The sequence below is a fragment of the Polypterus senegalus genome, chromosome 1, assembly GCF_016835505.1.
Source record: "Polypterus senegalus isolate Bchr_013 chromosome 1, ASM1683550v1, whole genome shotgun sequence".
NCBI lineage: Eukaryota > Metazoa > Chordata > Cladistia > Polypteriformes > Polypteridae > Polypterus > Polypterus senegalus.
Window position 1 is genome coordinate 68030398 of NC_053154.1, and position 1057500 is coordinate 69087897.

At 39.1% G+C, this 1057500-nt stretch overlaps 2 protein-coding genes and 1 pseudogene across 7 annotated transcripts in view; all 3 read left to right on the plus strand.

Annotated features, from left to right (window-relative positions):
- The first annotated feature begins 139194 nt into the window (after nucleotides 1-139194).
- LOC120527103 lies at nucleotides 139195-141346 on the plus strand (annotated as a pseudogene).
- A 13782-nt stretch (nucleotides 141347-155128) lies between these two features.
- Nucleotides 155129-931160, plus strand: LOC120527094 (polypeptide N-acetylgalactosaminyltransferase 18). Its single transcript, XM_039750177.1, has 11 exons — nucleotides 155129-155777; nucleotides 551550-551742; nucleotides 635196-635362; nucleotides 719186-719369; nucleotides 750760-750957; nucleotides 751503-751617; nucleotides 788875-789060; nucleotides 802181-802318; nucleotides 828608-828703; nucleotides 888302-888466; nucleotides 930423-931160. The coding sequence occupies exons 1-11, from the start codon at nucleotides 155543-155545 to the stop codon at nucleotides 930567-930569; spliced, it is 1824 nt and encodes a 607-aa protein (XP_039606111.1). The 5' UTR covers nucleotides 155129-155542; the 3' UTR covers nucleotides 930570-931160.
- Nucleotides 931161-1037922: 106762 nt separating this feature from the next.
- pogzb (pogo transposable element derived with ZNF domain b) overlaps nucleotides 1037923-1057500 on the plus strand; it is a 187406-nt gene continuing 167828 nt past the window's right edge. For all 6 annotated transcript variants that reach the window (XM_039750228.1, XM_039750237.1, XM_039750266.1 and 3 more), the window contains exon 1: nucleotides 1037923-1038016. The gene's annotated coding sequence lies outside the window, so the exon portion shown is untranslated. The remainder of the gene's footprint in view (nucleotides 1038017-1057500) is intronic.

Below are 1057500 nucleotides of genomic sequence, written 5' to 3' on the forward strand. Positions count from 1 at the left end.
ATGGCCAGGGAGGACAGAATATATATATGACATTTATAAACTTACTAACTCTCCCCTGTTCTGTTGCTCTTCCCGGTGGTCTCATATGGCACTTGGTGCCACTAATCTACTGCCGAGTTGTTTACTTGCCATGAAAAAGCCATCCAGGTAAAAGGTCCTTTCACCAGATTGGCTGGCCAAGCACCGACTCAGCTGTAGAATGGCCAGTATTGGCTTGTTGGACTCTCACTGTCTCTGGCAGGTCTGACTCTTTCTCTATAATCTAGTAGAGATTCTACAATTAGCTGATGGACAGATTAGAACATTAGCTCGCCAGTCCTATCCACTTAATTTTTTAAATAACATTAATTGTAAGACACTTAAGTCATGTTATCTATCACGCTGCTTGGTAGCTTACTCCAAGTGTCTGTGGTTGTCTGTGTAAAAAGAAAATTCCTAATGTTTGTGCTAAATTTACCCTTCACAAGTTTCCAACTGTGCTCTTGATGAACTCATTTTAAAGTTACAATCTCAATCCACTGTACTAATTCCCTTCATAATTTTCAACACTTCAGTCACATCTCCTCTAAATCTTATTTTGCTTAAGATTATTGTTTTTCATTTATGTTAGTTAGTTTCTACTTTGTTTTTGATTTATTTGAACAAATCAGGATCCTTATATGTGATAGTTCTGTATTTATTGAGTGCTGTAATCTCACCTTGAGAGATGTCATGGTGTTCTGCTTGCTGCGTTTGGTAAAGAGTGCTATGTAACTTCAAATTATATTGCACAGTACGATTATATTGTTTATCTGAGGTGGCAATGATAGATTGGCCATCTAGGTCTGTGAAGAGGATCAATTGTGTTCTGTTTTGTGTGTTGTGTTTGCCCCATTTTTTGATACTCATTGCACAACCAACTCACTCTGAATTGCTTTTCCGAAGATTTCTTCCATTTTTGTTTTTTCGTACTAGTTTTTTTGGCAGTTTTTTCTTCTCTTCTCAGGGAGTCAAGGCTGGAGGGCTGCCATAAAACAGGGCCTGTTTGCGGCACTCTATTGTGTGGGGAAACAAGAAACAAATTGTTGTTGTTGTTGTTGCAGAGCTACTCAAGCTCCCCAATTGTTAGGTTCAACTGTTACATCTGGCAGGAGATGAATCCAACTTCCAGGTGGGGTGAGATCAGATGTCAGACCCTTGCCTTTGTCAGGAGCATGCACATGAGAAGCATCTTAAAGGCTTAGGTGATGGTAATTAAACCCAAAAGAAGCGTTGCTATTTTTCCCCCACAGGATCTGCTGTATGTCATATCATTTTAAGTTCAATGCATGGGAGATGGTGGCCAAGGAGTAAGATCTGGTAAAATAATAATTCCTTTAAAAAAATGTCCCTTTTTTCCTGTCACTGCAGTTGTGACCTGCTGGGCTGGCTACTTTGAGCAGTTGTTCAAAGCTGATCCTCCGGCTAGGATGTTGCATATCTCAGGGTCCACGGTTCTTGAGGCTAATCCTCCAATTAGCTGTGAACCACCCAATCTCACTGAGATTGCACAGGTGGTGAACCAGTTGAGGGGAGGAAAAGCTGCAGGGATCTGTGGTATCTAGGGAGAACTTCTCCAGGCTGGTGGTAAGGCTGTCCTCCTGGCATTGCAAGCAATCCTTGCTTCCATTTGGGAGACTGTCATCATCCCAACTGACTGGAAAACGGGACTTGTCGTCCCTATCTGGAAAGGGAAGGGTGATCGCCAGGATTGCAGCAACTACAGGAGGATAACACTGCTCTCAGTGCCAGGTAAGGTCCTTGCTAGGGTCGTCCTCAATACGATCCGTTATCACTTGCTCACCTACCAGCGACCGGAACAGTCTGGTTTTATGCCTAAGAAGTCTACCATCAACCACATCCTGGCACTGAGGGTTCTCATGGAGCACAAACACAAATATCATCAGAGTTTCTTTGCAGCCTTTGTTGATTTTCGTAAACCATTGATTGAGCTGCCCTGTGGGACATCCTGAGGGTACACGGGATCCCCTCGAGGTTGCTGGATATCATGGCCAGCCTATACATTGGTACTGTGAGTGCTGTGCAGAGTGGAGGTAGGACCTCTGAGTTTTTTCCTGTTAATTCTGGGGTTTGTCAGGGGTGTGTTCTTGCTCCTACTCTGTTCAATGATTTCATGAACTGGGTGTAGGGCAAAGATGTGGGGTCTAGCAGCTGTGGGGCATCTGTTCACGAATCTTGACTTTGCTGACGATCTTCGCGGAGTCAATGGAGGCTCTGATCGGGGCACTCGAGAGACTAAACGAGGAGTCTGAGTGTCTGGGCTTGTGAGTGTCCTGGATAAAAACCAAGATCCAGGCCTTTAGTGACCTCATGGGCACAGCCATCAGCAGTGTGTCTGTTTGCAGAGAGTGTCAACCTTGTCGAGAAGTTTACTTACCTTGGCAGGGACATTCATGTCTCTGGTGACTCTTCTTATAAAGTCAGTAGATGGATTGGGAGAGCAAGGGGGGTCATGAGGTCACTGGAAAGGTGTGTGTTACACTCCAGATATCTATGCAAAAGAATGAAGGTCCAAGTCTTTAGAGTCCTGGGGCTTCCTGTCTTACTATATGGTTGTGAGACATGGACACTTTCCAGTGACCTGAGATGAAGACCGGACTCCTTCTGTACTGTGTTTCTCCAGAAAATCCTTGGGTACTGTTGGTTTGACTTTGTGTCGAATGAGTGGTTGCTCATGGAGTCCCGAATGAGGCACATTACCTTCATTGTAAGGGAGCTTCAGTTACAGCACTACGGCCATGTTGTGTGTTTCCCTTAGGGTGATCCGGCTCATAAGATCCTCATTGTTGGGGACCAGAGTGGCTGGACCAGGCCAAGGGGTCACCCACGCAACACCTGGCTGTGGCAGATACAGGGTCATTTCTGGAGTGTGGGACTGGACCGTGCATCTGCCTGGGGGGTTGCCAACCAGGATCCCGAGTTATTTTGTCGTGTAGTGGGTGTGGCAACACACTATACCAGTGCATGCTCCCCAACTTGACTTGACTTGACTTGTATGAATCTGAATACAATGTTTTGAAGCTCTGACTCACTGTACAGTACATAGACAGCAGGACAAACTCCGGTCACACTGGGTGGTAAACCTAGACTAGTGTGAAACGGGCTGGTGAGAGTGTTGGCTGTCTTGAAAAGGCTCTTTAAGCACATTAAAACCACATCTTTTATTTGGCACTTATTTTTCATTGTCATTAATAAGTAAGGAGACAAGCTGCTGTTTCCAAACTGAGAGGGATATTTGGAAGGTTTAGTGCACAACAATCATAACTCAAGCACTTCATGCTGTCAAACTCCAAACTAGATCCTCTTTCACAAGAAACGCCAAAGTGACCATAGAAAAAGCGTGAATTGTATTTATCAGGATTTCAGGCCATATGACACAGACTCTGGCAAAACAGTTTTGAAGTTTCAGCCATCTCAGCCTGTCCCATCGGTTCTCACTTTAGTGTTACGCCAATGATACACATCTGTGTCTGAGGACAACACAATCTTAGCTAGAATCTCAGCATGTCTCGCTGATATCTCAACCTGGACTTCCTCTGCAACAGTGAGACTCCACTCGGTCCTGGTGCTGCTGCCCCATATAAGGCCTATTGTCCCTTGTTATTTATGCGGATGTGGAAGATCCTGAGAGTGACCAATGGAATAAGAGTCTAAGAGGATTGATCATTTTAGGATTATCTTCTTGCTGAGTGTGGAAGGAAAGATTTTTTTTGGTATAGTAGCAAGATGGCTGGCTGACATCCTCTGCAGCAATAGAAATATATAGACAGCTCAGTGTAGAACGGAAGCATTACGGAGCTGATGAAACTGAGCTCATCAGAGAAACCAAGGGACACTTGGCAGTTCTCTGGTTCAATCTGGCACAAGCCTATGGCTCCAACCCCGACAAGGTTATTGAGACAACTATGGTAAGGTATTATGTCTCAGACTAGGTGATGCATCTCATAATAGACGGGTACAAATGGTTCCATATGGGAATCTCAGCAGGATTAGTAAATTTGGAATAGCATAGACTGGAAGTCTATGGCATTACAGTTTGTACCATCTCTGTGATCCTCTTCACCTTGGTTATGAACATGATTCATAGACCGGGAGTGTTAGGGCCCTCATTACTTTTTTTTTTCTTTGATTTTCCAAGAAACATCATGCATCAGAGGAGCAGATGGGAATGTTTCAGCAACATTGTAGCAATGGGAGTCCTTAGGGACATGTTGGTGCGCAATTCTAAGTCTAAAGGCCATTTTCTGTGTTCAACTATTGGAGCTGAAATGGTCACAGCCAATGTGCCTATTACAATGGGATGGTGACCTTCTTCTAACCCCAAGGAAGAGGGGAAGTGTGACATTTGTATTTTACTACATGGGAAAAAAAAAAGTTAACTTGAGAGTCACATAGTTTACACTCAGATGTATAGAATGACTTACTAAATATGTTAGTTATGTCTTTAGGTCTGAAAATTCCAGCTGAAACTCGCTTTGAGCAATACCACATATTCATTTTACAGTAAACCTTCAGGAGGATTTTTTTCTTCAATTTTCATGCACGTTGGCCCAGGGTTTCCTGTGGATTCAGAGACCTGTGGGATTGTGTGTCTTTTTCAGCAATAACTGGAGTGAAGAAAACTCACAACTACAATACAGATAAAGGAGACCTGCATTTCTGAATGCATTTCTAAGAGCATTTTCATCATTTCAAACTTGTTTTTGAGGCTATCATTTGTGCTGCTTATCATTATTATTATTATTACCAGTAACGGCGCACTGCACGATAACGTGCAGTGAATACACTTGACTTGAGCATTCTTAGTTTTCCTACTCTTTCTCTGTACATTTAGCATTTGTTTGCTCAGAGGTTGATGCGCTTGCTGCTTCCTGAGCAGCTCTTCTTTTCTCCACCCTAGCGGCCCGCTTCCTCTCTTCTTTTGTCGGCATCTTTATGTGTTAAAACTGATTAAGTCAGTGTTTGTGCTGCAATTACTTAGTACGTTTCCTTAATTTTTCACTTAAGCTGGCACTTAAGCCTTCAATCTGCCTCAAGAGTGATTTAAGATATAAATAGTTAGGGGAAATGACGGCGAAGGTGGTAGGGATGAGAACGGTGCCCGTTCACATGCATCGCATGGTCGCCTTGCTGGCTGCTGCCGAGAGTTGATTCTACAATAAAATAAAATAAAAATAAAAAGAGGAATAACCTTGGAGGTCAATTATCACCCAGAAAGTGGATAGTAGACGTCAAATAGTATATTTGTGCCAAATTTCAGGTCAATCGGTCAAATGGTTTGTGAGCTACAGGCGAATTAAAATCCTGGACAGACAAATGAAAAGCCATAGTAGCATATTATATATAAAGGATTATTATTATTATTCACCCCCTGCTCGCTTCGCTCTTCAACCCCGACCTACACTACATGCCAGCTACTTAATGTCTCTGCCACTCGTGTTGTGAAGAGGGGGGCTAAATTCACCCCAAGAAGATGTGGTTGCTCCTCTGAAACCCCCTCTTAAATGGTGATACGATGGGAAACAAATATAGTGTTTTTTACCTCCTCTTTGCTCGATGAGCTGCTGGCTTGCTGCCGCTGCCATGCCACGTGATCTGCATCTTGTGTGGAGCTTCAAACGTTTAAAAGCCTGTACAGCAGCTGTCTTTCTCATCTACTCTTTGTCTTTTATTTCTGGCCCCGGGCATGGTTAAATCTTTTGGCACAAAGTCTTCTCTCATGGGAATTAAGTTCTTGATATTTTTTAGTTTATAATTTAAAAACAATATAAGAATCTGAAAATCTAACAACATCACATTAAAGTTCGATAAATTCTGAAAAGAATGATACCAAACATATATATGTAGGTTTTAAAATAAGCCCGATTTAAAGCGTTACAAAAAACTTAACGTAAAAACATCACATAAAATCGTTGCACTTTTAGGCTTAGGATTTTATATATAGAGAGTAGATTTTGAAGATGACGTCACCTGCTTTCAGTTCCCACTCCATTCACAGTCTGTGTGGTGTGTGCATTCCCTCTCTCTGTCTCTTCTGTTTCCTTGCACATCACAAACACATGCAGATTAGGTCAATCGAGACCTCCACACTGGGATTGTCCGCCAGCATTCCCATTGTCCAGTGCTGGTTTCTGCATTTCATTAAATCCTGTGGAATTAGGCTGTGGCTATCAAAAAAAACTGGTGAAAACCAGGCTAAAGCAAGCCGCTGGTTTGTAGTGCAGTTACATTGTGTTTATGGCCCAAGTTTGTAATGAATAACACTAAAGTTTAAATCCTGCTACACAGCAATCAACAGTGTTGAGAATGATTAGCAGCTTAGACAAGGTGGGCAAAAACAAAAACACAAGTGTGAGTATCGGTAGTACTACCAAAAGCCAACATTACTTCAGTGTCACTTGTGGAGGTTAACTGCATCTTACATTGTGGAGCGCTGGGTCCCCGGAATGTTGTATGTAATGATACAAATTGAGGGATTGAGGTTAATATTTCTGTTGAAAGCTGTAAAAATCGCTGCAGACTAAAATACAAAATGCTCGTCGCCATGGAAACTAAAGAGCACACTAAAGTAGTGCAAAATAATTCTTTATATGGTATGTGAAATTGCCTCAGACTTAAACAGAAAAATAAAACAAATTTGATTTAGTGTATCACAAATGCTTTGAAGTGTTTTTATTTTTTGGTTTCTTACCATATGTGAAATATTTATAATAAAATGATGGATGTACTTACTGACTGTGGGACTATCTGCTGCAGTGCCTCACAGCACCTCTTGGTGGAGCTGTTTCCATGTCGATTCACTCCACTCCATTTACCTGCAGTGCTGCCAAGGAAGGCAGTTCAAATATAAATTCTTTACAATTAGCAAAATGATAAATGCATGGAGTTTTCCATTAATGGGGGTACAGCACTTGCTAATTTTGGATGCTTATTAGGATTTTATAGGCCGGATTATGCTGGGATGTTCTGTTCTGATTGTTTTATCACTCTACTATTGCAGAACAATTTGTGTTTATTGATTTTGCAGTCATTCAGAAATTTTGTAAGCAATGTTTATGTTAAATTTTGGTTAGTCAAATAACATCTTTGTTGGACATGAACCATAATTAAATGGCACAATATGTCAGCCTGGCAAAGCATGGCATGTGGACTGGGCTTCCTTTTTCAATATAGCAGAGAAATGCCAGTGGAGAGTCGGAAGGGAAACCCACAGGAGCAGAAGTTAAAGGTGTGTCCTGGGGTCACCGAGAAGGAATGTCAACGAGTAGGTGCCAATACAAATAAAATTCAAGTGACAAATAATGGCACGGAGGGTTAAACACATTCACAAAAATACCCAGGAAGATTAGTCAAGTTATACTATTTTCACCTAAGGATTGTGTAGATTTGAACTGTAGCTGAAAAATATTTGAATAAACAATGTGTGACTTGGAGATTTGCATCACTGGACATGGCTGTCTTTTCTAGTTCAGTCCTATAAGGGAAAATCTTTATAGAGATTGGCCAGGCAGGAGAGAGTAAAAAAGAAAATATTATCGTTGCCCAAATCAGCGCTGATCACTTGAAGCACAAGACATTTTCTTTTTTTTTTTTTTTGACATTTCTCTAACTTTTTTTTACTCAGTCCTGCAAAATTGTTACAGTTTTTCAAAATTCTATCTATCTTAACAGAGTAACATTTCACTTTGATGTGACATATTGTGCCAGCAGTTGGCAGCTCTGGTGAATTGCTGCCTATCCCACGCGCTCAGCTGTCTAGAGCTGGATTGATCAGGGGGATTTGTTCATTGTCTACAGGCTAAAAAATGCAATTGTCATGCGTGGCTGTGATAGAGGAAACACGCCATTGTTAATATGACATTTCACAATACGATACACAATTATTAATAAAAAAATGAGGAGCGTGATGATTTTGTTATACAGTTAGCCTTGGGTCTCGCTGTGTGGGAAATCAGAACGGCTAAGGCACCAGTGGGTGTGCAGCCTTCCTATCTATCTATCTATCTATCTATCTATCTATCTATCTATCTATCTATCTATCTATCTATCTATCTATCTATCTATCTATCTATCTATCGTGCCCTCCATAATGTTTGGGACAAAGACACATGTTATATCCCTCTGCTCCACTGTTTAAAATTACAAATTAAACAATTCGGATGTAATTAAGAAGCACATTGCAGATTTTTTTTAAGGGCATTTGCACACATTTCAGCCACACCAAGTAGAAATCCATCCATCCTTTATCCAACCTGCTATATCCCAACTAAAGGGTAACGGGGGTCTGCTGGAGCCAATCCCAGCCAACACAGGGTGCAAGGCAGGAAACAAACCCCGGGCAGGGTGCCAGCCCACCGCAGCCAAGTAGAAATGATAACACTTTTTATACACTGTCCTCCCATTTCAGGACAACATAATGTTTGGAGCAATTACTCAGGTTGGTTTCATTGCCTTATTAGTGCAGCAATAAGATATGAAGGCTTCTACTTTTGGAGTCTGTAGTTGCCATTGCTCAACAAGAGCAGTGCCAATGAAAGTCAAAGAAGCCATTATGAGGCTGAGATTTAAACCATTAGAGACATCTGTAAAATCTTAGGATTACCTAAATCAACTGTCTGGAATAACATTAAAAAGAAAGAAACACTTGTGACGTTAGTAATTACAAAAGGACTGGTAGGCCAAGAGAGACACTGCTAATGACAAGGCCAAGGAAGACCTCCACTGCTGATGTCAGAAGAATCCTCACTATGGTAGAGAAAAAGCCTCAAACGCTTGTCCAACAGATCAGAAACAGTCTTCAGGAAGCAGATGTGGATGTTTTAGAGATGATCATCCACAGATGATTTCATGAACAGAAACACAGAGGCCACTCTTCAAGATGTAAAACACCAGTTACCCACAAACACAGGATGGTCAAATTAATTTGTGAAAAAATACTTGAAAGTGCCTGCAGTACTAAGGACAGACGAGGCAAAGATGAACCTGTATCAGAGTGATGGAAAGAGCAACGTGTGGAGAGATGAAAAGGAACTGCACAAGACCCAAAACATACCACCTCATCTGTTGAATGGTGGGGTGTGTGTTATGACATGCGCATGTATGGCTGCCACAGGTACTGGCACACTTACCTTCATTGATGATGTCACTAGAGACGGCAGTCACGCAATGAATTCTGAGGTGTAAAGAAACATCTTAGCTGATCTATATCTAGTGAATCTAGTTGGAAAATTCTTGAATGGCCAATCCAGTCACCTGATTTAAGTCTAATTGAGCATGCCTTCAATATGCCGAAGAGAAAACTTAAGAGTACAAGCCCCCCACCCTGTGTAACAAGCAGGAGCTAAAAATGGCTGCATTGGCAGAGCGTCACCAGAGAAAACACTCGGCACTTGGTGATGTCTATGAATCGCTGACTTCAAGCAGTCATTGCATGCAGGGATATGCAACAAATTAGTAAATATGGCTGCTTTAATGTACTTGCCATTGATATATCCCTAAACATAATGGTGCCCTGAATGACCAGGGCCATCTTAACACATGGGCACACTGGACAGTTTACCGGGGGGCCCCAAAAGCATAGGGGCCGCATGGTAATCTATATATGTTGTGACTTGCTGAGTGGTTGTGCAGGTAGGGGCCCCAGTGCACTTCTTTGCCTGGGGGCCTATAATGCTGTTAAGATGGCCCTTGGGGGAGACTGTGTAAAAAAAAGTGTCATTTCTACCTGTTATGACCAAAATATATGCAAATACCCTTAAATGAAAGTCTGTAATGTGCTCTTTAATCATGTCTGAATTGCTTAATTTGTAATTTTAAACTGTGGAGCAGATCTAGATCAGGGGTGCCCAATGCGTCGATCGCGATTGACCGGTAGATCGCAAAGGTAGTGCTGGTAGATTGCATTGCATTAAAAAAAAATCATATCATACATTATCCCTATGACATTTGCCACTTGATTGACATACTGGGCGGCCGGTCTGAGATCTCTTTTCTTCTATAACACAGGTCATCCCGCATGCACGATGAAACGCACGAACTACTGCAAAACTCCGGCTGTGATCTAGTTAGCCTTCCAATTTATATCGACTAAAGAAGGAATTTAAAAAAAATGTTTGAGGAGGGTATGGGCTGGATGTGGAATTGGAAGAGGATTTTTTTCTCACAATGTCACAATGCGTTTGCCTGATCTGTCAATCTATCATTGCTATTCGAAAGACGGAAAATGTGGAAAGGCACATTCGAACATAAAAACTACGAAACTGACGTCCTTCCAAAAATCGATCTGAGAAAGAGAAAGGAGAGGGAACTAAAATCACAGTTTAATCAGACAGCTGTCATTTTTCACTCGGCTGAATTCAAAAGCTCCTTGACTGCATTATTCGGCTCTACTTATTTATGCGAGTCAGACTATTATATAATAGTATAATATTATTTATATATATAATTTTTAATGTAGGTAGATCATTTTGACCTGGTCATTTTAAAAGTAGCTCGCAAGCCAAAAAAGTATGGTCACCCCTGATCTAGATGGTCAGCCCCAGTGGTTTGTCCAGGATGCCAGCAGGATGAAAGGACATTACGTCCCCTGGGATACTGGAAGACAGCTCTCCTGGACAGCGGTGTCACCACATGCTCCTCCAGTGCAGATTGGGAGTAAGGCTTCCATGCAGCCCTATTGGTTTCCCTGGCAGCCACCATGGGGAGCTGAGGAGTCTGGCAGTATATTTCCATCACACCTGGGTGTAATTCCAGATGATGCTGATGAGTCACCTGTGACACCCCCAGGACCTGGTAAAGGGTCGCTAGACACTACTGATGGAGTACGAGAGTAGGGAGGCAGACGATACAGCTTACCTGAAAGGGAGCGTAGGCGAAAGTCAGAAGGATAAGTGGACCTTGTGGTGTTTTGAACTGTAAGAACAGAACTGTACTGTCATGCTGGGAATGGAGTTGTTCCAATGGGGAAAAAGTAATGAAACTAGTGTTATGTGATTAAAGCGTCTGCCTTTGCATGTCTGTGTTGGGTTAGGATGACTGTTTACCCCCCTATACTTCACACTATCTATCTATCTATCTATCTATCTATCTATCTATCTATCTATCTATCTATCTATCTATCTATCTATCTATCTATCTATCTGGCTGGCTGTCAGTCTGTCTGTCTGTCTGTCTGTTACTAAGAGTAACAATATTTTTTCATTAAACTAAGGCAGCCAGCAGATTTAGTAGATCAATGCTGTTGTTCTGTTCAGTAATTTTTCTGTCAGAATGTTGTAGGAGTTTATTCCAGCCATGGAGTTCTTCTGCTCTGCCAATGAAGAGTGAGTTACAAACACTGCATGTGTACAACAGAAGGACAATGGGCAATCTCACTTGAGCGCATCTTACAGCACCTTCCTTAAACATGAAATTCATTAAACAAACAGGAAAATGGAAATCTGCACTGCCGTCCCCTGGAAGCTGGCTAATGTTAAATGGCCCCTCATCTGTTCAGATCTGTGTGACCTAACATATCAATAAAGACTTACACGCCTGTTCATTCGGTCTTTACATGAAACTCTCTTCTACCTTTCCACTGTTTAAATGGAATTAAGTGCTCTTACAGGAAATGTGATTAGCTGGAGAGTAACAGCAGTGTGGCAAACTGACAAACAGAATTGCTTCCCATTTTAATGATAACTGCAACATTTGAAGCAAATGATGGGGACCTCACTGACAAGCTACTATGATACATGGAGGTTCTGGACATTACTGTCCACTGCTAATCCATAGGAAGGAAAAATCACAAAAGGAGATTTCCTTAATATCTCTTTGGTTTCTCCTAGACAATAATGAGATTAGAGAGAAATAAAATGGAGACATATTATTTTGTCTCAGGCTTCTCAGATTTTTCCCCTGAGAAAAAAATACCCTGGTGTCCTCAAAAGTGTCTCCTCTTGAGTTTCAGTGGAGGTCTCAGCAAAGTCACACAATGGTCTGAATTTCCAAGTAGAGTCTTGACATTTTTTTTTGCAGTTTGACACTATTTGCATTGTATGCTCAGGAATATATGGTGAAAGGTATGGACAGTTGTTTGTGGTAATACAACACTTTACTCTGATTACCGAACTGTACTCCTTGCTTCTGAATAATACTATTAGTTGCTCTAATTTATATTGCTGCGCTCCAATTAGGTCATTCTCATTCTGTAAGAAAAGGCAGGAAGTGTGTTGTAGTAGTTAAGACTTTGGACTTCAAATCCTACAGCTGTCTGTTCCAATCCCACTACTGACACCAGTGTATGAACACAAGAAAGTCCCTTCATCTGCCTGTGCTCCAATTGATAAAACAAAAGAAATGTAAATCAACTGTATATCAAATAAGTATTTCACCTTAGATAAAGACATCAGTTTAATACCAAATATAAAGTCATCAAAATGCGTAAAAACCTCTCCAGAAAGAGATCATAATGTGCTTTTCAAACCAAATCCTCAATTTTGACTACCAAAGTTGCATCTCTTGTTTTCTTTTTGTCTAAAACTACGTCTCCTGAGGTATTTTAGGAGAAACATCTGTGACATAGTTGATTCTTAAATGAAATATAAACACAAATCTCTTTTAAGTCTCATGAGCCATCAAAGATCAACCTTTGAGTGGTAAAAATTTCCTATGGGTCAGCATCAGTTTTTATCGTTCCCACTGTTCCACTTTGATTTGTTGATCATCGCTGTGGGTATTTTGAAAACATGAGTATGAATGTAAAAAATCCATTAATAATGTAAAAATAAATTCAAGTACTCTTTTGGAACACTGCCTAGTTTATTGTTACTAATAATAGTTGAAAGTAAAAACAAAATCTTTTAGGGCACAAATAATTCATGATCTCTTCAGTTCTGGCTTGCAGTGTTTTCTACAACAAAGATTGCTCCATTTTCTCTTTAATATTACCTGGGAAAGGAAAGATAAAAGAAAAAAAGCTGGGATTTTCAAAAGGGACCCCTCGTGATTATTTCTACTCATTTGTAAAACCTTGATTTCTCATTCAGAAATGTCTGACAGGCTTGTTTTAACATTTTATTGAGATATTTCAATAAAAAATCCAAACATACCTGAGTTGCACCAACAAATTCTTGGGAGACATGAATATAAGGTTCCTACCTGAATAACAAATGGCCATTTTTCACTTACATTTTTCAATAAGTCTTTAAATACTATAGCAATTATTGCATTTTTTAATTATTTTGTATTTTGACTGCATTTACCACCCAGTTTACTGTTTAGTAAATCCCAGAATTCTGTATGTTTAGTATGTATTTATATATAAATATATTTATGTATTATATATATTTTAGCATGTACTGGCCTAGACCCTCTAAAAGAATATTGTGAATAATTAGGGGCACACTCAAACATCTCCAATCCTAGAATAAATGCCAAGAATACCAAAAAAGAATGTCTTTACTATAAATTAAAGAAAACATAGGTGAGAATTAATAGAAGAAGTAACAATAAAAAAAATATCTCAAGTGCTGCTTTCTTCACCTTTGACTCCTGCTTTCCACTGGTCAGTGTAGCTCTTGACCACTGATACTCACCCAGTTGTAATTTCTGTACCTAAATCTGTAAATGATGTTTTGTAAAGTGGAGTGGTAGCTCTGAGGCTAAGGATCTGTGGAGGTTTCTGGAAGGTTGCTGGCTCAAATTCTGTTACTGCCAGAAGAAATCCTACTCTGTTGGGCCTGTGAGCAAGGCTCTTAACCTAAAAGTTGGTACAGGGGTACTGTATAATGGCTGACGCTGCACTCTGTTCCCCAAAGATCATGTGAAAAGACAAAATCCCCAGAGCAGTTAATACAGTTTACTAAAAATATTATTAAAGTCATTATTTTAAAATTTTTTGTGAGGTATTCCTGATGCCATTTTGTTTCCATAGAACCATTTTGGTGCTGCTGTGAAATGACTGCAGACAGCTTGTTGATAGAAACAACCCCAGGTTGCTATTCACACAACTTGATGCTGATGTAGTCGTGACATCAGCACATCACCATTAATTTAAGATGGCAGCAGGAATCTCTAGTCGTCTTCTCTTTGGATCACTATGCCAATCACTGCAACTCTCAATTTTCCTCTCATTAATGTTAAAGAAAGCTAAAAGGCTCTTCCAACGAGATTCTAGTGTTAGAACCAAACTGTTTGTTTCCTTCTGACTATGTTGGGTTCTGTCATTAGATACTTCTGTTGTACTCTCTGTGTTTTGACATTTTCCCCTGGCCCTCGACTAAGGTTTGACTAACCACACCACATTCAGTGCTACTATCTTCCAGTCTATTTCTCTTCTCTTTCCTTAGGGTATTCTCTGTTTCATAATGTCCATGACAATCCCAACTCCAGGTTCAGCTGTCCTCTGATCCTGGCTCAATCCCAACGGCCTCAGTGTCCCTGCATCCTTTAGCCACTGGTAGGCCTGAAAGGGTTAGGGTTAGGGTTAGGGTTCTTTTTTAGATGTATTTGCATAACATACAGAAGCACCTACTGTCACTGCCTGTCTGTCTCTCTGCCTGTCCATATGAAACAACTGATTTCAGTGAAATTTGATACACTCATTTTTCAGGAAAGTTTAATCTATGCAGCACTGTAAGCCAAGACAACAGCTAACCAATGAATTGCCCCATAAATCATCAGGTGTCACCCTAAAAATTTTATTTGTCTGAGAAAGGAAACGAGGGCAGATGAAGCTTCACACAATGACCAAGATAGTACAGCTGGAAACTGACAGGAATTTGGAGATGTTGGCTGATATAGGCCAGTGTGATAGAGTTCCATCAGAAGTAGCTTCTACCTTATTGAGACCAGACTTTGTACTATGGTCCAACTCTCTGCATACATTTTATGTTGTAGAGCTGACAGTGTACTTGGAGGATGCTGTTGACGAAGCAAATGAGCGAAAAAAGCTGTGGTATGCTGAGCTGGCAGCTGAGGCAGAACAGCAAGGCTGGAGAGCAATGGTCTGACCAGTGGAGGCTGGCTCTCGGGGTTTTAGGACAACATCCACTACTAGGATGCTGAAGGACCAGAGAATCTATGGCCAATCCATACATTGGACTTTCAAGGAAATATCAGGGCCTCAGTAGAGAGTGTATTGTGAGAGTGTATTTTATTGTGATTAAAACACTTGATAACCACTGAGGTACACAACTGAAGATGTGTCTTAAGTAAGATCTTCTAATTGGTAAGAAGCTGGTGATGGACGTTGTCTATGACAGACTGGCTCAGTCTCTGTCATGGTGGTGGTAAACAACAGCAGGTTTGTTCAATTGAGAGGGCATTCTTTAGTCTCAAGGGATTATAACGTTACTTCCTGTTGTGGCGAGTCGCTGGGGCTACAACCCGGCCGGTACGCCTGGAGGGACTGGAAAGTGGCACATATGTCCTCGGGGCCACGAGGGGGCAACCGCCCTGGAACATAGGAGGACCACAGGAGAGGAACAAGGAGGCTTACGCCTATTTTAACCTGTGGCCACTGCCAGGGGGCGCCCCGAGTCTTAGGAGGCCCGGGATGGATTTACTTCCACCTCACCCGGGAAGATGGAGGGTCGCCCGGAGTGCTTCCGAGTGATCTTCCGCCACACCAGGAAGTGACGTCAGAGGGAGCACCTGGAGCATATCCGGGTGAAGATAAAAGGGCCCGCCTTCCTACAATTGGAGAGCTAGAGTCGGGAGTGGGAGCAGGACAAGGCTCCCATAGAGAGAGGAAAGGCGGTCCAAGGGACAGAGTGAGAAGGGCCCAGAGTGAGAAAGGCCAAGTATTCAGGTGATTGGGGCAAGAAGGCCCAGGGAACTGAGTTGTGTGAATTATGGAGGAAAAAATAAAAGACCTTTTCATAAAGATGCGGTGTCTGTCTGATGGTGTCTGGGCATGTCTCACACTGTGTATTCAAATCATTTTGATTTCAACCTCCGCCAACGGCAACAATGTTTTGTTCAGCTCTTGGTTTGTTCCCTTGCACCTTCATCTCGGTACACCTCTTCATCCAATCATTCTGTGCCTTTCACTCCCCATGCTGAAACTACCTTAATCTGTTTCTCCTCAGCACAACTATTGCCTCCACACAAAATTTTTCTCTTAACTCTTCATTCATTTTCCACTCACCAAGTGACGCTCTACTCAACCACGTGATCATTCTTATCCCTTTTCTCCACATTCTGTCTTCATCAGTCATATTTCACTCTCTCACAGAATACTACTCGTCAAACAGCTTTGATAATCTTTACTCTTCAATGCCAGGAAGGCTCCACTCAAAGTAAGAATGTGGGACAGCTCCCGGAATTTCCTTCATGCACCTATCACTCTTACTATCACTACTGTACTCACAACCCGTCTGTACTAAATATGTTACCTGAATAGCAGAACTTTCCTACATTCTCCAAAACAATTCTGTTATGTAAAATTACATGTACTGTATCGGAATTCGTCTCCCCTCTCTCTCTCACTGTCTCTGTCTCTCACAGACACACATACACACACACTTTCCACAAACAAGGGCCACACTACCCTTCACCACTGTATTTTTTACACACCCTCTTCTAAGAAACAGTACCATAGACTGAGTATCTCCCAGCAATTTTACCACACATACCTCATGGCTGTGCAACAACATCTTCTAAACCTCCTGCCCCTTTGCTTCCAATCATCACATTAATCTTTTCTGGATTTACCTTCAGTCCATTCTCTTCCACGATAGCTTTCCATTTCAGTATATTCTCATTCAATTCTGGTTCCCTTTTTGCCTTCAAAATGATAATCAGCATACAAGGGCTCTCAATTTTCTGGTCACCACTATCATCACTATCACAAAAAGCAACAAGTTCAAAATGGATCCCTGGAATAACACCTAATCCACCTGACCACCGTCATCCACCCATCCATCTATTATCCAACCCGCTATATCCTAACTAAAGGGTCACAAGGGTCTGCTGAAGCCAATCCCAGCCAACACAGGGTGCAAGGCAGGAAACAAACTCCAGGCAGGGTGCCAGCCCACCGCAGGGCACGCACACACACTATGGACAATTTAGAATCGCCAATGCACCTAACCTGGCTGTCTTTGTACTGTGGGAGGAAACCAGAGTACCCACAGGAAAGCCACGCAGACATGGAGAGAACATGCAGACTCCATGCAGACTCCACACAAGGAAGCGAACCTGGGTTTCCTAACTGTGAGGCAGCAGCACTACCCACTGCGCCACAGTGCCTGCCCATACTTCCATAGATACTAAATAATGGGTCCACTAGACCTCAGTGTTCACCTCACCATGTCTCACGTCACCCTGTTAAATACCTTCTCCAGATCTACAACTACATAATGCATCTTCTTTTCCCTTACCAAATGCATTTTCTCTACAACATAAATTAAACAAAGTCTTGTAAGAATGGGTATGTTCAGCCATAGATTCAAATGCAGGTATTCAACTGCCAGCCTTGTCACTGTTGGCACATTCTCCGGATACACCAGTGTTCTTCCCATATCCCAAAGACATGCATGCTATGTTAACTGATTACTCTAAATCAGTCTGGTGTGTGATGATGATCATGTGTGATGATCTGGCATCCCCATCAAGGATTTAGTGCTGCTGAGATAGGTTTGGGCCACTGTGGCTTGTGTTTGACAGTGGGTGGATGTGTAATATTTTCCTAATTCTACTAAATAGCCTGTAAATTATAAATATTTCTCTAAACTACACACACCCACATAAAAATTACAGCTGTCTATTTGCACTTCTATATCACTGCATACACATTTGAATATCCTTTCCTTTGACTTATCTACATGTTTGATCTACAATGGTCCAGTCATTTCCCCCAGGCATATACTAGCATTGCTTTTTTAAACATCTTGTCCATTTAATCTCCCATTTTCTTCGCACAGCATTAAGACCAATGCATGTTCATGCACTTTAAAACCAACTGCTCCTTGTATGTGTTTGACTAAGATGTATAGCGACTATTAACGTCCATTATATTCATGCTCTAGATCATAAACCACAGCCCAGACTAGAAGAAAGACAAGGACTACTACAGGCCTGTACTGTACGTTATAATGTCATTTACGTGCGTCTCTCTTGACATCAACAAAAATGCAGGACTTCTTAACTTCAAAGAAAAAAATATTTTGTGGCCCTTTGTTGACCTTAAAGTTTAAGCAGTTTCTATCTTTGGACTTCTATCACCTCCCTCGCTTGCCCTCCAGTCCTTTTCATTTTTTTAGTTTATCACCAACAAGAAATGACTCACAATACTGTCATACTCACTGATATTAAAATGGTTTCTTGGCCTTACTCTTGAGTATTTTAGCTGCTTTTAAAATGGATAAATACTCAACACATTCCATCTGGTTTCTTAGTCTTTCTGTATCATTGTTTTTCACTCTCTTCTCTTCATGACATTTGTAAAATTAAAGACCATAAAACAGGCCAAGGTCCTCACTAGCCTGCCCAGAAGAGGCTCAATCCAAGTCAGCCAGAACGCAGCTGCAACTGCAGACCGTGGCCAATACAGGCTCCTAAATGGGAAAAGGCTTTTAAAGTTCAAAATCACACCAAAAGTCTCAAAACATATCACGAAATGCCCTCTATTTTCTTTTCTAGCTGAGCATTCTTTCTGCAGCTCTTTTTTGTAAAATCAATTTGTGAAAGATAGCTTTTTGGAATCTACCAGAATACAGGAATATTATTGTTAAGTGTGAGGTGAAGTTGGGAGAACAATGGTTTCACAGAAAAAATATTTACGGTCACTTACTCTAGACAGTGCTAGCTACAGTCCATGAACAGCTAACATTACCTGAGTTATTTTAGTAAAGACATGATGGAGTTTGCATGTTCTGCCCGTGTCTGCGTGGGTTTCCTCAGGGTGCTCCGGTTACCTCCCACAGTCCAAAGACATGCAGGTTAGGTGCATTGGCGATCCTAAATTGTCCCTAGTGTGGGTGTGTGTGTGCCTGTGGTGGGCTGGCACCCTGCCCGGTGTTTATTTCCTGCCTTGCGCCCTGTGTTGGCTGGAATTGGCTCCAGTAGACCCTCATGACCCGGTAGGTAGGATATAGCGGGTTGGATAATGGTTAGATGGATAATGCAAGGTGCTGGTCAAACCTCCAGAGAGGGTCAATGGAGGTTCTGATCGGGGCTCCTGAGAGACCGAGTGAGGAGTCTGAGTGTCTGGGCTTGAGAGTGTCCTGGATAAAAACCTTTAATGACCTCTTAGGCACATCCATCAGCAGTGAGTCTGTTTGCGGAGAGAGTGTTGACCTTGTTGAGAGGTTTACATACCTCAGCAGTGACATTCATGTCTCTGGTGACTCCTCCTGTGAGATCAGTAGATGGATTGGGAGAGCATGGGGGGTCATGAGGTCGCTGGAAAGGGGTATGTGGTGCTCCTGATATCTGCAAAAGGATGCAAAAGGATGAAGGGCCAAGTCTTTAGGGTCTTGGTGCTTCCTGTCTTGCTATATGGTGGAGAGACATGGATGCTATCCAGTGGCCTGAGACAAGGACTGGATTCCTCCAGAACTGTGTCTCTTCAGAGAATCTTTGGGTACCACTGATTTGACTTTGTGTTGAATGAACGGTTGCTCATGGAGTCCTGACTGAGGCACATTACCTGCATTGTGAGGGAGCGTCAGTTACGGCACTACAGCCATGTGGTGTGATTCTCCGAGGGTGATCCGGCTCGCAGGATCCTCATTGTTGAGGACCTGAGTGGCTGGACCAGGCTAAGGGGACACCCACGTAACACCTGGCTGTGGCAGGTAGAAGGTAATTTCCGAAGGGTGGGATTGGACTGTGTGTCTGCCTGGGGGGTTGCCAACTGGGATCCCAAGCTGTTTCATCATGTGGTGGGTGCGGCAATGAACTATACCAGTACATGCTCCTGGCCTGGTCCAGCCACTCGGATCCTCAACAATAAGGATCCTGTGAGCTGGATTACCCTTGGGGAATCGGGCCACATGGCCGTAGTGCTGTAAGTGACACAAAGTCAAACCAGCGGTACCCAAGGATTCTCTGAAGAGACACAGTACAGAAGGAGTCCAGTCTTCGTCTCAGGTCACTGGATAGCATCCCTGTCTCACAACCATATAGCAAGACAGGAAGCACCAGGACTCTAAACACTTTCCAAAGATATCGGTAGCGCCACACCCCCATTTTCAGCAACCTCATGACAACCCATGCTCTCTCAATCCGTCTACTGACTTCATAGGAAGAGTCACCAGAGACATGAATGTTGCTGCCGAGGTAAGTAAACCTCTTGACTAGGTCGACACTTTCTCCACAAACAGACACACTGCTGATAACTGTGCCTAAGAAGTCATTAAAGGCCTGGATCTCAATTTTTATTTAGGAAACTCACAAGCCCAGACATTCAGGGCTGGCAGGATATTTTTTAAACATTTATGGAAATCGCTGGAACTTTGGAACAAAATTCAACTTGGCAAATAGATATGTACCATGTCTGTGAAGAAGACTTGAAAAATACCCAACTTACCCTTTATGAGCTCTCCATCATCTTTCTCCTGCACCTGTTACACGGAAGGAGGAACTGTTGTGGATCTTGTTAAAAATATAGAAACTACTACTCCATTGTGTTATCTTGTCTTCTGCTCCAGCACAATGATGAGCATCAGGCTGTGGGAACCAAATCCATTTCTTACTGTCAGGACCTTGGAAAGGTTCTTCCTGAGTCTGGTGCCTTTTTCTTTGCCATGTAATCTCAATTCTGACTACTTCAGAGGTAAGAGGACTTGGGGGCTTGATGGTATTCTATGTTTTACGTAGTCTTCACTGCTAGTCTTGCTCACCTCTATGATCCAGTCTATGTAGTGTGACAGACCCATTCATTTATGGTTGGGTATAATGACACTTCATATTCACTCATTACTTAAGAGCCCCCAGCAGCCAGCATTTGATTTCCATTCCCTCTGTGCTCTTCTTCTCTTTCTCTTTGACCCACAGCTCTCCCTGTTACTATGGAAAACAGTCCATGTGCCCCAGCTAATGAAGCCAAGTGCCCGTATGCCTCCAGCACCTATTTAAAAACATTAATCAAACTCCACCAGGTTTGGCTGACTCGGCGAGCTCCTAAACAATATTCACAGCAGGCTCCCTTCAGCTATTATTTTTGAACAGGTGCATGCAGTTTGTGGGCTTGCTGCCACCCACCGAGGAAGTGGTCGGAGCTTTATTGTAGTATCAATTGCCCATGTTTTTTCTATTTCCATTTGCGAATGCTTTTTTTCCCCCCAACCATTTTAGTCAGATATTAGGTTCAAGACCTCATGTAGACTTATTTCCCATGGATTCGAAGTAGCTTAGGCATGCCAGTAGACAAATTGCATTTAAATTGTCCCCTCTATAAATAAATGTTCTGTATTTCATTTGCATGTATCATACTCATTTCAGACTGCTTGTAAATGGCATTTTAGACTTTTCACAATTCAGATGAAATGCTATTATCCAACAGCATAATCTTCTTTCTCCCTGTAAAATAATTCAGTGTCAGGGTTTCTAGAATACTTCTGCTTTATTCGACTCCAAATTTATGTCTTAGAAAATGTTATTTATGCTATTAGTGTGTGCCAGCTTAATGTGGCATTCGGATGTGTTTAATATTTGTAAAAATATAAATGCTCTGAACACCATGAATGTGTACCTCCACGCATTTTTCTTTGAAGTGAGAATGTTTGCACAGGCCACATTAATGCAATTGACTATTATACTTTTCTATAAATGTTGCAGACATATTCTCTCCATTTCCCAAATCTGCTTAATCCTTTGCAGAATTATGGCACATAAATATTAACAAAGCTATTTACTTTGTTGCTCCCCTTTTACTAGTGCGGCAAAATCACATTTTTGACCTACTTTCTGTGAAGAGGATTTTCAGACATCAGTTGAAGGAAACATTATCCTTCATAATTCAAAAGATGATGAATTTCAATGAGAACGACTTTACATAATTTTTATCAGCTCATCGGGTTGTGGGTCTCACAGCTCTGGGAGTTAGGGATCAGATTTGTTTCTGGGGAGAGTTTGCACATACTCTGACATCTTAAACCTATTCGGATTAGACTAATCAATGACTACCTGTGTGAATGAGTGTACCCTGCAATAAACTGGCACCCAATTAGATTTTTTTTTACTGCTTTATGTCCAATTACAGACATCAATGGTGACACTGAATTGGTTGTAGAAGATGAATGCATAGTTTCTGCAGAGGAAATCATTCAGGGTGTCTCAGTGGCATTCTCAGTGGCTCTCCTGGCCAGGACGCACACTTAAGTGACTCTGTTAAAAAACAGTGTGTTCTACTGCTGAGATTGACGCTCATTGTTAAGAAGCAAACACCATCACAAGCTACAGTAAAAGAAATGTTGGCCTTGGGTAAAAGGAGTTTTTTTATTTAGCTCAGTATTAGAATTTGCTGCTCGTAATCCCAACATCCTGAGATCACCTCACATCCACGTCACCACACAGTGGGCAGCTGCTGGCAGCGAGAATAACAACCTGAGTGACTCCTCCGCAGAGCTAGATGGATAGAGAATGAGATTATTTTGAGAAACTCTAACAGTCATGTAGACAATAAGTCTTAACCTGCATCTGCTGCAAAATGAGGGACAATATAGCAAAAAAATATCTACAGTGTTTCTAATATTGAAACAGTCTTGGAAATAACTGCCAGCATAGATCTGGAAAGGCTAGCACCTGCCACACTTTCTTTAAACAGACAAAGATAAAAGCCAACAGAGATGGACCTACCATCAGGGCATCGTGTGAGTGTAACTTGACAGCAAGGGGCCTTTTAACCAAGATCCCCTCCCAGCTTGATGAAATGATGGAGTATGCACACGCCAGAATGATCAAGGGGGAGTGGAGGTGATGAAGTGATACAAAATGCCACCCTGAATTAAACAATCTAGCGTCCACACGCTGTTAAGGAGCTAAGACACTCATTGGCCTGTGGGGGTCCTAATCCAGCCTTGAAAGCAAAGCATAGGATGCACTCAACTTAGACTGCTGTAATGGATGGCATGTAAGGGCTGGCTTCCCTGCCGGGATTGCTGGGAGTTCTTTAACTGACCAGGAGGCCAAAATAATGGAGAGATCAGGGGAGGCTCAGTTTCAAGCCTGTATGCTCCCCTGATCCATTGTATGGCAGAATCCCTGGGTTTCGGTACCCATTCTGACACCTGCAGGGAATACTGGGATTTGTGGTCCTTTTGGGGTCCATGGGTGCCTTTGGAGGAGGGTGCACTCTCCACTGTTTGGGACTTCCATATGGCCTGGAAGTGCTTCAAACAGGCGAAGCCCTGGCGCAGGAAGTACTCCTGGTTCTTCAATAAAAGAAACCTCACTGCCTCATCCAAGCAAGTCAGAGCCGGGAGGGGAGACACAAAATACTAGCAAATGGAGAGGAGTAAAGAATTGTGCATTTAATTACTGTTTGCTAGGTATTTGTTTAAAAAATAAAACCCTTTGTTTTATATTCATTTGTCTGAGCGTTCATGTTTGGTATTTGGGGGTCTCTGGTGCCCCTTGTTGACCACATTGTCTAATGCCTGCTAGGTATTTGTTTTAAAAATAAAACCCTTTGTTTTATATTCATTTGTCTGAGCGTTCATGTTTGGTATTTGGGGGTCTCTGGTGCCTCTTGTTGACCATATTTTCTAACGCCTTTTTTGGCTTTCTGCCAATACAACGAAGCCTGACAATAAAAGTAATTGGCGTCAGCAGTAACTTAACAAAGTGGATAACAAGGAGTTTAATGAGCAAAAGCATCTACAGTACATAAGAAAAGAACAGACTGCAAAGGAGTGCTAGCCAACCATCTTCCTATCCTGCTTATCCAGGGAAGCTGGAGCCTATGCCATCAATCACAGGGTACAAGGGAGGAACAATCCATGGACAGGGCATCTGTCCATAACAGGGGCAAACACACACATGCCAGTTTAGCAAAGCGAGCTCACCTAACCAGCATATGTTTGAACTTTAGGGGGAAACCAGAGCACCTGGAGGAGAGCCATGTGAAGAACATGCCATCTCCACACCAGGACCACCTGGGATGCAAACCCCTTACTGTAAGGCAGCAGTGCTAGCAGTGCCACACCATCCCGCCTCTAGGTGTGTGATGATTCTGTTTTTTCTTTAACAGTTGATGAAGTTTCATACATTTACTTCATATTCCTTGTTCTTGTTGGGTCTTTTAGAATATGGATAATTCATATTTAAGGCTTATTTTATGCTAAAGGTAATTTTTAAAATTGTTAATTGCTGTTTTGTTTGTTGTGTGACGGTCATTTTGGACTTAGTTTGGGTTCGATTACTAGCCATGCTGCTGTGAGCCACAACCAAAGATCATGACCTGCGATGCCAGTAAATAGAAGATATAAAGGTCAGGACTCATGTAGTTCCTGATTATCTGAGACTCAAGTCTCTCTTGTTGTCCCAAGAGTGAAATTTGGCTTGACAGCAGGTTTTACAGAAAGACGATGACATAATATTAAAAACACATAACAAACTACATAGACATCAAACATAACCTCAGGACAACCATTTGTTCTGCAGAGAAAGGATGAGAGAAGGTATTAGCACACCGCACTAACGTCCTGTTCGGTGGGTAAGAGTTTGATTATCAGAAATGTAATATTTAATGGGGTAATAGCTGGTGCTGACTCCTTCTAGCTCTACAGTTTTGGGTTCAGATCTTGATCCAGGGTCTGTCTGTGGAGTTTGTATGTTCCTCTTGTGAGTACTCGAATTTGTCTCTTGGTAGTTCAGTTTTTCTCTAACATCTCAAAGTTTTGTTTGTTTGGTTAATTGGCATAGTCTGAGAGTGCATGAGTTGTGGTATAGCAGCTCAGAAAGAATGGTTGTTTTATTAAATAATCTATTGCTGTGTCAGTCTCTATGGGTGCACTCGTATATCTGTCCTGGAACCCATGCAGATTTTTTTTTTTCTCCAGCCGTCTGGAGTTTTTTTTTGTTTTTTCTGTCCACCCTGGCCATCGGACCTTACTCCTTTTCTATGTTAACTAATATTGTCTTATTTTAATTTCTTATTTTGTCTTTTATTTTTCTTTTCTTCATTATGTAAAGCACTTTGAGCTACTTTTTGTATGAAAATGTGCTATATAAATAAATGTTGTTGTTGTTAGGGGTTCCACAGCAGATCATCTTCTTCCATATTACTCTCACTGCACCACTCAGAGTATTTATATCACTGTATCTGAGTAGGGAATCACAGCTCTACAGCAGCTGATCGGAAAGAGAATTATCGGTATACAGCATTAAGCACACGCTGCCTCAGCCATGCTGTCTATTGAGCTGCATTTTTAAGATGAAATGCAGCAAAACATGTTTATAATATTATACAGATAAAACTTTAACTTCATTTAAATAATCTATATTGTTAATAATTCAACATGTGAGGACACCGTGCCGCAGCGCTAGCGAGGAGCTGGCGATCCATTCACAGATTGTTCCCGCCTTGCGCTGTATTCTTGTTGGTGCTGGCGCAACACTGGACGGATAGATGGATAGAATAATTAAATATGTACTACGAAGATATTTCAATGTACCTTAAAAGTTTTGAAGAATTGGCATTCTCAGTTTACAGATGGCTTATCGTCTATTACAGAGCTGATTGTGTGGCGATTGGGTATTTGGAGAAAGAAAAGGAAGGACAGGAATTAGGGGTTAGTACGTTTGAAAGAGTCAGTACTGCTGCAATAAATTATTTCATTGAAGGTCATGCACGGCACAGCAGGCATCTTGCAGGGGGCACGAACAATCTCTGGACCAGGCGCCAGCTCATCACTATCACTGCGCCACCGTGTTCCCATGTTTAATACATGCTTTAATTCCTATCATCATGAAAATGACATCAAGTATACATTTACATTTTTCAGAGAGCTGTAATATCATGAATGTAATGGATTCTCTGTCCTGTCGAAGGAAGAGAAAGCCTGTTTATGAAGCACGTAGTGATTCGCACACACAGAGCAGATAGAAGATGAAATACAAAACAAAGCATTTAACGTGCTACTTTAGTTACGATGGGTTTTTTAGAAGTTAGTAAATGACAAAATAAACTACGTGATTAAAGTGGGAATTTTGAGATTAAAGTTGACATTTCAAACTTTTTTCCCACTGTGTGCCTATTCTTTTTCTTTTCTCTGTACCCTAATAAGCCTTTATGTGACACTCAGACGGTGGGCTACGACTCGCCTTTTCAAAGCGACTTTGATATTTGACAACTTCTTTTTTATTTCGGGCACTGTGCGACTTGTGAATTTGAGCTTTTGAGTTTCTCCGACACTCTGTGACTCTATCAACCTTATTTTGTTGTTTATACCACTGTTTAAACCAACAAATATTATATTTTTCCTTGCCTCCACTTGGTATTCGCTCAAATTCTTCTATTTTTCCAGTGCTTTTGTTATTGCCTTTTCACAGAACACTAAGCTTAAGGGCTATTTATATTAATTTGCATATTCAAAGAGGCGGGAGGAGTTTGGGGAGTAGCAGTAGGCGCGTGCACGTGCATTACTTTTCACGCCGACTGGGATTTATGTAGCGTAAGAACATGGAAGTTGGTGACCACGCAGATTTATGCATCTGGATTTTTTGGGCATATGAACATTTCTGCTTTTATCCGTACGCCATGTTTTAGTGTGAATTCCATGCACGGCGTTATGCATGAGGCCCCTGGAGATTTTAAGTGTGAGTCAGTCTCAGTGCACATACGCGTAACGTAAATACATTAATCTTGGTATAATCTGTCTACTATATTATAAAACACTGCAGTCTGTGTGTGTCTCTAGTCCCTCTGAGCAATCTGATTGGTCAGTTTGTCTTTGGTGGAGCCATTGAAAGAGAAAGTGCCAGGGAATAGAGGTTAAGACACATGAGGAGAAGAAAAGGTGTAGAAGGCATGCTGAGTGTCGCCTTCAAAGGTGTGAAGTATAAAAGTGGAGAGGATACGAGCAAAACACTTTGAAATGACAGAGTCTGAAATGTGGGCTTTACAGAATGTGGTCGAGAGAGAGAGCGCCACGCAAGAGAGGTTCTGGCACATGAGGAAAGGCACTGAAGGGATGCATAGGACAACGGATATCAAATATTTTAAACTTATTTTTTTAGCTTTCTTCGACAGAGCCATGTAACAATATTAATATTATTAGCCATCATTTCTTCACTTACGTAAAGGTCATCTAACAATCCTAGCATTCTTTAACAAGTGACATTTTTTTTGATTGTTTCTTTTGGAAAATGCAGTTTACTAATATGCTCAAAGAAGCAAAAGCATTTGACTAGTGCGGGTCACATGACATTATTTATCATAAAGCTTTTGATAAACTTTTGAGAGACTAAGGATCAAATTCCAAGAAGTAGGAATTGCAGGTGCAATGCATAGGGGGAAGCTATTGCATTAAATGCAGGAAGCAATGGATTATGGTGAGGGGAACTGTTTCTGAATTAGGTGATGATCTTTTTAATATATACTGTATATAAATGTTCATGATCAGACTATAAATAAGCAGCTGTGGAGACAAGGATCATATCTTTATTATTATCTGAACAAAAGTCTCTGGTACATCAGGCATGATGACATGTTTCTTGGCTGTTATTGACTTTTTGGCTCTTCAGCTGTGCATAGGTGGTCAGGGTATGGAGAAAAGAAACAGTAGACGTTCTTTTCACTTTTCTTCACTTTCATTTTTTCACTCTTTGTAATAATTTACTGTATTGAATTGTTTTCCAAGGATACTGTTATGAAAAGATTTTTATTTTTTGAAGAGACAGCACCTGTGCTGAGAATTATGAAGTAAGCATCTGGCTATCTTTTGTGATATAAGATCTGTGAGAAAAATGATTGAAGAGGAATGGTCATAGGAAAATAAAGTATGTAATATCGTAATTTCCTATTATACCTGGGACATAAAAAGCCATTATACTTGGGACATAAAAGGAAAACAAATTTTATCTATCTATCTATCTATCTATCTATCTATCTATCTATCTATCTATCTATCTATCTATCTATCAACACCACAGAAATACAATACAATAGTACAAAGTACTTTGTCTTTGCACAGTATTCCTCATCAGTGCGCCACAAAAATGCAAGAATAGATGCTAGCACTCCCTAAATACATATTATCACATACAGTGGAACCTCGTTTCACGAACATCTCGGAACACGTACAAATTGGGTTACGACTAGAAAGTTTGCCAAACTTTTGCATCTGTTCACAGCCACACACTCGGTATACGAACTAGCCAGTTTCCATTTCGGTTTGTGCGCACCGATGATTTCCGCACGTGTTCAGTCTCTCCCCTGTACTGTACATTGTTCTCGGTGCATCACGCAGAGGTACTCTCACTCAAAACTGTAACCTCCTCTCAACCCCGCTTCCTCCTGTGGTATAGCAGGTCCACAGCTCTTGTCAAAAAGGCCAGTTTTAATAAATAACTAAATAAATAAAGCTGGTGCAGGAGAGAGAGCACATGCTAGCGTGCAGCTGAGAGAGACAGAGAGAGAGAGAGAGAGAGCAGGCTCCCGTGCAGCTGAGCAGGGAGCCTGGGTGTTTGTCTCAGTGTTATTCAATGTTTTTACATTAGTTTACTATTACACTATGCATTCTGTGGTATAATTAACCATTTTTGTGCTTAAAAATCTTTAAAGAAAATATATTTACATACAGTTCGTATGGTCTGGAATGGATTAATTGTATTTACATACAATCCTATGGGGGGAATTACTTCGGGTCACGACCAAATTGTGTTACGACCAGAGTTTTGGAACGAATTATGGTCGTGAACCGAGGTTCCACTGTATAAGGATACTGATTTATTCAAATACATCAAAAACAAAGTAGAAACTAATTAACATACAGTAAATGAAAAACAATAATATCTGTCCATCAGTTAGCTGTAAAAACCCTCTCAGGTTATAATTAAGGAGTCAGACAAACCAGCAACAGTCAGAGTCCTGGAGACCATGGTTTTCCCCTATGTTGATCATGCTACAGATGAGTCATTTGTGGGCCAGCCAATATTCTACCCAATGGTTCGAGCGTTCCTTTATCTGAGATGACTTTTCCGTGGCAGGCAAACAATGTGGCAGTAGGGCAGTGGCACCAAGTGGCACATGAAGATACTGAGAAGAGAAACAGAACAGAGGAGGGTTAGTGCAGTTTATAAATATTATATTACTTATGTTTTAGTGCTAGAGATTCAGTCTGTACAGTTAATCAGCAGCTCTAGTCAGGGTATTCTAAACTGAAGTAGTGAGACTTCAGACAGGATTTAAAAGCTGAGACTGAAGGGGCATCTCTTATAGTAGCAGGCTGACCATTCCACAGCTTTGGGGCCCTGTAACCAAAAGCTTAATCTGCCACAGTTATTTTATTAATCCTTGGAATCATAAGTACACTGGCATCTTAAAATCTTAATATGTACTCAGGTTTGCAAGTAATCGTAAGTAAGCCAGACTTGGCTATTTAAGGCTTTATATGTTAAAAGGAGGATTTTGAAATCAGCCCTAAATTTAAACAGGAACCAGTGTAAGGACTTAAGAAGTAAAGTTATGTGTTTGTACTTTCTAATTCTTGTAATAATTCTTACAGCAGCATAAAACTTCTTGGCTGCAAGAGGGCATTAAGTCACAGAAGGGAAATTATTATCCTAGTAATAGAAAAGGAGACATGCAACTGTTTGGTGCAACTGGTGGATCAGGGCACACAGACAACAGGAGCTGATAAAGAGAGTTCGAATCTGCTCTTCCTGGTGTAAATGAAGCAACTTGTGTAGAAACAGGAAGGTAAAAATTTGGACAACTTACAATAACTATCGGCTTAGCAAACAGGCTTGATGGAGGGAATGATTTATCTTGGTAACATTTATTATGGTCCTACGGTATATCTATCAATGACATTATATTCCAAAATATTCAGTTTAAATCATTTGTTTTATATCTGTGTACACACAGACAACCTATGCCCAACAACCTGGGCAGGTATGAAAAATATTCAGATTTATTTGCTCTGTACCAATTAGATGTGACTTTCCTCCTCTAACTCCCAGCTCAGTGGCCCAGAGCACAGGATAGCTTTTGCACACCCTCAAACATTGACTGCAGGCTGCCTCAGCCATCATGTAACTTCAGTTCCATAACAGGACTAGCATTACCCTTTTTTTTTGGTCCTGTGGAGGACTATCTCTACCCCATACAGCATGTAGTAGACAGAAGGGATATGAACTTGACAGTGGCATACTTATTAATGCAGAAGCCATACTAAATATGTATTATACTTGATGTGGTTATGCCTGTCTGTACCTTCCACTTGGGATGTGGCACCTGCATAAACCTAAGTTTAGTAAGGTGTTTGGTGCCCTGGGCGAGTGCTCCTCTTGTTAAGGCTGGTTCAGTGGATTGCAGCTAAACAGAAGCTTTCAACAAAGAATCTTGAACTTAATAAATCCAGTCCAGGCTGTGAGGCCTGGAACTTATAAACAGCAAAACAACCCTATACATTGGTTTCCTCACTCTGCTACTGACATAGTTGCTCCTGATACCATGGAAGACTCAAAGAGTATCTGATTTAAAGAAAACATGACAGAGAGCTGAGCATAAATGGAGAAAAACTAAGTTGAAATATTGAAAGCTAAAATAACAGAATACAACAACATAATCTGTCTTGAAAGGCAGTGCTACTTCTCTAAAATTATAAATAAAAATGCTGGTAATCCAATAGTTTTATTCTCTACTATTGGTTATTTACTAAACCAGGGTCACTCAATGGAATGCCTCCAAAATACTTCCAGTGAAACATCTCAGGCTTTTACTATATTTTATAATCACAAAATTAATGACATTAAAAATAATATAGTACATCCCCCAATACCAATCCTATTAAATCCTGGTATTCCATTTTAAGCAAATTAAATTCTTTCATCCAATCTATATAGAATAATTTCTCAACTGAAACCCTCTACCTGCGTCCTTGACCGAATACCAACAAGCTTTTTCAAATAAGAATCCAATGTGCTAATTGATAGCGTGCTTGACATAGTAAACTCTTCATTAAATACGGGGGTCTTTCAACACTATCATAAGACAGCTATTGTTAAACCCCTTCTGAAGAAAAATAATCTCGAATCTTCTGTTTCTGACAATTATAGACCTATTTCTAACCTGTAAAATTCAAGAAAAGGCAGTCATTACACAGCTAAATGATCACTTGAATAAACATGCTATTCTTGAAAAGTTTCAGTCTGGTTTTAGAACAAATCACAGTACAGAAACTGCACTCATTAAAGTAGTAAATGACTTGTGGGTTAATGTGGACAGAGGTCGTTTATCTGTTCTCATCCTCCTAGATCTGAGTGCTGCATTTGATACCATTGATCACAATATTTTTAGAAATCGCCTTAGTCAGTGGTTGGGCCTCTTTGGTAATGTATTAAATTGGTACTTAACATGTAGAAAATTCTTTGTTAGCTGTGGTAATCATACTTTGAAGACACATGATATTCTATATGGTGTTCCATAAGGATCTATCTTGGGTCCACTGCTCTTTTCAATGTACATGCCTCCATTAGGTCAGATTATCTCAAGGCATAACATGAGCTACCACAACTATACTGACAACACACAACTGTATTCCCCAATAGCACCTGATGACACTGACTCTCTTGGTTCACTGAAACAATGTCTTACTTGTGTTTCTGAATGGATGAGTAGTAATTTTCTCAAACTAAATAAGGAGAAAACAGAAATCCAAAAATGGATATAGTGAGAGTATCTATACTAATAAAAGGCAAAGCCCTCACTAACTCACTCACTCACTCACTCACTCACTCATCACTAATTCTCCAACTTCCCATGTAGGTAGAGGCTGAAATTTGGCAGGCTTATTCCATACAGCTTACTTACAAAAGTTAAGCAGGTTTCATTTCGAAATTCTACACGTAACGGTGATAATGGTCAACAACGTCCGCCATGCTGAACTTTCTTATTCATGGCTCCATCTTCACGAAATTTGGTAGGCTGCTTCCCTGCGCTAAACGAAACCAATGTACGTACTTATTTCGGTGGTATGACGCCACTGTCAGCTGCCATATTGAACTTTCTAACGTTACTAATTCTCCAACTTCCTGTGTAGGTAAAAGGCTGAAATTTGGCAGGCTCATTCCTTACAGCTTACTTACAAAGTTAAGCAGGTTTCATTTCGAAATTCTACTCGTAACGGTCATAACGGTTGACAACATCCGCCATGTTGAACTTTCTTATTTATGGCCCCATCTTCACGAAATTTGGTAGGCGGCTTCCCTGCACTAACCGAAACCGATGTACATACTTATTTCAGTGGTATGATGCCACTGTCGGCCGCCATATTGAAGTTTCCAATGTCACTAATTCTCCAACTTCCCGTGTAGGTAGAAGACTGAAATTTGGTAGGCTCAATCCTTACAGTTTACTTACAAAGGTTAAGCAGGATTCATTTTGAAATTCTACACGTAACGGTCATAACGGTCAACAATGTCCACCATGTTGAACTTTCTTATTTATGGCCCCATCTTCACTAAATTTGGTAGGCGGCTTCCCTGCGCTAACCGAAACCAATGTACATACTTATTTCGGTGGTATGACGCCACTGTCAGCCGCCATATTGAACTTTCCAACATCACTAATTCTCCAACTTCCCGTGTAGGTAGAAGGCTGAAATTTGGTACTTATTTCTGTGGTATGATGCCACTGTCAGCCGCCATATTGAACTTTTCAACGGTCTTTGTTACTTATGGGCCCATCTTCAAGAAATTTGGTACGCGGGTTCCCAACGCTAACTGAATCCTACTTACGTACATATATTTGTCCATAGCCTGCAGCTTGGTCACCATGTGAGGCGGCGTTGGGTCCCTCATCCCAATGCCTCCCACGTTGTTGGCTGCCTGCCTATATAAGGCCGTCTGTCGCTCCAGTCTCTAAATTCCCTTCCTTGCTTCACCACAGGATTGACGTCTCCCTGTTGCTAACTACAACATTTTTATTTAATCCATGGCTACTCCGCTGTTTTATTGTTCAATTATTACGATTACAGTTATTGTTTAGGTATTTTAGACTTACTTTACATTGTTCAGGTACCAACCTGTATCATTCCAACCGTACCCCCATTAACATGTCTATCGAGGTGATCACCATCGATCAAAGAACTGTCACTTACCGAGTGGTTTCCATGCCCGGAGATGGCACCTACCTTTTCAATTCTCTTTGTTACATATTGCACGGCCATATCAGGCTCACTCTTGATATCTGGAGCAACATTGTGTCTTATGTATTGAATGACTGGGACAGGTTCAAGGTGTGGACTGATGGTACAGGAAATAATTATACTACACAGGAGCACTAGAAGAGTGAAATGCTTAAGCCCTTCACCTATGGTTCTGCATGTGAGTTGATGGCTGGCGCTGAATTGTTCGGTTGTCACTTTCAAGTGTACCGAAATGGCCAAATATTTTACACCTTTCGACAACCGCCAATGCCACTTAAACATCTTAGATTGACAGGTGATGATTTCAGTATTGGACACTTTGATGTTTATGAATGTTTAAACTCTCAAAAGCTGGATGTGAAGTTATCAATGAAACTGGTTGTATACTTACAACGCTTGACAGATGCCGAATGTCTCTTCAACACAAGTCCTACAAATACTGTCGTAATTGAAACAAACCATGACACTCAAACCGATTATGATAGCAGCAATCCAAGCTGTGAGATTTGAAACAAGATTACTGTTCACATGTTCAACTGTACGTTACATGCTCAAGAGTAAGCTCAGCGCACAGCTTGGTCATATTACAACCGGAGGTCCGAACTGACAACGTGGCATACAAAGAGATCCTTAACAAATAATTATTGGTATATTTTCCCTCAGTTTAAAAAGGTTTAATTTTCTTCTTAATAAAAATTTTAAGGCAGTACTTCGCCGCTGCAAAGCGAGGGTATTTTGCTAGTCAGAAATAAACTTGATCCATTAGGCCTAAAATTCAAGACAGAAGTAAAAAAATTTTAAATCACATATTATTCAAATTACCAGGACAAGATTTTTTCACTTAAGAAATATAGCAAAAGTTAGATTCCCTATAATTTTGCAAGATGCTGAAAAATTAGTTCACGCAAAAAAGACATCGATTGGTTGCAACTAGTGAAGAAGGCAGCTGCTAAAATCATAACTAGGAAAAGAAAATCTGAGCACATCTATCCAGTTTTGATGTCATTACATTGGTTACCTGCGCCATTTATAATTGAATTTAAAATACTGCTTATGGTTTACACAGCCTTAAATTATCTCGCTCCATCCTGTATTTCGGGTTGTCTTACACCTTACATTCCAAATTGTAATCTTAGATCTTCAAATGAGTGTCTGCTTAGAATTCCAAGAGCTAAACTTAAAAGAAGTTGTCAGGTGGCCTTCTGCTGTTATGTACCTAAAATCTGGAATAGTTTACCAATAGGAATTCGCCAGGCTAATACGGTGGAGCATTTTAAAAAACTGCTAAAAACACATTATTTTAACATGGCTTTCTCATAGTGTACAAAAGTCTAAGCACGCTGTTTGTTGCATCATTACGCTCACAGGTTATGCATGAGTGTGCGCACGAGTTGTTTCTGTATCTGATACGCAGAAAATGCTGTACTTTCAGGAGTCTGTATGTACCCGCATTTATTCAATTGTTTGTTGACTTTGTGTGTGTCTGTTTGATGTAAGTTACGCTTTGCTGTTTATTTTATTAGAAATCATTTTCTGCAAGTAATGATTAAGCTTGCATATTGTAATCTTTTTAGTTAGCCAAAAAAAGGTGTCATTTTGCTTGACTTCTCACTTTATTCTAAGTACAAATGTCACTACCAAGCACAAGTGGGTTGAATGGCAAGATGTTACTGGTGCTGTAAAAGCGAAGAAGAAATAGGAAAAATCCAGCTGTGAACATCAGTAGGTTTTGTGCCCAAGGACCCAAGATATTCTATAACATTTCAGTAATTATTTACCACTCTGATGGTGAACTTTCTGATAATAAAATAGGCCATTACTATAGCAATTTATGAGAAGAATTCATAATTAATTGCCGAATCACTGTATTTGAGGGTTCCTCTAGAGCAGGGGCCCCCAACTCCGATCCAGGAGGGCACCAGTGGCTGCAGGTTTTCATTCTAACCCTTTCCTTAATTAGTGGCCTGTTTTGCTGCTAATTAACTTCTACTGAATTAATTTTATTTGACTTGCTCTTGAAGACTCAGACCCCTTAATTGTTTTTTTGTTTCCTTAATTAGCAGTCAAACAATAGTGAGATACAAAATGAGCCAAAACATAACCAGCAAACTGTGTCCATCACACAATATCTGAAAATAAAGAAAGGTGAAGATCTCAGGAATGTTGATCTGCTCAGGTCCACGAAACATTTTAACAGAGCTGTTAGAAAAGAGAAAAACAACAATTTCTTAAATGTCTGCTATTGCACAATGAGAGCAGCAACAAGCTATGGAATTAAAGAACGGGTTTAATTAACAACAAGACGCGGCGCCTAATTAAGCAACTGGTTGAAGTGAAATTTGTTGGAGTTTCAGGCCCTGACTATTTTGTCTTCTTTTGGCTCCCTCACTTCACATCTCATTTCTTTTTGGGTGCCATTTAAGGAAAGAAATTAGGCAATTCAGAGGAACAATAAAGAAATTCAGGGGAACAAATCTTAAAAAACAAGTCAATTAAAGTTAATTCCAAAGAAGTTAATTAGCAGCAAAAACAAGTCACTAATTAAGAAAAGGGTTGAATGAAAACCTGCAGCCATTGGGGCCCTCCAGAAGTTGGGGGCCCCTGTTCCAGAGCACTTCTTCCTCTTTCACGATTTGGCTCAAAAACCAATCAGCACATCATCATCTTATAACAGGCTTAAGTTTCGAGTGTGGTATTTTTCTGTCCTTCCGTTTTAGCTCTAGACTGTCCTCAAAAAACTGTGACACACAGACACAGACCCATCATCAAGATATTGATGTGTTCAGAATCAGGGGACCCTAAAATGTTGAGATCCATCAAAAACTGAAGATCAAAAGTTTTGATGAATCTAAAGCTTTTACTCCTCCCCCCATAGAGAATAGGTCATGGTGGGCAAGGATGCAAAGCAAAAATGGAACAATCTCAAGGTAGTGGTGAAGAAGCGAATCACAGGAAGTGTATGAGTGCAACAAGAGTGGGTAAAAGCACATCTACACTCTCTGATTTCAATCTGCAAATGACATCTGCAATTGGAGATGCCTTATTCTGTGGCATGCCAGAGCAGTCCAATGATACAGAGCTGGCAGCTGCAGAGGAAAAACTCTTTAACATATGCCTTAGCATGAAATCACCCACACAATACAGAAATTGAATGTAGTGCCTCATTTGGTTTATGGCTTCCAGCACTAAGGGCATGATGGAGCTGGAGCTTGACTGAAATATTTACAACCTGCTGGTCAGTTCCCCGCCAGTTCCCTCTGGTAGGTGCCTATTGCCAGATAGCTAACTGTTGTTAAAACCTGGATGTGAACAGCAAGAACCCAATTGCAGGCAGTCTTTCTAACACAGAAGCCAACTCAGCACATAGCTCCAAGAGAATTGCTCTTGGGAGACCAAATCGGCTCATAAGCCAGTCATCATCATGGTTAAAAAAATCCAGATGGTCTCTAAAAGCTCATTTCCTTCATGTATGATTGTTTGCATAGTCTTCAAGGATCACCATGCAAGCCATGTTTTGTCAAACATTCAGCTATGAGATTTAGTGAGAGAGTGGATCACACCTCTGTCATTACTTCATGCAGTTATTGACAACAAGTCAAGGTTTCTAATCCTGTGAAGTGACAACAGGAAGCTGATATCAACTAAAAAAAGCCCAAGTACTATACGTTCTTCAGTGCAGATATGCAGCATTAGCCCTCCAAAAAGACAAAAACAATAGATAGTATATGTCATATTCATCACTCTTTATGTTTAATGTTTGTCAAGTCAATGCACATTATAATAATGGCTTGGTGATAAGAATTATTATATGCACGAGTCGACTTTTAGCTGCTTTGGCTACATTTCTCCACTTTATCAAGGGAGTCACATTTCTCACTTTCTTGAATGGGTCACAGTGGCCACAAATATATGTGCATTCTCCTGTCAAGCATTCTTTTATAAATCATGTTTTTTCCTTGGAAAGTTGTATACATTTCAGGCCTCTTTTTATGCATGTGTAAGTTTTTTCTGACCCCTGGACAGGAACACAAGCCAACAAGGGCCAATTTACAATAGCATATGACCCTAAAATATACATCTTTGTTATGTGTGAGATAAACTGGAGTAGCTGCAGAAAAACCCACATGTAAAAGGAAAGAATGTACAGACTTGATGGACTGGAGCTATAAAGCAGCAGTGTTAGCCACTGCACCAGCCAGCCTTGTCCATCCATCCATCCATCCATCCATTATCCAACCCGCTATATCCTAACTACAGGGTCACGGGGGTCTGCTGGAACCAATCCCAGCCAACATAGGGCGCAAGGCAGGAAACAAACCCCGGGCAGGGCGCCAGCCCGCCACAGCCAGACTTGTCCAGTGGATAAATTGTTAGGGTTTCCATTTGGGCTGACCTTGTTCCCTTTTCTAAAGGTCTTTCATTAAAAAAAGAATTTGGTGTATCTGTGTGAAAAAATGTAGAGAAGTATGGCGTACCCTGTAACAACAGAGACTAGTTATTAAGTTGCCACACTTTTACTTTTCTTACATTTTTATGTTCTTTTTCCCTCCTTGCAACATTGATGGGACATTAAAGAACCCATGGGTACAGTTTCAGTGCTAACCAGACAGCATGAGTGTCTAGTAATAAGATCTCTGATCTAGCTGCAATTATTTTGATATGCTTTGAAACAGCAGTCCTCTAGACTGTTATTAGCAGAGATGAGTTACTCTCTGTATTTCAAGGATGGCAATATAGCTTACATCAAAGTGATGCACTTTTACCTCTGACGCTAAACTAGCAATGCAATTTATACACTGTCATTGATATAATGAGCCACTAGAATGGGCTAAATCTGTTTTAGTTTCTCAAAACAAGATTTACTAACATTTTACAAATGTCAGAAAGACCATTCAGCTTATCTAGCAGCTTAAAATTATACCAAAGTGTCAGATCCACACAATTTTGTGGACCACTTAAATATTTAAGATTGCAGATATCCTGGTGAGGCTCCCATACCAAACCCTTACTCACTAAAGCTATGTCTGCATGTTCTTGTTTTGGTAATTTTTATACTGATGGTTTTTGAGCTGTTATTTGATTTAATGATAATGATTTTTAATTCATTATTTCTGCTTGCCTGACTATTTTGATGAACAAGTATTCTCTGATCTGATTCTCATCTCCAGTGTAAAATATGGTGCAGTTGGCAGTTTAAGCAGGGTGGTCAAAACAAAAGACAGAATTATTACACTTCTTTCTGAAGGAATTCTTCTTCTTCTTCTTCATCTTATAGCTGCTCTCATTAGGGATTGCTACAGTAGACTATCAGTTTCCATATCTTCTTGTCTGCATCTTGTTCTGTTACACCCACCACCTTCATGTCCTCTTTCACCACATCCATAAACCTCCTCTTAGGTCTTCCTCTTTTCCTCTTCCCTTGCAGCTTTATCCTTAACATCCTTCTTCCAATATACCCAGCATCTCTCCTCTGCACATGTCCAAACCAAAACAATCTCACCTCTCTGACTTTGTGTCCAACTTGAGGTGACCCTCTAATGTACTCATTTCTAATCCAATCCATCCTCATCATACCCAATGCAAATCTTAGCATCTTTAACTCTGCCACCTCCAGCTCTGTCTCCTGCTTTCTGGTCAGTGCCACCGTCTCCAACCCATATAACATAGCTGGTCTCACTACCATCCTGTAGACCTTCCCTTTCACTCTTGCTGATACCCGTCTGTCACAAATAACTCCTGACACTCTACTCCACCCATTCCACCCTGCCTGCACTCTCTTTTTACCTCTCTTCCACAATCCTCATTACTCTGTACTGTTGATCCCAAGTATTTAAACTCATCCACCTTCGCCAACTCTAGTTCCTGCATCCCCACCATTCCACTGACCTCCCTCTCATTTACACACATGTATTCTGTCTTGTTCCTACTGACCTTCATTCCTCTCCTCTTCATAGCATATCTCCACCTCTCCAGGGTCTCCTCAACTTGCTGCCTGCTATTGCTACAGATCACAATGCCATCAGCAAACATCATAGTCCACGGGGACTCCTGATTAATCTCGTATGTCAGCCTGTCCATCACCATTGCAAATAAGAAAGGGCTCAGAGTCGATCCCTGATATAATCCCACCTCAAGCTTAAATGCATCCGTCGCTCCTACCACAGACTTTACCACAGTCACACTTCCCTCGTACATATCCTGTGCAACTCTTACATACTTCTCTGCCACTCCCGACTTCCTCATACAATACCACCGCTCCTCTCGAGGCACCCTGTCATATGCTTTCTCCAGGTCCACAAAGACGCAATGCAACTCCGTCTGGCCTTCTCTAAACTTCTCCATCAACACCCTCAGAGCAAACATCACATCCGCAGTGCTCCTTCTTGGCATGAAACCATCCTGCTGCTCACTAATCATCACCTCACTTCTTAACCTAGCTTCCACTACTCTCCCATAACTTCATGCGATGGCTCATCAATTTTATTCCCCTGTAGTTACTGCAGTCCTGCACATCCCCCTTATTCTTAATTATTGGCACCAGTACACTTCTTTTCCACTCCTCAGGCATCCTCTCACTTTCCACGATTCCATTAAACAATCTGGTTTAAAAACTCCACTGCTATCTCTCCTAAACACCTCTATGCTTCCACAGGTATGTTATCTGGACCAACGGCCATTCCATTCTTTATCCTTTTCATAGCTGTTCTTACTTCCTCCTTGCTAATCCGTTTCACTTCCTCATTCACTATCTCCACATCATCCAACCTCCTCTCTCTCTCATTCTCTTCATTCATCAGCCTCTCAAATTACTCCTTCCATCTGCTCAACACACTCTCCTTGCTTGTGAGTATGTTTCCATCTTTATACTTTATCACCCTAACCTGCTGCTCATCTTTCCCAGCTCAGGCCCTCTGTCTAGCCAATCGATACAGGTCCTTTTCTCCCTCCTTAATGTGCCATTGTTAAGCCAGGCCTCAACCAATCCGGCATGGAAATCTGTTTTGTTGTCCATATAATGATTTGCCAATATTTTACTGCAGATGCCCTTCCTGATGTAACCTTCCCCATTTATCTGGGCTTGGGACTGGCACCAAGAAACACACTGGTTTGTGCAACCCCTGTGGGTTGGTTGTCTTTCTGAAGGAATACAGATGTTCAAATGAGAGAAACTCAAAACAAATTGATCCTGCTGCTTCTGATTAAGTAATTTAGTCCTTCTGGACCTTAATGGAAAACATTCAGATATACATGACAGTAATGGTCTCTGTGTTCCTGTTGACCCTTAAAGCTTTGTTTGGATTTGTGCTAAGTACATAACTCCTGACTGTTTTACCCATTTAACTGTACATCACAAGTGGCAGGAGCCAATCAGTTTGCTTTTTTTTAAGTAAAATTTGAAAAATCTATATACATATTTGAAGAAAATTTAGTGCTTACCATGATTTATAGTGTAATATTTTTTTTGAACCTCTGCTTTAATCCTTTTTGATCCAGACGGTTAAGTAATTTTTTACTTTGTCGGCCAAATTAGTGATGTTATTCTTTATTTTAATGTCTTGTCGCCTCCTAATTCAATGAATGGCCCCATCATTGCTTTAACTGTAGCTCACCTGCCAAAGGCTCAGGTCTTCAAGCCAAAGTGTCAGGCTAAACAAAAAGAGGCCCTTAGAGGAGCCATAGGCAGAGACAATGTCCAGCCATGACACCATTATCTGGATAGGTGACTGACCATAAAAAAGGACTGTGGTCGCTGTCTAATTAAGTGAGAGGCACGTTATACAGTGTAATAAATGGAAGGACTGCTGGAGTCCCAAAGAAAAGTTGTGGTGTCACCCAGGTTGCCCCGTTTAATGCGATTGCCCAAAAATACTAAATAGAAACAAGTGCTTGGCGGCACAACAGAAAACAGGCTTCTAATGAGCTGTCTTAGTGATTTAAGCTCTGTAGAAAAAGGAGTTGTCTAAGCTGGTAAATCATGTGGAGTTCCATGAAGTTCTGTCATGAGGAGGCTTCTTCCTCCTCTGAGAATGTCTCGGTTGGACTGGGGCTCTGGGTGTGGAGTAGCGCTGCCCTCCAGAGACAGTTTCTCAGCACTGCAGAGATAAAAAGAGATGACGCAGTTAGCAACTATGCCCCCTCTCATCCTGGGGTGGTATTACACAGCTTACTAGAGTCTGGAAGGTGATCCTCAGATGCCTATGTGTGACAGCAAAAATATGGAAGTTATTTCCCATGTTAAATTGGTCAACACAGACAGTAAAGATGCAAGGCAGATGCCATCTGATTTTGAATTAACTGTCTATACAGATAAGTAAAACTCTGACAGCTGCCATTCAGGTGATAAATTGGGCAAATGTACAGATACTGTAAATCAGAAACAAGATCATTGCTCTTGAATGAAACCAATTTAGTTCTTTGGTAAAGAGATCTTGCTCCTGATATGCCTTCTTAATTTTCTGTCCTTAGCCTAATTCATATTGCTATACTTAGGACTTGTTAGTCTGTGTAAAGCCCACGTTTCCTCTTAACTCTTTGTAAACAGAGAACATGTTGTTTTTCCAAAAGTAATGCTTTAATGATTTTTCTGATCCAAGACGTACTATTTACATACCCCTTGGCAGGTCTCTACTCAATAATCATTGACTCACAGTAAGTTATGTACTTGATGGCAGAGTAAGTAGCTTCATACAGTAGGTCTGAGAATGTCAACTATTGACTGGTTTGGCGAAATTTCTTTAGAATTCCTCCCTTCCTCTTTTCACTCTTCCCCATTAATACACTTATTTGTGCTCACACTACCATGTTCCCCGATCTTGTAAGTGTCAAAATCCTACAGATTGCCTTTATTATTTGAGAATCAATTCCTTTTTACTAGATCTACAGACTGGCCTTTTTTTAAAAGACCATGCTTGCAAATGTTATTTATTTCTATTTTCCACATCCTTTAAAATGACAAAAAAAAAATGACTCAATGCCTGCAGAAGAGAGAATAGGGTTGTAATTGGGAATTTTCTTTATTATGCCAAACAGGCAAGAAAATGAAAACCTGAAGTAAAAAGTCAACAGTAGTAATGTAGTTCTACTGCTGATTGTTAAAGAACTATTCTCAAGCTAGTTTAGTGTCAATTAACCTAACCTGCATATTTTTTCGGGATAAAAGAAGAAAGAGGAAAATCTAGTTGAACACAGGAAGAAGGTGCAAACTCTATACAGTCAGTTCCTGGATTCAAACACAGGAAGCTGAATATATGAGGCAATCACATATAAAACGTAAAAACTTTGGTAAATTAAATGATGTAGTAAGAGAGTGCTGAATGATAATAAAGCCATCAGAGTGTGTGTAATTATCTGTCTGATCTTCCACAAATGCATTGTTTTCATAAGACTTAGACTTCACCCAACCAAGAAAGGCGAGTATTTAATTTTTATACATTTGTTAATGATTGTGATATTCAATCTAACTTTCACCATAAACGAAGTCCTTCTTAGTCCACAGCCTTTATATCTGTGCTATTGGACACCTTGGTGTTTTATGTATTTGCTTTGAAAACCTAAGCAGTACTTTAAGCTTCAAGTTACTACTCCAGGTAAATGTCTATAAGTTTTTGAATCTTTGAAGAAAATAGTTTTTTTTTAATTATTAACCATGAAAGTAAAAGTTCATAACTTTTATGTATAGAATTTTTAGCCACAGCCCAGGGGTCTCATACATAACGGCTGCTTAGAATTCACACTATAACATGGCGTAATCACAAAAGCGGAAATGCACGCGTACACACAAAAAAATCCAGATGCATAAATCTGTACGAAAGCCAACTTCCACGTTCTTCCACTACATGAATCCCGGTCAGCGTGAAAAGTAGCGCATGTGCACCGCCTGCTGTCCCACCCCGTCTCCTCCCAGAATTACGCCTCTTTGAATATGCAAATATACATAAATAGCCCTTAAGCTCAGTATTCTGTGAAAAGGCAATGGCAAAAGCACGGGGGAAATAAAAGAAGTTCAGTGAATACCAAGTGGAGGCAATGAAAAACGTACTATTTGTTTGTTTAAACAGTGGTAAAAACAACAAAAGGAAGTTGATCGAGTGACAGAGTGTCGGAGAAACTCGAAAGCTCAAGTTCACAAGTCACACAGAAGCTGTCAGATATCAAAGTTGCTGTGAAAAAGCGAGTCGTAGCCCACCGTCTGAGTGTCATATGAAAGTTTATTAGGGTACAGAGAAAAGAAAAAGGCACACAGTGGGAAAAAAGTGCGAAATGTCAACTTTAATCTCGAAATTTCCACTTTAATCACGTAGTTTATTTTGTCATTAAAGCATAACATCATAAACTTCATCTTAAAATCATTTAATTTAATAGTTTCTCAAACCCCTTTGTAACTAAAGTAACACGTTAAATGCTTTGTTTTGTATTTGATCTTCTATGTGCTCTATGTGTGTGAATCATTACGTGCTTCTGGGCTTTCTCTTCCTCCGACAGGACATAAAATCCATTACATTCGTGATATTACAGCTCACTGAATAATTAAAACACTGAGATGTATACTTGATATAATTTTCATGATGATAGGAGTTAAAGCATGTTATTAAACATGGAAACACGGTGGCACAGTGATTATGCGTGACCTTTGATGAAATAATTTATTGCAGCAGTACTGTCTCTCTCAAATGTACTAGCCCCCAATTCCTGTCCTTACTTTTCTTTCTCCAAATACCCAATTGCCACATAATCAGCTCTGTAATAGACGTTAAGCCATCTGTAAGCTTAGAACGCTAATTCTTCAAAACTTTTAAGGAACATTGAAATATCTTTGTAGTACATGTTTAATAAGTCTATCTTTCCAGTGTCACGCCAGTCCCAGCAAGCATACAGTGAGAGACAGGAACAACTAACATGTTTAATTATTAACAATACAGATTCTTTAAATGAAGTTAAAGTTTTATTTGTATAATATAATAAACATATTTTGCTGCATTTCATCTTAAAAATGATATCATTATTATATTTAAATACGTGCTTTATAAAGTGGCTCAGGTTGCGCAATTTTATAACTGTAGTTCAAGTTTACAGTGAGGTGATTGTACTAATAAGTACTAACAGTTCTACAAGGAGCAATTGATGGACTGACTAAGTGCGTTTAGAGTTCTTGGGATGAAACTGTTTCTGAACCGCGAGGTCCGTACAGGAAAGGTTTTGAAGCGTTTGCCATGTGAGAACAGTTCAATAGACAGCATGGTTGAGGCAGCGTGTGCTAGATGCTGTATACCGATTATTCTCTTTCCGATCAGCTGCTCCGAGTGGTGCAGTGAGAGTAATATGGAAAAAGATGACCCGCTATGGCAACCCCTAATGGGAGCAGCTGAAAGAAGAAGAAGAAGCTGCAGTGAGAGTAACAACGCTAAAGCAGCTATGGTATTTGGAATAGTTTGGCCATTCTGTGGACCATTATATTGTTACAGGTTAATTACAATCAGATGCATTAAACTAATAAACATCCATCCATCCATTAACCAACCCACTATATCCTAACTACAGGGTCACGGGGGTCTGTTGGAGCCAATCCCAGCCAACACAGGGCGTAAGGCAGGAAACAAAGCCTGGGCAGGGCGCTAGCCCACCACTGGGCACGCGCACACACATACCAAGCACACACTAGGGACAATTTAGAATCGGCAATGCACCTAACCTGTATGTCTTTGGACTGTGGGAGGAAACCGGAGTACCGCATATGATACTCTGTATTCAAATTACATTTTGACAGTTGTATCTAGGCCAGCACTTCCTGGAACATTAGCATATTCTTGATCCTCCAACTTCTGCCCTTTCACATTATCATGTAGATGTGGAAGTTCAAGCATGGTTTACATGTCATACTACAATGGAAATATTTGTAGTCTCACCAATGATACCCCAAAGTAAATACAGAAGATATACTCTTAATCAGTTTGAGCAAAGCAATTCAGTTACAAGTTGTACATTGCTCCCACCTATCTTGACTAAGATTATACAAAATATATCCAGGATAGACCTCGACTGTCAATAATATCATCTAATGCCAGCCTTCCTTGGACATTTGTTTTGAGAATGTCATAAACTTGAATGATATTATAAAAAAAATATTTCTTGTTTGTCAGAGTTTGGATTTACAATTTCTTCTTCTTCTTCTTCCATACCTTTTTCCATTTTTATATGTGGTTACTATTTTTTTTGGAGTAGACTTCTGCAATAGAAGGTGAACCGTGATTCTAATATAATTATTTAGATGCCACATGAGATAACACTGTATCACATAAAATCTGTTGTGATATTTTCAACTACACAGTGCTCACTTAACGTCTTATGTTACTCAGCTAAAATAATCCTTATCCACACTCCATAATATAATGGGAGAAAAAATGGTTCTCAAAATTAGAAAAAAAAAAACATTTTCTGTCCAACGCTTTTTCAGAATTTGATAAGAAGGATATCAATGCTGTGCTGAAATGAAGCTGGACCTCAGGTAAACTTTTTGTTGCCTCAGTATTTGATGGACTACTTTATATTGGTTAGTGGTTCACATACAGTACAGTGGCTATTTGAATTGAATGGGAGTGATGTTGAGAATTGTCTGATATGAATATAAATGTATGGCGAGTAGGGCTGACCATATCTGTGATTTACATGTTTCTTATTAATTTAGAAAAAGCTAAGAGGTGAGCCCAAGAAGCCTGTAGCATTTAGATCCCATGAAGGTTTCTTTGAGTATGTGTTTGTTTTGCATCTCTTATTTTCTTTACTCTGTCCTGTCTTTTCTCCATATTTTCACACCGTTTTTTTTGTTGGCCATTTCTTTTTATTATAGTTGATTTTACCTTCTGACTGCTTCCACTGGTATGATCTCCCAGCACTCCCAAACTTAGTGTGTTGACCCTCAGTAACTGAAAATAAGATAATTTCACCCACATAAACCACATTAAGAAACTTTTTTATTTCCATCTTTATAACTTATCCTGTGTTTGCTCTTTTCTCTCCTTTTCTAGTATTGAAAGACTTGTCTATGCTTTTATCACATCCTGCATCGATTAGTGTAACTTCCTACTGCAGGTGCTGCTTCTAACCTTATATCACAGTTCGTTCCAGTTGATTCAAAGCTTTGCTGCAAAAGTCCTTACATGGACCCACAACAGCAAGCACATAACAGCCATCCTGCCTCGTCTTCACTGGCTCCCTGCGTCTTTCATGATGAAAATAAAATTCTGTTAATAGCCTACAAAGCTTTAAATGGCCTCACACCGGACTACATCAGTTACCTGTTCCATTGCTATGCTCCTCTTGGCCCCCTAAAGTCGTCTATTTCTGGCAATCTTGTTGTGCCCCACACTAACTTGCACTCTATGGGTCACAGGACCTTCAGCTGTATAGCACCCAGACTTTGGAATGACTTCCTGAAATTAATTACATCAGCTGACTCAATGCATTATTTTAAAAAACAGCTGTGACAATGATAGAGGACATACTGTAGCCCGACACAGGCTTTTTATTTTCAGTTCTTTCCTTTACAGCACCTCACAGTGCACCATTTAGATACAACAACTCAGTCTCACTTTTCTGCTCTGTCCTCTGCCTCCCAACTCCGGCTCCCTGAGTGGAGTGAGGTAGCCCCTTTTATAATGCACCCTGATATGCTCCAGGTGCTTCCTGATGACCTTCCATGGCTTCTGAACCATCCACTCACCCCCTGGCGGTGGCCACTGGTCCCCACAAGGTTGAGCTTACCAGCTCTGTGGTTCCCATGCAATCCTGGAGGGCTGAACTCTTGAGTCCCGGGGTAGGAATTGCCCCTGTCCCGGTCCCCTGCTTCTCCAGGCCTTCCTTTGGGGCAAGGTCCCTGGCCGTCTATAACACAGCTTAAAATTCAACTGTTCAGAACGGCTTTTAACTTAACCTAACCTAACATTCTACTCCTTTCAGTTTTCCTCTCTGTCCACATGCTCAGGATAATTTTTGTGTGTGTGTTATATAACAAATGATGTTATTTGTCCAGGTTTTTCTTCTAGCATTGTGTTTTATACTATTTATTGCTTTGTATACCCTGTATGTATCTGTTCCTAGTGTTCTATGCGGATGTTATTTGCTTCCAATGTTTCATATATATGTACCCTGCTGTTCTTTCTGAGACTCTATGAAGCGTCTTGAGCATGGGAAAGGCACTAAATAAATAAAATGTATTATTATGCTTTTTCTTTTAAAGAAATAACTCTCTTAAACTTTGTTATTAAATATAAAAACTCAATCCATCCTAATGTTCAGGGCAGTTTGAATGCATGTGACGAACTGGCAGCTCACCAGGGATAAGTCCATGCTTGTACTCATTACTGCCACGATAGACCCAGAACTGGATGAAAGACATCCCAACACCTGACGGAGTGATCAATGGGTGGATGGACTGAACTAGGTAAGATTGTGGGCTTAGGATATATTTTACTTATACTGCAGTTCTATTACTTTTCTTTATTATATGTGTTTAATATGCTGAAATTGTTTAGAAGCTGCTCATAGAACTTAAAAAATAACAGTTGAACCTGCTTATTAAAACACATGTTTCTTGACATTCTTTGAAATTTAGAAACAGTTATTTATTTGTAAAACTACATGCTTGTCAAGCTGCTAGGATGTTTACTCCTTTCCAATAATCAATTGCTGAATAGTGCGGCCTTCTGGCCAAATAAATACGACAAATACACTTCAAGGAACTAGCGTAAATGATTATTTATATTTTCTACATTTTTTTATGGTTTATCTGCCGCTCTGTTCAACTTCTGAGTTTTGTTTACTGTGTTTATTTCTCCAATTGTTGAGACAGATATTTATACTACCATTGTATAAGGCATCCTAATTTTTGCTCTAAAAGATTTAATGAAACTGTCGTACATAGCGATAAGTGAAGTAAGTATGTACATATGTTTCATCTGTAGGCAGCTTTGCAAAGCTGACATTATAAATTAACTTTTCATTTGCAAAACTCCCTAAAGAGAGTTTCTTGGGGATTTTAAAGGAAAGATATTGCCCCCTAAAGCCTCTTTCACACTTCTGTGTTCACCTGTGTTCTTTTCTGCAAGTGTGTTATGCACACCATTATAATTAATATGATTTTTTAAGATTTCAATCTCCCAGATTGTCATCATAGCAAAGTGGGGATTGTGCTGTCTGAACAACCACAACACATAACTGACATCTCAACAAAATGCTTACACAAGACAGAAAATGAGCTTTGTGATTTTTATTTATTTATTTAAACACACAAATATTTATAAAAGAATTGCCCCCCTTTGACTGTCAAACCTCGACTAGATGCAAGAAAGGGCCAAGGAAAATCTTTATTAAAAAATGGTTTATTTTTACAAAAGGCTATGCAATAGATGAAGCTCAGAAAAGCACAAAGTAATTGCCAGAAAAGGCAAGGAAATCACAGCAAACAAAGTTCCAAAACAGAATCCAAAAAACAAAGCACAGGTTCAAAAATCCAAAAACATATTTCCAATACACAATCCAAAGTTTTGAAAAATCCAGAAAAACATACAAGCAATAGCATATGGCGCAGTAAACACACGAAACACTCCACTCCCTAGTGCATTCACAATGAACCAGGAACTATGGAAGGCCCTCACATAAATAGGGTGATTTATTCCTCATTTATTCCATCATTCCTCTTGGTGACTGACAGGTGGCCCCGCCCCTTGGGGAGCCACCGACAAAAAACATAATCTAGGTCTTTACCTCTTACGAATAAACACAATGAAAAATGTACATAATAAATAAAAGAAACATAAATACAAATAAATGGTATAAAATTAGAGAATATAACAAGAAATACCACTTTGAACCCTAGCACAGGGAATAATGCTGGCTGAAACATGACAGCCACCTTCTAGGCTTCGAGACAGTCAGCAGTACCACTGTGGGACATGAGGGGGCTAATCACTTTTTCTCTGTCACCTCAGTTGCAACAAGGTGTTTAAGCATGATGGCTAGCCCTGCCCACAAGACCCAAAAAGAGGCCCCCACCAAAAACAGTTGATCCCCGGGAGGAGGTGTTCAGTTTGGATGAAGACATCAATGGAGACAGAGCACCTGCTGACGTGCTACATTACAGGCAAAGAGAGCCTCTCTAAATCGAGTGCCAAAGACATGAATCTTTTTATTTTTTCTCATTTCATCAAATAGATTGCCCAGTTGACACCACTAACTATTGTTTTGCCATCCTCGGTCTGTTCGACTGGTCACAACATGTAAATGCTTCCAGAAAGGAACTAAAAACCTTTCAGAATGTGTCAAGAGCACACATTTTGCTTGAAGTGAAACACTGTTTCACAGTTTGTTTTGTTTTTTTACAAAGCAAAACAATGAATTCTGCTGAAAATTTAATTTTGCGTGAATCATTTCACTCATCACTTGTCCAAATGAATGGAGGTTTCATCTCAAAACATATTGTCTACAATAGCGAGAAGCTGTTCACCTGCACCCACAGGACTTGTTTCATGGCTCATTTCCCACCACTGTAAAACTCCAAAGACAGTGTAGGCAGTTTAGTTAGAGTGACATCATAAATTGTAAGAAGTGGATCTGTAGCTCATGAAGTTTGTGGCCATTTTCAATGTACTTTTTAAAATGTGTGTACATGAGCATTTAATAGCAACACATAAAGTGTTTCTGTTTGTGTAAGGGTTTTATTATTAACTTTTAAATTGCACTAATTGATAATATGAATGGGTTAAGGACAATAAGGTCTAAATGTTTTTGTGAGCAAGAGAAACCAACAGATTATTAGTGGTGTGATAAATTAAAGTTACAAAACAAAGTTGAAGTGTTGGGGAATAAGTGCCGTGTATTGCTGAAGCAATTGCGTTGGTCAAATATGTCGAAAAGATCAAACATTCGACCATCATTATTCATTTGTGATGGCTTTTTATAACACATGAAAATGGCGGTCGGAAATGAGTCTTAAAGGAAATTACGTCATCGGGAGGGGACCGGAAGTGACGTCTTACGCTGCACCGGAATTGACGTCATCAGGAGGGAACCGGAAGTGACATCATCATGCGGAGCCGGAAGTGATGTCATCTGAAGAGAGCCGGAAGTGACGTTGTAGAGGAAGTGGTTGAGTCGCCATTTTAATATATCTATATTGGTGCAGGCATTGTACTATTTGTCATCTTTGTTTCTGTAATGTCAGAGAGAGAGGCATCATTACCACAGTACAACCCCCAATCTGTTACTTCTTCACTCACCTGAGGATATGTTGACTGCTTCCTAAGCGCACGTGTGTGACAGTGGCAAATAGTTGTGGTTAAGACAAGCAAAGGTCTGAATACTGGCAGAGTAAAGCGAGAAACCGGAATCCAATAAGACAAGACAAAGCAGAAATCAAATATTGAAAAGGGTTGTAAGCAAAAAAACTAAATCCTATTGCTAAGGCCTGATTGGTTTGAAGGCTATCTACACTAATAAGTACAAATATACTTGTATCCAACCAAGGTCTGATCACCACCATATTTACATCTTCACTTCCTGTGATAATATGACTAGAAGGCATTGGATTAATCAAGGAAAACATAACGGTAGTAAAACTTAACTTGGTCAATTCAATTCCAAACGTGAAGCAAATTGCCAGAATATAAATATTTGGAATACAAATATAAAAGCCGAACATAGACCAGATGACAAAATGTATAGAGCTTTAGATACTGTTTGTATAAATGGCAAATTAAATATTCAGTAATTACGCTTATCCATTTTAAACTTGGACTGAAAATCCAAAACATTTAAACTGTGTGTTGTATAATAGTGGCAGTAATATAACCAGGAATACTACTCTATGTACAGTTTTTGTCTCCATATTAGAAGAAAGACACCAGAAAAAATAATTATGTTGAGGTCATGAAAAACTGATTTTAATATAAGCAATTCAAGTGAGATTGAATGTAATAATAATAATAATAATTCTTTAAATTTATATAGAGCTTTCTCACTTCTCAAACCACCTGAGATGGTGGTTGAATCTGGTGGTTTAAGTGGACCATCAAAGAACCTCACTAGCTGAGCGAAATAAGGTCATTGGTGATGTAGATGGCTAAGCTGTCTGTCATCTGCACATAGATAGATAGATAGATAGATAGATAGATAGATAGATAGATAGATAGATAGATAGATAGATACTTTATTAATCCCAAGGGGAAATTCACAAAAAGTAGTACAAGTAGTAAAAAGTGTCCAGGGAATGAGTCCACATAAAAGAAAGTGGTAGAAATGATCAGTGAAATAGAGAAAAATAGAGAAAAAAGGTAGAAAGATAAAGTCATACATGGAGGTGCTGGAATGGCTGCCACTCACGGCAGTGCCAGATGTAAGAATTTTTATTAATTTATTATTGTAATTAATAATAAAACATATAAATAATAATAGCTAATAAACTTATACAGTTCCGTTATTATAATAACAACAAAGCAGGCCCAAAGGGAAGCAGGTTAAGAGAAGACTTCATGACAATTGTAGAAAACATTTCTTCACATGGATACTTGATAATCCTTCACATTAAAGCAGTTGCCCAGCAGGAAGGTTGAATGCAGTGTGCCGAAGACCTTCAAACCTCAACTTGAAATTCTTGTTCTGAGATAATTTAATTATGTTTGGAAGTAATTTGCATTTGTTAATTATAATTGGCACTTTTTCAGTTGCAATTTGGAATGTTTCTAAGAAGCCAATCATCTGTTATATTGAATCTGAGAACAAAAACATGATATAGAAATATTGAAATTAGAGTGTTTTAATTATTCTTAAATGAATTTGATTTCAAATGGTGAAGGTCACTGCAGACAGAATGATGCACTCCTTAAACTGAAGAGTTTATGAGTCAAATCCCTTCTGTACAGTGTCACATCTCACATTACTGCCTTAGGCCTTCATAACCAAGCTGGGGTGTCATGTGCGGTGTCCGAATGATTTCCCTGAAGACTTCAATGTTTTTTCAAATGTTTGCATCAACTGCCTTGATATGAGCTTTTAAATGTAGCTCCAACATTCCTGGGTCCTACTTTGAGCTGTTTATTTCTTCTGACCACTATTAAAAGGTTACCTTCTGACTCTTTATAAATTTCATCTGAGCAAGTAAGTTAAGAGAATACTTGGATGGATGCTTCCCATTCAATACATAACTGCATTGTTAAGTTAACGCCTGGATTTAATAAACTTATTGGGGTTTAAACTCATGGCAGTCAGGCAGGGAAAGCTTTTAAAATGAGAATTGGTGCATGATCTACCTCATGAATCCCTGTGACTGTGTGACACTCCATGTACTCTGGGTGTTTGTAACATACCTGAACGGACCATTGGTGGAAATTGGAAGCACAGAATCAGAACCAAGCACAGTTAACACTCCCAAATGGAAAATCCTCCATGTTTAGTTTTGAATGATGAGAGGGAAGCTAAAGCCCTGAGACAAGACTCATGCAGCTTTCAGTGCAGGATTCTCACCAAGACCTGGCCAGAATTTTGTCAGGCTGCTGATTCAAAGTCAGTGAGTGTTAAATAGAGCAGTCAGTATGGTTAGGGGCTTAGTCATAGTCATGGACTTTTTTTCTCACTGACTAGTTCCTGACTTCAGAAGAGAAACAGCTCTTCCTACAAACTGCCTCAAACAAAAGACCACCTACAATTATACAATCAATTAAAATTAAGAAATAGCAAAGTCATATAAAATGAAAATGAAGCCACTTGGAATGGAATTCATTGTGCTTGAATTATATACTTTGTGGGCTTGTGCCTCCTCCAGATCGCGAGGGGGCGTCCGTCCTGGTTATGTTGGGGGCCTCGGGTACAGGGCTTGGAAGCCCAGCCCTGTAGGAACCCGTGGCCACCGGCAGGTGGCGCCCCGGTGCCTGAGGAACCCTGGAGCCCAGCACTTCCACCACACCAGGAAGTGCTGGGGGGGAAGAAGACAGGAGACACCCGGACGGCTTCCGGGTGCACAGCCGGCACTTCCGCCACACAGGGGTGTGTCCAAAGGGGAGTGCCGGGAAGCAGCTGGAGCCCATCCGGGTTCCTACTTAAGGGGCCGCCTCCCTCCAGTCATCGGCAGAAGTCGGGTGGAAGAGGACGGAGCTGGAGGGAGGACTAGAGGCAGCCAGGAGAAAGGCAGAGAAACTGTGAGGCCTGGACATTGGGGGAATCGGTGCTTGAGGCACTGGGGTTTGAGACTGCACGTAATTATTGTAAATATATTGAAAATAAACAGTGTGTTGGGTGTAACATGTTGTCCGTCTGCCTGTGTCCGGGTCCCAGTCCACAACTTATATTATTTATTTACAATAACATGAATGTCGGGTAGTTGTATATTTCTAATATGACTGAAAAAATAAATTAACCTTGCTGTTTCTTAATTTTGATTGCAGAGAAGTAACTTGTGACTTTCTGGGCAATTTTAAACATTACCCATGCCCATATAAATCAGTCCTCGTAAAAGCAGTAAAGAGTTAAAATAGTGGATATTAATGAAAGTGACACTCATACTATTAAGCACTCTTTGAAGCAGAGTGTTGTGACAGAGCAGGTTGGGCCCACGCTATTGCAGATAATGTACCCGAGGGGTAAGCCTGGCAGATGAGGACACAACACACAATGCAAGGGGTAGGTACATATATGTGCCAAGTGCTTCTATTAAAACCATCAAAAACCTAAATAGTGTTCAAGCGTGCAGTGAAAAAATGTTCCATAATAAATAAATTATCCAATAAAACAAAGTGATGGTGGAGATTAAACAATCCTTTAAATAATCCAGTAAAAATGAGGTTAAAACTACTGTCCATAAAAACATGAGCCCTGGTGCAACCCTTTAGAAGCTGACATCTCCTTGGCTTAACTATAAGTGGGATCTTGCAGCCAAGGAGGCGACTAACTGGTAGTTCAACTCACCTTCCACACTGCTCCTAAGCTCAAGCCCCTGTAGCCATCTCTAGCTCCTGGACAGATACTCCCACTGCCAGGCTCACATCCCTGCAGTCCATGGCTCCACCAACAAGACGCCTCACTGAGCCTTCCATTCCACGCCACGCTACCTCTCTCCAGCCTTTTGTGCCAAGTTGCTCCTAATAAGACTTTCCTCCATGTTGTCTGCCTACTCTCTCTCTCTCATTCACTTGCACTGGCTCACTCTGCCTTCTTTAACCTCCCCTTTCAATCATCCCTTTTCTTTCCCTTTCTCCAATTCTGTTTTTCTTTTGCTTCTCTCAATCTGTTTATTCTTTTCCCATGCCCATTTTTTGTATGCCTCTTTGGGCGCAGCATGTCAGTAATGCATTGCTGGAAACTAATGAAGTAATTGAGACAGATGTGTAGGTGTGTCTCACCACCCAACCCAGATGCATGAGTATACACACCCACAGAGATCGAGCCAGCCAATGAATTATTTATTTATTAAAATGGCCACCTTTTCCTGAGCCACAGACCTACAGGTGTTCCATGAGAAATAATAAAGACTGGGACTATAAAGCACAATGAGCTTGGTAAAAAGGTCAAAACACAGGAAGAGGAAACCAAGAAGAAGTGACTTAATCAAAACACCAAATGTGAATCAAGTAAGACAAGTAATAGCACTGAAGTCTTCTTGGAAGTGCCTTTTAGTAACATTAGAGAGAGAATGAAAAAGATTTGTAGTTGACAGTTCTTCAGTCCAAAGTAAGGATGCCTGGATGTTGTTACGGCCAACTCTGAATTCCAGCTCTTTCAGGCTACTGTGTACTCTGCTTTATTTAAGCACTTCACTTGTCTGAGAGCTCTGTTCTATTTGCCAGCCTGCTGAATTGCCCTATAATGATTGGACCACAAGTGTTTGTGGGAGGAGTTTCAGACAAGGAAACAAACTATTATCGACTTGGGAAATAAGAGAGAAGAGAGGGCAGGAGAATTTGTGCTTGCTTTGTTTTTAAGTTATACATCCAGGATGTACATGTATCTTTATGTACTGTGTCCTTTATTGCTTTTTAGGTCAATAAAAGAAGTAGGCCTAATGTTTGCCAAACTCAGTATTTGTTTAACTTTATAAATCAATGCTTTTCACCAAACTTGTTTTGTTTCTTGTAACTACTCTTGTTGTCTTGCAATCTTTTAAATATAAAAAATGAAAATGATCTTGTTTGAGATGGTCTAATGTAGTTTTTGTGGTTATCTTTATGTCTCTCATTTGTGCTCATAGGCCTATAGTAGACCTACAGTAGACTGTAAGAAAAACGGCGTTAAGTTTTGACAACATTCTAGTTCAGGGGTGTCAAACTCCAGTCCTGGAGGGCCGCAGTGACTGCAGGTTTTCATTCTAACTATTTTCCTAATCAGTGACCAGTTTTCACTGCTAATTAAATTCTTTCTCCCTTCATTTTACTAGCCCTGCTTTTAAAGATTCAGGGCTCAGTTTTCTTCATTAAATGGTAGCCAAACAGACATGAGAAACAAGACAACAGATGACCAGCTAAATTGAGGCTTCAAACTCCAACCAATTTCACTCCAACTAGATTTTTAATGAGAATCCCATTCATTCTGTAAATTAAGCTTGTTTTTGAGCACCATCAAGATGTTTTGGTGACCTGAGAGATCAACCATACTGAGACCTTCACCTTTATTTTCAGATATTGTGTGATGGGCACAGGTGGTCATGTGGCAGCTCATTTTTTATCTCATTATTGTTTGGCTGCTAATTAAGGAAAAAGAAAGAACTAAAGGGGCCTGAGTCAAGTTAATTAAAATTAAGATGAAAGAAGTTAATTAGCAGCAAAAACTGGTCACTAATTAAGAAGATGGTTAGAATGAAAGCCTGCAGCCACTGCGACTCTCCAGGACTGGAGTTCAACACCCATGTTCTAGTTGGATTGAATAGTCACTGTATTTAAGAAGATGGGACTATGTTATTTTTATTTAAAGGTTGTAGATTGCATGATGGACTGAGTTAATACAGACAAGGTTTTGCACCTCATAGGAAGACCAGGGATAGTAGTGAGAGGTGGCGGAATGTGAGGATCAGGAGATGAGTCAAGAGGCAATTCAGGGTGAAACAGCAACTATCAGCATGGTCATCAGTTAGTACAGACGAGCGCAGAGTGGCAATGCCAAACAAAGCCCAGAGTGAAACGTTTTGTAGAGAAGCTGTAGATATTGAATATCTCTTGTATATTTCTGCATTGAAGTGGTTTCTTGTATGGTTTAGGCAATAACATCTGTATCTCATGAGATATTCTGTTTACTATAATGTTGACTCACCATTTTCTATAGTGAGTCTACTCATTAATGAGTTTATCAAAGTAAATTGTGTAACTATATTGGCCCAAGGATCTATAAACTTTAAATGTTTAGGGCTGGGCTTGTATCAAGCTAAAACTGTAACAAGTGTACAGTATGTGTTTCCATCTTAAATAGAAAGGATGTGATGACATAATATTCAGTATCATGTGACTTCTATATCATGTGACTAGCAATGGCCATAGCAGTTGTAAATAAAGTGACTGTGGCAATAAAAAAAAAACAACAAAAAAGTGGCTCCAGTAAAAGAATCAAGAAACAAAATAATGTTGAGGTTGCCCTGTCAAGAAAGAACCAGGAATCAGGCAGGAATATATGAGACCAGAATTGGAAATGTGGTCTAAAAATCCAAGCCAAACTTCTAAACATGATTCACCCTATCTTTCACCTTAGCTCAAACAAAAAAGTAATTTCAATTCCAACAGTCCCAAGGCCCAAGATTAGTATGCTGAACGTTGAACAATAAAATGCATGTGCTAACTCTCGGGTTTTATCTGTAATCTTATATGGCCAGGAAGGGTACTCTGCACACCATTATTCCATTGCACGTGTGAGTAACAGGTCATTATTTTCAACACACACCCCTCAACAACTGGCCACCACATCATGGCAATGAAGCCAGAAAAAGATAGCAATTATGAAGAATTTAATAATCTTAAAACTAACTTGGAACAAAAACAAATATTGGATTTGATGTCCTTGGGTGTCAAAACTGTCAAATTAATGTAAGATTCTGATGTATAATCCCAAGGAAACACAGAATTAAATAAAAATATCATAACAAAGGTGAGGTTATAAATTAAAAATAAATAATTCTTTATTTTTTAAGTTAGTAACTTAATGACCAAAATTCCACTATGAGGTAAACAAGATTGTCTTTCGACAAGATGCATTGACGGGCGACTAGAGCAACAGGAAAAAGAACATGAGAAGATATTGAAATCTTAGAGATTTGTGTCATTCCCAGAAAGTGTCTAATGAATGAAAAATTATGCACAAAGACAATAATGACAAAATGAGCACCCACAAAAACATACAAATATATACAAATTAGATGTAAATTACTAATCAGTTTCTTCAGTAGTATATCTATACTAATAAAAGGCAAAGCCCTCACTGACTGACTGACTGACTGACTGACTGACTCGCTCACTCACTGACTGACTGACTGACTCACTGACTCATCACTAATTCTCCAACTTCCCGTGTAGGTAGAAGGCTGAAATTTGGCAGGCTCATTCCTTACAGCTTACTTACAAAAGTTAGGTAGGTTTCATTTTGAAATTCTATGCATAACAGTCATAACTGGAACCTACTTATGTACATATATACCGGCCATAGCCTGCGGCTCCGTCATTATGTGAGGCGGAGTTGCGTCTCTCATCGTCACGCCTCCCACGTAATTGAGTGCCTGCCCATATAAGGCCTTCCGTCAGCGGCAATCCAATAGGAACACTCTACCGCTAAATATTCGCGGGTTTAGGGCTGTGCTTATGGAAACGAAGATGAGATGGTCAAAGTGGTGTTTGGCACAAACTCATCAAAACTGCGAGAGAAACTTTTAAGAGCCGGGTGATGCATACAAGCATATTCATAAGTGCAACTACTGCGGTAACAAAGCACACGGTGGAAAAAGTCAATGTCCAGCTAAAGGAAGACAGTGTAAAAAAAAAAACCCGTGCATGCAGTGTGTGATGTCTCCAATAAAGAGGAACACGAGCTGTTTATTGATGCAGTAAGAAAGGAATCGATGAATGAAACCTGATATCTTTACAACGGCTGACAAACATGGAATGTGACTTGAACACAACACATCCTCCAAATACGAACCTGATTAAAAGAAATAATGATAATATATATATACCACGATCTACATATTGTCAAATAAATGAACCACACGCCGTGGTGCAACGCGAGAGGCTTTGCCTTTAGCACTGATGTCCAAGGTTCGATTCCCGAGAGGAGGTGCAGTGAGTGTGTACGCCTGAAGAGCCCAGAATTAGGGCGAAACACGTGTCAAGTACTCTTTGCATTATTTAACAGTAAAACTATTTCAACATATATATATATATATATATATATATATATATATATATATACATATATCATACACACATACATATACAGTATATCAGTGCTTCCCGATTCATTTTACCCTCGCACCCCCTGTGACGGACGATGCAGATTTCGCATCCCCTTGGTTTGAGAAGAAGTATGAAAAAATATGAGGTTAATGCAGAAAAACAGATCACCAATTGAAGCTTTATGAATAATGGATACTTTATTCGCCATCAATAATTGTTTTGGTAAAGCCATACTCAGTGTAATCCCCCTCCCATTTTCTAATTTTTTCGTGACTAGCCATGATTAAATGAACGGTAAAAAAGTAAGCGAAGCAACAGTGACTTATTGAGATAGGCAGGCGAGAGCACAATAGCACGCAGACTCGATGTGGTGTGCGTCAAGTTGATCTAAAAAGTGCAATCAGATTCGAAAAACTATATTTTTTCAAGTTATATTTGGATATAAGTAGGTTCTATTTAGTCGACAGAAATATCTTCGGTAGGAATGTTAGTTGAATTTAGTCTTCACTTTTCTATGGTGAAGAAAAATTTATGCAATGATGACTAAATTTAACTTACATTCCTACCAAAGATATTTCTGTCGACTAAATAAAAAATACTTATATTTAAAATCTAAATAGAACTTGAACAGATACGATAGTTCATAATACCCACGCAGCACTAAGTGCACGTAAGAGTGGAAGTCATCCGTTTTAACAAGCAGCGTTTTGCACTGATACGAAATAGACTGCCCATTTAATTATTTAGGAATGGATAGATAAATGAAGATTTTGTACAAATAATGTTTTTCATTTTTCTTCCTCGATGGATTCTGGCACCCTCAGCAACAGCTGCTCGCTAAAGGGTATATATATATATATATATATATATATATATATATATATATATATATATATATATATATATATATATATATATATATATATATATATATATATATATATATATATATATGTGTGTATATGTATGTGTGTATATATGTAGATATGTTGATATATATATATATATATGTATATATGTGGATGTATGTGTATATATATACAGTATATGTGTATATGTTGTCAGGGATGCCAGGGGCCATGACCCGGCCGGGACGCCAGGAGGGACCGGAAGAGGGTCAGAGCCCTGCCTGGATCACGTGGGGTTTGCCTTCCGGGTTGCTTTGGGGGCCACGGGTCAAGGGCATGGAAGCCCTTACCTGTAGGGGCCTGTGGTCACCGCCAGGAGGTGCCCCGATGTCTTGGAGACTTGTTGCCCCAGCACTTCCGCCACACCAGGAAGTGCTGGGGGGAAGACCTTTGGTGTTACCCAAAGGGCTGTCAGGAGGACAGCTGGCACTTCCGCCACGCTGGGGCGTGGCCAACGGAGGAATGCCGGGAACACCTGCTGCTCATCCGGGCACTCTATAAAAGGTGCCGTCCTTCATACATTCGAGGCTGGAGTCGGGTGGAAGTAGGACAAGGCAGGAGCAGAGAGGATGAAGGCGGCCCGAAGCAAGGCATCGTGAGGCCAGGACTTTGGGAAGGGCAAGCAGAGCGACAACGCCAGCGGGAGAACCTTGTGTGCAATGGCTGACGCTCGGGAGGAGTCACAGAGCGGCCTTACAAGTCAGGAGAAACCTCCAGGAACCAGCGATCGCTCTGAGGTACGTGCTGGGAACGTTATTGACAATCCGTTTGTAGTAACTCACTTTGTCCCGTGCATGTACCTCGGAGATGATCCCCTGGAGGCTCCGCGGGAAAAAGGAAACTGCCCCGACGAGGATGGCACGCTCTTGTCAAAGCCAAAGCACCTGGGAGACGACTTCCGCATGACGGCAGCCGACGAGGGACACGCCAGCAAACCCGGTGCTTTCTGGGAACGAGGTGGTCCGCGTCCCGCTGTTTGCACCTTCAAGCCCGAAGTAACGAACTTGGACATTCCGAAGGGGAAGGGAGAGGCGACTGAGGCACCGCTCCCCCCACGGAAAGGTAAGGAGGGTCGGGAAATGGCTGATCGGAATGTCACAAAAATAATAAAGACAGACCGCAGTTTGCCGAAGGAGGCAACCCGACCCTCAGAGAACTCCAAATCTCAGAATCCTCCGCGAGACACTCCTGAGCACGTGCCAGAAGAGGACGTGCTCATTGGCTCTCGGTCGGCAGGTAAGACAAACAGGGAAGTGAGCCGGCCGAAGTAAATAATAGTATTGACTTGTGGGAACTCGAACTCTTAATCAAGCCCGTAAGTAGTTTCCTACAGGTCCTGATGACCATTGAGAAGATTATTGAGGAGTTGAGAGCAGCAGCCAGAGAGCCGTTGGAGAAGGTGAGGGCCTATGTGCGGCAATTTGGTGCGGAGTCTCTTGCGATGACGAATGCGGCGTTACAGATGAGCCAAGCCGGTACCGTAAAGCAAGTAATAGGGACGCAGTGTAATCCGGGCCCGCTTTTAATGAATAGTGGGTGCCAATACACGACGTACCCTACAAGTGAGGTCGGTACGATGACAGAGCGGTCGGAGGAAGGATCGATCGAGCCGGGGCAACTGGATAGTGCTGGCTCCCGGAGCGAGGCGGTCCTAAAGACGGCGCCACCGGTCATTTGTAAAAATAAAGAGGTGCAGACAGTAAAAGGGCTTTCTTTGTTTAATAGAGAGACCCAGATTGTGAACAAGCCCCAGATGAAACAGGATACCTTTAAATTAAAACCAGGGTCTCCTGACAAGTCGGAAAAGGGCCATATGGGCACAAAGGCGGCGGGGGAATTCTCCTCAGCGGAGAAGGGGGTGGCGCCAGAAGTACCCAGGTGCTTCAAGTCCCACAGAGAGAGACTACCAAGGGGACCACGGCTGTGCTATGAATGCTGCAGACCGGGACACGAGTGGAGAGGTTGTCCTAGGAGGACAGAAAAACATAACATTTATTTATATAATGTTCCTCCTAGGTTCACATGGGAGTGGCAACTACATCGCCAGGGACCAGGTCTTTGGATCTCCTTGGGGGAAGATGTCCCTCGGGGGACAAAGCGCGCAAAACCATGGTTTTCCGCTGGGGGAGGAGTACTGTGAGATGTGGCTGGCTTGTCATCCCGGCCAATACCCCCAGGCCGCCAGATGGAGCCCTCCCTGCAGTATGGAGTTGCCCCAAAGACATAGTATAGTGGAGGAGAGGGTTCTTTGTGCACTGTGGACGATTAATAAAGTCAACGTTTGGACTTTTACCTGGTGTCTGGAGTCGTGGACAGGGGTTCAAGGGAGCGATAGCGCCCCCTATCTGTCACAATATATATATATGACAGCAACACTCATAACAGTGACAAAACAGTTACATTGACAATCATGTTACGTTATTTTCAAAATGTTTCCTTTTCTTTTTCATTATTTCTTTAACACACTACTTCTCCGCTGCGAAGCGCAGGTATTTAGCTAGTAATATATAAAACTTAAGTACTTTTTTCTCTGCTCCACCAAGCCAGAAGTAAAGAAGTGTCTACAAGCCCGAAGTCCAGTCAAAAGATGACCCTTGGCTGCCAATTTTATACTGCTGGTCCTTTTGCCTAGCCAATTATTACTCAAGGTTTACCGGATTTCCTAAGAGCAAGTGATATCAACTTACACATCCTACGTCCTTCTCTGAACAGATGCAGAGTGCCTATTTTAAGCCTTCACATTTTACCACATGAACACGTAAGTGTTTGCAACTAGGTTTGCGGTGAACGTTCATCTACTTTTGCTCAGTTTTTTTCTTTCTGTTCTCACTCACGCACGAGTAGGGGACCGCGGACGGACCTTAATTCGATCGCGAAGCTATACGCCAGGAGGGAGTGGCGGGGTACTAACCTTTCTCTCTTCTCTTACAGAAAAAAAGACGCACCCGCCGCCATGAGCCTACCTCCTTCCCGCAGTACGCTACTTTCGCCCTTCCTCTGTCCGCCACCAATGACGTCAGCAATCCCATCATCCACCACGGCTTCTTCTCAGCATTCCTCCACTTCCGGCCCCACCTCCATAAAAACTCCTTCGACACCATCTTTGTTGTCAGCAATATACTGTTACATGTATTGTTTTGACCGTGACTTTCTTTTGTGATTACTGTGGATAATTTTACAGTATACGGGGCCGGAAACCCCAAATCTTTATGTGTCTATCTTATATCTCTTTTACACTGTACTTACTTATGCTTTCTGCTGGCAACCTCTTCATTTTGGTCGTCTGATCTTTCTTTCCCACAACAGCTGTGGGTATGTGTTTTGTGTAGTGTGTAGTGCAGAGGTAGCCAACATGGTGCCCACGGGCACCGGGTCGCCCACAGGGACCGTGTGAGTTGCCCATAAGGGCATGTTCTAAAAATAGCACTAGACACCATGGAGCTCTAAAAATTGCATTAAATTGTGTTGCTGTTTTTTTTATCAATAACACTTGCATTGATGGAGATTGGGGAGGTAGTCTGAAGTCAAAGTTCAATATTGTGTGCAAGACAAACCTCCATCTCACTCTTCGCTAAGACAAGCAAATGGGAGCAGCTATGATGTAGAGCTAGATGCAGTTATTACCCCCTAAAATAAAGAAAAACATGGCAGAAAAGCTAAGGAAAATTTCCAGTATATTAATAATTAGGGGGCTTTGCCCCCTGCTCGTTTCACTCGCCAACACCTTCCCCCCAGAGTAGCGCTATGCACCGTTGTGAAAAGGGGGCTGAACACACCCCAAGGAGATGCGGTCGCTCCTTCGAAACCCCCTCTTAAAAGGTGATATAATGGGAAACAAATACAGTTTTTTTGACCTCCTCTTTGCTCGATCAGCTGCTGGCTTGCTGCTGCTGCCATGCCGCGTGATCTGCATCTTGCACGACACTTCAAACATTTAAAAGTCTGTACAGCAGTTGTCTTTTTGTCTCACTGCCTTGTCCCTCTTCTCCCCCAAACATCCTTAAACACTATTCAAACTCTTTTCGCTGTTCCATTATTTCACTGAGTAATAATTTCCATTTGTTTGCGCTAATGCGATCTTTTTTTGAGACTTTTGAATTTTCCTACTTCCATTATCTCTAATTTGCTCTGCATGTGTATCGCGCCAACGTTTTTGAATTCTTTACGACGTTCTACTTAGTCTTTTTCCTGCTATATCTTTTTGTTAAATCTCATGGCCCAAAGTCTAGTCTCGTGGGACAGGCTGATTATTACTTTCCTTATTTTCAGAATTTGCACATACAGTGATCCCTCACTATATCACGCTTCGACTTTCGCGGCTTCACTCTATCGCGATTTTTTTCTCATACACGCTTACGTCACTACGAATGCGCTTTCTGAGAACTTTTATCTAAGCCTTACGATGGCTCCTAAATGTGCTGCTTTTTCTAAGCCTTCTGACAATAAAACTAAGCGCCGGAGGAAGATGCTTACTATCCAGGAGAAGGTGAAACTCTTGGATATGATTAAAGATAGCAATACCCTACAAAAGCCTCCTCACGCATATGAAAAGACAGCGCCAGCAACTACCTATCAAGATGTTCTTCAGCCGCGCAACCAGACACCCACTGCCTACTCCTAGTACTCCTTCAGCGTAAGAAGACAACAACGCACCTGCTGAAGATACTGCACCACCTGAAGACTCTCCTACTGAGGTCGTGCCTTCATAGGTTAGTGGTTGTGTGTAACAACTGTGTGTGTTTGTGTGCAATTAAATGTACAGTACAATAATCTACTATATAAAAGAGGTCGTGATTGTCCTTCCGTCCCGTGAGTGCAAAGCGTAGCGGTATTCCGCTTATTACAGACTTACTACTTGCGGCTTGAGGTACGAAGCAACGCGATGTGAGCGGAGTTCTGGTGCTCTCATCGTTCCCTTGCTTTTGTGCGCGATGCGCTGGAAAAATACACAAAATTATGTCTCTGGAAATAATTAATGTTGATGGAGTACAAATGCCTCACCGCGTAGTAAATATCAGGGGAGATGGTGCTTGCTTATTCTCATCTATAGCTTATTTAGTGCATGAAACTCCATCTTTAGCGGTACAGATTCGGGCTGACATTGTACGACTTTGGACAGACACTTGAGGGGATAAAAAAAAAAAAAGGTAGGTTCTCGGGAGATGTTATGAATGGGCACTTTGATGTTCTCATTCTCTACACTTACATGCCTAATGTACACATGGAGCGCACAAAAATTGAGGATAAAAGTCGGTCACCTTAAAAGGCGAGTGCGCCTAGTAATATGATATTTGTAACGTCTAATATGTCTTATTTTCTCTTATTTTGTCTAATATATTGGGTAATACAAGTGTAATGGTGACTAAAGGGTGTTATTTCATGTCTAGAGGGCTCTAATAATGTTAAAAAACTTATTTAGAAGGTCGTAAACAGGTTTTCTATACTCTAACTGCGAAAATATTCGATTTATAAATAAAGAATCCTACTTCCCGAAAATTCATTTATCACGGTAGAGTCTGGAACGGATTAACCGTGATAAACGAGGGTTCACTGTAAATTAGTTTTATTCTTTTTTGCTTTCTTTTTTACATTCTTTTCTCTCCAATGCTTTTGGGTCTCTTTTCGACACACTGCTCTTTCTTCTTCGCTTAGTCGTTGACGTGTCATCTAGAGTGTATAAAATTTTTAAGAGCTGAGAGCACAGGAAGTGCGTCTGCCAAAAGCATTCCAACAGCTGAGAGGTTAGATGACCGTGGTCTTGTTTGAAAATGGTTGTAAGTAGGTTGTGACTTGCAAAAGTCACCATCTCACGGGACTTGCTTCCAAAGGTTGTAAGTATGATGTGACTTGACTGTCTTGAGGGATGTGAAAGTGTCTCTCTGTCTCGCTTTATAAGATCACGTCTCGTTGCAGGAAAAAAAGTCTTGTCTCATCCCAAGATTTTTTTTATAGTAGAGAGATATTATTAAAGGTGAACCGTGCAACTTTATGTTATTTAGAGGTATGTATCAAACAAATAGCCTTTCGTATTACTCAGTACCCTTGAAGTAGCTCTCAGTTTCAAAAAGGTTGGTGACCCCTGGTGTAGTGTGTGTAGTGCCAGTTCAAGCCCTCTGACTTGCAGGCCATCAAATCAGTGAGGAGACATTGCCCCACCATCACATTCTGTTTTGTTAAAATAACAGATAAATAACGATTTATTTATTTGTAATAAGCTATACATAGCTACTGTATACTAATTGCAACTTTGAAACTGTCTGAAGAATCAACTTATCATAAGCACATGCCAAAGTTTTTTTCTTTTTTTTTTTTTTTTAGTTTTGAAATCCATACACTTGGATGGTAAATAAAGTGTGACACGGGGATAAGTACCGATGGGGCAACTTCCAAAACAGGATGTCAAAGCAAGGGTGTCACAAAATGGAACTGTAGATAATTTGAATGTCTAATGCTAAATTAATTGAACAGCACTCAAATCAAAACATACAAGGCAGGCAGGATTACCACGAGAAAATTTCACTTAGAGGTCTGTAAAAAGAACAATGCATTTCAAACGAGATCAATTAACAGAAATGCAAACAAATCATGGCAAAATATCAAATTATAACATGCACAGTCCTAGATTTCCTCAAAATCCTAAAGAAAAGGCATTCCAATTTGTCGAAGGTAGGTTCCCTGATTTTATATTGCACTCTTATTGATAATCTGAAGAACGACTGCTTTAAGTGTATTCATTTGTATACTGAGCTCTGACAAGCGACTGACGTTCCTTACCTGCACTGCTCTTCTGTAAAATCATTAACATTATGCACATTTAACCATTGTGTCCTGTGTAAAATGTGCTGCTGTAGAAATACAAGAATTGTCAAGATGGTTTTTAATAAAGATGTAAATTAATACCCATATGCGACTATTTACCCCTGTTAGTAGAATATATGTTTTTTAAAATGTGTACTTATATTAAACCTAGGAAACTTTGACCATAGTGACAGGCAGCCTCTGGTGTGTTTGTGTGTGGCATAGGCGCAGCGTGGGGAGCTGGGCTCCAAAGAACAATAGCTCCGGGGGCTTTTAATGATCTTAATATGACCTTAGATAAGAGAGGAATCCTATAGAGAAAAATAAGCAGCTTCTGTGTAACAAATAATAATACAAGTTGGCAAGTACAAGCAGATTGCTTAATAAAGTGGCCAATTATCTGAATACCAACTTCTGTTTTAATTACCCAACACAATTTTAAGTAAGCAATGTTCTAAATGGACTAATTAATTCAGTTTTATCTTGTGCTTCTTTTGCTTGCCTGGTATGTTTCATCTTAGTGTTCTGCATAAGCGATGCTCTATAAATAATACAGCTGCAAGTCAGAAGTCAGTTAAAGCCAGTGTATTTTTAATTCTGAAGTAGCATCCAGTAATAACAGACTCAGCAGGAATGTAAACCTGGGGATTCTAGTGCTCTACGGGAATAACTTGGCTACCTCTGCTCATGTGCCATTTACTCAAATCTGCAATCCTTGTGTTTAGGTAATGCAAGAGATTGAGTCAAGATGCAGGATAGTCCCAGAGATGATCCAGGGGTTTTCATTTAGAGCAAAGGTACTACAGAGCAGCAAAAGCTGCATTTTCCTGCCTATTACACCACAGGAAATCTTTGTGTGTATCTCATTATTTCCTTTAGGTCACACCCAGGGGTTTATTGGGAAAATGGTTTAAGTGAATAAGGTGAGGTTCTTGGTAAACATCAGGTGTGTTTGTGCTCTTGCAGAACGTATTCTTTGGATTTTGAACTCAAAGTTTGGTCAGATCCTTTTCATTTAATTGAAGAAAATTATGTAACACGTTACCCACATAGAGGAATATAAAAGCAGTGCACGTCCTTTGAATGTTAACTCCTCTTGACACAGTTTTATCAGGGCTTGTAAATGGAGTGCAAAGGATTATGCATATGACTGCTCAACCATGTCCTGGTTTACTGGCGATGCCGGGTAAATATGATAAACGCACCTTGAAAGCACAGCAGACCCTGTTCTCAGTGATAAGCATGGTCCTGATTACTTGCTGTATTCTTTTTGCGGAGAACCTTTTTATGTGACGACATGTTGTTATCAATTTTGCTTATTTCTTTTTTTGGTATCTCTCTCATCTTTAAATTATATTTGCCTGTTTTGTATAGCACCTTCTGATAGTGTGCTCTTTGAAGCATGCTGTGTAGCCCAATGATGTCAAATATTGACTGATTCAGTGTAAAATCTAAATTTCCTCTTTTGATTAATACAGTTTATCTAATATAATCTAATAAAGAAGATTAATTAAGGAACAAAGATTAATTAAATAGAAATTAAATGTTCCAGATATACTTAGTACTTCTGGCTCAGAGCAGGAGGAGTTCATTCCCGATCATTTTTGGTTATGTCGAGGTTCGTTGTGCTGCACCTTGAGATTCCCCACCTTTTAAGCAGAAGCGAGTCAAAGTTATCTTAAGTCTTGTGCCTGTTTGTTGCCTTATAAAGGACCTGGAAAGAGAATGTCCTGAAGAATACTTCACCTGTGACGTTCTACAATGGTTTTACTTGAAGAAGAACTGCATCAGTGCTATGAGCGACGGACTCTCTAAAACGCATACATGAAAGAGTTACTCGGACCTTAGAAACTATTAATATTTATTAGTTGAGCTAACAGTTTTCATCAAAACAACTTCAGAAATCAGACAGGACTAAGGACAATATTTCCATATACAGTACTAGGGGGCTTCACCCCCTGCTCGCTTCGCTCACCAACCCCTGTATTTGTTTAATCAGATATACAATTTAAATTTTTTTGTTCTTTGGAATTGTTTCAATTTCATTATTTGCACTTTTACTTTAAAGCTTCATTAAAACAATATTTTTTGGAGACACATTGTGACAACGCAACATATAACTGTGCGTGAGTGAATATTGTTTCTGTTTCTCTAATAAATAATCCGACTTTTTCTAATGCTTGTCCCTGTGATTTATTGATTGTCATAGCAGAAGCTATTCTCACGGTAAACTGTAAACATTTTAATACGAATGGCATATCACATCTCCTTTGGTGTGTAATGTTATTCTCAGAATATGTACATTACCTTTCTTTTTGCCTGTTAAAATTTGCATCGCTTCCCTGTGATAATAAATATACACCTGACCGAATTGTGTATTCTTTGAAATTCAACTTGTCGTTGCTTTAACTGTTGCGGGACCACAGATTCTCATAGCGTATGGTTTATTATTGTGTAAATCCATGTTTTGTGCATAAGGATGATGCGAATGTGAAAAGACTTTGTTGTGTACTCCTTGCCTTTTATTTCTGACCTCGATTTGTCCTGCTCTGTTTTCAATTATACCTGGTTCTGAGGATTAATCACCTTTTGTTCTGCGGTAATGAGATCTTTTCTATCTTTTCTTTGATACTGTAACAACTGACATGATAAAGTGTCACAAATGTTTTACTTGAACAATCGCTGACTTCATAACCCCAAACACAACTTTCTAGCACCCTCTCCAATCCCTCATTCCCTGTGTCTCGCCCCTCCTTACCGCATCAATCAATACCCCGCTATCAGTCTTCAGTGTTTTCTCTGCCCTCCCTCAATCGGACTGAAAAGTCACTTAAAACCAAAAAGGCTGCAACCTGGCTGGGACGCTGCAATACTTTCGAATTTTACTGGTTTCATAATCTGTTATCTGCCTTTTTTTCTCTCTAACTCCTTTGGGTCTCTATTCTCAGTTTTGTCCTTATACGCTTTATATGTGTTGAGAGTCTTTTAAATATCTTTCCAGAACTTCCGAGAAGATCACGTATTGTCGCCTTGCTTTTGCTTTCCAGGATTTCTTTTTATAATAGAGAGTGTGGCGGATGGCTGGGGGTGGTACCTAGCCGGGATGCCCAGGAGGACCAGAGGAGGGCTTGCGCCTCCTCCAGACCACGAGGGGGCAACCACCCTGGTTGTGTTGGGGGCCATGGGTAGAGGGCTTGGAAGCCCAACCCTGTAGGAGCCCGTGGTCATTGCCAGGGGTCACCCCAATGCCTTGGGAGCCCTGGACCTCAGCACTTCCGCCACACCATTAAGTGCTGGAGGAAAGATTAGCAAGGACACCCGGGAAGACTTCTGGCTACACAGCTGGTGCTTCCGCCACACGGGGGTGTGTCGGCGGAGGTTCCTCAGGAAGCAACTGGAGCCCATCCGGGGGTGCATAAAAGGGGCAGCCTCCCTTCATTTGATGGCGAGAGTCAGGTGGAAGTGGAGAGGAGTGGAGGCGGTCTGAAGACTAGAAGGCATTGTTGTGCGGCCAGGACTTGACGGGGTGATTGGTGCTGCGGCATTGGGTTGTGCACTGTAAATATTTGGTATAATAAACGTGTGTGGTGAACCAACATGTCTGCCTGTCTGTGTCCGGGCTGTACCCCACAAGAGATATATCAATAAATAGCTGTCTCCTGGTTTTGTGCAGGAAATTTCGTAAGAGTAGGCTTTAGTTATAGTGCTATCGATTAATTGGGTGCATCAGAAGTACTAGATAACTATCTAAGTGCTTTTTTGTAAACAATATTTGGATTTTTTTTTTGTCAAGGGCTTGTATTATTGTCAGATAGTGCAGTGATCTGTTTAACACACCCGGAGGTTGTGGGTTCAAAACTCACTACTGACTTAAGCAAGTCACTTCACCTGCCAGTGCTGCAGTTGGAAAAGCAAAAGATATGCAACCAATTGTATCTCAGATGTTAACCTGGATAAAGGTGTCAACCAAATAATAAGTGATAATAATAGTAACAGGTCACAGGAGCTGCTTACTGTTGAACAGGTTTTACACAATTGTCAGTGAGGAAAACATTCCTGCATTAGATCAAATTTTGCCTTTCCTTGTGACTTGGCTTTTGTTAATAGTCATTGCAAAACACAATTTTACAGGAACGTGCACACTTTTGAATTATCACATCATTTTCTAACCTGCTTAATCCAGAACAGCATCATGAGGGTGGCACAAAGGGCACAAAGCAGGAACAAACCCTAAGCAGGGTGCCAATCCACAAGCACACACACACACACACATACACATTAGGACTAATTTAGTATCACTATTTCACCTAACAGATAGATAGATACTTTATTAATCCCAAGTATATGAATTTCGACTTGGGATTAATAAAGTATCTATCTATCTATCTATCTATCTATCTATCTATCTATCTATCTATCTATCTATCTATCTATCTATCTAATGTTTTTGGGAGGAAACTCACACAGACACGGGCAGAACATCCAAACTCGACTCAGGGAGGACCCAGGATGCAAGCCCTGGTCTCCTTACTCTGAGTATATATTATTGTCATTATTAGATCTTTATGATTTTCAATTGTGTATTTCTTTCTGTGTTTTTCAACAGTTGTATGTTCAAGTTTGTATTTTTTTTCCATAGCCATAGGCAGACAAAAAAATTGTAACTCATCACATTTTACTTTAACTTATTACAAGCAGCAATGACATTTACCGGCAGCCCATGTAATAAATTGAATGTTTTTACTTTTGGGGTTGTTTTCTCTAGTGCTTGAAGTGGAAAAAAGTAACTGTGGGTGAGGCTCCTTAAACAATTTGGGGTCCCTCTTTAAAGACCGCAGATGCAAATCTGTATTTAGAGAATTTTGGAGAGTTCTGTGGTGGGGGGCATTAGAACATTAGAACATTAGAACAGTCTAGACTATAACAGGCCATTCAGCCCAATAAAGGTTGCCAGTCCTGTCCACTTATTTCTTCCAAAAAAACATCGTCTAGTTCTGAAAGTCCCTAAAGTCTTACTGTCTACCACACTACTTGGTAGCTTATTCCAAGTGTCTATCGTTCTTTGTGTAAAGAAAAACTTCCTAATGTTTGTGCGACATTTACCCTTAAATTTACCCTGCTCAAAGCCGGGAAATTACAATGGAGTAGATCATCGGGAACCCGTGGAGTTTAAACTGTCTGCATTCGTCCAGGCTTGTCTTGGACCAGAGGACACCACTTCCTTCTCTACTTATCTCTCTTGCAGTTTTTGCTACTAGCTAACCAACACCAATGGGCACAGCCATAGCATCAGGCACCCTCACTGGAGCTTTATAGTATGCTTGCTAATCATTAAGCTTTGCATTTTGTTTGAACATTGCTGAACTTTCTCCTTCCATTTCATGCCTGACTTTACACACTAAACATGATCATGTCTCTTTTTTCTGTCCAGTCACCCGTCCACCCTTTGGCTAGTGCTGTTGCTCACTTGGCCGTCAGTCGTTTCTGCTGCATCCTTCATTTGCATAAGGCCACGTCTAATTGCAGCACATATGTTAGCATAATAGTAATAACACAAGTTGTCTAATTTTATTTTTTTCTATAACGTCACTGAATTTTAATCATATTTGTCAAAGAATTTTTTTAGATTTTAGGGAACTCCTGTTCCGAAGAAGAAAGGCACCTCTTCACCTAATGACTACAGTCGAGTTTTAGGTGTCACATCATGGACCTTTATGAAGCTGGCCCTGGAGTTTATGAGTCCACTTGTGGTAGACCACCTGGACCCACTGCTGTTTGCCTAATGGACAAAAACTGGAGTGGAGGATGCAATTATTTATCTGCTCCACGAGGATTATTCTCACCTGGATAAAGCTGACAGCACTGTGAGGATTAGTTTGATTTTGCAGTCTGTGAGACTCAAGGACTGTGTTTCTGACATGGATGTGAGCAACACTGGAACACCACAAGGAACAGTCCTGACTCCTTTACTCTGTATACCTCAGACTATAAATATAACACCAGGTCATGTCACTTGCTGAAATTTTCAGATGATTCTGCACTTATGGGGTGCATTGATGAAGGGGATGAGATAGAGGAGATGAGTCAAGTAGAGAAGTTTGTTTCTTGGTGCAAAGAGAATTATCTGAAACTAAACTTCAGCAAAATCAAGAAACTGGTTATCGACTTTTGCTGCACCAAAGAGTGTCTATGTCAGGTCATTATTCAATGAGTGAATGTAGAGGTGGTCCGCTTCTACAAGTACTTGGTGGTCCACATTAATGACAGGTTGGACTGGTGTCAGAGCACAGAGGAACTATATAAGAAAGGGCAGAGAAGACACTTAGGATACTGCTTTCCTGTAATATGGGAAGTGACATCCTTCACATCTTCTATAACTCGGTGATGGCCAGTGCAATTTTCTACACTGTGGTGTGCTGGGCTGGTAACATCACTTCAAAAGAAGCCCACCGAATCAACAAGCTAATTAAACGGGCAAGCTCAGTTATAGGAAGCACACTGGGCCTCTTGAAGATTGTAGCACAAGAGAGAATTAAAACAAAACTGAGTGCCATTATGAACAATGCTGCACATCCTCTCTCTGATGCACCAACACAGAGAACTTTCAAGCAACAAATTATTCAGCAGAAGTGTGTCAGGAAACGCAATGGGGCTCCTTTATACCAACAGCAATACGTCTGCATAATGTCTCACTGTGACTGTGACAGTCAAGTCAGAAGTTTTCTTTTTAAAATTTTCTTCCCTTTTAGTCATTCTGGTGTGTGTGTTCAGACCAGAGTGTGTGTGTGTATATATTTATTTATCTATCTATTTATAAATGTATTTATTTAAAGAGCTTCTGTAAAATGCCAGATTTCCCCTTGGGGGCAAATAGAAGTTTTATCTATCGGTTTAGTGTTTCTGTTATATTACCCCTAGATATTGATATATTTCAAAATGTCCTTTCAATATATCAATATCTAGGTGTGGAATTCTGCCAGATTTCAGCTTTTTAACTAAATGGGAAATAGTGTATTTGTTGATGAGTGAGTGAGTAAGCCATTCAACTCTGGGACCCCACTGAGCCCCAAACCCTGGAAACAACTAACACACAGCTAGTCATGGGTTAAAAACAGAGGTGTTTATTACAAAATACCTTACAACTGGTTTCTTTCAGATCACACAAGCACCACTAAACACAATAGTCTTCTTCTTTTTCCTTCTGGCTTGCCTCTGACCATCCACCTCCCTCCAGAGAGTGTTGCCTTCCTTCCTCCCAGCTCTGACTCACTGGAGGAGGCCAGGTGGCTTCCTTTTATGTCAGACCCGAGAGTACTTCTAGTGCCAGGGCATTGCCCAAAGGAAGCACTTCCAGGTCAGGAGGAAGGTCCTGAAAAGTAGTCCCTAGTGACTCACATGGGACCCAGCAGGGCTGACTCTCAGCACTACAATTCCCATCATGCCCTGCCTGATTCCACATGGCTACCATGGTCATGGGATACTGCCATCTAGCGAATGGGGGGTGAAAATATCCAATTTTAGGAGCTTTCCTCCACTGTTCCCATATTTTGTCCTACTGTCCTGGTAAGGGTCTCCTACTCATCCTGGCTGGGATGGCAGCTAATTCTGGTTAGCAGTTACAGTTCATAAATTTAAATGACTTGCTCAGGATATACACATCTGGTAATTGGTGAACAGTGAACTGGCAATGCCCTAGCTAGAACACTAAACAATTGAATAAAGAATATATACTTTATAGTACAGTATACACTCCAGGATTTGATAAACAGGCCACATTACCTCCCATAAATGCGCTGTAATTTGCAACGTTATTATCATCCGAACAGGAGCTGGCCCTTACGATATGACGTTAATCTGCATCCATCCCTGCACGTACGCCCTCCAACTTGTAGGGAAACACTTGGGGGTTGGTGGCAGAATTGGCACTCCAGCCATCATAAAAAACCTCACACTGTTCCACTCCATCTGAACGAGTGTGGTGCTGATGTATCACTCGTTGCATGGCTGCACTCAGGTCCTAATCTGGATCCTGAGTTGGTTTGTTGTGTGGTGGGTGCAGCAATGCACTGTATCAGTGCGTGCTCCTGACCTCAACTTGCATTGCATTATGGCCAAATTCCTGGGGATATCACTGCATGTCACTGTCCATGACTTGATAAGTTTATATAAATAAAGGCTACAACTGTACTGTGATAGGAGATTGATCAGGAAAGCAAGAGAGCAGTCAGAGAAATAGGTTACAATGGCAAAAAGGTAGATGCAGGAAGAGCTTTAATATTTTTTCTATCATTTCTATTATTCATATGTTTTATTATGTGGCTTTCAACAGTTCCCTTTCATTTATAAAAAAAAGCTTTTTTATTTTGAGTAAGATGGCTTCTGGCCCCATTTCAGAAACAGCTTCTCTCCTGAGATTTTCACTCACAACAGCCTCCAGAGTTTACAGAGAATGGTGTGATAAAAAACATTCAGTGAGAGCTCTGAGGGTGAAAACACCTTATTAATGAGAGACGTCAGAGGAGAGGAGCATTTCAAGACTCCTTCAGCTCTCTACAACAGAGGTATGTAGAATGATATCTCTGAATGCACAACATGTCAGATCTTGAAGCAGATGAGCTACAACAGCAGAAGACTGCAGTCAGATTCCACTCCTTATTTGACAAAACTCAGTTTCTGCTGTGGCATGCAGAGCCAGAGATTGTCATTAAGAGAATGAATTCATGGATACACAAAACATGTCAGTGTAATAATGTCTTAAAGGTAATGTCTTTGTGTATTGCGATCTGCGTGCAATAACAGCCTTTGCACAAGCAAAAAAACGGTAAATATGGTTTGTCTGCGGTGGGTTGGCGCCCTGCCCAGGATTGGTTCCTGCCTTACGTCCAGTGTTGGCTGGGATTGGCTTCAGCAGACCCCCGTGACCCTGTGTTCGGATTCAACGGGTTGGAAAATGGATGGATGGATATGGTTTGTTATTGCACCTGTATTATCACCTGTAGTACTAGGGTGTTGTACCATGTTAGCCGTTATGAATGTAGTGAGAAGTCAAGCAAAATGACACCTTTTACTGGCTAACTAAAAAGATTACAATATTCAAGCTTTTGAGGCAACTCAGGACCCTTCTTCAGGCAAAGCTTGCATTATTGTAATCTTTTCAGTTAGCCAATAAAAGGTTTCATGTTGCTTGACTTCTCACTGCACTATCACTTTAAAAGTAATTTTTTTTTTGTGTATGTGAACTGCATGTAATAGATGGACCTGTGCTTTTAAGGATATTGCCCTGAGTACTGTGTGGTTCGCCCTGTTTGATAAGTTGATGCTTTCTCTGGACAGCTCCGCTCTGCGTTGGATTAAATGTGTTTGACAATGTATGCATGTTTAAAGCCAGCAACTTGAACCAGAAAGAGAGATCAGGGAAAGCATCTGCCATTGAATCCATTTGAGTAGCAGAGTGTTAACAATGTTTTTGAAGTATACCTGTTTATACAATTAATCATTAATATACTGTATGTGTTATTTGTTCAAAAAATATACCTCAGTCTGAAAAGCTTATACAAATTCATTATGCCAGTATTTATCAAAACCGTTACAATTTCTAATTATAACATGACAATTATTTTTTCGCCAAACTGCCCACTCCTACATTCAAATCAAGATATGTCCGAGTTAATCGCCACCTGCTGCAGTTAATACTAACATGTGCACGGGTGCTACTTTTGAGAAGAATTGCACATAATATGGTTCATTAAACTGCACAGAACAGTTGTAATTTTATTTGCATGGTTTTGTGAACCCTCTTCATTTGTATAATGTGAACAGAGTTTTGTTATGTTACAATCACATTTTATTTATATTATTTTATAAAAAATAATATTTGTGCAGTGCATAAAACTAACCCAAAGGATGGTTTACTGTCTACATGTATTTGTCACTGCGTGCATTTTTCTTGCATGCATTGGCCAAACCATGCTTTTGATAGCGTGTTTTTGTCCACACACATTTTGTTCAGCGCACTTTTGTCATGCCACCTGACAAAAGAGCACCCATCACATCCTTTTTTAATTAATACTTCCAGCTTGATACCATATCATGTTACAGAATGTACAGTGCTTCCGGAAAGTATTCACAGCGCATCACTTTTTCCACATTTTGTTATGTTACAGAATATTCCAAAATGGATTAAATTCATTTTTTCCTCAGAATTCTACACACAACACCCCATAATGACAACGTGAAAAAAGTTTACTTCAGGTTTTTGCAAATTTATTAACAATAAAAATACTGAGAAATCACATGTACATAAATATTCACAGCCTTTGCTCAATACTTTGTCGATGCACCTTTGGCAGCAATTATAGTCTCACGTCTTTTTGAATATGATGCCACAAGCTTGACACACCTATCCTTGGCCAGTTTCGCCCATTCCTCTTTGCAGCACCTCTCAAGCTCCATCAGGTTGGATGGGAAGTGTCGGTGCACAGCCATTTTAAGATCTCTCCAGAGATGTTCAATCGGATTCAAGTCTGGGCTCTGGCTGGGCCACTCAAGGACATTCACAGAGTTGTCCTGAAGCCACTCCTTTGATATCTTGGCTATGTGATTAGGGTCGTTGTCCTGCTGAAAGATGAACCATCGCCCCAGTCTGAGGTCAAGAGCCCTCTGGAGCAGGTTTTCATCCAGCATGTCTCTGTACATTGCAGCAGTCATCTTTCCCTTTATCCTGACTAGTCTCCCAGTTCCTGCCGCTGAAAAACATCCCCACAGCATGATGCTGCCACCACCATGATTCACTGTAGGGTTGGTAATGGCCTGGGGCCTCATATATAACGCCGTGCGTAGAACTCGCACTATAACATGGCGTAAGCACAAAAGCCGAAATGTGCTTACACACAGAAAAATCCAGATGCAGGAATCTGTGCGTATCTAACTTCCACGTTTTCCGCTACATAAATCCCGATCAGCGTGAAAACTAACGCTCATGCACGCGCATTATGTAACGCCCCAAATCCTCCCAGAATTACGCCTATTTGAATATGCAAATCAATATAAATCGCCCTTAAGCGCAGCCTTCTGTGAAAAGACAATGGGAAAAGCACGGGGGAAAATATAAGAATTTCAGCGAATACCAAGTGGAGGCAAAGGAAAAACATACTATTTGTTCAAATAAACCGTGGTATAATCAACAAAATGAAGTTGATCGAGTGACATAGCGTGTTGGAGAAACTTGAAAGCTCACATTCACAAAATCGCACAGTGCCGGAAATAAAAAAGAAGTCACATATCAAAGTTGCCGTGAAAAGAAGAGTTGTAAGCCCACTGTCTGAGTGTCATATGAAAGTTTATTAGGGTACAGAGAAAAAAGGCACACGGTGGGGAAAAAGCACGAAATGTCAACTTTAATCTCGAATTTTCCACTTTAATCACGTAGTTTATTTTGTCATTTAGTAGAACATTATAAACTTCATCTTAAAATCGTTTAATTAACCAGTTTCTCAAAATTACATCGTAATTAAAGTAGCACGTTAAATGCTTTGTTTTGTATTTGATCTTCTACTGTATGTGATCTATGTGTGTGAATCACTACTTGCTTCTTAAACTGGCTCTCTTCCTCCAACTGGACACAGAGTCCATTACATTTGTGATATTACAGCTCTCTGAATAACTAAAATACTGAGATGTATACGTGATGTCATTTTCATGATGATAGGAGCTAAAGCACATTATTAAACATGTGTTTCATGAGCCTCGTGCTCATGACAAGCATTTATCTTTTGTCAAATTTGTCGCTGCTTTTAGCTGTGTTGTTATTTTCTTTCTGTTTTATATTCAATATATATTGGCGTAGCGCCCAAGAGTCCTTGCTTTTCTTTCCCAAGTAACCGATCGCCATACAATCAGCTCTGTAATAGAGTTAAGCCATCTGTAAGCTTAGCCGATTCTTCAAAACGCTTAAAGAACATTGAAATATCTTCGTAGTACATGTTTAATTATTCTATCCTTCACGACACTCCCAGTGAAGAATATAGATTATTTAAATGAAGTTAAAGTTTTATGTGTATAATTTAACAAACATATTTTGCTGCATTTCACCTTAAAATGATATCGCATCATATGTAAATACGCTTTATAAAGTGGCCCAGGTTGTGAGATATTATAACTGTAGTGCAAGTTTACAGTGGGGTGATTGTACTTATAAGTACAAACCGTTCTACAAGGAGCAATTGATTGAGTGCATTTAAAGTTCTTGGGATTAAACTGTTTCTGAACCGCGAGGTCCGTACAGGAAAGGCTTTAAAACATTTTGCAGTGGCTGAGACAGCGTGTCCTTAAAGCTGTATACCGATAATTCTCTTTCCGATCAGCTGCTGCTGTGATTCACACTCAGATACAGTGATATAAATACTCCGAGTCGTGCAGTGAGAGTAATATGGAAAAAGATGATCCGCTGTGGCAACTCCTAACGGGAGGAGCTGAAAGAAGAAGAAGAAGAAGAAGGAGAAGTGGGAGTAACAACGCTAAAGCAGTTATGGTATTTGGAATACTATGGCTGTTCCCTGGACCATTATATTGTAACAAGTTAATTACAATCAGATGCATTACACTAATAAACAATATGCGGTTAGTTTCTGTGTATTTATAAAGCCGCGTCATGAAAATAATGAGTAATCACACAAGAACAGTACCATTGCTTTGACGCTGGGTGCCGCCAGTTTGCAAAACCGACCGGAGAACTTGCGTACGACAAGACATGAGGTACCGTGGAAAAGTGCGTGGCTATACGCCAAGTGTAGGTTTTATACATCGCGATTTGAACGTGGAAAAGTTCTTACGCAACATTTCTGTGCGTACGCACCGTTTATACATGAGGCTCCTGGTGATGAGCGGTGCCTGGTTTCCTCCAAACGTGACGCCTGGCATTCACACCAAAGAGTTCAATCTTTGTCTCATCAGACCAGAAAATTTTGTTTCTCATGGTCTGTAGAGTCCTTCAGGTGCCTTTTGGCAAACTCCAGGCGGGCTGCCATGTGCCTTTTGCTAAAGAGTGGCTTCCGTCTGGCCACTCTACCATACAGGCCTGATTGGTGGATTGCTGCAGAGATGGTTGTCCTTCTGGAAGGTTCTCCTCTCTCCAAAGAGGACCTCTGGAGCTCAGACAGAGTGACCATCGGGTTCTTGGTCACCTCCTGACTAAGGCCCTTCTCCTCCGATCGCTCAGTTCAGATGGCCAGCCAGCTCTAGGAAGAGTCCTGGTGGTTTCGAACTTCTTCCACTTACGGATGATGGAGGCCACTGTGCTCATTGGGACCTTCAAAGCAGCAGAAATTTTTCTGTAACCTTCCCCAGATTTGTGCCTCGAGACAATCCTGTCTCAGAGGTCTACAGACAATTCCTTTGACTTCATGCTTGGTTTGTGCTCTGACATGAACTGTCAACTGTGGGACCTTATATAGACAGGTGTGTGCCTTTCCAAATCATGTCCAATCAACTGAATTTACCACAGGTGGACTCCAATTAAGCTGCAGAAACATCTCAAGGATGATCAGGGCAAACATGTTGCACCTGAGCTCAATTTGGAGCTTCATGGCAAAGACTGTGAATACTTATGTACATGTGCTTTCTCAATTTTTTTATTTTTAATAAATTTGCTAAAATCTCAAGTAACCTTTTTTCACGTTGTCATTATGGGATGTTGTGTGTAGAATTCTGAGGAAAAAAATGAATTTAATCCATTTTGGAATAAGGCTGTAACATAACAAAATGTGGAAAAAGTGATGCGCTGTGAATATTTTCCGGATGCACTGTATATCAACACAAGATGGCTCAACGAACATGACAGTGACTTCAGTTTACTCCAGTGGTTTGGCACCAGCTAGAGGTTTTTGTTTCAGCCCTATAATTATTGTTCAAGCAACATGTATGTGTGTTCTGTCATGGACATAAGGGCTAGCCAGGGTCAAAACCAGGAGTAAAATAATTACATTTAAAGCCTGTCACACATATGTTAAAGGGGGCATTCTCATGGCTTGGGCACTGATTGTTAACACCGCTCCTTGATGTAAGAAAGTGCTTTCTTTAACTACTTTTTCTCTTTTATCTTCAAACCAGAGGATCTGAGAGTCAATGACCCATGAAGGCACACCCGGTTCTTCAAGAAGCCTCTCCCCTTCCGGGACAAAACCTTCATAATGGCCCCTACCACAAGTGGAGCTCGGTCTCATTAATGGACTCGCATCTGAAAAGACATCTTTTTTTCCACTACTGATTTTTCAAGTGCATGTTTACTTCATAATATATGGGGATCACCATCCAGTGCCCCTACTCTTTAGGCGTGTTGTGCCTCATCTTTTTACAAGCTCAATATGCAAACCAAAGTCAAAGTCTTAGAGAAGCTAGTCAAAAAATTGTTATTACTAGAAAGAATTAAAAAGAAGCACTTCTGAAAGGTTTTGGATTGTTTTCGCAAACTTGGGCAAAGAGAGACATGTCACCGCTTTAAATCTTGTCACTTTACAGTAATGACTGCTGAAAATGGTGGCACTTAAGATGTTACGGTATTTCCAAAATATGACTCTAAAATAACTAATCCTGCATTATACCAAAAGCAGTATATGTATATGTAAATAGAAAAACAGCACAAATTTCAGATTTTTGAGGTGGTCAACCCCATATAATTCTCAACAATAAATGCCAAGTGAATGGGTGTTATAATGCCAAATCGAGTTGTCCTGACTTCTGTCTAGGGTAGCCTATATAGGATAGCGACACTTCCATATTTAAGATGTTTCGAGATTAAGAGATGGGTCTCTATACACGAACTCCGGAGGTGACATCAGAGTGAATGGTGCCAATCATCCTTTCTGCTGAAGGGGAAGAAGTGAGGTCATTTGTTCACAGTACCACCTCCTGTCTTGGCAGAGAATTACCATCACCCAAGCCTTCAAACTGTTTCTGAGGTGCATGCGGGTGATAATAGAATAACTGAGTTCTACAACATTTCAAACTAACAAGTCTCAGAGAAAAATTTATAAAGTCAAAAGCACTGTAACAATGTGATTCATTTTTGTTAACTTGCTAGTTAAGATTCTCAATCCTCAGTTGCTTCTTTTACCTTTAAACAGCTGAAGTACTTGATTTTAATTGCTTGTTGTTTTCTTAACCAACTGCCAATTACCAATGAGATTCAAATCACAAATAAGCCAGCAGCTCACCACCTAATACGGTCCCATTAACACTTTGGATTTCAATGTTCTTATTATATAGTGAAAGGTGGAGAAACTTTTAGGGCCTTATCTAAGCCTACTGTGAACGCTGCTGCAGGGGGGGGGACAAGGCTGCCCTTCAGAAACCTCCTTTTAAACAGTTTTTCAAAGGGAAACAAACACACTTATACAGCTCCTCTTTACAGGATCAGCTGGAGGCTTGCTGGCTTGCCGCGTGACGTACTCTTTGCGCAGTTCTTCAAACATTTAAAAGACCAAGCTGCGGCCATCTTGAGGTCTCACTCTCCTGACTCATCCCCCAGACTCCCTCTGCTCTGTTCGCTGCTTCCGAGCTGCTGTACCCCCATGAAGAGGAAATCTTTGTGTTCTTTTGATCAGGAGTCAGGACCAAGGTATCAAGTTTAACAACAACAACAACAACATTTATTTCTATAGCACATTTTCATACAAAAGAGTGCTTTACAAAATGAAGAATAGAAAAATAGAAGACACAATAAAAAATAAAAATAAGTCAACATTAATTAACATAGAATAAGTAAGGTCCGATGGCCAGGGTGGACAGAAAAAACAAAAAAAAAAACTCCAGAGGCTGGATAAAAAAAATAAAACAGCTGTTCCTTGTGTGGCTTCTGAAAGAGACTTGTGTTTGTATCTGCCTGAATAGCAAAAAAGTTTCTACTCCTTGGAAATCCTCCTGTACTTTCCTGTGCAACTTTGTGACCAATGCTTGACACTACATTCCCTTACCCCCATATTTCACAGTCCATTCTTACTAATAGGGCCCAATTCCAATTTTTTCCCAGTCTAAGATCAGTGCATTAACACCAAGCTTGACAATATTTTTGATAAATCTGGGCTCTGATTGTTCCTGTCTATCAAATTTGAGTCCTCAGTTATTCTGCTTCCAACTTAGTTTTGTTCTTACATATCTTGTTCTTTCTCTGTCCTTTCCTTTTCCTTTCAATCTTTTGCTGTCATTTATTCAGTCTTCATTATCTACAACAACACCTGTTTCTGCATTGAATGCAACCGTGTTTAAAGCCATTTAAAGCCACTGCCAATTCAGCTGGTTTGTGAGTGTGATCTTCCTTTCTTCCTTCCTTCCTTCCTTCACTCTTCTTGTCCGGAATGTCACATTTAAGAATATTATTTTAGCATCAAAGAAACCAAGCAAATGCCCAATTTAAATGTATGCATCACTTGTACTTAACTTCATGTAGGTGTTTGGCCAGATCTTTCTGGTAAATACTCAAGTTTTTTAGGCTCTTCCAAATCTCTAGTCAGATTCTTTCACATGTTTTTGAAAGGCAATGTGGTTTTGGTTTTATGATTAACTGTAAGTTTCTTTTATGTGTTCTTTTTCTCTTCAGCTTTTTCTTTTTTTAGGATTTTCCTGCTCTGATTAATCTCTTCCCTGTTTCCAGCAGAGGCTACTCTTTTTTAGGTACAGTTGCTACTAAATTAGCATTTGCCTCTTACTGGAAATTCCCCACTGCGGTATCTCTGAATTTCTGGAAAGCCTTTTCTTAATCTTATGTTATTAGAACTATATGCTGTATAGGTCAATGATGTATCCAGCTGATGTATTTTAAGTTGTCAAAGCTTTACACGATTTGTCTGAAGTTTTATTGAGGGAGGCTGTGATCTGCAGTAAGTTTCTCTTCCTCTCAGAATTTTGTTCAGGCAAAGTTAGAGGAATGTGATTTATTTATGTTACATTTCATTTTCTTTATAAAGTTAAGAAGGATTATAGACAATATTTTATGATATTTAAAACTGTAAGTTTTAACTGTAAGTGTACTTTTCTTGCTTGAAGTTTTGATCTCAGTAAAGTAGCTTGTCTAACCACAGGAAAAAAGGAAGCGCTAGCAGGGAAACCTGACCGAAGGCTAAACTAGTAAAAATGAAACTCGCCAGTGTAAAAAGGGTAGTGTAGTAGAATGTTAAACTGTTAACTTTCTTGACTTTCTACAAGCATAAAAGTGAAGCTCTCAACCCATTCATTATCCTTGTGAACATGTACTGATATGGACTATAACAATGTCATTGGGCAGAAAGGAGCCATACATGCTGCTCTTGGCTCTAACAATCTTTAAAAAGTCTTCACTTAAAGTGAAAGTATAACTGAATTGAAGAAGGAGGAGAAGAAGGAGAAGAAGGAAGAACCATGAAGACCCATAAAGAAGACACAGCATTGTGACTCTAAGAGGCTCAAAGCCACTAAACACATTGGGCGTGTCGGCCAGAATTGTGTTTGACGGCTCCTGAAATATTCCAGGTTTAATTAATTTATTTGCCACACCCATTTGATGTTAATGCCTTTTGCTTTTTTGGAATAGTAAGCATATTTAAGAATGTTAAAATCTACAATGACTGAATGAAGCTGATTGCCTTAGACAGCAGATGGGCCTCTCTGGCAGTGTCTTAAATTGGTTTGAGTCTTACTTGACAGGTAGAAAATTCTTTGTTACTTGTGGTAATTATGCTTCAAAGACATGATATTCTATATGGTGCTCCACAAGGATCTATCCTGGGTCCACTGCTCTTTTCGATCTACATGCTTCCATTAGGTCAGATTATCACAAAGCATAATGTGAGCTACCACAGCTGTGCTGACAGCACTCAACTGTATTTTTCAATAACTCCTGATGACCCAGACTATCAAAATGTCTTACTTGTGTTCCTGAATGGATGAATAGTAATTTTCTCAAACTAAATAAGGAGAAACCTTAGTGATTGGCAAAAATGGATATAGTGAAAGTATTAGAAATAAACTTGATCCATTTGGCTTAAAAGTTAAGAAAGAGGTGAAGAATTTAGGGGTAATTATTGAATGACCTGAATTTTAAATCATATTAATCAGATTACCAGGACAGCATTTTTTCACTTAAGAAATATAGCAAAAATTAGACTCCTTATAACTTTGCAAGATGCTGAAAAATTAGTTCACACTATTGTTTTCAGTCGACTAGATTCCTACAAGGCACTCCTCTCAGGACTAGCCAAAAAAGTGCAACTAGTGTAAAATGCAGCTGACAGAATCTTAACTTCTTCTTCTTCTTTCGGCTGCTTACGTTAGGGGTTGCCACAGCAGATCATCTTCTTCCATTTCTTTTTGTCCTCTGCATCTTGTTCTGTTACACCCATCACCTGAATGCCCTCTCTCACCACATTCTTCACTTAGGCCTACCTATTTTCCTCTTCCCTGGCAGCTCTATCCTTAGCAACCTTCTCCCAATATACCCAGCATCTCTCTTCTGCACATGTCCAAACCAACGCAATCTCGCCACTCTGACTTTGTCTCCCAACCGTCCAAGTCTAATGTACTCATTTCTAATCCTATCCATCCTCGTCACAATCAGTGCAAATCTTAGCATCTTTAAATCTGCCACCTCCAGCTCGGACTCCTGCTTTCTGGTCAGTGCCACCGTCTACAACCCATATAACATAGCTGGTCTCACTACCATCTTGTAGACCTTCCCTTTCACTCTTGCTGATATCCGTCTGTCACAAATTTCTCTTGACACTCTTCTCCACCCGTTCCACCCTGCCTGCACTCTCTTTTTGACCTCTTTTCCACAATCCCCATTACTCTGTACTGTTGATCCCAAGTATTTAAACTCATCCACCTTCGCCAACTCTACTCCCTGCATCCTCACCATTCCACTGACCTCCCTCTCATTTACATACATGTATTCTGTCTTGTTCCTACTGACCTTCATTCATCTCCTCTCTAGAGCATATCTCCACCTCTCCAGGGTCTCCTCAACCTGCTCCCTACTATCGTTACAGATCACAATGTCATCAGCAAACATCATAGTCCATGGGGACTCCTGTCTAATCTCGTCTGTCAGCCTATCCATCACCATTGCAAATAAGAAAGGGCTCAGAGCCGATCCCTGATGTAATCCCACCTCCAACTTTAATGCATCCGTCACTACTACCGCAGACCTCACCACTGTCACGCTTTCCTCGTACAAATCCCGTACAACGCTTACGTACTTCTCTGCCACTCCCGGCTTCCTCATACAATACCACAGCTCCTCTCATGGCACCCTGTCATATGCTTTCTCCAGGTCCACAAAGATGCAATGCAACTTCTTTTGGCCTTCTCTATGCTTCTCCATCAACACCCTCAGATCAAACATTACATCTGTGGTGCTCTTTCTTGGCATGAAACCATACTGCTGCTCACTAATCATCACCTCACTTCTTAACCTAGCTTCCACTACTCTTTTCCATAACTTCATGCTGTGGCTCATCAATTTTATCCCCCTGTAGTTACTGCAGTCCTGCACATCCACCTTATTCTTAAATATCGGCACCAGTACACTTCTTCTCCACTCTTCAGGCATCCTCTCACTTTCCAAGATTCCATTAAACAATCTAGATAAAAACTCCACTGTCATCTCTCTTAAACACCTCCATGCTTCCATAGGTATGTCATCTGGACCAACAGCCTTTCCATTTTTCATCCTCTTCATAGCTGTCCTTACCTCATCCTTGTTAATCCTTTGCACTTCCTGATTCACTATCTCCACATCATCCAACCTCTTCTCTCTCTCGTTCTCTTCATTCTTCAGCCTCTCAAAGTACTATTTCCATCTGCTCAACACACTCTCCTCACTGGTGAGTACGTTTCCATCTTTATTCTTTATCACCCTTACCTGCTGCACATCTTTCCCAGCTCGGTCCCTCTGTCTAGCCAATCAACACAGGTCCTTTTCACCCTCCTTAGAATCTTAACTAGGAAAAGAAAATCCAAGCACATCTCCCTAGTTTTGATGTTGTTACATTGGTTACCCTTTCCATTTAGAATTGACTTTAAAATACTGCTTATGGTTTACAAAGACTTAAATAATCTCGTTCCATCCTGTATTTTGGAATATCTTTCACCTTACACTCCAAGTCATGACCTTATATCTTCAGATGAATGTCTTGTCTACTTATAATTCCAAGAGCTAAACATAAAAGTAGGGGTGAGTCAGCCTTTTGCTGTTATACACCTAAAATCTGGAGTTTAGTTTACCGATAGAAATTCGCCAGGCTAATACAGTGGAGAACTTTAAAAAAAACTGCTAAAAACCCATTATTTTAACATGTCTTTCTCATAGCTTCATTTTAGTGTATCCCTGATATTCTGTATATGCATTTACTTATCGTTTTTATCATGGCTAGGCAATCTGCACTAACCCCTACTTTCTCTGCTGTTCTTTTACCAGTTTTCTATGGTGGTGATCTTCGCCAATCAATGCACCATGTAATCCCTACATTCTTGGATTGAATGCCAGATATCCACATGGTCATCATCATCAAGTTCTTCCACGTGAAGCCTGAAAACCATGAGGACTGATTGAGATCATTTATGTTAGGTAGAATGCCTAGAGGGGGCTGGGCGGTCTCATTGCCTTGCAAATTTTTTTTTTCTTTTTTCTGGCCATCGGACTTTACTTTATTCTTTGTTATTTAGTATTGCCTTATTTTTATATTTTTTCTTTTTTTCTTTCTTCACCTTGTAAAGCACTTTGAGCTACATCATTTGTATGAGAACGTACTATATATATATAAATAAATGTTGTTGTTGTTGTTGTTGCTCCTCTTGCTTTCCTTGTTGCTCTGTCTTGCCATTTAGGGTAAAGAGAAAAGAGGAGACATCCTCTAATAGGAGAAGAACTCAGTTCTGGGTGAAGATGTTCCATAATCTTAGTCTCAAGTGGACTGCATCTGTATCACCTTCCACGCCAGGTATAGTAAGTGTAAGAATATGAGAAGTAGCACTAAGGTGGAGGACACATCTGTGAGCCTATACAACAAAGAATCTGGGCATGGAAATAAAAATATCGAATATTTTAGGATAGGATCACCCTAAAAACCCTTATACAATAATACAAAGGGGTCTGGTGTTTTATTCCTCTAAAAATAGCGTATTTTACAATTGCTTGTAATTATACAGTAATTTGTGTTTTTCACTTATCAAATGCAATCTTGATCACAAAAGAAATTGTCTCTCAATTATATCCATCAGTGCTCAGCTTTCAAAGTTGGTTATGCTTTCACTCTAGACTAGTTTCAGGATAACCACTAAATTTCTATTCAGTTATTCCCTTGAGGTGTACTGGTTGACACTGCTGCCTCACAACTACAGGAAGCCAGCCTCAATTCTCAAGCCAGTCACCAGGGGCCTCATACTGTATATAAACGGTGTGTACGCACAGAAATGTTGCGTAAGAACTTTTCCACGTTCAAATCCATCCATCCATTATCCAATCCGCTGAATCCGAACACAGGGTCACGGGGGTCTGCTGGAGCCAATCCCAGCCAACACAGGGCACAAGGCAGGAACCAATCCCGGGCAGGGTGCCAACCCACCGCAGGACACACACAAACATTTTAGAATCGCCAATCCACCTAACCTGTTCAAATCACGATGTGTAAAACCTACACTTGGCGGAAAGCCACGCACTTTCCCACGGTACCTCATACCTTGTCGTATGCAAGTTCTCCGCTTGGTTTTGCAGACTGGAGTCACCCAGCGTCAAAGCAATGCTACTGTTCCTGTGTGATTACTGCTTATTTTCCTGACACGGCTTTATAAATACACCGAAACTAACCACATATTGTACTATTGTACTATTGTTACTTGTAACAATATAATGGTCCAGGGAACAGCCATAGTATTCCAAATACTATAACTGCTTTAGCATTGTTACTCTCACTGCACCTTCTTCTTCTTCTTCTTCTTCTTCTTCTTCTTCTTCTTCTTCTTCTTCTTCTTCTTTCAGCTCCTCCCATTAGGAGTTGCCACAGCATATCATCTTTTTCCATATTACTCTCACTGCACCACTCGGAGTATTTATATCACTGTATCTGAGTGTGAATCACATCAGCAGCTGACCGGAAACTTCATTTAAATAATCTATATTCTTCACTGGGACTGGCGTGAAGGATAGAACAATTAAACATGTACTACGAAGATATTTCAATGTTCCTTAAACGTTTTGAAGAATCGGCGCTCTAAGCTTACAAATGGCTTAATGTCTATTACAGAGCTGATTGTGTGGCAATCGGTTACTTGGAGAAAGAAAAGCAAGGACTGCAGGGGCAGCCACGAAAATATATATTGAATATAAAACAGAAAGAGAAAATAACGACACAGCTAAAAACGCAGCGGCAAATTTCGACAAAAGTTAAACGCTTGTGTCCATCCACCATGCATAAGATACCATATTGACATTGGCGGGCAGAGGGCCCACCGATTCTTTCTCTGCCCAGGGCCGCCACAAGCCTAGAGCTGCCCATGAGTATTGCTGCCAATAAATAATTTCATCGAAGGTCGCGTACAATCACTGTGCCGCGAAACCCATGTTTAATAACATGCTTTAACTCCTATCATCATGAAAATGATATTACGTATACATCTCAGTATTTTAGTTATTCAGAGAGCTGTAATATCATGAATGTAATGGATTCTGTGTCCTGTCGGAGGAAGAAGGCCAGTTTAAGAAGCAAGTAGTGATTCACACACATAGAGCACATAGAAAATCAAATACAAAACAAAGCATTTAACGTGCTATACTTTAATTACGATGTGATTTGAGAAACTGGTTAATTAAACGATTTTAAGATGACGTTTATGATGTTCTACTTTAATGACAAAATAAACTACGTGATTAAAGTGGAAATTTCGAGATTGAAGTTGACATTTTGTGCTTTTTCCCCACCGTGTGCCTTTTTTTTCTCTGTACCCTAATAAGCTTTCATATGACACTCAGACAGTGGGTTACAATGTGCCTTTTCATGGCGACTTTGATATGTGATTTCTTTTTTATTTCTGGCACTGTGCGACTTTGTGAACGTGAGCTTTCAAGTTTCTCCAAAACGTTATGTCACTCGTTCAACTTCCTTTTGTTGATTATACCACGGCTTATTTGAACAAATAGTATGTTTTTCCTTTGCCTCCACTTGGTATTCGCTGAAATTCTTATATTTTCCCCCGTGCTTTTCCCATTGTCTTTTCACAGAAGGCTGAGCTTAAGGGCGATTTATATTGATTTGCATATTCAAAGAGGCATAATTCTGGGAGGATTTGGGGCGTTACATGAAGTGCGTGCATGAGCGTAACTTTTCATGCTGACCGGGATTTATGTAGCGGAAGAACGTGGAAGATGGAGATTCCTGCATCTGGATTTTTGTGTGCATAAGCACATTTCGGCTTTTTGGGACTCCAGCCCATCACAGAACAAATGCACACTTAAGTGCCAACTCACACCGAGCCAATCTAGAGTTCTCCATTAATCTAATTATGTGCCAGAATATTTGAAAAAGTCTCCCCTGGATCCACATAATGCTCATCCAGGAGGGTTAATCTCTGCTGCCCAGTTTATTTTCTTTTACATTACATTCTTTATACCTAATTATCATTTTCTTTTCTTAACACCTGTAACTCATACGCCAGCTCTATAGGAGGCCCAAACAGGATCCTGCCAGCCTTAGAAATACCACTTGAGGAGAAATAATTGTTGAAGAATATGTCATTTTTCTCATGTCTTTGGACGATAAATTGGTTCATGCTGTCTTTTTGCTATTGATGCATCTGCTTTCTTTGGATAAAGGTTTTGCTTTTAATGAACAGGCAGCTTTGACATACGTGGATATTTTCTCAATAGGTAGAAATAGTCGCCTATTTAATGGGGATTCATTGATCTTCCAAAAAACGAAAAACAGTCTTCTTGGCATGATGGATGGCTGCTTTTGAAATTCAGGTTGTTTTCCATCAGCATATGAATAATTTTGTTCCCCACAGTTACTTGAATGGCTGCAGAATTTTTGAACCACTTTGGTTTGATTTCTTTTCCAGAGTAACACTAAGGAGCATATCAAAACCCCAAATCTCAAATTTTTATCTGATTTTAAATTACATTTCCTGCCGTGTAGAATTAGTAATCCTAGTTATTTATCAGGCCATCCATTTTGTAAAGCGTCTATTCAGTTCAGTTTAAAGATGTATACAGCTGACTCCCACTCCCTTGAGCCTTTTGCATTAAAGGTGCCGGCCCTGTCTGAGGTGTGTAGTATTGTGCTGCTGCCCACGTTCTCTCACCTCAGACTTACTTAAATTTGGTTTTTAGAAAATGCTAAATCGTGGTTCTGTCTTGAAAATGCCTTGAAATTCCAAGAGAATCAAATGGTATCTTTTCTATTGTAAAGCTTTACGCTTGACATTTAGCTCTGTTATTAGAGAGCTCAAACTTCATAAATTCAGCGATGACGTGTCAGTGGTAGGATGTTAGAGCCAACAACCCTGCATGATTTTAACTGCTGTAATTTTCTCATATACAGTATGTGTAAGACTCTTTTTAAGAGCATAACCCAAAGTAGCTTGTATGAAACAAGGACATTAAAATCACTATAAAAAAGAAAAAAAAAGAATTCCTCTCCTTAAGTATTATATGTATGTATTCATTTTGTCAGCTGTGTATTGTCACACAGCAGGATGCTGGAGGCTTTCTAGGCCACACTGGGTACAAGGCAGGGCGCACTCCTTGTAAGGCAGTCAAAAACTAGAACATGTAAAGATTTACTTTGTTAATTAAGGAAATAATGATATTTAAAAGATTTACTTTGTTAATTAAAGAAGTAATCATATTTAAAAAGTGGCAATAATAAAAACAAGTAAGAACAAAAATAAGAGCAAGCAGAAATAGAAAATATAAACAATCACACACATATATGTTTCTATCTATTACTTGATAAAAGCAAATCATTTTAAAAGAGCCTTAAAGAAAAGTCATTTCTGAGAATTCTAGAGTATACAAGCTCAATCTTTACTGGATGAGAGTCAAAAATGAAAGATGAGATCTCCAAGGTAAATGGAATACATTTTTTGTTTGTATTCTCTTTTAAAGCTATTATACAATGACAGTTTTCATGATAAAAACCTAAAGTATAACAAGAGGAATTAAAGAAAAATATTTTGGAAGTGATTCTTGATTCAGGGCCTAAAATAAAGAAAGTGCAGAATTGATTACTTGTAGTGTTACTTCACGCACGCTTGTGCAGACCACTGACGTTCTGATTGCTTAATCAACTTTAAAACTATTTTTTGGTCAGGTGTCTTACCAGATGAGGTCTCCATTACTCCACTCACACTCTGCCTTTGTGATATTGGAAGTAAATTACAAAACCCTCCAAAAAAACAGCGATGAGAATTCTGTAAAAACAGTTCAGTCCACAAAAATAGTGAGGGGGGAAGGAATCAAACCACTGCTCTGTCTGAAAGTGTACTGTAAGTCTCTAAACTTAAGGTTTAGTTAATTCTGCATTAATGGGGCCCTCCAGTCCCCTATAACTCTGCTGTCGTTGCTGCCATGCCACCGTATTTTAACACCGCTGTCCAGTCAGCTCCATGTTTGAACAGTAATCATAGTGACAGTGAGTGGCAACGTGTTGCATGTGTGGAGAAAACAAGCCATCCTGGTCCATTGCAGAGGCCTGGTCTCAGAACCAATTGGGGTAAGAACTGGACGTGTGATACCCAAGGCCTAAAAAGCAAAAGTTAACATTTAAAACTTTTAGAGTTAAGTTAAAAGTGTAGAAATTAAGGAATGAGCCAGACAGCTGCCTGAACAAAGTATGTAAAAAAAAACAAAGATACTGCTTCTCTTTTATAGTTTTTAGTTTATTAAGTAACCTTTCTGTGTTCTGGAATCTCACAAAATGCTCCATTATTTAATTGTACTATAATAAATAGGTATGCCTTTCTAAACTAGTAACATTTTGCTAATTGTTACCAAAAATCAAATAAGCAAGAAAATGCAATTAAAATGTAATCACATAATGAAGTGAATTCATTATAAATATTATTGTGCTGTGCATATATATTAGCAAATTAAGGATAAGAACGCAGAAGTACTAGACATGGATAGCAAAAAATGAATTTAGGTACAAAGTCCTTCTAAGGCTTGAGGCTGTTAAAAACAGAAAAAAGATGAACATGTCTGTTCACAAGTGGCTCATGAAAAGTCTGTATGATTGTTAAACAAACAGATTCCTCCTCCTTACAAGACTGACAGAATCTTTGTATCAGGATTGTAAGACATATTTTCATTATGATTTTTATGTTGTACAGGCTACACGTACAGTATATTAGACTGGAAAGAAGATAACTTAATTTATTTTCTGTATTTTGTAGAAATCAAAGAATTAGATAGATAGATAGATAGATAGATAGATAGATAGATAGATAGATAGATAGATAGATAGATAGATAGATAGATAGATAGATAGATAGATAGATAGATAGATAGATAGATAGTGTGAGACTTGCCCGGACACCACCAGTCAGAAACCACATCTTTATAAAAGTCACATTTTTATTACACACCTCCAAATACATGAATAAAATCCCAAATACGACACACAATGCTCACAGCAATAATCACCCCTCTTTGGGCTTCTTTCTTTCTCTCTCTCTCTCAGTCCTTGGCCGCCAGTCTTCTCCAGGGGAGCTTCGTCCTGCTCCATCTCCCAACTCTAGCTCCCAGATTGCTGGGAGGTGGCGCCTTTTATTCCCGCCTGGATGTGCTCCAGGTGCCTGGTGACGATCTTCCGGCAGCACTTCCTGGTGTGGCGGAAGTGCTGCCCTTTGCCCCGGAAGCACTCCGGACGTCCCTGGCAGGTACATCCGCCATGTTGCCTGGTGTGGCGGAAGTGACAATTCTCCCAGTCTGATGAGGGTTAAGATGCCCCCTGGCGGTGGCCACAGGTCCCAACGGGTTAAAATCTTTTTGTCCCTTTACCGTGGTCCTCTTTTTGTCCAGGGCGGTTGCACCCTCTTGACCCAGAAGCTTTTTATGCCACCCTCTGTTCTCTTTGGGTGTCCCGGCCAGGTAAGAACCCTTTTGTGACAATAGATAGATAGATAGATAGATAGATAGATAGATAGATAGATAGATAGATAGATAGATAGAGAGAGAGAGAGAGAGATAGAACTTTATTTGTTCCCTGGGGAAATGTGTCTTTTCACAGAAGCTTTTTAAATAAATAAATACATAAATAGGTAGACAAGTAAGTAAATAACAAAATACACACACATTTTTGTCTGAACACACACCAGAATGACTATAAAGCAAGAAAATTAAAAAGAAATAAACCTTCTTACTTGACTGTCTCAGTCCCAGTGAGATATTTTACAGACATATTACTGTTAGTATAAAGAAGCGCCAGTAGCATTTCTGCTGAATGAGAAATGTCTGACAGTTTCCCTAACTTTCTTATACTTTGCCGTGTTCCTACTGTAAATAAATAGGATTAGGATCAAATATGTTTTTAACAGAAATTTGACTGAGACCCTTAAATTGTACTGGTCTCAGAGATTCAGATGAGGAGAGAATCAACCTAAGGATTTTATTGATAGGTAAGGCAGGGTTATAAACTGCAGGATGACAAGGGTGTCTGGGCTAAAACAGGTAGCCAAACCAGTTGAAGTCCCATCACCAGGTGCTGGGCCCAGAGGTCTGGAATTGTGGGGGGAGCTTTAAAGGCTCTAACATCACTATTGCCTCCACATCTTTCACCCACCGTGCTGCCCAGCATTTGAAATGATAAATGATTTTGGGAACGTATTTGCTTTTTGAAAGACCCCATGCCATTTCAGTGCTGCTGTAGCATGATGTTAGGTGTCAGGGAGGATTGGGTTCACTGCCGGTCTCCGTATTATTACAGAAGACAGCACCAGTTTCAAAATTTGATAATGTTTAAAACATGACTCAAAATGTATTCATTTAACTTAAATTTGCCACAAATCACAGCACTGTACTGGCATCAGACCCTAAAATTATGCAGTCACTACCTCATCATAACATGGACTTGAATAAATGTTCAACATTATACAACAGTAAATGCTACAAAAGCCATTCTCAGTTGTTCTGTTTATACCATATCCAGAACAGCTACTCGGAAAGTAGTAAAAATCACGTTTCATCCTGGCTTATCTCTATCACACATAATACTGATATGTGCAGTAAGTATATAATGGTGTTGGCTTTTTCAAAAATGTAAGGTTTTGCTATAGATAATAAATGTAGTGTCATCAGTTCATTTCATTTCAGTTATTGTCACCTGTACACAATGCAATGAAATTTATATCAGCACATTTAACCAAGGATATGTTATCTTTGTCAGGAAACCCAACTCTCGCTCCATTAATTATGTATAACACCAGAAACTAATAATAAGTAATAAGTATTGAAAAGTGAAACAGCTAACTTTCCTTCTGTATACAATTTCAAAAAGTGTAAGTGTTACAAATTGAATTTAGTCACAGTGAAAATCACTAAAAAGGGTGTTTTGAAGTTCGAAAAGTTTTTCTGGTTTTCTAACATTGTTCCTTAAGGAATTTGGCAACACTGTACACCCCTTTGGAACCTGTACATTTCTCAGAAAAGGTTCTATGTGAAAATAAACAGAGAAAGATTTTCATTACTAATAGGAGTTTGTCGATTTTCCAGATCTAGCAGTTATTTGGGACATTTTGTGAATCTGTTTGCTTAGGAACCCCTAGCGTCCCAAAAATACTCAAAGTGCCCAATAAAGGTAGGAGCCACCAAACCTTGACTAGTAGCAAAATGGGCAAACGCAGAATCTTTATAAATAAAAATTATTTTTACAAAAATGCTCTGTTGCGCAAAGGCAAAGGAGTTGCCTGAAATAGGCAATCCTGTAACAAACAAAGTCCCAATAAAAAAAATCAAAAGAAGAGCAAAAACAGTTCAAAAGATCAAAAACCAATAATACATCACAAGGCAAGACAATAAACTCTACAGAACTCACCAACACCATGAGTGCACTCAATGAACTGCAAGGGACTGCATGTTTTCTTGAGCGTTTATACAGTTGAGGGCAGTACCTTGATGGTGGTGGGCAGGTTACCTTGCCTCTTGGGAGACCACCTACAAAATGTATGTCAAATGGTAAAACTCAACAACAACAACAACATTTATTTATATAGCACATTTTCATACAAACAGTAGCTCAAAGTGCTTTACATAATAAAGAATAGAAAAATAAAAGACACAATAAGAAAATAAAATAAGTCAACATTAATTAAAATAGAATAAGAGTAAGGTCCAATGGCCAGGGTGGACAGAAAAAACAAAAAAATAACTCCAGACGGCTGGAGAAAAAAATAAAATCTGTAGGGATTCCAGACAATTAGACTGCCCAGTCCCCTCGGCTGCCTTAACATATGGGCATAATAAGCACTGGCCGGGGTCCCCAGGAGCATAGGCGCCCACGGTTTCTGTTTTGCTATCAAATCAGGTGCCCCAGCGCACTTATTTGCCTGGGGGCCTATGATGCTGGTAAGGCAGCCCTGGGTAAAAAATGCATAGACATAAAGAAACTAAATAACCAACAAACTTAAAATTAAAAATGAAGAAAAAAAATTCAAGCATGAACGTCAGTATGCTTTGCGCCCTCGGAACCAAGTTACCCAAACTATTCTATAACATTTCAGTAATTATTCACTGCACTGATGCTGATCTTTCTGATCATAAAATAGGCCATTATGATAGGAAATTGATGATAAAAATTTCACAATTGCAGAATTACGGTATTTGAGGGTTCCTCTAGAGTGCCTCTTTGTCTTGCATGATTTTGCTCAAAAACTAATCAGCACATCAGCATCGGGCAGCGTTCCGTCCAAAGGCTGCAGGTTTTCATTCCAACCCAATTCCTTAATTATAAACCAATCCTTACCAATCTCAGACCTTATTTAATTTTATGGCTTGTTAGTCTGCAATGTAAGGTTCTTATATCATAGATTTTTTTCCTTTCCAAGGATATCATCATATAAAATGCATAATTTTCAGTCTGTCACATTTTCTGTTAAGTAATTTAATGAATCAAATAGTGCATGATGAACACACACAAATGCAAATGGAAACAAGCTAGATGGTGAACTGCTGACTGCTTTGTCATTTACATTTTACTGCTAATAAGGAGCCATTAATACAGTGAGTGCAGCTGTGAGACCACTAAAATGAAGCATTAAAATGTCAATTAAGCAATAAGTGTTTCATCAACAGTAATTGATTTCTCATTAAGGAACGGGGCTGGAACAAAAACCTGCAGCCATTGCGTCTCTCCGGGACCTGGTGCAACCGCTCTCCCATATACATCATGTGTAGCCTATACTGTATTATTATAAGTTGGCAAAGCACATTCAAAACTTTGTGAAAATCTTTTTAGCTATTTTTACGTGATTGGTAAACACATAAACAGATAGACAGCTTATGATTTTATTTATATAGATTAAATAAGGGAGTCAGACCTGGATAGCGTCCATATGGAGTCTGGATCTGTGGGTTCTCAAAAATCGGCGCATATGGTTGCTTGTCATCTCTTAATTGGCCTGTCATGAGTGCATGTGACTGTATGTGGTTCAGTGTTCATGTTGTTGATAAAAACTGAGATGAAAAATATTTTCTGTGACAAAAGCAGAACAAATACTAAATAAAACTATGCCTTTAATGATAAAAACTTTTAAAATCATTGTTGACAAACTGGACAATGAGCGATATGAAGGTCTTTGCACATCTCTATTACACATGACAAATAGCATGCATGAATCCAGTAGTTCCATCCATTATCCAACCCACTATATCCTAACCACAGGGTCACAGGGGTCTGCTGGAGCCAATCCCAGCCAACACAGGGCACAAGGCAGGAAACAAACTCTGGGCAGGGCACCAGCGCACTTCAGGGCACACACACACCCCAAGCACACACAAGGGACAATTTAGGATCACCAATTCACCCAACCTGCATGTTTTTGGATTGCGGGAGGAAACTGGAGCAACCGGAGGAAACCTATGCAGGCATGGGGAGACCATGCAAACTCCATGCAGGGAGGACCCAGAAAACGAAGCCAGGTCTCCTAACTGTAAGGCAGCAGCGCTACCACTGCACCACCATGCCGCCCAATGCAGTAGTTCAACTTTAAAAAGTTGTATGGAAGCTTGTAATTGGATAACACTAGTTTGGCCGCCATCAGAAAATCATCACATCAGCCAGAATCCCAATCCACTCTGCTCTACTTTGTGTGGGCGAAAAAAGTGGTTAGAAATTTGGACCAACTTTAATTATATTGATAAAATAAAACCTAGTGTAAGCCATGTGGAATGGAGCTCACAGGAAAGAACGCCACAAACCTGAAGAGGCATCTAGAGGCTCGCCATCCTGAGATTCATGCCAAGGTATGTAACGTTATCTAGACGGTGACTTGCGCTCAGATGTGAGTTGTAACTGTTCAGCTTGTAATATCACATATTTGTTACAGCAGATGAAATGACAGCGGCATTAATCTAGTGTCCTACACAGTCCCGATAAAGGAACAGAATCTTCTCATTCATTCTTTGATTGCAACAAGCACATCCACACGTTTGTTTGCACATTCATCCATTTTGTGACTGGTGGACAGAGCTCAGAGTTTCTGGTGAAGCCACCTCGGACGCATCCACTTATGGGCACGGTGGCCGTGATGACAACAATCGTAGCAATTAAAAATCAAGGAAAATTTCAGACGAAGTGGCAATTTGGTTTGTCCATATCATCGATGAAATGAGCTTCTCCATTTGTTAATACTAACATAAAATGTATTTAGGATTTCAGTGCTTTAAACCCATTCCCCAATTAATACGATACGAACATGTACAGTACGACAAAAATTACAATTAATTGACTACAGGTAACTGAAACTGAGTTCTGAAACATTGGGTTAATCTAAAAAATTGGACTCATCCATTACATGTTTACTCTTTAGTGAGTTTTTTTAACAAGCTAATGATGTAAATGTAAATCGTACGATAGCAAATGTTGCAAACCTAACAGAGGGATTCTCTGACAAACCAGATTTTAAAAGTAGTTTGTTACAAAAAGTGCTTTTAAGGGTTTGTTTAAATTTAAGAATCCTAAATTATTTTGGAATTCTCTATTCAAAGGTATAGATGTACTGATGTTTACATTTTTATTTTTAGTATTTTAAGTTACTTGAGAAAAAACACCAGTTAATACATTTAAAATGAGCACATGGTCAGATAAATTAGATAGTCCATGATGAGGTCATTCTTTATAAACTCTATGCTGAAATGCCCCCCAAGATTCTAACATTACCCTATTTATTGTTATACTGGGGTGATCTCTATCAATGTCCTGCATTGTATTTTGATATTTATGAATGGCAATACTACTTTACTTAAATGACAGTTTTAAATCTGCTGTTATCTTTAGTGTTTTAAACTGCTGTTGTGCTCTCACTCTCATAGTTTTTGAAAGAGAAGAAGCATTTACTGCCATAGCTTTGTGCTGTTTGAAAGATACATTTTCTACATTAAAATGGTTAAATCATATTTGCTGAAAGGTTCTTTTTTGTTGAAAGACCTTGTATTTTTCTGTGAAAAAGATTAAATGTGTGCCTCTTGGTATAGCCTTTTTTGGTAAAATCTAATAGCAGCATAACTAAGGCATGCTGAAGGCCAGAAAACTGTAATGACAGAGCAGAACTGCCGTTATCTGACCAAGATCTTTTGGAGTAAATACTTTCTACAACTATTCTTCATTTTACGTTCAATAATCACTACATGTGGTTTGGCTCATTAGGGTACTTATTAATACTGTATAATAGTTTAGAGGTACAGTATATTTTGTGCATATTCATATGCTAACAAGATATCCATCTGATATTGACTGTTTGACTAATTTACTTTTCGTCGACTAAAACCAATTTACTTTTTCACAACTAAAATTAATTTACTTTTCGTCGACTAAAACCAATTTACTTTTTCACAACTAAAATTAATTTACTTTTCGTCGACTAAAACCAATTTACTTTTTCACAACTAAAATTAATTTACTTTTTGTCGACTAAAACTAACAATAATTAAATGACTAAAATGTGACTAAAACTAAAATGCAATTTAGTCACAAGGCTAAGACTTAAATTAAATCAAAATGCCTTGTCAGAATTAATATTAATGTGTCTGAGTGTGTCCTGGAGTGTAGAACACTGTAAAAAATGTCAGTAAATTTAACAGTAAAAATACTGTAAAGGATGAAATTTAAATACTTTTTCTGGAAAGTTACATCAAGTTCTACTGAAAATTACTTGTATTTCTTAAACAATACATTTCATTATTCTTTACATCCAAGTTCTTTAAAATTAATATTTTTCTACCTTCAAAATATGCTACATACCATTAACTGATACATTACAGTTACACTGAAAATATCGTTGTTAATTTTACAGCTTAAAACTGTTACGTAGCGAAGGTAAAATGTAAAGCCCTGTTTCAGTAACACCAAAGTTTCGATATTTACATAAGGACACGCCCCCTTTTACCATATTGTTTGTGGTGAACTGCATACCTTTGAGCAGCAGGGAAAAAACTTAAACAAAGTTAGCAGACTTATTTTTTCCCTGCGTGCTGAAGGTTTTTTTGTTTTGGTTATGGAAGCTGATTTATGGTTGGTTGTATTCGATAAGCTGGCACACCTGTAGGACACCATACACCACAAAAGCAAACTTTACATCTCCAGCAGACAATGCGCCATAAGCTCCTTAAACAGTGAATATTTTTCAACAGACATAATAATAAATTATACATGTTTGCTGGCAGAGGAGATACCATTCTCTCCTGTTTTGGTCTAGGGAACACCTCACGGCCCTTGGATGGAACCAGAATATAAAAAAAAAGTAATTTGTTTTAATTGAATAAAGTAATTAGCACATAAAAAAATCATGTTTGCTATTGGTTGTTGTTACTTCACTGATGCAAACTGTGTACTGGTGTTTGATCCTGAAAATATTTTATAATGGTTTATTTATTGCTATATTTATTACAGTGCCTGGAGTTCAGGTTATGGTTAAACATTCACTTCTATTGGAATGTGTTGTAAAGAAAAAATAGTTATTTACTATAAAGTTATGCCATAGACCTAAAAATATTGTCACCTTCTTTTTTATGGTAAAATTCTGGCAACCACAGCGGCCAGTACTTTACCGCAAATGGAACCATTGGATAATGGATGGATGGAACATTCTTTTTTTAAACAGTGTAAAGTCTTGTCCAATATTGTGCCACATGCTACCAGACTAGGCAGCCTCATATTATGAATGGATGGAATAGAATCTGATGTATTCATATTCACACAGTGAATAAAAAAATCATCATTAATTTAGTGAACCTTTCTATTGTCTCTTTATTATTTAGGGGAACTATATTATCAAATTTTTCATAACATAAATGAATCAAATAAAAGCTTCTATTGTTAGGTCCTACCTTGTCAGGATAAGCTCAAGCCACTGTACTAGAGACTCAGAAAGCGAATGACTGAATTAAAAAAAAAAACTAAAAACCCAAAGGCAGAATCCTTTAACAGAATTATTTGTCAGGCCTTTTTCCCACAGTCCCTCAGTCTAGCAGATGACATCCATGACAACACATTTTTCTTCTTAACCCTTTATGAAAATATCTTATTTCTGCTGTTCCATTGTGAAAAGGAGATGTTCTGCAAATTCTGGCTGTGATCTGAGTTCATGTGAAAGGTTTGGGAAAATAGCATTACAACCCCATTCAGTGGGCATGCAGCTAAAGTGCCAACCTTCCTGAGATTCACTTGTCCCATTTTTATTCTACACAAATGTACTTTTTCTTTATGTAATATACCGTGACATATCTCTGCATTTCTGAGTCTTGCTGCCTTTTCTCTTTATATCTACATGCCTTTCCTTTGAGTATTTTTGCATCCTCTAAATTGCATTTCAGCAGCAGGTTTGCCGTAGGGCAAAATTTATTTTGAGGTAATTAGTTTTTCAACAAAGAGATTCAGTGTCTGAGGGTACAATTCAGATTGTACTAATGAGCAATTAAAGACACCTTAGCACTGATTATGAATGAAAATATGTGATCTTTCAAAAGCAAGCCAGATTAATAGATGTCACTGGCATATAATTGGCATTAGTAAAGAAATGATCAGTTATTGATAATTGGAGGCAATAATACTGAATGTAATGAATATGAAGAGTAGAATCTAATATTCTTTTACTTACATACAAGGTTTGTATTATATGTGGCTCATTTGTATATACAGTAAATGAATACAGGAATTTACACATGAGCTAAAATGTGATGTACAATATAAGAAACCTACCATAACATATGTATTACTATTAAAGCGTCTGCCACTGGTGGTGTGGTATTTAGCACTGTGTCCTCATGTGTTCAGCATCCTGGGTTAGAAATGTGTACAGTTTGTACATTCACCTCATGCCTGTGTGGCTCTCCCTCAGGGTACTTCAGGTTTAAAGACTTGTGTGTTACATTAACTGAAGATTCTAAACCGGTCCAGTGTGAGTGTGAAAATGTGTGTGTGCGCATTAGTGAGCCCTGCGACAGACTGACTTCCCATCCACAATTGATTAATGTCTTGTGCCTGATGCTATTGGGATAAGCTATGGGTGAAGTGGGTATGTTAGATTGTTATGCGTTATGCATAATCAGTTAAAGGGGCTCCTAGAGAACTGCTGATGGGGCATATCAAAGGCATGGTGTCCAGGATAGTTAATTTTAAATAGAAAACACTGATTAAAATCAATGTACTTTAAGTGGTCCCTGAGGGAACAAACGACTTGGAGAGGAACTCGGTGCAATACTGTGTCTCATATTTGCATTGTTAGAGGGTACTGTCTTGATCTTTGACTTTTCAAGACTACATCATAAGTTGATAAAATAAATGATCTTATTTTAAATCAAACAACTATTCACAAAATATACAATTAAATAACTTCCAAGTAGGCGGCACGGTGATACAGTGGTAGCGCTGCTGCCTCACAGTAAGGAGACCTGGGTTTGCTTCCTGGGTCTTCCCTGCGTGGAGTTTGCTTGTTCTCCCCGTGTCTGCGTGGGTTTCCTCCCACAGTCCAAAGACATGCAGGTTCGGTGCATTGGCCATCCTAAATTGTCCCTAGTGTGTGCTTGTTGTGTGGGTGTGTGCCCAGCGGTGGGCTGGCGCCCTGCCTGGGGTTTGTTCCTGCCTTGCGCCTTATGTTGGCTGGGATTGGCTTCAGCAGACCACCGTGACCCTGTAGTTAGGATATAGCGGGTTGGAAAATGACTGACTGACTGAATTTTCAAGTAAGGACAAGGAACAGGCAAAGCAATGCAACTGAAAAATTTAGATTGGGCCCACTGAAATTGCATTCCTTTGTAAATTCATGGATTATACACATCAGCTCAGAGGAAAACCTCAATTACATAAAGTATATGAGGAAGTATAGCTGTGTGTTGTGAGTGGGCATAGTCTCTAAATGTGAGTCCAATGATAAGGCCAGTTGGCCAGGGGGGACTGGAAAATAAAAAAAATAAAAAAAACAAAGAAAAAATCCACTGAAGCTACCGAACAAAATAAAATCTGTAAGGGTTGCAGGCCAAAAGACACCAACACACGACCAAGAACTGTAGGCTGCTCAAGTGAACTAATCATATTAGTGTCTGGTTTAAAAAAATATATCGTACACAGAAAAGTACTTTGTTACATCACACTTCTGATATCGCTTCTGATACATCCCATTAACCAATGGCTGCACTCTAACCGAGGCCCGGGTTTTACAGTTAGTTACTAATGAGCACACTGAAACAGCCGCCCGTTAGACAACAGTGTCAACTGCCCTGGTGTTCACTATGCTTGCCATTAATTGTCAACATCTGGATACAATTAAGAGGGCAAACTCCTCTTAATTAAAAAGTGAATTGAAATGAAAGTGACGGTTAAGAAATTTAAAGCTACAGCAAAACAATACAAATATTTCTTCATTTCTTATCATTTTTTTTTCAGAATGCAAAATAGGAACATAAATAAAAAGAACATACTGTATAAATAAACAATGAGATCAATGAAAGTTACAATGGGTTGGAACAAAAAACTTCAGTCACAGGGAACCCACAGCCTTGAACTTGAGAACCACTGATGTTGAGGCTGCCAAAATGACACTTATGTTGAAACAAAACACTTGATAGATAGATAGATAGATAGATAGATAGATAGATAGATAGATAGATAGATAGATAGATAGATAGATAGATAGATAGATAGATAGATAGATAGATAGATAGATAGAAGCTTTATTTGTCCCAGAGGGAAATTAGGCTTTTTACAGAAGCTCTTTAAATGCGGTAAATAAATACATAAACAGCTGGATAGATAAATATATATATATATATATATACACATATATGCTTGGTCTGAACACTCACCAGAATTTAAAAGAAAGAAAAGCAAAGGAAAGTTCTGGTTTGGCACATTAAGTCATAATGTTTCAAAAATGCAGAAACTAACCCGAAAACTAAACTCCCAACAGAATGTTAATCAATGTCAATTCTAAACTGGCATCTGTGGGCCCTGAACTCGACTGGCACCCAGTCCGGCGTTTACTCCTGCCTTGTGTTAAAAACTGCCATTTCAGGCTCTGGGTCCCCTCATAACACTGAATTGGATTATGCAGGATTTGAAAATGTCATGTTGTATAAGGTTATCGAAACAGCTGCAGCCACTGCTTCTTTAGTTACTTTTTTTTGGATGTTGGAATTAATATGTAGTTGTAAAATAAAAGTTGCCCTAAATGCAGGCTAAGTCAGTAATTGTCCAACCCGCTATATCCTGACACAGGGTGACGGGGGTCTGCTGGTGCCAATCCTAGCTAACACAGGAACAAACCCTGGGCAGGGCACGCACACAAAACCACACTAGGTACAATGAAAAATCGGCAATGCACCTAACCAGCATGTCTTTGGACTGTGGGAGGAAACGCAGACACGGGGAGAAAATGAAAACTCCACGCAATGAGGACCTGGGAAGCAAACCCGGGTCTCCTTACTGCGAGGCAGCATTGCTACCATTGCGCCACCGTGTCATCCATGCTTGCTAAGTGATACTTAAAAATAACTGGAGTGTTTCAAACCTGCCATCTGAAAACATACATTAACATAAAATTTTTGTCAAAATTAAACAGTGAAATAATCCATCCATCCATCCATTTTCCAACCCGCTGAATCCGAACACAGGGTCACGGGGGTCTGCTGGAGCCAATCCCAGCCAACACAGGGCACAAGGCAGGAATCAATGGCAGGGTGCCAACCCACCGCAGAATGAAATAATCCTTTTTTCATTTTTGCATAATCCACATACCCAGCCATTTTCTTAACCATCCTACCCAATTCAGGAGTACAGGGATATTTTCATTATAACTTCATTAAAGTTTAGAACAGCAGTGTGTTACAATGCATTGCATAATGCATTAGCTACTTAAGTGATATTCTTCACATATTTAAAATTTTTATACATTGGAAAAGCAGCTCCCTATTTCTCATTAAAAAAGAAAAACATTTGCAAAAGTCCAAAGGAAATTAAAAATAAAAAACTGTTATATGCTGCTAGCCTAAGGGTAATAAAATAGCCACAAAGCTTACAACTAAGAATGTGATTAACAGTTTGTGTAGGGAGTGCAGGCCGATGTTCAGAAAGATACTGAAGGTTTCTGGGCTGTCCTACATAGAATCTACATAGTAGTAGTAGTAGAATATATTTTGTTCTCGGAGTTGAATTGTTTAATTTAAGTAAAATATAACAGAAAGCGAGCAGTCAGACAAAGGCTATCATGATCATTTTTTCTGTTCATTATTACTCTGACCAGAGCTGTTAGAAGTTGTGAATTTATTGCTAACTTCTGATAAAATGTGATATTTACAGAAAGCTGAACGCTGAGGATTTGCATGGTAATCTGCCGTTTTCTCTCACCCACTAAATTATATTGAACTTGTATTCTCGCTCAGCATGTTGTGCTTTGACTTTGTTTTTTGCACATTTTCTGGTACTGATCCTCTGCTCCTCCTTGTACAGCAACATAAATACAAGATATCTACATAACATATTTACAAAGATTTTTAAATCTTTACATGGGATTGCTCCTACCTATTTATCCGAATTGTGTGTTTTACACCAGCCATCCAGAGTGGTTAGATCTTCTTTTCAGTTGTCTCTGGTTGTCCCTTGTACCAAGTGTAAAACTAAGGGGGACAGGGCTTTTGCAGCTGCTGCTCCTCGCCTGTGGAACTCTTTACCTCGTTACATAAAGGAGTCGTCTACAATTGAACTGTTTAAAATGAGATTAAAGACTCATTTCTGTTCACTTGCATTCTGTGACCTTCAGTAATACTGATGGTTTCCTCATTGTGATTATATAACATTACTTTCTATTTATTATTTATTTTATTTATGTTCATTTATTTTATTTCTATTTATGTTATTTGTTTGTTTTCTTTAATTCTACTATTGTAAAGCACTTTGGCCACAGTATTCCTATGTTGTTTTAAATGTGCTATATGAATAAATTGTCATTGACATTGAAATATCTAGAATTTAAATAAGTGATAGCATTTCTTGTCTGACTTTTTTGGATAAAACTGGTCTGCATTGGGAATTTGATTAGATATATGGAGGCGTGGAAGAGGTAGATCATAATAATAATAATAATAATAATAATAATAATAATAATAATAATAATAATAATAATAATACATTTTATTTATATAGTGCCTTTCCCATGATACCAGGTTTGCTTCAGACACCATTTGACTATCTTACGTTTGAATGTTTACAGGGTGTCTCTCCTCTTTGACACATTACAGAAGTGTAAATCCTAGAAATACAAATTAGAAGAGATAGTATAACATTAGATTTACATCTTTCTTCATCATATTAATCATTTAATGCCCTCTTAGGTATGCCATGGAGTGCCTGTTTCCAGATCAGAGTTAAATGTGTAAACAGAAAAGCATAGAGCAGAGCTTTCCAGTACCTTTTATTCCAAAAAAAGCCTATGTTATTTTATTATAACAGTTGTCAACTCTTAATGCAGATTTGTCATTAGCCTGTCACTTTCTCAGCAACTTATTAGTTTATTTTCAGGAACAAATATGGCGTCCTTCATGACCCAGCACGTCAATTGGAAATGAGTTTTCAAAACTGAACACAGACAGAGATCTGTTTTTATGATATTTGGTCGACTGGATGACACGCACCATCTAACTTATCAGTTGAAAGTTCAATTCATATAACTGAACTTTTTTAGTCCCTTCGCGTCATATATACCTGGGGTCATAGGGTGTTTCAGGTCTTTCAACAATCACATACCATCACCCAGGCAAAACTCTAGGGTTAGTCAGGACCTGACATGTGATCAAGCAGCACATGTTGTCCATGGATCCCCCCTGTTGATCCAAAACCATTTTGAGGCTTCTTCTGCATGATGATAATTTTCCTGTTTGCTTCCCTGGGATGCCAAGGAGTGTCAAAGGATAAAAGAGCAGAGGAGCCTACAGAAAACAAATAAACAAATAAATAATTTTACCATCAAGTCAATATGCCACACTGCACAGAGATAAATAGCCGATCTACTGATGTTTTATAAGTGTTATTGCCTCTCTTAAGGTCTTGTTGCATTAGAGTAATGGATGCATTTTTGCAGTACCTAACCTAAAGGGTTACCTTTTTTACGAATTTTAAAGCTAACTACTTCTTCATAGTTGACTGTATCGTGATTTAACATTTCTTTACATTTTCAGATAAATCAGAGTCATGCGAGGCTGAGTGTTAGTGTGTGTGTGGGTATGAGTGTATAAGTAAGTGTGCCCTGTGATGAAGTGGTGCTCAATTCAGGCTTGTTTGCTGCTACCAAGATAGACTTGACTGCACTGTGCCCTTATAATCTGAAAACAGATGCATATATGTATGAATCAGGAACAATATTTGGTTGATTTTCATTCAAAGGCAAAAAGTAATTCTCATTTACATTGGTTGTGGATAACATTCAGAGTAAAATGATAAAAGAGATCATATACAAGTTGCAATTTAAAGTCTTGAAACTATGGTCTGGATGGTGCTCGAAGCAGTGAAGGAGATGATTTTGTTGCCATATGTTGAGTTCAAACAATTGACTGCTTGCTGTTAGAGTAGTGACAGTCCTTCTTAAAATGTTCAGGCTATTCTATATAGAGCACAGTGACTCTGTGATTGAATTTGTGCCGTTGTTGGTTTGGCCACACACTGATGACAGTGGGAAGCTGAGGGCCTGAAGCTAAATCAAAAATGGCTGAATGATCTAAACAGACTAAGGCAGTTCAATTTTTTCTCTGTGATAAAGCTGTCCAGGACATAAAGCAGACTTCTAATTCAGATGACCTTTTCCAGCTCTAATTTCAGGTACCCCAATTGATCCCAGGGTGGTGAATCTGTAAATATTTTGTGATGACAATTCTGCAGATTGCAGTGGGTAGCGCTGCTGCCTCACAGTAAGGAGACCAGGGTTCACTTCCTGGGTCCTCCCTGCATGGAGTTTGCATGTCTGCGTGGGTTTCCTCCGGGTGCTCCGCTTTCCTCCCACAGTCCAAAGACATGCAGGTTAAATTTTCCCTGGTGTGTGCTTGGTGTTAGTGTGTGTGTGTGTGTCCAGTGGTGGGCTGGCGCCCTGCCCGGTGTTTGTTTCCTGCTTTGCGCCCTGTGTTGGCTGGGATTGCCTCCAGCAGACTCTCGTGACCCTGTAGTTAGGATATAACAGGTTGGATAATGGATGGATGGATGGATTCTGCAGATTTAGTTCTTGCTTCAAGAACCATAAGTCTCTGGCTTGAAAGCATCATACACTGACAATCACAAAGTGAAAATTTCATTTTTTCCTTGCAGATTCTGAATTTAACAATTCTGATCTGATGAACCTGACTCAAATTCCAAGATACTACAAAGTACTGTAAATTTACAGTATCTCACTGAACCTTACAATGAATAACCATAATTCTCAGCCTTGGAGTGACGCACCCCATACAAACCTGGCCTGGACATGTAAGTTGGATACAAACGGCTAAACCTGAAAACCACTCGGGCAGTCGATTGAAAACCAGCCCCACTGGCACCTTGATCATTGGACTAGAAAATGCCAAAGGTTTGCTGGTCTCCTGCTCTGCCACAGCTAATACTAATTCAGACATCAAGGATTGCAAAGTTTGGAAAGCTATGAAAACATAAGTACATCAGCATCGATGTAAACAAATTTGTTGACTAAAGGAAGTTCACTTATGTCTGGATTTTTCTCAGCCTTGCACCCTGTGTATCAGGAGTTTGCATGAATCCTCCAAAGTCAGTTCTCTCTCAGCAGATGCCTCAACAATACAATGAACAGATATGAGTGGGTTGTGGCATGCAGTGGATAATGATTAGTGAAACAGGCAGGTTTTGCAAAAATACAACACAATTGGTGTCATAGCTGTTTTGGCAACTGTGAAATACAGAACTCACTAAAAATAGTTTTTTGAATTCCTTCAATGATTTTTGAGGTCAAAAGCACTTCTATGTTGATCTGTGCACTTTTCTGCAGCTGCGTAATTCATATTGTCTGTCACATATCAGTTAGCCTTGCAGGGCCAGACTTGATTCTCAAATAAGAATACACATTTGAGGAGAAAAAAGTTAAAAAGTCTGTAGTGAATGGCGGCAAAATCCTGTGCTGTAAAGGCTACACCCACAGGGCTTCTTCCTAAAACACTAGCCCCAATTTTTCCTGCCAGGGTTTCAGGGAGAAAGCAAAAGATACTGAACAAAATATGTGACGTTGAGAGAAAATAAAAAGCTGAAATTCTGCTTTCCATTCAGGAGCTCAGTAGCACAAGTAACTGAAGCCTAATGTGTGCCGCAACAGTGGAGACAGACAGACATACAGACATGTAGACCACTGCAGCTACTGGCCTCTACACGCTCGATAAGTGTGTCTATCTGCTACGATATCTTTCTGTCATTTTAACTATTGCAGCACTGTATGACATAACAACAGCAAAGAGAGTTTAAATAGGCATTGTGGTCTATGGATATACAACATGTTAAAACGATCTGGCTATTTTGTCATGACATGTTTGCAGCTAGACAGTGTTAAATTTCTTTAATTATTTATTTAGACATGCAGTCAGAAGGTGGATGTTGTGCAGCCTCATCTGTGTATCTACTAATGTTGGAAGGCAATTATTTTCATTTGGGTATTGCGAGTACTGAAATCTGCATCTTCTGTTGCTCTCTATTATCATCTCTCTTATTGGCAGTCCTTTTGACAGAGTGTGACACATCATTTACATCAAGTGAATATTTTGTACTTTATATCTTCATGATTCTAGCTGCCAATCGTTTTAAACTCACTTCAACTCCTACACTGTCGCTGTAATACTGAATGCCAGAGAGCACACACAGCACCTGCGACAACATGTCATTTACGTTTACCATTCATCCATCTTAAAAATGTTGGGAACTTAAGGTGTTTTCTAAATGCTGAGAAATGAATTTATGCATTTATTTCTATTAGGACTGACTACTGCAATTCAGTTCTCACTGGATGTTCACGTTTTTCTGTATACAGCTTTCAGTTAATTCAAAATGCTGTTGCAAGAATTATTACAAGAAAAACATGCACATAACTCCAGTTCACTGGCTCCTAGTTAAGTTTAGGGCAGATTTGAAAATCTTCCTTTTAACATGTAAAGCCTTAAATGGCCAATCTGATCTTAACATTACTTACAAACCTGAGCACACGTTAAGATCTTAAGATTCCAGTATCTGCTTATAATTCCAAGGATTAATAAAATAGCAGTGGGAAGTTGAGTTTTTAGTTACAGGGCCTCTAAACTGTGGAATGGTCTGCCTGCTACTATAAGAGATGCCCCTTCGGTCTCAGCCTTTAAATCCTGGCTGAAGACTCAGTATTTCAATTTAGCATACCCTGACTAGAGCTGCTGATTAGCTGTTCATAACGCATTTATGTTGTTAGTCATTAGTATTAAAACATACCGTAAGTAATATGATACAGTATTAATAATTTATTACTAACCCTCTACTATTCTATTTCTCTTCTCAAATGCAAATACCTGTGGGAGGCGGAAAGGAGGGCTCTCTCTCTATGTGAAAAGAAGGTGGTGCAATCCTGGACATGTAAACGTCAAAATCTCCAATTGCTGCAGGGACATCAAACTGTTGCCCGTAAATCTGAGTCCCTACTACTTGCCTACACACACAGCACCCCAAGGCGCTTGTGCTAATCTCTGGAGATTTTAGCCATGTGATTCTGGACAAAACCTTACCTGACTTCTCCCAGTACGTGGGCTGTAACACCCCGGAAAATAGAATTATTGACCTATTGTATGCAAACATTAAGGACACATACGGCGCCACCCCGCTGCCTGCGCTTCAGAAAGCAGATCATAACCTGGTTCTGCTTTAGCCTCACTACAAACCAAGAGTGAGGGAGCTACCTACAACCACACGCTCATTCAGGAAGTGGTCCCCTGAGGCAGAGCAGGCTCTGAGAAACTGCTTTGGAACTACAGACTGGGATATCCTGCAGGGGTCACATAGTGAGAACATTGAGGAGGCTGTTGACTGCGCTACTGACTACATCAACTTCTGTATGGACATTGTAGTTCCAGTAAGAACAGTATGCTGCTATGCTAACAACAAGCCATGGATTACAAGTGACATCAAGGGCCTTTTGAACCAGAAGAAAAGGGCTTTAAAAGGAGGTGATCAGCATGGGTTCAAGCATGTGCAGAAGTAACTCTGAGTCCAGCTCAGGGTGGCGAAGGAGCAGTACAGGAGGAAACTGGAGCAAAAGTTACAGAATAACAGCATGAAGGAAGTATGGGATGGGATGAAGATCATCACTGGCTGCAGCTCAAAGTAGGGTGCCTCCATCGAGAGAGATGTGGAGAAAGCAAACCTGATGAACAACTTCTTTAACAGGTTTGACCACCCTAACCCACTCTCACTCTCACCTCAGAGTACTGCTTCCTACACCCATCCTTCTGCTAATACCAGCATAGGAGAGAGTTTCCCCCTACCCACAATTACAGCAGCCCAGGTAAGCAGAGAGCTGAGGAGACTTTGTGCCAGCAAAGCAGTAGGTCCAAATAGAGTATCACCACGACTGCTGAAGGCCTGTGCGTTGGAGCTGGGGAGTCCTCTACAGCACATCTTCAACCTGAGCCTGGAACAGGGAAGAGTCCTGAGGCTTTGGAAAACATCTTGCATCACCCCAGTCCAAAAGGTATCACGTCCTGGTGAGCTGAATGACTTCAGGCCTGTCTCCCTGACGTCACATGTGCTTAAGACCATGGAGCGGCTGATGCCTCACCACCTGAGGCCACAGGTCCACCACACCCTCGACCCGCTGCAGCTTGCATACCAGGAGAAGGTGGGAGCGGAGGATGCCATCATCTACATGCTACACTCTCCTACTTGGACAGAGGCAGTGGTGCAGTAAGAATTATGTTTCTGGACTTCTCTAGTGCCTTCAACACCATCCAACCTATGCTCCTTAGGGACAGGCTGACAGAGATGGGAGTAGATTCATACCTGGTGGCATGGATTGTGAACTATCTTACAGACAGACCTCAGTATGTGCATCTCGGGAACTGCAGGTCTGACATTGTGGTCAGCAGCACAGGAGTGGCGCAGGGGACTGTGCTTTCTCCAGTCCTGTTCAGCCTATATACGAGTACATCGGACTTCAAATACAACTCGGAGTCCTACCATGTGCAAAAGTTCACTGACGACAGTACTATTGTGGGCTGCATCAGGAGTGGGCAGGAGGAGGAGTATAGGAACATAATCAAGGATTTAACACCAGCAAAACCAAGGAGCTGGTAGTGGATTTTAGGAGGCCCAGGCCTCTCATGGACCCCGTGATCATCAGAGGTGACTGTGTGCAGAGAGTGCAGACCTATACTGTAAATACCTGGGAGTACAGCTGGATGATAAATTGAACTGGACTGCCAATACTGATGCTCTGTGCAAGAGAGGACAGAGACGACTATAGTTCCTTAGAAGGATGATGTCCTTCAACATCTGCAATAAGATGCTGCAGATGTTCTATCAGACGATTGTGGCGAGCGCACTCTTCTACGCGGTGGTGTGCTGGGGAGAGGGCGCAAAGAAGAGGGATTGTTCCTCCCTCACACTATGCGACTCTTCAATTCCACCTGGGGGGGTAAACGTTAACATTATATAAAGTTATTGTCTGTTATACCTGCATTTTTATCACTCTTTAGTTTAATATTTTTTTTTTATCAGTATGCTGCAGCTGGAGTATGTGAATTTCCCCTTGGGGATTAATAAAGTATCTATCTATCTATCTATCTATCTATCTATCTATCTATCTATCTATCTATCTATCTATCTATCTATCTAAGTAAACCGGAATGCCGGGAACAGTTCATTCATCCAAACAATAGGTGGCAGTGTTCCTCAGGGATAATACCAATCTGGAAACACACAGGGTGTCATGGGAGTAACAGTCCCAAAACACACCGATTCCGGGTCTTAGGAAACCTTAGGGCACTCCCAGGGAAGGGCTGCCCTGGTTTCCACATGACCTGGAAGTGTGTCTATATGACTTGAGCAGGAGACTGAAAACAATTCCCAGAGTCTAGTTTAAAAGAGGGCCCACCACCTCACCTAAATCAAGTCAGAGTTGGGAGGCAGTGAGCAGTGCTCTCTTGGAGGAGAAACTGAGAATTGTGAGTGGAATGTTTGTGCTGGTGTTCTTGGGGAGAAGATGTTTTGTCAATTAAGATTCCTTTATTTTAACCTGGAATTGTGTTAGGTATTGCTGTGTCTGTGGTTAAGGGCTCAGTGGTGCATCCTTGTAGCTACAGTGGTAAAAAATGACCACTGTCTTAGGTAACTAATATCAGGTCACCTGTTCATTAGATATGTTAGAGGGGGATTACAAGGGGTGAATTCTCTGTAGCACAACTACTAGAAGTAAAAAACCTTTATGAAAATGCCAATGAGTATGGCTAGTGTTAACATTGATAGAGACACAGCACATGCTATCAGCAATGGTACAAAACACTATCAGATTGAAGCTCTAGCATGGTAAAAAGCCTAATGAGCAAGGAAAGAAAAACATGATGGTACAGTATAATAGAACATATTCAAAAGGGCTAAAAGAGACAATAAAAATGTGACAAAATACAAGAATAAAATTAATGGGAAGTGGCATTGCTTGAGCTGCATATGACTCTCGGAGGTTAGATAGTTGGCAAATTCTTTCATATTTTAAGTCAATTTTAAAGGAAATAATGTGTTCATTTGTAGAAAAACAAGGCACACTTATTTTTTCATTGTTTCCTAAACCATGCAGGTACTGAGATGGCAAAGGTTTTAGTGTGAAGTATAGCACAAGCAATTCCACAGTGCAAGTGAATTTCATGAAAATTCAAAAAAAAAAAACATCATGCAAAAGAAGAAAAAATTTTATGACACACAGAAAATCTTATCGTCCTTTGTGTTTGTTAACATACAGTATGTGACTATTAAGCACACTTTTCTTGCTGTACTGCTGCATGTTTGTTTTGTATCAGCCTGGTTTTCCTGTTTTTCTTTTATTGCTCATTGAATGTTTTGTTTTCTCTTTAGAAGATAGTCTATTCAGTTAGGCACTCAGACTAACCATTATTGTTAGAAACTGATTCACATTTAACACCTCATGCTGAGCTTTTATTTATTCTCACTGTTGCCTCTAGAACATTAGTTGACTCTGCATCATTTACCATCCCATTCTGCATATATTTTATGTTTTATTCTTTTGTACAGCTTAACTTTTAAAGGTCACATGCCCCCTCCCGCACATATGCCATATCAAAGCTTTGTGCCTATTTGCATGTACCATTAGAAAATAAGAATGTGGATTACTGCTATGATGTTTTGTCAGCCCAGATAATCTGAAAAACAACAGAAGAGCGTCAGGCAGAAAGCCGAAAATAAATTAAAAAAACGAATAAATAAGTAAGTGTTACAACTGCACTTAGTCTCTGTTGTGAATACGACATATAAAAAAAATTGTTTATGGGAAATGAGGCACAAAGGGGTCTAAAAAATGCTTGTCATAGAAACAGATAGATGTCAAACCAGGACAGCAAAAAAGAAAAAAATGTATATATACATTATCACAAGATAAAATATAACCCAAAAATAAATGTCCAAAATCATCAGTTTTAAAAGTTCACCTTTGTCTAATATTCCTTTCTCCTTAATAGCTAGCAAGATTTTTCAACATTTTTTGATGTTTAATCCAGAATCTTGGATTCTGGTCCCTATAAATCGCCATCTTAAATAGTCACAGCATAACTGACATCACAAGCCACCACACTCCAACACAATTCCTTTCTTGAAACCAGAATCTTACAGGAATAAGGTGTTTACGTTCACATTTATGTTTACTCACTTAGCAGATACTTCTATCCAAAGCAACTTACAAAAGAGATCAACATTTCAAGTAAACATCAGTCTGGGACACTGATTTGAAACAGGTTTTACAGAATAAGGTGTCAAATATGAGTTCTTGGAGTGTTAATCGGGGGTCGTCATCTTATATTACAGGGAAGGATGTGGATGTAGCCCTGCCTCCATCTCAATGTCCGTTTTGCCTAACCCTAATCTGAGGAATGGTAATGCCATTTCTGCTACCATCTCTGTATGTGAAATTACCTGACCACCAGACCTCCATCTAACCAGATGAAGGGAGGCTCCTCTCTACATTACTAAGACCAAACCTACGTCATTTTGATGTTACTTCAGGAATCTTGCTTTTTGACGTATTTTTTTTTTTCTTTGGAAACAATCCTATACATTACATGGTGCCCCAATTCTTCCTCTGTTTATCTTGTCTCTTTATACAAAGGTTCCAATATTGATCATTACAAATGAAACTCTAAACATAACAGAATGACACATGACTACTTAATCTCTCCTTAGTTACATGAACCTGTTGGAAAAATCATGCTCAATTAGACAGATATTCTCAGAACAATAGAGTCTTTAAACCTTTCTTAAATGCAATGTGAAATTTAGCAGTTTGGATAGAAGTGGGCAGCTTGATCCACCAGCTAAGAGCTACACATGAAGAGGGTCTGGATTAAGATTTGATGCCATGCAAAGGGGGTATCATCAGACGCTGTTCATTAGATGAGATCTCAGTGGGCAGAAAGAAGCATAGGAACTAATGAGTGCCTCCATATACATAGGTCCAGCATCAAGGATTTGAACTTAACATGTGGTGCTACAGGGAGTCATTGGAGTGAAGAAAAGAAGATCAACATGTAGCTGTCTTGTCTGGTTGAGTCATCTGCAGTGGCTTGGTAGCACATCCAGGTACCCCTTCTAGTTAGAGGTTGCAGCAAACCAGCCTGGCTGCCTGGACCAGAGTTTTACTGCATACTCTACCAGATATGGTCTTATCTTGCAGATGTTATACAGAGTGAATCTGCATTGTGGCAAACACAAAATTATAAATTGATGACTTATAATTGAGCCCAAGACACATTTAAAGGACAACAGGGGGAGAAATGTGGGCAGGATGTCAGTTAAACAGATGACTGACTGGAGATTAGCTATAATACTGTTCCAGGCTTTCAACTTGTTTTGTGGCAGTACCAATATGCCATAGCTGTTACAGCTACAGTATCTTACAATATACTGCTATTGTAGTTTAACCTTCTGCAAGGGTTACTGGGCTTCGTACCACAAGGAGGACAACTATGCTGTCAGGGGGCTGATAGGTGACACTGTTGGTGTGTGGTCTGATTATTTATTTGGGATTAAGAAGTTCTTCCCAGTGAAACAGGAGTCAAACTGAAATTGCCCTTGTGTCCATGCTTAAAAGGACCTTGTCGCCTCCAGTTTGGGGGCGGGAGTGGAAACGAGAGGATATTAAAGGGTAGCCGAATGAGATTAGTCAAGTTTTTATGCTTAACTGAGTGACCTGCCAATGCCCATGAGATCCAGGCTGGACTGCTTGCTATATTAACCTTTGACCTGTTGCTTTTTCCCTTATACTCTCCAGTGTACCTTTATTATTTAACAGATTTTTCATTGCACCTCTTGACTTAAGTGCAGTTATCATGGGATTGGGTTTTTTAGGAGCAGCCTATAGGTTTAATACTATAGACAGCAACATTTTTTACATACATGCTAATTCCCTCGGATATCTGAAAAGTTAGATTTCATAAGGCATGCTGAAAAGTCAATACATTTTTATAAAGAGTGTGGTCCCCGGCCGGGACGCCAAGGAGGACCAGAGGAGGACTTGTGCCTCCTCCAGACCGAGAAGGGGCGTCCGTCCTGGTTATACTGGAGGCCTCGGGTAGAGGGCGTGGAAGCCCAGCCCTGTAGGGACCCGTGGCCACCGCCAGGCGGCGCCCCAGTGCCTGATTATCCCAGGAGCCCGGCACTTCCGCCACACCCAGACAGCTTCCAGGTGCGCAGCTGGCACTTCCGCCACACGGGGGTGTGTCCGCGGGAGATCGCCGGGAAGCAGCTGGAGCCCATCCAGGTTCCTATAAAAGGGGCCGCCTCCCTCCAGTCATTGACAAGAGTCGGGTGGAAGAGTGGCAACATCTGGAGGAGGAAGGAGGCAGTCAGAAGAAAGGTGTAGAGGTCATTGAACCACTAGGGTCAAGTGACCATAATAGCCTCAGTGAACTACTTTGCCTGGGAACATAAGATGCTGTTAAGTCTGCCTAGTTATAACACCCTGGTGAGACCTGTATTGTGTACAGTTTTGGTTTTCAGGCCACGAGAAGGACATAGCAGCGCTGGAGTCCAGCACTTCCGCCACACCAGGAAGTGCTGGGGGGAAAACGACAGGGGACACCCGGACGGCTTCTGGGTGCGCAGCTGGCACTTCCGCCACACAAGGGCGTGTCTGCGGAGGAGTGCCGGGAAGCAGCTGGAGCCCATCCGGGTTCCCATAAAAGGGGCCGCCTCCCTCCAGTCATTGACAAGAGTCGGGTGGAAGAGTGGCAACATCTGGAGGAGGAAGGAGGCAGTCAGAAGAAAGGTGTAGAGGTCATTGAACCACTAGGGTCAAGTGACCATAATAGCCTCAGTGAACTACTTTGCCTGGGAACATAAGATGCTGTTAAGTCTGCCTAGTTATAACACCCTGGTGAGACCTGTATTGTGTACAGTTTTGGTTTTCAGGCCACGAGAAGGACATAGCAGCGCTGGAGTCCAGCACTTCCGCCACACCAGGAAGTGCTGGGGGGAAAACGACAGGGGACACCCGGACGGCTTCTGGGTGCGCAGCTGGCACTTCCGCCACACAAGGGCGTGTCTGCGGAGGAGTGCCGGGAAGCAGCTGGAGCCCATCCGGTTCCCATAAAAGGCCGCCTCCCAGCAGTCGTGGCGAGAGTCGGGAGGAAGGAAGACGGAGCTAGAGCGAGGACGGGAGGCAGCCAGGAGAAAGGCACAAAGACTGGAAGAGTGTGGCCTGGACATTGAGGAATCGGTGCTGGAGGCACTGGGGTGTGTGAGTGCACATAATTGAAAACTGTAAATATTGTAAATAAACGGTGTGTGGTGAAACTATGATGTCCGTCTGTCTGTGTCCGGGCCAGCGTTCACAAGGGTTTGATTTGAAATGATTAGTTAGTTTTTTGTGTTTATTCATCTCTCACTATCCACTTGGCTATTTTTCTCACTTTAGTACAATAATCTGCTTGTTTCTATGGTATGTACTCAGTTCTGCAAAAAGGGAAGGTGGATGAAAGGTTCAAATATGTTTTTAGGAACTGTAACTGTTGTGTGCATTTAGCTGACAAGGCAAAGCAATGTGCATTTAAACAACCTTGTCTGCCACATACTTTGCATGTATTTAGGCAAATGGAGTATAAATCCTGTTCAAATGGGACATCTAATACATGATACGCAGTATAAAAGAGATACTTAAAAGAGAAAGACCTTGATGAAGAGCAGCTCTGACTAAACTGATCTGGATTATGCAAGCTCCCTTATAGTCTCAAGTGAAAGAGGTTAAAAAGAGAATTAGTCAGTTTTACAGTTCATCAAAGGTATTTGCAGAATCGAAGACAAGAAGTCAAAGTAGATTCTTCTGCATGAAAGAGAAGAACGACTGACTTAAGTTTTTCTACACTGAACTGTGATTAGCTTGAATAAGCAAGTGTTTCCTTAGAGTTCAAAATGCTGAGCCTGGATAAATTCCTAAAGACACGTACTAATACACACAGAGCTGATGTGAACTCTAATTATGTTACAGTTTAGTTTTTTACTTTTAGTCAAGTAAATATAGAAAAAGTAAGAATGTTGCTTTTGGTGTTAAACTATTCTGTATTTCTGAATTGTGCCTGTTAGATTGCTTCAGGAATTGGGCGACTTTATTTTATTAGTTTGGATAATGCAAACGCTCCAGGAACAAAGAAGGCTTTGGGACTTTAGCACACGTCACATGGAGATGAGCTGCAGTCAGGCTAAGGGAGGATTGGAAGGTTTGATGCATTGTGCACTTTTATTATGAGTTTGCATGTGATCAGTCCATTACCTTCAGAAAACACATATTCTCTTGCACCACAAATGTCCGGTCAGACCTATTGGAAGTATCTACAGTATATTGCTACTTTCTCACTACAACCTAGAAATTAGATTAGATAAAGTGCATTCGTCCCAAGGAGAAATTTCAATGTATACAGAAGCAGAAACATAAAAAACAAGGATACAGACTCACAGGACCAATAATACAGCTAATCGATCAACCGGTCGATCAATCAGTCAATACATCCATCCATCCATCAATCAATCGATAAATAATTAAATGTATATTGTGCAAACATTTCAAAATGAACTTGAAGAGTTTGTTAGTAGGAAGCATTCAAATGCCTGATTTTAGTGGGCAGAAAAGCACACCATGGTGGAATGAGCCTGTGACTAAAAGTATTCCAAGAGAGCACCTCCTAGGGGGGATGTATCTCCAGGTTATTGTAGTTCTGCACTGCTTCCACATCCTCCCCCTGAATGGTGACTGGTCTCCAAGGCTTCATGGCATGACAGGCTCTGTGGAGCATGTAGATCAGAGCATCTTCTACACCTGTGTATGTCTGATAGGCAAACTGCAGAGAATCCAGATGTTCTGAAACCAGGGGTCTTAGCTGTTTTAGGACCAGCCTCTCAAAAGTCTTCATGATGTATGACATAAGGATTTGTTCAAAGCGGCTTAAAAAAAGATGTCAATATATTCGAGTACCTGTTTGTGGCTTTTGAGTGAAGACATCAGGATATAAATAAAAGTTAGATACAATTCCTAGTGTAGAAGATTAGCCCAGCTACAGACAGACACACTGACCAACAATGTCCAGAACACACACGCTTATTTTGTTCTTGCACAACACACAGTGCACCAATCACCAGTAAAGACTCAGAGTTCTCTCTTTCTCTTTCTCTCCTTCTGCTGCCTCTACTCCTCCCTTGCAAGCTCCATCCTCTTCCACACAACTCTGGCTCACTTGCTGGAGTAAGGCGGCCTCTTTTATACTGCACCCAGAAGTGCTCCAGGTGCTCCTTGATCAAATTCCGGCAGCACTTCCGGGCATGGGTGGAAGTGCTGCATGGGAATCTGGCTCCTCTTCTGGCAGCACTTCCAGGGGGACTGCCCTCTCATGTCCCGGGGGGAAGTACTACTGGCGATATGTCCACTCCCCCGGTCCTCTCCTCAAAGGATAATAACACCTAACAGCTAATATCAGTTAGACATAAATTTACTGAACAAGAGAGTTTTCAAGCACCTCTTAAACACATTGTTGGAGTCAGAATTCTGAATGGAGGTGGGAAGTTTGTTCCCCTAGCTAGGATGTACAAACGAACTGGACCACTCTGGTGGTTTAATTTCCACCAGAGGTGGCATCAACAGACATCGTTCAGAAGAACTGAGTGGTCAATAAGGTGAGTTAGACCTCACAAGTGTCTCCATGTTTATAGACACTGATCCATTGACTACTCTCAGTGATGGCAAAGCGTGCAGGGTAATGTCAATGAAGATGGAAGAAACTGGTGAATAGTACAGTATATAGTGTATATAGTTGTGAGAAAAATGGAAAATGTTGGGGAATTGAGAGAGTCAATATGATGGGGTCAAATGTTGAAAGAGAACCTGAAAGAAAACACTGTTGAAGCCAAAACAAAAAGCAACAATATTTTTCAAGTACATATCTAGTAAAAGATCAAAAAATAAAATAGGAATGAGGAATCATGGGGGATACACAAACAGAATGGAACTGAGTAGCAAATTTCAAATTAATTAAATAAATACTAAAGCCATGTCCTGGGTATGATGTTAAACTGCATCTGGCCCTGCAAGTGGTCCTTCAACTTGCAGGAAAATCATGGTGGTTGGTGGCAGGATTGGCAGTCCATCCACCATAAAAAAACTTCATAAAGCTGTGAGATGACGGAAAGGACTCATTTTTGCTCTCCGTGGAAGTAGCTCTGCTGCAGCCGTCCATAGGGATGATGATTGCATCATGAAGGGGATGGGGGAAAGCCCTTGGGAACTCCATCCCTGGAAGAGTTGAAACTATCAGAGAGCCAATGGGGTCGGGCCTGTTGGGAACCAGAACTGGTGTGGTGCTGAGGCGTTGCCTGCTGCACGGCAGCACTCAGGTCCCAATTTGAGCTGGCCCATCCGGGTAAGTGCGTGAAAAGTCTTCTTTATCTAACATGATGATTATCTTCCTCTACTGTCAGAGGAGCTACGTAAACTCCACATTTCAGTGGCGGCACTCTTTGAGGTGCGCAGACCTGGGACTGGCCAGATCTCTGTAGGTGGATACACCTTTTATTGGTCTGGTCGCTCTGATGACTATCATACTCGTCGAGTAGCTGTTGCTGTAGCGGATTGGCTTCTTCCGATGGTGTCTGATGTCACTCTTTTCAATGAGTGTATTATGAGACTTAGATTACAGCACTCCCTGGGTGCCTTGTCTGTTTTCTTGGTGTATACGTCAACTGCAGTGAGTGATGTCTCAGTGAGGGAGATATTTCATTCACAACTTCGCTCAGTAGTTGATGGGTGCTCGTGACACTCCTTTGGTCATGGGTGATTTCAATGCAACCCTGACAGGACTGGCTATGAGGATTGTCTCGGTCCCCATGGGTCTGGTGACCATGGTGAAAGTGGCTCCACCTTCCTTGACTTTGAAAAAGGTGAGGTGCTGCGAATTGCTGGATCCTGGTTTTAGTACCCTGAGCCACATCATTGGACTTGGTACTCCAATACTGGTGGTGCGATGAAGGAGATCGATCACATCCTCGTGGGTAGATGCTGGACATTCGTGCAAAACTAAAGGGTCTACAGAAGTGCCCAGTTTGTGAATTATGACCACAGACTTGTTGTTGCTACTCTGAAGATCTAACTTAGGTCCAATAGGCTACCACCTACTAGGAAAATGAGGCTGGACTTGGCCAGACTCCAAGATCAAGCTGCTTCTAACATGTCTTCACAAAGTTTGTGTGAGGAACTAATTTGGGTACGACTGTTGATCCTAATGTAATGTGGGAGATCTTCCATGACAAGACCCTGAAGGTTGCTCATGGTTGTCTTGATGCTACCAGTGTTCCCAGAAGGAGGTGTTTCATCTCACAGGGTACCCTGGAATTCATCAAGAGGAGTTGCAGCACATGGCTTAATGGCAACTGGTCTGTATTGGGAACTGAGAAGGATTGCTGTGAGGGCTCTGAAGGAAGATAAGGAGGCATTTGTTAGAGAAATCTGTGAGCAAGTGACACACCATCTGTGGTCTAGTGACCCACGTCCTGCTTGCAGAGGAATCTAAGAATTAAGCATAACTGAATCTGTTCTTCGGAGAGTCACAATCAGGGAGGCTGTTGTTCAAAGCTGATCCTCCGAGTAGGACGTTGGATATCTCTGCGTCCACGGTTCTTGAGGTTGATCCTCCAATTAGCTGTGAACCACCAAATCTCACTGAGATTGCATAGGTGGTGAATTTGCTGAGGGGAGGGAAGGCTGCAGGGATCTGTGGTATCTGGGGTGAACTTCTCCAGGCTAATGGAAAGGCTGTTCTCCTAGCATTGCAAGCAATCTTTGTTTGTCGTCCCTTTCTGGAAAGGGAAGGGTGATTGCCTGGATTGCGACAACTACAGGGGGATATGACTGCTCTCGGTGCCAGGTAAAGTCCTTACTAGGGTCATCCTCAAAAGGATCCGTGATCACTTGCTCGCCTACTGGTGACCGAAGCAGTTTGGTTTTACACCTAAGAAGCCTATCATCGACCACATCCTGGCAATGAGGGTTCTCATGGAGTGCAAACGCGAATATCGGCAGAGATTCTTTGCAGGCTTTGTCAATTTTCGTAAAGTGTTAAACTCAGTTGATCAAGCTGCCCTGTGGAACATCCTGAGGTTTTTCAGGATCTCCTCAAGGTTGCTGGATATTATGGTCAGCCTGTACACTAGTTTTGTGAGTGCTGTGCAGAGTGGAGGCAGAACCTCTGTGTTTTTCCAGGTTGATTCTGGAGTTAGACAGGAGTGTGTTCTCGCTCCTACTCTCTTCAATGCTTGCATGGACTGGGTGTTGGGCAAGGTTGTGGGGTCCAGCAGCTGTTGGGAACCTGTTGGTGAAGAAAGATTCATTGATCTTGACTTTGCTGGTGATGTCATGAATGGAGGCTCTGATTGGGGCTCTCAAGAGACTGAGTGTCTGAGCTTGCAAGTTTCCTGAATAAAAAAACAAGATCCAGGCCTTTAATGACTTCTTGGGCACAGGCATCAGAAGTGTGTCTGTTTGAGGAGAGAACGTTGACCTTATCGAGTGGTTTACTTACCTTGGCAGTGACATTCATTTGTCTGGTAGTTCTTCTTATGAAGTCAATAGACAGATTGGGAGATCATGGGGGTTCATAAGGTCGCTGGAAAGGGGTGTGTGGCACTCCCGATATCTATGCAAAAGGATGAAGGCCAAAGTCTTCAGAGTCCTGGTGCTTCCTGTCTTGCTATATGGTTGCGAGATATGAATGTTTTCCAGTGACCTGAGATGAAGACTAGACTCCTTTGGTATTGTGTCTCTTCAGAGAATCCTTGGGTACTGATGGTTTGACTGTGCGTAGAATAAGTGGTTGCTCATGGAGCCCTGAATGAGACACATTACCTGCATTGTGAGGGAGCATCAGTTATGGCATTACGGCCATGAAGTGAGATTCCCTGAGGGTGATCCGGCTTGTAGGATCCTCATTGTTGAGAACCCAAGTGGCTGAGCCAGGCCAAGGGGACACCCACGTAGCACCTGGGTGTGGCAGATAGAGGGTCAATTCCAGAGGGTGGGACTGGACTGCACGTCTGCCTGGGGGGTTGCCAACTAGGATTCCAAGCTGTTTCATCAACGCGCTGTACCAGTACATCCTCCCCAACCTGAGCTGAGCCATGTATTTTTACAGTGAAGAAATTAATGTAACAGCTCAAGTGGAAGTAAAAATGAGATAAGGGTTACAGATTAAAAGTAGTGAAGAAAAATATGACATGTTGAAGACTAATAAAACTTGTCCCAATAGTGTCAAAAGAAATGTACAACATTACAGTATTTGTAAAGCTTTATAAAGGATAATCTAGGAGTGACTTTAGTTGGGAGAAGTGCCTGATGATGGAGGTCTGAATCTGAAGTCACCAGTTCAACATTGAATGTTCTAAAATGGCACTCATCCCAACAAGTCTTGTTATCTGGGTGATGAAACGGGCAGGAAGCAATCATTGATGTTGACATCACTACTTCCTTGTTGAATGCATATTCCTCAACACAGGTTTATATACAGTATATACAGAAGGAATGGAGAGAGCCATGACACTTAATGGGGAGACAGAGGTTGGAAGAATTGATTCTGGGCACCATTGTGAAAGAATCTGAAATCTATTACAATCTAAAATGCTTCTGGCTAATTAAATACCCAACTAAACCCTGTGTAGGTGTATGATAAGTTGTATGAGAGGCTGGACACTACGGAGTGAGAAAAGGACCTGCACCGATTGGCTAGACAGAGGGACCGAGCTGGAAAAGATGTGCAGCAGGTTAGGGTGATAAAGGATAAAGATGGAAACATACTCCACAAGTGAGGAGTGTGTTTTGAGCAGATGGAAAGAGTACTTTCAGAGGTTGATGAATGAAGAGAATGAGAGAGAGATGTGGAGATAGTAAGGGGGATGTAAGGACAGCTATAAAATGGATGAAGAATGGAAAAGCCGTTGGTCCAGATGATATACCTGTGGAAGCTTGGAGTTTGTAAGTGGAGGTTTTAACCAGATTGTTTAATGGAATCTTGGAAAGTGACAGGATGCCTGAGGAGTGGAGAAGAAGTGTACTGGTGCGATATTTAAGAATAAGGGGGATGTGCAGAGCTGTAGTAACTACAGAAGGATAAAATTGATGAGCCACAGCATGAAGTTATGGGAAAGAGTAGTGGAAGCTAGGTTAAGAAGTGAGGTGATAATTATTGAGTAGCAGTATGGTTTCATGCCAGGAAAGAGCACCACAGATGCAATGTTTGATCTGAGGGTGTTGATGGAGAAGTATACAGAAGCCCAGAAGAAGTTGCATTGCATCTTTGTTGATCTTGGGAAAGCATATGACAGGGTGCCTCGAGAGGAGCTGTGGTATTGTGTGAAGAAGTCGAGAGTGGCAGAGAAGTATGTAAGAGTTGTACAGGATATGTACGAGGGAAGTGTGACAGTGGTGAGGTCTGCGGTAGGAGCGACGGATACATTCAGGTTGGAGGTGGGATTACATCAGGGATCGGCTCTGAGCCCTTTCTTATTTGCAGTTGTAATGGACAGGTTGACAGATGAGATTAGACAGGAGTCCCCGTGGACTATGATGTTTGTTGATGATATTGTGATCTGTAGCGATAGTATGGAGCAGGTTGAGGAGACCCTGGAGAGGTAGAGATATGCTCTGGAGAGGAGAAGAATGACGATCAGTAGGAACAAGACAGAATACATGTATGTAAATGAGAGGGAGGTCACTGGAATGGTGAGGATGCAAGGAGTAGAGTTGGCGAAGGTGGATGAGTTTAAATACTTGGGATCAGCAATTCAGAGTAATGAGGATTGTGGAAGAGAGGTGAAAAAGAGAGTGCAGGCAGGCTGGAATGGGTAGAGAAGAGTGTCAGGAGTGATTTGTGACAGACGGGTGAAGAGTGAAAGTAGTAGTAGTAGTAATAGTTTATTTATATATCGCCCTTCACAGACAAAAGGTCACAGAGCACTGAACAGCAAATACAGTACAAATACAACAGTTAAAACAAAACATAAACAAAACCAATAAAAACAATAAAAACAATATATAAACAAACTGGAACTATTCAGCACTGATTAACAGCTTGTTTAAAAAGAAATGTTTTTAGTTGTTTTTTGTACTAGGATGTTGTACCGTGTTAGCCATTATGAACGTAGAGAAAAGCCAAGAAAAATGACAGCTTTTATTGTATAACTAAAAAGATTACAATATGCAAGCTTTTGAGGCAACTCAGGCCCCTTCTTTGGGCAAGATGTAATGTTGTAATGTAATGTTGTTTTTTAAAAGAATCAACAGACCACAAGGCAGGCTATTCCATAGTCTTGGTGCCACAGGCTGAAAGGCAAAATCCCCATGGGTTTTTAGCCCAGTGCATGGGACAACAAACTAGAAGGCCCTGTTGCCCAGATCTGAGAGCCTGACAAGCTGTATGGTGTTCGAACAGGCTGGTTAGGTACTCTACTGGACAGGACAGTGAGACCAGCTATGTTATATGGGTTGGAGATGGTGGCACTGACCAGAAAGCAGGGCACAGAGCTGGAAGTGGCAGAGTTAAAGATACATTGGGTGTGACAAGGATGGGCAGGATTAGAAATGAGTACATTAGATGTTCAGCACAGGTTGGATGGTTTGGAGACAAAGTCAGAGTAGCTAGATTGCATTGGTTTGGACATATGCAGAGGAGAGATGCTGGGTATATTGGGAAAAGGATGTTAATGATAGGGCTGCAAGCAAGTGGAAAAGAGGAAGGCCTAAGAGAAGGTGAGAGAGGACATGCAGGTGGTGGGTGTAACAGAACAAGATGTAGAAGACAAGACGATATAGAAGAAAATGATCCACTGTGGCAACCCCTAACAGGAGCAGCCGATAGAAGAAGAAGAAGATCAGATTATTACATTATTTCATTGATCTGTTATCAAAAATATCAAAAGTGGCTATTGTTAGAGGTGGCTGAGAAAATATTTTAATCTCATGCTTTAGTGGACTAAGGATATAAGAAGTTTAAGATTGAATGGGGTCAAACAGTGACCAATTCTGGACAGCAGCAAAGAATATGAAAAACATGCTTGAAAAAAGACAAAAGATTCATAATATGCAATCAACACATCCATTATTCAGTTGTAGGGTCAAAACATGTAAAATGTGTACATTTTTTGCAAAAATATTAACACTATTAACACTAGAAAACTCAGTGTTGACAATCAGCGGGAAAGGCATCATGAAAGGCCCACAATACTGTTGTTTTAAATTGAAGACAGGATTCTTGACCAATAAATTAGTGGAAGAGGCAGATCTTCAGTTCAGATGCAGAGTATTGTGGGAATGACGTCTTTCCTGTTGACCTAGTTAGTAAACGTGCTGAAGTCAGCTAGAAAATCAATACTGTTTTCTTCATTTAAACCAAAATCATAATAAAACAGTTGTTAAATCATTTGTTGTATTATCAATGACAAAAACTCACAAGGCTTTTAGAGTGTGTATCCACTATCGTGAACAATGGGAGCTCCATGCTGCCAGCTTATATATAAGTTGTTGTGCCAGTGACATCACTCGGTGCGGACTCCAGGAGATGCTACCTACCAACCTGCGAATGTACCCATAACCACAGGTGTCTATAACAAAAACATAATGGAGCTGTTGTAATTTCAAAATCGACAAGAATAATTTCTATAATGTCACCTCTACACATATAAAATCCATTGTCTGTCTGTCTGTCCACTTTTCACAAGAGAACTACTTAACGGATTTAGATCTGTTTCACTATTATGCAGGCAGAGCCGCGGGGGGCGACTAGTAAAAAATAATAAAAATAATAAAAACAAATACAAAACCAAATATTTGAAATCCACATGCTTCAAGGCATATAGAGCATATAACACTAGATAAAATTATTAACAGATGCGCAATCATAACAACCCTATAGCAGCTGCCAATGCACATCACAGTGACTGTGGAGAGTCTTTCTTTTCAGAGAAGCTGCCCCTTATAGCCCACCCATTAAAGTGTTCTGCTCTTGGTCCATCTCTTGTTGAATCTCTGCCTCTTTCTTCTTTTAACTTAGGCACTGCATTGCCAGACTAACTCCCTGTGGCACTACAATTAACAAATTCACTGTGCCTACATTTTCCTCGAAGGCTGAATATTTACTTTCTGTTTGGTGATATTTTGTGCCACTCCTCTTGTTTTTACTACCTGCTGCTGAAGCTAGTGAGCTTGAACATGTTTATGTTACACACTGGTGAAGTGCCAGCTTTTGTTTCTGTCGCTGCAGATCTCCACCCTCATCCTGCTCAAGGGGCAGAGACCAGTAGGTTTCCTTGCACTCCCCATCCTGGTCAGTCTCCTTGTGTGCCAGCATATCTGGAAGCCACACTGAGACAAAAGGCAACTGTCAGGGTTTGCTCTTAGCTCTCCCCCTCATTCCTACATTCCAATGCCACCTGCCCTTTTTCTCAGCCCCCAATCATCAAGATGTCACTGATAACCCCAGCCTAGTTAAGCAGGACAGGTTCTGCTGTAATGGTTGTAAAAATGTACATATAAATCATGTGTTTCTGCTCTGCTTACATCTGCATGCAAGTGTTAGAATTCTGACTTCTTACTTTATACCTTTGCCTGTGATTTACTGTCTATTTGTTTCTGGCCATATTCTCCTTTTCTTCTGCTGCTCAGATTACACAGTCAGATCCATTTGGCCTCCTTACAAGACAGCTCTGCAACTGAGATTCTGCAATCTTATTGTTTTCTTCAGCCTTTGCAACATCAGATGTAACACTTGGTGCCATGCTTGTCTGATCCCCTTTTTCATCAGTCCATTCTTTTTCCAAACCCACTTATATAGATGACTGTCTTAGCAGCACTGCTTATGCCATATGTATCAGGACCCTGTGTGTTCTGAATCGATTTAAACAGACTGCCTCCTAAAGGACTCTCCAGCACAGAATGCAGGACTCAGATATACAAACAAGTAATGGAGTAGGGGGAAATTGCAGGGAAATTAAATCCCGAAGAAGCAGTATATGGCTTAGCCAGTTGTCCTAACTGAATATAAGGCTCCCTCTAGCTGTTATTTAGGCTTACTGACTTACTTTGAAATCTCTCTACAGCAGGGGTCCTCAATCACGGTCCTGGAGGGCCACAGTGGCTGCAGGTTTTTGTTCCAACCCAATTGCTTAATAAGAAGCACTTATTGCTTAAGTAACACTTCTGCTCCACTTTAGTTGTCTCACTCGTTAAGATATTGAACCCTTATTGCTTATTTTAGTCTTAAACAGCTGTAGTCTTGGTTTTTAATTACCTGTTATTAGCAATAAGATGCAAATGACAAAAGAGACCAGCAGTTCTCCATTTAGCTTGTTACATTTACACCTGTGTGTATTTATCATGCACTATTGGGTTTAATTAAATACTTGGAAGGAAAGTGAAGAGAAAAAAGTGAAGGACTGAGAAAAACTCCTCCATTTTAGCCTTCAAATCATTTGGATGATATCCTTAGAAAGGGAAAGAAAATTTAAGATATGAAAATTACCTGACATAGCAGAGTTAAAGCACTAACAAGCCATGAAATTAAATTATTGGCAAGAGTTGCTTTCTAATTAAGTTACCGGGTTAGAACAAAAACCTGCAGCCACTATGGCCCTCCAGTACTGTGATTGAGGTCCCCTGCTCTACAGTATCAAAAACCATCTCTCTCCATTGACTCCAGAAGACACTCTGAGAGAGAATGTCCATCAATACCTCAGGATGGAACTTACCTAAGGTTGGAGGATGTCCTATTAAATACTACAACCATTGCATGGCTCCTCATTATCATCGCAGGTATAGTGCGCTAAATAAATTCAAAATATTACAGTACACCATAATTCCAGCAAGGCTGATGCCACTGTTAGGCATTAGGATCACACACAAGGCATAAAACAGATGTAGAAAAACAAACCTGGATGGGTAAAATTTAAGTGAAGACATAAATAAAGTTAGCACTAAGACTTTTTAGAAGTTAAGTTTTTGCCTAACTAAACAAATAAAAAAGACTAAAATAAAGCTCAAAGCCAGGATTGATTAAAATTGTGTTCACGAACAGGAAATACTACAAGACTTAAAATCAAGAAGATGGAAAAGAAGAAAAAAAAACAATTGTCAAAAACCCAACACACAAAAAGCAGTATTGTTGAAATTCTTAATGCCAACTTGCATTAATTTCTCCAGATTTTCACTAAGAATAGCTTTGTTACCTTTAAACAGAATCTAAAAATTCGATTGCACCGCCATTCTAAACAGCGACTGAAAACTGCAACATCAGTGATTGTGAGAACAAACAAGGCAAAACCCCACAAAAAGTTGGCACGTACACGAACGACAGCTCTAATATGGGGAAGAGATGCAGTCAATGTCATAATGAGCAAAATAAATCAGGATGAAAACAAACCTGAATTTCAAAATAAAAATGAAAGAAACAAATTCACTGATATTAGTAAGCTTGGGGTTATAACAATGAAGGATGTTGCATATTTGATTTATTGTAAGTCGGTGTCACCTATTTGATTGAAGATGGCCTGTCATTCTGTTCAGGTGCTGTTCCTGCCTTGCACTCAATGCACCTGCCCCGGATAAGCAGGTTATGAAGATAAATGGATGGATGGATAAAATCTCTTTACTGATTTTACAAATTAGCTTTAAGAATAGAGTGTTAGTCAGGCTCAAATAATAACAGCATACAGAAACTTAGACCATATCAGTTTCTTGAAATATAATAATCAGACAATGATTGTACGATTACTTCAGGCTTTTCATTTTAACTGACATACATTAAGTTACAATTCATGTAATTCAAGTTATTGCTTATTACTATATTTAATACTTAGACAATATTATGATTCCAGTGTATTTTGATCAACAACATTTGTGCTTTTGCCATCAGACATATTTCTTGATGAGGCCTCTACAAAGCAAGCGACTTATACAGCAGTTGTTCGTGTGAGAAGAATGGACTTTCAAACTTAATTGCAGGTACTTCAAATGACTGTCCTTGAGCTTTCTTTACGCTGCCACAAACACAACAAACAGCCATTAAGCTGATGTTCAAACACAAGCACCATTGAACAAGAATAGAAGTGCAAGGAAAAACAATCAGATGCACGACAACAAGCAAGCATCCATCCTTTACCATTTAAACCACTTCTGGACGCCAGCGGTAAGGAAGGAGTGCATCAGGTAAGCAGATTTGTGTTTTCTATTAATGAAAGGAAATTATGTATTTTAATACATTCTTATTTATCTTGGTGATTAAGGGTGGCAGCGTGCTGTACATGGGTCAGACATGCAAGCAGGAATTTAAATGTTCTCAGTAGACATGAAAATAATAACACTACTACTACTATTCAGTTCAATGCAGTTTATCTTTGAATTGCAGTCTTCAATGAGCACAGGTGCAGAGAGCTGTGACAAGTTCTCAGGTAAAATGCAATACAAACTTTATTAATGACGTACTGAGCACATAAATACACAAAGTAGTTTGAAGCGGATTAGCATAAATGGAGCCCAGCCAAGGCTGTCTTAACGTATCGGCACAATGGGCACTCACTGGGTGCCGAGGAGCATAGGGACTCAAGATGTTTCTGATGCCTATGTATGTTTCTGTTTTGCTATCAAAACAGGGGCCCTACCACACTACTTTGCCTGGGGGCCTATGACTCTACGGGCAATGGCCCAGCCCAGCATTGCTGTTTCTACTACTACTTTAGGTCCACATCACTAATGCTAGAAATAGAAAGGGCACAACCGAGCCCAAATTAAGACCCTAAAAGGCCTCTGGTGACCTAGCTCCTTAACAGAGAGCCAATCATATTTTTAACAATGCGGCACACAGACACATGTCAAGTCAAGTCAAGGTGGGGAGCATGCACCGGTACAGTGCGTTGCCGCACCCACTACATGAACGAAACAACTCAGGATCCCGGTTGGCAACCCCCCCAAACAGACACCTCGAAGATCACAGAATCGTCAGCAAAGTCAAGTTCCATGAATCTTTCTTCACCAACAGATGCCCCACAGCCACTGGACCCCACGACCTTGCCCAACACCCAGTCCATACAAGCATTGCACAGAGTAGGAGCGAGAACACACCCCTGATGAACCACAGGATCAACTGGGAAAAACACAGAGGTTCTGCCTCCACTCTGCACAACACTCACAGTACCAGTGTACAGGCCGGCCATGATATCCAGAAACCTCGAGGTGATCCCGTGAACCCTCAGGATGTTCCAGATTGCAGCTTAATCAAAAGAGTGGAACGCTTTATGGAAATCGACAAAGGCTGCAAAGAAACTCTGCCGATATTCGCGCTTGCGCTCCATGAGAACCCTCAGTGCCAGGATGCGGTTGATGGTAGACTTTTTAGGCGTAAAACCAGACTGTTCTGGTCTCTGGTAGGTGAGCAAGTAATCATGGATCTTATGGAGGATGACCCTAGCAAGGACCTTACATGGCACTGGGAGCAATGTTATCCTCCTGTAGTTGCTGCAATCCAGGCGATCACCCTTCCCTTTCCAGATAGGGACGACAAGTCAGTTGGGATGATACCAGTCTCCCAAATGGAAGCAAAGATTGTTTGCAATGCCAGGAGGACAGCCTTACCACCAGCCTGGAGAAGTTCACCCCGGATACCACAGATCCCTGCAGCCTTTCCTTCCCTTAGCTGGTTCACCAACTGTGCAATCTCAGTGAGATTGGGTGGTTCACAGCCAATCGGAGGATCAGCCTCAAGAACTGTGGACCCAGAGATATCCAACATCCTAGCCAGAGGATCAGCTTTGAACAACTGCTCAAAGTAGCCAGCCCAGCAGGTCACAACTACAGTGTCATCTGTAAGCAGAGGTGGGTAGAGTAGCCAAAAATTGTAGTCAAGTAAGAGTAGCGTTACTTCAAAATAATATTACTCATGTAGAAGTAAAAAGTAGTCCACCAAAAACTTACTCAAGTAAGAGTAAAAAAAGTATTTGGTGAAAAGACTACTCAAGTACCGAGTAACTGTTTGAACATAATAAATTATTTATTTTTTAAAAATGTTGTAATAAGACAGACAAAAATATAAAATAATGTGCAAATTCTGCTATTTCCAAACAGTAAATTAAAAAATTAGTAAAAATAAATCATATCTTTACAAAATGAAGATGCACAAATAACACAAAGTTCCAAATCTCAGTTTTTCACAACAAAGCTTTTGAAGCCAATACCTACAGTACATAACATGTATGTTTGAACAGTGCAAACTGCTTACTGTGACGAGATATCCTGTACACTGACAGTATAATACTGCAAATGCACTTTGTGGTGTAGCGGGTCCGCAGCTTCAAAAAAAAAAAAAAAATCCATAAAGCCGGATCACTCTTCTTGAGTACAATTGCACGACTGCAGGGAGTTAATGAGGTAGTTGGAGCGAGTTGCAGGTCCAATCATTCTCAGTTGATTTATTGGCTTCCTGCAGCGTGGGATTAAGGCCCACAGAGACGGGAGTGTATATATACGGGTCAGCACTAAAAAGAAGGGGGAATCAAAGAAAAGGAGAAAAGACATGAGGTTAAAAGAGATGAAAGGCAGGCTTGGGAATGACAATCTGGTTCTTGCAGTAAAGCTGTGACTGTTTAGCAGTAAACAGGTGCACCACATGACTAAAAAGTCTCTCACAGGCTGCAAGACGCAGGACGTTTGTGTGTGGTCATGTGACTGCATGGCTACGTCTGATTGGTGAAACAGTCGTGCAGTAGATCCACTGGCAACTTCTCTCTTGCAAAAATATAGTTTAATATATAAATGGAAAAAAGTAATGAGTCGAGTGTTGCCCAATGTAGCAGAGTAAGAGTAGCGTTTCTTCTTCACAAATATACTCAAGTAAAAAGTATGGTGCAGTAAAACTACTCTTAGAAGTACAATTGTTTTTAAAAGTTACTGAAATAAATGTAACAGAGTAAATGTAATTTGTTACTACCCACCTCTGTCCGTAAGGACTGTTCCATCAGCCGCCCTGACTGCGACTCTCCGAGGAACAGATTCAGATGTGCTTAATTCTTAGATTCCTCTGCAAGCAGGACGTGGGTCACTAGACCACAGATAGTGTGTCATTTGCTCACAGATTTCTCTAACAAATGCCTCCTTATCTGCCTTCAGAGCCCTCGTAGCCGTCCTTCTCAGTTCCCGGTACAGACCAGAGTTGCCATTGAGCCGTGCGCTGCGACTCCTCTTGATGATATCTAGGGTGCCCTGCGAGATGAAACACCTCCTTCTGGGAACACTGGTAACACCAACACAACCCTCAGCAACCTTCAGGGTCTTGCCATGGAAGGTCTCCCACATTACATTAGGATCGGCAGTCGCACCCAAATTTGCAAGTTCCTCACACAAACTGCGTGCAAACTTATTAGAAACAGCCTGGTCTTGGAGTCTGGCCAAGTCCAGGCTCATTTTCCTAGTAGGTGGTAACCTACTGGACCTAAGTTGGATCCTAAGAGTAGCAACAACATGTCTGTGGTCAGAATTCACAAAGTGAGCCCTTCTGTAGACCCTGCAGTTTTGCAAGAGCCTCCAGCATCTACCAACAAGGATGTGATCGATCTCCTTCACAGCACCACCAGTATTGGAGTACCAAGTCCAACGATGTGGTTCTGGGTGCTGGGAGTGCCGTAATCTGAGTCTCATAATACGCTCGTTGAAAGGAGCGACATTGGACACCATTGGAAGAAGCCAATCTGCTACAGCAACAGCTACTTCCTGAGTATTACAGCCATCAGAGCGAACAGACCAATAAAAGGTGTATCCACATACAGAGATCTGGCCAGTACCAGATCTGCGCACCACTGAAATGCAGAGTTTACGCAGCTCCTCCGACAGCAGAGGAAGATGATCATCTTGCCGGAAAGACAAGAAATTCCATGTGCCCACCCGTATGGGCCGGCTCAAATTGGGACCCGAGTGCTTCCATGCAGTGGGTGACGCCTCAGCACCACACCACTTCAGATCCCCAACAGTCCTGACCCCTTTGGCTCTCCAAAGGTTTTAACTCTTCTGGGGATGGGGCTCCCAAGGGCTTTCCCCCATCCCCTTTATAATGCGAGCAGCTTTCCTATGGGCGGCTGCAGCAGAGCTACTCCCGTTGAGAGCAAAAAGGAGTTCTTTCTGTCATCTCTGAGCTGTGTGAGGTTTTTTTACGGTGGCTGGAGTGCCAATCCTCCACCAACCCACATGGTTTCCCTACAAGTTGGAGGACTGCTTGCAGGGCTGGATGCAGTTTAATATCATACACAGACACCCGTGAGATTAATGCTGCACACTATTTGCCACTCTTGCGTTTGGCATGTGAAGACTCAGTCATTTTATCAAGTGGAGATTGGTGGATTGTCCTGCTTTTGAGACGAAAACACTCGATAATTTCATAGTACCGGGTTTTCATTACAGGCCCCTTGCTATCATGGACCTCTGGACACACACCCAGAAAACCCTGATGATATATCTGCCCCTGGGCACAACACAATCAACATATTAGTGATCCCCATATATTGTGTATTAAATACACATCTTTAAATTTGACAAAACAAAATGATTGTATCTTTTTAAGACACAAGTCCATTAACTAGAGTGATCTTTAGTGGTAGTTTATAAGGCTTCATTCCCAGAAGGAGAGGGACTTCATACAGAAATGGGTGTGGCTTCACTGATCTTTGACTCTTGGATCCTCTGGTCTGCAGATAAAAGAGGAGAAAATGTGAATGACAGCGCCTTCTCGTGCCCCAGATGGGTATTACAAATGGTGCATAAGCCTTGAGAATGCCCCCTACTCACATAGCTCTTGAAAATGTCTGAGACACGCCACACAATACCAAAGGCAATCTCTTAAAAGCATGTCCATTTTAGACAGTGGATTTCAAATTCTTGAGCCTCCGCCACCCTAACTAGAATTCACAGGTCAACAATTGCTTGAGGAGACAATGACACAGTTATTATTCAAAGTTTTTGATGGGCTGGTGAAATACGAACAAGGACTTTATTCTTAATAACACACTGGGCGGCCAGAATTGATAAATAAATAAAAAGAGCACAATGTTTGATTTATTTCAGTGTTTCATTTCTCAACTTTTAATAAGCTTTACATTTTTGACAGTGGCAAAAAACAGTGGCTTACTGGGATTAATGAACACTGAAGGATGGACGAAGAAGTTGAAAATTGATAATCTTTACAATTTACTTTGAAGGGTATTAATCCAAAGTAGCTGGAACTCCATCTGGTAGCCTTAATTAAGTGAACCAAGCCGTAATATGTTTTTAATTGCTAGCATATTTTTCATATCTAACATAACAAGAAGACAGATGCTACTAAGAGTTATGTTTCACAAGCAATTCAGCCCTAGTCTTTATTCCTTTTTCCTTTTAACACCATTGCCTTAAAAGAGAGGCTTGAGTAAGCATGCATAATTGAACATGAGTCCCATGCCTATATTTCCACTAGTGGCCATTTATACTTTCAGTCACACCATTATTTGCTGCTGGGCTGCTGTGATGGTTATGCAGTTAGCATACACTTCCAAGTTCTTGTACTTTCCTTTCGGTTATTATTATTTGGAGGTTTCTGTTCAAGCAGATTGGTAGACAGCAAATTTGGCCTTGCGTATGTTAGTGTGACAACAACATTTATTTCCGTAGCACATTTTCATACAAAGAATGGAGCTCAACATGCTTTACAACATGTCAAAGAAGTAGAGATAAACATATTAAAATAAGAGAAGAAGCTTTAGGCCTCCATCTGTCAAGTTTGACCATGTGTGATACAACCTCACTCATTCATGTTGATAACATTGTTATTATTACATTAATTATTATTTGCCCTGGCTGGGAATTTGGCTGGGGCTCCGTCGCTTGTGGCTGAAGAGGCCAATATGAGAGTGACAGACCCTGCCTCAAAAATCACACACGTGTGCAGTCTCTGGTCTATTGGAGTTCTTATGCTCCTTTCTGCATGCCCGCTGTTCTGCTGCTGCATTCATCAGCTACTCTTCCCCAGTCTTGATGTATTGGTTTAGGGTGTTTCTCCCCTCATGTGTTCAGCTGCAAGGCCCACCCAGTACTCAGTATCTATGTCAAGTCTTTGTATCACAGCTGTTAGTGGTCAGTGGTTCTCCTTCCAGATTCCAGCTCTCCATAAAGGATGCCTTTTCTGTACCAGTGCAGTCTGTGCTGTCTGAGCAGGGTATACATGCCTGGTAGGCCCCCACAGGACAGGATCTCTTCAATGGACTCTTTGCTTTGCCAGGATATACCCAGAATATGGTGGATACTTCTCAGGTGAAAGGTGTGAGCCTTCTCTCCGTGTTGATGACACAAGCATTGTACACTGCCATCTTTGTCTTTAAAGATCAGCTTGGGGTTTTACCCCACTCGAATTGTGAGGCGTGCAAGTGTTGTAGCAATCCTCTTGTCATTCTCAGTATCTAAGAACAGGTTGTCAGTGGTGGTGGAGCTGAGATATGTGAATTGATAGACAAGCTTGAGTTCATAGTCATCAACTGTGATGACTGGTGGTACCGCTGTATGAAGTCCCAAAGTGAGGTGTGCAAGTATTTTCGTCTTCTTCAGACTGATGGTCAATGCAGACTTCTTGCAAGGCTTGGAGAAGCAGTACATCAGTGACTGCAGTTCCTGTTGGGCATGGGTCGCAATGGCTACATCATCAGCAAACAGCATGTTTCTGATTCGTGTCTTTGTTTTGGCTTTGAGCCAGTCAAGGTTGAAAAGCCTGCAATCTGATCTAGTCCACAGGTATATCAGGCCTGTTTCAGGAGCAGAGTGACGAAAATCTTAAAGACTGTTAAAGCTAGAAGGCAGCTTTTTTTGACACCACTGAAAATGTCAAAGAGTTCGGAGAAGCTGCCATTGAACTGTACTGTCCCTTTCATGTTGGTATGGAAGGATTCGATCACACTGCAATTCTGGTAGGCAACCAATCTTTGAGAGTTCCTTCTCTGCTGACCACGTCCAATACTTTGGTGAGGTTAATGAAAGCACTATACAGGGGCATCTGCTGTTCTCTAAACTTCTCCTGAAGTTGCCCAAGGGAAAAGATTATGTCTACTGTTGACCTCTCAGCTTGGACTCTGGGTAGACACGTTCTGCCAGGTTCTGTAGGCAGATCAAAATGACCTGAGGAAAGACTTTGCCAGTGATGCTGAGGAGGGAGATGTCTCTGTAGTTGTTGCAGTCTAATGTCTTGCACTTATTCTTGTAGAAGGTAATGATCTTAGAGTCCCTCATGTCCTGTGGTATAGCAATATCTTGCCAGCTCTGGCACAGAACTTCATGCATTGGAAGCAGTATGGTAGTCTTACAGTGCTTGATCATGGCTGGAGGGATCCCATTGCCATCTGGGGCCTTGTCTGAGAACAAGCTCTCAATGGCTTTGCTGAGCTCATCTTCAGTTGGCTCTGTGTATAACACATCCATAGTTAGCACACACTTTATAGCATCAAGAACTGAGGAGAACACAGTGTTCTCACTGGTGTAGAAGCTGGTATAGTATTCTACCCATCTTTCCATCTGCTGGCCTTTGTCTGTGATTACTTTCCCAGTGGAAGATCTGAGGGGGTATATCTTGCTCTGGGCTGGTCCTAGTGCCTTCTTAATGCCATTATACATTCCCCCTGATATTTCCTGTTATGGCAACCATCTGGATGTTATCACAGAGTTCTGTCCAGTAGTCATTGACACAACGTTTGGCAATCTGCCGGACATTGCTCCAGGAAGCCCTGATAAACTGCAGATTTTTTTCACCAGGTGACCACTTATACTTTGCAAGGGCGGCACACTTCACTTCAATGATGGGAGTCATCACAGCTGAGTTGGCCTCAAATCAGTCATGGCTCTTTGAAATCATTTTCCAAAAGGTAAGAAAGACTGTGTGCTGCATGGTATCCAGCAGAATTTCACACTTCTGTGTGGCAGAATCTCAGGGCTGCAAGGTGCCAAATTCTTTCTCAAAAGCTTGTGCAAACTGCTTCATGAATTCAGGCTGAGACATCTTACTGATGTCAATGCAAGGGTTCCCTGTTTTCTAGTACTGTGGAACTTCTGCTGCAGCCTGATCTTGTTACACACCAAAGAATGGTCTATGTCACAGTTTTCACTGTGGTAACAGCATGTGTGGAGAATGTTCTTGATGGCGGTATACCTGACCAAGATAAGATACAGTTGATGCCAGTGCTTTGAGTGTGGGTGTCTTTAGGAGACCTTGTGTTGAGGCATGGTCTGAAAGTAAGAGATGATAATGCACAGGTTATGGTATTTGCACAACTCGAGCAGTCACGGTCCATCCTCATTCATTATATAAATGCAAAGAATTATTATTATTTTCCCACACCAAACTGGCCTAGAGAGGAAGGCAATGAATTGTGGTTTGCATCCACTATTGCTTTGAAGTCACCCAGTTGTTATTTGCTGGGGATATTCCGGATGCAAGGTTCTCATAGAACTTGTTTTTCTGCCTTCGGAAGACAGTGTTGCAGCACATGTGCTAACAAAGGTGATGGTTCCTTTGGTGGTGTTGAGGTGGAGAGTTAGAAGTTAGAAGTAGCCATTTCTACCTAGCTCCACTATTATCAGTGCTCTCTGGGCTTATCCGAGTTTTTCCCCTGCCTGTAGAATGTGTAGTCTTTCCCTTGTGTCGCTGTGCTTCCTAAAGGGCTGTGATGTCCATGTTCAGTCTACTGAGCTCGTTGTTTAAAGAGGAGAATGAACGATATAGAGCCCCCTCTACAGTCACTACAATATGAGACCTACTACATGGACCTCATGATTGAATTAAGCCCAAGGAGAGTTTTTGTCAATGCTCACACATACCACATTAACTTTGTTTTAGTCAAGAGTGATTTTGAAACCTTCCTGTCTGCTGACAATTTGTGCATAAATTTGTGTGGCACCTTGATCACAGAATGCAGCTTTAATATTGTTGAAATCAAGCCTGCCAATATGGAGGACCTAACAGAGTTGTTAACAGCTGCAGAGTTTCATCCTGACTATTGTAACACATCTGTGTACAGTAGCAGCAAAGGTATAATCTGATTGTGTGATATGTGAGCTGCTACACTGTGTGATAAACACTCTAAATTGTTTGAATAGCCAGAGGATCCCAGTAATAGATCATTTTTCTCTGATCATCTCATCTATTTCTGATGTCAAATTTAGTCATAATGGTCACTATATGATGACAAGGAAATATCCATCTGTGAAAATTTTGGACCTGAATATGGAGACGAGACCAGTGGAGACTTACCAGGTGCATGAATACCTCAGGCATAACCTATGTATGTTAGCTCTATGAAAATTACAGCATTTTTGACAAATTTGAATGCTGCTAAAATGGAAATGACAAGGCATACAAGCAAAGCTATTATCCACCTCTGCTCATAACTGGATGACTTCTGTTTATGATGCAGGCTTCCCTTTTCTGTGCTTATTTAAGAAGTATTCTGTACTCTATACACAGGTGAACTAAGGGCAGTGGCAAGTGCAAATGATGACTCCACCCTATACGAGTTTCAGGCAGATGGGGCTCATTAGCCCAGAAAGGCAGCCCATCTAGGAGAAGAAAAACTCTTATTCAAAACCTCCACTGTCTTGCAGCTGTATCTAGACATGGACAAGGGTTTAGGAATAAACTTCGAGAAGAAATCCAGAGCCGGAGTACCTAAGGCATTTTGTTGCTTCTATAACCTGTGATGGATGGCCAGGGCCATTTCCTGGCCGGTATGGCGACTGGGTGGAAGGACCGAGGGAGAGACATTAGAGGGCAGCCCCCCCACCTGGGTTGCTACAGCACCACAGAACCCTGCAGGTCATGCTGGGAGTTTTAGTTTGGAGTAGCTCTGATGGGCTCTGTGGGTGCTATCACGGGGTGCTGCAGGTGCAGTTGGATCCGTGGAAGACTCACTTCCGCCACACCTGGAAGTGCAGCAGAAGAAGGTTGAGAAACACCTGGAGCACTTTCATTCAGAAATCACAGGTGGCTGCAGAGAACTTTAATCAGTTGTTGATGGCATAAAACAGAGAGTATTCAAGATTAATAATAGATTGCAGATTCGCTGAAGAGAATGATAAAACTACGCCTGATCCTATGCCTAGTGCCCTTAACCTGAATTGCTCTGGCGTGCTGAACAATGGCTACCTCTGACCTCCAACAGTCATGTTAAAAAACAATCTACCTCAGAGATTAATAAAGCAAATCAACAATCTCATCTGCTATTCAGGAAACATATCACATTTTTACCAAACTGTCGTTTTTATTCAATTTGATTTTAATATGTATTTTTTAATATGTAAAACACGTGCATCAACAAATTTCTAAACAATCACTTTAAGAATGAACGGGACGGTGTGGATGGGGTGGGCCTCTGCAATGTAGTGCCAACTCTGCAACTAAGGTGGTGTCCTGCTTTGTGTCCAGTACTACTGGGATAGGTGTCAGCTCACCATGTCCATCAAGTAGACATAGCAGGCAGTCCCGAACTGGAATGGATGGCTGGATGTGATTCAGAAATGCATGAAGACAGGAACACAAAACAGAGACACAATCTCAAAAAAAAAAACATAAACGCATACAGACTCTTTTTGCCATTCTTCAGTCTTCTTAACATGAGTATCCTTGGCTCCCTAAGCAGAATGACGTCTGATTTGTTTGCCTTCTCATTTTTCAGCCATATGCTTCACTAATCTTTAACCTTCCGTACACCTGCTTGCAAGCCACTGCACTTTCCTTTTTCTTTCCAAGCGCTCTCAGGATGAGGGTGTGGTCCTTTTATTCTTATCACCCAGCAGACAGGATGGAGTCTGGTTGTTACTTAAAGAAAAGGAAATCCTTTTATCCTGCGGTTTCAGAACCCAGACCTGTGATAAACACTCTGCATATTCAAACGCAAATGAACTCATGAATACAAATACTTCTTTGCAATTAATTTCATATTTTTTGAACAATGCTTTTCATTGATAAGGTCACAGAGTTCTGACATAAGTTTATAGTTTTAGTATAATAACAGCATATATTTAAGCCATTTGGTTAACAGTGCAAAATAGCAATTTCTATTTGAATAACATTAACAAATTATGAGTGTCATTTTTACTGTTAGGTGCTATCATTGTCTCTTATGACTTTTCTGATTATTGTTTTTGCTCATTATTTCCTGTAAAACTCCAATAAACTCTTGATCCCACCCAAAAAACCTTTTGTGGCGCTTGCATTTTTGTCAAATGACTAACAGACTGTGGCATGTAGTTTCTCACTATAACACAAATACGGTGTACAGAGCAATCTCTAACCTTTAAAGTCCTGAGAGATGCTGGAAATGTATACAAATGATAGATCACAAGACAGGAAAAGGAATAAATAACACATAAATGGATGAGGAAGAAGTCACAAGACCAGCACACTTGTATTTATACACAAATGAACTGACCTGAATTAACAGAGGACCAAAGACAGCCAAACAAACAGAGGAAGATAACAGTCAATTCACTTTTTTGAGGAGGCTAAAAGATAATCTGTCTCCTTGGACTCATTAACTTCTCGAGAGCAGACTGGCTGGTTGTATTACAGTGGATTCAGAAAATGTTCAGACCCCTTCACTTTCTGAGCACTTTATTGTGTTCCCATGGATGAATTTTCCATTTTTGCCCATCAGTCCACACTCAGTAACTCAATGTGAAAGCGTGAAAGGTTTGCAAATGCAGTAAAAATCAAAACCTACAATCTCTCATTTCTACACTGTAAGTGATTTGGCACTCCAGATTGCGGTTAGGTGCATCCTGTTTGGTTTAATTATCCTTGGAGTGTTTACAGAACTTGATTGGAGTTCACCTGTGGAAAACTGAATAAATTGGACATAACTTAGAAAGGCACAAGACTTCGTATATAAGGTCAAACAATTCATACTGGACAAAGAACAAGCCATGAAGTCCAAAGAACTCTCCCCTGAGATCAAATTGTGGTGAGGCATAGATCAGGGCCAGGGTATTAAAGTATGTTTAAAGCTCTAAGATTGTTCTTCTTGGTTTGTTCTTCTCTTCTGTTTCTCTTATGGTCCTGGGGCCTCATGCATAACACAGTGTTTATAATTCACATTAAAACATTGCGTACGGACAAAAGTGTAAATGTGCTTACACACAAAAAAATCCAGATGCATAAATCATTCTCCAACTTCTACATTCTTCCTCTACATAAATCCCGGTCATTGTGAAAGGTAACGCACGTGCACGTGCCTGCTGTCCTGCCCCGTCTACTCCCAGAATTACGCCTCTTTGAATAAGCAAATCAACATAAATAGCTCTTAAGCTCAGCGCTCTGTGAAAAGCCAATGGCAAAAGCATAGGGGTAAATAGAAGAATTTCAATGAATACCAAGTGGAGGAAAGGGAAAACATACTATTTGTTGGTTTAAACAGTGGTATAAACAACAAAAGGATGTTGATCGAGTGACAGAGTGTCAGAGAAACTCAAAAGCTCAAGTTCACAAAGTCGCACAGTGCCCGAAATAAAAAAGAAGCTGTCAGATATCAAAGTCGGCATGAAAAGGCAAGTCGTAGCCCACGGTCTGAGTGTCATATGAAAGCTTATTAGGGTAGAGAGAAAAATAATAGGCACACAGTGGGAAAAAAGCACGAAATCCATTACATTTGTGATATTACAGCTCTCTGAATAATTAAAATACTGAGATGTATACTTGATATCATTTTTATGATGATAGGAGTTAAAGCATTTTACTAAACATGGGAACATGGTGGCGCAATGATTGTTTATGCCTCACGCAAAATGCTTGCTGTGCTGTGCGCGACCTTCGATGAAATAATTTATTGTAGCAGTACTGTCTCTTTCAAACGTACTAACTCCCAATTCCTGTCCTTACTTTTCTTTCTCCAAATACCCAATCGCCACACAATCAGCTCTGTAATAGACATTAAGCAATCTGTATGTTTAGAATGCTGATTCTTCAAAACTTTTAAGGAACATTGAAATTTCTTCATAGTACATGTTTAATTATTCTATCCATCTATCCTTCCAGTGTCGCGCCAGCCCCAGCAAGAATACAGCGCGAGGCAGGAACAATTCGTGAACGGAGCGCCAGCTCCTTGCTAGCGCTGTGACACCGTGTCCTCACATGTTTAATTATTAATAATATAGATTATTTAAATGAAATTATAGTTTTATCTGTATAATGTAATAAAATACAGTATTTTGCTGCATTTCATCTTAAAAATGATATCGTTGTTATATGTAAATACGCGCTTATAAAGTGGCTCAGGTTTTGCAATATTATAACTGTATCGCAAGCTTACAGTGACACAATTGTACTTATAAGTACAAAGCGTTCTGCAAGGAGCACTTGATGGACTGATTGAGTGTGTTTATAGTTCTTGGGATGAAACTGTTTCTGAACCGCGAGGAAAGGCTCTGAAGTGTTTGCCCTATGAGAGCAGTTCAATAGACAGCATGGCTGAGGCAGCGTATACTTGATGCTGTATACTGATAATTCTCTTTCTAGTCAGCTGCTGTAGAGCTGTGATTCCACACTCATATACAGTGATATAAATACTCCGAGTGGTGCAGTGGAAGCAATATGGAAAAAGATGATCTGCTGTGGCAACCCCTAATGGGAGCAGCTGAAAGAAGAAGAAGGTGTAGTGAGTGTAACAATGTTAAAGCAGCTATGGGAGTTGGAATAGTTTGACCATTCTGTGGACCAATATATTGTTAAAGGTTAATTACAATCAGATGCATTAAACCATAAACAATATGCAGTTAATTTCAGTGCATTCATAAAGCCGCGTCAGGAATGTGGATCTAAAAAAGAAAGGGAAACCACAATGGAACAGTAGCACTGCTTTGACGCTGGGTGCCCCCAGTTTGCAAAACCGAGCGGAGAACTTGTGTACGCCAGTGTTAAAGCTACCTTGAAAATGTGCATGGCTTTACGGCAAGTTTAGGTTTTATACATTGCGATTTGAGCATGGAAATGTTCATACGCAATATTTTTGTGCATACGCACTGTTTATACATGAGGCCCCTGGTCCTTTAGGAAAAGGGTGAACGATACTAACACTGAAGATTCAATGTTATTTTGCTATTTTTTACCATAATTTTTGATCTTTTAGATACCATTTTGATGAGATCATCCCCTTGAGCATTTTCATTAGCACAGGGGCCTCATTGATTGTATAACAGGAAAGGTTTGGAAAAACTGGGACTCTTTCTAAAAAGCGAAACTGAGTAACCAGGCAAAAAGGGCCTTGATCAGGGAGATGAGAAAAAAAAACCCAAAAGTCAATCTGGGAGTGCTCTACTGAGATGGGAGAAACTGTTGGAAGGATGATCAGTTTAGCAGTACTCCGTTATTTAGGCACATATGACAAGACAACACACACCACAGCAGCAAAATGTCTGCCACCTTGCCAATTAGAGGATTCAAAGCTGTACCAGCAGACTCTCAAACAGTTCCTACCCTGACATATTAAATTATTAACCTGTTGACCTGTGCCCAGCACTCCAATGTAGAACACCCACACTTTCAATTAATCTCCACAAACAATTCAGTTTTACTAAATTATTTTTGCTTGCTCTGCCTGGTACACACTGTGTTTCAAAATCTGGTACTTATGTATTTTATTTTTTATTTGACACAGTTTCAGATTTATTGAGTTATTATAATTGTCCTCCCCCTGTCTTAGTAATTAGCGTCTACCATACTATTCTATCATGTACCATACAGATGCTGAATGTTTCTGCACCAGTGGCACTGGCATCAAATGTGTTTCAATGTGTGGTATGAGACAAAGACAACACATTGAACTAAAATGAAGTGAAAAGAAACCCTAGCAGGAAACTCTCATGCTGCATGCATCTCCAGTGCAAAAGGTTCTGCCACAAGAATGGGGAAGAAATGAATTCCTTAGATAGGGCCAACCAAGTCCAACACTCAGGACTGTGAAAATCCTGTTGACCAAAGAAAGGATAAGCAAACTATTTAATATGTGAGATTAGATTTAATCTTCTCGTCTTGTATTATTCTTTTTGTACATGTACTACATGAGACAAATAAAAACTCAGACATCTGGTGAAAACTAAGCTTGTCTGTCTATTGCAGTGGCTTCCTGCCACTGTGAAATGGATAAGTAGGTTAGAACATGGAGAGATGGGTTTTGGGGTAGAGTAGAGCATTCACTATGAGATACTTCACTAACCATCCAAGTCTCCCAGTAAGCTCCTATTGAAATAAACCACATGCAGCGAATAAGGTTGGAGCCTCCTGTCCACTCTGTCTCTCATTACCTCTCTTCTCCTCTCTAGTGCAGGTCAAGTGTTACATTTTCCTTCTGGCGTATTTGCAGTGGTGGTAACATTTAAATGGGCCTCCACTTCTGAGGCATGCATGTGGCAGGGCACAAGTTCCACAATATGGTGCTCACTAATAAGAGAACAGCTGCCAAAAGTTTAAACGAATCAACTTTTAACATATGATACATATGATCAACTAATGCCTCACGCAAGATTATGCATCAATGCAGAAAGACAAAGGCTAATTAGATACTTCTTATTTCTCTTCACGTTCAGATTATAGAAATCCAAACCTGAGGTACTTAGAAATGGAATTGCATTCAGTTATGCAAAATGTAACTGCAGAAGGATAGTTATTACCTTATATTTACCCTTTTTTAAACATTTTAGGAGTGTGAGTCTGATGGTTTCCACATTTTGGCCACTACTGGGTCAGACAGCAGCACTCAAACTGTTTTCTAGATCCACTATTTTCAAACTTGCTCTGGTTAAAGTGCTCACCTATTTAGTAACTAGAGAAGACTCTTGGGTTTGTTCTTCTCTTCTGCCCCTTTTATGGTCCTGGTCCTTTAGGAAAAGGGTGGATGATACTAACAGTGAAGATTCAATGCCATTTTGCTATTTTTTTACCATAATGTTTGCTCTTTTAGATACCATTTTGATGAGATCACCACCTTAAGGGCTGGCACTCAGAAAGCACTCTCTGGACATGGCTAAGCTCCCTATACTTCCAGTCATTCCTGTAGGGTGTATCCTGAATTTCCATTTTCCCAGTTCATCCATGAGAAGAGATTTTGTGGTATCACAAATTCTTCATTGATTCTCCAGTGGGTTTCCCAGTGACTTAGACATCTAAGAGGAGCAGCTGGAATGGGCTATGACAACATAATAAAGATTTAGAAAGAAATGCCTTAATTCGCAATAGAGTTTCGCTTGCATACTTGCACACATGCGAGTCTGAGGTTTGATTTCCAGGCTCATTACCACTCAGGGGCACCAGGGGGTGCTGCCACTGACAGCATCATTTGTTTTTTTCTCCCACAGGCCTATGAAAAGGTCCAAGGAGGGAAATTGATTCCTCCCCTTCCAGTCCCTCTGCTATAAAACCAAGATGCTCCCAGTATGGCTTGTCTCATTCTGGAGAAAGCAGACCGATGGTGCCATCAAGCACCAGTTTCAGTTTATACATATTGAAAGGGATGACCCGGTTGCTGCACCAACATCTCCTCTGTGATCAGTGTGTTCCCTCAGTCGACAACTATACTTACAGTATTTCTTGTTCACAGCTCTGTATGCAGGCACAAATCAAGATGTGTACATTTTTATCATTAAACACTGCTTTACGTTAAAAACAGTTGGTTTGTGAATACCTGTCCTTTCATTTTTCTGCTTACTCAGTCTAATTCAAGTTTACAAGTGTCTTCAGCTATGGAGGTAGGCTACTGTCAAATGCCCGTGAGCAAGCACCACACATTTTGTAATATTGCATTATGTTTTGAGTGCATAAAATATCAGATACAAAGCAGGAACCAACCCTGGATGAGGTCCCAGCTATTTTTTTATATCTCCTGAAAAATAAGGGATTAATGAACACTGATAATTCCCTGATGACTTTGAGTCTATAATTTTAAAAAGTGTCTAGATAAGATATTGGGATAACTTAGCTATTAGTTAACCAAACAAGCTGAATGGTCTTCACTTATCTGTCAAACATTTATGTTTTTATAATAAGAATAGAAAATGTCACAATGGATGAGCGACTCAGCAGAATACCAGGTAATGCTGAGATATACTATCCCTCTGCTAGTCGCTGAGCAGAGGTAGGTGACCAGCAAAATGACTGCACATCTCTTTCAAATAAATAGAGTATAACTCTGTGCCTGATGAAAATCAGCACAAAAAATTTCCTCATATGATGTACAAGTTACAGACTTATTCCTGAGGAATCACTATGGCTGCTAGTTTTTATGACATCCAGTTTCTAGACCTAGATTATCAGACTTGAACTCATGCATCTGCTTAGTTAGCTTCATTGTCAGCATTTATTCTTTCACTTCTAAGCATGCTTGGGTTTGTGGTAGCTTGTAGGACATTGAGCTCTACTGTCCCACTGCTCTGGCTGAGAGAAGGGGGGGTATAGAAGAGTGATGGGTGAAGAGCAGGTGAAGGAACACCAGGGGCTGATACAGAGAAATACAGAGATAAGGCCTGGTGTCCTTGGAGCCACTCTACTGTAATGGCATTACATTGTCTTTAAGAATTTGTTTTAAAATTCTTGTTCTTACATATAATGCATGGCCAAGCACCCAAATATGTAGTGGAACTTCTCCAGCCTTATTCTCAGAGTTGTTCCCCTAGGTAACCTGGTTAGGTTACATGAACTATTCCCAGGACTCAATTAAAGTGGTACTCAGGCTTTTAAGGTGGTAGCTCCAAGACTCTGGAATTCTGCCCTGCTTTAAGTGTGTAGGAAACTGGACAAGACACCTCACAGATAGATAGGGAAACTTACCATGAAGTGGCATATGACATCTTTAATGTAATATTATTTTAAACTTTGAGTCATTCTTTGTTAACACCTTCATGTTATTGTTTTCCTAATAAATCTCCTCATTGTATGGTCTCCTTGGTATTGTCTGGGTTTGAGGATGGTTGAAGTGTGCCACCTATCTTCCACAGAAGTCTTTTATTAAATGACATCTGCTGAAGAAAAAACAAAAGACCAGAATCAAATCAAGTAAGGTCACATAAATTATGCAGTCTGGTCAACTAAATATTCAAATCCTTGTTAAATTCCTTAAAACAGGACTGTGATTGGATGTTCATAAATGGAAACATTTCCCATAAGACTGGTGGGAAATAAACAACATTCATTTACCCAAGGAGGCAGGTATTGGCTCCCAATTAAAATGAGATGAATCATAAAACAACAATTATGCATTCTCTTGTATGTGAAAAATCTTTAACTAGACAATGCTAATTCTTCAACTTCTGGACTTATGGATTAGTCTTTGACTTAACAGATGGTCAAAACTCTGTGGAAATTAAGCCTGATGTTCTAAAGATCCTTGTGTGTACCTGGGACTGATCCTCAGTCACCACCTCTGTTATTTTAAGCAAGCTGCTGGGGAGTTCAGTATCTGTGGGCGAAACATGCAAATCGACATAACGCACACAATGAAAACAGTGCTGCAGTTGCTAAGGGGTTGGCATTCTGCATAACAGTATGAAACAGGAATCATTCAGAATGGTTTAATAAGAAATTCATTTGTTCTAAACCCTCTAAGAATTAAGAAGGGCTTAAAATTTGGCAACTCAATTCTCTTAAAATTATTTTAGGTTATATTAGGGATGGCATTGTGATGCAAAGTGGTTAATTCTGTTTTCACAAGATTTGAACCCTGTTTGGATTTTCTACTTTGGTAAACTATGTTTTTTTTTCCTGATTTAGGGGGATGTGTTATGGGCATTCTCATTAAATAAAATCATAGTGAATATCACCCATGTATCCAACCATTTTAAATTCAGAGTCACAGATGGGAGCATCCAAAGACAGCAGTGTTGGGAAGTAGACTGCAGGAAACAGCCCTGGATGAAGTGCTTGTCCAGCATGGCAAAATCATCCACTTCTAGTTTAGTGCCCTTAATCAAACTGGCACACATGTCATTGGGATATAGTGAGGCAGTGTGGTGTAGTGGTTAAGGTTTAGGATTAAAACCCGCTGCTGACACTTTGTGACCATGAGCAAGTCACTTGACCTGCCTGTGCTCCACTTGGAAAACCAATTGTATCATCAATGTAAGTTGCCTTGGATTGCGGTGTCAACCAAATATATAAATGTAAATTAGACATAAAGCAAACATGTAAACTCCACACTGATAGTGTCAAGACTGGTATTTGAATCCAGACCCCTAGATCTGGGAGGCAGCAGTGCTAACCATTGTGCCAACATGCTACTCCTACAGTCAGTTGCAGTTCTAAAATGGTCTTTGTATGCTGGCATCCTATCCAGGACTGGTTCTTCTTTTTCCGCTTCCTACAATCATACATTTATTTTATACAGCACATTACCAGGGTTAGGTTAGGGTTTGTAGAGTTTCATGTCTCCAGAAGGGGACTATGCATGGGGTAGGGTTAGGCTTAGCTAACAATGTGCACAACACATTGAAACTGGAAGGCATAGTATTAAATGTAATTATTGTCATTTTTGCATTTAAAACATTGAACATATTGTAGTGCTTGGTTGTGCATGCTAGTCCTAACACAATTAATTACTGCTCATTTTATTGCTGCTTTTATGATAGATCACTATCCTTAAAAGGGCTGCTTGCTTGTGACACCCTAGCTAGAGAGCGCGTAATTGTATACCAACTCGCAACAGACAGTAGAACGGAAGTGAAAATGACCGCAAGTATCAAAAGTCAAAAGAAGAGGCTAAAAGTCAAACCCAGCAGTCCACAAGATCTTTCATCAAAGCTGAAATGCGATTGGAAAAGTCAGAGTCAAAAACAATAACAGGGATTTGAAAAAAGCAGACAGACTAAATGAAGATCTTTTAATGCAGTGAAACAAGGTTTATCTGTCAAGCTCAGATACCTTAGAAACACTGGGATAACCTTTGTATCATCGCCAATTTGACATCACAAATGAGCTCACCCCGGGGAATGTTGGGCTAAATCTCCATGGAGATGGCAGGAACAGAAACTTAGCACAGGAGTGCCTGAGCAGCAGGAAACAAAAATGGCACACAAATGGAGACAAATAAGGATTGATTAATAAACTTTCTCAAAACATGTTCTGGACAAAATAAACCCCCATTTGAATGTCTTGGGTCTCAAAACCCCTATTCAGATTAATATAAATTACACAGAAATTTATACAAAAAATTAATTGTTGGACATTATAACAAGTTGGACCTCATAACAGACTGTGACCAGCTTACTCTGTTTATGGGCTGTCCTGCAGTTGGCTCTAAAGTTTCTCATTTAAATATGGAATGTCAGCTCATTCTGTTGGTGACTCATCTCTGATGCCATCCCTAGTCAGATGGAAAATGTCTGTGTCGTTACAATAATGAGTCTGAAGTCGGCTATTATGCAGTTGGCTACTTACTCACTTTGAGCTACTTGTTTATTGGCTCTCAGCTTTATTCACACAGCGTATACAAACCAGTTACTTATTCTATGTGAACATCAAATCAGAATATTCTACAATGTATGCTGTAATCTACACCATTAAAAGAGATCAGTTATTTGAAAAACAAATATTACAGATTTTGGCTTTGCATGTGTACAAATCAGTTCCATCATCTGCAGCCACTTTCATTTTTACAGTATAATGACAAAATTGATTACTTAGGTAAATTGCATTTGCATTTTGGCAGGTCCAATGCAGGTACATTAGTCAAATTAATTGGAAAATAAATTAAATAAATTCTTTGCATTTATATAGCGCTTTTCTCACTACTCAAACGCTCAGCAATTGCAGGTTAAGGGCCTTGCTCAAGAGCCCAACAGAGCAGAGTCCCTATTGGCATTTACAGGATTTGAACCGGCAACCTTCTGATTGCCAGTGCAGATCCCTAAACTCATCCCACTCCTATGTCCTTAAGTGGAGCTGACTGAGATTTTAAATGGGCTTTGTAAAGGGTTAAATTGCATTAAGCCACCTTAATTTTGACAGTTTTGCGACAAGACAAATTCCTTTGCTAAATTTAACTTGAGTGTTTCCTTTGTACAACACATCTACAGCAATCAAATTCACTCTAATGTTTAAGGAATGGGAGTAAGTACAGGGTATTGATGTTTAATGGGAAATGGAAAGGATTGTATTGCATGTGGCCATCTTAATTTTTACACTTTTGAAGGAAGGCAGATTCAGTTGTTAAACTGGAGTTAAGGTTTTGCATGACCCAATACTGGATCAAATTACCAGGCAAACTTGGCACACTCCCATAGGTATTTCAAATAATTATGATATTTAATTGTCAATGTAAACAGTTAAACAGCATTGGGCCAGCCACCTTAATTTTCACACTTTTCAGGCAAGACAGATTGCTTTGTTAAATTGCAGTTGAGTTTTACCTCTTCCGATGATGTTAACTCGGCCAGTTTTCCTGGCAAACTTGGCCCACTCCCATAATACATAGGATTAACTATGGTGTTTAACGTGCCCTGTAAAGGGTTAAATTGTTTTGGGTCACCTTAATTTTCACAGTTTTCAGACAAAACAATTCCTTTTCGAAATTCCATTGAGTTTTGCTCAGCCCAAAATGGCCACAGTAAAATTCATTGGCAGACTTGGCACATTCTGGTATTTAATGTATTGGATTGGGAGAAACAGACACTGCCATTGAAAGTGACCCATGTACCCGCGCTGAGGAGGGCAAAACTCAAATGCGCTTTAATTATGCCATCAATCTTGTTACAAAACTGTAAAACTTAAGTGGGATGGAGTGCCATTAATGGAAGCCTGCCAGGTTTACCAGTGGATCTGACTGGTATAGAAAACCTGAAGTGCAGTTTAACAAAAGGTACCTGTCTCATCTCAAAAACTGTGAAAATTAAAGTGGCCCAACGTGATTTACCTCATTTGTACCCATACAGGGTATTTGTCTTTTCAAACGATTCATTTTAATGACCCAAATTAATGTAAGCATTGTAGAATATTGTTTACTGTTAATGTAAATTAGACAAACAGATCAATGCTGAGGTAAAAAGTATAGCTTTTACTACCTAGGCGATTAACAATGTCAAGCCGTTTTTGTCATTTGATGACCTACAAAAGCTCATTCATACTTTTAGCACGTCTCGTTTGATTTATTGTAATACCCTGCATGTCGCAGAATGGAGCTGCTAGAGTTCTAACCAGCAGCAAAAAAAGGGATCACATCGTACCAGAACTGCCCTCACTTCATTGGCTCCCTAAAGTTACAGGGTGAATTCTAAGATTTTAGTGTTTGTGGTGAAAGCCTTACATGGAGCTCCAGCGTACTCCAGCAGATCTTCTTCATCCATGCTCATCGGCCAGGCAGCTGACTTCTTCAAATCAGCTATTGCTTACTGCCCCACATGCACAGCTGAAGCTGAGGGGAGATCGTGTCTTTGCGGTGCCTGGTCTTAAACTGTAGAACGGTTTGCCTGTCGCAATAAGGTCAGCTCACGCGATATATAGTTTTAAGTTCTTACTAAAAAGTCACTTTTATTCACTTGCTTTTTAACTTATGAGTTTCATTGTTTAAACCTTTCTACTCATATCTTTTATACTGTATTTTATTCTTGCGTATAAAAGTTATTTATATTTGTATGTTTAGTGTACGTGTTTCTTTATCTGACTTTTATTTCTAACTGTTAGCTTTTACTCTGTGTACAGCTTTTTGGTCAACTTTTAGTTGTTTTAAATGTTCTATATGAATACTGCAAATAAAATATATAATCTAATGTATTTGTTTGCATAGGCTGTGTGAAAAAGCACACAGTTAACAAATAAGCAGTCAACCGAATAAGCAGCTCATTGTAGCCTCGTGGTTCAATATTTATTTTCAAGCTTATATTTTATCATTAAGTTGTACAATTTTAATTGAGAAGTGCACAGTATTAAAAGAGAGAGGGTTGTTAACTTTACTGCTGAATCCACCTTAACAAGCCTGCCTCCTTGTATTAAAACGTATGGATTAAAGACTAACTAAAAGTGCAAATGTCTTATATTTTGATCGAGTTTACTGAATTATGGACTAATCCTGGTGATCCTAATGCAAAATTTATTTTAAATAAATAGATTTATTAATTTCTATTAGCAGTGTACATCTCTTACTTTTTTGCTAAAATTATTATATTACTTATTCAGTTACATTTTATGTAATCAGTTCCACAGGGAAATTATTCGATGAAGGATAGTTAACGAAGGAGCATCAAACTTTGCACTTTATATTACTCCTGAAAATATTTTTCCATCCTCAAATACAAGTTCCATAGACCTTGAAGAAAATGGCCAGTAATATGAGAAAACCTGCTTAAATGGTATCATAATCCTAACTGTAGATAATCTTCATTAAATTATGCTTATGTCTTTCTCGATATACTATATCTCAAAAGGGAAATTGATGGCACTAAATACAACAAATTGTCTTCAGTTGGTAATCAAGCTGGATCAATTAGGAAAATACCAATAACTTATTTCATAACAAACCAATAAAAAGATAAGATTTTGATAGCATAATCTTTTAGTAAAACCTATTTTCGTGTCTTGAACATGGGGAGAGATATTTTATAATAATAATAATAATAATAATAATAATAATAATAATAGATAGATAGATAGATAGATAGATAGATAGATAGATAGATAGATAGATAGATAGATAGATAGATAGATCTTAAAATGTATGCCTTGGATTGCTCCCGTCCAGGACTGGTTCCTTTCTTTTTTCGACTCCTCACGACATTAAAGTTTCAGATTAAGCGTTTTTTTTACTGTTCTGAAAAAGTTCGTGTGCCAAAAATATAAAGCTATTGAATTTTAAAAATCGGATTGTGACGATGCTGCACTGCGCTGACCAAACACAATGATTATTCAACTTTGTGTTGCTAGAAAGCAAGTGGAAGATTCCAGCTGTTTTTTAATTGTGGACAAGAGCTTAAGAAGGTGCCGGACAGGCAGTGCTACACCAGGCGCAGCCCGGCTCCACATTCCATTGCTAACTCCTGTCAATGCCGGCTCTGTCTGCGTCTCTTTCAGCTCCTCTTCAGCTATTTCAGGAGCGGGAGTGCTTATATCGATCTCCGATTGGATCGTTTTACGCTAGTGCACGCCCTCCCCTGTTCTAATTGGACAATGTAAGCTGCTGAATCTAAATTTTACAACTCGGTGCCCCTCTTATTGGACGTCGGAGCCGTGTTGCTTTGGTCCCCCTTGAGCGCCGTAAAAGCTTGTCTACATCTCTTTTAGACCTGTCTATAGATGAATGGAATGGAAGAAACAAATCCGAAAGCAAAGAACAGGCGAAAGTTTCCGCGAGTTTAGAGGCGCTGAAACCCTTGCGTGGTGCTGTTTTTCTTTCTTTTCCAAGGATTGCGTAAAGCCGCTCCGTGTAACCTGCTAACCTGCGGCGGCCAACGAGTGAGCGACCAAGAGGTCGCTGCACCGGAGTGCTCATCTTGTCCTCGTTGGCACTCAACCTGCATGAATGGAAATTTACTGACCCTCCTGTTATAAATACGGAATTGTAGTGCACTTCCAGCATTTTGGTTTCGGGCTGTGGAGGCTATATGGAGGAAGATAAGGATGGCTTGCACCAGGAAGACCAAAACTTTGGTGTCTACTTGTGTCATTCTAAGTGGCATGACCAATATCCTTTGCTTGTTGTATGTGGGATGGGTTACTAACTACATAGCGAACGTGTATATTAAAGTCCAGGAACCACTTCCAGAGAAGAAGTTGGAAGAGGACAAGGGGGAAACTTTAAGGATAATTGAACGACTAGATCGTCTGGAGAACGTTGTTAATCAGCACATTCAAGGTACTGATCTATCTATCAATATATGTAGGTGACTGTCAAGATTGCGGCAGTGAAAAATAATGTAAAGGTCCCACTTTCAATGCAGACACGAAACCGGAGACTCTGAGCACCAGTTAATAGCTTCAGCCAGTGAAGCTATTTAAATCGTGCCGAAACATGCATCAGCAGTGTGAGCGCACACAAAAGCACTGCTCTTCTGCAGACATGGTTTACTTTATGATAAACATTTTATTGCGAGCTCTCCAATCAGCTTTAACTGACCGCGATTTCTCGTTTATAAGATGAGGAGACGCAATCAATGAAGCACGTGGTGTCTACAAAGCTACGCGACGTATGCCCGTTTTCTGGGGTTATTTGCATAGTGTTTGATCACTTTTATTTTTTTTTTCTGTTTTCGACATTAACGTTTAAGTATGGTTTCCGTAAATGAAATGCAGAAATTGTGATAATCCGTGACTGAAAGGCAAATCATGTGTTAAAAAGAACAAGTGGGAGTGAGTGAAAGGCGCAGATCTCCAAATGCCAACAGTATCTCCAAAATAATTAAATATATCGCCATTTAACGACTGTACAGAAATTCTTAGGCGTGTATTATCAGGAGTTATTAAACAGATTCACAAATTTCATTTATCAAAATATAGGTTTCAGTGGGTTAACCGTTGTTTCTGCTACAGTCTTCATACGCCCCCGGCGACAGAAAGATCTTGATAATTAACGTCAACACAGAAGCAAAACGTATAAATGCTGAGACAGGTATAATTTTGGAAATATTAAAACAGAAAAATGATCAAAAGATTTCCTTCTGTTTATGGATTGTCACAAACCTGTGAGTGTGCACGTGGGTGGCTTTTTAAAGTCTTTATAGCGGGCCACACAGAATAAGTTTAAAAAGTTAAATCGATGTTTGGGTAAACGGAATGTTTATATTTAAATGGGTTCATTTTAAAATGTGTTATTTACATATGAGACAATTTGTACTGCTTACTTTTGCAAATGTAAAACATTCCACGACGTAGCTAAAATGTCGGGTTCGATTTCTTTGAGTTTTCTTGGATTGATTTTGAGTGGCTGTTCATGGTATCTCTTTTACCGCTGCAGCGTTCTACACATCCGCTTAGACAGACGCGACACGCCTTCTCATTTTTGGGCACACTTATTTAATACCCTGTCAATTCAAAAGAACGACACTCTGTGTAATGCATCAGCTGCACTGTAGTTTACCTGTCTAGCCCGTTACCTGAAGCCTGGTCTACGCAAGAGATTAGTGTACGGACAAATATATTATACCATTTTTTAATCAGTTCATTTCAAATCAATTACCTTGCAAGGTTCAGTTTCCATCCAGTTTGAGAGATGGTTAAAATGTGGACCAGAAGTAACTGGAGGCGATTTTACAGCGTCTTTTAGTCGCGATGTTAAGATATGTTACTGAAAACAAGATAGCTAATGGAAAATATTCATGAAGGTGAAATCATAAACAATTGTATAAGTAGTACAAGTGTGACATTACTCACAACCATAACAAAGTGCATGTTTACACTTTTATTTAATAAGGGCTTTAAGTTGTCATAATTTGCTTCTCTTAATCGAACTGAAATTGCTAATTTTTGCTTGTGTCTAACCTATATGGAGTATTCATACATGTTAAGTTTAAATGTACGCAAACGATTTGAATCCTGTGCCCAGTGAAGGACGTTACAAATAATACATTTAACGAAATACAGTTGCAGCCGTAAATGTAAACGAAGAACGCATGTAGTTTCCTATATTGATATTTTAAGTTTCAGCATGGGTAGAAAACAGAGAAATACTCCCTTTTCATTATAGTTTACTTACCAGGTGAGTGGCGTGCTGAACTATGCCGCGATTCCATGGGTTGGAGGCAGAAAGGCTGAGCCGCCTTCATTTTCGCGCACTTGTTGCGATAAGGCGGTCGATTTCCGTTTATAAGGCAAACGGGGATAGCGCTGCATGTGTGACATTCCTAAATCTGGGCAGCAGGGAAACACCTCAATGTAGGCTACATTTGAAGGGCGCCTGTATTTCAGATGTTTTTAGAGCTAGTGCTGTATTCATGATTGTAAGTGGATTCAAGCTTTGTGTCAAATGTAATTTCCTTTTTTATCAAGACGGCCCACGGTTGTTACTGCCGAAAGACGGGGAATGAAGTCTCGAGTGCCTTTGCCTCCTTTAGTGAATTTCTAACAGAACGACAGAAACGCGGCACCAAACTGTCAGTTTTTAGAGAATGTTGTATTCCGAAACTTTGCAATTTAATATCAGCGTGGGGAGGGAGGGACACGCGACAGTGTGCTGCATTTGTGCGATCTGAGATGAACTGCGCTCAGTAGCTCAGCAGTTGGCATCAGCCACGCAGTGGTGGGCTCCGGCAGTGGGGCACAGAAGCTGGGGTTGCTCTTGAATTAAACATCATGCCTGAGTGCGAAGCTGATGGCTTTGGAATACATTGGACATGCTCCTGATATGCTTCTTACAAACTGTTAAGAGTATGCTGATTTATGATTCACAAGTTACAGTATTTGGCACAAAAGCAAAACGGAGGCAAATTCTGTGTCCTCAGGCTTTGCTCCCCACCACCTAGTCGGCCAATCCAGGCTAGTGCTTAACAAGAAGCTGATGTTTATTAGTCAAATTGAATTTCTTTGCTGTTTCCCCTGCTAAACTGCACTGCATGTTTCATATTCGATTTTGAAAATTTGTGTTAGTGCTTTTCAGAATGCTAAATATTTTAGTACACTCTGAGGAGGCATGCACTACATGTTAGAAGTAGACTCTCCAATCAGAATCCAGTACCTAAGCCAACTGTACTGGTGGGGCATGCCTCTATCACTTAACTGCCCACTCTTGTCTAGCAGAGTAGATGTGCCTTTGATTCAGGATGTCCTCTAAGTGTGGTTTCTGAGTGTGTCTTTAATTATATCTTGTAGCTGACCACAAGTGTGTGGCAAACATAGTGACGGTGTATTTAAGCATTGTGGCACCTTTTTACCCGTAAATATATATAACAATAGCAATGCATCTACATCACAATGTGCATAATAAGAAAATAGATATAGCAGGTAGCCTAACATTTTAAGCAAACATTTATTTAAAGTACAACAGCTTACAACATAAGAAAAACTGCAATATGATAAAAAATAAATAGCTATAGTTTTATGATTAAATAAATGCAAGTAAGTTGTAAGTCAAGAGTAAAACTTTCTGTTCTTTATATCTGTTTTATGGAGACATGTTTAAAAACTTTATTTTAAAAGTGATGAATTCCTTTCTAAGAGTTTTACATAAAGAACTATTTTGCCCTTTTCTGGTTAAGGGTTTAATATCATGCACAAGAGTAAGACATTTTATTACTTACAAGCATAACAAAGTGGATGTTTACACTTTTGCTTAATAAGGACTTTAAGTCGTCATAATTAGCTTCTGTTAATTGAACTGAAATTGCTTATTTTTGCTTGTGTCTAACTTATATGGATTATTCATATATGTTAATGAAGAACGTTATTAAAATACATTTAATGACTTACAGTTGCAGCCATAAATGTAAACGAAGAACAGATGTAATTTTCTATATTGATATTTTAAGTTTCAGCATAGGTAGGAAACTCAGAAATACTCCCTTTTCGAATTGAATTTGCTCAGTTTTGCTTGTCTTTAACCTTCACTGGGATGGCCGTGTGAGGCAGTGATTTAAATACCGATTGAAAGGGGAGCTTTACACACGTTAACACATCACCCTCAGATAACAAGTCATTAATGCAATTAACAAAACCAAATAGAGCACACACAGTCAAACCCCATAAGTACCCCATAATTAAAGGTAAATAATAACAACTGTTTTGTACAAATGACATGGTGTAAACCATGGGTGGCCAACTCCAGTCCTGGTGGGCCGCAGTCGCTGCAAGTTTTCATTCTATCCCTTTCCCTAATTAGTGAGCAGTTTTCACTGCTAATTAACTCCTTTTCCCTTCATTTTGATATCCCTATTTTTAAGGTTTCAGTCTTCTAAATTGATTCGTTTCTTCATTAAATGGCAGCCAAACAAAAAGAGATGTGAAACGAGACAACAGATGAGCAGCTAAATTGGAACGTTAACCTCCAGCCAATTTCACTCCAACCAGTTTCTTAATGAGAAGCCAATTCTTGCTGTTAATTTAAGTCATTATTGCATATCATGACTTGTTGCTGCTCTCATTCTGCCACAGCAGACTGTTGATTTTTTTTTTCTAAGATCACCGTCAAGATGTTTTGGTGACCTGAGCAGACCAACATGACCCAGACACTTCAGTGTTCTTTGTTTTCTGGTTAGATGGTCATGTGGCAGTTTGTTAAGTGTCTCATTATTGTTTAGCTTCTCATTAAGGAAAAACAAACAACTATGGGGTCTGAGTCACGTCAATTAAAACAAAGGCATAACAAGTTAGTCAGCAGCAAAAACAGCTCACTAATTGAGAAGATGGTTGGAATGAAAACCTGCAGCCACTGCGGCCCACCAGGACCGGAGTTGGACACCCATGGTTTAAACAGTGACACATAATCATTAGGAGAATTTATGTTAACCACCTCTGAAAAGTGAGATTTCGTCTTTTCAGCATGGCTTTCATTCAGGGGCATCAATGAATTCTCCCAAGCTATGGGTGGCATGGTGGCACAGTGCGTATTGCTACTTGCTCACATCTCCTGAATTCTGGGCTGACATTGCAGTTTGTCTGCTGTCTCTGTGGGTCTTGCATGCTCTCCCAATATCTGAAAGAGTTTTCTCCAAATACTTCTGTTTTTACATCCAAATGCCCACTGGTTTTATTGATTGACGGTGAATTCAAAATTGTCCAAATGTGAGTGAGTACGTGTTCTCTGTGTTGGATTGGCCAACTTTATAAATTCTCTACTGCCTACGGCTCTGCACTGATAAATGATTGGATGACTAGTCAGGTCAGGTTGGGGAACACACACTGATACAGCGCATTGCTGCACCCACCACACAACAAATCAACTCAGGATCCTGGTTGGCAACCCCCCAGGCAGACACGTGGTCCAGTTCCACCCTCAGGAAATGATCCTCTATCAGCTGCAGCCAGGTGTTACTTGGGCGTCCCCTTGGCCTGGTCCACCACTTGGGTCCTCAACAATGGGGATCCTGCGAGCCGGATCACCCTCGGGGAATCGCGCCAAATGGCCATTGTGCCGACTCCTGACTGACGCTCCCTCACAATGGTGCTCCCGATATCAATGCAAAAGGATGACTATGAAGTTACCTAAATATTTAGCATTTATTTTGTCATTTGGTTAGTCACATTTACTCATCAGAGCTTTTGGTAAAGTGGCAGGACCAGGTCAGTATGATTAGGCTTTTCGCATCTGTTTATCTTGCATCCTGTTGCACACACCAGAGCAGTGCCTCTATTATATGTGATACAACGGACAGATTGTCATGTTTTCATTAAAGATATGGCATTTTGTGTTTGGTGGTCAGCTTTAATTTGTTCAATTTGATTGTAATCTGGTATAATTAGATGTAGTACCCACAGGCCTTTTTTGAAAGGAGCATGCATGTCCCCGCTTTTGTTTCACGTCCATTACACTCAATCAAGCTTTCAATCAATTTCTCTTTACTTGTAAAGATGTCATAGAGCAGTATAGAAGACGTGCCTCTTCAAGAATAACCTAGGCTGCTTTTGCTCAGAGGCATTGTGCTTTGCTCTCTATTTGTTTCTGCTTTAGTGCATCTAGCCATCCTTAATATTTGTGTATTAATTGGCTGGAGAGCAGTTCAAAGTAGTCTCCAGTTCCCAAGTGACCTGCAGATATCTGTTACGAGAAGACTTTGTCTAAATATACAGATAATTGTTGCTATTATGAAGTGCGACTCAGTCAAGTGAAAAAGTTACAGTCTCTTGTTCCTTACAGTTTGTAGCAAGTCTGTAAATTCATCCTTAAATTATAAGCTAATATTGGGGCACCTCTTACATCGTAGAAGAGTATATTTTGAATAATCAAATGGACAGTAGACATTTCTTTTATAATTCATATGCAGATATGCTGTGTATATATTCATATATATATGTAAATCAGATCTGGTTGTTATCTAGCCATCTTTATGTGTAAGGCTTTTAATTAGAACAATATGAACCTGCTTCTGATAAGAGTGAAAGTTTTGCACTTTAGTGTTTGAATTTTGTTTAACAATGCCCATGTTGTTTTTCTGTTTTGTACACTTACATCGATTAGAAATTGTCGTGATATGAATTAATCATAATATCCAAATAACTAACTGTTTTTGTTGATTAATCTGAGGAAAGCACCTTGAGTTGCATGTGAATGTTTGATAAGGTGCTATATAAATTAAGTTATTATTATTATTCATCCATCCATCCATCCATCCGCTTATCCGAGATCGGGTCGCGGGGGCAGCAGCTTGAGCAGAGATGCCCAGACTTCCCTCTTCTTGGCCATTTCTTCTAGCTCTTCCGGGGAAATCCCGAGGCGTTCCCAGACCAGCCGGGAGACATAGTCCCTCCACCGTGTCCTGGGTCTTCCCCGGGGCCTCCTCCCGGTTGGACGTGCCCAGAACACCTCGCCAGGGAGGCGTCCAGGAGGCATCCTGATCAGATGCCCGAGCCACCTCATCTGACTCCTCTCGATGCGGAGGAGCAGCGGCTCTACTCTGAGCCCCTCCCGGATGACTGAGCTTCTCACCTTATCTTTAAGGGAAAGCCCAGACACCCTGCGAAAGGAAACTCATTTCAGCCGCTTGTATTCACAATCTCATTCTTTCGGTCACTACCCATAGCTCATGACCATAGGTGAGGGTAGAAACGTAGATCGACTGGTAAATTGAGAGCTTTGCCTTACAGCTCAGCTCCTTTTTCACCACGACAGACCAATGCAGAGCCCGCATCACTGCGGACACCTCACCGATCTGCCTGTTGATCTCACGCTGCATTCTTCCCTCACTCGTGAACAAGACCCCAAGATACTTGAACTCCTCCACTTGGGGCAGGATCTTGCCACCAACCCGGAGAGGGCACTCCACCCTTTTTCGGCTAAGGACCATGGTCTCGAATTTGAAGGTGCTGATTCCCATCCCAGCCGCTTCACACTCAGCTGCGAACCAATCCGGAGAGAGCTGAAGATCACGGCCTGATGAAACAAACAGGACAACATCATCTGCAAAAAGCAGTGACCCAATCCTGAGTCCACCAAACCGGACCCCCTCAATGCCCTGGCTGCGCCTAGAAATTCTGTCCATAAAAGTTCTGAACAGAATCGGTGACAAAGGACAGCCTTGGCGGAGTCCATCTCTCACTGGAAACGGGTTTGACTTACTGCCGGCAATGAGGACCAAGCTCTGACACCGGTTGTAAAGGGACCGAACAACCCTTATCAGGGGGTCCGGTACCCCATACTCCTGGAGTACCCCCCACAGGATTCCCCGAGGGACATGGTCGAATGCCTTTTCCAAGTCAACAAAACACATGTAGACTGGTTGGGCAAACTCCCATGCACCCTCCAGGACCCTGTTAAGGGTGTAGAGCTGGTCCACTGTTCCGCAACCAGGACAAAAACCACACTGTTCCTCCTGAATCTGAGGTTCAACTATCCGATGGACCCTCCTCTCCAGGACCCCCGAATAGACTTTTCCAGGGAGGCTGAGGAGTGTTATCCCTTCTTAAAGAGGGGGACCACCACCCCGGTCTGCCAATCCAGAGGCACTTTCCCCGATGTCCATGCGATCTTGCAGAGGCATGTCAACCAAGACAGTCCTACAACATCCAGAGCCGTGAGGAACTCCAGGCATATCTTATCCACCCCCGTGACCTCAGTCCCAGAGATGGCGGAGCCGACCTCCGAGTCCCCAGCCTCTGCTTCCTCATTGGAAGGTATGTTAGTGGGATTGAGTAGGTCTTCGAAGTACTCCCCCCACCGACCCACAATGTCCTGAGTCAAAGTCAGCAGCGCACCATCCCCACCATATACAGTGTTGACACTGCACTGCTTCCCCCTCCTGAGATGGCGGATGGTGGACCAGAATCACCTCGAAGCCATCCGAAAGTCGTTCTCCATGGCCTTCCCAAACTCCTCCCACGAGTTTTTGAATCAGCAATCACCGAAGTATTATTATTATTATTATTATTATAAAAGCACATATTTTGATAAAATTTGAACTAAGTTAATCAATCTGCTGTCTGACACTAGGATGCTGGCAAATCTAGAATAAAGAGGCAAAAATAGAAACCAGACATGTCATTTGGTCTTGGCATAGAATTTCTTAGCTGTTTGTGTTGTTAACAACAGATTCTACAGCTGGTTGATTTCATTTTCATGCACTTGTCTGTGTATTCTTTCAATTATGTGCTTTATTGTGTTATTTATTTATTTATTTTTGATTTCCCTAATTTTTAGCCATGGCGTTGCAACCTTCTGTTTCAGGGCTGGTTTTCTGTGTAGTAGGGATGGCCACAGATTCCAGCATGTGACATCATGACAACTAATTTGTTTGGATAAAGTCATTCAGGTTTTTTTTTTCTCTGTCATTTTGACATTCAAGACCATTACTATTTTGGTGGCAGCTTTCCTTTTTGTTTGTGTTTTTGCAGTTTGGTTTTTGGTTTTGTGTTTATGCATTCTTTCTGCGAGCGCTTTGTGGTATTCTCCTACTACTCTGTGTAGGCAGGTACTTTCATCATCCTAGTAAAGGCAGATGAGTGAAGTATGACAAGGCTAACCAAATGATCTTGATAGACTAAGTGGGCTCCTATTCTTTGTCTAGCTTTGTATGTTTCTTAAAGTGTTGGAGGTCTACGCTAAGTCCTTTGTATTGCCTTTTTGTGTTTTAGTGCTACTGTTGTTTACAGAGTCTCCCTGCTTTTTCACACTTACTATGGAATTGCTAATTTTTTGTTTCTTACAAGCTTTGTTGTATACATTCATATGAAATATAGCCTAATTGTACTGAACTGCATGACATGGCAGTTAAATTAAGGAATTTAAACTAGGGGAAAGAATGAGGTCAGAAAAAACAAGTCAAGGTTGTAATAGGGATTCAAAAAATCTAGAAAACAAGGCACAGGGCATGAATAAGTAATCATGGTCAAGAAATTGAGCTGGAAGATCAGTAACCAAAGTTTACATATCCTGAGCCAAAACGTAAAACGAAAATTCTAGTGGGAACAAAAAAAGAATTCAAACCAGAGAGCCTTTTAGCAAACAGTTTTGCTAGTGTTTTAGGTTGAATCCAAAATCTTAGACAACCAAGATGTCCAGGAAGCTGTCCTTGAAGTATGGTGTAACACTGTCTGTGACCCCTAATGTCAGCTCTAATAATCATACAAGCAATCGTTAGCTCTAAGGTCCCAAAATGGCATTGCACATAGAAGGAACAACATAGTGCCATAGGATATGACAAAAAAAAGTAACATAAGAAAATATGTGTAATAAGAACAATGTCCAATGGAATAATTTTGAGTAATAAAGCCAAAGTGTAACCCAACTGTATTATTTTCCCCGATTTTCACCACTAACTATTAGGTGCAAGTCTGTTACTTTTACTGTGAATTAGCCACTAATTTGGGTGGACATATTTAACCAAGAGGTAATTGGCTTGAGAATCCTGACTAACAGGAAGTCACAGTACCCTGAAATGCCACTGAAACCAATAGAATGAAAATGATCTTTCAGTGTGATGGCATGTAAAATTTGGAATGCTCTTTGTCCCAGTCATCAAAAGGAGGAATCTATTATTCATTTCAAACTCCTGTTAAAAACACATCTTTTCAATGAGTATTATTCATTTTCTTGTATGTAACTTCTACTGTCTTGTTAATGTGTTTTTGTTGATTTGTAAAGTGTCCTTGAGTGTATGAAAGGCACTACATAAATAAAACTTATTATTATTATTATTATCTTGTGGACATTTTGTGGTCATATAACAGATACCATGATGAGAAGGAAACTAAAACCAGAAAATACAACAATGCATTGAAACAAAAAATAATAAAATAATAACAAATTATTTTTTGAGCTGCAGGAACTGCATAGAAGAGTAAAAACTGAGAATCAAATTATGGTACTAATATTGGTATCAGGGGACATTTTCATTTCTATAAACCAATAAGATCTCAGTGTCGCTTAAGGGTCAGGTCGATGAATTCTAAAATTAGAATTAGAAGAAAATAAAGTAAGAACATTATATTGTAAATGTATCTATTTTAAGCCAACAGGCAATATGAGAGAACATATCATGTAGCAGACAAACAAGAGGAAAAATTGAAGGGCAAAGCAAAAATGATAAGAGGCATAAAAGAGGAATAAGAATAAAATGGAAGGACAAAGTAAAAATGCTAATAGAGTAAAGAAACCAAATAAATATACAACATGCTCTTTTGGATTACTCATAAGATGTGCCAGGACGTCTCAAGAGCCCTCTTTAGTACCCTTACTAATGATTCAACCTGCCTATGCCAGAATTCTCATTGTCTAGAAACATTCTGCCCAATTTTACAGAAAGAGATTTGAGAAAAGGTGTGGATGGGTGTGATTCATGGTACATTGCAAGTTGCATTTTTGCCTGATTTGTTCACTTTTATATTTTTTATAGACTGATTTTTTTTAACACTTGCCCCGAAGCAAATTATTTGTCTGCTTTATTCATGTACATTATAGTACAGACACTCAAGAATTTTTTTCTCTTAATTCTTTTGAACTGAATATTACTTATTCTTTTGTATGCTCTCTTTCCTGCTTTAACCGCCATATCTATGTCGCTCCAACCAGTCCACTTGTTCCATCTTGCAGTTAACATGTTGAAACAGAAGACATATTTGGGGCTTTAGGTGACTCTTCATGCTTCGTTTACTGCAGGTCAAAAGAGTGTTAAGAGGTGAGTTTAATGTTCCTTAACAGGATGAGGTCATTAAAAAAAACAAAGAATTAAATAAACAGAGTAAATTCATAAAAAGAAACTTTTATTCAAGTGGTGTTAGCTTTGAGTGATGCAGATATTTTTGATATTTTATGAAAAGATTGTCCTTCCCATGCTTCATCTAATCCCCCATTTCTACTTTATTTTATTAAAAGTAGCACACTGCTTGGTAGTTAGATGTTTTTTTACTCTGCTTAAGTTGTGTTGAAATATAAAGCACAAATGAAAATGCATTGATATCCTATTGATGTTCGACTTGTTCTTTAGGCACAAAATAAAATTTCAGTAAAGTATATCACTGTGGCGCTAGAGGAAAAAAATGTCCCATTATAAACCGTTTAACTTTTGCAAATTATTGAGCTCTAAATCTAACACTGCTGTCACTTTGTGGCTGTTATCTGACAAGTATGTGCCTTTACTAAATGTAATACCTTTTTTAACACTATTAATCTTTATAGGCCAGCATGCGCATGATGTCTATTGTAAAATAATTACAGCAATAACAGTATATCATTACCATTTTTATATGGCAACATGCAGTGGCTCTCTAATTCGTATGCAGAAGGCTGCCTCCAACTGATTTCTTTCTTAAAAAGATAACCTGGCATGTGGCTCTTTCTGCAAGTGCTTAAAATCTGTTAGCTTTAGGAAAGAAACTTTGTTCTTTTAAATCCCTGTCTAAGATTAATCAGTTTTTGTCTTTGACTCTGCATGACAATACAATGCCTTATGCATATATAAAGTATTTCAGAAGCACATTTCTTTTAAATGAAGATGTGGGTTCAAGAAGATAAATTTCAAAGACGGCATTGAAATATAAAGTAAATCTTATAACTTTCGGGCCTTGCCTTTTATTTAGAAAGCTTGCAAAGATGTATTATTTCAAATGCAGTTGCCCTTTCGAGTATTGTGTTGTTTTTTAAAATTATTTCATTAATATTGTGGTGACTTAGTGTGATATATTTGCTTTTCCACATTGGTATATGATGCAGCATACTGGTTAATGCTGCTGCTTCACAGCTCCAGGAATGCTGGTTCATATCCTAGCATGACAGCTACCTGTGTGGATTTTGCTTATTCTCTCCGTGTTCATCAGGGTGTTCTCTTTTCTTCCCAGATTCTACATGCAGGTTAATCCTCATATATAACATGTCCTGCTAAGAATGTTTATGTGTGTGTGTGTGTGTGTGTGTCAGTCTACCCTGTGAAGTACTGGGATTCCAATCCAGTTTGGTTTCTGTATTGCACCCCTGCTGCTGGGATAGACTCGGGTTCTGGGAATACTATAAGTGAGTCTGGTAAATGGATCAATGGATACTGGACTGTAGCCTTTAGCCTGAGTAAAGTAAATAATAATCTGCATTTACCTTGAATTATTGATCTGTTCATCTTCCCAGTTATAAGATTTTAAAACTGTAATAGCCTGGTTCTTGAAGGAAAGTTTTTTAAAAACTCCATTTAATTTGTCTGTTTATTTTTTTTATAACTGAAACTTTATAATGGCCTACTGTACAGTTAAGAATCCAAGCAGCATTTTTCTCCTATCACTTTTCCTGTTCACCCTGTACTTGCCATATTACAATACAAAATCTGAGACTTGCCTCCTCCTTTTCATGCATCAGTAGAGTCATGAGATGTTCAGTGTAAGTGGTGGAGTGGAGGATTAATATAGAGGAGGCCTGGTAGGTAACTTCTTTCAGAAGTGAAGGTTGAAGCAGCTGCAGCTTAACGTTAGTGGAACCAAGGAAATGGTGGTGCTTCAGGAAAGGCAAGTTTTCCTCCTCGTCTGTGGAATCCATCCAGGGAGATGAGTAGATATGGTCGAGATATGTAGGTGGGTTCACAGCACTGAAATATGCATTATGCTGCAGATAATTATGCTGTATGCAAAACACACTACTGTGTTTCTGTCCTTTAGCATAAGTAGAAGATTTCTGCATATGTCTTGTCAGTCTGTGTTTACAAGTGTGCTCTTTCATGCAGTGTTTTATGGAGGCAGGCATCAAAGGTTAATTTGAAAGGCTAGACCTGATCTGGGCATTAGCCTGGAATTTTTGAAGGTAGTGCCAGGCATAAGAATGTCAGCTGAGGTGCTGGCTGTCAAGGATAATGTGTCATACCCTTCTGCATGATACGCAGCTCAACATGAGAAACACCTTCAGCACAAGAACTTTACTATTATTATATAGTGCATAAAGTGAAACCATATTACTGGTGGTACTTGGTTTATGGTGATACACTGGGGCTGAGGTTCCCCCATAAAACTTAGAATTAAGCAAGTCACGCACTGGTATGCTAAGAAATAGTGGCGCTACTTTAGATAGAATTTGGAAGAGGTGAGTATCTGCCCACTTAAAAAACTGATTATATTACATTATACCTAGGAATGTTGTCATGCTACAAATGTCTTTTTTTGCTCATGCTAATACATCAATTTAAATAGACTATAAACATATTAGGGGTATAAAGGTGGTACAAAGGTTAATACTGTTTCCTCATGGATCCTGATAGGATTCAAATTTGGTGTTACGAATCCAATGCCTGGTAGTTGTCATTCAGTCCATGTATGAGTGGGTTTTTCTTCAGGTATCCCAGTTTTCATCTCCCATTCCCAAATAAGTGCATGTTTTGTTGAGTGACGATTCTAAACTGGCCCTTTGTGAATGTGTTTGGGTCTGTGTGTTGGTGGCCCCTGAACTGGGGAGGCAGCCTGTCCAGGGCTGGATCCTGCTTTGTGACCCGTTTGTTGTAATGAGCTCTGGCCTACATCATCTATGAATTACTTATGGCAGCTTGAGAATATTAAGAATGCATTTATTTATGTATTTCTTTATTTTCCTGTTTATACCTGAGTGTATATAAAAGTGCTGTAATACTATTATCTATCTATCTATCTATCTATCTATCTATCTATCTATCTATCTATCTATCTATCTATCTATCTATCTATTAAGGACAACTTGCAGTCAACTGAGTCTAAAGTATTTATATCGGATGAAATCTGCTCACAGTTGCTTGCATGTCTTGAACAGCCTGGTCCCCATCTGTGTAGGAGGAACATTTCCTTGTTGACAGTGTAGAGGCCCAGTGACCTCATCTTTCCCCCATCTGTTATGTCTGGCCATGCTTCTCGTCTGCAGTGTTGTTCCACCATTATGCTAACCAATTTTCTGCACTTTGCAGTTTTTGGTCCCTCCATTGTATCCACTTAATAAAGTTCAGGGCTACAAGAAGCAGAGGCTTTGAGTACATGGCAGGGGCTGACCTGGACAGGGTGACAGCCCATTATAGTATCCTACATGTGGCTCTGCTTATATGTCAGCTTTGGCACAATATATAGTAGTAGTATACACAGCTCTAACTTTAAAAGTTTAGAAAGTTTTTTTTTTATTCATAGATGTGTTTGAATGATTTTACATTTAATATTGTTTCCATTAGGAGGGTACTCTTGACAATAGTGACAAGATCATTTTGATGTATTTTGTGCAAAAGAAGACTGAAGTGAATTCAGACAAATTATATTTATATTCAGCTCCTTTCACACCTGTATGCGATCAGGAGGAAAGTCGATCATTTCTTATTTTTAATCCTTATACTACCCTTTTTAGGGTGGCATGGTGTCATAGTGGTCAGTGCTGCCACCCTACAAGTTCAGTGGCCTGACAGTTGATGGTCTAAAATGAACATAGACTTCCTGTTCTGATGGCTTTTTATTATGAAGAACTGTGAGGTGAGAAGTCAAAGGTGGACCAGAGGCTTGGCTATTGCTCCTCTTCCTGGTGTTTGTCTTTGGTTTTTGGGGTGGATGAGGAAGATATGTAAGAGGCTGAGTCTTATCTAAAATCTCCCCCAGTTTATCCTCTATATAGTCCCGGTATATTTGTATAGGGCGGAAGATCACATATAGCAGAGAAGGCGGGATTTCCACCTAGAGAACAACAAATGTGGGAATTATATTGACTTGGACAGGATTTTACGGGCTCTGGGGGGATTTCAGTGGAGGTTTTATAAAGAGTGGTTTAATTATTGTGGACTACCTGATTTATCTTGCCATGCACAAATACTAAATGTTTTAACTTTTGTTTCTGTCCATTAACTAAAGAATAAATACTACTTAGAACAAATGCTAAACGATTTGAACATTTTTATATTATAGACAGAAAATGATAAAATATGTTGTATTTCAGCCAGGGTTCCTCACCTGGTTGTGGTTCAAATGACTTTTTAAGTCTTTCTTGTTCATTTTTAACTCCCTTGTTTATGTTAAAAGTGTTGGTCATTTAATTTATATGAACCTATGTATCTTCTTTTATGTTCCATGTGTTTTGCCCCGAACAGGTGGGGCCATCTGCCCATTACTATAAAGGCTGAGGAGAACCCACAGTCCTTTGCGGTTCATTGTGAATGCATTCATGGTATGGTGAGGTCTTCTTGCCTTTTTCTGGGCTTTGTGGTCTACTGGATATTTGCTCTGTGTTTTGATTTCAGATTGGATTGAATTGCCTTTGGTGCCTTTGTGCTCCTCTGAGTTTAATCTTGTTAACAGAGCTTTTGTAAAAAAATTTTTTTTCTTTTATAAAGATTCTTTGTTGCTCTTGTGTGACTAGCTGGGTTTTGGCAGTTTTACCAATTCTAGTGGGCATTGTGAGTATTTTTTGGGACTTGGGGCTTTCTAATACATAACACAGTGGACCATATAGGTCATTCACAACGTTTTAAAGTTCATTTCTGGTGCACCAATGTCACACTCAGACGTATGTTGCACTACAGAACACTGCAGCCTTCTTTCGCTGTGAGCCTTCTTTAAATTGGGTCCAGGCAGGAAGAGACATGACTTCTGGTGAATGACTGAAGGAAGTGATATAAGTGCTCCAGGGAAGGTTCAGTTCTAGAAGTAAATGAGGAGAAGTTATCAACAGCACCCTCTTCTTTTAGGAGGTGTTATTTCTCATTTCTCAGGCATCTGACACATATAAATACAATCTACAGTATAATCAACTGCAACCATTTCAGACCAGATGTGTTTTCTGTCTGTTTTTAAGACCCTGCAATCTTAGATTGCTTAAAACCACTGGCAGTAAAACAGCCAGGGTCACGTTTACACTGTTGAAATAAAAAAACTCTTCAAAAAATCATTATGTCCCAAACTAATAAACTTAGATCAGGAGTTCATCCCCTTGTAGATTTGAAGTCCTTTATTGCAGCCTACTTGTTCTTTCTAAATGGTCACACTGGAATTAGACACGTACACTTATTATGTATAAATTTACTCCTTCCCGGCCCTTCCATTAGTCTAGTGTGTATTGAGTCCCTATAAGGCGATAGTAATTTCATTGTGACTTTGACCTTTTTCTATAGAATGGTTCTTATCACTTACTTTTCAGGCTGCTCTTTGGTTTCTAGCTTCCACCTTCTGAAAAGTTCATTGACACCCTTAACCTGCATTCGCTAAAACTATAGAAGATATGTATACGCTATGGATAAGTGGAACATTAAAAGCTCTCCAGCATGTGGCTGTGACTTTCCAAAACAGAGCACAAAATATGAAAGAAATAAATGCTTGATTTACAGCTATGAAGGAGTTATCACAAATATACATTCCACTACCCTGCTGTGAATTTCTGTCTTAACCACCTATAGTTCCATTCTCGGCCAAATGAAAAAAGAAGACAAAACACTTAATTTTTGGCTGATGCCTTGTTAATTATTTGATTTTCTGACCCACATACGTAGCTCATGATAAAGGCAGTGATGACCCTTAAACTCTTACTTTTGATATAATTTTAGTTGTTTCATTATCATTAACATCTGATCAATTTTTGTGTGAATATAAAGTTACTAACAACACTATGCTACTGGCATCTCTAAATAATTCCGAAAATGTACCTTCCTCTTTTGCACTAGTGCCATTAGTCACTTTTGGCAGGTCAGATTTCACAACATGATTTTTATTATCTTTAATAATCTTTGCATTATTATTAACCAGATTGTATTTATGAATTCTTGACAGTCACTTCCAGAAGCAGATATGTTCAGAAAGCCAACAACCTGTTTTTCTTTTAAGCATTTTTTGCAAAGCTACTAGCAGTTGCAGTAAGAAAAGCTGACTTAATGGTGCATATGGTATGAGGAACCATTAAAGAGAATCACTTGTTCAGATTTAGCTGCCTAAACTACTCTGTCATTTTCTCACTTGGGATCTTGCTTGTGTCCGATCTGAACAGAAGTCAAGAATTAACACGACTGTGCTTCCGCTGTCCTTTTTTGATCGAAGTAATGCTGCCCCTTCTTACCGATCTATACGTGTAAGAATTCCATTGTCCTGTTGTCCTTGTGACAAATGGCAACTAAAGCAACTCACTTAATTAAAAGAATGGAGTCATTGTTAGATATAAAGGACACAGACATTAGAAAGGTAATAGATGCAAGTAACATTTTATTTTTCTAGCTATTCTTCAATCTTCTTATTCACAGTGGTTCAGATGATGTCCAAGGTGCTCTTTCGTGTGCCGTAAGGCAGGGATGTGGATATGTTACATTTATCATTGTGCTTATTAGAATAATGCCCAAAGAAGCACTTCTGCTCTGTCTCTTATTCAAATGTAGGGCTCTATATAAGAGAAAACGTAAGTTTTAGCTAGGAGCAAAATGCCAGATCAGTTAGCAAACTGTGTAGATGTACTGTAAATCACTGCTGATGTATAATGTCTATGAATGTTCTTGTCAGGAATGGAGAGAGTTTACCATTCTTGGATTCAGGTGCCAGGGTGGCACTGGTCCACCCATGCAGTCAGCTAGCCCAACTAATCATAGCTCATAAAAATAAATAAAGCAGTATTCTTAAAAGCAAATAAAACATAGATTGTATATATTGTGACAGATAGGGGCCCCTTGAACCCTCAGACCAGATGCCAGACATCAGATAAAAGTCCAAATATAAAATTTATTCCAACAATAATGTGCACAAAGCACCCTCCACTCCACTATATTCATAAACAATAACCAATACAATACATCAGTACAATAATCAATCCTCCTCTCCCAGACGCATTGTCACCCTGCCACCCGACTCAGCTCCTCCACCTGGGATTTCCCAGAGTCCTTTATAGTCCTTGACCTGGAAGTGCTTCTGAGCCCTCAGTCCATGTGATTATCCAGCACTTTCAGGTCAGGTAAAAACTCCTCTTCTTCAACCCGGAAGCACATCATTTCCTCTGTCCATGTGACTGTGACGTACTTCCGGGCTGTATGGAAAATACTCCTTGTTCTTCCCTGCAGCGTCCTCTAGCGGCCCCCATGGTAACCAGCAGGGCTGTGGATAAAAACTCCATTGTCCAGGATTCCCTGCTTGCCTTCGGGGCACCTCCATGCTGCAGAGAGGGCTCCATCTGGCGGCCTGGGGGTATTGGCCGGGATGAACGACCGGCCATATGCCACAATATTTATTGCATCTTTTCTTCTGTTCAGGTACTGAATAAGCAGAAAAGATAGCTATAACTAGGACCAGGAAACAAACCAGGGTCAAGTTTACAAGAGTACTGTCACAGAGAAGACAAAGAGATTAAAATCACTAAAACCTGAATTGCAAAACAAACAGGGGAGGAAAGCAAAAATTTTGAGAATCAGAAAAGGCAAAAAAAAGCAGACTTCCTGAAGTAACAGCACAACGACAGTAAAATAATAATAAACATTTTTTCTTAACTAAAAACTCCAGCCAGACATATTCTAAAGCAACTTAAAACTACGCTTCTCACATAGGGATTCTTTATGGAGCTTGGAATAGCAAGAAATTAATTTTATAAGGAGACAGTTCAAAGTTCTTTCAGAAAATGTTTTTCATTTAATTTAATTAGAAATACTTTGATATGAATGTTTGGATATTCACACAGCTATGGTTCCTAAATATATAGTTCTCTTTCCTGTTATGATTCTCAGTCAGTCAGTCATTGTTCAATCCGCTATATCCTAACTAACTAAAATTTTTTGATTCATTTTGCGTTCTTTCATGTTCTTTGTGTCTTGTAGGTGATTTTGGACAATTGAGAATTTATTAAGGTTTATTTTTATTCATCCATCCATTATCCAACCCGCTATATCCTAACTACAGGGTCACAGGGGTCTGCTCCCAGTCAACACAGGGCGCAAGGCAGGAAACAAACCCTGGGCAGGGCACACCAGCCCACCGCAGGGTTTATTTTTATTTTTATACTAAACCCAATAGTTAAAACTGTTAATTTTGTAATTTTGTTTTTTGTGGGTGTCATCATTTTAGACTTTGCTTGTGCGTGGTTGCTAGTGACTGAAAGAGGGTATAAAGTTCAGGAGTCAAACACTATTTGATTATCCGTGATTGGATAGAATCCTAAGAACTTCGAGTGTGTCTGTAATAGCTTCAGTCTTTTTAGTTTCAGATTTCTGCAAAGGTATTTTGACTTTGTCTTTGTTAAGTGATTTGGCTCTGAGAACAGATAGGAATATTTAATGATTTTGACCGTATGTTTTGATGACGCCAATATCTATTTAAAAAAAAAAATCTCTGCCTTTTTTCGTCTTTACACACTTCATACCTTCTTCCCATCTTTTTCTTTCGATCCAAATAACATTAACTAGCTAAACAGACCTACGCCTGAACAGGTTTCTGGCCAAGTGGAATTTATTATCTATCGTGAAAAGATCAGACTCAACACACTTACATGGGTTTGGGGCAGCCACCCGTATATTATCCCTGGCTGCAATGGGTTTGTTGATAAGACAGAAGTGTCCTGTAAGGAGTCCAAACGTGAACTAAAATCAGGTTATAAAAATGGGGGCTTTAAATGCCAAGACCGGAACTTGAAATATGGGGACCGGAAGTGACCTTCTGACGTCACAATCAGAAGTGCCGTCGTCCTAGGCACCAGGACTGGAAAAGTGATGTCGTCCTAGACGCCAGAACTGGCAAGTGACATTCTTCTAGGCACCAGAACCGACAGTGATGTCTGCAGCGATGAGTCAGACAGCTTGTCCTCTGTCTGGTCTGTAGAGACAACAGAAGAAGGTTTAGTGCACCCCGTCACCCCCTGGCCTGGTGTGGAATTACCTTCACTTGTTCCATACAACGTCTTCCTACTCACACGTGCATGACACTATCTATTTTAACAAAATAAAAATAAAACTGGGAGAAACTCCTGCTTCATGGCTCCTTCATGCACAAGAAGCAGCAATCAAAATCAACAAAAGGTGCACACACCTACCTTGGGGTGCCTTTTGGTGAAAATGTTGTACCACAAAAAATTGGAAGTTCTGATAGTTTTCTGCCAGATAGCACAAAACAGTTTACTGTCTTAGAATACTATCTTTGGAAGTAAGTAGTGTGCTGCAAGAAACTGGATGCACCTGAGGCAGGCTTGTGAGAGGTACCAAGGATGTAAGAAACACTTGATCAACCTCAATATACAGGAGGGCTCTTGGGCCTGTCATTGAATGTAAAGCACTTCTTAAGCAAATGAGCCACGATGCCATGATGAACTTTTCATTTCTTTGGAGAAATCAGGAACATCTGAAAGTAGTTCTGGACATTAGATTGTTTTATTACTAACAGTATGTACCATTTTTTGTGTCCCTAGGAAAGGAGATGATGATAATACAGTACTTTAAACAAGAGCAGCTTTTTACAAATAATGCAATTACAGTAATTGCAATTCATTGGAAAGTGTGATCCCAAATAGGAGCATCGTGTACTAAGATCTCAAGAAATGCAACTTTACTGATATGCAGAAAGATTTGCATGAGTGTGCTGGTACATTACTATTATGAAAAATAAAACCAAAACTAAATAAAACTTATCTTGCTCATATATGTAACGAGTACAAGTCCAAACAGGAATTAATTGCAGTGCGTGTATCAGGTACGTTCCCCAGGGTATAATAAAGGAAAAGTCTGTTGGATTTGTGTCCCCCAATGATACAAATGCATACATAATATCAAATAAGACACTAGAAGGGATCCGTGCACTGCAGCTTGATGCTTCTGTCTATATTGGCTACCCTTTTGAACATATTATTTACAATGAGGTTTGAGAACAGGTTCAAAATAGTGGTTCAACTCATTTAATCAAAGTCCACCCAATGTCAGCTTTCTGGCCTCGGTACTTTGTAGATCTGATTACATCCAAGTGGGTTTTGTTACACTTGCAACCTATTCATTATTGCAAGGGACTGTATGTGACGTTGTCACCTTTAGGGTAAATTCCAACATCATTTTTACGAAAAATCATATTACATGAGGTTGAAAACCTCAAAGGTATTTTGAATGACTATACTGATTTCATGACATGGAGCACAGCTCAAAGTAGTGAACTGCACAGGGATTTAAACAGTCTGCCTGAAGCTTTATTCAGAATATATTTTATAAAAAGAACAGGAATATGTTCTTCTTTTCTGAGATGGAAAGATAAATAGCTTTCTTCAAGCTTCCAACAAGTTAGGCCTGGGAGATGCGGGAGATAAACAGCTTCTTTAGACATGACATTCAAGACTTCTCCACATCCTCACAATCCTAATTGTTATGTCACAGTTATGAATGACATCTTAGCCTGTACTGGAAATTTGACATGCTTTCTGCAGTATGTGGAATTATAGATAAGACATAAAATAAACAACAATTTTAAACTTCCGCCCTTAAAATCATTTTTAAAAGAGAATTTGGGCACCAAATTTCAAATTCCTTGGTGTGTATCTGGCAGCTGTCCTTACTCAGTCAATTAACACCACATTCATAGTCAAGAAGGTGTGGCAGCTCTCCATTTCATTCAGTGGCTGAAGAAGGCAAGCCTACCCACCCCAGTTCTTACAACATTCTACAAGGCTAGTCCAGCTGCATCACTGTCTGGTTTGGAAACTACAGTGTCTCTAACTGTAAAATCCTACAATGAGTTGTGCATTTGGTAGATAAGAGGTAATTGGGACTTCTCTGTCCTCCATTAAAGACATCTTAAAAAAGTGATGCATCCACAAAGCCTATAGCATTGTGAAGGGCCGCTGCCATCCCTTTCACGGTCTCTTTGTCTCACTTCCATCTGGCAGAAAGTACTGTGTCATCTGAACCAGTTGTGCCAGGTTCTGCAAAACCTTCTACCCCTTGGCTGTCCGGACTCTGAACTTCTTGCAGATCTGCCCCTAGAACCTTATGTATATGCAGTGTTGGTTACACTTGTTATTTTTGATTATTAATTTTTATTCATTATTTTAGTCATTGTTATTTATTACTATTTGTTTCAAATTATTACTATCTATTCACTTGCCTAATATATATTCATTCATAGTATAGAATACGTCTTGCATTTATGTGTATGTTGCACTGCGGTCCTGGGCAACGTTTTTTCATACCCATATATACTGCAGTATAGTATATGGATGCCATGACGATAAAGCCACTTGACTTAACTTGAAAATAAACACCACTGCAGATTAATCTTTCTTAAAGATAATTCTTTCTATCAACTGGAATATTGCTGAACTAAGGTTGGTTTTAGTTCAGAGAATTAACACTATGGTAGTGTAGGTTTAAACTGATATATTAATTATGAAATAATGCAATGTTTGGGTGCTGTGTATAATCTGACAAACGTGCCCTATGGTTTCTCACTGCAAACAGCATTGCACCTCTTTTCTGCTGGTATCTGGTGTGTTTAGACTCTAAGACTGATTGACTGGTTGCCTGTAGAGTTCACAAATGAGAATTTGTTTACCAAAGTGGAAATTCATTTTGTTCCAGTTGACAGCACTGCACAATGTAAACACAATCAGGCGTACGGTGCAGTCAAGACCAGCTGGCAGTCACGGTTCGGCAGCAGTGTGACATTATTAAATATCTTTTGCTTAATGTACAATTCAAAACAATATAACCATAAAAAGAAAAAGCATTGAAAAAAAGAATAATGTGTGAGGTTCCAGCAGGTCTATAATGTAGATGTTTCCATGATTCCCCTGAGTGAGGGAGCTAATGTTTAAGGTGGACTTCTTTATCATGTTCTTTATACTGCAGCAGGGCAACCAGCCGCAACTGCACAATATGATCAGACTGGACTGATGCCCACAAAGAGGCTTCTAAAGATGTGAGGATTTACATAATCTTCTTCTTTTTCTGTTTATTTGTTACAGTCTTGATGTCTTTCACCATTGACATTGTCACCAGCACCATTGCAGATTTGTTTACCATTCCTTTTCTTGTAGTGCATTTTATGACAGCATGGTGGCAGGTTATTTGAACCTGAGACACGTTTAGGTTATCGTAAGCACTTTGTTTCATATAAAGTAAAGCTTAATCTGTGAGAAGAGGCTAGCTCATTCAGCAATTCATATTCCTCTGTTTGGTTTGTGCTTCAGAGCTTCTGCAATATATGAGTCATTTTGCTCTTCAATTTTGGTTGTCTGTTTCTGCCTATTAGTGTTTTGACTCCTGCTTTTCCATATCACCAGGTACACTGTTATTCTCTCCTTGCCACTAATGACAATGTTTGTATTACTCTGTACAGATCACTTTTAGCACAATTGTCTAAGCGAGTTACAGGTTGTGCAGGAGCAATTAAGGAAAACAAATACATTTTAGTTTAGTTTGCAAATGTTGTTGCATATAAATCAAGGGACATTATGCTTAGACTGTTTAATGTGAGAGACCTCACCTGGAGTGCTGTGTGCATTCCTGGTTACGAGTGTTGCTATGGCTGTACAAAAGAGACAAAGCAACACTAGACGATGTGCAGAAGAGATTGACCAAGTGCATCCTGGGACTGAAGGGCATGTCATAATCTAACTCTCTTTAGTGAAGAGCTGCTCCGGCATGTAGCTGCTAAAGGAAAATTAAAAATTAAGCTTATTCCAATACCTGAAGTAAAAGAAAATTACAGACACAATGTTCTGGCTTCTCTTCAGTGAGGTAATGACCTTTCTTCCCAAATATCACACAGTGTCCCCAGAAATGCGGCTGATTGCACACACTTTTACAGTGCCACTGTTATCAGCATACTTACTGCAAAATGAACTATATCAATCTAACATCTCATTTATATTAGAGATAATGTTTGTTAAAACTGTAGATTGCTTGTCATTAGACAAGGATGGCAAGTTTCTTAACACAAGACACTTACCATGCAAATGTGTTTGTTAATAAATGTAAGTTAAAAAAATAATCACTTTCGTTAACAGTGCAACAAAATTACAAGAGGGCAACTATCATGGCCTTTGTAGGAGGGCAGTCACATATTCTCTTGGTACACAGGGGGGACCTTGAATGAACAAAGGTTGAGGACCATTGACTTATGGGACCTTGGAAATGCATGAAGATCAGAGACTGGTCTCTATTTGGCCACCTAAAGAATCCTGGAGTACCTGCAGCTGTAGACCCAATATGTGCCTTAAAGGGCCGGAACACCATGGAGGCCTCTTAGCTTCATCCCCTTGAGGGAAATTATTCTACAAAAGAGATATTGATTGATGTGAAAGGAACTACATGAAGTAAATAAATAGAAAGATCTAAGATCATTTATATTGGGAATGTATTTTAATTAAGTTAGTGGCTAGTGAGATTTTCAGATGCTGTTTGGTAATAAGTCAATATTCTGCATATTTTAACATTTTAAAAATACAACTTTATAAAGACATTTCCGTTTAACCCATCTGCAGCAAGAATACCTATCTATATTGTTTTGTATTATTTATAAAGATAACTGATATGCCTCACCTGAAAAATGGTAGCATTATTTAAACTTTCCATTTTATTGAATTTTAGTTCTGTGACAATTAAAATGATTTTGGTCTGACACATTAAACAGTTGATAAAAAGCCCAAAGTTATGCATTCCCTTTAGATTGATTCTTATGTTACGTTTGTTTTCTAGTGACTGTTCAGGTTATTCCCACCTCTGGAATGCTGTAAATGGAAGAAGCGTTGACCTTTAAGTGGAAGGAGTTCTTCATTTAGTCCTAGATTGATTTTTGACAGAGCAAATAAGAAGTTATGAGCTGTTTGTATGATGTGCAGATGTAAAGGTTCCCTGCCACAGGAGTTGTCAGGAGGTATGAAGCTACTGGGTTCACTGAAGAAGTCACTGAAGAATTTAACACAAGAGTTGAAACAAATAGTACTTCAAAGGGTATCTCTGTAATGCCTGGCTTGGTAAATAGAAAGGAATTTCATTTTATTGTGTACGTTGGAGGAGGCAGAATTTAGTAGGATATGGTGGGCAACATGTTCTTTAAAAAGCCAACGTATGACATGATTAGTAAGTATAAAGTAGTGTGATGGAATAAGAGGCAATGTTATTGTGTCAGTGGCTAAATATTCATATGACTAAAAAAAATTTATCCTGTCAGTCATACCACACCATTTTTTAAGCTCCTCAATGCTGAGCAGGGTTACAGCGGAGCTGGAAACTAACCCAGCAAGCACAGGGTGAAATATGGTACATGATAAAAACTAGCAGCTATATGCAATAAAACAAGTAACCAACCCTAATGAAGAACATCACTGTCAGAATGCAAGGAGATCTTCATCCGGTGTGTGAATAACCAGTCTAAAGAAATGTCATAGAGAGAAGTGCTGCTGCAAAACTTTATTCTATATAGAAAGAAGGCTTCAGAGGATGTGAATGTTAAAAATTTAGTGTGACTATGGAATGCACCCAACCCCATCCCACCAACTCCACGCCAATAGCAAGCACAAAATATTAGTGTATCCAAAAAATAAAAATATATTACTGTACTCAGCATTTTTCAAACATGTTATTAATTCTCCATATCATGTCCAAATTCCTCACTCTTCCATCCTTCCATTGTTGAAACAGCTTTAGGGCTGTGTGAGCCAGAGCTCATCTTGGCAGTGCCAAATGCAAAGCAGGAGCCAACGGCAGATGTGGTGCCAGTCCATCACAAGGTAGACTCACACACCATAAGATTTGTTCGATTCAATTTGTTCTTTTTGGATCACAATGGCTACACATACTCACAACTATAATATCCATCCATCCATTTTCCAACCCGCTGGGTCACGGGGGTCTGCTGGAGCCAATCCCAGCCAACACAGGACACAAGGCAGGAACCAATACTGGGCAGGGTGCCAATCCACACAGGACACACACAAACCAAGCACACACTAGGGCCAACTTAGAATCACCAATCCACCTAACTGGCATGTCTTTGGACTGTGGGAGGAAACCGGAGCGCCTGGAGGAAACACACACAGACACGGGGAGAACATGCAAGCTCCACGCAGGGAGGACCCGGGAAGCGAACCCAGGTCTCCTAACTGCGAGGCAGCAGCGCTACCACTGTGCCTCCCCAACTATAATATGGTAATAGTAAATTACTAAAACCATGCAACATTTACCAAACTATAAATCACAAGTTAAATATAATGAGTGTTCATGGGCCACTCTTTGAAACAGAAGGGGGCATTTGGAATTTAAGCAGTGCGTACTGGCAGTAAATGGCTGTGTTCTGCCAAATTGAAACTTCAAGAGTCCCACCACATCTAATGTACTGTATGTATCTTATTGCAATCGGAACTTCTCGGGGGTCCTCTAGTCCCAGCTCGATTAGTCAATCAGGTAAAATTAGCAGCACAATGGGCAGAGAATCAAAAAGGCGACAAAATCAGAGAGAGCCAGCACTTTATCACTTCAGGCATTGGTTACAATAGCTTTTTTAAGACAATAGTTCTGAAATGGAGTATTACAATGTGATATTCAAAACCTTCATCATCTAATTCAGTGTTGTAGAGAAATGAAAATGCTAAAACTTAGAGTCAAGCTAAAGGGCACTTGTATAAGTGTATTTTAGGCAGCAAAGATATATGTGAGGGCCAATAAGTAAGAATGAGTAAGAAGTAAATTTACTCATTAGAGTAAAGTTCAACCCAAGACATTTTTATAGACACTTCAGCATGGTTAAACACAGACCTTCACTTTATGAGTTTTAAGTTTTGCAAAGATTATAGCTTTTGAAGCCTTTCTGCAAAATTATATCGAGTGCTGGAGACCTAAGTCTGAAATTTTGTCAGTTGAAGCCAAGCATTGCATCTTCAGGTTATGAATTATTTTCTTACATTGTTCCGGATAAATAAAGTGATTGAGTACAGATCAGCATGTGTGTGCTCTTGAGCTCTTTGGTGCTGTCAGGGCAGTCAGCTGTGAATGCTTTTTCAGACTCCTTTTCCAATCTGGAGCGGGCCCCTCTTTATGAGAGCACACAGTAATCTGTCTTCACATCAGCAATTAGCTGTTCATTGTTACGGTGAAGTGCATCTTCTGTGATTACTGGCTAGCCTGATGTTCAGGGTGGAAGGATTCAAACTAATTAGGAAAAAAACAATTCGGCTTACGAAATGCAAATGAGACTTTTTAAGTATTCATGAATATTCTGATTACTGCAATTACATGTTTACCAAAAATCAACACACACGCAATCTTTGTTTCCCAAGTATTGTATATGTGTTCAGATTACTGCATTGCTTACTGGAGACAAGCATGGAGAATGGAAAGGGAAGAAAAGGAAACTGCATCCCCTTGGTGACTTGTGGCTCAAGGGTAAAGAAGTTTACACGGCTGCCATAAAATCACTTGGCTGCTGGATTCAGATCCTAGGTATGGCTTGTGTTAATTCACTGCAGTGCTGAATGAATTATAAACTGGCCCTGAGAGATAATTTGTTGTAAATTTTGAGTCATAGCAGCAGCCTTATAACCTCTAATTGGAGAGGAGCAGTTAAGAATAATGGATTAGTGTTTATACTACAAACTATTTATTTATGAACCAGCTAATCCACTTGGCTCTGAGGCTAGGGATCTGCGCCAGCAATCAGAAGGTTGCGGTTCAAATCCTGTAAATGCCAGAAGTGATCCTACTCTATTGGGCCCTTGAGCAAGGCCCTTAACCTGTAATTGCTTTGTCCTGGGTATGACAATAATCTGCATCAAGCCCTGCAAGCAGGTCCTCCAACTTACAGTTAAAACTTGGGGGCTGGTGGCAGGATTGGAACTCCAGCCACCATAAAAAACCTCACACTGTTCCAGTGTGGGGCTGAGGTGTCACCCGCTGCACTTGGGTCCCAATCCAGGTGGTGTGGTGGATGTGGCAACATGCTATCAGCGCATGGTCCCAATCTCTCTCTCTCTCTCTCTTATCTACTTGAGGGATGTAGAGAGCCAAATTGTAACTTGGGTGTACTGGGCACAAAATGTGAGCTTTACCTAGGCACAGGGCACCCTGTCACATTTACTCATAATGGGTGTATGACTTAACAGGCATATCTTCGAAATTTGGAGAAAATCCCTCAAAGACATGAGGAGAATAAGAAAAGTCCACACAAATAGTGACCGGTCTAGTATCTGAAATTGGGCCCTTGGCCAACCAGTGTGCCACTATGCTTTGATAAACATGCATGTTTGTATTCTTTATTTCAGTTAATTTCAGCATAGTGACACAGAGGCCTCATTGCACTTGGGCACTTGTTTGATCTTTGGCTGAGTTGCTCTCAAAATTGTCTGAGTGGATGATCATATCCCACAGTGGACCACTGTTTCAGGCAGGTTAGTCTTTGTTTTGAGTTTGTTGCTGCTAGGATTACTTCAACACTTTTTGCTTTGACTTTACTCTGTATCAGCCCCATAGTAAAGAAAATTCATTCTGCGCTTTCCTTAGAAGTCTGTGATTGGATTATGTTTTTAAAAATTGTGTTCCACTTAATCTAACTTTTATGTCTTGTCGAGCTGCAGTCCATCCTGTCAGCTTTGGAGACAAGGACAACCAGTCCAAGACAGTGGTTCAGTTTATCATAGAGCACACTCATGCTCCTTACATTGGGGCAACTTAAAGTTGACATTTACACACTTCTACACACTTTTGCAAACATGGGGTAAAATGTTCAAACTGAAAATATCTGGGATTTAAACTCAGCCTTCTAGAGCTGTGAGCAATCTGCCCTGCACCACTATACCTTATGTGTACATTTACATTTAATGTTCCTTTAATGTTTTTCAATTGAATGTACTGGCATTTATGTTTGTGTCCCAATTTTGTACACTAGATAGAGTCTTGTCACATGCATCAGACACCCACACTGCATGTGCAGATTGTAATAAGTTTGACAACACTGCTCACCTCCTCCTGACTTATGAGATGCCTGCATCCACATAAATCTACTGACTGAACTAAACTATTTGAGGAAAAAATGTAGTCAAGGAAGCTGGAGTGTGCAGCCTGTTGTGACCGGGTGCAAGAATAACAGCTTCATGAATTGGAAAACTTTGGGGGTGTCATCCAGGCCATTCTGTTTATTGTTCAACACAACAGCTAAAATCAACGGTATTTGGCGTGCGTGTCCCACTAAGCAGGACTTCAATGCAAAACAAAGTAGTTTTGCTGGTTAACCAGCGGGTTGTTCTGGCCAAAAATGGCACCTCCTTGCAGGAAGCTCGGCCTTTTATGAAGGCTGAACTGAAAGGGGTGGAGTCAGTTAGACATATACAGTAGATAGCTTGTTCGCATCCTGTGTCCTCCCAGCGTGGGGTTTGCACACCACATTGAGTAGTGAGAAAAGTGCTATATGAATGTAAAGAATTATCATTATTAAGTATTATTATTATTAATATTATAGGCAGAGCTTTATTTGTTCCCAGGTGGAAATTTGGCTTTTTACAAAGGCTCTATAAATAAATAAATATATAAGTAAATAAATAAATATATAAGCACACACACTGGAATGACTATAAAACAAGAAAATTTAAAAGAAAAAAACTTTTGAGTTGGCAGTCCTAGTCACAGTGAGGCATTATGCAGACATATTGCTGTTGGAATAAAGGAGCCTCCATAGCATTCTTGAAGCACTTCTGTTAAATAAATCGTTGGCTGATAATACTCCGTGTTAGTGTGTCAGAGAGAGGATGTGCAGCGTTGCTCATAATGGCACTCAGTTTCATTTTAATTCTCTCCTTTGCTATGACCTTCAGTGGGTCCAGAGTGCATCCCGTAACTGGGCTTGTGCTTTGATGTAGCTTGTTGATTCGGTGGGCCTCTCGTGAAGAGATGTTTTCAACCCAGCACACCACAGCGTAGAGAATCTCACTGATCATCACAGTGTAATAGAAGATTAAAGGATGTGACTTCCCATTTTAAAGGAATGCAGTCGCCTAAGGAAAAAAGTTCCCACTGGGAGGTTTCTCAAAACTATGGGGAGAGTGACAGAGATGACACTGTTAGCGATAGTGCCCCCTCTCATCCCAGAGGGTTATTGCATACCTCAACAGAACATGTAAGGAAGTCCTCTGACGCACATGTGTTACTCTGTCCACCAACGCTGTATGCAGTTACAGTATGTCAGCAAATCTAACAACTTGTGTATAAGAACCTGACTAAGGTTTACATATGAGAATATCTGATTTTGTAAATTTCCAATCCTCAAGATTTCCAGTCCGTAGAGCGGAGAGGCTACTACTTTCTGCCAACATAAACAGCACCTAGCTAATGAAAATCATCTTCTTTTCTTCTGTGAATTTTAAAAGATGATCTTTTACAATACATCGTTCTGTCTTCCTTAGATGAAGAACAAGCCAGCATATAACACTTTGACTTTTATATGCTGAATAGGCTGTGGCTTGGTTCAACTTCATTATATTTGTTAATATTTTATAATGGCAGATATGAACTCCCAAGTCTGACCTTACTGCCTTACTTCACCTTTGTTAACACTGTGGTGTTGTATCTTTGTCTGACAGTGAAAAACTGACACATTGTAAATTGTGCTCATCATGCTCCCATGCATGCTCAGACATTTGTCAGTCTTTTGTGTTAAATATTGATGAACAGATGGTGTTTTATTTACTTAGATATCCATTATGAGCATGGAAGTGGAGCAATCTGCTGAATCACCAACATACTCTCTTTTACTCTGTTGTTTTTTTGTTGCCTGCATTTTCTGGAATTGGTGTATACTTTTACATTGGGGTGGGCTGTCATATCTGCAGATATCTGTCCCAGCCACTTTCTAAGTTAATATCCCGTTCCTGCTACAAACGGAGCAAAATGTTTTGCCTTAATCATATTATACTTGTGTTTTAAGAATCAAAGCCCTTGCCTGTTTCTTAATGTGTGATACAATGTGAGCCAACAGATGAGTGGCTAATTTAGACTTCATTTTCTTAGATTAGATTAAAGTAGATTAGATTAGATAAATTTGATTAATCCAATGGGAAATTCAGAATACAGCAGCAGAAACACAAAAATCAAGGATACAGACTCACAGGACAGATAATACAGCCAATCAATCAATTGCAAAATAAATAAATAAATGAACTTGCCAAGTACATCAGGTGGAAGCATTGAGTTGCCTGATACTAGTGGGCAGAGAATACCCGCAGAGGCACTTCTTAGCACACATTTGTGGAACCAGCCTGTGGCTAATAGTGCTCCAAGAGAGCGCCTCCTAGAGGGGATGGTGGGGCATCCAATGTTGCCACCATCCTCTTTTCCACAACAGCTTCCAGTGTGTCCAGGGTTAGGCCTGTGATGGAGCTGGCAGTCCTGATAAATTTGTTCAGACATTGTGCTTCTTTTGAGCTCAGGTTGCTTCCCCAGGAGACCAGTGTGGAACGGCACACTGACCATTATGGACTGTGTCACACACGAGCAATTAGGGAGCATCTTACGGACCCAACTATGCCACTGTAAGAAATAACACAAGAAAACCAAGATTAATGGTTGGGGACTCCATCCCCGTATACTGTAGATTTGTGCGGTTCAGTAGTATGGTCAGTTTTGCAATAGGTAGAAGCAGAAAAAACATTGGTGGTAAGACAGACAATTTATGCAGTGGGAACGGAAATGGGGAAAACAGTATGCTGAGGGTTGTGGGGTGGTGACGTCATCACTGTCAGACCGAAGGAAGTGGAGAAACCTGGAAGCGACCTGGACATCTGGGGAAGAATTCAAAGGACTGTTTTCTCGTCTTTTCTGCCAAAATAAAGAGAGATCGGTTAGTACATTGTTGCAGTCCCTTGCTTTGCAGTTTCGGGGTGCTCCTCAGGTCCGTAAACTGCTCTCTAATCGCTCATGTGTGACAACTGGTAGAATATTTCCAGTAGTTTGATGCATACATCCAGAGATCTGGGTCTCCTTAGCCATTACGGTCCTGATCAGCCAATTCCTTAATCTAGAAGACCATTCTTACTGTTAATAAAACATGTGATGTAATACTATGGCTATACTATAGCTGCAATAATTGGCTACTAATTAAGAAAGAAACCCCAGTTTGAGATGAATGTTCCTTTTGAGCCATTCAGCTTACCTCCTGGCTGCTTTGTGGGCTGCCTGGTTATTCTGATTACTTGATAAAAATTCGGAAGTGGTTTCTCCTAGACTTTCTCTTATATTCAGATATGGGGATGGATATTTGAGGAGTAAACCGTAAGACAATGATTATATTTTTATATTACGTACATTAAAGAACCATCAAGAACAAATCAAATTAATAATAAATTGAAAAATTATAATAAAAGGAAAGTTGAATAAATTGGACTCTGCAGCTGCATGACTAAAAAAAGTACCACTTCTGGTTTAGTGGAAATAGCTCAAAGGTTGATAGAAATCTGTGTTTTGTACCTAATACTTGTACTGTATGCAAAATTTGGTTGACCTAAGTGAAAGCATACTTAGGTTATCATGTTTACATAGACACTCACACACACAGAGACATAATTATAAAAATGGTATTTTCAGACTCGGCGGTCTAAAACGTTGAGATTCATCAAAATCTCAAGGTCACATTTTTGGATGATTACAAACGATCAAGTGATAGTTTGAAAAGGCGGTATTTGATTTTTCATTTGCTGCTGAGTTTTTCACACCCTTTTGTGTGTACTGTTCAGTAAACTTCAAGGCATGTACAAATGGAATTAAAAAGTTGAATTAAATTTTATTTTTTTGTGATCAAATTTTTATGGAAATACAAAACAAATGCTTTAAAGAAGAAATTAGGCCTTTCTTCCAGGAATTGCAATAAACTAAAACCCTGTGTTCTGTGCCCACCACCCCCCATACCACCTTATACCACTAGTACAACACTGCTACATTAAAATTAATTGCAGCAACATAGGAATAAAGGAGCCCACCATTTTAAGTTTTGGTGTAAAAGTGGTTGAGTAGAAATCAAGGATGCCTTATGCTCAGATTGTATAATCTACCAGTGAGATGGCATCTTGAGTGCTGTGGGGAGTTTTGGTCACCACACAGAAAAATGCAGAGAAGAACAACCAAGTACATCCTGGAATGAACTCTTACTCTGATGCTAACGCCTTTAATCTTGTGTGCAGAAGGCTTAATGCGTGTCTTCTAAGTTATCAGAATATATCCAAAATAATTCTTTCAGTTACACAGTGAATGAAATACTTGAGGACTACAGTTGAAGTTAAATGAAATGAAGGCAGGTCTTCTAAATTATGTTGATATGAAATAATTCTTTCAAATACTTAGTGAATCAAATACTTGAGGGCTACAATGGAAATTAAAGAAAAGTAAGTCTTATATTTAAGAGTGAACCCGAAAAGCATGACATGGGGAATGGGAGTCTGGAACAAATTACTAAGTCAAGTAGTTGAAGTGGAAACCTTGGCAACTGTAAAAAGTATCTGAATGTAATACTGAGACAACTTAGTTAAAAGATAATGTGACGAATTTAAAGATCTGGTGAGTCTCCTCTCACTTATGAAATACAGTATCTGCAGTCATCTCTTGAGTGAGTTCAGCACTGATGTGCTCTGCAATTTATTAGAAAGCCTTTTCCTTTTCTGTGCTGTTGTTGTTCTTTATTTTTTAAACTTGTCCTTGTCCTTTGCTCTTAACTCCTCGTTGTGTTTATGTGTCTGCACAGGAATGTGAAGAAAATGAAAAATGTTTATATTATTCAGTGAATGTATGCTAAGCAAATGTAGTTAAGAAAGGAGTGGGTGAGAGTGACAGAAAAGGACAGAAAGCCCCGACGGGTACCTGCTGTACATAAAGACTGTTTGTGTCATGGAAATCCATACATATAAATGTATTTGTAATAGCTTTCTGCAGTCTCTGGACAGATTGGAGGTTTTTTTGAAATTCTGATTGGTCAACGCCTGAGGACACAGTGATATTGTTTTTTTCTGTTCAGTCTGCAGTGCTGTGAATTTGCATTGAATCGCTAAAAACATTGTAAATTATATAACAACACCTATAAGAGAATAGTAATAGTAGTAGTATTAATATTGATAATGAAATAGATTGATAATGGAAGTTATTTTTAATGATAGCAAAAATAATATTAATAACAATACACATCAAAATTGTATGTTATTGTTTGCACTCTTTATCTGAAAACTGCAGTTTTGGATTCACTCTCCTAATAACCGCAAACACTTCTGCTCTAAATTGAGTATAATTATTTAGACAGAAAAAAACATAAAAGCCTTTTTCTGAGGTAATGTCCAATGTAAAAGCCATGTAGTGGCTCAATTACTATCCTTTTCTCCTGAGGATTCCTTCCACGGTCAGGCACCACGCTGTGATGGTTGCACATTTCCTTAAGGCCCAATGAATGGCTGAAAAAGGTTTAAAAATTGAAATCCTGGCAAGCATCAGCAAACCGTTATTCTCCTTCCCAAGGTATTTTAAAGGTTCTGCTACATGGGCTGCTGGATGGTGCTGTACATGACAGATGCTAGCTGCATAGTGCACTTGCTTGCGTTTTGAGTCTCTTGAAAGGTGTAGTAGAAAGGCAGTGAGTGCTTGAAAATTAGCTTGAGGCAAGTTTTATTCTCTAAGGTGTCATTGTGTCAAACACAATGGGAAGGCACTTTGCATGCCCTTATCCTGCACCATGGCAGGATATGCCCCTTTAGCAATTCCAAATTTATTTTAAGGGATATCTGAGACATTTTAGCAAACTAGCCCATGCCACACCAAAGGATTCTTAATGCACATGCAAGGATAGTTTTCATTACTGATAAGGTAACTTCTCATATCTAAATAAAGCTCATATAGGTGGAATAACAACCAGAAGACTGTCACTCAAATGCACAATTTACTCAGACCCCTACAATTTTTTCATTTGCATTTTTACATTTATTTGTTTAGTCTACACTTTTATCCAAAGCGATTTACAGTACAAACCAGGTCAATATAATTGAGTAACATCAGCCTGGGGACTTGTTTGGGAACAAGTGTTACAAGACAAGGGTGCAAAATAGGTTTCCACAAGTGAAAAGCTCAAATCAAAATTAAAACAAGTTACGATTCCCAGACTTACAAAAGCTGAAGACAGAAATTCACCAAACGAGAGAATTTTCAAATGCTTCTTGAAAACATTAAGGGAGTGAGAATTTCGAATGGAGATCAGCAGATCATTCCACCAGCCAGTAGCTACACATAAAAACAGTCCGGACTGAGATTTGATATAATGCAGAAGTGACATCACCAGACACCATTGGTCAGCAGACCTGAAAGGTCAAGAAGGAGCACAGAACCTCACAAGTGTCTCCACACATATGCTGTAGGTGCAGTCCCACTGACTACTCTATAGGCAAGCATCTAGGATTTGAACTTAATGCATGCAGCTATAGGAAGCCAGAGTAGCGATCTGAAGAGAGTAGTGACATGTGTCTGTCTTGGCTGGTTGAATACTAGATGCGCCACTGCATTTTGAATCATTGCAGCGGCTTAATGACACATATCAGCAGAAAGTTGAAGTAGTCTAGCTGCGACAAGACCAGAGCCTGGACCTGAAGTTGTGCTGCATACTCTGTCAGTTATGGTGTGATCTTGAAAATATTGCATAGACTGAATCTCCAAGACTGAGAATAATTGTAGTAACACGATCCTTGAAGGACCACCCATTATTTGCATGCCGACTTAGCAGGTGTCAGTGATAATGAACCAATCTGAAGAGAGATGGCATGCTGAATTTTGACAATTTTAATAAACAAAGGAAGTATAACATGAGTCTCTTCTTCAGGCTGTACATTGTACGAACGTGACACATAATAACCTTGTGCTTTCATATTAATCCGGTTATAGTAAATGGAATCAAAGACAAAGTAAGTGTTAGGTGCACAGTCTTTTTCAGGTTAGTTCAGCATACACAGAACTCAACATCTACTGTGATTTATGATGCTTTTCTGATAAACTCGGTGGGATGGTGGTGCAGTAAAGAGTGCTTCTGCCTCACAGATTTAGCATTCTGGATTTGAATCCAATGCTCAGTCATTGTCCATATGTAGTCTGCACATTCTGTTTGCGTCTGTTAGAGTTTTCTCTGATACTTAGTTTTCCTCCCCCATCTCCAAAAAACCTTCAGATTTGTGATTCAAACTTGGCCCTGTTTGAGTTAATGGAGCATTAGTGGACCACTTGTCCATATTGTTTTCCTGCCTTGTTCCCGTTGTTGCCAAGATAAACTCTGGTTCATTGTGATTTTGAATTAGATTAAGTAGGTTTAAAAATTTAATGTCATGTATTTTATTTGATTACACTATGACTGAAAAAAAGCACCCCCATGATCGATGCGATGGTTCTTATTCTCCTGAACCTTCATTGGAGTTGATGTTCCAGGATTGTCATTTACCTTTAACTAATCAGCTTTAAATTGAGCCCCCGACAGCTAAAAGGAGAGACTTAGTGTTCCAACCAATTAAAAAAAGGTTTCCTTTGAATTTCAAACGACAAGGGCTTTTCTCCTTTACATTCAGAAGAATTTGCATAAGATTTTGTAAATGAGAAGCAGGGCCTTTTTTATTCAAATGGGGGATTTTGAGTTCTTTTTCATGCAACTCCTGATTTATGATGTCTGAGGCTTAAGTTGATAGGCTGAAGGTAAAGTCCAAGAACAGCAGTCTCTCCCCTTGGGTGATGTTTCCTTCATAGTTTGCTTCACTGGACTCCTGAGACGTAAAGGTGAGTCTGCATCCCTCACAAAGTGACTAATCAAGTTTCTAACTGTGAGGGCAGCTCCTGGCAGCTGGCTTCTTTCACTTGAACCCTGGTACATTAGGCTGTCCGGGCAAAGGCACAGTTCTTATGCGTCTTTATGGTATTAATTCAATATGTGAAACTTAAATGATCGGTATAAAATGAAGTTGAAATGACTGCATAATATAATGAAAAACAGCAATGAAATATAAAGTAAGGTTGATTAAATTTTCATAGCATGGCTATTATGTGTTGTAGTATTTATGAATTTACATTAAAATATGATTGCTTCAAAAGGGTGCAGAAAGTTCATAAGAAGACTCACGGGTAACAGAAATGTATGCATGTTAATTATTTATATTACCTTGCTGAAATAACATAAGAACACAAATCTTTTTATTAATATAATCATCTATAAACAAGTGAAATAATATAATAAACATGATAAGAAAATTATATAAAAAGGAAGTAGTAACAGACTTTTTAACAACATTTTTGTGGAGAGTAGCTGTCATTACTGTCACTCCATAAATAGTATACGTGTTTAGCTCAGGTGTTAATTTGGGCGATTTCTTTAATCCATGTTAATAAACATGAACGTTATTTAAACTTTTAATTTGAGGAAAGTAAGAAAAAAACGTAGACGAACCAAAATAGTACATTTTTTAAACAAACATGATCCAATAAGGGTGGCACAGTGGTAGCACAGCTGCCTCGCAGTAAGGAGATCTGGGTTCGCTTCCCAGGTCCTCCCTGCCTGGTTTGCATGTTCTACTCGTGTCTGCGTGGGATTCCTCTCACAGTCCAAAGACATGCAGGTTAGGTGCATTGGTGGTCCTAAATTTTCCCTGGTGTGTGTGCCCTGCCCGGGGTTTGTTTCTGTCTTTCGCCCTGCGCTGGCTGGGATTGGCTCCAGCAAACCCCTGTGATCCTGTAGTTAGGATATAGCGGGCTGGAGAATGACTAACTGACTGACTGATCCAATAAGCACTATAGGTGTGACTTTGCTGCTGCCTCACAGATCTAGGACACTTCAGTGATGGTCACAACAGAAATCTAATCATTTCACATCAACCACTTTCCCTACAGGATCTAAAAATACCTTTAGCTTTGCATTCAGTAAGCTTTTAACATTTCCAATCCTTTCATCATATATTTCTCCAATGCTTGATCTGATGAAATTTGTATGAGGGTGCTCCTCAATTTTTATCTTTGTCCAAATAATGCATCCTGAGTGGTGGCATCAATAACAACATAGAAGTGAATGATAATTCAGAAGAATGTAACATGTTTAAAAAAAAATTTAAGTTAGGTTTGTCTTGCCATCAAGGCTAAGGCCCACGAATACCCTGTGCTGCCAAATTACGTGCTTAACTTTTGATGTAATAAAGAATTTCAAGTACTTTGAACATAAGCCATTAAGGCAGCATCAAAGCCTGTGCTTTTAATTACACAGTACCAAGTATTCAGAGCTTATTCTGGAAGTTCCAGGTGTAAGGCATGAAAAATCCCAAAACAGGACTCCAGTCCTTTAGAGAGCTCCCTTTAACACACTCACTCACACAACTACTGGCCTTTCTGTAGGCAGAAGTGGGGAACCCAGAGGAAATGTAAACTTCCTAGCAAGAACTTTTTACCCAGATTCAAAGAGACCTGAGCCTGCAGCATTACACCACAGCGCCAATATGTTTTACAAGGCCCAACCAACAAGTTCAAAAACAGAACATACCCCCAAGCAGTATGATAACACCAGGCCTATCAAATATGTGCATTACATAACTTACATATTTGCACATTGCTATATATTATTTTGCGTTTCTGTTCTGTATTAGCTGGTACCATGTACAGTATGGCTTTCCTTTTATATATTTCCTTGTTACTGAGAAAACAAGTCTTCATGACAATTTTATTATATTAAGTAGTTAGCTGCAATAAAAAAAATATTACTTGCTGATTTTTTTCTTTTCTTTTCCTCTTGCTGATGTGGTCTGTTGTCAATACACCATGTATGTTATGGCCAGTGTTACCTCTTCATTTTTATTAAAGAAAAGAGAATCCGTGTTGTACTGGCTCTTAATAAATTTCTGCACATAGTTACTGCTTGACTAACAGCCTTCACCATCCCTAATAGCAACATGAGATTAGGGAGATCAGTCTTGTGGGGTGAACCACATGATGAGCTCAGTTGTCATATTTTTCACATTTAAACAACATTTTTTGCAGCCTTTGTCTGCTTTTCCTTGATGGAGTCTTTTGTGCTCATATAAACCTCAATGGCGAAATGTGTATGGCTGAGTATCCAATCAGTGACTATCAGCCGAATTTGAGAAGAGTAGGTGACGTCTAAAATCCAGAATTCTGCAACACAATACCTCAATCATCTACCATTAGCAACAGGGCAAAGCAGCACAAGCCTCCTGTGGTCCTCTGATTATTACCTCTTAATACCATATGACACATTTAAAAGAGTTTAACCACAAAAAACTCAAAGGTAATTTGGGGCAGTTTGTCAGTGTTATTTTAGGAGCCTTTCAGAAGGAGAGCTACTACTGAGCAAGAAAATGTACAGGCCTTGTTTGATGCAATGACAAAAGATCTGTGCAGATTTAAGTTTCACTGTTAGTATTATAAATAGTGATGTCTTATAGTTAGTGTTGTAAATATTCATGTCTTGTGCAATTTTTACATTTTTTATGATTTATCATTCTTCTGTTTATGCGCGTGATTATTAGTGTTTGCTCTAAATATGCCCTTTTATTTTATGTTGGCTCGTGTTTCTGGTCTACCTTTGCACCATACTGGAAATATTATTAGGACTGAGTTGTACCTTCTTCCATTTACTTAAGAAGTCATTTGGTGATAATAAGGTGTGGTGGAGACCACATTTACAAACTAAAAAAAAAACAGATTTCCCCTTTACTGTTAAATTGTTTCTTGCCTGTTTTCAGGTTGTCTACATTTTGCTCAGCAATATCTTTCTATCCCCAATCCCTTAGCCCAACTGTTATCAGTTAGGACACTGAAATGCTGCACCACTTCAATCTGCACTTAACTGAGCGTCCTATTCTAGACTCCTGCTGCTTGTTATTATCTGGTGTGTTCATGTTTCCTGTTGCTTTCTCTTGGAATTTTTGTACGCACTCTGCTCATTTGTTGTTTTCTGCATGAGAACTCATGATTGTCGTTTGTTTTTAGTGTAGTTTTTATTTTCGAGTCATGGAAATTATTTTATAATCTCTAGCAAAACCATTTTGTTTAAAAATATAGTGATGCCATTTTGCAAGTTATTTTGTTTGCTGTTTCTGCTGTGTTTCTATAAGGGTTGGACAGGAGTGTGCAACATTTGATGTCACCGTAGTGATGGTATAGAGGCTAGCACGATGCACTTTGTCGTTGTCAGTGATTGTGGATATGACTGAACTTTACAGCTATGCCTATTTTGTTCTTTAGTATTCCTGGCTTACAGTAGTTCACTTTTTTAAATCCTGATTTGAACATTGTTTAGCATTTTGGCTCCTGGATGAAAGATTTCCAAATTATGGATTTTTAACGCTTCATTGACCACCTTTCTTCTCCCACCTTCTTATTTTTCTATACTTACAGGTTTCTTTTTCCTGACAGAATACTTCTTCAGCCATTTTGCTGAACCTAGCATTTACTTAAGTTTACATGGAAATTTGGTGATGGGGATCAAAAAATCACTATCGAGTTAAGTTCAGATTCTAATTCTGTGATGTCTAAAATATCAAGAAAAGTTGATTTTGATATGGTGTGTGTTTGTGTGTATATCTATCAAAAAGCAAAACTGATTTAAAATTATAATTTTTGTTGCAAACTTATGCATTTTTTACATTGTGTTGAGCTCCTGGACGACTTCATCCTAGAAAAGATAAAATATTTTAGAAAATATCTGTCCTGAATGGGAAGATTATGTACATTTTTCTAAAAAATGACCTTTCTTCAAATAAACTGCATCGTGTTTGTCTTAGTACAGATGAGAGGCATATTGCTTTTGCTCCAGTTTAGTTCAGAATGTAACTGCATATCCTTTAAAACATTTTGAGCTATCTCCAATGACAAATTCCATAATTTGACTGAGAATTTTGCAATCTGCAACATTTAGTTAGTCATGAAACCAGGCCTATTGATTTGGAATTTTTTTTTGCATGAGTAGTTTTTGAGATACAGAATTTATTTAAATATACATGTACCACACACGTGGAGGCACACATGTAAAGAAATGTATAAGTGAAGATAACTGATGACTTGTTTTCTCTACCAGAGCAGATCTTGGGTGATGAAGAGAAAGAAATGAACACAAACAAACTCCCACACACACCCCACAGTAGATCTGTGAAGTCGCTGTGGACAGAGACATTAAGCCACCCCTGTGCCAATCGGTCTATTTGTGCAGCTTCTTTATTTCATTTAACCCAATGTGTCTAGTTTCAGATTGAATATTATTAAAGTTGTTCATCTAATTCAATTTCCTGTTCATTTTACTCCACATGTATTGGTGTACATAATAAATATCAAATAAGTCAATTTTATTGTACAGTACAATTTGTTGTATTGTATTGTGAAATCTTCACAACAAGTGATTTCCTCTTGCATTACAAAATTATAATTTACAGTACATGAAACAGTGTATGGATCTTTGTGCTTCCCATTTATGTAAGGTTTTTAGCCTTTTTGATCCCTTAGACTTACTTAGGTTTTTTTTGTCATTTAGTTTTGTCATTTAGGGTTTTGACTTCTGGACTTGATCACTTTAGTTTGGAAGTTTATTTTGGTTACTTTGGTTAAATTATTTCTTCTCTCTTATTCTTTTTTCAACTTCTGAGTTAAGATTTTGTATTGTGAGTTTCATATTTTGAATTCTTTACTTAGTAAACATCATTAATTTAAATGTTTGTGCTAGGCAAGGTTTGTTGATGGTTTTGAGCTTCCAGTTTTAGAATAGATCACAACATTAATAATACAAACTAGCTAATTATGACAATTGGTAATATTCAGATGTAAAATGTATTACTGAGTCAATTCTGAGCTACAGTGGCATTTGAAAAAATAAAACACTTATAGAGAGTGCATTAAATAAGAATGCTTAAGACTACTGGGATGATGGAGGTTGGCTCCACTCTCTAGTTGCACCCAGGAACATCTTGAACCCACCACCATATAACATTACTGAGATGAGCCTGGCAAATGAGGGCACACATAGCAAGGGGTAAATGTGCTTTTATTTAAAACAAAGTCAGAGGACCGGGACTTTGTGAAGTGGGGTCCAGCCTCACATGGGAAGGTAAAATGGGTGGGGGATGGGTGGATAAGGGGGAGTGAGAAAGAGAGGAAGCCATATCTAGTCTATTATTTTAATCCTTTAATGATAACTACCAATGTAACAATAAGCTGCATGACAATAACTAATAATGCACGGGATTTGGCGGGCGCAGCTCTCTGTCTTGCTTGCCCTTAGTTAGAGTTGGCGGGTGGCTCTCTGTCTTGAGTGCGGCGTAAAGTCTACATGGCTCAGAGGTGCATATGGACTTTTGCACAGACAAAGCGACTGAGGCTGTGTTTGGTGAGTTGTTGCGTGCCTCGAGAGCAATGCTGGACTTGGGAGAACAGTTACAGTTGGCGTACGTGGCTCTGTTCTGCGTATCCCATGACGTGGTAGGAGGGTTCGAATTGGTGGGTGGGGATCAGTTGAACGTATCCTATGGTCTTAGAGTTGGCGGGCGGGGCTCTGTCTTGCTTGCGCTTACTGTCTTGCGTGCCCTCAGTGTCTTGCTTGCACTCAGTGTCTTGCGTGCCCTTAGTGAATTATATGTATAGATTCTCCGCTCGGCTAGCTCCCCTCTTATTAGCAACATTTACAGAAGCTAGAGACAATCAAATTCTACCTCAAACTTTTCGCCAAGCATTAATCACCGTCTTTCCTAAACAAAATAAGGACTTATTACAATGAGCATCATACAGACCAATTTCACTTCTGAATAATGATGTTAAGATACTCTCCAAAGTCTTAGCTGGAAGGATGGAGAAAGTGCTGCCTTTTTTAATATCACAAGATCAAACTGGATTTATTAAAGGCTGACACTTTGCTTCCAATCTTCGATGCCTGTTTAATGTAATATATTCACCAGCAAAGTCAAACACCCCAGAGATATTATTATCGTTGGATGCAGAAAAAGCATTCAACATGATTGAATGGAACTACCATTTTACTACAAATTTGGGTATGGCCTGAATATTTGTGCATGGATCAAATTACTGTATACCAATCCAGAAGCTTCAGTTTGTATTAACAACACTTGTTCAGACTACTTTAAAGTAGAACATGGTACCAGACAAGGATGTCCATTGTCACCACTGCTTTTTGCAATCGCCATTGAACCACTGGCAGTTCACTGACGAAATGTTTATCAGATAAAGGGGATTATCAGAGAAGGACTTGAACAGAAAATATCTCTATATGCAGATGATATGGTACTGTATATATCAGACCCACAAAATACTGTGCCTGCAGTCTTAACAGCACTTACAGAATTTCAAAAGATCAGAATTAATTAAATAAAATGAATAAAAGTGTACTCTTTCCAGTGACTTCTCAAGCATACAATATTAGATTGGACACCTTCCCTTTTATCATTGCAGATAATTTTAAATACAAAAATACAAAAGTTTGCCGTCTGTATGGAAAAAATTAAGCAAGACTTGCATAGATGGTCAACCCTTCATTTCACTCTAGCTGGAAGAATTAACATTGTTAAGATGAATATCCTTCCTAAGCTTTTTATTTCAAAACATTCCAATATACATCAGTAAATCATTTTTTAAGCAATTAGATTCAATCATAACCTCATTTATTTGGAACTCAAAACATCCACATATCCAAAGAGCAACTTTATAAAGACCTAAGGCAGAAGGTGGCATGGCTCTACCCAACTTTTAGTTTTATTACTGGGCAGCAAACATACAAGCTATAAAAACCTGGACACAAATAGATAAACATACACAGGCTTGGTCAGCAATAGAAATGAAATCCTGCAGTACTTCTTTATATTCCCTGCTTTGTACCCCAATAAATGCAAGTTGTCGCCAATACACAACCCAATTGTGCTTCACTCACTCAGAATATGGAACGAATGTAGAAAGATGGAGAATCTTTTATCTGTGGCACCTCTGCATGAGAACCACCTTTTTCAGCCCTCACAAACATATGCAGTTTTTAATATCTGGAAAACATTTGGGATTAAATTGCTTGGAGATCTTTATATAGACAACATCTTTGCATCCTATGAACAATTACATTCCAAATTTAACTTTCCAGCAATGCATTTCTTTCACTATCTTCAAATTAGAAACTTTGTCAAACAGAACCTGCCCGATTTCCCTCATCTCGCACCTTCCTCTATGCTAGAAAAAATATTGCTCAGTTTGGAGGACTCAGACAGCATTTCTGCAATATATAAAATTATTTTACAGTCCCTCCCTTTCAAAGATCCAAGAGGACAATAGGAAAAAGATCTGTCTCTCAACATATCAGAAAAGGAGGTGAAGGTAGCAATGCAGAGAATTCATTTAAGCTCCATATGCGCAAAGTATACAATTATTCAACTTAAAATTATATATCGAGCACATCTGTCTCACTTAAAATTGTCCAAAATGTTTCCAGGGCAAGATCCAACCTGCAAACGCTGCAATCAAGTCCCAGCCCCACTGGGTCACATGTTTTGTGCCTGCACCAAATTAACACCATTCTGGACAAAAAGTTTTAAATGCCTTTCAGACAGCCTTGGTGGCACAAACCCTCCTTACCCATTAACAGCTGTGTTTGGTTTTCTTCCAGATGGGCTTAAAGTGGAGAAGGACAAACAAACTGTGATTGCTTTTACTATACTATTGACATGAGACTTATTTTGCTAAACTGGAAGAATCCTAACTCTCCTCTTCTAAATCAGTGGGTAACTGATGTTTTATACTATTTGAAATTGGAAAAAATTAAATTCTCAGTTAGAGGATCTGTGCAGAACTTTTTCAAAACCTGGCAGGATCTAATCAATAATATTTTAGAATAAGCTCTTAAAGCACTGAGCAAATAATTCTCATCACATTTCTTTTTTTATCCGCCTATTAAACTCATCAATTTATGTATTTTGACCAGCTTTAAGTTTTACTCTGTTGGCCATGCTGTCTTTCCCAGGGGTGGGTTGATTTGTTTTCAATCCTGTTTTTTGTAAATATTGATCTATCTTTATGGAATGATTGCAATAAAATCAATAAAATTAAAAAAAACAAAACAAAACAAAGTCAAAGAAACGCAAATCAAAGTGTTCAAATAATGCAATGATCAAAAAGATTTCTTAAATAAATAAATAATTAATTAAAACGGTGACAATCCGTGAGTTTAAAATCCAGAGTTTAAAATAAAACCATCACAGTCATTGGGGCACTGTTCCATTTGATGAGCCCAGCACAACTCCCACTTTATCTCTCTGGCTCAACCATTGCTTGCTCAGCCAGTGGAATTATCAACCTGACTCCCATCTTGGCTGCCTCGAGCATCATCGGCCAAACCATTCGGGGTCTGTTGTCCTCTTCTCATCCTTCTTGCTTCCCTGGCATGCCTCTGATCCTTGGAGAGGACACCAGCTTGATCGCACTCGCTCACACCTGCACCCAATTGGAGCCTACAGTTCTTGGGGTGAAGTTATTTATTTAAAATTTGCACAATGCCATGGACCACTTATCACAACTACAACCTGGTGAAAGAGTCTTCATGGAGGATTACCATGCATTGAACTTGTCTCAAGCGGGCCAAAAGAAGAAGATCAGCAAGTGTATCTAGCATGCAGGGCTGAGGTCATGGAGCAGTTAGTTTACTGCAGTTGACATTTAGAATCCACATTTAGGAAAATAACAACAGACTTTGTGACTTTGTCCTTGCTTGGTGTCCTCTTGGAGGAGCCACACACTTAAACAAGATGAATTTAGCAAATAGTAAAATTTAGCTTTTGGTAAGTCTATGAATTTTCTAAGTGCTCATTGATCTCTTCCGTGCCTCTGTATTAATCTGAACTGTCACTTTACTTCTGTGGTGTCTGTACTGGATTTTACAGTAAGGTGGCTATTGATCATAGTCTGTCATATTAGCTGGAAACAAGAATGCTTTGCTGTTCCTTTCATGGTGATAAATGGTGGTGTTTAAGCATTATTGGGAGATGGCTGCCTGTTGTAGGGGGATTCAGACACCAAATGTGAAAAGTGCTTTTTGGATAAGTCCCATTTTTTGAATTGTTCATAACGTAAAGGTCATCAATACATCTATTTTTCTTCAAAGTACTGTTGTCAATGTTGAACACGGACAGCAGGACAAATAATGGAGTTGTGATTTGAGCAATTCAGTGTAATGATAAAATATCAAATGATGTGGAAATCGCACGTGTCATTAATGGCAGCCCAGTGCCTCGAGCATTATCACTAGACAATACATGTCCATAGGCTGAGCTTCCTACTCATTCTGCAATAATATAGTAAGTTCCAACGCTGCAGAATTAGGAGGTACTTTCCCCATTAGGCTCTACATAAAAAGGACATGAAATAAAGAACACAAAAATAGTAAATATAAAAGCAATATGTTGTAATAAAACACAATAAATAAACAAAACAGAAAAAATGATAATATACAAATAGAAAGAAAAAGCAAACAGAAGTTATTAAATGATATTTAAAAGACAAGACAATGAATAAATAAAAATGAAGAGACAAACGCTTTTAGGGGTGAGATCCTGGCCATTTTCCAACATCAAGCTTTTTAATCCAATTACTTCATCAAACATTATTCTTTTCTTTGTGTTTTGTTTTGTTACATAAGCATGAAATCGTTTACAAAGGTCTTCCCCTGGTCTGGATGCAGATCACATTTTTCAAAATGCACATAACTATTTTTTATAGTGCAGTCATGGTGATGTCAAAGTCCACACGTCTGTGTCTGTTCTCTCCAGTGCAAAACATCTTTGACCACAAATTGGAGGTGCCCAGGATTTTAATCCTGCAAAAGTCTATAGCTTCAAAGAAAATCAGGACACAAAATGGAGAAATCATGATGTTACTGGAAAACAGTAAAAAGCAGGCTTAGCAGAAGTAAAATAATTAATATCAAAACAAAATGAAAATGTGAAAAACGAATTCTTATTGCATTTTGGACAGAATCTTGGATGGTCATTTGAGATGGCAAAATGTCTTTGTAGGACATCTTCTGAAGTTACAATACAATACAATACAGTTTATTTTTGTATAGCCCAAAATCACACAGGAAGTGCCGCAATGGGCTTTAACAGGCCCTGCCTTTTGACAGACCCCCAGCCTTGACTCTCTGAGAAGACAAGGAAAAACTCCCCAAAAAAAATCTTGTAGGGAAAAATGGAAGAAACCTCGGGAAAGGCAGTTCAAAGAGAGACCCTTTCCAGGTAGGTTGGGCGTGCAGTGGGTGTCAAAAGTAGGGGGTCAATACAATACAATACACAGAACAGAACAATTCCTTAATACAGCATAATAATAAAAAAGTTAGTGGTGGTTCGTACCAGAGAATACTGAGTATGAAGCTGGGGCAGAGGCTCCCTAGCAGCATGAAAAAGAGATCAACCAGGGAAAGGAAGGACTGTGATTGTGTTTTGCTGCACAGACATATGAACAGGAGACCCCTCAAGGTTAGTAAAGGACTGAACAGCTCTCTTGCCTGGTCTTTGTTGTGCTAGGCAAAACATACATTAGCTGATACATTTATTACATTCATAGACAAAAAAATATTTGCAATTTTAAGCTATTATTTTCTGTTTGTTGAATTAATACGTATGTTAGTATTTTTCCTTATAATCATCCCTTCCTTTTGCTTTTGCAATTAAGCAATTATTTTTCAGTTCACTTGGCCCTTTGTTCTGAATTGGGGTGGAAGACATATATACACTCGCCTCCACACACACACCCCATTCTGTTACAAAATGTATTTTAAATCAAGCAGAAAACAACATTAGCAGACAACACCACAGCTAGAGGAGCCAGTAAAGTTCAAACAGTTCCAGGCAGTGAAAGTCTATTAATCCTTTGAAGGTTTTATAGCTGTCTAGCTGCAGGTAGTGCCTGCTGTTATTAGACTTTTTTCTTTCTTTCTTTAAAGTAATCTTTGAATTGCTGAGTTTGAAATCCTTCCCTTACTCTTAAGCTGTACACAGTGAGATTTCCCCTTTCACCTTTCCTTGAAATATGGCAGACAGAAATATCATGAGGAGTGTGTATAGCATGTTCTTTAAGCAGACGTAAACAGTACACAAAAACAGGTCAACATGCAGCCTAACAATAATCCGTCTGTCTGGCTCCAGAAGAGCTAAAGCACTTCCCCCAGAATTTGAAATATTGTTACTTGTTCTTTCAGTAATTTTGAGGATTGGGTTGAGGTTTCCATATCCCTCATGGTGCTGTCCTTTTTTAAACTTTCTGCTGATGCAAAGTCACACCATGACTCTCTGAACTTCCACTGCTTATTCTGTTGTGGGCATAAAGTGGATTAATGAAGTATTCAGACCCTTTCAATTTCTGAACATTGTGGTATTACAGCGCTGTATGACTCCCCAAACCCAGACACAGACAGGCACAGAGACACAAGTGCAAAACAACACGCAGTTTATTTCCTTATGGGGCAGCTCTATTTCTCGCTCCCCACTTCAGAGCACATTACACAGTTTCCCTCAGCAATTCTGCTCAGTCCCTTCGCTCTCTCTCTCTCTCTTTTCTTCTTCTTTCTTTTTTCTCTTTCTTTTTCTCTGCTGCCTCCACTCCTTTCCCAGCAATCTTTGTCTTCCTCCTCCCGACTCTGGCTCCCCAAACGGAGTGAGGTGGCCTCTTTTATATTGTGCCCGAAAATGCTTCAGGTGCTCTCCGATCACCTTCCAGCAGTACTTCTGGGTGTGGTGGAAGTGCTGCTAGGGCACCTGGAAGTGCTTGAGGTGCATCCGGATCTTCTTCTGACAGCACTTCTGGGTGTGGCGGAAGTACTGCAGTCCAGGGCTCTGGAACTGTCCAGGCACCCCCTGGAAGTGGCCATGGACCACAACAGGGTTGAGCTTCTACGCTCCAAACCAGTGGCCCTGGTGTAAGCCAGAGGGTTTGCCCTCTTGTGTTCCAGGGGAGGTATTGCCCAGAATATGTCCTCTCCCCTGGTCCTTCCATCACAGAGGTATCTGGTCGGGCAAGGGCCCCAGCCATCCGCAAACACCACTTTACTGTGTTATGGATTTAATTTCAAATGAATAGTTTTAACATTTTTGCTCATCAATCTACACTCAATAACCCATATTGTCAAAGTAAAAATTATGATTTCAGAAAGGATTGCAAATTTATTAAGAATCTAAAATTGAAATTTCTTATTCATAAAAGTATTCAGACCCATTGCTGTGGCAACCCAAATTGTGGTCAGGTGCATCCTGTGTGCTTTAATTATCCTTGAGCTGTGTCTGGATTGGAGTCCAGCTCTGGCAAACTGAGTTGACTGGACTTCATTTTGGAGGGCACACCAAGTCATGCAGTCCAAGAAGCTTTCTGTAGACCTCCACAATAAAACTGTAGTGAAGCATAGATAAGGGCAAGGGTATAAAACTATTTCTAATTCTTTGAATCTTCCTAGGAATACAATGACCTCAATAATTGTGTAATGGAAGAAGTTTGGAACCACCAGGCTTTTAACAGAGTTGGTCATCTGGCCAAACTGATTAACTTGGCAAGAAGAATCTTGCTTGGGGGGTTAACCAAGAACCCAATGGTCACTCTAATAGAGCTTCAGTAGCCCTCCCATCTCAGCAGTACTCCCTCAATTAGTCATTTATGGTAGAGTGGCTAAGTTCTGATTGGAATTTTCCAAGCGGCAATTTAAAGACTCGGAGAGGAGAGGTTAGGAGCACACTCACCCACCACATGAAAAACCAACTCAGGATCGCAGATTAGAAGCCGAGTGCAGCTATGCAATGGGTGACACCTCAGCACCACACTAGTTCAGATGGAATGGAACAGTGTGAGGTTTTTTTATAGTGGCTGAAGTGCCAATTCTGCAACCAACCTCCAGGTTTTTCCCTGCAGTTTGGAGGGCCTAAATGCAGGGCTGGATGCAGAGCACAAGGATACAGATTCTCAACTGTGATGAGACAGAAATTGAACTTTTTGGGTGTTCCTCCAAGCACTATGTCTGGCAAAAACCAGGCACTGCTCATCACCTGCCTAATACCATCTCTACGTTAAAGCATAGCGGTGGCAGCAATGGTGGTGTTTCTCAATTGCTCGGACAGGGAGACTGGACAGAACTGATGGAAGGATGGATGCAGCCAAATACAGAGTGGTCAGTGAAGACAACCTGCTCCAGAGTGCACCTGGCCTCAGACTGGGATGATGCTTCAGTGCTCAGTACGACAATGACACAAAGCATAAAGTCAAGACAATGCTGGAGTGGCTTCAAGACAAGTCTCTGACAGAACTTGAGTGTCACAGTCAAAACCCAGACTTAAACCCCACTGAACATCTGATAAGAGACCTGAGGATGGCCATTTGCAGATGATTATTGTCTGGTCTAACAGAGCTTGGGAGGACCTGCCAAGAAGAATGGGATAAACTGGCCAAATCCAGGTGTGCTAAAGAGTCAAATCTGTAATTGCTGCCAAATGGAGATTCTACTGTCCTGAATTAAGGATCTGAATACTTATGTAAATGAGAGATGTAAGTTTTTGATTTATTAAAATTGCATACTTTTCTGTAAACATATTTTCACGTTGTCATTATGAGTTATTGAGTGTAGATTGATAGGCATAAATGGTACATTTATATGCTTGAAATTAAAGTGTGCAGAAAGTGAAGGGCTCAGTATATTTTCTGATGCCACAGTAGATTCTCTCTGTCATGCTGCCCCCATTCAGCTCCCATTTACTGGCAGTTATTAAAACCATTTCTGAGCAATTATTAAACCTTGGACTAATTAGAGGATGTGTGGATATCTTTGCTACTTTCCTTTTAACAACAATAGCACATTTCTTATATAGTGTCCTGCGTACTAGAGCATGAAACCTAAAGCTTTCAACAGTACATTAACTTGCACATTACCAAATGTTGACAAGGACAGTAAGGCAAGAGGGATGCATGAGGAGAACCTAATAACTCCTGAAAGACTACAAAGTGTGCAGGAGAGCAAGACAATGGGGAGACTCAATGGTCTGTTTATAGTGGCATTATTGTCACGAGTACAGGGTTATTCTTCAATTTTTTATATACGAAAAGGGAAGCATCACTATCAAAGAAGAGAGAGAAAAGCAAATCACATGAGAATAAGACTAGTAAGCTGGAAGATTTTGTGAATGCCGCAAACATACACTACAAATTAGTTTTTCCAATGCCATGTATGTGTGTTGAAGTTCATGCTGTGCAGGCTCCATGACACAGCCAAGGCATTGAGTCAGGAAATGCTTTTTTTTTCAAAGAATACTTATTTCCTGCATTTTGTTGCTTTATAGTAGTTATAGTCTCATGTTGCCAGTATTGCATGTCCAAGCCATCTTCTGTTCATTTCGTGGGCATCTCCTTTTGCCTTTTATTTAAAATTGGCAGATTTTTTTTTAAACTTCCCAGAGGCACCAAGTCTTTTTAAAAGGAAATGTAAACGTTTTATAGAACAGTTGGTGGAACTCGTCATTGGTCGACAGCAAAGCAAATGGCAAATCTGTTATTGGGAGACTGAGAGGTTCCGGTGGGTAGTGGGATACCCAACGGAATAATTTGCATTTTCATTTGAGCTGGTGCGTAGATTACTTCACACAGTGCCAAATAAGTGGTCTCTACTGCTCTACACTTTTTAACGTTTTACGCTGAGTCTTTCAAATAGTGCTATTCTCATTTGACTAAAAAAGTCATTTTGTTACATTGTAATGAACGGGGGGCACTCTTGTAATGGCTATAGGCTTGAAGTTGCTTTAAGCTGCATCAATGGGCAGTTCACGTTTGTAACAGAAACTCAAAACTGGAGTTCTTGCTACCAGCTCATGGCGTCCCTGTACCCAGAGGCCATCAAATCCCCTAAAAAAGAATGTTGCATCTCCAGGGCAGCCTTCTTATTGCCTTACCTCTTAAAAGGACACCTTGGTCTTTACTCTTCCCATCACAGACTTTGTGTTACCCACCATAGAGGTTAATGAGGAGCTACAGACTTAAATTACTATTTTAGTAGGTTTAGAATATATTTCAGTGTTTAAATTACTGGTAATTAAACTGGCAGGATGACATACATTGCCCACACTTGTCAGGGAATGTTGACCATTTTTTCTTAGGGCATAACTGAGCCCTGCCCGCATTCTCTTTGTGCCTACCAGTTAAGTATAGTAAGCACATTTTTGTATTTTTACAGCCAAGACTGTAAAGTTGTGTAATATTCTGTGTTTTGAAGTTAAATAATCAGTTCCTTTAGCATGTCTTTGTGTTGCTGTTCTCAATGGAAACATATGTGGTGATGCTGTGTTCCTTTTGGGGCAATCACCTCACCTCTCAAGCCATGGGCATTTAGAAGACTGAGGTTGCAATCTCCATCAATATAAATTTATCATGGATGAGATATTAATGGCTTTCTGGGATTAAGCCTCTCACATACGGAGCTGTTATACATGGTTCTCTAAATGAACCCTCTCCATTAGCTATTTTTAACGTAAAGGTTGTCCAGCATTGTTTTTTTCATTCTACTGATTCCACACATGGTGTTGCCTTTGTGGTGTAAAAAGTGCATTTTGTGAGGTCCAACCTGCTTGGTAGCTCAGTAGACAAAAAGATGATGGGCCAAAATGGAGTTTATCCAACAAGATGCGTTGAACTGCAATTGCATGTATTTAGTTTTAGAGTCCTTTATCCATTTATTGACAAAGGCATTTGCCTTGCCAACTGCTTGAATATTGTGCAGCGTATTGCAGCTACTTAGTCAAGTCAGGCTGCATTTCTGAAATGTCTCATCTTATTACTTAGGGTAGGTTAGTCATGACATCAAAGTTGCTATCTTTGATACTATACTAAGAAAAGTATTGAAATTTGATACCATCTTCAATAAATTAGCTTATGTTATATAGTAAATGTGATGAAATGTAATTTTAAAATCGCACATAGCAAAATAAATTAAGGTAATTTGCCCCGGGAGCAAATTTCACAGCAATGGTTTACAAATCGAAAGAGTGACGGAGCCGCTAAACAGCACATAATGAACAGCACAGAATAAAACAGGCCCACAGGTAAATAATAATTGCAGATCTGTGTCTTAATGTGTTAAATACTTAACTAACTACAAAACATGTTTTAAACCTGTAGAAAAACAAATATCACATCCATACTTAATTACGCAACAGTTTGCAGGCTTGTACTCATTAATATTTCCAGATGCCACTCCGATTTGATGGATCAGACACTGCCAAGCTTCCACATTAACACGTGTGAGTGGGTACAAACAGGACTGCAACTTGAGCCATGTCCACTGGTAACCAATGAGACTCAAATGTCCAAAGCCAGAGCGGAACGGAATTGCTTTGACAATGTAGGCCGTACAGACGATAACAACAAAATGAGTGTTGAAATAAATTTATAATGTTGCAATCGATACTTATCGATGTTTTCATACATTTGACAACCATAATTTGGTATGTGAAAAAGAGAGTTACAAGTCAGTAAACAGCATGAGTGTGTGAGTAACGTTGTATGATATTTCAGTTTTGGTCACTGTAAAGACTGTGATGGCGGCACAGTAGTGTTAGTTAAAATAAAAACTTATTAAGTATTACTTTTTGTAATGAGTGGTCGTCACTTCAAGGGTTGATTAAGTGACTTTAAAATGGATTCATAATTATTATAATTACACCTATTATATATAATTATAAAATACTTTTGATTATAATTATTATACTTAAGCTGTTGTGCTTTATTTTTAGATAATTTTAATAAAAAAATAATAATTTCTGTTGACCTGTCATGGTAACCAAGGAATCAATGAATACTCCCTGGATAGAAACAGTGGTTCTGTTTTACTTTTGAAAATATTATTTTAAATTTGAGGAGGTAATTTCACTGCGGTGGGTTGGCACCCTGCCCAGGATTGGTTCCTGCCTTGTGCCCTGTGTTGGCTGGGATTGGCTCCAGCAGACCCCCGTGTCCCTGTATTCGGATTCAGCGGGTTTGAAAATGGATGGATGGATGGATGGAGGTAATTTCAGCTAAGAGACCGTGGTCTGTTTCTTGCTTTGAAGCTACAGTGTAGAACTTGAGCCCATTTGAAGACAATGACGCACCGAGACCTGCTTCTATCAAGTCAGCTAGTTACTTTTTTTACAAATCAGGGATGTTATGTTGTTAATTGGATGTTTCTATTGTACATACAGGGGAAAGAAGAAGAAATGAATATGCTGAATTATTTACAATGCATCTTCTACATAAATGCAGGCTATAGTGATTTTGTGGGGGTTTCATAAATGCCCATTTCAGATTGCTGCTCCATGGCTTGTTGCCCAGAACTCTTAGCTTGTTACCTGCACTTCTGGAAGCATATTTCCTGACTGAAAGCTCTTGTATTTGCCCCAATTTGTGTTTTCCTGTTTCGGTACAGATCAATTCAAAATGCTAATACTACTAATTAATAATAATATGAAAGGTACCATTGTGCCAACTGTGTAATGAAGTTCACATCAGGATTTACTGGTCACTTTCAGATTCTCTTCACAAAGCTGAAGCTGCAAATACAGGGAGCTGGGGAAGAAGACAAGTGTAGTACATTATGGTTCTGCTCTGTTTCTAAGTGTAGTGTATGTTATTTTTTTTTAATTCACTTATCTGAAAATTCATACATTCAATGAAAGATAACAACTGTTTGTTCACCCCAATTAATATCTTGTGAATTAAGAATTGCTTGGAGAGGGAGGAAGCATTAATCCATCAATCATTTTGCTTAACTCATTTATTCTATTTTAGGACTGTGAAAGACTCAGCAGAAATTAAGGCAGAAGAAAAATGTAAATGTGATGCCAATCAAGATCACCTTCACATGCATAGCTCCTTTCTCATATATCAATACAATCTTTGCATGATAAGAAGAGACCAAAGTCTTCTGAGAAGATCTACAAAGACACGTGGAGATCATGCACGGTCTGCTCAGGTTTTGAGCAACTCATCTTTTTGGTGTAAATGCTCCAGTGTCCTGGGTCTGATCTATTTTTGAATACTCCAAGTTCAAAGATGTGGTAGGCTAGCTGGCAACTATAAATGAATCTGATATGAGTGAGTGGGAGCATGTACACAAATGTGCCCATTGGTAGGGTGCATGCCATCCAGGATTGGTTCCTGCCTTGTGCCTAATGTAGATCTGGAGTAGGTTAGTTTGAAAATGGTGTCACACACATGTGCATGGGAAACAGCTAAGGGGCCTATTAAATGGTAATTATACGCCAGACCAGGGGGAGGAGAAAGCGTGATAACTGTCTCTGGCAAACCATTCTTGGGAAATCCTACTTAGTTCCAGCACCAACGATGACATCACTTCCGGTCAAGAAAATGCCACGGCCAGTTCCTCCACCAATGGCGTAATTTCCCGTTTTATCAGTTTAAACCGCCATCTTGTCTCCATGCAATCAGTTCTGTTCTAGACTCTGTTCTACGCACATCGTGCTACTTTAAATCAACTTTTGCAGCCGGGAAAGCAACATATGGGTGGCTGCCCCAAATCTTTATGATGTCTTTGACTCTTTCTTATCACAATGGATAGCGAGCACAAACGTTTGTACACTAGGGAGCCATGCTATTCTGGACCAAAACAGTTACTGTTGTTTTTATGTGACACCTTTCACAGAGCCATTTCTCAGCATATAAATATAAGTGGATAGGAGTCTCTATCTCTGTCTTCAGTCACTTGAAATGAGAATTAAATCCATCCAGGTTATATGTGTGTCCCTAGATAACTGAGCAGTCCAATCCTGGACCACAGATCTTAGGACAGTTGGAGCAGCAATAACTGGTTAGACATAGCAAGAGAATAATCTTTTTTAGCACTTTCCTCAATAAAGAATAAAGATTTGTTTCAGGTGGATTCTGAATGGTCTCGTCCTGCAATCTGAGGCCAAGTTTAGGGCTATGCCTCCAGCTGGATTGTAGTTCAAGAAAAAAGAGCTAGAAAATGGACAGTAGAAGTGGCAAAGACAGGCTGCCTCATGGACTTTCTTTTAGTCTAGTGTGCTGGGGTCCATCAGAAGTAAGAGGCAAGCACTCATTCATATTTGACTACATTCTTCTTTGACATTACCAAAGACTTCATTTTTACCATACCAATTTTTTTTCTTTCATTCTTAATATCTTTGAATATTCATTCATTCCTACATCAGTTTTGTAATACTATATCCAGTTCAAGGTCATGGGGATCTGGAGCCTGTAAAATCAGTACAGGAGATTAATAAACACGCATGAGTTGTGGCAAGTAGTACTCTTTTCATGACTTCTTTCATTTTTTAAGAACAAAAATGCCAACCTTGTCAAGCTTTTGTTTTTCTAAGAAAAAAAAAAATCTCCTAATATTACCAACTTCTTTTAGAGCCCTTGGCATCTTCCCCTCATTTTCTGTCTTACACAGGGTCACCGCTTATCTCCATTTCTGCGATTGCTTGTTGCATTTTAAGGGAGTTTCTCATTCCTGATAAATTTCAGATCAATAGTATCTCCTACATCATCTGCATGCGGTTTACAGGAAATTAGTTTTTTTTACTATCTCGGTCAGCAAAGCTAAATAACTTGTCAGCATGGAAGCACCAAGGGAGCCTGACAGCTCAATAAGCAAACATATTATTAGGCACCTATGACTGCTTTCATGATCTTTACACCCAAAATACCAGAGCGCTTTAAATAACCACCTGTTTTGAGGAGCAGCCCTGCAGGGCTACGGGAAACAGCTGAATGTAAAGATCACTGGTTTAAATGTGCACTGCCGTTGCTTTGTCAAAGCATACAATTTAAGGTGGCACTTTACTGCCAATTGGGATATATTTTTTCTGGTATAGCAAAGGCAAACCTCTTCGTTATGAAAGTGTTGTTAACTTTAAAAAGTCCGTTTTTGTTGAAACTAGTAATTATTTTTTAAATTGCTATGTTTTACAAGGAAACTGTGTACCTGGGTTTGATTGTGTAACCTTTACATGTTCTCCCTGTGTTAGTGTGAATGCTACCCTTTGCTCTCATCCTGAAAGCGTGCAGATTATTTGGCAGATTGTGTGCTGTTTCTGATTATGGTGTGTGTGGGTGCGTCTTGTCATGGTTTGTTGCAGACTACTGGGACAGGCACTAGCAAAAGAAAAAAAAAACAAGTTGAAGAAATGAGTGGGGGGGTGGTGAGCACAATTAATTAATTCATTTTTTATATTTATATAGCACTTTTATCACTATTAAAAGCACTTCAAGTGAGTGGAGAGCCACTTCAACCATCACTAGCATCCACCTGGATGATGCGACGGCAGACATTTTTGCATCAATATACTGTACTCACCACATATTAGTGGTTAGGTGGTGAAGGGTTGAGAGAGATAGCCAATTAGAAACAGGGGATGATTAGGGGGCAGAATGACTAGGCCATGGAGGGCAATTTAGCCTGGACATTGGGATACACCCTGCTGTTTACAAACGATGCCCAGGGATCTTTTATGACCACAGAGATTCAGAACCTCGATTTTGGGACTCATCTGAAGGGTGGCACCATTTCTACAGTTTGCCAGTCACTGCACTGGGGCATTGGGGATCCACATTCAGACCACAGGGTAGGTGCCTCCTGCTAGATTCACAAACATGTCTTCCAGCAGCAACCCAAGCTTTTCCTGGTTGGTCTCCTATCCAAGTACTGGCCGGGGTAAACATGCTTAGGTTTAGGTGGATTACCTATTCTGAAGGTGGTATGGTGGACCTCGTAAAGGGAGGGATCATTGTGGGCAGGGCAATGGCTTATCTTGATTGCTGTATTTCCTTTCTGAACCAATTTGTTACATTTTGATATAAGAATAACAATCAACTGATGAAAGTAATGGAGGGATGGATAAATGTACTGTATGAGAAATTACAGTTTTGATGTAATTTGAATTTGGATGTTTATACAATGAAAAATTGTCAGACTTTATGTATGGATTTAGCAGGTTTGAAAGTTAATAAAACTAAAAAATCCCCTACATGACCTCCAGGAGGCGTTTTCTTGGAGCACTTTGAGCCATTGGCTCATTCCACCATGGTATGCTAAGAAGCGCCTCTGGGGGTCTTTTCTGCCTACTGCTGTCAGGCAATTCAATGTACCCGATGTACTCATAATGTTTATTTATTTGTTTGTTTATTTATTTATTGATTGATTGATCAATTGGATGTTTTATCTGTCCTTCATCTTTGTTTTTTATGTTTCTGTTGCTGTATCGTCTGAATTTCGCCATGGGATTAATAAAACTGAATCTAATCTAATCAAATAAATAGAAGATTAATATATAGTAGGAACCCTGGGCTTTCAAAATCTGCTTGTTCTTGCAAGGCAAAAGAACAACTCCTGAATTGACTAAAAACATTGTCACTTTAACAAAATAAAAATGTAAACCATTTTTAAATTATATCTGAAGTAGGCATTTTTTAATTGGCTACTAATGCTCATTGGATTACTCATTTTTTGGTTTGGGGTTAGCATTCAGAAATTTACTTTAAAACTTTGACTTCAATGTGTTTCATTAAAATTGTATGAGTGTTTGTTGATTGTAAAACTTTAAATATGGAGTCAAGGGCATCAAGCAGGCATGTCTTTAGAGAAACGTGGTCAATTACTTCTTAATGAAGCATGCACCACAACATATTCTCTTTGAATGTCCTCCATATCAGCTGTTTAAGTTACACTGGAGGTGAAAGTGTTCTTTCAAAAGTTTCCATTCCTGTTTTCTTTGTTGGGATTCAGTAACCCATTTCCCATATGGAGATAAATCAACATTAACAAAAGGACAAGTGTCTGTGCATCTTTGTGCCTGTCCTGTTACTTTGTTTCTGTCTTTCTAACAGACATTAACACTGCTTTTACAAATCCCACACCAAATGGAATATAACAGAGTTAAATGCATTGTATTTGTCATTCATGATATTACTACAAATGTTTGTGATATGCCATCTGTAGGAATGGCAAATATAAAGCATTTTATTACACATTCATTGCAAATAAACATTCCAATAGATAATGCACTGCAAGCATTAATGCCAAGGTCTATTATGATTACTTAGATTTCAGCCTGTTCTGGATGGGTAGCACAGCTAAAAGAAAGGACCCACGATCTGTGATTTACACACATATAAGTTTGACCAGACACACATTTCAATGCAAGTGCAAGTAAAATTCAAGGTTAATACTAAGAGTGCCACAGAACTGGCTGAACTGTGGCTGTCCAATGAAAACGCCATTAGCAGATGTTTGGACATAAACCCAGCATATACAGGCTTGAAAAGAAAAACAGGTATGTAATAAATAAGACTTTATGACCAACACCTTCCGAATCCCACCTCATCAGTCACCCTGCTACTCATCCACCTACCCTCCCCTTATTTGCTAAGGAGGTTAATGACAAAAAACTGTCTTAAAATACATGATTCATTTCCTCCCTACAAATATCCAAACCGTTTCATAAACCTTCGCGTCCATATATATATATATATATATATATATATATATATATATATAGTTAAATCCAGGGTGCACTTGCTGCTGTCTCTTCTTCCCAGATTATTGCAGCCTTCTTCTCCACACCTCAAAAGTGAGATTCATCCCTCTTCCTCCTAACATTTGCTTCCAAATGAGATGAGGCTGCCCCTTATATTCTGCATCCCAGGAGTATTTCCATTGTTGCATCCCCGATACACAGAAATACTTACAGGTAAGGCGGGAGCCCTGTACACAAGAGCTGAACAATCCCTGCAACACCCCCTGGCAGTCCCCACGAAACCCAGCATGGCTGTAGCGAACGGTAACTCCCAGCATGACCTGTGGAAATCTGTGGAGCCGTGGCATTCATGAGCTACCTCCCACTGTCCTTCCATTCAGGATTAACTTTTCGTCAATATCGCATTGAATTTTGATTCTGTGTTTGGACTTACATTGTGACAACATAACATGTAACTGTTCGTGAGTGAATATTGTTTCTTTCTCGCTAATAAACCAACTTTTTCGAATGTTTGTCACTGTGATTTGTTAATTGTAATAGCAAAAGCTGTAAATGTTTTAAAACATGGCATATCAAGCTCTCCTTTGGTGTCTAATGTTATCTGCAGAAGATGTATTACATTACCTTTCTTGTCGCCTGTTAAAATTTTACATGTCAGAATTGTTTGACCAATTTTGAAAACAACTAATCTTGTCCTATTGTATAGCCCATCACTCATACATTAAATTACACAATAACATTACGGTACATCCTTCTTTCAACAGTGGAAGACCGGACAGTGTTAACGGTTGTAGATATTCTATGGGATATTGTAAGTTGATGCTTTCATCTTCTACACCATCACCACCAACTGTTTCAGCATAGTCTGTTGATATGCATTTAACCAAGTTGCCGTGTAACTGATCGACAATTTTCACGTTAATTCGTTTGACTTCATTGTTTCTCAGTGCTAGGATTGCCTGTGTACTCATTTCTTCTAATGATAACCCTTCGGGATGAAATTCTTCAATTAGATTTGTACATAGTAAGTCTTCTTTTATTGGGAACTTAAAGTGAGGAAAATGTAAAAATTTACAAGAGATGAGAGCGCAGGAACTGTGTCTGACAAAAGAGTTCACACGAATGAGAGGCGAGAGGACCGTAGGCGTGGGCTGTTAAGTGGAAATGGTTGAGAGGAGGGTGGGACTTAAAAAAATCTCTTGGCCATAGTCTTGTCTAAAGATTTTCTTTTATGATAAAGAGATGTGTAGAAGTAGAATGTCTGTTTCTACAGATCAAGAGGAGCCAGTTGAGTTGGTTTGGGTAAGTACTTAGGATGTTCCCCAGCTACTTCGACAGTGGCTGTATTTGGCACAGCTCACTGGGGCAAGAAATAAGGGCAGAAACGGTGCATGGTGGATACATTTTATCTCACAACTGATGTTGGAACATCTTATATTTCCTCAAGAGAACCTAGTAACAGGTGCTGAGAATAGGATTGTCTGGTCTTCCCAGCTGGCTGTGTTTCCACCATGACCCTCACCAAGATAAGCAGAGTGAACATGAAGTGAAGGCTATTTCCCCAAGTTAAGTACATGTTTGAACAAAGGTAGGACAAGAATCTCAGCAAAACTGACCTGGGAATTTCCCAGGTGGAGACATACATGAGTTTCAAGAATTTACCAACAGCCAAAATCATGACAGGCAAAGTGGGAAATTTGCACAAAGAATCACAGCATTGTGAGTGAACCAGTCATAAGAGGCTTAGGGAATTAGAAATAAAAGCCTTGGCCAAAGGTTTAGGAGAACTTTGCATTCCCACCAGACACTCTGCCACAGACAAAGGGATCAGCAGATTTAGGTTGCCATGAAGCATTGGTGAAGCTAGAGGAAGCATTGCATTCTGTGACAACTTAACCTTGTGCAGCCTTTTGGGATATTTAAAACCTACAACATATGCCTTTGTATTACTGTTACATCCAATATGATTCTTGTGTTTTTCATTCTCTTGTATTATGTGTCAAATGCATCTTACTTGGGATAAGAAGATTATGTGTGAATTTAATCAACCCAACAAATTTCAAAATTACCAGTCACCCTTTTATGGATGACTATGTTCCAGCAAATTCCTGGGACGCTTAACTCTGGAATTTCCCTGGGCAAATTTTTGAAACAGATTAATGTGTGCTGAAAGTGAAGATGTGCCCGTGTGTCACAAGTTGCCTATTCTCTCTGGAGGTGCATGTGGCTCATCGATTTTCCTGAGGGCTTTGTCATTACTGCATGTGGAGGGAGTGCAGCTTGAAGAGGCAAGCTGTGTATACGAATGCAAAAATACCAATGCAAGATTTACATTTTATTTCTTAGACTTTGATTCAAAGCTCAGCAAGCATGTGGCACATGGGAATTTTTAAATAATGTGCCCAAGGCAAATAAAAAGGCAAAGGAAACGCCTGAATATAAATGAGATTGTGTTATTAGTATGTTGACTTTGTCCAAAACAAGTCATTAGAATGAGGAGGCTGCCGTGTTTGATGTCCTCTGGGATAGCGTGCACTATTAACTGATGCCTTATTAATTATATATGGATCTCCACCTTCCTTGCTCCAGATCTGTAGGGTGTTTCAATATTAAAACTGTGTCATTGTTCTTCACATTGTTTTTTTTTTGCTTGGAAGTCCCAATCGTGCAGAACAAGTAATAAATGAAGACTTGTGTGCTCTGTGTTTTCTTGATCATTAAATGACTTGGATTAGCCTTTCATGTTTCTTTAAAGGAAAGGGGATTAAAGCTGCTTTTGCATCATAATGTTCAAAGTCATTCCTTTTTTCTTTTTTCATAGTATTTGCTGAGACATTTCATAACAGTTTGCATCAGGCCCAGTTGCTGGGAAACTAATTCTAGATTAATTGCAGCCTATTTCTTATATAATTTCACTCAGTTTAAACTGAATATTGATCTTGCCAAAGTTTCATAATTTGTTATGTGGTCCTGTTCATGCTCAACTTGGTTCCAAAGCTTCCAATGTTGTAATGGTGTAGACAGTCTGCTATTTTTAAAAGGGGGACTGAAAGTGAAAAGCAAACCATCTGGCGTGTGTGGAGCAGGCTGTATGACATCAGGAGGTCTCCCCATCCACTGGTCACCCTTCTTTTAGGACCTCAAAGGGGTTTCATGGTTTTTGTTATTTGAGTTTTTTTTATTTGCAGATTGTCTTTCCTTGCAAAGCCACCTTATCAATGTCATTAACAAAAAATACTCAGCAATGAATTCCTTATCTGTCTACAAGATGTTAAGTAACATGTGGTCCTGTAGTTTATAAAGCATTAGTTAATAGCAGGTGGTCACGAAATCAATGACAATTCACTATGATAGTAGTAGGGTGAAAACTTTAATACCATTGTGTTTGAGCAGGAACTGAAGTGACCTGATCTTGCAACAAAGTTTCCACTTCCTTGGGATGGCACTTTATAGAGTAATATTCTCAGAGCTGCTTAATCCATGGTTATGGTGAAGCTAAAACCTATCCCAGCAGCACTCGGCACAAGGCAGAAAACAGACACAGACTTTTCCGTTGCAGGGCTTTCTCATCCACAATTGTCCCTCCTGAAATCACCAGTTCACTTAACATTCACGGCTGTGGGGATGTGGGAGGAAAACTGGAGAAAAGCCAATGCAGACTTAGAGAGAATGTGCATACTCCACATAGACAGCATCTTAGCATAGGATTCAAGCCGAGGCTGATCTATCCCTTAGGTGGCAGCACTATCAGCTGAGCCACCTGCTAAATAAAATTGAAGATGTTTATTTCTGGGGAGACAGCATTCTATTCACGGCTGTTTGCTTCCTTATTCTCATTGCTGCCATATTAGGCTACATTTCCTCTGGACCAAGAGCAATGGTTTAGAAAATATTTGGATATGTGGGCCCCATGCGAATGTTTGGTTTACTGGAAATTCTAAGCTGGCTCAGTTGGTGTGGGTATGTGAGGGAAATACTAGCGTCCTTTTAATTAATTTGTCATGGTTGTTTTAGCTGCTTCTGAAACATGTGATGTAAAATCATTTGTTTTGCAATGGACTTAAGCCTCATTTAGGCTTAAGTTCTGCCTTGCCCCTGATACTGCAAGGGAAGGTTTTAACTTCTGTAATCCTTGAACTGGAATGAATGGACTTTCAAACAATTGTACTATAGTTCTAAACCTGTGAAGCACCTAGGGATAGAATTGAGTACAAAATATAAAGCTACAGTATACTTGCTGTTGGTTGAATAGTGTCCAGTTCAGGACTGATCATTTGCTGGTACTGTGATCTTAAAAATGGAAGCCCGGATGGTGGACCTTAACCATTCTGTACTCTATTTGGTTCTTTGATGCTGCAGTTGTGATGGAAAATGTGGATATCGAAAATTAATGCATAAAGGGTAAAGTATTGCTGTGTGTTGTGTCTTTGATTGGACAAGGAAGGCCTACTAATAGGACCAGGCTGTCGTAGAAGCCCTGTGACAGTGGTAACGTCTCAAAAGAGAGGGATTTAGAACAGAGACAGACTTCAGAATTCAATATGGTGTCAATAATTTTGGAAGTGGACACACCAAAGGTTGGGGGAATGATTTTTGAGGAGAGTAGTCAACAACAACTGATACTTGGTCTTTCTTTCTGAAAAATAACAAAAGACAAGTGAGTAATGGATTCAGGTCAATTTATATTATGGCAGCGGGAAGTAGGTTGAGGACATCGGAATGGGATGGAAGTGAGGGCATCTGTAAGGGATGGAAGCGATGAGACTTTACTTATTCTTCCGTGGTTCTGTAGGGAGAGAGAGAAGAGGCATTAGTACTTACACCAACCCTTTTTCTGGTGTTTTAATGCCCCATGTTGGACCCCTTGGCTGTCCCCTAAGTTATGTCTACAAGTTATTTGTCTGGGCACAGAGCACCGGAGGGACTAGCTGTTAACTAGTCCCAGATATTTGATTTAGAAAATTAAAGAAAGATAAGTTGCTAGACTAATGAGGCAGATTATAAAAGTTTACACAAGAGCACACCACAGACAGACTGCCAAAGAACTAGATTACTCTTTTTGGGGTTTTCCAGCATCACATCCTGAGTAATTTTATGTTACTCATTAGTCCTGACTGTGACTACAAGTTTTCGTTCTAACTCTTTTCTTAATTTGTTAATCTGCTAATTAAGTTCTCTTCCCTTCATTTTAATTGACTTGTTCTCTAAGATTTAGTCCTCTGAATTGGTTCATTTTTTAACTAAACGTCCCACAAACAGCACTAAGATGTGAGGTGAGCCAGCAAAATCAGCACCTCAAACTTCAACCAGTTTGTTAACTAGAAGCTGGTTCTTGTGGTTATTTAATTCCATGGCATGTTTGGGGATCTCATTCTGCTACAGCAGACATTTCCACAACTGTTGATTTTCCATCCATCCCTCCATTGTCTAACCCGCTGAATCCGAACACAGGGTCACGGGGGTCCGCTGGAGCCAATCCCAGCCAACACAGGGCAGGAACCAATCCCGGGCAGGGTGCCAACCCACCACAGGACATACACAAACACACCCACACACCAAGCACACACTAGGGCCAATTTAGAATCGCCAATCCACCTAACCAGCATGTCTTTGGATTGTGGGAGCAAACCGGAGCGCCCGGAGGAAACCCACGCAGACACAGGGAGAACAAGCAAACTCCACGCAGGGAGGACCCGGGTATCCTAACTGCGAGGCAGCAGCGCTACCACTGCGCCACCGTGCCACCCACTGTTGATTTTCCTTTTTCTTAATGTTTTGTGGACCTGAGCAGATCAACACTACTGAGGCTACTGAGGCCTTTTCCTTTCTTTATTTTCAGCTATTGCATGATGGATACAGTGTTCTGGTCATGTGTTGGCTCATTTTGTACCTCATTATTGTTTACCTGCTAATTAAGGCAAAAAGAAACAATTGAAGGGTCTGAGTCTTAAAGTAAATTAAAATGAAGACAGAAAAGTTAACTAGCAGCAAAAACTGATCACTGACTAAGAAAACAGTTAGGATGAAAACACACAGCCACAGTAGCGCTCTAGGACTGGAGTTGGAGATCCCTGTTCTAGATGCTATAGGTATGACTTTATGAACTTTGCACAAACAGAGCCAGCAAGATCCCTCAAGACGAGCAGAGCTACTTCTTTTGTGTGCTTTTAACTGCGAGGCTTAAAACCAATCAGTGACTTGACATATAGGTTAGACAGAAAGGCCCACATTGATTTTTTAATAACTGTAATATAGTTCCAGAGCCTGAAATTCTAGAGAAGTTCAAAGCCACAGGAATGCTTTTGCAGCATCATCAACTGCCTGAAAGCTGGCAGAAACGCACCCGAAAGGTAATCGATGCAATCATTTATCTGCACTAGGCATCCTCTATATGCTATGGAAAGCAAAGTTGGCAAAAGCTTTTCAGTATTGAACTGTATTTCTTCTTTAGAAGTTGAAAGTTTGTTAAGCAAGCAGAATATCTGATCTTTGATCTTTGGTGAAAATGAAAGTAATGTAAAAGCCCAAAGTCCTAAAGCGTTTCTGTTTATAAGCACTGGTTTTGAAGTTTTTGTGTCTGCCAGCACTGAGATGAGGAGTGCAAGGCCTGTGGTTTCCAGGGTGGGCAAGCTAACAGTTTAGAGTGGCAGTGCTGTGTTTAGTGTTTTGGTGTGGCTGCCATGTACAGTATATGCAGTACCTCTGAGCTTTGGCTTGTAAACTGCCAGGCCTTTGAGGTACCAAGAGTGATACTGATGAACCTTACCATTTTGAAATGAGAGGTTAGAAACCAACTTTTCGTGCTGTACATTCACCATTTAGTTGAATGTTTCGACATACTGTAAATCAGTGAACAATCGGACAGTGATGTGTTTCATTTGTATGGAACACTGCAACATTTTTCCATCCATCCATGTTCTGACCTCCTTATTCATTTTAGAGTTATAAGAAGCCAAGGCATATACCATTAGCACTGGGCCTAGTCTGAAAATCAGCCCTGGACTTGGCACTGACCCAGTAAAGCAATGTGTTTATTTGTTTTATCACAGACCTTTACAAATTAATTCTTTGGGGAAAATTCTGAAGAGTACATTTAGTGAACAATTGTGACTTTCACAAGTCCACAGTGTGGCTTGCAGCTTTTTGGTCACTCTGTCTTTATTTTTCTGTGACTTCTTATGTTGGTTTTAGGCTTTTTTGGTGACACTGCATTGTATGTGTTTTTTAGGTGATTTTAGTATTTTCCTGTAAAGTGTTAAGAAGGATTATAGACAGTTTTTATATTATTATTGCTGTATGCTGAAATTGTAAGTGAACTTGTTTTTTAATTTACGTGATCTTTTAACACTAGAATTACCAGAGCCTACGAAAAAACTCGTAATTCCGTCCCACCTTAAACTGCTTCTTAAATCCCTTCACACCTCTCCGCCAGCGTCCTTTGTCTTCTAAATGTGCTGATAAAGAGAAGCTAAGAGCAGCCGGCTATTCCATCCCCCCACCAATTTAGAACGTGCAAGAACTTCATCTTGATTGAGTATCTGGGAGTGAAGTGGAGTTTTAGAGTGGAAATAATAGATCGTTATTTGGAACACACGCATTTCATGTCTGTTCAGTTTCTACAGTAATCAGCACATTTAGAAGACAAAGGGCGCTGGCGGAGAGGTGTGAAGGGATTTAAGAAGCAGTTTAAGGTGGGACGGAATTACGAGTTTTTTCGTAGGCTCTGGTAATTCTAGTGTTAATCTCTGTAGAGAAGGACTGCCCCACCTCAGAAACAGGAAGTTTTAGTAGAAGGCTAAACGAGCAAAAATGAAATGAACACATACTGTATGTGTGGGTTTGTGTAAAAAAGAATTTGTTCATGGGGGTAAAAATATCTAATAATTTAGGATAGGACCACCCCAAAACCTTTCCAGTGATCTCTAATAAAATGGCCTCTCAATGTAAGCAGATAATGAGCAATATTTTTTTTATACAAGAAACAAGAACTACAAGAAGCTCCAAGCAGGCCACATACTATAAGAACGGGAGGAGAAACACAACACATCAACAAACACCAGACAGTGGTTCAGCAGAATCTATTTCTAATAAGATGTTGGCACATTTTTATTTCTGATACAAAGATTATATAGGCACCCATATATACATGCAATCTGTGTAGTGAAACAGAAGACCCGAGGGGCCCTTTAATATACCCAACATCATTTTCTGCAAATGTGGGAATAGACCAGAACGAGGGGTTTAATTGTGGTGGGCAGACATCTGAATGCACCACTAGGCCTGGAGATTAAAAGGAAATTGTGATGCATCCCTAGGTGACCCAAGACCTGCAGCTTGTCACTTAGTGAATAATAATGAATGATGAAATTGATAGAATAAATATTACAAAAAGATCCAGTAAATTCTATAGTCTCCCAAGGACATTGAATTAAACTTTAAATCCTTGCAGACTGATAGGAGAATAATAAAACTTGGGAATAAAAAGATCAGCTATTGTGCTACAAAATTTTAATAACTGCTGGAGTGGAATAGAAAGACAATTACTTAAGAAAACCTATTCATGTAAATTAAAAGGTGATCGTATCTTATTATTCTAGTAATAAATGAAGAGACAGAGATAATATTATTTAATAAAAATATTTTATTCTTTCCATTTTTTGCAATTGCTTAAACAAAGTTTTAGGTTGTGGGAGATTTCACCAGTACTACTTGTGTGGCATTCGTGGCACAGAAGACATCTACTTTGTACCACTCTTTGGGATTCTTTAGGAAGGCATAAAGGAGAAAACATGTGCCAGCTACACACAGGCAGTTACCAGATCCCAAGATATGTGGCAAGTCTTTGCAGGAAATACATTTTTTAAAACAAAGATTCCTTATCCTAAGTGGTATTTCCTGCCATGGAGAAAATAAACGGATGAGTGATTGTCATATCGAAAACCAAAGTCATCAAATGTTGGAAATTGCTCTAAAGTCCTAAAGCTGGCATCGCTATAGTGTGTGTAAAGACGCTCCTACCTTAGTTACTGTGCTGATTCTAATCTCAAGATGTGTGCTTCTTTTTTTGAATCCACCAACATTGTGGATATCACAACTGCAGACATTTGCACTAGATTTACATCTAATCATTTTCTTGTAAATATTATGTTATTTTAAGTAATTGTTGATTTGTATTAACTATTTTCATATGATACGCAGATAATTATGGAATGCTGTGGATATCATAACCGCATACATTTGCACCTTTCAATCTCAATTTACATCTAATATTTTCTTGTAAATATTATGTTATTTGTATTAACTACTTTCATACGATAGGCAGATGATTATGAAATGCTGTTAAAGGTAATTTGAACAGTTTCTTGAACTGATTTTTTTTTTAGTAAAGGGTGTTTTTTGTTTGCTTTCCAGGCATCATGGAAACTTTAGGACCCTAAATAAAGGCTGAGAAAAAAGGCACTGCTGAGAGTGTCCACTCTTTGTGATTTCTAGTGTGCTTGTTTGTCACAAATGATTATATTAGGGCCAAACAGACAAGTGTCTGTTGCCAGTGAAGGCTCTCCTAATCCATGACTCGTGTAAAACACAAACTGTTTTCATTTTGAACAATTCAGCAAAGTGCAATGAAGCAGAATTCTACCGCCTGACAAAAATTGCCTTTTCTGAGGCTTGTCTGTTGATTGGCAGGCTTTTCTGTCATTCAGATTTAAATCTCTGGCACATCACATTCTTTGATAGTGTGCAAATAAATTAATCAAGGAAGGCATTGTTCTGAAAAATAATTTGCTTGACAACAGTCAACCTTTGCTTGTAACATTGCGACGCACATTATAGTCAGTGATTTCAGCTGGCTGAATGGTAAATTTACCAAACAAAAAAAATGATTTGTGCTTTACCTGACCTTTGGTTTTTAATCTCCTTATCTTGTTACACAAGAGAGTTCATCTAATGCTGAGTTTTAAAATTGAGCATTTAAGAAAATGATTGCTTTAGTCAGTGATAGATTCGTTTTTTAGAATGTGTGCTTACAGAATTGGAACCTAAAGTGGCTCACTGGGAGTAGAATAGACTTTAATTATATGAGTTTTACTGACTTGTGGTGTGTTAAAGTCATTCGATGTGGCATATCTCATTGGAGCTCAGTCTCGTCTTTCACACTGCTGGCTGCTTATGTGACTTGCTCTTCCACGCTCCGTCCGCTTGAGGCGCTTTGAAAGATTCGCCTAGTTAATCACAAGCCAGCGTCTTGCTAATACTGTTGGGCTCAAGAAGATCTCCAGCATTATCAGGTGGGATTAGGAAGACCTAATTCAGTCAGTTTTAAAGGGTTGCATCCCAGAACAGTCCCGCCAAGAGTTATCACATAAAATGTGATTGTCTGTCTTTTCAAATGCATTTGAAGTCATTTGGATAATTGGCAGTGTGAAGCTGCATGAGATGGCAAAAATTACATTTATGAAAATAAGAGCTTTACTGATAATCCGGTCTGGCTCATTGGATGCATTTCTAAATTAGAAAACCTCATTAGATATGAGAAAGTACAAATTGAACTTGGAAATCACATTTCTGAATACAATTACTTATAAAGGCAAGACCCATTAACTGAAGGCATGTGAAACCCATCTAACTTTAAAGAGGCCTTCATGATTGCATTTCAGAATTAAATTGATCAAAAACTTAATGTTGGGTGTAGTTATTATTCTGACTTCCACGCAGCTTCAGGGACCTTACTCGATGACTGAATCACATCTGTGGTTAGGAGGATTCAGTCAATAGTGTTCCTATTCAAGGTTTTGGTAAACAGCCGTCTGATTTATGAGTAACTTTTAATTAGGAGTACAGTGTTGGACACTGCAGTGGTGACATGACTATCGAGAAGCCTGAATCCCAAACTAATCCCCGTTTTTGTTAATGATTACAACAATAATAAGTTTTATTTGTAACATGCCTTTCACAGCCCAAGGATGTGGTACAGAGGGAAGTTCTTCCTGTATTTGTGGGAGTTTTTAACCAGGCATTCTTGTTTCCTCCCACATTACCAAAACATGTTGGTTAGGCTGACCTGTGATTGTAAGATAGATAGATAGATAGATAGATAGATAGATAGATAGATAGATAGATAGATAGATAGATAGATAGATAGATAGATAGATAGATAGATAGATAGATAGATAGATAGATAGATAGATAGATAGGATAGATAGATAGATAGAGCTTTATTTGTCCCCAGGGTTACAAAACCAAGAAAATGTAAAAGAAACTTGCTGGTCCCAGTCACAGTCACACATTATTTAGGCGTATTGCTGTTGGTATAAAGGAGCCCCAGTAGCTTTTCTTGACGCATTTCTGTGGAATGATTCATTGGCTGAAAGTCCTCATTGTTAATGTGTTAAGTATAGGATGTGCAGCATTGCTGATAATGGAATTCAGTTTTGTTTTAATTCTCTCCTTCGCTATGACCTCCAGGGGTTCCAGAGTGCATATCATAACTGAGCCTGCCCCTTTACTTGTTGATTCGGTGGGCCTCTCTTGAAGTGATGTTACCAGTCCAGCACACCACAATGTAGAAAATCTCACTGGAGTTGTAGAGGATGTGAAGGATGTCACGTCCCATTATAAAGGATTGCAGTCTCTTAAGGTAAAAGAGCTTGCTCTGCCCTTTCTTATATAGTTCCTGTGTTCTGAGACCAATCCAACCTGTCATTGATGTGGACCCCCAAGTACTTATAGAAGTAGACTACCTCTACATCCTCTCCATGAATAGTGACCGGACATAAAGGCTGTTTGGTGCATCAAAAGTCAATAACCAGTTTCTTTGTTTTGCTGATGTTAAGTTGTAGACAATTCTTTCTGCACCAAGAAATGAAGTTCTCTTGACTCCTATGCTCTGTTTCTTTATCAATACACCCTGTAAGTGTAGAATCATCTTGGAATTTCTGCAAGTGACATGACCTGGTGTTATATTTACAGTCTTAGGAGTAAAGAGAAAACTAGACAGGACTATTCTTATGGTGCTCCAGAGTTGTTCACTTCAACAAGAGACACAGTCCTCGAGTCTCACCAACTCTGATCTACCTGACAGATAGTCCATTATCCTGGACACCATAGGCTCGTCCACCTGCATATCTCTGAGCTTACCTCTTAACAGAGATGGCTGGTTAGCACTGAAGGCACTGGAGAAATCAAAAAACATAATTCACACAGTGTTGCCAGCTTTGTCCAGGTGAGAATAAACCGTGTGGAGCAGATTAATAATTGTATCCCTCACTCCAGTCTTTGTCCAATAATCAAACCACAGTGGGTCCAGGTGGTCTACCACAAGAGGACTCCTTTAGTCCAGGACCAGTCTCTCAAAGGTCTTCAGGATGCCTTGTCTAGAGTGCTTCTGTTATAGACTCCAAATCCCCATGACCCAAAACTCAGTCAAGTAGGGTATATTAGTATGCTTTTCTTGCTTTTGAGTTTTATTTTCAGCAATATTTTAAATGTACATCTGGAATGTCTATTGCACTGTGAGTTTACACCGTATTTTGCTAGGATATGCTGCAACTATCTGAACTAGAACAAAAAAGCAAGTTGAATAAATGGATGAAACTTTATAATATATAGCACCTTTCATAGTAAGTCATATTTCAAAGGGTTTTACAAAACAAAATGAGTGTCAATTTGATGTGCCAAAATTTTACAGAGATGAAAAGCAATTATATAAGCTATTGTAGTGTGGGTGGCATATAGAAGCCATAAAAAGCAGCGAATCAAAAGAGCAAAGGCAGTGGAAATCCTAATAAAAATAAAAGTAGAACTTGAACTGTCAGATTGATTATGAGAATTAAACAAATATTTTAGATCTGTTTGGATTAAAATTGCACAAAGGAAAAAAACACACAAACAGATAACTGGGAGGAAATTCTAGTGCTGAATGAGTCACCATGAAAATCTTTTGTTTAGATGCATTCAATGGGGCACCATGTCAGTTTGACAGTATGCGGCATGCTGTTCAAACCAAATAAAGCAGGAGCAGCTTCATTTTCCGTCATAATTGCTCCATCATGTAAGCACATTTGAACATACAGAGTGACCTTGGAGGCAGAGTTGAAGTTAATTGCTGCAGTGCTAGTGCAGATACTGTATGCAGTGTCTATGTCAATGATTTGCTTTGGAGATCTGTGAACATCCAATTCTTGAAATGAATAACAATTAAATCTTGTATGGTGTCACAATTCTGGAATCACAGAAACCCCACATTACTTGTTTTATTGTATTAAATTCTTTACAGCACTTTTATTTCTGATTTGTGTATGGTTATCTAAAAATGGGATTTCTGCATACACTTTGGGTCTGCCAGTTAGACTTTTTACCTTTTGACCATACAGGATGCCTGACTGGGTAAAAGTGACTCCATAATCAGTAACAGGACAGGGAAGTGCCAATCTAAAGATACTATAAATATTTAGACAGTTACTATAAGTGACCTTGTATGATGACTATTTTTAAGTCCTCTCAGAATGAATCATGCCAGGCAGTGGTGCAGGAAAGGTTATCCTCAAAGTGTAAAAGCATTTACCATTATGCAGTTGTGAAGCTGTATATTTTACTTTATTAGTATATGGAGTGATTACCAGTCTGTAGTAATCCAAAGTAAAAAATGGTACAGAAGGATGCCAGTGTAGAAATTGTATATTTGCTAAACATAAAACAAAACCTAAGGAGAACATAAAAAATAAAGTTAATAAAAGTCAAACAAAACCTTCCTGCCACTCTGGGCAGGTGTTGAACACCACATAAATCCCACCTATAGCACTTGGTTGTTCTCCTTCTGTCTCTGTCTATGTCCCTCTCCCAGCTCTGGCATCAATCACTTGACACCTTCGCTCAGATCACCCACCTTCCACTGCCTGATTCACTTTTATTCATTCTCCGGAGTCATTTTTCAGGTCAGGTTCCCTAAAACCTCCATATTAATTCCTGGTGTCCAGTCACCTTTGAACCTTTATTATTTCTTAAAAGGAAAGGCCTCTCAGGTAACTTGCTAGAAATTCACATGTCAAAAGGCACTTTGATGCTGCTCTTTCTATTTGGGACCACATATTGTGGGAACATTAGATCTAACATATGAGACTAATGGTATTGTGGATCATCTTGCAAATAACTAGATCTTTTATGGGATACAGACTGCAGGTAGAGGATCTTCTTTCAATATAAGCACAAATATTGTGGAGACAGAGTCACCATTATCTAATAATACCACACTGTGTCTTAAGTAAAAATGGCAAAAATTTTCTTATATAATATGCTACCATGGCTATCTGTTTGTCTGTCTAGGATTTTAAATCACCTGTAGCTTGTAAACCGTTTGAGCTATTGGCCTGAAATTTGGTACACATATACTACATGACCTCTACTGTCTGCTTTCAGGCTAATGATTTTTATTTATTTATTTTTTTTAATTTTATTCTATTGTAGAATCAACTCTCGGCAGGGTGGCTATGTAGCGTATGCGTATGGGCGCCGTTCAAATCCCTACCACCTTCACCATCACTTCTCCTACTCCTCCATATCTTAAATCATTCTTGAGGCAGATTGAAGACTTCAGTGCCAGCTTAAGTGAAAAATTAAGGAAAACGTACTAAGTAAATGCAGCACAAACACTGAGTTAATCAGTTTTAATGTGAAAAGATAAAGAGATGAAGAGAAGAAGCAGGCCGCTAGAGTGGAGAAAAGAAAAGCTGCTCAGGAAGCAGCAAGCGCATCAACCTCTGAGCAAACGAATGCTAAACGTACAGAGAAAGAGGATGAAAACTGTGAATGCTCAAGTCAAGTTTATTCACTGCACGTTATCGTGCACCATTACTGGTTAGAGAATAAATGGAGAACAGCAAAGTTGGAGATTTGTAAGTGTCTGAGAGTATTAAACATTAGAAGAAGTTTAACAGAATGACCCACTCTGAGTATTACAATAGAGACAAAGACAGAATTATTAAAATCCTACCATTCCATTTTCTAAGTCAACAATCCTCGGCAGGGCTGTCGGTGGCTGGAGCCTATCCTATCAAGCATAGGGCACAAAGCAGGAACAATTCCCCTTTCAAGGGAAGCACACTCACATACATCACACACATTACACACCCCCTAGGGTTAATTTAGTGTTGCCAAACCTCCCACCCAGTCTTTGGACTATTTGAGGAAAACCACGCCAACCCAGGGAGAACAGGCAAACTCTGTGCAGCGAGGACGCGTGATGTGAACACTAGTGCCCTTACTGTGAGGCAGCAGCACTATATTAAAGCACACAATACTTATTTATTATATTAAATTCTGTATAGCTCCTTTATTTATGATTTGTATATGGTTACCTAAAATAGGATTCTAGCATATACTATGGATTTGCCAGTTACACTTTTTATATGTGACTGGACAAAAGTGACTCCATAGTCAGTAAACAGGACAGGAAGTGCTAATGTAATGCAGCTTCAACATGTAGCCACAAATCTTTAGACAGATACTATGACTGACCTTACATGACAACTATTTTTAAGTCCTCTTAGAATGAACTATGTTTTTTGCAGTCAAAGTCATGCTGGTGGTGTAGGGTGTATGGAGTGATTATCAATCTGGAGTACTCCATTAACAAGGTAAAAAATGGTACAGAATGATGCCATGGTGGCCTGTGTAGAAGTGGTATATTTGCTAAATCTCCTGGACAGGGTGCTTGTCTGTCACAAGAGGAAACACACTCACAACTCATCACACACTCACTAGGCATCATCAGTTCACATAATCTTTATGTCTTTGGACTGTGAGAGGAAAACTATGCAGACACGGGGAGAACATGCAAACATCATGCAGTGTGGTCTCAAGATGTGAACTCTAACCTCCTTAATATGAGGAAGCGGGACTATATTAAAAGCTACAATTTTAATTAGAATAATAGCAAACTTGTCACATAAGAACTGGGCCACCTAAGTCCAGTAAGGACTTCATGAATTTGTTATAAATATAAATTAGATAGAATAAAGAGGCAGTGTGGTGGTGCAGTTGTTAATGCTACTGCCTCACAGATCCAGAGTCCCAGACTTGAATTCCAGTCTGAGCACTGGCATTGTGGAGTTAATCCCAAAGGTCTTAATGATAGGTTATGGAACTGACCTCAGGCATATAACCCTGATTTAGATGAGTTGTTTAGAAAGGGAAGGATGGACTGACAGCATTGGACTACAGACTGAGTAGTCCATAACCTACTTTACTCTGACGCAACATCTCTTCTTTTGTTAAAATACATTAAGAGTGATGATGGAATATAACATTTTGTAATTCATTTCCATTGGGTATTCTGTATGTCTGTCAGGTAAATTGGCAACTCTGAATTGGCCCCATGGGTGTCTGGTTGAGTAGATCCTGAAATTGACTGCCATCCCATCCCCATCCAGCACTGGTTTCTGCCTCTATAATAGGCTGTAAGCCTTCATGACCCAGAATTGGATCAGGCAAGTTTGAGATTGTTGTATTATACTGTACTTCAGAATGCTGTTATTGTTATTGTATTGTAATTTAGGTGTTTTATCTATATATATAATTCACTAAGGGCACGCAAGACACTAAGCGCAAGCAAGAGACTGAGGGCACGCAAGACAGTGAACGCAAGCAAGACAGAGCCCCGCCCACCAACTCTAAGACCATGGGATATGCTTGACAGAGCCACGCCCACCAACTCTAACCCTCCTAACGCATCATGGGATACGCACGACAGAGCCACGCATGCCAACTGTAACTGTCCTCCCAAGTCCAGCGTCGCTCTCGAGCCACGCAAAAACTCACCGAATCCAGCCTCAGTCGCTTTCGTCTGTGCAAAAGTCCACACACACCTCTGAGCCACGTTGACTTTACACCGCACGCAAGACAGAGAGCCATGATTGCCAACTCACAGAGCCCTGCCTGCCAACTCTAACTAAGAGCAAGCAAGATAGGGAGCGCATGCAAGACAGAGAGCAACGCCCGCCAACACCCAGTCCCGCCCACCAACTCTAAGACCATGGGATACGCATGCATTTAGTGTATAAATGGATATAAATAATTTCATGTAAACGATTCAATAAAATCTGTTGTATGTAAATAATACTGTTTAAAACTTTATTGTTTTTTCAACAGAAAACCCAGTTTTACATGTCTACCTGTATTAGTTTAAATGGCACTTTTACCACTCACAATAGGGCGGACGTGCTGACTTATCGTATCGACTGGGCAACACAGTGAATGTGGCGTCTATATATATATGTCTGTTTTCCATAGCCTGCTACAGAAAGGTACTCTCTCGACCATTGCCATTGGTTTCGCTCCTTGCTATTTTCATTGTTTCCTAAGCCTTTGTTATACTGAATTCCTTTCTCACCGTTTTCCATTCCTATTCTTACACCGCCGTATGGAACGGTGAGCTTCGGCTAGTCTTTTTATTTTTGTATCATATTTGAATGTGTACAGCACTGTGAATTTATCAAAAGCAAGTATGCAATGTAAGGAAATTGAATTTATCACATACCCTTTATGATCGGATTTTTAATATACATCAGTCATTAAATAGATGAAAGCGAATTCAGACTTAAGTCAATTACAGGTTCATTTTGCACAAAGCCTTCCATCATCGTTTTCCAAAGTCCTTGTTCAAGTGCCATTTGCTTTTCCAAGTGAAATGAAATTCACCTGCTGTGCCAACATATAAAGCCACTGAGATGTAGATAGATAGATAGATAGATAGATAGATAGATAGATAGATAGATAGATAGATAGATACTTTATTAATCCCAAGGGGAAATTCACATAATCCAGCAGCAGTATACTGATACAAAGAAACAATATTAAATTAAATAGTAATAAAAATGAAAAGAATTAAAATAAAATTAATGTTCGCATTTACTCCCCCGGGTGGAATTGAAGAGTCGCATAGTGTGGGGGAGGAACGATCTCCTCAGTCTGTCAGTGGAGCAGGACAGTGACAAAAGTCTGTCACTGAAGCTACTCCTCTGTCTGGAGATGACACTGTTAAGTGGATGCAGTGGATGTACTTTGTTTGGGTCACATCCAGCCATCACTTTTTATTTGAAATGCACTATTAAGTGTTGAATCACTGATGTTATTTGTGTTTCAAACTCAAATGCATGGTCTTTTGTTGCCAGAACTTAACAGATTCACTGAACAGCATAGAAAATCTATGACTCTTTCATTTTTTATTTGTACTTCTCCAGCATTCTAATTAACCAGATATGAAGGTGTCTTAAAAGGTGAAAATTAGTTTATTTATAGTTTCAAAAAAACTTTTCAGTAAACTTTCAGGATTTTTTAGAATCCAGCATGGACTTGATACATTGTGAACCTAACAGGTTGTTTCTGGTTTCCTCTAGACCTGAAGGCCAAATGAGAAAATCAGTAGAGGTGAGATGACTGGCCGAATGGCTCCTTATCCTGAGCAGGACATCTACAGTTGTGTTATGTAGGTGTCAGAGAATTGAGGAAGGAGGCAGATGGCACTGATTGTGGCCTCTTCTGTTGAGTTTAGGCATAAGAGTCAGAAAGGCTACTGTGTGATTTCAAAAGGAAGAACAAAGAGTTAAAAAAGGTTAAAAGATATTTCCTCACTGACAAGGTAAAGAAGGTTAAAGGCACAACAGTTTTGCTATATAGCCTTTATCAAGTGTGCAACTGAAAAGGAAAGAACAAGTGACATATATATGACAGAACAAAGCCAGGGGAGATGAAAGGAGAAAAGATGAGAGTATAGGTGATAAAAAGCTGCCATTAGAGAAGATGAAGGGAGAAGTTAAAAGTTAGTGATCATTAAGATCTGGAGATGTATGTGATCTCAGGCTGAGAAACAGCTTAGCCTCTTCTGTTTTTCTTAGAAAAGTGTCTTTAAATCCCTGTGAAAGAACACAAACACGGAGAACAGGGTGGCTATGATCGAGGGTTGTGAAGTGTTCTGCAGCAAGTTTTATAAAGTTGTTGATTTTAATGGATCAGGCGTACTTCCTCAAACTAGCTCTCTGCTAGTTATCTCTGTTTTTACCCGTGTAGATGCCTGGGAACTTCCTACAAGAAACGCAGCAGATGGGATTTTTAAACTGGCAGAAAACCAATGTATTTAATATTAGATGTACTAGAGGAGTCAAACGCAAAGAAATTGTTGGTGACATTCTGGCAAGTGGCACTTCTCTTTGGTGTGAGCAGTGAATGGTAAGTTTGCGCAGGTTAGCTACTCGATAGGATATCAAGGAGGGGTTTGAAAAAAAGGCTCCTGTGAAAGGATCAGTCTGGAAAACAGAGACATTTTACTTTATGACCTGTGGGATGCAAGAAGTGTTAGGGTGGAATGGGTGGGCCAGCAGGATGTGGGTTTCTTTGTTGGTTTCTTCTTACAGTGGTTGTTATGAGGCCCTGTCCACAATATGAGAAGGGGATCTCTGTAAATGAAGAAACTTCTCATTTTGAGTACTTCATTACAGAAGTCAGCCTTATCACTGCTAAGGTGGTGGAGACTAAGGAAATGTGAAAGGAGAGAGTTTTCACTATGCTAGGGATGGAAGGAGCTGTAGAGAAGGTTTGAGACTATTAGACTGAGGTTTTACATCCAAAGCTGGTAGGAAGACTAATACGTATCTAAATATGGTAGAGTTGTGGTGGAAATGTTGACTGTAAACCTGAGAGATGGATGAAAACTAGTAAAATCATTAATTAATTCCTATAATAATAATAGAAATAATAATAATAATAATAATACATTTTATTTATATAGCAATTTTCCAAGCTATTACTGGCTTTTGGAGCAAGAGGCGGTACTAACATAATCACTGAAATATTTTTTGTGCAGGCCTGGTACAAACCATAGTTAGGAAGAAAAGAAACACTTTTCCACTCAGCCGACAAAGGTGTTGGCAATGCTAGGTCCCATTTTAGTACCCAATGCAACACCACTGACCTGGTGAAAAAGTTGTTATCAAAAGAAAAAGCATTGAAGTTAAGATTCAGTTCTGCCAGTCTAACGAGGGTGTTTGGGGAAAACAGAAGGAAAAATAGAAACTAAGCTCATGCTCAGCCTAGGATCACATAGTTCTCCAGGTCTTAAAGACCAACTAAAGGCTATGTCACATTAGACGACTTTTCCAGTAATTTTTATTCATATCCTTTATTTACATAATCTTAGCCAGTTGGAGTAAGTCGGCGGAGCACTCCCATGAAGCCAATTAACTAATATGACACACCTATTGACTGAGATCAGTTAGTCTGCGACTGGCTGGGATAAAATCAAAGAGTTGACAGCTAATGACCATTCAGCCAGAAGTACAATGCATGTACTATGATAGACCAGACTATGTACTATGGTAGTCATGAGGAATAAGGTACATGTATGTTTTGAACCTCACAAATAGAATAGAAGCTTGTCTGTCTAATGTCTTGTGTTTTATGTACTAAAACAGAATGGAAAAAAGATAAAAAGGGTCGAGACTCCAGCTGAACGCACCACAGCTATTGACCAATCATTGACCTATGGACAAGCAGACGAGAAGCTTGTCTATCTGATGTCTCATATTTTACATACCATAACAGAATGGAAAAAATAAATAAGTGGCAGAAATTGCTGCTGAACCTGCTGCAGGTATTAAATTGTTGTACATCACTGGCTCCATCAGGCAGCGCACTTTTGGCTGTCAGAAAAAGGGACAAGCACAATTGCGCTGGAAGAACAGCATTTAGTTGGTAAATGTGACATCAGTTGCTTCATTTTTTAATGTGCAGCATGAGATCAGCAATCAGGATTGGTAAAACTGACGTACCCTATGACAAAACTTTGAGTAATGTGACGTTGGTTTACTTTTTAACCTCTTAATGTTCTCTAATAGCAGCTTTTAACACCTTTTTCCACCTACTCTCACCTTTTCTCCTTTCATCTGGACTTGTTCCCCCCAACATATGTTACCCTCTCTTGTTTTTCAGTTCCACACCTGATGAAGGCTATACAGCTGAAACGTTCTGTCTTTAACCTTCTTTCTTTTTCAGCCGTTTCAGCCATTTTTTGCTTTGCAGATGCACACTGACCCAGCTGCACATTAACTTAGTTGAACTGAAAGTAAGCTGTATGTCTTCCATAGTTAGTCTGGTATTGTAGAAAGTGTGTGTAAAGATCTCAGCTCCCTTTATGAACTTAATTATATTGCACCTTTCTATAGTAAACACCATCCCAAGGCATGTTATAATTACAGAGTTATAGTAAAATTGTATACATGAATTTTTTACAGTTGAAGAACAGGTAGGTTAAAGGACTTGACCAGTCACATAGGGATGCAGAAATAAGAACTGAGCAGGTAACCATGTCTTTATCCACTTTACCATTCTTTAAACATACAGAAATTTGAAAAAAATTCTTTCTTTCTTTCTTTCTTTCTTTCTTTTGGTAGTCTCTCTTATAAAAACATATGTAATGGCCTAACTAGTTTACCTCCTTTAATTTATTTATATTTAGGATATAACAAGCACTAAACAAGCAGCAGCATTTCCTGATTAATAATCTAAAATGATGCACAATTCGCTGTCACCACACAGGCTAAGTGGTAAATAAGGACATCCATCCTATTTTACTTATTAGAAAGCTGGAAAATGCTGTGCTCTCCTGAGCTTTAGTAACTGTCTGTGACAGAACGAGGAACACAGTATGGTTCACCTGAGTCTGTTTGATCTTGCTACGTATACCTTTGTGCCATCTGGCACTTATTAAACGTACAAAGATAAGGCACATGTAAAAAATAAAAAAAATCCATGCTCTCATTAGTCTCCTTCCCCTTAAAGTGATTGTGACCAGCTGCTTCCATTAACACAATGTTAACATCAATTTGTATTGCAACTTCTGTCAAATATCACTGTGAGTGTATTACCTCAGAATTAAGGAAGGAAATGTTTTATTTTTGATGGGACATTGGGTGAACATGAAAGACATTTCTTGTCAAAATATATGTGTTATCTGTCAAGGGCAATTTATAGTACAGCTAAGTCCTTGCCAAGTCACTATAACAGGTTTTCTCAGTGTGCTCCAGATTTTTACACATCATTACAGATCACGTTGACTGGCAACTCTAAAACGGTTCTGAATGAGTGAATGTGGATGTTTGAATGATGACTTGGTCCCTGTCTTGTACTGCTGTCTCTGGTTCCCTTTGACCCTGAAAAATAGACCTAATGGGTTTAGCAGATAGATAGCTAAGTGGAAACTGACATATCAATAACACAAACACACAGAAAATAAGTTGGTGAGAAAATCTGAACTGCACAAGGGCTGTTGGAATGAATGAATTTCTAAATTGGCTACTTTTGATTTGATCTGAAGAATTCACTATTTGAATCTTGGTGAAAATCTGGTTGAGAAACTGTCCTTGATAATGTTTTGGCAGACATGCACTCTCACAAATGAACCTAGTTTGTCTTGTTGTCTGTAAAACAGAGCAGATGATCTGCGTAACAAACATCTAAAGAACTACAAGGGTCATTTTCTTTAATGGATTCTTTTTGCCAGGTTTGTCTGATTTCATTCATACTTTAATTAAGATCTCAGAATTGCCTCCATGTAAGGACAATGTGCTGCTTTGTGACTGGCTCACATTTCTTCTGTGATGACTTGTATTTGCTAGGACATGATTCATGTTGTCTTAAACTTGCTGAGGATAAAGTGCATTCCATGTGGTAAGAAAAGCATATTATACCTATTGGGATCCATTTTAGAACATAAGAACATGGCAAACAAAAGCCATGAAAGAAGACCATTCACTCCATTTATTCAGTTAGTAAGTAGGCTGTCCTCAATATTTCATCCAGATATGCCTTAAAGGATGTCAAGGTCTCTGGTTCAATAGCATGTTGTGGTAGTTTGTTCCAGATTCCATCAACTCTTTGCATAAAGAAGTGTTTTGCGACTTCAATCCTAAAAGCACCACCCCTCAATTTCCACTGACATCCTCAAGCTTGTGATTCACCAATAAGCTGAAATAATGCTTCTTTATATGTATGCACTTCCTTCTTTCCTGGAAGGTGAGAGGTATTTTAAAACCAGCAAACAACAAAACAGTGTTCAAATTAAATAAAGTGCAGTGTATCAAAAGTTGTCTTTAAATAAATAATCCATTAAAACAAGTGAATTAGTGGAGGTTAAAATCCATTAGTAAAAAAACAAGTCCTTTAAAAACAAGGCAAACGAAGTTAAAACAATGGCTGGAAGCAGTCTCTTAAAATCCAAAGCACGATGCCTTCTTTCTACCTGGCGGTCCCCCTGCTTTTCCCATTGGGCCTCGCAACAGGGGAGTTGCCCTCCCTGCACGTGCAGCTTCCTTCCACACTGGTCCTGTAGCCCTTCTATCCCTGGCTACGTCGGGCTCCATCCGGACCGAGACCGAGTTCTTTCCCCAAAGACCAGGGCGCTTACGCTGGGGCTAAACCAGCCCAAAGCCTCCATGACTGCCGCTGCCTTTCGACAGCCAGTCGTCTTCAATACCGGTCACTCCAGCTCTGTGATCGGTGAACCGATCGGCCACACATACCACACCCCCTCGATAAGCCGCGAGTGTGCCGATTATTTATTTAAAAAGTGTCCTTTTTGACTTGAGCTGTGGACCCGCTACACCACACTGTCCAGTCATTATACGAGAAAAAAACCCATGTGTGAAATTGTGGATGAAGCCTTGTGGATATGGTTTCTTCAGGAATGTTGAAGAGGTACAGTACATACCTTAGAAATATTTTTCTACATGAAAATAGGTATGTGTTGGATTAACCGGCCAAAACGGCAACCGGCCATGGGTCCAGTCCTGAGGTGGCCGGTAAAGAGGGATTGTACTGTGTGTATATATACAGTATATATATATATATATATATATATACTATATCTATATATATATACAGACATATATATATATATATATATATACACACATATATACATATATATATATATAAATATATATATGATACAGTATCCGCCAAACAATACAAAGAATATGTGACACGTGTTTCGTAAGGTTTACGCACTTTTGCATCCCCTTACAGGGATCGAACTTTGGGCGTCAATGCCCGAGGCGATGCCTTGGACGCCTCTTACAAAATTGGGAAAAAAGAATGCAATACTCCAATCTTTACCCTGTAAAATAAGTGAACCAGCCACCGTGGCGCAGCATCCAAGGCATCACCTCCGGTGCTGATGTATGAGGTTCGATCCCGTAAGGGGAAGCAAAAGTGCGTGCACCTGATGAGCCCCAATCAGGGGGAAACACATGTCGTGTACTCTTTGTATTGTTTGGCAGATACTGTATCACATATCTATGAGCTGCCTCTCACAACTGGGGGGATGTGGTGGGTGTTTGCCGACTGGCTGATCAATTAGAATTGTTACCTGGTAGGTAACTAACTAATAATAATCAGACTGTGACTCAGACTTAAAAAAGAATTAATATAACAATTTACATACAAGATATATATATACACAGTAAAACCTTGATTATCACTCACTCGATTAACTGCCAGCCTCTGTTAACAGTCAGGGCCAAAAAAAAAAAGAGCACGCAATAGCCTACACCAGGGGTGCCCAATGCGTCGATTGCAATCGACCGGTAGATCACAAAGGTAGTGTAGGTAGATCGCGTTGCATTCAAAAAAATTTTTTTTAAACGTTAGCCTATCATATATCCTCCCTATGGCATTTCCCACTTGATTGACATACAGGGCGGCCAGTCTGAGATCTCTTCTTTAATAACACACTGGTCATCCCGCACAAATTATTAAACGCACAAGCTACTGCAAAACTCCGGCTGTGATCTAGTTAGCTTTCCTATTTATATCAACTAAAGAAGGGATTAAAAAAAAAAATTGTTTTAAGAGGGTATGGGCTGGATGTGGAATTGGAAGAGGATTTTTTCTCACAATGTCACAAAAGTGCGTTTGTCTGATCTGTCAATCTATCATTGCTATTCCAAAGAAGGAAAATGTGGAATGGCACTTTCGAACTGTTCATAAAAACTATGAAACTGTCGTCCTTCCAAAAAGCGATCTGAGAAAGAGAAAGGAGAGGGAACTAAAATCACAGTTTAATCAGACAGCCGTCATTTTTCACTCGGTTGAATTCAAAAGCTCCTTGACTGAATTATTCGGCTCTACTTATTTATGCGAGTCAGCCTTTGCCCACATGACGATTATTAAATCCAAATACTGTAGTGACCATGAATGTATTGAATTGTTATTGTGCCATAAAGGTTATTCAGTTATGCACATTACAACAACATACATTTTATGTATAAAGTATACTCAGTGTGTGTGTGTATATACAGTATATCCTCTTTAATAAAACCCCTGTGTGTGTCCAGGTGTCCGTGTGTGTGTGTCTTCTGGTGAAGTGCGCATGTGCGGGCCACGCAGCGCATTGCACCGTGCCCTGCCCATGTGCATGGCTCCATGGACGCACACACACTGGAAGCCGGGCACACAGTGAATGGCCTAGCCGCGCAAGATAAGCAAATAAAGTGCACACACTGGAAGCTGGGCACACAGTGAATGGCCTTGCCACGGCTGCGCATGATAAGAAATAAAGGACACCATTGCTGGGGTGAGTCCTGATTGGGTAGTCGCGGCCGCTCATATAAAATCCGTTGCTGGGGAGACGCCACACATACAATAATCAGCTGCACGCCAGCACAGATTAAAATACTTGCAGGGGAACTAAATAGTACTTGCTGGGGAGATGCCACGGGCACGATTATCAGCTACACGACACACATTACATCAGTTGCTGGGGACACTCTACTGATTGCCCCCTGTTGTGACAGAAAATTTGTCATATTACGGACATCAAAGCCAGTATTACCGTCAGAGAAAATTACAGGAATTTTATGGAAATACAAACTAGTATTACTGCAAGAGAAAATGAATGACACACAATACAGTGATGCATATTACAGCCACGTACAAGCCAGTATTACTGTAAGAGAAAATATCACGGACGTATCTACTAATAACATGGCACCCAAAGAAAAAGGACACGTCAAGTAGGACAAAAGACACAAACAATCAAATCCTATATAAACAACATCACCTGGAAGAACAGTCAGCTCAACAAGTAAACATCAACAAAAGAAAGGCTGAAAGACAAAGAAAAACACGTACAAATAGATCAATTGAAGAAAAAGAAAATGAGCGTCAGAATAACACTAAAAGAGAGAGACTCAGAACAGCAAACCTTACAAAAAGTTGGCATTTACTTGCCAGAACCAGTATTCAGCCATGGTCAGTTATATGTTGCATTATCAACAGTTAGAAGTTTTCCAGATGTTGTTGTCAAGGTTGTAGATGGCCCTGAACAAGGCAAACTCTTGCCAAACTCAGACAGAATATTTACTAGAAATGTTGTCTATAATGAAATTGTATAGAAAAATTTCATGAGGTAAAAAAATAGAAAATTTTACCTAAATTACAAAGTTACAAAGTTTTACACTAAGACAATAATAATTATACTTACTGTATTGTCATTTACGTTTCTATTATATTTTTATTATTATTTTACTTTAGGCTTCTTGCAAAAATATTTTTGACAAAAAAAAAATTAAGACAAGAAACAGAATGAGGTCATGGTCCCATGCCATTTAATATAGACTGTTCCTACTAATGTTCATGCACTACTGTTCTAGCGCCCGTTATTGTCTTGTATATATATATATATATATATATATATATATACTGTACATCATTTTTAATGTAGGAAGATCATTTCGACCTGGTTATTTTAAAGTAGCTTGCAAGCCGAAAAAGTGTGGGCACCCCTGGCCTACACATTGGAACACTCTCACTTCTGTTATCGCAGTGTTCTTCCCTAGCACCTTATGTAAGGCCGCATTCTGAAATCACAGTGTCAGTTATGTACCTTCAGTTTTAATGGCAATTAGTGGCTTTTCTCTTTTGTTATAATTAATCTACTATATATTGTTATAGCTGATAAACGTGGTGTTGGAATTGTCACAAAAAAACTGAAATTATTAAACATTGACAAAACGGCAAAAGTGCTTCTAGTATGACTTCAATTTACGGAGTAGGAAGAACAATAGTGAACAATATAAAGCACGATGCCGACAAAATTGAAAAACTTGCTGAAAATGGAATCCCCCAAGAGTAATCTTAATGTAATAATGTTAATGTTCTCCTGTACTGTAATTTTCGTTTTAAATTCTGTTATATTATGTTTTGTTAATATTGTGATGTGCAGGCCATTGGAACAGTACAATCATTGTTCAGATATTTAGTGGAGGTCATTGATGACTGAAGTTCCATTTTGGCGCGGTGCAGGAGGCATTCTTCTTGACACATAGTTGACATCTCATCTGATCTGTGGGCTTCTGGGTAAAAGTTCTCTGACAAGCCCTAAATACCCACACATTTACCAAATTTAGTGAGGCATGCCAGGTATAGGTAAATACCAACGGAGGTATTTGAATATGCTGTATAAGGGCCGTGCTCTTCTAAGAGTCAAAAACAGCACATTCTTTTGACTTTCTGTGAACAGTGCATCTGCCTTAATCTTTTAAGTCTGCCTGAAATAACTATCCTTACTGCATCTGCTTGTATGCTAACATAATTAGGCTGACAAATCCCAATTAGCAAATAGTCATTTTTCAGTTTTAGTTACAATGCCTTGGATTTTTAGTTGTATAAATTGATGTGATCTGGCTACGAGATCACCAACTTAAGTCAGCAAGCCTGATATACTCAATGACAAGAAGTTGCGTTAATGTAACATGGGCTTTAACGAGAATACTTGTATATGTAAAGACATCACCCCAGGTTCATTTAGAGATACATGGTAATCTGACCTGTTCATCTTTGAGATATAGAGAAATACTGAAGAACCCAGAGGAAAAATAAAAATGTGGATATAGAAAGAACACACAAACTCCACACAGTCAGTGACCAGGTAGACCAGTGGGACTGTTTAACTCAGACTTTTGGAGCTGGGAAGCAACAGTGTTGACTTCCTTTTTGTTTTTTGTTTTCTAGTAGGTGGATTTAGTTTAGCATTTAGGGTTGAGCAATAAGAGTAAAAAAGGCAAGCAATATTTTTTCAAAGCAAGCAGTAATGGTCACAAACTGTCTGTTTCACTGATTCAGTGCTCCAGAAATATTCAGTTAGAATTAAATTAGCATTTAGCTTTGTGAAGGCTTCTGAATAAATGCTTAACGGCCCATTAATCTCTCTGTCAATGCACGCTTCATTTGACAGACTCTTTAAATGTACTTTCCTGAAGATGTGGAGTGGTTTCTCAACAATTAGTGCTAGTGATGTATCTGAAATTATGTTTAAAGCCGTGTCTCCAAGAAAAGTGTGAATGTGCCAGGCTATTTAACTCTTCAATAAGGAAGAGACTTTCATGAAATCTGTGTGCATGCATCCTGGTGGCAGTGAGGTTTGCAAAACTTTGTTGAACTAGTTTTATAATCTACGAGGGGATCAAGTGGCACTATCTTCATTATCTTTGTCCTACAGGTGCTGTGCTGGAATCATCCATTCATCTGTTTATAATCATCTTAATCCAGTTTATAGGAACAAAAGGGTCCGGCGTTGAGTGCAGTTCTGATCGGGATGGTAGTCCACAGCAGGGCATATTCACTCCCATCAGGTCAGTTAGTTGCTCTGTTGCTCACAGCTTGGACAAGAGCCATTTCAGTGCTTTGGTAAGGTCAGAATCCAGACTGGAAAGATTCAAGCACACCATCATTAGGTAGATGGTGAATATTCGGAGAAGAAACCAGGCATTCAGAAATTTAAAACAAGAAAAGGAAATTGGAGATTGTATGAAACTTAGAGAGTTTAGGGTTGATCTTTTAGTAGCCTCACAGGCTTAGGGGCATCATTCTTGCTAAACATCCCTGTGTGTAAGGGGTTGCATGGCTTTCCTAATTCACCTAATTTAGTGTCATCTACAAACGAACTTGCATGTTTATGTAAATGAATTATATGAATTAAAAAGGGCAGCAGCTCCAGCACTGATCCCAGTGGGCTCCTACTTTAACATTTCCTAATTTGGACAAGGTCCATGGCATCATATGGCATTGTTTTCTTCATTTAATGTGGCCCTGTATCCATCTGTACTCCTTTCCCTGTTTCAAATTTGATAATCGGCCTCCTGATAGCATTTTGAGAGCCATTTTAGAGCTATTCCTTGTCCCCATTGCTATCATAGATTTTTTTTTCTCTTAAAATTCTGCTGTTTCATCATCATCGTCAACTGTTTGGCAAGTTGTCCAAAATCTTTTTCCGCCACTCTCCATGGTCCGAGGCTTCTATTCTTCTCGTGGCATTTAAAAAACTGTCATGTCTATTCAATGCCATATGCATTTAAATTCTACTGTTTCAATGGGATGCAGTTTGTCATTTACACCAGTCAGTTCTCTTGAGAATATGGCATACGGGATAGAATCCAAATTGTTGAGGTTGTGTTTTGGATGCCTTTGCACATCCCAACCAAATGCAAGTCAGTTCAATTGTGATGAAAAGCAGTTGTCAGCAGTAGTGTATCCTGGCATTCTGTCCAGCTCTGGCTGTCCATGAGTGGAGCTGAGAAAAAGGAGGAATGGATCAGCCACCCTGTGACAGCATGCATTGGCCCTGACTCATAATGAGTCAATGAGGTGAGAATTCAAGCAAACACAGTAGGACCTCATGCCAGCCTTCAGTGTAAACTGGACCCCCACTTTAATGTAATGGGCTCCTCACATTCACGGCTGAATCTGTGCTGCTCCAGAAGCCTGATTTGGATTCCATATCCTATTCCTTTTATGACAAAGAGACACTTAGAGGTCAAGATGTTATAAATTCACATTTTGCTCTGTCTCAACTATTCACTAGGGTTTCCTCTGGAGGTTATGAAAAGCAATCTGAGCTGATGGAGTGGGCTGATGGAATAACTTTCATGTAGATCCCGCTGCAGTGGCTTTTCATGTTTGCGTGGGAAAAGTTAAAATGAATTCTCCCCAAATTTGAAAAACCTTGCTGTTCTCACCTGGAGATTTCAGCACTGTCTATTCTGCCTGAATGGTGTTTGCAGAGCAGCATAGTGAGGCAGTGAGAAGAAATATAATGGGAGTTACTGCAAAATGTCATGTGCGATTACTGGTTAAGAAAGTGTGGATTGCCGGCTGTGGGCATTTCCTCTTTGATTAGCTGGGAACTGAGTGAGCTGTGAGCTGCCTCGGCTTGCATTTGAGTGCTGACTGGAATTCCAGGTTTCAGTTACTGACTTTGTTGTTATACTCGATGGCACGGCGAGTGATTTGTTTGCAGACACTACCGTGCCCAATTCCTTTGCTCTAGGCATTTCTTTTTTGTTTAGTACAAATGTAAAAACTGCACTGAATCTAAGCAGATGACAGCACAATAATATGAGCCTTCAGCAACACCACACTAAGTAGACCAAAAGGGAGTAAAGCTTTTGTGGCGAGTGAAAGGTGTTTTTCAGGCTATTTAATACGAGATGGATGAGGAGTGCTGCACGTTATGATGACCCTAGTAATTTGGGTGGAATGTAAGCTTGTGAGCACTCCAAGGATTAAAAACACTATGGATGATGCTTTGAATGTCTTAACCCATGAAGCTGATTATCCATCAATGATGTACAGCAAGACAGTGAGGTAGGGCTCACTGTGTATGTAGGAGGTTTGTTAAAGTTACCGAATTTCTCCCTTGTTTTGTTACATTGTAAGTTTGTAGTTAAGGAAAGCTGGATTTTCTGTTTCGAGTTTTGATTGACGACAGCATTTTCCGTCACAATTTTTACCTATCACTAATGAGTATAACTACTGTGTCTCACAGTGGGGCTGATTACTAAAGCTTATGGGAGGCATGTTGTTTACATCAAGAACAAGCAAACACACATTATTGTGTATACTGTAGCGAACAAGAAAGTATGGTAACTTTCGGTAATGAAGAAACTTATATGTAATGTCTTTTATGAAGCTCCATTATGTAGAGATGTTGCATGGAGTCTGCTTGTTCTAACTATGCCTGTGTGGATTTTGCACTGGGTACTCTAATTTTCATCTCACATCCCTGCTGACATGTGTTGACTGGCATTATGTGAATATGGGTGTGGCAAGAGTGGACCCAGTGATGGTATGATGTAGATGTATTATGTGATATCATCCACTGTTGAATTCTGTTCTGTAATTGTAATATTTCTATTGTACGATTGTATAGTATTGAGGATTACTTGTTGTATTCTGTCATATTGTATTGTATTTACCCCCCTGTTGTGGCACTTCTTGCGTGATTTTGGGCTCTGCAAAAAATATTGTATTGTATTGTATGATGTCCTGTCTGCATGTTCTCACTGTGTCTGTGTGGGATTGTTTTAGAGTTAGCACAGTGATGATATGGTGTCCTGTCTACATGTTCTCACAGTCTCTGTGAAGGGTGTGTATGAGAGTGAGCCCAGTGATGGCATGGTGTTCCGTCTGCATAGTATCACTGTATGTGTGTGGGTATGTATGAGACTGGATGTAGTGATGTTGTTGTGTCCTGTTTGCACATTCCCACTATGTCTGTGTGCATGTGTGTGGTATTCAGCCCATTAATGGCATGGTGTCCCATTTGTACATTCTCACTGTGTCTGTGTGGGGGAGTTTTAGTGGGAGCTCAGTGATGGTGTGGTGTCCTGTCTACATGTTCTCACTGTGTCTGTGTGGATGTGCTGTGGTAGTGGACCCAGTGGTGGTGTGGTGCCCTGTCTGAATGTTCTCACTGTGTCTGTGTAGATGTATGTGAGAATGAGCTCAGTGATGGTGTGGTGTCCTGTCCAGGACAGTTTCATGTCTTGGCTCTGATGCTTCTAGAAAAGGCTCAGCTAACCCACCTCCATGAAATGGATTAAGTCGGTCTGAGAATGTTAAAATGTATATTATGACTTTTTCAAGTGAGAGAGAGAGAGAGAGAGAGGTTAGGAGCATGTGCTGATACAGCGCATTGCCACATCCACCACATGGTTTTCAAGTGAAAAAACAATTTTATAGTTTCATTTAGACAACACCTTTAAATAGCACTTTAACATGATATGATTTCTTATTAAATAATGTATAAGTGGCAGAACTCAAAATGTAACAAAACAAAACCACCAGCTATCAAATAAACCCCACTAAGGGCTTTGGAGTAAATTTTCAAGGGAGGTAACTCTTCCCCTTTGTCACAGTCCAAATTCATAAGAAGGCAGAGCAGCCCAAAACACTCTGCCAACTTAACCCACTTAATTCCAAAACTCTCCTGGCTATTCTCTAAACCACCCTGCCAGATTGCACCCATGCCACTGACTTACCTTCGGAGTCCAAACTCAAATGGCCTTTGAGCAAGGAGTGGCTTCTTGTCCCCAGTTAGCACTATTTTCTGAGAAATCCAGGATCCATGTCCAGAATTGGGAGTCCCTTCCAGGAACCTCCTGTGTCCTTATCTCTTTTTCTTTCTCAGATGTCTCGCTTCATTCCTGAACCCTAACAAAAATAATTTTAGTTTGCTAGACAGTGGTCTGGGGAAAGTTTGCCTGCCCCCTACAAGCTTCAAAACCAAATAGCACCCTTGTAGTTAGTACTTCAGAGACACTTAAGAAACTTAGGAAAAATGACTTCCTCTAAAGAAGAACTGTGTATTGCCCTTGGCTCCTTTTTATACTCGCAGGCAGTCTTCTAATTGGTGCCTAAGGCAACTCAGGATTAGGCCCCGTGTTTTACCGTCACTGATCCTCAATTGGTTCCTACAAATTCATCCTTCTTTTGTTCCTTTTAACCCATGTCACGCATACCATGTTAATGTGTCTGTTACAGGGCCAGATGTGTAGGGTACATGGGCTTCTACCTCCTGGCATTTTGGAGAACCTGCTTACTGTGGTCCTCATGTTATATGTTTGTGTTTATATGTTATTGTCTCAGCTTCACCTAATCAAATTCCGTGCTACGACAATAAAGTAAAGTAAGGTAACAGTTTTATTGACTAGACATGTATAAAAATACTCAGCTAAAGTAGAGGGCCTGGTGAGGACTGTGACTGACAAGGGGTGATAGAAAAACCATGAAATGGACTCTTGAATAACTTTTTGACATCTTAGGTCATCTATTTATCATAAAAATGACTGGGTTTGTGACTCCTCTTGATCCCTGTCCACTGGACTGTCCTGTTCCACACTGAGGCGCCTGGAGCAGCCGCAGGCACAATGATAAGCTTGAGTGCACTATTGTCATAGCTTGTCACCCTCATATTCCCTCAAAGTGGCATACCTAGAGGAGGGCCTTCCCCACTTTCCCTTGGGACTCTCCTGGTTCAGCCTTAATTCTCCAGATTTCTGGCTTCCCATCCTGAGCATGTCCAGAACTACACATATCTAGTACCTTCTTCCCAGTGCAGTATCAAGGCCTCTGTGCTTATGACAACACCCCAGAGTATGTTCTGATGTTCTGGTTATAGTGGTTGGCAGTGTTGCTATTGGGGTGATCAGCACAAGGAAATGGAGCAAACTGTTATACTAGACTGTTTTAAATTCCAAGCCCAGTGTGGCAATGGCAGGGAGGTCATCACAAAGTCTACCTCAGGACCATATCCTACAATAATTGTATTCACTCTGGGAACTCTAAGAAGGTTTTCACCTTGTGATTGCAGTTTGCTCTTTGAAGTGTAGGCATTAATGAGTTCTGTGAGGTAAAGAGCAGACAAAGTCATTCATGACTTTATATGTTTGCATTACTTAAAAAGATCGCTCCGTAATTCTCATATTTTTATTTCAGTAAATTGCTCATTTTAGTTTAATTTGAACTGTGCCGGTTATATGCAACAGTTTGAAAGCAAATTCAATATTTATACAAAGTCAAGTTACTCATTAAAAAATTATAGCAATGACTATAATTAGCTTTACTATGCTTCACAGATGCATAATGTACACTTTGCTTCAGGCTACTTTGGAGAGTTAAGTGGCTAAGAAATTAAATCTGAAGTGACAGAGTGACAGGGGCATATCCCACCTGCATTTCACTGTGAAAACTCCAAAACTCTGAGGGAGAACCAACGTTTTTTTTGAAAGTTTGTAACATCCAAACTGCTCAGTGCTGACTTTGAAAGATGCTCTATACATCATATTCAAACTGGAACAATGACAATTTATTTTATTATCATGTGATCTGAAACCTGAGTTTACCTTTTTAATGGTTTTCTTGGGTTTTCCCAAGCTGTTGCACAAAAATGGACATAACGGAGCAAGCAAGTGGTGCAATAAGCGGACAAATTTCAACTTGAAAAAGACGACTGCAGTGTTTTAAGCCAAATTGAAGAACTTCATCTTTCTCTGAAAGTTATTTTTTTTTATTATGCAAGGTGGCACAGAGGTCAGCACTGCTGCCACACACCTTCATGGGTTTAGTTTCCAACCCAGTATGGAGTTGGTATGTTTTCCCATTTCCTGGGTGCCCAAAGACAAGCAAATGTAAATCACCCTTATATGGGCATGTGTGTGTCCCCTGTTCTGTGCCCAGCGCCAGTGTGACAGGCTTCACTTTCTTCCAGTTTTTTTAATGGGGGAAATACATTTGAAGACGTGATGGATGGTTATTATTTACATTGCATTTTAAAAGGAAATTTAGGAAAAGCTCAAGTCTCTGGATGTGCCAATGGTATGTTGTCTGTCATTTTCTTAGTGTTTAATGACATCTTCTTCACTGAGCCCAATCACTACCCTTATAAGACCTCAATGGGGGTTTAATAACTTTTTATGTACCACTCTCTCCTACGATCAGAGCATCAATCAACATATAAGCAAAGTCCTCATTCTTATGTGAGGCTGATTGAAAGTGGTCTCCCAGTTCTTTCTAGCCACAAAGTTTGTTTCTGTGTGGACTTTGCATGTGCTTTTTGACTTTAATTGTAGAGGAATAGGTTCTATGTTATAAAAGAATATGTTATGTAAGAATATCAGTCAGTCATTATCCAACACACTTTATCCTAACTCAGGGTTACAGGGATCTGCTGGAGCCAATCCCTGCCAGCACAGGGCGCAAGGCAGGAACAAACCCGGGCAGGGCGCCAGCCCACCGCAGGGCACACAAACACACTGACGCACATCAAGCACACACTAGGGCCAGTTTAGGATCACCAATACACCTAACCTGCATGTCTTTGGACTGTGGGAGGAAACCGGAGCACCCGGAGGAAACTCATGCAGAGAACATGCAGACTCCACGCAGGGAGGACCCGGGAAGCGAACCCAGGTCTCCTTACTGCAAGGCAGCAGCGCTACCACTGCGCCAACGTGCCGCCCTATGTAAAAATATGTTATACTTTATATTTTCTTTTGATTCATTATTTGTCTGAACCCACTTATGCCAGTTCAGTGTTGTGAGAAGCTGAAATTTACCCTAGCAGCATCACCTGCTTGTTAGGAGCCAACCCCAGATGGGACTCCATGCCATTTCATATCAGTTTAGAGCCACCAATCAACCCAATATCTCATACTTCAGATATTGGAGAAAGCTGGATGAGCACTCAGTGGTGGTGTTTGTACCCAGAACCATGGAATTCACAAGCAATTGTACCTCCCTTGTTTTGTGATCTAGTTTAATTACACTGAGCTATAAAGTGCAAGTGAATAATATTCCATTCCCAACATTCCTTCGAGTGATGTTCATGGCCTTAAGAGACACTTTCAATTTGCTGTATTTCTATTAAACATTTTACTCATGTTGAGTAGTAGAGAAGTGTCCAAATTCATCACGCTGTCTCTCAGCTAATATTTGCTTTAAATGTGCAATGAAGCCCATTCTGTGTGTTTAAGCAAGGGAGCTGTTTTTCAATTGTACTTTTCCTAGAATGTAGTAAATCTCATCACAGCAGAAAATGATTCCATACTTCTTCTATTACTGAGAGCAAAACACATTCACGAACAGTGACATCTACCCCATCATTTAGTTCCATCAATGGTTTCATCACAGCTACAGCTTTAATCAGCACATGCACAGTGACCAAAAGACCTCCCTTGAAGTGATGCTAAGACGGCACTGGCCATCACAGAGTTATAGAAGATGTGAAGGATGTCACTTCTCACATTAAGGGATTACAGTCGCCTAAAGAAAAAGAGCCTTCTCTGCCCTTTCTTATATAGTTCCTCTGTGTTCCAAGACTAATCCTTAATGTGAACCCTGAAATACTTGTAGGAGTGGACCACCTCTACATCCACTCTTTGAATAGTGACCAGCCAAAATGGATCTTTAGTGCGGTGAAAGTCAATAGCCAGTTCCTTGGTTTTGCTGATGTTAAGCATTTGATTCCTGATTTCCACAAAATGGAATTGGCTCCCTGTAGGTCTTATTTAGATTAAGTGAATTTGAAAATGGATGAAAAATTTATGAAACGGAATGGTTTAAAAAGAGCCCATTGTGTCAACAAAAGTGTATTCTGCCATTTCATTAGCATTTCAAACTGTCCCCCTGTTACAGGCTGTGGTCTTTATTAAAGACTGTGGTGTTAGGAGCTTATAAACCAAGTAAAAGCACTTTTCAATTTCACAATAATAATGTTTTAGAGTGTATCCATTCAGTTTAAAAATGAACAAAAAGTGAAAACGTCTTTGAAAGTTTCATCATGTCAGTACTGAAATGTCTTTCAAAAGTCACACCACAGTGCCACCGACACCGTTCAGCTACAAGCCATATTTTTACTTTATTAGTTAAGGTTGTACTTTTAAAACTCACTGGGTATTTAGGCACAGGAACTGTGCTTGACATTTCTATTTGGGGGTTTTGAATGTTAAACAACTCATTAACTGCACATCAGATGATTGTTCGGTGCCATGCAGATCTAAAAAAATCTGATAGGAATTCCGATAGCAGAAGAAAACACAAACTGAAACTCTCCAGTGTGCTGCCTAAAATTCTAAGCTGCTGAAATAAAGCCCTTCATTGTGTGTATTTTCAGCCGCCAGCTTATTTACAATATTCTTGCTCTTATTTCATTTAGGAGTTAAATATCAAGTTTGGAGGTCTTTTAAGTTCACTAAGGCTCCTGACACTTTTATAGGTTCATTGTGTGATATTCACTTTTCTTTTGTTACAATACGGTAATGCCAGTAAAAAAGCTGCTGTGTTGTTGAGAAAATCTGCAAATTAAAAATCCCACTTTGCAAGGACTAAGTGCTATGCTTAAGGAGCTTTGTTGATGTTAAAAAAGATCAACGTGTGTGATATGGAAGTGGTGAAGATACTTCTGTAAATTACAGTAACATAAAATGTATTCATCCATGCATTTTCAGATCTGTTCCTAAACCAGTTCAGGGTCCTGGGAAATTAAATATAATAATAATGACCTTATCTATTAACTATTGTTGATTTGTCTGTACTTGTAATTGCTAAATAATTTGGATGGATGGAGGGATAGTTACTGTGGTGTCAAATATTTATGCAGAGCCAGTCCCTAGAAATATTTTGTGATGCATTTATTTTTACACATCAACATCAACAGACTTGCCAGTGTTTTTATTTGATAAACTATGTCATTCTGCACTTCTGCATGTCATAAAAATGGTATTCCAGCTCAGACTCAGCACTGCGTGTAACACGTACCCATCCAGCCAGCAACAGAATTGCATGGGGAATCTCAAGGGAATGAGCACAAGCCAATATGTCAGACATTTATAGGGTGTGCTCACACATACTGGGCCAATTTAGAGATGCCATTTACGCAGACTACATGCCCACAGAGGAATGCTTTGCAATCTCCAGGCAGTAGGCACCCACGCCTGGAAGCAAACTGGAGACCAATTGTCGAGAGATCAGAAAAATGTCTTCTACTCACCATGGTGTCCATAACATAACCTTTCAGTCAAATGTGCAAAAAAGTGCATACCATTCAAAGAAATGAAGTCTTTTAAGCATTATAAGAAAACACATAAAAAATTTGGTTACATTACCAGGGCTGAGGAGTCGGAGTTGAGGAGTCAGAGTCGGAGACAATTTTGGGTACCTGGTGTCGGGATCGGATTCGGTAAAAATATACCGTGTCCTAATAAATTTAAATTGCAATGAAAAAAAATATACAGCAAGTTTCAATGTCCTATTTCATAAACAATAGTCATAATTAAGTACTTCTCTGATGTAAGAATAAAGCCCAGTGCATAGTTGTGTTACTACGAGTGTGAAGTTCAGCTGATCTATGATACAATCTGACATTCACATATTGTAATCTGGATTATGGTACATTACAAAAAGCGTTTTCATTTTATTTCAGATATAATGTGATTAACAAGTTCATTTGAGTGTAAACAAGTGTAATGATGTAGGTGTAGGTGTGTGCTATGGCCTGATGTGTGTTCAGGGGTTCTTGTCTTTTGTTTAAACTGGCCAATATGGTAGAGAGTCATCTTCCTAGCCAGTAGTGGAAAATACAGAGGAGTCGGAATCAGGGAGTTGTAGTTGGAGTCAGAAGTACCAGAAACAAAGGAGTCAGAGTCGAAAGATTTATCTAGCAACTCCACAGCCCTGTACATTACTAAGTAAGTGAAACCTATTCTGATGTGTCCGGGCTACAATTATAGACTGTCACAATAAGACACAGGAAACATCAAAGGGTTTTTCATGAGTAGTGAATGGTACAACGTCCAAAACAGAACTGATTTGATAGTGAGAAAATGGCGGCTTTAAAGGTCAGTATAGGAAGTGACGTCCTCGATAACACCGGTCCCAGAAGTGATGTCTTTAATGACAATAGTACCGGAAGTGATGTCATCAATGGGGGCTGTACCGGAAATTACATCATCAATGGCGCTGGTACGTAGCAATATCTCCTGTGGATGATGTGCAGAGGATTGGGAGAGAGAGTTAGGGCAGCTCGCCATCCCCTGGTCTGGTGTGGTACTACAATTATTCAGGCCCTGTAGCTGCCTCCCAATCGCACATGTGTGACAAGACATAGAGTTTGAATTTAACAGGACAGTATATGAAAATGAGGACATTAAATGGAACTTCTTCAACTGTTTTATTTTCAGGGTGTAAATAAAATAAAGGTTTCTACAATAATGCAGAAATATGTTTTAAATTAGAGACAAAGAACAATGGTTAGTAACGCCAGCCTGTGATCTTCCATGTCTTCATGTGTAACCATTCAAGCGACTAACTTCATTTTTGAAATGAACAGTAAATATCTAGTTGTATATTATAGTAAAAATCTGCCTGCACACCATTGGAGTCTGTTTTTCATGTGGCATGTAGACCCAAGGGTGGCATAACAAGCTGTAATGCTGTACTACAGACTTTAAATGAAACTTGATTCTGGGCTGGAGTGCCTTCCACTTTGAGACTGTGTATTTTCTTTAATCAGTCAATCATGTTTATTTAAAGTGCAAAATCACCACGCAGCATGATCCCAATACACCATACAAATAAGAAAAAAATGGTACAAAATATACAGTAAGCGATTGAAAAATAGAAATTAAAATAAACAAAGGCACTGATGTTGAAGGAATAAACATAATAAAATTTGACATTAAAAACACCATGTAATAGGATGTCAACAAATGATAAAAAAAATAATTTAAGCTTTTAAGAGAGTTTTTCAAGATGATATACCTGACTGAATTCTAAGGTAGGTTGTAATGAACAAGGTAAGTTTTTAGTCTTGATCTGAAAATAATAACTGATTGTGCTTCTCTAACACGTAACAGAAGGCCATTCCAAACTTAAAGTGCACGGTAGGAAAATGCTGTGTGACTAACTGATTTTTCTCTTAACTAGAGAAATGACTAGGAGACTGGCATTAAGAGAGTAAGACAATGTACCGAAGTGTACGGTGTAATTAACACAGCTAAGTAAGGTGGTGCAAGTCCAAACAAGGCCTTATAATTTAAAAGAAGATCTTTAAAATCAGCTCTAGCTTGCACTGGTAACGAGTGAAGAGATGCTAGAATGGGTGTTAAATGATACTTTTTTGTTTTTGTTAGGTTTCTAGCTGCAGCATTCTGTACAAGCTAAAGACTTGGAAAAAGGGCATTACATTTTCTTATTTTTGTGTGAGGTCTCGCTCACAAGTCTGAATTCTTTTTTAGCAAATCTTTACTGTCCAGTTATAGATTTCTTTAAACAGGACTATATTTGTATTTCATGCCTTCAGTTGCTGCCAACATGTGACCTATGAAAATGAATGGGTAAATGGTAACCTTGAAGGGTTTCAAGAAATGGATCGCACCAAGTCACCATTGTTTTAGACAGAACCTACCTGAAAGTGAGTTGACTTCCCCCCCTTACACTCAGAACTTCCTAAATTCGGTAGGTCTCAAGAAGATGTCAAAAGTGCAGCACAATAATTTTAGCTTGTATCATCTCTAAAATACCCTTTAGTTTTTGTAGATTGGCACGGACAGACTAGGTATTGTGTTGTGGTAGCAAAGGCACTGCACTTCAAACCCAATGGCTACTAGTTCATTGTTTGCCTCTATCTCACTATTTAATCCTATGCAAGTCACTTAACTTGCCTGTGCTCTGTCTGCAAAATAAACATGTAAGCAGCTGCAACATGTTCTGATCCTACAGAAATAAATTAGCTGGCCCTACGTCACTATTCGAAGTAGGTCTCCATATCTCATACCACATGAATTGACATGTGGTTACTGGAAGGGCACAGCATTAGAACATTAGCCCTGTTTGTTGGTTTTTCTGGGAAGACCAATCAGAAGTTACAGTATATCTAAGACAGAACTGCACTGGTTTTAACCAAAACTGGTAAATCAGTGCACTATTTATTAAAGAGAGGTTCCATCTTAAGGTCTTTCTCTTAGTTTACAAATATATTGCTGGTAATGCCCCGTCTATCTTCAAGATTTACTTATTTTGTATATACCCTTCAGTTCTTTGTGTTCTGCGTCCTGTACCATCCTGACAGTTCCAAGGATGAGACTGTGCACAATGGGCAACAGAGACTTTTGTTCTGCCGGGCCTCGCCTATGAAACAAACTCCCATAGTCTCTCCGAAAGCTTTGAGGCAGGGACTATTTTTAAAAAGAATTTAAAATCATATCTCCTTCAATATGCTTTTAATAACCAATGGCAAGTAATATTTACTTCTGTTTTAGTCTGGTATATTTTTACATTTTATTTTTTATATAGAGTTTTAAACAGAAAGTGTAATTAGCTGTGCTGTACTATATTGCTTGGCTAGGCGTCTTCTTGTGGATAACTGCTACCATAATGCATATTAGAGTTATACAAGCAGGCTGTGCTGTTGGCTCCCGTTTATGATGTCAGAAGCGTAAGCTGAAGCAGATGATTTTAGAAACATAATTTATCTTTATGAACTTTAGTTGAGCATAAAAGTGCTTTCTACAATTCCTGTTCCTAGTTACATAAGCACGCCACACTATAGCTTCCTGACTATAAGTGCAAATGCGTATGACCTCTAAATCTCTTGTGTGGTAAATTTCTGTCTATCTGATATTAGCTGTTAGGAATTGTAACTCGCTTGTTTTTGGTTCCAAACTCTTCAATAGTGATGATCAATTCTGTAACCTTGTCCTGTAACACTTGTTCCCATATAGTCCCCCAGACTGATGTTTACTTAATTATGTTGACGTCTTCTGCAAGTTGCTTTAAATAAATCCATCTGCTATGCAAATAAATGTAAATGTGAATGAACTCTGTATGCTCCACGAATCTGATTTTATGCCCATGCATAAACTGCAGTTCCCACTCACCACCCATGCTATCTTTATATCACTTAGAGGAGAGAGCTGCACCTTCATGTGTAATTAATTAGTTCAAGTTGATAATGTCTGTTGTTTACAATAATAATGTGCAGCCATGATGTAGTTTGTACTCTAAATACAGTTAGTTTAGTGAATCCTCATTGAGCGGCATTTACATAATTTCTTTCTTCTTCCATTCACCTCTAGATAGGGGTGTGTGTGTGTGTTGCTCTATGAGCAGCTTGCATGCGTGCATCCCCCTGTGTTTTCACTAGCTTATACTCGGGATTCTAGTTACTGTCAGATGAGTAAAACAGCAAAATATTCAAAATATATAAAATATCTAATCCATAGTTGAAATTGCACAGAAGGTTTCTCTGTTTTAAGACAGACAAGTTTACAAATTTGCCAATGCTTTTCAATGGGAGAATCTGAGAATTCAAATCTTTGTACCCAAAGATAATTGAACGGTCTTGACAGTTGAAGAATTAAAGTGGCACATTTCAACAAAATCGGTCCACAGGGGTTTGAGTTGCTTCTTGCAGGCAGGAAGGCAGACAGACGGACAAACATGGCTACTGCAATAGGTGCTTCACACATTAAATGTCAAAGCACCTAAAAACGAGTTCTCCTTATTTCACAACTAATTAAAACAATTCCCACAAATTGGAGAAAAAATCTTATAAGCCCAAAATAAATTTTAAAACAAAAGGCAACATAACACAAAATTGTGGGTATTCTTAATGTCCTTTTCTTGTCATTTTTATAATGTTTGATAGTTCTTTTTTTTAGTTATTTTTATTTTATCACAACAGATTTGCATGTTAAAAATGTCATTTCGTGATTGTTGAGGGCACCAGTATTGTTTCCAGCTGGCATGTTACAGATAATGAGTCGTGATACCCATTTTTATTTAAGGATAAGCTCATCTGAACTTGGTTAAAATCAAAGGCAATTTTGTGAGAAAAATAATTGTTTAGCATCTGATTTAATTAAGAACTACAGTATTTTGACTTTGGTTTGTGTTATGACGTGGTATCTCTTATTTATTGACTTTGATTTTGCTTAATGTCTTTGAATAATTTCTGCCACTTAAAAAATGAACATACATCATTTGATGGACTAATCAAAATCTTTTTGACACATTTCCCCAGATGAATGGAATAGTGGTTGAGGGAGGTGTTCACTTTTGTAGCCCAAGATGGTTCATATTTCTTCCAAAGTGCAGATTCTAGCAGCACCGTATGAATGTGTTGTGTTTTTTTTTCTCCCAGACTGCAGGCCATACAAGATGGCTGTGCCTACTCTTGAATGTACCGAGTTGTATTAAGCCTGTTAAAGGGTAAGGAGGAGCAAAACGCTGTGGGATTGCTCTGTCAGCAGAGGCTTACAGTCATATATCCCAGAGTTTAGAGCTTCTTATGTTTTTGGCTAGCTGTTTTTTAATGTAGATCTCCAAAACAATTACAAAGAGCTTCAAATTAATGATCGGCAATTTGGTGAATTTGTAAGCTGTTTACTTTCTATAACTGTAACATGGCATAAACCTCTTTTGATTCATCTTGTGCCAAAGATTTTGCCAACTTATGAAGTGCAGTAAATCATATAAGAATACAAGTGCACACTTTGTGTACAGAACACCACAGAGGCACAACTAATTGTCTGAGTCTGAGGAGCCAGATCTAAATGTTTGATGTAAGCTCCAGTGGCGCATGGCCAAGTTGGGAAGGCTGTGCACAGACAAGTTTTAGAAATGCGATGCTGTTCCAGACAGGCCTTTTTTGGCCTTTTTGGTTTTGTTGAGGCAGAATGTGGAGCTTGTGAATTGGCTTTCTGCTCTCTTAGTGTCAAAAGAAGGTAGGGATGCCTGCTCATGAGATAGCATATGGACTGTGTAGCCTATTGACGAAGCAGTGCTGATTCATGCCCTTTTGTTAGTGAAGCACAGCTACTGCATGCAGCAAGTGAAGTTCCACCAGAAAGCATGTATGGTTTGGACTTTATTAAACATAGTTTCATAATGAGAGTCTATATTTAAAATAAACAAAATGCAAATCAGCAATGCTCTTTCAAACTTTTGCTCTTCATTTTATCAAAAGTGTTCTCCATCATAATTCTTAATAGTAAACTCTAAAATTAAGTTACTAATAGATTGTAAAACAGAGTAAGTATAAGAACATATCCTCCTTTACTGTAAGGAAATAACAATGTTTAATGTATATATCCAATTAATTTTATAACGTATAGAGTCTGTGTATGGCTGTAGAGCTGCACAGGTCTGGTTCAGACACAGACGTGAAGATGTGCCCTAGCAAACACTATAAAGTGACAGAAGTTGGGAGGCTTTGTCACTGTAGCCCATAAAAACTCTGACTCTGAAAAGAAGGCATGTAGTGCTGGAAGAAGACCCAATATAACCTCCAAGGGCTAACAGGTGCAAAGAGCATAAAGTGCATAAATCCTGGAATCTTCTTTTTAAGATCAATTCCGAGTGTAGGGATATAGTTGACCCAAGTAATGTTAAGACCATTAAGTTATTTAGAACTGTTGTGAGACAGTGTCTTCTGGGGTTATTTTGAAAGAATACAACTGGGAGATGAGAACACAAAATGGCAATTGTAGTCAGTCAAGGCAGGATCAACATCGGAAGATCAAAAAGATACATGAGCAAAAAAGTACTGGGGCAAAACAGAAATCAATGTAAAAAGTTGAACCAGAGATCAAAAATCTGCAACACAAAGCACTTGGCTTTATTACCTGTATTTAATAAACCATTTGAGATTTATTCAACCAATTGCCATATTATAAGCAGATCTTCCACAAATATCACAGATGTACTGATCGTGGTAACGTGTCACGACTCCATGTTGCATAAACAAACAGCATGAATATAAAATAAATAATAAAAATAAATCCTAAAAAAGCCTTAAGATCAACTGATAATACTACAAGAATGAAATACAGGAAGGGGTTGAAAGTTCATGCAGTAAGAACAGAAGGAGAAGATAATCCCTTGTCATGGAGAACTCTGAAGGTCTCCAAGTACTGCAATGCCTTGTGAATTATTCCGTGTAACTATGAATTTTGAATGCACTGCAAAAAAAAAATCCTTTCCCCAACTCAAATAAATTTGAAAAGATTTAGTTTGTTATTTTTTTAATCCAAATGTTTAGCTGTCAGTTAATGTGTGCCACCATCTTATATAGTGTGCCATATGCTTTCAAACATACATAGGTTTCAGAAAACAATGGAAGTTCCAAAATGGTACTGCAATAATGGCATTAATGTAAGCATAAATAAGAATAGTAAGAAAGAAAAGCATAAGGATAACATAATAAATAGTATAAAATGAACTAAAACTTTCCCAAAAGCACATTCAGGGGACTCTTTGTGAGGAATTAGGTCCTAACCTTAGCTTCAAAGAGTGTTGCTTTATTCTTATTGGAGAAGGTATTCTAAAGTAACAGCCACCCTCAAACTTAGTAAGTACCCTCATAATTCTGAACACTTCTGTCATGTCTCCTGTTAATTTATGTTAATTGGGAAACATTCCATTTCTTTCATCTTTCCTCAAAGTTAATATATAGATAGCAGTTACAACAACAACAACAACAACAACATTTATTTATATAGCACATTTTCATACAAACAGTAGCTCAAAGTGCTTTACATATTAAAGAATAGAAAAATGAAAGACATAATTATAAAAAATAAATCAACATTAACATCGAATAAGAGTAAGGTTCAATGGCCAGGGGACAGAAAAACAAAAACTCCAGACGGCTGGAGAAAAAATAAAATCTGTAGGGATTCCAGACCATGATACTGCCCAGTCCCCTCTGGGCATTCTACCTAACATAAATGAAACAGTGCTCTTTGGATTTAGGGTTCTCACGGAAGGGCTTGAATGATGATGATGGTCACGTAGACTTCTTCCTTTTAATCCGTCCATCATTGTTGGAGCATCATGAAGCTTTGAGTAGGTGGAGGTGGCGCAGGCCACCACCACAAAGAAACCGGAAAAAGAAACAGAAAAGAGAGTAGGGGTCAGTACCGATTTTAGAGCCACCATGAATAGTTGTTATGATGAATTGAACATACAGAGTATCAGGATTAAGTTAAATTACGATTAAAATGAAGTTATAAAAAGGCCATGTTAAATTAATGTGTTTTCAGCAGTGTTTTAAACTGCTCTACTGTATCAGCCTGGCGAATTCCTATTGGCAGGCTATTCCAGATTTTAGGTGCATAACAGCAGAAGGCCGCCTCACCACTTCTTTTAAGTTTTGTTCTTGGAATTCTAAGGAGACACTCATTTGAGGATCTGAGGTTACGATTTGGAATATAAGGTGTCAGGCATTCCGATATATAAGATGGGGCGAGATTATTTAAGGCTTTATAAACCATAAGCAGAATTTTAAAGTCAATTCTGAATGACACAGGTAACCAGTGTAGTGACATCAAAACTGGAGTAATGTGTTCTGATTTTCTTATGAAATAAGTTTGTTGTGACTTTGTTAAAATTTTCCTTGGCTTTGAAACATTTTCATATATTCTTCTTAAATCATTCCTACAGGCTGTTATTTTGTTTTCCTTTTTGTTTTGTTTCTCAATTTTAAGACTTGCTACTTTATTTCACCATTATTTTTTTAAACCATTTTTTTTACATCATAGATGCCACTATTTTGCAGCCTTGTTGATTTTCCGCTGTTCTCCGTTTCCATGCCCCGTCCCCCTGAAGTCATGTCATTTGACTGTTTAAATTTGTGGTGCAGAACTTCCCATTGTTCAAATTTGTGAATATTTCTCAAATACTCTACAGTTTTATTCTTCTTAGATTTCAGGTTAATGAGGTTCTGACGTGGTAATTCTTATTTTGAGTTTTGTTATCATGCATTTGGTTTGACAAACGATCCTCTGCCATTCTAGGTTTTGACCTACTAAGATTTCCTTTCCTGGTCCTGCATCTGTTGTCTTTGTGGCGTAATTGGATTTATCTGGACTTTCATTAGCACCATTTTGTAATATGGAAACAAACACTGCACATAATATTCCAGATAAAGCCTCACAACTGGCTTTACTCATTTTAAGAGTTCGCTCCCTTGACTCGAACTCAGAATGCCATGCTGTGTAACCCAACGTCCTATTATCCCACTTAAAGACTTATGCCCACCATTTGTATGTGGACATTTGACTTGCTTACTATAATCCTCTAAGTCTTTTTCATGTAGTGTAATTTCAGACCACCACATTGTGTAATCACAGGTACTATTTTTACTTCTTGCATGTTACACTTGCATTTATTTACATTAGACTCTATGCATCCACTTGAGTTATTGAGTTTATTTTTGATTTTGCTAAATTTGAGTTATTATGTTCCATGACTTTTTGTGATTACTTTTGGTTTTGTTAATTTTTCTGCATTAGGGTACTATGTCTGTAAATCAGGGCAATGGAGTTGGGTTTGGAGTCAGAAGTAATTGTCATATAAATGTACAAACATCGACTCTGATGTAATTTTTTTAACATGATGTGTTAAAGTTTCCAATTTCAGCATACAGTATACTAATTTGATTGGACCATTTTTTCTTCTAGCCTTTTAGAAATATATACAGTAGTTTCTTTTTAATTTTGTAAGCTTGTTAAGCTTTGTCTTATATTTATTTCTGCTCAGTGTTTGTAACTTCCTTAATAAAGAATACTGAAAAGCTATAATGGCATCAATACACCCTTTAAACCCAAACTTTAACAGGTTAGGGTGCTAAAAATGGCCATATGATTCACACTGGTGGTGATGAAGAGCCTTGTATCTTGTATGTTGTATATTTTTACTGAAGATAGTAAATAAATAAGTTTAATAACAAACAGAGGAGTAGGGAGTCCGAGTCAAAGTCGGTGGCACCATAAATGGAGGAGTTGCAATCAGAGTCAAAGGTTTTGTGTACTCCCTCCATAGCCCGGCTTAAATGTGAGTTTACTCCTTATGTTCTGTGAGTATTACCCCAAGAGTTAATATTTAATGCCCAGAGATGAGGAGCTCAGGCAGTGGTGCATCAAAGTGAGTATTTCTTTTTCCTGTGAATTGGTTTTATGATTATTTTCTGCTCTGGTTTCTGATTACGAATTTTGTTTTGGGACTTGTTGCTTATGGATTGCCTTTTAGATAATTCATTTTTCACTTTTTCCTTCTTGCATTACTGGTATTTTGAGACTTAAATTATATCTTGAAATATAACCAGTGCCTCTATTTTGGTGCCTTCTTAAGCTGACGCCTGCAGGTAGTATTTGGGGAATGGCTGATTTGGGTTGAAGCTATTTTAGACAGGCTAATGAAGATCCTGGCCTGATTTTTGGAGGCCTCTGCTCCTTTTTCTTATGATTCTGACTCCTATTTGCAACACCATATATCTGCTGTAATGAGAAACACAGAGCCAGAAAAAGGTTTGGAGATCCACCTTGTATACATGTACATGAAAAATAAGGATTAAGTTGCAAACAAGTATTATACAAAGCAAGTAGTGTCTCCAGACTGAGTACAGTGGGACTAAATGGGATACAGAAGGTATGGGGTTTACAGAGGACAGAGAGAAAGAGACGTGTCGTTTGGGCTGCACCTGGAAGTGAGGCCAGGCATGGGATTGGCTGGAAGGTCTATATAGGAACTGGAATTGCGTTGGGGAAAGGTAATCTTTTCTTCTGTGGCTTTGTAGAGGAAGGATAAAATGGGTTAGAGTGCACTGCCAAACCTTGGTCCAGTGTAACCACACATTTAGAGAAGCCCATCTACTGTCTCCAATGTGTGCATGTGTGACACTGCTCAAGTCTGAATTTTCCTCAGTTCCATCTGTAATGATTTTACAGACTGTAGGGTTTCTGAAATCTTACCTTCTAAAGAGTAATCTGTAGGCTTAACCAGCTTAATGAGATCATCAGTGGAGTCCCTCGTGTGCCTGTTCAGGTTTACTGTTTCTGATTCATATTATTGACATAGATTTCAGTATAGTTAGTAAGTTTGTGAAATTTGCAGATCATGCTGAATTTGGAGGAATGGCAGACAAAGAACAGGCAGCTTAAACAATTTAAGAAGACCTGGACAAGCTTTAGACCCGAGTCAACACTTGAAAAATACAGCTTAACTTAGAAAAGTGCAAAGTGCTACATGTTGGCAAAAGGAACATAAATATAAATACAAGATAGGAGACACTATCCTAACTCTTTGAAAAAGATGTAGAGGTTCGTGTTGAGACGACATTTTCATTGACTAAGCACTGTGCAGAAGCAGTTAAAAAGGCAAATAAAATGTTAGTTTATATTGTAGAAGCTGCTGAGTATAAATCAAGGGAGGTTATGCTCAGACTATATAATGCAGTAGTGAGACAGAGTAGTGTGTGCAGTTCTGGTCACTATGCTACAAAAAAGATATGGTAGCACTTCGAAACCGTGCAGATGAGAACAACCAAGTGCATCCCAGGACAGATTTAGAGAATTTAAGCTACTTGGTCTCGAGCAGAGTAGACTGCATGGGGGCCTGATCCAGGTCTTCAAATTTCTGAAAGACACTGATAAAGTAGTCCATTCCAATTCTTTCAAGTTAACAGTGAATCATGTACTCAAGGACAACAGTGGAAATAAAGGCAAAGTGCATTTAGGACTGAAGCCGGGAAGCAAAGAGTTGTTGGAATCTGGAATAAACTACCAGGTCATACAGTTAAAGCAGAATCCTTGACAACCTTTAAGAGGAATCTGGATGAGATATTGAGACAGCTTAGCTATTACGTGTAGCTAGGCTTGATGGACTGAAAGGTCTCCTCTCGTTTGTCAAATTTATTATGTTTTTGTGGTCTTATGTTCATTATCACAGGACAGACAGAGTTAAGTCCCAAATGTGTAGTTGATCCAAACCCTTCTAATCCTTGCATTTCTTCCTCTGTAATCTGTAGAATCTCTGTAATCTCTGTAAAATAATTTAGCTATTTCATTTATATTTCTTGTAGGTACTGGTATATGTTTGACTTCTCCATAGGTGAAAATAACAGAAAAATATGAATTTACAGCACTTTCCTATTTTATTTTTTATTTTATTTTCTTCTTTTCTGTTGCTAATTCACTTCATCTCCTTCTTGCTTGTTTTTTTATTTATTACTAACTGCAGTTCTGTCACAGCTTCAGGAGGCTGCGTCTGTGTGGAGTGTGGATGTTCTCCATATGTCTGTGTGGGTTTTTTGCCAATATGCCAGTTTTCCTCTTACAGTGATTCTAAGTTGGCCCAATAAGTGTGAGAGTGTGTGTGGGTGAGTGTGTCCTGTAATGAGCTGGTGCCCTGTGAAATGCAGTGTTTGATTTTGTCAAGATTAACTCTGGCCCACCATCATTGGACAGTATTGGACTCCCAAAAGAGACAGATAGGTTGGATATTGGCACACTAACTTACTGTTCATTTATGGAATAAATACACACATTTTAGTATCATACTACATTGATTCTGGTCAAATCACATAATGCAGAAAATATGGATTGCACACTTAAATGTTTTTCACATTCATGCAGTCTTACATTAACTTCTAGAGCTTGGTTTATGAGAATACAACTAGTGCTTTAACAACAGTAAAGAAGTCAATTACTTGTAGCTCATAAATTAAACAAGGCACTGCTTCTTTGAAAAGGAGCTGTTTTTAATGAGTTTTAAATATAGTACATTTCCAAACTTACTGCACATTGTTGGACAATATGTGGAAATGAGGCTTCTTAAGGAAACACATCTATTATTTGCAGAGATGTCATTTGTGCCATATAAATGCGCTAACCCGCTCTTAATGGTGATGTGGAAACAGCAGGTTAAGCTATCATGCATTCAGCCTCCGTAGCTCATTAGAACAAATTAGGACAATATTACAAATATGGAAAGAAGTCCATAAAGCATTCCATTATGGAGCGTGGGTGAGCCGACGTGATCTTGTCAACCATTTATGTCTGCCATGTACTGATGTGGTAGGAGGATTCTTATAACAACTCCTAGAGGTGAGTGAAAAGGAGTACATTTAATGGCATTGTCTTACTTAGGAACTTACCCAGATAACAGTCTTAACTGGGATACAAATACAAAAAAATTATTCTCTAAATGCAACCAGCGCTTATTTCTCCTCCATAAACTCAAACTATTTAAAGTAGACAACGACCTTAATGTTGTCCTTCTATCGCAGTATGATCCAGTCTGTTGTCAATTTCAGTTTCATTGCCTGGTTTAATAGTCTGACAAACCAAAACTCAAAAAAGCTCCAGCAGATTACGAAGTATGCAGCTAAAGTTATTGGGGCTGATGTAGATGATTTGACTAGTGTGTGTCAGAGGGCAATGTTAAAGAAACTGATGACAGTCATCCATTACATGTAGAAATGTTCAGTATTATCAGGAAGGATAATCACTTTGAAAACCCTCAGAAGTCGCTCCAGAAACTCCTTTCTTCCTAGTGGCATACAATTTTTCAATAAGAAATATTGGAGATAATGATTAAGGTTTTGATATATATCCTGCAACCTTTTTTTTTTTTGTAAATATGTATTATCAAACTGCCTTACCTTAACCTCTCGTTTCTGTTTGTCTGTTTTATTTCCTTCTGTCTGTTATTAGATGCAACTGAGAAGGCAAATTTAATATTTTCTTGTGTAAACATGACTAAATAAAGAAACCTTAAACCTTAAACTGTGGTGCCCTGTATCTATCAAATCCCGGTACAACCTAAAACCTCGGCCATCTAGTAGTTTGAGATCAAGATCAGTACTGTAAAGGAATAAGACATGGACCAAACAATATAACAGTGCACAAACAGTGAAGAGAAACTATATCAGTGATGTGTCATCAAAAAATAATACAATGAGAAAAAGCATAAAGTCTCAATGATACTCTTTAGACAATCAACAAAAAGAAAGCAAACAAAAACATTTACAACACAAATCATTTCTTCCTTTTACTTACCATCAAAATCAAATCAAAGAAAAAGGGTTTATGCCATTTACAGATTCCCAGTACAGAGTAACCCTCCTCTTAAGATCTCACTCACATGCTGTCTGCTCTGAGGCTTAGACCCCCTGCTAGCTCCTATCAACCCCAACTGACATGGCTGTGGGACTACCGCAGCACATCCCCACTATCACCACTCACCTGTCCTCCAGTGAGGACCCTCGCTGTAGCGCTGGCCACTTGTCATGTTCCTTCCTCACCCCAGGTGGACATACATCTCTTTCTGTCTTGCACCCTCCAGAAAATGTGCTCTTTATACCCGTTTCTGTTACCCTAAACTCTTACAGCTTTCCATCATATACTTTCTTTGATTGCAGCCCTCAGCTCTGCTCAGACTACCAGCCTCATCCGCACCGAGGAGCCTCTTGATTTGTAGTTGCACCTCCTCTGCCCAAAAAGGTCAATTTATACAAAAATCAAATGAGTTATGAATACCTATCTGTTAATTCCTATGATGTGACTTATCACAGGCATCAATCTGTATGAGGTCTGGTCATTATGATTCAAATCTATGAAAATATGCTGCAAACTGTTCTCAACTAAATCAACAGAAAACAAAATTTACTAAAATATCGTTTTATGTGGCATTGTCCTGTGTGCTCAAGTGTTATCGTCACAGAATTAGTCCTTGTATAGCACCACCTGGTGGTCTCTCTGAGTGATGCGGTGTGAAGAAAGCAAGCCATAAAAAGTAACTGCTTGTAACTATGTAGTCGTCCTTGGGAGGTTTTAAAATGACTCATACATACAATTTCTAACTTCTTTTATTTTTAGCTTGCATATTAATAATAATAATAATAATAATAATAATAATACACTTTTTTGTATTAGTTTTTCCAAAATGTGACCTCTGGCTTTGTGATTTCTCTCTGTTTGCTTTTGAGCATGCTATGCCTTTGCCATGTTCCTTTATTAGTAAAACTCCACAAATCTTTAAGCTTTGAAAAAATGCCCATCAGGAGCAGTTAGTTGCAGTTGAGAAAAAAAGAAAAAAGCAGCAGACGGATATGTGAAATGCCTGCTGGCAGTTTAAGGCTAATAGATCGCAAGTCCTTTGTGTGGCAGGTCAGTTTTCATTTAGAGCGAGACAGGGAGGGTTATTTTTTTTTAAATTCTCAATGTGAAGCAGCATAGAGTGAGGCTTTCTGTCTGCTCTTACTGTTTGCCTTATCAGAGCAATACTTGGTGCTCTTAACCTGCTTATTCTGCTTTATTAAAGTCGTGATCCCAGTGCTTTATCCGGTGAGGATATTGGTCGAAATTTTAGACCAGGCGTTGTGTAACGTTTAGCAATATTTTTGAGGAGTTGAAGGTGGATGCTGCAAAGCTGCAGCTTCATATTTCACCCACATTCATAAAGCAGACTGCCTGCTGTGAAATAAACGTGCATTATTTAAATAAACTGTTCTCCTTTAAAGACTATGCAAAACATTTAGATGATTACAGTAGAAATATGAAAGCTCAGGTAACAATTTCTACCCATGTTCAGCAACTTGTAACACCCCTTATATCTCTTTTGAGGTTAAAGTACTTTTTTTTGCTAATTTTCTCTTCCTTTGCGTGCCTCCTTGTTCAGCTTCATCACTTACTGTAAGTGAATCTTTCAGTCTCCTCTGTTAATTTTTGCTTGATGTGTCTACAATGGCACGAGGCTATGCAAAGTCCTAATGAGGTCATGTGGAAAATGTATATTTATGCAAGTATTCAGCAACGCCAAATTTTTAAGGCTGAACGCAACAATTATTTATTTCATTTTTAGATGATATGTTTATCAGTTTATGATATGTTTAACACTGTAAATATGAACTCCTCTGGCTTCATCCTCTTTATTTGGCTGAATGCAAGGTGTGTTAGTATTGTAGGCTGCAGGCTTTCTCTTAAGGCAAAATGCAATTCAGCCTTGGCACAAATCAGTGTGACTGTGCAGTATGTAGCCAGACAAGGGCTGTCAATTCAGTCTGCATTTCTTGGAGGTCACACTCTCAGATGGCTTTTCAAAGTCCTCTGTCAGGAATGGGATTATTTGGCTGGGTTCGGGGGGCATTTTAACTAGGGACACAAGAAGGAATTGTGGCTAGACATGAAATAGTGGCTTGTCTCTCTGATTCCCTCTCAGCCCAGAAGTCATTGACCCGGAAGACGACATTTACCTCAACCTGACTTTGCCCATTGACGCAACTAATATTAAGGCTGGCCAGCAGGACACTTGTTCATTGAAGAGATAAAAGCCACTGTGCCATCCGCATCTAAATAATCTTAGTTCAATCTTTAATCATCAAGTACTGTATCAGTTTTTATTGGAGTAAAGGAACACATTTGGCACAGCATTTAATTAGTTAGCACAAATGCTTTCTTGTCATCAGTGTATTTGACAGGTGTCTCACCTGTAATACCCAAAAAGTATTTTTTAGCATTATTACCATCAATGTATTCATTTTTGTGTTCATATTTAACAAATAATTCACTACATAAGAGGCTTTTTACATTAACCATCTTGTCTTCAGTTGTATTATACCTTGTACATACAACACTTGCAGACTATAGTTGTTACAATTGAAGAAAAACTAATATAATGGAAATAAAATGTCCTTAGCTTTGTGAAAAGCTTTTATAAATTTTAAAATTATATATGTACACATAATAAACAATGTATTTTTTTCAGATTCCTTTGTATTTCATATCTTTTAGATTTGTGAACTGAAATGTAGTAGTCATTGAGGGAGCTGATTGTGGTTATTTAACCAAGGATTTAAACCCAGGACAGGCCCCTGGACCCACGAGGCAGTACTGTACTGCACAAGTTTAAATGTTGAAACTAAACAAGTAAAGACAAATGTACATTTAAAACTCTGAATAACACTTGGAAGAGTTAATTATGGTTAGCTTTGAGAAGATATTTATAGCTAGCCTCATTATCTGTCGAAGACAGGTAATAGAATAAACTAAAACCATCCATCCATTTTCCAACCCGCTGAATCTGAACACAGGGTCACGGGGGTCTGCTGGAGCCAATCTCAGCCAACACAGGAACCAATCCTGGGCAGGGTGCCAACCCACCACAGGACACACACAAACACACACTAGGGCCAATTTAGAATCGCCAATCCACCTAACCTGCATGTCTTTGGACTGTGGGAGGAAACCAGAGTGCCCGGAGGAAACCCACGCAGACACAGGGAGAACATGCAAACTCCACACAGGGAGGACCTGGGAAGCGAACCCAGGTCTCCTTACTGCGAGGCAGCAGCACTACTACTGCGCCACCGTGCCACCCCCTAAAAGCATCTATATATATATAATTCACTAAGACACTGAGCGCAAGCAAGACACTGACACTGAGGGCACGCAAGACCGTGAGCGCAAGCAAGACAGAGCCCCGCCCGCCAAACTCTAAGACCATGGGATACGCTCGACCGAGCCCCACCCGCCAACTCTAACCCTCCTACCGCGTCATGGGATACGCACAACAGAGCCATGCACGGCAACTGTAACCGTCCTCCCGAGTCCAGCGTCGCTCTCGAGGCACGCAACAACTCGCCAAACACAGCCTCAGTCACTTTCGTCTGTGCAAAAGTCCACATGCACTTCTGAGCCACGTTGACTTTACACCGCACTCAAGACAGAGAGCCACGATCGCCAACTCACAGAGCTTCGCCTGTCAACTCTAACTAAGGGCAAGCAAGACAGAGAGCGCACGCAAGACAGAGAGCCACACCTGCCAACTCACAGAGCCCTGCCCACCAACTCTAAGACCATGGGATACGCACGACAGAGCCCTGCCAGCCATCTCTAATCCTACAGTCACTCTTGATCAAACCTCTTTTCCCCCGAACTCAATTTCTCCACTGTGTCCCCTTAAAGCCTGCTTCTCAGGTTCTGTCATTTCAAGGCGAGTTGCCTGCCTCTTGTCTGCTTTTTCCCTGCTACTAATGGTAGATGGGCCCAAATTACCTACTGTAAAAACATCATTCATATTCTTGAGAATACTTTACATCTTTGAAGCTGACTCTCAGCGATCCACCTACTCCTGCACTCCTCCTCATGGGTCTCAACCTGACTTGCCCAGCACGTCCTCTGTCTGTCTCATCACCAAAGCCAAACTGACCATTCAGACTACCCTTGTACACCAGTAACTTACTGCTTTAAAGAGAATGATTGATTTTTTTTTGACAAATAATAAAGCAATATTTAAAGTATTTCAATAGGCATTGACTTTATTTCCACCAAATCAATGAACTATATCACCATAATTCTTAAATCGTTCCAATGGTTTCCAGATATGTTTAAAACCAGTTTTAAGGACCTCCTTTTGGCCAAAAAAATCAGAAATGGATTAGCCATCACCTATTAAAGTTCTATGTGGTATACTTCAATGATCACTCACTCAGGTATTAAAATTAGTACAAAATAGTTAAGAATGAAGACATGTGCTTTTGTAACTTAGATTAAGATAAACCTTATTATTTTGTGACAAGAATTTATCTGCTCATATGCAGGACAAATAAATTAAGAAAATATCAGACATATCACTTCTCTTACAATATACAGAATACTGTACAAGATGCACAGATATTTAACTCATTTATTTTGATCTAGTTAATATGTTTCGGTTTTTGTTGCACTACTCTTTACCATTAAACAGCCTTAATTGATTCCTCCATTTACAAAGGTGCTTCTGTAAAACATTATGTGTTCAGAGATGAATGGCTATGTGGAGGTGAGACATCATGTTCACTTCAATAGTAATGTATCATGATTCACATTTGCCTTAAATTTAATACATTTAACAAAAAGGCTGCTAATTGTTGTTTCTTCTGCAGATATTCTTTCTTTAAGCAATTTTAGAATGTCAGCAGACATTTCCTGTTTTATTTCCAAAACAATGAATTTAAACTGCTTTCCTGTGGGTGCTCTTGTGTCCTCCCACAGTCTAAAAATATGCAAGTTAGGCGGACTGGCATTGCTAAATTTGCTGTAGTGAGTGCATGGGTGTGTTCATCCCATGATGAACCTTTGCCCTGTCCAAGGATTGTTTCTGCCTTGCCTAAGACAACTGCTGGGTTAGACTCCTGCTGCCCCATCAACCCTGCTCTGGATAATAAGGCTAGGGTAATGGATAGATGGATGGAAGATGAGTTGATGGATAAAATAAAACTTGTTGTACATTGCTTACCTTTAAAATGAGCATACCAGTTATTGGCATTATTAGCTGCAGTATGTTGCGTGGAGAACAATGTGGAAAAGTCATTTCAACATCAAAAATCTGATTTTTTTACCCAGGTTGCAGTCACAAAATCCCAGTTGTATTGGAACTGAGATCTATATTCATATGTGGATCTGAATTCTGCTTCAAGGAGTTTTCCTGTTGTTTACTAAGTAAGCAATAAAATGAAATCTTGGTTGGATATGTCAAAAAATGGGACTGGGGAGGATGAACGTGGCAGTATAAACGAAGCCTGCGCTCAACAGAAACAATAATATTATGCTGAAAACGTGGATATATTAAGATATGTCAATTAATTGTTTCAATTTATGGTTTCCTCAGTAATGATACTGTTTTGTGCTTTTACATTGACTAAACACCAAAATAAAATATTTATACAAAATATATAAAGGAGTTTTTTATATCTTAATATTCCACATGCTGCATTTCCTCTATTATGATTGATGCTCTGAAAAATGTAGGATGTGAATAGATGCCTTCAAAAAGGTCTCAATAAAGCCCTGAAGATGACAGAAATGACAGAACTAAATCAGTGCATGCTTTAGGTCTTTCTTCTGTTCAATGATAAACGCAATCAAAATGCTTATTGAATGCCAGTGCATACCTGCATAAAATGTATTAGGCGGTGGCTCTGAGGTGAAGGATCTGCGCTGGTATCTGAAAAGTTGCTGATTCAAATCCTGTTACTGCCAGAAGGGTTCCTACTCTGTTCCACTCTTGAGCAGTGACTTTAACATGAATATTGCACCAGGGGCACTGTGTAGTGGTTGACCCTGTGCTCTGACCCCCAAAGGTCATGCAAAAACACAGTTTCCCATCAGGGATCAACAAAGTATATATATAAAAATATCTATCTATCTATCTATCTATCTATCTATCTATCTATCTATCTATCTATCTATCTATCTATCTATTCTGCACAAGGGTATGATGAAGCAAATGTATTTTCTGTAGTTTTTGAGGTCAACCTAAATTCATGCATGTCTACCCAATCTGGACAAAGCTTTAAAGCTCCTAGTACATATTTCATTTTATGAAGAATTAAAATCCTGAAAAGGATTTAGGCTGGCAGCTTTCCTTAGGGCTGTTTAATCAGGCCTGCTACTGCTTCAGTAACTCATGTAATATAAATGATGTTAATCATCTAAAACCAGAATTCATTTAAATCTGGGATCTTCACAGAAGCCTGCTTCTAAACACAGCCTGGATTGTTGTCAGTGCTTATTAGTGGGCTTACATTGCATTGCCGTTGAGTTTCATGAGCTCTAGATGGACGCAGAAAGCTGCACTTTGCCAAAGAAAGTCAGTTGTATTACCCACTGGCAATGGCTGTAAAGAAGAAAATGAGTATCTTTTGATCCTTACGTTGGTGTTTATTTGCGGTTTAAAATGTACATCTTTATATGTGTACTTGGCAGAGGTATTATTTATTAGTGCAGACATAAGAATGTGCGTATTTATCTTCATTTTGAAGAACTAGCTTAAACCTGAAACTTTCTTTGTCAGGCTCTGACTGTCTTGCCCACTACTAGCCTTTACGGAATACATTTAATAATTTCTATTTGTAGGGTTGTTGAAACTGTACTTAAAATTGTCTACACTGCTTCGGTGTTGAGATTTTGAATTTAAACACAGAGAATCACATTAACAGACTAGTGGCTTGAGAGATGTTGAGATCAGCTTGTAACAGAATATCATAATTACCCATTATAATAATTAAAACATTCCCTCAGCAGACTCTGGTACAAGTACTTTATCAGTCAAAAGAAGTACCCTTGGCAATAGATTCTTTATTGTAAGCATTTCATTACATCATTCAGAAAATGAAGGAAACTGTCAAACTGAACATATCGATTAATAAATTCCTTACCATTGTTTGTTTTTGAATGATGTAAAATTTCTTGCGAAATATTGTCAATAGAAAAGCACAGATGAAGATCTGGCTGGGACTTATGCATAAGACTGGTTAGGAAGGAAAGAACAGCCACTTACAAAAAAGAACTTGTGACATTACAGGGCTGCTTTTGTACGCCTATGATAATGACCCTGGGTCAGCAGCATTTAGCAGTCCTGTGCTGGAGCTGAGGACTAGGAATTTAGCATGTTACGAAAAACACCCAAGGCTACTGACATCCTAAGACTTCTCAGTTTGTTTATGAAGGGAATCCAATCCATTTTATTTTAGACAATCTCAAAATTTGCTTTATGATTTCTTCCTGCTCTGAAATAAATAGTTGCTTTTTTTTATTTCAGATTTTTTATCTTCCCTATATTTTTGAATAGCTAGGTTTGGAAAAAATAACCCTGTGCTTGTTTGTGGAAGCACCAGAAAAGAGGATATAGGAAGGAAGGTGGAAGAATGGAAAAGGGCTGAAAATAAATAGTAAAAAGAAGACAGAATATTTGAGGTCTAATGATGATCAGGATTCTGAAGAAAGCTTGCAGAGAGAGCTATTGATAAAAGTTAATACATTTAAATATCTGGGGTCAGTGGTAGCCTGATAAGGAAGAGTAGATGCAGAAATAACCCATAGAGTGCGGTGTTGATGGAACAATTGGAAGAAGGTGTCAGGAGTGTTGTGTGATCGTAGAATTAAGGCGAAGGTAAAAGGTACGTTTTTTAAGACAGTCGTAAGACCAGAAATGACACATAGAGCTGAGACATGGGCAGTAAAGGGAGTGCAGGTGAAGATGTTAGATGTGACAGAAATGAGAATGTTGAGATGGGCATGTGGAGTTACAATAAAGGACAGAATAAGAAATATTGGCAACAAAGAGGTGCAACAAAAGTTGGAGAGATATCTGAGAAAGTACAGGAAAGTAGGTTGAAGTGGTATGGACATGTGAACAGGAGAGACAATCAATATGTGGGCGAAAGAGTTATAGGAACAGATGTACAGGTGAAGAGAAAGTAAGGGAGGCCAAAGTAAAAGAATATCTGAAGAAAAAAGGTCTGACTAGTGAGGAGATGCAAAACTGAGCAATTCGGAAAAGGCTGATCAAGCACACCGACCCCATACACAAGAAGGAAAAGATGAATATGAAGAAGTTTGTGGACACTCTTGAAGAATTTGTAGTCTTATATACATAGGTAAATGGAGTTCTCTATTTTAATACATCCTCGTTTATCAAAATCTTGGAGGGTTGTGTTGTGTTCCTTGAACATTTCAGTAATCTACTATCCACTACCTATCAGTCTTTGCTGGACTCTACAATAATAGTCTCCCTTACAATGATGTCACTATGTGTGCAGTACTTGCCAGGATTTGCTCCAGCGTACCTGTAGCCCTGACCTAGATAAGGACGTTTAGAAGATGGATGGGTGGATGGATGTTATGTAAGGCTACAGTGATGTTTCTTCATGCATTACATTTTGGGCAGTTTTGGACAGAGGATTTGGTCTATAAAACTGGTTAAAATTCTTCAAATGTCAAATTCGGATTTTGTTCACATCTGACCTTGACTTAGACTCTTAAAATAGCCAGTATATGTAAAAGTAGTTAATCAGTAATCCAGGAAATGTGTCTCGTGTACCATTTCATCTTAATGAAGTATTCAAGATAGAAGAGAAAAAATCTAAAGTCCCCAAGTGAGGTTATTCAGTTATTCCGTTTTCATCATGTACTGCACGTACAGCATCAGCAGTACCTTTAATAAAAAGGAATTAGCCTGTAAATCTGCACTGCTGTAGATTTATACCATCCTCTTGCTTCTTTTTATAGCTCATGTTTTTAAATAAATAAACAAAACTCTGTAAATCAGGTGTCATTACTTGAATCAAAGTCGGGTCATTCATTTATGTAATTAACTATGCCTGGTAAATAAATTCTTCTTTATACTTAAAGTGAGCCTGCAGGGAATGCATTTGAGTTGCAGGTTCCCACTCCTACGTAGATTCGGCTTTATAACAGCTGCTTCCTTGTTATGTCTAATTACACAACCAAGGGTTAAGTAAGCTGATCACTTCTGCTTTGAATCCCACTTCATTTTTTATGATCCTTTAAAGCAATAGTAGTGTTTGTTTTCCATTTTATTGTCCTTTAATGCAGTTTCCTTTTTGCACCTACACTAAAAGAAGCACCCAGAGATTTGAGCAGTGTGTTGTTGTTGCATAATGACCCACTCTGTGATTTAAATCTGATTTTTGCCTTTTTATTCTTTTTAACTACCATTCAGGGTGTTCCAACTACCAAATGTAGAGTCCTGAAGGGTTATAATTCAGACTTTTTAAGATGGAAAAATGCTTACAGAGAGAGCTGGCCTCAGCATCTCTTTATTTTTGCTATCAAGCAGTGCACTAATAAGCTGAGCTGTCTCTGGACTCATTAGGTGAAGTTAAAAAATATCAAGTTTAGAGGGCGTAATGAGGGAATGCAGGTGGCATCAAATTGTTTAGGGTCCTAGTGGGAGGTTTTATACTGAGGCACATATAGGTTCACAAAAAATCTGAATCTTTTTTAATTATGTTGTAAACAAATTTGGAGCTGATCATGGAGAAGATGTTTAGAAAAACAACCTTTTAGTCTCCACACTTGACGGGCTGGCATGGGATGAAGGGCAGCTACCTAATCTGATGCACTGCTTGATGGCTAATGGCAATGAACTTTTCATTTGTGCTGAGGTTTTCATTACTGGCAAATGCTTCTGTGTACTGTATATTCAATAAATTATTAACTTGGAAATAAACACAGGAAGCAAATGCAATGTGCAGTTTTACGTATACTCTTTATTTCTTCTTATAGTAGAATTTTTGGTATGAAGCACCAAAAAAATTACTTGAGGTTATGTATTATGAGCACAACTCACGATACCCATAAGTTGCAGGTCTCCTTTGCTTAACTGAAAGAGAAGTAAACAGTTGTTTCACAGACATAAAAATTTTAATCAATAGCAGATATTATTAAATTCTTCTGGTCTGTGCCCTTCTCTTTTTGCACACCATCATACAAGGCATAGAGAACCTATCATACATATCGTGGCAGAAATAGTCTAGAATGAGATGCCAGAACACATATGGTACTGTAGGCTAATTCAATATTTTCAGTTAATCTAATATCGTATATACTCCTGTACATTTCGAGTTTTTAAACTCGAAATATCAATCATAAAATCAGACCCTGACTTATACGCCCGTTCAAAAATACAAAACTTATTTTGTTTTACATCTTCTTGCTTCCTCCATTTTCACATCAGTTTCTCAGACACATCGAATTTTGTTGCAGCAGCACAATTACCAATTTCTTTCGCCACTTCAATGGCTTTTCATTTAAAACCAGCTTCATATTTTTTTTCTGATCAAACTCTCCATTGTAGATAAGGGATGCTCTTACGATAAAGGTGTATGAGGATGTGAGATACAAAAAACACAAAACAGAGCAAAAGTCCCTTCGGAATAGTTTGGGTATTACACAACGCATAGAAAAAGAAGTGAGTGTGCTCTGTGGTTACTCTATCAGGTGGGCGCTAGCAATATTGTGGACCAATATTGTGAGTTTTCTGCATTCGAGTTATATGACTGACATTATAAAATACCGCAAATTATACTGTAAAATCAAGCCCTGACTTATTCACGGGAGAACTTAAACGCTAGTATATATGGTACTTGGACAAAACTAACCCAGGCATGAGAGTGATGTCCAAAACTCACAGTCATCAATATGGTCGTCAGTTCACTCTTGTAGGAGAGATGTACACATTAGGAGACAAATGAAAGAGTGGAATCTCATCCTAGAAATTGGAAACCTGACTTTGCTACTCTGCTTGATCCATCATTCTCCCTGTGCTAACAGTCTGATGACAGAGGAGCAGGAAAACACTTCTTCCCCTGTGAAGAGTAGAAAGAGAGCGTTGGAAAAATTGATCAAGTGCATCCATCTGATTTGTTTCACTTATTAAGTCTCATGTACTTGAGGAATCCATTGGAAGTTAAGGGGAAGTGCATTTAAGACTGAAGCCGGGGGGCATTTCTTCACTCAAAGGGGTGTGGGAATCCAGAACAAAACGTCATGTCACAGAGCTGAAGCAGACATTGTGACAACATATATAAAGTATCTTGACAAGATATCGGGACAAATTAGCTGTTAGCTAAACAAAATAAGCTTCATGGAAGGAATGGGCATACATTTAAAATGTCTTATGTTCTTATGTGTAAGCATCTTAACAAATTGTACTCAGGCGACCCAAATGCTGGCACCACTACTGTTCTACTGTCAGTGTCCCATCATTTATCCCCTTGTCCCTTTAGTCTACCTCATTGGCACCCAAACCCTTTTTTTCGTTCGCGTTGCACAGGAAGCTATCATGCTGGGAACTGAACTGATCTCCCTGCACCTGCGACCTAGCAGGGATAATCTATGAAAGCTGAATTGTGAGAATAAAAATTGAGGATTAGTTTATCTAGGGTCTGCTTCTCATGAGGTTGGTGAAGCTGGGAACATTAACTAGGAATCTATGAGTGGAGTTAGCGACTCAGGCTGTGTTACCTTTGAGTATGAGTATAAGGTGAAAGTAATATACTCTGATGACTGAAAATGCAGATTGTCTGTGATGTCAACTGGGTTCATTGGGTGTTTTAGGACTACCAAGGTCATCCACGCTCGCCCAAGCAATCCGTTTGGGGTTGATTGTGCCCTGACTTGTGTCTAAGTAGCATTCACCTACAGATGATTTATTTGGTTCATAGCCACCTTAAGGCCTTCTCTGCTTCCTCTCTGTTGTAGAGAGACTGATCAGCAAATCTCTTGGCAGCCCACCTTAATGGGCAGGCACTATGCACACCACTCCTGTCCATGGCAATCTTCAACCAAATCGGCTTGTTCTTTCTAAATGTTGCACCAATAATAAAAGATTCACTTTTTGTGTATAATATAGTCTATATAGATTGGCTTATTGTAGAATTCCATATGTTGTTGTGGAGACTACTAATCTGAGTCCCTCCTGGACTTTATTCCTCCTTGCGTTACCCCCTTTTCAGGTGTCAGTGAGTGCTTATTTCTCTGTGTGGCCCAATATCTCTGGAAATATCCTAGACTTTGTCTCTATGACTCTGCTGATTGCTTCTTTCAGATCATAAATACAAAGCCATCTTTTCCCTTTAATTATGTATGTCCTTCCTATTTTTAAGTCTTTTAAAAAAGACCTTCTGAACCAAGAGGTAATTTACACATGCTGGTTCCTGTGTTGTGTTTGTTGAGTTCCTTGTTTTATGTGCTGAAGTGGCACCTGAACATTTGCAGGCTCTTCTCATTGTCTCATTTTTTTGCTGTGACTTGTTTTGATTTTAGATTTTCTTTTAAGCTACAATGTTATGTTTTGTTTGCTTTATAAGGCCCCTTATGATGTGAACGGAGCTCTAAAAACAATGTCTGATAGATAGATTGAGGGACAGCATGGCTGTACCATGGTTAGCGCTGACTCCTACATTAAGGGCTTCAATGTTGGAGTGAGTGTGAGTGTGTTGTGTCCTCCCTTATACCCATTACTGTCATAATTGACTCCAGCATTTGGTGACCTAAACGTTAGTCTGAACAATTCTGGACACTCTGTGTGTGAGTGTGGATGTGTTTGTGAATGAGCTCTGTGATGGAGTAATGACAATTCATGGTTGGTTACTACTTAGGTTTCAACACTGTGACTTTCAACTTGAAAAAGAAGAGTCAAGAAATAGATTTGATTGACTGAAAGTCGGTAGTTAATCTTAAAGCTGGCTTGGCAGTTGGTCTTTGGTTTCCTGTTTGGTAGCTAGTCATGGAGCCTTTCTGCTGGGTTTTCACATAGAGTTCTTAGTTTCCTCCATACACTTGAAATAAAGTGGGAAGGAATGTACCTTGGGTGGTCCTTCCCTTATGCCTGTTGATTCTGGGAAAAGTCTCAGGGTCTCCATGATAATCTGATGGATGATCAGGTTAAGGATACATCTCTGGAGCATACATTAATTTTCTTGGATTAGCATTTTGCCTAACTTATTTCCATTTTAAATTGTATTTCTTGTTTTGAGCTTTGAATTGAAATGGTTATACATCTTTCTTATTTTTTTCAATAGCAAACTGTTTCTCATATAAAAATGATTGATTTTCACATATTTGTCAAATGGATCTTTTAAGACCCAGCTCAATACTTTAGAGGGGAAATCTGATTTCAAATGCTTTTCACATTTTTCAGTATTGAACTTTAGTTTATTACCTAATATTGGGATGAAATTGAGACTTTGTTGTACTACAGAAGTATTGCAGGCTCTACAAGGCGTACATCGACCAAAGGGCATTAAAATTATACCCTTGTCTCTCTGATACATAATCTCATAGAGCAGGGGTGTCAAACTCCAGTCCTGGAGGGCCACAGTGGCTGCAGGTTTTCATTCTGACCATCTTCTTAATTAGTGACCCGTTTTTGCTGCTAATTATTTCTTAATTAGCTTGACTCAGGCTCCTTAGTTGTTTCTTTTTCCTTAATTAGCAGCCAAACAATAATGAGACACAAAACAAGCCACCACATGACCAGCTCATTTGTGCCCATCACACAATATCTGAAAATAAATAAAGGTGAACGTCTCAGTAAGGTTGATCTCTCAGGTCACCAAAACATTTTGACAATGTTCTCAGAAAAAATAGAAACAACTTTGAAAACAGTTTTAAAAAAGTGTGCTGTGGCAGAATGAGAGCAGCAACAAGCCATGGAATTAAATTATAGGCTTAATTAACAGCAAGAATTGGATTCTTATTAAGAATTTGGTTGGTGTTTGAAGCCCCAGTTTAGCTGGTCATCTGTTAGCTCGTTTCACATCTCATTTTTGTTTGGCTGTTATTTAATGAAGAAAAGAATCAATTCAGAAGGTTGAATCCCTCTAACAGGGCTATTAAAATAATGGGGAAAAAGTTCATTAGCAGTAAAAATTGGTCACTGATTAGGAAAAGGAATAGAATGAAAACCTTTAGCTGCTGTGGCCTTCCAGGCCCGGAGTTCGACACCCCTGTCATAGAGCATCTGTAAAATGTAGTCACATTTAGAAACACTGCTTTTTCGTTTTATTTTATTTTATTTTAACAGTTTCAGGTCTTTACAGCAAATGTAAGTTTAGGTCACTCTGAGCCATTATCCAGTGAAGCAGCAACGTATATTTGTGGCTATGTTCAGTTTCAAGCATGAGTCGGTCATCAAAAATGTTATCCTTGTCATCTTAAAGTATTCTGTTGAGTAAGTCGTGTAAAATCAGAGCTGACGGAGCTACTGGCCTAACCTTGAGCTGTGACAGGCTAATCTTTCATGTTGCAGATCAGTGACCAAGGAGGGAATAAAGTTACGGCTTGCATTTCAGGTGTGACAGAAGGAACGCTTATCTTTTCTGATTTTCAGTCTTATTACTTTCCCTGTTGTCTAAATGCATTTCATGGATTAAGTAAAGCTTTATTTGTGTTCATTTTAAGAGAATTAAAGAGAGAATCTCCACTGTTTACACAAAATAAAAATACATTAGATTTTAGCATTTTGTTTGTTGCCATTGCATGATATCTTGTCTACCTAATTTGCACTTCAAACATCCATCCATCCATTTATGAACATGCTTATTCAAATTTAGGGCACTAAGACATTTCCTAATAGGTCAGAATCCATGTCAGTACCCAACGGTTCGTGGGAAACACACACACTAAGAGCCATTTAAGAGTCACCAGTGAGTCTAAGCGCTGTGTGTTTGGGATATGAGTGGAGCACCTGAGTAGCCTGATTAAAACCTCAGCAGGTACAAGTAAAATGTGCAAACTCTACACAGATGGTGCCCTTAACCAGCATTCAGATGCGGCCTCCTGGTAGCCATGCTAGGCTCTGCATTGCTATACCAATCTCACTGAAAGCAACTGATTATGACAATGAATCCATACTCATCTCTTCTGAAATAAGAAAATTACACACAGTATTTCTAGCCAATGCTGGCTGAAAAAGAGAAATGAATAAGTGTGGACCAGAAATTGCTGATGTTTTTCATGCAAAGCAGGTTAGAATCCAGAAAAGTGAAACAACATAACATTCTTTGCAAATAAGGAAGCATAAAAAATCAAGTAAATATAACTTTTTTTTTTAAGACTGACTCTACTGATTGTGGTCTAGATGTTGAGGAAGACACTTCTAGTAACATCCAATGGCCAGCAGCTATGGGTCCATGAAAATACCACATACCAACAAATAAGGGTGTGATTTTATCAAAATGCCAACATCTGTGGGTGTGACTGAAATAAGTACATAAGTTTAATATGTCACTGTGCTTTGTACGAAAAATATTTTATAAATCCACTCACATGTACAGCTAACACAAGGCCAGATTTAGCACACAGGGGCTCATCATTTAGAACTGCGAGGTAAGCATTAGGAGACAAGAAAGGGACAACTGCAAAAATGGACATTATACTATTTCTGTGTGACAGAGTCAGCATGACATTGGATTTTCTTTTCCTTGTTTGGAACGGCATGATTTACCTAAGTGGGGCCTGCACATGGATAAAGGGTATAAAACCTTGGAACATTGCCCGGCACACTTTTGAAGCCGACGGACAGATGGGAGATAACGTCATCCGATCCTGAAAATCTTTCCAGTGCAGTGACGAAAATGGTAGACTGTATACATCGAGCTCCCACTTCAGTGAAAAGTCTTGTGATTGGCTTCCTCGTCTGTTTTGCTGTATAAATGGTCATTAAAGAAAGCTAAGTTACTTTCTCTTATGTGATTTCTTACCGCTGTGTCACTATGGGAGGGATATATTGTGAATTTCCCCTTGGGATTAATAAAGTATCTATCTATCTATCTATCTATCTATCTATCTATCTATCTATCTATCTATCTATCTATCTATCTATCTATCTATCTATCTATCTATCTATCTATCTATCTATCTATCTATCTATCTATCTATCTATCTATCTATCTATCTATCTATCTATGTTCCGGTTACGTAAGATGCCACAACTGCAAAATGAACGCATTTCCAGGGAGTTAGCTTCTTCTAGAGGGAAACAGTGATACAATAGTATATTCTGATAGAGTGAGAAAATAACAGTGAACAATAACTTGAGTTATAGGAAAGCTGTACACACAGCGCAATTAAGTGAAACAGAATGACACCAGTGACTGGAGATGCATGGCAGCTAACAGCCTCTCTCTCTCTAGCCTGCAGACTGGAGGACGATGCCACTTATGGCTTTGCCCCAGACATTCCGCATGGTGGCTTTCATTTTTGGACTAGAGACAGAAGAGAATGAAGCTCTGCAGTAGAGAGCCAAATCAAATCTTTAGCTTGAGAGAGAGGCACTGAACGATGCCCAACATCCATGGTAATCTTTCATTTCAATTTTTCTTTTCATTTTCTTGTGGTTTAAACAGGGTCCCCAACTCTTAGCCATCTTCCTGTTGACATTTTCTTTACAAAGCTTATAAATTAATATGATTCCTCAGATCAATAGGAAGAAGCAATAGCTAATAATTTTTCTAAAAATTGATGATTAATATAATCTAACAGCAGTCCAAATCCCGCTCCTTCCAACTTCACCCTTGCAACAATGGAAGCAAGTCAGGAGCCAGTCTTTTATGGTGTGAAAGTCCATCACAGGAGTCAGCAATGTATACACCCACAATTCCACTGGGCCACTTTAGACATGTCAGAGGAAAACCTGGGAACCTTGGAGAAAAACCCATGTGGACACTGAAACTCCACAGACAAATGTTAACATAACTTAGAGAGTGGCTGAGCTCAATTGCCTGGTTATGACCAGTTGTGAGGAGGACAATCCAATAATTAAACATATCATCTGTGTTACAAGATATAATGGTTATTTTTTGCCTTATTGTTATTGTTAACATTTTAGTTTTACACATTGCTTTGTGCTTCTAATGGAGAGAACAATTTTCTTCTGTTCTGGAGTTTTATGCACTGATTTTCTTGTTGGTAATGTCGCACATCATTGGCCGGTCTCATGTCATCATGTCCCCATAATAAAACAAGTTAGGTTCAGAAATTTATTTTGTTTCTTTCAATACAATTTTTTGCCATAAGCTGTCAATAGCAGGGAAGCCAACAATAGAGCAGATAATTTGATGTCACCCATTTAACCTCCATAAAATACTTTTCTGAAAACTTAAAAAAAAATATGAAATAAAGAAGGATTGTAGGGTACTAATCTGATAAGTCCACTAAACAATTTCTGTGATTTTCTCAGGGAATTAAAATGAACACTGGCAGGATTTCTGACATGGCAGAATGAGGGGCAGGCGTGAGTCACCGAATTAAGTGACATGTTCATTAGCTGAAAGATAATGGCTTCTGAGTAAAACAATGGTTTGAAAGTTAAAAACACACCATTTGTTAAACTTCAATAATGTAAGTCTTTTATTTTGTTGTTAATGGATTCAGCAAAATGGTGTATTTACCAAAATATGCATCATTGTTACGCATTTTAGTATGAACAAGTACAGTCCTGAATTATATGAATTATAGTATGCTTGCGTTTTTTTGTTTTTTTTCAATAGTTTCTAAAATATTAGACAGTTCCAGTGTGCTTGAACAGATAAAACTGACAATAAATTAATTGTTCTTCCACACAGCACTTTACACTTTTGTTTGTGCTGCAGAAGCTGTTCTCATTTCAGAATCCATTTACACTGAGAAAGAGCTTCAAGAAATCCCATCAGGGAGAATAAATAAAGTTTTATTAACAAAGCATCTTAAACATGGCCCTTGTCACTTATATTTCTGGGAAAAACAAAACAGACATGGATGGCACTTTTGAAATTCCCCCTGAGAGTGTATAAAGTGGCAAACGAGAAGTGAATTAAGTCAGCAGTCCAATAAAAATCAGCAATCAATGTCTAATGAAGTGATTGATTCCAGTGAAAATCTACAACGGGCAGGAGCAGCAACCACTGTATCTTCAACGCATTGGCTGGAACCAAAATTAATTTTGAAATTAACTTGAGTGCAGCACAGTGGCATTGGGATTAGCTGATGCCTTACGGGTTCAGTCGTTCAGTCTCATTTCTCAAGATATTGGAGTTATCACACGTATGCCAAAGGCCTGCATGTGTGGGCAATTGAAGTCTGAATGAACACCTTGTCCATGGATGGTTTCTGTCTCGCATCTGCGTCTGCCATTGTGTCCTCTAGGAAAGGCTTTGGCTTCCTTATCAGTGCATTGGAAATAAGAGATAAGTATGGCAGCTATAGCCTGGTATAACCAGGACTGGACTTTGCTGTTCTTCAAACAGACTCTTACAACAGCAGTATGTGCAGTCTTCTTCTTTTCCAACTTCATTGTGGGGTTGATGTGCTTGATCAACCTTCTCCAAACAACTCGGTCCTGCACCACCTTGCCAGTCAAGTCCTTTTCCTTCATATCTTCTTATGATTTATCCACCCACCTCTGCTTTGGCCTCCCTTCCTTTCTCTTTCCCTGGACTTCCATTCCCATCACTCTTTTGCCCACATATTCATTGTCTCTCCTCATCACATGTCCATACCACATCAAATTACTTTCCTGTACTTTCTTAGAGACATCTCTCACTTTCATTGCAACTCTAATTGTCTCATTTCTTATTCTGTCCCTTTTTTGTAACTCCATACATCCATTTTAACATTTTTATTTCTGCTACATCTGATGTCTTCTCCTCTGCTCCCTTTACTGCCCAACAACAGCAGTCTGTGAAGTGCATGGCTTTTTTGGCTTAGTGCAGGAAAACGAGCTCTGTGTCTGTGACGTGCTTTTGAATGCTAATGATGGACTTCAAACTAATAACATTATGAAATAAAAGCAGAAAAGCAGTAGCCTCTTACCTTATCCCTACGGTCAATCATTATTTCACACAGCTGTGCTATCCTAGTGATTACCCACCTCCTGCTTTGTTAATACCAATCACCAGTGAATCAGTTTGGCCTGGAATTAATAATATGGCTGGTGGAGATGCATCTGCAAAGGGTGTTAAGAGCTCCGTACCTTTGGTTAACATTATAATTATTTAACAAAAACAAAAAAAAATCTGCCTTGCAAAATGACCTGTGTTGTAGTATTCTTTTAATTATTATTTGAACTCTTTATTTGGCACCATTATCCAAGGTGATACACATAGCCGAGGTTTATTAAATAGTTTACATGTAGATTTTTAAACACTGCATCACAGGAAGGCCAAATGAGGATTACTGTAAACCAAAAACCATATGGTTTAAAGTTCAGCACCCTAGTCACTACAACACACCATTTTATTTAACGTTAACAATTTTTCTTTTTGTGATAATGGGATTCAGCCTGCTGCCTGGCATGAAGATTCATTTTTTCAAAAAGCAAGTGAATCACAACTCTGGGGCAGTAAATGAAGAAACTATTTTTTCAGTTTTTTCCTTTTAATAATTTCCTTCTGTATGCTGTTTCCCTAGCTGAACTGGTCTAACTATACAACATATTTTAGGGCAAACTGTTTCACGGAGAAATTATTATTGTCTATGCTCTGCTCGTAATGCACATACACTTTGTCTTAAAGTTCAATTTACTCCCAGTTTAATAAAAAGAAGTGCTTAACAGGGTTGAGTGATAGTGGGAATTTCATCATCATGATGCTGCTGTGTAGATGGTTTTGTCAATGACCAAGCAGGGAGTTCTGATTGCAATGGTTGTCTTCTCCTCTACCAAGTTTTTCTGTCGACTCTGACAGTGCATCAATGACGTAATCACTGTGATAGCACAAATCAAGAAATGCTGAGTCTCGTATCAAATCCTGAGTTGATTCAGTGCTGTATTTTGCCTCAAGCTGCTCCAAGATGCAACACATCAATCTTGTTTCAGCAATTTATCCTTTCAGAAATTTTACAAGATAATATTTTGAGAGAAACAAAGACCCTGTAGAAGAATTCTCCCCAGAATAAAAAAAGAAAATCTGTTAGGCTGGCGATCATCTTCAGGGTGCGGTTAGGCACATTGTATGATCTCAGGTTAGAGTGCATGCCAAGACTTAATGATTACAGTTTCTGGGTCTTGTTGCAGGGGGATGATATATTATATGACTTCTCAGCCCAGTTTCAAAACTTACAAATGATAGCAAGCTGGCTGAATTCTAAAGTGTTTACCAATCAGTGTGCGGTCTGACAGGTCTGGTAGCTGTACGAATGTTTTTCCTTCGACCATCTTTTTTCTTTTTCCATCTTGCTGTTTTATAGTCTTGCAGGGGCCAGGCATGATCCTCAAACGAGAATACACATATGGAGACAACTTGTTGAAAATGTGTAATGCGTGCCCACAGGGCTTCTTCCTCAAAACCCGCCTCTAATTCCGCCAGTCTGTGCACTTTAAACTGCTGGGGTTTCAGGGAGAGAGCAAATGAAACTGAAGAGAGGACTTGGTGCTGAGAGAAAATACAAAGTTAACAGTGCTGTTATCAATTTAGGAGCTCAGTAGCACAAGGTCCTTGAAGCATAATGATTCATTTGTATGCTGTAATGAGCACAACAACAGAAGTCACAGACTCCACACACACACACACACCATGTAGACCACTGCAGCTTCATGGCTCCAAACACTTGAGATGTACTTCTGTCTGTTATGATATTGTTCTGTCATTTTGACTATTTTAATACTGTATGGCACCACAACAGCAAATAGAGTTTAGATCAGTGGTCTAGGTATGTATTACATGTTAAAGCGCTGCGGGTATATTCTGGCAGGGCATGTTTGCATTTCCAGTTAGACAGTAATGTTAACTTACTTTTGTTAGATGTGCAGTTAGATGGTGATGCTGTGCAGCCTTGTCTGTGCATCGACTGGTGTCATTAGGCAAATTTGTTGATTCGGGTATTTTGAGCAGTGAAATCTACATCTGCTGTAGCTCTTCATTATCAGCTTTCTTAACTGCAGACCTTTTGACAGAGTGTGATCCATTGCTTACTTCAAACACATATTTTGTAATTCATATTTTCGCAGTCATATCTGCCAGTTCTTTCAGCCTTACATTAACTCTGACACTTTCATCATAAATGAACAACAGAGAGCACACACAGCTCCTGTGACAATGTATCATTCACTTTTACCTCTAGTGTATTGATGTTTTTGAATGACAATATACAGGGTGACACAGAAAAATGGGAACTTTTGAAAAACCCAATAAAAACAGAAGAAATCCAACAAAAAAAGTTTATTGACAGCAATTGAACCACTACAACTTGCCTTTTAAGAGACAGTAATCCAAATTATCAATGTCTGAAAATTACGTCCTGTAGATGGCGTCCTACTGTACGTATGCATTCTTCAAATCTGCTGTTGAGGTTCCCCATTGATCGCTGCAACATCTCAGCTGGGATACCACGAATTTCGTCTTGAATTCTTTGTTTCAATTCATTCAGTGTCCTTGGCCGAGTCGTGTAGACCCAACGCTTAAGGTTCCGTAAGACTGAAACATGTACAGCTTCGATATTCTGTGGAGTACGAGCACTTCTCGGTCGTCCTGTCGGTTTCTTTTTTAGAGCAGATCCAGTCTCTTCAAAGTTTTTAACCCAAGTTTTTATCACGTGTTTCGAGGGAACCCGACCATGACGCCCTAAATTGAAAAAACGTTGGAACTCCCTCTGCGCACCTTCCAAACTATCATTGTTTTTGTAAAACATTTATATGGTAAAAACACGCTGTTGACCGTTCCACTGATCCATGATTACTAAATGGCGAGATTGTTTACAGCTCAAGGTCCCTGTTCGGCAGTGCAGCCAACTGTACATGGCTGCCACTAGGCATTACAACAGTTCCCATTTTTCTGTGTCACCCTTTTATATTCTGATGTTACAGAAAGGTCTTTCCCTTGCAAAAGGTTATGTTTATTTTTAACAAATGCAGGGTGCTCTCCGCACATGCGACACACATTTATATGTTTAATAGGAGTCTTTTTTAGAAGATTTTTTGGCTGTAATCAGAAATGTTCTGTTTGTCGGACCAGGTTACTAAGAGCACCTCTACTACTAGCAGTTCAAAATCAACACCCCTAATTTGAGCACCACCTTCATGAGGCGTTGGATTGGTTTATAAAGGTGATACTCAGTAAGTCATCTACTTGTCCCCCCCAGTTTTAAGCAAAATTCACTCATGGTTGTCTCCAGTATATATTATAAACTTGGGTCTGCAAGACTAATCGTTGCATTAAAAATACAAGACAGATGAGCATTTTTTTCTTTTGGCCTAGTCTAAAACACCTATTTGTCTTTTTTCCTTGCTGCTGCATTGTATGCATTGTACTTCATTGGTTATCAGTTCCCACACACACAGAGCAGCCCGTCCCTATGGCTGTTTGATTTTGTCATGGCTAGTTGCTATAACCGAGTCACTGCACAAGTGACTCGTCTCATAAGACTGTGATTATGTAAATGAAGGAAGGCTATGGCTGAAAATTATTGAAAAAGCCTTGTAGTGCGTGACTGCTACCATTATGTGCTTATCTTGCTATGTAAGGGATGGATGGGAATTTTTTACAGAATATGCTTGACCACTTTTTTTTTTAATTTGACCAGCAAGGAGTACCATAATTTTATTAAACTACTAGCAAAATACCCGCGGAGAAGTAGTGTGTTAAAGAAGTTATGAAAAAGAAAAGGAAACATTTTAAAAATAACGTAACATGATTGTCAATGTAATTGTTTGGTTACTGTTATGAGTGTTGCTGTCATATATATATATATATATATACACACACACACACACAGACACTGACACATATAAACATATATACATATACATATATACATATACACATCTACATATATACATATATATATACACATATCAACATATATATATACATACATATACATACATACAGTACATACACACACACATATACAAAGTACAGTAATCCCTCCTCGATCGGGGGTTGCGTTCCAGACCCCCCCGCGATAGGTGAAAATCATGAAGTAGAAACCATATGTTTCTATGGTTATTTTATATATTTTAAGCCCTTATAAACTCTCCCACACAGTTTATAAATATTCCCCGCAGAGTTATACAGCATAATCCCTTTGTATTCTCTTAGATATTAGGTAAGATTAATTGAAATTATGTATATAAACACACTGTTTATATACAGTAAAACCTAAATATTATTTTAAAGATATTGAGTGTCTCCAATATCGCATATGTTACAGCCATTACGATAGACATGCCACCAGCAATAAATACGTACAATGCAACAAAAATAGTATACAGTAAATGTGTGTGTACAGTGACACTAAACGTACGTACATGTACTAAGTACTGTAAGTAGAAAATTAATTATGGTTACTCACCAACAATGACACGATGACTTGTCCGATAACAATGAGTTTAATTTTACTGCACAACAAAGGAGAGCGTTACAGCCCTTAAAGGAGCCACTTCAGGCGATTGTGTAGCACTGCCGTTGTTCTTCTTCTGGCAGTCTTCAATCCAAATCCCTAAAGCAGATTCCATCCAGACTACTGCCTTATTACATCCACTTACAACTTGTTTTGCACCCTGGTTAAAAGGACACTGCGGCCGTAGATCTTATATTCCTTTCCTACTTTTTAAATAAAAGAATCGTAGCCTTCAACAAATCCAAAGCGCTTACCTTTTCGCAATCGTTAACATCTTCCGTTTGCTTGGGCACGGCCCCTGAAGCAGTAGCAGATCGTTTTGGAGCCATAATGAAGGGCTTGACTATGCACAAAGATAAACACAAAAGAGCACAACTCTTTACACAGCGAAACACGTTGATGCTGAATGAGCGAGACGAGACTTCCTGGTTAACACTGCATTCAGTAGGCATGAACGTAACTGCGTGCTCTGAATGGTTTGCTTCTCAGTCAGGAGAACTTAACTGCGTGCTCTGATTGGTTAGCTTCTCAGTCAGCCGCCAATAGCGTCCCTTGTATGAAATCAACTGGGCAAACCAACTGAGGAAGCATGTACAGGAAGTAAAAAGACACATTGTCCGCAGAACCCGCGAAGCAGCGAAAAGTCCAGCGTTATATATTTAGTTATGCTTTCATATAAAGTCCGCGATAGAGCGAAACCGCGAAAGTCAAAGCGCGATATAGCGAGGGATTACTGTACATATATACATACATACAGCTAAATATACATATATACATACATATACACACATATATATATATATATATATATATATACACACAGACACATATATACATATATATACAGATCTACATATATATACATATCCACATATATATATATATATATACATATATATACATATAGCAGAATACCCACGCTTCCCAGTGGAGAAGTAAAAAGAAAAGGAAACATTTTAAAAATAACATAACATGATTGAGAATGTAATTGTTGTCATGAGTGTTGCTGGCATATATATATATACTAGCAAAATACCCGCCAAGCGAGAAGTAGTGTGTTAAAGAAGCAATGAAAAAGAAAAGGAAACATTTTGAAAATAACGTAACATGATTGTCAATGTAATTGTTTTGTCACTGTTGTGAGTGATGAGTGTTGTTGTCATATATATATATATATATTTACACACACACATAAACATATATATATACATATCTATACATATACACATATATATATACATATATATATCTACATATATACACATACATATACACACACACATAAATACATACACACACAAATACATATATATACATACATACACACACACATATATAAACATATATATACATATACATACATATCTACATATATACACACACAGCTATTTCGTATCAGTGCAATACGCTGCTTGTTAAAACGGATAACTCCCGCTCTTACGTGCAAGTCTGCGTGGATATTATGAACTATCGATTTGTTCAAGTTCTATTTAAATTTTAAATAGAAGGAATTTTTATTTAGTCGACAGAAATATCTTTGGTAGGAATGGTAAAAACAGACAGGAATATTATTCGTGAATAAATCAACTCAAACCTTAAACAACTTATAATATTTTGCTCTCCATAAAAATTTATCCTGTCTAAATTATACAAGTTAGAAATAAAGTAAACGTTAAAAGAACAAACATTCACATTTCTTTACTCTTATGTAATTTTATATAAAAAATAAACTTAGATTTTAAATATCCCAAAAGATTTTGCTCTCCATAAAAATATATCCTGTCAAAATGATACAAATTCAAATATGAACATGCTGCATAACAAAACCTAGAAATATAAATGAAATGTGTTCTTTTCAGCAATAACAAATCAAATCATTCAGTTGTCTTTGCTCATATGTCATTTTAGAGCTGGACGCCTGGCATCTTTTTTGGCCACAGGTTCGTTTCTGTTTGGTGTGAGGTTCTGTGTTGTGGAGATTCTCAGGATGGATTGCAGGTGCTCATCAGTGAGGCGACTCCTGTGTGCTGTTTTGTTAGTCTTTATCACTGAGAAGAGCTTCTCACACAGATATGTGCTACCAAACATGCACAAGGTTCGAGCCGCATGTAGACGGACTTTTTGTTCTTCAAAGTCACCAAAGCGCCGTGCAAACTCAGTGCGCTCAGTTTATCAGCAAAGTGCGATTTGGGAACACCGTAGTGACGACTTGGTTTAACATTACTTGGCAACAGGGAAAGTGGGCAAGGTGCACTGGTGCATTTGTGTCTCCCATAAAAGCAGCTTCACTTGAAATCACTTTGTGATTGTGCACGGGTTAAAACGTCCGCTGAAGTGTCAGATTCTTATTTAATTATGCTGCTTTCTGTATCTTCTGCATTGCATTCAGGTTAACCTGATGTTTTGTCTCATAGTGCCGTCTTAGATTAAATTCTGTAATTACAGCCACATTAGCTCCACAAATGAGACACACGGGTTCAGTAAACATATACTCAGCCTCCCATCGGTTTTTAAAGGCTCTATTTTCAGAATCAACTTTTCTCTTCAGCATCGTGTGAGCTAGCTTCGCAATAACTTGATTAATTCGGTAAGTGTTTGGCAAGGCAGCTGAAGCGCTGCATTATGGGATCTGTAGTTTATTGTGTTACCAGCGCTTCATATACCCGGCTTTAATAACAATAATACAGTATATAAAATGATCTCGGGCGGATATAATTACACGCCGGGCGGATGTGGCCCGCGCCCTTGAGTTTGACACATATGGACTAAATAGAACTTGAAAAGATATATTTTTCAAATGTGATCGCGCAATTCAGATAGAGTTGACGCAAGACTACAGCCTGCATGCCTCAATAAGTCATCCTTCCCTCGCTCTTACTTTTTACCGCTCATCTAATGAATACACTGAGTATGGCTTTACCAAAACAATCATTGATGGCGAATAAAGTATCCATTATTCGAGTATGTAGATCGGGTTATATATATATACATATATATATATATATATACCCGCGATCGCAGCGAGAAGTAGTGTGTTAAAAAGCTAGAAAAGAAAAGGGAACATTTTAAAAATAACGTAACATGACTGTCAATATACAGTATTTGTTTTGTGAGTGTTACTGAGTGTTGCTGTCATCAAGGATTTGATTATCATTATTTCTTTCAATCAGGTTCGTATTTGTAGGATGTGTTGTGTTCAAGTTACATTCCGTGTTTGTCAATCGCTGTAAAGATGACAGGTTTCATTCATCGATTCGCTTCTTACTGCATCAATAAACAGCTCGTCTTCTTCTTTATCTGAGACCTGACACACTGCATGCACGGTTTTTTACACTGTCTTCCTTTAGCGGACATTGACTTTTTCCAACGTGTGCTTTGTTTTGGATTTATGAATATGCTTGTATGTATCAACGCTTCATATTTTTGCTGCCTTTTCAATTGTGTAATTCGGTTTTGTTCAGCCTTTTGGAACTGTTGCTTTTATCTGTGCACTGCGCCAGTTCACGTGAGCCGCTCGTGTACATGCATCGAAGTTTCCCAGCTGTGCTGGTGCCATCTGTGCTATGTCCATGGCTGTATTTAATGTTACCTTAGTCCTGGCACTTAAAACTTTCTCTCGCAGTTTCGCTGAGTTTGTACCAAACACCACCCTGACCATCTCATCTTCCTCTGCATAAGCACAGTCCTTAACCCGTGAATATTTAGTGGGAGTTTGCTATTGGATTGCCGCTGACGGACGGCCTTATATGGGCAGGCACTAAATTACAAACGCCAGCGCAGCCTGTCTATGAACTTAATTTAAAGTGTAGGTTTACATCGTGCTTTGTTTCAGTAGCAGAACTCATGAATATGGTTGTATATGTCACTCGCTTCGCTTCTTATTGTTTCGCTGCCTTCTCAATTATATAATGCATGTTTTCTTCAGCGCTTTTTTTAGGTCTTCCTGGTTTTCTATGTACTGCGTGATTACGTGGGAGGCGTGATGATGTCACACGAAACTCCCCCCACGGCGTTGAAGCTCATCTCCATTACAGTAAATGGAGAAAACTGCTTCCAGTTATGACCATTACACGTAGAATTTCGATATAAAACCTGCCCAACTTTTGTAAGGAAGCTGTAAGGAATGAACCTGCCAAATTTCAGCCTTCCACCCACACGGGAAGTTGGAGAATTAGTGATGAGTCAGTGAGTGAGTGAGTGAGTGAGTGAGTGAGGGCTTTGCCTTTTATTAGTATAGATATAGCAAAATACCGCGCTTGAGCGGAGAAGTAGTGTGTTAAAGAAGCAATGAAAAAGAAAAGGAAACATTTTGAAAATAACGTAACATGATTGTCAATGTAATTGTTTTGTCACTGTTATGAGTGTTGCTGTCATATATATATACACACACACATATAAGCATATATATATACATATCCATATATATCTACATATACACACATACATATACATACACACACATATATACACACAAATACATATATATATATACATACACACACATATATATAAACATATATATACATACATATCTACATATATACGTATACACACACACACACACATATATATATATATATATATATACTGTATATACATATATATATATATATATATATATATATATATACATATATACAGTCTTTGGGGTGCGAGCAACTGTTGCTGGGGGTGCCAGAATCTATGAAGGAAGAAAAATGAAAAACATTATTTGTACAAAATGTTAATTTATTTATCCATTTCTGAATAATTAAATGGGCAGGCTATTTCGTATCAGTGCAATACGCTGCTTGTTAAAACGGATGACTCCCGCTCTTACGTGCAAGTCTGCCTGGATATTATGAACTATCGTATCTGTTCAAGTTCTATTTAAATTTTAAATAGAAGGAATTTTTATTTAGTCGACAGAAATATTATTCTGGAATAAATCAACTCAAACCTTAAATAACTTATAATATTTTGCTCTCCATAAAAATATATCCTGTCTAAATTATACAAGTTAGAAATAAAGTAAACGTTAATAGAACAAACATTTAAATTTTTTTACTCTTATGTAATTTTATATAAAAAATAAACTTAAATTTTAAATATTCCAAAAGATTTTGCTCTCCATAAAAATATATCCTGTCAAAATTATACAAATTCAAATATGAACATGGTGCATAACAAAACCTGGAAATATAAGTAAAATTTGTTCTTTTTAGCAATAACAAATCAAATCATTCAGTTGTCTTTCCTCATATGTCATTTTATCAGAGCTGGAAGCCTGGCATCTTTTTTTTGGCAATAAGTTTGTTTATGTTTGGTGTGAGATTCTGTGTTGTGGAGATTCTCAGGATGGACTGCAGGTGCTCATCAGTGAGGCGACTCCTGTGTGCTGTTTTGTTAGTCTTCATGACTGAGAAGAGCTTCTCACACAGATATGTGGTACCAAACATACACAAGGTTCGAGCCGCATGTAGACGGAGCTGGGGCATTTCTGCGGGAATGGAGTGAATAAACTGTGCGGGCCGTGCAGTATCGTACTTTGCCTTCAGTGTGCCATTACACTGCAGCTCAATCACCTCCATCTGAATCTGCACAGGTGCAGTTTCCACATCGACAGCAAATGGGTTGCGAAACAACTCAAAATTCTTTTTTTGTTCTTCAAAGTCACCAAAGTGCCGTGCGAACTTAGTGTGCAGTGCGCTCAGTTTATCAGCAAAGTGCGTATTTGGGAACACCGTTGTGCCGACTTGGTTCAACATTACTTGGCAACAGGGAAAGTGGGGCAAGTTGCACTGGTGCATTTGTGTTTCCCATAAAAGTAGCTTCACTTGAAATCACTTTGTCATTTTGCATGGGTAAAAACGTCTGCTGAAGTGTCTTCTTTAACTCTTCTGCTTTCTGTATTTTGTGCATTGCATTCAGGTCTTTCAGGTTATCCTGATGTTTTGTCTCATGGTGCAGTCTTAAATTCTGTAATTACAGCCACATTAGCTCCACAAATGAGACACACGGGTTTACCGGCAATGTCAGTAAACATATACTCAGCCTCCCATCGGTTTTTAAAGGCTCTATGTTCAGAATCACCTTTTCTCTTCGGCATCGTGTGGGCTAGCTTCGCAATAACTTGCAGCATCATAAGCTAGACTTGATTAACGCGGTAAGTGTTCGGCAAGGCAGCTGAAGCGCTGCGTTATGGGATCTGTAGTCTATTGTGTTACCAGTGTTACCCCGGGCCATTAATAACAATAATATATAAAATGATCTCGGGCCGGATATAATTACACGCGGGCGGATGTGGCCTGGGCCTTGAGTTTGATACATATGGACTAAATAGAACTTGAAAAGATATATTTTTTCAAATGTGATCGTGCAATTCAGATCGAGTTGACGCGCACTACAGTACATCGAGCCCGTGTGCTATTGTGGTTTTGCCTGTGTGCCTCAATAAGTAACCCTCCCCTCGCTCTTACTTTTTTACCGTTCATCTAATGAATACACTGAGTATGGCTTTACCAAAACAATCATTGATCGCGAATAAAGTATCCATTATTCATAAAGCTTCAATTGGTGATCTGTCTTTCTGCACTAACCACATATTTTTTCATACGGCTCAAACCAAGGGGATGCGAGGCTAAAATGAATCGGGAAGCACACGTACATACTCAGTGCATCCCCTCTCGGGAATTGAACCTTGGGCGCGCCGGCGCTAGAGGCGAAGCCTCTACTATTGCGCCATGGCGTGTGGTTTGTCTATTTGAGCGTAGCAGTGTAATTCAGTTTTTGTTCAGCACTCTTTGGAACTGTTGCTTTTTGTCTGCGCACTGCGTCAGTTCACGTGAGCCGCTGAATATGGTTTTATATGTCACTCGCTCGCTTCTAATTGTTTCGCTGCCTTCTTAATTATATAATGTATGTTTTCTTCAGCGGTTTTGGAGCTCTTACTGGTTTTCTACGCATGTGATTACGTGGGAGGCGTGATGATGTCACACGAAACTCCGCCCCCACGACTTTCGAGCTCAACTCCATTACAGTAAATGGAGAAAAATAGCTTCTAGTTATGACCATTACGCGTAGAATTTCGAAATGAAACCTGCCCAACTTTTGTAAGTAAGCTGTAAGGAATAAGCCTGCCAAATTTCAGCCTTCTACCTACACGGGAAGTTGGAGAATTAGTGATGAGTCAGTGAGTGAGTGAGTGAGGGCTTTGCCTTTTATTTGTATAGATACTAATTTATAAATGACACGTTATAGAAATCACTGTAATCTCTAAGCTAAACATCACAAAATATGTTTTGGAGATTTTAAAAATTAACTTATCTACTGCAGTAATTGAATGCTTTGAAAGACAGAGTTCAGCCCTGGTTTATGGAGGACAACTGCGACAGAATAAAATCCCTGTGAAAAAGGAGAATAAAAGCCCAGTGTTCTCTCTGTGCAGTCTTTCTTTGGGTGCTGTTTTTCACTAAATAATTTGAATTACGACAGAGATATATCAGCCGAGGATAAAACCAAAAGTCTGACAGCAGGTTTTTTTTTTCTGATCAGATTTGTATTGACGTTTTTGACAAATACAAGAGATGAAGTAGTTACAAGTAGTTTAAAAAAGGGAAGTCTGATAGAAGCTGTAATATTTGCTGAAAGAGGTTGTTATGTAATACAGTTGACAGTTTTCTAGTGCCAGATTTTCTATTGTTTGATGCTCTTGGAACAAGCTAGTTTGAGCACACTTGTGTTTCCATCTCTCACTTTTCAGTGATGAAATTCAGGATCAGTGCAGTAGGGCATCATGGTAACACTAGACTGAATACATTTTAAAAAGACAAATATCATCCACCTCAATTCACACCTTATTGTAGAGCTCAAGAAAGGCAATTTAAAAAAAAATATATTCTAGCTGGCATATTATATTATTGACCAAGTATACTAAAACACACCATCTCTTTTGCTAGGTACTACATGACTGCATTTGTACAATCTTAGCTATCAAGTGTATGCTTGACTAACTTGGAAAACGACCACACAAAAGAATGCTAGCTAAATCCATTGATCGTTATCTTGTTCTCAGTCTTTTCTGTAGCGTTAGACTTTGCTATTGGAAAATATGGCATTGAAGCAATAAATATTTGAAACTCAAGTGTGATAAAAGATTAGTTCAATTTGCATCACTGCAAGCAAATTCTTTTCAACTGAAGCAGCATGTGGTACAGTTGAAATCAATAGCTGTCTTCATTTTTTGCATGGCTTAAATCCAAAAATCTGGCAAATAGGAGCAGTTGTGCTTTTCTGTGGGAGAAAGTTGTCAATTTATCATGACCACCTCAGCCTCCACCCTTTTGATGCCCAAGCTCTGCCTAGGTTTTAATTATTACATTACACTTTTTCAATTAAACTCACCACATTGAGCAGATTCTATCCCTTACTTTCTGTTTGCTTTTACCAAAAACAACCAATACGGTGAAAGAGAAAACAACAGTTGTTTGGGTAAGGCCTACTTTTGTTTTCTGGTTGGGTTGTTTGTGGGGTCAGAGGTGAAGGTAGGTGATGTGTTTACTAGGATTGTGAATTGATTCTCATTTATGAGTATTTCTTATCAACAATTACGTAAAGCAACCATATTTTTCTTAACTGCATTGTTCCAATGTTGCGATAAACATGCCAAATGTTACACTCTTAAAGCTGGTAACACATTAGATGATTTCTAATCAAAGGAAATGTCATTTTTGATCACTGCAATTGTTGATCTCATCATCTGAGGATGTCAAATTACACGACCGAAATCACAAAGCATGATAAACAACACAACTTCAGGATGACTTTCCAGTACAGTTTCCCATTTCCAAAGTATGGTTGTGTTTCATAAAACACACAACATCAGACAGATGACTCCTGTTAGTGAGGTCCAAAACACATGCATACTATGTTTCCTTGAGGCTGATTACATTCTACTTCTCGGTAAGCACTTATTGGTTGTCAACTCTCACATACTCTTGCAACTAAGGAAAAAAATGCTGGTTTGACTGTTTGGAGTCTCTGGGGATGTCAGACTGCTTGACCGGTACACTGAATGAAGTCTGTGACTGAAAATTGCTGGATAAAATCATGTAGTGTGGCAGGGTCTTAATGTTTCCTATTCAAGTATGATGCAAGAGAGAGATAATAATCATTTTATGATCTTTACTGAATTACATTGACAATTGAATCATCAAAATGGTTTTGGGTTAGATTACATCATGATATGTAGCGCACAATTTGTAATTTCTGTCAGTCTTGATCTAGAGACTTTGGTTTAAATCCTAGACTGGTCTGTTTTTAGGTACAATTTGATGGTTCTCTCTACTGTAGGGTCTTGTGGATTTTCTCTGAGTTGTCCACTTTTATTCCAAATTCCACATGCAGATTAAGATCCTTGGCAGCTCTTAATTGTCATGTTGTGAATGAGTGTGTGTGAGTGAGTCAGCCCTGAAATGGATAGTTCCTCATATGTCCCTGCCAGCTTTGGAGGATGGCCCGTATCCTTACCCGGTTGGGACGCCCTTGTGATGGAAGGAGGGGGAGAGAGACAGTGTGCATTGGGCATTATCCCCACCAGAGCACTCAGATTCCCACAGGGCAGCATGGGTCATGGAGTTCTTCGACTCAGCGCTGTTAGGTTCTGTCGGTGCCACCAGGGAGTACTGCAGGGACTGGGGAGCCCTACTTTATGAGGTTTAGAGCACATCTGGAAGTGCTTTCGGACCACATCTGGTGGTCTACAGATCACCAGAAGTAGTCCTGGGTGGAAGATAAAAGGAGCTGCCTGCCTCACATGGACGAGCCAGAGTCAGGAGGAAGGTGGAAAATGCTAGCGAATAGCAGCGGATGAGGCAGTGACCATTGGCAGAAGGAACAAAAGAGTTGCCCTCCATTGTGCTTGTGCATACTTATACTTGTAGGTGTGATGGGAAACGCTTGGGGAAGAGTTTCCCACAATAAGAGACACTTTGCTTTTTATACTTGTGTCTTAGCCTGCTGATTTTGGGAGTTTGGGGAGCTGGAGCACCCCTGGGTGTTCATACAGTAGAAGCAGAAGCATGTGGACAATATTGGTTGTTTCTTTGACTGATTTTGTTGTTTCTAAATGTCATTGTTTGTGTTCTGGAAATTGACAATTTTGACTGTCTTATGGTGCCAATTTCACATCCATAGGAGCCCTTGGTTAAAATCTTCACTTGTCGCTCAGGGAAACTGCACAATAAAGCAAGCAGTAAACCAAACAAAGCACAGAAAGGAATCCACAGGGAAATCTAGCACAGAAGTTCTATTAGAAGTATGAATTATTTCTATTGCCAGAGGAGCCCTTGTACACAGAGGTTCTGGTAATGAGGCTCTTGAATGAAGCTACAATAAATACAGTTTGAAGGTCCAGGAAATGTTGGTGGTTTTACAATTAATTCATGAATAATCGTTAACTACCTATTGTTTTCTATGATTTATTTATGGTGGCACAGTGGCGTAGTGGGTAGCGCTGCTGTCTCACAGTTAGGGGACCCGGATTTGCTTCCCGGGTCCTCCCTGCATGGAGTTCTTCCCGTGTCTGCGTGGGTTTCCTCCAGGTACTCCGGTTTCCTCCCACAGTCCAAAGACATGCAGGTTAGGTGCATTGGCGATTCTAAATTGTCCCTAGTGTGTGCTTGATGTGTGGGTGTGTGTGTGTCTGTGCGTGCCCTGCGGTGGGCTGGCGCCCTGCCTGTGTTGGCTGGGATTGGCTCCAGCAGACCCCCGTGTCTCTGTAGTTAGGATATAGCGGGTTGGATAATGTGTGGATGGATGATTTATTTAGTCTCCACTTTAGATGAAAATTCTGCATGTTAATCTTTAAGGACAAAGAGATTATTCTCTTCCATTAGTTTGATCAATCTGTGTAACAGTTTTCAGAAAGGCTCTAATACTTTTTTTTTTTTTTGTAGGGAGCCTGAGTTAAACTTGCAGATTGACTCAAAGGCAAAATTATTCTCAGACCTGAAAGATTCAGTGACATATTGAATGAAGTCATATCGAAAGATACACTAAAAATAATAAAATAAAATTTTAAAAAATCCAAAAAGCACAAAGAGACAAGTTCAAGTCAAAGAAATGCTCCTTACCAGTTCTCTTGTTTATGACTACGTGAAAGCAGATGTTGTGCACTGATGGCCGTCACTTAGCACCTTGGCTGTCTTTTGCCTTCATGGTGTATTGTTTTTTGTGCCTCAATGCACACATTTTTTCTGTGTGATTGAAATGATTATTTATATTTATTTGCTGCAAAGCATACATTTTTTTTAAGTTAAAAAATTGGTACCACGTCTGTGTTGTCAGCTCTTGACATCTTCTCTGACAATCAGAGGGTTTCACACTTGATTAGTACAATCCATTTAAACTGCAAACATGAGTCGTGTTATTTGAGTTGATTTATTTTACATTTGTCAGACCTGTAAATCTATACTCCGCACCAATCTGCAGCATCTCCTAATGTAATTACTTTGTGCATTAAAGGTTTGTCTTTGGAGATCTAAGCAAGTTCTGTTTTCGTACTTCAGTGGAGTGCAATTTGCACATCAAAGCTATAGGAGATGCTCAGGGTTTGGGAGCTTTTTTATTCATTAAAAGAAAATTCTCAAAAAATATTTCTCTTTAGGCAACAACTATCAAATATTATACAGTACATAATATATGTAATAAAGAAAGAGCTCCAGTATTTTATACATGAGTTGAAGCAGACCTTTACTCCTCTTTTGGCATGTGGAGTCGGCCTCTTATCATCATGTTTCACAAAAGTTCTACAACAAAATTCCTCACTTGCAGGAATCAATAAAACTGCGGTTCAGAGTTTTAATTACTTTCTTTTTTTCTTTACGATAAGCATTTGCCTTTGAAATAACACAAATGTTTCACTCATTTTGATCTTGGAATATAAAGGATGTGACTCTTCCTAACAAATCTAAGGTAATCTCAAAATGACTGTTCTGAGTTAGATTTTTAATAAATGAGGAAATATTTAACATTTTATGGTGCAACTTATATTGCACTCTTCTTTGTACTTGTATATAGGATATTTTAAACATTTAATTCTATTCATTTGTTTCAGTCTGAATATTTGTCTGCATTGTATACCATCTTGTAATGTTAATTGCTCTTAATGGCACAATTTACTGTAAAATAACAATTGATGAATGTGTTCTGGATTCAACTGGCGCCTTGTTCATAATGGTGTCCTGCCTTGCTGGCACGCTGTGATCCAGCACTTCGCCAAATCAGAGAGTGGTTGAAAATCACTTTTTCACACCAATTACTTAAAGTTTTAAAAGACATCACTAACACGGTGAAGATTATGTGTATGACATTGTAGCAACCACTTCATCAAAGTATTCCTCATGGCTGTTGCTATTGTACATAGGGAAGCCATAATGTCTTCTGTTCTTAAAATGTTGAAAAACCTAAAAGGATACAAACACTCAGAGGGTGTGCCACCGTTTATTTGTGGTGATTTACAGTAGATTTGAGCAAACAATTTGAACCAATCAGTTCCCCTTTTCCTTTCATAGAGAGTCGTAGCTAATGTTTAAACTACTGCTTCAGGACTTGCGAATGTGGCCCTCTGCATGGGCACATTGAATTGGCGTAACGGTTTCAGTGAAAATGTAACCAGAAAGCAGATTTGGATGCTGGATTGGGAAATTTATGTATTCAAATGCTGAAATGTTACGAATAGTCGAGGTTGGGGGCAAAATCTAATAGCAGAAGGATGAGAAATACCCAACAACTAGTTTAAATGTAAAAACATTAGAACATTAGAACACTCTAGATGAGAACAGGCCATTCAGCCCAACAAAGCTCGCCAGTCCACTTATTTGTTCCAAGAAAACATCAAGTCGAGTTTTGAAAGTCCCTAATGTCTTACTGTTTGTCACACTGCTTGGTAGCTTATTCCAAGTGTCTATAGTTGTTTGTGTAAAGAAAAACTTCCTAATGTTTGTGTCAAATTTACCCTTAACAAGTTTCCAACTGTGCTCCTATGTTCTTGATGAATTAATTTTAAAATAACAGTCTTGATCCACTGTACTAATTCCCTTCATAATTTTAAACACTTCACTCATGTCACCTCTTAATCTTCTTTTGCTTAAAGTGTAAAGGCTCAGCTCTTTTAATCTATCCTCATAATTCAACCTCTGTTGCCCTGGAATCAGCCTAGTCGCTCTTCTCTGGACCTTTTCTAGCGCTGCTATGTCCTTTTTGTAGCCTGGAGACCAAAACTGCACACAGTACTCAAGATGAGGCCTCACCAGTGCATTATAAAGGTTGAGCATAACCTCCTTGGACTTGTACTCCACAGATCGTGCTATATAACCTAACATTCTGTTAGCCTTCTTAATGGCTTCTGAACAATGTCAGAAAGTCGATAGCTTAGAGTCCACTTTGACTCCTAAATCCTTCTCATAAGGTGTACTCTCGATTTTCCGACTGCCCATTGTGTATCCAAACCTAACATTTTTACTTCCTATGTGTAATACTTTACATTTACTGACAGTATATTTCATCTGCCACAAATCTGCCTAAGCCTGTATGCTGTCCAGTCCTTCTGTAATGATATAACGGATTCCAAATTATCTGCTTATCCACCTATCTTGGTATCATCTGCAAACCTAACCAGCTTGTTACTTATATTCCTAACTAAATCATTTATATATACCGTATTTACTCGTGTACCGCACACCGTCGTGTAAGATGCGCACCCTAATTTCTACAAAGAAAATCGCGAAAATCATTTTTCCCCGTGTACGACGCATGTTGTGGATGTATAGGAAGCGTTTAGAGAGAGAGAGAGCGCAATTGCACAAGCGAGAGAGAGGGCGAGTGCGCAAGCAAGCGAGAGAGCAAGCCCAAGCAGTTTCCTGATGTATGACGCGCAGTTTCCTTGTGCATAACGTGCACCTGATTTTCTAATGCAAAAAAAAAAATCAGTAATTCACGTAAATACAGTATTAAAAATAGCAGCGGCCCTAGCACTTACCCCTGTGGAACACCACTCTTAACATTGGCCAGTTCTGATGAGGTTCCTCGCACCATCACCCTCTGCTTCCTGTGTCTGTGCCAATTCTGCACCCATCTAAAAACATCACCTTGAACTCCCACTTCTTTTAATTTGATGCCCAACCTCTCATGTGGCACCTTATCAAATACTTTCTGAAAGTCCAGATAAATAATATCATAAGCTCCACTTTGATCGTATCCTTTTGTTGCCTCCTCATAGAATTTCTGCATGTTAATAAAACACGACCTCCCTCTTCTGAACCCATGCTGACTGTTCAGAATAACTCCTGTCCTTGCCATGTGTTGCTCAATCTTATCCTTAATAATTCCTTCCATTAATTTTCCTGCGATGCATGTTAATCTTACTGGCCTATAGTTGCTTTGATCTGCCCTGTCACCCTTTTTATATAATGGGATGATATTTGCCATTTTCCAGTCCTTCAGAATCTCTCCAGTGTGCAGTGACTTCCTAAATATATGTGTCAAGGGTTTAGATATGTACTCACTAGCCTCCTTAAGAGCTCGAGGGTAAATATTATCTGGTCCTGGTGATTTGTTTCATTTCAGCGTATTTAATCTGAGCAGCACTTCTCCCTCTACAATTTCCAAATCTCTCAGTACCTCCTTAGTAGTTGTGTTTACCTCTGGCAGGTTATCCACTTGTTCACTTGTAAACACCTCAGAAAAATGTAAGTTTAGGGCATCCGCTATTTCATTGTCTGTATCTTTTAAGTCCCCTTTACTATTCCTGATGCACTTGACCTCCTCAACTGTTCTTTTACTACTAAAATACTGAAAGAATCTCTTGGGGTCTTCTTTCGCCTTATCTGCTATATTCCTCTCCAACTTTCTTTTAGCCTCCCTGATATCCTTCTTAACGGTTGAGCTCATATTCTCATACGCTCAACGATTCACTTTGCAGTCATTAGTCTTATATGCCTTTATAAAGCAGTTTTTTCCTTTGCAACTTCTTTTTAAATCTTTATTAATCCACCGTGGAGTTTTTTTAGTTTCCTATTAATTCCAAATTTAGGTATGTATCTGTCCTGCATTACATGTAAAACATTTTTAAACCTGTTCCACTGCTCCACGACTGTCTCCACACTTAACTGCTTATTCCAGAGTATCCTACTTAGACTTTGTCGCATCTGCTCAAACTTAGCCCTACCAAAGTTCAACTTAAAAATTTCAGTCGTTGCATCTGTACTCTTACAAAATACTGAGAATTGTATTACATTATGGCCACTTGACCCTAGTGGTTCAATCACCTCTACACCCTCAATTCTATCCTTATTATTACAGAATACTAAATCCAGACAGGCTTCACCCCGCGTTGGTGCTTTAACATGCTGTGTTAAAAAACAGTCACTGATTACTTCTAAAAACTCCTCCTCTTGTGCTCCTCCACCTGCAAGGTAATCCCAGTTAATATTTGAATAATTAAAGTCCCCCATGACTATAATATCTGCCTGTAACAAAAAGATGTGTGTTGAAATTACTGTCTGAATTGGGTGGTCTATAACACACTCCTAAAATAAGACCACTTTCCCTAATATTTTCCAGGCGAAGCCACATGTCCTCACTAAGATGGGGCTCATCATCCAACTGAAGATGACTTACATTTAAACCCTATTTGACAGAAACAGCAACCCCACCTCCTTTTCTGTTCTGTCTATCCTTCCTAAAAAAATGTGTATCCCTCTATGTTACACTCATCCCCATTTTTGTTATTTAGCCATGTTTCCATTATTGCTATAATATCATAATTATGCTCTGCTACATACAACTCCAACTCACACCTTATTTTTGAGATGAAGAAGTGGTGAAGTATAGGAAATCAAGGACTTCTGGCTACCTGCAGTAATTGCCAACATTATTAAATAACTTGCAAAATGAAAGTTTTGTATTTCTATCCAGAACCTGGCTGTTGGTAATGCTCCCATTCTTAAATATCTTAATATAAATAAAGTCAAATGTCAAGGTACTAACTAGAGAGACTTCATTGATATAAAAAGAGTGTGGGAACTGCTATTAAAACAACTCAGAACAGCAGCGCCCACAAAGAAAAACCAAAGCAAAATGCTGCTGTGAATATCTTTCAAACAAAACAGTAAAATATAATAGTTATAAAAAATAAGCAGTACAACTGAACAGATTTGAGCAAAATCAGATCCAGGGAGCCAGGAATTAAGATTCATAACAATATGTTACCTGCCTACAGGAAAAGAAATTAATTGAATATCTTGCTGCTTAATTTGGAAAAAAAAAAGCAAACAAACCTTTTCATTCATTTTTTTTTATATTTTTAAGTAGAAACTCCATGCTATATTTGAGATAGCAGATGTGAAACAGCAGGGTCATAGACACTACAGTATGAAGGGGGTGATAAGTAGAGGGATGTCCTACACAAAATCTAGACTAGACCGGGAGAGATTAAGCGATACATTGACAGAAGGGAAAACAGCTCAACCAGTGAGGGTGGGAAACCGGGGGCTGCTTCCTGTCATGTGTGGTACCCCAGATATGAATGAGCCGAGGTACCCATATTCAAGACAGAGAGTGAGAGAGATTGAGAAGAAGAGCCAGTAGCACTGAGGGTTGAGTCAGAGGAGATTCCTTCAGAACGTTAGATGGCAGGCAGACCATACTCTCAGTGAACTTGTGTTGGAGTTTAAATCCATGCCGTGGGGGGACCCATCTGAATCCAAGAGAAGACCAGGACAGGGTCGTAAGAGACAGGGAGTGAATTGGTGAAAGCAAAGAGTTTGGTGAGGGTCTTGGACAGTCTCTTAAGTTTAAGAAGTTCAAATCTCTGTCTGTCTGGTGGTAAATGATTAAGCTAGCCCACCAGACAAGCAAAGGTTTAAGATGGCTTAAGTTGTAGGCTTTTTGAAACTGTGGAAGAAACCCCCAAGGAAGACAGGAATAGTTCAATCAATTTGATTTTTATTCAGTCACAGATGAGTACATGAATTCTACGTTGCAAGGCAGAAGAGCAAAGTTCCATTTTTCGATTGGCTTTTTATGATTTCTTCTTGTTCCCTTCCCCTTACTTAATCAAAAAGCATATTATTGTTTACTTAAGCATTTTATTTTATTACGCTAATGGGCCATCTGTTCTTATTTTTTTTACATGTCAGATAGACCCTATAGAAGGAAAAAGGTCATCTTTCCTGTGTCAAATAGTGCATTCCTAAAGAAACTGGAAATTGTCCTAGATCAGCTTACTGCACCCTGTCTTATGAGAGACGCCTGTATGAATAACCTGCCATTATAGCAAAATGGCTTTGTCAGCTATTAACCCTAAATAGCTTGATTTAATTTTTTAGTTAATTTTTCTTTTCCAACATATGACTAGTAAAGCTAGTCGGGGTAGTTATACCCTTATTGATTAATGAGGCTGCTGCCATCAAACCAGTGGGACACTCAAGACCCTATTTCCAAATACGAGAAATTCTGTTAGTGTGTTTAAGGATCCCCAGGCTGCTAGAAGGCAAAATGTAGTAGCTTCAGAAATGCATTGGGAAGGACAGCTAGTCTACTGTCTTCCAGTATATCTTTATGGTTCAGAGAACCTGCAGGATCACCTGGTTCTTCTAGAGGACATTCTTTCCATATGATACCAGATATTAATCTTTCTGCTTATGATGGGGTACCTAGAATTAGTAGGGGCCACAACTGAAAAGACCTTCCTCTCCTTTCTTCAGAGAGCTTAGATTTGGGACATATCCATTAGATGCAAGGTGAAGGAGGAACGGAGTGGTTAAGTGGTCCAGCCATTCCAAGGGAAAGGCAGGGGATTTCTTTGTTCAGTTAGGTCCTTATGGTTTATGTTGTTTGAGTACTTTTTGCCCTTCCTGTAGGTGCTCCTTACTTTTCATTAATAAAGTCCTTTTTTATTGTTACTTTGAGGTTCTCTGGTGGTTACTTGGGTCAGGAAGAGCTCTTGAGTGTCACCCAATTCTCCATACTATTATATCGCCATTATTCTTGATATGGTGGGACAAACAATGGTGCCCACTCCTGTTGCACAAGTTTTCTTGCATGGTTTCCTCACAACTTAATCTGTTAAGAAAGGTAGACGTTAAAATGAAATGTAAGAGTATGTTTTTACATATCAGGTTTCTTGTTGGTGTTTTCTTTTTTGCCCAAAACCAAAGTAAAGATCTGGTGAGGAATGCCTCAGTTCATACATGCTTTATTTTCAGATTGCCTTTTGTGACGTTACTGCCTGTGGCATTTCCCAATGATGGTTTGGGTGGTGATGTGTGTGTAATATGTGTAACCTGACTAGTAGTAGACAGAGAATATGTAGCTGGAGATGAACTACTCTATTCTAGGGACTGTTAGACGTATAGCCAGTGCTTTGTGCATCTTCGGTTTTATGGCAGCTTTGCATTAACTGCAGGAATATAATAAATAAATGTATAAACAACCAACAAACATCTTGGTATTACTTATTTTATTTCAGGTGTCAAGTATACGCAATGGCTCCTCACATACTCATTTAAAAGCCCACTCTGTAATTGTGTGCAACAAAAACAAATCAGGTGGCCCTGCTATCTGAAACACCACATCGAAATTCACCTTTTAACTTCCACAAATTGAAAAGCTCTTCCTTCCTTTTCATATTTTCCAATCTGGGAAAGCTAATATGCAAGTAAATATAGAGGAATATATCCAGTGTCTCTTAACCCAATTAACCTATGAGTGCATTTCAGTCTCTGAATGAACTGAATCCTGCAACCTCTTTATTATTTCAAGCCCTTTTGCATTTTTTTTCTGCTTTCATTTCATCTCCTATCTTGATGGATTGCTTTACAAAGCATCTGGGACATTGTTCAGTACCTTTGCTGAGTTGCATACATATAGTGAATGGGATCATAAATGTATTTTTTTAAAAGCAGCTTGCTTCAAGCAAGCAGTTGGTCACAGTGACATAAAATCCTGCGCCTGATCTACACATTCTGACCAGAGGCTAAGCCGAAAGAAGATTAATGCAGTCAGATGAAGCAGATCCTGTAGGTCTGAATGGGGAAAATACAACAATCCCAGATCGGCTCTCTGGGATATTAATTACTTTTAATTTGAAGGCACTGAAGACTCGCTTCTGTGTGGCTCAGAGACTCTGATCTGTGCTCAAACTCCTTTCAATGGATGGCTGTGCCGCTCATATGGGATGACATCCAAACACTTTTGATGGCCAGTAACATGATGCTCGGGCCTTGTTTCAGCATTCAAGGGCAGGGGTTCTCATCATTGCAGGTCACATGAGGCTCTTGCAGTGTTTTATTCTGCATGAATAAAGGCTTCTTTTATTTTTGCTGACTTAGATGTTCTTACATCTGTTTTTAAAAATTACATCACAAACCCCTTCACTGTTGCAGGAAAATTAAAGAAGTTGAAATGTTCTGGTTGGACTAATTGCTGCTTTAATGAAGAGTTTTTACAGTTCACTCAGTAAGAGCAGAGCTTTAACATACTTCTGTCAAAGACAAGCATTGCAGATCTCTGCATTCTCACTTGTTACTCAGCAAACATCCAAAGTCATCTTTCCCAGCCTATCTACAATACAATACAATTTATTTTTGTATAGCCCAAAATCACACAAGGAGTGCTGCAATGGGCTTCAACAGGCCCTGCCTCTTGATAGTCCCCCAGCCTTGACTCTCTAAGAAGACCAGGAAAAACTCCCCAAAAAAACCCTGTAGGGATAAAAAAATGGAAGAAACCTTAGGAAAGGTTTTCAAGGAAAGACCCCTTTCCAGGTAGGCAGGGTCGTGCAGTGGGTGTCAAAAAAAGGGGGTCAATACAATACAATACAATACACAGAACAGAACACAAGTAATAATCAATACAGTATAAGAGTAAAATAAAAATATTACAAGTACAAAACAGAATTTAACGGTAGATGATATCACATGTGATATAGATTTTATATAAAATGGCAATGTAAATTCACGCTTTTGGTTAAATTAAAACTTTGTTGCATTACACTTTGAAGATATATTTTAGTTACGGAAAGTGCTGTGTGGTTAGCCAGATTTTACTTTTAATGTTTTGACTTTGATTTTTTTTTTTCAGCGAAATTTGCCAAGTGTTTCTTTTTTTAGGTTCACTGCTCACCTTGTTTATGAATTTTTTTCATGAAAATTTGGTATGCAGCTGTCTTATACAAACTTTTTTTCCCAGTGTGCCCTGATGCTTTGTGAGACCAGCATGACATCACAGAGCTGCAGCAGCCATGTTGGATAGGGTTGTCATTTTCCATGATCTGTGTTGCCTGCCTGATTTACATTATGCACATGAACAACTTTTCATACAGGCATTCTGTAAGTGTACTCCACTTCAAATTTAAGGTGCTACCTGATCTGCTTCATGCATGCATGAATAATTTTCGAGATTAGACAGAAGTCCCCATGGACTATGATGTTTGCTGATGACATTGTGATCTGTAGCAATAGTAGGGAGCAGGTTGAGGAGACCTGGAGAGGTGGAGATATGCTCTAGAGAGGAGAGGAATGAAGGTCAGTAGGAACAAGACAGAATACATGTGTGTAAAGGAGAGGGAGGTCAGTGGAATGGTGAGGATGCAGGGAGTAGAGTTGGCGAAGGTGGATGAGTTTAAATACTTGGGATCAACAGTACAGAGTAATGAGGATTGTGGAAGAGAGGTGAAAAAGAGAGTGCAGGCAGGTGGAGAAGAGTGTCAGGAGTAATTTATGACAGGCGGGTATCAGCAAGAATGAAAGGGAAGGTCTACAGGATGGTAGTGAGACCAGCTATGTTATATGGGTTGGAGACGGTGGCACTGACCAGAAAGCAGGAGACAGAGCTGGAGGTGGCAGAGTTAAAGATGCTAAGATTGCATTGGGTGTGACGAGGATGGATAGGATTAGAAATGAGTACATTAGAGGGTCAGCTCAAATTGGACGGTTGGTCAGAGAGGCAAGATTGAGTTAGTTTGGACATGTGCAGAGGAGAGATGCTGAGTATATTGGGAAAAGGATTCTAAGTATAGAGCTGCCAGGCAAGAGAAAAGGAAAGCCTAAGAGGAGGTTTATGGATGTAGTGAGAGATGACATGTAGGTGATGGGTGTAACAGAACAAGATGCAGAGGACAGAAAGTTATGGAAGAAGATAGAATCCGCTGTGGCGACCTCTAACGGGAGCAGCCAAAAAAGAAGAAGACATGCATGTGTATGTCTGTACATCTAGAATACCTGAGTATGTGGTTGGTACCCCACATGCTTTAAAAAAAATTGAGGGGTATATTAGCTAACCATAATGAGAATATACTTTGTTTTTCTGCATAGATTCGTTGTGCCTTATAGTTTCACTCCTGGATTAAGCATGTTATGTAGCACAGCTCCCCAAGTATACAAAACTGATCCTTTTCGTCACAGGCTCAGTGAGTATCGTTGTGATAGGAGCCCTCAAAATTTCATTGGATTGTTTAAAAAGTTTCATTCATTAAACTTCAATTTGTTTGTACCTAATACTACAGGATAGGCTCCAAGTTCCCAACGAGCTCACAATTCTTACATTTGATTACCTTTACTTCATTCTTACTTTTTCTGTTTATTTGATTTAGACATGTCATGCTGATTATTTTATGCAGTTTGAGGTAATCTGACTCTAGATCATTCCATTACAGTGTAATCTTTACAAACTGTAAAATGTAATGTAAGAAAATGTAACTAATGGTGGTGTGTAACACTGGGGCACCTCAGGAAACTGTCCTGTCTCCCTTTCTGTTTACCTTCTGCAACGCAGACTTTCAGGACAATACCAGTGCTCGTCACTTACAGAAATTCTCCAATGATTCCTCAATCACAGGCTGCATTAACAAGTCAGGGAACAGGAAGGCTGTGGAGGATTTTGTCTTGTGGTGCAGGAAGAACCACCTGCAACTCAAAATGATCAAGGCAAAAAAGCTGGTGGTGGACCTCTGGCATGCCGAGACGCCTCTGAATCAACATTCAGCAGGTGGACATGGAAGTGATGCAGAGATACAAGTACCTGAGGGTTCACACAGTGGCAGTGTACCGGGAGGGCCAGAGCATACTGTACTTCCTAAGGAGACTCAGGTCTTTTGATGTGTGCAACAAGCTGCTGGAAATGTTCTATCAGTCCATAGTAGCTAGTGTGGTGTTCTATGTTGCTGTCTACTGAGGAAGCAACTTGACCTCCAAAGATGCAAAATGCAGGAACAAACCTGTTAGGAAGGTCTGCTCTATACCTGGATGCACTAGAAGTGGTTGTGGAAAAAGAATGGGAGCAAAATTGGATGCCATCTTTAAAAATCCCCTCCTGGAGGCACTCACCTGGAGTATTTTTAGTCATAGCCACATTCCACTATGGTGTGCTAAGAAGCACCTCTAGTGATCTACCAACTGTAATCCAGAAATTCAATGCTTCCCCCAGATGCTCCAGACTGAATACTTACGCTTTTTAATTTGCTATTTCTCCACAACATTAATTTATTTACATAATTATTGATTTATTGATAATATTATTTGTACTGTGAGTCTGTATCTTTCTGTTTTATGTTTCTGCTGCTCTAAATTTCCCTTTGGGATTAATTAACTTTATTTTATCTAATCTAATCTTTGGGGGATTAGTTGCTTCTCTTCATTCATTTCATTTAATGTGTCATTTTGTTCTGAATGCCAGAGCATTGTGTTTGTTCTGCATGGTTGTCTCGGCCAGGACATCAACGAGGCATAGGACAGGAGAGCTGTACTCAAGGGGCTTCATAGACCACAGACCACTGTCACCTGGCAGGTCTGACTGCTTGTCTAAACAGTAGGAACTTTCTTATCAGCTTTGTCTTTTAGCTGCACACTTTATACAGCCAGTGTCATTGACGGCACTTTAAAGTCGGGCATAGGCTGTATTGTACTGGTGTGTATTTATCAGGTAGTACTCTTTTGTATTTGTATCTCAAATTTATGAATGTTATGTACATTTGTTCTTGTTAGGGTGCAAATGTGTGGGCATGTGTGAGTTGGCTCTACAATAGAATGACAAGAATAGCACTTCATTGAGGGTTAATACCTTCCTTTTTCCTAATGCTCCCTGAATAGACTTACCATCTCTGTGGCCCTGAACTGCATTAGATTATGGTATGTTATCAGAATCATATTTATTGGCGAAATTTGTAAGCATTCAAGAAATTTGAAATTTGAGGGTTTTTTTTTATTTTGTTTTTGACTCACCCATCTAGGTACATGACAAATATGCATAACTGATAAGAACATACCTGAAGAAAATACAAAAGCAAGGAGATTAAACATATGGCCACATAGTACAAGGCAGTTTAAGATCTACTGAATGAGCACTGAATTAAGCACTAGCTATACTGTATTTACATTTACCTTTATTTGCTTGGCAGACATTTTTATTCAAAGCGACTTACAAAAGAAGTAAACATAATGAAGTAATATTAGGTTATGGTCTGTAACAGGTAACTTTTATATTGTAAGATGTTGGGACAGGGCATGGGCAGCTGAATGAACTATTCATGAGGTTGATGGTCTTTGGAAAGAAACTATTCTTTTACCTGTTTGTTCTGGCGTAGTTTTGTGTATAACACCTGGTAGATGGGAGACGTTCCAAGAGATAATGGCCTGTGTGTGAGGGGTTGGTGATGATTTGACTGCAATAGATAAGGTTTAAGATAAGTGCTGTAAGGTGGGAAGGCTAATGCCAATGATCTTTTCAGCAGACGTGACTATTCTTTGTAGCCTGTTCTTCTCATAAGTACTTGCTGATCCAAACCACACTGTGATGGATGAGCTGAATAGAGATTGCTGTGTGGAACTGAATCAGAAGCCACTGTGGTAGACTGAACTCCTTCAGCTATCAGAGGACATACATTCGCTGCTGTTAGTCTTTTTATGATGGAATTTATTTTAGTCTTCCATTTCAAGTCCAATGAGAGTATGGCTCCCAGAAATGTTAAGATTCCCACAGCTAACATATTATCATTAAGTATGGTAAGAGGAGATAATATTGGAGGGCTCCTCCTAAAGTCCACTATTACCTCTACAAGTCCTGAGCCTGTTTAGGTCCAGATTGTTCTCACCATACCAAAGGGACTGCAGACTCATCACCATCCCTGCTGAGTCCAAAAATAGTTGTGCTGTCCATATATTTAATGAGTTTGACAGAGTGGTGTTTAGAAGTGCAGTTGTCAGTACAGAGGTTATGATTTCCAACTATAGTTATCCCCTATGACCATCTCTACTGATTTGGGAGATTTCCTCTATGTTCTAATTCCATGTAAGTCTTGAGTGTTGCTTGCAGGATATAGAGAAACTTTCAGTTTGAGACAAAACAATGTGGTGCAGGGTTAGCTGGCTGTGGTAAACACTAGTTTTGACAATTGTTTTGCCAGAATGCATATCTTGGAGATAATGAACAGTGTAGCTTGCAGTGAAGTGGCATTTTCCTGATGGCAGAACCTAGAGAAGTTTAAAGTGATCTCCAGTATCTGCACATCTGTTGGCCAAAATGGAAAAGAAACCCAGTAGTTCAATTGCTAGCCCAATAAGGACTGCTCTAAAGAATTGGTTCCTGGGGAGTTCTTTGCTGTTATAGCCTGAGGACCACTTCTATGAATTGCATAACCTCTTCAGAAGGAAATTGATTCTGCACACATTTATACAAGTGTCATTTAATGTATAATCAGAATCTGTGTCCTTCATTAGAATGTGTGAGTACTGGAAAGAGTGACGAGTTGTTTTGCCAGGGCATCATGGAGGCGCAGGACAGGAGAAGAATCAACCAGGGGGGAACTGCCATATGCATGTATGGGCAAACTGAGGCTACTTGGGAATTTATGCTTTTTTCATGCATTTGGAGTTCTTATGTTCACAGCCATATCGGTCGGGATTTCTTCAGGTACTTCATTTTATAGTTGTACAGTGTACGTAAATGAGTGGGGGTGTGCATAAGTGTTCACTTGGTGGGCTGACCTCCTGTTCAGGATAATGTCCTACCCAGTGTCTAATGCTGTCTAGATTGGCCGTAGCTCCCAAAACCTTGTACAATTAACCAAATTGGAAGATTACTACTGTGTTCAGATAACCAATGGTCAATTTTACTTCGATGTTGTTTTTGCAGTCCATATTTCTGTGGTAAAGCTATGGACTACACTTAATTTGAAACCTATGGATTTAACTATTTCTTCATTTTTTGTTTGTTTTTCAAGGATAACGGAAGATTAACTTAATCTGTCATTCAAAACCACATACAGCAGTACAAAGAAAAGGGAAATTGCGCCCAGCCCAATTATGTTCAAAAACAGGCAACAAAAATAAACAAGAATATCAATTACAATAACAAGATTAAACAACAGAGTATCACTAGCATACTGCACAGACACATTATATAATGCACTGTATTAAGAGACTAGATTTCTATCATCAGACTAATCATTGTCTAAGAGCCTAACGGCTTGTGGGATGAAACCTTTATGAAGTCGGGCTGTTCTTCACCGTTTACTTCAGTACAGCTAACCAGAGGGCGAAGACTAAACAGTCCATTGTGGGGGGAAATATGGTCTTTAATAATGTTGGTGGCCCTGTTATTGCAGCGTTAGCTCTACAATTTTTCAATATTCAATGATATTCTCATCTTCTGTCACCACTTTCTTCCAGAAAATTCAATCCAAGGCATTACATTCCCCACACCAGATAGAGAGGCAGGTGGTCGATGCACTCTTTATACTGCTTCAGTTGAAAGTGATGTGGGTGTGAGGGAGGAGAGGCAAGCTCTTCTCATGCACCACAGGAAGTAGAATCACTTTTGTCTTCTCTACTGTAGGGTAGAGGTGTTTAGAGTCCAGGAGTGATCATTTGTTTTCTCCACTCCCAGGAACTTTGTGCTCCTGACAGATTCCACAGGAGAGCCATTGATGAGGAAGGGAAAGTGAGTGGAAGTCAACAGTGATTTCCTTTGTTTTATCAGCATTCAGTGTCAGTTTATTATCTTATGCATTGTTTGACCTCCTCTCTGTAAACCATCTCATCATCACAACAGTGATGCCATTCACTGTTGTTTTGTCCACAAAAGAAATAATGTGGTACATGCTGTAACTGGCAAAACAGTTATGGGTCATCAGGGTGAAGAACTTGGACACAACTTTTGGGGACATCCGTGCTCAGAAGGATGGTATTCAGTGTATTGCTTTCAACTGACTGACTGACTGGGGACTATCTGTCAGGATGTCTAGTACTCAGTTGTTGATGGGGGTTTCCAGGTTCAGAAGAGAAAGCTTCTGTGTGGTAATGTGGCAATGGGATATTATAGTTATATCAAACCAGAGCTGAAGTCTAAGAATAGTTTCTGAACGTACGTGTCTCATCCCTCCAGGTGCGCTTTGCTGTGTTTATGCTGGCAGCATTCATTATTAGACACTTTGTAAAACATCACATTAAAAGGTTTAATCAGTGTTGATTTACAAGTCATCATGTTCATACAACACATAATACATGATTTTTAACAGATTGTCAGTCAGATGCCATTAAAATTGGAATTTCCACCTCAATAGACTGTATTTTAATCTATCTATCTATCTATCTATCTATCTATCTATCTATCTATGTATCTATCTATCTATCTATCTATCTATCTATCTATCTATCTATCTATCTATCTATCTATCCTTCCTTTCACAAGTTTCTTCTTTCTCTATGAAAAAGAAAGTTGCATCTCCATTTTCATTTGAACCCGTAAACATTACAGCCATGTACTCTGTGTTTCTAAAAACCACAAGTGGATGCCCACCATCCTCCCTCTACAAGTGAAATATTCCATTGTCCATCAAAGTATAGTACTGTATATACTTGTGTAGCGACTGTTGGTTTTTTTTTTCAGACAAATTCTCACTGTCAATTACATTCCTTTGATGGCCTAATTTTCGTTAATCTGAACAGGCAGTGTTTTACGATTTTTTTCATTACTGTTAGCAAACTTTTTTGCTTTTAGTGGACAGAGATATTCTTTGAAAGCTGTAAAGTTTTATTATATTATAGTTTAGGTTTGAGTCACTTATCAATTTAGCAGAACCTGGAAAGCAATGATTCAAAGACAATCAGGAAAACTGAAAAGGGGAGACTTTAGATATGAACACAGGGATGCCTACAATAAATTAGAAAATGGAAAGGCAGTGCACTGTAAAAGTTTGAATATCTTATGTGCTTTCTTGTGTTTTAGTGTGTCCCACAGAAAATATTACTCATCTCTACTTAATAATGCATTAGGAGTTACTGCAGTCTGAGCAAATGCACACAAATAAAAGGTTCTATTTACGAGTTGTTCAAGAGAGTTTTGTTATTCAATGCACCACTCAGCAAAGCGGTTTGATGTTCTTTGATGTTTAGCCTACCAGAGCAGAATCATAAACAAATACAAACATATTAATCAGTGTCAAGTACTATAAAATTAAGCACTGTGACGCACAATCACTGCAGCCTCACAACACCAGAAAACTGCTTAAATTCTTGGCTTGTGAATGTCTTTGCGGAGTTTTCATGCTTCTCTTTGGGTGATCAGGGCCCTTTCTGTGTCCCAAATAGTTTCAAGTTAGGTTGATTGATGGTAGCTTGTTACCTGTGTGACATTGACATGGTTGTACATTTGCAGTGTCCTTTTGGGGTTTTCTCAAAGTTCTCTAGTTTCCTGTCATCTCCTACAGACATGTATGCCAGGGGGTCCAACAACTCCAAAGTAATCCTATATGAGTAAGTTTGGTTGTGTGCATAGCCAAAACAGGATTGTTTCTAATGCAGGAGACATTTTAAAGTCACTTACACAACAGTGAATCAATGGGCAGATATTGTTGGTCTTCATTTATGTTAATCAGTTCAAACCACATGTTTTCTGTCTGTTTCAACAAATCTGTGTTTTTATGGGAAACCATTATGTGTTTAGTGATTTGTAAAATTTACGTTTCTATCTTCCTTTGAATTTGACACATACTCTGCACATGGTGAAGAGCACTCTACAAAAATAAACTGTTTCACAAACTTTCTAGTGTCACAGCCTTCTTTTTTCTATGTGCTTCACATCCCAACAGTAGAGGGGTGTCACTGGAGCAGCAACACAGTCCTCACAACCCACTTCAAAACTCACCATGACCCACTAGCATTATAAACAACAGCAACTCGCGACCCACCAGTTGTAGCTCATAGCCTACCCAGTGTTTCATAATTAGATCAAGGAGGAGAACTGGGATCAAGGATCCATGGTGGTAGGAAGACACAAAGGTCATGAGACAACGAGATGCAGAGGCTGAATGTTTTATGATAAGGATTTCTCTCATTCATCATTCATGCATTTTCCACCAGTTATCCGACCTTTGGTTGTAGGGGCAACAGTCTTAGCAGTAAGGCCCATGCGTCACTTTCCCCTGCCACACTTGCCAACTCATACTGAGGTATCCCAAAGCATTCCCAGGCCATCTGAGAGCCCTGGGACTTCCCCGGGTCTCATCCGAGCTGGTTGTACCTGAAAACCTCCACAGGGAGGCGTCTAGTAGGCCTCTGTGCCATATGCCCAAACCACCTCAGTTGGCTCCTCTCGATATGGAGGGTCAGCGGCTCTACCCTGACAGGGCCTCTCCCATATGTTCCCAGTCCACACTCAACCCTCTCTTGGGATTTCCAGGTCTGTCCAGGCACCTCACCCACCATCTGACCCAATTCACCACCAGGAGGTGATCAGTTGACAGTTTTTTTAATGTGAACATGGGTTCTCCATAAGTGGTTATAAACAAACCACAAAGAGGTTGACAAATGTGATGGAGGAGGCAAGCAGATTTTTTTTCCATGATGGCCAGGTGAGCTGTACTGAGTAACGTCTGTTCATGGTTTATTCACTGGTGGGAAAGGGGGGGTACACTACTTGTGTTAGGCAAATGTACTGTTGAAGCCCTCTCGGTGATGTAGGCCTTAATTTTGATAAAATATATAATGTATTTAAGAGAGAGGCCCTCATGATGACCCCTAAGTACCACTAGCTTGTAGATCCTTAATGGTGAATGTATTTCTTGTTGTAGATTTTGTAGAATTTGTAATGGCAAGGATGTATGAGTGATTTAAATATGGTCGATTTTGGTGTTTGTTTTTCTTTAAATGTTACATTTGTGGCATGTGTGGTATCAGCCAGCGCTATATAATACTCCTTAAGGCATTGGTGCTGAACTCCGAGCCTGGAGGGCCACAGCAGCTAAAGGTTTTCATTCTATTCCTTTTCCTAATCAGTGACCAATTTTTACGGGTAATTAACTTTTTTTCACCATCATTTTAATATCCCCTCTTCGAAGGATTCAACCCTCTGAATTGATTCTTTTCTTCATTAAATGACAGGCAAACAAAAATGAGATGTGAAACGAGCTAACAGATGACCAGCTAAACTGGGGCTTCAAACTCCAACCAGTTTCTTAATGAGAATCCAGTTCTTGCTGTTAATTAAACCTATTATTTAATTCCATGGCTTGATGCTGCTCTCATTCTGCCACAGCAAACATTTTTAAAACTGTTTTCAAAACTGTTTTCTATTTTTTTCTGAGAACATTGTCAAAATGTTTTGGTGACCTGAGAGATCAACTTACTGAGACCTTCATCTTTCTTTATTTTCAGATATTGTGTGATGGGCACAAATGAGCTGGTCATGTGGTGGCTTGTTTTGTGTCTCATTATTGTTTGGCTGCTAATTAAGGAAAAAGAAACAACTAAGGGGCCAGGGTCAAGTTAATTATAAGAAATAATTAGCAGCAAAAACTTTAACTAATTAAGAAGATGGTCAGAATGAAAACCTGCAGCCACTACGGCCGTCCAGGACTGGAGTTTGACACCCCTGAGCCTAAGGTTTGTTTTTTTTAATGTTATGGGGCAAAAAGAAGGGGGTTGTTGGTGTAGTGGCTGTTGTCAGTGTTACATTTAGCTTCTGTGGTACCATATCTGTTGTTGAGAGCACAGTTGATAAGTTACATCGTATTCATGTGTAGCGTATAATGTAACCTTTCCAACCCCTCCAGGTCCTCCAACTTACAGGGAAAACTTAGGCGTTGGTGGCAGGATTGGCACTCCAGCCACCATAAAAAACCTCAGACTGTTCCAGTGTGGTGCTGAGGTGTCACCCGCTGCAAGTGCATTTTCATGTGATGGGTGTGCCAACACACTATCAGCGTATGCTCCCAACCTCCCTCCTCTCTCTCTTTAAGGAATTGTATGTTTAGATTTCTTTGCCATTGGATTGCCTATTTTTGAAAGGTAACTACTGCAGTTTTCATGCTCCTTGGAACTGTTTTTGCTACATGTGTTTTTATGCAATTAAACTTTCTTTTTATAAAAATTCTTTGTTTGTCCTTTTTGTTACACAAGCCAAAGGCTGAAGGACCATTCCACTTTATGGGGCTTTTTGACGCGTTTTTTGGGACTTTGTGCTTAGAAACTCCTAATTGGTAAAAATGTGTTTCTTTGTGGGCACCACCATTTTGTGCTAGCTTTGCTATGAGGAGACGACCCATCTCTAGGATTGACATCATCAGAGCGACTGCAGAAAGGACTCCTTCAAAACGCTGGTTGGTTGTAAGATTTAGTTAAAGAAACACATTTTGGTTACTGATCTTAGGATCAGTGTTTTTCACTTTGATTTTGACTGTTTTATCACCAGGTCACTTTTCCTTTTTCTCTAAATCTCTCTGCCTTCTCTACTGTGGCAGAATGGAGAGAAAGACAGAGGGAGAGAGAGGTTTGGTGCTACTGTTCTATGATGTCTATATGTGATAACCCGGTTTTAATTTCTAATTCAAGTTCAGTTCTTTTTTGATAATAGTATACTTGGATCTGTTCTATCATTGCCTGTCAACCAACTGGCATTTCACCTTTACCTCATCCTGATGGTTTGGGGCTCATGTGGTCTCTCCTCACAGCTTTTTTGGTCAGAACCTGACCAGGGTCAGTAAATGCCTCCCCCAGTCCTGACTTCAAACTTCATAATGAAACATCAGGTTGTTTTGTTTTTCTTAATTTTCTGGTCTTTCCCATTAGACAAACTGGCATTTATTAGCCCTTTCATTAATCCGTTCTGCATCTTCAGACAACATAGCTCTAAGGACATTTGAGGCACACAAGCAGCTATCCCAAGTTGACAATCCTGAAAAGACAGCTTAAATCTTTATCCTCAACTGTTAGGAATCAAAAGATTTTTTGGCATAAATGACATATTTTTACTAGGTAGTTTTTGTTTTGCCTTATGATTTTTATTTTTATCATGTTGACTGCAACATCATGGATTTGTATGTTTGTTTTGGTCTTGGGCTTTGCATCAACTCAGTTTGGGCATTTAAAATGAAATAGCCACCGTGTCCTAATTTTATGATCATTTTCTAAGAAAACAACCTCAGTTTGCACTGATTTCTTAAATATAGGTTTTTCTTGTGATTTATGAACATTTGGTGTCCTGTCGATTGGTGTTTTTCAGCTTTTGATAGTCGTTTTTTCTGACTTTCTACCATATAATGTCCTTTGCCTGCTTACTGACTCGATTTTACTCTTTATCTTTCAATTCAATTTCACCTCCTGGGTCCTAAAAATGACAGCTGTCAAAAAAACATTTAAAGAGAGGTGGGGCACCTTGGATGGCTAAAAGGAAAAAAAAGAAGCAATGCCAAAGCAACAAGCGAAGAGCGTCTTTTCAGACCGCAGTCTGAGCTTGACAGACTCAAACGTGGTGGCATTGCCCCTTAAGAGAGAGCCAGACCGGAAGCGGCGAGGTCGGGAGATGAGAGCGGGAAGTGATGTCAGGTAGACTTGGGGTCTTCTGATCTGTAGGAGAATAACTAGGCAACAGTGCCAACCTATGGTTTGGGGTGGAATTACAACTAGATGAGATGAGCCCTCAGGTTGATCCCATGTGCATGTGTATGACACTAGTTTCTGCCGTTGACAATCATTTCTTATCAAACTTAATCTTTACTTCACTTGTGGTTTTGCGCACTGAATAGAGACTGAAAAAAATATATTTTGAGTATGCATACCAAAATGAAATTTCTGTGCAGGTTTCCTGGGATGATGCTGTGTTCAATCTATCTGCAGCTTTCAGTTGTGAATTTTCACCTATCCATTTCAGTGCATTCACGCAGATTTCTGGTCAGACTATTCTGAGAAACGCAAGGTTGATTTCCTACTTGGTCTGCAAAAAAAGAAAATAAATAAAAATAAACTGTATTTTTAATGGAAAAAGGGAGCATAATAATAGTATTAAATGTGTATCTCTTCACTTCCAATTCAACTAAACAATGTTATTTCTGACAGACCAGGTTGTTTTATTTTATACTATTGACAGGTGAAAGGTCAGCATTACATCAAAACATCAAAGAATACAGGTAACTTTGTTTTTTCTGAATTGTCCGACTTCGATTTTGTTGTGCACTCACGTAAAATTTCTGATATGGAACTCGTATTTATCATGTGTCCACTCGTGCATTAAAGCAACATTACTGTCTGTGATTGAATGAGGAGTTTTAGCCAAACAGAAGGAACTTTAAATTAGAACATCCAAATCAAGAGGTGCAAGTTGTAAGTGTTTAGGGCGTGTAGCTATAATGCCTCCCACAGGTGCCTTCCATGGAAGGAGGATTTTCCAGTCATATTCCACTGGAACAATACCACTAGTCGGAGGGATTATATCTCTTAACTGGCCAAGGTCCATCTTAGAATTCCCCAGGACGAGCTGAAAATAATTGCTGCAAATAAGATGGATTGGTCTTTCCAGTTTGGCATATTGTTGCTACTGTTCATTTTGTCACAAAATCCAATAGAAAGTACATTTAAGAAAATGCAGAGGACACTTCCCTGTTGTTATTGATGCTACTCCCTTATTATCATTCTGTTCTGCTGGGTTGATGACCTCTCCTCTCAGAAATAATTGAAATTCCCACCCTAAGCCTGCCAATCAACCTTGAGAGGGTGCATGCAAAAGTGTGAACAACAAGCTGCTATGGTGGAATCACTAAGCACTTTGGGTCATGCTGCACTAATTAAATAAAGAGTGAGAAGGTTAATAGATGCATAGCGAAATTGGGGGATTGTTTTCCTCTTTCTACTCTATGTTGTGCCAGAAACAAAAAGGCTCTGATGTCTGGTATTGACTTCTGTTGAGCAAATTCACTCACTGTGACATACTGCTGTGCAATCACAGCATAAACAAAGCCTCAGATGCTTTAAATAAATGTGAAGCTGAGCAAACACCGCAATTTCACTTCAAATTTGTAGACTGTGTCTTTGCACTGTGACTGCAGATATAGTACAGTCGTATAACCTCTGGAATATTTGCTCTGGGAACGGACTTCCTGTATCTGATGCTGTGAGACATACTGTACGTAGAATTGTTCTCCATATGTGTCTTCTTGCTGTGACCTAGTTTTCCATATGTGTGGGTTTTAGGCTGCAGTACCCAATATTGCAGAACGGCTTCATTCAAACTAAAAAGGAGCTTTAACAGATTGAGACAGTAAGCACCTATTCCCATGCAACAAGTAAATTAGCAAATTATAAATGAAACCTTGTAACCCAGGGAGGGTAGAGTGTGCCAGCTCTCATGTGGACTAAAACAAGAAATTGATTCAGAAAGCAATTAAACGAAAGATAATATGTGATGATGCGCTCGTGTTATTTATTAGTGCACTTGCTTTATTAACCTTTATGATACACGTAATTGTATATATCTTATCATATTCAATCATTGCCATATAGGATAGTGACAATGTCAGCTCCAATGAAATAACTGTGACCAGGAGGACAGTGTGGCAGCCCTGGTGTAGATCCAAAGGGCACATGGACAGTGTACAAGTTGCTTTTGAGTCTGAAGGAGCTCTGCCAGTGCCAGGAAGCCGAAACCCTTACTGGTGTGGAGGTCAGATGAAGTAGGACCACGATGTTCTTTTAAGTGATGGCCAATCAGTGTAGAAAGTGACTAGTCATCGCCCATCATTCTGTTAAGTGATAGGACACAATTCTTGACTGGATGGTGTGACATTATGTTGCCCTTTCTAGCCAACAATCTGAGCAACCTGGCCATTTAAGTGTTACTACATGCTTAAGGGGGCAGTGAAATGGGGGACTGTTAACAAGAGCTCCAGGGCAACGTTCTAGTCAATGAAGGGCTGTGTTTTTTTATGAATCTGAACCATGAGGGTGGTCACCTCATGACAGAGAGCTGAGTATTAAGTCAAAAAAGAACTGAGATCAAAGCTAACTGTTGGGGTAAGAGAGTAGATTTATGAGAGAGACTGAAACAGAGAGAGAGAGTTAGAACGTAAGCAATGAAGTGATTTGTGTTTTAGTGGCCACTGTGGCTACAGTCGTTGTCACAGATCTGCAAGGTTCAAAGGATGATTTTATTTTAAAGAAAGTACTTTTCAACTGGCTTCTTCTTTTTACAATGAGTACAACCACAATTCCTGCTCTCTTCTCCACTCTCTGGATGATATGGAGAATTCTCTTTTGAATCCAACCTGGGAGTACTTCAGATGTCAAACCATTGTCTCCAGGAAGCACATGCAGGTCAGGTGGAAGCATCTTGAAAACCTCTCAAAAGTTCCCTCTGGCGGCCCCCACAGTATGCAACAGGGCAGCCATATGGAACCGTAACTTCCATGCTGCCTCGTGGGTGGTTAGGTGGAAGCACCCCAGAAGTGGTGCTGTCACCCAGTGCACTGGGGAATGATATGAGCTTGGAAAGCAGCTTCCCACTGTCACTCATTCATAATGGAAACAGAACACTTAACATCCTGGTCGGGATGCTCCTATATTGTCCACCTGATACACTGGCCTCCCAGCTGGCTAAGGGGTATCCCATCCATCCTTACCGAGATGCCAGTCCTGACACATTTTCTGTCACACTGACTCTTAACCCCAGCCTCTCAGCCAGGCAAGGAACCAGGAGTCAGTTCATCTATGATGCCAGTAAGTAGGTAATTCATCTGACTTGATGGACAGGGTTCAAGTCTGTTTAGCTGTGCTAGGATTTGATTGGTTTATCTTCTGTCATCCTTTGTGTACTTAATAATAGTCGAGACATAGAAAGCTGTACCATCTGCAGTTTGTGTGTATTAAACTGATGCTTTGTTTATTTCATCTTAATTTTATGTTGTTTTTCTGCCCCATTCGCATGTGGCCTGCTCTCTAAGAGAGACCCTACCAGAAGTAAAGGAAAAGATGGCAGGTCACATCAACTCTGAGTAAAGCTAACTTTTCTGATGGCCATGCAACATTGTGTCAATTTATGTATTAAAGTATTTGTTTTTTTTTGCTTATGTTTTGCTAAACATTTCCACAAGGAAAACAAAAATCTAAACTGTCACCAAGTAAATAGAAAATATTGTAACTCTGGCCCTGGGATAGAAGCAGCTCATCACCTATGTCTAGATGATTTTTGCAGCAGTGCTAAAAACAAAACCATGTATTATATGAGGATTCAGCTATACGTATCAATACCAATGAAAAAAAAAAGGATTCCTTCTGAGATGATATTTAGTAATTATTGTTGCCCGGTGTACGGCATGCTCGAGGCCTTCCCCGTCCTGAATGAGAGGGATGCGCTTTGAGGAGCAGACGTGACTCATCTTCGCCTCAGTTCAATTAGTCCAGTTCAATTACAGATTATGCTGTAACACATCCTGTCTTGTGAGAAGTCTGCTACATTCTCATTGTTTATGAACCTGAAACTCAAAGTAAATTAATGGAACATGGAAGCACTTGCAGAAATCTCAGCTTACTGCTTTTATTTTCACAGACAAAGCATGACAGTAGCTTGGTTTTCTCTGTGAAAATTCCAGCTGTGAACTTTAAAAGCTCATGAACTTAAATACACAGCATATGTGCAGGAGCATCCTTTATAGAAGGTAACTTCAAAACCTGTGGCTTACCTTGACAAACTGTTTGCTTGAAATTCACAGGGTTGATAATATAGTGAAGAAGTTGGAGTGTTAGAAAGAGCAGATGGTGGGTGGCTAAAGAGCCCACAGAGAGGCTTCGTCTTATGGTTTTATTTCCAGATCCATTTGTAATTACAGACTGGCGAGTTGACCAGAGCACCATTCAAAAGGGTAAACATTACTTTTAGTGTGTGTGTGTGTGTGTGTGTGTGGTGTGTGTGAATTTCTAAGTCTGTTTACCATTTCATGCCTCATGTTTTGATACCTCTTGGTTCAGTCATGAACAGGAGGCATGAGACGGGACTGTGCTCTAGGCCGGGTGCCAGTGTATCTCAGGTTTCCCATTTCAGTGAAATCAGTGGAGCACCTAAAGCACACAAGTATGACTTTTTGAGATTATTTTCTTCAGGGGTAATAGCTATAGACTTGACTTCTAATGATCACTAGAGGTCAAGGCCTTAAGAGTGACTTAAAAGCTGATTAGGCTCAATGCTTTCAGGCTTCTGCTATCAATTACATGGCTAGCTCACCAATGAATAAACCATTTTTGAAACGAGTATAAATTATGGTCTTGAAAGCTACAGGCTACACAGCCAACTCCTCCCATTGTGTGGCTTTGGGGAAATAAAGTATCTTTCTTATAAAATCAAATGAAAACCTTGCTGTGAGCTTTCCAAAAAAATGGCCAGTTTAAATGTTTGCTCAGTTATAAAAAAGCTCAGTTGAGTTTTAATAGCCCTGATGGCACTTGCTTTCCTGACGAAGTGATTTCTGATAATGGCTGGATGGTGTGATAGGCATTTAAGCAGCACAGAGTGTCAATGTTTGCTAAAATTAATTTGCTGCAGAGTGCTAAACAGAAACTTTACAGCATCCAATCATTAAATGTCAGCCAAAGGTAAAATCTTATCAAATGGTAGTTTTCCTTAAATGTTTTCTAAAATGGATGCTGGACTTGGTTAACACCGTGGCACAGTACTTACACATTTCATCTTTTGACTTTTTTGGTCATGTCTGCTATATGACAAAACACTAAGGTCTGTGTGTTATCTCTCTGAGCAATCTGATTGGTCAGGTTGACTTTTGTGTGATTGGTCAGTTTGGCTTTGGTGATGGGACAAAGAAGGAAGTGCCAGTGAGAGATGCACCAGGAGCAGTAAAGATGTAGGAGACACACTGAGGGAGGTGCCCTCAAAGATGGCAATTATACAGCTAGAGAAGAAGTGAGAAAGGTGCCTTGAAAATAATGGAAGAGTATGAGATGCAGGCATTACATGAACATGCTAAAGGGAGAGAGTGTCAATTAAAAGATATTCAGATACACATCAATAGAGAGGAAAGGTGCTGGAGGTACACATAGGGCAAGAAGTAGCAAACCTTTTTTAATTGGTCTGTTAACCGTATGTGATAGGTACCGTCCTTAGTTTGTAATTAAAGGCTTCTAACATGGCATTTTATTGCCTTTTATTGCTTAAAAGATTGTGGCAACATTTACCCAAGTAAAGTTTCCATGAATTCCTCTTTGAGCTTGTAGTTAATTTCTTTTCATTTAAGTCTGTCACATAGATGTGATCTAGAAAACCTGATATATTCTTCATATGCTCTGTGACAGGCTTGTGTCACATCCTGGGTTACCACCCTTGCTCTCTTATACCTGCTAGGGTAGACTGAGCTCCCAACATTCTTGCAATGGGTAAGTCTACCCAAATGGAGAAGGAATAGCTGGAATTTAATGTATATAACACACTTTTCACTGTAGCTTAAAGTACTATAGATATTTATAGAATCCACTTTTTGAATGCACTTTTGTAAAATAAACACCAAATATTCATTCACACACAAAACATATTCAAGGACGCCTTTGGAAGCTAAGTGCCAAGAAACATTCAGTCTCTACTCTTTTCCCACTGAGAACCATGACCTCATTCTTGGAGGTGCTGATCCTAAACCTAGCATTTTCACACTCAGCTGCAGACCAACAGTCTCTGCAAAAAGCAGAGACGCGATCCTGAAGTCACCAAACTGGACCTCTTCCACTATTTGGCAGCTCCTAGAAATTCTGTCCATAAAAATTATGAACAGAATCAGTGACAAAGGGCGGGGTCCCACACTTATCAGGAGTGAGTCCGACTTACTGTAAGCAAAGCAAACCAAGCTTTCACTCTGGTTGTAGAAGGACTGAATAGCCTGCAAAAAGCAGGTCTGGTACCCCATACTGTTGAACCTCCACGGAGACTCCAAGTGGCATGGTTGTATACCTTTACCATGTCCACAAAACACATGTAGATTCGTTGGGCATACTCCAGTGAACCCAAGGAGGATTCCTCATTGGGAGGATGAATAGGTGGTCCAGTGTTCCGCGAACAGGATGAAATTCGCATTGTTCGTCCTGGATGCAAAGTTTGATCAACAGATGAACCCTCCTTGTATGATCCCTTTTCCCCAGATGGGAGTGTGCTTCTCCAGGTTGGGGATGAGGTGGTTCCTCGAGAGGAGGAGTTTAAGTATCGCGGAGTCTTGTTCACGATTGAGGGACGAAGGGAGTGGAAGAATGAGAAGTGGATCAGAGCGGCATCCCTGTTTTTACCTATAGTCATTAGCTTTGGGTAGTGATTGAATGAATTGGACTATGAATATGAATACAAGTGATAGAAATGAGCTCCTTTTGCAGGATGTCTGGGCTCAGCCTTAGAAACAGGGTGAGGAGCACAGGCATTTGAGAGGATCTCACACTAGAGCCACTGCTCCTCCATATCGAAAGGTAGTTCAGGCATCTGATTAGGATGCCTTTTGGATACCCCTTTGGGGAGAAGTTTGTGGCATTTCCAACTGGAAGCAGGCCTTGAGGCAGACCCAGGACATGCTAGAAAGATTACTGCGAGGCAGCAGTGCTACCACTGCGCCACCATGCCACGCTTAAACAGTCATATTTACAAAAATTAAAAATGAACAAAACAGGCTAAAAAAGTAATTTAAGCTGGTGGTTCACACTGGCTTAAATATAACGGCTACCACAGCAGTAAGTGCTGACTAGCAGATTCTGACTTCTCAGCTCGCTCACATCCTGGCCTGGTAACCTTGTGATCAGAGTTTCTGAGCGTCTCCCACATTCATGTGTTTTTGCTTTGGGTGCTCCCATATCCCAGAGTCGCAAAGGTCAAAGAGCGCCTGGTGTATTTAAAATGGATCTATGTGAATGAGTGAGTGTGTGTATTAATGGGCTTGTCAGGATTGATAGTAACTGTCCAAAGGAAAACAGTAACTTAGGTAGGATGCTTCAATATTGTATACTTGAACACAGGTCAAAGGTACCTCAAAGGTATATCTGATGGCACCATCCCCACATATAACAACAATGGCTGGTTTCCAGGGTTAGGCAAGTTCTTTTATTACCTCATTTCTGTGTCCAATCCACCATAAAGCCATGAACATTGGGACAGTGGAGAGCTAATGCCATGATGAGTGCTAATGGAGGAACAGGTTTGGTCTATAACAGTATATATAATGAGGGTAGCCTGTCAATAGGGATGAGTGAAATGATTTGAGTGAAATTGAACTTGCAATGAAACTCAGTGTTTATAAAATATAAATTGTGTTTCACTTTCAGTGAAATTTGTATCATTCACAGAAGAAAAATGACATTTAGTTCCTTTGTCTGAGAGTGATTTTTTTGCATTAATTCCACGTGTATTTGTCATTTAGTATTTAAATAATCATCTCTAGTGGTATAAAAAAATCACCGGAAGTGTGCATATCCTCAACTAGGATACAATGGGTAATGGCGACGGTGGTGGTTTGAGGAGGTGATTAATTGGGTTTTGCTTTGGTTTTGAACTCTTTTTTCCAGTGGAAAAAATATAGTAACGTGCGTTTTATGGTGTCTTCATATACAAAATATGTAGCATGTCACAATTTTTAAAAACAGCGATGTGAAAGAAAGTCATAAATTGAGCTGAGTTTACAGATATGGTACTAATTTACACAGCTGCGGAAAAGAAAACAAAAGTATGAACAAGATTTCAGGAAGCAATATTATTTGCTTCCCACCCAGAAGAAACTTTAAAACCCCCAAAAAATGTGTACTACCTTTTGAGTTTTGCAATTGTGATATCACCTGCGAAATAAACGTTAGTGCCAGTTTCGTAAAACATGATGCAAATCAAAACATTTCTGTTTTGCATAACTTTACCTGTCAATATAAAGCAGTCTCTAGGGCAAATAATTCAGTTTGAAGACCAGTAGCTGTAGATAACAAGCCTATTTGCTGAATCTGCCTAGTTCAATACAGGGTAGCAAGGAGGTAGGGGCTAAACCTGGAAAACACACTTGTCCATCGTGGGCCCAAGTTACAGCAGGTCACCTGTAAGTTACACATCTTAGGGATTTGGCATGAGATCAGAATATCTGCAGAAAAAGGTTGTATAAATTACGCAGGGGAACTGCCCTGGCCAGGAGCTGGTTCATCACATACTGTAATTCCATTATTCTTGGTACTGCCCAGTGCCCTCCAGTAATCTACAGTATACAACCAAACAAGCAGCCAGTTGCCTGTTAGAGAAAAGAAATTCCATGGCTGTAGTAAGGGGTATTTTTCCAGCCTCATTTTCTAATCTATGTTGTATCTACATATAGACTATTGCATTCTGATCTTCATTTCTCTTGAAACAGATAATCACTGCCTTATTCTATCCTTAATGCCTAGGGTTCCTATTCTCCTGAGACATAACTGGTCATCTTCTGGAATCCTATCATTTCATAATAATGTAGAACAGGCACAGTCATGGACAAACAACATACAAGTATGCTGCTGTCTCTCAAGCTGCTAGCTGGCGCCCAAAAATTCCCACTAAATCTGCAGGGACAGCTCAGGCCACAGCAGCTGTCAGTTCAATTCACTTGTACCACCTGTCACAGCTCGAGAGCAGCTGAGTTCTCGGCAGCCGCTTTATCTGCGACCTCTAAATCTCTCAGGTTTGGACCGTTTGGCTTGGGATGACGTTTCATCATTCTGTCAGCAATAGCAGCAAATCCTGAATTGGTTCAGTTCACAGCTTCAGTTCCAAGTTCATTCTGGTGGAAAGCTGTAGCAGCTCTGTTCTGCTAACTCTAAACAGCTCTGCAAAACTGGCCAACAAGTTCCCAAAAGGGAAAGCAACAACCTCACTGCTTCTCATTTATTTTATGAGCTTTTTTTCCCCTTCTTCGTTATAGTTTTGTTTGCCATGTTTTTTGATGCTATGATGAGCTTAGGCCATAATAATGAGTAACTGACTTACTAAAAACTGTGAATAGAAACTGACATAAAGAAAGATTGCCTCACAGCCTTCAACACAAAGTGATTTTTTTATATATATAGAGTCTACATCTGAGAAATGGAATCCAGAAAAAATAAGTTGTTTCTTACAGCATTAGAGTGTAATCCTAACTCACTTTGCTGTTTTATAACCTCTACACTAAATGGTCCCTGAGGTGAACGAGTCATTAGAAGTGATTGGTATTCTGCAGAAATAAACAGAAGCCTACAGAACATGACTAGAATAGATATATTTAGTACACCAATGATATCTGTTTGTATTTCTTGGATGATGCTTGAATGTCGTTTATTTAAAGACATCATCTACAACAATAAAGGTACAAATGCAATGCATGTATGACAGCATGGGCAACCAGGGATCCACCAAAGTTCTGATTGCAACCTACTATTCAGTCCACCTTGTAAGGCAGATACTGTACATGCTTGTTCTGACTTCTTCAAGAAGGAATGAGAGGTACAATAAACACTTTGGTTCGTAAAAAGACAGCCTTGTAACCTAAGTGCTTCAGCTGTGACTTCTTCAAGTATTATGTTATTGCCATCAGACTGGCCTCAAAGGTGATGCCTCACTCATTAGTCAGCTCCTGTACTGGTGGGATATTCTGATCATGGGAATCTGGGTTGTGATTGATATATTAACCTGTGCTCCATGCAGTGTTGTTGAGTGAGGTTCTAAACTTAATGCCAGGTTCTCCTCATTGTACAATATGAAAAGGTTGATTCACTAACTGTGTCTCGAGCTCATACATGGCAGGGTAATGTAACACATAAGATGAGATCCTGCACTGTAAAGCACAAGGCTTGATGTTCAATTCCACTACTCATACACTATGTAGCCCTACAGAAACCATTTTACTTGTTGGCCCTCCATTTGTTGAAATATGGAAGCACTTGTGCTCTGCCTGTCCAACCTTGCAACGGAGCTCACTTTACAGATTTGCATTATGAATAATTTGTGATCCCTAGCAACCTAGATATCAGTCTCCACACTAATAGACTTCTTGAGCTATGGTCACCATATTATCCTGGGTTTCAGAATTGTGGGACCATGACAAGACTGAATTAAAATAGCAAGGACATCCAATAGTGTAGATTCTTGTCATCTCCTCACCTTCTCAGCACTTCAGACCAAAAGCATCATTCGACATCTCTTTCAGTGGCTCTACTCTGACAAAATCCTCTTCTTGATTTCGTTTTAGCCGTATTTCCTTCAGCACTGTTGTTTCGTCTGCAATGATGTAGTACTTAGGTAGTACAATTTATAGAGTAATCCACTATATGATCTCATGTTCAAGTCTAATATTAGACAGAAGTTACTTCCACAATGAAATACATCCTGTGGTGACACAGTGATTATCAGCTCTACCTCCTTTCAGGAATCTGGGTACAGTTCCTCCCCTACTAGAATATCTGGATGGGTTTTCACTGGGTATTCCAGTTTTTATCTCACAGTTCACACTAACAGCAATACATTAGCTCTTTGTGAGGGAGTGTAGGTATTTTTGGGAGTGTGATTGCCATCCAGTCCAGTGATGGTTCACATCTTGTGCCAGAGATTGCCAAATTAGGCTTTGCCCCCCGTGACTCTAATCTGAAGGTGCAAAATAATTAAAAGACTGGATGGATTTTGTTGTGGCCAGTAATGGAGAATAAAGTCTCAAAACCCTAAAAAAGGAAGAAAAAAATGTTTTCTGGAAACGTGACATCAAACCATATTTACTTTATCAAACACACTAATTCAGTTCAGTCTCAGCAGCTTCAGGTGCATAGCAGGAACCCAAGGTGGCAGGCTATGTAGGGCACATTCCCATCCACACTCAGTTATGTGGGCCCATTTTGGAGTTTCCAGCAATGTAGTTACAGGGAAAACAGGGATAAGGTCTTGATTTAAACTCAGGACTCTGGTAGCTTTACCTATAAAAACAAAAAGGTGGCGGTATGCATACGTTGTCTTTGGATCAAGGTTGAGGTACTGTGAAGATATACAGAGGCTGAGAGTCCTACTGCTGCAGGTTTTGTTTATTTGGTGAAACATAATGTTTAAAATTTGAAATTGACAGATCATCACGTGCACTGTACTGTACACTTATACACTATAGTGTGTTTGACATTTTAAAATTACAAATGCAGAATTTCTGAAATCGAAGAATTAAGGTTAATAATGAGCTCCACATTCTACAAAAAAGTTATTATGTAGTCCTGCATAGCAATCAATGTTTAATTTGATTGAGTTATAAAAAAAATGTCAACTTTTTGGCATGTTTTCATCAAATGCAGTCTTCCTAATTCTTTCTTTACTTTGAGTGTCAATGGCTGATTGTCATCCGTGTAACAGCCATGAATTAATGTATCTCACATTAAATGTGTGAGTGGAGGGCCAAGCAATCATATGAAGAGAAGTGCAGAGACAGTGCTTGTCAGTAACAAGGCTCTCATTGGAGTATCAGAGATTTTTAGAATACTAAATGGGTAAAAATACACAAATTTGGGCAGCACATAATTGATAATAGCATTATTTAACATGTAGTTCTGTTGTTGCCACTGAGATACTGGTACATTATATCAGTGTTTAATGTCACAACAGGACGCCTGGAAGGACCGGGAGGTGGATTATACTTCCCCCAATCCGCGAGGGGGAACCACCCAGGACAGTGTGGGGACCATGGGGATGGAGCATGGAGGCTCAAACCCATTGGGGCCCGTGGCCACCGGCAGGGGGCACATCAAGCCTCATAGAGCCTGGGATATCTGCACTTCTGCCACACCTGGGAGGGTTGGCGGAGGACCTTCCAGGGATGCCTGGAGTGCTTCCACGTGCTCATGCGGCACTTCTGCCCTACCAGGAAGTGCTGTCGGAAGAACATCAGAGATCACCTGGAGCACATCCAGGTGATTATTAATGGGGCCGGCTCCTTGAGTGGAGTGAGGCGGCCCCTTTTATGTTGCACCCACATGTGCTCCAGGTGCACCCTGATGAATTTCCTGCAGCACTTCCTGGTATGGTGGAAGTGCTGCATGGGCACCCATAAGCACTCCGGGTGAATTTGGTTTCTCTTCCAGCAGCACTTCCTGTCCTGGTGGAACTGCTGCAGTCCATGGCTCTGGAATGATCTGGGCGCCCCCTGGCGGTGGCCACAAGCCCTATTCCCGTGGCCCCGATGCAATCCAGGGGGAGTGCCCTCTTGCTTCCCGGGGAAGATAACGCCTCTGTCCCAGTCCTTCCGTTCTCCATGCGTCCCAGCCGGGCAAGGGTCCCAGCCATCCGCCACAAAATATTTGCAGTGGGGTCCTCGGGTTACAACGTCTCGACATACAACGTTTCGAGTTTACAACGCTCACTCCCATAAAAACTTAAAAAAAAGAGAGATGTGAGAAAGAATAAAGGTAAGGATTTTTTTTAACACTCATTTTTATGTCACTACAGTGCAGTGTACAGAACAGTATATTTATGTCCTTTTTCTTTTTCTGTGGCTTAGTTGTGTTTTTATGTTCTAGATTATGATTTTGCAAGTGTGTTAGGATAGGTAAGTGACTTAGGCGTCATAACCTGAGGACCCCCTGTGTGTGTATATATATATATCACACATGTACATCACACATGCACATCAGAGGGTCACCTTCCAGGCTTCTTGTCAGAGGTAAGCACTACTATGTTGGAGCACATGATAGTGCTATCACCAATGATATTGTCTGTTTTTTGACTGTAAGATCAAGACCCTCCCAGAAGGTGGTGTCACATTTGGGAAAAGAGCAGACCGCCAGACTGAGGTCCTATCTAACCTGACCGCTCTACAGAGGCTCCTTACCTTTGTTTCTAGGGCACTATAGACTACCTTTGTGCCATCGTGCACCTATTTAGTTTTACTTGCTGGCTCCAGTATTAAAAGGGGTGACCTGGTTGGCAGTGATAACCGCTATGCTACCTTTGCATGAAATTCATTGTAATTTATTCTGGATTAGCATGCTTTAAGTTATAACCACAGTTCTCTATATGCTACTTCAAATATAGTATAATTAAATGGTGACTCAAAACTCAATGCAGCAAAAACACAAAGATTATACTGAAGCACAGAACAACAGGCTCAGCCTGTATGTATTTTTTATCAGCTATGGCCTCAGCACTGTAAAGTGCACATTAGCCGTCCAAAGTCAAGAGTTCTAATTTTTTTTTTTTTCATTTAATTTAATACGGCAATATGATTGCTCATCGAAAATTGTTCAAATTCAGTTCAGCATGCTTAAAATGCATTTTGAAGAAATCCTTGATAATGCAAAAGCTGAATAAATTAGGAGTAATAAGCCTCAGCAGGACTTGTCATATTAAAGCCGTTTATTGTCAAATAGACATTTTAATAAAAACGGAAGATAAAGCCGAAGAGCCAAACAATTGCCAGCTCTGTCCTGCATCTCTCTCACCGAGTTGGACAGTAATAAACGCAAATGAGGTGTATATCCTATCATCAAGTCATCCTCCCCTCGTGCTTAAGCAGCGATACCTGGAATCAGGTAATTAATATCTTTCACATATAATAGGGTTATTGTGTGGCCTTGCCATCTTGAAAAGTGGATAACATAAAGAATTAATGTTTTAAAATATTGGGATGTTGATGATTTAGTAATGGGACTTTAAACTGAGGTACTTGTTATTAAGTTAACAGAGATTTCTTTGCCGAGTTTGCTGTTACTCTTAAAATAAATTAATTTGTGTTTGATGTGCATCATTTAAAAAAAAACCCTTGGCTATTATCATTTTACAAAAAAGAAAATCTTAGAGGTAAGTGCTAAGTACAAAGTAAATATTTTTGTCTACTGAAGTTTGATTTGTAGATAATGGACTGGAAAACTATTGAAATTTTTAAGAATTTTTTATGAAAATGCACTTAAGCTGGTGCTCTTTTGGTCCAGGACTCTTACACGTATTAAGACAGATGGTCTTTGCTGTCCTCTGAGAAGAAATCAGAAACCTTTAAGAACTTGATGAGAAAATTTTGTGATATCCATCATTCACCAAATCTGCTCCATCTACTTCAGGGCTGCTGGAGGTCGGAGCCTATCCTGAAATGACTGCAACTAACACTGGACAGCGTGCCAGGACGATCAGCTCCCCACACACTCACACACACCCCCTCACGGACTTCAATGGGCCAGCTTAATGTCACCACTCAACCTAACACATATGCTTTTGGGATGTTAGTAGGTGTTTTTGATATGTTCTTTAGTGATAATAATAATTTTGGTAATAACAATAATAACAAACATTCTAATCCACTTATTTGAGTCAAGTCATAGTGAGCTGGTAGCTAACCTTCTATCATCAAGCACAAAATGGGAACCAATCCCAGATGTGACAGATGCATTTTATTTCTATAATATATTATTAATATTAGTAAAAATAATAATAATAATAATGCACTTCCTAACTCTTTCTTATCCAAGAGTTAGGATTAAATAACGTAAGGTCACATGTGTAAAGCCAGACAACAGCCTCTAGGAGTAGCTTGAGTTGCTTCTGGAAGAGGTGCTATTGAGGCCATACGGAGGTCTGAGTCTGAATCCAAAAGCCTTGGTACAGTGATGGCGACACTGTGCAGTCAAAATGGATGACAGATGAGACATAAAACTGAAGTCCCGACTCTCTGGAGTTATAAAAGATTCTCTGAGCATCTTTTGAAAGGAGTACAGCTCACCCTGATGTCGTGGCTAAATTGCCCACCTCAGCTTGGTCATTCTGGCTCCCTAATCCTCCCATGTGTCTAATTTGCTAACTATCTCTATTAGCTCTTAATCATCTAATAGCTAATGTGTGGTGAGCGAACTGGCGCAAAAATGGCTGCTGTTGTATCATCCAGGTGGATGCTGCATGTTGATGGTGGTCCCGACTGTGCTTTAAATATGTTAGAAAAATACTATATACATTTAATGAATTATTATTATTAAATATAAACACCCACCTGGCAGGGCCAGGTCTCTGAAACCCAGTGGAAGAAACATTAACCACTCCACTGCTGTGCCAGCCAAACCTCTGGATGTTAGGAGTTATTTTCCTTTCTGCATTCATAGCAGAAGCTCATTTTTCATTCTCAGTGGGAGTATGTCTTATATTTTAATTTTGTGCTCTGTATAACATGTAACTGGTTACACTCATTTTTCAAAGTCTCTTGTTCTCTGGGTTAATTATCTGGCTCATTGGAAACCTGTAACACTTAGGTAGACCCCCACAATCCCTAATAGACAGGATACATTTTAAATATTGAGCTGCAACTTTTCATAATGTCACACTGTACAGATAATTTATCGGCTGAGGTACAGCCAGACAAGAGGCATGGCAGTGCCTGGTCCTTGGGCCTCAACAGGAAACACATGCAGTCTGCAGGACATGGCCGTCAGTTACAGCTTGAGCCAGACTGAAGGGAGGGTTGTCTCAGCATGCGATGAAGAGCTTCTTTCAGCAAGCTGTTTATTTGGGTTCGGGCTTTATTATGTCTAGGTGCAGGGGATTTAATTTTGACAATAGTCATGTCAGACAAAAAGTTAGTTCAGGTGTAATAATACAGCCAACCCCACCATCAACATAAACTGGTCACAAGGTTTGTGTAGTTTCATACATAGCATATTGTAGTGCGGTGAAAAAGAAGCAAACATGAGGGATACAAGAAGATATGTAATCATGCCAGACTCCTTCAGCCGTATATACAGTGAGTAAGAAACCGACGGGCAATCTTAGGTTTACCGTATGAGAGTGCAGAAGTTCATTCAATATTAATTGTCCTAGTTCTTATTATTACACGTAATATTCTGAAACTCACTTTGGGATGCAAAGCATATCCTGGCAGCATTTGGTTCAAGGCAGAAACCAGCCTGGGATGAGGTGCCAGAAAGACATATTAGGCTTAATTGGAATTAACTGAACATGTACGTACATTTGTGAAGGTTTGGAAGGAAAACCCATACAGACATGTAGAAAATATGCAAACTCCACAAAGACAGCAAACAGGCCAGGAGTCTGGATCTGCAAGGAAGCACTGCCTAGTGTCAACATGCTGCCATCATTATCATCATCTCCTATCCATTCTTCTCAACATTACCTAGCACATTTATCCCAGTTCATGGTGATGGACACTGGAACCTAAGCCGGTGATGGACTGGTACCTTCTCTGTCATGTGTGAAATGCTTTCAAGATAGGCACCAGCTTCTGTGCCCATGAACTGAATTAACTGAACCTGATAATGGATAGAATGAATGAATTCTGGGAACTGATAAACTATTAAATACAGTCCAGTGCCTAATGCATAATAACTCTAAAGTATGTGTTAGTAATGTAATAAAACTGGCCAAGGTATGGCTTAAGAAGCTTTTATTTAATCTATAAGTTCCACATTTCACATACAAAGTCTGGTGGGCTCCTTTACTGTTACTGTCTATGATGTTAATACAAACCTTCCATCCATCCATCCCCTCTTATTCTGAGCCTTTTGGGCACATCAGGTTGCCAGTCCATCTCAGAATGAACACAGACACAAACAAACACTCACACTGTACTTGTAATATTTTTATTTTTATTTTACTATTAAACTGTATTGAGGATTACTTGTGATTTGTTCTGTTTATTCTATTGTATTGACGCCTTTTCCTTTGACACCCATTGCACGCCCAACCCACCTGGAAAGGGGTCTCTCTTTGAACTGCCTTTCCCAAGATTTCTTCCATTTGTTTTCATTACTAGAGTTTTTTTTTGTGGAGTTTTTCCTTGTCTTCTTAGAAAGTCAAGGCTGGGGGGCTGTCAAAGCCCATTGCGGCATTTCTTGTATGATTTTGGGATATACAAAGATAAATTGTATTGTATTGTACTAGGCTCAATTTGTCAAGGTTAACAAATAGCATTAGTGCACACTTGACACCCCGAACAGGAGCAGTGACTTGCGAAAGTTCTTTCTTTGGTTGTTGCGGTTGGCCAAGTGCCTTAACATGGAAAAGAACCATTAAGTCATTAATCTGAATTTCTAACGCATGGAGTAGTTCATTGCAGTTTGTCCGTCTCCAAGATTTAATACACTTAATGTCTAAAGCATTTACTTTTCTGAAATGGATGAGCAAGATGGATGGATGGATTGGCATTTTTCTTTTGCAGACAAGTGGAAATTTCAAATTGAATGCAAACTATAAATGTAGTTATTGTTTATAAGCAAAAAAAAATGCAAATGTAAGGTAGGAGAAGGAGCTTCATTGGGTTGTAATTTTAATCGTGTTTAATCATCTTTAGAATACTGTTTGTACGCTTTCCTAATTGTGTTGATTTAAGTTACTATTATCACCCATAATGTCAAGATTGTACCCATTTCTGTGTTCTGCAGTGAGAAGTTAAAAACATGTGCTGTTTAAAAAGCGTCGCCGAGCGCATTTATATTTCTTAAAGTAACTTGTTCCCGGGTGAATTCATCCTGCATATATGCAGCATTTCTGCTTTGAGGGAGTAATTTCAAATGAATGAATGCTTTGCCGTTGTGAGGGGGCGGGGATGTCGACTCCACTTCTTGCATCCAAGAAACCTGAATACAAGCCATATAGATTTTTTTTAATTCATAAAAGCTGTTTGCTATGGGGTTTTTATTTTGTTTTTTTTTTAAATCTAAGAACAAGTAAAAAAAAAAAAAAAGTAAAATTTAACAATAAGTGCATGAAGCTTGAATAAAATATGCAATGTCACCAGAAGCAATTCACACTTGTGATTATTAAAATCTATTTAGTTTAAGCAAAATGCCCTTTATAAGACTTTAGAGTTCTTTTCCTCCTGTGAGGACCTCATTTAAAATGTAAAGAATGTCAGGAGGCATTTTCATGATAAAGCAAGCATTCATTTTGATGTTCAGTAATGCACTGCTATACACCCTCGTCCCAAATATACTGAGTGCACGCAACATAAATGTGTGATCTATACATTTTGACTTGGGGCTTGAGGGGCAAGGGATTGTAAGGAGCAAGACCACCACCAAGATGTTACAGTGCAGTTTAAGACCTTATAGAAAGCCTCCAGGAAAGTGGGAGAGCCGTAGCAGTTACAGACCATGTCATGTTCAAATTCACGTTTACAATTATTGTCATCTGTACACAGAAACTCTTACTTGCAATTCTTCCACAGACTGGAACACGTATAACAGACAATGAAGGCACCACCATACAAATCCATACATTTGCTCAAGCTCAACATGGAAACCTGAGGCCATTAGGTGTCAAGGGAGCTGGGTAGTTCACAGGAGCACCACCACAAGCGATGGAGAGATATATCCCGAGGAAGCAGCTGTGATCCTCTGGGACTTTAAAGTGAAGAGAGCCAAGCAGGTGACAGGTCATAAGAGAGAATGAGGCCTGGGTGGGTAAGCAAGGCGTTAGAGGACCTTCTGACTAAAAGATGGCAGAATATTTTCCAGGACTGGGATGTGTTGTCTGGAGAGAGATTACTGAGGACCTGTAGTAGGCCGGCACCTCAGCGAGGTCTTATACCTCAGGTTGCTTCAGGTCTCACCTTTGGCTCAAGCATGTTTTTTTTTTATTTTAAAGATTTTGTTGCTTTTCAAATATTACTGCTCATGTCATGTTAGTTATATTTTCTGATTGCTGTTGTCTTTTTGAATTTATATAATTTTATACTTTTTTTTAATATTGTTTTGTTTAGTATTCCACGTTCATGGATTGTGCATGTGTGTTTCATTGTTTGGTGATTCCCCAACAGGCGGGTTCTTTTATGACATCACTGCTGAAGGACCACTCTGGGCCTGTTCACTCTGGCTGAAGGCTGAGGTCCCTCAGAGGGCCATGAAGTGTTGTAAAATGTGGATCATTACTCTAAATATTGTTAAGATTTCTGTTTTTTTTTTATGGATTTGTACTTCTGTTTTGTGGATTTTGTCTTTGGATTTCAAACTGGCTGTGTTTGCTTTCGGTTGCCTTTGTAGACAAACCATTTTCCTTGTTTTTTGACCTTTTTTCCTTGCACAGCCATTTTGTGCTATTTTTTCCATTTTTTTAATAAATTCTTTAGTTACAAAGGAACTTTGTTTCCTTTTCTTCTGTAAGCCAGAGTAATACAGTCATCCTATCTCCTGAAGAACGTGTTTGAGTATTTTGAATTTTAAAAGTCTGAGACCTATTTTGAGCCTGTGCTGGCTGGAAAATCTACAATTTGAATTTGAGGGTAGGCTGCTTGGGGTGAGGCCTGCTCCTGAGGCCCAGACATGATGGAGTCCTGGTCTGGTTTTTAATTATTTCGAGGTCTGTTCCCTCTTTTTGGTATTTGGTGTTGCTGAAACTTTCCCATTAGTCCATTTAGTGTAGCATAGTGTTGCTCCTTGTGTAAACATGACTAAGTAAAGAAACCTTAAACCTTAATATATTGAGCCATTTAACAGCAATGTATGGCTCAGTGGTATAGATATTTTGTAAAAGGCCATTTTAACCAGTATCCCCTTGCCCTTCTGAGTGATTCTGAGTGAATTTCCCCTTGGGATTAATAAAGTATCTATCTATCTATCTATCTATCTATCTATCTATCTATCTATCTATCTATCTATCTATCTATCTATCTATCTATCTATCTATCTATCTATCTATCTATCTATCTATCTATCTATCTATCTATCTATCTATCTATCTTGGCCCAAAGTGACCTCAGAACAACTTATGGTCTGTGCACCATTGGGTCTAAAGCTGTGAGGTGAGTTGGAACAAATGCCTACCTGGCAGAGGGAAGAAAAGTTGGGGTTTAGAGAAAAGAGTTGCCTGGGACTACTTTGGAGGGCACATGGATGGCATACACAGGATGAAAGTCATATCATTTAGGTTGTTGTTTGGTCTTTTATATCTGTTATCTTTATTCAGAAATTTGGAGGGCTGCCACAAGAATCTTCTTGCTTTACAGCATTTTCCATATTCAGACATGGAGTAAACACAACTGCTCAATCATGTATTTTTAGTTTAGCTAATGCAAATATAGAAAGACACGCATTAAGTATTCTATTGAAAAGTCTTCATGATTCACTTGAGTTAAAGCAAGGACTTTAAACTGGTTGCATAACTATATCAAAACCTCAGAGGAATTTCAGATCCTAGACTAGAAACAATTAACATAAATTATATAAATATGCTTTTTTATATCCCTGCTACTAGTTTTAACAGCAGGACAGAATAGTTCAGCGACCACAGTGCTGGTAAGCTGTACACACATTATAACTGGCAAGGCTTCCATTTGAGGAATGTTACAAACACAAGGACTGCAGCCGACCCAGTGGTATGTATAGTGCGGCTCCTCCATCTGTTGTCAACCGCTGTGTTAATTAGGAATTGAGTGATTCCATTAGTGAACATGTTTACAGAAATAGTCAGAGAAGTGGCGCAATTTTAAAGAAGCATGGACCTCATGTGAATAGAAGGATGCAATTTTGGAAACCAGAAGGAATATTATTAATGGTTTTGAAAATCGAGCAGTGAAATTGAAAGCACCGATTTATTAATTTTTCAAGAAGGGCCATTGAAAGTGATGCTTGAGTAAGTTTTCATCATCTAGGAGCAAGAAATCTGAAGAAATAGTAAAGACTCTTAAATGAGAGACAGCTTTAAATATCCCATTTCAATTATTTGTAACTGGATTCATTTGAGAGCTTAAGAAGGACGTGTTGTTTTGTGATTAATTCCATCCGTTCATTTTCTAACCCAATTATCCAGTTTAGGATTGCGCAGAGCTCATGCCTGTCCTGCCACCCAAAAAAAAATGGCATAAACATCAGATCCCTTCAAATTTGATTAGATTCACGCTGTTTCCATTTAATTCTTTTCACATTTATTTTTTCAGAACAAGTTAATATTATTTTTAAAAACAAAATCATTGCCAAAATGATTGTCTGTAATAATGTAGCAGGCTTTCTCTGTCATTTCAAATGACAATTTGCGACCAATAATATATAGTCCGTGGGCCTACAAATGTCAGTATGGTGTAGTGGTTAAGGCTTTTGACTTCAAACTCTAAGGTTGTGGGTTCAAATCCCACTAGTGATACTGTATGACTGTGGGCAAGTCATTTCATCTGCTATGCTCCATTTGGAAAAGCAAATGAAATGTAACCAATTGTATCTAACACCTTGGATAAAGGCATTAGCCCAATAAGATAATAATAAAGTGCCTACAAACTGAAGTCATCTTCCTTGTGCTGTGTTTCAGTCAGGGTTCTTCCCCTGGTTGGGTTTCAAATGTCTCTTTTATTTCTGTTGTGTTTTTTGTTTATGTTAACAGTGTTGATTAGTTCATTTCTTGACATCCATGTATGTTCTGTAGTTCTCTGTGTGTTTTGTAGGTGGTCCCCCAATCACTGCAGGTGACTGCCCCAAGCCATGTAAAGGCCAGGCTAGCTACATTTCCTTGCATTCAGTTTGAACACACTTGGAAGTGGTGAGTGTGAGAGTTTTCTGTGCTTATCGTGAATTTACCAGATTTTTAAACTCAGTGTTCTGTATTTTTTGTGGTGGGTTGGCACCCTGCCCGGGATTGGTTCCTACCTTGTGCCCTGTGTTGGCTGGGATTGGCTCCAGCAGACCCCCGTGACCCTGTGTTCGGATTCAGCGGGTTGGAAAATGGATGGATGGATGGGTGTTCTGTATTTTGACCATTTATTTGTATCTGTAATTTGGAATTGTTTGCCTTTGTCCTTTCAAGCAATTTTGTTCACCCCTTTAACTCCACAGAGCTTGCTTTGTTTAGAGTATTTTTTGTAAGAATAAATCTTTTATTTTATAAAGATCCTGTACTCTCCATTATTACTAGCCATGATTAATGTTAAATCCGCAGATAGTGGCCATTTCTGGATGTTTTTGGGACTTGTATGCTTTGGGACACTCGAGTTCACCTTGTTCCCCTTCCCCGAAGTGTATTGAGTGTTTTGTATTAAACTTTGACTGCTCTGTCCGTTTGTTTGGGTCAAATCTTGCAACTGATTTTAAACCAACTTTTGCTGAAGCAAATTTCTTCCAATTTTGCATATGTGTTCAGTATCAATGACAATACAATCCATCCATTATCCAACTTGCTAAATCCTAACAATGGGGTCACAGAGGTCTGCCAGAGCCAATCCAAGGCACAAGGCAGGAAACAAAGCCTGGGTAGGGCACCAGCCTACCACAGGATACATGCACACACACACACAGAACAATTTAGAATCACCAATGCACCTAACCTGCATGTCTTTGGACTGTGGGAGGAAACCCACACAGACACAGGGAGAACATGTAAACTCCTCGCAGGGAGGACCCGGGAAGCGAACCCGGGTGTCCTAACTGCAAGGCAGCAGCGCTACCCACTGCGCCACTGTGCTGCCCCTGACAATACAATAATCCATTAAAACTGATGCAATTACTTAACAAATTTTGCTGTAATCAATGGTTATGCAATTCCAATTAACGCACATACAACAATGACAGAGAGAGAATATAGCGCGATGTAGGAGCATACAAGTGAGAGACACATGGGATTGCCCCCACTTGCCTCTTCCAATTAGTGGAGTGGGTAAATATGCATCCCGATTTACTTGTTTGCAAAGGAGTAGCCTTGAATACAGTGAGGAAGTATTGGCATAAGTTGCCATTCTGTCGTCGATATTTTTTTTCGCAGTGACCAAGCACTAATCAATAAGTACTGACTTACCAGTAAGGGCACAATCTCCTCTCAAGTCTTTGTTTCATTGCTACAGAAACAACATGTGAAAGGTCCATAAAGAGCAGCCATGCTAAGTTTCAGCTGGATTGCTGTGGGAGAAGTGATGTTAATCCAATTACTCTGTCCCTCATTTACGTAGGCAGAAGTACTTACAGCCTTGCTTAGCGGGATCATCCTAGATATTAAACAAAAACACCAAACTGCAAGTTTTCCCAGCAAGATTTTTTTTTTTTTTTGCCTTGAGAAATATCTTTATTTCTTAAGTGGAGCAGCCAGCCCAGTCATCTGTGAAAATTGCATACAGAGAGGAGGCAATAACCTTATGTTATTCGTTTTATGTTTCAAAGATTAGCTGCAGAGCCATGTAATCTGTTGGATTGCATTTTTATAATACGCCTATTCAGAATAGACAAAAGTCAGACAAAAATGATATGATGTCCTGTTATGAAACTGGAACAATGAGTAGGTTACTTGCATGTCGTGGCCTCTGTATTTGTCATTTTGGATAGCAGAATGACATAACAGCCCTTTTTTACCTTGAGAATCTAAGCCCAAAAATCTTTACCCTGGATCTTAGGTTCAGGTCTGGACGTTCTGGTAACAAGCACCTGTTACACAATCCACTGTGAGCTGTGTGGCCGGGTGCAGGAATGACAGGTCTCGGAAGGATTCTAACCAGGCCATCATGTTTAATTGATCAAAAACCCAACAAAACAAAAGCAAAAAAGTATTAGCAGTCAAACTGGCTCACTGAAGATGCTACTTCCCTGTCACATCTACAACAACATTTATTTATATCGCATTTTTATACAAACAATGTTGCTCAAAGTGCTTTACAAGATGTCAAAGAGGAACTTATAAGAAAAGAAAAACAAATATGATAAGGCAATAATGTTAAAGAAGAAAGAAAAAAATATCAACAGTCTTAAAAACAGATACGTATCGAGTAGAGGAGTAGTGTGCGCTGTCACACACGTGCGCATGGGAGGCAGCTAAAGGGCTTGAGTGACGGCAGTTCTGAGACAGGCCGGGCTGTGGCAGAGTGCACTGACTCTTTTTCTCACTTCCCTGTAGACCATCCCTGGGAGACTCCACCTGGCTCTCGTGACATCACTTCCGGGACCGAACCAATGGAGACAGAACTAACCGGCGCCGGCCCCCCTGATGTCACGTCCGGGCCTGATCCAATGAGTGACGAACACGTGCCCGATTCCCATGACCTCACTTCCTGTCTTCCCCTTTAAAAGCCTGCCTTTTTTCCCCTTTCCCTCAGTCTTGTTTTGGACTCATTTGTATGCACATCAGTGCTGTTTATTGTGATAAAAAACGACTTTGCAGCCAGGATACCAGAATATACGGGTGGCTGCCCCAAACCTTTCTTGAGTATGTCTCAGCTTTGTGACAGCGCATATACTCATACTGTATACATGAGTTTGGTGATAAGGTCAGATGGCCAGGACAGAATAAAAAAAAAATAAAGTCCAGTTAAGCTAGAGAAAAAAACAAAATCTGCAGGGGGTTCCAAGGCCAAAAGACCACCCAGCCCCAACTGGGCATTCTACCTAAAAGAAATGTTCTTAATTCATTCCTCTTTGTTTTCAGGCTTCGTGAGACAGGATTTGATAAAGCTTTGACGTCTGATAAAGTGCTGTCTCACCCTTAATGTCATCAAGACTTCAGGAGGCAAGTCTTACTCAAATCTGCTTTAGGTGGAATGTTCTTGAGAGGCTTCATAAGCTTTCAATTTCTTTTAGTCATAGTTACTGATGACCTAAAGGTCTGAGGAGAGTGTGAATGCTTCCGTCTCTACTCACCTGCTGCACCAGATATACAGTAGAGCCCATCCTTACTGGATGCATAACATCCTGGCATGGGACCATAAGGCATTGCAGAGGGTGGTGAGGTCGACACAGAATGTTACCAGCATTGAGTGGCCGTCTGTCCAGGACAAACTGTATATAATAGAAAAGGAAACTATTTTTGAAGATCTGTCATCCTGCATATTCACAATTCTCCCTTCGCACTCATACCACTAGATATGTGAACAGTTGACGTACTCGGGTCATTCACTTAAGCCAATGTCACATTACATGACTTTTAGTCATGAGGCATATTGGACTTGCCGTCTGCAGTTGTTCATCTTATCATTGGTCATGTCAAATTACAAAAACTGAAAATCGCTGGCCATGTCAACTTTACAGGCTGCCTGCCTACCTACCAGCACAATTGTGCCGGCCGTTTTTGTGACAGTCAGTCACGTGCTGCCTGATGAAGCATGTGCTGTATAAAGGGTTAACACATATGGAGATTGCAGCCATCAGTTCTGCCTTTTGTTTTTTGTTTTTTCAATTCTGTTATGACACCAGACAGATTCCTTATTCCTCATGGCTGCATTTTATGAACTGCACTTCCAGATGATCATTCATTGGATGTCAGCACTCACTGCACACAGAGGCTGCTCCTATGACTAAAGACAAAACCCAACCTGTTTGATTTTGTCGAAGTGAGTCAGGGACTTGTTGGAGTGAGTCGCTGGGTATGTCAGACCACACGCCTGGACTCATGGGACTGGGCCGCTAACTGCCTTCCCCTCAGTAAGTCAATATAAATGAAGGCTATGACTGAAAATTGCTGTAAGATTTACGACAATGCCTTTAGTGAGCAGACACTCATACTGACGACTGCACAAGTGTTTCTAGTTTAAATTTCATATTTTCATTTTCTGTCTTGTGTTAATCACTCTTGGTGTTGTACTACTGTCATTAGTCTATGGGAGAGTTTCATTGTGCTGTGTACAGAACACTAAATGTGAATTTAACTGGACAGCAGCCCTCCTGTATCCAACAGGGGCACTTGCTTCCTGGGATTGTGTTCTTTCTTCAATGCAGGACATACACGAGCCTTCTATCCATCTCTTTCATAACCATGGCAGAAATAATCAGATGAGAGCAATATTGTACGAAATATACAGAATGTATTTAACTTAGCTTTAAATTGTAGCTCCCCCCCCAAATTACAATCTATCATAATTATTTATACATACATATCCAGACTGGAGAGAAGCCAAAAGGAACCTAGAGTCGCCATCCAGTTCTTCATTGTGGAATGCTTCAACAACTATACATGTCCGGTCCGGCATGGTGAGGGCAGCATTGGAAGATTTCTGGCTTTGCGATTGATTTGTTGATATTATAAATACTCACATATTTACATATTCATATTCATGGGCAACTGCCATCTGAGCTGTCTGTGCCCAAAACAACACCTTCCCCTGTTCTAATCACTTAAGGCCTCTGTAGACTGTGGCCCTTGGTCACTTTGGCCATATATTGATTCTGGAAACATCAGCACTTTTAAATAGCCAGAGTGTGTCATCTGCTGTTTGTGTCATGTATCTCCCTGTTAGATTCACCCTGTCAGCTTATTAATAGCTTTGAAATAAACGTACGTCACAGATTATAGTGGCACACTTCAAAACAAATTACTACAACACCACTACCCCCCAGAATTCAAACCCAAGGCTCTGCAGCTATGATGCAGAAGTTCTAAGTGCTGCACCACTTCACCACTCAGAAGTGAACCAATAAACCAGAAACTGGAAAGGAAGTATATTGTAAGTCTAAAAAAGGAAAACTGACAAAAACAATACAGAAAAGTAAAGTGAGAGGCACTGGGTTGTGTCATCTTCATTGATTTTTTTTTATTGTTAGTTTTATGCAAGATGTAAGAGCCACTTTTTTAATCATTAGAAATTGTGATCCTTTAAAAAGTGACTACAGTGCCGTTTTTAATCTCAATAAAGCTTTTTTCAAAATAATGAAAAAGATACAAAAACGTAATCAATTGGAAGTCTCATTTGCTCAAAAAGCACATTAGAAGGATAATAAACACACAATTGACTTTCCTTACAGAAGCACTTATGGAGCTGCTGTTTTATATTTTTAGAACTTTTCAAATGAATTGTGGGTGGTATGGTGGTTAGCACTGCTGCTTCACAGCTGTAAGAACCAGGGTTCAGTTCTTGACTTGAAGAGAATTTGTGTGGATTTGCACGTTGTCCCCCTGTTTGTGTGGGGTTTCAAATGTCCTTCACACCCCAAAGACACTGGGCTTTTCATCTGTGTATGTGCATGCATAAGTGTGTCCACTTTGTCATTGCTTCTGAATCTCTGCAACCTTGTATTGAAATAAATTAATTCACAAAATGGATAGATGGGTGAACAGAGACATTAATTTGGACAGAAAGAAGGAAAATCTGCAGGGTTCCACAATATGGGGGCTTTAGGGCAGTCAAAAGAAGGGGCTCAGTCCAATTTTATCAAACACACCGTTGCATTTCACAGACAAATGGATCCACTTTCATACAGATGAGTGTGCCCATACAAAAAGTGACAAATAGATGCTGCACATGTGTTTACAATAGGCATGAAATGAAGGTTTTGACGAGACTCTCATTCTGTTACTGTTGAAAATAAAAATGAATGCTTGAATTTACAAATACATAAATATATATATTAGAGTTGGTGGGCGGGGCTCTGTGAGTTGGCGGGCCTGGCCCTGTCGTGCGTATCCCATAGTATCCCATGGTCTTACAGTTGATGGGCGGGGCTCTGTTAGAGTTGGTGGGCGGGGCTCTGTGAGTTGGCAGGCGGGGCTCTGTGAGTTGGCGGACGGGGCTCTCTGTCTTACGTGCGTCTTGCGTGCCCTTAGTGGATTATATATATAGATTATTTGCTTCAAACATGTTTATGGATAAGTAGATGCTGTTTTTGTTTGGCCTGTTTCACTGTATTTTATTTAGACATTCTAACACAAGTAAATAAAATCCGTATGCTGAAAGTTCTTCAACAATGTAAACCCATGTAAAACTGCTTTGAAAATGGTTATAATATACATTAGTATGGTAGTTACGTATTTCTGTTTATTTTCATAATTTATTAAAAATAACATTTCAGTTGAATTCTTTTTGAAAGTCTGAATATGTTGGGATTTATTTGGGTGGTCTGGTGGTGCAGTGTTTAGCACTGTTCCAGTTTCGGGAGACTATGTTCAGATCCTTGCCTGGTCACTGTTTAAAGAGAAGTTTTTATATTTTACTTGTGTCTTTGTGTCAAGACACTTTGATTTTCATTTCACATCCCAAAAGTCGTGTGTAGGACTAGGATAAGTGTATGTTTAAGTGAGTCTGACTTGTGATGTGCTGGCACCACATCCAGGCCTGCTGAAAGATAGATAGATAGATAGATAGATAGATAGATAGATAGATAGATAGATAGATAGATAGATAGATAGATAGATAGATAGATAGATAGATAGATAGATAGATAGATAGATAGATAGATAGATAGATATGCTCACTCATTATATTTTCTGAACATGCACCAGTATGACTAAAATGAAAGAACATTTAAAAAGAATGAAAACTTCTGACTTGCCTTACCCAGTCCCAGTGAGGTATTATGCAGGCGTATTGCTGTTGACATAAAGATAAGGTATGATCTGTTGGCTGAAAGTCCTCAATGATAGTGTTTATAGAGAGGATGTGCAGCGTTGTTCATAATGGCACTCAGTTTTGTTTTCTTTCTATCCTTCACTACTATCTCGAGGTGGTCCAAATTGCATCCTATAACTGAGCCCACCTTTTTAATTAGCTTGTTGATTTGGTGGTCCCCTCTTGAAGTGAGGTTACCAACCCAGCACACCACATCGTAGAAAATCACACTGACCATCACAGAGTTGTAGAAGAATGTCATGACCCACATTACAGGAACACAGTCTCCTAAGGGTGCTGCCTGCCTTTGGCTCCCCATGGCCCTAATAAGTGGATACAGAAAATGGCTGGTAAAGTTTGACAAATGACATCACCCTCCAAATGTGTTCCTTAGCACACAAGAGAATTACTGAACTGCTGAGGTAGCCATTTTACCATTGCGCAATGTCTAATTATTAGGAGTGGAATTATATTAATTTAAGGCAGAATTATCTAATGAAAAGCTTGGCAGCTGAATGCCAATAACATCCCTCCAGACTCCCCTGCCATCATAATTAACTTTCCACATAATACAATGTAGGGCAAAATAAAGAGTCAACAAATGAACTCCTTATCAGTGAGGTGCAGGCCACAGGAAGCACATTTTATTAAGCAGAGGAAAGTGACAATGGAGAACTGGCCCCCTGGTATTGCTTCTGATTGCAGATAATTTATAAATGCTCTTAATCAAGTTCCAAATTAAGACATTAATGTAAAGTAGTGTAATGTTCTTTGTAGGAATTCAGAGGCTCTCTCTACTGCTGCTCACGCAAGAATTAAACAAATTAAGAACACAACCCAGAAGTATACCAATGATTCACTATGCTATATAACACCTTCCATAGGATGAGCACAATTATTTAATTGTGCAGTTCATCACACCATCTCTTACACTAAACTTTTAGCTTCCGGAGCTGTTTGTCAGTTTACAGTCACATACACTAGAGCAGCGCCATTAATCATGTCTCTGCATTTATAAGGCTATGCAGTCTGTTAAGGCCTGCAGGAAAGTTTCACACAGGGGCCATTCGTCACCTCCTCTGAGTCTTGATAAATGATGGATCCCCTATATTCCGATTCTCATCCTCCCCATCAGCTTTAAATTACCTCCCATCTTAAAGGCACACATTCAGCATTTTCTGCCAACATGTAAAACACAAAAATCTTAATACATAAATTAAATGGAGTACGCTACCTCACCCTTCAGCACAATGTGCTTTAAATAAATGTGCACGCCACAGAAGGGGATTTTCCTGACTTTTACAAATCTGAAGGCTGCAGGAATAACTAAGGAGCTAATCAGTTTTTTCAATGAAATGGCTCAACAACATTTCAAATGAAGAACATCCATTTCTGTTTGCTAGTATTCTGCATTCTTTGAGAAGCTGATTGGATTGCTTATCTGTCTTTTGTCTCAGTGATGAAGTGGTCAGATCACAAGTTCTGATCTTGATGTGAGTTGCCTGACAGAGCATGGACACAATTAATGTAATTAGCAAATGAAACTCGGCACTTGACAATAAACACATTTTACTGTAGTGTTTGAAAATAAAAAGTGAAACATCAGTCATCCATCCATTTATCTTCTACCTCACTTGATGTGGTTAAAGAATTACGGAGGTTCAAGCCTGTCTAAGCAGCATTGGGCACAAGGCCCAAATCTACAATGGACATGGTGCCAGTCTGTCACAGGGCACACTGACACTATGAGACTGGAAATGTGGGCCTTGCAGTGGACTGCCATCCCATCAGGGGTTGGTTCCTGTAATGCACCTTACGCTACAACAGGCACTGGCCTTCCATCACCCTGAGGTAAGCAGGTTTGGGAAGGATATACTCGTACGGATGTTGACTATACGAGTGAGGCACAGCAAATGAGACCGACCAAGGGAGACAATTACCCACAATCCCGCAGCGAGAGAGACAGAAGAACCATCTGCTCAGTTGTGATCATGTGACATTAGTCAGACACAGCGTATGCTTTCTACTCGTATTGCAAGACCTCGCTCGTTTATCAAGTTAACATTTATTAAAAATTTTTGCTCGTTTTGCAAAACACTTGCAGACCAAGTTACTCGCCATCCAAGGTTTTACTGTCATTTATTTATTATTGACTAATTTTACTCCCACAAGAGAGCACTAATTTTATTATGGATTACTTATTGGCTTGTAAACTGTATTGTGATTTTTCTTCCGACATTGGTTAATAAACACAAAGAACATTTTGCACCAACCTTGTTGTGTTTGTGTCCCCATTGCAGTAGGGAAATGGGTGATGCCAAGGCTGTGGGTACCCTGGGGCATCACACATCCACATACATACATGATTCGACCTAACCTATTGAGAAATACCCAAAGGGTGAACATGGACACTTAACACAGATGGCAGCCAGCTTGGAGTCTCCTGGAGCTGGGAGGCCATGGCCACTACCACTCTGCCATTCCACAAAAGTTAAAAAACCTTCTAACCACAGTGAAATGATGTGCTATTCTGAAAAAAAAATGAAATTCATTTGAACTGTTTCTTTAAACGGGCGGCATGGTGGCGCAGTGGTAGAGCTGCTGCCTCGCAGTAAGGAGACCCGCGTTCGCTTCCCAGTTCCTCCTTGCGTGGAGTTTTCATGTTCTCCCCATGTCTGCGTGGGTTTCCTCCCACAGTCCAAAGACATGCAGGTTAGGTGCATTGGCGATCCTAAGTTGTCCCTAGGGTGTGTGTGTGTGTGTGCCCTGCAGTGGGCTGGTGCCCTGCCTGGGATTTGTTCCTGCCTTGCACCCTTACTGGCTGGGGTTGGCTCCAGCAGATCCCTGTGTCCCTGTGTTGGGATATAGCGGGTTGAACGATGACTGACTGTTTCTTTAAACATTTTCTTTACTTTTGAGCCATGTGAAACTTGGGAATATTTCCTTAAGTTATGTCTCTCTTTTCACAACTCAATATGTGGTTTTCCATTTTGAATTAATATGTTAAATTATATCATGACGACTTTTTCTGTAATAAAATACTTTAATTCAAAAGAGAACAAGACTTGCAGCTCTTGATACACAGCAATTGCTGCCCCTCGGCTGAATTGCAGACATTTAGCTGCCATGTTTAATTCATCAATCACCTGTGTGGAGGGCCATTCAATTCATTTACACTTGATGCCAGGGATCTCGGTGGATGTTTGTCTTATTACCTTCTCTATTTTCAAAAGTCTAGGCAGTAGTCAGAATTCCATGACATCAGTTCAGCTTGTAATCACAAGTCTCTAGAAAAGTTAAAGAGGAGAGAAAAAGGGTAAACAGAAAACAGTAGGCAGCAAAATTAAATGAAATGTCTTGGGTGATGGAGGAGCTTTTTTGTCCTGCTAAGACCTGCCTCTAATTGCTCTTGACAGGAAAAGAAACAGGGTTATGTTAGAAGTGATGGAGTGCATTTTTAGACAAAGATGTTACTGAAATTTAACACTTTCAGATCCACTGTCACTGCTTAACACATTCAGAACAAAATCTCCCTCACATGGTGATCTTTATGAAGACTTGAAAATGTTAGCAGTCTGAGGACGCTTGTATTGTTTATTGGCATATGAAGCATAAGGTATAGTTTGGTGGTCACTTAAGATGCAAGAGGAGGAATGGACAGTTTGATGAACATCAGGGCCTGATCAACCCAAAATCTTCTTTTTGATGGTGAAGTGACAAGACTAATTTGGCCAGAGCAAAATCAATTTCATTTGTGTGTGAGATCAACCAGCCGTTAATTAATTAATTTTCAAATCCGCTTTATTCAGTTCAAGGCAGGAACCAAACCTGGAAATGGAACTACAGTGCATCGCAGGACTCAGTCACTCACACAAACTTATGGACTCACGCCAGACACATTTAGAACCAAAGAAATGAGCATAACCTGGATAGCTTTGGGATATGAGAGGAAGACCGACACATGCAAGGCCTGGGCTCTGATTTGGAGGATTTGCATTACTGAGATAATCCTCGTTTGCAGTCATATCACTTCCTTTGCTTATCATTATTATGCCTTAGCCAGAATTATTCACCAGCTACAATAAGGATGAGATTGTTATAATTTAAATTGTTGCTGAAAGAAACTGTGATTTCTTTTCAAAATTGCAGACTCCAATTAATCTATTAGTTTAAAACATAAATTCTATCAAGATAAACAAAACAGCAATTAACTGAAAGCTGAACAACTAAAATACTAATTAAATCAAAATACTGTAATAATAAAATCAACTGCGTTTCTGTGTGAAGGGCAGGTGGGGCACTGCCTCCTCATTCATCCCCTAGATGGCACTGTTGTGCAAAATTTAAGTAAGTAGTGACCTCGCATCAATAACATTGTTAAAATGTTTAGAACAAACTTAACTTAGACATCATAATCACATTTTTCAAGTTTGATTGATATGTCTAATACAATGTATTATTTGGAAAAGTATTTCTTTTTAGAGTTTGTTAAATTCTCTTTGTGCCTGTTTCCAGGTTGCTGGGACCCTGAAATGTTCTAACACTCCTTTGCTTAAATGTGTGTGTGTGTGCAGCCTGAACGTTTCTGTTCTGCCTTGGCGCTTGAAGCAACTCATTTTTGATTTATTTTTGTAATGTAATTTATGGTGTAGGGTGGGACGGTGGCGCAGTGGGTAGTGCTGCTGCCTCGCAGTAAGGAGACCTGGGTTCCCTTCTTGGGTCCTCCCTCCGTGGAGTTTGCATGTTCTCCTCGTGTCTGCGTGGGTTTCCTCCCATAGTCCAAAGACATGCAGGTTAGGTGCATTGGCGATCCTAAATTGTGCTTGGTGTGTGTGCGCCCTACGGTCGGCTGGCACTTTGCCCGGGGTTTGTTTCCTGCCTTGTGCCCTGTGTTGGCTGTGATTGGCTCCGGCAGACCCCTGTGACACTGTAGTTAGGATATAGCGGGTTGGGTAATGGATGGATGGAATTTATGGTGTGTGAAGTTGTACTTGTCTCTGTTTTGGAATAGACATCATTATTATGAATCACAATAATTACTTATGTAAAACTTTGCCTAGATAGATAGATAGATAGATAGATAGATAGATAGATAGATAGATAGATAGATAGATAGATAGATAGATAGATAGATAGATAGATAGATAGATAGATAGATAGATAGATAGATAGATAGATAGATAGATAGATAGATAGATAGATAGATAGATAGATAGATACTTTATTAATCCCTACTTAACAGGACTGGAAATTCATGAAAATCCATTTCCATGTCAGCTGTCAGCTTTGCGTATCTGATGTTGACGTTCATGTATCTTTTAATGCTGTCCTGTGGCAAAATAAATATGTTGGTAGGACTTTATTTTGAGAGCTTTTAACTTTGAGAACTCTCTTAGTCCTGAGTCTCAATTTTATTGCAACTAATAGTCATGTCAACAGTAGGCAGTACATTTTGTCGAGGACAGGAAATTGTGGGAAATTCACATTTGAAGCAATGGAAATTGAAACTGTACAGCTTTCATTTCATGTGCTGCTGGCTAATTTTTATTGATATGCATTTAAATAAGCATGTTTGGCACTTAAAATTGTAAAGTAAAAGCTGTACGTATTTGACATCGACAAAATTGCACATTGAGTACATTTAGAGAATAGTTTAAATAAAGTTCAGGACAAAAATAAAATATTAAGCTAGGTTTCAAACTTTTTTCTTGTTAAGTAGTTTACTAAAGACACTTTAAGATTGTGGAGCAGTAATCAGGACAAGTGACTCTCATAATGGATAATTAACTGGTAAATGAAGAGCACAGGCCTTTATGGTTAGTTAAGAGGACAAAGGACAGTGGCAGGTATTTGATTATGATATTTGGATCACTTATGTGTTTTTGGTTAACTTTATTGCCCCAAAATTGAGCTGAATGTTGTAAAGAATTACCTGGCTAACACTGCATCACCAAATGAAGGAAATTTGTCTAGAGGTTTGGCTGATTGAGAAGGACTTGTCACAAGTGAACACAATGCAGGCAAAGGGCCTGCCAATGCATGCAGTTCAAGGCAGGAACCAAACCTGGATAGGGACAACAGTGCATCGCAGGACTCAGTCACTCACACAAACGTATAGACTCATGCCAGGCACATTGTGTCCAGTGCATGCAGTGGGTGACAGTATACTACTGTGAACAAACGGCAAACAGCAGGTTGTAGTTAAAGCAGCTGCTTTAAGCGGACCCACCAGTAAGAAGAAGAGCAGCCCTGATAGATTCACTGGACATCGATGAAGCACGGCCAGGCCACTAGGAGACAGACACTGAAAGGGATGTTTAGGTCCATGGTGCTGGTTTAATGAAATCATGAAATTGTAGGAACAAAACCTAACATACTTTAAGACAGTGCAGGTCTTCAGTGCCATCAACAGGCATTTAGTGTGACACTTCATAGACCCTCACCACCAACCACACTGGTGATTCCAGATTACGAGGTTTGGTTAGAAATTTTGGGATACTCTGTTCAGTTCTCCATCCAGTTAACCCTTAATCAATGATGTTTTTGGTATCTTGTGACACCATTTCACAATTTTCCTCCTCCATATACGTGCAGGCTTCTCTCACATAAACATTCAGTTACCTAACTAATAATATCTGTCCCTCTTTTGCTAACGAATAGTGAAACATTGAAAATAACACACCATTCATGTAACCAACAAATCAATCAAGCAGTTGGATGATGGTGTCAGGTCAGAGCGACTGGCATCAGGGTGTTGTGATACCCTATGTCATCATCACCATCTGACAAAAGGCAAGCCAAGTAAAGTCAGAGCCTTGCAGCCACCTGCTGCTCAGGAACATCCATTGGCTGACTAAACTGAAATGGCAACACCTCAAGTGTAGAATCGAACAGCGTTGAGATGACAAAGGGCAAGCGACAATGACAAGGAAAGAATATGCAGACTACCTGGTCAGGTGCCTCAGCTGCAAACAGGCTTGCCGAACCCTGTACAAAGACAATTCAACCTACTACAAGAGACAATGATCTTCTTAGATATGTCATTACATTGATCATATGATAGAAAATGCAAAGACTAATTACTTACAAAGACAAAACTGAGGATTGCTATACAGATTTTAATAATCAGCTAGATTGCAGAAGGAAGCTTATCACTTGTTTTGCAGAATATCTGCTGGGGTTGTACCCCACTGGCCCTTAATGTAGAAATGCCACTACCTCTTACTTTAATGTTTCCTCTTCTATTCAGTATTTTTTTTACTGTCTCATTGTTGCTTTTCTGTTGTTGTTCCAGGAGAACATCTGCTGTATGTTTACAATAGAATTAACACATTCATTTTAAATAGTTACTCGGCGATTCAGAGTAGATAGCAGCGATACCACCTGCACTTCAGGTAATCCACTTGAAGCAAAGCACGTTCAAGCCCAGTCAGTACTTGGATGGGAGACCAACCAGGAAAATCTTGGGTTTGCTGCTGGAAAAGGTGTTGTCAAGGCCAGCAGGGGGCGCTTACCCTGTGGTCTGAATGTGAATCCCAATGCACCGGTGCAGTGACGGGGATCCTGTGCTGTAAAAATGATGGCGTCCTTCGGATGAAACGTAAAACTGAGGTCATAAAGGATTCCCTGGTGTCCTTTATAAAGAGTAGGGTGCATCCTGATGTCCTGGCTAAATTTCCCATCATATTCTCATCCATTGTGGCCCCTAATCATCCCGTCTCTCTCACTCTCATCTCTTCACCATCTAAAATCTAATGTGTGGTGGCCGCCGTCACTGCATCCAGGTGGTTGCTACACATTAGGGGTGGTTGAAGTGGCTCCCCACTCTCTTTTTTAAAGTGCTTTGAGTAGTGAGAAAAGTGCTATATAAATGTAAAGAATTATGACTATTATTATTAGGGAGCAAGGCTACAATGAGTAGTGAATAAAAAATGAATGGGTAAACAGCAGCTTAGGAGTAAATGGGAAGTGACTTGGACTTTGAATTGTTATATCTAAGGAAATGTTTAATTAGAAATAATTAATAAGGCACCTAAAAGCACCAATCTCTGTATTAGTGCAGAGAAAATTGTTTTTCTTTAGTCTTTATCACTCAATATTTTATTTGGTTGATGTGTTTGTGTGCAGAATGATTAAGGCATATTAGTGAGCATTGAGATTCATGGTTCAGAAAGCACAGTAAATAATGACCATTTAGTCCAAAATCTATAATTCATGTTTGGCTGAGGTTCACTTTAATCTCAGATTCTGGCTGTCAGTTCTCAAAATCAAATGCTAGCTGAGCTTTTTATTTATAACCGATTTACACAGAGATTAGTTTTGTTAAAAGTATGTTTTTCAGGTTGTATCGTGTTGCTTATTTTCATTTTTTAAAAGCTGATTATTAGTCCACCCATTCATTATCCAACCCGCTATATCTGAACTACAGGGTCACGGGGGAATTCTGGAGCCAATCCCAGCCAACACAGGGCAGAAAACAAACCCCAGGCAGGGCGCCAGCCCCCTGCAGGGCACACACACACCAAGCACAATTTAGGATCGCCAATGCACCAAACCTGCATGTCTCTAGACTGTGGGAGGAAAGCCACGCAGATACGGGGAGAATATGCAAACTCCACACAGGGAGGACCCGGGAAGCGAACCTGGGTCTCCTAACTGTGAGGCAGCAGTGCTACCCACTGTGCCGCCCATAGTTGATTATTAGTATTTTTTGTAATTATTTGCATTTATTATTAAGGTAATGATGTCATTATGGTTTTAGATATTTGTCTTCATGGGCCCACCTTATTGTTATTAGTTGCAATGTCTCTTGCCAGTCATTTGATCTGATGTGGACGCTAAGTGTGATGTCATCACATAGCCATTATATAAAATGGAGGTGTGTATAGTAACCTTACCTAAGCTTTTAATTGAAGACACTAAAACAATAATACTTTGGCTACTGTTCCAGATGAAAGCACTTGAAACAACTCAGCCAGATTGCAGCCCAGATGGTCTCTACCTGCTTTTTCATTTCCATTTTTCAAATTGCCTGCTCACAACTGCTAGATGTTATTAGCAACAGACTAGGAGAAGTGTTTGCTTTTTGAGAAGGAAGCTAGAACTAACAGGTTACTAAAAGACTTGAGCTTTTCTATAAAAAACAGAGGGCCTAATCATTATCTAGTCAGACAAGAACCTCATGAGGCATTAATAAAAGCACAACAATTCAACCCGAGCCAAAATGATAACAATGAGAATCATATTAAGACGTGGAAAGCTATGAGTCATTGCCAGAAAATCAAAACCTAAAGTTAAATTAATAATTGTTCACAGTTGAAATCGGTAAATTCAGACCAAGGACTAATGGTATTGCCTGCTCATTTAAGCAAGTCTTCCTGATTCAAATCGTAGGGGTCCCTAGCAGCCATGCAGTGCTTCCTAGCGACCCATTAACTGCCCGCTGAAATTCTAAAATGGTGGAGTGACACACTTAAGAATAGGTGAAAAAAATATCTAAATCTTTCTCAAAGATTTTAAATGAAAACACACACATGAATAGAAAAGCAGAATTTTATTTATCTCCAGAGAGAAATTTGGCTTTTTACAGACACCCTTCAAATAAATCCATCATTTAAAAAGGAGAAGTGTCTGGGTGTCTGTCTGTCTGTCCATCCAGTTGCTGTCTCTCTGTCATTCCTAAACATGATGCAATGCAAACATTTTTAGTAATAAAATGCATTGTATTTGCCATTTCAAAAGATGGTACATCGAAACCATTCAAATCAAGTCAAGTCAGACATTAGTTATAAAGCACATTTAAAACCGTAAGAGATAAGCTGAAAGAAACGGTTAAAACATACATACTGTAGTATTTGGCTGGGGGTTGTGCCCAGTCGCCATGCCTGGACAGATCAGGAGAGGGACTGTGCCTTCCCAGGTCCATGAGAGGGTAGCAGCGTCACCTGGTATAGGGGCCAGGGGGCGTCCGGACAATTGTGTGACAATTGTGCAGCCTCGGACATCAGCACTTCTGCCACACTCGCAGGCACTGGCGGAAGGAATATCAGGGACACCCAGAGGGCTTCCGGGTGCTCATGTGGCACTTCCGCACAACCAGGAAGTGCCGCAGGAAGTCAATCAGGGAGCACCTGGAGCATGTCCGAGTGAGAATAAAAGGGGCCGCCTCCCTGTAGTTGACAGCTGCAGTTGGGAGAAAGAGGACAGAGCTGGGTGGAGAGGAATGGAGGCGGTGCAGGACCGTTGGAGGGCCCTTGAAGAGGGTGTGTGGTGCAGGGGCACCATGTGCTGTGTGGACATTGTAAAATAAACGTGTGCTTTTTGTAGACATTCAGGTGTCTGTCTGTCTGTGTCCGGGGCTGGTTTCTATAATACACACATAACAAAACCACAATCATGATAAGCTATACAGGTATACTCACAGAATACCCACATACACACTCGTAATCTTGAATGTATGCGAACCAACATATACAAACATAATATTTAACCTCTAATGGATTCAAAAGTCAGTTCAAAGAAATAAGTCTTTTATGATGGCCTAAAAGTAAGTAAGGTCGGGGCGGACCTAATATAATTGGATAAGTTATTCCAGAGAGAAGGGACAGCCACCACAAGAGCCGATGCCCCTTTTGCATCAACCTTGACCTTAGCACCACTAAGAGCATCTGGCTAGTAGACTGCAGTGCTCTCATTGGCGTGCAAAGGAGTTCTGAATGGTAAGAGGGCGCCATTTCCTTTCAAACATTACAGACATTAACACGGCTTTTACGAATTCCATATCAAAGAGCATATAACAGAGACATGCTATGGTTGAGTGATTTCTGGTACATAAGTTTGATACATATTTTGTATGTTTTTATTTATAAGCTAGACAACGCAAATGTAATAATAGTGTTTCAGGATGCTTGTTTTACTTCATTGATTGAAAACAGCAGTACTTTGATTTTACTTAACCAACCCCCTCAGTCTTTAGGACTATGGCAAGGGGGATGGAGCATCAGACCAGCTTAGCAAGGGGGACTGTGTTTGGACTTAGAGCCTATAAGGCATCCAACAAAGGAAAGTCATAAACTGACGAAATAAAGCAACAGGAGGATGAGTTGCATCTGAGCGCTTATATTGTGAACTGGTCAGGGGGAGACCGGAAAATGTATTCTACTGGTATGTTTATGAATGGTTTTGAATTGGAGGCCATTTTGTATTACTATGCCCCATTGCTTTAAGAATGGTATAAAGTTGGTCACCTTACATTACCCATCTGTCTCGCATCATCTGGCCATGAAGATAAGACTAGGATGAACACAACTCTAACTTGGCAGCCATATTGAGACAGGCATGTTGTCTGTTTCGATACTCCATTCAATGGCCATGTGGTAGTAAAGCAAGCGAGACTGAAGATAAGATGAGAGCCGCCTATGGACACAAGTGACCTGCTACTTAGGCTGTAATGGTATGGTTTGCCAATATTCACATAGTATTCTGCTTCCTTAATATTTTTGGGCTTTTTTTTATCAATAATACATAATTAAATGTATAACTTAACTCCTGCCTGTTCCTTCACTCTGTCTAATTGCCTGAGGTTACAGATGTAGAAGGGAAGGAGGAATGAAGTGCTAAAGCACCTGATCACAGAGTAGTAAGTGTAAGGGATTTAAGACATTTTATTAAGGTCTACACAATAAAGATGCCTCGCAGTAAGGAGATGTGGATTCGCTTCCCAGGTCCTCCCTGTGTGGAGTTTGCATGTTCTCCCCGTGTCTGTGTGGGTTTCCTCCCACAGTCCAAAGACATGCAGGTTAGGTGCATTGACAAATCTAAATTGTCCCAAGTGTGTGTGTGTGTGCCCTGCGATGGGCTGGCGCCCTGCCTGGGGATTTATTCCAGCAAACCCCTGTGACTCTGTGTTAGGATATAGCGGGTTGAATAATGACTGGCTGACTGATAATAGAGAACATTAAAGGGGAAAATAGGCTCACCAAACATACGCATTGCAAACGTTAACTCTGAGGTGTGCTTTGATTACTTAGATTTCAACCCATCTCAGATGTGTAGCACAGCTAGAATATACATAAAAACAGAAATAAATTCAGCTGTCACAGTCCCATGAACAGAAAAATAAAATATTTAAGGCAAACAAAAATTACCAGTGCACACAGGTTTTCCAATTCTTAACGCTACGAAACATTGTTAAGGACTTTTAACTTCTGCTTTGTTTGACTTTGAGTTTTATTTTTCATTTTTGATTTTTTGTTATATTATGCTTAATGTTATCAGGAATCTGCAAAGCAAACAATTATTCTTGTTTCAGTTCTCCCTCAGAAAATGTAATTTCCTGTTTTTTCATTCCATTTCATGTCCTCAAGGACATTGCTAGCTGTCATAATTCTTTTACAGCAAGTTCTCTCTTAACAAGCATCAGCAGCAAAATAAGAAATCAAGTGACCCTGTGGAATTATACTTAGAAACACTTGCTCTTGGTTTGATACGATGGTACTGAATGGCCATAATCATGTTTATCAGTCACAGGAAGGAGTGGAAATTATGACAGTTTTATAATCTGTGATTTAATGAATAATGACGACAACTGGGCAAATGTTAAGTGCTGTTTATTGAATGTGCAATTGCAAATGATTGTCAAGAATAAAACACATAAAATACACATGTATTTTAAAATACTTTGTAACATAAAATTCTTATGCCCAATTAATCCATTTCAGGGTTATGAAGAAACACTGACTTTTCTCGCAGCATTGAATGCAAGGCAGAAAGCAAACATGGGCAGGGTGCACATTTGTACTTATTTGAAGCCGAGGAAAATAAATAACCTTTATTTTATATAGTGTGTTTAAATATTTCAATCGTATGACAGAAACGTCAGATGCAAGGCATGGCAACACTAAACAGAAAGATGGTCCAGAACAAGGCGCGTTAATGTCTACAGTACGTCCACTGAGATGAGATCAATAGCATTTCAAACCGACTTCATCCAGTTAAGGATCAAAGTGCAGGGGCCTATTATTGTAGCCCCAACACCAAAGCAGGATCTAACCCAGTAGTCCATTGCAGAACCCACACAACTGCATGTGTAAAGGGCAATATAGGGTCATCGGTTCACCCAGTGTGCACCTCTTTGGAATCTGGGAGTAAAACTGGAGTACTCATAATAAAATCCCATTCGGACATAGGGAGAATATGCCAAGTCCACACAGACAAGGCAACAACCAGGCATGGGATTTGAATCCAGGTGGCTAGATGTGTAAAACAGCATCACTGACCAACACTGCTGCTTTAATGACATTAATTCATGTAAAATGTGCAAATTTGAGATGTGGATGGAAAGACTATGACCATCCTGGGAGTCAAAACCAAATCTCCGAAGAATGTTAATGTTAATCCAATGTCCTGATTGGTTAAGTTTCTGTTGTAATAACCCACTTACAGCATTTCAACACAATTTTTCCATTTTAACCTACAGGACCCATCCTTACTCTGCAAGATTGGAGACACATAAGTAACTGCCAAAGTAGAGTGTGAGGCCTTGAATCAGACCGTACTTTTTAACAATAATGTGCACACTGAAAGATTAGAAGCTGACCTTCTGAACTTCGGCCATCAGACAAGGCTGATTTTGAAAAAGTGATAGGGCAAAACATAAAATGAACCCAAACTAAAAGCAAAAGCCTGACAGCTTTCTAAATTAGCTGTGAGTCGTGTATAAAAGCTCTGGAAGAGCACTGACCTCTCATCGCTTTGTTAATAAGTTGAAGAGCCTCCTCTGGGAATTTTAGTGGCTCCATAAGGATTATGGTGGGGGTGCATAATTACTTCACAATGGGTGATCATTTCATTTTTTAACGAAATACTCAGCAGCAGAGTGTTGATTTTAATGAAGCGTGCAACATTTCATAATAATAATTGTCATAAAGTTAGAAGAAAAGCTTGAAATGATTGCTTAGTAAGAAGAGTGCTGCTACTTTTTCCTATGGGAAATGCTACTATGGAGAAAACATCCTGCAATCTTGGATTGCACCCTATTTGTATTTTAAAACAATCATAACTGTAACAATGCAGTTTCACAAAGGCAAAAAAGAGGGGAATGCAGCTTGAAGATATATTATTCTTGTGCTTAACTGTCCCTTTTATATATGATCCCCACCACTGCTACGTACAGTTTAACAATTAGGAAGGGGTGTCCAGTGGCACCAAAGTGATACTAAATAAGGCATCCTCGAAAAGAGAGGGTGACAAAAACAAGCAGGTAAAGAGAAATTTGACATGTTAGGGTAGAGAGATAGACGGCTAGAGAGAAGTGCCAGGGGAAGAATGCTGAAGAAGATTGGAGCAGACTCCACAAGGACATTAATGGGCCGTGGGTGGGGGGCATACTGCGTGTAAGATTATGAGCTTGGTAATGACAGCTTTTCTTGTGAAGGAAGTGGTCAAGTTGCCTCCTTAGTCGATAGATAACCATGACTAGGACAATGGGCAGGAGGCAAGAGACTCCTCCAGGCAGCTAGGTGGTTTCAGGTGGAAACAAATGGCACCACTATTTTCTTTCATGGGAATGAGAAACAGCCCAGCTCTGTAGAGTCAGACTCTTTCAGGACTCCTAAAAGTATAGAGGTGGAGGGACTGCTAGTCCAATGTAGGGAGCTCAAGTCTAGTGTCTGAGTAACCCAAGAAATGAAGCTATAATATGATAATAGTGGCTCATCGTACAGCCAATAATTAAGCATATAACTTTCTTTCTCTCTTAAGTACCTGTCTCGTTCCCTTGCCATACTAAAACTCTCATTGCATTTCATGTTTTTCCCAGATTATCTCAAAGCATTTCCACTTATGGTGTTTCTCTGCGTTCCTCTTGCTCTCTTCCTATTGATTTTATTCAGCAATGCCACATTTTTAATGCCTTCAACTATGATGATGTGTTCCAGATATTTTAATTGTCTATTCTTTATCTTGGTTCATAATTGTCTTTCCACTTGTGCTCTCTAATACTCCATTTGCTACTTGATCTGTCATCGAAGTTTGTAACATTTTTCTAAAAACCACATCTCACTCTTTTGTTTACATTCCATCGTTTTGCTCACAGTCCATATTTTAAAACCATGCTTTAATAGAGACAACGTAACACCTTAGAATGTTCCCCTTTGTTTTCAGTATTATGATTTGTTTTATAAGTACATGTATTAACTGCATAAAACACATTTTTCCATAGCAGTCCTTCTCTTCATTTCCTACTCACTTCTTCGACTTTGTGTTAACCTGCCCCCTAGGTGACAAAAGTGACCCACTTATGTGACATTTTCTAGTGGCATTCTGGCAGTACTTTGTCTTCTGTAAAATGTTTTCTTGCAATTCAGTGTTAGTCCCTTCTCTTCATTGTCTTCTATTAGCACATTTAATATTCCTTGGAGATCTTCTTCACCATACATTGGTAAACATTGACACCTTAAACGCCTCTTAGAATCATTTCACTGTACAATGAGAAAACATTTGTGGAAAAAACACAGCCTTGTCATACACATCTTCTTATAGACTTCCATTCTCCAAATTCACTGTTCATTCTTATAGCAACTGCTTGACCCAGGGTAGATTCGTCACCAATCAAATGTCTTTTCCATGAAGTGGTAGACTTTTTAAAATGTTTAACATTTCTTCATGATTCACTTTATCAAACATCTATCTGTATAAGCCTGCAGCTTTAGCTTACAGCTACAATCGCACGTTTTAAATGAACTTTTAAAGTGACCCTTAAAAGTGCATACATGTTACAAGTGTCAAAGTTAACATTTCTGGCTTTATCTATAATATTTTCAGTCAGACATTTCAGAGCGGTGGTTTACTTTCTCAAAGCACCCAAACTGACAAACACCTAAAGGTGCAACGCTTGGCACAAAGAACTCAGAGATCCACAGAGATCACTTCCTGTTGAGTGTTCTCAACATATCACTTGGCCTTGGTTTCCCAAAAACTCAGGTGCTTCCCCTTCATTCCTTAAATAATTTTCCTGCTATGAACAGCATTCTTCAGCAACTGTTTGTACGCTTGTTTCCATTTAGTAGATGCCAGACACAGTGGTGCATGTTTTCCTGTTCTAGCCTTGTGTGTTTATTTTAGAGGGAATTCTTTTGAAATATATGCAAATGAAACAATAATAGCTTGTAAATGGTTATTAAAGCTGTCATGCATTACACAGTTTTGGAAAATCCATCTTGGATGTGACATGAACATTAAGTGGGCCCTGCCGTAATTAAATGCCGCAGCACAAGCATTGGTTTTGATCAATTTAGCGCTTAATGTTCAGTTGAATGAAGTGTCGTCATGACCCCCTTCCTTCAGACTCCTCGAGCTATTTCCAGAGCATGCCCATTTCTCCTTCAGGTAAATCATCATTCTGCTGCTGGAGGGAAGTGAAATATCTGCACTTTTTATTCAAGTGAAACATTAATCTGGTGCTCTTTAATGTAGCCTGTCAAATTGGCAAGAACAATAAGCCTTTACAAGGAGACATTGGGGATTTTTAGCGTGAGCAGTCGAGCAAGTCCCTGAGCAGCTGTATGTGGCGTTTACAGAGAGGAAGAGAACAAGAAAATAATTTACTCCTAATTTAAATCATTATAGCCGGGCACCCTCCCTCCCAGATAGTTTGAGCCCCCAGGCCTGGCACTCATTTTTTAACAGTACTGCTGCGAGGGGCAGCGAATTGTCAGGTACAATCAATAGACTGGCGTGAAAGCAGTACCAAATAATAATAATAATAATAATGCATTTTATTTATATAGCACCTTTCCATGCTCAAGGCAAGTCTTTAATACAGTTAATACTAAAATGCAAATTTTCCATAAAGATGCTCTTTTCTTATTAATAAAATCAAAAATTGATTTTGTAATTTCAGTTACAGTCAATTGTGTGATTTTTAAAAGTGCTGCCCACTTGTTTTATAAAATGTCGTCTTTGCTACCTGTGAACTGGGCAGGCTGCTGATGTTCTTAGAGGTCCCAGCACAGCTAGCACACTAGCCGACCCTTAAAATGTAATGTTCCATTCAACAGCTCAAATCACGACACCCTCTAAACACTTGCTAAAATTAGCTTGGTTTTACACTGCCATCTTTTCAAACATAAATGATCACTTACTGCTGCACCCTGGGAAGTGTAGGTGGTTAACAGTTATTGCCCTCTCACAATTTTATTGTCAAAATGAAATCCCTTACTGGATCGATTGAGTTACAGGTGATACAATGCAGCACAAAATGGCACAACAATGTGAACAGGCCTCAAAATGATTTCACTGGTCTGCCTTAAAACAGGCCTCATCCAAGGCAACCTGGTCCCAAACTCAATGGGCTGGGTATAATCAGCTCATGCTTTAACAGTTCAAAAATACTTTAAGTAATCAAAAATACCTTTCATGTCAGAGGGTAGCCAAAATCATTTGGCTTGAAAAGACAAAAACAAAGCAATGTTCTTAAAATTCAAAGATAAGAATGACAAAAAGATTTTGCCTAAGAAGGCAGCCCCTGCCTAATAAAATAAAGTAAACCTCCACAAAGAACCAGGCAATCCAAGAGAAGTACTTATAATAATCCTTAATCCTTAACACTCAATGACACTTTGAGGGGCCTAACTCCTCAACCTGAACATAAAGGCTGAACGGGGTCCATCAACAGTGACATCATCGTGGCCTTGTGGGATTCTGCCCACAAAACACAAGGAATGTGCTCAGCAGACACATATACACAATCAAAGCAGTAACTATTGAGTAATATTTTAATAACAAAAAACAAAAAATAATAATTCAATATTAACAGAAAGGGCAATTAAAGAGACAATTTGCCTAAACCATGGAGCAAAGCTTGCCCAAAACATATGAAAAGGATGGTTCTGAAGTTGAGGGCAGAATAGAAGTGATGTCATTGGAGTCGACCAGTAGTGACATCATCAAGGTTGGACTAGAAGTGACTTCATCCTGACCTGAAGTGACATCATCAAGGTTGGACTGGAAGTGACGTCATTCTGGCCTGAAGTTACATCATCAGAGGTGGACCGGAAGTGACGACATCAGAGGTGGGTTGGAAGTGGCATCTTTATGAAGAGCCAGAAGAGATGATATTAGATGGGTCTAGTAGGAAAAGAATGTTTAATCTTCTTTTGGTCTGTTAAAAGAAGGAGAAAGGCATTACTGCTCGGTTCCAATCCCTTATCTTTTATTATTTCACGCTCACTTGGACCCTTTGGTTGCCCCCTAAGCGCACATGTGTGACAATGGTTATTGTGTTTTATCAGCACAGTCAGTCATACTTGTCTTTAGAGGTATTCTAGCAGATGAGCAGATTGTGTACTCTGTCAGCTACTCTTCATAGCTTAAATTTTGCTTTAAACTAAAACATAGTTCTATGGTGGACAGAGCAAACCGCATTCTGTGGTCTGTGTGATTATTCCTGCACAGCAGGTGCCTGAGACACAGCCAGCGCTGCAACTGCTTGGAGAGAGAAATACAGTAAAGAAAAACAAAATAGCCAAGGATCAGTAGAATTTAATTTTCACATAGGCATCCTAAAGCATTGTGTAATGGCTGAAATCCAAACAGTTCGAGTTAAACATTTTCATTCAAACTACATATCTCAACACAATAAGACAGAAGGAAAAACAGGAGACAGGGATGGTCTATGTAGAGTACAACAGTAGTCAAAGAGAGGGCTGTGCGCCATTTCGGGCACAATATCGTCAGAGTGACTTCAAAACCCAACCACTTTTATCCTATGTGAAATGAGCAGGACTGAAAATAAAAAAATGGAAGTTCCTTTCCTCTCACTGTCTCCTTTTCATTTGCTTTTCCATATCTCTAAAGGTCCTTTTTTCATCCTACACTATTTTTAAAAATGCAGAGTAGTACATTTTAAAAAAAGAAATCAATATCCGCTCAAAGACTAACTGTTTTACGTGGACAGCTAATGCGTTGCTGCGTAGCCTAACAGATCTGAATCCGACACATGATACTTTAAGCGTTAAAGGACATTACCATCACTGTCAAAGATTTTCTGAGCATTTGTGTAAATGGAACGATTACGGGAGACGACTGCAGCATTTCAAAGATTTCTGGATGGTGGGAGAAAAGGCATGAAAGAAAAATGTGAAGTTAAGATCTGGGCACCACTTCTGAGTTTTTACTTTATTATGTCTATTGCCACTGTTGTGTAATTATGTGCCGTGTGTTTGGCACAGCAAGGCTGTTCTGAGCTCACAATAGTGTAGCAGTGCAGTCGCCAAGCTCTCTAAAGGGCTGAATTCTCCAGTGTGATCTTCCATCTGTGGTGAGTGAGGTGAGCATACCCGGTGTGCAGGCTTTCTTTGGCGTATGTATGAAAGAACTGCTCATTCAAGCTATCATACCTGCTATCAAGACCTGCTGTAATTATACCCACATCACAATACAGAACAGCAGTGTCAGTTTATAAAATTTAAAATGTCTTAATATTGAGAAGGAACAACCACCCAACCTCCATATTATTACAAATGTAAAACAGTCATTAAATCAAAGACAAGGCCTTGCAACAATTTTATGTCTAAGCACACAGGCCTTATTTTGAACAATAAGTGGCTCAGGTAGTTTTTGACAATTGCATTACAATGCTGTATCTCTAAGTGTCAAACCGGTGTAAAGCCACAATGTTAACATAAATCTGTTAAAATGTCACACCATCTCCTCCCAAAGTCTAACTTTTGAACTGCCTCCTCTTCATTCATGTCAAATATTAAAGGACTGGAAATTCTCTGGGTCAGTAAATCTTATGCCTTCTAAAACTTTTAAGTCTCTCATATGCTCTAAATGAACTACTCATATGATATTAAACAGATCTCACAATCCTCAAAACTTGTTTTGTCCCAATACTGATACATTTAGAATTTATTAAATTGACACTTTTATATGATATGCGTTAAAAAAACAAACAAACAAACCCATCTCTATTTTGGCTCGAAAGTATTGAAAGATACCACCATCCAGAAACTCCTTTTGTCCTTATGTGGCATGATGGAAATGTTCAAAACCAAGCTATTTTTAGTCAGAAATCTTAAACTAACCATTGGGCACAAGCCATCTTTGTTTACTTAAAATGCAAAAGTTATTGAAATGCAGGAAATTGCACTATAGAACATACAATACATCCACCATCCAAACCTGCTCATCCAGAGTGGGCTTTTGGGGATGCTGGAGTCCATCTCAGCAAGCATCAGGCGCACGGCAGGAACAGTCCTTAAAAATCCGAATCCAAAGTATCCTCACCGAGCAGCTTGCTGTTTTGGCTCCTTTAGCCTGTGCATTGGCTCTGTTTTTTTGGCCCAGCCTGGCCCTGACATTTATGGGGGTTGTTCTGCCACACGCACACCTACTGTCAAAGCGTGCTGTAATATGGCCATTCCTTACACTTTACTTGAGTCTGAATGTGGGACAGCAAAGGGGGGCAGTCAAGAATTCTTGCTTGTAATTTAGTACCAGGCTACTCAGGAAGACTTACGTGTGCTTTGCTCTTTAAATGGGATTAAATAGGATTTGAGATTTGATGAAAGCATAGCGGTCTGGACACATGAAAGGCAGCAGGTGGAGAGATGCCCTCAGACCACAGAAAACTGAGTGGTAAAGTGGTGCAGGCTGATGCTGAGTAGTGATGAGCAAACCCTGCTCAGTTCACTTCGCTTAGTGTTTGGCAAAATCTTGAAATATCTGGGAACTAAATGTTGAAATCAGTTGGGAAGAAGAAACTGAACTTGTTTTGAGTGGATTATAATGGCACAATGGTCTTTTAAGTGCGAACCACTGTACCATTGTGCCTCCTTGAGATAAAATTAGATAGACTGATAGATAAGAACTTTATTTGTCCCTAGAGGGTGTAAAGATACACAAAAGGGCAGAAAAAGGTTTGAGGAACTGTCCCCTATATTGTACAGCATACAATGCAAGATAACAGAAATTTGCTACAAATGGCTCCAGAGCAACGTATGGTTCCGTGTCTAAAACAGGGACAACTAAAGACAAAAGGTGCTGGGCTTTTATAATAGCCAGGAAGGAAGAGGTGAAGTCCAGTAATTGAGGCCGGAAGTGACCTTTGGTAGGAGGTGTGGTTAGAAAAGGGAAGTAGAAAGTAGGATTCAATGCTGGTTTCCCTTCGGGGGATCTCTAGAAGGAGAGGAAAGGTTAGTGCAAAAACCTGCTCTTGTTTTCCACCTTCGGTTAAGCCCTTAGCCTGCCTTTCAAGCACACACGTGTGACAGGGGATATTTGGCTTCTTGCAGAAGCTGTTTAAATAAATACATACATAAATAGATACACATATACTAATTCGCTAGGGGTCACTGTCGCCCCTTAAACCCATCAGACAGACATACTGAACACAGGTATTTAATTATTCTTGTTCTTTTAGTAGTGCCCTGAAGCACCTCCACCACCATACACAGAGAAAGCAATAATAACAACACAATAAATACACACAAATCTCTCCTCCACTCCTCCCAGTAAGCTCTGTCCACCTACCTCCCAACTCCAGCTTGCTTGCTGGGTCTCCAGAAGTCCTTTATATAGTCCTTGACCCAGAAGTGCTTTTCCTCTTCCACTCATGTGACTTGACAGCACTTCCAGGTCAGATGGAGATCTTGCTATTTCTTCAGCCCAGAAGTACTTCTGTGTAAACAGCAGGGAATCCCCAGTCTCCCTGCAGCGTCTTCTGGCGGCGCTCACGGTACCCAGCAGGGCTGTGTTGCCAAACTGCAGTATAATAAAATGAATTATCAGAATGGTAAAGTTTCTTGCAAATAGGAGGCATGAATTCACTGAGGCTTGCCCCACCAGATTTGACAGTAGATACTGTGACAGATAGGGGGCGCTTTTGTCCCCTTGAACCCTCAGGCCAGATGCCAAGCACCAGATAAAAGTCCAAATAATTAATTTATTATAATAATAAAGTGCACAAAGCACCTCCTCCTCCACTATTCTTCAATAATACAATAATCAATCACAGTAATCACACAATCAATAATCCTCCAATTCCCAGACACGTTGTCACCTGTCCTCCCAACTCAGCTCAACTCGCTGGGGTTTGCCATAGTCCTTTTAAAGTCCTCGACCCGGAAGTGCTTCTGATTCCCCAGCACTTCCAGGTCAGTTGAAAACTCCTCTTTTTCTTCAGCCTGGAAGTACTTTATTTCTTCCGTCCTCGTGACTGTGAAGAACATACGAGTCCTTGAGCCTCCCTGCAGCATCCTCTGGTGGCCAGCAGGGCTGTAAAGGAAAACTCCAAGGTCCATGATGCCCTGCTGGAATTCGGTGCATCTCTACGTTGCAGGGACGGCTCCATCTGGCGGCTTGGGGGTATTGGCCGGGATAAGCTGCCAGCCATAGTCCACAATACACGCCTCTCTTGAACTGAACAGTACACTTTGTTGGTTTTTTTTTTGCCCTTATGCTTTTGCCCGTTCACTGCCACTGGTGCCAAATAAGCACAACACTAAAGCATGTGCATTCCTCACTCCTTCCTGTTTATATCAACTGCTAGGCAATCTGAGTAATAATGTTATTAAAGGGGTTCGCTGATAAATACATATAAGTCACATATAAGTCCAAATAAAAAGACATTACCTTTAAGGCACAAATATACCGACACAGTTCCAGTTTTCTTCTGCATGCTCGTTTTGTGTTTAAGTGTATTCCCAAGTTTCTGCTATTTTTTAGTCCCTTACTATGATCAACATTTGTGGTCAGTAGAGGGTGTCCCCACTCTCCAAACACCCAACACAACAGGCACAGACATAAGTTAAAAAGGCAAAGTGTCTTTATTATGGGAAAATTTTCCCCCAAAGCATTTCTCACCACAGACACAAGTATGCACAAGCACAATTTAATAACACAGTTAGGCAATACTTTGTCTTCCCTTCATCTTCTCTTGGGTCACTGTCTCCTCCTCCACACAAGCTTTTTCTATCTCCTCCCAACTCTGGCTCTCTGATCTAAGGTAGATCATTTCATTTTAGCGATCTTCAGCACACGTGGTCTGTAAGGACTTTCAGGTGAGGCAGAAATCCCATGACGTAGGGACTCCCCAGTCCTGTAGCCCCCACGGACCCAAAAGAGCTGTCCTCTGGGACTACAATAACCGGCGTGCCCTGCGGGCTCCCATGTTGGAATCTGAACCTGGGCTCTCTGCCACCTTGCAACCGGGGGGAGCTCAGTATAAGTTGTCTCCCCTTGTTCTTCCATCCTGTGGACATCCCGGCCGTTCTTTTCAGCATTATATACTTGGGGGTGGCTCTCCCATCCATCATTTGCTACTACAATGATGTCACACTGGTCTTGCGAATCCACACAGGTTACTAGGAAAAAAAGTGTGTGTAAGTTGACCACACAGTGATTTTCCAGAAAAATATTCAGCAAACAGAGTCACCAGCAAACAGCTTGGCATTTTTTTTGTAATTGTCCTCATTATTACTTCCAAAAAAAACCTCAAAGCACTGTCACATGGTTTTCAAAAGTGTGGCAGGTGCTTTGTGAGCCTCGCACTACATGTCAGTGTGATTATCACCACAGAATCATACATGACAGGTCTCATCTGGAAGGCCAGGGGGAAATGTCCCATTTATCAGTTTAGTTATAAAGTGGACATCAGTTTAAAGTAAATAAATATGAATTGCAGTTTTCTGCCAAATTCTACCTTCAGTGTTTCAGTGACTGCCTGTAGTAGTAGGGAGTTGTACCGTGTTAGCCATTATGGATGCAATGAGAAGTCAAATAAAATGACACCTTTTATTGGCTAACTAAAAAGATTACAATATGCAAGCTTTCTTGCCTGAAGAAAGGGGCCTGAAGTGACTACCTGCTAATTTGAAACTAGATGAAGCTTTCTAACTTCTTTTATATTGCAATTGCTTTGATAATGGGCCGAGACTGTAAATGGGATTGCAGTAGTGATTTGCATGTCATGCCCAGCACAGATGTTTTTAAATCATTCCGATGTTAGAAAATATGAGAGACCCCACACATAATGACATTCATCCATCTGGCTATATCCTAACTACAGGGGTCTGCTGGAGCCAATCTCAGCCAACACAGGGCACAAGGCAGGAAACAAACCCCAGGCGGGGTGTCAGCCCACCGCAGGGCACACACATCCACACCCACACACCAAGCACACAATAGGGACAATTTAGAATTGCCAATGCACCTAACCTGCATGTTTTTGGACTGTGGGAGGAAACCCATGCAGACACGGGGAGAACATGAAAACTCCACGCAGGGACCTAACTGCGAGGCAGCAGCGCTGCCCACTGTGCCACTGTGCTGCCCCACATAATGACAAACTTCACTAATTTTTTCATCCAGTAGTTCATCTTCAGTGAATTCAGCACACACACTAGACAATTATATCCTCATTGCACATTAATAGATTTACACTCAAGATTCAGAGAATGGCAACAATCCAAGCTGGGAATCTTGCAGAATTTATGTAACGTTCCAGACAAATATTTAGCATGATACATGGGATGATGGTCATGGGAAGGTGAGGTCAGCATGGCGAGTACTTCTTGAAGCACAAGCTCTTCCATTGATCTCTTATTGGCTATCAGTCTTTTAGATGTGACATCAAGATTAATTGCATATAAAAAAACCAATTGGTTTCTCCGCCATACGGCAGCATTCAAAAATAGGATGCTGAGCAAGTTTTAATATTTACAATTTGAAGTCAGACTGGCTCTAAATGGCTTATGAGTACATTAGGAATTTAAGATTAATCACTGTGTACCTCACATTACAGGATGATGGGGCTTTGGAGCTGCTGATATGAAAACACAACATCACATACAAATAACAAAGTTAAACAACATTATAAAGATTATAAACAGTTGCAGAATAGTGCATTTATAGAGGAGATGTGCAGATGAAAGCATTTGTGTACAGTGTGTATGCACACACACACCCACCTGGACATCATTCAGTACATGTACATATGCTGTGTATACACATACAGTACACACTCAGTACATGAAAGAACATATGAATAGCCAAGGACAACAGGCTAAATTACACCTTTCTGAGGTCTTTGCCTCTCAGAAAGAAACTGTTCTGTTGTCCATTAGTTTTAGTTTTAATTGATCTAAAGCGCTTACCAGAGGGGAGTTTTTGGTGCAAGTGATGGCCTGGTGAGATGAGTCCATGATGATCCTTTTGACATGGTTATGACACTAGATCAATACAGACCCACAACAGATGGAATAGCATAGCCAATCATTTTCTTAGCAGACCTCGCAGCACACTGTAAATTATTTCTGGGCCGTTGTTAAACCAGACAACAATGGAGAATGTGAGTACAATTACAATTGCAGCTTTGTACAATTGGACTAGAAAGGGCTGGGAAATATTACATTTAGTTGGCGTAAAAAAAATGCATCTGCTGTTGAGCCTTCTTAGTAATAGATGTGGTGTTAAGGTCTCAGCTGAGAGTCACAAGGTTGTCTCACCAGCATCATAAGCCCCCCGGGCAAAGAACTGCGCTGGGGCCCCTGTTTTGATAGCAAAACAGAAACATACATTGGCATCAGAAACATTGTGAGCCCCTATGCTGCTGGGGCACCCGGCCAGTGCCCATTATGGCCATATGTTAAGACAGCTCTGTGAGAGGGTTTCTGATATTTACACCCCAAAATTTTAAAGATTCTCCATATGGATTGTAGAATCATTAGTTTCTAGAAGAAGAGGACAAAACCTATGACCATTGCCCCTGTTTTGGCGGTATCGAGTAGCAGGTTATTTGTAGTACACCCTAAGGCACAAGATGAGACGGCGCCTTTCTGTAAGCTGTTTTATTTTCATTAGTAGTTAGCCCAATGATGGTGGTGTCATCAGCGAACACAATGATTTATGACTTAATGGAGAGTGGACCTGCAGTCCAATTGGTGTACAAGGAATAGATTCAGAGGGGCTCCTATGCTGATACAGAGGCAGTCTGGGAGGTGGGAGCCCAATCATTTAAGACCTGCTTGAAACTGGGCGAATTTCCATGATTGTCAGAAGAGGTGAATCTGCACCAAAATCTGAGCTATCATGTAATGGGTGCCTAGCATTAGTGATTACATGATTAAGTGCACTTCATGCTTTGCAGATATGTAATTTACTGTAAAAAGTTACACCCCTGACTCAAACTCAATCAAACTCTTTTAAGAGATCAGCATATTTAGAGATCATAATGTAGCCTCTAAAATCACACAGCTTTGATGTGGCAAACCCAGCCTCTAGCCATCAATTTAAAGCTGAATGGGTCTGAATTTATTTCAGGCTTTGTAATACAAACGTGGACCAATTTGGTTAGCCACTAGAACACCAGCCATTTCTATGCTTCTGACACAGATGTCATTATTCATGTAAAGATTCAGATGTGACCTGTGTAAGGCAGATAACACTTTTATTTCCTGTGGTACCCAGTTCCTGATATTTGAGCTTTGATGTTTCTGCTTAAACATAAAAACAGTTACCTTACAATCAATCACAGTGTCTCAGAATTCACTGAAGCCTTTGAAATTAAATATCACTCTCTCAGTAAATCATTATCTCATGCTTTCAGGCTTTTCAGGGCACTGCCTTAGAATAAGCAAAATACTTTAGGTTATTAGCACTCGTGTTTTTAAAGACACCAACATGATTTACTGGATTATGTCTTCAGCCACACAGTGAAAGGTAAAAAAAAAAAAAACTCAGTGCATTGTTGTGGGCCTTTTATAATTTTACACGGAGGAGCTTCCAGCCAGTCTGGAGAGAGACCTGCTGCTCAGGAAAAGCCACTTCTCAGCTAAGAGAGCCAGACCTGGCTTTTGGAGATCTTCATTAGCCAAGCAGCAGACCTGGTGGCTCAGATTCAGTTGACTCACGTTTGCATCCTACTTCTGCTGTCTGAGGAAGGACAACTTGAGAGAGTGAGAATGAGAGTGAGAGTGGCAGCTTCACCCTGAGTGATATCTTGCTGGTGACAAGTGGTCCATTTGCACTGGCTCTGACAGGTCAAAGTCCTCTGTGGTTCAGTTGTCTCCCACATTATTTTTCTCTTGATCCTTTTATTCTCTCTTCATTTAGTGCCAAATCTAAAGCCACTTATTGGCATTAAATGGTGCATTTTACCACAGCTACCAAATTCAAAATCTGATAGCCCACTGGACTCTGTTAAACATAGTCCTTGTGAATACTTTTGACAGTTACTTTATGTGAAGGTAATGAGCAAGATCATAAATATATGTAAATACTGTATATATTTGTATATAATTGTATATACATCATATATATATATATATATGTTGTGGACATGTTGGACCCGGACACCGACAGGCTGACACAGAAAGTCTTAAATCACACACGTTTATTTACAACCCTTTCCCCAAGACAACACACAATGTACAAATCACCATAAACACAGTCTCTCTTGATTCCTCACTGCTTCTTTGACCGCCTCCAACTCCTCACTGGCAAGCTCCATCCACTTCCACCCAACTCCGGCTCCCTGATTGGAGTGAGGCGGCCCTTTTTATCCTGTCCCCGGATGTCTTGCAAGTGCTCCGTGATTAACATTGAACAAGGCCCTTAACCTGCAATTGCTTCATCCTGGGTATGACGTTAATCTGCAAGCAGGTCCTCCAATTTACAAATGACACTCCAGCCACCGTAAAAAAAAAGGATGGTGGTGAGGTGTCACCCGCTGCACTCGAGTCCTAATCCAGGTGGTTCATTGTGTGGTGGGTGCAGCAATGTGCATGCTCCCTTTACTTTTTGATTTGCCCTCATATATGTTTATAATTTGTTTTTCCTTCTAGACTGTAGCTACATACAATAAGGCTAACATGATATATATAATTCCCAGATCAAAGTAAGAGGATTTTCAACTTTACTGAACCACCATAAGAAATTTGATGAACGAGAGGGGATCATTTAGTCCATCAGTCTTGTTTGTTTTGCAAATAGTTAAGCTGTCCCAGTATCACATCCACATACTTCTTAAAGGTTGTCAAGGCTTCTGCTTCGGTTAATGTCGTCTCTGATGCACTGCTTTTTATAGTGTATCATTGATTTTTGGTAAATATGGTATTTCTAAAGATGTGCTTAATAGTGGTCAACACAACGTTGTAACACTGGTGCGATTATTTGTTATTAATAACAGAAAACTTTTTCTTCTTTCGGCTGCTGCCGTTAGGGGTTGCCACAGCGGATCATCTTTTCTCCATATCTTCCTGTCCTCTACTCCCATCACCTGCATGTCTTCTCTCACCACATCCAAAAACTTTCTCTTAGGCCTACCTCCTTTCCTCTTGCCTGGTAGCTAATAAAAAAAAATAATTACTGTAAGTAAACAAGTTAATATTGGCTTAATGAATATTAAGGTTTCTGCTTCAACTACATGCCTCAGTAGTTTGTTCTGATTCTCACAACTGTTTTGTGTAAAGAAGTGCTTCCTGACTTCAGTCCTAAATGCAATTCCCCTTAAATTTCCACCTCAAGTATGCGATTCATCATTGAGCTGTGAAAATTCTTCTGAATCTGCTTTACTAAAGCCTTTGAGAATTTTAAAGACCTTAATTAGGTCTCCTCTGGTGGACACTGAACAACTTTAATTCTCTGAGTCCGCCGGAGTAGGACATGTCCTTAAGTCCTGGGATGCACTTAGTTGCTCTCCTCTGCACGGCTTTAAGTGCTTCACCACTGCTTCACCGCGCAACACCTCTGAGGGTCTCTGGGATTGTTAGTTTGCAACAGTTCATTGTCCCAGCTCCTTATAAAATGTCATTTCATCCTCACTATTTTACTCAATGTCTCACTGCTGTTTGGATTGTTTAACACAATACATTACAGAGTTGAACACTTGAATTAATTCACTCTTTATACATTTTCAGACAGATTTCCCAAAAGAAAATTCTACATAAAAGTGATGTAACTTTTTGTATAAAATCTTCTATATGATTGGAGCATTGTCAGGATAAAAGACTCACTCAGGGTGATTCTGTGGTGGCACTGAGCCGGCACCTGCTGTATGTGCGTTAATCCTTAGCAACTAGTCCTCCGTGTCACTGAATGCTATTTGCTTCAACGCCTGCTTGGCTTCTTGTTCAACATGTGCTGTATAATTAAAAAAATGCTTTCAGCTTTATTAAGCTTCCCTGTCTGCTCTAAAGAGCCATGTTATCTCAAAGCTGAATTCATGTTTCAAGCTCAGCATAAGGGAGACTCATTTCAGTACAGTGGATTTGTTGATGTCTCTGCAGTGGGAAAACATACATTTTTTTTTCTTAAAAATGATGGCATGTTGTGCTCACTGTAGGCATCTGCAGACAAGTACTTACACTGTAGTTGTCTCCTACTTTTTGTAATCTCTAGTGTGACTGTGCCCTTCTACTGGCAGCCTCTTATCAACCACGCAAAACACTGTTAATAGCTTGCAACCCACCAAAAAAGGAGAAGAATAGAGCAGGAGTGTTGACATCTGTTTTAGATGCAGTGGCTCATACCAACACAAATCTTCCCATAGTAAGAAGTAGTTAATAAAGTATGTATTATGGTCTGGCCTGGTTATCCTAACTGGGATTAGTTTCTTTTATTTTTATTTGCAATCAATTTGTAACAAAATTCTCTGCCTTTTTATGATCTATACTAATAAAAGGCAAAGCACTCACTCACTCACTGACTTGACTCACTCACTAATTCTCCAACTTCCCGTGTAGTTAGAAGGCTGAAATTTGGCAGGCTTATTCCTTACAGCTTACTTACAAAAGTTGGGCAGGTTTCATTTTGAAATTCTATGCGTAACGGTCATAACTGGAACCTACTTTTTCGTCCATATACTGTAATAGCCTGTAGCTCGCTCGTCGTGTGAGGCGGAGTTGCGTCATCACGCCTCCCACGTAATTGAGTGCCTGCCCAAATAAGGCCGTCCGTCAGCGGCAATCCAATAGAAACACTCTGAAGATGAGATGGTCAGGGTGGTGTTTGGCACAAACTCAGCGAAACTGCAAGAGAAACTTTCAAGTGCCGGGTCTTAGCTAACATTAAATAAAGCCGTGGACATCACACGAGATAGCACAAGCACAGCTGAGAACCTTCACTGCATGTACACTGAGCGGCTCACGTGAACTGACTGTGAACGCAGTACGCAGACAAAAAGCAACAGCTCCAAAGAGCGCTGAACGAAAAACGCATTACACAATTGAGAAGGCAGCAAAAAAATATGAAGCGAGTGACGCATACAAGCATATTCATAAGTTCAAATAACAAAGCACACAGTGGAAAAAGTCAATGTCCAGCTAAAGGAGGACAGTGTAAAAAAACCCGTGCATTCAGTGTGTCACATCCCAGATAAAGAGGAAGATGAGCCGTTTATTGATGAAGTAAGAAACGAATCGATGAATGAAACCTGACATCTTTACAACGATTGACGAACACGGAATGTAACTTGAACACAACACATCCTCCTAATACGAACCTGATTGAAAGAAATAATGATAATCAAATCCTTGATGAACAACAGTCATAACAGTCACAAAACAATTACATTGACAATTATGTTACGTTATTTTTAAAATGTTTCCTTTTCTTTTTCATTACTTCTTTAACACACTACTTCTCCGCTGCGAAGCGCGGGTATTTTGCTAGTACTGAATATATCTTTCTCTTTGTTTTGTATAATTCTTAAATTAACGCTGTCATGTTTATGAATGATTGTGTATTTTATGTTAATTCTGTTAGTGTTCAGCTCAAGGTGACAAGCCCACCTGACTTGGTAACAATGAGGAATGCCCCAAACTTTATAAGGATATCCAAGGCCTTAGTCCAGTGCTGAGGCGTAGGCTTTCCAGCTCGTCTTGGTCAGCTCTTAGCTGTGCTTGGTGTATTTGATTCTCTGGTTTTTAATATTTAGCTCTGCCTTTGGCTTACAGTTTGCTTTGTGGATTTATTTATTGGTTATTATGTATTTTGCTATAACATTTGTTATTCTTTTTGACCATTTTTTATTATTAAGTAGATTTGGTTTGTTTTTTAGGCCAGGGGTCTTGAAGGTGTTCCTCTCCCATTTTTGGAATTTATAAGCTTTGGTCCTGTGTAGTTTTTTGAACGTGTCTGCATATCCAAGAATTGATTACTTAACCTTGTGGCCTGCCAATGTAACAACAGCACGTTAAGTATGTAATTAAGTAAATAAACAAGAAAGAACCTTGGCATTTGCCAGGTGGAGTGATGGCTCTGAGGCTAAGGATCTGCACTGGCAATCAGAAGGTTGCCAGTTCAAATCCTGTAAATGCCAGAAGTGATCCAACCACTTTGGGCCCTTGAATTGGCCCATAAGCTGCAATTGCTCCATCCCGGGTATGATGTTAACCTGCATCCTGCCCTGCAAGCAGGGCCTACAACTTGCTGGGAAAACTCAGGGGTTGGTGGCAGGATTTGCACTCCAGCCACTGTAAAATAAACCTCACTCTTCCATTCAGACTAGTGTGGTGCTGAGGTGTCACCCGTTGCAAGCTTGCACTCGGGTCCTAATTTGGGGTCCTGAGGTGGTTTGTCATCTTTTGGGTGTGGCAATCTACTGCATTAGTGCATATTCCCAAACTTGGCCTTTGCCATTAATTGGCATTGACTTAAGCTTAACAACATTTATAGCTCTGCTCGAGTGTAGCCATCATTTAGAGATGTCCATGAATATAGGTCAGTTCAACAAGCTAAACTTTACTGGTGAACTTGTAGATAAATTTCAAGAAGGGCTCAGTAAATAAAACAGTTATTCATTCATCGAATTTCAAAGAACAAAGTCAAACGTCAAGTCACCGGAAATTTTATGAAATTCTTTTTAATTCCATATATACAGTATATTTTATAGGCGTGTTTATATAGAGCCTTTCTAACCTACTCAAAGTGCTTTACATAGACACTTCACGCCCCATAGATAATGTGAAGGCAGCCTCTTGACCACCTGTTTTCTCGTCTCACTTTAGATATTAGGTGGTGAAGTGGTGAGATAGCTAGTTAGCCAATTAGAGACATGGGATGATGAGGGATCAGAATGACCAGGCTGTGGTGATCAACTTAGCCAGGACATCAGGAAACATACTGCCCACGGATCTTTTAGAATCAGAATTTTAGTTTTATGTCTTATCCAAAGGACAGAGCTAATCTTTACAACACAGTGAACCCATCACTACTCTGGGGCTTTGGAATCCAGTCGCAGACTAGAGGGTAAGCTTCTCCTAATGGCATCTCACCAACACCTCTTTCAACAATTATTGCCCACCTAGCTGGTAGGTGTAATAAGACTCCACATCCAAAGATTATTGTGAGATGGAAAAGTAATCAGGAGATGATTGTGTGAGCTTAGAAATGTCGAAAGGGAGTATAAAGGTTAGTATCATAAGAAGCAAAATGAGCAGGCAAACAAAACATGAGGGTCAAAACGAGAATCAAAGTCAAAGGCAGAAAGTTGTTCAAAAAAATGAAATGAAACCTGACACTAGGGCCTACTTGCTTCAATTCTAACTAGCACTAAAATGGTTTTTATTGAAACTTATTCAGTCGAGAAATGATACATGTTGAAACCACCACCATATTTATACTGACATGTCCTGTGACATAACCGATGCTGTGATCACAGTCATGTAGACAAAGGATGACATGTTCAAAAAAAATATTAAACATTCTCAACGTAAATCAAAACAAAAAAAAAACCTTCAAAATGGAATCTGCACAGTACAAACCCATAAAATAGACTAAAATATTTTCTTATATAATACTCTACTGTGGTTGTCCGTTTGTCTGTCCAGGATTTTAAATCACCTGTAGCTCACAAACCGTTTGAGTCATTGACCTGGTACACATATACTACGTGACCTCTACTGTCTGCTTTTGGGGTGATGATTGACCTCCATGGTTATTCCTCTTTTTATTGTTATGTTATTTTATTGTAGAATTGACTCTCTGCAGCGGCCAGCAGGGCGGCTGTGTGGTGCATGTGTACGGGTGGCATTCTCATCCCTACCACCTTCGCTGTCTCTTCCCCTACCTCTTCATATCTTTAACCATTCTGGAGGCAGATTTGAAAAATTAATTAAACCGTACTAAGTAATTGCAACACAAACACTGACTTAATCAATTTTAAGGCAAAAAGATGGTGACGAAAGAAGAGAAAAGATAAGCTGCTCAGGAAGCATCAAGCGCATCAACCTCTGAGCAAACGAATGTTAAACGTACAGAGAAAGAATATGAAAACTATGAATGCTCAAGTCAAGTGTATTTGCGCTGTTACTGGTCCATACATACTACAGTACAGTAATCCCTCCTCGATCGCGGGGGTTGCGTTCCAGAACCCCTCGCGATAGATGAAAAAACGCGAAGTAGAAACCATATGTTTGAATGGTTATTTTTATATATTTTAAGCCCTTATAAACTCTCCCACACTGTTAACATTATTAGAGCCCTCTAGACATGAAATAACACCCTTTAGTCAAAAGTTTAAACTGTGCTCCATGACAAGACAGAGATGACAGTTCTTTCTCACAATTAAAAGAATGCAAACATATCTTCCTCTTCAAAGGATGCTTGCCAGGAGCAGAGAATGTCAGAGAGAGAGAGAGAGAAAAGCAAACAATCCAAAAATCAATCCATGCTTTTGGGCTTTTAAGTATGCCGAAGCACCGCGATAAAGCAGCATTTTTTAGAGGAGCGTCCGTATCCTCTAGGCAAACAGCCTCTGTCAAACAGCCCCCCTGCTCACACCCCCTCCGTCAGGCGCAGAGAATGTCAGATAAAGTGAGAGAGACAGAGAAAAGCAAACAATCAAGCACCACGCGGGAAGCATATCGTATATCATTGAGGAGTTTTAGTTAATACGTAATACATGCTCTGATTGGGTAGCTTCTAAGCCATCCGCCAATAGCGTCCCTTGTATGAAATTAACTGGGCAAACAAACTGAGGAAGCATGTAACCTAAATTAAAAGACCCATTGTCCACAGAAATCCGCGAGCCAGCGAAAAATCTGTGATATATATTTAGATATGCTTACATTTAAAATCCACGATGGAGTGAAGCCGCGAAAGTCGAAGTGCGATATAGCGAGGGATTACTGTATATTAATTGCAACAATGAGGTTGTTGACAGTTAAGAATGATTGAGACTTTTGTCTTGACAGTCATGAACTTGAATTTTATGAAATAAAGAATTTATTTTCCTTTTTTGGTGCAGGCAATTTATTTTGTTATACTTTTTCATAATGCTTACAGTGTGTCCTCATGCAAATTATGGGTTGTCAGCAAGTCACCATTTTGTTGGAGCTTTTCTTATTTAGGCACTGCAATTATGTGTCATGGATGCACAGGCACTGCCGTATTATTACACAGATGGCCTAGGTGTGTACATGTGACACGTGATTCATGATGTCATTGTCCTGCCGCTATAAAAGACAGGGGAACACATAACCTTATGTCTTAGATTTGTGTTGTTTCTTAAAAAAGCAAACCTTTTAGGGAGTTGGGACTTTTTTTTGGTAACACTTTAGTTTAGGTACTGTAAAAATGCATCTATTACTTTTTAACTATTATATAACAAGACCTTAACATACCCTTCTCTGGGTCTTCATAATGCTTATAAAACATCAGTAAAGATTTTGTTCATCTCTGCAATGTGACCTGCTAACAACACTTCACTTTAGTGTGGTCTGAGGTGGCCTAACTGAGACACGTGTCTGTTGACATTACGTATTTAGTGTAAGAGCCGTAAATCCTTCATATTAACAAGTAATGTTACCATCATGTCGACATGCCGCACAGCACAGAGATGAATAACCGATCAACTGATGTTTTAGAAGTGTCATAAAGACCCAAAAAAAGTCTTTGTTAAGGTCTTATTACTTAAGAACAAATAAGTAGTAAACACATTTTTGCAGTACCTAAATTAAAGGGTTACCATTTTTTTACCTTCTGATCTGTTGTAAAATCTTCCAAAGTCCACTACGCTCATTATTCTTTATTTTTCCTTGTGTTTCTCCTTTTCTCTCTTTCCTTTGCCCTTGTACCAGAGACGTTTTATTTTTTCTTTTTTCTTTCCTCCTTGCTATTTGCACTTTCTTCCACTTGTCATTATAAGAATGGGTCCTCTAACTAATTTACAGCTCACCAGTGTTGCAGTTATTTGAGGGTGTTTTAATGACAGTCACTATTGCCATGACATTAGTTGTTTGCAAAGCTTCTTTTCGTGCGTCCCCTTCTTGTAAGATTTGCTGTATTTAAAGTTTGCGATCTTTGTGGCCTTTGACTAGTTTCTAGTTCTTAGCATCTTGACTTTTGAGTTGTGGCCCATTCTAGTTACATTTATCTCAATCAATTTCATTTTTTCGTTTTCCTTTTTCTTTTTTTTGGAATTTTAGATTTGGTCTTGTTTTTGTAATTTAATGGGTTTTTTTGTATTACCGTATGTATTTTGAATTTCTGTGTAGCATGTTTTTTTGTGGTTTTTACGTTTCTGTTTGAATTGTTGATCAAAACAATAATAAAAATAAATCTAAAGAACTAGGATAATTTGAAATTAAACAAGTGTATCATTACCAGAACCCAACACAATCAATACAATTACAGAAAATATTTATTAACCTTAAGCTTTTAATGATACTAATCAACATAAAAAACAGTATAACGAAGTACCCTTTTGGACTTAAACATGACAACAATGAAATATCATATAAAATATGAGAATGTTGTAAATGTGATTGCCAATATGCCACTGTATGCTGCAGTTTACAATTTATTATGATTGTTCTATTTGTGCCATAATTCTTAGGCAGCTGTAGAGACTGGCATTGTAAAAAGAGTATGGCCACCTGGAAAGTCACAAAAATGTGCAGCGGTCAGCCCACCATGATGATGAAGCTGTTTAGATAATGGACTCATAAAAAGTTGAATGAACAGAAATGACTATCTTCCATACAAAATAACTCTTTGTCAAGTCAGTTTAATTATAACATACAGTCGTGACCAAAGATTTTGAGAATGACACAAGTATTGGTTTTCACAAAGTTTGCTGCTTCAGTGTTTTTATATCTTTTTGTCAGATGTTTCTATGGTATAATGAAGTATAATTACAAGCATTTCATGAGTTTCAAAGGCTTATATTGACAATTACATTTATAAGTTTATATGCAAAGAGTCAATATTTGCAGTGTTGGCCCTTCTTTTTCAAGATCTCTGCAATTCTCCCTGGCATGCTGTCAGTCAAATTCTGGGCCAAATCCTGACTGATGGCAGCCCATTCTTGCATAATCAATGCTTGGAGTTTCTCAGAATTTGTGGGTTTTTGTTTGTCCACCCGCCTTTCGAGGATTGACCAGAAGTTCTCAATGGGATTAAGATCTGGGGAGTTTCCTGGCCATGGATCCAAAATTTTGATGTTTTGTTCCCCAAGCCACTTAGTTATCACTTTTGCCTTTTGGCACGGTGCTTCATCATGCTGGAAAAGGCATTGTTCATCACCAACCTGTTCTTGGATGGTTGGGGGAAGTTGCTCTCAGAGGATGTTTTGGTACCATTCTAGAGATCTAAGTGACCTTGGTGAGTTAAGATGAAGAAGATCAGCAATATAGAAGGGAGACAGTCAATGAAGTGTGTTAAAAACCAACAGTTTTCAAATCCACCATAAAACTAACTGGGAGCCAAGACATATGATCCTTCTTTTAAGTGCCCATCGGAACTGCAGCAGCACCTACATGCTGAGACATGTGCAAAAGCGAGTGATCTTGACTAAGGGGTCTTCTTCTAAATGTGGTAACCAAACTTCCACCTGTTGTAGACATAATAAACGAATAGATCACTTTGTATTAATATAGATCCATCCATCTATCCACCCATTACTAAAACCTGCTTCAATTAAATCAGAGTCCATCCTGGCAGTACTGGGCCCAAAGTAGAAGTGGACCAAGGAAGGTGAACCAGTTCACTGCAGAGAGCACTCATTCACACACTGACACTCATACACGGATCAAAACTGGAGTATCTCCAGGAAAACCCAAAATACAAAGGGACAACATGCAGCATATACTCCTGCAATACAAGAATCTTCAACTGTAAGACACTGGTTGTGCCAAACCATTAGTATTACATATTTATAATCTGACGAATCTATGCAATAAGTAACAAGCTTGATGTTCAAATTTATTAGTCACAGTGATGAGAAAACACCATATATACAAATACTGGCTATATGGAGTCATATTTAAGTTTTCTTTTTCTAATGTTAACTTTGGACTTTACTGTGAAAACAGAATTTCATGTTTGGCACTCAGAGTAGAAGCATGCAACACATAATGCCTACTCTTGACTCCAAGAGTGCCATGGTGATTGAAATCAGTGTCTCCTGGGGACTTGTACACACACGGCATGAAACCAGGGAGACTCTGTGGGTCTGGTCTCCTGTGGGATCTGGGGGCAAAAGGGTAACATAACATAAGCAAAGGTTAAAAATGTAATTTAGAGGGAGACAGTTACGTTGAAACACAAAGCCCCCAGAGGATACGGAAATGAATTAATGCAGTCTGAAAGGCAGAAGATTGTTTTTGGTTCTGTTTTCTTTTGCACAGACAGCACATTATTCAACAACTCGGAGCAAGATATGACTAAACCTTATTTAGCACAACACTGAAATGGAACAGAGGCTTCCAGAGTGTGGAGAAGGGCTGCCTTTTTGTGGCTAACTTGTTCATTTTTTAATTATTACATAAGTGATGACATTAGTGATTAACACCTCCTCTGCTAATATGCTGAGACACTCACAAATTGGTAATGCTCTGTATTACCAGGTCTTGTCCAGTATCTGAATAATACAATAAACTGGCCACATTTCAATTTATGATCATTTATGGACTTTGGGATAAACGTACCCCTCTTTTGAGGACCACTGAGCTTTGAAAAGAAAAAAAAAACCAACTAAATCAATTTAAGATATTAGGTCATTCTTTTTATGCACAAAGTTTTAGATAAAGAGGCCAAAATACACCATTGTTGATAAATTTAGCAATCATAGTTCCCTTATCTGGCCATTTGTGCGTTTGGCCAGAGGTCCTAGCCAAACTCTTACCCAAAAAATTAAGAAAATATTGTAATTTGTCAGTAACCATATACAGTAATCCCTCCTCGCTCGCGGGGGTTGTGTTCCAGAACCCCCCGCGATAGGTGCAAATCCGCGAAGTAGAAACCATATGTTTGCATGATTATTTTTATATATTTTAAGCCCTTAGAAACTCTCCCACACTGTTTATAAATATTCTCCGCACAGTTATACAGTAAACCCTTGTTTATCGCGGTTAATCCGCTCCAGACAGATAGGGATTCTTTATTTATAAATCTAATATTTTCGCAGTTAGAGCATAGAAAACCTGTTTACGACCTTCTAAATACGTTTTTTAACATTATTAGAGCCCTCTAGACATGAAATAACACCCTTTAGTCAAAAGTTTAAACTGTGCTCCATGACAAGACAGAGATGACAGTTCTTTCTCACAATTAAAAGAATGCAAAAATATCTTCCTCTTCAAAGTGCGTGTAAGGAGCGGAGAATGTCAGAGAGAGTAAAGTAAACAATGAAAAATCAATAGGGCTGTTGCGCTTTTAAGTATGCAAGCACCGCGATAAAGCAGCGGCAATGAAGGGATCAATGCAAAGGTAGCCTTTCAGCATTTTTTACAGGAGCGTCCGTATCTTCTAAGCAAACAGCCTCTCTGCAAAAAGCCCCTCTGCTCACATCTCCTCCGTCAAGCGCAGAGAACGTCAGAGAGAGAGAGATTAAAGCAAACAATCAAAAAATCAATAAGTGTGCTTTTGGACGCACCGCGATAAAGCGGCATTTCTTAGAGGAGCGTCCGTATTCACTAGGCAAACGGCTTCTGTGCAAACAGCACCTCTGCTCACACCACCTCCATCAGGCGCAGAGAATGTCAGAGAGGGTGAGAGAGAGGCAGAGACAAGCAAACAATCGAGCACCGCGCAGGAGGCATATCTTATAGTATTGAGGAGTTTTAGTTAATATGTAATACATGCTCTGATTGGGTAGCTTCTAAGCCATCCGCCAATAGCATCCCTTGTATGAAATCAACTGGGCAAACAAACTGAGAAAGCATGTACCATAAATTAAAAGACCCATTGTCCGCAGAAATCCGCGAATCAGCGAAAAATCCATAATATACATTTACATATGCTTACATATAAAATCCGCGATAGAGCAAAACCGCGAAAGTCAAAGCGCGATACAGCAAGGGATCACTGTATACCACATAATACTAGCAAAAAAAATTCTGTGACGTTGTTAACAATGTAAATTTTTTTTTTTTATTGCACTGATGTAGATGGCCAACCCAGGTCCATTGGACCCAAGGCAGCATTTCCACATTTATGCATAGATGACATCATATTTTTAGTCATATATAATTAGTGGTGTCTTTTCGAGGATGTTGCCCGTTCAGACAGTATCTCCCATCTAAACCAGATAAATATGGGATGAAGATATGGTGAGTATGTGACTCGGCAACATTCTACCCACTCAATGGCATACCATACATAGGTAGGGAAACAGTCAGAGCCACATGTCTGGGGAGACAAGCAGTTGAGAAACTTGTTGAACCTTACAAAGGGAGCAATCAAAATGTAACATGCGACAATTAGTTCACTGATCACGAGTTAGCTTTGTCACTGTTGTCTAAAGGGCTGACAATTGTTGGCACAGTAAGAAAAAACAAAGCATTCATACCACCGGAATTTCATACACGTGCAGACAGGCCAACCCAGTTATCTGTATTTGGTCTCACCAAAACAACAACACTAGTGTCATATGTGCCGAAACCACATAAGGCTGTTATACTACTTTCCACTATGCACCATGACAGTTCAGTCGATGAAACCAAAGCTAACAAGACAGAAATTATCACGTACTACAACTCGACAAAGGGGGCAGTGGACACACTTGATCAGGAAGTTCACCAGTATATGTGTAAAAGGCGCACAAACCTGATGGCCCTTTGCATTCTTTATGAACTGCCTTGATGTATGTGGCATTGCAGCTTTTATCATATGGACTTTAACTTATCCAGACTGGAACAAACGAAGTCACCCCAGACACCGAATGTTCCTAACTGATATCAGTGAAGCATTGGTTCATTCTCATATAATTGGCTTGCACAGATCAACACTTAGTGTTATTGCTGTTCATTCATCACCACATGAACCTGATGATCAGCCTGCACCAAAGCGTCAAAAGAAGAGTCGCTGCTACCTGTGTGTCAAGGACAGGAAGCAGCATCAGTGATGAGTGTGGCCAGTACGTTTACAACGAGCACAGTGTTTCACGTTGGTTGTGCAATAAATGCAATAAGCAGTAATAGTAACTGTTATCAATGACATTGCCATTTATATTTTCTTATAAAACTTGTTGAACTGATGGCTTGTCAAAGTCAGAAAACAATAACTGCTATTGTTAAAATCTGATCCATGTTGAGTTAGGAAATGAGCTCATTGCTTAATGTTTTTCTGCGAAAAACATTCTGTGAATTTATCACTAACATTATATACATATCGATATTTTTGTGTGAATTGGTTTATTTTGGGCGCACTTAACTAAATGATTGTAACTGTTAATAAAAAATTCCATTCCTATGACATGATACTGTTTGATGACTGCGACATGGTCAGAAATCATGGTTTAACAATGATGGGTCCGTCGGACCCACCTTGGCTTCTACATTAGGAAAATACCTTGGCTGGATAAGGGTTAACTTCTAGCACCTTGGTAGATTTCTGTAGTGTTGATGAAAACTTTTCACCTTCTGATTGGATAAATCAAATTAGACAAAGGGTATTTATATATATTTATCTTGATGGGATATCAGTTCATTACCACCTAACCATTGTGGTACCCAGCCAGGACGCCCGAGAAGACTGGAGGAGGGCTTGTGCCTCCTCCAGACCTCGAGAGCATGACCGGCCTGGGGGCCGCGGGTAAAGAGCTGGGAAGCTCGACCCTGTAGGGGCCCGTGGTCACCGCCAGGGGGACTCCAATACCTGGAGGACCCTGGACCTCAGCACTTACGCCACACCAGGAAGTGCTGGGGGGAAGAGGAACAAGGACACCCAGAGTGCTTCCAGGGAGACAGCCAGCACTTCCGCCACACTGGGGCGTGTCGGTGGGAGATTGCTGGGAACACACCTGGAGTACATCCGGGTGCTTATTTAAAGGGGCCGCCTCCCTTCAGAGTTGGACTTGAGTTGGGTGGAAGAAGGACGAGGTCTCTGGAGGAGAGAAGGAGGCGGTCTGAAGAGAGAGAGAGAAGGCATTGTTGTGTTGGCCTGGAATGGACTGTGGGATATTGAGGTCAGTGAGAGCACTTTTGTAAATATGGAGCACTGTAATAAACGTGTGTGGGGTGATTACAACGTGTCTGCCTGTCTGTGTCCGGGTCATGTTCCACACCATACAGGACAGTTTTGTCATGGTGGGGTGCTAGGATGACCCTATTCTAGCCCACAATCATGTCTGTAGCTCTTGTATGTTTATTCTTACCAGCTATTATAGTTAAATACAATAAATGTCCTTTCTTTTACATCAATAACCCCAGCCTATTAGAAAGAGTAGCAGGACAGGCAGTAGAGAAAGTTATGCATTTTATTCAAGGATCAACTTAAGGTTTCTAACTGTGCCACAAATATAAGCAGTGTAAAAAACAAGTGTTGGTAAAATAGTACCAATGCAACCTGGATAATAAGAAGTTCATTTTACATTCTTAGGCTACCAGGTGAATGACTGTCTTATTATGTTTACTACCAGACAAATTGCTGCAGTAAGAATTAGAAACAATAGAAAGCCAAAGAATCAGAATTTCCACAAGCAAAAAGTCGGAAACCAGGATGGTCAGCTCACTTGGAGACAAAGCCAAGACACAAGACAAAAGTCAAAGAAAGATCATGGGTGAAATACGAAAACCAAGACAGATTAACGCTTAGGGAAATACTGCACATATGCAGTAAATTTGCCAACAAAGTCAGGCCACGCCAGCTTCTAGGCGTTCAGTAATGATGCCATAATGAGCTGCAGATGAGGATGTGTCCATTGTGGTGCCACTGCCTAAGAAATGAGCTGTGGCCCATCAAACCTTATACAAAGTGCTGGTGAAATGCAGACGTAAACAAAGGTACAAGTCGGTAGCATGAACATAACATAAATTGAAAAATACGCTTTTAAAATCAAAATGAAACAAAAAAAAATGCAAAACATATGCTTAACCTTTCTTAAATAATTCTCTGGAGTAAAAATCATAACAATATGTTGATTGGTCTCTGGTCTGATGTGGAATGCTAGAAACACAGCATGGCTATCTGCATGAATAGAGCAGAAGAGACAGCAACATGCCTCTGTAAGCCTCAATTTAAGTCCTTCAGGTGGTCCTTGACATGCCCCTTGGACCACTGGCGTGTAGTGCATTTTCAGCTCAGAGAGACTCTGCCCCACCCTCAATCCAACCCTGGCCTTTCATCTCAGCCTCCTATATTCCCTCAGGCCAGCTGGCCAGAACTTGTTTTTACAGGTCTTTCCTAAGATCTTATCGATAATAGTTCTGATCTGTTGTAGGTACCAGAATTGTTTTCTAAAAGTAGTATCTTTATAAGTAAATGTTGATCATAAATTAAAATGAAATCTTCATAACACTAGTGTAGTGATGATGTTGCACAGATAAGGGAGGCTACTAGAGAGAGAGAGAGAGAGAGAGATCAGCTGACGTCTCACAGTGTTCAGTAGTGGCATCTGCATGGCTGAGACTAGAACTTCACCTGTTAACTCGTGCTATAGGGAGACATTGTGAGTTCACAGCTGACCACAAAATTGTCACGACTGTGCAAATCTGTAAAATTAGATGCTTTCTGGCATAAGTCCAAAGCAATACAAGGACCAGCTTTGATTCACTAGTCAGCTGTGACCACAAGGGGGCACCTCTGAGCCCCAAACCCAAGTCACACCAATACAGCACACACTATATAAATAAAATGAAGGACTTTTATTCTTATAAGGCACTTCTCCATTATTCATCCACAATAACAATACACAGTCACAATTCTACCTCTGTTTAGTTTTGCCCACTGCTTCCCAACTCTGACTCATTGATGTGAGGCAGCAGGCTCCCCTTTTAAGCTGGACCCAGGAATGCTTCCGGTGGGACACTATGTCTCCAAGGAAGCACTTCCGAGCCATAAAGAAAATAGGGTGGTCCTCCCTATCATTACCCAGGGATCCCAACAGGGGTACACCTTCAGACTCCAAGTCCCAAGCACCCCTGCTGGTATCCTGATTGGGTTGCCATTTGAACACCACTGCCAACTGGCCTATGGAGAATGGAACAACTCCTGATCCTCAGCTAATGTTAGCCCTTCCATTATATCATCCCGCTGATCAACTTGTTTGATGTTCCAGTCTGGGTAAGAAATTGCTCTTCCTTTCCAGCCGGGATGCCCGTTCTCCTACACAGCCTAATGACAAACCCAAGCAAAACATGCAGGCTCCACAAAGGCTGTGATTTAGACCAGGAGCTCAGAGGAAGCCATGCTAAGCAGTGCTCTGCTATGTCATCTTGGAGTAGCTTCTACTCACCTGATTTTTAAATAAATGTAAACATAGAAATTACGTGATTGGTGAGCTTAAGTACAAGAATATCAAACTAGAAACACTGCAAATGCAGGAGTTATTTCAGATGATCAGATCCCAGCAGTATGACTGGGACTGCTGCCCACTGTGCCTTTTGTTCAGTTCCATGCTGGGATGGCCTTGGTTTGTGTAAGCGAATTCATGTTATTCAGTAACAATAATCCAGTACCATATTTACATACACAAATAAATAGATGAATACATGATGATCCAGTTTTAATGTAGACAGACACTGAGCAAATAACACTTCAAAATGCAGTAACATACAATTTTAAAGTAAATGTAGTTTTTAAAAAACAAAATGTACCTAACAATTTTGAAGTAAATGTATAAAAATATATACCTAACTTTAAGTGAATAGAAAACTTACATACAGTCTGTTTAATTCATTTCGTTTCATTACCTTTGATGATGCCTCAAATCATTTGATGGTCAACTGAAGGCACTTGCACGAGGGGGCTTTCAGCGGTGGGAGCAGATGGCTCCATAAATCCAGGACGCTCCACTCAAAGAAGAGTTTTCTAATTTGTCGTTTAACCAGAGCTTGAGTTGGCATCAGTTTGTTTAATTAAGACACTGAATCTGCCAGGATGTAGTAAACGATAATGAAGAGAGTTTGAAGTAAATCACAGTCCAGTAAAGGCAGCTCACAGTGAAAGTGGTGTTAAAGTAAATGGAGAGGAATTCAAAAAGAAAAAGGTTTGACCGCTACCTGAGGAGGGCTGAACAGCTGAAATACTTTTATTTTCTAAATTTCTCTTTATTTTTCTCCCAGGACTGAACATTTGCAATGCAATGCCATGCAATGTCTGTGCACCCCTATGCTGCTCAATGAAATGGGCACACGTCATAAAATGGTGTCATATACAACCACATGTCATTCGTCTTGCTGCTTTTACTCAAATCTCATATTTGTATTGTAAATTGTCAGTGACCTAAGGGTGTTAGTCCATCACAGGACCCACTAGTGTACACCTCCTCACCTCACACTCACAGGGGGTATTTTAGAGGCACTAGTTAGCCTATCAGTTAGCCTGATAGATGGGGGAAAAATTGAAGTACCTGAAGAAGAACCCATGTTGAAAAGGGAAGAATGTACAAGACAGCAAACAGGTGCAAAATGAAATCTCGGGCTGCAGGTTCCAAGAGGCAGTAGCTCTCACCACTGCGCCACCATGCTGCCCATTTCCAAGCCTATTTCCCTAATATTCCATCTATCACACTGGTTAAAGCCAGAACTGATTACTTCCTTTTACTTTTACTAGGCTGACCCGCCTTTTAAGGCGACTGACTTTTAAGTTGACCACTTCTTAAGGCAATTCAATAGGTAGATCAATTTGATACTTTATACAAACTCATTAATTTGGTTATATTGTATTTGAGTGGTATTACTTTAATACTCGTAGTTTCTGTTATTTTTGTGATGAAATTTTAACTTTTTTTCTATATTGAGGTCGCCCTTTTGAACCCCGCTGATATTTACTACGCGGTGAGGCAATTGTACTCCATCAACATTAATTATTTCCAGAGACATAATTTTGCCTATTTTTCCAGTGCATCGCGCACAAAAGCAAGGGAATGATGGGAGCACCAGAACTCAGCCCACATCATGTCGCTTCGTACCGCAAGCTGCATGTAGTAAGTCTGTGATAAGCGGAATACTGCTACGCTTTCCCCTCATGGGACGGAAGGACAATCCCGGCCGCTTTTATATAGTAAGAAAGAAGAAGAAGATATCGCACAGTCTGGAGTAGAAAATCATCTGTTACCTGGAAAAACAAAACTACAAATCCCATCGTGCATTGCAAAATGGACGGGGCATGTGTGAAACTCCGCGCCTGCATAGCACTCACGGGACAGAAGGACACCCGACCGCTTTTATATAGAAGGTTTGTTTTGTACCTGACCTCAAACACAGCAGTGTGGTACTGGTTGGGAGAGCTTGCAATGTTTCCACTTTAGTAAACCCAGTTATTTACAGGATGGATGTTATATTGACAATGCACCACTTTAGTAAGCTGTTCAACGTGGAGGACTGTAAAGAAAATCTAGCATAAAATTCTCTTTGTCTGCAATTCGTTTTTATTGAGCATTTATTTCAATAACTGCCTAGAACAGAGCTATTCAAGTTGGCCATGCTGTGCCTGTTTACAGCCTGAAGTACAAAATGAAAAATTCAGGCTTTAAGTATTTTTTCCTTCTGAGCCTAAGCCTAGTGCTTGACTTTGACACATCTGAAAGACTGGTGATTGAGCGTGGAGAACCATTGGGGTCAGGTGTTAGGTTACCATATGCATACTGTAAGCATTACAGACGATCAGAGCCCATATATACTCACCGAGCAGATTGATAGGAACACCTGGACATGTGCAATTATCTCAGCAGCCAATCACGTGGCAGCAGTGCAATACATAAAGCCGTGCAGATACAGGTCAGGAGCTTCAGTTAATGCTCACATTAAATACCAGAATGTGAGAAAAATGTGATCTTAGGAATTTAGACAGTAGCTTGATTGTTGGTGCCAGACAGGCTGGTTTGATTATTTCTATAACTGATGATCTCCTGTCATTTTCACACACAGCAGTCTCTAGCATTTACTCAGAATGGTGCATAACACAAAATATCCAGTGAGCGGCAGATCTGTAGATAGTGTAAAAGAATCAGTCTCAACACACGAAAAAGGTTTAGGGCAGCCAGCCGTATATTGTCGCTGGCTGCAAAAAGGTATAGAAATAGGATGAGATGTGTTCTCGTTGAGTTCCAAATTGAACTGATGAGGTTAAGAAAAGATGGCGGCTTTATAACCCAAAAAGAGGAAGTGATGTCATTTGTCTGGATGCCGGAAGTGACGTCAGTCTGGATGCCAGAACCGGAAGTGACGTCAGTCTGGTACCGGAACTGGAAGTGATGTTGGATCAGGCAGGTTTTCCCATCTTTGGCCTGCAGAGATAAAAGAGGTAGGTTTAGTGCACCCCGCCACCCCTTGGCCTGGCAGGTAATTACCTCCACTTGGTCCACTCAGCTCCCCCTAGTCTCACGTGTGTGACAATAGAAACTCTCTGTTGATGAAAAAGATCAGAAGAGAATGTCCAGACTGGTTTGAACTACGGTAACTCAGATAACTCTGTACAACTTTGGTGTGCAGAGAAGCATCTCAGCATGCACAACATGTCAAACCTTGAGGCAGATGGGCTACAAAAGCAGAACGCCGTGTCGGGGTCTACTCCTGTCAGCCAAGAACAGAAAGCTGAGACTGCATTGGGCACAGGCACACCTAAACTAGATTGTTGATGACTGGAGTGACACAGCCTGGTCTGGTGAATCTTAATTTCTGTTAAGGCATACATGGAAGGAATCCATGCACCCAACCTGCCTTGTGTCGACAGTCCAGGCTGGTGATGGTATTGTAATGTGGGGAATGTTTTCTTGGCTCACTTTGGGCCTTTAATACCAACCAATCATGGTCTTGAGTGTTGTTGCTAAGAATCCCTTCCTGACCAGAATTTGCCCATCTTCTAGTGGCTTCTTCCAGCATGACAATGCACCATGACACAAAGCAAAAGTCATCTCAAGCTGCTTTCATGAACATGGCCGTGAGTGTTCTTCAATAGCCTTCCCAGTCACAAGATCTATATCCAATAGTACACCTTCGGGATGTGGCAGATTGAGAGATCTTCGGTATGATTGTGCAGCAGATAAACCTGCAGATACTGTGTGAGGCCAACATGTCAACATGGACAAGAATCTAAACGGAATGTTCCTAACAGCTTGTGGAATCCATGCCCTGAATAATTAAGGGTGTTCTGAGAGCAAAAGGAGGCCCTGCCCAGTATTGGCGTCGTGTTATAAGAATTTGCTCAGTGAGCGTTAAGACCATGAGTTCCTGTAAAGATGCTGCTGCATGCAGCAGTCATTTAGAGCATGCATCCCAGTCATTGCTATGTACATTTCTGATGAGCAGTCTGGTCAACAGCAGTATGATTATTTCTTCCTTGCTCACATAACCATATCTTAGAGGTGAGTGGGAAAAATCTGTGCATAAAATGAAGCATTTAATGCATCAGAATTTGAATATGTGTAACCGTTATAAATTATGATACCTACAACACACAATTAGATTAGATTAGATTCAGGTTAGATTAGATAAACGTTTTTAATCCCTAGGGGAAATTCAAAAATATATCCCTCGATATGTTTATGACCCAAATGGCTTTCCAGGGCATATTACAGCTATTGAAGTCTGGCTCTCCTCATACAAGAAAAGCTAAAAAATAAATGAACAATAATAGTCTGACATAGCTTAACTGAGTATGACTAATAGATTAACGCAATTAGGCCACAAGCCATCACAGTAAACCATATTAAAGGGACACATGCAGCACAGGAGACATGGTCTCTGTTTGCTTCAAATTGTGCAGTTGTTAAGATGGACTTGTAGAAAATCGGGGCTGCTCATTTTATACAATGCCATTTTATAACACGTGTGTCACCCCGAAGAAGTCACTTAACCTGCCAGCTGTTACAACGGAAAGTCTGCCCTACAAGACATTTGCCAAACTTATCCTTCCATTTTCTGGACTGGGCGGTCTCTTGGTCTGGAACCCCTACAGATTTTATTTTTTTCTCCAGCTTTTGGAGTTTTTTTTTGTTTTTTCTGTCCACCCTGGCCATCTGTCTTTACTCTTATTCTATGTTAATTAATGTTGACTTATGTTTATTTTTTATTGTGTCTTCTATTTTTCTATTCATTTTGTAAAGCACTTTGAGCTACATTTTTTTGTATGAATATGTGCTATATAAATAAATGTTGATTGATTGATTGATTTTCAAAGTACAGTATGCATAATGTTGTTCATCCCAGCGGCATTGTGCTGGGACTAGCTGTGGATGAAGTAGGGAAAATTAATAATGAATAATAATAAAAAAGTGCATGATTAATTTTTAGCTTTTTGTTGTTAAATCATCCATCACCAGTTCTTTGGTTAGGAGGCATTTCAGGGCAGTTTTCATATGGAGTGTACATTTACAGTGCTGTAATAAAGAGAAAATACTCTCCAATGCTGACTGAGAATGAGTATGGTGTGCGTTACTTGGTGCCTTTCCATATCATAGTTAAGTAGACCACTTAGTGTCACTTGTACTGCTGCATTCAGCAAGGACAAGGAGGTGGCAGGGCTGCTGAAGGATCTCACTTCAGTAATCACAGATGTTTCCAGCGTGTTATTTTGATACAACATAACTTTCCCAATCCCACTGTACCTAATTAAGGGTCATGGGGATCCATGGCCTATTCTGGCAGCATCACATGAACCTAACCCTGGAGAGAGTTCCAGCCCATCAAAGAGTCCACTCCTGAACACAAGGCCAGTTTGTAGTTGATAACTGACCTAACGCTCATGTCTTTGGAGAAGAGATGCCAGAAGGCCTGAAGAAAACTCTTCAAAGACACAGAGAGAACATGTAAACCGAACACAGATAACAGTGAGGTGTAAATTCGAGCCCATAAAGCTGAAGCTGTGAGGCAGCAGATCTAATTACTGTGCTGCCATGCTGCCCTGAAATAAATTATATCAGTAAAATTGTTTGTAAAATAATTAACACACCAACTATTTCCATCACACTAAAGGAAAGACTGAAAAAAATAACCCTTCCTTATGTTAAAGCTTGGCTTCAACTAATACAATATCTGCTTTATTGAGATTTTTTAACATGATGTGTTTTGAAAGGCAGAAGATAAGCCCTACAGTGTGGATGTCAGACCACTGAGTGAGTTTGTGCAGCAGGTCATGACTGCTTTTGGCCGTTTATTGGCCATATAGAAGAGGCAATGAAGTATCGGTGAGAAATGGGAATATGCAGTTTATGCTGAGCCACCATCAATAGTGGCGTCACAAAGAGTACTAATTAAGCTTGGCAGTAAGGAAAAGGTAACTTCAGCAGTGCATCATTAGTTATCTCAGGCCTCCGAGGGAGAGCAGTCACTTATTAATAATGGCTCCCATTGTTATTTGTCAGACCTCTGCTAGAGAAGAGCACTGGCTACAACGCAGTAGCACCTGTTTCCCATCAATGGTGCTTTTTCAGTGGCTCCTCCATTATTTTACTCTCTTTGGTTCTTGACTAAATGCAGTTCATTACTGTAATAAAAAAAACACAAGTGTTTAATTTGGTTTTTCAGTGTTGCCCATTTTAATTACTGAGGCTATAAAACGCATTCACCCCAATGGACTTTTTTGCGTCTTACAAAATGGATTCCTTAATGTATTTAATTGTGATTTTTGCTGTTAATCAACATACATGATTCCGTAATGTCAAAGTGCCAACACAATTCTGCAGATTCCAGTTAACTGACTACATAAATAAACAGGAAATGCGCAAGTAAGTCAGTAAAGGGGGCGTGCAGTGTGAGAAACATGGGTTATTTTTACTGTCACGGTATAAATTACAAGGTCACAAGATGCAGAATAAAAAATGAGGACATTTGCGTTTGGGCTTTATTGGCTTGTTTCACACTCTTCTGTTTAATGTTGGATGTGCAGAACTCTCCCTGCAACAATCTGACGACTGTCTGCACCAGTTCAACTCTAGATAACCTGTCAAAAAGTCTTAAAAATGTGTTAAAATTGGTATGCGAGATTTTTGTGGGATTTCTGCACATATGCCAGTTTTCTCCTGGCTCCCAAAGACAGGTGTGTTAAGCTAACTGGCAACTGAGTGAATGTACAGCGCCCCTTACAGCAGAATTCAGACCCCTTCATATTTTTCAAATTTTGCTGTATTGCAGTCTTAGTGTGCAGTCATTTAAATTCATTTCTCCCCATTTCAAGCAATTATCAGTACCCCAGAATGACAAATCAAAAAACAGAATTTTAGAAAATATTGGCAAATTTGTTAAAAATAAAACTGGAACACTGCATCCTGTTCTATTGAGCGCCCTTAAAGTGTTTCTACACCACCTTGTTTGGAGCCCACTTGTGATGAATTCAATTAGATACGATTAGGAAAGGTGCTCACCTCTCCACAGAGAGCCCCACAGCTGACAATGTGTATTAGAGCAAAATCCGAGGCATGAGGTCGAAGGACGCACCCCTGGAACTTAAAGAAGGGATTGTGTTGAGGCACAGATCTGGAGAAGGTTACAAAAAAATTCCTGCCGCATGGAACATTCCTTCATAGTTATTAAATAGAAGAAGAGTGGAAAAAATATGTCTAGACACCCGGGCAAACTGAGCAAGTAAGAAAAGTGACCAAGAGCCCAATGGTCACTATAGCTGAGCTCCAGAGAACCTGTATGAAGAGGGGAGGAACTCCTAGAAGAAACGCCATCACTGTAACACTCCACCAATCTGGGCTTTATGACAGAGTGGTCAAACAAAAGCCACTCCTCAGTAAAAGACACAAGGAAATAATCTTGGAGATTGGAAGAAAGGGCATGTAAAGGCCTGTTAGACGGTGAGAAATGAAGATTAGCATCATGTCAAGAGGAAACTAGGCACCCCTCATCACCTGTACAATACCATTTAACGGTGAGGTATGGTGGTGGTTCAGCAGCAGGGACTGGGAGACAAGACAGGGCTGTGTGAAAACTGAACAGAGCAAAGTAGAGAGACATCCTTAAACAAAGAGCACTCCGAACTTCAGGGAGGGCCTAAGGGTAACCTTTCAACAGGAAAAAGACACTAAGCGCAAAGCAAAGGATGGCTTAGGGTCAACTCTGTGAGTGTTGTTGGAGTGACCAGCAAAAGTCCAACCTTGAACCCAACTGAACATCTCAGAAGAGACCTTAAATTAGCCGTCAGCTGACCATCTACACCCAACCTGACAGAACTTGAGAGGATCTGCAGAGAGGAATGGCAGAATATCCCCAAATCCAGGTGTGTGAAGCTTGTCCTAAGAAGATTCCAGGCTGTAATTGCTGCCAAAGGGGCTTCAAGTAGCATCGAGTAAAGGGCCTGAATACGTGCATGAATGTGACATTTGACAAATGTTAAAATCCATTTTGCTTTGTTGTTCATGGTGTATTGAATGTTGCTTGATGTGTGGATAAATGAATTTAAGTGATTTTTGACACAAGGTTGCAATACAGCAAAATGGAAAAAAAGTGAATGGTTAGGCTTAGGGTCTGAGTACTTTCCGAATCCACTGTAGGTGTGTGTCATGTGAAAGGACTGGCATCCCACTCTGAGCTGCATGTTACCTTGCTGGGGTGGGTTATACCTCCTCATAACCCTGTCATAGAAATAAAGAAGGAAAGAAGATTGAGTGGCTTTCTTTCCATTATAAAGTAACAGTGACAAATGTTAAAGAAAAACTTAAAATGGCAACTTGAAAATCTTTTTTTTTCCAGCCTCAGTCCCTACAGATTTTCAGTGTATGGTCAATTATTGCAAAGAAGTAAATGGCTCCTAGCATCCCTAGCAATATCAGCGACACTGTAGATACAGAAGGACAGTAAGAATGTGCTGCCTCCTTTTTTGTGTTATATAATTACTAGGGGATTCCCCCCTGCTCGCTTCACTCGCCAGCCACTTTGCGTCTCTGCCGTTCATGTTGTGAAGTTGCTCCTCCAAAACCCCCTCTTAAAAGGTGATACAATGGGAAACAAATAGTTTGGGTTTTTTTTAACCTCCTCTTTGCTCGATCAGCTGCTGGCTTTGTGGTGCTGCTGCTGTGCCTAAAAACTTTTGATAAAAACAATTTAAAAAAATAAATGAAAATAACAAATGTTGTGCTCTGTCTAAAGACATGTAATCCAGAACTGGGTCAACTGGATGTAGGAATGCTATGGTATGTGTTACTTACATGATATATTTACAGTATGCATTTTGTTTCAAAAATGTTACATACATTAGTATACAAATTGGTCAACTGGCAGGAGACAAAAGGTGAAGAGAGTGTGGTCATCAGGGGTCTGTCCTTGGACCATTACTTATTCTGATCTATACAGTGTTAATGACATTGATTCTGGTATAGTTAGTAAACTTGTCAAATTCGCAGATGAGGCTGAAATTGGAGGGATGGCAGACACTGAGGAGGCAGCAAAAAGTATTCAAAAAGACCTGGACAAGCTTCAAAACTGGGCCAACACCTGGAAAAAGCAGTTTAATGTAGAAAAGTGCAAAGTGCTACACATGGGGGAAAAGGAACATCAATTATAAATACAAGATGGGAGACACCGTCATGCAGGATGCAACCTCTGAAAAGTATTTAGGGGTATATGTTGACATAACATTTCCATTTTCTAAGCAGTGCATGGAAGCATTTAAAAGCAAATAAAATGTTTTGTTTATATCATAAAAACTGTTGAATATAAGTCAAGGGACATTACGCTCAAACTATATAATGCACTAGTAAGACCACATTTAGAGTACTGTGTGTAGTCCTGCCAGCACTTGAAGCCATGCAGAGGAGAGAGGAACCAAGTGCATTCCAGGACTTAAGGACATGTCCAACTCTAATAGACTCAGAGACTTAAACCTGTTTAGTCTTGAGACTGGATGAGGACCTAATCCAGGTATTTAAAGTCCTCAAAAGGATTCGATAAAGTTGATCCAGCAACATTCTTTCAATTAAATGGTGAATCACATACTCGACGACATCAGTGGAATTTAAAGAGAAATGATTTTGAAACTAAAGCAAGGAAGTACTTCTTTACACAAATAGTTGTGGGGCTCTGGAGCAAACTGCCAAGACATATAGTTGAAGCAGAAACCTTGACAACCGTTAAGAATCTGGATGAGGTATTGTGACAGCTTAATTAGTAGCTAAACAAATGGGTCTGATGGACTGAATGGTCTGCTCTCGTTTGTTCTTGTGTTCTACAATGTATAGGCCCAAACCATACAAGTTTAGGTGGTTCTTTGCTATACTCATTCACTATTGCATAAAATGATGCTATGATGTCTGATCAACATGTTTTCAGATTCAAATATTTCAAAATTAACATTTTTAGCAAGAAAATGTAGGTGCAAAACTAATAAAAAATAACTCTACAATAATAAAAAAAATCATATGCAGTTAGTTGGTTATGCCACAAGTCATTAGGTACAAATCATGAGCATCATCCTTGACAAATTAGACTTTAAAGAAAAATTACTTCGTAGAAGATACCTGTTTGTACTCTTCCTCAGTTTCCAGTCTGTTATACAGTCATATTTTATGCCTTCACCTTCGTATACAAACAGACAATAACTAAATGCATTTTTACAAGTTGAATAATTTAGGGGTGTAGCTTTTGTCCCCTGAACTGGGTGATGGCCACACTTGTAGTAGTTCTTTCAACTGCAGTGCATTGGCATAAAAGGCCATTAACTTTAATACAGCTTTTACCAATGATCCATTGTTTCTAGCCTATTTGTAGCACGTTTTGAAGTTTAAGACGACTGCTAGTATGCCTTTGTGTGAAAAAGCCATAGTAAGTGTGCCACAGTTCAATTAAAAATTGTTTATCATTCACATGTATATCATCTTTAAATGGTCTTAAATGCATCCAGGGCATGGACTAATCCATGAACGATGTAATTACCCTTTGCAAGTCATGTGTTTTGGGAAGCCATTTTGCACACACATGTTTTGTATATCCTGGATACCCTTGGCTTTAAAATCATTTCTAATATTTAAACGTTAGACAGAATAACACTGAGCAATGACAAATCTGTTGTGATTTTCACTAAACATTGCGTGATAAAAGGCGCTATATTGTGCCCGACCCGGGAAACAGACTGTCCCAGAGGCACGTTTAAAAACACACAGACTTTATTTTTCTTCAGCTGGATGGCACGTAGGGCACGTCTTCCCCGTACTCCCTCCAGCCACAACACAGTCCCAAAAGCACTAAAGGTAAAACAAAACACTTCTCTTCTGGCACCACCACTCCTCCCAGGCAACCTCGTCCTCTTCCTCCCGATTCTGGCTCCTGAGTGATGGATGCTGGCCCTTTTTATAACCCACCCGGAAGTGCTCCAGGTGGTTGATCAGCTGGTGCTAATTGCACTTCCAGGCGGGGCTGTAGAGGTGTCCAGATTGGCTCTGGGATCCATCCAGCCCCACAGGGTTGGGGAAAACTCTAACTCCCATGAAACCCTCTGGGAAACTGAGGCACCATCGTCAACCAGGGAGGCTGCCACCAAGCGTCCCGGGGGAGGTACTGAGGAGCCCATGGCTGCTCCCCCGGAACACAAGTAGAAGGGGCATCCGGGACTCGCCCACCCGCCACAATTGATTCAGCTCCACTGGAAGGACCCTAATTTACATTCTGTAAGTCAGTGAGAAAGTGGTGGCCTAAACTATCTCAGATTGGAAAAAAAATTCTTTTTACAAGGATCTGTTCGGAATTTGAGCAGAATTTGTTAAGAATTCATTCATGTAATTATAAAGTAAGCAAGTGCTCAACCTTTTGATTTTATTATGCTGTTTAGTTCTAAATGAAGAACCCTTTTTAGATGGGTTGTCTTGACACATAACACTCTGATGCATGTAAGGAGTGAGCGATGTGGACTGGTTTAGAATATATTGTATTATTCTGTTTAGTTTATTTTACTGGATTGTCTTTCATTCTTTAAAATAAAAAGAAATTAAATAAAAAGCATATTATCCTAGGTTCAAACACTAATCACTACTGCAGAACGTTCATTAGAAGCTTCTTGCTACTTGGGGAGCAGCAGCACTACAATCGAGAAGGGCACTGTTTTTTCTTGCACTGCAACTTTGGCTTTTATTTTAGTCATTTTTTTATTGCACAACCAAAGTACGTAAAGCACATCCCATCTGCACTTTCAGCAGGTTGTTGTCTTTCAAACATATGCATTAGACAGAGGGAGAAGCCTATTAAAAGCTATTGAAATTCTAGACCAGTGTTTTTGATGTTATTAGCTGGGACTGACTCCAGAAATGCCTAAACTGGATTATGTAGTAGATATAAAATATCAAAAAGAGAATTTTGTATTTTTGTCCTTCTTGGTGACTCAAAATAGATTCATTGCAATTGAGTTTGCCTGTGTGAGTGCATGTTCAAGGTTAGGTCTTCCTTTGTGCCCGATGTTATCAGGACAGATCCTGGCTCACCAGCAATGGAAAAGTCGGGTTTAGAAAATGAATAGATTAACAGATTTTTAACATTAAATGATTTTCAGAATGTGCTGTATATGAATTGTGTGTTTTTATGATTGTATTACAGCCACACATCACTTAAACTATTTTGATTCCCAGCCGACTTGCCATCTATATGGAAATCTAACTATTCTCTCCAACTCCAGTGTGTCCTTTCTTGCAGAAGGCCATAGCAGTTATGAGAAAGAGTATGGAATTGGGAGCTGACACGTACAAAACAGAATTCAAGCAGGAATCGTAACCAGGAAGACTGAATCTAAATAAACGCAGGTCTGGATGTGTAGTGAGAATTCGGCAAATCACAGAGAGGAAAGCTGGAAGCCAAAAAAGCACAAGATGTAATCTGTAGTCAGAAGGCGGAAAAAGTTGTCATAACCAGTAACCCATCCATCCATCCATTTTCCAACCTGCTGAATACGAACACAGGGTCACGGGGGTCTGCTGGAGCCAATCCCAGCCAACACAGGGCACAGGGCAGGAACCAATAACCAGTAACTCAGAAAATAATAACAAAACTAAAGGTTATTTGTTCATAAATCCAATCTTGTATGACGAAGAAGTGTATGACACTAACCTTTACTTCACTGCAACAATGATGCCACACTTCACACACTCTTGAGGCCTCATGTATAATGCTGTTTGTAGAATTCACACTAAAACATGGGATACGGAAAAATTCAGATGCACAAAACCGTGCATAAGACAACTTCCATGCACTTCTGCTCGAAAATCCTGCTCAGCGTGAAATGTAACGTAAGTGCACATGCCTGCCGTCCCACCCTGACTTCTTTGAATATGCAAATCAATATAAATAGCCGTTTAAGTTCAGGGTTTTATGAAAAGACAATGGGAAAAACATGGGGAAAAAAGAATTTCAGCACATGTGAAGTGGAGGCAAGGAAAAACGTACTATTTGTTGGCTTAAGCGGTGGTATATACAACAAAAGGAAGTTGAGTGAGTGACACAGAGTGGCGGAGACTCTCGAAAGTTCAAGTTCAGAAAGTCGCACAGTGCCCGAAATAAAAAAAAAGTGGTCACATATCAAAGTTGCTGTGAAAAATTGAGTCGTAGTCCGCCGTCTGAGTGTCATATGGAAATGTATTAGGGTATGGAGAAAAGCAAAAATCTAGGGACAAACTGACGAAAAAGAGGCCAAAATGTCGACTTTAATCTTGAAATTTCCACTTTAATCTCATAGTTTGTTTTGTCATTAAAGTAGAATGTCATAAACTTCATTTTAAAATCGATGTTTAATTTACTAGTTTCTCAAATCCCACCGTAACTAAAGTGGCACATTAAATGCTTCATATTCTATGTGTTCTTTGTGTGTGAATCACTACGTGCTTCTTGAATAGGTTTTCTTCTTCACAGATAGGAGGATGCAGGCACTGATCGCCACACAGAGTACATTATATTCATGATATTACAGCTCTCTGAACATTTTATAATGCTAAGATGTATACTTGATATTATTTTCATGATGAAATGCATGCACAGTGGTACTGATGAGCTGGCGCCCGTTCAGGGATTGTTCCTGCCTCCCACAACATGCTTGCTGTGACACGCGCGACCCTCGATGAAATAATTTATTGCTGCAGTACTGTCTTTGTCTCTGGCAAACTTACCAACCTCAAACTCCTGTGCTTTCTTTTCTTTCTCCACATAACCAATTGCCACACAATAAGCTCTGTGGCACGGTGGTGCAGTGGGTAGCACTGCTGCCTTGCAGTTAGGAGACCTGGGTTCGCTTCCCGGGTCCTTCCTGTGTGGAGTTTGCATGGATTTCCTCTGGGAACTCCGGTTTCCTCCTTCAGTCCAAAGACATGTGCATTGGCGATTGTAAATTGTCCCGTGTGTGCCCTGTGGTGGGCTGGCGCCCTGCCCAGGGTTTGTTGGCTGGGATTGGCTCCAGCTATCCCTGTATTTGGGATATAGTGGGTTGGATAATGGATGGTTGGATAAATGTCAAACTAGCTCTAAACTTAGAACACAGATTCTTCAAACCTTTTAAAGAACTTTGTAATAGTACATGTTTAATTGTTCCATCCATCTATCCATTCAGGATCGCGCCACTCCCAGCAAGCATACAGCTCGAGGCAGGAAAAATCCCTGGATGGGATTGCTTGTCCTGTTTTATACTGTTATATCTATAATTTTCTTTATAGACTGTTTTAGTGGCTTTTTCTGTGTAGTAAATACAATAAAGATTTATTTTATAATAGTGATTCTTCACACAGGACTCATCTGTTCTGTTGTATCATTACTCCTACGTATTGATTTTAGTTTTAATTTTGACATGACAGAAATGAGGGTCAGCCCATAATTTCTGCATTTTATGCAGTTAAAAATGCATTTATAACAAATCCATTGTAAAAATACAGTCAGAAGAACAAGCAGGAAATGTGATTTACAGACATCTATAATCAATGCGGGTAGTTATGGACACAGTCAGATTTTTTAAAGTTTATTGAATCAAAGGTGTAGGCAGTTCAGCTATTAAGCCTGAAGGAATTCAACTTTTGAGTTATTGTGTTATTGTTCTTTATGCCAGTTCCTCCTGAGCAGTATTTGATTCTAATATCTATTATGTAATATATTTAGGTTTATTATTTTAGCTTTGTTGTCAGTCGAAGAATTCTGTCTTTCTAAGGTTTTATACCTGATTCTAGTTTACTATGACGTATGCCAGCATTTTAATGCTCAGCCCATCCAAGGAATACTCCACTCAAAAATATTTTTATGTATTACTTGATCCTGTTTAGTCTGTAGTGGGGGCCAAGAAAATGTTTTAATCCCATGTTGTCATACAGAATGGAAAGAAAAGCACTTTATCTATACTAATAAAAGGCAAAGCCCTCACTCATCACTAATTCTCCAACTTCCCGTGTATGTAGAAGGCTGAAATTTGGCAGGCTCATTCCTTACAGCTTACTTACAAAAGTTGGGCAGGTTTCATTTCAAAATTCTACGCGTAATGGTCATAACTGGAAGCTATTTTTCTCCATATACTGTAATGGAGTTGAGCTCAAAAGCCGTGGGGGCGGAGTTTCGTGTGACATCATCACGCCTCCCACGTAATCACGTGAACTGACTGTCAACGCAGTACATAGAAAACCAGGAAGAGCTCCAAAAAGCGCTGAAGAAAACATGCATTATATAATTGAGAAGGCAGCGAAACAATAATAAGCGAGCGAGTGACATATACAACCATATTCATGAGTGCTGCTACTTCGGAAACAAAGCAAGGTGTAAAGCTAAAGTTTAAATTAAGTTCATAGACAGGCTGCCGCTGGCGTTTGTCATGCTCACGGGTAATGCGGGATACAAGTTTAATGAGAGGACGCAGGATATAAACGAGAGTTTTGATCACTTTGTAACTAATGTTAAAATTGCAGGTGAAGGGCTGTGCTTATGCAAATTCTGAGAGACTGTGTTTGTGGGGGATTGACAGTTAAGGCAGGTGGGGGATTCACGTCATCATCTCCCCTCCCATTCACCTCATTTCGCTCTGAGCTGAGCTCCGCAGTTAACACACGCAGTTGTACGACTTTGTGACACTGCCACCAAATACTCACAGAAAAATCCACAAGTTAATACACACGCTGTCTGTACAGCACCCAGCACCGCGTCCCAACATATCGGAGGAATCGGCACCCAGCCTCTTATTCCTCGTTTCACTCTGGGATGCCATGACGGTTTGAGACTCCTTATGAAAAAGAAAGCGCCTCTTTCCCGTCTGCGTCCCTACAGTGCAGCGCGAAACCGCCGCCGACTCGGGGCGGAGGGCGCTAGGACCCGGGGCACTTAGCAGCCTGTGTCCATTCAGCATCCTCACAGACTCCCCCCTCGCCACGCATACAGCCCTCGGGTCGGACTCGGGTCGGAGGGCTGCTTACTTGAAACTGATCTTTGGCATCACAGCCATGTTTAGCAGACCCTCCTGCATGCTGTACGGAGTCGGCTGTTCTCACCGTCTCCGCCGTACCCCTCCGGCTGGAGATTCCAGCGTTGCGCGTCCCGTTGTCGATCGAAACGCCTTCAGCGCCGCGAGCGCCTTCCTCTCCAGTACCAGCACTTCAGCCCGGATGGCACGTAGCATCTGCAATAAAGACTGCTCTGCGGGCCTCCAGCTTCGTCAGAGCAGCCAGCAAAGACAGGCATTCAGCCTACAGCCTACCTGTTCGTCAGTCTCCGACACCGACAACTTCCTGTGGGCCTCCTTCTCTGGCCCAATCAGGACTCCCCCCTGTCCGTGATGGACATTCCTTGGGCCCGCCTCTCTACGGTCATTGGCGGGCACGCAAGACACACCGTCCAATCGTGTGCATATCAGGGGGAGGGAGTTCTGGTACGCGGCCATCTTGCGTCCCCTTCTGCGGCGCCGATCCGGTAGGTCCCTGCCTGTAAAAAAGAAAACACGCCCGGCCCCCACGGGCCGGCTGCCACTAGGCAGGGAACTCACCTCCCCGGACTCGTCAAACCGAGGACACCTCCTCGGCGTGGCCTTTCTTGACGCCATGCCGTCCTGGGCACCTCCAGCAACGGCGCAGTCCTCGGAGCCCGCTGCACTCCTGGTAGGCACGCCGCCCGCCTGCATCAGGGGTATATGGCCTTCCTGCGGACCCCTGGCGGTCCGTGGGGCCCCACGGGGCTGTGTGCATGCAGCACCCGCGGTACGTGGGTAGGGTCCCCTGCTGCGCCGGGCCGTCCACAACACATTTGTTACTTACAGGTCCCCGCCTTGTAACAGGCGGAGCATCCTGCCGACTACACCAGATGTGGAGCCAACCCGGACACAGACAGGCGGACATGTTGTTTTTCACCAACATACATTTTATTTACACAAACTGTTTACAGATATGGTCACTCAGACCCAGTCCATTAGTGCACAAAACCCCAAACACTCTCAGTCCTGGCCACAAATGCCTTTCTTCGGGCCGCCTCCACACCTCTCCTGTGCTTCGTCCTTCCGCCTCCCGACTCCAGCCCTGAATGAATGGAGACGGCCCCTTTTATATGGTTCCCGGATGAGTACCAGGTGTTCCTGGCATTCCTCCCTTGGCCACGCCCCAGCGTGGCGGAAGTGCCGGCTGTCCTCCCGCAGCTCCCGGTGTCTCCCAAAGTCTTCCCCAGCACTTCCTGGTGTGGCAGAAGTGCTGGGGCAACAGGTCCCCAAGGCATTGGGGCGTCTCCTGGCGGTGACCACGGGCCCCTACAGGGTAGGGCTTCCATGCCCTCAACCCGTGGCCCCCAAAGCAACCAGGAAGGCGGCCCCCACGTGATCCAGGGTGGGCTTTGACCCTCTTCCGGTCCCTCACGGCGTCCCGGCTGGGTCATTGCCCTGGCATCCCTGACAATATATATATATATATATATATATATATATATATATATATGACAACAACACTCATATCAATGACAAAACAATTACATTAACAATCATGTTACGTTATTTTTTTAATTTTTCCTTTTCTTTTTCATAACTTCTTTAACACACTACTTCTCCGCTGCGAAGCGCGGGTATTCTGCTAGTGATTCAATAAAAGCCAACAGTGATCAATACTGTACAACAGCAAAGAATGTGAAAAACAACTATGGAAAAAAGAAAAATAGTTTCGTTACATCATAAACAGATGGTAAACCTTATGGGACTGACCTTTTGAATTGAAGACCCCCCCTCAACGCCATTCTTTGGTCAGGAGACCTGTCTTCAGTTCTTCACTTCTTTAATTTCTTGTTCATGATGTGTGGCGATTATTCCAGAAGTATATTAACAATATTTTAGCAAAAAAGCATAAATTTTGCACAATTGGTACAAATTACTGGATAACTGACATGTGGATTATGTGTTACAAGTAACAACATCTTTTTTCCATGGATATTTTTCACATTGTTGGAATTCTTTGATCACTATTGGCTTATGTTATACATATGTTTTTTTTTCACCATTCTGTATTAGGTGTGAGATTAAAAACATTTTCTTGGCCACTACAAAGTGCATGGGGAAAATAACAAAGTATTATTTTTGGGTTTAGTATTCCTTGAACTCGACTCTTTTTGCATTGTCCATTTAAGGTAACTATGTTTAGAAGATGAATAGATGTTTGCAGTAACTGTTATGGTTACATTGTAAATCATGTTGGTGACATCGTCATACATTCTAGAATTAGTTGTTATGATTCTATGAGTCGTTGGGAGTGTTTCCCACTTTCATGTTTGCTCACATGATTTTGGCAGCTATCTTATTCATGGATGAGTCTCATGCTCATATTTGTCTGCATTTTTTTAACAAAATAAAGTCCCAATTTCTAGCATAGGAAAACTGATTTCTCACACCATTTTTTGCTTTTGTTTAGACTTTTTTTAATCTCTGACTAGGAGCCATGTTAACTTTTTGTTTCTGATAGCAGTTTTACCTTTTGGTAAATAAACTCAGCTTTGTCCTGACTACTGTACCTCCCTCTGTGCTTTAAAAGACGTCTCTGCCTCACTCCTCCCTTGATCCTTTTTTGATCATTTTTACATGAAAATGAGTAAATCAACCACACCCGAAAACTGTCATCCCATTACCTTGACGTTTTGTCTCATGTTTGAGCATATGTGATTTGTAAATTACTTTGGATAAAGTTAAACACTGAAGGTAAAGGTAAAGGAAGATAATGTTTTGAGTATTTTCAGATTGATGAATAGACCAAATATTAATATTGTAACTGAGTAAAAGGAAGTATTGCTCCAAGTACTGTTCTCAAATCCCAATGTTTATATTAAATTAACCTCCTTTGAGTTACATTTTTTCTAAAATAAAATTGTCTTCACATAGTCAAAAGTTGATTACAAAAAAAAGTGTAAAAAGCATTTGTTTTGTCTTGGTAAAGTAATATTTTACTCTACTTTCCCCTTTTGTATTATCAATATGTAGCCTTTGTCAGAATGCCTCAAATCTTAGCACTTAGCACTGTTTATAAGGTATTGTACTTTATAACTTCTCCTCAATTTCCCTTCTACATACAACCTGACAAACGGTGATGTGTAGTTTCATGTGGCACACAGACTTGTTAGTTACTTAAAATGTCTCTAGTTAAGGCATCATTTGTGGTCAGCTTTTTTCAGAACAGGCCGCGTGCCTGTCTCATTATGGGTGCTGAGCAGTGCTCTTCATTGTGTTGTTCTTTTCAGTTCATGATGTGTGAGATGGTCTTTTATCAGTTTGGTAAGAGATAGAGAGAGAGCGAGGGGGGTAAAGCAAGAAAATTTATAGGTTTTCTGTCCAACCCCTAGAGCCAATAGGGCGTCATGGTGCTTAAATATCTATCTATCTATCTATCTATCTATCTATCTATCTATCTATCTATCTATCTATCTATCTATCTATCTATCTATCTATCTATCTATCTATCTATCTATCTATCTATCTATCTATCTATCTATCTATCTATCTATCTATCTATCTATCTATCTATCTATCTATCTATCTATCTATCTATCTATCTATCTATCGGCTTTTGGTATAAGCCAATTCCAAACAGCCATACTTCAGATGAATGGGGTCTAGAACACCTTCACACCTACCCTCAAAACCATATGTTAAAGTAAAGCTTGGCAGTTAGGCAGCCTGACTTTCCTGTGGGGGTTGAGAGAGAGACTTTAGCAGAGACACATTTGCCAATATTATATGAGGCAGTTCCCCCCAACCCTGTCGCAAAATTACACTAAAAGGGGGAAGGGGTTCTTAAACCATTGCTGTTATTATCAATAATGTAACACTAATATTACATTGCTTTGCCTAAGTTACAAATAAAGACGTACAAAATATTTATCAACTTGTATGCAAAATTTCACATCATAACAGTGTTACATTTTTTGCCTTGAAAAATTACATTTATATTAAATCTCATGTTTCTACTGCAAAGTGTGCAAAACACTGAAAATACAAATTCCGAAGTATAAAAAGTATAATAATGATGCAAACAATGATAATAATTAATCATAATAATATGAAATGAATAATAATAAGAAGAAGGAGAATTATGATTTCAATACCGTATATACTGTCAAACTATGTCTTTTGTGTGGTATATGAGTATCTTTGAATGGGAAAACTGCCTAGGTGTACGGTCATTTACCTGATACTGTTCAGCGTAACAGTTCTTTCGATCATATCATCATTAAGAAAGTGGATCTTGGCTGTCAACGTTCACTTTTATTCATGTCTGCTCCACAAAATAAAAATGAGGTAGTTCTGGTTTAATGAAGGAGGGTCAACAGAAACCTAAACACCAGCGTCACTTTTGGATTCATCAGAATCACTTTCAGTTTCACTGTTGGCTTCAATTTCACTGCCTGAAGACAGATTCACTTTGTCATCACTGCTGATGAGAGGCTCCACAACATCACGTATCACTGTCAAGAGCGTGCAACACCTGGTTGAAAACATTTTTTTACGAGATGCAGCTATAAGTCTAGAAGAAGATTGGTCTACACCGTTGCCCGGGTAACACCCGGGCCTGACACTTACGTAAGACATGCCTATACCATTGCCTGAATAATGATAGGGGCTAATGCTGTCAGCACTTTTACAGCCCGAATGACACTCGGGACTAACACTTTTAACAAAGTTTAAGCAAAGGAAACTGAAAAAGGCATCAAAAGTCCTGACAGGCTCAATTCCTAACTTTTAAAGTGCACATCTAAAATGAGCCCGCAAGGACTTACTTCACCCAACCGATCCCGTGCACTCACTTTGAGCTTCTGCTCATTGGTACAAAGCCATCACAGTACTGAAAACAATATAGAAAGCATAAATACAGTAAGTAGATACATAAATAAAAGAACAAACAAAACAAAATAAAGCAAACAAGGTGGCAAAATGCAAAATTACGGAACCCCAATTAATAAACGATTTTATTTCCTAAAAGAGGGGTCAAAAATGACATAGTTTGGCTTTTTCAAAAATAAATAAATAAATCAGAAGAACTCACAGTTCTTCCACTTCTTCAGTTCTGCTTTCATTTAGAGAAAAAAATAGCTATTAAGACCATGTGACTATGCGCCAATTAATTGTCTTTCCGGGTAGAGCAGAGATTACTGTGACATAAATTGAGATTACCCATAAGCACCTTCATGTTTTTTTTTTTTTATTTTAAATAAAATGATTAACTAGAATAATAAAAAAAACAGAACATTAGACAACTCAGGATGTTATAACACAAAATTAAAATAAAGGAAATCCCAAACTAAATTCAAATACATTTGAAAACCTGAACGTGGAATTCAAGAAAGTAGCAAAGTGAGAACTCAAAAGAACTGAGGCTTCAGATCAGCCTGAAGCAAGGGATTTGTACCACTCTCTTTGTACAACCCTTACGGAATATCTCACAACTAATGGACATTAGACCCACCTTGAGATGGCTTCAGGGCAGGCACCAGAGAGTAATTAAAGGTCTACACATAATTGTTGAAAACAATTAAATTAGCATAATGGACAAAGCCAATCTGATTTGTAGATAAGAAGCAGACTACGCCAAGGCCAAAAAAGGCCGAACATGGGGAGCCCAAGCCAGACTATGACAGATACTCCTTGACACTTTTACATTGTGAGCCTTTGCGCTCACTGCTACAATGTTAGCTCATCATTCAATCAAAATAATAATAAAATGTAAACAAATTACAATAAGCACAAAATATATACAGTCCACTCAGTGGGCTGTAAAACATGACACTCAAAAAACACAAACATATAAATGAAAAAAAGCAGATTTCTGCAAATACTGTAAATGAAATTCAAAGAAAACCTCAGTAAGGTTATCTCTCTTGGTCCCCTTGTGATAAAAGGCACCTATTGGAAGAAATTCAATTCCTCTGAGCCTCAATTCTTTATTACGGAAGTGCATGGGAGAGTCGACCAGAAAGATAAGCTCTAACTACTTATTAACGCAGGTGGAGTAAAATGGCTTATCTTTATGAATATTTCAAATTGCACCAAGTTAATATTAAGGGCCCAAAAGAAGAAGTGCACCTTGTGCACGAACTGTTTTATCATTACTTCAGATACATTGTTATGTGGAGTATGCGTTAAAGATGTACATCAAAGGATCTTTTGTTCCGACTTGAGGGTGTCTAACACTCAGATTATATCAAAGTGCTGAATGACAGGATTCCAAAAAGCCATTTTTAAGGTTATATTAAATTGTGACATCAAAAGCACATTTTGTAAATTACTGTACATCTTTCTGATTTTAGAAGAACATTTACAGAAAGAAACAATTCCTATTCCATATCTGGGGCCTAAGTCGTAAATGTGTATTTCATGTTACCCATAAAAATATATCCATAATTGGTATTCCAAACATGTTCAGAAAAAGAGAAGGTAAATTTACACACTAGCATAGCAACCACATGAAGAAACACCAAATTTGGAGTCATCAGGAGCATTAACTACATGAAAAAATGTAAATATTGCCATTTTTATAATGGTGTCATTGATTATCGAAGCTTCTGTGTCCTGTATAAATGAACTCTTCAGAATGCCCAATTCACTTTATGGTTCCATTAATCCTAACAGTGTATTAACATATGCTGCACTCAACTTTGCAGTAGTTCACAAATCACTGCTAGATGATGCAACATATGGGCCTGAACAAAAGGTTCTTATTGATGGTCCTTCAAAAAATTAATATAATAAAGTTCTGCCTGTTTTCTGTGTGTGTGTGTGGGGGTCTTAGAAGGTGAGAAGTTGTGATTCTTGACATTGTTTCAGATTTATTTTTCTCTGTTTTACACTCATTAGTATTCATATTTTAAGAATACTTCATGCATTTCAAATGCAGTGAATTTGCAATGTTAGAATAATATTGCCTTTTTTCCAAATTTATAATAGAAACTCAATTAACTTCCATGGCACCTACTAAATACAAATGGCATGCAAGTTCTGGAGATTGTAATTCCATATTTTGCATAAGTGAAGTTCTGCCATTGGACTCTTAGAAAAGTGGAGAGGACAAATACAGCTGAACAGACTTGCTCACTTCTTATGCTCGGTGGTGGCAGGTCAAGCAAGTAAGAGATCACAGGTTCAAGTCCAAGCAGGGACTGTAATGAACTTCATTCTCTCTTGTGTATTAGAGTGAGGTCAAGGAATTATCCAGATTTACTAAGTTTTTGTGGTTAAGTGCCACCTTTCAACACGTGAACTATGTGATATGTTAGCCATTCTGTTGTTCATGTTATAACTTTCCTTATTTGTAAGCTGGCATTCCATTTGCCCTCAAAACTCTTTGAATGCCTTGAGTAATGTCCTAGTCGATGTTTGGCTCCAAGGGATATTAGGGGATGGTACAACACTGAGTCTCGTAGTCACTGTATGCTTAACTATCGTAATTAATGCAATTCAGGGTTAAGGTGGACTGGAGTCTACTGCAACCTGCAGCTTCCGGTGTAGGGCAGAAATTAACCTTGGGGAGAGTGCCAGTCTGTCTCACACTTTAAATATATTCACAAGGTCAACTTGGAATCACCACTAACCCATGACTCTTTGGAATGTGGGAAGAAAAACCTGGATACACTGAGAATATTCCCATACAGACTCCCCAAAGACAGCTAAGGGATGTGATGTGAACACCGGGCACTGAATCTGTTGGCAGCAGTGATAGCCAATGAACTCTGAATGCTTTGTTCCATGGCTTCTGAAATATTTGGCGATTGGAGAAGCCGGTGGATTAGGCCAAGCTCATTGTAATGTTCCATGATTTGTTTTTATAGGTGAAGAAGCTTTATTCCTGCACTGTACAGTGCTGCTATGTACATTGCTGTACATGGTTGGGATGCTGGGTGTCTGTCCCCATCTGTAACAGTATGCAGTTGTGCATTCTCGTGTGACTCTGTAGACACCAGTATTGTATACAGCTGTTTTTGACTGGCTGTATCTGGTAGGGTACTTTGCTCAAGTCACGTCAGCCTCTGTAAATTCCTTCATCGACTGTATTTTTCTGATTGCGGGAACAGCTGTTAACTGCATGTTTCTTGGTGTTGGCACATTCTCAATAAATACATGACATAGTCTTTAGACTTTGCGTAAACCAGAGACACCGTCATTTGTGTGACAGTCACAACGTGGCTGCTGATCCTGATGATATTCATCCATCTGTGTACAAATCTACTTAAGATTTTGTTCTGGCTCCTTCTCCCTCTGAATTGCACCCAGCCACAAGTTTGCCACAATAGTCTTTTCTGTACATTTGATGCACTCATTTTAAAGTTCATTATATTCATTAAAAGGATTATATATTTCAAACAGGCCACACAGCCCACAAAATATTGGGGTAATCTTTAATTCTCGAATGTGAATCGGCAGTTTCTTGGAAATGTATATACGCTTATCAATATATGTCAGGGTTCACGTTGAGAAATACTTTTTAGACTGAATTTAATCTTTTTACAAAAATACTATATAATGCATCCATCCATCCATTTTCCTAAGCTGTGTATCCAGGGTAGGCTTGCGAGGAAGCTGGAGCCTCTACGGTCTTGTAGGTTATTAGAAGACTGGGGAACAAAATCCATAAATGTACACTCGTTTTGTAGCAGAAAAACTTGGGAGCACAAATCATCAGAAAGAAGTGGTACAATTCATTTTGGAGAGAGATAAAAATGCTTCACTTAAAATAAAATACATTTTCCAGTCTGTTAATCAGATAAGGAATTAAGGCAACCATGAAAACCAATGAACTTTCAAACCAACTCAAGGATAAGGAGATTGAAGCTAGCAGATCAGAGGGCTATCAAAAGGCAGAACGAATACAAAGTCAGTAAAGGACCTTTGAAGCACAGTCAAATCAGTTGTTAGCAAGTGGGAGGTGCATCATACCGTAAAAAGCCCGCATAGATAAGGCCATCTCTCCAGAGCTGAGCAGCCATGAGCCAGAGAAGCTGGGAAGAGACGGCATTGGTAATTTAAAAGATACACTTTCAAAAGTCTGATTTAATGCCATTTGAATTTCCAGATTATTTTCTGTGATTTATGTCAGGTTTGAATGATTTTTTGCTTGTTACCTTTAACAGTTTAAAATTTTGCATTCCCCAAACTGGCTTAGTCTTCATCATTATCAGTGTATGGATGTGTATACTATGGATCCATTTACAATTCTATAAGTTGTAAGAAGCAGACCGATTCCTCTGCTGAAGTTAGAGAGCAAGTATCACCCATGTGCAGCATCATCTGCAGTTCCCCACATTCACAAAATGGATTATCTCTTTCTCTTAGTCCCCTTTTATGTTGACCGACTTGCACAAACTCTGTCCTGTCCAAAATATATTTAGCGTGTCCCATGAGTAACAAGAGGGTAGAAGACGGGCAGACATGGTGTTGATTCAGTAATGAGGTGTTTATTCTGGATTGTTGCCGTGTTCCACTTGATTAGGAGCTCGTTAGAGTCAGGTAACACATGCACATTTGGTGTTTCCTAAGTATAACAATATTGGTGATATACTTTTTGGGTTAAACTGGACAAATACATGAGTTACCACGCTTTTCCTGGTGGAGTTGACAAGTATCTATGGCATAACACATAAGTTATTACCACCACACTTAACATTAGGGGGAACGTTTTGTCCGAGATGAGCTCCATCAATGTGGGGGGTGGGATAGCAGGCAGCTTGCTGCTTGTACTTATCGACACATTTACAAAACAAAAGACACTGACTGTAGAGGTGAGAAGGGATTTAAGGTGGGCTGCAATTACAAGTTATTTCATAGGCTTCAGGAATTCCTGTGTTAAGGAACCATCTACATTAATGCATTTTAATTAAAAACACATACATTTCTTTGCATTGTTGTCTTTTGTTCACACTACCCTGCCAATTTTGACTCTAGAAAATGAAAACCTTTGAAAACGCTCTCCACCTCTGTAAACGCTCTCTAAACATAGCATCAGCATTTTTGGTGTGGATGAACATAAATGTATTTTTCCAAAACAATACTCTAATCATGCTCTGATTGGTTTGTGCTTATTTTGTGTCCCTTCCCTGGTTGGATCCTGTTCATTACATTGACTCATTCCCAGATTGGTCGCCCTTTTCCAACACAGAGGACATAAAAGAGTTGCTTTGCATGGCACTTGCTGTGCTGCTTACCTGTATGCTAAATTACATTTTGCTCAAGTCTGAAAGCTGTACACTGGCGTAATAAACAGCTCTGATTGCTGTGGACCACTTATCTATACTAATAAAAGGCAAAGCCCTCACTGACTGACTGACTGACTGACTCACTCACTCATCACTAATTCTCCAACTTCATGGTCATAACTGGAACCTATTTTTTCTCCATATAATGTAATGGAGTTGAGCTCGATGGCCGAGGGGGGCGGAGTTTCGTGTGACATCATCACGCCTCCCACGTAATCACGTGAACTGACTGTCAACGCAATACGTAGAAAACAAGGAAGAGCTCCAAAAAGCACTGAAGAAAACATGCATTATACAATTGAGAAGGCAACGAAACAATAAGAAGCAACCGAGTCACACATACAACAATATTCATGAGTACAGCTACTTTGGAAACAAAGCACAGTGTAAACCTAAAGTTTAAATTAAGTTCATAGACAGGCTGCCGCTGGCGTTTGTCATGCCCACAGCTAATGTGGGATACAAGTTTAATGAGAGGACGCAGGATATAAACGAGAGTTTTGATCACTTTGTGACTAAGTTAAAATTAATGGTGAAGGGATGTGCTTTTGCAAATTCTGAGAGACTGTCTTTGTGGGGGGATTGACATTTAAGGCGGGTGGGAGAGTCACGTCATCATCTCCCCTCCCATTCACCTCATTTCACTGTGAGCTGAGCTCCGCAATGCAGTCTTGAGGAACCAACTTTGTGACGCTGCCACCAAATACTCACAGAAAAATCCACAAGTTAATACACACGCTGTCTCTACAGTTTCTCCACACTGAATCCTCCAGGCACTACTTACAAAAGGTTACATTGACAATCGTGTTACGTTATTTTTAAAATGTTTCCTTTTCTTAGCACAAGCACAGCTGAGAAGCTTCGATGCATGTGCTCCATAACGCGTTAAAAAATAACGCATTTAATCACACTTTGCATTCCAAGCAAAGGGAACTTCTGGCAATGCATGATTTCCTGGTACACCGATTACATTGATGTACACATCAGAGCTACAAAAATGTAACAGTCAGAAGAAAGCGCGTTGCTACGACTGATTGGAGGAAAATTTCATTTCAAAAGACTACCCGACGGAAGCCTTGATAAAAGCGTGGTTTTGTGCACATATATATATGTATATATATGTGGATGTTTATGTATATATACTGTATAAATTTGTGCATATGTATATATATGTTTATGTGTGTGTGTATATATATGTATATATATATATATATATATATATATATATATATATATACAGACAGCAACACTCATGACAATGACAATGTCAATCATGTTACGTTATTATTAAAATGTTTCCTTTTTTTTCATTACTTCTTTAATACACTACTTCACTGCGAAGCGCAGGTATTTTGCTATATATATATAATTTATATATGAATGACCTCCAAAGAGCGCAGAGACTATTGATCACGTGAACGTGTCTGCAAAAAGTGGCGTCTCCTGCCCTACAAAACTTGAGCATAGCTGTGCCGGCCTTTGAGACGCTGACTGCGCTTCTGCCTTAAGTCAAAGTGAGCACTTTTAATTTTTTTCATCCTCCCCCTGAGCTATAGCCCAGACAAGTGCAAACACGGGACCCCTTTTCTACACCACGGAAAAATAATATTAAGGCGCTTCGCAGTTTCGTTGCCTTCGCAGGTCGTCAGCTTGGATTATGAAGATACGCACAGGAGTGGAGGTCTGACAGTGCCATCACAACCGATTAATGGCTGGGACATCTCACCAGTCTACACAAGACCCACTGCGACTGTCCCCAAAAGGCGCTCATATCGTCAGCGAAGACGTCTCTCTACACTATATAAAAGAAAAATTCAACTTTCCTTTCTTTACACCTTTTTTCCTTTTATCCCAAACCAATGCCTTTCTCTCTTAACACTGCAGAGGACACAAAACTAATTTTCTTTAATTGCTGGTAATGCCGGTAAGGCACATTACCAGAGGCAGAAATTTGAATGTTCACATAGAAAATGTAATTTCAATACCACAGCCGTCGTGTAGCGCCTTTCAAAAGGGATCTACTACCGACAGATGATCCATATACGTTTTAGCTGCTGTTAGTTACTTACCTGTTGTGTTACACAGTCTTTAAAATGTAGTTTACCCGCAACCACTCCAGTAGTGCTCAATGTAGTTTTACTTCTTAAAACATTAATGTTTTACTGTTTAATAACTTATAGACTACATTTTATTATTTTTCCCTTGCACTCAGTGACCAAAGCTATACACACACATATAGACACATACATATATATACACATATATATACCTGTGTGTATGTTTGTATTTATGTATATATATATATATATATATACACACACACACCTATTTACATTATATATATACACACACACACACATATATAATTTGTGTCTGTGTATGTATGTATGTATGTGTGTGTATATATGATATACATAGGTATGTATATATATATATATACAGTATATATATATATATATACAGTATATATATATATATGTGTATATGTAGATATGTATATATATATATATGTAGACTCAAACCAATTATGACAGCAGCAATCCAAGCTGTGAGAAAACAGTAAAAAGGAGGCGTGTCAGACGTCGTGGTACATTTTCTGATTCAGCTAGACGAAAACAACTTCGTGACGCTGCCGCCAAATACACAAAACAATTACTTTGACAATCATGTTACGTTATTTTTAAAATGTTTCCTTTTCTTTTTCATAACTTCTTTAACACACAACTTCGCTGCGAAGCGCGGGTATTTTGCTATAGATCTATACTAATAAAAGGCAAAGCCCTCAATCACTGACTGACTGAGTCACTCACTGACTCATCACTAATTCTCCAACTTCCCGTGTAGGTAGAAGGCTGAAATTTGGCAGGCTCATTCCTTACAGCTTACTTACAAAAGTTTGGTAGGTTTCATTTCGAAATTCTACGCGTAATGGTCATAACTAGAAGCTATTTTTCTCCATTTACTGTAATGGAGTTGAGCTCGAAAGTCGTGGGGGCGGAGTTTCGTGTGACATCATCACGCCTCTCACGTAATCACGCAGTACGTAGAAAACCAGGAAGAGCTCCAAAAACCACTGAAGAAAACATACATTATATAATTAAGAAGGCAGTGAAACAATTAGAAGCGAGTGAGTGACATATAAAACCATATTCAGTGGCTCACGTGAACTGACGCAGTACGCAGACAAAAAGCAACAGTTCCAAAGAGTGCTGAACAAAAACCAAATTACACTGCTACGCTCAAATAGACAAACCACACGCCATGGCGCAATAGTAGAGGCTTCGCCTCTAGCGCCGGCGTCCGAGGTTCAATTCCCGAGACGGGATGCACTGAGTATGTACGCGTGCTTCCCGATTCTTTTTAGCCTTGCATCCCCTTGGTTTGAGACTTATGAAAGAATATGCGGTTAACGCATTAAGACAGATCACCAATTAAAGCTTTATGAATAATGGATACTTTATTCGCGATCAATGATTGTTTTGGTAAAGCCATACTCAGTGTATTCATTAGATGAACGGTAAAAAAGTATGAGCGAGGGGAGAATAACTTATTGAGACACGCAGGCAAAACCACAATACGGGCGGGCTCGATGTACTGTAGTGCGCGTCAACTCGATCTGAATTGCGCGATCACATTTGAAAAAATATATCGTTTCAAGTTCTATTTAGTCCATATGTGTCAAACTCAAGGTCCGCAGGCCACATCCGGCCCGGCTGTAATTATATCCGGCCCGCAAGATCATTTTATATATTATTGTTATTAATGGCCCGGGGATATGAAGCGCTGGTAACACAATAAACTACAGATCCCATAATGCAGCGCTTCAGCTGCCTTGGCGAACACTTACCACGTTAATCAAGTCTAGCTTATGATGTTGCAAGTTATTGCGAAGCTACCCCACACGATGCCGAAGAGAAAAGGTGATTCTGAACATAGAGCCTTTAAAAACCGATGGGAGGCTGAGTATATGTTTACTGACATTGCCGGTAAACTCGTGTGTCTCATTTGTGGAGCTGTAATTACAGAATTTAATCTAAGACGGCACTATGAGACAAATGATCATCAGTGACATTCTCCTCCATTCTGAAGACAAAACGGGAGATATAGTTATTGACTGAGACACCCTGACAGTCTTCCCCTGGGTTCTTACCTGCACAGAACATACAACCCCAATTCCAATGAAGTTGGGATGTTGTGTAAAACGTAAATAAAAACGGAATACAATGATTTGCAAATCCTTTTCAACCTATTTTCAATTGAATACACTACGAAGACAAGATATCTAATGTTCAAACTGATAAACTTTATTGTTGTTTTGCAAATCTTCACTCATTTTGAATTTGATGCCTGCAACACGTTCCAAAAAAGCTGGGACAGGGGCAGCAAAAGACTGGGAAAGTTGAGGAATGTTCAAAAAACTCCACAGGTGAACAGGTTAATTGGAAACAGGTGTTTGTCATGATTGGGTATAAAAGGAGCATCCCCAAAAGGCTCAGTCGTTCACAAGCAAGGATGGGGCGAGGTTCACCACTTTGTGAACAACTGCGTGAGCAAATAGTCCAGCAGTTTAGGAACAATGTTTCTCAACGTACAATTGCAAAGAATCTAAGGATTTCATCATCTACTGTCCATAATATCATCAAAAGATTCAGAGAATCTGGAGAAATCTCTGGACGTAAGCGGCAAGGCCGAATACCAACACTGGATGCCCGTGACCGTCGATCCCTCAGGCAGCACTGCATTAAAAACCACCATCATTCTGTAAAAGATATTACCACGTGGGCTCAGGAATACTTCAGAAAACCATTGTCAGTTACCACAGTTCGTCGCTACGTCTACAAGTGCAAGTTAAAACTCTACCATGCAAAGCGAAAACTATATATCAACAACACCCAGAAACACCGCCGGCTTCTCTGGGCTCGAGCTCATCTGAGATGGACTGACACAAAGTGGAAAAGTGTGCTGTGTTCTGACGAGTCCACATTTCAAATTGTTTTTGGAAATCATGGACGTCGTGTCCTCCGGACCAAAGAGGAAAAGGAACATCCGGATTGTTATCAGCGCAACAAGTGTGTTAGTGTGTTAGTGCCCATGGCATGGGTAACTTGCACATCTGTGAAGGCGTCATTAATGCTGAAAGGTACATACAGGTTTTGGAGCAACATATGCTGCCATCCAAGCGACGTCTTTTTCAGGGACGTCCCTGCTTATTTCAGCAGGACAATGCAAAGCCACATTCTGCATGTGTTACAACAGTGTGGCTTCATAGTAAAAGAGTGCAGGTACTAGACTGGCCTGCCTGCAGTCCAGACCTGTCTCCCATTGAAAATGTGTGGCGCATTATGAAGCGCAAAATATGACAATGGAGACCCCGGACTGTTGAGCAACTGAAGTTGTACATCAAGCAAGAATGGGAAAGAATTCCACCTACACAGCTGCAACAATTAGTGTCCTCAGTTCCCAAACGCTTATTGAGTGTTGTTAAAAGGAAAGGTGATATAACACAGTGGTAAACATGTCCCTGTCCCAGCTTTTTTGGAATGTGTTGCAGGCATTAAATTCAAAATGAGTGAAGATTTGCAAAACAACAATAAAGTTTATAAGTTTGAACATTCGATATCTTGTCTTTGTATTGTATTCAATTGAAAATAGGTTGAAAAGGATTTGCAAATCATTGTATTCTGTTTTTATTTACGTTTTACACAACGTCCCAACTTCATTGGAATTGGGGTTGTATAAAATGCTCCTGAATCTCACATGTGGGACAATGGATGGATGTTTTTCAGTAATTGATGTGTTTTTTCCAGCTTTTATTGTTATATGATTCTTTCTGTTAGTTTAATGGACCAATTTGATCATTGGAATGAAACATCTTACACCTTCTATCGTTTCCTTACGTTTTTGGTTCATTACAAGGACAAATTAATACTTGCATTATTCTGTATTGAACTTAATTCAATTTACACTGGTTTTATATTACAACAAAATGTATATATATATAAACTGCTCAAAAAATTTAAAGTAACACTTTGAAAACACCTCCATGAGAAAAAAAATCCTGCTGGATATTTATACTGATATGAACTGGATAATGTGTTAGGAACGAAAGGATGCCACATCGTTTGATGAAAATGAAAATTATCAACCTACAGAGGGCAAAGACACCCCGAAAATCAAAGTGAAAAAATGATGCGGCAGGCCATTCCATTTTGCCGAAATTTCATTGCAGCAACTGAAAATCGTACTCAGTAGTTTGCATGGCCCCCCATGTGCTTGTATGCATGCCTGACAACGTCGGGCATGCTCCTAATGAGACGACAGATGGTGTCCTGGGGGATCTCCTCCCAGATCTGGACCAGGGCATCACTGAGCTCCTGGACAGTGTGAGGTGCAACCTGGCGGCGTCGGATGGACTGAAACATAATGTCCCAGAGATGTTGGTTTTAGGTCAGGCGAGCGTGGGGGCCAGTCAATGGTATCAATTCCTTCATCCTCAAGGAACTGCCTGCATTCTGTCACCACATGAGGCCGAGTATTGTTATGTTATAGGCAGCATAATGTTCTCCACGGCTTCTCCAGACCCTTTCATGTCTGTCACATGTGCTCAGGGTGAACCTGCTTTTATCTGAGAAAAGCACAGGGTGCCAGTGGTGGACCTGCCAATTCTAATATTCTATGGCAAATGCCAGTTGAGCTCCATGGTGCTGGGCAGTGAGCACAGGACCCACTAGAGGACGTCGAACCCTCAGGCCACCCTTATGAAGTCTCTTTCTGATTGTTTGGTCAGAGTCATTCACACCAGTGGCCTACTGGAAGTCATATTGTAGGACTCTGGCAGTACTCATCCTGTTTCTCCTTGCCCAAAGGAGCAGATACCAGTCCTGCTGATGGGTTAAGGACCTTCTACGGCCCTGTCCAGCTCTCCTAGAGTAACTGCCTGTCTCCTGGAATCTCCTCCATGCCCTTGAGACTGTGCGGATAGCACAGCAAACCTTCTGGCAATTGCACATATTGATGTGCCATCCTGGAGAAGTTGGACTACCTGTGCAACCTCTGTAGGGTCCAAGTATCACCTCATGCTACCAGTAGTGACACTGACTGTAGCCAAATGCAAAACTAGTGAAGAAACAGTCAGAAAAGATGAGGAGGGAAAAATGTCAGTGGCCTCCACCTGTTAAACCATTCCTGTTTTGGGGGTCGTCTTGTTGTTGCCCCTCTAGTGCACCTGTTGTTAATTTCATTAACACCACAGCAGCTGAAACTGATTAACAACCCCCTCTGCTACTTAACTGACCAGATTAATATCCCATAAGTTTCATTGACTTTATGCTATACTCTGATTAAAAGTGTTCCTTTAATTTTTTAAGCAGCATACATATATATATATATATTTTTATAAAATGTATATATATATATACTATGTTTATAAAATGTATATATATATATACTGTGAGATATATATATATATATATATATATATATATATATATATATATATATATATATATATATATATATATATATATTTCACTTTCTGTCATTTTTACAAAGCTCTGCTAGGTGTCTGTATGTCCTTATGACATCCGGCCTAAGGTATTGTCCCACCTTGTGCCAGTTACCATAGCTCAGGATAAAAGTGACTTCTAAAAATAGGTAAATGTCTACAGACTTGATATCTGTTGAAATTGTAAAACTAGGTCACTTTACACCTTGCTGGACTGATTGAACATTGAAAGTAGTGCAGAAGAATTCGCTTTTGTTCTGAAAGTTGCCCCCACCAATGACTTGCAGATTAAATTCAGCGTGTAAAATGGTTTAAAATTGCAATTGATCGGTGTGCTACTTTTCTCTTTCAGACCTGTGACAATCACAAATGGGAAAGACTAAATATAATTGTCAGGTGGAGACCGAAAAAGAGCACAGATTTATTGAGTGTTAAATGTCAGCGTAGCTGCAGCATAGATGGGACAAACTATGTAATAAGCTTTTTCCAGACAAAGAAGCACTTAGGTGGTAATGTCAATCCTTCTGTAAGTGTCATTTGGTGAAATAGTTCATTGTTAACAACAAAAAAAATTACATTGCACACTATCATTTAAGACTTGTCAATTTATTTTCATTGGTTAATTAAACCTTTTACCACTCATGCATATGCTTATGCTAAGGGTGTAAATGTAAAATCTATATAGTATGCAGTAGTAACATTTACAGATACCTTGATTTCAGATGTCTTGAAATTCATTATGGAACACTAAAAACTCTTCATGTCCATATTTTTCAGGCAATGCTAAGTTTCTACATAAACCTGAGCAACTATTAATATGCATAGAAAATATAATTATACACTCATGATTTGCTAGTCACTTTGGAAAAATACTTTTCAGGTTAAATAAATGAAAGGATGTCTGTTTCAAGGTATTTGAAATGCATTTTAGATTAAGCTCTCTTGAAATTAATTTCTGAAATCCCACAATTGATCTGATTTTTGATATGTCTGCCATGCATATTAATACATCTAAGACATTTTAAAGAGTCATTGAAATCTCCTTCTTTGTCAAGGTTAAGCAATACCACAAGCATCCTATGCACACGCTGTTCTGTTCAAGCAATCTTCCATACATGCGTCTTTGAATTTGTCCTCTCCTTGACTCGCATATTGTTAGTAGCTAGATATAACTGCTTTATGTCATTAGTTTTTATTTTTAGCATTATTTCCATGGCATCATTAAGGCACCGTTTTATTGTCTTTTTTCTATTGGCTATTGCCATTTATGTACCGTATTTTGTGCACTATAAGGCACACTTAAAAGCCTTTAATTTTCTCAAAATTCCACGGTGCGCCTTTAAATTCGGTGTGCCTTATGTGTGCACTGAGTTCCAAAATCTGTAAAAATGTTGTTGTGCATTTTAGTAAGTGCTCCGCTTGATTGACTGTCAGACCATTTCCTGCTGACATAGGGATGTAGTAATACGTACACTGGCAGCGATAAACCAATTGCAGAACATTTCTTAAAGCCACGTACAGACGTACACTTACCTCCGCCACGCCTACGGCAGGTAGGTATATTGTACTAATGGTGCGCTGCGAAACAACATTTGTTTGGCTAAGGACCCTGAAAATGGCATCAGAAGAAGAGACATGCGTACGATGCACAATTCAAACTACAAGCTATCAGTTATGCGGTTGTAAATGGGAATAGAGCAGCAGCGAGAGAATTCAATATCAATGAATCTATGGTTCGGAAGTGGAGGAAGCAGGAGAATGAATTGCTCCAAGTTAAAAAGACAAAACAGAGTTTCCGCGGGAACAAGGCGAGGTGGCCGGAGTTGGAAGAACAACCTGAAGAATAGATTCTTGAACAAAGAGCAGCCGGGAGAAGCGTCTCTACAGTCACCATTCGACTGAAGGCAATAATGATAGCACAAGACATGAAGCTCGAACACTTTCAAGGAGGTCCGTCTTGGTGCTTTCGTTTTATGAAAAGGCGCCATCTCGCCATCTGCGCACAAACTACCGTGGCGCAGCAACTGCCAGCGGATTACAAAGAAAAGCTGACCATCTTCCGCACCTACTGCAGCAACAAGATTACCGACAAAAAATCCAGCCCAACCACATCACCAACATGGACGAGGTCCCTCTTACTTTTGACATCCCCATGAACTATACTGTGGAGAAAAAGGGGACCAGCACGGTATCCATACGCACCACGGGGCATTAGAAGTCGGCTTTCACTGTTGTTCTTGGTTGCCACGGTAATGGACAGAAACTACCACCTATGGTCATTTTTAAGAGGAAGACGCTGTCAAAAGAAAAGTTTCCAGCCGGAGTCATCGTTAAGGCCAATCCAAAGGGCTGGAGGGACGAGGAGAAAATGAGAGAGTGGCTGAGAGAGGTGTATGTGAAGAGACCGGGCGGGTTTTTCTATGCATCACCGTCTTTGTTGATCTGCGACTCCATGCGTGCCCATATCACCGCTACTGTGAAAAAACAAGTGAAGCAAATGAATACGGAGCTTGCCATCATTCCGGGAGGATTAACAAAAGAACTCCAACCGCTGGACATCGGTGTAAACAGGGCGTTCAAAGTGAAGTTGCGAGCATCATGGGAGCGATGGATGAGAGACGGCGAACACACCTTTACTAAGACTGGGAGGCAGCGCCGGGTGAGTTACGCCACCATATGTGAATGGATTGTGGATGCCTGGGCTAAGGTGTCTGCTTCGACTGTTGTCCGAGCTTACGCGAAAGCTGGAATCATTGCTGAACAGCCACCTGGCAACGAGACTGACTCCATCAATGACGAGAGGGAACCCGGCATGTTTGATGGCGAACTTGCCCATCTGTTCAATTCAGATACAGAAGGTGAGGACTTCGATGGATTTGTGACAACAAACTGATCAAAAAACAATGTGAGTGAATTTTTAAATACGTAGTAGAATAAGGTTTAAGTAAACTCATTGTTTTGCTTCTATTACCTTGTTTTTGCATGCCCTGAATAATATGGTATATGGCTTAAGTACAGAAATAAGCCCTGCAATTGAGAGTGCGCCTTTCAATCCAGTGCGCCTTATGGTGCACAAAATACGGTAGTGTTTTTTCCATTTCTATGTCACTTGGTCCTCTAGATATCCAAACTTTGATTCATAAAGTAAATAATAAAAGGAATAAACAGTTTTACTGGATAATATATGGACAAATAATGTTTGTTTTGTTTGGGATATAGTTTTCATAATTAGAAACATTAGGAAGTTTTTCTTTACACAGAGAACCACAGACACTTGGAATAAGCTACCAAGCAGCGTGGTGGACAGTAGGACTTTAGGGACTTTTAAAACTCGACTTGATGTCATTTTAAAAGAATAAAATTGGTAGGACTGGCAAGCTTTGTTGGGCTTGTTCTCGTCTAGATTGTTCTAATGTTCTAATGATTTAGTGTTCTATTCTGATTGTCTTTTTGTTTTTTCCGACACTAATTGCTGTCATTTGCTTCAATGACCATTCCCAAGAAAATCCCCTTAAGCTTGTTTTGTACCTCTGCCACTCCATATACAAATCCTAACACATATGCTGGCTCTGCCTCTGTTTCTGAACCAGAATACATTGGTGTGAATCATCGTTCTTTATGAGGAATCGACGGGGCACATGAGGGGGTGTCTGTTTCAGTTCAGTGATGCATGCAGCTTTGAAGAAAGATATTTTTATATTCCCAGTTTTGATGAACACACTGTCCAGTATATTTTGAACTGTTTTAAAAGTTTATCAAAAATCAACAGAGAAACACAATTGATTATATGCTGTTCTTTTAGTAAAATAGTGAAGAGCTGCCACAAGTGTTATCAAAAGACTTAAGTGAAACAAGGGAGCAGAAGAAATGGTTATCTCTAAATTTGTGAAAATGGCCAGTGGAAACTAAAAGCCCTTTAAAAGGTAAATGACATGTTCTTTTGCAAAAATTGCAAAATTTGAAAAAAAAAAATAATCCAGAGGTATGAAAATCAGTTGGATTGTGGAAAAATACTGAAGAGCAAGTTGACTAAGAGATTGAGTTGGACCAACATGTTCAACACCTCCTGGTCTCTTCTATATGGCAGCATACAAAAGTGAGTAACAAACCTTTAAGTAATAACGAACAATTAAATACTGCTACCTGTCTGAAAAGCTTCCATTCTCTTCCACCAAACCTTATAGTAGGTACTATTCAGTCTGGAATTCAGTTTTCTTTTATTCTATTTAAGTTATTAGATGTAACGCAGGCAGAAGAATTTAGATACATGTGCTATATATGTGCAGACGTTACATACCTTATTTTAGTCCTATTTGAAAACCAATCATTAATAATGTTTCAATATTTATTATAGTGTCACTCAGTTTAGTAGCTAACTGTAAAAACCTACATCATAGAGATGTAATACAAACACACATCAATGTCTTATCCTTGCTATCAGACATTAATATGCCATTTAAGTAATCTAGGCAACTGAAACTTAATTCAATTATTAAGACAACAAGTACAGGGCTTCCAGGTGAACTAAAACAAACTTACTTATCTATTACGTATGTATTTATTAGTAGTAGTAGTTTCATGTGGCACACAGACTTGTTAGTTACTTAAAATGTCTCTAGTTAAGGCATCATTTGTGGCCAGCTTTTTTCAGAACAGGTTGCATGCCTGTCTCAGTATGGCTTCTGAGCAGTGTTCTTCATTGTGTTGTTCTTTTCAGTTCATGATGTGTGAGATGGTCTTTTATCAGTTTGGTAAGAGATAGAGAGAGAGCGAGTGGGGTAAAGCAAGCAAATTTATAGGTTTTCTGTCCAACCCCTAGAGCCAATAGGGCGTCATGGTGCTTAAATATCTATCTATCTATCTATCTATCTATCTGTCTGTCTGTCTGTCTGTCTGTCTGTCTGTCTGTCTGTCTGTCTATCTAGCTAGCTATCTGGAGTTGTATTGTGTTAGGAACTTTTACTTATTGCTGCACTCTCTCCATGTTGCCACATAAATCTAGCAACTCAATGTCTCAGTAGTAACTCAATGTCTCCTACTTTCAATGTCTGGACCTTTGCCTTAATAACAGCCTTGGCAAAGCAGACAGGTAACTGATGGCATTGGTATTTATGTGGTATTACGAGAAGGTGAGGGGATGAATACAGCGTCCTTTTTACCAAAACCCCTTGAATATCATCGACATTTTAATGTAGGGCTTGCATCTCATTATACAATTTTGGAGGGCTTAAATTTCATAGCAGAATTACTGGGATTTCAGTCCTCGAGTCAATGTCAACTCCACTAAATAGTTTGAATGTCGGTGCAGCCGTGCATCTACAGGCAGTAGTTTGATTTTATCAAAACTAAAACTTCAAAAGTTTGTGTTTTGCATTGTTGTGAAACTGATTTCAAGATGGAAGGAAATGAATCATAGTCTGTGTTCTAAGCCGTATCAGAACATCTTTATTTCTATAACAGAGTTTCATAGAACGGATATAGCTCAAAGTGCTTTACAAGAAATGAAAAAAATAAAAATAGGAAAAGAAAAAGCAATTAAAAATCTTTATACTGTATATAATACACTACTGTGGCTGTTCGTTTGTCTCTCCAGGATTTTAAATCGTTTGACCTATTGACTTGAAATTTGGTGCACATTCTGTATACTACGTGATGTCTGATATCTGCTTTCGGGGTGATGACTGACCTCCATGCGGACCATGCGTATGGGCGCCGTTCTCATCCCTACCACCTTCGCCATCAGTACCCCTACCTCTTCATATCTTAAATCATTCTTGAGGCAGATTGAAGACTTAAGTGCCAGCTTAAATGAAAAATTAAGGAAAACGTACTAAGCAATTGCAACACAAACACTGACTTAATCAGTTTTAATGCAAAAAAATGCCAACAAAAAAAGAGAAGAAGCAGGCTGCTAGGGTGGAGAAAAGAGCTGCTCAGGAAGTAGTAAGCACATAAACCTCTGAGCAAATGAATGCTAAACGTACAGAGAAAGAGTAGGAAAACTAGGAATGCTCAAGTCAAGTGTATTCGCTGCATGTTATCGTGCAGTGCACCGTTACTGTAGATAATAGAAGGATTTAATAAGTGTCATACCTGCAATAGTAAATAAAATACATCATAGAAAAAATAGCTTTTATTTTATTTTGAAAGAAAGAAAGAAAGTTAACTGTATTTACCTTTTTGTAGAGAGTCCACACTTCTTGAATTACTTTAAAGAAAACTTTTATGCTGAGTTAACAGCACTTCAATGAGTGGTCGTTCACATATTTAGAAATACAGTATATTCATACAAAAACAGACATGCAGACTCATGAGTCTAGAGTTTATCTATTTAATGATCTCTCCATCCTTACACGTTCTTAACCCTTATTTCATCCATATCAGGTGCAAAGCCTGGGCTGGACATGTGGCCCATTTCAGAGCAGTCTCACATACTCACTCGCTGACACCAGAATGTGTAATTATATAGTTAATAATGCTGCTCCTCACCAAACCTTTTATGTATATGAAGTGTGGATTGTCTTTTTGACCCTGACTCCTTTATTGAACTCAGAAGCCCACCATCAACCCTAATTGATTAGCTGTTCCTTTGCTGATCTATTGATGGCATTTGTGCACTCTGAATTTAAAGTTGCTGCAGGTTTCCATTAAATGTTGTTTCTAAAACTTGAAATTGATTAGACAATGTCATGAAATACCAGACGCAGTAACTATAACTTCATGTAGGCAGCTTTTTTCACAATCACGAGTTTTACAAAGCACTTCTGTAAAGCTCTGAAAGCAATACAAAATGTTCAAAAGGATATGATAGAATAAATGTACAGCTTGTACAAAAAGGTAGACTGAGCTGTGTTTTCTATTACGTAAAGAGAAGTTCTGTATAAATTCTGGTTTATCATGGCGTCAGAGAGTTGGCGATATGCTGCATGTTGGTTGGATATGCCTGTAAGAATTTTAGCGTCCTCTGTACATGTGACAATACTATTACTGCTGTTACAAGAAGAACAAGCCATGCTCACTCTCCAGTCCAGTAGTCTGTGATACACCAGTAGGAGAGACACATAAAGTTATAATGTTGAGGCTGCAACAGATCCCAACCGACATCAGGAGCGAGCGGGCATCAATGTAGGAGGTGAAATGTAGGCTGGTTTTAAATTTGCGTGTGGAACATAAATGGGCAGAGGCACAGAGAACACAGTTTAGGCCTCCTAAAGACACAGCATTATAATATGTCCATATGTCAAAAGCAGTGAACTTTCCCTTTCAGAGTGAATGTTGGTGACAGAACCTTCCAATATCATATTTACAAAATTTGTTATGGCAGTTTGGGTTGACTCCATGGTCCTTGGCAGCCTACACCGTCAATAACGAAATCAGGGATGAGCTGGTCAAGGACACACACAGACAGCAAGGGTACGTGCAAGTGCTCGAGTGCTTTTATTTAAAATAAACAGTGTCCAAAACTGCAGTGCTTCAAAAAGAATAAGTAAATAATCCAATATAAAACATGTGAAAATCGTGGAGGTTAAATTGTTAAATGAATAAAAATATCCATAAAAATGAGGTTGAAACCCAGGTAGAATGTTCTTCTTAAGAAACACAAGCCATGTTGCATCTTTCTAAAATCTGGTGTCTCCTCAGCTTATCCCATCAGGACATTGCAGCAAGAGCAGATGCCCACCAACAGGCGCAGTCGTCCTTTAATCCAGGGTTCTGATTCCCACCACCAGTCCCTTGGTGTCTGCAGGACACCACTCTGAACCCAACTCACATCTCCCTCTGCCAGTCTTTCAGCGCCTACAAGGGACCACTCCTTCTACTATCCGTGTAGCTAAATAGGAGAGCCCCTTCCTCAGCCCCACATTCGAGTGCAGGCCTGCCGCTCACTTCCACTGAGGCATACTCCGGACCACCTGCCTCTGTTCCTCATGGCACAGGTTCTCCTGATCCTGCCTCTTACTTCTCCCTTAACCTCTGTTCGTTATTTTTTCTCTCTATTTGGGCTTCCATTTCAACTTGACTTAACGAGATGAGGAGTGTCATTGGGAAAGAGTTGACTGCACTGGTGGGCAACAGACAATCAGCTCGCTGCCCCCACTGAACTTCCCGCAGCCGTTTGCCCGAGCCCGCATCTTGCTGCACAACTTACAATTAATTTATTTATTTAAAATAGCACAATCACCACGGAACTCACCATCCTACAAATATGCATAGTTGTAATTTGTAAATTACAATTATTTTGAAAGCATCTTGTTTTCTAAAAAGTTCAAGAAATGTAGGACATTCAGACCATATCAAATAAGTAATGTGTTTAGTGTAGACTTTCTGCCATACATGCCAGTGTTTGGATTTGTTTTATTTTTAATGTCACAGCTAAAGAAACATTATACAGTATGTATCTGATGGAGAGACCACAACTGCAGAAATAGAAAAGGACTTTTCCCTGGGGCAGTGCATGAGGCATCCTTATAAGACTAAATATAATATGTTGTAATTCTGTTTCATAATAATATCAGTTTAAATATTGATTTTTTTAAATGAGCCAGTTTCAAATAATTAATGTTTTGTTACTGCTTCCATTTCGTATTTGTTTCTGCCTTATGCAGAACAGGAGATCATTTTCAATTTTTAGAACTATTAAGAGCTGGGATTCTGTCTCTCCTCTTGAACTTGAAGGCGCAGAGCCAAAGCTCAGGGGACGTCATTACAATGTGCGGTTGTTTTAAAGTAGGAGCACAGAACTCGAAAGGTGCCCACAAGCTCCGTTATGTGACATTGCAGTAGATGATTAAAGAACTGAATTTTGATTGCAAGATACTTTATAAAGAGCTTGGGTCAGGTAAATATTCAATAAACATATATTAGAGGTTTTTAAATGCAGTTGGTTGCCTAGCTTCCAGCATTTTATTTTTAACAAATTTTAGTTTTCTAAAAGCAACAGGTCTTCAAGTTGTGAGGATGTAGAGAAGCAAAATGGAAGAGTATACGAAACTGAGTCCTCAGTTTGTAGATGCGGAAAACATAAAACCACAGGGACTGAATGAACTCCTCTCATTTGTAACATTTCTTACCTTCACTTTAGCCCCAGTGCAGCTACTTGAATATATAAGTTACCTAAACAAGTGAGTTTTGATTTAGAATGTTCAATTGTGTGTTGTTAGTATGTTGTGTGATAATAATACGCCAAAGACATCATAAAGGTTTGGGGCAGCCACCCATATATTGTTTTTCCCAGCTGCAAAAGGGTTTGTTGTATCAGAAATAGGATGTGCATCTCTCAGAGTCCAAACTAGAACTGGCTATAGTAGCCCAAGATGGAGGCTTTAAAGGCCTGGAGAGGAACTGATGTCATCAAAATGGGCGGAACCAGAAGTGATGTGAGCAAAGGGGCCGGCTTCGGAAGTGACGTCAGCAAAGGGGCCGGCTTTAGAAGTGACGTCTTCTGAGGCGCCAGAACCTTGCAGGATTTCCCGGGAAAGGTCTGTAGGGAACTGAGAAAGACAGTCAGCGCACTCCGCCGCCCCCTGGTCAGATGTTTCATTACACTTACTCAGGCCCTTTAGCTACCTCGTACTCGCACGTGTGTGACAGTGGTCATAATTTTTATGAGTGTTAAGTAGTGTGGTATTGCACATCCTAAGGACTTGTTTGGTGAACTTGTTTAAGATTTTATTCTTAGGAAAAAGTTTCACTGTTGCAAGAAATATTTTTGTAGAAATTTGCTTTCAACTGTGTGTCTAAATGATCTTTAATGAGCTCTTTATCATAACTTATTAAAAATGAAAATTCCACACACAGCAGAGATTGTGATAAAAATGTTACTAATTAGTCATGCAGAGACTGAGGCATTCAGATGTATGCAGTGGCTTGGTGCTGAAATAACTTCTGAAGATAAGACAAGATAACAGAACAATGCTATTCAAGATCCTAGCATGCATGCAGCAAGTGTAACCCAGTACGTTCTACAGCTTAATTGAACAGAATATTTCACTTCATGATTTATGACCTAAAATAAGTATGAAACAAAGAATACACGAAAAGGTGCATGTTGATTTGTAGTTTAATTGTTTCCATTCCCTTCAATAATAAATAAGATAACTGCTTCCAACTCGTACTTTATTTGCATTCATTATTAAATTTGTGTTCCTGCTTGTTTTTATGCAATATATTTTGGCCAATTAGATTGGTAGTAATCACATTAATTCATTGATCCATCCATTTTCTAGCATGCATATTAAGAAAGTGCAGTGCTTATCAGTACTAGGCGCAAAGCCTTAATGCAAAGCAAGTCCATCTCCAAATTAAAGTAAATAAAAAAACATTAAACACACACAGACACACTGGAGGGAAACCGGTAGACACAGGAAAACATGTCAACACAGACATCTACGCTAACCACTGAACCATTGTGGCATTCGACACTAAAGAAGAAGTTCGCTATTTTTCAAACAGACATGGAATATATGCGTTTGCCTTGTGAAATTGAGTTCCAAAGTACAGCAGTTTTTGCCCAGTACTTTACCCAAGCTGGCGATTTACACTGCAGTTAACGAGGCACAGATATGGCCAGAAAACAAAAGCCTTAAAACGTACTGAATACATCCATTTTTTAAGCCAAGACAGTTGCCAAGTATTGATCCTCATCTTGCGATTACACACACATTGTAAAATAGCTTATGCATGTCATTTTTGAAGAAAAACCAACAATATTAAGAGATTCGGTCATTTTAAAAGAAAACCGGTTGTACTCACACTACCTCAGCACTTGCAGTCTTCTATTAATCTTTCATCCCTCAAAAGGGGACTAATTACCTCCAAATCGCTTTTTTTAACTTTATTGATTTTATTTGAGGAAAACAACATTCCATAAAATCAAGTCAAACTTAACAAGCCAGAATTCAACCCCTGCCTGAGAAAAATAGAGAAGAGCCAACAGCAACAGCAAATCTTTAAAAATAATGAAAAAAGGAGAATGTCCTTTTCCCCGATATAAATGCTTACTCAGAGATTTCATTAATTAGATTTTGCCATATTTTTTAAAAGTTTTGAACATATCATCTGAGTGAGAAATTAGTACAGAATATCAGTTACTCACTGGCTTACAACAGTTGAGCAAGGTAAGTTTGCGAGCCAGTAGTGAAGTAAAAGCAATTACAATCGATTTTTCCTTCTCCAATTCAAGCCCATCTTGGAGTACACCAAACACAGCAATTCATGGGTTAGAGGTGATTATGACACCAAGGCCATCTGATTCACAGAATTTTGTCAGGAATCATGTTAATTTGGTGAACGCCCAAAACACCTCCAACTCAGACCATATCACAGTAAACCGGTCACGCCACGTGGTTTTGAGTGACTTCCATATGTATGTGCAAACTCACACAAGTAAATAGAAAATTGTTTCTTACCTTGAGAAAAATTGTTCCAGGAATATCCCATAAAATGATTGTTTCCAGATCCCTTTTGTTGTCACAAACACGTGACGGAAACACTGAAGGCATGTATTCTTTTATTTAAACTCAAATGTGGTAAACGTAATTCTTTTATTTTCTGGTGTTTCTTCATGCCTCATTGCCTCCATTGTAAAGAGCCAGTGTGGGCAAGATATCTCCTCTCTATATATAAAATCCTAAGCCAAAAAGTGCAACAATTTTATGTGACGTTTTAATGTCACGTTTTTTGCCATGCTTTAAATCGGGCTTATTTTAAAACCTACATATATCCATCCATCCATTTTCTAACCCGCTGAATCCAAATACAGGGTCACGGGGGTCTGCTGGAGCCAATCCCAGCCAACACAGGAACCAATCCTGGGCAGGGTGCCAACCCACCACAGGACACACACACCAAGGCCAATTTAGAATCGCCAATCCACCTAACCTGCATGCCTTTGGATTGTGGGAGGAAACCGGAGCGCCCGGAGGAAACCCACGCAGACACGGGGAGAACATGCAACTCCACGCAGGGAGGACCCGGGAAGCGAACCCGGGTCTCCTAACTGCGAGGCAGCAGCGCTACCACTGCGCCACCGTACCGCCCGCCTACATATATATGTTTGGTATTATTCTTTTCAGAACTTCAATGTGATGTTGTTAGATTTTCAGATTCTTGTTCCATTTTTAAATTATAAACTAAAAAATATCAAGAACTCACGTCCTGCGAGACAAGACTTTGTGCCAAGAGATTTAACCACGGCCAGGGCTGGAAATAAAAGACAAAGAGTAGGCCAGCTGCTGTACAGGCTTTTAAATGTTTGACGCACCACGCAAGATGCAGATCATGCGGCATTCCAGCAGCAGCAAGCCAGCAGCTGATCGAGCAAAGAGGAGGCACAAAAAACTGTATTTATTTCCCATTCTATCACCATTTAAGAGGGGGTTTGGGGGACATCTCCTTGGGGTGCGTTCAGCCCCCCTCTTCACAACGCGAGGAGCAGTGGCAAACCCCCTGGTATTTTAAAATTTATAGAAATACCTGGCCTTTACAACACAATTTTGCGTGGCAAATGCATATACACCACGTTTGTGAAGAAATAACTTTGACTTGAAAAATGCTAGAACTTATCCTTTGAATAAACTTCCAGAAAGTTGAAATGAAAGTCAAATCAGCATTTTTTGTGTAGGTTATTGTGTAATAGTTTGAAAAGAAAATGCAAAAATAAACATAAGTGTCATTTGCACAGGTAAAGGATGCTCATTCCATTCATGTTTTGGTCAGCTTTACCCAATCGAGGGTCACAACAGAAGTAGTCAGCTGACCCAGGTTTGCATACCATGACATGCTAACACTCTGTTATAATGCAGTGCCTTATCAAGACATGAAGTTTAGTATTGGAAAAACATGGACTTGGACCATAATGACCCATAGGAACTTAAGAATGATCAACACATAGGTGTCTTAACACATATGCTTTATAGTTGCACTGTATATAGTGTTATATATAAGGACTTGGAACACTATGCAGTCCAAAGAGGTAGCGAAGAGTTAAAAGACTCTTTGAACATGAACTGACAGCATTTTGTGCATCAGTTATACTCTGAGTTCAGCACATACAAGTACATACCTGTTACGCAACAAAAGCCATTGTGATCAGCAATATCAAATTGCTTCTGCTTCAATAAACAAGTGACTTGATTAGGGTCACGCAGTGAACCAGTGGTGGAGATTAAAGTAGCGGCCATGTGATTTACAATCAGGTGCTTGAGTTACTAGGCTACACTGCTTGACAAATATAAACATGGGAGAAGGAGGAGGCAGCATGTGCAGAGCGAGAGCTGCATTGACATTCTTGGCATTACATTGGATCCATTTGAAATTCATGCAGAACTCTGATCACCGGTGTTTAATTTCGTAAGGTGGCATATTAAACCTGGGTGGCATGGTTGTGATGTAGTCAATGGTGTGGCCTCGCAGCTATCCTGGGTTGAAATGATGGCCTACTTTCTGTTGGTGTGGAGTTTGCATGTGCTCAGATTGTCTGTTTGTCCTCCAGAAACTCAATTTTTTTATCTCCCGCATTCCAAAAAGCTGATGTTTAGATTATTGAAGACTCTGCTGTGGGCTGATGTGAGTGGATATCTCCACTAATGCACACGCTCCCTGGGAATGTGTTCTTTTAGAACTGAAGTCATACTTCTACCAATACAGTGGCATGCAAAAGTATTCAATCTCCTTGAAAGTTGTCATCTTTTTCTTCTGTCACATTTGTAATTAATTCAGCATTTGGAGCTTCAGAGCATAGAGGTTTAAATGCATACACCAACATTAACTTTTGAGTTTTTATAATTCTAAGTACCTACAGGAAAGGGTTTATTTTGACTTAGAAAATATATTTGTACAGAGTTCATATTAAAAATACCAAATGGATAAATATGGGTACAAATCTGTCGTCTGTAGTCAAAATCGTTCAGGGACATTGAATCCTTTTGTACGCCACTGTATATCCTTCCCCAGTAGTCATGGCAGAGATATTAAGCAAAGAAATACAGTACTAAAGAAGGAATATATTTAACTTTGGGCATTCACTCCCAAATACAAACAGCTGAGTTGAGTAATGCAGGATTCTTTGAAAGACAACCCACGTGTAATGTTTTACTTTTTCAAATGTTTTAATATCCAACTGCAGACATGACAACAGTTCATGTCCAATCACACTTGACAGCATAATAATGGCTTTGATAAGAACAGGCCACTCACAAATGGGAATTAAAGAGAAGTTCATTTAAGCCAGGAAACACTTCTTTAAACAGAGTTGTGAGCATCTGAGACAAACTACACAGTCACGTAGTTGAAAAAGAACCTTTGACAACATTTAGGATGATATTATTCGTGCACTTAGTCATGCTTATTGTTATTGTATTGTTGTAAGAAATATAATTAACATAAATGGCATGACTCTGTAAAAAATGGCGCATCAGACACGTCTTTACTTGAATTTGGGAATACTCAAATAAAGAACAACCATTATTTTTCCCAGTTCTTGATTTTGCTTTGATTTTCTTCACTACGATTTCTTGATTAATGATTTGGTTTAGTTGAAAGTTAGGATGGGTATTCTGGTTTCAAGCCTGTGCTCGTCTTATGTTTCCTCTCCCTGTCGTCCCCTTAACGCTTGGTAGCCTTTCCTGTAAGCGTTTACATAAGAATTATCATGATGAGATTTCAAAACAGCTTAGCTGTAAGCCCAACCAACAAGCTTGATGGACTGAATGGTCTCGTTGTTTGTCAAATTTCTTATTTTTTATCCACTTGTAAGTTTTCACTTGTTTATTATGTGTGTTTCATGACTGTTCACATTTATATCACTGTGTCTTTTTGAAAAGGAAAATTGTTGGTTGGTATGTAATTTAAAAAAAACTATTGCTCTGCTGTGAAGAAACTTGTAGTCACACATAGGACAATGCACATATGACGGCGGGTTGTTCCTTAACCAGACAGGAGGCCAGCTCTATGCCACCCCAAGAAACAGGATGAAGAAAACCCTTGAATGTAGTTTATCTTACTTAAATTTAAATTAATTTAGTTAATTTTGGTTAATTTTTTAAATTTTATTATCTTTTTCTTAATTGTATTAAGTATTCTATTGTGTGTTCCATCCATCCTCTTCCGCTTATCCGATATTGGGTCGCAGGGGCAGCAGCTTGAGCAGAGATGCCCAGACTTCCCTTTCCCCTGCCACTTCTACTAGTTCTTCCAGGGGAAGCCCGAGGCGTTCCCAGGCCAGCCGAGAGACATAGTCCCTCCAGCATGTCCTGGGTCTTCCCCGGGGCCTCCTCCCTGGACGTGCCCGGAACAACTCACCAGCGAGGCGTCCAGGAGGCATTCTGATCAGATGCCCGAGCCACCTCATTTGACTCCTCTCGAGGAGTAGCGTCTCTACTCTGAGTTCCTCCTGGATGACTGAGCTTCTCACCTTATCTTTAAGGGAAAGCCCAGACACCCTGTGGAGGAAACTCATATCAGCTGCTTGTATTCGCGATCTCGTTCTTTCGTTTGCTACCTATAGCTCATGACCATAGGTGAGGGTATGAACGTAGATCGACTGGTAAATTGAGAGTTTTGCCTTACGGCTCAGCTCCTTTTTCACCATGACAGACCGATGCAGAGCCTTCATCAACTGCGGACACCACACTGATCCACCTGTCGATCTCACGCTCTATTCTTCCCTCACTCGTGAACAAGACCCCGAGATACTTGAACTCCTCGACTTGGGGCAGGATCTTGCTCCCAGGGCTGAGAGGGCACTCCACCCTTTTCCAGCTGAGGACCATGGTCCCGGATTTCGAGGTGCTGATTCCCATCCCAGCTGCTTCACACTCAGCTGCGAACTGTTCCAGAGAGAGCTGAAGATCACGGCCTGATAAAGCAAACAGGACAACATCATCTGCAAAAAGCAGTGACCCAATCCGGAGTCCACCAAACTGGACCCCCTCAACGCCCTGGCTGTGCCTAGAAATTCTGTCCATAAAAGTTAGGAAAAGAATCGGTGACAAAGGACAGCCCTGGCGGAGTCCAACTCTCACTGGAAACGGGTTCGACTTACTTCTGGCAATGCGGACCAAGCTCTAACACCAGTTGTACAGGGACCGAACAGCTTTTATTTTTCACAATCTAGGAGTAGGCTAGTTTTTTTCATTTCACAGCACGTTGTACCTGTATAACTATGTGTGTGACAAATAAAACTTGAATCTTATACATAAATAAATAAATAAATAGCACATGAAAGAGCAGAATGAAATTATGATCATGATTAAAAACAATCAAAATAAAACCATGCCACCTTACGTAAATGCTTGGCACATTTTCATAAAAATTTTCTAAACCTAGTTTTATAATTTCTTCGTTGACCCCACAACATAGAAACTGGAGAATTTCAGCTTACTGGTTTAGGTTTAGTGCACCCGCCACACCCTGGCCTGGTGTGGAATTACCTTCACTTGGTCCATACAGCTTCCTCCTACTCATTCGTGTGTGACAATGTATGACTGTTAATAACCTAGGAGACAATGTCAAAAAATGATGCTCAAATAAGCTTAGTGTTCTTTCTATATTCATATTTGCAAATATATTGTGGATGTTATTTGATTTACTTTATAATTCTTAAAAAGCTTTTCAGTTATTAAGACCAGGTGGCAGCAGAGGAAAAAAAAAACACAAGGCCCATATTGATGAAGATTTTTGAGAAAACAGTCCCGTGAGGGTCTGCAATCTCTGATAGACTAAAAGTCCCAAAGATAGCTAAATCCCATGTGACCTGCTAATTCCTTCCTGTGCCGTCACCAACTCCTCTGACACACAGTATGTTTAGCCTTGACCCAGATTTCACAGTAAAAGCTTTCTGAAGGCATTTAAAGCTTCTTGTCTTTTCTGTCCGGAGTACACCTGTAGTGGCCGTAGTGGTTTCCTCTCTGCAGAGTGTGGGATCCTTGACATGCCTGAGCTACAATCAATGCTTATATTTGAAAACCTCCCACGACCCACACCCCATGCCAACGTCTGCAGAAATGGAAAGTCGAACAGTTCCTTGTTTCATCTCCTCTTTTTTCTTCTTGATTAGCTAGGTCAGGTTTGTTTTCTTTAGGTGGGGTTTTATGTAGGCCACATTCCAGGAGAATCATCTTTAAAGCTGTGAAGTTGCTATGGTTTTAGCAGTAAAAGCAAGCTTCCTTGTGTGCGGTTTGCCCCAGATGGCCAATATAATCTCTTGGAAAGGCAGCTTTCAAAAACTGATGAATATCCTGAGTAATCTGGAATGAAGTTATATGAGTTTAGCAACATCCACATAAAAGTACAGCAAGTTCTCTCACATTGACCAATGTAGCACTTAATAATTGAGAACTGCTGTGTTTTATAAGGACCAAAACTATGCTGATTTTTTAAACTGAGGCTGCATTATTTTTTGTATTGATTCATTATTATAGGAATGAACAATGGCAAAATTGTGAAATAATCATTAAAAACCATTGACTTCATAAAGCTTGCTGTTAAGCACATTTCCTCACCTGTCTCTGTGTCACCAGAGTCAACTTTGCCATCTAAAGAGTGCAGCTTAACCCTCCTTGACCTCATGTTCTGTTTATAAGCAGCCTTCACCGAGCCTTCATTGACTCCAATTATATTTGCCCCTCCTGGGCCTCTGAGGTGTTAAGTTTAATGGCAGTGGACCACCTCCTCTGTCCTCCCTGTGTCTCCCCACCCTGAGACTTCAGCACAGTCATGTTCTGTTTGTGTCATTAACTTTTAAAGAATGACCTAATCTGTAATGATCTGCCTAGCCACTATCCTGTCCATCTTATCTTTTATTTCTGGGTTAAAGACCCTTTACTTTAGCACCGTGTACTTTTATTAGACCCACTAGCCGTGCTGCTGCTTTTCAATTTCTTCTCTTGGTGTCCTTTGTGGGCACATGGAACCTCTAGTATGAGGAACAAGGCAGAAACAAGTTGTATAATTTTATCTCAGTCATTATTTACATTTTGGATTATTTGTTTATTTTAAAGATTGATTGATAATTGTGCCATTTTGTGATCAGATTCTGTGCCATGTCCTGTGCTAGTTTGCATGCTTTCCATCTTTTCGGTTATTACAGTTTTTCTCGATTGGTTTGGCTCATTTCTTGAAACAGAAATTACATTCTTAAAACTATAAGATCATTTGGCCAAACAGTCTTACAGTTCTGCGCAACATTACAGCTCACTAGCAAAAGGTCATATCTTTCCCAAAACTGTTCATACATGCTTCAAAATAGATTCCTTTCCCATATAAAGAGTCAGTACCATCAAAATGTCAAAGATCTTTCTCAATTGCGTTGGCTCATTTGCATTCACTTAGTGCGTTTTTCCAAAATAACCTGGATGGTTTAGCACAACACCATGGATCACCTGCAAAAGCTCGTATCTCTCCCAAAATAGTTTACCCATGTGTCAAAACTAAATTCCTTTCCCATTCAAATAGTTAGTGCCCCCAAAATGCATCGTCCCTTTGGCATCGTGTAAGCACTGCAAGTCAAAATGCCTAGATGTTTTGTCACTATGGCAGAGGTCTAGCCAACAGAATACAATTATGTATAAAACTGAAAAAAAAAGGATTTTACAGTAAGAGCAGCCTCCAAAGTTTGACATCAGACACACTGCACTCCTACTTCCAAGGAAATTGTAATCATTTTTATTGACACACATAAAGTAACTTCCATACATTAGAGTACATAAAATGTATACAGTATTCTGTACATGTACGAAATATAAACACAAACAAAAAACAAGAAAAATTATATCTAGCCTACAGTAGGGCTTACAGTAAATAAAGTTTCACAACTAAGGTAACTTTCACTGGTTGTTGTCGCCACCGTCCCTCTCCTGGCCACCATCCTCATCCTCCTGGCCATCCACGCTGCTCTCTGTTTGGCCATAGATTCTCATCCACATCGCAGCGGATATTTTCCCTTGCGATGCAGCGAGGAAGAAACGGCGCAATGTCTCAACCATCCCCTACACTGATCCCCTGTAATGTCCTCACATGCAGCATCCATTGCATGGAGCAGGGATCTCTGGTCTTGAGCCTGATGTTCATAGACTTTCCACCTCCAAGCGGAAAAAAATTCCTCAATGGGATTAAGGAAAGGAGAGTATGGTGGTAGTAGCTCCATGAGCATCCTTGGATGGGTGGTGAACCAGGCCCTGATGAGCGCCCACGGTGGAAATTTACATTGTCCCACACGATCACATAGTGTGGTAGGTGAGGCCTTCGAGACCTCTCTCATTTTCTGGGACCAGATGTGTATAAAGACGGTCCAAGAAAATGAGGAGCTTTGAGTGTTATATGGGCCTAAACTGGGGATGTGTGTGGCCACACCATTCTCAGATATGGCAGCACACATTGTTAAATTGCCCCCTCGCTGGCCTGGGACATCCACCGTGGCCCGCTGACCAATGATGTTACGCCACGCTGCGGCCCTTGGCCAGGTTGAAACCAGCCTCATCGACAAATACAAGGATGTGAGATGTTTCATTCCCTTCCAATGCCATTATTCTCTACAATAGAGTAAAAAATCAAATCAGTCATATAGAGGAGTCATACACAACAGAAATAGAAAATTACATGGGATTGTTCTATGTTCTCCTCCACAAGTTCAATATAGCCTGCTACTGGCCACTACTCCAGTGGTTCCAAACCTGGGGTACAGGCCTATGCAGAGGCACTGCAGGGAGTATTTGACACAAAGAGGGAGAAACACTGTTGCAGTTTTAGGCAAAATGCTGTAGTCAGATAAAGCTGGATTCTAAAGGTAAAGAGGATACTGAAAACCAAACAAATTGGGAACCACTGCTTACTGTAATGTTACTATAATAGACAACCAATAACTGACTTACATGCACATACTGGTACCGCAGCTCTTTCACTCTGTCAGAATTCCTCTCAAATGGTACCCTGTAAATCTGCTTCATGGTCATCTGATGCTTCTTCAATACCCGGTCTATTGTGGAGATGCTGATAGAGTTGACATTTTGGAATATGGCATTGTCTTGAAGGATTGCATCACGGATCTGTCTCAAAGTGAGAGCATTATTTGCAATCACCATGTTACAGATCTCTTGTTCTTGTTGTTCATTGAGAAGTTTTCTTCTGCCACCCATGTGAGGTTGTCGTCCAATCCTAGACGTAGAAGTCAAAGGACAACACTGTATGACAATTGTAATGTATGCCGTATTTGTTACAGAATGAGTTACTGTACTGTAACATCATATTGCAACATCACATTGAGGTAATATATTACAGTACTGTAGGCCTACACACACACACACGGAATGAAGAGTTTATACATGTCTTGCTTTACAGTATGCACAGTACTGTATACTGTAATGACTCCATCATTGACTGAGTACATACCTGTTTTCCCTGCGAAAGGTTTGGATGATGGAGGAGACAGTAGAGCGAGGCACATTAGGCTGCACTCGGCCCAGCCTCTGCCATTGTCAGGCGATGGTTAACCACATGGTCTACAATTGTGGCCCGAATCTCATCCGGGACAGCATGGTGTCTTCGTGCTCCTCGGCCTCTTCCCCCTATTCCACCACCACGCATCCTCACTCCTCCTCCTCCGCCTCTTCCTCTTCTTCTTCTTCCTCTTCCTCCTCCTCCTCCTCTTCTTCCTCGAGCAGGAGGTTGCCCTTCTTGATTTACTTGGTGAGGTACCTCCATGTTCAAATGGTACTGGCCCTAGCCAAGCTCTATATATACATGTTTGGCAGCATTCACAACAATAGACAGCACCTGTCAGGTAACTAAACAAACTGTTTGGTTGGTCATCTGAGATGTGGGAAACTCCTCCTTCGTTGGTCAAGTTCTAATTTCACCTGATTGTCAATTACTGTCATGAATTTATCAAATGTTCCAAGAAATTCATATATGGTGTTCATGGTATTATGTTCTTGACTAATTTTGACAATTGAACAGACTATTGTGCATATGATGACTTACACGATGAAATCATGCTGACATGTTTTGGAGAGAACAACCATTAGACTGAGAATCAACTAATCAGTTTAGATCAGCAAGATCTATTTATTTGGAAAATGTGCTAAATGTGGGCTTATTGTGCTAACTGCAGGCTACTTGTACTTAACCATTTGCAAAGATGCACTGAGACACTTGAGACATGTACTAAGGCATTTGCAATTTGATGAAATCAATGAGAAATGCCATTCTGTTGTGAACATTTGCAAGGTGGTTTGGAGATCTGTCCATGTTATTTTGAGAATGTCATCTCGGTTTCAAGAAATGAGCCAAACCAATCGAGAAAAACTGTAAAATTCATTTACGGAATAAGAATTAAGCTACGTGTACCAAGTTATGAAAATAAAGTCTTTGAGGAAAAAGTGTCAAATTCATGCCACCATAAAAATATGCACAACTTGGGGTCTGAAATTTGACAAATCCTCAAAGAAAAGACCTAAAATTACATAGGCAAAGAGGTTCTTTGAAAAAACGTTTACAGTGTAGGATTTTGCTTTTGTATTGATTTGTTTTTTCTTTATACTGTACTTCAATCTTTTAGGTCATAGTTTCTGAAATTACGGGTGCAACCCAAAATGGGTTGCCACCTTTTGGGTAGTGCAGGGTCATAACTCACCATTGTATTGAATGGGATGACATTACTCTGCTGCGACCATCAGCAGCGACTGTCCAAATGGGCCCCCCTCCGCTATGCTTGTTGGTGACAATTCTCCAAGGGTACATCCGATCTGTCAGTCGTCATGGAAGAAGGAAAAAAATTAGATTATGTGTTAGCTTTGACATGTAGTACTTCTGGCTTTCACTACTGACCCTTATTTGTTTGACCATTCAAAACGATTTTTCCCATCAATTAGTATTTTTGCAGCTCCAAATTAAACAACGTAACATCTGCTAAATTGACCTAAGATATCTTTCCAAGCTTATGAAACTGAGATTAGAGAAGACAGGAGACAATAGCAATAACAGATCTTAGTGTCAAAGCAAAGTGTGGTTCTTCAACAATCATGGACATTCCTTTGCACATAATGCTTTGTAGAATGCCCACCGAGATGCATGGAACTAAATTGGCCACGGTCACCTCGATTTTGACTTCATCTTTTTCTAAAATACTTGAGTCTTCTTCAGTAATCTACTGGGAATTTGAATTGATTGGAGTTCCCTTTTTTCTATTGCCATCTAGCTGGTAGCTTTCACAGACGGTCGAATTTGATTTTTCTTTTTTAAATAATGTTTTTCTTGATGTTTCCATAATAACATTATAGTCCCATCCTTATGACATTACTGTGGCATTTGTGCTCTGTGGAGCTCTTGTTGGGCAGAGCTGACATAGGCTGGTGTGTGACTTCACAGAACATGGTTTTTAGATAACAAAGAAAAAGCCCTGTCTTTCTGATTTCATTAGCAAAGTTGGATATTTTCTTGATGATGTTTTCTTTACTTTTTGTTAGCAATTTAATGCTTAGAACATTGCTTTTTATACAGTTGTTCTCCGAATTGTTTTGGAGCCACAATTTGAATATTTTGCTTTTAGTATATTTAAGAGCCTACTAGGTTTGCACCATGTAAATGCTTCTTTAGATAGATAGATAGATAGATAGATAGATAGATAGATAGATAGATAGATAGATAGATAGATAGATAGATAGATGTACTTATTTGTCCCCAAGGGGAAATTAGAACTTAACAGAAGCTTGAGAGCAAGAAAGAGAAATTAATAAATAATATATAAATAATAAAACAAAGAACAATCCCCCAAACACACCTAAGAACTTCTGGCTTGGATACTGGAGAGCTGCTGCAATCAATATCAGGGCTATAGGTGGCAGTAAGGTAGTCAGACCTGTCCAGATGTTCATTTGAAGGAATTCAAATTTGAATAAAGCAGGTCCAGCTTGTTGTGTCTGAAAAGGAGCCTGCCGTTAGACGTTGGTTCAGAATTACTCATCGTTTTTCAAATTCTTCCTATCGTTGTAACACATAAGTAAATTTAGTGGTACGTTGGTTGAGGAGAACTGAGCTGTTTATATCACTTGAGTCATGATGCTGTGTTGCAAATCAGGTAATTGTGAAAATTTATTTTGGAGTTAACAATTTTTTTCTGGGAAATCCAGGCATGGATTCTGGCTATGTGTGTTATTAATCATTTATTATTTCCTGGGAGAAGCTTATGCTGATGCCATAGTCCTTAAGACACAACCCCCAGTTACCAGACGGGCATGTTTTTGGAGGTCATGACCTCTGACATCATTGATGCAACACTTTAAATATAGGTGCTCTGGACCTCTCCTTATGTGATAATGTTAATAAGTTAAAACTGTGTGATTCTGCTTAGCTTTTTCTGACCTTGAATTCTTTTGATATTCCCTTTAGACTTTGTTTCTGGTTAGCATTTTGGTTTTAGTAGCAGGACGTGGTTTTTAGCCCTATTGTGGGATCTGACTTTGATTTATCTTCCAGTCCGAGTCTATAACTTTGTTACAGCGCTGTTACACTGGCCTTACCATACCTCACCTTCATTGGCGTAACTAGAATTTGAGGGGCCCTACTGTAAAAAAAGTAATTTAGGACCCCTCTCATGTGAAATGAAAGAAAATCCAATTAAAAAATGACTACCATCAGTGAGATATGTCAAGCATGTAAACTACGTAAAAGGTCAATGATCATAAGCATAATTGAGCTTAACTGAGTTGTAAGAATAATAATACCATTAACTTTTAATTTTTCTGATGTCAAATAGGTAAGCATATTAATGCTGAAGCCTTGCAGCATGGGATGTCCACTGACGCTGCCTTTAATTATGCCATATTTTTATATACAGTTTATGTAGACTGTGTATTGTTTGTGTTTTGTGTGTGTTCTTGTATGGCTTAGGGGCTCAGGAATTTGTGTCTAAAGTACGTTTCATTCCCAGTCTGTGACTAGACGTGTCTCTTTTTGTGGTTGTATTTTCATTTGGTAATGTCATATACTGTACATATTAATAATAATAATAATAATATATTTTATTTAATAGGCACCTTTCTTAACACTCAAGGTCACCTTACAATGAAATTAAAACATTCATAAAATAAAAACAAAGAGGACGATAAATCAAATAGCAATAAGGTACAGAGGTAGTAGCAAACATACAAAGATAACAGGCAGTAACAGTGTTAAATTCACAATTGGTATGCCAGTTTGAAGAGATAAGTTTTGAGGGCAGTTTTAAAATGTTTAATTGAATCGAGTTGACGGATATGAGAGGGAAGAGAATCCCAGAGTTGAGGAGCACTATGAGAGACGCTTGAGGTCCCATAAAGAATGAATATATACATATTCATATTTTTTATACTTAATTTTCTTTATCTGGAGCACAACATTTGTTATCCATCCATCCATTTTCTAACCCGCTGAATCCGAATACAGGGTCACGGGGGTCTGCTGGAGCCAATCCCAGCCAACACAGGGCACAAGGCAGGAACCAATCCTGGGCAGGGTGCCAACCCACCACAGGACACACACAAACACACCCACACACCAAGCACACACTAGGGCCAATTTAGAATCGCCAATCCACCTACCCTGCATGTCTTTGGATTGTGGGAGGAAACCGGAGCGCCCGGAGGAAACCCACGCAGACACGGGGAGAACATGCAAACTCCACGCAAACTCCACGAAGCGAACCCGGGTCTCCTAACTGCGAGGCAGCAGCGCTACCACTGCGCCACCGTGCCGCCCACATTTGTTATTTTCATGTATTTTTTTTTATTGTTTTTATCAAAAATTTTCAGGACAAATTCAATTTTTCTCATACTGAAAAATAAAACCTCTCATATCCCTCCCTACTATGCTAATATGCTCCTGAATTTTCTTCTTTTCCAACTTCCCAGGCTACTCAAAATGTCCAGTTTTATGCATTCTTTCAGTGAATCCCATTTTCATTCACGTGAACAGAATTCAGAAGTAGCACAAAATGGTCTCTGCCAGTCTTGTGGTATGTTGATGTCAGTCGCACCACATTCTTGTGTCTGCCTTTAGTCAAAATGCAAATTAAGTGAAAATCCTTGACATTTTTTTACACACTTTGATGGTGGATAGTAGAAATGCTAACCCAATTGTCACTTTTACACAAGCATAACCTGAACTTCAAACCTAGTGTTTCCCATGAGGCACTCTTGTGTGATTCAGTTTTAATTGTATTGGGGAGGTGTGACTTTGTCTATCTTTAGGCTTTTCTACTTGTTCTACTCCCTGCCCCTCTTAAGGCTGCCTTTACATCTTCTCCCATCATCTAATTTGCCAGGCACAGAAGTCACACTACCTGGCAATCCCACTGGTACTTTTTGACTGATGCCTTATAGACTTTTCTTTGTACGTGAACTCAGACTGCCCACCCAGGGTCCTACCTATAGCATTTTAATGCAGATGGTCGTATCAGAATATAGTATAGCTTGTAGAAAGAGCCTTATGTCTGTGTCATGCATTTTATTAGTTCTGCCTCTTACTCAGAATACAGGTTACACAGTGAAACCAATAAAGACCCTAGATGTTCTAAAGGGACTGAAGCTATAGTAAACTATGCAAGTGCACCTTCTAACACCTCACTTAAGGACCAATGCCAGATCCACGCTGCAAGTCCACATTCATCCAATATCCGGTTGACTTCTTATCATTTAAGGTCTCTCCTAATTTCTTAAGTCTTCTTTTTGACCTACAAACCTATGCACACTATGGCCTTGATAAACCTTAATTGTCCAAATACTTCACTGAAGGGTGTCCTGCAGAGGTGTAGCTAATTTCACTCAGTTTCCAGTCACCACTATGTTTACAATGCTGAGTGCCGCTATCCAAAATCCAAATGTGGCACACCGTTTCTAGTTTATATACTGTTAAAACTAAGACGACAATAAGCAGTGTTTGATAAGCAAGATGCCAAATTAAGATTTTCCAGGACTGCTTATATGCACAGTGGGTTCATTGATAATGTTAATTGCTGTGCAGTGCACCCTTGCCTAAGAAATGTAATTAAATTGCTGTTAATTTAATTTATAAGAAAAAAGAATGCAATTTGCATACAATTCTGTTGAAAAAGTTGTTTACCACACACAATTCTCTAATTTTCTAGGCAACAGTAACTCAATAATAGTAGTATACTAAAATAAAATGTCCCCTGCAGTTATGTTACACTTTTTCAATGATGGATTAGCTGTTTTTATAAACAGTTGGTGTCTTTCGCCTCTCTTGACTACCTTGTAGTCATGTTGCATAGCTTGTAATGAAGAAAGAAATGAAAACTTTGGCTGACAATGCTGCTTGGATGTTGCAAGCAGTTGTAATATTGTCCAGCAGCATGGAATTTGTCAGGTATAAAAAAAAATATCTTTTGAGATTGTGGGGCAGATGCATTGATGACACTTGACACTTGGGACTGCACAGGGGCTGCACGTGTCCTTCCTTCTGAAATAATACAGTGGTACCTCGGTATACGTCCTTAATCCGTTCCAGATCCTTTGACTTATACCAAACAGGACGTATACCAAATGAATTTTTCCCATAAGAAATAAAGGGAAAATGATTAATCCGTTCTCATGAAAAAAAATCCTATTGTTATTGGCATATTATACATTGATGGGGTTGTATAAAATAATTTAAACACTGCTTAATACTAAAATACATAAATACAAAAGCAATTAGGTGAAACAAATTAAAATTTAACCTCACTTTACTTTTTAATAATGTCTTTGTTTTTCACAATCGTAGATATCGTCGTTCTCGGCATATGGTATGCAGCAGCCATGTCCCGGATACGCATGCCACCTTCATACTTTTCAACAATCAATTCAAATTTACGCAAAAAAACACAAAATCACGTGAAAATTCACAGAGAGTTATAGCGCGGGGTTGTTCACTGAATGCTAGCAACTGGCATACTGACGGTCATTGGCAGTCATGTCTTTGTCTCAGTGGCAATGCATTATTAACTCTTACGATTTAGCCCAGTGATGTGTTTGTATGCCAAAGTATAATCTGATTTAACAGAATGGTTTGCAACAGAAGTAAACAAGGGTAGCGCGCGGTGGTCTAGCACGCGAGTCGTATTCAATACAAAGGTCGTATACCAAGCAAAATTGTTCGTGTCCAAACAAGACGTATACCAAATTGGACTTATTCCAAAGCGGACATATACCGAGGTACCACTGTAATTCAGAAGAAAGCAGATCACCTTCTCAGTGTTGGTCAGTGTGGCCTGGTCTCTTTGAGATGCCCTGAGCTGTACTTTACAGTTCTGGTTGTATCAGGGGTACTATGAGTTGTTGCTGTCAGATGGAAGACCTGTAGTGTGGCTCATTTGAGTGGAGGTGTCACTGTCATATACCAAATCCTGTACTTACTAGATCACCTCCTAGTCTGTGCCAGTTGAGCAGTTAATAAACGAACATTCATGGCACAAGGCACAGTTTCTAAAACATGGGGTCACCTCTTTTGGGTTGTTTAAGGCCTGGTTTATACTTTACGTGATGCGACACATGCTCCAGCAGTTACGCAAGTGTTTTACTATTTATACTTGCGTGCGTACTTTGTGTAAATTTGGAAGAATCCACCAGGTGGCAGTGCGAGATATCATCACGGTGAGAAAACATTTGGCTTCACTGTGTTGTGAACTGCCTGAAACACCCATTAAATTCGGATGACACCTTGCCACAATATCTCTGAAAAGGATGTTTAATGATTAAATCCATCAATCCAAGGATGTGCCCATTCCAGCTAGCATTGGGCACGAGGCAGAAACAATCCCTGGATGGGGCATCAGCTCATCGCAAGGTACAAGCACTGACATACACCAGTGTCATTTTAGTGTCAGTAAATCCCTAAATCTGCATATGTTTGGAAGGAAACCGAGAAGGAAAACATGTAAACTCCAGGCAGGAAATACCTGTGACGTGACTCCCTGCGAGACAGCAGTGCTACCGCTCTGCCACCGTGTCACCCCCATGTGTGTAATTATTAACAGTATTCATTATTTAAACGAAATTAACAATTTATCTATAAAATATAACATACATACTTTAATGCATTTCATCATGAAAGTGATATCAAGTATAAATCTAATACATTTAATGTGTTCTGTGTGGTGATCTATTGCTGTTTACTGCTGCTGTCAGGTCAGGAGGAAGCCCCAGAAGCTCGTAGCGATTAACAACTGGGATGATGTTTACGACATCTGCTTTAATGATCAAGTAAACTAAGAGGTTAAAGTGGACATTTCGAGATTAAAGCCAAAATTTCCACTTTAATCATAAAATACACCTTTTCACTGTGTCCTTAATTTTTTTCTCTGTTGCTCAAATACAGTCGCATTCATTTCTGAGGACCTGCTCAAAGGACGCGTCAAATGAACACTGGGAACTCGTGGCAACCATGATGCGTGTGCGTACGCGATCTGAGCGTGAAGTATAAACGAACCCTAAGTTTGTGAGTCACCGTTGTATTATATGGGAACTATCTGTGCTACCCATCTGAAATCTAAGTAATCGACACAGACCTCAGCCTTAACATTTTGCAATGCAGCATGCAATGCATGTGTCTGTTATATGCCATTTGGTATTGGATTTGTAAAAGCAGTGTTAATGTTTGTGATGTGCCATCTGTTGGAATGGCAAATGCAATACATTTTATGACTAAAGATGTTTGTGATACACCATATTTTGAAATGACAGAGACACAGTAACTGGACACACAGACAGACACTGACGCTTACCCTTTTAGTAAAATGGATGTCACATATGGTTTGCGAAGTGTGTTGCGGTGGGTCACAGCTAATTGTTTAAGCAATCGTCATTACTCAGCTCTGACAGTTGTTGGCAATTCTTCTAGATCATCAAAGGTCTCGCAGAGAAGGGCAAAATTGAGTAACATGAAAAAAAGTTTGAAGAAACCCTTGCACATGGAATTAAAAAAGTACATTGTCTGACATGTGTGCTGAAAATCCAGCAGTGTCTGAGGGTGGGCTTACTACTCCTTGGAAGAATAAAAGCTTAAAGAATGAAGCTTTGTTCAGATTTAAAATTGAATTTAGATGCTAAAAGTTATGAAGGTGCAGACTTTCTGTATGTAGTGCTTGCAAATGCAGTTTGATATGGTAAATTGCACATTCTTTAAAAAGTATAGTTCTAGTTAAAGAAGACTGGAGGTGAGTAAAATTTAAAAAATGAGTTTTTATGGGGATAAAATTAGGATGTGTTAATAGTGCTGTCTGAGCCGCCTGTGGGTTGTGAATTTGTGAAGCATGCAATAAGTTATGAAACATGGTACAGCTTAAGGGGTTTTTAAATCTACTCCAACTGCATACATGTAGGGTCAAGTATACTAAATCTGTTTTACCCGCTTTGACAATGTTGAGTTTTCCACGGGCAGGCAGACAGAAAACTGCTGTCAAAGTTCTGTGTTTTGTCTTCCTAGCTATCAGTGTTATAACTGCTGGGAAGTGCAAATATGATTAAATATACATGGTGTTCATAGCACTGAGAGTCGGAGATTTGTAGACAGGAGCTTGACAGCTTTCTATATGTGCAGATCAGTCACAGAGCTGGCTTCACAGTGAAACCTTCAAAAAGAAGGATTTAATAGATAAACCCCAAACCTTGAAAAGAATAATAAAAAAAAAAACTTCTTCATAAGCATCCTAAAAAAATGGCAGGTTTATTGACTTCTGCAAATCAAATTAAGTGTAGATTGGCTCTGCCATAACCCTTAGTTGCTTTTCCCTGGCTTTAGATTTTTATGACTTCTTCTAAGACAGATTGCTTTGTTCATTTAAATGATTGCTATGTTAGCTGTTTACAATTTTGTACCAGTTTTGTTTTTTTTTTACAACCCAGAATTTTAATGCTTTATGAAATATTGATATTGTTTTTCACTGAGTCCTTTAATTCCACTCTCTATTCCCTTTTAACTTTAATGCATAAGACGATTTCCTGTGGTCTCTCACAATTATAATTGCTCTTATCCATCTGTTGCATGTGTACGGATTGTGCTACATCAAGAAGGATTTTTTGTGTGTCGGTGAGAAGAGTTTATCCAGAGTCACTTCTTGGCATAAGCAGGCTAAGCAACTGCTTGGGGCCCACAATTCATATGGAGAAGAGGGATGAAGAAGACATGTGGGACCCCAAAACAGGAATATTGTTTAAGGTTATAAAAAGGCTATAAACAGTCCTGAATTTATATACAGATGAACAGGGCACAGGGGATAGATAGATAGATAGATAGATAGATAGATAGATAGATAGATAGATAGATAGATAGATAGATAGATAGATAGATAGATAGATAGATAGATAGATAGATAGATAGATAGATAGATAGATAGATAGATAGATAGATAGATAGATAGATAGATAGATAGATAGATAGATAGATAGGAAAGACACTATATAATAAAAGATAGATAGATAGATAGATAGATAGATAGATAGATATTTATTTTATTTTTAAAAACAAACTTTATTGACAAAAACATCAAATATACAACTTACACATTATTATAAATATATTTACATGTTCATTTTTTTTTTTTTGAAAAAACACAATTGAACCAAAACAACCCCCCTAAAAAACAAACCGCAGTTCCTCATTATCACAGTCACACAGTACACTATTCACACACCATATTGTTTTAAACTTGTCCATATTCTTTGTGGATTTGTAAGATTAAAATCAATCAAAATGCGACTAAGGCACAGTATTTTAAAAAACACAATCGGATCTTGTAAACCATTCCCTTCAATTTTGTGCTTTCTCGTTTTCCAAATAGCTAATTTACTTTGCCCCATAATAAAGTTTGCCAAATTCACATTATCTGTGTTTCTTTTAGTTTTTTTAAAACCAAACAGAAAGCCCACCCTAGTGTACACCATTTCCAATCCCCCAACAAGCCTCTCTATTAAATTAAACAAAGGCTCAAGCCTTGGACAAAACATAAAACAGTGAAACACGGTCTCTCTTTCCCCACAGAAACAACAACTGTCAGACACCCCAGGTATAATAATTGACAAGAAGGAGTTCACAGCTAAGATCCCATGTAAGACCCTCCATTGTAAATCACCCACCCTACTGGTCAATGGTGGCTTGTATAGCGACCTCCAGGCTGGCTCTGAGAATTCTGTGCAGTCCATCTTTCTTCTCCATGGAGTGTCTGTTATCGTCCTCAGGGAGTCTCGATGTCTCACTTTTACGCACAGCCAGTACAATTGTTTCCCTGTAGCTGTTGGCAAAGGCAGGTCCATCAGCCTCTCCACTGAAAGAAATTTGCTCTGCTCCGCCGTTGTCCAGTCACCCCCGGGAGATACCAAAAGTGTAGGAAAATCAGGATCCTCAGGTGGATGAGTCCGTTCATTAAACATGTCTCTCAGGAGTGCCGATCTCTCAGCTGACAGTGAAGCCTTCACTTGTGTTAAAAGGTCTGCACCACTCTCACTGACCGCACTCCAATTTGGTGTGCAATTTCATTTGCGTTCTTCCAACAAAACTTTTCACAGTCAATAACATGTTTTAGTTTTGTACACACTCCATGTTTAAGATGATTTATGAAAGTTTGAGACAGTGCCACTGAACTACTGTACTTCACATTATTAACAATGGGCTCTTCCAAAACCCAGAACAATGACAGGCTGTCCTCATCCCCTTTAATTGTCACCATCTGCCAGGCTCTAAAAGACTCTTATAAAAGTCCGGTATGTCCGACATATCAAATTTATTCACCTGGCACAGCAGCAGAGTTTTTCCAAATTTCAGGTTTTCAATGTGGTCAAAAAAACGTTGTGCCAAATCCATCCACGGCTGGTGCTCAGAAGGATACAACAATTTCTGTAAAGTCTGTAGCCGAAATGCAGCAACTCTCCCGAACACATCTATAATGCCTTGCCCACCTTCATCCAGTGGCTGAAACAGGACACTTCTCCTAAGCCAATGCAGGCCATCCCAAAAAAAGTTGATTAAAACTTCCTGAATATTTTGAAGCAGCTGTGCAGGAGGCTCTAAACAAATGCATTTATGCCACAGTCCTGAGGCTATGAGGTTGTTAATGATGAGCATCCTGCCTCTGTAGGATAACTGAGGTAGAATCCACTTCCACCGAGCAAGCCGATCCTTCACCTTCTGCAGTACTCCATCCCAGTTCTTTCGTATGAAGTGTTCATCCCAAGAAACACTCCTAAATATAACAATCCTTCAGAGGACCACTGCAGGTCACCAACCAGTTGTGGTGGTTTTAAACCAGTCCAGTTGCCCAGTAAGATAGCACTGCTCTTTCCCCAGTTTATTTTAGCTGATGAAACAATTTCAAAAGATCTCTGGCATTGAAGCAAAATGTCAACGTCCTCCTGATTTTTAATGACGATGATGATGTCATCAGCGTATGCTGAAACCTTAACAGGCTCCGCAGTGCAACATGGAATTGATAGACCAGTCAACACTCCTCTCAGTTTAACCAGAAAAGGTTCTAAGGCCAACACGTAGAGCATTCCAGACAAAGGGCACCCCTGCCTGACTCCTCTTCTGACATCAAAAGGTTCGCACAAACCACCATTGACCTTAACTACACCAGAAATGTCACTATACAATAGCTGAATATATTTAACAAAACGGTCCCCAAACCCAAAAGCCTGCATGACTCCCCATAAAAATGAATGTCTGACCCTGTCAAAGGCCTTCTCTTGATCTAAAGAAATAAGACCAATTGGAAAGTTAAATAGTTTGGATACTGCAAAAATATCTCGAATTAAGAAAATATTATTAAAAATCATTCTATGAGGGACACAATAGCTCTGATCAGGATGCACCACCTGAGCTAAAACAGTTCGCAATCTGTTAGCTAGCCTTTGACAGGATTTTGTAATCAGCACAAAGGAGGGACACAGGCCGCCAGTTTTGAGATTTTGTAGGTCACCTTTTTGGCAGTAGTGTTATTCCGCCCTGCGGCAACTCTGAGGTAACACACCCATTTTAATACTGTAGAGGAATACCTCCAATACATCAGGACCAATAATATCCCAGAAGTCTTTATAAAATTCCACTGGAATGCCGTCAATGCCTGGGACTTTTCCATTATTCAATTCATTCAGTGCATCAGTGAGCTCTCCTAAGCACAACTCCTTCTCCAGCTCTTCGGAGTCTGCATCATGAAGGTGAGGTAAATCCTTCAAGAAGGTCTGCTGTTCCTCAGCCTCACCTTCCTCTGTTGCAAAAAGAGTCTCATAAAACCTCCGGACCGCCCGCCTTATCTCACCCGGGTCCTGAGTCTCCTCACCGTTATCCTGTCTTATGCAATGTAAGACTTTATGTTGAGAGTTCTTTTTCTCAAGTCCAAAAAAATACTGGGTTGGTGCATCCATGTCAGTTATCTGTTGGAATCGCGCCTCACTAGAGCCCCCCGAGCCCTTGTTTCCAATAAATGGGCAAGGCCCTTCTTTTTAACCCCAAGAGTTTCCAACAATTTGACATCTGGACCCTGCTGTAGAAGCTGCTGAATCTGAATGATTTCAGTTTCTAACATTGCCATGTCAGACTGTAGTGACTTAGTGACATTTCTGGTGTACTCCTGACATAATAAACGAATGTGGGTCTTCCCAACCTCCCACCACTGTTGTAAACTGGTGAACTCCTTCTTCATGAGTCTCCAACTTGCCCAAAAAAATTTAAATAAGTCTTTAAAACTTTGGTCTTGAAGGAGGAGCGTATTAAAATGCCAGTAGGCACTACGAGGCTTGTAATCAGTTAGGATCACAGAACAAGACACCAAACTGTGATCTGAGAACCCTGCAGGGGTAATGTGACCGTTTTTAAATAAACCAATATGGTGCTTGAAACAATAAAGACGATCAAGCCTTGCCATTGAAATAATCCCCCCATTCATCCTCCCCCATGTATATTGTCTGGTGCCCCCATTTTTATTTCGCCACACATCTTCCAGTCCCATCTCGCTCACAACTCTCTCTAATTCCTGGGCTGAGCGTGTGTGCGGCTCCAGCCCGTTATTTCTATCTTTTTGTGTATCAAGGGTGCAATTAAAATCCCCACCTAGAACGAGGACTTCATTTGTGCAACATTGTGTCAGCACACCCTCCAACTTCTTAAAAAGCGATTTTCTCATTCCCATCATTCGGGGCGTATACATTAATAAAAGTAAAAGAACTGCCTTGAAGTTTGACACGCACTTTGAGCAGCCTCCCCTTCACTATTTCTTCAACATCACAAAGAACTACGTGAACATTCTTAGAAAACAGAATGGCTACTCCAGCACTAATATTTGTACCGTTACTGTAATAAATGTCCCCTTTCCAATCCCTACTCCACTCCCATTGATTTGCGCTGTCTATATGGGTTTCCTGTACAAAGGTAACTTTTAAGTCTTTTGCTTTATGAATTCAAACAAAGCTAGCCTCTTATTATTATTTCTTCCACCATTAATATTTAAGCTTCCTACATTAAAGCAAGCCATGTTAATTGAAAATATAAAAATAGTCAAAATAAACCACAGATCCCATAATATACAGGATCTTGGAAATGGTGCAGTTGCCCTCTCCATTACTGCTTATTTAGTTTGAACTGTTTCTTCAGTCTGCTTGACAGATTCTTTAGTCTAAGAAGCTCTTTATCAGTGAACAAGACAGAAGAGGACTTTTCTTTTCTTAGGCTTTGTATTGAAGAGATAAAAAGTTGCACATCAGGAAAGTAATCGGTCACATCTACACCCCTTCTGCCCTCAGTTTCCGTCACAAATGTTCTGATACTTTGAGCACTGTAACCCCTCTACCTTTACATTCTTGTAGGTCAGCCACTGTTGACCTATCCGACATTCCCCTCCGCCTCCTCGTCTCCCTCACTCAGCCCAGCCGCGTTTTCACTGTCTGCCTCAGCTAGGGCCGCGTACCTGCCCTGCGTAACCGGTGGGGCTGCAGCGGGACCCTCGCCTTCCTCAGCAGCACAAGCCGTAACATTACTGCGTTTTCGCGCGGTTCCTTCCTCCTCCCCAGCTTGTCTTTTTTTAGCAGGCCGTTTAAACCCATCGTATGGCTCAGGTGCGTTATCGTCGCCTTCCTCCATTTCAATCTCTCCCCACACACTTCCCTGTGCTGTAGCAGAATCTTCTGCTGCATTTTCATTCCGATGTCCCCATCGATGCTGGTCTGTGCATTTCCCCATCAAGCAACTCATCTCCCTTATTTAAAGGTTCAGAAACATTTACACTCTCCTCGGGCCGCTTCCTCTGGTGTCTTTGTGTTTTCATTACCATTAAGCTGTAAAGGCCGATCTTGTAAATCGTCATTAGTGACATGCAGGTTATCACGAACAACTTCTCTGTTCTCTTTCACTGGACAATTTTTAACTAAATGCCCCTCACTTCCACACCCAAAACATTTCATTTCATCCGAACTCAGAAAAATCACATAATCGAAACCATCAATCTTAAACCTCATAGCAACATTTAAACTTTCATCCATTTTGTTGAGCACCATGTAAACTTGTCTCCTAAAAGACATTACATGTTTTAACTCCGGCGACTTGCACCCCAAAGGAATATAGCGGATTTTTGAAACTAAACGACCGTGACGTACTAATTCTTTTTCTATAGTCTCATTCCTCAAAAATGGGGGGACATTCGATAACGTTACTTTACGTGCTGGCGCCGCCAACGGAGACACCTGCACGAACGAGCCATCGATCACTACACCCTTTTCTACAATTGTCTGCACCAGATCGACAGAACTCAAAAATAATACGATTGCGCCGTTCATTCGCGAGGCGGACTTAATGTTCTCGCAACCGATCACATTGCCTACCGCCAACACCGCACTTTCTAAGGGGAAAAAAACATCACACAGAAGTTTTATCCCATGGCGGCGGCTCAATCGTTCTAAATTCGCAGCCATTATGGCTGCTGTGGCCAGATGCCACTTCACACAAAAGAAAACGGAAAAACTTTCAAACAATTCACCAAGAAAATGAAAATGGGAAAGGGGGAAAAAAAGTTAAACAAAACACTTCACTCACCAGACTCAGAGCCCACCACCAGCACTCGCGCCAGATCAACCACCCAACATGCACTGCGACAATGAAACAGGAAGGAAGCAGATAGATAGATAGATAGATAGATAGATAGATAGATAGATAGATAGATAGATAGATAGATAGATAGATAGATAGATAGGAAAGACATAAATAATAAAAGATAGATAGATAGATAGATAGATAGATAGATAGGAAAGACACTATATAATAATAGATAGATAGATAGATAGATAGATAGGAAAGACATAAATAATAAAAGATAGATAGATAGGAAAGACATAAATAATAAAAGAACTATATAATAATAGATAGATAGATAGATAGATAGATAGATAGATAGATAGATAGATAGATAGATTGATAGATAGATAGATAGATAGATAGGAAAGACACTATATAATAAAAGATAGATAGATAGATAGATAGATAGATAGATAGATAGATAGATAGATAGATAGATAGATAGATAGATAGATAGATAGATAGATAGATAGATAGATGCCAGTTGAAGTGGCAGGAGTTGCTGATGCTGTAGTTATGGATGAGCCCAGGGTGTCCATTGAATGTCACATAAATAATTCCTCATAGCTGCTCAGGTTCAGAGTTCCCTAACAACTTATCCTGCATGTGTTGCTAATCTGGAAGCACGTGTAAATAGCATGTAAACTCCATATATGACTTGTATTTGAGGCGACACACAATAGCCATTGCACAACTGTGCTACTTGCTGGTAATCTGGATAAACCAGGCATTGTGTGGTGTAGTGGATAAGGGACTGTAAACCAGAGGGTTCAAGGTTGACTCACTATGTGACCGTCAGCAGGTCACTTAATCGGGCTGTGGTCTGAATTAAATGAAAAAGCTTGTAAACTGTTGCAATGGTCTGTATTTATAAAGTGTTTTAGGATGGCACTCACTACAGAAGAGCACTTTATAAACTATAAGGTATTTGTTTTTTCTCTTCCTTTGTACTTTCTAATCCCTCTTAATCTTTGTATTATGATTTGCATTGTAAGTCACATTGAATAAGGGAACCTGCAAATTAAATAATATTAATAATAATAAAACTGAATAATACAACTGTGGAGTAGGAGGTGCTTAAACAGATTTAGTCTTTGTGCGGCACTAATGGGAGATGACCTTTATTACTTTTATCTTACTGATCTTATATTTTATTTAAGAACTTTGAAAAAAGAATAAGAAATCAAGATTTTAATTTTTGTGTCTTGTGTTTAAAGTGATACTCCTCCCAAAAGTTATATTTTTTATACTGTGTGTTACTTCGTGGTTTGTTGTAACGGCCAGTAAAAATGTTTGATCTCAAGTCCAGGAAAAAAAATCTCATGTTACTTGTGTTGAATAATCCAAAAGTGGGTGACATGATATGTGATTTATTTGACATGAATAACATGAGCTTTTTTCACGGATGTTTTTATATGTTTGCTGTTGTCCAGTGGTGGTCTCCACAGACCCTAGACCTATCAGAAATTTTGCTCTTTCTGATCTGAATGAAAATATTTTACTTGGTCATCACTCCAAACCACACAGAGTAAGTAACATAATAAAAAATATCATTTTTGGGTGCAGTATTCCTTTAAAGCCTAGCATTAAGTGACTGGATAAGAGCTGTGAGTACAAACTTAATTTGACTTGCTATGCTTAAATCTGCTTTATTTATATAAATAATTAAGCATGAAAGCATAGACAGTTGGTAAATATATAAAATGTAATGCAGCACACGCAGAAGAGGCTCAATCAAAAATAATCTGCATATATGTGGAATATTGGAGGAAAACATGCATAATCCTAACCATCATTAAATTTATTGTCATTTGTACAAACTACAATGAAATTGTACTTGCATATCCCCTCTGAACAGATAAGAAAAATTCAGTACAAAAACGTATACTTGGTATGCAACATGTATGCACACAATTATGTACAATACATACAATATGCATTTGCAAGTATTAAACAGTAAGTTGCAAGTGCAGGACTGAATGGATGGGCATCCCGACTAGGGCTGAAGATGATAGTCTACTCAGCAGGGAGGTTGTAATGGACACACACGAGGCGTAACCTGGTCCAGACGGTCCTCTGTTTATGTCCCAGTTGGGATGCCCATGTAATGAATGGATGAGGGACAAATGTATATTTTGAACAGTTCTTCCCCCAGCACAAGCCCAGTCTGGACACCCACAGGGTTGCCTGGGAATTGCAGTATCGAAGGCCGAACCTATCAGGGTCCTTGGTTGCTGCCGGTGTGTGAAGAACAGACCTCCCTATTTCAGGGAGCTTCTGTTTGACCCGAAAATGCTTCCAGCATTCAATGCCTTGACACCGGAAGTCCTCCCAGAAATAGGGAGGTTCATTCTTCACAGCACCCCTGTGCTGCACCCAAGGACCCCAACAGGATCAGCCTTCTGTACTACAATTCCCAGGCAACCCTGTGTGTGTCCAGACTGGCCTCCAGCTGGGGTAGCATTGTCACCTCTCATACTTATAGACAAACTGTTCAAAATTCCCATTTGTCCCTAGTCCATCCCGAGTGGGACAGAAACAGAGGACCATCCCAGTTAAGTTACTCCTCCATTCTTGTCTGTCTATTATGGCCTCTCGGCTGGGCAGGAACTCATCCTCAACCCTAGTTGGGATAACCATCCATCCAGTCTGACACTTACATTGTATATACATGGATACATACATTTGTTATCTTACAATGTTTGTTCTTATCATTGACTGTTCAGAAACCTTAGGACATTTGGGTAGCAGCTATCCCTAAATCTACTGGCACTAGTGCCAATGGCCCTGTAGTGTTTGCCAGAAGGAAGGATGAGAAGAAGCAACTGTGGATGGCTGAGGCCTTTAATCATACTGTTTGCCTTTCTGAGAAAGTGAATATTTTATACGTCCTGAAGAAAAGGCAGCTGAGCACCGGGAATATTCTGTGCCACCTTCAGCACCCTCAGCAGGGCTTTATGATCAAAGGGAGAACAGCAGTCTCCACATAGGCAAGACACTGGAGGTGTGAGGCAGCTGCTTGCACCACTGTGCTACCATATGCATGTTACCAAGTTCTGCTTATTCTTATTAAACAAACTGCCTGAAGAAGGGGCTGCAGTTGCCTAGAAAGCTTACATATTGTAATCTTTTTGGTTAGCCAATAAAAGGACTCATTGTGCTTGACTTCTTATTGCATCCACAATGGCTACCATGGTACAACACTCTTACCATTTCTAAAACATAAATGTATAAACTCTACAATAATTACAAATACATTACATTTAAATTAAACAACAAAATTAAGTGTATTAAAAGCATAAAATACAAAACTTAATAGCACCATTCAGTGCTTAAACAAAGTATACTTACATCTGCTCGTACTGTGACCCACATTATGTGTGAATCCACATGATAAGGAGACATAGAAACTACAGTAGCAGAGCCATAGATTCATTCCTCCAAGACAGCACAAATTAAATTCCCTGCTCGCTGTGATTGCAAAGATTGTCCTTCTGAGGCTAATGCTGGTATTGTTTACCATTGCAAATGATTTTTGCTCAGCTATTGCAAATTCCAAGAAGGTCCTACATCAATACTGTAATTGAACTTTTGCTTTGCTGAAGCATTTGGCTTTAAGATCTTTCTGCCAAAGTGAGAACAAAAATAAACTTGTGCAGACTTCTGGTGGAAAACATCAGTCATCGGGCTTCTTTTATAAACATTAACATAATTTTAGGTAAATGTTTCTTTAGTAGCTTAGTACACATACTGTAAAGCTTAGGAAAACCATCTGCATTGCAAGTTTCAAACTGTAGTTAAACTGGAAATCAATCTGACGGTACAGTCTGCGTATCTACTGTGTGGTCTTCCAGTGTAAATGTGACTTTGATGTGACTTCCTTAGGCATGAGCCTGACGAATCCTCGGAGAATGAAACCTGTGTTCCATGAAATGCGTAATTCATTAGTCCCCATTGAGACACATCAGTTAACTAATCAAAAAAAAAATCCATGGAGACATTTTGCGCTGCATTCAGTCTGATCTGTTCTAGAGTTTCACCTTTTTTATTAGTTTCTACATTCATTAGCTAATCTCAGAAGAATATTAAAACAATCTGGTTATTTAGACTATGGGATAAATTACATATTGACTACATCAATGAGGATTTCGAGGACTCATGAATTTAATTTAAAATGCATCTGTGAGGCACGGTGTCCCCCTTTTTATGTTTCTCAATGAAATTTTTGCATTCCTTAATGATGACCCACTTTGATTCTAATTACAAAAGAGACATGTCTGTTAAGGTTAAAGTGAAAGCGTTAAACAGCAGCAAATGGACAAGAAAATACAAGTGGAGTCTGAAAATAAATATGACAATGTCTATGAAAGTACATTCTAAAAATATTGTTAAAATTATACTTTGACTGGTAATCCATATATGCATTTTGAAGAGGAAAAAGCTACAAAATAACTTTATAAAGGCCTATGAAGCATCATGGGTAAATGTCTTTTATGTGCCCAATGAATATTAATTATTCTTTTATTGTTATTTTTGATTACAATACACAGCAATAACAACCATCTGGAAGACCAAGTCTTTTAGGTTGGGCAACTGGGGTGGCCAGCATAAATCCCATTCTTGTGAGGGCACCCAGCTTGGCAATGCACCTTGCTTCTCTGTTCAGAACATGATTACCTTTCAAAATTTTCTCTTTCATGATATGCCAAGGGTTACACTGTAGCATTTTTCCCATAAACCCTGGTAAAGGAATACATCATACAAGCCAATACCAGCATTTCATCAGGGATGTTTGCTTGTGAGCCTGGCCACCCTCTGTGTGAGAGTGCTGTTCTGGTCTTTGGCTCCAAGCTGAAACCATTTCAAGCTGGTATGTCTGCCTGCACCTCATGCTGCCAGGATGGGCGCTAGTGACTGCTGCAAATACAAATGAAGTCTATTGTAGAGACACTTTTAACTGCCACTTTATTCTGTCCTCTCCTTTATGATCAACTGTTTTGTTAGAGTTCTGACAAAACGGAGGTTAGCTACTTAGTCTAAGCTGATTGTCTGAACAAGTGTGTAGTAACACCAAGGTCTGGTATACCCTGATGTGTGTCATTAAACCTGATCAATACCTCATCCTCACCTTCATCATCACTGGTGTAACAGCCACAGGTTACCTACACTGTCCCTGGTCTTGATTGTCTTTTGGGGTTAGAACTAAATCAGTAAGATGATTAATAACTCAAGAGATAAAATTCTACATTTTAATTTTTGCCTGGCCCAGTGTGCTAACATTTATTTAAATTTACTGGTAAACAAGGCCTGCGGTGGGCTGGCGCCCTGTTTTGGATGGGATTGGCTCCAGCAGACCCCCGTGACCCTGTAGTTAGGATATAACGGGTTGGATAATGGATGGATGGATGGTAAGCATGGCACACATCTGCTGTGGATGGGATGAATTGTAATGTTTAGCAGGTATCCTTAACACTAGAATCCCTGAAGCCTACGAAAAAACTTGTAGTCCCGGCCCACCTTAAATTCTTTCGCATCTCTCCATCAGCGTTTTTTCTGTTGTAAATTTGTCGATCAGCACAAGCTGCAAGCAGACTGCTATCCCATCCCCCCCACTGCCAGGACTCAACTCAGCAAAAAGTTCTCCCAGCTCAAGCCTTCTTTATCTGTGTGTGAGGTCCTGTGAGTTGTATAGGGTAAATAATATATTGTTATTTGGAACACATGCATTTCATGTGGGTTCCATGTCTACAAAGATCTATGTAAGTGTAGGATGACAGGAAATACACAAAATGTTGAATGCATACCTAAAAGACAAACATTTTTCATGTTTTAGTGCCAACGACTAAATTTTGACATAAAGTGTATAAAGTGTGAAGACTGAAGTCCAACTATCAAATAAACACTTTCAGAAATGGTATGATATGCTAATCAACACATTTACAAAACAAAAGATGCTGAATGGAGAGGTGCGAAGGGATTTAAGGTGGGCCGGGATTACAAGCTTTTTCATAGGCTTCAGGGATTCCAGTGTTAATGGTTATACCTCATTGGACCTTTTATTTTCATGAGTTGATGACAAAAAGCAACTTCAGAATTACTTTTCAAACAGCTGTTTCGTCATGAAAGAGTGAGAAAGTCTGGATTATGAGGATTTAATAGGAGAGTTCAGTGCTGTGAAAGCTGGGAAATTAGATAAAGTAAATGTGACTCTCAGAAATAATCTTGTTATTTTGCATAGTTGGTAGTAACAATTAAATGGGATCAACAGTACAGAGTAACGGGGATCGTGGAAGAGAGGTGAAGTAGAAAGTGCAAGCAGGGTGGAATGAGAAGAGTGTCAGGAGTGATTTGTGACAGATTGGTATCAGCAAGAGTGAAAGAGAAGGTCTACAGGATGGTAGTGAGACCAGCTATGTTATATGGGCTCGAGACAGAGCTGGAGGTGGCAGAGTTAAAGATGTTAAGATTTGCTTTGAGTGTGACAAGGATGGATAGGATTAGAAATGAGTACATTAGAGGGTCAGCTAAGGTTGGAAGGTTGGGAGACAAAGTCAGAGAGGCGAGATTGCGTTAGTTTGGACATGTGCAGAGGAGAGATGCTGGGTATATTGGGAAAAGGATTTTAAAGATAGAGCTGCTATGCAAGAGGAAAAGAGGAAGGCCTAAGAGAAGGTTTATGGATGTGGTGAGAGAGGACATGCAAGTGATGGGTGTAACACAGCAAGATGCAAAGGACAGGAGGATATGGAACAAGATGATCTGCTGTGGCAACCCCTAATAACTGATAATTGAATAACACACTGTGAAAAAATATATTTTCTCTGAATAATACATAAATGAGTGACATTTTCTCATTTTTGTGCTGTAGAAGTTTAGAGAAGTTATCATATAAATATATACTGTTTATATGGCCATTAGGTTTGGGGTTTGTATGGGTTGAGTTGCCCTGCCCTGCTCCCTTTAAGGGAAGCCTCGTTAATAACCCTGATTCTGTTCAATCAGGTCAGCAAGTTGGCCACTAAATTTTCTTTTATTTCTGCAATCTTTGGCCATCATTTAAAGCAAATCACATCTTCCTCATCTCATCCTTAGTCACTTGTTTACCTGTCTTATTCCTCCATTTATGTTGCCTTTTTCACTGTACCACTACAGTAGTGCGCTTCTGCACTCAGTCTACCTTTCACTGCACCCCCAACACATCTCAGTCTTTTACTCCAACTGGTTACCTAATATTTCTTACAATACAAAGATCGGGATCCTCTCCTTCTTACCAACAGCATACAACGGTGGCACTGATGTACTGTTGCAAGTGGATCAGACACTGCTCATGCCTTCTCCTTTTGCTCCATACCCATTCTTTACCTTCAGTTCTCAAACGCAGACTTCAGGGGTCTCAGGTATACAACCTTACTTAGATTCCATACTAAAATTTTGCCTATGTTCAAAAGGCAAGAACAGTGAATGCACAAAAAAAAAAATCAGAAACAAAGATGTGTAAGGGAAGCCAGTGAGCCTCAAAACCCCAGACACAACACAACAACATAGTCACTTTTTTAAATAACATGGTTTTAATTGTAAACAGTACTTTTACAAGGTTTGTCTCCCAACAGTTGGACACGATTCAACAAAATTATATTCCTCTCCTTCCACTCCTCCCAGACAAGCCTTGTCCACCTCTTCCAGACTCTGACTTCTCTAGTGAGGTGAGATGGCTCCTTTTATGTTGGACCCAGCACACAGCATTGCATGACAGTAGTACTTCTGGGATATATGGAAGCTAAACAAAACAGGCAGGTCCTCACCTGGCAGTGCCCTTCCATCCCAACAGGGCCGCCCTTCCGATTTACAAGTCCCAGCCAACCTTGCAGGTATCGAAACGGAGACTAAGCAGCGCCACCTCTGGTACTGGAGTTTGAATTGCTGTTGACAGTGTGTCTCCCCAGTCCTTTCATTATCTTGATCCATTGCTGCCAGCCTACCTCCTCAAATGATGATTTCACTTGAATGTTCAGGTAGTGTGAAATGTTTGCTACACATGTAACATAAAAATATCATTCCTTCATTTAGTTATCCACTAGTCTCATGGGGTGTGCAGATTCTCAGATATTACTGCTTGTCTGGGGACAAACCGCTAAAAAGTAAGAAATGAGTAGTGAAGAAATCCTCCACTGCAATGACTCCACCCACAAGGCTTCTTCCTAAAACACCCGCTCCCAAATCCTCCAGTCCGTGCACTTTAAACTGCAGGGGTTTCAGAGAGAAAGCAAAATAAACTGAAGCAAAGACTTGATGGCAAAAAAAATAATAATAAATAAATTTATGTTATCCATTCAGGAGTTCAGCGCGGTACAAAGTAACAGAAACTTGATTAATTTCTACATTGTGATGACCACTGTGACAGTAGAGACAGAAAAGCACTCACTAAGACCACCACAGTTATTGGGCTACACAAGTTTGAAAAGTGTCTGTGTCTGCTACGATATCATTCTGTCATTTTGAATATTGTGTCACCACAGCAAAGTGAGATTAGTTAAGCGTTGTGGTCTATGGATATACAGCGTGTTAAAATAATGCTGCTATTTTGTCATGGCATGTTTGCATTTCCAAATTGACATTAGTGTGAACTTTCTTTAATCATTTGTTGATGTGTGCAGTCAGAAGGTAGATACTGTGCAGCCTCATCCATGATTTTACTGGTGTCTTTAGGCATATTTACTAATTATTGTGTTGTTTTGTCCTGAAGTCTGCATCTCTTATGCCTCTCCATTATCAACTTTCATAACTGCTGTCCTTTTCACCTTCTTTTGACAGGGTGTGACTCGTCATATATTTCAAACTCATATTACCACAACCATGGCTGCCAACTCTTTTAACCTTACAGTTGTGCTTGAAAGTCTGTGAACCCTTTAGAATTTTCTGTATTTCTGCATAAATATGACCCAAAACATCATCAGATTTTCACTCAAGTCCTAAAAGTAGATAAAGAGAAACCAGTTAAACAAATGAGACAAAAATATTATGCTTGGTCATTTATTTATTAAGGAAATGATTCAATATTACATATTTGTGAGTGGCAAAAGTATGTGAACCTCTAGGATTAGCAGTTAGTTTGAAGGTAAAATTCGAGGTGTTTTCAATCAATGGGATGACAGTCAGGTGTGAGTGGGCATCTTGTGTTATTTAAAGAACATGGATCTATCAAAGTCTGCTCTTGACAAGACATGTTTGTGGAAGTGTATCATGGCATGAACAAAGGATATTTCTGAGGACCTCAGAAAAAGAGTTGTTGATGCTCATCAGGCTGGAAAAGGTTACAAAACCATCTCTAAAGAGTTTGGACTTCACCAATCCACAGTCAGACAGATTGTGTACAAATGGAGAAAATTCAAGACCATTGTTACCCTCCCCAGGAGTGGTCGACCAACAAAGATCACTCCAAGAGCAAGGTGTGGTCACAAAGGACCCATAGGTAACTTCTAAGCAACTGAAGGCCTCTCTGACATTGGCTAATGTTCATGTTCATGAGTCTACCATCAGGAGAACACTGAACAACAATGGTGTGCATTGCAGGGTTGCAAGGAGAAAGCCACTGCTCTCCAAAAATAACACTGTTGCTTGTTTGCAGTTTGCTAAAGATCACGTGGACAAACCAGAAGGCTATTGGAAGAATGTTTTGTGGACAGATGAGACCAAAATTGAACTTTTTGGTTTAAATGAAAAGCATTATTTTGGAGAAAGGAAAACACTACATTCCAGCATAAGAACATTATCCCATCTGTGAAACATGGTGGTGGTAGTATCATGGTTTGGGCCTGTTTTGCTGCATCTGGGCCAGGACGGCTTGCCTTCATTGATGGAACAATGAATTCAAAATTATATAAGAGAATTCTAAAGGGAAAATGTCAGGACATCTGTCCATGAACTGAATCTCAAGAGACAACGACTCTAAGCACACAAGTCGTTCTACCAAAGAATGGTTAAAGAAGAACAAAGTTAATGTTTTGTAATAGCCAAGTCAAAGTCCTGACCTTAATCCAATCGAAATGTTGTGGAAGGACCTGAAGCGAGCAGTTAATGTGAGGAAACCCACCAACATCCAGAGTTGAAGCTGTTCTGTACGGAGGAATGGACTAAAATTCCTCCAAGTCGGTGTGCAGGAATAATCAAAAGTTACCGAAAACGTTTAATTGCAGTTATTGCTGCAAAGGGGGGTCACACCAGATACCGAAAGCAAAGGTTCACTTACTTTTGCTACTCACAAATATGTAATATTCGATCATTTTCCTTAATAAATAAATGACCAAGTATAATATTTTTGTCTCATGTGTTTAACTGGTTTCTCTTTATCTACTTTTAGAACTAGAGTGAAAATCTGATGATGTTTTAGGTTATATTTATGCAGAAATCTAGACAATTCTAAAGGGTTCACAAACTTTCAAGCACAACTGTACATCGACTCCTACACTCTCAGAGCACACACAGCACCTGCAACAAAATATCATTCACCTTTAGCACTCGTCCATTAGTGCCTTCAAATGCCAAATTATTATCTGATGTTACAGAAACAGTTATTTCCCTTGCAACAGTTTATGTTTCTTTTGAACACGTGCAATGTGATCTCCACACACACGATGCACATTTACTGTATGCTTCATTGTTTTTTTTAGGTGACATTTCAACTGTAGAACACCATTGCTCTTTGCAGTTCAAAATCACCCCCCCTGCTAAGAGTGCCACCTTCATGAGGCATTGGATTATTTCAGAAATGTGATACTCAGTGAGCCTTCTAATTTCCCCACTTGTTTTTAAACTAACTCATGGTTGTCTCTTTTGTGTTCCTTCCAACTCCCAACAAATAATAACTACAGAGACACAGGTAACTCAACGTGTTCTTTACTCAATTTCGAATGTGTGTCAACAACACTTCCTTTTTCCCACAAGGCTAAGCACATAACCTTTCTTTATGTAAATTAAGTTATTAACATTGCTAATTAACAAAGGCAAGATAACATAACAGTCTCTTGACATATAAATGTATATTATATGTCTGGTTCAGAAAGACCCACAAACTCTGTCTTCCTCACACAGATATCACACATGCATTTTGAGAGGTTCTGCCTGAATGTTAATGTACTTTGTTGTTTATTATTACCACTCTCAGTGGGTTTTACCTTTGTTTATTCATTTTCTTTGACAGTAGTCATTCATACTGTGTGTAAGAGAAGCATTAATCCATCCCATTACAACAGAGCTGATTGCTGTTGATAAGATTGTAGCAGCATAAGTGATTGGAGCTGCTGATTCTGTAATACCTGCGGAGCACAAAACTCATTTCATCACCATTGTTGGTTGCATAACATCCCAGTAGGCCTGAATAATTTTTGTGCCTTGATTCAAGACAATAGTGTTTACTGTATAATCATTTTTGAAAGTCAAGATAAGCTGCTGTGACTTTTCAAAACCTGCTGTCAGTTTTAAGATTAGGAATGTGCTAATAAGTTAACTCTGAGTAATGTAAAATAGCATGACATAACATACTATTTACAAAGGGCGCCCAGAAATCTTTTATTACTACAAAGAGCCAAACGTTAACACTGGGGTCTGTGTAAATTACTTACATTTCAACCCTTCTTAGATGGGTAGCACACCTAGTTCTTAAATAATGTGACAGCACCATGTCATCAGTTTTGCAATGGGAAAAGTGACCACAGAGCCAAGATATGACATGAAAGTAGAATGGTACACTGAAAAAATATTCAGGTTATAAATTTAATTCATGTAGCTATCATGATCGTATTTGGCTGTGACAATGAGGTTTTCCTTAGGGATCAATAAAGTATATCCTCTATCTATCTATCTATCTATCTATCTATCTATCTATCTATCTATCTATCTATCTATCTATCTATCTATCTATCTATCTATTGTGACCATTAGGTGGTGTCTCAGACACCAAAACAAGTCTTGGGTTCAAAAGAGTTTTTTTATTAGGCACAGTATCTTTCTACTTTTTAACCCAGACCTAGGAGTCATTCCTGCATGTTAGTGCCATAGCTATTGAAGCACATCTGGGTCAGGCAAGACCTCTGTCTTGTGGGGAAATCTCACCACAGCAGCTCCCTCTTGTGGCCTCCAAGTACCCTAACAGGGTTGCCCTCCAGTACTACAACACCCATGCAGCCCTGCAGATGTTTAAACAGGAGTCTATGCCAGAGGGATGCTGGGCCCTTCAGTGTACTGGGGTACACATGGCCTCAAAAATAAGTCTTCCCCTGTCTATCTTTAATACCAACCTCCTGAGTAGGAAAAAGAACAGTAACCAATCTGGGCAGCATGCCTGTCCATCCATGCTGTCCATCCATTGTGGTAGGCTCCTGGCTGGGTAAGGGAACAACCTCTGTCCTGACCAGGATGCTCATTCATCCCCACCTTCCATTGCATTATCTAGCAATTATCTAGTCTGGAGGACCCTATAGCTAGTCTACAGTCCTCCATTAATATATTAAGAACTCAGACACTAAACGATTGCCAGCCACAACTGTACTTGTCCTAAGAAGTTGTTCCGGGAATGATTGATATATTGTCTAGATTAGGTTGTGATGCTCAGGGAGGCAGAATTAAAAATGTGAAGAAGGCCAGCAAATTGAGAAGTGGATTTTGTCGTAATGTTAATAGAGCTAGCTGGCAATTCTAAAAATATGCACACAAGGCAGGGTGTTTTGAAAGCACTTTAGAGAGTTGCCAAGAACTAAAATACCAGTCTTGTAATATGATAGCAGATGAGTACAGAACAACACATTTGACAGCTTTACCACAACCTTCGCTAGCCCGCCTAATCCAGTTCAGGGTGATGGGGGGGCCAGACTTTGCCCTGAATGCACTGGATACTCTGGAGTAAATGTCTTCCACTGCAGAGCCCACTCACTCACACACACATTTCCTCTGACAAGGAGCCAACTTAGCACTGCTTGTTAAACTGACATGCATGTCTTTGGGATATGGGATGTTGAGAGCTTATAATTTGTTTTTGATATGCATTTGTTCCACTGTAAGATTTGAGATAACCTTCAACTGACATCAGTGAGGATTGTATTCTGATAAGGCTTTTGTGATATTGGGCTTGTTTAAGAGTTTTAATAATTAATAATTATTAATAATAATTATTATTAATAATTTGAGTTACACACATGCTTTACCTTTTGCTTTCAGTTGTTGTATTCCAGGCTCTTAGATGTTTTCTTAAAAGTAGCTCAGTCCAGCTTGTTTCAAGAAGTAAGGCACTATAGTTTATGTGCAATATTACAGCTTTTAAATCTAGGAAAGGGGGAAAATGGAAAAACTTTAATCTTTCTATATTCACAGGAATATTTCACATAATGAGCTGGACCCTGCCTGTGAGACAGAGGTTTTCTGTTCCCCTGTTTAATAAAGTTGAAAATGAAAAGCTTTTGTTAGGGCTAAAGACTCCCGAAATACATTTACTGAATTATTTCTTTCTGCTACAGTAATACCTCTGTCTAGAAAATATATATATACTGACATGCATGAGTGTTGTTTACTCTACACTGTCCTCTAACTCATACATGAGTTTGGCAGTTCTGTCAGGTTTCCTTTGATGACTCAATGGTTGAAGGATCGTCTATTTCTAGTTTCCTGATCCAAAACTTACAGTGACATTATTACAGTTCTTTGAGTACTCAGATGGCTCTTCGCATTTTAGTTTCTTGTCTCTGTTGAACTTACTATGTAGCTACAGCTTTTCTGTGGTGTTTAAGAAGGAGATATCTTAACTTCATCCAGGCATATTTAACGGGTAGGTTTGTAACAAACTGTTGTGCAGTAAGTCAGGCTAATTCAGCACAATTCAAAAGTAGAGAGCAGTCATGTATGTCTGTCGTGCACAGACGCAGGACAGTTTAAGGAAAGTAATCTTTTAGGAATCTCTTCGGTACTTTACTAAGCTTCTCTGTTGAGGTTTTTTTTTTTTTTTGTCTTTGGCCTGTTCAATGAATCTCTGCTTTACTGTGGCCATAATAAGTATGACATGGCTGTTATTGATGCACTGAGTTGCCCGTCAGAGTTTGCAAACTTGAATTCTTGGTCTTACCTGGGCCTCCTTTTTCCAGCAAACTTTGTCTTCTAAAAACTTTGACAGCGGTCACTTGGTAGTAGCCCAGTCAACTCTGCTTCTCTCATTTTCAGCTTTTGGAGGAATAGCTTAGTTACCAGATGTTCACAATGTATATGCCTAGGGGCCTATGGCTGATTGACTGGGTAGGTGATAGTGTGCTGTGTAAAATGCAGTGCATCTGCTATGCAAGCTTTGGACAAAATATGTTTCTCTAGGAAAAGCTAATGGCAATGACAAGATTGGAGTGCCCACAAGCAGACACTGAAATTGAAATTAGCAATAAAAATGAATTCCAATATTCTTTCACAACTAACAAGACACTAGCCAATATGGAGAGTTTAAAATGTTAAATCATATTAATACATTTTAAGAGTCATTATGCAGCTGTATGGAAGTGGAAGCAGAATAATGCAATTAAATATAGTTAATTCATCCTGATGTTGGTGAAAAAAGACAGATATAAACATTTTATTTTGAGAAGATTTCTAATTGTAAGAGATATAATATGAAATCTGTTCTTTAACTTTCTTTAACACTGATGAATAGTAAACATTCAGTGTTAAATCAAGAAAAGGTAACATTTTCTTGGCTTGGATAGGAACGTGGACTGATGAGGGGGTTACACCTTATATAGCTTTTTCCTTTATTCCTGTTCCCAAGACAGAGAAAGTCCTGCCAGAGACAGATGTCATCACTTCCAATCCCCCCAACACCTCCTGTTCTGCCTCTGCCTCCATAAAAGATGATCTCATCAAAAGAACAGTGTCACATTGACCAAAGCAGCACTAAAGAATTGAGCAACAATTATCCTTGCATTTGAAACATAGAGTTTACAATCTTGAACCAAAAAATTAAATAGGGATTTTCTGGCTGGAACCCCACATTTTTATCTTTTTTTTTTGTCTTCTTTTTAAAATGGCGTAGTCGGCAGGATTAGAAGTGATGTCAACCATCTTGGACAGGACTTGCTCTGTCCTGGAGAGCGCAAAGAAGAATTATATTTGGTATAATGTCCTTTTTTAGTCCTACCCGGTGCATCATTAAATCAGTCCTTGTAAGGCACTTAGAAAGCTCCCTTGTTTTACTATATATGTATATACCAGTAACGGCATACTGCACGATAACGTGCAGTGAATACACATGACTTGACCATACTCCGTGCCCATCCGACACATGGCCGCCCTGCTGCCGAGAGTTTCCACAGTAAAATAAAATAAAAATAAAAACAGTAATAATTCCAAAACTCTGTAGTATATGTTGTGAGCTGGAGGGCTGTTCGCACCCGTACAAGTTAAAAAAGATGCTGAAAGACTACCTTCACATTGCTCCCTTGCTTACTGGACTTACTTGCGGCTGATCTATCGTGCGATCCACGCGGTACTTCGCAGACTTAAAAGTCCAAGCAGCACCTGTCATTTTTTGATTGTTTGTTTGCCTTTCTCTCTCTCAGACCTTCTCTGCTCCTGATGCTCACTCCTTTGAAGAGGAAGATATATTTGCATTCTTTTAAATTGTGAGACGGAACTGTCATCTCCATCTTGTCAAGGAGTCCGTTTAAACATTTGAAAAAAAAGAGGCATATGTTTGTTTGCAGTGTTTAAATAAAGTTCCTGTCTCTACAACCTCCTGGGTTTCTGTGCAAATCTGTGACCCAAGCGTGACAATGTGTACCAAATTTCCGGCAACAGGTTATTTGATTTTTGACCTTGACCTTGCTGGGTTGACCTTTGACCCAAAAGCAGATAGTAGATGTCACATAGTATAGGTGTACCAAATTTCAGGTCAATCAATCAAACAGTTTGCGAGCTACAGGTGATTTAAAATCCTGGACAGACAAATGGACAGCCACGGTAGCATATTATATAAGAAGATACTAGGGGGCTCTGCCACCTACTCACTTTGCTCGCCAGCCCCTGGCCTGCTATCTCCTGAATGAGCTGCTGGAAGGGTGTCGGGGTGCTCTTCGATTACCGAAAGCGATTGAGATGGTATGCGGGGCGTTGGATAAAGACAATTTTCTCCTTAGTTATTATCGAAAGAAAATCGGTTACTTGAGTATTTCACTACAACTGTATATTTTAAATACCAAATGTAAGAGCCAAAGTTAGAAAGTTAATGCTATAAGTTAAAGTCATATTAGTGTTTGCTTAATTTGATTAGAATATAATTTCCTTTCATAGCTATTGACTATGGTATAGCCTTCACTTCTTGTAAGTTAATATCAGATAGAACTTTCTTAACTATATAACTGCAATATAGTGCAATACCATCTTTTTCTCTATTTTTGTGTGAACTGGTGTGTTTTGAAATTTTACTAAAACTTTTAAAAACAAAAATATTTCAACGCGTCACCTATTGCCAGAATCCCACGAAGCAAACCAAAGCTGCAGAACTTTGGTAATTTTGGGTAAATGCAGCTACACCAATGAATAATAAAACTTAGTAAAAAGTAAAAGTAAAAAAAGGAAAGGTAGAAGTAAAAAAGTTAAACATAATAAAAAGTAAATAAAAAAATTAAATGACATCAACGCCTTGTCAAAAACATTATTATGAGTTACTTTATCGTCTTTAATTCTATAAACGTTGCTTTTTTGCATTTTGTTTGAACAGCTGCATTTTATGCTCTGAACCTACACCCCTGGTTTTTGTTCCTTTCAAAGAAATAAGAAATCTGAAAGTAATGCTTCAGGCGTCTGAATACAGTCATGTAAAACATCTATCAGCATGTTTGATTGAAAAGGATCATCATCATCTTCAGGTCACCAAGACAGCCCACTCCACACTCAGTTGCCTTCCATTGTTAACTTTGTCTTGCAAATCCACTTGGCTAGCCCTGTGTCGGCGCACAAAGATCTTTTTTTATTTCTCTGAGTAAACCAGATTGTGTTATGGGGGCCGTAGAGACTCCTTAAATGCCCTAGAAGGAATCTGTGCTCTGGGCAACACTCTAACAGCATACCAAAAATGGTTATTACTCATGTTTGATTAGCATCTGGTTTGTCTGTGGGCAAACATATTTTGAGTTAAATGTTGCCCAGAACTGGCAACATCATTAGAATCATATTCTTCTTATTTGTACTTGGCACACGGTGCTAATTTACATCATCTGGCGGCAATTTCCTTCTTAGCGTTTTCTTTTTACACTTTGAATAGCTGGACTGCTGGCATTTGGATGCTTTCTGCTGAATTAACAAAGTGCCTTCTTTTTTATCTCTGCCCCATTACATCTGACAGCTCAATTCACTTCGTCTACCCTTCAAGCTGGCTGCACTTAATTTGGGCTTAATCAATAGCACACTGATTATATGAAGCAATCGACACCTGCTTTTCTTGTATTTCAAGTAAAAAGAAAAAAATACATTTCTCATTTCAATATTCTCTTTGGCTTTGCTTCTATGTAATAATATTCGGGAAGCCATTGTTTCATTGGGGGGAGCATATTGACGCTAATGCATGGTGATTTTTTTAATGAATTTACTGCGCCTCATCTTTATGTAAATGGCAGGCAGTGTAACATTAACTTTTAAGTACTGGAGATTAAAAATTAAAAGCCTGCTGCTATAATGTCCGTCTTTGGTTTACTGTATGGCTTGAAAAAGGGACATCAAATGTCAACATGTCTGCCTTGTGCTACACTGTTGAGAATTTTGGGATGGCCTCTACCGTGACAGAACAGATGGTTTGTAAAATTAAGTTTGTTTTTATGGGAGCCATGTGGCAAAGTGGCCATTGATGCGCTTCACAGGTCCAATTATTGGCTTGCTCATTGCGTTTCTACAAAGCCTCTCGCAAATGTCCGTGAAGTACACGTTGGGCTGGTGAGTGTGTCCTGCGCTGGACTGTCACCCCATTCAGAGTCTGTATTTAATTTTCCTCCACCTCTACCAGGACTATAATTGAAAACGTGGACCCAGAAAAAAGGATGGCTTGCTTTTTTTTTTTACACAATTCAAGCTTCTTCATGTTTAAGTTGCCAATAAAATAAATATTTTTTTATATTGGGCATCCTACTAAGGTTTTTTGCCTTGAATAATATTTCTTATCTTTAATATTGCAAAAATAAAACCAAAATACAGGAGAAAAGGTATTTCAAATGAATCTCATCTTAGAGTCAGAGATGGAGAGGGGGGAAAGAAGAAAGTGTGCAAATTCCTTGAAACACTTCAGGATTTGTGACAGATGACTTGTCAACACAATGATTTATTCTTTTCCAGCATGTTACAAATTGCTTCTTGGCAATCAATAAATCACACCAACTATAAAAGAAATGGTTCCTAACACTTTTTATGTGTTAAAGGTTTTTAAAATATGCTTTCTGGTTTTAGCTAATTGGTGTTATAGTCTTGCTACTTCATATACATTAGGATTTCTAATTAATAAAGCCAGTAACCAGACTTCTTCTTTTATTGTTAGCACCCCAAGTACACACAACTGACAAAGATGAACAAGTGTGAGAGGGATGGAAGGCGAAAGGCTTTAAAATCCAAAGACAGCATAATTCACAGTCGGCCTGCAGGGCAGCGTTTGTCATTAAATGACCAAACACTGCAGGTGGTGGCAAACTACTGTTTTTTAAACGTTTTATTGGTACACAAATCCACTTTCTAATGCTTACTCTATTATATCATTGAAGGGAGCCAAAGACAACTCCAGAAGCACAGGGAACACGGCAAGAACTATTTGTTGTGAAACTTAAATTTATGTGCTAGTGATCAGTTTTTGCTGGTCATTTAACCTCCTGAACTAAGATTTCATTTGGTTACATTTTTTGTAAACTTTTCTTAATGACTTCATCTTACGGCTATATTGGGTTGCTTCCATGACCCATGTTATGTTTCAGCCAAGGAATGCTTACTTACTTATCCTCTTTGCACCTTGTGGCACATATTGCTTCCACGTGACCTCGCCATTGCTCTCTGTTTTGGGCTGTCTTCAGTGCAGCTCTTCCTCCATGGTGCATCTCCATGTTTTTCTCTGTCTTCCTTGCTTTCTTTTTCCTTCCAGAGCCCAAGTCAGTGCTGGCTTTGCTGGGTATCCAGATGTCAGGTGGCACACACTTCCTAAGCACCTCCATCGCTATTTCAGCAGTATGGTTGTCATGTTTTCCAGTTTGGTGATAATATGGAGTACTGCAATGAATACTACAGCTGGCCGCTGGATTTTCATGAGTCTTCTCAGGCAATTGTAATAACAACTTGAGAGTCTGTTTGTGACCTGCTCTCCTGAGCCATAGAGGAGAGCAGAAAGAACATTGCTCTGATAAGTTCTCAGCTTGGTGTTTCTCGAGTAGCAGGATGAATGGCAGAGCAGTCAAAGTTTGACAAAGGCTGCTCTTGCCTTTTCCAAGACGTGTCTTAATGTCTTCAGTTATCCCCTGGAGGTTGGTGATACTGCCCACGTAGCAAAACAGGCTGACATTGTTAATAGTAAGTGTTTGATTGTAGTAGTGGTGATATTGAGCCCAGTGAACTGGGCAAACTGCTCCAGATCTCACTTTCTCTGTATGTGTTCAGATGTGTGGGAGATCAGAGCAGGGTTGTCTGCTCATCTGTTCATCTGATACCAGTGTGCTACTGAATACCGTATATACTTGGTCTTGAAACCTGAAAAAAATCGATCATAAAATCAAACCCCGACTTATACGCCTGTTCAAAAATGCAACTCTTAAATTTTTTATTTTACATCTTCCTTCTTCCTCCAATCTCGCACCAGTTTCTCAGACACATCGGATTTTGTTGCAGCAGCACGGTTGCCAATTTCTTTTGCCACTTCAACGAGGTTTAATTTAAAACCAGCTTCATATTTTCTTCTGATTGAACGCTCCATCGTAGATAAGGGATGCTCTTACAATAAAGGTGTATGAGGGTGTGAGATACAAAAAATACAAAACAGTACAAACGTCACTTCGGAATAGTTTGGGTATTACCGTGTGGTCACGTAGGCACAATGCATAAGAAAAAAAAGGCAGTGTGTTCCATAGTTACTTTCTCAGCTGGGTGCTAGCATATCGTAATCTCATTCGACTTATACGACTAACATTATAAAATACTAGAAATTATACGGTAAAATCAAGCTCCGACTTATCCGCGGTACAAACGGTACTCATCGCCCAGGGTAGGCACCATGGCTTATGTTTATTTTCATTTCTTTTGTCCTTTTTGTGATTTATTAATTATTAATTTTATGTGTTTTCACCAATTATGTAAATCTGTTAATATTGCTGTCTCTGTGTATTATGTAGTTTCTATGTATTTTGTTCAGTATGCTTTATGGGTGGGACCACCATGATGTCTCCACTAAAGGACCCCCATCAGCCTGTAACTTGAGGCTGGGGAGCAAGTCCATTAGTGGTTGATTGACGTTCAAGGAGTGCCTTTCCTCGTGTATATTGTTTTTCTGTTTTTTTTTTGTTTCCTGGTTTATGGATTTGGAGTCGACTGCTGTGGGTTGCACACCTATTTTACCTTCATTTATGAAGAATTCTTGTTTGACTAGTCTCTCTATCCAGAGGTTTATGGTTCCCTTTCCCTAAAGAGGCATTTTTGTTTTTGTTTTTTTTTTTTTTACTTTTGAAGTCAAAACCCCATTTGGGCCTGTGTACACTGTGGCCTACAGGTGATGCTTGGGGTCAGGCTGCACAGGGTGATGCCTATTTCTGGGCAGCCTGGGGAAGGCTCTGGCCTGGTTTTTATAGGTCTTCTTCAAGGGCACCATTTTGTGTGCACTGGGTCATAACACCCATTGTTGTGATATTGTTAGCAACGATGCCATTGACGATCATATGTCTTGACAGCAGTGCCACATGTAACATCACAATAGCCATCACTATTTAAGAAGGCATTGCTGTAACAGCAGTGTTTCAGTAAGTGGATAAAACGGAAAAAAAATAATAGCTCATGATTAATATAGGGAAGGCGTATTTAGAAGGACAGGAACTTTTGTCTAAGACTTTTTGCTCGATGTTTTTTGGTACCTTACCATCATTGTTATTTGACCTTTTACCAGTTTTCAGACTATTCTTTTATTTGTCCAATGTTGTGCCTTCATTTCTCAGTGCAATCTGAATCCATTGGCCTGTGGATGAACTCAAATTGAGCAATAAAAGGATGTAATTCTGTTACAAGGAACACACACAAGCAAGCCCAAGCTCATGAGCAGGAAACTGAAGAGTACAGGCATGCACAAACAAATATTGACCAGGTAGAAGTTCAAACACAGGCTCCAGGAAGTGTACTAGCTACTGCACGTCCAGCTCACCTTTATATATGTAATATTTAGATTTTCAACTCTTTATGAAATTGTCCTTGCTGTTTAATTGTATATGTTATCCATGGGTGGTAAATGTTTCCATTTCCAATAAGGGGAATTCAGTCAGTCATTTTCTAACCTGTTTAGTCCTGAACAGGATCATGGGGTGTGATGGATCCTATCCCAGCTAGCTTGGGATGCAATGCTGGAACAAGCCCTGGACAGGGGCCAACGCACACACAATGCACACACACACTTACACATACACAACCCAACCACAAACTGGAGCCAATTTGGTATCTCAGAACCACCTAACCCACAAGTCTTTGGACTATGGGAGAAAAAAACAGAGCACCAGGAGGAAACCCATGATGCAGACATGGGGAGAATATGCAAACTCCATACAGAGAGGACCAGAGAGGCCCATGAATCCAGGTCTCCTTAATGTGAGGCCGCAGCACTACCACTGCACTGCCATGCAGCCTCAAGTGGCATTCAGTCTCCTTTACATGTTTTTTTTTTGGAAATGTAATTATAGAAAGAAACAAGTACATTATTTATTGTTATTACTTGTTGTTTTCATGCAGATTAAAAATCAAAAATGCAAACAGCTGAAGGAACCTTATGGAACCTCTTAGTGCAGGGTTTGATTAACTTTTTTTTGCAACCAAATCTTGCCACCCTTAGTGTGTTCGAGACCAAGTCCATGATGACGGTCAGGTCGGGGGGGGTTGGGGGGGGGCGGTCCCTATTCACCACCGACAGTCCTAGTGGGGCAATGCTTAAACAATATGCTGCAACCCATCCTTTTGCACTGTACACAACCAATTCCCATGGAATGCAACACTGAGTCGCAGCCCTACAAGACCCAAAAGTGGCAACATTTAAGGAAAGTGTGCCCCAGTGTCATAGTGAGAGTCTCTGTTCATTTCAGTGAAAGCAGATGTTAATCTTCCATTTTATACTAGCAGGATTGCTTTGTCCAAAAATAGGGTAAAGGTTTGAAACTTTTACAGTTCTTTGATTGACTGAGTTACATTTTTCTAGGAATCACATGCAAATCATAGCTAGACAATTATTTCCTGTTCCTCATTTTCCTTATTTGTTAAAAACAGATAGTGATGTGATGTCTGAGCAGAGACAGAGCAGAGTTTTAAAGTGCAATCAGAGGGTAAAACATCACTAAAAAGTCAAGTCTAATTATCAGGAGTCTGTTCTATTTTTCTTGTAAGCTGAAAATCAGAACCAAAAGTTGTAAATGAAAGAACCAGAGCTTGGGATCTACAGTAGTAATGTGAAAACCTAAAGAGTATACCACCATGCAGTCCTTGGTTATCTGTAATCTCGGCTGACTCAGAACTCAAGTGCCTTGACTTCTGTACGTTTGCATCTGTAATGTAACATGCCATGCATCTAACATGCCACACATTGGTTACCATAATAATCCATAAACAACATGGCGGCATCCAGCATGAAAATAGAAAAGCGGCAGATAGACCCAAAACATTAATATTATTTTCACATATAAAAGCCAAATAAATTGCAGAACAAGAAATGAATGAAGGAGTGTTCAAAACCTCAAAATCAAAATAAAATGACCTGAAAACAGAATACAACTAACAGAGAGAAAATGAAAAAGAAATCAAATCGTAACAGATACGTATATGGCCAGTCTGTCTGCTAAGTGGCTGCTCCAGTCCACGGTGTTAAACTGAATTTGACCATTTGAGTATGTAGAAATATGAATGTATTAAAAAAAAAACTGTATGATGGGCCAAACAGGCAATCAAAAGTAAAGGAATGGTGATATCTTTTATTAGCTGAACCTTCCTTCATGAAATGAACAGCCTACGGCTTCTTTAAAACACATTGCTTCAAAACATTTTTGGAACTACAGTGGTGTGAAAAACTATTTGCCCCCTTCCTGATTTCTTATTCTTTTGCATGTTTGTCACACAAAATGTTTCTGATCATCAAACACATTTAACCATTAGTCAAATATAACACAAGTAAACACAAAATGCAGTTTTTAAATGATGGTTTTTATTATTTAGGGAGAAAAAATCCAAACCTACATGGCCCTGTGTGAAAAAGTAATTGCCCCTTGTTAAAAAATAACCTAACTGTGGTGTATCACACCTGACTTCAATTTCCGTAGCCACCCCCAGGCCTGATTACTGCCACATCTGTTTCAATCAAGAAATCACTTCAATAGGAGCTGCCTGACACAGAGAAGTAGACCAAAAGCACCTCAAAAGCTAGACATCATGCCAAGATCCAAAGAAATTCAGGAACAAATGAGAACAGAAGTAATTGAGATCTATCAGTCTGGTAATGGTTATAAAGCCATTTCTAAAGCTTTGGGACTCCAGCAAACCACAGTGAGAGCCATTATCCACAAATGGCAAAAACATGGAACAGTGGTGAACCTTCCCAGGAGTGGCCGGCCGACCAAAATTACCCCAAGAGCGCAGAGACGACTCATCTGAGAGGTCACAAAAGACCCCAGGACAACGTCTAAAGAACTGCAGGCCTCACTTGCCTCAATTAAGGTCAGTGTTCACGACTCCACCATAAGAAAGAGACTGGGCAAAAACGGTCTGCATGGCAGATTTTCAAGAAGAAAACCACTGTTAAGCAAAAAGAACATTAGGGCTCGTCTTAATTTTGCTAAGAAACATCTCAATGATTGCCAAGACTTTTGGGAAAATACCTTGTGGACTGATGAGACAAAAGTTGAACTTTTGGAAGGCAAATGTCCGTTACATCTGGCGTAAAAGGAACACAGCATTTCAGAAAAGAACATCATACCAACAGTAAAATATGGTGGTGGTAGTGTGATGGTCTGGGGTTGTTTTGCTGCTTCAGGACCTGGAAGGCTTGCTGTGATAGATGGAACCATGAATTCTACTGTCTACCAAAAAATCCTGAAGGAGAATGTCCGGCCATCTGTTCGTCAACTCAAGCTGAAGCGATCTTGGGTGCTGCAACAGGACAATGACCCAAAACACACCAACAAATCCACCTCTGAATGGCTGAAGAAAAACAAAATGAAGACTTTGGAGTGGCCTAGTCAAAGTCCTGACCTGAATCCAATTGAGATGCTATGGCATGACCTTAAAAAGGAGGTTCATGCTAGAAAACCCTCAAATAAAGCTGAATTACAACAATTCTGCAAAGATGAGTGGGCCAAAATTCCTCCAGAGCGCTGTAAGAGACTCATTGCAAGTTATCGCAAACGCTTGATTGCAGTTATTGCTGCTAAGGGTGGCCCAACCAGTTATTAGGTTCAGGGGGCAATTACTTTTTCACACATGGCCATGTAGGTTTGGATTTTTTTTTCCCTAAATAATAAAAAACATCATTTAAAAACTGCATTTTGTGTTTACTTGTGTTATATTTGACTAATGGTTAAATGTGTTTGATGATCAGAAACATTTTGTGTGACAAACATGCAAAAGAATAAGAAATCAGGAAGGGGGCAAATAGTTTTTCACACCACTGTACGTTTTCTAACCCTACTAAATTTACAATCCTGGCATCTGCATGGGACTGACTTTTTATAATTCTACATAATAAAAATATTACTCTGCTCCAACAACTCTTTGCTCCTATCGCTGTTGTATAATGGGGTGTTTAAACCTCGATCATAGCAAATAGCTGATTGGTAGCTGATTTTCCGTTTTCAACAAAAACAGAAAAAGACTAGCAGATGTTTGATTGTTCTTTTGCCTTTTAAATACCTTTTATAATCCCCTTTTCAGAGCCCTTTAGCTGCCAGTTCAAAGAATGCCCTCCTACTTACTGTTTGTGCTGCAGTTGGCCACTGTGTTGGCACAACACCTGCGATGAGAGTGAAGTGAAAGGCAAGTAGATTAAAGCAAACTAATATCAAGCAAAGTTCACTTTAATTTGAGACACAGGATTAGGCACACAGTGAAAGGCTGTCGGTGGTAAAAATGACATTATATCAAGATACAGCTACATGTGTGATTTTAGAAGTTTTAATTCTTCTCTTCTTTATTATTTTATTTTTTCATTAAGGTATAATCAATAATTGGGAATGTAATATTTTGATTGTGTTTATTTCTGCATGTCAGAAATACAATAAAATGCTGACAGTTTCTTTGAAAAGAGGGAAAATGATTAAGATATAGCAAGATATTAGATTATTAAATAATATTAAAAAATGAAAGGGGTAAATTTTCTTTTTTTCTTTTTTCTTGTATTTGAGTTCTCCAAGAAATAAAGTTAGATTTGTTAAAATTAAGTGTATGTAAAAGGCCTATAAAGCATCCTCACCTGAATGCTATTTTTTATTTAATAGTACTACGGGGCTCTGCCAGCTGCTTGCTTTGCTCGCCAACCCCCGGGATATGGATTTCACATTCACCAAACAACAAATCTTTTAATTCTCGCGGATATGAATTTCCCCTTGGATTAATAAAGTATCTATGTATCTATCTATCTATCTTCATTTGGAAGAAACACTAATTTTCCCTGATGCCAACACGAATTAGACAATCTACAAGTTTCCGACTTAAAGTTTAAAGCCGTACAATATCTACATGCTTCTACCGTATCACCTATATCCATATATTTGATCTCTTTTCACTGTTCTGTTATTTCACCGAGTAATAATTTTTGTTTGTTAGCGCTACTGTGATCTTTACTATCAGTTTTTTGAGAATTTCAAATTTTAGTACTTTCATAAGCTCTAATCTGCTCTGATTGTGTATCACGGCAACGTTTTTGAACCTCTTTATGACGTTCTACTTTGTCTTCTAATCTTTGTGTTTTATTTCCAACCCCGATTGGAGCTGAGAGCACAGCAAGTGTGTCTGACAATAGAATTTACACGAATGAGAAGTGATTGGACCGTGGGCGTGGTTGTAAATGTTTGAGAGGAGGGCGGGACTTGTCAAAATCTCTTGGCAAAAAGCCTCGTCTCGCGGGACCTGAAATTATCTCAGAGAAATTCTCATCTCAGGATTTCCTTTTATAATAGAGAGATATTCTAAATAGATATTTTCACTAATTTTGCATTATCAACTGATGCTAAAATGCACAGAATGGTGTTACAGATGTGTATAAAGGATAATAGAGATGTAAGTTGATTTGTCCAGAAAGTCGGAAAATGGAAGTTCAGTTTGGAAAAGTTCCTCATGTGTTTTGAAGCATGTTCATTAAATCTGTTAATGAACAATATTATCTAGTTTGTGTCCAGAAGGAATCACACAGAGATTGGTATTTTGTGAAAAATATAGCGTCAGAGTGTCTAAAAGGTTAAAGAACCTGCAGTGTTCCTAATATTTTACTTAGAAAACAGTTTTCAATTTACGTAGTGATTAGCCTCAACTAAATGACTGCACATACAGTACGCTTCCTGTCAATGAGGTGTCATGTCACTGAACCGTTCTGTGTTTGAGCAGAGACCTTGTCAGGCTTCCCACAGGGTGGCTTGCTGTTGTTAGCCATGAAAAGTAAATACAGAGAGCATTATTGATTGGTTCATATTGTGGACATAGCAAAAACACTTCCTCAGAAAAAGTGTAGATTAAGATGATATTTTATAGCGATAAAAGCAAAAGTAAGGCTAATATTAAAATCTAGAATTACATTTTTGCCTACATCAGACTGTAAAGTACTGGTAATTTTTATTTTCTGTGTCAATCAGGAGTCTCCTTCGATCTCCGCCAGTTACATATGCCTCTCCTGCTTTCATAAAGCTCCATTCATACATGTGATCACCTCCTCAAGTGACAGCACAGATCTCCTGCTACAAGGTATTTTATGATCTTCTTCAGAGCAACTTGTGCACATAACTGTGGGTCGGAGGCGTCAATCCGTTTACTAAGTCAGTCCCTCTGGATTGGGAATTTTTTTCATTTATTTTGCTTTTAATTTTGTTGCTTTGCAGGTGATTTTCTTATTTTGTCTGTTGCTATGTAGTAAACTTGAGGCCTACACTTAAAGGGAAGAGGAAATGTGAAACCCCTGGCTCAAAGAAGCAACATAAATGATTCTTTAAGATGATTTACGTAATAAAATAATCAAATCAATTTCATTGGCCCAAGAGGGATATTTGGTTTTTAAGCAAGTAAAGAGAGACCTTGACATAAAATTAAAACCACACCACAAAGAACACAGTCATCTGTCCTGGCTCAGAAGGAATAAGATAACTCATTTTTTTAAACGAACCGGGAGATGCGCAAAACAAGACAAATAAAATCTAAACAAAGCGACCGAAACCCAGAGGAGAGGTAAAAATCAAAGTCAAAAATCATATCCAGGCAAGACACAATGATTATTTAGCAGAGGAAGGTGTTTTTTTTGGTGTGTGTTTGAAGGATTTATGCAAATCAGCAATCGCTGACCTTTTATCCTGTCATACCAATGAGTTCAAGGTCACGACCATGCAGACCCCTAGAAACGCAGGTCGTGACGCTCACAATGGCTGCGAAATGGCATCTAGTACAGAAAAGGCAATAGGACATTAAAATTCACCCTGATCATGATAGCATCAAACATAAATTTAGAACAAATAAATAAAACTTAGCAATGATCATAATACTTATGGTTAAACATTAGATCAGACATATTATACATAATAATTAAACCAACGTTTAGACTTGACTAATGGTTGATGCAAATACTACTTGTTTATCCTATGATTTAAGCCTGTCGATGTTTATTAAAATTGAACTTATTTAGAAGGTTAATGGCAGTTGGAATAAAAGAGTATTTGAGTTAGTTGCTTTTTATCCTTGGACCCTTGAACCAGCGACCAACTAAAATAAATAATGCAGTGGACGAGTCCTGTTTGACAGAATGCTTTCTGCCTTTGGTGATAACTGCTTGTTAAACAGGACTGTCAAATTGGACTGTTGAGACTTTGTATTTTTTATTTTTTTTTGCTCCATTTTACAATTTGATTTATTCTGTTTTGGTTGCTGACATTAAGATTTCCCAACTAGGCCAGCAGAACATAAGTAAATGCGGACTGAATATACGATTTATAGCAGTGTAACATTATAGTAGGACTTACTAATAAAGACTCCGCTTCCTTAAACAGTAGAGGCTCTGCTTTCTTTTGTTGCAGATGGCTTCTGTGTTTTCTTAAAAGTCCATTCTGAATCTATGATTATCCCCAGACATTTATAACTGTTATCAATTCTATATTTAAGGACTCTTAATGTCTTAATTATACTGTATATCTACCTTATGTAAGTGTACATTACTTATTTTCTACAATACGTCTACATTATTATTCTTCCTATCTAAATGTAACTTGTTTTCTTTGCATGTAACTGCTTCTTTGACATCTTGTAAAGCACTTTAGCTATATTGTTTTTCAGAAAATGTGCTATAGAGATAAATGTTGTTTTTGTTGTTGTTATGTGAATTATAACTATATAATATAACTATAACTATATAATAATTATATATATAATAATTATATGTGTTATTTCAAATATACATCTGGTTGTAAGTAAATATTCAGAACCCCAAAAGTCAAAATGAATACAAGCAAAGAGAGGAAAGCAAGCCAAATAAAGAGAAATCCAAATATAAATTACAAAAAAAATCATTCAACCAAACCTAAAGTCTAAAACCAAAAATTCAAACTAAAATTACAAGAAAAGAGGTAAATTGAAAATGGATTAGAGCAACATGATCGGGTAATCAACATGCCAGGCCTTTATATAGGCCACTAGAATCATCAGGAGGACCCACCCTGTTGGGTTCAACATGGAGATTATAAGAAAGATAACAAACTTAAATCACATTATGACAAAAAGAAAATTACAAAATGCTTGAAAACATTAAAATCCTTAATGAATAATGATTTGAACAAAAAAGACAAAAAGAAAAAAATAAACAAAAACATTTTCGGCAACAAATATAATAGTAAGCAAAAAAAATTAAAGAACATTAATAAAAGTATAACAGGATGGAAGAGTAAATAAAAACGAGAGCTTCAAATTGTTAAAGATGTGTGTTTTGTCACCTTTTGAGCTCGTTCTTTCTTCTAGTGTCCCTGGCTGTTTTTGATCTTGTCTAGTTTTTTGGATTTGGCTTGTCTTGTATAGTGTTTTGGGTTTTTTGACCTTTTGCACATTTTTTAAATTCTGATTGGTTTCTGTTCCCTATTGTATTAGCTAATTTTATTATTGTCTTTTTGTTTATGACCATGTGCCAATTTTGGATCCAGTTTCTGGATTTCAGAATTATGTTTATAAACATTCTTTTACTTGAAATGACAATATGCCTGCTTCAATGGTGGTAAAACCTCAATCTGCAGCATTATTTTGGTGCGGCCTGTTAGTTTTTTATGAGGCTTTTGGGGATATCAAGTCATTCAATCCTTACACTGGCTCCTGGTTACGTTTAGGGCAGATTTCAGTGGGAGGTCGTGCTTTTAGGTCCCCTAAACTGTGGAATGGTCTGCCTGCTACTATAAGAGATGCCCCTTCAGTCTCAGCTTTCAAATCTCGGCTGAAGACTCACTACTTCAGTTTAGCATACCCTGACTAGAGCTGCTGATTAACTGTACAGACTGCATCTCTGCTGTTGGTCATTAGCACTAAAACATAAGCAATATGATAGTTATAATTTGTTGCTAACCCTCACCCATTCTGTTTCTTTTCTTGTGGCACTTGGTTCCACTGCCCATCTGCCAAGTTGTTTTGCCTGCCTAAGGTTAAGTCATCTCTGATGGAGGATCGCAGGAATTGTCAGGTAGAGGGGTCCTTTCATCTGATTGGCTGGCCTGCACGCTGACTCAGTTGTGTAATGGCCAATATGGGGAGGCAGCTTGATGTCCGAGGTCTCCAGGACTCTGAACAAATCCGAATCCTATTATGTAATATCATCTATTGTTAAATTCTGCTCTGTACTTGTAATATTTCTATTGCACTATTATATTGTATTGAGGATTACTTGTGTTCTGTTCTGTGTATTGTATTGTATTTATCCCCTTTTTTTGACACCCACTGCATGCCCAACCTACCTGGAAAGGTGTCCCTCTTGAACTGCCTTTCCCAAGGTTTCTTCCATTTTTTTCCCTTTAAAGGTTTTTTTTGGGAGTTTTTTCTTGTTTTCTTAGAGAGTCAAGGCTGGGGGGGCTTTTAAAAGGCAGGGCCTGTTAAAGCCCATTTCGACACACCTTTTGTGATTTTGGGCTATACAAAAATAAATTGTATTGTATTATAATTGTTCAGACTACTCTCTGATCAAAGGAAGCAAAAATCTAGGGAAATGAATTTGAACTAAAACAATAAAATCTATATATATATATATATATATATATATATATATATATATATATATATATATATATATTAATCTAAGATTACAAATATGAATAATAATAAAAAAAAAATTGAACTAAGCTGGATATTAATATATCCACCTTCTCTTGGGCCATGGGGAATTGCTTTACTAGAAAAGTATGTACCTTAGAAACATGAGAAATTAATTCAGGAATGCAGCCTTTGTGTTCCATAATACTGCTTAGCTCAGCGATATACAAGTTGAATAATTCAGTCTAATTAAATTCAATTTATTTTTATTGTACAGTACAGTATAATAAAATGTATTTCACTGTGAAATGATTATAAGCACCCTAGAGATTTTCAAGTGCTAAGAAAGGCACCTAAAAAAGACTTTCCTATAAGTAAGACACATTTACGCTAATTACACAAAGGTAACAATAAAGCATGTTAAATCACTCCATCACATAACGAAAAAAAAACGTGTGTGTGTTAAATCTTTATTTGTTGACACATTTTGTATGTTACTTTGGTCCGCACTTCCAGCTACCCTGAATTTTCTCGACACACCCTGTCTCTGCTCTGACGGTGGTGGGAGTGCGCTGCCATTGTACTCTTTTTTGCCTCAGTCCCATGATTTGTAGTTTTTTAAATATTGTTGCTGTATTCAGCCTTTTTTTCACCTGCTGTCATCATTTAATTACTCTGCTGTTGTGAGTCAGACTTTTTACTGTGCAATTTCAATCCATAACGTTAATTTATTGCAATAGGATTAAGTCCCAAGCATTTGTTGAGAAATGCCTCCTAATAATTTCTATTTTGCTGCTTCCAATACAGTAATGGTATGCATCAGTGCAAGACTGATTAGTCAGTTTTTGCTTTGCCACTGTAGGTCTTTAAGTTTTTAGAGTGGCAACAATTTCTGCCTTACAAATTCCATGTAAATATCTTGTCATTTATTTAATAGTTATGATCTACCTTATATACTGTATACTGCACATAAATAACCTCATTCATCTGTATGCACATGTTTCTTGAGCAGGCCATATCACATTTGACTTTTCCAGCAATCTTCAGACTTAGCCTTCTTTTACATAATTTTAGCGAGTCGCAGGCAGATTGTGGCACACTTTCATGTGGCTAGGTGGCATAGTCTGAAATACCCAGCAAATCACTACAACTAGTCTGTGACTAGCCCTAACAAAACCAGACCTGCTTGATTTTATGTTTAGTCATAGGGGTGAGGCCTGAGTGCATGAGATCTGACAAATAATGAATGCTCATCAGGAAGTATGCACAATACTGCGATAAGAAATGAGGAATGAGGATGTGTTGGACCATGAAAACAGAAGAAAGTTTCATCGGTCTTGTGTCCTACATACCATGACAAAATGGAGAAATGAAGAAAAAAATGGACACAGACTGTGAACTGAACGCGCTGTTCCCTTTAACCCTTCGTACAGCACAAGCATTATCAGGTAGTATGTTATTGGCTATCAAATAAAAGGGATGAACACGAGATTCTTTGGGAGTGTAAAAATTGTACTGGAAAGCTGTCACGCATTGGTTAAAAATTTGACATGCCCAGTGTTTTGCAGTTGTATAAATTGATATAGTCTGGCGCTGGGATCTGCTGAATAACCCGTTGGCTGAAAGTCCACATTGTTAGTGTGTCAGAGAGAGGATGTGCAGAATTGTTCATAATGGCACTCAGTTTTGTTGTTAATACCCCCAGAGGGGAGGAACAATGTGCATCCCATAACTGTGTCCGGCATGCGTGTTAAATCATCTTAATTGTTTAAGGTCACTCATCATGAGTGAATTTGACTGAATTACTTGATTATTTCCTGTAATGGATTTAGCACCCCATGTAGGGTTTGTTCCTGACTTTCACTTCATGTTATCAGTATACACTTAGACCTCTCACAACCTAATAATTGAAACAGTGGCCTCATAAAATGGATGAACAGATGAATGTTTGCACATTTATATTATTAACACCCTAAGTGTTTCATTCAGTTTTAGTGAGTTTTTCCACAAACTTAATTTCTTCATTCAGTGAAGTCTTGTATTGTGTGTAGATTTGCTATACCGGTGTAATTAGGTCATTTTATCAACATGCTTTCAAGGAGAAACTTGCAGAACGAAGTACAGCTCACTTGGAATGTATAAGGCTCATAATAGTGTTTTTCAAACTACTGAGTTCTACACAAATTTCACCTCAAGGACTCTCTATTGCTAATGAAGAGAATTAAAGCTCAGTCAAGGTAAAATCTGACAATTTCAATTTGTAGACATGCCTTGTTTATGGAAAGTCTGAATCAGTCACTGAAGTGGAGAGCCAGTAGTGTTTGGGGCCTCTTCTGGACACATCCATACATTTGCTATTTCAAGAATTGTTTGCAAATATGGTGCAATTACAAGAATTGCCCTTTAATTTATAGCCAAGTGCCTGCCTGGTTGCTGATAAGCCCTTTTTATGTAATGAGTTTCAAATCTGACTAGAATTTAGCATAGGGATCTAATTTTCTAATGGGCCCCCAAAGATATCCAAGAGCAGGAAACTCCTCAGTATGCAAAACTTAACTGAACTGATTGCAAAGCTTGACATCTTCATAGCTGGTAGGCTTCACATTGCAACACTCCACAAGAGAGCTCCCTAAGCATCCCCGTCTTATTAAGTTCATAAATGTTGTGGAAAGGCTGACAACATTAAGGTAAAACTGCCTTGCTGTGTGTTATACTACATTTTTCTTTATGTCACTATATCTGGACAATACTGTTAAGAGTTTTATTCACATGTGCATGTTAACTGTGGCACACAGGGGCTCAGCAGTTAGAATTGCTGACCAAGCATTGGATTAGATAGCCAAAGACAACTGGAGGCTTGTATAGTCAGCTTAAACACAGTTAGGGTATTTCTGTCCTCTATCAGCACAAATCTTCTTTCCTTATTGGGAGAATGAGAATCGGCATGTAAGCACTATGATATTTCTGTATTTTGTGGAAGAGGAATTCAGCCCTTGTTTGGAGACAGAAAGGACCAGCAAGTTGAAGAAGAACCATATAAAAGGTCTGGACAGTGGCCAGACCCTTCGAGGCTGTGTCGACACAAAGAGTTGTCGAAAAACCTCCCAGTGTGGGGACGGAGAAAATGGCTGACTGTGTTGATCCAGATTTCCCACCTGGATAAAGTCTGTCCATATGCCTCCCTGTCTGTAACCGCGTAAAACGTCAGTAAATGTAAGCTAAAAGATATTTTGTCTCATGTGATTCTTGTACCGCCGTAATCACTATGGGAGGGATATCGCCTTTTCTGGTATATTATGACATTGTTTAATTATTTAATATGCCACAATTTTAAAAGAACACATTTCCAAGAGAGCTAATGCCTCTGCAGGAAACACTGTGATTTGAAAAATGAACAGCTGCCATTGGTATAACATACCTGCTTTCAAGTAATACCTTTCTTTTATCTTCGAGGCCACTTTGACCATAATGAGCTTTTTCTCTGTTAACCTAACTCCACTACACATTGCCATTCATTTTCTTTACACTTAGCAGGTTTCCTTTGTAAAAGTAGAAGTTTAATCGAGACTGCATAGTGGCACAATGGTTGCTTCACAGCTCCAGGACACCACATTTGGCTCTGACCCAGACATTGTCTGCATGGAGATTATGTGTTTGCCATGTGTCTGCATGGTGGTGGTCTAACAGTTTTCTCCTGTATCCCACATTTTTGATTATTTGGGCCAGTAAGTGGATGTGTGCCTGAATGTGCCATTCAAGGCTGATTTTTGCTTTGTGTATGAAGCGGTCAAAAAAGCTATTTTTGTTCGTAGTAGCCCTGCCTTGGAATAAGACTGAAAATAGATCAGTGACTGCATGGGCATGTAATATCTTTATGAATAAATACTCAGAAATAGCGTGTCACATTGTAGTCTTTTGTTTTTCTTTTTATTTGTTTTTGTTTTAAATAACTCTTGGCATCATTGGACAATATGATCCAGCATCTGTTTTGTACATTGAGTGGCATATTTTGGATTCTCGTATATATATTTCAAATCAACATAAGGAAAGTAAGTTTCATAAATGAGAGTTCATCAAGCTCACTTGTATAACCAATAGCTAAACTGTCCTAATATATATTTTTTTTTTTTAAAAAGTTGTTAAGGTTTCATCTTCAGCTACATGAAGTCCAGAGGTTTGTTATCAGCTTTGATAATACAAAAGTGTTAAATGCTCAACTGTAACCTATAGGCAGGACTAGATATGGCAGTTTTTACAGTATTCTCTAGGTGTGCCGGGGAAGTAAAACACTTCAGTGATATGTTAACTGGAGATGGTCCTTTGGCTTTGTGAGTTTTTTCTGGGTACACCAATTTTCCTCCTGAATTTTAAAGATGTGCTTGTTAGATTCACTGTAAACCTTCAACTGGCTCTATATCAGTGAGTGTGCATGCCCATCTTCTCTTGCACTATGTAACCAGGATAGGTGACCCCGATCTGCAGTGCAGGTCTACACCCTAATCAACTACCATTTTATCCCCACACACAAACTCTGCCATAATGTCAGGAGAAAGATCGCACTAAAATCTACAAAGTACATCACCAGGAATGTTGCTGAGAGGCTCAGCGGCCTTAAATTTCTTTTAGTCATAATTACTGAAGGTGTGAATGTCCCCATCTGTGCTAACATACTTCACCAGGTACACAGTGGAGTCCGTCCTAACTGGCAACATAACATCCTGGTGTGGTGCCCATTCAGCTCAGAGGGTGGTGAAGTCAACACAGAATATTACCAGCACGGTGTTGATTTCTGTTCAGGACTTACTGTATATAACAGGCTAGCTGTGCTCCCCGTCTAAGATGTCTTTAAATCTAAGTAATCAACGTAGACCTCAGTGTTAATGTTTGTCTTTGTTACATGCCATTTCGCATAGGATTCTTAAAAAAACACACAAAGCACCATGTAGAGACTGATTAAACATCAATCACAAGCAGTAATATCTATCTGTTACAGTAATCACTTAATGAACTATGGCCAGTTGACAACAGTGAAACCTGTAACAGTTGACAACTGTAATTGTGAGGCAACATCTACTGGCATGACAAATGTAATGGATTTTTTTAATAAAAGTGTTTGCAATGTGCCATCTTCCGAGATGACATAGACATAACAACCAGACGGACACATAGGCACTTATCCTTTAAATAAGGTGGGTGCTTCCTTAGAAAGACAAACAATTTTTAAGACCTCAACCGTCCTGCACAGCCATTTTTCTCAACCCTACAGGCTGGCTCTGCCATTTGGGCAAACTAGGCGGTCGCCTGAGGTAGCAAAATCAGGGAGGAGGGTCTGGGATTTGTTTTTTAAATATTACAGACCCTGACACACAAACGCTCAGATTCAATACAAAAACCCTACACTTTGATTTATTGTACATGTATCATCACGATCGCAACTCCAGAGGAGAATGCACTCGAGTAGGAGTTTGTGAAAAATTTGTAAAGCATCAGCGGGGAGGACCAAGAATACGACAAAAGAAGAGATAAAAAAAGAGGGTACCGGTACTCATTTGTTCCCATGTTTCTATGTACAAGTATATATATAAGGTTATATTAGGTTATATATATAAGGTTTGGAGACGTTATAGTTAGTAGCAATGTTAGAGCTAGCCCTGCTCTGTCTTTCATTGTGATCAACAGTTCAGGGCCATCGGAATTTATTCTACGAGGTAGAGGGACAGTTCACCCCCTCAGGCCTTACGCTTAATCAGCAGCCACTTGTACTGACAACTGCAAGAGCGTTTCAAGTATAAATACTGTGGTGTCTTGGTATCATTGATTTTAGGGTGGATAAGCAACCAGCCGTTTCATGTTATGTTACTATTGAAGGGGCAAAGTTAACAGAATGCATTACCACATTTGGTATATAATTTACCCTATAGAGTTGTGTTCATAAGTTTACATACCCTGGCACCACCACAAAGAAACCAGAAAAAGAAACAGAAAAGAGAGTAGAGGTCAGTACGGATGTGCTCTGAGATTTGTCAGGTAAGGTGGACAGAAGTTTTGAGGTAAGGTAAACATGGTGCTGGGGCTTGGTGATGTGTTGCATATTGATTAACACGTGCAAATAACAATTTCATTGTACTCTGTACTCGTGGCAATAATGACACTAGAAACCTGTGACCCAGTAGCTTTTTCCAGATTAAAGGAGTGTTTCCTCTTTTAACTTTTAAACACGCCTGCCCTTAATTTCAAGCTATGACCCTTTAAATGAAAAATTCTGACGGATCAACGTCATTGATACTTACAGAATTTTTCAGATCTGGATAAGGTTCCCACCCAGTCTTTTCTGCTCAACACTAAAGTAGTTTGATGTCCCGAGGCTGTCAGTGTAGGGGATGCCCTTTAATCTCTGGGAGCTCCTGGTTTCTCTCCTCTGCACAGTGCTGCTATGTCTTTTTTCAAGTGTGATGACCTGGCCTGACCGTTGTATTATATAGTCCGAGCATAACTTAACTTGTTTCATATATATTTAAACACTTTTAATATAACAATGTTTTACTTGCTTTTCTTAATCGACTCACCACAGTGCCTGCACAAAGAGAATCAGCGTGATCCCCCAAATCCTTCTTCCTGTAGGAGATTATCATTCATCTGCTATTCATGGTTAGCATCCCTTTTGCCTGCTTGTAGCACTTTGCACTTATTTAATTTCCGAATGTTCATCCAGTAGTTCTGAAGATTGTAAAGTTTGTTTTTTTGGCTGTCTCCTCACCTAGCTACTAACCCTCCAACTTTAGTGTTGTCCATAATTTTTAACAAGTTTACATGTCATTAATATATACAGTATTAGATAGTGATGGCCCAAGCAGAGATTCCAGAGGGACTCCACTAAGGAGTTTTGTTCACAGCTGACTAGCCTGCTTGAAGTACAGGTATCTGATGCAAATGGCTTCTAGTTTCAAAATTAATCTTTATTTTCGACATATGTGAAAGGCTGAGTAAATGTGGTAGTGTGCTTTACATTTGTCTGCTACTCCGGTTGTCTCTTCTGTAAAGTTTAACTGATTGCTTTGGCAGGATCAGCCCTACTGGCTGTTATTTATTGTATCATACCATGAAAAGCAAATTCCTTTTCATTATCTTGGCTTTATTAGGTTTCTTTTCTTTGCAGAATCACTTCTGGTGGAGTGATTTAAACATAGTAGACTTAGTAGTATTTTTCCTTTCCTTTTTTTATCTAGGATCAGGTTCAAGTTCAGTTTTCTGTCTGATGCATTACAGTTTGCACCTCAGAATATAAAAGCTGGATATCTTTTGAAGATCAGTTTAGAGAGTAAAATATGTTCTTAAATCACACAGCCCTCAGGTTGTCAGGGTGCTGCTGTGTGGCTGTTAAAAAAGACTTAGAATGACCTTCATTGGCCTACTTGCTACATGCAGAGAGCAAGGCTGGCTACCTAATCTGTGGTGTAAGTACCAGAAGTCTAAAACATGGTGGGCAACGAATAGAAAAGAGAGTAAATTGGAAACATTGGTTGTGGGTCTTGTAGGAAGAGTGAGTTGAAAGAGTTTCCCAGGGGATCCCCTTTTAATTACTGGCTAAAGATATCAGTTTATGCAAGGCGGACAAACTCCATGAGGTGTGAAATGTCGTTCTCCCAAACTGAATACAATATTGACTTTACCGTGTGAGCCACTGGGGAGAGATTTGCTTGTTAAATTTATTAAGAATAGGCAATACACATTGGAGATTTTTTTTAAATATAAATAATAAGGAGAAGCAGAAGACACTTAGAACATTGATGGTGTTCAAAAGAGGCATAAAACAGTCAAACTTTTCCATGAAGAAGATGTAATGGATAGTATATAGCCTATAGCTATAGGACTTGCTTTATTGGCTGGGTTGTAATATTAAAGTTACATTACTAGTGTCAATTTTAAACTTCTGGTACCAGTGTGACTCTTCTGGAACACTTAAGTTGGTCTGCAAAGCAGAAACAAAAGAAAAACACTACAGAATATTTGGGATATAAAGAGCTGGTGTCTGATCATTATGAAGCTCGGCATCTGAAGAGCAGTGCTGTGTGTGACATTTCACTAACTGTATGTCAGAAATGCATCCATTTTTCATTTCTAAGATTTGTCCGCAGACTAGAAAGTGTTCATTTTTATTTATGGTAGTTTATATTTTAATATTATTTGGCAATGTCTGCATTTTGTATACTTGTATTATGACTACATTGAAAAAAGGAAGACATCAGTTCTGATCAAGAAATTAAGGTCTTCCAAAAAAGAATTTCTAGAAAGCATGCCAGGGTTGAAGTACAATGAGAGGATAACCAAAATAGCAAAACCGAGGTCCAAAAAATAAAGAGAAACAAAAGCCAAAACTAAATTCCCACAATAGAAATGTTCTTTCTTAAGGCATCACGGGACTTTCCATTGATTTTCAGCCGTAGCCCTAATTGACCTAATCGGCTGAGGTGACATACCCAGCGACTGACTCCAAATAGTCTGTGACTCGCCCTGATAAAATCCAACAGTTTTAAGTTTTGTCTTCCATTGTAGGGTGGGCTCTGTGTGCATGAGAGCTGACATCCAATGAAAGCTCATTTGGAAGTAAAATGCATTTAATGTAGCAAAAAGGCATAAGAAATGTGGGAGTTTTGGACCTCACAAGCAGAAGAGAAGTTTGTTTGTCTGAGGTGTCATGTTGCACATACCACGACAAAATGAAAAAAGTAAAAAAGGGCAGAGACTGTGGCTAAACTCGAGGTAGCTGTTAACCCTTCATACAGCAGGGGTTCCATTATACAGCAGACTATTGGCTGTCACAAAAAAGGACTAGAATAACTATGCTGGAATATCGACATTCAACCATTAACACAGACATGCACAGAGATTTTAGTCATGAATTGACATGGTCCAGTGATGTGATCAACAGCTGCGCACACACTCCACGAATGGAAGTCACATAATGTGACATTGGCTTTAGCCCATCCAATCAAGGGTATTTCCTTTGTTATTAAATCACAGAAAGAAATGCAAAGTGTGAATGCAAAATGGTGACATCAGTTAAACAAAATGGCAATACAAAAAAGTTAGAAAAATAAATGAATCAAATTCTAAACGAGAAATATAGTAATACAAAAAGTTAAGAAACAGGACAACTATTAATGTGATCTTAACATAATTTTTTGCACAAATATTCTGTTTGTTTATTTCTTAGAAGTTATCATTGTGTGTGGTTAGTATTCACTTAATGTGTCATGATATCTTTGACAGTGTGGCAGTTGTGATATGGCTGCTTGCATTAAATGTCATCAGAACTTTAAGTAATTAAAGGATTAACTCTATGAGAGACTTTTGCTCTAGCAAACAAACAAAACCAGGGAATTGCTTTAGGTGTTGACTTTGGTTTTGTTTTGACTTCAACATTTATTTTCCTCTTTTGACTTTGATGAGCAATCACATCAGTCGCATGTAACCGTTCCAAACTAAACAATCTTAACAATTCTTTTGAAAAGCCCTTAGCCCAAGATCTACCAGCAACCTGTCAGCTAGAACATGAACATGTGCTTCACCCTGTTTGTATACAACACCTTACTAATATGTGGTTCAATGGTAACACCAACAGAAAGTCAGCAGTTGGCTTACAAGTTTCATACGAGGCAGAGTTAGTCTTTCAAGCTTGAGACTCCTCTCCATTTTATGCCCCATCTAAATTTCTTAGGAGAACACCGAATTGTTTAACCGAGTGCTGTCTTCTCAGTCCTTACGTCTACAGTTTTGGTCTCAGGACAAGTGGTACCTGTGTTCTCCCATGTTCTCATAAGCCTTCATGGTCCAAGTCAGGTTTGTGGCCACTTACGTTACTGGGTTTTTGATATTATAACTAGCTGTGTAAGCCCGTGATGTAAAAAGCACGTGGTCCTAGAAACTATTGAAATCGTCAGAAAAAAACTGAAATGTAGAGATGTCAGGTGATGAAAGGAACTGCTCTGGACGTTTCTCTCCTAGGAGGTTTTGTTTTGCTGATGTGCTCGCCTCACTTGTGTATTAGCGGTGGGAGGAAAGTAAAAGGGATGCCATGTTGCCAATGTTAGCGGCTAAGCGACTTTGTCTTTCTTCTCAGTTTTCGTTTTGCTGACTTGCTGGCCCCATTTGTGTTATTAGCGGCTAAGCGAGTTTTCTGTTTCCTCAAAAGTCGAGCCCTTACCCCAACTCCACCTCTCACTTACGGGCCGGACAGACACACACACTTTCATGCGTAGATGTTTATATATAAGACTAGGGGCTCCACCCCCTGCTCACTTCGCTCACCCACCTCCAGGTTTGGTTTACCGGATATACAATTTAAAGAGATTGTTATTTTCATGGAAATTGTTACATATGCTTTATTTTCACTTTCACTTTAAAACCTTTATAAAAACAATACTTGTCCTTTACTTCCGGCCCTGGGCATGGTTAAATCTCTTTCTCACAGGACATATAACACTGCTTGTGTTGTGAAGGGGGCTCGGCTGAATGCACGCTAAGGAGATGCCATTGGATCAGCTGCTGTCTTTCTGCTGCTGGTGCTGGTGAGCTGCATGTGTTGTTTGATCATTTCAAAGCCTGTACAGCAGCTGTTCTTTTGCCACTTTGTGTCTCTGCCGCTCTTGTTGTGAATTGATGGCTGAACGCATGCTAAGGAGAAGTGGTCAGATCATCTGTTGGGTTGTTGCTGTTGCTGCTGCTGCTCCTGCTGCTCGCGAACTGCGTATTCTGCTTGTTGCGCTGCACATTGATCATTTAAAAGCCTGTATAGCAGCTGTCCTTTTACCACATCACGTCTCTGCCGCTCGTGTTGTCAGGGGTGGGGGAGGGGATCTGAACGCACGCTAAAGATAAGCGGTCGGATCATCTGCTGGCTCGCTGCTGCTGGCGAGGTGCATATTCTGCTTGTCGTTTGTTGTTGTTTTAAGGGCTGGGAGAACATGAAGTGTGTCTGCCAAACGCATTCCAACAACTGCTAGGTTAGATGTCCGTGAACTTGTTTTAAATGTTGTCTCACTGCCTTGTCTCGCAGGATGTTAAAGTGTCTCTCGTGGGACGTCAAATTGTCTTCCGAGAAGATCACGTCTCGTCTCCCTATTAAACCAGTATGTATGGTCTAGTTTAACAATAGTTTGGTTCCCTTTGGCTATTAATATTATGAAACATCTTGCCCTGTTTTGGCTTATTGATGATGCATTTTGTCTGATTTCTCATCCAGAAGTGCAATCACATCTAGAGTATGCCAATGATATTTACTGCATACTTGTATTGACATACTAACTTCTCATTCATGTATGCTTTGACTAAATATAGTTTTCAGCCTAATACAGTAGGGAGTTTGTCCTGCCTACATACAATAACCGGATGCTTACAGAAAACTTAAAAGATGAAAAGATTGAGCCCCAAGAAACCTAAGCTTACATTCACGGCAGAATATGAATTAGTAATATGTCAGTAACACACAAACATGTATTGATTAGATGTGACTGCAGGCTGCCCAGACATGGCCTGCAAAGTTTTTTAATTTTTCAAAGAAAGCTAGATGTTGTATTTCTTCATTAGCTGAATGTTACCCTGTAGCCTTTCTTTTATCCCAAAAAAAAATCCCTTTATTGGTCTGAAGTGACAGGAATATTAATTGCTTTCAGTTTATTGGCTAGCCTGTGAAGTTGCCACCTCTCCTGACTTGTTACCGCGCTATGATTAATTGCACTACATTGTTCAGTAGCAAATGCTAGAGACGGAGGGCAAACGTTTCTCCTGTTCTATTGCTTTTTCTGGAGGAATTGTATTTAAATGTTTAGTTAGCGTAAAACAAATCAGTTATTATGGCTGAACAAAAAGATGTGAATTTAGACAGTAAAGCAAAACTGTTTTATTATGGGGAATGAAATGGAAGATTAAGTGCAGACTGAAAAGCTTTGCAGTTTAAGAATTAAATGCCTGCTGTCCATATGCATACTGTAGAAAATGAAGGCAGTGTTAAAAAACAAAAGCTGAATATTGAAGTGGGACTGAATTGTCAGATGGTGCGCTGCATCAGTTCCTCAAAGGAATCCATCTAGAAGGGTGCAGCCTACTTGAGCAACATGAAAGACAGCAAGTAAATGATAATGGTGCATCACTCCATTGCAGCGTAGCGTATACTTAAACACTCTCAGCCAAGCTTACTGACCCCAGGGCAATTTAAGGCTGACACTTGAACTAAAATTCCTATTCCAAACACCTGCTTGTTAGTAGACAGTTATTTGATTCAAGCACATCTCTGGGATGTGAGAGGAAACCCATATAAAGTCAGGGAGAACATGCAATCAATCTCCACAAAGATCGTGTCCGGGCCATGAACTGAACCACAGTCCAGGGAGCCATAATAGCCACTGTACCACCGTGCTACTGCATTTAAACACGCCTTATTACAACTGATTACATTTTGAGAGATGTTATTTAAGGAGCATTTATCCAGAAGTTTATCTTGGAGCTTAAAATAACAGAGTTGAAATAAATATTAACAGTTTATTCCAATATCAATTGAATACTTTAGAACATGGGTGGCACAGTGGCGTCTCCTGGATTTCAGCTCCTCACCCAGTCATTTGCTGTATGGAGTTTGCATGTTCTCCCGTTGTTTATTCATTTATTTATTTTCACTGGTTCCTCTATGGTTGCTTGTCCGTGACATTCATGTCTCTGGTGAATCTTTCTATGAAGTCATTAGATGGATTGGGAGAGCATGGGGGAGTTATGAGGTCACTAGAAAGGGGTGTGTGGCGCTCCAGATATCAGTGCAAAAGGACGAAAGTCCAAGTCTTTAGAGTCCTGGTGCTTCCTGTCTTGCTATATTGTTGTGAGACATGGACGCTATCCAGTGACCTGAGATTAAGACTAGACTCCTTCATTACTGTGTCTCTCCAGAAAATCCTTGGGTACCGCTGGTTTGACTTTGTGTTGAGTGAGCAGTTGCTCATGGAGTCCTAAATGAGGCACATTACCTGCATTGTGAGGGAGTGTCAGTTAAGGCACTACGGCCATGTGGCGCAGTTCCCAGAGGGTGATTCGGCTCACAGGATCCTCATTGTTGAAGACTCAAGTGGCTGGACCATGCCAAGGGGACGCCCATGTAACACCTGGCTGCGGCAGATAGAGGGTCATTTCTGGAGGGTGACAAGGGTGATGTGTCTGTATGGGGGGTTGCCAACTGGGATCCACAACTGTTTTGTCGCATGATGAGTATGCCAATGCACTGTACCAGTACATGCTCTCCAACCTGACCTGACCTGACTCTATGTGTTTGTCAAACTGAATGACAAGTCTAAACTGGCCATCATTAGGTGTGTGTGTGACTGGGCCCTGCAGTGCGTTACCAAGAGGCTGTAGTTTCTCTCAACCCTGAATCAGCTTTAATCAAACTGGAAAATGTAACGTTACATTAACATTGGGAACTGTTATTTTAATGATCATTTAAAATGTATTCAGATCAGCACAATACATTCCTAGCTTTAAGGGATTTGTGTGGAAAAAAAATTCCCAATTCACAGTACAGTTCAGAAATGTATGCAAAAATCGTTCTATATACCCTTGAAATAGTTTTAAATTATATTTTCTAGCCTATAAATGAATACATAGGGAGATAAGTACAGTAAGTACAGTTTGCCAATTATTATTCGGTTTGTCCATTTTCTAACACGAGTGCAAAGCAGGATTCAACTCAGGACAGCATGCTACGCTATCTTAGGGCACATTTGTGTTTTCACCCAGACTCCCTCACTCACACACTTGCACGCACACTCATCTTTGGGATACAGGAGGAGGAGGCCAGACTACTTGTTAACATCTGTGGAATGGCTGTGCCCCAGCCAGGACTTGAACCCTGAATTCTCAAAGTATGAGGCACCAATGCTGTTGCAACTTTAATTGTTACAGCTATTCACCTCCTTAGAAGTTTTATAATAAATTTTATTTATCATGCAACATTGAATCACAGTGGATTTAATGTGGATTTTTATGACACTGATCCACAGAAAAAGACTCTTTAATGTCAAAGTGAAAACAGATCTCAGCAAAGAGGTCGAAATTAATTATACATTTAAAACAAAATTACAGATGACATAAGTATTTACCCTCTTGAAGTCAGTGTTTAGTAGATGCATATTTGGCAGCCACAGGACCCATGTGCATAGGACAAGCTCTGGCAGGGCTTGCGACTGAACAGCCTTCTTCAAGTTCAGCCACAGATTCTCAGTTGGACTGAGGTCTGGACTCTGACTCGGCCAATCCAGGACATTCATATTGCTGTTTTTAAGTCATTCCTGTGTGGCTTTGGTTTTATGCTTGGGTTTGTTGTCTTGCTAGAAAACAAACCTCCTCATAAGACACAGGTTTCTTGCAGACAACATCAGGTTTTCTTCCAGAATTTTACTGGTTTTTGCTTCATTTGTTTTACTCTGACAAGCTTGGTTTGGACATGTGCAGAGGGGAGATGTTGGGTATATTGGGAGAAGGATGTTAAGGATAGAGCTGCAAGGCAAGAGGAAAAGAGGAAGGCCTAAGAGAAGATTTATGGATGTGCTGAGAGAGGACATGCAGGTGATGGGTGTAACAGAGCAAGATTACAGGGACAGGAAGATATGGAAGAAGATGGTCCACTGTGGCAACCCCTAACGGGAGCAGTCGAAAGAAGAAGAAGAAGAATTTTACTGTCACAAGCCTTGCAAGATCTGCTGCAGAGAAGTATTCCGACAGCATAATGTTGCCATCCCTGTGCTTCACAAGTGGGATGGGGTGTCCCTGATAATGTGGCTTACAGCAAACAGGGCATTTAGTCTGATGGTCAAAAACCTCAGTTTTGGCCTTATCAGTTGATAGAATCTTCTCCAAGCTGACTTCAGTCTCCCATGCACCTTCTACAAACTCTGGCCAAGATGCTATTTTCTTTTTCACTCTACCATAAAGCTGTGACTGCTGAAGCAGAGTGTCTCCGGTGTCCTTCCGAGTTCTCATAGGTCTCTTGGTGGCCTCCCTCATTAGTCTTCTTTTTCTATGATCGCTCAGTTTTTGTGGACACCCTGATTTAAGCTGGTCAACGCTCTTTCCATTTCTTAATGGTTTGGTTTAACTGCACTCCAAGGGATATTCAGTGATTTAGATGTTTTATTGTATCCATCTCTCGACTTGTACATTTCAGTCACCTTTGCATGGAGTTGCATGGAGTGTCTTCAGTGTGTAAGTTTGACCGTGATACTGAGTCACCACAAGCTGGCCCTTCCAGCCCAGGTGCATTTATAATGCTAACTAAAACCTGTCGACTACAGACGGGTGATCTCCATTCACTGTAACTAATTATGTGGCTTCTAAAACTAATTGTCTACACCAGTCATGGTTTAACTATGTCATTTTAAAGGAGTGATTACTTATGTGATCAATTATTTTGTGTTTCATATTTGTAATAATTTGGATGAGTTTGCAGGAATATGTTTTCATTTTGATATTACGTTGTCTTTTCCTGTTAATCAGTGTCAGAAAAGGAGGTCAGTTCTTTTTATGGGCTCTGTATGTGTGTATATATACTGCAGACAGAGATTTATTGCACTGTTTATGCATCTACAACGTACTATATATAGTTAAATATTTGTCAGAACCTTTCCCCAAGATCAGGATTCATTACAATTGATTGCATACAGTATATTTTTAGAACACAGAAAGTATCCTCTTCAAGGACTGAACCAGCAACATTTTGCTTTCAAGACTAGAGCCTTAGCCTCTGTGCTGCACTGCTGGCAATGCTACTCATTAATTCTATTGCTGTTCCAGGTAAATGTAATGATCACTGGAGTATAACGCACATGACGCTACTGACAGAAAGCAGCTGGAATTATACACAGGATGCATTCAAATATCAGGATACGCCAGAGCAGTTTCCAAATTTTTCAGTAGCTTCATTTGAAAGATGTGCTAAGTGCTATGAGCTGCCCCCGATCTGAAAGCTAGTCATGTGCATTTACAGTAATTATGTTATTTACTGTTATTAATCAGTAGCAAAGTCTCTGTTAAATTAAATTCAAATCAGATAAATTAGTGTGCGGTGTAAACACTTTATTTGTAATTTAGCTCTGGTGATGTTGATCTGACATTGGTAACTATGCCATGTGGGAGCCATAACTGTCATTTTATACCCATGCAGAGCGCAGATGGCTGATCTGCAGACAATTCTAGCACACAGTGCACCAGGCAGGCGGGGCATCATGCCATCTACAAGGAAATTTTAGAGTCTCCAATCAGTGTAGACAGGGTACATTTGTATAGTGGAACAAGAACTGAAAATTGACCAAATGCACAGGAACAGCATGCAAAGAAAGAAAATAGCAAAGATTAGTTGTAAAGTAAGAATAAAATCCAAACACACATTGTCACAAAACAGATTGTATAAAGAAAAACATTCTAAACACCAATATAAGAACTGTGTTATTTCTGCTGTTCATGTTAATTTAATGAAAGCATTATGAACAATTAAAATTGTCAGTCTCATTTATTTCATTGAATCTTATTCATTCAATGTTAAGCATTCTGAAAGTACAAAATTGTTTTAGGACACATTGTAAATGTCCATCCATACCTGTTGATGTGCAAAAATATTGGAAGTAAACCAAAACACCAAGTGTGCCGAGTTTGTTATTTTTGTCAGCATTTGTCCCATGGCATCTCAATTCAGACGTCTACCTGCTGAGTTTCTCATGTATTTTGTAATTGTTTTTTGTATGTGTTCTAAATTATATTGAATACATTTAACAAAATGATTTAAATTATGCATTTATTCATTTATTTATTCTTGTTTACATGCTGAAGATATATGGTGTGCATTCTGGCTGGAAGAATGACAATTCTATGGGGGCTGATATTTTAAATGTATGTAAATAATTTGGATAGGAATAAAAATAACAAACTGGTTAAGTCTGCATATGATCTTGAATTCATTTAATCTTTACAGAGGCACTTGGACAGCATACAGGCTTGAGCAGATGAAACTTAATGCCAGTAAATGTAAAGTATTACATATAGGAAGTAAAAATGTTAGGTTTGAATACAAAATGAGAGGTCTGAAAATCGAGAGTCCACTTTATGAGAAGGATTTAGGAGTCGTAGTGGACTTGGTGCTATCAACTGCCAGACTGAGTTCAGTAGCCATTAGAAAGGCTAACTGAATGTTAGGTCATATAGCGTGATGTGTGGAGTACAAGTCCAAGGAGGTTATGCTCAGGCTTTATAATGCGCTGCTTAGGCCTCATCTGAAGTACTGTGTGCAGTTTTGGTCTCCATGCTTCAAAATGGACATAGCAGCGCTAGAAAAGGTCCAGAGGAGTGTGACTAGGCTGATTCCAGGACTACAGGGGTTGAATTATGAGGAAAGATTAAAAGAGCTGAGCCTTCTCAGTTTAAGCAAAAGAAGATTAAGAGGAGACATGAGTGAGGTCTTTAAAATTTGGAAGGGAATTAGTACAGTGGATCGAGACTGTTATTTTAAATTACGAGTTCATCAAGAACATGGGGACACATTTGGAAACTTGTTGAGGGTAAATTGAACACAAACATTAGGAAGTTTTTCTTGACACAGAGAACCATAGACATGTGGAAGAAGCTACCAATTAGTTTGGTAGACAGTAGGACTTTAGGAACTTTCAAAACTCAACATGTTATTTTAGAGTAATTAAATGGATAGGACTGGCCAGTTTTGTTGCTATGAATGTCCTGTTCTCATCTAGATTGTTCTAATGTTCCAATGTGTCCTAATGTTATGTTTCTCCTATAACTATTTACAGTGTGTATAGAAAAGAATCACCCCTTTAAAATATTCAAATTTCATTGGTTTGCAGACTGAATTGATGCACAAAAAATTCCAGGGGTATTTTCTCAATGCAGCTTATAACAGCGAAGTGAAAGATATAATAACAACAGTTCAGAAAAAATAAAAAAAAAACAAAATCACTGAAATGGTTAAAGGATCACCTCCCTGTGTTAGTACTTTGTGGTTTCACCTTTTACTTTCATTATATGAGTCTGTAGGGATACTTCTCTACCAACTTAGCACATCTAGACTGTGCAATATTTCCAAACTCTTCTCTACAGAACTGTTCAAGCTCATTCAAATTGGATGGCGACTGTTAGTGGACTGCAGTCTTTAAGTCATGTCACAGATTTTCAATAGGGTTTAAGCTTGGGCTCTGTCTTGGCCACAAAAGGACATTCACATTTTTCTTCTTCAGCCACTGTGTGGACGACTTTGCTGTGTGCTTCTGGTCATTGTCATGTTGGAAGGTGAACCTTCTTCCCATTGACAACTTTCTGGTAGAGAGCAGTAGGTTTTCCTCAAGAATTTGCCCCATCCATTTTTCCTTCTGTCTTGACAAGTGCCCCAGTCCTGCCGCAGCGAAACACTCCCACAACAGGATTCTGCCACCTCCATGCTTTACTGTAGGTATGGTGTGTTTTGGATGGTAAACTGTATTGGCTTTCCGCCAGATACACTGTTGGGTGTTAAGGTCAAATAGTTTGATTCTGGTCTCATCTGACCATAACACTTTTTTCCATTTGGCCTCAGAATCTTAAAGGTGCATTTTGGCAAAGCTTAATCGAGACTTCACATGGTCTTTCTTGAAGAATGACCTTTTCTCTTGCAACCCTCACATACAAGCCACATTTGTGGAGCATTAGTGATATTATTGTCACATTCACACAATGACCACTCTTTGCCAAAAATTCCTGTAACTGCTTCAAAGTTGCCATAGGTCTCTTGGTAGACTCTCTGACCAATTTCCTCCTTACTATTCCATCCAGTTTGGAGGGATGACCTGATCTGGAAAGGGTCCTAGTAGTACCAAACACTTCTTACTTCTTGATTATGGACTTTACTGTTCTCCTTGGGATTGATAAAGGCTTTGAGAGTTTTTGTATCTATCTCCTGACTTATGTCTGTCTACGACTTTATCCTTGAGATCTTTTGAAAATGCCTTGCCACCCATAGTTGATTGTTTGCTTTCTGTTGCATTTCCAAGCACTGGAATGCTCCAGGAATAGCTGGTGTTTATGCTGAACTAATCAGAATGATTACAATTGATCACAAGTGGAAGCCAATTTGCTCCGTGTGCAATGGCGAACGAGATTAGTTACACGCGCCTGAGTTTACTAGTATTTTTAGCAGAAGGAGCTCTTTAACCATCTCAGTGATTCTGGTTTTTATTTGTTTTTTTTTTTCTTAACTGTTGCTATTATAACTTTCGCTTAGCTGCATTGAGTAAATGGAGACATTTTTTCATGTGTGTCTTCATTACAGGGTGCAAAGCAACAAAATGTAAATCTTTTGAAGGAGGTGATTCTCTTCCATACACGTTGTAAGATTTATTAATCTGTGTAGGTGATTTGCACTAATCCATTTTACAAACCTGTGTTAATCAAGTTCAGTATTATAGTGAGCTCAGGCCTCTCAAGTTATTGATGTTAGACAGGAAAAGGACGCAAGTCAATCACAGGACATACAATCACACGCACCCACTAAGTAACATAACATGTACGTCTTCACGTGAGGGAGAAAATAACAAGGACCTTCAGAAAAACCTATGCAGAGCCACCCTTTACGCCGATAGTTCCCAGGTTGGGACTCGGGCCCAGTCTTTTATTTACATATCTCTATTTCTCCTTTATATGGTAGGCTCATTTACTGTATATGGCATCCTTTTGGATTAAGTAATAAGAAAGGGGAAAATGCTACCTCTACAATAGTCGTGCCTCCTGGCATCGGCAATTCCCATTCTTCATTGTTTTCAAAAGAAACAATGACTGTAAAGAAAACTTATAACTTGATCAAAGTACAAGTAAAGTCAAGTTCTGACATTTCCTTTAAAATTGGTTTTCTCAAGATGATAACTTGCCACAGACAAAGGGTGATTCAGAGTAAATTCCACAATTATTGAAACTACTGTATTTATCTGTGTAGTAAAGTGTGGTGTATTAGGTCAGATCTCTTACTGTGGAGTTTCTAAACCTTTTCTCCATTGCGGCTGCCTTTGGACAAGTTTGAATATTGTTGGATGTTTAACTCTGTACTTTAGATCTTCTGGGTGATCTGCCGCTAAAAGTAGTTGTATGTTTTACAGTTCAACTATATGCACAGTCACCCATACAGCAAAATCAATGGGTGGCCTAAACTTATTTTTTTGTAGTAGTTAGACTGTTTTATTCTTTCGAGTGGTAATTAGTAAGGTTCCTAGCAAATAGTTCAAAAAATGCATGTATTTTAGACTGTATCCATGTTAAAGCCATCCTACAGCTCCTAGTGAAGAACCCAGCATTGGAAATTGACATACTGCCTTTGGCTAATTGGCCTTTATACTCTTATTGATTGTCATTTCATTCTTTTTGCATGACACCAAGCAGCATTCTACAAAAAGTGAAGTGTGAAAAAAAAATGTGTTTAATAAAAAATGGACATTTTCCAAATAATTATGATATTAATTATGTTGTTTATTGAAAAATAGTCATTTTTTTATTGATATACTGTCGTACACCTACATACCTTGGCTCTTTATTGTGCGGAACCTAACAATAAGCCTTACTGCTTTGCTGCTCCTATCATGTAGCGCTTTGCTTGTGAATTTCAGTGTGAAAGAACCAAGGAAAATCCTTCATAATCCCCTAGAGGAGGAAATCCACAGGTGGTCGGCTTGCCAGATTGCAACAAACAGCTCAGCAAACCTTTTAAGACTCTTTCTCTCACATATGAGTGTGAGCTAAGAGCTCTTTTGATTGTTTAATTTTAAATCAAGTTTTTGTGCACTGGGAAAAAGCACAACACCTTACATCTCTGTCACCTCTTTTTCAGTGTTTAGAAGAGAAAAGGCTTATTGTGTGGACTTGTCACATCTTTGGAGACTGTCACCTGTGTCACTGCATAGCAAAAAAGAATCAAAGATGTGATTCTTCAAATTTCAAAAAGCAAGACTGGGAGATATAATGGCAAGTCTGTATAAGCAGCAAAGCAGGTAGCTTTAGTGAATAATCAACATGCATTTTACACGTTCAGTTTTAACGATTTTTACTTGGGTCTGAATTTCACTGCACATAATTGATTTCTTTTTTGTTAACTAATCAATGTTGCTTTTTAATACTTTGCTCATAGACAGACTTTGACATATTAAAAAAGGTTACTCTGTGTAATATTAATCAAAATTGAAGCTGAAATCATGTCATGGTTGTCTGTTTTAGCGCTGTCTATACAAAGAAGTCAAGGAAGTAACTTAATTTTAGGCTTGTTTTCATTTTTAGTATGTACTTTTTAAACTTGAAAAGAACTCTGGAGGAAAGTAAATAGGCACAGTTGAAAGCCCAAACTAGTCAAATGAATAAAATGGAATACTGAACTGACTTAACTATCTCTTCATATAGAAGACAGAACTAAAGTTTGCAACCCTGGTCAAAGTAAGAGTGACTTGAGACTATATTTTACTATTTTATTGGTTTTGAACACAGCATTCTTGAGCAAATCAAATATTTTTATCGTCAGTCAAAACTTGCTCATGGGGTGTTCTCTTCAATAAATTTTACATGTGTTTTATTATTATGAATTGGTTTAAATAAATGGGTTATAGGACACATCCGATTATATTCGTCTGTATTTTAATCTTACATGAAATCACTGTAGTTGTCAGCATGTTCTTGGCTGTGTTCAGAGTCTTGTGGGAGGGAGTCTCAAACATGGCAAAAAGGGTGTGGGGCTTCCAAAAGACAGGCCAGGACCTTCACTGGCCAGCCCAGAAAAGAGTGTAAATCCAAACGAGCCAGTCCCCCTAAATGTTGCCTGTAGGCTTCAGCTTAGACAGGCCTAATAATGGGGAGCTGGTTTTTACAGTTCAAAATACAGTGGCACCTCGGTATACAGTACACCCTTAATCCATTCCAGATCCTTTGACTTATACCAAACAGGACATATACCAAACAAATTTTTCCCATAAGAAATAAAGAGAAAATGATGAATCCGTTCCCATGAAAAAAAATCTATTGTTATTGGCATATTATACATTGATGGGGTTGCATAAAATAATTTAAACACTGCTTAATACTGAAATACATAAATACAAAAGCAATTAGATGAAATAAATGAAAATTTAACCTCACTTTTCACAATCGTAGATACCGTTGTTCTGGGCATATGGTATGCAGCAGCCATGTCCCAGATACCACCTTCATACTTTTCAACAACAACAACAACAACATTTATTTATATAGCACATTTTCATACAAACAGTAGCTCAAAGTGCTTTACATATTAAAGAATAGAAAAATGAAAGACACAATTATAAAACAAAATAAATCAACATTAATTAACATCGAATAAGAGTAGGGTTCAATGGCCAGGGGGGACAGAAAAACAAAAACTCCAGACGGCTGGAGAAAAATAAAATCTGTAGGGATTCCAGACCATGAGACCGCCCAGTCCCCTCTGGGCATTCTACCTAACATAAATGAAACAGTCCTCTTTGGATTTAGGGTTCTCACGGAAGGACCTGATGATGATGGTCACGAAGACTTCTAGCTTTTAGTCCATCAATGTTGGAGCATCATGAAGCTTTGAGTAGGTGGTGGTGGCGCAGGCCACCACCACAAAGAAACCGGAAAAAGAAACAGAAAAGAGAGTAGGGGTCAGTACCGATTTTAGAGCCACCATGAATAGTTGTTATGATGAAATGAACATATAGAGTATCAGGATTAAGTTAAATTACGATTAAAATGAAGTTATAAAAAGGCCATGTTAAAGTAATGTGTTTTCAGCAGTGTTTTAAAGTGCTCTACTGTATCAGCCTGGTGAATTCCTATTGGCAGGCTATTCCAGATTTTAGGTGCATAGCAGCAGAAGGCCGCCTCACCACTTCTTTTAAGTTTTGTTCTTGGAATTCTAAGGAGACACTCATTTGAGATCTAAGGTTACGATTTGGAATATAAGGTATCAGACATTCCGATATATAAGATGGAGCGAGATTATTTAAGGATTTATAAACCATAAGCAGAATTTTAAAGTCAATCCTGAATGACACAGGTAACCAGTGTAGTGACATTAAAACTGGAGAAATGTGTTCGGATTTTCTTTTCCTAGTTAGGATTCTAGCAGCTGCATTCTGCACTACTTTCAACAATCAATTCAAATTTCCGCAAAAAAACACAAACTTACGTGAAAATTCACATAGAGTTATAGCGCAGGTTGTTCACTGAATGCTAGCAACTGGCGTACTGACGCTCGTGGGCAGTCATGGCTTTGTTTCGAGAGAGGTAAACAAGGGTAGCGCACGGTGTTCTAGCACGCAAGTCGTATTCCAAACAAAGGTCGTACACCAAGTAAATTTTTCACGTCCAGACAGGACGTATGCCAAGTTGGACTTATTTCAAAGCGAATGTATACCAAGGTACCACTCTACTTTAAATGTCTCAAATTGCACAACAAAGGGTCATCAAAATATGAGCTTGTAATCAAAAGGGCAAATTAAGAGATTACTAAAAAAAATAGGAACAAATGCTCAAAAAAAAAACCAAAAGGATCCCAAAAAGGGAATCCGACGTAACCAAGTGTAATCCACAAACTGAAAGCAGTAATTAAAGATCAATAGTAGATAATTCACAAAAAGAAACAGTGAATCCAAAAAAAAACCGCACTTACAATCTCCAATACAAACTCAATAGATTCTCTTTATGGCTGACTTGTAAAGCGAGAAGGAGGACCCAGCAGTAGTGACGTCAATTCTCGGGATTTCAACCTACATAGTACATTGAATGGCAGCACAACATTTCAAGAAACACATAAATGTTAAATTAACACCACACAAAAATATGAAAAATAATAATTCAAAAACAAAAATAAAACAGAAAATATATAGAAGCCAGGGAAAACCCCTAGCTGCACACCTGCACCATTATGTGACCTTTTCTTGGCTGTAAAGAGACATGGAAGCTTTGGTGAGCTGCCAGGTTTTCTTTTTTGTGTTCCATTCTTTTTTACTGTGTAATGTGCATTTCTATTCCTCCTATGCTTTAAATTTTATTGAAACTCACAAAGGATAGTCGACAATCAATTGCTTGCACTGACCGCAAGTGACTTAAATGTTTAAATGTTTGGGATGGCGATAGGACTGCACAACATGCTGCTTGTTTTAAGTCGTCTTGACAGATAACAAAAATTACTAATTTATTTTTCATGTCAAGTGTACAATGATAAGAAGCATTTTAGCTTAGTTACATGAGGTGTATTATGAACAATCTGGGCATCCTCAAGCACACAAATACATAGAGAACCTTCCCAATACCCTGTCGTTACAAGCCATAGGCACAGTTTTACTATTCTCCAAATATCTACATTTACATTTAAAGTTCGTTAAACACTAAATTTGTGATGTTGTTGTAAAAAAGAGCAATAAACAAGATATAAATCAAAGATTAAGGAACCAAGATGGATGCTCGATTTATTCCTGTGAGACAGAATGGAGTTGAAAAAAGGAAAATAATTGTCTGTCATGAACACTTGACACAGGCTTACTGGGTACAACTGCCACCATACTGATGGTTCTTCATGGCTGTAAAGTCTGGAGTCCAAAACTGGTATAAACAGAGGCCTGGTCAGAAATGGGCTTACTGTTCCTCCTTTTGTTGTCCTCCTGGCTGGAGAAGAAAAGGACAAACAAGTAAGAGGTGGTGTAACCTCAAAATCATTCCAATGTGTCCCCTCTAAATCAGTCCCTGTAAGGTTTGTGACATATGACATGGCAAAAGTTGGATTTTTATGTTCAGCCTATACCATGTTGAGTCATGCGTCAGAGGGCACCTTCATTTCTCCACCACATCACTTAATACTCCACTTGCTACTTCTGTAGTGAGTCATGCACAAATATTTGGATTGATTATTGTGACTATTTAGCTGTTAACTCCTATCATTTGTAAAATATTGTATGCACTCTCTCGTCTCTGCAAAAGGAAATTGAACAACAATTCCAAGGAAGGTAATTACATCACTCTCTGTTGTATGCTTGCTGATCATCAAGTTAAAAAACTAGAAGCATAGAATAAAACATCCATCCGTTATCCAAATTCAGCAAAGCACAAAAATAAATTAAAGGTCAGTTTGTATAGGAACGCTAAAACAAAGTTCTGTCATTAATCATAATGGCTTTTTTGTTAAAAGCACATTTAAATAATAGGCAATTTAGGAGAAATTTAAGAAAATTTAACCTCATGAGAAAAAATGATTTATTTGTGAGCACATTTTTGTATTCCTAGAATTGCTACAAAGCCTTAGAGGAATTAGACACATAAATTAAAGTGACACTTCTCTCCTGCTTGGTTTTCAAGACTGTTGTGTTCAACCTGCTTGTTCCTCTTCTCAGGAAACAATTCTTCAACTTCTGCATCAGAGAGAAGTGGGTAGGAAATTGATTTTCTTGTTTTTTTACTTGATGCAACGGCCAAGCATAAAATGGCAAGCAAATGTGTTTTACAGTGCCTCATAGCGTCTGGTCCTCTGTTATCTAGGCTGAGATTTGTCACTAAAGATCTAATCCTGTTGCCTTTGTGGACATTGCGAAGGGTACATATTGGAGGTTTTTGACAATCATTGTGATCTGAGTGAAAGATATCAGTTTAGCCTGTAAAGTGAATGTGAAATAATGATCTAGAATGAGAATGGAAAATTGTGCATGTAAAAGCCAAAACCTGAAGAAAACTAAGATGCATTGTATTTTTGAGTTTCCTGAAAATGTGAAGATGCCACTTGCTTATGCTCTAGTTACAGCCAAATATCAAAGCATCAGTTGCATCCTTCACTTCTCAGCCTACATTAGAGTAGTAAAGAAATCAGAAATTGTCATTAAAATAAAATTTGTAAACAATTCAATATAGCAAACCCTAAATCTCTATGCCATTCAATCTGGTGGCTGTATAAGTGTGCCATTTAAAGTTCATAGTCTTTCAGATGATAGACTGAAACCTGAATTAATAATTCCTATTGAGATTATAAAGAGAAATTTCAATGGTCAAAGAGCAATTTGTGATGTTTGATTAGCAATTGTAAACATGCCACTTGGTGCTCTGCGTGCCAATGCCAGGCACTCATGCTGATTAGCAATGGTTTATTGAAGTCTCTGAATTTTAAATTACTTAAGATAAGGAAATGTAAAGGTCAACCAATTTTCTCAGGGGTGACCATTCTGACCTTTTCTGCATGTTATGACTGTTTTTACATTCTTTCCAATGAGGTTTTATTAGCCGTTGCTGTTTTAAAATTATTTAGAAAATATCATCAGATCCATTGCAAATGCTGCATGGTTGGAAAGTAATCTTGCCAAACAGGGGACTACTGCTGACTTTGAATTAGCTATTGTAAAAAGAAAATTATCTCAGAGACACAAAGCACTTAAGAAGTATGGATTTTATTAATAGCAATTGCAATGAAGCATAGAGAAATACACCACAAGTGTGGCAAACCTCTACTCCATGGAATAAAGTTCTACTGAATGCCATTTATACAACACACACACATACTAATATTATATATATTATGGTCTGCATCAGGCGCACAGCTCCCCAAACCCGACACACACAGACACAAAACACTAGTTCAGCACACACTTTTTTTTTTATTTTCACCTTGGGAAACACCTTCCCTCGTTTCCTACCTGCTCAGCACATTACAGTAAGAACAATAAACAGTTTGTTACAGCACAAAAGCATACATTTCTTATTTCCCTTTCTCTCTATTCACCTCCACCCCTCCAGACAAGTTTCGTCTTCATCCTCCCGACTCCGGCTCCCAAAATGGAGTGAGGTGGCTCCTTTTATAGAGCACTTAGAAGAGCTCTGGGTGTCTGCTTCCCACAGCACTTCCGGGTGTGGCGGAAATGCTGCAATAAAGGGCTCAACAGTTTCTGCAGCACCCCCTGCCAGCACCCACAGAACCTAACAAGGCTGTGCCAAACTCCAACTCCCATGTTGCCCTGTGGGAGTCTGAGGCACCTGTGTAAGTTCTCCCCCGGTCCTTCCACCATATAGGCGTTCCAGCCAGGTGAGGTTCCTAGCCATTGGCAACTTTACTTTATATATATATATATATATATTTTCTTTATATATATATATATATATATATATATATATATATATATATGTATAGTGGACGATGGAGGGCACAAGCTATAAGCACAAACATCTCATTTCCCACCACCACAGCCATAGGTAAATACTTGGCACAGTACACATTTCTTCTTTTCTTTCTCCTCCACTCCTCCCAGCAAGCTTCATCCACCTTCCACCCAACTCTGGCTCGTCCCCATGAGGTTGGTCAAGTCCTCTTATATTGGCCAACCTGGAAGTGCTTTTGCTCTTCTGCCCATGTGGTCTGCCAGCACTTCTGGGTTAGGTGGAAACCTCATGCCATATGGCTCCTCCACTTTCACAGGACCCACAGTACCCAACAGGGCTGAGGTATAGAACTCCAAGTCCCATGGTGCCCTGTGGTAATCCGGGGCACCACTGCAATCAAGGGGATCTGCCATCTAGCGTGCTGGGAGAGGTAGTGCCCTAAAGAAGCCCATCCTTCCATCTCTTGGGCATCCTGGCTGGGTTGGGCTACCGGCCATCTTTTACAAAACATGTATAAACACGACTTTACATCAAAATATAACCTGTTGATAAGTGTAATTTCAAAGGAAAAGGATATTTAGGACAATACGCTACCATCATTTTTTGTGATTTCTCCCTACATGCAACAGGTTTTCTCAGATTTACTCTTCCTTGTATGAACAGTCACCATTTGTATCAATGATCCTGTCTGGAATGAAGAAGCCACACTGTGAGGATCGGTTGTGTATCCTACTTCCAATTTTTGTTTTTTCTATGACACTCAAAGACTCTTTGTATATATGACAGAAATTCCACCTCAACTTTAATCAATCTCTAATTTAAATACAATAAATAGACTTTTGTTGCAGTCAAAGTTACAGTTATCTCTTGTTAACGGATTCTAATCTGTTTCTGAAAATGAAAAATCAAATATCTGAAAATTATTTCCCATTATTTTAAACTTGAACTATCAACAACTAAGTTACAGAGGTGCTCAGAAACAGCTCCTTAACGCTTTATGTAAGAGAGAATCTCTCATGGTGGGGAGGTATAAATGTAATCCAAAGGTTTGCTAACAGTGACACCCACATTGAGTGCATTTTTGACTGAGACAGTGAAAGATTCTATCTTGCCGAGGAGCTGCTTCTGAGCACCTCTGTAACCTAGGCTTTGGTAAATGGCCACCAGCAGTTACCACAGTATAATTGTTCAGACTGGAACAGATTGTGGTACGTCGCAGCCACTCCACAACAAAACACTTGGTGTAGTCAGCAGGATTTGTACCGTGGGTGGGTGCCGTATCATGTGCTGCACTTGGGGTAGGGGCTGATAGGGATATTAGCTAACATCACTGCTTGTAGCAGCTTAGAGGCTGTGTACATGGAAGCATGAGAGATTCTCTCTTGCTCAATGCGTTAAGGAGCTGTTTTTCAGCACCTCTGTAATCAAGGCATCATAGGTTTGTGGTTGGTCACCAGCAGTTACCTCAGTACAAAAGTCCGGATTGGAATACTTCCTGGTGTGTTCTACCCACTCCAAATTCAAAACACTCCTTGTGTCTGTCTGAGTGTGTTCCTGCTATTTTATTTTCTCAAAAAGACAAGACAGTGAGAGCAAATACTGGCATTTAAATATCAGTGTGCTCTTGAACAGATTGATGTTCATTGTAGCGTTGTTTGCTGCGTTGTTTCAGTCCTACTGAAATAGGCTCCAGCTGCACACAACGCTGCACTGAAATAAGTTCCTTCAGAAAATGGGAGGGTGTACAATATTTTCCACCCTTTAATATATAGCATACTCATTTAACGTTAAAATGCACAGGCCCTACCACTTGTGCAGGCTCCATTTAATTGATTAAACAGATTCTGGCAAGATGGCTCAGTACTGTAACTGCAGAAATTTCATTACGAAACACATTGTGATAATGAAAGACTTAGTTGTCATATACTGTAAGACCACTTACAGTGCAGATGAGTTGCCTGTCAAATTAATCATAGACAATACCAGTTAAAAGCAAAGCTAGTAAAATGCCATCTTTCTCATTAATATTGCATTCTTCATGATTATCAATGTACTATTTATAGGTCTGAATGCATGAAAAAATGCTATAATATTCAGGTAATAATTCACTCCCATAACAGTATATTTAATCATTGAGTGACATCTGTTAGAGAATTCGGCTTTAATTGGGCAATTGATTAATTCAGTGTGTAAGTTACAACATACAGCTGGCACCAGCAATAAACCACCAAGTACAGGTGCCTTGAACGCTACAAAATGAGCAAGATGAGAGAAGCACAACAGGATTAATTCAGAGTCTGTGCTCTGGCGCTGTGGGAGAAACAAGAGGTACCCAATGGAAAATTTTATGTTAACAAATTTCCAAGCGGTAAATACCTCTGGGGGAATTCAGAGAGAACTTTATTACCCAAATCTGTAGAGCTCTGGCAACATTTTCATCTCTTACCTAATTTTATTAGAATCCAATTAGCTATGTATTCATTTTACTTTTTGTTTTAGCAAAAACTTATACAAAATCTGTAATTACCTCTTGCAAGAATTGAGCAGCAAATCATTAGTGAGCTCACATTTTTCCCCAAAATGAAACCAGAAATCTGTGTGAATAGAACAAACTGGGAACTTATGACATCACATATGTTTTGTTTGAAAGACCCTACAGCACGACCATCAGAACTGAAAATATGAAGAGATTAGGGATGTATGGCTTTGGAATTGCAGGGATTTTCCCTTAACATTCCTGTGGAGTGGCTTTTTAACTTGTTCTCTTGTGCTTTTTGCTGCTATCTTTTTATAGTGTGACCCCAGTTTTTTCCATCTTCAGGTATTTAAAGCCGCTTTTCCACTGCATAGTACGGCACGACACGGTTCAGTACAGCTCACTTTTGCGGGGCTTTCCACTGGGAACAGTACCTGGTACCTGGTCCTTTTTTTAGTACCACCTCAGCCGAGGTTCCAAGCGTGCCGAACCGTTACCAAAATGTGACGTGTAAACTCTGCTGGTCACTGATTGGCCGGAGAAAATCGTCATTACTGCGTCACTGAACTTGCGACACGAGACACAACAGACCCGCGAAGGTTCGAACTGGTTTTAACCAAAAATGGCTGTTCCGTGGTCTGTTGAAGAAGTACAGACGTTCCTCTCGTTGGTAGCCGAGGCGGATCCAGCGAGAGCTGGATGGGGCGAGCGAATGAAAAATTTTCCAGGAGGTCGCTCAGCTCTTGGCCGCACACGGCTACCATAGGACTTACAAACACTGTAGGGACAAGTTAAAAAAATGAAGAGCGAGCAGTAGAGGCGGTGCAACTATAACGACACATGAATAATCCCGCCCACTCTAAAGCGGTACTAAACTGCAGTCGAAATGCAAACCGAGCTGAGCTGAGCCGAACCAAGGTGAGCTGTACTGAACCCTGTCGTGCCGTACTATGCAGTGGAAAAGCGGCTTTACTGTCATCAGTCAAGGAAGAAGTAAAGTATGTCTTTTGATAGAATGCACAATCATTTCCATTCCCCCCTTAGTATTTCATAATTGCATGGCATCCAGTTCAACATGCCACTGCAGACCTTCTCTGGCTTGAGACAAACCACAGATAAGTATGCCTCTTGACGCCATTCCCTTACTGGTGTTTTATCTAACATGGTCTCAGCTTTCTCTACCGTTTTTATAACTTAATATAATAAAAAAAACGAACCTGTGTTTTGGCAAGTGTAGGTTAGGTTAGTTTAGGTTAGGGGGTCATAACAATGCTTTAGTTGAGCAAGTCCATTTTGAGGCAGCAAATTATTTTGTGGGAGTGAGTCACATAAAGCATCATAAAGCAAAGAATTCTCCTGGTTTGGAGCACTGTAGTTTGATACATTTACCTTATCCCTTACAGCACAATAAAAAGTATTTGTTGCTAATCTTGAAACATCAGAAATATCAAAAATGTAGCAAGATGTAGCAACAATATGATACAAGGTTGTTATTTGTCATTGGGTGAGTAAAACTCGGCAAGTTCATTTTTGGATCAGTCTGCTCTAACACTGTATAGTTAATACACACATAATCCACATAATAGTATCCACATAAGCACTGATTATGAGTGATGCCTACACTGTCTTTCACTGCTCAATACTCCTCATAGCTACTCATTAGCTTCAGCATGAACAATACACAGGTGTATCCAGAAATAACTTAGACCTACAGACTGAGACTCTTTGGTCTCAGAGAATAACCTAGACATGGGAAGGCTGATACACATTGGTTAACTCCACTTACCAACCAGCAATGCATTTCTTCCACTGTTGGGACGTCTCCCTTGGCCTGCTAACTCCATGAACTCTGTGTCTAGTTTACCACTCCAATCACTCCAGTCACTCAAGATATGCACGAAATGTAACATCAAGGTAGTATTTATTAAGAATAGAGTAATACCAGCAAAAGAAAATATGAATAAATAGTAAAGTTGTAAATAAAAATGCCCCTTTCCATTAAAGTCAGAATGCCTACTGAAAATTTGCAGCAAAGGAAACATCAGTCTCAAAGAAGAAGAGTGCTTGTTTAAATGTTGCAGTGAGGCTGATGCATGGGCATCATCTTCAACATCCAGGTAAATTAAGTCTCTGTTTGTATCTCTGATGTTGATCTTTCTTTCGGATAGGCCAATTTTTATGTCAAAAAGCAACGTGGAGTTTCAGACCTTGTGATGTTACATGACTGGCTAGCTATTTTGATGTTAGATTAGATTACAAGGAGACTAACAGTATAAATGTATTGAGTTTTGTGGTATTAGTTGTTTGGCGTAATTAGCTAATGTTCCATTTTGCGCATCATGTGAACCAGCACTTTATAAGCTTTTTATAAAATACTAGCTGTGTAAGCATGTGGCCGGGGCTCCTAGGAACTATTGAAATCATCAGAGAAAAAAATTGAAATGCAGAGTCGTCGGTTTCATTTTGCGGACATGCTCGCCCCCCTTGTCTATCAGTGGCTACATAAGTTTCTCTCTCGTTTGTCTTTCCTCGGCGCTTTCACTTTGGTAATGGAGTCGCTTTGTTTCAGCTTCATTCTATAGCCTCGTACTTCTTTCTTCTTCTGACTTGTTAACTTGGGGCCTCGCACTTCTGGGCCGGACAGACAGACACACACACTTCCATGTGTAGACATTTATATACAGGGTGGTCCAGATCTAATTATACAATTATGAAAAGGTGAACACATCGCACCCGCTGTTAGACTGACAACCGTCTCCCCGCCATTTTGGAATGCAGGGCAGGTGCTGCCCTCTATCGGCAACAAAAAGAATTTTTTGTGAATTGTCAATGTAATAAACTTAATAAGTTATAGAGTCATGAAAATTGCTTAATTAGATCTGGACCACCCTATATAAGTCTCTCGATGCTTCACTCTCAGTGAATAATCTGCCTGCAAATCCCAAGGTTATTTCTTATCACACAACACATGCAGTGTTCATTGAAGGAACTCCATTGATCCAGTTTCAGCAGAGCATTGTCTTTTCCAGCAGACCTTGGAGCAAGTCTGGAATCAGCACCTGGATGGAAAAATAGTTCATCGCGGGGCACACTTGGAAACACTCATACTGGGCTGATTCAGACTCACTGGTTAACCTTGCCTGCAAATGGAGTACCCTGCAGACATGGAGAGAATATGTAAACTTTGCTGCCGCTTTACCATTACTGTATCACTTCATTAAAGGAAATGTAAAATGTAAAACATATTTTAAAATGTCCCTAAAGTAGATAGATAGATAGATAGATAGATAGATAGATAGATAGATAGATAGATAGATAGATAGATAGATAGATAGATAGATAGATAGATAGATAGATAGATAGATAGATAGATAGATAAAAACACTTCATTTCAGTGTGTACCACTGCAAACAAACCTGCAATGAAGACAATTCTAAAGTTTGCTGCCTTATCCAAATCTGATTCTTACATTACATCTGATGCCTCATGACCCTCTCTTGGGGTCAGAAAATAGATGAATGGATGGGTATTCTTCGTAAGCTATATTGTAACAGCCCAGAGGTTGCTAAAGACGAAGGATTTAAATCAGCCTCTTTATGCCAAATACTAGTGAATGGCCCTAAAAAGACCCATTGGTTTCTTCAATGGTCACTTCCACCATGCTGCTGAGCTGGTTTTTGGCACCATACTCTCCCAATTGCTTTGTCCTATTGCCTGCACATCAATGCCTTCCAGATCTGCGTCACACTGCTTACCCAGAGTCAGAGGCAACCCTTATCTCAAACTATCTCCCAGCTCTGATTCATCACTCAAGAGAATGTGTTTCCATTGCTCCACATGGCGACATACTTTACATTACTTCAGCTGATGTGTCAGACTTTGGCAACCTTGTTTTGTGAATCTGCATGATCTACCATTTTATGGGCTGAGGTGCTGTTGCTCCTAGACACTTCTAGTTCACCATGATAGTACTTAGAGTTGACCAAGGCAGAGCTAGCAGAGCAGAAATTGCACATTCTAACTCGTGGCAATGGTGCCACACTTAAAGTCAGCCAGGCTTCCTATATCTAGTAGTGACATTTGGAATATAATCTAACATAAAAAAAAGAAAAATACAAATGCATCATAGCTCTTTTGAAAGAGCAAAAAAAAATTTTTTTCCTTCATATCCAGCTTTTTTTTAGGGTAACTACACTGCACTGAGTAAATTAATACTTTGTATTCATGTATCATCTGATGAATAAAATTCCTTGTGTGTCTCATATGTAACTTGTTGCAGTGCTGAAATGATAAAAGCTCAGAACTGAGAAACTTGAGATATTTGATGTTATGCTTGGCTAAACAACGTAAGACTCGTTACCTCGTACTTACAAAACTAGCCATTCAGGGGAGCCAATCCATCTGTATTCATGCTTCCAGGTAATATGAGCTTACGTTTAAGTATATGTTTTTAAAAAAAAGGGAACAAAAGAAAGTTTTCTAAGCAATGGTTGTTTCTTTCTTAATTGTGATGAATAGAGCTACCAGAAAAAAAGAAAAAGAGTGACTCTTTTTTCTTAGGAGACATGTGCACCTTCATTATGGATAGTGACGGCCACTACATGTGCTGTGACTGTGATGTCCATTGTGAATTTCTATGCTTTGGTGTGCTGGACCGATTCTGTCTCTTCAACAGAAGTCCACCTAATCCACAAACTGATTAAGAAGGCTGTCTCAGTTACTTTTGAGCCATGACGAACTCATGATGAATTCCAACAAGACACGGCTCACATATTAGATAGAGCGCTGACAGAGTGAATGAACAGCAGCAACCTCACCAACCATTCTATTCAAATTTTATTTATAAAATGCGTCCTTTAAATGTTACAATTCTCTCCATGCCCCTGTTTAGTCTAAATGAAGACTGGCAGATCAAAGTAAAGCTAAATAGACAAGAAGATGGACAAGACCAAATCTGAATCAAGATCAAGAACCAGATGAGAGACTATTCAGAAACAAATAAGCCACAAGTAAACCAAAAATCAAAGCCAGAAAATAAGTCTTTTCCCCAAAAACATTTTAAATTGCTCCTTATCACCACAAAAGTCTTTATTTTATTCTTAACATTTGATTGATGTACCTCAGGATGTCCCACAGGGTAGCTCGATCAACTGAGGGTTTGCAGGATCCCCTTGAGGTTGCTGGATATCATGGCCGGCCTGTACACTGGTACTCTGAGTGCTGTGCACAGTGGAGGCAGGACCTCTCTGTTTTTCCCAGTTGATTCTGGAGTTCATCAGGGGTGTGTTCAGCTCCTACTCTGTTCAGTGCTTGTATGGACTGGGTCTTGGGCAAGGTCGTGGGGTCCAGCGGCTCTGGGGCATCTGTTGGTGAAGAAAGATTCACGGATCTTGATTTTGCTGACGATGCTGTGATCTTCGCGGAGTCAATGGAGGCTCTGATCGGGGAGCTCAAGAGACTGAGCGAGGAGTCTGAGTGTCCTGGATAACAACAACAACATTTATTTATATAGCACATTTTCATACAAAAAGTAGCTCAAAGTGCTTTACATAATGAAGAATAGAAAAATAAAAGACACAGTAAGAAAAATAAAATAAGTCAACATTAATTAACATAGAATAAGAGTAAGGTCCGATGGCCAGGGTGGACAGAAAAAACAAAAAAAACTCCAGATGGCTGGAGAAAAAAATAAAATCTGTAGGGATTCCAGACCATTAGACTGCCCAGTCCCCTTGGATAAAAACCAAGATTTAGGCCTTTAATGACCTCTTGGACACAGCAATCAGCAGTGTGTCTGTTTGCGGGGAGAGTGTCGACCTTGTCAAGAGGTTTACTTACCTTGGCAGTGACATTCATGTCTTTGGTGACTCTTCCTATGAAGTCAGTACACGGATTGGGAGAGCATGGGGGGTCATGAGATCGCTGGAAAGGGGTGTGTGGCGCTCCTGATATCTATGCAAAAGGACGAAGGTCCAAGTCTTTAGGTTTAGTTTTTAGGTGCTTCCTACCTTACTATACGGTTGTAAGACATGGACGCTATCCAGTGACCTGAGATAAAGACAGGACTCCTTTGGTACTGTGTCTCTCTGAAAAATCCTTGGGTACCACTGGTTTGACTTTGCGTTGAATGAGCGGTTCGCTTATGGAGTCCCGAATGAGGCACATTACCTTCATTGTGAGGGAGTGTCAGTTACGGCACTACGGCCATGTGGCACGTTTCCCAGAGGATGATCCAGCTCATAAGATCCTCATTGTTGGGGACCTGAGTGGCTGGACCATGCCAAGGGGTCACCCACGTAACACTTGGCTGCGGCAGATAGAGGATCATTTCCAGAGGGCGGGAATGGATCGCGTGTCTGCCTGGGGGGTTGCCAACCGGGATCCCGAGTTGTTTCGCCGTGTAGTGAGTGAGGCAACACTCTGTACCGGTGCATGCTCCCCAACTTGACTTGACTTGATTGATGTATAACATTTGGATATTCCTTATACAGAATAATTTCTGCCACTTTTTCAAATATTTTTGTGACAGTTTATGAAACACCACACATATGATTTCACACCATATTAAAAGTCAACTGTAAATTTTGTAACAATTTGATTACTAGGAGTGTGAAGTCAACACCAGCCAGTTATACCATTGTTGTGTCGCTGTGTGGCGCAGTTCACCTGTATGATATGGCAAAAGATTTTTAAACAATCTCTTGGCCCGACACCAGGTGTAATGGTGTAAGAGGAAGCTAACACTTGAAAAGGCATTTAAAAATCTGACCATCTTCTGCATATATACACTTAATTTAATAAGCATGTATTCCAACATTTCATTTGGATTCTTAACTATAACATATCTCACATTACAAATGCCTGTAAGAGAATGTAATCCTAACCCATGCCTATTTATCTATAAATACATATTGTTCTATTCCCCAAATGCAAAAAGCACTCAGCTGCCAATTCCTTTGTGATGTATCCCCTTGTGTTTCAAAGCATCAGATCAGTAAAAATCTTCTGTTGTGCCACCCTTGATGACTTCCCCCGTCTAGCCTAACAGTGGCTACCTGGTCTCTTTCCGCTTCTCCCATGTTGTTGGGCCTTCATTTTTTCTGCTGTTCCATTTTTGACAGGCATCCCATAAGTTGTACAAGGACAGGTAATCCTTTGAGGTTCAGTCAGGAAGAGTTTGTCTAATTTACGTTCCCTCCCCTCTGCTACAATAACGCCATGTTTGACAAAGGAAAAAGCAATAATAATTGTATGAGTGGGCCTGCGGTGATTCTGACAGGGGTGTTTTAAGCTATTGACAATATTAAGTGTACTGTACTGAACGAACATACATAAATAAATATACATGCTTTACATTATGTGACACATAATAATTACACAAGGAACAAGTGTGCTACTTTCAGTGGCCACCCCACCTGTTGGAAATTAATGATAGACATGTTAATTTTACAGTTAGAAGACATTGTGAGCAGAAAGCAAAATACTTCTTTTTTTTTCAGACAAAGGCTGTGTATTTGTTTACAAGAGAATCTACAAAACATGGTCAATGGGAGAAAGAAGCATTTTAAATTCAATTTTCTGTTGTGTTCTGTTGCGCTGAGGTAATATGAGAGCACATCACTAATGGTCAAAATCGAGAGAGCTGGAGAAGTTAACATCTGTCCACTTTCTGAACCCACTCATTCTGGTTCAGGATGGCAGTGCCCTGGAATCTGGCCTGACACCATTAGGTGCAATGCGGAAATGAACCCTAGATGAGGTGAGACACACACAGACACCCATATATACCTCAGAACAATGCTATATAGAGGTACACACCTTTAAAGTGTCGAAGTAAAGCAGAGTACCAGAAGCGATTGTAGATGTGTTGAGGATGTGCAGAATTCACAAACAGGAGGTAACAAAAGAAATCCAAAAAGACCTGGACAAACTTCATAACTGGGTGAGTGTAACGTAGAAAAAGTGCAAAGTACTACACGTGGGCTACAGAAACCTCAATTATAAATACAAGACGGGAGACACCGTCCTACAGGAACCAAACTCTTAAAAGGATTTAGCGGTTTATGTTAGCACAAAGTTTTCATCTTCTACGTAATGTGCAGAACCTAATAAAAAAAAAATACAATTTTAGGTTATATAATGAAAACAGTTGAATATAAGTCAAAGGATGTTATTCTCAGACTATATAACAAACTAGTGAGAACACATCCAGAGTATTGTGTGCAGTTCTTGTCACCACACTACAAGAAATATACAGCAGCACTTGAAGCCGCGCAGAGGAAAGCAACCAAGTACACCCCAGACTTAAGGACGTGTCCTACTCTGACAGACTCAGAGAATTGAACCTGTTTAGTCTCGACTAGACGAGACTGCATGGGGACCTAATCCAGCTCTTCAAAATCCTCAAAGGCACCGATAAAGCAGATTCAGTAGAATTATTTCAATTTAATGGTAAATCATAGTACACCAGTGGAAATTGAAGAGAAGAGCTTATAGGACAAAAGCCCGGAAGCACTTCTTTATACAAAGAGTTGTGGAAATCTAGAACAGACTATCGAGACACGTTATTGAAGCAGGAACTTTGACATACTTGAAGAAGTACCTGGATGAGATATTGGGACAGCTTAGCTATTAGCTAAATGAACGAGCCTGATGGACTGAATGGTCTCCTCTCGTTTGTCAAATTTCTTATTTTCTTATGTTAGCATGTAATGGACTGAGTCAGGATACAGACTGTGTCTCCAAGGCCTGTGAAGCACTGGCATTAATTACTGTGCCATTCTGCTGCCGAGATAATTAGCTAACTTCGTAATAGTAATTTATAGAGTAATAAACATGTACAATATACTAAAGACCAGGTGAAAATACAACAATGATTTATTATTCATTCATAGTTTTACTTAACTAATAGAGTATACTAGCCAACCCGCGGTGTACCATATGCTGCATAATCAGGCCGTTTTTTTAATGATTTTTAAGCACGGGGAGAAAATTAACATTTGAAAAATTGGTAATGTAAAAAATCAGCAAGAAAAGCAACATTGTAACAATGCACGGAACGAAGCAACACACAATCATCCGTGAGGCACTCAGGCGCGGAGGGTGGAACGGGAGGAGAGAAGAAGGACGTCCACTTCGGTCCCTCCGTCATGCTAGTCTGCTGATTTCTCGTCCGGTATGCACTGCCTGCTCATGTGCCCACCTCCAACTCGTCACTCGAGTCGTTGTCGTCTTTGCACAGACCAGATGCACCTGTGACTCACGTAGACTTTTTATTGCTCTGTGCGGTTTTGGCTGCCTTTCTATATATAATCAACCAAGACACCTGACCACGGTAGTAGCGAGGTGGGAGGGAAGTGTGTACAAAGTGCAGGAGCATCTAAGAAGACGCATATTTGTCGCCGATGCGAATTGCTGTATGTAGCATGTAAAACAGTTTGCCATGGTGTACGCATTCGTGCGTCGTAACCGAAAACTTGGTTTTTAAAGACTGCTTACTTCATTGTGTATACGACTGTAGGTGAATGAAAAGATGTAACTCTGGAGAGGGCAACATACAATACAGCATTTTACACGCTGAATACAGTGATTCACATTCGTGACAAATTGTTTTACACGCTGCATACAGCGATTCACATCCGCAACAAATATGAATCTTCTTAGATGGTGCAGTCGCGTCCACCCACGCTTTCGAAGCACACACACTGCCTGGTCATGTGCCCACTCGCAAGAGCAACTAACAGAGACCCGCCCACCAACTGTAAGACCATGGATACCCCTCGCAAACTGTTCTACACGCCGCATACAGCGATTCACATCTGCGACAAACAAACTGTTTTACATACTGCATACAGCGATTCACATCCGCGACATGCTTTTTCTTAGATGGTCCTGTTGCGTCCACCCTCGCACTTGAAGCATACACATACACTCACCTAAAGGATTATTAGGAACACCATACTAATACGGTGTTTGACCCCCTTTTGCCTTCAGAACTGCCTTAATTCTACGTGGCATTGATTCAACAAGGTGCTGAAAACATTCTTTAGAAATGTTGGCCCATATTGATAGGATAGCATCTTGCAGTTGATGGAGATTTGTGGGATGCACATCCAGGGCACGAAGCTCCCGTTCCACCACATCCCAAAGATGCTCTATTGGGTTGAGATCTGGTGACTGTGGGGGCCATTTTAGTACAGTGAACTCATTGTCATGTTGAAGAAACCAATTTGAAATGATTCGAGCTTTGTGACATGGTGCATTATCCTGCTGGAAGTAGCCATCAGAGGATGGGTACATGGTGGTCATGAAGGGATGGACATGGTCAGAAACAATGCTCAGGTAGCCCGTGGCATTTAAACGATGCCCAATTGGCACTAAGGGGCCTAAAGTGTGCCAAGAAAACATCCCCCACACCATTACACCACCACCACCAGCCTGCACAGTGGTAACAAGGCATGATGGATCCATGTTCTCATTCTGTTTAAGCCAAATTCAAATGACTCTACCATTTGAATGTCTCAACAGAAATCGAGACTCATCAGACCAAGCAACATTTTTCCAGTCTTCAACTGTCCAATTTTGGTGAGCTCATGCAAATTGTAGCCTCTTTTTCCTATTTGTAGTGGAGATGAGTGGTACCCGGTGGGGTCTTCTGCTGTTGTAGCCCATCCACCTCAAGGTTGTGCGTGTTGTGGCTTCACAAATGCTTTGCTGCATACCTCGGTTGTAACGAGTGGTTATTTCAGTCAAAGTTGCTCTTCTATCAGCTTGAATCAGTCGGCCCATTCTCCTCTGACCTCTAGCATCAACAAGGCATTTTCGCCCACAGGACTGCCGCATACTGGATGTTTTTCCCTTTTCACACCATTCTTTGTAAACCCTAGAAATGGTTGTGCATGAAAATCCCAGTAACTGAGCAGATTGTGAAATACTCAGACCGGCCCGTCTGGCACCAACAACCATGCCACGCTCAAAATTGCTTAAATCACCTTTCTTTCCCATTCTGACATTCAGTTTGGAGTTCAGGAAATTGTCTTGACCAGGACCACACCCCTAAATGCATTGAAGCAACTGCCATGTGATTGGTTGATTAGATAATTGCATTAATGAGAAATTGAACAGGTGTTCCTAATAATCCTTTAGGTGAGTGTACATATACTACATGACATCGACTATCTACTTTCAAGGTGATGATTGACCTCCAAGGTTATTCCTCTTTTTATTTTTATTTTATTTTATCGTAGAATCAACTCTCGGCAGCAGCCAGCAGGGCGCCGTTCTCATGCCCTACCACCTTCGCCGTCACTTCCCCTACCTCTTCATATCTTAAGTCTTCAATCTGCCTCAAGAATGATTTAAGTGCCAGCTTAAGTGAAAAATTAAGGAAAATGTACTAAGTAATTGCAACACAAACACTGACTTAATCAGTTTTAACGTGAAAAGATGCCGACGAAAGAAGAGGGTGGAGAAAAGAAGAGCTGCTCAGGAAGCAGCAAGCACATCAACCTCTGAGCAAACAAATGCTAAACATACAGAGAAAGAGGATGAAAACTAGGAAAGCCCAAGTCAAGTGTATTAACTGCATGTTATCATGCAGTGCGCCATTACTGGTGTAAAGATAACTATCAGGATCATGAAGAATTAGCCATATACAGTCCAAAACTCTATCACTGGACTCACTCACACACACACACTTACATTAGGACCAGTGTGAAATTTTCAGTTAGCCTTTGATATCATGGAAGAAAAATGTATGGAGAAACACAGCGATTGCCCATAGACTGCACATGGAGAATGACCAGACAAGGTTTAAAACCCAGGCTCCTAGACCTGGAGGACTGCAGTGCTCCATTCTATCTGAACAGCAATGGTGATAGGCACATTTTAAAAGTTCTGTAACTATGAACCTATAATAGTGATTCGCCATTTTGTTCACAAGCTGATCAGTTCTATAGTTCACAAGTATGTTGGAGTTGTGCTTTTGCATAGTGGGTAGGTAGCATCATCACCTCATGGATCCTGCATCCCAGATTCGAGACTGGCACCTGTTTGTTGTGTCCACACTCTTCTCATATCTGCCATATCTGCGCAGGTTCTTCTTCTCATATTAGTGTTAATGGCACTGTTCACAAGAGTGGTCTCTGAGGTGGAGTGGCACCTTGTACAGAATTGTTTTCTTTCTTGAAGCCAGTGCTGCTAATCAGATATTCTCCAGATCTCTGTGATCCTGAATTAGTCTGAGCACGTCTGAGAATCGAATGATGTCAAGTTACTTACTGTATATAGTGTAAGGTGTTACAAAGATAGAAATCCCATGAGGGTCCGGCTTTGTACCAGTATTCCTATTTGGTAGTGAGGATTTTGTCCGATTCAGATTGTATTTAATTTAATTGCCAAAAGGATTGAGATTCTGAATGTTCTGGACACCACATTCCTAAGTGCAATTTTGCATGGTAAACTGCACATTCTTTAAAAGTGTAGCTCTAAGTACACAAATAATAATATTTATATCCTCCATACTCTCGTTTTCCTTAACAATAGTAATCCAAAGCAAAGCAACATTATGGGCTCAACAGTGCTTGCTTGATTTAATATCACGGCTGAAGTCACTTAGCCCGTACCACAGTTGCTTGGCATTGTAGTTCTGCTATGAAGCGCAGATTCAGCTGGTGCAGAAAATGCACTGATTTGGTACCATTCAAAGCTAGAGGGATTTAGACCTCCAAAAGCTACTGTGTTTTGCTGAAAGTTCAGAATCAACAACACTCAAAGACCTTTCTCGCCACACAGCCTAGGGACCTGCAAGGAGACTATGCGTCCTGACTGCATGGCACGTGGGATTCTTCTGTTGTTAGTTGCCAGGTTTGGATGGGATCACTGTTTCCGCTTCATTGCAGATGTTTTAAACACTTATTTCTCACTCTTAAAAACCTGGTTTACTTTTTTTTATTCATTTTATTTATTTAGTAGAAAAGGGAAAACAGTGGGATTTCGTTTTGCATTTGGTGTTGTGAAGTTGAACCCCGGACACAGACAGACACGGACACCAAATGTCCAAAACAGACACTATTTATTTTCTTTTCTTCTTAGCACAACACACAGTGCTCAAATCACCACAATAAACCCAGCTCACAGTCCTTCTCTTTCTTCTCTCTATTCTTTCCTTCTGCCTCCTCCAGTCGCAAGCTTCGTCTTCTGCTTCCCGACTCCGGCTCCCTGAATGGCTCCAGGTGCTTCCCAATTAACCTCTGGCAGCACTTCTGGGTGTGGAGGGAGCACTACCTGTGAATCCAGCCCCTCTTCAGGCAGCACTTCCGGGTGTGGCTGAAGAGCTGCAGATCTTGTTTCCAGAGCTGTCCAGGTGCCCCCTGGCGGTGGCCACGGACCCCAACAAGTTTGAGCTTCAGAGCCCCAAGCCCGTGGCCCCAATGCAACCCAGAGGAGTTGCTCTCTCATGTACCGGGGTATAAATTGCCCTCCTCCTGATTCTCTGCTCCTCCAGGTCTCCCGGTAGGGCACAATCCCCGGCCATCCATCACAGTGTCTAAAACTTGTCCTATTGTACAGGCATTGAGCAAAACTGTGGTATTATTCACAGGAGAGTGTGAATAACTGTGAGCATCATTTAGAAGGAGATTCAAGAAAAACATGGCTTAAAATAAAGAAAAAAAACTTCTGGCATGGGAAAAAGGGACACAGGCTTCCTTTAACCTGTGGCAATAATCTAAGGCTAAGTCTAATTAGCATGTCCTTGTCAAAGAGTTTCCTGTAATTGCCTCGGAGTGAAGCATTATTCTACTGAGACTCCATCTTTTGACTTCCTAACAACAGAAATTGTACACTAAGTGCCACTAATGATGAGTAAAAATATTTTGCTCCCGAGATTCCTCCTCAGTAACAAAGACTGGAAATGGCATACATCATCAGCCTGGTCTTACGCCATACTTGGAAAAGTATGAGATTGCTTTGAACAATTATAGGGATCTCTAAAAAGAAAACAGTATTTATAGACAGAAGAGGAAAACAATGAAAATTATTAAAGCTCTATTAAACACACCTGATTTATTGTGATAAAAAGTGGGCTAATCACCAGCAAAGGTGCCACCATGGATGGCAAAGTTAGAGTGACAAAGAAATGAAATCCAAGACGTTTATATTTGGTTTTGGAGGTAAAAAGGCACTTGTATCAGTTAGAGAAAGCATGTCCTTTGCTTTATTGTTGTAATGATGGCCCTAGATCTTACTGTGGAAAATGATGTTCATATGAGTATAATCTTTGCTCGACCTACCCTGGGGATCCTTTCACATAATATTGTTTTGCCGTTAGGTTATTTATTTAATTAATACAATTATAAAATCAATCAGTTAATAGAGGTTGATATGCTGGAGCTGTGGCTAGCCACTTCTAACATTCTTGGTCCTAATCCTGGTCCTATCACTGTTAGCATTAGGTTTGCACCCAGCCTTCGATTGCTCCATTTCTATGTTATCTGGTTTCTTTAGATAGATAGATAGATAGATAGATAGATAGATAGATAGATAGATAGATAGATAGATAGATAGATAGATAGATAGATAGATAGATAGATAGATAGATAGATAGATAGATAGATAGATAGATAGATAGATAGATAGATAGATACTTTATTAATCCCAAGGCTTTACAAGCCCCAGAAATGTTCTTCTTAGATAAGTCAGTGACTACAAGCGTGTATGCAACTGGTCCTTGCAGTGTTTGTTCCAGGCTTGCTCTCTTTGACACAGCATTAGACTTGGCAAGTTAAGAAAAATGAGTGGATGGAACATAAAAAAAATTTGAACGCCCTTATCCAATTTAGGGCGATGAAGTATTAGTGCCTATCCTGATCTGATTGGGCACAAAGCAGGATTAAACAACGGATCAGTTGTATCATGGCATCACAAAGCACACTAATGCACACATCCACATTCATACCGAACCAAATTTTCACATATTCACACTGGGGACAATTAAGAGTCACAACTCAAACTGCTATGTATGTCTTTCAGGATGTGAAAAGAAAACAGGAGATTCCAGAGTAAAATTATGCAGACATGGGTATACTCACAAACTCCACGTTGGCAGTGTCCAGGCCAGGATTCACACCCGCCACCATACACCTTAAGTAATTTACTAGGACTGATGATCAAATTCAACTTAAATAAAACAGGGGGAGTTTCAGTGCAGGAGGATGAAAGATATCAAATAGAAATACACTACAAAGAATCCACAGGAGTTACACATTCAAAGACAATCCTTGTTTGATGCCTAAAAGACCAAAAGAAAAAGTCATTCAGTAATATTCACATTGAATGCCGATCAAGAAATACTGAGTGCTTATATCACAACAAGGGGGTCCTGGAGGACTGCAGTGGTGGCAGGTTTTTGTTCCAAGCCGATTTCTTAATGAGAAGTCAATTCTTGCTGATGAAGCACTTATTGCTCAAGTGACATTTTTCTGCTTCATTTTAGTTGTCTTGCTAGTTAAGATTTCCAATCATAATTGCATATTTTAGACTTATTTTACTGAATTTAATGGGTTCTTATTAGCAATAAGATGCAAAAGACAAGGGAAAATCATCAATTTTCCATCTAATTTGTTTCCAGGTACACCTGTCTGTATTCATCCTGCACTGTTTGGTTTAATAAAATACTTGAAAGGAAACTGAAGAGAAAAAAAGAATTGCTATTCTGTTTCAGGTTTCTGTAATTTGGATGATATCATTAGGAAGGAAAAAACTCTACAATATAAGAACGACCTGACATTGCAGAATTAAAACACTAATAAACCATAAAATTAAGTAAGATCTGTTATTAGCAAGAATTGTTTTCTAATTAAGCAACTGGGCTGAAACAAAAACATGTAGCCACAGTGGCCCTCCAGGACCGACACTGCTCACCCCTGCATTACAATAATGAAGAGTGCAGGGTACTGGCGTGGATTCTGGGGGCTCTGAAACACAACAGGTTAATGACTTTGTATTTTGCTTAAGCTGCCTGTGCTTCAGTTGTATAAAAATATATATTTTGAAATAACTTAACATGTCTAAAAGAATCATTTGATTTAAAAGTAATGATTATTAAAATGGATAGATCAATAAGTTTCCCTACCAATATACAGGTATACTTAGTTCAATTACGGAGGAGTCTATAAATCAGCATATCTTTTTATTGGTACTAATCAAGTTTACTTTTACTTCCCTCCATCCCTCCAGTACTGAGCCCAATTAATGCACTCACCATTGTCAAAGGGGCTTAGCCTATTTCAGCAGTTGGATCAGTGGCGGCTGGTGAAAAAAATTTGGGCAGAGGTGCAGTTTTTGTGGGGACAAACTGAAGCGGAACTTCTTTATAGCGCCTTTCACATCTATCTATTATATAGTGCCTTTCACATCTATCTATCTGTCTATCTGCTGGGTTCACTTCCCGGTTCCTCCCTGTGTGGAGTTTCCTCCAGGTACTCCGGTTTTCTCCCACAGTCCAAGGACATGCAGGTTAGGTGCATTGGCGATCCTAAATTGTCTTTAGTGTGTGCTTGGTGTGTGTGTGTGTGCCCTGCGGTGGGCTGGCGCCCTGCCCAGGGATTTGTTCCTGCCTTGCACCTTGTGTTGGCTGGGATTGGCTCCAGCAGACCCCCGTAACTCTGTGTTAGGATATAGCAGGTTGGACAATGACTGACTGACTGACTATCTTTCTGGTAATTCTGCATGTTTGTCAGTTAGATGCCACTGTGAGTGGCACCCTTTCCAGAAGCTCCATGTACAACTTTATATTTCTACCTTTTTCTCTATCTCTCTGATCACTCCTACCACTTTCCTTTATGTGGATTTGTTTCCTGGACACTTTTTACTACTTATACATGGATTTTTACACGCCGAGACTCGTCTATTCAGGTTGTCAACTTCTAGCATTGAGAACAAAGGCCCATGCCAGTGTGGTTCCCTATTTACCTGATGAGGTAAGAAGGCGGTATCGTGGCAGCAGAGCCGGCTAAAGGCGAAGCGGCCTAACGAGGAAGTGGCAATACAAGCCTTTGGTGCCTTCTGTGTTCCTGAGAAATGTGAACTCACTACCAAATAAGATCAACGAACTGGCTGCACTGGTGAAAAATGTCAGGGCTTAGCACAGTTAGAGCAGACAGAAATAAATGTGAATTTCCCCTTGGGGATTAATAAAGTATCTATCTATCTATCTATCTATCTATCTATCTATCTATCTATCTATCTATCTATCTATCTATCTATCTATCTATCTATCTATCTATCTATCTATCTATCTATCTATCTATCTATCTATCTATCTATCTATCTGCTTGTCCTCAATCACTTGCCTGCTGATGAATTCTTAAGCCACGTCAGTCCAGTCCAAGCTTTTTTATCTTCTTTTTATACTTCAAGTGAAAGATTTATGAAGGAGCGTTTCATTAAAGAAATAACCGAATTTTCTTTGATTTCTGAAGTTCCGCTTGAAGTTGCCATTTCCCTAAAGGCATGCTCACTCATCTAGTTACATTAATGGCAGGTGTGAACTGTGAACGATTGACATGAACATGAAATAGTGTGTTGATGATTGTCCACCTTAAAAAAAGAATATAGATTATTTAAATGAAGTTAAAGTTTTATCTGTATAATATAATAAACATATTTTGCTGCATTTCATCTTAAAAATGATATCGTCATCATATGTAAAGTGGCGCAGGTTGTGAGATATTATAACTGTAGTGCAAGTTTACAGTGAGGTAATTGTACTTATAAGTACTAACAGTTCTACAAGGTGCAATTGATTGACTGCATTTAAAGTTCTTGGGATGAAACTGTTTCTAAACCGCAAGATCCGTACAGGAAAGGCTTTAAAACATTTTGCAGTGGCTGAGGTAGCGTGTCCTTAAAGCTGTATACCGATAATTCTCTTTCCGATCAGCTGCTGCTGTGATTCACACTCAGATACAGTGATATAAATACTCCGAGTCGTGCAGTGAGAGTAATATGGAAAAAGATGATCCGCTGTGGCAACTCCTAATGGGAGCAGCTAATAGAAGAAAAAGGAGGAGAAGTGAGAGTAACAACGCTAAAGCAGTTATGGTATTTGGAATACTATGGCTATTCCCTGGACCATTATATTGTTACGAGTTAATTACAATCAGATGCATTACACTAATAAACAATATGCGGTTAGTCCCAGTGTATTTATAAAGCTGCGTCAGGAAAATAAGGAGTAACCACACAGAAACAGTAGCATTGCTTTGACGCTGGGTGCTGCCTGTCTGCAAAACCGAACGGAGAACTGTGGAAATGTGCATGGCTTTACGCCAAGTGTAGGCTTTATACATCGCGATTTGAACGTGGAAAAGTTCTTACGCAACATTTCTGTGCGTACGCACCGTTTATACATGAGTCCCCTGGAGAGCTACTGTGGCTGCAATTTTTCATTCTAACTCTTTTCTTAATTAGTGGCCAGTTTTTGCTGCTAATTAACTATTTCCCTTTTCTTGAGACTCTGACCACTGAATTGATTCTTTTTTCCTTAAACAGCACCTAAACACAAATTTGATGTGAAGTGAGCCAACAGATGACCAACTGAGTTGGGGTCCAAACTCCAACCAACTTCACTTTAGTTTCTTAATTTGAAGCCAATTCTCGTTGCTAATTAAACCCGTTATTTAATTCCATGACGTACATGGCAGACATTTCCAAAACTGCCGATTTTCTTTTTTAAGAGCGCTGTCAAAATGTTTTGTAGACCTGAGCAGATCAACATTACTGAGGCCTTCACCTTTGTTCATTTTCAGTTATTGTGTGATGGACACAAGTTGTTGTTTATGTGTTGGTTCATTTTGTGTCTTAATATTGTTTGGTTGCTAATTAAAGAATAAAGAAATAATTAAGGGGCCTGAGCCTTAAGTTGTGCATCAATTAAAATGAAGGCAAAGAGTTAGATAGCAGCAAAATCTGGTCACTAATTAAGAAAAACGTTAGAGTGAAAACCTGCAGCCACAGTAGCTCTTCAGGACTGGAGTTGGAGACCCCTGGTATAGAATTAAAAGTAATGATTCTCCAGTTAACTTAACAATGAGGTCAGCTCTGTATCATGTATGTTTATTCTTGATTTCTTTTCAACTGTAAACATTTTGCTTCTTTAACAAGATTTAAATTATATTTAATTACTTCAGCCTTAACAATGGAGTTTATTTGTAAATGTCATGTAAACTGGCATCCCTTCCGTGTAGATGCTTCCCTACTACCAGATACTGTAAGCTTACCTTGACTTCCTGTCATTTTGCAATGAAAGAAGTGCTTTCAGAGAATGGTTAATGAGAATGGTTGTTGGCTTGATAATCTCTATAAATTAAAGATCAGTTCAAAGACAACATGATGGGAAATACAATGAGGTCACATTGCTGATTTTTCAAAAAACGTACCTTGTATTTTCACTTCTTGTTTTAAGTATTTAATGCCAGAATTATAGCTGTATGTATATACAGTATACAAATTTTCCAGACACATACATTTTTCTCCTTGGGGGTAAAAAATGGAAGATATCTAAAAAAGTTAACCAAAGCCTGATGCATTCTACTGTTGGAAAAGAAATCATTGATATGACAAATGAAAAGTCCCCAATGAGTTGACTTTAACATGCACAAGAGCTATTTGTTAATATCAGTGACAGTACTCATATAACTAGATGACTTTGATTTATTCCAGAAGTTTTAAATAATCTGTCATTTACGTTTTGATAACTTAATTAAAAATTTTAAAACCTTGCTCGATCCAAATCAGGGTTCTCAGGCATGTTGGGGACAAGGCAGGAGGGCCAGTCCATTGAGTCCAAACTTGCACACATGTCGACACTCACACAAGGCAAATTTAGAAATTTGGGAAACCTAAACTGCATGCCTTTCAGATGACCTTGGTGTACAGAAGATCCATACCATACCATTTTCTAAGCCCACTTAGTCAAGTGTGGCTGGAACCTATTCCAGCAAGCATAGGGCACAAGGAAGGAACAATCCCCAGAATACGGTGCCAGTCCTTTACAGGGTAAACACACACACACAGGACAATTTAGCATCACCAGTCTACATAACCTGCATGACTTTGGACTGTAGGAGGAAACCTGACCTCCTGGAGGAAACCCATGCAAGGGGTCTCCTTACTCCACAGGTGCGATGGAGCAGAACAATCACTGTGCCTCCATACAGAATTTCCTTTATGTTGTATTTTTTGTATGATTTGGACTGTTGCATTATAAACGCTAGCCACTGGATAAAATCTGCTAAAATTAGATGATAATTTCCTTTTGTGTTATCACAGCTAATTTCTATCTCTATCGATGTCTCAAAGGAAAATCCAAATCTGAGTTCAATGCAGACTCCCATCCAGGAAACACCATGCAGCAATTCTTCATCAGTAAAAGGACACTAACATGTGTCACATGTGTTCGACTTTAACATTTATTAATTTTGATAAGCAACACCGATCGGTAACTTAGGTCTCCCATGTCTGGTGCTGTGTGTGCTCTTGTGTACATAAATATGAATAAACCATTGACATACATAATGTAATAACTTGAAGCTTTGTGGATGACTCTTTACATAATCGTGTAGTCGAAACAGCAGACATAGACTCGTACAGTGATGATTTAAAAAAAAACAAACAAATATACTAAAACATCCTTAAGGACTGTCTATGGAAGGCTAACTTCATTTTACCTTATACCCAGAGGAACCACACAAGAGGCCTAAGCCTCAGAGTCGAAGATAACAGACTGCCAGTCACAATTCACAATTCACATCATGGCCTTCTTAAATTCAATCTGAAATTGGTGAGTAATGTAATCTCCCTACTAATCTCTTTGATAACAACATTCTCTTTGAAAATGTGAATACACATCTCATAATGGATATCTTTTTGATAGTTTTATTGCAAAAAATTGTGTCTAGAAGTCTGTAGTTTGAATAGAAAGTAAACTTAACGGTCTGTTCATTGTGAAGAGCTTTGTGACAGTCTCAGTGTAGAGTTAAAAAAATCTGTTTTCTTCAAACTACTTTTTTATTTAGGAGTGGTTGGGTTTTCAAAAGTATGGGATCTATCAAGGCCCAAAAGTTTAGAGAGGGGGCAGAGGGTGGGCCTATGCTGCCCCTACACTGTATCTCAGTGTCAGGCTAACAATGCCAAATGTTACATCAAATCAAAGTGTATTTGTCACAACCAAATTATATATACAGTAAAATTTGTAAATACTGTAAAGGCACCATAGCAATGGAGCGGTCCTGGTGAGCCAGTAGGAGGCCATCACAGAAGGTGACAGCCTACAACAGCATGAAGTCTCATCAGATTTACAGGATACCCAGAGGTGTAGACATCAGGACATCACAGTGTGCTATGAAGTTTTTGTCCTTCAACGATATAATTCTGCCCCTTCCTCAAAAGTGATTCAGAGCTTAAAGGCTTCTCCATACCATTGCTAAAGTTAGTGTAGTATATTGGAATTTAACTTGGCACAAGGCTTACTGTTACGGAGGACAAAAGTACAGGATTTGGAGTAACAGAAAAGACTAGGAAGGTTGGTACTTGTATAATACTTTGGGAGGTGGAAAATTGCTAAACCTTGTTGGGGAAAATCATTTTCATAAGTTTAGCATCCAGGGCTCACAAGGCCTTATAAATATATTAAATAAGCAACAATTGTTCTAAAGGATGCAGCTGTCCTGAACGTATACTTGAAAGAGAGCCATAAGATTGCTAGGAATGCGCCTTATACTGACTTTTGTGGATCTGCTTTAAAGCTTGCTAGGGCTTCTCAAGAATTACCTTAAGTCTATCCACCATGTATACATCTCATTACTAAGGTTTAGATCATCCTACCTTACCTTATAAGAACATGCGCTTGCCAAAGATTTACATTCTATCAGCTATATCCTAAAAAGTTCTTATATATTCATATTTAGAAAAACTTTGTGTGAACAAAGAATTGTTAGCACATCTGTGATTATAGGGCAGGATTAACTTCTTGCATGATATGCTTCTTAGATGCCTCTGCTAAATAAAAGTCTCTTATATATTTGCTGGAGTCCCGAGAGCCATTGTATACTATTGCTGAAGTGAACTGGGGATCAAGAGGAAGTCAGAAATGAAATACATATAATTAAACCCAATGAGAAATTTTGGCTTACAAATCACACTTTCTATAACTATCTGTGAACTTATTTGGCATTACTCTAGGTGAGGAGTGGCACTAGTAGGCATTTTCCCATTATACACCCATCAGCCCACAACATTAAAACCACCAGCCTAATATTGTGTGGGTCCTCCTTGGGCCGCCAAAACAGCTCTGACCCATCAAGGGATGGATTTCACGAGACCTCTGAAGGTGTCCTGTGTTATCAGGCACCAAGGCGTTAGCAGCAGGTCCTTTAAGTACTGAAAGTTGCATGGAGGGACCTCCATAGATCAGACTTGTTTTTTCCAGCACATTCCACAAATGCCCAAACAGATTAAGCTCTGGAGGCCAAGCCAACACCCTGAACTCTTTGTCATGTTCCTCAAACCATTCTTGAGCAAGCGCATTAACCTCCTGAAAGAGTACATTGCCATCAAAGAATATAATTGCCATGAAGTATGTAGTCTGCAACAATCTTTAGGTAGGTGGTATATGTCAATGTAACATCCACATGAATGCCAGGACCCAAGGTTCCCCAGCAGAACATTGCCCAGAGCATCACACTGCCTCCACTGGTTTGCCTTCTTTCCATAGTGCATCCAGCTGCCATCTCTTCCTCAGGTAAATGATGCTGTCCACATGCTCTAAAAGAACACGTGATTCACCAGACCAGGCCATCGTCTTCCAGTTCTGATGCTCAAATACCCATTGTAGGAGCTTTCAATGGTGGACTGGGGTCAGCATGGGCACCCTGACCATTCTGCACCTATGTCACCCTCCCATTCACAGCAAACTGCGTTGCACTGTGTTCTGCACATTTTTTACATTTTACATTTTTCAACAGTTTGTTCTGCTGTAGCTTTTCTGTAGGGTCAGGCCAGACAGGCCCCGTCCATTAATGAACCTTGGATGCCATGAACCGTTTGCTGATTTAATAGCTGTTGTTTCTTGGGCTGCTTTGGTAGGTACTAACCACTGCATAGCAAGCACAACATACAAGACCTACTGTTGTGGAGTTACTCTGACCCACTTGTCAAGTGGTAGAAATTTAACATCTTATTAAAGAAAGAAACATCCTCTAACAAGACAGTTCAGTAATCAAACAGGAGAAAAGCTGATCATTGTGTCTTTTAATTACTCCTCAGCAAAATGCCTTAGATGGAGCATTCTTCAAAAGCAGTCTGTTACAGAATGGTCAGAGAAACAAAGAATAGAGGTTAACTTTATAAACTGTTGAATTTACATACTGTGTCAATTAATGCATACATTTTACTCTGGTTGGTTCATTGGTTTACAACCAAATGATTTATATAAAATAAAAGTCTATTATAGTATATTCTTGTTCTTCTTATGCCTTTTGAGAGGAGCTACCACCCTTGAAATTTCTGTGCGTATAACAACTATCCATTCTCATTGTTTACAGGACATCTGCTCATTTCTTAGTCATCGCTTAGACATCCTTCTGTGCATTTTGTATATTACAACAACCTTTCTTCTGGTACATTCTTTATTTGACCATCTCAGGATTTTTACTAAACCAACTCTTATATTTCAGTGTACATTTTGTTGTTCACTTGACCTTTACCTGGTTTCCTGGTGTGCCTGAACAGGTTTCTGACATTTATTAAGCCTTTATGCTATTTCTTTAAGATGAATGCTATGTTACCCTAAACTTATTCTTCCACACAAGCCATCACAGTCTGGCCCTTGTCAAAGTCACTCAGGGGTGCATTTCCCCAAAAGTAACAGAGGAAAGCCAAACAAAATGACACCTTTTATTGAATAGTCATCTGAAAGGATGTAAAGCAAAAATATTTTTTGAGCCAAAAATGTGTTAATAGTAGCTGAGGTCTGTGCCGAGTCATTGCCTTGGTGCATGAACCATCCTCTATGTTCAACCTCTTCCAAAATGTTTCCTTTATTTGAATCTTCAGCAATTTAATCAATTGTTTAATTGTCTAATCACTGGGTGTAACTTCATAATTAACAGTATTAGGAAAATTTAGAAAACTGAAAGGTCAATGTTCTTGTATTTCTCTGGTTCTCTGGTCTCTATTTTGTGATTTTTAGACTCAGTAAACTAGATGATGCATGTAGGGACAACTGTGGTTTTGTCAATGCTTTCTTGAGCCAAAGTGCCTGTCATAAACAGGCACTTTTCAAGATGTCTATACTCTTATATTCATTAATGAGTGCTCCCTTAACCAGTCTGTAATGAACGACATTAAGATGTGGAGTAGGTTATTTACTGAAATTACAATATATGAATAATCCTGCATATAAAGTCACTGGTCCATATCTAATTACAGCTAAAATGGTAAAACCACCAAATAAAATATGCCTGGTATCACATATCTCCTTAAAATATTCAGTTAAGAATTCAGTGAATTTTCTTTTGTTTTTTCCCTAGTGTCTTTTCATGAGGAACTCTTCACAGTGATAAAGTAGTTTGAAGGAGTGTCCTTTCCAGATAAGATGCTTCTTGTGCATTTTACTTTCATTCAGATAAAGCATATCATTACAGAAGATGAGATTTATTATCCGATGATGAAATTACATTATATTAAATGCTTGCTAGTCAGATCTTTGTCCAGAACTCAGATTTATGTTCATACCAATAGTCACTTTGTAAATGAGGGTCATAGGTTTTTTCAAAGACTACAAATTGATTGTTGTGGGGTATGGCAGTCATATCTTGCTTTTCCTATAAATTTCTTTGCATATATTTTGAAGTCATTATTTACCCTTCTAACTGGCAGAAAGAGACATGTTATGGTCAAAGCCTGGTACAACTAGAGGACATCTTCCACACTATATGCTGACTTTATGGTGTGCTAAATAGCTGACCCCAAATCCAACTAAATGACTAAGGGGACCCTGCTAATAACAGAAGGGGGAATGTTTTCATTAAAAATGTATTTTTATTAATAATTAATAATATTTAATAATACATTCCTGTAGTGAATCGTTGTCCTCAGTGGCCCAGCAACCCCAGTCTAAATTGAAAACTGGATAGAAGAGTCTTTTTAAGACTGTGGTCAAAATCAGTTATGGATAACCCTCCAAATGTACATTTGAGTTACCCAGTGGCCAATCAAAACTCTTAAGGTGCTTTTGAGAAGAACTCTCAAGCTGTTCCAGATGTTCTTGCATGTTGTCCACACCACAGAGTTGCACTGAGGAGTACCAGGCTAGCTTTGCTCCCCAATAGTCCCATGGGTTTGGCACACACTATCCTCCAGTGGTTATGAGAATCTTAACATGACTCATCACAGGACCTGTGGTCCTCAAAGATGGGTGATTTATGCACCTATTTTTCACTGAATTCATCTGAAAGGTCCTCTTTAAATTCATGCTGTGCACTCTCTGGTATGGTAATGGGCCACAGTGTTAGCAAGCTGCTCAGTGGTTCTCTATTTTGTTTATTATACAGTATCTCATACATTGTCAGTAAAATAGCTCCTGTTTTTGGTTTGACGCTAAGCTGAGGTTGCAAATCTTGTTGTTTTTCATGGTATAATTATGAAGTAAAAACGACTGGTCTGCAGTAAAGACCCAATCAGATGTCAGTTTGCAGAGTTAGCTTTCCGTGTTTGACACACTTCTGATCGCTCTGTGCAGTGTGCTTCATGTACAGCAGATGTTGCTACTTTTTTTCTTCCTATCAGCCATGACACATGCCCACACTGATGCTCTTATCCTATCAGCCATGGCACACTACTATGCCACTGTTTGCTGTTAGAAGGATCCGGGACCCAATTTAGGTAGCCTGCTTTTTTTTTGTTTTTTACTACAGGAGCATGTGTCACATCACAAGGTCTCAACTAAGGCCAAGATCAAGGTTCAATGCCGGGTGGTTTGCAGGTTTTTGTGTGACAGACAGACAGACAACCAATAGCATTGATTTAATGTACTGTATATTGATTCTTAAGTCATGTCGGAACCGAGAGTGCCCCTTGCTGGTTAATATTGGTGTTGCTACCCTCAGATCTTTAACAGCTTTCTGATGTAAAGGATTTAATAAAAATACTTAATTCTATAGAAAATGAAGACAAATTCCTTTTTGTTTTAGTGCATTAAAAAAGATTTTGATAGAAACTACATTTTTTCACTAATTCATTCAATATGTGTGCCTTGTTTTTCTAAATTATGATTTCTTCTCCATTATTTTTTGCAGAGGTGCCACAGAAGACAGATGAGAAAGCCATAGAGTCCTTTTCTGATTCCTCCTTATTTAAGCACTGGGGGCAAGACCTTAGTCCAGAGAACAGAAGAATTGCACTGAAGAAATTCCAGTACTATGGCTATAATGCTTTTCTTAGTGACAGATTGCCTTTGGGTAGAACGATACCCGATTTCAGACCTGAGGGGTAAGTAACACAGATTCTATAGCTGTTTCATTTCCCCAAATTTCTGAATTTATTCATTTTCGACATTTTAAACATTTTATTTATTTTAAATATATGGTTAAAAAAAACAAATCACGTTTTCTACCATAAATAGACTATTTCTATATAAAGTAATCTATCCTTGCACAATTTATGCTTCAATACTGATAACTGAGCATATTGATTATTTCATTTTTCTATTATTTGTTTGTGCATTTTATTTATAGAAATTGCATCCCGGTTTCTGTACCAAGTGATAGCTAAAATGAGTACAAACTACTTAAATTAGATACACTTTTAATATTTTTTACTTTTGCCCTTTATTGTTGTCAGGAACAAATCAAATTAAAGTACCATACAGCATTGTCCTGATGTTTATCAGTTGTTTAGGAAACACGGAGCACTGTAGCCGTGGATATCCGAGTTCTGGATCTTGCTTTCAGGATGTCTTGATTGAACACATTCATGTTTGTGATTATTGGCTCAGCTGGCAAATATGAGAGGCAGCCTGCAGTTCAGACAAACTTGTTTTTTCATTTTAACTGTAATGTGAGCATTTGGTTCTGCTGAATAACAGTTGAATACTTTTATTTTGTTGTTGGCATTTACAGTAAAAAAATGCCACATTTTCCTCAACACACCACAAAGTGTTAGGCAAGCAGTCTTGTATTAGTGGCCTATACAACAGTTAATCTGTTAAATGTGGGCTTACTTAGCTTTTAAGCATGTTGCAGATAAAGCATCACTTAATATGAAATTTTTACTTTTGCAAGTATTGCCAAATGAGAATCAACTGCTCCAAAAAACTGTTTCCCCACCAACTGAAAAGAATGCCGGAAATCTGATTAATATAAAATTTAAAATTCTTCATGCATACAATCTAATACAGGGGTCCCCAAATCCGGTCCTGGAGGGTCCCAGTGGTGGCAGGTTTTCATTCTAACTCTTTTCTTAATTAGTGACCTGCTTTTGTTACTAATTAACTCCTTTTCCTTTCATTTTAAATGACTTGTTTTTTTAAGATTTGTTCCCTAGAATGTCTTCTTTGTTCCTCTGAATTGCTTCATTTCTTTCCTTAAATGGCTCCCAAACAGAAATGAAATGTGAAGTGAGGGAGCCAACAGAAGACCAACTAAGTCAGGGCCTCAGACTCCAACCAATTTCACTCCAACCAGTTTCTTAATTAGAAGCTAAGTCTTGTCGTTAATTAAACTCGTTCTTTAATTCCATGGCTTGTTGCTGCTCTCATTATTTAATAGCATACAGTTCTGAAATTGTTGATTTTCTCATTTCTAAGAGCACTTTTAAAATGTTTTGTTGACCTGAGCAGACCAGTATTCTTGAGACCTTTATCTTTCTTTATTTTCAGATATTATATGATGGACACAGTTTGCTGGTCATGTTTTGGCTCATTGTGTATCTCACTATTTTTTGACTGCTAATTAAGGAAAAAGAAACAATTAAGGGGTCTGAGTCTTTAAAAGCAAGTCAAATAAAATTAATTCAGTAGAAGTTAATTAGCAGCAAAAACAGGGCACTAATTAAGGAAAGGGTTAGAAAGAAAACCTGCAGCCACTGTGGCCCTCCAGGACCGGAGTTGGGGACCTCTGGTCTAATATAATGAAAGAGAAACACATTTTTCCTTTATGGGTCTCATTCCACCTTTCACACAGAGAAAATGAAAAGATTTAAACTCAGCTCAAATCTCTTATCACATTACATTTTGGGTTTACAAGTATAATGTGGGTGATTTGTCCCACACCCAGCCTGAATGGCACAATTCAGCTCCATGCGAAGTGAAAATCAGACATGAGCTGCAAAAATGCTCTGCAAGTTTATATAAAAAAGAAAGGAACGTGAAGTGTCACAGCATGTTTGTCCCCAAACTTAATTAACGTGGAACTATTAATAGTATTTAAGAACAGAACAATGTTGAAATGCATTTTCCTGTTATGTGAAAGTTTAAAATATATTTCTTGTGAAAACTATACATGAATGGATTGGAGACATGCACGTGAGATGATAATATACATGCATGCAGCTTCTATAATTTTAAACAGATATATTCAAATGATAAATCAGAAATATTAAATATCTATTCTTGATTTTTGGGTGACAAACCTGCTACAAACAGAAGGGCTCATCTCAAAGATAATCACCCAGAACTGAGCATACATGATACATCAATAACAGTGTTCTAGTCTTACTGTGGAGATGGTAAGGTATTTGAAATATATTTCCATTATTAAAAGCACTGCCTGTTTCAGAATAGGTTAAGTGCCTGGGAATTACAGCTACTAGGATACTTAAAGATCTTTTTAAGGACAGGTTTGTCTAATGGGAAGCACTAAACAAGAAGTCAATAGATAGAGAATTCTTCACCCCTCTCCAGCAAGCAGAGTTAATAAAGCTAAAAATCAAAATCCACCATAAACATTTTGTTCCTGTTTTGGAGTTTTCCTATAATCATTAATAAATCCTTTTTTAAAAAGGTTGATACCATTACTAGTTCATTTATATGGAAGGCAAAAAAGGCCATGTATTAAAATCTCATGCTTTACAAGGATCAAAAGCAGAAGGTGGCCTGGCTTTCAGATATACTACTGGATTGCCAATATTTGTCATTTTGAGACAGTGGAACGACAAAGTCAGTGCTGAATGGTCTGTCTGGTTGGATCTGGAAGGAAAGTCTTGTAAGAAGTCCCCTGTGTGTGATCTGGTCATTAATAATTGTTGGCAATTTATTAGTAATCAGATTGTGCTTCACTTACTCAAAATCTGGACACACTGGAGAAAACATCCATCCGTCTATCCATCCATCCATTATCCAACCTGCTTTATCCTAACTACAGGGTCACTGGGGTCTGCTGGAGCCAATACCAGCCAACACAGGATGCAAGGCAGGACTGGAGAAAACATCTTAAGGAAAACCAAGCCTTTCAGGGTAACAAAATATGTAGAAATTACTGCAGGGGTCTTTAGCAGAGACCAAAAGCAAAGGTGTAAGATTATAACCACTAATGATAAAGGAAAAACTTGAACAAAACACAACCATCGAAATATGCATACATGACACCACTCAGCAAGACTCTTAGTTTAGCATACTGAGTGCTCTGCATGTCAGCAGGTGGGCTTTTCAAATGATATCAAGACAATTATCCTGTTGAACATCTTTTCCAAACCTTTGTGGGCGAGTCGAATTATGAAGTAAGTATAGCTATTTGGTTTTTAAATGGCTTATTTGAAGTGGGTTTGTTTTCCTTCAGTGTATTTTAGCCTACAGTTAAGTCTGAGAGTCACATTTTATACAATTTAAAGGTACAAGAATGCTAAAAGTAAGACATAAGTCCTCTGTCCATGCTGGCCTGGCCGGGATTGTTCCTCGTTTCTTTGGCCTCTCACAGAAAGTCTTGTGCTTAGTGCACTTCATCAGTACCTTGGAAAGACTCGCATATCGACATCACATGAAAACCAAGAGAATTCTTCCAACCATGCAAAGCTTGCAAGCTCACAGTTTTCTAAGGAGTAGATAATATATTTTGAATGTTTTATGATATGAAAACCACTTGTCACCTTAAATATATGTCCAGGTTAGATATTAATATTAATAAAGTATCTATCTATCTATCTATCTATCTATCTATCTATCTATCTATCTATCTATCTATCTATCTATCTATCTATCTATCACTTACCCCACCCACTATATATACATGTCTAACATATTCAAACCATGAAAAATGCACAGGCTGCCTAAACTTCACCCCTGTGCAGAGTAAATAAAAAGGAATGGGTTTGATGTTTAGGAGTGCATTGCTTTATTCAGACCTGAATAAATAAGCTAAAATTCTCATTCCATGCTTTGCAATTCAAGAGATATGTTGCTTCAGGCATTTTCAGTGCTGTAATGCACTAGCACGGGCTTAACATCAGCCCCAGTGAATAATTTCAATGTTCTCTACAGTGGTCTGGAGTGTGGTGTTCCCCACCTAATTTTGTTGGATTTCAACGGCCACCTTAATGAGGTGCAAAAGCCTCCTTAGTTGTTACGTATTCCTGACTTTTCAACTGAAATCATGATTGAAAAAATTCTTAAGGTGGTGATGAGCATGTCAATTTTAGAAAACTGATTGTCTATTTATGTTCAGGGCAAATAAAATGGAAACAAGCAGGGGAGAGTAGATATAGCACATCTGCATACTTAACTGGAGAAGGCCATTAGAGATTATACTTCTAAAACATTGCTGTTGTATGTCTTTGTATTCATAACTAACAAAATACAGTTGATGTTTTTATCATGTGTGTGGATTATGTTAATGAAAATCCAAGAACATTTGTAAAATTCTGATATTGTCAGTACAACATTCACTTAACATACAGCATACCCGATTTTTGTGCCACAGATGGCTGTAGCTAATCTATTATCGCAACATACAATTATTCACAAATAGGTGAAACAATTGCGCCCATAGGCACACCTTACAAACAAAACACCAAAGGGAAATTTTATTGAGAAAAAACAAACCCTATATATACTATTAGTGTATTAATGGGTCAAGTAGCTTTAGCTTTATGATTATATACTAATAAATTATTCCCAATCAGATGCTGATGTTGAAATTTATTCAACTCCATGGTATTTCCTAACCTTGTTAGTTTAGTGCCATCTACAGATTTAACAACATTGTGTGCCGCATTTTGGTTAAAGTCATTCATATAAATTTAAAGGACCAGTAGTCCTAGTGGGGCTCTCTACTTTAGAGATCTCTTAATTCTACAAAGCACTGTCAGAATATAATCTTTTTTTCTGTGTTTAAAACAATTAGAAGCCAATCTGTACACTGCACATTTAATCCCCACTCTTGAATGACATTTTATTTGTAGGAAATTTGAATCAACAGAGTAATGGCATATTACAATTTATATTATGTCTGGAAACAGTTCCACCGAGGAGGAGAATATTGTTTTTTATACAAGAAGAAAAGTCTGTAAAACACCATGTTTTACCTCATGGAGTTATGGGTCAATGTTCTGGTGCTACACATGCTGAAATAATGTAATGTAATCCAAGAGATGCTTTTTAACCCAAGTAATTTTTTTAATGTAAAACAATGCAGATCAATACACTGTTTAAAATTACTGGTATGCACATTTGTGAAATGTTATAATTTAATAGCCTTGGCCATCTTCTTTATCTGTCATTTACTACCATCCTTCTTGTATTTGCTTGCTGCTTCATCTAAATGAATTAATAGCCTGAAGCGCTCTCAGAATGCTGCAATGGCACTGAGTCCTGTCCAGGGCTGTTTCCAGCCTTGCACCCTAATCTCCAGACTTCCCTGGCTCAAAACTGGATTGTGTTTAGAAATAAACAAATATGCAGATATTGTCAAAATAAAACATTTAATTATATACTGTATAAAATATGACCACCATTACATTCTTTTTTTTTGTCATAATTGTTCATTTCATTAGTGTGATTATCATGCTGCATTCCTATAAATTGTACAAGGAAACTTTCACAGGCAAAGCAACTCTGATTTTTTGATACGAAGAGTTAGTGAACATGGCCGAAAGTGTTGCATAAAATGAAATGAACTTTTTACTCAAATAATAATGTGCCCATGCATGAACCTTCTGAGAACTGTGTGTGAAAAAAGATACAGGTAAATTATGAAGAAAGAACTGTATCATCATCCACAGATCTCTTCATTCTCAACAGACTCATACCCTGCTAATCACTACATTCTGTTTTGTCATTCATCCCGTGCAGTGGGATGGTAAGGGCTTAACCCCAATCTGGTGGACATTGTTTTTTATTCATAGATTTTATTGCGCAGCGTGTGCATCATTTACAATAAGCCTTCTCTTCCTGCCTGTAACATTGTTATGTTGTCCTCTCCTGGTGCCTACCTCACCTTTAAGTTAACTTCCACCTTGTGGTGGAGTGTAAAACAGATGAGTAATATCTAGCATAAAGCTGATCAATATTTTGTATGTCTTGTAGGGCTGAAGGCTGTGTAATCAGTTGTGGCTTTAACACATTTATGACTCTACTAGATCAAATAACATTTTTATTGAGCCATTTGTGGTGAGGAGGGGGTGAGTTAACCAAAGTGGACCAGGTGTAGGGGGTGCTTAGTTTGTAAGAGCTTACAACCCCTCAACCAACTGGAAGAAAGGCTAAACTGCAGAGCGGGTATGAAATGCATTCATTGGTCCAGAGGTATACCAAAGAATTTGGACCAGTATAAGACAAGGCTCACCCTCCCCTCAGTCTCTTCTCTCTTCTGTCATCTCTAAAAGCTTTACCAATGTAGAAGAGCTATACTGTCTGCCACTCCATGTACGGACAAATGACGGAGCAAAATAAGACAGTATTCCACCTGGTAGCATGTTATCTAAGTTGTATTAATATTAATTTATCAACACATCTATTTTGATTCTGCTTCCATATATTTGGACATATTATCTGTAGTACATCAATAAATGTGTAATTTAAACTCCTCTGTGTTCTTTTACATTGTCTAATTGCATGAGATTGTAACCATAAAAGGGAAGGGGGAGAAAGTGCTGAACTACAGTACCTAACTGTGAGATAAGTATATGGGATTTGGGGCATTCTGTTAAAGTCTACATAATAAAGAGTATCAAAGGGGAGAATAGGGTCATCAAGGACTCTAATACAGCAAAACACACTTCTAAGATATTATCTGTGTGTGTTCAGTTATGTCTGTTGTGGACAGTTCCTGTTGCTATCTTCTTTACAATAGAAAAATCAATTAATTTTCCTTTCATTTTATCTATCTAAAAACAATGAAAGAAGCCATCTGACTGTTCAAACTACTGCCCAACTTATGGGATGGTTTTCTGTGCCAAGCTGCAGGCCTGAAATTTACAAACTGTCACCCACAAATTAGTTTATCCTGATCAGACCAGTTGTATCATTAGGCTGCAGACAATTTGTGTATTCCTTCATAATGATGATACAGCTCTAAATTCACTATTTTCCAATGTGCTAATATCACTAGATGCAGAGAAGGTTTTAGACTGCAGGAGTTGGACCTTCTATTACACTTTTTAGGTTTTTTGGGGTTGGGGAAAGAATTTAACATGATCTGTACTCTTTGTTCGTCCCCTTTGGCAATCGTATTTGTTAATACAGATATATCCAAACTCATGAGTTCACAAAGTAACCAACAAGGGCTTTCCTTTATCATGTTTACTTTCCATTTCCCTTTGTAAACCAGATTGGGTCACCCCATTGATAAATATAATGTCCCCCCAAAAAAATCCCTCTGTGTATTAATGACAAATTGCTCATGCATCAGCCTCGGGGTAGAGTGGGGACGGCTATATATATATATATATATATATATATATATATATATATATACGTGGTGTGAAAAACTATTTGCAGGAGTGGGAGCGGGCAGGGCCCTCCTCACTCACGCACTAGCCTCCGTTTGTGTCGGTGTACTTCTGCGTTTTGGAGTAGTGTACCTTGCCTCTGCTTAGCTAGCAATATCTGTTTGCTTATTGATTTTGAAAGTTTATCCTGTTTTACTACTATGCGATGAGACAAAAGCTGTGGGGAACACAGCATTTCAGAAAAGAACATATACCAACAGTATATATATATATATATATATATATATATATATATATATATATATATATATATATATATATAGATATATATATATACATACTGTATATATACAGTATATATTGTGTTAGGCACTTTTCAATTTCCCACACCACCAACACAAGTGCAGCAATAAGCACACAGCAACTCTTTGCCTTTCTCTTCTTTTCTCTCTCTCTTTATCAGTGCCTCCTCCACTCCTCCCAGCAAGCTTTGTCTCCTTCCTCCCGACTCTGGCTCTCTGAGCTATGGAAGATAGCTCCTTTTTTATTATTCCCAGAAGTACTTCCGGTGTTCCCACGACTTGGCTGGAGCCCCATAAAGTATAGCTCCCCAGTCGCTGTAGCACCACCTGGCGCCACCCATGGAACTCTAACAGAATTGAACCAACAAACTGCGAATCCCATGATGCCCTGTGGGAATCCGTGGCAATGCTTCAACCTGGGGGGTGGCCATCTTTGTGCAAGTTTTCTTCCTTTGTAAGCCCACATGGGCATCCTGGTCAGGTAAATTTATATATACAGTATATATACATACAGAACCACACAAAATGTTTAGTACACCTCAGTTTTTTCAGTTTTTATTCACATTTAATCAGATGAAATGCAATGAATAACCTAAAATGGTGAAAAGGTACACAGCAAACTGCCAGAGGTTTAAATTTAAAGTTTAGGTGAGCAAAAACTGAAAAAAAAAGGAAATATTAGATTACGGGCGGCACGGTGGCGCAGTGGTAGTGCTGCTGCCTCGCAGTTAGGGGACCCGGGTTCGCTTCCGGGTCCTCCCTGTGGAGTTTGCATGTTCTCCCGTGTCTGTGTGGGTTTCCTCCGGGCGCTCCGGTTTCCTCCCACAATCAAAAGACATGCAGGTTAGGTGGATTGGCGATTCTAAATTGGCCTTGGTGTGTGGGTGTGTTTGTGTGTGTCCTGCGGTGGGTTGGCACCCTGCCCAGGATTGGTTCCTGCCTTGTGCCCTGTGTTGGCTGGGATTGGCTCCAGCAGACCCCCGTGACCCTGTATTCGGATTCAGCGGGTTAGATAATGGATGGATGGATATTAGATTACAAATGATCCTTCTTCAGGGAACATCTAATAGGTTACAACCTACAGATGTTCTGCATTAAAGTAAATTAAAGTAAATTAAGTCTTGTAAGTTGAAGCAAACAATTTGCACAGGTGTCCCAGCTTCTGTTGATTACTTAAAAACACCCTGTCTGTCTTGAAGAAGAGTTGGAATAGACTTTGTTACTACACCCTCTGAAGTAGCACTTGGACAATATTCCAGTGGTAATTGAAAGAAAACAGCAATTAACAAATGAAATGAGACGGAGCACTATTACCTTTAGAAGTGTAGACTTTCTATTTGAAAAATTGCAAAAATAATCAAAGTGTCAAGGAGTATGGTGTCCTACACAATCCGAAGGCACTTGGAAACTTGAAGAAATTTTGATAGGAAGAGATCTGGCAGACCCAAAGTCACAACCCAGTCAAAGACAAGTTTCTGAGGGTCATCAGCATATGTGACAGGCCCCTCACAGCACAACAGCTTCAGGCCCAACTTAACAGTGGTCAAAGAAGCAAGTCACAGTTTCTACTGTGAAGAGGAGACTTTGTACTACAGGTTTGACAGGGCGAACGCAGTAAGAAACCCATTCCTTGTAGGACAAAATAGGGCCTTGAATTATAGCTGTGGAGTACCGCAGGCTGAACAAACTCTGTACACAACCTTTATCCTCTCTATCAAACTATCCTCTACCTCTATCTTCCTCAGAGATGTCATACTGGGACTCTTCAATGTGAGTTCTTCCAAGATTTTGGAACATATGTTCTCAGTCACACTCAACAGGAGATGAAGCAGTGATTACATTCACCCTTCTTAAGTACTGGAAGTATGATGACTGCTTCCCAGTCTTGGGGATTTTCTCTTTTTTGTTTCCAAGCTAGGTTAAGAACACAGTATGTGAGTTTATTGTTTATATACCTGAGTATTTCTGGAGCAAACTGTATGAAAGGCCATCTTATTTCACCCTCCTGGCATCCTGCCTCTACCTCCACATTTCTCTGGTTCTCTCTAGCTGTGTTGTGATCCCAGCAGCTCTTTCCACCTCTACATGAAAATCTCTTATCATACAATAATTTTTCCATCTTTGTCATGTGTATACTCTAATGGGGCTTCTTTGGTCTTTCTAAACCTTTTGAGGACTTTATTAAAATAGATTTCTTCAAATTTAGGACCGAGATCATAGTGTATATAATCTATCCTCATGTCTTATTTTTAACATACTGTATATCACAACCTATGTTTTGCTTTTGTTTTTTACATTTTTATAATCTTCAGTTCAATTCCTTGCTAATCAATATCTGCCAAAATATTTTATATGTACCACTAATTTGACTTCCTCTTTCCACAATAACATATACTGTCTTTGGACAGTTCACAATAACCACTCTAAACCATATCCATACTTCTTCTACATTGTTAATTCTACCATTTGCCACAACTTCTCTAGACTTCTCCTCATCTATTTTTAATACTCTTTTTAAACTTTAGTAGATCGTACCTTAAAAATTCTAATCTTCTTCTTTACTATTTTTGGTTTCATCACTCTTGTTAGATGGTCTTTTATTTGCATGTCACCGAACTGCTGTTGCATTTGCCCTTCACTCAGGTCAACCAGGCTAAAGGGAACATATGGACACCTTAAAGGAATAATCCCCCCAAAAATGGTGTGATTTTTATACTGTATGTTACTTACCCCATGCGAGTAAGAATAAGACCCTGGCACAAACAAGATTTCTAAGTCAGTAATAACACCAATGGGCATCTACACAACACATTCAGCTTTACAAGAAAAATATCATTAGCTGTTCTGTCTTCCTCAGTAGCTACCTTTTCTCTCCCAACATTAGCTATTTTGTTCCATTAATAATACTGAATGAAGAACAGAGTTGAAGGGTTTGCTATTCCTACAATTAGAAGTTACATGGAAAAAAAACCTGACAGAAAACAATTGCTATTGTTTTATTTATTTATTTTATTTGTTTTATTTATTTATTTTTTTTTGCCCTGGCCCAACTTCCACTTTTAATATTTTGAATGGCACTATATAACCCACAATAATTAACACTTCTATAATCACTTGTTAGCCATATGTTTTGTGGACAACCCTTGGGTACCTGACCTAATACTTAACCCTCTCCAGTAATGCTATCCACTGGATTTCTTTCCTATGTTGCCAAAGCACACACCTTCTTTTAGATGGATTTCGGCTGTCATGACATGTATTTCATTCTAGGCAACATGTATGAATCTGTCTATTGCAGTACATTTTACTGCACACTTGGTGATGGTTATACTGTTGTGGCCATTTGTATATCTAGGCACTGTGTTTTGTGCTTTTACTCAGTGAAGAGTGCTACATAGAAAGGCTGACTCAAACTCAATTGGACAACTATTTTTTATCAGGAATGTGATAGGAAGAATAGGTTTGACAACTTTCTTTAGAGTGATATCTACTGACTTTCAGGGGAGTTTTCTTAAGCAAAAAATTTAAAAAATCAAGATCAGGGATGTATCTTTAAAAGAAGAGTGCCTGTTATATTAAAAACATATCTTAGTAATCAATAGAAACATCTCCTTTAAAAACCTGGGGCCTCATGTATAAATAGTACGTATGCACACAAAAATTTTGCATACACCTGTTTCCATGCTCACATCAAGATGCATAAAAACGGCTTAAGCCATAAATCATTTTCACGGCAGTGTACACACATTTTTGCTCGGTTTTGCCAATGGGCAGCACCGAGCGTCAAAACAGTGGTACTGTTTCTGTGATCTTTTTTAGATTCACATCCAGTTTGATTTGTGATACGTATCACTTTATTATTACTTTTGACCATAAGACCATTACTGTTGGAGCACATAATTTATTACTTTGTCTAATTAGTATCAATAATGTTTTAATGTATTGATTTTCTTGTTTATGTTTGCCAAGACAGAATAGTGGATTTACAGTTCCGAAGGTAGCATACAGTTATAGTAATGGTGTCTATTACGGTTGTATTATAGTAAGCTGTACAAAAAATAAATGTGTCTTTCCCCTCAAATTTATCAGTCAAGTTTCCTGAAATTTTAACTTTCCATAATGTCTGCAGTCAGTAAACCAGGATGAAAGCGATTAGTTAAGAGCCACTGAATCAATCTGTTCACTTTTTCTGGCTGCAAGAATATTTCTCAAACTCATTTTATGCTTGAACAATATAAGATGTTTTGAATTTTTTTACAATAATCTTAAAATAAGAAAGTAGATAATCTGATAATTCTTACATTTTAAGGGATTCATTTGATAGAGTTGGATGGCATACTGCTAACTTCCCTTATACAATTGAAAAAAAATATTAAAATAAAGATCTAACTGTTAATCTGCTTCCTTTGATGCTCTATTACTGAATGCTGTTGATCAGCATTAATTTATATAAAGTATAATCATTTTTATCCTAAATTTAATCCTTAATCTGTTAACTATAAACATATGCCTTATCCTATTGGTTTCCAGGTTCATTCCTGGAAGACCCCTGTGGCTGCAGGTCTTTAATTTCAACTGATTTTACAGTCAGTGCATCATTTTTGCTTCTAATTGATTGCATTGTTCAGTGAACTGTCCTTTTTTATCCTCTTATTCTGAAATGTTTGTATTTTTGCCAAAACTTGAAATAACCAAGGTTCATTTGCCATTTTCCTTCTTTCACTTACTATTTTCTTTAAAGTTTGCTCCCTTAATATTATTCAAAAGCTGACGATTCTGTAAGTTAATGGAGACTGTCTGAATATACTGTATGTTGTTTAATATATTTTGAAATAAGATCCAAAAAAATGTTTGTAGGCAAGTACTTTTATCAAAGAAATGACTGAGTTTATCTTCAGAACATCATAGTGGCATGGTAACTAGAACTGTTGTTTCGCAGCTCTGGGAAACTGAGTTCAAAGCCCACCCTATTCGCTGAGTTTGTTAGATGTATTGTGTTGTTCCTGAGTCTGCATAGGTTTTTTCCAGATAGCCCAGTTTTCCTCCCACATTCCAACTGTCAAGTAGTTATTGTTATTTCTTTTTATATGGTCATAATATTTATTCAAGCAACAGACAAAAAGTACAAGTGTTAATGGAGACTTTGAAAAGAAAATCTTAAGGCAGCAGAAGTCTATACACATTAGTCTTTAACTTTTTATCAAAAACTCATTCACAATCATTACTAAAATAATCCTTTCTTTGTTTCTTTTATTGTTCCTAGCACCAAAACTAAAATTATCCACAAAGTCATTGTCAAATTTAATTGCAGAGTCTATACTCCCAAACTCACAAAAGGCTCTTTAAAGCTGATGTTTTTTAGGGGTAGTAGTGGGGGCCATTGCCTTCACAAAAATAACAATAAAAATTATAAAAGTAAATTGCCATCATCCATCCTTCTGTTCCATACCCACTTTTCTTGAGCAGGGTCGCAGGTAAGCTGGAGCCTATCCCAGCATGCATCAGGTGCAAGGCAACAGTAACACCTTGACAAGATGACTATCCTTGGATGAAAGTACAGTAAATAACCAACAGTTCATAATACAAAAATGAAGTACAGTACACCAAGATATTCGCAAATGACAATTTCTTCTTCTTCTTCTTCTTTCGGCTGCTCCCGTTAGGGTTTCGACACAGCGGATCATCTTCTTCCATATCCTTCTGTCTTCTGCATCTTGTTCTGTTACACCCATCACCTGCATGTCCTCTCTCACCACATTCATAAACCTTCTCTTAGGCCTTCCTCTTTTCCTCTTCCTGGCAGCTTTGTCCTTAGCATCCTTCTCACAATATATCCAGCATCTCTCCTCTGTACATGTCCAAACCAATGCAATCTCGCCTCTCTGACTTTGTCTCCCAAACGTCCAGCTTGAGCTGACCCTCTAATGTACTCATTTCTAATCCTGTCCATCCTTGTCACACCCAATGCAAATCTTAGCATCTTTAACTCTGCCACCTCCAGCTGTCTCCTGCTTTCTGGTCAGCGCCACCGTCTCCAACCCATATAGCAAAGCTGGTCTCACTACCATCCTGTAGACCCCTTTCACTCTTGCTGATACCCGTCTGTCACAAATTACTCCTGACACTCTTCTCTACCCATTCCACCCTGCCTGTACTCTCTTTTTCACCTCTTTTCCACAATCCCCATTACCCTGTACTGTTAATCCCAAGTATTTAAACTCATCCACCTTCGCCAACTCTACTCCCTGCATCCTCACCATTCCACTGACCTCCCTCTCATTTACACACATGTATTCTGTCTTGTTCCTACTGACCTTCATTCCTCTCCTCTCTAAAGCATATCTCCACCTCTCCAGGGTCTCCTCAACCTGCTCCCTACTATTGCTACAGACCACAATGTCATCAGCAAACATCATTGTCCACGGGACTCCTGTCTAATCTCGTCTGTCAACCTGTCCATCACCATTTCAAATAAGAAAGGCCTCAGAGCCGATCCATGATGTAATCCCAACTCCAACATTAATGCATCTGTCACTCCTACCGCAGACCTCACCACTGTCACACTTCCCTCGTACATATCCTGTACAACTCTTATGTACTTCTCTGCCATTCCCGACTTCCTCATACAATACCACAGCTCATCTCGAGGTACCGTGTCATATGCTTTCTCCAGGTCCACAAAGACGCAATGCAACTCCTTCTGGCCTTCTCTAAACTTCTCCATCAACATCCTCACAGCAAACATTGCATCTGTGGTGCTCTTTCTTGGCATGAAACCATACTGCTGCTCACTAATCATCACCTCACTTCTTAACCTAGCTTCCACTACTCTTTCCCATAACTTCATGCTGTGGCTCATCAATTTTATTCCCCTGTAGTTACTGCAATCCTGCACATCCCCATTATTCTTAAATTTCGGCACCAGTACACTTCTTCTCCACTCCTCAGGCATCCTCCCAATTTCCAAGATTCCATTAAACAATCTGGTTAAAAACGCCACTGCCATCTCTTCTAAACACCTCCATGCTTCCATGGATATGTCATCTGGACCAACGGCCTTTCCATTTTTCATCCTCTTCAAAGCTGTCCTTGCTTCCTCCTTGTTAATCCACTACACTTCCTGATTCACTATCTCCACATCATCCAACCTTTCAAAGTACTCTTTCCATCTGCTCAACACACTCTCTTCGCTTGTGAGAACATTTCCATCTTTATCCTTTATCACCCTAACCTGCTGCACATCTTTCCCAGCTCGGTCCCTCTATCTAGACAATTGGTACAGGTCCTTTTCTCCCTCCTTAGTGTCCAACCTGTCATACAACTCATCATACGCCTTTTCTTTAGCTTTCGCCACCTTTCTGTTCACCTTGCACCTTATCTCCTTGTACTCTTGTCTACTTTATAGCATCTCTTTGACTATCCCACTTCTTCTTTACCATCCCCTTCCTCTGTACACTCTCCTGTATTTCCTCATTCCACCACCAGGTTTCCTTTTCTTCCTTCCTCTTTCCAGATGTCACACCAAGCACCCTTCTTGCTGTCACCCTTACTACATCTGCTGTAGTTTCCCAGCTGTCTGGTTACTCTTCATTGCCACCCAGTGCATGTCTCACCTCCTCCCTAAACTCAACCTTGCAGTCTTCCTTTTTCAACTTCCACCATTTGATCCTTGGCTCAGCCCTCACTCTCTTCCTCTTCTTGATTTCCAACGTCATCTTAAAGACCACCATCCTATGCTGCTTAATTACACTTTCCCCTGCCACCACTTTGCAGTCTTCAATTTCCTTCAGATCAACTCTTCTGCATAGGATGTAATCTGTGCATCTTCCTCCACTCTTGTATGTAACCCTATGTTCCTCCCTCTTCTTAAAATACGTATTCACCACAGCCATGTCCATCCTTTTGGCAAAATCCACTATCCTCTGACCTTCTTCATTCCTCTCCTTGACACCATACCTACCCATCACCTCCTCATCTCTTCTGTTCCCTTCACCAACATGCCCATTGAAATCCGCTCCAATCACCACTTTCTGTCCCTTGGGTACACTGTTCATCACTTCATCCCACTCACTCCAAAAATCATCTTTCTCACCCATTGCACACCCAAAAACAAGACTATACTTTTTTGACCATTTGTGTATGTTTTATGATGTCTCACTTACTGTATATAACCAATTGCATCACATAAAATAATAGTTTATATTTTATTTAGGAGATGGCTAAATCAACACAAGTGAAATTAAAATGTTAAAGAATATGTTTGACTAGGAAACATTTGTGACACTGAGTTTTGCATTAACCTAACATTTAAGACAATTTGATATTTTGAATTCTGGTTTTGATCATGTCTATTCAAACAATCACAAATTTGTTTACTGTCAAAAAATAATTTCTTCTGCTCTGATTATTCTAATTGTGTAATTTTTGGTCCATTGGTTTATGGATAGGTCTATTCATAATATCACAGTAACAAATTTCAACTTCAATGAAAAGTGCTGTCACAACTTTAAGAATGTTTTCAGCTTCAGCTGAAATTAATAAATTGCTTCTGATTGCCTTTTAACAGTAATGAATGGGCATGACCCACTATTGCATTTATTTTTAAATAAAAAAAATTAAAGCTTGCATGATGTATAAGAGATACAAAAATATAAAATTGTGAGCACTGCTGTTCACTGCTTAAATTGTATTGCTCAGCTGTGAAAATGAATGCTAATGCTCTTTCTTTTAAAGTTGATGGACTAGAGTACAGTAACATATGTGGTCCTTTTATATATAATTTTATTTAGTGATTTTATTAGGGAATTATAGATGCATTTTAAATGTTTATTGGTATTGCAGTTCTGTGGCTCAGTAGTTAATGTTGCTGCAGCAGAGCTCCATAATCCTCAGTTTAAATAGCAGCATAGATTCTGTCTGCATGAAAGTTTCATACACACCTCGTGTTCTCAAGGACATTCTCCAAGTACCTACCACATTCCAGAGATTTGGACATTAGACTGACATGTGACTCTAAACTGACCAATTGACAGCAAGAGTGCAAAGGCTCTGCACCACAGCAACCCTGCATTGGTATAAACAGGCCGCAAAAGTTATTTCATGTTCCTGGTAAATTAGGCAGAATTGTCCAGAAGAGTTTAATTTTATACACATATAGTAACTTTTATTTAAACATTGTTCAGGCATTGGGTATTCATTCATGTTTTTGCTATCGTTAAATTTAAAATCATAATTGTACTTTTCAAGGTGATTTCACACAGATCTCTTTCTCATTCTAGATTGAAATGTCAGCTTTAACTGGTGTCACAAACTCCAACAAGAGCCGTAGCAAGGTTTGGGGCAGCCACCTGTATATTGTGTATCCTGGCTGCAAAATTAAAAAAACAAGTGATAGCACTGGTGTGCACAGATCAGAGTCCAAAACAGAACTGTCCTCCTGCGGAGGGGAGTGAGGTTGTATAGGGAGTCTTGGGGAAGTGGCATCGTCCATTGGGGCTGGGACAGGAAGTGACATGTTCAGAGTCGAGGCACCAAAACCTGGCAGGATTTCCCGGGAAAGGTCTACAGGGAACTCAGAAAGAAAGTTAGTGTACCCCGCCGCCCCCCTGGTCGGGTGAGTCAGTACTATTCTCTAAGCCCTTTAGCTGCCTCCTACTCTCATGTGTGTGACACTGGCTGGTATTTCTTTCTAAATAAAGATGAATATTAATACATTAACCGTAACAAATGGAGCAACGCAGTTAGATCCAGAAATTACCGTGCATCTTTTAATGCTTTGTTTTTGGGTGGCACAACCACGTGACTTGTTCAATGACAGAACTAGGATTCTGTGCTGATTCTCCAAGGTTTCTGTCTGACACATTTATCTTTACTTTGTGCTTATAGTGATGACCCCTAGGGAATCTTATTTTCTTCCCACTGTCTAAAGAAATTCTTTCTAGTTGACTTTCTATATTCAGTGATCCTCAGACATATCCACATAAAAAATGCAGTTGGAGAAACCAAACAGACAAAAAAAAACCAAAAAAACAGCAGTGAAAGTATTCTCAATTGCATTGCAAACAGCCCCCTGGCATCCAGTGTACTGTATATCATATATTCTGATTTTGTAATTTGCTTTGGCTAAAGGCATCTGCCAAATAAGGCATAATATTCATGACAGGTCTTCTTTTCTACTACTGCGTGATATCATAAGACTTTAAAAATGTATTAACATACTGTTTTTTTTTGTTTCATTTATAATTTAAGGCTGTAAAACACAAATATGGATTATTACCTATTATATATTTACAGAATGTCTGCATTTCCCTTGAACCATTAAACTATTTCCATATTCCAAAACATCTGTCTCTGTGGTTACTTTAAACAATAACCACATGAATTCTGTATGTTTCAATATACTTTTTCCTGTATTTGCTCCCACTTTTTCTGATAAAGTAGCCATTTCCTGTAATAGTTCTTTAATAATGCTAAATTTATAAGATACATTACAATAACCAAACTGAAGAGGGTAAAATGGAATACAACCCTGTTAACACACTTTAATGAAAAAAAAAATAGAATGGCACTTACATAATACTCTTGGCCATGGACAGCAGTGAATTCTATTGTATACCATGAATATATCTGCTAAATCTCTAAGTACAGTCAATGTGTTTGCAGCATTTATGTATGCCATGTAATATGTGACTAGGAGAAAATAACTTCATGAACATTTAAATATTATTTTAATATTGTTTACTGCTGTTTAGCAGTAGTCCATGCTGGTCCCAACTGAAACCCACTGTATCAGAAATTTGTTGTCTTTGTTACCCATTTTTGGCAGGAGTGCACATTTAGAGAGAACAATCTAAATTCACTTTAGGGTCCAAAATAGTAGATTCTTCCACTCGTAATATTGTAGCAATTTCTCGGATGGGGTTTTTCTGTTTTCGCAGGTTAAGGATGGCTTCTTTCACCTGCATGGAGAGCTCCTTTGACCGCATGTTGTCTGTTCACAGAAAATCTTCCAAATGCAAGCACCACACCTCAAATCAACTGCAGGCCTTTTATCTGCTTAAATGAAAATGACATAATGACGGACTTGGCCACACCTGCCCATGAAATAGCCTTTGAATCAATTGACCAATTACTCTTCAGCCCCTGAAATGAAGGGATTGTATTAAAAAAATGCTTTAGTTGCCTCACATTTTTATGCAATCTTTTTGTTCAACCCACTGAATTAAAGCTGAAAGTCTGCACTTCAACTGCATCTTAGTTGTTTCATTCAAAATCCATTGTGGTAATATAGAGAACCAAAATTAGAAAAAAGTTGTCTCTGTCCAAATATTTATGGACCTAACTGTATTTTATTTAAGTAAAATTCTTGCAGCCAGTGGCATTGGGAGGGGGGTGGCTTCGGAAAGCCGTAGAGACCTGTAAAGGGAAAACCGTTCTACGATCTGCAATAATATGTCTAGCAGTTGCCTTCAAACCTCCATTGTTTGGTCACGACATTTTTACTTTTGCCTTGGGCAGCAAAAAGCTAGAGTCGGCCTTCACTCCAGACAGTCATGCAATGGGATTGTGATGATTACCTGAGATAACTGCAAATGTGGATAGGCTGACATTATGTAGTACAGGTCTTTTGGTATTACTAACTCTGCTTTTTCTTTGCATGTACTTCTTTGTATAGTATATGATGACCTCTAAATGAAGCTGCTGGTTCATACCTTGGGGACAGAGAGTAGACAAGAGCTCATCAATAAAGTGCTTTCAAGACCTGGGAATATGAAATTGTCAATCAGAGCTGTGTAGTATTCGAAGTATTAATGTATGGACCTTTTTGGTCTGTTCTCACTTTTCCTCTCAGAGACTATACATTTCTAAACTGTACTACTTCTGTACTGTAGGACTATTCTTTTTTAATGTTTCTATACTATTTCTGTTTCAGTGTGATTAGAAACTATACAATTCACAGCAAGACCATTAATGTGAGGTATAATACAGGCTGGAAGGTGAATGATTAAATTCCTGTTCAATCGGCAAAATGCATTGGGGAATTTTAACTGATATGAAGTGTGATATGTTATGTCTGCTACATGATGTATTCTTTTTAAATGAATCATGGCTGTGGATCTATTGTCATTTAAGTTTGTTGTAGTCTACTTCAGTCTTTCTCTTGTTGGTCCTCTGTGTGAACAGCACATTTGCTAGACCCTTCCATTGCTCATTAGGAACATAAAGTTTACGTTGTGCTTTTTAGTGTTTTGAGGGTGGTACTAAGATAAGTAAATCTCTTCAGTTGGTTTTCAGTTCACAAACCATTACACTGTTCATTTCCATATCACTGGCTCCAACATATTATATTTTCATTCTGAGTCATGATTCTTAGTATTTGTGGTAGTTTATTTCTGTGATTCTAGAATTTTACAATACAATAAACTGGCATTTTCTACGTTTGCAATCTTTAGTATATATTACCTATCAATTTTGAGAACTTTGTTTCATTTTCAGTCTTTAGTCATATTTACATTTCTTTCAGCTATATTTGACTGCAAAGTAGAATGATGTACATGGTTTGCACTTACATCCCTTTACTGAAGCAGTCCTCTTGGCATCTTAAGGAGTCAGCAATTCACCTATTCGGGCAAATCCTAGTCATGCGATTATATTTTCAGTCCTTTTGGATCATCCACTGTAACACATTTGCACTGCTGCTTACCATTTATATATGGTGGAATCAAGGGTTTGGTGATTGCTCAACAATAACAACGATGGCCATAGACATTCTGGTGAAAGCATACAATTATTTTTAGATATTTCCCAATATGATTTATTGCACTGTCATTTAGTTACCTAACATTTTAATATGATTTATATCACTGCTTTGGCAAACAAAATGGTTGCCTAAAAAACTGCCATTTCCAAACTAATATTTAAGAATCTACTATAATTGAAGCTCTGGAATCAAAATGGCTGGGAGAAAACTTTGATAAGTAAGATAGCCTACTTCCTGATCTCCTTGGGTTTGGGTGACTTGGTCATATTCTTCACTGCAGTGATCTTACCTTAATTCCATAAGCATTGAAGTGTCCCAAAAGTAGCCACCTCATTGGTTTTGATGTTATTCTTGTCATAGTTTGGTCAACCTGCAGACAAAATTTTGGGCCTCTGGTTCTTACAAAAGTTGAAATCGTTAGCATTGAAGTACTTTATTGAATGAGCTTGGTATAGATGATTCTTTTTCTATCTTAATACCTCAATATATTGATAAGGCAGCCATAAAGCAGAGGATTCTGCTTAACTAAAGCATAATGATATCTAGCACTAGCAAGGGGTAGTACAGGTGTTAGATATCTTTGTTCAGATCTCTTGAAGTGAGACTTAATCTCTGCTTGGCTGTGTGTGGTTTATGGGATGGACATTTACAAATGGGTACAACTGCTGCTATCATAAGATGAAGCCTTGGTTTCTGATTTCCTATGGTAGTTAAACATTTCGAGATGTAATGAAACGTGCGCCAGCAGTCTACGAGAAACACAAGGAGAGGGCAGTTGGATCAATCGTCTTGCATGCCGGCGTAAACGATATAAGGCACCGACAATCAGAAATCCTGAAGGCTGACTTCGCAGCTCTGATTAGAGACACGAAGGAGAGGACCCCATCGGCAAAGATCTTCGTCTCGGGTCCACTACCTCTCGTCAGACGATCCAACGAGTACTACAGTCGTCTGCTAGGGTTGAACAACTGGCTACAGGGTTTCTGCAAGAAGAAGGATGTCGGCTTCATCAACAATTGGAATCTCTTTTGGAAAGGCGCCTCTTCAAGCGTGATGGCCTGCATCCGAACAGTTTCTGCGCCCGGGTCCTCTCCGAAAACATATCGAAGGTAATTCGTTTTTCTTGACTATCTATCTCTGCTCTTAACCCCTTCCGAAATAATACTGCTGTGCCAGGACATGATGAATGTTTAATAGAGTCTTCCGTTAAAGTTCACACCATTAATACTGTAATAAGCAATCTCAATGCACGTAGAAAACCTAGGAAATACGGCATAAACTCCAATAATCTAATTAAAATCACTATTTTAGAGGAACAATGTATTAAAACTATAAAACAGATCACAGATTAAACAAAAATATACACAGAGCGCTAATAATAATAATTTAGTTCCTATTCCAAATAACAATAACGCACATAGTACTCATCTCTGCACCTCCAAACATTAAATATGGCACTATTAAATGTCAGAGCTTTAACTAACAAAACGTTTTTATCAACGATCTTATTAGTGATAAAAATAGATCTTATTGCACTAAATGAAACATGGCTGAATTCAGATGCGCAGTTTTAATCGAATCTGCCTCCGGATTACAGTTTTACTCATTCAAACCGCCAGGGAAAAGGGGCGGATTGGCTAACATTTACTCGAGCGATTAAAATGTAAAGATGTCAGTTTTGGTAAGTTCAAGTCCTTTGAGTATCTCGCCGTTGTTATTCATGGAGATTCTCAAGTTCTAATACTATCCGTGTATAGACCTCCTAAATATAACGCGCTTTTTGAGGAATTCTCTGACTTAATGTCAATTTTAATTACTAATTATGACACACTCCTAATAGTTGGCGACTTTAATTTTCATATAGATAATCAGTGTGATCTAAAAGTAAAAGAATTTATGAACCTCCTGGATTCTTTTGATTTGAGACAACTCATAAATCAGCCTACACATAAAGCAGGTCATACATTAGACTTAGTGATTACTAAAGGACTGAAAGTTGATATAAAACAGATCATTGATATTGGTCTATCAGACCATTTTCTTCTACTTTTAATATAGAAATAATGATAAAAAACACTCATGAGAAGCATATTGTTAAAAAACGCTTCTTTGATTCGCAGCAGCTTTAAAACTTACAAACATTTTAAGCAATCAGTCCGTTTATAGTGCCAGCTATAATAGCGAGGACAATGTAAATAGTAAGGTGGAAAGATTTAATTCTAAAGTGAGAGCTGCTGTTGACATAGTTGCACCTGAAAAGACAGTGAAAAAATCTTCTAGCATTGGTATACCATGGAAGACCCAAAGAGTGTCTGATTTAAAGAGAACATGCCGTAGAGCTGAGCGCCAATGGAGGAAGACTAAACTTACTATCCACCACGAAATATTAAAAGTCAAAATAACAGAATACAATAACACTGTCCGTCTTGAGAGACGCTGCTATTTCTCTAATATTATAAATAACAATGCTAGTAATCCTAGAGTCTTATTTTCAACAATTGATCACCTACTAAACCCAGGTAGCTCAAAGGAATGCCTCCTAAGTGCTTCCAGTGAAACCTGTGAGGCTGTCGCTGTATTTTCAATCAAAAATTAATGATATTAGAAATAACATAGTATATCTCCCCAACACTAAGGATCCCCTAAACCCCAACATCCTGTTATAAACAAATTAAACTCTTTCACTAGGATAGATTTACCTGATTTACAAAAATAATATCTCAATTAAAACCCTCCACCTCGTCCTTGACCCGATACCAACAAGGTTTTTCAAAGAAGTATCAGGCGTGCTAATTGATAATGTTCTTGACATAGTAAATTCGTCACTAGATACTGGGGTCTTCCCAGACTGTCTTAAGACTGCTGTAGTTAAACCCCTACTTAAGAAACATAATCTTGACCCCTCGCTCTTGAAAATTTTAGACCCATCTCTAACCTGCCCTTCTTAAGTAAAGTTCTAGAGAAGGCAGTCATTATGCAGTTAAATGACCACCTAAATAAACATGCTATTCTTGATAAATTTCAGTCAGGTTTTAGAACAAATCACAGCACAGAAACTGCACTCGTTAAAGTAGTAAATGACTTGGGTAAATGCAGACAGAGGCCATTTATCTGTTCTCATCCTCTTAGATCTGAGTGCTGCATTTGACACCATTGATCACAACATTCTTAGAAATCGCCTTAGTCAATGGGTGGGCCTCTCTGGCAGTGTCTTAAATTGGTTTGAATCCTACCTGACAGGGAGAAAATATTTTGTTAGTTGTGGGAATTACAACTCAAGACACATGATATCCAATATGGTGTTCCACAAGGCTCTATCCTGGGTCCGCTGTTATTCTCAATCTACATGCTTCCGTTAGGTCAGATTATCTCAGGGCACAACGTGAGCTACCACAGCTATGCTGATGACACACAGCTGTACTTATCAATAGCACCTGATGACCCGATTCTATTGATTCACTAACACAATGTCTGACTAGTATCTCAGAATGGATGAATAGTAATTTTCTCAAGTTAAATAAAGAGAAAACTGAAATTTTAGTGATCAGCAATAATGGATACAATGAGGCTATTAGAAATAAACTGGATACATTAGGATTAAAAGTCAAGACGGAGGTAAAAAGCTTAGGGGTGATTGTTGACTGTAATCTGAATTTTAAATCACATATTAATCAGATCATTAGGACAGCATTTTTCACTTAAGAAACATAAGTAAAGTTAGACCTCTTTATCACTGAAAGATGCTGAGAAATTAGTTCACGCTTTGTTTTCAGTCGACTAGATTACTGTAATGCACTCCTCTCAGGACTACCCAAAAAAGATATAAATCGTTTGCAACTAGTGCAGAATGCAGCTGCTAGAATCCTAACTAGGAAAAGAAAATCAGAACACATCACTCCAGTTTTGATGTCACTACACTGGTTACCTGTGTCATTCAGAATTGACTTTAAAATTCTGCTTATGGTTTATAAAGCCTTAAATAATCTCGCCCCATCTTATATATCGGAATGTCTGACACCTTATATTCCAAATCGTAACCTCAGATCCTCAAATGAGTGTCTCCTTAGAATTCCAAGAACAAAACTTAAAAGAAGTGGTGAGGCGGCCTTCTGCTGTTATGCACCTAAAATCTGGAATAGCCTGCCAATAGGAATTCGCCAGGCTGATACAGTAGAGCACTTTAAAACACTGCTGAAAACACATTACTTTAACATGGCCTTTTATAACTTCATTTTAATCGTAATTTAACTTAATCCTGATACTCTGTATGTTCAATTCATCATAACAACTATTCATGGTGGCTCTAAAATCGGTACTGACCCCTACTCTCTTTTCTGTTTCTTTTTCCGTTTCTTTGTGGTGGTGGCCTGCGCCACCTCCACCTACTCAAAGCTTCATGATGCTCCAACAATGATGGACGGATTAAAAGGAAGAAGTCTACGTGACCATCATCATCATCAAGCCCTTCCGTGAGAACCCTAAATCCAAAGAGGACTGTTTCATTTATGTTAGGTAGAATGCCCAGAGGGGACTGGGCGGTATCATGGTCTGGAATCCCTACAGATTTTATTTTTCTCCAGCCGCCTGGAGTTTTTGTTTTTCTGTCCCCCCTGGCCATTGAACCTTACTCTTATTCGATGTTAATGTTGATTTATTTTTTTATAATTATGTCTTTCATTTTTCTATTCTTTAATATGTAAAGCACTTTGAGCTACTGTTTGTATGAAAATGTGCTATATAAATAAATGTTGTTGTTGTTGTTGTTATTTCAATTCATATCAAAGGACGCACCTCACACAATCATAATGCCAGTGTTTTTGCCATATTATATACCTGTATTTAAAACACTGTGCAATGGTTAAAAATCAGTAAACACTGGATTTCTGTACCACATTATCTGTTAGTATGCTTTGAATAATTGTGAATAAAAATTCCCTATAAATACGATGTTGTCACTGAGTCAGCGATTTATTACATTGTAAGGGTATTTGAGTATGTGTGTGTAATAAAATGGCCACTTAAGATTTACATCAATCAGGAATAATGAAAATATTTGTTTAAAATCATGATGTAATAATAGACTTTGGTAACATTCATAAATAAACATTTATGTTAATATACTGTGGACATCTTGAATAAGATTTGACTTTTCCTAAACACATCACCAGTTCTCCTGCCTATGCACAGGCCTGACTGATCCACTTCTCACTAAAGTATCACCATTTTTAGGTCTTTGGCCTTTTTGCCTTCTAGGCAATCAGTTTTCTGCCATCACCTATCTTATCTGGAATCTAAACTCAGTTGTGGTTGTCAATAACTAGCTTATAAGCCCCAGCCAGGAACCACTTTTAGGGGCTTTTGTGATGTGAGATTTTGCATATAACTTGATAAATATTTTGCATGTCTTTATTTGTAATTTAGGCAAAGCAATTCCTTTAGGAATGGGTCTCATTGAATTTTATGACAGGATTTGGGGGATGTGTCTTAAACCAGTTTGACAAGTGTTTCTCTGCTAAAGTCTTTCAACCCCCCCAAGGAAGCCAGGTTACCTTGACATATGGTTTCGGGTTGGGTATCAGGTATTAAGATGTTCTATTCCCCCATTGGTCTGAGGTGTGGCTGTTTGGAATTGGCTTGTCTCAGAGGGCTTTAAGTACCATGATCTCCTATTGGCTCTAGGGGTTGGACAGAGAATCTATAAATCTGCTTCCTCAACCACATTCTATCTCTTATTAACATCTGAAAGAAGCATCTCTTACTAACCTCTGATGATGAAGACAACACAATGAAGGGCGCAGCTCAGCAGCTATATTGACCAGGTTTGCGGCCTGCTCTGAAGAAAGCTGAGCACCAATGATGACTTAACTAGAGACATTAAGTAACAAACAAGTTTGTGTGCCGCCTGAAACTACACATCACCATTTAATCTGTTTCCTGAAACTACACATCACCATTTAATCTGTTTGTATTGTTGCCAATATACAAATGTACTTTGCATATTGTTATTATTTACGAATATTATCAATAATACATTGTTTAAACTGTAACTTAACTTCTGCTTGTCTTTATACTACACCTAATTTCCTGAGGTTATAGATATAGAAGGGAAGGTGGGGATAAGTTATATACTATAATACCTTATAAACAGTGGTAAGTCTGTGAGATTAGGCATTCTGACAAAGGCTACTTATTAATAATACAAAAAGGGGAAAGTAGAGCCAAATATATTACTTTACCAAGATAAAACAGGGGCGTCCTAAACATAAATTTTGGGATCAGGCATGGCATTTTGAACTCCTGGGGCCCTCTTCCTAGAACTTTTACTAGCAGTTTTGATATTCTTGCATTCATGAACTCCATTGCTCTATGAAATATTCCGGACACCTCCCTAATGTAATGGGTATCAAATAGCTAAGCTATCTCTGATGATATATATGTAACCACCCTGTATATATATATATATATATATATTCTGTATATATATATATATATATATATATATATATATATATATATATATATATATATAGGGTGGGACATAAGTTTCCATACATAGGAAAAATAAACATTTTTTTTTATGAAAAACCATTTTTATTTATATAATATGCTCTACAGGACTGCCATTGTTTTGAAAACACGTTTCAATCTTGACCTGGCCATCAGTATCATTTCAATTCATTGCTCTTTAGTCAGACACATTTTTTAGGGTATCTGGAACATAAATCATCTTTGGGAACGTATCACCAACGTCATTACAAGCATAACTCCAGCATTGCTAGTACATGTTCATCAGCAGTGGCAGACACGTATTGAAATGTGTTTTCAAAACAATGACGGTCATGTAGAGTATATTATATAAATAAGAATGGTTTTTCATAAAAAAATGTTTATTTTTCCTATGTATACATTAGTGGCAGGAGAAAAAGTAAAAGGGATACCATTTTGCCGATGTGCTCATCTCGCTTCTGCATCAGCTGCTAAATGAATGACTCTTTCTTTGGAGGTTTTGCTTTGCTGATGTTCTAGACTTGCTTGTGTATTCTCAGAGGTGAAGCCCTTACTCAGACTCCACCTCTCAGTTCTGGACTGTACATACACACACACACTTCCACGCGTAAACATTTATATATAAGATATACAGTGCCCTTCACTATTATAGGGACCCCTTGTAAAAATTAGTAAGAAGGGTTAGAAAAAAAACCAACTGTTTGCTTAAGAACCATCATCCTGCATTGAAAAAATGAGAAACATCTGACTTTTAATTGAAACAAGTGTATTCAAAGATACACAAAGCCCTCATCAAGAAATAAATATTTTTAACAAAAACACATGTGCCACCTACTGTATTGTACTAGATGACTCCTTCACTATTAATCCGCATGTCCTTCCATTGCATTGCCACCTTGTGAGTACTTACATCTGTGGTTCCCTAGATAAGTATTGGTTATATCACCCCTGGTGGTGGCAGCTCAGTTCCTTTGGCATGATGTCAGGAGTTGCCTTTGCCAATGTACAATCAGCCAAGGCATCTTATGGAATGACTCAAATCCCGAATGTTGCAAAATGGCCTGCAGTGCCAGTCTCCATTAGGTTCTCTTTCTTAAAACATAATTTTCAAAGCAATGTAGTGTCTGTCATTAGTGGGTAATTAAAATTAAAAGCCAAGACTTAATTGTTTTTTTATGGGAGTCTTTGATACAAATCTTATACAGTGGATGACTGTATTATAGTCAGCAAGCCTAAAACTGAATGAGGTGTAATGGACCTTTCTTTAATGACAATGTGTGACACTTATTATGCTATTAATAATTCAGCCCAAGACTGCCATCTACTGGGATATTGATATGAAAAAAATATAAAATAAATTCTTAAAAAAATCTTCCCCATATGGTAATGTTATAGCTAAAATGAAGGCTTTTTATTTTCATGGCTAGCAGCTGAACATGGTACTCTGGTTTCTTTTCACATCCCCAAGAAATAAATGTTATGCTTCTTGGTCTTTGTGAGAAATTGTGTCTCAGTGTGCCTTGTGACTTGTTGTCAGAATAACTTATAGGTCCAATTGATCCTTGTAATGGATCAGTATATAGATAGATAGATTGAGTAAAAATAATTTAACTTCCGAAACAAAGGATAAAAGCACCCTGCTCAGGGAAAACTTGTCTCAAAAATCTAGCAGACCAGAAAATAAAATGAAGTGATTTTTTTGTCACTACATTACTAATTAAGTGTCATTAATCAGGCATTTTTATTGTCATTTATGAAAATTAATTAGTGCAGATATAAATAAGATCAAAATGTAAAAAAAACTGTCTTAACAACACACACAAGTACAACGTCAACATGTTAAAGTCAAAACCAAAAATCAGCTCTTAAATCTCACCATGACATTGATGCAGGAAAAACAAAGACAATTTTTCTTCTTAGTATACAAGGTGGTGAAGTAACTCATAAACTAACACTTTTTATTGGACTGAAACTGCACAGTATGCCTCCTCTTGTTCTCACAAAATTGTAACAAGGGAGCTCAGTTTGTCACCTATTTTCTACAAAATGCTAATATATTACATTTTAAACATGTAATACTATAATTAATAAAAATAAAGGTAAAAATAATAAAATGAAGTTCAAATGGAAAAATCAATCAATCAATCAATCAATAAAACCAAATTTACAAAGAATGGCATAGCAGTAATTTTAGAAGAACAAACAACAGTGGCCCTTTCTTTCTGACTGTCACTCTTTTTTGTCTTTGCGCTTAACCTATTGAGAGTAACACCAATAAAATCAAAGATTATCCCCACATACACTAACATGCTTGTTTTAATGTTTGCAAGGTTTTTATGTTTCACACTAATAAAACATCTCTGCTTTCTTGCTTGTGCAACCACTCTAACTTGATGTCTTCATCACTGGCATAGCAGTGGTAGTTACACGGGACCAGGTCTGGACAGTGGGTGGTGGTACAGTATTTATACACATTCTCAGTTTCACAAAATTATAAGGAACCTTTCCTCACAAAGTTGTTTGATTTACTGTTGCCAATGCCAAAGTAAATCAGGATAATATTGACCATATATGTAGTACTTTTGAGGCATGTAATCAATATGGGCGAAATTCCCAGCATTAAAACAATTTGTGCATATGATTTGCAGACACTGGCTTGGGCCTTGGAATTTTCTGTTGAAGGGGAATCAACCTTGTTATGTTGATGTACCCACGTTTAGTCCCCAATTATGAACTTCTAAGTCTTACAGTGCAAATATGTTAGCTTAATATTTTCCAAGGAACATTGGGTGAAGTATCACTTCACTTAAGATGTCAACATGTTGGGCACCCAATCTGCACAGACCATGCTATTGTTTAATTTTTCAAAAGGAAATGACTCATAACTAATCCATAAATATCTCACCCACCATCATTCTTTGATTGTCCATAACAATTCACTACATGGTTCACTATAATGTTATACTAGCATCAGTTCCAAAGGCCAGCCAGCCCATGGTTTAATTTAGAGATGAACACAAAAAATCCACCAAAAACCCCAAATGCTAAAAACATCTAATTCATTTAGTAAACAGCAGCTAATGACTGACCACTTACAACATCAGATCCATTCAGGCTTTGTTGTATAGTATGTGTGTATAAGATCATTTTTAGAGCTAGTTAACTAGGCGGTAAGGTTTAATTGTTTGTGAAAATATGACATCCAAGGATTTGGATATTCTAGAATTTAATAATCACCCTAGGGAGTCTGTATGTTGTGTGTTTAGAGACTAATAATTTGGGTTTATGTATTGAGGTTTGTTATTTTGGTTATAACATCTTTATGGCTATGACCTCTGTTTGTTTACTGCCTAACGACTGGTTCATTTGCATATCCCGATTCTTTTGTAATTTTTATGCCACTTCTTGGCAGAACATTGGTAGTTTCCTCTAAGTTTCTTGCAGAATTTACCATAACTCTTTGCGTGACTTTGGCTGCTATTTTCCCTGTTCAAGTTATCCCACACAGCTTCAATCATGTTGAGGTCAGGGATTGAGATGCCTATTCTAATGCTGTGTGTATTCCATCTGTAATTTAATTGTGTTTGCATTGTTTTTGGGATTTAAATTAAGTTTTTGACAATTAATCACTTTCCCAAAGGTACAGCATGATGAATCAAAATCTAATTATATTTCTCAATGTTCATCACTTCAATGATTAGGTCCTTTTCACAAATTACTAAAATTCATCCCTTGAACATGACAGCGCTGCCACCAGGCTTCACAGAAAGCAGCAGACAGCCATCAGTATACTTCTCACCAATTCTTCTTCTGACATATTAACATTTTTGTCAAACAAAACTTTCAAATTTGGATCCATTTCTGCATAAGATTTTTCGCCACTGGTTATCTCTGTATACATTATGGTCTTTCACATACTGAAACCTCTGCCTGCCATGGTTGTAAAGAATCATTTTTTAGTTGCAAAGTACCCTAGCTGACCGTTGTTTTAAGACTCCTTTTTTACATGAATGAAGAAAGTAGTTTGATGCTAGGTGACTCATCCAGATGGTGAGCAAACACTTCACTGAATTTCCTTCCGTCGGTTAACGAAGTGACTTTCAAGAAGACATTATCAGATACAGCCAGATTTTTGGGACTTGCATTGCATATCCTAGTTTCTTCACATTTGTTTATAAAAATTTGAACTCCAAATTTTAAAAAGTCTGATTTGGTGGTCTATTGCTCGCTGGCTGGATTTTATATTTGTCAGACTGTTAGCTTTCCAAATGTTCCTGAAGTATCTCAGCCTTTGTGCTTACCACCCATTTATTTGTGAAATTGCCCCACTAGTACACCTAATTTGGCTAATTACTACCTCATTCATTTCAATCTGATGTGTGAAATTTAACCATTATGGTTCAAGGGATGGCAATAATGTCTTGAGGAGAGGTTTTAGGGGCCAAGCCTGTGTTGTTCTAGCCATCACACAACCTTATATTGTATCTATGCTTATTCTTACATTACGCTGTTTTCACAAGCAAATAAACACTGCATCGATAGCTAGCTATAACAATATTTTAGTGGGTGGCCTACAGTTTTTTTTTACAGAACTACATACTGTATACTGTGTATAACACAGTATTACTTTTTATTTTGATAGATTGCCTCAGGGTATCTGAACATGTTGTTTCGGAAACTAAGAAGGCTATCATCAGTAATAAAGTGGTATGCAACAGTCCCAAAATACTTAGCAGAGAAATTAACTTACTTTGAGATATAAAGGGCAGGCAGAAATAAGGTCGGTGTCTGTTACAGAAGGTTAAAGGTTGAGCTTCCTGAAGCAGCTATGAATTTACAAGCAAACTAGCTTTTTTGCAATATTGTACCAGACCTAAGAAATATGAGATTCATTTCTATTTTTTCACCCTTACTAAGTGCTTATCATATTTTCATTTTGCTTTAATGATTATTTCATTGTCTGGTGACTAATTAAATATCTAGTCTGAGATTCTAAGTCATCATTCCTGCTCTGTCCTATGGGAAATGTTTTAATTATGTTCTTTTTTATTCCTTAAGCCTAAAGCATCATGTCAAGAACACAGATCTTAAGCTCATAAGAACAATTTAGATGAGAACATTCCATTTGAACCAACGTAACTTATCAGCTCGACTATCGTTTTGAAAATCATCAACTAAGTTCTACTATCTATTGTAATACCTGGTATGCCACATATCTGTGTTTTTTTTGTATGGAGAAAATCACTCAAAAGATTGAAATTTACCTTTAACAAGTTTCCAACTGTGTCTCTGTTACAATGACAGCTGGATATCTCTGTATTAATGCTCTTGATAGTTCAAAATACTTCAGAGTCAAACAGTCGTTAATTTCTGTTTGCTTAAACTGAAAAGATTCAGTTGTTTCAGTCTTTCCTCAGGACTCCTGCCGTAGTTGTATGAAGCAGCCTGCTTGCTGTTCCCTGGTCTTTCTCAAGTCCAGTCACTGTAGATCTTTGGCATAATCTCAACAACAATAAGTCCGTCATATAGCCAAATGCAGTTCCACATGAATCATCCTTCTCTGTTTCTGTGTATAACATAGGGAGGATTTGGAAATGAGTTAATAGCATATAGTCAGGATGAATTTTCAAACTTCAAACTTCACCTTTGTCATATGTACTCAGTACAATGGAAATCTTATTTGGAGAGTCCTCCAGCAATAAACAAGAATACACAACAACAGACAAGAATATACAACAATAGATAAAACATTCAGGTAAAAATGAAATGCAAAAACAAACAGAAGTAAGAGTGCACATACAAATAAATAAATGACTCAATGTAACCTCTGCAGATTTATGGTCTCAAAATGGCCTTCAATCCTCCAGATACATACTAACCTGCAGTGCTGAAGGGAGGCCAGTGGATGGGTTCTATTTACTAGCCTGATGGCATAATGGAAAAAAACTGTCTTTTAGCCTTGATGTTTTAGCTGCTATACTCTTACAGCGTCTCCCTGATGTAAGCAGTATGAACAGTTCATGTTGTGGGTGGGTTGTGTCCTTAATAGTGTTATGGATGTGCAGGGAGTGCTGGTCCAATGATATTTTGTGCCAATTTAACCACTCGCTCTACAACAACAACAACATTTATTTATATAGCACATTTTCATACAATGTAGCTCAAAGTGCTTTACCTCAAGATGGCTGGAGAAAAAAATAAAATCTGCAGGGGTTCCTAGGCCACAAGACCACCCAGACCCCTCTAGGCATTCTACCTAACATGAATAATCTCAATCAGTCCTCATGGTATTCAGTATTCTCATGGAAGAATTTGATGATGATTTGCAGTCCTGTGCTGTACTTTTCCTAAACCAAACCGGAATACAGTAGGTGAGAATATACGCATCTGTAGAAATTGCTGAGGATAATCCTTGGCATGTCAAGTTTTCTCAGCCTTTTTAGAAAATACAAACGTGCCAGGCTTTCCCCACCAGATCTGTGACATGGTAGGTCTAAGTGAGATCCTCAGAGATGTTAATACCGAAAAATGTAAATGTGGCAACTCTCTCCACCCCAGTCTCTCCAATGTACATTGGTGGGTGCTGACCTCTCTCCCTCCATGTCAATAATCATCAATTTTGTTTTGCTGGCATTAAGAGAGAGATTACTGTCCTGACACCACTTTACAAGGCCAGCCTCCTCCCTCCTGTACGCTGACTTTTTGCCCCCAGAAATCATTCCAATTGCGGTGGTGTTGTCTGCAAATTTAATAATACTGGTGTTATGCTGAGAAGCAACACAGTTATAAGTAAATAGCATGGAACTCAAAACACATCCTTATGGAGGTCCTATATTTATGATTATTGTTGTGGAAATGTTGTTCTCCAGCCTGATTGACTGGGGTCTACCTGTTAAATTGTCAAGGACCCAGTTGTAGAGAGCTTGTTGGTGAGCTTAGTAGGTATAGCAGTGTTAAACGCCGAGCTATAGCATAGCAGTCCTTGCTCTGTAGCTGTGTAAGAACTGTATGCAATGCTGTGCTAACTATATCCTCTGTTGACCTGTTTGGTTTATATGCAATCTGTAGGGGGTCCGTTGTGTCGGGCATGAATGTGGCTCATAATGATTCTCTTGAAGCATTTCATCACTATAAGAATCAATGCAAATGGGCCAGTAGTCAATCAGACAGTTAGCTTTGCTCTTTTTCTGGCAGTGGTATAATGGTGGTTGTTTTGTAGCAGGTGGGGATTGTGGCGTGCATAAGGAAGAGGTTAAATATACCAGTCAGAACATCAGCCAGTGTTGAAGCACAAGCTCTGAGTGCATGTCCAGTGAAGTTAGCTGGGCCGGCTGGCTTTCGGGCGGGGAGACTTTTCCACCTCTGCGGATGATATCGTGAATGGGGGGCATTGAACCCTCACTAGCCCCCTTCCTGCCCACTGACTCGGTGTTGTGGGGTTCAAAGCAGGCACAGTATTTGTCAAACTCATCTTGAGAAAAATGGCTGTCAGTGGTCAATCCTCTGCTTCTGTCTCTGTAGCCGATGATGTTTCCCAAACCCTGCCACATACGTTCTCTGAATGTCAGCGATAGTATAGCGACCTTCCAGTTTAAGTCTGTACTTCTTCTTGGCTTCTCTAATAGCTCTGCACAGACTGCATCTGGATTTTTTGTACTCACTGGCATCGCCTGAGGCATATGCCTTGGAGCAAGCATGAACAGTGGAGCGGACCTCAGAATTAATCCATGGTTTGTTTATTGTTTGGATATCACCAGATTTGTTTGAAGGGCACAATAAAATCAGACCAAGTGCTTATGGAGCTGGAAACTACTAAAATGTATTCCTCCAGGTTAACAGTGTCATTCTCATTCTTAGCAGCTGTCTTAAAAACATCCCACTGAGCTCACTGAAAGCAGTCCTGAAGCTCCTGCTCAGATTCTTCTGTCCACACTTACAGTGGGAAATTGTATGAGGAGCAAGCTATATGCCAGTGAGAGCAATACAAAAATATGATCGGACTGTCCAAAGTGAGGGCAAGGTGCAGCCTTATACACCCCCTTCACATTGCTATACATACGATCCAGTATTTTTCTCATGTGTAGGAAAAGTTATGTGTTTTTGGTATGCTGGCAACACAGTCCGTAAATTACACTGGTTAAAAAGTCACCAGTCACTATAAACACTGCATCGGGGTGTTTATTTTCTTGTGCGTGTATAACCTCAAACTATGTCCCCTGTGCTGTGGTGGTGTTTGTTTTTGGAGGAATGTAAACAGACAGAATGAACACAGCAGTAAACTCCCACAGTAAATAAAAGGGTCTGCATTTCAGCATTTGGAACTGTGCATCACTCGAACAGTGTTTACTGGAAGTCTGAACATCTGAGCACCATCGGTTGTTAATAAAAATGCAAATTCCCCCCCACCTTTGAGTTTGCCAGATGCCGCTGTGCAGTCCCAGCAATGAATGGAGTGAGTGTGCAGGTGGACAGCTGATTCCTGTATATTGTCCAATAACCAGGTTTCAATGAAGATCAGCACACAGCAGCCTCTCACTTCTCACTTGGACAGAATCCTGGTTCTGAGCTCATCCATCATATTTTCAAGAAATTGAACATAAGCAAGCAGAAGGCTGGGGAGAGGTGGTCTGCTGGCCCTTGTCTTCAGCTTAGCATGTAACCAACCTCACTTGCCTCTGCTTCACTTGGGTCGATCCTTCCTCATCACTCAGCTCTATTGGAAGCAGGCCCTGCCCAGAGTAGTTCCAGTGGAGGAAATAGTCCAGATCCAGCAAGTTAATAATACTATTGTGAGGTTGTTGTTTACCAATCTCTAAAAATGTCTCTCTATCATATGTAATCAGTGCACATGAGGTATGCACGCCTAAAAAACAACTAGTGAGACAAACAAAGGCAATTTCAGCAGGACTACACAGAGACGTCAGCCACAATAGGCACCATTTCAGAAACTTAAAAACCTTTAGCTGCCATTTAGTTAATATCTTCAATGGCATCTTTTATTACTTTGCAGATGAAATCTGAGGTCTCTGTTTGCTCCCAAAGGACAACAATATTTCTTGTATATAAAAAGGGCTTACTGTTTGAATTGCTACAGACCAATGGCACTCACTCCAATCATGATAAAGTGTTTTGACGTATTGTGACACATTAAATGTAACATTCCACATAGTGTGGACCACCTGCAGTTTTCATACTGTTACAGGCAGACCACAAAGGCTGCCATATACCTTTTCACTTCCTACCATTCTGGCACATCAGAATGGCAAGAACTGTTATGCCAGAGCCCTGCTTATACACTACATCTCAGTGTTTAACACTGTTGTAAAATTAAAGAGGACCCCAGCACATGCAGACTGGCAGCATAACTTCTTCCACACTAACTCTTAACAGCAACAACAACATTTATTTATATAGCACATTTTCACACAGGCAGTATAGCTCAAAGTGCTTTACAAGACAAAAAGAAAGTCATATGAAATGAAAAATAAGATTAGGCAATAATATTTAATAATAAGTAATAATGGCAAAATGTAAGGTCAGATTTCTAGGAGGATAGGAAAAAAGCTCTCTATTATAAGAAAAATCTTACAAGGCCTGGAAGGACATAATGCGTGATTTTCTTGAAGACATTTTAGCTTCCTGCGAGAGACACTTTAACATCCCACGAGACAAGGCAGTGAGACAAAAGGACAGCTGCTGTACAGGCTTTTAAATGTTTGAAGCACCGTGCGAGATGCAGATCTCACAGCACGGCAGCAGCAAGCCAGCAGCTGATCCAACCACATCTCCTTAGCGTGCATTCAGTCCCCTTCTTCACAATGCGAGAGGCAGAGACGCAAAGTGGATGGCAGGTAGTGAGGGGAAGGGATGGGCGAGCGCAGCGAGCAGCAGGCAAAGCCCCCTAGTAAATAAAAAATTCCAGTTTAGGCTGGTGGAAAAAAAAAAATCTGCAGGGATCCAAGGCCAAAAAGATCACCTACACCACCCTGGGCATTCTACCCAACATCAATGTTCCTAAATCAGTCCTCTGAGTTCTCAGGCTTCATAAGGTAGGAATTTGATGAAGTTGATCTCATGGACAGCTGAGACACCAGCCTCTAATCCATCAGCACAAGGATCTGCACGGTGCATTGATCAGTGGTGGTAATGCAGATCGCCACCACAAAAGAAGTGGAAAAAACAGCAGAGAATAGTGGGGATTAGTAAAGCTTGTGGATCCCTGAAGAATATGATAATTCTATGGCCATATAGTCTATCAGTAAATACAACTAAAATGTAGCTATGAAAAAGCGATATTAAAATAATGGGTGTTACAAGTTTTTTTTTAAATGATCCACAGTACTTGCCTGACAAATTTCTGCTGGGAAAGTATTTCAGACTTTAGGTGCATAGCAACAAAAGACTGCATCACAACGTTTTTAAGCTTGGCACTTAAGATCTCCATTCAAAGTTCTATGGTTACGACTTGAAATATAGGGGTCAGGAATTCAAAAATATAGGGCAGAGCAAGATTATTTAAGGCTTTATAAACCATTAGTAGTATTTTAAAATCAATTGTGAATGACACAGGTAATCAATGTAACGACGCTAAAACTGATGAGATCACTTCAATGCTGCTCAAATTCTTTTTTTAGTTAAGATTCTGGTTGCTGCATTCTGTACTAATTGCAAACAATTAATGTCTTTCTTAGGTAGTCCTGTTAGGAGTGCATTACAGTAATCTAGTCTACTAAAAACAAAGGCATCAACTCGTTTTTCATTGTCTTGTAAATTAATAAGGGGTCTAATTTTTGCTAAATTCCTTAAGTGAAAAAATGCATACCTAGTGATCTCATTAATATGTGATTTAAAGTTCAAGTCAGAGTCAATAATTACCCCTAAATTGTTTACTTCTGTCTTGACTTTTAAGCCTAAGGGATCAAGTTTGTTTCTAATGCCCGCATTATATCCATGTTTACCAATCACCAAAAATGTTGTTTTCTCCTTATTTAGTTTGAGGAAATTATCACTCATCCATTCGGAAATACTGCTAAGACTTTGGAGCAGAGAGCTAAGAGTATCAGGGTCATCAGGTGCTACCAATAAAGGTGTGGGTCATCTGCATAGCTGTGGCAGCTCACCTTGTGCTTTGAGATAATCTGACCTGATGGCCTCATACTGATTGAAAAGAGCAACAGAACCAGAACAGTTTCTTGTGGTAGACCATACAGTATAAAAAATCCTGGGTCTCAGAAATTCAATCAACACAACTAACAAAGAATTTTCTATCCGTTAAGTAAGACTGAAACCAATTTAAGACACTGCTGGAGAGGCCCACCCATTGCCTAAGGCAATTTATAAGAATACTGTGGTCTGTGGTGTCAAATGCTGCACTCAAGTCAAAGAGAACAAGAACAGATATATGGCCTCTGCCCACATTAACCTGCAAGTCATTTACTACTTTAACCAGCACAGTTTCTGTTCTGTAATTTGTTCTTAATTTGTTCTATGTGAATTTCCCCTTGGGATTAATAAAGTATCTGTTTAATCTAATCTAATCTAATCTATCTAATCTAAAACCTGACTGAAACTTATCATGAGTAGATTGCTTATTCAAGTAATTGTTTACAGTAGCTGCTTAATAACTGCTTTTTCTAGAATTTTACTTAAAAAGAGACAGGATAGAAATTAGTCTAAAGTTATCATAAATAGATCAGTAGATATTATTTTTCTTGAGCAAAGGTTTAACAACCGCAGTCTTTAGACAGTCAGGGAAACCCCAATGATGAGTTCACTATGTCACGTACACTATCTATTAGCACCTCAGAGACATCTTGGAAAATGTTGGTACTGAGTCAAGGGCGCAGGTGAAAGGTTTCAGTTGAGAAAATATTCTACGTATTTCAGGTAGATCTATTCCAGTGAAAGAATTTAACTGTTTAAATACAAAACGCTAGGATTCAATCAGTACTATATTATTTCTAATACTATTTGTTTTATTTTTTAAAAATATAGTAAAAGCCTCGCTAGTTTAAAATCAGACAGTCTTTCAGCTTCAAAGGTATAACAGGTGCTGAAGGATTTCTTAACTGTCTTTTCAGGGACCACTATGTCAGCTGACGGTCTCACCGTAGCAATAAAATATTCCAACTTACTGGTTACACTACTAGCTTTATTAAAGTAAGCACTATAAATTGGAGTGATGGTTTATAATATTAGCAAACACTGAAGCTGCAGATGTATCAAAACAACATTTTTTAACAATACGCTTCTCATTAGTTGTAGTTATCAGTATTTGTACATTAAATAATAAACAAAATGGTGTTCTGGTACACAGATATCCACAACCTGCCTCACATCAACTATTAATCCTTTTGAAATCACTAAATCCAGTGTGTGTCCTCCCTAATGTGTGGGCTGGGTGACATACTGACTCAGTTCAAAGGATTACAGTAAGTTCAGGAATTTTCTTGCTTTCAGATCACAGTGGTTATCCACAAGAAAACTGGAGTCACCTACAATTAGGAATGTGTCATAATTAATTATTATTATAGATACTATGTCTGAAAATTCCGAAATAAAAGGCACGTCATATCTAGGCGGTCTATAAATGGTCAAAATATGAGACTTGGACACTACTTGAAAAACAATGACACGATACTCAGACATAAAAGAACCAAAACCGGAATTTTTACTTTTTAATTGGCTCGAATACTTTTAAATACTTGCTAAACCAACATCTTTTGCCTTGATGAACCAAATGAGCAAAACTATTTCTGAGGAGCTGCTTCAGTTAACTCTGCCGCACCATCTGAGCTGAGCCACGTTTCACTTAGTGTAAGAAAGTCAATTTTCCTATCACTGATATCATTAATTTACAATGTCTTACTTGTTAACGCTATAATATTTAGTAAAGGCATATGTAAAGTCTCAGAAGAGCAGAGCTGAACTGAAGTGTTATAGGAGCTTAAGTTATTCGTGTTAATGCTGCTTTGTGCAGATTTTTTTAAATCTATAATCTGTTGGTATTGTTCTAATATGGTCCTCATCAATGGGTGAAATGGTAATTAAATTATTAGCCTTTATACTGCTTTGTCTGAGTTTTTTAGTTAAACTATGTCTAGTTATTATAATGCTAATATAGTGCACACCTAGAGGTAAACTTACTACAGAATTATCACATCCTAACACATTAAGGATTAAGCATTAAGGCTAAAAATACATAGTAAGGGAAGACAGATTACCTTTGAAATGTTGTCGAAGTAAAACCGGGCACCAAATATTTGACAGAATGAAGACCATTTTATCTGAAGAAAAGGTCCCAGTTGTCCACAAATCTTATGTCTTGTCTATTGCAGAAACCTTTCGTCCAGTTGTTCAAGATAGAAGTCGGCAGTAGGCTTCATCCAACCTTCTAACAAAAGAGAACCTGTAATAATTATTCTAGCAGCTGGGGTCTTCTCTCTTGTGGCTTGGATTAAAGCTGCGAAGTCCATCTTTAGGACCTCCAAATGTCAGTATATGATGTCGTTTACTCCCACGATGTTTCCCACGTCCCTGTCCTTGTGCTTCTCGAAGGACTATCAGCACTCTTCCTCTAATTTCTTGATCTTGTGCATCAGGAAAACAAGAAACAAAAGATTTTTGTTTAGGTCATGAAATATCTATTCCACCCGGGTGGGGTAAACATTAACACTGTACAAGATTATAGACTGTTATACCTGCCTCGCACTCTCCACCTTGTATTTTTAACTTGCACTGCTTTTTTTTATTGCTCTTTAACTAATATTGTTTTTATCAGTATGCTGCTGCTGGACTATGTGAATTTCCCCTTGGGGATTAATAAAATATCTATCTATCTATCTATCTATCTATCTATCTATCTATCTATCTATCTATCTATCTATCTATCTATATATCTATCTGTCTATCTATTTAGGTTACATACAACTGAATTCACAGTGGCAGCACTGCTGCCTCGCAGTTAGGAGACCCGGGTTCGCTTCCCGGGTCCTCCATGCGTGGAGTTTGCATGTTCTCCCGTGTCTGCGTGGGTTTCCTCCGTGTGCTCCGGTTTCCTCCCACAGTCCAAAGACATGCAGGTTAGGTACATTGGTGATCCTAAATTGTCCCTAGTGTGTGCTTGGTGTGTGGGTTTGTGTGTGTGTGTCCTGCGGTGGGCTGGCGCCCTGCCCAGGGTTTGTTTCCTGCCTTGTGCCCTGTGTTGGCTGGGATTGGCTCCAGCAGACCCCATAACCCTGTAGTTAGGATATAGCAGGTTGGATAATGGATGGATTGATGGACAACTGAATCCCTGATAACATTATCATTAAAGTCTGCCTGCAAGGTGGGGCAGTGAAGAGGGTCAAAGCGGTTGTGGACTTCTACGTTTGCCTGAGGTGATGGAGGTGATCTGGCCTTGAGCCTGTCCCTGCAATGCTGGAAAAGCCAGATTTCATTGTCATCATTGCTTCAAGAAGGCGCAGGGGAAAAGCTCACTTGGCCCAGGAAGTGAGCTGCACGGTGTGTGGTTGATGTTGCCATGTCAAGACAACTTACAGTGATTTCAGCTGCTGAAGAGATTTCTTTTCACAGGCGAGCTTTCAGATCCCTGAGGTGTGTCTGTCTGGCAAGGAGTTGTTGAATCTGAATCTCAAGGGCCTAGAGTTCTTCAACATGCTGCAGTTCACAGTAGGCCGTCTTCCACTTCTGCTTCACATCCAATTCCTCCAGAAAGCATTGACAGCCCTAGGATGTGGATGATGAAAAGTCCTAAGTTCCTTACTACTGTGTGTAACAGGATAAACTGTGATGATCTGTGGATGCCTTTGTTGCAATAATAGCAGTGCTTAGGGCTGCCAACTCTCTTTCTCTGGAAATAAGGACATTTGGGTCGAAAAATGAGGACTTTTGAGGATGCCTTTCCCTATGATGCCATAGAACTCCCTTTATACTGTCTTATGGTTTTTTAAAATGATATAAACCTTTAGTAGCAGTTTCTATAATTATGAAATGATGGCCACAATCACAGTCATTCGCAAATTAATAACCCATTAAATATTTTAAATATGTCAAGCCTCTTAAATTAACAGTCTTCCTTAGTTGGATAGCTTAACTGTCGTAAAACTGTAAAAAAATGATACACATGGGAAATTCATTTCTAGTAAAATAAAAATAACCTTACTCTTTTCAATTTAGTTTATTTGCATTTATATAGATTCTTTTATATTTTCCACTGAAGCTATTTTTCTCAATAAATCTGGGTTCTTGGATAAATATGTATAGAAATCTTTATATAGCATGCTACTGAAATTGAATCTGTATAGACTGTACCTGGATGTATGAAATTTCTTGTTTAACCAAGCTGCTGAAAGAAGAATCGAAAATAAGTTCTTACATAGAAAAAGCTAAATTGTAAATTCACTTAGTTACGGTGAATTAAGATTACAAATAATTGAGGAACAACATTTACAATGAATTGTCTATTTACCAAGAAGATAAAGCTGAATTCAAGAGATGAAGTGAAAAAGCCAAGTTGGACAGATACTGACTTTCTCATCAATATCTGCGTTGTTTACTACTGGAATGTAAGTGAATATTCTGGGAAAAAAGTGGGCACGCTACTTTCGCAAATGCTGATTGGTGTACGGCTTTTAATTTTTACCAATAAGGATATGAAGATTTTCAAATTTTAGAAGCCAAAATTCTCGACATTTTCAAAATTTTATAAATTCTTCCCAGACCATGGCACGTTAAAAATGAGGACATGTCTGGTAAAATGAGGATGGTTGACAGCCCTAGCAGTGCTAGATATGATGGATCACAGTTGTTCCATGCTTCCTTTTTCTTTCTCTTCAACACAGACACTCAACAGAATAGCGTGCTAAACCCCATTCTTTACTTCTTTTTCACCCATGACTGCATTGCCAGACACAGCTCCATCTCCATCATTAAATTTGCTGATAACACCACCAGCCTAGGCCTGATTACCAATAATGATGAGACAACTTACAAAGAAGAGATTTGCCTGCTGACTAGGTGGTGCCGGGACAACAATCTCACCATTAATGTCAGGAAAACCAAAAAGCTCATCCGGGACTTCAGGTAGCAGAAAGCTTCAGAGGGGATGCTGTTGAGAGCAAGCAACTTTAACTTTCTTAGAGTGGTGAACTGAAATGGTCATAACATATAACAATAAATCTAAACATAATTATACACTTGAACCCGAATCCTATATTGCCACTTCCTCCCAAATCATGTCCTTAACAATTTTTTTATATAAATGGGGACTTGAACTTTTCACAGTATTCCAGATTAGGCCTCACTAGTGTGTTACACTAGAAAGCCAGAAGACCATGGATAAACAGAACCACAGCGCACAGTTTCACATATGGACACAGTTTAAGCTGTGTCCATATGTAACTTCATATACAATATTTAATTTAACCTAGTACATAATAACCTATGTGAACTAGGGCACACTATCTACTATAGTCAATATTCAGAATTTTAACTCATACTTCAGTCTGTAGTATGGCAATCAATTTAAAGTAACCAGAGCATGTCCAGAGTATTTGCCACCTGTCCACTCCTTCTTCCCACAAGTTAATTGGTTCTTCCAGCAACAGTACAGATCCAGATTGATCATTTCTGGTTTTGAGAAAATAACTACCTAAAAGTTTTATCTCTGACCTGCTGCTAGTACACTCATCTAAATTATTTCAATATACCAGAGGCTATTCATTTTGAAGACCATCTATGCTGGCAAAGTATATGAACTATCACACATGCAAAGACACTTCTCAGCAACTGCAATAATCTAAATAAACCTACAATTTTTTACAAAAGCTACACCTACTATAAAATAACATGATAATACGGGGAACATAAAGGAAACATATACAAAAGAACCTCTGCTGCCACTCTAAGATTTTTCACAGGGTGCCTCTGTACATTAGGGAAGGTGGACTTCCCTCTTCCACTCTGCTCAGGTACCACACAAAAGAACTCCTTTGCCATGGACTCTCTCTCTCTCTCTCTCTCTCTCTGTCTCTCATGACTCCAACATTTTCCTAATGGCAGATAGCCTTTATCCAAGGCTCACATTTCAATTTCATGCCCTCCTCTCAAACCCCATGAAAAGACCACCAACCAATCCTCAAACTGACTCTCAGTATGACAGATGTGGTTTAGGTACAGGGATATGGTATTAGAACTACTTTTAAGTGGCTCCTGGGGGTCCTGCAAACCAAAGCCCTCAGCAGACCTTAGAAGACTGGTTGTCCAAGATAGCCTCCATCCTATCTGTTCTCTCCCCTGATTAGCAGTATCCCACCAGTCCCAGCAATTTGCTGCCACCTGCAAGTTTGGAAGTTTTCTTGCTTATCAATTTGCCAAGTTAGGCAACACAGAATGTCCTAACTCACCTAAAAACAGAAACATAATCCTAACAAGGTTTTGATCCTCTTAAGTTTATTATGCAACAATGACTTCATTAACTTCACATTTTGAATGTGGGTCAATAGGGAACATTTCTTATGTCTGTCAATCGCAGTGCTGGGATTGTTCTGTTACAACAATTAAACATAACTTCAAATTACTAAAAAGTCCAGGAGATTTAAAAAGAAATGTAGTCATGGAAAGCCAGTGATCAAAATCTAAAAAGATCATTAAACCAATTCAACCAATTCAACCAAGACCAATGCGTTAAACAGAAATCAAAGAAGATAATCTATATCTATAATTAAACATGTTAGAATTTTTCCAATAGTTTTAAAAAAGTGGAAATTAAGAGTTGCTATTAAAATACTATCTTTGTGATGTTGTCATGTGGCACAGCTTTCTGTTATTACATGGTAGCAACAGGAGGTCACTACCAGCAACAACGTGGCTATCACTAATAAAAACTCATTAACTATTAGTACCCATAACTGAAAGATAGAAGTCAAATGGGGATGCTGTAAATCCATAAAAATAACAAAAAACCACTAATAACACTGTAACAATGGGCATAAAAATACAATACCTTTCGCTCATTTATTGCTTTGATCTCATCTAGTCTATTTGTTTTGGATGGCGATTTCTTAGATCTGCTTCGGCCACGGCTTTGCCACACTACTCCACAAAATGTTTTCATTAAAATCCACCCTCCTGACCCGACTCCCGTGAAGTACTAAGCTTTGTGGTCCACTATTTTAGTTAAGATCAAAATTTAACAGGACTGTTTAAAGTCTTGCTAGCCATGAATCCCTTTACAGGACATTAATGGTAACCTTGTGCAGAGTTTCTAAAAGTGGGTCTATGCTCCCTGCTTTAAGTAACTTTAAGTGTTAAAGGTTAAGTTTTTAAGGTCCCCTCTTCAAATTGCATTAACACTAAATTAAATTTTATTCAGTACTAGCCATCCCCTGCGGCTTCGCCCATGTATTAGTGAAACAGGACAGGGATGAGGGCCCCACCCAGCTCTCTACTCCTGACATCACTCTTCCCCATCCCCTTGGCCCACAGCCTCTGTCTCGGATTAGCGAGACTATATTGCTCCTGCAATCGAACTATGATTCTTAGCGCAATAAGAGAACTTGCAAAATCAACTGGAATGTTCAAGCAAATTATAGAAAAAAAAGATCTAAATCTGTTAAGTAGTTCTCTTGTTCGCTTACTAAACGTAGTTAAGTTTACACCCGAGGCAGACGCGTGATTGAGGAGGGACCCCCTCCCCGCAGCCCGATGAATCTGTCTCGGATTTGCGCTAATAAATCAGTACCACAATCGGACTATGATACTTAGCGCGATGAGAAAGTCGCAAAATCAACGGAATGTTCAAGGAAATTATAAAAAAAAAGATCTAAATCTGTTAAGTAGTTCTCTCATGAAAAGCAGACAGACATACAAATGGGTCTAAAAAACTATAAGAAATTTCGTGCTTGGATCACGAAATTTTTAAAGCTGTTTCTTAGCAAACACCTATGAGCCAAGAGTAACCTACATTCCAAATTTCAAGTCCCAAGTCCTCGTGGTTCGGGAGATTTTGTGACAAGTGAGTCAGCAGTATTTGGCTTTTATACGTATACTAGCAAAATACCCGCGCTTCGCAGCGGAGAAGTATTGTGTTAAAGAAGTAATGAAAAAGAAAAGGAAACATTTTAATAATAACGTAACATGATTGACAATGTAATTGTGTTGTCATTGTCATGAGTGTTGCTGGCATATATATATATACATATATATACACACACACACATATAAATATATATATACACACATACACATATACTGTATATAGATACATATATATATATACACATATATATATACATATCTACATATATATATATATATATATATATATATATATATATATATATATAGTGTAGCAGCTTATGTAAGGTGAAGTCAGGCACGGGTAAGACGCGTGTCGAAGAAATCTCTCAGTCCAAAAGTTCGTTTTAAAAATATTTAGTGAAAGTTAAAGGCAAATAATCCATACAAGAATAAAAAGAAAAATAGTTACACACAAAGAATAAAGGCAAAAAAAAGGGAAAAATGTATCTTCTATAAACTTAGTTTTTCTTATGAAGCTTTGGTTACTTCTGTACTTAAAGGTTATTTATTTCTTCTTCTGTATGCTTTAAACATACGGTTCAAAACTTAGATCTTTTAATTTACGAGTTACTTTACACTCAAAAGACCCTTAGGCCGTTGGCACTTAGATATGCGCCAGGCTCAGTACCGTGCATAAGCACGAACGCGAGCATAAAAAGAATTCTTTCAAGGACACGGTTAAAAAACCGTATTCCTCTGTACCTTACACAAGGTAAGGCTAAACACTTACTGGAGAACATTGTTAGCTCATATTAGGGTTTTGGGACTCGACGATTAAAAAAATGAATCTAATTAATTAGAGGCTGTGTAATTAATTAATCTTCATTAATCGAATGTAAGCACACATGAAAATTTGCCCCAAATCGTAAATGTTGTTTTTTAATTTAAAAGGGTTTTAGTGGGCGACAGAATCAAATAATAGACATGGACAGGAATATTGTAAACTCAAGCTGTTTTAATTTCTGAAAATAAAATGCATTTTAAAAAAAAGTGGTATTTTAAGTACTTTAGGTACATTTTGCAGAATGGTATTGTCTTTAAATAATAATAACAAAAATTTCAACATTAAAGTGCAGTTTTTCTTCTTAAAAAAATAAGGCAGAAACATAAAAGGTAATTTGACCAGCCTCACCTTTAAACTGTGAGTAACCTTAGCCAAAATTATTTTGTACATTAGGCTAAAACAGTGTGATCATTGAACATTTTGTAATTAGATGTAATTAGAATTACTAACAGTCACAGAAGTCCAATGATCCCCAGTAAGAGCCACAAAGTCCACTTTCTGTAATGCATCTCATTTTGCTTGCTTTTCAATGTCATAAAGCTGTTGAATTTTACATGAAATACGCTAACTGTAGCACATTTTCTAACCCCCTATCTTCCACCGCTGTTAGTGGTCTACAGTCCAAAGCAATGTATTTTGCAAGAGAATTTGTAAGTTTGACCGATGTTGACTTACTAATTTTGGTCCTGAAGCCAGTCATTTCATGAAGTTTGGGCTGCCGACACCTTTTGTTGGTACTCGAACCCGTACTGCTAGTGCTAACAGCATACACAGTTTCTGTGCTCGCTGTAACATGTTTTGCATTTAGATGGAACCGTAAGGTTGAAGTGCCTCGGTGGTATGCAAACTCATTTTTGCACAGTTTGCACGAAACCACGCTTTTATCAAGGCTTTCGTCGGGTAGTCTTTTGAAATGAAATATGCCTCCGTTTAGTGCTAGCAACACGCTTTCTTCCTACTCTTACATTTTTGTAGCTCTGATGTGTGCATCAGTGTAATCGATGTACCAGGAAATCATGCATTGACAAAAGTTACCCTTTGCTTGGAATGCAAAGTGTGATTAAATGCATTATTCTTTAACGCTTTATGGAGTACATGCATCGAAGCTTCTCAGCTGTGCTTGTGCTAAGAAAAGGAAACATTTTAAAAATAACGTAACATGATTGTCAATGTAATAGTTTTGTGACAATTATGACTGTTGCTGTCATCAAGGATTTCATTATTATTATTTCTTTCAATCAGGTTCGTATTTGGACAGTGTGCACAAAACTGCGCTTTTATCAAGGCTTCCGTCGGGTAGTCTTTTGAAATGTAATTTCCCTCCGATCAGTCCTAGAAACACACTTTCTTCTGACTCTTACATTTTTGTAGCTCTGATGTGTGCATCAATGTAATCGATGTACCAGGAAATCATGCATTGACAAAAGTTACCATTTGCTTGGAATGCAAAGTGTGATTAAATCGGTATGGAGTACGTGCATCGAAGCTTCTCAGCTGTGTTTGTGCTAAGAAAAGGAAACATTTTAAAAATAACGTAACATGATTGTCAATGTAATAGTCTTGCGACCGTTATGAGTGTTGCTGTCATCAAGGGTTTGATTATCATTATTTCTTTCAATCAGGTTTGTATTTGGAGGACGTGTTGTGTTCAAGTTTATTCAGTGTTTGTCACCCGTTGTAAAGATAACAGGTTTAATTCATCGAAGTGTTCACCACCCAAATCGGAACTCGTGAATGTAAGATGTTCAATAGGCATTCCCGGTAGTAAGTTGTGGAAATTACCTGTAAATATTTAGCGGTAGCGTGTGTATGAACTTAATTTAATCTTTTCCAGTCCTGCAAAGTCAGTTGACGCGAGCCGCTCGGAGTACATGCATCGAAGCTTCTCAGCTGTACTCGTGCGATCTCGCGATGTTCACCACTTTATTTAATGTTAGCTAAGACCTGGCACTTCAAAGTTTCTTGCTACAGCAATTTTAACTCTGCAACAAAGTGATCCAAAGTCTCATTTATACCTCGTGTCTTCTCATTAAACTTGTATCTCGCGAATACCATACTCGCCGTAGGCATGACAAACGGCAGCGGGAGTGTGTCTATAAACTTAATTTAAACTTACGGTTCACACCATGCTTTGTTTCCACAGTTGTGTAATTCGGTTTTTGTTCAGCACTCTTTGGAACTGTTGCTTTTTGTCTGTGCACTGCGTCAGTTCACGTGAGCCGCTCGGTGTACATGCATCGAAGGTTCCCAGCTGTGCTGGTGCCATCTCGTGCGATGTCCAGAGCTGTCTTTAATGTTAGCTAAGACCCGACACTTAAAAGTTTCTCTCGCAGTTTTGCTGAGTTTGTGCCGAACACCACCCTGACCATCTCATCTTCGTCTGCATAAGTACAGTCCTTCACCTGTGAATATTTAGCGGCAGTGTTTCTATTGGATTGTCGCTGATGGAAGGCCTTATATGGGCAGGCACTAAATTACGTGGGAGGTGTAACTCCGCCTCCCACGGCCATCGAGCAGACGTCTATTATAGTATATGGACGAAAAAATAGGTTCCAGTTATAACCATTATACGTAGAATTTCGAAATGAAACCTACCCAACTTTTGTAAGTAAGCTGTAAGGAATGAGCCTGCCAAATTTCACCCTTCTACCTACACGGGAAGTTGGAGAATTAGTGATGAGTGAGTGAGTGAGTCAGTGAGGGCTTTGCCTTTTATTAGAATAGATATAGATTACGTAGAGCCATGCATGCTATGAATTTAATTAATAATGTTAAAAAAGAGAAAAGGGAAAATGAATATGAGAAACCTGAAGTAGTTCAGTAACATTTGAGCACAAGTAATGAAATAATAAACAGTTTAAAAGATGGACATTTTTCCTTTCGGTTATGCTACCTTGAGAGTCTTGACATTTAAATTAACATTGTGTTTTAAACAAAGAAAAATAAGTGAGGTTTTAAGTCTTTAACATGCCTTTTATTTCTTCTATTTGTCTTTAGCAATCTGATCTGTTTAAATAAGGCCCTCTCCATACCTTCACAAATTATTAACAGAGCAGCACTATTGCATATGTACATTAAACATATGCTTGTACAGTAAAGGATGGTCAGCAGCTCACAGCTTCTTTATTTTCTTTATATACTTAATTCAGTGTGTAACCATAAGCAAGTCACTGTACCAAGCTGTGAAATTATGGAATCATTGTACTGTTATGTCACTTTAATTGTAGTTTTAGCATTATCTAAATATCTAAATGTGAATGCATTTTATAAAATCCATTTTCATTTTAAACATGATTCATTAGATGACAAATCCAGATGTCTTGTTATGCTGCAGGTGTCTTTTTACAAAAGTAATGTCACCAAGAGTCTTTATCTGATCCTCATATTATTTAACTTTGAAAAATCGAATTACTGCTTGTATATCTTCTGCTTGCCACATTTGTCTGGATTATGGGGGTCAGGGGAGGATTAATTAATTTGGGGAGCTTTTAGGCGGAGGCCTGCTTTCCATGAACATCCTGTTAAATACAAATGTCCAGTCTCACTGTACCTTACTTCAGGTAGTGACCTACAAGCATGAAATGAAAATCACTGTGTGGCACTTGATGCACGCATTTCTTTTAACATACCAATACAACAAAATATTCTTGTCCATAAACATGTTCCCTATGAAGTTCAAATCTGGCCTTTAGACCAACTATGCCCAGATTATATAAGCAACAGCAATGAAGGAATAAGCAATATGAATCAGTTGCAGAAAGCACAACATGAGTAACAAGGTCACTTTCACATCTCTACACAGAGGCCTAGTACTGTCTGGTCAGTCAACCAACAACATTCACAAAACCTCAGGTGAATGCATAACACAAAATGCAAAATGCAGTATATATTTTCCTACCTTTGTAACCATTTTATTCTGGTGTTCTTTACAACAAAATCCTTCATGATTCCAGTGAAAAAATCCATTTGTTCGAGGGTAGCACTTTCAAGGGATATCACTGTTAAACTGTTGGGTCTTTTGTGCTGCCCTATAGACTCGGTCTGTTTTTGCCAGAGCCTGCTTTGATGAAGAGCATTTCTTATTGGTATTACTGACAAGTAATCAGGGTTGAACTGGCATCAAACATTCACCCTGAACTTCTGTCCAGACTAGTATGTCTTATTTCGCCAGACTCCAACTATTCTTGATCCCTTCAATGCATGTGCACTTATTATTCCTTAATCATCATCATATCTTATCATGCCACTGACGTTCCCAGGTAAGAGCGGCGTCATTGGCATACCTAAGATCTTCATCAGCACATGTAGGGCCTCGGGAACATTCATGGAGAATGTGGTCCATTGTTTGGGTGAGCTCACTACAAGGACATTCAGCGCTTGTTGTGAAGCCCAATCTAAATAGGTTCTCCCTTGTTTTTCCCACCTTTGACCTAGCTCACTAAAGCGTGACCCAGTCTTTCCTAGAGATGGATGATCCATTGGGTAGATGCTCTTGAAGTATAGGAAGATCTTGCCACCTCTTGAGCCTATGTTTTGTGGACTGCTTTGGATTAAGGGGTTCCATTATTCCTTAAGGATTTAAAAGTAAAATAGTGTAAAGTAGGTCCTCTGGTTCAGTTGGATTTTGTTTTAACCAGTTTCACAATCAATGAATCATTTTTACCTTTTATTGTCCTCACAGTTAAATTATCTGGCTGGCCCTTATTCCTATTCTTGTTTTGCATTAATGTAATGCCACAGTTACATGTTTATCAACAATTAGGAAACATTTATTTTTAATAGTTTTAAATGCTTATTTTGTCAATTTCTTTTTAACTCTGTGAGTGTGCACTCGTAATTGTATCCAAATACAAAAAACTGATGATAAGCAAGCAGACCCCAGTGCCAAAAACAATGATTTGAAAAAGACAGTTATTCCTATGCTATTCCACTTATTCCCTTATTATTAAATCCATAACCAGAACATTAAGAAGAACAAATATTATAAGCAAAAAAGGGATTTATGTGCATCTAGAATATAAATTATTGCTTCATTCAGTAAAAATTTACCAGAATCAGTTTGTAGTACTAGGGTGTTGTACGGTTAGCCATTATGAATGTAGTGAAAAGTCAAGCAAAATGACACTTTTTATTGGCTAACACTTAGCCAATAGCCAATAAAAAGTGTCATTTTGCTTGACTTTTCACCAGAATCAGTTTATAATTTATGGACTGATACCAAAAAAGATAGAAACTTTAAAATTATCAGCTTACTTATAAGTTGTTTATTTAAAAGAAGCAATTTTGGAAGAAAACTTTCACAACAAGGAATCCACCCAACCCAGGACTGGACTTAAGAAGCACTGGTAATCTTTTATCTAGAGTTCTGAGGTACAGAAGACCATAAACGCTGATTCTTCTGCAGTTCTTTCCACAAAATGTGCATAAATAGCTATTTTTTGTTTAATAACTAAATGCTTCCTGTCTGTAGTCACCTCTTACGCTTTTTGTTCTTGTTTGAGCCAGTGCGGGGTGACACAGAGTTAGTACAATCATGTGATTTGTGCACTGAGGTCCATAAATTGACGCCCCCTTCTGGAGCCATTCGTTTGTTTCGCTGGTGAATTGATGCCTATATGACACAACCCTCATGGCGATTTCAATTTTATTTAATTAATGTATTAAACTTCTGAACTATCGAGGTCTTTCAGTTCTGCATCTGCAGTTGTTTTGGTGTCATATATTAGAAACAAACTGAACAAAAAATCTTAACATTTTGTATTTTATAATATATGTTTTATATCTGAGTTTGCCATGTCTCATCATGAGACTGCACTTTTTAATACATTAGTTACAGTATGCGCTGCACTCAATGGAGTAGTGGCTCTGTGGCTAAGGATCTACATTGGTAATCAGAAGGTTGACCCCATATAAAAATGGGAAATGCTAATGAAGAAGATGAAGAAGAATAAATAATATTGCTGCACTCAGCTACACAACATATTCTTATAGACTCTGAATTGAATAAATCATATGATTTGTGTAAAAAGTAAAAATATGAAATACTCTGAGCCGGACGTCTAGGAGTTCTTGAGTACAGTAATCCCTCCTCGATTGTGGGGGTTGCATACCAGGACCCCCCGCGAAAGGTGAAAATCTGCGAAGTAAAAACCATATGTTTATATGGTGATTTTTATATATTTTAAGCCCTTATAAACTCTCCCGCATTCTTATAAACATTTCCCACACAGTTATACATCATAAACACTTTGTATTCTCTTAGATATTAGGTAAGATTCATTGAAATCATGTATGTAAACACAATTTTTATATACAGTAAAACGTAAATATTATTTTAAATATATTGAGCTTCTCCGATATCACATATGTTACAGTCATTACAATAGACAGGCCACCAGTAATAAATACGTACACTGTAAGTAAAATTGTATACAGTAAAATGTGTGTACAGTGACACTAAATGTATGTACATATACTAAGTACAGTACGTAGAAAATTAATTATTTCAGCCGTCCACCAATAGAGGCCCTTGTATGAAATCAACTTTGCAAACCAACTGAGGAAGCATGTACCAGAAGTAAAAAGACCCATTGTCCGCAGAAACCCGCGAAACAGCGAAAAATCCGTGTTGAATATTTAGATATGCTTACATATAAAATCCACGATAGAGTGAAGCTGTGAAAGTCGAAGCGCAATATAACGAGGGATCACTGTACTCTCTTTGTGGTTCTCTCTGTGTTATATCATTAGTACTAGATCATTACTGGTGTACAAAATTTTAACAATTATATTAATGATGCATTAATTGTGGCAGAGTTTATGCTCCAGAGGAATGACGCACTCGTCCTCAGAAACATGTTGAGGCATAAAGTAGTCATTTGATAGCCTGAGCGGCTGTCCGTACCCATTGGGGATGGCTCGTGACCTTGCAGCAAGACGAAGAGACGTTTATTACATTAGCACGACAGTTAATCCTGATGAAGCTTTTTTTATTTATAGTAATTATTATTTTGCACACACGTTCAGTTTGCCACCATTACTATAATAGTAAATTTAGCACAAAAGTGTATCGCTAACACGAGGGTGGGGGCGTGGAAAGTGGGTGGAGTCAAAAGAGATGCAGCTGAAAGGGGCGTCATCTGACAGGCCTCAGAATGTCCCAGGTCGCTTAATCTGTCCGGGGCCTAAAACTGTCCTGACTGCAGCTGGACTCTATTGGAAAACTCTGTCCCTTTATTAATTTATGTTGCTCCAGAGCCTAGCAGAGATAGATCACGGCAGGATTTGCCCAGTCCGTTCCTGCAGGTAATGTAATATACACTCTTTAAGTAGTAATAGTTCAATTTTCCTAAGAAGTTATACATCTGGCGTTAATAAACCAATTCCAATGACTCAACCGGCGTACAGTTGGTCGGGTCTCCATGGCTGCCTCCTAGGATATCGTGTTCTTCTGCCCCGGGGCCTCAATTGTAAGGCTTGTGTACACCCAAAAAGAGGTTTGAAATATGCGTACGCATTTTTACACACAAACGTCTGTGTTTATAAATGAAAACTTGACGGTGAATCATACTTATATTTATGGCAACTATGACCCAGTCTTACACAATGTTTGAGATAAACTGGGAAGTGTCAACACCCTTGATCAGCCAAGTTAGCTAAATGACGACTCACTTGCATAATAATTAATATCATCAAGCCGTTATTTTGTGTATTGACAAACATACTGTATTTTAAAAGTAAATAAATGATTACTGTAGTTCCCTTTTAAAACAGGTCCAATGGTACGTATTTCAGTGAAGAACTTTTTTTTAAAAAAAATTGCCCAGTTTATATCGGCAACCTGTTGTCACTTCTCAGAGATCTGAGCGACACATCAGTAATAACCACAGCCAAGCTTCATCTCTATCGTGCATGCAGTGGTGGAAGCCACTAATCGACTGGCGAGACCCAGTGTTTTTTAATGATATTAAAGTTTTTCTTACTATTTTTGACTAGAAGTGTAATTAATTCAAATCAACCTCACATTCTAACAGACTATCACAGATTACCTGACTACTTTAGCTTTGAAATGTCACTACCATCACACGCAATTGTTGACTGAAATGACTGATTGTAAAACCTCGTAAGGATGTGTTCGAAAACATCACTAGCAAATTTGCACTGACTGCGTTCGGTTTAACGCTAATTATGTTTTATTTTAAAGAAGGCAAAATGAGTCCAAATCAATGCCGGGTTACTTGAGTAACAGTTGGACTTCTTTTTTTCCTTTGTATTTATTGCTATATTGCTGATGAGGTGTTTCTCCTTCTAATAGGTTCTCTCATCTAAGTAGAGGACTTTTGAAGCTCTGTTAGAATGGGCATTGGATTCTTGGTCACCTCCTGGACTCAGGACCTTCTTGCTTAGTTATTAGTATGGCCAGGTAGGGCCCCAGTATTTTCAAACTTATTCCATTTCAGAATTATTGACACCCCTTTGCTTCCAGAAACCCTCAAATATATGGTTTTAAACCATTGCCCCAATCTATGTCTCATCATAATTTGATTACGGGGGTACATGGAGAGTTCCTTGGTCTTCATGACTTGATTTTTGTCCTAACCGTGTGAATTGTGGGACCTTATATACAGAGTTGTGTGCCTTTCTAAATGATGTACAATCAATTTAGTTTGCCACAGGTGGACTCCACTCCAGTTTTAGACACATCAATCACTACAATCTGGAGTGCCTCAGCAAATGAGTGAGATGTTTCAGTTTGTGATTTTTAATAAATTTGCAGTCCTTTTTGGAAACATGTTTTCACTTTGTCATTATGGGTTATTGAGTGCAGCTTAATAGGCAGAAATGGGAAATTTATCCATGTAAAACTAAATCTACAACACACTAGAGCTGGGCTATTCAATTACAATTTCAATTGGGCCACATTTTCAAACCAATAAATTTAGCTGGGCCAGACATTTTCAGCAGCCAGTAAGCAGCAGGTAATGACAAATTTTAAATCAACACAAATGAATATATTTAAAAACAAGTAATGTTTATTCCTTATTTATCTTTTACATTTGGTAACATCTGACACAGGCACATCAAAAATGTATAAAAAAAAAACAAAAAAGCTGAACAGTAACTGAGGTAGTAGCAATACTCTTTTCCTCACTTCTGAAATAAAAAATAAACATTTTACTCACATCTGACCCAGGCAAATCTCAAAGTGCATAAAATCAAAATGTGCACAGTAATAGCAATAACATTTGTTTCCCTTTTGAAATATGAGATCTATGAAATGTTTAAGAGGAAGGCATCAGGTATGGTGTATGGTACATTTGTTTTAATGATTTGTCTTTAAAATGTCTTTTTACAGAGTTCTTGGTATCAAGTAATGAATTGTTAATTATATATATATATATTTTTACTTAATCTTATTTTTCTTGTTTCTTTGTTGATAAGCTCTCGTTGAAGAATTTATTGGTAACAGAACATATAGTGCATACACCAAAACAACTGAAGTAACAACTAACAAAGTGGCATTTTTGGATATGGTAAAATGACTGTAATACACTTGCAACCTTAAAACGCAGACTTCATCACATTGCTGTGTGTGACAAAACATTAGGCAGGTGACTGCTCACACATGTTTACTGATGGACAGGCTTGCATTTTGCATGGAGTATGCTTTAAATCAAAAGAGAAACAGCATGCAAAGATTCGCGAACACAAGGAGATCAGTGACAATCTCACCTTAGTGTGATTGCATGAAATCAGAAGGGACTACTGAATTTCACGGGGCACAGATATCTTCATAACAAGGGACCTATGTAATAGGCAGAGGAATTTCAAATGTTTTGAATGCCTACTTTTTGTTGCGTTATATTCAGCCCTTCGTTCATTATTCTGGCACAAGCGTCACCAGCCTCTCATTGAAATTCACCATTTGGAATACATGGCCATCCATCAGCAGCACCATGTACTTAGAAATATTTTCCTGCATGTGTGTCCAAGACATTATTTTTGCCACAACTCCCTCACTCCCAGCGCAGGATATAAACTAGCCTTTATGTGGCTCAGGGATATGCAAGGAAAAGCCCATACTGACTCATATGTTAACAAAAAATACTCTTTGAATCTGTTACAATATAATTTGTTTAAAGTTTCAATGATTTCATTCCCAAATGGCGAACTAAATAGAAATGATAATCACCAAAGCCTATTTTTGGTTGCAATTGCGATCAATTTTAGTTGCAGTATGGAGCTCTGGTTGGTTCTGGGCCACCATTTGAAAAAGGCCTGCACTAGAGTGTGGAGAAAATTAAGGGATATGAGTACTTTTGGAATTCACTGTATGTACATGTGACAACATTCATCAAACTGCAAATAAACACAATGACGGGTCAATTAATTATTGAACAGATATTGTTGGTCTCCATTAATGTTAATCAGTTTCTATTTTTTGTGGTGTCTTTATAAATAAATCTGTGTCTTTATTTGTACTACAGCAATCCCCCTTTCTTCTGCGGTTTAGCTATCGTGCCCCCGCTGCATCGCGTATTTATTAATACTATTATTATTACTAGGGGGCTGCGCCTCCTGATCACTTTGCTCGCCCACCCCCGGGTTTGGATTACTGGATAAACAATTTAAAGAGATTGTTATTTCCATGGGAATTGTTACATATGCATTATTATCATTTTTACTTTAAAACTTTTGTAAAAACAATATTTGTCCTTTATTTCCTGCCCTGGGTGTGGTTAAATCTCTTTCTCTTGGCACTTGTAAGGCTGCTCGCGTTGTGAAGGGGGGGTCTGAACGCATGCTGGTGTCTTGCTGCTGCTGGCCAGCTGTGTGTTGATCTTGTCGCGCTTTGCTTCAATCACTTAAAAGCCCCTACAGCACCTGTTCTTTTTCCACTTCGTGTCTCTGCCACTCGTTTTGTGAAGGGAGAAGGGGGGGAGGGGTTTACTGAACGAAACCTAAGCAGAAGTGGATAGATCAGCTACTGGCTTTGGCGTTCTGAAGGAGTAGGAGTACGAGAAGGAGGAGTAGGGGGTAAGGGGGGTGGGTTGTGACGGCTGAACGCACGCTAAGGAGAAGTGCTCGGGTCTGGTCACGATCGCTTCGCTCAGAGGAGGTGCGCTACGCTCCTGCCACTTCGTCTTGGGAAGGGGGGAGCTGAATGCACACTAAAGAGAAGTGGACTATGTGCTGGCTCTGTGCTGCTTGTTTTTCAGCTTGTCGCTCTGCGTGTCAATCATTTAAAAGCCTCTACAGCAGCTCTTATCCCGTCTCACTGCCTTGTCTTGCGTGAAGTTAAAATGTTTTATGCTAGAGAGATGTTACTCATATCTTTAGCCCAACATCCACATATCATATGTGTTTACAAAGTGTGTTTTAATAAGTTTACATGTGTTTAAAGCTTGTGGGATGGGTATTTTAAGGTTTAACCTATTAAAAAAATGTGGTCTTTCTATATCGCGGATTTTCACCTATCGCGGGTGGGTCTGGAACACGATAGGCGGGGGATTACTGTATTACAGTATTTAGTAATTTGTAAAATCTATACTTACCCTACCACTTAGGGGATGAACCCCTGTCTGTCCAGCAGGTTTGCTCAACTGTATTACCTCCCAATAAATATGCAAACATTGTCCTCACTACCGCACTGTACACTTAAAGGACTAAAATGAGCCACTACTATTACAGCTGATTTCCCAGTTTGGTTAGTTTGATGGGACAAATGTCATACTTTCCAACAGAAAGAATAATATTAATAGTAAACTTCAAACTGGAATGCCATAGAACTCTGAGCCACAGTGAAATAAAATTAAACAATCAAAATGGCAACAATACTTCATCTTTTGAATACATTGATTTAATTCAAACTATAATCAAACTAATCTTGCAAATGGGCTTACATTAAAACTTAAAAATATCATCCTCCATTGTTCACCACCATCTGTGACATTCATCCATGGCATGCTTAGAAAGTTCATTATTTGACCACGTTAGTGAGGATAGGGTAAATAGGAATCATGGTTAGATGATTAAGATTAATTATATGTACTTCAATTTCATTAATTATTTGTCATTATTTTGCGCCTGTCAATTTTTTTTCAATAACCTAAGTGAAATATATACATTTATTGAGGTCTCTTGGTAAGTTTTTAACTAAATTGTAAACTACCTGGTTGACTGGCAGTTTAAATTGCAAGCTAGAGAATATATATATATATTGTGAAATAACGAACCAACTCGTATTAAGGTTTGGGATTTTGATGCCCCGTATACTATAACAAAAATGAAAAAAAACAAAGGTCTTCTTCTCAAACAAAGAAATTGCATGAGGTAACAAAAGACAAAGATGGCGGATTTGGAGGGACAATATAAAGGGCTGGACTGGAAATTAAACGTGATGGCTGCTGGGTAGATGTGGTGGTGGGTGGGAGTGTGACGTCATCTTTGGGGGACCAGAGGGAAGAAAGGAACCCGGGAAATCCTGCAAGGTTCCGGCACCTCTGAAGACGTCACTTCCGAAGCCGGCCCCTTTGATGACATCACTTCTGAAGCCGGCCCCTTTGATGATGTCACTTCTGCTTCCGGTCCCTTTGACATCACTTCCTCTCAAGACCTTTAAAGCCTCCATCTTGGGCTACTATAGTCAGTTCTGTTTTGAACTCTGTGAGATGCACATCGTTTCTTTGAGAAAGAAAACCCATTTGCAGCTGGGAAAAACAATATACGGGTGGCTGCCCCAAACTTTTATAATGTCTTGGACTTGTTTTATGACAATATATATATATATATATATATATATATATATATATATATATATATATATATATATATATATATATATTTACTTAGAGAATTGTTAAATGCAAAAAATATATATAAAAAAATAAAGCATGCTGATATATGCTAGATCCTAAATGTTTTCTGAAATGGCACTAATCAAGAGCACATTTTTCTCCAGGTTTCTATGTACAGGTCTCGCCATGATTCCACTCAAAGCAAAGGTGGTAGCAGAGCATGATTTATAGGTTTGCCTAGAACAGCAAAAAAGGTAGAGCTGGCTCTGGCTGTAATGTAACTATTGTGGGGCTTCTTTTCCTAGCTCTAGTTCTCCCATCCCTTGCACCTCCTTGCCACATTATGTATATACCACCCCCAAATCAGACTATGCAAGTCAACTTTCCCATTTTTGCATGTCAGATGGCAGGTACTGATCCTGCTAGATCGTTCCTCTTCCTTTGACACTGTCAACCATGATATCCTTCTTGCCACCATCTCTGACCTTGGCATCATTGGGACTGCTCTCACATGGTATGAACCATACATCTCTGGCAGTTCCTATAGCATGTCTTGGTGAGAAGAGTTGTCAAAGGTGCATAAAACATGCACAGGGGTTCCCCAAGGGTCGGTGCTGAGCCCTCTACTTTTCTTTCTGTATACCACCTCACTGGGCTCTATCATGCAATCCCATGGTTTCTCTTATCAGTGCTATGCGGATGATACACAGCTGTACCTGTCTTACCCTCAGGAGGACAATATGGTATCAGGTAGAGTCTCTGCATGTCTTACTGACATGCCTAGATGTGGGACCACCATTTACAGCTCAACCTGCCAAAAACTGAGCCTCTTGTGATTTCGGCCAACAAGTCTGTTCGACTCCCCATCTCTGTACAACTTTGTTCACTGTTGCTTACACCTGCCAGGTTAACCTTGGGATGGTGATTAATAAGCAGCTATCTTTTTCTGACCACATTTGTACTGTTTCTCATTCATGCAGGTTCACACTATACAACGTCACAAAGATCAGACCTAATCTGACAGGGTATGCAGCACATTTTCTGGTCCAGGTTCTGGTCTTGTTGCATGTGGACTACTGCAGCTCACGTCTGGCAGGAGTACCCACATGTGCCATCAAGCCATTGCAGATGGTCCAGAATGCAGACAGCCCGTCTTGTATATAAACAGCTGAGACAAACACATGTGACTCTTGTCTTCAGTTCTCTATATTGGCTCCCTGTAGCAGCCCACATTAAGTTCATATCCCTGATTCTTGCTTACAGAGTAGTCAGTGGGTTAGCACCTGAGTATATGAAGACACCGGTGAGGTGCTATACACTTTCTTGCCCACTCAGGTCTGCCAGGGAACAGTGCCTGTTGATGCCACATCTGCATGGTATCAAGTCTCAATCCTGACTCTTTTCCTGTGTAGTTCCTAGTTGGTACAACAAGCTGCCCACCTCCATCCATACTGCTGACTTCTTTAATGTATTTAAGAGGCAATTTAAGACCCATCCGTTCTGTGAATATCTGTCTAATTGACATGGGAAAAACACCTTTGCTCTGTGATATTTTGCATTGTTAATTTGTTGTTAGTCTAAGTTTAATTGCTTTATTGGTTATTATATCTTTTTCACTTGTTGTAATCAACTTTTTGTTACCTGTTCTACTACACTTGCTGAACAAACAGGCCCGAGCCTAATGTAACTTGATTATGTTTACCTCTTTTGTTTGTCTCTTTGGATAACAGCATCTGCCTAGCAAATAAATGTAAATGCAAATTTTTAGTTCTGCTTCTGAATCACACCTAACTTACATACTGTACTTCTGTTTTCCTACCTAAAAATCTCACACCAGTCTACATATGGTGCTTATATTTTTACTTACTTATTTGGAGTTAGGTGCTATCTTTCAGTTTGTGCTTGTGATTTTCATGCACGCTATTCTACTTGGCAGAATCTCACCTCTTCATTAAGATATGCTTTACTTCGTCTTTACTTTAAGAAAATATAAAAAAGCTGTGATGCATTGCTTTCGGATATTCAAATATGTGTAACATAGTGAGCAGCCTGAATCATCCACCTATTGTCAGAAGCCCTCTTTTTAATGTTCAGGTCGCAGTAAACCAGACCCCCACCTGCAGCATCTAATCTAAGGAGGCATACCTGGAAACAATGTCTGTCTGTCTCTCTGTCACGCTCATTTACACAACTACCATCCCTCACTTCGGGCCAGTTTAATGTCAACAATTAACATGACATTTCCAAACAGAAATGATAGAACTTGTAGAAACCCTTACAGCCTTGGGGTCCAGTCTGGTTTTTAATACACATTTTTCATTCAGTTTATTGTATTTTTGATGGTTTTGTTTAGCATTGACTCTTTTTAAATTAGATTCTTGCCTATTAGTTATACTGTGCCAGTGCGGCAAACATATTTCGTAAACATGCTGAAAATAGAAAATAAAGCCATTCTGCTTTTTTCCATTTTAAACAAGCTTAACACAAAATGAAACTTCTAGAACTATTTCCTCATGATTTTCTCATATGTTCATTACTGGACCAACTTTACCCAGTCCAGGGATACTGTTTGTATAGTTACAAGCCTATGCCATCAAGCTTATGTTCTTTGAGCCAGCAGACCAAGCACTGTGCCACCTTGCTGCTTCACTTTCTTCCATTTGAATCTACTTGATCCAAATTCATTCTTACACTTTTAACATTACTTATTCTTTTAAAAAATCAGCCTACAAGTCCATTCTATTATCGTTTTATTACAAGTGTAGGCAGTGACTATGCAGCTACCCGCAGGTGACACCAAGTGACTGTCACTTTAATCCATGTCCTGACATTTAATTATATGATCTTAGAATTTTTCATGAAATCAGGTGACAAATACTGAGCCAGTTAAGTCTGTATTTTGTTACATTTAAATGCATACTTTATTCCATCCAAAAATAGAATGATGGTGTCTTCTGCAGGCTTTCTGTTGCCTTGGTAACTGTTGTTTTTACTTTAATAATCTAATTCATTTTAGCAGAGAAGCTTTTCAGAGGTCGTTTCTTCTTAGATTTAGTGTGAATTAAGCCATTTGGTGGAACAGACAGATGCTGTTATTGGACCACTAGAATGGAATTATTAGGATCTGAGGCTACAAGTGGATGCAGGTTAACGACTGAAACAAAGTGTGACATCCTTTTCATATAGTAAGGGCAGTAGGCCTTGATTTTTCCATTTTAGTACTTGTGTTTGGTTAGAGTTATTCTAGTAAGAACCTTTTGGATGAAGTAGACAGACTTTGAAAGTAATATGTGTGTTAAAATGGAAATGGAGTTACAGCTTGCTTATCCTGTGCACAAATTCACTAAAAAGCTGCTGCTCATATTACCCATAATTCAAACAAGAGCTATCCATTACAGGATCATGAGGAGACAAGAGACACACCGAGAAGTGTTTGTGCCAAAGCAGGTTACTTAACTAGAGCGTCAATACCAAAATATGAACTTAGAAAATAGCTGTTGTGAGATGAAGATACAAATGTGGGAAAAGGGCTTGAGCCCAAAAAAAGAACACAAATGCCAGCTTAACCTTTTCTGATCTGCCCAGAAGAGGCTCACCCCTGGCTGGCTAGCCCCAACTACTTCCTTCAGGGTTCAGTTAACCCAGGCCTAAAATGATTAACTGACTTTAAGAGGATCAAAATAGCAAGAAATGTCCCCAAATATATCGCAATGCCCTACAAGAGAGAGGATAACTGTAAACCTCTGGCTTAAAGATGAAAGAACCCACTATTGTTTTAATTTCCAGAACATGTCAGGCCATAAGCGTTCGATTAAGATCAAAATCAAAATTCTAGCCCTAGTAGTTTGCAAGTAATTGCACGACAGATGAGCATTTTATTTAATTAGAAAACACTACAAGAACTCAACAAATAAATGCAAGCCAGGGAACAAGAAACCCTGGCTGTAACATAATAAAATAACTTACAAAAAGGGTTTCAAATTGAATCTGTACACTTGGATACAGACACCTGCAGAGCAGCGGCTTAAATAATATCATACTGATGATATTATGCGAGACCACGCCAGTCAATGGCTAAAGTGTCGTGGTGATGAAAAATTAAATAATGAGCCCAAAATCAAAATTAATATACAAAACAAAACTAAATTCTCAGTGGTTCAAAACAGTAAAATTCAGCAAGTCAAAAAGAAAAAAATATGAAACTTTTACAATCAATTTTTGTTCATAACAGGAACTTTATGAATTCTCTTCTGAAATTTCTATTATTTAAAGTAAACTTCTAGGATAGTAATGTGGTGTCAGAAATATAACAAAGTCAGATAGTTTATGTGGTTGAACAGGAGAAAGTTTTTATCATTTGTTCCCCATTTCCTTTATCCCAGTTTATTTATTTATTTATTCTTAAGCCATGTTATCATGTTTCCATAAAGAGAAAAGCGACCTGTCTGTCTGGAAATGATTTTATGAGGTGTGTTCTATGAGTATGTGACTTTATCTGCAGTTAGTTTATCTCTTTTATGACTTTTTTAAAAAGGATTTATTACTATTATTTATTTCCCACGTCTGAATTATTCTATTAGCATTTTTATATGGGTTTGTATATTGAGTTATTCAAAGGTTTATTGAAATTTCTTGTCAAGTTGTAAATATGTGCAACATAGCTGTTTACAAACCAGCAATAAAGCATGTGTTTGTCTCAAGAGTTTAATATGCACAGAAAGTGCAAAAAATAGTTAAACATTACCTGCTTATGAAGAAAGAATTAAATGCACAGCTGATATATTTCTCATCCTCCTTCATACATCTTTTGTTTATAGGAAGGAAAGAAGCTGAATAATTTTTCAGATCTGCAGAAATACTATATTTAATAACTTCTATCTCTGAAGATATATGGATGAATGAACCATCTTAAACCTTTGTAGACCTAGACGTAGGGCCTGGACCATATTAGGGGAACATCAGACAAAATTCAGGAACCGGCCCTGGACAGGATGTTATTTCATCACAGTGGCCCACTCACTCACACACACATGCACACACCCACGTTCACACTGGTGCCACTTTAAAATAACTCATTTATATATTATGAATGTCTTTGGGAATGCAAGAGAAGAAAAACACATTTCCAAGAAGAAAGGTCACACAGACATAGTAAGGATGTGCATACTCCACACTGACATTGACTGACCAGAATGCTGGATATTTGAAACAGCAGTAGTAATCACCCTCCATCCATTGATCGATTCATTTTTCTAACCTGCTAATCCAGCTGAGGGTCACGGGCCAGCTAGAGCCCCAGAAATCACCAGTCGCAGGGCAGGAACAGCATTTGGACAGGACACCCCTCCATCACAAGATGAAAACACACACTCTCACTAGGACCAAATTAGCAATGTAAATTCACCCAAACTTCCTGACTTTGGACTGTGCGAGGAAACCAGAGCACCATGAGGATGTGAGGAGAAAATGGAAACTTTATGCAAGACAGCAACAGGGATGCAAACCCCCAGAAACCTTACTGTGAGGCAGCAGCACTACCACTGGGCAACCCACATTGAGCACTGTCCAGATATATGGTACCCCATCATAATCTTATCAGATATCCTGTTTAGAATGATTATATATCTTTTGTTTTTCTTCAATAAAGTTATTTCTGTCGTCAAATACTATATTTGAACCATTCACTAAGATAGTTTGTTGTGTGAGTATTGGCACCTCCCGTGTAATGACTACTGTATGTCATTAATGATGATGATCTTTTCAGGATGTTGCTTCTAATAGTTGTCAGTTATTATTAATTCCGGGTGGATATTAGTAGTCAACTGAATGTGTCAATGGATGAAATTAGATGAACTATGTAGCTCATAAGCTCTTTTTAGTTGGTAGATATTCTGCCCTTGCTGTCAGTTGATCAGTTCTTCTGGTGGTGTCTATTGTTCTCTATCCTTGTGAAATAACCCAGTCTTTGGCAATTGTAGTGCTCTGTCATAATTATTTTAGTTTGTTTCACAGATTTCTTTAGAAGATATTTATTTTTCAATTTTGTCTTTATAGCACTTTATGCTACTGTTCACTCTTTTTTGATATTCTTATGTCACATTCTTCTGAATTGTGATTTTGGTTACTGAGAATGATAACTGGCATTGCGTATGGAGCATTATGTGTGCTGTAACTTCTGAATAAAAAGGTAGTCAGTTTAATCATATGAACTTTAAAATGCAGAAAGAAGTAAGCGTAGGGGAAAAATAATAAAATTATTGTAAGAATTACAAGTTTTATAATTGTGCATATACACATATAGTTAAAGATTGATTTAAACACACAGTAAAACAAAGCAGTTCCAAAATGATTGCATAAATGGAACATAACAATATCTGTACATTGACATTATTGTTAAACTATTGCCAGTTGACAAGATATGAGAAGCAAAGTTGTAAAAAAAAAAAAAAAAAAAGATACTGTATGCCATTTAGCTGACATTGTATTAAGCAGCCTGTCAAATTGAAAGGAGCTGGTGTGGTGCTTAGAGGAGGGGATAAGTATTGAGAGCAGTTTCCTACTAGCACAGCAGAGATCTTCTCAGGTGCTAAATTTCACTCGTCTTGGTGCAAGACAACCAGCAAGTAGTCTTAAAGATTCTGGTTTGGATCATCTCACAGAATTGAGGAAAGTTAGGCAGATGGCGTTGCTGGTGCAGCCAGTGTTTTGGAATGACTAGGAAGTGAATTGGGCAGATGAAGGCACAAGAGTAAACACTGAAAGAGTATTGCAAATTCAGGGTGTTGGCATCAGCATTCTTGGATGACCAAGGAAGGAGAGGGCAGATGGCATGAGCCCCACAACATCCACCCAAACAATCGCTGCCACAATTTATTACAATATGTAGCCATATTCCTTCTTTATTATTGCAAGTAGGTTCAACAAAATTTGTTATAATGAACAAAACTCTCAACACACTACTACCCCATCAACTAAGGTAGCACTCGATTTATGCTTTAAAACAAATGACTAATAAATAGAGAAGATGCCCAGATCAATGCATCTAAGCAGCTTATGTTGAATTAAAGAAGTCTTCAGCCTGAACTTAAAAGCTAAGACTGAAGGGGCATCTCTTATATTTCATTCCATAGATTTGGTGGCAATGTAGCTAAAAACTGTTGTTTTATTAATCCTATTTAAGGCCTATGCCATCAAAAGTTATTCATTTCTTAATACCTCTCATTTTTGCAAACCATATTACTTTTCCAATATTTTACACCTGGAATAAACAGGATTTAGGTAGTGTTGTGTATTTTAAAAGACAGTATGGTGTCAAAGATAACTGCTAAGTTCAGTGACAGTAATGCCCAAGTTCTGTTGAAGTACAATTTGCAAATGATCCAAATCCAGTTTGAGCTTATACAAATATATGTCCCTATTGTGCCCTACATCTGTAAAATTCACAAAAACAAATGTGTCAGGCAGATTTGAATTAACACTAGAATCCCTAAAGCCTATGAAAAAAATCGTAATTCTGACCTACCTTAAATCCCTTCACACCTCTCCATCAGCGCCTTTTGTTTTGTAAATGCGTCAATCAGCACAAGCAGCAAGCAGCCTACTGTCCCATTCCCTGCCTTGACGGAGCTCAACTTGGGCAAAAAATTCTCCCAGCTGAAGCCAAACCTCCATACCTGTGTGTGATTTGCATAGGGTAAATAATACAGTATATTGTTATTTGGAATACATGCATTTCATGTGTGTTCCATGTCTACAAAGATCTGGGTAAGTGTAGGATGAAAGGAAATGCAAGGCAAGAAACACATACCTAAAGCAGAAACTTTTTCGATGTTATACTAAAAATGATGTGACGTGTATAATGTGTGAAGAGTTTAGTCCAAATATCAAATAAACACATGCGCTTTTATTCAAGAGTATCACTAAAGAAAAAAACATTTGATTTACATGTTACTGTCGATGAGTTATAAACCTAAGCTCAAATGTCAATTGACAGGAAGTTGATATGTATTCTTGAATGCCCCACGTTTTTGGTAGTGAGCTGCTATTATTATTATTAGTAGTAGTATTATTGTTATTGTTATTACTATAATATAATAATAACATATATTTGATCTGAGTATGTAACACCCAGTGTAAATTTTGGCTACTTGTAAAAGTTAGCGCTTTTTTCATTTTATTATTCAGTTTTCTTCTCTCAGTGACGTTCACGTGGTACAATGAACTTGCCTCTCCCTCTCTGAGTTGATGGCATTTATCTCCATTCTTTTCACAAGAGCAGCTATGACCACAGTGGGTGCTGTGGCTGATACCTGCTCAGAACTATTTGTGGTACTTGCAATCAAAGATACAATATCCCATGACCACTGTCGGACTGGACAAAGGCAGGACCATAACAACACAACACTTTCGCTGGCTAATAGACTGCTGCACTCTGCTTGGCCCCATGAAGTAAAATGGGACTTCCAGCTGCAGCTAAAGTCACTTCAGTATGCAAGCAATTCGCCACACTGCTGTTTAGATCTGGCAGTGAATTGACTTGATTGTCATTGTATGGTACAATGAGATTCAATATGCAACTCCTCCATAAACTTTGTTTTCCTATTGATTTATACAAAAATAATTACAATAATATGATAGAAAACTGCAAACTATGCAAAATGAAAGTTTAAATACCATATACATGTATGTTGTGACGGACAGCCAGGGGCCTTGCCTGGTCAGGACGCCTTTCTGATGGAAGGACCAGGGGAGAGGACATGTCCACAGCAATACCTCCCCCGGAACACGAGAGGGCTACCACCCTGAACTGCATCGGGGCCACAGGCTTTGAGATTGAAGCTCAACCCTGCTGGGGCCCGTGGCCACCACCAGGGGGTGCCTGCACAGTTCCAGAGCCATGGACTGCAGCACTTCCGCCACACTCTGAAGTGCTACCAGAAGAGGATCCAGGTGCACCTGGAGCACTTCCGGGTGTCCATGCAGCGCTTCTGCCATACACAGAAGTGCTGCCAGATGAAGATCGGAGAACACCTGGAACACTTCCGTGTGCACTATAAAAGAGGCCGCCTCACTCTGTTTGAGGAGACAGAGTCGGGAGGTGGAGGACAAAGCTTGCATGGAGGAGTGGAGGCGGCAGAGAGAGAAATAAAGAAAGAGAAAGGAACTGAGCAATATTGGTTTGGTGATTTGTGCACTGTGTGCTAAAAAGAGAAGAAAAATAAAAGCATGTGCTTTGACTTGTGTCTTTGTGCCTATCTGCATCGGGTTTGGGGTGCTGTACGGCCCTGCTTTACTACAACATATAGTGCAGATAGAGCAACTGGTTCATAAAGTGGCTTGAGTTATGCAATGTTACAGTTTTAGTGCAAGTTTACGGCAAGGTAATTGTAATTATAAGTAGAAACAGATCTACCAGGAGAACTTGATGTACTGACTGACTGAGTGTGTTTATAGCTGTTGGGATGAAACTGTTTCTGAGCTTCAAGATCCATGCAGGAAAGCGTTTGCCAGATGGGAGAAGTACAAATAGACTGTGGCATAGAAGAGTGGAATCCATGAAGATTCTGATGGCTTTCCTGAGGCAGCATGTGCTATAAATGTCCTCCAGGGCTAGAAACTGTATCCTCTGCTATAAACTGTAATCCTCTGTATTATTGACAGAACCTTTGCAACTGTGATGCCACAAAGAAATACAATAAACAAGCTAAAACACTTTTAGTGGTGCACTAAGAGTAACAATGCAAAAGCAACGTTGGGCCATTCTGTGCATTATTATATTGTTACAGAATGATTTCAATCAAGTGCCTTAAATTTGTAAATGATATTCAGTTAATTTTGGTGTATTTGATAAAGCCCACATCATAGATGTGAATCTAAAAAAGGAAGGGAACCGACAAAGAAACAGCAGCATTGCTTTGACGCTGGGTGCCATCAATTTGCAAAACTGAGCACAAAAGTGAATAAGCATGGCGTGAAAATGCGCATGGCTTTATGGTAAGTTTAGTTTTTATACATCTCGAAGTGAGCATGGAAATTGGTGTACGCAACATTTATGTGCATGCGCACCATTTATACATGAGACTCCAGCTCTGTGTCACATATGAGTGAAAAAACTTGAATTTAGCAGCAGAGTGAATGTAGCCTATGCTGTATTGTGATCCTGAGCAAGTTGATTATCTCTTCTGCCTTCCATTGTTACAAATATGAAAACAAACTGTATTCTCGGTCTTATATAAAGATAACTTAAAAGTCAAAAGTAAAATGACAATCATAAATTTTGTTTTTGGAAGAAACAAGGCAATGGATCACTTCAAAACATTTGTGTGACTTCAACAACCACTTTTCAAAAAATGCTCCTATTTGTGCTAGACACAGACTAAGACAATCTGCTTAGCAGTAGATCCCACCTGTTTCTAGCCTCCCTTACATGTTAACCCCTTTGCGCTTTGATTTCAGGTTACACAGGCTAGGCAACACTTCACTTTGACCATAAGCCTTGATATGTCATTAATCTCATGATGGCTGAATTAAATTTGTGTTGGAAAACATATTGGATTACTAGTGTAATAAAACCAGAAACCTTTTTCTAATATGACTTTCTTTTGGCATGTAAGCAAGGCAATAAATTCCCAACCCTAGAAAATAACCTACAGTTTAATAATACATATACATTCACGACTATACTATGGTAATATTTTCAGTCAATATGACACTGCAGTTCATTTCCTTAATTAAAATTAGAATTTGAGCATGCATCTTACTACACTTTTTGGGGGTTTGCCCTCATTTCAAATTTTTACACAGTATTTTATTAAGTCACACAAGTCTGGAGCTTCTACTTGCATTTCTATATTCATTACCTGACAGCCAGCCTGTACATTGGTTAGATTATCTCTTCTCATCTGATCTGCTGAAGTACAAACATAGACCACCTCGTGAAAGCTCAGGGGGAGTTAAATGTGATTTCATATCGATGAGATCATCAAAGTGATTGTAACTTTAATAATTACATATACATTCAGCTCCAGGAACAGCAATTTCAAGAGATGGTGTATTAAAAAATAAATGAAGGATCCTAGTCCTTTATGCACATGTGCATTCAACCTTCAATCACTACATCAGAACACTAATCTAGACTTTTATGAGATTTAATCTTTTGCCAATGACACAGTTCCCTCTGCTTATGCAAGCAGTAGTAAATCAGCCAGCCATTCAGGGGAATTTAGATTAGCAGCTCAAAACACTCAACCTATTTTAGGTAAGTAGATTTATTTCAAGAAAATTCATTCATAAAATAAGGTAAACAGGAGGGGAAAGTCTAAGACATTTCTTGACTTGATTGTCTACATTACTTTATGGTGAATTTCAAAGTTAGAAATAAAAGCTTCAAGTATAAATTATCATAATATTGCCAGAGTAAATGTTTCTGCAGCTTACAGCTTTGCTCTTGACTCTCACTTTGTTGGAGGATGAAGGTATTTTCATTAAACTCTCATCTACTGGATACTTTTAGAAGAATTATTCTGGAGAAAATGCCTGACCAAAAAAAAAAAAAAACAAACTGAGGGACCAAGTAACATTTTTCACATTGCTAAACCAGTTTTAAAAAACTACTCACCACCCCTCAGTAGCAATGGACATCTGAAACCAGCAAATAAGGTTTACTCTACAGAGAGTTTTCCAGCTATTTTGCAGGATATGGCTGTGGGTACACCTGTTTTTTTTTAACACTAGATTAAAAAAATCTTTAGTCTTTAGATATTTTTTTCAATAAATTGTACTTTCCAATATGAGCACCGTCATAAAATTAACTAGGCTGATTTTTAAAAAACATGTTGTGACAATACTGCCTTCACAGCTGCCCAGCAGTGAAATAACTATAATAATATAATATTTTTGTTTTTGTGTTTTATGAATGTCAGGAACTTTCTTAATTTTTGCTGTGTTTAATATGTTTTGGGAAAGATGTGCTGTAGGTTTGGGTGATAAAAGATAAAGATGGAAACATACTCACAAGCGAGGAGAGTGTGTTGAGCAAATGGAAAGAGTACTTTGAGAGGCTGGTGAATGAAAAGAACGAGAGAGAGAAGAGGTTGGATGATGTGGAGATAGTGAATCAGGAAGTGCAACGGATTAGCAAGGAGGAAGTAAGGACAGCTATGAAGAGGATGAAAAATGGAAAGGCCGTTGGTCCAGATGACATACCTATGGAAGCATGGAGCTGTTTAGGAGAGATGGCAGTGGAGTTAATAACCAGATTGTTTAATGAAATCTTGGAAAGTGAGAGGATGCCTGAGGAGTGGAGAAGAAGTGTACTGGTGCCGATATTTAAGAATAAGGGGGATGTGCAGGACTGCAGTAACTACAGGGGAATAAAATTGATGAGCCACAGCATGAAGTTATGGGAATGAGTAGTGGAAGCTATGTTAAGAAGTGGGGTGATGATTAGTGAACAGCAGTATGGTTTCATGCCAAGAAAGAACACCACAAATGTGATGCTTGCTCTGAAGATGTTGATGGAGAAGTTTAGAGAAGGCCAGAAGAAGTTGCATTGCGTCTTTGGAGAAAGCATATGACAGGGTGCCTCGAGAGGAGCTGTGGTATTGTATGAGGAAGTCGGGAGTGGCAGAGAAGTACGTAAGAGTTGTACAGGATATGTACGAGGGAAGTGTGACCGTGGTTATGTCTGTGGTAGGAGTAACGGATGCATTCAAGGTGGAGGTGGGATTACTTCAGGGATCAGCTCTGAGTCCTTTCTTATTTGCAATGGTGATGGACAGGTTGACAGACAAGATTAGACAGGAGTCCCCGTGAACTATGATATTTGTTGATGGCATTGTGATCTGTAATGTTAGTAGGGAGCAGGTTGAGGAGACCCTGGAGAGGTGGAGATATGCTCTAGAGAGGAGAGGAATGAAGGTCAGTAGGAACAAGACATAATACATGTGTGTAAATGAGAGGGAGGTCAGTGGAATGGTGAGGATGCAGAGAGATGGCGAAGGTGGATGAGTTTAAATACTTGGGATCAACAGTACAGAGTAATGAGGATTGTGGAAGAGAGGTGAAAAAGAGAGTGCAGGCAGGGTGGAATGGGTAGAGAAGAGTGGCAGGAGTAATTTGTGACAGACGGGTATCAGCAAGAGTGAAAGGGAAGGTCTACAGGATGGTAGTGAGACCAGCTATGTTATATGGGTTGGAGACGGTGGCACTGACCAGAAAGCAGGAGACAGAGCTGGAGGTAGCAGAGTTAAAGATGCTAAGATTTGCATTGGGTATGACGAGGATGGATAGGATTAGAAACGAGTACATTAGAGGGTCAGCTCAAGTTGGACGGTTGGGAGACAAAGTCAGAGAGACAAGATTGCGCTGGTTTGGACATGTGCAGAGGAGAGATGCTGGGTATATTGGGAGAAGGATGTTAAGGATAGAGCTTACATGGAAGGGGAAAAGAGGAAGGTCTAAGCGAAGGTTTATGGATGTGGTGAGAGAGGACATGCAGGTGATGGGTGTAACAGAACAAGATGCAGAGGACAGAAAGATATGGAAGATGATGATCCGCTGTGGCAGCCCCTAAAAGCCTCCAAAAGAAGAAGAAGATATTTTATTTTCTATATTTTAATTTTCCTTTTTACTTTTATTTTAGAACTTATTTTATTTTATTGCTAGGTTTTGTATTTTGTTTTTGTAGTGGGTGCCGCTATTTTGAGCCTGTTGCCATGATGTGACTGACTTATTATCTGGGGATGTAGCCTCAGAAGTTGTGCTGCATGACATTTTTCTGAAAATAATGTTTTGTTTTATTTTGGGTTTTTTTTTTTGACAACTTATCCATTTTTTCGCAGGGTTTTTGAATCTATATATAGAGACTAATATCACTTTCATACTTTTGTTTTCATTTTGAATTATTTAGTTTGTTTTATCATTTTCTTTCATTTGTCCACAACATCATTTTATTCATTGCTATTTAACTATGCTGTTTGACTCTGGTTGCAAACACATGATCACACTTGTCACAAGTTCCAACATCATCATATCTTCCACCATAAATATGGAGTGTTTAGTATCCCATGGTGGACAAATCCCTGCTCAAAATACTGGCATTACTTAGCAATTTAAAGAAGACTTTAAAGTTTAGTATCAGCTGTTAATTTTGGTTCTGACCTCCTTTGTTTTTAACTTTTGTTTTTTGTTTCACCTTGATACATTTTTACCTTTGCTAGTTCTGACAATTTGTGCTCTCCTGACTACTGTTTTGCCCACTCTTTTCTTTCCTTGCCATAGTAATTCTGGTATTTCTGTTGTGGCCTTAACATTCAGTGCTGCAAGGAAATTTTTTATGGCTAGGTTTTTTAGAATCTGAATTTTGGTCATGTTTTGTGCCCCCTAACCCATTGCATCAATCTTTCTGTTTCTGACCTTTGCTAATCTATTTATGGTTTCATCCCCCCGGTCCGGCCTCTTCTGGACTTGTGCATCTACAGTAGTGACAGAACATCCATCCATCCATTTTCTAACCCGCTGAATCTGAATACAGGGTCACGGGGGTCTGCTGGAGCCAATCCCAGCCAACACAGGGCACAAGGCAGGAACCAATCCTGGGCAGGGTGCCAACCCACCGCAGGACACACACAAAACACCCACACACCAAGCACACACTAGGGCCAATTTAGAATCGCCAATCCACCTAACCTGCATGTCTTTGGATTGTGGGAGGAAACCGGAGCACCTGGAGGAAACCCACGCAGACACGGGGAGAACATGCAAACTCCATGCAGGGAGGACCCGGGAAGCGAACCCGGGTCTCCTAACTGCGAGGCATAGTGACAGAACACCTTGTCACAAATGAAACATAAGAATGCTGAGCTTCTGAAGTTTTCAATGAAAATTCGCAAAATTGCACTAGACATGTACAATAGGTGAAAGAGTTATGGAGAATGTTTTTTATCCCAAGCTTGTTTTTTTTTTCAAGTCTTCTCAAATGGCACAAAATAGGCTTTTGTGAGTTTAACCTCAATCTGCCAAAATTAGATCTTCCATCATAACAACACAGCCATTCTCAGTGCATTGTCTGTTCCAGAGATTCTGGCCTCCAGTCATTTTCTAGTCTTTTGTAGCAGCACCATTTTACTTTTTTACCTCGTTGAAGAATTGCCTAAAAGGACACCATTTCAAACCTCACAGAAGGAATTTTCAAGAATGCTTACAAGAGTGGAAAGAACAGTGGAGGTTATTTTATTTTGAAAAATGTTATCAAGTTATTATTTTTATAATTCATTTTTCTTTTTTTCTCTTATTAATTTAATGCTAGACCTCCTGTCATTCGTTGGAATGAAGGGGAGGGAAAAGATTAAATATATCCATCCATCCATTTACTCTACCTGCTTATTCAGAGCACAGTTACAGTGAAGCTGGAACATATCCCAGCAAGCAATGGGTGCAAGGTAGGAACAGTCCCTAAACAGTGTGCTAGACTAAACTGCCGTATATCATAAAGGCAAAGATAATATTATGTATCATATTCATGATACCATGTAACATTGTAAGGTTTTCTTTCCCAAAAACTCAATGAAGAGGTTTCAGTTGACAATACAATTTACACCATATGTTTAGTAGATAGTTCTATGTAGCGTAGGAAGCTGATCAGATAGGCAATGTAAGTCCAAGAAAATAACACAATTCTTTTTTACTAAGCGATGCATTTATTCATTGGCTGCATTCAGTTTATGTGTTTAGGCAAAATGAGCTGGAATTGTTTGTTACATATTTATGCTGCTTTCTAGAGTATGTTCTCATTCTCAGACTGGATACACTACAGATCTCGTGTCTTTTGATCTGAGTCAGCAGCATAATTAACAGATCTGTAAAAAAAAAAAAAAGTGACCACCTAGACAAAAACTAAACCATACCTGAATGACAATGAGATTCTCAAACCAGATGGGATGTCTACTTCAAAAAGCAGAAGATCTTGGTACGATGTGCCCCACAATTATTAATCAAGCTTGTTTAATTTTGCACACTGAATAAAATGGTGTGTGAGAAGAGCTGAACCCTGAATGCTGAACTAAGCAAGAAAAGATGCTGTCTTGTGGACTTGAATCATGTCCTGGGTTGAATCTAACCTTTCATCATATATGTTTGGTATGAGTTCCGCATTCGTTTAAGCATGTTTAACAAATGGATAAATAGACAGACTTTTTTTTTGTTATGTGATTCAGAGTTACTGTATGGTTGTTTTTTTTTTTGTTACTGGGATCAAGGATTTGTGTGCACCATGGTTGAGTTTAATATGGTTTTCACTTTATTAATATATGTTACAAATTATTCTATAGGGCTGGCATATCACACATCCTGGTCACAGAGTATCTTTTTAAAAGAGCTCTCTGTGGCGATGATGTGCTACAAGTTGTTAATTGATGTCAGAATAAATGTTGGGATATGTGTTCCAGTTTGCATTAAGGAAGTGTCCTTTAACCTCTTTAGCATTAGACCCAAGTGTTACTGTGAAAACCGTGCTATAAGAGTTAGTCCTGATTGTCACTTGGGCAACTGTACGCAAGACACACATCTGTAAGCATTGGAACGAAGAATAACTCAGGCTATAAAAGTGCTGTCAGTGCTACCATTCTTTGGAGAAACTATGTCAGACTGTACAGTAGGTTTTCACTAATGATGCAATATCTGCACTTTACCAACAATGAAGACTTTGGGAGTACCCATCCAGCACCCACAATGAACAAAATTTGAAAGATATACTGGACCACGAGGTCAGCATTGATGAAAGTCTTGTGACATATAAAGACAGAATGATATGGATATAGCACATCGCGTGAAAAAGAGCAAGATTTGGCATAAAGCTTTGTGAATCTAAAATGGGATATATTTGGAATTTTGTTCTGAATACAAAGAAAGGGACAATATTTGATCCGAAATACAATCAGTATGTGATCGGTGCAGACTTTGATAGAAGCTCTGCTGGATCAAGGTTACTGTGTAACTTATGGACAATTTTTATACTTTGCTAGAACTATTTGATGTCTTGCTGCAAAGAAAGACTGACACCTATGGAACAGATCATCCTAACTGTCATGGCCTGCCTGAAGGCTTTGGCAGAGCTAAATTACAGAAAATTAAGAAAGATTCTTAGCACTGTACATAATGCATCTACAGTCACTGTAGCGGCAAAAGGCACCGAGCAGGTTACAAAGCCTTGTTCTGTGATTGATTACAATACACCACGATGGGTGGTGTAGATTGTGTCAATCAAGAATTTACTTTCCATGCCGTTATGTGGAGGCAACAAAAGAAATACTACAAAAAGATATTTTGTCATCTGGTGGAACAGTGCATTCGGAATGTGTTTGTGTTATACAAACAAAAAGCCTGCAAAACTGTACCTTATGCAAACTTTACATGCCAGCCTGTAGAACAAGTCATTACTGCACATCCACTGTCCACACTACCACTAAAGAAATGTGGTTGACCCAGCACATTGCGAGGTGGCTCTGTCTCCTTCACAATGGGTGTGTCCATTGGATTCAGGACTTCCTCAAAGTGTTCCTTCCTTTGCCAAACAACATCCTCTGTCCAAGTCTGCACTTCTTCACCCTTGCTGATTACAGTCTTGGTGAATCCCTGCCTTCCTTTTCTGAGTCACCTGATGGTTTTCCTGAACCTCTTTGAGCCTGATTGTTAGTCGCTTTCCATGGTCTCTTCAAACTCCTCCCAGACTCAGGTTTTTGCTTCCCTGACCGCCAAGGCCACAAACATTTTGTGTGACCATAAACGGAAGGCTTCCTTTTTTAACCTGATGGCATCCTTCTCCTCTGGCATCCACCATTGAGTCCTTGGGTTGTCACATCCAGAAGCACCTATGGCCTTCAGACTGGTACTCTTTGCAGCTGCTTCAACAACGGAGGCTTTGAACAAGGCCTGTTTGGACTATATGTCCCCAGCCACCCCCAGAATGCAGGAAAAGCTGTTTCGGAGGTTGAAGTTGAAAGTCTTCTGGACTTTCCCAGTCCACCTTCACTAATCACTTGGGCTTTCCAAGTCTGTCCAGGCACCTCACCCACTATCTAACTCAACTCACCAGCAATTTGTTTTAGGAGGTTCAACTCTAGACAACATAACTCCCAGTTTCACAGGGGCACACAAACCTTTCCACCATGATAAGTTGGTGATTCCTGGAGAGGTAGATTAATGGAAGCAATTATTAAGGAAAAGATCCAGCAGGACATGTTTAGAACAGAATTGTTCATGAACAGTCAGCATGGGTTCAGACAATAGAGGTTGTGTTTTACTAATACAGTATGTCAGTATTCTGTGAGAAAGCAACAAAAGCATATGATAATAGAGATGCATATGATTTTATATTTCTAGATTTTAAGAAGACTTTTGATAAGGTACCACATAAAAAGTTAGTAATCAAACCAAAAGAAGCGGGAATTCAGGACATTCCTGTAGGTGGGACCAAAATTGGCTTGAATATAGGAAGCAAAGGGTTATTGTTCATTAAAATTGCAAATGATAACAGCCAAAGCAGAATAATAAATGATATGGAATCAGTCACATCATTATAGAATAATTTGGACTGATTACAGGCTCCGGTAGATTTATGGCAGATGAAGTTTAATATAAGTAAATATAAAGAATTATATTTTGGAAGTAGAAATGTTAGATTTGAATACAAAATGGGAGATGTGAAACTTGAAAGTTCAGTTTAAGAGAAGGATCTAGAAATCACAGTGGACTCATTACTATATACCCATTCGTGTATTGTATGGAAGCCGTTAAAAAGGCTAACAGGGAACTAAGATGTATCAGCTTTGAGAAGAGATTGAAGGAGTTGAACTTTATCAGTTTAAGCAAATGGAGATTAAGAGGTGACATAATCAAAGGGTTTACAATTATTAAAGCAATTATTTAAGTGTATCTCAGCTGTTACATTAAAATAAATTCTGTAAGAAGAACATAGGCACATGGTTGGAAACTTGTTAAGGGCAGATTTCACACAAATGTTAGAAGGTTGTTGTTCATATCAAAAGCAATCATAAACAAATGGAATACAGTTCTAAGTAGTGTGATGGAGAGGAGGATTTGAAGGACCTTCAGAGTTCAAGTGTTTCAAATTTTACACAATTTTGGACAATCTAGGTAAATAGGATTGATGAGCTTCTTGGACAGAATGGCCTGTTCTCATTATAAATGCTATAATGTTATATGTTCTGATATTTAGTTCAAAGTTTTGGGCCTTCTTCAGTGATATTTTGCACAATACGTTTTGCTGAATGTTAGCGGTTTCCTATATATTCTATATGAATAACATATTTAAAAGCATTTGTAACAACCTTAGTTGTTTGTAATGTTTGACTACTTTATGCTGCTGTCAAAAATAACTAATAACTCGATAATTTCCTTTAGTCACCCCGCTGCTTCTAAAAATCATAAAATTAAAGTGAAGTAGAGCTTTGAAGGAATCTACACACAGATCAAAACTTTCACATATAACTTAACATGTATGGCATTTTCAAACCTGATCAATCCAATTCTGTGTCCCAGTGAACCAATGACTAACCAGGCGCCATTAGGTGCAAAAGGCGAACTGACCTAGGAGAATGTGCCAACATCTCAAAGACTACTTGTTAAGTGATAAAATGACATCCTGTCCATGGCTGATTCCTTCTTTCAGCTTAATATTACTGAGGTAGGCGTCAGCTGTTGTTTTTATTGCAAAGGGACCAGTAATCGGAAAAACATTTTTTTAATAAAATACAACAATAATGTTTACTGGAATATCATCTATGTTTCACTGCTGGAAATAAATATTTGTACACATCTTCTTAAAATATTGCGTGTCAAGTTTAGATTCCAGATTCTGACAGTATTCCCCGATGCCTCCTCCATAGAATGGCACTGCCATTACCAGGCTATCCTGTCAGGGTGGCATTACAGTATGTGAAACATGGAAAGGATTAGATTTACATCAGCTCTTCTGGCAAAGTAACTTTTTATCAGTCTGTGCTTGTGGTCTCTGGCAGACTACAGAATAAATGTTTCTTTCTTGTAAGCCATGCGTGTCATAAAGTATAGTGATGAGAATTTGATGTTGTGGGAATGCCAGTTACACATGGCGTTATTTAAGGACAATGGATAATGCAAAGGATATAAATATTTTAAGATCCTGTTTCTGCGAAAGATGGTTTGCAATCACCCCAACACCATAATCACATATCAATTTCTTATTTTAATTACATCCTCAACTAAGTTAGAAATTTGGCCTCAGTCACTGTCCCTGTAGAATTTGCATTTTCTGTTTATATCAGTAGTGCTTTTTTGTTCTTTCTCCAGGTACTCACACAACCCAATCACAAGTAGGTTACTTTAACTGGTGGTGAGGGGCCATGTGGGAAACTGCCACTTCATCCAAAGATTTGTTCCTGCCTTTCATCTGATGCTACTGACCCTCAACTGGATTTAGTCAGTTTGAAAATGGTCAGAATTGTTGGAATTATATCCTGGTTTAATTAAAAACTTCCTCTCTTTCTTTTTTAGTATTTTTTCTAATCAAACACAATGAATATTTCACTTTTTTGGAAATAGAATGAAGATTGTGCTTTTTATACATTAGGAGTGCATTCACTCATCTAGACATAAGATTTTGCTCACTGATACATTCAGAGTTCATTGATTTTTGTGGACCCACTAGTGAGTCACATGGAGCTGGCAGCATAGGGTGCAACGCAAGAACTAATCACACACAACCCACACTCACTCATATTAGCTAAGCCAGAACTTTTCTTCTTTTTTGTAATGCTTGTGTGTGTTTGAGGATAGTTGTTTGTTATAATATTTCTGGAGCTTCTGTTAAAAGCTAAATTTCCCTCTTGGGACAAATAAACTGCAGTGGGTAAATAAGGAGTTGAAAAAAGAAGCTGCAAAGGAAAAAAAACAGCTGTATAAAGTATATAAGACTAATAACTCCAATATGAATCATAGGGTTTATGAGAGCCACCATTAAGAAGAATGTAAGGAAGCTAAAAGACAGAGAGGATTATAGCAGATAAGGCAAAAGATGACCCAAAGTGATTATTTTGGTATTTTAGTAGTAAAAGAACAGTCAAGGAGGAGGTAAAATAGCAGATGCTCTGAACTAGCATTTTTCTGAAGTGGTTAACCTCCTAGCGGTTACAGGAAAAATTAAGGTAATACTAAGTGATTTGAAAATTTTACAAGGGGAAGTGCTGCTCAAAATAAATAGGCTGAAATCAAACAAATCACCAGGACCAGATAATATTTATCCTTGCATGCTTAAGGAGGATAGTGAATAGATATAATCCCTTGACGCAAATTTATTTGAAGTAACTGCACATTGGACTGAAAAATGCCAAATTTTATTCCAAATATTATTTCATTGTATAAAAAAAATGATTGGGTAAATCCAATTAACTATAGGTCAACAAGATTAATGTGCATGAAAGGTAAACTAATGGAAGGAATTATTAAGGAAAATATTGAACAACATATGACAAGAATAGGAGTTTTACTGAACATTCAGCATGTGTTCATATGAGGGAGATCACGTTTTACTATCCATCCATCCATCCATTCATCCATTATCCAACCCGCTATATCCTAACTACATATTCACAGGGGTCTGCTGGAGCCAATCCCAGCCAACACAGGGTGCAAGGCAGGAAACAAACCCCAAGCAGGGTGACAGCCCACCGCAGCACGTTTTACTAATATATTTTAGACAACAAAAGGGTTCGATCAAAGTGGAGCTTATGATATTATTTATCTGGACTTTTTCAGAAAGCATTTGATAAGGTGCCACATGAGAGGTTGGGCATCAAGTTAAAAGAAGTGGGAGTTCAGGGTGATGTTTTTAGATGGGTGCAGAATTGGCTCAGACACAGGAAGCAGAGGGTGATGGTGCGAGGAACCTCATCAGAACTGGCCGATGTTAAGAGTGGTGCTCCACAGGGGTCAGTGCTAGGGCCGCTGCTATTTTTAATATACTGTATTTCAATGATTTGGATAGAAATATAAATAATAAGCTAGTTAAGCTTGCAGATGATACAGATTGACAGATAATCTGCAATCCATTAAATCATTACAGAGGGACTTGGACAGCATATAGGCTTGGGTAGATGAAATTTAATGTAAGTAAATGTAGAATATGTTCTCCCTGTGTCTGCGTGGGTTTCCTCCGGGTGCTCCGGTTTCCTCCCACAGTCTAAAGACATGCAGGTTAGGTGCACTGGCGATCCTAAATTGTCCCTAGTGTGTGCTTGGTGTGTGGGTGTGTGTGCCCTGCAGTGGGCTGGCACCCTGCCCGGGACTTGTTCCTGCCATGCGTCCTATGCTGGCTGGGATTGGCTCCAGCAGACCCCCATGGCCTTGTGTTAGGATATAGCGGGTTGGAAAATGACTAAATGTAGAGTATTACACGTAGGAAGAAATATTGTTAGGTTTGAATTTGCAAGGGGAGGTCAGAAAATTGAAAGCACACTTTTAGAAAGGAATCTCGGAGAGAATGTTAGGATATATAGCATGATATGTGGTGTACAAGTCAAGGGAAGTTATGCTCAATCTTTGTAATGCACTGGTGAGGCATCATCTGGAGAACTATGTGCAGTTTTGGTCTCCAGGCTACAAAAAGGACATAGAAGTGCTGGAAAAATTCCAGAGAAGAGCGACTAGGCTGATTCCAGGACTGTGGGGGATTAGTTATGAGGAAAGATTAAAGGAGCCTTTTCAGTTTGCTCAAAAGGAGATTAAGAGGTGACATGATTGAAGCGTTTAAAATTATGAAGGGAATTAGTACAGTGGATCGAGACTGCTATTTTAAATGAGTTCATGAAGAACACGGGGACACAGTTGGAAACTTGTTAAGGTTAAATTTCTCACAAACATTATGATCAATAGACTGAAATGGAATATGGACTTTAGGGGCCTTCAAAGCTATAGCTGATGTTATTTTGAGTGATTTAGGTGGATAGGACTGACAAGCTTTATTGGGCTGAATGGCCTGACCTGATCTAGATTATTCTAATGTTTGTAAAGTATTTTCTAATAAAGTACCTTATCTGTCTATCTGTCTGTCTGATGATCATACATACAAATGGCAATAAATCTCCCTTTTGAGGGATACAGTAGATTATTATTTACATTACCATACATTTAACTTTTAATTAACATATTTACAACCATGTCTGACTGAAGATAATTTCCTAATCAAATGACTACAACAACAACAACATTTATTTATATAGCACATTTTCATACAAAAGAATGTAGCTCAAAGTGCTTTACATAATGAAGAATAGAAAAATAAGAGACACAGTAAGAAAATAAAACAAGTCAACATTAATTAACATAGAATAAGAGTAAGGTCCAATGGCCAGGGGGGGCAGAAAAAACAAAAAAAAACTCCAGACGGCCGGAGAAGAAAAAAAATAAATAAATAAAATCTGCAGACTAGTACTGAAACAGTTAGACATTCAAAATTTTAACACATAAGTGCATTGAACTAAGAAGAAAAATGAAGTAAGGACTGCAGAGTATCAAAGCCTGAAAAAGCTTTGATGGACCATTGGCTACCATGTTGCTTTGAATTTGTGGAATGGAAGAATTAGCCATCAGAAAAAAATGCATACATTCAGGGTTTTTTAGAAGGCAGGATTGAATTGATTAAGAAATTAGCTGGGTTCAAAAGCAATAGCCACAGTGTCACCATAGCCTGACACATATCTCATTGTTAAGGCTAGCTTGAATTTTAAATAGCCTTTTCCACAACAGATGCATAAATTAATGATTTTTTTTTTTTTTTGTAGGTGCAAAAATATCTCCTACCCCTCAAGTCTTCCACAACTCAGTATTGTATTCATATTTGTAAACGAAGCACTATCTGTCATCCTGAGGTCGATTCATTCAGCAATTGAAAGGACCCCGGCTCATCTGTTAAAGGAAATTGTGCTCGTAGATGATAACAGCAATGATGGTAAGTGCTCCACATGCATTAGTCATAAATCAATATGTTGCAGTGTAATGGAAAACGGGGAATATATTCAATAATGCTGGCTGTCTCTTATTACCTTGTATGGTAATTTTACTTTAGAAATCCTAATAGTCCACACCAGAACTCTTTAGGAGTTTGATTCAAATAAACACTTTTCTGAATAGCTCTCGAGCCTTGCACAATTTTCTCTGAAGCATGAACTACAGTGTGCTTCTTGCTTGATCTGTTTTTCTTGACAAGGCAACTATCTACACAATAAATAACATTTTAACACAATTATTTCCCTTATTCTAAGGATTGAGTCCAAAAATATTACTACTTTTACCTGCACCAAACGTTTTCCTTTTTTTTAAAGGAAGTTTAAAAGGAGGACGGTTTTCATTCAGTCCAGTAGTTATGTATTTCTGGTCACAATGTATGCACACTTTAATGGCAATCTCACTCTTAAAGTTATTTTACACACAGTTGTTTCTACTTGGTGGCCCTATCCTTCTCATCATAAATCAGTCTTCACCTCAGCCTCTCAAATTCAGCTACAGTAGCACTTAGAAATCTGCTCCTCTTAGACCTTCCTCTATAGACTGTGTTTGATTAACTGGTTCTCTTTCAGTTTTTAATGGCTTTTCATTAGTTGTGTACCATTGTATGAGTATTTTAATTCACGCACTCTCATTTCTTGCTGTGATTATTAATCATAAATGATTCTTTGCAGATATTTGGCATCAGTCACTGTCCAATATAGTCATCTGACAATCACTCACTCTCAGGGCCCTTGCCTTTTTAGCTGCTCCCACACCCTAACTTTTAACCTTTCCCTCCTTGTTGGGTACTGCTACTTCTGATGACCAATATCCTTCAAACTCCATATATGTACTTTTTTGTCTACATTTTCCATTACACATCCAGGTAAACCATAGTCTTGCATGGCACTTTAAGGCACAGTACAGGAACAAACATTGAATGAAAGCTCAGTCTATTGCAGATGCACTCCCCATACTCAATCATATTGATCCATTTAAAGTTGACAGATAACCTATCCATATTTTTGACATATAGGTAGAAACTGGGGTGCCATGAAAAAGCCTTTAATGGATGCATGGAAAATATTCTAACTCCACACATACAGTGATCAGTTGGTAGCTGAACCCAGATCTCAGAAATTTGACAAAATTATTTCCCTCTTTCTATTCCACATTTGACTGCTCTGTTCAAGCCTAAGGTGTCTTTTGTGTGTCTTTTAACACCATATCCTGTCTTTCTCCTGGTAGCATATTTTTTGTGATATGGCTTATCCTTTGTTTACTGACAATCATTAACACTCATTGTGACCCTAAGACTTATCGATCTAAACTGATCCATTCAGAGGTTTGCATTTCTAGTCTGATCACAGACAGTTTTCTGACAAAGCTTTTGTTTGCCTCATTCTGAGGAATCATCAAGTTTCAGGTTTCCTTCATATGTTATAGTAGTGGTATGTAGCTGAAGTAGTAGTATTGTTAAGTGTACATTTTATTGAAGATAATTACTCATATTGATTCTCTCTTGCTTTTTCCCTCTATACCTCCTGTTGAGTCCTCCTCAATGGCTTGTTCTCTTTCCTTTACTCATGATTCAAGTTTTTTTTTTAACTCATTTTCCTCTTCTCAATGCACAGAATTTCTAAATTGCCCGATTGTGTGAGAGATTTTCTTGAATAATTATTAAATTCCTTCGTATAGTCACCTCATTTTTGATTTCTAAGCAATGGAACTTCACCTTGCCCATTCCTTGTATTTTATGTATAAACCCTTGGCATATATGTTTCACAGATCACTGAACACGCGTGCAGTTCCCACAGATTGAAATGTTGCAAATGTTATTTAATTCTATAAAAAATTTGACGCAAGTAAGAATAGGCCAGTAAAGGCTTTGGACATCAAAGACTGAGATTGTGGGCTCAGATACCTTTGACACTGTGTTACCATGAGCAGCTTCAACTGTCAGTACTACAATTGGAAAAAGCAAAAAAAAATGTAACCAATCATATCTCTCAAATGTTGCAAGTTACTCTTCAGCCAAATAAGTAATAATAATAATAATAAGTAACTTATTACGCATCACAGATAAATTAATAGAAGCAAGTACTAAAGAGACGTTCAAACAACATATATTGTGAACAGTGAATATGGAATTAGACGGAGGAGATTGTGTTTTGCTAATATAATGGAAGTCTTTGATGATGCAACAAAAGCAAATAATGAGGTGCATGTGATATGGTTTATATGAATTTTCAGGAGGCTTTTAAAAGGGGCCCACGTGAAGTGCATGTCATCAAACTAAAAGAAGAAAAAATTCAAGGCCGTGTGTAGATGGTTGCAAAACTGGCTTGAGAAGTAAAAGTTACATAGGAAGAAAAAGGTTATGGTGAGAAATGATGAAAGAAATGATGTTAAAAGTGGTGTCCCTCAGTGATCATATTTAACACTTGTTACAAACATTATTGAATGTTGATTCCCAGATGTGAAGCTCTGAAAATATTTCACACAATTACTCATAGTCTTTCAATATGTGCATGAACACAACACATCGCAGAATATGCATAATTCAACTTCATGTGTACAAAATACAAATGGACTCTTATGTGCATGCTTCACTAATACATAGCCCACTGGCAAGTATGAATCTTGCTTCTTCCATCCATTTATTCCGCTATATCCTAACTACAGGGTCACGGGGGTCTGCCAGCCCACCGCAGGGCACACCCACACACCAGGAACAATTTAGGATCGCCAATGCATCTAGCCTGCATGTCTTTGGACTGTGGGAGGAAACCAGAGTACCTGGATGAAACCCACGCAGACATGGGGAGAACATGCAAACTCCACACAGGGAGGAGCCGGGAAGCGAACGCAGGCCTCCTTACGGCGAGGCAGCAGTGCTACCACTGTGCCACCGTGCTGCCCTATCTTGCTTCTTAGATCATGTGAAATACAACTTCATAGACCTTAATAGATTATAAGTAGCCCCTTCCACAAACACTCCAAACTTTGCTTTCCATTGTTCATTATTTCAGTTAGTTTAAACCATACCTAAAATTCACTGAGAACAGAATTACAACATTTTTGACGCAGTTATAATTAGCACAAAGCCTGTACCAGTTTCCATGTGAAGAAAAGAGAAGACTGACGAGTGGATGGAGCAAGTCTCAGATGAAGAGCACAGTGCTAGAAGGCAGCACACTACCAAGAATCTGATTAAATGTATTATGTGTATTTATTTTTGTTGTCATAAGCATGCATCAGAAATTCAGAAGGCACCTTTCTTAAACCAAAGCCTTTAAGGCTTCAGAGTAGACATGTTCAGTAAGTTATAAGGCTCTTGTTTTCACTTTGATCTGGTATCCCTTGAGTTCCATTTAAAATTAAGCTATTTTTTATTATTTATAAAACTTTAGAACAAAATCTCATTATGTCAAATCAATATACTGTATGTCATGATTTTGAAGAAATAACTTTGACTTAAAAATACTGAACTCATCCTTTAAGCTTGTAGATGATAACAGTCAAAGTGGAATTGCAGATAGTCTTGATTCTATCCATGTCTGTCTATAAAGATTCAGCTAAACTTCAGAACTGGACAGATTTGAGGTAAATTAAATTTAATATAAATACATGGGAAGTAAGAATGATAGATTTGAGTACACAATTGGAGGACTGAAACTTGAAAGTATGCCTTATGAAATGGACCTGGAAGTCACAGTGGACTCGTCACTGCTGTGTCTACATTTAGGCTGTCTACAGAAGTGATTAAGAAGGTTAATAAGATTTTAGTTTATGTAGCTCTATGTGTGAAGTACAAGTCTGTGGAGTTTATTATTAACATACTTGTAAGGCCTCATCTGGAGTACTGTGTGTAGTTTTAGTCTTCATATTACAAAAACAGATTTGCTAGAGAATGTACAGGGAAGAACAACTTGACTTATTCCAGGACTGAGAGGTATGAGCCCTGAGTAAGGACTGAAGGTGAAGCTGTTTAATTTAGGCAAACATAGATTAAGAGGTGATATAATGGAAGTGTTTAAAATTATAAATAACATTAGCACAGTGGATTCCAGCTGTTACTTTAAATTAATTTCTTCAACAAGAACACAAGAGATAGAAATTTTCTAAGAGCAGGTTTTACAATAAAGTTAGAAATTGTTTCTTCACACAAACAATTACAGACACCTCGATTAAGTTTCCCAGGTGTGTGTCAGACATTAGGTAACTTTAAAACTGGAATTAATGTGATTTTGGAGAAAGTTGGTGAATAGGATTGAAGAGCTTTGTTAGGCTGAATTGTCCGTTCTTATCAAAATCGTTCCATGTTTAATCTTGGTATTTTCTTTTATTTGGATAAAAGCCTTTCAGGACAGCAATGCTGTACAAGTTTCTTGAGGTTATTCTTTACTCTGTTTTCTAAGCCTTCAATCTCATGGGTAGGTTAGGATTACTTTAGTTTATCCTTTTTCATCTTGTTTCTTATTCATTAAACACATGCAATTGCTCTTTTAAGGTTGTCTCCATCTAGCAATACATACACTTCATTGAGTTTATTCAATATTGTCATTTGTTTGTTTAATATGTTCTTTGCCTAGACAGACTCTCCAAAAAAAATTTTTTTTTAGCCCAGTGTAATGAACAGTAGCGAGCGGAAGCTTGTTTTATCCGTGAATGAATGTTGATTGCTATAATAACCTTTACATTAAATTATTTTTCCCATGCAACTAGGCAAATAGCAAGAAAGGCTACTTTAAGGAATTCAGGCCTTTATTTTGTCCTTTAAATTAAAATGGACATCGCCTGAGTTTGGACAGCATGCTCATTTGAAATGCAGAAGCTTACACTATTTATTGGAAAAATTAAAGAGAAAGATGAATTTGAAATTGCTGCTTAGTAAACAAGTTTTTAAAGATTTGTACTGATTTGTGTGTTTATTATTTGTTGTTGTGTGTCATACAGCATACGATTTTGTAAGAAACAATTGCTATATAATTAAAATGTTAATTGATATTTAAAATTACACCTCAAGAATTTTGAATGTCTAGCTGATACACTGAAGGAAAAAACACACCTGTATATATAATTAGTAAAAGTAGTGCAATTAATGATTTAAAATTATTAAAACCTGTAAGTACATGTATATTTTATGCAGTGTTTAATTGCTAATATCAATTAATTGATTTGTGATAAAATATATATAAATACATATTTTTGTTGTTAGGGAAATGATGAAAACTACTTTTTTTCAATTGAGCCTTGTTTCAGGTAGGTACATTACAGAAAAAATTAAACAATATGACAGCTTGTAATTATAAGAAGCATTTTATTTTTATGCCATATATTTTATGGATAAATATATTTGTAGATATTTTATTAGTTAAAGTATGTGCTTTCAGTAAATGTTATTTATTTTAATATTTTATGGTCACTGAACAATAAGCCTACAGAATTTAATTTTGGTAATATAAATGAACAATTAGCACCTGTGGTCTATAGTTTATTTATAAAAATACACTTTAATATAGGACATAAGGCTTTTATGCATCTGGTTATGTTGGAGCTTACTGTAAAAAGATTTTTAATGGGATAACGAAAAAAATCACAAAGTAACATGAATATTGGTGATCGGTATCGGCCTTAAAAAATCTGATCAGAACATCGCTACTTGTAACAAAAAATACTGTATATACTCGTGGGTAAGTACTCCCACAGATAAGTCGGGACTTGATTTTACAGTATAATTTCTTGTAATGACGGTCTTATAAGTCGAATGCCGAAAAACCTCACACTATTGGTCCAAGAGATTACGATATTGCTAACGGCCAACTGAGAGAGTTACCACGCAGCACACTGCCTTTTATTTCTATGTATTGTGTCTACGTGACCGCGTGGTAATACCCAAACTATTCCGTAGCAATGTTTGCACTGATTTGTGTTTTTTGTATCTCACACCCTCATACACCTTTATTGGAAGAGCATCCCTTATCTATGATGGAACGTTTGATCAGAGGAAAATATGAGGCTGGTTTTAAATTAAACATTGTTGAAGTAGTGAAAGAAATTGGTAACTGCACTGCTGCAACAAAATTTGCTGCATCTGAGAAACTGATGCAAGATTGGAGAAGGCAAGAAGATGTAAAAACAAAATTTAAGTGTCGCATTTTTGAATGGGCTTATAAGTCGGGGTCTGATTTTATGATTGATTTTTCGGGTTTCAAGAACCGACTCATACATGAGTTTGTAGACACCTGGCTGTCAGTTGTGTTTAAATATGTAGTCAATGTCAGATTGTCTTCTGTACTGTCTGAAATACATACCTTTGTCTTATTGGCATGTTTGTGGAAATAAAAACAGACCTCTTTCTAGTCTGGTATTTCTGTAGTTTTTTTCTTTTAATAAAGTTATTTTTATCATTACATTCCTTACATCTCTCACAAGCCTGTTTAGGATAAGTCACCTAATAATGCATTCATTCTTTGCTAAAATCTGAATAAGCTATTGAATTAGAATTAACCCTAATAATTGCTATTGATGGCCCACCACCAAATAAAACATAACACAGTGTGTAATGTTTCTGTTTTCCTTAAAAACATGTGAGACAGAATTGAGAGGAATTGCATAGGACCAGGAAAGGAAGTCAAAAATTCTTTTATTTTTATCATGCAAAGGTCAAATCTGAAATCAAAATGAAACCAAAAGTACCAAAACAACAACAACAACATTTATTTCTATAGCACATTTTCATACAAACAATGCAGCTCAAAGTGCTTTACAGGATGAAGAAAAAAGACAAAATAAATAAGAATTAAAATTAGGGAACACTAATTAACATAGAATACAAGTAAGGTCTGATGGCCAGGGAGGACAGAAACAAAAAAAAAACTCCAGACGGCTGGAGAAAGAAATAAAATCTGCAGGGGTTCCAGGCCACGAGACCGCCTGGGCCCCTCTGGGCATTCTACCTAACATAAATGATCTCAATCAGTCCTGATTGTATTCAGGGTTCTCATGGAAGAACTTAATGATGACAGTTATGTGGACTTCTGGCCTTCAATCCATCAATGTAGGGACATCACGGTTGATTAGGTGGTGGTGGCACAGATTGCCACCACAGAAAACTGGAAAAAGAACAGAAGATAAAGTAGAGGTTCGTACAGATTTTGGAGCCACAATGAATAATAATGATAATTAATTGAATATACAAACCATCAGGATTTAACTAAGATGAAGCTAAGAGAAAGCCATGTTAAAGTAATGTGTTTTCAGCAGTGTTTTAAAGTGCTCCATCGTATCAGCCGGACGAATTCCTATTGGCAAGCTATTCCGGATTTTAGGTGCATAACAGCAGAAGGCCGCCTCACCACTTCTTTTAAGATTAGCTCTTGGATTTCTAAGTAGACACTCATTTGAAGATCTAAGGTTACGTACGATTTGGAGTGTAAGATGTAAGATATTCCGATATATAAGATGGAGTGAGATTATTTAAGGCTTTGTAAACCATAAGCAGTATTTTAAGTCAATTCTAAATAACACAGGTAACCAATGTAGTGACATCAAAACTGGGGTGATGTGCTCGGATTTTCTTTTCCTAGTTAAGATTCTAGCAGATGCATTCTGCACTCGTTGTAATCGGTTGATGTCTTTTTTGGGTGGTCCTGAGAGGAGTGCGTTTCAGTAATCTTGCTGACTGAAAACAAAAGCGTGAATTAATTTTTCAGCATCTTGCGATGTTATAAGAGGTCTAACTTTTGCTAAGTGAAAAAATGCTGTCCTAGTAATCTGTTTAATATGTGATTTAAAATTCAGGTCAGAGTCAATAATTACCCCTACATTGTTTACCTCTGTCTTGACTTTTAATCCTAATGCATCAAGTTTATTTCTAATAACCTCATTATGTCCATTATTGCCAATCACTGAAATTTATGTTCTGTTAAAAACAAGCCATGAGCCAAAAATCATAGTCCAAAGAAACAGGCAAAAGTTACAAATCGAAGAACTGGCTACACACTGCAAAATCTTTGGAAGAATTCTGAAATTTGGATACTGTAATAACATGCTACAATTTAAATAACAGTGCACCTCTGTGTTGTGAACCCTTTATTAATTTTTTGTTGAATTTCATGGATGAATTTATTGAATCTATACCTTGATGTAGGAGTTTTTATACTTCAATGAGTATGTTTTTAGCATTGCTTTTAGATATCAGTGTAACCCAAGAAATATAAATATTTTTCTCTTTGTGCTGTGATGCCATCTTTGTTTTCTATAGGTGCTTCTGTGTTGGGGCCTTGGGGTCTCTTGCTGTCTAAGCTTTCTCCCTCAGTCTCAGCCCCAATACCTGTGATGTCATTGATGTGACAGTTTAAAGGATGCTTCAAACATCTCAAAAGTATTGCAAGCTTTACAATTAGACCTTGCTTTCAAATCTTCAAAACCTTTTTGGTATTTTTGAATATTCATGTTTTTGATCTCTTGCTCGTGATTCTGACTACTAATTTTTCATTACATTTCCAGTTTATTTGACAGATCAGGCTGAATTTTTGTTCATGCCTTAGCTTGCCTTTTGACTATGTGTATCTCACAGTCCTCTTCATTGAAAATGTTACTGTCTCACTCTGCGTCAGTATACTCTGATGTCATATGTCACACCTTCCAGGCATCACAAGTTAGAAATGGTGAGTCCTAACTAATGATAAAAACAATCCAAATGGAGGCATCCATGTAACAAAATGGTGGTGCAGCAACATAAACAAAATAATAATTAAAATTAAGTAAAAGATTAAAACAAAAATTAAAAAAATTAAAAGTGCAAAAATTAGTCTAGCACATAGCAAGGTCACCAAAAATCCTATCAGATTATAGGCAACTACTCGCATTCACAACAACAGCCATATTATAATCAGTGAAGCGGCAAGTGGGAGTCATCACAATTTAAATTCATATTACTTAAACAGTTTATTTATGGCCATCACATAACCAAATTCCTGCTGTCTCACAACAAAGTAAAAGTATAAATGGAAAAGGCAGTTCCAGTTAAATAAAGGTGACAAAATGTGCTACTATTAGACATTTTCCCCACCTCTGCATTAGCGTGTAAAAACTTTTTGTGTTTTGGCACATTGGAAAACTGTGACAATCAATGTTTTCATGAAAGACAACACAAAACAAATGTTGATTTCCTTGTGTTGTGGATAATTGTAGTGGATACATAGAAAAAAAATGATTGTTAGAGTTATTATAGTTAACAGTTAATTTGAAAAGACTATTACAAGTTCATTTACTGTAGCTTGTTTCCCTGGATGCAGTGCTCGAGTGTTTTCAGGGAAACTTTTCATATTTTCCTTTTGTTTGCATGGCTTTTTCCAGTGAGTGATTCAAGTTGTGTATAGACATGGAAACTCACCATAAGATGGGTCACAAGTTGAAATGCAAATCAAATTTGTAACCAGGGTGTCAGAATAGTAGCTCAAACACTAACCAGAAGTCAAGTAGTGATAGTAATCAAAAAACATAAAAGAAAATAACAAATATGAAAGTAAAAGACATTCAGTTGGACCTTTTATTAACTCTTAGTTGAGGGCTTTTATACCATTTTATTTGTGATATATCTTTGCTCACCTTCTGGAACCACACCCTTTAGCAACATATCATTACATCAGTGGCATCATGAAATGACTGCATCAAACAATAAAAGAAAAAAAATGGCAACATTCTACAAACTGAAAATAAAAACTGACTTTAATAACTACACCTTAAAGAAAGCAAAAAAATTGAAGAGAATACATTCTCCACTGTCAAACAGCCACCAAAATCAACATCAGTGAAGTTGGAAGAAAAATGTGTCTAGAAATATATCCATTTTTAAAATGGCATAAATCATAACAAGTGGATAGTCATTTTAACACATTATCATTAGAAACAAAAGAAATTCAAAACTACAAAATACAAATATTTTACTTTATTTTTGAAATTTCATTTATACTGTATGCAATGGCATAAAGGGATTCATGACTATGAACAAAAACACAATTAGTCCTGGGCAAGATGCCAGTCCATGGCAAGGGCAAAGTCATATACATTCCAGCATGGTCTCCAAATGAGTCTAATTAAGCACCTTAGAAATTTTGCCTATCCCAGAAGACATCTCAGACAGCCTGAGTGCTGTGGCACTGTGTCCTGCAAAAAACAAGTAAAACATGAATAATTTAGAAGCTGCATTTGTACTCTTATACAATAAAGCAGAATATATTATATTTGGGGTTTGAATAGAGCTCAAAGGTGGATGGGGCCATCGTGTATTTTTATTAATATGGCTATTATTTTCCCTCTGGAACTCATATGGTGGAGAAGAACATGAAATTTCATCCTTATAATTGTTCCCAAAGTGTCTTGATCACATCTGTTTCACCCGCTAGCTGTAGCAGCTGTGTTATCTTTCTCTTCTTACCTTTTTTGGGACATAATAATTGGCCCAGGTACACAGATCATTTCTGTTCTTTCCTAAATGGGCACAGTAGATTGAAAATTCAAAGTGGAGTTGTAGATGGTGACACATTGTAAATGGAAACTGTCCAAGGCTCCCTCAGGCATTTTTGCTATATTGAGGGTTAACAGCTAGTAATTAGCGGCTGTTGCTCTGCTGGCATGTCTGACAACTGTTAAAATATATTATCAAAATCATTTTTAATCTGAATAAGATATTCTACAAATGTTTTATTCTGAGGCCTAATTGTCCAGCAAATGAAAAAGGAAATAATTTATTATTTTGAGAACTTTATTGGCTTTTATTTTCATTTGCTTTAAGTTTTGTGTAAGTAAATTACCATTCATTAAGTGGTTTGTAAAACACAACCAAATGCAGAACATCTAAAGATATTGAAACATCCAGCTCATACATCTGTTGTCATAGAGTGGACTACCCCAGTTCATCAAATAAAGGGCTTGAGACCCGCAAAGAAAAGGCCCAAAGCTAGAATAAGAGAAGGAGGCTTGAAACATGCAATTCTGAAACTAAGGTCACAGATATAATGAGCTGTCAGGTCACACTATACGTGTACTGCACAACTCTTCCAAACTTTCGAACTCCTGCAGCTAAGGCTACATCAGTGAGTAACCATATTTTGGTCTGCTGGGCTAAAAGTAAAAGCCCTAAGTATAATGGTAGCATCTCTAATGTAAACTGAATAATACATAAATAGCAGTGAACAAGCAGCTGCTGCTTTATCAGTGAGGTTTCACTTTTTTTGACCACAGGGCAGTGTACATTGCAAAAGATGCTACAGTATGCCTACATACGTAAATTTGGTATGAAGAACTCTGGAATGCAGCACAGACTTAACTGTCAAGAAGCATTTCTTCTTGGTGACTAGTGACTACTGTTGTTCTGATCACTAAACATAAGTCCTTAACTGTCACCACAAGAAGTATAATTTAATATTCTCCATCTATGCTAACAGCATCACCCACACGGCTTCAGGAAAGAGACATGGACATGGCACAAGAGCATCATAAGACCAACTCATGCACATACCCACAGTCATACTCACATAGGGCCAATTTAAAATCACCAACCTATAAAGCTCATCTTTGGAGGATGTGAGAGGAAACTAGGGTACCAGAGGAACACCCACGGAGACATGGACCCATGTTACCAGAATTCCTTGTATCACTTTAAATATCTTCTTATTGTCTTCTAATCTGTCAATAAGTATGTTTCTCATCAGTCTTTGTGGTATTGTTGTGTTTTGTTTCCAAACCCTAGACTGCTTGCTACTCCATTACAGCTCTTGTAATGTGTTCTATTTACTGTGATGGTCTAAACTATTGTCCAAAAAATGTGCTATCTTCATCCTGTTCTTATCAACTGTATCTAATTATGTTATGTGTTACCCGCTTAACTTGTGATCTTCATGTCAATATTTCAAATTTCCGTGTTCTTGTCAATGAGCGGATCCCATGCCCTGCCATGAACCTTTTCTTGAGTTCTCTTTTGAAATTCCTACCTAAAACCTTCCTTCTCCCACTGAGCTCTTTGGTTATACCCTTAATCTTAATTTTGTATCATTGTTTTTCAAATGAACACAAGTAATGAAGCTCCTTCACCCATTTAGCCTTCTCTTTGCACACGATGATGCTTAGATCATCTCAGCATTACTGTCCTCATGGCTCTTTGCACCCTCTGTCTGTATCTTAAACCAGAATATCCATCCAGGCCAGACAAATACTGTATATATCCCTGTTTATTACCTCCAGGAGGAGACGGAGCCTATCTCAAAACTATTTGGTACAAAGCAATTATGGACATTCCTAAATATCACATTTACACACCCAAACTTAGTCATACAGGGGCAGTTTATAGTTTACCAGTAATTTAACGTGGCATTTTTAAAATGAAAATGAATGCCATATTAGTAAAGTAAATCTCTATTGGAATACTACATAGAAATGCATAAACACATAAGTTATACCTTCCTAAATATTTTCATTTGATTTAAAGTAGGTGTCATCTTAAATATAATTCAGTCAAAAACTTGTCTAGTCACAGGTACAGTAACTAACTACTAAGAATGAATAAATGAAATATAAATTGTGAAACTTAGGTATTTTTTCCGTAAATTATATGTTAACTTAAAAACCTTGGTACAGCTTGCCATTTCTGTGCTTTGTCATCTGTAAAAAGACAAAATAATACAAAATAATAACAATTAGAAAATAGTAGCAAACATAATTTGTTTGTTTTACATACATTTGCATTTACTAGCATTGTGTATATGGATCATTGCAATATTTACTTGTCTTTATGCAATATGTTAGGCCCTGATGAAGAGCTATGCTCGAAACCCGCTGGCTGGAAGAAGTCTTCTATTATAGATGTGACGTTGACTTATGTGATAAAGACTCTTTTTGAAGGAATATCTACTGTACATGGACTTTGATTACCTCAATGGACTGTAATTACTTTAAGCACCCACCATATAAAGGCCTTTTATCTTTTCTTGTGGTATATTTACTGATGTGGCTTTGCTGCATTTATTACTGTTTTAGTAAATTCATAAGTTATACCTTTTGTAATTAGCTACATTTTATTGTTTTCACATTTTTTTTAAATCTCATTCATTCATTTATTCGTTCATTGTGATTAGTTATACCTGTCACTCTTTTAGTATACTCTTATCACTCAGATATATTATTACCTTCCATGCACCACAGACAAAATATTTATAAAAACATAGTTAAAAGTATGAATCAGTTTCAGTCAACCATTCATCCATCATGTATCTCTACAACCTTTTAATGAAATTCAGGGTTGCAACAAGCCAAAGACTATCTAGCAACCACAGAAGGCAGGAAGCCAATCCTGAATCGGCCGCCGGCACATAACAGGGAGTCGCCACTGGCAGAGGGCAAATGTTAGACTCACCAGTCAACCTAAAACTGCCATTTTTGATGTGTGGGTGGAAAACTGGAATACCCTTAGAAAGATCTATACACACATAGAAAGCAGTTGTAAACACCACATGGACAATAACTGGACAAGAATTCGAATCTTACTTTTATAATCATATCATTATCAGCACACACTATCATAAGGTGCTTTACAGAATGAACATATTTACAAAAGCCTAACGAATATACAAAAGTTACTTTAATAAATAGGGCAGCACGGTGGCGCAGTGGTAGGGCTGCATGTTAATTATTTATATTACCTTGCTGAAATAACATAAGAACACAAGTCTTTTTATTAATATAATCATCGATAAACAAGTGAAATAATATAATAAACATGATAAGAAAAATATTAAAAGGAAGTAGTAACAGACTTTTTAACAACATTTTTGTAGATAGTAGCTGTCATTACTGTCACTCCAGAAATAGCACAGGGTGAGGCAGAAAGGATGGACGTTTTTTACAAAATCACAAAATTGTTAATTTTTCCTTACAAAGAATAGTATTGAAAGATTTGAGTTCATATTGAAATAGCATTTGACAATTTGTAGGGATGGAAATGCAGGTCTAAATGCAAAATACGCCATACTGAACGATTACTGAGGCCAAGTTCAGATGAATGCTTCCGAGCAGATCGACTTGGATTGCGCAGCAGGGCTAGTCGTACGTTTTCCGCATTTTCAGGGGTACGTGCCATTCGTGTAGCCCTCAGCGGCCTTTTGTTCATTAGTGTACCTCGTGTATGAAGTGCTTTAACCCAATGTAGGATAGTGTTACAAGCGGGAACAGCTTTATTTCTGTGGATATTGAAATGGCAACGAAACTCACGCTGAACTGTGGTAATAGATTGGTTGTACTTGACAAAACAGTCGTACGCAAAAACGGGGTGTTCTATCGTCCACGGCTCCATGACTTCAACTAAAAAGAAAATAAAAAAATGCTAAGACTTCGCAAACCTAACGCCACCTACCACACATCTGTCACTCCACCTAGTGGTGAGTTCTAGCCATTTCAAAGACGTGTGTCCTTTCTGCCTCACCCTGTATACTATACATGTTTAGCTCAGGTGTTAATTTGGGCGATTTCTTTAATCCATGTTAATAAACATGAACGTTATTTAAATATTTAATTTGAGGATAAATCAGAAAAAAACCTAGACGAACCAAAACAGTACATTTTTTAAAACCAACATGATCCAATAAGGGCGGCACGGTGGCGCAGTGGTAGCGCTGCTGCCTCGCATTAAGGAGACCTGGGTTTGCTTCCCGAGTCCTCCCTGCGTGGAATTTCCATGTTCTCTCCGTGTCTGTGCGGGTTACAGGCCAAAGACATGCAGGTTAAGTGCATTGGCGATCCTAAATTGTCCCAAGTGTGTGCTTGGTGTGTGTGTGCCCAGGGCTGGTGCCCAGCCCGGGGCTTGTTTCCTGCCTTGTGCCCTGTGTTGGATGGGATTGCCTCCAGCAGACCCACGTGACCCTGTGTTAGGATATAGCAGATTGGACACTGACTGACTTTAATAAATGTCCCAGGAAAATAAATATCACAATAAAAAATGTAGCACTGACAGGTTTCATCTGTCGATGATTGGTTGCCAAACACACACTTTATATTACTTTTTTTTATGCTGTAGTTACGTGACCCATTGACAACAGAATACAGATTTCATACATTTCGGCAGGATTGTGATTGCCGGTGTATGGTAAATATAAGGCATTTGTTTCTAAAAGTATACCTCTCACATTGTCATGAATTGTGCAGATTGTCCAAGCCTGTCAATGTGACCGGAATCCAAGTTAGGTCAGTGAATTTATGGTGCAGTAACGGGAGAAGGAGTGTCAACAGCTGACAGATTTTGTAATTACAGCTTGACTTGGGGTGGAGAAGGATAGTCCTCTGTGAATAGACTGATATGGCAATAATGAATTTTTAAAGTATAAAACTTACCCTGACAAATGGTAGTCCATCATACGAATACACACACACACAAGAAAAACAGCATCTTTGAACAATTAGTATAGATACAAAAAACTTCAGTAACTAGTTAAAAGGCTACGTTTTCATTTTACACTTGTTATTCATTTTAGTCCACACCCCCTTCCTATAATATAACACTGGCACTAATGATGCTATATCACATAATATTGACTGTAGATGTTGTTGCAGACTGCTGCCAGAGCCTTATCTTTTTGTACTGTGCTGGAAATTCATTATCTTGGACAGTTTATTTCAGCTACATTGGTGAAGCATAATACATGGGGAGGGAATAGGATAAAGCATTCATTTACTTTTATAGCACAGGATTTCTGGAAGATTAAATATAGCATGCAAGCATGGTTTCTGTTTTCAAACAAGAAAGCAGTTGCAATGTGCTTATCCTTTAATTCATTCAACCACAGTTCTCATTAGCTTGGATTCCTCAAAAAGACAAGAAAAGAGAGGCATTTTTCAGAGTGATAGTGATGCTTGGAAAGAAATGAAGCCATTGTTTTTTCAGATCAGTGCAATCTGATTGAATTATAAGTTATGCCTGTGCTTTTCTGAGCGTTATTTGGTGGAAAGCAGGAATGTCTAAATCACTGGATCGAGTCCAATGTAATTAAATTTCTAGACTGACACCTAATTTAATATGATGAGCAGCACTTTCTTTAACGTCACACAGTGGTTTAGTATACAATGGATCCAGGCCATCAGTAGATGTTTAAATGATCTTAAGACAAGTCAATTAAGGTTTTGAATCACAGCAGGGCCTTAACCTTTTATAAACAAAAGACTCGGAGTCCAGTGATTATCTATAGTACAATATTATTTATTTGTAGCTAGAAATACAAAAAGGGAGAAGATGAGTCATGTATCTTAACATAGTTTTGTATTCCTAAGCTTTCAACCCCTACAAGGAGTCATCATAAGAGGAAAATGATTAGACATACAGGAATCAAAGGCAATATATAACAAATGAGGAAGGGGGGTAGGTGGGTGCAAGGGGGGAGTGGATTGATAAGGAGGGGTTCAGAGGGTATTTGTCATAAAGTCTTATTTAGTATGTGGATGTCGTTCTTTTAAAGCCTGCCTATGCTCGGTTTATGTCCAAGTGTCTGTTAATGGCGGTTTCATTAGAGAGCCATGATTCAGCCAGCTCTCTGGTATTTTTAGGATTAGCCTTGAATTTTACTTGGACCATGTCGCAGTTAAATGTGTGTCTGGTTGAACTTGTATGTGAGACAGTGGGTCCTTCCTTCTGACAGGACTGCAATGTTCTTGTATGCGTGTTGCAAGTGTGTTAGATTTTTGTCCGATATATACAGCTGGGCATGAACACATGATATACTGTATACTGTGTTCCATGTCTCTGCTGCCGATTTCCTGCTTTTGGCATTAAAATGGACTTTTTACAGAGTGTTTGTTGTTTTATAGGCTGTTTTGATGCCTGATCAAAACAGGATGTATGTTGTACTTTCTGATACACTGCAATGATAAGGAAGGCTATGTGAAGTAGAATGGAGGCGTCAGAGTGGAGTTGATTGTTTGCTGAGGCCTATGGCGTCTCCTATGTAAGCATTTTTAATTATTTTTTAGTTGAAATTAGGAAAAACAACTGTTTTTAGAAGGTCTTCAGTTGTGGTCCTCTGTTTTATAAATTGACAAGAACCATATACTGTATATGTAAAATGCAAAGTTGATTCACTCACTCATCAATAAATACACTATTTCTCATTTAATTGAAAAGATGAAATTTGGCAGCTAACAAACTCAGTAAGTATCCACTAAGAAAGGACATTTTGATTTATCTATAGTTAGGGGTAACTCCGCACACACACAGTAGAAAAGTTAATACCCTAATATCTCAAAAATGCTTTTGATTGATTTGATTGAAAATTGGTGATGTTATAGAAAAAAGAAAATTATCCAACACGTTTTATTTATTTCTCAATATTTGTCAGTAATACAGATTTAGCGATTGGGGTATTCTTAGGCAGTGTGTCCTTTTTTGTTTCAGCTATAAACATGGAAAATGCAGTTCATATAAATGAACTCCACAAACAGACCAGCACCACTGTACAAGTTAACATTGTAACTGCACAAAGAAATGAAGCAAGAAAGGGCAGCTACCCTGCACAGGAAAAAGATACCAAATGACAACCGCATGGAAAAATGAGATGTGAAGTGGATGAAGAAAAGTTAAGTGAAGCTCTAAGAAGACGTGGTTAGCTAGTGGCCTCCTTCGGAACATGCAGTGCTCCCTATTCAGTTAGCTTCTTCTTACTCCTCACAATGCATCATAAAATACACACTGTGACAGATAGAGGGCACTGTCGTCCCCTTGAACCCTCAGATCAGATGCCAGACACCAGATAAAAGTCCAATTATTATTCACTAGCAAAATACCCGCCCTTTTATTAAGAAGAAAATTAAACCTTTTTAACCCGAGGGAAAATATACCAATTTTGTTGTAATATGACCAAGCTGTGCGCTGAGCTTACTCTTGAGCATGCAACGTACAGTTGGCCATGTGAACAGTAATCTTGTTTCAAATCTCACAGGTTGGATTGCTGCTGTCATAATCGGTTTGAGTTTCATGGTTTGTTTCAATCACGACAGTATTTGTAGGACTTGTGTTGAAGAGACATTCGGCATCTGTCAAGCATTGTAAGTATACAACCGGTTTCATCGATAACTTCACATCCAGCTTTTGAGAGTTTAAACATTCATAAATATCAAAGTGTCCACTACTGAAATCGTCACCTGTCAATCTAAGATGTTTAAGAGGCATTGGCGGTGGTCGAAAGGTGTAAAATATTTGGCCACTTCGGTACACTTGAAAGCGACAACCGAACAATTCAGCGGCAGCCATCAACTCACATGCAGATGCATAGGTGAAGGGCTTAAGCATTTCACTCTTATAGTGCTCCTGTGTTGAATAATTATCTCCTGTACCATCATCAGTCCACACCTTGAACCTGTCCCAGTCATTCAATACACAAGACACGATGTTCCTCCGGATATCGAGGAAGAGTGAGTGAGCCTGATATGGCCGTGCAATATGTAACACAGAGAATGGAAAAGATAGGTGCCATCTCCGGGCATGGAAACCACTCGGTAAGTGACAGTTCTTTGATCAATGGTGATCACCTCGATAGACATGTTAATGGGGAATGCGGTTGGAATGATAAAGGAAATGGGTACCTGAACAATGTAAAGTAAGTCTAAAATACCTACACAATAACTATAATCGTAATAAGTGAACAATAAAACAGCGGAGAAGCCGTGGACGTTGTTGACCGTTATGACCGTTACATGTAGAATTTCGAAATGAAACCTGCTTAACTTTTGTAAGTAAGCTTTAAGGAATGAGCCTGCCAAATTTCAGCCTTCTACCTACACGGGAAGTTGAAGAATTAGTGACGTTGGAAAGTTCAATATGGCGGCCGACAGTGGCGTCATACCACTGAAATACGTACGTACATTGGTTTTGGTTAGCGCAGGGAAGACACCTAGCAAATTTGTGAAGATGGGGTCAGCCTTCTACCTACACGGGAAGTGGGAAAATTAATGACGTTGGAAAGTTCAATATGGTGGCCGACAGTGGCATCATACCATCGAAATAAGTACATACATCGGCGCAGGGAAGCCGCCTACCAAATTTCGTGAAGATGGGGCCATAAATAAGAAAGTTCAACATGGTGGACATTGTCTACCGTTATCGACTGTTATGACCGTTCCGTGTAGAATTTCGAAATGAAACCTGCTTAACTTTTGTAAGTAAGCTGTAAGGAATAAGCCTGCCAAATTTCAGCCTACTACCTACACGTGAAGTTGGAGAATTAGTGATGAGTGAGTCAGTGAGTGAGTGAGTCAGTGAGTGAGTGAGTCAGTGAGGGCTTCAAAGAATTGTTTGGGGTGGGGTTTAGTGGAGGCGGGGTGCTCAAAATGCATGAAATATTGCAAAGAACGAAGGTCTTCCCTTGAATGTCAGACCGCAATGTGCTGCATATTATCCCACTTCAAGCCCTGTGTACAACTAAAGCTGTGAACGACAGCATATCTTGGTCAGTTTAAACACTTGCACAGCTTAATAAAGTGGTCCCCCATAGACAGAAAATGGAGTAGGTGAACATTATACATAGTTTAAAATATTATTTCTTTTCACCTGTTCTTTTCTGTATAGTGTTTAAAACACTGAGTTCATTCCATGTGGCATGTAAATATACAGCCTATTAACGTCAATGCTGTATTTAATTTAGTAATCCCTCCTCGATCGTGGGGGGTGTGTTCCAGACCCCCTCACGATAGGTGAAAATCCGTGAAGTATAAACCATGTATGGTTATTTTTATATATTTTAAGCCCTTATAAACTCTCCCACACTGTTTATAAATAATCCCCGTACAGTTATACAGCATAAACCCTTTGTATTCTCTTAGATATTAGGTAAGATTCATTGAAATTATGTATGTAAATTTATATACAGTAAAACCTACATATTATTTTAACGATATCGAGTGTCTCTGATATCACATATGTTACAGCCATTACAATAAACAGGCCACCAGCAATAAATACGTACAATGCAAGAAAAATAGTATACAGTAAATGTGTGTACAGTGACACTAAACGTACGTACATGTACTAAGTACTGTAAGTAGAAAATTAATTATGGTTACTCACCAACAATGACACGATGACTTGTCCGATAACAATGAGTTTAATTTTACTGCACAACAAAGGAGATCGTTACAGCTCTTCCAAAGGATCCACTTCAGGAGATTGTGTAGCACTGCCGTTGTTCTTCTTCTAGCAGTCTTCAATCCAAATCCCTAAAGCAGATTCCATCCGGACTACTGCCTTATTACATCCATTTACAACTCGTTTTGCACCCTGGTTAAAAGGACACTGCGGCCGTAGATCTTATATTCCTTTCCTACTTTTTAAATAAAAAGAATCGTGGTCTCATTGATGCCGTAATGGCATCCTACAGCGGTGCAGCTTTTCCCTTCCTTCAACATATCCAAAACATTTACCTTTTCGGCAATCGTTAACATCTTCCATTGGCACTTGGGCACGGCCCCTGAAGCAGCAGCAGGAGCAGATTGTTTTGAAACCATAATGAAGGGCTTGACTATGCACAAAGATAAACACAAAAGAGCACAAAAGTTAACTCTTGTTGATGCTAAATGAGCGAGACGAGACTTCCTGGTTAATGCCGCGGAACTGAATTTAGCACTCCGTCGCTGAGCCAATCAGCACACAGGAACTTAACTGCGTGCTCTGATTGGTGAGTTTCTCAGCCATCCGCCAATAGCGTCTGTATGAAATCAACTGGGCAAACCAACTGAGGAGGCATATACAGGAAGTAAAAAGCCCCATTGTTCGCAGAACCCGTGAAGCAGTGAAAAATCCGCGTTATATATTTAGATATGCTTACATATAAAATCCGCGATAGAGTGAAACCGTGAAAGTCGAAGCGCGATATAGTGAGGGATTACTGTAAGTTAAAGGAAACCACAACTCCATGTATATTGCTTTTGATTTTCTCCCTCCAAATCTTTGTAATAGTACAAGATTACAGATCAAAGCATTACAATTCTTACTTTTACAGGATCTGCTACAGGGTAAAATTATATTTAGATAGAAAATACCTGTAGATACTTCATTCTTACTAATTACCTGTTTGAATTACAAAGAATACAGTTTCCTGTAAAATTTTGTTTTCCAGTGACCATCATCATATGCCATGACACTAGGAAAAGCAAGAATTGAATTACGGCAGGAATGTTTTACTCATATGCAATTGTATGTACCATGTTCAAGAGGAAGAAGCTCCAATGACCTTACAGAAAAGTACTCAGTTACATAGTATTTCTCATACATCCAATTGACCCTTTGAACTATAACAGAGGAACATTGTCTTAGAAATTATACCCAGGCGAAGCTGTGTAACACAGCTAGTTACAACACATTGTATTAATTCAGGTGTTCCAAAGTTAAATAAAATAGAATTTTCTGTGAATGTTAATCTTATATAACCTACTTCTTTGCAATAAGCATAGTTTGTAATGATTTTAAAGTAAAGGTCATGGCACATTTATTGGCCTGCCCAGAATCTTTGATTAGCCAACATAACTTTTTACACCTTTCAATACTTACAGGTCACCCTCAGTTTAATGCAGGAGCAAAATAACAATTCAAGTTGTTGTTCATTGACATTTGGTATAGAACATTGCCATAATAATGGCTAAGCCCACTTTGTAAAATTCTCTTCTGTTAGACCTAGGATAAATCGGTCTCGTGATCCTTGACTTTGCAAAAAAAGGAATAAACACCATATTTTTATTTTTCCCTTTAGTTTTACCAAAAGAGACAGCATGAACCTTGTTAAATCCACCCATACTATAAATCAGACCATTTACACAGAAAAGACCCCTGATGAAATTATTGCTTGTATGTTTGAACAGTACATGTGACAATAAATTTGAACTTCATCTTGAGTTCCTTGGTTTCCATATAGTCTTTTGTCAAGTGATGTCATCTTAATTGTCATCGCATTCCAGGTGTGGTACCAGTATAATGCCAGGGTAGGCTTAGTTCTGCCTACTTTTCTCATTGGCCCACCTTGTTTTGTAGCTTATCTTTTAAAAAAAAAAATTCTGAAATAAAAATTAGCCTATGCTGCATGCATGCATTTTAATATACATCAGTTAATTATAAACTTACACAGCAAAATTACCAGTGCTATCTTTATCACTGGAAGAGTTCATTTAACTCTTAAACTGAAAATTTCAGTGATGCTGCAATGGCAATTGAAAACCCAACAGTTGCTGTGATTAATTTAGCAGTGGGTTTTCTACCAGTGCTACGACTGTGTGTGCTGGAAAATTCAGAACCACCCTGCCACCAAATAACAAAGGATCGGCTAAGGGTCAAGTTTTCAATTTCTGTTACAACTAGTAAAGCGTGCAGATTTGTCAATCAGTGATACAATATAAAACAGTGTGTGGCTGTAATGAAGGCTATAAAAAGATGCCATTTTTAATTTTTTGTAAAAATCTAATTGAGAACAGATTTACTTGTGCATTCGAAGACAGAAAACTCAAATATCAGGTATGTATGTACAAATTAGAAGGATTGGCAAAACAGTAATCTATTTGCTGTTATATAATGCTACATGCTAGTGGTCAAAATTATAACACAAGGATGCCCCTTGTCACCGCTGCTGTTTGCGATTGCCATTGAACCACTGGCAATACATTGTCGAAATACTGATCAGATAAAGGGGATTAGCAGAGAAGGACTGGAACAGAAAATCTCATTATATGCAGATGACATGGTACTGTATATATCGGACCCAGAAAATTCTGTGCCTGCAGTCTTAGCAGCACTCACAGAATTTCAAAAGCTCTCTGGTCTCAGAATTAATCTGAATAAAAGTGTACTCTTTCCGGTGAATTCGCAAGCATATAATATTAGATTAGACACCCTACCTTTTATCATTGCAGAACAGTTTAAATACCTCGGGGTAAACATCACAAGTAAACATAAAGCTCTTTATCAACAAAATTTCGTCGTCTGCATGGAAAAAATTAAACAAGACTTGCATAGATGGTCAACCCTTCATCTCACACTAGCTGGAAGAATTAACACTGTTAAGATGAATATTCTTCCTAAGCTCCTTTTTATTTCAAAACATCCCAATATACATTAATAAATCATTCTTTAAGCAATTAGATTCAACAATAACCTCATTTATTTGGAATTCAAAACATCCACGCATCAAAAGAGCAACCCTACAAAGACAAAAGGCAGAAGGCGGCATGTCTCTACCTAACTTCCAGTTTTATTACTGGGCGCAAATATACAGGCAATAAGAACCTGGACACAAATAGAAGAACATACACAGGCTTGGACATCAATAGAAGTAAAATCCTGCAGTACTTCTTTGTATTCCCTGCTCTGTGCTCCAATAAACACACGTTATCGGCAATACACTAATAACCCAATTGTGCTCCACTCACTTAGAATCTGGAACCAATGTAGAAAGCATTTTAAGACGGAGAAGCTTCTATCTGTGGCACTCCTGCAAGAGAACCACCTCTTTCAACCCTCACAAACATATGCAGTTTTAATATCTGGAAAAATTTGGAATTAACTTGCTTAGAGATCTTTATATAGACAACGTCTTTGCATCCTATGAACAATTACATTCCAAATTTAACATTCCAGCTACAAATTTCTTTCACTATCTTCAAATCAGGAACTTTGTTAAACAGAACCTTCCAGATTTTCCTCATCTTGCACCCTCATCCACGCTGGAAAAATATTGCTCAATCTCAAGGAATTAGACTCCATCTCTACAATATATAAAATCATTTTACAATCCCTTCCTTTCAAAGATCCAAGAGGACACTGGGAAAAGATCTCTCAATTAATATATCAGAAAAGGAGTGGAAAGTAGCAATGCAGAGAATTCACTCGAGCTCCATATGCAAAGCATACAATTATACAACTCAAAATTATATATCGAGCACATCTGTCTCGACTAAAACTCTCCAAAATGTTTCCAGGGCATGATCCAACCTGCGAACGTTGCAACCAAGTCCCAGCCTCACTGGGTCACATGTTCTGGGCCTGCACCAAATTAACATTATTCTGGACAAAAATTTTTAATTACCTCTCAGACAGCCTTGGACTCACAATCCCTCCTAACCCATTAACAGCTGTGTTTGGGGTTCTTCCAGAGGGTCTTAAAGTGGAGAAGGACAAACAAATTGTGATTGCATTCACTACACTGTTGGCACGCAGACTTATTCTGATAAACTGGAAGAACCCAGACTCTCCTCTTTTAAGTCAGTGGGAAACTGATGTGTTATATTATTTAAAATTGGAAAAAATCAAATACTCAGTTAGAGGATCTGTACAGACTTTTTTCAAAACATGGCAGGATCTAACCAGTAATATTTTAAAATAAGTTTATAAAGCACAGAGAATTTATTAATTTAGGTATGTTTACAAGCCTTAAATTTTACACGCTTGGCTTGCTCTCTCTCTCAGGGGTGGGGATCGATCTGTTCTTAACATAATTCTTTTTTTTGTAAAAACTTGATTGCTATGTATGGATTATAATAAAATTAATAAAAAAAACAAAAAAAAATTATAACGCAAGATATTAGTTATTAGTTGGATGTTTGTGCCTTGCTGGTATGTTGTAAGCAACGTCAAAACTTTGCTAGTTTATGTTTACTATTTTTAGTAAATTTAAATTAGTGTTATCAAAAATCCTATTAAAAAAATTTCAAAAAACCATGACTCTGTTAATGTTGGTATGACTGGACTTCTAAGATTTTTTTTAATGAATGTATATTTCACAGTAATAAAAATAACATTAGGCCAACTTGTTTCAAATTTAAAACCCACCTTTGTGTTAAATCCTGGCATCAATACGGATCCATACACAAGAATACAATTATTGTTTCTGCTAGACCTCGATGCTTGATACAAGATGGGAGCTGCATACCTGCAACTTCAGATAGTCGAAGTATAAAAACAAACCAGTGTAGGACGAGAACACTTTACACTAGACCTCACACAGTGCAATCAGAAAAGTGTCATCCAATAAAATAAATCCAATACATAGGCAGGGCACTCTTAGAATAAATAATACACAGTAATGGCACAGTTGCAGTTTCATGTGATACAGGGTAGGTAAACCTCACAAGCCACAGCATAAATATAGATATACTGTACGTGTGTAAACATGTAAAGATCCATCGAAGAGACCCAAGTGGCAAATAAAGTGTCTAATATTTTGAAGTGGTTAGTACAATAAAGCATCTAGTGCAATGGTGTGATTTAAACCCTTGTTAAGTTAGTAGCGGCAACTTCTTTTCTCTTATAACTTGGAGTGCGATGCTTTATTTCCTAATCTTCTATTCGCAGTTCCATGAATCCACTTAAAACATGAGCACTCTTAGATCTATTCTTAACGGCTCCTCCGGAGTATCCTGTATGTGAGAAGTAGAGTGTCTTCTGGGAGCCCTGATTCACTTTGTGTCACATGAAAGTGCAGGCTGCTTTTACTTCACTCTTATCAGAAGAGTATGAGCCCATTTTCACACTGTAATTATTTTCTGTATTTCTTATATTTTTTATCTGATTTTTTTCCTATTTGTATCCTGGTTCTTTATCTTTCTAGTGTCTTTCTTCAATGCCTTTGTTTCTCCTAAAAGTTTAAAGCAAATTGTCTATACGTAGGGTGATCGGTAATACCATATTTTCCCAGGGCAGTCCTACATATATATCAGTACTAATGTAGGTGTTCTGGCTTGTACTTAATAAACTCTTTATTTTTTCCTGTATTTTAGTTATAACTAATTTCTCTCTAGAGTAACAAATGAAGAAAGTGTACTGTCCCACTTGTTGTGCAGTACAGGAAACATGTTATGGGCAAAAGTCAAACAAACGTTTGAATGTTTTTCCTTCACACAATGGACCATAGACACATGGAATACATTACTAAGAGATGTGGTAAAGAGTAAGAGGTAGGCACCTTGAAATGTTGACTTGACGTTACTTTGGAGAAGTTAGGTGGATAGAATTGGTGAGCTTCTTCGGCTGAATAGTCTGTAATATTAAGAATTAGTTTAATGATCTGAGTGACTGTGTGAGGGTTTCCTTGGGTGGATTTGTAATATCTGCTAGTAGTGTTAATATAACTGAAAGGTATGGTGTGAGTTCTAATACTGCTATCATAAAAATTGTAGCAAAGTATTAGAAAATACGAAAAAGAATTGCTCATATGAGTTACTGTTATCCACCCCTCTACCCATATTTCTCCATTCTCTTGTTTGTCCCAGCTGAATTGTGATATACCAGTCGATACTAGAGCCCTGCTTATTAATCCATTTGTCCAAAAATGGTGGAGTTTACAGCAGCAAGCAGTGAATTTCTTTGACTGCACCTCATTTCATTCACCACATATTGATAGCTACATGCCTGCCTCCTTAATCAGCTGGATTTTATTATAGATGAAGAATGATGGATGTTAATGCTGATGCAAGTTGCAGCCTGTGTCTTTATCAGGTCAGTCACATTCTAGAAGTGTGGACATGCGGAGATTACACTCCAGCATTTCTAATAAAGCATTACAGTGCCGCTACTGTGAAAGCCAACTTGACATTGTTCACTTGCTTAAAAGCAATTTAAAAGGTAGGATGACTTTCAACAGCCTTTGTCCTGAGTGCTGCAACATCATCCCCCCAGTTGGCAGCTGTTTCTCACTTAGGTTGTTCATATTGTGCATCACTTTGGACAAAATAACTTCATGTTGGCACAGTCAGCAGTGTACTCCTTTCTATAGAGCTTTCTTTGAATCTGGTTTCATGAGCTTATGCACAAATTGTGAAAAGGTGATCTGCATTTTGTAATGGAGTACCACACCTCAGACCAGCATGGCACATCTTGAGGTTCCTCTTAAGTCCTTATCCTGTACCCAGTGTGACAGATTGGGGGCGCTATCGCTCACTTGAACCCCTGTCCACGACTCCAGACACCAGGTAAAAGTCCAATACTTGACTTTATTTAATCACCACAGTGCACAAAGCACCCTCTCCTCCACAATACTCATACAAATCACAATAAGTATTACAATAAACAATCCTCCGACTCCCAGACGCGTTGCCACCCTTCCACCCAGCTCAGCTCGCTCAGGACCTCCATATTGCAAGGAGGGCTCCACCTGGCAGCTTGGGGGTATTGGCCGGGATAAACGGCCGGCCATACACCACACCAGTTATTTGTCTTAGTTTAGTATCTTCTCTGTTTACTTTTTGAAACATGCAAACATTCAGTTAAAGCCAGCATGATATTGAAACAGCAAGTAGCTTAGTTATTATTTCAGTTGGTGGTAGAAATATGAAATTAATAAAGCAACTCTAGTTATGCAAACTCTATTATCCCCCATTCCCCATCTGCAGTCATGCACATTTGAACAGCAGGTGACATCCTTGCAATCAAAATAACTTTTTTGTGCAGACACATCAGACCATGAAAATCGAACATAATTTAGTTCAGGGTATTATTTTGACATGAAAAATGATGTACACACAGAAAAGATTAATTTTCTACAATATTCAAGGAAAAAAAAAACCTCAGAATACTTTTTCTAATTTGCTTTTGAACCTGAAGCAAATATATTGTTGTGTTATTTGATTCTGAAGCACCCAACTGAATAAGCACAATAATGCACAAAGCATCTATGTCAGATCACACCGAGTATTTGATAAGAGATGAATTCTTAACATGTAAAGGCACAATTTATCAAAGTTCAGGCACTTTTCATCATATAATGTTTCATTATAATGTAATTTCTGACGGAGCAGCAAAACAGAAATTTCCTTCTTTCCTTCCTTCCAGTGCATACTGCTGTTTTTGGTATCCCAGTTCCATGCACTGTGTAATACCTTATTATAGATGTCTGTCTGGGTTTTTGCCTGCTGGCAGGATTTTAAGAATCAGAAGAATAATAATGCTTGAGGTATTACTTGCTTTTAGGAGATAGCAGGTAAAGTTACAGAAAACTGAATGTTAAAAGCAGTGCTGTCAATTTTTTTTTTTTTTGGATATCCAAGAAAATACCCAACTGAGGCTTGCCCGAGGTGAGAAGTAGTTTTTCTGTTATTTCTGTTGAATATTTGCTTTTGTGACCTTCATGCGGTTGTTTTAGATATGATATGATATGATTGATCAAATGTGGGTGTTGTTAAAGTTTTAATACAGTTATGAATTTTCTACATTTATAGTAATGTGCAAAAATAAGGTAGGGAAGAAGGTGCAGCAGAACTTAATGGTACACTTCATTGTTATAGACAAGTGGCTATATATGAAGGTTATATATGAAAAAACCCGGACATATTTCAAAGTATTTCAAACTAGGTGACTCCAAAGGCGACAAACTTCTAGGAGTTCTACCTCATTCAGAGGTGTGGGGCAAAACATAAAACATGTGTGTAAGGCATCGTTTTACCATCTACGAAAAATTTCCAAACTTCGCCCCCTATTAACCATCCCATATGCAGAGAAACTTGTCCATGCCTTTATTGTATCTCCTCAAGGCTGGACTACTGCAATGGACTTTTTGTGGGTATTCATACCAAGAACATACAAAAGTTTCAATATATCCAAAACAGTGCTGCAAGAATCCTACTAAGAGTAAGGAAATTCGAACATATTACTCCCATCCTCAAATCACTTCATTGGCTCCCTGTTTCCTCCCGGATTGAGTACAAAATTCTTCTACTGACCCACAGATGTATCTACGGCCAAGCACCTTCTTACCTTCAACATTTGATTCACTTACAAACTTCCAATCGGATCCTCAGATCATTTGGCAGCATGCAGCTTCAGACTCCCCTTACTAAGCTACGTACTATGGGGGGTCGAGCTTTTTGCTCTGCTGCCCCACAGCTCTGGAATCAGCTCCCTGTTGAACTGAGAACTACACAAAACCTGGACATTTTTAAAGCAAATTTGAAGACTTTTTTATTTAGGAAAGCATATAATTACTGAGATTGTTGATTTAATCTAGTCTTTTAAACTTTTAAATTTTGTGGTTATTGCTTTTGTTGTAGCACTTTGAGATCTTATCAATGAAAAGGGCGTTATAAATAAAATCTAATATTATTATTATTATTATAAATCAAAGCAGCCATCAAATAGTTTCATTTGATATGAAACTCAAGGTTTGGGTGTTTTGTAAACATTTTTTAAATCTATATAAATGTTGTAACTACATACAAAGTCATGAAAATATCAAGGAGAATGCTACAAATGTTATTTACACTCACACCCAGCCAGAGTGACTTACAGTCCGGTCTAATTGAGGGGCCTGAAAATTAGCCAGTACAAGCAAGTGATTTTAAAAATGCAGGCTGTCCTAGGAGAGAGTGAAGTTAACACATAAAAGGGATGGATGAATAAATGAATAATAGGCTACCATCTTCTAATCAAGTGAACATACAAGTTGCATTTTTCTACTGTCCATACAACTCAATTTGTACCTCTCTTTTGTAAACAACTCCTAGGTGTGCTGAGAGTGAGAATCATTGTATATTAAGCTGATGCCTTTAACCATGGCTGCTTATATTTAAGTTACATTTGGGTCCATTGCAGTTGTTTTCATATTTATTTTACAAGAGGAGCATAGGCAAGTTAAATGACATGCTCAGGGTTATACATTGAGTTTGGTAACCCTGGGGTTTAAATCCTGCTGTTGTAGCCACTGCATCACACTGACTGACTACAGTTATGTTAGTTATAACTAATTTCTCTGAAGAAAGCATAATTTAAAGTGTTTTCTTGACTTTCTTGGAAACTCAAGTTCTTTTATTTGTGTTTTCCCACCTAAGATATATTTGCTTCTTCATGTTTTTTCAGCTTCTCCACAGTTCTTAACATTGCCCTGTCACCATAAAGGCCTTTGCATACTCTTTCCAACCCAGTTTATAGAATTGTCTATTCCGGAAGGATATTCATACTGTGCTCAGAGTTCATAACCAGTCTACACAAACCTTAAGCATCTGGGTCTATGCAATAACCTTGACAACATCACCATCAAAATGGTTATGAGTTAGGAAGTACTTGAAGCAGGCCTCAGGCCCAGCTAAATTACTATATGTTGTTACAATAAAGATACATTTTGGCTGGTTTTAACATTTGTTTAAATGTGTGCATGCCTTTTTCTTACGAGTCAAAATAGCATGACGTACATCCTCTGTTACAAATCGGCATCTCCCTGTGAAGGGATAGCAATTGTTCATTCAGCAGCAGCTGCTGAACTGGAGGGCATGTGGCTGATTTATAACAGGCACACATTTTGATGCATAGTTAGTCTTTCTAGTATTATTGTCAATGTTTCAAGTTTTAGCCAGGAGAGGGCTGATATTTTTTATTTTCAACTAAAATGCAGAGCCTGGCCTCAACAATAGACAAGTAGGTGCCCCCATAAAACATGTTTGGTGCCATTTTAAAGGCTGTATCACTTCAGCACCATGTTTGGTATGCTAAACAGAAAGTATCACAAAATGAAACACGGCACTGTAATCCTTCTTTTGAGAGTGTAAGTTATCATATTCATGGTTTGAATGGGAAAATCTGAGAAAGGAGACAAGTTGAAGAACTCTTTAATATAAGGATGATTCGAGTGAGGTTGACAATGGCCATCTTTTGTGGCAGATGCACTGGACTAGGCTGGGCTGCAAAGAGAGGAATTTCAGGGCAGGTCCACTGCAGGGGATTTCACAGATGGCATGGAAATGCTTGAGAATGTAGTAACACATTCTGATGCTGGCAAAAAGCTAGTACAGTAACCTTTGCTGAGGTTCTTCACACCGCCATTCTTACAGTGGCAGCTTTTGCGTTACATAGTTACATACATAGATTTTTAAGGAGTGCTGGATTTGGAATATAGTATTTTAGTGTATTTTTTAATATAAAATTTTGCATTTATACAGTTTATTAAAATTTATCAAGATTTGTTATTGTTGTATAAGGCTAAGTATGGCACTGTTAAAACTAAATTACTCTTAAATTCTCAAATCCTTAAGGTTCGTTTAATCTAGTTAGAAGTCATGGGTACTGGTGCCAAGCTGGTATCACTGGGCACAAGAAATGAACTAGCCCTGGATGTCCCAGACCAGTACAAGACCCACATACTGTACACCTACACTCTTACACGGCCAGTTGGGGATTTACAATCCCTAACATTACAAAGAGATCAATAGTAATGAACTGTCTACATTCAATAATGTAGCTGAATGTTTCAAAAAACAGTTGTATCCACCCAGCAAATGAAAATACAGGTAATATGTAGTGATGAGAAAAACAGACACATTTCAAGTCACATACCAATTTTTCAAAATTGACATTAAAATTTGCTTTGAGGGACTCACTAAAGTTAGTTTTTGGGAGGTTTAAAGGTTTCTTGGGACTGAAAAATAAAGAATATTTCTCCCTAAATTGTCATTCACACTTAAGTGTTTGCACGTTTTTTTGTCTTTTTAAAGCAGATAATTAGTGACAAACCAGTAAAATATTCAATTTATCCCTTTTGTTCACATCAGAGTGAGGGTTCATTTTTAAAAAAATATGTTATATGATGCATGTCCACATTCCAAACACTGTGGAGCTCCAACATTGATTTCTGTCTCCCAAGCTTACCTGTAGGATGTGTTCACCAAGATCATCATCATAAGTGGGCAACATACTACCAGAACTATCACAATATACATCTGATGGGTCAACAAAATGCCAGCACACAAGAGGAAATGAATCTGGTGATTTTTTTGATTTTTTTTTAGTTAGACATCTTTATCCAACTTGCTATATCCTAACTACAGGGGTCTGCTGGAGCCAATCCCAGCCAACACAGGGCGCAAGGCAGGAAACAAACCCTGGGCAGAGCGCCAGCCACCACAGGGCACACACACTAGGGGCAATTTAGAATCACCAATGCACCTAACCTACATGTCTTTGGATTGTGGGAGGAAATCCACGCAGACACGGGAGAATATGCAAACTCAACACAGGGAGGACCCTGGAAGTGAACCTGGGTCTCCTAACTATGAGGCAGCATCACTACCACTGCGCTACCATGCCGCCTAGACATCTTTATTTAAATACTAAATGCAGGCAGACACATATAGATTAAATACATGAAAACACCCTTCTTTTTGTGTCTTCTTGTGTGGATTTTTTGTGAAGCAAAACACTACGTTTCACTGCAAATTGTGATTTGCCTCATACAGTACATCACGGGAATGTTGGAGGAAATATTCTGACTCCCCACAAATAATGAACAGGCACAGGATTTAAATCTGATATATTGAGTAAATAAGGCAGCTGAAAGAAATATACTTGATGCTCTGAATAGTCTCCTGTCATTTAGGAGATCTATTATTGTTCTTATGTTCTACAAACCTAGAGACCCAAATTTGACTTCTTGATTTGTCATCCTCTGTGATTTTCAAAGAATACAATTTTTGAATCTCCATGCAGTGTTTGAGATCCTTCACCTTTTAGTGCATATGTAGTGAACACACATATTAGGAAATGTAATTGGGCCTGACATAAACAAGTTTGTGTAATGTAGTGGTCTAGTGATTAACACGGCTACCCCAAAGCCCCAGGAACCTGGGATTGATTCCTAGGTGCCCATACTCTTTCATGGACTTGTACCTTATTAAGATTGGTTCCTGTCTTGCGCTCTGACTTGCACCTCACCAATTTTGAGTCATGAGCCAAAATGAAGTCATGCTCTTAAATTGTGGGGGAACTTCAGTAAAAACAAGAAACCAAAGAAAATACAGAAGGATCATGAAAAATGCACTAAAAGGGCTTCCCAGCCAGGATTTGAAGCAGAGCCCAAGGAGGCTCTATGAGGCACCAAGTTCATCTGCTAAAACACCATGACATTCATTTTATGGTTTGATGAAATATAACAACATAATACCAGAAAAGTACATTTTGGATAGATGTAAAACTTGTAATTGATATTACAAATTACCTTTAGAATTTGTCCTTTGGTAAGAATATTCTACATGGTCACCAATTAATTTTTGAATATTATTTCTTGTGAAAACTGATGTTTTCCCAACAAATTTGCAATTGTCATTATTTCCTAATTGAAAAAACAAAAGCAGGAAAAAGCACAATTGGAAACCGCCTAACACAGAGTAGCCGAGTTCAATATGGCCAAACCATAAAGCAATCCTTTACTGTGAGTGCTAGGATTGATAACCCATGGGAAGAGTTAGTCAGTTTCCTTCAAAAATCTCAATTTATTTTATGTCAAAATGTCTCTCAGATCAGTCAAGTTATTAAAAAAAATAAATAAATAAACTAGAATCCTTCTCCGTAATGGACATTTAAGCTGCTGTCATGTTCAGTTATACTAAAAGATGTGGAGCTGCAGGTTGTCAGATTGGTTGCTAAGCATGCTGTAATGCTGTTATTCTTTTTAAATCAAATGTTATTAATAATTTACCGATTATTTATTAGAAATTATATGACATTTTTTAAATTTATGTATGATTTTTCCTGCACTCATATTTGAAATCAGTATACCAATAGCACACAAAAACACAATTTATGGGAATGATTAATTATTTGTTCTCCAGAGTTTGAATTCATTTCCTCCACTCACCAAATAGCTGGCCTCCCTTTATTTGTTTTATTTGTTGTTTGCTTTTGTTTTGAAGCATCAAGGAAGCTTATTAAAGTCAGCACTGCTGTCCTTAACTTTGCAAACACATTTAACATCAACTGGTGGTGCACAGGAGCATTTATGTGAATATTGCTCAAAATTCATTGGTTGTCTATTTTTGTAAAGTAATTTCCTCTGAGATTTATCTATGGCGATGCGAGTTTCCCTTGGTAAATTGTTACACAGACTCTATATGTAGTGTTGTCCATGTGCTAGTTAAAATCTAATATTTCAGTAAGCAATGAGGAAAGATGCAATTCCATCAAAGTGAATCAAATTATGAATGAAGACACTTTTAATTTAAGCCACCAAAGTAGAAAAATGTAAGTTGTATGTGTCTGAATTTGCAGCAGTTACAGTGAACTCAGGAATGGTTTGAAAAGCAGAGAGAAAACGTTTTTTATACGGGGACGTGACAATGAGATCATTGATTTACACTCAGTAGTCACATACACCAACACCATTTATTTAGACAGAAGTCTTCAGATCCAATCCAAAAAACCAAAGTATTACCCAAAAAATGTGAGTCAAAAACAGATTAATGTAATGTCTGTATGTTGTCTTGCATGCACTTGTCTTTTATGTCTGCACATTGAGCCGGGAGTAACGCAATTTTGTTCAGCTATGCTTCCGTTGTTGTACTGTTGTATGGTATGAATGACAATAAAGTTCACTTAGTTACTTACTTACTGTTGTGATGTGAGATTTTACATATAACTTGATAAATGTTTTGTATGTCTTTATTTATAATTTAGGCAAACCAAGTGGTGAGAGGTATTCGTGTTTGCACAACCCCCAACCCTTTTTACGACTGTCTCTTTGTAATTTTATGATAGGATTTGGGGGGATGTGTCTTAAACCAGTTTGATCCCCCACACAAAGCCAGGTTAGCTTAACATATGGTCTTGGGGGGGTTGCAGGTGTTAAATGTACTATTGCTCCCATTGGTCTGAGATATGGCTGTTTGGAATTGGCTTGTCTCAGAGGCCTTTAAGTACCATGATGTCCTATTGGTTCTAGGAATTGGAGAGAACATCTATAAATGTACTTGCTCAACCACATTCTCTCTCTCTGACTCACATATGATGAAGAAGCATCTCTCTCTCTAACCAACATATGATGATAGAAGCATCTCTCTTGCTAACCTGTGATGATGAAGACAACAGAATGAAGAGCACAGCTCAGCAGCCATATTGAACAGACATGTGGCTGAAAGCTGAGCACCAACGATGCCTTAACTAGAGACATTTTAAGTAACTGCAAGTCTGTGTGCCACCTGAATTACACATCACCATTTTATCAGGTTGTATGGTTGCCAATATTCAAATGTGCTTTGCATTTTGTTATTATTTCTGAATATTATCAGTAATACATTATTTTATGTGTAACTTAACTCCTGCTTGTCTTTTTACTACATCTAATTGCCTGAGGTTATAGATATAGAAGGGAAGGTGGGGATTAGTTATATACAGTGGTAAGTCTGTGAGATTAGGTATTCTAAGGCTACATATTAATAATACAATAGGGGACAGTAGAGCAATATATATTACTCTACCAAGATAAAACACTTACTTAAAGTCAAAACCAAACTAAACCTGCATTCTTTGTTTTCCTTGAATTGTTTTAGCATTTAGCTATCCTTTGTTTTCTTTATATAAACTTCTGATGTTGGTCTGTGTGTGCTATCTTCTATTATAGTGATGTGATGACACCATAGGTTTTATCACCATCAATCCGCATGATTAGCCATTGCTGTCACAATATGGCAGTGCCCATGAAAATCACATGCAAAATTGCAGTGACATTTTAACACCAACAAAATGACAAAATTGAACAAAATGACAGCAAGATGATGATAAATATGAGTTGTAATAAAAACAACAGCAGTAACAATTCAAAAGATTAAACAAAAACAATCATGACAATATTTATTATCAATTCATTTTAATTTTGCAAGCTCTTCCTTGTATTTATTAAAACTAGTCATCTAACCCACTTATGTATATATTTCAGGGTCTCAGGGAGCCTCTGCTTATCCCAGCAGGATATGGCACTATTGTGATAAAAACACACTTTTTTACGTTGTGGTAAGCAACGCAGAGAACCCAGTGCAAACACACAAAGGTATGGGAAGAACATGCAAATTTTCCCAATCAATGCCAAGGCTGGTATTCCCATTCAGGAGTTTAGAGATGTGTGGCAACAGTGCTAACAGCTGCTCTGCCTTGCCACTTGCATATTTATCTTTGTCTTTTACGTGGTTGTCATCTGGGTGCTTTAAATTAATTTGCTTTCTGAAGTGTGTTTTGATAGCGTGCTCTGCAAAAGGTGCTATATTTAAAGCAATATGATATCCAATTATGAGTAAACGGCCATTAATATGTGCCTATCTTCACAATCATCCCTAGACCCATTGTTACCTGCCTAATGCAAATTTTTACGCTAGCAGTAATAGGTACAGTGCATGGCAGAAAGTGAGAAGGTGTTTTTTTTCTGAACAGTATTACTGATTTGATAGCACATAAACTCATCTGTGGTGTTAAAGTCACAAAAATGTCTTGTATCCTTGCAATGGTTTTGAAACTGTGGTATAGTGAGTCCGCGGCTTCAAAAAAATGGGGCAGTTTTACATCCATAGAGCCGTGTCGCTCCCCGTGGGCGCAATTGCATGACTGCGGGGAGTTAATGAGGTAGTTGGAGCAAGTCGCACGTGCAGGTACGATCATTCTCAATTGCTTCATTGGCTTCCTGCAGTGTGTGATTAAGGCACTGTGCCCATGGAGATGTGAGAGTATGTATACTGGCTGGCATAAAAAGAAGGGGAGAGATTGAGGAAAAGAAGAAAAAAAGAGGTTAAAGGACATGAAAGGCAATCATGGAAGGTACGATCTGGCCACCTAGAAGGAGGAGACAGCATGAGCTGGGGCCCCGCACAGGAGCGTTTGGCTGTGGCGCTCTGGGGATAGTCCACCCCACTGAATGTTCGGGCGGATTGGGGTGAGCAAGGCAGGTGTCCTCCCGATGGATCTGAGGAGCGACTACGTGAGCGCGAAGGAAGAAGGGAGGAGAGCCGACCTCGGACGGTCTGGCCATGATGCCAGTAGGCAGCCAAGATTTTACCCTTGGATTTTAACGGATTTATTTATTGCTTTTTATTCTAACTTTTCACCGTCTTTATGGATTTATGTATTGGAACTATGGAGCACTGCACTTTCTGTTTGGACACAACTGTTTGTTTTACATAAAATCACCTTGGCACTTTTTGCACCATCCCCTGGCTTCATTTGAGGATTGTCGTCATTTGTCAGCTCATCTCGGTCATAACTATCGACAGTGTTGGTTCCGCAGGCTCCCATGTTGAAAGAGGGAGTCTGTAGTGGACCGGCAATGTCACAGAAACCTCCATGTGAAGTTTATTCATGAGGTTTTCCAACCTCAGTCCAAGATTATTCAATCTGACTGTTTGTGTGGCTGCAATCATGATTGCTGCCCATTCCATCAAGACCCAGCACCTGGTTAGCACGCAATTGACAGTTTCATCATTAAGGACAACTTACCTCTGTTCCTGTATGATATGCTCCACAGATTTTGAGTAAACATCCTCTGACCTACTCTTGTGCTTCTCCATTATCAGACAGACTTAGGCTTGCCATACTTATGGAACTGCGAAGATTATTTTTCTATTTGTAGATCATGGACAATTCAACTCCTCATAAACTAGCAATATCTAGTGTCTTCTTAAGCAGGGGTGTCCAAACTACGGCCTATGGTCCATTTTTAATTGGCCCGCAGCAAATTCTAAAAATATAATAAAATATGGCCCACACAGGAAACTTGTATTGTACTTCTTAGGTTTAACACAAGGTCAGAGCTACTGTCTTGATCAAGGCAGCATCTTCACAAACAATTGCAGCCAAAGAACAGTTTTGCTACAGGTGACCAAAAATGGCAAACCAAAGAAACGCACAATAGCAAGTGAGTGCAGAAAATTTCACACACGGTGGGAAAATTAATATTTCTTCCAAGAAGTCAAGGGCAAGGGTGACTATTTCATTTGCAAAGAAACTATTGCTGTGATGAAAGTGTATAATGTGTGTCGACACTACCAAACCAAACATCTGACCTACTCGTCCTACACTGGTGCCGAGGGAGAACAGAAAGTTAAGCAAATGGCAGCTAGTCTGCAAGCTCAACAGTATTTTTTCTTTGCTAACAAAACACCAGAGAATGCCACATTAGCCAGTTACGAGGTAGCGCAACTCACTGCCTGTCATAGGAAGTCAGATGGTGACTTCATAAAACAGTGCCTCACAAACGTCGCAGGAATCATTAAGCAAATGAATCTGATGATTGCATATAGCGCGGAACTGACCTTTCTATACTATTGTTGCCTCTGCATGTCCTGGAGTACAAAAGAAACAGCAACATGTGGTTACTGGCAAGATGGAGGAAAAAAACATGCGGTGTTATGCAAATAAATATGAATACTATAAATAATGTTGCATCCGTGCCACAATGTTTTCCGAAATGTACTATACAGGTCATAAAATGAATAATTCCAAATGACATATATACCTATGTCTTTTTTTTTTTGTTTTTTTTTGACATCATAGACATCATAGACCATAAGGTGCATACAAATTCAGCGTGAGCAGGAACACTCTATAAAACTGAATAAAAAAATCAAGTGATGGTGGGATACGAAGAAGGCAGATTCACCAGCGTTTGTTTCCTTCAAGAAAACATCAAGTCGAGTTTTGAAAGTCCCTAACGTCTTACTGTCTACCACACTACTTGGTAGCTTATTCCAAGTGTCTATCGTTCTTTGTGCAAAGAAAAACTTCCTAATGCTTCCGCGAAATTTACCCTTAACAAGTTTCCAACTGTGTCCCCGTGTTCTTGATGAACTCATTTTAAAATAACAGTCTCGATCCACTGTACTAATTCCCTTCAGAATTTTAAACACTTCAGTCATGTTACCTCTTAATCTTCTTTTGCTTAAACTGTAAAGGCTCAGCTCTTTTAATCTTTCCTCATAATTCAACCCCTGTAGACCTGGAATCAGCCTAGTCGCTCCTCTCTGGACCTTTTCTAGTGCTGCTATGTCCTTTTTGTAGCCTGGAGACCAAATCTTCACACAGTACTCAAGATGAGGCCTCACCAGTGCATTATAAAGGTTGAGCATAACCTCCTTGGACTTGTACTCCACAGATCGTGCTATATAACCTAACATTCTGTTAGCCTTCTTAATGGCTTCTGAACACTGTTGGGAAGTTGATAGCTTTGAGTCCACTTTGACTCCTAAATCCTTCTCATAAGGTGTACTCTTGATTTTCCGACCACCCATTGTGTATTCAAACCTAACATTTTTACTTCCTATGTGTAATACTTTACATTTACTGACATTAAATTTCATCTGCCACAAATCTGCCCAAGCCTGTATGCTATCCAAGTCCTTCTGTAATGATATAACAGATTCCAAATTATCTGCTAATCCACCTATCTTGGTATCATCTGCAAACTTAACCAGCTTGTTACTTATATTCCTATCTAAATCATTTATATATATTAAAAATAGCAATGGCCCTAGCACTGACCCCTGTGGAACACCATTCTTAACATCAGACAATTCTGAAGCGGTTCCTCGCACCATCACCCTCTGCTTCCTGTGTCTGAGCCAATTCTGCACCCATCTAAAAATCAAAATCTTGTGTGTCAGTTTTTATCCCTCCAGATCAGAGAATGTCCAGTTCTATTGTCTTAAAACACCACTGACATCTACAGTTACTCCCAGTTTCAAATAAAAACTAACAGCGTCAGATCCCAAGGACGTTAGTATGTATCATGATCATGACTGAGAATAAAAGTGAAAAAAAAATGTAACTTTTACAAGTCCTATAAATGTACACCATCTGTTACAGATGCAAACCAAATGTATGTGTGTAGTGTATAATATTAACAATAACAACAGCTCACTACTGAAAACGGCAAATATAGGAGGTAGTCAGGATCAAACCGGCGACTCCTGATTACAAGTCAGCAAATCTTACCACTACACCACAGAAGCTGTTGTATCATCCTTGAACCTTTTGTGAAAGTGTTTATTTGATCTTTGGACTTCAGGCTTCACACATTATATAGTTTATGCCAAAATTTTGTCATTTACTACTCAAATATGAAAAAAGTTTCAGTTTTAACAATGTGTTTACACAGATTATTGTAGAAATGGAACACACATGAAATGCATGTGTTCCAAATAATGATCTATTATTTCCATTCTAAAACTCCAGCACTTCACTCCCAGATAATCAATCAAGGCATGAGCTGGGATAACTTTGTGAATGTTCTGTGGGGGATGGAATAGCAGGCTGCTTGTCTTAATCGGCACATTTACAAGACAAAAGACGCTGAGGGCGAGGTGCGAACGGATTTAAGGTGGGCCGGATTTACAAGTTTTTTCGTAGGCTCTAGTAATTCTAGTGTTAAAAACAGGCCTTACTTTTTTCCAGGCTATACTGTATGTGTGTAATGGAGGTGAATCATGTGTGACAAGGACATACCCTGGTGTGCTGCACTCATTATTTTCTTACATTGATGTCCTGTTGTATTTATAGCATCCTTCTTGCCAGAACAGAACTTGCAATAATTTTTGGGGAATTCTATATATTATTCTTGATTGATATTCATTGCACGCAGTTCCCACATAGCCCATTCACTTTCAAATCTTCAATTCATGTTCATAGGGTTTATGTTGTATATAACTCAAGAAATTAAACATTTTCTTGAGAGATCTGTTGCTTAAGACAAGCCTAAGCCAAGGGAAGGATATATCTCAACAATACTTTTGCCTTTGTCCTTAAAAATGATGTTTTGTATTTTTTAATGTATTTATTTATATGTTATATTCCTGCCAAAATTGGACATTTATGGGTGTATAAACTATCCAAATAAAAAACAAACATCCAGATTTATTTGCTGAAAAGATTGGCTTTACTCCTCCTTTAAAATTCTAATTGTATTGCAAGGAGATTACATAGACACATCAGGGCTCAATGAGTAATGTGTTGATTACTGAAAAAATACCTTGAAAGTTAGTGTAAAAGGTGAGATGATTACTAAGGGAGCTCTTACCAGACCAAGACTGTAAATAGATTTTTTAACTCCAACCATGCTGATTCTGCTTGATTATTACCAAAATACTATGTTTACCCAGAAAAATAGTTTTTTTTTCTTCTCAATTAACAGGCAATCTTGAAAAATAAATGGCAGCTAAGAAATTGAAATAGTCCAAACCTGCAGTGACAAAGGGGAGACCCTTTTTGGTGGCATTAAATAAACTGTCCTTGCTCATCTCTAACTCCCCTTTATACATTTTTGGGTCTTATGATGTAAAGGGGTTGTTCTCTCACCTTACGGGATTAAAGGTGACAAAACTGAAGATACCGTGCATTTTTTGTTGTTTGAGTTGGTAACTACTCTCTACACTGTCTTTTCAAAAAATGCACATTTGGACACAGGAGTGTCTCCAAGTATCTTTGTGTAGGCTTTACTATAAGTGAAAGTTTTTTCTTCTAATGACATTTCATATTATCACTCATAATCAATCAATCAATCAACATTTATTTATATAGCACATATTCATACAAAAAAAATGTAGCTCAAAGTGCTTTACAAAATGAATATAAAAATAGAAGACACAGTAAAAAATAAACATAAGTCAACATTAATTAACATAGAATAAGTAAGGTCCGATGGCCAGGGTGGACAGAAAAAACAAAAAAAAAAACTCCAAAGGCTGGAGAAAAAAAGAAAATCTGTAGGGGTTCCAGACCACGAGACCGCCCAGTCCCCTCTGGGCAATCTACCTAACATAAGTCAAACAGTCCTCTTTGTATTTAGGGTTTTCATGGAAGGACCTGATGATGATGGTCACGTAGACTTCTGGCTTTCAGTCCATCTATGTTGGAGCATCATGATGCTCTGAGTAGGTGGAGGTGGCGCAGGCCGCCACCACAAAGAAACCGGAAAAAGAAACAGAAGAGAGAGTTGGGGTCAGTATGGATTTTGGAGCCACTATGAATAGTTATTATGATGAATTGAACATACAAAGTATCAGTATTAAGTTAAAGTGAAGTTATAAAAAGGCCATGTTAAAGTAATGTGTTTTCAGCAGTGTTTTAAAGTGCTCTACTGTATCAGCCTGGCGAATTCCTATTGGCAGGCTATTCCAGATTTTAGGTGCATAACAGCAGAAGGCCGCCTCACCACTTCTTGTAAGTTTAGCTTTTGTTTTAATACAAGTTTTAATACAAATGTATACTGGCCACTTCTGTATTGATCATTTCAAAGTTCCCAGTAACACAGTATTGTAAAAGGCAGGATGTACAAACACACATACCTTTTTCCATAATCCACCAAACTGGTTTGACAATGAAGTTTAAACCTTTCAAATTATAGCTAGAACCTCTGGAGATTAATAGCATATAATTGTGACTGGATTTTTTTCAAAGACCAGCTATTTTGAGAATTTTTGCTAAAATCATTTTTAATCATTTTACTTATATATTTCAACTTCCTAATTTAATCAGTTTGATCAAAATTGAAATGGTTTTGAGTTTTTCCATTGAAATCTAAGTTGTAATCATTCAGAAACAGATTCCTGTTATTCACTGTTATTAGCCTATCTCCTTTATTAAACTGGGTTTACAAACATCATAGACTCAATACAAGAGAAGAAGTTTTTGATGCATACAGTAATTTTTTGTCTTTTTTTAGTTGATAATTTGTCTTTAGTGATGATGAAAACTACATACTTAGTGCTTCTCTATGATGGACTTCATGAATAAGAGGAAGGGGTGTTATTTCTTGGCTTATTTGTAAATCAAAGTGATTAATGTCATCAACTTGTTAATGTGTTTTTTGCTTTGTGCTCTCCCCCACTATAACCCATCATCTAATGTATGAGGGAGGAGCAAAGGCTTTAGATTCATAAACAATCTTGATCTCCGCCTTTCAATGGATCTTGACAATCTAGGGACCCATGATACCGAAAACATTGATATCTCAATGATGGGTGTGTGTCTGTCTGTGTTTGTGTGTCTGTGTGTTACAGTTTCTTGAAGACGGCTTAGAGCTAAAACAGCTAGATGGAAAAATATCAGAATCGAATCTTAAGTCTGTTATGAGATAACGACGTCCTGATTGGTTTTTGAGCCAAGTTGTGCAAGAGAAAGAGGCATTCTAGAGGAACCCTCAAATACTGTAATTCTGCAATTAATCATGAATTCTTCTTGTCAATTGCTATCGTAATGACCTATGTTATGATCAGAAAGATCAGCATCAGAGCAGTAAATAATTACTGAAATGTTATACAATAGTTCAGGTAACTTGGTTCCTAGAGCACAAAGCCTACTGATGCTCATGTCAGAATTTTTTGTCATTATTACAAGTTACGGTTTATTTTAGCAACATTATTTTTACGTGGGCAACATTAGCTTTGAAGTTATGCTATTTGTACTTTATTGTCAAATATATCACGTTTTGTCTTATAGGGCTTATTCCATTTAAAGAAAAAGCAAGCTGGACCTGTTCTATTCAAATGTTAAGATGGAACTTTATTTGTCCCCAGGGGAAATTTGCCTTTTTACAGAAGATCTTTAAATAAATAAACACATAAATAGGTAGATAAATGAATAAAAATATATATACACGCACACTATGGTCTGAACACACACCAGAATGACTAATAAGCAAGAAAATTAAAAAGAAAGAAAAGTTCTGACTTGGCAGTCCTGGTCAAAGTGAGACATTATGCAGGTGTATTGCTGTTGGTATAAAAGAGCCCCAGTAGCATTTTCTGACACAATTCTGCTGAATGATTAATTAGCTGAAAGTCCTCAGTGTTAATGTGTCAGAGAGGATGTGCAGCATTGTTCATAATGGCACTCAGTTTAGTTATCATTCTCTCCCTCACCACTACCTCCAGGTGTCCAGACTTCATCCTATAACTAAACTTTCCCTTTTAATTAGTTTGCTAATTTGGTGGGCTTCTCTAGAAGTGATATTACTAGCCCCTCATACCACTATGTAGGAAATCACACAGAGTGATGATGAAACTGAGGTTACTTCCAACACTAAAGGAATGCAGTCTTCTAATAAAAAAGAGCCTGTCTTTTCATATATAGTTCCTCTGTGTTCAAGACCAATCTAACCTGTCATTAATGTGGACCCCATGTACTTGCAGAAATGCACCACCTCTCCTCCTCGAATAGTGACTGGACATAGAGGACCTTTGGTGTGGTGAAAGTCAGTAACTAGTTCCTTGATTTCACTGATATTAAGATATGGACATCCCTTTGAACCAAAAAACAAAGTTCTCCACCTGATTCTTATACTCTGTCTCATCCCCTTTATCAGTACATACCCATAACTGCAGAATCATCTAAGAACTTCTGCAAGGGACATGATCAGATATTATATTTGAAGTCTGTGGTTTACAGAGTAAAGAGAAAAGGAAGCAGGACTGTACCTTGTGGTGCTATAGTGTTGCTCACATCCCTCTCAGAAACACAGTCCTTGAGTCTCAGAAACTGTTGTCTGCCTCACAGTTATTCCATTATCCAGGACAGCATAGCCTCATTCACCTGCATATTCCAAATTTTACCCCTTGACAGGGATGACTGGATGGTATTGAATACACTGAAGAAATCAAAAAACATATTCCTCACAGTGCTGTCCAGGTGAGAATAAGCCTTGTGGAGTAGATAGATAATTGCAATCTCCACTCCAGTCTTTGCCCGATGGACTGCAGTGGGTCCAGGTGGTTGACCACAAGAGGACTCATATAGTCCAGGACCAGTCTCCCGAAGGTCTTCATTTTGTTATTATTACTAGAAGTATTTTTATTGTAAATGTATTTCCCAAATCAAAAGATTTCTTACGTTCTATGGGCCAGCAAATGTCACTTGCATATTTTACCAATACCAATAACCTTCCTACTTATAATGGGATAATAATGGTATCAGCCTGGTCCTTACTGGTACCCAGGTTGAATATGAAGTGTTAAATGATTTCACATGATATTGTATTGTGTTATCAGATAACCTAAGATGTGCAACTAACACAAAAGGTAACAATATAACCTCTTAGGTTTTTTCTTAATGAAGGATAGGAAGAAATGTCAAAACCAGCTATGCAACCTTTACCTATAACCACTTACCTGTCTTACTGTCCTCCTTATACCCCACAAATTCAACCCTAGGGACCTCTAATGGCAAGCTGCACCCTGACTAATTTCAGTTCTCAATTTCGACACAGTTTACCCTCAGTAGAGGGTAGAAGTGTCCTTTATGTCCTCAAACAGCTTTTACTAGACAAGGAATGGTTAATCCATCACCTGGCAACACTAATAATCAATAATCAGACAGAGACATTGAGTTTAGCCTTTCCACTTCAAAATTATATTTATTTGCATAATAACCATAGCAGCAAATACAAGCAATACAAAGAATTATACAACGTGGGTGAGTTCATGGGGTCAATGTTCAGTCCCAGCTGACATGTCCTAGATGGCAGTTCCTTAGTTACAGATGATATATGCTTAATCAAAATGTGAAAAGAAAGATTTCTAGCCAGACACCGAGCACCTTGAAAAATGCTTAGCAACTAGGCAGATATCAAACTCTATTTAAATGTCCTTAGCTCCTCTCAAAGTGTCAGTAAGGCAGCAACCAAATACACAGTTTTTGCAACAAAGTATCAACTGAACTAGAACTAAACTGAAAGCTGAACCAAAAATGGAACTCTTGCTGGAACATGTTCTATTAAAAGGGAGCCACTCTCTCCCAAATTCTTGTCCAAATTTAGTGTACACAACTGGCTTACTGAGTGCAGTAAGTTTTACAAGTTCCCCAAACAGGAATGTTATTGCACAAGCTAAAGGTTGATTCCAATTAGAATCAGAAACTGCACTGAGCTGGGAATACAAAGCAAAGCAATACAGTAAACCCTCGTTTATCGTGGTTAATCCGTTCCAGACTCTACCGCGATAAATGAATTTCCGCGAAGTAGGATTCTTTTTTTATAAATCAAATATTTTAACAGTTAGAGCATAGAAAACCTGTTTACAGCCTTCTAAATACGTTTTTTAACATTATTAGAGCCCTCTAGACATGAAGGTGAAAATCCGCAAAGTAAAAGCCATATGTTTATATTGTTATTTTATATTGACACGCTTGGGTCACAGATTTACAAAGAAACACAGGAGATTGTAGAGACAGGGACTTTAAAACACTGCAAACAAACATTTGTCTCTTTTTCAAAAGTTTAAACTGTGCTACATGACAAGACAGGTCAGGAGCAGAGAATGTCAGAGAGAGAGAGAGAGACAGACAGAGAGAGAGAGAGAAAAGCAAACAATCAAAAATCAATAGGGCTGTTCGGGCTTTTAAGTATGTGAAACACCGCCCGACAAAGCAGCTGCAAGGAAGGGAGCAATGTGAAGGTAGTCTTTCAGCATTTTTTAGAGGAGCGTCCGTATCCTCTAGGCCAGTGGGCAAATAGCCCCTCTGCTCACACTCCCTCCGTCAAGAGCAGAAAATGTCAGAGAGAGTGAGAGAGACAGAGGAAAGCAAACAATCAAAAATCAATACGTGCTGTTTGGGCTTTCAAGTATGCGAAGCACCGTGCGGGAAGCATATCGTATATCATTGAGGAGTTCTATTAAATATATAATATGTGTTCTGATTGGGTAGCTTCTCAGCCATCCGCCAATAGCGTCCCTTGCATGCAATATACTGGGAAAGCCAACTGAGGAAGCATGTAGCATAAATTAAAAGACCCATTGTCCGCAGAAATCCGTGAACCAGTGAAAAATCCATGGTATATATTTAGAAATGCTTACATGGAGTGAAACCGTGAAAGTCGAAGCGCGATATAGCGAGGGATTACTGTACAAAGTATCAAAGTATTCTAAGGTACTGCATTGCCTTTCAGCTTTTCCAGAATACATTTTGCTCCTGTCCTGCATGACAAGGCTTTCAGTCTTCAGTAGTTTACCTGAAATCTGTCACGTTAAACACATTCCTGTTAAAGGAACCCACATACACATGGTTAACCTCCGTAGCATTATGGTTACCCCCTCAGAAAAGCAGACCTAAAATGTTGATTTTTATTTTATTAAAAAAGAAAAAAGTTTATGTGTAACAGAAATATGTAAATAAAAAAGTGATATACTATTTTGAAACCATCACAAACGCATAATCCAATATCACATTTGGGACAGTAGAAACATGTTTCTTTGAGCACTTTTCTGATAATATTTTTTCTGCCTGGTTACTTGGGCTTAACACTGTGAAGTGCATGATTACACGTCACTCTGATTCTGACTCGGGTTTAGTCATATTTACATAGAATTCTGAGCCTGAGCCATGCTTGGGGTTAAGTGCTATTCTATGTTTTCAACATTGTTTTGTAACATATCCTTAGTCTCTGAAAACAGATAGAATGACTTTGATCGAGTGAAGCTGTGTAAATTCTTATGGATCCATTTTAATTCTTGACAGTGGATACACACATGGATACATTGGATGCCTTCCTATTAGAGTGCAAGTTCTGGAAAAGATCAATTCTTATACAAGTAGATGGTTTTCTTGAGCATTTTAAAATTTGTGCACATTGAACAGGTTTACAATTTTTAAATAAATACTATGACAGTTTATTCCAGCAGGATTAGGCATAAGGCAGGAGGGGGAGCAGTGCTAACCACTGCACCATCCAGTTTAGAAGGAATTATTTACATTTTTTATAGTTTTATAATAAATATTTGAGACAATTTCAGTCATTTTTGCAGCTGAATGCATGTTAGTGATCTAACAGAAAGATAGGTTTAATTCTTCAGGGAAAGATTAATATAATACCAATAATAACGCAATAATTCAGCTAAAGCTTTTTCTTCTACTTAAGGGTATTGAAGGTTTTTTGCACATTTCAATGTTTGTCCTGCTGCTGTCATCAAAACTACTCCGTCCATTTCAGTGCTATGAAAGGTCAAACCATGAAATTGCAGTTGACGTGCTTCACAGATGATGTAGTGCACTTTGAAGCTGCTGCAATCCTGGCTTAATATGACAAGTTGACTTTTTATTTATGTCTGTGCACTTTTATCTCTTTCAGTCTTTGATCTTTATGTATACTGTATTTGTTTTTGCTCATTAGGGTTGAGGATTTTGCTTGAAGTTACCTTTATGTGCACTTTTGAATAATTCAATAATGCCATCAGTTAAAAATGAGAACAGTCCGGTATTACAATATTATCACTCACTGCTCTCCACTAAATTGACATTCTAAGGAGAATTAATCAAACTGATGCCAGCATGTATTATTAAATAAACCCTTAAGGAAGTTAATTGGAGCTCAAGAATAAAATTAACAAAAGTATTTTGTCTTCAAAAGTATGAAAATTGTGGAATTATCATCCACATTTCATTTTCTTCCGGTTAGTACAATATGTTTTTTGAGGTAAGAATCATGAAAACTGTGTTTTTTTAGTAAACAATAAAAAGATGTATCATTTAAATTATATAGTCATATATTTTTACTGAAAATATTGCTGCTTTTTTAAACTTGTACTCATAAATTGAAGTTAAAACAGATGTACAAATATGCAGAACAGTACTCAACGTGATATACTTATGAAGATTAGATACAGGACAACATAACATGGGCAGCCCTGTAACACCACGGTCACTTGGCTCAGCTGTTTATTTCTGTCTATTTAATTCTTTTGTTGTCTTTTAAATATTATTCATTCTGGTTTTGTTTTTTTTTTGGCTATATGCTTTAATTAATATTATTTTGTTTATTATTTTGAGTTTATAAATGTTTTTCATGCCATGTCCTTTCTCTTATGTCTTGCATGTTAAACCTAGAGCAGGGTGGCATTTATTTTGTTTACCTGTGTAGTAGATTGCAGTTTCTGTGATTTGTAGATTTCCTAGTTTTGACCCCTGCTCTTTATCAAGGTAATCTCATTCAAGTTACAGTTTCTAATTTTGTGATTCTGATTTTTTGATTTTATAGGTTTCCATTTTGCATTTTTGGCTCTAAATTTGCTCCTTCATTTTTCTTTTGTCAGTCCTTTTGAATCTTATGAAAAAAATATTATGATATCAAAGAAGGTTAGTTTTCTCCTGTGACCAGAGGTTTTTGACAGTTTTCATCTCTAATTTTTTTTGGACATTAATCATTTGGTTATTTAAAAGTCGGAGACACATTTGGGGCCTGTGTAGGCCAATAGCCTGCCTTTTGAGTTTGGGGCCTGACAGTCTTTGGTAAGCCCTTCTGTGGGGTTCCAGACCAAAGTGAACTGCTTGTCTAAATTGCAGTATTTTGCAGCCTGGCCCCTTTCTTAGTGCTTTTCTGGAGTAGGATCACAACACTGCTACCTCACAGTGTAAAGAATATGAGTCCACCAACCAACCTAGCTCTTCTCTATACAGATTATCAATATTATCCCTGTGTTGAAATAGGCTTTCTCAAAGTATTTTTAGTTTTGTTTTGTGTTGTTTTGTTTTGTTTTTTTTATCTCCCAACGATATTAGTAGAACCACCACCTCTAACTTAGCCCTGTATGAGACTTCTTGTGATTGTGTGGGAAAGCATCCCATGCATCTGACCCAGAGTCAGATGCTGCTGGGAATTCCAGTCACCCATGACCCAATATTGAACCACAGCAGTTTAGAAAAAGAATTAAATAATTAAAGATCAAATAAAAACAATATATAGTAACATGCCTTTGGCATTACATAAAGGAGACATCACTCCTATGAAATATTCTATAGCAAGGGTTCTCAACCTTTTGTCTTGGCGTACCACCCACAAGACTTGTCAGTGTTCCACTGTTATATTCTGGTCTTAAATTGTTAAGTACTAAACTGTTATTAGGTAAAACCAAAGGTGATTTTTCTTTATTGGCCCAGAAAAAAATATATATTAGGGGGCTTTTACAAGGTATTATGGGTAACTTTTTGTGCATATGTATCTGTCTTTTAATGTTTTTTATCTACACAAGTTTTTCTTTATGAATAATTTTTAATGCATGAAAAATAAAAGACTAACATTTCTATAGTATTAATGTACAAAAATAAACAACTGAGAGATTGAATTTCAAATGTAACAGAGACGGGGTAACAAGTTGGAGATTTCAGTTGGTCCTTTGTTGCAAAAATGGAGTGTTTGGGCGTTGGGGGAATTCAGCATGAATTCTATTTTTATCATTTTTTATTAGTGAAAAATCAGATTAAGATACTGAGTATTTGAATTTTTGTACACATCTTTGATTAATTGCCCATTTCTGCTTTCTTAAGTTTTTATTGTTCTTACTATTTTCATTTATTTTCAGATTTTACATAACACCTCACTTATACATTTTACCTTTCTTTGGTGACAGCTGTAAAAGTTAATTGTAATAGCATATTAGATTTAAAATCTTTATAATCTCCACATCAGTGCACTTCTAAAAAGATGCAGTGAAAGGTTTATTATTATAGCCCAATTATGTAGCCGAATGCCGGTAATGTTAAGTAGTTAATTTCGGAATAAATTACATTGAGTAATGTTTTAACAAGGCATGGTGACAACAGAACTGTAAAAAGACCTTTCTTTAGTTGTCGTCACTTACGCATCTCAAGTGGATATGTTTAGCTAGTCCATTTGCTGCTGTTCACCATTAATTAAATGTATCAGCTACTTACTGAAACAAAAGTTTGAAAGTCTACAGTATCTCTTTTGTCCCTTTCATCTGTTCGCATTGCAATAGATGTAGTTAAAGTCCTAAATTAGAACAGCCTAATGCTAATGAATAGTAATTCAAGTCCGTCATTCATCAAGAACGGATGTTCAACTAATGTGGCTAAAGGAAATTGACTACAAGAAAGCTGAAGATCAAATATGCCTTTAATCTTACAAGGGTGCTGTGGGCCTTTTCAAGAGAGCTCTCCTTAGCTGACAAATGTTAATTTCTTGAGATCTGTGGAATCATAGATGCAATACACTATTCAGAGTATCAGGCATTATATACACTGAGTGCCCTAATGAATCAGTTGGTATATTATATAGTACACTTCTGAGAGAAAACAGATGATAGTCATTGAACTGATGAGCAAGGATGTTTGGAATTTTGCCTGTCGTGACAATAAAAGTGAAGTGTAGCTATAAGCTATTGCAGAAATGAGTCAAAAGCGATACCTTCAGAATGATGTTTTTCTGTATTAATATCATTTGAAATGCATTTTGATTTTGATGTGTTTTGATGGAGATACAGTATAGTCAGTCCAATGTCCAAATGGACAATACCCCACTCTTTTTTTTTCTTAGTTGGCCATGCAACACATCAATGTAATGCCTCTTGGTAAATATAAATTCATAATTTAGCTTGAAAATTTAAGAAATAGAAGTTTCACAAAAGAAAGAAGATCACTCAGTCCATCAAGTTCATTTGGTTAGCTAATTTGATCAACCTTTAAGGTTTCTGCAGCAACTACATGACTTGGTAGTTTGTTCTGGATTCTCACAACCCCTTTTGTAAGGAAGTACTTCCTTTCTTCAGTCTTATGTTCGCTGCTCTTTAATTTCCATGGATATCACATACAGTGGATTCAGAAAGTCTTCAGACCCCTTTACTTTCTGCACACTTTATCATGTTAAATAAATTTGCCATTTTTGCCCATCTGTCCACACTCAGTAACCCATAATAGCAAAGTCAAAACGTGTTTTAAGAAAGGTTTGCAAGTTTATTAAAAATCAATAACTGAAATCTCTCATTCTTATAAGTATTCAGATCTTTATTTCAGTACTACTTTATGGAAACCTTGTTTGAAGTAATTAGAGCGTTCAGTCTCATGGGTAATTCTCTACAAGCTGTGCAGACCTGAATTTGGGCAGTTTATCCCAGTCTTCCTGGTAGGAGGTCCCAAGCTCCATTAAATTGGGAAACTTCTGTAAATGGTCATCTTCAGGTCTCTCTGCAGTTGATCTATGTGGTTTAAGGGCTTCAGCAAAACTACTCAAGGACAGTCAGAGATATGTCCTGAAGCCACTCCAGTGTTGTCTTTGTTGCATGCTTCAGGTCATTTTTGTGCTCAAAGAAGAAAAGTCACCCTGATCTGAGCAGGATTTCTTCAAGGACCACTCTGTATTTGGCTGTATTCACCCTTTCCTCAGTTCTGATAAGTTTCCCTGTCCCTTTCTCTAAGTAGGACCCCAAGTGTTGGTATTAAGTAGGTGATGGTCTTCATCAGACATAGTGCTTGGAGGTTTCCTGAACCATTTGTATTTTTGTCACATCAGTCCAGTATCCTTTAAATATTTTTTATGAGCTTCAAGCAGGCAGTCATAAGCTTTTTATTCAAGAATGGCTTAAGTTTAGTCTCTTTACCATAAACACCTGATTGATGGAGTGCTGCTGAGATGGTCATCACTCTGACATGTTCTCCATCAATTCTGGCAGGTTCTTCATCATTCTCACAGTCATCATAAGGAGAGGACTCCTGACCCTTCTTGCATGCTTACTCAGTTTGGCCAGATGGTCAACTCTAGGAAGAGTCCTGGATGTTCCAGACTTTTACCATTTCACAATATTTGAGGAAACTGTGCTCCTGAATATGCAAAAAGCCTCAGAAATGTTTTTTTTACCCTTGATCAGATCTATGCCTCACTACAATTTGACCATGGAGGTCTACAGAGAGTTCCTTGGACTTCATGGTTTGGTTTTTGTCCTGTCATGCAGTGTGAATTATAGGAGCTTATGTACACAGGTGTGAGCCTTTCTAAACTGTCTAGTCAATTCAGTTTGTCGCAGGTAGACTCTGATCAAGTTTTAGACTCATCTCATTGACAATCAAAGCAAGCAGGATTGGAGTGCCACAACAAAGTGTCTGAATACTTCTTTGAATAACAGCTTTCAGTTTAAGACGCTTAATAAATATTCCAAATTTTATAAAACAAAAATCTCTTGCAATGAGAAGTCAAGCAAAATGAGACCTTTTATTAGCTAACTAAAAAGGTTACAATATGCAAGCTTTTGAGGAAGCTCAGGCCCTATCATCAGGAAAGATGTAATTGTTATCATTACATTACTTTGTGCCTGAAGAAGGGGCCTGAGTTGCCTCAAAAGCTTCCATATTGTAATCTTTTTAGTTAGCCAATAAAAGGTCTCATTTTGCTTGACTTTTTATTGCATCCATAATGGCTAACACTGTGCAACACCCTACTACTACTAAAAATCTGTTTTTACTTTGTCATTATAGGTTATTGAGTATAGGTTGATGGGCGCAAATCACCCACACATAAAAAAGTGTGTAAAATATGAAAAGGTCAAAATACTTTCTGAATCCGCTAAAGTTATGTGAGAGAATGCAATGTATCAATTTTGTCAATACTTCTGAGAATTTTGAAGGCCTGGATTAGGTTCCCACGTGATCTTATCTGGTTAAGATTAAAAGGGTTTACCTGCATACAGCTTTCAGAGCAGGGCATGCCATTTAGTCCTAGAATGATCTTGTTTTTTTTTTCTTTTGCGTATCGTTTAGTGCTGATACGTCTTTATATTTGCATGGTTTTCAGAATTGCTCACAGCTTTCCAGTTGAGGTCTCACAAGTGCATTATACAGTCTGAGCATTGTATCCCTAGATTTATATTCAACAGTTTTTTAGAAAAAAAATCAAATCTTTTTTTAAACTGCTTCCTTATGTGGCAGAGATTCTAACAATCCTTTGTAAATGTTTAGTTGTTTCTGGGGGTTTAGGGCTCAGTGACACCACCTAGATCAAAATAAAGATCTATACATCTAAGGGATAAATGTCACTTTGTAGTCTCCTTAATGCCTCATCCTTTTAAAACATCCTGGTCTGGCCTCTCACTTGAAAGGTGAGTTGTCTGTGCTCTGGTGTCTGGTTGAATATATAATATATTAAAGCTTAATGAGATTTTCCCATTAAAGCTCTGCTAGGCTTCTTCTAATTACGTAACATATTAGAATCAAGGATTCATCACCAGCCTCTTGCCAGATGACATACATTTTTCCAATGTGTTTAAAGGATTTGTTACTAATAATCACACACAATAATATTAAAAAACAAAATAATGCCTCTCTGTCAAATATTCTATTTATTTTCAACAATGAGCTTTCCAATTTCATTTCACAGTACCACATTCTCTAATTTGAAGTGATTGAAACCTTGTTGCAAAAGGCTAGAATAAACTAATGAAAAATAACTAGATGGCCTGTTGCAGTTTCACTTGTGTGGATAGCAAAGAAAATGAAAAAATGTACTCCAAGGTATTTTTGTGACATATGTTATTATTCATTTCTTCAATTCATAAAGATTCATTGTAAACAACATGTATTGTTTCATTAATGAAAGATGGAGATATTACATATAGCAAATGCTCCCTGAAATTTCCCACCCACTGCTGGAAGATGACTTTTTTGTGCCCGTAGTCCAACTTGACATTGCTGTACTGGATTGGCTCAGGTGGCACAACATTCGTGAATGTCCTTTAGCTTCCATATTTTTTTTGAACTCAGCTTTGTTTCACTCTGCAGTTGAACTATTGTCATTGTGGCTCAGTTTGCTGAATATAGGATTATATGTTGCGGTCACCGGAGAAGAGAAGAACTGACTCTGCTTCTCAGCACAGTTCAGCATACCAGCATTTTTCAGATTTAGCTGTTTTTTTACAGCTAAATTACAAGTTGCTTTTCTCCAATAGTGAGTACACTTTTTGTAATGCATTCCAAAAAATGTACCCCCATGCACAGTAAGGAGCCCATGGATGGTGATCACATTGAGATAGCGCACGATTCATGAAAATTTGCATCCAAGTGTGAAGTTGCTGAAGAAGTAGGCATTAGTAAAAGTTTGTGTCACACAATTCTGACTGAAAAATTGCATATGCTTAGTGCTGCTGCAAAATTTGTGCTGTGTCTCTTGCCAGATGAGCAAAATGTTGATGAAAACTTTCTGAAACATTTCCTAACATGTGATGCAATTTGAGTGTATGGCCCCTGCGGACTCTTTTTGTTCCTCAAGTTGAAATACACTTTGAATGGTTGCAGATTTCAAACATTGGGAGCGGTATATAAACAGAGGAGTGGAATACTTTGAATGAGACACATCTGTTTAAGTTGTAAGCATGCTAATCAATGTTTTTTTTTAATATAAATTAACATTTTTGGACAGATCTCATATTCCATCTCTTTGAAATTAGGACTAAATCAGGGATCTCACATTGTGTAGCCCAGCGCATTCCAGACTGCCACCTCAGCCATTACCCTTAAGATCGGAATCACCACCTTAATCAGTTTCTGCAGCGCACCATTACACCTTGCCCTTAAACAGATGCTGCTATGCTCCAGATCATCTGGTCTGTGTGTAGTTCCAGTGGCCTCACCTCATTCTTGTCTGCTTTCTTGAATCAGTCGACAGATAAAAACTAACTTAGCCACTCCCCAGAATCTCCGAATTAGCCATTGGTCCTGCTCTCTGTGCAAAGCTCTCAACAGAGCCAATGCTCCCTGCCCTTTCCTTCCCACATACATTATACTCGCCAAGTCTAACCTCTAATGAGCAACTGAGTGTACCGTTTTCATTGGCTCCCCTAAAACTCTCTAGTACTATGTCTCTAGCACTAACCCTCTTTTATCCATGTTTACTTCTAACTGCCGCTTGTTAATTACCATGGCGCTTATCCGCTAATCAACAGAATTCAGCTGTCAGACATGTTCACCTGCACTCCATAAAGAAACAGGGTTAAACTATTGCACAGAGCCAAGAATCCATTAAAGCCATTAAATAAATTAATCCATTTAAAACACCCCCAGATTTATCTTATCACAAGGCCCAACTATGTAAGAGGCTAACTTTAAAGACTGTCCTAGAGTAATAACAGAAAGCAGAAAATATCAAATAAACCCTACCAAAATAGTAGAGGCTTCATACAACCCTCAACTAAGCAAGCAGATTCAAAAAAATCATGGATACATAGATTCATAGGATCTTTTAGCCTTCCAATTTCCACTCGATATTGCTTATTGCACAGTTATCTGCTGCTGTCTTAAAATGACAGAGAGTCATGAATCAAATTCCCTGCACTACAAATGAGCTTGTTTTAGGGTTAGGTGCAGGTGCAGGTACAGGAGGCATAGACTATAGCTCTCTGTGTTCTTGTACCAGAATAATACTAGTCTATGCTAATAAAAGGCAAAGCCCTCACTGACTGACTGACTCATTCATCACTAATTCTCCAACTTCCCGTGTAGGTAGAAGGCTGAAATTTGGCAGGCTCATTCCTTACAGCTTACTTACAAAAGTTAAGCAGGTTTCATTTTGATATTCTATGCGTAACGGTCATAACGGTCAACAACGTCCGCCATGTTGAACTTTCTTATTCATGGCCCCATCTTCATGAAATTTGGTAGGCGGCTACTGTACCCCCATTAACATGTCTATCGAGGTGATCACCATCGATCAAAGAACTGTCACTTACCGAGTGGTTTCCATGCCTAGAGATGGCACCTGCCTTTTCCATTCTCTTTGTTACATATTGCACGGCCATATCAGGCTCACTCTTGATATCCGAAGGAACATTGTGTCTTATGTATTGAATGACTGGGACAGGTTCAAGGTGTGGACTGATGACGGTACAGGAGATAATTATACTACACAGGAGCACTATAAGAGTGAAATGCTTAAGCCCTTCACCTATGCATCTGCATGTGAGTTGATGGCTGCTGCTGAATTGTTCGATTGTCGCTTTCAAGTGTACCTTAATGGCCAAATATTTTACACCTTTCGACAACCGCCAATGCCTCTTAAACATCTTAGATTCACAGGTGATGATTTCAGTAGTGGACGCTTTGATGTTTATGAATGTTTAAACTCTCAAAAGCTGGATGTAAAGTTATCGATGAAACCGGTTGTATACTTACAACGCTTGACAGATGCCGAATGTCTCTTCAACACAAGTCCTACAAATACTCTCTTAATTGAAACAAACCATGAAATGCAAACCGATTATGACAGCAGCAATCCAAGCTGTGAGATTTGAAACAAGATTACTGTTCACATGGCCAACTGTACGTTGCATGCTTAAGAGTAAGCTCAGCGCACAGCTTGGTCATATTACAACCGGAGGGCCGAACTCACAATGTGGTATACAAAGAGATCCTTAACAAATAATTATTAGTATATTTTCCCTCAGTTTAAAAAGGTTTAATTTTCTTCTTAATAAAAATTTTAAGGCAGTACTTTGCGGTATTTTGCTAGTCAATAAATAAATGAAAGTCTGAAGGCATATTTCTGAAATATTATTAAGGCTATTAATTAGTTAATTAGACATCCCTCTCAAACAACAGCAAGTGTCAGAGTAAATAAATATGACAGATCCAAGGCTGATGAGGAGAAACAGTTAACTGCACTTAAGTAGGTGATTTTTAATTTTTAAGCTTTTGTTTACATACTGTATGTTGCTGAGTTGAATTAAAGGCTATATTTACAATCATATCCACTTGGTGTCTACTGAGACATCAAAATTCTTCATATTATGTAAATTACGAGTGAGAACAAGACAATAGCGTCAGTATGCATGGAACATTCATTTTACAAATGTAAGCAGTCTGGTAATGCAAACAGAATGTCATGAAAAAGGGCAAGGACAGACCAAGAAGTGGTTAAGGTTGTTAGAACAAGAAAATTAAATATTAATGCTACATATAAAGGTTGAATTTGCTAACTTCTTCAAAGGTGGTTTTCACTTTCAATTTGTAGCAGTAAATGACAGCTTATATATACTGTATATACACTGTAAGTGCATACAGTGCATCAAATTATTAATTTGGAGAACCAGTTGATTATGCTTATGGTGGCTGATTCATTACCATTTCAATTATTTTATCTTCTATAATTACTATATTAAAACATTTACTATTTTATTTGTTCTGCAGTTAAGTTCAACACTTACTGTATGTTCCCTATTGTGTGTTTTGCCATGCATCTAAGAAGAAGTTTCTATCAGCATTGCCTCCACTTTATTACAGGCATCCTCAGATATCAATGGAAGAGATCTCCACTGTTTAACAATATATGGGTGCTCTCTTATTCTTAAGTTAATGTAATAATAATAATAATAATAATAATAATAATAATAATAATAATAATACATTTTATTTATATAGCACCTTTCCCATGTAAAATTTGAGGTTTTGTGTCTCTAATCCTATCCATCCTCGTCACACCCAGTGCAAATCTTATCATCTTTAACTCTGCCACCTCCAGCTCTGTCTCCTGCTTTCTGGTTAGTGCCACCGTCGTCCAACCCATATAACATAGCTGGTCTCCCTACTGTCCTGTAGACCTTACCTTTCACTCTTGCTCATACCTGTCTGTTACAAATTACTCCTGACCCTCTTCTCCACCCATTCCACCCTGCCTGCACTCTCTTTTTCACCTCTCTTCCACAATCCCCACAATTCCATATGCATCATTAGAAAATGTATTCTCCTGAAATCCGCCATCTAATAATGAAAGACCCTGAGAAAAATGTTTATGTGAAAAAGAAATTGCAGATTCTCAAATGGATTTGTCTTGTAGTTAGTTCACTTTCATTAAGTCTAAGAAATATACTCTACTAGTGGTGTAAAATAAAGTTGCATTTTAGCTGTCTCTCCAATAGTTGTAACAAGCTAGTTTATGTTCTGATCTCTAACACATCACCCAAAATAAGTGCTTTGTTATTTGGATTCTGTTTTAGTGGACACGTGTTGTTGCTTACGGATATCCACTTTTCTTTGGTGTTCATTGAGCTGTTAGCCATGAGATAAAAAAGGTCATTTGACCTCAATGCTTATGACATTCCCCATTCTGTAACATGATATATTGATAATATCACCTGACACTCAAACACTTTCTGCCTCCAAGCCATTTTACTGTTAAATCCCATAAAATCATCTGCTTGACCTGAGACCAAGGCTTTATTATGTAAGAACATGCAGTAGTGTTTCAGTTTTAGTGCCTTATTGTCACTTTTATTGTTACTTACTTCTCATATGTATTGTGTGTTTTTGTATACATGTGTTTATATGTTTGTTTTTAATTTGGATCAGTTACAAATATATTTAGTTCATTAGATAGATAGATAGATAGATAGATAGATAGATAGATAGATAGATAGATAGATAGATAGATAGATAGATAGATACTTTATTAATCCCAAGGGGAAATTCACAAAATTCACATTATCATTGCTCTTTTTATTAATTTATAACTACCTTCTCATTGTTCCACATATTTGTTTGTTGCTGTTTCTGCTCCAGTGGGGCAAGTAGAGAAATATTTTGTGCTGTAGGGTATAATGACAATAGTTAGACTCATACATGGACTTTATTGATAAAGTCCTTATAAGTTAACACAGCTAGTATCACAAAGGTCATGTCAGCATGCACGTCATGATTTGTCAGCTAGATTTTTGTATAATATTTGATATGTTGTAAATAAAGTTCTGGTGGGTGCATTTCATTGTTATGATGTGGTGACAGGCTGTTGTTCCTGGAACAGGACTGTAGTTTTCTTTCCAGGTTAGGTTCTCACTCTCAGCTGATTAGGTTTAAAGGTAGCCTTTGACATTACAGGGCAGAAGCTAACTGTCATGCATGCAAAATCCCCTGTTAAGAAAGAAAAAGACCCTTCCTTTGTCATTCACAAAAGCATACATAAAATCCAGTCCCCAGGCCATTAAATTGTTAATGCTAATATAATCATCATCTTGACCTGTGACCAAGACTTCATTATGCAAGTCCTCACATTACAAACCAGATTTAACTGTAATATCTACCTGTTACTTTTTCTTTCTCATATGTGTTGTATGTTTTTGTCAGATATTTAAACTCGTAGTAAAAAATGTAGAGTAGCCTTTTTGTCTGATATGCATATTTTTGGGATAAAACGCAAAACTGGTATACTCTGAGAAAACCCATGTGAGAAGCATAGAAACACCATGCAGACAATGCCTAGGCTATGAATCAAGCCTAGGCTACCAGAGCAATAAGGCAGCACAACTTCTGATCTCATACAGTTGCACAGTTTACAACTAAAGTCACTTCAGTGCACATGTACTTTGTGAGCATGCCCGTTTAGATCAACAGGGGAAGCGCTGCAGTCTACTTGTGACTTTACACTGTAGGAAGATAAGTAAATGAATCAACCATTCGATCCGGCTTTTATATAAGTAACATATGAATGTTTTTTTATATAAAGACCATCACAAAACATAATCACAAATAGGACTTTGCACGGTAACATGGTGAGCTCTGTAAGCCCTGCTTTTTCTTTGAAGGACAGGTGTGGGGCAGACTGACTGGTAGGATGACATCCAATCTGTTGCTGCATCCAAATGCGTGCCATCTTTCGCCTTTATGCCTTGTGCGGCTGCGTTGTTCTTATGCGTGACAGGATGTTTCTTTCAGGAAGGGCTTCTGTTCTCTTTCTCCGATGTAGAACCCTCGTCTTCATCTGAGTTTACTTCTGCTATAGCACGTCTCTATTTGAAAACAGCATTGTCAGATCGGGGCAAGCATGAACGTGACTGAGACAATTTTCTTCTTCTTCTTTCGGCTGCTCCCATTAGGGGTTGCCACAGCGGATCATCTTCTTCCATATCTTTCTGTCCTCTGCATCTTGTTCTGTTACACCCATCACCTGCATGTCCTCTCTCACCACATCCATCAGCCTTCGCTTAGGCCTTCCTCTTTTCCTCTTCCCTGGCAGCTCTATCCTTAGCATCCTTCTCTCAATATACCCAGCATCTCTCCTCTGCACATGTCGAAACCAACACAATCTCGCCTCTCTGACTTTGTCTCCCAGCCACCCAACTTGAACTGACCCTCTAATGTACTCGTTTCTAATCCTATCCATCCTCGTCACACCCAGTCCAATCTTAGCATATTTAACTCTGCCACCTCCAGCTCTGTCTCCTGCTTTCTGGTCAATGCCTCCATCTCCAACCCATATAACATAGCTGGTCTCACTACTGTCCTGCAGACCTTCCCTTTCACTCTTGCTGATACCCATCTGTTACAAATAACTCCTGACACTCTTCTCCACCCATTCCACCCTGCCTGCACTCTCTTTTTCACCTCTCTTCCACAATCCCCATTACTCTGTACTGTTGATCCCAAGTATTTAAACTCATCCATCTTCACCATCTCTACTCCCTGCATCCTCACCACCACTGTGACCTCCCTCTCCTTTACACACATGTATTTTGTCTTGTTCCTACTGACCTTCATTCCTCTCCTCTCTAGAGCATATCTCCACCTCTCCAGGGTCTCCTCAACCTGATCCCTACTATCGCTACAGATCACAATGTCATCAGCAAACATCATAGTCCACGGGGACTCCTGTCTAATCTCATCTGTCAACCTGTCCATCGCCATTGCAAATAAAAAAGGGCTCAGAGCTGATCCCTGATGTAATCCCACCTCCACCTTAAATGCATCCATCGCTCCTACCGCAGACCTCACCACTGTCACAATTCCCTCATACATATCCTGTACAACTCTTGCGTACTTCTCTGCCACTCCCGACTTCCTCATACCATACCACAGCTCCTTTCGAGGCACCGTGTCATATACTTTCTCCAGGTCCACAAAGGCACAATGCAACTCCTTCTGGCCTTCTTTAAACTTCTCCATCAACATCCTCACAGCAAACATTGCATCTGTGGTGCTCTTTCTTGGCATGAAACCATACTGCTGCTCACTAATCATCACCTCACTTCTTAACATAGCTTCCACTACTGTTTCCCATAACTTCATGCTGTGGCTCATCAATTTTATTACCCTATAGTTACTGCAGTCCTGCACATCCCCCTTATTCTTAAATATTGGCACCAGTACACTTCTTCTCCACTCCTCAGGCATCCTTTCACTTTCCAAGATTCCATTAAACAATCTGGTTAAAAATTCCACTGCCATCTCTCCTAAACACCTCCATGCTTCCATAGGTATGTTATCTGGACCAACAGCCATTCCATTTTTCATCCTCTTAATAGCTGTCCTTAATTCCTCCTTGCTAATCCGTTGCACTTCCTGATTCACAATCTCCACATCATCCAACCTTCTCTCTCTCGTTCTCTTCATTCATCAGCCTCTCAAAGTACTCTTTCCATCTGCTCAACACACTCTCCTCACTTGTGAGTACGTTATCCTTTATTACCCTAACTGCTGCTGCACATCTTTCCCAGCTCAGTCGCTCTGTCTAGCCAATCGGTACAGGTCCTTTTCTCCCTCCTTAGTGTCCAACCTGTCATACAACTCATCATATGCCCTTTCTTTAGCCTTCGTCACCTCTCTCTTAACCTTAAACCTTATCTCCTTGTACTCTTGTCTACATTCTTCATCTCTCTGACTATCCCACTTCTTCTTTGCCATCCTCTTCCTCTGTATACGCTCCTGTATTTCCTCATTCCACCACCAGGTTTCCTTTTCCTCCATTCCAGAAGTCACACCAAGCACGCTTCTTGCTGTTACCCATACTACATCTGCTGTAGTTTCCCAAATGTCTGGTAACTCTTCACTGCCACCCAGTGCCTGTCTCACCTCCACCCTAAACTCAAGCTTGCAGTCTTCCTTTTTCAACTTCCACCATTTGATCCTTGGCTCTGCCCTCACTCTCTTCCTCTTCTTGATCTCCTACGTCATCATACAGACCACCATTCTATGCTGCTTAACTACACTTTCCCCTGCCACCATTTTGCAGTTTTCAATCTCCTTCAGATCAATTCTTCTGCATAGGATGTAATCTACCTGTGTGCATCTTCCTCCACTCTTGTATGTAACCCTGTGTTCCTCCCTCTTCTTAAAATACGTATTCACCACAGCCATGTCCATCCTTTTGGCAAAATCCACTATCCTCTGACCTTCTTCAGCCCTCTCCTTGACACCATACCTACCCATCACCTCTTCGTCTCCACTGTTCCCTTCACCAACATGCCCATTGAAATTTGCTTCAATCACCACTTTCTGTCCCTTGGGTACACTGTTCATCACTTCATCCAACTCACTCCAAAAATCTTCTTTGTCACCCATTGCACACCCAACTTACATTGCATATGCACTAACAACATTCATCATCACACCTCCAATTTCCAGCTTCATAATCATTACTCTGCTTGACACTCTTCCTCCAAAACACTCTTGACATACTGTTCCTTCAGAATAACTCCTACCCAATTTCTCCTCCCATCCACTCCGTGATAGAACAATTTGAATCTGTCCTCTAATCCACCTGGCCTTATTCCCCTTCCATTTAGTCTCTTGCACGCACAATATATCAGCCTTCCTTCTCTCCATCATATCTACTAACTCTCTCCCATTATCAGTCATACTGCCAACATTCAAAGTTCCTACCCTCAGTTCTACTCTCTTTACTTTCCTCCTCTCCTCCTGCCTCTGGACACATCTCCCCTCTCTTCTTCTCCTTCTTCTTCGGCCAACAGTACAGTAATCCCTCCTCGATCGCGGGGGTTGCGTTCCAGACCCCCCCGCGATAGGTGAAAATCCGCGAAGTAGAAACCATATGTTTGTATGGTTATTTTTATATATTTAAATTCCTTTAAACTCTCCCACCCTGTTAACATTATTAGAGCCTTCTAGACATGAAATAACACCCTTTAGTCAAACGTTTAAACTGTGCTCCATTACAAGACAGAGATGACAGTTCTTTCTCACAATTAAAAGAATGCAAACATATCTTATTTTCAAAGGAGCGCCGTCAGGAGTAGAGAATGTCAGAGAGAGCGCTCGCTAAGAAAAGCAAACAATCAAAAAATCAATACGTGCTTTTAAGTATACAGAAGCACCGCGATAAAGCGGCATTTTGTAGAGGAGCGTCCGTGTCCTTTGTGCAAACAGCCCCTCTGCTCACACCCTCTCCGTCAGGCAGAGAGAGTGAGAAAGATAGAGAGAAGCAAACAAGCACCACGCAGGAGGCATATCTTATACCATTGAGGAGTTTTAGTTAATATGCAATACATGCTCTGATTGGGTAGCTTCTAAGCCAACCGCCAATAGCGTCCCTTGTATGAAATCAACTGGGCAATCAAACTGAAGAAGCATGTAACATAAATTAAAAGACCCATTGTCCATGAAAGCGTGAACCAGCGAAAAATCCGTGATATATATCTAGATGTGATTACATTTAAAATCCGCGATAGAGTGAAGCCGCGAAAGTCGAAGCACAATATAGCGAGGGATTACTGTAGTTCAATTTCTGCCAGCACCCTGTTCAATCAATCAATCAATCAATCAACATTTATTTATATAGCACATATTCATACAAAAAAAAATGTAGCTCAAAGTGCTTTACAAAATGAATAGAGTAATAGAAGACACAATAAAAGATAAACATAAGTCAACATTAATTAACATAGAATAAGAATAAGGTCCGATGGCCAGGGTGGACAGAAAAAACAAAAAAAAAACTCCAAAGGCTGGAGAAAAAAAGAAAATCTGTAGGGGTTCCAGACCACGAGACCGCCCAGTCCCCTCTGAGCAATCTACCTAACATAAGTCAAACAGTCCTCTTTGTATTTAGGGTTTTCATGGAAGGACCTGATGATGATGGTCACGTAGACTTCTGGCTTTCAGTCCATCTATGTTGGAGCATCATGATGCTCTGAGTAGGTGGAGGTGGCGCAGGCCGCCACCACAAAGAAACCGGAAAAAGAAACAGAAGAGAGAGTTGGGGTCAGTATGGATTTTGGAGCCACTATGAATAGTTATTATGATGAATTGAACATACAAAGTATCAGGATTAAGTTAAAGTGAAGTTATAAAAAGGCCATGTTAAAGTAATATGTTTTCAGCAGTGTTTTAAAGTGCTCCACTGTATCAGCCTGGCGAATTCCTATTGGCAGGCTATTCCAGATTTTAGGTGCATAACAGCAGAAGGCCGCCTCACCACTTCTTTTAAGTTTAGCTTTTGTTTTAATACAAGTTTTAATACAAATGTATACTGGCCACTTCTGTATTGATCATTTCAAAGTTCCCAGTAACACAGTATTGTAAAAGGCAGGATGTACAAACACACATACCTTTTTCCATAATCCACCAAACTGGTTTGACAAGGCTGCTTGTCTTAATCGGCACATTTACAAGACAAAAGACGCTGAGGGCGAGGTGCGAACGGATTTAAGGTGGGCGGATTTACAAGTTTTTTCGTAGGCTCTAGTAATTCTAGTGTTAAAAACAGGCCTTACTTTTTTCCAGGCTATACTGTATGTGTGTAATGGAGGTGAATCATGTGTGACAAGGACATACCCTGGTGTGCTGCACTCATTATTTTCTTACATTGATGTCCTGTTGTATTTATAGCATCCTTCTTGCCAGAACAGAACTTGCAATAATTTTTGGGGAATTCTATATATTATTCTTGATTGATATTCATTGCACGCAGTTCCCACATAGCCCATTCACTTTCAAATCTTCAATTCATGTTCATAGGGTTTATGTTGTATATAACTCAAGAAATTAAACATTTTCTTGAGAGATCTGTTGCTTAAGACAAGCCTAAGCCAAGGGAAGGATATATCTCAACAATACTTTTGCCTTTGTCCTTAAAAATGATGTTTTGTATTTTTTAATGTATTTATTTATATGTTATATTCCTGCCAAAATTGGACATTTATGGGTGTATAAACTATCCAAATAAAAAACAAACATCCAGATTTATTTGCTGAAAAGATTGGCTTTACTCCTCCTTTAAAATTCTAATTGTATTGCAAGGAGATTACATAGACACATCAGGGCTCAATGAGTAATGTGTTGATTACTGAAAAAATACCTTGAAAGTTAGTGTAAAAGGTGAGATGATTACTAAGGGAGCTCTTACCAGACCAAGACTGTAAATAGATTTTTTAACTCCAACCATGCTGATTCTGCTTGATTATTACCAAAATACTATGTTTACCCAGAAAAATAGTTTTTTTTTCTTCTCAATTAACAGGCAATCTTGAAAAATAAATGGCAGCTAAGAAATTGAAATAGTCCAAACCTGCAGTGACAAAGGGGAGACCCTTTTTGGTGGCATTAAATAAACTGTCCTTGCTCATCTCTAACTCCCCTTTATACATTTTTGGGTCTTATGATGTAAAGGGTTGTTCTCTCACCTTACGGGATTAAAGGTGACAAAACTGAAGATACCGTGCATTTTTTGTTGTTTGAGTTGGTAACTACTCTCTACACTGTCTTTTCAAAAAATGCACATTTGGACACAGGAGTGTCTCCAAGTATCTTTGTGTAGGCTTTACTATAAGTGAAAGTTTTTTCTTCTAATGACATTTCATATTATCACTCATAATCAATCAATCAATCAACATTTATTTATATAGCACATATTCATACAAAAAAAATGTAGCTCAAAGTGCTTTACAAAATGAATAGAGTAATAGAAGACACAATAAAAGATAAACATAAGTCAACATTAATTAACATAGAATAAGAATAAGGTCCGATGGCCAGGGTGGACAGAAAAACAAAAAACTCCAAAGCTGGAGAAAAAATAAAATCTGTAGGGGTTCCAGACCAAGAGACCGCCCAGTCCCCTCTGGGCATTCTACCTAACATAAATCATCATATTTTCATGGAAGGACCTGATGATGATGGTCACGTAGACTTCTGGCTTTCAGTCCATCATTGTTGGAGCATCATGATGCTTTGAGTAGGTGGTGGTGGCGCAGGCCGCCACCACAAAGAAACCGGAAAAAGAAACAGAAGAGAGAGTAGGGGTCAGTACGGATTTTAGAGCCACCATGAATAGTTATTATGAAGAATTGAACATACAGAGTATCAGGATTATGTTAAAGTGAAGTTATAAAAAGGCCTTGTTAAAGTAATGTGTTTTCAGCAGTTTTTTAAAGTGCTCTACTGTATTTGCCTGGCGAATTCCTATTGGCAGGCTATTCCAGATTTTAGGTGCATAACAGCAGAAGGCCGCCTCACCACTTCTTTTAAGTTTAGCTTTTGGAATTATAAGGAGACACTCATTTGAAGATCTAAGGTTACGATTTGGAATATAACGTGTCAGGCATTCCGATATATAAGATGGAGCGAGATTATTTAAGGCTTTATAAACCATAAGCAGTATTTTAAAGTCAATCCTGAATGACACAGGCAACCAGTGTAGTGACATCAAAACTGGAGAAATGTGTTGGATTTTCTTTTCCCAGTTAGGATTCTAGCAGCTGCATTCTGCACTCGTTGCAAATGATTTATGTCTTTTTGGGTAGTCCTGAGAGGAGTGCGTTACAGTAATCTAGTCTACTGAAAACAAAAGCGTGAATTAATTTCTCAGCATCTTTCAATGATATAAGAGGTCTAACTTTAGCTATGTTTCTTAAGTGAAAAATGCTGTCCTAGTGGTCTGATGAATATGCGATTTAAAATTCAGATTACAGTCAACGGTTACCCCTAAATTTTTACTTCCGTCTTAACTTTTAATCCTAGTGCATTAAGTTTATTTCTGATAACCTCGCTGAATCCATTATTGCCAATTACCAAAATTTCAGTTTTCTCTTTATTTAGTTTGAGAAAATTACTATTCATCCATTCAGAAATACCAGTAAGACATTGTGTTAGTGTATCGAAGAGTCGGAGTCATCAGGTGCTATAGATAAGTACAGCTGTGTGTCATCAGCATAGCTGTGGTAGCTCACGTTGTAACCTGAGATAATCTGACCTAACGGAAGCATATAGATTGAGAATAACAGCGGACCCAGGATAGAGCCTTGTGGAACACCATATCGGATATCATGTGTCTTTGAGATTTGATTACCACAACTCACAAAGAATTTTCTCCTGCCAGGTAGGATTCAAACCAATTTAAGACACTGCCAGAGAGGCCCACCCATTGACTAAGGCGATTTCTAAGAATATTATGATCAATGGTGTCAAATGCAGCACTCAGATCTAAGAGGATGAGAACAGATAAATGGCCTCTGTCTGCATTTACCCATAAGTCATTTACTACTTTAACAAGTGCAGTTTCTGTACTGTGATTTGTTCTGAAGCCTGACTGAAAAGTATCAAGAATAGCATGTTTATTTAGGTGGTCATTTAACTGCATAATGACTGCCTTCTCTAAATTTTACTTAAGAAGGGCAGGTTAGAAATGGGTCTAAAATTTTCAAAGGCAGAGGGGTCAAGATTATGTTTCTTAAGAAGGGGTTTAACTACAGCAGTCTTAAGACAGTCTGGAAAGACCCCGTATCTAATGACAATTTACTATGTCCAGAATATTGTCAATTAGAGCGCCTGATATTTCTTTGAAAAACCTGGTTGGTATTGGGTCAAGGACGCAGGTGGAGGTTTCAGTTGAGAGATTATACTATGTAATTCAGGTAAATCTATCCTGGTGAAAGCATTTAATTTGTTTATAACGGAGTACCGGGCTTTGGAGGTTCTGCAGTGTTGGGGAGATATACTATGTTATCTCTAATATCATTAATTTTTGAGTGAAAAATACAGCAATGTTCTCACAGGTTTCACTGGAAGTATTCTGGGGCATTCCTTTGTGTTACCTGGGTTTAACAGACGGTCAATTGTTGAAAATAAGACTCTGGGATTACTAGCATTGTTATTTATAATATTAGAGAAATAGCAGCCTCTCAAGACGGACAGTGTTATTGTATTCTGTTATTTTAACTTTTAATATTTCATAGTGGATAGTTAGTTTAGTTTTCCTCCATTTACGCTCAGCTCTACGACATGTTCTTTTTAAATCAGACACTCTTTGGGTCTTCCATGGAATAACAGTACTAGAGGATTTTTAACTGTCTTTTCAGGTGCAACTATGTCAACAGCAGTTCTTACTTTAGAATTAAAGTTTTCCACTTTACTATTTACATTATCCTCGCTATTATAGCTGGCATTATAAACGGACTGATTGCTTAGAATAGTTGTAAGCTTTAAAGCTGCTGATGAGTCAAAGAAGCGTTTTTTAACAAAATGCTTCTCATGAGCGTTTTCTATCTTTATTTCTATATTAAATAGTAGAAGGAAATGGTCTGATAGACCGATATCAGTGACCTGCTTTATATCAACTTTAAGTCCTTTAGTAATCACTAAGTCTAACGTATGACCTGCTTTATGTGTAGGCTGATTTACGAGCTGCCTCAAATCAAAAGAGTCCAGGAGGTTCATGAATTCCTTTACCTTTTGGTCACACTGATTGTCGACATGAAAGTTAAAGTCGCCGACTATTAAGAGTGCATCATAGTTTGTAACTAAAATTGACATTAAGTCAGAGAATTCCTCAAGGAAAGACGCGTTATATTTAGGAGGTCTATACACGGATAATACGAGAACGTGAGAATCTCCATGAATAACAACGGCGAGATACTCAAAGGACTTAAATTTACCAAAACTAACATCTTTACATTTTAATCGGCTCGAGTAAATGTTTGCCAAACCGCCCCCCCTTTTCCCCTGGCGGTCGGCACGAGTAAAACTGTAATCCGGGCGCAGATTCGATTAAAACTGCCGCCCCATTGGAATTAAGCCATGTTTCATTTAGCGCAATAAAATCAATGTTTCTATCACTAATAAGATCGTTTATAAAAAATGTCTTGTTAGTTAAAGCTCTAACATTTAATAGTGCCATATTTAATGTTTCTGAAGGGCAGAGCTGAATTTTATGCGTGTTATCGGTAATCGGAACAAAAATTAAGTTATTTTTGTTAACGCCGCTCTGTGTGTACTTTTTATGTAATCTACAATCCGTTTTTATAGTCTTAATGCAGTGTTGATCTGAAGTAGTAATTTCAATTAAATTATTGGTGTTTTTGCCGCACTGCCTAGATTTTTTACGTGCGTTAAGATTTGTTATTAGATTATTAATGATGTGCACTTTAACGGAAGACTCTGTTAAGCCATTATGTCCTATCAAACCAGTAGCATTACGTAAGGGGTTAGCAGTAGAAGTAGACAGTCAAGATAGACGAATTACCTTAGCGATGTTTTCGGAGAGGACTGTCTTTAAAACAGGGCGCAAGGCAGTTTATATGTTCTTCTTGTGTTTTTTGTGGGTATTCCAGTAATCCTCCCACTTCCCCAAAGACATGCAGGTTAAATTCATTGGTGACTCAAAATTGGTCATGCGTGAGTATGTACATGTAGGCCTTATAACTGACTGAGGCAGTGTCCAGAGTTGCTTCCTACCTTTCACCCAATTTTGCATTATAGGCCGTGGCTTCTGCAATCCAGAATGTGGTTAAGTGGATTTAAGTCTTGTATGTGTCATTGTTATGCAAGAGACTTTTTTTGGGGGGGTTCTTGTTTGGATTTGATGATACACTTTGTTAATCCCCATGGATAAATTGTCTTTTCTCATGATCTTTGTGGGTCACAGTGCCGGGTCAGCCATTGTACGGCACCCCTGAAGCAATTTTCATGTTAAGGGCAAAAGCGCAACGGAGTAGGATTGCTTCTGGCAGTAACAGTATTACAAATACAAATACCACCATATATTCTTCATGTATGAGCCACCACTCCTCCCCTGTGTCATAATTAAATTTCTTTTTTCAGTTTTCTTTGTTCTTTTTTTGATTATCATTCATTTGTTTACATTCCTTTTTTAAGTATTCTTCTGTTTATTTATTATTTGTTTAATATGTATTTGTTGTATAATTGCTCTAGTTCTCGACTTTTTGCTGTTGTTTCTTGTTTAATTCTTGGGGATTTCAATTTGGAACTCTGTAGCCCGGGGCGGCACAGTGGCGCAGTGGTAGCGCTGCTGCCTCGCAGTTAGGAGACCAGGGTTCGCTTCCCTGCATGTTCTCCCCGTGTCTGCGTGGGTTTCCTCCAGGTGCTCCGGTTTCCTCCCACAATCCAAAGACATGCTGGTTAGGTGGATTGGCGATTCTAAATTGGCCCTAGTGTGTGCTTGGTGGGTGGGTGTGTTTGTGTGTGTCCTGCGGTGGGTTGGCACCCTGCCCAGGATTGGTTCCTGCCTTGTGCCCTGTGTTGGCTGGGATTGGCTCCAGCAGACCCCCGTGACCCTGTATTCGGATTCAGCGGGTTAGAAGATGGATGGATGGATGGATGGACTCTTTAGCCCTGGATTGCCTTTTAGTCATGTTCGTGTTTTAATTATGTTTTGCTCTTGAACTCTTTGTTATATTTTTCCTTTGCATTTAATAAATCCTCCTTTACAAAGATTTCTTGTGGCGTTATCCTATTCAAGCCAGGGGTTGATGGTGAGCCTTTCCTTTGTGGGGCATTTTATGTTTGTTTTGGGATAGTATATATTTTTGAAATTAGGTAGTGAAGTGTGTTTTTACCTGGTGTAGGCCAAAGTCAGCTACTCAAAAGAAAGCCTTTTGGTGTAAATCCTCTGGGCAAGCTGGTGTAATTCTGTCCTTCTTCCTTGGGTATTTTTGAAGGCCTCACACCACCCTGCCAACTTAAAAGATTAAATCACAAAAATATGGTAAATATTATATCATCAATTCTCATTACCTGCTTGTGTTGTGTTCCTAAAAACCATGCAGATATTGAATCATTGATCCTATGAGAAAAATGAGCGTAAATTCAGACAGACCTTATTCACAATATAAGTAACATAAACAACGCATTTGTGGTCATAAAACACTGAGAACATACCGAATATTATCAGAACCTGGATGCTTGTTAACACAACAGAAGCCCTGAGCATGAGAAACCTTGTTACAGCTTTTACTTCCTCTAGATTGACAAGTTAATCATTTTCTTGGCAATCTGCAAGAGGCCATGTGCAATGGCGGTATTGACGATCCAAGGATTTCACTTGACTTGATCTGTTTAGTAGTTAAAAAAGGTGATGTGTACACCGGACATGGACATAATCAGTACAAGCTTATGACTTGCACTTACTGGGAATTCCTTGTTCAAATGGAACAACTGAAAGCCCCAGCGCCCATCATGAATGTGGTTCAACATCTTCTCCTTCTCCTTCTGTATATGTACTGGGTAGTGCAGTGTAGTGTGCATGCAGCACCAGGCATCTGAGGGCATCACAGACCTGTTACTGCTCAATCTCATGTGTCACGAGGTCTCTTAGAATTTGCTTTCTACTTTGCATGGCTGAGAACAAGAGGGATTACACTGCCGGGATGGTGAAATGGGTTACATTTTTATAATAGTGGATAACTGTATCCGCTGGAGTAAAATACTCAGATGGTGAGGATTTATTGTATCTTTTTACATGAACCTGACTTGCACCAACTGGCTCTCCAAAGCAAAGGACATTGTCCACTATGTTGTGGCATTAGTTTATGTCCCTAGTTGTTATACAGCTATAATCTATGATATATATTCATGATATTATTCATGTGTCATTTCTTCACAGTGACAACTTTTTTCATAGGCCAGGAGGTGTACTGTAGCTTGGTCAGTGGGGCATTGCCTTATAGGATTCCAAGAATTAACAGAGGATGGGAAATGATCAGTAGCCTCCTGGCATGATGATTTATTATTCATTAACTTTAAACTTTAATGCCTTGCACACTATTTGAATTATTAAACCTGGCCTCTGCTAAGCTCCCTTTCTTCCATTCCAGAACAGTCCTTGAGTAACCTGAGCACGTGCTCTCCAACCACATCAGTGCACAGGCATGCCAAAGGCAAACTTGTATAAGGACTCCTCCATTCTAAAAGGCAGACCAATTCTCAGCATACTCAGGATATAAGCTACGTATGTATGTAACCTGTTGATCCATTGACATAGCTCAGCCACAATTCCACAAGGCTGTCCCAATTTCTTTTATTTACCTCTTTAACTTTAGAATTGCTGAAATGCCTTGTGTTGAGACCAGAGTGGAAAATGGTCTGTCCAAGTGTCCGAGGCAAGTTGTTTGTATTGTGTGACATTCTCAATTCTTTGATTTACCCACTTGGTCAAGCCTTGATGTTGTCAGGTTTTGTTGATTGAGTTATTTAACTGTCTTTCTCAAAGACATACCTGTAAACTTGTATGCAAACTCATCTTTTGCTGATATGGTACTTTTAATTTATCAAAGTGTAATATTGCTGTTTTGTGTGACCAACTTGGGCTGTATTATAAAAACCATCCCGTGACATTCACAAAGTGGAATTCATGCGTTTATAGTGTGTGAATCCCCCTTCAGCTCTTTTTATTATTTTTAATAAAAGGCTTAGAATTCTCTCACCTGAATTAAGAGTAAAGCTCATTGCTTCCACAACAGTAATGAACCCAGCCAAAATGATGCCTGTATTAGTACCACATTCTGGATGGGTTTTGGTCAAATGTATTTTCCTATACTTTCACTTTTTTTAGACAAAAAAACACACATGGTAAAACATGAAAATAGGCAGAAATGCGAACGTCCCTTTCCACAGAAACCCAAAGAAAAGAAGATTAGAGAAAGATGTCATTTGTATTTGGATTCCTGTTAGACAGCTGTTAACTGCCAACCTCTGTCTTAAATCTCTGAACTAGTGATTTCCTATTCCAAATAAATGAAGACATAACTACTGCTATAGTTTTAAAAATAAACTACGAGAAGAGAAATACATAAAAACTTTAGAAAGAAATAATTGTATGAATTCATCCCACCAGTAACATTTTTCCAGGTTGGAAAAGTCCTGGCTGATGCATTTTGCTTGAGTAACTCTTTGAAATTGGGAGTTATTGTGAATTCTTTTCTAATTCACATACAATACTTCTAGGTTTCAGGCTTTATATACATTGTGCCTCTTTAATTTATCGAAACTCAAAGATAGCCTTCGACAACTTGACAGCCAAAAATTCACACTCAGTCTTTACTCCTGTGTAGATGAAGAAAATGAAAAAAAAAATCTTCTAATGGGAAAAAAAGCTGCAAAAAAAAGCTTTACAGCTTCCTGTTTGCAAACCAAACTTTGTTTTAGAAGCAAACACTAAAGATGAAACTAAAACTTGACAGAAGAGCACACTTGCCAGAAAATGCTTCAGTCAGACTCTGGGCAGATATACAAAGATACTAACATGTAGTGTGCATCCAAGTTTCTGCCTGGGGCAGTTGCTTAATCTGTTTTATTCTCAAAGTTTAGATACCAATGAATTATTCATTTCATATCGAAGTATGCACCTTTATTATACTGTAAATGCATTTTCTTTTTTAGTTAGAGTCCAAGTTGTTTTTTGTAGCAATTTTTGTTGCTTTTGACACACTTCTAATTACTGTTTTTGTTTTTTTCTACTACTTGTATTTGCATTTAACGTCTGTTTTTTATAATAATTAAGATGTATATGCTGCCCAGTACTCTGTGATATGATTGACATACTTGAATCTGAAAAGTCTAATAAAAATCGTAGAGTTTGTTAAATTTACCTACAAACCTTCAACAATTCTATGCTGGTGATCATTTTCACTAAATCTTCAGTCTCCCTTTGCTGCTGCTGCCCCCGTTTCACTGCATCATTTCATATACAGGGTGGTCCAGATCTAATTATGCAGTCTGGATGACTTTGATTTATGTGGGGATGATTCCAGTTCGACGCAAAGCCGATTCTTCATGTTGTCAGTTCGCACACTTCTCAATAGTCCGGGATTTTTCGAGTGATTTTCTATGTAATAAACTTAATAAGTTATAGCGTAATGAAAATTGCATAATTAGATCTGGACCACCCTATACAGAGAGCTACCACTACTCAGTGTTAAACTTCAACAGCTGACCCATCACCTTGCCACAGTTTCTTTAGTCTTCAGTAGCAGCGCCTGATCTCGTGGTATTTTTAGTCATATTGCAGATTGCTGTACCATGGCCTTGGTCACTGAGGGCTTAATCCTGTTTAGCCAAAGATACCACACCATAAAAACAATTTCTTACTGGAAGTGTTTATCGATTGTGAAGAAAGTAAATTCCTCTTAAAAACAATTGACCTTGGAGCTTTGAATGCCATGAATTCTTTCATTTAAGTTAAGTCACAATTGTTATGAAATTAGAAACACTTGAAATCATGAATTGACTTCCTCGTAAGCCTCAGAAATCCTCAACAGCTAAAACTAACCCATAATAATCTACTATAGAGATAGTCTAGCAAAAATGCTCAGTCTCTCCCACTGTAACAATGATGATATGCTATGTTTAAAGTGCCTTTACGAGCTGATGTTTAAGAAGTGATCTTAAAAAAGTATGCCTGGGCTTACAGTCATCTTCAGCGGCTGGTGTTTACAGTGCCGTTTTACATTTTTGCTTTGAAATATGCAGAGAGAATGGGATGTACGCTGGGCTCCTCATTTCCTGCAGCTTTTCTATTTTTGAGTGTAAAACTCTTTTCACAATGTGGCAGCTGGTGTTTCATTCAGCTTGTGCAATACTTCTGATGGAAGATGCTGATTTGTGCCACTTGTCCAACAAAGCTTGCCACATGTGCTATAAGTTAGAGCAGTGCCAGGGTGTTTTGTTGCCACTGTTTTCAGGCAGATTTCAGTGCCACATTCACAGAGTCTTGTCCAAAAAGGACAGCTGGAGTACAGCTGCTGCCTCTGAAATCTTAAGTGAGATTAAAGAAACAAAACAAACTGTAATTGGAGTGTTTGTAATCTATTCAGGCAGCGCCTCGACCACTCTGCAGGGTTACACACATCATTGGCATTTTAGAATTACTCAGTGTGAAGGTGATGCTACTTTTGTATGAAAGCTTTACAATTACTGTTTACACCCTTTGTTTTTTTATAAATTATACAGATTAATACTATTAAGGCTTGCATTTGGATTTTTCTGTTGAGAAATATAGCATATTTATAAATATTATAAAATTAATTTTGTTCTTGTTCACTTTTATTTCGAAGGAGTGGTGGCTCTAAGGCTAGGGATCTGCACTGGCAATCAGAAGTTTAGCAGTTTGAATCCCGTAAACGCCAAAAGTGACTCAACTTTATTGGGCCCTTGAGCAAGGCCCTTAACCTGAAATTGCTCCATCTTGGGTGTGACGTTAATCTGCATCCAGCCCTGCATGTAGGCCCTCTAAAAAAACCTGGGGGTTGTTGGAAGAATTGGCACTCCAGCCACCATAAAAATCCTCACACTGGTTCCATTCCATCTGAACTAGTGTGGTGCTGAGGTGTCACCTGTTGCATGGCTGCACTTGGGTCCTAATTTGGGATCCTGAGTTGCTTTGTCATATGGTGGGTGTGGCAATGCCCTCACTTTTATTTCTGTATTTTCTGCTTAATAATATAAAGATTATTCATAAACATTTTAGAAGGTTGTCAATACAGCAACTTTCTCTCTTACAGAAAAGTACAAGAAGACTAGATAGTGTACCTAAATGTTATTTATTTAAAAAAATAGTATAAAGGAAGGATAGTTACATTTAGAACATAAAGTAACAAATAAATATGGAAACCAATATGTCTTCCAAGTGGTGGGCCTAAAACACTTTCCACCTAAATATAAAACAAACATAGTCATCTCATCTTTGATTTCTTTTTACCATCAGCTTTGGCTTTTCTTCCTTTCACCACTTAAACCTTGGCCACCTTTTCTTCTAACACTAAGTTTAACAGTCTTATGACTGGAATCCTTTTTGAGCTCCATCTTGTAAGCATGTCCCAGGTCACTTTCTGTCTTCTCAGAATCCTCTTTGGCCAGGGGCTGACTGTATTTGAGCATGGGACACTAAGTCACAGCTCCCTCTATAAGTGTCTGCTGCTTCTGCATCCTCAAAGACACTTACTGTATTTCTACTTCCCCCAATTGAAACTTACAGTAGTATATATACAGTTGTAAGCCTTGTGGAACGTGGCCCGGGCACAGAAAGACGGACATCGTTTTGGCACCCAACACACTCATTTCTTATCTATATACAGGTATATAATTCACTAAGGCAAGACAACCATGGAAAGCACGCCGGAAGGGGCGTGGATTCACTAAGCCGTTGACAAGTGAGACACCTATGGCGCACGCAGGAAGGAGCCACGCCCACCAACTCCAAAACCACCGGATACGACGACAACTCACAGAGCCACGCCCACCAGCTCGGACGCGACGACACAGAAAAACCGGCGTCATTTATATTCGTCTGTCGTAGAGGTCACATGCAGCTCCGACCCACGTTGACTGTTTATAGAGGCATGTTTCTCACGGAGGTGAATCGCCATATGCAGTGTGTAAAACTGTTTGCGAGGGGTATCCCATGGGATCCTTTAAACATTCCTTTACAAATGAGGTTAAAACAAAATGAAGTGAGCAGTCTTTAAAAAACGAGTTTTCAGTTACGATGCACGACTGCGTGCACCATAGCAAACTGTTTTACACGCTACATACAGCAATTCGCATCCGCGACAAACATGCGTCTTCTTAGATGCTCCTGCACTTTGTACACACCTCCCTCCCACCTCGCTACCACCATGGTCGGGTGTCTTGGTTGATTATATATAGAAAGGCAGCCAAAACCGCACAGAGCAATGAAAAGTCTACGTGAGTCACAGGTGCATCTGGTCTGTGCAAAGACGACAACTACTCGAGTGACGAGTTCGGAGTTGGGCACATGAGCAGGCAGTGTATACTTAACGAGAAATCAGCAGACTAGCATGACGGAGAGAGCGGAGTGGACGTCCATCTCCTCTCCTCCTGTTCAGCCCTCCGTGCCTGAGCGCTGCACGGACAATTGTGTGTTGGTTCGTTCCGTGCATTGTTACAATGTTGCTTTTCTTGCTGATTTATTACATTACCGATTTTTCAAATGTTAATTTTCTCCCTGTGCTTAAAAATTATTAAAAAACCGGCCTGATTATGCGGCGTATGGTACGCTGCGGGTTGGCTAGTATAAAATATTTACAAGTCCAGTCAGTGCACAACCCAGTGCCTCCAGCACCGATCCCCCAAAGTTCAGGCCTCTCTTCCCGTGCCTTCCTTTTGGCCGCCTCCACTCCTCTCTCTCTCGTCTCTCGTCCACTTCCACCCGACTCTTGACTCCGACTGAAGGGAGGCGGCCCCTTTTATAGCAGCCCAGATGGGCTCCAGCTGCTCCCCAACACTCCTCCGCGGTCACTCCCCTGTGTGGCGGAAGTGCCGACTGCGCACCCGGAAGCCCTCCGAGTGTCCCCAGTCTTCTTCCCCCCAGCACTTCCTGGTGTGGCGGAAGTGCTGAGGTCCAGGGTTCTCCAGGCACCGGGGCACCCCCTAGCGGTGGCCACGGGCCCCAACAGGGTTGAGCTTCTAAGCTCTGCACCCATGGTCACCAGTGCAACCAGTGCGGTCACCCCTTCGTGGTCTGGAGAAGGCGTAAGCCCTCCTCCGGTCCTCCTGGGCGTCCCGGCTGGGTACCACCCCCAGCCACGTGCCACAGCCTGTAAAACTATGTATAAATAAGATTTTAACTTAGTATTTCTAGTATTCTAGTCTTCTTTGGAACATAATCTCTCACCATTAGTCCTGTGTAAAATGGTTGCTTTATAACTGAGTACCCTGGAAAGCTTGAAGCCAGACATCTTTGCACCATGGTATTCTCATGAATTTGTTATAACTATAAATTCTGGTTATTTTTGTTATTCCTGACATAGAATGTAAACAAATAACAAGTCTAAAGTCAAAAAGTCAGCACATCTAATAATTGAGATTTCACTCCCAAATCATAACGCTGAATCGTTGTGGAGAGAAAGCAATAAACTCAAGAACAACATTTTTCTGACCCTTGATATCTGAACTGATTCCACATTTTTTGCTCCTTCTGGTTTTGAACTCGTACCTACAAAATGACTTGGCTCCATCTCCTATTCCGTTATAGTATTTTGGGGCAAAGCTCAATTTGTGCAATGTGATGGCCGTTCACATTAAGATATATCGTAACTCTAAGCAATTAAAGGAATGACCCTGTAAGATACTAGAGGTAAAGGTAACTTAACACACAATGTAGGAAAATATGCAGTTAAGATCTTTGTTTCATTATAACTCCAACTTTTATCCTAAAACATTTGGTAAATTATTAAAAGACTTTTGTGTTACAACCTTAGCTTATGTTTAGCCCTCAAAAGAAAGACCTCTTTTAATCTTTACATATCAAAAGCAAAGCATCTCCAGCAGAACATGCAAAACTCTCTATTCAAGCATCACATAAAAGTTTTTAAAGATGTTTATAAGGCCTTGCATTGCTATGCTTAATTTGAAGCATGTACTTAACGTGATCACCAAGAGTCAACTGGAACTTTGTTAAAGATTTGTCTGTTTCACTTCAAGGAAAACACTTCACAGCAAAAAGAAATTGCTGTTTTCTGTTATCTACATTAGTCCTAAATGTTTTTGTATATAATTCATTTTTATATAAGCTAAAGTATCTTCAACTGTTTTGCTAAATTACTCATTTTTCCTTTCTTCATTAAAATTTAGTTTGGTTTATTTATAGAAGCTTTGCACTGACTAATTAGTTTTTAGCGGTGTTTCCCATTTTAACTTGTTTTATATAATGAACTTGAGATTTTTTTAAACATCTTGTAATTTAAACTTTTTAAATGCTGACTCTGGTTCAAGTGACTGTCATCAGTGAGCAAGGCAGCACAATCTACAAGCAAACATTCTAACATTGTCATATATTAATATTGAAACTTTAATTAAGCTGAATTTTTTGAGCAAAAATCAAACTGCAGACATGGAAATTAAATAAATACAACAGTTGTAGCAAATTACGTTATAGTGACTAGACTTTGAATGCCAAGGTTGCTGGTTCAGTTTCATTGTGTCTGACCTTAAGCAACCCACTTTATCGGCCTGTGTTCTAATCTTTAAAAGACTGTAATGTGTCTCAGTTTTGTATGTTGCCTTGGATAGAGAGTTCAGCCAAATATAGGAAGTGCCAGACTGTATAAGGTTACTGTAATAATAAAACTTGACAACTCAGTGCAGGTAGACTGGTACCACCTGAGCAATAATGTAAAGAAAGAACTGTGGACAGTAGAATTTCCCCAAACACAGTAGGTCATAACAGGTAAGCCCATTTTCATTTTTCTGCCACCCGAATGCACATGCACCTATAATAGATGACTTGTTTTATATATATAAACAAAAAAAAAGTGAAGTCCACAATTTCAGAGTCACCCGGAGGCACTAGGAGGATCTATAGGAGCTTGGCCACGGGAGTTTTCTCGACCCTGGAAATTCCTCTGGAGGTGTTCCTTAAAGTGACGAAAGTCCCTTGTGGCCATTACGTCATTGACTGTGGTTTCAAGAAGAAAGATTTGGCAAATATTCAACTGGCAGGAGGTAACAAGGCCAAAATGTAAGAGGTGTGGAATTTGAGCAAGTGGTTATTCTTTTTTGAGCACATCGATGGGTAATTACAACAGGCAAGCACATTTCTCTATAGTCAAAAATCTAAATATACTGCTCAAAAGAATTAAAGGAACACTTTTTAATAAGAGTATAGCATAAAGTCAATGAAACTTATGAGATATTAATCTGGTCAGTTAAGTAGCAGAGGGGGTTGTTAATCAGTTTCAGCTGCTGTGGTGTTAATGAAATTAACAACAGATGCACTAGAGGGGCAACAATGAGATGACCCCCAAAACAGGAATGGTTTAACAGGTGGAGGCCACTGACATTTTTCCCTCCTCATCTTTTCTGACTGTTTCTTCACTAGTTTTGCATTTGGCTACAGTCAGTGTCACTACTGGTAGCATGAGGCGATACCTGGACCCTACAGAGGTTGCACAGGTAGTCCAACTTCTCCAGGATGGCACATCAATATGTGTCATTGCCAGAAGGTTTGCTGTGTCTCCCTGCACAGTCTCAAGGGCATGGAGGAGATTCTAGGAGACAAGCAGTTACTCTAGGAGAGCTGGAGAGGGCCATAGAAGGTCCATAACCCATCAGCAGGACCAGTATCTGCTCCTTTGGGCAAGGAGGAACAGGATGAGCACTGCCAGAGCCCTATAAAATGACCTCCAGCAGGCCACTGGTGTGAATGTCTCTGACCAAACAACCAGAAAGACTTCATGAGGGTGACCCAAGGGCCCCATGTCCTCTAATGGGCCCTGAGCTCACTGCCCAGCAGCATGCAGCTCGATTGGCATTCGCCATAGAATACCAGAATTGGCAGATGCACCACTGGTGCCCTGTGCTTTTACAGATGAGAGCAGGTTCACCCTGAGCACGTGACAGAAGTGAAAGGGTCTGGAGAAGCCATGGAGAACATTATGCTGCCTGTAACATCATTCAGCATGAGCAGTTTGGTGGTGGGTTAATGATTGTCTGGGGAGGCATATCCATGGAGGGTCACACAGAACGCTACAGGCTTGACAAAGGCACCTTGGCTGCCATTAGGTATCAGGATGAAATCCTTGGACCCATTGTCAGACCCTATGCTGGTACAGTGGCTCCTGGTGCATGACAATTCCTGGCCTCATGTGGTGAGAGTATGCAGGCAGTTCCTGGAGGATGAAGGAATTGATACCATGGACTGGCCACCACACTTTCCTGACCTAAATCCAATAGAACACCTCTGGGACAGTATGTTTTGGTCCATCCAATGCCACCAGGTTGCACGTCAGACTATCCAGGAGCTCAGTGATGCCCTGGTCCAGATCTGGGAGGAGATCCCCCACAACACCATCTGTCATCTCATTAGAAGCATGCACCGATGTTGTCAGGCATGTATACAAGAACACAGGGGCCATACAAAGTGCTGCGTACAATTTTGAGTTGCTGCAATTAAATTTTGGCAATCAGGCAAAAAGCCTGCCACATAATTTTTTTACTCTGATTTTTGGGGTGTCTTTAAATTCAGGGCTCTGTAGGTTGATCATTTTCATTTCCATCAAACGATGTGGCATCCTTTCGTTCCTAACACATTACCCAGTCTATATCAGTATAGATATCCAGGAGGATTTCTTTTTCCCATTGAGATCTGATGTGTTTTCAAAGTGTTCCTTTAATTTTTTTGAGCAGTTTATTTACTGTTAAATTATGCCTAGAGGCAACAGAGTATTAAGTATTATTGTCTATTGTTTTGGTTCTTCCTCTTTGTTTGTTCTCCCTACTTTTTCTTTCTGTTTGCAATCACTCAACCATTTTTTTTTAAATTCACTTTTGGCTTCAGTAGTATTTTTCCGGGTTTAGAGTCACCTCAGAAGTCCCCTTATATGCCACAGATTCAAGTAAAAATGCAAATGGAAATAGTTTTGTATCAATCAAATCTACATACTGTTGTTTACAGTCCTATTAAATAATCATACTATTTGATATGTCTTGCCATCCTTTGTGGCCTTTAAAAATGATTTCTGATCTCGCACTGGACTGTACTGTGTGGTGTTTTATTTCAGTCTTCACTGCTTTTTCTGTGATTGCTACATGTCGATTCTCCCTGATGGGCTCATTGATTTTTTTTCTTCTTCTTCTTTGCAGTACTTTATGGGTGGCTGTGATGGGGCTAATCTGCTATGTCTTTGTTCCCATCTTTCAGCTTTTCTCATTGTCTCAGGCCGCCAATATCCACGCAGACAATTACTGTACATATGCACATTGAACTCTGGCTTGAATGTCAGATCCAGAGATTTCCTCCTACACAAGAAATTCAGTCAGCACATGGAATGACATGACCTTATCAGTCATTTTGTGAAACTTAACTATGAACAAATGACTCAGACAGGTGACGTACATTTTTACTTAGATGTGAGATAATCAATGGACATAACTTTCATACTACCTTTGCATTTCAGCTTTCATAGGACTTTCTTAGTAATATGAAAATGTTCATTATTTTTGGTAACTTTTTTTTTTTTTGATATATGTGGTGAAGCAGATATATAGACAGACAAACAGACACATACTTTTTTTTCCCCGAGGGAAAATTAAGAATAGACAAAATAGTAAAATGGAAGGCAGAGTTATCAACTGAAAGCACCTAGAAGTCAGTTCAAACTCAATATAACATTTTTCACTGATGTTAGACCAAATGAGTAAAATCATGGGTTAAGTGTTACCAACTTCAAACCTAGGGTAACCTGGGCCAGGTACAAGCCATTGTGTAGCCACAGCTGTATGGTGCCAAAGGCATAAAAGAAGCAGGCAGCATTTAGGAGTCTCTGACCATACGTCACTTAATTCTGGTTTGCCCAGAGGTATATAACTGCTTCAGTCTCTGCCTTGATCAACATGACGATCAGTTAAACAATGGTACATAACCAATTTTCTTTGCTTAACAAAAATGTAAACACATTTTCTTTGGTTAAACAATAGTATTGTTGTCAACTATCAAAAAAATACATATACCACTGTATGCTGATTAGAGACCAATGTCTTCAAAACATGTTCATTTTCAAACAAAGTAAATACAAACGTTCTAAAGAAGCTGGCAGTTCTGTTATCGCAATGCTTTATGTTGAAGAGATACCAATCAAAGCAGTTTGACCTTCAAAGCAGGTGACTTTATTGTAGGGCAGGTAAATATTTATGCCCTGTAGACAGCTACCAACAATAACCTGTAACAGAATTATTCAGGTAATTTGCCTTTTCACTTATCATCCCAGAACGGCATGGTGGCACAGTGGGTAGCGCTGCCGCCTCGCAGTAAGGAGACCTGAGTTCACTTCCTGGGTCCTCCATGTTTGGAGTTTGCATGTTCTCCCCGTGTTTCCTCCGGGTACTCTGGTTTCCTCCCACAGTCCAAAGACATGCTGGCTAGGTGCATTGGTGATCGTAAATTGTGCTTTGTGTGTGGTGTGACCTGCGGTGGGCTGGCAGGGGTTTTTTCCTGCCCTGTGCTGGCTGGGATTGGCTCCAGCAGACCCATGTGACCGTGTGTTAAGATATAGCGGGTTGGATAATGACTGACATGACTTATCATCCCAGTCACAAACAAAGGGTGCCTATTTCATCCTTAATCTATTGGCTTTTACATTTATAAATTTTTCCTAAAAACTATACACAGAAATGTCCTTTTCTTTAAAACATTGATTCCAAGCCCATCACAAACGCTTATCTAAGTAGACAGATAGAGCACTTTTACTTGTGAATTGTATGGATGTCTTTCTAATCTTCTGCCTGTTATCTTGATTCCCTTCACAGAGGATCTGAAAGAGAAGCTGAGAGAGTATGTACAGGAGATGAACAGCCACCAGCCAGATTTTATAAAGATGGTTCGACACACCAAGCAAGAGGGACTCATCCGTTCCCGTGTGAGTGGCTGGAGAGCTGCAACAGCCCCAGTTGTTGCCCTTTTTGATGCTCACGTGGAATTCAATGTTGGATGGTAAATACTTTAGCATATGTATGCATTGTGTGTTTTATTGGATCTGTATTTTGTGTTATGCTGAAAAACTGCTGGCAGACATTGGTTCAATTAAATTTAATCAGATATATTCCCGGTGCCAATACCGAAAAACGCATAAACAAAATACATTAAGAAAGCATGTCTCACTATATTTATTAAGTCTCTGTGTAAGAATGACTGCCTTCTCTTAATAAAAAAAACTTCTCCCACCAACCACTCAAAGCCAACTTCTAACACCATCAATTATTTTCTCTGCACAGTTGTTTCACAGAAGCTGTAAGTGACTGACTTCTGTAGAAATATTCACAGCTGGGCCCACCAAGACATGGTTAATGAAATGCATAGTGGTGTGTAGCCCAGGATGCAATCTAACAACGGTTTGGGTATAGTCCATGAGACACACAAACCTAATTATGAGCAGTGAAGTGAGCATTGTGTGTTTCAATGTGCATTCTCACTCATTCAGAACAACAATACCCACTTCTTTACACTTCATTATTTCTTAAACCCTTCCTTTTAAGTTGTAACAACTACAGTTTAGAGACATTCCTGGTTTTCCAGTGATAGTAAATACTGTAGATTCTTAGGTCAAACCTTTGCATATGTTGGAATTTAATGTGGTAGGTCAAATTCAATTTGCTCTTTATATCTTGACCTGATAATTGTGTGCATGAGATTGTGTGTAGTTTGAACATTAGCTCCATGTCTTCAAATGTTGTCCTACAAAATGTTTTTCTCCTCATCCTACAAGCTATTGGAAACAGAGGTAACCTACAAAAGTAGATCTCATGTTGGCTAACCAGCAGGAGGGAAAGAGTACAGAAAAGAGGAGAATACTCTGCATGGAGTAAGATGATCCATGAAGTCCCTCAGACCACTTTTTGTACGTTATATTAATGTCATTGTTTCTGTTATAATTAATAAACATGTGAAATACAAAGATGATACTGAAATTGGAGCATTAGCAGATACTGCAGAGGCAACAAAAACAATTCAGAAATACTTGGGCAATCTCTACAACTGGGCAAATACTTGGGATATGCAGTTTAGCACAGGAAAGTACTGCATAAGGTCAATAGAAACATCAATTATAATTACAAAATGACACAGAAAATGTATAAGTATTAGAAAATTACTTTAATAAAGCAAATTATACCAAAATTGGGTTCTCCAACACCAAAAAACTATATCTAGATATAAAATGTAATTAGCAGAGCTCAAGGAGATGAGTAAATAATTTAAAACAAACACAATTTGTAGCAATTTCATTGAAGCAGCTGAATATTAATCAAGGGATGTTTTTCTCAGAACATGTAACGCACTAGTGAGACCACATCTGAAGTATTGTGTTCCAGTCTGGTTACCATGCTACAAAAAAGACATAGGCTCTGAGAGACTGCTTTGGAACCACTGACTGAGATATCCTGCGGGGTCACATTGTGAGAACATTGAAGAGGCTGTTGACTGCACAACTGATTACATCAACTTCTGTATGGACATTGTAGTTCCAGTAAGAACAGTACGCTGCTATGCTAACAACAAGCCATGGATTACAAGTGACATCAAGGGCCTTTTGAACCAGAAGAAAAGGGCTTTTAAAGGCGGTGATCAGCATGAGCTCAAGCGTGTGCAGAAGGAACTCCGAGTCCAGCTCAGGGTGGCGAAGGAGCAGTACAGGAAAAAGCTGGAGCAGAAGTTGCAGAATAACAGCATGAAGGAAGTGTGAGATGGGATGTAGATCATCACTGGCTGCAGCTCGAAGCAGGGTGCCTCCATCGAGAGAGACGTGGAGAGAGCAAACCAAATGAACAACTTCTTTAACAGGTTTGATCACCCTAACCCACTCTCACCTCGGAGTACTGCATCCTCCAACCATCCTTCAGCTGATACCAGCATAGGTGAGACATCCCCACCCACAATTACAGCAGCACAGGTGAGCAGAGAGCTGAGGAGACTTCGTGCCAGCAAAGCAGTGGGTCCAGATGGTGTATCGCCACGACTGCTGAAGGTCTGTGCGTTGGAGCTGGGGAGTCCTCTACAGGACATTTTCAACCTGAGCCTGGAACAGGGGAGAGTCCTGAGGCTTTGGAAAAAATCTTGTATCACCCCAGTCCCAAAGGTATCACGTCCTAGTGAGCTGAATGACTTCCAGCCTGTTGCTCTGATGTCACATGTGATGAAGACCATGGAGCGGCTGCTTTACCACCTGAGGCCACAGGTCCACCACGCCCTCGACCCTTTGCAGTTCGCATTCCAGGAGAAGGTGGGAGCGGAGGATGCCATCATCTATATGCTACACCGATTCCTCTACCACTTGGACAGAGGCAGTGGTGCTGTAAGAATTATGTTTTTGGACTTCTCTAGCGCCTTCAACACCATCCAACCTCTGCTCCTTAGGGACAAGCTGACTGAGATGGGAGTAGACTCACACCTGGTGGCATGGATCGTGGACTATCTTACAGACAGACCTCAGTATGTGCGTCTTAAGAACTGCAGGTCTGACATTGTGGTCAGCAGCACAGGAGCGTCGCAGGGGACTGTGCTTTCTCCGGTCCTGTTCAGCCTATATACATCAGACTTCCAATACGACTCGGAGTCCTGCCACGTGCAAAAGGTCGCTGATTACACTGCTATCATGGGCTGCATCAGGAGTGGACAGGAGGAGTACAGGAAGCTAATCAAAGACTTTGTTAAATGGTGCGACTCAAACCACTTACCCCTGAACACCAGCAAGACCAAGGAACTGATGGTGGATTTTAGGAGGCCCAGGCCCCTCATGGACCCCGTGATCATCAGAGGAGACTGTGTGCAGAGGGTGCAGACCTATAAATACCTGGGAGTTGAGCTGGATGACAAATTGGACTGCTCTGCCAATACTAATGCTCTGTGTAAGAAAGGTCAGAGCCGACTATACTTCCTTAGAAAACTGGCCTCTTTCAACATCTGCAATAAGATGCTGCAGATGTTCTACCAGACGGTTGTGGCGAGTGCCCTCTTCTACGCGGTGGAGTGCTGGGGAGGCAGCATAAAGAAGAAGGACGTCTCACGCCTGGAGAAACTTGTTGAGAAGGCAGGCTCTATTGTAGGAATAAAGCTGGACAGTTTAACATCTGTAGCAGAGCGACGGGCACTAAGCAAACTCCTGTCAATCATGAAGAATCCACTGAATCCACTGAACAGTGTCTTGCTCCACTGACAGACTGAGGAGATCGTTTCTCCCCTACACTTTGCGACTCTTCAATTCCACCCGGTGTTGGGATAAACGCTAACATTATTCAAAGTTATTGTCTGTTTTTACATGCATTCTTATTATCCTTTAATTTAATATATATTTATATATATATATATATCTGCGGTGGGTTGGCACCCTGCCCAGGATTGGTTCCTGCCTTGTGCCCTGTGTTGGCTGGGATTGGCTCCAGCAGACCCCTGTGACCCTATTCGGATTCAGCGGCTTAGAAAATGGATGGATGGATGGATATATATATATATATATATATATATATATATATATTGTGGTCCCCGGGCTCGAGGAGGGCTTGTGCCTCCTCCAGACCGAAAGGGGGCGTCTGGCCTGGTTATACTGGAGCCCAGCCCTGTAGGGGCCCGTGGCCACCGGCAGGCGGCGCCCCAGTGCCTTATTATGCCGGGAGCCCGGCACTTCCGCCACACCAGGAAGTGCCGGGGGGAAGACGACAGGGGACACCCAGACGGCTTCCGGGTGCGCAGCCGGCACTTCCGCCACACATGGGTGTGTCCGCGGGAGATTGCCGGGAAGCAGCTGGAGCCCATCCGGGTTCTTATAAAAGGGGCCGCCTCCCTCCAGTCATTAGGGGGAATCGGTGCTGGAGGCACTGGGGTTGTGAGTGCACGTATTTATTGTAAATAACTTGTAAATAAACAGTGTGTTGGGTGGAACTATATTGTCCATCTGTCTGTGTCCGGGTCGAAGTACACAATATATATATATATATATATATATTTTTTGTATCAGTATACTGCTGTTGGTTTATGTGAATTTCCCCTTGGGATTAATAAAGTATCTATCTATCTATCTATCTATCTATCTATCTATCTATCTATCTATCTATCTATCTATCTAGCAGCACTTGAAGATGGGCAGAGGAGAGCAACAAAGATCATCCAAGGATTAAAGTGTTATACTGTATACCGTATAATCTACTGTATTTTATATCTGTCAATTTGTCACTTTTGAGGTTTTTTTGTTATCTGGAATATTTATTTGAGGTTTAATTTTCAATTCAATCCCTCTTGAAAAAGTTTTATTTTACTCCTGTCCTGGTTTTCATTGTTTTCCATGACACGCCCTAAATGCATTGCATGACTGCATTCATAGCATCTCTTACATCACGGAATAAATATAACAGTTAACAGTGTAAATTATCCCTCATTGGATAAACAAAGTCTAGGAAAATATTTATTCTAGTTTGTTTCAACGCAAAGTAGGCAATAGCATCAAGTTTTCATTCCAGTTTTGACTTGCCTTTTTCTGCCTGACATGTGATTCTCATTTTGTCCTCTTAATTCCTAGTTGTCTGGTTATTCTCATTTTCTAAATCCTGAACTTTTAATCTGTCCTGACTATGATTAAGGCTGAGTATAATCTCCTGGGACCTGTTGCATAACGCCATGCGTAGAATTTAGAGTAACACATGGCTTACGCACAAAAAAATTCAGATGCAGAAAACCATGCGTAAGCCAACTTCCTCACATTTCCGCTACATAAATCCCAGTCTGGGTGAAATGTAACGCTCGTGCATGTGTCTGCTGCCCCTCCCAGACTTCTCGCAAAATATGCAAATCAATATACAGTAAATATTCCCTTAACTTCAATGTTCTGTGAAAAGACAATGGCAAAAGCATGGGGAAAAAAGTGAATGCCAAGTGGAGGCAACGAAAAACATACTGTTTGTTGGTTTAAGCAGTTGTATAAATAAGAGAAGGAATTTGATCGAAAGTTCAAGTTCAGAAAGTCGCATAGTGCCCAAAATAAAAATGAAGTTGTCAGATATCAAAGTCGCCATGAAAAGGTACCCCACTGTTCGAGTGTCATATGGAAGCTTATTAGGGTAGAGAGAAAAGAGAGAAAAGAAAAAAAAATAGGGACACAGTGGAAAAAAAGCTTGAAATGTCAACTTTAATCTTGAAATTTTCACTTTTTATTTTGTCTTTAAAGTAGAACATCATAAACTTAATCTTAAAATCTTTTAATTTACTAGTTTCTCAAATCCCATCGTTAGTAAATTAGCATGTTAAATTCATTTTGTATGTGTTCTTCTATGTGCTCTCTCTATGTGTGTGGATCACTACGTGCTTCTTAAACAGGCTTTCTCTTACACCAGCAGGACACAGAATGTATTACATTCATAATATTACAGCTCTCTGAACAATTTAAATACTAAGATGTATACTTGATATAATTTTCATGATGAAATTAATTAAAGCATGTATTAAACATGGGGCCACAGTGGCACAATAGTAGTGATGAGCTGCCGCCCCATCCAGAGATTATTCCTGCCTCCTGCAAGATGCTTGCTGTGCTGTGCGTGACCCTCGATGAAATAATTTATTGCAGCAGTACTGTCTCTCTGTACTAATCCCCAATTCCTGTTCTTCCTTTTCTTTCTCCAAGTAACCAATCACCACATACTCAGCTGTTTAATAAATGTCAAGCCATCTGTAAGCTTAGAACACAGATTCTTCAAAACTTTTATGGAACATTGAAATATATTCATAGTACATGTTTTAATTATTGCATCCATCTATTCATCCAGAGTCACCAATCCCAGGAAGCATACAGCGTGAGGCAGGAACAATCCCTCAACGGGGCGCCAGTTCATCACTACCGCTGTCCACCGTGTCCACACGTTTAATAACAGTATATATTGTTTAAATGAAGTTAAAAAATGATCTGTATAATGTAATATATATACTTTACTGCATTTCATCTGAAAAATGATATCAAGAGCTCCAAGAAGATAGTGCCTGGAATTCTAAATTGACTTAGGAGCCAGTCGACATCATCTGTAAATACACGCTCTTTTCTATTGAATTGAATTGAATTCCTTTATTGTTATTGTATGGTATAATTAGATTCAATATGCAAATCCTCCATAAACATATTTTCCTATAAAATGGCAAAACAACCACAACAAAAACAACAACAATAATAATAATACAATAAAAAACAATGAAAAATATATAATATGAATGCATAAGTGGCTCAGGTTGTGCAATATTACAACTGTAATGCAAGTTTATAGTGAGGTAATTGTAGTTATGAGTAAAACAGTACTACGGGGAGCACTTGATGGACTGATTGAGTGCATTTATATCTCTTGATATGAAACTGTTTCTAAACCTCGGAGTTCGTGCAGGAAAGGTTCAGAAGCATTTGCCGAATAGGCGAAGTTCACATAGACTGTGTGCATGGCTGAGGCAGCATGTGCTAGAAACTGCAACATTTTTGTATGTACACACCATTTATACATGAGCCCCGGTCTCTTTCCTATTTCTCATAATAATCCTTGGATATTTTCTTGTCTCTTGGCATAAAAGGTATATCCTACTCTGATATGCTTAGGGAATTAAACCTGTTTAGTCTCAAGCAGGAAAGGCTCTGTTGGGACCTAGTTCATGACTTGAAAATTCTCAAACAGATTAAAAAAGTTGGTCCAACTGAATTCTTTTGACTAAATGGAAAATGATGTACTTGAGGACACCAGTGGGAATTGAGGGGAAGTGCCTTTAAGACTGAAACTATGAACCCCTTCCTACACAAAGAGTTATGTGAATTTGAAACAAATTACCAAATCATGTAGTTAAAGCAGAATCATTTAAGAACTATCTGTAGGAGAGAATCACACATCGTATCTTTTACATAAACAAACAGTCTTGATAGAATAAGTGGTCTTCTCCTGTTTGTCAGATTTCTTATGTTAAAACAACAAGTCTGGGATGCAATCATAGGACACATGACGTAAAGGTGCTAACCACTACACCACTGTGTATTTGGAGGTCTGACAGGTTGTGCAATTTTCTCAGCAATGATCGGGTAACCTTGTGGTTTAGAGTCCAAAGTTTTAGCCCTTAGTTCACATTTAACATTTCTATGAATCCAGTGGACATGGAAATCATTTCTGATCAAAGTAAAATTCCAACTACCACAAAGTGCTGATTCTTTAAAGTATTGAAATGCAGAATCGTTTGATTTTAATAATGCAGCTCAAATCCACAGCTAAATGCCTCTGTCAAGGTATTCGGTGAGATTCTGTTTTTCTTTCATTTACTCTCTGCCAGAATAGTCGTTGATCTTATTCAATGCTCATTTAAAATTCACTAATCATCTGTAGTTTTTAAAACCATTTTAAAGATCTTTTCAATTTATCTATACCTAATTTTAATGTCTCAAGACTCTAATTAGTAAGGAAATCACTCAGTTATCACTTTGTTAGGTATACCTGTTTGTGATGCAAATGACTGTCTCCTCTAAACAGCTAATTATGTAGCTTCAACTCAATATATATAGTATGAAGACATGGGCAAGGGTTTTATTGTTGTTCAACCATTCATTAGAATGGAAAACATGCATGATCCAGGTGAGCTTGACCATAGTGTAATTGCTGGTCCCTCCTGGGATTTCCATGCACTACATTCTCTAAAGTTTGCAGAGAATATTATAATAAACAAAAAATACAGAGAATAGCAATTATGTAGTTAAAAATAACTTTAATAAGAAAAGTTAAAAGGCAAATGGCCAAATTAATTCAGTCTAACAAAAAGCCACAAATACACAAATGATATGTTTTTGTATTAGGGGCCTATAGAAGGTCATCCCTGAATGCACAAGACATTGGACTTTGAATAAGATCAGCTACAGCAGCAGAGGACCATGCTGTTTTTCATTTTTATCAACTAAGAATGGAAAGATGAGACTACGGTGTTTATTAATGCTGATCGGCAAAATTTGCCAAATTGTTTTTCGCAGCGAATATTTGTTCGCTGGTGACCTTGTTTGTCAAATAGTTTTGTGGATATGCCCATTATGCCTTATGAGGTCAGCATGATATCACAGAGCTGCAACAGCCAATATTGGATGGGACTGCCCCCCGTCCACTCATCCATTATATAACGTTCCCCTAGTAGTAGGCTAAAAATTCGTGGAAAACTTGCATTGAAGCACAAATGCTGTAGATGGAAACTGGAAATGTGTCTTTGTATTTGTGTCATAGAGGCAATGTCTTTTCATATGGACTTGTTTGTGACCAGTGTGTAATACGAGAGCCTACCCCCTAGGCTGATGCGAACATGAATGAGTGTAGAATCCACGTGTTTTACTGTTATGATTGTTTGGTAGCATCAGCAGTGAGTGAGTAAAAGCGTCAAGGGAAAACAAACTTCTTTTTGTTCAAGAGAGGCAAGTAGCTGCTATTGAATCTGTGGAGGGCAAGTTTTAGTAAATTCATGCTTTCTGTCGGAGACTTTCTGCGAAATGTTTTGCTGCTCTGATATTTACTTCAATTGTTTTATTTTAAGGAGGCCTGGTGGCATAGTGATTAGCACAACTGCCTCATGGATCAGGTCTCTGTTTGGCCACAATCAGTCCATCGTGGTTGCCAGATGTTTCACTATCCCTTGCAGGCTCTTAAAAGTCCATTTCACCATGGTAATCTACTCAAAACATCAAGTTTTTTGAAGTTTCCAAACATTTTCATGATTTTGCCTAACTTGCTAGTGTTTATGTGATCACCAAATCTTGAAGACTAAAGATCATAAAAATTGTCTGGTCTGAAGGACCTCAGTATCTGCTACTACTGTACATGCAGATGGCAGTGTCAGACTTAGGTATAAACAGACATCCTTTGGTCTATGGTATAGACCAGCAGTGGTTATGTAACATTGTGGGAAATGTTTTCTTGGTACACATTAGTCCTCTGAACCTCCTTAGTGTTAGACCCGAGCGTTACTTGGGCTGTAAACACAGTGCTAAAAGCGTTAGTCCCGAGTGTTACTGGGGCAACTCTACAAATGTGTCTTGCGTAAGCGTTAGAGCCAAGAATCACTTGAGCTAACAGCTGAAGTCCTGAGCATTGTTTGGGCAACGTTATAGGTATGTGTTGAATACGCATTATGTCCAAGCATCACTTGGGCAATGGTGTAGGTGCATCTTTTCCCCTTACCTGTAAGCGTGATGGTAAGGAATGTCAGGTGCCAGGTGTTGTGCGCACTAGTACACTAGTAATACGAGCAGTGATGTTGAGGATATTTTGGAGCCTCTCATCAGCAGATGATGAAGTGAACCCGAAAGTGATTCTAATGAATCTGAAAGTGATGCTTATATTTGGGTTTCTGTTGACCCTACTTCAAATAAAGCAGCACCACCTCATTTTTGATTTTATGGGGCAGCCAGGAATAAAAGTGGATGTAGACAGCCAAGATCCAATTATTTACCTTAAGTTATTCCTAGATGATGATGTGATCAAAAGAAATGTTTAGAAATTTTCCTTTTTGAAGAGATGGGAACCGGTGGCTGATGATGACATCTGGGCATTTTTAGGCTTATTGACACTGCAAGGACTTGTAGGAAAACAGAAGTTACTGATCCGAGATCATCCCTGAGGGTAGGTTTTCACTAATTTTGAAATATCTGCACTTTACCAGCAATGAAGACTTTGATGAGAATACTCATCTAGCACCAAAACTGAAAAAAAAAAATTGGGAGCTATAGCAGGCTATTGTAGCAAAATGTTTACATTCCAGACTATGATGTCCACATTGATATAAGTCTCATGGCTTATAAGGGCAGGCTGTTTTGGACACAATACATTTCATTAATGCTTTGTGAATCTAACACTGGATACATCTGGAATTCGGTCATGTACATTGGAAAAGGGACTAAGTTTGACAAGAAATATGACCAGTACAGCGTTTCTACATTGTCAGTGTCGACGTTGCTAGATGCTTTGTTTGATCAAGGTTACCATTTAACCATGGACAATTTTTTGTTACCTCGCCAGAGCTATTTGACATCTTGTTGCAAAAAAAAGACTAATGCATATAGAAAAGTATGTCCCAACCGTTGTGGCATGTCTGACGACTTGGTGAGCTAAACTACAGTGAGGTGCACTAGTGGTTTGGCAAAATAGGAAAGTGCTTGCAATGAGATGGAAAGACAAGAATGATGTTTGTCTTCTTAGTACTGTACATAATGCAGCTACATTCCTTGTTCAATCTAAAGGCAACAAAGAGGTTACTGAGCCTTGTGTTGTGGTCGACTACAATAGCACGATGGCCGACGTATATCATGCTGATCAAGAATTAACTTTCTATCCTGTGTGATATAAACACAGACCAGACATTATAAAATGTTTTGGGGCAGCCACCCTTATCCAGTAATATCCCTGGCTGCGAAAGGTTTTTGAAATTGAACAGAGATGTTCACAACGCTGAGTCCAAAACAGAACAGACTTCTTTGTGGTAAAATGGCGGCTTTAAAGACCCATGCAGGAAGTGACGTCATTGAAGGGGCGGGGCCCGGAAGTGATGTCATCTGAACTGGAAATGACATCATCGAGGGGGCGGGACCCACAAGTGGCATCTTCTGGACCGGCAGTGACATTATCGAGGGCATGGGACCCAGAAGTGGCGTCTTCTGAGGTACCGGAACCAGGCAGGATTTCTTGGGAAAGGTCTGCAGGGAACTGAGAAAGACAGTCAGTGCACCCCGCCCTCCCCTGGTCAGATGTGGTATTATCATTACTTAAGCCCTTCAGCTGCCTCCTACTTTCACGTGTGTGACACCTGTTATATGAAAGCAACAAAAGAAGATATTTAGTCATCTGGTTGAACAGTGTATTTGGAATTCATTTGTGCTGTTCAAACAGGACTGTCTCTCGTGTAAAGTTCACATCCCAGTTAGTCAAACAAATCATTGCCGCATATCCACCGGGCGACCCAGCACATCAAGGATCAATTGGTCTTCGAGGTCTTATTGGTCAACATTTCATTGAATTTATACCATCAACACAGAAGAAGCAGAATCCAGTGCAGTGTGCTGTTCAAAAGTTAATCAGTCTGGAAAGAAAATCCGCAACAAATCACGTTATTATTATCCCGACTGTGATGTTGGATTGTTGTTTTCACTGTGGTTCAAGGTATACCTCACAAAAGAAACATTTTGACAGTATACACATTATTATTATTTTTATTAATATTAATTTCATAGTATCATTATTATTCATCATTATTGGTATTATTTGTGTCATTATTATACTTTTGAGATTTAATAAAAATGTATTTTTTCAAATCAAAAAATGCAATGCTTTTTACATGTTATTTTCAGAAAAAAATGTAATGCTAAGGAGGCTACTGCCAAGTGACTGTCATTTGAAGGTTACGGTGTGCATAAGCATTACTGTTAACCTTATATATCCCTTTTTGGCAGCCGCTTACCCTTTTTAAAGTGATTAATTAACAGCAGGATAATACACCATATCATAAAGCATTCATCTCAAGCTGGTTTCACAAATAATGATAGTAACTTCAGGTCACACTGTCCAATTCATTCGATAGATCTCAGTCCAATATAACACCTTTGGTAATATTTGGAATAGTATTTTCAGAGCGTAAATATGTGGATGCTGTCGAGTGAACATGAACTAAAAGCCATAAGAAATGTTTCTGGCTCCTTGTTGAATGTGTGACTCGATGATTTTACTAGTACTGAAATCAGAGACTCTGTAAAGTTTCTGACTGGAAAACATCTTGCTGTGTCAGGCCAGAGTGCATCTCATTACCAGTGATGGAATAACTTGAAACTACTTCTGAGTTTTTAAACTTTCTGAGTATGCAGGGCTGCTCATTGTGTAGTATAATTATGATTATGGGCATAGTGAAAGGTAATTTCTGTTCAATTTATATTGTATTATATTTTTATGCTCTTTCCAATAATCATTGTGCTATAGCAAGTATATTATAATACATAACCCTTTTATTTAAATTGTATTATTAATAAAATGATATAATAAAAATTTCAAAATGAAGAATTAGGAAATGTGCTCATTATCAGCTTGGAGAAAATGTTATATTTGGATCAATAAGGTGTCATATAACAAGGCTGCATGTTTTGTTTTAAACATTAAGCGAACTGGGTTCATTTTCAGCAGCAAAACAAAATCATACAAGGCAGTAATCAGGCAGCACATCAATAGAATAATCAAGACATTTTGGCTCTGAACACCTGGATGTACAGTATATGCAATTGTATCTTGTCAATTTTATTATTAAAGTAATGAATGAAGTCATTAACACTGACAGTAGACTCCACAGAATCATAGTTTTGATTAGTAAGACTGGCAATGCTCAGCTGATTATAGTTTGACAAAGTTAATAAGTAGATGGTGCTATTAATGTACATTTTTATTGAGCGCCAAAGAATTAATCCATGCAATATCCCTCTGATATACAAATATAGCTAGGAAATGATTATGCGAATTGCTGTATGTAGCGTGTAAAACAGTTTGCTATGGAGCACGCGGTCGTGCGTCATAACTGAAAACTCGGTTTTTAAAGACTGCTTACTTCATTGTGTTTTAACCTCAGTTGTAAAGGATTGTTTTAAAGATCCCATGGGATACCCCTCGCAAACCGTTTTACATGCTGCATATGGCGATCCACCTCCGCGAGAAACATGCCTCTATGAACAGTCAACGTGGCTCGGAGGTGTATGTGGCCTCTACGACAGATGAATATAAATGACGCTGTTTTTTCTGTGTCATTGCGTCCGAGTTGGTGGGCGTGGCTCTGCGAGTTGTCATCGTATCCAACGGTCTTGGAGTTGGTGGGCGTGGCTCCTTCCTGCGTGCGCCATAGGTGTCTTACTTGTCGGCAGCTTAGTAAATCCATGCCCCTTCTGGCGTGCTTTCCATGGGTGTCTTACCTTAGTGAATTATATATATAGATTATATAGGCAATGATATATCATTATTTGAAATACAGACATTTCATATGTGTTCTATGTCTACAACGATCTTTGTGAATGTGGGATGACATAAGAAATGTGAGCCAAGAAATGGCAAGAACATTTTTTTGTATGTTATAGTAATAACAAAATAATGTTGACGTGAAGTGTAAGATGTATAAAGACTGAAGTCCACATGTCAAATAAACACATTCACAAAGGGTAGAACAAAACAAGTGCGTTTTTATTCAGGAATAAAACTTAGTGAAAAGAAATTGTTCAAATGACACATTGCTGTGAATATGTAAAAAAGTGAAGTCCAAATATTAGTTGGTACAAAATAAAGATGTTTGCACAGATTTTCATGTTATCTACACAGATAGTGCAGTGGTAGCACTGTTGTCTTGCAGTAAGAAATCATAAGTTTGTATCCCAGATCCTCCCTGCATGGAGTAGTTTGAGTAGTGAGAAATGTAAAGAGTTAATATTATATAATACAAACATGAAAAATAACAATAAAATAATCATGTTGAATGTATGAGAAGAAAGGCTTTTTTTAGGCCACAGAGCACTTTGTATTTAAACACTTCATCTGCTGTATGTGAAATAGATTCCACCATTATGAGTATGCATAAAACTGGAAATAACTGCGGTTATGGTGTGAGTGGTGTTTTGGAACTGGGAGTTGAGCGCATGCTTATATGGCACGAGCAGGAACATGCATGTTTGACCTGACAGCCATGAACACGCACGGAGTGTACAAGGCATGAAGGGGACCAACTGAGAAAAGAAAAGAGTTCTTGCCTTGCAGAGGAACTTGGTCATTACTACTTAAAAAAGAGGCAATGGAAAAAGAAGAAGAGTATGTAGGTTCGACAAGAAGCTTCTGTTTCAAGACCTCCATCTCTTAATTGAAAGAAAAAATGCCACATGGTCTTTCGCTCTAATAGGAGTACAGAATGGTGTGTACAGTGCAACAGGTACACCAGTTGTAAATGTAGGAAGTAGGGTCCTTACATGCATGGAAACTGTTAACATTTAAATTTGACAATTGGATATATTGTTATACTGACCACTCTGTACTATTTTTCCCTCTGCATATCCTGGTAGAGTGCAGTATGGGCGTTGCATTACAATACCCAACCCAAAATTATTTCTACACATTGTGTAAAGTTCTGGTTTCACATTGTACAAAAATGATGACATGTGTGTCTGTATGTGTGTGTGCACGTGCAAGAGAGACAAATTATTAGAATATAACATAAACTCTTTCACAAAAGGTATGATGAAACAAGTGTGTTTTTTTTCTAGAATAAAACAGCAGCAGCAATAGCAACGTTTATTTATATAGCACTTTTTCATTCAAATGATGTAGTTCCAAGTGCTTTACAAGATGAAGAAAGGATTAGGCAATACTAATTAACAAAGAATAAAGTAAGGTCCTATGGCCAGGAGGACATAAAAAAAACTCCAGAGGGCTGGAGAGAAAAAACAAAATCTGCAGGGGTTCCAAGGCCACCCAGCCCCCTCTAGGCATTCTACCTAACATAAATGATCTCAATCAGTCCTCATGGTTTTCAGGCTTCATGTGGAAGAATTAGATGATGATGGTCATGTGAACATCTGGCCTTTAAGTGCACAGTGCTTTGATCAGGTGGCGGTGGTGCAGATTGCCACCACAGAAAACTTGAAAAAGAACAACAGAGAAAGTAGGGGTTAGTACGGATTGTTGAACCATGATAAAAATGATAATTAAATGCATATTCAGAATATCAGGGTTACGCTAAAATAAAGCTATAAGAAATCCATATTAAAATAAGGGGGTTTTAGCAGTTTTTTAAAGTGCTCCACGGTATTAACCTGGCAAATTTCTATCAGTAAACTATTCCAGATTTTAGGTGCATAGCAGCAGAAGTCCACCTCATCACTTTTTTGAAGTTTAGCTCTTGGAATTATAAGCAGATAGTCATTTGAAGATCTAAGGGTACGATTTGAACTGAAAGGTGAGAGGCATTCTGAAATATAGGATGGAGCGAGATTATTTAAGGCTTTGTAAACCATAAGCAGTATTTTAAATTCAATTCTAAATGGCACAGGTAACCAATGTAACAATGTCAAACCTGGAAAGGATATGCTCAGATTTTGTTTTCCTAGTTAAGATTCTAGCAGCTGTATTCTGCGCTAGTTGCAATCGATTAATGTCTTTTTTGGTAGACCTGCGAGGAGTGTGTTACAGTAATCTAGTCGACTAAAAACAAAAGTGTGAATTAATTTTTCAGCATCTTGTAAAATTATAAGTGATCTCATTTTTGCTATATTTCTTAAGCGAAAAAATGCTGTGCTAGTGATATAATTAATATGTGATTTCATATTTGAGTCAGAGTCAATATTTACCCTTAAATTCTTTACTTCTGTTTTGACTTTTAAGTCTAATGGATCAAGTGTATTTCTAATACCCTCACTATATCAATTTTTGCCAATCACTAAGATGTCTGTTTTCTCCTTATTTAGTTTGAGAAAATTACTATTCATCCATTCAGAAACACGAGTAAGACACTGGGTCAATGAACGAGGAGAGTCGGGGTCATCAGGCGCTATTGATACAATACAGTTGTGTGTCATCAGCATAGCTGTGGTAGCTCATGTTATGCTTTGAGATAATCTGACCTAATGGAAACATGTTGATTGAAAACAGCAGTGGACTCAGGATAGATCTTTGTGGAACACCATATAGAATATCATGTGTCTTTGAAGTATAGTTACCACAACTGACAAAGAGTTTTCTTCCTGTTAAGTAAGACTCAGACTAATTTAAGATATTACCAGAGAGGCCCACTCACTGACTAAGGAGATTTATAAGAATATTATGATCAATGGTATCAAAAGCGGCACTCAGAGCTAGGAGGATGAGAACAGATAAATGGCCTCTGTCCACTTTAACCCGCAAGTCATTTACTACACAGTACAGTTTCTGTACTGTGATTTGTTCTAAAACCAGACTAAAACTTGTGAAGAATAGCATGTTTATTGAGGTGGTCATTTAGCTGCATAATGGCAGCCTTCTCTAGGATTTTTCCTAAGAAAGGCAGGTTAGAAACAGGTCTAAAATGTTCAGAAACAGTAGAGTCCAGATAATTTACTTGAGCAGGGGTTTAATAACTGCAGTCTTAAGACAGTCTAGAAAGACCCCCATATCTAATGATGCGTTTACTATGTCAAGAATACTATCAATTAGCACATTGGATTCTTCTCTGTAAAAACTTGTTGGTACTGGATCAAGGACGCAGGTGGAGGGTCTCAGTTGAGAAATTATTTTATATAAATCAGGTAAATCTATCCTGGTGAAAGAATTTTATTAGCTTAAAATGGAATACCGAGGTTTAATAGGATCAGTATTGGCGGGATGTACTATATTATTTCTAATATTAATTTTGTGATTAAAAATATAGCAAAATCCTTGCGAGTTTTACAAGTTTTTTGGAGGCATTCCATTCAATGACCTGGGTTTAAAAAATGGTCAAAGTAGAGATTAAAACTCTTGGATTATCAGTATTGTTATTTATAATTTTAGAGAAGTAGCACCGCCTCTCATGTTGTTGTATTCTTTTATTTTAGATTTCAATATTTCATAGTGGACAATCAATTTAGTTTTTCTCCATTTGCACTCAGCTCACTGGCATGTTTTCTTTAAATCAGACACTCTTTGGGTCTTCCATGGTATAACAGTACTGGAGCGACTATGTCAGTGGTAGCTGTCACTTTAGTTTTGTTAAAATTTACCACTTTACTATTTACATTATTATCACTATTGTAGTAAGCACTGAATAAAAAGAAATCATGGGTGGGGGTTGATTTGTTTTGAACCACGAGCATGGGAAAGGTGCTACATAAATAAAATGTATTATTATTATTATTATTAATAGCCAAGTCTTGTAAAACTTGACTTATTTGTATGGAATGTTATTTGTTATTATAATGAATAAAATCAAAAAAAAAAAAAAATCATTCAAATGACATGTTGCTCTGAATGTGTAAAGACTGTGAAGTCCAAATATTGTTTTCAAATAAAAATGTTTTAATGCGTTTATTTGTTTGTGTTTCACATTCAAGCAGTTAAACTTGATATATTAAATACATTTCATTTGATTAACAGTCTGTGTAAATGGGTTAGTCGAAAACGTTGCTGCTAAACAACAAATTATATCTTGCCCGGCCAGGGTGCCTTCTTAATAGAAGGCCTGGGGGAGAGAATATGCACAGAGCATTATCTCCCCCAGTGTGCTAGATGGCACCCCCCCCGGGTTGCAGGAGTGCCTTGCTTTCCCACAGGACTTCATGGAGTTTAGAATTTAGTACAGCCCTGTTGGGTTCCGTAGGTGCCACCAGGTTGTGCTGCAAGGATTGGGATCTATCTCAGGACCATGCTAACAGGCCACCGGAAGCACTCCCAGGTTCAGGATAAAAGAAGCCCGCTGCTAATACTCCAAGAGTAACAGTCGGGAGGAAGGTGATGAAGATTGCTGGAGTAGGAGAGGAGTTGAGAGACAGAGAGAAGATGGTGAAGAAAACAGCTATGTGCTGATTTATTTTTGCCTTGCTTGTCTACTGGGCTGTTTAGGTGGGGAACCTTTGGGAAAGGTTTTCTACAGCAAATTAAAAGCCTGTGTTGTGCTGGTGAACTCGTGTCTTCGTCTGTCTGTATTAGGTTTGCGGAGCTGGTGCGCCTCCTGCAGGCCGCAGCCATTGTAATTACCTTGATGTCACATAAGCGCAATTGTCACAAAAGTAAAAACTCACATTCATGCAATTATAATAGATGCAAATCAAATGTATGTGTTTACAAGACCTAACATTTCTTATTTCATTGTATATTTACACGGATCATTGCAGACACATGAAATGTATTTCAAATAACGATATACTGTATCATTACCTATATAATTCCTTAAATCTCTTTGCTAGATAAAATCTTCAAAACAGACTTGAGCTGAAAGCGAAAATTCTGATGGGGGATGACTGAGTGCAGGTTGAGTGCCCCTAACTGACAAATTTGCAAAACAAAAGAGGTTATCAGTGTACAATTGGTGTGGTGTTACGGACATGCAAGGTTTCTCATGTATGTCAGGAATAGTAGGGTGTTCAGGGAGAATGTAATTTTTCTAGGGATTTAATGAAAATTGTGTTTATCCTTAGAATTCTAGCAAGACGCACATTGTATTAGTAAAAGTAAGCACAAGCTATGCTCTAGTGTAATTCCAGCAAGGTAAAGAGGAGGACTGAGAAATTGGTTCTAAATTTAACTCTAAGTTAATGAAACAACGTAATGGATATAATGTTAATAAACCTCTCACTTCTTCCTATAATAGTTGCTTTGCATTTGAGGTTCATTCAGGTGGGGAGAGAACAATCTGAACTGCCTAGCATAAAGTGTTTGGTTGATTGAACATTAATAATTCATGTATTAAATGAAAAATCTGTGTATCTAGGTCTCTAAAGGATTTAGTAAAAGTAACATTTGACATTCTTTAGTTTCAGGCTAACAAAATTCATTTTAACCTTTGCACTGCGCCCTCATAGCTCCAGTAAGCTTGATTTTAAATCCTGGACCAGGCACAGGTTGTGCGCAGTTTCCCTCTTGTTGCTTTGTCTGCATAGATTTTTCTCCAAGTACAAGTATTTTGTTGGAAAATTAATTTGTATACTATTTTCTGGCACTTTTCTGCATAGTTTAGCATTAAAATTTTCCACCTCAGGGATTCTGGTGGTGACATCAGTTTCTAACATTATGGCTTAGTTTTGTTTTTGTAATATTAATTTGTCCACTTTAGGCATCATTTTGGTCATTTATTGGCAGCATCAATTTGAGCTCCCGCAGTCAGGGTAAAAATCAGTTAAATCTCTTTTTTTCTAAGGATCTTTATGATTCTGAAGTTTTGCTCACATTTTTCAACTTTGATTTTTGTCGCACGATTTTGTCTTGGTTGGTCTGCTTTGGATCTATCTCCCAGTATTTGAATTTCTGTTTTTTGATCATGTCTTTTCTTCTGGTCATTTTTAAAATCCAATTTGCTCGCCTGTCCAGCACAGCATATTTATTGTCTCTTCTGTACTTATGTCTGCTGTTTGCATTATACAACTGTCACAAATCTGAGGGAGACGTATAAGTTAGAAACACCTGAACAAACCTATCAGTAAAACCCTCAGCTCTCGACATCCCTTCCTTCACTCCATCCAGATGACAAAGAAGAAAATAGTACCTAGTGTTTAAAATGGCTTCTCCCTAAAAAAGTTAAATAGGTGTCAGCCTACACTGGAACAACAGGAAAAAAAAACCCAAAGAATCCTTAGCAATATTCAGAACTAAATATTAACAAAAGAGGGTGAGAAAAAGGTGTAAAAACACTGGTTCTTTTGAAGATAAGAAGAAATGGCAAAATAGGCCTTGCCTCAAAGTCAACCCAAAGGAACAAAATCTAATCCACAAATCAAATATCAAAATCCACAAAAGCAGATAAGAAAATCACACACCAGAAAACTCAGTAAGGTACTCCAAAAAACAAGGTATTTCTACTACAATGCTGATCTGAAGGATCTGTGACGTTAGACCCTGGTTAAACACTGAAGTGGAACATGCATACTTGGAGCTTCCTTATGTGTGTAAGGACACTATATTTAAGAGTTTCCTTCATATGTTGCTACTTTGGCTTGTTGGGGAGAGGGTGCTAGGAAAATGGAGGAGTCTATTACAGTGTCATCCTTTCCTATGAATGGGATTCAGTCATAATAAGGGTGGGAAAATGGACATGGAGTAACCCTAGGAAAGCCTAATAAACTCTTCGATCTACAACTCAGTCAGTTGTTTATTGATTGCCTCTAATCCTGGGTAGCCTCCAAAACTTCAAGCAGAAGATCATAGATAAGATAGCGCATGTATTTAAAGATTATGGTATGACTATCAGTATCCAGGAACAACAGTGATTAACAAAGTGGTTGGGAACAATAGAATATGACACAAATAACGTAAACCAAGGAGATATGACACTTACATGTATTTGTTGCCAAACCTACTTAAGTGAATTTAAGCATCACTGACTGCATCAGTAAAAGCATTAAGTAACTCTGGATGGGGTTGTTGAGTTGAGCTGGATTTCTGCTCCAGGCTTTTTGTTTATCCTCTCTAATGTCAGGTTTTGAGGCTCGAAATGGTGTTGATGACGAAATCTGATCTGATCTCTGTGGAGTTTACATTACGTGATGTGTTATTCAGCTTAGAGTATGTAGAATGTACACACCAAGGATGGTTTATGGTTTAGCCAAGGTTTTATCTCTAGTTTAAGTATATATTATTTTAATTGGATATTTGTTCTCTGTTAAACATTATTTTGTATATTATATTTTTGATCTTTTTTGGGTTTTATGGTTTGGTTCGATGATTATTTATATATTAGTGTTTTCTGTTATGTGCAGTGTCCTCCTTTATGTACAGCAACAGGGGTAGGATCAACTTGGTGTACCAGCTGAGATATGTCTATGTGTGCTAGGCAGATGGTCAGGTACTCCATAATGGTTTTGAGATTTGTGTTTTGAACATTGTGTGTGTTAGTATTTTCATTTATTGCTTTTTCAGTCTTTCTGGCCCTATTTTGTTGATTTTGGTTATTGGTTCTTACATGGGTTTTATTTACTAAAGATTATCTTTTAGGAATACCCTTTTGCCTTTCATTTAGAATTTTGACAATCCATCCATCCATCCATTTTCCAACCTGCTGAATCCAAACACAGGGACACGGGGGTCTGCTGGAGCCAATCCCAGCCAACACAGGGCACAAGGAAGTGGACCAATCCTGGTCAGGGCGTCAACCCACTGCAGAATTTTGAAAATATGTTTTGTTATTAAATTTTCAAAGTTCTTTGTTGAATTATTTTTTAATCAGAGTTTTTTTTCTCTTTACCATTTCCTCTCTTCCCTTTTTAATATTGTTGGAAGGCTATGAAGGACTATTTTGAGTGTTGATTTTCTGGTTTAACTGTATTATGGTTTGGGGAACAACCTATCTGGGATATTAGGCCTCAGAGAAGCCTGAGCCTAAATTTTAGAAGACAAGGCCTCATTTTGACATTTTGAGTTTGGAGTCTGCAGGTGGGAAAGGCTGAGACTCCACTTAGGAGGTTTTGGCCACATTTTTGCATTTTCTTTTATATTTTGCTGTACTCTGAAGCTTAGAAAGTCACATATGTTGTGATGTAATGGCTCAGGTAATACATAAACATGGAAATGTTTTCTTTCTGCTGATGTACTTGTTTTCTACATTTTAGAAGTAGAAATCACTTTATAAACATGGTCAGTGCAGCGCACAAATGTGTTAGAAGTTGTGTTTCTTCACTGTACCACTGGCCGTTTGCTGAAGCACAACTTAATTCCACATGCAAAAAGAACCCATGTCCAATCTCAACAAATCGGAAAGCATGTAGGTTTTGGTTTTTACAGCAAAATCCAATCTTTGACAGATACAGTATGTGGAAAAATTGGAAACTGGTCATATCAAATTCTTAATGTAAGTACAGCCTTTATTTCTTTTTGTTAATTGCTTTCCTTTCTTTCAGTTAAGATTTGAGCTCAAAGATGCATGGCTTATAATTATCGTTGCTTTCTTTTTTTTATTGCAATCCATACAAAGCAATCAAGTTTTTACAAAAAAAAGAATTATGTTAAGAACAGATCGATCCCCACCCCTGAGAGAGAAAGCAAGCCAAACGGCGTTAAATTTAAGGCTTGTAAACATACCTAAATTAATAAATTCTCTGTGCTTTATGAGCTTATTTTAAAATATTACTGATTAGATCCTGCTATGTTTTGAAAAAAGTCTGTACGGATCGTCTAACTGAGTATTTGATTTTTTCCAATTTCAAATAATATAATACATCGGTTTCCCACTGACTTAAAAGAGGAGAGTGTGGGTTCTTCCAGTTTATCAGAATCAGTCTGCGTACCAAGAGTGGAGTGTATTGTTGCTTTCTAAGGTGCCCTGCCAAATATGGGCCAGCTCAAACTTCACTTTCTCATTTTTTCTGCCATGGCAGCTTCCCTTCCTTTTTAACCAGTGTTCAGTAATCCCTCTTTACTAGATTTACTGCTCTGGCTTTTTGTCTTTTTGCATAATCTTTTGATTTTTCACTAACAGTTTGTGCATTCCATTTGGGTGTTGCAATTATTTCCTGCCTTGAATTAATTAATGATTTATAGAGATTTAGATTTGCAGATGTTGTCAGATCCCTTAGTTTGAATTAAGTATTTAGTGTTTGTTTTTTCATTCTTTTAATTGTGTCTTTTCTTTTAGCCCTTCCATTTACTGTATATACTCGCGTATAAGTCAAGTCTTGAAACCTGAAAAGTCGATCATAAAATCAGACCCCGACTTATTATCACCGTTCCTCGAATCTCGCAACAGTTTCTCTGATACATTGAATTTTGTTGCAGCAGTGAAGTTACCAATTTCTTTTGCCACTTCAATGACTTTTAATTTAAAGCCAGCTGCATATTTTCTTCTGATCGAACGCTGTATCGTAGGTAAGTGATGCTTTTGCGATAAAGGTGTATGAGGGTGTGAGATACAAAAAACACTAAACAGTGCAAACGTCGCTTCGGAATAGTTTGGATATTACTGTGTGGTCACGTAGACACAGTACATAGAAAAAAAGGCCGTGTACTCCATGGTTACTCTCTCAGGTGTGTGCTAGCATATCATAATCTCTTGGACCAATAGCGTCAGTTTTCTGCATTCGACTTATGTGACCGACATTATAAAATACTGGAAATTATACGGTAAAGTCAAGCCCCGGCGCAATTATATACGGTAGTTATTTTTTATGGTATTTAGGTTGATTATTATATTTGGTTTCTGATTATTTAACCTTATGTTTCTGTCAGTAATATTAATGATTCTAAATCTATTCATAATTATTTGGGAATGTTTATGTGAGGATTGCAACTTTTTGGGTGTTTCTAGTCTTTGCTGTTGTGCACATCCAATAAGAAGGAAATCACAGGGCATAACTTAGAGTTAACATCCATTTGTCTTCACAGTGTGAAAAGAAAACATAAGTTGCCAAAGAAAAAGACATGGAGGTGGTGGTAAACTCCACAAAAATTGAGAATGAGCTTGGAATTCATGGCTAGGACTTTGGGGCTGTAAAGCAAGAACAGTAACCCAACTTACAATACCTAATTAGAGGAAAAACAGATTTTACAGAGAAAGAGAATAAGTAGCAATAAAAAAAAGTTTTAGAGAAGGAAAGACATAATTTGTCTCAATGAATTTCTGTACAAGGTAATGGTCAGGTCAGTAATGTGGTGTTTAGTAAGTAAATGCTAAATAAAGAGACATTTATTACTTTAGTTATGGAAAAACTGATGAAGAGGGTGGGTGAAAATCAAATGACATGGGAAAATTGAAGTGGAGATAGCATTAAGGTAGAATTATTATTACACACCAGTTATAAATGAATAAAGGGAGTCCAAGAATGATGATGCTTGTTTTGGTGGTACAGACATCAATGAACTATGCAGACTGACTCTTTCTGACATAAGACCCTTCAATGTGACAGAGAGCGAGCTGAGTGAAAATTGACCTTGTTTAAGAAGGGTATACACACACCTTATTCAAATCTGATTCAAGAAACTGACTTTCCAAACTTTCAAACCTTCCAGATATACAGTAGATCATTTGAAAGCTTTACACTATACACTAAATACATATGATGAAAATATAGGATAACATTGGCAACTATAGGGTTACAAAGATGGCATAGCTTTCGGAATCAATTCTGAACCACTCCATGTAAAATTGATGGATTTCACAGGTGCCTCTTTTGTTTCTTTAGAGAAAGACACATCTGATATTGACCTAAAAGCGTAGCCAGAGTAGCCTTTGTTGTTTGTTTTATAAATTATACAGGGTTTCATCTGCCAAATAACTTTATTCCACGGTTAAGCTTTTATTGTTTCAGGGTTATTCTGGTGTAATTTCTTCATAGTAAACACACACGCATACACACTCCATTTCTTTGTTTAAATTATTTATGAATTACTTTATTTTATGTAGAACATCAGGAACAGTGCAGCAGTCTAAAAATACCAAACCAGATTCTTATACTTTACTTCAACAAGGAATGGAAAAGGATTTCACAATATTCACAGCAGTTCTTTAATCCTTTCAGCTGAGCCTCGGGCCAGACAAGAGACAAAAAGACTCAAAAAATGCTAGAAAAATCCTGTTTCCCATATGCTAAAAATAAAAATGTAACCACATGAGGAAACAGTTCTGTGTTGAAGCATCTAAATCACCAATCTGAAATTGTGTGCCAGCAAGTTTCAAAGACTCATACTCCCTGCTTATATCGCTCTGACAGACCACTAGCCGTGTCAGTGCTTTTGAATTTTCTTCTTTGAACTTGGCTAGCTAGTCTAGATTATAGGAAGGCTATCACACACTGCTACAAATTCCATGTCCATTTCCAAGCTATTGATTACAGCTCTTTGTATAAACAGTGTGGCAAGCGGCTGGGGGCGGTACCCAGCTGGGACGCCTGGAAGGACCAAAGGAGAGATTACGCCTCCTCCGGACCATGGAAGCTCAACCCTATAGGGGCCCGTGGTCACCACCAGGGGGCAGGCAGATGCCTGGAGAACCCTGGTCCTCAGCGCTTCTACTATACCCGGAAGTGCTGGGGGGACAAAGACCAGGGACACCCGGAGTGCTTCCGGGTGCACCAGGGATTGCTGGCAGAAGTTCATCAGGAGGCACCTGGAGCACATCCGGGTGGATGTAAAAGGGGCCGCCTCCCTCCATTCGATAGCTGGAGTCAGGTAGAAGTGGACATAAGTCAGAGGAGAGGAGTGGAGGCGGCCAGGAAGGAAAAGCATTAGAGAAAGAGGCCTGGACTTGAGGGTGATTGGTGCAGGGTCACTGGGTTGTGTGCAGGACAATTGTAAATGGAATGTATAATAAACGTGTGTTGGTGGTTGAACCATCGGTCTTCACCTGTCTGAGTCCAGGCTGGTTCCCACAACAGCAATACACAAGAATCAGTATTTTGCAGTATTTCAATCATTTTAGCATTTTAGTTTGAGGAAAATGGTTATTCATTAAATGTGTGTATGTCATATCTTCTGTGCATAATGCTTATTCAGATGGTAGTTGTGCACTGCATTGTTTTGTGAATTGGTTTCTCCATCCACACACAGTTGTTTTCCACACATGTGGGAGACCCCTTGGGAAATCCCCTATTCCAAGGGCAGATCCAGACCAATAGCTGATAGTACAATGAAAAAGTATGCCCCCCACTTCTAATTTTAGATTTAGTTAAAATGTATTTATTCAGTGCCTTGGACCTTTTGTCTAACTAGTATTACCAAAATCCTAAAACTATGGAATTTTTATTTAATATATGATCTTTACAAATTATTACAAATATATACTTATATAAAGTTGTGATAATGAACTAATTAAAACATAAGAAAAAGGAATGGCGGTAACTAAAGAGCTTGAACAGATGAGCCACCACTGTAACTACTCAGGTTAAAGTGAAATAAATGAGTAATGAACACCCCCTTAAAAGGTGAGGACAAACTAGTGAAAAGCTCAAACACACCTGTTGTGAAATTGTGATAAGATCAATGGGAAAACCCACTGGACATCCTTATTAATGAGGCAATGTTTAGAATAATGGAATCGACATGTATATGAAGTTACTGATGACTGTTGTTGATTGGTGAAGATGACAGAATTCTGCATACTAAGAGTCAGATGATGTGATATATTCAATAAGGTAATGGTAATAGAAAAGTATGAAAGGGAATGAATTGTTTAATTGATTGCTCACTCCATGGACCAAGACATTTGTGCATATCTGCCTACAAAAAAGAATCATTATGTTTTCTCATGAAGTGAATGACTCCTTTGAAAATAGAGGAAATATTTTTCCACAACAAAACATGGATACCAAGAGTTTCATTACATACCAAATGTGGATCATTATTGTTACGTTTGAGAAACATCAGTGATCAGATTTTTACTATTTCAAATGAGGCACAGTGGTTAGTTATGCTGCCTCACATCTCTGAGGAATTGGGATCCCATCCTAGATCAGTCAGTGGCTGTGAACTGTTCACTCCATGGGCTCAAATTTCCTTCTACATCCCACAGATATTTACTGCCCATAGCAGCGTCACCTCTGAATGTAATATCACTTCAAAAGAGTCTCACAGAATCAACAAAGTAATTGAAAGGGTAGGCTGAACTGTGGGACGCACTCTGGAACCTCTGGAGGTCATAATAAAGGAGAGAATGAAAACAGAACTGAGTGCCATTATAAACAAAGCTGCACATTCTATCTCTGAAACACTAACACTGAGCACTTACAGGCAATGAATTATTCAGCAGACATGTGTCAAGAAATGCTACTAGGGCTCCTTTATACCAACAGCAATACACCTGCTTAATGCCTCACTGACACCTTTTTCTCACTTTTTAGTTTTCATTCTTTTTAGTAATTCTGGCATGTATTAGAAAGGAGTTTGTTGTTTGTCATAGTATAATACTATTATTCATTTAAAGTCAAATTTCCTCCTGGGTATCTATCTATCTATCTATCTATCTATCTATCTATCTATCTATCTATCTATCTATCTATCAATACTGAATTATTGTGGGAAAGTTCTTCACCAGATGTATTTTGCAGTCTACATGTACTACTATATACATTCTGATACCCTCCATAAAAGTGTAACTTTTAATACCTCAGTTTTTCCAAAACACAAAGTTTAACAGTTTCAGTAGGTAGCAGGAAAATAATATAATACTAAAATGAGAATATATTGAAATCTTCTACTTATTTCATGTTATGAAATGAGCCTGCAATATAATCAAAGTCTTATTCTCCGGTGTAACTTTCATTTCAGAATTGTCATCTCAAAACCAGTCAAGTCGTCCAACCACAAGGTCGATAAACCTCCAGATTTGTATTGTATTGTAACTAAAATTGAATAATTTGAGTAATTATCAATAAATATTTTTATATTTGTTATTGTTCACTTATTATTGTGCCATACAATTATGGTGGTAATGCACATTGTGCCATGTTCTGATTGTGCTATGGTATTATTGCACTATGGCTGTAACATCGACAATTTCCTGTCAAAAATGTTTCATGGGAAAATTGTTGTTCTTACTCGGCAGATGTCTTTATCCAAGGCAGTCTGAAACATTTAAGAGATAGAATTTGGTATATTTATTTTGTATTTCCAGGTCAAGCACAGGCAGTTGCAGAGACTAGTTCATGGTCCCACAGTGTCACTAGCAGGACTTGAACCCACAACCACAGGACTGGGAGCCCAAAGCTTTAACCACTACACCACACTGCCTGCCAGACCCACCAGTTAAGCCACTATGTTGTTCAGCCACTGTTATGAAACTTATGACTATGAACGTTTACTTCATTCTGCTTTCAGAAATTTACCTTGTGTAAGGGCAGGACCAAAATGTATGTTTTTGAACTTAAGGATTCAATTTTTTGGATTTTCATAGTTATTAGGTATTGTTATAATGATTATTAATTTAAATATTTGTTTAGGGCATTGCTGCCATGTAATTTAGATTTTATTGCAGGTGCTGGTGTTTTATGATCCTTTTGCACAGTTGCAGAGAATGGTTTACAAAGGTCACCTCAGGAGACTGATGCAGTGATTTGTAAGCTGGCAGTATGTAGTGACCATTGCCCAGGTTTCCGAATTCTTATTTAACTTTCGAAATGTTTACGGTTTTTGGTTGAAGGAAAACAATCTGGAGGCTGTGTTTTCTGACTACAGTTTTTTGGTTAACATTCTGTTTCTGACGGATGTTAGGATTGCTTTACGGGTTTTGACCTTGGCATGATTATTTCATGTTCCATCTTCTGACTGGTGTTTTGCTACCTAATTTGGCCTGCCATTTTTATATCTCTTGGCAGTTTAAAACTGCAGTCACTGCTGCTTTAACACTAACAATCAGGAGGCAGGCAGAACTTGGCTGACAGCTCTCATTTTGGTTCCTTTAAATATTTTCCAAAGGTTCCCTTGAACAAGCCGTGAAGTTTCTCATTACAGTTGGTTCTTGTTTTATATGTGGAACTAGTGCCAGCATGGGCCTTAGTAAAGCCACAGTAACACTGGGGTCATTGATTACTGTCCTGCCTGTTTCCTTATGCTGCTTGAATTTTTTTTTAACCCTTTATTGTTTTATACAATTAAGCAATGCAAAATAAGGTAACAAATGTACTGGACTTAAGACAAAAAGCAAGTAGGACTTGGAAAATCCTGTCCATGAAAAAAGTTTTTTATATCAGTGAATATCAAAGAGGATGAAAGAAACAGTCATCTTGTGTAGCATCGGACTGTGCTTAGAAAACAGTTACGTTTCAAGCTCATCAAGTAGCAAGGAGAACACTTACTACCTTAATGTTTTATATTTGATATGATTAATCTACATGTAATGGAAAACCACCTGAAGCCAGGCTGCTGCTTTGTTCCGGTGCTGGATGCTTGGTGGTAGTAAGCTGTTTCAGCCCACAGTGGCATTCTGGCATGTCCACCAGGCCCTTTGTGCACACCTCAGGCAATTACTGTACCTTTTTTTGTTCTTTTAAATACACTCTTTTCTTCATTATCTATGGGAACTGGTTAAGTAAAAAGACCTCTTGAATCTATTCAGATATTTAGAAAACAAAGTTTATTGTTGAAGCTTTATACAGGTATGGAATACGACCTTAAATAATTTTACAAAAGGTTCAAGTTTACTGTACACATTGGACTTCCTTAATCAAACAGTTCTGTCTATTTTAATTGTTTTCCTGACCCAAGACTTGCAAATTAAAAAGTAAACATTGGATTTGCCCATGTTGAATGTATACTGTACATATTTTGAATATAAACACAAATGTATATTGATAAAGCCTAAAACCTACTAAAGTGTATGCATAAACTTTTCAATTTCCATGAAACACTGCTGCATAAATGGTAAATGAGGACAGAAATCAGTAAGAATGGAAACTTGATGAACAAGAGGGAAGCATAAACTGAAGCCCTGCCATGCGGACGGGAAATTTTCTATGTTAGAACAATTCTGAACTCGAGCTTTATTTGCATGTTATAAAGAAGGTTCCAGCAGGAGCTGTCTCTGTGATGTCACTGCTTTAATCCAGGACAGGAGTCAAACTGTAAGAGCTTCTGGTGGTAGTTATGTTAGCACTAGTAAGAGTATCAATGACTCAAGATCACCAGCAAGAGATGCTGTAATGTAATTTAGAATGTCAAGAGGTTAGCAGCTCCTGGGACATAAGTAGGTATGGACAATGGGCAACCATAGGATATAGTCCAATTGTTTCTCAAGCCGGTAGGTTATAAGCCAATAACCCCATTGTAAGCATGCATCTGGTAAATGACTTCTGTCATTAAGAGAAGGTGGCATTAAGGGGTTCCCAAAGCCATTCTTTACCTTAGAAAAGGCTTACAGGTGTATCCAGTGGCTTAAAAGTCAATTTTAACCAACCTTTGGGTGAACTTGGGGTCAGGAGTAAGATGGAGAAGGATTCAGCTGACAGAAGGAAAAGAAGCCAGATGGGGAGAAGCAGAAGGAGTTTGTTTAAAGACCCTAGAGTATTGAATAAGTGATCTGGGCAGTGGGCACTCCACAACACAGTTAGGGTTCAAGTCCTAGTCTGATAAGCCTTAAAGAGCTTAGTCCATTGTTAGTTTTAGTATTGTTTGTGTTTTCTGTCTCCGAGCCCTATATTAAAATCCTTTTTTAGGTTCAACGGCATATCTGTTTGTATATCCATGTTACACATCTTAGCTCCCAGTTAATTGATATTCTTCACTTTGACACTCTTGTTCATCAAGGACATTTGTTGGGAAAGTTCCGTTTTTTATTGTGATATCTCAGATCGACAAAATTGAAATTTCAAAGCACTGGTTAATTTCCAAATCACCTATTTTGAAAAAGAAAGACATTTGGTCTAACCTAAACTCTTGATTAATTTATTGTTTCAAATTTACCTTGAAAGAGGCTATTTCAGCATATATATTTTCTTCTTTAACAAGCCATTTCTGACACCAAAGCAAGGTCTCTAGAAACTTTACCGAAAGGACAGCAGAGTCACATGTGGCATCTCTGACTGTAGTATAGTTAGTAAACAAAAATTTTTACTTTATAAATGTAAAACTCATTTTTTTCAAAATGGTTCATAAAGTCCACAAATGCAAATGAAAGTTATGTTTTATGTAGCTTGTATTTTCACACTTTCACCTTGTTGGCTCATTTTTGGTTCCAGTGGCATTCTCTAGAATTCCCCCTACTGGTAACAGAATAAAGTACACACAATATCAAATATTTTTTCATAAAGGGTTTTAAAGGCCACGTTTACAGAGCACGATGAAATTCTTACTTACATTTGCTAATCAATACACAAAAAATTGCCATGAGTAGTGCGGATGACAAGCTTAGTTGAAACCTTCAGCCCTCCTTACCTGAACACTCTCAGAACATATTTGGCATTTATGAAGAATGTTTAACAAGCATAAGCCATTATCATTAATGGCAAATACTTTTACCGAATACCTATATTCACTATTGATTTCTTTTATTAAAAATCTCCACTTTCTGGATTTGTGCTGCAACTCTTTACTCGATTAGTCACTAAGCTCTTGTATCTTGATGGGTGAAATTGATAGTTGTATTTGGATAAAATTGATCTTCTAAGCACTTTTACACATTAGCATCTGCTCTGAAAGAAATGATGAGACCGTTTGCCTGTTGAATTCTTATGACAAATAGTTTTCTCAAATTGCATGTAAACTGCCCTTTTTTACTGTTTCTTTTGAAAATTATGGATATCTTGTATGAATATGTAATTTTTTAAAACCTAAACATAATCATATTTTTCATTTAAATTGTTTACGTGTATTATTTGTTTTGATATTTACACCAAATTTATGTTTTCATTCATAGAAAACAATTGAAATTGTGTTTTATATTAGGCATTCTTCATTACATTTAGCTCATCATTATAAGTAGGCACTAAGAAAGTAATCTACTGCAGTTAAGTTTAAATTAGCCTGGACATAATCTTCACAATTGTATCATGTGCCTCAGGAGTTGACAAAGGAATTGGGCCAGCAATGCTAATCGTCTTATCACTCTCCCACACGTACAGAAAAGACTGCAAAGACAGGGTGGAAGAGGGGAGAAATTGAAATGCACACAAAGTTGAAGGTTTAACTTTCCTGTGTTTTAGTTGAGCAATTGTGGTATAAATTATGTAATTTTTATCTACCATCTTTCTTATTTTTCTTTAAAGGGCTGAACCCATTCTCTTGAGAATCAGGGAGGACAGAACTCGAATCATTTCACCTTCATTTGACAATATTAAATATGACAATTTTGAAATTGAGGAATATCCACTGTCTGCCCAAGGATTTGACTGGGAATTATGGTGTCGATATCTGAACCCACCAAAATCTTGGTGGAGCATTGGAAATACAACTGCTCCTATAAGGTAAGTCTAATTGCTTTTTAAATAGGTGTTGTAATTTTTGCATTAATTTGTATGAAATCTAATACTAAATGAGTACAAATTTTAAAATACTGACCCCCATGTTAGTAAATTGAGGGGGATATCTGCGATATTTTTATTTATTGCTGAATGGAAAATTCTGTACATTGCAAGCCAGATGTTCTTTATGAATACAGTGTCCAAGATAATGATACTGCCTAGAGAAGACAGTCAGGACACTTCTAAAGTATATCCATCCAAACGGCAAATAAAAGCTCAGCTTCACTCCATGTGTAACTCTCTCCACACTCACTGGCAAAGTATTATAAGGTAATAAACAAAGCAAAACATAGCAAAATAAGCACCCCCTGATTGAACTGGACATACATTAACAGGTCTTTTTGTCCATGATTTGGTGGCTTAAAATATATACACAACACTTCTCTAAAATTTGCTTCATGGCTTCTCAAACCCTACATTATTGGTCACACTGCCTCGCTTAAATAAAATGTTTTTTATTTAACTTTTTGTTCATATTCTACGTGCAGGAGCCCAGCACTAATCGGGTGCTTTGTGGTGGACAGAATGTATTTTGAAGAGATTGGTTTGCTCGACGAAGGAATGGAGGTCTACGGTGGAGAAAATGTGGAACTTGGTATCAGGGTAAGTAATCTTACCATAGTAAGACTGTGGAGTTTTTCCCAAAATAAGAAAACGTTTCACACAAAGTGTTGAGGACCGTCCCCGTATATTGTCCTGCAGACAAAATAGCAAAATAAATGATCAAATGAACCAAAGAGGTAACAGTTGACAAATTTTATCAGTCAAAATGGCGTTTTTATACAGAAATGTATTATGGGAATAGGAAATGGTTTGCAGAAAGTGACGTGGCAACAGGAAGCAGAAACAATGTTGTTTGGTGAAAACCGGAAGTGATGTCTTTTTGAAGCGTCGGAAGTGATGTCAGTTCATGTGACCGGAAGTGATATTGTGAAAGCCATTTTGGAAGCTGGAAATGTTGATGATTAATTTTCCTCTGCTTTTCTGTGGAGAGAAGAGATTTCGGTAAGTACCATGTGACAACCCTTCATCTCATGATGTTTCACTCACCTTTAGGCTTTCTGACTGCCTCCTAATAGCACGTGTGTGAAAAGACATTGAAAAAAAAGCAATATGTGTTTATTGTTCCACAATTTTAACAATGTGTTGAGTTCACATTGAAGGAAATCTGCAGCAATGATGTGTTCACGTAAGGGGATGAACCTAAAGAAATAAACACTTGGAAACCTGTGCAATTCAACATGATGAAGAGGTTGAAACTAGCATCTCCAGTCACTATGTAGTGCCTTTGAGCTGTGCTGTTTAGTTGTTTGGTCTTTTATATGGTACTTGAGGTTCAGAAAGAGAGGGTTCAGAGGTGAAGTTAGGGTTGACTACGTCTCTGCACTTGGCTTTTTGTCTTAGATTTTGTCAAATCTGGGGTGGAAGGAGAAAAATGAGTGGCTTTGAACCAATCAAATCATTCCCCAGTATGCATTTCAGGTCATTCTCCTGCAAAAGACTCTACACCTACACATATGACAACAATTTCAATTCTTTTACATTTTTACAGTAGGATTTCTTGTGACTCAGTAGCCATTCTCTGTCCAACTCTGCCCCCATGTTCTTGATGAACTCATTTTAAAGTAATAGTCTCGATCCTCTGGACTAATTTTCTTCATACTTTTTAACACTTCAGTCATTCCTCTTCTTAATCTTATTTTACTTTAACTGAAAAGGCTTAGCTCTTTTAATCTTTATTATCTGGTCTTTTTCTGGCGCTGCTGTGTCCTTTCTATAGCCTGGAGACCAAAACTGCACACGATACTCCAGATGAGGTCTAATCAGTGAATTATAAAACTTGAGCCTAACCTCCTTGGATTTGTTCTCTACACATCGTGCTATATAACCTAACATTCCGTTAGCCTTCCTAATGGCTTCTGAACAGTGTCTGGCAGTTGATAGTTTAGAGTCAACTATGACTCCTAAATCCTTCTCATAATGCGTGCTTTTGATTTTCCGACCGCCTATTGTGTATTTAAACCTAACATGTTTACTTCCTATGTGTAATACTTTATTTACATTTATTGACATTAAATTTTGTCTGCCGCAAATCTGCCCAAGCCTGAATGCTGTCCAAGTCCCTCTGTAATGATTCCACAGATTCCAAGTTATCTGCCAATCCACTTAGCTTGGTATCATCTGCAAACTTAACTAGCTTGTTACTTATATTCCTGTCTAAATCATTTATATATTGCAAATAGCAGCAGCTTTAGGACTGATCCCTGCGGGACGCCACTCTTAATATCAACCAATTCTGATAAAGTTCCTCACACCGTCACCCTCCGCTTCCTGTATCTGAGCCAATTTCGCATCTCTCTGCACACTACACTCTGAACTCCTACTTTTATTAGTTTGATGCCCAACCTCTCATGTGGCACCTTATCAAATGCTTTCTGAAAGTCCAGATAAATAATATCATAAGCTCCACTTTGATCATACCCTTTTGCTGCTTCCTCAGAGAAATCCAGCATGTTGGTAAAACATAACCTCCCTTATATGAACCCATGCTGTGTGTTCAGTAAAACTCGTATTCTTGCCATATGTTGCTCAATTTTATCCTTAATAATTCCTTCCATTCATTTTTATGTCATGCACATTAAGCTTACTGGCCTATAGTTTCATATAACGGGATAATATTTGCCATTTTCCAGTCTTTTGGAATTTCCCCAGTGCACAGTGACTTCCTAAAAATATGCATCAAAGGTTTGTACATGTGTTCACTAACATCCTTAAGAATTCGAGGATAAATATTATTATGTGATCCTGTAGCGTTATAGATTTCAGTGTATTTAATCTAAACGGTACTTCTTCCTTTACAGTTTCTAAATCACTAAGTACCTCCTTAGTAGTCCCTGTTACTGCTGGGAGGTTATTCATTTTCTCACTTGTGAAGACCTCAGAAAAATGCATATTTAGAGCATCTGCTATTTCACTGTCTGTATCTAATTCCCCTTTACTATTTCTAATGCAGTTCACCTCCTCATTGATTGTCCTTTTACTGCTAAAATACTGAAAGTATCTCTTTGGGTCATCTTTCGCCATTTCTGCTATTTTCCCTTCCAACTGTCTTTTAGCCTTCCTAATATCCTTCTTAAGGGTTTCCTCATATGTTCTCATACGTTTTACAATTCACATTGGAGTTAATTAGCTTTATACGCCTTACACAACTGTTTTTTGTCTTTTGCAGCTTATACAGCTGTTTTTTCCTTTGCAACTTCTTTTTCAACTTTTAATTATCCTACTGCAGAGTTTTTTTTAATTTCCTACTAATTGCAAATTTAGGTATGTACCTGTAAAGCATTTTTAAACCTGTTCTGCTGCTCCTTCACTGTCATTACACTTAAAAGCTTATTCCCAGTGTATCCTCCATAGACTTGTGTATCTGCTCACTTCTAAAACTCTGAGAACCGTATTATATTATGATCACTTGACCCCAGTAGTTCAGTCTCCTCTTCATTCTCAATTCTATCCTGATTATTACAAAATACTAAATCTAGACAGGATTCACCCCACATTGGTGCTTTACCATGCTGTGTTAAAAAACAGCCACTGATTACTTCTAAAAACTCCTGCCCTTGTGCTCTGCCATTTGCAAGGTTATCCCAGTTAATATTCGGTAGAGTCCCCCCATGACTATAACATCCCCTTGTAAACTTGGCTTTTTAGCAATCTAAAAAGATGTGCTTTGAAATTAATGTCTGCATTGGGCAGTCTATAACATACTCCTAAAATAAGGCCTCATTCTAATGCTTTCAAGATGAAGCCACATGTCCTCACTAAGATGGAGGTCATCATCCAACTGAAGGGGACTTGAGTTTAAATTCTGTTTGACATAAACAGTAAATGCACTTTTTTTTCTGTTCTGTCTATCCATGCTATAAAAGTATATCCCTCTATGTTAAACTCATCCCCATCTTTGTTATTTAGTCAGGTAAATACAAATATGTGAAGTTGTTTAAACATCCTCACACTCAATATTCACTTGCAGTAATGAGCAAAGTAGAAAAACATGAAAAAATAAGCAATTTGTTTTATTCACTAGTGTTGCCTGGGTCTGATCAGAGAACAACTTGCAATGAGGATGTTCCATAGCCAGAAATGTTGTGGGGTTCGATGAGTATTATAACTGGACATATACATCCATTATCAAATCTGTTTATTCCAGTTTACAGTCAGGAGGGCCAGAATGTACACTAGTATGACTGGGAGCGGGGCAGGAACCATCCTTGAATAAGGCACCAGTTAATCACAGGGCACATTCACATACACTCTCATATGAGGCTGTTGTGATGTAAGATTTTGCATATAACTTGATAAATGTTTTGTATGTCTTTATTTGTATTTAGGCGAAGCAATGTAATTTAGTGTTACTTTGGTGAGAGGCATTCATGTTTGCCGCCCCGTTTACGACTTTTCTTTGTAATATTACGACAGGATTTGGGGGATGTGTCTTAAACCAGTTTGATGAGTATTTCTTTGCTGAAGTCTTTCTCTCATCCCCCACACAAAGCCAAGTTAGCTTAACATATGGTCTTGGGGGGTTGCAGGTGTTAAGATGTACTATTTCCCCCATTGGTCTGAGATATGGATGTCTGGATTGGCTGTAGGGGTTGGACAGAAAACCTATAAATTTGCTTGCTCAACCACATTCTCTCTTACTAACATCTGAAAGAAGCATCTCGCTAACCAACATATGATGAAGAAGCATCTCTCTTGCTAACCTGTGATGATGCGGAAGTATCTTTCTCTTGCTAACAACTGAAGAAGACCATCACACCATAAACTGAAGACAACGCAATGAAGAGCACAGCTTCAGCCATTTTGAACAGACATGTGGCTAAAAGCTGAGCACCAATGATGTCTTAACTAGAGACATTAAGTAGCTACAAGTCTTTGTGCCACCTGAGTTACACATCACCATTTTATCAGGTTGTATGGTTGCCAATATTCAAATGTACTTTGCATTTTGTTATTATTTATGAACATTATCAATAATACATTATTTTATGTGTAACTTAACTCCTGCTTGTCTTTTCACTACATCTAATTGTCTGAGGTTATAGATATAGAAGGGAAGGTGGGGATAAGTTATATACAGTGGTAAGTCTGTGAGATTAGGCATTCTAAGGCTACATATTAATAATACAATAGGGGAAAGTAGAGCAATATTTATTACTCTACCAAGAAAAAACAGAGGTCAATATAGTAGAAAGTTGCCAAGTAACCTGAAACTCTTGTGTTTGCTAAATTGAAGGAAATGTGCCATAATTGGTACAAAAAATAATAACCTAAACATAATAAGGATGCAAACAAAGGATGCAGCAGAACAATTGACAGCAACACTAGCCAAAAGGGTGAATGGATGACAGAAGAAAAGACAATGTCTTGGACCATAGTGATATCGTGATTGCTGTGTACAGTGAAATATGGAAAAAAGAAAGTTTGGTCAAGCTGAATGGTTAGCTAGCACTGTAAAGCCTGAGTTCCAGTGCCAGATGCTATGGCTGTGAGCGTTGGTGTTGCATCACTAGAAGCAAAAAGGCAGGGAGAGAGAAGTAGAGGCAGAAAGTGGCAGTGCTGGATGACTTACGGAGAACACCCACCAGATACTTGGCTGCTGCAAGCTTGACTATTTGCTTGGCTTTGTTTTCATGTAGCTTTGAAATGTGCCCTCAAATGCTGAAGGCTTAGGCCTGTACATGTGCTTTTTTAGCACATTGTATCCCTGTGAGATGCTCATCCAACTCTTAATAGTCCTGTAGAGTGACTTGCAAAACATTCAGACTAAGTCTGAAGATTACAAGTGTTCCATTAGGTGAAGCTCAATTTAATTGCAATTTAGAATGAATGAATGAACCTGTCAGGCTCTTGCTGGTGCTCTGTCTCTGGCCTTAGTTTTGTTTTGTTTTTCTTTACAATTTGTATTGTTTTCTTAATTACAATGTTAGTATTAAGTTCTTTCTTTAAGTATCTAATTATATTTTTCTTGATTATTTTTTTATAGTGAGCAGCACGGTGGCGCAGTGGGTAGCACTGCTACCTCACAGTTAGGAGACCCTGGTTCGCTTCCTAGGTCTTTCCTGCATGGAGTTTGCATGATCTCCCTGTGTCTGTGTGGGTTTCCTCCGCATACTCCGGTTTCCTCCCACAGTCCAAAGACATGCAGGTTAGGTGCATTGGCGATTCTAAATTGTCCCTAATGTGAGTGCGCACCCTGCGGTGGGCTGGCGCTCTGTCCGGGGTTTGTTTCCTGCCTTGCGCCCTCTGTTGGCTGGGATTGGCTCCTGTGACCCTGTAGTTAGGATATAGCAGGTTGGATGGATGGATTTTTTATATTTTTGTAGCAAGCTTCCTTTTTATGCCTCTTTTGAGTTGTGGTTAGAATAATGTTACTACCCTTTTTGGATGTCATTAAAGACAACTAAAAGAGGTGTTCATCAGGAACGACATCCAGCTTTAAACATGTCTGCTTTAATACACACTATTTGATGAGATATGACACTGATGAGAGTTCCAGTACTTTGGATTGAGGGTGCAGTCTATTTTATTTTGTGGGCACCCCACTTACCTATGTCCAACACAATGATGGGGAACCCAGTTAATGATGGTACTAGTCTTGATGCACAGTGGGGTGCCCAGTTTTCGAGGCATGGAAAATGAAGGCAGGATAGTAAGAAGAAAGTGTGAAGGAGAAAGTGTAACAGTTGCAACTTGAACTCTTAAGAATATGATACAAAAGTCAGGCATGATGAGAAGATGTGGGCTGTGTACAGGTGATATGGGGAGAAGCTAAAAGTGTGAGAAGGTGAAATGGGAATGATAGAAGGTACAAGTTTTTCTGGCAGAGTTGAAGTGATGGCAGTGGTGTATCTCCTGTATTTATGGCTAAAGAAATGGACAGATGAAGTAGTTGAGGTGAAATAGCATTTTGTAATTGTTAAAATGATTGTTGGTAAACAACAGATAAATATAGCGTAGGCCCCCAGGTTGGCAGAAGCAATGAAAAGAAAGTTGAGTTTTGGGACAGGTTGGTAGATATGATGTCTGATGCACCTCAGGTGAACTTGGTAGTAAAGGGTGGCTGTTTGAATGGGCATATTGAAGCCAGTGGTAATGTGTATGAGAGAACCTTTAGATTCAGTGCCATGGAATGTTGAGACTGAGCAGTTTTATATTTAAGAAGGAGGAAAACCAGTTTATGACTTAGGAAGGGAGATTGAGACATAGTTAAAAATGTGAAAGGGATCCATAGAGAAGGTTATGTATGACAGCATTGCTTGGTTGTAGAAGAAGTTTTAGTCAGAGGCAAGAAGAAAAGTAAGAGAAATTATGTGCCAAGGTTGACAGTTTGGAAGTTGAAAGATAAAAATGTGAAACATTGGTAACAATAGTGAGTGAAGTTTCAGAATCATTTTGTGTGCATAGCAAGTGGAGAAGCATTGAAGAATGTCTGGATGAAAACATGATGTTATTAGACAAATGACTAACAAGTGTGGACACCAGGGGGCACTCCAGGTCCCCAAACACCCAACACAAGCAGGCTCATACACAATTTAAGAGGTTAAAGAGTCTTTTATTATGGGAAACTCCACCACGGCCACAAGTACAATAAGATCAATGGGCACACAGCAACACTTTTCATCCTTCTCTCTGTATTTTACTGCCTCTTCCATTTCTCCTTGCAAGCATTGCAAACCTTCCTCCTGACTCTGACTCGTTGATGTGTGGCAGGCAACTCCTTTTATCTAATCCCCAGGAGTGCTTCCGGTATTAAGATGCTGCAACTCTAAAGCACTTCCGGGTAAAGTGCAGCTCCCCCTGGAAGCCCCCACGGGACCCAACAAAGCTGACCCCCAGGACTACAATACCTGGCATGCCTTGTCGGCATTCATGCGAGGATCTGAGCCTGGGCTCGTTGCCATCTAACAACAAGGGGGAAATGAAGCCCTGTATAAGCTGTTTCCCCCTGTCCTTCCATCCTGAGGGCATCCCAATCAGGTAAGGGCACTGACCATCCCACTGACAAGATACAAGCAAATATGGTTGAGGAATATTTAGGTAGAGAGAAAAAGAGGAGTTGCAGTAACGAATGACAGGAAACAAAGGCATCATCGGTAAGGAATCAAATCAAAATTCTAGAAAAGCAGTTGGTAGTTTGCAAATTGGAAAAAAGAAAAAAAATTATCACAATTACAAAGCAGATGGCAAAAGGCTGGAATTGGTTAAAAATTTTGAAGTAGTGGTATTAAAGATACCTGGGAAAACAATATGAAGAAGTTACCGAATGGGGTAATGATGTTCATTGTTAAAAATAAAATGTACACTTATGGATCATAAGGTTGCAACAAGATGAAGCTAGGTAAAGAAGTGGACCCAATTAGAATGACACTGGAAATGTTAAATGCAGCAGAAGGACCTAGAGTTTACTGGTTGACAGGTCTGACATGACTTTGTGTGAAGGAAGAATTCCTGAAGATTAAAAAAGACATGCGCTCATCCCAGGATACTGTATACTGTAAATGAAAGGGAGATTCACTGTTGTGTGGGGCATATCATATAATCAAGCTTTTAGAGCAAGTAATGCAGATGTTTGAGGTAGTGCCTTAGAAAATAACCAGGAATCAACTGAAAGTTTGTGAAATGCAGTTTCCATGCCTGAGAAGAGTACAACAGATGTGATGTTTTTTGTTGGGCGAATACAGGGAAACCATCAGGCAAAGAGAAAGAAGTTGCACTGTGCATTTGTAGGTATTTTAAGTGGTGCCATGAGAGGTGGGAAAGTAAGATCTGAATTAATGGTTAGTGTCTGCTATGATGTTAATTAGTGAGGAAGCACAAATTGTGGTCTGGACTGTAGAAAGGTAAAGTGAAAGGCTTATAGTAAAGGTGATACTGCATCAGGGAACAGTTCTGAGTTTGTTACTTTTTCTTGAGTGTAGGAAGTAGTGACCAGAGAAGTGTATAAAGGATTGTCAAAAGTAAAGCACAACTGAAGAAGAAGATACTGAAATGGAAAGCCAGTGTGGAAGCTGAAGACCTCATGGAGAATGCAGAATTTTTTTTTTTTGATTTTAATTGAATTTAATTGTTGGGGGCAAAAAAAGAGTATCAGAAATGAAAGGGTTTTGGTTGTTGTGATGTGTGTGATAAAGGTATTAAAGGAATAAACTCGGTCCTGTGCATAGTTTGTCAGAAGATGCTGGATGAAATATGTAGAGGTGTGAAGGGTAATCTGCAGGCTGTGAATGTGACCAATGATGATATAAAGTGTGTGAGCGGGGTACAGAATACAAATATAGTAAGTGTAGATATCAGCTATAGATTCGTTGGGAGTAAGTAGGAAGTTCTATTGCTTAGGTAAATTGTTGAATGCATATGGAGGTGCAAACACAGCAGTGATAGCCAGGATCAAAAGTGTGTGGAAGAAATTCTGTGAGTCGTCCCCCATTTTTTACTTCTTAAAGAGCCTCTCTGGCACTAGTAAAGTTTATGAAAACTACTGGAGGAGCAGTATGCTCTTGGGGTGTGAGACATGCCCTATCAATGTGAAATGTGAATCAAAGCTGGAAAGACTAGTGATGTGAATGATTGGACAGATGTGTCAGGGAGTGTAAGAAAGATGAATGCAAAGTTAAGAGGAAGAAGGTAATAGGTGTTGTGCTAAAGAGGAGAGATATTTTAGGCATGTGAAACAAAAAGCAGAGGACAATTGAGTAATTTCACCAAAATGGAGTTAGATGGGAGGAAGCCAAAAGGAATGCCAAAGAAGATGTGGCTGCATGTCATCTCCGATGATATGATGCAAATAGATTTCAAACTAAAAACTATCCAGGGCCGTGGACAGTGGAGGAAAAAGATGTGGGGGGCAATTAGATAACCTGGAAAATATTTGTTAAACAGCAATGATGTGTCACATACATAATGCGCTAAAACTATATATTAAATTAGTTATTGAGGAATAGTCTCTCATAAGTCATCTTCCTACTAAATAGCCTTCTTCTTCTTTCGGCTGCTCCCGTTAGAGGTTGCCACAGCGGATCATCTTCTTCCATATCTTTCTGTCCTCTGCATCTTGTTCTGTTACACCCATCACCTGCATGTCCTCTCTCACCACATCAATAAACCTTCGTTTAGGCCTTCCTGTTTTCCTCTTCCCTTGCAGCTCTGTCCTTAGCATCATTCTCCCAATATACCCAGGATCTCTCCTCTGCACATATCCAAACCAACGCAATCTCGCCTCTCTGACTTTGTCTCCCAATTGCCCAACTTGAGCTGACCCTCTAATGTACTCATGTCTAATCCTATCCATCCTCGTCACACCCAGTGCAAATCTTAGCATCTTTAACTCTGCCACCTCCAGCTCTGTCTCCTGCTTTGTGGTCAGCGCCACCGTCTCCAACCCATATAACATAGCTGGTCTCACTACCGTCCTGTAGACCTTCCCTTTCACTCTTGCTGATATCCGTCTGTCACAATTTACTCCTGACACTCTTCTCTACCCATTTCACCCTGCCTGCACTCTCTTTTTCACCTCTCTTCCACAATCCCCATTACTCTGTACTGTTGATCCCAAGTATTTAAACTCATCCACCTTCGCCATCTCTACTCCCTGCATCCTCACCATTCCACTGACCTCCCTCTCATTTACATACATTTATACTGTCTTGTTCCTACTGACCTTCATTCATCTCCTCTCTAGAGCATATCTCCATCTCTCCAGGGTCTTCTCAACCTGCTCCCTACTATCATTACAGATCACAGTGCCATCAACAAACATCATAGTCCATGGGGACTCCTGTCTAATTTCGTCTGTCAACCTGTCCATCACCATTGCAAATAAGAAAGGACTCAGAGCTGATCCCTGATGTAATCCCACCTCCAACTTGAATGCATCTGTCACTCTACCGCAGATCTCACCACGGTCACACTTCCCTCGTACATATCCTGTACAACTCTTACGTACTTCTCTGCCACTCCCGACTTCTTCATACAATACCACAGCTCCTTTCGAGGCACCCTGTCATATGCTTTCTCCAGGTCCACAAAGACGCAATGCAACTCCTTCTGGCCTTCTCTAAACGTCTCCATCATCATCCTCAGAGCAAACATCACATCTGTGGTGCTCTTTCGTGGCATGAAACCATACCGCTGTTCACTAATCATCACCTCACTTCTTAACCTAGCTTCCACTACTGTTTCCCATAACTTCATGCTGTGGCTCATCAATTTTATTCCCCTGTAGTTACTGCAGTCCTGCACATCTCCCTTATTCTTATTCTTAAATATCACCACCAGCACACTTCTTCTCCACTCCTCAGGCATCCTCTCACTTTCCAAGATTCCATTAAACAATCTGTTTAAAAGCTCCACTGCCATCTCTCCTAAACACCTCCATGCTTCCACAGGTATGTTATCTGAACCAACGGCCGTTCCATTTTTCATCCTTTTCATAGCTGTCCTTACTTCCACCTTGCTAATCCGTTGCACTTCCCAATTCACTATCTCCACATCATCCAACCTTCTCTCTCTCGTTCTCTTCATTCATCAGCCTCTCTAAGTACTCTTTCCATCTGCTCAACACACTCTCCTTGCTTGTGAGTATGTTTCCATCTTATCCTTTATCACCCTAACCTGCTGCACATCTTTCCCAACTCGGTCACTCTGTCTAGCCAATCGGTACAGGTTCTTTTCTCCTTCCTTAGTGTCCAACCTCTCATACAACTCATCATATGCCTTTTCTTTACCTATGTGCATCTTTCTCCACTCTTGTAAGTAACCCTATGTTCCTCCCTCTTCTTAAAATACGCATTCACCACAGCCATGTCCATCCATTTGGCAAAATCCACTGTCCTCTGACCTTCTTCATTCCTCTCCTTGACACCATACCTACTCATCACCTCCTCATCTCCACTGTTCCCATCACCAACATGCCTATTGACATCTGCTCCAATCACCACTTTCTGTCCCTTGGGTACACTGTTCATCACTTCATCCAAGTCATTTCAAAAATCTTCTTTCTCACCCATTGCACACCCAACTTGCGGTGCATATGCACTAACAACATTCATCATCACATCTAGCTTCCTATTCATTACTCTGTCTGACACTCTTTTCACCTCCAAAACACTCTTGACATACTGTTCCTTCAGAATAACTCCTACCCCGTTTCTCCTCCCATCAACACCATGATATAACAATTTGAACCCACCTCCAATCTACCTGGCCTTACTCCCCTTCCATTTATTCTGTTGCACGCACAATATATCAACCTTCCTTCTCTCCATCATATCTGCTAACTCTCTTCCCTTACCAGTCATACTGCCAACATTCAAAGTTCAAACCCTCAGTTCCACTCTCTTTACTTTCCTCCTCTCCTCCTGGCTCCAGACACGTCTCCCCCCTTTTCTTCTCCTTCTTCTTCTTCTTCCAACATTAGCCCAATTTCCGCCAGCACCCTGTTGGCTAACAGTACTGGTGGAGGTCGTTGTTAACCCGAGTCTTGACCGATCCGGTATGGAAATTTATATTGTTGTCCACATATTGATTTGGCAAAATTTTACACCAGATGCCCTTCCTGGCATAACCCTCCCCATTTATCCGGGCTTGGGATGGGCACGAAGAAACACACTGGTTTGTGCATCCCCTGTAGCTGCGTTTCCTACTAAATAGCCTAAAGAATCAAATTACTCTAAGAATGATATTGTTAAGACTATTTGGACAAAGCAATTATTGTTATTAAGACTATTAGTTAAAAACAATTATTTATTCATTACTTCATTGACTTTTTGAACAAGCCTATTCCAAAACACCATTGTCGGGATCCTCACCAAACATAAAATCTAATCCAGCCCTGGAAAATGGGCCAGTTCATCTGAGAGAACACTCTCTCATACATCCATACCCTTATACTGGCTCAGATTCAACCTTAGCTGTATATCTTTGGGTAGTAAAAATTGTGGGGAAGTGGAGGTCAAGCAAAAATTTCAGAGGTGGAGACATAAGGGTGTGGGACACAAGACTGAGTCAGAAGTGAAAGGTGTCTGTATTAACCACTTCTTCATCATTCAGCTATCACTATGACTAATAGTGAGTAATATCATGTTTAGTCTAAGTGAAGTAATGATAAATCTATATTTTTCCAAAGGTTACATATATGTGTAAGTAAACATCTTATGACCTTTGCAGGTGGAGACTTGATTTATCTGTGTATTTGAAAAAGACTTAAATAGTTCATATCAAGAGCCTCCCTTGAATTTTTGCAGAACTGGGTAGTGTTTATAAAAGCAAACTTATTTAAAAGTTAAAATAATCCAGAAGGCATTAGATGAACTGCAAAAAGCAATCAATATCCATTAGCTATTTGCCTCAACCATAATATAATGTATATGATGAGAATATGCTGTCATGCAGCTTTGGGTTCTTGATATTGATGGATAAAGAAATGACTTTTAAACTTAAAAAATGCCTAAGGGTGAATACGATAGCTTCATCCAGTTTAGAGAATGCAAGGAAGGTAAAATGTCTTCCAATTCAGTAGCTGTTTAGGGTCAATAAATAGATAGAGCCTGACTTAATATAGCTGTTCTTATATTTTTCCTAGCAAAGAATATAACTTTGCACAGCGTTGTTTTGCCGCAGGCTCTGATTAATTTAGTGCTTATTGCAGGAACTGATTTTCAGTCTTCCTCAGGTATGACTCTCAATAACTGGATTTAAACTGTCTCTGTTTTGTGGATAAACCCACTGTTCTCTGTGTGAATGTGTGGCACTGCTATATATTGGCTTGCACATCTCTCTACAGTTTAAATTTTGTAGATTTTCATACGTGGCATAAGTTGTTAATACTGTTAGATGTGTGATAATTTTGTGTTAGGCAGTGCTCCAGCATTAAGTAACCTTATCTCTTTTTCTGTTGTTATGGACTTGCTGGCTCTTAAATCATCATTTTTTAGTGTAACTGAAAAATACTCATTGTAAGAGACATCCACTTAATAAATGAACAAGTGTCTGTGTATCTGTGTGTCTGTCTGGTCGCTGTGTCTCTGTTATATGCCATTTGGTAAAGGATTCATAAAATCAGTACTAATGTTTGTGATGTGCCATCTGTTGGGATGAAAAATGCAATGCATTTTATTACTATGTGCATTGCAAAAAACATCGCAATAGATGTTTACTGCAAACATTTGCGCTGATTACTTAGATTGCAAACAGTCTTAGTACAGTTAGTAACATAAAATTTCTTAAAGCAACTTACTTCCCATTAAGATCGAGAGGGGCCAGAGCCTATCCTAGCCTAATAGATACAAAGTAGGAAACAACACTGGATGTGGTGCTAGTCCATTACAGTGCTCACTTGTGCACACACCACACACTAATTCTCACAGTTACAAAGGGACCAATTTGGAATCGTCATTTAAATGAGCATGCCTGCCTTTTCGGAGGAAATCCTATGCATACATGGAGTTAATGTGCCAACTTCACAGGTGTTGCGTCCCTAAAGAGACAGCACTACCCACTGTGCCACTATTCTGCCCTTTAAGAAACAGCTTTTTTTGGTTAACACTACATTACTAGATGGGAATATGTATTACAAAGAAAAAAATAGGTACACGATAAAAAATTAGGAGTCTCCGGTGGGTGGGAAAATCCTTAATTTATAATCTTCACAGCTGTAAAGTTGCTTTAGCATACTGTTGGCATTCAGTATTGCTCGTTGTTTAAAATAACTTGTTCTGAGCCAGAGCCGTTTATTTACACTATTTACACAGTCCAGTGCACCACAAACCCCACAAGTCCCCAAAGTCCTGGCCTCCTCACAATGCCTCAGTCTTCTTCAGGCCACCTCCTTGCCTCCTCCACCAAGCTATGTCCTTCTCTCACCCGACTCCAGCCCTGAATGAAGGGAGGCGGCCCCTTTTATAAGCACCCGGATGTGCTCCAGGTGTGTTCCGGCAACCTCCCACCAACACACCCCAGTGTGGCGGAAGTGCCGGCTGCATCCCCGGAAGCACTCCGGGTGTCCCTGCTCTTCTTCCCCCTGGCACTTCCAGTTGTGGCGGAAGTGCTGAGGTCCAGGGTCTCCAAGGCACTGGGGCGCCCCCTGGCGGTGACCATGGGCCCCTACAGGGTTGAGCTTCAAAGTTCTGTACCCGTGGTCCCTATAGCAACCAGGGTGGCTGCCCCCACGTGGTCTGGGGAAGGTGCAAGCCCTCCTCTGGTCCTCCTGGGCATCCCGGCTGGGTACCACAATGGTCATTGTCATGACAATATATACAGTATATAAACACAAAACCGAAAATCTGGAGTGACTTGTTTACCAGTCATCTCAATTACTCCACACAATGTGATCGATTTTATTTAAATTTCTGGAGAAATAATTAAACATTCTTAAGTATGTTTTATAAGTGTCCTGTTAAATAATGTTAAAGCTTTCCTTTATTAAAGTCTCTCCTACAGTATGAGTTTATGTGACATTACACAGACCCACTGTGTAAAGCTAAGTTGTAGCAAACATGCTCATAACGACATTATTTGTAATAAAAAAGATTTTTTTGTTATCTAATCTGGAAAATTTAAACTGCTAACAAATAACCAGACACCCATAGATTACTATGTATTTTGTCTTTCCAATTATATTTCCAAGTACAATTTATGTGCAGGAATACTTTGCTGGTGCATTGCTTATGTTTCCATTTGTCTTAGAAACTGCACAAAGTAGTAATGCTACAGTACTTGGCCATTCTGCAGTTCCTGCTACAGTACTTGGTCATTCTGCAGTTCCTGCTATCTAATGGTTGTAGATTACTCTTTTTCATTAAGACATCCAGGTCCCACAATGTGATTTATATGGTACAAATGGTAGAGGTATCAATTGTGTTTCATTGTCAAGGTCTCTCAGCTATATTTGCTGAAGTGTCAAACAGTGATCTTCTCTTGCTAGCACCAGTTAGTCTGTTCAGTACCTATGGATCTTGTGAAGTGATGTTTTTAGCAGTGTTTTATGTACAGCACCTCTCTACCTCAGGAGAACCAAAAGAGAACTCCTCTCAGCTCCGGTGACTAATTGAGGCTCTGACTGCTCAGGTATACTTCTCTGTGGCAGGCACACATAGTCATAGTGAAGGAAATGGAAGGAAACAGAGTATAAAAAATATGTAAAGGGAACTGAAGGGATAAAGAAAAAGTAGAGTACATGTATAAAGATATACTGCGTTGTCACAGTTCACTTCACCTCCCATGCAATATGAGTTGGGACTAGAGGAATGTGGACTCTGCTGTATTATACTAGTGAAAAAGAAAGGGGGTCATGAAGGATAGCCCCCAGAGGAATAACATAATGTTCTTATTTGTTGGCTCTCCTAAAATAAACAGGTCAAAAGAATAACACAAGGCCTGCACCTTTTGTTTGTTTTTCTTCAGAAAGTTATAAAGAAAAGATATGATCAGAAGGATCAGAGATGTTAGAAGATACTTTAGCCCAGTGTTTCTCAACCATGTTGGTGTTGTGACCCTCATTATACCCATATAAGTGTCTTCAAGACCAACCAACTTGGCAGGAGCTCTCCCACCCCCCGCAAATTGTGCAGAGGTGATCCCTCTTGATAAATCGATAATGACAGGCAGAAATCCTCTTAGTGAATTGAGCACAATACTTCAAATCGGATTTGGGGTTCAAGTGATATCATCAGACCTACTCTGACCCTATAGACCCATTAGAAACCAGCGGCAGCACATATCTAAAAAGTGGGTTTTGACGCCGTGACTGAGAAACACTGCTTTAGACATTTTAGAACTTATAAAGAGGTTCACTTCCTTTGTACACTGGGTTGGGTTATACATTTATTTGATCTGGGATACGTGCTAGACATATGTTTGTTAAAAAGACTCCTACTCTGCCATCTTGGGTAAACAAGATGACTCAAGTCCAAACTTTTCAGAAGCACAGTGGAACAGCAATTAGGCCAAATTTAATGTTAAGGGTTTTAATTCCACCCCCAGTTATTGTGCATGGGGTATTTCTTTAGACACATTAGATTTCCTTCCACTTCCCCAAAACCATGCATGTTAGGTTAATTGGTGATTACAAATTGGCCTGTTCAGGGTTGGTACCTGCCATTCACCCAAGGATAGGATAGGCACTGGTTCAATACCTCACTGATAAAGTGGGTTTGGGAGTGTATGCATGGATGTATGGAATTGCAAATAAACTGACTGGTCTTGTGTTTTGGTTTCCCCAACATGCACTAACAGCCATACATATCCATCCATCCATTTTCCAACCCGCTGAATCTGAACACTGGGTCACGGGGGTCTGCTGGAGCCAATCCCAGCCAACATAGGGAACAAGACAGGAACCAATCCTTGGCAGGGTGCCAACCCACCACAGGACACACACAAACACACCCACACACCAAGCACACACTAGGGCCAATGTAGAATCGCCAATCCACCTAACCTGCATGTCTTTGGACTGTGGGAGGAAACGGAGCGCCTGGAGGAAACCCATGCAGACGGGAGAACATGCAAACTCCACGCAGGGAGGACCGGGAAGCGAACCCAGGTCTCCATACATATTTACATTCAAATCACACCTCACCTCATAATAGCCATGACCAATGCCCATATTCATCTAGTGTCACAGAGTAGGGAAATTGTCTAAACTGGCTAAAAAATCTCAGTGTAATGCAAATTAGGAGCAGGAGTATTCAAGTTAACAGTTTTCCTCATTTTTGAAACTGTAGTGAATTCCTTTGATTAAAATGAGAGGACCATGACACACACATGAAGCTGTTAACTTTAGTATGAATTTATTACAGTAGTTTTGGAAATGAATAGAACCTTAGCCCTAATTTGGCCCTGTTTTCTGATGGTGAGTTTTGTAAACCAGGAAAGAGAATATAACCACCCAGACTAGATTAACGCAACAAAATAAGCAGTGTATATATTAGGAATCCAAACACAAGTATACATACACTGAATTCCCCCTTAGAATATCATACAAAAAGAAAACAAAACAAACACATAACAATAATAATAATAATAATAATACATTTTATTGATATAGCACCTTTCCCATGCTAAAGGCACTTACAGAATATACAGTAAGAAAGAATGGCAGGGTATACAGTATATAGCATAGTAACAATTGAAATGGGAGCACTATTGAATAACCATGTCTGTAACAGAACTGGCCTAGTGTAGACACAAAGGAAGGAAGGAAAGAAAAAAATATATCCCCTAGTTACTGACAGAACATGACTATAACCAGCCCATCTATATATATATATATATATATATATATATACAGTATTAATATATGTTTAAGACAGACACACATCTGACTTTGACCCCACAATCCCCAGATCTCCCATCCCTTTTTTAAACAGGTATTCTTATCACTGTGTATTTCCTAAAAGATCCAGCCTGACTCTTTAATCCACGGTTAATTCTAGTTCACAAGAGAAACAACTCATGCACTTTCCCTTTGAGCGTCCCTCACTGTGTAGCAGAAGATGCAAGCTTCAATATTAAAAAGGCAGCGTCCTTTGATGGTTCACCAACACTTTTAGCAGTGTGCACACAAACCAAGCCAAACATGTTGGAATCTTGTGCCTTTTTGGAGCACCCCTTGAACTCCCTCTCCTTGCTCCTCCACTCCTCCTTTCCAAAAGCACACCTCTTTTTTGAAGAAAGTATATCCCCTTACATCACAGAACAACACATTATGCAAGGATCTCCCAGGGACAGCTTTGACCCCCCTCTCCCCTTATAGTGATATCTTACAGTTATTTAATTCACAGGACATATATTTTCAATTAGACCAAGGCGTCAGAAACAGATAGAGTAAACATAATATGTAGGACTTGCCAAACAGTCCCCATCCCTCCCTCAGGAGAGGGACCAACGTAGGGCTTTTGGTTTGCTACGTGTACAGTATAGTCTCAGTTTTAGTCTGTTAGTCCTAATACTTGGACTATTTTTGCAGGACTAGTATATTTTGGTGCAAGCCTGGAAGCAAATTGATTGATTTTGGAAGATTGTGTGTGAGACCTAAGTCAGGCCAGGCCTCCTACAGTATAGTGGGCCTCTTTCCTATGTTCATTGTAAGACCTGGCTTGCCTGGCCTTGGCCTTTGCCACATGACTCTCCACTTGCTTCTTTAAAGTATCAAGCTGCTGAACTTTAAGACAGGACAATAAATTTGGATGTGGGATGTTGATGAGAAGTTCGAGGGGTCCATTGATCTCCCTACCAATTGCTAATAGAGCAGGGGTCTCTCCATTTACTTCATGTACTGCAGTGTTGAGAGCAAATTTAAGCTCCAGCAACCAGTAGCCCCAGTCCTGATGGTGCCTACCCACATATAATGCAATCATGGTTGGAAGTGTTTTGTTTATCCGCTCCATCAACTTGGTTTGGGGATGATAAGTCGTTGTAAGTTTCTTCACCACTTTATAACAGCCGAGGTAAAATCACTGTCCAGAATACGGATGACTGATCAAAATGGATGTGTTTGAATCTCCCGAAAAACAGAACGACCTCACCGTGCTTTCTCGGTGGATGGTGTAATATAATGTCCAACCCCTGGGTTTCTTGATAATGATGGTGTGGATGTGATTTCAGCGGAGTGAGAATAAAACTGGAACCAGGCGCGATGAAAAAAATAGCAGAATGATGTTCGATCGATTGTCGGTACTTGGAATCTCCATCTCTCTCCCTCTTCCCTCTTTTTTCCCTCCTGCTAGTTTAAATAATGATGAGCTGGATGTAACTGTTGAAATCCCGGTCCTGATGTGTCCAAGGGGTCACTGCTTCCCTGCAACACGCTTCCCTGTTTCTTATTACGGGGACAACATTTAAACAGACACATATTAGTTTAAATGGGGTGCTGAGACGAGACGCGACTGGGTGCAACACAATAAACAACAATACCTACAGTATGTGGCCCTGCTACAACTTCACCTGGATTTAGGAGAGGTCGTGAGCTGTCCTAACTCGCAAGGAGCTGCCAGAGATCGGCATGTGCATTCTAGGAATGGTGTAAAGCTTTAATAATGCTGTATAACAATTAAGTAGATAAAGATTTGACAGAGATTGAATAACATTAGTAACATATCTTGTACGTTACATGATCACTCTGTTTACACGAAGAAGCCATGTACTGTCCGCCGAAATGAAAGTATTTGGTGATGTTTTTTGGCCACAGGGAAAATGCAACTTTGCAATAGTGATGATTTGGGTATGTCACAACCAACCATTTCTCAAATGTTCCACATTTTATTGGCTAAGTAAAAAGATTACAATATGCAAGCTTTCGAGGCAACTCAGGCCCCTTCTTCAGGTTTGACTTTTCACTACATTTATAATAGCTAACATGGTCCAACACCCTAGTACTTCAAATGTTCCCACCAAACATTTGAACATCCTTACAATATGTAAGGTAATACGCAGATTTATTAATTTCCCCAGAAATCCATGTGATATAATTTTGCATTCATGCAAATTGTGGGTTTTCCTGGTGTGATTTAGGCATTAAGATCATTACCCCAAGTTTAGATGAGCACACATACCGTATATACTCACGTATAAGTCAGGTCTTGAAAATTGATCATAAAATCAGACCCCAACTTATATGCCCATTCAAAAATGAGATGCTTAATTTTTATTTTATTTTTTTTACATCTTCTTGCCTTCTCCAGTCTTGCATCAGTTGCTCAGGGGCATCAAAGTTTGTTGCAGCAGCACAGTTACCAATTTATTTCGCTACTTCAACAACGTTTAATTTAAAACCAGCTTTATGTTTTCTTCTGATCGAACGCTCCATCGTACATAAGGGATGCTCTTACAATAAAGGTGTATAAGGGTGTGAGATACAAAAACACAAAAAAGTGCAAACATCGCTTCGGAATAGTTTGGGTATTACCGTGTGGTCACGTAGGCACAGTAGAGAGAGAGAGAGAGGTTAGTAGCATGCGCTGATACAGCGCATTGCCACACCCACATAGAAGAAAAAGGCAGTGTGCTCCATGGTTACTCTCTCGGGTGGGCGTTAGCATATCGTAATCTCTTGGACCAATAGCTTGAGTTTTCCACATTCGACTTATATGACCAACATTATAAAATACCAGAAATTATACATTAAAATCTACTCCCAATTTATTCACAGGAGAACTTATCTGTGTGTATATACAGTGTGTGAATCATAGCCAGTTTACAAGCCTGGGAAGGTTCTAGAATGCAAGAGGAGGCTACAGCGACATAAATAGAACCTCACAGAAGATAAGTAGGTATCACTAGACCTTTCAGATGATCAGGAACAATGAAAGAGTGAACCTGAGTAAAGAAACAGCACAATCCGTGGCTAGTTTCACAATGTGTTATTTTACAAGGTATTTTCTGCGATCATAACACCAGGAAGGTTATTCTTCTAGAAGTACGGCTATGAATCATTACTTGTTAAGTAAACAATCCCATTATCAGATCTAACTCTTATTTGGTGTGTTTCTGTTTTTCTGTCTCAGTGCTTGTTACAGTATTATTGTTGCCAAGTGTCCTAGTTCAATACCGACTCTGGATTATTTCATGGGAGTGACATAATGGTTTTATTTGAATTTAATCACATCCCTTTGAATATTAATTATTATTAACATTGTGGTGAAGCCTTAGCTCTAGTATCAGAAAACTGCATTATCATGATTTCCAAGGAAACTACAAAACACCTTCATGAGTGCCATTTTGTGGCTTGAGGTGCTGTAAAGTCGTTATGTCGTTCATTCTCAAACATGAATTCCTACTTCTCACAGAGAGTGGGCGTTGGACACTTCAAAACTATTTCTCATGTTCTACTCTGGAATAGGACAAATTCCTAAATTTGTAATTCAGAGATGCTTGAGAAAAACGGGCAGAGATCCCTGATTTCTACATGTATGTATATACTTGTATGTATAGTGTGAACTCGAACCCGGACACACACAGACAGACATCATTGGCTCCACCACACACTCATTTATTTTACGATATTTACAGTATAAAGTTAGTGCACTTCTCAGTGCCTCCAGCACCGTTCCCCCAAATGTCCATGCCACACAGTCAAAATGTCTCTCTCCTGGCCACCTCCCGTCCTCACTTATGCCACAATAGTTTGCATTTGCTTTTTTTTTGCCCATTTTCCAATTCACCTGAACTAGGTTAGTTTAGCAGCACTCTAGAGGCTACTTCAACAGAAATGGGTTCAAGAAGGGAACAATCCCTGCACAGACAGATTTGCCAACGCACGTGCCCAGCCACAAAAATTAAAGATGCCAGTAGTATAACATACATGTCTTAGTTCACCTTCTCACATAAACTTTGGGAATTAAGGCTTTGTCATTAGAGTATATCTTATAAATGCTTGGAATTTTCATTTTGTAACCATCAACTCTCAGATTATAGAAATTCCAGTAACATTTCAAAAACTATGGTTTTAAAAGCTGGTCTCCTTTTGTACCAATTTCTGTATATTCTGCTTACCCAAAATTGTAAAATCAATGAAATCATTATTCCAATTATACCAGTTGGCAACACATCCACTGTATGTGGTCTGAGTAGTGGCAACAATAACTTTTAGTATAGGAAGGAGATTAATATACTGACATGGTAGTGCCAGGATAACAATCTCATTCTAAATGTAAACAAGGCTAAATCAATTGTTATCAGCTCCTAGAAACACAGTGTTTATCTCCTGTTATCATTTGTTATTGATAGCTGGAATTGTTAATTGCTTCAAATTCTTTAAAGTTCACTGCTTATGTTTTGTGGAACTTTAACATTAAGCACAACCTATAGAACAGGCAGTGATACCTGTATTTTCAGTAACAGCTGTGAATTGTAATATAAACACTATAATCCTAATTTTTGTTTATCAGTGTGTCATTAGAACATCATTGCCAGATTCACCTCAGGATAGCATGAATACATGTTAATCTTAAAAATTAAGGTCATTCAAAATATTGTCCTCTTGGTATTGGAAAAATTTCTGAAATTGTCCTCCGATCTGTCAGGCACATGCCATCAGACATGCGAAAGCTTCTGAGTGTTATCATTGGCTTTCAGTCGTCCCGCTGAGTTCCTGTTCAGACTCTTTACCAGAGACCTGTTGACAGTGAAGTGTTAGAGCATAGTATCTATACGATCTAATGCAATTTAAGAATATTCATGCTTCATTAAAATTTAAAACTATTTGTATGCTTTAACTGAAGTTTTCCAAGAAAACTGATACTGTTAAAATAAATCTAGAACAGACATTCTGCAGTGTTTCCAAGGGAAAAGGGAGGTTTTGTTCCTGCCTATTATTGACAAGGATTTTAGGTGTTCATTTGATTTCTTGAACAAAGATGCAGTAATCTATCAAATAATCAGTCTTGAGAGTGGCTCTCCCTTTGACAGCTGAATTTGATGAAGGGGGGTTTAAAATGGAAGCAAAGAAATTTTAAGTTCTTCTTCTGATTTCTCGGTTAAAGAAAAGACCTAATACCGGTAGCAGTACGTTCAAAGGATCACAAACAATAATAAAGGGATATTTAATATATTATTAATAGACTTAGCAAGAACCACATGGGATTTTCTCACAGTAATTTTGTTGAAATGAGATCTAAAGTACAAGCTGTAGGCTTTGTCATTGAGATTCTAATTAAAATTTCTTATTCAGTAATAAATAAAGGTTACTTAAATAGTTTTGCTGAGGGCTACATGCAGAATCCGTTTGGTGTCTGATATGACTTACTGCTGCTCCTGATCTCTGCTTTCATGTTCATTTTTCCCTGAATCTGCCTAGCTTCATCTACTGTATTACTTTGCAGTCATAAATGGGCTAAAGTCACATGATGGAAGGCAGGAATGAAGTTAAAGGGGGAACTTGCTTTTCATTCTTTGCAGACAAGCTGGTCAGTTCCAGTGTGAAAGCTTTTATTTCCAAACTGTGGTTGGATAACAGACTTTAGTATTTTGTTCTCCTGCTTGTTAGGACTTCTTTTCTGTCCGTTCATCAGGATCTAAATGCCTCACTGCTCTCCTTGTTTCTGAAGATGCAATTGGGTATCATGTTCTTGAAGGGCTGCTGTCTTCAGTATAGGCTAACACGCCCTGGGAGGTCCTTTTAAGAATTGTAGCCGCTGTAGTAATTCAATTTGTTCCCTTTTCACCAAGGCTGACATATTAAGACAAGGAATTATAGCACTAAAGAGAATTCAAACTATTAATACAATTATACTGTTACACTACTTAAACAAAATTGCTGAAGGAAGCCCATGTAACAGCACAGTGTTGTAATGGGTGTATATGAATCAGCACTGGTCTCTTCAGAGGAGCAGGAGGAGAATGGTAATCTTCTAGCTGTCTCCAGATAAGCATCAGGCTTTCCAGGGTGCATCTTCTTATTTTGTCATCTTAAAGACAGTTTTTTTTTGTTGTAAAGGCACATACATCCAAAACAAATACACTTTTCAGGCTAATCTGATTAAGCCTTTCATTCTGTATATTGGTTATGATCACACTTCTGGCCAGTCACACCTCTTGTACATGTCAGAAAATATTATACAGTGATCCCTCGCTATATCGCGCTTCGACTTTCGCGGCTTCACTCCATCGCAGATTTTAAATGTAAGCATATCTAAATATATATCACAGATTTTTCGCTGGTTCGCGGATTTCTGCAGACAATGGGTCTTTCAATTTATGTTACATGCTTCCTCAGTTTGCTTGCCCAGTTGATTTCATACAAGGGACGCTATTGGCGGATGGCTGAGAAGCTACCCAATCAGAGCACGTATTACATATTAAATAAAACTCCTCAATGATATACGATATGCTTCCCACGCAGTGCTTCACACACTTAAAAGCTCTAACAGCCCGTATTGATTTTTGATTGTTTGCTTTTCTCTGTCTCTCTCACTCTCTCTGACATTCTCTGCTCCTGACGGAGGGGATGTGAGCAGAGGGGCTGTTTGCACAGTGCTTGTTTGCTTAGAAGATACCAATGCTCCTCTAAAAAATGCTGAAAGGCTACCTTCACAAAGATCCCTTCATTGCGGCCGCTTTATCGCGGTGCTTGCATACTTAAAACCCCAACAGCCCTATTGATTTTTGATTACTTTTCTATCTCTCTCTGACATTCTCTGCTCCTGATGTGCACTCCTTTGAAGAGGAAGATATGTTTGCATTCTTTTAATTGTGAGAAAGAACTGCCATCTCTGTCTTGTCATGGAGCACAGTGTAAACTTTTGACTAAAGGGTGTTATTTCATGTCTAGAGGGCTCTAATAATGTTAAAAAACGTATTTAGAAGGTCGTAAACAGGTTTTCTATGCTCTAACTGGGAAAAAATTAGATTTATAAATAAAGAATCCTACTTCATGGAAATTCGTTTATCTGTCTGGAGCGGATTAACCGCGATAAACAAGGGTTTACTGTATAACTGTGCGGAGAATATTTATAAACATTGTGGGAGAGTTTCTAAGGGCTTAAAATACAAACAACCCCCGCGATCAAGGAGAGATTAATGTATACTTAAAACCATTTTTTTCAATTTGAGACCTATACTTCTTTCGTAATTTTGTTTAGGAAACTGCAGATTCCATCTCTATTGCTTTTGTATATTTGACATTCTTTTTATTGTTTTGATTATTCATTTTTATCATTACTTTAGTCATATGTCATGCCATTTTGGTGTTTGTTGATCTTGTGGGCACTGCCATTTTGTCGCTCATTTTCCACGGCTGTAGCCATATTGTTATTAATGACACCCATTGCTAGTTATGTGATCCACATGTGATGTGATGCTATTTAAGATGGTAGGATGATATTTTTAGTGTCCAAAATTTGTATTTACTTTATTACAACAAATGAATTTAGGTGCTTATAGAATGGGAAAGGATACCAGAAATCAGTAGAACCATTTTGGCTTCATTCTTTGGCGCACAGGTTTTGACTTCCATTTTGTGTTTTTGGCATTTGATTTTCTTAGTGCCCTTTGGTTATTAACCCCAAGCTTGACTTCTGACTTTTCTTTTGTTTTTTCCCCTTCTATGTCATTCATCTTCCAAATCAACTATTTGAGCTAATTTTAATTAGGCCTCTGTACTACATCTTGGCATGACATCTTCAGGTTGCTAGAAAACTATAACTAACTACACTATAACTAATGTTACAAATGCATTACCTTTTAGAAAATGGGAATAGATAACAGGGTCCTTTGTTAACTATAAGCCAGAGTTGCACTGACAGTTTATAGTTGTATAGGCTAATAGGGTCAGTGTCATTACTTGTACAGGGTACAGCGACATTCTTACTTCCATGAGCTAATCAATATGCAGCACATCTCCATTCTCCAGCACCATAAGAGTGAGTAGAACTACCATACCTCCAAACCCCTGCCTTCCTTATATGAAAATACCTTCTTAAAGAAATAATGAGTGAACTTGTATGTTTCCTCTTTCTAGTAAGCATTACTTGTTCAGACTTCTCTTGGCATTTTTATTAATGACAAATGGGAATCTGTACCCTGGGAGAAGCTGGGCATGAGTGAAAAGAAAAGTGTAATCTGAATAGCATCTCTGTACATATAAAAACTACAGAGGAGTATTGGCGAGTGATACTTTCTTGAAGGAGAAAAGCTTAAGAAGCAAAGCCAGCACCCAAGCTGTTCTTTGTTCTGAGCTCCTTAAATGCATGTAGAAGTCAGCTGCATTGGCTTAAACTTCAGTCTAACAGGCCAATTAGAGGCAAATTATTGGCATTCCATTTGTGTTGCATAAAGGATTAATTTCTGATGTTGCTGTCATTCAAGTGAGGCAATTAACTGAGCTCTGACTTCACTGACAAAAATATCAACATCCTGCTTAATATGGTTTTAATTTCTTATTTCCATAAATTCACATTAATGTGCAGACATTGACATTCAATTCACCCATCTGTCCTTCGCATTTTATTCATACAAGGCATCTAAATTGCTCCTATCCCATTCAGATTCAAATTTAGGTTTCTTTAGTAACAGTTTAATTTTCAATAATAAATAGGATTTTATCCTACTTTCAGAAAAATAGGTGAACACTTTGGTAGAAATAACAGAGCATCTTTCAATTTTATACAGTTTTAAAAACTATTATATGACCTAGAATCACTTAGAAAAGGAATTTCAACATTGTTATGTTCTGATTTTTTTACACCAGCTTTGTGAGGGCCCAGCAGCTTGAGCACCCCATTATTTCTGACATACAAATATAAAAATACCACTAAAATCCCCTAATATTCAATATGATCTTTTGTTTTATGACTTTAAAAATGCTTTGTTGCTGTCCAGAAAAAGACTTCCAATGTAGCTCACGGGAAAAACAACAAATGTCTGCTAATGTTATGTGCTGTGAATCTGTCTGTTTCGGTCTCCTGTACTACCCTTAGTAATGCCTGTGATATTAACTTAGATTATGATGTTTAGTTAAACAGAGTTTGCAATGAATATGACAAAAATAATAGAAAAAAAATTAAAGCATGGATAAATTTGTTGTGCAACTAAATACAATTACATCAAGAGGAGCACAGTCATCCATTACTCAGGTAGATGCAAATAGTAATTCAGAAAACACCAATTCTGCAAAAATGATAGGAATTAAGATGCAGATGTACTACGAAAAGGTTAATATTCCTCCTCCTGCAAAAGGGATGAACATTTAAATAAAAATGTATGAACACGTTCCCATAAATAGAATATAACACACACCTTGAAAGGTTTATATCAACTTTGCTGACAAGAAAACCTAAGAGGACTGATCATCTTTTCAACAAAATGTGAACTGTCATTAATTGAGTTCTCTTAATTATTAATTTTCTTCCATTTTTGGCACTATTTCACTATTGTCCATGCTAATGCTGTTGCACTGCATATTATACCTGTAATCATTTTCTTTTCATCTGAATTATGCTGCCTAAAATAATAGCCAAAGTTTGACAAGAACGAAGCTTTACCATTGAAATTGTAATCTACACTGTCTTTTTACTGGTGAATTATTGCTTATGTTAATGATAGTTTTTTGATTTGGTATCATTAGCACTGAATTGTAAAAGTCAAAGGCTCATAAACAGAAATGCATGTTTTCCTTGTTTCCCAGGTCTGTAGAAATTCTACACAACCTGATCAGTGAAGCAACTAAATTGAGCTGATTAATTACAAGCTGTCTAGGGGGTTCTGTAATAAAACAGTGCATAGGAAGAACTTGGTTAACTGGAAAGGAAAAGCCAGAGGTAATTGCACATTACCAGTGGCATCAAATGTGGAACAATCTGTAATTATCTGCTGGTATCAAATCTGTGATTTTGCTCTGTAGGAGTGGTGCAGGCCTTGTCACAGATTCTAAGAGTCTCCATGCTTTTAAACAGCTGACAACACAACCACAACACAACTGTTATCATTTAGGAAGTTGCATTTGAATGACCTCTCCAGGACACCCATCTGAAGTCTTTCCATTTGGCAGGAAAAAGACATACTGTACATTGAATCTGCCTGGGCTTTATTTTAGGATGCCTGCTGTATTTTTAGCTACTCAGAAAAAATATTACATGCAGAAAGCACTTCTGCAATAAAAAATTCCTTTTCTTTCAATTGTGCATTTTATTAATTTTCAAAAATAAAGTGTAGGTAAAATTAGATGACATGAATATTTGCCATAGCATGTGTAATTTAATGTGTTGTCCATGGCCAGAAAGTGTAAACTGAAAACAAAATGCTAAAATAGCTGACAACTTTGGGAAAGCTTAGAGTAAACTTAGAGCATGAAGACATAGACTATATTGATTCTGCGTATCTCTTTTGCATGGTGACCCTTTGCCTGTCTCTTTCATTAAACCTGTGTATACTAAATATTCTTTTCTCTAAACAACATTTTTCCTTTTGGAATAAAATAATCTGAATAAATCATACATGTACTATATGTATTTTGTAATGTTCTATAAAAACCCAACCAAGCTCACCATTTTTGTAGGTAGGTTAGGTCATGTCAGGTTGGGGAGCATGCACTGGTACAGCACGTTGCCACACCCACCACACAGTGAAACAGCTAAGGATCAACCCCCCAGACATGCAGTCCAATCCCACCCTCCTGAAATGACCATCTATCTGCCTCAGCCAGATGCTACATGGGTATCCCCTTGGCCTGGTCCATCCGCTTGGGGCCTCAAAACATTAAGCACCAGGACTCTAAATTCTTGGACCTTCATCCTTTTGCAAAGATATCAGGAGTGCCACACACCCCTTTCCAGTGACATAATGACCCCCTATGCACTTCCAGTCCATCTACTGACTTCATGGGAAGAGTCACCAGAGACATGAATGTCACTGCCAAGGTTAGCAAACCTCTCGACGAGGTCGACTTTTTCTCTCTGCAGACAGACACACTGCTGATGGCTGTGCCCAAGAGGTCATTAAAGGCTCGGATCTTGATTTTTATCCAGAACACTTGCAAGTCCAGACACTTCAGACTCCTCATTCAGTCTCTCAATGGAGGTTCTGATCAAGACACTGTAGGCATTTCTAACTGTTTACTGTCTGGGACAATCAGATAACACATGTTTATGTAAGGGAAACTGAATATTGCAGTTAAAATTAAAATCACTATAAAGATAACACACTTATTGAGTTCCTCCACAACCACAATACCAAGAAAATATATAGTATCAAAAATCATACTACCATTACTACTACTACTACTACTACTACTACTACTACTACTACTACTACTATCCATTCAGTCGTGTCCAACCCTTGTATACTCTGTAGGCCAGTCCTTGCCATGCTTCCCTGTTTTCTACAGCTTCTTTCAGTTACTTGATGTTCATTCCCATGTCATTCTTGATGGTATTCGGCCAACGGACCTTTGGTCTCTCTTGCTTCCTTTTACCACTGACCATTCTGAGTAGCACCTCCTTTTCTAGGAAATTCACCCTCATCACATGTCCAAAATTGGTCAGTTTCTGTCTGGTGATCTTGCCTTCCAGGGACAACTCTGGGTTTATATGACCTTTGTTGGTGATCCTATCTGTCGGTGTGATTCACAGAAGTCTTGTCCAGCACCACAGCTCAAAGGCATCGATTTTTCTTCTGTTTGCCAGCGTCCATGTCTCTCAGCCATATATGTTGCGATTGGGAACACAGTGGCAGTAATCAGTCTTCGTTTGATGGTGACTGAGACATCCTTGCACTTTCATATTTGGTCCATGCTCACCATCGCGGTGTGCCTCAGTGCTGATCGACACTTGATCTCTGCTTTTGAACCACCATTGTGATCATCGAGGGACCCATGGAAAACAAAGCTATCAACCACTTCTATTTCTTTATTGTTGATCTTTATGTGGACTTTCTTACTGGCGGAAGTCATGATCTTGGTCTTTTTGATGTTCAGGTAAAGTCCCATCTTCTTGCTTTCTTCTTTCATCTTCTGGATAGCTTCTTGAGGTCCTTCTCACTCTCTGCCAGCAGGGCAGTATCATCTATGTATCTCAAATTGCTGATGGTTCTTCTGCCTATTTTCACTCCAACACTCAGAACATTCAAGTCCAGCTTCCTCATGTTTACTTCGGCACAGAGGTTGAAAAGAAAAGGAGAGAGGATGCCTACTTACCTTGTACCCTTTTTGATGTTGAACCATTCTGTGTCTCCATACCTGGGTTGCACTGTGGCTTCTTGATCGTAGTAGAGTGATTTGATTACCCTGTTCAGGTGCACTGACACTCCTACCTCATTCAGTGCTTCTCAAAGCTTATCATGCTCAAGACAGTCAAAAGCCATGGTATAATCAATGAAGCACAGGTAGAGCTTCTTCTGGTACTCCCTCATCTTTTCTATGATCCACCTCAAGTTTGTGATTTGATCACGGGTTCCTCTGCCCTCATGGAATCCAGCTTGGACGTCAAGAAGTTTTTGATCAAGGATGTTGCCCAAGTGCTTTTTAATATACTTTAGAAGTACTTTGGTGGCTTGGGGGATCAGGGCGATTGTTCTGTAGTTTGTACAGTCCCTGGCGTCACCTTTCTTTAGTAGTAGGATAAAAACTGATCTTAGCCATGTGCGGGTCCTCCAAAAATCATATGTGTTTACATATAGTAAATAAAAAAAAAGTTGCACAAACTGAAGATATCTGTCTTTTGGGTGTACCAATGCAGGCTTGAATTCCTGTCTGGCTTGTAAGGTGGACTACATTTCAAGTACCACAGAACACTCCCTTTTCATTTCATATCCATTTACCCATCTCTGTATCACTAGGGAAAGCAGATTCTCACTGAAAGAGTATGGGACTTCCCCTCTGGGTGGGACAGGGTGGTGTTGGGGAGTGTGGACCAGGGGTATCATGGCTATACAATGTTTTATACAAACACATTTGCACTGCTCATACACATGACAACTCTAAAGAATAAAACAAATAAATACCCCCTTCAAAGCCACTTGTAATAAGGTATTATTTTAAACAACACTTTATATACCTGCTGGTGGCTCATTGCTATATTACAATGCTATGCACAACCACTCTGACACTACCTGCATATACAGTAACTCAATTGAATTAGAAAATCCTATACAGCCACTCAGGTCATGGTTTATTTATACTGCTGAATGATGGTATATACGAACAGCCCTGCATTTGCATAAATCGTGTCTGCTTCGAGTCTTGGCCTACCTGGCACAATTACACTTTTTGGCATCTTCATGTATTTTCTTAGTATTGATATGCTGGGTAATATCTCTGTGTCCTCCATGGGAGATAGAACATCTACCTCCATGTGATTGGCATGTCAGTTTGTTGTCCTTGGAATCAAACACTTTTATTTCAGAGATTTAAATTCTCTCTAAAGTCCTTTGTTAAAAAAGTACACACTCGTAGTCATTTTGATGGATTAAGCATGTAGCTAAAGCAAGCCATCTCAGAACTAAGGGCCTTTCACTTGCACAGTTTCCAGTTCGTTAAGCTTTGCTTTATAAATAAGGAATATCTGATTGGTCTGATAATGCCTGTTTTAAACAGAATTGACTTGATTGGTGATTTTTAGTGCATTGAAGCATGTCGCCCCCAAAATGCTCTTTCTGCAAGGACTGACAAGACTAAGAAATGAGTCTTGTTTAAAATACAAGAAAAAGGAGGATTAAAAAAGAAACCAAGACAGTATAATTGGCCTAGAAATATGTGATTATCCTGGGAAATATGGAATGTCTAGTAAACTTACTGGATCCCTCAAGAACCTCACCCTACCAGTCTCCTAGAGTAAATTAGACCTTTGTTGTGAGTTATCTGGTTTCTCCAAGGAGACACTTTGTTGACTGCTGTACATGAACAAATGCTATCTACATGGCCATTCATGGCCTACATGGACAAATTCCTTTAAATGGCCTTAGAGTCCATTCACCCCTATGTTGCACTTATAGAGTTACGTCTCTCACAGAGCTTCAGTGATACCTTTCTTAAAAAGGCATTAGTTCTCCACTTTTTCACATCTGATGCAAGAAAAATTAGTTCCTTACTGCTAGTCCACCTGGATTTCACCCTTGAACAGACAACATAGTCTCAAGTTTCTTTATTCCGAACCATGCACCTGATCAGAAGGTGTGCTGTCCTCATTGTAATACTGTGACCCTTGTCTCCTAGCCTCTTTCTGTCTCTCTGTTTCCTCTTAAGAAAAGTACCCATTATATTTATAGGGCTGACCACTCCCTGGCTGTGTCCATCTTCCTACATTGTAATGCTGATTTTTGTCCTTACTTTCAGTGCGTGTTTTCTTGTCAGTCTTTTGCTAAAACTGGCCTTTCCTCTATTTAGTGTTACATAAGCTGCAGTTTCTACATTTTCTAAATTTTTTCTTATCAGGCAGCCCCTCTTGGTACAGGCACTGACCCTATCTCAACTGAGCACATTTTTAGACATTTTTATAAACTGAAGGAATACATTGAAAAATATCATTAATACAAGAGCTCATATTTGCTCTCTAATCATTAAAGGCATTCGTGGAAGTGAAGACATCATTAAATGTGCAGTGTCATTACATTGTCTATACCCTAATATACTTCATTTTTGATAAACTGAGAGCAATTCTTGAAAGATTAAGGCCATAAATAAACAACCAAAGAAAAGTTCACTAATGAAAGAGACAATAATACAAAATTTAACGAAAGATGATGAATGAAAAGATAATCCAGGCCTTTCATTTCCAAATATCAGAAATCCAGATAATATATATTTGGAACTATTAAAAATTGTATTAGCACGAATAAAGGCAACTGTGTGTTACTATAGGCAAAATCCTTCACATGCTGCTTTTGTGCTATCCAAGCAAGGCTGATTTTAAATAACCAACCTAACAGTCATTTTGTGGTTTAACTAAGTTGGACAGACTTTCCTGTACTGTCTGTGGTTCTGGACATCAATGGGGTGAGACCCATTCTGTTTAGAACCTTTGATCCATCTCCAACCACCTCTTTCTCAGCTTCCCTCTGTGCCTCCTCCACTGCACATTTGTCACAGTGCACTTCTTCATTCAATCACCCTCTGCTCTGCTTCCACATGTCTGACCTCCCCTCGGTCTGTTTCCTTGTCATTTTCATAGAAGTGATTACATAGAAGACATTTTTCTCACAACCAGCTTGAAGCCAATGTCAAATTACATGGCTTCCAGCCATGAAATATGTTACATTTGATAGCTGCAGTTGCTGATCTTGTTGCCTGACCAATTCAGTTTATGCAATTGAAAATCACAGGGCTTGTCACACTTTCTGGCACAATCATGCTCGCCTCTTTTTCTGAGAGGCAATAACATGCCTGACTGAGCCAACGCTATATGAAGGGTCAACAGGTACAACGGTGAGTTCAGCCACAACCTTTTTTTCCTCCTTTTTTTCATTCCGTCGTGGTATGTAAAACCTGAGACATCAGACAGACGAGCGTCCTTTTTGATGCATTTATGTGCATTATGTTTCCAGACAAGCATTAATTTATTCTTAGCTCTAACGACCCAGTGCCCGTCTCTAAGATGAAAGACAAAATTAAACCTGTATGATTTCATTAAAGAGAGTGTGTACTAGTTGGAGTGAGTCACCAGGTATGTCCGACTAGACAACTGGTCTTTGCAGGAGGGGCTGCCTCGGACTTGTTAAGATTATGTAAACAAAGGCTATGACTGAAAATCCTTTACTCACCTTTTAGAACATGCAAGAGGGACAATGACCTAATTTTTAATCCCAGGCCACAAGGTACAAGCAAGACTGCTTTCTTGGACAAATGTTCCATGTGATTCCGTCAATTACTTTTTTATTTTGTGTCTCCTTTCTCTTCTTCAGAAAATCCTGACTGAAACTTATTTGCAACAGTTGGAAAAATGCACCCTGCTTTGGGAGGACTGAAGTAGCAACATGTAAAGTTGTGCAATTAAGAAAAGACCCTTAGGTCCATCAAGATGTTATAGTAGTGTCACAGAAATCATATATATATATATATATATATATATATATATATATATATATATATATATATATATATATATATATATATATATATATATATATACACAGTACAGAGCTACACTCACATCAGATTAGTATGCAGTCATCTGACCAAATGATAGCATGTCATATGATTGTGTTACAAGTGAAGGATCCCAAGACTGAGCTCATAATAAGAACACTGAAAGTCAGCAAAACGGGCCATCCCTTAGGAAACAAACCGTGGAGGAGACATTGTGAGGCAGCAGTGCTAACCACTGCACCAACCTAATCTATTAAGCCTGCTTTTAAATGCTTCAGTAAATGTTATTCAAAAATATTTTTTGTCTCCTACTGTAAAAAATGATATGATATTTAAAAGTGTGTTTATGTAAAACCTAATGGATTAGCTAATCCGCCTAATTTAGTTCCATACTCGTTTTTTAAAAACCCTTTTATACCTTTATAAATCATTTATTTAAAAAAGCAGCAGTCCTAGAACTGATCCAGGAAGCATTTCATTTTTGATATCAGCTAATTCAGAAAACACACCAGTTCCCATTGTCTTGTTCCAGGAATATTATACACTCTTTTGCTTTCAGATGTATGTTATTCTTCTTTTTAAAAAATCTAGCACTACACATTAATATGAGTGTAATGGAAAGTTGATTTCTGTGTTGTGATTTGTAATAGCTGTCATTAATACACATTGAAAGTAAATTAAGCTAAGGGATCTACAATTACCTGGCTTGGCCCGTATTCCTTTTTTATATAATGATAGAGATATGGCTTCATCTCCCAAAGTGTCACTGTTTTTTTTTTATCAATCAAAAATATAAATTATAGTTTTATCTATAAACTAGCGACTGGGAGCCTGATCGAATCGGGCTACGAATTCAACGTTTGTGAAATCCATACTTTCTTCGTAAAGAATTATTTATTTTGTTAAAACCTTGAAATGATTTTGTTATCATGGCACTGATTTGTGGTTAAAATAGACCTTTTCGGCCGCTGCAAGGCACGGGCTGCTCGATTTCTTTCAACCCGTGCTGCATTTGCGGCTACTCGAGTTTCTTCAGTTGCTTGTGCACGGCTGGCACGATGTCTGTCAGCGTTAGTAGCATTCTGTAGCACTTCTGTCCTTTGTGTCCGATTTGCACGATTTCTTTCAGCGTTAGTAGCATTTGTAGCCGTACGCTGCTCATCCGTTTGTAGTGCGCCTTGTGTACGTGTGGTCACCTTAGCAAGTCTACGTTCCGTGTCTGTCATGTGACTTTGTTTCCTATGCATCTTTCCCGCGGCCGCTGCTCTTGTGGCTGCTCGAGGTATTGCTGCGAACACCATACATACAGATGGTATCAAATTATATATAAGGATACAAGCTTTTGTAAGACCATAAGTTAAATTTTGTGAGGAGTTGATTTATTTATTTTAAGTCCTTTTATTCCAAGCTATTTATTATGTCTTGAATATACCCTGTACCCAGTGACATGTTACTTGACTCTTCATTAGTGGAAGTTTTTTAAATAACAATTAAAGATGTTTGAAATTTCTTTTTAATATACTGTATATTGTCACACACTTGAGTTTCAGAAGTGTTTCACAGTTCTTGGTGAAGAGAAACGCAGGGTGAAGACAAAAATTGAAGCAAAACTACTAACCTGGTTTCCATCTCAGACTCAAGATTGAAGGAGTGTGATAAGTGGTCCATGACGTTGTGCTGGTTTTAAATAATCACATCCCAAGACCGCGTAGGCTCCAGTTGGGTGCAGGTGTGCACTAGCACACTTTGCTCAGGGGTTGATTGCGGTGCTTGGCTGATCGCATACTCAGGTGTAAGGCAAGTGGATCAGTCAGGTGCCTCACTCATGCCTCGGAGGTAGCGCCACATCAGGCCACATAAAGAAGAGCCTGCATGGCAGTGAGAGAAAAGGGAAAGATCAGAAAAAAATAAGAGAAACAAGAGGTTAAAGAGGGGAGAAAGAGAGACGAAGGCAGGATCGGGAGACGTCAGGTTGAGGAGGAGAGGAGGCAGGCAGCCAGGAGGAGAGCCTCTGGAGGAGCATAGAGCCAACGCTCAAGGGGAGCTGAAGATGGGCCACACCAACTGAGCATTTTTGGGGTAGCTGGAGTTGCCCGATGTTCACTCTTGTTTAATGCCAAGGAGTGGAAGCGAGAGTTGGATGAGATGGTTGACTGTGCCTGTTGGAAGGACATCTCCTCTGGCTGCAGGATCCTATGCAGGGTAAGAAGAGGAGACGTTGGTTTTAGAATAATGCCCAAGCACTGCTTGTTTTTTAAAGAACAGATTCCTCCCTGTGATTTTAACCTTGTTTTGATGCGATGGAATATTTATTATCTGAATATTTTAACCTCCACATGGCAAATAATTGGATGCACTGCACTTTTTGAACACTGATTTTTGATTGATTTCAAGAAAAGTACCTGTCACTTTTGCACCTACTGCTCTGCTACACGGTGCATTGCCTGGCTCATCTCGATTCATGACTAGGCCCCCAATAGCGACAAGGTAGTGTAGAGCTGACCCAGACCCTCACAAGGAAAATCCCCAGAAGAAACTTTCTAGTTTGAATTGCAAGTCCTTCCTCTTCGTGCCTGCTCTGTATATATACTGCCACCATTTTACAACCAGCATCTCATGAGGATTGATCTCTCCCATCGAGAAGCCTTGAATAGCTCATGGAAAGCAGTGAAGACTGCTAGCATGATTAGCATTACTCCTTCTGATGTCTTCCCTTCTTTTTCATTTCATCTCAGCATTAAACAGGGTGTCCTCTGGAGCCCAAACCTTCACCTCTTTAGTGCTACAATATATACCTTTTCTACACTTTTGTTTAATAGTGAACTCTAAATTGTCCCACTTTGACTGAGTGTGGTTGTGTGCATCAGTGTGCTCTTTGTCAGATTGATTTCCTGCCCTAGGCTGGTTGCTGGCTTGTACATTATGCTGTTCAGCATCTCATAAAAGCTGGATTGCATTCTGAAAACAGATGGGTGAATTAGGTTTCATTATAAATATTACTGCATACATTGTTTGTAGCCTTCATCAAACTGATTAGATTTCCAGGAATATTTGAATTATAATAACTGCTTTTTCATGTTTAAATTAAGTAGTAACAGGTAAAATGCAAAAGGGAAAAATTCCACATCAAGTATTATATAATTAACCGATTTTGTGGGCTAGCTGCTCATTTGTCTTAACTCAGACTGCATAGCCTTATTCAACCATTCTTGGAAGTTTGCCCTTTGTTATTTGTTATTCATGTAGAAATACCTGCAATTCTATAATGCCAAAAATCTGTGTATTCTTAGGTCTGGCAGTGTGGGGGCAGTGTTGAAGTACTGCCATGTTCCAGAATAGCACATATTGAAAGAGCCCATAAGCCATATACTGAAGATTTGACAGCCCATGTCAGAAGAAATGCACTCAGAGTGGCGGAGGTTTGGATGGACGAGTTCAAAAGCCATGTCTATATGGCCTGGAACATACCTCAAGAGGTGGGTAGTTTGGATTTCCAGTAGCATGTACAGAATCTAATAAATTTTATAAAGTTTCATTATAATTTTGTATTCATTTGTGTATTGTTTGAATTAAAAGACAATGTGGTCTTAGCCTGAACTTCATTTTTACAATTAAAACTTTTACTTGAGTCACTAAATTTTGAACCATCCAGGAAGTTGCTTCTAACTAAATTTCTGTTAGATGGCAAACATTTATTGCAGATGGTTTATAAATAACTAGGCTTTTTCTAGAAGTATGGTAGACACGGGAAGCTTGGCCAAAATGCCCAGGGAAAATGTGACTAATCGACAGATGTGGCATTTGAACCCAGTACAGATCCTTCAGTCAGTAGTACTAACCACACTAGCTTCATAGGTCCTTAGTCAGGAACATTTTTACAATGAAGAGTCTCATATCTAAATCAAATTACGTCAAGGGAAGTCAACAGAAGAGTGCAACAAAAGCAACGTTATATGAGCGCAGCGCAGGTAACTTGATAAATTATGGGCATTTCTATTGATTTTTTGCAGGCCTTTTTCTGTAATTTTAATGTAACTTCACTACTTTCAACAGCAGATGGCACCTGGGCGCAACTGTAATAAGAAAAGGATTAAATAAAACTACTTCATGTTGGGAAACGTGCACACAAAGGTATAATATTTTAATTCACTAGCTAGGCCAGAACTCGCACGCAGTGACATACAAACATCTTTTAGTGGGCAGTGGCTTGAAAGTAGAGAAGGGTAACCTTCTAGAGCAGAGCTTATTACATTAGATTAGAGTGTCCCAGACACTGATAGCTGTTTTTTAACAGATAGCTTGAATGTAACTTTAGTGACATTATCATATTCACGATCAGAAGTTTGCACAGACATGAAGTGAAAGCCCAAACCCAAAACCCTGTAATCTGTCCAAGCCCAAATAAAGGCGGCAAATTTGAAACACAACAGTGAAATCAGTTTCTCTGTTTTACTTTCACACATGCACACAACAGAGACAGTGGTAAACACCTGTGGCCCTCTGTAGATCTTACTCAGTAGATGCTGGATATAGTGTTTATATGTGGAGCCATTCCTTTCTTACACCTATATCCTCACAATCATTTTCACCCACAAGGAAATCACACATGCAGGAAGGCCTTTCGTTACTTCCCTTGGGTTTTTAATTACAAATATTCACTTGATTCGCTCCCAGTGTTGAAGATTATCTTTCAGAATATTAATATCACCAAACCTCTACAGCATCCAGTGGTACGGGGTATATTTGTGTACCTCTGATCTGTGACGCTCCTTTGGAAAGCCAGACTCCCGAAACTTCTCATTGCCTTTTCTGCTTGCAAGTGCATAGCAGGCCCACTGTTGCTTTGTCCTAGGAATATCTTCTGCTAATTGGTGACTTGGGAGAAATAGCTAGGCCTCCATCATGTCCTATTTGACAATGTCCTCTCTGTCCTCCAGGTATCTTCACAAGCATCTTAAAATAATATACCCATTGGTTTACATGTTCCACAGAGAAGCTTGTATCTGAGAATAACTGCTGTCTCCTGCCAAGAATGTTTTCGAAATATCACAGGAAAAAACAATCAGGTGAAGAAAGAATGTTTACAGGGAAGGCATGTTGGACAATATTCTTCCCATATAATACACTACCGTGGCTATCCGTTTGTCTGTCCAGGATTTTAAATCACCTGTAGCTCGCAAACCGTTTCACCTATTGACTGTCCACTTTCAGGGTGATGATTGACCTCCAAGGTCAGAGATCAGCCCAGGATGGTCAAGGTCAAAAATCACATAACCTGTAGCCTGAAATTTGGTAAACATATACTACGCTGAAACTCTGCACTACAGCTTTATATTAAAAGCAAAGATTTTGGAATTATTACTCTTTTTATTTGTATTTTATTTTATTGTAGAATCAACTCTGGGCAGCAGGATGGCCGTACCGCGGATGCGTACGGGCGCAGAGTATGGTCAAGTCAAGTATATTCACTGCATGTTATCATGCAGTACGCCATTACTGGTTGTACAAAATTGTTCAATATATTGAATATTGTACAGTATCCTGAAACATTATATTCAGGGAGCTGAACATTACCAGGCATTACCATTTTGCGTTGCCCGCATTTGGCAGATTAGAGCATTTTAATGTGTAAGCAGATCATCTTCCTTATTCCTCACCTCACAGCAAAGGGCAATATTGTGGTCTAGTTAGGCTCATTTGGATAAATGGTATAGTTCTGCATTATTTTAAGAACTCCTTCGTTTTGCTTCCCTTTTTATATACAATCTGTGCTTACATTAAAAGCTGTACATGAAATGTAGTTGTCAAACCTGTATGCCTCACTACCCATGGGGTACTTGTGAGGCTATTTTTGTTCCATAGGAACATATTGACAGCTTCTGCCTGATTAGATGTGAGAACTCCACTATGAGAATATTGTACAGTATACTGAAGCATTATGTTCGGGGAGCTGAACATTGCCCAACTGCTGTCTTTTACATCTGAGTATATGTAGGGTGCAACTTCATTTAAAATCTCTTATGCTAAGCCATTCTGAAGTATTAAGCAGAGCAGGCAATGTTAGTTGCATAAACACATACCCAGTAATTTCTTATATTTCCAACACCTGACATTTTTCCTATTCAGTGCTTATTTCTGTAAGATTCTGTTAAATATTAAGGCAAGTATAATTGATAGTAAAAGTCATTTATTTAATTTTTCAAAAATGCCTCATTTTGTCTAGTTGCAGAACAGATATTGTGTGCTATTTAATATTTTTTCACTTTTAATTCTTAATTTTGATCTCATCCATCCATCCATTAAAGCTCCTTCTGCCAAACAATTACAAAGTTTACAATTATCCAGAAGGTTAAGTTTGCCCTAATTAATCATATTTTTTAAGTTTGATCTATTTAAGAAAATAAATTAAATATATAATATTTGTTTCAAAAGTAAAGAAAAATATGCAAATGAAATTGAAATAAAATAGCTTTGTATATTAACACTAGCTGTCCCCCTCAGCTCTGCCTGCGTAGTAGTGAAACAGGACAGTGAGGAGCCTCTGTCTTGGATTAGCGCAAATATATCTCTCATGCAAGCGAACTATGATTCATAGCTCGATGAAAATCAAAATCAACCAGAATGTTCAATCAATTTAAGTAAAAAAAAACAATCTAAATCCATTAAAAAGTTCGCTAGCTAAGTGGAGGTAAGGTATGCCCCGAGGTCCTGCCCCCCTCCCCTCGGTCCTCTGTGTGTCTCTCGGATTTGTGCAAATAAATCAATACCGTAACCAAACTATGATAAATAGCACAATGAGAGAAGCCAGGAAATCAACCAGAATGTTCAAGCAAATTAAGGAAAAAAGCCCAATCTAAATCCGTTAAGTAGTTCTATCATTCGCTAGCTAAGCAGAGGTAAGGTACGCCCCGAGGTCCTGCCCCCCTACCCGAGGTCCACTGCGTGTCTGTCTGATTCGTGCAAATAAATCGATACTACAAGCAAACTATGATAAATAGTGCAATAAGAGAAGTCACAAAATCAACCAGAATGTTAAGCAAATTAAGGGAAAAACCCGATCTAAATCAGTTAAGTAGTTCTGTCGTTCGCTAGCTACGCAGAGGTAAGGTTAACACCCCGAGGCTGGCACCTGAGTGAGGAGGGCCCCGACCCCCTCCCCTTGGCCCGCATTCGCACAAATAAATCGGTACCACAAGCGAACTGAGATTATTAGCACAATAAGAGGTCACAAAAGCAACTGGAATGATCAAGCAAATTATAGAAAAAAAACATCTAAATTCATAAAGTAGTTCTTTCGTGAAAAGCGGACAGACATACAGGCAGACAGACAGACAGAGGCTGGAATTTATATATATAGAGATTATCAGAGCCATTGCCAAGACAAATGGTTAGCAGAAAGAGATCTGCATCAGACAGAGATCTGAAACGCGGCCACTGGACAGCTACTGTGGTTGTTCATTTTTGCTCATAATATTTTGTTAATTCAAAGCCAGTTCAAGATGTGAATGAAACTTTAGCTTAATTGATTTTTTTTGCTTAGTATGACATAATTAACAAACATTGCAGGTTTCACTTTTAATTAAAGTTCTCTAAGATGTGTTTTGCAGTCCCTTTAGAGCAGTGATTCTTAACCTTTTTTGAGTCACGGCCCCCTTAAAGAATCTGATGAAAGCTATGGACCCTCTTCCCCAGAAATATTCACATAAACACAACTTTGCATGCAATGAGTATAATGTACTTTATTTATCGAGATTTGATTGTCTCATACATATATGACTTACACAAAGTATCATTAAACTTTAAAGTAAACAATCTCAAAAGAACACTCCTGTTTTATGCAAAAAGAAATGGCCACTTGTTATAATTATGAAATACAATCTTCTTGTGCAAATTAAAACAGATCTACTACTGCATAACATTATGTATTATTAAACAAGAAGGACATAATACCACAAGGAAGGCATACACTAGTGTAGACAAAAATTGAAATAAGCAGAAGAAATAGAAATCTGTCCCAAAGAATGTCCTCCTTTGGACATATCAACATGAAGAGTTGTGCCCTGAATAGGGTTGCTTGCATTTTCTAACATTCAAAGGTACAGAACACACCCTGCCATTGTCCCTGTCTTTGATATTCTATCTAAACATGTTCTCAGCTCCCGCTCCAGTGCTTATTCAATGAGCAGTGGTAGTCTGCATCTGTTTCTACTCTATCTAGAGACTTCTTCTAGCTTCAAGGACATCAGGACTTCCATGATCATTCGCTGCTCAAATAGCTCCAAAGTATGAAGTGTCCTCTGGTGGTTCCTTTAACATAATAAATTACCTGCTCACATATTTAGAGGGATGTGTAACTAGATTATGGGCAGGGCACCAAAATTTTCATTTTAATGATTCATACTGTACAAGAAAGGGGAGTGAATGTAGCCGGCCTCATTCTGGCCTCTCTGAACTTTTCCTTTCTGCTGGCTCCTCTGAGGAATTCATAATGAGCTTAGTACTCTGTTACTTCCACTGGCATCTTAAGAGTCTGTTTTCCAATCAAATGCATGTCACTTTAATGCCTAGAATCGCTTTGCTGTCACACTAGATACTTTCTGAAACTCAGCAGTTCCAAAAACATTTCATCTTGGTTATCATTAAATATTTAGAAATAAACTTTCTTGCACAGCCTGGTTATTCATATATTGAACATGCTATCTGGTATTTGAGTGATGTTCTTTGGAGGAAGACAGTTCAAAAAGCAGCTGGATGATACAACATTAGAAAAACTTTTGACAAGAACAAGCCATTTAGCCCAAAAATGCTTACCAATCCTATCCACATAATTCTCCAGAATAACATCACATTTTCAATGTCCCTAGAGTACTCTTCACCACAGTTCTTATTTCATGTGTCTGTGGTTCTGTGTGTGAAGAAAATCCTTCTGATGTTTGTGTGAGATTTACAAATATAAGTTCCTAACTTTGCCCACATTTTCCTGTTGAAATCATTTCTCGGTCCACTGTAATAATATTTTTCATAGTTTAAATAACTACATTCATTTCATTTTCTTAATCTATGTTTACTTAAATTGAAAAATTTCATCTCCTTTTCCCATAACTTATACCCTGCAGCTCTGGAATGAGCCTAGTTGCTCCGCTCTAAACTTTTTCCAGCACTGCTATGTCCTTTTTGTAGCTTGGAGACCAAAATCATACACAGTACTCCAGAAGAGGCCTCACCAGTGTGTTATAAAGCTTGAGCATAACCTTCTTGGACGTGTAGTCTACATCTCATGGCGCTATATAACCTAACATTCTGTTAGCCTTCTTAATGGTTTCTGAGCACTGTCTGGCAGTTGATAATGTCAAGTCCACTATGACTCCTAAATCCTTCTCATAAAGTGTACTCTTCATGTTCAGACCTACTGTTGTGTATTCAAACCTAACATTTTTATTTCCTACATGCAATACTTTACATTTACTGTATTTACTTTAAATTTCATTTGCCACAAGTCTGCCCAGGCCTGTATGCTGTCCAAGTCCCTCTGTAAGGATTCAGTAGATTCCAAATTATTTGCCAATTTACCTATCTTGGTATCATCTGCAAAGTTAATGATCTTGCTACTTATATTCCTATCCAAATCATTCATATAAATTGAAAATAGCAGCAGCCACAGCACTGAACCCTGTGGAGCACCAATCTTAACACCTAATTCTGATAGGGTTCCTCACACCATAATCCACCATTTCCAATATCTTAGCCAGTTCTGCACCCATCTAAACCCCACACCCTGAACTTCAACTTTATTTGATTTGACACCAAACCTCTCTTGTGGCACTTTATCAAATGCTTTCTGAAAGTCAATAAATAATAGCACCATTCTGATCATATCCTTTTGTGCTTTCTCATAAAATTCCATCACAATAGTAAAACACAATGTCACCTCTCTGAACCCATGATGACTGTTCCCTACAATTCAAATTTTGCCATGTGCAGCTCAATTTAAGGAATTATAACTAAACGCTTATTTGGTTCCCACTTCATAATGTGAATAATGGGACATTTTAAGAAGTAGGTGCTCCATTCATTGATCCATCTAGTTATTAAACCTGCTGATCAAACTCAGGGTTGAAACTTGTTTTGGTATTCTTAACCTCATGACAGAAACCAACCCTGGATGTGACATTAATGTGTTGCAGTGGAAAAAAATCTTCACACTGAACATTTTTCAAGATCATGCTTTCATTACACTGATGACACTGAGGTCTTTTCCCTGTCTAGCACTATGAATGTTTTACAATGTGTACTAAATTACTGCCCAGATAATGCTAATGATGAAATTCCAGATCCATCGATGCTATGTGCTGTGGTAATTCTGATTGAGTCAGACACATTGCACCTTTCCTTTCAGAGATGGGTTATGCTATCTGTGTGTGGGGAAGGTAAATGAATAGATTCTTGGCTCCTGCACAAAATGAGGAGCCATTTTACAACAGAAGTTTCATCCGGCCAGCTTGTGATTCTCATTACATGTAGTGGTGGTTGTGAAGAAATCTGAAGACTAGTTGGAAAGAGTCAGTTTGAAGCCCCACTGTGATCCTCTCAGTTCAGACTGCCCATCTGATAATTTATTATTTACAGTTCACTGTACTCTTCACAGATGATGGTGCACCAAGCTGAGCAGAGTTTGGACAGGCATGAGTGAACACTATATATCAGCATGTTTTCAATAACTATTATTAGAATAAAACTATCAAATCAGAAAACTTATTCAAAATGCTAGATGACTGGCACTAATGAGCAAATAATCAACTCAAATATTAACCTGCCATTGTTTATAAATCATCTAATTAAAGCAGAACTGAAAATTATGCTTTTTTACTTGGTATTATTTACCAATGTCTTGACATTTTAGATGTCATCTTAATGAAGTTAAATACTATGCTTCTAATTTAAAATTTTGTAAGTGATATATTTTATACATCTGACCATTTATTGGAGTAGATCCAGAAACTGAATGATGAAATTCATCTCTCCAGTGTAAAAAATATTAAAAATTCATCTTTCATCTCTCCAGCCATCCATTTTTGTTACAGAACTGCAGTGAACCTGATCCTATCTCAGCATTAGAAAGGAGATTGTGAACATTCAGTTCAGACTTTCTTCAGTCCAGGGACAAACACCAGGCTGTTGAAGCTGCAAGGCAGAAAGGCAAACCAAAATGCCATCCTGTTTCTTTTACATTCACCAGTTCATTTTATGACCCCAAGGTCTTGAAGAGCTAACACCTAACCTGACATAGCTGAGTACAATTCTGCTAGCAGCAGGGTATACCAACATTAATTCACAATGGGCCTAATATGCATGGGAATGCCACAGGGTGTGCTATGAAAATGAAAACTCAATTCAGGTAGTAACAATACTGGAAATTAAACTCAAGTCCTAGGAACTATGAATTAGAGTCAAGCACTGCACCACTTTATTTGTTTTATGCTTAGAGTAAGACAAGTGGAATTAGGAATAAAACCATTTGATGAAATGGTGATGTATCTGAAGTTAATTGGATTTTTCCTTGATTATTTGGATTAGCTTTTGTGGAACTACCCTGGTACTGTATACATTTGAAAAATTGCTCTAAAATACTAAATAAGCCTTTCTTTAATGGAGATTTATTTATTGAAGAATGTATCGTTGTAAAAATGGTACTGTAGTCTTTAATTCATAATTAAATATACACAGTAATCAGAATATGAATAATGTCTCAGAGACTGGTGTAGCCTCTTTGATGAATACCGTGCCCGATGCCTGGAATTGCTTTTGTAGCACAGAAATATGGGAGCTTGGCAGAGACGCTACACATGCAGTATTGTTGATATTAACTTGTGAGCTGTTTAGATTTATAGGCAATTATAACCCCAGAGTTTGATTGTCTACCTTTTAATGATCCACATTTTGTTGTTGTTACGAGATGGAGGCACTCCAAAGGAGCTAATTCATCAACTTAAGTGCCATTAACTCTAGGCTTAGCGAGATGTAGGAGTGAAATTAATATAGACAGAGCTGGTTGCTCCAAAAGTGATTTACAACAAAACAATAAATAATTTGAAGTGTCAAAGTAAGACTTTGCACTTCTCAAGATTCTTGATGACCATATATGCCATCATTTTCTTCAATTCATTGTCACACAATCTTAAAAACCCTTGGTTTTATGTTCTCAACAGATATGTTGCATAGTTTCAGTTTACTGTTTTGTCGTCTCTCTGCCAGTAAAGGGATATCCCTGGCTTAATTTTTTTAATGCCCTAAGTTCTTTGCCATTGTTTATTTGAGACAAATTTTGTTTCCTTGTTCCCCTACCTATTTTTTTATGGCCCTCATTTATTATAGCTATAAACCTACACCCATTCATCAGTCCATTGCCACCAATAGCTTTTTCATGGTTCAGATCTGCAGAATTAATGACTTGCCTAGGCAGTAAAGATAGGAACATTCAGTTACACTTTATGTACAACAAGTAGAGTAAATGATATTGCATCATGAGTCAGTTTGTGCCCATATTCCATGAATAATCTGTTAAGAGATTTGGTGGCCTTAATTTTCTTCATTTTGAAAGTGAGAAACTCTCAAGTCCTTTGTCAGATTGCTATGCTGAAGCACTAGCACATTTTGCCATTCACCATCAAAACAAACCTATGGAAAGAAATGTCTTTTTGGATTTTTTTTTTAGTTTAAAAATATTATTTTCTTTTATGAGAACAACTCTATTATTTATACCACTTTATTTCTGATCACTTTTTTACTATTATTTTGGAAACATTTGGTTAATAAGTGTGAGTGAATCAGATGTATTCCCTTATTTAAACTTTTCTGAGAAGCAGGAATTACAGGAGAAATGAAGCACCAGTTAAGAGACGTTCACACGCACAAATACCGAGCAAATGTGCTGAAAGTATACATAGGGCAAGAGAGGGAAAATATTTTTTAATTATTCTATTAATCTGTCTGCAATAGGTACTGTGGCTAGACTATATATAAAATGCTAAGAGCTGCATCTGTCTGTGACATGATTACTCGCAAACCACTGGGGCTCTTGGTCTTAATCCAAGGCTTATGATTTGATACGCACTGGAGAGAAAAAATGTGACCAGCAGCAACCCTCACAAAGGTATCAGGTTTCACATCCTTTTTATGGAAACTGATTAAGAAGGAGATATGGTAGAAAGAATAAGAACAGTGACGTGTGCTGAGCATAAAGCAAATTGCAGAAGATGATTATGTGATAGAAAAAAGAAGAAGAACGACAGCTCCGGCATCTGCTGTGCATCAAGCACATGCGGTACGGCAGCCTACTGGTACATGCGCACTACTGGGGATGGAAACTTGATCTTGGAAGGACCAGAGGTTTGCGGACTTCTTAGTACATTAATGAATGTTAATTTCCAATAACCATAATATAGATGGCAATACACACAGCCATTGTAGTTGAGAAGATCAAATTCACTTACTAAACAAAAAATATAGAATAAAAAGTCAAATAAAATAATCTCTAATGCACTTTAACTAAGTGACAAACATTGCTATATTATTGTAAAGATAGGTAGCCACTTGCAAAACGTCTGTTTTAATTCTGTTTGTTTTTAAATACAAAACTGTGTGAATTAAACAGACATGCACTTTTAGTGTGAATGAATGGTTAGTGTAATAGTTTTGACTGCTGACAAAGTGCTACTTTGTTTTATTGCACAAGTTTAATTAGTAAAACTGCTTTCAATCAAAGCTGAGAGTTCATTTTATATGGGCAATGTCTCCTTTTGCTCCCCTATGGCACTGGGCCTGCATGCATGACTGTTATTGTTTGAGTTAAGAAACAAATGGATTGACAAATATGTGTGGCAAATGGAAAATAGTGTGACATGTGCAAGAGCAGGAATGTAGGCACAATGTCTTGTCACATCAGGCTCTTAAGCTGAAATGAAGTTCTGATGCGGGTGCTCAACTGTTTAAATAAAAGATGGAGAAAATATATATTTTTTTCTGAATAAACATATTTTAAAGGTGGTAGAATGATTGCTGCTTACTGAATTTGATAAGAATTGTTTATAAAAACAATTGTTTCAGTCTGAAGACAACAGTGTCCTGCAAGCAGCCATTGTCTATGTGGAGTTTGCACATCCTCTTCATGCTTGTAAGTGTTTTCCTCCCACATCAGCAAAGAAATGCAAGTCAGACTAACTCACAGTCCCAGACTAAGTGTGTGTGTGTGTGTGTGTGTGTGTGAGAGGGCCCAGTGATGGACTGCCATCCAGACTAGAGCTTGTTCCACCTGACACTGAAAGGAGAGGCTGCAGCTCCCCACAACTCTACATTAGATAGCATTAAGTTTCTTAGATTTGTTATTTACTTAGAGCATTGCTACTCATGCAGATTAAATTAATTGTTAAGCCATGTGGTTTTATTTTAAATCTAAATTGAAATATGCTGGCTTTCAAAACATGTGTTAATCATTGTATAGATTTATAAATACATTGAGTTTATATTTATATTTATAAACATTAATATACTCCATCTTTATCACAAATGATAAAAAAATCTTGAGAGAAGTACTATGGTTCTGGATTTATACCTGCTTGCTGTTTGCACCCTCTCCAGTCGTTTCTCTGGATAATCTGGATTCCCGCAACATCCCTAAAACAGGTAGATTAGGTTTACTAGTAGCTCTAAATTAGTAGGCCCAGTATGAGTGAGTGTGCTGTAAGATGCACAAGCACCTCATTTCCAGATGCACACTTTTAAAACTGTACAAGTTAATTTAACATTGTGATGTTAACAGACAGGCTGTGCCCCAACAGTGTTATTTAATTGATCGGGTCTGAAGAGTGAATGAATTATAAAGAATCGCAGGCTGGTCAGTGTCTCTGTGGAGCTGAAATGTTCAACCTGTGCCATCGTTTTCTCAGGGCTGCATGCCAGAGAGACATTATTATTATTTTGCACATTTGTGCTTTCCTCTCATTTGTTAAACACATCCATATTTTTTGTGTCTATTAAATTTCAAAAATGTGTATAATGTCCATAAGACACACTTTCATAAAAACTGAGTTACATAGTTTATTTTATTAACACTTTTTGACCTAGAACTTGATTATACAGATTTTTCAATGGGTGCATGCATATTTAAGTAGTACATTTCATACAACCTGTAATTCCGTAATTCAGTTCATTATGTATTATGCAAATTCAAAAATATGTAATATTCTATTTCTAACATTTTAAATGTAATAATAGCAAATATAATATGTAATGGGACGGCACAGTGGGTAGCGCTTTTGCCTAGCAGTTAGGTGACCCGGGTTCGCTTCCCAGGTCCTCCCTGCGTGGAGTTTGCATGTTCTCCCTGTGTCTGCGTGGGTTTCCTCCCACAGTCCAAAGACATGCAGATTACGTGCTTTGGCGATTCTAAATTGTCCCGTGTGTGTGTGTGTGCCCTGCAGTGGGCTGGCGCTCTGCCCAGAGTTTGTTTCCTGCCTTGCGCCCTGTGCTGGCAGGAAATGGCTCCAGCAGACCCCCGTGACCCTGTAGTTAGGATATAGCAGGTTGGAAGATGGATGGATGGATAATATGTAATATAATAATACATAGCCATAGCCCTCATTAAGATGATGAGATGAGATATAATAAGCATTCCAAAACTGGGTGGTTGGATGGATGGACAATTCATTTTTTTTGGAGATTAGTTTATGTAAATCTCTATAATATCTGCCTACACCTGTCACCACATCCAGAAGATTCACAGAAATCTTTAAATAAACACAAAACATTTTGTTTTCTTTACTGATGTCATTTGCTTAAAACACTGTATAGAAATGAAATGATTGTTTCCATATTTCTACTCTATTAAAGCAATATTTTTTCATTTCTAAAATAAAAATAAAAAATAAGATTTATATTCATCGGTAGTCAGACTGCACAGCACTTTGCCTTTAGATGGCATGTCTCATACTGTAGGTGCATATAAAGCATTTAAAAGAGAGGTCAGCTCTCCCAAAGCTGAAAACTGAGCTGGCAGCCAACACATGAGATAAGGTGGCTCAGGCCATGTTGGCTTTCCAGCGACTTGTCTTCAACAAGAAGATCTTCTGGAGACATATCAATACAGCAAACCAAAAATCAGATCCCTTTGAGTTGTTGAAAGTTGGTAGAGCATAGTAAGACCAAAATAGCTGCCACATAGAAGAGAGAGGAAGGAAAGGGAAGGAACTGTGGGGAAAATGCCTGACATTTTCTGGAGCAAAGGACTGCAACATATTGCAGCAAACCAACAGAGAACAGTGATGCCTGGCTGCCCCCAGCTAGAGGTGTATTGATGGATGGAAACTTCTCTTCAGTAAAAAACGCTGAAAGCAAATCAATCAAATCCTGTTGCTTCTTGAGTGCTTCCTTTCTTCAAATTATTATTTTATGTGACTACATTACTATATTACATACACTAACTTAAAAATGCATGAAGAAGAACCAAAGAATTGGAAACCACTGAGATGTCACTAGTATCTCTAGGCCAGTAAACTGTCATGGGGTTTACTTTTAATGTCTAATATTTTTTTTAATCCACAGGATTCTGGGATAGACATTGGTGATATTACAGAAAGGAAAGCCCTCAGGAAAAAGCTTCAGTGCAAGACGTTCAGGTGGTATCTTGTCAACATTTATTCAGAAATGAGAATGTACACAGACACCATCGCCTATGGGTTGGTAAGTATTATGTCTTTACATCTTCCTTCCTTGTTAACCAAAATTATAAAATGATCTTGTAGGCTGATGAATATAATATGCTTAATGGATTAATTAATTTCTTTTCTAATCTGCGTTATACACTTGGTGAGGTTCACAGCCTTTCATAGTAACATGAATTACAAGATAGAAAGCGACCTTGGATAGGGCGAAAGTCCCTCACAGGGCACACACACACATGCACACCATCATTCACATTGAAGCAATAAGGAGAGTCGCCAATTACAAAGCTCCACATAGACAGTCACAAGGGCCTATCGCCTGGTGGTGTGAGGCAGCACTGCTAACTGCTGTTCAGTCTTTGCTTCTAATTAAATTTTTCTGCAACAATGTCTATGGCTTTCGATAACCAACTTATTAACTTTTATGATTTGTCCAAAAAAAAAAACAACTGTTACATTGAACTTGTAGATCATAAATTTTCTGCTGATGTGTTCAAAACACACCCAAGAAATTAAGAAAATGTTATGCGTTCTTCTGATATTTATGTTACTTCAGTTCTACGTTCAGGGCAGCATGGTAACAGTGGAGAGCACTATCATCTCATCAATAAAGCCTTGTACTGTACACTCAAATCCATGAACCTAGTTGTTCTGCATGTGCCAGCCCCTCAGTTTTGTCAAATTATGTTGATTGTATGTTCAAGATATATCGGGATGATACTTGGTCTCTATATGCACTGGTATTGGTTGAAACTTTACCGTTATTATAATGTTAAAACTCTTCCAAGCATAGCACATTTATTATGTTATTTTTCTAGTGTAAAAGACAATATGGCAAATTTATAGAGGATTTATAGTCATTCATTTACTTACTGTTATTGTTTAAGTTAAGACATCAACACAATTGAATTATAGGAGGAATATTCTGAATGACATGGTCTTGCACTGAAAGGTATATTTTGCAAATAAAGCAGGCTTCAGGTGAAGTTCAAAAATAAAGCTTTCATAGTCAATGATTGATGCAATGCTAGTGTTTATAATTACCTAGATTTTCAAAAAGCATTTGATACAGTCCCACACCAAAGATTAATTCTGAAACTAGAAGCTTTAGATATCAGAGCTAACCTACAAAACTGGATCTCTAGTTGTTTAACCAGCAGGGGACAAAGAGAAATAAGAGAAGAATAAATAAAATACAAATACAAAAATTGTATATAAATTTTATATACAGTGCATCCAGAAAGTATTCACAGCGCATCACTTTTTCCACATTTTGTTATGTTACAGCCTTATTCCAAAATGGATTAAATTAATTTTTTTCCTCAGAATTCTACACACAACACCCCATAATGACAACGTGAAAAAAGTATTTATTAAAAATAAAAAAACTGAGAAAGCACATGTACATAAGTATTCACAGCCTTTGCCATGAAGCTCAAAATTGAGCTCAGGTGCATCCTGTTTCCCCTGATCATCCTTGAGATGTTTCTGCAGCTGAATTGGAGTCCACCTGCGGTAAATTCAATTGATTAGACATGATTTGGAAAGGCACACACCTGTCTACATAAGGTCCCACAGTTGACAGTTCATGTCAGAGCACAAACCAGGCAGGAAGTCAAAGGAATTGAAGGTTCCAATGAGCACAGTGGCCTCCATCATCCATAAGTGGAAGAAGTTCGAAACCACCAGGACTCTTCCTAGAGCTGGCCGGCCATCTAAACTGAGCGATCAGGGGAGAAGGGCCTTAGTCAGGGAGTTGACCAAGAATCTGATGGTCACTCTGTCAGAGCTCCAGAGGTCCTCTGTGGAGAGAGGAGAACCTTCCAGAAGGACAACCATCTCTGCAGCAATCCACCAATCAGGCCTGTATGGTAGAGTGACCAGAGAGAAGCCACTCCTTAGTAAAAGGCACATGGTAGCCCGCCTGGAGTTTGCCAAAAGGCACCTGAAGGACTCTCAGACCATGAGAAACAAAATTCTCTGGTCTGATGAGACAAAGATTGAACTCTTTGGTGTGAATGCCAGGCGTCACGTTTGGAGGAAACCAGGCACCGCTCATCACCAGGCCAATACCATCCCTACAGTGAATCATGGTGGTGGCAGCATCATGCTGTGGAGATGTTTTTCAGCGGCAGGAACTGGGAGACTAGTCAGGATAAAGGGAAAGATGACTGCAGCAATGTACAGAGACATCCTGGATGAAAACCTGCTCCAGAGCACTCACTGGGGTGACGGTTCATCTTTCAGCAGGACAACGACCCTAAGTACACAGCCAAGATATCAAAGGAGTGGCTTCAGGACAACTCTGTGAATGTCCTTGAGTGGCCCAGCCACAGCCCAGACTTGAATCCGATTGAACATATGTGTAGAGATTTTAAAATGGCTGTGCACCGACGCTTCCCATCCACCCTAATGGAGCTTGAGAGGTGCTGCAAAGAGGAATGGGTGAAACTGGCCAAGGATAGGTGTGTTGAGCTTGTGTCATCATATTCAAAAAGACCTGAGGCTGTAATTGCTGCCAAAGGTGCATCGACAAAGTATTGAGCAAAGGCTGTGAATACTTATGTACATGTGATTTCTCAGTTTTTTTATTTTTAATAAATTTGCAAAAACCTCAAGTAAACTTTTTTCACGTTGTCATTATGGGGTGTTATGTGTAGAATTCTGAGGAAAAAAATGAATTTTTTAATACATTTTGGAATACAATACACCTTGAACAATACACCTTGAACCCTCAGGTACCACGTCAAACACCAGGTAAAAGTGCAATAATTCTTTATTATAATAATTATGTTTACTAAACACCCTCCACTCCACACTATACTCACTAATAAACACAATAATAAATCAATAATCAATCCTCCACTCCCAGACGCGTTGCCCTCCTACCACCAGGCTCAGCTCCCCGTCTGGGAGCTCCCACAGTTCTTTTATAGTTCACGACCTGGAAGTGCTCCTTAACCTGCAGTCCATGTGACTTCCTAGCACTTCCGGGTCAAATCAAAACTCTTCTTTTTTTTGTCACCCCAGAAGCAATTTATTCCTTCCGTCCTCATGACCTGCAAGTACTTCCGGGCTGTAGGAAAACCAAATGTCTCTGTGCCTCCCTGCAGCATCCCCTGGCAGCCCCGACGTTATCTAGCAGGGCTGTGTATTACAACTCCAAAGTCCATGATGCCCTGCTGGAATTCGGGGCATCTCCACATTGCAGGGAGGGCTCCATCTGGCGGCTTGGGGGTCTTGGCCGGGATAAGCTGCCAGGCATAGCCGACAATATATATATATATATATATATACATACACAGTATATCCTAAAAGATGTGTGCATTAATGTAATTAATTATACTTGTCTATACTTTGTACTGTTTAATGTGGATTATCATTGTTATACAACCAAGAGTGTGCTTGACATATCCTTATCCAGCTCTATTTATTTATTTTTGGCTTTTAAATGCCTAACTAGTTTGATTTGCAAACATTATTAGGGTTGAAAAAGACTACCTTTTGATTGGCTACTGAAAGACCAAAAAAGAGGCAGCATTCGAATGCATTTTAATAACGTACACAACATACTGGCACCAAGTCATAGTACTGGAAATTTTAATGGCATTTAAATGGTAGTGATTCTGAATAAAAAAAGCTGTATGAGAGCCAGCAGATCTCGCTTTTGTTTGTGAGTTGAGCCAAATGACTCAATTCACTTAAAATTCTCAGCCAGCTTTTCAAAAATGTAAACTTTCTGCAGTTTTCTTCTTGCATAAATTCTTTTAATCCTGACTTTCAGCCAAGCAGGTTACAAGACTGGTTTAACAGCTTTTTTCACAAATTATACAGGGCCAGTAAGGACCATATAATACAAGTGACAAAAAAAAACCTTCAAGAAAATTATTTTCATTACAGAATTTGTAACATATAAGGATTTATTTAATTAACACAAAGAAACAAGTATTCATTAGAAAGTCCAAGTCAGCATTTTTAATGCAAATTTATTTGCATATGAAGTGGGATTTGGAATTTGGTCAAGAGTCAGAGTAACATATGCAGGCTCTTCGAATTACATTTTGGGAGAAGGAAATACCAGTTTGAAAACATGCTGTTGAGTTGAGGACAAACACAGCAGGTTGGTGTTATTTTATTGACAGTTACATTGTCTTATGAAGCAATCATTGCAATTTATGGAAGCAAATCTCTGTTGCCTTAGAAAGCCAAATCTATCACTTGAAAAGCAGACAGGCTGGGCATTTCAAAAATGAGTAAAAACCTGCATGTCACTTTGAGAAGAAATTAGATGCTGGAGTAGTGACAAATGCTAATCTGCAAACTCTCACGGTGTAAGGGCTCTATTAAACAATCACTAAGGCCTATAAAGTACAAGCACTTGAAAGTAAAACTTCTGGATAAACATCTGATCTTTGAAACTAAGACCATTTTAGTTAAAGTAAAAACTTGTGTGCATTTTGGAGTAGGTTGTGCAAGAGCCATTTTAGCTTTGGGGAAATTTACAAAAACACAGAATACAGCACTTTAACAGGAGAACTGTAAACCATGGCTGTCTGGACTCTGAACTCTGTACTGCCCCCGGCCCTTAGATATGCCCCAAGTAGTCAATTTATATGCAGTGCATTTGTTACACTTGTCACTAGTGTTGTTTCTTTATTGTTACTTTTACTGTTATTAATTATTTATTACTATCTATTTGAAATTATTACTACCTATTTATTTACCTATTTTTATTTTTAATTAATTATTTATATATTATAGTATGCAGGTAGTTGTCAACTTGCAACTTACGTATTTTACGACCACTCGACTTACAACCACTACCGCTTCTCACAGGCAAATGACAGTTTTCGACACACCAGCTCCAAAAGTTGTGACCCATTCATCTCGATCCCAGTTTATTATCTGCATTGTTTCGACTACATTCAGTTACGTTTCTCTTACAATTACAGGAAAAAAAGGCAATTGATCTCAACACAAAAATGAAGGTGATCAAACAGTATGTGGAAGGAAAGAAAGCAAAACCAATCCCAGGAGACTTTAAGTTATCCCATCCTAACTGGTGTTCACCACATGCACTGTACTGATGCTCTCTGGCTTAGAATCAAGTTAACCTCCGAAGCTTCCGGAAGCACACCAGAAGGGGCGTGGATTCACTGAGCCGCCGACAAGTAAGACACCGATTGCGCACGCAGGAAGGAGCCACGCCCACCAACTCCAAGACCATTGGATACGACAATAACTCGCAAAGCCACGCCCACCAACTCGGACGCGACGACTCAGAAGAAACGGCGTCGTTTATATTCGTCTATCGTAGAGGCCACATGCACCTGCACGTTGACTGTTCATACAGGCATGTTTCTCGCGGAAGTAAATTGCCATATGCAGCGTGTAAAACGGTTTGCGAGGGGTATCCCATGGGATCCTTAAAACAATCCTTTACAACTGAGGTTAAAACACAATGAAGTAAGCAGTCTTTAAAAAACGAGTTTTCGTTTACGATGCACGACCGCGTGCACCATAGTAAACTGTTTTACACGCTACATACAGCAATTCGCATCCACGACAAACATGCGTCTTCTTAGATGCTCCTGCAGAAATACGGAAGACGTTTCCCTGCCCACTAACACTCCTTTGTCACCGGCCCGCTTCTACCCTTGCTCGCTAGGCATTCACACTTCCTGCCCATGTGCCCGGACGCAAAAACTCACCGACCACCCAGTTAGCCCCTTTCGTCTGTGCTAGGAGTCCACATGCACGTCTAAACCACGTTGACTTTTCATTATTCTTTTCGGTTTCGACACCCGACCGCGTCCACCATGAAAAACCATGTGAAAGGAACAACGAAGCCCCGCCCAGAAACTCTACCCCTCCTCCCACGTGCTCAGGAACGCACCTCAGACCACTGCCCGCCAAATCAAACAGCTCATCAAACACATACTCACTCACTTTGGTCTGTGCTGCGGTCCAAACCCAGCTGTGACCCACGTTGACTATTCTTTTGACCTCCATGGCTACCGCTTCAAATGTATTTCATGGAAACAACACTTCTTTCAATGTTATAGAAATTCTTGCTTCAGGTAACTGTTTGTTTCTGTCAGTTGGGTTTTTTAAGAGAAATGTCATTGACGAAACTGTTACTCTCAAACTTCGTAACATGGCTGTTAGCTTTGTTTGCCAACATTGGGATAACTTCGGTGACGTGGTGTCCGTTCTTAGTCACAGAGGCATTGTTATACAGTCTGCTCAACAATATGCTGATTACATGAATACGTCCGGAGTCTATGGTGGCGAGGCAGAAATTGTGGCAATGTCCCAAATCATTCCAGCTACTATCAGCATTTACTTCCAAGAACGTCCTCATGCCTCTCCTTTACAATCCGGCCCAGCGTCTCTTTATATTCCTGCTCTTTAGCGGTCCTTTGGATCATGGGCATTACGAGGTTCTCATGCCTCTCAAATACCCTTGTGATTACCTTCTGGTGACATCTTTTGACTCTGTCTGCATGTACACACAGCGTTCACACCCACTTGCTTGCTACACTAATGTGAAGTCACCTGCCCACTTTCCTCTTCCTGAAAAACATTTAAAGACACCCTCCCCTGAACACACGCATTCCACACAGGACTTTCAATGCACCTTTTGTTCCAAAAGCTTCAGAGTGCACAGATATCTGAACGCACATTTGAAAAAACACAACATTAACGAATGATGCAATGTGAACATTGCCAACAATGCTTCGAGACAACTCGCGCTCTCAAAAAACACTTACGAACTCATTCCACTCTCACCTTCAATTGCACATTTTGTAACGAGGACTTCACAGGTGAGATGGATCTCCACAACCATATGCAGATCCATTCAATGCAAAGATTTGTATGCAAAATTTGCGACAAACACTTTCACGCACGCAGATACCTTACTAACCATCTCAAAACACATTCCCTGATGAATTCTTTTCAGTGTCAACACTGCTCCAAAACCTTCACACGCCAGAAATATCTCAAAGCACATTTACACACCCACTCCACTGAACGAACGCATTCCAAAAAGATCTTTGAATGCACGATTTGTTCAAAAACGTTCCGAGTGCAGAGATTTCTCAACATGCATTTAAAAACACACTCCACTGAACGAGTTATTCAATGTGAACATTGCCAGCAATGCTTCGACACAACTCATTCCAATTCCCTTCACGCACAAACATCACATTCACTTTTCTGCAGCTTTCCAAGAAGATACCGCCTTTCACGTCCAAGAACATAACATTGGCCTACCTACCGCACTATGTGCTTCTTGCAATGCTCTTCATTGGCCAGCAGAGGTCAACAAATCCGGACATTACACTAAGTGTTGTCATGCCGGCAAGGTGTCTTTGCCACCGCTATCCAAGCCCCCTCTTTTATTGGAAGACCTCTTGACTGGCAAGAACCCGCTGTCCCGAAATTACTGTGATCATATCAGGGAATACAACTCTGCTTTAGCTTTCGCGTCAATGGGCGCACACATCACTCAACCATCTGGACAAGGACCGTATGCTTTCAGAATCCACGGTCAAATTTATCACCAGATCTCTTCTTTATATAACAATCCTGGCATGTCACCACAATACGGTCAGCTATATATCTTCGATTCTTCGAGGCTACCAGTCAACGTTTGCAAAAGGAATGTAATAGTGCTTGCAGTGACATTTTGTTGCTTCAACTAGACAACATGATACGCCAGGTTAATCCCTTCGCAAAGTCTTAGAATCAAAATGCATGACATTATCACTCACGGTTACTCTGTTACTGCTGTACGAATGGTGTTCATGGAAAATCCAGGTCTGGATATGAGAAGGTATAACGCCCCGTCCTGTCAAACTGATGTTGCTGCTTTGTAGGTGAAGACGGGGAACCTCCTGCACAACGCGACATTTGCATATATCCAAGGGGAGATGCTTGCAAGCGTATCTCTGTTCTCAATATGAACTGTGACCCCATGGTTTTTCCACTGCTATTCCCTTTCGGAGATCCAGGCTGGCACATACAATTAACCCATGTTGAGTAAAAGCGAACCGCGAAAAGAACGCGAGTCATACAGCTCCAATTTTATGCTTTCAGGCTTGCCATGAGATCTTCATTTAGTGTCTTGCATTCCAGTGGCAGACTCTTCCAGCAATACATCATTGACGCATCTGTCAGAACAGAAGGTGTGCGTCTACATTTCCTTCGCTCACATCAATAAGATTGGCCCGTCAGTTTTCAGTCACGGATGATTGTGTGTTGGTTCGTTCCGTGCATTGTTATAATGTTGCATTTCTTGCTGATTTATTACATTACCGATTTTTCAAATGTTAATTTTCTCCCTGTGCTTAAAAATCATTAAGCATTTGGTATGCAGCAAGCCTCTGTCACTGAGCTGTATCACAAACAGTTTAGAAAGAAAGCCAACTCAATGCTGTCATACAGAAATCATCATAGATTTGCCAAGTTTCATTTGTCACTATCAGGCTGCAGATTTAGGATTCACATGGTCAAAAGTAATAGATTTACAAACTATTTTTGTCTAGAGCTATAAGGATTTTGTATTCTGTTACTTATAGAGATGTTGCTGCATTTTGAATCATTATTATGTATGCTGTTAAAGGCAATTATTCTTCTTGAAATTATCTTGAATGTGTGTAGAAATGGTAACACCAGTTATTAGTTGTTATGTCTTGGCTTACCTTTTTTGTATCTGTGTAACAGCGCCGTATGTTCTGTACTTTCCTGCTGAAACAGTCTATCTAAAACAGTTAAAAGCAATTTCTTGGATGTCTCCCAGTCATTGTTGCAGCCTGACAAAGAGACCCTTATTCTCTGGTGTTGTGTGCTCTACTTGGCCAATGCAGTCTAAATCTTACTTTTGTGGTACCTTCCCACTACATTTGCCTAGCAATAGACTAATTGGCCTTTAATTTGTTCTGCCATTCTTATGAAATAAGCAGATGGGGTTCTTTTTGGCCTAATTCACTTTGTGAAACTATTGGCAGGTTATCTTTTGGGAAAAGAAGATGCATGGTAACATAAAAATGAGTTTGCTAGCCTTCTGGGTTCAGCAAAGATACTAGGCTGAAATTCTATTATTCAACTTGTTTGAATTCAAACTCCTACTCTTTATATGATAAAGAAAAACTACAAGTAAACCTGAATATGGTACCACTGATTTTAGTCAACATGATTGTTAGTTTTGTAAAATTCATATATTTACTATGCAGGCAGTACATTTCCATATCAAAGCAGATTATTAACATTATTGTTGAGTTGCAAGTCTAGGAATGACTGCTGGATCTTACAGTATAGCTGTTTTAATGCAGAACCTCAGACATGGCAGAAAAGTTTGAGGCCTTCAAAATTAGCCACAAACTCAGGCCAGGACCTTCACTGGCCAGTCCAAAAGAGGTTTATACCTCGTAAGTTTGACCCTAACAGCTAACTGCAGCCTGACCAGGCCCCAAAATGGGGAACTGACTTTAAAAGGTTCAAAATAGCAAGAAATTTACCAAAATATATCAAGAGAGATCCATAAACCTCTGAATTGAAGGGCAACAAAGAATTGTTATAAATAAGGATTGATTAAGGAAAAAAATATTTTAATAAATGTAATGAAATGCTCTGAATAGCACCAGAGGCTAAGGGATTTGCCTAAAAAGTCAATCTCCTGCAAACAAGTCCTAAAGAGCAAATTCAGTAATCAGAAAACCAAAAAGAGCAGTATGTCAATCTAAAGAAAAACGTATGTACTTACCCAACAACAAGCTCAAAGGACCACTGCTGAGATCCTGTTTCCTGACTCCATGGACAGCCAGAGGGAGGTTTCAGCAGCAGTGGGATCAGGGGGGCCCACCTCTTGGGGTATCACCCACAGAACCACAATATATATTAAATAAATTAATTAATTAAAAAAGCAAAACCTAACAGAAATAATATAAAACATGAAAAGTAATAATTCAAAAATAACACTGATAACAATAAAACAAAAATAATATGAGCCAGGGAAAAAAAGCTGGCTGTAACACAACAAAAGCAGTAACACTTTAATATGGTTTACTACAGGAAATTAATTCCTTAATTTGTTAAGCATAAAGGTTCAGAAGATGAATGGATGGATGAATAGATGGCAAGACAAGTATCTTTGGGAACATAAACTGTTACACAGCCAGAAAATAGAAAGTGCAAGAGGGGAGACTACTTCAGAACCCATATTAGGGCTATTAACTACAGGCATTCTGATTAAGTGAGTATGCCTGCAGTACCTGCACTTTTCAAGATTTGAGAGCACTAAGCTACAAGAACCTATAGATTTTAAGTTCTCCAAGTTTTATGTTGCTTTTTATTTCTGGAACATTAGCATGCAGTGGAAATCATTGACTTATTTCCCAGACTTTGTTTTGCATGCGTAAATCCACATCTGGACTACTGAGCGCAGTTGGTTAACATGATATAAACATTGTGACAGCAGATGGCGCTATACTAGCGCGTAACCCGACGCAGACAGACGCAGGAGGCACATTGATAAACAAATAAATGTTTTTATTTTCTTTCTTCGCCTGTGGGTAACATCTTCCCCGTTCCCACAAGCCACAACACAGTCTAAAGCAAAGCACAGCACTGCACAATACTGTACTTCTCTTTTACTCTTGTCTTTCTCCACCACTCCTCCTCAGCAAGCTTTGCCTCCCTCCTCCCGACTCTGGCTCTTGCTCACCGAGTGGTGACTGCTGGCTCCTTTTATAACACCCTCGGAAGTGCTCCAGTTGCTCGTTGACCTACTTCCGGCAGCACTTCCAGAGGGCTCAGCAGCTGTTGCAGCACCCCCTGGCAGCTGCCCCCCGGATCCCAACAGGGCTGTAGATAACTCCAACTCCCATGAAGCCCTGCAGGAATCCGAGGCACCACTGCCATCTAACGTCCTGGAGGAGGTACTGTTCTGCCCATGCTTGCTTCCCCGGTTCTCTCCGTGAAGAGGCATCCCAGCCGGACAAGCACTCCCTTCCGTCTGTGACACATATATACCATCTTTAGTGTCAGCATTCTGAGTGGACTATATTTTTCTTTGGCCTTGGAAAAAAAAGGTTTATCCACTATTCAAAATCATAATTACATTTATTAAACCCAGGTACTGATATCAACTACTGTTAAGTTCATTACAGACCCAAGACTGTGAGCACAAGACTGCTGGTTCAGTTCTGACTTCTGACTTTTTTTTTGGCCACTTAGCCTAACCATCCTTCAGCTCTAAAACATTTATGTTCACACAGTTCTACTTTTGCACTATACTTGCTATCAAAAATTACTCTATTAAATGAATGTTGTTTGTATTGAAAGCTGAAACAAAAAACACTTCCAACTCTCCTTTGTGCAGATGATCTCAATAACTATTAATAACAATTGTAGTCTCATCTCCGAAACAGGAGGAGAGAATCAATGGATCAGAATGGTACTTACAAAAACTTAAATAAGCCTTTTTTTGTTACATTTTCTTCTTCTGATATACAATAATACAATGGTTTCTAACAAATATTAACTTTCCACTTCCAAGACTAAACATATTTTTCCTCTCATTATCATATGTGATTTTGATCATTTTGAGCATAAACAGTGGCAGCATATAGAGTTTATTCGTAAAGTTGGTGGATGGCTAGGTGGCACATTGACAACTGGATTCAGGTTTGCATATTCTGCTGGTTTATGCATTGATACTCTGGCTCTTTCCCCAAACCCTAAAGAGTGTAGTTAGTGTAGCTTTCTGTCTGTTTGTGAGACTCTTCCCAGGAATGGATTGGTTTCCTGCCATTTACCTGAAGTTGCTAGAATTGACTGCAATTCCCTGCAATCCTGAATTGAATTAAATGGATTTAGTAGCAGAAGGATGGAAGCTAGACTAAAGGTCACTGAGTTAAATCATTTGGCTTCTCTAAGTGTTTTATAATAGTGATCTGTGTTATAGACTACTCTTCTTTCAAAGCACATACAAACAAGTAAATAATGTGCTTTTTATGTTACCTAAACCACTGACAATTTAGACAGCATTTCCTAATGTATCCAGGATGCATATGTGAACATCTTGATGTTGTCCTTTATTGTGCCTGCAAGGAATACATAAACGCCTCATCTCCTTTCTTGCTTGCATATTAAAATAATAAAAAAAAAAACGCCTTTCACTCATTTGTCAGGTGTCAAATGCAAAAAGAACCGAGGCTGACTTGCAATTAGTTTTTGCGAACTTGTCAGAAGAGAGCAAGTCAGTAAGTTTGAAAGGTTGTAATTAATAACAATAAGGTCTTTTTAATTGGAAATCATGACTTTCCTAATGATTTTCTGCTTTGCTGAGGTTTGGCTTGATGACCCATTGGCTGTCTCGACCCCCCTTCTGGCAGTGTGGGTAATTAGAAGTACTCCACAGTAATTTTAAATGAGATTATTTTCTTGAATCCTAGCCTCTTCAATTAGTTGCATTCTGTCAATTATTTTATATGTTTCAGGAATTAATAAATAAAGATGGAGCTCTATGCACTGATTGACCTTTAGATCAAACTAGTTTTGCAAAAGTGAATCTTCACTGACTTTTAAAACCGGCAAACGCATTCACAGTTAGTCCCTTTAATTAGACCAAGAAACACACAGATAACAATTGGAGCAAGATTTAGACTTCCTGGTTGCTGTTCTTTTGGAAACAGACAGAATGTTTTTTTGATTAGATTCAATTTCGTTTCCTTAGTTAGCTCTTAAGTTGAGTGGCGCTAATGATGATGTATAACTTTTACTTCTTTCGTGGGTATTCTCAGTATTCTCATGATAAATGAGCTGGGACTTTGGAAACGTTACTCATTTTGGAAAAGTCCTGTCACAGTGGTAATTAGTTTCATAGTAGAAATATGAGAAGTAGTTTACAATTTTATAAATTAAATGAGAAATAATTATTTGTACTTTCAGACTCCTGAATATTTTTACCTAGAGTAATACTATTTTTTGGATGACTTCTTTTTACTTCTACCTGAGTAATATTATTTTGAAGTAACGCTACTCTTACTTGAGTACAATTTTTGGCTACTCTACCCACCTCTGGACATCACACCAAGAACTGGTATACAATTCGTATACAGTTCAGATATACAGTTATTAACAAGAGTCTGTTTGATAGAATGGATGCCATCAACTGTGGAGTCTTTTCTAGGAGCAACATACAGAAAAAGTTACCATTGACATCATATAGTGTAATGCAAATGATGGAGCTCAGAACAGACCAGTGGCTTCTCTATCCAACTGTCTCCAAAGTGCCTGAGCCAGCCTGGTGTTACTCATGGATACTAAGACTCTAGTTCTGGTGTGTTATCAAATTTGTTATACTGAATGATATCATTTAAATCTCAGTGGCGACAAATGTTTCCTATAGAAAAACATTATGAAGAGCCAATTATCACACTCTCAGAAGAACATTTGGATCATGGGATAAACATACCATGCATTATTCTATGACCTAAAAAGGAAGGAACAAATAATAAGCGAGTGAAAACCAAAGGAACTAAAGCGCCTACTAAAATGTGACAGTCATGATCATGTGCTACATTTTCCAATGTATTTAATTATTTTTGCACAAGGGTCATGGCTGACAGCAAGTTAATGGAACCCAAGGGAGCATAACATTTTATTTTACAACAAATATATCTATGCAGTGGGCCAATGAGAGGTTCCAGGTGCAAGCTGAGAGTGAGACATGAAAAACATATCAGCTAGAAGAATATGCTGTAGAGACAGATCATAATGGATGTGACCTTATCAGATTCAGACTCCAGACTGGAGTGATTCTGGGTTCCCTCCTTATCATTGTAGAAGTAAATGCATCATTCAGTTTAGCATCACAAGATCCCTTGAATTAGAGAACAGTTGGTTACAGGCAACAGAGCTAGAGAAACTTAACAAATTACTAACTTGTTTAGATATGATGAAAGGGCCATTGTGGTGACGCTGTGAGCAGACCTTACAAGCATGACCTCAAACTGAGACTGGCTCAAAATGCCACATTGGTCTGCATTCAGTGTAAACACAAGTGTAATGGAAGCAGAGACCAAAAATGACTAAACTGGCACCCAAAGAGACAGAAGCTAAAGATGTGATGTTTAAAAAAACACTGCATTATGCTGTTTAATGGTTCCACCTAATGTTGGTTTGAGCTATACAATCCTCCTAACTGTTATTCACTCAAGTAGATGTTTGTGTGTGTGCAGCCCATTATTAAGTTGTAATGTTAATGCTATGCACATACAACCAGTTATTAAGTGAAGTTCTTATATTAAACAAGATCATTTACTGGATAAAGTGATCATTTTTTATTTTTTCTCATAAATGTTCAACTGTCACTACAGCTAAGTCTGTGGGTGACTGCTCAGATATACGTGTCTAATGCACAGCATTGTTCCCAATAAAAGGAAAGAAAAAAAAGCCTGAAATTAAATCTTGGAGTGTATGCAGTTTATGCAATACTAATGATACCTAGGATGAGAATACCTGGCTGGGATTTGAAGGAGGTATGTATATGTAGGAGAAGAAAATGATTAAAAATAGGCCACCACAAATGCCAGTTCTGTGTATATTCTAATTCATTTTCTGCAAGACACCTGGTCTGAATACCACAAGACATAATTCTGCCAAGAGGTGATTTGCAGGATGTCATGAAAACAAGATCTTTAAAAATAAAATATCATTGTGGGGTGCAGCTGAGGACATTTCAAACCTGTGCTAGTAGAGGAGATAAAGGGATTAGGCAAGGTAAGTAGAAGACTGAGGATAACAGCCTCTGTAATAATTTGTAAGTCTGGAAAGAAGATACCGGCAGCATCCCTGAAGCAAATGAGATAAAAGTGCTTAAGCAGAGGATTGCTTCCGTTTCAAATTAATTTGAGTCCAAATGTTAAACTAGAATGTTGATTTATTGGAGTTATACAGTCCCAAGAATATCAGTTTACAAAATATATTGGTAGAATTCCAGAGATTTATGTCAGGTAGACCAAAATATTAAAGCTTACTACATCTTAATTCTATCAATTGTATTTTTGCAAATTGAAATTTGCTATCTCTGTAAACCTGTTGGAGGTTTGACTTTTTTCTGTAGTGGTCTTGACTCAGAGATACAGCACATTTTGCAGTTTGAAGACCATCCTGTAATTTCTAGCATTTACTGTTTGTCATCTTTGATGACAATTCCTTTATATTGCTGAAACATTTTTAAAAATAAGACATCATGTGACATCCATACTTATACATTATCGTTTTGTGTTCTGTTTTTCATGATATGCAAATAAATATTGACACATTTCACATTTCTGTTCAATGGGCAAAGTGCTACACTGAATTGTACATAAATAATCAAAGTGATTTATGATAATGATGATGACTACTCCAAAATAATGAGGTGAACAAGTTCATGCACACTTTCAGTTTTGTCTCAAACAATGAGTCAATTGGTTGCTTAAAAGAACTCAAGCCTTCAAGCCAAAGCAGAACTGAAATGTTAAGCCAGTACATGGGCACGCCTGAACAAAGGTCTTCTGAGAACATTGCAAGGTCAAAAGGGCCTGCCCAAGCAACCTGGAAACAGGATGGCTGTGTCAGATTGGAGGAAAATTTCACATACTTCAAAACGAAACATTCTTTTTTTGAAAAGACATTACATTGAGCATGTCATAGAAAATTAGAAGAATATCATCATGATGATTAAGGTGAGGTTATGATAAGCCGCTTTTCCACTGCATAGTACGGCACGACACGGTTCAGTACAGCTTACCTTGGTTCGGCTCAGTTCGGCTCGGTTTGCGTTTCGACTGCAGTTTAGTACCGCTTTAGAGTGGGCGGGATTATTCACGTGTCGTTATAGTTGCGACGCCTCTACTGCAGTGACACCGTGGAACTTTTACAACAACACGCAGACAACGACAACACTTTAGCTCGATGACGCGCAAGGTTAAGCATCTAAAAAAAGCACATCACTAGCTAACTTTTATCACTGTTGCAAAGCATAAAATGAACTTAACTGCTAGTGTAACATTAAAATGCTGATTATGTATATTACAGATCTTCCACATTTTGCAAAAAAGTCGCCGCAACAGACCATCTGTTTGGACATTTAACCGTGCTTCAGAGTGATGGGATGTGATTGTTCCCGGTTTTACAAACACTCAGTGGCTGGAGAACTTTCGAAACTTCCGCGTGTCTGTACCTTTAAAGAAAAGAATAGCCAGTGACGCAGTAATGACGATTTTCTCCGGCCAATCAGTGACCAGCAGAGTTTACACGTCACATTTTGGTAACGGTTCGGCACGCTTGGAACCTCGGCTGAGGTGGTACTAAAAAAAGGACCAGGTACCAGGTACTGTTCCCAGTGGAAAGCCCCGCAAAAGTGAGCTGTACTGAACCGTGTCGTGCCGTACTATGCAGTGGAAAAGCGGCTTAAATGATGTTTCATTTTTACAGAACAGCGCTGTCTTCTGGGGGATGGAGGGCAGTGCCACAGTTGCCCTTAATGCAGAGATGCCACAGCTTGTAGCTGAAATGTAGGTGGAGAAGAAGAGTGTTAATGAGTGTGTAGTAATTTAAAAAATAACTGTTGGTAAACAAGTATGGATAATATGTTCCAGAAATTGGTAGGACTGACGGAAAGAACGATGAATTTGGAATACATTGTTGTTGCTGATGTCTGAGTGATTGTTCTTGGCATTAACTTAAATGAAACTGGGGGACCCCGGTGCGATTGTTACAAGGCAGTTCATGGGGGCTTCAGTTTTGGTACACAAAATTAACCTTTTGTAACCAGATGATGCTTTGTTCGTGACGACCATTAAATGGAGAACTCAAGTAGTCCAACTGAGCAGTAATTAAATAATTTCTAAGTACTTCAGCATCAAATACAGAGAAGTTGGGTTAGGCTCTGACAATGTTCTGTAGTAACAATAACAACATTTATTTATATAGAACATTTTCTTAGAAGATTATAGTTCAAAATGCTTCACAAATAGTAAATGAAAACTTACAATTATGAAAGTCAATAAAAAGTAAAAACAGAAGAGTCCCTAATAGAAGTGAGGGTAAATTAAATTGCAGTGGATTTAGAAATTATTCCGACCCCCCATTTTTTCACATTTTTTATGTTGCAGCCTAAATCATTTAAAATTCATTTTTATTCATTTCAAACAACACTCAATAACCCAGATTGACAAAATGAAAACAGGATTTTAGAAATGTTTAAAAATTTATTAAAATTAAAATACTGAAGTTTCACATTGACCCTTTGCAATGATACTTGAAACTTGCTATAACAACTAAAAGTCATCAGTGAGATGTTTTTACAACTTGTTTTGAGTCCACCTTATTGGACACGATTAGCAAAAGGCACACGCCTGTCTGTAGAAGGTCCCACAGCTGCCAATGTGTTTCAGAGCAAAAACCAGGCCATGAGGTCAAAGGCATTGCCTGCACAGCTAAGAGACAGGATTGTGTCAAAGCACAGGTCTAGTTAAGACCTCAGAATAAATCTGCAGCATTAAAGGTTCTCAAGAGCAAAGTGGCCACCCGCCTGGCCAAACTGAGCAATTGTGGGAGAAGGGCGATGATAAGAGAGGTGGTCTCTCTGGCTGAGCTTCAGTAAAACTGTGTGGAGATGGAAATATTATTGCAACATTCCATCAATATGGGTTTTGTAATAGAGTGAACTGACAGAAACCTCTCCTCAGGAAAAGACATTTGGAGTTTTCAAAAAAGGCATCTAAATGACTCTCAGTCTGTGAGAAACAAAATTCTCTGGTCTGATGAAACCAAGATTAGCTTCATGTCTGGAGGAAACCATGCACCACTCATCATGTGTATTTCAACGGTAAAGCATAATGGTGGCTGCATCATGCAATAGGGTTGTTTTCCAGAAGCAGGGACTGGAGGATTATTCAAGATTGAGGGAAAGGTAAGCATAGTAAAGTATGATGTTGTCCTTAATGAGAACTTCTCCAGAGTCAGTGGACCTCGAACTGGGCCAAAGGCTTAGGGAGAACTCTGGAAATGTCATTGAGTTGCCTAGCCAAAGCCTGGACATGAGGCCAAACAAACATCTCTAGAGCAACATGAAAAATGCTGTCCACTGATGGACTCTATCCAACCTAATAGAGCTTAAGAAGATCTGCCTAGAAGAATGGCAGAAAATCTCCAAATCTAGGAATGCAAAGCTTGTTGTCATACCAAAGAAGACTCCAAACTGTTACCTCTGCCAAGGGAGCTCCAACTAATTACTAAGTAAAGAATCTGAATACTTGTGTCAGTGTGAGATTTCATTTTTTTTTTACTTATAATGAATTTGCAAAAATTTCTAAAATCCTGTTTTATTTGTCATTCTGGCGTATTGAGTGTTGCTTTATGTGGGAAAAAATGACCATAACAAAATGTGCAAAAGTGAAGAAGTCTGAGTCCTTTCTGAATCCACTGTGTTACATAATTTAGGCAGCTTTAGAGTCTCTAATGTTATAACAGAAAAAGACAGTGTTCAATTTGATAATATACAGCATGCTGTGGTCAGGTGACCAGGGAGAAAAGGAAAACAAAAACTGCTGGCAACGAAATAGCTGGAGAAAATAAACCTACAGAGTGTGGTGTTATGGGTCCACAGCTCGTGAAGAAAAGGCCATTGATTTTAAATAAATAATCAATGTGCTCGCGGCTTAGTGAGGGGACGTTGGGCCATAGTGGGCGTGGGGCGATCCGTAGGGTGTGGGCGTTTCTCACCTAGTGCACAGGTGAGGAACTGCCCACATTCATGATTGTCCCGGCTAATGCTGCAGCTGCTGTGGCCCTCGTCATTTTAAAAAGAAGCGCGAGTCGGTTTTAGGAAGAAGAAAGAAACGTTCGGAGAGAGAATCGATCGGAGGGAAAGGAAAGAGAGGACGGAGGTTACAGGGAGCGTGGAAGCAAGCGGTGCAGGAGAGAGACGGACACGCGGAGCGTGTGGTGAGCGCGCGATCGGCCGTGGGCAGCTGCGAGGAAGCAGGGTGTTAGGCCGACACCCAGGTGTTTGTGTAGATGTCGCTCCCGCTGAGTGATCTGGTAGCGGGAGTGACAAGGTGAAAGCGACGAGCCGCAGAAGGCCGCGGAAAGGCAGCGGAAGTCGGGAGGCTTGGTGGTGGAGTCCCCAATATGAGCGACCTGGCTATTGGGGTAATCAAGTCTCGGGGACTGGGATGAGTGCCATACCGGAGCCAGGGATCGGGAGGTCTCCAGTCTCGAGCGTGTGATGTAGGAGGGCAGCTGCAGAGAGCGTCTTGCCTGCTGCTAAGCCCGTATGGGATAAGCAGGTGAGACGCATACAGAAAAGCACCGGATTTGTTTTTTTTGTTTTAAAGACTGCTTCCAGGAGAAGATTTTAACCTCTCGATTTTAAGGATTGTTTTTTCTATTGAGTTTTAACCCCCACGTGTTCTTTTTATGGATTATTTATTTAATGAATTTGAAGAACTGCACTATTTATTTGAACACTGTTTTTGTTTTTGTTGACTGTTTTAATAAAAGCACTTTTGTACTTTCAACCATCCCCTTGCTCAGATGCTCAATTTGCCTCCATTGACTGGCTCACTCGGTTTCATTATCGACGGTGTTGGGTTCAAGGGTTCCCAAACAGCCATGGGAGCGTGGAGCCAGAACCCACATCGTCACACAGAGGTCCATAAGCTAAATGACTGACTAGCCTCACCTGAGAATTCTACAGTCATTATTATTTGTATATGATAAGACGCTGTGGAAGATTCAGTTCTATAGGTTTCGTCAAAAAATAGGATCTCCTTCATCCTTTTTAGCATCAAAACTGGCTGAAGAATATTTAGGTCAAGAAAACTGGACGAAGAAAACAATGACAAAAATAATGATTAATATCTGGAAAATTTAAATATGAATAGTAAGGACTGTGAGCACTGTATTGTAAAATATGTGATTATGCAGTATTTTCTGTAACAATAGAAGTACAGTGGTACCTCGGTATACGTCCAATTCCGTTCCAGATCCAAACAGGACGTATACCAAACAAATTTGTCCAATAAGAAATAAAGGGAAAATGACTAATCTGTTCCCATTAAAAAAATTCCTATTGTTATTGGCATATTATACATTGTTGGGGTTGTATAAAATAATTTAAACACTGCAATACTACACATAAATACAAAAACAATTCGATGAAATAAATGGAAATTTAACCTCACTTTACTTTTTAATAACATCTTTGTTTTTCATAATCGCAGATACCGTCGTTCTCGGCATACATTATGCAGCGGCCATGTCCCAGATATGCATTGCACCTTCATACGTTACAACAATCAAAATCACGTGAAAATTCACATAGAGTTATAGCGCGGGTTGTTCACTGAATACTAGCAACTGGTGTACTGACACTCGTGGGTAGTTGTGGCTTTGTCTCGAGAGAGGTAAACAAGAGTAGCTCGCGGTGTTCTAGCACGCAAGTCGTATTCCAAACAAAGGTCGTATACCAAGCAACATTTTTCGCGTCCAAACAGGACATATACCAGTTTGGACTTATTCCAAAGTGGATGTATACCGAGGTACAACTGTATTACAAATTATGAACATTATGTATTTTTAATGGTAGACAAAATAAGTGTCTGACTGGGGTATACATTTAATGGTCAGGTGCTGTCAAGTCCAATCTAAGACTAGCTACAGAAAATGATGGGACGTTGTTGTAAGGGCCAGAGTATAGTGAGATGGAGTCAAGCTCCTTGAGTTTTAGTTGTAGTAGTTCAACAGTTCCAGCCCATCCTAGGAGAAGTAGTTCACTTTTGTATGTGTTGACTTGAAGAGAGTCTGCAGACATCAGTCACTGAGTTTAGTGAGGCTATTGTAGATGTGTAAAGAAATAATTTTCAGTTGCTTCTGGGTGTCATCTGTGAAGGTGTGGAACATCAGAATCTGATAACCCAGCAGCAGCATGCAAGTGTTAAAAAGAAGTGAACGAAGTCTAAGAGTTTGAGGGACATCACAAGAGAAAGGCTACACTGATACTGGACTCACTACTGAAGATAACAGAAGGGAAGACCTAACATCCAGGCGCAGCAGGACCATGCAAATCCATCATTACTTCTGAACAATGTGAACATCCTGCTAACCTGGTATTGTAGAAGCATCAGCTCAGTAAAAACAGTAGAATATTGTATAATTTTGTTTACTACAAATTATGCCAGTGCTTCTAAAACATTGATTCTTCCTGAATAGCACCTCCATCTGCAGTATTTTTGCAAGCTTTCTGACTTTTGTCTTTAGCTAAGTATGTCTTACTTTTTCAGTTGTATCTCCCACCTTCCTTGAAGCTTTAGCCCCATAATCCATCCAATGTTTTTCCTGAAATTGTCTCTCAATGCACTTCCTTCCCAGATTTAACTACCATACATCTCTAGTCCTTGGCATCCCTTAAGAAGGTCTCACTATGTGCTTATATTTTCTGTCAATTAACTTTTACAAACCTGCCGACCTTGTTCTGTGTCATTCTACTGCAGATTATATGCTAACAAGCTGCTGTCTGCTTGCCATGGGGGACAATTCTCTAGTAACACGTACGTGTTTCATTTAATTTCAAGTGAGAAAAATGTTATTAGTGACTAAAACCTAGTTTTATAGTATTATCAAAGCATTTATTTTTCAAGCTTTAGTATACTGTGAATGTATTTAAAAGTTTGTAGTTGTATGAAAGGTTTTCAAATTAAATATCTGATTTATTTTGCATTAACACTGATATATTGATTACAGAGAAGGACTACAGGAGAAACACAGCAGCACAATCCAGATTATCCATTTTAGTAACTGGATTTGTGTAACTGGTGAGCCATTCGCTGAACTCTCTTATTCAGTTTCAGAGTTGTAGGAAGTCAGAGCCTATCCTGGCAACATCAAGCAGAAGGCAGGAACATTGCAGTGGACATTCAGTGACAGAGCACAGTCACGCTAGGCCAATAGAAAGAAAGGCATCACTGACATAATAAGAGTGAAAATGGGAGTGGCACACAGAGATGGGGAGAACATACAAACTCCTCACAGTGACGGTATAAGAGTCTAAGCCCAGTCGTCTGGAGCAGTGAAGCAGTAGTGCACAGCACCCTCATGTCGCTTCAAAATGCATGTGTATAAAGTATGGAAGACATTCAGAGTACGTTTTAAAAAATCAAGTGTGTAGCTTTTTTGGGTTTTGGCACAGAAATCTGTCTTAAATTTGTAAAATGAGATTCAAAGGTGGATATTTGTAATCATTGGGTTAGTATGCCTACATGACAAAACGAAACAAATTAAGCTAATTTAAATCAATTTGCTGAAACATTGAGCCAAATTTGCAGCCGCACATTTGGGTATTCTTAAGAAAAAAAAATGTGGTAAAGGCAGAAAAAAAAAAAAACAACAACAAAAAGACTGGAGGTAAGTTACCAAGCTCTTGGCTTCATGAAGGAGAGCTGGGGAGACCAATGAGGGGCTTTTATCATTTGGCCTGTGTGTAGATTCAAATGCCCCTGCGCTGTGATCGGGACACTGTGCTCCGAAAACTGGCACCATCTTTGCGATGAGATCAGGACATAAAACTGAGGTCCTGATTGTCTGTGGTCATCCACAGGTCTCTGAGCATCCTTTAAAAAGTCCGGTGTTTCCCAATGTTATGGCCAAATTCACCACCACAGCCTGGTTATTCTGGCCCCCTAATCATCCCCTGTCTCTAGTTGCCATTTTCTCTCCCACTTCTTCACCACCTAATAGCTAATGTGTGGTGAGTATACTGGCACAAGAATGGGTGCTGTTTGCACCATTCAGATAGATGTTGCACTTTGCTGGTGGTTGAAGTGGTTCCCCACTGTCTGTGTAGCGTGCTTTTAGCAGGTTAGAATAGCACTATATACATGTTATTAATTAGAATCATTATTATTATGTTTTGAAGTTTTGTTTATGATACTGCAGGTTGGAAATGCTTATAGGCTAAGGTTGATTCCTAGAGGAAAATCTGACTTGGCTGAACAAATCAGTTTAACTGTAGCAAGTCACAGACTGAACGTCATATCCTTGCAGTTATTAATAATCCACTGTAAGTAGCATCGACCCTAACATTAAGTCACCAGCTGTCACTTTGGGGGTTTTCAATATCAGGTCAGGCTTAAAGAGCTCACTCGTAAATGACAGCATACACTGCTTCTGAGTCTCCTTCTCCACTGCCCATGAGGCTAAAGACGGTTTGTGTGGAGGTGCTGGTAGGTTGCCTTTGTTACGGTTCAGGGAAGTACCAACTGGCAGGCCTGTGTCAAGGCCTTCATAATGAGCAGTCAGGGCCAGCATTAGTGTGGATGGCAACTGGTTCAAGGACACTAGTTGGTGGCTCCTTCTCTTTCTCAAGCACAGTACAGTATCAGAAAAAACAAAGAAAATCGTGCCAAGTAGAGATGACTTTATAAATGATATATTTAGACCGTAATGCATTATTATTTTATAAGTGACTTAATAAATAATGTTATACTGAAGTTAAATCACATATTTTTTTACTCTGTTGAATATAAAGTACTTTATCTCAGGCTGGAACTGACAGTGCCCTGGGAAGAGCATATCAAGGAAGCTAACGAGAGGAAACATGCCAAGTACCAGGAGCTGGTGGAGGAGTGCAGGGACAGAGGCTGGAGGGTACTCTTATGAGCCCACAGAAACTAGCTGCAGAGGATTTGCAGGACACTCACTCTGCAGAGTCCTCACACAGCTGGGCATTACAGGAGTGGCCAAAAATAGGGCCATTAAATCCGCAACTGAAGTCGCAGAGAAAGCCTCAAGGTGGCTTTAGGTAAAGAGGGCTGATCCGTGGATTGCTACTGGGACACAAGTTGGGGATTGATCAACCCCGGCTGGGTCGCCTGAGCAAGGGTGTATGATGTTGCGAGAAACCAAACCCGATGACCTCAGGATACATGACTGATGATGCATCCCGGTGCATCCAGGTGATGTTTCTTATATAGTATCTCATTGTCTACCTTTAAAAACTATATAAACAGAAACAAAAGAGCAATTATTTAGTAACAGAGACATAACTAACTTCATTTTAATACAAACTACTTGTTTGAAAGTTATATTAGCACAAGTCAGAGTAAGGAAGGTAATGTATAAAGTTAAAATGTGAAAAGTAACGATTGGTACTGCGGTTAATCCAAGCTCTTCTCTCTCTCTCATAAATCATGAGCTTTCATGCATCTCAGATGACGCAGTTTCAGTTAATCCTGGGGCACAACTCCAAGGAATCTACGGAAACGGATGTATCTGCCAACAAGCTTCTGTGTGCCTGTCTCTCTGACTGTGTCAGCAACGAGTCTACAATTTAATGGTATGCAGGGCAGGCTGGCGAGGAAGTAAGCTCCATGCAGGATCTCCTCGCTGGATTAAAGCTTTTACAGCATTAAAGAATAAAGTTGATTTTTGTAATTGTGCAGAATGGGTTACAGTTATATAACATCCAAGTGGTGGAGATGTTTGCTGATGCTGACAGGAAAGTGTTTCTCATTTGTGGCCCATTGTCCAAGTGCCTGCCGAGTAAGAACACACTAACATTTCTGTTAACCTTGTGGAATGGATGGTAATATTTAGTTAAGTATTAAACGGAGCAACGCATTGCAGTAATGCTTAGTAGTTCTCCCTCAGAGCTCTGGAGACCCCGGTTTGCACCTTATCCAAGTGACTGTCTATGTGGAGCTTTAACATTCCCCCCTTGACAAGGTGTATTTTCAGCAGTACTACAGTTTTCCCTAAAGCCATGTGTGTGGCGGACATCATGGTAAGTACAGTTTTTAGTGTTGCTACTTCATGGATCCAGTGTCCTGAGTTCCATTCAGAGTCTCTTTTACTCAGCATTTGGGATACTCTAGTTTTCCTCATTCTTCTCTAAAAATGTACAACTCCAAATTGTCTCCATTGTGAGAGTGAGGTTTGTGTAAGTGGGTCCTATGATGGACTAGTGCCTTGTTCAGTACTGGTGCATACCTTGTGCCCAATTTGTTCATCCCCGGGACCCTGAATTGGATTAAACAGGTTTCTGAATATTATATCACCAGTCAGTCAGTCAGTCAATCAGTCAGGGCGGAACGGTCGCGCAGTGGGTAGCGCTGCTGCCTCGCAGTAAGGAAACCTGGGTTTGCTTCCCGGGTCCTCCCTGCGTGGAGTTTGCATGTTCTCCCTGTGTCTGCGTGGGTTTTTTCCGGGTACTCCGGTTTCCTCCCACAGTCCAAAGACATGCAGGTTAGGTGCACTGGCGATTCTAAATTGTTGTTTATTTCCTGCCTTGCGCCCTGTGTTGGCTGACCCTGTAGTTATGATATAGCGGGTTAGATAATGGATGGATGGATGTCAGTCAGTCATTGTTCAACCCGCTATATCCTAACACAGGGTCACGGGGGTCTGCTGGAACCAATCCCAGCCAGCACAGGGTGCAAGGCAGGAACAAACCCCGGGCAGGGCACACAAAGCACACACTAGGGACAATTTAGGATTGCCAATGCACCTAACCTGCATGTCTTTGGACTGTGGGAGGAAACCGGAGCACCAGGAGGAAACCCACGCAGACACGGGAGAACATGCAAACTCCATGCAGGGAGGACCCCGGAAGCGAATCTGGGTCTCCTAACTGCAAGGCCGCAGCACTACCACCATGCCGCCCTATATCACATGTGGTAGGTAAAAATGAGTGTTGCTCATAAACAATGGGATCCTCATGAGTTTAGCCACCCAACAACCTAAAAATGGAGTACTGTAATCAGGTTCAGTGTAAAACTTTTTCTGGTTTTTCTGGTTACTGCCCTTGTGTACATTGGTGCCCAGAATGACCCCAACCCCATGTGAACATTAGTAAACGGTTGAATGGATAGGCCCAGTGAAATAGTAAAGGAAACTTCAATGTGGGGGAAAAACAAGGCAGCGCATAACTGCAGATGTATCATTGCAGAGAGAATAAAATCATGTGCTTTTATTTTGTGTAACAACAATCCTTTCTTTTTATTTGAATGGAACAAGAGAGAGAATTTCAGACAAGCAAAGGTCCAAAGGTATCCTAAATGTAAATTTAGAAGTACATGTTCTAATTTCATTATTGCTTACCAATGCTGCATTAATTTAATTTCTTTTGAATTCATGCTAAATAAATGAAATTGAGGACTTCCTTGGTGAAAACAATTTCCATTTGTACTTCATTGTACATTCTGATCATTAATGAATTTAACCTTTTTTTTACCATCTTGATTTCTTGTAGCTGAAGAACAACCTTAAAAGTGACTTGTGCCTTGACCAGGGGCCAGACACGGATAACATTCCCATCATGTACATCTGCCATGGGATGACACCTCAGGTCAGTCTTCTTCTTGTATTTCATGAGTATGGCAGTTTCATTGAATCCATGTCTTGCAGTCCACAAGGCTTGAATTTAGTAGTGTGCAATTATTTGTTAATTTCAACACATATTCAGGTGGACGATTTTACCACTTTGTAAACGTTTTCTGACTTTATGCTTTTGTTGCATTATAGTAATATGTGGGGGTGTGAGCAGAGGGGCTGTTTGCTTAGAAGATACGGACGGACTCTCCTCTAAAAAATGCTGAAAGACTACCTTCACATTGATCCCTTCTTTGCGGCCGCTTTATCGCGGTGCTCGCATATTTAAAAGCCCAACAGCCCTATTGATTTTTGATTGTTTACTTTTCTCTCTCTCTCTCTGACACTCTCTGCTCCTGACGGCACTCCTTTGAAGAGGAAGATATGTTTGCATTCTTTTAATTGTGAGAAAGAACTGTCATCTCTGTCTTGTCATGGAGCACAGTTTAAACTTTTCAGTAAAGGGTGTTATTTCATGTCTAGAGGGCTCTAATAATGTTAAAAAACGTATTTAGAAAGACGTAAACAGGGTTTCTATGGTCTAACAGCGAAAATATTAGATTTATAAATAAAGAATCCTACTTCACGGAAATACATTTATCGCGGTAGAGTCTGGAACGGATTAACTGCGATAAACGTGGGTTTACTGTATAACTGTGCGGAGAATATTTATAAACAGTGTGGGAGAGTTTCTAAGGGCTTAAAATATATAAAAATAACCATACAAACATATGTTTTCATTTTCACCTATCGCAGGGGGTTCTAGAACACAACCCCCAAGATCGAGGAGAGATTACTGTAGTGTCATCGTTTCCCAGTTTCTCCAAAATGTTGCATATGCATGAGTCACAGTTGCTATAAACATACACATGTTCTCTTGTCAGGTTTTCTTTTGGTAATCCTGACTTTTATGTGATAAATTTCTGGCATCTTTTTGTGCAGGTTTTGTTAAGTGTGAGCTCAGGACTCTAGCCACTATACCAGATTGCCTAAAAATGACAACATTGGAACAATTTGGATCAGAACAGGCCTAGCAAGCTTGCCAATCCTATTCATATTGATTCTCCAAAATAACACTGAGTTGAGATTTCAAGGTCCCTAAAGTCCTACTTTCTACACAACGATAAGAATAGGACAGGTGAAAAGAACAAACCCCTATCCCCTACCCTACAACCTATTGGGACCTAATTTTCTGAGAGGCAGCACAATATCCAAGTGATGAGTGTTGCTGTCTAATAGATCCAGCATCTTTGGTCCAGGTCCTGTCCTGGTCACTGGTTGTAGTTGATTTCTCTCAAGCACAGTAGCTTTCCTCCCACATCCCAAGAGATGTTCAATCAATGATACTAATTAAGCCCTGTGTGGGTGTTTGAGAGAGTGGGGTCATCTGTTCTATAGATTGGTGGCTTTACCAGGGTTGGTTCCTGCCTTCTGCCCAGTGCAACCTACTCCATTGTGGTTCATTGAGACACAACCACAATCATTCATGGAGTCCCAAATTAAGGTTGACAATAAAAACTAATCGGTGTGTCTTTAAAAATGCGGGAGGAAACCCAAGTACCTTGGAAAAAAATGTCACATATCAATTTTTTTAATTTAAAGACATTGCGTTGTAGTAGTTAAGGATTTAGTCTTCAACAACTGATGCTGTAGCTGCAACTCCTGTTACTGACACTGTGTGACCATGAGCAAGCCACTTCAATGTGTGATGGACTGCTGGCAGCTCAACCCAGCCGGGACGCCCCTGAAGTGGAAGGATGAGGGATGGCAGCTTTTTCAGGACACTGCCTCCTCCAAAATGCTAGATGGCAGCTACCCTGGAGTGCAGCAGTGCCCTGGATTCCCGCAGGGCATCCTGGGACTTGGAGTCCGGTTTCTCAACCCTGTTGGGTACTGTGGGTGCCGCCAGGGGGAGCTATGAAGGGACCTGGGGAGTCATGAGGACGGGAGCCCCACAGTACTTCTGGGCTGATTAAAGACTTGGGATCCACCATCTGACCCGGAAGTGCGGGCAAGTCACGTGGGAGGAAGAGTAGGAGCACTTCCGGGTCAAGATCTATACTGTATAAAGGACTGGTGGAGACCCAGCAAGTGAGCCGGAATTAGGAAGAGTGTGACGGAGCTTGGTGGGAGGTGTAGTGGAGTGAAGAATTGTGTTTCTGTTTTGATTTAATTGTGTTTATTGTGGCTGTGCTGCTTTGAAGGCACATTGCAATGAGGAAGAAAATAAAACTATTTCTTGGTGCTTTTACCTGGTGTCTTGGGCATTTGTCTATCGGGTTTGAGGAGCGACAGCGCCCTCTAGTGCCACCACTGGAAAAAATAATGAAATGTAACCAATTGTATCTCAAATTTGGTAAGCTGGATAAAGATATCAGCCAAGTAAATGTAAAAGAATTTTAGAAAATCAGTATTTAATTACTAGTTTGACTTGCTTATGTGGATATTTAATATACTTAATATTGAGCTAATTTAATACACTGCACTACACTAATAATAGTCATTTTACATTTTCACAGTTTTGTTTATAAGGAAACGTCGCCTTCACCAACACCTTTGTATTTAAATTAGCAAAACTATTCCTTTTTTTAAATCAATATATCCACTTAAATCTAAAATGGAACCTTCTGCCCAAATTACAAATGTGCTGAGAAGTGTGGAAAAGAAAAATATCAACAAATCCCGTGTTGCTAAAAATAATTCTTTATGACAAGATAGCCCACTCACATTCATTACACTAACAGGAGGATTAATCACATCACATTTAAACAGATTCTACAACTGAGCATAAAGCATTTAAAGTGTTTGAAATCTATTAGAATTGAGATTATCAGGCTGAATATCTGCTTTAAAATTGAAAAAGTATTCCAACATGCTACTACATTATGAAAATATTTTCAGGTAATTACGTTCAAAAGTTGAAAGGTGCAGCTCCGCGGTCAAGCCAGGTCAGACACTGTGGGACTTAGTTTAGTGTACCTTTCCATTAGAATGGGGCTTCCCATACATTCGCACTTTTACTTGAAGCGCTGTTAAGTGAATGGCATCATTTCTTTTCTTGTTGATTTCTGAGCAGTGTTGCCCCACAGACTACAGTATTCAGATATGCAATGCAGTGCCAGCTCTAGCATTTCTGGTACCCTTGGTGTAGCAGTAAATGGCACTTCCAAACCTTACATATATATATATATATCAAGAGTTTTGAGTCATTGTTATACATATAGTACATTGATGAGCAGGCTCCCAATATTACTGAATAACATATTAAGCAAAGAGTCTTTACCCAGAGTTGGCACCTCTTAGTGTTGTATGGAACCCAAATATTTCTGTATTAGGATTTTTACAAAAACATTGCCCCCAAAGTTTTTTCCACCCCAGGCGACCACCTAATTCACCTAAATGGTAGAGCCGGCTCAGTGTGCAGCTGACACACAGAAGTCAACTTATACTCTTTATTTATTTTCCTTTCATTTGGAGTTTGCACTGTCTTATAAACATTTCATTCCTTTAATTGGTTCTAAATAAAATCTAATAAATAGCAGATGTTCTTAACATTCATCCGACCCACTACATCCAACTCTGTGCTGCTGCACTTTTATTATTACAATTTGACCCAAAGCAAATTTGGATAGGGCACCAGTTTTACAGCATTGCATCATACTCACCCACCCTCGCCAACAGTCAACTTACAAAGCACGTCTTTAGCACACGCAAGAAAAGCACACACAGACATAGGAAGAATGTACACACATCTTACAGACCCTGAGCAGGCTGAGATTCAGACATAAGGCTTAGCAGCTCTAAGCACTGCACCACCAGACCTCCCCCATGTCTTAAACAGGAGTTGATCATTCTATTCGATTCACCCCAGTGTGCTCCTCTTTATGTATCTACATCTTAAACAGACATTGTTAAAAAAAAATAAGGGTCTCTCCTCTTTTAAGTCAGTGGGAAACCGATGTGTTATAATATTTGAAATTGGAAAAAATCAAATACTCAGTTAGAGGATCCGTACAGACTTTTTTCAAAACATGGCAGGATCTAATCAGTAATATTTTAAAATAAGTTTATGAAGCACAGAGAACTTATTTATTTAGGTATGTTGACAAGCCTTAAATGTTACGCCGTTTGGCTTGCTCTCTCTCTCAGGGGTGGGGATCGATCTGTTCTTAACATAATTCTTTTTTTTATAAAAACTTGATTGCTATGTATAGATTGTAATAAAATTAATAAAAATTAAAAAAAATAATAAAATAATGATTAAAAAAATAAGGGAAAAATGTAACTTCATGAAATCTGTGAAGTTTTTGTGAATTAAAAAATATAACCTTTTGCCTTCTTACAAAAAGGAAACACACATTCTGGTAAGTCAAGTTCTAAATTGTGGGGTTAATCATTGAAAACAAAATAACAGCATGTTTAGTTAACTAAAAAATTCAATTACAGGCAGAAATGGACCTCCTGAGTAATACTTTGGCACCACCATGGTTCTCCGTGCCCAGATTTACTTAACACTGTCATAGAGTAATCTCCATTTACTTGACTTTGTGAAATACAAAGTAAAGGTCGGATACTAACACCTGTCTTTGTTCTGTGATATCAAGAGTGATATTAAGTATTGCCTAGGGATAAAACTGTTTTTATTAAAATTGTTGGAGGCTGACCAGCTTTTAAAAATATTTTGATCTAAACCCATATTGTTATTTTACCTTGAGCAGTTTGAGGAGACTGAATTTTAATCTGTGTTCACAGGGTGTAGTAACCATTATATTATGTAACAGAATCTATATTCATCTTCTTTAATATGCTGATTGTGTAATTACTATTTTCTGAGACTGCTGCTTACTGAACATCGATTTGTTTCTGTTGGCTTTTAAGTCATGCCTGAATAGCACATGACATATTTCAGATGTCAATGAGAAATAACAGACGGGACTCAAATTACATTTGAACAAGGAGGTGATAGTAAAATGCACTTTTGCAGATTTTATGTAGATAGATAGATAGATAGATAGATAGATAGATAGATAGATAGATAGATAGATAGATAGATAGATAGATAGATAGATAGATAGATAGATAGAAACAAAAAAAATAAACAAAACATAAGAAATATATGTGTTTGTAGTGGGAGTGGGGATTGGGGGATATTTACTGGTGCTTTAGCTACTGCATTTGCCACATACCACAAAAGAACGCGGATCATTTCTGAATTAACCTGATGGTATTTTGAGGAATAAATGTAGTGTCAATAATTGTGTTACATGTCCCCCAGCCATTAGTGGGCAGTGTGCTTTAGCTTTGCAAGGTTACTGGGTAGAACAACCAGTCTGACTCTGCTCAGAACAGCTTCATGGTTGAAGGACACCTGATGCTGCCAGAAGGGCTCATACCCATTTGGTATCAGGATAGCCATCAGATAACCTAGAAGTGCTTGCTACAGGTTAACCAGGAGTGTTTGTGGGTTGAGAGGCTTGGAGTTTGGGAGGTACCTATTGGGCAAGGTCTCATTTGCTTTGTGGATTGAATTGCAGGTCAGAGTGACTTATGGAGAAAGAGATCAGGAGGGCATAAAGTAGTGGATCAATGGATCAACCAAACCACAGTTAGGGACCATTTGTTGTGACTGGTTCATTGCATTGTTTGAAGTCGAGGCTCTGCGTGTCATTTTCATTTCTGATCTATTTGTGCAAATACTTTTCACTTTATTCTTCTATCAAGAAGATAGAAACACCCTGTGAATAGTAATACATCTTTCATTATTATTATTTCACATGGGTCTCCTCTGTTTTCTGAAGAGGGTAGGGAGAGTGAGAAGACTTCTTCAAGGCTTCAAGCAACATAGGGTGCTGGGAAAATAATTTTCATCTGAGCCAACCACACAGCAAATTTCCAGGGAATATATTTAGCAAATAACATCACCAGCAAGCATTTAACTGAAAAATGCTTTGGCGAATTTTACAGATCAACACTAATCAGATTATTTAACAACGTACTGAATGTATATTCAAATCGAAGGGAAATAAGCTGTGATAGACAGCAAAGCAGAGCTAACATGACCATAACAGAGAGAGCAGAATTCCCTGTGGAAGTGGTTTGGCAGGAGTGACTGTGGGCATGTCCAGTGTTGTGGAGTGGCACTCCAGTCTTGCAGACCAGTGATGCCAGAATTCGCTGCAGCTCCAAACTGTCCTGAAAAAGTTTAAATGGGTTTTGAAAATAAGTATTATGCATATTATAGGAAGGGTTTTTACTCAATCATGATTTGAATAGTATGCCTGATGTAAGCCTTGCCCATAGTACTAGGCTAAAATTTAAATGGTACAGGAATTATAAAGAGAAATAAGCAAACATTCTTTAATGGTTATCTAATAGGGCTTTAGAATATAAAGCAGTTTTCTTTGAGATATTCTGAAATGTGGAATTTGTAAATTTTTAGATTATTTGATAAAATGTTGATAATAATTCTAACAGAGAGAAGGGTGTATTTGAGCCAGTTGAGGACTAATGTGGTCACAGCATTTAATTTGAGTTAATGCTACAGTTAAAGCATTTTGAGCTTGTTTTTATATGTCAATAATTTCAAAAGGGAATAACATAGAGATAATGAAGGGGTGACTGAGTATTATAGAAAAAAGCACAGTCAGACTGTGGCCTCTAATAGTTGGATATGCCCACTACAGACACAAACTTGAGCACAAGTTACAGCGGAATACAGTCATATGAAAAAGTTTGGGAATCCCACTCAGCCTACATAATAATTTACTCTACTTTCAATAAAAAAGATAACAGTGGTATGTCTTTCATTTCCTATGAACATCGGAGTACTGGGGTGTTTTCTGAACAAAGATTTTTAGTGAAGCAGTATTTATTTGTATGAAATTAAATCAAATGTGAAAAACTGGCTGTGCAAAAATTTGGGTACCCTTGTAATTTTGCTGATTTGAATGTATGTACCTGCTGAATACTGATTACTTGCAACATGCACCAAATTGGTTGGATTAGCTCGTTAAGCCTTGAACTTCATAGACAGGTGTGTCCAATCATGAGAAAAGGTAATTAAGGTGGTCAATTGCAAGTTGAGCTTCCCTTTGACTCTCCTCTGAAGAGTGACAGCATGGGATCCTCAAAGCGACTCTCAAAAGATCTTAAAACAAAGATTGTTCAGTATCATGGTTTAGGGAAAGGCTACAAAAAGCTCGCTCAGAGGTTTAAACTGTCAGTTTCAACTGTAAGGACTGTAATCAGGAAATGGAAGGCCACAGGCACAGTTGCTGTTAAACTCAGGTCTGGCAGGCCAAGAAAAATACAGAAGTGGCATATGCGCAGGATTGTGAAAATGGTTACAGACAACCCACAGATCACCTCCGAAGACCTGAAAGAACATCTTGCTGCAGATGGTGTATCTGTACATCGTTCTACAATTCAGCGCAATTTGCACAAAGAACATCTGTATGGCAGGGTGATGAGAAAGAAGCCCTTTCTGCACTCATGCCACAAACAGAGTTGCTTGTTGTATGTAAATGCTCATTTAGACAAACCAGATTCATTTTGGAACAAAGTACTTTGGACTGATGAGACAAAAATTTAGTTATTTGGTCATAACAAAAAGTGATTTGCATGGCGGGAAGAACAACACAAAATTACAAGAAAAACACCTGCTACTTACTGTCAAATTTGGTGGAGGTTCCATCTTGCTGTGGGGCTGTGTGGCTAGTTCAGGGACTGGGGCTCTTGTTAAAGTCGAGGGTCGGATGAATTCAACCCAATATCAACAAATTCTTCAGGATAATGTTCAAGCATCAGTCTCAAAGTTGAAGTTACGCAGGAGTTGGATAGTCCAACAAGACAATGACCCAAAACACAGTTCGAAAGGCATTCATGCAGAGGGAGAAGTACAATGTTCTGGAATGGCCGTCACAGTCCCCTGACTTGAATATCATCGAAAATCTATGGGATGATTTGAAGCAGGCTGTCCATGCTCGGCAGCCATTAAATTTAACTGAACTGGAGAGATTTTGTATGGAAGAAGGTCAAAAATACCTCCGTCCAGAATTCAGACACTCATCAAAGGCTATAGGAGCAGTCTAGAGGCTGTTACAGTGCATCCGGAAAATCTTCACAGCGCATCACTTTTTCCACATTTTGTTATGTTACAGCCTTATTCCAAAATGGATTAAATTCATTTTTTTCCTCAGAATTCTACACACAACACCCCATAATGACAACGTGAAAAAGGTTTACTTGAGGTTTTTGCAAATTTATTAAAAATAAAAAACTGAGAAAGCACACGTACATAAGTATTCACAGCCTTTGCCATGTAGCTCAAAATTGAGCTCAGGTGCAGCCTGTTTCCCCTGATCATCCTTGAGATGTTTCTGCAGCTGAATTGGAGTCCACCTGTGGTAAATTCAGTTGATTGGACATGATTTGGAAAGGCACACACCTGTCTGTATAAGGTCCCACAGTTGACAGTTCATGTCAGAGCACAAACCAAGCATGAAGTCAAAGGAATTGTCTGTAGACCTTCGAGACGGGATTGTCTCAAGGCACAAATCTGGGGAAGGTTACAGAAAAATTTCTGCTGCTTTGAAGGTCCCAATGAGCACAGTGGCCTCCATCATCTGTAAGTGGAAGAAGTTCGAAACCACCAGGACTGTTCCTAGAGCTGGCTGGCCATCTAAACTGAGCAATCGGGGGAGAAGGGCCTTAGTCAAGGAGGTGACCAAGAACCCGATGGTCACTCTGTCAGAGCTCCAGAGGTCCTCTGTGGAGAAAGGAGAACCTTCCAGAAGGACAACCATCTCTGCAGCAATCCACCAATCAGGCCTGTATGGTAGAGTGGCCAGACAGAAGCCACTCCTTCATAAAAGGCACATGGCAGCCCGCCTGGAGTTTGCCAAAAGTCACCTGAAGGACTCTCAGACCATGAGAAACAAAATTCTCTGGTCTGATGAGACAAAGACTAAACTCTTTGGTGTGAATGCCAGGCGTCACGTCTGGAGGAAACCAGGCAGCACTCATCACCAGGCCAATACCATCTCTACAGTGAAGCATGGTGGTGGCAGCATCATGCTGTGGGGATGTTTTTCAGTGGCAGGAACTGGGAGACTAGTCAGGATAAAGGGAAAGATAACTGCAGCAATGTACAGAGACATCCTGGATGAAAACCTGCTCCAGAGTGCTCTTGACCTCAGAATGGGGCGACGGTTCATCTTTCAGCAGGACAACGACCCTAAGCATACAGCCAAGATATCAAAGGAGTGGATTTAGGACAACTCTGTGAATGTCCCTGAGTGGCCCAGCCACAGCCCAGACTTGAATCCGATTGAACATCTCTGGAGAGATCTTAAAATGGCTGTGCACTGATGCTTCCCATCCACCCTGATGGAGCTTGAGAGGGGCTGCAAAGAGGAATGGGTGAAACTGGCCAAGGATAGGTGTGCCAAGCTTGTGGCATCATATTCAAAAAGACTTGAGGCTGTAATTGCTGCCAAAGGTGCATCGACAAAGTATTGAACAAAGGCTGTGAATACTTATGTGCATGTGATTTCTCAGTTTTTTTATTTTTAATAAATTTGCAAAAACCTCAAGTAAACTTTTTTTCACGTTGTCATTATGGGGTGTTGTGTGTAGAATTCTGAGGAAAAAATTTATTTAATCCATTTTAGAATAAGGCTGTAACAAAACAAAATGTGGAAAAAGTGATGCGCTGTGAATACTTTCCAGATGCACTGTATATTTGCAAATATCTCTGTTGGGGTGCCCAGATTTATGCACCTGTCTAATTTTGTTATGATGCATATTGCATATTTTCTGTTAATCCAATAAGCTTAATGTCACTGCTGAAATACTACTGTTTCCATAAGGCATGTCATACAGTATATTAAAAGGAAGTTGCTACTTTGAAAGCTCAGCCAATGATAACCAAAAATCCAAAGAATTAATAAGAGTTCCCAAACTTTTTCATATAACTGTAAGATGAAGGAAGTGTGTAATTAGATGAGGATTATCACTGGCTAGAAGCAGGCTAATAAACATGCAGAAGATGGGAACAAGAACAGAGTTAATGAACTGAACCAGTTCTTCAGCAGGTTTGACTCATTCTTGTCAGTCCAGACCTCCCCCAACATGGCTAGGCTATGTGTGAAAGCTGAGGAGGTTCCCAGAATCCCTACTGCCATCTGTACCACATACGACGTACAATGACATCACATTCGTGGTCTCTAGCCCACCTCCACACCCTGGGTTATGTGTCTCTGCTGATCATGTGAGGAGAGAGCTGGGAAAACTCTGCACGGACAAGGCTTCAGTTCTTAATGGAATCAGCCCCTGGGTGCTGAAAAAATGTGTGAGCCATTTCTGTGCTGTCCTTCAGCACACGTTGTCCCTTTTCCTGAATTTGCAGAAGGTTCCCTAGCTATGGAAAACATCAAGTATGGTCCCAGTGCCAAGGAAATAACGTTCCAGTGAACCCAAGGACTTCAGACCAGTTTCTCTTGCTTCATACATCATGAAGACTTTTGAGAGCCTGGTCCTAAAACTGCTGTGACCCCTGGTTTCAAAACATCTAGATCCTCTGCAGTTTGCCTATCACAAATGTACAGTATAGGTATCGAGGATGCTCTCATCTTCATGCTCCACAGAGCCTATTCCCACTTGGACAAAGATAGTAGTACAATTGTGGTGGTGGTGGTGGTGGTGGTTGAGAGCATGCACTGATACAATGCGTACTGCCCCCACCACACGATGAACCATCTCAGGATCCCAATTAGGACCCAAGTGCGATATCACAGCCAGGATCTATAATGTGTAAAATGTTCTTTGACTTTTCTAGTGCTTTTAACACTATTCTGCCTTATCCACTCGGGGGGGAAAAAACTCAAAGCTTTGCATCTTGATGCCCCCACAATCTCCTAGATCATGGACTACCTGAATAACAGACATCAGTTTGTGAGGCTAAAAGACTCTGCGTCAGAAATGTTGGTGTGTAATTCAGAAAAACCTCAGGGAACTGTCCTGTCTCCCTTCCTGTTTACCCTCTACACAACAGACTTTCAGCACAATACCCGCACTTGTCATCTACAGAAATTTTCAGATGACTCGTCCACCATATTCTGCATTAATAACAGAGACAAGTCAGAGTACAGGAAGGTTGTGGAGGACTTTGTCTTGTGGTGCAGGGACAACAAACTGCAGTTCAAGATCAGCAAGACAGAAGAGCTGGTGGTGGACCTCTGATGTGCCAAGAAGCCTCTGAGACCAGTCACCATTCAAGGGGAGGTTGCAGAGCTACAAAGACCTGGGGGTTCACATAAACAACAATCTGGACTGACAACACGGTGACGCTGTACAAGAAGGGTTTGACCAGACTGTACTTGTTAAGGAGACTCAGGTCTTTTGATGTGTGCAGCAAGCTGCTGGAAATTTTCTATCAGTTGTAGTAGCAGAAAACAAGCACAATGCCTAAACAGACGTGTTAAGAAAGCCTGGTCCATCGCAGGGCAAAACCTGGACACAATGGAAGCTGTTGTGGAAAACAGGATGGTGGCAAAATTGGATGCCATCATGAAAAATCCCCTCCATCCCATACAGGAGGCGCTCTCTGGGAGCTCTTTTAGCCACAGGCTCATCCCGCCACAGTGTGCTAAGAAGCACCTCTGGAGGTCTTTTCTACCCACTGCTATCAGGCAATTCAATGCTTCCACCCAATGTAATCGTTAGGTCGATTTTTATTTATTTATTTCTTCATTGGCTGTATTATCTTTCCTGTGAGTGTTTATGCTTGGTTTTTATGTTTCTGCTGCTGTATGCATTTGAATTTCCCCATGAGGTTAGTAAACTTTATCTGATCTAATCTAAAGTTAATCTTCATTGTCCCAGTAAGGCAGTGACAATCTGCCACCATCTTTCACTCTCTTGAGTAACATGTTATGCCTCACCCCAGGTAAAATCTCTTTAAACACGACTATTACTGTCCTCCACCATGTTGTTTTTGGTCATGTTGGTGTCCATCTAAGAGCTACTTCTGGGGTTCAATTGTAGTCCATTTTGAAAGCATGACCAGGCCATCAGATATGTTTGTATTTTATGTCAAACATCAGGTTTAACCAAGTCGGGCATCTTTCAGGGTAGAGAGCAGACAAGTGACAGCACCTGGTCTTCCGGGTGTGGTGTGGAGGGGGTGTTAGGCTCGATGCTAACATCATCATACAAACACCATCATGGTACAGAAACTATTATATTAAAAATGCAAAAATCATGATATTAATCCTCTTTAAAGAGTCAGTGTAAATCAACAAAGGGACTGAAGAAAATCTGAATGGTTAAAGGGGCTACTGTAATTTTTTATTTAATTGTTTTTCCTTTCTTACTCTTATTTGTTAACTGCTATTAATGTTATTTTTAAGGCACATTTTATGCATGTTTTGGCTTGCCTGTCATAATTAATTAACATACAGGGCATAAAATTGCCTCAGTAATTTAATTGGTGTCTCAGTTTTGCTTGTGGTCTAACAAGACTGACAGTCCAGATGTTCCAGGTGACACTCTAAATGTCAGAAGAGAAGAAAAATAAAGCTTTGTGTGGAAATCATTTTCAATTTAGATCTGTGACACAGTAGGAACCTTTCATTTCTGCTACTTTTGCTGTTATGAACACCGCTGTCACAAGGGAACAAAATCAGAGATTCAGTTCTGCGCTAATCCCGAGAGATAACATTTTCAATTTATGCTGATTTTTTTTTTTTTATTTTCATTTCAAAATCTCAATTAAAATTTGCATTTCAGATTACTGGAACAATAATTAAGCTGAGCTGTTTATTCAGTATTTGCTGTAATATTTCAATTGATGACTTTTTCTAGCATTTCAAAAATTTACATATTTTTTATTGACTGTCATATCATCATGGAACAAAATGTAAACAGTTTGAAAAATTGTAATATATTCCCTGCTCTCTGAAATGTAAATGTTATACACACATTTAGTCATTTGAAGATGAATGCAAGGTGCTTCTTGGCTTTCACTTTGTCACCTTAACTGGAGCAGGGTCTGTTTGTTATTGTCTCCTTTTTAATGCCAAACTCTTTACTTTCACCCCTAGTATTTCACGCTGCCTCTTAATTAGGTTTAGGGGGACTACTTGGCATGGTGGAATAGTTGTTAGTGCTGGTGCCATACAACTCCACCATCGAAGGCTTTTGTCTTTCTGAGTTAGCATTTTTTTCCTGTGTGTTCATTTTAGGGTGTTTTCCTCTAGCTCTGTGTTAACCCTTTCATCTTGCTGTCCACTCACATGTATGTATGCTTTTGAAAGTAATCCTCAAGGTCCAGTGTCTCTTTCCATCTTACTTTAAGTAGCAGTAATCTACCATACTTCCCTTGACGAATACCTAAGCAGTTATACCGTCAAGATGTCTGGTTCATGTCAGGACTCCAGCACTAGAATGTTTTAAGTGCATTACAACTTTCAGAAAAACTCGTTTCAATATAATTTCCATTCAGTAATGTTTCAACTGTGAAAAATAACAATAGATTGACTTGTAATGGAGATGTGAGTCATCACTCAGCTAGCAGGGCTTCTTCATTTCTGTAAAATCACTTCTAAGATTAAGAGTTAAGTTTCATTTTCTGATCCCATTTATGCATGCGATCCTGTGCCGCTAGTCTATCACATGGAACACATCCCTTCATAAGACAGACTGGTCCGTTGTCTCTTGTTGTCCCTCGTACTAAGTGTAAAACTAAGGGGGACAGCTGCTGCGCCACATCTGTGGAATTCTTCACCTGATTACTTTAAGGAGTCACTGCCAATAGAACTGTTTAAAACTAGATTGAAGATTGATTTCTATTCACTAACTTTCCATGACCTTCAGTGATACTGCTGGTCCTTCCTCATAGCCATTGTTTGTTTCAGTTCACTGCTGGGTTGCATTGTGTTTTTATTGGTTTTTATTCTATCTATGTTTATTGTATATTTTATTGTAAAGCACGTGGCTACAGCATCACTGATGTTGTTTTAAATGTGCTCTACAAATAAATTGACATTGATGGGTCAACAGGACCTGCAAGTGTATATGCTGAGTGACAGAACGAGAGAAAACATGCAGTATGCGAACAGCATAAAAACAAAGACGGGAGCAGATCTGAATTGAGTACATTGCAGCAGTCAGACAGCTGCACTCACCGCTGTGCCACTCCTCTGGGCCTCCTAAATATATAAAAACTAAAACCCATTTGCTGATTGTGTTAGAAAATCCACAGTAAAGAGCCAACTGTTTACATTTTTTCTGTCTACCATTTTTAACTATTCATTATTCAAAAGAAGAACCTTATTTCAATAAGTTGTGATTGTATCTTAATATATTAATACTTGGTTTCACTCTGCGATCTTGTTAAGTTAATGTGTGACTCACAGTCCATGATTCACCTCTTGTTCCCTTGGTTAAAGACATGATTAAGAATCCTCAACGTGTTAGATAAGAGATGGTGGAATGAATTGCTTTTACTCGGCAGTATGCTTAGTCAAATACAACTTCTCAAATTTTCAGCTTCAGTTTGCCCTGCTGTCTCTGGTTGTGTCTTCTAATAAAACAATGACTTGAATTTAGCATACAGTTATGAATGCTGGTGAATTTATTACCAGAGTAATAGAATGTTAGATTATAATAGGATGTTAGATTAAAAATATCACGATGTGTGGAGAACAAGTCAGGGAAGGTTGCACTTAAGTTACTAGCTGTAATGTATATATGTTGTGTGTATTTTATGCTTTTTGATGTTTTTGTTTATTTGGAGTTATTATTCAGATCTTTATGTTATTTCTGCTGTTTTTATATGTGATGTGATAATTGTGAAGTGTCCATTTAACTCTTTGTGGGCTACATATTTTTTCCAAAAAACATAGTTTCTGAAAAGCAATGGTTTCACACAGAAATCAACATAAAACATCTGTTGCTGCATGCTGTGGCTGCCAGTTTGCTCAAATGTGCAGCAGGCTTGCTGCCAGGCTGTCTTCGTGTGACGGTCACAGTCACTGTGTATTGCAATCTGGTTTCTACCTCTTATCATTGTGAAGTGACAATCCTCCCTGGCAATTGTCAGTACCACAATTAGCCGGAGACTAATCAGCTGAACCTGGAACCTCACATTCGTTTTCAATCACTTGTATCAAAATCGTGGTTCGACAATTCATAGTCCAGTTCAGAGACAATAGGCAAAACGTCGTCCACTGAGTATTTGTCTTTACGCATCTGCTTTGGTCTCTAGCCAGATGTCAGTGCCATTTTTGCCATTGTTTGCGCCTTGCTACTCACATGAGCGCAGGAAATCTCGGTCAAACCAATGAAGCTAACTTTCCTTCTGACAACGAGAGTCCAACTAAAACATAACAGTTGGTTTTGTCACAGTTTATAGTTGATTACCCTTATCAACTCCTCCTTTTGACAAAAGTCAAAATCAGCCCTGAAAGAGTTAAATGTAGTTCTGTTCCTTGTTCTTTGTGAATGGAGACACAGGAGGCGGGGCCATCCTGATGTCATTCTTGTTGACTCCTCCCTTTGGCTGTGATTAGTAGCCCTGAACAAAGGAGTCAGCATGGGTGCATTCTAGTGTGATGGAATTTATAGTGTCTTAAAATTATAGTTATAGTTCTTTTGTGTGTGTGTGTGTGGATTTTTTGACTTTTATGATTATTGCTGATCTATCTTTGGTTTTTTGCTTTCCGAGTACATATTGGGATGTGTTTATTTTATCTCCCTTGCAAGACATTTTTTATATATCACAGCTTTCTTTGAATTTTCAAGGTAAACTGCACAATTTAGAGCCTGCTCTGGCTGTGGCCTGCAGCTAGATTTCTGGGGAAAGCTGGTCTGAAGTGTACCTCTTCTGGGTTGGCCTTTTTTGGAGCTTTTTGGAGGCCTAACCTCAATTTATTATGGACATATTTCACACAAATGTTATCAAGTTTTTCTTCACAAAAAGAACCATAGGCACATAGAATAAATTACCAGGTAGTATAGTGGAGAGCAGGACTTGGGGGATCTTCAAAATTCATGTTGCTTTAGACAATCTGGGTGAAAAGACTGGACAAGTTTGTTGGGCTGAATAGTCGGTTCTCATCACAGTTATCCTACTGCTCTTATCATTCCTAGGTTTCAACTCCAGTCCAGACCTATCTGCGTAGAGTTTACACATCCTCTCTTTCTCTCTCTGTATATGGAGGGTTTTCTTTTTGACCTCCACTTTTCCGCCAACCACCAAAGACTTCTGTGTTAGTTATCTAAATTGGCTCATATTGAAAGGGTGTGATACGTATGAGTGTGCCCTGCATTGGACTTCTTCCTTGAACTAAGTTTTCCAGGATAAACCCAGACTTCCTATGATCCTGTTCTAAACGTGCAGGTTAGAAAATGAGTGAAAGGATAAAATCTGGATTTACATCTGAAAAAAATGAAATAGTAAGAACAAAATAGCCTAGAGCCTGAATAATGAACACAGAAAGCAGAGGTGGTGGCAGATGTTTCTACTGTTTCCAGTAAAATATTCAGAGGATAATTGCAATTACAGTTAATTATTTTGTACTTTCAGAGCTCAGAGGTACTTTTACATTTGGCACATGGAAGGCCACAATGGCTGCAGGTTTAAATTGTAACCTGTCTTTCAGTCTAATTCTGGTTTTAAACTTCAGACTTTTTATCCTAACAGGCTTAGTATCGATTGGTAAGGACGGAGCAGCTCATTAGCACCGCTCATTCCTTGCTTCCACATCCTTTAACTGAAATATGATTTCCCAATTTAAAAACTATTTAGATAGCAAGCCGTAGTGTTGCTCATCTTGCAATAGTTCCATTGCTTTACACTTGTGCTCGCTCTCTCTTAATAGGTTTTTAATTGTTGACCAGTTGCAGTAAGCCTCGGTTCAGAGTTGAGAACACATGCTGATAAATGTTATTATCCTCTTTAATTTTCCCTGCTGACTGTCCATTCAGAGATTTGATTAAACCGATTGTAAAAAAAGGCTACACTACATAAAACACACTAAATAGAAATTAACTGAAAATGATGGATTTGGTACAAATTTTTTTTTACAGAAACAGATTTAATACTATTCTTGATTAACTGGGTACTGTGAGAGCTCTTTACCTAATATTCTCCTCACCAGTACTTACATTGGTTACTTGCTTACTACAAATTATTTTACATGAGAGCAGTAACACTTCATAATTTAAAATATTGTGGTGAAAAAACCTGTCAACATTTTGTAAAATTAAAGGTTTTTCCATGCAATTAAATTTCTTGCATCCTCAAGAAAAGGGTATCTATACACACAAGTTTTAGTCCTAGCATTTCTCAATTAACTAAAGGCATAGTTATACAAACTAAATATAGTCACAGATTCGGTATGCTAGGCTCAAATCCTGTGCCTGGATGTGTCCATGGAGAGTATGGTACCACAAATCATGTGTTCCCAAAGACATGCGTATTAAGTAAATGAGTTCATTATGAGTGAGGATATCTGCGTGAATGGCCCTTGTGATTGACCGAGACCTCAATCAGGGCTATTTCCTATCTTGTGCTCAGTGCTGCTGGGATAACCTCCAGCCCTCCATGACCCTGCATTGCATTAAGCAGGTTTAAGAATGAGAGCAAAGGTGAGTTATTTCAATTTACTGTGCACCAGAAGGCATGAGAAGTAAATAATAATAACAGTAAGACGTGAGCTGAGATCTTCTTAGATTCTCATAGTTGGCAATGTTATTCCTCATGACTTTCTGAACTCTAAATCTGAGGTACCAAATTCCATTTCTTGAAGACTGCAGTGATTGATAGAAGGCTTGAATGTTAACCAATTTCTTAACTAGAAGCTGTGCAGTGGAAAATTCTAACGTTATATGTATTTTCCTCTTTTTGAGAATGTCATTGTTGTGGACCAAAATGCATTCATAAGTCACCCCTTTCCTTTTTTCTTCCATTATTTCTTTCTAAACATTTTTATGAAACTAGATATATTAGGATGGACGTAGAAAAGCGTCCATGTTATCAGGTTAGCATATCATAGCAGCTGGCGAAGAAGAAAACATGCAAAGGTGACCAACAAGCTTCTTTCAGGGACTGCCTCAGGTTTGGGATGCCAACTCTTCGAAATGTTACAGCAGTCTGTTTTAAAAGACTTGATAACTGACCCACAAACACTTGTGGTGTTTAGGTCTAAAATCCTGTTATTTCTTTGTAAATCAAAGATACTGAGTGTTGCTTGATGAGAGAAAAAAATATATAAATTATTTTAACATAATCCTACAACATAACAAAATGTGAAAAGGGGTGTGAATACTTTCTGAAGGCAATGTAAATGGTTAGTCAGACTATTATTGTAGCATTTTTGTATAACCTAAACATCTACAGAAAGTATCAGTAAATAACATTTTTGATTGTAAGATCAACATTCCATTTACCTGCTCATCTTTCTCTTTCACATGTAACCCATTTGACAAATTGTTTTCTTTTGAAAAGGATGGGGCCTAGCACAGAACCCTGTGGGACACCACAGGTAACATTGTGGGTGTGCGATTTTGCGCTGCCCAAGGCGACATGCTCAGTTCTGCCAGTCAGGTATGATGTGAACCAGTTGTAAACATTTCCTGAGAGTCCAATAGTGTATTGCAGGCGGTGAAGGAGGATGTTATGGTCTATTGTGTCAAAGAAGATTGTGTTAAAGCAGACTTCACTCTCAGTCACATTTTTATTTGTTGTTTTTACATACAAAAGACACCACAAGTTGTTTCCTATTGCATTACAATTGAAACCAGGTATGCTTTTAAAATATTCAAAAAGTACACGATTAAAGTAACACAGGGAGTAAGACAGATTTTTGCTTCTTAATGTACAAAGGTTAAAATAAAAAACACTGTACTAGGTGACTTCAAACTGTAATTGCCTGTGTTACGTTAGAATTAGATGAGCATGAAGTATCGACACCATGACTATTGTGACTATACAGCCGCTGTCTGACTTTACTGATGATAATACTTTATATTTGTCTAATTTAATAGCATCACTCTCACCAGATAGATAGATAGATACAGTAGATAAATAGATAGATGATATGAAAGACACTATATAATAGATAGATAGATAGATAGATAGATAGATAGATAGATAGATAGATAGATAGATAGATAGATAGATAGATAGATAGATAGATAGATAGATAGATAGACAGAACAATTGAACTTTATTCGTCACCATGGGAAAGTTTTGACATTTATACAGAAACTCAGTAATTGATTTATTTATTGATAAAGTGTGGTACTAAGATGTTTAGCATTTCATGTAAATTATAGAGGCCAACATATTTTGTTTCATTAATTCCACATTATAGCCGAATTTCCATTATTGGTTCCCTTTCTCTCTGTTACAGGAGCATTAGTCCATTACATACAGTAAGTTTTGCCAAATAAAATTCCAGTTAACTGCAACGAGGTGGAATGTCATTGCTGATGGTCAAGGGATTCCTCCTTTAATATCCCAATATGCTCATTATCATTTTGTGCGTGTTTTTTGAGCTATGGACGTTCAACAGTTTTGTTAATCTTTTCGTTTGAATACTTTTCAATGTTTTAAGTGATGTTTTTTTCAGACTGCTGGCCACCTGACTGGGTTGTTGTACCATTTTAATTTTCTAACAACCAAACTACTAAAATTCAAAGTAATGATTTTTATTACTTCAGTAATTATTACTTTTGTAGGTTTATTATAAAACAGATTCATTTGGAGATTATAACTCCCATTGTGGTTAAAAGCCTTAGAAATGGCTTTGTAGCTCTTTCCAGACTTTTTGCCTGATCACTTCAGGAATGTTCTTTGAACGTGGTGTTGTGCTGTTGTGCTGTTGTTTAATCTTTGTGCTGGAAACTTGACTCTTATGGTAAAGATTAAATTGAGCAGCCCTGAGTTTGTTTAATCAGCTGACTGTAATGATCCATTTCATGTTATTACTTTTCACAAATTTCCAGTTGGTACTGGATAACTTTGTTGATTAAATAAATTAAATAAGATTAAGCAACATGATGTGCTCATTTTATAATTTTAGATTTTGGTTGAAAGCCTAAAGAAATAAGCATCAAAAAATTGCAGTATTAGTAGAAAATCAGTAAGCATGAAAATACATTTACATAGCTGTGTAACTATAAACCAGAAGTAGAAGGAACAGAAGTTTTACAACACGAAAAGAAGAGAAAAACTATTTAGACTGATATTAATTTCAGCAGATATAGATTGACAATACTGAATGTTTTAGTACTAATCATAAAACTTAGTAACAAAACGTTGAACAAAATGTGTCACTTAATCGTAAATACTTTCAATTCATACTTTATGACAAAACCTTCAGCATATTTAAACATTTTCTTACATAAACACCTCTTTTTAGCATAAAGAATCAGACGAGACAGCGGAGAATGGCTCTTGATTGTTCTGTTGATGTCCACATCATCTTAGTTTGCTTGATTTGATCTCTTCTGAAATTCTGTCAACTGTAATCCAATGCCATATATGGAGTATCTTCAAAGTTTTCCACCAAAGAAACACCATATCCATATAAAATTGAACTGTGTGTGAACATGTTTAAGCAAATCCCAGAAATAAAAACGTTTACAAATATTTATGTGATTACTTTGGCTATAAACACTATCAAGACCACACTACTTCCAGCTCCTGCTTGTCTGTATAAAGCTCAATTAGTAATTCTCTTAAGATGTCTGCCTCTTTGCACTTCTCCCATAATTCATTGCCAATAGTCTTAGAGTAGAGTTTGATAGGGCTCTGGTTTTTTTTCTGAAGCAATCAGGACATCTTCAAACCACACATGAAAGACTGTTATTGTCTAAACCTTTATTCTGATATAGAAATCCTGCAGTTCACATTTAAATGCACATCTTACTCAAAGTATCAACAGAATACCACGCTACAAGAGTCCTACCAAGGACCACACATAATGGTCACATCACCCCTAACTGGCTCAAGCGTACTGCCTCCCTGTAACATATCGTATTATCGACTACGTCCACCCTACAATTTTCATCACACTACCAGTATCTTTAACTCTTGAAGATGGAGAGTTTTGAAAATGCTCTCAAGAGTTATATACTTTTGAAAGCACTGGAGCGCCATTGTAATGTAGTGAAAACACAGACTCTAATTACACTCAGATTTGTTTGTGTTGAGACCCAAAGTACGTAATTTCCAAAAGCAGTTAAAAAAACCCCATTAGATAGGGAAATCTTGTCAAAAACCTCAGATAGACCCTAAAAAGGCCTTTATAAAGTAAAAAAAATTCTCTTCAATAACATTGAAGGTTTGTGGAGTGCAAAGGCAAAAGCATATACCCTAAACAGTATGACAATCTAATGCAATCAGAGTCACAATACAGCAGCCAGAAAAAATGTCAAAACCAGAACATGAAGTCAGAGAATCCAGAGACAGCAACTCATCAATCCATAGTACATTCAAAATGAACTGCCAGGAACTGTGCTGAGACCCTCCTAGGATGAAGAGCAGTTCCTGGTGGTGACTGGCAGGTGGCGTCACCCACAAAGCACATGGCACATAACACAAGCAAAGGAAACACAGGGATTAATTAACAGAAGTAACATTAACATAAATAAATGGCTGAACAAGGAACAAAAAGGACATAGAACAAGACATTGAACCCTGGCTGAGACATAGCGGTTTGTTCATATTACGCTCATTATCCTGCTCATTACAATGTGTCATTCCCTGGTTAATCAACTTTTACGGAAGAGAAACATATTCCAATTATCGAATGTAGAAGAGTTGCTTCGCCGTGGTGTTTTATTGTGTCGCTAATCTGTACACATCTAAATTGTGTCTTGTACAGTTTGACTGCTGTGTTCATGTGATACTTCACGGGTTCTGACAGTTTTGCAATCAACCCTGTGACCAGTGGTGTTACACTTCTTCAAGGATGTTTCTACCGATATACATACGCATACACACTGTATGTGCACATCTATGTCATATATGTTTTAAACCATTGTAACGTGAACAGGGATACTATCATATACAATGTAAAAATGCTAGTGTGGACGGATATCATTGTCGTTTAAAAACGCCATTTTTTAAATAAACACATAGTAGTGGGGAAGTAGCCCGAGTGATGTTCACAAATCTATTTATTCTAAATACCCAGAATACTTGTCGCTGTGGTCAGCTTCAGTCCATCCAGCCACTCAGCCCAAATGCTAGCTTTCTCGCTTTTTTGAAAGGCTTGTGTTGCAGCTCTCATAATGGTCCAGTTATCTGGAAATGTCTCCATAGGTCAGTCTGTAAAGTTATTGGAGGGGTCACCATTTCACTGCTGCACTCCAAATGGCTACACATGCGTTTTTTTTTTCCTCACCCCGACAGCTTTGAATTGGGTTAAGCAGGTTGCAGAATGTACTGTTAAGTATGAATGTGTACTTCATTTAATATTGTGTTTCTATACATCATCTTGTGGTGGTGTGCTCGCTGAATGGTGTTATACAGAATATCATAAAGAGTAACTGACTGAGAAAACAAAAGAGCAGCATTATATTTCTGAGTAACCTGCACTTGTTAAAATACCAAAGCTTTGATCTGTAAAATAAATTGTTCTTCTTTTTTATTCAGCTTAGTTAGTGGTAATTCACTCAAGAGGCTTTATTTTAAATATCTACTTTAATCATGTCAATACATAACATTATCACACTGAATATGACCTTTAGAAGGAAATGCTAATAAAATGGTCATTGTTTTCAACAGATGAATCATCTCTTTGTGATTAGCAGCGATTCTGGCATTTTGATAGCTATGCGCTTGCTTTTTTTGCGAATTCCATTTCTATTCATGAGTGTTTGCAGTTCTATAGTAGCTTTTCTATGCCAGCCGATTTCTGATTTGAGTAATGCATGTGTCAAGAATAGAGGCTTCCCTTAAGTTATCTCTTCTAAACGTTTGGTTAATTTAATAAGTTAAAATGAATGCCGGCTGTAATGTTGTAGCATTACCTTCTTCATTGTCATGCTCTATTTGACATTCCATTAAGTAGCATTTAGTATATCAGCATCTGGCCTGGCTTGTGTTGCAGAGCAGAATGGAGTAAAACATGCGCATTTTTCAACCAAGAAAAGAAAGATTAGATACCAGGAATATTTTTCATCCAAATTTCAGAAAGTTAAAATTAAATGGCACCGCGGAGAAGAAGGCTCTATTGGAATGAGACAAAATATCAAGGTCCAGAGTTAGTTCCTGCCTTGTGCCCAGTGTTGCTGGGATAGGCCCTAGTCCTCCACAATCCTGATGTGGGTTTGAGGATATTATGTAAATGTCCACTTTCATTGATTTGTTGCTGCTCATTGGACTTTTGTTTCTTTTGTAATAATTGCACAAATTGTGGTTAAATGAGACGATTTTTGTTCTGGGCAAGTTAATTATCAGGTCGTCAAATGCAACCGTAGGGTGCCCTATGTAGCAAGTTCCTCTTAAGTTGGATGAGGAGCCCGGTACACTATTCCCCATTTTAACTTTGACATTTCCTTTTCCTATATCCTGCCAGTGTAGAACATCCAGATTAAGAGTAATAATCAGTGTAGAGCCATTAAGACATCACCTCTGATTTGTGTCTCTGAGCTGTCACAGCCCTCGCCATTTACTATTACAGTGACCTGAGCCGCAGCTCGTGAACTCTTGCTCTTTGATGGGATCGCAATATATTTGCTGGGCAAATCTCACAAGTCTGAAAGTATGCGCGTAGACACAAGTGACTCGTAAATAAAGTGGCATTCACCTTATTTCTCCCATAACTGCCATCCTCTACCCACCTAGAATGTCCATAAGCTGCACATAAACATTGAAGCTTTTGTCTAAGAAATGATTCTGAAACTACATGCTACTGAACATTTTAGTGCTTTGCAATAGATTGTCTTTTCACATTCTTTTAAGAAACACAATCAGACATAAATTAAAAATACCATTAAAAGTTTATGTACCCTGTCATCCAGTTTTAATTGAAAAAGCCCATTTCTTCTGCTCTCTGCTGCTGTCAGTTAAAGCATCTGCAGATCTTTGCCATGTTGCTGTGGAAACAGAAATCCTTGTTTAGTGCCACAGCATAAAGACACGAAACACAAAAATGCATTTTTGTAATGAAAACGCTTGCCTACTCTTGGCACTTAGTAAAAAAAATGACATGTTTTTTCAGTAAGAATTTTATGATTAATTCTCACCTACAGTCTGCATTGATGATGCAATTACATTAATTCATCTTTTACTTCCAACCTCTCGACCGCTATTTCCATTCTGTAAATCTTCTCACCTCCAATGGACGCTGAAAAAGATGGCATACTTAACCTTGAGCTTTTCTGAGGCACGACCAGCCCTCTCAACCCCCCTACTCATTATGTAGTTTTCTCCCACTTTCTTCACTATCTCAGCTTTTCTTACTTTTAATATTTACGCCATTTTACCTTAATACAGTACTCATTTTTGCATGCTTTAAAGAGAATCTTTGAACTTATAAAATAATTATGCAGTTAAGGTAGCCCAAATATATTTCATTAAAATGCATCCCACTTTAAAAATGTGATGACACAAAACTGTAAATCAACTGACAGTTTAATAATAGTAATAATTAATTTCATTGGCAGATTAATTTTGAGAAACTTAGGAACACTTCACAATGAAATGTTAAATGTAGTTAAGCATTAAAAAAACGAAATTCATATTGACAATGAATATAATACGCCAACGCATTCAAAGTTGTCACAGGCCAACATCTTTTGTGACTTGAAGTGATTCCAAAGAATGTTTTTTTGTATATTTATTTTTTGCGTGCATCCCTTACACATCAGTGCGAGTATATGTACACCAGATAGATAGATAGATAGATAGATAGATAGATAGATAGATAGATAGATAGATAGATAGATAGATAGATACTTTATTAATCCCAAGGGGAAATTCACATAATCCAGCAGCAGTATACTGATACAAAGAAACAATATTAAATTAAATAGTAATAAAAATGAAAAGAATTAAAATAAAATTAATGTTCGCATTTACTCCCCCGGGTGGAATTGAAGAGTCGCATAGTGTGGGGGAGGAACGATCTCCTCAGTCTGTCAGTGGAGCAGGACAGTGACAAAAGTCTGTCACTGAAGCTACTCCTCTGCCTGGAGATGATCCTGTTCAGTGGATGCAGTGGATTCTTAATGATTGACAGGAGTTTGCTTAATGCCCGTCGCTCTGCCACAGATGTTAAACTGTCCAACTTTAATCCTACAATGGAGCCTGCCTTCTTAACAAGTTTGTCATGGCGTGAGGCGTCTTTCATCTTTATGCTGCCACCCCAGCACACCACCGCGTAGAAGAGGGCACTCGCCACAACCGTCTGGTAGAACATCTGCAGCATCTTACTGCAGATGTTGAAGGATGCCAACCTTCTCAGAAAGTACGCCATAACAGAAAAATAAAATAATTATTGGTCAAGAAAAAGGAGATGAGGAAAATTTCAAAACCAGTAAATGTGAGTTCCAGCCCAAGGCTGAATGCAGAAACAAGTTGGAAAATAAAGCAAGTGCCTGTAACTGGTGAGGAATGCCTACAGTTACAGTTTTTCTCAGTTGCTTTGGTGCATTTCTCACAACAGAATTGCAGTTTTCAAAAGTGCTTGTTCAATTCCCACAACCGTTATTCAGTTGTGCACATCATAACAGCAATTTCTGGGTGTTTTCGTCATTTTGCAATTGCTTTAGTTCACTCAGGCAGATGCTTATGTGCAATTCTTAGCTATATCATGCATCAGCGGTTGCTTATGTCCTGATGATCAAACTGCATTGTGTAGCCCTCTTTTGCATAGTCTTACACTCTAGACAAACTAGTCATTTTTTAATTGTGTAAGTCATTGCAGTCAAAAGTGTTCAACAAGATATCATTGGCTGTCAAGTGTGTTTTATAGGTTTCTACAAAACTTCTTTTGGTTTGTATTCACAATACTAATGATTCCTGCACCACCTTAAATTGCTCTCAGGTGACACATTATTCGGGGCAGGTGTGAGGTCTTAGATCAATCAAGCAACTAATCACGTAGCAGTCCCCTCAGTTGCTTTGGCGCATTTCTCACAACAGAATTGCAGTTCTCAAAACTGCTCGTTCAATTCCCACAACCTTTAGTCATGTGGCCCAATATACAGGATCAGCAGCAATTGTAGAGAGCATTGAGAGTTTCAGTATGTATATATTGTTTTCGATGTTGTCATTTGTTTTCCTTCATTTCATATGTTATGCATAAAGCATTGAAATGCATTTTTTTGCTAGACTCCAAGTGCGGCGCATGGTATGTCACCATATACCTGTGCAATCAATAAAATATTCTTCTTGAATCAATCTCCCGCAATCGGTGTTTTGTATTTTTATGTTTCCTGCCCTTGTCATTCAGATGTTTTGTGCATCAGAAAATGTTAAGATTGTGCCAGTTTTATATTGATAACATGACTTTACATTTTGGCTGTCATGTCGGTGGATGATGATTCATGGACTTGGCATTTTGATGGCACTGACATATTCAGCGATGTAAATACTTGCTTTTGAGGCATGGATTAAGGATTTTGAAGAGGTTACCTGCTTTTGCTGGTCATCCATGATGTTTTGCCATTTGCACTAAGTATTTTGAGAAATGCACTCGCTGTAATGCAAATGTTAAGTCTGTCGTGAGAAATGCACCAAAGCAACTGTGAAAAACTGTAATAATGGGGTATGAAGTGAAACATATTGTGTCTGCTAAGGACCCCAGACAACTAAACAAATCAAATGAATTCTGCTGCGTGTTTAATGCAGAAAATCAGATGAAGTAGCAGAAATAACCAGATGTGTGCCTTCAGCCTTACTTTTCAGGAGTGTGATGTTAGGCGGCTTGTCAGCATACAGAACAGCACGACCACATAGGTTTTTAAGTCATGATGCTCTTATTTACACAAATATTTTTAATATTTTACAATACAAGGCAATACAATTTATTTTTGTATAGCCCAAAATCACACAAGGAGTGCCGCAATGGGCTTTAACAGGCCCTGCCTCTTGACAGCCCCCCAGCCTTGACTCTCTCAGAAAACAAGGAATAACTCCCAAAAAAAACCAAGTAGGGAAAAAAATGGAAGAAACCTCAGGAAAAGCAGTTCAAAGAGAACATGCAGTGGGTGTCAAAAGGAAGGGGGTCAATACAATACAATACACAGAACAGAACAAATCCTCAATACAGTATAAAAATAAACATTTTAGAAGTACTTAGCAGAATTTAACAATGGATAACATCACATAATATGATTTAGATTTGTTTAGAGTCCTGGAGACCTCAGCCATCAAGCTGCCTCCCCATTTGGCCATTCCACAGCTGAAACATTGCTGGGCCAGCCAATCCGATGAAAGGACCCCTCTACCCCACGATTCCTGCGATCCTCCATCAGGGATGACTTTACCTTAGGCAGGCAAAACAACTTGGCAGGTGGGCCATGGCACCAAGTGCCACATTTGAGTACCGAGAAGAGAAACAGAATAGATGAGGGTTAGTATCAAATTGTAACTATCATGTTACTTATCTTTTAGTGCTAATGACTAACAACAGAGATGCAGTATGTACAGTAAATCAGCAGCTCTAGTCAGGATAAGCTAAACTGACTAAACTAGTGAGTCTTCAGCCGGGATTTAAAAGCTGAGACCGAACATTTAGAGAGCAAACATTTCAAGTTGCCACTATAATACCAGTTCCAAAGACGTTCACTGTGTGCTACCTCTACAACCACAGATATTTGTCATTGTGTTTTAATGACTTCTAGCCGACTTCCTGTCTAACATACATGTGGTTCCTACCAGTTTGCCTACAGGGCAACTAAATCATTCAAAGAAACAATGGCCCTGCAGCTTCTTCAACATGTACAAGCACTAAGAACATAAGTTCACATCCCGTTCATAGCTTTGCTTTTTCAGTAACTGATAGACACAAGTATGAATCTGCCATTGAGTTGCTGGGCATTGGAATTTCTTTAGACAACACCTTTAAGTTCCTTATTCTGAATACAGGTGGCCTAACAGGTAAAGTCTCATCAGCACTCATTTATTAGCAGTTTGCATTTCACATAGAAAATTTGAACAATGGTTCATTTTGCTGATGAGACCAATTTTAAGTGTCAATAAAATTAAAGAATTGATGGTGGAGTTTCAGAGAGAAGTTCCCTCCCACCTTAATACATCAATAGCCAGGTTATAAAGGTGAGGGAGGCATTCAAAATTCTGGGCACCCCCATTTTCAGCACTGTAACACTGGAACTCAAAACATGTGTTCTTTCTAAGCCAGTTAGAGAACTTCCAGCAATGACCATTTTCTGCAGAGTCACTATTGAAAATGCCTCCACATTTGACATCAAGGTTTGGTATGGTCATATCTGTGCCTAGAATAAGAAGTAACTACGGAGAAAGGGAGAGTGGCATCTATCACTTCATAAATCAATCTCCCCCTTTTGGATTCACAATACATTTTGTGACTCGCGTGTCGCTGCCTTACACCCAAAACACAAGGTTGATTCTAAGGATTTCAGGAAAATCAGCTTTATTCAACTTGAAACAGGAACAGCAAGGTTATTTATTGCAGTGGGAGCTACCACTCCACTACACACAGACACAGCAGACAGGCAGGACCAGGACCAGGTCAGTGGAGAAGTTATAGTGTTCCCCACATCACCCATCAAGCGACAGACGCGTTGAGTGACGAAGAGGTGAGCTTGCCATTGCCTCTGTGGTGCTGTGAACCTGCAGTTGCCTCAGAGACAAACCAACAGACCTTGACAGACACGTCAATCGTGTTTCGGCGTGTTGCCCCATTGGGAAGGATCTCAGAAAAAAAAGGGCAAGCACTAAATCTTTATACAAATTCTGTTTCATAATAAAGAAGCTTTGTGAGGCATAAGAAGCAAAGGGATTGCCCAAAGACACCAAGGCAATCCAGTGCAAACAAGTCCCAGTACAGTAATCCAAAAATGCGGTACAAATAGAGCAATAAGGGTCACAATAAATCAATGAAACAAAAGTAAACTCACCAGGTCTCTAGTACATTCAAAAAGAACCACCAGGAACTATGGAACTATCTTAGTATAAAAATATAGTCAAGGCCTAAAACATTCAATAGCGCCATTTGTTAAGGATTTGAAAATATAACCAAACCACCTCCATTTTATCACTGATGGTTAAAAAGAAGTACTGAATGGTGTTCATGCCTTCTTTAAAAATAATATATACCCTTAAAGGGGTTGGGTTAGAAAGATTAAACCTCATATTTTCTTGAGTTCAGATCAAATATTAAGCGGTCCTCACACAATTATATTTAAAAAAAATGCACAAAATCATAAACATTTTTCAACATAGTTTTTATTGCTAGTGATTTATTATAGAAGTGTTTGACCACATTTAGAAAATAACTAGTTGTATTTGTTACAATTGTCAGGGTAACCCTTTATAGGTACTGCAAAATCGCGCCTTTTACTTATTTACTCTTACGTAACAAGACCTTCATACAATAACACTAATAAAACATCAGTTGATCGGTTATTCATCTCTGTGCTATGAGGCACATTGACTTGTTGGTAAAGTTACTTGTTAATATGAAGGATTCACAGGCTTTATACTAAATACGTAATATCAAGAGATATTTGTCTCAGTTAGGCCACCTCAGACCACTCCAAAGTGAAGTTTTTGGTCACATTTCAGAGAGGAAGAAACATCTTACTGATACTTTCCAAGCGTTATGAAGACCCAAACAAGTGTTTGTTAAGGTCTTGTTACATGAAGGTAAATGAGTAATAGGTGCATCTCTGCAATACCTAAACTAAAGTGATAACATAGTAATTTTTCTAAATAATCTTCATCAACTTCAACAGGCTTGTGCCAGAAAGAAAGAACAACTTGTGTCCTCTTCTTATACAAGCCTGAATCCTGAACTTAGAGCTACTTCCTCTACTCGAGTTTTTTGATTGCCTCCTGCATTTGGGTGTTGTTGTGTTTAAGGTGGGTTTCCTGAACATTTTATGAGGTCAAGCTCTCACTGAGTGCTTCTGTACTTTTTTACAATTTTGAATATGTAGATCTCAGTTAATGGTATGACCATGTGGCTGTAATGCCTGTTGAAACTGGCACGCTGCAGATGCTAACACCACATGCACTTCAGAAGAGGTAATCCACCCGAAGCTAAGCATTTTTAGGCCCGGATAGTACTTAGATAGGAGACCATCTAGGAAAAGCTTGTGTTGCTGTTGGAAGAGGTGTTGGTGAGACCAGAAGGGAGCACTTACCCTGTGGTCTGAATATGGATCCCGGTTCTCCAGTGCAGTGATGGGGACTCTGTGCTGTAAACATGGCGTTGTCTTTTGGGTGCGATGTAAAACCAAGGTCCTGATTCTCTGTGGTCATTAAAGATCCCTGGGCATCCGTCATAAAGAGTAGGGTGTATCCCAACGTCCAGGCTAAATTGCTTTCCACGGCCTAGTCTTTCTGGCCCCCTAATCATCCCTTGTGTCTAACTGGTTACCTCTCTCACCCCTTAGCCACCTAATAGCTAATGTGTGGTGAGGTGTACTGGCACAAAAATGGCTGCCGTCACATCATCCAGATGGATAATACAAATTAGTGGTGGCTGAAGTGGCTCCCCACTCACTGAAGCACTTTGAGTAGTGAGAAAAGGTCATTATTAAGAATCATTATTATTATTATTATTATTATTATTCTGAAACTGATTTTGCAATCAAAGGTCTTTTTTAATGCTATCTGTAATCAGTGTCTTTAACCATGATTAGGTCTAAACAGATTTATGAATAAACTGAAAAGACAAAGTACAAAGATGCTAAAGAATATAGTCAAGAAACAAAACAAAAGTCTAATATCCTTTCACTGTCTTACTTTCTTGTGATCGATTGTTTTCTGAATATTTTCAGATATGAGCAATTAAACAGAACTATACAGAACGTGTGTAACAGAACCATGCCGTAGACGACCCTCCATCCTGAGTCAGGGAATAAAACAAAGAGGTTAAAATGTAATTAGATTAAGGGATTACTGAGCTACCAGAGGTGTGACTATCAGAAAAGAGAAAGCCTCCATAGGTTAGTTAAAATATAAAGGAATCAAAAGGAACAGCGTGCAGTCATCCAGAATTTAAAGGGTTTAACCTCCTTAGCTTTACATTTTTTTCTCAAAAAAACATACAAAAAGCATTGCATTTTTTGGCTTGAAAATCACATTAAATGTTATCTTTCTATGTGCAAAACACTAAAAGTACAAAGTCAGAAGTGTAAAAAGCATAATAATGATACAAATAATAACAATAATAATAATAATAATAATATGAAATGAATAATAATAATAAAAAAAATGATGCCTATACCGTCAAAATATGTCTTTGAACGGAAGTACTGCTTACCTGACACTGTGCAGCATAACAGTTCATCAACAGCAATTCTTTCCATCAAATTATCATCAAGAAATAACCAAGTAATTAAGTCGATCTTGGGTGTGAATGTTCACTTTTATTCGTGCCTACCCCACAAAATCAAAACGAGGTGGTGCTGGTTTATTTAAAGCAGGATCAACAGAAACCCAAACATGAGTGTCGCTTTTAGATTCATGAGAACCGCTCTCAGTTTCACTGTCCATTTCAGTTTCGCTGACTAAAGACAGACTCACTTCTTCAGCACTGCTGATGAGAGGGTCCTCAATATCACTGATTGTATCACGTGCAACACATTGGCTGCTGAAACACGTTTCTTAGAAGACGCCATTATGAGGCTAGGAGAAGACGCATCTGCACCATTGCCCGGGTAATGCCCAAGTAATGTTCAGAACTAACGCTGTTAGCACTTTTATGGCTTAAGTAATCGTTGGTTCTTCTTGCACGAGACGAGTCTATGCAGTTGCCAAGTCACACTCTGGCTGATGCTGTTAGCACTGTTTTCACAGCCCGAGTAATACTCGGGAGGTAAATATAGGTACATCAGCCTTTAATGGTTTTCATGAATGTTTCGCTAATTTCAAATGAAAGTTACTCCATATTTAATACATTGTAAAATGAAGACATCTAGTTATCACACTTGACAGCCATTGAGGATTTCCAGCGTGAAGCTAGGAGGAACTTACAGTAGCTGCTAGGCTGTCTAAGCAGATCAGGTTTACTGGTGTGAGGTGAGAAGTAGGTAGGAAGAGATTTGACTCTGAGGCGGTAGTGGAAAAGAAGAAAAAATGAGGCAAAAAAACAGAAGGGCAGAGTCAGAACTTGTGGAGAAAATACCCAAGACACCCTGAGGACAAAAATGGCAATGATCAAGTTTGAGATCCATCAGATGCTGGTTATGAGGAGTAAGTTAATGGACTGTTATTTGGGTGTGCTGATAATTAAAATTTAAGAAATAGATCATTACACCTCCAGACAGGAGGAAGGACAAAGAACTCTGAGCCAAACTAAAGTTAAGCTGAGTTACATAATGCATTATGTATTGTCAAGAGGATAAGTAGGCAAAGCAAAGAGAAATCCCAACAGTTCTCAACAATGAAAGAATTTGTAAATAAATTAAAAATTATGAGGATGGAAAAGCAAAGTATGACTGCAGAGACTGGGACTACAGGAGCCCAGTATGATTAAACAGGTCACTAAGTGCAATAATCCCTCCACTTCGCCAAGCACGTTATTTATGAAAAATAGTGGTGCAAGTGTGCCATTTGACAGCTGCAACAATATGTCTCTCTACACAGTGCCAAATATAGAGAGCTAAGGAGAATACAGAATAAGGGACTTTGGCTTCAATGAAGCAAAAAGAGTCCCTGCTAGAGAGTGAGGGAAAACAATGGAGGATTCACAGTAGAAGTGGGGAGGGAAGGGTAGCCAGGACCAGGATTGGGTCTTTTATGATTCCATAAAACTTTTAGAATTGTGCTTATAAAATGGAAATAATATCTATATTCATTTTAATACTTGTGAGATTAAAAGAATAAGGGTATGTTGGCACAGGAGCACATAGGAACACCAACTTTATTAAGTATGTAACAATAATTAAAGGACATTATTGCACTAATTGACACAGAAGCGTCCAACCCGCCATTCCAGAAGGGATAAATGGAGGTAAACAAGCTTGTTGGTTGAGTTATCATGTGGCAAGTAAGAGGATTCTGTCCTGTTAATTTTATAACTAGAGTGGTTTCCATATATTTTACTTTGGTCTAAAATGGCACAGAGGTGTAGAGAAGCAAGGAAAACATCATGAACATAAAGGGAAATTCTAGGGAAAGGGAAAAGTAGAACTAAAAAAAGATATATTTGTCATTGGCGTTTTTATGTCTTACATATGAAGTTTGGAGTTTAAAAACAAATGAATCACATGACTTGGATGTATCTCAATGTGCGGTACCACCCTATATAGCCCTTGTGTGATGCTATTGGGTGCCTTGCCCATGTACTGTAACCAGTAACAGATTTTATTGGCATAAATGATATTGCTGCATCCATGTCAAAACATCAGAAAATGGAGTCACCAATAAGAGAAACAAAAAACGATAATGGCAAAAAATGAATATGATAAAAATTATTAACAAAATCTTCTGTATAATAAAACACTAAGGTCTGTGTGTCTATTCCCTCTGAGCAATGAGATTTTTCAGTTTGGCTGTGGCGACATGACGAAAGATTAAGTGTGAGTTTGACACACACGAAGAGGAAAAAAGCGTGTGAGGGACATTGAGAGCCTTCACAGACAGCAAGTATGAAACCTAACGGGAGACGAGAAGGATGCCTCAAAAGTAATGTCTGAGAAGCAGGCTTTACAGGAGCACATTCAAGAGACGGGGCGCCAGTTAAGAGATATTACACACACAAATACACAGGAAAGGCCCTGCAGGTACACGTAGGGCAAGAGATAGCACTTATTTTTTATTCTATTACCTGTCTTTGACAGGTACCATGGCAAGTAATAATATAAAACATTTTGTTATCCATAGTTACGATTTTGTGAAACCAAACATGCATGTACTATTAAATATCTAAAGGCATCCACAGTGTTGCTCACCATCCTCCTGCATACAGAGAGCTCAGTTGTAACCTTTCTGGCTGTAATCCTTCAGTCCTCTAAGACAGGGGTCGCCAACTCTGGCCCTGGAGGACCACCATGGCTGCAGGTTTTAATTAACTTCTTTTGAACCAATTTGAACTGACTTGCTCTTGAAGACTCATACCCCTTAATTATTTCTTTTTCCTTAATTAGCAGCCAAACAATAAAGAGATACAAAATGAGCCAAAACAACTGAGGGGTTTTTATTCGTTCGTGGATTACTCGCTTAGCCGGATGTAATTGTTGACAATTTGGCGTGATCCTGAATCTGTCGGTTTTTCGAAACTCTTGCTGGATGTGTTGTCATAGCAGCAGATCCAAATCCTCAAACCTGCTCGGAGCAAGTTTGTTCTATGTAAACAAGAATTAGCTCACACACTTAGTGTCCGTGCATGGAATTCATTCAGTCATGGCTTTACCGTTCATGAATGAGCAACCAATTGATATCGGTGCGCAAATTATAAGAAGAGAATTTCATACAGAGAGGGTTTTGCATGATCGGCAAGATGCTTTATTGCTCCCGGAGGAAATTCTTTTCGAAAGATACCACTTTAGCTGAGGGGGAATATTGTACCTCAAAAGATTTATTAGCACCTTATATTCAAAGTCAGTCTCGGTGAAGTTGGGCTCTCACAACCACACAGACAGTTTGCATTGCTTTGAGTTTTTTTTGCAAGCGGCACTTTTTTATATACTGTAGGCGATGCAGAAAATCTATCTAAAAGTGCAGTTTGCTAGGCAATTCGTAAAGTCTGTTTGGCTCTGAAATATTTCCTTCCATAGTGTTTCCTGGACACCTGCGTGTGCAGACAATAAAAGAAGCGTTTCATGCCATTGCAGTTACACTGGCAAAAACACCCATAAAGAATCTCACAATCAGCCTAACATTCTCATTACCCAGGATTTCCAAATGTGTTTGGGGCACATGGGACTGATCAGAGTGGAGTTTGATCAAACATTATGTGGAAAATTTACCTCTCCTCTTGATGAATAATCAGACACAGTGTCTTCATCAAATATTTGACCTTCGTCAATATCTCTTTGGTCAGACACAAGTTCTAGTGATATGATATTCCCTGCAACTGACCCAACAAAAAAAAAATGCCCTCAGGAACAGGGCGATGGGCATTTTACTGGAGAGCCAACTCTTCTGCAGGGGTTAGGTCTGGACCGCGTGGACCTCCACCTGTTTTTTGCTTGTCTGCCTTCTTATTAGCTTTAAAATCTATTTTTTTATATTATATATGATTCTTTATGTCAACAATTCTTTAAATACTTATATACCAGTGTTTACCAGTTTGAAGAATATTCTTGTACTTCACTTTAACCTGTTCTCATGTTCTCCTTGAGCTCACGTTTGATCTGGAATTATGACATATTAAATAATTAATCTGACACATAGGAAATGAAACGCTGCATTCAGTAAGTACAATGCAGACTACTTAGTGTTTAATTTGTCGGCCACTTTTTGCCAGCCGTCTTTTCTGGTTTGGGCTGTTTTTGCAGTGTTACCCCTTGTGCATATTAAATCTTGAAATTTTCATATCCTTGAATAAAAGGTCCTGCTCCGCTTGTGTGAAAAAAAATGCGCCCGCTCTTTCGTCATTTTGTTACAGCCTGTCAAACACTTGCTGATTATGTTTTCTAGGCTCAATATATATAGGCTTTTCAGTCAGCGTGGGCGCGCGCATTTATCTTGGATGATTAGATCCAGGTAGACTAATCTACTACACGACTGCGTTTGAAAAACCAACATTTCCCGGATGAGCTTCACCGGCATTAAGTCATCCAAGATGAGGCATCTGATCTTGGATGATTTAAGCGGCATACGGAAAATACCCCCCTGGTATCCATCATACAATATCTGAAAATAAGGAAAGATGAAGGTCTCAGGAATATCGATCTGCTCAGTTCCCAAAAACATTTTAACAGAGCTCTTAGAAAAGAGAAAATCCAACAATTTCAGAAATGTCTGCTAATGCACCACAAGAGCAGCAGCAAGCCATGAAATTAAAGAATGGGTTTAATTAACGACAAGAACTGGCACCTCATTAAGAAGCTGGTTGATTGGAGTTTGAGGCCCTCACTTAGTTGGTCTTCTGTTGGCTCCCTCACTTTGGTTGCCATTTAAGGAAAGAAATTAAGTAATTCAGAGAAACGATGAAGATATTCAGGGGAGCAAATCTTAAAAAAGCAATTAAATTAAAATAAATTCACAAGAAGTTAATAGCAGCACAAACAGGACACTCGTTAAAAAAAGGGTTAGAATGAAAACCTGCAGCCACGGTGGTCCTCCAGGACTGGACTTGGCGACCCCTGCTGTAGAATAAGTTCTCCAGCGCATTGAAGTAACACTGAAATGGCTGTTGTTGTTGGCCAACCAGAGCAGGGTGTACCAATGAACCCACAATGCATCAAGATCAGCAGCATTCTGCCATCCTTATACATTTTTAACCGTGTATCATAGTTATTTAAAAAAAATCAGTAACAGCTCATTCTTTAAAATGTATATCATGTTGTGTGAATGGCTTGTTAATTATGTCTAAAGTATAAATAGTGTTGGAAACTTGTATGTGCAACTGATGTAAATGTGCTAAACAGAGAAACTGAAGCTCAATGCTGTGATTGAAACACTTAGAGTTTACTGCAGATGGGAGCAGCCGTTTAAACTTTCTCTCCAAGTGTATTTGTTCTTATTATCGGCCTACTCTGCCAGACAGAACTCCAGAACTCAAGTACTTCTGCACAATTTCATTGTGGATGTGCAGCATTAAGCAGCAGCCCTGGGAGTTTGCTGACAGTGCTTCTCGGGGTCCCTCTTTTAACCAAAGCCCTTTAATTAGACTTTCCACCTCAGTTCCTGAAGGCTTCAGTTCATGTGCCTTCACTGGCAGACTGTCAGCAGGCAATTTACACACCGACACCTGCATGCTTTCTCTCCCAGTCTGTCAGCAGAGGAAAAATGTGTTCACAAACCTGGGTGATATTTTAATAACCCCAGACTGTGCATGTTCAAGCATCTAATATCTTTCATTAATCTCCATTGCCTTTTTTCTTTTATCTTAAAAATTATCATGCTCTGAAAGCCTATGATTTATGCATACTTGCCAGTTTCCCTTACATCCATCACATACCTCTTTCAAACCATTTGCTATCATTTCAAAAGCTTTATATCTGGTATTAATTCCTTACTATGAAATAAATGCCCTGTTATTCTGTGTATATCTAATTAACCTCTTCCTATCATTTAATTTGGGGTTAATGGCACAGCCACTGAAACACCAAACTGTGCTGTCAAGCCCTCTACATCAATATCATTGTGTCCTTCAACAGCCCTGCTTAACAGATTTCTGTTGATTATACCTCATGATGCCCCAGACCAGCCGCGGGACTGTTTGCTGTTTTTCGTCTTTCTGTGTTCTCAGTACCTTTGTGCAAATGAATTTGTTTTCTGCCATTTCCATTTGTTCCTGCTAAGCTTTGCCAGTAAGCTGCTTCATGAAATGTCTGTTTTATGTGATGTTTATTTCATGTCAGGAACTGAAATAAATGTTGACTTATTTTAACCTGGGATGTACTGGAGGTTGCCTGTATTCAGTTAACTACATCTCTGCTAGGCACTTGCGGCTTGGTCACAGTGCCAAGATGTTCAGAATTCCTTAGGAGTGTTCTGAAAGGCAGCAGCAGCAGAGAGCAGATTATAAATCAGACGAGCTGTGAAAGTGTCTGCAGGGCAGCAGGTAGAACACAAGTTCAGGTAGGGGTGATGCGCCTGGTGTCGGCTATTAGTATGTAATCTTCACTATATATAGCACCTTTCACAACAATCGTGCTTTACGCATCAAAGGTGGATACAACACAGAAGCCATTGTCTCAAGTGAGTGACAAGATAATGCACTCCCACAGTAAATCAGTAATTAAGGTAAGTCAGAAAAACAGCATACCATTGGTTTATCTTTCCCAGTGGCAAACCAGAAATCTTAAGACTAGCAGGGTCAATTTATTAAGAAACAAGGCAAAACTAGAATAATAGTCAAGACGATGCTTTAATCGGGAAGTTGGAATTCTTAAAATTCCAACTCTTAAAACTGTAAACCCTACTGTCTTAACTATACTACAGGGTGGTCTAGATCTAATTATGCAGATCCAGATCGTCTGGATGACTTTGATTTATGATGGGACGATTCCAGTTCGGCGCAGAGACGATTCTTCATGTCGTCAGTTCGCACACTTTTCGATGGTCTGGAATTTTTCAGGTGATTTTCTATGTAATAAAAACTTAATAAGTTATAGTATAATGACAATTCCATAATTACAAAGTAGATCTGGACCACCCTATAGTAGTAACGCCAGGATTTCATAAAAGGGTGGCCTTCAGTTTGTCACAACTGACCCTAATGTTATTTTTAATTTCTATAAAGTTTACATTCATTTACAAAATAAAAAAAAAATCATCTTAGAAGTCCAGTCATATTAACAAAAATGGGGTTATCAGCATCGCAAGGAATAAATGCCCATTTAAAATCTTTTAGGATATTGACCAGTAGGAAGGAGTTCCCCCTTTTTGGTGTTCCTTCTATTTTGTGTATGTACAATGTTTTTCTTGACTTGAGTCTTCAAAATACCTGATGCATATGTTTCCAACCTCTGAATCTAAAAATGAATCCATCTTCAATTAGGTTATCATCACAAATTGCATCTTTTGATATACGAAATCTGCTGTATTAATGAGCTGCAAAGCTGCATGGCCTTATCGGGTGTAGCAAGAGCTACAATTGATGGGCCAATTGATTTGGCAGATCATGAGTATTAGAGAAATTTGTGACTTTGACCGATTTTTAGACATTTGGCAGCAGAAGTGGTTGTAGATTTCCCAGCACGCTCAGTGGTTAGTTCTGGCAGCAAACCCATCGCACAAATTAGCTCAACTAGCAGAAGATTTTCACTTGTCATTGGGACACCATTGAAGTTTTCTGTGCCGAAATCTGACTCATGAATGTTTTGTAGTTCTGTATCTTTCCTTTCAATAATAAAACCTTCAAGGGATGTTTGTCGAGAAATTGTTCATGTTTCCTCACAACAAGACATACCTACATAGCTAGTCAATTCAGTAAGGTACTAGGCGATAGTCTCCTGTTAGCGTCAGATGTTTTAAGTGGTTTTGATTGGTAAAATTTAAAATCAGTCTTATTGTCTAAACCTTGTTAGGTACACATGAACTATCTATATCCCTTTCAAATAAGTTTTAAAAGTTAAATTAATTCAATTCCTTGCTTTGTACCCCAATAAGTACAAGTTATCGCCAATACACTAACAACCCAATTAGTGCTTCACTCACTCCGAATATGGAACCAATGTAGGAAGTATTTTAAGATAGAGAAGCTTTTATCGGTGGCACCTCTGCACGAGAACCACCTTTTCCCACCCATTCAAACATACGCACAACATTCAGGATTAAATCACTTAGAGATCTGTACACAGACAACGTCTTTGAATCCCATAAACAATTACACTGCAAATTTAACTTTCCAGCAACACATTTCTTTCACTACCTTCAAATTAGAAACTTTGTTAAACAAGACCTGCCCAAATTTCCTCACCTCCCACCTACCTCTATTCCGGAAGAGTTAAATGAATTCTTAGAAGTTAACACTAGCAATTTTGCTGTTTAGGCTTATAATGAATTAATATTTTAAACAAGGGAGATGTATATTAAATTTTTTTTTATGTGGTATAGACTAATTTCCTTTGATGAAAAAAACATTAAAAACCTAAGTTACAAAATGGGAAGGCCAATGAGCAAAGAGGGCAGGCATAGGCCTACCAGGGCCCTGTGTTGGCACCATACCTGCCATGCACTGACGCATACACAGCGGTGGTAAAGTCAGCTCTGAATGTCGTCATCAAAGATATATGTCTTTTCCATGTAACTTCACACTAAATGAGCAACATGGCTCCCATTTGGAGTGAACGTACTGCCACTTAAAGGGCTGGGGGGGGCAAGGAATGGGCAGTTTTCTTCATTCCTTACTTAAAAAGGCAACATGCTCTTAGCTTTCCAGGATTTGTTCTGCCACCTGTTAGCCTTCTAGGAGTCCTCAGAAGTTTGGAGAAACCTCTTTATCTCTCTTCCATGTCCTCAGGTAAACCACTTCTGGGGTGCCAAACCCTTTTCTTGCTCTTTGCCATCCGTTTAAAATGTATCCCTTCACTGTAAATTATAAAAATGTCTTGAATTATTTTTAATTAAATTATTTTCTTTGTTTATGCTTGCTAATTAGAGGCCTTCTTAATTCATGAACTTTATGTCATTAATAACAACTTTAAGGGCAAATGAAGAATCAACTATTTTCCTGAAGACTAATTTTACCATTTTTCTTTTTATATATTTTTTAAATTGGAATGTGAAGTGCATACACACAGATTTATAAGTGAATAAGTATTTTAAAAGGCCAATAATTTGTGTACCATCTGGATACCATACTGATTCTGCAAATGGCTTCAAATTGGCACAGACCACCACTATGGAGACATTACCTCAAAAATGCAACACTATAATACTTTTAGAGGAAAAAATACTTTTGAGAAAACTGAGTCAATGTCAGTAAAGACATGACACAGAATTTGAATATGTGGGGCTATGAGATATGGGGAGATTTTGAAGATGTTTCTATGATGACAGCAGAAGGATAACAGAATAAAACAACATAACACGCACAAAGTGAAACAATTTTACAGCATCACAAGGCACTTAAGACAAAACAGACACACATCCAAATACAACGTGGATCCTTCTGCCATTGCATAGCTATCTTGTATATTTATAGCTCAAAATGTGACTGCTGTTATTGTGCCCTTTGACTATGTGAATGTCAAAAAATCAAAATTGTAGCACAGAAGAATATCACCATCAATTACAAGCGTAATCTAACACTCTCAAACACGCTTAACTCACTTCAGAGGCACCGGTAGCCTCAGCCTATCCTGGCAAAACTGGGCATAAGGCAGGAAACAGTCCTGGACAGGAACCCTTCACAGGAAAGACTCCCAAACACAAAACTCACACAGGGAAAATTTATAATCATCAATAAATCTGACCTGCAAGGAATGTGGGAGAAGAACAGTAACGGTATAGCATCCAACGAAAAACAGACAAACTCACAGCGAGAATGTGCAACCACTACATGGAGAATGACAGGGCACAGGATTCCCAACAAGGACATTTGATTCATTGTGCCACACAAATCAGCTAAACAGTACACTGATATCAACTAATATTTTGAAAGTTTGGCAATTGTTGAATTTTCTGAGAGAAAACAGGTGTAAGTTATGTGTTTTGAGGTTTTCAAGCATGGTTTTTCATTATATTTTAAACTATTATGTGGTCTCATTGAATGTTACAATTTAATCACAAAAAGAATTAAAATCAGCTAGTCAGCATTAGAAGGACATTTTCGTGCTTTGGGCAAAATTGTCAATGATGCTGATCAACAAAATGAGTATGTGATAAAACCACATGAGACAAGCCTTTGAGCTTCAATAGCTTTCTTCAGTTTTGACTGTTGCCATGGTCATTGGAGCAGCATGATAGCAATGCTTCTTCATGTATCCAGTATCGTAGGTTTGAATCCTGCCCCGAGATGTTAACTGCTTGAAATCTGCACATTCTCCTCAAACCAGTGTGGGTTTTCCTTGGGGTTCCCTAGTTTTCCCCTTCTATCCCCAAGCTTGTGCATGTTAAGCTGACTGGCCATTCTAAGCAGGGCCCAGTATGAGTTCAAGTGTGAGTGTGGGCCCAGTGATGGACGTGTGCCATGTGCTGCCAGGATAGGCTCCAGCTGAAGTGACCTACACTGGGATTAATTGAGTTTGAGATTAACTGTTATCACACGTATTCGTTTACTTTCTCTAATTCTTCAGATAACTCAGGTTTTGCGTTTTTAAAATCACTGGTCCAATAGGTCTAAGAATACCAGACACCTGGCTAATTACTGTGCAAAAGTGACATTCAGGTTAACATTATAGTCTCAAACGTAGCCACTGGCGCTTCTTTGAATACTGAACAAAGGGAAAAGGTAAAGAAAAGCAAATTGATAAATTAGAAGAAATATAGAATTTTGGTTATGGATGGGTCTGCTATACAGTAGGTTGAAGAGATTCTGAGTGGTTCCTTGCTGACAAATGTTATTTTATTCTAATTGTAATTGTAAGTACTTGCTTGAAGAAGGGGCCTGAGTTGCCTCAAAAGCTTGCATATTGTAATCCTTTTAGTTAGCCAATAAAAGGTTTCATTTTGTTGGGCTTTTCTCTAAATACATATAGCGGTAACATCGGTATTTTACATTCTAGCACTGCAGGAGACATAGCAATACAGTACTGTACAGTATACGGGTTTACCTTTACATTCTTTTTTTAGGGTAATGTATTAAGCTGAGTTTGAAATGAAATTAGTGTGTTGGGGGCATATTTAGGGTTTAAACTATAAAAATAGGCATTTATAGGCATTTTATGACCACATCCAAAATTCGTGGGTGCTCTAGGAATGTAACCCACGCGAATTTCAGGGGTCATCTGTAATTTAAGAATAATAATAATGTGTTTTAGTTTTAATAATTTTAGATGCAATTTAGTTTGCAACTTCATGTAAAATAATGCAACATGGCAATAACATATTTTTCCAGCCATAGTATTTTCAGTGATAATTATTGATAATTGCACCACTTTAAGTGCCCAATTTGAATATTACTTATGTGGCATAGTGTCACTCTGTTTAAATATGTAATAGAAACAAAGGATACCTCAATAAGAAGCACATGATGCTCCTCCATTGACAATCTGAACCTCCTGTGACGTCAAAGTCAACTGTTAAATTCCCATCACCTGCATTAATTAACACTAATGGATTTCTCTTGTAAACACTGTATTCCTGATTCATTAGTATGCTTTAAATTTCTTAAACTCATGCAAATACACTTCTTATTGTATCAAGCAATCATGACTGTCATTATTAACTTGACATGGATTCAGATAGGCAAAACATTTTAAACAGTTTTATCATAACATTCTAAATCCTGCATAATATGCTAAAATATTAATAAATATTATAAAAACACATTCCACTGTTAATCATCAAATCCTTTGGCTGTAGTTATTAATAAATAGGTGGCACAGTAAGTAGTGCTGCCCCCACAGATCCCAGGTTATTTCCAGGCTGGGCGCCTTCTGTTGGATGTTGCTGCCTCCCTGTATTCTTAATTTTTTCCGCCAGTTTCTTTCGCAGTTCAAAGTCGTGTTTGCTGAACTGATTAGGAATTCAACTGACACGTGTGAGTGTGGATGTGTATCTTCAGATAGATTGGCATCCTCACCCACAGGCTATTCCGGTCTTTTGCCAAATGTTGGATATGTTATTGTTAAAAAAACATAATGCACTCAACATGTAGTTTAACTTATTTCAGTTTCAAATGGAAGACAAGATACAGTACATAGTTATCTTACTCTAAACAGCACTGATAAATGCACTTAGTGGATGATGGACTCCTTCAGTATTTTTGCTTTCTTTTCATTTCATGATTCATCAGGTAAACAGCAGGTAAACCTTATCAATGAAGACAGAAACAAAAGAAGCAGAAATGTCATTTAGTAAGACTGAGGATTTATGTTTAAAAAGGTGAAGAAAGTTTAAATACATATTTCAAAAAGCTCACATAGTATTTGGATGCAAATGTTCTTAAATTCACATATGAAGTAATAAAGGCGGTAATTCTAACAACTAATGTATCACTTGAGAGAAAGAGGATCTTGCTTGTTTCATCAAAACCAACACCAAATAGGTCAACGTTTATGGATCATTTAAAAAAATTACTAAATGATGAGAATTAATTTATGCAAGTTTCATTTAAGGAATCAAAGTGCCTTGAAGTCTATAAGAACATGTTGCATAATTCAGTTTTCTGTACATCTGGGCCATTCGTGGAGTTGAATGTCGTGTGTATCACCCTTCTTCAATTGACTTAACATAAAGATTACTTGAATCTTTTAAGAAATCCATGCAAAGAGCATGGCTGACAGTGTCATGTGGGTACAGCAAGGCATTACTTATTTTCTGCTTAGCTGTCCCAACACCCCAAATATTAATCCACACAACTCACCCCCTGTTTTATTTCCCAGGGCACATCTCAAATCAAACTAAGAATGCAGTGCGACAGTTCAACCCCCAAACCTTAGATTCTTGACAGTGACCCAGCATGTCGTGGCAGGACATTTTTGGGGATGGAGGGGTGAATTGGTTAGTTATTCATAACATATTGACACTAGATATTTATATGGCTAATGTGAATGGAAATTGTGTAAAGCATGTAAACCCATGATTCTCTGCTTCAGTCCTGGGAGACCCTCGAAGCTGCAGGTTTTGTTCAAATCAGTTTCACAGCAGTCAGTCATTTCACCTTTAACTGAAGCTCAGTGTTTCCTTTTCTCTTCTATTTTGCATTTATAAGAAATTTAGAGATTGTACTGCCAGTGCTGGAAATTAGCAGGCCACACGGGCAGGGTGAAAAATTCTAGCAATGGAAACAGGTTGGGAGCATCTGCTGATAGTGTGTTGCTGCACCCACCACACGCAGAACCACCTGGATTGGGACCCCAGTGCAGCAGGTGACACCTCAGCACCACACTGGACAGTGTGAGGTTTTTGACGTTGGGTGGAGTGCCAGTCCTGCCACCAACCCCCAAGTTTTCCCTGCAAGTTGGAGGACCTGCTTACAGGGCTGGATGCAGATTAACGTCATACCCAGGACGAAGCAATTATAGGTTAATGGCCTAACAGAGTAGAGTTACTTGTGACATTTATGGGATTCGAACCGTCAACCTTCCGATTGCCATCGAAGATCCCCACCCTCAGAGCCACCACTCCACTCAATGGAAACAGGCAGAGGTTAAAAAAGCCAGAGAGTTGAGCGAAAAAAAAATCCCAGGTCTTGTTTAACGTATTTTTTCAAATATTGTTTTTGATGGAGCTTTTCTGCTCTGGCTTCAATGAACATTAATTACTTTTATTTTCCAGTTGGGCTCTGTGTCCCATGGCTTCCATTATAATTGCCAGGACAAGCTGTGTATTTTTTTAAAATTATAGAAAACATTTAACTTTGGAACACAATGTTGCATGGTAAATGCATATACAATATACCATGTTTGCGAAGAAATGATTTCAACATGAAAAATACCAAACTTATCCTTTAAAAGACATCTAGATCCTCAGGACAGCCTATTTATAAATGCTAACACAAGATGAACGTGCAGTATGTGGAATATCCGTAACTGTTGCAATTAAGTTTCACTGACTTGGTAAATAAACAACGGCAACTCAAAAGAAAAATAAAACCATCAGTAATGGACAACCTGATACACAAACCTTTAGAAATTACCGCAAAAGCTTGTTCTGAAGCTGTAACTGCTGTTTATATTCTTCCCATTAGTATTATTTCAATACAGAATGGTGTCAATGTGAAGTGGACAGATGAGTGGTAACACTACACCAGCGTGTAGTTATCTGACCACCGGCAGTAAACTCTTTTAATGTACAGGTTAAGAGGTAGAAGTATTTCCAAAAAAAAAATGGGAGGGTCGGACAATCCAATTGAGGGAGCGACACCCCCTTTTGTACCCCCAATCCCTCACAGCATAATGAACTTGATCGGCTAGATCAAATTGTTTATCTCTTTTGGCTTAGTAGATTTTTTTATGAGTTTCTTCTCAAAGCTTTTAAATCCAAATAATAAAAATGATGTCATCTACAACAACATCCATGCCTGAAATTCAGAGGTCGCCAATTCTACAATACATCCATCCATCCATCCATTATCCAACCCGCTATATAGGGTCACGGGGTTCTGCTGAAGCCAATCTCAGCCAACACAGAGCACAAGGCAGGAAACAAACCCCGGGCAGGGCGCCAGCCCACCGCACGGCACACACACCAACACACCAAGCACACACTACAGACAATTTAGGATCACCAATGCACCCACCCTGCATGTCTTTGGACTGTGGGAGGAAACTCATGCAGACACAGGGAGAACATGCAAACTCCATGCAGGGAGGACCCGTGAAGCAAACCCGGGTCAGCAAGTATTATGAAAGTAAATTTTTATCTTCTGCACAGCAAATGCGTGTTTCTGTTCAGTATTGATCTTAGGTAACTTTAATTATGGGCTCAATCTCTTTTCCATTAAGACGTTTGTGGTTTATGATTCATAGCATATGTAATGCAACAACCGAATAAGAGTAAAGCCTCTTGAGCAGAGGACCTGGCCCGTCTGGGTGGTACCCTTGTCCATAGCAATCCCTTCCTTGCTGAAGAGTCTCACATGATGCTCTCTGTTATTGTATACTATTCTGTGTTAATAATATTTCTGTGTTAACTGATGGTTTCCAGGCTTTTGAATTTCTGTCTGTGCAGCTCTTGAAATCAGCCTACTATGAAGAGCTCTGTATAAATATTCATTTGAATTACCCCACTGCGTTTATGCTTTCTTCTCTTGACAGCAGAAGTTCATTTTCTCTGGGGTATCCCATCCTGATGGCCTCCCTGGGATTCACCTTCTTCTAGACTGCTGACAGTCATAGTGGGAGAGATAAACCAGCCAAAATGTACTGAAACTTCATTAAATATGGCAAAGACTACCTTGAGAGTTATTGTTTTCCCAGCAGAAGTGACTTTTGAGCTTCCAGACTGATACCAAAGTGTATTGCTTAAGAATTTTTTAATTCTCATGGGACATGAAAATAGTTTTCTGTTTTCAAAGCTCAAAGTAAAGTCACAGTGCATTGGGAAAGTAGAATTAATTATACTTTCATCCAGACCTGTGGTATAAGAAAACTGTGTAGTGAAAGGAGAAGCCATCCTGAGACGCAGCCTCAAGTGTAGGAGCCAGCTGAGGAAGAGTTTCAAGTTATTTTGCTGGTTTAAAAGCACATAAAGGAGGCATAGAAGCTAGTAGAGGCCTAATTTGTTAGGGCAGATGTATTTCTATTAATTACTGTGAATAGTAGAAGGCAGTTAAGTAGAAAGGATCAAAACTGTTAAATATATGGGTAACGCTGCCAAAAAGAGGTTATTGAGTGAGTAAAAGTTCCCCAATTGATTGTGGATGTGTCTTTAAAATCTGTGCATGTATTTGTAGAAATAACATAAAGGAAACCCTGTAGGCTGTGATATGGGATGTTATTAGCTAGCAGCAGATTATATTATTGTACTTTTAGGTCTGGTCAGATTGGGGAGCATGCACTGGTATAGCACATTGTCGCACCCACCACAACATGACAAAACAGTTTGAGGTCCTAGCTGGCAACCCACGCGGTCCAGTCCCACCCCCCCAGAAATTACCATCTACCTTTCCACAGCCAGATGTTATGACCCCTTGGATCCTGTGAGCCGAATGACATCACATTGCCGTAGTGAAGTAACTGACGCTCCGTCACAATGCCGGTAATTTGCCTCATTAGGGACTCCATGAGCAACCGCTCATTCGACACAAAGTCAAACCAGCAGATTTTCCGGAGATACACAGTACCAAAGGAGTCCAGTCTTTGTCTCAGGTCACTGGGTAGCATCCATTTTTCACAACCATATAGCAAGACAGGAAGCACCAGGACTCTAAAGACTTGGACCTTTGTCCTTTTGCATAGATATCAGGAGTGCCACACACCCTTTTCCAGTGACCTCATTACCCCCCATGCTCTCCCAATCCATCTACTGACTTCACGGGAAGAGTCACCAGACACGTGAATGTCACTGCCGAGGTAAGTAAACCTCTCGACAAGGTCGACACTCTCTCTGCTGACAGACACACTGCTGATGGCTGTGCCCAAGAGGTCATTAAAGGCCCAACATCCAGACCATGAAAGCATTGAACAGAGTAGGAGCACACACCCCTGATGAACCCCAAAATCAACTGTACTTTAGTGTCCTGTCATACTGACACACAGGTGTATTTTTCAGGGTATTCAGTACAGCAACTTCAGCCTTGTTTCTGAGTCATTATTTGAATAAACTGAAACATGGCGTTAGAAGTCTGTCTTTACGTTTGATATGCATGCCTGCCCCCGTTCAACTGTTTATTTTGAATCCTCAAGTGATTGATCAGTTTGTTTTCTATTCAAGCTTTTAAAGTGACAATAATGCCACCAACATTCCACCATCGACTGCCATTAGACACACGGAGCAGGTAGGTGCAGACTGGGAATCATTTAAACAGAATCGGAGGATTGTACATCAGTAACTGGTCTTAAGAAAAAGAAAGCCTGTGCAGGCTGTCACGTTAAGGACAGTAAGGGCCTGCAATTATCGTTCTTCTACAAAGTGTGATGGCAAGGCTGGCAGTGATTTGACAACTACTCTGAATGTGCTTGAGGACTTCTTGAACCCAGTAGAAAATGTAATTTGTGATTGTTACATTTTTGGATGCTGCAGATGAAATGAATGTCAACGCTTTGATAGCTTTAGTATACTTTTAAGGGAAAAAGCTACTATATCTGATTAGGGTGCATTAAAAAATGAGCTGACATGTGTTTTGGGATTGGGCATGGCATCACTGATGAGAGCACACATCAGCGCTTACTGAAGGAGCAGCCGTTGACAGTGAGTGATGCTATTGAGACATACAGAGCAGCTGAACTGACAGATATGAAACTGAAATCCATAGGATGGCGAGGGCACTCATTAACAGCATGAGTTTACTAAAACCATCAAATAAGCCGGCTTATACCATGCATGCTGTGTGTTCTGGGCAAAGTCATACAGAGGGGAGAGAAAAATGATGGCTAATAAGGAAACAGGGTCAATTGTGTTGTAGCAGATCACTTTGTTTGGGTGAGTTTGACAAGTGAAAGAAATCAACATGAATGGAATTTCCACTCCATTGACAGGGCTGATGCCTCAATGGGCAGTGATCAGGATAGGGAGCTCTTTGCAAATGAATGCATTGGCTTAGTTCAGCCCAGAGGGGGAAAAAAACAAGGTCTGTGTCCTTACTGAGGAACAGTTAATCTCAGCAGTGCCAGTTAGACTCTCATGCCATACATAATGGTGGGAGCTTTAAAGGTAAAACAAGCTTTCCATCTAAAAAACATACTGCCACCAAGCAGCACTTACGTGGAACTCTTTACAGTTCAGCTCACAACCTCAGAGGGTCTGTTTCAAGCAGCAGCACAATGTGTGGCGAGGGGCGCAAACTGGAGTCTGAAATTATGAATGCTGAGCTGCCAGCTTTTCTTAGCCTGGCACAACATGTGAGTGCCTTGGCCTTATTTACTTTGATATTCCAGCTGACTGGAGAGTTGTGAATGATCCCGGCAAGTTGTTGAGCAGAGGGGCACTTGTATAATGTGTATAACGGGTCAGTTGAATCAGTGCTAGGGATTGACCAATTTAAGTTCAGCCAGACCTATACACGGTACACCCACAAACAGACTAGTGTCCAGAGCTGGAAAAGGCAGACGGTCATATAGCGAGACCACCAAGCGGATTAGTAATATGATGACTGTCAAGAGAACTAACAAGCTGTGTATTTGTATTTATCCCAAACGTATGTCAATCGGGCTCATTGAAGGTCACCTATACAATCCAACATGAAAAGCACATAGAGATAACCAAATGTGCACAAAATCATATGTGCCGTGTCACACACTGAACGTTTGAGCTATAAACACGTCCGCAGTGTGCGATCACATCTACTGCTTTCTGCACCCAAGTATAAGCCAGCCTATATTGTACAATGTGGGGCCTCAGATGAGGAGGAAGGTCCCGTCATTACTCTGGAAACAGAACAAAAAGCTTCAACTTAGACTCTCTGAAGTGCGCATCCATCACCAGAGGCCTGCAAGCAGACTCAGAGAAGACAAGGAATGTAGTGGAAATGCCAACACTATCTCTTATATATATATTTCTCTTCTGGTTTGCTCTGCTTCCTCACCGCCGAAGTGAAAGGTCACATGGTCAGGCTAGATATAGGGTGGTGACGTGACATCAATGGGGTCATGAGAGAGGAGCTGGGAACGCAGTAGTCCGAAGAAGGAATAGGAATCGAGAAAAGCAGCGTGGAGGTGTATGGGAGGCTGCAAGCAGCATGGGAAAGGGTGTGGAAGAGGAGGAATAGGGATCGAGAAATGCCATGTGGGCTGCGTGTGGGGGGACCGGGTTTGAAGAGGAAGCAGGACGAACCAGAGAAGAAATATATATATATATATATATATATATATATATATATATATATATATATATATATATATATATATATATATATATATATAAGTGACGAGTTGCAGAAGTGCCATCTTTTATATATATTTCTCTTCTGGTTCGTCCTGCTTCCTCACCACCGAAGGAGAATGTCACATGGTCAGGCTAGATATAGGGCGATGATGTGACACCAATGGGGTCATGAGAGAGGAGTGGGGAACACGGTAGCCTGAAGGAGGAATAGGAATCAAGAAAAGTGGCGTGGGGGTGTATGGGAGGCCACAGGCAGCATGGGGAAGGGTGTGGAAGAGGAGGAATAGGGATCGAGAAATGCAGTGTGGGCTACGTGTGGGGGGACCAGGAACCAGAAGAGAAATATATATGAGACTTTCTCACCATTTTCCGTTCCTATTCTTACACCGCCGTATGCTATGGCGGGCGTCGGCTAGTCTAACATTAAAGCAATTAAAAAGTCAAAAAAATGTTTGGTTATATCGTAAAAACTGTTGAGTATAAACGAGAGACGTTATGCTCAGACTATGTAATGCACTAGTGAGACATATCTAGAGTACTGTGTGTAGTTCTGTTCAACACGTTACAAAAAAAACAGCCATGCAGATGGAGAACAACCAACAGCTTCCCAGGACTTAAAGACATGGCCTACTGTGACAGACTCGGAGAGTTAAACCTGTTTAGTCTCGAGCACAGGCCTGATCCAAGTCTTCAAAATTCTCAGAAGCATTGATAAAGTCGATCCAGCAGAATTCTTTTGACTAAATGACAAATCACATGCTCGAAGAAATGTTCTTGTCTGAGTTGTTAATCTGCACACCTAAACGCAAGACCACATGTCTTGCTAGGAGAGTCCTATAAATAATCCCCACTGGAGCAAATAATTTGCACAATTTATAGTAAAAGGTAAGTGTTTTATCTTGGTAGAGTAATATATGTATTGCTCTACTTTCCCCTATTGTATTATTAATATGCAGCCTTAGAATGCCTAAACTCACAGACTTACCACTGTTTATAAGATATTATTTTATATAACTTCTCCCCACCTTCCCTTCTATATCTATAACCTCAGGCAATTAGATGTAGTAAAAAGACAAGCAGGAGTTAAGTTACACATGAAATAATGTATTACTGATAATATTCATAAATAATAACAAAATGCAAAGTACATTTGAATATTGGCAACCATACAACCTGATAAAATGGTGATGTGTAATTCAGGTGGCACACAGACTTGCAGTTACTTAAAATGTCTCTAGTTAAGGCATCGTTGGTGCTCAGCTTTCAGCCACATGTCTGTTCAATATGGCTGCTGAGCTGTGCTCTTCATTGTGTTGTCTTCATCATCACAAGTTAGCAAGAGAGATGCTTCTTCATCATATGTTGGTTAGAGAGAGAGAATGTGGTTGAGCAAGCAAATTTATACGTTTTCTGTCCAACACCTCCAGCCAATCCAGACAGCCATATCTCAGACCAATGGGAGAAATAGTACATTTTAACACCTGCAACCCCCCAAGACCATGTGTTAAGCTAACCTGGCTTTGTGTGGGGGATGAGACAAAGACTTTAGCAAAGAAATACTCATCAAACTGGTTTAAGAGAGCCCCTTTACCACATTAGCTATTTTCATATGCTTTCAGCAAAGATGTTTTCAATCAAGTCACTGCTATGTATGGAAAGATCCTCACCTAGACATTGTGCAAATATAGCTGAACTACATAAATTTCATAGTTTTAATTTTGCATAGTACCAGGAATGCAATGCATCATTACAAGGCATTGTGTAAACAACTTCAGTTATTTTTTTAAGACTTGCTCAAAGTGGACGTTGTGCTATGCTGGACTGGCTGGTCACTTACACACAAAGAATAGTGGTCACCTACACTCATGGTTTCCTCTGTAGTGCTGTTCCCTAGACAGTTTGACGCCTGCAGGTTCACCCCTTGTTCAAGCAGATTGTCTCCAGTTTTCTGGGTGCCCACCCACATCACAGATCTACTGTACTGTGCTGTATTGAAACTCTACACTAGTCTGCTGTGGACTAGCACTACAACCAGGGCTAGTCCTGCTCTGGCTCTTGGTCCTGCTGGAATTGCCCCAACTCCCATGACCCACTATAGGAATATGCTGGTTCTGAAAATGAATGTTAATTCTGATTAGTTAAACGCGCTAAACAGTACATTTACAGTAGCAAAGATGTCAGCAACCCAACCTGGAGTGTCTCTCTATTATAAAAGGAGATCCTGAGACAAGACTTTCCGTGAGATAAATTCAGGTCCCGCAAGATGAGATTTTTTTCCAGGAGAATTTGACAAGTCCCACCCTCCTCTCAAACATTCACAACCACGCCCACGGTCCAATCACTTCTCATTCATGTGAATGCTATTGTCAGACACAGTTCCTGCGCTCTCATCTCCAAGCGGGATCGAAAATAGAAGACAAAGTAGAACATCGTAAAGAGGTTCAAAAACGTTGGTGCGATACACATGCAGTGCAGGTTAGAGATAATGGAAGTACGAAAATTCGAAAGTTTAAAAAAAATGATAGTTTTACATTATTAGTTATTATACAACTTCAAGTCATGGGGTATGTCAGATTTGCCAACCACAGTTGTTAATCTTATCGCCAAACCGCGTCAAATTAAACAACTGAAAATCACTGAGCTAGTCACATTTACCGACATTCCAGCACAGTCATGCTCGCCCCTTTTTTTCAAAGCTAATAACAGAGTCAGCGCCGTATGAAGGTTTTACACGTATTACAAATTCAGCCACAGTCTCTCCCCTTTTTTCTTTTCTTTTTTCTCTTCTGTTGTGGTATGTAAAACACAAGTAAAACATAAAACACAAGACATCAAACAGAACCTCTCTTCTTTATGTGAGGTCCAAAACACGACATCTCTTATTCCTCATCAGCTGAGTGCAGTTGTCAGCTCTCATGCCCACAGGACACTGCATTACGACCAAAGACAAAATAAAACAGACTGGTTGGAGTGAGTTGCTGGGTACATCACATTACACGACTGGATCCACTGGGCAGTCTTAAAAATAAAGGTGCCAGAGCAGTTCTTCAGAGCGATGCCATATAGGAACCAGTTTTGGTTCCCAAAAGACCTATCCACATGAAGATGCCAGGCAGAAATTTTAATTATTTAGATCCATAACGGGTCCCATACAATAAATAACCATGAATGGATGGAAACGTATTCATAAAATACCAGTAGGTTTATGGTTTTAAAAGGATTCTTGCTGCATACAATAACACATGCTAAGTCCAAGTTTTCTTAATCTGCTAGTGTCCTGCTAGGTGGCCTATCAAACATTAAAAATGTATTTTTCTTTTATATATTATAACATTTTACAAAGAACCAATGTCACATGCAAAGAACGTTTCCCAGAATGAAATAGTACCTTGCTAAGCAATGGAGCTTTGATGACCCTCACAACCCTGTAAAGAACCATATAGTGCCATTAACACTAGAATTCCTGAAGCCTATGAAAAAATTCATAGTCCCGGCCCACTTTAAATTCCTTCGCACCTCTCCATCAGCGTCTGTTGTTTTGTAAATGTGTCAATCAGCACAAGCAGCCTGCTATCCCATTCCCTGCCTTGACGGAGCTCAGCTCTGGGTAAACGTTCCTGCAGCTCAAGCCAAGGCTCCTTATTTGCATGTGAGGTGCCTGGGGTTGAATAGGGTAAATAATACAGTGTATGCTTATTTGGAATACATTCATGTCATGTGTGTTCTGTGTCTACAAAGATCTGGGTAAGTGTAGGATGAAATGAAATCCAAGAAATGCTGAGCACATACCTAAAGCAGAAACTTTTTCCATGTTATACTGATAATGACTTGAGGTTTATAATGTGTGAAGACTTTGATCGTATGTATCTCCATTCTGCCTTTGTCCAGTCTGATAGCCGTCACGGGACATTGTATCTTTCACTGCCGGTACAACAAATAGTTCTGAAGAGGCATCAGCCACAGCGCTGCTCTTGTGAAAAGAATGGAGGCAAATGCCATCAACTCAGAGAGTGAGAGGCAAGTTCATTGTACCACGTGAACATCACTGAGAGAAGAAAACTGAATAATAAAAAAACAAGTGCTAACTTTTACAAGTAGACAATATTTACACCGGGTGTTACAGACACAAATCAGATGTATAGTTGTCATTATATTGTAGAAATAATAATAATAATAGCAGCTCACTACTCAAAACGCGGAGTGCCCAGTCTCGAATCTGGGACCTTTGGGTTATAAGGCAGCAGTTCTTAACTCTGCACCATTCGAGAACACGTGTATACTCCCGGTCAAGCTCTAGTTTTTAACTCATTGACAGCCACGTGTAAATCAAATGCTTTTTTTTTCTTTGGTTATATTCTTGAATAAAAGCGTACGTGTTTATTTGATATTTAGACTAAAGTCTTCATACATTATACACTTCACGTCATTATTAGTATAACATGGAAAGTTTCTGCTATAGGTATCTGTTCAGCATTTCTCACATTTCCTTTCATCCTACACTTCCCTAGAGCTTTGTGGACACAGAACACACATGAAATGCACGTATTCCAAATAACAATACACTGTATTATTTACCCAATACAACTCCAGGCAGCTCACACACAGATGAGGAGCTTAAGCTGGGAGAGCTTTTTGCCCAAGTTGAGCTCCGGCAAGATATGGAATGGGACAGCAGGCTGTTTGTGCTGATCGACACATTTACAAAACAACAGACGCTGATGGAGAGGTGCAAAGGGATTTAAGGTGGGCCGGGATTATGAGTTTTTTCATAGGCTTCAGGAATTCTAATGTTAAATAACCATTATGTTTAAGAGTGGAGCGCACGAGCTTGCTACGTTTATATAAATGAAGGATATAACTGAGCAATCACTGGAAAACACTCCACTGACCTTGGGGATGTGGGAGGAATACCATGCAGACACGGAGAGAACACATAATCTCCACATTGGGCAATGACCGGGCATAGGAGCCCTGGATGCGGTATCTGTGGGATGTCTACAACTACCTACTGCACTACTATATCACCCCAATACAAGGAAAAAAATGGCAAGTGTTAAGATAGAGATATAATAGGTGATTTTTACAAATAATGATATTTGCAATTTACCTGCAATGCCTGGCTGTAGTTTTTGTGGAAATTGTTTCAGCATTTATTTTTAGTGCGTGCCCCTAATCATCCTGAACAAACTGCGTCATAACAGTAAGGCGCTCTTTAGGTCTCCTCGGTTTCAAAACTGGTTATGTGGTAACAGGACAAGTGTGATTTGCAGTATTTGTTCTGCAATGCTACAACGCCTTATGTGCCTGACATTCCCTAGATCACAGATTACACTGTGCATGGTGATGAAAAGATTAGTACTATTACATATTTATTTTCTTTAATTTACAGTTTATACTTTCATTACTATTCTGTAATTATGAAGTTGGTTTATTGGGTTCTGCTGGAGACCTAAAGTAAGCCCACTGCTTGCCGGCTCCCCCTAGTGGTGCTCACGTTACCTGCACTGATAACCAAGTGCAAGAGAGAAAAGCCAAGGTACTGAAAATGAGCACACTCCCAGGCAATTCTTGGGATTTGGCCTTACTCTACAATTATGCTTGTAATGATGTGTCTCAAAATGTGTGAAAATTAAATGAATTCTCACCTTACACATATGGCCATTGCGCTTCTTTGGACATGAGGGAACATAATTTTTCAGAATTCAAAGTTAATCTAAAGTATTACATTGATTATGATATTATCTTCGTTTTGATGTTGTAATTGCAGTGTATGTATCTTCATCTCCCTGGCACAACAGTAATCCTTCATTATCTATTTTAACTACAGAAGCTCCCTTTGTAATCACTGTGACGGGCTGACAGATTTTAAAGTGTTAACGAAAGAAAAATTTACATTTTCACACAGAGCCGTATTTCAAGGCAAGAAGGCCGGTATAATGAGAGAATTTACACTAGAAAAGGATGTATCCTTTAGAATCAAGTTTCCCATTAGGCAGTTGATAGCCCAGTTCCGTGTAATTGGAGCTACTGAAATAGCTTCATATGGCACCCTGAATTATGGGAAGTGTGATCAGGCCCTGGGCAGTCGTCAGCCTTTGTCTTCTCTCCTGGGAGCAGTAGAAGCACATAAGGATTCTGCAATCGTAGGACAGGACAGGTAGTATTGTGATGCCTGGCTAATTTGAAATAAGCTTTATAAATAGTCTAATTTTGACTGGACACCTTCTGAACGGCAGCAACTGATTGGCTGTTCTTGGTTACCTGTAGCTGATCATTTGACTCTTAAAAGAATGAAATCAGAAATGGTAAATTGCTCAAAGTCATTGAAGTTTAGCAAGAAGGAGGACAGCTGTAGCCTAAGTTGGGGGTTATAATGCTACACTTGTCCGTCCATCCATCTTCAAACTCACAGAGAGGAGTACAAGTCACTGCTGCTCAAACCAAAGTATGGAGCACTGGGCACAAGACACAAGTGAATCTTAGATAAGCTGTAAGTTAATTACAGCTGTGAATATATCAGGAATGCATAAATATTCCTTCATTTTTTTAACTCATTTGTTTTCATCATATATTGATGATGGCATCATCAGTATTGATTTTTAAGTTGCTTTTTTATGGGCCCTGCCATTTTGTGTGTCTGGTGCTTATGGACATTGTCATGTTGTGCTTCCAGTCACCTTGATGCTTTGTGGCTGTTAGATACATGGTGTACTTGAATTATATGGCCAAACATTTGTGGACACCTGACTGACAATCACACCAATATCAGCTTGTTGGACATCCTAATGCAAAACCATGGACATCATATAATTAATAGTCCCCTTTGTGGCTATAACAAGGTCCACTCTCCTGGGAAGGCTCTCCACAAAATTGTGGAGTGTGTCTGTGGGAGTCTGTGCCCATTCATCCAAAAAAGCATTTGTGAGGTCAGGTACTGATGTTGGATGAGAAGACCTGGCTTGCAATCGGTGGTCCAGTCCAGTTCATCTCAAAGGTGTTCAATAGGGTGGAGGTCAGGGTTCTGTGCAGGCCACTTGAGTTCCCCCATCAAACTCATCAAACCCTGCGTTTATGGAGCTGGCTTTGGACACAGAGGCACAGTCATGCTGGAACAGAAAACGGCATTCCACAAACTCTTGTCACAATGTTGAAAGTGCAGTTCTCTAAAATGTCTTTTTATGCTGTTGTATTAACAGTACCCTTCACTGAGACCAAGAGGTCGAGTCCAAACCCTGAAACACAGCTCCAGGCCATTATCCCTCCTCTACCAAACTTTAAAGTAAGTGCTATATGAAGGTAGCATTCTCCTGGTGTCTGCCAAGCCCAGATTCATCTATTAGGCTACCACATAGTTTAGCGTGATTTATCACTCCAGAGAACACATTTTCACTGCTCCAGAGTCCAATGGCAGCATGCTGTGCATCACTCGACCCTTGGCATTGCACATAGTCATTGTAGGCTTGTGTGCAGCTGCTTGGACATGGAAGTCCATTTTACAAAGCTCCCAATACACAGTTTCCTGTGCTGAGGTTACTTCCAGAGGCAGTCTGGAACTCTGTTGTGAGTGATGTACCAGAGGGTATGCAATTTATATTTATTATCAATAGTAATAATAATTCTGTTACATCCATATAGCAATGATAATAGTAATCATTTTGTTACATCCATGTAGCACTTTCTCACTCTCAGTACTCAAAGCACTTTACATAGTGAGTGGGGAGCCACATCATCTACCACTATTGTGTAGCATCCCCCTAGATGATGCAATGGCAGCCATTTTTGTGCCAGTACGCTCACCACACATGAACTTTTAGGTAGTGAAGTGGTGAGAGAGAGATAGCCAATTACAGAAGGGGAATGATTAGGGGGCCAGAATGACTAGGCCATGAAGGGCAGTTTAGTGTGGACATTGGGATACACCCTGCTTTTTGCTAAGGATGCTCAGGGATCTTTTATGGCCTCAGAGAGTCTCATTGAAGGATGGTGCCATGTTTAGATCACAGTGCCCCTGTCACTGCACTGGAGCATTGGGATCCACATTGACACCACAGGGTAAGTGCACCCTGCTGGCATCACCAACACCTCTTCCAGCAGCAGCCCAAGCTTTTTCCTAGATGGTCTCCCATCCAAGTAATGGCCAGCCCGAAACATGCTTAGCTTCAGGTGGATTACCTCTTCTGAAGTGCAAGTGGTATGGCTGCTGGCACATCATTATGTTGTGCACATTAGCTTGGTGGCCTCACTCTGTGAATTTGCATGTTCTACCACTTCATGGCTGAGCTGTTGTTGCTCTGAGACGCTTTCACAAATAATTGCACCCCCAGTTGACTGAGGCAGATCTAGCTGAGTAGAAGTTTCACATACTGACTGGTGGCAAAGGTAACGTACTGTGACTGCCACGTTTAAAGTCACTGAGCTCTTCAGTATGAGCCACTCTACTGCCAGTGATTGTCAATGGAGACTGCATGGCCATATTTTTCAGTTTATTCACCAGTTAACAAATGGGAACAGCTGAAGCACCGGAGCTCAAAAATTTTTTATCCACAAACATTTGGCCATATAGTGTGTCATGTTGTTATATAAGATGGCCACACAGCTAAAAACAGTGTCTAAACTTAGTGGAAAATGGCACTAACACTAGTGTGCTGAAAAACAAATCACATTGCATTGTTGGCCTCTAATGGAGGACTCTGGAGTACTGACTTGACAATCCTTTGGTTCAGTCTGAAAAGCAAAATAAACAAATTGATTCATTGAACTCACCTTTACAATTGTCCGAGAGGACTTTTATAAAAGATTTTGTTAGTCATGGCAAATCATTTTTGAAGTTTATTTCTTTCAATATAATACACCTAAAAGTATAGAGGTGTTGTTTTTGATAGGAAAATAACAATAAAACATTTTTCTAATATTATTATATTTATTATAATGCATTGGAAGCATGCTGCATGTGGTAAAAGTACTTTTACAAGTAATGTCCTAGAAAAATCAAAAACCTTGACATCCATTATGGCACTGAAACCATCGTGCGTGTTGCTGTGTTTTACTTGTTACTATGAAGGCACCTCTCCGCACTGCCATTCTTGTGGTTGCTACCTGTTACATCTTAGCTAATGTCCCTTTGTCTTGCAGAATGTTTACTATACAAGCAGCCAGCAGTTTCATGTTGGTGTCTTGAGTCCTACCATCGATGATGATGACAACAAGTGCCTGGTCGATGTCAACAGTAGGCCAAGACTGATTGAGTGCAGCTATGCCAAAGCAAAGAGAATGAAGCTCAACTGGTTGTTTACTCAGGTAACTAATGCATGTAATCCCCCCACAAATAACGATTCCCTGTTTTCTTTTGTATTTGTTAATTTATTAAGACATCAGGACATTTGGTGTCACATAAAGAAATACATGTTCCATTATAAACTGTGAAATTACGTAATTACATATAACATGCATGGGTTTGCTGGTACTAACGTGAGTATTTTTATTTACTGCATACACAAGCTGTGTTAGCATTAGATGATGAATGTAGTCTTGAGTAAGATTTTATGGAAGACTGCTTCACCATAGCTATTTCTTTACTGCTTTGAGAAAGTGCAATTAATATTATAATTTACTCTTAAAATGTAGAAATATTGCTTAAATATAATTAAGGGTATGTAAGCCTGACAAAGACTAGAATCAGCTGATCTCCTGAAAATTGTAAAACTGTCCGGTCGTGTTGAGGTGGTGCAGTGGGTAGCATTGTGGCACTTGGATTGCGGATTGATTGCTGGCTGGGGTCCCTTCTCTGTGCTGTTTGCTTGTTATCCACACAATCACAGTTGTGTTAGATCAATACTAAAATTCCGACTTCAAGTATCGATACCCGCAAATTCACGCACCACCATGCACTGCCACACAATTGCGAGCCTCCCTGCTACACCACACTCTGCAAGGGGCAGGAGAAGGGTCTCTAGCACATTTATATAAATAAGTACTTTTGAAAGGCAGGTGGGGGGGTGCCTCTTGTGACTCAAGCAAGTTGTAAGTCAAAAGAGTGTTATTGAAATTCCCATTGTGTTAATAAACAATTGATGGCGAGATATTTGAAAACCACTGTGTACTACCACTCCTAAAATGAACACAGTGCTGATACCAAACTGTTTTAAAAATGGGGGTTTTTGGTACCTTTTCAGTATCAGTATAAAACGCATTCCTAGTTCACAGCATTCAGAAGACACACGTTTGGCCACCTGGCATTCAAATACACTTAGTAGTCCCTGTCTTCAACTAAACTCATGCTTGTTTAAAATCAATCATTTAGCTGCAATTAAAATTTGAACTTGCCTTGGCCTGAGAGAGGCCTATTTTAGGTAACTTTGGATAAATATAAAAAGTATAGGTAATACTTACCATATCTCTCCAGATACACCGTATTTACGCGTGTACCACGCGCACATTTTTTCCTGAAAATTAGCATTAGAAAATCAGGTGAGCGTCATACACGAGGAAATGTAATTCTGTAATGTTTACTTCTTCTGCTTGGGCTCTCTCTCGCTCGCACACTCGCTCTCTCTCTCGCTCTCTCTAAATGCTTCCTATATAATCACAACGCGCAGCGTACACGGGGCAAAATGATTTTCACGATTTTCTTTGTAAAAATTAGGGTGTGCATCTTACACGAGGGCGCTTGGTACACAAGTAAAAATGGTACATAAAGAAAAGTACATCTAAAATTGAAACGATTCTGGGTAAAATAATTTTTCAAGATTCCCTACGGAGGTCCAATGAATACCACTGTTGCCTCAGCGCTAGTTGTAATGCCCTGAGTTGCCTGCAGCCTGGGCATCTTCTTGAACCCGGGACCTTGATAGCCATGATTGGGATAGACTTATGCAATGAGGACTTGGACCAACAAGGTTGATGCAAATGTGCAAAGTGCATTCCAAAGAAGCAGTGTCTAAGTAAATAAAGTGCAATGCAGTTCTTCTTTATATGAATAAATAAGCCACAATAAAAAACAGTGAGCATTATGGAGGTTAAAAGCCATAAATAAAGTGGGTTAAAATCAAGAATTAAATACCAAGTCAGGATCAGTTATTTCAAGCCACAAGTTCTTAGTGCATCCTTCCTGAAACCCACCTCTTCTGCTCATCCATTGGGTCTACTCAGCTGATTGAGATGAGATACTGGCAAACATGGTCAACCATCTTATGTCCATCTCATATCCTTGCCACTATTGATCAGGCTCCGTAGGGATCCCCATGAGCCCTGCCTCCTTGTTCCCACCACCACCCATCTGTATCTGTGGGACATTACTGCAGCAATCAACCTCACCTGCTCCTATCCAGTGGTCAGCAATGAGCAACTCTACCTCCAGAGTGCCCCACATGGAGCTTCCCTAACATTAGAACTATCTTGACAAGAACAGGCCATTCAGCCCAACAAAGCTCACCAGTCCTAACCACTTATTTCTTCCAAAAAACATCAAGTCGAGTTTCCAACTGTGTCCCCGTGTTCTTGATGAACTCATTTTAAAATATCAGTCTCGATCCACTGTACTTATACCCATCAGAATTATTTCATTCATGTCACCTCTTAATCTTCTTTTGTTTAAACTGTATAGGCTCAACTCTTTTAATCTTTCCTCATAGCTCAACCCCTATAGCCCTGGAATCAGCCTAGTCGCTCTTCTCTGGACCTTTTCTAGCGCTGCTATGTCCTTTTTGTAGCCTGGAGACCAAAACTGTACACAGTACTCAAAATGAGGCCTCATCAGTGCATTATAAAGGTTGAGCAGAACCTCCTTGGAGTTGTACTCCTCATATCAGGGCACTATGTAACTTAATATTCTGTTTGCCTTTTTAATGGCTTCTGAACACTGTCTGGCAGTTGATAGTGTCAACTCCACTACAACTCCTAAATTCTTATCATGTACTCTCGATTTTCAGACTTCCCATTGTGTATTCAAACCTAACATTTTTACTTCCTACATTTATGACTTTGCATTAACTTACATTAAATTTCATCTGCCATAAATTCAGCTCTGCCTTGAACTGGACATTCTCTGTCTGTCTCTGTGCCTCTCATTGTCTCTTTTTTGATTTTGATGTCCATTCCTTAACATTTAGATTCATTTTATTTCCATTGATTGCAGGTGTGCCAAATTTCCCATAGAGCAACTTCCTAATTAGATCTGCACACCTACACTCACAAAGTCTGCACAGCCTCACTGTTTTTAAAGAAATCTCGCACAGACACAGATCTCTAACATGCCATACTCCCACTGATGTGTTTGAATACCCACCCCAGCCCTTGTCTGTGTGTACTTACTATTTTTGTTCCATGTTCTCACCAGTTTTCTCTGGAGTTTCTGTCTTATTTCCACCTACTATATCATATATTGTCTGACTGATTTTGATTATTTTAATTGGTTCATGTCCGGGGTTATTCTCTGCCATGCCTTAATGGTACTTGGATCCTCACAACACTGCAGTGGGGAACAAGGTTTAGAAAATGGATGCAGTTCAAAGTTCATTTAAGAGAATTCTGACTATATAGGTAGTTATCCCTAATTAGCCCTAACTAGACATTTACTAGTAAGCCTAACCGGCTTCATGAATACCATTATTTGAAAGATGGTAAAATTCCATGCATTAATTCTAGATGTAGTACAGCGGTGTAGGTGGGTTGCACTGCTATCTCACGGTTGGGTTTGAATACTGTCTTTGGTTACTACCTGTGTGGAGTTTGTATGTTCTCCATATATGAATGTGTCTTTTGTTTTTGGGATATTATGGTTGTTTCCCATGCTTGCTAAGACTTTTGGCTACTCAGCGCTGGCCCAGTGTGAGTGAGGATAAGTAAATGCATACCTGTGCCCTGTTATGTGAATTTCCCCTTGTATGTGAATTTCCCCTTTTATGTGAATTTCCCCTTGAGATTAATAAAGTATCTATCTATCTATCTATCTATCTATCTATCTATCTATCTATCTATCTATCTATCTATCTATCTATCTATCTATCTATCTATCTATCTATCTATCTATCTGTTCAGGCTTGAGCGCAGTGTTTGCAGGACAGGCACAAGCCACCCATGATATTACAAACGAGTGGATTTATTTAAAATCTGAGTAATATGCCAATACATCTTTTTCTTCTTTTTTCAGTTGCTCCCATTTAGGGGTCCCCACAGCAGACCATCTGTCTCTATCTATGCCTGTCTTTTACATCATTTTCTGCCACACCAACTGCCTCCCTCACCACATCCATAAACCTTCTCTTTGGCCTTACTTTTTTCTTCCAGAGGAGGCTGGGCGGTCTCATGGTCTAGAACCCCTGCAGATTTTATTTTTTCTCCAGCCGCCTGGAGTTTTTTTTTGTTTTTTCTGTCCTCCCTGGCCATTGGGGCCTTCCTTTTATTCTACGTTAATGAGCTTTGTCTTATTTTAATTCTTATTTATTTTGTCTTTTTTCTCTTTCTTTATCATGTAAAGCACTTTGAGCTACATCATTTGTATGAAAATGTGCTATAGAAATAAATGTTTTTTGTTGTTGTTGTTCATGCATGGCAGTTCCATCCTCAACATTCTTTTCCCAATGTACCCCTCATCTCTCCTCTGCACGTGCCCAAGCCATCTCAATCAAGCCTCTCTCATTTGGTTGCCAAACTGTCATACCTGTGTTGTCCTCCTGTCTTTTCGTCAGTGCCACCATCTCCAAACTATACAACACAGCTGGTCTCACTACCGTTTTATAGACCTTCCCTTTCACTCTTATCGTTACTCTTCTCAAATCTCAAATCACTCCTGCCACTCTTCTCTGCCCAGTCCACCCTGTCTGCATTCTCTTTTTCACCACTCTACCACACTCTCCAATGCTTTGGGCTGTTGAACCCAAGTTTTTAAATTTGTCTACCTTCACCACCTCTACTCCTTGTAGTCATACCTTCCATCACCTTCCCTCTCATTTACACACATGTTCTCCATCTTACTCCTAACCAATTTCCATTCCCCTTCTCTCCAGTGTGTATCTCCACCTCTTCAGGTTCTTTTCAACCTGTTGTCTACTCTCACTACAGATCACAATGTCATCTGCAAACATCGTAGTCCATGGAGACTCCTGTTTGACCTCATCTGCCAACCTGTCCATCCCTGTTCCTTGATGTAATCCAACTTTCACCTTGAACCAGGCTGTCATTCCTACTACACATCACACCACAGTCACACTGTCCTCATACATGTCCTGTACCACCCTCACATACTTTTTTGCTACTACTGGCTTCCTCATACAGTACCATCACTCCTCTCCTGGCACACAGTCATACACTTTCTGTAATTTCACAAACACAGTTCAATTCCTTCTGATCTTCTCTGTACTTCTCCATCAACACCCTTAAAACAAACATCACATCTGTAGTACTCTTTCATGGCATGAAACCATATTGCCACTCACAGGTCTCTACAGCCTAGCATCCATCACTCTCTCCCATATCTTCATGGTGTGGCTAATCAAGATTTTGTTAAACAATCTAGTTGGAAAGTCTACTGCCATCTCACCTAAACATCTCCATCCCTCCTCTACAATATCGTCCACAAAAACTGCTTTTCCACTTTTAATCCTCGTCATAGCTTCTGTCACTTCAGCCTTGCTGATCCCTGGTACTACACTCTCTCTCATCTCCTATATTCATAAGTCGTTCACATTACTCCTTTCACCTTTTAAACACACTCTCCCTGCTTATCAGCAAATTTCCATCTGCATTCCTTATCACCCTGACCTGCAGCACGTCCTTCCCTGCTCGGTCCCTCTGCCTGGCCAGTCGGTTCAAGTGGTTTTCTCCTTCTTTTGTGTCCAGCTTCTCATATAGCTCAGCTTTTTCTGAACCTTCGCCGCATCTCTTTGTACACCTGTCTGCTTTTGTCAACTCTCTGGTTATTGCAATTGTTTTTCACTAACCTCTTCCTCTTTATGCTTTCCTGTACTCCCTAATTCCACCATCAAATCTCTTTGTCTTCCTTCCTTTGTCCAGATGTCACACCAAGCACCTTCCTAGCTCTCTTACCACTTCAGCTGTGGTGTTCCAATCATCTATCATGTCTTCACCACCACTGAGCACCTGTCTCAGTTCCTCTCTAAATTTCACACAATAGTCTTCCTCTTTCAGCTTCCAGCACCTGATCCTTGGTTCTGTTTTCACTTTCTTCCTCTTTTTCACCTCGCAATTCATCCTGCATGCCGCCAATTAATGCTGTCTAGCTACAGTATCCCCTGCCACCACCTTACAGTCTCTAATCTTGTTCACATTGCATCTCCTACATAGGACATTGTCTACCTGTGTGCACTTTGCTCCACTCTTATATGTCACCCTGTGTTCCTACTTCTTCTAAAAATACGTATTCATCTCCATTTCCATTCTTTTCGCAAAGTCAGCCACCATCTGTTCTTTAACATTTCTCTCCTTAATGTCATACGTGCCCATCACCTTCACATCACCACTGTCCCCCTCTTCAATGTGCCCATTAAAATCCACTCCAATCACGACTCTTTCTTCTTTGGGTATACTCTGCACCATTTTGTGTAACTCACTCCACAAATTTTCTTTCTCCTCCATCTCGCACCCCACTTTGCGGGGGGTATACACTGATGACATTTAACATTATCTCTTTGATTTCCACCTTCATGCTCATCACTCTGTCAGACATTCTCTTCACCCCAAAACACTCCTAACATACTCTTCCTTCACAACTATCCCTACACCATTTCTCTTCACGTCCACACCATGGTACAGTTTGCACCCGCCTCTGATGCTTCTGGCCTTACTCCCTTTCTGCTTGATCTCCTGTACACACAGTACATCTACCTTTCTCCACTCTATCATTTCGACCAGCTCTCTCCCTTTACCAATCATAGTGCCAACAATCAAAGTTCTGACTCTCAACTCCACACTTTTTCCCTTCCTTCTCATGCATCGTCTTTTCCCATCTTGTGCTCCTTTGCCTTCTTTGCCCAGCAGTAGCATAGCTTACGGCGATACCCTACTGGAGAGCAGCACCAGTGGGGGGTCAATGGTAACCCAGATCTTGACTGATCCAGTATGGATGTTCTGTTTCACATCCACACGTTTGATTTGGCACAGGTTTTATGCGAAATGCCCTTCCTGACACAACCCTCCCCTTACCCAGGTTTGGGACCGGCACTAAGACGGCACTGGCTTGTGCGACCCCAGTGGCCAGGTTAACATTCAAATATATGACTTATTAAAAAAACAAAAAAAACGAATACTGCAAGAGTACATTTTCTCCACTTACAGTATGCTGCATAGTATTAAAATAAGAAGTAGGAGTTAATTTTGGACGTTGCTAGATTAGATGATGATAATAAGAGGTGACAGAGACAGATGGCGCATTAGAAATGGAGCAGCTTTTTCAAAAATCCGTAGCAGGAACAAATACGGTTTTTGCAGCTGTTGAGTGTTAACGAGTCAAAAGCAGGTGACAGTTGTACTGAATGTGTACTTGTGTTTGTTTAATGCCAGCTTCTATGTGACTGTAATGTAAGGGGAAATAAAAATCATTTCTGGGTGAAAATTAGTTCCACTTTCAAAATGGAAACCTTCAGTTAATAAAGATGATAATGAGCTAATCTGATTACTTTTACTAATTAAAATGCAGTTTGGAAAGGTAAAAGTTACCATGAGTTTTGAGACAAACAAAGTACGAGTGTGCTGCACTGGCATGTCAGATGGTCTTGTAGGAATGAACACATTCTGAGAAATTTCTATGTGCACAAGTGCAGCACATGTTTCACCCTTAAAAGTGATGCACTAGCATTTCGAATCCAATGATTAATACTTGGTATCCTTTTCATAATGAAATGCACCAACGGTACATTTTCAAGAAAAATTGTTAACTTCATTTAAATAAATTCTACTGTTAATAATTAAACATGGGTGGTACGCAGTGTTGCAGTGGTAGCACTGCTGCCTTACAGTAAGGAGGTTAGGGTTAGGGCTCCCTGCCTGGAGGTTGCATGTTCTCCCTGTGTCTAAATGGGTTTCCTCAGGGTGCTCTGGATTCCTTCCAAAGGCATGCAAGTTGGGTGGATTGGGAATACTAAATTGGGGATTGTTCCTTCCATTTGCCCAGTACTTGTTGGGATAGGCTTCAGCTGTCCCGTAACCTTGCCCTGGTGAACCGGTAAGAAATGGATGGAAAGTGTAACAAACATATTTACAAATACACTATACACTGTATAGGGCATACAATCCACCCAGCTGTATATTTCTAGAACATAGCTCATGCCTTATAAGAAAGTCAATAATATTAAAGGCACTCCAGTAGACCCCCGTGACCCTATTCAGGACTAAGCAGGTTAGAAAACGCCTGACTGACTGACTACGGAACAGTCTACAGTGGATCTGAAGGAAGGAAAGAAAGAAAATTCAAAACACATGTGTCATTAATATAAATCAGAAAAAGTAACGGTCTAAGGGCAGACCCCTGAGGGACTCCACTGATGACCTCACATCACACAGAGCATTCTCCTCTTACTTCTGTCTTTATCTACTTGTAAAAGAAAAGCTGCTTTCTTACTCGTACTGTAACTCACTTTCTCTATTTTCTGTATGTACTGTACACATTTTTTCGACACAGGTAAATCAAAAAGTAAAGGCAACCTGAAAATCACACAGCCACTGCAATGAATAGAAGCTAACACAATACAACACGCTCACAATGACTTATGGGTAGTCTGAACACGCTCAGTGCAGTGCACTGCTGCTAGCCTGGCTTATGCCAAAATCAAATGAGCATGGACACTCCACTGTGGGATTACACCATTGTTGAATAATGTGCTGTAGTGAGATTCATTTGGGCAGAGGCAGTGAAACCTGCTGAAATTCACTTTTTTAAGTATGCGTCTCTGTCATTCACTTTTGTATATTAGATAACCTGTATGTACTGTAACCACAAGGGGGTGCCAGGGAGCCACAAACTACAGACCTAGCAATACATCACATGTTAAGAGAATAACCCATCCATTCATTAACCAACCCGCTATATCCTAACTACAGGGTCACGGGGGTCTGCTGGAGCCAGTCCCAGCCCACAGCAGGGCACATACACACACACACACCCACACACCAAGGACAATTTAGAATCGTCAATGCACCTAACCTGCATGTCTTTGGACTGTGGGGGGAAACCGGAGCACCCGGAGGAAACCCACACAGACGCAAGGCAGCAGCACTACCCAATGCGCCAAATTATTATTCCCTAATGCATCTTCAAAGACCTTCTCCCAGAATTGTGCCACAAGTACACAATAAATCAAACACAAATCACACAATTCTTCCCCCTTCTCTCCTCCAGTTGAGTGTTTCCCACTGCCTCCCAACTCTGACTCCTCTTTATGTGGCTCCCTTTTAAGCAGGACCTGGGAGTGTTTCTGGTGCCATGTCACATCCTCCAGGAAATACTTCTGGGTCATAAGAAAAATAGGGAGATCCTCCCCCGACAGAACCTGACAGTTCGCATATGAGGACCACTGCTGCCTAGCATACGGTTGAATGGAACAACTCCCGTTTCCCAATTATTGCTTGTCCGTTCATTATATACCGCCAGCTGGAAAAAAAGTTATTTCTTCGCCCCGCTGGCCAATATGTATTCATGTCGCTCTGTCCTCCTGTCCAGGTAGCATATATTTCCCCGTCTCACCCAGGATGCCCTTTCTTCTCCTAAAATACACAGTGAAGTTTACAAAATAAATGTTTTCCACAGAATGGTTAAATCTAGGATGTCCCGCTGTAGCCACACTGCATGTCTGAATGAAACCTTTAATAGAAATGGCAAAAAAACATTACTTTTACATACTTAACATACTCACAGAATTCAGAACTTCTCAGTGTTGCTTCTTAACTAATCTGATGCCAACTTAGTGCTTTGTTCAACAGTTAACAGATGCTGTTTATTGGCTCCCAATATTTAACAGTAATGAGCCAGAAAGATATTAAGTGCAAGTAACTCATTTCCAGTAGAAATTGTCACCATGATCAGCAGATATGTGTGGGTCATTCTCATTTAATTTTGCTTTTTAGCTTGTGGACAGTATGGTGGCACAGCAATTTTAATGTTTCTACCTCACTGCTCCACAGGCCTGGGCCGCCATTAATGTGGCGCTTTCCCGTTTTTCCCCCTTTTCCACATTGATTTCCTTCAGGCTATTGTTTCCTCCTTCACACTGAAGATGTGTTTTCAGGTTAACTGGTATCTTTAAATTATCAGCCAGACTGAGTGTATCTGTGGATATGGCCTTCCAGGAGTAACTCCTGCCTTGTGCCTGATACTGTCAGGACAGGCTATAGCTTCCTGTGGCCCTGTAATGGATTACACAGTTTCAGAACGTGGATGGATATTTAATTCATAGTCAGCATTAGTGCTGGATTATTTTAGGCCAAGCGAGTATATATCTAATGTCCATGGTGGAGCTGAAAGAGGCAGTAGTGCCCACTTGTGATCCTTGTGGACCACAGGCTACAGGTTTTTTTAACTGGTATCTTCAACTGAGGTCCATCCCTTTTGTTCATTGGTTTTCATCAAGGCTATTTTAAGTTAGGCCAGGATATCACATAAAACACATCTGCCTAAATTTGTTAATTAAACGTATTTGGACATAATAAATAGCGTTTATTAAAGAGCTTCAACATATAGGATATATTCTATCAATATCAAACCATTCCAAAGAACATTAAAGTGCATCAAATGCAAACAACTCCTCAGTGATTATTAAGAAGGATCCTGCCTATTAAAATAAAGCTTGACAACACTGTAAACAGCCATCGAAAAGAAGGGGTCTTTGAATTGGTTACTTTTCGGCCTTGGCCGCTTAAGCCCCTGAATTCTGAATGTAGTGTGAGAGAGTAAAGCCCGAGATGAAGCTCTGCAGCATTCTAACTTGATAAATAGTTCTGACAGATTTGGTTATCATTTTGTTACTTTGTTTCCTAATCTGAGTCATCGAAACATTGAAATTTCACAGTCAAGCCAGAAATACATAAGGTCAATTAAACCCAATACATGTTTAATAAAAGATGTGTTGTAATATAAGAATTAATATAAAATTAATCTAACATAAAATAGTATCACGATAACACAATAACAAACTAATTTCAAGTTTCAAGGCATTTAAATAAAAATATCATAGAGAAAAAAAAAGTCACTGTAGGATTTGAATCGGCCAAGAGACTGAATGCTCTGGCGCTGTCCGTGGTTTTTATCCTTTTAGCTCAAGGTGGACAGTTCATAGCACTTCCATTGTGAAGAAAAGCCAACAAATCAGGAGATAAGCAACAACACTTTGATTCTCTTTTCTGGAGCACTGCAGTTCCACTCACATTCAAGCCTCACCCAGCACCCACTGCAAAAGCACATTTTTATATTACAGGAAGTAGAAGCAATAGCTGCCCAGGTAAGTAATATGAAACTCTGGCCCCTTCATCTGCTACTCTGTCTCAGTCTGTTCGGATGTTTCACTTGCTCTGAACCAGTAGTTGGCACTGGTGGTCCACCGATTTGGTTCTGAATGGTCAAAGGATGGCACTGGCACTACACAAGGATGTACACTACACAAACAAGGATGGCACTACACAAACTGTAGCACACCAGAAAAACAAAAACCCACTGGTGCCCCAAGGGTTATAATTTTGAGTTCCATAGTAGTCTGTCTTGTCCATATGGTCCTAGAGAGCAGCTATACTAAATTTGGTCCAGATTGGTCAAAGGGTTTAGGATGGTCTAGGGAAGAGACAGACAGACATTTTATTTTTTGGCTGTAGATTACAAAGTTATTATGATGCATCATATAAAATGTCTTACAATTGTGCTACTCCTTAAATGAAATTCTTTAAAAGCTGGTGTGCTAGTTAAGATTAAGTAAAGCCAATTTTTCATTTACTCATTTATTGTACCCAATCTGGCCAGTTTAGTGTCACAGGGGTCAGCCTATTCCAGAAAAAGTGGTCACAAGGCTGGAATCAAAACACCCACCCACACACACACAGTAACACTCACAGGGGGCCAATTTAGAATCTCCATTTAACCCAATGCATATGTCTATGGGATGTGGAAGGATGGCTGGAGTCTTTTTCTTCTTCTTTTGGCTGTTCCTACAAGGGGTCTCCACAGAGGATCATCTGTTCCCATCTCTTCCTGTCCTCTTCATTTTGTTCTGTCACTCCCACCACCTGCATGTCCCGGATGGCCGAAGCACCTAGAGAACAATACATGTGTTTTTATGTGAAAATGGTTTAAATCAATTGTGTGCATTGTAAAGCTGAACCCAGAGTGAGTGGCCAATCATTAGCTCAACACCCTGGAAAATTACATCTTGCCTTGTGTTACAAGACAAGCGTTTGAGGTCAATAATGAGTGAACTGGAAATCACGACTGACATTTTTATACCCCCAAACTACTCAGTCTTCACTGGGCCTGCTAGTGCAGTCGGTCATGGGCCACTGGTTTGGCTTGTTTTTCTCTCATGTTTTGCCCTGGTGTGTAGCATCCAAAAAAAAAAAAAAATTCGGTAAGCCAGTGACAGATGAAATGCTTGCATTACTTAAAAACAGTTATTAATGGAGGTTAAACCTTGCTGTTATGGTTGGCCACAGATTAACATGTACTGTCATTACCTGTTCTTACTCCATGCAGTATGATGTCTTTTAACTTTTTGAATATTTTTATGACAGCATAAAACACATTGCAGGTTTCATTACCTGTCGTGTCAACTGTGAAGTTTGCATTTAAATCAAACTACAATTCATTACATTATTTTTCCTCACATGGACCAACTTTTTGGAATTTTAATTTTATTGCAATCATTCCATACAAATCAATCAATTTTTACAAAAAGTAAGATTGAGAACAAGTCGACCCCCACCCCGAGAGAGACAGCATGGCCAACGGAGTAAAACTTAAGGCTTGTAAACACACCTAAATTGATAAGTTTGATAAGCCAATAGAGATGAATGGAGAAGAAAAAGAAATACAGAAATAATTGCTTCCTCTGTGCTTTAAGAGCTTATTCTAAAATATTACTGATTAGATCCTGCCATATTTTGAAAAAAGTCTGCACAGATCCTCTAATTGAGTATTTGATTTTTTCCAATTTTAAATAATATAACACATCAGTTTCCCACTGACTTAAAAGAGGAGAGGTTGGGTTCTTCCAGTTTAGCAGAATAAGTCTGCGTGCCAACAGTGTAGTGAATGCAATCACAATTTGTTTGTCCTTCTCCACTTTAAGCCCCTCTGGAAGAACCCCAAACACAGCTGTTAATGGGTTAGCAGGGCTTGTGAGTCCAAGGCTGTTTGAAAGGTAGAATGTAATTGAAATTGTAATTAAAAAGTTTTGTCCAGAATGATGTTAATTTGGTGCAGGCCCCGAACATGTGACCCAGTGAGGCTGGGGCTTGGTTGCAACGTTCGCAGGTTGGATCATGCCCTGGAAATATTTTGGAGAGTTTTAGTCGAGACAGATGTGCTCGATATATAATTTTGAGTTGTATAATTGTATGCTTTGCGCATATGGAGCTTGAGTGAATTCTCTGCATTGCTATTTTCTGAACGAGTGGGGCAGTGGTAGCGCTGCTGCCTCGCAGTTAGGAGACCCGGGTTCGCTTCCTGGGTTCTCCCTGCATGGAGTTTGCATGTTCTCCCCGTGTCTGCGTGGGTTTCCTCCGGGTGCTCCGGTTTCCTCCCACAATCCAAAGACATGCAGGTTCGGTGGATTGATGATTCTAAATTGGCCCTAGTGTGTGCTTGGTGTGTGGGTGTGTTTGTGTGTGTCCTGCGGTGGGTTGGCACCCTGCCCGGGATTGGTTCCTGCCTCCTGCCCTGTGTTGGCTGGGATTGGCTCCAGCAGACCCCCATGACCCTGTATTCGGATTCAGCGGGTTAGAAAATGGATGGATGGATGGCTATTTTCTGAACAATCCACTTTAAAACGATAAGTGTCTGTGTGTTTGTGTATCTGGGTTTCCATCTCGTTGCTATGTCTCTGTCATTCCAACAGGTGGCACATCACAAACATTAACACTGCTTTTATACATCTCATTACCAAATGGCATATAACAGAGACATATGCAATGCATTTGTTATTCCAACAGATGGTGCATGTCAAACACTTGTAGTAATGTATTTCTTTTGTCATTCCATCAGGTAGCAAGCACATCACAGACATTAACATTAACACTGTTTTTGCAAATCCCATAACAAATAGCATGTAAAAGACATATGCATTGCATTTGTCATTCCAACATATGGCACATCACAGACATTTGTAATAATGCATTTTTTTCTGCAAATGTCTGTTAGACTGACAAATGCAATGAATTTTATTACTACATGCATTACAAAATACATTACAATGGAGGGTGCACAGTGATTACTCAGATTTCAACGCGATATAAGCTGATGTCACAATGCACAACTTTTTGTCAGAGTATGTCAGATTTACTGATAGCAGCTGCTGATCTTATTGGGTGCACCATGTCAAATTACTGGCCGAGTGCTGATCTTCCAGTACGGTTCTGCTTGCCCTTTTTTTCTGATCACCAAAAGTGTGCAGCCTGACATGGATGGCGCTGTATAAAGTGTTAGCAGCTGCAGTGAGTTCAGCAGCGTTGTTTTCCCTTCATTTAATGTTTCCATTTTGTTATAGTATGTAAAATATGAGACACCTAGGCAGACAAGCTTCTCTTCTGTTTGTGAGGTCCACAGCCCCCATGCTGCCCGACAGAGGAGGAGGAGGAGGAGGAGGTTAGGAGCATGCGCTGATACAGCACATTGCCGCACCCTTCACATGATAAACCAACTCAGGACCCCAGGTTAGGACCCGAGTGCAGCCATGCAACGAGTGACACCACAGCACCACACTAGTTCAGATGGACCTGGCGCTATATAAAGGGTTAATAGCTGTGGTGTGTTTGGCCACAATCTGGGTCCTTTTTTCATTCTGATTTTGTACATAAAAACAAGGCATCAGACAGACAAGCTTCTCATCTATTTGTGTGTTCTTTATTCCTCATCACTACTTTCCATGCTTTGTATTTCTGGCTGAATGCTCATTGGTGCTCGACTCTGGCACATAAAGAGCCCGCCCCCTGACCACGCCTGTTTGACTTTATCACAGACTAGCTGGTCTTAGCAGTTAGGGGCGTCACATTAGTTGATCAGCTTCACGGGAGCACACCGCCGACTCACCCCGAATGGCTAAGATTATGAAAGTGAAGGCTGTGACTGAAAATTGGTGAAAGAGTCATCTAATGTGACATAGTCTTTAGTCAGGTAGCACGGGCAATGTGACATGCAGTAAAAGCAATAGTTAATAGATTGTTTCTAGTCTTTAAAGGATCATTTTCCAAATCTGGCGAATTCTCCGAGCGAAAACCTGTAGGTATCAGTCAATTCTTAGTATACTGTATATAGAATTTCTTATTATGAGCAGATTATATACGTCAGCTGTAAGATTTGAGAAGCTTACCTCTGGGAACAGGGCTGAAGATAAAGGGATTGAAATGGATAAAAAGATAAGGAGACAAGTTTTATTTTTGCAGATTCAAAGCAAACTCCTAGGGCATGAACCATTTATCAGTGCTTACAACAGCCCTCTCTCACTTAACGCTGGTCACCTAACAAGAGCTGTGCTGCAGGTTTTAAAGCAAAATGGTGTTATTTTATTTTTTACCCACTGTCTTGTCCTGAGCCAGCTGGTGCTTTGAGGCGGGTACTACAAACACAGACTCCCGCTCCCCACAAACCCATTCTGAGCACTAGAACATTGGGACAGTTTTGATGAGAACATGCCATTCAGCTCAACAATTCTAGCCACCCAAATTTTCCAAACTAATTAAGTCACATTTTGAAAGTCCTGCTCTCTACCACACTGCTTGGTAATTTAATTCAAATGTCTATGTTGGTCTGTTTTAAAAAAAAAAACAAAAGCTTGGTAATATCTCTTCAAAATGTACGCGTTTCTAACATGTCCCCGTGATCTTACTAAACTCATTTTTAAATAACAACCAGGATCCACCTGTACTGATGCCTTTCATAATCTGAAACACTTCAGTCATGGCACCTCCTTCAGTCCCTCCTCACAGCTCATAATTTCAGAACTCACTCCATTAACATCATTCCCAAAGTTAAAGCAGTCAAACCCAGCAACATTGGGCACAATGCAAGAACCAGACCTGGACAGAGCGCTACTCCATTGCAGGGCTCACCTGCAGACATCTCACAGAGCCAAACAACTTCATAAACTTTGAGATGTCACAGGAAAACTAAAGTACCCGTCCACACAGAAGTGAGAAGAACATGCAGGCTTCACACAGACATTTGTTCATTTTTACTAATACATTTGCAAACATAATTTAAGTCCTGCTTTCAGGTTTATTTTATTTATGTCCACCTGTTTGCATGATATCCCTATGCTGATTGAATGGCTATGTAAACTGCAGAAGGATACAGTTTTCCATAAAAAGGAATAAATAAAATTCAGATTGGATTAGGTTTAATGTACAGTATTTGTATGCAGTGTCATGCATGTTTAACCAGACGATTATACATTTTTTACACACACACTGCTGTCCAAAAACTGGAAACTGTAACAGTTATTAAAATCAAACAAATGTGGAGTCTTTTGCATTCTATTATAAAATATTTTCCAGAGAGGAGCTGACATCCCTTCATGTGGATGTGTTACCTGGAGGACATGACTGCCTATCTATCTCACATAAAGTGTTGGCCCTGTATCCTTCTTTCTCAAGGCACACACAGGACTTCCCACCATTGCAGCCCCCATGATCCCTCACCACTGTATGCCGGACAGCACCTGCTGCTCTTTATGGTGTTCTGCTGCTTTTTCTTGGAAGCTGTCCGCAGGACTTGGCTCTGTCCTGTGCCAGTTTCTTGCCGTTTGCGTACTTGTTCACATTATATACTATAAAAATCACTTTGTAGAACACAGTTTTCAACAGCTAAATCATTTATAAAGGGCTTGGTCATAAAGAGTAATGCTTTGAGAATTTCAGGAAAGGAAACAGTTTATAAAGATTGCTTTCCAAATATGCCTAATGTGTTTATTTCTTATTGAAATCTATTTTCCATGCTGTGAAGGCCATACTTGAACTGAAATTTGTATGACTGCTGAATAAAGCATACAACATATTACCATCTAATTATACAATTTCAGCTTAAGGTTGCCTGTCTTTTAAAAATACTAATTGCTTCTGTAAATGTGTTAGCATTTCATTTCCCACCAGTGTGTGATTTGACAGATGGATGCCTGCATGCACAAAAGCACATTGTTCCTTCCTGGTGTGAGTGGTACCAATTACGGCAGACCAGAAATAGTTACATAATGGCTTGTCAACTATTGTTGTTTCTTTTAACAGGTTTTGATTTACATGCTGTGTGAACTTGATAGATAAGACAAATTTGATAGAATCAACTGAGCCATTTTTAGTTAAGCTTTCTAGATGGTGATTAAAAAATAAATACATTTTGTTAAATAGTGCTGTTTACCGTATGTCTAAAATAATTAATATGTGCAAGTAAGAATTTCACTATACTTTGTATAATTGACAATAATGACCCTATTAACTTATTACTATAATAACTGTCCTGTCACCACTTGTAGGAAAAATTCTTAATGGTTTTTAGCAACTTTATTTGTGTACTTTACTTATTTACTTTTGTTACTATTATCATCATTCTTGTTAATATGATTACTTCAGCAGGATAGATAGATAGATAGATAGATAGATAGATAATTTATGAAAATACACCTTTTTACAGAGGCTTAAATATTATTATATTGGACATATTAGAGTAAACAGCAGTCCCCCTCAAATACACACCAGGATAACTAAAAAGAAAGAAACCCTCAAACTTGGCTAACAAGATAACAAGAGCAGTCCCAATGAGGCCTTATCCAGGTGTATTGCTGTTGGTATATACAGTAGGAGTCCCAGTAGCGTTTCTTGACACACTTCTGCTAAATAATTCACTGCCTGAAAGTACTCAATGCTAGTGTGTCACAGTGTGCAACTCCAGGATGTCAAGAGTGCATCCCATAATTAAGCCTGCCTTCTGAATCAGCTTACTGATTTGATGGGCCTCTCCTAAAGGCTGAAAGGTGACCTCTAGCGTCTGCTCAGAAGTTCTATCCTTCTGCGGTTTTCTCCTGTCTAATCTCCACTGATGTTGACTGGGCTCCTTAAATTAAATTACCTGTCACATCACTGGTTACTCAACGTATCTAATTTCGGTAGTTTAACACAATAACTATTCATTCAAACTTACGTATGTGTGTATGCTTGCATGCATATGAGCTTCTCCCCATCCATTTACTAGCGTCTTTCTATACTTACTGCAGTCCTTTTCCTTATATGTCGGGAACTGTTCACACTAATTCTTCCACTGTGGCAGCCTATCACTGGGATGATGGTCCCATTTTACCTGGAGGTATGCATGGAGCTCCAAGCTTAATACATGGTTTGGGAGGACCCTCCGCATGTGCATCCTCATACTGTTTCAATGGAATGTAACTCACATGACCAAAACTGTTTCTACAGGTAAGTACATTCGTAACTATTTACAAGGTATCTAGGGGTCAGATCAGATGTGCCCATCATGCCCACTGGCACTTTGGGCAGCAACAAAGTTCATCCACCCTTGTCTATCCTTGGATAAGTTCTGCACGGTTCCTCAGGTCATGTTCATACTCTGCATCTCCTTTTCAACTGTACGCCTACATGTTGTTTTTGGGTGGCCCCTTCTTCTTCTCCCTTCTAGAGTCCAGTGTAGAGCAGCTTAGGTGATAGGAATCTGTGTCCCATCTCCATTGCCTTGTCATAAGAATGTTGTTCATGTCAACTTGGTGGCATTGGATAAGGAAGTCTTTGTTGGAAATTTTCTGTAGCCAAAAGATGTGGCATATCCTTCTAGAGCATGTTGTGTGAAAGGATGAGTTTGGCAATGTTATTTCCCATTATTCTCCAGCATTCAGATCCATACAGTAGTACTGACAAGACACAACTCTGGTAGAGGCGCAGTTTGGTGTGAATACTGTACTGAGCTTATCTTCATACAGAGTTCATAGTTCTGAAGGCATTTCTTGCCTTTCTGAGCCTGCTCTGAATATCGCTTCCAGCGTCTCCATCTGCTCTGAGTACAATGCCGAGATAGGTGAACATGTCTGCGATTGGTAAGTCCTTCCCATTAATCTACACAGGCACTGGATTCTGCATGTTTAGGAAAATTGTCTCCATCTTTTTCCAGCTTACCTTCAGCCCTACTGCATTAGCAAAGGTGCTCAGGCGGTCTGTCTTCTCCTGCATGTGGCGGGGTATGTGTGTGTGTGTGACAGCATTGCGACATTGTTTGCAAAGTCTAGATCTTCAAGTGTTGTGTAGGGCATCCACCTAATGCCTCTTGGTGTTTCACTGGTTGTCAGCTGCACTCATAATCCAATCAATGGTAAGATTGAACAGTGAAGCAGACATTATGTGTCCTTGTCGCACACAAGTTTTCACTTCAAGGTATCTATCAAGTTATAAATAGTTAGCCACGTCAATGTGGACTTGTGTGCATGATGTTGATGGTCATACAGATCGAGCTTCATTGGTTACACTTGTTCTTCCCTCTTTAAACCTTCCTTGCCTTTCATTAGCTTTTCATTGAGTTATGCTATTTTAATTTCTGTACTGAGCCAACATCCTTCTGTGAATTTCAGCAGGTTTCACTCCCTCTGGCCAAAGAAATCTCGCTACGACACATTGTTCAACAGTGGCGCAAATCCATAATACATATACACTATACAATATATATATATTGTGACAGATAGGGGGCACTATCGCTCCCTTGGACCCCTGTCCAAGACTCCAGACACCAGGAAAAAGTCCAAAGGTTGGCTTTATTTTTATGCAACAGTGCACAAAGCACCCTCTCCTCCACTATACTCATAAACAAACCAATAATAACTACAATAATACTCTCCACCTCTCCCAGACGCGTTGCCACACTTCCACCCAGCTCAGCTCGCTGTCTGGGAGCTCCCACAATCCTTTTATATTCCCTGACCCGGAAGTGTTCCAATCCCCAGTCCATGTGATCTCCTATCCCTTCCGGCTCAAATAAAAAGTCCTTTTTTTACCCCAGAAGCACGTCATTCCCCTTGTCCATGTGACTCAGACGTACTTCTGGGGCGTAAGGCAAATGACCATCGTTCCTCCCTGCAGCGTCTCCTAGTGGCCCCCATGGTATCCAGCAGGGCTGTGTATAAAATCTCCAATGTCCATGATGCACTGCTGATCTTTGGGGGACCTCCATACTGCAGGGAGGGCTCCACCTGGCAGCTTGGGGGTATTGGCCGGGATGAACAGCCGGCCATGTTTCACAATATACATTTTGGCAGTCAGCCCCGACAGTGACACAAGTCCCAAAAGTACACACTTTTATTTTACTTTTGCTGCCCTTAACAGCACAGTGAACCAATCATCAACACCACCACTATTGCTCAGTCCCTTTTCCTTTCTTTTTTTCTTTTCTTCTCTGTTTCTCTTTCTCCTGCTGCCTCCACTCCTCCACCTCCCGACTCTGGCTCCCTGAATGGAGTGAAGCGGCCTCCTTTTATACTGCACCTGGAAGCGCTTCAGGGGCTCCCTGAAGATCATCCAGCGGTACTTTCTGGTGTGGCGGAAGTGCTATATGGGCACCCGGAAGCACTATAGGTGCACCTGGATCCTCTCCTGGCCACACTTTCGGGTGTGGCGGACGTGCTGCAGTCCAGGGCTCCGACACTGCACTCTCAACCATCCCCCAGGGAACTCTACAGGGTTGTAATTCCGGACTCCAGCACCCATACAGCCCTGCAAGTATCCAGACTGGGGCCCTACATGATTGACCCACTTTGAATGGTGGGGGATGAATTGTTCCCCTGATGGTTCCTGATGTCATAAGGTGTCCCAGCCGGGTATTGCCCCCACTTATTGCATCCTTCCGTTATGGCTTCCCAGCCAAGACATCCAGTTATCCTCTAGGGCATCTACAATATGTACAGGTATATGTATGTACAATAATGGTAACTGGTATTGTACTTTTTCACCATTGTTGTGTACGGTACATCAAGCTGCTACATACATTGAATGAAATGTGCTATATACTGTAAATACTTGCATTATTATTACTGTTATTAATGTAGAAACATGATACTTTTCAAACAGCAAATACATTATATTACCCTACATGTATAATGTAAAACAGAGCTGTTCTCCCACAGCAAACTCCTAACCTGACATGCTTTATGTCTACCTATTGTCATGGATGGACTGGCAACGCAGCTGGGATAGACAGGACGCCAGTATAATGGATAGTGAAGAAGACAGGAATGGCATTTAGCCAGGAAACTGGCATGAAGGGCCACTGGCACAGAGGGTGCAATTGAACTGGCATTCTGGCAGCGTGGAATGGAAACTACTCACCCAGTCAGGAGGCAGAAGAAAGGATGGACTGTGGGAGATTGCCCACCAGACTTATGTTCTTCCTCCATACACTGGGTGATAGCATCCCTCTTGGTGAGCCCTTGTGCGTAACAATCAGAGAAGCATGGGAATTGTAGTTGTATAGGGCAGCCCTTTTAAGTTCCATGGGTGCTGCAAGAGGGAGCTGTCAGGAGGTGAATCTGCTGTTCCAGGGTGCTTCCACCAGACCCAGAAGTGCTTCCTGGGAGCAGTGGTTTGGCTCTTGAAGTACTACTGGGTCAGGTCAGCTCTTGCCTGCAAGAGTGTGGAAAAGATTGGAAATAGTAGGAAAGAAAAGAAAGAGTGTTGGTTATTGTGAGACCAGTAAAAAGATTTTTGTTTGTCAGCATAACAATATTCTAATGTAGATATCAAATACCCTGATAATCAGATGTGGCAGATCCACAAGTCTTACCCTGTCTGTCATTTCTGTCCTGCTCCTTTCTCACAGCTAGAGTCCTCTATCTCTGAAAATATTACAAGAAGACAACTGCTGAGAAGAAGCTGGACTATAACTGTTCATGAAGTATTCACAAAACAAGGTGCTACTTAAAGATGCCATATGCCTGGGTAACTGCTCACCTGTACATACAGTACTCTGCTTTCAGAACAGTGTTCTAAAGCCTGTGTGAAGTTTGTAGTGAAGCTGCTTAAAATTGTTCCCGTACTGAAAATTTTGTTTCAAAATAACAACTGGCACCAGTGCTATTTCATCATCTAATGATTTTAAAACCCTTTGAGTTGATCTGCGCTTACTATAGTTCCATTTGTTTAAGTTGAAAACTCCTCCTGGTGGCTCTGCTCTGAACTTTGAGTGAAAAGGTCCTACCGGTAGTTTTACTTCTTAGTAAGAGAACAGATTAATTTTATAGAAATATTTGTTCTTTGCAGTTGGCAGAGTATTATTAAGCCAGTTCAAAAGTAAAAAAAAATGCTGTAAAACCTATAATAGCATCAAAGAACTCCATGTACAAATCTATCATTGAATTTTTCTTTTTGGATTAACAAACAGAAACCAAGCTGTTTATGAAATTGATTGCCGGTCTCATAAATCTCAAGAGGCAAAATCTACAATCAGTTGATTCAGCGTGATGTACTTTAGACGGACAAAACTCTCCTTAAATGTGCCTTTCTCTACACTCCCCACAATCTCTGCAGCAACAACATCAGCCTACTGAATCTAAAGTGGATATGACAGTGTCATCTTTAGAAGGCCCAAACCAAGAGAGGCTTCTGCTAAACCCAAAAGGACCACATATTGTATCCACCAGGGGGCACCATCGCTGGGAATATGGGACCTCTTTTGCTTACACCATCACAAGAAAGAAAAATAAGCATAGGAGAAAGAAATGCTTTTTGCTTGTTACTTTAAAGTCTTACATTCTCAGATTCAGTTAGCTGAAGGACATGGACAGTATCTGGCTAAGTTTTCCTGGTTTCATCCACTAGACTGTTGCTTTCTTTCTGTCTTGCATTTGTCCAGTATCTTTTTCTTCTGTATTGTTCTCTGCTTGTTTGTGCTACTCTCATCACTCTCCGCTAATTGCGTTCATTTCTTTGTTCTTAAAAATGGTTACATTTCTGACTGAGACAGAATCTCAAGTATGACCAACAATGAACAGAAAGGGTTAAAGATTAAGATTAAAATTGAGAACAGTCCAATGTAGTTAAACAAAATATTGAAAATGTGAATATCTGATATGTTATCATTAATTATTTGCAAAACAAAAAATCTTATTTCTTCAGTTTCCGGAGATACCAGAACTGAGTATAATGAGGCAAAAAATGATCAAAGCTCATAACTTGAGGTTCTCAGCACGATCAGATAAACTGATATATTCCCACTTAACGAAATATAGACAGAGCTTAACCGATAAAGTCTGACCACCAGACAGTCCATAAATATTAAGACTCCACAATGTTCAGGAGACATTCTAGTATGAAGGTGTTGCTTACTTTCTTGGGAACTTCTTCATCTTTTGAAGTATTAGGATCACCGTTTTTTTACATTTTTTGTAGGTTCCCTTGAACAAATATTTAAAATGTATGCATTTTATTGGGGGTTTTGGAACCTTAATAATTCCAAAAATAAAAAAGTGTTTTTTGAAAAAAGTTTAAAATATTTAACATTAAACTAGACACAATCTTTGTTTTGCTGTGGGCGCTGCCATTTCAGAGAAAAGGTTTCACTGTCATAGTAAACTTTCATTTCCAAAGGTTTCAGTGCTTGAAACCCATTTGAGAACTCTGTAATTATTATTTTTTTACAGTCTTCTGTAATATCACTGGAACCCCTAGTAAACATTGTCCTTAAGTTGGATAAAAAATAAACAACAATCTGTAATGCTAGTTATGTAGTTTCAATTCTAAGTAGGCCAAGTGCTAGGTTTGTTTCACTTTCGATGTACACTTTGACTTTTGGTTTGCCTCACTTTGGTTCGATATATTTTGGATCTCCTGGTTTTGACCTTGTCTCACACAGACTGCGATTCTGGTCCATGTTATTATCTATTAGTCCTTTCATTACTCACAATAAATCCAGAGTCTCTGTCTTATCACAATCTGGGCTTATTGTGATAATCATTACCAGAATTCCTCAGAATGTATGATTATATAGAAAGTTGGCATGTGCATTTCACAGTATCCGAGACTGATGGATAAGTCTTGTGCAGAATGCAAACAAAACTTTTTGATCTTTGTTGTCCTGGTTTGAAAATCTCAGCTTTTGTTTTAAATCTTCAAGCTCTAGTCAGACTTTTGGCTTTGACCTTGCCTTGTTCCTGACTACACCTCCTGGGTCTTATTAATAAAGACATATTGTCAGTAAACTCTAGCACCTTTATGATCGTCTTAATTAAAAATGGATATTGCAATTGAAAAAATGTATGGATAGACAGAAAAATTAAAAATGGAAAACAGACATTTTTGATAATGATGATTAATGGACACAAATGCAACATTAAAGCCAGGTATAATGATCTAACTCTGTAATGCTGGTGACAAAACTGCCAAGCATAGAAAAATCTAAAAACAATAGTAAAACCCTATGAAGTGTGGCATTACCATAAATAATACAAGAACTTTGGATCGAGGGTAACAGTTAAAACGAAGAAACTCACCAGTTGTCCACATAGTACCCAGTAATAACGAATAGACCAAATATATTATGTTAGTGTATAAAGTGGTCTTGAGTGTACCCGTGGAATCTTTATTGTGTCAAAAGTCTAGAAATGGTGAGTTTGGTGGTAGATGACTGCTGGGTGATCGCAGATATCCTTTTCATGGATGCCTGTTGACATCTGTTACTAACCATCAAACAGCAGCTAAAGAACAAACCCAGTGCTGGAGACTGGAAATGTCAAAATACCCAATAATCTTAACAGCAGAGGGTGTATCACAGGCTGGTGTGGAGGCCAGGCAAGCCATCATTAGTACCGACTTTACATAATAGTTTCTAATTATGAGACTTTTCTTGCAATGCATTATACTAGGTCATTCGCTTTATATTTGAGAAATAAACATACTATAATAATTATAATAATAATACATTTTATTTACTATGCACTCTCTGAAGGACAGTTGGTTTTTTTAATGTATTTTTTAAAGTATTAGAAGGAGGACAATAGGAGGTCTTCCAAAATAAATTAAAATGCCCCCTAGAGAATCTGCCTCTGCATAATGAAAGATTATAAATATTTATTTATGTAGCATATTTACATACAAACAATGTAGCTCAAAGTGCTTTACAAGACATGAGAAAAACAATTACGCTTAGGCAATATTAAGTATCGACAAACAAAAGGTAAGATCAGATGGCTGTGAGGACTGCAGTTAGGCTGAAGAAATAAAACAAAATCTGCAGGGAATCCAAGGCCAAAAGACCACCCAGCCCACACTGGGCATTCTGCCTAACATGAATATATCTAAATCAGACCTCTTAGTTTTCATGGTTCACAAGATGAGAATTTGAAGAAGTTGGTCTCGTGGACAGCTGAGACACTCGCCTTGATTCCATCATCTCAGGGGGCTACTGTGGTTCAGGTGGTGGTGGCACTCAGTAGAACTGGAAAAGGAAGCAGAAAAGAGTAGAGATTATATAGATTGCAGATGCCTGAAGAATATGATAACTATGCCCATACAGTCTATTAGAAGTACGACTGAAATGTAGCTATGAAAAGGCCTGTTTTTTGCAGTTTTTTTTTTAATGTTCCACAGTATTAGCCTGGTGAAGTATTCCAGATTTGAGGTACATAACAGCAAAAGGCCGCCACACCACTTCTTTTAAGCATGGCTCTTGGGATTATAAGCAGACCTCCATTCAGAGATCTAAGATTACAACTTTGAGTGTAGGGGGTTGGACATTCCAATTTATAGGATGGAGCAGGATTATTTAAGGCTTTATAAACCATTAGTAGTACTTTAAAGTCGATTCTGAATGACATGGGTAACCAATGTATCAACAATAAAACTAATTGTAACCAATTGATGTCTTTCTTAGGTAGTCTTGTAAGGAGTTCATAACAGTAACCTAGTCAACCAAAATCAAAAGCGTGAATTAATTTTTCAGTCTATTATAAAGTTATAAGAGGTCTAACTTTTGATATATTCCTAAAGTGAAAAATAGAGTCTTAATAATCTGGTTAGTATGCAATTTAAAGTTCAGGTCAGAGTCAATGATTACCCCTAAATTCTTTACCTCTGCTTTGACTTTTAAACCTAAGTGACTAACTTTATTTCTAATCCCCCTGCTGTATCCATGTTTGCCAATTACTAAGACTTCTGTTTTTTCCTTATTTTGTTTGACAAAGTTACTACTCATCCATTCGGAAATACAATTATGACATTCGATCACAGAGCCAAGAGCATCAACGTCATCAGGTGCTATCGATAAATAAAGCTGTGTGTCTTCTGAATAGCTGTGGCAGTTTACCTTGTGCTTTGAGATAACCTGACCTAATGGAAGCATATAGATTGAAAAGAGCAGTGGACACAGAATAGATCCTTGTGGTACACCATATCAAATATCATGGATCTCCAAAGTACAATCACCACAACTAACAAATAATTTTCTATCTGTTAAGTAAGACTGAAACCAATTTAAGACACTGCTGGAGAGGCCCACCCAGTGTCTAAGATGATTTATAAGAATACTGTGGTATATGATGTCAAATGCTGCACTGAAGTCTAAGAGAACAAGAACAAATATACGGCTTCTGTCCACATTAACCTGCAAATCATTTACTACTTTAGTGTAGTTTCTCCACTGTGATTTGTTCTAAAACTTGTCAAGAACAGAATGCTTATTCAAGTAATCATTTAGCATCTTAATAACTGCCATTTCTAGGATTTTACCCTGCATGTTTGTTCTATACAGTGCCCAAGTGTGATTGTCCCCACTCCCCACTCCCCCCTGCCTGTACCAACACTGCATTTAAAATTCTAGGCTCGTGAATGCTTTCGTCATGACCATTTGAATTTGTGTCATAGTGACATCATGCATGTCAAAATGATTTTACTTATTTTGTGGTTGTTTTGGCAGGATATCACTCTAACCTCTTAACAGATTTATTGAGTGCAGAACAGCGTTTTGCTGTTAACTGTGCTGTACATAAGAGAAGATTTTTATGGAGACAAATGATATTAAAGGAGGAATTTGCAGCTTTTCTTGCTATCTATAATTCACGTTCATGTGTAAGATGAGAATAAAAATCTGTTTTTAACTCAAATGGTATTGAATGAGATAGGAATTGCACTATCAGACTTATCATTGGCGTAATATCTGTTTTCCAAGCTCATGCACATTTAGTGATCACACTGTTCCCTAATGCTATTGAACCGTTCTTGGGCCCACCTCACCAAGTGGGCCAGGGCATGGTACGGTTGGCCCGGCACGGAACAATCATACTAGTCAAACAAACCAGAATTTGCGGGGTAACAAGCAGACAAACGTGTTTGGGCATGGAACGAATTGCCAGTGTGAGTACACGCTTAGAAAGGCTGGTTAGATATTGATTTCAAATTGTCAAAGACAGAGGGGTTGATTATTTTTCTTGACCAGAGGTTTAACAACAGCAGTCATTAGACAGTCAGGGAAGACCCCCGTATCTAATAATGACCTCACTGTGTCAAGGCCACTATCATTTATGACATCGGAGACTTCTTTGAAATAGCCTGTTGGTATTGGGTCAAGGACACAGGTGGAGGGTTTTAGCTGATAAATTATTCTCTGTAGTTTGGGTTGATCTGTTCTAGTGAAAGAATTTAACTCGCTTTAAAAGGGCATGCTGGGAGTCAATTGGATTAACTTTGGTAGAATGTACTGCATTATTTCTAATATCATTCATTTTGTTTTTAAAAAATATAGCAAAGGTCTTGTAAGTTTCACTAGTAGCTTTTAGGAGGCATTCCACTATGTGAGCTGGGTTTAGAATACAATCAATAGTTAGGGTTAGGGTTAGGGTTAGACTAAACCTCTTGGATTACCTTTAGTATTATTTATAATTTTAGAGGAACAGGACCGCCTCTCAAGGCAGACTGCATTGTAATATTCAGTTATTTTTGCATTCAATATTTCACAGTGGACAATTTTCCCTCCATTGACACTCAGCTCTCTGGCATGTTCTCTTTAAATCAGACACTCTTGGGGTCTTCCAAGGTATCATAATGCTGGAGAATTTCTTAACTGTCTTTTCAGAGACCACTAGGTTAGCTGCAGCTCTTACCTTTGCATCAAAGTTTTCTGCCTTACTGTTTGCACTATTGAGGTAAGCACTACAATCTGAATGATTTTCTTTTTAAATATTAGCAAACACTGAAGCTGCAGATGTACCAAAATAATATTTAACAATATGCTTCTCAATAGTTGTAGTTATCAACATTTCTACATTAAATAATATGAAAAAATGGTCTGATATACCGATATCCATGACCTGCCTCATGTCAACTAATAAAATAACAATTAAATCTATTGCAACTATAATCTTACCAGCGTATTTTACAAAAACAGTTCTTAGAGAACAACAGAAAGCTTTTTTTGGCAGCCGCACTGAGAGCAAGTCATTCCAGGTCAATATCAGCTGTGGCCACCGGCCCCTGTTCTGTTAGTGTCCGACAGGTTTGTTGTCTTTTAACTCCCCGACGCCATGGTCAAAGTCAATTTTAACTTTCTGATCTCCTGAATTGGAAATGTATTATTTGTTATTTTTATTAAGAGATCTGGCCATAAACAACTGCATAAAATTCAATCATTGAAAAGGACTTGGTTGGAACAGCAATCAGCAAAAATGTGCACGGTTTCTGTTTTATAGTGAAAATTGCAGTAAAGTTTACTGTGCTTCATTTAATCCTTTCTATAATGTCCACTGACATGAGTCAAAAGTCACCTAAAGCGATGCTGCTCGGCTTTAACAGATGCAGACCAGCTGGTGTTGGCACATTTATTTTCCTCTGCATATGCTGCAATTTTGGGATTAAACCACCCTTGTAATGCAGCGTGAATGTCAAAACATAAGTGTATTTATTGATGGGAGTTCTTGAGAGTTTTTTTGTGCACATTCAAACCGCGGCCTACAGGTGTTCTTTTGTGAGCCACCTTCACTTCAGAAGAGTAAAAATACCAGTGGAAACCAAATGTCATTTTCTAAAGTTCCTGTACATACAGTGTATGAGCCCTGCTGTAATCCGAATAGCAGGACTAAACTGAATAGCTCTACTTTTTGCCTTGATTCAAATATACTTTAAAAACATTTGATATTTTTTGTTTTCAGCAATAAAACACTCACATTTTTGACCAAAAGTGAAAAAATTCAGTTTTGGTCCATCACTAAAGTTTGTCTACTTAGTTAGTCACTAAGTGCTGTATATGTCTCCCCTTGCCATTTAAAACACATTTAATAGAAAGAAAACATTTAGAAAATTGTATATTTTAACAAGAACATAGAAACAAAATCGTATTATTCAGACACTCTTCTGCCTTTGTATCAAAAGAAGCTCTACAACTGGCAATGATTTATTCCTTTGAAAGACAGGTATATTCTAAAGTTTTTTCCAGTTTTTAATATAAAAGTGATTTTGGCAAACCTTTTGAATTGTGGCTGCTGTATTATGCACAGATGACGTACATTTGGATGGCAATTATCTCAAGAAGGAGTTATTATCACTAGAAGACCGGTTTCGCTACTCCCTGCCTGGAGTTTGCATGTTCTCCCCGTGTCTGCGTGGGTTCCCTCCCACGGTCCAAAGACATGCAGGTTAGATGCATTGGCGATTCAAAATTGTCCTGTGTGTGTGTGTGCCCTGCGGTGGGCTGGCGTCCTGCCCGGGGTTTGTTTCCTGCCTTGCACCCTGTGTTGGCTGGCATTGGCTCCAGCAGACCCCCGTAACCCTGTAGTTAGGATATGGTGGGTTGGATAATGGATGGATATCTATACTAATAAAAGTCAAAGCCCTCACTCACTGACTCATCACTAATTCTCCAACGTCCCGTGTAGGTAGAAGGCTGAAATTTGGCAGGCTCATTCCTAACAGCTTACTTACAAAAGTTGGTCAGGTTTCATTTCGAAATTCTGCGCGTAATGGTCATAACTGGAAGCTATTTTTCTACATATACTGTAATGGAGTTGAGCTGGATGGCCGTGGGGGCGGAGTTTCGTATGGCATCATCACGCCTCCCACGTAATCACGTGAACTGACTATCAACGCAGTACGTAGAAAACCAGGAAGAGCTCCAAAAAGCGCTGAAGAAAACATGCATTATATAATTGAGAAGGCAGCAAAACAATAAGAAGTGAGCGAGTGACATATACAACCATATTCATGAGTGCTGCTACTTCGGAAACAAAGCACGGTGTAAACCTAAACTTTAAATTAAGTTCATAGACAGGCTGCCGCTGGCATTTGTCATGCCCACGGGTAATGCGGGATACAAGTTTAATGAGAGGACGCAGGATATAAACGAGAGTTTTGATCACTTTGTAACTAAGTTAAAATTGCAGGTGAAGGGCTGTGCTTATGCAAATTCCGAGAGACTGTGTTTGTGGGGGATTGACAGTTAAGGCGGGTGGGGGAGTCACGTCATCATCTCCCCTCCCATTCACCTCATTTCGCTCTGAGTTGCGCTCCTCAGCTAATGCAGTGTTACGACTTTGTGACGCTGCCACCAAACACTCACAGAAAAATCCACAAGATAATACACACGCTGTGTCTAGAGTTCCTCCACACTGAATCCACCAGGCACTACTTACAAAAGGTTACATTGACAATCGTGTTATTTTTGAAATGTTTCCTTTTCTTAGCACAAGCATAGCTGAGAAGCTTCGATGCATGTGCTCCATAACGCGTTAAAAATCATGCATTTAATCACAAGCAAAGGGGAACTTCTGTCAATGCATGATTTCCTGGTACACCGATTACATTGATCAGCACTTCCAGATTCATTTTACCCTCGCACCCCCTTGGTTTGAGAAGAAGTATGAAAAAATATGAGGTTAACACAGAAAAACAGATCACCAATTGAAGCTTTATGAATAATCGATTCGCCATCAATAATTGTTTTGGTAAAGCCATACTCAGTGTAATCCCCCTTCCATTTTATAATTTTTCCGCCACTAGCCATGATTAAATGAACGGTAAAAACGTAAGAGCGAAGCGAGGGTGACTTATTCAGGCAGGCAGGAAACAGCTCAATAGCTCGAATTTGGATATAAGTAGGTTCTATTTAGTCACCAGAAATATCTTTGGTAGGAATGGAAGTTGAATTTAGTCTTTAAATTTCTATGGTAAAGAAAAAGTTATGCAATGATGATTAAATTTAACTACAGTATATACAGTCAAAACTTGAATATATAAAGTCATTCGCGAATATATAAAGTCAAAACTTGATCATATAAAGTCACTGTCAGAATCTATAAAGTCAAATCTTGAATATATAAAGTCAGCGTCGGAATACAGGCTATAAAGTAAGCGCTGCAATATATAAAGTCAAAACTTCAATATATAAAGTCAGTGTCGGAATATACAAAGTCAGCGCTGGAATATACATCCATTTCCCAACCCGTTGAATCCGACCACAGGGTCACGGGGGGCTGCTGGAGCCAATCCCAGCCAACACTGGGCACAAGGCAGGAACCAATCCTGGGCAGGGCACATGCATCATTTTCAAAACATTAACCGAATAGTGTTTTTTAAATTTATTTTTCTGAATACGTTTGTTAACTTAGTTCAGTTCAGAGTAGTTTCAATCAATAGATTTTGACTTTCACTTTATATAATCAGGAATGACTTTATATATTCCAGCGATGACTTTATATATTCCAGCGATGACTTTATATATTCAACTTTTGACTTTATATATTCACAAAATCAATTTGCCTGTTTGGCACCCCATAGTATGTATGTGTGTGTGTGTGTATTTTATATATATATACTAGCAAAATACCCGCGCTTCGTAGCGGAGAAGTAGTGTGTTGAAGAAGCAATGAAAAGAAAAGGAAACATTTTGAAAATAACGTAACATGATTGTAAATGTAATTGTTTTGTCACTGTTGTGAGTGATGAGTGTTGCTGTCATATATATATATATATATATATATAAATATATATATATATATTTACACACACACACATAAACATATATATATACATATATATACATATACATACATATCTACATATATACACACACAGCTATTTCGTATCAGTGCAATACGCTGCTTGTTAAAACGGATAACTCCCGCTCTGCGTGGATATTATGAACTATCGTATTTGTTCAAGTTCTATTTAAATTTTAAATAGAAGGAATTTTTATTTAGTCGACAGAAATATCTTTGGTAGGAACGGTAAAAACAGACAGGAATATTATTCGTGAATAAATCAACTCAAACCTTAAATAACTTAAAAGAACAAACATTCAAATTTCTTTACTCTTATGTACAGTGGTGTGAAAAACTATTTGCCCCTTCCTGATTTCTTATCTTTTGCATGTTTGTCACACAAAATGTTTCTGATCATCAAACACATTTAACCATTAGTCAAATATAACACAAGTAAACACAAAATGCAGTTTTTAAATGATGGTTTTATTATTTAGGGAGAAAAAATCCAAACCTACATGGCCCTGTGTGAAAAGTAATTGCCCCTTGTTAAAAAATAACCTAACTGTGGTGTATCATACCTGAGTTCAATTTCCGTAGCCACCCCCAGGTTTGATTACTGCCACACCTGTTTCAATCAAGAAATCACTTAAATAGGAGATGCCTGACACAGAGAAGTAGACCAAAAGCACCTCAAAAACTAGACATCATGCCAAGATCCAAAGAAATTCAGGAACAAATGAGAACAGAAGTAATTGAGATCTATCAGTCTGGTAAAGGTTATAAAGCCATTTCTAAAGCTTTGGGACTCCAGTGAACCACAGTGAGAGCCATTATCCACAAATGGCAAAAACATGGAACAGTGGTGAACCTTCCCAGGAGTGGCCGCCAACCAAAATTACCCCAAGAGCGCAGAGACGACTCATCCGAGAGGTCACAAAAGACCCCAGGACAACGTCTAAAGAACTGCAGGCCTCACTTGCCTCAATTAAGGCCATTGTTCACAACTCCACCATAAGAAAGAGACTGGGCAAAAACGGCCTGCATGGCAGATTTCCAAGACGCAAACCACTGTTAAGCAAATGAACATTAGGGCTCGTCTCAATTTTGCTAAGAAACATCTCAATGATTGCCAAGACTTTTGGGAAAATACCTTGTGGACTGATGAGACTAAAGTTGAACTTTTTGGAAGGCAAATGTCCCGTTACATCTGGCGTAAAAGGAACACAGCATTTCAGAAAAAGAACATCATACCAACAGTAAAATATGGTGGTGGTAGTGTGATGGTCTGGGGTTGTTTTGCTGCTTCAGGACCTGGAAGGCTTGCTATGATAGATGGAACCATGAATTCTACTGTCTACCAAAAAATCCTGAAGGAGAATGTCCGGCCATCTGTTCGTCAACTCAAGCTGAAGCGATCTTGGGTGCTGCAACAGGACAATGACCCAAAACACATCAGCAAATCCACCTCTGAATGGCTGAAGAAAAACAAAATGAAGACTTTGGAGTGGCCTAGTCAAAGTCCTGACCTGAATCCAATTGAGATGCTATGGCATGACCTTAAAAAGGCGGTTCATGCTAGAAAACCCTCAAATAAAGCTGAATTACAACAATTCTGCAAAGATGAGTGGGCCAAAATTCCTCCAGAGCGCTGTAAAAGACTCATTGCAAGTTATCGCAAACGCTTGATTGCAGTTATTGCTGCTAAGGGTGGCGCAACCAGTTATTAGGTTCAGGGGGCAATTACTTTTTCACACAGGGCCATGTAGGTTTGGATTTTTTCTCCTAAATAATAAAACCATCATTTAAAAACTGCATTTTGTGTTTACTTGTGTTATATTTGACTAATGGTTAAATGTGTTTGATGATCAGAAACATTTTGTGTGACAAACATGCAAAAGAATAAGAAATCAGGAAGAGGGCAAATAGTTTTTCACACCACTGTAAATTTATATAAAAAATAAACTTAGATTTTAAATATCCCAAAAGATTTTGCTCTCCATAAAAATATATCCTTTCAAAATTATACAAATTCAAATATGAACATGCTGCATAACAAAACCTGGAAATATAAATAAAATGTGTTCCTTTCAGCAATAACAAATCAAATCATTCAGTTGTCTTTGCTCATATGTCATTTTAGAGCTGGACGCCTGGCATCTTTTTTTGGCAACAAGTTCGTTTCTGTTTGGTGTGAGGTTCTGTGTTGTGGAGATTCTCAGGATGGATTGCAGGTGCTCATCAGTGAGGCGACTCCTGTGTGCTGTTTTGTTAGTCTTTATCACTGAGAAGAGCTTCTCACACAGATATGTGCTACCAAACATGCACAAGGTTCGAGCCGCATGTAGACGGACTTTTTTTGTTCTTCAAAGTCACCAAAGCGCCGTGCAAACTCAGTGCGCCAGTTTATCAGCAAAGTGCGATTTGGGAACACCGTAGTGACGACTTGGTTTAACATTACTTGGCAACAGGGAAAGTTGCACTGGTGCATTTGTGTCTCCCATAAAAGCAACTTCACTTGAAATCACTTTGTGATTGTGCACGGTAAAAACGTCCGCTGGTGTCAGATTCTTATTTAATTCTTCTGCTTTCTGTATCTTCTGCATTGCATTCAGGTCTTTCAGCCTCACTGATGAGCACCTGCAATCCATCCTGAGAATCTCCACAACACAGAACTCCCTGATGTTTTGTCTCATAGTGCCGTCTTAGATTAAATTCTGTAATTACAGCCACATTAGCTCCACAAATGAGACACACGGGTTCAGTAAACATATACTCAGCCTCCCATCGGTTTTTAAAGGCTCTATTTTCAGAATCAACTTTTCTCTTCAGCATCGTGTGAGCTAGCTTCGCAATAACTTGCAGCATCATAAGCTAGACTTGATTAACGCGGTAAGTGTTCGGCAAGGCAGCTGAAGCGCTGCATTATGGGATCTGTAGTTTATTGTGTTACCAGCGCTTCATATACCCGGCCATTAATAACAATAATACAGTATATAAAATGATCTCGCGGGCTGGATATAATTACACGCCGGGCCGGATGTGGCCCGCCCTTGAGTTTGACACATATGGACTAAATAGAACTTGAAAAGATATATTTTTCAAATGTGATCGCGCAATTCAGATAGAGTTGACGCGCACTACAGCCTGCATGCCTCAATAAGTCATCCTCCCTCGCTCTTACTTTTTACCGTTCATCTAATGAATACACTGATTATGGCTTTACCAAAACAATCATTGATGGCAATAAAGTATCCATTATTCGAGTATGTAGATCGGGATATATATATACATATATATATATACCCGTATCGCAGCGGAGAAGTAGTGTGTTAAAAAGCTAGAAAAGAAAAGGGAACATTTTAAAAATAACGTAACATGACTGTCAATATACAGTATTTGTTTTGTGAGTGTTACTGAGTGTTGCTGTCATCAAGGATTTGATTATCATTATTTCTTTCAATCAGGTTCGTATTTGTAGGATGTGTTGTGTTCAAGTTACATTCCGTGTTTGTCAATCGTTGTAAAGATGACAGGTTTCATTCATCGATTCGTTTCTTACTGCATCAATAAACAGCTCGTCTTCTTCTTTATCTGAGACCTGACACACTGCATGCACGGGTTTTTTACACTGTCTTCCTTTAGCGGGACATTGACTTTTTCCACCGTGTGCTTTGTTTCCGCAGTAGCAGCATTTATGAATATGCTTGTATGTATCAGACGCTTCATATTTTTTGCTGCCTTTTCAATTGTGTAATTCGGTTTTGTTCAGCTCTTTGGAACTGTTGCTTTTATCTGTGCACTGCGCAGTTCACGTGAGCGCTCGGTGTACATGCATCGAAGTTCCCAGTTGTGCTGGTGCCATCTCGTGCTATGTCCATGGCTGTATTTAATGTTACCTTAGTCCTGGCACTTAAAACTTTCTCTCGCAGTTTCGCTGAGTTTGTGCCAAACACCACCCTGACCATCTCATCTTCCTCTGCATAAGCACAGTCCTTAACCCGTGAATATTTAGTGGGAGTTTGCTATTGGATTGCCGCTGACGGACGGCCTTATATGGGCAGGCACTAAATTACAAACGCCAGCGGCAGCCTGTCTATGAACTTAATTTAAAGTGTAGGTTTACATCGTGCTTTGTTTCAGTAGCAGAAGTCATGAATATGGTAGTATATGTCACTCGCTCGCTTCTTATTGTTTCGCTGCCTTCTCAATTATATAATGCATGTTTTCTTCAGCGCTTTTTAGGTCTTCCTGGTTTTCTATGTACTGCGTGATTACGTGGGGCGTGATGATGTCACACGAAACTCCGCCCCACGGCGTTGAAGCTCATCTCCATTACAGTAAATGGAGAAAAACTGCTTCCAGTTATGACCATTACGCGTAGAATTTCGATATAAAACCTGCCCAACTTTTGTAAGGAAGCTGTAAGGAATGAACCTGCCAAATTTCAGCCTTCCACCCACACGGGAAGTTGGAGAATTAGTGATGAGTGAGTGAGTGAGTGAGTGAGTGAGGGCTTTGCCTTTTATTAGTATAGATATATATATAAACAACACTCATATCAAAGACAAAACAATTACATTAACAATCATGTTACGTTATTTTTAAAATTTTTCCTTTTCTTTTTCATAACTTCTTTAACACACTACTTCTCCGCTGCGAAGCGCGGGTATTCTGCTAGTTATCTCTATATATAATCTTCATTTGGATCTTGATCTTTGTTTGTCCACGAATGAATTAGAAGAAGCACTAGATGGCAGTAGAGAGACAGCTAAAACATAGGCATTGCATTAAGAATCTCCTCCAGGCTTATACTACTGAAGACTGTAGTACGCCAGTCACACCTCAAAACACAGACATTTAAACTAAACAAATTTTTGTGCTTTAAATTAAAAAGAGAGATCTTAATTTATATCTTGATCTTTGTTTGTCTGTGAATTCCATGCATGTGTAGACCACCTTCCAGTTTAGTACGTTGTTGTTACTCACGGATGTCAACAATGTGCCGGGATAACGAAAGGGGTGGTGGACAGTGTTACGCTGGTTAGCTCCTGAGGCCTGGTTAGAGAATGAGATTGCCGAAGATAAAAGGTATGTGCCTACATAACATATGAATGAAAGAAAGACAGTGGGTAAAATGAATGACAACGTAACAGCACGTTCTGGAAATTATTATTGTTAAGTTTGTAGCCGGGGAGTGCTGCGCATCTCACAGTTGTACCGTGGCTTGCTTACATGTCAGTGAAGTGATCCCTATTTATGTTTTAAATAGCCTGAATACCTATGTGTCCCCCTTTTATAACCATTGCTCCGTGTATATTGCCTTACTCTTTGGATTGCCACAAAGCAACCGTGAAAATGAGATGGACTGTGAATGGACAGAAGCAGAAATGCTCCTACACCACCACATAATTACGATTTGGACAGTGATTCCGAGTAGGCCGTTCCTATCGAATCAATATCTAAGGGTTTTCTTTTGTAATTTTGTTTCCCTTATAAAAATTATAATGCTGTGCGACGAAGGGCCCAGTTCACGACTGGCAGCCGCGTTTAAACAGGGAGCCCTTCACAGACAACTTTAACACGTGCATGTATGTATGTATGCGTGTGTGTGTGTGTAGCATATCTGGAATTACACTTAAGAAACCCCTTAATTTCTGAATCTCCATTCTCAGCTATAGTCAAAAGTTCTCTGTCTCATATGAAACTATTGCATACATCACAAAAAACACAAAACACTCAGTAAAACCCGGTATGTGGACGCCAGCCGCTTGTCTTGTTTTCTAATGTGGCTGCCCGGCTTCTTTCCCAAACCAACCACCTCAAGTTTTACTGTGAACGTAGTCAGAACAAGATTGCAAGAGTTGTTCACCAAGAATATCCTATTTCATAACCAGATCAAAAACACTTAAGACAAAAATCTACACCACAATTAAGAAAGGAGCTGTCACCATAAGAACAACACTTGAAAGAAGCTTGAAGTTTACATGATCAGCCATCGCAAAAAAATAAATAAAAGCAAAACTCTGTCTGAATGGTGAACATTCACTTCTTATAAAAACACTGGGACTGGAAGGAAAGCTGCTGCTGCCACAAACTTCTAGACTCAGAAGTTCTCTTTGACAAGACCACTTGAAAAAGCACTACGACTGGAAGGCAAGCTGTCATCACTAAATTAAAATCTCATAAAAGCATTCTGCTATAATGGCGTGGTGCCACACAAAAATCCAAATCTGAAAAAGCACTTTAATCTGAAGTATACAAAATCTTGGACAGAAGGATTCCAGTTGCTTTGCTGTTGAGGTGGTCCTGACTTTTTTTTAGCAACCATGAGTACACCCTAGCAACTCAAACTTGTGACACTCTTAAAATTTAAATGAAGAAACATTCCTGAGGAAAACATAAAAATACAATTTTATGAAAATAAAGTGAAAATCTCCTTTGTAACAGAAAATCTAATAAAGTAAAAGTATGTATATGAAAGCAAAGTAAAAACAGAATAGTTTTCGGAAACCATATTGGAATCTGAGAAATCCATTCTCTCAAGTAATTATTTTCTAATAATCGTCATCAAATTTTGACAGCTTTACTGCAGTTATCTATTTGCTAATCATTCTGCATAATCTGTATTTAATGAATGGATAGAAACAGTTTCCACAGCCAGTGTCTAAAATCAATAAAGTTGTTACCCTTCCACTTTCTTCATGAACGTGATTATGTTTTGCCTTTGAGCTTAGGCATTCTCGTTATTTTAAGTTTCCACAGCACAAGTCTCTTGTTCCTTGGAAGTCTCCTTCTAGACATGATCACCATTTTATGAACTCACCTGATTTATCCCTAGGTGTGACGGCATTGCACTGCAGACTCGTGCACACACTCATACACACTCATATCAGTCCAAATTGGAGCCAACAGCCAACCATACGTGCACAATTTCAGAACTGGAAGGAAAACCAGAATATCTGAGAAAAATGTGCACACTTGGGAAGAACATGCAAGCTCTGCACAGACAGCAGCTAGACAGTGGTGCCAGCCTACTGCTCTATTGTGCTACCCTTGGGCTATCCAAGAGATCTCATATGCCATACAACTTGGATGCTGACTGAAAACTCGACTTTTTTGTATTTTAAATATACCGTACCCCTGACCAACCCCAAATTTGGCTAAGGGATTTCCAAAACTATTTTGGGCAGTCATTAAATCAACTGCACAACAGGCCAACATACTGTACATGGTGTCAGTTCCCAGCCTAGATCCTATCAATGCATATTTTGCCTGGTCTTTCAGTGTTCATGTGGATTTTATCCTGTGCAATACATCGTCCTACAATCATGTTACATTGTTTGCCGATTCTAACTGGCCCAGGGGGTCTGTGTACCTGAATGGGCTTCATGGTGGACAGGCAACCAGTGTTAGTTACTGCCTTGCATCTGATAGTCCCTAGGATGGTTATGGCTTCACACAATGAAGTAATGGAACAATTAGCTCATTTGTACCTTCGGCTTATACTTTTAAACTGTATATGCTGACTTACTATTTAAGACATGTTCAGGATCGGTGTTCCCCTCATGTTTATCATGAGTCATCTTGAACTTCTTGACATTGTGTTTTGTAAAACACCTTCAGATTGTGCTCTCTGTGAAAGTCACTATAGAAAATATATATTGTTTCAATTTAGAATTATTCAATTAAGAATAATGAAAGCTTAAGTTCTTACCAAAACCAATTGCAGTAGGACTGTTCTGTACTATGTAATGGATTACCTGCCTTAATGTAATAAGACTGCTTTTGTAATGTTTGTTTTCCAGCACTGTTCATTTTCTGGTTTTATTTTATTTCTGAGAAAGTACATTTTTCATAGTTCTTTTGGTAACTAGTCATATAAGCATACCCTCAGTTTCATAGCACTCAGTATTTCACAGCACTTTTTCAGAAGGCTGTTTATGCTCTCGAGAGTTATAAATGATGTGTCCCTTGCTCCTCCTGGTGGATTAACTGTTAAACCGGAGAAAAGGCAACCTGATTTTTTTGTTCTTTTTTTTAATTACGTGCTTTTTCACTGAAAAGCTTTCCTTAATAATTGAGAAATGTGGCAACCCCATAATACAGGTACAGAAATTAACCTCTTTGCAGCTATAACAGATAAACAATAAAATCTGCAAAGACACAAATGCATAGAGTATTTGGTCATTTGTGTCTTTTAATTATGAAAACTTCCTATTAAAGAGTTAATTCTTTTGAAAATGTTCAGGAGCAACTGAATCAGATGGTGCCACACAGTATGAAGTACATTTACAAAACAAAAAGAAATTAATCTAAAATAAACAAACCAATGGCATATTTAGTTCTTTTAAAGACAACTAAGAGCGAGCAATGGTAGTGTCAAGAAAAAAGTGGCAGTAGGCTACACAATCAAAGAGAACAGAAGGAAATCCAGGGTACCTGTTCACACTCCATGTTTCAAGATGTTTGCCAAGCTCTTTCTACATTTAACAGACTTGGCATCCACCTTACCTTTTTTTCTGCAATAGCCATAAAATGGGGAGGGTTATGTTAGGAAGGGACAAATTTTGCCAAATCAATATGCGGACAATACAAATTTCTATAACGGATCAGTTGAGCCCCGGGTTAACAACGACCACCACCAGTACTGTTAGCCAACAGAGTGCTGGCAGAAATTGGGCTACTGTTGACCGCAGAAATTGGGCTACTGTTGACCAAAGAAGAAGAAGAAGAGGGGGGAGACGTGTCTGGAGGCAGGAGGAGAGGAGGAGAGTAAAGAGAGTGGAACTGAGGGTAGGAACTTTGAATGTTGGCAGTATGACTAGTAAGGGGAGATAGGTAGCAGATAAGATGGAGAGAAGGAAGGTTGCTATATTGTGCGTGCAACAGACTAAATGGAAGGGGAGTAAGGCCAGGTAGATCAGACATGGATTCAAATTGTTCTATCATGTTGTGGATGGGAGGAGAAATGTTATTCTGAAGGAACAGTATGTCAAGAGTGTTTTGGAAGTGAAACGTGTGTCAGGCAGAGTAATGATTATGAAGCTGGAAATTGGAGGTGTGATGATGAATGTTGTTAGTGCATATGCACCGCAAGTTGGGTGTGCAATGGGTGAGAAAGAAGATTTTTGGAGTGAGTTGGATGAAGTGATGAACAGTGTACCCAAGGGACAGAAAGTGATGATTGGAGCGGATTTCAATGGGCATGTTGGTGAAGGGAACAGAAGAGATGAGGAGGTGATGGGTAGGTATGGTGTCAAGGAGAGGAATGAAGAAGGTCAGAGGATAGTGGAGTTTGCCAAAACGATGGACATGGCTGTGGTGAATACGTATTTTAAGAAGAGGGAGGAACATAGGGTTACATACAAGAGTGGAGAAAGATGCACACAGGTAGATTACATCCTATGCAGAAGAGTTGATCTGAAGGAGATTGAAGACTGCAAAGTGGTGGCAGGGGAAAGTGTAGTTAAGCAGCATAGGAAGGTGGTCTGTAGGATGACGTTGGAGATCAAGAAGAAGAGTAAGAGAGTGAGGACAGAGACAAGGATCAAATGATGGAAGTCGAAACAGGAAAACAGTGGCAGTGAAGAGTTACCAGACAGCTGGGAAACTACAGAAGATGTAGTAAGGGTGACATCTGGAAAGAGGAAGGAGGAAAAGGAAACCTGGTGGTGGAATGAGGAAATACAGGAGAGTATACAGAGGAAGAGGATGGCAAAAAAAAAAGTGGGATAGTCAGAGAGATGCAGAAAGTAGACAAAACTCAAATTAAGCATTGACTGCTTTGCAGGACTATATAGCTTTTTTGTAGAATGTAGAGCTTGTTATTAACTTGCAGATGATATTCTTCAGTTTTGGAAATTTTGTGTTTGTAATTTTAAACTGTCACGTACAATATTATGTAGTACGGTACATTGGATGATTTATCAATTTCAAATTTTAAACATTATGTTTTGCCAAATAAAATTGCGCTAGGACTCTCTGCCTCAATATATCATAACAGTACCTCAAACTTGATCTATACACACTGATAAACACAGCAAATTACCCTAGTAATGATTTTTAAATAAAAGAGGTAACATTTTATTTGTTTTTTCTTTTTCTTCCAGGGAGGTTCAATTCAGAACAGAAAATCAAAGAGATGCCTGGAGCTACAGGAAAACACAGACAATGAGTTTGGGGTCCAACTTGTACTTCAAAAATGCTCAGGCCAGCAATGGACTATTACAAACATTGTAAACGGACCCTCATTATGAGACTGTTTCCTAGCTCTTCTTCTCTGAGGATGCACCATGTGCAAGAGGGAGAATCAAAATGAAGAGTTTCTGTGTGATCACACTTTAAGATAATGACCGCAACTCCAGATGAGTCAGACGAGTGATGTTTATCATTCTACTTTCCTGAGCACTACAGAAACTTCATTCATGCTCTAAACATTTTGTAGTGTGTGCTTAAATGTTAGTTTTTCTAATGTTAAATATGGCATAAGAACAGAGAAAATGTGGGTACCTGGGAAAAAAAATCTGGGTGGAGTATGCATCAAACTTTGATGTGATTGAGAAGGGTGAGGACAGTTTTGGGATTCCCCTCTCCTTGATTCATTCTGTACTTGATCCCTGTTTGCTACTGTGTAGCAAACAGCTGCAATGTGTTCTGCTTTCCTTCTGTTTCCTTTTTTCTAGTGTCTCAGGTTTGTAGAATATGTTTGTCATAAAACAAATGATTTAATTTCTAGTCAGTGATGATGTTGCAGAATGTGCTGGAATCAAATTTTAGAGTATTTTCTAAATTAAAAATGGATCAAATGATAATATTTATAAACTCTGACAATAAAAATATGTTTGTGTCCTTTCTTAAATAATCCAATGCTCACCTCCACTTCATGATTTTCATGGATAGATTATATAATGTGCCAAGGCTTGGACATTATCCAGTTTGGCCACCAAAAGAATTGCAGATGATGTTATCCTCAGTCTCATCAGACTGTGCCCTTCAGCTTGCTCTGAAATGGTCAGTTTTTGAGGGTGATGTGGATCCAAACCTGAGGTCATGGTCATCTCCCATTAAACAGTGGCTTTTTTTCTCAAATCTTTGTACAGTATATATATATCATCCGAACTTCAAGCAAAGGTAGTGCAGTTGCCCCAGTTGGAAGAGTTCAAGTAACTTAACCCTAACCCTAACCCTAACCCTTGGAAGTGATCACAAGACTTTACTAACTTTGTACTGGACCATGGTGGCAAAAAAGGAGGTAAGTCCTCAGACAAAGCTTTTGATTTACTGGTCAGTCGATATCCCCATTCTCACCGAGACTGAAAGAATAATATCACGGGTAAAACTGTTTACAATAAAGTTCCCAAGTTAGGTTGCTGGTCTATAAGTTGGTTTTAAGCATCTAGAGAAACCGATTTGATTTGGGCAGGTTGTTAGGACCTCTGTTTCTTCTCATAGGATTTGCACAGGGTATAGGCCACTGGTTAAAGCCCCAGGACAAGCTTAAGGGCTTAATTCTCTCATCTAGCCTGGGATGTGCCAGAACGTTCTGTTAGAAGACGTTGCCAAGGATATTGTTGCCTGAACAGCAAAGTTCAGTTTGCTGCCATTTTCCTCTATATGATAAGCAGAGAGAGAATGATGAAATGATGAGAACTGACCTAACCTGCACATCTTTGGGAGGGAAACTGCACAGATAGAGAGAACATGTGCACAATTCAAATAGAGAGCAACTTGCCATGGTATCGGGGGGGTTTTGGGCTAATCACTGCACCACCATGCTGTCCAAAATCAAAAAATATTTATTGAAAATCATTAACATTCATGATTCACAGTCATTCACTTCAGTATCTTGCATGAAGGGGATCCTTTACCTTTATTAATGCTGATCTGTGAAATGAACAAAAGTGTTCTTCACAGCAAGTTTGTTAAGTTTGCTGGTGAAATTGTTCAAATATTTATTTTCCTGATAACTTACTGTGCAGCCGGCATTAGACACACTTTTTTTCCCCAGCAACCCATGATGCTTTGTAAGATATCATAGCTTTAGCAACCAATGTTTGATGGGACAGCCCCCTGAGCATATAGCACTACTCTTAGTATAATAATATAATATATATATATATAATTATATAACAGATATAATAGTATATACAGTAATATATATAATAGTATATAATAGATATATAATAGATCACCCGCTGTCCTGGATGAAGTTCTACCAGTATGGATTTAATAAGAACTGTGCTACTCGTGTGTTAAAAATTACCATATATACTCATGTTTAAGGTCTTCCACAGATAAGTTGGGGCTTGATTTTAACATACAGCTTATATATACATATAAATTACATATAATCAGTATTTTATAATGTCGGTTTTATAAGTTGAATGTGGAAAACTCACACTACTGGTCCAACAGATTATGATTTGCTAGCGCCCACCTGAGAGAGTAACCATGGAGCACACTGCCATTTTTCTATGTATTGTCTTTACGCGACCACACGGTAATACCCAAACCATTCTGAAGCGACGTTTGCACTGTTTTGTGTTTTCTGTATCTCACACCCTCATACAACTTTATCATAAGTGCATCCCTTATCTGCGATGGAGCGTTTGATCAGAAGAAAATATGAAGCTGGTTTTAAATTAAAAGTCGTTTAAGTGGCAAAAGAAATTGGTAACTGTGCTGCTGCAACAAATTTCAATGTGTCTGAGAAACTGAAGGAAGCAAGAAGATGTAATAAAAAAAAATTAAGTGTCTCATTTTTGAACGGGTATATAAGTCTGAGTCTGATTTTATGATCGATTTTTCGGGTTTCAAAACCTGACTTATACATATGTATATATGGTAATGCAAAACTTTTGAAAATACTTCAACACAAAACACACATAAAGAAGAAGACTGGAAAGGTGTCGGTGTATTTGTGTCTTTAGAACATTAGAGCAATCTAGACAAGAACAGGCCATTCAGCCCAACAAAGCTCACCAGTCCTATCCACTTAACTCTTCTAAAATAACATCAAGTTGAGTTTTAAAAATCCCTAAAGTCCTACTGTCTACCACACTACTTGGTAATTTATTCCATGAGTCTATAGTTCTCCATGTAAAGAAAAACTTCCCAACATTTGAATGAAATTTACCCGTAACAAGTTTGTCCCTGTGTTCTTGATGAACTTATTTTAAAATAACAGTCTCGATCCACTGTACTAATTTCCTTCATAATTTTGAATACTTAAGTCATGTCTCGTCTTAATCTTCTTTTGCTTAAACTGAAAAGGCTCAGCTCTTTTAATCTTTCTTCACAATTCATCACCTATAGCCCTGGAATCAGCCTAGTCGCTCTTTTCAGTTTGAGAGAGGTGAGTGAATTCATGCTTCCTGCTCCTGTTGCCATATTCTGCAAGAAATTTCACTGCTCAGATATTTATTTCTATTAATTATATTTCACAGTGCATGGCTGCCTCACAGTTCCATTCATTATTTAGCCAAATTATTCAGTTTACTTTCTCCTTTTTTCTTGACTTCCATGCATTTCACCAAATTGGGAAAAGTTCCCAGACATTTCTCAGAATTTGACAAACTCGAGGTGAAGCAAATCCAACACTGTTCGCTAATCACTAATACTTTCATAACTTTTTCTATGAATGCAGAAAAGGTTTGGACTACATTTCATTAGAACTGCCCATAGTGGTTGACAATAAGACTCGGTTAATTATATTTATTATGCACTATATATTTGAAAGCACCACTATTGGAAAAAGAGGGCAACCTAATAATGACCATCTTGAATCTCAAAAGACACTTCTGCAAAACCTCTACCCAGAAAACAATTTTAATGTTATTGCTGTGTTATCGAAAGGTTACATCTAGGTTACCAGACCACTACTTACCAATGTTAAAATGGATCTTTTTTTTTTTATCCGTTTCCAGAATGTTATTTGGGATGTTATTGAATAATCAATTGAGAATCTTTTAACAGCTTACCATGAACATGCTTAGGGGCTGCTAGGTTTCTGGAGTTATAAGTTGGTCTTTTCTCCTAAGACTACAGGGACAAGCTCAAAAGCCTTAGGATTCTTAGCTGGAGGCGGCAGAGCAGGGGCCTCATGTATAAACGGTGCGTACGCACAGAAATGTTGCGTAAGAACTTTTCCACGTTCAAATCGCAATGTATAAAACCTACACTTGGCGTAAAGCCACGCACTTTTCCACGGTACCTCGTGCCTTGTCGTACGCAAGTTCTCCGCTCGGTTTTGCAAACTGGCGGCACCCAGCGTCAAAGCAATGGTACTGTTCTTGTGTGATTACTCATTATTTTCATGACGCGGCTTTATAAATACACTGAAACTAACCGCATATTGTTTATTAGTGTAATGCATCTGATTGTAATTAACTCATAACAATATAATGGTTCAGGGAACAGCCATAGTATTCCAAATACCATAACTGCTTTAGCGTTGTTACTCTCACTTCTCCTTCTTCTTCTTCTTCTTTCAGCTCCTCCCGTTAGGAGTTGCCACAGCGGATCATCTTTTTCCATATTACTCTCAATTCACGACTCGGAGTATTTATATCACTGTATCTGAGTGTGAATCACAGCAGCAGCTGATCGGAAAGAGAATTATCGGTATACAGCTTCAAGGACACGCTGTCTCAGCCACTGCAAAACGTTTTAAAGCCTTTCCTGTACAGACCTCGCGGCTCAGAAACAGTTTCATCCCAAGAACTTTAAATGCACTCAATCAATTGCTCCTTGTAGAACGGTTTGTACTTATAAGTACAATCACCCCACTGTAAACTTGCACTACAGTTATAATATCTCACAACCTGGGCCACTTTATAAAGCGCGTATTTACATATGATGACGATATCGTTTTTAAGATGAAATGCAGCAAAATATGTTTATTATATTATACAGATAAAACTTTAACTTCATTTAAATAATCTATATTCTTCACTGGGAGTGTCGTGAAGGATAGAATAATTAAACATGTACTACGAAGATATTTCAATGTTCTTTAAACGTTTTGAAGAATCGCCGCTAAGCTTACAGATGGCTTAACGTCTATTACAGAGCTGATTGTGTGGCGATCGGTTACTTGGGAAAGAAAAGCAAGGACTCTTGGGCGCTACGCAATATATATTGAATATAAAACAGAAAGAGAAAATAACAACACAGCTAAAAGCATGCGACAAATTTCGACAATAAATTATTTCATCGAAGTGAAACACATGTTTAATAACGTGCTTTAACTCCTATCATCATGAAAATGACATCACGTATACATCTCAGTATTTTAGTTATTCAGAGAGCTGTAATATCACAAATGTAATGGACTCTGTGTCCAGTTGGAGGAAGAGAGCCAGTTTAAGAAGCATGAAGTGATTCACACACATAGAGCACATACGAGTAGAAGATCAAATACAAAACAAAGCATTTAACGTGCTACTTTAATTACGATGTGATTTGAGAAACTGGTTAATTAAATGATTTTAAGATGAAGTTTATAATGTTCTACTTTAATGACAAAATAAACTACGTGATTAAAGTGGAAATGTCGAGATTGAAGTGGACATTTCGTGCTTTTTCCCCACTGTGTGCCTTTTTTTATCTGTACCCTAATAAACTTTCATATGACACTCAGACAGTGGGCTTACAACTCTTCTTTTCACGGCAACTTTGATATGTGACTTCTTTTTTATTTCCGGCACTGTGCGATTTTGTGAATGTGAGCTTTCAAGTTTCTCCAACACACTATGTCACTCGATCAACTTCATTTTGTTGATTATACCACGGTTTATTTGAACAAATAGTATGTTTTTCCTTTGCCTCCACTTGGTATTCGCTGAAATTCTTATATTTTCCCCGTGCTTTTCCCATTGTCTTTTCACAGAAGGCTGCGCTTAAGGGCGATTTATATTGATTTGCATATTCAAATAGGCGTAATTCTGGGAGGATTTGGGGCGTTACATAATGCGCGTGCACGAGCGTTAGTTTTCACGCTGATCGGGATTTATGTAACGGAAGAACGTGGAAGTTGGAGTACGCACAGATTCCTGCATCTGGATTTTTCTGTGCGTAAGCACATTTCGGCTTTTGTACTTACGCCATGTTATAGTGCGAGTTCTACGCATGGCGTTATACATGAGGCCCCAGGTGAGTTTAGAACTGTCTTTAATAAAAGACCAGTAATATTGAAATTCTAAACACCTAAATGCTTTCATTTTTTTATTTGGCTTAACTTTTATTCATCTTCTTTTGGGTTCATTAGCTACAACTGCTTGAAAATTTTTGATCTAAGTTTCTTCATTCATACCTAAACAAAAACATCAAAAACCTTAATGTAATATAAAAAATGAAAAAACACAAAATTGTATATCCCATTATTTGTAAAACAGATAAAACTAACATCTCAACTGATATTAATAAAATAAGAACAGTCATTAATGAGTATAGTAATTTAAATACAAGGTATGCTTCTGACTTCTTAACCCGTGTTAGGTTATCCAGTAAGCAACAGGTATTCAAAGCTAATGTTACTGTTATGTTAGACATTTGCTAAGACTCAATATGCTCCTATAAATCTCTCAACGTCATGGTAATGGAAGTCATTTTAAGTGTTTGCTTCTCTCTTACAAGCAGTCTGCCCCCTGATAGGATGCTACTTTCTTCCAGATCCATGTACGAAATGGAAGACCAGCTCTGAAGAATACGTCTTTGAATTGTATTAAATCTGACAAGACAGAAGCAGTCAACTTGGTGCTGAAGATTTACTAAGGTTTTGTGTGCTTTTAAGTTGCTTTGAAAGTGTTCTCATAAAATGTGTATTGGATAAGATGCAACTTAGTGCCCAGATCACAGAAAAAGAAAGGACAAATAGACAGAGCCTTGGACAATATTTATATCTATCTATATCTTGTGACATGTGGGTCATAGACTTGCACAAGAGAGGAGGAGGCCCCTCAGAAAAAGGCAGCTTTTTGTTGTCAAGACAGGAACATTATTAAAGTATTTACCAAAACTCAAACACACACAGCATGCAAGCAGGGGCAATGATGCCATCCTGCATCCGCTCCCTTCTCAGATCAAAAGAACAGATAGCCTTACTGCACAAGCAAGGACACAGAAAGTGTGCACAGGGCCAGGTTGGCAGCCAGTTTTAAATGTTCCCTGCATCAACCAGTGAGCAACAGACATGCTACATGGGAAGTGTGCAAACTTGCAGTTGCATCAGCAACAGACAACCAGTCTCTGCCTGCGTTAACCGAATGTCAGTACACAATGCCAAAAATTAAAATCATACAATTCAACACGTTAAAAACATTTTAGACTACAGTTTAAAAGACCCATCTCTTTTGTATACAAATGTTGGAGTTGTCGAGGTCTCATAAATCTCACATACCCCCCTCAGCTTTGTTCACACTGGTGTGAACAAAGTGACAGTCCAAGCCAGGCTTGGCTTGACCCGAGAGGACGTCAGCTTTGACGTATGGTGAAAAGGGACAATGGTGAACATCAGAATCGAATGGCTGTGTGCTAATAAACCACCACATGAGCTGGGAATTTATATTCTTCTGCTTGTATTGTCACCGGGACGGAGCATCATCAGTCACCAGGGTAAACTGCCTACCCCACAGGTAGTAGCAGAACGCCTCCATCACCCACTTGATACCCAAACATTCTTTCTCGACGGTCGAGTAATTACGCTCCCTGGAAAGCAACTTCCTGCTCAGAAATGTTATGGGATGTGCCTCCCCATCGAAACTATAACCCCCAAACCAAACGCACTTGCATTACTCTATAGAATGAACTCCTTAGAAAAGTCTAGATTCCACAGAACTGGGAACGAAGATAAAGCGGACTTTGCCACTACCCTCTTCACGAGATCTAGGGTGGAAATATATGAGGCTTGCCCGAGCCTGTCCAGTAAGTCATCAGTATGCGGCATCAGGTACACATCAAATTTGGAAACCTTATTCAAGCATCGAAAATCTATACAAAACTAAATGGAGCCATCAGAATTTGGGACCAGAACAATTGGGCTGCACCAGTCACTTTTAGTCTTGCGAATCACACCCAAATTGTGCATCTGCTTCACCTCCTCGCGTAGCACAGCCCTTGTTGCTTGTGGAATATGATATAGAGGCAGCTGTACCTTAACACCAGGCTTAGTCACAATCTTGTGTCCAGCAATTTCTGTCCGGCCAGGTAGGAATGAAAAATAATTAGAATTCTTTCCAATGAGGAAAAGTAACTCAGCCTTCTGTCTGTCAAATCATCACCAATAGCAACCTCAGTCTGAAAGACTGCCACAGTCATGGCCAACCCTTTCATTTAGGGTTGTGCTATTCTTTCAAAAGATTGATGTATAAGATTTGCACAGGCTTGCACAGGCTGGGAATCCTAACTTGATAGTTGACAGAGCTCATGTCTTCCTCAACTACCATAGGACCCGGCCATTTTTCCAGAAACTTAGATGGGTCGAACAGGATCAAAACAAATTGAATTTACAAAGTTTTTCTATCATAATTACACTTCAGGACCTTCTATTCATGTTACTGATGCTCCACAGCGACAGAGGAAAATTTTGAAATGTGTTTTTGGAGGGAAGCGACCTGATTGACAAATTTCACCCTATCAGTGTCAGGGTGAACCCTGTCCATTGTTCTCGAAAAGTGTCTCCCTTCCACCCCTCGTGGCCTCCTGCCAAATAACATTTCAAATGGACTTAAGCCGCTAGATGCTGGAGGAGCTTCCAAAACAGCAAACAGGAGAAAGGGCAACACTCCCAACTAGGGAGATTGAAGGTGTATGCGTCTGCTGCACAGCGCCCTCCCACTGTCCCAGAAACTCAAGTGAGGCATCATCCCCCTCCTAACAGGCCAAATCAGGTTCAGTCTTCAAGCTGTCTTCCTGGCCAACCTTGTCAGATGCAAGCCTCTCTCTTTGTACTGAAGAAAGAGACGTTTGCAAGTGGCCAAGACCCGGGGGAATAGGGCATTCCTCCTCCCAAACAAGAAAGGCCAGGGTGAAGAGTCCAATACAGCAGTCCAAACTTTGAACTTTCTTCCCTTATATTTCAATGGAAGTAGTAAAGTCTCATACTCTAACATCTTCATGAACACAGCGAATGTTTATATACTCAATGCTTGTGCAGGGCATCGGGCGGAACACATTGCGTCAGATGATGCAGAGATCACTGCCAGAGTCTAAAAGGGCCAGAACCTCAAACCCGGCTAAGCCAACCGTTTTCCAAGAACTTGGCCTAAGAGCAGCAGACCTCAGTCAAGCTGCTCTCCAGGGAGACAACACTCCCTGGCCAGACGTCCAGGCTGGTCACATCGAAAGCATCTGTGGTCGGTCCCAGCAGCGTCATTTCCCTGACAGCGTCTTCGTCTTGGGGAGTTGGTCGGAAGGTCCTCCACAGTGGCATGGGGACACATCGGTTATACAAGAGTAGGAGCTAAACCTGGGTAGCCCTTCTGCCTCCATGTGGCTTGGGCCCCTTCCAATCTTTGGGTCAAATCCAGCAGCAAGTGGACATCACTTTAGAGCATCTCATCACAGAGGTCATCACTTACCACAGGCAAGACTATGTCAATAGCAAGCTTTTCCACAATGCTCTCAAAGGTGTCCCCTAAGTCCTGCACATATCTCTACATAGAGTGGTCTGGATTAGCCACAGCCAAAACTTACACCCCTTAGCAAAGGGTCTCAGAACCCTACAGAGGAGGATTTATCTCAGGAGAAAGATTTTGCATGATCTGTAGGGCATCCCCGGGCAAAAAAGGGTCCAAGATAGCCGCCCAGCCTCTCCTGTCTCAGCACATCAATGTGGCTGTACGTTCGAAACAGAATAGGAAACACTTAGGGTCATCCACAGGAGCCATCTTTATGAGCTCATCTGTGGGCTGGGCAAGGGCAGGAGCACCTGTGGGAGCCTCACTTTTTGAGCCTGTTGGGAATCCATCTGTGCAAGACCCCACTTCTGGTACCACTTGTGATGTGTCAGTCACAGACTTGCACAAGAGAGGACGAGGAGAGTACAGGTATCCCAATAAAAGCAGCTTTATTGTGCACATACGGCCAGGTCAGTGGCCAGCTTTAAATGTTTCCCCAATCAAGCAGCACACTACAGATGTGTTACATGGGATACGTGCAAACTTGCAGTTGCACTAGTAGTGGACAACCAGTCCCTGACTGAGTTAGAGTGTCGATGAGTTGGGGAGTTGTCTTAAAAATCTCACTATATTCAAAATAGCCTCATTTTTATAGACAATATTTCACAATACATTTCTGAATGGTTCTTTAAATCCCCTTTTGCTGTTTAATTCAAAATCCTGTTTTCTTGATGGTTTCGTTACTTGTCAGTAAAATGATATTCCCTATTGTTCCTACATATATTAAAAAACGGCAAAAATAAAAAAACTTCATCAAGAAAATGCAGGAAAGAAGGGATACCTAGTGCTCTAGTTTTAGTTGAAGGCTTATTTTACAAATAAAATGCTACATTTAAAACATAAAAAAGGAATTTCTCAAAACACTTCAGGTAAATAAACACAGTCATCAGCACTGAGCCCTCAAAGTTCCAAGGTCAAATCCAAAGTGGAGGAAGCAGCAAGAGGAAAAAAAGTAAAATCACAGGTGGTGCAATGGTAAGTCCACACACATCATGCATTTATGAACCTCTGCTCACTGGATATGCTAGCTAGTGCTCTAGTCAAGACCACCTTTATCAAATCCAAGACAATTCCAAGACCAAAAACGGTCGAGATTAAGTCAAGTCTGACTCTAAAGGGGGGTACAGACCAATGCTGTGTTCCACTTACATTGGAAGCTGGATGTCGGAGCTGGGAATTACATCAACTTTAATTGATCACGTTCCAGTAAAACATTTGGAAAACCAATATTAACATATGTTGTGCTTGCTTAAGCGGAGTAAACAGCAGTTAACAACAACGCTATACTCTGCATTTTCTGTATCCAAACACCACAGCAACATGTCCACAGTAGCTAATAATAAACAATATAACAAATACAGTAATAATATAGTAATAAAATAACTACAGCATTCACTAAAGTTTGCAGTGCACATTGCCATTTTGGATTGACATCATGACCTGAAGTCAGGCAAACTCAGACTTGACAGACCTGCCCTGAATTTCCAACTTAAGGCAGTGATCCATTTGAAAATTCCAATTAGTAACTCAGAGATTCTGACTTCCCACTTCAAGTGGAATGCAACACAAGTCAAGACCAAGTCCAAATAAATGCGAGATCATTTTCGAGACCAAGCCAATTGTTGAATGGTGCAAACAAGATTTGGTTCTACTGAACCCCAGCAGATTCACTTTAGACAATGGATTAATGTATGTGAAAAGGTCCCACTAGTCTCAAAGTGGGAGATGGACATCCAGACACTGAAATGTGGTAGTGGACAAGTAGCTCCAATCCCAAACAAAAAATGTGATCGTTCTTCAAATTACAGAAATTAGCAAACACAGAAGTTCTTAACAGTTAATAATTTTTAAGTATGTTATAGCAGTGTATGAGACTAGATAGATAGATAGATAGATAGATAGATAGATAGATAGATAGATAGATAGATAGATAGATAGATAGATAGATAATTAAATTAAAGAGTGATAAAAATGAAGGTATAACAGACAGACAATAACTTTGTATAATGTTAACATTTACCCCCCTCCCCTGGTGGAATGTGTGGGAGAGGAACGATCTCCTCAGTCTGTCAATGGAGCAGGTTGGTGACAGCAGTCTGTCTCTGAAGCTGCTCCTCTGCCTAGAGATGATCCTGTTTAGTGGATGCAGTGGATTCTCCATGATTGACAGGATCCTGCTCAGCGCCCGTCTCTCTGCCACAGATGTCAAACTGTCCAGCTCTGTGCCTACAATAGAGCCTGCCTTTCTCACCAGTTTGTCCAGGCGTGAGGGGTCCCTCTTCTTTATGCTGTCTCCCCAGAACACCACCGCGTAGAAGAGGGCGCTCGCCACAACCATCTGATAGAACATCTGCAGCATTTTATTGCAGATGTTAAAGGACGTCAGCCTTCTAAGGAAGTATAGTCGGCTCTGACCTTTCTTACACAGAGCATCAGTATTATGTATATGTATATATATTTTTAGACAACCATGTTGCACTTTTATTTATTCTAAAACCAAGTAAAACAACAGTATAAGATCAAATTAGGCCACATTTATTTTAACTTTGTGCATTTATCTCTTTAGAAATGTGGGATAAAATGTCACCTCCTGCTTCATGAAGAATGTGGTACTGCTTTGAAGTAAACGTCACATGAAATCAACTGAAACGTTTTTCATGAACTTCTTGTACCAGACTTCATTCTAAAGTATCACACGGGTCCACATCATCATTCTAGTTTGGCATATCACTAAAACTCTATATGCTGGTAAATACCAAGTAACAGGCTATGAAGATAACACTGTGTGAATGAACTTGCCCATGTTGGCACATAAAGCAAGGTGTTAGTCACCTAAACTATAGAAACAGTTCAGCTTTTCAAACAGGTAGATGCCTGCTCTAGGCAGCCATTCTAAAGAATTCAGTTACTCTTCTCTAAAATGTTCTCTGAATGTTTCCCTTGTAGTAATGCGTGCACATCAGTCATTCGATGCCAAAGCTCGCCGGTGTCCTTTACAGAATTACAGATGCCTATGGTTGCATTTGAGAAAGAGCAGGACAGGACTTCTTTCTTTTTAATTTTCAGACACAATGTTGAAATTCAAAAAAAACATGGAATATATCATTTTTGAAATCTGCACAGAAAAAACAGCTTGGCTTTTTTTAACCATTCTATACATACCTTGGGATTCTAGCGGCCTGTGACATCATGTTTACACCTCTCACAGGGTCAAATGTTACAGTGTGAATGCAGTTCCTCAGGTATGTTTCATGCATTCCATCTTCAACAATACCAAGTAAGTTTAACATTATTTTATTATGAGATTTACCTGCCTAAAATATATAGGGTCACTAGCAACCCTGAATGCAGTAAAGTGTCAGTATTTTTTAAATGTACATTTTTAAAATGTGCTTTTTTCAGGATTTCTTTGTATTCCTATATGCTCATTACAATTGTGTTTCTACAGGTTTAGAGACGCAACAGATAAGAAAAAATGTGGCACATTTATCATCACAGCAAGCCCTTGAAGAGCTCCTGCCATTGACAGCAGAATACATATCAGAGAGGTGCGGTGCAGAAGGATACTTCTGATGCTATCAGATCATGAATGTTGTGGGTAGGAAATTGTAGAGCAGCAGAGCTCAGACAAGGAGAAGAAGAATGAAGGTGAAGGTGGCAAGCAACTATGGACGTTACACAGAGTGAAACAGCATAAGCCATGTCTCCTGAAACAGCTTCTTACAGTGGACAAAAATCCACAGAAGGGATTATTACAGCTTTATTGTTATTGTGTTGCTCATTATTGAGGCATTTATGAGTTTAGGGACATAAGAAGTGCCGCTGACGCTTATCTGCATAGGAAGCCCAGTAATTGATGGCAGATGACGGGTCAGACAGAGACTGAGAGGCATGCAGCGGGTAGACAAATGGCAAACATAAGGGTAAGGCAGTGTTCCTTACTGATTGTTCACTATCAATTATGTCAATTTCCTGTACAAACTGATTGTCAAGGTGGAGATTTTTTTTATTAAATTTCCCCTTAATTAAGTGATTAATTTTGAGGATTGAAATTTCAGATATGTAAATAGAACAGAAACACCTTAGTGATATGTTGAGTCTGCAGGAGTCGAACAACCATCTATGACAAAATCAAATTCTTTTAATATTAGCCAGATGTCAATTCTTGACAGTTTTGACAGGTATTTGTTGCACAGTCTATCTCTTCAAAATGTAAATACAATAAGGCACAAAATCTGAATTGTGAATTTCCCCTTGGGATTAATAAAGTATCTATCTATCTTATTTTCAGTAAGTAGAATTATTTATTTAATACCAAGTGTTCTATCAAAATTTCTTCCTAAAATTATTTTTGCATTAGGAAATTTGTACTAAAAATGGTTTTGCATTAAATTCTAGCTCCTGAAGCAGTTTTAGTACTTTAGTACTTTACAACTGACTGTATATACCTTACTATAACAAATCTCTTTAAAAAAAATCCCCGTCTTCCAGAATAATGCTCTTTATAGTAACAAATGTTGCCTTTAAAAGTCCCTTCTAAAACTGCTATCCCACTTAGTTCCACTGAAAAGTCACAGTTGCCTCGAAAAATAAAGATTTGATGTTATGTACATGTATTTCATGAACATATGAACTTGAAATATATGAAATATAAACTTGACATTCCTCTGTTTACAATTGAAAAATAGCTTTTCTTTTTATTATTTTATGAATACCCTTGGTGTTTATTGAGAAAATATAAAGAGACATGGGCGGCATGGTGGTGCAGTGGTGGCGCTGCTGTCACACAGTAAGGAGACCCGGGTTCGCTTCCCAGGTGGAGTCTGCATGTTCTCCCCGTGTCTGCGTGGGTTTCCTCTCACAGTCCAAAGACATGCAGGTTAGGTGCATTGGCGATCCTAAATTGTCCCGTGCGTGTGTGCCCTGCGGTGGGCTGGCGCCCTGCCCGAGGTTTGTTTCCTGCCTTGCACCCTGTGTTGGCTGGGATTGGCTCCTGTGACCCTGTGTTAGGATATAGCAGGTTAGGTTGGATAATGGATGGATAAAGAGACATTAGCAAAAAAAAACATGCAGTAAATTTTTCAATCTTATTGTTGTCAGCTTTCAACCCTGAATTAAAATCAAACTTGAGTCCGTTTCTATACAGTTTACATCAAGATCTGTTCTAATTAACCTTGGCTTCAGGTTTCTTTTCTGTCAATGAAGACTCTCATAATGAAAAGTAAATTTTTCCCCCTTTTCATGTATGTTCAGTTTGAAGCTAAATTTGGTTACAGGTTTTCTGAAAATCTTAGTTTGTTGGAAATGAGATTTTTTTGCAGCACTTTAAAGATGATCCCTTGCCAATTGTCATACAAACTGTACAATAGTTGCTCTTTTACTGATGAATTCACCCATATGAGATGACATACAATATATGAAGAGAAGTTTCCCTTTCTTCGTCATGGACCAGTAAAATATGTTTTTGAGTTCTACATTAAAGTCTTGCACATGCTGCTCTGGAAGGCTATGCAGTCTCCAGCATCACCTGCTTTAGTATCTTTCTGCCTCATTGATTTTTAATTCCGGTCCTTTAATTTGCTCCTTTAATTCCTTGATTCACTATGCATACACCATTTTTGAACTTCTCAGGTCTTAAATCATATAGTCAATAGATTTTTAAAGAGATTCAGTTCCCAAGCCATTTGTTTTTATCATTTCTTTTAAGTCATCTGTGCGGTCTTTAGTCTTCTCAGCCATTGTTTTTTATTTTTATCCTAATAATATTTCCTTCCTTCAGATTTGGTTTTTGAGCATCTTCTTACTGGTGTTTAACCTGGAGTGTTGGAGGTGGAATCACAAACAGCTGTGGACATTTCGTTTGGAATGAGTGGTCTAACTTGTGTGTGTATCTTGAGGAGTTCTCATCATCCATTTTCTCCATTGTGTCCTCACTTGGCTTTTTCACTTCCTTTACTGCTGTCAGTTTTCACTGTGGTCCAAGAGTTCAAGAGAAATGCTTCATTTCTTTTTCATATTTTACAAAATCACTCATAAAGATTAAGTAACTTTATGTTCTTAAGCATAAACTAATTTAGACTTTAACTTAATTATTAACTTTTTTAATTACACAGACATCATTCAAGGTCTGAAAACAAACATCTCTTTTCAGCTGGCAGGCTTTCCCTCCTTCCAGGTTGTCATCTGGTCACTGTCTACATCTTGCTGTTGCAGTACTTCAGTGGGTCAAAATTCACTTGTACCAAATGTGTGCTCTTGTAGGAAGTTAGGACGGCGGATGGGCTCTGCACGTGTACTCTTTGGCCTCCTAACAGTCACAGAAGCACATACTGGATGGGCTTTAGAGCCTGGAAGGACATGACAGTGGTTGACTGCCCCCAGTATGGACACCCACAAGGCATCATGGGAGTCGTGGTTCAATGGGAATACCCTGTCAGGTGGTATGGGTGCCACCACTGGGCGATGTCAGATATTGTTGGCACAAGGATCACTGTGGTCCTGTCTCTGGGGTCTGGCTTTAAAAGAAAGTTCACTATTTGACCTAGTGAGTTGGAAGCAAGAGATGAACTGAACAACAGTTGTCTGGAAGGAGTAGAGGAGAAAAGAAAAGAACTGGAGAGGATCAAATTGTATACTACTGAGGTACCATTTGCCAATAAAAATAACTTTTGGCTGAACCAGGGAATGTCCTTGTGTAGTTATGTATTGGGAGTGGGCTGCATGTATATATAAAAATGATAATATAAATGATAGATAGATAGATAGATAGATAGATAGATAGATAGATAGATAGATAGATAGATAGATAGATAGATAGATAGATAGATAGGACAGACATTCACTAAGCAAGTTATTATTCAGTTATTTATGGCACGGATTGCAGAAAAAGCTGGAAACATTCCTTAGAGATTCTGGTCCATATCACATGATTGAATCTGCAGTTTCTGCAGGTTTGTCAGTGGCACATTCTTGCTGATGATCTCCCATTCTACCACATCCCTGTTTATGTTCATGTTCTACTGGATTCAGTTCCGGTTACTGAGAAGGCCACTGAAGAACACTGAACTTACTCTCATGTTCATGAAACCAGTTTGAGATGACTTTTGCTTCGGGACATGGTCCGTGATCGTGCTGGAAGTAGCCACTAGAAGATGGGTAAATTGTGCCCATGAAGAAATGCACATGGTCAGCAACAACACTCAAACAGGTCATGGCATTAAAACAAAGACTGATAGGTAAGGATGGCCAAAAGTGGGCCAAGAAAACATTTCTCACACCATCACACCACCACCACCTGTCTGGACTCTGGGTGCATACATTTTTGCTGTTGGCAGCAAATTCTGACCTTACTGTCTGCATACCTCAGGAGAAACAGATTCATCAAACAGTTTTTCCAGTCTTCAACTGTCTAGTTTAGGTGAGTCTGTGCCCACTGCAGCCTCAGTTTGCTGTTCTTGGCTGATATGAGTGAAACCCAATGTGGTTTTCTATTGTTGTAGTCCATGCACCTCGTTTTGACATGCTGTGCATTCTAAAATGCTTTTCTGCTCACCAAAGTTGTAGAGTGATTATCCAAGTTACCATAGCCTTTCTGTCAGCTCAAACCAATCTGGCCATTCTCCTGTGATGACTCTCATTAACCAAGTGCTTCCATCCACAGAACTGCCGCTCACTGGATGTTTTTTGTTTTTCATATCATTCAGAGTAAACTCTAGAGATTGCACTGTGTGAAACTCCCAGAAGAACAGCAGTTATAGAAACTCTCAGACCAGCCTGTGTGGCACCAACAATCATACCGTGTTCAAAGTCACAGAGATTACATTGTCTCCCCATTACTGTGAACACTAAAAGAAGATCCTGGCCTGTACCTGAAAGGCTATATGCACTCTGCCGTAGTCACCTGATTGGCCAATTAGATAACTGCATGGATAAGAAGTTATTCAGGTGTTCCTAATAATCTGTATAGTGAATGTGTATACATTTAGAAGAACCCTACTTGCTTCGCTCGCCCACCCCCAGGTTTGGTTTACCGGATATACAATTTAAAGAGATTGTTATTTTCATCGGAATTGTTACATAAGCATTATTTTCACTTTTACTTTAAAACTTTTGGAAAAACAATATTTGTTCTTTATTTCCAGCCTCAGGCGTGGTTACTCCTCTCTCTCGCAGGACGTATAGTGCTGCTCATGATGTGAATGGGGGTGGGCTGAACGCATGCTAAGGAGATGTGGTCAGACCAGCTGCTGTCTTGCTGCTGCTGCTGACGAGCTGCGTGTTCTGCTTGTTGCACTGTGCGTCGATCATTTAAAAGCCTGCACAGCAGTTGTCCCTTTGCTACTTCACGTCTCTGCCGCTCATGTTGTAAAAGGGGGGGGCAGAACGCACACTAAGGAGATGCGGCCGGATCATCTGCTGGCAAGCTACGTGTTCTGTTTGTCGTTGTTTTAAGAGTTGGGAGCACATGAAATGTGTCTGCCAAAAGCATTCCAACAACTGTTAAGTTAGATGATTATGTCTCATTTGCTTCGCTTGACCACCCCAACCCTCTCCCCGCCTACCCTTGGGTGTGCTATGCTACAGCCACTTCCCATCTCTGCCACTCGCATTTTGAAGTGGGGGGGCAGCTGAACGCAAGCTAAGAAGAAGCAGACGGATCAGATACTGGCTTTGTGCTGTCCTTTCTGAAAATTCCTTAATCCTATTAGTATTTTGTCACATGTTGTCTCTTGGGGGCGCCACTGAGCCTCAAGCTCCAAACACAATTGCATAGTCAAGTCCCAGGTTCACAATCAATGTTTATTTAACAAAGTACCTTTCCATTGCTTCTGCTAGTTCTCTTTCTACTGTTTACTCCTGCACTCCTTCCAGAAGAGTCCTATTCTTCTCCGCTCCCAACTGTGACGCTCTGGGCCAAGTGAGGGGCTCTCTTTTAACTCCAGACCCAGGAGTACTTCAGGAGCTTAAACTGCCGCCTCTGAGTAGAACTACCAGGCCAGGCAAGACCCCAAAGGTCCTTGTGCCATCAGTACCTGACAGCTCCCCTGGCGGCTCCCACAGAACCTAGCCGGACAGGCCCCTGAGACCACGAGTTCCATGCTGCCCTACGGGCATCCATACCGGGGCTCACTAGACAGGATGCTACCACCCAGTGTGTAGGGTGCCCACTCTGCCCATAGCAGGTAGTCAACTCATTGTCCTGACCTTCCAGGTACCCAAGCCCAGCAAGAGTGTTCATCTGTGGTTTCTGGGATGCCAACCACAGTGCATCTGGTACCACGGCCTCCTTTTTGTTTATGTCCTAGCACAGAAAGGGAATATCACTGCTCCCCCGCTGACCTTCTTTTCTTTCCCATGGCCTCCTTGCCAGGATCTATCCCAGCAGGGATACCAGTTGGTCCCTCAAACACAATGCTTTCCAGCTGGGTCCACTGTTACCAAAATCCTCTTATTAACTTTGCAAATAATCCTCACATCATTGCATCAGTCATCACAACTTGCTTTTATCTTTTAACAGAGAGACACCTGTTGCTTTATATAGTGCCTTTTTATAAGGAACACCCTGCCAAGGCCACATGACATTTACTCAGTGTGGTGCTGATGGACATTGACTCAACAATCTTGTGTTTTACAGTCTGGTGTTTAGCACACTACTGTATACCACTTTGCTTGTTAAAGCAAAAGACACAAGGTCTCATGAGGCCCAGTTGAACAGCCAACAAATACCTTTTAACATTTTCATGCTTATTTTAGACTAAATGTTTGAACTACAGTTTATGCATCCAGTTTAAGATTTAAAAGTACTCTCATTTTAAACTGTTTGTCATACACATTAGGAACCAAACTTTCCTCATAAACTTTCCATCTTAAAAAAATCCCACTGCAGTATGTGACGTATGTCTATTAAGTCGATCTGGACAAAGAAGCGGTTTCCATGGCTACACACAACCTTTGGAGAAGCAGCCAGTGATCTCCTCTAATCTCATGATATTGAAGCACATCACGTCACTTCATTAACTCTGCATTAAATTGTTTTTTCAGTTTTATCTGAGTAAATAAATTTGCTTTCTGATGACAAAGATAACGCATGCAAGCAGATCAAATAAATAAAGGAACATCCCAGGAATATACAAAGGAATACGATATCCCAGTATTGTCAACTTAAATCACAATGGGAAGTGAACAATCAGCTAATAAAAAGAGAAGCGCCAACCAATACCATCAAAAATACGGCATGGGAAAAACAAGAAAAGATGCTCCATTATCACTTCACCCTCACCTAACCAAACTCTTTCATAGCATCCCCTAGAAAATCTCAAGAGAGTTTCTTTATTGGTTTGAACATAAACTGGATAGCTGTAAAAATTTCCCTGAAGTTGTCGAGGTTTTGGGAACATGTTGAACATCTGTCTGAGATATCTTTTCTGAGATATGTTATTGATATCTGTGTTTTTCAATGGGTGTCAATGTTTGGTGGATAATGTGGCACACACTGTTGCAGCACACAATGTTAGTCAAAGGAGGAGGTACACATAGCAAAGTATCCAGACTTTAAGACCTACTTGTGGTGCTCAAAATCAAAAAGAATTCTTCAGAACTGCCTTTAAGACCAACACTGAGTGTCGTTTCATTGTCAATAATAAAAGTTTTTGAAAGGGCTTGGGTTCAAAATTGCTCTCTTATGACCAACAAGATGTTAATTAAATAACAATAACATGAATTAAGTATCAAATGTAATGCACAAAAAGCATTCTTCATAACAAAAAAAAAAAATTATAATTACAACAATGTTTTACTATACCAGTAAAACATTAAATCCATACTGGAGGAAGAATTTCCTTCAGTGTAGCAGCTGATCCAGCATACCACGCACTGCTAGAATCAGGGTCTAAGGTGCAGCGTGGCAAAGAAAGTGATTGTCACTTGTCACCATCCAATATCTCAACTTTAATTAATAAAGGAGACAGTGGAGATGGTGGAGCAATACAAACATCTGGGAACAATCGTCAGTAACAAATTAAACTTTGATCTTAACACAGAGCAAATCTGTAAAAAGGAGCAGTCACAACTATCATTTCTTAGGAAACACAATTGTTTTAAAGTGGTCAAGACCTTAATGACACTTTTTTCTGTCTTTTATTGAATCCATTGTTACATTTGCTTTTATCTGTTGGTTTGACAATCTCAGCAAAGAGACTATAGACCATCTTTACAACATCATAGAAATTAGCAGTAAAATTATTGGTTCACAACAGCCCCCTGCCACTGAATTGTGTTACAAGCAGTTCAGAATGAAAGCCAACTCAGTTCTCTCACATAGTATCCATCCTCTTTTCTCTAAATTCCAGCTGTTGCTGTCACACTGCAGATTTAGGTTTCCAAAGGTAAAAGGCAACAGGTTTAAGAACTCTTGTTATTCCTAGAGCTATAAACATTTTAAATTCTGTTACTTGTTGTGATGCTGCTAAATGTTCTAAGTTCTGTATTATTGTTTTGTGTAGTGTTGAAAGTAATTATTCTTCTTGTAATAATCTTGAGTGTGTGTTTATACAATAACATTGCTTGTCAAATGTTGGTCTTTGTTTATCTGTTGGATGTCTGTAACAATGTCTTCTGTTTTTTTCTACTTTCCTATTGAAAACAAATTTCCCTCTGGGATAATAAAGTCTACCTGACCTAACAGTGTAGCTGTACTGGTATTTATAGTCTTACACTTGGTTTTTAAATAGCTATTGAGAAAACGGGCACACTTACCCTGAGGGAGGAGGAGGAGGAGGAGGAGGTGTGTCGAATCTCCAGAGGGGCCGCGGCTTCACAGCGGCTCAGGTTTTTCGGGTCTGCGGTACATGTGCCGGATTCCTGTGGCGTTGTGGGAATTTAATTAACATCCACGCTGCCTTTCGCACCATGAAAAAAAAATGCGATGCTAGTGGTGCATTGTCTAGTTAAAAAGAAGCCATACGAACTAGCAAAGTCCCGGGCAAAAAGGAAGGCGTACTTAATGGAGAAAATGCAACTGCATTGGACAGAGAGCAAGGCCATTCCTTAAGGGATGGATCACACGCTGGTGGATGTTTCGTCGCTACATACTCCCTGATTGGAGGAACGAGATGCGCCGACCTGTCCCCCTTCGACATATAAAATTGGGAATAGACAATAAGGTCTAGCGATGGCCGGTACTGCTGATTTTCTTTTTAATCCTATACTGAGGCCAGTATTGCCGATACCGATCCCAATACTGATGCAGCCAGAGTGCAGGAATGGTTAATCTTCTGTAAAAACTTACAGTAACTGTAGACATCAAAAAGTTACATTTTTAAGGCTTTGTATTAGTAGACTATTACATACAGTGCCAAAGATCAGACTTCTTTGCTTATTAACAGAAATGATTAAACATGTTCAGTTCTTGCAAACAATCTGTAGAACAACAAGCAGCATTGGCGTTACATTTTTTCTCGAAAAACACATAAACAGCGTTGCATTTTTTCTGCAAAAAAAAGCATTTTTATTTTTTACTGTAGCACATGTAAAACGCTAAAATTACACAGTCAGAAGTGTAAAAAGTATAATGATTATGTAAATACCAAGCAAGCGTCACTTTCGGATTTATCAGACACAGTTTTGGTTTTCCTGTCTGTTTCAATTTCACTGCCTGAGGACAGATTCACTTCATCATCACTGCTGATGAGAAGCTCCTAAACCAGGGACATGCGGTCAGGGGAGGCAGAGCCTCACTTGTCATCATGAAAAGTAAAAAAGACTAATAATGATAACATAAAATAAAAATTTCCACTAGTCTGTGCTATAAATTCTGTATTATTCCAATAACTTTGATAATTTGTATAATCAAAATCGCTGAATTTGCACATTTCCTGTTCAAATACAGGGGAGAAACGCGAGGTGCAATAACGAAGAGCAGAGCCTCACCTCGGACTGCGCTGTCCCTCACACACTGGATTGATGTGTGCAATTGGCACATGCCTGTTGTTGTCTCTCTTTATGTCACCAATATAATGTTTGCAGACACGTTTATTATACACCCCGACTTTCCACAGTCTGGCTAATATCTTTAACGAATGTGTGTGACATATATAGTGTTGCTGATTGGACATAACACCGCAGTGAAAAGGCACAAAGTGAGGCAGAGAGTACTGTGCTGCACAGAACAAGGTGCATGTGAGCCCAACAGGTGGTCGTTGCTGCTGTTCTTCTATGCAGAGGCACCAATAAGTTAGTAAAATCAGAAAGTCAAATGCGCTGCAGCGGTGTCTTTATTTTTATTTTTAGTCTGACTGAGTGCCAAAATAGAACATTAAGATTTTTAAAACTAAAGGAAAATAAGGAGGACTTTTACTAGAAAGTGACGTAGATTTTCATGGAGAAGAATAGGCGCATTGACTTCATTTACAAATAAAGGTAAGACCATAAATGGTTTTCAGTTTTATAAAAAAAAATGGGATCAGACTAAGAAAAAAAATCCAATATTTAAAAACTAAATTTTGTCCTTAAATAAAATATTCTTATGTTTTTCTTGTTATCCTTTTGTTGAACAGTCTCTATTAAAATTGCTTAAAGCATCAGAAAAAAAAGCTTTTTTTAAAAAAAAAAAAATTAAGGTCAAACTTTAAATCTTTTTTTTGTATATCACTCAATACTTTCAATTGTATTGAATAAGCATGAATTGTGAAATTGCAACGGAAAATTTAGAACACATTACATTTTTAGTGGTGACAGAGAGCGGAGAGAGCACATTCGCTGCTATAAATGCAACGTTCTTTTTTAGCCAAACATGTGCCTTACCTATATGTGTGTAAAGAATGCTGATGAGATGTGAAACATAACCAGTAGTCATTGTGCATGCTGCCAATTGAATAGTGAATAAGCTACTTTTTTGGGATCATATATTTGTAAATCTGACTCTGAAGGAGTCAGTGCCTCACCAGCCATGAACCTCACCACACGTCACTGTCCTAAACATCACCTGCTGTATCATATCACTGTCAAGAGCATGCAAGACCTGGATAGCCGCAAAACTTTTTTTACATAACTACTAGGCACATCAACAGGTGAGAGAAGACACTCACCTTGGGTAACACTCAGGACTACCGCTTTTAGTATTGCTTTTACAGCCCAAGTAAAGTAAAGTTAATATCGAGTAATATCTTTTTTTTACAAAATGGACAATATAAAAAGTTTGGAAATGTGTTCTACGTATGTTCATTCATCAAGTTATAAATGTAATATACTTCTCACTAAAAACAGACATTATTATTTTCTATTCAAACTATTACAACAACCTTATACCAGATTACAATACTAACATTACCTGGGTACTGCTTGCCTTTCTGGAAGGCTTCTTTAAGATCAGACTACAAGCCTTTGGCAACCATGTCAGGCAATTTATCCTGAGTGTCAGTGTTCTCTTCTGATTTCCTCTGTTGTAACTCCTCGTGTTCTGCAATGTGACTGACTTTCATGTGTTTTACTAGGTTTGTGGTGTTGCCGTAATAACATATGGTCTCCTGACACATATCATATTTTGATTCATTATTGTTCATTCATTGGAGTAAAATAACTCCAAATAACACTTTGCTTTCTTTCTGTCATTGCCTCACATACACAGCTCCACTGCTTTGGTTGGTGGATTGCAGAACTGGCAGTGTGAATGCAGGACAATGAAAAGCACAGAAGGAAAAGTAAGTTTCCATTTTACACAAAATGATAAGTTAAATTTAATAATCATGTTCTCACCATCAAATGCTTTTTAAAAATACTTTCTATTAAACTTGCATATTATTGAAAATGTATAATATCAATACTTTTAATATGAACAATGATGTTTAAATTAAATGGTCAGGATCGGAAGCATTGATACTTTAGTACTGATCTGCCCATCCCTAAAAAATTAATATTTTGACCTGGTTGGGTGTCTGGTTAACTTCCAGACCAAATCAAAGAGTGACGGTGGAGTGGTGAGTGATTGTTAAAGCCCTTGCATATCATAAGGGGACTTTTTGATTTCTTTTATTTTTCTGATTTTTGATTGGCACAGGAGGAAGGGAAAGGACTGTATTTTTGAAAATATTTGCTGTTCACTATTATAATTATTTTGTGTTGTGCTTGTGTCATTAGGACTGGGTTTTATTTAATTACACCATATTACTTTGAATTGGGGAATGAAGCACCTATAAATAATGTTTTTCTTTGCTTTTATGAATTTGTGTCTATGTCTCTCTGCTCTCACCATCAATACATTCGGTACATGAACTACAATAGCCCAAAGTGTAGCATGGTGCCAATTCCCACTACAAATAGTTTCACAGCATTATATTTAGGTGAGTGTGGCTGTACCATCCAACATTGGCTACTACAGCTCTGTGATGCAAAGCAACATGGACCTATGGAAAAAAAAGTTAGCCTAAGCTGACCGCACAGCAAATTCAGCGAACAAGGTCACCATCCAACTCACCAAATTCGAGACAAAATGTTTTGGCAGCTTTTGCCAGTTAACACTGTTATGGATCTAGCAGGCTTCCACATGCCCTGATCTATCTGGGAATCTATTTGTTTCAGACAGCCTGGCACACTGAACATTAACAAATAAAGAGCTCATTTTGGATATTGGGAGAGAAGGAGAGAGAGAGAAAGAGAGATGTGCCTCAATTAAAATTGGAACAGGCAGCTGTTTCTGTGGCTTTGCAGGCATTGACAAGAAACATCTGGATCAGATTCTAGGGCTGGCTGTTGTTGCTGCCTTATTCAGTAGACTGCCACCACTATGAATAAGTGCTAGTCCTCCATGATTTCTATCAACTGCATTGTGTCTGGATTCCCTTTTTGGATTTTACCAGTTTGTCAAGCCCTGGCAATCGAGATATTTCACGACAGCCTTTGTTCTGCTCCTGCACCTTGCTAAACAGTAGCATCAAAGTCAGAACTAAAGAAATTTTGTTCATTATCATACTGGGTTGTTTACTTTGTGTTCTGGAAGGTGTTATATGAATTATGTTTGCATAACTGGGGGCAATTGCAAAGAAATAATTCTCTTGTGGCTTGCTTTAGATTATATGAATTTTAAAATATTTTAGATTCTTATGAGTAATGCCATTTTGTCTCCTTGGCTTCCCAGGTTGCTAGGCTGGTTTCTAGTAATGTGACCCATGTCACATGAAGTCAGTATGTCGCCAGCATAAAACCTGGCAGCTTTGTGTTGAAAGCATCCTAGTATCTGTTTACCTAAAACACACTTAGGCTTCAGCAACCCCCAAAACCCTATTCAGGACTAAGCAGGTTAGAAAATGACTAACACTATATCACAGTTTCTTTGAACTTTGACTCTTTGAATCCTAGTTTTGACTTTCCTCTGTTATCCTCTGATCAATTGGATTTTTTGGTAACAACTTTAGTAACATTTTCTTTACCATTCTTTTGGTATTACGCTCTTGTAAAAGGGCTTCAATTTAACACTGAACCTGATCCTTTAAGACTTGTTATCATGAAACTGTTTGTCAGTGCCAAGATCAATTAGAACTCTAAATAGTGAGTAAACAACCATCCTCTTCATTGTTATGTTTGTCTGTCTTGTTGCATCATGTTTTACATATTTATATATATATATAAGCAGTTTTCATATTTCTATAATCCTTGTGCTTATCAATACATTTTTCTGTTTTTTTAAAACTAGTGGGCTTGAGTTACCTTGATACAAGGAACTTGGAATGTGACTGCGTCCTCTAAGAGCTCTCAGTCTTGCATTGGATTCTGCAATTGCTGCTTCTAATGCCAGTTGAGCTCTTTTAGCCTTTAGCGGTGCTTCTTCAAATTCTCTTTTGGCTCTCAACTGTGCCTCTTCCATATCTAGAGCCTGCTGCCTTTTTAGAGCCTCTGCTCTGGCTAACAACACAGCTTGTGCTGTCTCCTGAGTCCCGAGGACACTAACTGAGGTAGCTGTTGAACCTGCTCAACTTTTTAGCTTTTGCAGAGACTTGAGAGACATTGTCAGCAGGAGTGACATTGTCAATAAAGCACACAGAATCGGAAAAGAAGAATATTTCTTCTTCCTGTGTTTCTGTGGAACCATTAGAGACATGCACTGCTACCGGGGCTGGTAAAGAGTGTGTCCTAGCTTTGGTCCTAGTTAAAGTTAAGCCAAAAAAGGGTGAAAGATGTGTAGAAACAAATGTTCTAATAGACTCTGACAGTACAGCTACATTTTGCACAAAAAGTTTGCAAGAGCACATACTGTAAATCTTCCCAGAATAAAAGGTCAAGTTCATAAAAGGACTGTAGAAAGGGACAAAGTAAATAAAGAGAAACTAGTAAAACCTTCTGTCGTATCAGAGTTACAAGTCTGTGGCATAGAAGAAAACATATTTATGAAATTGCCAGAGGTATACAAACCAACATGCAAGTGAAAAGAGAGAACATCCCAATGCAAGAGGATATCACAAGATGGTCCTATCTCAAGGATGTACATCTACCCAAGATAAAGCCATGGAGCCATGGCAAGTCATACACAGTAGAAGTGAAGGTCCTTATGCTGTAAAGATGGCTCTTGGATGGATTGTTAATGACTTAATAAAGGGGGCAGGAAATGAAAAAATGCAAAGTTACACAGTCAATTGTGTGTCAATAATGGAAATAGAACAAATGTTGCTCCAGCAATACAATACAGACTTTTCAGAGTGCAGCTGTGAAAAGAAAGAGAAAATGTCACAGGAGGACATTCAGTTCATGTGCATCGTCTCAGAGACTGAAACGTTAGTGGATGGACACTACTGCATTAACCTGCCCTTTAAAGATGAGACACTTAAAATGCCAAACAATTGTTGCATTGTAGAACAGCGTGCTATTGGTCTCAAGAAAAAACTTAAAAGGAACCCAATCTTCCATGAGGATTACAAAATTTTCATGAAGGACATTTTAGACAAAGGATATGCTATTAGGATACCTACAGAACAGTTGTCACTCAAAAAATAGTGTGTGTGGTACATCCCTCACCATGGAGTATATCATCCAAAGAAAAATAAAATTAGAGTGGTTTTTGACTGTACAGACACTTACCAGGGCGGCACGGTGGCGCAGTGGTAGCGCTGCTGCCTCGCAGTTAGGAGACCCGGGTTCACTTCCCGGGTCCTCCCTGCGTGGAGTTTGCATGTTGTCTGCGTGGGTTTCCTCCGGGCGCTCCGGTTTCCTACCACAATCCAAAGACATGCAGGTTAGGTGGATTGGCGATTCTAAATTGGCCCTAGTGTGTGCTTGGTGTGTTTGTGTGTGTCCTGCGGTGGGTTGGCACCCTGCCCAGGATTGGTTCCTGCCTTGTGCCCTGTGTTGGCTGGGATTGGCTCCAGCAGACCCCCGTGACCCTGTATTCGGATTCAGCGGGTTAGAAAATGGATGGATGGATGGACACTTACCAAGGCTTCTCACTGAATGAACAGTTGCTGAAAGGAACTGAATTAACTAACACTCTCATTGGAGTTCTTACAAGAGTCAGAGAGCAGTGAATTGCTCTAAAGGAAGATAGCAAATCGATGTTTTATCAAGTGAAAATTCCAGATAAAGATACTGATCTATTTCGTTTCCTGTGGTTGCCAAAAGGTAATCTAAACTATGGACTAGAGGAATAGAAAATGTCAGTCCGTCTTTTTGGTGCTACTTCCTCACCCAGTTGTGCTTCTTATGCTCTACAAAGAATAGCCGAGGATGCAAGTTTAACAACTGGAGACCACCTCCTACAGAGAAAGGTAAGGAAAACAAAGTAGAAGCCTTACTGAATGATCTCAATTATTACCGGCAAAACTGATAAGCAAGTTAAATTCTTTTCTTTTTCAAATGCTACTTGGTAATATATATTTTTTTTAGACAAAAGAATGGAGTCTCTCATTAAAAACGTTTGTCACACTTTTTAGGATCTCAACCTTACTGTATTAGATGAGAGTTTCATACACTAGTGGCATCATTTACATATCATTTGATTCCCTAAACCACAGGCACAGTAATGCCCAACACAATTCCAGGTTTAAATAAAAGTTTTTTTTTTGGTCTTTAATACCTTTCTTTATAACATCACCAGCCATAATACACAAACACATGCTCCTTTGGCCTCCAGTTGAGTGTTGACCACTGCCTCCTGACTCTGACTCAATTAAGTGAGGCGACAGGCTCTCTTTTAACTCCGACCTGGAAGCTGGCTCTGGTGTCATGCCCATTCTGGGTCGTGCAGAAACCAGGACAGTCCTCCCCTGCAGCACTCTATGGTGCTATCCAAAGACCCAGAGAGGGCTGCATTTATGCACTTCAACTCCCATGACACCCTGAAGGTGCCTTAATCGGGTTCATCTGTTGTTTGGGGGAATCAACTGCCCCAGTTGTGCGTGTTCACCCAGGCCATCCATTATGGCCTCCTGGCCAGGCGAGAATCCCTCCTTTATCTCGGCCAGGATGCCTGTTCTTCCTCCATGGCACCCATAACCAGTGCCATAGTAGACTTAGATAGATTTTAGACTGCTGTGCTGTCTTGGTCTTAAAACTAAGAAGAGAGCAGAAGAACACATGACTTTCCATATCATGGTCATACCATTGGCCAGTGCAACATTAAAATTAGCCCCTGCAAGTGACCACACTGTCCCCATTACTGTGTCTGTAAAACTTTATATACCATAATATTCTGAACATAGTATAATAAATTTATAATTTTTTTTAAGCATCCAGTGTTCTGACATGTTGTGCGCCCATGAAGTTTCAGAGTTAAAGCATTTTTTTTTAAAGTTTCACACTTGCTTCCTTAAGGGATTGAGTATGTTAAAAAATCTCAAGACATTATCTATAAATGTGGCATTTGTTCTTGCACTGTAATTTGTTTTTCGTCTTCTTTTGGTTATTCACAGCCTAGAGCTTATTCAAGAGGTGAGCAGTAATGCTTACTGAATTTTTATTTTTATTTTTCACTTTTGCTTCCATTTTGGTGATGGGGTCAAAAATTCGCTATGGATTCTCAATGTTCAAAACATCAAGAATTGTTTTAGCATGGCGTCTGTATGTGATTGTGTGTGTGACTGTGGAAAATAGAACTTTATTTTAAAGTCTTAAAATTCTTGTCTGAAAATGATGTGTTGTTTGTGTTATGTAGAAATTCTGGATTGCAACAGATATTGAAATTTTGGAAGTCCTGAGGCTGCCACAGATTTGCGTACTAGAGAATGCTACACTTGATTTAAAATGCCACAGTTAAAAGGCCAAGATTAATCTGATACTGTCCTCCCATCAATCAACCAGCCATTCAAATAATGGCAAAAAAAATTACTTAAACTCGGCCGCATTTTAAATACCAGTAACGGTGCACTGCATGATAACGTGCAGTGAATACACTTGACTTGAGCATCTATAGTTTTCATACCATTTCTCTGTACGTTAACACTCATTTGTTCAGAGCTTCCTGAGCAGCCCTTCTTTTCTCCACCCTAGTGGCCCGCTTCTTCTCTTCTTTCGTCGGCATCTTTTCGTGTTAAAACTGATTAAGTCAGTGTTTGTGTTGCAATTACTTAGTATGTTCTTCCTTAATTTTTCACTTAAGCTGTCACTTAAGTCTTCAATCTGCCTCAAGAATGATTTAAGATATGAAGAGGTATGGGATGTGACGACAAAGGTGGTAGGGATGAGAATGCCACCCGTACACATGCGCCACACGGCTGCCCTGCTGGCCGCTGCAGAGAGTCGATTCTACAATAAAATAACATAAAAATAAAAAGAGGAATAACCTTGGCGGTCAATCATTACTCCAAAAGCGGATAGTAGACATCATGTAGTATATGTGTACCAAATTTCAGGTCAGTAGGTCAAACGGTTTGCGAACTACAGGTGATTTAAAATCATTTATTTCCTTTGAAGTGTGTATGTGTATAAATTTCTGTCTATACCAAAATATTATGTGGGTGCTAAGGGGGTGCTTGGGAGCCATCCTCAAACGCAGATTAATGTCAGAGAGGCCCAATTGTGGAAAAAGTGATAAATTTACTATAATAAAATGAAAACCAACTGATGTAAAAGAAGAGCACTCCTGCCTCTGTGGGACTTGCTGTTCAGGAGTTGGTGTGGCCAGTCCACTTGCTCACCTCTTCAATACTGCAATTAAATGGTCTTTACCTCATCTCTCTTCTCTCGCTTTATCTCTTCAAACAGTCGTCTCTCTTCTTCCTAAGAGATGAGTGTTTATTCCTTCTCTTCTTCCAACAGGTTCTCACTTAGATGATGGCTTAATGGCAGTGTTAATTTCCAACATATAGAAAACTTCCAGCAGAGCCCCAAAATCTATATATATAATTCACTAAGGCAAGACACCCATGGAAAGCACGCCGGAAGGGGCGTGGATTCACTAAGCCGCCGACAAGTAAGATACCTATGGCACATGCAGGGAGGAGCCACGCCAACCAACTCCAAGACCATTGGATACGACGACAACTCGCAGAGCCACGCCCACCAACTCGGAAGAGACAACACAGAAAGAACGGCATCATTTATATTCGTCTGTCGTACAGGCCTCATGTACCTCCGAGCCACCTTGACTGTTCATAGAGGCATGTTTCTCGCGGAGGTGAGTCGCCATATGCAGCGTGTAAAATGGTTTGCGAGGGGTATCCCATAGGATCCTTAAAACAATCCTTTACAACTGAGGTTAAAACACAATGAAGTAAGCAGTCTTTAAAAACCGAGTTTTCGGTTACAACGCGACACGTGCACCATAGCGAACTGATTTACACACTACATACAGCAATTCGCATCCGCGACAAACATGTGTCTTCTTCACTCACGGACAATTATATGTTGCTCTCTCCAGAGTTCCATCTTTTCATTCACTTTCTGTTGTATCCTCAAACCCTCCCTTTTTAGACAACTGTGTCTGTCCAGAAGTGTTCAACTATCAATAAATAATTATGCGGTGTTTGTTATGCTGCGGGTTCACTATTGTATTGCATTTTGTTCTCTCCAGAATTCCATCTTTTCATTCACTTACTGTTGTATTCTGACACCAACCCGTTTTAGACAACCGTGTTTTTCCAGAAGTGTTTAGCATTCAATAAATAATTATGCATGAGATTGAGCGTGTGTCTACCTGGCGCAGAGAGGTGTGGGTACACTGTTGAACCCCATTCGGGCTGCAAGCTGTGGAATTCCCACTAAGTGCGACTCATACGCTCCCACTAGTTGCGTCCCTACCCTTTGTACACACCCCCCTCCCACCTCGCTACTACCGTGGGTGGGTGTCTTGGTGGATTATATATAGAAAAGCAGCCAAAACCGCACAGAGCAATGAAAAGTCTATGTCAGAAACAGGTACATCTGGACTGTGTAAAGACGACGACTACTCAAGTGAAAAGTTGGAGGTGGGCACATGAGCAGGCAGTGCATACTAAACGAGAAATCAGCAGACTAGCATGATGGAGGGAGCTGAATTGACGTTCTTCTCCTGCCGTTCCACACTCTGCGCCTGAGCGCACCCCCATCCCTCCGTCTGGCAGAAGAAGGCGTGATTGCGGTCCGCCAGTTTTCAGTCACGGATGATTGTGTGTTGGTTCGTTCCGTGCATTGTTACGATGTTGCTTTTCTTGCTGATTTATTACATTACCGATTTTTCAAATGTTAATTTTCTCCCTGTGCTTAAAAATCATTAAAAAACCGGCCTGATTATGCGGTGTATGGTACACCGCGGGTTTGCTAGTAACTTCTATTCTCTCTTATTTGCTCCAGGGTCACCAGACTAAAGCTCTGTTAGTGTCCCTTTTTCAGCGGCCATTTCTCCACTATCATAAAGGTAAACTCACTTAGCTCATTCTTAACAAGTCATATTAAAATCCTAAATTATTATTAGAGAAACCTTTGTAATTGTGCTAACAAAGACAAATATTGTTATTCTGCTCAATACAGTTCTGGAATTCCTAAAGTTCAATTCTGGGTTTAAAAATGGCCAAAATGAAACAGCTAAGAAATGTATCTCTCTACTGTTTTTGTGAAATGAAGAGTATTCCATACAACAAATTGCAAAGAATCTGGAGATTCGATAAAAAGGTATCCACTAGTGTTTTGAGAGAAGAGAGCCAACTGGATCTAATCAGCACAGAAAAGGAGAGGAAGGTGCTGAGGCACAACTGCAGAAGAGGATCAGAACATCACAGTGTGTAGTTTGAGAAACAAAAGCCTTATGATTCCTCAGTTAGCTTCTCCCTTGTGAATAATGTGTCACATGAAAATAATAAATTATAAATAAGTCATTTAAAGCAGTAATATATATTTGCAGCATTAGTGAATTACTAACTATAATTTTGTTTTGGTACATGGATAAAAAAAGGTGTCAATGTCTACGAAAAATTTTCAAAGGAAACTTTTGAATGCTTTTGTAAATCTGTAAGAAAGCCTTTTTGGTTTTTTCAAGGAGGAATGCCAAGAAGCTCCTTTATGTTTATCAACATTGTAGTGGACTAGTGCCGGCCAGATTCACACCGTCAAAGGGACGGTGATTAATTACATTTTTCGTAAGGTACTCCAGGAACACACCCAGCTTTGGCCCGACCCACTTGCACACACAGACAGAGACATGCATCAAATAAATGTGTGAAATATCCATCAATCCATCCATTATCCAACCCGCTACATCCTAACACAGGGTCACGGGGGTCTGCTGGAGCCAATCCCAGGCAACACAGGGCGCAAGGCAGGAAACAAACCCTGGGCAGGGTGCCAACCCACCGCAGGGCACACACACACACACACACACCCACACACCAAGCACACACTAGGGACAATTTAGAATCACCAATGCGCCTAACCTGCATGTCTTTGGACTGTGGGAGGAAACCGGAGTACCCGGAGGAAACCCATGCAGACACAGGGAGAACATGAAAACTACATGCAGGGTGGACCCTTGAAGCGAACCCTGGTCTCCTAACTGAGAGACAGCAGCGTTACACACTGCGCCACCGTGCCACCCTTGTGTGAAATATTTTAAGTGAAAAATCAATTAACAACAACAAAAATTAGACATCTATCCCCATCACCTTCGGAGATAAAAATCTTACGCACAACAATCAGCCCTGACAATAAACAATCATGACAATGTCCTTATGATAACTTCAAAGTGGCAGAAACAAATTATATGGTATGGAGTAAAGGTGACGATGACAATCACAGGAATAGCTTTCGTAGGAAATTAATTAAACAGTCCTACCGGTAGTCCTGAGCAGTGAGTGCTGAGATTTGTGGGAGAGCTCCCTCCGAAGACACACAATGACTAATCCACCAATATTCCCACAACAGGCAGGCATGAGACAGTCCATTCATTCTTGCAAGATAACTATACAGGATACAAATGACTTCGAGTGGTTATGTAGGACGGGACACATGGGATACACAGAAACACAGACCTCCCTTCTTGCTTCTTCGCCGGCCCCTCTTTAAGTTTCTCACTGGTCCTTCTTGTCCCCAGAAGCCCCTGCGTCTCTTTCAGACACTCAAGGCTGCTGGGAAATGGAGTCCTTCCAGGGATAGCACTGCTGCAACTTTTCAAAAAAAATTGTGATTAAGCTCTTAGTTTGATACCAAAACAATACTAACTTAAAGTTACAAAAGTGTTTCCACAGCTTGGCATTTTGAGAACATCACCATCAGTTGGCACAAGAGATGCTGGACTACCTGGGACTTTCCACCATCTAGACTTTTCTGCATGCACCTGGACAGGACAACAGCCTGTGCATTGAGAATGTGTCAGCTAACAGAGGGAAACAGAGAGGGTAAGAGAATCCTGAGCACTACACGAGCACCCAATTCAGACAGTAATTTCAACACACATCTTTTTGGTAATATCAAAAAGGCAAGTTTACAGGGAGATATTATAGTCATGGGGGACTTTAATTATCCAAATATTAACTGGGATAACCTTGCAGGTGGAGGAGCACAAGAGCAGGAGTTTTTAGAAGTAATCAGTGACTGTTTTTTAACACAGCATGTTAAAGCACCAACACGGGGTGAAGCCTGTCTGGATTTAGTATTCTGTAATAATCAGGATAGAATTGAGGGTGTAGAGGTGATTGAACCACTAGGGTCAAGTGACCATAATGTAATACAATTCTCAGTATTTTGTAAGAGTACAGATGCAAAGACTAAAATTGTTAAGTTGAACTTTGGTAGGGCTAATTTTGAGCAGATGCGACAAAGTCTAAGTAGGATAGACTGGGATAAGCTTTTAAATGTGGAGACAGTCGAGGAGCAGTGGAACAGGTTTAAAAATGTTTTACATGTAATGCAGGACAGATACATACCTAAATTTGGAATTAATAGGAAACTAAAAAACTCCACGATGGATTAATATTTAAAAAGAAGTTGCAAAGGAAAAACTGCTGTATAAGGCATATAAAGACTAATGACTGCAAAGTGAATCATAGAGCGTATGAGAACATGAGGGCAACCATTAAGAAGGATATCAGAGAGGCTAAAAGACAGTTGGAGAGGAATATAGCAGATAAGGCGAAAGAAGACCCCAAGAGATTCTTTCAGTATTTTAGTAGTAAAAGAACAGTTAAGGAGGAGGTCAAGTTCATCAGGAATAGTAAAGGGAATTAAAAGATACAGACAATGAAATAGCAGATGCCCTAAACTTACATTTTTCTGAGGTGTTTACAAGTGAGCAAGTGGATAACCTGCCAGAGGTAAACACAACTACTAAGGAGGTACTGAGGGATTTGGAAATTGTAGAGGGAGAAGTGCTGCTCAGATTAAATAAGATGAAATCAAACAAATCACCAGGCCCAGATAATATTTATCCTCGTGTTCTTAAGGAGGCTAGTGAGTACATATATAAACCCTTGACACATATTTTTAGGAAGTCACTGTGCACTGGAGAGATTCCAAGGACTGGAAAATGGCAAATATCATCCCATTATATAAAAAGGGTGACAGGGCAGATCCAAGCAACTATAGGCCAGTAAGCTTAACAAGCATCACAGGAAAATTAATGGAAGGAATTATTAAGGATAAGATTGAGCAACACATGGCAAGGACAGGAGTTATTCTGAACAGTCAGCATGGGTTCAGAAGAGGGAGGTCGTGTTTTACTAACATGTTGGAATTCTATGAGGAGGCAACAAAAGGATACGATCAAAGTGGAGCTTATGATATTATTTATCTGGACTTTCAGAAAGCATTTGATAAGGTGCCACATGAGAGGTTGGGCATCAAGTTAAAAGAAGTGGGAGTTCAGGGTGATGTTTTTAGATGGGTGCAGAATTGGCTCAGACACAGGAAGCAGAGGGTGATGGTGCGAGGAACCTCATCAGAACTGGCCGATGTTAAGAGTGGTGTTCCACAGGGGTCAGTGCTAGGGCCGCTGCTATTTTTAATATATATAAATGATTTAGATAGGAATATAAGTAACAAGCTGGTTAAGTTTGCAGATGATACCAAGATAGGTGGATTAGCAGATAATTTGGAATCCGTTATATCATTACAGAAGGACTTGGATAGCATACAGGCTTGGGCAGATTTGTGGCAGATGAAATTTAATGTCAGTAAATGTAAAGTATTACACATAGGAAGTAAAAATGTTAAGTTTGAATACACAATGGGCAGTCGGAAAATCGAGAGTACACCTTATCAGAACGGTCATAGTGGACCCTAAGCTATTGACTTCCAGACAGTGTTCAGAAGCCATTAAGAAGGCTAACAGAATGTTAGGTTATATAGCACGATCTGTGGAGTACAAGTCCAAGGAGGTTATGCTCAACCTTTATAATGCACTGGTGAGGCCTCATCTTGAGTACTGTGTGCAGTTTTGGGTCTCCAGGCTACAAAAAGGACATAGCAGCGCTAGAAAAGGTCCAGAGAAGAGCGACTAGGCTGATTCCAGGTCTACAGGGGTTGAATTATGAGGAAAGATTAAAAGAGCTGAGCCTTTACAGTTTAAGCAAAATATGATTAAGAGGTGACATGATTGAAGTGTTTAAAATTATGAAGGGAATTAGTACAGTGGATCGAGACTTGTATTTTAAAATGAGTTCATCAAGAACACGGGGACACAGTTGGAAACTTGTTAAGGGTAAATTTCACACGAACATTAGGAGTTTTTTCTTTACACAAAGAACGATAGACACTTGGAATAAGCTACCAAGTAGTGTGGTAGACAGTAAGACTTTAGGAACTTTCAAAACTCGACTGGCAAGCTTTGTTGGGCTGAATGGCCTGTTCTCGTCTAGAGTGTTCTAATGTTCTAATGTTCTAATTCACCCTGCTATCATCCAAATAGAGCTGCCCTGGAAATGATTGACCTGTATTGTATGCTGAAGCTACTGTAAGTCTAAAGTTATTATTTTTAATGTGACTGGTTTTCTTCGCTGTTGGCTGTGGCTTTGAGGTGGCACTGTAAGTAGAATGACCTTTACACGGTGTAATTCCCAGCAATGAACCTGGTCCATTCATGGAGCTTACACTAAGTGCTGGATACAGGTGCTGAAGAGTGAGATTGTGAATAGCAAAAAGTGCTGGTGACTGTGTCCATGTTGTTCCTGTTGCAGAACAGTGCTTGTCCCTCTGCCTTCTGTATGTAGTTACCTTCATCCACATGATTAAATACATTAGCCTTTGTAGCTTTGCATACACAGTATTTAAGCGTGCATGTCTCAAGAAAACTGGCGGGCCAAAGTTTTCATTTGTAGATTCATCTACTTAAAATATGCATATGCTAAGTCACAGCATTCTCCAGCACTATTTTTTTGTATATTCCATAGTACCAGAGTGGAATTTCAGTGGTCAGACAATAGTGGAGTACGCAAGATGTCCCAGACTACCACAGTGTGTTTCACACACTGCGACAAAGAGAGGTTAGGAGCATGCGTTGATACAGTGCATTGTCGTACCCACCACATGACAAATCAACTCAGGATCCCCAGATTAGGACCCAAGTGCAGCCATGCAATGGGTGACACCTCAGCACCACACTAGTTCATATGGAATGGAACAGAGTAAGGTTTTGTTTATGGTGGCTGGACACTGCTATAAGTAGTAATTAAATTATATACAAGAAAAGCTTCCATTATAATAACAAGTTTAGACTTGAGTACAGATTTTGATGTTATTGATCACAATATTCATCTCCTCAGACTCAGGAAGCACTTCTCCACTAATGAGTCATACAGCTGAAAGAGAAATCTTGCCAAACTTTAAGAAGTGTCTGGATGAGATATTGGGACAGCTTGGCAATTAGCTAAACAAACAAGTATGATGGACTGAGTGATTGGATGGTGTTGAAGAGCTTATAAAAGGGATAGTGCTCAGAGAAAAGGTCAGACACATCTCAGCTTACGCTGTTTTGTCCACTGTGTCTGCTAATTCTGTATGTAGAATTATAAATAAATCCTTCATACTGTGAGTTAAATAATTAAGCCAGTTGTTTTTCTTCCACAAACTCCTCTTGTTTGTCTTATGTTCTTATGTTTGTATTTAGTTGGCCTATCAGGCACTGTTCTTTGCTGATTTATACATTTCAAATGATTTTCAAGAAGTGTGTAGACAGTACTGTCTCATTCTCCTTCATACTTAGACATGATATCCCTCAGGACAGATTCCCTTTTCTCTTCATATTGAATGTTGCCAGTAGGAGGTGTAATTCTAAACTCAATATTGACTTTTATTTGTATGCTGATGCCACCCAGCTGTATTTAGCATTTAGACGAATTAATCCTTCTTCAGTTAATTAACTACTTTATTGATGTCCTCTTAGAGGGTGGTAATTCTGTGAATAATAAAGCAATATTAAATACTCTTAACTCAAGCAAGATGAGCTTTAGTTTACCTGAATACATGCAAAAATTATTATTTAACCTTTAGTCACCATATCTCCACTCTTTCTAAAACCTGCTTTTTTAAACTTAAAGAAATATTGCAAGATTAAGGTGCTCTCTTATGCTACAGGATCTTCTAAAGCTTTTTTCATTTGCTTTAAGCAGAGTTGTGTGTAGATAGATAGATAGATAGATAGATAGATAGATAGATAGATAGATAGATAGATAGATAGATAGATAGATAGATAGATAGATAGATAGATAGAACAAACTTTATTTGTCCCCAGGCTTTTTACAGGAACTCTTTAAATAAATAAATGCATTAATAGATAAGTAACCCCTCTTAATTCTTTGGATTTTTGTTTATCAGTGGCTGAGCTTTCAAACTAGCAACTTCCTTTTAATATATGACATCCATTCATCCATCCATCCATCCATTATCCAACCCACTATATCCTAACTACAGGGTTACGGGGGTCTGGAGGGGCCAATCCCAGCCAGCAAAGGACACAAGGCAGGAAACAAACCCCGGGCAGGGCGCCAGCCCACCGCAGGACGCGCACACACACACACACACACACACCACGCACACACTAGGGACAATTTAGGATCGCCAATGCACCTAACCTGCATGTTCCTCCCCCACACTATGCAACTCTTCAGTTCCACCCGTGGGGGGTAAATGTTAATATTATACAAAATTATTGTCTGTCTGTTATACTTTCATTGTTATCACTCTTTAATTTAATATTGTTCTTTATCAGTATGCTGCTGCTGGAGTATGTGAATTTCCCCTTGGGATTAATAAAGTATCTATGTCTTTGGACTGTGGGAGGAAAGCGGAGCACCCGGAGAAAACCCACACAGACACGGGGAGAACATGCAAACTCCACGCAGGGAGGACCCGGGAAGCGAACCCAGGTCTCCTTACTGTGAGGCAGCAGCGCTACCCACTGCACCACCATGCCGCCCTAATATATGACATGCCTTATGGAAACAGTAGTATTTCAGCAGTGACATTAAATTTATTGGATTAACAGAAAATATGCAATATGTATCATAACAAAATTAGACAGGTGCATAAATTTGGGCACCCCAACAGAGATATTACATCAATACTTAGTTGAGCCTCCTTTTGCAAATATAACAGCCTCTAGACACCTCCTATAGCCTTTGATGAGTGTCTGGATTCTGGATGGAGGTATTTTTGACCATTCTTCCATGCAAAATCTCTCCAGTTCAGTTACATTTGATGGACAGCCTGCTTCAAATCATCCCATAGATTTTCAATGATATTCAAGTCGGGGGACTGTGACGGCCATTCCAGAACATTGTACTTCTCCCTCTGCATGAATGCCTTTGTAGATTTTGAACTGTGTTTTGGGTCATTGTCTTGTTGGAATATCCAACCCCTACGTAACTTCAACTTTGTGACTGATGTTTGAACATTATCCTGAAGAAGTTGTTGATATTGGGTTGAATTAATTCGACCCTCGACTTTAACAAGGGCCCCAGTTCCTGAACTAGCCACACAGCCCCACTGCATGATGGAACCTCCACCAAATTTGACAGTAGGTAGCTGGTGTTTTTCTTGGAGCGCGTTGTTCTTCTTCCGCCATGCAAAGCACGTTTTGTTATGACCAAATAACTCAGTTTTTGTCTCATCACTCCAAAGCACTTTGTTCCAGAATGAATCTGGTTTGTCTAAATCAGCATTTGTATACAACAAGCGACTCTGTTTGTGGCATGAGAGCGAAAAGGGCTTCTTTCTCATCACCCTGCCATACAGATGTTTTGTTGTACAAATTGCACTGAATTGTAGAACGATGTACAGATACACCATCTGCAGCAAGATGTTCTTGCAGGTCTTTGGAGGTGATCTGTGGGTTGCCTGTAACCATTTTCACAATCCTGCACATATGCTGCTCCTGTACTTTTCTTGGCCTGCCAGACTTGGGTTTAACAGCAACTGTGCCTGTGGCCTTCCATTTCCTGATTACATTCCTTACAGTTGAAACTGACATTTTAAACCTCTGAGATAGCTTTTTGTAGCCTTTCTCTAAACCATGATACTGAACAATCTTTGTTTTCAGATCTTTTGAGAGTCGCTTTGAGGATCCCATGCTGTCACTCTTCAGAGGAGAGTCAAAGGGAAGACAACTTGCAATTGACCACCTTAAATACCTTTTCTCATGATTGGACACACCTGTCTATGAAGTTCAAGGCTTAACGAGCTAATCCAACCAATTTTGTGTTACAAGTAATCAGTATTGAGCAGTTACATGCATTCAAATCAATAAAATTACAAGGGGACCCAAATTTTTGCACAGCCAGTTTTTCACATTTCATTTAATTTTATACAACTAAATACTGCTTCACTAAAAATCTTTGTTCAGAAAACACCCCAGTACTCAGATGTTCCTAGGAAATAAAAGACATATCACTGTTGTCTTTTTTGTTGAAAGTAGAGTAAATTATTATGCAGGCTAAGAGGAATTCTGAACCTTTTTCATATGACTGTATATACATATATACAAAGGGCATCATGACACAGCACTGTCAAAAGAAACCTCTCATCAATATTAGCATGCAGTATTTCTGTTGATAAAAGGTTCAGGTGTGTTCATCTGTGATGTTCAGCACATCAAAATTCAATTCAGCTCAGTTTATTTTTGTATAGCACTCTTCACTAAGTGCAGGGTCAGAGTGCTGCAAACTATTCAAAAGTAAATACAATGAACACTTTACCAATTACATATTTCACATACATAAAGATACAGATTAGTTATAAACACACAAAAAAAACAAACAATTTTTTAAAAAATGATGCGAAACAATGCAGACAATACCTTTCCATTAATATTAATATACAAACTTCAGTCAGCAGCATCCCTGGAGCAAATAAACCTCTGGGGGTCCACAGACAGTTATAACACAAAGTCATAGAACAGTCACAGTCTTGGAGACCTCAGCCAGCTGGCCGCTCACCCCTCCTGGCCATTCTACAGTAAAGTCTGTGCAGGGCCATCTAACATGACAACAGAAACTTTTCATCCTTTGATTTCAAGGATTTCCCATGGGTAGGAAAATAGCTTGAAGGTACAGCAGTGGCACAAAGTGCCACATCAGGATAAAGAGAAGAGAAACAGAACAGAGGAGGGATAGTACCAGCTCTTAATTATTATAACACTTACATATTTGTTCAAATGACTAACAAACAGAGATGCATTACGCACAACTAATCAGCAGCTCTGATCAGGATATGTAAATGCTGATGATGAAAGTAATGTCAGAAATGGAGAGACACCCCTGAATGTGGATGGTGCATGCTAGTTTTTTTGCCATGCACTCTACGTGGAATTTTTTCTAAGTACACAACGATGCAGAAATGACATCATGTAACCAAAGTGTTGAATTTCGAGTAGAGGCTGGTTACATGGGTGCGAGAATAATGAAGAAACTGTTGAATAGAATGCAACAGGTCACCAAGGCGCAAGACAGACATGAAAAAATATAAAAAGTGTGTCTGTTCATCACGTAGGTCACCCACTCATGAGAATATTATACTCACCCACCCTTCACTGCTTTTGGACCCTCCACCTTCTCCATTTTTTTCTCTTAAAGCGAGTAATAACAGGAACAACTCTTCTTCAATCAGCAGTCTCACTTCTTCTGCTATGACATTGTTAAGTATTCAACATTGACCATAAACTGTCACCTACTGACTGGGAGAGGACAAGTATGAATGTGTTTTGATCGCTGACTGCATGTGCATTTTGCATTGTGGTCAGACTTCACACAGCAAGTAAAACAAGCCCTTAGACCAGGGGTGCCCACACTTTTTCGGCTTGCGAGCTACTTTTAAAATGACCAGGTCAAAATGATGTATCTACATTAAAAATGCTATATATACTGTATATATATATATATATATATATATATATAAATATATATATATATACCTGTATATAAAATATATATATACTGACTATCAGAGGTGAGTAGTAATGAATTACATTTACTCCATTACATTTACTTAAATAACGTTTTTTAAAAAATTTACTGCTAAGAGTAGTTTTACTGCACTATACTTTTTACTTTGTGACAGATTGGGGCTTTGTCGACCCCTTGAACCCTCAGAGTATACGTCAGACTCCAGATAAAAGTCAAAATTATGAATTTATTATAATAATAATGCGCACAAAGCATCCTCCTTTCCACAATACTCATATAAATAAACACAATAATCAATAAACAATAATCCTCCACTCTCCCAGACGCGTTGCCACCCTGCCACCCAGCTCAGCTCACCCGTCTGGGATTTCCCAGAGTCCTTTATAGTCAATGACCCTTAAGTGCTTCTGAACCCTCAGTCCATGTGATTTCCTAGCACTTCTGGGTCAGATCAAAACTCTTCTTTTTCATCCAGGAAGCATGTCCTTTCCTCTGTCCATGTGTCTGGGAAGTACTTCTGGGTTATAGGGCAAATATAAGTCTTTGAGCCTCCCTGCAGCATCCCCTTGTGGCCCCCATGGTATCCAGCAGGGCTGTGAAGAAAAACTCCAATATCCATGATGCCCTGCTGGAATTCAAGGCACCTCCATACTATCAGAAGGGCTCCATCTTGCGGCATGGGGGTATTGGCCGGGATGAACAGCCGGCCATTGTCCACAACTTTTACTTGAGTACATTTGTGAAGAAGAAACACTACTCTTACTCTGCTACATTGGGCAACACTCAAATGTACTTTTTTTCCATTAGATAAAGTTTGACAGACAATTTTCAATCTTCTCTGTGTAGCGTATGCTGTCAAGTTGCGCACACACCTTCCATTGCGTCTCCAGCTCTGAGGTTTTGGATGTTCCCCAAATCAAGGCGCTGCAGCTTTGAGGACAGATGTTGCATTTTTCATTTGAAAGCATCATCTGAGCTAATCATATTGACCATGGATTTCTCTTTTCCTTGCAGCTGTAAATTAACATTCAACATGTTGGTCAGATCGGAAAAAATGCCAAGTCTAGCAGCCATTGATCGTTATTAAGTTGCTTGCATTCTGCATGATTAATGACAAGGAAAAACTTCTTTTTCTCCGGCCAGGGGTCTTGAAATCTCAGCAGAAATTTTTCCCTAACCATCTGCCTCAACGAAGGCATCTTTTATCATCTCTCCATCTTGGAACGACTTCTTATGTTTAATGATCGAGAGACTCACCTGGAACGATGCTTAGGTGTGTCTGCCTTTGCTTTTTAATTTAAAAAATCACGGCTGTCCGATTAACTGCGATTTTACTTCTCTCTCCTTTTTCTTTCTCAGATTGCTTTTCGGAAGGAAGTCAGTTTCGTAGTTTTTATGAACAGTTCAAAAGTGCCTTTCCACATTTTCTTTCTTTGGAATAGCAATGATAGATTGACAGATCAGACAAACGCACTTCGATTGTGACTTTGAGAGAGAAAAAAATCCTCTTCCAACTCCACATCCAGCCCATAAACAACAATTTTTTTTTAAATCCCTTCTTTAGTCGATATACAGTGCATCCGGAAAGTATTCACAGCGAATCACTTTTTCCACATTTTGTTATGTTACAGCCTTATTCCAAAATGGATTAAATTCATTTTTTTCCTCAGAATTCTACACACAACACCCCATAATGACAACGTGAAAAACGTTTACTTGAGGTTTTTAAAAATTTATTAAAAATAAAAAAATTGAGAAAGCACATGTACATAAGTATTCACAGCCTTTGCCATGAAGCTCAAAATTGAGCTCAGGTGCAACCTGTTTCCCCTGATCATCCTTGAGATGTTTCTGCAGCTTAACTGGAGTCCACCTGTGGTAAATTCAGTTGATTGGACACAATTTGGAAAGGCACACACCTGTCTATATAAGGTCCCACAGTTGACAGTTCATGTCAGAGCACATACCAAGCATGAAGTCAGAGGAATTGTCTGTATACCTCTGAGACAGGATTGTCTCGAGGCACAAATCTGGGGAAGGTTACAGAAATTTGTCTGCTGCTTTGAAGGTCCCAATGAGCACAGTGGCCTCCATTATCCGTAAGTGGAAGAAGCTCAAAACCACCAGGACTCTTCCTAGAGCTGGCCGGCCATCTAAACTGAGCGATCGGGGGAGAAGGGCCTTAGTCAGGGAGGTGACCAAGAACCCGATGGTCACTCTGTCAGAACTCCAGAGGTCCTCTGTGGAGAGAGGAGAACCTTCCAGAAGGACAACCATCTCTGCAGCAATCCATCAATCAGGCCTGTATGGTAGAGTGGCCAAACTTAGTAAAAGGCACATGGCAGCCCACCTGGAGTTTGCCAAAAGGCACCTGAAGGACTCTCAGACCACGAGAAACAAAATTCTCTGGTTTGATGAGACAAAGATTGAACTCTTTGGTGTAAATGCCAGGCATCACGTTTAGAGGAAACCAGGCACCGCTCATCACCAGGCCAATACCATCCCTACAGTGAAGCATGGTGGTGGCAGCATCATGCTGTGGGGATGTTTTTCAGCGGCAGGAACCGGGAGACTAGTCAGGATAAAGAGAAATATGACTGCAGCAATGTACAGAGACATCCTGGATAAAAACCGGCTCCAGGGCGCTCTTGACCTCAGAGACATCCTGGATGAAAACCGGCTCCAGGGCGCTCTTGACCTCAGACTGGGACGACGGTTCATCTTCCAGCAGGACAACAACCCCAAGCACACAGCCAAGATATCAAAGGAGTGGCTTCAGGATAACTCTGTGAATGTCCTTGAGTGGCCCAGCCAGAGTCCAGACTTGAATCCGATTGAACATCTCTGGAGAGATCTTAAAATGGCTGTGCACCGACGCTTCCCATCCAACCTGATGGAGCTTGAGAGGTGCTGCAAAGAGGAATGGGCGAAACTGGCTAAGGATAGGTGTGCCAAGCTTGTGGCATCATATTCAAAAAGACTTGGGGCTGTAATTGCTGCCAAAGGTGCATCGACAAAGTATTGAGCTGTGAATATTTATGTACATGTGATTTCTCAGTTTTTTTATTGTTAATAAATTTGCAAAAACCTCAAGTAAACTTTTTTCATGTTGTCATTATGGGGTGTTGTGTGTAGAATTCTGAGGAAAAAAATGAATTTAATCCATTTTGGAATAAGACTGTAACATAACAAAATGTGGAAAAAGTGATGTGCTGTAAATACTTTCCAGATGCACTGTAAATTGGAAGGCTAACTAGATCATTTAGATAGCCAGAGTTTTGCAGTAGCTCGCACATTTAAGCGGGATGACTAGTGTGTTAGAAGAAAAGAGATCTCAGACTGGCCGCCCTGTATGTCAATCAAGTGGCAAATGCCATAGGGAGGATATATGATAGACTAACATTTAAAAAAAAAATTTTTTGAATGCAACGCAATCTACCTGCACACCCTTTCAGATCTACCGGTCAATCACGATCGACGCATTCGGCACCTCTGCCTTAGACTAAAGTACTAAGTCTTCAGCCAGGATTTAAACGGTAAGACCAAAGGGAAAATGGGTGTTTCTTATGCAGTATATTTATGCAGGCAGATTGTTCCAAAACTTTGGGATTCTGTAGCTAAAAGCTTAATCTCCTAATGTTTTATTAATCCTTGAAACCCTTACAAAGCCACCATCTTAAAATCTTAATATGCATTCTGATTTGAAAGTAAGAAGTTCAGGTAGGTAAGCAGGGCCTTGGCTATTTAAAGCCTTCTATTTAAGAAGAAATCAACCCTAAACTTAACAGGAAACCAGTGTAACAGCTTAAGTGATGTGGTTGTACTTTATAGTTTTTGTAATGATTCTTGCAGCAGCATTCTGAATTAACTGTAGAATAATTTTAACAGCCAGTAACTAGCATATTGTAGTAATCAATCCATCACAAAATGAATGCACAAATTAATGTCTCAGGACCATTCATATTTAGAAACCAACTTCATTTTCCAGTTTTCTGAAGTTGGAAGAAGCAAAATATGAAAGATCTCTTCACATAAGTATTGAGTCCTCTGTAGTCTCTATCAACTTTGACAGTGGGATTGAAATTTATGGTAGACAAATTAAAGTTTGGGTTAGGACACTGGTAGACACCTGCCCATCAGTTACACATTTAATGGTTACACATTTATTATGTTCAAAAAATAGCAGTGCATTAAAGTGTAATTTTTAATAGCTTTTATTTCCATATTTCAAATGTAGAAGAAACATTAAATATTCAGTTCCAAAATATGATGTACAAAACTACAGTAAGAAATAAGCAATTGATTCAGTTAAATCAAGCCATGGAAACACAAAAGTATTGTGTCTCTAGGGGATCTGGGTTGGGTGCCACCAGCACTTCACTATTTTAATTTGAAGTGAGTATATATTATTGCTGTAGCTTGTATATTCAATAGATTTGTGAGAGGAAAGGAAATGTCAAATTTTGTGTAAATATATAAAATAAGATAAAGCTCAGTAACCTGCTCTTGACAAGCCTCTTTCAAAAGTCCTGCAGAACAGACTACATGCTGCCGTTCAATCCATAGAGCTATCGATATAAATAATATGAGAAACTCTATTCATTTGTCATTGTAATATCTTCATTAACCACATGATGGCAGCAAAACACTACCTACCTATATTTTTCCATTCCAGTTAGAAAGGACAGTCCAAATTACAAAAATCCATATTCATCTTTTCTTGTTTGTTGGTTTTGATTTATTATAGATTATAGAACAGATTTATTATATCTTCTGCTCACCTGACTTCCATGGTTTTTAGAGCTTTCAGTCAAGCTACACCTTGACTTTGGAACTCCTCTCTCACAAGACATTCGCCTTAAAACACGCATTTTTAAGCTTGTTTATTCTGATTGATATACAGTACATTTTAATTGATTTAATTTCAATGTTGTATTAAAACTGGCTTTATTGTAACTAATTTTGCATTTATTTTATATTGTGACTGTTGCTATTAATGTGTTTTGTAAGTTATCCTTGAATGCCTTGAAAGGCACCTATAAATAAAACATAATAATAATAATAATAATAATAATAATAATAATAATAAAGATGTCTACTGCATGCTTTTCAGGTAGTGTTCAAACAGTGGGGTTTTCCACAGGAAGATTCCGCCAATTTGCTTATCTGTATTCATTTAGTATTGTATGAGAAGTAGTTTTAAGTCACACTGATATGGCACTTTTAGTCAACAGTCCAGTATTTTATTTTATAATATCTGTTACTTAAACTAATCTGTTTCAACATTCAAAAATGTTGAAAATTAGTGGAAGAATATTTCCATCCACATATAATAGCATTACAGCAAAAATGTGCACATTTTTACAAGACAAGGTATCCACTGTGATTTTTGGAGAGCACTTGTAATTCGGCCCCTAACCCAAAATTAAACTGCTGATGCCAAGATACATGGAAAAGTTATGGTTGCTCAAAAACTAACTAATGGAAAAAGAAAAAATATTATGCTGACCAAGTTGGGTTTGCTAATAAACATGGAGTCAGTGAAGAGCTATGTCAGTATGTGTTTGCAAAGGAAAAATATTAAAGGTTATTTCCATGCAAAAAAGGATAGAATGAAAGAAAGACACATTATTTCAGTTGTATAGCCTTCATCAGGTGTGCAACTGAAAAAGAAGGAGCAGGTAACACAAACACATATAGAAGGGAATAAAGTCATTGCAAATGAAAGGAGAAAAGGTGAGAGTTCAGCTGAGAAAAAGCTGCCATTAGGTAGGTTTTTTAGTGTTTGGCTAGGCCCCTTACTTCCAATGAAGGGCAATCTTAATGCTTCAGCACAACAAGACATTTTCGTCACCACTATGCTTCCAACTTTGTGGAAACAGTTTGGGGCAGAGGCCCTGTTCTATTCCAACATTACTGTGCCCCAGTGCACAAAGCCAGGTCCATAAAGGCATGGTTGGATGAGTTTGGTGTGGAAGAACTTCACTAACCTGCACAGAGCCCTGACACCTTTGGGATGAATTGGAACAAAGATTGCTAGCCAGGCCTCCTCGTCTAACATCAGTGCCTGACCTCATAAATGCTCTACAGAATGAATGAGCACAAATTCACACAGAAACACTCTAAAATCTTGTGGAAAGCCTTCCAAGAAGAGTGGAAGCTGTTATAGCTGCAAAGTGGGGGCCACCTCCATATTGTATATTTGAATGCAATGTCATTAAACACCCTGTTGGTGAAATGGCCAGGTGTCCCAATACCCAATGTCCATTTAGTGTACCTTGCATACACATATGATAATAATAATTTCTTGATGGTGCAATGTCTACAGTGCCTGAAGTTCACCTTTGGTAATGTTGGTCTTGTGTTTTTTGGGAGGGACAGTAAAGTTTACTAGGAATTTGGTGAGAACACTGATTGATAAAGCAATCAACAGATGCAGAATGTCCAGCCAGTTGGGTCCAGAAATTATGTTTGGGAGTAATAAAGTTCAAGGTTTCAGAGACAGGATTATTCTCTTTCACGGTTTTGTTTTCTCATGCGAAATATACTGTGAAACAAATCTTGTGGTAAAAGCAGTTAAGGTTAATGTGGACTTGGGGATTGTGCAAGTTTATTGGCACAAGAATGAAACACAGACCCGAGTAGTGATCATTCATCCTGTGAAAGAGGGAGGTCAGAGGGTTTTACTACTACAAGATTATGGGAAATTACTGTTGGAGAGAAAGGAGAAATTTTCCTTCTGTGGCTTCTTTTTCAGTAAGAAGTTAGAAAAATCTAAATGTGAACAGGCCATTCAGCTCAAGAAAGCTTTACAATCCCATCCATCTAATTCCTCCAAAATAACATCAAGTCCAGCATTGAAAGCCCCTAAAGTCGTGTTGTCTACCACACTATTTACAGTGGTGTGAAAAACTATACAAAATGCAGTTTTTAAATGATGGTTTTTATTATTTAGGGAGAAAAAAAATCCAAACCTACATGACCCTGTGTGAAGAAATAATTGCCCCCTTGTTAAAAAATAACCTAACTGTGGTGTATAACACCTGAGTTCAATTTCCGTAGCCACCCCCAGGCCTGATTACTGCCACACCTGTTTCAATCAAGAAATCACTTAAATAGGAGCTCCCTGACACAGAGAAGTAGACCAAAAGCACCTCAAAAGCTAGACATCATGCCAAGATCCAAAGAAATTCAGGAACAAATGAGAACAGAAGTAATTTAGATCTATCAGTCTGGTAAAGGTTATAAAGCCATTTCTAAAGCTTTGGGACTCCAACGAACCACAGTGAGAGCCATTATCCACAAATGGCAAAAACATGGAACAGTGGTGAACCTTTCCAGGAGTGGCCGGCCGACCAAAATTACCCCAAGGCGCAGAGGCGACTCATCTGAGGGGTCACAAAAGACCCCAGGACAACGTCTAAAGAACTGCAGGCCTCACTTGCCTCAGTTAAGGTCAGTGTTCACGACTCCACCATAAGAAAGAGACTGGGCAAAACGGCCTGCATGGCAGATTTTCAAGATGCAAACCACTGTTAAGCAAAAAGAACATTAGGGCTCGTCTCAATTTTTCTAAGAAACATCTCAATGATTGCCAAGACTTTTGGGAAAATACCTTGTGGACTGATGAGACAAAAGTTAAACTTTTTGGAAGGCAAATGTCACGTTACATCTGGCGTAAAAGGAACACAGCATTTCAGAAAAAGAACATCATACCAACAGTAAAATATGGTGGTGGTAGTGTGATGGTCTGGGTTTTTTTTGCTGCTTCAGGACCTGGAAGGCTTGCTGTGATAGATGGAACCATGAATTGTACTGTCTACCAAAAAATCCTGAAGGAGAATGTCCGGCCATCTGTTCGTCAACTCAAGCTGAAGCGATCTTGGGTGCTGCAACAGGACAATGACCCAAAACACACCAGCAAATCCACCTCTGAATGGCTGAAGAAAAACAAAATGAAGACTTTGTAGTGGCCTAGTCAAAGTCCTGACGTGAATCCAACTGAGATGCTATGGCATGACCTTAAAAAGGCGGTTCATGCTAGAAAACCCTCAAATAAAGCTGAATTACAACAATTCTGCAAAGATGAGTGGGCCAAAATTCCTCCAGAGCGCTGTAAAAGACTCATTGCAAGTTATCGCAAACGCTTGATTGCAGTTTTTGCTGCTAAGGGTGGCCCAACCACTTATTAGGTTCAGGGGGCAATTACTTTTTCACACAGGGCCATGTAGGTTTGGATTTTTTTTCTCTCTAAATAATAAAAACCATCATTTTAAAAACTGCATTTTGTGTTTACTTGTGTTATATTTGACTAATGGTTAAATGAGTTTGATGATCAGAAACATTTTGTGTGACAAACATGCAAAAGAATAAGAAATCAGGAAGGGGGCAAATAGCTTTTCACACCACTGTAGTAACTTATTCCAAGTGTCTATGGTTGTCTGTGTAAAGAAAAACTCCCTAATGATTGCATGACATTTACCCTTAACAACTATCTCTGTGTTCCCGATGAACTTATTTTAAAGTTACAGTCTTGATCCACTGTACTATATCTCTTTATAATTTTAAACCCTTCAATCATGTCTCCTCTTACTCATCTTTTGCTTAAACTGAAAAGGCTCAGCTCTTTTAATCTTTCCTCATAGATCATCTCCTGTAGCCCAGGAATGAGCCTAGTCGCTCTTCTCTGAACTTTATCTAGCGCTGCTATGTCCATTTTGTAGCCTGAGACCAAAACTGCACACAGTACTCCAGATCAGGCCTCACCTGTGCATTATAAAGGTTGAGAATAACCTCCTTGGACTTGTACTATATACCATCCATCCATCCATCCATTTTCTAACCCGCTGAATCCGAATACAGGGTCACGGGGTTCTGCTGGAGCCAATCCCAGCCAACACAGGGCACAAGGCAGGAACCAATGCTGGGCAGGGTGCCAACCCACCACAGGACACAAACAAACACACCCACACACCAAGCACACACTAGGGCCACAGCATCCTATATAACTAAACGTTTTGTTAACCTTCCTAATGGCTTCTGAACACTGTCTGGCAGGTGACAGTGTCAAGTCCACTATGATTCCTAAATCCTTCCCATAAGTTGTACTCTCAAGTTTCAGACTTCCCACTGTATATTCAAAAGTTGTTCATTGTGTTGATTTGCTCTCCTTCTTTTATTCAGGAAGTCATAGAGTCCAGAATTCAAAGTTTGAAAGAGGTTGTTAAATAAAGAAAAATATGCAGTCCAGATGGCTCTTGGCATTTTGATGGTACCATCTATCAATTTTAGTTACATACTTGATGAGGAGTAAGTACATAGCCAAAACATTTTCTTTTATCTTCTTTCCTTTTGAGAACTAACATTAAAGCTTTGGATGTCAGACCATTAAGTTGCAAGTTCAAATTCTGCTACAGACATTGTGTGACCATTAGCAAGTCACTTCACCTGCCTGTGCACCAAATATAAAAATGCAAAGCAATTGTAACCAATTGTATCTCTCAGATGTTGTTGCAAGTTGCCTTGGATAAAGGCATGAGCCAAATATGTAAGTGTACTACTTATTTAGCAAAGCGGCTTCCTCTGCTGGGAATGAGAAGGCAATGTCCTACTTGTCTCATAATATAGAGATGCCACTGGTCTTTTTTAAATCATGCCATCTTTAGCCTGCTAAGTGACTGAGGCGCCACACTTTGATCAAATCAGAACACATCTCATTGTACAATTGGATAAAAGACCTACATTCAATGGCTGTATTATTACAGTAATGTAAGCTTTCTTGTGTTATAGTTAAAACACAAGTCATCCATTTTAGATACCCATAAAGGGAACATCAATGTGTTGTGAAAGCTGGCCCTGGCACAGACAGACGGACAGCATATTTTCACCCACACACCGTTTATTTACAATACTATTATTTACAGTTTTGCTCACATGCACCCCCAGTGCCTTCTTGCACCGATTTCCCCAATGTCCAGGTCCACAGTATCTGTGCCTTCCTGGCCACCTCCCGTCCTCTCTCTCCAGCTCTGTCTGCTTCCTCCCGACATCCACCACTGACTGGAGGGAGACGGCCCCTTTTATGGGAAGCCGGATGGGCTCCAGCTGCTTCCCGGCACTTAACGGTGGCCACACCCCTGTCTCCCCGGTCGTCTTCCACCCGGCACTTCCTGGTGTGGCGGAAGTGCCGGGCTCCCGGGATAAACAGGCACTGGGGCACCGCCTGACGCTGGCCATGGGTCCCTACAGGGCTGGGCTTCAAAGCCCCTACCCGAGGCCCCCTGCATAACCAGGACGGACGCCCCCACTCGGTCTGGAGGAGGCACACGCCCTCCTCTGGTCCTCCAAGGCATCCCGGCCGAGGACCACACGGGATAAACCGGCATCGGGGCGCCGCCTGCGGTGACCACGGGCCCCTACAGGGTAGGGCTTCCATGCCCTCGACCCGTGGCCCCCAACAGAACCAGGACGGACGCCCCCTCGCGGTCTGGAGGAGGCACAAGCCCTCCTCACGCCCTCCCCGGCCGGGGACCACAATGTGCATAAATCCCTTTGAAAAGAGATAGTCTAGATGAATGAAGACAATTTTAATCATAGTTCTATATGGCACTTCTAATATAGTAATACCATATAATGCCAATTTATTAAATATTAAAAAGGATTCACAAATAATATTTTGTATATACTTTACCTAGTTGCAAACCAATTTAGATTCAAATCGATATGTTTAAAAATAAATGATAAATATAAAAGATAAGTTCAGTATGTACACAAGTGTCAAAAAGACAGTATTTTTGACCATAGGGGCAGAAACCTTCCCAACACAGAGAGAATATGCAAACTGCACACAGACATTGACCCGACTGGGATCTTTAACTGTATGTGTTACCACTTGCACAGAAATTACAAAACACATAGGTTTTTAGAGCCATCAAATTCCAAACGTAACTTTAAAGGATAGGTTTAGTATTTTTCAAGTTAAAGGTAATGCTTCACACTCATTGTATATATTGTAAAGAAAGACTAACAAAAAGAAAATGGGGGTTGGGGTCCTGCAGGATGTTCCAGTTATTATTAATGTCCAAAGGACAAAGTGATGGCACAATCTTGCCTAAGTAAGGCTGAGCAGGTTGACTTCAAGCTTCGTACTTCAGGAGTTACATATTCCGTTGAAGATGGTCTGCATCTGAAACACAATTTACAGGTGTCTCATGCTGTTAGTACCAGAAAGGGCAGAAACTATTTTGCTACTGGATGGTTCTCTCTTCCTTCATTCTATGGAAACAGACATAACTAATATTGTCACACTTAATTGGTTCCCCGTATTTGTCCAGTACAAACCCACAAAATGCTCCGAAAGATCATGTGTCTGGCAATATCAATTTGCTACTTGGAACCGTGCTATAGAGTGAAGCATTTTTTCTAAATTCTAAAAACACCATGTCTGTTTTTGCAGTTTACAATGAAGCTGTAAAGTATTCAGTGAGGTGCACTGAGGTTCATGGCTGGTGAGGCACTGACTCATTCTTGTCTGATTTACAAATATATGAAGCCGAAAGAGTAGCTTATTCACTGACTGCAGGCTTTTTGGTATATTTTTTATGTCACAATATCCCATATTAGTCCATAAATTGTCACATGTTGAGAACAAAAGGCACAGAAAGCAGTAAAGGTGGTTTCTTGTAGGAGAGCCACACAGCCAGTTTTTTCGGGTATACCACTCTGTTTGAAAAGAGCGAGTTGTCTTTTGTCCCTCAGTTTGAAGCATTGGTCTTCTGTTATTTATCACTTCCTGTTTTGACTGAAAGTCCAGTTTTGAGAAATTTTTAAGCTTAGATCTATAATCTTCCATTTTGGCAGTCAGTCAGATCAAAAAATAAAAATAAATGGACCGCTACAGTGCACTTGACTTTCAGATACCGCTAACATATTGGCACCTTGAGCCTCTGCGTAGAAGAACAGTAGCAACAAGCACCTGCTGGGCCCATATCTGCCCCCTTCAGTGAGGCACAGTACTGACTGCCTCACCTTGTACATTTTCACTGTGGTTTTATGTCTGATCAGCAAGACTAAATAGGTCACACAAATTAAAGATATTAGCCAGACTGTAGAGAGTTAGGGTGTATAATAAATTTGTCTGCAAACATTATATTGACGACATACAAAGAGACAGCAACAGGCATGTGCCAATTGCATGCATCAACCCAGTGTGTGAGAGACAGCACAGTCTGAAGTGAGGCTCAGCTCGTCGCTACCACACCTCACGTTTCTCCCCTGTATTTGAACAGGAAATGTGCAAATTCAGAGATTTTGACTATAAAAATAATCAAACTTATTGGAATCATACAGAAAACACATTTATAGCATAGACCAGTGGATACATTCATTTTATGTCAACATTATTAGTTTTTTTTACTTTCATGATGACGCCTCCCCTGACTGCACATCCCTGAATAGGTACTAGAATCCAAAAGTGAAAGAAAACTCCTTTAAACTTACCAGGTATATCCACTTCAATCAATCAGTCATTGTCCAACCCGCTATATCCTAACACAGGGTCATGGGGGTCTGCTGGAGCCAATCCCACCCAGCACAGGGTGCAAGGCAGGAACAAACCCGGGGCAGGGAGCCAGCCCACCACAGGGTATATCCACTTTGAAGCAGTAAAAGTTTTGATGTAAGAAAACATGCATTTAGGAAGCATTTTGTGATAATGAAAGGAAACTAGAAACAACAATTTTATTGCAGATTCTGGTACTATTTTCTTTGTGGTAAGGATGCGGTTCTTGGTTGTTTGTCTGCTTGCAGTGACAGTCGTGGGTGGAATTTTGAGAACCCAATGCTGAATGTACAACTCAGCCCATTACATGCTGCTTTGTTATTTTAAAAAGGAGACAGAGCAAGATGCACACCAAGCATAGTGAAAAGAGCACATATGAGTCTCATTGTACTTTATACATAGCAATAAATCTGAGCTGAACTGATTACTCTGCATTGTATTTTTATTTACAGCTTGAGATTTTTTGTGGCATATCCTGTGCACACATGATCAAAAAAAAAACCTCATAAAATGGCAGATTGTACAATAGAGCAGACTGAAGCACCACAAACCAATTACCAATTTTTTAATGTATGATGAGTTGCTGTTGATGACGATACGGTAATAAAAAACCTGAACACAATATTTTTGAGTGAGTAAATCCAAGGACACTGATGCCAATCAGTCCATAAATACAAGGGAAGAACATGCAGACTCCATATTGAACCTGGCACTATGAGGCAAGAATGGTAGTCCATTCTGCCTTTGTTAAAACATTTGTAATGAACTTATTAAACTTCACCCTGATTAAACTTAGGTGAACTGGGGCTGTTAAATTGGCCCTATAGTGTGAGTGCGTGTGTTCACCCTGCTACAGACTGCATGGTGCCCGATCCAGGTGTTGCTTCTGCCTTGGATAGACTCCCGCTGCCCTCTGACCCTGCCCTGGTTAACAAAAGGAATGGATTATTGTAATGGCTAATGCAGAGAAAAATGTACAAATAGATTAATGGATGGAAGATATTGAAGACAGCAATAATAATTACTGGGAGGCAGAGTAGTAGTGTTGCTGTCTCGCAGTGAAGGAGGATAGGGGTCACATCCTGGTTGTTCCCTACACGGAGTCTGCATGTTCTCCATAGGTGCTCTGGTTTCCTCCAGCAGTCCACAGTCCAAGCACATGCAAGTTAGGTGGACTGGGACTGTTAAAGTTACTTTACAGTGTGTGTAATATGTGTGTGTGTGTGTGTGTGTGTGTTTGCCCTGTGATGAACAGGTGCCATGTCTGGGGATTGCTTCTGCCTTGTTCCAGTTCTTGCTGGGATAGGCTTCAGTTGTACTGCAACCCTGCCTTGGGTAAGCAGATGCAGAAAGTGAATGGACAGATGTATGAATACAACACTTGTTCAGTTCTTGTCAGTCAATTACAAGCTACATGCAATGCTCGAAGTGGAAACAAACAGATGCTGTTACTGTCTATTTTTGTAGGATGTTTGGTCCTCCTTGCAATGCATTACATTTCTTAATTGAGTGTGTAGAGGGAAAAGGGGATGGTCTGGCTAGGAGTTCTGAGCGTGCTGTTAGAAGTATATTACAAGAAATATATGATCAGGAGCTGCATGTTATGTGACCGCAATTATCACACTTCTGACCTCATTGGACATCAGGTATAAATATGATTGTGATTCCAGTTATAAATATCACTCAGCTGCATAAGAAATAATATAAAAAAAATTAAGTTTTTCAGTGTTAGTTTCTGTCTAATTGTGCAAACTGGTTCATTTTGTGGTTCTTGAATGCCTTTCTTGCTTTTGATTGTTTCCTGATCTGTCCTTTTGGTTTGGTTGATTTCCTGGTATTCTGACTGTAGCCTGTCACTGACTACAATTTCTGGTTCACTTCTACATCTTTGTTTTTTGTCTTCTCACAATAATCCCTTGATATGCAGTCTTACAAAATTTAAAACAATAAATGAAAGAGACAGGTTAAATGAGAATAAATGCAATATGTAACTGATCACAAATCTTGGTAAAAAAAGCCAGTCCCTTCTTAGTGAATGGAACAATAAGAGATTTAACCAGATTCCCACAGCATGTAATTTTGAAACTTACTCTGGACAAATAGAAGAATGTAGGCAACCTGTCATGTCGTGCTTGAGTCAAGACTCTCTGCTTCTCCTGAGCTAGCACAAGATGACTTTCAAAGCCTTTAAGTTGGGATCATCTCTGCAATTCCCATGAGCATCCCTAATTGCTTATACATTTTGGAAGGGAAAGCCCTTTTCAGTAAAAAAAAACTGTGCACTATATTTTAGTGTGTATTGGGGACTGGGTGTCAAAGGGGATAACATTGACTTTTTGTCTCTTCTGAAATTATTAAAGGTAATCTACAAAACAGGAACACAGGGCTGAGTTACAATGTGATGCACGTGCAGGCAGAAGCATTAAATATGGTATGAAGCAGCATCAGACAGATTGTCAGTTTGCAGAGCTAGCAAAGTTCCATATTTTAACATTATGGCTCAAATAAAAGTGAGACTCTGGCCTACTAGAAAGAAATACTTTGTAAAAGGCTTTTTAAGACTAAATAACCCATAGAACTTTAGTAGCAGTTGTAGCATTCAATACAGGCCATTTAACCAACATTTATTGATTTATCACAAATGTTCATCGAGTGAAAGAAGAATCTTAACATGAACAAAAAATAATAACAATACCTCTGTGTATCCATCTCCTGAACAGCTTTATATAATTCGGTATCAATCTTTTTTTTCAGAATGCGGGAGCTAATTCTAGGTGGGGGAACAACCTATCATACAAGCAGGGAGAATTTGTGGATATTTTATTAGTCAATTAATTATCAACGACACTTTTAGCAAAGTCCACAATTAATGAGGCTCTTTGTAATTACCTTTGCCCATAAATTGGGATTCCTAACCATTAGGCTTACCTTATGGTAAATGAATCACACAAATTTTAAGAAGCAATATAATACATGTAATTGATAGATACAATGGTAATGAGGATAAGAATAAAAGCTAATATACTGTATATTCACATACAAATGGGATATGGGAGTGACAAGACAAATATTTCACATAGGAGAGGTTGTTAAGTGTTTTTTTTTAGATTTGCAGGAAACCAGTGATTCATTTTTTTAGCTTTCATGGAAAAACAACAAACTTAGCTGTCTTTCTTCTTCTCTCTTTTTCTCTGATTAAGACAATAGACATAATGCTATGACTCAATGCTCTTCTGGTTGCGATTTAGACTGTTTAAATTTTATTCAAGAGGGTCTGGTTAAAGTCAAAAGGTCATTCTATTTTATAAATATTAACCTTTTCTTTAAACATGAGTTACACTAAAACAACTAAATATTTAATTAAATAGCACAACCTTAATGTTAACTTGGTAAATGAGGAAATAATTCAAATACAATGCAATACATAATAGCCCATGTCAAGAAGTTATCTACGTTAAGCATAGAATTGTCTCTCATTAATATTAAAGGACATATTTCATCTTTGTTTCAAGATGTTTCAATATTTTTAGAATTCATACTAATCACAAGGCCATTGTAGGACACCAGCAAAATTTTAATAGAGAAACTAGCATGCAAAAATCTACACAGAGTTATACACATTGTTCCAATTTAGGCATCATGAAAAACTGAAATTCATATTTTTGCTTTTTAGGTTAGTCAATTGCATTTTTTTTCTTTTTCTTTTTCTTTTGAGTGGCATAGGTTATGTAACTTATCCACCAGAAAAACTCAAAATTCAAAAAATAAAACTAGGCCATGATCCAGAGCATTCCAATTTTAAAATTAACGTATCAGTACAAGTGGAGAACCAGACTTGCATTCTAAAACATGTAAAAGACGAAAGCAAGATAGTGAAATACTAAACCCAAAATACATACAGACATGGAGTATAGGATCAATGTTTCAGTTTAAAGGACATTTTCTTAAACTCTCCAAACTGATCCCACGAATAAAAAGCTTATTTTGTCTGTTTTTTTAAGTGTTTCTTTAAACCAGGTTTTGACTTACACAAAAATTTTATAAGTAAGTGCTGCTTGCCAGTTGCTTTTATAAAAAATGACACTATTGCTCTCATGTGCCAGCACTCCTTTTAACATGAATGTCAATTACCACAGTATGCCAATAACTCATTCATTTTTCATTCACTTAAAAAAAATCAATCTCAAAAAACCAAAACATAAGAAGGAAGATAGGAAAATACCATTTTTATGCAAAATGCACACATGCTGTACTTAAATGTCATCAACTTTACTTTGTGATGCTTACAAGCTCCAAGATTAGGCAGACGTCATTTTTAAGGGCAGACAACTTCATAAAGATTTGTTAGGGTTTATTTATTATTGGCACTATACAAATTACAATGATACAGTACTAAGCAAGATTTACATTTGAGAAGGTTTCTTTTACGCCTTTGGAATTGCTAAAGAGATTTTCAAAAGTTCTGTTCAGCACCTGCCCAACCTGTTTTACCACCCACGTGCACAAATAAAAGGAACATAAAATGTTACAAAAGACAATTAACAGGAACCATCAACACTTATAAAAAAATTCAAAAAATACCTAAATATAAAAAAATCACAACTAATAACACAAAAATACAGATGATTATTTCACAAACTATACTAGAAGCGCAAATATCAGACTGATTCTTTTAATGAAGCTCGTTTCAAGCCAGTTACATAGATTTTGATTTGTTGCCTGCATTTTTTCATTGAACAACCTAAGAACGTTAATAGAATTTTGATATGAACTGACCATTTGGCCCAGCAAAGATCATTAATCAATATGTACCTAATCTCTACCAAATTTCATAAACTTGAGACTAGACTCTTCCCAAAGTATAGCTATATATCATATTAATTAGTATCTTACTACATTTACAAGGCTCTCAGCATGAAGAAAGAACATCTGGATGGTCATTGTTCTGTCCCACATGTTTTTAGCTGTTAGCTGTTATTTGTTGAACTGTGCTCCCCCTTCATCATGTCATTTATTAACACACCTGTCAGTCATGTCCCACACTCACAGTGGTGCCATAAATATCTATGAAATTCATGTAAAGCATGTAGGTCCCATAATAAACTTCTGAATACAATACACCCCATGTGTCTCACGTAGGCACCCCTTTATCTCTTGTTTCGGTCACATCCGAAATGTATCTTTAAGGTATATAAACTCCCGGGTCTGGTTAGTTGTGGTACGCAGCAATTTGAACCTGTCTACGCGCTTCTCTTTGTCTTGATCCAACCGTGGAAACCACTCGCCTTGTAAGTGTCTTTTAAAGCTCCATTGTTTAATGTATACTCTCTGCTATGTATTACTTTGTAAATCATTCTTTATTGTCGTTTGGTTGTATACCTGTAAATACTTGTATGTTTCTTTTGTATATATTTTAGTTTATAACGAGGTACGTCCAGTAAAAGCCTTCAAGAAAGCTCACCCCTTGTCGTTTCTATGTGGATGTGCCAGGTTAGCTCTCTGCGGCCGTGTTGCAAGGACAGCACGGAGTGAGCCAGAAAAGTAAAAAGGCAAATCCACATCGAGGGATAGACTGCAAGAGAATCGTTAAGACAGCTAAGTTAAGGAACGTTCTGGCCACGTGGATCAAAGAAAGATCCTACGGCAACTTAGTAAAAGGGCAATTCCACGGCGCAGGATGGACAGCAGAACATTGCTCCACATCTGTTAAGTAAAGGGACATTCGTGCCAAGAATAAAAGGGAGGATCTCATGGCGACTTGGCTGGAAGACAGTATTCACACCGCAATTCGGAGTGCAGCATCTTTTAAATCAACTCCACCTACTGACAGGTCAAAGCTCAGTAAGGGCTGTTCATGCTCTGCTTTCCAATATAGATTGGCGTTTCTCGTGGCCATAAACAACGAGAAAATCATTTCACACAGAAGCCGAATTGGGATCTGATTGCCTTGAGCGTTTCATCTTTATTTACTTTGCCTCTCCTGAATCGCCTGAAATTGGCAGTCTTCTTTTGGTATAGCTCGCTACACAAGTACTGGGTTCATTTTATATAGCGCAAGCTACCCTGTTGCAGATATGGGGAAGGTATACAAAACCGAATTCGCTTCTGTGTCCAATTCAAGACACACGCTATTCTAATGCCTCAGCAAAAAGTTCTGTAACCAAAGCTTGTGCGTTAGCTGAAGCTGCGCGTGTACGCGCATCCTTCGCAATGAAAATGCTTTCCATTAAAAAAGGATGAGCAAGAATGGAGGCAGAGAGATTTACACTGGAGGCAGCACTAGAGGCTCTTCAGTCCGAAAAAGAAGTTGCTGCCGCAGTAGCTGAAGCTGAAATATTAGCAGCTGCGACAAATCTACTACATCATGAGATCCGCAGTCGTCAAAGCTCATCTGAAGCTAAGGGAAGGACAGCAGAGTATGTAACACTTGACGCTGACACTTCACAGCCTAACTCACCCACACGCAAAGAAATTGAACGATCACCTGCACCACAACAGGACGTCATGATGGGGAGTCCTTCACGCATCTCAGGTCAACATCCAGTTTCTACAAAGGTGCAGGCAGAAGAAAGTGAAGAATTCCAAAGAGTGTCATCACAGTCAGCTGTAACAAAAGGCACTATATAGGCGCCTGACCCGACACAGAAAGACACAGAGGCACGTATAAAACCAACACAAACTTTTATTTTTCTTCACCCGTGGGCGCAAGTCCTCCGCGTGACACACAGGTAATATACAGTCCCAAGCACTATTTCACCTCACAGCCACAACCTTTCCTTTAACCACCACTCCTCCACAAGTGTACTCCTCCTCGTCCCGACCCTGGCCCCTTGAGTGGTGGTGGCTGGCCCTTTTTATAACCCACCCAGAAGTGTTCCAGGTGCATGACCACCTGGTCCTAATTGCACCTCCGGGTGGGGCTGAAGATTCGTCCAGCCAGGCTGCTGAGTCCATGCAGCTCCCCCTAGCAGCCATCCGAGCCCCCAACCAGGCTGTGGAGGACTCCATCTCCCATGGAGCCCTACGGGTGGTTGGGGAATCACCATCAGCCAGGGTGGCTGCCACCAAGCGTCCTGGGGGAGGTACTGGACTGCCCATGGTGGCTCCCCCGGAACATAAGCAGCAGGGGCGTCCCTGCCGGGCATGGGACCCAGCTGTCCTTCACACAGCACATGAGGGAAGGATGGCAGAGTATATAAGGGAGCAGATGGTATGTCTCACACTTGATGCTGTCACCTCTCAGCCTAACTCACCTACTCACACAGAAATGGAAAAATCAGCTGCAGCACAACATGATGTCATGATGAGGAGTCCTTCACGCATTTCAGGTGACCACCCAATTTCTACAAAGGTGCAGGCAGGAGATAGTGAAGATGTCCAAAGAGTGTCATCACAGTCAGCACATGCCATTTAGCCCAATACTGCCCCACCAAGCAGGACTGCCTGATCATCACATCAAGACCTCTCCTCTAAAGAGAAGCCCATTCACATATTCTCTACGAACCTGTGTTGGGAGTTATTGAGACAAATGGATGGAAAACAGATGGTTTCCAAATAGAGGCTGTGAATGGAGTAGCAAGTATAGCCCTGCCTCCATTTATTGAATGCAACGTGATTTTGAACAATCACTCAGAAATACCAACACCAGAGGCAGCAATTCACCACCCTCGCTTAAAATCTGTGGCAGCACATATCACAGAATTGGACACAGCTTCACTTTTCACGCCTTTTTACAGCCACCTTCGCTTGAGAGAGGGGGTGACTTATGGCGGGGAGCCAACACCATTTGCCTCTTTGATCAAGTCTGCACATGATGTGCTGAGCAAGTCAATATTTGACAAAACTAAAGGCAATAAGTGTGCCCTCTCAACTGCAGACCAAGTCTTTTTAAAAGTTATGGAGAAGGAACGTAGCAGAGACAAAGCAGATAGCTATGTTGCTTTGCAACCTTTTAGATTTTCGAGATCTTGTCTCCCCAAGAATCATGAACAGGCTCTTTCTCGCCTTGTCTCTCTGCAGCACTCTTTATACAGAAGACTCGAGATGAAAGAGCAGTTCGCTAGCTTTATGGAGAAAATATTTGAGAATGGGCATGCAAAACCAGCCCCTCCAATGAAAGAAGGGGAAGAATGCTGGTACCTGCCAATTTTCAGAACATATCCACAGAAGCCTGGTCATATAAGGGCAATTTTTGACTCAATGTTGCCACAGAACAGACTGTCTGCACCTCCAAGTGGTTTCATAGAAAATGATCTCTTTATAAGCCAGTGGAGACAAGTGCAAACCTTTGCAAATCAATTCTAGACATGCTGGAGACACGAATACCCTTCCACTTTTCAGAGCAGGAGCAAATGGGCTTACCGATCCACAAATTTACAAATAGGAGACATTGTATTGTTGAAGAAGAGTCCACTATCACGCAAGAAATGGTCTATCGTTTTTGTCAACTTGGTATTCCCTAGCAGTGATGGTACTGAACAAAAAATTGAAGTTAAGACTGCCTCTCAAGGCATCTCCAGAAAATCTATCAGGCCTATCACAAAAATCTTTCTACTAGAAAATGGATAAGTTAACGCAATATTTGCCTATAATGTATGTAGTTTAGTGATATAATGTTATTATATCAAATGGGGAGTGTTCTGACCCACATGTTTTCAGCTGTTAACTGTTATTTGTTGAACTGTGCTCCCCCTTCATTTTGTCATTTATTAACACACCTATCAGTCACATCCCACACTCATAGTGGTGCCATAAAGGTCTATGAAACTCACATAAAGCATGTACTGTAGGTCCCATAATAAACATTTGAATACAATACACTCCATTTGTCTCACATAGGCACCCCTTTATCTCTTGTTTCAGTCACATCCAAAGCATAATTTAAGGTATATAAATCCCTGGGTCTGATTAGTTGTGGTACGCAGCAATTTGAACCTCTGTCTACTCGCTTCTCTTTCTCTTGATCCTACCATGGAAATCACTTGTCTTGTGTCTTTTAAAGCTTCATTGTTTAATGTACTGTATACTTTCTACTATGTATTGTTTTGTAAATCATTCTTTATTGTCTTTGGTTGTACACCTGGAAATACCTGTATGTTTCTTTTGTATATATTTCAGTTTACAACAAGGTACATCCAGTAAAAGCCTTCAAGAAAGCTCACCCCTTGTCGTTTTTATGTGGATGTGCCGGGTTGTTTAAGCTGTTTGCGGCCGCATTGCACAGACAGCGTGGAGTGAGGCAGAAAAGTCATGGAAAAGTCTGTCTTACCAAACCTCTGTGCCTGATCGATGCCCCATTGTTCTTGTTAAATAACTCATTTTAAACTAAAAGCTAGCATGTACCCTTATTACCTCCCATGAAAAATTTAAAAATGCTAAATTTATGTCACCTCTTAACTAACAGTACTTGAAAAAATGAAGCTCTTTCAGTGTCTCTTGAGTTATACTGTGTAGCCCTGGAATAAATGTAGCTCTTCTTTTCTGGACTTTCTGTCCAGCTGTTTTGTGTTGTTTAGAATATTGAAATAAAAATTCCACATAATATTCCAGATAAAGCTTCTCAAGCACATTGTATTTTTTGGAAATATCTTACTTTGGTCTGTACTCCATATTGTGCCACATAACCCATTATCTTTTGACCCTTCTTAATAACTTCTTTAGACACTGTCTAGATATGGACATTGACAAAGCCACTATGACTCACTGACATAGCTTTGTGGTCTGTCTTGGCGGCACTTTTTTTAGGGGTGGCACTTTTTATTAAACTTTGGTACTAGACTTTTTTGACAATTTTGTCAAATTGATTTGTGTTATCTATGCCAAAATTACACTATTTTAATGTTTAAAAACTGTTACAAGTACATATGTTGCAAAGTTATATTTTACAATTCCAAATCTTGACCAGTTCATCACCTTACACTGACTGAAAACTCTCTCCGTCAACTTATTCTGACTGAAAGGGTTGAACCCTTCAATCTCATTAATAATATTTTATTATTCTCTCAATCTCAAGATGAAATGAACAAATGTGAATGGTGCTGCTTTTAGAAAAAAAAAAACATGAGGGAAGAAGTATTAAAAAAAGAATGCTGGGGCATTAAACAGTTTCACAGTCTTGTTGAGAAATATTAATTTCTTACTCCATCCAGTCTTTTAAATACTAATTACAAGTCTCAACTACATCACAATCTTGATGATCTTGACAAGAAAGAGTTCCTCCTTGTAAGGAAAACACTTCAAAGTTTCATCACTATTGTTGCTACGCAAGATAAAACAGAGTTGTGCAAGGAACTTCTTCTTGAATTTTAGAAATTTATTCAAAAATTCAATCTTGGAAATTCAGTTCCAATTATCGTAATATTTCTGCAAATTTTCCTCACAATTGCTATTAGTGTCGCTAGCTGTGGAAGAAGCTTCTCCAAACTGAAGCTTATTAAAAATGATTTAAGATCTTCAATGAGTACTTTGCATTTAAGAAACCTTGCCATACTTTCCATAGGAAAGCAACTAACAAACAAAATGAACTCTGATAATGTCATTGACGATTTTGCCAACATAAAAGCAAGAAGAGTTGTAGATTTTAGGTTTTAGATTGCAATTAAATTGTACTTTTTGTTAAATTATAATTGTAATTAATATTTAAAAATGTGGTTACAATTTTTGTTGTTTTCATTTCTTGTATTTCTTGTTTGTGTGGCAAACTCAAAGTCTGCCCCAAGCAACAAAAACTCTAGCTATGCTACTGCTATGACTTATTAGTGCTTTTTACCAGCTGTACTTTCAAGTTCCATATCCTTAGATTTTTTGGAATCGTAGCTATCATTTCATTTACTTTGCTTATTGGCTTATATTTATTTACAGCTCATCTGCAATGATTTGCTTATTTTAGAATATCTGTCATTTAATTTTAAATCCAGGTCACATTCAAAAAAATACCCTAAAATTTGATAAATTACTGAACCACAGTAAAAAATGTGTATGTGATGTTGATGGATGGCATTCTTTTAAGAGCTTATTGAACTATAGAGACTAATTTAAAGGGTACATGGAGGAAGGGTTTGGAGGTTACATTGCAGCTTGCTTGTCTGTTATTTTCCTGAAGAGGATGAAGACCCAGAAGAGGACCATTAAGTCATCCTCAGACCTGCCTCTACCAACGTTCCTTCCACTTTCTGGAGAAGATAAACCAAAGTGGAGAGCAGCAGTAACTGGTTATGCTTATGTTTCACTGTGTACTATTTTCTAAACCCAAACAACCTTTAAAATGGGGCATTCTATGCTGGAACCCCAATTCTTCTTGTGTCACTATTGTACATTTTACTACACTGTTCATGTTACTTCTTTGTATAAGTTTTTAATTAATTGTATTAAACTTTTGACTTTATATTATTAAACTCTTATCCACAAGGTGTCCCGACACTGCCATATTTAAAAGTTGTTTGTGTACGATGCAATAACCCCACAAGTCAACCCCAATAACCCCACAAGTTCTCATGTTGTCTGCTCTCTTTCATTATAAAAGTATGCAATTTGCACACATATAACTATTGGCAAGGAACATGTTTGAATAAGTCTTATTTTATCAAATATCCCACCTATGTTGAGCTGCATACAGTGAAATGCTCACTACCATTGGATAGCTGAGGTTTTGATAAGTTATTGTAATGCTGTACAACTCCCACCTCTGAGAAAGAGAGCTAGGGCAACAGAATAAACCTTTAATAGTAGGAAAAATGAATAAATACATAGGATAAAAAAGGGAAGAGAATCCGCTTCCTCAATTTAAATGCTTTTTCTGTTGTTGATTAGATCCTGCCAGGTTTTGAAGAAGCTTTGTACAGATCCTCTAATTGAGAATTAGATTTTTTCCAGTTTCAGATAATATATAACATCCGTTATCCACTGAATTAAAAAAAGGTGAATTAAGATTCTTCCAGTTGAGCAAGATACGTCTAAGTGCCAAAAGTGAAGTAAAGGCAATTACAGTTTGTAATTTCTCCACTTTAAGGACATTTTTACACCAAACAGAGCTGTTAGTGGATTAGGAGGGATTGTGACTCCAAGGCTGTCTGAAAGGCATTTAAAGATTTTGGTCCAAAATGATGTTAATTTGGTGCACGTCCAAAACATATGGCCCAATGAGGCTGGATCTCGATTGCAACATTTGCAGGTTGGGTCTTGCTCTGGAAACATTTTGGATAATTTTAAATGAGACAGATGTGCTCGATATATAATTTTAAGTAGAATAATTGTATGCTTTGCACATATGAAGCTAGAGTGAATTCTGTGCATGCTTCCACTCCTTTTCTGAAATGTTGAGTAAGAGATCCTTTCCCACTGTACTTTGGGATCATTGAATGGGAGGGGCTTTAAAAGGTTTTTATATATTGCAGAAATGACATCTGAGTCCTCAAGACTGCTCAATATTTTTTCTAGTTTCTAATTTCAAAGTTTCTAATTTGGAGGTAGTGTGTTGCTAGTGTAATTGTTCATAGGATACAAAGATGTTGTCTATGTACAGGTCTCTAAATGATTTAATCCCAAATGTTTTCCAGACATTAAAAACTGCGTAGGCTTGAGAGAGTGTAAAAAGGTGGTTATCGTGCAGATGTGCCACAGATAAAAGCTTCTCTGTCTTAAAATACTTCCTACATTGGTTAAATTGTGAATAAAGTACAATTAGGTTGTTGCCATATTGGCGATAACTTGTACTTATTGGGATTCAAAGAAAGGAATATAAAGAAGTACTGCAGGATTTTATTTCTGTTGTGGACCAAACCTGTGTATGTTCATTTGTTTGTGTCAATGTCCAGGTTTTTATAGCTTGTATATTTGCTTCCCAGTAATAAAAATTAGAGTAGAGCCATGCCACCTTCTGTCTTAGGTCTTTGTAGGGTCGCCCTTTGGATAAGTGGATGTTTTGAATTTCAAATAAATGAGGTTATGATTGAATCTAACTTCTTAAAAATTATTTATTGATGTATATTGGAATGTTTTGAAATAGAAAAAGAAGCTTAGGAAGGACTTTCATCTTGATAGTTTAAAACTTCCAGCTAAAGTGAGATGGAGGGTAGACCATCTAAGCAAGTCTTGGTTAATTTTTTCCATACAGACAGCAAAATTTTGTTGATAAAGAGCTTTATGTTTACTTGTGATGTTTACCCCTAGGTATGGAAACTGATCTGCGATGATAAAAAGGAAGGTGTCCAATCTAATATTGTGTGCTTGAGAGTTCACTGGAAAGAGAAACACTTTTATTCAAATTAATTCAGAGACCAGAAATCTTTTGAAATTCTGTTAGTGCTGTTAGGACTGCAGGCACAGTATTTTGTGGAGCTGATATACAGTATATAGTACCATATCATCTGCATATAGTCAAATTTTCTGTTCAAGTCCTTCTCTGATAATCCCCTTTATCTCATAAGCATTTTGACAGTGAACTGCCAATGGCTCAATGGTGATTGCAAAGAGCAGTGGTAACAAGGGGCATTCTTGTCTAGTACCACGTTCTGGTTTGAATTAGTCTGAAATAATGTTGTTAATACAAACTGAAGCTTCTGGACTGGTATATAGTAGATTGATCCATGCACAAATGTTCGGGCCAAACCCAAATTTCTCCAATGTAGGAAAAAGGTAGTTCCATTCAACCATATCAAATGCTTTTTCTGCATTCAACGATAATATCATCTCCGGGATGTTAGATTTGTGGGTGAATATATCACATTACACAGGCGTTGAGGATTGGACACTAAGTGTCTGCCTTTAATAAATCCAGTTTGGTCTTGTGATATTACCGAAGGAAGCACTTTTTCAAAATCCTTCTAGCTAGGACTTTAGAGAGTATCTTAACATCATTATTCAGAAGTGAGATTGGTCTCTATGATGCACAATTTAATAAGTCCTTATTTTTCTTAGGAAAGACTGTAATTAATGCCTGGTAAAAAGTCTGTGGTATAATTTTATTGTCTAAAGCTTCTGTAAATGTTGCTAATAAGAGGGGAACTAACATAATTGAGTATTTTTTATAAAATTCAGCAGGGTAGCCATCAGGGCCTGCTTCTTTCCCACTCTGAAGTCAGTTTATAGCATCTAAACCCAGAGGTTTATCCAATTCATCTGCACTGAGAGTATCTAGTTGTGGTGTCTGTAATGCATCCAAAAACACATTAGATTGTGTCTTGTCTTATATAAGTCTGTAAATGTGTGCATTATATTTTTATGTTCAACTAGGGGGCTTTTCCCCCTGCTCGCTTCAGTCGCCAACCCCTCTCCCCCCCATCTGCACATTGCAGCTTTGTGAAGAAGGGGGCTGAATGCACCCCAAGGAGACAAGTCCGCTCTTCCAAACCACGCATAAATGGTGATACAATGGAAAATAAATACATTTTTTTAACTGCTCTTTGCTCGATCAGCTGTTGGCTTGCTGCTGCTGTTTGCCGCATGATCTGCACTTCACTCGCCTACCCCTTCCCTCCCCCCTGCCAGTGCTACGTGCCATTGTGAAGAGGGTGGCTGAGCGCACCCCAAGGAGATGCAGCCGCTCATCCGAAACTCCACTTAAATGTTGATACAATGAGAAACAAATACATTTATTTAAACTCTTCTTTGCTTGATCAGAAGCTGGCTTGCTGCTGCTACCATGCTTTGTGATCTAAACTTCACTCGCATACCCCTCCCCTCCTTTAAGCGTCATTGTGAAGAGTGTGGCTGAATGCACACTAAGGTGACGCGCTCGCTCCTCTGTAACCCCTCTTAAACGGCGATACATCCAGAAACAAGTAACAGTTGTTATTTTTACCTCCTCTTTGCTTGATCAGCTGTTGGCTTGCCACTAGTTTGCTGCTTCTTCCGTTCCGCGTGATTGGCATTTCGGGTGGTGCTTCAAACATTTAAAAGTCTGTACAGCACCTGGCCTTTTGTCCTCAAACAGTATGCAATCTCTTTTCGCTTTTCCATTATTTCACTGCGTAATATTTTCCGTTTATTTTTGCTAATGTGATCTTTTCACTAATTTTTTAGAGACTTTCAAATTTTCCTACTTCCATTATCTCTAACTTGTTCTGCATGTGTATCACGGGACTTGCTTACAAAGGTTATAAGTATGATGTAATGTGCCTGTCTCGCGGGATGTGAAAGTGCCTCTGTCTCTCTTTAAAAGATCTCTCTTCAAAAGTGTCTCTCAGTCTAACTTCAAAAGATCACGTCTCGTCACCGGAAAAAAGTCTCATCATGTCCCAAGATTTTTTTATATAATAGAGAGATGATTTTGTCTCCATCTGTGTTGTTAATTGCTGGGATTGCATTGCAAAGTTCCTGCTTGTGGATTTGTTGAGCTAAGATTTTATTAGCTTTTTCTCCATGTCCATAGTAATGACGTCTTTTTTTTATTATTAATTTTATTATAATCATTCCATACAAATCAATCAATTTTTACAAAAAATAGGATTGAGAACAAGTCGACAACGGGGTAAAACTTAAGGCTTCTAAACATACCTAAATTGATGAATTTGATAGGCCAATAGAGATGAATGGAGAAGAGAAAGAAATGTGGAAATAATTGCTTCCTTGGTGCTTTAAGAGCTTATTCTAAAATATTATTGATTACATCCTGCCATGTTTTGAAAAAAATCTGTACAGATCCTCTGAGTATTTGATTTTTTCCAATTTTAAATAGTATAACACATCGGTTTCCCACTGACTAAAAAGAGGAGAATTAGGATTCCTCCAGTTTAGCAAAATAAGTCTGTGTGCCAAAAGTGTAGTGAATGCAATCACAGTTTGTTTGTCCTTCTCCACTTTAAACCCATCTGGAAGAACACCAAACACAGCTGTTAATGAGTTAGGAGGTATTGTGACACCAAGGCTGTCTGAAAGGTAATTAAAAACTTTGGTCCAGAATGATGTTAATTTGGTGCAGGTCCAAAACATGTGACCCAGTGAGGCTGGGACTTCTTTGCAGCGTTTGAAGGTTGGATCCTGCCCTGGAAACATTTTGGAGAGTTCTAGGTGAGACAGATGTGCTCAATATATAATTTTGAGTTAAATAATTGTATGCTTTGCACATATGGAGCTCGAGTGAATTCTCTGTATTGCTATTTTCCACTCCTTTTCTGATATGATTAAGAGATCTTTTTCCTAGTGTCCTCTTGGATCTTTGAAAGGGAGGGACTGTAAAATAATTTTATATATTGCAGAGATGGTGTCTAAGTCCTTGAAATTTGAGCAATATTTTTTTCCAGCATGGGCGAGGGTGCAAGATGAAGAAAAAAGTTCCTAATTTGAAGATAGTGAAAGAAATGTGTAGCTGGAAAGTTAAATTTGGAATGTAATTTTTAATAGGATGCAAAGATGTTGTCTATATAAAGATCTCTAAGCAAGTTAATCCAAACTTTTTTCCAGATATTAAAAACTGCATATGTTTGCGAAGGTTCAAAGAGGTGGTTCTCTTGCAGAGGTGCCACAGATAAAAGCTTCTCCATCTTAAAATGCTTTCTACATTGGTTCCATATTCTGAGTGAGTGAAGCACAATTGGGTTATCAGTATATTGCCGATAACTTGCAATTATTGGGGCACAAAGCAGAGAATATAAAGAAGTACTGCAGGATTTTACTTCTATTGTGGACCAGGCCTGTGTATGTTCATTTATTTGTGTCCAGGTTTTTATAGCTTGCATCTTTGATGCGCAGTAATAAAACTGAAAGTGGGGTAGAGCCATGCCAACTTCTGCCTAAGGTCTTTGTAGGGTCGCTCTTTGGATAAGTGGATGTTTTGAGTTCCAAATAAATGAGGTTATTGTTGAATCTAATTGCTTAAAAAATTATTTATTGATGTATATCGAAGTGTTTTGAAATAAAAAAAGAAGCTTAGGAAGAATATTCATCTTAACAATGTTAATTCTTCCAGCTAGAGAGAGATGAAGGGTTGACCATCTATGCAAGTCTTGCTTAATTTTTTCCATGCAGACGGCAAAATTTTGTTGATAAAGAGCTTTGTGTTTACTTGTGATGTTTACCCCTAGGTATTTAAACTGTTCTGCATTGATAAAAGGTAGGGTGTCTAATCTAATATTATATGCTCGAGAATTCACTGGAAAGAGTACAGTTTTATTCAGATTATTTCTGAGACCAGAGATCTTTTGAAATTCTGTAAGTGCTGTTAAGACTGCAGGCACAGAATTTTGTGGGTCTGATATATACAGTAGCATATCATCTGCATATCGAGAAATTTTCTGTTCCAGTCCTTCTCTGATAATCCCCTTTATCTGATTAGCATTTCAACAGTGAACCACCCAAAGTAATGAAGTCTTGATTTAAAAATGGGTTGTTCTGTTTCTTTAATTGTCGAGAGGTTGAGTTCTGAATGCATAGCCTGTTTTTTCCTATGAAGTGTTACATTTGGACGCATGGTATGTTCTTGATCTATTCTGATAATTTCACTGATTAGCTCTGATACCTTCTTGTGTTCCAGTTTATTTTTGTGGGAAAGATATGAGATAATCTGTCTTCTTAAGAAAGCCTTCAGGGTTTCCCAGAGTATTCCTGTAGGCTGTATTTGTCTGTACAAAAATAGATTTTCTTGGATATAAATTCTGTACAGGTCTTGTCTGCTAATAAAAGTGGGTTAAGACGCCAGCTGCAAGATGAGTATGTGAGGTATAATGATTTGAGTTCCATGATCAAAGGGGCATAGTTGGAGATAAGAATAGCATTGTACTGACAAGATTTAATCGTAGGCAAAAAATTGTTATGTATAAAGAAATAATAGCAGTGATGCACTGTTAAGTAGGAGGAATATGCTCTTGAGTTTGGGTTTAGAAATCTCCAGGTGTCTGATAAGTTGTGATCAGTTACAAACTTTGTAATTGTTTTTGCAGTGTTAGATTTCATCTCCCCTGTGGCAGGAGACCTATCTAGGTGTGGATTTAAAACACAGTTAAAGTCCCCAGCCATTATAATTTTATGAGTGTTCACATTGGGAATGGATGCAAATACAAATATGTTTTTGGTGAAGTCCCTATCATCCACATTGGGCACGTAGATATTTATAAAAATCACATTATGATTAAATAAATTGCCCATGACGATCACATATCTCCCTTTAGGATGAGATATTACATCTCATACTACAAATGCAAATGTTCTATGTATAAGAATTCCCACACCTCTAGTTTTCTTTGTAAAGCTGGAATGGAATTTTTGGCCAGTCTAGTCTCAGTGCAGCCGAAACTGCTTAATAAAACGGTCTCCTGTAAAATACTATTTTAGCATTTAGACCTGTTAGGTGAGAGAATATTTTCTTTCTCTTTAATTTGTGATTGAGACCTTTAACATTCCAGCTCACAAAGTTAACTGTTTGGTCATGGAGGAACTGCTTCTCGACTTTTGTCGTTTTGTAGTCTTAATTTAAGATAAGACAGCTTTAATCTTAATTTCCAATTTTCCCAGGAGTTATTGCCATGAAGCCTATTATTGCGTTGGTACTTATAATTATAAGGATTTAAAGGAGGCTAGACCACACTTCACCAGTCCACTGACATACATAGAGACACAACATGTCCAGAACAAAACAAGGCCCTCAGCAGCAGCATATAAGTATTAAAATAGAGATATCTATTGACAATAAAGTCCAAATACTATAAGCATAAATTATAATCTTAAACAGTCTTGAGAGAGTAAACCCAGGGAATGATGTAGCCATGGATAAGCATAGTAAACCCATACAATAAACCTAGGGTATGGTGTTAAACAGTCCCCTAAAAAAAAATGTACAGATACATACACACCCACATATAATTGTGCTTAAAACATAAACAAGAAGTAGCCAAGAAGGAAACAGGAAATATAATTGCGGTACTATTATCATTGCAAGCTGATCAAACAGCTAGTAAGATCTTCTTTGCTTTGCCAGAACCGGATGCCACTCATGATTGTATTTCAAAAAAGTGTCTGGATCTTTTTTCTTAGCTCTTTCTCTGCTTCCTCCATCGAAGTAAAAATATAGAGCTTGCCTTGAATGTCCACTTTAGGTTTGGCAGGATACAAGAGGCTGTATTTGATCTCGGCTTTCCGTAAGTGCTGTTTAATGTTGTAAAATGCAGTACTTTAGCAGTTGTTGAGGGTGAGAAATCACAGAAAATATGAATATGGTTATTTTCAAATATAATCTCGTTTCTGTCTGAGAAGTAACATTATATGTAATTTAAATTGTAATTTTTCAAAACGCACAATGAGAGCCCAAGGTTTTAAGGTATTTGATCCATGTATGCAGTAAGCTGCTGCATCTCGGTGTCTGATTTAAAGTCCTCTCTGATTATTTTAGAGAATAGTTCAGCTACGAATTTCCCTCGGCTTGGACTTTCACGATTCTCAGGGATACCTTCAATTTTGATATTATTCCTTCTGCATTTATCTTCTAGTGCAGCTAATCTGTCGGGAAGTACTTTGCACATGGAATTTGCAGCCGTTGCTTTTCCATCAGCAGTAGATGCCAGTTGTTCAGCTATTTCAATGTGAGTCGTGAATATTTGCTTAATGTCCTCCAGCTGAGTGCCAAGTGCTCTAAGTTTATTCTCAAACTTAGATGCATTTTCCTATATTTTTTCCTCAATTTTTTCTAGCATATCTGTAAAAGTTGCCTTAAAGTGATTATTTAAATGTTTTTCCTGATCTTTAATCTCCTGAAGCAGCTTCTTGTTTGTTTTGTGTATGTCCTTTATTTCTTTCCTTATATCACTTATTTATTTCTTTATATCATTCTTGAGGGGTTATCCCATTTCTAACCATGTTTGCTTCACCCCCATCTCTCCCACCCATGCTTCCCCCTCAAGGAAGGGAGAAATGAGTGTTATTACAAAAGGCAAATACAGTAAAATTAAACAATGTCCAGGATACAGTATCAGGAAAGTTAAAGGGAGTCTGATTAGAAACAGAATAAAAAGTCTCACAATGCTGTGTCAGTCCCTTCTGTGGCATCCTGGTGAAAAAGTGGGCGGCGGATTATACAGTGAATAGTTTCATATGTTTGCGAGCTGGCAACAGCCTCCATCAACTCAAAAATGGCTCAAAATCACTGGTTTAGGTGTACGTGTCTGTATGACTGTGCTAAGGGCTACCTGTTTCCTGTGCTAAGGGCTACCAGCAAAGGTATTGTCCCCACCCCTGTAACCCAGCACTGGAAAGAGCTGATATAAAAATGTATGTATGTACTTAATATATTCCAGATGTGAAATGAAAAATAAAAGCAACAACAAGAAAAATGTATAAATAATGCATTGGACTTCTGTAGGGCAACTGCAACAGAATACAGAAGATGATGGGTGAATTGCAGCACAAAACCCACAATCTAGTTTACAAAATGTAAGCTTACTAAGTGTCTAGTGGCAAAGAAAATTGGTTCAAGGAGTGGCATGAAAAATAATTTTGAAAGTAAAGGTTTGGATAAGTATGTGATTATACAAATATAGTTAAAAAACTGTTTACTTCTTGCTTCAAGGTGATATAAAGTATTGGTGTGTATATGTATCTTTTTTTCTAAAAAATAAAAAAATATATAACTGCAACCACAATACTTGGAGATCAAGTTCTTTGGATGGATGGATGGATGCAAATATGTTTCTTTTTGCCTTTGTACCATTTTAAACTTAAAATGTATTCACCTGTTTTGTATTCCTTTGTTATATTGCAACTCGTTCTACCACTTCTCATCCACTTTTTCTGAGCTCTACTGTATATGTTGATTTATACCCTTTTTATGTTAATAATCCAAAGTTTTGTATAAAATCACACCACACAGCTTTTAGCCTAAATACATTATTATCATGTTCTTTTGAAACCTACATTTCAAACTGAGTGCACAGATATATACAATAACTTAAAGGATCTGCACATTATATAGTATGCAAAGTATTATGCACACAATCACATATTGCAGACAATAAAAAATGTTGAAACAAAGTATTTCAGAATATTTTTGTTTCATATTATAGTTGTAAATTAGAAAAAGGTGACCTAAAACATCATTTTAACCTACACCTGGCTATTTAGACAGTGTAATGGGTGACAACACCACAGCCAGTTAGAATGCAGATGCAGGCACAAATAGTAGGCTCTGTCCAGTTAGAAGGCATAATTAAAATACTAGAGAGCACATGTTGGCTATGGAAGCTAAAACAAACATCAACTGTTAAAATTGGAGATTAGATAACCATTAAAATAGCCTAAGGAAAATGCAACATATGGCAGTTAGTTTTTTTATTGCTACAGATGACAAAAGAGACCACCTGTTGTTTGTTTAAAAATGTATTATACATACTATTATTAAGCCAGGCTTTTTAGGTCTTATACATCACTATAGGCCTTATACGTCACAAAGAACAAAATTAACCTGAGATTTTCAACCACAAAAGTGACAAGTGGCCAAAAAATTAAGAGAAGCAAAAATGTGTGTTTGAAGTCTTTATTAGGATATTTAACAATTCAACACAATGAACTGTAAAGATTATATTGTATTTAACATGCATACCATTGATACAACAGGCAGAACTGAAAATGTGTTAGCAATACAATATTTCTGCATCTTTGAAACAATAGGTATTATGACATGTGAGCGAGACAGCTCAGATTCTAAAGCAGTAGTTGTGAGTAAAATCATACCTTAAAGCAGCAGTTATGAGTAAAATCATACCTATCATTACACTGAAGACAAGACTGAGCTTCTCCCCAGAGTGCTTTTTGTACCACTGTTTGAGCCCAAAACTTTGAAAAAAGCGATATAATTTACTGTGTTCCAAGATGATGCTTAGCTCTTAGTTCAAAAGATCAATGTTGTCAATGATGACAGTGCAAATATAGCCTCCACCTTGAAAGGTTTCAGAAGAATTAACTGCAGTGCCCATAGACTCTCTCAATTGCTTTCTCTTTAGAAGTGATGGAATGGGCACCTGAGGTTGCTCACTTGCCAAACAATATGAAAAAACTGGTCATTTAATTCAAGCAGTCAGCAGGGTAAGCTTAAAAAATCCCTTGTGCAGTCTATTGAAACGTATTTCTCTCAAGTGGTAGAATGCTTATTACTGACAGAAAGGAGCAGTATAATGCTTTTAATGTGGATTTGGGAGCACTTTTAGTGCTGCAAATTGAACTAGGCAGAACTGAGACTGGTTTTGTGTGGGAACAGACAGGATCCAAACAAAACCTTTGCAGAAATCATATAAAAATAGTTTTTATAGTTAATAACTTCAACAGAAATGCATTTTTATCAACAATTAACTGTTATAAACTAATATAGAGCAAAAAGAGGAATAAAGGTGCAAAGTGTGGATGTGCCCCAATGGCAGAGGTCTTCTCAATGAAAGCACTTACTTGGTCAGTTTTGAAAATGGCTTACTATGATGCAGGCATTTGGCAAAAAAAGCCAGTTTTGATAACTAAATGTCCCTGGACAAATACCATTGCAGAATATGTTTTACCTGTCTACATATAAATTAACCAAAAGATCTCAGGAAAAGAACTGATGCCTAGTCTAATTTCATAACCCTGTCCTTATAAAACCATTAATTTGTTTCTTCCTTTCATAAGCTACTGAATTAACAAAGTGACCAAACAAATAAAAACATTTCAACATACACCTAAATTGTAATGAGGGAAACTGGCAAGGTTTCATTCACATTCAGTTTCACAAAACTGACATTGAAATTAGTTTTCAAAATGCAAAGAGTTTTTTTGAGGGGTTTAGACAAGGATACTGCTCCCTAAAACCTCATTCACATTTTCGTGTTTGCTTGTGTTCTTTTCTGCAGCTACATAATTCCTGTACCAGACTGGTGAAATCGATCTATGTCTCTTGTTCATATGACTATAGAGAAGTACAGTTAATATTTCAAAAATCTTACATGCTGCAAAATTTCCAAATTAGAATACACTAAAATGTACGATTGTGAACATTTTTTTCACTACATGGAAATTCGCTAATTGACTACAGAGAGGTGATCTTCATCTAACTAATTATGTCACTTATAAAACCCCTTCCAATGTGTTGAATCCTTTTATAGGCATTGTATACTAAGGAACATACTTACACATACCCTGAAGCTCAATTTGTTAGGACATGCAGCATTTGCCCATTTTTTGCTTTGATGGGGAGGTCTACAGTCACACTAGTGATGAAAATACAATGTCTCTCAATGGCATACTGTATTTCTAGCAATTTTTTTTAGCTACATTTCCACATTAATTTAATTGTTGCAGGGAGACCTATACAGAAAATATGTAATGTGGTGCTAAACAAAGTAATTGATGCTAAAGGCTCCATCTCACTACACAATTTTTTTTGTATTTTTCAGTAGTGGACATATTTACAAAATCGTAGCATTTGACATTCCCAGTGACTCATTCCAATCTGTCTGATAATTGCCCCAACAAAATCAAACAGGTTTAACTTGTCTTAAGTTTAAGGAGCAGCCTCATGGGTATATGAGAGCTCATAGCCAATGAGCACTCAGTCGAATGTACAATGTACAAAATTCAGCTACAAGGAATAAGGAACATGGATGTTTGGACCTTGAAAACAGAAGGGAGGCTGATGTCTCAGTGTTTTACGTACCCCAACAGAATAGAAAAACAAAAAAGGGCTGAGACTGCAGATGATGTTGCTATGCCTGTGAAGCCTTCATATAGTCTGAACACTGTTAGGCAGCACATTATTGGCTTTCAGAAAAAATATCAAATTTGCGATATTTGGAAATACTGAAAACTGTTGAAAACTCAGCAGTCATGTAGTATGTCATCCCCTATGATTCCTATTTGTGTAATATGACATCCTGAAGGTGATGAGATTAGCAACTTCAGTCAACAAGTTTGATATCACCTCCAACTTGAAGCTGTGCAATGTCCTGCCAACCTAACTCAAAAATGAGCTAAAATCCTTACCATGAAGCCAGTAAATGTTTGCTTTGCTCATTTGTCAAAATGTGAACAGATTTGACAGACTACTTTAAACATACATACTTTATAAAGAACAAAAAAACACAGTGATGAACAAAAGGAGAAGAAAAATAAACTTTAATACAACTTATCAGGAAACCTGCTCCATTACAGAATTAACCTTGGACACAATGGAAGCTGTTATGAAAAAGAGGATGATGGCATCATGAAAAATCCTCTCCATCCCCTCCAAGAGGTGCTCTCTTGGGGCACCTTTAGCCACAGGCTCAATCCACCACAGTGTGCTATGAAGCATCTCTAGGGGTCTTTTCAGCCCACTGTTATCAGGTAATTCAATGCTTCCACTCTATGTGCTCATTAAGTTTATTCTTATTTATATATATCCTTCTATATAAAAGTGGTCGGGATTGTCCTTCCGTCCCGTGAGTGCTATGCAGGCGCGGAGTTTCACAAATGCCCCGTCCATTTTGCAATGCATGATGGGATTTGTAGTTTCATTTTTCCAGGTAAAAGATGATTTTCTACTCCAGACTGTGCGATATCTTCTTCATCTTTCTTACTATATAAAATAAAAGCGGTCGGGATTGTCCTTCTATCCCGTGAGTGGAAAGCGTAGCAGTATTCCGCTTATCACAGACTTACTACTTGCAGCTTGCGGTACGAAGCGACATGATGTGAGCAGAGTTCTGGTGTTCCCATCATTCCCTTGCTTTTGTGCGTGATGCGCTGGAAAAATAGACAAAATTATGTCTCTGGAAATAATTAATGTTGATGGAGTACAAATGCCTCACCGCGTAGTAAATATCAGGGGGGGTTCAAAAGGGCGACCTCAATATAGAAAAAAAGTTTAAACTTCATCACAAAAATAACAGAAACTACGAGTATTAAAGTAATACCGCTCAAATGCAATAAAACCAAATTAATTAGTTTGTATAAAATATCAAATTGATCTACATATTGAATTGCCTTAATTCAGTTGCCTTAAAAGGCGGGTCAGCCTAGTATATATATATATATATCTACTAAACTGGTTTGCTTTATTATGTGTCCTGTGAGTCTGTAATCTTGTTTGTTATGTTAATGCTGCTGTATATATTTTGATTTTCCCATGGGACTAATAAAGTTTATCTAATCTAATCTAAAATACACTGGAGAAGAAACAGATATGCAGAACTGTGCAAAAGTCCCAGGCACGTGTGAAAAAAATGCTATAGAGTGTGAAAGTTTTTAAAATAATGCCATAAACAAGTTCATATTAATCAATATCCTTCCTTAAAAGTGCAGTAAACAGAAAAATGCAAAATAAAATCAATATTTGGTGTGACCTCTTTTGCCTTAAAAACAGCACAAATTTTACTTAGATCCACTTGCATGCAGTTTCTGAAGGTACCTGTGTAGTCAGTTGTTCCAAACCTTTTGGAGATCTTGCCACAGTGTCACTGCAGACTTTGGCTACCTTACTTGCTTGCTTTTGTCTCTGCAAATAATCCCAGATCGGCTCAAGGAAGTTGAGACTAGGGCTGTATGGGGGAACATACCATCTTGCTCCAATATTCTCTGTTCCCATTTCAAGGCAGATAGTTTTTTATGATTTTGGCTGTGTGTGTGTGTGGGGATTGGGGGGTCATTGTTATGCTACAGAATGAAGTTTGAACTGATCAAACAACTCATGAATGGTATTGTATGATGAATGTGAATTTGAATTTACTTCTCAGCAGTGAAGGAGCCATAAATTTTGATTTAATCACCAATTCCATTTGTACAAATTCAGCTCCATACCTGCAGGAAACATCTATCTTGCTTCACTGTTCTCTGGCCTTTCAGACTAATAACTGCCTTCTGCTATAGTCAAACATGTAAAATTCTGACTCATTAGTTCAAAGCACCTATTGTCATTTTCTGTACCATAATCCTTGTAGTTTCATGTGCAGGTGAGTCATTTGGCTATTATTTCACCTCAGAGAAATGGCTTTTTGGTCAGAACTCTTCCATTAAGGACCACTTTCTATAAAACTGGGTGAACCAGGGTCCCATTGGATTCTGCCAGGCTTGAACTGATAGCAATGTTGGACATGTTTCAGTTTTTAAAGGAAATAACCTTAATGAATTTCTTATTTGCTGTATTCAGTTTCTGTCTGACCATTGTGTTTCTGGTATTCAGCCTTGCCCATTTGTCTGTGCTTCTGCAGAAGAACTTACACAGCACATTTGGAAACACTTGTCTGCCATGAAATTTCTTCTTGACCCCGATATTGCAGGATGCCTACCTTGTGTTAGGCCACTATGCTCACTTTTTCTATGATGTCAAATTTGCAGGATAAACTGCCACATCTATTGCAACCCGTTTTAGTAAAATTGATCCTTAAACAGTATTATTTTTCTCTATATAGTTGTTTCCATTTCAGGTAATCACTTTGGTTTAATCTACACATAATGCCATTGGATAGCGCTGCTGCCTCGCAGTTAGGAGATCCAGGTTCGCTTCCCAGGTCCTCCCTGCGTGGAGTTTGCATGTTCTCCCCATGTCTGCGTGGGTTTCCTCCCAAAGTCCAAAGACATGCAGGTTAGGTGCATTGGTGATCCTAAATTGTCCCTAGTGTATGCTTGGTGTGTGTGTGTGTGCACGACCTGCGGTGGGCTGGTGCCCTGCCCAGGTTTTGTTTCCTGCCTTGCGCCCTGTATTGGCTGGGATTGGCTCCAGCAGACCCCCGTGACCCTGTAGTTAGGATATAGCGGGTTGGATAATAGATGGATGAATAATGCCATTGGTCATTAGCACCTTATTGCTATATTTGCTTAATCAAGCACTGGGTAATAATGCCTACAAAGATCTCATGTTTTTTAGTGAAATGTGGTCTATTGCTATGTTAGATTCTGTTTCTAAGGGCATTCAAATATATTATTGTATTGCACCACTTTTTGCAAAAGGAATGCTTGGAACTCTAAAAATACAGTCTTTTCTATTGGCTCACTAATCCAGAATACATCAAATAACAAGACAAATGTTTTTATGAATTATCAACACTGCCTAAGACATTTGCATACTATGCATGTGGTAGAAGATATTTAAAAGGTGTTAGAACAAAATGGAGTCTTGTTTTACAAAAAAGGAGAGGAGCCAACACTCTTACCATGATTCTAGTCCTGCTTTTTATAGTACGCAAAATGACCACTATAAGGTTGCACTCTGACACACATGGCCACACACTCTAAACATCACAGTGTTTATGCTGCCTTAAATTTCACAAAACAACATGATATAGTAAAACACGTCCACAATTTGAAAACGTTTGCATTACTGACATATACCTAGCAAACCCTATAAATTACACTAGATAATTTATTTCCTAGCCTTTTTAATTACCGTAATTAAATATGTTACTTTATTGAAAAACATAAAGGAAAATATGCTCATTGTTTTAATTCATAATTTTATTACTATTAATTTGTACCTAAATTTTTATTCACAGCACGGTGCTGAACATTACAATGGAATGTCTTGTACACCTGCAGTACATTGTCTATGATTTTCTTGTCTTTAAAAATTGGTTCCATCCAACAACTTTTAAAGTTTACTTCCACAATAAAGCTGTACTTTGGCTTTCCAGCTGACTAACTAATTACATCTATAGGCAGGCTAGTATCATCACAAAAATATTGGTTAATTTTCACACTCACATTTTAGTTCAAAGTAAATTCACAATTTTTCATCCATACAAAATAAATATATGGCAGGTAAAATATTATTCTTCTGAGTTTCTGCCACACTCAAAAACAAGCAGATTAGCTTAAATGGTTACATGTATTTTGCTCTGCATGATCAAGTATGGATATGTGTGCTTATGTGTGTGTGTGTGTGTTTGAGAGCGAGAGAGAGTGTATTTGAGCTTAGGTAAACTGACATTCAATCCAGGGTTCATTGCTGTCTTGTTCCCAATGCCAGAATAGGCTCTGATTCCTGCAATCCCATGTTGGCAAAAGCAAATTTGGAAAAAAATGAATAGTTTAGTGAAATAATCATCCTCTTTAATAAAACCCCTGTGTGCGTCCAAGTGTCCGTGTGTGTGTCTTCTGGTGAAGTGCGCATGTGCGGGGCCGCATGTGTTCAGTCTCTCCCTGTGCATTCCCAGTGCAGAGAGAGAGACACACACACACAGGCGCGTGTGCGAGAGAGAGACACACACAGGCGCGCGAGACACACACACACACAGGCACACGAGAGAGAGACACAGACACACAGGCGCACGAGAGAGACACACACACACAGGCACGTGAGAGAGACACACACACACACACAGGCGCATGAGAGAGACACACACACACAGGCGTGCGATAGAGACACACACACACACAGGTGTGCGCGTGCATTGTTGCATTGTTAATTTTCTTGGTTGTTTATTAAATTACAGATTTTTCAAATGTTAATTTTTTTCCCTGTGCTTAAAACTCATTAAAAAAAAGTGTTTTTAGGGAGCAGTTCATAGCGCTATAGCGCGAACTCTTGCAGTGTTACTTTTCTCTGTTGTTCAAGGTTTTCTCAGTGTTATTCAATGTTTTTACATTTAGTTTACTATTACGCTGTGCATTCTATGGTGTAATTGACTATATTTGTGCTTAAAAACTTAAAACAATATATATATTTACATACAGTTTGTACGGTCTGGAACAGATTAATTGTATTTACATACAATCCTATGGGGGAAATTACTTAGAGGTTCCACTGTATTACTGTCAGAGAAAATTACAGGCATTTTATGGAAATACAAACCAGCATTACTGCGAGAGAAAATTAAAGGCACACAATACAGGGATGCATATTACAGCCACATACAAGGTCCCTTGCCATTTAATATAGACAGTTCCTACTAATGTTTATGCACTACTGTTCTAGCGCTCGTTATTGTAATGGGCTTAATGTCTAGTTTAATTATAAAATATTATGATAAAGGAACTGGAAAATCTCCAAAATTAAAAAAATTGCAAACTAAAACAATTAAAGACTTATATACTGTTAGTTACCAGTTTTTGCACTGCAGACAGGAATGTGCAAAAGCCTTAGTGTGGCGGTCTTTGTGACACTCACAATACTCATTCGTAAAGGAGGATGAAGTTCACACATTAATGCAATTACAAACTTTATAAATTACCAATTATATAAAAAATAAGTTCACACATAAATGCAATTACAAACTTTATAAATTACCAATTATATAAAACATACACCTAAAGACAAATACTTAAACACACAGGAAGACAAAGTTCCAAACTGATTAACATACAGTATATGGAACCTATCAATATCTCTCCATTAATTAATTTTTGAACTATGGCCAGTTGACAGCTGAGGCATGGAAAAGAAAAACTCCAGTTGGTAGCATCCCTGGACAAAATAAACCTCTGGGTGTCCATGGTCAGTTATAACAGACCATGTCAAAAGACAAAGACTGACGCAGTCAAATTCCTAGAGACCTAGGTCAACTGGCCGTCTGCCTCCTCCTAGGCATTCCAAGGGAGAACTGTGCTAGCCCATATAATACGATAACAGAATTTTTCTATCTTTTGACTTCCAAGGCTATCAGTATCTCTGCTGCCTTTCCATGGGCAAGAAAACACCTTGAAAGAAAAGAACAGGACACAAAGAAGAGAAACATAATAAAAGAGGTTACTATGTTACTTATACTTTTATATAGATGACTAATACAGAAGCAGCATCAAGGTACGCTAGACTGAAATAGTGAGTTTTCTGCCTGGGTTTAAAAGCTGAGATCAAAGGTGAAGCAGGCTAATTGTTTAATAGCTTTGGAGCCATTTAACTAAAAGCCTAACCTCCCACTGTTATTTGGTAATCTTTTGAATCTTTAGTAGGCTGAAATCTTGTGATTTTATTGTGCACTCTGGTTTGTACAGTATGTAATGATAAGTTCAGACAGGTAAACACGGTCTTGGCCATTTAGTTTTTATATGTAAGGAGGAGGATTTTGAAATCAGCACCAAGCTTACCAGGACACCAGAGTAAAGAGTTATATTGTGTGAGAGCTGGCCAGCAGTTTATCCCGGTCAACACCCCCACGCTGCCAGATGGAGTCCCTCCTGCAACATAGAGGTGCCCTGAGTTCCTGCAGGGCACCATGGACATTGGAGTTTTATTTCACAGCCCTGCTGGACACCATGGGGGCCGCCAGGGGACACAGCAGGGAGGCACGATGATTTTTATTATAGCCCGGAAGTACTCCCTAGTCACAGGTACGGAAATAATGAAGTACTTCCGGGCTGAAGAAAAAGGAGAGTTTCTATCTGACCCGGAAGTGCTATGAAATCACATGGACTGAGGGACAGAAGCACTTCCGGGTCGAGGACTTTAAAAGGACTGTGGGAAACCCAGAAGGGAGAGCCGGAGTTGGGAGGAAGTGTGACAGAGCTGCTGGGTGGAGAGGAGGATTGATTATTGTTTTATTATTGATAATTGATGATTATTTGTGTATTGTGAAGGTGGAGGTGCTTTGTGCACATTACTGAAGAAATTAAATTAATTTCTTATACTTTTACCTGGTGTCTGAACATGTTGTCTGCGGGTTTCATGGGGCAACAGCGACTCCTACTAGCTCAATTCTTATACTTTCTAGTTCTTGTAATGATTCATGCAGCAGCAGCATTTTTGAATAAGGTGAAAGCTACACACAGAACAATTTGAAAAGCCCCAGAATAATGCACAGTATTAGTTAATACTACTAGAAATAAATGCATAAAATAAGTTTTCAGTGTTCTCAATATTCAGAAACCACCTTAATTTTACAATATGTTTACCCTGGAAAAAACAGGTTTTAGTTAGTTTTGTAATATGTATTTTAAAATACATACTGATGCCAATGATGTACAGTGATTCAGTAAAACTAATGTTTAGGCCAAATGAAGTAAAAATGACAGAATATAGTTGCAGACTGCATCATTTTCCCCAATAAATACAATTGCTACTTAATTTGCATTCAGAGATAAGTGGTTATCATCCATCTACTCAGTTAACTTACTGACACAATTAATCACAGACACTATCAGAGAGACATCATACAAGTGAGAATGAATGTCATGCTTTCTAATGATAATTTCCACTGGAAGCATGTAAAGTCAAAGGTCTGAATATTAAGCCTTGTGGGACACCATATTTAACTTCTGAATCTAATAACAGACTACAGTCAACACATTTGTGTACATAATTAAATCGGTTTGATAAATGTGAACTAAGCCATGCAAGAACATTTCCAGTGAGCCCAATGTAATTTTCCAGCCTATGTAATAGAATAGAGTGATCAATGATGTCAAATGCTGCTCTTAAATCTATTAACATTATTACAAGGGCTTTGTATTGGCAAGAATCTTTTGATATGTTATGTTTTGATATGTCATAATACAGGGTTACGATTCAATATATTGTGATATATTGCAACACTGAAAGCAAGGCAATATATTGCAGTTTTTTTAAATCAAAGTTTAGGAAAACTGTCAAAGTATAAAGAACACAACACCATATGCATAAAATCAGAGTGTAAAAAGTTTACTTTTTTATGCAATCAGAAAACATCTAACATCATAACACTATTTTTTCTGCAGTCTAAACAATGAAATTGCATTTGCTTATATCAATGAAAATTAAAAGTGCTTATAGGATTCCTAAAGGAAATATTAAACAAATGTAAACAAAATATATATACAGATGGTGAACATTCTCAGATCTTTAACTTGGATTGCACATGTTATTACAGTTTGTAAGTCAGTGCTTATTTTTTAATGTCAAGTTTTTTGTGGAGGAAGATGAGCTGGTCAACATGCCCAGCTTTCAGAACAATTCTCTGGGTGGCAATGATGTCTCCTGTGTGGAGAAAACTCATTCCACAGAGACGATTGTGCCAGAAATGCACAGGAAATGCTTCACTACTCTGGATAACTGAGTAGACTCAGGTTTGTGTTCCTTCCACCAACTGAGAGGATTTTCTGGGAGTAACAAAGGGGTTTCTTCTCTAAATCTCTTAATTTCAGCTGCAGCAGTATCATATACAAAATATCTTATACTTGGTGGGGGCAGAACCATCCTTGTAGTTAGGTGGGAGATCAACTTCCCCTGACTGGTCAGTTTCCTCCACCAGACTGTCTACTTCCTCTGCTATTGAAAAGCATCAAAGCATCAAATCAAACTAGTATTCAACAGAGTGGCTCTGTGGCTAGGAATTTGCACTGGTATCTGGAAGGTTGCTGGTTCAAATCCTGTTACTGCCAGAAAGGATCCTACTCCACTGGGCCCTTGAGCAAGGCCCTTACCCTGAAAACTTCTTTAGGGGAACTGTACAATGGCTGACCACCAAATTTCATGAATAAAGACAATTTCTCCTCTGAAATTATTAAAGTATATCAAAATTAATTTTACAGTAAATTTATATTAACTATCACATCACATAATCTGAACCCAAATTAACTCTATTGCACATTTTTACTTTTGTACATAATTATCCAAGTTCAACTATTAAAACTAAATTGTCATCAATATCTTTCATTTGCATTTATTTACTTGGATTTATACACTAAGTTATAACCTTTAATGTATGTAATAAAAAGCAAATAGCCTAATTTATTAAATTATTTACTAATATTATGTTGCTTGTTATGGCAATCACCACATCAACAGTCATTTACGAATAGGTTTCATTAATCTCTGCCTCAGAGAGAAAAGGCAGATTCTCAAACCATGAATCAAGAGTTGACAACATACATAGTGTCTATCTCTCATTGTCATATCTCTTTCCCAGATCTTGTGCTATTACAACCTTGATGTCTTTCACAGACTGTGTGTCATCCAGGCTTTCTTTTGCACTCATGACAAGTTGGGCATAAAATGGTGCCACGACAGACAAAGTGGGAATGCTCTTCTTTGTCATTACCAAGGTGGCATCCTTAATTGGCTTGAGTACCTTGACAACTTCCTCAGCACATGTGATGTCAGCCGTGCTCAGTGGGAACATATACTTTTCACTCTTTCTAACCTCTGTTGAAAGAAGTGCTGCATAGATGGTTGGTTGTTGATCTAAAAATCTTTTTATTGTGTCATAACAGCTGTTTCACCTTGTGACAAAGTCTGTGATTAACCTGTGTTTTGGCAGGTGTGTTTTGTGTTTTAGCTGGTGGCTGGCTATGATGCTGCATCTGAAAAAGGTTGTAACATGTTTGATTATGCTGAGAAGTTGCTTCACCGCTGGCAACTGCAGTGCTTTCCAGGAGGTGAGATTCAGGCTGTGTACAAACCATTGTACATATGTCATGTCTGCAAGTCCAGAGTTCATATTGGATGCATCATTTGTTACAATGATGGGCTCTTTCACTTACAATTGCCATTAATTAATGGGCTCCTTTAGTAACACTGCAGTGTTCTCCCCTGTGTGGCTGTCATGCATTACTTTTGTTTATAGCACATACTAGTCCAGCTTCCATTCTTCCATGATGTGATGTGCTGTTACATACGGTTCAGTGGCCCTTGGTGTCCAAGAGTCACATGTCAAAGTGACTCTCTCATCAAGAACCCTTGTCTTGTTTATACCTCATAAAACACAGTGATGTCATTAATGTGTCGTTGGGAAAGTATGGTGTAACAAGGCTCTATTGTATTCACCATATTTCAGAGCCCTTCTTTCTCTACAACACTAAGAGGGCATATACCTTTTCAAATGAAATACAGTATTGACAATGCTATTTTGGTTGCATGAGTTGAGGTCGGAGCTAATTTTGGTGTGTGAATTTGTTCCAAAGTGAGTTGAGAGGGATCCACTCATTTAGTGTTTGCTGTTTGCTGCTCCTTCAGCTGTACATCAGAATGGTGTCTTGCTAAATGTGCTCTCAGATTCATTGTTTACCCTAAATATATGATTTTGACACATTTTGCAGATGGCATGGCTCTTGTCGATTTCCTTTGTGCCTTCTTTACTGTGGAAGTCAAAATGAGCCTACAGTTCTTCTCTGTGTACCACAGAAGCTGTTCTAACTCTTCTGAATTCAGCCATCGGTGGTAATGTTACCAGTCAGCTAGCTTTGTTAATGCTAATATTAGCAGTGTGCCCTTAAGCTAGTTCCTGTCTCAGTTTATATTGTTACATTAACTGAAGATAGATTACAACACAGCTCTCTAGCGTTCAGGGATTTAAACCCAACACAAAATGAAATACACTGTGCCATGAATCTTTGCAGGCAGACTAGTAATTACAAATCGATACATTGTGTTTGAGAATTGATACAGTAACACAAAACATAATATTGCAATACTCAAGTGGATCCATAATTTTTTACACCGCTAATTATTACAGTGGAATTTTCTTAATCAGAGGATATAAGAATGTCATTTACAACACGGTTTAGCTCCAATTCTGTATTGTGACCATTGTGGAAGTCAGACTAGAATTTCTCAAATAAATTGTGATGCTGAGAAATTAGTTCACGATTTTGTTTTCAGTCGACTAGATTACTGTATGCACTCCTCTCAGGACTACCCAAAAAAGACATAAATCGACTGCAACTAGTGCAGAATGCAGCTGCTAGAATCCTAACTAGGAAAAGAAAATCCGAGCACATTTCTCCAGTTTTGATGTCACTACTATGGTTACCTGTGTCATTCAGAATTGACTTTAAAATACTGCTAATGGTTCACAAAGCCTTAAATAACCTCGCTCCATCTTATATTTTGGAGTGTCTGACATCTTATATTCCAAATCGCAACCTTAGATCTTCAAATGAGTGTCTGCTTAGAATTCCAAGAACTAAACTTATAAGAAGTGGCAAGGTGGCCTTCTGCTGTTATGCATCTAAAATCTAGAATAGCCTGCCAATAGGAATTCGCCTGGCTGATAGGGTGGAGCACTTTAAAAAAACTGCTAAAAACACATTACTTTAACATGGCTTTCTTATAATTTGATTTTAATTTAATCCTGATGGTCTGCATGTTCAATTAATTATCACTACTATTCATGGTGGCTCCAAAATCCGTACTAACCCCTACTCTCTCTTCTGTTCTTTTTCCGGTTTTCTGTGGTGGCGACCTGCACCACCACCACCTAATCAAAGAACCATGATGTCCCTACATTGATGGATTAAAGGCCAGAAGTCCATGTGACCATCGTCATCAAGTACTTCCATAAGAACCCTGAATACAATGAGGACTGATCATTTATGTTAGGTAGAATGCCTAGAGGGGGCTGGGCGGTCTCATGGCCTGGAACCCCTGCAGATTTTATTTTTTCTCCAGCTGTCTGGAGTTTTTTTTCTGTCCTCCCTGGCCATTGGACCTTACTTTTATTCTATGTTAATACATGTTTTCTGATTTTAATTCTTTGTCTTTTTTCTCTTTCTTCATCATGTAAAGCACTTTGAGCTACACTATTTGTATGAAAATGTGATATATAAATAAATGTTGTTGTTGTTGATGTATATAGTGAGACTGTAGCTTTGTGATGACTCTTTTTTGTAATACTTTAGAAAGAAAAGATAAATTTGAAATAGGTCTAATTTTTGGCCTAGCTTTTTTCAGTAACAGACTCATAATTAACAATTTTGGTGCATTAGGAACTGTGCCAATCAGCAAAAAACTGATAAAGCTAAAAATGGATGTAGCCAGAATGGCCAATGAGCTTTTCACTAGTTTTGTTGGAACTGGGCCTGAGAGACAAGTATTAGGTTTAATTTTAGAAATTAAAGTTTATCAACCTTAAATTACTAAAGTGGTGTACAGTTCAGAAAATATGCAGCTTTGCTGCTCTCCACTCATGATTTGGTTTTTGTTATTCTAATTTAAGAGTTTAAGTGTTCTTATTAAATTAGAGTGAGTTTGAATGTGCTTTGACCACTTCTGTTTTATAGGGAGCTACTATATCCAATGTCACTTCCAAAGACGCATTATAATGAGATGTCTGAACTGTTTTCCATAATCATGTCTGAGTTAAAAATATCTACAAATTTTGATGCAGAATTATGATCTAGATGTCACACTGTCTTGTTTTAATCTGTGATTGTATTGATAAGGGCAAAAACAATTCAAAGGTAATTAATAGTGGTCAGAGATAACTTGATGTAGTGCAGTAAAATTTAAATTTTAAAGCTCAATTATAGTAGTTGCAGTAAGCATGCATGCAACACAAGGTCACCTCTTCAAATAGTTTTTCATGATTTATGAATTAATGTTAAACCATTTGGTGCTGCCTCAGCAAAAGGCTAAAAGTCAGATTTACTAAGCCAGACTTCATTAGATGCCTATAAGGCTGTAACTGTCTTCCACAAACAGAAAAGATGCATTACTGTATGTGGCCATAGCTGAACATAACCAAATGCCATCTAACTTTCAAATGAAATTAAATTCTTAACAAATTACATTTTTTTTTCAATCATGATGCAGTATTCAGTATTGCACAGTGGCACAAAGATTAGCAGTGAAACCTCAAAGCTCCATGTTCAAAGCTCCTAATCCAGTCATTGTATATATTTAGTTTGCATTAGTGTTTAATCGGTACTAAAATGTTGACTTCGTTTTCGATACCAGTTTTCAAACCTCAGTTTTGTTAAAAATCAGTACCAAATCAAATAATGGATAAAACTCTGTAAAGTGGTACACCTGTAAGTATTGCTATAATACAAAATGTTAAGAGGCACTGGCAAAATATGCTGCATTAAGTATCCTGTTCACATGTAAATGTTGTGACAGATGACCAGGGACCTTGTCCCAGAAGGATGCCTGGAGAAGGGAAGGCCCAGGAGATGGGCAATATCTTCCCCGGGATGCTGGGGGCAGCCACTCTGGATTGCATGGGGGCCACGGAGCTTGGAAGCTCAACCCTGTGGGGGCCCGTGGCCACTGCTAGGGGGCGCCTGGATGGTTCCTGAGCCATGGACTGTAGCACTTCTGCCCCACCAGGAAGTGCTGCAGGATGGTCATCATGGAGCACCTGGAGGACATCCGGGTGCAGTATAAAGGGAGCCATGTCACTCCATTCAGGGAGCAGGAGTCAGATGGAAGAGGATGGAGCTTGCGAGAGAGGAGTGGAGGTGGCAGAAGAAAAGAGTGGCAAAAGGACTGAGACCTGTGAGTTTATTGTGGCTGTGTTGTGCTGTATAAATAAAGGTGTGTGTTTTAGGAATCTGGCTGTCTCAGTGTCTGTCTGTGTCCAGGCTTCTTTTACAATGTTTACAATGTTTAATGTGTTGGTTTATTCATTTTTCCCTATATATTGTATCACCTTAGTTCTAACCTTTTAAGTTTCCTTCTATTAATTTAATCCCTTCTTTCTTTTAATTTAATGTATCTATTCAGGGCATGTTTCACTAGATGCTGTACTTATATGTGACAAACAATCTTGAATCTTGAATCATATCCAAGTGTTTAAACTAGCAAGATATAAAGCATTAGATACTCTGAGTCAATACACATTATTGAGTCCAAAATAAAATTATAAAACAAGGATTATATAAAGCATTGGTTAGTTCCAATAGGTACTAATAACAGTAGAAGTTCAGCACCTGCTGACCAGGTCTCATATCACCACAGCAGTTCTCCAACTGTATTCTTCTCATCCAACTCAATGGTAAATTTGCTGTAGAATATTTAAATGAATATTAGTAAATTAGGAACTACTGTAGGTTCTTCGTCTATATCTTACCATGTACTTAACATGTACAGTGGTACCTCGGTATACGTCCTTAATCCATTCCCGATCCTTTGACTTATACAAAACAGGATGTATACCAAACAAATTTTTCCCATAAAAAATAATGGGAAAATGATTAATCCGTTTCCATGAAAAAAAATCCTATTTTTATTGGCATATTATACATTGATGGGGTTGTATAAAATAAAACACTGCTTAATACTAAAATACATAAATACAAAAGCAATTAGATGAAATAAATGAAAATTTAACCTCACTTTACTTTTTAATAACATCTTTGTTTTTCACAATCGTTGATACTGTCGTTCTTGGCAAACGTTATGCAACAGCCATGTCCCGGATACGTAAGCTACCTTCATACTTTTCAACAATCAATTCAAATTTACGTGAAAAAACACAAAATCACGTTGTGACGATGTGGGTTTGCTATATGCTCCCATCTGCTGTCGGGGAGCCTTTGAACCCTACACTGTCGATAATGTGCCTCACTGCTAAGCTCATCAGTAACAACAAAGCAAGGGGATCGTGAAAAAGTGCAAAGTGCTTTTATTAAAACAATCAGCAAAACAAGGTGTTCAAATTAAAGTGCAGTCTCCAAAGTTCCAATAAATAATCCATAAAATCAGAAGTGAAATGTGGAGGTTAAAAACAATAGAAAAAAGTCTTTTTAAAAACAACAAGGTTAAAATACAGCAGGAAGCATTCTTTAAAAAAAACAAGAAGAAGCCTGGTGCCTTTTTACCTGGCGGCCCCCCTGCTTCCCAACAGGTGAGTCGCCCTACTTGCAGCTGACCTTCACTCTGCCTATTTCAGCTACTACATGCACAGTCGCACTTGCTCACGCTCTCTCTCTCTCTTGCAACCTCCTGTTCGTTCTTTTTTCCTTCCCTTCTAGCCGACTCGCGCTTCTATTTATCAAGATAAGCAGCCCCAGGTACAATCACGAAGGCGGATGGTCTCTCACCTGTGCACTTAGGTGAGAAACGCCCACATCGCGAATGCCCTGAGAACCGCTTCAGCCACACAACCACCACGCCCCCTCACCAAGCTGCGAGCTCGGTGATTATTTATTTTAAAACTGGGCTTTGACAGAAGCTGTGGACCCGCTATACCACACACGTGAAAATTCACAGAGAGTTATAGCACGGGTTGTTCACTGAATGCTAGCAACTGCCGCACTGACGCTCGTGGGCAGTCGTTGCTTTGTCTCGAGAGAGGTAAACAAGGGTAGCACATGGTGTTCTAGCAAGCGAGTCATATTCCAAAAAAAGGTTGTATACCAAACATTTTCATGTCCTAACAGGACTTATTCCAAAGCAGACGTATACCAAGGTACCATTGTATTTGCATGTACCTTGCATGCTCTTTATGATTATAATTATGCTAATAAAGAGATTAGATATGAAATCATGGTTCCCTGTATCTGATGAGTAGACTTTCTCCAGGTGCAGTGCCACAGAAATATGAGATATTGGACTGATAGACAATATGCGATACAAAGAGTTCCTCAAGACAGGTCAGATTACAACTAAGAACCATTGTAGAAGTGTAAAGCAAAAGCAGGAAGAAAATGCTGGGGGTCTGTTTTCTAAAATTCAAGAGGCATAATACATGTTATTCTCATTGTAATACAGAAAGTATTTAAAGTTGAGTACACAATCTTGGAAGGATGAACTACTTCAATAGTCATAGTAAAAATAAATCACACTGGAATAGAGATTTTAACGGAGCTTGTAAGACCCATCCTCATATTTAAGGTAAAACAGATATTGAAAAAATGGCTTCTTTCTCACTGTGGAAGGTTTGTAACATCAAGAAAAATAATTAAAAGGAACCTTGCCTGAAGAATACATTTAAATACATCTGGTCAAGAAGTCACATGTGGGTTAGATACTAAATGCAGAACAAAGTTTTTACTTAGCTCTTTGAGGGTTGAATATTTTTTCCAAAAATAATAGTTTTCTGAAAAGCAATGGCTTCAGACAGAAATCAACATAAAACGCATGTTGCTGCGTGCTGTGGCTGCCAGTTTGCCAAGAATGTGCGGCAGGCATGCTGCCAAGCTGTCTTCACATGGCTGGGGCAGCAGCAATCACGGTCACAGTGCATTGAAATCTGGTTTCTACCTCTTAAGTGGCAGTCCTCCAAGGCAATCAGTGCTGTAGGCGTGTCAGCTATATGAACCTGTTCAGCAGCACGATTACCTGGGGACCAGTCAGCTGAAGCTGGAACCTCACATTTGTTTTGATTGCTTGCATCAAAATTGGAGTCCGACAAGTCATAGTCCAATTCAGAAAGAACAGGCAAAACATCGTCCACGGAGTATTTTGCTTCTGCTACGCATCTGCTTTGATCTCTTACCAGATGTCAATGCCATTTTGCTGTTGTTTGCACCTTGCTACTCACGGAAGTGCAGGAAATCTCGGTCAAAACCAGTGAAGCTAACTTTTCTTCTAGCAACGAGAGTCCAACTAAAACATAACGGTTGGTTTTGTTACCATTTACAGTTGATTAACATTGTCAACTCCTCCTTTTGAAAAAAGTTGACATCAGCCCTGAAAGAGTTAAATGATATTGAGGAATCTGACAAGTAAATGTAAGAGGTATAAAAAGTACATAAGAAGTTTAGAAATGTGTTGACAAGATCAATCAGTCCATCTTAGCTCATCATTCACTATCCCAAAGCATTTCCAAAATATTTACAAAATAACTCCATCCCGTTACTTTTGGTTATAACTTGGAAACTTGTAAAAATAATATTCTGGGAAGAAATACTTCCTAGCGTGTACAAAATGTAACCTTAACCAGATTTCATCGACTGTACATGTTGTTGTTAATAAAGTAATTTAGGATTCACACAACTTTCTCATAAACTACTTTATATTGCCAAAATTATTGGGATGCCTACCTTTACACACACACACATGAACTTTAATGATCTTCATCTCTTCTGGGAAGGCTTTCCACAATGTGTAGGAGTGTATTTATGGGAATTTGTGACCATTGTTCCAGGAGAGCATTTGTGAGGTCAGACACTGATGTTGGACGAGAAGGCCTGGCTCACAATATCTGCTCTAATTCATCCCAAAGGTGTTCTGTTGGGTTGAGGTCAGGGCTCTGTGCAGGCTAGTCAAGTTCCTACATGCCTACTTGCTCATCCAGTTCTTTGTAGACATTGCTTTGTGCACTGGTGCCCACTCATGTTGGAAAAGGAAGGGGCCATCTCCAAACTGTTCCCTCAAAGTTGGGAGCATGAAATTGTCCAAAATAGCTTTGTATGCTGAAGCATTAAGAGTCCCTTTCACTGGAACTAAGGGGCCAAGCCCAAACCCTGAGAAACAACCTCATACCATAATCCCCCTTCCACCAAACTTTACACTTGGCACAATGCAGTCAGGCATGTTCCATTCTCCTGGCAACCGCCAAACCCAGATTCGTCCACTGAATTGCGTGATTTGTCACTCTAGAGGACACGTCTGCACTGCTGTAGAGTCCAGTGCTGGTGTGCTTTACATCACTGCATACGACGCTTTGCATTGCACTTGGTGATATAAGGTGTGGATGCAGCTGCTCGGCCATGGAAACCCATTCCATGAAGCTCTCTGTGCACTGTTCTTGAGTTTTTGGAGGTCTGTACCTATTGCCTCTGCAGAAGGTTTGCGACTTCTGCACACCTCAGCATGTGCTGTTCCTACTCTGTGATTTTACGTGGCCTGCCACTTTGTGGCTGAGTTGCTGTTGTTCCTTAATTGCTTCTACTTTGTTATAACACCACTAACAGTTGACTGTGGAATATTTAGTAGTGAAGTTCACGAATGGACTTATTGCACAGGTGGCATCCTATCACTGTACCACTTTTGAATCCATCGAGCTCCTGAGAGTGACCCATTCTTTCACAAATGTTTGTAGAAACCATCTGCATGCCTAGGTGCTTGACTTGATACACTTGTGGCTATGGAAGTGATTGGAACACCTGAATTCAATGATTTGGTGGGGTGTACCAATACTTTTGGCAATATAGTGTATCTTCAGACCTCTTACTATGTTACCATTTTAAATATTTAGATTTACATTGTCACACACGTGCGCATGGGAGGAAGCTAAAGGGTCTAAATGAGAATAATTCCACGCCAGACCAGGGGGTGGTGGAGTGCACTGACCTTTTTTCTCACTTTCCTGCAGACCGTTACGGGAAATTCCACCTAGCTCTAATGACATCACATCCGTTTCCAGATCCTTGGATGACGTCACATCCTATTCTGGCCCTTCTGATGACATCACATCTGGGTCTGAACCTATTAAAGAGGACCCTTCCGCTTCCGCCCTCGATGACATCTTCCTTTTCTCGCCTTTAAAGCCGCCATATTTGATTAACCTAATCAGTTCTGTTTTGGATTCCGTTCTGAGCACATGAGTGCTAGCAATTTACCCATTTGCAGCCAGGGAATATTATACAGGTGGCTGCGTCAAACATTTTTATGACTCTTGTGTCTGCTTTTTGTGACAACATTTATAAGAATTTACATTTACTTTACTTGTTAAACTTATTTTGTCTCAGCATAAATTTGAATTTTGTTCACATCTGTCTGTAATAGTTTTGTTGAATGTAGTGTATCTATTAATCCAATCATAGTAGCTTTCTGTGTTTTGCAAATACTGTATACCTACCTTGTTGGCTTTTACCTACTTACCTAGTATTGCCTAGTAGAGAAACACATCATTGGACCATAACCCACTGTCTTCTGTGCTTCATCCAGTTGTGCCCCATTCTGTTTATAGCATCTTGCATCTCTAACTCTTAGAGTCTGATTAGCATCTCATTAGCTATTCAAAAATGAAGGCAATATAAAATTAAAGTTTCTTTATGTTCAAATACTTTTGTTGATTGTGTTAGTTTCTTTATGATCAAATACTTTTGTTGATTCAACACAATCTCTTCCGCCTAAGCTCAGTTTGGCTTTCCTCTTACATATTTATTCTGAATATGTTTCTTTTACATTTTGTATTAAGCTGAATCTGATATTCATTCAACTACCCATTCAATAATTCCCAGAGACAGCTCTGAACGCCTTTTTGTAAAACATGAAACAATGTTTGCCAATATCTAGTTTTTAGAAACTTGTTCAGCATTTAATGATTTTGGAAATAAATGTCATACACATTTTTGACTGTTCTTGATAAAAAGGTGTCTGATCTTTTATTTATTTTGTTTTAGTTAATTTAGTCCATGTTTCACTTCACTCTCTACAATATCTCTATGCCACTGTACAAACAGTATTTCTCTTATATTTAATGTGAACACTGGCATGTTACTGACTTCTTCACAAGTGAAGGCTACAGAAGAAATAAGTAAAATAAAGCATATCTTATTTTATCCATCCATCCATCCATTATCCAACCCGCTATATCCCAACTACAGGGTCACGGGGTCAGCTGGAGCCAATCCCAGCCAACACAGGGCGCAAGGCAGGAAACAAACCCCAGGTAGGGTGCCAGCCCACCGCAGATCTTATCTTATTTTCTGTATATTGTATTTTACTCTTACTGTTCTTAATATAGTACACCTCATTCTTTTCCTTAACTGCTAAAATATCTAAAGAACCTATTGAGCTAACATTTTGCTTTATCAGCATTACTCTTCTCTTGCCACTACTAGCATTTCTAATTTCTTATTTGTTGTTGGTCTTACAGGCTCAATTGGTGTTATTTCTCTTACAGGTGTTAATAGTTGCCTTTCTTTTTATGATTTCCTACTTACTCAGGCTAAGGCATAGCTCTGCTATGTACAAGACTGTTTTGTTTTTGCCTACAATGTAGAAGAACTCTGAACCTCTTCACCTACAAGAAATCTACAAGTGTATATAGCAATGTCCAAGAACATCAGAGAAAAGATGATTCTCCATTCCAAGATATCTCTGTTGAGGCAAATGAACCCTAGCATTCATCATCTCTGGAGAATAACCAGATGCTGTTGGCAAATTTCCATGCCTCAAAAGCCAACTAGCCTATAAGGCAACCTTTACAGAAGGACATTTGGCACTGCGTCAGCTGTACCAACACCACCTTTATAAAAGTGTACTATCAGACAATTGAGAACTGTGACTGCAACCAGGTGAGGTCAATTGTTTCTCTGCTTTTCTTTACAAATATGAAATCTGAATTACCTACCATTGTCATCCAAAAATTGTTAAGGCATTCTATCACAGTTCTTTGTATGTATATTGCTACAAAATTCTTAAGTCCTCAGTGAAGAAACATTGACCAGCACTTACACAATGATCCTACAGGGCCAATTCTAGTGGATGTGTCACTGCATCAAAATGCCTGACTCTTCCCACAAAAAGTCTACTACTCACAGATGAGCTAAGTTTAGAGATCACAAAAGGCAATAAAGAAGTAGTCCAAAGACACTCTCAAGGCTTACCTTAATAATAGCTACGGTTTATATCATTAGGTGAAATCTTCAATTTGGTGCCACATGATCAGTAAAAGCAACAATTAATTTTGATGCCAACCTCCTCTCTGAGGAAGTACACTAGAGACTGTGATGAAAAGAAAAGGAACAGAATCCAGAAGTGCAGAGCTTTCTTCCAAAGAAAACCTTTTGTCTCCACTTTCCCAAGGTCTATGGCTTAACCACTGGATTCCATAGCCATCACTTCTTCTTTATTTACCATTGAAATTCTTGTTAGAACTGGTACTGAATCTATTAGTGCTAATTTATTATATACTGTAATAACTGTTTGGATTGGCAATTAACTACATTTTTTCTATTTTCTTTCTCATCGTGGTGCCCAAGGAGTCACTTGGTGTGCCTTCAAGTAAATGAGTCAGAAATGTTTGATGTATTTTTAGATGTACTCTTGACCAATGAATGAGGGAGAGAAGTGGGTCTTCAATTCAAAAGTGCAACCCTGTGTGAAGGAGCTTCCTTTTTGTGATCTACTTTTATTTTCTGGAATAATCTACTTAAGAATATTTTAGCAAAAATTCATGTATTTCACACATTGTAAGCATGCAGCTGGATGACTTGATGTATGATGTGGCACAAGTAATGTGAGATTTTTTGGTGAACATTTTTCACATTGTTTGCTGTTGTTCACTGTTGGTCACCATTGGGTCCTTTTCTATCAGGAACTTTGTAATCTCCATTCTCCATGAAGGCATGAGATTAAAATATTTTCTTGGTCATCACTACAAACTACATGGTGTAAGTAACATAAAAAATATTTTTAGGGGGAAGTATTCCCTCAACTTTAGAAAAAAAACAACCCTTAAAAAGACATTCTCTCAGTCATAAAAACTGCTTAAATATTGTGCTCATGAAAAATTCTGTTTGTATATATTTTTTTCTCTTTCAGGAGACTGTAGGTTGCGTTTTAGCTAAGGCAATAGAAGACTCTGATGCTAAGGTGTGATGAAGGTGTGCTCTCATTGCCACCCTACATATCAGGAATAATGTCAAAGAGGCCAGACAAAAACAAAAATTGAATATTTATTTAAAATAGCACATTCCTAATGAGTTTTCAGCAGTGAATATATCCTGCACAAGCACTGAATTTTGCATTGTAAAACCTGAAAACATTAGATATTTGAATTGTAATTTAATAGAAATAAAACACTGCCAAAATCTCCCACTGATAGTCACAACAAAAGCCTGTTGCCTCTGAAACACCTCCAGGTACATGTTAGCATTCATAACTGTAGGAAACCGATATTATGATAATGTCCTTAATATTAATGGTTTCCAGCCACTGTAGAGTCTTGGTTAATGGCCAAGAGGACTAACTAAGTCAAGATAGCAGTGGCAGAAGGTGCAAGTCAAGACAGCGAGAGTTGTATTGAGTCTGAGGCACCTGAATACTCTATCAATGAAGAAGTGACATTTTCATTTGAGTATCTTTTTAACTAATATGTTTTATAAATTGAATAATTTAATTTTCATATAAAGTTTTGCAGTAGTTAATATTACCACATTATTGATCCAGAAACTTTGTCTTGAATCCTTTCTTTCAAAATTGACAATAAAATACTTACAACTTTTATAAGACAGAAAATTTTGTTTTAATACAAATCAGTTTTCCAAAAAAAAAAAAAACAAACATTTTATACTCTTGTACATGACACTCTCTAGGATATATCTAACTTGTTGATCAATTATCAGTGCTTAAGGAGCCTATCTACTACACTCAGATTTCAAGTTGGTCAGTATGATATTTGCAGTTCTGGAATAAAGATTTGAAGATCCATTTAATTTCTTTCTCCATTCTATGTTTGTTTTAATTGGTTGGATTATTTATTCACTTAGTGTTTTTATTTAATTAATCTGAATTTAGAGACAAGTATTATTATTATACTCTACTGTGGCACACATGAAAGCTGCTACATTAGTTTCCATTAGTAAATGTTATTAATTTGTTGTCGCTCTTTCAGGAATTCAGTTGTCTTAATCTGAAGTGTGCCAAGCTCTGGCGTTTAAACATCCATGATAATGTGCCCGCATGGAAATGTATTAATCTCTAACGTGAACCATCCATTAATTTATGTACATAATCATTATTGGTCTGAGTCATGCTGTTGTATTTGAATTGACAATTATGAAAGAAGCACAGAAAACACAAAAAAGTTAATTCCAAAAAAAGTTGAATTTTCCCAAAACAAAATTATACAGAAATAAACACAATATGTACGAATAATTATTAAACCATAACTATAAATTGCATTTTACATTTTATTTGTATCATTCGCATGTATGTTTAGATGTATTGTGAGCATCTTTATTGAGTATGCTTTTACAGAGAGTAACTTAGCCTGCCTCACAGTGCCTCAGCCTACAGACTATCTATAAAACCAGGCATCAGTCACTCAGTTTAGTTATCTTGCTTATGCATTTAGAATTCAGACATTATTAAAAGTAATGTATGTTTTTTCTCACATTCATCCTTAGTTTAACAAAATGACTGATGAACTGAATGAATGGCAACTCAAAAATGATTTGAACAAATTGCAAAGCCCAATGTTCATACTCTGAATGTATTATTTTTTATTATTTTTTGTGAAAGTCTTCTGCATTATATTTGACACCTTGACTGGAAATGTTTTACAAAGTATGGAAACAAGGGGCATGTACAGCTGCCCCACCCAACACAGTCAGGCAGAGACACAGGTGCAACACAGAACACTCTTTATTTACAGTGGGGAGACACTTTTTTCTCACTCCCCAGAGCACAGTACAAACAGAGCACCAAAATAGACAATGGCAATCTTTTTCTTTCCTTCAGACAGTCCTTCCACATCTACTGCTCCTCACAAGCTTTGTCTTTCTTCCTCCCGACATGAAAGGACTCCAGGTGTCCAATGACCTCCTTCCAGCAGGGCTTCCAGTTGTGGCGAAGTGCTGCCAAACAGGGCTCAGTAAACATCCAGGCTCCCCCTGGTGGTGGCAGCCTCCAGCCCCAGCAGGATTGAACTTCCATGCCCCTAACCACTGGACCCACTGCAAGCCATGGGGGCTGCCCTCTATCGTTCTGGGGGAGATAATGTCCTGGAGAAGCTCTTTCCCTCAGTCCTTCCATTGTCCTGGCCGCCCACCACAAGAGTTAAATCTGAATTTGTATTACATTTTTTTCATATAAATTTAGTTTTTTTTCCTCAGCTTACTTCAGAAGAATATCCTTTCAGAATGATCATAAACACAAATGTAAAATAAGGTTTCCTCATACAAGGTACAGAAAGATTTTGCAACATGGTTAATCTTTTACCACAAAAACCATGGTCAAAAACACTTCAAAAAGAAGATTTAAAATAACTTTCTTAGACTAGTATAATTGAGTGGTGTTGTCAATATGATTTTTAAAAAGAAGCTGCCAGCAGTTCAAGTCTTACCAAAAAACTACATACATTAAATAAAACATAATGTGTTGTATATTTTGCATGACTTTTCTTCTGTACTCTAAAGATGTATTGAAAATACACTAGTACGACCTCGCTTGAATAATACTGTACTAAACTATGTGTTACCAGTACAGTATGACCCTATAATTGTGACCCTGCCATAAAAATAGTTTCCCATGCTTGTGTTGTAACACCATTTTGCATGTCTAAATGGTTGTTTTTGCACATGCTTTGTGACTACATATAATCCATGCCAAGAACCATGAAATCTATTCATAAACTGCCTTTTCTAGATACTTGATTGCTCTCATACACTTTTCATCAATTCATATCACAATGGCTGTTGTTTTACCCCAAATGGTTTCTTACTTTGAGACTAATCACTGCTGTAAACTGAACTCCTTGTTTAATTACATAGCATACCCCCCTGGCTCTCTATATGCAGTCCTAAATTACCCAAAAGTGCAGGTTTCATTGATAGATGAAATCTATAAAAATGCTCATTGTTGTGGTAGACCAGTGCATGAAGAATAATTTTACTCTCAATGCCAATAGCAGTCATCCCAGCCTTGGAGGACAAGAGTGACTGTATGTTTGACTCCATTTCATTGCCAATTAATTTCCAGCATTCTTCCTGTTATTTGAAGATGTTAATTAAACTGGTGACATATTCCTATTTTTTTTCTCTGACGATTCAGAAATTTCACTCAACATGTACTGTACTGATAAAATGATCTACATTTGTGTACACTAAGCATGTATAATTTTTCTCTCTTTCATACTTTTACAAAATAAATAACCCCGGACGGCGATAACCCAAACCCACCCAACCAATAAATACAAACACACCATTATTTACAACACAAATGACAATACGTAAATTCCGACATACAATAAGCTTTTTATAAATTACCCATAATTTCCCCAAACTATTTACATAAATTACCCATGAGGCGTTACCCTATTTGGCATTAAGCAACACCTCCCTGGCCAGTCGATGAACGGTGTCCAGCCGCTCTTTTAGCCGTCTAAAATAATCCATTTCGGGCCCACCAATAATCTCAGGCTCAGGGGTGAGCCAAACACTAAATCCACCGGCGTGAAGTTCCCTTCCAAACATCAGCCCGCTGGCGTGCATTGGCTCGACTCCTGCACTGCTGTCCGATATGCCCATAGGACCAAAGGCAGATGTTGGTCCCAGTCCGCTGGTGTTGACTGGTCAGAATTGCCAGTTGAGTGGCCAGGGTGCGATTAAATCGCCGACCAATCCATCACTTTGTGCAAATGCTACTTTGTTAGATTAGCTGCTGCTTGTTGTATAAGGCATTATATGCAATTCATTAACATGCTACTGGATAAAAATATCAAATATTAACATGTCAGAACCTCTATGCTAAAAATAAAAATACTTAAGAGACAGAACTGATTCCTTTACACTCAGACATTGTCCTGAGTTCAATAAAACTACAAAGTGTGAGGTGTCAATTAAAATAAATAAGGCAATCAAGTAACTGCAAATGCTCAGCAATATTCAGCTTTACACACACTCTCTCTCTCTACAGTATATATATATATATATATATATATATATATCTATATATATATATATATATATATATATATACATATACAGTGGTGCTTGAAAGTTTGTGAACCCTTGTGAACCCCCTTCTATATTTCTGCATAAATATGACCTAAAACATCATCAGATTTTCACTCAAGTCCTAAAACTAGATAAAGAGAAACCAGTTAAACAAATGAGATAAAAATATTATACTTGGTCATTTATTTATTAAGGAAAATTATCGAATATTACATATTTGTGAGTGGCAAAAGTATGTGAGCCTTTGCTTGCAGTATCTAGTGTGACCCACCTTTGCAGCAATAACTGCAACTAAACATTTCCGGTAACTTTTGATCATTCCTGCACATCAGCTTGGAGGAATTTTAGCCCATTCCTCCGTACAGAACAGCTTCAGCTCTGGGATGTTGGTGGTTTTCCTCACATTAACTGCTCGCTTCAGGTCCTTCTACAACATTTCAATTGGATTAAGGTCAGGACTTTGACTTGGCCATTCCAAAACATTAACTTTATTCTTCTTTAACCATTCTTTAGTAGAACGACTTGTGTGCTTAGGGTTGCTATCTTGCTGCATGACCCACCTTCTCCTGAGATGCAGTTCATGGGCAGATGTCCTGACATTTTCCTTTAGAATTCTCTGATATAATTCAGAATTGATTGTTCCATCAATGAAGACAAGCCGTCCTGGCCCAGATGCAGCAAAACAGGCCTAAACCATGATACTCCCACTACCTTGTTTCACAGATGGGATAAGGTTCTTATGCTGGAATGCAGTGTTTTCCTTTCTCCAAACATAATGATTTTCATTTAAACCAAAAAGTTCTATTTTGGTCTCATCCATCCACAAAACATTCTTCCAATAGCCTTCTGGTTTGTTCATGTGATCTTTAGCAAACTGCAGACGAGCAGCAATTTTTTTTTGGAGAGCAGTGGCTTTCTCCTTGCAACCCTGCCATGAACACCATTGTTGTTCAGTGTTCTCCTGATGGTGGACTCATGAACATGAGCATTAGCCAATGTGAGAGAAGCCTTCAGTTACTTAGAAGTTACCCTGGGGTCCTTTATGACCTCGCCGACTATTACACGTCTTGCTCTTGGAGTGATCTTTGTTGGTCGACCACTCCTGGGGAGGGTAACAATGGTCTTTAGAGATGGTTTTGTAACCTTTTCCAGCCTGATGAGCATCCACAACTCTTTTTCTGAGGTCCTCAGAAATCTCATTTGTTCGTGCCATGATACACTTCCACAAACATGTGTTGTGAAGAGCAGACTTTGATAGATCCCTGTTCTTTAAATAACACAGGGTGCCCACTCATACCTTATTGTCATCCCATTGATTGAAAACACCTGACTCTAATTTCACCTTCAAACTAACTGCTAATCCCAGAGGTTCACAGGTTTTGCCACTCACAAATATGTAATATTCAATCATTTTCCTCAAGAAATAATGACAAAGTATAATATTTAGTTAGAGAGAGAGTCAAAAATTGACTAGGTTCATTCTGTTACTGAGAAGTATGAGCTATGTGGAAAGATTGAAATAGTTAAACGTTTTAAGTTAAGGCAAACAAAGATCAAACATTGACAAGACTGAAGTATTTAAAATAATGTAGGGATTTAGTACAGTGGATATCTGCCATTACTTTAATATAAATTATCCATCAAGAACATGGGAAACTTGATATGGGCAAATTTTGCACAAAATGTCAGAGAATTTTTCTTCACACAAAGGACTGCAAACAAACTGGAATAAATTACCTAGTAGTGTATTATACCTCAGTGGAAGGAACTTTTGATGGAAGGGACCAAAAGATGCAAGAGCAACTTTAATCTAGACAAAGTTCTTTACTAGAACATCAGTCCTATTTTTTTATCCAAGTTAAAATATTTAGCAGAAATCAAAGTTGAAATGTCATTGCCAAATATCAGTACACTAATGCATTGATGACATCACATGGGACACACTCCCAGTGATTCTTGGGTACCATAACCATAGCAACTGTAAACAAAACAATCTACAAAATGGGGTCGTCACCATTAAAAAATAATAATAGCTGAATATTTTGAATTTTTTTAAATTCATTTACAATAATTTTTATGTATCAAAATTGAATTCTACACATATTTAAATGTGAAAAGGGTGAAACTTAAACCAAAAAAGAAGCAGGAAAAAGTCAGAAATAATTAAAAACAAATTCAGATCATAAAATAGTGTGGAAGAGAGTGTAGGACTTTAGGAACCTTCAAACCTTTAGTCATTGTTATTTTGGGCTGTCTATGAGAATAGGACTGGTGTGCCTGGTGCGCTGATTTGTTTGCTCTTGTCAGTTTTAAAATAGTTGATATTTCTTGCCCAATGTGTACCATCAGAATTCATCCTACACCTTTCCTTGATATGCTTGTGTGTCTCATCCTTTCGTTCCCAGTGGTTCCTCTCTCAATTGCATTCTCATAAAGCAGCTTCTCATATTCAGTCATTTCAAAGCGTTTTGCTCGCCTCCTGTCAACTCTTTGTCTATGAACAATAGCAGTTATCTACTTTGTGGTTGCTGAAATTCTCCATTTTAACTACTTTTTGTAAAAGTGATAAAATTGTCACAATAAGGAACTGAACATCACACTGCTAATATATAATATCATCATCCCTACCACAGTGCCAACAAAACAAAACTGACCAATCAGGCCAAAGCTGAACTAACCAATCATATTGCTTGCTATTCAACTGAATATTTATAAGTCTCTGTAGCCTAAAGATTTCATACATATTATGTTAATACTAAGCATCTACTATTTTCAAATGTGTAACAAAATGAAATTCTAAACTAAAATTTACAACTGGTATTATGACATTTTGTACCAGTTTTCATTTGAAAATGGGCCTTTCAGAAATCAGTGACATATGAGACTATATAAAATCTCAACACTTTCAGATAATTATGTTCTTCTAAAAATATAAATATCAGTATCAAAGTATATGTTTAAAACCATGCAAAACTCATGAAATGGCCACCATTCACTTGGTGCCATAACTATAGTTAGTTATAGTTTCAAATTACTATTTCCAAGTAATCTAACTTAAAAAGTTAATAAAAAGTTAGTGGTAATGTAAATAATAATAATAATAATAGTTTTGAACTAATTAAAAGTATTATTATAGGTTTACAGAACATTTGAGCAAAATGGCGTAAAATGTCAAGAGGTATGGTTGTTTAGGCCTTTATATTTTTAAAAAAATAATCTACATAATGCTAAGAATCAATACAACCATATATTACTTATATCTGAATGTGTTTGCTTGTCTATTTGTCAATCATTTAATACTTTCTGTGACTGAATATTAATTGCAAAAATAACAACAAAGAAAATTGCAACCAACCTGGCAGGGCGTCCCTTTATTGATGACGTAACGCATCTCCGCCCAATTACTGGCCTTATTATCCAATCAGAAACCGTTTTCCGGCTTCAGGAAGTGACGTTCATGTATGCTTCCACCAGTTCTCTGCAAACGACGAAAAAAAAAACGGCAGGGCAGGCGGTGGGGTTTCGCAACGTTTGCTTTTTTGAATTTAACGGTTTGCTGTGGCATAAAGGTAAGTTGAAGTGGTTTATACTAAGTATGGGTTTTATGAAAAAAACATTGGGTAGCAAAGCTATTTAAATAGTCACACACCGGCAGGTAATCGAGCCCTCCACTAGGGTAGAAACATCACAATAAAAGCTGTGCTTGGAGCGTTCGGCTGCAGGATACCTCAAGTCTTGTGCAAAGGCTGCAACATTGCAATTAAAGCAGCTGATGCTTTATGTTTATTTTATCTCAGTACTATGTTCGCGTGCAAATATAAGTACAAATATAGTCTCGAGTAGCCGAGGAAAGCAGAAATTATATTTTTGTTATTTTAATACAGCGGTAGCCAGCGAGAGTAATGCGGCGCGGCGGCCATGTTGGTCGTGCGTAAAGGTTTCGGAGGTCCGGGGGGACTACTTTTTTCCCACCCCTTTTATTAAAGACTTCTAGTAAAAAGTGGTGAACCCCAGTCAATGAAAATCTGTTGCGGTTGCTTCGTACAGGTTATTGCTACTGGTTGATCTCATGTCTAAGTCATGTTTACCCCTTTCCAGTGTGATGCTGTGGTAATGGCCATATATCCGCAAAACGCGTGCGATTATCAGTGGGCTAGTATAAAGGATCAAACAACTTAAAGCACGTTTTGATGTAAAATTGTTTCAAATGTATCCAAGGGGTTTAAATTTTTACCTGGAAATTACACGCGTTTAATTATCAATGACCTGACGTCAGAGGCACTGATGTTTGAGGTATACGAAATTGAATCAGCAGTCTTATAGTCTAAGCAAAAAGCATAAAACAATGCTGGCTGATATTAAATGTAAAAAATGCCCACTTTGGTATGTTTTAAACGGTTATCTGTTGTACTTCCTAACCAGCGGTGGTTCTTAATAACAATAATATTTAATAACACAGATGCTTTCCACCTGTTTTAAACTATGAATGAAGATTTTGGATTTTGCTTTTAGGTGTATGTTATTCGTGGGTGCCTGATGGACTACTATAATTCATGTAAGACCCAGTTTACCAAAAAATCGTTAATTTTAAATTGTTTGATTGCCCGCCGCGCAGTATTTTTGTCAGTTTAAAATTATTTTGTGCGGGTAACTCTTAGAAGCAATGATTGTGAAAATAGTGTAAACTGGCAATCTTGGCGTTACACTTTAACAATGAGTATTCATGATAATAGAATGCTATATTCACATACTGTGGGGTTATTTAATGTTACACATTTGGTCAGCATCCAGTTGCTATGAGTGAATTTATATTGTAGCTCTTTGCTGTCATTTTCGTTTTCCTCGTGTGCTTCCACGTGTGTAAACAGTAGTGGAACAGAGTTATAAAGCTTAAAGTGGATGTGTTGATCCGATCAGATTTTTTTTTTGGCAGCATTAAGAACTAGAATTATATGCAAAATTTTTACAGTATTAACCATGCACATACAATTTTTGATGGTAAAGGTTACTCCTTCATGATATACTTTGCTTTTCATTGTACTTTGATTGAAGAAAAATAGGACATAAAGGCTTTTACAGTTCCTTTCAGCATGGTTACTTTTAAAGTAACTTTTAATCTTGATGTTAATCATTTTATTTGGTGTCCATGCTGATCATTTTTTAAATTACAAAGTAGATAGTATGTATTTAAAAAGAAGTTAAACCCTATTGTATTACATTTGTTTGATCTGCTGTTGGTGCATATTTTTGTAATAGGTGGTGAGCAAAACACCCTGTGAAAAATGTACACATGCTTAAAAAAATAACTAGCTGTTTGTCTGTATTCAAAACACTGTTTAAGGCTTGTAATCAGAATACTGGTCATTCTCAGAATAGTATCTTCTTTGGAGTGATTGTTATGGAAGTATAGATACTCGCCAACTTTAGTTAAGCACTTTTGCAGTCCAAAAATGATTAATACATATTGCTGGGATTTTAATTTTTCCTCCATGGTGATCATTTTCAAAATGACCTGAAATACATTAGAAATCTATGTTTTCCAGTTTTACTCTTGTTGGGAATTGAATCTATATACATTTATGTTTACAGTTTACAGTGTTTCGGGTAAAGTACATTTTAAAGGCACTATAACAAAACAGGTAAGTAGCACTAACAGCCGCTTAAATGTATTTGGATCATCTCTCGGTAGCAGATCCCTTGTGAAAGGCGGTACATGACCACTGTGGTATAGAAATTACATTTTCTATGTGACCCTGCAAATTTCTGCCTGACAACCTTGCACTACGTGCCTGTGACTTAATAGAAAAATTATTCTGAGAAATGTGGACGCTGCCCTTTCATGCTTAACGGGCAGAAGGTCCAAACAATTCCCAAGTCCAAAACCTAACATGAAGAGGTGGGTACATCTTCTTAGATGTAAACCCTCCATCTTCTTAAAAGAATTCATCACAAAAGCAACCTTGAATGTTGCGGGGGTTTTAGTGACCTGAACTCGCCTTAAGGGACTGTAAGTAGTCATGCAGCCGATCACACTCATTTGCAAAGATTTCCACTCTCCCAGGAGCTGACGGGGCACTCGAAGTGTCACAAACAATGCGAAAAGAGAGGACGCTGCCCGAAACTTCGAAGCTCGACCCGGCGGAGCAGCCCGACATTCCATGCCTCCGAGCATCCACTTTGTTCTCACGACCCCTCGCCGCTGAAGGTGGTGTAGTCTTCACATTGTTTACAGCTTGGCGCAGTTAAAAAGTAGAAAGACACAAAGCTGTTTTCCTCATCTCTTCTACTATCAAGTACTGCCAATTAAAAAAAAGTTATAATGTGGCAGTTTCCGCGACAGTCACACGGACGAATAAATAAAACCTCTCTGTCAGAATGTGCCTGGCGGTGGACGGCTGAGCGCTGCAACAACAACATTTATTTATATAGCACATTTTCATACAAACAGTAGCTCAAAGTGCTTTACATATTAAAGAATAGAAAAATGAAAGATACAATTATAAAACAAAATAAATCAATATTAACATCGAATAAGAGTAAGGTTCAATGGCCAGGGGACAGAAAAACAAAAAACTCCAGACGGCTGGAGAAAAAAAAAAAAATCTGTAGGGATTCCAGACCATGAGACCGCCCAGTCCCCTCAGTCCAGAGAGGAGGGCTGGGAGAGGGCGACGCGGGTCGCACTTCTATATAGATCGGCGTGTTTGTGTTAACTTCTTTTCAATATCAGTAAAATAACTCTCACACAAATAATAACAATTCGTAAAGATGACATGAAAATGGCGTCCACAAATGAAGTGATTAGATCCTGTATTATAATATGTTCTGTGGTCATACGTAATTTCTGTTTCACGTGGCCATATGTATCAAACGTGAAAAGAATTTTATATATATATAGGTAGATAGCTCAATGGCTAGATGAAAACTGGCAGTTTAAAAAAAAAAGTGGTGTATTTAACACACAAAATGCTGTCCATTTAACTAATTTTTAATAACAATACACAAATTTGTATTTTGTATCGATTCCGGATTTCCTGTGTCAATACCAGTATTGAAACTGTACTGAAGCAAATAAATCATAACCCTATAGCCCCAGCACATAATTGCACACCTTCCAAGTGTGCTGCACATACATATGGTCACCTGTTGTGCTGCAAATGTGTGTGCCTCACTGCCTTCCAGCAAGCTAAAGTTTGAAATCTAAAGCATGTTGAAGGAGAGGTGGTGATTTAGGGGGTTTGTTCCACATGGAGTCTACAGTGCCTTCCTTGCCATCCTCTCACCGGGTCCTGACAAAATTGTATGTCTGCTCCCACCTCTTTTCTTGCATGCCCACCTCCAGTCCCATTCCGTTTCAGATGGCATTCTCTCTTTCCTCTTTAACCCTTAAACCGCCGGCCCCAGCTATAGTCGGTTCCCAGTGCAATTTGCCAGCACGCCAGAGCCGAGTATATTCAAAAAAGTACATTCGTTGAACGCTGCATCCGGCTAGAGGCCCCGGCAGAACTGTAGCACCACTGTCTCAGGGATTCAGCCGCTGCACTAGATGAGCCTGCAATCATCAGCGTTTACCTGTGTGTTTGCGTGCAGCCAGTTCAAGCGCAGTTGGCTCAGTGATTTATTGAATTTCACTAGTGGCGTTAGTTGCACATTGGACATATAATAATAGATTTTTGCAGTAGTTTTTTTTTTTTTAATAGTTTTTAAAGTTATTTTGCAATGTGTAAAATGATCAGTGTTGCAGCAATTGTGATGCTCTTTGCATGAAAAAAAGATGTATTCCATTAGAATTTCACATTTTCTTTGCGAATTGTGATGTTTACTTAAAAAGTGCAGCTAAAAAGTATCTGGCGTCCAGGGGTGCATTAACCCCCAAGTATGTGGCGGTTTAAAGGTTAAAAAGCACTTCAGTTGAACTCGTAGCATGTTTGAATTAAAGGGGGATCACAAAGATGTGAGTAAATTTGTTTTTGACTTTTTTCACAGTACTGTCAGTTGATCTACTGATGTCATTTTCAAAAAGTAATACATAGATGAATAGATAAAGGGTGACCAAAAGTTATCTTTTTCTTGATGGTGTCCTGTTTTTGTCTGGGATTTTGTACTGATCGTTACTTAGTCTGTGTAAACAAACAGCAGAACCTCAGATATTATGTGATACATGTGCTGAAACTGCTTATATTCTGATATCACAATATATCCTTAAAATTGGTGTGTATCCTGGTTATTGTTAAGGATGTTCCAATCAGGTTTTTGTGAGGGCCAATGCCAATCAATAATTTTTTTGACATTAGATCTCACCAACTCTAGTACAGATTCTGATTTTTCTTTTCTTTTTTTTATGCTGTTAAAATGTATTTACACTAAGCTACTGCATAACTGGCCATGTAGAAGCCTTATGTTCTATATTAGTGTTAATCTTGGCATTTTTAAAATTAATCTGCAGTCTGCAGATTTTACTGTTTGTTTTTTATTAAGAACATTAAATTTGGTAGATTTATTGTTCAATGACCATACCATATACTAACATAAATAAAATGCCCTCCAATTTTTACTAGATTTTTTATAACTATTAAAAGTTAGCATAAAAAAACAAAATGCTTGTCATAATTATTTTTTTAGGCAATATGGGCACATTTTTCTTTGTTTCTTTTTTTGCCTTAGTTACAAATGTGAGCTACTATACTAAACACAATCACTTATTCTAATTTGGACAAGAAGTGTTCATTTTAATTAAATGACAAAAAATAAAAAGGTCTGAATTCATTAAAGCAGCTGCTCTTTTCATTACTTCCTATCGAAGTTCAGCTGGATAGCATTTACATCTCCTGTACCTCTCCATGCACAGGGCAGCTCCTGAGATTACTTTTTTCTCAGTTTGTGCTGCTTGGCTGCCAGTTCTTAAAGTGCTCATTGAAAGATGCTGCTTGTTTCTTCCATGCTATATTCCTTTGGAGGTTTGTGGGGGTATCTTTACAGGTGTTCTCTGGATCTGATAGGAAACCTCTCACAATATGTACAATATAATGCAACATACTGTATGTCTATACAATTGCATGCAAACTTTGAGTTACTGTGAATAGTTAAGTGAGCAGAAAATGAAGTGATCACGAAAAGGCAGAAAATTACAATTCTGAAATGAAATGTGTCATTTTTATGTCAGATTAGTGTATTGTTTTTGTTTAATACAATCATACAGTGAATAAAAGGAATGGACTACCATGCATGTCCAACATATTTGATGTCTTTGATAACGTTTACCAAAATTTAAGACCTTAATTAGCCTATTAGGACTATGGCTTGTTCACAGTCATCATTAGGAAACCCCAGGTGGTGCTAATGGCAAAGCTGTTGTGGTGTACCTGGCCGAGGCGCTCTATCCTGGAAAGACCAGGGGAAGGAGAGTATCCAGAGCATCACCTTCCCCGGTGCGTTAGGTCGCCCTGGGTTGCAATGGTGCCTAGGACTCCCGCAGAGAAGGAAAAAAAGAAGGGAAATGTGTTTTTGGTTGTGGTTGTGACTGTGCTGTGCATGTGAGAAACAGGGGAAGGTGTTTCCAATGGGCAGAAGAAAAAAAAATAAAAGCAGGTGATTGCATTTGTCGGGTTGGGGCAGCTGGTGCGACCCCTGGTGGTCCACACTGTATAAATTCTCTGACTCCTAACACCTTGTCCCAACAATCTGCAGCCATGGGCTCCTCTAAGTAGCTGTACAGCACATTGAAAAATACAATAAATGATGCTTACAAAGTAGGGGAAGCAACCAAGAAAATAGCAAAATGTTTTCAGGTAGCTGTTTCCTCAGTTCATAATATTAGGTAATAGCAATTTAAAGGAATGGTGGAGGTCAAGTTGAGGTCTGGATGACCAAGAAAACATTCTGAAAGAACTGCTGATTGGATTGCTAGAAAGGCAAACAAAAACCCCTGTTTGATTGCAAAAGATTCCGCAGACTCTGGAATTGTGGCATACTATTCTACTGTGCAGCATACCTGAACAAATATAACCTTCATGGTAAAGTCAGCAGGAGAAAACCTTTCCTGAATCCTGAAGTTTGCAGATGAACATCTAAACAAATCTGATGCATTTTACAAAGGAGTTCGGTGGACCAGTGAAGTCAAAATAGAACATTTTGGTCACAATGTCCAACCGTATGTTTGGAGAAAAAAGGGCGCAGAATTCAGGAAACTAACACCTCTCCCAACTATTAAGCATGGAGGTGGATTAATCATGCCTTGGACTTGTGTTGAAACCAGTGGCACAGTGAACATGTCTTTGGTAGAGGGAAGAATGGATTGAAATTAATACCAGAAAATTCTGGAAGCAAACATCACATCATCTGTAGAACTGCTTAAGTTAAAAAGAGGATGGATCCTACAACAAGATAATGATCTGAAGCACACCTCAAAATCTGTATATATACCTCAAGAGATGCAGGCTGATGGTTTTGCCATGGCCCTCATAGTCCTCCGACCTGAAAATAATTGAAAATTTGTGGATAGAGCTCAAGAGTAGTGCATGCAAGGCGGCCCAATAAACGTGTAGAATCAGATGCCTTTTGCAAGGACGAGTTGACGAAAATCCCTAAAATAAGAATTGAAAGACTCTTAGCTGAGTACAAAACATGTTTATAAGCTGTGATACTTGCCAAATGGGGCGTTACTAAGAACTGACCATGTCGGTTGCCCAAAGTTTTGCTTCAGGCACTTTTCATTTTTGGTATTTTGTTCCTGTGAATGATGGATATAAAAAATGTAATCTTGCTTAAAATATTAAATACTAGCAAAATACCCGCGCTTCTCAGAGGAGAAGTAGTGTGTTAAAGAAGTTATGAAAAAGAAAAGGAAACATTTTAAAAATAACGTGACATGATTGTCAATGTAATTGTTTTGTCACTGTTATGAGTGTTGCTGTCATCAAGGATTTGATTATCATTATTTCTTTCAATCAGGTTCGTATTTGGAGGACGTGTTGTGTTCAAGTTACATTCCGTGTTTGTCAACCGTTGTAAAGATAACCGGTTTCATTCATCGAAGTGTTCACTACCCAAATCGGTACTCAATCTAAGATGTTTAACAGGATTTCCCAGTATTAACTTGTGGATTTGCCTGGGAATATTTAGCGTCAACGTGTCTATGAACTTGTGGATCTGCCTGCGAGTATTTAGCGGCAGCGTCTCTATTAACTTGTGGATCTGCCTGTGAGTATTTGGCGGCAGCATCACAAAGTTGTTTCAGTCTAGCTGCATCAGAAAATGTACCACAACATCTGACATGCCTCCTTTTTTCTGTTTTCTCACAGCTTGGATTGCTGCTGTCATAATCGGTTTGAGTTTCATGGTTTGTTTCAATTCCGTATTTGCAGGACTTGTTGTGTTAAAGTGACATTCGGCATCTGTCAAGCGTTGTAAGCATACAACCGGTTTCATCGATAACTTGGCATCCAGCTTTTGAGAGTTGAAACATTCATAAACATCAAAGTGTCCACTACTCAAATAGTCACCTGTGAATCTAAGATGTTTTAAGAGGCCTTGGCGGTTCTCCAAAGGTGTAAAATATTTGGCTATTTCGGTACAGTTGAAAGCGACAACCGAACAATTCAGTGGCAGCCATCAACTCACATGCAGAATCATAGGTGAAGTGCTTAAGCATTTCACTCTTATAGTGCTCCTATGTAGTATAGTTATCTCTTGTACCGTCATCAGTCCACACCTTGAACCTGTCCCAGCCATTCAATACATAAGATACAATGTTCCTCCGGATATGAAGAGTGAGCCTGATATGGCCTTGCAATATGTAACACAGAGAATGGAAAAGGCAGGCGGCATCTCCGGGCATGGAAACCACTCGGTAAGTGACAGTTCTTTGATCAATGGTGATCACCTCAATAGACATGTTAATGGGGGTGTGGTTGGAACGGTAAAGGAAATGGGTACCTGAACAATACACAATAACTATAATCGTAATAAACGAACAATAAAACAATGGAGAAGCCGTGGATTAAATAAAAAGGCTGCAGTTATCAGCAGGGAGACATGAATACCGTGGTGAAACAAGGAAGGGAATGAAGAGAGCAGAGCGATGAACGGCCTTATATGGGCAGGCAGCCAATTACATGGGAGGCGTGGGGATGGGGGACACAATATAGGCAGGCAGCCAACTACGTGGGAGGCGTGGGGATGGGGGATACAACGCCGCCTCACAAGGTGACCGAGCTGCAGGCTATGGACGTATATATGTACATAAGTAGGATTCAGTTATGACTGTTACGTGTAGAATTTCGAAATGAAACCTGCTTAACTTATGTAAGTAACCTGTAAGGAATGAGCCTGCCAATTTCAGCCTTCTACCTAGACGAGAAGTTGGAGAATTAGTGATCAGTGAGTCAGTGAGGGCTTTGCCTTTTATTAGTATAGATGCTGTCTTCAACTTTATTCCTTTTGGTTATTAGTTAATCTCCTGATCACTTAACAATTCACAGTAACAGACATTTTAAGCTAGTGTGCCCCAACATTTGCATGCCACTGTATAATACAATATGTGCTTTGATGAGAGATTTTTTTTTTTTACTTATATTGTCCAGTCTCTGACTTGAATGGCAAGAATCAACTCATCTGTATTATTATCTGTGTAATTGGGAAATGAGATGCAGAGAGACAATTACGCATAAGATAAGATTCTACTAATATATGCTTCTTATTGTTTGTTCTTTCCGTGTAGGGATTTTCATATGCTAGAAGTGAATAGCATGTACAATAACAGTGGCTTAAGGATTGCAGTATGCATTCATTTTTTTAATGAAGTTTACATGACAGTGTACTTTTTCCCTGTGTTGTGTCTATTTAAATCAAGAGACATGCATTGTGCCACATGGTTAATTGCTGGCACACTGACATTAACAGGTAATCACATGTCCAGCTGAGCAAAACAGAAACACAAGGCCAAAGCAAGGCTGCTTGAGGAGTAGTTAAACTTGACAACTATCTTGTTCCTATCACATGTACACTGCAACTAACCCAGTTGCTTCATGCTTGTTTTCTGACTCATGGCATTTGATCGTATTTAACTTTTTTTTTTTCTTTTAAAGATAAAAGAGATTTCCGTAAGTGGACCCATGCATTTAAAGAAAGGTTTTTAAGAATCCATGTTTCTGACAGAGTCTGATTCCTAAAAATATCCCGGTGTTGTGTGTGCATGTAAATGCAGTCAGTCTTGGCAGAGATGTGTAGTACTGTTCATTTCAGAATGTTATCTCATTAATGTAATTACAACATTTTAGGGCAGCAACTAACGATTATTTTGATAATTGATCTGTTTATTATTTTGTTAATTAATCGATAAGTTGGACTGTAAAAAAATTAAATTTGAAATTAAACACAAAATTTATGAAATTTTAACTTTTCACCAAATAAACAGATTTGTATAAAATTTGCAGAAATGTATTTTTTTAAATGAACTACTTGTCGATATTTTAAACAAAGTATAGATTTTTATACAACATTTATATAATATTACATGGAAAATAAATCTATTATAAAAGAACATATTGAGATGAGACTATTGCCAAGAGATTTTTTTTCAGGTCCCATGAAACGAGACTATTGCCAAGAGATTTTTTCCCCAAGTCCTGTCCTCCTCTCAAACATTTTTCAACCACGCCCACGGTCCTCTCACCTCTCAGTCGTGTGAATGCTTTAATCAGAAACAGTTCCTGTGGTCTCGGCTCTTATAAATTTTTGCTTTTTTCCTCACTTTTAAGTTCCAATCAAAGAAGACTTATTGTGTCCAAATCTTATTGAAGAATTGCATCCTGAAGGGTTTTCAACAGAAGAAATGAGTACACGGGCAATCCTAGCACCGAGAAACGATGAAGTCAAACGAATTAACGCGAAAATTGTTGATCGATTACACGGCAAATTGGTTAAATGCGTATCAATTGACTATGCTGAAACAGTTGATGATGGTGCGAAACATGAAAACATCAACTTAAAATATCCTGTAGAATATCTACAACCGTTGACACTGTCCGAATTACTGTTGAAAGAAGAATATATCATAATGTTATTGCGTAAATTTTGTCTGAGTGGTGGGCTGTAGTTGTATTCAAAGTTGCTTGAACAATATGTAAAATTTTAACAGGCGACAAGAAAGGTAATGTAGTACATCTTCTGCGGATAACATTAGACACTAAAGAAGATCTTGATATGCCAATCGTATTAAAACTTTTATACAGTTTCCCGTTAGAATAGCTTTTGCTATGACAATTAACAAATCACAGTGACAAACATTCGAAAAAGTCTGTATTTATTTATCATGGCCGAAATTATCGGCACCCCTGGAATTTTCCCAGAAAATGCACCATTTATCTCAGAAAATTGTTGCAATTACAAATGTTTTGGTATACATATGTTTATTTCCTTTATGTGCATTGGCACAACACAAAAAAACAGAGGGAAAAAAGCCAAATCTGACATCATGTCACACACAACTCCAAAAATGGGCTGGACAAAATTATTGGCACCTTTTCAAAATTGTGGGTAAATCGTTTTATTTCAAGCATATGATGCTCATTTGAACTCGCCTGTGACAAGAAACAGGTGCTGGCAATATAGCAATCACACCTGAACCCAGTTAAAATGGAGAAAAGTTGACTCAACTTTTCTGTTGTGTGTCTTAGTGTGCCACACTAAGAATGGAGAACAGAAAGAAGAGCAGAGAATTGTCTGAGGACTTGAGAACAAAAATTGTGGAAAAATATCAACAATCTCAAAGCTACAAGTCCATCTCCAGAGATCTTCATGTTCCTTTGTCCACTGTGTGCAACATAATCAAGAAGTTCACAACACATGGCACTGTAGATAATCTCCCTGGACGTGGACGGAAGAGAAAAATTTATAAAAGATTGCAACGAAGTATTCCGAATGGTGGATAAACGGCCCCAAACAACTTCAAAACATATTCAAGCTGTTCTGCAGACTCAGGGTGCAAGCTTGAACTATCCGTTGACATCTGAATGAAATGAAACGCTATGGCAGGAGAGCCAAGAGGACCCCACTGCTGACACAGAAACATAAAAAAGCCAGACTGGAGTTTGCCAAAATGTACTTGAGGAAGCCAAAATCCTCCTGGGCGAACGTCTTGTGGACAGATGAGACCAAGGTAGAGCTTTTAGGTAAAGCTCATCATTCTACTGTTTACAGAAAATGGAAGGAGGCCTATGAAGAAAAGAACACAGTACCTACAGTCAAACATGGTGGCGGTTCTAAGATGTTTTGCTGTCTCTGGCACTGGATTCCTTGACTGTGTGCAAGGCATCATGAAATCTGAAGACTACCAAAAGATATTGGGGCTTGATGTATGGCCCAGTGTCAGAAAGCTGGGTCTGCGTCAGAGGTCATGGGTGTTCCAGCAGGACAATGACCCCAAACATACTTCTAAAAACACCCAGAAATGGTTGAAGACAAAGCACTGGAGAGTTCTGAAGTGGCCAACAATGAGTCCGGATCTAAATCTGATTGAACACTAATGGAGAGATCTCAAAATTGCTGTTGGGAGAAGGCGCCCTTCAAATCTGAGAGACCTTGAGCAGTTTTTAAAAGAAGAGTGGTCAGAAATTCCAGTTGAGAGTTGTAACAAGCTTGTTGATGGTTATAGGAAGCGCTTGATTTCAGTTATTTTTTCCAAAGGGCGTGCAACCAAATATTAAGTTGAGGGTGCCAATAATTTTGTCCAGCCTGGTTTTTGAGTTCTGTGTGACATGTCAGATTTGGCTTTTTTTTCTCTGTTTTTTTTGTGTTGTCCCAATGCACATAAAGGAAATAAACGTGTATACCAAAACATTTGTAATTGCAGCAATTTTCTGGGAGAAATGGTGCATTTTCTGGGAAAATTCCAGGGGTGCCAATAATTTCGGCCATGACTGTATATTCACTCACGGGCAGTTATATGTTGCGTTGTCACAATGTAAGTCTACACATGGAAACATGGACATCCACAGTCATTCTCAGTCACGCACAACATTCACATCCATGTCCACAGTTTTCCCAGTCTCACACGCGCACAAGATCTGACACGGTTTTCAAATAAAGAGGGGGTATAACAAAACAAGTTTGTACCAAGTCTTTATCTGAAAATGGGGTCAGATGGTGGGAGGGGAGGTATTGTGGAAGCTTGAACGTGAGTGAGAGAATAAAACTGAAAAAAAAAAAACTTTGATAATTACTATAAATTTACAGGTGCAAATCAAATATATGTTTTTATTGTATGATATAAACAATAAGAGCAGCTCACTACTCAAAATGGTAAATTTGGGAAACCGCTGATATCGAAACCGCCACCTCTTGATTGGAAGGCAGCAGTTCTTAGCATTGCATCATGCAAGCTGTTGTATCAACTGCCTACCGTAACCTGCTTTTTTTGTTCTTCGGTTAAATTCTTGAATAAAAGTGCACTTGTTTTGTTATACTTGTACCTTTTGTGAAAGTGTTTATTTCATATTTGTATTTCAGGCGTCACACATTATGCATTTCATGTCTACATTTTGTCCATTATTACTTAATCATGAAAAACGTTTCTGTGTTAACGTTTTTACAGAGATTGTTGATGACACTGAACACACATAAAATGTATTTATTCCAAATGACGATGTACTTTTTTACCCTGTAAAGCTCCAGCACTTAACTCGAAGATAAATACTGAGAAACTTTGCAATTTTAACTGCGTCGGTGGGCGGGTGGGATGGGATAGCAGGCTGCTTATCGACACATTTACAGGACAAAAAACGCTGATGGAGAGGTGAGAGAGGATTTAAGGTGGGCCAGATCTCTCGTAGTCTGTGGTAATTCTAGTGTTAAACACAGCCCACCTTAAATCTGTTTGCATAATACAATACAATTTATTTTTTGTATAGCCCAAAATCATACAAGAAGTGCTGCAATGGGCTTTAACAGGCCCTGCCTCTTGAAAGCCCCCCAGCTTTGACTCTAAGAAGACAAGGAAAACTTCCCCCCCCAAAAAAAACCCTTCTAGGGAAAAAAAGGAAGAAACCTTAGGAAAGGCAATTTCCAGGTAGGTTGGGTGTGCAGTGGGTGTCAAAAAGAAGGGGGTCAATACAATACACTACACTACACAGAACAGAACAAATCCTCAATACAGTATAAAAATAAAAATTTTAGAAGTACAGAGTAGAATTTAACAATAGATGAAATCCCATAATATGATTTGGATTATCTGAAAATGGGGTCAGATGGTGGGAGGGGAGGTATTGTGGAAGTTTAGAGTCCTGGAGACCTCATCCATCAAGCTGCCTCCCCCATTTGGCCATTCCACAGCTGAAATAGTGCTAATTCGATGAAAGGACCCCTCTTTCTCATGATTCCTGCGATCCTCCATCAGGGATGACTTTACCTTAGGCAGGCAAAACAACTTGGCAGGTGGGCTGTGGCACCAAGTGCCACATTTGAGTACCGAAAAGAGAAACCGAATAGGTGAGGGTTAGTATCAAATTATAACTATCACTAGCCAACCCGCGGCGTACCATATGCCGCATAATCAGGCCGGTTTTTTAATGATTTTTAAGCACAGGGAGAAAATTAACCTTTGAAAAATCGGTAATGTGATAAACCGGCAAGAAAAGAAACGTAACCATGCACGGAACGAACCAACACACAATCGTCCGTGACTGAAAACTGGTGGACCGTCCTCGCGCTTCTCCTGCCAGACAGAGGGATCGGGGTGCACGGGGCGGAGTCTGGAACGGGGGGGAGAGGAGAAGGACGTCCATTCAGCTCCGTCTGTCGTGCTAGTCTGCTGATTTCTCATTCAGTATGCAGTGCCCGCTCATGTGCCCACCTCCAACTCGTCAGTTGAGTCGTCATCTTTACACAGTCCAGATGTACCTGTTTCTGACGTAGACTTTTCATTGCTCTGTGCGGTTTTGGCTGCTTTTCTATATATAATCCACCAAGACACCCGCCCACGGTAGTAGCGAGGTGGGAGGGGGGTTTGTACAAAGGGTTGGGACGCAACCAGTGGGAGCGTATGAGTCGCACTTAGTAGAATTCCATGGTTTGCAGCCCGAATGGGGTTCAACGGCTTACCCACGCTGGGTAGACGCACGCTCAATGTCATGCATAATTATTTATTGAATGCTAAACACTTCTGGAAAGACACGGTTGTCTAAAACGGGTTGGTGTGAGAATACAACAGTAAGCAAATGAAAAGATGGAACTCTGGAGAGAGCAAAATAAAACACAATAGTGAACCCGCGGCATAACAAACGCCGCATAATTATTTATTGATAGTTGAACACTTCTGGACAGACACAGTTGTCTAAAAAGGGAGGGTTTGAGAATACAACAGAAAGTGAATGAAAAGATGGAACTCTGGAGAGAGCAACATATAATTTTACGTGAGTGAAGAAGACGCATGTTTGTCGCGGATCCGAATTGCTGTATGTAGTGTGTAAATCAGTTCCCTATGGTGCACGCGGTCGTGCATTGTAACCGAAAACTCGGTTTTTAAAGACTGCTTCCTTCATTGTGTATTAACCTCAGTTGTAAAGGATTGTTTTAAGGATCCCATGGGATACCCCTCGCAAACTGTCTTACACGCTGCATATGGCGACTCACCTCCGCGAGAAACATGCCTCTATGAACAGTCAAGGTGGCTCGGAGGTACATGAGGCCTCTACGACAGACGAATATAAATGACGCCGTTCTTTGTGTCGTCGCTTCCAAGTTGGTGGGCATGGTTCTGCGAGTTGTCGTCGTATCCAATGGTCTTGGAGTTGGTGGGCATTACTCCTCCCTGCGTGTGCCATAGGTATCTTACTTGTCGGCGGCTTAGTGAATCCACGCCCCTTCCGGCCTGCTTTCCATGGGTGTCTTGCCTTAGTGAATTATATATATAGATAGATAGATGTTTTAGTGCTAATGACTAACAACAGAGATGCAGTCTGTACAGTGAATCAGCAGCTCTAGTCAGGATATGCTAAACTGAAATAGTAAATCTTCAGCCAGGAGTTAAATGCTGAAACCGAAGGGGCACCTCTTATAGCAGCAGGCAGACCATTCCACAGTTTAGAGGCCCTGTAACTACAAGCTAGACCTTCCACTGTTATTTTTATTAATCCTTGGAATCATAAGCAGGCCGGCATCTTGAGATCTTGAGATAAGTTCAGTGTACCTCTCTGTCACCATCTTTTGTGTTGTAAATGTGTCGATACGCACAAGCAGCAAACAGCCTACTGCCCTATCCTCCCACTGCTGCAGAAATGGCAAAAATTGATGCCCTGCTCCAGATCTGGGAGGAGATCCCTTAGGACACCATCTGTCGTCTCATTAGAAGCATGCCCCGACGTTTATAAGGCATGCATACAAGACCATGTGGCATTGTTTCATGCCTAACACATTACCTAGTCCATATCCGTATAGATACAGTGGCTTGCAAAAGTATTCGGCCCCCTTGAACTTTTCCACATTTTGTCAGATTACAGCCACAAACATGAATCAATTTCATGCAAAAGTGGGGTGTGCGTAATTATTCAGCCCCCTTTGGTCTGAGTGCAGTCAGTTGCCCATAGACATTGCCTTATGAGTACTAATGACTAAATAGAGTGTACCTGTGTGTAATCTAATGTCAGTACAAATACAGCTGCTCTGTGACGGCCTCAGAGGTTGAGAGAATATTGGGAGCAACAACACCATGAAGTCCAAAGAACACACCAGACAGGTCAGGGATAAAGTTATTGAGAAATTTAAAGCAGGCTTAGGCTACAAAAAGATTTCCAAAGCCTTGAACATCCCACAGAGCACTGTTCAAGCGATCACTCATAAATGGAAGGAGTATGGCACAACTGTAAACCTACCAAGACAAGGCCATCCACCTAAACTCGCATGCCGAACAAGGAGAGCGCTGATCAGAAATGCAGCGAAGAGGCCCATGGTGACTCTGGACGAGCTGCAGAGATCTACAGCTCAGGTGGGGGAATCTGTCCATAGGACAACTATTAGTCGTGCACTGCACAAAGTTGGCCTTTATGGAAGAGTGGCAAGAGGAAAGCCAATGTTAACAGAAAACCATAAGAAGTCCCGTTTGCAGTTTGCCACAAGCCATGTGGGGGACACAGGAAACATGTGGAAGAAGGTGCTCTGGTCAGATGAGACCAAAATGGAACTTTTTAGCCAAAATGCAAAACGCTATGTGTGGCAGAAAACTAACACTGCACATCACTCTGAACACACCATCCCCACTGTCAAATATGGTGGTGGCAGCATCATGCTCTGGGGGTGCTTCTCTTCAGCAGGGACAGGGAAGTTGGTCAGAGTTGATGGGAAGATGGATGGAGCCAAATACAGGGCAATCTTGGAAGAAAACCTCTTGGAGTCTGCAAAAGACTTGAGACTGGGGCGGAGGTTCACCTTCCAGCAGGACAATGACCCTAAACATAAAGCAAGGGCAACAATGGAATGGTTTAAAACAAAACATATCCATGTGTTAGAATGGCCCAGTCAAAGTCCAGATCTAAATCCAATCGAGAATCTGTGGCAAGATCTGAAAACTGCTGTTCACAAACGCTGTCCATCTAATCTGACTGAGCTGGAGCTGTTTTGCAAAGAAGAATGGGCAAGGATTTCAGTCTCTAGATGTGCAAAGCTGGTAGAGACATACCCTAAAAGACTGGCAGCTGTAATTGCAGCAAAAGGTGGTTCTACAAAGTATTGACTCGGGGCTGAATAATTACGCACACCCCACTTTGCAGTTATTTATTTGTAAAAAATGTTTGGAATCATGAATGATTTTCGTTCCACTTCTCAAGTGTACACCACTTTGTATTGGTCTTTCACGTGGAATTCCAATGAAATTGATTCATGTTTGTGGCTGTAATGTGACAAAATGTGAAAAAGTTCAAGGGGGCCGAATACTTTTGCAAGCCACTGTATCCATCATGATTTTTTTTCCCATTGACAACTGAAGGCAATTTTTTGAGCAGTTATATATAACCATAAGACCTTTTTCCATTTGGTATCACAATCGTCAAGATGCATTCTGGCAAAGCTCAAACAAACCTTAATGTGGCCTTCTTGAGAAGTGGCCTTTTCCCTTGCGACCCTCCCAAACAAGCCAAAATTTTGAGGCACTTGTGAAATTGCAGTCACATGCACACAATGACCACTCTTTGACATACAATACTGCAACTCCTTCAAAGTGGCCATTGGCCTCTTGGTAGCATCTTGTACCAGTTTGGAGGGATGGCCGGATCCAGGGAGGGTCCTAGTAGTACCAAACACTTGCCACTTCTTTATTATGGACTTTACTGTGCTTCTTGGGATTGATAAAGCCCTTGAGATTTTTTTTGTATCCATCTCCTGCCTTATGTCTGTCCACAACTCTATCCCTGATGTCTTTTGAAAGTGGCTTGGCACCCATAGTAATGTGTTTGCTGTCAGTTGCACTGCCATGCAAGGGAATGCTCCAGGAACAGCTGTTTTTATACTTCACTAATCACCCTGATTACAGTTGATCATAGGCGGAAGCAAGTAACCATGGTCTGCAATTGCAACTGCAATCTTCAACCTGAACCTGGAACAGGGGAGAGTCCCAAGGCTTTGGAAAACATCTTGTATCACCCCAGTCCCAAAGGTACCACGTCCTAGTGAGCTGAACGACTTCTGGCCTGTTGCTCTGACGAAACATGTGATGAAGACCATGGAGCGGCTGCTGCTTCACCACCTGAGGCCACAGGTCCGCCACGCCCTCGATCCTCTGCAGTTCGCATACCAGGAGAAGGTGGGAGCGGAGGATGCCATCATCTATACTCGGCAAAAAAAGAAACGTTCTTTTCCAGGACTGTGTATTTCAACAATAATGTCTTAAAAATCCAAATAACTTTACAGATCTTCATTGTAAAGGGTTTAAACAATGTTTTCCATGCATGTTCAATTAACCATAATCAATTAATTAACATGCACCTGTGGAATGGCCGTTAAGACCTTAACAGCTTACAGAAAGTAGGCATTTAAGGTCACAGTTCTAAAAACTCAGGACACTAAAGAGACTTGTCTACCGACTGTAAAAAACACCCAAAGAAAGATGCCCAGGGTCCCCGCTCATCTGCGTGAAAGTGCATTAGGCATGCTGCAGGGAGGCATGAGGACTGCTGATGTGGCTAGGGCAATAAATTGCCATGTCCGCACTGTGAGACGCCTTAGATAGCGCTACAGGGAGACAGGAAGGACAGCTGATCATCCTCGCAGTGGAAGAGCCCGGATCTCAATCCCATTGAGCACGTCTGGGACCTGTTGGATCGCAGGGTGAGGGCTAGGGTCATTCCCTCCAGAAATGTCCAGGAACTTGCAGGTGCCTTGGTGGAAGAGTGGGGTAACATCTCACAACAAGAACTGACAAATCTGGTCCAGTCCATGAGGAGGAGATGCACTGCAGTACTTCAAGCAGCTGGTGGCCACACCAGATACTGACTGGTACTTTTGATTTTGAGCCTCCCTTCATTCAGTGACACATTGTGAAACATTTTAGTTTATGTCTTATGGTGTTGACTCTTTTAGTGTTCGTACAAATATTTACACATTAAGTTTACTGAAAGTAAAAACAGTTGAAAGTCAGAGGACGCTTCTTTTTTTGCTGAGTATATATGCTACACCGATCCCTCTCCCACTTGTAAAGAGGCAGTGGTGCTGTTAGAATTATGTTTTTGGACTTCTGTAGCACCTTCAACACCATCCAACCTCTGCTCCTTAGGGACAAGCTTACAGAGATGGGAGTAGATTCACACCTGGTGGCATGGATCGTGAACTATCTTACAGACAGATCTCAGTATGTGCGTCTCGGGAACTGGAGGTCTGACATTGTGGTCAGCAACACAGGAGCACCGCAAGGGACTGTACTTTCTCCTGTCCTGTTCAGTGTATATACAGGTACATCAGACTTCCAATACGACTTGGAGTCCTGCCACGTGCAAAAGTTTGTTGATGACACTGCTGTTGTGGGCTGCATTAGGAGTTGGCAGGAGGAGGAGGAGTAGTATAGGAAGCTAAT

Bases quoted from the DNA above. Each gene is read 5' to 3' on its own strand.
- LOC120527094 (XM_039750177.1), top strand. From the start codon at position 155,543: ATGGCTTGCACCAGGAAGACCAAAACTTTGGTGTCTACTTGTGTCATT. The intron at 155,778-551,549 runs GTACTGATCTAT...TATTTTTTGCAG, and splicing joins TGTTAATCAGCACATTCAAG to AGGTGCCACAGAAGACAGAT. The intron at 551,743-635,195 runs GTAAGTAACACA...TTTTTTTTGTAG, and splicing joins CCCGATTTCAGACCTGAGGG to GTGCAAAAATATCTCCTACC.